The 1153433-nt window shown below is 43.2% G+C and overlaps 16 protein-coding genes, 2 long non-coding RNA genes and 5 pseudogenes across 57 annotated transcripts in view; 14 read left to right on the top strand and 9 right to left on the bottom strand.

Moving 5' to 3' along the window:
• The first annotated feature begins 6034 nt into the window (after positions 1-6034).
• MTFMT (mitochondrial methionyl-tRNA formyltransferase) lies at positions 6035-26150 on the top strand. Of its 4 annotated transcripts, XM_082383406.1 has the most exons (9): positions 6074-6590; positions 8461-8670; positions 10149-10271; positions 11953-12055; positions 13198-13273; positions 16796-16887; positions 23422-23500; positions 24349-24431; positions 25615-26150. In XM_082383406.1, the coding sequence occupies exons 1-9, from the start codon at positions 6370-6372 to the stop codon at positions 25798-25800; spliced, it is 1173 nt and encodes a 390-aa protein (XP_082239532.1). In that variant the 5' UTR covers positions 6074-6369; the 3' UTR covers positions 25801-26150. The 4 variants fall into 4 exon arrangements, with proteins under 4 accessions (XP_082239535.1, XP_082239533.1, XP_082239534.1 ...); XM_082383409.1 differs by lacking the exon at positions 24349-24431 and having other exon boundaries at positions 6035-6590; positions 25615-25751; XM_082383408.1 differs by lacking the exon at positions 8461-8670 and having other exon boundaries at positions 6056-6590.
• Positions 26151-33550: 7400 nt separating this feature from the next.
• SPG21 (SPG21 abhydrolase domain containing, maspardin) lies at positions 33551-59308 on the top strand. Of its 3 annotated transcripts, none has more exons than XM_082383484.1 (9): positions 33551-33698; positions 37615-37701; positions 40532-40693; positions 49964-50044; positions 51286-51431; positions 53399-53507; positions 54177-54284; positions 56961-57101; positions 58602-59308. In XM_082383484.1, the coding sequence occupies exons 2-9, from the start codon at positions 37639-37641 to the stop codon at positions 58716-58718; spliced, it is 927 nt and encodes a 308-aa protein (XP_082239610.1). In that variant the 5' UTR covers positions 33551-33698; positions 37615-37638; the 3' UTR covers positions 58719-59308. The 3 variants fall into 3 exon arrangements, with proteins under 3 accessions (XP_082239610.1, XP_082239608.1, XP_082239609.1); XM_082383482.1 differs by having other exon boundaries at positions 33554-33820; XM_082383483.1 differs by having other exon boundaries at positions 33560-33884.
• Positions 59309-99214: 39906 nt separating this feature from the next.
• On the bottom strand, positions 99215-138807 carry ANKDD1A (ankyrin repeat and death domain containing 1A; the record flags this gene model as incomplete). The annotated part of the gene is given in 19 exon segments (XM_082388225.1): positions 99215-102644; positions 103631-103705; positions 103708-103734; positions 105671-105770; positions 105777-105875; positions 107847-107942; positions 109013-109095; positions 109098-109110; positions 110507-110605; positions 113707-113805; positions 116530-116628; positions 117170-117268; positions 120992-121090; positions 121753-121857; positions 127025-127123; positions 132071-132169; positions 134465-134570; positions 138616-138641; positions 138643-138807. Coding segments are annotated over 19 exon segments (1650 nt in total), but the record flags the coding sequence as incomplete, so codon positions are not given.
• Positions 138808-162659: 23852 nt separating this feature from the next.
• LOC309624830 (ubiquitin-ribosomal protein eS31 fusion protein pseudogene) lies at positions 162660-163186 on the top strand (annotated as a pseudogene). The gene has a single exon. The product of its transcript is annotated as a ubiquitin-ribosomal protein eS31 fusion protein pseudogene (transcript).
• Positions 163187-187562: 24376 nt separating this feature from the next.
• On the bottom strand, positions 187563-210220 carry PLEKHO2 (pleckstrin homology domain containing O2). The gene is made up of 6 exons (XM_082383363.1): positions 210062-210220; positions 203933-204082; positions 198898-199014; positions 194511-194615; positions 192892-192990; positions 187563-190544 (listed from the first exon to the last, which is right to left on the bottom strand). The coding sequence occupies exons 1-6, from the start codon at positions 210071-210073 to the stop codon at positions 189528-189530; spliced, it is 1500 nt and encodes a 499-aa protein (XP_082239489.1). The 5' UTR covers positions 210074-210220; the 3' UTR covers positions 187563-189527.
• Positions 210221-218879: 8659 nt separating this feature from the next.
• LOC309624845 lies at positions 218880-226125 on the bottom strand. Its single transcript, XR_014242143.1, has 3 exons — positions 226050-226125; positions 220926-221321; positions 218880-220819 (listed from the first exon to the last, which is right to left on the bottom strand). It is a non-coding gene; the product is annotated as an uncharacterized lncRNA (long non-coding RNA).
• Positions 220708-230417, top strand: PIF1 (PIF1 5'-to-3' DNA helicase). 5 transcript variants are annotated; one of them, XM_082383312.1, is made up of 12 exons: positions 221321-222093; positions 222956-223088; positions 223170-223295; positions 223414-223567; positions 223659-223773; positions 223848-223954; positions 225173-225312; positions 225679-225785; positions 226487-226574; positions 226732-226877; positions 227499-227690; positions 227901-230417. In XM_082383312.1, the coding sequence occupies exons 1-12, from the start codon at positions 221536-221538 to the stop codon at positions 227958-227960; spliced, it is 1926 nt and encodes a 641-aa protein (XP_082239438.1). In that variant the 5' UTR covers positions 221321-221535; the 3' UTR covers positions 227961-230417. The 5 variants fall into 5 exon arrangements, with proteins under 5 accessions (XP_082239436.1, XP_082239438.1, XP_082239435.1 ...); XM_082383310.1 differs by adding an exon at positions 220708-220760 and having other exon boundaries at positions 221517-222093; positions 222956-223295; positions 227499-230417; XM_082383309.1 differs by having other exon boundaries at positions 227499-230417.
• An 8486-nt stretch (positions 230418-238903) lies between these two features.
• Positions 238904-243039, top strand: LOC309624841 (glyceraldehyde-3-phosphate dehydrogenase-like; annotated as a pseudogene). Its single transcript has 2 exons — positions 238904-238963; positions 239244-243039. The product of its transcript is annotated as a glyceraldehyde-3-phosphate dehydrogenase-like (transcript).
• A 21138-nt stretch (positions 243040-264177) lies between these two features.
• Positions 264178-363932, top strand: LOC309624796 (uncharacterized protein). Its single transcript, XM_082383402.1, is given in 14 exon segments — positions 264178-264588; positions 279964-280041; positions 280609-280647; positions 282147-282209; positions 282540-282690; positions 283185-283336; positions 298912-298985; positions 326122-326197; positions 326199-326279; positions 327542-327717; positions 328503-328588; positions 328832-330301; positions 347263-347316; positions 355851-363932. Coding segments are annotated over 12 exon segments (1194 nt in total). The 5' UTR covers positions 264178-264501; the 3' UTR covers positions 328963-330301; positions 347263-347316; positions 355851-363932.
• Positions 331555-559665, bottom strand: ZNF609 (zinc finger protein 609). 9 transcript variants are annotated; one of them, XM_082383230.1, is made up of 11 exons: positions 554328-554538; positions 545564-545644; positions 527612-527906; positions 393489-393714; positions 343640-343727; positions 340578-342918; positions 338962-339328; positions 337242-337417; positions 336777-336993; positions 336222-336300; positions 331555-335908 (listed from the first exon to the last, which is right to left on the bottom strand). In XM_082383230.1, exons 3-10 carry the CDS (start codon positions 527777-527779, stop codon positions 336227-336229), a joined length of 3657 nt encoding a protein of 1218 aa, XP_082239356.1. In that variant the 5' UTR covers positions 527780-527906; positions 545564-545644; positions 554328-554538; the 3' UTR covers positions 331555-335908; positions 336222-336226. The 9 variants fall into 9 exon arrangements, with proteins under 9 accessions (XP_082239356.1, XP_082239353.1, XP_082239350.1 ...); XM_082383227.1 differs by having other exon boundaries at positions 336222-336285; positions 527033-527906; positions 554328-554534; XM_082383224.1 differs by having other exon boundaries at positions 527033-527906; positions 554328-554533.
• Positions 559666-559798: 133 nt separating this feature from the next.
• Positions 559799-628335, bottom strand: TRIP4 (thyroid hormone receptor interactor 4). Of its 6 annotated transcripts, none has more exons than XM_082383331.1 (13): positions 628165-628333; positions 622967-623136; positions 621995-622132; positions 614661-614866; positions 612933-613011; positions 610152-610281; positions 608037-608252; positions 604122-604248; positions 596041-596228; positions 592714-592838; positions 591072-591163; positions 574809-574911; positions 559799-560103 (listed from the first exon to the last, which is right to left on the bottom strand). In XM_082383331.1, exons 1-13 carry the CDS (start codon positions 628263-628265, stop codon positions 560036-560038), a joined length of 1743 nt encoding a protein of 580 aa, XP_082239457.1. In that variant the 5' UTR covers positions 628266-628333; the 3' UTR covers positions 559799-560035. The 6 variants fall into 6 exon arrangements, 5 of the variants coding, with proteins under 5 accessions (XP_082239457.1, XP_082239456.1, XP_082239459.1 ...); XM_082383330.1 differs by having other exon boundaries at positions 614661-614873; positions 621999-622132; positions 628165-628332; XM_082383333.1 differs by lacking the exon at positions 628165-628333 and adding an exon at positions 623315-623427 and having other exon boundaries at positions 614661-614873; positions 621999-622132.
• LOC309624871 lies at positions 578238-591062 on the bottom strand. The gene is made up of 2 exons (XR_014242185.1): positions 582229-591062; positions 578238-581839 (listed from the first exon to the last, which is right to left on the bottom strand). It is a non-coding gene; the product is annotated as an uncharacterized lncRNA (long non-coding RNA).
• On the bottom strand, positions 600913-602914 carry LOC309624776 (eukaryotic translation initiation factor 4B pseudogene; annotated as a pseudogene). Its single transcript has one exon. The product of its transcript is annotated as a eukaryotic translation initiation factor 4B pseudogene (transcript).
• A 2968-nt stretch (positions 628336-631303) lies between the features above and the next one.
• On the top strand, positions 631304-641374 carry PCLAF (PCNA clamp associated factor). 2 transcript variants are annotated; one of them, XR_014242139.1, is made up of 5 exons: positions 631304-631467; positions 631766-631846; positions 632862-633024; positions 634469-634756; positions 638051-641374. XR_014242139.1 is itself a non-coding variant. In XM_082383537.1 (4 exons), exons 1-4 carry the CDS (start codon positions 631422-631424, stop codon positions 638094-638096), a joined length of 336 nt encoding a protein of 111 aa, XP_082239663.1. In that variant the 5' UTR covers positions 631308-631421; the 3' UTR covers positions 638097-641374. The 2 variants fall into 2 exon arrangements, 1 of the variants encoding a protein (XP_082239663.1); XM_082383537.1 differs by lacking the exon at positions 634469-634756 and having other exon boundaries at positions 631308-631467.
• A 2550-nt stretch (positions 641375-643924) lies between these two features.
• Positions 643925-840642, top strand: CSNK1G1 (casein kinase 1 gamma 1). Of its 7 annotated transcripts, none has more exons than XR_014242125.1 (14): positions 644011-644129; positions 730272-730671; positions 761293-761333; positions 766688-766757; positions 797993-798144; positions 799687-799921; positions 804400-804485; positions 806390-806474; positions 806744-806892; positions 807543-807647; positions 817488-817598; positions 827377-827483; positions 834607-839586; positions 839842-840642. XR_014242125.1 is itself a non-coding variant. In XM_082383380.1 (14 exons), the coding sequence occupies exons 3-14, from the start codon at positions 730491-730493 to the stop codon at positions 834659-834661; spliced, it is 1377 nt and encodes a 458-aa protein (XP_082239506.1). In that variant the 5' UTR covers positions 644045-644129; positions 704627-704675; positions 730272-730490; the 3' UTR covers positions 834662-840642. The 7 variants fall into 7 exon arrangements, 6 of the variants coding, with proteins under 6 accessions (XP_082239510.1, XP_082239505.1, XP_082239508.1 ...); XM_082383380.1 differs by adding an exon at positions 704627-704675 and having other exon boundaries at positions 644045-644129; positions 834607-840642; XM_082383379.1 differs by having other exon boundaries at positions 834607-840642.
• On the top strand, positions 687520-688068 carry LOC309625889 (large ribosomal subunit protein eL19 pseudogene; annotated as a pseudogene). Its single transcript has one exon. The product of its transcript is annotated as a large ribosomal subunit protein eL19 pseudogene (transcript).
• Positions 840643-843323: 2681 nt separating the features above from the next.
• On the top strand, positions 843324-849842 carry PPIB (peptidylprolyl isomerase B). Its single transcript, XM_082383526.1, has 5 exons — positions 843324-843519; positions 844253-844366; positions 845396-845489; positions 848571-848755; positions 849500-849842. Exons 1-5 carry the CDS (start codon positions 843385-843387, stop codon positions 849620-849622), a joined length of 651 nt encoding a protein of 216 aa, XP_082239652.1. The 5' UTR covers positions 843324-843384; the 3' UTR covers positions 849623-849842.
• SNX22 (sorting nexin 22) lies at positions 849657-854374 on the bottom strand. Of its 4 annotated transcripts, XM_082383520.1 has the most exons (8): positions 854285-854374; positions 853321-853528; positions 852876-852959; positions 852342-852446; positions 851776-851870; positions 851374-851406; positions 851074-851141; positions 849657-850605 (listed from the first exon to the last, which is right to left on the bottom strand). In XM_082383520.1, exons 1-8 carry the CDS (start codon positions 854288-854290, stop codon positions 850536-850538), a joined length of 669 nt encoding a protein of 222 aa, XP_082239646.1. In that variant the 5' UTR covers positions 854291-854374; the 3' UTR covers positions 849657-850535. The 4 variants fall into 4 exon arrangements, with proteins under 4 accessions (XP_082239646.1, XP_082239647.1, XP_082239648.1 ...); XM_082383521.1 differs by lacking the exon at positions 854285-854374 and having other exon boundaries at positions 853321-853469; XM_082383522.1 differs by lacking the exons at positions 851374-851406; positions 854285-854374 and having other exon boundaries at positions 853321-853469.
• SNX1 (sorting nexin 1) lies at positions 853949-901665 on the bottom strand. Its single transcript, XM_082383349.1, has 16 exons — positions 901408-901665; positions 886697-886808; positions 882911-883038; positions 882295-882361; positions 878460-878503; positions 876595-876736; positions 875549-875627; positions 875016-875091; positions 872244-872357; positions 871939-872032; positions 870679-870884; positions 868093-868236; positions 867427-867507; positions 866874-866945; positions 857515-866235; positions 853949-854379 (listed from the first exon to the last, which is right to left on the bottom strand). The coding sequence occupies exons 1-15, from the start codon at positions 901564-901566 to the stop codon at positions 866185-866187; spliced, it is 1569 nt and encodes a 522-aa protein (XP_082239475.1). The 5' UTR covers positions 901567-901665; the 3' UTR covers positions 853949-854379; positions 857515-866184.
• A 3289-nt stretch (positions 901666-904954) lies between these two features.
• On the top strand, positions 904955-917653 carry CIAO2A (cytosolic iron-sulfur assembly component 2A). Its single transcript, XM_082383530.1, has 5 exons — positions 904955-905223; positions 909336-909500; positions 914342-914391; positions 916458-916503; positions 917185-917653. The coding sequence occupies exons 1-5, from the start codon at positions 905100-905102 to the stop codon at positions 917280-917282; spliced, it is 483 nt and encodes a 160-aa protein (XP_082239656.1). The 5' UTR covers positions 904955-905099; the 3' UTR covers positions 917283-917653.
• Positions 917654-934758: 17105 nt separating this feature from the next.
• On the top strand, positions 934759-1063405 carry DAPK2 (death associated protein kinase 2). 3 transcript variants are annotated; one of them, XM_082383376.1, is made up of 12 exons: positions 934759-934864; positions 940646-940743; positions 1010446-1010667; positions 1018469-1018607; positions 1036971-1037100; positions 1043068-1043116; positions 1043836-1043862; positions 1046682-1046834; positions 1047861-1047906; positions 1060275-1060364; positions 1060475-1060558; positions 1063182-1063405. In XM_082383376.1, exons 2-12 carry the CDS (start codon positions 940667-940669, stop codon positions 1063260-1063262), a joined length of 1098 nt encoding a protein of 365 aa, XP_082239502.1. In that variant the 5' UTR covers positions 934759-934864; positions 940646-940666; the 3' UTR covers positions 1063263-1063405. The 3 variants fall into 3 exon arrangements, with proteins under 3 accessions (XP_082239502.1, XP_082239500.1, XP_082239501.1); XM_082383374.1 differs by lacking the exons at positions 1060275-1060364; positions 1060475-1060558; positions 1063182-1063405 and adding an exon at positions 1049296-1052860; XM_082383375.1 differs by lacking the exons at positions 934759-934864; positions 1060275-1060364; positions 1060475-1060558; positions 1063182-1063405 and adding exons at positions 934898-935152; positions 1049296-1052860.
• LOC309624819 (heterogeneous nuclear ribonucleoprotein A1 pseudogene) lies at positions 964244-968301 on the top strand (annotated as a pseudogene). The gene has a single exon. The product of its transcript is annotated as a heterogeneous nuclear ribonucleoprotein A1 pseudogene (transcript).
• Positions 1063406-1142063: 78658 nt separating the features above from the next.
• Positions 1142064-1153433, top strand: part of HERC1 (HECT and RLD domain containing E3 ubiquitin protein ligase family member 1) — a 227558-nt gene continuing 216188 nt past the window's right edge. Inside the window, exon 1 of the mRNA XM_082383545.1 lies at positions 1142064-1145466. The gene's annotated coding sequence lies outside the window, so the exon portion shown is untranslated. The remainder of the gene's footprint in view (positions 1145467-1153433) is intronic.

Here is a 1153433-nt window from a genome sequence, read left to right as displayed (position 1 = left end):
CAACAGTATGTAAAAAAATATATGTTTTAACAGTTTTATTGAAATATAATTGACACACCATACAATTCACTCATTTAGAATGTGTGCAATTCAATGGCTTTTAGTAAGTTCATAGAACTGTGTAACCATCAATGCAACCAATTTCAGAGTGTTTTTATCATCCCCAAAAGAAACCCTGTGCCCCTTGGAGGCACCCCTCAACTGTTCAAACACCCACCCCTGCCCTACTTTCTGTCTCTAGAGATCTGTCTTTTCTGGACATTCATATAAATGGAATCATATACTTATTTGGTCTTTTGTGATCTTTTGTGACTGGTTGTAAAAAGGATCCCATAGTCTTCAAGAACTTGTATGCTTTCTGTCTCTGTTCCTTTTAATTTCTTAATTTTTTTTCCGATAACCAAAAATCATTTATTAATTACTTTTAATTAATATGTCTAAGCTCTTAAAATTAATTAGTGACCTTGGGATTACTATTTAAACTGACATTAAATAATTAATCACTGTTAATATTAAATACACACCCTAACTTTTACTCAGGTATTGCAAGCAAAGCAATTCTGTGGTTCCACATGGTTTGCAATGTTGCCTGAATTTTACATATCTCACTAGTTTTTATAGTTACATTTAGTTGAGACCCCACGTTTATGTCTACATAGTTTTATATTCTTGGTGTAAAGAATGATTACCTATGTAATCTACAAGACAAGCATGAGGAATTTAGAAAATTCCAAATAATTAGGTTTATCAGACTATAAATCCAAGCCTTACGAGTTAAAATGGTATGTTGGCATTTTACCCACATTGTGATCAAATAAGAGCCTTTTAAAAAATTGAAGTATACCACACACACAGAATCCAAAAATCATAAATGTAGAGCTTGATGAATTTTCACAAACTGATCACACCCGCGTAATCAGCGCCCAGATCAAGAAATGGAGCCTGACCAGCTACGTAGAAGCCCCTCTTGTGCTCCTTGCAGTCACCACCACCAAACCCCCTCCAAGGGCAACAACTATCTTGATTCTAACACCATGAATTTGTTTTGTGTGTTTTCAACTTTATGTAGGTGGAAGCACTTTTGTGTCTGGCTTCTTTCACTTGACACGATGTTAGTGATATTTATCTATGTTGTTGCATGCAGGTATAGTTGCTATGTGGTCTTCCATTTGTGACTAGTCTTACATTATTTATCCATTCTATTGCTGACAGCTTTGGGGTTGTTTCCAGCTTGGGGATATTATGAAGAGTAGTTCTATGAACATTTGTGAGCTTGTCTTTTGGTGAACATGTGTACACTAGGAGTAGAATTGCCAGGTCACAGGGTAGGCTTATGTTCAGCCTTAGTAGATACTGTCAAATGATTTTCCAGAATGACTCCCCCACCAACACTGTATGAGAATTCCAGTTGTTCTGCATCAATGCCAACATTTGGTATTGCCTGTCTCTTGGTTTCAGCCATTCTGACAGTCATGTGTTTATATCTCACTGTGGTTTTAATTTGCATTTCCTTGATGACTAATATGCTTATTGGTGCTTTGAATATCCTCTTTCATAGAGTGTCCAACTCTTTTTTCCATTGGGTTATCTGCCTTTTTAAATTGATCTGTGGGAATTCTTTATATACTCTGGATACAAGCCCTTTTTCAGAGATACACAATAGCTTTCTCTTAAACCATATTTAACACAAACATATTTAACTTGTCCAGGTATTTACCATGATCAAGAGTATTAGAAATTGTAATTGTATATAATTCTCTTTTATTTGTTTATCAATTATTGATACAACTTTTATTTTTGTAATATTTATTTATTTATTTGGCCGCACCGGGTCTTAGTTGTGGCACGTGGGATCTTCGTTGCGGCATGTGGACTCTTAGTTGCGGCATGCAAACTCTTGGTTGCAGCATGCATGTGGGATCTAGTTACCTGAGCAGGGATTGAACTCAGGCCCCCTGCTTTGGGAGCGCAGAGTCTTAACCCCTGGACCACCAGGAAAGTCCCTTGATACAACTTTTAATATCTTGGTTAAAAAGTCTTATACAGATGGACTTGCCTGGTGGCGCAGTGGTTAAGTATCCACTTGCCAGTGCAGGGGACACGGGTTTGATCCTGGGTCCGGGAAGATCCCACATGCCACGGAGCAACTAAGCCTGTGCGCCACAACTACTGAGCCTGAGCTCTAGAGCCCTTGAGCCACAACTACTAAGCCTGTGTGCCACAACTACTTAAGCCCTCGCGCCTGGGCCCGTGCTCCACAACAAGAGAAGCCACTGCAATGAGAAGCCTGTGCACGGCAACTAGAGAAAGCCCGCACAGCAACGAAGACTCAATGCAGCCAAAAATAAATAAATAAAAAATAAACAAATTTATTTTTTTTTAAGTCTTACATAGAAAGATTTCTTAGGGCTAGTCTAATATCTATTTGGATATCTTTCATTCCCTATGTTGTCTTAGTAACCAGACACCTTTTTTAAAAAAAGTTTATTTATTTATTCATTTTTGGCTGGTTGGGTCTTTGTTGCTGCGCGCGGCCTTTCTCTAGTTGCTGCGAGTGGGGGCTACTCTTCGTTGTGGTGCGCGGGCTTCTCACTGCAGTGGCTTCTCTTGTTGCGGAGCACGGGCTCTAGGCGCGTGGACTTCAGTAGTTGTGGCGCATGGGCTTAGTTGCTCTGTGGCATGTGGGATCTTCCCGGACCAGGGTTCGAACCCATGTCCCTCGCACTGGCAGGTGGATTCTTAACCACTGAACCACTAGGGAAGTCCCAGACACCTTCTATTAACTAAAATATATTTTATTTTTTGAACACTTGTTTCTTTCTTCCTCCTTTTATTTTCCCAAGAGTTCTTGAAACCCTTGTTCTAAATTTATGTAGGTGATTACCAGTCTCTAGACCAGTCAAATTATGAGCTCCATTAAATGTGAGAGGCTTTACTATCTTGTCAGTTTCCTTTTGGATAGGCAAAGGTAGTTTATAAAAAGAAATTGTACTCTCCCTTTGTTAATATAGCACAGCTCTTTTGCTTGGGGGGAAGGGGCTGAGAAACAACCAAAGATTTTATGACTTGATCTCTTTAAGCCTATTTTGATATTTCCCTTGGTTTACTAGGTTGACTGTGGGCAGCAAAAAGAAACTTTCTTAGCCCTTTCTCTTATCCCTAGACTGCTTCTCATTCCTATAGTACCACATCTGGCTTCCCTTGCTGGGACTCTGGCATCCTTCAGCTGTCATGTAACCTCTCCAGTCTCTCTCCTCAAGGACACCCAGTCCTGTGGGCCCACACTGCCTCTTAAGCTCTTCCCTGGGACGGAAAGGTATCCCAGGCCCCTGGTGGGAGAGAGCCTGTTGCATAGAACTGCCTCTTTAACATTTGTGTATTATCTGTAAGAGCTGAGGCGGGTGTTAAGAGTTGGGAGTGGCCAGCATGTCCCGGTCCTTCCCTAGCGGGTGGCCTTGCTGCTTTACAGAGCAGCTGGACAAATTAGGAATTGATATCTACTGAGACCACAAAGGCCCCTAACAACACAGACAGCCAGACAGACAGATGGGAGTCAGAAGCTCTGAAGCGTGTAATTAATTGTCCACCACGCTCAGTGATGGGAAATTAGTGCGCAGCGCCCCCTTGTGGGCTTCTGATGCAACCACAGGCAGTAGATAGCCGTATATGGAACTTCGCACTAAGGGGCCGTATCCCAGAAGGCATCACTGGCCTGCGTCCCTCCGTTCAGTTCCTGCCGCTGACATTGGCGCGATGCCTGTGTATGGCAACTCTCCCCCTGGTCACATGTGGCATTACCTCCCAGGGCACATGCAGGAATTCTGTGGACTCAAGCATCAGCCACATACCAACCAGAATTTCCATCCCCCCCGCCCCCTTTTTTGGCCTCACCGCTCGGCATGCGGCACTTCCCGGACCAGGGATTGAACCCTTGCCCCCCGCAGTGGAAGCGCAAGTCTTAACCACTGGACCATGGGGGAAGTCCTTCTGACCACTTTCCTCTCATGCCCCTGCTCCATCTTTCCCAGGGCTCCGGCTGCTCCCCTTTTTGACTCTCAGCACCAAGGGGCTAATTACACACACACACACACACACACACACACACACACACACACTCTCTGTGGCAGGTCTCCCGACTCCTCAGAAATCATACACACATAGGTTTAGGGTGGGATGATGGGGAATAGGGAGAGGGAATGTTTCCTGCTTCCTCACACTCCAGGATCAGCTCTCTCACCCGCCCTAGTCATGGAAGCCAGTCCCACATTCTAGATTTCTACCAAACATCTCCACTTGCTTGTCTCATCACTTCAGTTTCAAAGCAGAGCTGAAAGACATCATGGTTACCACCAAGCAGTTCTTCCTCTCTGTCAACCTCTTGTCTTGTCACCCAGACTCAGAAACTGGAGTAATTTCATTGATTCAAATGCACACATACTCCATTCATCAGGGGAGAGAAATTTCTGGAAACTGGAGCACCAGCCAAATTAGCATTATCTGGGTTCTATTATAGCCCAGCCCTCTTGGATGTGCTTTCTGGGCGTCTTAACTTATCACCTAAAACTCCTTGCCATTAGGAGCTAACGTCCTCATTTTCTCTGTGTGCTGTATAGTAGCTCCAGACATGGATTTGTCTGGGCTTGGAAATGGACTCCCCCACCCCCAATACAACCCCAATTTACCACCAAGAGTTTCAGAAAGATTTCCATTTTAGCATCCTGGGAAAACTTAAGCCGTTACAATAATATCATGTTCAGTTTTTTAAAAAATAAGTTTGCTAAAAATCAAAAGACCATCCACTAGAAAATTAGATGTCGGTGGAAGGAGCCAACTCTGTGGAGGAAGGAAAACAGATTGGCGTTGGCCCTTCAGACTGAGCCGTCTCTATGTGCTCGGCAGAGGGCGCTATGAGTGGCTCAAGGCAGCTCTGTGGGGCGGGGCTACCTGTGGAGAATTTGGGCTGCCAAAAATAAATTGTAGCATAATGCAGGCTCTCTAACTCAAGGAGAGAAATTACATGAAGACAAATACGAAGAGTCACTCTTTAGACAGCAGCCAGAGTCTAAGGCGAAAACCTAAATGAGTATTTGGGTTGTATTTATAGATTATGTTGTATGGGAAAAGACCATTTTAAAAATATTAGAGTCATATTTCACTTACCCTAAGAGAGGATACTAGAAAAGAACTTGATTGTAAGAATAGAAGGTTGGGATCTCAGTTAGCTCCTCATCTCATATATGATCAGATGAACAGAATCACTGGAAATACACTCCCTCCCTTCCTCTTTGTCTCTCTCTTTTCTGTTCAACACACAGGTGAATTTGTCAATGTGTATGCATACATTAGACAACTTCCCTCAGTAATTCCAAATTGTGTGAGAAGCAGAGGTCCCCACAGAGCATTAAAAGGGCACATAGAGAAAGACATTAAGTCCATGCAGGCAAGAGCTCAAGTCTTCAGGAAGGATGTCTGACCTTGGCATTGAAGAATGGATAGCATTTAGAGAGGAAGAGAGGTGGGGAGGGCAGTAAGACTAGAAGAGAATCTGGTCTCCACTCAACAGCCAGGATGTGTGACCATCCTCAAGGAGAAGGCCACTGCATAGGCCTCAGGAATACAGAATCTAAGCACTAAAGGTCTTTAGAGGTCTTCTGAGGACAGCTTCCCCTGCCCATTTTCCTTAAGAGTCTCTTCTATGTTATCCCTCGGTGTGGGAGGGAACCCACGGGGTACGGGCAAGAGCGGGCCTTTGATTCACCAGAGTGACTACGAGCAAGAATTAAGCCTCCGTTTCCTCAGGGGCAAAATGGGGACATTGACTTCCCTAGTACATAGGATTGCTATGAAGGCCAAGTGGTTAGGATCACAGAATTTGGAGCTACATGGGGCTAAATGTGAGGATCCCACATAGGTAATTACCTTAATTTCACGGAGCCTCAGATCCTCTTCAGTAAAATGGTTGTAATAATATCTACCTGGTATAGTTGATATGAGGATTAACTAAACTAACGGATATATAAAATGCTTAGCCAAAGCACGGCTTCTAGTAAATATTAGTTATAATGGCTGAGAAAATGATACATAAATAAATAAATAAATGAGATTTCGTCGTCTGAAAACACATATGATTTGTTCCCAAAAGAGTTGTTTGGGGAGATTGGCTAAATCGTGCAAACAAATGCAACAAAAGTCACGGGGACGCTTGAACCGGCAAATTCCTTCATCTGCCGCGCTTGCAATCAGGCAAGCCCCGCCCCAGTCGCTGAAAGACCTCGCCCATCGGGTTTCCTCCCCGGCCCCGCCCCTCCTGCCAAGCTCCCTCTACCCCACCACAATGCGCCTGCGCAGGGTGGGCCGCCCGCGCAGGCCATGAGGGTTCTGGTACGGTGCTGCTGGGGGCCCCTGCCAGGCGGCGGCTGCGCGGGCAGGAGGCAGAGCCCTCAGTGGCGATCCCTGGTCGGCCTGAGCGGGTCTTCTGGCGGGGAGGACGGCCGGGGCGCTCGAGTCCGCGAGAAACCGCCTTGGCGGGTGCTCTTCTTCGGCACTGACCAGTTCGCCCGCGAAACGCTGCGGGCGCTGCACGCCGCCAGGTACCGGGGCCAGGGACTGGGAGGCCCGGGTGTCGAGGACGCGGCTGTGGAGCCACTGCGGTCGGCCTCGAGGGTTTGGACTCCTAGTCGGGGAAAGCAGCTGCGCCGGAGGGGTGTGGGCCCAGATCTCGGCGTCTCCGGGCGCCCGGAAGGTGCACCACCTCCGCTCGGTCAGCCCTTGGGCGCCTGCCTGGTCCCGTGCGGTCTACACGCCCGACTCTTTCCGCGCTCTGAGCGCCCCCGGGCGCCCTGCGGTGCCAAGGCCGCGCTGGTTGCTTTACCTGCATCACCTCCGTCCAGTCCCACCACCTCCCTGCCCGTTTAGCATGTAAACCGTAGCTCAGAGAGGTTAAGAGATTGCCCAAGGTTATCAACTGAGCAGGTTGGGACTAAAACGGGCTCTGACTTAAAGGACCTCCCCTTTCCACTTCCTCCTACTGCCTCTTACTCACCTGATTTGTATCATCTAATCCTTTGGGCTTCTTCCCAGGCACAGGCATCCCTCTGCACACGCTTGCCTCATGCCTTCGCTCCCCATCGCTTCTCTGTATACAACCGGATCCAGTTTTCTGAGACTGAAATGAAGACATAGTCCAAAACCGAATTGTTTTCCTATGAATAAATTTATAAATCAGAACTCTTAGGTATACATTTAGTATTTCTAAAATTTAACAAATTGTGTTTCCTGGAAAAAAATAATTGAGATCCAACCTGTCCTGAAAGTCCATGGTATGTGGTGGCTATACCCATATATCCTGCTCTGTCTCCTTTCCCCAGCCTCCATTTTTTATTTCCCCACTCCGTTTTTTCCTGATGCACCCTCACATTCATTTCTGTCATCTCCCTCCATCAAGTCTTCTCTACAAATACTTCCCAGCAGACCCTGATGCTGACTCATTCATGAATCCCCTTGTATTCCCCTCTTCACACACTCTCCTCTATAGCACACCCTGAAACACTTCCTTCACACATGTTCCCTTTGCACACCTCCGTAATACACTCTATACATGCTACTTTCCGTGTATGGCCTCCTGCATCTCTCACTGCATGCACCCTGACGCTTCTGCTGATGCTTCACTTGGCAGCTCCAGTACTTCTGTACTTTTTCTTTTGGGCCCTCCTGTCTATTCCTTTTCTTATAAGTCCTCAACATGTGATGCAGTACCTGCTAAATAAATAAATAAACAGCCCCAAGCACTGGAATACTTTGCAGCAGGTAAAAAAAAAATGAGGTAGTGCTACATATAGTGTCATGGAATGATGCCCATGGTGTGTGTGTATATTTATGTATGTATATATATATATTTTTTAAGTATTTATTGTTTGAATAACATGTGGTTATAGTAAAAAATTCAAAAGATTCAAAAGATATAAAATGAAAAGTCAGTTCCTTCCATCTCTTTCTCCCAGTCCCCAGTTCTTCTCTTCAAAGATAGCCACTGTTTTCAGTTTCCTATTCTAGAAATGTTTGATGCATATACAAGCAAATGTATATTTAACCCATTTTTTAAAAAGACTCACATAATAGCATACATAGTGTTAAGAGAAAAAAACAAAATGCAGGACAGTATATATAATATTACAGTTGTGTAAAATGTCTGTACTGTATATGTTTCTGCATGCACAGGAAATTTCTACAACCATAACAGTCCAAACAGTAGCCAGTAGCCACTTGTGGCTCTTTAAATTTAAAACAATTAAAATTGAATAAAAATAAAACTTTAGTCTCTCAGTTGCACTAGTTTTAATCATTTACCTTTAAATGCTTCGTGAATTTAATCATAAAAATGCCTTAGAAATGTGTGAAGTAGTTTAGCTTTCCGACATTGTCTTAACACTGTCACATTTTCTTCTAATCTTTCCAACTTAGGGAAAACAAAGGGGAAGAGTTAATTGAAAACTTGGAGGTGGTCACAGTGCCCTCCCCATCACCAAAAAGACTGCCGGTGAAGCAATATGCTGTCCAATCTCAGCTTCCAGTGTATGAGTGGCCAGATGTGGGATCTGGAGAATATGATGTTGGAGTGGTAGCTTCATTTGGCCGACTTTTGAGTGAGGCTCTTATTCTTAAATTTCCCTAGTAAGTTTTATTTGTAAGGGAATACAGTGTAGAGACCTCGGTCTTTATATATGGACCTGGTATCTAAAGTGCAATAACTTGAACTTAATTCTGCTTTCTTTAGTATTTTCTCTTAAAATAAAAGATTTTATTAGTGGCATGAATTGTTAAGATGTGCGATGCTCTTTATCACTATCTATGGGCTCTCACCCACCCTTATTTAAATTCCACGTGTATGCTGACAACTCCCAGATTTGTCCCTCCAGTTCAGATCTCTCCCTGAACTCCAGGCCCCTGATACCCACTGCCTCCTCCGCAGCTCTGCCTGGATGTCTGATAGGCACCTTACATGTAAGATGTCCAAAACAACATTCCTGAAATTTCACCCCAAAACCTGCTCCTTCCCAAAATCTTCATCTCAGTACATGGTAGCTCCAGCCTTTAAGTTGCTCGGACCCAAAGCCTTGGCATTATTCTTAATTCCTTATCTCACACCACGCATCCAATCCATCAGGAAATCCTATTGGCTCTGCCTTTGAAATCTCTCTAGAAGGACTGATTCTCATCACTTCCGCTGCCACCACTCTTGGCTGTCATACTGCAGTAACCTCCTAAAGGGTCTCCACTTCTGTCTTTGGCCCTCTCAGTCTTTTACCACCCAACACCAAAGTGATCCTTTTAAAACATAAGTCAGATCATGTCACTCTGCTCAAAATTCTCTGGTGGTTTTCCATCTTGCTCAGAATAAAAGTCAAGTCGTTATATTGGCCTAAGAGGGCAGAATTTTTTTTTTTTTTTCTGTGTGGTTCACTGTTGCTTATATCCCCAGCACTTAGTGCCAGAACATGGATTGTGCCCAGTAAATATTTGTTGGATGAATGAGACTGGGCTGAACAGTGGAATTTAGAATATATATATACACATACACACTCTCAAGTGCATACTTATGCTGATGGAGACATTAAACTAATGACAGATTAGTAAATTATTAAAATTGCTCGTTAATGGGTGAAAGGTGTATAGGGATAAACAGCAAAGGTGAATACATCATTAGATGGGGATTTAAGAAGCTTGTTTTAGGAACTCTATATACAAACGGGTAATTATGTAACTAAACTATACGTATAATTCACATCATCCATGAGATGCACGATTGGATTTGAGTGGTTCTTCTCATATAGTAAAAAAACACATTTTTTGTTTTTATTTAAAAACTCCCAGACATTGCGAGCTATGTCTTGAATTGCGAAGCTGGAACATCTTCGGAACAATGAATAGTTGTTCCTGCTCTTTTTTTAATTGAGTTTCATTGGTCTCTTATGGTAAGAAAGTTGAACTTAGCTCTGACTCCTGCTTAAGTTGGTATGAGACTAGATTTAACTGTTTTTCAAAATTTCTGGGCAAGTTTAATGATGAAAAGTAGCATGTTAATTTAAGTAGCAGTAAACTAAATGGTAAAAAGCCCACTTGCATACTAATTTCTGCCTTTTCTAACTCAGTGGCGTCTTGAATGTCCATCCCAGTTGCCTCCCGAGGTGGCGTGGTCCAGCCCCTATAATCCATACGGTTCTGCACGGAGACACAGTTGCTGGAGTAACGATTATGCAAATTAGACCTAAAAGGTAGAGCATATTTTCTTGAGACTTTTTGTGATTTTGAATGTTGATATCAGTCTGCCTGGGGGGAAGTGGAGGTGGATGAGTGGGTACTAATCACTAATTTCTCTAACTCCTGGGTGCTTTATCCTTCTGTTTCTTCCTGGTTTCTAACATAAACCACATGTGATTTGGCATTTACACAGGGTCTCTTTAAACTTGTTAATTGAAATAAATTATTAACAACTGGATTTCTATAAATGACATTGTGTAAATGAGAGATGGATTTTTGTATATTAGTTATGAATCTCTGTTCTGCTGGCTTTGGTTTCTATGGTCAAAAATTTTTTGGAACCTGAAGTAAGAATATGTTGTATACCAATGTGTTATATAATTGTCTTAAATGTTTAATTTTTTAAATTATACCTACAATCTAAGAAACAATTATTTTAAATTGTTTTAGGAGTATATTATGCCTCTGCCTATTATCACCTAACATCCCCATAGAAAAGAAAAATTCACAAGTTCACAAGACCAAGTCAACATCTGGGATTTGCTTTAACTTACTTCAAAAAAAAAAAGAGGGGAGGGGCAGATGAAACAAGAGTGGCGAAACTTTGGTAATTCTCACATCTGGGAGATATGTATATGGGGATTCCTTAGATTGTTCATTCTGTTTTGGGAATGTTTGTCACTTTTCATAATAAGCATTTTATTAAAGCTCACAGGTTAAAAATAGAGTTAACAGACCACAAAGTTAAGTATTTAAAACAAAATATATTTCTAATAAAAGCTGATGGCCAATATTTGCAGAGCTTGATATAAAATATTGAATATAACACTTGTGGGAATGCAAATACACTTGCACCTACTTATAATCACTATTGATTATAATTCAGGCAAAACTCTTGTCCTTTGAGAAAAGAAATACAGGAAGGAATGATTGTAAATTCCTAGTTGTACTTCCTTGGAAAATGTATTCTTTGCTCTGTACTTTCATTATATAATTAGAGATTTTTTTCGTACTATTTACTACTAATGATAGAATTATTTGTAGTTGCAATTAAATCCCTGATATGCAACTTTTTTCCTTTGTGAAAAAATAAACCTAAAATCTAAATATAGGCCAGATTTTGCTCTCCCTTCTTTCTTTTTTTTTAATTTTATGGATTTTAATTTTTAAAATTTTAATAGTTAAGTAAAATGACTGTATTAGAATTTAATTTTGTTAAGCTCAAGTATTGACTCCATAAATGACCAGAAAATGGTACTTAAGAATAAAGCAGATGAAAATGCAGAGAATGGTGAAAAGTTAACGCGCTTAAGCTATCGAGTTGATAGACTAAAGCGATATTAGTAACATACTAATGTTGCTCTCCCTTCTTTCAAACTGACATTTCTCCCTTTCCAGTGGCTAACAGTCACATTCATGGCCACGGTTAAACTATCCTTGTGGGGGAATTTCCTGGCCTTCCAGTGGTTAGGACTCTGCACTTCCACTGCAGCGGGCCCAGGTTCGATCCCTGGTCAGGGAACTAAGATCCCACAAGCCGCACTGTGTGGCCTAAAAAAACAAAACAAAACAAAACCCACCCGAACAAACAAAAAAAACTGTCCTTGTGGTATATACACATTCATGTAGACAAACATATTGATCTTAAGAAATAGTCAGTAATCATGTTATTATTTGCTTTTGATTTTTTGGTAGGTTTGATGTAGGCCCAATTCTCAAACAGGAAACGGTTCCTGTACCACCCAAGAGCACCACAAAGGATTTGGAAGCAGTGCTGTCGAGACTGGGTGCCAGCATGGTACAGTTTTCCAATATCCCCGTGCTTGTTTCCTAAGTGGTTATGAGGAAAAGAACAGTTTTATGATGTATGATTTTAAGCTTCTTTTTAAAAAGTGGTTTCTATCCCTGGCTTCCTAAAAATTAGCATGGCTTTTGTGATCTTATGTTAGTCTTTGAGAATTTACACAGAGTATGTACTTAATCAAGGCTTTTGAATGAAATATGTGATTTTATATGGTCTATTACATTTCATGGTGAGGCTTTTAGACTGTTCTTCCCATTTTCACTCTCCTTAGTCTCATAGACGTACCATTCACCCCTGTCGAACTGAACCAACAGCATTTCCTAAGTAAGTCTCTGTTTTCCTCCCACTTATGTGCCTGTGTTCCAGTCATTTGCATCTGTACACATTGGAATTCTGCTGACCCCCTAGCGGTAAATGAACTCTGAGACTTTTTTTTGAGTCTGCATACAATGGGGTGTGAATAAAGGCTTAATGACCCAATTAATGATTTTCATCTGAACTAAATTTTCTGTTCTGTTCTGGAGGAACCCCCCTCCACCCCACCCCCCGCCGTATGGCTGATGCTTCCCATTCTAGGCACTCACCTCGGAAATGCTGTTATTATAGTGTCTGTCGTTTATTGAGCACTGGCTTATGTGCCAAGACTGTTTTAGATACTTTCATAGACTTATTTTTTTTTTACCTTCACAAGAAACCTTTGAGGTAGCTATTGCTTTCAACTGTTTTATAGATTATGACATTGAAGGCCACAGACAAGTAAAATAACTTTTCCACAGTGACACAGCTAGCAGGTGGTAGAACTGGGATGTGAATCCAGAACTATGTGACTCCAGAGTACGAAGTCCCCACTGCCTTCCTTCAGAGTGAGAGTGAGAGTGTGGATGGCCGAGCACAGGCTGTTCTGACAGCCAGTCGAGGCTCAGCGTTCTCTGGAAGGAAATCAATGACCTGTACTCTACAGAGAGCAACATCTCCACTGAAACTCCACCAAGTAGATGGATCCTCACAGCTTAAGCCAATTTACTGCTTTACCCTGCCACACTGCTCTTAAAGCTGTAGTTTCATGGTACTGAATTGTAATGTATTTCTGCTTTCGTTCTTTTCATCTTGAATATATTACTCTCCTTTTTTTTAAGCTTATTTCAGTTTTGAAAAATTTGCCTGAAAGTTTGAACAATGGAAGGCAGCAGCCAGCCGAGGGGGTGACACATGGTAAGTGCAGACGGCAGAGGCTCTTACATCTTTCCTAAGGTTTTGTTTGTTGTGATGGCATCTGAACACTGTGGCTTCCTCACTTGCAAGTTTCCCTTAATTTTGACCAAAGATTGAATGTCCACTTGCATGTCCTTTTCCAGAGAATGATTGTTAAGGGGTCTCTCTCCCTCTTCACATTTAGCCTTATGAAAGATTAGAACAATTTTCTCTATTCTTTATATTGAAAAGTACCAAACACAAAGGTAAGTTGAAAGACAGTGAATACCTGTTTAACCCAGAGTCAACAGTTATTAATGTTTGGCCATATTTTCTTTATATATGTGTTTATGTGTTTATGTAGCATATATATTTTAATTTTTGCTATACCATTTGGAAGTATGCATCACGACCTTTCATCCCTAAATATTTCAACATGCATCTCCTAGGAAAAATGAACAGTTCCCTAATAGCATTGAATAGCCAGTCCATATTTAAATTTTCCTAACACTCTAAAAACATATTTTATAGCTGTATATTTTTTCAAACTAGGATCCAATTATAATTAGTCGTATGTCTCTTTAGTCTCATTATAGATTATAGTAATTCCTCCACTATTTTTCTCCCTCCATGTCATTAACTTTTTGAAGAGACCAGGCCAATTGTCTCTTTCCTTCCAGTGTTGTTTAATGTGTTTTTCTAGCCCTTAAAGTTCCTGTAAATCGGAAGTTCTAAAGGCTTCATGAGATTCGGGCTTAAAGTTTGTGGAAAGAGTATTTCATAGATGATATTGTGTTCCAGTGATATTTGTTTCAGTTTGTTTTTTAACCTTAAGGGTTGCTTTTTATTTTTATTTATGATGTAATTTTATTTCTTGACTATGTAAGACATTTACATGACTCAAAAGTTAAAACTGTTTAAAGGATCTACTCAGAGAAGCCCCCGCCTCCGTCCCCTACAGTCTTAGGGAGTCATATCAGTAAGCCATAATACCAGGTTGCATCAAGGCTAGTGAAGCTAAATTTGATCACTTGATGGAGGTGGTGACCACCAGATCTTGCCAGTGTGAAGATGTGTTTCTCCCTTTGCAAATGGCAGGTAATCCATGGGGTAATACTTTGGCACCATGCAAGAAACCGGTTCCCTACCAGCCTTTCATGTAACAATTTTAGCATGGATTGATGCTCCTTCCCTGAATGAATTATTTCAGTGAAAATCAAAATGGTGATTTTCCAGTTCCTTTTATATTTAATAGTTGGCATTGTTCTGTAAAGAAAAGCTTTTCCTCATTAATTGCGGGTGAATTTTAATTCATCCTAAAATGGCAGGATAAATGCTTAATTCCTTCTCTAATTATCAATTTTTAAAATAGGGAGTTGGTGCCATGATCACCTTCAATTTTGGTGGCAAGTGAGTTTTTTTAGTCATTTGACTTGTGGATTTTTATTTACCGTGTTTTATAGTTAATTACATTCATAATGCTTTGTGCTGCTCAAGTTGTCCCAAATTTGGCCAGTGGTAGCCTCTTAAAATTGGCTCCTGAATCCTTTTGACATCCCTCCATCCCCAGCTAGTTTTTGAGCACTTCCTTGTTTCTATCACAAGATGTCCCAGGCTCACCTTGTAAATTCTCTGTCCCATGTTGGAATCAGCCACCTCTCCCTTGTTTATTTTAGTTGGGGGGTAGTATTTAGAAACCATCTAATACAATGATGTGTTCCAAAATGAAATGTTAGTGGAGAAGGGTAGGCATTATATTTTTTAAAAATATTTGAGTTCAGGGACTTCCCTGGCTGTCCAGTGGTTAAGACTTCACATTCCAATGCAGGGGGTGCAGTTTCAATCCCTGGTTGGGGAGCTAAGATCCCACATGCCTCGGGGCCAAAAAAACAAAACATAAAACAGAAGCAGTATTGTAGCAAATTCAATAAAGTCTTTAAAAAAAAATATTTGAGCTCGTATTGTTTCTGATTCAAATTTTAAAGTACAGGGTTTTTCTGGTATTTTCTCTTACACAGAAAATCCTTTTTAAATCAATGCTGACCTGTTTTTTATTTGCTGTGCATAAAATAATTTCAAGATTACAACACCAGTATCACTACAGAAAGTATAACTACTAAGTAAGAGTTAAGATTTTTCTGCAGTTTTTTTTTTTTGTCTGCAGTTTTTTTTTTTTTCCCTTAAAATATATCCTACGAAGGGTATATAGTCAGAGTACTGTGTTCAAAACTTAACTGGAGATAATTATTTTTTCCATGTGGTTTTGTTATCTAGTTTGATATATAGTTAAGTTTCTTTGTTTCAGATTGTTTTTAATTTTCAGGGTTGCATTTTCCTCTTTACAACTAAATCTTATTTTTGAATATATAAAATACTTACATGATTCAAAGTTAAAACTATTTGAAAAGGTTATACAGAGAAGTCTTACTTCCATCCCATTTCTATCTCTTCCAATCCTGTTTCCCTCCCTCTAGAGTTAGTAGTTTCTGATTTAGCCTTTCAGTTGTTTCCTTTTATGAAAATAAACAAAAACACATACTTTAAAACTGATTTTTCCTTTTTTCTTCCACAAAAGGTGGCATAAAATATACACTCTTCTGCATCTTTCTTTTTTTCACTTTACAGTGTATACTGGTGATCATTTCCTATCAATAAGAAGAAATTTCCTGTTCTTTTTTATGGCAGTATAGTTCTCACTTGTATGGGTAAAACATAATTTAATCAATAGATCCCCTATTGGTGGACATTTGGATTGTTTCTAATCTTTTGCTATTTCAAATAATGCCACTATGAATAACTTTATGCATATATTACCTCCTAATCTAATAGATAAAAAATTGTGTCTTGGAGTAGTTTTAATTTACATTCCTCCTTGAGTGAGGCTGAGGAGCTTTTTATATGTTTAAGGACTATTTGCATTTCTTTTTTTCTGAGAAGGGTCTGTTATATCTTTTGCCCATTTTTCTATTCGGTTTTTGGTCTTTTTTGTCTCAGTTTTTAGGAGTACTTTGTGTAATAGATATAAATAAATCTATATAATAGATACAAAGTACTCCTAAATATTATATAGATATACATAACACATATATATAGTAATTATATATAAATATTTATATTTATTATATAGATACATCTCTCATGGAATATATATAAACAGATATAAAGTACTGTGATATAAATTGCAAATAACTTGTTTGTCATTCGTTTTTTGGCTTGATTTATGGCATTTCTTTTTGTCTTACAAAAGTTTAATTTTTTGTAGTCACATTTATCATTCTTTAATTGCTTCTGGATTTTGAGTCATAAAAGGACTTTCTATTCCTAGGTTATAAAGAAATTTACCCATGTTTTCTTCTAGTACTTTTATTTATTATGTATGTATGTATGTATATATTTTTACTTTATATTATGGAAAATTTAAAACATACAAAAGTTGAGACAATAATATAATGAATTCTCTTGTAGCTGTCATTCAGTATCAGTAATTACCAATTTATGGTCATTGATCTGATATTCATTCTTGCTATTGGCTTTATCTTATAGCCCCTAAGATTTCTGCTGCTACCAGCTGTATAAAATGGGAGGAACAAACTTCAGAGCAAATATTCAGACTTCATTGTGCCATTGGAAATATAGTAAGTTGGAAGTCAAATTGCAGTTTTACCTAATTGTGTGTGTGAGTGTGTGTGTGTGTGTGTGTGTGTGTGTAATTTACTTTTGAAATATTTTAATTTAGGAATAAATCCAAAGGATCCTGAAATTCATTTTTTTAAAAATAACTATTTTTTGGTTCTTTTGAACCTAGGGGCAGGACAGGAATAAAGACACAGATGTAGAGAATGGACTTGAGGACAAGGGAAGGGGGACGGGTAAGCTGGGACGAAGTGAGAGAGTAGCATTGACATATATACACTACCAAATGTAAAATAGATAGCTAGTGGGAAGCAGCTTCATGGCACAGAGAGATCAGCTCTGTGCTTTGCGACCACCTAGAGGGGTGGGATAAGGAGGGTGGGAGGGAGATGCAAGAGGGAGGGGATATGGGGCTATACATATGCATATAGCTGATTCACTTTGTTATGCAGCAGAAACTAACACAACACTGTAAAGCAATTATACTCCAATAAAGATGTTAAAAAAAAGAAACTTTTCTTATTGGGGTAAAATATATATAACATAAAATTTACCATTTAAACCATTTTTAAGTGTATAGTTTAGTGGCATTAAGTACATTTACATTGTTATGCAACCATCACCAGTATCCACTTCCAGAACTTTTTCATCATCTCAAACTGAAACTCTATACCCATTAAATAACAACTCCTCATTCCCCCCCCCCCGCCCCACAGTCCCTGGTAATCACTATTCTACTTCCTATCTCTATGAATCTGCCTTTTATAGGTACCTCATATAAGTGGAATCATACAATATTTATCCTTTTGTGTCTGGCTTATCTCACCTAGCATAATGTTTTCAAGTTTCATTCATGTTGTACCATGTATCAGAATGTCATTCCTTTTTTACTCTGAATAATATTCCATTGTATGTATATAGCACATTTTGTTTATCCATTTGTCTATCAATGGACATTTGGGTTGTTTCTACCTTTTAGCTAATATGAATAATGCTGCACGAACATGGGTGTACACATATCTGTTTGAGTCCCTGTTTCAGTTCTTTTGTATATATGACATTCATTTTTTAAATATTCTTTAAACTTCAAGATTTCATAGGGGCCTTAGAGTTCACAAAGTACTTCAAAATAGATATTTTGCCATCTCCCATAACCAAATTTTATTATCCTGTTTCATAGATGAGGAGAATGCCCAGTCACTGAATAATGAACCTAAATCTTCTAACTCCTAGTCCAGTGCTTTCACTAGTATGTCTTTCTGCCTTTGGCCCATTTTTTACAACTGAATTCTTAAATCCTTGATTGCTACATATGGCATACAAAATCTAGTTGTAATAACTCGTTAAAATATCTGAATTAAATTCTCAGTTCTTTGACAAATTTATTGGGGTTTTTTCCCTTCATTTTGATAGCATCTTATGTTGTTTGAACTCTGAGTCTACCAAGTGTGGGGTTTTTAATGGACCTCCTCTGTAGGTTAAAATGGAGAACTGCCATTGAATATCTGTAGCATGCCAGGTTCTTCGGTGAGGATTACAGCCTCATGTTGTGGGTATTATCCCATTTTAAGTTGATGAAATTGAGGCTTAAAGAAGATACTCAGTGAATGGCTGTTGAATGTTGCTCAAGGTCACATTGCTAGTTAGTGAGAGTCAGGTTTTGAACCAGATCTGCCTGACGTCAAACCCTGTACTTTCCCCACTGTAAGAGAATGGCATAGGGCAAGGAACATTGACGTTAGAGCCAGACAGAGCTGGGTTCCATCTTCTCTCTGCTACTTCCTAGCTTTGTAGACTTGAGAAGGTTATTTAATCTCTGAGCTTTAGTTAGTTCATTTGAAAATTAGAATGATATAATGTATATAAAGCATCTAGTACAGTATCTGAGTAGGTACTCATTAAATGATGTCTGCTCTTATTCATTCATTAAACAAAATATTTATTGACAGCCTATTATATGTCAGGCATTGTTCTAGGTATTAGAGGTGATGTGAGAAGATGGAAACAAATAAGCAAATAAATAAGAAAAATAGCAGATGGTGTGATAAGCTCTTTGATGAAAATTAAAATAAGATAATGTGATAGATTAACTGGTGGCTATTTTAGACTGGATATCTAAATGGGGAAGGCCACTTTGAACTGACATTTAAGCTGAGGTCTGAAAGACAATAAGGAGCAAGTCATGCCAAGATCAGGAAAAGAGCATTCCAGGCAGAGGGAGCAGCTAGTACAAAAGTCAAGTAAGCTAAACCAGATACAGATTTTACAAGAAAAGAAAACTACAAATCAATAGCCCTTATTAATATAGAGGCAAAAATCCTTAACAGAATTAGCAAAGTGAATCAAACAACATGTAGAAAAGTATTATACACTTTGACCAAGTGGGATGTAGCCCAGGAACATAAGGCTGGTTCAACATACAAAAATCAATCCACGTAATATACCATATTAATAGAATAAAGGACAAAAGCCACATAATTATCTCAGTAGATGCAGAAACAGCATTTGAAAAATCCAATACCTTTTCATGATAAAAATGTTCAACAAACTAAGAATAGACAGGAACTTCCTCAACCTGATGAATATCTACAAAAAAATCCAAATCTAACATCATATTTGATGGCCGAAGATTGAAAGTGTTCCCTCTAAGATCAGGAACAAGACAAAGATGTCCACTCTCACCACTTCTATTCAACATTGTACTGGAGGTTATAGCCAGGGTAATTAGGCAAGAAAAAAGGAACAATGTAAAACTATATTTGCAGGTGGTGTAATCTTATATATAGAAAATTATAAATAATTCTACCCCCCAAAACTAATAGGGCTAATAAACAGTAAAGAAGACCTAAGTAAATGGAAGGGCCTCTGTGTTTATGGATTAGAAGACTTAATATTGTTAAGGTGGCACTATTTCCCAAATTGATATACAGACTCAACACAATTCCTATAAAAATCCTAGTTGACTTCTTTGCAGAAATTGACAGGCTTATCCTAAAATTCATATGGAATCCCAGGAGGCCCAGAATAGAGAGAAAATCTTGAAAAAGAGGAACGAAGTTCCAATTTCAAAGTTCCTATGAAATCAGGACTCATAGTTCCTGATTTCAAAATTTACTACAATGCTACAGTAATCAAGGCAGTGTGATACTGACAAAGACATAAAGCTCAATGGAATAGAATTCAGAGTCCAGAAATAAACCCATACATTTATGGTCACTTGATTTTTGATAATGGTGCCAAAGCAATTTGATGGGGAAAGAATAATCTTTTTACCACATGGTGCTTGGACAACTGGATATCCACAATCAGAAGAAATAGATTTGGATCCCTACCTCATACCACATATAAAAATGAACTCTAAATGGATCAGAAACCTAAATGTAAGAGCTGAAACTATGGAAACTCTTGGAAGAAGACATAGGGGCGTATCTTCATGAACTTGAAGTAAGCAGTGGTTCTTAGATATAATGCCTGAAGCATAAGCAATGAACTAAAAATAGAGAAATTGGACTTCAAAATTTAAAACTGTTGAGCTTCAAAGAACACTATCAAGAAAATGAAAAGACAACCTACATAATAAAAGAAGATATTTGCAAATCATATATCTGATGAGGGTCTAGTATCCATAATATTATAAAGAACTTTTATAGCAAAAAGATAAATAACATGATTAGAAAATCAGCAAAGGATCTACATAGACGTTTATCCTAAGAAAATATATAAATGGCCACTACGCATATGAAAAGATAATTTCATTAGTCATTAGGGAAATGCAAATCAAAACTATACTGAGATACCACTCACACTCACTAGGATTACTGTGATTTTAAAAAACAGACAATAACAAGTGTTGACAGGGATATGGAGAAATTTGGAACCCTCATTCATTGTTGGTAGAAATGTAAAATGGGGCAGCTGCTTTAGAAAACAGTTTGACAGTTCCCCAAAAAGTTAAACACTACATAATAATTCTTATCTTCTGCAATTCACCTTTCCTCTCCACTGAGAAATTCTTGTGCTACAACAGAAGGAGTGCGTATCTTGGAGCCAGAAGGTGAAATTTGATTCCTAGAGCTGCCGTGTATTAACCAAGAGCAAGATCCTCATCTTCTCTGAGCTTCTGCTTTTCTATCTCTAAAATGGGGTTCATGACCTGGTCCACAACTGTCAAGATCAAAGGAGATAAACTGTGAATTTAAATCCACGCCAACATATGATTTTGACAGTAATGACGGTGGACATAGAAATGACTATTTTCTTACCATCCCTTTCCTTTCTTCAGTGTTCTGATGATAAGGTGAAGATGAGCTTTACCTCCTCAAGAACAAGAAGGGTATATTCTGATTCTATACCTATCATATTTATACCTCTTAGTAAATATAAACATTTTTCAAACAGTAATCATGTTTCAGAAGTATTTTGAGTTCTTTGGAAGAAAAAAGTTACACACATGAAAGTCATTTCATAACTTTTATTAGAAGCAGATGAAAGAAAAATAAGCAAATTATAGAAGAGGATATTTTACCAAAATATGACATATATAAGGTTGTGAATACTTTTCTTCAAATTTACTTAATTCTCTGATTTAATTGTTCACAACTTTGAAACAACCTATAACTGTTCTGAAAGTTAAATGTCCTTTTTAGAGGATGTCATCAAAAGAGCACTGAGCTGAGAATGAGAAAGCATAGATTCTGATCCTTGGCTCTGCCACTAACTAGCTGTGTCTAAACTTGGGAAAACAGCTGCATTTCTCTGGGCCTCATTTTCCTCGTCTATGAAATAGAGGACTGAACTGCAGTCTGAAAATCCGTTTATTTACTTCAGAAATTTGAGAGAACTTATTTCCTGGTGTGTGTTAATTTCTGTTAGCCTATTTAAATCAAAATGTAATAAAGGTAGCATTTCACACTGAGGGGAAGGGTGAGATGGATTATCCAATAAACAGTGTTGGGACAGCTGGTTAGCCGTTAAAAGGGGGAGCCCTCAAGTCTCACCTTTTCAAATCAAAATAAAATCTAGGGCTTCCCTGGTGGCGCAGTGGTTGAGAATCTGCCTGCCAATGCAGGGGACACGGGTTCGAGCCCTGGTCTGGGAAGATCCCACATGCCGCGGAGCAGCTAGGCCCGTGAGCCACAACTACTGAGCCTGCGCGTCTGGAGCCTGTGCTCCGCAACAAGAGAGGCCGCGATAGTGAGAGGCCCGCGCACCGCGATGAAGAGTGGCCCCCACTTGCCGCAACTAGAGAAAGCCCTCGCACAGAAACGAAGACCCAACACAGCCATAAATAAATAAATAAATAAATAAAAATTTAGGAAAAAAATAAAAAATAAAATAAATAAAATCTAGATGGATCAAGGATTTAAGTGTTTTCAAAAAATAAAACCACAAAGAACTGGGAAAAAGAACAGTTGAATAATTTTATAATATTTGATAAACGTGGATAGGCCTTTTTAAGCATGACATGAACCAATGAAGTCATGAGAGAAAAGAGTGATAAATATTACTCCATAAAATTAAAAAATTATGCATGGAAAAAAATTACCCAATATTTAAAGTCAACAAACTAGAAAAATATTCATAATATATCTGAGAACTAATGGGCTAATTTCCTAAAAATATAAAAGCCTTTCACAAATTAATAAGAAATAGATGAATAACTCAGGTTTTTTGTTTTTTTGTATTTTTAATGGGCAAAGGGCATAAATAGGCCTAAGAAATAAATAAAATGTGCAGGTAGATATGGACTGCTCCTCGGCCTCACTAATAATAAACAGCAATAGACTGCCATTTTTTTTCTCTTATCAAGGCAGTTTAACAATAAAATGTTGATACTCTTTAACCCAGGTGGTCCATTTAAAAAACAACTATTCTCCAGAAATATAAAAGTCCTCAAAGATATATCTACCAGACTATTTGTTATCACATTTAAAATTTTTCGTAATTTTGTAATGTGTTATGAAATATCCATCATAAAGACATTTGTTGCATAAATTATGGTACATTTTATAAAATGGAATACTGTGCAGCAGATTAAAGAGTGAAATAGATAAGTGTGTACTGATGAAAATTTGTCCACAGTTTATGGTTAAGTAAAAAAAGTTCCTTGTCAAACAGTATGTTCTAGATTTTTGTGATAATTATATTTGTAGGAAAAATACAAGGATATACACATTGAACTATTAACAGTGGTTACCTCTGGGGATGGGAGTACAGAATACTTCCACATTCTAATTTTTTTTAACATAGTTGTCGTAATGCTTGCATTTTTTAAAATGAGCATGATTTTTAACTAGAAATATTAATAAAGATATAAACATTGATTTTAAAATAGTGTTTAATTTTAAGATCTAATGAATCCTGGAGACTGATGTAGAGGGTCATGCTATGTTCTGTTCCGTAAGGTTTAGAGACTGAGTTCCCAATTCCTCTGTAATTGGGAGAGAAGTCAGACCAGATTAACACAAAATAGTAGTTGAAAAGGGTTTCAGGGTTGAGTGTATTTATTTATCATCCTTCTTTCATTTTATTTGCAGATTCCGTTGCAGACACTCTGGGTGAATAGTACCATTAAACTTCTGGATTTGGTAGAAGTTAATAGTTCAGTCCTCACTGGTACTTATTTTTGAATAGCTGACATGGAAAATGTTTTCAGTAAAAAATGTGTCTGTTTTACCATAGATCCCATTTACTAAAAATAAGGATTCTTTTAGCTCGTTTCAGTTCAATAATGGTAATACTTTACATTCATTTATAGTCTTATTGTTTACAGTATCCATTCACGTGTATTTTCTCTTCTGATCATCATAAGAACCTGAGAAGTAGGCAGATCAGTGTTAACTATCCCATTTTAAGCTCTGTGATTTCCTATATTAAGGTTTTCAGGGAATGCAGAGTGCCTAGGTTGACTTCATTCTGGTGAATATCATAATGAAAATCTCTGGGCACCTCAGTGAGAATCTTAGGCCAGGGTATAGCATTTCATGACCGTGGTCCATTCAGAGGCCCATCAGTGCCCTCCCATCCTGGTGGACTGAAGGAGTGTGAGCCACAAAGGCAGAGAGTTCTCCAGAAATCTGGGAATTGGGACTTGTTTAGTCATGGATGGAAGGGCCAGCTTAGATCCTAAGTCTCCTGTATGTCTCTCCACTGGTAGCTAGTTATTTCCCCGAAATGGTCAAAACTTCTAGATTCAACATTTTAGGTTGATCTCTGGGACACTGGGTAAAGGACTCATAGCTTCCTGTGTGTATGGAAAGCTTCCCTTTGGGTTCAAGATACACACAGAGCACCACAGCTCTATCATAAGTTTTAGATTACAAAGTCAGTGCATCAGCAGATGTGTACTCTCCGGTATTAGTACTGTCTTACAGGATGCTTTTTGATTTTTAAGAAGCATCGTGAAGTTGCATAATTATTTATTCTCTCTCTCATATCCCTCTTTTCTCCTCCCCTGTCTTTAGATCCAAAATTAACAGGACAGGCTGTTATTCCAGGATCAGTAATATACCACAAACAGTCGCAAATACTGCTGGTTTGTTGCAAGGTACATTTTCCTTTAGTTTCACATTATCACATTTGTTTTACTGAGTTTATAGTTGGTATCATTTGTCATTTTTAGCTGAGACTTCACTCAACTGCCTGTCCATCAGATTGAGCCAATGGACAGTTTAATTTTCTTAAGAAATAGTAGAATCTCTAGTATAATTTTTTTCAAGAGATGAAGTTTTACCAAGGTGTTATATTATTACTCAGACAATGAAAGAAGATTCAGTAACTTTAGTTCTTTCTCAAAAGAAACTTGTATATTCTCAGTAATCCAATTTAATTAGCAAGTCATCTTGTTAATTGGACTTTCACAAAAAAATAGTAATGTCAAAGTATCTCACTGAACTACAACAGTGCCTGTATCCTACTTGCTTCGACTGTTTAATGTGGTTAGAGAAGAGATTTCTTAACTATTTAAAATGACTTTGAAACCATTATCATTTTTAAGACAATGGCATTATCCTGAGAAGTGTTCCACGTTCCTTCCATTTCCTGAGTATTTTCCTTCATGTGGTATTTATGTGCGATGTTCCATGCTCAAGAAAGAGTATTTAAAATGTGTGATAGATTGATCTGACCTACACAGACTGTAGATACAGAATGCCTACAGCAACCTCTCTTCACCTCTCTTCAACTTATTCTGGAATAGCACTGGGTGCATATGTCTGGGTCTGTATACATCTATACTGCAAATGCACAGTTTGCTCTCATAGAAGAAGTGGGTTGTCTCAACATGTGAGTTTGAGTCCCACCAGTTATGTCACCTTGGACAAATCACTCACACTCTCTGGGCATCAGTTTTCTCTTGTAAAATCAGTTTTCTCGGGGGATAATATTGGATCTGCCTACTTTTTAGAGTGTTTGTATTTTGACAACCAGTAACAATAAGATACATGGACATACTCTGAAAACTGTCAAGCACCACACAAATACAACGTACCTTTTTATTCTGCCCTGTCTATGTTTAAATAGATTTAAATAGGTCTACACATTTGTTATCACTCCTCGGTAATAAACTTTTAGAGTCAAAGAATCATATATGTTACTTAGTGCTATTTGTAGCCTGGCATTTAGTAAAGATTTGTTGGTTTATTTTTTTTCATGATAAAAGTTTTATAAACTAAAATTTACCACCAGTTTTGCCAGCACCGCGTATTCACTATTTGTCTTTTTCCCTTTAGGATGGCTGGATTGGTGTTCGATCAGTGATGCTCAAGAAAACACTAACAGCTACTGATTTCTACAATGGATATTTACACCCCTGGTACCAGAAAAATTCACAGGCTCAGCCAAGCCAGTGCAGATTTCAGACTCTCAGACTTCCACTGAAGAAGAAGCAGAAAAAAAAAATTGTTGCTGTGCAATAGTGTACCAAGTAGTTAGGAAGACGATGGACAAGTACCTACTACATACTTGTAATTTGTTAAAAGCCTTATTTACAAGGAATTACCTTGACTTTCAAAGAAGATGACACTGTTGGAAGGAAAGATTATTGTCAAAAAGATGAATTACCTCACTTTTCACTTTTCATTTAACAGTAGTTAAAAACAGCTTTTTCTATTTCAATAACAAAAGAAACTTTAAATTAAATTTTTATTTATAATATCAGATTCATGGAGATTGTATCTTTCCCTAAGAGCAAGTACAACTAACTGTTATGTGTATATACTGAAGAGAGGTTCTTTTAAAAAGTGCATCTATTAAATTTTTAAAATCATGTGTCCCCATTGACTATGTTACCATTTCAGTAGTATTTAATCTACATTTTGGATTTTCAACAAGGAGTAAAGTCAGCTCTTTAAATTTAGCTACCATCTAGTTCTCACCAAGTCATAAACATTCATAATGTGTAATAATCTGTGTCACATTGATCTGTCCAATAAATTCAGATTTTACATCTAGATTTTCTTAAAGTAGGAATACAGTAACATTCTTCAACGTATTTGTGCAGTAAAGGTTATTGAGCATCTGGTCTGTGCAAACTCATCTTCTCCGTCTCCAGGAGAGTCAGGCACTTCTGGAGGAGGAAGGAGGTGCAGTGGCCAGCTGTTGAATTTTTTAATATCTTTACATAATCAGCTTTTCCTGCCTAGATTCTATCAGTTAAAATCTTTCTGCAATCATTAATTCATCCATTCAACAACATTTATTGATAGCGTGATCAGGTAATTGGTCATCTAAATTAGGACATGTTCATGAGTAAAAAGAAGCACTTATATCAATTATTTCTGGACAACAGGCATAAACAGGACTCTCCCAGGCAAACCAGGTTGTGTAAACATCCTATTTATTGAACACTTGCAGTGTAACCAGGCTTTATGCTGATTGCTGGAGATTCAGAGATTAAATAATATTTGGTGTGTTCAATCTACCGGGGAGGCAAGCATAAGCAAATATAATACTGTTATAAATGCCATAATGAAGGTATAGTGGAAGCAGTAAGTCACCCTCAAGGGAGTCATTGGAGGCTTCCCAGAGGAGGCAAAGCTGAATCTGAGGTTCCAAATGATGAGTTCATTATGCAGACTAAGGCCTGGAAGAACATTCTAGCATGTGCAGAGGAACAGAGGCATAAAAGAACACTATCCCGTAGGGGGTTGGTAACGTGGTTCTTAAACTGGGAGCATGATTGCCTTTTATTATCATTCTTTAAACCATAAATTTGCTATGCACTCTCTTCCGCGTATGAGCTAGTTATACACTTACGTAAGTGTATATATCGATGGCTTGGAGAACGCTAACGGTGGATCATGGAAGAGAAACAAATGGCATGTTAAAACAGGAAAAAAGAGCTGTGTTTTAAAGAAACTGGAAGAATTGATAGAAATGGAGTAGAACGATGGAGATGAGTCTGGAAGACCAGATCATGGAGGGCTTGAAGACCATGAGAATTTGGACCTTTGTCTTGTAGTGCAATAGACAATCAAGGAAGTGACACGACTACAGATTTGCATTTTGGTAAGTTAACTCTGGTGGTGGGGTGGAAGGTAGATTAGAGGTAAAACCGGGGGCAGGAAGATCTGTTGGGAGGTTAGAAACGTGAAGATACGAACTATGGCAGCAGGTAATGGGGGTGGGGGAAGTGGTTTAAAAGATTTTGGTGTGGAAGTAAGAACTTGAGTTATCAGTTGGTTATTATATTCTTATGGAGAGTTTTGGCTTCACCACTGATTAGCTCTTTGATTTCTAACAAGTTACTAAACATCACTGAACTTTAGTTTCCTCATATGTGAAATGGGGCTGAAGATAAAAAACAGCACTCCCAAAATAGTTTTGAGAATCAATGAGTGTGTGAAAGTGCCTTTTTGTTGTTGTTTTTCAGTTAGTGTGTATTGAGCACTTACTCCCCTCTCCAGGCACTAAGCTCATGTTATGGAATTCAGAGAGAACGAGAGTCAGTGTCCCCCTGGGAGCTTACTGGAGATTTCTGCAGGGAATCGCAGGAGGTACCCACTCAGACATTGCCACGGGGAGTGGGGAACCTTAGTGAGGGCACAGATTTCTGCTATAAGTTCTCATCTCTTACTACATGGTGGTAAATGGTCTCAGGTCTGCCTCCCTGCATTCTGGATGGAGCCTGTCTGATTGTTTAGCCTATTACCATTGCCCTCGCTGGGCAGAATCTTTTGTGCCAGACCACCCCTAGCCCTTGGCCAGACAGTGAGTCAAGGCCTACCGCAGTCCAGTGATGCCACCTGCATAAACCATTCAGCCTAATGCCAAATAGGGGGCTGTGGGTGAGGCTGTGTGAGCTGGAAAGGGAAGCTGGTCATCATGATTGACGTGGTTGGTACACTTAGGACAACGTGAAATACCGTTTATACATATGAAATCTTGAGGCACTAGTGCAAGGCCCATCTCGTAGAGGGCAGTTTCCCATCCAGGGAGCCTCAAGCCCATCATGGGACTGGAGGACAAACACCAGGTTTAGAATGCCATCTCTATGTTAACAGCCCATTTTTTGAAAAATTAAATGGTGCACATCCCAGATAGGCCTCAGGAAATGAGGTGACCCACTCTTTCAGGCCCCCTGTAGAGACCACAACCCAGTATGACTGAGCAGTTTCTCATCTGAACCAGAATCATCTGGAGTACTTGTTTAAAATGTAGATTCCTGCGCCCTACTCCAGCGCTTGAATCAGAATGTCTGGATATGGGAATCTGCATTTGATCACACTCAACAAATAATTTGTATGTTAGAGCAGTAACAGCTTTAACTAGCAAGAGGTACACATGGGGCCACATGTTGGGTCTTAGATCCGGGGTCCTCCCAGAAAGGGTGGAACACAGCCTTTTCTGCACTCTGGCTGAAAGGATGGATTTGCAAACACATTGCCTCCTTGTGCAAGATGCTTCTATTTTGATTCTTGTCATTGCTGAAAAAACATCAGACTCAAAACAGTTCAGTTACTCATGGCTAGTTGGGTGACCCAGGACAAATTTTAAAAATTTTAAATTCTGGGAATTTCCTGGTGGTCCAGTGGTTAGGACTCCGTGCTTCCACTGCAGGGGGCACGGGTTCAATCCCTGGTTGGGGAACTAAGGTCCCACATGCCTTGTGTGGTGCAACCAAAAAAAACTTTTTTTAATTCTGATTTCTCAGTTTAAAAACAAGGGTAGAATGTAAAAACATCCTATCTTGCAGAATAGAAATACATATAGAATATGCCCAGGGAAGCACGTGGCAAACAGTAGACAATAAATGGTAGCTACTTTTGTCACCACAGTCTAACACTGCTATAATGCCTTCTTTGGGCCTGCAACAATATTTTCTCCTCTGGATGGCAGCAGCAACTTGCTGAGATGCCTTTAGACTAACAGGAGGAAAAGAATTTTAGATCAGGAAAGGCTCAAGGATTTAGTACTCAAAATTTCAGTTTGGAGATGATGAAACAGGGGTCCAGCAACAGCTAGCTAGTGACAATATTAGAACCCGAAGACTACTGTAGATTTTGTTTAAAAAGGATTTTATTCTTGGTTCGATTTGAGGGACAAAAGAAATGTTCCTGAGCATAAAATTGAAAAAAGCCTACTGAAAGAATGTTTATTGCTTTTAAACTTTGTGTTAAAGGAAGTACAACCTATTTTCACCATTTTTCTTTATATTTATCAAACAATTGCAAGGTAAAGAGTTATGATCTTGAGAGGTAGAGTCTTAGATTCAACAAACATGGCATGAGCCCTGCCACTGACCTTAAGCCGAGGCTGATTACACACCCTCTCTGAATCTATTTCCTTATCTATGAAATGAAAATTGTACCTCCTTTGCAAGGACTCTCATGAGGAATAAAAATAGTATATGTAATGTACCTAGCACAGTGCCTGGAACACAGAAGGTTCTCAATACCATTATTATTAGCCAACATTTATTGATTGCTAGTCTCGTTGCTAAGGACTCGACCTGAACTATCTCATTTTATATTTACAGTAACCCTATGAGGCAGGTAATGTTATTGATCCTCATTTTTCCGGACTGTTAGATAGCTAATAAGTGGTAGAGCTAGAATTCACACTCCAGTAGTCTGACACCAGTCTGTGAGCCTAACCACTTTGGTACCCTACCTCTATTGCAAATGTTTTTATCCTTGATCAAGGAATTTAATGTATTAGGCTTTTGTGCTCAGAAATGTAGAAGTAGGAGCACATGTTAATTGAGTGCCCATCATATGCATGCACTAGGCTAGACAATTTCAAAAAGATTTTCCCATTTTAGTTACTATTTAATCACTGTCTTTATTACCTAAGAATTCATAAAGTTTTCTAGAACCCTACAGATAGAAGCTGCTTTATTTTGTAGTATAATAGTGCAGCTCTTGTTTCCCAGGATTTTTTAATTGCAGCTCTTTTTCCGGAAGGTTATTGCATTGTTATTTATGGAAGAAACATTAATGAGATGCTAGGTTGGCAGATGATACAAAAGATGTGGTACCTTTGCTTAGGAACTTTTATTTTACCAAGTTAATAATGGTCAGACATTAACTTATCGAAGAAGTCAAAATACCGTTTCCATAAGCAGGCATTTTTGTGTGCAGGATACTTTTTTTTTTTTAATATTTATTTTATTTGTTTATTTATTTGGTTGCACTGGGTCTTAGTTGTGGCAGACGGGCTCCTTAGTTGCGACTCACTGGCCAGGCTACTTTTTTTTTAAGTTTGATTGGAAGGGAGTGACGGTGGGGGAATTATCAGAGAAGAGCAGCTTTGAGGAAAGGCTGTTGTAAAGATTCTGTAATATAGCTCTCATAAATACATAGAATCTAAAATCTTAGAATTGGAAAGAACTTAGAGATTATTTAGTCTAACTTTGGACTCATTTTACAGAAAAGAAAACCACACCTAGAGAGAGGAAATGTCTTGCCCAAGGATAGAACTCAGGTTTCTTAACTCCTGAATGATAATAAATTATTAATTATAAATAACTGTATATAACTTGTTTGGTAGGACCTTTAGGTAGCAAACTATAGAATAGTCATGTCGGTATCTTTCTTGGGCAGTTTTAGAATCCCCACTCTGTGTCTGATCCCTATAATCCAGTATAGTATGTGTATGTCACAGACTGGGTCTGGCAATGAGGAAACAGCATTCATTTTCAATCTTGGTTCTTAGCATAATTTGATATATAACACTGCAGTCGATTGTACCCTGGAAAGCTTAAAAGGATGGTATTCCAAGAATTGGTATTAGTATGAAAAACTAAGTGTTCTGCTCCTCTTTTACTTTTCCACACATGGTTCCTGGGAGCAAAATAGGGGAAATTCACTCTGGTGGAGGGGGGACACTCTGAGTGGAGGGAAGAGCATACACAAATGCCTAGAGGTTTGAGACCTCATAGGGTGTAATGGGCCCTTTGAGAGAGTCAGACCTGCTGTAGCCCATACACTTTGGACTTTAGCTTGAAGGCAATGGGGAGCTATTGAAGGATTTAGAGCAGGTTTACAGCAGCATTTAAAGCATGAATATAGTTGCTTTTAAGTAATTTTTTGTCACACCATAACATATGGCTACATGCTTATATAAATTCAAATACTAAATCTAAAGCCAGCTTCTCCTTCAACACCCCTTTTATTCCCAGTTTCCCCTCAGAGGTAACCACTACTCTGTTTGGTATGTATATGTGCATAAGAGAGATATCTAGGATTATTTTGCACATGTGTTTTAAAACAAATATTATCCTGTCAAAAAGATAAATTTGAGGAAAAGAGCTTGGGTTTGGGCAATTTTGAGAACCAGCTGGCCACCTGTTTACTTTGCTCGGTGTTCACAGAGTATTTTGTGAGCATTCCAGTTTGTAAAGTGAGATTCTCACCCAGGGACTGGTGCTGTGGGAACCATCTAGCAGACCCCAACCATGACAGCTGCAAACCCTTCCAGCCATATCCACCAGGTCTGCCTGCACCGTGGCCTGCCCTGGGTTAAAAGTTTGCTTCCTGCAGTTGTGCAATTACAGGACAGCTGGAATTCACAGATACTAAATGTTTCTTGTTCAGATTAGGGAATGGACAATGTGCTTGCTATGTGTTATGGACCGACTGAAGATCCAAACATGACCATGGGTTCCTTTTCTAAGGGAAACAAAACATTCATTATTTTGGGTTTGATCTTTTAATAAAAGTATACATATAACAAAACGTATCTACATAGTGAAATAGTTTTCCATTATCAACAGTCAAGTTAAAAATTATTATTACCAAACTAACAGAAAAAGGACTTCTAATACATTTGGGCACATCCATAGTTCATGTCTCTTAAGGGCTGATACTCAAGTGAGGTCTGGGAGTATGGGATATAAGGAATACAGCTTTAGGAATACAAGCGGATAGATTTCTTTATTTGCTAATTAGTTCATTCAATACACATTTAGTACTTATTATGAACCAGGTCATAATAGCTAAGGCACTGGTTAAATCACTCTGTTCACTTTGCTCTAAATTAAAGCTCCCAGCCCACTGGGGGAGACAGATAAACAATGTAATGAGTACCCATAATGGATTTTACATAAATACAACCAGTGATTTGCCAGGTATTCCATTCATTAAACCTCTCCAAGTTTTTTAGAAAAAGTCCCAAAGTTAAAAATCTTCCACAAAAACATTCCCTATATAGCACCAATGTGGTGCTTATAATAGAAGACCATTTTCTGTTACTGACTCAAAATTCCGAAAAGGTGATTTGGGGGGAAAAAAGGCGGATATGTTACTGTGCTCTTGGGAAATTCGTTTGGGATTTGCCCAAGTTCTAGACTGGGAACCAAGGCTCCTGAGCAGGAGGGCAGAGGTGATGACTTAGGATGCAGTTTACTTGGATTCTCCCCTGACCTTAATCCCCAAAACAGTTGCCAGGGTAAAGGCAAAGGCCTTTAATAGGGTACAAGTTTTCCCTAACACAGATTAGGGAGAGGCATTTTCAGCAGGATCTTGTTGAAGGATCACTAAAAAACTTACAACAAGGAAATTTACATGTTATTCAGCCTTTTCATACCTCCAAATATTTTACTGAAAAAGAGAGTCATGACCTCTGCAACATCTTAAGAAAAATGATTATAAGTAGATTAATATTCTCTATTCCTTTAAGGGAAAGTGATGAAGGAGCTGGAGGCTCAGTGGGAGCTGTTCCCCGAAACCCCCAGGACCTCAGCACGAGTCTGGGAAGGGAGGTGGGGGCGTTACAGTGGAGGGTTAGGGAGGGCGTCTGTAGCTGTGCCAAAGGAAAAAAATCTTGCCAAGAAAAGAGAATATACAAAGCCCTGTTCATCAAAGCCTGTAACCCAAAGGGATCCCCTCAAAGCTTTACACGGCGGAGAGAAAAGGTCGGCATCTGCTTCCTCCAAGAGGGCGCGAACTGCAGGCGGAGGCAGATCTCAAGGGTCAGGCGCCCCTTTCTTCCAGCCCCACGACCTCTCCCTAGGTGTTCACGTCACATGGGTGACCTAGAGCTGACCCAGAGGCTCCTCGGACCTCCGCCCCGCGCCCGCCGCCACCGCCAGAGCGGATGCCGACTCCGCACCCGGCAGGATGTACATAGAGCGCCGGAGTCTCACCCTGTGGTCCAACCCGCCCCGTCGCCATGGTGACCGCCGTAGTCACGCAGCTCCACCCCTTCCTCGCGGCGTGGCCCCGCCCCTCCGAACCCGGAAACGCGAGGCTCGAGCCAGCTGCGCGAGCGCTTCAGGAGGAGGGAGGGCGGTGGCCGAGGCTCGCTTGGCTGCGCTCCCCGCCCCTCGGAGGCCGGCCCTCCAGCGCTCCCCCAAGGTCCACAGCGCTTGCGGGTACTGAGCGCTCAAGCCGCCGGCCCCGACCTGGGCCCAGCAGCTTCCCAGGCCAGCACCCGTAGTGGAGGGAAGAGCCGCCTTGGGGAGGAGGGAAAGGGACCTGGGGGCGGCCACGGCAGGTGAGGGGTGGGCGAGGCCCTGGGAAGCGGGGGATGTGGGTGTGTGACGCGTTTGTGGCTGCAGGTGAGTATGGTTTGCAGTGTGCGCGGCTGCCTCTGTCGGTGTGACTTTGTGTGGCCCTGAGTGGGTCGGTTCATGTGACCATGCACGTGATTGCATGTCCCTGTGTGTGTCTGAGGTCGAGTCTGAGTTCACGGGGGTGATTGGTGTGCCTGTGCCCCTGCCTTTGTGTAGCTGTCATCAGTGGGACTGGGAGAAGGTGGAGGTCTGTGTGTGGGTCGCCTGGGGTGGGCAGTGGGGCGCTTGACCTGGGCATACAACTGTAATACCATTTTGGGGCTACAGTGCTGCAGCCCAGGAACATGTTTTTCCTGTAAACTTTTAAGAACTCTGAGCAGACTAGTTATTTTGGAGATTGCACCTCAGCCTGAAAGTGATAAATGCCTTTGTCATTGCTGAGTACGGGCCAGGTGTGAGGCTTGTGAAGGAGGCATGAGGAAAGTAGGGCTAGGCTGTCTCACTTTCCCTAGGGAGTCATAAGTTCTGCATTTATGCTGCTGCTTTGTCTCCACCTACAGTGTTCCAGCTCCTGTTGGCATAAAGCTTCAAGAGACTGAGGGGTGATAGCATAGCTGTGTGCAAATTTCCAAAAGCTTTTATACTAAGACAGAGTACAAGATGAGGTGTCACCGTCGAAATGTCAAGTAGTCAGCTTTTCCTCCCATGAGGTTTAGAAGATAATGGAATAAGTTTCTGAAGAAAGAAGGGGTAAATCTTCCCCTGAGGAAACCTAAAAAAAGAATAGCTCTGTACTGGTGTGGTGAGGTATGGAGGCTTGCGTTAAAAAGCCAATGGCATTGCCCAGAGACTCTCAGGTTCTAATATTTCGTTATTGCTGGTGTTAATAATAATCACAGATTGTCCATATGAAGATCATGTGATTGAGATAAAGGATAAGAAAACATCTGACTAGTTAAACTGGTTAGATGACAAACATTTGTGAAGGCAATTTCACTGACTGTAAATTGGCAGGGTCTGTTGAAACCCTGAGGGATAAGTGGGCTGTAAACTAGCTGGTTCTGCTGAAACCTTGAGGGATAAGTGCACGTAATTCTTGGTGCACATTCACAACTAGCAGTTTAATTGTCGAGCGGTACAAGGGCCAGAGAGGCCCCGATGTCCAGAGCACTCCCTGAGGAGGGGTTTCCTTAGGCAGGATTAAGGCAAAATTCCTGCAGCCCTTTTCCCAGCAACATGAACAGGTGCTTTTGTTTTTGTGAAGAATTGTGAGAGATCAAATCAGCATTGAGTTCGTGGTCTACATTCTTTCTTATTTAATACTGACCAGTTGAGTTACAGTCTCAGTGAACCTTTTTTTTTTTTTTTTTCTGCCCTATGCAGAATGTTCCCCTTGTGACTTGGAAAAGTATTCCCCTGAAGTGGATGAAAGAGAGCTGGGAGAACAAACTTCCTTTTCATACCACTCACAGCTGCTTTCCCTTTGGAGCAGTTTTTTTTTTTTTTTTTTCACTTAAACGTCCGTTGGTCAGATGCAACATTTGGTATCTATCTTAGCTTTCATGTACTGCCAAACTAGCACAAGTGTTAAAATCACGTGCCTCTACAAAAATTTAGTCACAGTTGGGTGGAATCTCTCCATCCAGCAAGATTAGTTACAAAATATTATAATATTGGGTGGTAGTGGGTAATACTGAGGACTGTGGTGAGGAACATCTTTCTACTTACTGCTGAGGGAAGAAGTGGATGACAGTGAATGTGTGTGCCTGGGAATGATGTGTGTATGTGTATTTGTATGGTAGTTTGGTTTGTAGATTGCAACTGATTCAAACTATGAATACTTTATTTTATCCCAAGTTTGGTGAATCTAGAAGCATACTTTCTGGCTTTAATTAGCTAAAGTGTTTTATAAATCTGTTGAGTAGGGTTTTTTTTCTAAACAATGTTTTTGATATTTCCTCCTGTAGAATAGTGATTGTTTATAGTATTGCAATACTAGAAAATGTCTCCATTAGGCAATATGTAGATGATATAGGAATATTTCAAGTCTGTCCAGGTAGAAAATATTCTGGAATTAACTATATGGGCTAGTTGCTTTCAATTAAAAGCAGTGACCAGCTTAGAGAAAGGCTGTAGTTCAAATGGCTTCAATTTTTTAACATGTTAATATTTGTTAAGAGAAAATGAATATGCAAAGAATGATTTTCTTTATTTCAGTATGAATAAGAAGTACATCTGTGCACACTGATTTTCAGCATAAGACTGGCTGATAATTTTCTTGATATGTTAGAGTCACTTAAGATTTTAATAAACTTTTCTAAGTACCATCCTAGCCTTGAGAGAAGAGACCATTATTACAGTGTCAAGGTTGTAAACCTAGTTTAATACTGGATGTCTACATTTACCATCTCCTTGGGGTTCAGTTTGGTAACCCCCAAGGTTAGAGGTAGCAGTTGAGATTGCTCAGTGCCCTGTGTTCTTGAGGGAGAAGATTTGGAAGGCCAAGGAGGAAGATTTGTTGGTTTTAGAATCCCCAGCTCCTGACCAGTCCAGAGAAGCCCCTCTAAAATGGCAGTTCAGAGTCAGCCCAGGAGTTAAGTCCTAGGGTCTCAAACTCATCCTAGCCCTGCTAGGAAAACCCAGGCTTGTGCTGGGGTAGAGGACATGATGCAAACAAGCATTTGAATCCTTCCAAACTGATGGGTGGAAGTTCTTCATTGGGCAATAAGAATCTGCAGCAACTATAATTTTCAGGTTCCTGTTACAACACAACACAGATCCCTGAGCAAAGAGGGGTAGCCTTTAAGTTGAAGATGCCCAGCTAATGGAAAGCTCGTAGGTACCCGGGTTAAAAGGGACTCTAGGATTGCCTAGTTTGGCCTGCTTAGGATATAGTCATTTATTTAGTCAACAGATAATGCCTGCTGTGTACCAAGCACTGTTCTATGCTTTGGAGAGAGAGTGGTGAAATAGTCACAGATGAGAAAACAGCCCAAAACGGGTCAGTGACTTTTCCAACGTCACAGAGCTATAAAAGCTGGAAATCACTAATCTCACAACAGAAGACCACACATTTTTTCTAAGGGCACATGTTTTGTTTTGTTGCTAGTTATTGTGCCTTCAGGTCTATTCTGGCATCTTATCATGGATCTTTCAGAGTACATTATATCACTTTTAACCACATCCATATGAACAGCAAGTTTTCCTGTATTTTGCATTAAAAACTATGTGTGAGTTTCTGAAACTATGTTCCCCTAGAGTGAGATTTATAGCATTTTATGAATTTATGAGGAAGCAGGCTTACATTAACTCCTTTTTCTAGTGTGGACTGTTCTCTAGAATTTTATCAGACAGGAATATCTTTATTAACATAGATTCTTAAGATTTTGTCAAAAGATAGGTTATGCTACTGCATTTGGAATCATTTAACTAGGACAGACAGTCAGGTGTCAGAAAAGGCTGTCCTGCGTCTGGTCCTGGTTTTGCAATAGCCATGGGATCTTGGGTAAGTTATTAAAATTTTCTAGACCAGATTCTTCTTCTGGAGGAACTAAGAGGGTTGGAATAATTCTCTCTCGGGGCCCTTCCTGCTCCATGATTATAGGTTTTCACCAAATTGTTTCCTGTAGTTTAAGTATATGGCGACAAGGTGAAATAGCCCATTTCCTCAGTTTTATCCTTTAAAGCATTGTTGGTAGAGCTAGACCAGACTCTACACTTAGTGCTGATATAAACATGAATTCTTGACATGAAACATCACATGCTTTTATTTCAGGGTTAACCTCCATTTCAGCTAATCATGGGAGAGATTAAAGTCTCTCCTGATTATAACTGGTTTAGAAGTACAGTCCCCCTTAAAAAGGTATGTATGGTTTTACTACACCTCTTATTTGCAAAATCTTGTAATTGTTTTTATGTGTGATTTAGATGTTACGTCTTAGTAGTGTTTGAGAGTAAAGGTTATTGCCAAGTATTGTGACTGGCTTGCAGAGCCTAAAGGTCACCCCTTCCCTGTCAAGTACAATCAACTTTTGAGACTCATTCAAGAGTAAAAGTGAGAATAATTGTACTCATTATTTTATAATTGTTTTTACATATTCAAGCAAGCAGGAATATGTGTACTCCTCTGTATAGTTTAGTAGAAAGCTTACAGCAACTGCAACTGTACAGTAAGTGCAGTTAGATTCTATTAGAAAGCATTTTCCTGTTCCTCAGATTTAAGATTTACAGTGAGTCACATTATAGATCCTCTGTTTGCCATGATATATATACTCATTCTGCCATAGTCATCTTTTGGAAACTCTATATGCCTGGGATGTCTAAAAATGCTAAACACTTATATTGAAGCTTGTTGACTCTGAGTCCCAGTTTAATCCCAAATGTTTGGGGATCACACTAGACAAAAGTTGTGTCAGAATAAAATCTTTGCTGATCCCCTTGCAGAAATATTAGAGTACTATGATCTGAAGAACATCTGTGTCTCTGTTGTAATTAATTTGTCAGGATAGATAGCTGTGGAAGTATCATGCAAGTTTGAATTGGTAACAGAATTACTCTTCATATAGAAATTTAAGATACAGTCTCCAAGTATAGACAGAATACCTGCTATATACCTGGCACTGTTGTAGGAAGTCCCCAAATATCTTATTTAATTCTTTCAACAGTTTAACAAAGTGGATAGTGGTGTGCCCACTTAGCAGATGGGAAAACTGAGGTTCATGGAGGCTAACATGTTAAAGTCACACAGTCTAGTTGAGTTTGAATTAAAATCAAATTAATCTGGCTTCAAAGCCAGAACTGGGCTTCCCTGGTGGCACAGCAGTTAAGAATCCGCCTGCCAATGCAGGGGACACGGGTTCGATCCCTGGTCCAGGAAGATCCCACATGCCGCTGAGCAACTAAGTCTGTGTGCCACAACTACTGAGCCTGCATGCCACGACTACTGAGGCCCGTGCGCCTAGAGCCCATGCTCCGCAACAAGAGAAGCCACGGCAATGAGAAGCCCGCGCACCACAACAAAGAGTAGCCCCCGCTCGCCACAACTAGAGAAAGCCCACACTCAGCAACAAAGACCCAACGCAGCCAAAAATTAATTAACTTTTTTAAAAAAAGAAAAAATTCCTTAAAAAAAAAAAAAAGCCAGAACTAATTGGCAGCTTACCAAAGGGAACCCACCTTTCTTCTTGCTACCCCAGGAACTGCCCATGCTAGGAGAATTGCCCCCAGAGTCCCTCAACACAAACTTATCTAAATATTCTTGGAAGTAGTAGTTTCATTGATGTAATTTTCTCCTTTGGTCAGCTTGGTCCACAAGTCATGAAAAGTTTGCTTGAAATTTCGTAGTGCTAGATTTTCATTTCAGAGATCTGAATATCTTAAATGAATTTTATTACTATAAGGTTGGAATTTACTGTATGCACTGTCAGAGGTTACTGAGGGTTTTTTTTACTACAGTCATAGCAAAAAGAAACAGGAAAAGCAAAAATGTGAGTGGCAAATACAAAGGGCAAAAACATAATCATGAGGTATATTGTCACCCGGGGGAGTCCAGAAGGTGTTGGTTAGGGCCCTCTGGACTTTGCCCTGTTTGTCTGCTCCCAGTGATGCCAGTGACCCCGGTTAGTGTGTCGCCACCCACATTGACACCATGGGCCCCACAGCACTACCAGCTAGGAGCTCTCAGAAAATAGAACCTTGAACTTTTTAATGTAAAAAGGATAAGTGTTGATTTGCATTGGCAAAAGTTCAAGCAGTTAATGTACTTTTCCAAATACCAAAAAGTCAGCCAAAGAGAACAGAAATTAAACGATCATGCAGTGCATACTGTAGCTAACACTCTTGACACTGAACACTCAATACCTGCCAAACTCTGTGCTAAACACCTGATTTGTCTCAGCTCATGGAATGCTCACCTGTTTCCCTTGTTGGGTCAAGAACCACTAAATCAGGAAGGTTTCTGATGACCTTCCTCCTTCTTACCCCCTTTTCCCCAAAAAGCCAGTTTTTCCCTGAGGCCATTCCCCACACTGACTGAATGGTTTGAAACATTCTCTGGGGACAGAGATGCCTATACCTGCCTCGTCCCTCCTCTCTAGCAGAGGTCTCCCCCTCAGAGGCTTGGTCTAGATCAGGCTCCTGAAGCATCTCTTGAGAGGTCCCATCTCTACCCAGTTTCTCCCCGGAGCCTGGAGTCTTTTCTTCCCCTCACCTCCCCTGGTCACACACTGACCCTGCTGATCCCAGCCCGCCCTCTGGGCCAGCACCCGAGAATGACTCTGCAAATTGTCCTCCTCCTATGTGCACACACGCATGCGCACATACACACGTGCGCACACACACACACACAGGCAGAAGTATGAGGAAGAAATAAGATGCCATGTACAGAGTTTACTGTTTAATGGTAAACAAAATAAACTTCATATAATCACGGCTGGGGAGGAAAATTCAAAACTGATAGAAAAAACAGCTCTTGGGAGAAGTATAAAGCAGTTCCGTGGACTATGTAAGCACTGAAGAAGGAAAAGGAGACAAAGCCGTTTTTTATATGTGCTAGTCTGGTGTGATCCCCGCATTAGCTTGTAACAACCAAGGCAGTGGTATTAAAATTGTCAGTGAAATTATAGTGCTGAAATAACTATATAAAACCCAATCTATGAGGTTTTTCATTTTTTTTCTTATAATTTTCCCTCCAGATTATTGTGGATGATGACGACAGTAAGATCTGGTCGCTCTACGATGCCGGCCCCAGAAATATCAGGTGTCCTCTCATATTTCTCCCTCCCGTCAGCGGAACTGCTGATGTGTTTTTCCGGCAGATTTTGGCTTTGACTGGATGGGGTTACCGGGTTATAGCTGTAAGTATTATTGATTCAGGATTAAAATTCAAGTCCACATTTTCTGGTTTTCTCTGTGTGTGTGTGTGTGTGTGTGTGTGTGTGCGTGCGTGCGTGTGTGCATGTGTGCTTCTGTTTCTGATTAACTGTAGTAATAGGCATGTTTTTTATTGAGGTAAGATACTGTTTTCCTTTGTTAAAATGTGAAAGGGAGTTTTTTGAAGGAAGGTGGTGTGGTTCACCAACATACAGAGGCTCAGAGGGGACAAACCTCTATTGGAAGCCTTCTCTACCCTCAGCTTGAACGTGCATTTTCTGAATAAGTCTGACCAGCAGGAAGCATTGTCCTTGTTTATAGATAAGGAGACTGAGGTCCGGACCGTTTTAGTGATCACCGAGGGTCACACAGCCAGTAGGCCATGGAGGGAGAGCCCAGCTCAGTCTTCTGACCCCATTTACCCTCCCCTTTTATTACATCACTGCTTCGGGGGCAGCAGAGGGATCAGCTGACATCCAAGGGACTGAAAGCTTGCTTTAATGTGAGTCTTTGACAGGTGAGGTGAGGCTCATTAATTAGCTCATAGCCTTCGCATTTGGTTAAGTTTTTTGTTTCTAATCGTTATCACTGAGTTCGGTCCAAATCTAGTTTTGCATTGATCATTCTCTAAGCTTCCTCTCTGGGAGGTGGGCGTAGGTGGGAAGGCACTGTTTGTTTTTTTGTTTTTGTTTTGGCCACACGGTGTGGCAGCGGGATCTTAGTTCCACGACCAGGGATTGAACCCATGCCCCATGCAGTAGAAGCACAGAGTCCTAACCACTGGACTGCCAGGGAATTCCCAGGAAGGCACTGTTGCTCACAGTGGAGTGTTTGGTGTGCCTCGATCGGGTCAGGACAATGGACGTTGGTTTCCTAACTTCCCCTGGAAAGAGGGGCTCTGGCTTTGGAGCCAGCAGTTGTTTCTGGGACCTGGAATGTTAACATGTAAACAGTACTCCCCTTGGGAGTACTGCCGTTAGTATACATTTTATTTACTGCCTAGAAGAGAGAAAACGTGGACCAGATCTCTTCTCTTGGATGATAACTGAAAATTCCAATGGGGTTACCACTAACTGGGGTCATACAAGACAAATCCAATTCCTCTTCATCCAGACAGCCCTTCTCTTTCTTGAAAAAACTAGTTATTATCGACGGCCTACTGCCTTCCGCCTCCAGGTCTTTTCTTCTGCAGCTAAATTTCTCCAGATTCTTTAACCATTCCTCGTACGGTGTGTTTGAATCCCTGCAACATAATCCTCCCTTGTTCTGGGTGTTCAGTAATCCCTCTCAGTGGACAGCATTGCAGGAGAGCAGAGTGGTAACCGCCCTCCTCCCAGTCCGCTGCAGCCTAAGTCGTGACACTTTCTGTCCTTGTGGTCACTGTTGATCAGCCAGGGAGGGGGAACCTGAGCAGCTCCCGGGTGTCTGTCTCACTTTAGAGTGCTGTCCAAAGCGAACAGTGTGGTTATCACTCCAAACTGACAGGGCACATAGCCTTGCCTTCTGGCTGGATATTTCTTCTTGCTTCCTGATGCGGGCTTTCGCTATTTCTTAGCTAGATAATGAATCAAGAAAAAGGCCAGCAATGTCTTCAAAATTACTTTGTCCTTCTTAAGATTTGATCAGAATGCCCAACCCCAGGAGGTTCTGAAATCTACTAGGTATTTGTTAAATACCTAGCAGTTAAAATGCATGGATCCTCTTTTCATTTACATATTTATTGAGATAATTATAGATTCACATGCAGTAAGAAATAATAGAGAGATATCCCTTATATACTTTGCCCAGTTTCTCCCAATAGTAACATTTTATAAAACTGTAGTAGGATATCACAACCAAGATATTGATGTTAATGTAATCCACCAGCCTTGTTCAGATTTCCCAGTTTTACTCGTACTCAGTTGTGTGTGTGTGTATCAAGTCATATACAGTTTTATCACCTGTCTAGGGCACAGATTTTTTAAATTTAATTTTTATTTTATATTTATATTTATATTATTTTATATTATAGTCAATTTACAATGTTGTGTTAGTTTCAGGTGTACAGCAAAGTGATTCAGTTATACATATACATATATCCATTCTTTTTCAGATTGTTTTCCCATATAGGTTATTAGAGAATATTGAGTAGAGTTTCCTGAGCTATACAGTAGGTTCTTATTGATTATCTATTTTATATATAGTAACACTACTATATATATATATATACATATATATATATATAAATCCCAAACTTCTAATTCATCCCTCCCCCACCATTCCCCTTTGGTAATGATAAGTTTGTTTTCGAAGTCTGTGAGTCTGTTTCTGTTTTGTAAATAAGTTCATTTGTATCATTTTTTAAAATTCCACATATAAGTGTAATCCTATGATATTTGTCTTTCTCTGTCTGACTTACTTCACTTAGTATGATAATCCCTAGGTCCATCCATGATGCTGCAAATGGCGTTATTTCATTCGTTTTTATGGCTGAGTAGTATTCCATTGTATATATGTACCACATCTTCTTTATCCATTCCTCTCGATGGACATTTAGGTTGCTTCCATGTCTTGGCTGTTGTAAATAGTGTTGCACTGAACATTGGAGTGCATGTATCATTTCGAATTATGATTTTTTCTGGATATATGCCCAGGAGTGAGATTGCTGGATCAAGTGGTAGTTCTTAGTTTTTTAAGGACCCTCCATAGTGTTCTCCACAGTGGTTGTGCCAATTTACATTCCCACCAACAGTGTAGGAGGGTTCTCTTTTCTCCACACCCTCTTTAGCATTTATTGTTTGTAGACTTTTTGATGATGGCCATTCTGACTCATGTGAGGTGATACCTCATTGTAGTTTTGATTTGCATTTCTCTAATAATTAGCAGTGTTGAGCATCTTTTCATGTGCTTTTTGGCCATCTGTATGTCTTCTTTGGAGAAATGTCTATTCAGGTTTTCTGCCTATTTTTCAATCAGGTTGTTTGTTTTTTAATATTGAGCTGCATGAGCTGTTTGCATATTTTGGAGATTAATCCCTTGTCAGCTGCTTCGTTTGCAAATATTTTCTCCCATTCTGTGGGTTGTCTTTTCATTTTGTTTATGGTTTCCTTTGCTGTGCAAAAGCTTTTAAGTTTAATTAGGTCCCATTTGTTTATTTTTATTTTTATTTTCATTACTCTAGATGGTGGATCCAAAAAGATACTGCTGTGATTTATGTCAGAGTGTTCTGCCTATGTTTTCCTCTGAGAGTTTTACAGTATCCAGTCTTCATTTAGGTCTTTAATCTATTTTGAGTTTATTTTTGTGTATGGTGTTAGAGAATGTTCTAGTTTCATTCTTTTACATGTAGCTGTCCAGTTTTCCCAGCGCCATTTCTCCATTGTATATTCTTGTCTCCTTTGTCATAGATTAATTGACCATAGGCACGTGGGTTTATTTCTGGGCTTTCTATCCTGTTCCACTGATCTATATTTCTGTTTTTGTGCCAGTACCATACTGTTTTGATTACTGTAGCTTTGTAATATAGTCTGAAATCAGGGAGCCCGGTTCCTCCAGCTCCATTTTTCTTTCTCAGGATTGCTTTGGCTATTTGGGTCTTTTGTGTTTCCATACAAATTTTTAAATTTTTTTGTTCTAGTTCTGTGAAATATGCCATTGGTAATTTAATAGGGATTGCATTGAATCTGTAGATTGCCTTGAGTAGTATAGTCATTTTGACAATATTGATTCTTCTAATCCAAGAACATAGTCTATCTTTCAATTTGTTTGTGTCATCTTCGATTTCTTTCATCAGCGTCTTATAGTTTTCAGAGTATAGGTCTTTTGCCTCCTTAGGCAGGTTTATTCCTAGATATTTTATTCTTTTTGATGCATTGGTAAATGGGATTGTTTCTTTAATTTCTCTTTCTGATCTTTCATTGTTAATGTATAGAAATGCAACAGATTTCTGTGTATTAATTTGGTATCCTGCAACTTTACCGAATTCATTGATGAGCTCTAGTAGTTTTATGGTAGCATCTTTAGGATTTTCTGTGTATAGTATCACGTCATCTGCAAACAGTGACAGTTTTACTTCTTTTCCAATTCGGATTCCTTTTATTTCTTTTACTTCTCTAATTCCCATGGCTAGGAATTCCAAAACTATGTTGAATAAAAGTGGCAAGAGTGGACATCCTCGTCTTGTTCCTGATCCTAGAGAAAATGCTTTCAGCTTTTCACCGTTGAGTATGATGTTAGCTCTGGGTTTGTCATATATGGCCTTTATTATGTTGAGGTAGGTTCCCTCTATGCCTACTTTCTGGAGAGTTTTTATAATAAATGGGTGTTGAGTTTTGTCAAGAGCTTTTTCTGCATCTATTAGATGATCATATGGTTTTTATTCTTCAGTTTGTTAATGTGGTGTATCACACTGATTGATTTGTGGATATTGAAAAAGGCTTGCATCCCACTTGATCATGGTGTATTATCCTTTTAATGTATTGTTGGATTCAGTTTGCTATTATTTTTTTTGAGGATTTTTGCATCTATGTTCATCAGTGATATTGGTTTCTTTCTATTTTTGTGGTATCTTTGTCTGGTTTTGGTATCAGGGTGATGGTGTTCTCATAGAATGAGTTTGGGAGTGTTCCTTCCTCTGCAGTTTTTTGGAATAGTTTCAGAAGGATAGGTGTTAACTCTTGTCTAAATGCTTGATAGAATTCGCCTGTGAAGCCATCTGGTCCTGGACTTTTGTTTGTTGGAAGTTTTTTAATCACAGTTTCAATTTTAGTACTTGTGATAGGTCTGTTCATATTTTCTATTTCTTCCTGGTTCAGTCTTGGAAGATTGTACCTTTCTAAGAATTTGTCCACTTCTTCTAGATTGTCCATTTTATTGGCATAGAGTTGCTTGTAGTAGTCTCTTATTATCCTTAGTATTTCTGTGGTGTCCATTGTAACTTCTTCTTTTTCATTTCTAATTTTATTGATTTGAGCCCTCTCCCATTTTTCTTTTTTTTTTGTTTTTTTAAATTTATTTATTTTATTTTTATTTTTGGCTGTGTTGGGTCTTTGTTGCTGCACGCGGGCTTTCTCTAGTTGCGGCAAGCGGGGGCTACTCTTCGTTGCGGTGCATGGGCTTCCCATTGCAGTGGCTTCTCTTGTTGCGGAGCACAGGTTCTAGGTGTATGGGCTTCAGTAGTTGCGGCACACAGGCTCAGTAGTTGTGGCTCACAGGCTCTAGAGCACAGGCTCAGTAATTGTGGCGCACGGGCTTAGTTGCTCCTCGGCATGTGGGATCTTCCCGGATCAGGGCTCGAACCTGTGTCCCCTGCATTGGCAGGCAGATTCTTAACCACTGCACCACCAGGGAAGCCCTCCCTTTTTTTCTTGATGAGTCTGGCTAAAGGTTTATCAATTTTGTTTATCCTTTCAAAGAACCAGCTTTTAGTTTCATTGATCTTTCCTATTGTTTTCTTCATCTCTATTTCATTTATTTCTGCTCTGATTTTTATGATTTCTGTCCTTCTACTAACTTTGGGTTTTGTTTGTTTTTCATTCTCTAGTTGCTTTAGGTGTAAGGTTAGGTTGTTTATTTGAGATTTTTCTTGTTTCCTGAGATCAGATTGTATTGCTATGAACTTCCCTCATAAAACTGTTTTTGGTGCATCCCATCGGTTTTGGATCATCGTGTCTTCATTTTCTTTTGTCTCTAGGTATTTTTTGATTTCTTCTTTGATTTTTTTCAGCAATCCATTGATTGTTTAGTAACATATTGTTTAGCTTCCATGTGTTTCTGTTTTTCAGTTTTTTTTCTTGTAGTTGATTTCTAATCTCATAGCATTGTGGTTGGAGAAGATGCTTGATATGATTTTAGTTTTCTTAAATTTGCCAAGGCTTGCTTTGTGGCCCAGCATGTAATCTGTCCTGGAGAATGTGCCATGTGCACTTGAGAAGAATGTATATTCTGCTTTCAGATGGAATGTTCTATAAATATCAATTAAGTTCATTTGCTCTAATGTGTCATTTAAGCCTTGTATTTCCTTACTTGATTTTCTATCTGGATGTTCTGTCCATTGATGTAAGTGGGGTGTTAAAGTCCCCCACTATTATTGTGTTACTGTTGATTTCTCCTTTTATGGCTGTTAGCATTTGCCTATATATTGAGGTGCTCCTATCTTGGGTGCATATATATTTACAATTGTTATATCTTTTTCTTGGATTGATCCCTTGATCATTATGCAGTGTCCTTCTTTGTCTCTTGTAACAGTCTTTATTTTAAAGTCTATTTTGTCTGATCTGAGAATTGCTACTCCAGCTTTCTTTTGATTTCCATTTGCATGGAATACCTTTTTCCATCCCCTCACTTTCAGTCTGTATGTGTCCCTAGGTCTGAAGTGGGTCTCTTGTAGACAGCATATATACGGGTCTTGTTTTTGTATCCATTCAGCCAGTCTGTGTCTTTTGGTTGGAGCATTTAATCCATTTACATTTAAGGTAATTATCGATATGTATGCTCTTATTGCTGTTTTGTTAATTGTTTTGGATTTGTTTTTGTAGGTCTTTTTTCTTCCCTTCCTCTTTTGTTCTCTTGTGATTTGATGACTATGTTTAGTGTTTTGTTTGGATTGCTGCTTCTTTTTTGTGTGTGTATCTATTGGAGATTTTTGGTTTGCAGTTACCATGAGGTTTTGTTATAGCAGTCTATATATACAAGATTGTTTTAAGTGCTGGTCTTTTAATTTCAAATGCATTTCTAACATCCTGCATTTGTACTCTCTTCTCACGATTGCTGGTGTTATCTATCTATCTATCTGTTTATTTATTTATTTATTTTGGCTGTGCTGGGTCTTAGTTGCAGCATGCAGGATCTTTGTTGCAGCATACAGGATCTTTTAGTTGCAGCATGCGGACTTCTTAGTTGCAGCATGCGGACTCTTAGTTGCAGCATGCTCTTAGTTGCAGCATGCATGCGGGATCTAGTTCCCCAACTAGGGATCGAACCCGGGCCTCCTGCATTGGGAGCACAGAGTCTTACCCACTGGACCACCAGGGAAGTCCCATGATTGCTGGTTTTGATATCATATTTGTGTGTGGATGATTTCCTACCTTTACTGTATGTTTGCCTTTACTGGTGAGCTTTCCCGTTTGTAACTTTCTTGTTTCTAGCTGTGGCCTTTCTTTCCCACCTAGAGAAGTTCCTTTAGCATTTGTTGTAAAGCAGGTTCGGTGGTGCTGAATTCTTTTAGCTTTTGCTTGTCCATAAAGCTTTTGATTTCTCCGTCGAATCTGAGCGAGAGCCTTGCTGGGTAGAGTATTCTTGGTTGCATCACTTTAAATATATTGTGCCACTCCCTTCTGGTCTGCAGAGTTTCTGCTGTAAAATCAGCTGATAACCGTATGGGGAGTCCTTGTATATAAATTGTTGCTTTTAATATCTTCTCTTTGTCTTTAATTTTTATAAATTTGATTAATACGTTTCTTGGTGTGTTCCTCCTTGGGTTTATCCTATATGGAACTCTCTGGACTTGAGTGTTTCCTTTCCCATGTTAGGGAAGTTTTTGGCTATTATCTCTGCAAATATTTTTTCAGGCCCTTTCTCTCCCTCTTCTTCTGGGACCCCTATAATGTGAATGTTGGTGCGTTTAATGTTGTCCCAGTGGTCTCTCAGACTGTCCTCATTTCTTTTCATTCTTTTTTCTTTATTCTGTTCTGCAGCAGTGATTTCCACCAACCTATCTTACAACTCACTTATTCATTCTTTTGTCTCATTTATTCTGCTATCGATTCCTTCTATTCTATTTTTCATTTCAGTTGTATTGTTCATCTCTGTTTGTTCTTTAAAGCTTCTAGCTCTTTCTTAAACATTTCTTGTATCTTCTCGATCTGTGCCTCCATTCTTTTACCGAGATCTTAGATCATCTTTACTATCATTACACTGAATTCTTTTTCAGGTAGCTTTCCTATCTCCACTTCACTTAGTTGTTCTTCTGGGGTTTTGTCTTGTTCTTTCATCTGGAACATATTTCTCTGCATCTCATTTTGTCTAATTTTCTGTGTTTGTGATAGGCGTCTCGTTATGGCTTCTTTGTCTTTGGGTATAGAATATCTTTTTTGGTAGGCTCAAGTTTTTTTTGTCAGCAGTTAGTTGTGATTTTGGTGTTTTCATGAGAGGAGGTGAGCTCAAGTCCTTCTACTCCACCATCTTGTCTCCAGCTTTTTTTTTTTCCCTTTGTGCTTCCAGTCTCACTTGCTCATAGAGTCCTGCATGCAGAGGCCTTCCACCTGGCACTTCAAGCCAGAGTTTCTAGTGTGAAATGGCCGTGCTTGACACCTCAGCTCTGCTACAACCCATAAGGCACAGGCATTTTTAAATTAAAGGATTCATAAAAATGTCATCTCCTTCCTTTTAGGCTGTCATCTGACTCAAATTCTTAAATTTGCAGCTAGGGAGAGTCTGTTCTCCATCCTGCCTCAGAAAAGTGGAATCCTATCCACAAGTGGAATTTTAATAGTAAAAGTAACATATTACATCATATCTGAAATTATCCCATAATTTACATGGCAGTATCTATCCCAGTGATTTGTCAATGGCAAAATGAATCTAAGTGCTTAAAACAGCAAGCCTTTAAGATGGGTTTTACATGTATTAAAGAGAGCGGAACTCTTAGGTGACAAGCGTGAGTCTCCTAGAAAGGAATTAATGACTTGTGTTTCTTTTTCTTCATTATTGTCAACATTAATAGGCTACTTAGGGTCAAGCACCTGAAATTTTTGGTCACAAACAAAAGTACTACAAGAAATCAGATAGAATGACTAAGTCATTAAAAGTAGAGGAACAATTTTATTGAATATTCCCTTAAAGAAATGCTACCAAAAAGAGAGGAAACTCTCCTTAGAACAGATTTTATTTCTAGTTCTCCTGAGCCATAATTCAGAATGAAATTGGTTTAAAGGGAAAACAGAATTTCCTTATTTGAATGGGTTCTGCTGTGTTCATCCTTAACCCTCAGTTTCTTAGCTATTTGGAAAGGAAATTGATGTGAATTAAAATTGTTGTGTACATAATATCACTAAAGTGTGCTTTTTTATTTTTTAAATTGTTCTATTAGATAAAATGTGAATTTTGAAGTTTAGGATAAGATGAGAGCTTATTTTCCACATATTTTGAATAAGGAGCAGAGATTAAGCAAATGAGAAATGCTATTATGAAAGTCCTAAATTTTTCAGATATATATGAGTTGTGTTTTACCTCTACAGTTTTTAAAATAAATTTTAAATTTATTGTTATTATTCTAGTTGCAGTATCCAGTTTATTGGGACCATCTTGAATTCTGTGATGGATTCAGAAAACTTTTAGACCATTTACAGTTGGATAAAGTGAGTCCCTTGAAACTAATTACTCACATGTGATTTTAATGCAACATTTATTGATACATTGTTAAGTCTGGTGTTGTCTTTTATTTATTTATTTTTTTTAAAGAACAAACTCTTTTTCTTTTTTTTTTTAAAATTAATTAATTAATTTATTTATTTTCGGCTGTGTTGGGTCTTCGTTTCTGTGCAAGGGCCTTCTCTAGTTGCGGCAAGCGGGGGCCACTCTTCATCGCGGTGCGCGGGCCTCTCACTGTCACGGCCTCTCCCGTTGCGGAGCACAGGCTCCAGACGCGCAGGCTCAGTAGTTGTGGCTCACGGGCCCAGTTGCTCCGCGGCATGTGGGATCTTCCCGGACCGGGGCACGAACCCGTGTGCCCTGCATTGGCAGGTGGATTCCTAACCACTGCGCCACCAGGGAAGCCCTTGTCTTTTATTTTTTAATAACAGCTCTTTTGTGATAGAATTCACATACCATACAGTTTACCCTTTTAAAGTGTATAATTCACTGGTTTTTAATATATTCACAGTATGTACAACCATCACCACAGTCAATTTTTGAACATTTTTCCACCCCAGAAAGAAACCCCATACTTAGCAGTCACTCCCCACCCTTCCTCCCTGGCTGGAGCCCTGTTTCTATGAATTTGCCTATTGTGGATATTTTATGTAATGGAATGATGTAATTTGTGGTCTTTTGTGACTGGCTATTTTCACTTAGTGTAGCATTTTCAGGGTTCATCAATGTTGCAGATTATATCAATATTTCATTCCTTTTTATTGGCAAGTAATATCCCATTGTATGGATATAACACATTTTATTTATCCATTCATCATTTGGTTTGTTTCCATTGGTTAGTTATTGAGTAATGTTGCTATGAACATTCTTATACAAGTTTTTGTGTAGACAGATGTTTTCAGTTCTCTTGGGTACATGCCTAGGAGTGGAATTACCGAATCATAGTTTTCTTAAACAGAAACTACAAAGTAGTTTAATTTTCTAATGTAATCTATGAATAATATTTTTTAACTTGTGTAATTTATATACACAGTTGTATTTTTTCTTGACAGGGTGTAGACACTGCATTTAAATACAATATTTCCTAAATTTCTAACTGCTGTAAATATTTCAGTCTAATGACTGGTGATGACATTGTATTCTGTAGTTGGTGGTAATTAAAACAATTTTTTTTGATACTTCAAGATTGATCATTGTTTTTAGGATCCTTGTGTTTGTTTCCAATTAGGTTCATCTCTTTGGGGCTTCTTTGGGAGGCTTTTTGGCCCAGAAGTTTGCTGAATACACTCACAAATCTCCCAGAGTCCATTCTCTCATCCTCTGCAATTCCTTCAGTGACACTTCTATCTTTAACCAAACATGGACTGCAAACAGGTAAGAATGTAAACATTCAGCCAACATTTTTTTATTTTCAGTGGAATTTTGAAAATGTTGGCTTTTGGTTTTTCGATGCATTAGGGAGGGAGGGGCCATGTATACTTGTGTCTTTTGAAACCACCCTGGCTTTTAAAATTAGAAACAATCACCTTTGGAAAAGAAAAGAATTGAAAGACTTCTAAATTCAGTTGTTTCCATTACTCTAAATCATTGTCTAGCTTTGTTTACTATACGTTCACATGCCTTTACAGTTTAGTGCATATGTAACTGATACTGTGTTCTGCTTGCTCCACTTAGTATTTTGTGTACACAGTCCTGTTATAGTTTTTTAAGGCCTTTGGCTTCTCCCAATTTTTCATCATGTTCTACTGTAAATCTTTGTATAAATTACTTTTGTTCCTTCCCTTTCTGGGTTATTTTCTTGAGATATGTTCCCCAAAAGGGAGAGATTAGAGCATTTAGTCTGTCAGCAGATGTTCTGCACATCTTGACACTTTTACAACGTTAGTCTGCTTTTTAGAAAGATGGAAATGGTGGAATGCTTTGCGGGGCAACTAGTGGGGTACCTGTTTCCTCTGAGCCATCCCTTTATTGATTTTATCATTTTAATTAACTTGATAGATGTCTAATGGTACCTTAAAGCTGACTTCATGATATTTCTTTCATTGCTAGCAAGGCTAGGCTCTACCCCAAAAAGCAGCCTAGTAACTAAACCTACCTGTGTGATCAGATTGGTTTTCACATAATGTTCTAGGTAAACATTGTTTTCATGGTTTTCACATCTACTCAGCATTCACTCTGATTTTTAAAATATTTCTCCTGATATTTTCTCAGTTGTTTACTCAGCATTCATGCAGCAATTTCTTGTATACATCACACACAGATACTTCATGTCCAGATGATGCACTAAGTCATTGATTATTTTTGATGATTTTTCATGTTGTTTTAATTGTCAGAAGCCAAGACTTCCCCCACTTCGTTCGTGCTCTTGCATATCAGCTACTTTTTATCAAATGTCTGAGTGCTTACTCTGTGCCACACAGAGGCTGCAGGGGCAAACAGAGCCAAGAGGAGGCACCCTCTACAGGGCACACCAAGGCAGCATCACCTTTAGAAGATAAGGAGCTGTGGGGCAGAGAACTTAGAAAGATCACTGAAGGTGACTGAAAGATGGCTGTCTGGTCCTTGTGAGGGAAGCCCACTGAGAATATGCATCAGAAGGTGGTCTGCACGTGTTTTTTGTGTTTTTTTTTTGGCCGTGGCCTGTGGGATCTTAGTTCCCCAACCAGGGATCGAACCCACGTGCCCTGCATTGGAAGCATGGAGTCTTAACCATTGGACCACCAGGGAAGTCCCTGGTCTACACCTTTTATAAGTCATTTTCAGCATAGGGTAGAGAAATTCATGTTTACCCTGTATAATGGCTCTCAGTGTAATTAGTGGAGTAAATACTCATGACAGATCACATATAGAAATACATAAAGATTGAATTGCCTTGAATTAGCCCAGCTGAACCCAGTAGTAGCAATAGGAGGTATAATAACTCTGATTTTCCTATTTTGAAATCTATCTTTAATCAAGAGGTGATATAAACCTGAAGGTTGATATGGTAAGTGTTCAGTTTACCGCAAATAGGTTAGCCATTGGAAATAAGACCAAATAGAAAATAAAATCTTGGAATCATCAGAATGTCTACCTCTGTAAAGGCATTTTGAAATATTGCTTATAATTATTCCAAATCCCCAAAAGTTGGATCATATTAAACCATAACTCTTTCGGAGCTTGAGAAAATGTATACAAAAACTAGATGCTTCAAAACTAGCTCTTTAAAGGAAGGGACTAGGTCTTTTTTTAATCTCTAGGTCCCAAGTACCTAGCTAATACGAAGCTTCAGTGTTGAATATTTGCTATTTATGTGTAGTCTTGGAAATTTAAATTATCAGGTCTTTTTTTTTTTTAAACAGCTTTTGGCTGATGCCATCATTTATGCTCAAAAAAATAGTTCTTGGAAACTTTTCATCTGGCCCAGTGGACCCTATGATGGCTGATGCCATTGATTTCATGGTGGACAGGGTAAGGATCATGGCCTTGGGGTGGGGACACCTTGTACTCGGAATTTTCATGTCTGCTTGGTTCCTGAAGAAATACCTGTCTCACTGTGTACTAGAGGTATTTGTTAAGCGTTCTTCCATATTAACTTTACTACATCCAGACAGATATTCCTGCTGCTAAGTAATTCATCAGAATCACTTGGGGGAGCTTTTAAAAATACAGATTCTAAGGCCTCACACCAGACCATTGAACTAGAATCCCTGGCCGAGGGCGCTGGGAATCTGTGTTTTTACCTCACTCCTCTTCCACCTCCCCAGGTAAGTGTGATGGAGCAGGTCTGTGGACTTGCATTTAGGAACTACTGGGATAGACGTTTTTCTTCGGAGGCCTCTACTTAAATGTCTATCTGTCCTCTTTGAGCTGCTGGAATTGGCTTGGTGCCCACAGGCACCTGGTGGAAGAGTCGGCTCAGGTTGAGGGCTGTGGAAGGCCAGGTGCCCAGAATAGAAAAATGTCACCACTTGCAAGGCCCAGTTATGGTCTCAAATACACTGTTTCCTCAGTGGTGACCATACTGGCCCCACCACACATAATACCACCTTTCTGAGCACAGGTATTATCTGTGGATTTAATGTAAATGTGAAAAACAAAATTAATTTTTTAAAAATTCACCTTTGTTTCTTTCTGCAGCTGGAAAGTTTGGGGCAGAGTGAACTGGCTTCAAGACTTACCCTGAATTGTCAAAATTCTTATGTGGAACCTCATAAAATTCGGGACATCCCTGTGACCATCATGGACGTAAGTTTTAAGTAAAATAGATGCTTTGCCTTTTCTATATGTATATGTCAAGATCCACCTTATAATTATTTTATGATTTTTCAGTGTGCCTCTTCAAATACTGCCTTGGATTTTCTTTTTTTTACCCCCCAGCTTTCTTAAATCCAAAATAATCTTTTATTGCTTATCCTGTATTTTTTCTGGCAGGAATAACACCATTGAAATCAAAGTAAATTTAAACAAACATGGTAGTCCTTACCCATTTTGGTTTGCTTTGCTATTCTCATCAACAGATATTGCTCTTTAGCCTAAATTACAAATCTGGGCAGTAAAGTGAAGGTGCCTTATGAGTGCAGAGAATCAAGAATTCCATAAAGTCTAACACAAAAACTTGCTTCTTATATATTTTTTAATTGTAGTGAAATATACATAACAAAATTCACCATTTAAACCACTTTTAAGTGTAAAGAGCAGTGGCATTAAGTACATTTACAGTGTGGTCCAACTGCCACTGTTACCCATCTCCAGAACTTTCCATCATCCCAAACTGAAACTCTGTACCCATTAAACAATAATTCCCCATCCCCCTCAGTCCCTACTAGTAACCTTTATCTTACTTTTTGTCTCTATGAATTTGCCTATTCTAGGTACCTCATACAAGTGGAATCATATAATTATCCTTTTGTATCTGGCTTGTTTCACTTACTTAGCATAATGTTTTCAAGGTTCATCCATGTTACAGTGTCATTCCCTTTTACAGCTGAATTATACTCCGTTGTACGTATATACCATCTCTTGTTTATCTTCTCATCTCCTGACAGACATTTGAGTTGTTTCCACCTTTTGGCTGTTGCGAACATTGGTGTACAAATACCCATTTGAGTTCCTGCTTTCAATTCTTTTGGGTAGTGCATACCTAGAAGTAGAAATGCTGAATCATTTGGTAATTCTATATTTAACTTCTGGAGGAACTGCCTTATCGCCTTCCACAGGGGCTGTACCATTTTACATTCCCACTAGCAATGCATAAGGTTTCCAATTTCTCCATATCCTCTCCAACACTTGTTATTTTCTGGTTTTTTTGATAGTAGCCACCCTAATGGTTGTGAAGTGGTATCTCACTGTGGCTTTGACTTTTTATTTTAATCATATAACTGTTCTGTCTCATAATGGATTTATTCCTAAATGCAAGTAACATGGTATTTTTAAGAACTGATTTTTATCAGGAAATTATCCATTACAAACATGTACAATAACTTATCATTCTCCACTATAATTCCTATATTCCAACATTTACCATGACCCAGAGCAAGCTTTTCAACACTCTCAGTGAAATACATGGTCCTCGCAGTGCATTTGCTCTGCCTGCTCTTTCAAAGTTGTGTTCACCACTTAGGTACATGGTCACTTAAAACTGTCTGCAAGTTTTAGCAAGGTGGAGATACACCTATTTTTATTTTCATGGGTTTTTTTGTTTCTTTTAAATTACTTTGAATAATTTGTTGCATGTGCATAAACATAAATTTGTATGAGTACTGAAAGATTCTAGAGTCATATTCCAAGCTTCTAACAGTGGCTCCCCCAGAAAAGGGTGTGGACTTCTCATCTTCTTATACTATAAAAAAATTTTTTTGAATTCATATGCTACTTGTATAACTGTTTCTATTTTTTTAAAAAAACTTTCTTTTTTTTATAAATTTATTTATTTAGTTGTTTATGGCTGCATTGGGTCTTCATTGTTGTGCCCGGGCCTAGTTGTGGCAAGCAGGGGCTACTCTTTGTTGCAGTGCGTGGGCTTCTCATTGCAGTGGCTTCTCTTGTTGTGGAGCACAGGCTCTAGGCGCGTGGGCTTCAGTAGTTGTGGCTTGCGGGCTCTAGAGCACAGGCTCAGTAGTTGTGGCGCATGGGCTTAGTTGCTCTGCGGCATGTGGGATCTTCCCAGGCCAGGGCTTGAACCCATGTCCCCTGCATTGGCAGGCAGATTCTTAACCACTGTGCCACCAGGGAAGTCCCTATAACTGTTTTCAAATTAATAATAAGTTCTTTTAGGGTTTCGTGATCTTTTTGAAATTGGTATTTTCAATGATTGTTCATAGGACTTCCCTGGTGGCTCAGTGGTTAAGAATCCGCCTGCCAATGCAGGGGACATGGGTTCGAGCCCTAGTCCGGGAAGATCCCACATGACACGGAGCAGCTAAGCCCGTGCACCACAACTCCTGAGCCTGTGCTCTAGAGCCTGGAAGCTACAACTCCTGAAGCCCATGCGCCTAGAGCCCGTGCTCCACAAGAGAAGCCACCACAATGAGAAGCCCGCGCACCACAACAAAGAGTAGCTCCCGCTTGCCGCAACTAGAGAAGGCCCACACGCAGCAACGAAGACCCAACGCAGCCCCCCAAAAAAAAAAAAAGATTGCTATTAATACTCTGGTTATTTAGTTAACTATGTTTGAGGACAAAGGAAATTCATGGTAGAATTTTTTCCCCTAAACAATGCAAGAGACATTTGGCAGTAAAATCTGTTAATGTTTTACATTGGAGTTAGAGTCACCAGGGATGAGCAAGAGGGGGTGGGGTGGCCCAGGCTCTAGAAGGGTTCAGCCATGTCTCTTGAAAGGAATGCTTGGTTGTGGGGGGCACTTTGCTGAATGTGAAAAGAACACATTGAAATAACAGTTTGGGCCTCATGTTCTTTTAAAGGTGTTTGACCAGAGTGCACTTTCAACTGAAGCTAAAGAAGAAATGTACAAACTGTATCCTAATGCCCGGAGGGCTCACCTGAAAACAGGAGGCAATTTCCCATACCTGTGCAGAAGCGCAGAGGTGAATCTCTATGTACAGGTAGGTCCTAGGTTGGAACCCAGAGCACTTTGAACCCAGAGTCTATGGTTTGAAACATAAAGCTTTCTTTTTTTTTTTTTTTTTGGTGGTCGAGTAAGAGAACTACAGAATTCTCTGTAGGAATGAAGCATTGACTTGATAAAGGTGGTCTACATTAATAACTTACAGGAGAATTCAAGCATATTAGAGACGCCTGGGGACTCTCTGCCCACTATCCCTTTTCTAAGAACCACAGGCCTGAACTCACACAGGGAAGCAGCCGTTTGGTACGATGGGACCTTGGCTCCTGGATGCAATGAATTTCAGCCAGAGCAGGATACCAGACTTAAATCGAGTCGATCTGAATCCCATGAAGTGACTTCTTGGTCTAATTTTATGCATTAAAACACACCACACAAACAAGTAAACACCACTTCTTCTAATACTTGCCTAAATGGATATTAGAATAGTGGTGAGAAATGGTTGCTTTGCAATTTGGCAAGTAGTATCAAGAGCCTTAAAAAACCAGTCACGTTCTTTGATCCTGTTGTCCACGTGTGGCAACAGATCCTGAGGAGAGGATCATAAATACAAAAAAACTTGATTCCCAGAGATAGTCATTACAGTGTTAGAACAGCAGAGGATGGGTAGGACCTGATTCGTAGCAGCAGAGGGGAAGGGTAAACACCTACTAGTGAAGAAGCACGTGGCAATTTAAGATGTTAATAACAATTTGTAGTTACCTGGAAAGACTGGTTACATATTAAGTGAGGAACAAAGATCCCAAATTGTGGTTTTGGTTTGTTTTTTTTTTTTCTTTCTTTTGGCTGCGTTGGGTCTTCATTGCTGCACACGGGCTTTCTCTAGTTGCAGCAAGCAGGGGCTACTCTTCATTGTGATGCGTGGGCTTCTCATTGAGGTGGCTTCTCTTGTTGCAGAGCACAGGCTCTAGGCACGCAGGCTTCAGTATTTGTGGCACATGGGCTCAGTGGTTGTGGCTTGCAGGCTCTGGAGCACAGGCGCAGTAGTTGTGGCGCACAGGCTTAGTTGCTCCACAGCATGTGGGATCTTCCCGGACCAGGGCTCAAACCCATGTCCCCTGCATTGGCAGGCGGATTCTTAACCACTGCATTGCCAGGGAAGTCCCCAAATTGTGGTTTTTAAAAATTTTTTGACTTTTCTGTTTTCTAATTTTTCTAATTATTATGTATTACTCTAATTTTTTAGTGTATATATTTATTTTTATTGAGGTATAGTTGATTTACAATATTAGTTTCAGGTGTTCTATATAGTGATTCAACATTTTTATAGATTATACTCCATTTAAAGTTACTATAAAGTATTGGCTATATTCCCTGTGCTGTACAATATATTCTTATAGCTTATTTTATACATAGTAGTTTGTACCTTTTAACTCCCTGAGCTTATCTTGCCCATTCCCCCAGTACTCTGTAATTTTAGAACTAGGAACCATTAATACACGACAGTGATGTTTAAAATAATTATTCTGCATTTCTGCAGATACATTTGCTGCAATTCCACGGAACCAAATACGCGGCTATTGACCCATCGATGGTCAGTGCTGAGGAACTCGAGGTGCAGAAAGGCAACCTTGGCATCAGTCAGGAGGAGCAGTAGCTGTTAGTGTTGGCTGTTAGTGATGAGGGATCCAGTGTGTTCATACAATCAGTGACATCAGTGCCCACCAGTCGGCCTCTCTCTTCGGTTCGTCAGGTTCACCGGTTATCACTGTGTTTGGAACTAGGACTGATTGTCATCTTCGTGACAGGCGGCAGCTCTTCTAAGCCAGTGTTAACTATTCCCTCTTCAGTTTTTTTAGCTTTTGAACTTAAAGAAGTACTTTTGAAGATTCCCATTTTAAGAATTGTGAAAATTTTGCTACCAAAAAAAGTCTTCACCACTGTGTTGTTAAGTGAATGTTAGTTTCTGAATTTGGGGATTCTGTGGATTTTTTTCCTTTCTTTTCTTCCTTTCTTTCTTTCTGTTATTTGCTGTAAATGCTGCACATCCACATTGTGTATCAGAAGGACATTGATAAGTTATAACCAAGAAAGCATAAAAATAACCAGAGTGCCAAGGCTGTCACCTACTGTTTGCTCTCCTGCAAATGAACTACTTCTAATTTCCAGTTAAGCAAATTGTTTTCAGTTTTGGCTGTTGTCTGTCTTTCTACCCATTACAGTCTTTGGAATAAAAATTCAATTTGAGTGAGTGGCTTTTGTGATTATCATAGCTGCCAACTGGGCTACCTACACATAGGACTCTCTGAGAAGCAGAGTTGTGTTTGCCAAGCCTGTGTGTCTTTCTTTAGGTTAAGTTAGTTAATCTCTCTCTCTAAAGCGCAGTTTGCTCATTGTTTGTTAGATTACAGAAACAATCCTTTATTGAGCTGCTGCTATGTGCAAGGTACTTTTCATACCTGCTTTTTTTTCCACCTCAGTGGAAGATTTTAAACAAACACACATAAAGTAGAGAAAATAGTATAATGAACTACATCCCCATTACCCAGTTTCAAAAATTATCAACTCATGGACAGTGTTGTATCATCTCTTACCCCACCCTCACTTTTTCCACACATACTCCTATGACTGAATTATTTTAAGGCAATTTCTGATACCTTATTTCATCTGTACATTTCTATATGTACCTTCAAGAGATAAAGTAATGCCATTATCACACTAAAAAATTCACCAATAATTCCTTCATACTGTCTAACATCCAGTCAATGTTCTTATTTGTGATTATCTCATAAATGTCTTTTCACAGTTGACTTGTTCTAATCAGCTTCCAAAGTTCACGCTTGGAAAGACCAGAACCTACCAAAAAGCTCTTCTACAACTAAAGATAATATAAAGAAGGAACCACAACAAGACAGGCAGGAGGGGTGGAGTCACAATATAGCCAAGTCCCATACCCCCAGGTGGGGGACCAACATACAGGAGAATTGCAATTGCAGAGGTTCTCCCAAAAGAGGGTTCCAAGCCCCAAGTCAGGCTCCCCAGCACAAGGGTCCTGCACTGGCAAGATGAGCACCCAGAGCATTTGGCTTTGAAAGGCAAGAGGGGCTTACTTGCAGAAGTACCAGAGGACTGGCGGAAACGGAGACTTCACTCTCAAAGGGCTCACGGAAAATCTCACATGCTCCAGGACCCAGGGCAGGAGCAGTGATTATATAGGAGCCTGGGTCAGACCTACCTGCTGCTCTTAGAGAATCTCCTGGAGAGGCAGGAGGCAACTGCAGCTCACCCTAGGGACACAGACACTGGCAGCAGCCATTCTTGGGAGCTCATTCTACCACGTGGACACTGGTGCTGACAAGTCATTGTGGAATCCTCCCTCCAGCTTATTAGCCCCAGCACCCAGCCTGGCCCTGGCCCAACAGCCTATAGGCACCACTGCTGGGACACCTTAGGCCAAGCAACTAACTGGGTGGGGACACAGCTCCACCCACCATCAGATAGGCTGCCTTGAGACCCCCTGAGCCCCCAGCCACCTCTGGACATGGCCTTGCCCACCATAGGGCCCAGCTCCACCCACCCATGGGCAGGCACCAGTGCCTGGGCCACAGTCCCACATTCTAAGGAGTCTGCTCTAGCCTCCAGACCAGTCTCACCCACCAGGGAGCAGACACCAACAGCAAGAAAACCACAGCTCCACGGCCGATGGATCCGGACACGCCACCAGCAGGCCAGATCCTGCACTAGGACCAGCTGGGCCTGGCCCCACCCACTAGCAGGCCAACACAAACTTCAGGATGCTCTGGACTCTGCACTCAACCATGTCAGGAATGGGCCTCACCCACCAGCGACCTGACACCAGCTCAGGGACCCCTGGTCACTGTGACTAGATTCCAGGATCTGGCTCTGCCTACCAGTAGGCTGGCACTAGCCCCAGGACCTGGGTTCCCCCACCAGTGGGTGGGCAACAGCCCCAGAGTCTCCTGGACCTTGACTCTGCCCACCAGTGCTTAGCACTAGTCCCAGGCCTCCTGGGTTCCACAGTCAGCCACCACGTGACCTGGTCCCAGCAACCAGCAGTTAGCACCCCCCACACAAGGCAAGGCCTGGCAACCAACTGAACCAGGGGCCAATCAAGCCTACCAAACTACCCACACAGCCTGCCGCAACAGAGGGACCCATGCAGCCCTGATAGGGTGAACCCCTAGAGGACATACAGCTTGGGTAACAAGAGGGGGATGCATTGCTGGGATGCATAGGACATCTACAAAAGGCCGCTTCTCCACGGTGGGGAAATGGAACCAACCTGCCAGATACATAAAAATAAAAGCAACAACTTGGCAAAATGAGGCAACAGAGGAGTATTTTCCAAACGAAGGAACAAGATAAAACCCCAGAAGAAAAACTAAGCAAAGTGGAGATATGCAGTCTACTCAAGAAAGAGTTCAGGGTAGTGATCATAAAAATGATCAAAGAACTCGGGAGAAGAGTGGATAAACAGAAAAGTTGGAAGTTTTAAACAAAGTGTTGGAAAATGTAAAGAACCAAACAGAGATGAAGAATACAATAACTGAAATGAAAAATATACTAGAAGAAACCAACAGTAGACTAAATGGGACAGAGGAATGGATCAGCGAGCTGGAAGATGGAGAAGTGGAAATCACTGAAGCTGAACAGAAAAAACAATGAAAAGAAATGAGGACAATTTAAGAGACCTCTGGGACAACATCAAGTGCACTAATATAGAGGTCCAAGAAGGAGGAAACAGAGAAAAGGGAGCTGAGAACAAACTTGAAGACATAATAGCCGAAAACTGGCCTAAAATGGGAAAGGAAGCAAACATCCAATCCAGGAAGTACAGAGTCCCCACAGGATTAACCCAAAGAGAAACACACCAAGACACATTGTAATCAAAATGGCAGAAATTAGAGATGAAGAGAGAATATTAAAAGCAGCAAGGGAAAAACAACAAATGAAATACAAGTAAAGTCCCATAAAGCTATCAGCTGACTTTTCAGCAGAAACTCTGTAGGCCAGTAGGGAATGGCACAATATACTTAAACTGATGAAAGGGAAAAACCTACAACAACCAAGAATACCCAGCAAGGCTCTCATTCAGATTTGATGGAGAGATCAAAAGCCTTACAGACAAGCAAAAGCAGAAAGAGTTCAGCACCACCAAACAAGAAATGTGAAAGGAACTTCTCTAAGCAAAAAAGAAAAGGCCACAACAGGAAACCCAAAAATCATGAAAGGAAAAAAATCTCATTGGTAAAGGCAAACAGTAAAGGCAGGAAGTCACCCACGCACAAAGCTAGTAGGAAGGTTAAAACACAAAAGTAGTAAAATCTACATCCACAGTAAGCAGAAAAGAGATACACAAAACAATTAGATGTAAAACATAATATCAGGCCGGAGAGAAGATGGCGGAAGAGTAAGACGCGGAGATCACCTTCCTTCCCACAGATACAGTAGAAATACATCTACACGTGGAACTGCTCCTACAGAACACCCACTGAACGCTGGCAGAAAACGTCAGACCTCCCAAAAGGCAAGAAACTCCCCACGTACTTGGGTAGGGCAAAAGAAAAAATAAATAACAGAGACAAAAGAATAGGGATGGGACCTGCACCAGTGGGAGGGAGCCATGAAGGAGGAAAGGTTTCCACGCACTAGGAAGCCCCTTCGCGGGCGGAGACTGCGGGTAGCAGAGGGGGGAAGCTTCGGAGCCACGGAGGAGAGCGCAGCAACAGGGGTGCGGAGGGCAAAGCGGAGAGATTCCCGCACAGAGGCTCGGCACCGAGCAGCACTCACCAGCCCGAGAGGCTTGTCTGCTCACCCGCCGGGGCGGGGCTGGGAGCTGAGGCTCGGGCTTCGGTCGGATCGCAGGGAGAGGACTGGGGTTGGCGGCGTGAACACAGCCTGAAGGGGTTAGTGCACCACAGCTAGCCGGGAGGGGGTCCGGGAAAAAGTCTGCAGCTGCCGAAGAGGCAAGAGACTTTTTCTTGCCTCTGTTTCGCGGCACGCAAGGAGAAGGGATTCAGAGCGCCGCCTAAACGAACTCCAGAGAAGGGCGCGAGCCACGGCGATCAGCGCGGGCCCCAGAGATGGGCATGAGACGCTAAGGCTGCTGCTGCTGCCACCAAAAAGCCTGTGTGCGAGCACAGGTCACTCTCCACACCGCCCCTCCCGGGAGCCGCTGCAGCCCGCCACTGCCAGGGTCCCGTGATACGGGGACAACTTTCCCGGGAGAACGCACGGCGTGCCTCAGGCTGGTGCAACGCAGGCCTCTGCCGCTGCAGGCTCGCCCTGCCTCCTCTGTACCCCTCCCTCCCCCCGGCCTGAGTGAGCCAGAGCCCCCGAAGCAGCTGCTCCTTTAACCCCGTTCTGTCTGGGCAGGGAACAGACGCCCTCAGGCGACCTACACGCAGAGGCGGGTCCAAATCCAAAGCTGAACCCCGGGAGCTATGCAAACAGAGAAGAGAAGGGGAAATCTCTCCCAGCAGCCTCAGAAGCAGCGGATTAAAACTCCACAAACAACTTGATGTGCCTGCATCTGTTGAATACCTGAATAGACAACGAATCATCCCAAATTCAGGAGGTGGACTTTGGGAGCAGGATATATTAATTTTTCCCCTTTTCCTTTTTTTGTGAGTGTATATGTATATGCTTCTGGGTGAGATTTTGTCTGTATAGCTTTGCTTTATAATAGCTTTATTTTACTTCACTATATTATATCCTCTTTCTTTCTTTCTATTTTTTCTCCCTTTTACTCTGAGCCGTGTGGATGAAAGGCTCTTGGTGCTCCAGCCAGGCATCAGGGCTGTGCCTCTGAGGTGGGAGAGCCAACTTCAGGACACTGGTCCACAAGAGACCTCCCAGCTCCACGTAATACCAAACGGCAAAAATCTCTCAGAGATCTCCATCTCAACATCAAGACCCAGCTTCACTCAACGACCAGCAAGCTACAGTGCTGGACACCCTATGCCAAACAACTAGCAAGACATGAACACAGCCCCATCCATTAGCAGAGAGGCTGCCTAAAATCATAATAAGGCCACAGACACCCCAAAATACACCACCAGACGTGGACGTGCCCACCAGAAAGACAAGATCCAGCCTCATCCACCAGAACTCAGGCACTAGTTCCCTCCACCAGGAAGCCTACACAACCCACTGAACCAACCTTAGCCACTGGGGACAGATACCAAAAACAATGGGAACTACGAACCTGCAGCCTGTGAAAAGGAGACCCCAAACACAGTAAGATAAGCAAAATGAGATGACAGAAAAACACACAGCAGATGAAGGAGCAGGGTCAAAACACACCAGACCTAACAAATGAAGAGGAAATAGGTAGTCTACCTGAAAAAGAATTCAGAATAATGATAGTAAGGGTGATCCAAAATCTTGGAAATAGAATAGACAAAATGCAAGAAACATTTAACAAGGACGTAGAAGAACTAAAGAGGAACCAAGCAACGATGAAAAACACAATAAATGAAATTAAAAATACTCTAGATGGGATCAATAGCAGAATAACTGAGGCAGAAGAACGGATAAGTGGCCTGGAAGATAAAATGGTGGAAATAACTACTGCAGAGCAGGATAAAGAAAAAAGAATGAAAAGAACTGAGGACAGTCTCAGAGACCTCTGGGACAACATTAAACGCACCAACATTCGAATTATAGGGGTCCCAGAAGAAGAAGAGAAAAAGAAAGGGACTGAGAAAATATTTGAAGAGATTATAGTTGAAAACTTCCCTAATATGGGAAAGGAAATAGTTAATCAAGTCCTGGAAGCACAGAGAGTCCCATACAGGATAAATCCAAGGAGAAACACACCAAGATACATATTAATCAAACTGTCAAATATTAAATATAAAGAAAACATATTAAAAGCAGCAAGGGAAAAACAACAAATAACACACAAGGGAATCCCCATAAGGTTAACATCTGATCTTTCAGCAGAAACTCTGCAAGCCAGAAGGGAGTGGCAGGATATACTTAAAGTGATGAAGGAGAAAAACCTACAACCAAGATTACTCTACCCAGCAAGGATCTCATTCAGATTTGATGGAGAAATTAAAACCTTTACAGACAAGCAAAAGCTGAGAGAGTTCAGCACCACCAAACCAGCTTTACAACAAATGCTAAAAGAACTTCTCTAGGCAAGAAACACAAGAGAAGGAAAAGACCTACAATAACAAACCCAAAACATTTAAGAAAATGGGAATAGGAACATACATATCAATAATTACCTTGAATGTAAATGGATTAAATGCTCCCACCAAAAGACACAGACTGGCTGAATGGATACAAAAACAAGACCCATATATATGCTGTCTACAAGAGACCCACTTCAGACCTAGAGACACATACAGACTGAAAGTGAGGGATGGAAAAAGATATTCCATGCAAATGGAAATCAAAAGAAAGCTGGAGTAGCAATTCTCATATCAGATAAAATAGACTTTAAAATAAAGACTATTACAAGAGACAAAGAAGGACACTATATAATGATCAAGGGATTGATCCAAGAGGAAGGTATAACAATTGTAAATATTTATGCACCCAACATAGGAGCACCTCAATACATAAGGCAAATACTAACAGCCATAAAAGGGGAAATCGACAGCAACACAATCATAGTAGGGGACTTTAACACCCCACTTTCACCAATGGACAGATCATCCAAAATGAAAATAAATAAGGAAACACAAGCTTTAAATGATACATTAAACAAGATGGACTTAATTGATATTTATAGGATATTCCACCCAAAAACAACAGAATACACATTTTTCTCAAGTGCTCATGGAACATTCTCCAGGATAGATCATAGCTTGGGTCACAAATCAAGCCTTGGTAAATTTAAGAAAATTGAAATCGTATCAAGTATCTTTTCCGACCACAACGCTATGAGACTAGATATCAATTATAGGAAAAGATCTGTAAAAAATACAAACACATGGAGGCTACACAATACACTACTTAATAACGAAGTGATCACTGAAGAAATCAAAGGGGAAATCAAAAAATACCTAGAAACAAATGACAATGGAGACACGACGACCCAAAACCTATGGGACGCAGCAAAAGCAGTGCTAAGAGGGAAGTTTATAGCAATACAAGCCTACCTCAAGAAACAGGAAACATCTCGAATAAACAACCTAACCTGGCACCTAAAGCAATTAGAGAAAGAAGAACAAAAAAACCCCAAAGCTAGCAGAAGGAAAGAAATCATAAAGATCAGATCAGAAATAAATGAAAAAGAAATGAAGGAAACAATAGCAAAAAATCAATGAAACTAAAAGCTGGTTTTTTGAGAAGATAAACAAAATTGATAAACCATTAGCCAGACTCATCAAGAGAAAAAGGGAGAAGACTCAAATCAATAGAATTAGAAATGAAAAAGGAAAAGTAACCACTGACACTGCAGAAATACAAAAGACCATGAGAGATTACTACAAGCAACTCTATGCCAATAAAATGGACAACCTGGAAGAAATGGACAGATTCTTAGAAATGCACAACCTGCCGAGACTGAACCAGGAAGAAATAGAAAATATAAGCAGACCAATCACAAGCACTGAAATTGAAACTGTGATTAAAAATCTTCCAACAAACAAAAGTCCAGGACCAGATGGCTTCACAGGCGAATTCTATAAAACATTTAGAGAAGAGCTAACACCTATCCTTCTCAAACTCTTCCAAAATATTGCAGAGGGAGGAACACTCCCAAACTCATTCTACGAGGCCACCATCACCCTGATACCAAAACCAGACAAAGATGTCACAAAGAAAGAAAACTACAGGCCAATATCACTGATGAACATAGATGCAAAAATCCTCAACAAAATACTAGCAAACAGAATCCAACAGCACATTAAAAGGATCATACACCATGATCAAGTGGGGTTTATCCCAGGAATGCAAGGATTCTTCAATATATGCAAATCAATCAACGTGATACACCATATTAACAAATTGGAGAAAAACCATATGATCATCTCAATAGATGCAGAGAAAGCTTTTGACAAAATTCAACACCCATTTATGATAAAAACCCTGCAGAAAGTAGGCATAGAGGGAACTTTCCTCAACATAATAAAGGCCATATATGACAAACCCACAGCCAACATTGTCCTCAATGGTGAAACACTGAAACCATTTCCACTAAGATCAGGAACAAGACAAGGTTGCCCACTCTCACCACTATTATTCAACATAGTTTTGGAAGTGTTAGCCACAGCAATCAGAGAAGAAAAAGAAATAAAAGGAATCCAAATCAGAAAAGAAGAAGTAAACATGTCACTGTTTGCAGATGACATGATACTATACATTGAGAATCCTAAAGATGCTACCAGAAAACTACTAGAGCTAATCAATGAATTTGGTAAAGTAGCAGGATACAAAATTAATGCACAGAAATCTCTTGCATTTCTGTACACTAATGACGAAAAATCTGAAAGTGAAATTAAGAAAACACTCCCGTTTACCACTGCAACAAAAAGAATAAAATATCTAGGAATAAACCTGCCTAAGGAGACAAAAGACCTGTATGCAGAAAATTATATGACACTGATGAAAGAAATTAAAGATGATACAAACAGATGGAGAGATATACCATGTTCTCGGATTGGAAGAATCAACATTGTGAAAATGACTCTACTACCCAAAGCAATCTACAGATTCAATGCAATCCCTATCAAACTACCACTGGCATTTTTCACAGAACGAGAACAAAAAATTTCACAATATGTATGGAAACACAAAAGACCCCGAATAGCCAAAGCAATCTTGAGAACGAAAAATGGAGCTGGGGGAATCAGGCTCCCTGACTTCAGACTATATTACAAAGCTACAGTAATCAAGACAGTTTGGTAGTGGCACAAAAACAGAAATATAGATCAATGGAACAGGATAGAAAGCCCAGAGATAAACCCACGCACATATGGTCACCTTATCTTTGATAAAGGAGGCAAGCATATACAGTGGAGAAAAAGCCTCTTCAATAAGTGGTGCTGGGAAAATTGGACAGATACATGTAAAAGTATGAAATTAGAACATTCCCTGACACCATGCACAAAAATAAACTCAAAATGGATTAAAGACCTAAGTGTGAGGCCAGACACTATCAAACTCTTAGAGGAAAACATAGGCAGAACACTCTATGACATCAATCACAGCAAGATTCTTTTTGACCCAGCTCCTAGAGAAATGGAAATAAGAACACAAATAAACAAATGGGACCTAATGAAACTTAAAAGCTTTTGCACAGCAAAGGCAACCATAAACAAGACCAAAAGACAACCCTCAGAATGGGAGAAATATTTGCAAATGAAGCAACTGACAAAGGATTAATCTCCAAGATTTACAAGCAGCTCATGCAGCTCAATAACAAAAAAACGAACAACCCAATCCAAAAATGGGCAGAAGACCTAAATAGACATTTCTCCAAAGAAGATATACAGATTGCCAACAGACACATGAAAGAATGCTCAACATCATTAATCATTAGAGAAATGCAAATCAAAACTACAATGAGATATCATCTCACACCAGTCAGAATGGCCATCATCAAAAAATCTAGAAACAATAAATGCTGGAGAGGGTGTGGAGGAAAGGGAACACTCTTGCACTGTTGGTGGGAATGTAAATTGATACAGCCACTATGGAGAACAGTATGGAGGTTCCTTAAAAAACTACAAATAGAACTACCATACGACCCAGCAATCCCACTACTGGGCATATACCCTGAGAAAACCATAGTTCAAAAAGAGTCATGTACCAAAATGTTCATTGCAGCTCTATTTACAATAGCCAGGACATGGAAGCAACCTAAGTGTCCATCGACAGATGAATGGATAAAGAAGATGTGGCACATATATACAATGGAATATTACTCAGCCATAAAAAGAAATGAAATGGAGGTATTTGTAATGAGGTGGATGGAGTTAGAGTCTGTCATACAGAGTGAAGTAAGTCAGAAAGAGAAAAACAAATACAGTATGCTAACACATATATATGGAATCTAAGGGGAAAAAAAAAAGGCCATGAAGAACCTAGTGGCAAGACGGGAATAAAGACACAGACCTACTAGAGAATGGACTTGAGGATATGGGGAGGGGGAGGGGTGAGATGTGACAGGGTGAGAGAGTGTCATGGACATATATACACTACCAAATGTAAAATAGATAGCTAGTGGGAAGCAGCCGCATAGCACAGGGAGATCAGCTCGGTGCTTTGTGACCACCTAGAGGGGTGGGATGGGGAGGGTGGGAGGGAGGGAGATGCAAGAGGAAAGGGATATGGGAACATATGTATATGTATAACTGATTCACTTTGTTATAAAGCAGAAACTAACACACCATTGTAAAGCAATTATACTTCAATAAAGATGTTTAAAAAAAAACATAATATTCAAAACAGTAAACATGAGGGGAGGAGAGTACAAATGCAGGGTTGTTAAAAGGCATTGGAAATTAAGAGATCAGCAACTTAAAACAATCACATATATATATCAATTGCTATATAAAAACCTCATGGGGGACTTCCCTGGTGGTCCAGTGGCTAAGACTTCATGCTCCCAATGCAGGGAGCCCAAGTTCGATCCCTGGTCAGGGAATTAGATCCCACATGCATGCTGCAGTGAAGATCCCACATGCCACAACTAAGACGTGGCACAGCCAAAATAAATAAATAAATATTAAAAAAAAAAAACCTCATGGTAATCACACACAAGATCTGTAATAGACACACACACTCAAAAAGAAAAAGGAATCCAAACATAACACTAAAGATAGTCATCAAATCACAAGAGAACAAAAGAAGAAAGGAACAAAAAAGACGTATAAAAATAACCCAAAACAATTAACAAAATGGCAATAAGAACATACATATCTGTAATTACTTTAAATGTAAATGGACTAAATGCTCCAATCAAAAGACAGAGTAGGGGCTTCCCTGGTGGCACAGTGGTTAAGAATCCACCTGCCGATGCAGGGGACACGGGTTCGAGCCCTGGTCTGGGAAGATCCCACAGGCCGCGGAGCAACTAAGCCTGTGCACCAGAATTACTGAGCCTCTGCTCTAGAGCCCACGAGCCACAACTACTGAGCCCGTGTGCCACAACTATTGAAGCCCGTGCGCCTAGAGCCTGTGCTCTGCAACAAGAGAAGCCACCGCATTGAGAAGTCTACACACCACAACAAAGAGTAGCCCCCGCTCGCCACAACTAGAGAAAGCCCGCGTGCAGCAATGAAGACCCAACGCAGCCAAAAATAAATAAAATAAATAAATTTATTAAAAAAAAAAGACAGAGTAGCTGAATGAATAAAAAAACAAGACCCACATATATGCTGGCTACAGGAGACTCACTTGAGATGTAAAGACACACACAAACTGAAACTGAGGGGATGGAAAATGGTATTCCATGCAAATGGAAATCAAAAGAAAGCCAAGGTAGCAATGCTCATATCAGACAAAATAGACTTTAAAATAAAGACTGTTACAAGAGATAAAGAAGGACATTACATAATGAACAAGGGATCAATCCAAGAAAAAGTTATACCAATTGTAAACATATATGCACCCAACATAGGAACACCTAAATACATAAAGCAAATATTAACGGACATAAAGGCAGACATTGATAGTAACAATAATAATAGGGGACCTTACCACACTTACATCAATGGACAGAACATCCAGAGAATCAATAAGGAAACACTGGCCTTAAATGACACATTAGACCAAATGAACTTAATAGATATATATAGAACATCCCATAAAAAGCAGTAGAATACACATTCAAGTGCTCATGGAACATTCTCCAGGATAGATCACATGCTAGGCCAGAAAACAATCCTTGGTAAATTTAAGAAAATTGAAATCATATCAAGCATCTTTTCCAACCACAATGCTATGAAACTAGAAATCAACTACAAGAAAAAAAAACCTGCAAAAAACACAAACAGGTGGAGGCTAAACAATATGCTACTAAACAAGCACTGAATAAATCAAAGAGGAAATTAAAAATACCTAGAGACAAATGAAAATGAAAACAAAATGATCCAAAAATCTATGGGATGCAGCAAAAGCAGTTCTAAGAGGGAAGTTTATAGCAATACAAGCTTACCTCAGGAAACAAGAAAAATCTCAAACAACCTGACCTTACACATAAAGGAACTAGAAAAAGAACAACAAACAAAACCCCAAGTCCATAGAAGGAAAGAAATTGTAAAGATCAGAGCAGAAATAAATGAAATAGAGATTTTTAAAAAATCAGTGAAACTAAGAGCTAGTTCTTTGAAAGGATAAAATTGATAAACCTTTAGCCAGACTCATCAAGAAAAAAGAGGGAGGGCCCAAATCAATAAAATCGGAAATGAAAACGGAGAAGTTACAGCCAACACCACAGAAATACAAAGGATCATAAGAGACTACTACAAACAAGTATATGCTAATAAAATGAACAACCTAGAAGAAATGGACAAATTCCTAGAAATATACAACTTCCCAAGACTGGACCAGGAATAAAAAGAAAATATGAACAGATCAATTACCCATAATGAAACTGAATCAGAAACTTTAAAAAATCCCAACAACAACAAAAAAAAGTCCAGGACCATGTGGCTTCACAGGAGAATTCTACCAAACATTTCTACAAGAGTTAACACCTATCCTTATGAAACTATTCCAAAAAACTGCAGAGGAAGGAATACTCCCAAACTCATTCTATGAGGCCAGCATCACCGTGATACCAAAACCAGACAAAGATACCACAAAAAAAGAAAATTGCAGGCCAATATCACTGATGAATATAAATGCAAAAACCCTCAACAAAATATTAGCAAACCAAATCCAATGATACATTAAAAGAATCATATAACATAATCAAGTGGGATTTATCCCAGGGATGCAAGAATTTTTCAATATTCACAAATCAATCAATGTGATACACCACATTAACAAACTGAAGAATAAAAACCATATGATCATCTCAATAGATTCAGAAAAAGCTTTTGATAAAAACTCAATATCCATTTATGATAAAAAAAAAAACTCTCCAGAAAGTGGGCATAGAGGGAAACATAACTCAACATAATAAAGGCCATATATGACAAGCCCACTACTAACATCATGCTTGACAGTAAAAAGCTGAAAGCATTTCCTCTAAGATAAGGAACAAGACAAGCATGCCCACTCTTGCCACTTTTATTCAACATGGTTTTGGAAGTCCTAGCCACAACAATCAGACAAGAAAAGAAAAGTAATCCAAATTGAAAAGGAAGAAGTAAAACTGTCATTGTTTGGAGAAAACATGATTCTATACATAGAAAATCCTAAAGACACCACCAGAAAACTAAAAAGGCTCATCAATTAATAAACTAAAGTTACAGGATACAAAATTAATATACAGAAATCTGTTGCATTTCTAAACACTAAGAACGAACTATTAGAGAAATTAAGGAAACAATCCATTTACTGTCACATCAAAAAGAGTAAAATAGGAATAAACCTACCTAAGGAGGTAAAAGACCTGTACTCAGAAAACTAACTGTAAGACACTGATGAAAGAAGTTGAAGATGACACAGACAGATGGAAAGACAGACCACATTCATGGATTGGAAGAATTAATATTGTTAAAATGACCATACTACCCAGGTGATCTACAGATTCAATGCAAACCCCATCAAAATACCAAGGGCATTTTTCACAGAACTAAAACAAATACTTTTAAAATTTGTATGGAAACACAAAAGACCACAAAAAGCCAAAACAATCTTGAGAAAGAACAGAGCTGGAGGAATCATGCTCCATGGCTTCAAACTATACTACAAAGATACAGTAATAAAAACAATAAGGTACTGGCACAAAAACCAAACACATAGATCAATGGAACAGAATAGAAAGCCCAGAAATAAACCAACACACCTATGGTCAATTAATCTATGCCAAAGGAGATAAGAATATACAATGGAAAAAAGTCTCTTTAATAAATGGTCCTGGAACAAATGGGACCTAATGAAACTTAAAATCTTTTACACAGCAAAGGAAACTATAAACAAGATGAAAAGACAACCCTCAGAATGGGAGAAAATATTTGCAAACCAATCAATGGACAAAGGATTAATCTCCAAAATATATAAATAGCTTATGCAGCTCTATATTAAAAAAAAATAAACAACCCAATCAAAAAATGAGCAGAAGACCTAAATAGACATTTCTCCAAAGAAGACATACAGATGGCCAAGAGGTACATGAAAAGCTGCTCAACATCACTAATTATTAGAGAAATGCACATCAAAACTACAATGAGGTATCACCTCACACCAGTTAGAATGGGCATCATCAGAAAATCTACAAACGACACCGCGGAGCAACTAAGCCCATGCGCCACAACTAAGCCTGCACTCTCAACTAAGCCTGTGCTCTGAAGTCTGTGAGCCACAACTACTGAGCCTGTGTGCCACAACTACTGAAGCCCTCATGCCTAGAGCCCGTGCTCCACAACAAGAGAAGCCACCGCAATGAGAAGCCTGTGCGCCACAACGAAGAGCAGCCCACACTCACCGCAACTAGAGAAAGCCCACATGCAGCAACAAAGACCCAACGCAGCCAAAAATAAATAAATTAATAATTTAAAAAAAGAATATCTATGATTTACATGGATAACAGAGTCACAGGTTCTGCTAATACTATTGTGGTTTGCTGCCTACATTCATAATAGAAGGAAGTGCTAATTTTCAGTTTGACAAGTATACATTTTTTTCCCACTCAAGTTCATGGACCTGCTGCATTACACCATAGACTCGAGTTCAAGAACTAATGAAGCCTTCTCCTGTCAGCACCAGATCTGATGAACCACTCTGGGCCCCAGCCACACTCTGTTTAAAATGCTGGCTTAGCACCTTTCACACAGCCTGCCTTGTTAACATCTCTAAATCACTGAGGGACTCCAGTCTTCTTCCTTTATTTATCTTCACTATCTTGGACAGGTGTGGCCCCTCAGATGCACTTAGCAAATCCCATCAACAGTCTGTGATGCACACAGACAAGCAGAACTCTCAAAATCAGCCTGGAGCTAGTGAGTAGGTAGTGCAAAGACACTGACCGGGAACTTCTGCCTTCCCTTACCTGTTTTTCCCTTAGATCCAAGCCCCAGGGCAAATTCAGACAAACAGATACACCCGCTTGGGATGTCCACTCTAAGATGCACCCTGGACTGTGGTGCTTCAGGAGCTCAGGTGTCCTCCTTTCCTCTAACCACCTGTCCTGGACCTTTGCACAGCCTGCTCTGCCAGGCACCTGTCTCACACCGTGTATGCCCTGCCCTGCACTAGGATCACTCTCTCTGAAGCAAGTGTGGAAGACTGGGTCACCTGCTGACCTCCTATATGGAGGATAAAGGGCAAAGGAAAGCAGAGGCCAGATCTGTAACAAGTCCTCCACAACAATGCCTTTCAAACTCGACTCTTCAGGATCCTCCAGGACTGCGCTTTGCAAACTTTAGAGTTTTAAAAAATCACCACAAGAGATTGCTAAAACAGACTGCTGGATGCCACCTCCAAAGATTCTGATGCAACAGCTCTGCAGTGGAGCCCAGGAACCTGTATTTCTAACAAGTTTCCAGGTGATGCTGATACAGCTGCCCCAGGGACCACGCTTTAAGCAGCACATGCTAAGATACTCTTTGCTGATTTCCAAGGTTTCCAGGGGCTTCTAGTTGGTACAGAATTTCCTTGTGGTTCCTCCTCATGTCCCTGACCTCCAAGAGTTAGGGCTGCCTCATGATTCAGTCCAGAAAGTTCTTCTCTATCTCGACTCATCACTCACTTGGTGAACACATTCAACTTCATGACTTCAAAGTGCATCCATATGCTGACGACTCAATGCCAACTTGACGGCTCCACTTGGGTGTCTCAAACATGCCCCAAACCAAACTCCAGATTTGCCTCTAGAGGTCCCTCTACCCTTTCAAATGAGCAGGCAATATATTCTGGAGCAATCCTTGATTTCTCTCTTTTTCACACTCCACATCCAATCAGCAGCAAGAACCTTCAAATTATAGCCAGACTCAGACCAATTCTTCTTGCTGTCACCATCCAAACTACCATCTTCTCTGCCTGAAATACTCCAGTAGCCTCCTAACTGGTCTCTCTGATTCTATTCCACTCCCGCCTGCAAGTCTGTTTCCTACAAAGCAGCCTGAGTGGTCTCTCTCTTTTTTTTTTAATTAAAAAATACTTGATTGTTAAAAAGTGCTAGCCATCATAAAAATAAAAAAAGAAAGAAAAGAAAATCTACAAATGACAAATGCTGGAGAGGGTGTGGAGAAAAGGGAACCCTCTTGCACTGTTGGTGGGAATGTAAATTGATACAGCCACTATGGAGAACAGTATGGAGGTTCCTTAAAAAACTAAAAATAGAACTACCATACGACCCAGCAATCCCACTACTGGGCATATACCCTGAAAAAACCATAATTCAAAAAGACACATGCGAAGATTACAGAACCAAGATGGCGGAGTAGAAGGACGTGCTCTCACTCCCTCTTGCGAGAGCACCGGAATCACAACTGGCTGCTGGACAATCATCGAAAGGAAGACACTGGACTTCACCAAGGAGGATACCCCACGTCCAAGGACAGAGGAGAAGCCACAGTGAGACGGTAGGAGGGGCGCAATCAGAGTAAAATCAAATCCCATAACTGCTGGGTGGGTCACTCACAGACTGGTGAACACTTATACCACAGAAGTCCACCCACTGGAGTGAAGGTTCTGAGCCCCACGTCAGGCTTCCCAACCTGGGGGTCTGGCAATGGGAGGGGGAATTCCTAGAGAATCAGACTTTGAAGCCTAGTGGGAATTGATTATAGGACTTCGACAGGACTGGGGGAAACAGAGACCCCCACTCTTGGAGGGCGGACACAGAATAGTGTGCACATCGGGACCCCGGGGAAGGAGCAGTGACCCTGGGGGAGACTGAACCAGACCTACCTGCTAGTGTTGGAGGGTCTCCTGCAGAGGCGGGGGCTGGCTCTGTTTCACCGTGGGGACAAGGACACTGGCAGCGGAGGTTCTGGGAAGTACTCCTTGGCGTGAGCCCTCCCAGAGTCTGCCATTAGCCCCACCAAAGAGCCCAGGTAGGCTCCAGTGTTGGGTTGCCTCAGGCAAAACAACCAACAGGGAGGGAACCCAGCCCCACCCATCAACAGTCAAGTGGATTAAAGTTTTACGGAGCTCTGACCGCCACAGCAACAGTCAGCTCTACCCACCACCAGAGCCTCCCATCAAGCCTCTTAGATAGCCTCAACCACCAGAGGGCAGACAGCAGAAGCAAGAAGAACTACAATCCTGCAGCCTATGGAACAAAAACCACATTTACAGAAAGAAAGACAAGATGAAAAGGCAGAGGGCTATATACCAGATGAAGGAACAAGAAAAAACCCCAGAAAAACAACTAAATGAAGTGGAGATAGGCAACCTACCAGAAAAAGAATTCAGAATAATGATAGTGAAGATGATCCAGGACCTCGGAAAAAGAATGGAGGCAAAGATCGAGAAGATGCAAGAAATGTTTAACAAAGACCTAGAAGAATTAAGGAACAAACAAACACAAATGAACAATACAATAACTGAAATGAAAACTACACTAGAAGGAATCAATAGCAGAATAACTGAGGCAGAAGAACGGATAAGTGACCTGGAAGACAGAATGGTGAAATTCACTGCTGCGGAACAGAATAAAGAAAAAAGAATGAAAAGAAATGAAGACAGCCTAAGAGACCTCTGGGACAACATTAAACGCAACAACATTCGCATTATAGGGGTCCCAGAAGGAGAAGAGAGAGAGAAAGGACCCAAGAAAATATCTGAAGAGATTATAGTCGAAAACTTCCCTAACATGGGAAAGGAAATAGCCACCCAAGTCCAGGAAGCGCAGAGAGTCCCATACAGGATAAACCCAAGGAGAAACATGCCGAGACACATGGTATTCAAATTGGCAAAAATAAAGACAAAGAAAAATTATTGAAAGCAGCAAGGGAAAAACGACAAATAACATATAAGGGAACTCCCATAAGGTTAACAGCTGATTTCTCAGCAGAAATTCTACAAGCCAGAAGGGAGTGGCATGATATACTTAAAGTGATGAAAGGGAAGAACCTACAACCAAGATTACTCTACCCGGCAAGGATCTCATTCAGATTTGATGGAGAAATCAAAAGCTTTACAGACAAGCAAAAGCTAAGAGAATTCAGCACCACCAAACCAGCTCTACAACAAATGCTAAAGGAACTTATCTAAGTGGGAAACACAAGAGAAGAAAAGGATCTACAAAAACAAACCCAAAACAATTAAGAAAATGGTCACAGGAACATACATATCTATAATTACCTTAAACGTGAATGGATTAAATGCTCCAACCAAAAGACACAGGCTTGCTGAATGGATACAAAAACAAGACCCATATATATGCTGTCTACAAGAGACCCACTTTAGAACTAGGGACACATACAGACTGAAAGTGAGGGGATGGAAAAAGATATTCCATGCAAATGGAAATCAAAAGAAAGCTGGAGTAGCTATACTCATATCAGATAAAATAGACTTTAAAATAAAGAATGTTACAAGAGACAAGGAAGGACACTACATAATGATCAAGGGATCAATCCAAGAAGAAGATATAACAATTATAAATATATATGCACTGAACATAGGAGCACCTCAATACATAAGGCAACTGCTAACAGCTACAAAAGAGGAAATTGACAGTAACACAATAGTGGGGGACTTTAGCACCTCACTTACACCAATGGACAGATCATCCAAAATGAGAATAAATGAGGAAACAAAAGCTTTAAATGACACAATAGACCAGATAGATTTAATTGATATTTATAGGACATTCCATCCAAAAACAGCAGATTACACGGTCTTCTCAAGTGCGCACAGAACATTCTCCAGGATAGATCACATCTTGGGTCACAAATCAAGCCTCAGTAAATTTAAGAAAATTGAAATCATATCACGCATCTTTTCTGACCACAACGCTGTGAGATTAGAAATCAATTACAGGGAAAAAAACGTAAAAAACACAAACACATGGAGGCTAAACAATATGTTACTAAATAACCAAGAGATCACTGAAGAAATCAAAGAGGAAATCAAAAATACCTAGAGACAAATGACAATGAAAACACGACGACCCAAAACCTATGGGATGCAGCAAAAGCAGTTCTAAGAGGGAAGTTTATAGCTATACAAGCCTACCTCAAGAAACAAGGAAAATCTCAAGTAAACCATCTAACCTTACACCTAAAGGAAGTAGAGAAAGAAGAACAAACAAAACCCAAAGTTAGCAGAAGGAAAGAAATCATAAAGATCAGAGCAGAAATAAATGAAATAGAAGCAAAGAAAACAATAGCAAAGATCAATAAAACTAAAAGCTGGTTCTTTGAGAAGATAAACAAAATTGATAAGCCATTAGCCAGACTCATCAAGAAAAAGAGGGAGAGGACTCAAATCAGTAAAATCAGAAATGAAAAAGGAGACGTTACAACAGACAAAGCATCCTAAGAGACTACTACAAGCAACTCTATGCCAATAAAATGGACAACCTGGAAGAAATGGACAAATTCTTAGAAAGGTATAACCTTCCAAGACTGAACCAGGAAGAAATAGAAAATATGAACAGACCAATCACAAGTAATGAAATTGAAACTGTGATTAAAAATCTTCCAACAAACAAAAGTCCAGGACCAGATGGCTTCACAGGTGAATTCTATCAAACATTTAGAGAAGAGCTAACACCTATCCTTCTCAAACTCTTCCAAAAAATTGCAGAGGAAGGAACACTCCCAAACTCATTCTATGAGGCCACCATCACCCTGATACCAAAACCAGACAAAGATACTACAAAAAAAGAAAATTACAGACCAATATCACTGATGAATATAGATGCAAAAGTCCTCAACAAAATACTAGCAAACAGAATCCAACAACACATTAAAAGGATCATACACCACGATCAAGTGGGATTTATCCCAGGGATGGCAAGGATTCTTCAATATATGCAAATCAATCAATGTGATACACCATATTAACAAATTGAAGAATAAAAACCATATGATCATCTCAACAGATGCAGAAAAAGCTTTTGACAAAAGTCAACACCCATTTATGATAAAAACTCTCCAGAAAGTGGGCATAGAGGGAACCTACCTCAACATAATAAAGGCCATATATGACAAACCCACAGCAAACATCATTCTCAATGGTGAAAAACGGAAGGCATTTCCTCTAAGATCAGGAATGAGACAAGGATGTCCACTCTCACCACTATTATTCAACATATTTCTGGAAGTCCTAGCCACGGCAATCAGAGAAGAAAAAGAAATAAAAGGAATACAAATTGGAAAAGAAGAAGTAAAACTGTCACTGTTTGCAGATGACATGATACTATACATGGAGAATCCTAAAACTGCCACCAGAAAACTGCTAGAGCTAATCAATGAATTTGGTAAAGTTACAGGATACAAAATTAATGCACAGAAATCTCTTGCATTCCTATACACTAATGATGAAAAATCTGAAAGAGAAATTATGGAAACACTCCCATTTACCACTGCAACAAAAAGAATAAAATACCTAGGAATAAACCTACCTAGGGAGACAAAAGACCTGTATGCAGAAAACTATAAGACACTGATGAAAGAAATTAAAGATGATACCAACAGATGGAGAGATATACCATGTTCTTGGATTGGAAGAATCAACATTGTGAAAATGACTATACTACCCAAAGCAATCTACAGATTCAATGCAATCCTTATCAAATTACCAATGGCATTTTTTACGGAACTAGAACAAATCATCTTAAAATTTGTATGGAAACACAAAAGACCCCGAATAGCCAAAGCAGTCTTGAGGGAAAAAAACGGAGCTGGAGGAATCAGACTCCCTGACTTCATACTATACTACAAAGCTACAGTCATCAAGACAATATGGTACTGGCACAAAAACAGAAACATAGATCAATGGAACAAGATAGAAAGCCCAGAGATAAACCCACGCACCTATGGTCAACTAATCTATGACAAAGGAGGCAAAGATATACAATGGAGAAAAGACAGTCTCTTCAATAAGTGGTGCTGGGAAAACTGGACAGCTACATGTAATAGAATGAAATTAGAATACTCCCTAACACCATACACAAAAATAAACTCAAAATGGATTCGAGACCTAAATGTAAGACCAGACACTATAAAACTCTTAGAGGAAAACATAGGAAGAACACTCTTTGACATAAATCACTGCAAGATCTTTTCTGATCCACCTCCTAGAGTAATGGAAATAAAAACAAAAATAAACAAATGGGACCTAATGAAACTTCAAAGCTTTTGCACAGCAAAGGAAACCATAAACAAGACGAAAAGACAACCCTCAGAATGGGAGAAAATATTTGCAAACAAATCAACGGACAAAGGATTAATCTCCAAAATATATAAACAGCTCATTCAGCTCAATATTAAAGAAACACACACCCCAATCCAAAAATGGGCAGAAGACCTAAATAGATATTTCTCCAAAGAAGACATACAGATGACCAAGAAGCACATGAAAAACTGCTCAACATCACTAATTATTAGAGAAATGCAAATCAAAACTACAATGAGGTATCACCTCACACCAGTTAGAATGGGCATCATCAGAAAATCTACAAACAACAAATGCTGGAGAGGGTGTGGAGAAAAGGGAACCCTCTTGCACTGTTGGTGGGAATGTAAATTGATACAGCCACTATGGAGAACAATATGGAGGTTCCTTAAAAAACTACAAATAGAATTACCATATGACCCAGCAATCCCACTACTGGGCATATACCCAGAGAAAACCGTAATTCAAAAAGACACATGCACCCGAATGTTCATTGCAGCACTATTTATAATAGCCAGGTCATGGAAGCAACCTAAATGCCCATCAACCGACGAATGGATAAAGAAGTTGTGGTACATATATACAATGGAATATTACTCAGCCATAAAAAGGAACGAAATTGAGTCATTTGTTGAGACGTGGATGGACCTAGAGACTGTCATACAGAGTGAAGTAAGTCAGAAAGAGAAAAACAAATATCGTATATTAACGCATGTATGTGGAACCTAGAAAAATGGTACAGATGAGCCGGTTTGCAGGGCAGAAGTTGAGACACAGATGTAGAGAACAGACATATGGACACCAAGGGGGGAAAACTGAGGTGGGGTGGGGATGGTGGTGTGCTGAATTGGGCGATTGGGATTGACATGTATACACTGATGTGTATAAAATTGATGACTAATAAGAACCTGCAGTATAAAAAAACAAACAAAACAACTAATACTAAACTTTCATTGGGTTATTTGTATGGAAATATGTTAATATAAATGTTTCAGACATTACATGAAATTTCTAAAAATCTTATACGTTCTGGTATAATGTTATAAGTCATAATCCTAGTTATTACTTTAAAATGTATATCTCAGAAATAACTAATTTTCTTGTCAACTGCATTATTATGAACTTTCATCAAATCTTTAACTGTGGTCATTTTTAAGTCTTTTGTCATTTACAGACAGTTCTGGGTGTACTCTGATGCTTTTGCAAATATGTTCCTATAAAAGGGTTTCATCTTCAAGGAATTCATGGAAAAGACTCTGACAAGTACAGGTTTCTGGTAACTGACTGTACTGCTGAACTGAATGAATAAGCATTTTCAGAACTCTAATGAAAAACTGACGAACTCATAAAAGTGGTAACAAAACATCAAGATGAAAAAAAAAAAAATTAATTACATGGGACTGAGTGAACTGATGAGGATGATTATAATTTTTGTGACTTTCTGTTTGAATTAAAAAAAAAAATCCCACAAGGACTCAGAGGCAAAGAATATACAAATCAATTTTCACTGCAAAGTAAAGGAGCTGTTACAGTGGAGGATTACTGGACTGAATGTCAATATTATGACACAGTATGAGTGTGTTTCATGTTTGGTAATTGCAATCATTGTTGCTTTTGTTGTGGTCATCCATGTACAATGCTTGGTGTCAGTCTATTTATCTCTTGTAAAAATAAAATACAGTGTGTGTGTGTGAAAAAAAAAACAGCAGTGAAAATCAGCTAAACCCCATTATAAAAATAAATTACAAAAAAAAACAAAAACAAAAACAAAGAAACAAAAAAAACAAAAAGACACATGCACCCCAGTGTTCATTGCAGCACTATTAACAATAGCCAGGTCATGGAAGCAACCTAAATGCCCATCGACAGACGAATGGATAAAGAAGATGTGGTACATATATACAACGGAATATTAGCCATGAAAAGGAACAAAACTGGGTCATTTGTAGAGCCATGGATAGACCTAGAGATTGTTATACAGAGTGAAGTAAGTCAGAAAAAGAAAAATATCGTATATTAACGCATATATGTGGAATCTAGAAAAATGGTACAGATGAACCAGTTTGCAAGGCAGAAATAGAGACACAGTTGTAGAGAACAAATGTATGGACACCAAAGGGGGAAAGCGGGGGGCGGGGGTGGTGGTGGTAGGATGAATTGGGAGATTGGGATTGACATATATACACTAATATGTATAAAATAGATAACTAATAAGAACCTGCTGTATAAAAAAATAAAATAAAATTCCAAAAAAAAAAAAAAAAAAGGAACAGGGCAAAGTGAAAAAATAAAAATAAATGGTCCTGGGAAAACCAGGCAGCTTCATGTAAAAGAATGAAATTAGAACATTGTCTAACACCATATACAAAAATACACTCAAAACGGATTAAAGGCCTAAATGTAAGGCGGGAGGCTATAAAACTCCTAGAAGAAAACATAGGCAGATCACTCTTTGACATAAATCGTAGCAATATTTTTTTGGATCTGTCCCCTAAAGCAAAGGACAAAAAAGCAAAAACAAACAAATGGGACTTAAACTTAAAAGCTTTTGCACAGCAAAGGAAACCATCGACAAATTAAAAAGACAGCCTACTTAATGGGAGAAAATATTTGCAAACTGTGCAACTGATAAGGGCTTAATATCCAAAATATTTATACAGCTCAGACAGCCCAACATCAAAAAACAACCAGATTGAAAAGTGGGCAGAAGACCTGAATAGACATTTTTCCAAAGAGGACATGCAGATGGCCAACAGACCCAGGAAAAGATGCTCAAGATCATTAATTATCAGAGAAATGCAAATCAAAACCACAATGATGTATCACACTTCACTCCTGTTAGAATGGCTATCATCAAAAAGAACACAAATAACAAATGTTGGTGAGGATGTGGAGAAAAGGGAACCCTAACACACCGTTGGTGGGAATGTAAATTGGTGCAGCCACTGTAGGAAACAACATTGAAGTTTCTCAAAAAACTAAAAATAGAACTACCATATAATCCAGCAATTTCACTACTGGGTATCTACGTGAAAAAACAAGAACATTAATTTGAAAAGATACATACACACAATGTTCATAGAAGCATTATTTACAATTGCCAAGATATGGAAGCAACCTAAATGTCCATCAACAGACAAACGGATAAAGAAAATATACACACAATGGAACACCACTCAGCCATGAAAAAAAGAATGAATTTTGCCATTTGCAGCAACATGGATGGACCTGCAGGGTATTATGCTTAGTGAAATGAGTCAAAGAAAGAAAAATACTGTATGATATCACTTACATGTGGAATCTAAAAAATAAAACCACCTACTGAATATTACATAAAAGAAAGAGACTCACGGATATAGAGAACAAACTAGTGGTTACCAGTGGGAAGGGGCAGGATAGGGGTAGGGGATTAACAGGTACAAACTACTATATATAAAAATAAATAAGTTATAAGAATATACTGTACAGCACAAGCAATATAGCCACTATGTTATAATAAGTATAAATGGAGTATAACTTTTTAAAATTGTGAATCATTATATGTACACCTAAAAGTTACATAATATTGTACATCAACAATACTTCAATTAAAAAAAGTTACCTCAGCTCTGTGCTGCCAGTCCCTCCACCTCCCTCCTCAGAGACAGAAAGGGGGATCAAGATGGCGGAGTAGGAGGACACAGAGCTCACCTGCCCCCCACAAACACATCAAAAATACATCTACATGTGGAACAATTCTTGTGGAAAACCAACTGGAAACTGGCAGAAGAACTCCTATGTAACCAAACCTGCAAGAAAGATTTCCATGTAACTGGGTAAGACAGGTAAAAAAGCCATTGGATTGGGACCTGCACTCTTGGATTGGAACCCTCACCCTGGAGAGCAAGCAGGTTGAGCCACAATCTGGGTATCCCAGTCCTGGGGGTCTTGCATGGAGGACACAAGCCCACTTGCCTGCTGGGAAATCCACTGGGATAGACAGAAGGGCTGGAGAAGCCTAGACTCCACTCACAAGGAGTATGCCCATGCTGGCTCACTAACAATCAGGGCAGAGAGAGCCTTGCACTGGCTGCTGCCACCTCACCACACTTTCCAATCCAAAGGGGTCAACACCTCAGCTCTGCCCACTCCACACCACAGCTTAGTGCTGGATCTGGTAGACATGTCCTGAGAGAAGTCTGCCACAGAGGCAGCCCAGATCTCTGGTGGGCAGTGCAGCCACCTCAATTCCTGCAGCCACACATCACAACCCCCAGCCTCAGCCTGCCCCACAGCATAGCCTTGCACTAGATCTGAGACGAACACAACTGAGAAAGGGACACGACCTTGGGCTGCTTCTGAGCAGAACTGTGGATGCATACACAGGTAGCACATAGGTCCCCTGTGACTGCATGGGCCTCACTTCCTCCAGCAACTACCTCATTTGCAGCAGGGCACGTGCCCAAAGGCAACAGAGCCTGACTGAACCCAACCCTCAGGGCTTCTACTTCAACAACTGAGGAGCAGACCCCACCCCTGACAGCTGTGACAGCCGTGGAGCAGAGGGGAAGTCCTGCCTCACACCCTGCACAGGCTTTAGATACTCCAACACCAACCACACACCCATATCAAGGGGATGACGGCCAGCACTTCCTGAGGGAAGATGTGGCTGTCATCCATACCGAAACCAGCCCTCGCACCAAAAACGCTGGACACACACAGTCTACACATGGACACTCCCACAAAAAAATGCCTCTTCAAGACCACAGTAGATAACTGTTTCTCCTAAATTCATAGAGACAGAGAACGTTAAGTCAAATGAAAAGGCAGAGGAATTACTCCCAATTAAAAGAGCAAGAGATATCCTCTGAAAGAATAATGAAACAGAGCTCACCAGTCTACTAGACACCGAGTTCAAAAAGGTGGTAATAAAAATGCTAACTGAATTAAGAAAGATTATCAATAGAAACACAGATCACTGTAACAAGGAACTAGAAGCTATAAAGATGAACCAATCAAAAATAGACAATTCTGGCCTTCCCTGGTGGCGCAGTGGTTGCGAATCTGCCTGCCAACACAGGGGACACGGGTTCGAGCCCTGGTCCGGGAGGATCCCGCATGCCGCGGAGCAGCTAAGCCCGTGCGCCACAACTACTGAGACTGCGCTCTAGAGCCCGCGAGCCACAACTACTGAGCCCGCGTGCCACAACTACTGAAGCCCGCGCACCCTAGAGCCCGTGCTCCACAATAAGAGAAGCCACCACAATGAGAGGCCTGCGCACTGTAACGGGGAGTAGCCCCCGCTCGCCGCAACTAGAGAGAGCCAGTGCGCAGCAATGAAGACCCAACACAGCCAAAAATAAAATAAAATAAAATAAATTTAAAAAAAAAAATAGACAATTCAGGGACTTCCTTGGTGGTGCAGTGGTTAAGAATCCTCCTGCCAATGCAGGGGACACGGATTCAAGCCCTGGTCTGGGAAGATCCCACATGCCACAGAGCAACTAAGTCTGTGCACCACTACTACTGAGCCTACGCTCTAGAGCCCGCGTGCCACAACTACTGAAGCCCACGCACCTAGAGCGCATGCTCTGCAACAAGAGAAGCCACTGCAATGAGAAGCCTGTGCACCGCAAAGAAGAGTAGCCCCTTCTCACCACAACTAGAGAAAGCCCGCGTGCAGAAATGAAGACCCAACACAGCCAAAAAATAAATAAATAAAATTTTAAAAAACAGACAATTCAATTGCTGAGATGAAAACCAATGTTGAAGCAATCAATAGTCAACTAAATGGCACAGAAGAATGAATAAGTGATTTGGAAGACAGAATAATGGAAATCTCCCAATCAGAACAGCAGACAGAAAGACAAAAAAAAAAAAAAAAAAAAAGAAAGCGACATACAAGACCTATATAATATACAACATGCCAACCTACACGTAATAGGGGTTCCAGAAGGAGAAGAGAGAGAGAAGGGGATCAAAACTGCATTTGAAGAAATTATGGCTGGAAACTTCCCAAACCTAAAGAAGGAAACAGATATCCAGGTACAGGAAGCACAGAGGCTCCCAAATAAGATAAACCCAAACAGACCCAGACCAAAACATATTATAATTAAAATAGCAAAATTTAAAGAGCAGATTCTAAAGGCAGCAAGAGAAAAACAAAGAATCAGTTAAAAGGGACACCCCCCCCACACACACACACACACATAAGGCTATCAGTTGATTTCCCTGCACAAACTTTGCAGGCCAGAAGGGGGTGGCATGAATGTAGTCAAAGTACTGAAAGGGAAAAACTTGCAACCTAGGATACTCTACCCAGCAAGAGTATCATTTAGAATAGAAGGAGAGAGAAAGAATTTCTCAGACAAGCAAAAACTAAAAGAATTCAGCAATACTAAGCCTACCTTAAAAGAAATATTGAAGGGTCTTCTCTAATAGAGGAAAGGCAAAAATCTATAGGAAAGGGAAAATCATAATAGGAAAGGCAAATATGTAAAAAGATTGAAGATCACTTAAATAAGCCAGTACATAGATTAAAAAACAATTTAAAAAATTGTAAAAGTGACTTTAACTATCAATACAATAAACAGTAAAAGGATAAGCATGAAGATGTAAAATAGGACATCAAAATCACAAAATGTGGGTAAGGGGAGTATAAAAATGTAGATCTTTTAGAATGTGTTTGAACTTGAACAACTATCAGTTTAAAGCAAGTAGATTTAGTTATGGGTCAACATACTTGACCCCATGGTAACCACAAATCAAAAATATACAACAGATTCACAAAAACCAAAAATAAAGGAACTCAAACATACTACAAAAGAAAATCATCAAACCACAAAAGGAAAAACAAACAAAAAGAAATGAACAAAGAAGAGCTACAAAAACAACTGGAAAACAAGGATTAAAATTCCCTGCAAACAAAAGTCCAGAACTGGAAGGCTTCACTGGGGAATACTACCAAACACATAAAGAACTTATACCTATCCTTCTCAAACTATTCCAAAAAACTGAAAAGGAGGGAACACTCCCAAATTCATTCTATGAGGCCACCATCACCCTGATATCAAAACCAGACAAAGATACTACAAAAAAAGAAAATTACAGGCCAATGTCTTTGATGAATATAGATGCGAAAATACTCAACAAAATATTGGCAAACTGAATCCAACAATACATAAAAGGGATCATATACCATGATCAAGTTGGATTCACTCCAGGGTTGTGAGGATGGCTCAACATATGCAGATCAATCAATGTGATGCACCACATCAACAAAAGAAAACACAAAAACCATGACCATCTCAATAGATGCAGAAAAAGCATTTGACAAATTCAACATCCATTCATGATAAAAACTCTCATCAAAGTGGGTATAGAGAGAACATATCTCAACATAATAAAGGCCATTTACAACAAACCCACAGCCAACATAATACTCAATGGTGAAAAGCTGAAAGTCTTCCCACTAAATTCAGGAACAAGGCAAGGATACCCACTCTCACCACTGTTATTCAACATAGTATTGGAAGTTCTAGCCACAGCAATCAGACAAGAAAAAGAAATAAAATGTATCCAAATTGGAAGGGAAGAGGTAAAACTGTCACTATTTGCAGATGACAAGATGCTCTATATAGAGAACCCCAAAGTCTCCAAACAAAGACTACCAGAACTAATAAATGAATTCACCAAGGTAGCAGGATTGAAGATTAACATACAGAAATTTGTTGCATTTCTTTATATGAACAATGAAATATCAGAAAGTAAAAAAAAAAAAAAAAAAAAATCCCATTTATTATTTTTTTAATTTATTTTTATTTTTATTTTATCTGTGGCTATGTCAGCTTTTTCTTTTGTTTTGTTTTTGGCTGTGTTGGGTTTTCGTCTCTGTGCGAGGGCTTTCTCCAGTTGCAGCGAGCGGGGGCCACTCTTCATCGCGGTGCGTGGGCCTCTCACTATCGTGGCCTCTCTTGTTGCGTAGCACAGGCTCCAGACGCGCAGGCTCAGTAGTTGTGGCTCACGGGCCTAGTTGCTCCGCGGCATGTGGGATCCTCCCAGACCAGGGTTCGAACCCGTGTCCCCTGCATTGGCAGGCAGGCTCTCAACCACTGTGCCACCAGGGAAGCCCCCAAAAAATCCCATTTAAAATCATGTAAAAAAAATACCTGGGTATAAACTTAACCAAGGAGTTGAAAGACCTATATGCTGAAAACTATAAGATACTGATAAAGGAAACTGAAGATGATTCAAAGAAATGGAAAGATATTCCATGTTCGTGTATTGGAAGAATTAATATTGTTAAACTGGCCATACTACCCAAGGCAATCTACAGATTTAATGTGATCCCTATCAAATTACCCATGACATTTTTCACAGAACTAGAACAAATAATCCTAAAATTTATATGGAACCACAAAAGACCCAGAACTGCCAAAGCAATCCTGAGGAAAAAGAAAAAGCTGGATGTATAACCCTTCCAGGCTTCGGACTATACTATAAAGCTACAGTTAACAAAACAGCCTGGTATTGACACAAAAACAGACATATAGATCAATGGAACAGAATAGAGCACCTAGAAATAAACCCACACACCCACGGTCAATTAATTTATGCAAAGGAGGCAAGAATATACAATGGAGAAAAGACGGTCTCTTCAACAAGTGGTGTTGGTAAAGCTGGACGGCTACACGTGTATCAACTGAAATTACAACACTCCTTCACACCATACAAAAAATAAACTCAAAATGGTTTAAAGACCTAAATGTAAGACATGACAGCATAGAACTCCTAGAAGAGAACATGGGCGAAATACACTTTGACATAAATCGTAGCAATATTTTCTTACATCAGTCTCTCAAGGCAAAAGAAATAACAGCAAAAATAAACAAATGGGACCTAATCAAACTTAAAAGCTTTTGCAGAGCAACGGAAACCATCGAGAGGAACCAAGATGGCGGAGTAGAAGGACGTGCACTCACTCTCTCTTGCGAGAACACCAGAATCACAACTAGCTGCTGGACAATCATCGACAGGAAGACACTGAAACTCACCAAAAAAGATACCCCACATCCAAAGACAAAGGAGAAGCCACAATGAGACGGTAGGAGGGGCGCAATCACAGTAAAGTCAAATCCCGTAACTGCTGGGTGGGTGGCTCACAGACTGGAGAACACTTATACCACAGAAGTCCACCCACTGGAGTGAAGGTTCTGAGCCCCACGTCAGGCTTCCCAACCTGGGGGTCCGGCAATGGGAGGGGTAATTCCTAGAGAATCAGACCTTGAAGCCTAGTGGGAATTGACTGCAGGACTTCGACAGGACTGGGGGAAACAGAGACTCCACTCTTGGAGGGCACACACAAAGTAGTGTGTGCATCGGGACCCAGGGGAAGCAGCAGTGAGCCCAGGGGAGACTGAACCAGACCTACCTGCTAGTGTTGGAGGGTCTCCTGCAGAGGCAGGGGGTGGCTGTGTGGCTGTGGCTCACCGTGGGGACAAGGACACTGGCAGCAGAAGTTCTGGGAAGTACTTCTTGGTGTGAGCCCTCCCAGAGTCTGTCATTAGCCCCACCAAAGAGCCCAGGTAGGCTCCAGTGTTGGGTCGCCTCAGGCAAAGCAACCAAGAGGGAGGGAACCCAGCCCCACCCATCAACAGTCAAGCAGATTAAAGTTTTACTGAGCTCTGCCCATCAGAGCAACAGTCAGCTCTACCCACCACCAGTCCCTCCCATCAGGAAACTTACACAAGCCTCTTAGATAGCCTGATCCACCAGAGGGCAGACAGCATAAGCAAGAAGAACTACAATCCTGCAGCCTGTGGAACAAAAACCACATTCACAGAAAGATAGACAAGATGAAAAGGCAGAAGGCTATGTACCAGATGAAGGAACAAGATAAAACCCCAGAAAAACAACTCAATGAAGTGGAGATAGGCAACCTTCCAGAAAAAGAATTCAAAATAATGATAGTGAAGATGATCCAGGACCTCGGAAAAAGAATGGAGGCAAAGATCGAGAAGATGCAAGAAATGTTTAACAAAGACCTAGAAGAATTAAAAAACAAACAAACACAGATGAACAATACAATAACTGAAATGAAAACTCACTAGAAGGAATCAATAGCGGAATAACTGAGGCAGAAGAACGGATAAGTGACCTGGAAGACAGAATGGTGGAATTCACTGCTGCGGAACAGAATAAAGAAAAAAGAATGAAAAGAAATGAAGACAGCCTAAGAGACCTCTGGGACAACATTAAACGCAACAACATTCGCATTATAGGGCTCCCAGAAGCAGAAGAGAGAAAGGACCTGAGAAAATATTTGAAGAGATTATAGTCGAAAATTTCCCTAATATGGGAAAGGAAATAGCCACCCAAGTCCAGGAAGCACAGCAAGTCCAATACAGGATAAACCTAAGGAGAAACACGCCGAGACACATAGTAATCAAAGTGGCAAAAATTAAAGACAAAGAAAAATTATTGAAAGAAGCAAGGGAAAAATGACAAATAACATACAAGGGAACTCCCATAAGGTTAACAGCTGATTTCTCAGCAGAAACTCTACAAGCCAGAAGGGAGTGGCATGATATACTCAAAGTGATGAAAGGGAAGAACCTACAACCAAGATTACTCTACCCGGCAAGGATCACATTCAGATTTGATGGAGAAATCAAAAGCTTTACAGACAAGCAAAAGCTAAGAGAATTCAGCACCACCAAACCAGCTCTACAACAAATGCTAAAGGAACTTCTCTAAGTGGGAAACACAAGAGAAGAAAAGGACCTACAAAAACAAACCAAAGCAATTAAGAAAATGGTCATAGGAACATACCTATCAATAATTACCTTAAACGTGGGGCTTCCCTGGTGGCGCAGTGGTTGAGAATCTGCCTGCCAATGCAGGGGACACGGGTTCGAGCCCTGGTCTGGGAAGATCCCACATGCCGCGGAGCAACTGGGCCCGTGAGCCACAACTACTGAGCCTGAGCGTCCGGAGCCTCTGCTCCGCAACAAGAGAGGCCGCAATAGTGAGAGGCCCGCGCACCGCAATGAAGAGTGGCCCCCACTCGCCGCAACTGGAGAAAGCCCTCACACAGAAATGAAGACCCAACACAGCCAAAAATAAACATAATAAATAAATAATAAAAAAATAATAATTACCTTAAACGTGAATGGATTATATGCTCCAACAAAAAGACACAGGCTTGCTGAATGGATACAAAGACAAGACCCATATATATGCTGTCTACAAGAGACCCACTGCAGACCTAGGGACACATACAGACTGAAAGTGAGGGGATGGAAAAAGATATTCCATGCAAAAGGAAATCAAAAGAAAGCTGGAGTAGCTATACTCATATCAGATAAAATAGACTTTAAAATAAAGAATGTTACAAGAGACAAGGAAGGACACTACATAATGATCAAGGGATCAATCCAAGAAGAAGATATAACAATTATAAATATATATGCACCCAACATAGGAGCACCTCAATACATAAGGCAACTGCTAACAGCTATAAAAGAGGAAATCGACAGTAACACAGTAATAGTGGGGGACTTTAACACCTCACTTACACCAATGGACAGATCATCCAAAATGAAAATAAATAAGGAAACAGAAGCTTTAAATGACACAATAGACCAGATAGATTTAATTAATATTTATAGGACATTCCATCCAAAAATAGCAGATTACACTTTCTTCTCAAGTGCGCACAGAACATTCTCCAGGATAGATCACATCTTGGGTCACAAATCAAGCCTCAGTAAATTTAAGAAAATTGAAATCATATCATGCATTTTTTCTGACCACAACACTATGAGATTAGAAATCAACTACAGGGAAAAAAACGTAAAAAACACAAACACATGGAGGCTAAACAATACGTTACTAAATAACCAAGAGATCACTGAAGAAATCAAAGAGGAAATCAAAAAATACCTAGAGACAAATGATAATGAACACACGACGATCCAAAACCTATGGAATGCAGCAAAAGCAGTTCTAAGAGGGAAGTTTATAGCTATACAAGCCTACCTCAAGAAACAAGAAAAATCTCAAGTAAACAATCTAACCTTACACCTAAAGGAACTAGAGAAAGAAGAACAAACAAAACCCAAAGTTAGAATTAGGAAAGAAATCATAAAGATCAGAGCGGAAATAAATGAAATAGAAGCAAAGAAAACAATAGCAAAGATCAATAAAACTAAAAGCTGGTTCTTTGAGAAGATAAACAAAATTGATAAGCCATTAGCCAGACTCATTAAGAAAAAGAGGGAGAGGACTCAAATCAATAAAATTAGAAATGAAAATGGAGAAGTTACAACAGACACCGCAGAAATACAAAACATCCTAAGAGACTACTAGAAGCAACTCTATGCCAATAAAATGGACAACCTGGAAGAAATGGACAAATTCTTAGAAAGGTATAACCTTCCAAGACTGAACCAGGAAGAAACAGAAAATATGAACAGACCAATCACAAGTAATGAAATTGAAACTGTGATTAAAAATCTTCCAACAAACAAAAGTCCAGGACCAGATGGCTTCACAGGTGAATTCTATCAAACGTTTAGAGAAGAGCTAACACCTATCCTTCTCAAACTCTTCCAAAAAATTACAGAGGGAGGAACACTCCCAAACTCATTCTATGAGGCCACCATCACCCTGATACCAAAACCAGACAAAAACACTACAAAAAAAGAAAATTACAGACCAATATCACTGATGAATATAGATGCAAAAGTCCTCAAAAAATACTAGCAAACAGAATCCAACAACACATTAAAAGGATCATACACCATGATCAAGTGGGGTTTATCCCAGGAATGCAAGGATTCTTCAATATATGCAAATCAATCAACGTGATACACCATATTAACAAATTGAAGGAGAAAAACCATATGATCATCTCAATAGATGCAGAGAAACTTTCGACAAAATTCAACACCCATTTATGATAAAAGCCCTGCAGAAAGTAGGCATAGAGGGAACTTTCCTCAACGTAATAAAGGCCATATATGACAAACCCACAGCCAACATTGTCCTCAATGGTGAAACACGTAAACCATTTCCACTAAGATCAGGAACAAGACAAGGTTGCCCACTCTCACCACTATTATTCAACATAGTTTTGGAAGTGTTAGCCACAGCAATCAGAGAAGAAAAAGAAATAAAAGGAATCCAAATCGGAAAAGAAGAAGTAAAGCTGTCACTGTTTGCAGATGACATGATACTATACATAGAGAATCCTAAAGATGCTACCAGAAAACTACTAGAGCTAATCAATGAATTTGGTAAAGTAGCAGGATACAAAATTAATGCACAGAAATCTCTTGCTTTCCTATATACACTAATGATGAAAAATCTGAAAGTGAAATTAAGAAAACACTCCCATTTACCATTGCAACAAAAGAATAAAATATCTAGGAATAAACCTACCTAAGGAGACAAAAGCCCTGTATGCAGAAAATTATAAGACACTGATGAAAGAAATTAAAGATGATACAAATAGATGGAGAGATATACCATGTTCTTGGATTGGAAGAATCAACATTGTGAAAATGACTCTACTACCCAAAGCAATCTACAGATTCAATGCAATCCCTATCAAACTACCACTGGCATTTTTCACAGAACTAGAACAAAAAATTTCACAATTTGTATGGAAACACAAAAGACCCCGAATAGCCAAAGCAATCTTGAGAACGAAAAATGGAGCTGGAGGAATCAGGTTCCCTGACTTCAGACTTTATTACAAAGCTACAGTAATCAAGACAGTTTGGTACTGGCACAAAAACAGAAATATAGATCAATGGAACAGGATAGAAAGCCCAGAGATAAACCCATGCACATATGGTCACCTTATCTTTGATAAAGGAGGCAAGCATATACAGTGGAGAAAAGACAGCCTCTTCAATAAGTGGTGCTGGGAAAATTGGACAGATACATGTAAAAGTATGAACTTAGAACACTCCCTGACACCATACACAAAAATAAACTCAAAATGGATTAAAGATCTAAGTGTAAGGCCAGACACTATCAAACTCTTAGAGGAAAACATAGGCAGAACACTCTATGACATAAATCACAGCAAGATCCTTTTTGACCCACCTCCTAGAGACATGGAAATAAAAACACAAATAAACAAATGGGACCTAATGAAACTTAAAAGCTTTTGCACAGCAAAGGGAACCATAAACAAGACCAAAAGACAACCCTCAGAATGGGAGAAAATATTTGCAAATGAAGCAACTGACAAAGGATTAATCTCCAAGATTTACAAGCAGCTCATGCAGCTCAATAACAAAAAAACGAACAACTCAATCCAAAAATGGGCAGAAGACCTAAATAGACATTTCTCCAAAGAAGATATACAGATTGCCAACAGACACATGAAAGAATGCTCAACATCATTAATCATTAGAGAAATGCAAATCAAAACTACAATGAGATATCATCTCACACCGGTCAGAATGGCCATCATCAAAAAATCTACAAACAATAAATGCTGGAGAGGGTGTGGAGGAAAGGGAACACTCTTGCACTGTTGGTGGGAATGTAAATTGATACAGCCACTATGGAGAACAGTATGGAGGTTCCTTAAAAAACTACAAATAGAACTACCATACGACCCAGCAATCCCACTACTGGGCATATACCCTGAGAAAACCATAGTTCAAAAAGAGTCATGTACCAAAATGTTCATTGCAGCTCTATTTACAATAGCCAGGACATGGAAGCAACCTAAGTGTCCATCATGGGATGAATGGATAAAGAAGATATGGCACATATATACAATGGAATATTACTCAGCCATAAAAAGAAATGAAATGGAGGTATTTGTAATGAGGTAGACAGAGTTAGAGTCTGTCATACAGAGTGAAGTAAGTCAGAAAGAGAAAAACAAATACAGTATGCTAACACATATATATGGAATCTAAGGAAAGAAAAAAAAAAGGCCATGAAGAACGTAGTGGCAAGATGGGAATAAAGACACAGACCTACTAGAGAATGGACTTGAGGATATGGGGAGGGGGAGGGGTGAGATGTGACAGGGTAAGAGAGTGTCATGGACATATATCCACTACCAAATGTAAAACAGATAGCTAGTGGGAAGCAGCCGCATAGCACAGGGAGATCAGCTCGGTGCTTTGTGACCACCTAGATGGGTGGGATGGGGAGGGTGGGAGGGAGGGAGATGCAAGAAGGAAGAGATATGGGAACATAAGTATATGTATAACTGATTCACTTTGTTATAAAGCAGAAACTAACACACCATTGTAAAGCAATTATACTTCAATAAAGATGTTTAAACAAAAAAATCTTCCAACAAACAAAAGTCCAGGACCATATGGCTTCACAGGTGAATTCTATCAAACATTTAGAGAAGAGCTAACACCCATCCTTCTCAAACTCTTCCAAAAAATTGCAGAGGAAGGAGCACCCCCAAACTCATTCTATGAGGCCACCATCACCCTGATACCAAAACCAGACAAAGATACTACAAAAAAATGAAAATTACAGACCAATATCACTGATGAATATAGATGCAAAAATCCTCAACAAAATACTGGCAAACAGAATCCAACAACACATTAAAAGGATCATACACCACAATCAAGTGGGATTTATCCCAGGGATGCAAGGATTCTTCAATATATGCAAAGCAATCAATGTGATACACCATATTAACAAATTGAAGAATAAAAACCATATGATCATCTCAATAGATGCAGAAAAAGCTTTTGACAAAGTTCAACACCCATTTATGATAAAAACTCTCCAGAAAGTGGGCATAGAGGGAACTTTCCTCAACATAATAAAGGCCATATATGACAAACCCACAGCAAACATCATTCTCAATGGTGAAAAACTGGAAGCATTTCCTCTAAGATCAGGAACAAGGCAAGGATGTCCACTCTCACCTCTATTATTCAACATAGTTTTGGAAGTCCTAGCCACGGCAATCAGAGAAGAAAAAGAAATAAAAGGAATACAAATTGGAAAAGAAGAAGTAAAACTGTCACTGTTTCCAAATAACATGATACTATACATAGAGAATCCTAAAAATGCCACCAGAAAACTACTAGAGCTAATCAATGAATTTGGTAAAGTTGCAGGATACAAAATTAATGCACAGAAATCTCTTGCATTCCTATACACCAATGATGAAAAATCTGAAAGAGAAATTATGGAAAACACTCCCATTTACCATTGCAACAAAAAGAATAAAATATCTAGGAATAAACCTACCTAGGGAGACAAAAGACCTGTATGCAGAAAACTATAAGACACTGATGAAGGAAATTAAAGATGATACCAACAGGTGGAGAGATATACCATGTTCTTGGAATGGAAGAATCAATACTGTGAAAATGACTATACTACCCAAAGCAATCTATAGATTCAAGGCAATCCCTATCAAATTACCAATGGCATTTTGTACAGAACTAGAACAAATCATCTTAAAATTTGTATGGAAACACAAAAGACCCTGAATAGCCAAAGCAGCCTTGAGGGAAAAAAACGGAGCTGGAGGAATCAGACTCCCTGACTTCAGACTATACTACAAAGCTACAGTAATCAAGACAATATGGTTCTGGCACAAAAACAGAAACACAGATCAGCGGAACAGGATAGAATGCCCAGAGATAAACCCACACACCTATGGTAAACTAATCTATGACAAAGGAGGCAAAGATATACAATGGAGAAAAGACAGTCTCTTCAATAAGTGGTTCTGGGAAAACTGGACAGCTACATGTAAAAGAATGAAATTAGAACACTCCCTAACACCATACACAAAAATAAACTCAAAATGGATTAGAGACCTAAATGTAAGACCGGACACTATAAAACTCTTAGTGGAAAACATAGGAAGAACACACTTTGACATCAATCACAGCAAGATCTTTTTTGATCCACCTCCTAGAGTAATGGAAATAAAAACAAAAATAAACAAATGGCACCTAATGAAACTTCAAAGCTTTTGCACAGCAAAGGAAACCATAAACAAGACAAAAAGACAACCCTCAGAATGGGAGAAAATATTTGCAAACGAATCAACGGACAAAGGATTAATCTCCAAAATATATAAACAGCTCATTCAGCTCAATATTAAAGAAACAAACAACCCAAGCCAAAAATGGGCAGAAGACCTAAATAGACATTTCTCCAAAGAAGACATACAGATGGCCAAGAAGCACATGAAAAGATGCTCAATATCACTAATTATTAGAGAAATGCAAATCAAAACTACTGGTAGTTTTCAAAACTACTGGTATCACCTCACACCAGTTAGAACGGGCATCATCAGAAAATCTACAAACAACAAATGCTGGAGAGGGTGTGGAGAAAAGGGATCCCTCTTGCACTGTTGGTGGTAATGTAAATTGATACAGCCACTATGGAGAACAGTACGGAGGTTCCTTAGAAAACTAAAAATAGATTTACCATATGATCCAGCAATCCCACTACTGGGCATATACCCAGAGAAAACCATAATTCAAAAAGACACATGCACCCCAATGTTCATTGCAGCACTATTTACAATAGCCAGGTCATGGAAGCAACCTAAATGCCCATCAACAGACGAATGGATAAAGAAGAAGTGGTACATATATACAATGGAATATTACTCAGCCATAAAAAGGAACGAAATTGAGTCATTTGCTGAGACGTGGATGGACCTAGAGACTGTCATACAGAGTGAAGTAAGTCAGAAAGAGAAAAACAAATATCGTATATTAACGCATGTATGTGGAACCTAGAAAAATGGTACAGATGAGCCGGTTTGCAGGGCAGAAGTTGAGACACAGATGTAGAGAACAGACATATGGACACCAAGGGGGAAAAACCTGCGGTGGGGTGGGGATAGTGGTGTGCTGAATTGGGCGATTGGGATTGACATGTATACATTGATGTGTATAAAACTGATGACTAATAAGAACCTGCAGTATAAAAAAACAAAAAAAACTAATACTAAACTTTCATTGGGTTATTTGTATGGAAATATGTTAATATAAATGTTTCAGACATTACATGAAATTTCTAAAAATCTTATATGTTCTGGTATAATGTTATAAGTCATAATTCTAGTTATTACTTTAAAATGTGTATCTCAGAAATAACTAAATTTCCTTGTCAATTGCATTATTATGAACTTTCATCAAATCTTTAACCGTGGTCATTTTTAAGTCTTTTGTCCTTTACAGACAGTTCTGGGTGTACTCTGATGCTTTTGCAAAAATGTTCCTATAAAAGGGTTTCATCTTCAAGGAATTCATGGAAAAGACTCTGACAATTACAGGTTTCTGGTAACTGACTGTACTGCTGAACTGAATGAATAAGCATTTTCAGAACTCTAATGGAAAACTGATGAACTCATAAAAGTGCTAACAAAAGATCAAGATGAAAAAAATAATTAATTACATGGGACTGAGTGAACTGATGAGGATGATTATAAATTTTTGTGACTTTGTTTGAATAAAAAAAAAAATCCCACAGGGACTCAGAGGCAAAAAATATACATATCAATTTTCACTGCAAAGTAAAGGAGCTGTTACAGTGGAGGATTACTGGACTGAACGTCAATATTATGACATAGTATGAGTGTGTTTTGTGTTTGGTAATTGCAATCATTGTTGCTTTTGTTGTGGTCATCCATTTACAATGCTTGGTGTCAGTTTATTTATCTCTTGTAAAAATAAAATACAGTGTGTGTGTGTGTGTGTGTGAAAAAAAAAAAAAAGGAAACCATCGACAAAACAAAAAGACAACCTACGGAATGGGAGAAAATATTTGCAAATGATGCAACATACAAGGAGTTAATATCCAAAATATACAAACAGCTCATACAACTCAATGTCAAAAAACAAACAACCCAAACAGAAAATGGGCAGAAGATCTAAATAGACATTTTTCCAAAGAAGACATACAGATGACCAATAGGCACATGAAAAAATGCCCAACATCATTAATGATTAGAGAAATGCAAATCAAAACCACAATGAGATGTCACCTTACACCTGTTATAATAGCTATCATCAAAAAGTCCACAAATAGCAAATGTTGGAGAGGATGGGGAGAAAAGTGAACCCTAATACACTGTTGGGAATGTAAATTGTTCAGCCACTATGGAAAACAGTATGGAGGTTCCTTAAAAAACTAAAAATAGGGACTTCCCTGGTGGTCCAGTGGTTAAGACTCCATGCTCCCAAGGCAGGGGGCCTGGGTTTGATCCCTGGTCAGGGAATTAGATCCTGCATGCTATGGCTAAGATCCCCGGCACAGCCCAAATAAATAAGAAGAAACAAACAAATAAATAAATATTTTTAAAAAACTAAAAACAGAGCAGCTATATGATCCAGCAATCCACTCCTGAGGATGTATCCAGGAAAGATGAAACTTCTAATTCAAAAGGACACATGCACTATGAATCGTGCTGTTCATAGCAGCACTATTTACAATAGCCAGGACATGGAGATAACGCAAGTGTCCATCAACAGGTGAGCAGCTTAAGAAGATGTGGTATATATATACAATGGAATATTACTCAGCCATAAAAAATAATGAAATATTGCCATTTGCAGCAACATGGATAGACCTAGAGAATATTATATTTAGTGAAGTAAGTCAAACAGAGAAATACTATATAGTATCACTTATATGTGGAATCTAAAAAATAGTACAAATGAACTTATTTACAAAACAGAAACAGACTCACAGACATAGAAAACAAACCTATGGTTACCAAAGGAGTGAGGGAGGTGGGGAGGGACAAATTAGGAATATGGGATTAACAGATATAAAGTACTATACATAAAATAGATAAGCAACAAGGGTTTACTGTATAGCACAGGGAACTATATTTAGTATCTAGTAAATACTTATAATGGAATATAATCAGAAAAAAAACTGAATCACTATGATGTACACTTGAAGCTAACACAATATTGTAAATCAACTATAATTCAATAAAAAATTATTGATCTAAATATTTTTAAAAGTTAAAAAAATTTTTTTTAAGTTTAAAAAAATTGTTTACAGGTTGATTGAGTAGGCAACAAGAGATCATTCATGAGAACCCTATAAATCAATCTTGTAAATCCTGTTTTTAAAAAAAAAAAAAAAAAATCCACAATAGCTTGTTTGAAATTTTGCTATTGATCTCCCAAACAAAAGAAATAAGTATTGAACTTGAGATATTTCAACGTTTAAACTTTATTTATGGACTTGCTTTTTTGTCTCAAAAAACAAACAACAGGGCTTCCCTGGTGGCACAGTGGTTAAGAATCCGCCTGCCAATGCAGGGGACACGGGTTCGAGCTCTGGTCCGGGAAGATCCCACATGCCACAGAGCACCTAAGCCTGAGCGCCACAACTACTGAGCCTGTGCTCTAGAGCCCATGAGCCACAACTACTGAGCCTGCATGCCACAACTACTGAAGCCCTTGTGCCTAGAGCCTGTGCTCTGCAACAAGAGAAGCCAACACAATGAGAAGCCCACACACTGCAACGAAGAGTAGCCCCCGCTCGCCGCAACTAGAGAAAGCCCGTGTGCAGCAACAAAGACCCAATGCAGTCAAAACTAAATAAAAAATAAAACAAAAAACAAAATTCATCCAGGTAAGTGATCCAAGTCCCATGTGGTATGAAATACCTTTCTCATATGGAATAGATGGTAGAAGAAGGTTCTCCGTCTCAACACAGCATGTGCAGATGAAGGGTGCCACAATGGCAGGGAAGCTGTGTGCTGTGCTGGGGACTGAATCCCACTGCCAACTGTGAGGCCTCAGGCAAGACACACCTCTCAAATCATCAACCTGATGGGTTGGTTTCAAAGCCTCGTTTTCTTTCTTTTTGTAAGTTTTAGTTTCAGTTATTTTTAAAAATAGACTATTTTAAAAAAACTGTTAAAGAAAACTGAGCAGATAGTACACAGTTCCCATACATCCATCTCATGGCATAGTTTCACCTTTGTTCACTTGCATGCGTGTTAGTATTATATAATGTTTCCAGGTTTCTCTGTAGGATAAATTCCTAGGTGTGGGACTGCTAGATCAAAGGGTAAATGTATTTGTAATTTCAGTGGGTAATGCCAAATTGCCTTTCAGAGGATTGTACCACTGTGAACTCCCACCAGCCATGTGTGAGAGCTGGAGCCCCTTTCAGCTCCAGCAGTTTTTATTCTATCTTCTTCCCAGGACGCAGGCCCAAAGGCTAACTTTGTGGGGAGTTTTTCTAAGATATGGGCTCCGAAACTGGCCACAGCCAGCTGTGCCACATGCAGGAGAGCTCACATTAGACAGAAACAGCTTTCAGGCAGAACTTCCAGGCTCAAATGACAAAATTTGAATCAGGTGTGAAGGTGAGTTAATTAGTATCCTAGCAGTGTTAATTTCCTGGTTATGTAAGATGTTAACATTTGGGGAAGCTGAGTGAAGAGTATTTGGAAATTCTTTGAACTATTTCTGCAGCTTTTTCATTAAGTCTGAAATGATTTTAAAATTAAGAGTTTAAAACTTTAAAAGGTATTTTGAAAAAGAGGGAAAAAATGCGAGTGTGTGCCTCCTGGAACTGTCAAAATGTACAAATAAGCTGAGAATAGAAACAGTTGTGGAGTAAGCACAGCATTCATAAAAGTCAGGGATTGAATTAAGGGCGGTCCTTCTCGTAAGGGACGGATGGAGCCCTTCGCCCGGTTGGGGAGACAGGAATGCTGAATTTGGCCCCTGACCTCACCACCTGATGAGCTGCTTATAAACGCTGTGCCCAGAGTCCTCTCTGAAAAGGCATCCCTTGCACCACAGGGGGCTGCTGTGAGGCTCCAGTGAGATGCAGGAGATGAAAGTAAGCTGAGAGCTGCAAAGGACCTTACCTCTGGGAAGGGATTACCTGCAAAACCTGAGACAGGCCCCCGTGAAAAAGATCACAAACATTTGCCTGCTGGTCCTGCCTAACTATGGGTTTCAGTGGAAGCAGCTGGAAGTCTGTTTACAGTACTTGTTTTTTAAGCCCTTAAATGGTGGTCCTCCTCTGTTCAGTGGCCCCCACTCTGAGGTCCCATGCTCCTGAAGGTCCAGTCCCTCCAGTTACATGGCTGTGCACCTCCTTGGGGCGCTAGAGTCATCGTTTGCTTTCTTCCTGATGCTTTCTGCAAAAGACAAGAATCCTGTTGCCTCTTGTTGCCTGAGCGCTGCCTCACAAGGCTAGTTTGATGTTTTAATTGCCTGCAAGAGTTTATGTTAAAAGATGATGCAGAATAATATTTAAGAACATGCTGGAAAAAGAACCAAGTCATCCCTAATTCCTCCCCTCTGAAATGACTGTTTCGCACCTTGTGTGGCAGCTGGGGGAGACCCACCACACGGGGGACTTTCCCTTTGCCCCTTGATAACGTGCTATCGACGCTTTTCCTTGTTGCCAGGTGACTGATGTACCTTCGTTACTATGGATGGCTGCCTGGTACCCCATCCTGTGGTTGCCCTGTAATGCACCATGGCAATGGACGTTACAGAGTTTAAGCCTTTTTCATCATGAGCCGATTTTGTTTTTAATGAGGGATCATTACTAGAACCTGTTACTCCGCTTGCCTAACGGTTCTACATGGTGCCCTGAATCCCAAATCCCAAAAAGAGCTGTTGGGATGGACAGACTCAAATAGGTTGTGACGGCCTCAGAAATTTTATTTGACCAGATCTTACTGGTTCAACTCATCTTAAGCCAGTTTTGACCCATAGGTCTTAATGTTTGTGAAAAACAACTCTGCAGGCTGTTCCCACCTTATTCCAAACCGGAGGGGGGGGAAAAAAAAATCGATGTAGTATAGAGAGCTGGATAGGAAGAGATTGTAGCTTCAGTGGCCTTGGGGCTGTGAAGGTCATAGGGATCGTCTGGGCCACCCTCATGGCACAGATGGGGAGACTGGGGCCGGGAGGTACTGTGAGTTGCCCAAGGCTCCGTCTGGGTTCCAGGAGGAGGCAGGGCTAGGAACATCAATCTGGAAGGTTCAGAGCCAGCGCCACAGCGCTGTGGTCTGAGCAGCCTTGGAGGGCCCTGCTGCAGTCCAGCGGGGCTATGCAACTCTGACTCTGCGCCCGGCGCTGCCCTGAGCAGAAGCCGGGCAGGGGGAACACTTACCAGCCAGGTCCCTCCTGCCAATGGCGACGAGGCCTTTGAATAGCACTCTGCTGGGGTTCTCACTGGCTGTGACCAGTGCCCGTGCTCCCGGTAGCTCTTGGTGCCTGAGGATCATGAGGGGAGAAAGAGAGAGAGAAGACGCCAACCCCGCCTGCCTTACCAGAGCCAGGCCTGAGCACACCCCTTACCGCCGCCAGAACATCAGACCCTTCTCCAAGTTCAGCAGAATTCAGCCCAGAGATGGGGAGGGTGTGGGAGGGAAGGGGAGGAGCAGCCTTAGATGGGATGGGGGGGTGGAGTTTTATATCAGGGACACCTGGATCTCCCCAGTGCCAGGCTTTCCCCTGAGCATCCACCATGTATCCTATTGGTGTCACTGGGAAGAGAGAAAGAATTGGCATTCACTGTGGTACCACGATGCACACACGACTAAACAGTTCATCTCTCTGGCGGCTCACAGTAACCTGTGACTTGCATGCTAGTGGCCCTGTTCTTTCCCCTGAACCAGTGGTTCTCAGCCATAAATGCTCATTGGAAACACCTGGGAGGCTTTAGCAAACACTGACACCTGGGTCCCCCTCCCCGTTCAGAGATTCCTATGTACTTGGGTCTGGGTGTGGCCTAGGCAACAGATCAGTGTTAAGCCTTCCCAGGTGATTCCAATGTTTGGAAAATAAGTGCCCATGCTCTTCAGTGCCGAGGTGGGGTTAACTTGTTATTCAACTGTGACCAGGTCAGCTCTCCCAGCTGGGGACAGACGGTCTGGCACAGCCATGGGGGCACAGCCATCAGGTCCAAGTCAGTCAGCCACTGCGTCCCTGACGTTCTGGTGTCTGTGGGCCCCCAGCAGGCACTTCCTCCTGGTGCTGCTCGTGATGTAGCAGTTTCATTTGACCCGTTTATTCCCTACCCCTTGTCCCCAGCCCTGTAATTTACCAGTGCTCCTTTATCATCTATGAAATCTGCATCAGTAATAGAGTTCACTTGTGGACTCCCCACTCTATTCCACTACCTGATTTGCATATGTTTATGTCAGGTATCTCTCTGTGTTAAATATTTTAGCTTTCTAAGGTTGAGTCTGGTTGAGTTAGACCCTCTTCGCTTTTTTCCCCCAGAATATTCATTTATATATTCCCTGCTGCTTCTTTCAGATGAACTGTAGAATCCTTTAGTCAAGTTTCAAAAACCTCCTATTTTGATTTGATTAAAATTGGATCAAAGCTTTAATTTGGGGAAAATCAGTACCTACATGACACTTTTTTAGCTGGAAATACAGAATGTCATTCCACTTACCCAAGTCTTCTTTTATAGTTCAAATAATTTGTATTGTCTTACTCATATGTCATTCATATTTCTGCTTAGAAACACACACTATTGTAAATGGAGTATATTTTTTACATATATTTTTAATATATATTATATATATATTTTTTAAAATATATTTAAAATATACATTTTTTACATATATATACCTCTATATATTTTGCCCACTTATTGATGGTACAGAGGAATACTATGGTGTTCGTATATTTAATCATGTTTAGCCATTTCATTGAATTATTTTATTCTAAGAGTTTTTCCGTTGATTCTTCTGGACTTTGTGTGTGTGTGTGTGTGTGTGTGTGTGTGTATCGCATCTGAAATTAATAAATCTCTCTCTTCCTTTCCAGTGTTTACACTCAATTTCTATCTCTGTTTCATGTCTTAATACCAGGGCCAGAATTTCCAAATAGATGTTAAATACTAGTGGCGACAGCAGCTCCTCTCCTTTTTACAGGGAGCACCTTTAGTTTCACGTGTGAACGATGGGTTTCAGCTCAAGCACATTCGTGAGGAATGTGAAGTTCACAGGGCAATGTGGAGGGAGGGGCAGAGGGCCCGGTCTGTGTAAAGGCCTGGAGAGGGGAAGAGCACGTGATGTGTTGGCAGTGGCGTGTGGCTTGCTGAGGCTTTTCCCCCAGAAGCACAGAAAACTGAACACACCCCGCGTGCCCCCACCCCTCCACCCGTTTGCTCTGGGGCACCAAGGCAAGGTGGTACCTGTGCACTGTTGCTCGATGGCGTGGACGTGGGCCTCGGTGAACTCCCAGCAATACGCCAGCTTCTTCCACTCGTGGGGCCGCAGGTACCTGGAGGCCAGTCATCACAGCACGGAGCGGAGCTGCTGCGTTTCCTGCCGATGGTCCTGCTTAAAGGTCAAGCTCTTCCCAGAGGGGTCACAGAGGTCCCTGCATGAGAGCTGGTCCTGTGGGGCAGATCCCAGAAGTGCAGCAGCTGTCTGGGGGAAATCCCTGCCAGGCTCTCCCTTGTGAGCCTGGACACAGAACTGGTGTCATCACAGGCCTGGGGCATAGTGTCCATTACTCTGGTTTCTGACTCTGTGCCTTGCTTTGAGTGCTAGAACCTGAGTTGCTTACACTGTTTCTCCATCCAGAATTCCTTTTCTCACCTCCCTGTCTCTCAATCCCATTGCCACAGTCAAAAGACCACCTGGGTGCCACCTCTTCCAGGAAGCCTTCCCAATTTCTCTCTTTTCTTTGTGTTCTTATAGCACGAGTGTCAGTAGAATGACTCAGCAGCTGTGGCTAAAACCAGGCAAGCCAAGAATCAGGCACTAACTAAACTTGCCAAATGACAACAAGTAGAGAAGGTCTGGGTTACAGAATTCTTTCTATGCAAAGCAGGTGATAAAATGAGAGGTTACCAAAAATTATGTAATAGCTTCAGTTAAACCCACAAAAGTCTTAGTTAAAGCCACAAAAGCCCCTCAAAAGGATGTGGATGCAGATTTCTAGTTGTTAAAAAGCTCAGGTGAGTTCTGGCATCTGCAGCTCTGAATCTTACATTCTGGCTAACTGTGTCTGGCCAGTCACCTGGGAGGTGACGACCTGGGAGCTTGGCTCTCTCCTCGGGTGGTAAAAACTGTTTCTTTAGAGCAGTGTTCTCAGCTGCATCTTACATTGGGATCATCTGGGAGCTTTAAGAACCACAGAAGCTTGGCCCTTACCCCCTAGATTCCGATTGAATTGGTCTAGGGGTAGGAAGGAGGGATTTGTGATTCTAACTGCACCACTGCCTTAGTGTTGAAAACTTTTAAAGCCTGAGGTGGTTTAAAATTAAGCATAGAGATGAATCAGTTCATCAAACCACTGGTATTAATATTTAGGAGTAATCTGTTGTACGTAAAGGGGTTGTAATATTTACGAGAATCCAGCACGTCAGTGAAAGAGAAAATCTTATGATTCCTATGGAAATTTATCAATTGATTGATTTTTGGACAGTGATTTTTTTGAGAAGTGTAAGAGAAGTTTACTAAGTTTGTAGACAATATCAGAATGTTTATGATATTCGAGATTCACTTTATAGGTTTAATTTATTGGATTTAATGGGATAATTTAAGAATTTAGGAAGCATTTGAAATGCTTAAAAAGAAAACCTATTATATTAAATTTATTCGTTCAGTTTAAAACGTTTAAGGTTGTTTAATTAAGCTTAAACATGGGACCAAACTTTAATCAAAAGGCTTCCTTGAAAGTGACTGTTAAAATTTACTCGTTGTATAAATATAGTAATAAGATTGTAAAAATAAATTTAAAAGGTTGAGGAAAAGTAGGATTTAAATTTTGTAAACAATTTAGTATTAATTTCTAAAACTGAAATAAATGCAAAAATTTATTTTCTGTGTATAAAAGTAACCATTAAGGACAACAAAAAAAACTCTCCACCCACCCCCATTTGCTGACACTGGAGCTGTAAATGCAGGACCTTACATCTGCCACTCCTCTTTCCCAAATCCACAGCAGATATCACTAATCAATCCCAGCACCCTTTCCTTCTGGGCTCAGAACGTTGCCTGAATAGAACACCCCAAGCCACAATTCCAATCACCTGGAGCTGGCAGTGAGCTGGAACTAAGTTGCCATTTCTTTATTCATGCATGAATGCATTCATCCATCAACCAGGAGCTACAGCAGGGTCTACTAGTATCTCCACACTGGCACGGACCTCGGTCAGCCTTATTTCAGTATGGTTTGGGTGTTCACCCATCTCTGGATGCCCCCAAAGAACCCTAGTGTTAGGTAAGGCAGGGATTATCACTCGCTTGGAAACTGAGGGGCCCCTGAATTGGTCAGGGCTGGGGTTCAAAGCCAACTCCACCTGAAGCCATGGCCACTCCCTTTCCAACACGGAGAGACCAAGCGCAGGGTCTCAGTACCTTCTCGCATCGGTAGAAGCGATTGGATTTTATGATCATGTCCACCAGGCTGACATGGTTGATGTGGGCGGCCACTGGCAAGGCGGTTTTTCCTTGCTGCGGGTAAGAAGGGAGCAGGGAAGCCAGAGTTCCTATAAGAGGGTGTAGGGTGACCTCTAGCACTGATTACAGACCCTCCTGCCCAAAGAAAGCGGTTTCCAGCAGTCTACACTGGAGAGCAGAAGGGTTTTCTGGGAGTAACTCTGGGTGTGGAAAAGTCACAGGTAGAATAAGGCAATAATTCCAGCAACCACCTCTTGTGTTCCTCTAGAACAGGAGGACTTAAAGCTTATAAAACTCAGCCTGCATAACTCTTCAAGGTCATCTGTGAGATAGATGTTACCAGCCTCATGTCTCAGATGAAACCAGAACCCAGAGAAGGGGCTTGGGCTCCTGTGTCAAGTTTGCTGCCTCCCCTCAGGTTTCCAGCCCTTTGCTCCAGGCCTCCGGCACAGTGCTGGCCTCCACCACCTCCAGGGACCTGCGGGGAGATGGGAAGCTCCTCTTCAAGCTTGGCCAGCTGCCCCCGGGCCCCAGCTTCCCTCCCAGGAAGCAGGAAACCCTTCCCAGGTCCAGCCTCAGGGCCTGTTCCCTGCCCCCATCTCTTTCCCACACCATCCCAAGGACTGGGCCACGTGTGCAAGGGCCCTTCCCCTCATGAGCCTGTGACCTCTTCAGCCTCATACTAAGCCTTCAGCTCTTCTTGAACCTCTGGCCACCTGAGGAGGTGGCCACCCCAGAAGCACCGTGACCCGGGAAGCTTCCCCCAACCCTGTTTCATACGCACGGAGTTGTGGGGTGGTGACATGCTGTTCCTCTAGCTCTCTTCCCCTCTCCCCAGCAGATGACTCAAAGAGCTCAAAGTCCGATGGGGGCCATGAAACAGAAGACAAATGTATCACAGGCAAGGACCAGGAGAGGGGCGGGCCAAGTGCTGAGGGACCTCAGAGGAGGCAGGGGAAGGTGATGGAGGGGCAGGAAGGCTTCCTGGAGGAGGTTGCCTTTGAGCTGATATATAACAAATGGGAAGCCTTGAACACTGGGAGCAGGAGGCATTTGCATCAGGGTCTCTGGCAAAGAGGGAGTCATGAAAGCTTGCAAGGGAGGCTGGTTGTGAGCAGAGGTACCTTATCTCTCAGGTTTAAGTTAACCCCAGCAATGAGGAGAATATCCGCTATGTCCTGCCAGGCGTGCTCGGCGGCAAAGTGAGGGGTGTCTGCTGCCTCTGGAAAAGAAGCCAAGAGGACGGAGAGCAGAAAAGCATGTAGAGATGGCCTGTGGCTCAAAGCCAGGACAGGACCAAGGTGGGTACACTCCCAACTGGGCCTTAACAGAGTTTCTCTAAGAAGTTATGTGGGGCTTCCCCGGTGGCGCAGTGGTTAAGAATCCGCCTGCCAACGCAGGAGACACAGGTTCGAGATCCCACATGCTGCAGAGCAACTAAGCCTGTGCGCCACAACCACTGAGCCTGCGCTCTGGAGCCCATGAGCCACAACTACTGAGCCTGCGTGCCTAGAGCCCATGCTCCCAACAAGAGAAGCCACCGCAATGAGAAGCCTGCGTACCACAACGAAGAGTAGCCCCTGCTTGCCACAACCAGAGAAAAGCCCGCGTGCAGCAACGAAGACCCAACACAGTCAAAAATAAAAATAATAATAATAAAATAAACTTATAAAAAAAAAGTTATGTGGGAGGGTAAACTGGATTAAATCATAAACATAATACTCAGCAAACTTAGTAAATAACAAAAAAGTAGAAAGAACAAAGAAAAAATACCACTCCCTATCCCACCTAAGTCAACCTCTGTTAACAGTCTTAGTACATTTCTTCTAGTATTTTCTTTAATGCAGAATGTTTTTAGTTTTATGGTTTTACATATTTTAGATCATCCTGTATATACATTTTGCATCTGTATAACTTCCTGTGTATTATAAACTCTATAAACACCATTTTTTATAACTCCATAAGAGCCTATTTATGTCTATACCATAATTTAACCAACCACTTCTCTCTTATTAAGTATTTGGGGCCCTTTTTGAAATGAAAACTGATAGACTGCTACAACAAATATCTTGGTGCATGAGCTCTTAATATATTTCTTGAGGCTCAATTCTCAGACGTGCAAATACTGACCATTTTAAAGGTATATGTTATATTCTGTCGAATTGCTTTCCACCACTAGTGGTTGTGTGTGGCGGCCCTGAGGATTGTATGGTTGGGGGGTGGATTGTGGGGATGGGGATTTTAAAACGCTCCTGATTGATCACAACTTCAGGACTCAGAGGCCTCTTGTTATACAAGATTAACCCAGTCACCCCTGCCCTGGGAATTTTCCCTAAGGAAAAAAAAAAATCAATGAAAGGAAAAGGTTGCATGTAGCAAGATGTTTACCACAGTGTTCTATATATCATGACAAAAACTTGGAAATACTCAAATGTTCAAAATAGAGGAATGGTTGATAAAATAATGCTACCTTCAACAAATATTCAAACAACTTTTGACAAGCTGAAAGAGCAATTCCTCAATTCTGGGCCAGGCTAGTAGACCACAGTCAAGCCCTGCCAACCTGGAAGGGTGCCCAGAGGCTCCGTGGGGCCCAGATGGTTTCTGCAGCCACTTACATTGTCAACGGCGTCCAGGTCACTGCCGATGTCGATGAAGAGCTGCACCAGGACGGGGAAGTTGTGCCTCACGGTGATGTGCGCAGGAGAGGCGCCCTGCTGGGGGGGTGGAGAGGCACAGATCAGTTGATGGGTCCCTCCCAGGACTACCCAGCTGCAGGGTGGTGCTAGAAGATGGGAGTTGGGAGGAGTACAGTAAGTCCCCTACGTACGAACCTTCAAGTTGCGAACTTTCAAAGATGCGAATGTGCGTGTGCGTGTCCGATCACATAAATTAATTCACATGTCTGGCGTACATTGTCACATGCGTGCATCCTCTACTAGTCGTGCTTTTGTGTACTTTGCTGCACAGTACTGTTGCTGTGCAACACGAGGAGCTTACTAATGAAGACCTGATGGAATTGGAGGCTCAGAGAAAGGACAAAGAGACACAAGAGGAAGAAGAAGTAACTGAAGAAACGAAGCGATTCACGACGCAGGAAATGGCAAGGGGATTTTCTTCATTTGAGGAGGCGCTGTTAGTTTTTGAGGCACAGGACCCGAACACAGAACAGTACACGAAAGTTGCAGCAGCCGTTCAGAATGCAATCCAGTGCTACTGTGTCATCGATGACGAGAAAAAAAGAGCTACTACCCAGACATCACTGAATCATTTTTTCAAGAGGGTAGATAGAATTGAATCCAGCAAGGAACCAGAACCTGTGCCGTCAACGTCAGGCATGAGTGAAATTGCAGCTTGCCCTCCGTCTCCTATCGCTGACGATCCTTCAGCTGTAGCACCTCCCACCTCCTCTCCCTCCTCCAGTCAGTAACTCTTCTTGCCTGTTCACCCAATGCCAGCCCCTGTATGCCAGCTGTTGTACTGTACTACTGTACTTTTCAAGGTACTATACTGTAAGATGAAAAATGTTTTATTTTTTGTTTGTTTTTTATGTATTATTTGTGTGAAAAGTATTATAAACCTATTACAGTACAGTACTATATAGCCAATTGTGTTAGTTGGGTACCTAGGTTAACTTTGTTGGACTTATGAACAAATTGGACTTACGAATGTCCTCTCGGAATGGAACTGGTTCATGTGTAGGGGACTTACTGTATAGATAGTGCTTGAGTTTGGACCTTCTCACTTCTCGGATGACATGAGTGGCCTGAAGAATTTACAGCCCACAGCCTGAATCCCTTGGGCCACAATTGATCCTCATGGTGGGTGGGAGCCTGAAATCCCAAGTTTGAGACCTTGCCATGCCAGGAACTCACTACGTGACTTTGGGCAAGTCATCTCGCTTCTCTGCTGCTCTTCATCTGGCAAGTGATGCTTGCTGAGGTCCCTTCTGGCAACAACACCTTAAGATTCTCTGCTATTTATTTACTCCACACATGAACCTAGCAAGTATATAGGAATGGTATTCTTATTCGTACTTTCATCTTACAAATGAGAACACTTAATAAGTTCATAAAACTTACATGACTCACCCAAGGACACGTAACTTATAGAGACCTTGTGTTACTGGACTTCCTACCCCCGGCATCTAGGTAGGTGCTCAACAACTATTTATGTATGAAATGAATGAATGAGAGAGCCAGCCGGGACCAGAACAGAGGTCTCACCCAAACCCAACATTCACCCAAGGCCTGGAGGACTTAGAGGACTGGAGGACTCCGTCTGCAGTGGTTCCCTGTGAGCACTGACTACGTGACAAAGTGGAGATACTGCCACACATCCTTCTGTCTAGGTGTATGGTGACACACATCTAGTAGAATAGTACAAAGCCAGAAAAATCAATGGGATAGATCTATATTTACTGTGGAAAAACACCCTCACATGTTGAGTACCAAAAGGTGACAGAACAGAACACACACACATACAACAAAAATGCCCATGACTGCCATTACTAGTTTAGGCCAGAAAAAAACAGTTTATGGATATTGGAAAAGAAGATTCAAACTATATGATTACTTGTAGGCAACGTGATTGTATATCTACACAGGTCAAAATAGTTACTATACTCCCACCAAAAAAAAAAAACCTCTAGCAAAATCAATGAAAAGTCATATAGAAGATAAAAATACCAAAGTCAATAGCATTCCTGTATTGAATGCCCAAAAGAAATGACATATTTTAAAAAGATAGTCTATTTGCAATGACGGTCAAAATATACGAAGTACCTATGAAGAGTATAATTGGAAATGGCTATTACAAAGGCAAACAAAAACCACAGAACATCACTGAGGGATACAAAAGAAGACATAAAGAAATGGCAAGACATGTTCATAGTGAAAAAATAAAATATTACAAAGATGACCATTTTCTCTTATATTATTTACAGGCTTAATGTAATCCCAAACCCAAATAGCAATAAATGACAAAAAGTATTCTGAAACACATCTAGAAAAAAATTTAAAAACCTAGATAAAACTACCACAGAATTTCAGCAGTGTCCTCAGATCATTGCTAGATAACTGTGAAATCAAAATCAGGCCAAAAGAAGGTCTCCTGTGAGAGTGAATGGGCAGACACTGGAAACTGGCTCAAGTGCACAACTCAGATGAGCTAGGAAACTTATCAGAGCTCTAACGGTGGCTCTCCAGGAAGCAGCAGGCCACGGAGATAAAATAACCAAGGACGCTGGATATGGCCTCCATCGTCCTGGAAATAGGTCTGTGGGAATGTGGTAGGAAAGAGGAGTGGCAAGAGAGCAAGTATTGCTTTTCATTGTTTTACATTTTATTTATAGAAACCTAAAGAACCAAAAAGAACAAAAGGTATCTGGTGAAAAGCCTTCTTCCCACCCTCAACACCCATCTGCTCTGTTCTCCCCACCCCAATGGTAACATCTTACAAAGCCACAGTACAATATCCCAACCAGAACACTAACATTGATAATACCCACCATCTTACTCAGATCTCCCCAGTTTCACTTGTAGTCATTCGTATACATGTGTGTTCTATGTAATTTTATCACACGTGTAGGTTTGTGTATCCTTTACATAGTCAAGATGCAGCACAGTTCCATCACCATAAGGGTCCCTTGTGTAGTCCTTTTATAACCACACCCTCCTCCCTTCTCGGCCCCATGCCCCCATCCCTAGCCCCCAGCCACCACTAATCTGTTCTCCATTTCTATTTTGAGAAGTAAGGTCCTGGGAGACTCGGCAGTGTATCCCCCCCTCCCCACCTTCCATCCAGGACCCACACGTACATGATCAGCCATGTCAGTGCTGCCTCCTGCATGGACGAGGGCCCAGGCCATGTCCTCAGAGCCACCGAGGGCTGCGTAGTGGAAGCAGCTCTGCTTTTTCTAGAGGGAAACAGGCACCAATGCAGCATCCTAAGGACCCCTCACAGCAGGCTTACAAAGCACTTTGAGATTCATTATCCCATTCACAGCTCACAACCCCCCTGGGACTATTATACCCATTAAACCCTGAGGCAGGAGAAATCAATGACTTGCCCAGGCCTGGTGACTAGTAAAAGGAGTTCACTATGGTCTCAGGATTTTCCTCACCTCCAGTCACAGACTCTGGAACAAAGGCCAAAGCCTTTACAGTTCCTTAGCCAGTAAAGACATGTGGAGTATAGACGCCTAGAAGATGGTTTTCAAGGAGGGGGACCAATAAGATTTACCTGTACAGGGCAAATCCCACCCAGCATGTACTGTCCAGCTGGAGCTGGTCTAAGCACATCTGCAGAGGAGCCTGGCAGCGCCAGAGGGAGGGCTTCTTCCTGGATGAGACTTCATCTCAGGCAGGACCCACCAGGTAACCAACTGTCCCAGATTGCCTGGGACTGAAGGTTCCCTGGATGCGAGACTTTCTGTTTTAAAATCAGGACAGTATGGGGCAGACCAGGATGAGTTGGTCACCCTCCCAAAGTCGAGTCTGAGCAAGTTTACAGGGTGGGTGGGAATCCATCCACCTCCCAGTGGGAAATGCAATCACTTTGGGTTTGCCCCATCCTCAGAGACCCTGCTGCACGACACTGCCAGAGGTGGGAGTGTCAGAATAGACCATGGCCTCTGCCAGAAACCTCAAGTCAAGGCTGGAGCACGAGACCCAGTGAGGTGGGCAGCTCCAAGCCACCAACAACCACCAGCTGGATCTAACCCCCTGAGTCTCTAAGCTCCTGTGCTGTTACTGCTGGGGAGGTGGCCATGGCATGACCTGTCTGTGCCCCCTCCCAGTGCCTAGTGCTGGGCACAGAGAAAGGGCCTTTCTGACTAAGGAGCAACACCTTGCTGATGGAAGTGAAACAGGAGGGAAGGGGGCAGGACACAACCTTTAAAAGAATGACATAGCCATAGTACATGATGAAAACTAACGAGAACCAACTGGGTCCAAGATGGCAGAAGATTTGACCTCCAGTAGACCTTGAGCCTCATTATATGCTCACTGTAATACCTTAGCATGCTAAATGACACACCCACCAGCGCCATGACAGTTCTGAGGCTAACCGTAAAAGGCCAAAAAGTGGGCAGTGGCCCAATTTCTGGAAATCCCCGCCCCTTCCTCAAAATAGTTGGAATAATCCTCCCACTCATTAGCCTATGAAATTACCCAGTCCATAAAAACTAACCACGCCATATTTCGAAGCCTCTTGCCTCTTGCCTTCCGAGATACCCCACACTCTGTCTGTGGAGTGTGTTTCTCTCTAAATAAATCTGATTCCTACATATCACTTCGTCTCCAAATTCTTTTGCAATGAAGAAAGAACCTTAAATTCACCAGCAACAGAAGGACATGGCTGGTGCCCTGGGACAGCTACTTTCCCCCTCTTGGCTGTAATGTCCCCTGCTATGCCCCTGGGGTAGTAGTCTCCACATCTTCCAGGGGAGCAAATTAAATGTTTTGTGGTTTATAAACCATTATTCACATTTAAGGGAATTTACGATTTATATTATTATTATATTTACATTTGCCATTTTGCTATTTCTTTTCTTTTCTTTTTTTTTTTTTTCCGGCTGAGCTGCGTGTCTTGTGAATCTTAGTTCCCTGACCAGGGATTAAACCTGGGCCCTCGGCAGTGAAAGTGCAGAGTCCTAACCACTGAACCACCAGGGAATTCCCTTTGCTATTTTTTTCTGAATGTCTCTTGTTTTTTTTGTTCTGTTTCCCCTTGACTGCCTTCTTTTGTGTTAAATATTTTTAGCATATCATTTTCATTCCTCTGCTTTTAAACTATTTTTGCTATTATTTATATTATTCACTATTAATATTACTTTTGCTACATTATTGAAATTTAGAACAAAAAGAGAATTCCAGACCCTGCAGCCATTCAACCAGCCAAGAAAGATTATTTGTCATTGATCTAAAAATAAAAAGCAAAACAAAACAAAAACACCAACTTAACTTCCTACCTAAAGAAAGGCCACAACCCCCTTTTCAAGGACACAGAGAATTTCTAATGGCCAACTAACCGAGTGCAATGGTAAGGGAGAAAGAGGCCTGTCCTAGAGTCACACCCAGGCCCCAGCTCTAATTACGGTGTGGGCCTCATGTTGGGGACACCCCACCCCTACCCCCGCTGGGCAAGGCAAACGTTTCAGGCCATGAGCTCTGGAGTCAGGGGAATAGGGTTTTCAGATTCAGCTTTGCTTCTTACCAACTTGTGACCTGGGAAAGTCACTGAACCTCTCTCATCTGCAAAATGGGGGGAATTTTTCTGAGGTAATATTTATGAAAGGGCTTCGTGAACTGTCACGTGCCCAGCAATAAGACACTAATGGGTACTGAGCTCCTATTATGTCCCAGGCAATATGCTACGTATTTAGCCTTCATAGCAATATAAAATAGTAAGTATATATCACCCCCCAATCTATAGTTGAGAAACGAGGCTCAGAGAGATTAAGTAACTTGCCCAAAGTCACAGAGCTCAGCAGTAGAGAAGTCAAGTCCGGAACCTGAGCCTGCTCCCTCACAGCCTTGTTCACACGATGTTCAGGAATCATCGTGGCTGCTACAGCTGACACAGTCACGGCTCTGCAGGCAGCCGAGGGCACACGCCAGTCGTGAGGAGGCCCGGCTACCTGGGAGAGGGCGCTCGCGCTACTCCCGGCCCTGAGGAGGAGCTGCACACAGTCGGGGTGGATCCCTTCAGCAGCTGCGTGCAGGGCAGTCAGAACTTCCTGAAACACAGGGCAGCGGTGTGAGGACGGCAGGAGGCTGAGGCCAGAGCCTGAGACCGGAGGACACCCCTTCTGCCAGGGCTCCAGGGCTCTCTGAGCTCTCCCCTCCCTGCTACTGCAGACGTGACCTGGTGATCTGCGGTTCCCGGAGCCCCGCACCTGATTCTCACCTTGAGGGGCACGTGGTGCGTTCACTCCCTCCGCCACAGCTCCGCTCGTGCTCTCCTTGCCCTCCAAGCCGCCTCATCCCTGCTCTGTCTATTCCCTCCTACTCCATCCTGGCCACAGTGACCTCTCCCTTCTTTGAACACACACCGTGTGTATGACTCCTCCGTCATCCCTCAGGCCCAGTGCCCCTCTGAGCCTGGAGTTTTGTGCTGCTGCTCATCTTCTCCTCGTGGGCTGTTTGAGAACACGTCCTCGCTCCTGGCTTCAGAGCCCCTCCCAGGGGAGATCAGGCTGCACCACGGGCTCTGGGCTCCTGGAAGGCAGGGGGCAAGCCAGTGTCACACACCTCTGCATCCTCCAGGTGGTGACTCACCGCATTCCGCTCCTCCAGGTCCAGCCTGACGTCCAGGAGTCGCTGCAGCACAGCCAGGTGGCCCCAGCGGGCGGCCGGGTGAAGGGCTGCGTTCCCCTCCTGCGGGGAGAAGGGCTCCTGAGGGGTCAGTGGAATCACAGACCCTTGCAGGCCCTGGGGACCCGCTGGAGCTGAGATCCAGAGAGGGGAGACATGTCCAGGGTTATAGAGCAAGTTGGTGACGAGCTGCAGCCCTGCACGCTGGGCCAACGCCACTCTGCTCTGAGAACTGTGCCCAAAACTACCAAAAACCAGGGGCACTTTCAAGGGCCAAGTTCTGGTCTCTTTTCTTACACTTTAAGATGGACACATTAGGGCTTCCCTGGTGGCGCAGTGGTTGAGAGTCTGCCTGCCAATGCAGGGGACGCGGGTTCGAGCCCTGGTCTGGGAGGATCCCACATGCCGCAGAGCGACTGAGCCCGTGGGCCACAATTGCTGAGCCTGCACGTCTGGAGCCTGTGCTCCGCAACGGGAGGGGCCGCGATGGTGAGGGGCCTGCGCGCCGCGATGAGGGGTGGCCCCCACCTGCCACAGCTGGAGAGGGCCCTCGCACGGAAACGAAGACCCAACACAGCCATAAATAAATAAATAAAATTTAAAAAAAATTAAAAAAAAAAAAAAAAGATGGACACGTTACTTTAAAAAAAAAAAAAAAATCCCTATTTTTCCATGCTCTAGTCTAAAGCCAGTCCCAACTCGGTGACCTCGGATCCATCCCCTCCCTCTGCTCAGGCCACAGCCCCAGAGACTCGCCTTGTGCTCAGGCTGCGCCCAGCAGCCACATGGCCCAATCGCTCGCCTCCTGCGTCTTTGCTCAAGATGTTAGGTTCTCATTGAATAGTGCAGCCCGATGTGATCACAATATTGAAAACCACAACTCCCACCTCCTGTTCTCCTGATCCCCTTATCCTGCCCCGCTTTTCCTTTTCCCCCATAGCACTGACCACCTAACACCCTCTACAACCCACTTGTATACTATGCTTGTTGTTTATTGGCTGACTCTCTTGGCTGGAACATAAGCATCACAAGGGCAAGGGTTTTTGTCTATTTTGTTCTCTGAAGTTTCCCTAAGTGCCTAGAATAGGGCCTGGGCACATGATAGACACTCAGTAGATATTTGTTCAATGATAATACATAATGTGATGGAGAGCTTGACCTGTGTCTCCTGGAACTTGAGAACCACAGGACTGGGAGCAGCCTCGCCCTTGAGAAGTCTAAAGGTGACAGTGACAGAGCCAAGAGAGGTGGCTCCACTGGGCGGGCAAAGGGCCCAGTGTTCTTTGTGTTGGAAGTGGTCCCACAGAGGGCAGCTTATTTGGGATCGTCCTTAAAGGGATCTTGCTGCAGGAGGGTAAGGGGCCCCAGGGAAGAGGAGGCAGCTGGACGTGACCAGCCCGAGAAAAGGTATGTCCCTACAGAGGAACCACAGATGGGGGACCAGGACAAGGACCCCGGAGGGACCCACAAAAGCATCCAGAAGGGAAGACCCAGCTTCAGCCATGCATCATGCCCAGAAGGCCATGGGGACGATCGAGCTGAACCAGTCACGGGGGCCTCCTGGGTCAAGTGCTTTCCTCTGCCCTGGCCTGTCTCAGTACCTTCCCCAGGAAACATTCAGTTTAGGCACAGAGATCTATAAAGGGCCCAATGAGGATGTGAACACATACAGAAGCCAAAGCAGTACTTAAAGTAGTTAAAAACATACCCTGCCCCCATGATAGATAAACACACACATAAACAGCTATAACTATCTTACAGGGTCAAGGAGGAAACATCTACATTTCCTTTATGATCATCATTATATTATATTAATAAATAAAATTAAGTTTAAAAAATCCCCTCAACAGCTTTTTTCGGCTCCTCTCCCACCCGCTCCGTGGTCGGCTCGCCACAGCAAGCAAGGGTCAGGCTGTGGGCGGTGTAGCCACAGCCTGAAGTCTCTGTGTTCAAAGAGACCGGAAGGAAGTGTGTGAACGTTGGGGTCTGGCACGTGCCACCAGTTAGCAGAGCTGTGGAAACAGGGCAGGGCTTCCCCCTTCCTTCTGGATTATAAATATCTACTTCCTGCCCTTTGAAGCTGCAGATGGCATGGACCCCCTGCCAGGGCCCTCACACTCTGCCCAGGCAGGACAGGGGGCTGGGTGGAAGGAGGCCTTGGCCTTGGGCCTGGCCTCTCCCCTCCACCTGTGGGGACATCCAGCCTCTCCACCTCTGTAGGGCCCTGTCAGCCTCTCCTTGACATTTCCGGAGGAATTAATCACTCTCTCCGGGCTCTCAAAGCCTCCCTACCACAGCACCTGCAGCACCTGTGAGGTATGTTGTCATCTGCTCTGACAGGTCTGTCCGCCTACACAGGCTGGCGGGTCCTAGCACGAGTCAGACCTTCAGTGGCCCAAAGCCTTGAAAAGCTTACCGTGCCCTCTCCCCAAATGAAATTCAAAATGGAAACATTCCTCATTGGAAAATACAACACTTAACAGGGACATGTAATTTTTGAAGCTTCTTTCTAGAATTTCTGATTGCAAGATTCTGGGTAAGTTCACCAAAGCTGAATTTTCTTGCTTTCTAGTTTGGAGCTCCTGCTCTCCTGGGGCCCTGAGTACATCATTTTTTTTTTTTTTTTTTTGCCTCCTGGGTAGATGTGTCCTGGCAAGGGTCGTCCTTTACCCCTCTCTGTACTCTCAGTTCCTGGCTCAGGGCCTGGCACAGAGCACAACCTGCTCTGCCCATGTTTCTGAAATGAAGGAAATCAGCCTGATCTGAATCTCAGAACCTGACTTAGCCTTTTCATCCTGAAAGGATGAGTGTGGGCGGACAGATTTGGTGCAGACCCCCAGGGCTCAGGGCCGCAGGAGGCAGCCTGAGGAGAAGGAGGGGCACAGGGGTCGGCATCAGGATGCTGGTTCCAAACCCAGCTCGACCTTTGTCCTGCTGTGTGACCTTGGCTAAAGTATCCCCCTCTCTGGGCTTCAGCTTCCACATCTGTAAAATGAGAAGGTTAAACTGGCCCTTGATCTAAGATCCTGTGATCCATCGGTCTGTGAGCTCTGTCACTAGCTTTATAAACAGAACTCCTTGTATCCTAGCCAAGCATATTAATCAGAAAATCAACAGTGGAATTCTTCCCTTTGCTGGAAGCACTGTTTAGAATTTGCTACAACACATTTGCCTAATGACTCGCAATGGTCCATTGATACAAGTCATTTGTAGGGTAGTCCCCTTGGGTCCCAACCCCTCATCTATTCTCAGATAGGTGAATTCCTGCTTATGAGCTCTCCACCCTGAATGAACTGCTACCTCCTCAGCGGTCTCATCCTACTTTTGCCATAATCATAGTAGATTACTAAAACACAAAGAAAGCAAATAACCAGCAGGCATGTGGCTACCATCCCCCAACTCCTCCCCATTCCCCCCAGCAACAGACAGCCCCAGTGGAATCACAGCCCCGCTCAAACCCACCCCAGGCATCACTACCAACCAATCAGATTTGCCATCCTGGCTCCCCACATTGGCTCACAGCTCTTTCCTAGGATTGTGGTTGAATTCCTTCATTAAGAAACTGTGTCTTGGGCATCTTTGTGCTCTTCACCCATAGCACACGGCTGGCCCATACTGTGTGCTCGAAAAATGCCTGCTGCATGAGCATCAGACACACGCTGGTCTTTGGGCCACCAGCCCCTCTAGCACGCTGCAGTTGGCAGTAGACACAGGTGAGCTGCCCGTGACCACCCCGGTCAGGAGCCCAGAGCCCGGCCCTCCCCCTGGGACCCATGGTCACAGTACTTTGTCTTTGACACTGTGGTCACAGCCAGAGCCCACAAGGAAGTCCAGAGAACCCAGCTGCCCGTGCTCTACAGCCCGATGAAACGCTGTCCTTCCCAGCTGGCGGGGGAGGAGAAAAAAGTGAATCTTCCTCGCCCTGCCCAGCTGGCCTCAGTTTCCCCAACCACACTGGGCTTGCAGTGCTCCAGACACTCTCCCCCACCTTGCCCTATACACCCTGCCTGGAAAGCCCAGACCATCTTCCCAACAAGACCCCACTTGGTGGGTCCCTCCCCCACTGAAATCCTCCTGTGGCTCCTGAATAAAGGACCCATTCCTGAGGCTGGGGGTTGAGATCTCCATGAAGGCCCCTAACAACCTCTCAGGCCTTCATTCCCAAGATTCTAACCCATCTGAACTCACACACCAAAAGCCCTTTTCCTCTAAAGCTCTAGCAATTGTCTCTCCTCCATCTGGAATGCCCCTTGCTTTCTAATCTTACTGATGAAATCTAGTTCACTTACCAAATTCCACCTCCTCCAGGAAGCAGAAAGCAATGTCTCCCTTCTCTAACCTGTCTAGTCCATATCAGAGTCTCTCTGAGGGAACCGACCATGTGCTGCTGGCGTCCTGCTCATTTGTGCCCTAGTGCCCCTCCTAGACCAGCAGCTCCCTCAGGTGGGGTCCAGTCTGCACTACCCATGGCTCCAGGGATGCACAGGAGAGGCCCCAGGAATCCCAAGCCCGGTGGGAAGGACACACAGCCTTGAGGCCACACTCACCTTGTCAGCACGGTCCAGGGCCACGTCCTCCAGGCCCCCCGTTATGAACGCCAGCACTGGCACATGGCCTTCTTGGGCTGCGCAGTGCAGTAAGGTCAGGCCGTCCTGGAAACAAGCCCAGGGTGGTCCCTGCAGTCTGCGAAGGGAGGCCCTGCTCACGCACTGGCTGCCTCCCAAACAGTGAGTGTTTGGGATCAGAACAGCTTTCCAAAGGAAACCACACTGAAAATGGGGATAGGCCCCTGGGACATCCGCAGGACCCACTTAGCCTCACGGGGGCTGGTGGGAGTCAGGATGCCAGAGTTCAAATCCCAGCTCCAGCATTTATCAGCTCTGTGGTCTTCGGCAAGTTACCTATACCTCTCTGAGCCCCCATTTCCTCATAGGTCAAGTTAGGATAATACAGGCGTATTGTGCTTCACTTTATTGAAGGTCTCTTAGCCCCAGAAGCAATATTTAAGTGAGGGAGGTTTGCAAATCCTATGTTTATAGCCCAGAGCTTCTACCCTGGCCTTGCATTACAGCTAGATTATTTGGAGTACTTTTCCAAATAGATTGTAACCATCAATGGGTCATAAAAATCAACGGAACAGGGCTTCCCTGGTGGCGCAGTGGTTGAGAGTCTGCCTGCCAATGCAGGGGACACAGGTTCGAGCCCTGGTCTGGGAAGATCCCACATGCCGCGGAGCAACTGGGCCCGTGAGCCACAACTACTGAGCCTGCGCGCCTGGAGCCTGTGCCCCGCAACGAGAGAGGCCACGACAGTGAAAAGCCCACGCACCGCGATGAAGAGTGGTCCCCGCTTGCCACAACTAGAGAGTGCCCTCGCATAGAAACGAAGACCCAACACAGCCAAAAATAATAAAAATTAATTAATTAATTAATTTTAAAAAAAAATCAATGGAACAGTCTTCTACATGTTGACAGTGGTTTGGGTTACAGAGGAGTAGCACTTGTCAAATTTCAGTGTGTAGGGACTTCCCTGGTGGTGTAGTGGATAAGACTCCACACTCCCAATGCAGGGGGCCTAGATTCCATCCCTGGTCAGGGAACTAGATCCCACATGCATGCCGCAACTAAGAGTTCACATGCCACAACTAAGGAGCTGGCGAGCCGCAGCTAAAATGAGGAGCCCTGGAGCCGCAACTAAGGAGCCCGCAAGCCACAACTAAGACCTGGTGCAACCAAATAAAAAATAAATAAATATTTTTTAAAAAACTCAGCTTGGGGGCTTCCCTGGTGGCACAGTGGTTGAGAATCTGCCTGCCAATGCAGGGGACACGGGTTCGAGCCCTGGTCTGGGAGGATCCCACATGCCGCGGAGCGGCTAGGCCCGTGGGCCACAACTACTGAGCCTGTGCGTCTGGAGCCTGTGCTCCGCAACAAGAGAGGCCGCGATAGTGAGAGGCCCGCGCACCGCGATGAAGAGTGGCCCCCGCTCGCCGCAACTAGAGAAAGCCCTCACACAGAAATGAAGACCCAACACAGCCATAAATAAATAAATAAATAAATAAAATTAAAAAAAAAAAACAAAAACTCAGCTTGTATTTCATTGTATACAAAGAATTTGAACTCTAGTTAATAATATGCATGCTGACATATTTAGAGGGAAGTACATTGATGTCTGCAATTTATTTTGAAATGCATCCAAAATCTATAAAGAACTCTAAAAACTCATCAATAAGAAATTACCCCAATTAAAAAATAATCTGCACACCAAAGAAGATATATGGAATGGCAAATAAGCACATGAAAAAATATATGACGTCATTAGTCATTATTGAAATGTAAATTAAAACGACAAAGAGTTTCCAACAATAGAGTATGGAAAGGGAAAAATGCTAACATTCCAGTGGAGAAACCTGGCCGACACCATTTTAATCAAGAGATCAAGCTTGATATTGTGATTTATAATAAGAAATATATATTTGGTCTTTGTCCTGGCTCCTGGCACAGAGCTCCTAAAACCCTAGGAATCTCCTAAATGGTAACAGTGATAAAGGTGTCTTTTATGATGTTAACGAGGTGACCTGAAGCCCCTAAGTAACCAAAGGATGGGGGCTGGTTGCCGGGGGAACCAACAGTGATTAGAGGGTTGGAACTTCCATACCCACCTCCCCACCTCTGAGGAGAGGAGAGGGGATGGAGGTTCAGTCAATGAGGGCTGAGAATTTAATCTATCAAGTCTATGTAATGAAGCCTCCATTAAAAACCCAAAAGGACAGGGCTTGGAGAACTTCCAGGTTGGTAAATCAGATCACATCCATGTGCCGGGTCCCAAACTCCATGGGGACACAAGCACCTGCATTCAGGACCTTGCCCTGTGCATCTCTTCATCTGGCCATTGATGATTCATATCCTTAATATCCTTTGTAATAAACCAGAAATATAGTAAGTAAACCGGTTACCTGAGTTCTGAGAGCCGCTCTAGCAAATTAATCGAATCTGGGGAAGGGGTCGTGGGAACTTCTGATTTACAGGCAATTATATAGCCAGGCAACTACCTGGGCTTGTGATTGGCATCCAAAGTGTGGACAGTCTTGTAGGACTGAACCCTTAACCGGCAGAACCTGACACTATCTCCAAGTAGTGTCAGAAATGAGTTAAATTTGTGGACTCCCGGTCAGTGTCCACGGGGAATTGAGTTAACTGCTTGGTGATGTGGAAAAAAACACACATCGGAATTGGTGTCAGAACTGGATCAAGAGACCATCACCAGTGACGAATCACAATGGTATCACATGCCCCCTGATAGGAGGTAATGAGAAGGGCATTTGACCTCTGTGATCTTCTTCCCAAAGTTCCATAACCCCAATCTAATCATGAGAAAAACATCAGACAAAACCAAGTTGAAGGATATTCTACAAAATACTTGACCAGTACTCTTCAAAAGTGGCAAGGTCATGAAAAACAGGATGGACTGAGAAATTGTCCCAAGATCAAGCAACAGGACTGTGCTACTCTTCACATCAAGAGGAGGAATCCGATATTTTCCTCCCTCTGAAACGAGGCTGACCCTGTGATAGGCTTTGACCAGTAGAATGCGGTAGAAGTAATATCTCAAGAAACCGGGCTACTTCTACTCTTGCTCTTTTGATGTCCTGGGGCTGTCACAGAAGGAAGTCTCCATGAATATCAGCTACCACCTGGAGACGCTGGCCACACCATCCACAACGTTCCCTCTTCCTGCAGAGGCCCCAGACATGTGCTGACTGTGTCCTCATAAGTGAGCCCAGGCAAGGCCAGAGGAACTGACCAGCCAATGACATTATGAAAAAATCATAAATCAATGTTACTTTAAGCCACTACATTTTAGGGTGGTTTGTTACCAAAAACAGAAAACTAATATGGAGTGGACCTGCTTAACTAGAAGATCCACTACTCAGAGCCCTGCCCTCCACACACACTTAAGACCTCACCTCCCTCATTCTAGAACACTGAGGCTCATTCTGTGTTGATAGCAAATTTCATCGCAACAGCTACTGGATTCTCCAAGACCACTGAGACTCTCTCTAAGGCTAAGCCAGACAGGCAGGACTGGACAGGAGGGCCCTCAGCTTGAAACTGGGCTTGGATCCCACACTCTGGGCTTGGATCCTGTGGCCCATAACCTAGTGGGTATCCTTCACTGGGAGCTGTCAGACATTTCTACCACTGCCAACAAGATCCTAGCAATGGTATAGGGCAGACCTCCTGTGTGCCATGGCCCTTTTTGTTGTCTGGTGAACACGCATCTATTATCTTACAGTTCTGGAGGTCAAAAGTCTAAAATGGGCTGGGAGGGCTGCTTCTCTTCTGGAGTTTCTAGGAGAATCCATTTCCTGGCCTTTCCAGCTTCTAGAGGCTACCCGCATTCCTTGGCTTGTGGGTCACATCACTCCGACCTCTGCTTCCTTCAATCACATCTCCTTCTCTGATTCTCCTGCCTCCCTCCTTCTTTCCCCTAAAAGGACATGTGGGCACATGTGGATAATCCAGAATAGTCTCCCCATCTCAAGGTCCTTAACTTAATCACATCTGAAAAATTCCTTTTGCCATGATAGGTTCTAGAGTTCACAGGTTCTAGGGATAGGGATATGGACATCTTGGGGCAGACAGTATTCTGCCTACAAGAAAAGAAAAACAATGATATTGAAATAGAATTATCAAAATATTAAAACCCAAATTTTTTATCTAGTAGCATATGTGCTTTACTGATCCATTAAACAACAAGATCTACTGAAAGGTCTAATAACTACCGCCATGATTTCAAAGTAATCATGAGCATAAACAGTATTTTGAGATAACTGCAAAAACTGTAATGTGATATGAAAAGAGCTACATTTTGTCTTAGAGACAATGTCACAGGTAATATTAATTCTACCTGCATTCATCATGGAAAGAAATGCTAAAATTTCAAGCAGAGGGCAGTTTAAAAAAAAAAACTGTCCTTGTTTTCCCTTCAAAGCTCATGGATCCCCAAACTCTGTCTCTCTAAGGACCAAGGTTGAGAATTCCTGGCTGAAGGTATTTGGCCCAGAAATGTTTGCATTTTCATAAGGGCCACCAACCCCCTAAAAGTTGAGACACCAGTTCAGGGATTCTGGGCACTCTTGACTCCCTGGGGCTCTCCTCCCTCAAACCATAGCACACACCAGTGAGCAACGGGGCACTGCCAGGGTCGCTAACGTGCCAGGCACTGGGCCAGGTACTTTAGACACAGCACCGCATTTACTTATGCCTCAGCTCAGAGGTGGGTACTAGCACCCCTATTTCCAAATGGGAAAACTGAGGCTCAGGGTGGTAAAATAACTTGCCCAAGGTCCCAGAGCTTGGTAAATGGTGCTTTGCTCCTTCTACCTGGCCATACTGAGCACAAGGGAGCCGGGGCCCCGTGGGAGGGAGAAGGCCTTACCTTCTTCTCATTTAATCTTCTGAGGGTGCTACTTTAATTCCTCTTTGTGAACAAGATGCTGGCCAGAGGACTGGGGACTGTCCCAACATCACAGAGTGGTAAAGAGTAGGGGGATCAGAAGCCAGGGGCTTTCAATGCTGTGAAAGAGGCGTCCCCAGGCCCTTCTCCCAGCCCCAGTGGAAGTAGTGAGGGTCCCAGCTTCACAAGGCTGAGCTCAGCTGGGGGGTCAGGACGGTTCTCAGAGGGTCGAGGCAAGCTGGGGCAGGCAGAGGCACGTGAGGGGACAGAGGGGCAGTGATGGGGACGGGCAGCAGCGTGGGGGCAGCCCTGTGCAGCAGGAGCTAGAGGGGGCAAGGGGGCCGCCAGCTGAGGCCTTACCTTGTTCTTACAGTGGATCTTGGCCCCGGAGTTGACCAGGATCTGGAGGATCCGTAAGTGGCTGAACCAGGCAGACAGGAGAAGCACATTCATCCCAAACTCGGGGAGAGGACATGGGGGAGGAAGGGAGGGGACTGTGAAGAGGCGTGGCTGTGCCACCTGGGCCCAAGTGTGCTTTGCAAAATCGCGCAACCATAAGGGACCTTAAGTGCCACCCAGGCTGGGGAGCTCTGGGCTTTAGGAATTTAAAGTCCAGGAAATTGTCTTAACCAGAGGCTGATACACTATTGCAAACTTTTTTCCCCCCAGTTTTATTGACAAATAATTGACATACATCACAGTATAAGTTTAAGGCATACAGCATGATCGTTTGATTTACATATATTGTGAAATGATCACCACAGTAGGTTCAGCTAACAGCCATCTTCTCACATAGATACAATAAAAAGAAAGAAAAGAAAAAAGGGAAAAAGATTTTCTCCCTGTGATAATTCTGAGGATTTACTCTTCCAACAACTGCAAACCTTTGTGGGGATACCAAATAAAGCTTAAAAATAAAAGAGCTGCCATCTCCTCTCACCACCAGTTCATAAAGATGGACCGTTTTACCGCAAAAAATTTGGAAGGAGCTGATCTCAGAGTATACTCTTTCCAAATACAGCTTCATGAAACATACACTGCATTGTTCTAATTTTCTGATTTGCTGTGACTGGTGAAGACCTCATCCTGGACTGGCGTTTGAGAATCAACTGTTTGAATCTCCTGCAGCACATCCTGCAGGCAGATGGCTTAGGTCTGCACACATGAAGGGATGGCATCTCGCCGCTGCACAAGACAACCACTGCACCGTCAAACACTTCTCACTGTGAGAGAAAGTCCCTGAAACTGAAAGAGAAAGTGAAAGTCCCTCCTCATGCTGAACTGAAATCTGCATCCCTGTGCTTTCCACCCTACTGGCCCTTTGGAGCAACTGAAAATACATCTAGGTCTTCTTCTGATGGCAGCCCAGATCCTATCTGCAGGATGCTCTTCCTCAACATCTGCGAAGTGTTTCCAGGTCACCAGAGCCCCTGCACTGACCTCCACCTTCGTGGGGTTCTGCATCTGAGGGCAGCCTTCATCCCCACCTCTACTGAGTCTTTCCTTCTCTGTGAAGAGCCCCCCCAAGCCTCCAAACTCACCTCCCAGGATGCACTGACAGCCAGCCACCCTCTTAGAAGTGGTTTTTCTCTGTCCTTCCTTGAGTGTGGTGGGATGCGGCAGGGTCTGAGCAGAACAGAGGCCTGGGAGATCATCACCACCTTCTGCCTACAGGCTGCACTGGCCTCCCTCAGCCTTGGACAGCCCCAAAGTTTGTCTCTAAGTTGGGCGTTCAAAGACCAGAACATATTTTCCCACAGAAACAGGGTCATGTGTGGCTCTGGGTCCTCTGGTGAGGCCAATGGCCTGTCATTCATAGGATGAGCTCACAGGGTGACCTGGTACTGATGGGCCACAGAACCTCCCCACAAGCATAAGAAGCAGGCTTGCAGTGGGAAAATGCTCCCAAGTCCAGCTGGGAGCAGAAATGCAGAGCCCACCTCAGGAAGGTCTAAGGGATCAGTGTCCCCTGATGTGTCCTCATCCCCAGCACACTCTAAGCTGCCAGAAGAACAGGGTTGGCCTAGTCCTGAATCAGCCTCAATTTCACAGTCTGGACCTCTGGGGGAAAGGGTGCCTCACCCCAGCACCTGCACAGAGCACCCTAGTCACAACCGCTTCCCCACTTGGCTCCACAAAGAGCTTCTGGGGGGGTACCAGGAAAAGGGGTCTTAGTGGTTGGCACCAGAATCCCTCTTAGGGACAGAACTGGGTTTGGGTAAAAGCTGTGACAAGTGGTTGGCATGAAAGGTGAAACCCAGAAAGAACTGACTGGGCATCATGGCAGGAATTTGGAGGCAGGGCGGGGATGGTACAGACAAGGACAGCACTGAAAGTGGGGCAGGGAAAGAGGCCAAGCCCAAGACAAGGAAAGGACCAAGGGACTTTAAAGAACAGGAATGGCATAGAGAACAAACTTGTGGTTGCCAAGGGGGAGGGGGGAGGAGGGAGGGATGGGCTGGGAGTTTGGGGTTAGTAGATGCAAACTATTACATAAAGAATAGACGGGGCTTCCCTGGTGGCGCAGTGGTTGAGAATCTGCCTGCCAATGCAGGGGACACGGGTTCGAGCTCTGGTCTGGGAGGATCCCACATGCCGCGGAGCAACTAGGCCCGTGAGCCACAACTACTGAGCCTGCGCATCTGGAGCCTGTGCTCCGCAACAAGAGAGGCCGCGACAGTGAGAGGCCCGCACATCACGATGAAGAGTGGCCCCCGCTTGCCGCAACTAGAGAAAGCCCTCACACAGAAACGAAGACCCAACACAGCCAAAAATAAATAATAAATAAATTTTTAAAAAAAAGAATAGATGGACAAGGTCCTACTGTATAGCACAGGGAACTATATTTAATGTCCTGGGATAAACCATAATGGAAAACAGTATAAAAAAGAATGTATGTATATGTATAACTGAGTCACTTTGTTGTACAGCAGAAATTAACACAACATTGTAAATCAACTATACTTCAATTTAAAAAATAAATTTAAAAAAAAGAAAAAAATAAAGCATATGGTAAAGGAAAGAAAATAATAAAGAACAGGAAAGTCAAAGACAGGATTTTAGGATTTTTACATTGTTTTTGTGTGTAATGTAAATCCCCTCCATCTCTTATTTTGGAAAGCCTGCCCCACATCAAAGTGTGTGAATGGGGTCTCTATGGAAAGTGGGGAGAAGGACTGTGGTCCATGTTAGGGGTGATGCCAAGGTAGAGACAAAGGACTATGTGCAAAATTTCAAGAGGACGGCAAAAACTGAGCAGAAGCTGGAAGTAAGAGCCAAGAGTGACCACAAGAATTTAAGCCCTTCCTCCTGAAACCTTGGGAAGGTGCTGGACCCACCATAGCACCTCAAATGGGGACTAGAGTTGGTCTCAGCTAGAACCAAAGAGGCCAGGAGACCCAGCACTGGCTCAGAGCTCAGCCACTGGTAGAATATCAGTAACTGTGGGCTGGCTGGAGGACGAAGGACAGAGTCCAAGGGGAGAAGCCCACAGGAGCTTGGGAATGAAAAGGGTCAAGGCTCAAGGCTGGGGGAGGAGAGTCATGGGAGACAGAGCCTCTTGCCAGTGGGAACCCCAAGATACCTCACTGGCCTAGTTCCAGGAACTATCTAGGACAGAGCCCTGTGGCTTTTCACTAGAGACTTTCCCCCCAACAACAGGATTTCCCTTCTCCAGTGTCTCCTCCACCCTCCTGTTATTAAAGTAGGCATGCCTACCAGCCTTCTTATTTTTCAAAACGTATTTATTGCTGTTTGCAAAGGAAACAGAGAAGATTTGTAAGTACCCTCTCTTACTATTCTCCCTCATATCTTCTTTTCTCACTCAGTCCCTCAAGGAAGAAATAACAGAGCATGGTGGTGATAGTGAGGGTCTTTTTTTTTTAATTAATTAATTTATTTATTTATTTTTGGCTGCGTTGGGTCTTCCTTGCTGCACGCGGGCTTTCTCTGGTTGCGGTGAGCAGGGGCTACTCTTCGTTGCGGAGCGCGGGCTTCTCATTGCCGTGGCTTCTCTTGTTGTGGAGCACGGACTCCAGGCGCACGGGCTTCAGTAGTTGTGGCACATAGGCTCAGTAGTTGTGGCTCATGGGCTGTAGAGCGCAGGTTCAGTAGTTGTGGAGCATGGGCTTAGTTGCTCCGCGGCATGTGGGATCTTCCCGGCCCAGGGCTCGAACCCGTGTCCTCTGCATTGGCAGGTGGATTCTTAACCACTGCACCACCAGGCAAGTCCCAACAGTGAGGGTCTTTGTGGGCAAAAGGCTGATGCAAGAAGTTCCAGTGGTTTATTGGGACACTCAGACTAAGGAACCCATACACTCTCCTTCCAGGGTCATCTCTAAATGAAGCCTAAGCAGGAGCAGGGAGGAGATGGGGTGAGGGAGTGAGGAGGCAGGTGTTGCTGCCCCACTCCCAGCCCTGACTTGTAATCAAGCCCCCTTCGTGGTGGAGCCTCAGAGCAAAGAGGAGTCAGGACAAAGAAAAGTATTTCCATGGAAGCTAAGTTTCTGCAGAGAAGTTTATAATTTTTAAAAAATGTATCCCTGGGGCTTCCCTGGTGGCGCAGCGGTTGAGAATCTGCCTGCCAATGCAGGGGACACGGGTTCGAGCCCTGGTCTGGGAGGATACCACATGCCGCGGAGCAACTAGGCCCGTGAGCCACAACTACTGAGCCTGCGCGTCTGGAGCCTGTGCTCCGCAACAAGAGAGGCCGCGATAGTGAGAGGCCCGCGCACTGCAATGAAGAGTGGCCCCCGCTCGCCGCAACTGGAGAAAGCCCTCGCACAGAAACGAAGACCCAACACAGCCATAAATAAAAAATTAAAAAAAAAAAAAAAAATGTATCCCTGCCAAATGCCGTTGTCAGATTCAGCTCTTTACCCAAACCCGTAGGGATAAATTTGTAGACCTTGTTATTATTCTGTTCTCTCTCTTAGCAGTGTGCTCCGTGCCAATTTGCTAAGTAAGACTCTTAGTCTTTATCCAGGTTATATGGGTTAGTGTTTGCCAGGGCAGAGCCCTGTGGCATATCATGAGAGACCTCCCTCCCGATGACTTTACTAATGAGGCCTTTGTCAACCCACCCAATTACCTGTTCTACAGCCCATATCTCTCCCTGTTCACATGACATCACGAGGGACTGAAAAGGCTGAGAACTGAAAGGCCCTTGAAAATGAAGAGATCTTTATGACTGTGCAAAGGGAAAGTGGGATTGGTACAGTGACTTTGGCCCCTGACGACTTTGCCCCCTGCCCAGCCTGCACCTGTTCATCTGTGTATCAGTGACGACCTCGGCACTGACAGCTGGCTCATAGACCCAGAATGAGTTCTGATGCCCCTGCCCCACCCTAAGACAGACAGGAAGACGGACACGCACACACAGACATGCCTGCGTGAGGGGACCCGTACCGCATCCTCATCATCCACAGCAGCCTCGTGTTCCAGGAGCAGCCGCACAGCCTGCTCGTGCCCTGCGCCCGCGGCCCGGTGCTGGGCCACCCTGCCCACCTGCCAGGAGGGAGAGGAAACCTGTGAGGCACCAGCTGGCTGCCCGGCCCACCTCGCACAGCCTCCCTCCCTCCCGGCCAGGACAGCTGGTCTGCGGGGTGGAAGGACCTTTGCTGGCTCTGGCGACCAGTCGGCTGGGGCCAGAGCTCTGCTCTGACCCCCTCCTCTTCCACTCTGCAGCTGCTGAAATCAATGTAGTAAAACACCATGTCTAGATCCGTCTGTTCCCCACCTAAAACTCTTCCCAGCTTCCCACTGTTCTTGGATCAAACTCCTAAACCTTGGGCCCATGAGGCCCTGCGTGGCCCGGCACTGCTTCTCAGAAACGCCAGACAACATCCTGTCTCTAAGTCTGTTCCTGTTGCTCCCTCTTCCGGGCAGCCACCTGTGTCTGAGGATTATTTTCCAAGTCCCTGAGGAATCCTGAGTGCCTGGGTTCTGTCCCCTCCTTCCTTCAGAACAGGGCTGAAGGGTTCTGACCTACCCCCCCACCCCCAAACTCACTGTCAGACCGACCTGGCAGTTCACCCTGGTCTCTGGCCCTCAGCACATCTGAGCAGGCCTTGGGGAAGCCAGCCTCCAACCCAAGAACCCACTTCCCTCCACAGTTTTCAGCATGTGATGGGGCAACAAAAGAAAACACTAATTTTCTGTGTGGTCTCTCTGGGGACGAGCTGTCCCCTCCTTTCCCATGCTGTCCCCTCTGCCTGGAAACACTGCCCTTTTTCACTGGCTCCCACAAAAATGCCACTTCCTTGGGAAGACTTCTGGCCGAGAGGGCCCCTCTGACGCCCACATGCTCTCAAATTGTGACAGTGGGAATGAACTATTTGTGAGATACTCTATTTACTGTCTGTTTTCCCCCACCAGACTATCAGCTCCAAGAGGGCTGGGACCGTGTCTGCCATGGGTTCTGCTGTCCCCATCACCTAGCACAGTGCCAGCACAAAGTAAGCCCTTAATACTTATTGAACAAATGAATCATTCAACGAGTAAATGAATGAATGAATCTGGCATTAGCAACCTATCATCCATAAGATGCAAGTCCAACTTGCAAGTCCATGTTTCCTTGCCAGTGCTTGTCCAGGAGATGAGACCAAGGCTCCAGTCACCAATAATGTGCTGTGTGACCTAAGGTGACTTGCTGCCCTCCTCTGTGCCTGCCTCCATCTATAAATAGGACTAATCCTCCCTGCTCTCCTCCCCTCTCCAGGGGTGAGTGAGAACCACTAGGAAACAGGTAGATGAGTGCTCTGAAAACCAAAACACACCAGACACACCCTAGAATTCCTGCTACTATTGCTGAGCCCTAGGCAGGCTGTGAAGACCCAAGTTGTACCCCTGTCACATCAAACCAGACAGAGGATAACTGCTGCAGTCAGGAATCCTGCATCCAACCCTTTCAGCCTCCACTGACCTCTCACCCAGGCCCTGGCATCTCCTCTAAGATGCTCCTGACAGCTAGAAGCCCCAGCACATGGAGAGGCTACCCCACGTGGTACCCAGGCCAGTCCCCAGTGTCCCCAACCAGAAGAATGGCTTTTCCCTCTGCCCTCTTCTCCAGCAGGGCTGTGAACCAGCCCACCTGCACCCTTCCGTGAGGCCGCGTCAGCAGTGCCTGGCCTGCTTCCCCACCAGGCCAAGGGCAGGCCTGGGCCCACAACAGTTTTACACACCCAGTGGGCACAGCGGGCCCTCAGAGAACTGAACTAAATTGCTGCCTCAGGGACCTGGCGGTCCAGTGGTTAAGACTTCGCCTTCCAGAGCAGGGGCTGCAGGTTGGACCCCTGGTCGGGGAGCTAAGATCTCACATGCCTTGTGGCCAAAAAACCAAAGCATAAAACAGAAGCCATATTGTAACAAATTCAATAAAGACTTTAAAACAAAAAACACTGTAAAAAAAAAAAAAATTGGCAACTGACACATCAGCCTCCCTTGGTCCAGAACCCCTGGACTTCTGACCAGAGGCACCAGGCCACCTTTGTCTCTCCAGGTGCCTGTCCCTACCTGCCAGCCTCCAACTCCTGACCTTTGACCCCCTGTCCTCCTGACTCTAAATTTGTTTCTGGGAGGAGCCTTCTGGATGGGTCACAAGGATTAAGAGTTAAGAGCGCTGGAATCCTGACCCTGACTTTGGGCCTCAGAGATTTTGAGACAAAGTGGACAAGGAGGCCAGGGCCTGAGCCTCCCCCAAGTTAACACGTGCCGATGTACCTGCTCCAGGCTCCGTGAACTGTCCCTCCTGTGTGGAGGTGACACTATAGCATTATTCCCAGCCGGAGCCCCTTTACACATGTGATTTCTGGCCCTGATGTGTACTCTCCTCCCGATCAGCTCCTTCATCCTCCCAGCGTGGTTCCGGCGGGCAGCCTCGTGGAGCTGCCTCTCCAGAGGAAGCACCGTGGGGACAAAAAGGGGTGCAGGATGAGGGCGGAGGACCCCCGACACTGTGTAAGGAGGATCGGGGAACAGCCCCTCCCTGGCCTGAAGTCTCCTAGGCAGGGGGTCTTCCAGCTCAGAATGGTGGGTGGATCCCTCTCCTCTTTCTTAATGTTGGAGACTTCCCCAGACAGGCTGCTTCTCCTTCCAACGCAGCTCATGTCCACGTGACCAGGACTCGGCAGAACCCTAAAGCTGGGAGACCGTGGGCAAGACCATCCACAGGAGCCAGGTGTGTGCCCCTCCCCTCTCAGAGGTGCCCCGTCATCCAGTTTTCCTGACTGCTATTGCTGTTCTTGAGGAAGGGAATGCAATTCATTCCCATTGGAGTCGATAACCACCTTTTCCATGGCTCCATCAGTGAAGAAGGCAGCCAGGATTTACTGAGCCACGCACTGCGTCAGGCCCGGGCGAGGCCAGAGGCGCGTGTTCACCCGGCTTCTTTGTCCTGGTCCCTCCACCTCTTCTCTCCTCATCCCCAAATCCTAAGCAGCTTTCGCCTCCCGGCTGTGGGGCCTCACTGATTGCCTTCTCTGTGGTCTCTGCACTCCTCTCATCCTTGTCCCTGCGCCTTCACCTCAGTCTCAGACTAGAAGGAACCTCCAAGCCCCCCTTCCGGCCCCTTGCCATGGCCAGCGGTGGGCTCAGAGGGTTGGTGGCCAGGCCAGGGGGACTCAGGCCTGACGACGTGGTCCAGGGCTCATCTCACCAGACCCCCATGCTGCCGTCATCCTGACTGCTCTTGGCTTATAAGGATGTCCGGTCTCTTTGGCTGGACCTCAAGCTCCTTAGGGGCTCTGGCCACACCTGACACTTGCCAACCCACCCACATTTCACAGTGGGCCCAAGGCTGAGCACATGGAGGAATCCACAAAACTCTGCTTCCATGAGTGACACTGAAAATCCCCAAGCTGACAGATGCCTGTCCCCCCTTCAGAAAGGCTTAGATACACAAGCACAGGGACAAATATTGGGCTGGCCAAAAAGTTCGTTCAGGTTTTCTCGTAATATCTTACAGAAAAACCCGAACGAACTTTTTGGCCAATGCAATATTAGCTGGCCCTTTGCACAATCAGTACAGGACATGCAACTTGAGGTTTTATTGTTGCTGAACCTACATCCTGCACATTTGGTCCACTGCGAATGTCCAGACCCAGCCCCTCTGTGTATCCAGGGACAGGTCGCCAGTGTCCTGGCAGGGAAAGCTAGGATGCATTAAAGTGACAGAAAGCCAGCCATCAATTTGTTTTTTCCAGATAAATTCCACGTGGCTTTCCAGATACAGGAAAGGGTTTGGGGCTTTCTGAGGCCTCATAGATGCAACCTATGGACCTCAGAGCTGCTGCCCTCTGGCTGAGCCATTTCCTGGCTGTGTGACTTAGGTTACTTAATTTTTCTGTGCCTCAGTTTCCTCATCTGCAAAATGGGGACATGAGCTGCCCTGCAGGGTTATTGTAATGATTGGATATAAGTATGTGAAAAGCTCCTAGCATGGTATCTGGCAAATAGTACCATTGTCATCATCACTATTATTCCTCCAAAACAAAGGGTCAGAGAATAAATTCTGGCGGCCAAAGACCTGGGGGGGGTGGGGCTTCCTTTGTTCAGGGTTCTCTGAGCCAGTGAAGCCCCAACCAAGGAAACACCCTCCCTACCCGCCTCCCTGCACTGCTTTTCTCTACAGCACCCCTCACCACTGGCCTATGCTATATTTACATACTTATTAGCTTTAGTGTCTGCTTCCCCCATTATAATATAAGCCCATGAAGGGAGAGATTTTTGTCTGACTTGTGAACTACTATATCCCAAAATTCAGGCCCTGGCGTATATTTGCTGAATGAATAAGTGACACACAAATCATTAAATCTCTTCAGGGCTTTTGAACTATATAAGATGTTGCCCCAGTTGAGACTCATTTGTTCCCTGGAAAACCAAACCACAAGCTCAGGTAAATGGCAGGAAAGAGGTGTACGAGGGGGACAGGGGGAGCTTCATGTCAATACTTCAGGGGAGAGGGGAAAACATCTCCTTCCAAGTGTGGTCCCCATTGATGGCGCCACCCTTCCTCACCCCCGAAAGGGTCTGCCTTTCCTATAGGGGAGGAGAGGGTCCTTCTGGAAGAATCCCTCTCAGATCTCAAACATCTCTGGGAAGCAACTGTCCTGAGCGTTCCTTTCTTTAAACTCTTGGACGAAAACCACCATGATCCAGGTTCAGCAAAAGATCTGGCAGTTCAGGCGTAAGCTTAGGGAAGCTGGGGTTTAGTACCCACACTGCCACTTTCTAACAGCAGGAAACATCCCTCTTGGGAGCTTCAGTTCCGTTGTAGAATCAGGGGAGGGTGAAAAAGTGATCTGTAGAGATCCCTACCAGCTCTGACTCCGTTTCTCTTGGCGGAAGCCTGGAAGAGTGGCCTGGTTTGTGCTGGCAAACAGCCAAGAGCCTGAAGGAGAGCATGGAGGCCCTGGAGAGCGCCAGTGAAATCAACTTCAGTCTCATCTCTTCCATCCATCTCAATTCATGCATCCTCCTTCTGGCCACAACAGACACACACTGCACTCTGGCCTCTGAGCCTCTGCCTATGCTGGGTCCTCTGCGCAGAATTCCCTCCCGCACACCCCAATGATCCATTGCTGCACATTCTTTAAGGGCCTGCTCAAGTGATATCTGCCCCAAGCAGAACCTGTACTGCTTGAAAGACTTAGCACCTGATAGAACCCCCACTCCCATCTGCATCCCACTGAGGAAAATGGCACAGTCCTTCTCTCCCTTTACCAGGCAGTGCAGCCAAAGGTCCCCCATGCTGGCTGATGTCCACAGGGATGCCACTGACCGGCCCAGAGGCCCTAGCAGCCAGGCACACTCCTGGAGGGGGCTCTGAGGTGCCCTCATCCCCCCTGCAGCACACCGTACCTCCTCCACTCCCCATCCAGCCCCGACATTCTCAGGGAGCCGGGACCCTCAGCATTTCTACCACTTTAAGGCTGTGTGACCTTGGGCAACTTGTTTAACCACTTTGTGCCTCAGCTCTCTCTTCCGCAAAATGGAGATAACAGTAGGTCCTACCCAGAAGGCTGCCGTGGAGATCAAATAAAGTGCCAGCCCCGGCTCAGTCTGGCACACAAAGTTAAGTACCCAATAAAGGATCGTATTACCATCTTCTTTCGAGCTAATGTCTCCTCCACCCAAGCTCTCCGCTCCAGGGCGGGGAGCACCCCAAGTCCCAGGTGAGCAGCCAATGTCCCCTCGGCCAGGTGCGAGTTCCTCTCGGGGCCACGAAGAAGCCCAAGACGCAGGTGGCCACGCGGACCGCACAGAGTGCAGGCTCGGTCGCCCCCGCTGGGTTGCGGCGCATCCTCTCGGCCTCTACTCTACCCGCCCGTGTCTCGGCCCCCAGCCCGCGGACTCACGGCCCTGGGTCTCCCACGCCAGCTCCTCCTCCATGCCGCCGCTGCGGAGCTCCTCTGCGTTCTGCCTGGTCGCGAGCGGTGCATCCGCCCGACTGGGCCCAGGAGCTGAGGGAGGGGGAGCTGAGCTGGGGGTGAGGACGAGGCTCCGGGAGCGACGGAGTGCAGGCAGGCGGCAGCCACTCCTCCAGAGCCCTCGCCCCTCCTCGGCTCTTGGGTATGATGCGGGCGCAGCTGCTCCGACCTCCCGACCGCCCCCCATCCCGGGCCAGACTGCGGGTCTCTCTTGGGGCTCCCTCGACCAGCCCACGGCCCAGCGGTTCGGAGCCACTTGGGGCTCCGCAGGTCCCGCTGGGCTTGTCTCCTCTGCGAGCTGTCCCAGCCTCCCGGACCCGGATGCACGACCTCCCGCAGGCCCCTGGCTCGCGACTCGGGAGCCTGGTCTGGCGCCCCCAGGCGCTGAAAGTCAGACCCCAAGCACTTGGGTGGGCATTTAAGGAACAGTAACCTCCACAAGCCTGCAGGCATATGAAGAGATGGTCAGATTTGTTCATGATCAGAAAAATACAAATTAAAATGACAATGAGATACCACTTACACCGATTAGACTGGCAAAAATTAGAAAAACTGGAAAATGCCAGATGGTGGTGGGGAATGAGGGGTGTCATGGCCAGGTGCACTGCTGGTGGGGGTAGCCTGGGGCAGCCATTCCAGCAGAGAGTCTTGGCAGTAATGAGGGAAACTAAACACAGCGAACTCTGACCCTAAAAGCCAGCTCCTTCTCTTACAGGTTCATCAGGGAACATGTAAGAGGATTTTGTTGCTGGGTTGTTGTTTTGTGGTTACTGGGAGCTGGAAGCAACCTAAGTGTCCACATTGGGGGAGTAGATGGATAGGTAAAATGTGGTACTACTATGCAACTACAGATGCAAGGACCACGTGTATTTACAGCAACATGCATTGAAACACCAAGTGCTGAGTGGAAAGAGTAAAACAACCAAATGAGACCTAAAACACAATACCAATAAAAATGCTTGCACACAAAACAACACAGATTTGCAAAGGTACATACAGTACAAACAAAACAATACACATTAAACATATCAGAATGGGTTGTACTTCAGACCCTGGGGGATGTCCATGTCTTCTCTTCTTTGCCTTTTAGGCATTTACAGCCTCTTTAGATTTGGGGATAGTGGGGTCCCAGGCATCTCTATCCCAAGGCAAGAAGTCATTACTATTTCTTGTGGGATCAGAGGAGGACAAATATCTTTCAGTCATTAGTGTAGATCAGAAAGGCTTCCTGGAGGAGGAAGTACTTGGAATGGCCTTTGAAAAATAACATAATGATAATAGCTAACAGTTAATGAGCCCCACGGTAAGACTTTGTGTGGATTATCTCATTTTGTCCCCCAAACCACCCTATGAAATGGACATTATTACCACCAAATTATGGGGGAGGAACTGAAGCACAGAGAGGGTAAATAACTCTTCCTACCCGCCACAGTAAGTGGTGAAGCCAGGGTTCTAACCCAGCTGGTCTGATTTAAGAGCCACGGCATGAACATCTGGTAGGTGGATAGGACATTGATGGAGCCAAACCTGCAGACAGCTGGTGGTTGGTCACTCTCCAAGCCCTGGCCTCCCTGATGGATGCAGAGGTGCCAGGGAGCAGTTGGCTGGCACAGCTGCCCAGCTGCCATCCTTGATGTCCATGGCCCTGAACCAGCAGAATGAAGTGACTGCTGCTTTATCATCTTCCTCCTGCAGCCACTGCTGCCTGGAGATAGCCTGTGTCTCCACACTTTCCCTGGGGCACCTGGAGGTGAGACCCAAGTGACCATGAGTCAGCATTAGAGAAATCCTTGGGAAGTGGGTGACAGACAGAAGCCTGGCTGTCCCTACCAGACCAGCCGCCCTGGCCCAGGCTAGGCCACACCCATCCAGTGCTTCCAGGTAAACCCAGAAGTTTCTATGGGCTTCCTCTAGGAGGCCTCCCCAGCCTTCAATGATCCCACATTCTGGCCAGGGATTTTTAAATTCATTATCCCACTTAATCCTCACAGCAATTCTGCAAAACAGACATTATCACTCCTATTTAATGGATGAGGAAACTGAGGCTCAGAAAGGTCCAATAACTTTTCGAGGTCACAGCAACAAATAGTGATAGAGTCTGGATTCAAACTCACTGCACCACACTGCCATTTCGGTCTGGACCAAACTGGCCCATTAGCCAACCCCTTTTCATCCTTCAAGTTCAACTCCACAACACCAACCCCTAGCCTCCAGCCTCCCAGAAAGGCTCCCTTGTAGATGCTATAACTAGCTGGTGACCTAGGTCAGTCCCCTTCCCCTCTGTGGGCCTCGGTCTCCTCATCTGTAAAACCACTGGGTTGGAGGTAGGGCCTGTGAGCCAGCCAGCCCTGATGGTCCATGGTTGGACAAGGCACAGTGATCTTTCCTAAGATCACTCAAGTGGGTTGAGGGCCTCTAGCACTGGTGACAGTTTTCTCCACAAGATGGCCCTCCTGGTTTTTCTTTGTTCTTACCTCGTATCTTAAGAAATTAGAGAGTTTCTTTGTTTTACAAAATAGAACTGTGACTTGTGTTTCACAGTCTACCTAGTTGATTTCATGATCCTTTGTTATTTGGGTGACATTCTGTTAGAAAGACAGAATCCCAGGCCCCACCCCAGACTGACTGAATCAGAACCTGCATTTCCAAAAGATCTCTGGTGATTCCTGTGTACATCAAAATATGAGAAGCACTGCTCTAAGCTGTCAACGCTACTTCATTCCAACCCATAGTTTTCAGGCTTTTATGCCTATTTTTCCAAGCAGGTCTAATTAATCTCTTTGAGCTGTCATCATTTCTTGAGTAACAGCTGTGTACCAGCCACTGTATCAGTTCTTTATCAGCATTATTTCCTGTACTCTTCCCAAACTCCCTATGATGCCTTTTCTTCCAGAGAGAGGTCACAATTTGTCATTTTGGAACACACAAATAACACTGGGTCCACCTATTCCCACTCAGAGCTCAATGCCCTTTCATTTCATACTCAAAAGAATCACTAGCATGATTCCAAAGCCTTGAAAAATAATGCAGGGGACTTCCCTGTTGATCCAGTGGGTAAGACTCCGTGCTCCCAACGCAGGGGTCTCGGGTTCGATCCCTGGCCAGAGAACTAGATCCAGCATGCATGCTGTAACTAAGAGTCCACATGCCGCAACTAAAGATCCCACATGCCACAACGAAGATCCCATGTGCTGCAACTAAGACCTGGCACAGCCAAAATAAATAAATAAATAAATAAATATTTTTTAAAGAAAGAAAAAGAATGCAAGTGATATTGTCTTTGTCAACAGTTTATTTAACATAGGCTCACTGCAGAAATTATAATAATTTCACAAGCTATTAGCATACAGGATAATGTCTCTTAGAAAGCCAATAAAGAGGGAGCCGTTTTCAAGAACACAGTACATTGAGAGAGAAGTGCATTGTTGAGACCATCTGGATGGTCTACATGAACCCAGTTCAGGCCTCTATATAAATTCTTAAGAATCTCGTGAGCGGGTGCAGAGATCTACTGGTTCTGCAGGCACCAAGAGAAGCCTGAGGATGTCAGCTCCGAGCCCCAGCAAGAAATAACAGACTTCACCTTGGATTAGTTCACGCACTCCTGCTTCATTAAAGAGGATTTTGAAAAGAAAACCCCAATCAAGTCCCCTTTCCAACCCCACTTTGTTCCAGAATTGAACAGAAACAGTTTCCTCTTCCAGCTGTGTGGCTAAAAGGGTCTTGGTGCTCTGGCCAGGTGTCAGGCCTGTGCCTCTGAGGTGGGAGAGCCGACTTCAGGACATTGGTCCACCAGAGACCTCCCAGCTCCTCGTAATATTAAACAGCAAATGCTCTCCCAGAGATCTCCATCTCAACGCTAAGACCCAGCTCCACTCAACGACCAGCAAGCTACAGTGCTGGACACCCTATGCCAAACAACTAGCAAGACAAGAACACAACCCCATCCATTAGCAGAGAGGCTGCCTAAAATCATAATAAGGTCACAGACACCCCAAAACACACCACCGGACACGGTCCTGCCCACCAGAAAGACAAGATCCAGCCTCATCCTCCAGAACACAGGCACCAGTCCCCTCCACCAGGAAGCCTACAAAACCCACTGAACTAACCTTAGCCACTGGGGACAGACACCAAAAACAACGGGAACTACAAACTTGCAGCCTGCGAAAAGGAGACCCTAAACACAGTAAGTTAAGCAAAATGAGAAGACAGAGAAACAAACAGCAGATGAAGGAGTAAGGTAAAAACTCACCAGACCAAACAAATGAAGAGGAAATAGGCAGTCTACCTGAAAAAGAATTCAGAGTAATGATAGTAAAGATGATCCAAAATCTTGGAAATACAATGGAGAAAATACAAAAAACGTTTAACAAGGACCTAGAAGAATTAAAGAGCAAACAATGATGAACAACACAATAAATGAAATTAAAAATTCTAGAAGGAATCAATAGCAGAATAACTGAGGCAGAAGAACGGATAAGTGACCTGGAAGATAAAACAGTGGAAATAACTACCGCAGAGCAGAATACAGAAAAAAGAATGAAAAGAATTGAGGACCGTCTCAGAGACCTCTGGGACAACATTAAACACACCTACATTTGAACTATAGGGGTCCCAGAAGAGGAGGAGAGAAAGAAAGGGACTGAGAAAATATTTGAAGAGATTATAGTTGAAAATTTCCCTACTATGGGAAAGGAAATAGTCAATCAAGTCCAGGAAGCACAGAGAGTCCCAAACAGGATAAATCCAAGGAGAAATATGCCAAGACACATATTAATCAAACTATCAAAAATTAAATACAAAGAAAAAATATTAAAAGCAGCAAGGGAAAAACAACAAATAACACACAAGGGATCCCCATAAGGTTAACAGCTGATCTTTCAGCAGAAACTCTGCAAGCCAGAAGGGAGTGGCAGGACGTATTTAAAGTGATGAAAGGGAAAAACCTACAACCAAGATTACTCTACCCAGCAAGGGTCTCATTCAGATTCGATGGAGAAATTAAAACCTTTACAGACAAGCAAAAGCTAGGAGAATTCAGCACCACCAAACCAGCTTTAAAAACAAATGCTAAAGGAACTTCTCTAGGCAGGAAACACAAGAGAAGGAAAAGACCTACAATAACAAACCCAAAACAATTAAGAAAATGGTAATAGGAACATACATATCAATAACTACCTTAAATGTAAATGGATTAAATGCTCCAACCAAAAGACATAGACTGGCTGAATGGATACAAAAACAAGACCCGTATATATGCTGCCTACAAGAGACCCACTTCAGACCTAAGGACACACACAGACTGAAAATGAGGGGATGGAAAAAGATATTCCATGCAAATGGAAATCAAAAGAAAGCTGGAGCAGTAATTCTCATATCAGACAAAATAGACTTTAAAATAAAGACTATTACAAGAGACAAAGAAGGACACTACATAATGATCAAGGGATCAATCCAAGAAGATATAACAATTGTAAATATTTATGCACCCAACATAGGAGCACCTCAATACATAAGGCAAATGCTAACAGCCATAAAAGGGGAAATCGACAGTAACACAATCATAGTAGGGGACTTTAACACCCCACTTTCACCAATGGACAGATCATCCAAAATGAAAATAAATAAGGAAACACAAGCTTTAAATGATACATTAAACAAGATGGACTTAATTGATATTTAGAGGACATTCTACCCCAAAACAACAGAATACACTTTCTTCTCAAGTGCTCTTGGAACATTCTCCAGGATAGATCATATCTTGGGTCACAAATCAAGCCTCGGTAAACTTAAGAAAATTGAAATCGTATCAAGTATCTTTTCTGACCACAACGCTATGAGATTGGATATCAATTACAGGAAAAAAATCTGTAAAAAATACAAATACATGGAGGCTAAACAATACACTACTTAATAACCAAGAGATCACTGAAGAAATCAAAGAGGAAATCAAAAAATACCTAGAAACAAATGACAGTGAAAACACGACGACCCAAAACCTATGGGATGCAACAAAAGCAGTTCTAAGAGGGAAGTTTATAGCAATACAATCCTACCTCAAGAAACAAGAAACATCTCAAATAAAAAACTTAACCTTATACCTAAAGCAATTAGAGAAAGAAGAACAAAAAAACCCGAAAGTTAGCGGAAGGAAAGAAATCATAAAGATCAGATCAGAAATAAATGAAAAAGAAACAAAGGAAACAATAGCAAAGATCAATAAAACTAAAAGCTGGTTCTTTGAGAAGATAAAAAAAATTGATAAGCCATCAGCCAGACTCATCAAGAAAAAAAGGGAGAAGACTCAAGTCAATAGAATTAGAAATGAAAAAGGAGAAGTAACAACTGACACTGCAGAAATACAAAAGATCATGAGAGATTACTACAAGCAACTCGATGCCAATAAAATGGACAACCTGGAAGAAATGGACACATTCTTAGAAAAACACAACCTTCTGAGACTAACCAGGAAGAACTAGAAAATATGAACAGACCACTCACAAGCACTGAAATTGAGACTGTGATTAAAAATCTTCCAACAAACAAAAGCCCAGGACCAGATGGCTTTACAGGTGAATGCTATCAAACATTTAGAGAAGAGCTAACACCTATCCTTCTCAAACTCTTCCAAAATATAGCAGAGGGAGGAACACTCCCAAACTCATTCTACGAGGCCACCATCACCCTGATACCAAAACCAGACAAAGATGTCACAAAGAAAGAAAACTACAGGCCAATATCACTGATGAACATAGATGCAAAAATCCTCAACAAAATACTAGCAAACAGAATCCAACAGCACATTAAAAGTATCATACACCATGATCAAGTGGGGTTTATCCCAGGGATGCAAGGATTCTTCAATATACGCAAATCAATCAATGTGATACACCATATTAACAAACTGAAGGATAAAAACCATATGATCATCTCAATAGATGCAGAAAAAGCTTTTAACAAAATTCAACACCCATTTATGACAAAAACCCTCCAGAAAGTAGGCATACTTTCTGGAACTTGAGGGAACTTACCTCAACATAATAAACACCATATATGACAAACCCACAGCCAACATCGTTCTCAATGGTGAAAAACTGAAACCATTTCCACTAAGATCAGGAACAAGACAAGGTTGCCTACTCTCACCACTATTATTCAACATAGTTTTGAAAGTGTTAGCCACAGCAATCAGAGAAAAAAAAGAAATAAAAGGAATCCAAATCGGAAAAGTAAAGCTGTCACTGTTTCCAGATGACCTGATACTATACATAGAGAATCCTAAAGATGCTACCAGAAAACTACTAGAGCTAATCAATGAATTTGGTAAAGTAGCAGGATACAAAAGTAATGCACGGAAATCTCTTGCATTCCTATACACTAATGATGAAAGATCTGAAAGAGAAATTAAGGAAACACTCCCATTTACCATTGCAACAAAAAGAATAAAATACCTAGGAATAAACCTACCTAAGGAGACAAAAGACCTGTATGCAGAAAACTATAAGACACTGATGAAAGAAATTAAAGATGACACAAACACATGGAGAGATACACCATGTTCTTGGATTGGAAGAATCAATATTGTGAAAATGACTATACCACCCAAAGCAATCTACAAATTGCTAGTCCCTAATTTGATAGGGATTCGGTGCAATCCCTATCAAATTACCAATGGCATTTTCTACAGAACTAGAACAAAAAATCTTGAAATTTGTATGGAGACACAAAAGACCCCGAAAAGCCAAAGCAATCCCGAGAAAGAAAAACAGAGCTAGAGGAATCAGGCTCCCTGACTTCAGACTATACTACAAAGCTACAGTCATCAAGACAATATGGTACTGGCACAAAAACAGAAATATAGATCAATGGAACAGGATAGAAAGCCCAGAGATAAACCCACGCACATATGGTCACCTTATCTTTGATAAAGGAGGCAAGAGTATACAATGGAGAAAAGACAGCCTCTTCAATAAGTGGTGCGGGAAACTGGACAGCTACATGTAAAAGAATGAAATTAGAACACTCCCTAACACCATACACAAATATAAACTCAAAATGGATTAAAGACCTAAATGTAAGGCCAGACACTATAGAACTCTTAGAGGAAAACATAGGCAGAACACTCTATGACATAAATCACAGCAAGATCCTTTCTGACCCACCTCCTAGAGGCATGGAAATAAAAACAAAAATAAACAAATGGGACCTAATGAAACTTAAAACTTTTGCACAGCAAAGGAAACCATAAACAAGGCGAAAAGACAACCCTCAGAATGGGAGAAAATACTTGCAAATGAAGCAACTGACAAAGGATTAATCTCCAAAATTTACAAGCAGCTCATGCAGCTCAATATCAAAAAAACAAACAACCCAATCCAAAAACGGGCAGAAGACCTGAAAAGATATTTCTCCAAAGAAGATATACAACAGATAGCCAACACACACATGAAAGAATGCTCAACTTCACTAATCATTAGAGAAATGCAAATCAAAACTACAATGAGGTACCATCTCACACCTATCAGAATGGCCATCATCAAAAAATCTACAAACAACAAATGCTGGAGAGGGTGTGGAGAAAAGGGAACCCTCTTGCACTGTTGGTGGGAATGTAAATTGATAGAGTCACTATGGAGAACAGTATGGAGGTTCCTTAAAAAACTAAAAATAGAACTACCATACGACCCAGCGATCCCACTACTGGGCATATACCCTGAGAAAACCATAATTCAAAGAGAGTCATGTACCACAATGTTCATTGCAGCTCTATTTACAATAGCCAGGACATGGAAGCAACCTAAGTGTCCATCGACAGATGAATGGATAAAGAAGATGTGGCACATATATACAATGGAATATTACTCAGCCATAAAAAGGAACGAAATTGAGTCATTTGTTGAGACGTGGATGGATCTAGAGACTGTCATACAGAGTGAAGTAAGTCAGAAAGAGAAAAACAAATATCGCATATTAACGCATGTATGTGGAACCTAGAAAAATGGTACCGATGAGCCAGTTTGCAGGGCAGAGGTTGAGACACAGATGTAGAGAACGGACATATGGACACCAAGGGGGGAAAACTGCGGTGGGGTGGGTATGGTGTTGTGCTGAATTGGGCGATTGTGATTGACATGTATACACTGATGTGTATAAAATTGATGCCTAATAAGAACCTGCAGTATAAAAAAACAAACAAACAAAACAACTAATACTAAACTTTCATTGGGTTATTTGTATGGAAATATGTTAATATAAATGTTTCAGACATTACATGAAATTTCTAAAAATCTTATATGTTCTGGTATAATGTTATAAGTCATAATCCTAGTTATTACCTTAAAATGTATATCTCAGAAATAACTAATTTTCTTGTCAACTGCATTATTATGAACTTTCATCAAATTTTTAACTGTGGTCATTTTTAAGTCTTTTGTCATTTACAGACAGTTCTGTGTGTACTCTGATGCTTTTGCAAATATGTTCCTATAAAAGGGTTTCATCTTTAAGAAATTCATGGAAAAGACTCTGACAAGTACACGTTTCTGGTAACTGACTGTACTGCTGAACTGAATGAACAAGCATTTTCAGAACTCTAATGAAAAACTGATGAACTCATAAAAGTGCTAACAAAAGATCAAGATGAAAAAAAAAATTTAATTACATGGGACTGAGTGCACTGATGAGGATGAGTATAATTTTTGTGACTTTCTGTCTGAATTAAAAAAAAAAAAAAATCCAACAAGGACTCAGAGGCAAAGAATATACATACAAATCAATTTTCACTGCAAAGTAAAGGAGATGTTACAGTGGAGCATTACTGGACTGAATGTCAATATTATGACATAGTATGAGTGTGTTTCATGTTTGGTAATTGCAATCATTGTTGCTTTTGTTGTGGTCATCCATGTACAATGCTTGGTTTCAGTTTATTTATCTCTTGTAAAAATAAAATACAGTGTGTGTGTGTGAAAAAAAAAAAAAAAAAGAGAGTCATGTACCACAATGTTCACTGCAGCTCTATTTACAATAGCCAGGACATGGAAGCAACCTAAGTGTCCATCGACAGATGAATGGATAAAGAAGATGTGGCACATGTATACAATGGAATATTACTCAGCCATAAAAAGAAACGAAATTGAGTTATTTGTAGTGAGGTGGATGGACCTAGAGTCTGTCATACAGAGTGAAGTAAGTCCAAAAGAGAAAAACAAATACCATACACTAACACATATATATGGAATCTAAAAAAAAAAAAAATGGTTATGAAGAACCTAGGGGCAGGACAGGAATAAAGACGCAGATGTAGAGAATGGACTTGAGGACACAGGGAGGGTGAAGGGTAAGCTGGGATTAAGTGAGAGAGTGTCATGGAATTATATACACTACCAAATGTAAAATAGATAGCTAGTGGGAAGCAGCCGCATAGCACAGGGAGATCAGCTCGGTGCTTTGTGACCACCTAGAGGGGTGGATAGGGAGGGTGGGAGGGAGACGCAAGAGGGAGGAGATATGGGGATATATGTATATGTATAGCTGATTCACTTTGTTATAAAGCAGAAAGTAACACACCATTGCAAAGCAATTATACTCCAATAAAGATGTTTAAAAAAAAAAAAAGCCAATAAAGAAATAACATACTCCAAACAAACGACAGATTAATTACACTACTGTTCCAGGCAGGGGCAGATGTAGAGAACAAAGCCCAAATTCAATTGAGGTGTATCTTTTCTACCAGTTTTGGTTTCTCAGGAGAGACATCTTTGCCAACAGACAGCTGCATTCAGCTATAAACGCAAAAATAAAAGTCCCTTGTTGCTAGAGCATGCTGCTAGGCAACGATGGCACCTGTATTATCTGGCAGGCAGGTGTCCTTCTAGGCTGCATGGTTTGTCACCACTGCTGATAAAGGAGTAGTCTTTACCAGGGCAGGAGCTAATGCCCCAAGATCTTCGGAGAGCTAGATCAGCAAAAGATAGCTTTGCCCAGACCGAAACTCTCATACATCCCCCCCAAAACTCTCAGTATTTATAGTTTAAATGCCCCTTGCCATAGTGGCTTCTCCACACATTCTTACTGATAAGCCCCCATCGGGGCCTCTCAGCAGCTGAGCTACTAAGTGCTTATCAACAGCAACAGATGAGATGAAGACATCCTGACACAGCTTACTTCACTCATATCAAAACAACTTTACTTCTAAAAACAACTCTTTTTTTGTCTTTGACACAAACAAGTAGATTAAAACAGCTGCGCTTAAGTCATAAACAAGTGGGTTTGAAATCATATCAAACCAATACACAAGTGGCAAGGATTTCAGGGAAGTTCAGACACAGAAAAATGTCCTAAAAACTGTATTTCAACATCTCTTTCCCCAAAGGTCCACTCATCCCAGTAGGGCTCCCACTTCTTCCAAATCTCCTCCGCTGCTCTTCTCCTTAACCAGACTCTTTGTAACATCCAAATGTTCTCTGCGCAGCCTTGCTTTTCATATAGAACAGTTTTGTCTGCTCACCTCTTCCTGCCACTGGGACCTCCTCCGTTGCCCCAACAGCCCTTTGGGGTGCCCCCAAGCAGTCTCCTCCTTCAGAGGCTGTAAAGACTCCTAGCTTAATACTTTTGAATATGTCACGTGAATGTTTGTTTACTGGCTTGTTATCTACCTCCCCTACTTCCCTTTAAGCACTTTTGTTCACCATTAAATCACAGGGAGGGACAGTGGAGGGCAAGTCTCAATGGTACAGGACTCTCTAAGTTGATGGGAGCCCTGAACGTGAAGGTCTGAAGTTCCAGGTGCCCCAGGCAACATTTGGGAGGAGCCCAGAAACGCCTGGATTTTATTCCTAGCTCTGACCTTGCTGGGTCTGGGGGCTGCTCCAGGTGGTAGCCTGTGACCAGAAGACTTCTTACAAGCCCAAAGGACTGTTCAGAAGCGCCCCTGGGGGTGCAAGGTCTGGGCTGTGAGGACTCCTGCTGGGGCAAAAGGATCAAGACAAAGCAACTATTTCTTTTCTCCTAATGTTTTGTTTAGAAAAATTTAAACCTACACAAAAGTTGAAAGAATAGTACCACATATTAATGTTTTGCCATATTTATCTTATCTAAGAGATATGAATCTTGTAAATACTACGGAAATTTTTAAATATACTCAAAGATAGAGAGAATAATATAATGAACCCCACATACCTATCATCCAGTTTCAACAATTAACAATCAATGGCTAACTTTCTCCTCCTCCTGAATTATTTTGAAGCAGATTCATAAATACCATTTTATCCATAAATGTGAGTACCTCTATAAGTAAAGCCTCATTTTAAAACATAACCAAAATACCATTTTCACACCTAAAAATTAACAGTAATTCCTTAATATCATCAACTATTCAGTCGGTGTTCAACTTTCTCCAATTACTATAGTTTATTCAAATCAGAATTCCAACAAGCTCCATACACTGAAATTGGCTGATTTGTCTCTTAGTCTACAAGTTCCACTCCACTCCCTCTCCCTCCCTCTCCCGCCCTCTCTTTCTCTCTCCTTCCCACCCTGCCTCCCTCCCTCTCACAATTTATTTGTTGATTCACTGTACTGGGTCGTATATCCTGTAGAGATTCCCACAGTCTCTGTTTTGCTGATGACCTCCCTAGGATGTCATTTAACACGTTCCTCTGTCTCCTGTGTTTCCTACAAACTGGTAGATTGATCAAAGCTTTGTAAACGGAGTTTTGGAGAGGCTCCTTTCATAGAAGTGGTGTGTATTTCCATCAGAAAATACACAACGTCTTGTCCCTTTTTGTGTGATGTTAGCTGCCGTTGATGATTACCTAAATCCATTTTTTAAACCACTCTGATATTGTGATTCATAATAAGAAATACATATTTGGTCTTTGTCCCTGTTCCTGGAGCAGAGCTCTTAAAACCCTAGGAATCTCCCACGTGTGATGAGTTAGAAAGGGGTCTTTTGTTATGCTAGTGAGGTGATTTGGGAAGCCTCTAGGTGACCTAAGATTGGGGTCTGGTTGCCTGGGGAACCAACTGAGATTAGACAGTGGGAACTTTCAGTCCTCTTCCCTCCCCTACCTCTGAGGAGGGGAGAGGGGCTGGAGTTTGAGTCAGTCAACAGTGGTCAATTATTTCATCAATCATTCCTATGTAATGAAGCCTCCATAAAAGTCCAAAAGGAGGGCATTCAGAGAGCTTCCAGGTTGGTGAACACGTGGAGATTCCAGGAGAGCAACGACCCAGAGTGGACAGAGAAGCTCCACACCCTCTTCCCATACTTGCCCTGTGCATCTCTTCCCTCTGGCTGTTCCTGGGCTATATCCTTTTATAATACATTGGTAAACATAGGAATGATAACTGCTACTGGGTTGGTCTTATTTCTAGGACCTTTCAGTGGATAGAGCTAGGAAATGTTTGTTCATTTGTTTTTCTTCTGATAAAATGCCTCATGAGTTCATACTCATGACTATCAACTCAAATTCAAGAAAACAGGGTTTTACCTAACATCATCAAAATTACATCTGTGTTTTCCTTCTCCCATGTTGGAAATCCTGCATTCACTTTACCCTATAATCTACTCACAGCAGTCTCAGAATAACAATTTCAACATAATAACCAATAACATGATTCCTGAAAATTGTTTTTAAAGTTTGTCTGGTCGTTTGGATATATCCCACTAGGGGCATACAGTTGGCCCTCATATCTGCAAGACCTGCATCCAAGGATTCAATCAGCCCCAGATCGAAAATATTTGGAAAAAATTCCAGAAAGTTTCAAAAAAGAAAACTTGAATTTGCTGCATACTGGCAACTATCTACATAGCATTACATTGTATTAGGTATTACAAGTAATCTAGAGATGATTTAAAGTATGTGGGAGGATGTGGGTAGGCTGTATGCAAATACTATTGAAACCGTGCAACTCATATTGGGACTTGAACCCATGCACCTGGACTCGAACCCTGCCAAAACCCAGACTGGGACTTGTACCCACGGTCTTTTAATTGAGATCACACACCTGGTTTCAGGACTTAATGAAGCTCAGCTTCTTGATGTCTCCTCGAAGAAAGAATTCAGTGAGAGACAAAGGGATAGATAAGAAGTGGATTTATTTAGAGAGACACACTCCACAGACAGCGTGGGCTATCTCAGAAGGCAAGAGGCCCTGAAATATGGTGTGGTTAGCTTTTATGGACTGGGTAATTTCATAGGCTAATGAGTGGGGGGATTATTACAACTATTTTGAGGAAGGGGCAGGGATTTCCAGAAATTGGACCACTGCCCACTTTTTGGCCTTTTATGGTTAGCCTCAGAACCCTCACGGCACTGGTGGGTATGTTATTTAGATGCTAACGTATTACAAAGAGCATATAATGAGGCTCAAGTTCCAATGGAAGTTGAATCTTCTGCCATCTTGGACCTAATCGGTTCTAACAAGTTTTTGTCATGTCCTATGGCTATGTCATTCTTTTAAAGGTTGTGCCCTGCCCCCTTCCCTCCTGTTTCACTATGCCACTCTACAAGGAACTTGAGCATCTGCAGATTTTGGTATCAGGGGTCCTGGAACCAATCCTTCCAGGTTACCGAGGGATAACTGTATAGTCACACTACTGTTTTAAAGCCACTTGGGGGCTTCCCCGGTGGCGCAGTGGTTGAGAATCTGCCTGCCAATGCAGGGGACATGGGTTCGATCCCTGGTCCGGGAAGATCCCACATGCCGTGGAGCAACTAAGCTCTTGTGCCACAACTACTGAGCCTGTGCTCTAGAGCCCGTGAGCCACAACTACTGAGCCCACGTGCCGCAACTACTGAAGCCCACGCGCCTAGAGCCCGTGCTCCACAATGAGAGAAGCCACTGCAATGAGAAGCCCGCGCACCGCAACGAAGAGTAGCCCCTGCTCGCCGCAACTAGAGAAAGCCCGCGCACAGCAACTAAGACCCAACACAGCCAAAATAAATAAATAAATAAAATAAAAAAAAATAAAATAAAGCCACTTGGAATAGTTCCTCTCTATGTGATTATGCTACTAACTCAACAGGCATAGGTTTATTTGTTTCATTTTGCTTTTTAGATTTTTTTTCCTTCCAGTTTTATTGAGGTATAATTGTGCTCTAATTAACATACAGCACTGTGCAGGTTTAAGGTGTATGGCATAATGATGTGACTTACATACATTATGAAGTGATCACCATAATAAGTTTAGTGAACATCCATCATCTCAAGGAGATACAACATTAAAGAAATAGAAAAAAAATTTTTTTTCCATGTGATGAGAAGTCTTAGGATATATAACATACAGCAGTGACTCTTTAGATATTTTTTAACATTAATTTTGTTTTAGAATTATGTAAAATGTTTACAAGTTTCAAAGTCAAGTCTCTGAAGGTTGTCATAGTCAGTTGTCTAAGACCTGCAGCTTCCACCTTGTTCTCTCTCTCCTTCACTCCGTATCCAGCTTTTATTCCCAGCTGATGACACAGTTGACCAATAGCGGCCTCCTGCCACCACAGATGCTCAGCGGCAGACCCAGTGGCATCCTCTACACAGAGGAAATAGCTTCCCACAGACCTCCTGCAGCTTCGCCTGTGGTTGCATTTCACAGCTGGACCAACTTGGTTTCTCAGAGTGGCTAGTGCCTCCTCTGATGCTCTTACTCTCCTTCTGGTCTCTGTCTTCCCCAGCTCCTTCCACAATTGTGCAAAGCGAATTACCATCAAAAAGCCTCCATCCCGGACTTCCCTGGTGGTCCAGTGGTTAAGAATCTGCCTGCTAATACAGGGGAGATGGGTTCAAGCCCTGGTCCAGGAAGATCCCACATGCCATGCGGCAACTAAGCCCATACGCCACAACTACTGAGCCTGCGCTCTGGAGCTCGTGAGCCACAACTACTGAGCCCACTCACCGCAACTACTGAAGCATGCACGCCTAGAGCCTGTGCTCCACAACAAGAGAAGCCACCGCAATGAGAAGCCCACGCTCCGCAACGAAGAGTAGCCCCCGCTCACCGCAACTAGAGGAAGCCCGTGCGCAGCAACGAAGATCCAGCGCAGCCCAAATAAATTAATTAATTAATTAAAATTTTTAAAAAAGCCTCCATACCACAACCTCAAAGTGATTCTGTTCCCCAACTGAATCCTGACTGACACCTGACTGATACAACAACCTTTTTTGTTGTTGTTGCTTACCCTTATATTGTTTAACTCAGTCATATGTATATAATTTTTTCTCCCTTTCCTACAGCAGCATACTATACACACTTTTCTCACATTGCCTTTTTTTAGTAACAGCTTTATGGAGATATAAGCTACATATTGTACAATTCACTCATTTAAGTGTACAATGCAATGGTTTTCATGTGTAATCATCACCAGTAAATTTTAGAACATTTTCATCACCCAAAAAAAGAAACCCCATACCCGCATACCCTACAGTTTTCCTTCCCCTCCCCAGTATTCCCATGCCCCCATAGCCCCAGGGAACCACTAATCTACTTTCTGTCTCTACAGATTTGCCTGTTGTGGACACCTACCTTGCCTTATTTACCGAACAGCTCACCTCAGCCATCTCTCTGCAGTAGTACAAGCTCTTTTTTATTCCTTTTGCAGCCTCAGAGTCCTCCAGCATGTGGCTTATTCAACCAGTTCCTGCTGATGGATGTTTGCCCTGTTTCCAGTCTTTTGCTATTACAATAGCGTTATGGTGAGTAGCCTCTTGCGAGCATCATTTGGTATTTTTTTAACCAGTGCATCTAAAGGATCTATTCTTAGAAGTGGATTTCTGGGTCAAAGGGTCAATACACACTACACACGCGATTTTGCTAGCTATTGCCAGATGCCCTATGTAGGATCTATACTATTTTGCACTCCCATCAGCAATGTATGAAAGTGTTTCCTCACAGCCTTCCCAACAGAACTTGTCCAACTTGGATTTTTGCCAATCTGATAGGTAAGAAATGCTAACTCAGTGTAATTTTAATTTGCATTTCTATCATTATGAGCAAAGTCTTTTTCTATGTTTAAGAAACATTTTCTTTTTTTCAGAGAACAATCTGTTCTTACCTCTAGCTCATTTTTCTTTATGATTGTTGGTCTTTTTCTTTCCTTCAAATTTTTATTTATTTACTTCTGGCTGCGTTGGGTCTTCGTTGCTGCGCACAGGCTTGCTCCGCTGCATGTGGGATCTTCCCGGACCGGGGCTTGAACTCGTGTCCCCTGCATTGGCAGGCGGATTCTTAACCACTGCGCCACCAGGGAAGTCCCGGCCTTTTTCTTAACAGCATTTTAGAGCAACTTTTATTTCTTGTCTTATTAATAATGTTTGTTTATTACTAAAGGAAATTTAAAACGCAAACAAGGAAAAAAATACCCACAATTCATCTACCCAAAGATGTCACTGTCAGTCACTTGCTATATATATTAGGTTAGCCCCTTTCAAACAACAAGTGCACACGCACGCACACAAGCACACACAATGGTAAAATATTGGCTGATCTTGTGCCAGCCCTTGGGAGCCAGAGGCTGCACTGGTTTCCTCTTTGTTTAGAGCACTACCCCTGTGAGGGGAGAGAGGCCCAGAGTGTGTGCAGGAGGGAGAAGAAGGGAGTGGCAGAAGGTCCTGGCAAGTGGGGACAGGACTGGCCAGTGGGCAGCCCCTGGAGAGGAACCTATACTGAGTGGGCAGTTTGATTGTGGGTGGGAAGGAGCATGCCCCCTCTCCTAGAATTGCTGCCCCCAAAGCAGGAGGATGGGTGCAGGAGCAGGACACAGGGACAGAACTGAGCTCCAGTCTAGTTCTGAGCTGCCGGGCCATGTGACCCTGGACAAGTCTCTCCCTGGCTCTTCATAAGGAAATAGGCATGGATGGTCTTTTAGGTCCCTGCCCACTGAAGCATTATATCAAGAAGGCATGAATAATTCATTATAAAAAGCATTGATTAACGACACAAAGGGAGGCACAGCTGGATATTTTTCAGGCCTCTGAGCACCCCCCTAAACTCACAAACCTTGGACCACCACCCACACCCCCAGCACTTGTGTACCCATGTCTACCTGAGTCCAGTCCCAGCTCTGCCTCTCTAGATGTCTGACTCTGAGAAAATCACTAAATCTCAGTTTCTTCCCTCAATTTCTTCATCTGTGGATGATACCTTTTTATAGGGCCATTTCAAAATGCCTAGAGCAGTCCCTTGCACACAGTGAGTGTCCCATTATGGTGGTGATTACTATCTTGCTCTCCACCTGCCACGTGGATCATCCCATTGGGTCACCTTACAACCCAAGTGCTAGTAAATCTAAGCTCCATTTTACAGAGGAGACAGGTGAAGTTCAGAAAGGTTAATGACTCGCCCAGAGACACACTGCAAGCAACTGAAGAGTTCAGAGTGGGCTTCTCCAAAGGCGAACTCGGTGGTCCCCAAGGCGCCACAGCCAGTGCTGGTCCCAGGCGGGGCCGCGGGAGCGGCTGCAGATGAGGCCCGAGGACGTCTTTCGGGCCAGCTTCCGCTGGGCACCCCAACTCTAGGGGGCAGCTCTGTCGTCAGGAAGGAAAGCTATTTGGGGGAAAACCTCAGAAAACAGCACAAGCAAGTCCCCCTGTACACAGGAGACGGACGAGAGAGTTACCTCGCGCGTGGTTTCCAGAAGCGGCGCCTCCTCCCGGAACTCCGCCGGGAGTGGGCGGAGCCGGTTTGGCTCGACTGCAGTTCCTGTTTTGGACACACTGGGGGGCCAGAGCCGGCAAAGAGCCGCAGTCGGGAAATACCGTAATTCCCTCCAGTGTGCGCATACGTAATCTGTTCCCATCACCAGAGAGGCTGATGGACACAGGCTGTAGTCTGACCTGAGGTTGGCTATGTCCTCCGGTGAAGGAGGAGACTCTCCCTGCATGGTCCTCCACTCCGGGCTTCCTGCTGCTCTGCTTTATGAGGCTTTCCCCAGAATTTCCAGGGAAGGTCCTTGAACACCAGGCTAAGGACTTGGGTGAGGCCGGGGTGAGGGAGAAAGAGTTGCGGCAGAGATGTTAGTAATGTGGGGTTAACTGCCAGTTTAATTCCCACTACCCTTATTTCCCACTTCACAAGGACCTGTCAGAGCGCCTCAGGCCTTTCTTAATCTGAGGGAAAAGATAGAATGACTTTATTCACACAGAACTTTTGGGAATTACTGTGGGTTCCTGTCAGAGTGATGTGCATTTAGAAAAATGTAGAATGTGGCAAATGCTTAACCCAAAAGAACTTCTGAAGGCCTAATTTCTGAAGGAGGTGTTTGCCTGGAGAAGGGATGGGATAGGATGACCTGGCATTCCTGGGTTGGGAAATGAGGCAGCTTCATGTGGTCTGGGCCCCAGAGCAGTGGCAGGGGCCAGCCTGCTGTGAAAGTGGGACAGTGGGATCTGGGTCCCAGGCCTCTGGAAGGAGGACACCCAGCCCTGGGCAGAGTCCATAGGCAAGTGCCCACAGCCCAGGGCTCTGTCAGCCCAGCCAGCATGGCACAGGATGTGGGGCAGGAGGCTGGGGGTAGAGGTGATGGGGGAAGCACAGCAAAGAGAAAGGGAAAGGCATTTAAGAGCTGGGAGGATGGAGCTGGGCAAGACCTTCATTCTCCAGGACTCAGTTTCCTCATCTGAAAGGTGGAGATAATACTACTACTTAATGCAAAGGGCTACTGTGAGAATTTAATGAGTCAGTGTTCTAAAAGTGCTCTGTAACCAGTGCAAAGGCTAGGCAGGACACCTTCTCAGTGGGGGCTTCCCTGATTGCCCCAGACCCAAAATGCTACTCTTTCTTGAGGGTTCCCAGAGCCCATGGTCCAGCCTTTGGTGCCAGCCCTGGCCTTGATGGAAATAACTGTTTGCAGCTATCATCCCCCACTACACTTCTCTCTCCACTCCATTCCCTGCCAGACGGTGAACTTTTCAAGGCATGCATGGTGGCTGATTCATCCCTAAACTCATTCGAAAACAAGGCCTGATAATACTTGGCAAAACGATACTAAAGTTCACCTAAAAAAACAAACATGTGAAAACAGACAGTAAAGGTACGGAAACAAAAGCAGTGGAGGGAAACTGGGACCAGATAGCGAAACAATTTGCCAGGAGTTATCAGAACTTTTTAAAATGTACGTAGACTTTATGCTCAACACATCCGTTTGTAAGAATCTACACCACAAAAGTAATAGCAGTGAGAGGGCAGAGATAAATGTGCAAGGATGTCTGCTGCAGTATTGTCTGTAATGATAGCAAAGAACTGGAACCAACCCAAGAGTCCATCAATAGAGGATGGTGAAATAAATTGAGGTGCAGCCATTCAATGGAATGCTGAGCAGTTGTTGAAAAGAACTGAGTGAGTCTATGAGTACTGAGGTAGGAAGAATCTCCGAAAGATAGCAAGATGCAGAATAGAAAGTACAGGATGAATCCATTTCTTTTTTTAAAAATTTTATTTATTTATTTTTGGCTGTGTTGGGTCTTTGTTGCTGCGCGCAGTCTTTCTCTAGTTGTGGTGCGCGGGCTTCTCATTGCGGTGGCTTCTCTTGTTGCGGAGCACAGGCTCTAGGTGCGAGGGCTTCAGTAGTTGTGGCATGCAGGCTCAGTAGTTGTGGCTCAAGGGCTCTAGAGCACAGGTTCAGTAGTTGTGGCGCACGGGCTTAGTCGCTCCGCGGCTTGTGGGATCTTCCCAGACCAGGGATCAAACCTGTGTCCCCTGCATTGGCAGGCAGATTCTTAACCACTGCACCACCAGGGAAGTCCCAGGATGAGTCCATTTCTTGAAAAACATTCTCCCACCACTGCCTTCAAGCCTTTATTTGTTAACTCTCCCTTCCCTGTCCTAGGTTGGCAATCTGGCAGATCCTTTGCTATGCAATCCCTTTAGGATATTGACAGTCTTGTCCAACCCAAGTTAAATTCCAAGTTCTTTGCATCTTCAAAGTACATATAGCATAGATACATACCAGGCTTGTCATTTTAACTCGCTTATTTCTCACCACAGCCATCTGAAGTAGGTACTATGATTATCATTCCCATTTTACAGATGAGGACAATGTGGTGTAGAGAGATTAAACAATTTTCCCAAAGTCATACAGATCATAAATGGCAGAGCCAGGGTCTATGGCTCCAGAATCTATGCTCTTAACTATTCTGTTATGTCACCCGAGGCTCACAGGACCATGAATGAGGCTTTTTCTTGTCTCAGGATTTCAGCAGGCACAGTATATAACTAGATATATTAGAATTAATTTAGCCATTCCCCTAATGATGGGCAGATAGATTTTTCCAGTCCCGTGCTATCACAAACAATGCTGCGATGAATTTCTTCATTCGGGTGTTTTTGTGCACTTGTGGAAACATCTCAGTAGGTTAGATTCATAGAAGTGCAATTGCTGGCTCAAAGGATAAATTTAAATCTGGATGCTGTTCCAGATGCCTATGGCTGTATAACAAACTACCCCAAAACTCAGTGTTTAATGCCACCATTTTATTTTACTCATGATTTTGTAGGTCAGAAAGAGCTCAGTTGGATGGCTCATCTTTGATTCTCTTCCGTGCTGGTTTCATCACTTACATAACTGAGGCTCAGTGCTCCTTGACCTCTCTCTCCACGTGGTGTCATATCCTCCAGGGCTTTGCCACATGGTTTGACATTCATAAGAGCAGGTGATGTCAGGTAATCACAGTTTAAGTAAGAGGTAAGAAGTGGAACCCACTGGACAAGTTAAGGGGATACACTTGGATTTAGGGTTATTAGTCAGAGAACTCATAGACTAGCCCAAGTTCAAGGGAAGGGGACCTAGACCCCATCTCTCTGTGGGAGAAGTGTCAAAGAATTTGTGGATACCTTTACTTCACCACAGTAGCTATTTCCAAATTGCCCTCCAAAATGTTGGTCAATTTACATTTCCACCAAAAATGTCCAAGTCTGACTTTCCCCACACCCTCACTGACACTATCCATTGTAAAACATTTTAATTGGTGCCAATCTGGCAGTTGAAAATGGTATATTTAATTGCTGTTTCATTATGCATTTCTTTAATTATGAGTGAAGATGGGTATCTTTTCATGTAATAACTGTTCATTAAAATTTTTTCTTTCCTTGTGAATTGTCTGTTTACATACTTTGCCCATTTTTAAATTTGGTTGTTTTTTTTTTTATATTGGTTTCTGAAATGTGTATATTAAGGAGATTAGCTCTTTATCTGACATTGTGTTACAAATAGTTTTTATAGCCTTTTGACTTTGTTCTTTTATAATTTTCTCCATTCAGGTTTTCCAATGTTTTTACATGTTCAATTTATCAATCTTTTACTTTAAGACTTCTGAGTTTTATGTGGAGCGGTCCTTTCCTTTTTCAGAATTTTCCTGCTAGTTTCAAATGTTTATTTTTCCAGAAGAAGATTAATATCACTTTCCGAGGCTTCCTCTCCAAACCTGTTGGTGCTTGGATTGAAATAGCTTTCAGTTGACAGACCCCGTAAAGAAAACGCACAACTTTACAATTGGAGGGCAGGGCTGGAAGTCACCTTGTTTTGAATCTTCTCTTCCATAGGACATCGAGGTTTAATAAGGGGGTGGCAGTGCCATCTCGGGGAGCCCCAGCACTCTGGGTACCTATCGAGAAAGAGCCCAAGAGCCCAAAGGGCAGCCCTGGGGTCACACAGGCTCCCCACAGCCCTGTCCGTGGGAACCTGAGGCCTGGCCAGGGGAGGCCTATAACTCCTAGACCTCCACTGCAGGGTGAACTCAGACCTCCTTGAAAGAAACATTCCTTGCAGGCCCAGGAGAGGGGCCAGACGTGCCCTCAGAGAGCTGATTGACAAGGTAGGAGATTTCACAGAGTGGTGCCTTGTTCAGGAGATCAAACACAGTAATGCCTTTGCCAAGGACAATCCTCTGGTCTCAACATCACAACCTTGGGGAGAGGCAGGGATCTGCTCTGGGAACCAGAGATACGGGAGGCTGCTCTGAACACAGGCCTTCAGGCTTGCCTCCCAACCCAGCCAGGCTCCGCCGGCTTCTCTCTGATCCGGAGCCCCAGACAATAGCGTTCTCCACCCACTCCTTCCCCAGGCAGGGCCCAAGGGACCCAAAGGCCTTCCCCCAGGTGCCTAGGGAGACTGAGTGGGCATTCATTTATTCAGGGATTATTTATTGATGCCTACTATGTGCCAGTCAGTGTTCTTGGGATACAGTAGAGGATAAAAGAGATCAAAATTCCTGCCCTCCTGGAGCTTACAGACAATAAAAATAACCAGAGTGAAAATGTAAATATGTTAGGAGAAGTACCCTGGAAGAAAACAGGGCCAAGTAAGAGGACTTGGGAGTTGGGGGCAGAGGAGCAAAGGTTACTGGGGAACGTGCATTTGTCCTCCAGCCGGATTCAGCCTGTGCAGGGGAGGCAGGAAGGAGAGGAGAGGAGAGCCCTTCCCTGCGGGGTCACAGCTCTGGCCAGGAGGCCCTCGCCCCCAAGCTCTCCTTTCCCTCCCGCTCAGGCCAGGGAGTAACGAAGGTGCCCCACGCTGCACTGCACTCTCCCTTGGGATTTCCTTACATCCCATCCACACTTCTGCAGATAGACCTCGAATAATCCTAACTTAAGTGCTGTGTTCTGCTGAAACGCTGAGAAATACAGTGACATTTGAGCAGGCTGAGTATCAGGCCATGCTGATATCCAAGGGAAGAGTGTCCTAGGCAGAGGGAACTGCCCATGCAAAGGACTGGAGATAGGATGGTATGCTTGACTCTTTTGAAGCAAGGCCAGAGTGGCCGGAGCAGAGTGAGGGGAGCAGTAGGAAGTGGTATCGAAGCGGCATGTGTTGGGAAAGGGGGCCATTGCAGGGCTTCAGTCTGAGGAGTGATATGATCTTTAATGTTATCACTCTGGCTACTGCGTTGAGAACAGATTACGGAGGCCAAGGGTGGAAAGAGGGAGGCCAGTGAAGGGGGGTATTGCAGAGTCCCAGGGGAGAGACAATGGTGGCTCAGTTGGCAGTGGGGAAGGAATGAGCCACAGGGTTTGCTAACGACTGGAGGTGGGGTGGGACAGAAAGGAGGCAAGGGTGCTCCGAGGATTCTGGCCTGTGGGATTTAGCTGGGCTGCTAGATTTCTTGTGGCTTCTCTGCGTCCACCCAGCCTGGGCCTCTGAGTGCTGCAGATGTGCGTGCACGCTTGCGTGCGTGCCTCCAGTCCCTGGGGCTGTACACGGCAGACCCATCTCCTCTCTGGCAGGCCTAGAGGTCTGCCAGCCTTGGCCAGGAGGGGTCCTTGAGCAAGCCGCAGCCCCCGCTGCTCAGGGCCATCTCTCTGTATGTCCCTGGTTCAGGGTCAGCCGTGGATTCAACCCCTGGGGCGCTGGGAAGGGAGGCTAAGCCGGATCCCCAGAAGCAGCCCCAGTGGGTGAGCTGACTGAGTTGCCGCATCAGTGACCTGCTTTCTGGGGCACTCCCAGACCCACGCTCTTTTTTTTTTCTTCTTTAATGTAGAGAAGGTACTTTTTTTATTTTTTGAGGAAGATAATGTACACAGAATTACAAACAATCATATATCCAACACCTAGAGTTAATAATGGTTGGCTTTTCAGATCCGCCATCTGCGGTGGCACCGTCGCCAATATGCAGATTTTCGTGAAGACCCTGACGGGGAAGACCATCACTCTCGAGGTCGAACCCTCGGATACAATAGAAAACGTAAAGGCCAAGATCCAGGACAAGGAAGGAATGCCTCCTGACCAGCAAAGACTGATCTTTGCTGGCAAGCAACTGGAAGATGGACGTACTTTGTCTGACTACAACATTCAAAAGGAGTCCACTCTTCATCTTGTGTTGAGACTTCGTGGTGGTGCTAAGAAAAGGAAGAAGTCTTACACCACTCCCAAGAAGAACAAGCATAAGAGAAAGAAGGTTAAGCTGGCTGTCCTGAAATACTATAAGGTGGATGAGAATGGCAAAATCAGTCGCCTTCGTCGGGAGTGCCCTTCCGATGAATGTGGTGCTGGAGTTTTTATGGCCAGCCACTTTGACAGACATTATTGTGGCAAATGTTGTCTGACCTATTGTTTCAACAAACCGGAAGACAAGTGATTGTATATTGGTTAATAAAAGACATGAACTAAATGAAAAAAAAAAAAAAATAATGGTTGACATTTCTTCATATTTGCTTCTAGATTTTTTTAATCTAAAGAGATTATTATTATTATATACTATGGCTATTATAGATATGACTAACCTTTCCTTTTACCAACATCTACATTCCTATTCTTCTTCCAACTCCAGAGGCAACCAATACCATACATTTAGTATTTATCATTTTATTCCATTTTACACATAGAGGAATGCATTCACAAACAATCCAAGAGTATTATTTTTGGTGTATTTTTTAACTGCCACACGTTAAAAGATGATGTATAGATAGATCATTTTACTTCTTGCAGCATTATATTTTTGAGATGTATCCACAGTTTCTCTGCTTTATAATGTTCCATCCTGAGATCATGTCCTAACATATGAATGTTTTTATCCATTTCTCTACTTATACACACACAGGTTATTCCCTTGATTTTGCTGTTAAGGAGAAATGCTTCTTTGTGTGTGTCTCTTTGTATGCGTGTGTAAGAGTTCTATTAGGTATGCACTCAGATGTGCAAATGCTGCATTGAGCCATGTGGTACACATGTTCTTAAATTCACTGCTGAGTGCCAAATTATCCTCTAAGGGACCCACGCTCTTCAACCTGGGTTCTGGGGGTCAGCCAGAACTGAATGTGACCTGCTTCTTCTTCCATCACTCACCCCGCTGGCTTCCTCTCGGGCTCCAGCCCTCAGTGGGGGCATCCAAGGCGAGGGGAGAGTAAAGGTCCTGCTCAGGGGTGGCCCAACTCCCTTCCTCAGGGCCCTGAGCCTTTGCCCCTCCTGCTGGCCATGGTTTTTCCAAATCCTGGCTTGGAGGACCTCCTCCCACAGCATCCCGTGGGGTCACTTGGCTGGGCCAAGCCCTGCCCCAGCCCATGAAGTCAGGCTGAGCACCTTCTGGGACAGCCGGGCCTGGGCTCCACAGATAACAGCACCACCCTTCTGCACCTTCCCCAAGCTGGCTCCATGCTGAGCTCTCTGCAAGCCTATCCTCACAGGCCCTCTGGGGTCCATCTAGTACAGAGGGTTGGTTAGAAAAGTGGGTTCTGGGGCACAAGCTCTGCCACTCACCTGCACTTGACCTTGGGGAGTCACCTAACTTCTCCAAGCCCCCACTTCCTCAGCTGACCTCGTGGTGTCCCTTGCACATTGGAAGCCCTTGTAAGTACTTTCTGAATAAGTTACTACATATAATATGCCTAACACAGTGCCTGACCCATAGTATGTGCCCAAGAAAAGTCAGCTATTTAAGTTGTCCCCATCTCCAGATGAAGGAACTGAGGCTCAGAGAGGAATGGAACTTGTCCAAGGCCACAGGGCTGGGAAATGGTGGAGCCCAATTCCCCTGTGCCCGCCCCTGCACTTGTCACTTTCTTCCCTGCCTCTGTGAGGCCAGCACAGAGTAGGTGTCAGCTTACAAATGGAGAAGCCAGGAGCTTACACTCTGAGAACCCCCAAGGGGAGGGGAGGCTCCTGTCATAATGGGAGATACAAAGATTAATTAAACACAAGCCCAAAAGAGGCTGCCCATTCTGAAGCCAAGAGCCACAGCACTCTGGGAACAGTATCCCTCCCTACATAAAGGATCCAGAAACCTCTGTGGAGGGGTGACACCTGGGTCCCTGATACAGGACTGGCTCATTGAATCACAAAAGTCATAAGAAATGGTAAACATACAACCTGAATTTTTAAAGACAATCCAAGTTTCAAATATTCCGTCCCACTGTTGGAATAAAGCATCAAGAGCCCCAAAGAATCCAATATTGTGGCATCTAAATAACCTCTCACGGCTAGATGGGTCACAAAAATCCATGTGACTTCACATGTCCTGAGTTCGACTCGGGGAAACAAAGTCCCCATTATTCCAGGCACAGAGATGCCAGCTGCCCCCGCTTCGTGGATGTGTGCATGTCCACACAGACACTAACACCAGCCAAGGCTAAGGGTCACCCAGTCTTGGGGCATTAGGTGACTCCATGGCTTGAGGAGTGCCCCTTCCCCCTTTCAGCAAAGATCCTAAACCCATTGCTAGGTACTGTAATCTCTGGAGGGGCCTTTTGAATCCCCAGAGAAAACAGCCTCTGGCCTTGCACACTTCTTGTCAGCATGAAGGGCAAGGTCTGGTCTAGGTGACACCAAGGTTGCAGCTAGGGAGTCTCTGACCAGTCAGTTATGAAGGCTGTGCTCTTTCAGTGCCACTTTGCAATCTTAGCATCTTGCTGCAGATCTGCCTTTCACATTGACTCCTGCCAGGACTTTTGGTTTCAGTTTCTGAGAGCAGAAATGAGTCCAACCCTTTCCCTCTGCGGCCCGCCTTACTCTCCTTCCTCCTCTCTTGTCTCTGTCCTTCCTTCCCTCTCCCACCCTGGTGGGACATGGCCCCCTGCTCCCTGGCTCTGTGGGAAGGGTTAAGGGAAAGAAGAGAGGGGATAGAAAAGTGGGAAGAGTTGCCAGAGAACTCACTCCATTTTCAGGGCTGGGCAGCCACTCACAGTTGTACAAATTGTGCACTGCACAACTCTAGGGGATGCAGTCACCTCAAAGTCACCAAAATTTTCAGTTATTGGCACACTTTTCAGGCAGATGGCAGTAAAGTTCCTGAGAGGGGGCATCTGTCTGAAGTGAGCCGAGTGGGATGAAGGGGCTGAGTGCATTTGGGCTCTGATCTCCAAGAAGCCCCAAGCCATCCCCTGTCCCACAAGCCACCACCCCCCGCCAGGTCTGTGCTCTAACCCACTTGTCCCTCATTGCTCAACTTCTCAGCTGGGCTAGAGCCCTAGTGAGAGACTCTTGTTCAAAAGAGGCTGGCCAATCACCTCTAGGGCCATCTGTGGGACTCCAAGCAAGTCTCTTCCTTTCTGGGCCTCAGTTACCCCATCTGTAATATGCAGAATGGACAAAATGCTCTCTAAGGGGCTCTCCGGATTGAACATCTGAGTCTGTACTGCGGGTGCCTGGGAGGCAGATGAGTTACAGTTAGGTTGGTCTCAGGGTCCCCTTTTCACTGAAGGAAGAAGGCTGTCATTGCCCTGACTGAAAGCAGGGCTCAGAGAGGATCCTTTTGTTGAAGGATGATGGTGGAGGCCCCATGAGGTCACCCAGAGAAGCTGTGTGATCTGGGTCAAGTCCCCTAACCTCTCTAAACCTGTTTCCTCCCCCACGAAATGGGGGTGATACTCACCTTGCAGGTGGCTGTGAGGATTAAAGGGAATATTGTATGCAAAGGCGCTGGCACAGAGGAGGCACTCAGAGAACGGCAGAGGAAAGGAGCCCTGGGGAACACAGGGGAGCCAGGCTCCAAGCCTCTGACGGAGGGACAGCAGCCCTGCAAGGCACAGGCCCACCTCTGCCTGAGCTCAGGCTCTAGGGCAGGAAGTTTACCTGGCTTCCTCTGGGCCTGACAGCCTCCCGCCTTCCTCCCCGTGTGGGTTCCCCCAGTGTGAGCTCCCCTCCCCTCTCTTTGCATGACCGCACTTCCGAGAGGATGCCTTGTGCCTGCACAGCTCTGCAGGAAACCCAAAGAGCCTTTAGTCTGGCATGCGAGGCCCTCCCCTAATGTCCCCTCCGTCCCTGCCGCTCCCCAGCCACCTAGAGTTACCTGACACCCCCGAACAAGCCATGCACTGTCACACCTCCATGCCTTTGTCCATGCCCTATCCCTCTGTGTCACATGCCTTTCCTTCTCCCCTCTCCCTGCCCCCGCCCCCCACCCCCCCAGGAGAGCTAAATCCTGCTCATTGTTTAGGGCCAGGCTCAAATGTCACCCTCTCTGGGAAGCCTTTCCCTGTCCTTCCAGTAAAGAAAATAATCACCCTTCCTGTTGGCTCCCTCAACCCAGGACTCACAGTCAGGAGTGCTGTGGAGCTGAGTCAGTCACACCCTCACGGAGCCTCCGCGCCCTTATCTATAAAATGGAGGCAAGTCACCTCTACCTAAGGGGGAGGGTGTCGGAAGAATTCAGGAAAGGAGATGTAAAGCCCCTAAGCACAGTGCGGACACACAATCGGTGCCCAATAAACCCTATGTGAAACTTCAAGTCCAGCCGGCCTAGCCCGCGGAGGGCAGGAAGGATGTGTCAGGCACGTATCCATTGTTCTTCCAGCTCTTTTCAGTGGGTCCTCAGGTTTCCGCCCAGGGACACCGCCGGCCCACAGCTCATTGGAAGATCAACAATGATTGACAGGCTCTGAGCCCAATGACTGACCTAGTCCTTCCTGGAGCAGGTTGTCCTCTGCACTGCTCTCTTTGGCACCTCTCCCTGAGGAAGGCGAAGGGCAGGAGTCATTTTTGGGGATAGGGCTGGTTTTCATGGCAGACTTGGGTCAGCTGTGCAGCCCCACTGATGAATCAGGTCTCCTCCCCACCCTTCCCCTTCCGGAAGAGGCCCTGTCATAATCACAGTTGCGCTACATAAAAATAGCTTCAGTTCACAGATGCATGAGCACCAGGCCTTTCCACTGAGGGAAGAGGAAGGCCATTTCCCCACACACATTCCCCTGGCCCCTATTCAAAAAGCGGATCCTCTGGGGTGGGGTCTTAACACTTCTGTGTGAATGGCTTGAGCGGCAGCTTCCTCCCCAGCTTTGGTGCAGAAGGCTTTTTGTGGCTTCGCAATCAACCTCTCACATTTTCTCATTTGCTTCTCACACCAGAGATATGGGGCACAGCAACTAAAGTTGCTGTACCCATCTTGCAGGTGTGGAAACCCAGACCAAGGGAGGGAGGGATGGTGACTTGCCTCACACAGTGAGCCGATGGTGAAGCTGAGTTGTGGGTACCTGACTCCTGCTACAGTGCTCTTTCCGCTCTGGCATGTGCCTCCTCCTTCGACAATGCCGTGGTCACGGTCAGAGCAAAGTGAAAAAGGGTAGGAGAGAAAGGCTGGACAGAACACAGCTTTGAGGAGCAAGGCATTCATGCAACAAACACTTGTCAAGCTCCTGCTACATGCCAGGCACCATGCTAGGCACTAGGGACACAGTAGAGAGCAAAAACGAGGTCCAGTTCCTGCCCCCTCATGGAGCTTACAGTTTAACAGAGTGAAAACTAACATTTACCAAGCACGTTCTTTACACCAGATGCTTTGCTAAACACTTCTACATGGAATAAATCATTTAATTCTCACCAACATCCCCATAAGGTAGCATATCAGACATTTGTCATTCGTGTTGGCCACCCAGCATCTGAAACCCCTTCCTTTGTGTGGGGTGTTCTTCACGCATGAGGAAGAGCCCAGCTTCCATTCCTGAGGCTAAGTATGACAGATACTCCCTTTCCCAGCCTCCCTTGCAGCTAAGGCTGGGCATGTGACCAGGCTTGGCCAATCAGCACAACCACCCCAGACCTGGTATTGTGAAGCAGTAATTGTACAGATCCATCACAGCAATCAGGGCCGTAACAACAGGAGCCCCACCTGACTTCCCAGAGGCACCAGCAGCCATTTGTAAGGGCAGTTTCCCTCGTTCACTGCTGGTGGAGCCAGTGTCTGTACCCAGTGATGGGAGCTAGTGTTGTCCCTCCAGCTCTGCAGAGAAATTTTTGTTTTGTTTTGTTTGTTTGTTTTCTGCAGAGAAATTTTGAGTATTTCTCCTTAGCTAGTAGAGAAAGGAGAAAATCCTGCCCTGCCTGCAGGTGGGGTCCCTGCTGCTTCCCCCCGGGGAAGTAGAGGAGGTGGGCAGAACCTGGAAAGGGCAGGGAGTCTGGGCAGAGGTATGATTTTCTCTGAGAACTTCCAGCCTGAACCCAGTGGCCTGGGCTGGGGTGGAGGTGGGCACTCGGTGGTCTCAGGACCTCTGCCTGGTGGCTGCATAATCCTCCCTTCCCCTATCTATTCTCAGGCCGTCTCTCTTCTCCCACCCACCCTCCTCTCCATCCCACTGTCCCAGGCCTGGTTCTAGCCCCACAACCTCTGCTTGGACACTTTCCTCCTCAGCCTCTCCTCCTTGCAGCCACTCACTACCGTCCTTCATCCTGGAGTCAGAGTGAGCCTCTGGAACACAGGACTGATGGAGGCACACCCTTTTTTAAGCACCTACCAGGATATCCTGGGACCCAAATGCCTTTGCCTGGCACCCAAGGTTCTTCCAACCCCTCCGACCTGCACATCAATCCTCTAGCTCCAACCCAGAGCTCTGATCACACACCTCTCAGGCCAGTTGCCCCCCGTTCCATTGTTACTGTGCCCTGCCCTGTCCCTTGCACCTTCTTGCACTGACTTTGCTCATGCTGTTCCCTCTGCCAGGAATGCCCTTCCCTGTCCCCTCCGCTCATCTAATAATCTCATTCATTCTTTCTTTTTTTTTTTTTTTAATAAATTTATTTATTTATTTATTTTTTGCTGCGCTGGGTCTTTGTTGCATGCAGGCTTTCTCTAGTTGTGGCGAGCAGGGGCTACTCTTCGTTGCAGTGAGCGGGCTTCTCATTGCGGTGGCTTCTCTTTGTTGCCAAGCACGGGCTCTAGGCACGCGGGCTTCAGTAGCTGTGGCTTGTAGGCTCTAGAGCGCAGGCTCAGTAGTTGTGGCACGAGGGCTTAGCTACTCTGCGGCATGTGGGATCTTCCCAGACCAGGGCTCGAACACGTGTCCCCTGCATTGGCAGGCGTATTCTTAACCACTGCGCCACCAGGGAAGCCCCCTCTCATTCATTCTTGAAGCAGCTTCAAATGCCAACTCAGCTATGAAGCCTCCCTCAACCCCACCTAGACACCCAATGATACTGTTTCCTTTATTTTGTCCATGAGAAGTTCTGTGCATCAGCCTGTTTGGAATGAAGAAAGGTGTGCCTGTGGAACCAGGAACCTGGGCTCTTGGTCAAACAGACCGGGTTCAAATCTAAGCTTTGCCATTTCCATGCTGGGCTATTGTGGGCAAGTCGGTTAACCTCTCGGGGGCCCCCACTCTTTGGCCTTACTGACACACCCCAAGACACATTGGTGGTTTCCCTGTTAGTCTGCCCTGTGAATGAGCAGCCCCTCCATGCCCAGGACTGATGGGCATCAGCCCTGGGGCCCAGCCTGGGTCATGGGGGCCTTTGCTACCCATTAAAGTCCTGCCCGATCCCCTTGTTTCACTTCTACCCCTTCAAACCCACCCTCCACTACAGAAACAAAAGGCAGGTCACGGCGCACCAGGTGAGAGCCTCTGATTGGGCATCTCCTGGCACCAGGGAGAGAAGTGCACAGATGTGTCTCATCTATGTGCCTAAATGTCAAACAAGTACAAGCAGGTGGCTGTGTGTGTGTGCACGCAACCGTGTAAAACCTTGGGGTGGGTGTATGTGGGGGCATATGTGTTTATCTGTATGTGTGTGTAGCCGCTGTGGTTGTCAACTCAGAGCAAAAAAAGCCCACACTTCCTGTTAAGAATCAATTAGAGCATCTTTTACAGAAGCCCCAAATCTCCCTGAGAGTGTCATCAGAGCTCGGGGAGGGGAGGAGAGGTGGGAAGGGCAGGAAGGATGGGAGCAGAGGGCAGGACTCTGCTGCCAAGTCATTGCATGACCCCGAACAACACCTCTCTGGGCCTCAGTTTCCCTTTCTGTAAAAGCAGGATGGGGGATTTAGGCTAGGTGATCTCTGAACCCTCCCACCCCCTCATTTATGGAGACAGATTAGTATCCAGAGTACATTCTTCAGATGGAGACACCACACACAGTCCGAAATCCCACCAGGCATGCCCCTGACCTCATATTGATCTGACCTTTCCCAGACCATTGTTGAAAACCTAGGCTAGACTCGTCCCTGTGGCTGTATGGGGGAGGGGAGAGGGAGGATGTTTCCAGTGGGGAAGGGCTAGTGGCAGCCAGTCTCCCACCCTCATCAGCAACTTCCTCTCCACTCCCATCCCCACCCTGACCTGCTCCCTCCCGGTTCCCACATCCTCAACCAGAAGAGAAACAAATCAGTTCCTCTGTAGGAAAGGGCAGGAGTCCCTGCCCCTTCCACACACCCCATCTGCAGTGGGGGAGGGTAAGTGGAGGAGGGGCTGGGTTCACAGTCAAAGCTGGCCCCCCACATTTTACAGATGAGAAAACACACAGTGAGACAGTGGCGGTGCCAGGATTGCACCTAGCTTCCCACATGCCTTTCCACATCATCAGGCTGCCCCTCAGTGAAGGAGTGTACCTAACAAATTCTCATTTCCACTGAGGGTGGAACACAAGAACAGGAACTGACATTGTAGCGTGGGTACTTAGGATAGATGCCAGGAAGCACTTCCCCAGGGATTCTCCAGGACAGGTGCCAAAGGAACACTTACCTCCTCCCAGGCATGCCTTTAGAGTATAGGATTCCCTGGAATGCAGTAGCTCCTCATGGTTAGGAAGAGGGCTGGAGAGACCAGGCTTCCTGCCTAAGTTATCCTGCAGGGAAGGGGGCAAGATTCCAGGAGGAGGAGTAAAGCTACCATGGCTGGGCTCCATGCTCAGTACTCACACCTGTGCCCATTTTACAGATGAGGAAGCTGAAGCCCAGAGAGGTTAAGTGATTTTCCCAAGCTCGCACAACTAGGACCTATGTGGTATGACCCCCAAATCTTTGTCTTTCCACTAACAAGTTCCCACACACAGATCACAAGATGAATTTAAAAACACGATCCACAAGGTGAGTTTAGATGATATGTGGGTGAACTGTTTTTGTTTTTTTTAACAATATATTGATCCCAGGATTCCCTGGCAGTCCAGTGGTTAGAAGTGTGTGCTTTCACTGCCGAGGGCGTGGGTTCAATCCCTGGTCGGGAACTAAGGTCCTGCAAACCACGTGGCATGGCCAAATTAAAAAAAACAAAAACAAAATGAAACAAAACCAATGTATTGATCCAAATATAAATCAGGAAAAAATAAATCAGCCGTCATACTCGTGAATTCACAGACAGTATTGCTTGGGACTAGGCTACGTTTTGAAAGGAGTTGAGAAATATTAAATGGATAATAGTTTAGGTAGCAAAACTCTGGAAAGTGTTGCATGAATGGCTGAAGCTTTAGAAACAATCCTTGAAATCTCTCGGTTGGAGGCAGTGAATACGGGCCTCTATTGGCAAACAACAGGGTGACTCCTGAGTGTGTGCTCCACTCCCACCCCGTCCACCTGTCTGTCCTAGCCATGCAGCTCAGGCTCTGGTGTGTGGGAGGGGGGCAGTTCATCCTAGGTCATGCCGGCCCCGGGGGAGGTGAGACAGAGGAGAGCAGGCTGAGCTGCTGCGGAGGGAGGGGGGCGGGAGGAAGGGGAGCCTGCGGAGGCTCAGAAGAGTGAGATGCGGCCCCTGGGCGCTCGTGTCAACTCTGAGGAGAGCTCTCCACTCAGCCTGCCCTGTGTGGGTGCCCGCTTCCTCTCTCGGTTTTAGCTCCTCATTTTGGGTCCTGGTTCCTACTCACTTATGTCCCTACCAGTTTCAGCTTTGCTCATTTTCTTTATTTTTTTTAATAATTTTTCTTTTTTTTAATTAAATTAAATTTATTTATTCTTATTTTTGGCTGCGTTGGGTCTTTGTTGCAGCATGCGGGGTCTTTCTTTGCGGCGTGCTGGCTTCTCTCTAGTTGTGGTGTGCAGGTTCTCTCTCTCTCTCTCTCTCATATTGAGGTGCGCAGGCTCAGTAGTTGCAGCGCACGGGCTTAGTTGCCTCGCGGCCTTTGGGATCTTAGTTGCCTGAGCAGGGATCGAACCCGCATCCCCTGCATTGGAAGGCGGATTCTTTACCACTGGACCACAGGAGAGTCCCTTTGCTCATTTTCTGAGAAGCCATCCAGGCAGGAGGGAGACTCTGGGCCTCCCCAAGGAGGCAGCTCCACTCCTGGGCCCTTCCTCAAGGGTCTCCAGGCCTGGCCTAGAAGCCAGCTCCAAGCAGCTGAGCATCAGGCCTGGCCCCTCGCCAGCTGCCTGGACCCAGGGGACTGAGGGAGGACGCAGAGCCCGGCGAGGGCCTGGCTGGCTGACCCGGCAGTCTGGGGTCAGCTCCACAGGGGCCGGCCATCAAGGAGGTTGAGTGAGCTCACTCCAAGGCCTGACACAGAGGAACCTCTGGGCAGCATCTTCCCTGTGTCAGTAGGAAGCCCCATGGTGGCGGTGGGGGAGGGACTCCATCTTCTTTCGACCTCCTCACTGCACTAGCCCCCAGGTGGGCCCAGCCTGCCTTAATGACTCACAGCCTATTCACCCACCTAGGATTTGAATCCTGAATGATCAAGATCACATTCATCAAGAAACATTTTTCAGGTGTTTCCCCCAAAGCTCTGGGCCCAGTGCTCTTGACACAGGATTTTATGGAACCTTCACAACACTGGGGTTGATCCTATTATTTATCTCCACTTAATAGGTGATAAACTGAGTCTCAGAGAAGTGAAACCATCTTGCCCAAGGTCAGAGATAGGTCAGGGAAGAGCCAGGATTCGATTGATTCTGAACCTGTGCTGTTTCCCCCATCCCTGTGAAGGGAGAGCTCACCATTAGAGAAGAAGGTGGTTCCTTCCACCGAACTCCATCCCCAGTTTCAGTACCAAGCGCATTGAGAATAGCCATCCTTGAAGTTTTAGTCGCCTATACCTTAGTGTGAGCGAGTGGATGATCATCGTGACCGTGTACCATAAATGTTTTCTCACTTAGCATCTTATTTAGTCCATGCCCAGAAGAGCAGATATCATTATGCCTATTTTACAGCTGAGGAACACAAGACTCAGGGAAGTGTGGTGGCGGGTTTTGCAATGCCCTGGGGCTAGCACTGCAACCTGCCCCTCTGTTGGGTGGGCCACTCCATCCACCCCACAGCCCTTCTCTCTCAGGACCTTTCTCCCAGAGCACATTTTGTTAAGAGGAAGGGGAGCCAGCGTGAGGAACCAGGACCCCAGAGAGAGAGGGCAATGAGGGAGAGAAGTGGGCAGCAAGGAGAAAACAGAGACCATCTGCACGATTGCCGGTCATCCTGATTTTGGCTGTCCTTGGTGGGCTTCTAGGGCTGCTTGCGGGAATGTAAGGGCCGCCCTTCATGAAAGCAAGACAGCTGTTCTGTGTCTTCTCCCCGACAGCCCACCACCGCCATCCTCTTTTCTAGCCATAAGACCTCCATTCTTAACCATTCCTCTTAGGACATTGCCTAATTACAGTGAGTATGAGAAAAACATGCGGATGACTCAAGGTTGTTTTTCAGTTACATTAAACAATGTCAGTGGGGGCTTCCCTGGTGGCGCAGTGGTTGAGAATCTGCCTGCCAATGCAGGGGACATGGGTTCGAGCCCTGGCCTGGGAAGATCCCACATGCTGCGGAGCAACTAGGCCCGTGAGCCACAACTACTGAGCCTGCGCGTCTGGAGCCTGTGCTCCCAACAAGAGAGGCCGCAATAGTGAGAGGCCCGCGCACCGCGATGAAGAGTGGCCCCCACTTGCTGCAACTAGAGAAAGCCCTCGCACAGAAATGAAGACCCAACACAGCCAAAAATTAATTAATTAATTAATTAAATTTAAAAAAAAAAAAAAAATGTCAGTGCCTGTTTGGGGGAGAGATTTCTCTGCTAATAGGCTGTTAAAAGTGTTCACCTGGAGAGCTGTGGGTTGCTGCTCACCGTCCGGTGATGGCAGGGAGTTGAATTTCACTCAAGTAAGTAAAATAAACAGATCAGCATTCAACTTTCTGATATAACCAGAAAATAGTTTTTTAAAAATCAGGATCCTCTCAAAATACTGCAGGGCAGGCCTAGATCAGGGGCTTGTACCCTTGTGTGTCTATGCCATAGCTTCCTTTGTCATATGGTGAAGCCTATGGACCCCATCTCAGAATGATGTTCTTAAATGCATAAAATAAATAACATAGGCCTATGAAGGAAACAACTATATTAAAATGTAGTTATCAAACATTAAAAAATTTTTTTGATGTAGATGGTGCTTCCTAATTAATGCATGAAATATCAAGATCTAGCAATAGGTCTCATAACTACTGTAGTTTTAAAACAGTGATGAATGTAAACCATATCTTGAAATATCTGAAAAAGCTAATTTGAAAATATCTGTAATTCTGTCAGTGACACCATCATGGGTCCTGCTAATACTGCTGTGGTTTGCTGCCACATCTTTGAAGAGGAAAAAAAAAATTCAGGTAGAGATCAGTGAAAATAAAGATGTATTTTTTTTCTCTTCCCGATTTTCAGACTTCTGAATTCTATCCTTTGATCTCTAGGGATCCCACAGACCCCAGATTAAGAACTCCAGGTCTAGATCTATCTTTTATAGCACATATGTGTAATTGTATCAAATGCGGTTTTCAAAATCTGATTAAATTTACAAATAAATAAAGTGCCTGACAGGTAGGTCTCCATAAATGAGAATCTCTGTGCCCAGGGCCTGGAGCTCCTGCTAAGGTTACTCCATTCGTTCTTCTAGGGAAAACAGAGCCTCTGTTTGCTCACCCACAAAGTGGCTCCACAAAGTGGAGCTCCCAGAGCTACATCAAGACGTTGTGCCCCAGATGCCCGCAGACCGCTTGGCACTGAGCCAGGCCTTCCTCCACCAGAGGGGCCTTTGTGCCCCTCCTCACACTGATGCCACTTGGCAGGAGAAGAATTGCGTTGGGTCTGGGAAAATTCTGACTGGCCCTCGACCCTGGGAGGAGGGTGGCTTCACAACCAGCCCTGGGGAGCCCCAGCCTCCGAGGCACCCTGAGGCTCCCTCACCCAGAGCCTCGAGCTGCCTGCATCCCGGGAATTCCCCGGAAGCCCTTAGGCACCTGCTTCCCCTCTTGACTCATTTGTGGTCACATGAGGAACACAGTCACGAGCCAGTGTGACCAGGTCATTGCTGACAGGCTCACGAGACACTTGGCCGGGAATCAGGCAGCAGACAGTGGCGGCCGAGCTGGAAGGTCCTCAGAGCCCAGAGGGCAGACGGAGGCCTACAGCAGAGGCTGACTCCAGGCCATCAGGCTCTGACTCCCTAGAGTTCATGCCCCACTCCTCCTTTTCAGCCTCTCCCCGTGGCCGGGCCACCCTTCTCTGTGCCAGAAATGTCAATGCCCTGGGGATCATGCACTTCCCTCTAGCCAAGGTCTGACATCCAACTGCCCCTTCTCCGGAAACTTTCCCCCTCATCCCTTCCACTTTCCTATCAAAACCCACCCATTCGGGCTTCCCTGGTGGCGCAGTGGTTGAGAATCTGCCTGCTAATGCAGGGGAGACGGGTTCGAGCCCTGGTCTGGGGAGATCCCACATGCCGCGGAGCAACTAGGCCAGTGAGCTACAACTACTGAGCCTGCACGTCTGGAGCCTGTGCTCCGCAACAAGAGAGGCCACGATAGTGAGAGGCCCGCGCACCGCGATGAAGAGTAGCTCCTGCTCGCCGCAACTAGAGAAAGCCCTCGCACAGAAACGAAGACCCAACACAGCCAAAAATAAATAAATAAATAAATAAATTAAAAAAAAAAAAAAAAAAAAACACCCACCTGTTCTGTGTCCCGTCACCCTCTGCTCTAAGGCAACTAACTCCCAGTTACCTGAGGTACGAGGAATTTGGAGTTAAAGACCTTCATTCAAGTCCTGGCTCTGACTAGCTATGAAGTCCTCTGCCTCTCTGAACCTTGTTCAATGTCCTCATCTATTACATGATGTGTTTAAATTGCTGCCCTACCTTTCGTACCTGTTATGAGGACCAAGAACATTTTTAGATGTGAAATCACTTCATAAACTGTAAAGCATTTTCAGAGCTGTAATATGGGACTCATCATGGCTGACAAGCTGTCTGATGTGTTTCAATTATCAGGGTCCTTCTGGAGAAATGACGGTGGTGGTGTTTCAGGAGGGGTGAAGATCCATTTAACTAGAGGGCCCTGCCACATAGTCCCACCCCATCTCCTAAATCATACCCCAAGCAAGACATGCTCTTGTAGGCAGAGTCTGGTCTTGGATCTGAGTGGGACTTTGAGAACTCTGAAGAAATAAAACCCCCTTAAACCCAACCCAGGAAATTGACCAAGTAGGTGCTGCGGCGATACAGATTTGCTTCTGCTTTAGATGTGATTCACCCAGTTTGTCTCAATCACTGTCAAGCCAAGAGGGAGACGGAAGGATGGAGCATCTGTTTCTGAGGAGGGAAGCCGGCGAGGTGCTGCACCTCAGGAGCTGAGGAGTGCATTTGTTGGCTTGGGGGCCTGGAGGGTGATCTGCTGGGAATCATGCAGGGTTTAGCAGCAGAAGGCCTGAATTCCAGACCCTGCTCTGCCATGCCGAAACTATGTGTCCGTGGGCAGGTCACTGGCCATCTCTGAGCTTACACACCCTGTGAGTAAAAGGGCTGCGATAACCCCCAACTCAGCAGGGTCTTCCTAGGATTCATGTGTTCACTGTGCAAGACACAGAAACGCCTGCAGTTGGGTCACAGGGTGAAGTGCCACCCACCCCGCCTCCCAGAGTGCCAGCCCCCATGCTGCCACCCAGCACGGCACTTGTCCAGGCCTCATATGTGTTGATCTCCTCACTGGGCTGATTCCTGCAAGAGAGAACAGTGCTTCTCATCTTATACTCACAACGCCGGGCACCTGTAAGCAGGGCCCAAAGCCCAGGAAGACCCCTTACCTCCCTGTGAGACTATGATCACATGTCTACAATTGTATTGTTTTCAGATATTTCATTCAGCTTTCCCCTTTGGGGTTGCAGAAAACCCCAGCGCCAGCTGGCATTTCCCCAGAGAGTTTCATCAATGCCCTCTCTTCCTTCTTTGGGGCTAGACAGTCTTGTTCAAATCCCAGCTTTGACACTTACTAGCTATAACCTTGGGCAAGTCACTTAACCACTCTGCGCCTCAGTTTCCTCATTTGGGAATAATAATTCAAACTACTGCTGGGTAGATGTATATTCAGCTTGACAGGAAAATGTCAAAATTTTTTCTTTTCTTTCTTTTTTTTTTTTTTGGCCATGCCTTGCGGCATGCGGGATCTTAGTTCCCTGACCAGGGATCAAACCCGCCCCCCTTGCAGTGGAAGTGCGGAGTCTTAACCACTGGACGGCCAGGGAGGTCCCTCAAATTGTTTTCTAAAGTGGTTCTGCCAATGTATATTCCCAACAGCTGTGTTTAAGAGATCTCATTGTCCATATCCTCTTCTACCTTTGTATTGTCAAACTTTGGCCAGCCAAACGGATGTAAAATGGAATTCATTATGGTGTGTGTTTGCATTTCCCTGAATGCTAATGAGGTTGAGTACCTCTTCATGCTTACTAGTCACACATATTCACATCTTTTGTTCATTTTTCTGTTGTATTGTTTACCTTTTTGTTAACTGATTTGTAGGAGTTCTGTTTTTTTCTATATATTCTTAATACTAATCCTTTGTTGGTTGTATAAAATAATTATCTTCTCCCTGTCTGTAGCCTTGTCTTTCATTTTATTCAAGGTGTCTTTTGATGAGCAGAAGTTCTTAATTTTAATGAAGTAGCACATCAGAAAGATATTCACCAAATTTTTTTCTAAAGGTTTTGATGTTTAACTTTTAAGTTCTTGATCCATCTAGAGCTGATTTTTGATGTATGGTGTGAGGTGGGGTTTTTATCTTTTCCATGGGGATGATTAAATTTTCTAGCTGCATTTGTGGACCAGTCCTGCAACCAACTTTCTTTCCCTCCGCCGCCCCCGACCCCAGCTGGAGCCAATCTTAACAGATTTTGAGGGGACAGGAAGGGAGGGCCCAGATGAAGTCTGAGTGACACAGAATTCCCTCCTGACAAGGACTTCCGGAGGGGGGGGTCACATCCAAGGAGGCTAGAGACAAAAGAAGCCACATGGAAGCTTTGCCCAAGCAGCCCCTGCCTGCATCTGAGCTCAGCATTAACTATTTTATTAAAGATGTAACACACAGGGCTTCCCTGGTGGCGCAGTGGTTAAGAACCCGCCTGCCAATGCAGGGGACACAGGTTCGAGCCATGGCCCGGGAAGATCCCACATGCCGCGGAGCAACTAAGCCCGTGTGCCACAACTACTGAGCCTGAGCTCTAGAGCCCGTGTGCCACAACTACTGAGCCTGCATGCCACAACTACTGAAGCCCGTGTGCCTAGAGCCTGTGCTCCGCAACAAGAGAAGCCACCACAATGAGAAGCCCACACACCGCAATGAAGAGTAGCCCCCGCTCGCCGCAACTAGAGAAAGCCCACGCGCAGCAACAAAGACCCAACGCAGCCAAAAATAAATTAATTAATTAAAAAAAAAAAGATGTAACACACAGATATGGCAAATAATGATAATAATAATCCAAATAGTGCTCAAAAGTATCATATGAGGGCTCCCCTGGTGGCGCAGTGGTTAAGAATCCACCTGCCAATGCAGGAGACACGGGTTCGAGCCCTGGTCCGGGAGGATCCCACATGCCGTGGAGCAACTAAGCCCGTGTGCCACAACTGCTGAGCTTGTGCTCTGGAGCCCATGAGCCACAACTACTGAGCCCACGTGCCTAGAGCCCGTGCTCCGCAACAAGAGAGGCCACTGCAATAAGAAGCCCGCGCACTGCAACGAAGAGTGGCCCCCGCTCGCCACAACTAGAGAAAGCCCACGCACAGCAACGAAGACCCAATGCAGCCAAAAATAAATAAATAAAATAAATAAATTAAAAAAAAAAAAAAGTATCAAATGAAGTTAAATTTTCCCACCTCCAGAGCTCCTGCCCAGAGGTAATCACTTCAGTAGTGGCTTAGTAATGATTTTTAGCTCTCATGAATTCTCTCCTTGACTGCAAATAATGTGCTTGGTGCCTCTATTTCTTGATTTATCAACTCTAGAATAACTCTAGGTATTCTCTGCTGGAAAAGTTAGTTTCCTTACATCTACCCCATCTCTCTTCCCTTCTCACCCCATTCTCAATATTTGATTTTTTTTTTTTTTTGGAGGGGGCACCCAGATCTGAACCGGGGACCTCTTGATCCACAGTGATTTTTTTTTTTAATGAATGCTAAATGTTATGTCAACTCCTGCAGTTGCTGCCACAGCTGTATTTCAGGAAGCCCAGCCCATTGAGGCTCCCGCTCCCCCCCGCCCCCCCCCCCCTCCCGGCAGGAGGACGTCAGACAGGACACTTCCTATCACCCTGCTTCCTGATTCCAGGCATCAGCGCTGAGCTGGACAGAAGGAAAACAGCCTTTCGGTGTCTGGGGCTCTTCCCAACAGTGGTGCAAAGGAAAGGACTGGGCCTATTTCCTGAGTGGGGGTGGAGAGCCCCGGAGAGGGCGGGAGGAGAATGCTGCACGTGAACCCAGGCCGGTTAATGCCCTGCCGCAGGCTCCCTGTGTGACCCTGGGCAAGTCCCTTCCCTGTCTCTCCATCTGCAAAATGCAGGTTACTGAGATCCCTCCCACCATGGACTTTCTGTGATAAGATCACAGTGGTGGCTCTGAGGAGACCTTCTGGTAAAGGGTAGAAAAGGCTCTCCTGAGAGACAGTATACTAATACAATAAGGACAGCTGCTGTTTCCTGAGTGCCTCCCATGGGCCAGGCACTGTCCAGACAGTTCACTTGCCTGACCTTAAGTAATGCTTATAACTCTCAGGGGGGCATTATTCTCCTCATTTAACAGATGAAGAAACTGAGATCAGTGAGGTTAGGCAACTTGTCAGAGGTCACAGGGCGGGAAGGTCTGTGCCACCAATCCAATCCATCACCTAGCCCTGCTGAAGAACTTGGATATTTGAAAGTGCTGAAAATCTCCAGGGTCCCTCTGGGTCTCCAGAAACAGGTTGGGAGGCCAGAGTAATCCCTTCCTGAGCTTGCGGATAGCCTGCCTCCCAGACCCACTGCGGAGACTGACCCTGGCCCAGGTCCAACAGGTGATTCTGAGGTCAGTTTCTTTCAGGAGGCCTTTACATAGCCAGAGAAGGGTGGGGGGCTGTTTGGCCTGGGGAGACCTTTGCTCACCCACAGCAGGGACCCCAGGCAGTTCAGAGTGGCCTGGGGGCTATTTCTCTCTCTAGCCCTCCCCAGGGGCAGAGCTGTTCACACACTCCCCACCCAGGGACAGGCACACTCTTGGCCACATCATGTCCTGGGGACTCTGGGGACCCACAGGCCTAAACCCAGCATGACCTGGCACTGGCCGCAGTTGGGCAGGCCTGCTTCCCTTCAGACCCAAGGCCACAGGCCGGGAAGGAAATGAAGGTGGGAGGAGTCCAGAAACGCTGACTTTGTTGGAAAGCCGCCTGGGAAGGAGGAAGCACAGAAAGGCCCGGCCCAGGGCTGTGGGCAAAACCAGCAAAGCCGCCCTGGCGTCTCTGTAGATTCAGGGCCACAAGGGCCTCTCCTGGGCCACCCAGCCCTGGCTTGTGGCTAGGAGGCTGGGGGAAGAGACCTGATGATTTCGCACTGTAAATGAGGGAATGAGCCCAAGCCTGGCCCTGGCTGCCCAGACTATGGGGCTTTTTCCCTCACCAGCAGCCAGGGGCGGGGGGTGGCAGCTGGTGGGCAAAGAAACACCTATAGCTTAAACAAGCCCCTTCCCTGAGAGTCCAGCCTGGGAATCTGCACTTCTGAGCCCTACATCAAGAAACGAATAAAACCAAGATACACAAATGAAACAAACGAAGGCTCTTCGCTTTCGTAAGAGGGCAGAAGCCCCTCCAAGCTGAGGCAAATCTGACAAAACCCTTGAGCCTAGATCTGAGCTCCTGAACCCCCCTGACATGTGGCCTACGGGGGACAGGTGTCTTGCCGGCCCACAAGTGACTTGACCACTCACTCTGCACTCACTGTCCTGGTTGTGGCAATGGGACTATAAATTGTCTGCCGAGGTCAGGGTTTCTCAACCTCAGCACGAGTGACGTATTGGGCCAGATGTTGTGGATGGCTGTCCTGCGCCTTGCAGTATGTTCAGCAGCAGCCCTGGTCTTCCCCCCTGGAAACCCCTCCCAGTTGTGACAAACAAAAATATCTCCAGCCTCTGCCAAATGTCCCCTGGAGGACAACATGGTCCCCAGTTGAGAACCACTGCTCTAGATCCATTCTTCCCTTCTTTGGTAATAAGACTTTTGATTTTCAGCTGACACATAGCCATCAGGATCAAAGACCAAGGAGCAAGACCACCCTTGCAGTTGTGTGTGGCCATGTGACTAAGATCTGGCCAAGGAGAGGCAGGCAGAAGTGCAACTTCCAGGAAGTGTCTTTAAAGGGAAGGTGTGTGTCCTTATGACCTCTTCCCCATTCCCACTGGGTAGAATACAAGAATGGTAACCAGAGCTGGGTCACTCATGGGTCATGAAGTTGTTGTCAAGTGCTAAGATGGCAGAACACATGGTGAGAGAGAAAGAGGCTGGGTCCTGGGTGACCATGGAGCTGCTGTGGTAGAGATGGGCTCTACCGCCGGACTTCTCACATGGGAGGACTGAACTTGAGTCACTGCTATCTTGTCTATCTCCCCCAGAGCCGATTTTAGCCTCTGATGAACTCTCCTGACACCATGGCCTCTTGTCAGTCACAGTCAAATCTAATCCTGAGTAACACATAAGATATAACTCTGCTATCCTTGCGGCTTCAATCACCCACCGTCTACATGTCCGTGACCTTCAGATTTGCCCCAACCCAGTTCTGGTAGTTCACTGGACTACTCTGCACAGTTGCTGTCCTCTCCCCAACCTGCCCCTCCCCGGATACTCCCCATCTCAGGAAAGGGCACCTCCACACCCCCAGCACCCCCCCACCCCGTGAGGCATCTCTGATTCCCCTCCCCCCACTCCATCTCTCACATCCACAAGACCCAAAATCCCCTATTCTGCTTCCTAAAAAGGATCTATTCCTCCACTCCACCTCCCATGTCAGTGTCCCAGCTCAGGCTCTCACCACTCCACACCTGGTCCATTGCAACCACCTCCCGACTGGTCTCCCTGCCTCCAGTCCCCACCCTGCAGCCTGTCCCTGCCCTCTTTAAAACCCTCCCATGACTTCCTTTGGTCCAAATTTTCTGGGGAACATCATGACCCCCTGCCTTCTGCCACCTCATTTCCCATCCCCTCACCCTTCCCTCACCACCTCCTACTATAGGATACTACACAGAATTTGCCCAGTTCCAAGAATATGCTGTGATTCTCTGTTTTTGCACATGCTGTTCCCTCTCTCAAATACTCTCCCCAGCTCCTGTTCGGTAAACTCTTACTCCTCCTTCAAGGCCCAGGCAAAGGTTACCTCCTCCATGAGGCCTTGCCTGATTCCCCCAGCAAAAGCAGCCTGAGGATCTCTCCTCTAAGCTGCTGCAGAACTTGCCCCTCTAACTCAGGGTTGATCCCACTGTGTTCGCTGAGTCAGGATGTCTGTCTCATTTTATCGTACTTGGAATCCACAGCACCTAATGTAATGTTGGCAAGGCGTGGCTGTCCGACACACAGTACTGTTACCCATTTACTAAGCCCTTACTCTGTGCCAGCCTCTGAGCTAGATGCTTTATCGAAATTACCTCATTTTATCCTCAAGATCACGCTGCTGGGAGAGATGAGACTGAGATTCAGAGAGGTTGAGCAGCTGCTTCAGGTCACACAGCTTGTGCACAGACGCGTCAGAGACTGATTCTCCATCTGCTACACTTGATTCCCCCTTAGGATCTGGCCTCACCGCCACTGCCAACCCGAGGGCCTCCAAGGAAGCACCAATCACCAGAGCTAACCAGAACTGGGTGCGGAAAAAGCCCTTTGTCCTTTTCTTCAACTAACAAGTTGGGATTTGTTGAAAAGGAACTTTAAATAGGAAAACAAGAAAAAGCACCCCCAAAAAAAAAAAAAAAAAAAATATATATATATATATAATTTTTTTTTTTTTTTTTAACAAAACAGGTGGGCAAGTTCAGATCCTCCCTCTGAGCTGTTACTTCCTCCACTCTAAAACCAGCAGGAGGTACTCAATGGTCTCAGAGATCCTTATCAGTCCTGATATCCTGTGATTCCTCAATTAGTTTCTCAGGTGGACAGGGGCTGGTAGGTTTTTTTGGGCCACAGCTAAGGAAGGAGGAGGGTAGAGTCCTGTTGCAGGCTGCCTAGTCCCCACCCAGCTCTCCTTCCCTTTAGGACTTGACCTTAGAGGGCGAAGGGAGAAAGACACTTGCCCAAGGGCCTCCTCCTGCCTCCTCCCAACTCTCTCTCGCCTGGCCCTGCCTGACCAGCCTGAGGGATGGGCTGGGCTAGATAGGCCTACAGCTTGGAGTCCAGACTGCATGCTTCCTGCAGCACCTGCAAGGGTCCTGTCCCCACTCTTGGCCTGTTTACTCATCTTCCCTCCATGGGTCACCACCCACTCTGACCTCCCAGGTGCTGGCTCCTCCTCCCCACTCCTGCCAGTGGGACCCTCTGGAAAGCCCCACTCAGAGCCGACAGGAAGGGGAGAGGGGAGGCTCGTGGGCGAGTTCCTGTGGAGGCTCAGGCTCTCAGCTGTAGCCGTTGGAGCCTGTCGTTTCCCTTTCCCCGCCCACCCAGCCGGGAGGCCGAGAAGTTTCATCACTGCCAAGTTGTTGTCCTTATAAGGGAAGGGCCTCCCGAGCCTCTCCCTTGGGCCCTGGCTGGCTGCTGGAGAGCCAGGCCAGCCTCGGGGTGTCCTTCAGGGGCCAGGAAAGGTGGGGACGCCCCAAGCCCCAAGTCAGCCCGAATTCCCCTGGGCTGAGCGTCCATCTGAAGTCAGAGACTCTCCAGAGAAGAAACAGGAAGCAGTCGAGTGTCACCCCAGGCCAGGAACCCAGAGTGTCAAATCCCAGTTCCCAACACTAACCTGTGGTCTCCTAGGCGAGCTGTTTAAGCCTCAGTTTCCTAAGCTGTCAAAGGAGTGAACAGAAATACATCTTCCTCATGAGACCACTGGTGACGGTGAGAGACCAAAACAGGCCTGCCAAGTAGTAGGTGCTCTGTGAGGCCGGGTGGCTAGGGTTTACTAACCTCATCTTCTGTGAGGCAGACCATGGGCTAAGTGTTCCACAACAATCCTGTGAAGAAGGGAGAGTTAGCCCATTTGACAGACAGGAAAAACTGAGGCACATTTTACCTAAGGTCATTCATTCATGGCTGGGGTCTGAATCTAGATATGTCTGCCTCCAAATCTAAAGTCATGTTTTTCTACTTACACCCTGCTCCTTCCTCCAGGAACTTTGTTCCTGTAATACAATTATGACAACAGGGCAGAATTTCCACCATCACCTCTCCACCCTCCACGTCCCCGCACAGAGCCTCCTCGTAACGTCACAGAAACCTCCACTTGAGTGAGGTTGTGAGGTCTTTTCTGACAGTCCTGCCTCATGTCTGGGACACGAGAGTAGGGGTCAGGGAGGCTGGGAGGCAGGAACACAGGACTTGGAGGGCATAAAATATGGTGGCTCCAGAAAGACACAGGGAGCTTCCAGGGCCCAGGCTCAGGTGGGGGCAGAGGGAGGGGCAATCTGGATGTCCCCTTCCCCACCAGACCCTCCCGCTCTGTCCTGGGTCCCGCCTGAAGGCAGCCACCTGTGTTGTGCAAAACCTCACAGGACTTCAGGCCACTGAGATATGGGGCGGGGGGGGGGGGGGTGGGGGGGGTGGTGGGGAACGCGCATTCAAAAGAAAAAGGCTCCGTTTCTCTGCACAGGCCTCCAGCCCCCAGGGCCAGAAGGAAAGAAAGTTCTCACCACATCCTTCCTCAGTCTTGCGGCTGGCTGGCCACTGACACCTTCCCAGCAGCCGCTCCCTTCAAGGCGTCCCTCGGGAGGAGACCTTGTTCCTGGGCCAGGGTGGGAGCACGTCCTCGTCAATAAAGGGACTTCTCTCCCTTACCTTGGTTCCTCCTTACCGATAAGGTGAAATGATTCGCGTGGGGTCCCTCACCTTCTGCAGGCCACCCACTTGGTATGGTGGACACACGTCAGGCCAGTGGCAGGGGAATTCAGGAGGGATACGAAAGTCATAGAACAGTCAACAAGCCCGGGTCAGGTGCTTCCTGTTGTGTTGACCACCAGGCCTTTCCAGCAGCCCTCACAGATAAGGAAGGGAGCCGGCCTTTGGGGAGCACTGTGGTGCTTTCCCACGTGGGGAGCGGGTGGCACTGCAATCCCCCTTTTATGGGTGAGGAAACTGAGGCCCTGAGAGGCTGAGATTCACTAAAGTCCCTGGGTGGGACTTGACACCTTCCCAGCAGCTTGACTTGACTTGGTAGCTTGACTTGGAGCTCTGTCTACTGGCCCAAGGGCTTCCAAAGAGCACTCAGCAAAGCCCTGGGGTCCTGCTGAGATGTATTAGGGGTGCCACGGGCACAAGGCGGGGCCCAGGATCACCCCAACCAGGACCAGGCTCTGAGGTTAAAATGACAGCTGGAATCATTTTGAACCATCATAGGAAACACCTGTTCAGGCAAGCATCATCAATGGAGATTAGATCTAAGGGGAAATTTTGATGAGGTGCAGCATATTTGTGCATGGTCTTTAATAAAAAGTCTCCCAGATTGCTTGTTAGTTACATGAGAAAAATATGTAACCATACAACAGAAAAATCAGACACTTTGACTGGCTGATCAAAATAAACATCACCAGTAAAAGTCAGATGGAGGTTGTGTTTCCAGATGTGATTGCCTGAGAAGGACCTAGTATCGCCTATGCAGTTCTCTGGCTGAGACTCTATAACCTTGATCTAATTATGAAGTAACCGCAGACCAACCCCAAATGAACAATATTCTATTAAAAAGCTGGGGAGGACTGTATTCTTCAAAAATACCCAAATCATGAAAGATAAAGGCTGTGGAAACATTTCAGATTAAAGGAGACTTGAAGAGACATGTGTGTAATATTCAACCCTACACTGGAGGCAACATGTGATTAAAGGATATTATTGGGTCTAACAACAAAATCAGAATATGAACAGCAAGTATTCTGTCGGTGTTAAATTTACTGAAGTTGATACCTGCACTACGATTAATGAGAGAATATGCTTATTTTTAGGATATACACACTGAAGTATTTAGGGGAAAGGGGCCATGACAACTAACTCTCCAAAGACTCAGAAAAAAAGAATTGTGTGTATATTACAGAGAGAAGGCACTCGAAAGACAAGCCAACAGGTCAATCTGAGTAGAGTATATGCGTGTTCTCTGTCCTATACTTACTCTCGCAACTTTTCTCTGCGTTTGAAATTATTTCCAAATGAAGTTTTTAAAAACTGAAAAGCATTGTTCCCTATGACACTTAGCCTCTGGGCTGTAGAAACGTGTTGGGGGCAGGGGGTGAGACTGGAGCGCCTGGCCAAGTTTAGCGATGGTGGAGCACTGAGGGAGGGCGAGGCCCCCAGCCTGGCCTATGAGAAGTGGGCCCTCGAAGAGAGCTTGGAGGAAAGGTGATGCCCCGGTCAACCACCACCTACCCTCCGCTTCCATGAGGCCCTGGAGCTGGTCCCCACGCCAACAAACAGGCTTGTGGCAGCGAAGTTCCACGAAAAGGGATTTATTGCCAAACTTCAAGAAAGGCGCTTCATAAGCAGAAGGCATGGAATGCCACCCTCCTCAAGGAGGCAGGCCAGACAGCCCCTGTGAATTCCCGATCCTCTCCCCTCCCCTGGAAGCTGGCTTCCCCCTCGGGTCCAGGCTGCCAAGGCACAGGAACCCCACAGAGACCAATGGCATTAGGCCACTAAGGTGACCCCAGAGCTACTTGCTCAGCCTGGTCACTTACCAGAGGAGGAAACTGAGGCTCTAGTCCCAGGAAGGAGGCGACTTGGCTAATGCTCCAGCCGGCCCAGGCTGCTGGTGGAGCAAGGCTGTTCCCCAAAGGAAGACTGCAGGGGGCCACGTGACTGTGGGCCCCTGGCGACATTCTTGCTCTCATACTGGAGACAGATGGAGAGACAGGCAGACTGTGGCGTGGGAGCCTAGTCTGTTCAAGGAGTGTGGCTTAGGGAGGCCAAGGCGGGCTCACGAGCCATGACCTTGCTGCTTGCCTCCATCCCTGCCCAGTACAGGCCGCAGAGTGGACACGTGCCCCTCCCGATCCCTGGACACTGCCCTCAAGAACCAAGGAGAAGTAAAGAAGACAGTGACCTGTGCCGGTGGGCCTCAGAGGGCATGACTGGCGGCTGGGGGTGAGGCAGTGGGCAGGAAGGCCAGGCACGCAGCTGTGACCCTCCTTCTCTTTCAGTAAACAAAAGTGCACTTGCAGAAACCCCTGAGCAGGCCTGTCAGAAGCTGCGCCTACTCCCACAGGCCCCAGGGAGAGTGGCTGTGGCCCTCAGGGCCTCTGCACCTATAGACTGCCCTCAGTCCGGCCGCTGCAGCAGGATGGAGACTGGATGTGCTCCTGGAGCCAGAGACGATGGCGGGAAGGGGCTCGGGAGAGGCCCAGGGTGCAGGCACGGACCAGGAAAGGGAAGGAGCTAATGCTCCTTCCACAAGGAAGTTCAGGAGGAGCAGTCCCTCTAGCCTGAGCCAGAGGGGTGAGGGGAAAGGGGAGAGGGAAGTGGGTTCAGGTCCCAACACACTCCCATCGGCATTCGAAGAAATAACTGGGATATTGGACCTGTTTGGGTTGAGAAGCAACCACAGAGACCCAGCTATAAATCCCATCTGGGAGGCACAGAAGTTGGGGCAGCTTCTCTTCTGAAGGTTGATTTATAATGAATTACATACAGGATGTTCTGATGTCGACATCGGGTTCACCTGTACAGGAATGTGCAAGGCTGGACACAAGCGGGTCCAGGGGCAGGGACTAGACTAGAGACCCTTCGAGTTCCTCCTCCACCCTGGAGTCCTCCAATCACGGCTCACCAGAGGGGAAGGCCTGCAGAATAGGAAACAGGCCCAGGGAGGGGGCCCACAGCTAATGGCTTTCTCACACAGATGCCTCCCACCTGCCTTCAGAGGCCCTAGCTGGGTTCCAGGTCTCACTCAGCTGAAGGACAAACCTCTAGCCTAGACCCAAGGCCCCTGCAGCTACTAGGAATAGGGGGGTGGGGAGGGTTGCTTATGGCTTGAAGCTGCCTCTGCCTGGGAACATCTGGACATGGAGGCAGCAGGGGGGCTCAGCTGTGCTCTATTCAGAAGTCAGGAATGTAAACTATTGAGGGCGCAAAGCAGAGATGACGCCGCCCTCAAAAACCCGAGCGCTGTGCCAGGGCCCTGGGGCTGTTCGGAACGATCACGCCAGCACAGAGGTACCGCATGTGTGCTCCCAGCCCAAGCCCAGAGCCGGAGGCCCGGCCAGACAGCAGCCCTGGGTGGCACCTGGCACCTCTGGCCAAGGCAGGGCGAGAAGGATCCCAGGAGTCTCTGCAGGTCCTGGCCAAACCCTGACATGCCTGATGGCCCTTCTACAGCCTGGAAAGAAGCACATTTCTCGGCAGGGCTGGGCTCCGATGGACTGAGCCGGCCAGGAGGGACCATGCTCTGGCCCGGCAGGCCCTAGGGTGCGCTTCTCCTGTAGAGGGTCACCAGCTCCTTCCGCTTCTCCCGGAGCCCAGGTGCTGCCTGGCTCAGCTCGCCCAGATCTCTGACCTCCTGCAGGACCTGGGTGGCCTGCCTCAGCTGCTCCACAGCCCGGCTGAGCAACGCCTCGGCATTCCCGGCAGCCGGCTCGCTGCCCAGCACCTTGTTCAACAGTTTCTCCGTCTGTTCCGAGGCCACCTTCACCTCCAGCTGGGCCCGATACAGCTGTTCCCCAGGCTGCCGTGGACGTCGGGGGCCTTCCCCGAGCAGGTCCCCCAGGGAGGAGCAGCGGGGATGGAACTGAGGCTGCAGGTCCCAGCGGGGCAGGGCTGTGGACGTTGTTGCATCCTTTGGGGGAGTTCCTGGGGTGCCTGCGTCCTGGGATGGCTTGATGGGCTCAGGGCTGTCATCCATACCATTCACCGAGACCTGTGCTGGGCCTTGGGCAGAGGTCTCAGAGGCCCCAGGACTCTGGGCTGGCCCAGAAGCCTGCATGCCACTCATGGAGGCTCTCAGTTTCTCCGATAAGATCTTGGGTGGGGGTGTAGGGGGCTTCCCACCCTCCCTAGGCACGGCCTTGGAAGTCCCAGAATCGGGCACCTGGGGCGGTTCTGTACTCTCAGGGTCAGGGGGCTCCTCAGGGCTGGGGCTCTCCCAGCTCACCTTCAGTTTGTCAGGCAGGACCCTGTTGGGGGGCTGCTCAGAGCCCCTGTCCTCCCCCACTGGAGTCTCTGAGTCTTCTTGGCTTTCAGCGTGGGCCTCAGAGCTTGCTGGGACAGGGGTGGAAGCTCTCTCCCCTACAGGGGTCTCCACTCCGTCACCAAGACTGGTCGTCTCAGGCGCTGCGGAAGGCTTGGTAGGAGGCATGGGCGGCCGGGGTGTCTCCCGGGGCTGGGCTGCACTGACGTCATTGCTGGGGGCAAACACTGGCAGCCCGCTGTCAGGAACATCAAGGTCCAGGCGCGAAAGCCCATCGGATGCTGCACTGGCTACCTGGGTGGAGGGGCAGGATATGGGCATCAACTTGGATGACCAGCCACTGGGTCAGGTGTGCCCACCTACAAGGTGTTCAAGCCCTCCCATCCAGGCTGCCCAGGCCCCTGGCCCCCTACTCTCCAGGCGCTCTGCTCTGGTTTCCAAAGCCACCTGATTAGAAGCTAAAGTGACTCTCTGATGAATCCTCTCCTCTCTCTCACTTACACAGGGTTCCTGGTTTTGAAATCACAGGCCAGGAAGCCAGAGCTAGGGTGTCCTCTCAGCGCCCCAGCCTGGCTTCTTCCAGCCTGTGTGATAGGCCGCTCTTTTGAATGGCAATTGTGCTGGCCTGGGTGGCAGGGGACATAGTTCCAGCCCTGTTTTCGGGCCCCTACCTGGCTGTAGGCCTTGGGAGGGTCCCTTCTCTGCAACCACCCACACAGGGTCCCCACAGTCAGCAGGCGACAGGACCAGAACTCACAGATGGGTCTCCTGCATCATCCTGAGCTCACTCGCCCTGCAGACCTCTGTCAGGTCTGCCAGCCCTCCGGGCCAGAGCTCTCCAGCCTTCGCCTGCCCAGCTGCTCAGCAGCCGGTGCCCACTCTCCTCGTGCTGTCACATGTGGCCCCAGACACGGGCAGCCCCAGACCACAGCTGAGTGCCAGAGGAGAACAGCTGCACCCAGCAGGCAGCTGTCCCCACCTGGCCCCAGGGGCCCACAGGGACACCCAGCAGCCCCACGGTCATGGGGACAACTCCCAGGGAGCCTCAGAGAGCCTGGAGCGGGGCTGGGCAGGAGGCCCTTCCCAAGGTCCCTCAAGGTCCCTCACTCCCTTTTACACACACAGGGTGACCTGGCCTACACATGCTCTCAGTCACTGGACACGAGTCCCTCCCTGAATTCTTCTCAGAGGGTTCCCCTCTCCAAGGCTGGCCTGCCCCACACCTCCTAGGCCTCCTCCCTCAGACATGCCTTTCCTCTCTGGCTACTTCAGTCACTCCCTCTGCAAGCTTTTCTCCCTCAGCTGACAGACATGAACAGGCTATCTCATCTCACCAGCAAACCCTCCAATGACCTTGGCCCCTTTCTGTCTCCCTCTTTCCCCACCATGGTCTATCTCCTTCTCTCCAGCACCCCCAGCTCTGCACCCTATGACAGCCCTAAGCTGACTCCTTCTCTGAGAAAATGTGCTGTAAACGTCACCATCTGCCTTTTCCTCAGTCCTGCCTCGTGACTTGTGGCTGCCAACCCGGCTGATGACCCCCAGTCCTGTGCCCTTCTCTCTGGACGTGCCACTCTCTGGCTTCCTCTTCCTTTGCTCCCTACTGCCCCCCATTCCCCAAAGGCAGCATTTGCTGAGGTTCTTTCCTGGCCTCCAAGATCTCTCCCCCAACTATCTACACCCATCAGTAACACTGGTCTGACGATGGGCTCCTCCCTTCCCCCTCCCCCTTGCCCATAACTTCTCCCACATTCCCTGTGTCCAGGGCCTCCCTTCGCCGGGTCTCCAGGCTTGGGGGCACTCCTGACAACCCTCCCTCTTTGTCCAGTCCGCCTCACCGAGTTCTGAATTCAATCACAAGCCCAGGTGGCTGTTGCTTCCCAGTGTCTCTCCCACCAGCCCCTCCCTTTTCACCCCCTCCTGGAGCCTAGAGGCCCCACCCCTGCCTCTATTTCCTGGGCCCCTGCCTTTCCCTCCATCAACCTGACCCATCCTACGCAGGGCCTCCAACTGACCTCTGGAACGCACCCTCCCATCCATCCTGCCCCCGACTCCTGCTTTCAAGGCCTCCACAATTTCCTCCCCCCGACCCTGCCTTCCCAGACACATGTCCCAGTCAAAGGGACCAGGCACACCTCAAACTCCCCTGCCCTGGGCCTCAAGCTCGCACCATTCCCTCCACCCAGGACCTCCCTCACTCCAAGTCTGCCCACTGAAGCCGTTCCCATGCTTCAAGGGCCAGCTCAGGTGTCTGTGGGTCCTCTGTGGTCCCTCATGCTCAGCCTCCCTGAGCCGCCCTCTGTACCAAAATTAGACAGCGCTACTTGGAGCAGGCCGTGGACAGGTCTCTTCTCCAGCTGGAAGCTGAGCTCTGAGAGGCGGGGACTAGCCTCAGGCTCTCAGTTTCCCTCCAGCACCAGCTTGGGTTAAGGCCCATGGGCTCATCACGGGAAGCAGGCGCACCCACGCCCTGAGCACATACAGCACACGCGCCTCCACACCGACACCGCGCATGCCACTCAGGCAGCCCGATACCAAGAGTGCTCAGGAAAAAGGTGGCCCAAGCCCGCTGCCACCTAAGGAGCCGTGGTCCCAGGCTCATCTGACTCCCAACCTTCCCAAGCTGGCGCCAAGGCCTTACCTCCTTCAGGTGGACCCTTGTAGGGGGCCGGCGCCGCTGACCCCCACGTACGCGGTCCCGTGTCACATGCTCCAGGGCACAGCTCTTGTCCACCTTTACCTGGGAAGGACAGGGAACCACGTCAGGCCCCAGCAGGCCTTGAGGAGGGGAGGAAATGCCCGGGCGTTAACCTGAGACTCAGAGGCGGGGTCTGCACCTGCATCCTTGCTTGACAGGGTCAAGTGCCCCAGCTGTCCCTCTCTTTGAGGCATCTCCCTGCTTTTCTCCCTGCCTCTACACAGCCTGCGTCGTCTCTCTGCAGTCTGAGGCTCTCCCTCCTCTGCAGCTGCTCGCTTTGCCTCAGTCTTCCTGCCCAAATGTGGGCTATCAGCCCTCAGCCCTCACCCCTCAGTCCACTGCAATATGGAAGCAGCCCTGAGGCTGCTTTTGTGCTTAGCTGGGGGGAGCGGGGAGAAGACAGCCCATGATCCGCTAGTACCTGGCTTCCAGAAAAGACCTTCCCTGGCCCCAGTCACTCTCCCAGGACCCCTGGGGATAGCTCAAGAAAGAGCAGGGCCTCTACCCCCAGGGGACAGGGAGTCTGGGGGGCAGCATCTCCTCTCTAAGGATAAGGAATGAGGGTGAGGAGTAGCTGGGAAGCCACAGGAAGAGTCACATGGGAAATCCAGACTCTGAATCCCGGAGCAGCCTGTCCCTGCGGTGGGGGGGTGGGCTAAGACTCTTCTGCCCACAGGGGAGGCTCAGGCCCACCTGAGGGTCTTTGCAGTGGAGGAGCTGGTCCTGCTCCGCCAAGGCTGTGGGCCGAGACCCAGCCCATGCTCCTGTGGCCTCCAACACTCTCTCCCCGGAAATGGGGACACTTTCCCAAGCAAGTGAAGGGCTGAGCATGGCACAGTCACGTAAGACGTGATCCAGGAGCCATGGCTGCGAGGCAGGGAACCTGGGTGTTAAGAGGGAACTTGTGTGGGAAAATTCGCTCCCCTTGGGTCTCAGTCTTCTGCAATCCAAGGGGTCACTCTAGGTGGCCCCCAAGCCCATTTTTGCCCAAACAGCTATGAATCCATGATGTCAAAGATAAACCCTCCCTAGGAGATCTGGCCCCCTGGGACACCCTGCCTGCCCAAAGCCTGATCATGGCCCTGCTGCCGTCACCACTACAGCACAGGGGGCTGGGTGGCCACTGCAGGCAGATAAGGAGGCCCAGGGTTAGAGCCAGCCAAGCTTGGACCTCACCGCCCAACTGAAGAGTGAGCTGTCAGGCTCTCAGCTCACCCACAGACCTCTCTGCTGTTTCCTGCTGTTTCCGGCTGGGGCTGGGTTGGAAAGGATGCATGGCTGCACCCAGTTAAGTTCTACCCCACCACTTACCCACGTTTTAATTTAAAACATGTTACTTAACTTCCTTACACCTCAGTGTCCTCATCTGTAACATGGGAACACAACCACCTACTTTGAGGGGTGTTGTGAGGATTAAACGAGGTAACAACCACAGATGCCCCAGTGTTTGTAGCAGTGACATAATCAAGGGGTTGTCAGGGTGGGGTGGGGCAGGGTCCACTCTGAGATCACACACATGGTGGGAAAGGAGACCCAGAGCCGTCCACAGGACCTCATCGCACCTCGTCGAAAGCCTTGTTCTTGCCTCGGTTGATCCCTTCATTGAGGGCTTTGATCCAGGATTCCTTCTCCTCCCCGTTGGGTGCCTGGAACTTGATGTCGCTGACCTGCAAGGGGCATGCGTGGGGTGGATAGTAGATGTTTAAAAGGGTTCACATTTGGGGTCTTGAGGAAGCTTCCCACTCTGGACTGAAGTCTGCCCCCGCACAGCTGGTCAGGAGCAAACCACAATGACCCCCACATCACGTCTGACACTGGGGCTTCAGAGCAAGGGAGGGGCAGATCCAGCAGAGAAGGGGCCCTCTCCATGTATACAGCTGCCAGAGATTTGCATTCGAATCAGCCTTGCCCAGATCTGGTCTCACTCCATGTGACTCCCCCAGACCAGCTGCCTGACCTCTGAGTTTTCTCTGTAAAGTAGGAGTAGTCCCAGTCTACTTCCACCAGACTGAGTACAATGACAGAGGTGACAGGCATGAGGGGTGTCCACTGGTGAAGGCCCACTGGAACCAGGGCCACCCGCAGCTGCCCAGTGGGCCCCACAACCAGTCCTGGACAAGTGAAAAAGTCCCAGGGTCTCCTTTCTGGCCTTGAATCACAGACTGCAAGAGAGAAAGGGCATTAGGGGGTCAACTCCAGCCCCCTCATCAAATAGATGAGGAAAAAGAGGCTCATCAGATGGGATGGGACTTGGCCAAGGTGGCCTAAAGTAATACCATGACTTGACCTCACACCCAACCTCATCCCACGCCACCCCATGGGTTCCTTCCCACCTCAGGCAGGAGCTCCGAACTCCTACATTAGAATCAGAAGGCAGCTCAGAGAGGCCCCTTCCTGCCAGGCCCCACGGTCAGACAGGAAACAGTGGAAGGAGTGAGGCCACAGAAACCAAGGAGCCGCCCCTATGGTGGACACAGCAGTAGGGCCTCTGAGCTGCACAGACCAGCACTCACAGCTGGCTGACTCGGAGCCTCAGGGAGCTATGAAGATCAGTGATGTAGCAAAGTGTTAAACGTGGAAGTGGGCACAGAGGGGGTGCTCAGTAATAGGAATTATCACCATTTCTCTCCTTCTGGACAAAACAGTCCTAGTTTCCTCATCTGGAAAAAGGGATGACACCGCCTACCACAAAGCAATGCTGAGGGAATTAAACATGACTAAAGCCACAGCCCGGCACGTAGTAGGTACTCAGTAAATAGTTACTGAATGAATAGTTAATCAATGAATGAACTGGCCCAAGGTTCCCGTTTTGGGGCCGCTGCCCACTCTGACCTCAAGATGCCCTAGTTCTTTGTCGGGCGGGTCACCAGCTGCCCATCCCTGCCCGGGTGTTAAGATAGCGCCTTCCCTCCTGCTGCTCTCCCAGTTATGTAACATGCAGCCCGCCTGGCCCCCTCAGCATCCTTGTTATATAACTTCCTCCTGGCTGCCTCTGCCTTCTCCTCACACAGGGCCCTGGTCCCACCCACCTCCCCACGCCAGGCACAGCCAAATGCTCATTTGCATGACCAGGGTAAATTTGATCCTGGCAGCAGATCGGCAGCTAAGTCGAAAACCCCAGGGCACCTTGGCAACTGCCTCAGCCCAGCCATCAGGGCCAGTAGGGGCTCAGGAAGGGACAGCGCTGCATCTGGGCTCTGAAAGGGCCCACCCAACCCTGAATGGGGGCTGCGAGTAAGGTGGCCCAGGGCAGCCCATGAGCCCAGCTACACTTCTCCTGCTCACAGGCCCTGAGTTGGTGGGGTCCTTGCCTGGTGCAGGACTTAGCATCCCAGAGAGCTTGAGAGGCATACACTTGAACTCAGCAACAGATGCAGCAAGAGAAAGAGCAATGGCCTGAGAGTCAAGATCACAGGGTCTAGACGCACCAACCTGCAATGAGACCTGCACAGGTCTCTTTACTATTCAGGGCCTCAATGGGACAAAAACACAACCACTGGACTCAACCCAAACAGTGACCGTTTCCCACTGACAGCCCACCTAGGCAGGCTGGGGGGTGGGTGTTGGCCCAGGGGCTCCCCTAGGAGTGGGAATACGAGGTTAAATGGGACCCAGCCTCACCCTAAGGAACCCTGAAATCCTGCTGAATGAGCCAGGCATCCCACAAGGGTGGCCCGAATAGGGACAAATAGAGGACCAAGAAGTTGCTCCTCTTGCCCCACCCCTGTGTCCTGAAGGCTGCACACGTCCCTCCTCAAGCCCTTCCTAGCACAGGCCCCGCTAGGAGTTTAGAAGCTAACGGGACTGGACACAGAGAAGGCCCACACATGGCTGGAAAAGGGGAGAGGACAAAATGGCAGTGAGGAAAGAAGCAGGAGGGGGAGAGAGGAGGCAGGAAAGAGGAAAGGGCCAAGCTGGCTGAAACCAGCGGGGCAGCAAGGCCCAGCAGAGGCCACCCTGCTTCCTGGCAGCATCTGCCTGTGACCTCATGGCAGGGGTGTGGGGACAGGGAGGCAGGAGGGAGAGGGGCACGCAAGACACTGGAGTCTTTGTTTATTTGATTAGAGGGAAAAAAAAGGCGGCCTCAGGACCAGACAGCCAGGGTCATGTGACCTCCCGGCCAGCCTGCAGCCTCCCTGAGGAGGGGAACACCCAGGGCGATAGGAAAGGAGAGAGGATGCGGGGTGGGGGGGGGGGGGGGGGGGCGGGGCCGTCTACCATCTGGCCTTTGGAGAGCGCCCACTCTCTGTGTGAGCTCCTGGGTGCTGAGGGTCAGGGGCCCTTGAGCCAGAACCAGGGTGGGCTGCGCTCCCGCTGCCCAGCAGCCCCCACCAATCACCCCGCAGCCCCATCTCCCCGACCCTCGCCCTGCTCCCAGGGTCACCCAGAGCTGACCTGAACTCTTGGCACGATTCAGGGATGAAAGGTAGGGTGCTGGCCGAAGCAGCTGACAATGCAGCTGCACAAACAGGCCTCTCGGAAGGTGATGCCCCCCCCCCCCAGTGGGGCCCGACCCACCTGGCCCACCACCAGATGATTCTCAGAGCCGCGAAAGGAGGTGGCCCACAGAACCGTGCTGGCAGAGGACAGAGGAGCAAGGCCCCCTCCACCTCACATCCACATAAGCTCACTAAGGGACACACAAAGACCCAGGCAGCCCCTGGGCCAGGCGAACACTCAGCGGCACATAAAGAGGTGCACACACGCCCATCAGGCACACAGGCAGACCTTCACATAAAGCGCACTCTACACCTCTCCCAAATACACACACACACAAATACAGCGCCACTGAGAGAGGAAGTGGATCTCCAGGACAGGGTCGGGGCTCCAGGGCCTGAAAGACCAAAATGTGGCTCTCCCCTTCCTCACAGAGCCCTAAGCATCAGAGGTCAATGAAAACTGCCCCTACCCTGGCACACCGCCACCCCCAGGGTCAGAGCTCCACGGTGGCTCCCTTGCCCCCACCCACCGCCAAGTGGGACAGAGGGTTAGTGAGTAAAGCGTCATGGTCTCCTCCAGGGCCCAGAGCTCCGGGGACCACAGAGGACTGGGTTCCTGGCCCTTAAACCTATGAAAGAGACAGAATGGCTTCGGGCAAGCCCAGACGAGGCCCACTCTCCAACCCCCAGCCTCTGTGACTCAGCCCCGCTCTGCGAGGCTCCACGTGACATGCAGAGGTCGGGGCAAGGCACGGCCCAGCTGCAGATTGGCCTGAGCTGGCGAGAGGCGCTGTAAATGCCAGCCTCCAATCTGATCTCCCTCCTGACATCTGTGAAACTCCACCACATGTTAACACCCAGCCGGACTCCCTGCCAGAGGTGTGGGGTGCAAACAGTGAACCTCATCCACACACACAGCATGTCCCAGGGCAAGAACCTCTCAGGCAAGAGACTTCCTCCAGCTTCAGCCAAGAAAGAACAGTGCGAAGGGAGGAAAGCTGGGGGGCTGCAGGTCCGAGCACTGAGCCCAGGATGAAAGGTAGGAGAGGTGGCCCACCCAGGAAGGCCTGGGATGAGGAGAGGGTGTGGCCGCCTGATTACGTCAGGGTGTCAGAGGCCTGGTGGGGTGAAGGCCTCATCCCCAGCTTTCTTGCCTCAGTCCTGGGCCTCCTGGGTACAGGAGATGGCCAAGGGCCCCACCTCCCAAAGGCTACTTTCCAACTACAGCCTGGGAAGGAGGCCCCAGGGCCTAGAAGGGGACGGGGGAGCAGAGCTCTCAGCAGAGCTCTAAATGCGCCTATCAACCAGGGGCTGGGGCGACTTCAAGATAAAAGCAAGCCAGAGGTCCAACCTGTGGCAGCCCCTGGGCCTGAGCCTCAGCCACATTCAACAGAGAACCGGCAGACTTGCATCCAGGGGCCCAGCCTGTCTTAGAGAGCCTCCCAGGGGTGACCTTCCCCAGCAGACCCTGGCCTGGAGGGAGGTCAGTCAGCAGCAGGCCTAGCCCTACCTTGTTCCCTGGGGACCGCAGCAGGATAAAGCGGTGTTTCCGCTTGAGGAGGGCACGAAGGTCCTGGCACTTCTCATAGCTGCCCAGCTCCACTGTCTCCACACACTTCTGCTCATCCTGGGGAGGGAGACAGAGGGGACATGGTGAGAGCTAGATGCCCTAGACCCTCAAACACCCAGGCCCTGCCCCAGACCCTGATCGCACTCGGTGAGGGCACTGCTTGGTCAGAAGGGGCCCTCGGGCTGCCAATCAACCACCAAGATGCAGCATTCAGACCCTGGCAAGGAGACGGTGTTCAGTCCACGCTGGTTGGAGGGATGCCCTCAAGGCTCACCATCCATGTGAGAAATGGGGCTCACAGCCTGAAGGTGTGTAGCAGGGCTGACTCAAATGTGCCTAAGGTCAAAGGAGGAAACGCAGAAGCTAGAAAGGCTTAGGAAAGTGTGCCTGGGAGTCCGTGCAGGCCCAGAAGCCAGGCAGAGACCTGTGAAAGAGGTGGTCTGGAAGGAGGAGCAAGTTGTCACAAACGAGGGGAAAAAAGGCCTTCCAGGCAGAGCCACAGAGAGAAGCGTGAATAAGGCTGTTTGAGGTTACACAACCTGCCTTCACCACAGTGATCCAGAGTTGACTTCCCCACTTGGCATCTTCCTCTGCTGACCCTTGGCTTGGGGTGAGAGGCCACTCTCCATGGCCTGCACAATGGAGAAGGCAAGGGTTCCTTCAAGAGTACCCCCTGAGTCTGCCACCGTGAGGCCTCATCACTAGTAAGGCTGGTGGCCAGGACAGCGGCCAGCCTCTTCTCGGCCACCCCTGGACGCTGGCTGGGCTGCCTTTCTGCCTGCCAGCCCTGGCCCTTGAGTGTTTTCTCCTCGTGGGCTCTACCCACCAGGTGCCTCTCCAGCCAGCTGTCTGGGACACCCTCCTCCCTCAATGGTGGTCAGTTAGTTCCACTTCCAGGGGACACCCAGCTGGAACAGCTTCCTGGGTGTGGCACACTCTCCCCCTGGAGACTCGAGGGAAGTAGATGCAGGCCCTGGAGACTGGCAAGCAAGTTAAGCAAACTCTTGCTGTTGGACATCATGCAGAGCATCCAACCAGGGACCGCCTCAGTGCTCCACAGTTTGGGGCGGAATATCTGGGAGGCAGTGACTCGATTATTTGCAGAGGAAATGCCCCAATTTCCCTCCATGATAATTCGCATATACTAAGAAACCCTGACACTCAGCGAGCACTTTTGCATCCCCAAGTCTCCTGAGTCCCTCAAGCACCCTGAAATCCTAGAGCCCCAGTATTTGTCTCATTTTATAGAGGAAGAGAATGAGACCTGGAGGCGAAGAGATTTGCCCTTGGGCACAGAGCCAGATATAAGGAGCAGGGCCAAACGCAAACACCCATCCTCTGACTCCCAAGCCAGAGCCCTTTGTAGCATACCACACTCCTTCCAGCCAGAGCCAGAAGCTGGACAGTGCCCTAGCAGCAGGCTGCTCTGCACCAGTGGTCCTCCAGGTGTGGTACCTGGGCCAGCAGCCGCAGCATCACCTGAGGACTTGTTAGAAATGCAAATTCTCTTGAATAAAAAAAATATATATATATATCCCACAAGGACTCAGAGGAAAAAAATATACAAATCAATTTTCACTGCAAAGTAAAGGAGCTGTTACAGTGGAGGATTACTGGACTGAATGTCAATATTATGACATAGTATGAGTGTGTTTCGTGTTTGGTAATTGCAATCATTGTTGTTTTTGTTGTGGTCATCCATTTACAATGCTTGGCGTCAGTTTATTTATCCCTTGTAAAAATAAAATACAGTGTGTGTGTGTGTGTGTGTGAAAAAAAAAAAGTTAATGCAAAGTGTATCTGGGGACCAGCGCTGGTTTGCACATTATTTCCTACAGGTCTTCGTCAAGATGTAGTTTAAATTAATCACGTGTTCAGTGAATAATGGTACAGTTTTAGTAATCTTTTTTTTACCCCTATGTTACGTTTGTTCTGGTTAAGTTTATTGAAATATAATTTTCTGTCTGTTAAATCTAATAATAAAAAATTGGATAATTGGAAAAAAAAAAAGAAATGCAAATTCTCAAGCCCCATCCCTACTGAATCATAATCTTGGGGGAATGGGCCTGGCAATCTGAGTTTTAACAAGCCCTTATGCAAAAATTTGCAAACCTCTGCTCTATACCAGAGATTCTCAACCTTGGTGGCACCTGGTAGCTTTAAAAAACCCCAGTGCCCAGGTAACATCCCAGACCAATTACATCAGGATCCCTGGGGGATACAGCTCAGACATCAGTATTTTTCAAAGCAGATGATTGTACAGCTAAGGTGAGTAACCACTGACCTACTCTCTCTTCAGCCTTTCAGGGAAAGGGGAACAGGTGGCCAGGGTGGCCTGATCTTTCCCATCTAGATTCAAACAGGTGTCTTTTCCCATTTTTGCCTCCACGCATCTCTTTCCAATCCTTAGTCTCCAGTCCCTTCCAGGTTCCTGCACTCAACACAAGGGCTGGTAAAATCCACCTGCTCCAGGAAGCTGCCCTGCTCACCCGCAAGAGCCTAAGCCTCAGTGCTCTCTCCCTCCTCTAAGGGTCCCCATCAGAGGGCACTTCTGCAGGCATCTTACTAGGTGCTAGGGACACCCTGTCATGGGGAAGAATGGTCCTAACTCCCTGCTGAGCCATCTCTCTCTACCCTCTGCTGCATGTGTCTGCTCTCCTTTCTGTTCCCCCTACAGCACCCTACAAGGGGCAGCCCTCAAGAGGAAAAGTTTGCTGAACTGAATGCCTGACTCAGAGTGAGACTCCAGAAAGGACGTCCCCCCGACCCCATCCCAGAGAGAGAGGCTCACCTACCCCATGGGCACAGGCCTCCCCCGACTAGGCAGCTACTGGCCCAAACATACCCTCCTCTGTCTGGAAACAAAAGTCACTCCATCTCCACCACCCGGCTCCCCACGGCTGCCTGACCTGGGTCTCCTCTCAACCTGAAACGCTGAATCATCCGGCCCTTCTGCATCTCAGAAAAATCGGATAAACCAGCAGACACAGGGCGGGGGCAGCATTTTTGGAATGTCAGCCTCACTGACAGCAAAGAAACAGCCAAGAGTCATTTGCACTCGCCTAGTTCCTTACATCAGAAAGAGGAATTGAACTAGTAAGCATTTCTCAACTCCTTCTCCTGCGCCAAGCTCCCCCACCCCCGAGTGCTAAGTTCTTAAAACTGCCCTGAGGTTTTTAATAGTGATTTTTTTTTTTAAAGCATGATTTAGACTTTTTGTGTTTAGGGGATATGAAATCCTTCCTGCTTCCCAGACGTGGGCCAGATGTAGAGAGGTGACCCAGGACAAGTCTGGTAGCGCCTGACGACGGGCTGACAGCTGGGGGGCCTGTCACTCAACTCTTATGGCAGCTGGGACCGGAGGAAGCTGCGACAGCCCCCTTTATTTATAAAAATAGCCCCCTGCTGCCGCCACAGCACATCCTAATTCGGTGACAGCAGCAGTAGAGAACATCTGGGGGGCTGTCTGCACCATTCACCCCCTTGGCCTCCTCCGGCTGCTTCTCTGACACCCCAACTCCATGAGCCTGGGGACTCGGTCAGGAAAGGTGAGATGCTTCTCAAAGGCAGCTCCTTTGAACACCTAGATCTTTGTTGGTCTGTGACAACTATGAATTTGCCAAGACAGCCTGAGGCATGCTGACAGAGGCTGATGGGGAACAGGCAGGATCCCCCTTCCTCTGCCCCCAGGCCAGTTCTCCCCCGTGTACTCCGTGTGTCAGAGTCATACAGTGATAGCCCAGTTGCAGTGGACAGGCCCTCTGAGAGCCTCAACCCCAGCACATAAACAGCATCTCCAAGTAAAGGCCACCTTTTCGCCTCGGGTCTTCACCCAGACCTTTATTGACACTTATTTAACACACAACTTCCACATCCTGGGTTGTCCAAGTTCCAAACCTGCTGAAATGAAAAGGGGCACAAGCCTGAAGTGGGAAGACATGAGGACTGTGAGAGGCACAAGGACGGCAGAAGCGGCAACTGGCAGCTTGATGTCAGAGGAGAATGCAAAGCTGAAAAGTACAGTCTGGCAGTACGGAGCAGCCTGATTGATGATCATCAGTGACTCTTAGCCACCAAGGAAAGACTCCGTTTAGGCCAGCACCTTCTGTTGAAGGGCAGACAATATCCAACATATTTTAGAGGACTTCCACCAAGAATAAGTTTTAGAGTTTACTTGCTGGCATAGCTGGATGGAGAGATCCCTGACTTTGGTTCTAGACCTGACCTTCATTCACTGAGATGTTGAACAGGATTTGAGCACCCTGGGCCTCAGGGTGCTCCTCTGTAGAATGTGACATGATGACCACTCTTTTTTTTTTTTTTTTTTTTTTTAATATTTATTTATTTATTTGGCTGTGCCAGATCTCAGTTGAGGCATGCAGGATCTTCGTTGCCGTGTGCAGGATCTTTAGTTGCGGCATGTGGGCTCTTAGTTGCGGCATATGAGATCTAGTTCCCTGACCAGGGATTGAACCCAGGTCCCCTGCATTGGGAGCACGGAGTCTTAACCACTGGACCACCAGGGAGGTCCCCATGATGACCACTCTTAAGGGACTATCGTGAGCATCGTCCAAGAGGTATGTAAGACCTCCAAACAAGCATAAGCAACAAGTATTATTTCTACTATCATTACTGAGTGGAGCAAGCTTCAGTTTTCTGGAAACTTCCCAGATGTGGAACCTAGCCCCGGGACAGGGAGCTGCAGTGAAGGTGGACAGCTGAGGAGACACACACATCCCTGTGTACATATGCTTCAAAGAGCCCCTCATCCAGGAGTCCTACACTCGCACCTAGAGGTATTGTCCTTGTACCACACAGACCCAGAGAAGACCAGGCAATCGCCCAAGGTTGCACAGCAGGTCAAAAGCGAAGCAGGCTTTCCAGTCCGGGTTCTGGAATCCTCTTCTGGCCTGGGCTGCCCTCACTTTGCTCCCTGACCCGGCACCCCCAAACTCAGGACCAGGCAGTTCCTTACCTCGTTCTCGTAGACCAGCAGCTGGGCCTGGCAGAGGAGCAGGTAGCGGTCTTTCCAGAGGCCCAGGAAGCCCCCGCTGCTCTTCTTGATCCAGCCAGCCTTGTCCACTGTCTGCGCTCCCCGAGGCTTCTGGCCTCCCTCCTTCACGCCCTGTAACATAGCATCCGGACATGCCATGAGGGTTGCTGCCGTTGAGGCCACACAGGGATGTGTCCCTCTGCTGGATACCTACTGATATCACCCCATTTGAGCTTCCCCACAACCCCTGAGGCAGATATTCTCAATCCAATATCAGAAATAACAGTTAATAACAGCAGCCACAACAATAGCAGCTGCAGTCACCTTATACTGAACCACTGTATTATGTTTTACCCAAACTGTCTCATTTAACCCATGCGACTACCCTCCCAGGTGGTAGCATCATTAGCCACATGTCACAGCAGACTGAAGCTCCGAGAGGGGAGGTGACTCGCCAGAGTCACACCCCTGGAAGGACAAAACCAGAATTCAAACTGGGTCTCTCTGACCCCATGTTCTCCCCTCCACCATTCTGCCTCCCACGTATTCATTCAAACTCATCAACACACGCTGTGCTGAGCACCTACAATGTCACGGATGCTGGAGTAGGCAGGGAAGAGTAAAAATAATGCATCTTTGCCCTCATAGGGCTGGCAACGCGGGGAAGGAGGAGCTGAACAAATAAACACCAGACATAAATACATTAACAACCATGAAATGCTATGAAGGAATCTGTGAAGGGGAAGTGAAGAGGAGGGAGCGCGAGAGGACAGTGGGGGACCTGGCTCAGGTCAGGGTGGCTCAGGAAGGCCTCCCAGAGGAAAGGACGTTCACGCAGGCTCAGAAGGATGGGAGGAGGCAGGCAGGCAGGCAGAGTGGGAATCTTCCTCCCTACCCCTGCCCTTCTAGAGAGCCCACTCTGCAGCCCCTGCATCCTACCCCAAAGCAGGAGGTTCCACTGCCCTCACCCCTGCCCCAGGCCGGGACTTTAGGGTAGCCACCTTGTCTGGCGAGGGCTCCAAGGACGCTGCCTTCGACCACAAGCAGGTATAGGAGGTAAACTCAAACCCTTCTCTAGGACACGGCAGCCAGCCTGGAGTCTCCAGGCCAGTCACTGACATCTTGTGCCTCTTGATTACCTGCTTGAGTAGCTGGGCGCCAGGTATATGCCTACCAGATGGGGTCGAATTCACATTTAGTCCCCAGAACCCGGTACCATTCCTTTACACATAATGGGTGCTCAAGAAATATCTGTGAAATGAAAATAAAAATACACCCAAATTGCTAACCACTTTGCTTCAATGACTGGTACCCACAGTGGTGAGTGTGAAGGGGAGAGTGAAGGAGAGGGCGGCTAAGAGCATGTCAGAATCTACAGGATGCTAGAAGGAAATCAGCACTGACTAATTCTGACTGCTTTATAATTTACATAAAGCTTAAAAAAGGGGCTCCAGTTAAAGGGAGCATACCTCTCCCCAGGGATACCCTGTGGCCACAGCTGCCTTTGGAAGGACAAGTCCAGACAGAAGTGTGGTGGGCCGTCAGGGGCTGGACAGGGCATGGCCTCCCTGCGCTCCATCATGGCAGGGAATCCCCAGTGCGGTTCTTACTATGGCCCCTCCCCCTCTGAACTGCATACTCCAGTGGTCAGGAGTCTGAGCTTTGAAGCCCAAGTCACGCAGACCAGAGGCAGGTCACTTGGTCCCTCTAAGCCTCAGTTTCTTCATCTGTGAAATGATGATATTAACAGAAGTTGCAAGGATTATAACTCCTTGAGGGCAGGGGTTTTTGTTTTGATTACTGCTGTATCCCCAATGCCTAGACAGTGTCTGGCACATAATAGGTGCTCAATAAATATTTGTTGCTGAATAAAAAGATACGACATACAAAGCAATGCCTAAGATATCCTAAACTTAGTAAATGGCAGCTGTCATTATTGTTACTGTTGTCACTGCCATCCTCTCTGGCTCTCTGGAACCCCTTCCCTGGGCCTGGTTCAGAATTCAGGACAAGGCCTTTCTGGGCTTAGCTGCTGGGCCTTAATGCTCCCAGGAGCTCCAGGAACATGAGGTGCCCCTCAGGGTCTCTCCCTAACTTGTAGATGGCAAGAGAAATGGAGAAGTGGAATGGTCCCAAATGGTCTTCCTGGATGGAGAAATGAGGAAGTGAGAGGCTTGCTGACAGGCCAGTTATGAGCCACCCTGATCAGGGAAAGAGGGGACTTCGGGGCCCTTTGACAAGAAGGGGGAGGCTCTAGCATCCTACCATGCACCCAATGCCCCCCCCCATCACCAGAGACCCTGTGTTCAGCCCCATGGGCTGTGTGACCCGCTGGGGCCTCATCCACACAGAGACCCCTCCATGCTGGCCCCCACCAGGGCTGGAGGGGTAGAAGTGGGAAATGGGAAACCCCACCTCAACATCTGCCATGTCACACCCCTCCATTAGCAACTACAGCAGCTGGCCACCCCCTAGGCCTGCAGACTCTAGGCGTCTCTTAAACAAGACTGCGGAGCGTGCTGCCCAGATCTACCTCTGAGCTCCAAGCTCGCCTCCTGTTTGCAGAGGCCCACCCACGACCCCCTGGGATCTCACATTCCCCTCCACTTGTGACCTCCCCTACTCGCCTCACCCACAGCCTGAGACGTGAAAACTTCCTCCCAGCTGGAAGCTCCCGGGGGCCAGGCTGGAACCTGGTACCCAGACCACCATCCTCCCGGCATGTAGCGGAGAAGTGCCCGGTGAATACCATGACTGGATTAGCTAGGGAAGCCAGTCCAGAGCCTTTACGGATGGGAGTACCAGGATGGCACTGAGGAGAGAAGGCACTTGAGGATGAGGGGAGTGACAGCTGAGGGGCTGGAGGTGGCATGAACCAAAGCCCAGGGGAGGGTCTCCTTGCCAGAATCAGCCACAGCAACAGCCACCAGAAGACAGGCCTGGCTGGAGGTCAGAGTCCTGCCATCCTTCACCAGCCCCTCTCCCTGCCCCTCAGACACTCTCCCACCAGGGGGCCGGAGATGCCCCAGTAAGTTTTAATAAGCGGGCCCTCCCCTTGGCAGGGCTCACAGGGGAGGTTTTGTCCTGCTCAGCCCAGTTTCTCAGCCTCCTCTCCTCTTACTGACCAGCTGACCACTGTTCTTCCTGTTTCGCTCTCTCTTCTCCCACCCATCCTCACTCAGGCCCTCCCCCCCGCCCACCGCGAGCAGCTCCTGAGACACCCCTGGGCACCAGCCTGGCTCTGCTTTGCCTGAGATGGGAGGGCCTCTGGGTCATTCATTAAAAATAAAAAAAAAAGAGGAAAAAGATACCAGGTCAGTCAGCCCAACACTGTGCACAGAAAGGAGCATGTGGAAAGCCACAACACAGGCCATGACAGGGAGACAGAGACCAGCAGAAGAGAACTTGTTGGCACCTCACATCACAGGGAGCTTAGGATAATGACCTTTGCCCTTTGACTAAACCCCATGATGCCCTGACCAAACTCTGCTAAGAACCTACCATGTCAGAGCCCTGTGATGGGGCAATCAGAGAGAGGAAGCACAGGCTCTGACCTGGAGAACTTCCAGTCTGATGGGGGCAACACAGACCCTGCATAAGGGAAATCCCCAGTCTGGGGGTTGGGTAGGCATCCCCTGCTTGAGAGGATCCCAGCCCACTGGGAGGGCTCTAGCACTGACCCAGACGGATACCCCGGTCTTGGCTCTCTGGTAGGGTAAGGACTTGGGGTTAGTTTGGGAAGCCCTTGCAGAAGGAAGGGTTTTGGTAGGACCGTGAGGAGGGAAAGAGACACACATCTTGGCTCAGAGAAGAAGGAAAGGCACAGAGGGTATCAAAGACCCTATACTCTCAACCCCTTCACTACAGGATGAGAAAGTGCAGGCCAGAAGGGGTCGAAGATTAGCTTAAGGTCACAAAACCAGTGCTGGGACAGGACACTGCCCTGCCTCTCTCTAGATGTGTTAGGGCAAAGGAGCAGCCTGGTGCCACTGGAGGCCAAGCCAGGGAAAGGCATGACTGAGAGGAAGAGGGGCAGAACCCCAGGGCGGAGATAGGAAAGGCTGAGTCCAGCTGCAACAATACCTCACACTGATAACTGAAGCTTTCAAAGCTTTTGCACATAAACCATCGCATTTCTGGACTGCCCACCTCCCTCATTTTATAGATGGGGAAACTGAGGCCCTGAGAACACAAATGGTTAGATGCCCCATGCCCAGACCTACACTTCTGCACCAAATCTCAGCCTGATGGGGACTACCAACCCATTGCATGGAGGAGGTCACTGAGGCTGAGGGGGTTTGGCATCAGGGTTCCTGGGGCATGGGGAGGAAGTTCAAAGCCAGGGGGAGGACTAAAAGCAGCCATTTGGGAGTGAGGTGATGAGGCCAGCCCGGGGTCATGGGGCAGAGCAGATGACTAAGATCTAAGAGGTGTTTTAGAGAAAGGAGGATGGGCATTGAGGCCTGGAGAAACAAGAGGAAGTTAAGGGGAGAAGAAATGAGAGGAAAAGAGGGATGTCACAGGGGGGGCGGGGTAGGGAACAGGGAGCCCCCGGCTGTGTGGGGAGGTGGTGGGCAAGACCTTAGATAGCCCAGATGTGCGGGGAGCTTTTGGCATCTGGGAGTCAGTAAGTGGCAATGTTAGAGACTCAGGACCAGAGAGTGTACAGGGTTGGGCTGACCTCCAGACGAGCCATTGGCCCAGGAGGCCCCAGAACTTCCCTTAATTGGGGGCCAGAGCAGATCAGGAGATGGAGTAATCCTGTCCCAAACCCCATGGGAGAAGAAGAGGGGCCACAGCCAGACAGCCCAGCCCTCACAGCAGGGGTGGGGAAGCCCCACCCCTGTCAGCAAGAAACCACAGCCAATCATAGTGGCCTGACTTTGCCCCCTATTTCCACCCACTCTGAGAGAAGGGGCTACAATCAGGACCCGGGGAGGAGACCAGGCCCTATATTTTATAGAAGAGGAAATGCAGGCTTAGAGGGGAAGTGACTTATCTACCATCCCACAGAAATGCAGGGCCTGGCCTGGAGGGAACTCTGACAGATACCCCAGCTACCCCTGGGCAGTGGTCCCAGGAAGCAGGGAGAGGAGCACTGATGGGGACACAGGCAGCCTGGTCCCCAGCTGGCCAAGGTTGCCCCAAGAGTGAAGGTTTCATCTTTCCTCCCCACTTATCCAGGCAAAGACACATCTCCTCCCCTCGGTCTGGGAGGGGCAGAAGCTGAGACCCCCTTGGGGGACCAGAAGCAAAATCCTCTAGCCACAGCAGGCCCCTCCCTAGTTTATGCATTCCACAGTCACACATTAAGTGCTGGCAGTGTGCCTGGATGAGGGGGCTACTGAAAGAACTGAGTTTGCAAGTGAAGGGCAGGGGTCACAGAGTGCCTGACCCCACCCCAGACCAAGAGGGTCCTGAGGGGGAAGAGGGAGGCTCAAGGGGCATTGCTGGTCCAGCTGCCCAGCTCCTCCAGGGAGTCAGCCCTCCAGGGATGTGGGGAAGGCAGGGGCAGGGATCAGCCCCTACAAGGGCCTGACACCCAAGCAGGGGAGAAGGTAGACTCACAGGGGAAAGGGGACTCACAGGGACTTAAACAGGGGAGAAAACGCAACTTTTCCAGTCCTGCGGCCACCAGACAGGGTCACAGCCTCAAGATTCCTTGAGACAGGGACTCCAGAACCCACAGACCCACCACAACACACACACACACACACACACACACACACACACACACACACACACACACACAGTGTGCCCTAAGGATCCGACGTGGACGGCACAGGGAGTCAGTGGTAAACAGGGTTCGAGCCCAGCAACCTAGGACACTTTCAGCAAGTCATCAAACTGACCAGAGCCTCAGTCTCCCCATCAATCCAATGGGAACAATAACAACCACCATGCCCATAGTTGGTGAGAGAAGACAGAAATAATGAAGGAGGATGGGTCTGCGATCCCTACCCCCGCCCCTGCTCATCTCATTTGCCTAGGCTTTGCCCGGAGACCCGCGGGAGAGGGGCTGGCTGGAACAAGGGCCTGAGCCAGGGACCCCAACCGCCGCGAGGGTCTCGAAGACCCCAGCCCAGTTCCCCCGACTGGCCCGGCCCTCACCTCCTCTTCCATGACGAGTCCGCTGAGGTCCGGCCGCTCGACCGCTCGGCCGCTCACTCCCGGCGCCGCGCGGTCTCCGTTACCTCCATCCACCGCCGGCCGGGCGGCGGCTCTGTGCGTTCTGTCCCGCTGGCTGCCGGGGGCCCAAGAAACTTCGGGGGGGCGGGGCCGAGGGCGGGGAGAGGCTTCCGGGGGCCGGGGGCGGGGCCCGAGGAGGGGACTAGCGGGGCCCCGAGGCCCTGGTCTGGGGCGGGAAACTAGGGCCGGGGCCGGGCTGAGGGAGGAGCCTGGGCGGGGCCGGGCGGGGGCTTGGGGACTGGATGGAGGAGCTGGAGCTGGAGGAAGACGGGGGTGGGGTGGGGAACCGGGCGGAGAGAGGTTTCCCTGACTCGCGGAAGGAGAGGGACTGGAAAGGAATAAAGGGTCCGGGGACCGGCAGGGGGAGGGGAGGGGGCTTCCGGCCAGAGGCAGAGGCGAGGGAAGCGGGCGGGGTCCGAGGGCGGGGCCGGGGTGGGGCAAGACCGAGAGAGCGCCCGAGGAGGTGGCGGCTTCTGCATTTCAGGTCTCCTGACCGAGTGGGCTGGGGTTGCCTGGTCGGGCCAAGCCGGCCTGGGCGGCCCAGAAATGGGGGCATCGAGAGAGTCCTTCTTTCCTACCTGACGCTAGGGTAGTGGCGACTACCTGGTCCTCTTCTCCCTGGAACCTCCTGGCAGGGCGGCGCCTGGAGCTCGGATCCCGTCCGGAGGGTCGTTTAACGGGAAGACCTGGGGCTGAGAGTCTGGACTCCAGGGTCCCTTTGGGGGAGGAGGTCTGCCTCTGACTCTCGGGGGTCCCCAAATGCAGTGTTCTCCTGCCCTCGTTGGGCATTGTTCAGAGCTGTCCTCCTCTGGTTCCTATATCTGAGGGCCCCCGCCCCCACCCCCATCCAGCAGTGAATCTTGCAGCCTTGGCAACCTTGCCGAGGAGTGAAATGTAGGGACCAGATAATGGTGTTAGTTATACCTTGTACTCCCACTTTACACTTAGAGAATCAGAGGCCTAGGGAGACAGGGTGACTGGCTACATACCAACCTCCAGCATGGTCCTGTTCCCTCCACACACACACCTCTTCCCTCTTAGCTCTCTGGGTCAACCCTGCCCAGTGCCTCTGCAGGAAGAATTAAGTGCGTGTGGAATCAATGGTGACCTCCTTTGGCTCTGGCTGCCATAGCAGCAGCTGTACCAGTTGACCCAGCTCCCCTTTCACTGCCTTCTGCTGGCCCTCAGGCTTCCAAGTCACTTCCAGTCAGCATGGAAAAGGGCAGCCTGGAGCTCCAGGGCCAAGAGGAAAGAAGATGGAGTCAGACTTTTTCTTCATACCTGGGCCTGGGTTCCTTTATCTAAAGGGATGAAGAAAACCCAGCCTGGGAAACTGAGAAAATCAGTATACATGACAAGAACCTCTTGTGGCCACCACACGGTTTTATTCCCTCAACTTGCAGAGCTGTGCAGCCGTTGTACCCTGTGCCTGAGGACTCAGAAGATCCTGTATCTGGAAACTCATGTTCTGCCTGCTGGAGACCAGAGCCCCTGGGGAATTCGTGTTGTTGCACAGAAGCAACTCATGGTGGGGTGGGGGTGAGGTCAGTTTTGATATCCAGGCAGCTCTGTCCCTTGAGAGTGAGCCACTGATAACCACTTTGGTCTCAGTTTCCCCATTCAGCCCATACTGGCCCTCTGGTTGTTGCCTCCACACCACACGCATTTTTTTCATCACAAATATTTTATTTGCCTTGATTATGCGTCAGGCCCTACACTAATGGCTGGAAGATAATGGCAGGACCCAGGGTCCCTGTCCTTTTTCAGGAGAGAAAGGCATGTAAACAGAGAAAACTATGTGTTAAATGTGAGGATAAAGGCATAGAGGAAGGAAGGGCACTAAAACTGGGACAGAAGGAACAGGCATTCCAGGCAGAGGAGACAGTGTGAACAACATGGAGGCATGGAGGCATGAAAGAGTATTGTGTGTGTGTGTGTGTGTGTGTGTGTGTGTTTGTATAGGGAGGCCAGGCTGGAGAAGCAGACAGAGCTCGGTGTAGAGAGGACCTTGAAGCTGTGTTGAGGAGACTACATTTCAACCTCAGGCCAATGGGAAGTCACTGAAAGTCTGGGGCTGTGGAAGGGATGGAGTCTATTTTGCATATGTGCCATTTAATCAATAAAGTTTATTGAGTGCCTCTGAAGTGGGGTGTTTTCCAATACTTCATCCTGGCATTTATCTGTTCACTCAAAAGAATTTGGGGCACCTCTGTTATCTGCTCACTGTACTAAACTCCTCACAAAAGTAGGTACCCATCCATGAAATAAATAGAATTTTTATCCTCATTTTACAGATCAAGAATCCAAGGCTTGGACCTGTTTGAGGTCACTTGACTGGTAAGTGGTGGCCCAAGGATTCAAACCTCTCCTGACTCCAGTGCTCTCTCTAAATGATATGTTTTGGCAGCATTGTGTGACCAGGCCACAGAAAGGCCCAGGCCCTGCCTTGTAGAGCTGATGAACCAGTAGGAGGGTAGACACGTCCTGAGAAGGGTACACGGTGTGTGCTGAGAGCTGGTTCCCAGAGTGGCTGGAGTGACTAAGTTGTATTCTAGCAGGGTTCGATGGATGGGGGCAGAGGGGGTGCAGCGGGAATTTAGGAAGTGGGAACATCTCACAAAAGTAAGAACTTGTAGAAGACCCTGACTTGTTAGGGGACTGTAGGCAGATTTCTGTGGTCATATGCATGTGATGGTGGTGGGGAGTTCAGAAAGATGGCACCAAGGAGGCAGCAGGAGCTAGGGCACTAAGTGCTCTGAGTGCTGACCTGAGAGATTTGAAATTCCTCCTGCAAATGGCTGGGGGCCACTGAAGCAGTGAAGCAGGGCCTGACATGATTTTCATTCTGAAACCTCATTTTCATAACTGCTGTGTGAAGAATGGTGACAGGGCAAGAGAGACATGGAGACCCATTGGGTCAGAGATTGTTACAGAAATCCAGGTTGGAGGTGACAGAGCTTGAACCAGGCCAGTGGTTATAAGGATGGCAGGAACAGATTCAAGAGATAGTAGAGATAGAGCGGTTGGGGCTTGGAGAGAATGGTTTCATTATTCATTGATAAATATCCATTCAATAAGTATCTGTTGAGAGGCCACCATGTCTCAGGCACTGTTCTAAACACAGGGCACAAAGCCATAAACATGACAGGGGTGATCTCTGCCCTCTTGAAGCCGGAAGAGAGAGATGATAGGCAAATAAACAAATGACCACGATAACAACAGAATGTGATAAGTTCTCTAAGGAAAGTAAACAGGTAATAAAATAATAATTGGGGAGCCAATTTTAGATATGGTGTGAGTGGTGGGGGGGAGCTTTTCCAGAGTGGAAATTTCAGCTGAAACCTGAAAGATGAGAAAGAGACAGTCACCAAAAAGAGGCAGACAGTCACAGTGAAAGGCAGAAGATATTTCATGCAGAAGAAAGAGCAAATGCAAAGCCTCTGGCATAGGGTCTTCAAGGAACACCAAGGAGGCCAGTGTGACAGAAGTATAGTGAGTAAAGAAGAAAGTGGTAGATGTGAGATCACAGAGGAAAAAGGGGAGGGAGTTGGCCTCAGGCTATGGTAAGGACTGTGGATTTTATTCTAAAAGGAATAGCCTGGGGAGGCATTTAACTAGAGCAGTAGCAAAATCTGATTTATATATTTGAAAAGATCCCACCTGCTGCTGTTCAGAAAGGATTGTAGGAGAACCAGAGTGGAATCTAGGAATCCAGTGAGATTATGAGACTACTGCTGTAATCCAGGGGAGAGCTGACAGATTGCTAGTTCTAGGTTGTGGGGTGGAGGTGGAGGGAAGTGAATAGATTCAAAATGCATTTTGATAACCTATAATGGAAATGAATCTGAAAAAGGATATTTTATATATATATATATATATATATATATATATATGAATCACTTTGCTATACACCTGAAACACATTTTATATCAACTATATTTCAATTTTTTCTTTATCCATTTATCTGTTGGTGGCCATTTAGGTTGCTTCCATGTCTTGGCTATTGTAAATAGTGCTGCTATGAACATTGGGGTGCATGTATCTTTTTGCATCAGAGTTTTCTCCTGATACATGCCCAGGAGTGGGATTGCTGGATCATATGGTAAGTCTGTTTTTAGTTTTTTAGAGAACCTCCATACTGTTTTCCACAGTGGCTGCACCAAATTTACATTCCCACCAACAGTGCGCATTCTCCACACCCGCTCCAGCATTTGTTGTTTGTGGACTTTTTAATGGTGGCCTTTCTGACCAGTGTGAGGTGATACCTCATTGTAGTTTTGATTTGCATTTCTCTGATAATTAGCTATGTTGAGCATCTTTTCATGTGCCTATTGGCCATTTGTATATGTCTTCTTTGGAGAAATGTCTATTTAGGTCTTCTGCCAATTTTTTGATTGGGTTGTTTGGTTTTTTTGTTGTTGTTATTACTGAGTTGTATAAGCTTTTTGTATATTTTGGAAATTAAGCCCTTGTCAGTCGCATTCTTTGCAAATATTTTCTCCCAGTCCATAGGTTGTCTTTTCATGTCAACTATACTACAATTCTAAAAAACAAAACAAAACATTTTGGAGGCAGAAACAACAGGTTTTGATGGTGGATTGGATGTGGTAGGTGAAGAAGGAATCAAGGATATGGTGTGGGTTTTTAACTTGAGCCAAAAATGGAGGTGCCATTTACAGAGATGATGAAGACAGGAGAAAAACAGGTCTATATGGTATTGGAGAAGGAGATTAAAAGCTCTGTTTTGGAGAGAGTGAGTTTAACATGCCATTTGGGGGCTTCCCTCGTGGCGCAGTGCTTAAGAATCCGCCTGCTAATGCAGGGGGCACGGGTTCGAGCACTGGTTCAGGAAGATCCCACATGCTGCAGGGCAGCTAGACCCGTGCGCCACAACTACTGAGCCTGCGCTCTAGAGCCCGCGCACCTAGAGCCGGTGCTCCGCGACAAGAGAAGCCACCGCAAAGAGAAGCCCACGCACCGCAATGAAGAGTAGCCCCCGCTCACCGCAACTAAAAAGAAAGCCCACGCGCAGCAACGAAGACCCAACGCAGCCAAAAATAAGTAAATAAATAAATAAATTTTTTTAAAAACCATGCCATTTAGGCATCTGTATGGAGATATCATCAGGAGGACAAATGGCAATACAGTCTGGAGTTCAGGGGAGAAGGGCAGGGTGGGGTTATAATACTGAGAATCAGCATGTAGCTGATAATTAAGCCATGAGATTGGAAAAGATAGGAAAAAAAAATAAAGTCCTCCCACATTGAGAGGTCTGGTTGAGGGAAAGGGATTAGCAAAGGAGACAGACATGAAGCAGCCAATATGTAGGAAAAACGAGGGGAGTATGTTGTGGAAGTTAAGAAAGTATTTCAGCGAGGTATAATCAGCTGTACCAGAGGTTCAATAAAATGAGTGTCAGCTGCCCAAAGAAGAAGCAACACAAGGTGAAGTGCTCTGGAAGCTGGAAGACCGCGAAACACCCTTTCAGCTCCTCTGCAAGACTGTTGTAAGCTTAGGGCTGTAAAGGTGGGGAGGGCAAAAGCACAGGGAGAAAGGACCGCAGGGGGAGAGGAAGGAAGGGGCTGGCTCTTTCAAGTATCAAATGAGAAAACGCCGAAAGTGCAATTAGTAAACCACCTAGTCTTGTGCTGATGTCGTCGTTATTATTAGTGAGCCGGGGATTGGACTGAGACCGCCAGTGGGAGAAAGCAGATAAGACGTATAGAAAGAGTTCTGGAGGAGGAAATTTCATAGTGAAGAAAACCCGTTCCTTCTGACAGCTTGCGTTAAAACCAGGCTTGAGATTAGGCGAGGAGATCGGGGAGCAGTGTTGCGCTTCACTCGGAATTGACCCCTCGGCGGCAGCAGCGAGCAGAAGACCGGCGGATGCGAAGAGGGCCCAAAGCCCAGAGGGAGGAAGTCCAGCCCCAGATGTGAGGAAGTCCAGCCCCAGATGTGAGGAAGACCGGCCCCAGATTTGAGGAGTCCCTCTGCCTCCGCCTCCCTCCTCCATCGGCCAATCAGAATCCAGCTGACGGCCGGTGGCGCTGGGGCGGGGAAGAGGGCGGAGTCTGAGGACCGTTAATCCATCGCCAGGCGGTATCTAGTTTTCCTCCGACTCCTTTCGCTCCAAAGACTCACTGTTAACCTCATGGGCAGAAAACCACTTTGGAAAAAGCTCTTGCAGCTTCATATAAAACTAAATATAAACTCCATGACCAGCAATTTCTCACCTAGGTATTTATTCAAGAGAAAGCATAAATCCCAGGGGCTTCCCTGGTGGAGCAGTGGTTGAGAGTCTGCCCCCTAATGCAGGGGACACGGGTTCGAGCCCTGGTCTGGGAAGATCCCACATGCCGCGGAGCAGCTGGGCCCGTGAGCCACAACTACTGAGCCTGCGCGTCTGGAGCAAGAGAGGCCGCGATAGTGAGAGGCCCGCGCACCGCGATGAAGAGTGGCCCCCGCTTGCGGCAACTAGAGAAAGCCCTCGCACGGAAACGAAGACCCAACACAGCCAAAAATAAAAGGAACCAACTGGGACTTCCCTGGTGGCGCAGTGGTTAAGAATCCGCCTGCCAATGCAGGGGACACGAGTTTGCGCTCTGGTCCGGGAAGATCCCACATGCCACGGAGCAACTGAGCCCATGCGCCACAACTACTGAGCCCGCGTGCCACAACTACTGAACTCCACTTGCCTAGAGCCCGAGCTCTGCAACAAGAGAAGCCACCGCAATGAGAAGCCCGAGCACCGCAATGAAGAGTATCCCTCGCTCGCTGCAACTAGAGAAAGCCCACGGGCAGCAACGAAGACCCAACAATGAAGACCCAATGCAGCCAAAAATAAATAAATAAATAAATGTATTTAAGAAGGAAAAAAAAGGTAAGCATAGGGACTTACCTAGTGGTCCAGTGCTTAAGACTGCACTCCCAATGCAGGGGGCCAGGGTTTGACCCCTAGTCAGGGAACTACAACCCGCCTGCTGCAACTAAGACCCGGCGCAGCCAAATAAATAAATAATTTTTTAAAAAAAAAAGGTAAGCATAAACTCTAGTTAATTCTATGCATGTTGAAGTGTTTAGATGTGAAGTGAACTGTTGTCTGCAACTTTGAAATGAATAAGAAAAAATGGATTGACGCTCTGTGCTTTGTGACCACCTAGAGGGGTGGGATAGGGAGGGTGGGAGGGAGACACAAGAGGGAGGAGATATGGGGATATATGTATATGTATAGCTGATTCGCTTTGTAATAAAGCAGAAACTAACACACATTGTAAAGCAATTATACTCCAATAAAGATGTTAAAAAAAATGGATTGATGAATGGGGAGATGGATACATGGTTAGATGTGTTAAAAGAAATACAGCAAAATATTAATTGTAGAATCTTGGTGGTAGGTGTATGGTGTTCACTGTGAAAGTCTTTCTATCTTTCTGTATATGTTGGACTATTTTCAGAATAAAATGTTTGGGGTACCAGGGGCTGAGAGGAGAGAGGAATGGGGAGTTGTCTAATGGTTGTCTAACCGTTGTCTAATGGGTACAAAGTTTCTGTTTCAGAATAATGAAACTTTTCTAGAAATAGTGGTGATGGTTATACAACATTTGAATGTACTTAATGGCAATGAATTGTACACGTAAAAGTAGTCAACGTGGTAAATTTTACATTATGTATATTTTACAATTAAAAAAAACTTGAGGGAATTCCCTGGCGGTCCAGGGATTAGGACTCGGGGTTTTCACTGCGGGGGGCAGGTTTCAATCCCTGGTCGGGGAGCTAACATCCCGCAAGCCGAGTGGCGAGGCCAAAAAAAAAAAAAAATTGAAAACCAAAAGAAAAAAAATGTTGGGGAAAATTCATGTGGAAGCCTCCATGCTTTCTCTAGAATTGGTCTGGAATACTACACAGAGAGAAGGGAGAAGGTAGCCGACAGTGTGAGTGTACTAGGCCCACTTTGAGCAGAGGGTAGTGGGAAGAGAGAACACAGGCTTTGGAAATAGACAGACATGGGTTCATAATCCCAGCTTTCGCTTTCTAGCTTATGATTGTATTTGTTTCTTATTGCTATAGCTGCTGTAACAAATTATCACATATTTAGTGGCTTAAAACAACACAAATTTATTATCTTGCAGTTCTGGAGGCCTAAAATGTGTCTCACTAGACTAAAATCAAGAGCTGTGTTCCTTCTGGAGAATCTAGAGGGGGAAACCCACTTCCTCACCTATTCCAGCTTCTAGAAACCTCCTGTATTCTATGGCTTGTCTCATGTCCCTTTCTTCCATTTTCTAGGCCAGCAGTAACATCTTCAAATCAATCTTTCCCTCTCTCTCTGTCTCTCCCTCTTACATATACACATACACACACACACACCTCCGCTTCCTCCTCATCACATCTCGTTCTCTGACTCTCTAGCCTCCCTTATAAGAGTCCTAGTTGGGCCTACCCAGACAACCCAGAGTAATCTCCCCATCTCAAGATCCTTAATTTATCACATCTGCAAAGTCCTTTTTGCCATGTAAGGTAACATATTCACAAAAGGAATCTGGGGATTAGGATGCAGACATCTTTGCGGTTTGCGGTGGGTGGGGGCGGGGGGGGGGTCATTATTCTGCCTACCACAGTGACATTAAAAATTTTCCTGTGCCACTAGTACTCATATGTCAAGACAACACTTAAGAGGAAAAATATTTCTCATGATTTTTTCCTAACAGTTTTATTGAGATATAATTCACATACCATACAATTTAAAGCAAATAATTTAATGCTTTTTAGTATAGTCACAGAGTTGTGCAATCATCACATCTTCATCTTTCTCCATTTTTAAATATGAGGAAACAAAGGCTTGAGACATTAAGGAAACTTGCTTAGAGTAACATCTGACTGGCAGGCCTGGGGCAATGCAGTGGCTGTCAGGAACTGAGATTCCAGTCCAGGGCTGGACTCCCTTCACCGAGTTAGACCAGTCACCTGGGAGCAGTGTGGTGTAGCAGTTAAACTAGCAGGCTTAGACTTGGGTTCAAGGCTTTGTTTTGCTATCTACAAGCTATGCGACATCTGGTAAAACTTCTTGGAGCCTTGGTTTCCTCATTTGAAAAATGGGGGCGGGCTTCCCTGGTGGCGCAGTGGTTGAGAATCTGCCTACCAATACAGGGGACACGGGTTCGAGCCCTGGTCTGGGAAGATCCCACATGCCACGGAGCAACTAGGCCCGTGTGCCACAACTACTGAGCCTGCGCGTCTGGAGCCTGTGCTCCGCAACAAGAGAGGCCGTGATAGTGAGAGGCCCGCGCACCGCGATGAAGAGCGGCCCCCACTTGCCGCAACTAGATAAAGCCCTCGCACAGAAACGAAGACCCAACACAGCCAAAAATTAATTAATTAATTATTTAAAAAAAGAACCTAAAAACCATTAAAAAAAAAAAGGGGGGGCTTCCCTGGTGGCGCAGTGGTTGAGAGTCTGCCCGCTAATGCGGGGGACGCAGGTTCGAGCCCTGGTCTGGGAGGATCCCACATGCCGCGGAGCAACTGGGCCCGTGGGCCACAGCTGCTGAGCCTGCGCGTCTGGAGCCTGTTCCCCGCAACGGGAGGGGTCGCGGTGGTGGGGGGCCCGTGCACCGCGATGAGGAGTGGTTCCCGCTTACTGCGGCTGGAGAGAGCCCTCGCGCAGAAGCGAAGACCCAACACAGCCAAAAATAAATAAATAAATAAATAAATAAAAACTCTATTAAAAAAAAAAAAAGAACCATTAAAATTCCTTATTAAAAAAAAAAAAGAAAAATGGGGCAATTCAATAAATGACCAGGCTGACTCACGTGTAAGATGCCTTCTAGCTATGTCATTCCAAGATTTAATGAGGGAGGAAAAAGATAATTAAAAATGAATTCCCTAAGCATTCAGTTCAATGAGAGGGATGCGAATTCCCTTAAGACAGAGGCCCACACACTTCCCTTGCACTCTGAACACCTGGCCACAGGTCTCAAGAGTTCCTCACTCATGGGTCTCAGACGCATGGGAAAGACAAATGCGTAAAATGATGGTTACAGAGATAGATAAGTGTGGAAAGAGCTGGTGGGGGGCGGGGTGGGCAGCGAGAGCAGTAGGCCGTGGGGTGTGTGTGTGTGTGTGTGTGTGCGCGAGGGTTGGGGGGTCTGCCCAGAAATGGGCAAAGGTCCTGTGAGTGTAAACAGAGAGGGATCAGAGGCAGCTCTTCCGCAAGGCCAAGTTCAGCCTTAGTGCGAGGGCTAGAGAGGAGGGAGTGTGTGTTGGAGGCAAGGTTCTGAAAATAAACCTTCAGAGACGCGATTGGTGACACAACACCACGCGCGGCCCAGTTGCAGTCCCCGCCCCCTCCCACCACACCCACTAGTCCGCGACTTGGTATGCTCCGCCACCACAATAAGCCTCCTTCCTCCGGGGTGCTATTGGTACAGCCCAAGCCCCGAGAGTTGAAACCCAAAGAAAGACACTCCCGTTGGCACGCCCGCTGTCTCTGATTGGCTGGAAAATTTAAAGATCCGGCCGGTGATAGGGTGATTCTCTACACCCAGTATTTGAAAGTTTCTAGTGTCCTACTTTTGACTGCATGCCGACTTTGCTCAGCTTGGTCGTCCGAGTGCTGGCGCAAGTGAGTGTTCACCCGATCCTAAAGGTGGGAGGCAGAGCGCCTGCTTCTTCAAGGGGTCCCTACTGGGAGGGTGCGTACAAGTGGGTCAGACGGAGGGTGAACGGAAACCCGGACGCCAGGGTCCTCCGCGATTTCCCTAGCCAAATATTTTCTACCCCATCCCACCTTGGAGATGGGAAGCGCCGGGGCTTCAGAATCACACAAGCCCTGACTCCTACTAGCCGTTGTGGCCTCTCTCAGCCTGTTTTCCACTTCTGTACACGGGGAATAGTGAGACCTGCTTGGCTGCGTATAAGCCAGTGAACGTACCTGGAAGACAGAAGGCGCTGATTACCTGCTGAGTGCCCTGAGTACGGAGCTCAGTACCCTGCTTACCTCCACACGTGAGAGTCCCCTGCTTCCTGGGGAGAAGACTCAGGATTCTCGTGCCCGCCCTGCGTCTCTTGGAAGCAGGCTTCTTTTCTGCTCAGGGGATCCCTTCTTCTGTGGCCCTTGTCGGACAGCCGAGGTTCCCCAACCCTGGGTGCACTTGACGCTGCCCATCCGCCGCTCTGGAAATTACTGTGTAGGAGAGTAATTTCTAAGAGAATTTCCGGTTCGCCCCAGGACCCTTTTACCTTCTCCGTGAACTCTTTGTGTTACCAGTGACAGCCCCGGGACCCTTTGTGGCTATGACCCGGCTCCCCGTCCTGACCTCTATACCACCTATTATGTCCCCTGAGTCCCCGTGACCCCTGCGCTCCGGTCTTTTTGCAGACCTGCAGGGTTGGTGGCGATGCTGTCGGGCACCGAGGCAGCGGCAGCGGAATGCGCGGACGCGGAGCTGCGGTGCCGTGTTGCTGTGGAGGAGTTGAGCCCGGGCGGGCAGCCGCGAAGGCGCCAGGCCCTACGCACCGCGGAGCTGAGACTGGGTCGTAACGAGCGCCGCGAGTTGATGCTGAGGCTGCAGGCGCCCGGGCCCGCGGGGCGGCCGCGGTGCTTTCCCCTGCGCGCCGCGCGCCTCTTCACGCGCTTCGCCGCGTCCGGGCGCAGCACTCTTCGGCTTCCAGCCGACGGCGCTCTCCGGACCGGCGCCGTGCAGCTGCTGCTCTCCGACTGCCCCCCTGACCGCCTGCGCCGCTTCCTGCGCACTCTGCGCCTCAAGCTGGCCGCGGCCCCGGGTCCCGGGCCGGCCTCCGCCCGCACGCAGCTGCTTGGCCCGCGGCCCCGCGACTTCGTCACCATCAGCCCGGTGCAGCCCGAGGAGCTGCGGCGCGCGGCGGCCACTTGTGTCACGGACTCCACGCCGGTGAAGCAGCCCACGGAGCCCCGGTCGGGGGCCAAGCCCAGCACCGTGAGGACAGGAAAGGGGGGACGCCTTGGGGAGTGGGTGTGCCACGGAGACGGAAGAGACCGAGAAAGCCCAAGTTTGGGGGGAAGATGGTGGCGGTGTTCGAGATGGCTACTGGTTATCCCAGACGAGATGCTCATCAGACTTCTGAGAATGACAGGAATATGGGAATTGTGCATGTGTTTCTCATGGTGCAATCCCTGAGACTGAGTAACGAGACTAGGAAAAGGGGGCCAAGGTCACATTAAAAGAGAAAGCAGAGAAGGTGCTTCAGAAGAAGAGTGGGAACTTGGTCGCCCTGGAGGAGGAGAGGAGGTTTTGGAGAGAACGAAGCGGTCAGCTGTGTAGGGGCAGAGCCAACGGGTCCAATCAGATAGGGGGACAAAGCCTGGTGGGTCTGACAGTGTTCGGGAACTGGAACAGATGGATCACAGACCACAGAGGTTTGAGACAAGCTGGTGAGAAGACGGAGATGCGGCAAGAAGGGGCCCTGGCTAGGCAGGGTTTTGCTTGGGCGTTTTGAGGCAAGAGAGACACATCTGTGACAGGAAGGGTAGTGAGAAGGAAGGATGGGTAAGAGAACCAGGAGAGTTAGGGAACCCAGGGGAGAAAGCTGAAGGAGAATCTGGACCTGCACACTGGGGTCTTCAGGGCACCAGGAGTCAGTGGAGATCCAGCCTCGGTCCCTTCCTCAAGGAGAGACCTGGACCCCTGTGGTTACTAGCAAGATCTCCAAGTGAACCAAGGCTGCCCAAGGGCTCCAAGGAGAGAAGCCAGCAGAGACACAAAGGGCTACCAGGCCAAGAAGGGAGGGGGCAATGTCTAGGGAATGTGGGGAGGCCCTGAGACAGCCCTATCCCCCCAGGAAGTCCGAAGGTGGCCCCTGCCTGTGAAGAAGCTGAGCTTGCCCCCCACCAAACCACAGCTTTCCAGGGAACAGGCTGCTGTGCTGAGGGTTGTCCTGAAAGGCCAGAGCATTTTCTTCACTGGGAGTGCAGGTAGTGGGGGGCAGAGTGGGTGTGGGGAGAACAGTGGTGTGCTAGGATGGAGAAGTGGCCCTGACTTTGCCCTCTGCCCAGGGACGGGGAAATCTTATCTGCTGAAGCGTATCCTGGGCTCACTGCCTCCCACAGGCACTGTGGCCACTGCCAGCACTGGGGTGGCAGCCTGCCACATCGGGGGTACTACCCTCCATGCCTTTGCAGGTAAGTGAGAGCCTCTGGGGCTTAAGCTGGGAGCAAGCCAGGCAGGTGGGAAGAGAGGGGAGGTCAGGGTTGAGACAGGGCTGGGATCTCAGCCCAGGCTGAATAGTGTCACTCACAGGCATTGGCTCGGGCCACGCTCCCCTGGCCCAGTGTGTGGCCCTGGCCCAGCGGCCAGGTGTGCGGCAGGGCTGGCTGAACTGCCAGCGGCTAGTCATTGATGAGATCTCCATGGTGGAAGCGGACCTATTTGACAAGCTGGAGGCCGTGGCCAGGTCAGTATAGGCAGTGAGGACTGGGTTCTGGTGGTCTTCCATGTGGAACTCGCTCACCCCAGCGCCTAAAGCACCCCATGCTCCTCTCCAGAGCTGTCCGGCAGCAGAACAAGCCATTCGGAGGGATCCAGCTTATCATCTGTGGGGACTTCCTGCAGCTGCCGCCTGTAACCAAGGGATCCCAGCCCCCGCAGTTCTGCTTCCAGGTAGCACTCACCCTCTGGCCCTAACCCCCATGGAGGTCTGCTCTGCTCGCTGACGCCCCACTTGCCCCCACCAGGCCAAGAGCTGGAGGAGATGTGTCCCAGTGACCCTGGAGCTGACAGAGGTGTGGAGGCAGACGGACGAGACCTTCATCTCTCTGCTGCAAGCTGTGCGGCTGGGCAGGTGGGCCCTGGGGAATAGAGAAGGGGCCATGGGATGCGGATCCAAGCGTGGGTCAGAGAGGAGCACAGGAACCCAGAGAAGGAGGAGAAATACTTCATGGCCCCATTGGGGATGGTCACTCTGTGAGCACTGGGGCCCAGCCTCCCCCAGGGCTGGGTCCCTAACATCCAGCACAGGGCCTGGCACAGAGTACATCTCAGGGAATTATGGGCAGATGGAGACACAAGAGTTATTCAGAGTTGTTAACACTCCCATTTTACAGATGCAGAAACTGGGGTTCAAAGAGGTGAAGTGACTTGCTCAAAGTCATGGCTAGTAAGTGGCTGAGCTGGGATTTGAACTCAGGTCTGACTCTAAAACCCAAGTTCCTTGTACTCTTAGAGCCTGTGCAGCCACTTGGTGGGGGAGAGGAGGTTGCAGACGTGATCCCATCCCAGCTAGGACAAAAGGTTGAAATGCTACAGGTACTCTAACTTGGGAGTGGAAAGGAGGCCAGGAGGGCAGAAAATATGGACCGCAGCTGGGTCTTGAGACCCAGGTCAGATTGGGATGGGATGAAGGAAGCAGGTGGTGGTGGTGAGGGGCTTTCTATGCCTGGGGACAGGAGGCAGGTAGGAAGGTGCACAGCATACACCAGCAAGTGTGGGGGACCAGAGAAAGGCTGAGTGGCAGAGCAGTGAGAGGTGTTCCCAAGTTCTTCCTCCTCCTCTCACTTGAGTTGCTGCAGCACCCAGGCTTCCCCTGGAGGAAAGCTTGAAGTGGGGAAAATAGAAACACAGGCTAGATTTTTTTTTCCCCCTAAGGCAGGAGGCAAGGGGCTAGAAAATTGTAGCTTGGAGGCCAACCTGATTATAGGGTACCAGTATTACAGGGTATCAACAGCAGAGCCTCACCTCGGTCTCTAAATCTCTGGCCTATGCTCACTCATCATATCTAACTTCCTCAGGAGAGCGGCTAGCTCCAACCTGGGGACAGACACAGGGAAGGGCGCCTGCCCATGATCACAGCCAAGCACCACCCCCGTGCTCATTCTCCATGTCTGGGGTCCAAGTGAGGAAGGAACAAGTTGGCCAGCTTGGGGAACCAGCAAATCTTGCCCTGGTGCCCCATCCAGTCCCCAAGCCTGGTCCATGACCTGCTGCATGGGCCATGTCACCCACGTGCCCCGCCTTCCCTGGTGTTCAGGTAGGCTCTACCCTGATAGCCTGGCCTCCGCAGGTGCTCAGATGAGGTCACCCGCCAGCTCCGGGCTACGGCTGCCCACAGGGTGGGGCGAGATGGGATTGTGGCCACGAGGCTCTGCACCCACCAGGATGATGTGGCCCTTACCAACGAGAGGCAGCTGCAGAAACTACCAGGTGAGCAGGGAGCTGGGGCTGGGCCAGACCAGCTGGGAGAGGCCATCAGGCAGGCATGGCCCCCCAGGCAGCCTGGGCCCTTGGTGTCATTTAGATATCTCGGTCCCAGCCTCTGTGACCATAAAGTCCCTTACATTTGCAGGTGTAATTGTGACTTTGAGAGATGTGACCTTTCCTGGGTCAAAGTCATTCAGCCAGTAAACACTAAAAATGAGACTTGAACCCAGGCCTCTGATTTCAAAGCCCCAGCTAGGTTTGAGCTGTGCTCACTACCTCTCCCCATGCCCTAGTCTAATATGTGTTTTTTTGGAAATTGAGCCATGAGTCAGTGACTTGTAATCTGTTTGCCCAACTCTCTTTTCCCAGGTGAGGTACATAGCTTTGAGGCCATGGACAGTGACCCTGAGCAAGCCCGGACCCTGGATGCCCAGTGTCCCGTCAGCCAGCTCCTTCAGCTAAAGCTGGGGGCTCAGGTGAGTGGGAAGCAGGGCCCAGACCCTGGGAGCATCGGCCTCCCTGGTCCTTGCCCCTCTGCACAGGCTGCTCCACAGCCAGAGGGCCCAGCTGTGACCATAGCAAACTTCTTCCCTCCTGTTCCCAGCCACCTTCCTGTCTTCCGTTTTCCACTGCCCTCTTCTTCCTCCACCTGAAGCTCCAAGCAGTGTTGCTTTAGACAAATCCCTTTCCTTTGCTGAAGCTGGGTTTCTCCATCTCTAAATTCAGAGTAAAACACCTACCGCACTCAGTTGTCTTCTGTAGTGTACCCTCCACTGTGAGCCTCCTCCTTCCTTCCTCAATGGCGAGGGTGGGATCCTTTTCTCAGGTTCCAAAGGGCACCTAGGGGGAAATGCAGGCACAGTGGTTGGAAGAGGGCTATCCCTCAGGATTGAGGTCCATACGCATTCCCTGTAATAGACATGGTCATTGTGCCCTGTCACCTTATTGTTCTTTACCCCCTCCTTCTGAGGCAAACTGAGCAAATGTCATTGCCCTTTGACACAAGGGGAAACTGAGACCTAAGGAAATAAAGCAGTTTGTCGCAGGGGCCCCAGCAGACTCAGTGCCCCTCCGTGACAGACCCCAGCCTCAGAGATCCGCCGAAGCGACCCCTGGAGCTGAGGCCAGGCGTAAGGATGCCCTGCTGTCCATGCCTCCGGTTTTCCTTCTCTCGCAGGTGATGCTGGTGAAGAACTTGGCAGTGTCTCGGGGCCTGGTAAATGGTGCCCGAGGGGTGGTAGTTGGGTTCGAAGCCGAGGGGAGAGGTAAGTGATAGGGGAGCAGTCCTACTGCTCGGGTTTGCAGCAAGGTCCTGGGGGTTAGTGTGCAGAGGAAAAGGCTAGCATGGAAAGGTGAGGCCTGTCCTCACCTCGGAGCCCTGAAGCGGGACTGAAAGGTGGGACTTCTCCACGTCTCCCTCAGGGCTGCCCCAGGTGCGGTTCCTGTGTGGAGTCACCGAGGTCATCCGTGCTGACCGCTGGATGGTGCAGGCCACTGGGGGCCGGCTTCTCAGCCGGCAGCAGCTGCCCCTCCAGCTGGCCTGGGCCATATCCATCCACAAGAGCCAGGTGAGTGTGGGGATGGGGGCAGGATAGGCCTGGGGCATGTTGAAGGGTGGGGGGTCTTAGAGGCTTTGTGAGGGTTGAACTTGCCCTGGATGGAAAGTTCCAGACCAGCTGTAGAATAAACCTTTCTTTAGTGCATTTCCCATCCCACTTCCTCTCTCTTTCCTGGACACATACACTTCCCCTCTGTCATCTCGGGCCCTGCCATTTTCTGAGCCACCATTGGATATGTTAATTTTAACATATTACGACAACTGTAGGAGGTATAGTTGTAATAATCATTCCTGCTTTACAGAAGAGGAAAAGAAGGCTCAGAGAGGTTAAGTAACTTGTCCAAGGTCACACAGCTAGTGCCCTGCGGAGCCAAGATTCATTTCCATGACTGTCTGACCCAGACCTGAGCTCTTTCCTTTCACCCTTATCCCTCTACTCTTATCTTGGATCTGTATTTCCTGGACACCTCCCTACTCAGACACCCATCATCCTGTCTCTCTCTGACTCAGAATCTCTGGACTGGGCAAGGAGATCAGGGGCAATAGCTGGGCTGGTGGAGGTGGGGTCATGTTCTTGGGCACAGGTGAATTCAGGCTGAGCTGGCTCCAGCCCTGTCCCTCTATCCCCCAGGGCATGTCCCTGGATTGCGTGGAGATCTCTCTGGGCCGTGTGTTTGCCAGCGGCCAGGCCTATGTGGCCCTTTCCCGGGCCCGCAGCCTGCAGGGCCTGTGTGTGTTGGACTTTGACCCCATGGTGGTTCGCTGTGACCCCCGTGTGCTGAGCTTCTATGCTACCCTGCGGCAGGACAGGGGCCTCAGCCTGGTAAGAGGGAGTCACCCAATGGTGGGCCATGTGGCCATGGGCAGCCTGGGAGCTAGGACAGAGGGAAGGCCAAAGGACCATGGGGAGGGGGTGGCAGAGCCTCCTCTGGCTCCGTTGGCAGCAGGGGCAAGAGGAAGGAGATGCTGGCCCCCAGGCTATGACTCGGGGGTGGCACAAGCCTGTGACTGGGTTTCTCTGGCTCTGATATAGGAGTCCCCAGATGACGATGAGGCAGCCTCAGACCAGGAGAACGTGGACCCGAACCTTTGATCTGCAAAGAGAAGACAAAGGGTGGTCTCCCCCTCTTCCTGCTCCCTGGTGGGCCAGGCCCCAGGGGATACCTGGGGAAGGGTAGTGAATGTCCCTTTCTCCCTTCATCAGGGGCTCTCAGCCTCCTGGCAGGGCTCAGGAGAGAGTGCTTCCCATCCATTTGCCAGCTGTTCCTCAGTTTTTCCCCTTGCCCTGGATGAGCTGCTTCCAGGGTCAGGAGTTGGCAATGGGCCTGCAGTGGTAGCTGGTGTTATAGGACAGAGCTCTCTGCGAGGGGCTGGCCACAGGGCCACACGGTTGTGAATGCCGCTCCCTTTAGGCTGCAGAGAGGAGAGGTGGCAGGTCCTCCAGGAGCAGGAACAGGCTGTAGGGGTCCTGGCAGGGGACTCAGGTCCCAAGCAGAGAAGGGAACCTGGGGGGGATCTTCACAGCTAGACCCAGCCCAGCACAAGCCAGGACAAACACCCTCCTGAGCCTAACCTGAGAACATGCACTGCAAACTGTGTGTCTATATCTTATGCTGCTCTTTCGGTGAAGAAATCGTGTGTAGGAGTATTGAAATGGATGTTCTCAGACTGTATTTATTTTGGACAAATAAACCTGTAAACCGTGTGAGGACTGTGAGTTGAGTCTTATGCTCCCTTTAAGAACCCCTACCTGGGGCACTGGCTGACCCTTTCCAGGGTGCTACCCCTACCCCACCCCGCATACCTGGTCACGTAGAGGTGTCTGTTAACGCCTTGATGGCTGAGCTCAGAGCACCCTTATATGAGGTTTTGTTAGTATCACTGGCTATTTGGCAAAGCTGAGTTACCTGAGGTTGGTGACTCATAGCGAATCACCGTCACCCAACAGTCTGACAAGGACACACTAGAGAATTCACACGGTGGGAAATGGGCCTGTCACAATGTCCAAATGCTGGGGGCCTCGGTTGAAACTTTCTCACTTTGTGCCTTGCTGGGGCTCCAGCTTGGATGTTCTGATCATCATAGCTTCAGTTGATCAAAAAGCCTGTTGGAAATTGCTCAGGGGCCCTCATAGGCTGGCAAAGACTATTAAGGTTCACTGCTATGAGTGAAAAGGTATCAGTTCTGGCTGATAAATACAGGTTATAGTGGAAGCGTGCATTGACAGCTCTAGAGAGCAATGGTTACTTAAATGTAAAATTGCCAATGGTGGGAGACCTCAAGAAGGTGGAAACCATGCTGGTTGCTAGGGGACATGAAATCTCGGGTGCTTGAAGGTGTTTATCCTTGTCTCCCAAAAGCCAGCAGAGGCTCCAGCACACAAAGATTGGGTGCTCAGGGAGTGTCTGCTTAAATGGGGGCTCAGTGCCATGGTGTTTCAGAGGGGCTACAGGGCCTCAGACCTTCACGGTGGGCTTCGTGGAGGAGGCACAGCCTGTGGAGAATTTGACTGATGGTTATAGATCGGGGAGAGACCTGGCTTTCCATCCTGATTTTACCACTCACCAGCTGTGCAACTTTAGGCATGTTACACAACCTCTCTGAGAGGGTTTCCTTACCTATATAGTGCAGGTGGTAACTGACATCCACATAGGTTTGTTGGGAGAAAGGCCAGCCACATGGCAGGAGGTCAATCAGTAGCTGTTATTAACATTTATGGGACTTCCCTGGTGGCGCAGTGGTTTAGAATCCGCCTGCCAATGCAGGGGACACGGGTTCGAGCCCTGGTCCAGGAAGATCCCACATGCCGCGGAGCAACTAAGCCCGTGCGCCACAACTACTGAGCCCGCATGCTGCAACTACTGAAGCCCATGCGCCTAGAGCCCGTGCTCCACAAGAGAAGCCACCGCAATGAGAAGCCCACGCACTGCAACAAAGAGTAGCCCCTGCTTGCCACAACTAGAGAAAGCCCACATGCAGCAACGGAGACCCAATGCAGCCAAAATAAATGAAATTTATGATGACTAATGGTTATCATCACCGTGGTGTCCGTAGAGCACAGTCCTGCCTGTTCCTACACTGGCTCCTTTGGCAAACAAGATGTGGGGTCTTAGAGGGGTGCCAGCTGGGCCCCCTGGATGACCCCTGCCTGTCTTGCACTTGCCACCACCCTTCCTGACCCTGAGGAGTCAGTTATTTTTCTGTGGCATGAACCCTTTCCTCTGCCCCAAATACAAGACAGTCTTGGGCTTCCCTGGTGGCGCAGTGGTTGAGAATCTGCCTGCCAATGCAGGGGACACGGGTTCGAGCCCTGGTCTGGGAAGATCCCACATGCCGCGGAGCAACTAGGCTCGTGAGCCACAATTACTGAGCCTGCGCGTCTGGAGCCTGCACTCCGCAACAAGGCCGCGATAATGAGAGGCCTGCGCACCGCGATGAAGAATGGCCCCCACTTGCCACAACTAGAGAAAGCCCTCGCACAGAAACGAAGACCCAACACAGCCATAAATAAATAAATAAACCCAAAAGTTTAAAAAAAAAAAAAAAAAAAGACAGTCTTAGGAGAAGCCAAGCCCATCAGGGTGACCCCACAAACACAAGTGGGCAACCATGGGGGCTTTTAAATGTGATAAGGACAGACAGAACCAAGAAAACATCCTCAGTAATATCCTGTCACACTGGGATAAAGGAGACTTCCTGCCCGTCTTGTGTGTTCATTTATTCATTCATTCATTCCACAAATATTTATCCAGGTGCTGGCTAGACACTGGAGACCCCACAGTAGCAAGAGACCTGGCTTAGATGTCTTCGTGCACCAAAGCACTGAGCACAATTACTTTAGAAAGGAGACACTTCATAAAATGTTTGATATTTAAAGAATTCAGGGACAGTGCCATCCCCTGAGAGGTGGGGATTTTTACTCCCATTTTGCAGAGGAGGTAGCTGAGGCCTGGGGAGCTAGGCAGTGGCAGAGCTGGAACTGGAACCCTGTGCCCTCCACTTGGTGTTCACCGAGCTGTCCAAAGGGAGTGAGAGGTGGGGTTGAGACAGAGGGACTGGTGGAGGGCCCACCTTCACCCTACCCTCAGTCGGAGGCCACGGGAGGGTTTAGCGAGGCATGACATGCTCCTTTCTGAGATCCTGGCACAGTTTTCTCACCCCTACAGGGCCAATGCTGGTGCTCAGACCCCTGCATCCCAGAGCAGTGGGCCTCCTGCTCCTCAAGCACCACACACCAGGCACCACTAGGTGGCGCCAAGTGGTCATTTGGTCTCTGCCCAGAGACCTGTCGGGTCCTTTGTCTTCCAGTCTCTGTGCCTGGGTGGGCCACCTCAGGACCTGGGGCGGCCAGTAGGCATAGGGAAGCTTCTTTGTTGAGAAGCTAGTACCAGGTATCTGTTGAGTGTCTCATGGTCTGAGTTCATTAGCCCCCTTGTTTTTCCACAATAACCCCAAGAGGAGAGTGGGACATTATCCCCACCTTATGGGGAAAGGAAACTAATCCCTTGTAAGGTTAGGTGACTTGGCCAAGGTCACACTGCAAGCTGGGTCTGGAACCCAAGTCCCAGGGTCCTGGGATTTTTGCAAGGTCAGCAGAGGGCACTGAAGCCAGATACTGGCTCCACCACTTGCTGTGTCACCTTGGACATGCTGCCTAAAACCTCAACCCAAATTTCATCGTTAGCCATGGACTTAGGAAAGGTAAAGAGCTGGGGTGGGGACAGGCATGTGGTAAACCCTCATGGTTAGCTCCTATTGGCCTTTATTGCACTTACCTGAAGAGGCCACCCTGCAACCCTCCTCATCTCTCCCTCCCCCTGTCCCCCAGCCTCTAGGGTGGCCAGAGAATAACAAAGAGAATTAGCAGGAGCCCAGAGTAAAGACTCTCTTTCAGTCTTCCCTCCTGGAGGACCCAGGCTGTGCCCAGCCTCTAAAGGGAAGGGGAGAATGAGGTCTTGTCTCCTCTCCTTCCCAAAACAAACTTGAGTCCCAGCCCTGATGGGTGACTGTGTGTATCATAACTGCCCCTCTTCTCGCCTCTGTCCACCTTCTTATCTGAGTGTCTTTGATGACTCTACGAGGGGGATCTTTAGACCTAGTTTACAGAGGAGGCTCACAGAAGGTGGGCAGCTCAAGGTCACAGGGCTGTAAATGGCAGAGCCAGGATGGCACCCAGGTGTCTGAAGCCTCACCTTGGTGTTCAGGACCTTCGCAAAAAGGAGGAAGCAGGCGCTGCTTCCTTTCCCCTAGCTTTGTCCCTGAAACCCCACACTCAAGACTCCATTTCTTTAGGATTCCAAGAGCATCGCCTGCTGAGACATAAATAGCTGGGAGGGGATGAGATGGAAGGGGAGGGGCTTGGTAGGAGACCCTGAAAGGGGCAGCGAACCCCGGGTGCCAGACTAGCCCTGCGGGGAGGAGGCTGACAGTCAGCCCGCCTTCCACTCCTTGGACTCCCACCACCTCCAGCTCCCTCCTTCAGCCTCGCAGCCTCCCGGCAGATGCCCGCCCCAGGGGTGCCCCCTCACTACCCTCCCCCAGCTGGTGTTGGGTTCAGTAAGCAGAGCCCCAGCTCACCTGGGAAGGTGTCGAGTGAGGAGGGCGTCCAGTTACAAGCTGGGGCTGGGAGGGCAAGCAGGGGCAACCCAGGGGCAGGAGCCAAAGGCCTGGAACCTGGTGGTGGGGGTAGGTGTGTGGGGGGGCCTCAAGGCCTACCCCCCAACCCTGCAGGAGCCCCATCCGTGCTGCAGGAGGCCCCAGCTCCTGGGGGCTGAAGCAGAAAGACCATGGCATCCTCCTCAGATGCCACTTGGCAGCTAGCACACCCGTCAGTTCCCTAAGCTAGGCCTCAGTTTCCCCATCCTCAGAATGGGGGTAGGGTGGGAATAAGCCCTGTGTAACCGATCCACCACAGCCCAGGACTAATCTGGGTAAACTGTGAAGGGCTGTGCACACCCTTAGGGAGGGTGTTCTCCTCTCTGTTCAGCTCCAGTCCTTTCTCTCCAACACCCAGGGTGGCCTCCTCCCCCGCCCTGCACCCTGGGCCCTGGCACAGCACTCCATGCCTATTTAAGGCAAATCTCCTGATCTCCTTTTAAATAACATTCACTCCTTGTTGTGGAACAGACAAGCAGGGCCTGAGCTTAGAAAAAGGGGAGGGAGTTGCAAATATCCCATCAGAGAGTGGGGGGAACGGGAGACACGGTGGTGAAGCAGGTATGGGAGGGTCCTTGCACTCCCCACCCCAGCCTCCCATTTGGTCCCCTCACTGCACAGGCCCTGGATTGGCTCCAACCCCTTTAGAGGGACTGGGGCACTCCCAGAAGGCTTCCTGTAGCCCCAGGGACTGTGGTGGTGTGGGAGACTGAGGAATAATGCCACTCCCAAGGCCTGGGGGGTGGCGTGCTTGGGTGAAGAAGTGGCATTTGACCAGCAAGGGGAGTGGGAGGGTCTGGGGTAAGACTGACATCTGATCTCACAGCCTGCCCATTAAGGATGAAACAACTGCTATTTGCTTCTAGAATCAGAGGCTCAGAGAGGACTAGAGACCAGCCCAGGGCCACAAAACTAGTGAGTGGAAAGGTCTGAAATCTAGGCCTGGCCCTGCTCCAAATTTATGCTTTCTGCCCCTCCATGCCAGGTCTCCTTGTGTCTGGGGCTGTATGTGACACCAGACAGTGACTCATCAGGGACCAGGCATCATTCAAAGTCCCCCACATGGGACTTCCCTGGCGGCACAGTGGTTGGGAATCCACCTGCCAATGCAGGGGACACGGGTTCGAGCCCTGGTCTGGGAAGATCCCACATGCCGCGGAGCAACTAAGCCCGTGCGCCACAACTACTGAGTCTGCGCTCTAGAGCCCACATGCCACAACTACTGAAGCCCAGGTGCCTAGAGCCCGTGCTCCCAACAAGAGAAGCCACTGCAATGAGAAGCCTGTGCACCGCAACCAAGAGTAGCCCCCGCTCGCCGCAACTAGAGGAAGCCCGCGCGCAGCAACGAAGACCCAACGCAGCCAAAAATAAATACATAAAAAATAAAATTAAAAAAACAAAAACAAAAACCAAGTGCCCCCCCACACACTCTTCCTGCCTGCATAGCTCCCAGGCAGGGACCCTGACTCCGCTTCTGCCTCCCTCTCCTTTTCTCCAGGCCAACCACACCTCTCCTTCCCCTCCTCCCGGGTTCCTGGCCCAGGCATCCCCCTGCTTCTGGCCCGGCCCCCAGATTAGCTCACCTTAACTTGGTCACGTACTCAGAAACTTACAGCCAGAAAGTGGCATGTCCCACACTCCTCTGAAGGAGTGAAGCAGCGAGGCTGGGCTCCTTCCCACTGCAGGACCCCTGCAGGGCCCTTCCCAGCCACTCTGTTCTTCCCACCACGTGAGGCCTGGAGGCCCTCCCTCTCCTGCTTCCTTCTCTCCCTCTTTCCCCCAGGTGTCCTGGCCGCCTCCCCAGCCTCCCATCTCAGAGTGGCTAATCCCCCTGTGGTCCTCACATGACGGAGACGCCCTCTCTGGGGTTCAAAAGGAGAGGGTCAGGGATCCTTTACAGATCACGTTGCCTCCTCAGGCATGTGAGCCCCAAGAGGCCAGCCCCACCCGCATGTCGGTGTCATGCTGGACTAGGGGGTGGAGGACCAGAGTGAGGAAGAAGCCCTAGCCTTGTCTTCCTCTGGGCACATAGAGCAGATAGGGGCCAAAGCGGTCAGCTGGTCCAATGGCCTCATTTCACAGATGAGCAACTGTGGCCCAGGGAAGAGGAGGAGAGGCCCCGGGGGCTCACAGTGAGACAGAAGCTGATCTGGGTCTTACTGGGACCCCTGGTACGCTCAGGTGGGGCTTGATCCCAGGGGAAGGAGGGTCAATTATAGGAGGAAACTCGGCTCAGTGTTTAGTTGGGGTGGGATGTCCTTGAACTTTTCAGGGTCTTTCTAGCTTGGCTCTACCTTTTACCTCTTGTTTGCCCTTGGACAATCCACTTTCCCTCTTTGGGCCTCAGTTTTCTTGTGTAAAACAAGTGGGTTGGGTAGATGGTCTTTAAGATCCCTTACTGTTTACATCTTCTGCACCTCCCATCAGCCCAGTCCCATCCCCCAGGCCTTTCCAGCTCTCGCCCAGGCCCAGGTCTGCCTCATAGCCCCTCAAGAGTGCTCCAACAGGGAATTCCCTGGTGGTCCAGTGGTTGGGACTTGGCACTTCCACGGCAGGGGGTGCGGGTTCCATCCCTGGTCGGGGAACTAAGATCCCGCACGCTATGCGGCATGGCCAAAAAAAAAAAAAGATTGCTCCAACAGCCTCTACACTGTCTCTGGCCTCCACTCTCGTCCCCTGCAATAAGCTGCCCCAGACATTGCCCAGGTGACCTACTGATGCTTAGGAATCTCCCATGGCCCTCCATGGCCTCCCTAAGAATAATCCAACTCATCACCTGGCATTCAGCACATCCCACCCGCAGTCTTGGACCCTGGGCTCAGTTTCTTCATCTACCAAGCACTAACGGCCCCTCACTTAGGGACTGTGGTGTGGACACATAGTGGGGTGCAGGCCAGGAGCCCAGGAAAGGCGGGATGGCCTGAGTGGCACTCAGGGCTTCTCTGTGCTGAAAAGGCTGCCCATGCCACCCCCACTCCTTCATCCAAATTGGTGAGGTGCTCCAAGGCTGGTTCAAGCTCCATCCCCTCCTAGGGAGGCCAGGCCCCCTGGGTGGCCCCATCGGAGTGACCTTGCCCATGTGGAGCTCCCACGGGGCCAGATTCACTCGCCTGCCTGTATCTGCAGCTCCCGCCATCCTGTGGGGAATGTACAACTGGCCGCTCCCGGAGAACCAGCTGGCAGACACTCGCTGAGCGAACCCTTGGGTCTGTGGGCTCCTGCCCACCCCCCTCTCCTTCCCCCAGGGCGGTGTTTTTAACATGGGATTTTCTTTGACTCTCAGAGACTTCCTCACTGCCAACTCCACAAGCTCATAGCTGGGCCTCGGGGCAGACTCTCAGCTGGAGGTTTTAGACCCTGTCTTGCCCTGATCCAGTGACTGGCCAAATGGACTCTCAGAAACCTTCCCCAAAGGCCCAGGAAGGAGTAGCTGGCAGGAAATACCACTTACTAGAAGAGAACGCTAAGGGAAGAGAAGCCAGGACCTAGAAGCTTGGAGACCTCCCACCCTGGGGTCTGAACACTGCTTCAGCCACTTACTAGTTTCAGGGTCTTGGGAAAATTACCTAATGTCTCTGAGCCTCAGTTTCCTCATTGGGAATAATAACTATTTCATCCTATGATGAGAGAATTAGATGATGCACGCAAAGTGCTGAGCTCATGGCCTGCCACTTCGTAAATGCTCACAAAATGGTAGCTATAATCCTTACTGAGGACAGATGGATCAAGGCCCCCAGCTGAGGGGGTGCAGGCTGTTGGTTGTTCAGCCAGAGGTAGGCAGCTGGTTAGTAGCTAGAATACAAACACAGAGTCCCAAGCCTGGTGCTAAGCAGTCTACATACATCCTCTCATTTAAACAGTCCCTTCCTCTGTCAAAAGTAGGGGTTTGGAACAGAAATTTCCTAAGGCTCAGCGAGTACTTGTAGAAAGTCTGCAGTTTACAAAGTACTATTTACTTTATAGAGCCAACCTCTAATCTTGTGAGCATTCTAATAGTTGTCAACGGTCACACAAATAGATCTGGAACTAGAACCAGGGGATGGCTCCATCTTTCCCCAGAGGCTGGTGGCAGACACTCTGAGGGGCTTGGTGAGGCCCGAAATCCCCACCAAGGGCCAGGGTGGGACAGGGGCTTTGAAGACAACAGTGTCACGGAAGCTTGGCTCTGGCTCCTGCCCAGCATCTGGTTCTGTGCTGGGCGGAGGCCTGGGTCTGCAACTCATCAGCCCCACCTGTCAGCCCTCCCAGGCAGGCACGTGGGGCCTTTGGTTATCACTAAGGAGAGCGCGGCTGAGGGGGGCCTCAGTTCAGGGGCCTGGTCTCCCTTCCTTGCTGGGCACCTTCAGGCAGGGAGCTCTGTTCCCATCGGCCGAGCACCTCCAAGTTGACTGCGCTCTGTTATATGACAGGCACCCTGAAATATGCAAAGACCGCACTCATTCAATAAATATTTATTGAACACTGACAGTGTGCCTGGCCCTGAGCTGGCTGTGGTGAATTGGACAAAAATTCCTGCCTACATTCTAGTAAAAGAAGCTGTAAAGGAAAGCATAAGTGTGATGGAAATAAAAGAGAGCAATTAGCTTTACACAGGTTAGTCTGAGAAGGCCGCTGAGGGAGGGAAGTACAGCTAGAAAGAGCATTCTGGACAGAGAAGAGGGCCCATGCAAAGGCCCTGAGATAGGTAAATTTGGAGTGTTTGGAGATCAGCAAGCCTGGTGTGAGGTGGGCACACAGCAAGCTTGCCCTCAATAAATGCCAGCTGAACAAATCAACCAATGATCGTAAGGATTTCTGCATCCAGCTGAGATGGAGTAACAGGGACTGGATTTACATCCTCACCTAAGACAACTAAAATACCCCGCAAAATATATGAAACGGTGGTTCTCAAGACATTGGATGCCAGACAGGGAAAAATAGTGACTTCTGGGAGTAAGGAAACAAATGAGGTGAGCCCTATAAATGCCCCACCTCACTGCCTGAAGAAAGTTTCCAGACCAGAGCGCAGCGAGAGGAAGGCAGGTGAAGTCTGGCAGCCTCCCCACACTGAGAGGACACTGAAAAGCTGGGAGTACCGAACACAAAGCAGAGAACCAAAAGGGCAAGAGCTGCACACAGAGAACTCTAGAGCTCTACACAGGGTACCTCTGCAGTAATTCTGCTCAATGCATGCATGTGAGGAAACCACCAGAAAGCATGGTAAGCACCACCCAAAAGGATGAGAGAGAATAATCCTTGGAGCTCACAGAGAGCTGCGAATAGTGTTGGTTCCCACAAACCAGAGTAGAAACCGCACAATTAATGGGACACTGAGTAGAGCCAGCGTCAGAAGAGTTTTTGGCTCAGAAGTGGGAAAAAACTAAACACTGCTCTGGCCCCCACTAACAAAAGTAAGATCTGAAAGGACCAAACTGTTTTCAAGTAACTTTTGCACCCCAGGACAAAGCTCAAGGACATTTATAAGAATACACACACACACACACACACACACACACAAATCCAGCAATTGATAAAATAAAATTCTTAATGCCTGGCAACCAATAAAAATTAGCAGGTAAAAAAGAAACAGGAAAATATGACCCATAATGAAAAGAAAAACCAATCAATTGAAACCTACCTAGAAATTACCCAGATGATAGAGTTATTACAGACTTTTTTTTTTTTTTGGCTGCACAGCATGCAGGATCTTAGTTCCCCAACCAGGGATCGAACCCATTCTCCCTACAGTGGAAGCACAGAGTCTTAACCACTGGATCGCCAGGGAAGTCCCTATCACAGACATTAAAACAGTTATTCTAACTATATTCCATATGTGCAAGAAGGTAAAGAAAAGACTGACCATGTTAAGTAGAGATATAGAAGGTATTTTTTAAAAGATCCAAGTTGAAATTATGAAAACTATAATGTCTGAGATAAAAATACACTAGATGGATTAATAGAACACTAGACATGGCAGAAGATTAGTGAATTTTAATACATAGTAATGGAAACTATCCAAAATAAAACACCTAGAGAAAAAAGGCTAAAAAATAATAATAATAATAACATGGCATCAGTGAGCTGTGAGATGACTTCAAGTGACCTAATATTTCTATACGTGTAACCTGAGGGAAGAAGACAGGAAAAAATATTTGAAGGAAAAAATTAACTGAAACATTTCTAAATTTGATAACGATAAATCCATAGATCTAAGATAATTAACCCCAAGCACTATAAACATAAAGAAACTATACCAAGCTCTCTGGTCTTCCCCATCCAACAGAAAGCACAAGAGAGACCAAGATTGAATCCGGGCCCTCGGCAGTGAAAGCACAGAGTCCTAACCACTGGACCACCAGGGAATTCCCAAGACAGCTGCATCTTCTTGTGCAGTGCCAGCTATGTCACTGAGACATGATGGTGAAGGCTGGAGTAAACGAATACGGCTGTATTGGGTGCCTGGTCACCAGGACTACTTTTTTTTCTTTTTTTAAAATTAATTAATTAATTCATTAATTTTTGGCTGCTTTGGGTCTTTGTTCCTGTGCGTGGGCTTTCTCTAGTTGTGGTGAGCGGGGCCTTCTCTTGTTGCAGAGCATGGGCTCCAGGCGCTCAGCCTTCAGTCGTTGTGGCGCACGGGCTTAGCTGTTCCTTGGCATGTGGGCTCTTCCCAGACCAGGGCTTGAACCTGTGTCCCCTGCATTGGCAGGCGGATTCCCAACCACTGAGCCACCAGGGAAGTCCCACCAGGACTACTTTTAACTCTGGCAAAGTAGATAATGTCTCCATCAATGACCCCTTCATTGACCTCAACTACATGGTCTACATGTTCCAGTATGATTCCACCCATGGCAAATTCAATGGCAGAAAGATGAGAATGGGAAGCTTGTCATCAATGGAAGGCCCATCTCCAACTTTCAGGACTGAGATCCCACCAACATCAAGTAGGATGATGCTGGTGCCAAATATGTTGTGGAGTCCACTGGTGTCTTCATTATCTTGGAGAAGGCTGGGGCTCATTTTACGGGTGGAGCCAAAAGGGTCATCATTTCTACTCCTTCTGCTGATGCCCCCATGTATGTCATGGGCATGAACCATGAGGAATATGACAACTCACTCAAGATTGTCAGCAATGCCTACTGCATCACCAATTGCTTGCCCCCGCTCCCCCCAGCCAACATCATCCATGACAACTTTGGCATCATGGAGGGACTCATACCCACAGTCTATGCCATCACTGCCCCCCAGAAGACAGTGGATAGCTCCTCTGGGAAGCTGTGGTGTGATGGTCATGGGGCTACCCAGCACATTATCCCAGCTTCTACTGGTGCTGCCAAGGCTGTAGGCAAGGTCATCCCTGAGCTGAATGGGAAGCTCACTGGCATGGCCTCTCATGTCCCCACCCACAATGTGTTGGTTCTGGATCTGACCTCCATTTGGAGAAATGTGCCAAATATGATGACATCAAGAAGGTGGTAAAACAGGTATCAAAGGGTCCGTTAAGGGCATCCTGCTACATTAAGGACCAGATTGTCTCCTGAGTCTTTAACAGTGACACCCACTCTTCCACCTTTGATGCTAGGGCTGGCACTGCTCTCAATGACCACTTTATCAAGCTCATTTTCTGGTATGACAATGAATCTGACTATAGCAACAGGGTGATGAACCTTATGGTCCACATGGCCTCCAAGGAGTAAGAGTCCCTGGACCATCAGCCCTACTAAGAACACAAGAGGAGGAGAGAGGTCCTCAGCTGCTGGGGAGTCCTTGCCTCAACTCAATCTCCCAAGACTCTGAGAATCTCTCGTTCTTGACATTTTCCAAGAACAAGAAACTGTGACCCCCATCACAGCTGGGGCTCTCCCAAGCCCTACTTTGGAGGACCCCTACTTTGTCATGTACCATCAATAAAGTACTCTCTACTCAGCCAAGAAAAAAAGAAAAAGAAAAAGGAAAAAAACCCCTATACCTAAGTATATCAAAATTGTTTTTAAAAAATGATAAAGAGAATTCTCAACCTTTCTGTGGTTTGGGGTTGCTGTCTGCCTCATAAAGCAAAGTAGAGGGTTTGTCTTCTGGGAAGACAAAAATCATCTTTTCCTCTGAAAAAGGCTCTTACATAGTTGGCTTTAGCATCTTCCAGGAATAGGAGGGCAGGGATTGAGGCCTCATGAGTCTGGGATTTCAGTTGGGATAGAGAGAGAAGACAGTGGTTATAACCAGAAAGTCAGAGTGGGGTGTCATTACCTCCAGAACTCATCACTATTAACTCAGCCTGGGCTTCATAAGTCATAGAAGTGGATTCCTTAATAAAATAATAGTTTCCAAAAAAAAAAAAAAAAAAAAGAGCGATAAAGAGAAAGACTTAAAAGCAGCCTGAGGAAAAAAAAGACACATTACATACAAACAAACAAAAATAAGGATAGCAGATTTTTTTTTTTGTCAGAAACAAGGCAAGTGAACTTGTTATACCTGGGTTAATACTTCTGGGCAAGTTGAAACTCAGTTACGTAATATTATTGAGCAAACTTGACTTAAGAAGATGACTCTTTCAATGGCGTCTTTCTTTGACTTATTTGATTCTGATTGGTTTGGGTCTTGGAGACCATGGCTCCAAAGTACACTCCAAACACTGGGAATTCTCCTGCTTATAGTTATCATAAAAATCCCCCTGGTGCGTTATAGTCTTTCAAAAGCTTTTAAGTACGTGTTCACAGCTGTTAAATGTCAAGCAAATGATCTCCCTAAGACTGGGGTGTCAGAAAAGGAATAAGGAGAAAGACCACTTTAAGGATCAGGAAACTGGAACCATGACCTGTGAATGTAACAGGGATTACACAAAACATTATGATCTGTGGATACCACACCAAGCCTCCATAGATACATAGCTCAGAGTGGCACTAATACCTTAAATTTTGATCACATCTCTCAGTTAGGGTGAGAGTTTGATCAAAAGGGGGGAATTGTTAAAAAGAAGTAACAAGCCCAAAATGGAGTTATTTGCCCCCAGGACAGCAAACCGAGACTTAATTGTACTTTCAACCTCTCCCAGGAACGTGGCTTTTAAATAAATATCTTAAATTTCCTAATTAGCACTAACCAGTGAGACAATTTGCATAATGAGACCCCCCCACCCTTCCCTTCCCTGCCAAAGAAGATGACCTGGCCTGAAACAATTCTTTCTTTCCTTTTGCTAGTAACCTCCTTGCCCCACCATCCTTCTGCCTCTAAAAGCCTTCCCCTCTGGGCCTCCTTCTAGTTCCTAGATGGAATGCTACCTGAGTCATGAATCACCTAATAAAGACAATTAGACCTTCAAAAAGATACATAGTGGCTGAATGGATAAAAAGCCAAGATCTGTTGTCTACCAGAAACTCACTTTAGATTCAAGGACACAAATAGGCTGAAAGTGAAGTGATGGAAAAAGATATTTCATGCAAATGTTAACCAAAACAAAGAAGTGGCTATATTTAAACCACACAAAGCTGACTTTTAGCCAGAAACTGTCACTAGAGACAAAGAAGATCATTACATAATGATAAAAGGGTCATTCAATAGGAAGATATAGCAATTGTAAATATATATGCACCCAGCATCAAATCACCTAAGTATGTAAATCAAATATTGGCAGATCTGAAAGGAGAAATTGAGAGAAACACAATAATAGTAGGAGACTTTAATACAGGACTTGCAATAATAGATAAGACATTGAGACAGAAATCAATTTTAAAAATCTGTGGATCTGAACAACATTACAAAAAATGGATCTAAAAGATATATACAAAACTTTTTGCCCAATAGCAGAACAATTTACATTTTTCTCAAGCAATCACAGAACTTTCTCCAGGATAGATGACATGTATGTCACAGTAGAGTCTTAATGAATTGAAGAATATGGAAATCACACCAAGAATCTTTTCTGAACAAAATGAAATGAAACTAGAAATCAACTGAATCACGAAAACAGGAGAATCCACAAATATGTGGAAACTAAGTAACACAATCTTAACCACTGAGTCAAAAAGGAAATCAAGAGATTTGGTGACTACAAAATTTGAATTTGAGAATATATATAACTAACCTCTTCTCTCCAAGATTTTCAAGTGAAACTAGGCTCATCACAAGGCAAGTAATACCCACGATTTATGACTTATTAAGTCATAATAAGAGTAACTTATTATTAACGGTGACTAAAGGCAAATTATACTCCTACATAAAACTTAAGTATTTCTCATGTGAAACATTTACTAACCTCTTAGGAGTATTGATTTATAAAATGAGAAGGAAAGAAAAAAGAAACAATGCAAGCAAGAAGACAGTGGAGCCAAGTCTTTAAAATACAGAAAGGAAAAATAAATATCAACCTAAAATGTTTTATCCAGGAAAAATAACTTTCAGAAATGAAAGCTAAACCACATGGGATAAAATTAGAAATCAATGACAAAAAGAAATTTAGAAAATTCACAGATATGTAGAAATTAAGCAACAACTCTGAAATCACAGCAGAAATCACACACACAAAAAAAGAAAACAAAACATACAAAACAAGAAAATAAAGAAGAAATCACAAGGGAAGTTAGAAAATAACTTGAAATAAATGAAAATGAATATACAACATACCAAAACTTATGGGATGCAGCTATACCAGTGCTTAGACGGACATTTATAGCTGTAAATACCTATATTATAAAACAAGAAAGATCACAGATCAATAACCTAACCTTCCACCTTAAGACACTGGAAAAGGAAGAGCAAACTAAGTCTAAAACAAGCAGTGGTAAGGAAATAATAAAAATTAGAGTGTAAATTAGTGAAATAGAAAAACAGAGAAAATCAATAAACCAAAAGCTGTTTCGTTTTTTTTTTAAAGATCAACAAAATTGACAAACCTTTAGTTAGAACTATCAAGAAAAAAAAAAAGGGACTTCCCGGGTGGCGCAGTGGTTAAGAATCCACCCGCCAGTGTGGGAGACATGGGTTCAAGCCCTGGTCTGGGAAGATCCTACATGCCGCGGAGCAACTGAGCCCGCAAGCCACAACTACTGAAGCCCACGCCTCTGGAGCCCATGTTCCGCAGCAAGGGAAGCCACCGCAATGAGAAGCCTGCACACCACAACGAAGAGTAGCTCCCACTCGCCACAGCTAGAGAAAGCCCTGTGCGCAGCGACGAAGACCCAATGACCCAATGCAGCCATAAATAAATAAATAGATAAATATAAAAAGACAAAAAAAGACTCAATTACTAGAATCAGAAATGAAAGAAAAAAAAAAAAAAAAAAAAAAAAAAAAGAAATGAAAGAGGTAACATTCCTACGGACATTACAGAAATAAAAAAGATTAAAAAGAAATACTATGAACATTATATACCAATAAATTAAGATACCAATAAATGGACAAATTCCTAGAAAGATACAAACCATTGAAACTGACTTAAGAAGAAACAGACAATCTGTAAAGACCTATAACAAGTAAAGACATCTAAATATTAACTTAAAAAATTACCCACAGCCTCAGATGTCTTCACTGATGAATTCTACCAAATATTTAAAAAAGAATTAATAGCAGTGTTTTCATAAACTCTTCCAGAAAGCAGAAAAGGACGGAACACTTCTTAACTCATTCTATCAGGCAGAATTACCCTGATACCAAAACCAAAGAAATCACAAGAAAACTACAGACCCATATCTCTTAGGAATATGGATGCAAAAATCCTTAACAAAATACTAGCAAACTGAATCCAGCAACATATAAAAAGAATTACACCATGACCATGACCAAGTGGGATTTATCCCAGGAACGTTGCAAGGTTGGTTAAATATCCAAATATCAATTAATGTAATATACTTTATCAATAGAATTTTTAAGAAGCACATGATTATCTCAAAAGACGCAGAACAAAACAAAAAAAGCATTTGACACAGTCTAAAACCCATTTATAATTTAAAAACAAACAAATTAGGAATAGAAGGGAATTTCCTCAACCTGATCAAGGACATCTACAAAAAACCCACAGCTCACATCCTTAATATGATGTTAGTACTTCATAGTTGGTGCTTTCTCCCTAAGATCAGGATGTCTGTTCTCACTATTTCTACTCAAAATTGTACTAGAAGTTCTAGTCAGGGCAATTAGAAACAGAAATAAAAGGCATCAAGATTAGAAAGGAAGAAATAAAAGTACCTGTATTTGCAGATGACATCATTTTGTATATAGAAAGTCCTAAGATATCCACACACACACACACACACACACACACACACAAATACTATCAGAACTAATAAGCAAGTTCAGGAAGGTTTCAGGGTAAAGGATCAATATGCAAAAATCAATTGTATTTCTATATACTAATCAACAATCTGAAAATAAAATTAAGAAAACAATTCCATTTACAATAGTATCAAAAAGAATAAAATACTTAAGAATAAATTTAACAGAAGAAATGAGAAACATTAGAAAACAGTGTTAAAAAAGAAAAAGAAAACAGTGTTGAAAGAAATTAAAGAAGGTCTAAATAAATGGAAAAACATCCCCATGTTCATGAATCAGGAGACTTAATATATATATTTTTTAAATATTTATTTATTTATTTGGCTAGGCCGGGTTTTAGTTGTGGCACATGGGATCTTCATTGTCAAGTGCGGAATCTTTGTTGCAGCATGTGGGATCTAGTTTCCTGACTAGGGAACGAACCTGGGCCCCCTGCATTGGGAGTATGGAGTCTTAACCACTGGACCACCAGGGAAGTTCCAGGAGACTTAATATTGTTAGGATAGCAATACTCCCCATTTGATCTACATATTCAACACGACCCATATCAGAATCCCAGCTAACACCTTTGTAGAAATCGACAAGCTGATCCTATAATTCATATGGAATTGCAAGGGACCCAGAATAGCCAAAACAATCTTGAAAAAGAAGAACAAAGTTGGGGGATCCATACTTCCTCACTTCAAAACTTACTACAAAGCAGCCAACAGTAATGAAGACAGTGTGGTGCCAGCATAAGGACAGACAAATAGATCAATGGAATAGAATTGAAAGTCCATAAATAAACCCTGTGTGTCTATGGTCAATTGACTTTCAACAAGGGTGCAAAGACCATTCCATTGTTAGAGAATAGTCTTTTCAACAAATTGTGCTGAGACAGTTGGAATATTCACATGCAAAAAAATAAAGTTGAAACTCTTAGCTCATATCATATACAGAAAGTAACTCAAAATAGATCAAATGCCTAAATGTAAGAGCTAAAATTATAAAACTCTTAGAAGAAAACACAGTAGTAAACCTTGAATTAGACAATGGATTCTTAGATATGACACCAAATGCATAAGCAGCAAAAGAACAATTAGATAAAATAGACTTTATCAAATTAAAAAATTTTGCGCTTCAAAGAACACTCTCAAGAAAGGGGAAAGATAACTCACAGAATGGGAGAAAATGTTTGCAAATCATAAATCTGTTAAGGGACTTGTATATAGAATACATAAAGAATTCTTACGATGCAAGTATTCAAATAAATAGACAATAAAAAGACAAATAAATAACTAAAAACTTGGGCCAAAGATCTGAATAGACATTACTCGAAATAAGGTATATAAAAGGCCAATAAGCACATGAAAAGATGCTTGATATCATTCATAAAAACTTTTTGCCAATAAATTTGACAACTTAGATGAAATGGACAAATTACGTAACAAAAGATACAAAGTGTGAAAGCTAACTCAGAAAGTAAGAAATAATTTAAATAGCCCTGTATCTATTAAAGAAAGTGAATTCATTGTAAACAGGAAAATCTTTTCAACAAATGATGCTTGAACAATTGGATACTCATACACACACAAAAAAATTAAATTTGATCGATACCTCATATATATACACCAACATTAACTCAAAATAGATGACAGACCTAAAGGTAAAACTTAAAACTATGGACACTTGTTAGAATTTCTAAAATTATAAAGACTGAAGTCAAGTGTTTGGTGAGGATGTGAAGTAACTAGACTTTTCCTACTCTACTGGTGGGAATGTAAAACAGTGTAACCACTTTGGAAAACAGTTCAGCAGTTTTTTAAGAAGTTAAACATAACATAACTTTCATATGACCACCCTTCATACGACCGAGCCATTCCACTCCTAGGTATTTCTGTATAAGAAATAAAAGCACATAGCCATAGGGACTTCCCTGGCGGTCCAGTGGTTAAGACTCCGAGCTTCCACTGCAGGGGGAACACCTCCCACCCCACCCCACCCCACCCCCGCATGCCAAGCGGCCAAAAAAAAAAAAAAAATAGCACAGAGCCTTATAAAGACTTATACATGAATGTTCATAGTAGCTTCATTTGTAATAACCAAAACCTGCAAACAACCCAAATGTTCAGCAAGAGGTGAATGGTAAACAGATTGTTGCATGTCCATGAAATTGATTGCTACTCAGCAACAAAAATGGATCTATTAAGTTATACAACAACATGGATGAATCTCAAAATAATTATGCTGACTGAAAGAACACAAAAAAAGAGTATATATTGTATGACTCCATTTATATAATATTCTGGAAAATGCAAACTAATCTACAGCGACTGAAAGCAGTTCAGTGGTTCCCTGGGGTAAGGGTCAGGGAGGAGCTGGAGGGATTAAGAAGGGGCTGGAGGAAACCTCTGTGGGTGATGATATGTTCATTATCTTGAATGTGATGACGGTTTCACAGATATATACCTATGTCAAAGCTCATCAAATTGCACACTTTACATAGGTGCAGTTTATTATATGCCAATTACACCTCAATCTGTTCAAAACCTGATTAAAAGGATGTATATGTGATATGGTATCTCTGCTAACTTGCTATGGGACCCCAGACACACTGGTAAGCTTTTCTGAGACTTAAGCTTCTTTTTCTGTAAAAGGTTAGAAAGTACCAGAGGGCTTCCCTGGTGGCGCAGTGGTTAAGAATCCACCTGCTAATGCAGGGGACACGGGTTCGATCCCTGGTCCAGGAAGATCCCACATGCCATGGATCAACTAAGCCTGAGGGCCACAACTACTGAGCCCGCGTGCCACAACTACTGAAGCCCGCTTGCCTAGAGCCCGTGCTCCGCAACAAGAGAAACCACCGCAATGAGAAGCCTGCGCACCGCAATGAAGAGTAGCCCTGACTCACTGCAACTAGAGAAGCTTTCGTGCAGCAATGAAAACCCAACCCAGCCAAAAAATAAATAAACTAAATAAATAAATTTTTTAAAAAAAGAAAGTACCAGAACCTGTAAGTGCTAGTTTAAGCCAAAAAGGGACTTCATTGGAAGGAAGTTTCAGAAAGTGACGGAGCCCTGCAGGGTCCCAGGAAGCCTTCTCTGTTCATCCCTCATCTTTGCTTCCCTGATCACAGCTTTCCGTTTCCCCATCTACGTGGTCGGATAGGAAAGCTACCAGCTTCTGAGTTTTGCATGGTACAGGTTTAATTACTCAGAGAGATGCTGAATTGTCTCCCTGTCAATCCTAAGCCCATGTGTAAATCCTCAGGGAAAGACCTTACTGGTGCACTTGGGTTAAGGACTCCACCATGCACCAAGGTGTGTGGTCAGAGGGCAGGGCCACATAGTATGAACCTGGCTGGTCTTGCGTCCTACAGATGGAGGACAGGACAAGTGCTAGGAAAGTGCTTGGTGTACAGACAACAAGAGGGCTGTCGGGAGATACTACCAAGACACTGGCCAGAATTCAGGAGATCTGCCGTCTCCTGTGCTCATAATTGTGCCTCTAGATGGGGGCAGCACTTCCAATTGGGCAATCTGGGAAGGCTTTGTGGAAGAGGTGCCACTGGTATCAGGCCTGTGAGAGAAGTTATGCCCTGAATTCGTGTGGCCTTTGAAGCTTACTAAGTGCTTTCATATCCTCTTTTTAGAGTCTAGACCCATCCTCTCAACTTCTTCTCTAGGGTTAACATTATTATACACCCCTTTGCACATGGGGAAACTGCCTACTGGGGACGTTGAGTGACTTGCTCAAGTTCACACAGCTTGGCAGGGCAAGCTCCAGGGTTTTGACCCCAGAGCCCTGACTTGTTCCCTATCCAAGGATGATGACAACGAGGCAGGGGAGGGGCAGTCGGTCTGTGAGTGTTCAGCAGGGACTGAAGAAGGAGAGAAGCTCAGGTAGCATCTTCGAGTTCCTGTGCCTGCTGTCCTCCAGAAGATGCCCCACCCCCACCCTGGCTCCAGATACCCAGAGACCACCTTTGCTTGTGCTGCAGACTCTCAGATCAGAGTTTCCACTCCAGACCTCTCTCTTGACTCCTAGTCCTGCAGCTCTAACAGGACTCAAAATGGGAATTCATGAGAGTCCTGCAGAACGTTAAAGAAACCTCAGGACCCATCTCAACCACCTGACAAGAACAACACCAATAATAAAACTCACGTATATGGCTGCTACCATCTACACACACAGGCTTTAAGCTGAGTGTGTTACACATGATAGTGTGTTTCACCTTCACATATACTATGACCATCCTCATTTTACAACTTGGGGAAACTGAGGTTCAGACAGTTTATTCCTTGTCCCAGGTCCCATAGCTGATAAGTGGTGATCCAAGTCTATCTGGTGACAAATGAACTATCATCATCCTGCAAAACTGTTTCCTCTTCTCAGCCTGCCCCTTTCTACCAGCAGTACCACCAAACCCCCAGGTCTGGTGAGACTCTGCCATTTCCTCTACCTTCTGTGTCTCAGGACAACCAGCAACCCTGAGAGAGCTGGAGGCTCAGGCAGCAAGCTGGCAGGCGGTCCGCACTGACACCGTGGGAGGGAGAGGGGAGCTTGGCTGCTTCATCTGCTAACCACGGATTTAATGTTGCTACGAATTTTTAAATTTCAACTTTTTAAGAGTTAAATTTAATTGCCAGGTTGTAAGCCCTGGAGGTTAAGAGCAAGGAATCTGAGGTGAGAGACACTTGGTTCCAGCCCAGTCCTGGCTTCCCTACTTTCTTGCTCTGTGATCTTGGGACAACTTCTGAACCTATCTGAACCGTAGCTTCCCTATCTGGAAAAGACATAGTCATTCCACCCTCGTGGGTTAAAATGTTGTAAGGGGAGCCGGTTCTGGTAGAGATGGACAAGGCTCAGGCCACACCTGCTCCACCGCACTGACTCCATCCAGACCTCGAGCTGAAGCTAGTTTACTTCAAAACGTTAATAAACAAAGAAGCAAACTAATAAATACTTAACTTTGACAGATGATTAAATCTTTTTGACGCCTGCTTAAGTTTATTTATTTGTCTGAAATGTTCTTCCAGGAAGTCCATGTGTGATCCTGAGCGACCCCCAGACCCACAGCAACCTCACAGTGAGTAGAATGGAGCTAAACCACTCTCTTCCCCCCCCACCCCACTTCTTCCTGAGCCTTTCACATGCTAATGCACTTTGTGAACCTCCCAGAGACTGTTGGGGGTGGAAGGAGAGCATTGGAGCCTCCCAGACTTAACTTCTGAAAGCACTTATCAACATCTCTCTTCTGAGAAGGCGGCCACTGCCTGCCTTTAACCTTGGGCAGTCTTTTCCCTAATCTCTCCCTAGCTCCAGCCTTCCATTTCCAGTCTCCTGAGAGACAAATATCCTACCAAATCCAACTTTCTTTTTTTTTTTTTAAATAAATTTATTTATTTTTATTTTTATTTTTTTTTGGTTGCATTGGGTGTTTGTTGCTGTGTGCAGGCTTTCTCTAGTTGCGGCCATAGAGGGCTACTCTTCATTGCGGTGCACGGGCTTCATTGTGGTGGCTTCTCTTGTTGCGGAGCACGGGCTCTAGGCATGAGGGCTTCAGTAGTTGTGGCACGCAGGCTCAGTAGTTGTGGCTTGCGGGCTCTAGAGCACAGGCTCAGTAGTTGTGGTGCACGGGCTTAGTTGCTCCACGGCATGTGGGATCTTCCCGGACCAGGGCTCGAACCCACGTCCCCTGCATTGGCAGGCGGATTCTTTTTTTTTTTTAATTTATTTTATTTTATTTTTTATTTTATTTTTTATTTTGTTTTATTTTTGGCTGTGTTGGGTCTTCATTGCTGCGCGCGGGCTTTCTCTAGTTGCGGTGAGCGGGGGCTACTCTTTGTTGCGGTGCACAGGCTTCTCATTGCGGTGGCTTCTCTTATTGTGGAGCACGGGCTCTAGGGTGCGTGGGCTTCAGTAGTTGTGGCACGCGGGCTCAGTAGTTGTGGCTCGCGGGCTCTAGAGCGCAGGCTCAGTAGTTGTGGTGCACGGGCTTAGTTGCTCCGCAGCATGTGGGATCTTCCTGGACCAGGGCTCGAACCCGTGTCCCCTGCGTTGGCAGGCGGATTCGTAACCACTGTGCCACCAGGGAAGGCCGGCAGGCGGATTCTTAACCACTGCGCCACCAGGGAAGCTCCAAATCCAACTTTCTTCTGTGTCCTGCCACCAGTGCCCTCCGCCCACGTGCCCCCCTTCCAGTGTCACTGTCCCCCACCATTCCCCTCCCACAAAGCTTGGGGAGGCCCAGTGCTTGCCCCTTTCTCTACCCCTAAGGCCCTGCAGTTGTCACCTCCTGATGGCCCTTGGTCTAGCTCCCACCAGGCAGGGCCCGAACCACCTGTGGACCCAATTCTCCTTCTTGCTTTGCTCCTGAGAGACCTCCTCTCTATTCACCTGACACGCCAGCCAAACCAGGCCCTGCACACCCCGAGTTTTCCCACACCCATGTCCTTCCCTCTGCCGGGAATGCCCTTAACTACCCATCTTCAGGGTCTGGCTCCAGTGCAGGGCCTCCCAGGGACCTTCCCAGCTGACCTGGCTGAAGGCTGCAAGTGGCCTCTCATTCCTCTTGGCGTAGTTCTTTGTACTTGAGGCTATTTCATCACTGGTGGAGTCCAATGTACTCTTTTTTTTTTTTGAGGTTTAGTTGATGTATAATATTATATAAGTTTCAGGTGTACAACATAATGGCTCACAATTTTCCAATGTAGTCTTTGGTATGCAGTAGGTGCCCATAAATGTCTGTAGTTGGAAAGAATGAGTCTAATCCAACTCCTTCATTTTACAGTAGAGGCACAGAGTTGTGCTTGACCCACCATCGCCACCAGGAGACAGGACTAAGGGGGTCTCTTGCAGGGCTCCGCCCCAAGCTAGGCTTTTTCTGCCATTGAGTTGGGAAGGAACTCCTCCAGCAACCAAGTGGGCACATTTTGGGGTGGAAGCCAACCATCTAGAGCTCACACTACAGATTCTAGCAGAGAGGTTGGGTGGCCTCTTGTCAGCCAACCCATCAACTACTCTCCCAGACTGTAGTATCCATCCCAGAAGTCCCTGGTTCCCACTCTACCTCTCAGACCCACCTGCCGCCCCGGCGTTCCCCGACCTGGTCACTGAGGCAGAAGAGGCCTTAGGGATTATCCATCCAGGAGGCCCACAAAGGCCTCAGAAGGTCCTTAACGCCTCCCCCCGCCACCCCACAACTGTGTGCACAACTCTGTATCTGAGTATGTGTAGATTTCTGGAGCAAACATCCAGAGACACCACCTGAGACTTAAAGGGGGTCCAAGACCCAAATGAGATACAGAACAATGATCTGTTGAGCCTCTCATTATAAAGGTGTTAATACACTTAAGGCTCTTACAACTGTATCTGGCACTTTTTAAGTGCTCTCTAAGGCATGGGTTGGCCCAAAGCCTGCTTTTGTAAATAAAGCTTTATTGGAACACAGCTATGCCCATGTTTTTGCATTGTCTATGGTTGCTTCCCTACTACAGCTACCAGGGCAGAATTGAGTTGCTGCCACACAGATGTTAACTATATGACCTACAAAGCTCTCTAAGGGTTGGCTACCATTATGATGATGATTATACTTATGAAAAACAGCAGGTCCCAAGCCATACAATTAGTAATCTGGGGTCTGAATCTATGTCTCTGTTCAAGGATTCTGTAACACACCTTTCTGCCCCTCTTCTTCACTCACTTTAACACACAGTGCTCATTCATTCATTCATTCAGCAAGGTTCAGGGAGCCCCTGCTGTGTTCTTCAGGCTGAGCTACTGGGGGCACAGGAGCGGGAGAGAAGCTGACATTATGGCATCGCAGAATGACCTCACTCTGTCTCCAGGGCCCTAAGTGATTAGCCCTGGGTACCTTTGCCACTTCATTTGCTCCAGTCCATTGGCCTTCTTCTTGTCTGTCAAATACACAAATTTTCTTCCTACCTCAGGACCTTTGCATATGCTGGTTTACCTGGCTCTTTCCTGTCATTTAGGTCCCAGCTCAGATATCACTACCCAGTTAAGACTCCTGGACCCAAGTCACTGTTTATCCTTGCAGGGCACTTACCACCATGTGAAATACTTTTTTCTGGGCCTCAGTTGCCTCCTGTGTAAAACTATGTAAGGTAGAATGTGAGAGTTGGATGAGAAGCCCTTAACCTTTTGGTTTGAACACTCTGTGATTTGAAAGCACTTGCCAGGGGCCTGACATTGGTAGGTTTGTTGGGGAATAGGTTATATTTGACTGTGAGCCTCAATCCTAGCCCAGGCTTTGGGGATTGATGGGGAAGTCTCTACTGAGGGATGAGAGAGGGAAGAGGCGGGGCAGTAGGAGGAGGGGAGGCCCAGAATCAGGCAAGCAGGGATGGCTCTGAGAGTTGCAGGCCAGGGCCAGGGAGGAAGTGCCCCCAAAAGGGAGGCAGACAAAGAAGAAGGAGCAACTCCACCAGAGGCGTGGGGTTGGGGTTGTGGGGAGGGCTTCTTTCACTTTTTAACCTATAAGCTTCAGAGTTGTTTGAAATTCGTGTAACAAGTATGCATTATTTTTGCAACTGGAAAAATTAAAATGTACATGCCCTTTGACCCAGCAATTCCACTTGTAGGAATTTCTCCACAGATAAGAGGCATGTGTGAAATGACCCATGTACAAGGCGATTCACAGCAGCCTTGGTTTTTTTTTTCATTTTATTACTTTGTTTTTAATTTTTATCAGAGTATAGTTGCTTTACAATGTTGTGTTCGTTTCTACCGTACAGCAAAGTGAATCAGCTATACGTATACATACATCCCCTCTTTTTTGGATTTCCTTCCTGTTTAGGTCACCACAGAGCATTGAGTAGAGTTCCCTGAGCTATACAGTAGATTCTCCAATGGTTCATTTTAGTTTTTAGGTTTGCCTGATCAGAGGATGTCCCTCTGCTGGCTTGATTTTTCTTCCCAGCAGCACCAAACTTTCAATCTTCCACCCCTTCGAAGCAGGTATTTGTCCTGGTCTGTGCCTTTAGTACTTACAACAGACTTAAGTGGTGCATGATATGCACAAGGTTTAGATTCCCTCATCCTGCTAGCAACTCATAACCAGGACAAAACTAAGCTATTTACATCCTTCAGTTTGCCTTCTAGTCCAACAGTATCATATTTTGAGTTGGCACTTTCATTCTCCGTACCATCTGGGGCACCGTTTTTCAACTAAATATATCATGTTAATCCCTTGACCTAGGCCTCTCATGTGACGTTTTATTGGAAGTGAGGGGTGGGCAGGGAATGCTTAATAAACCAGAATGTCTGAGTTCTCATCATAGTGCAAAACGAAAGGCCTTTCTTGTCAGTTTAACCTGAGGTTGCTGGGGGATTAACAAAACATATTAGGTCCATCAGGCAGATTGGTAGTTTCCTCTCCAGCCTCACAGTCCCAAAGCCTCCATTCTGGCTCATTAATCCAGCAGGAATCCTATTCATCAGTCATTGCTCTCGCACGCATATCTAAAAAAGGCCGGACAAAAGCGCTCCTGGCCCTCTTTCCAGCACACTTTTTCAGGACACCTGACCCCTCAGGCCTGTTTCTAAGTGGGATAAGGCTACAGCAGACTTCCAATGAGCCTTTCACGAGACACACACAGGGAGCAGCCTTGTTTGAAACAGCAAAAGACTGGAAACAATCTAAATGTCCATCAAAAGGGGACAGGCTTGACAAATCAGGGTACATCCACAACGTGGAAGAGTATAGAGACATTAAAAAGAACATAGCAGGACTTCCCTGGTGGTCCAGTAGTTAAGAATCCACCTTCCAATGCAGGGGACTTGGGTTTGATCCCTGGTCAAGGAAATAAGATCCCACATGCCATGGGGCAACTAAGCCCCCACGCCTCAACTACTGAGCCCCCATGCTCTGGAGCCCGAGCGCCACAACTAGAGAGAAGCCGGAGCACTGCAACAAAGAGCCCACGCTGCAAGGAAAGATCCTGCATGCTGCAACGAAGATCACGCATGTTGCAACTAAGACCCAACGCAGCCAAATAAATAAATAAAGACTCAATCAAGAAAAAAAAAAAAAGAACACAGCAAGTCTGCTAAGTGCAGATGTTGAATAATCCCCAAGATCTCTGCCAAGTGAAGGAAACAAGGTACAGGACAATATATACAGGGTGCTACCATTTATATGAAAAACTATACACACAAATGTTTATAAATGCTCAGAATATCTTCTGGAACTAGTACCAGTTGCTAAGGGATGGGTTGGGGTTAATATTCAATATCCTTTTTATAAAATTGAGGTAAAATCCACATAACATGAATCATTTTAACCATTTAAAAGTATACCATTCAGGGGCTTCCCTGGTGGCGCAGTGGTTGAGAGTCTGCCTGCCAATGCAGGGGACACGGGTTCGAGCCCTGGTCTGGGAAGATCCCACATGCCTCGGAGCAACTAGGCCCGTGAGCCACAACTACTGAGCCTGTGCATCTGGAGCCTGTGCTCCGCAACAAGAGAGGCCGCAATAGTGAGAGGCACGCGCAGTGCGATGAAGAGTGGCCCCCGCTTGCCACAACTGGAGAAAGCCCTCGCACAGAAACGAAGACCCAACACAGCCAAAATAAATAAATTAAAAGAAAAAAAAAAGTGGTTGTTAATGATGTTAAATCAAAAACTGCTGGTGAGTCTCTTTAAAAAAAAAAAAAAAAAAAAGTATACCATTCAGGACTTCCCTGGTGGCGCAGTGGTTAAGAATCCACCTGCCAATAAGGGACACAGGTTCGAGCCCTGGTCCAGGAAGATCCCACATGCCACGGAGCAACTAAGCCTGTGTGCCACAACTACTGAGCCTGCACTCTAGAGCCCACGAGCCACAACTACTGAGCCCGCGTGCCACAACTACTGAAGCCCACATGCCTAGAGCCCAGGCTCTACAAGAGAAGCCACCACAACGAGCAGCCCGCACACAGAAACGACGAGTAGCCCCCAATCGCCGCAACTAGAGAAAGCCCGCGCACAGCAACGAAGACCCAATGCAGCCAAAAAATAATTAATTAATTAATTATTTTTAAAAAAGTATACCATTCAGTACATTAGCAGTGTTGCTCAGCCATCACCTGGATCTAGTTCCACAACATTTTCATCACCCCAAAAAGAAACCCCTGTACCCATTAGCAGTCACTTCCCATCTCCCCACCCCTAGACCCTGGCAACCACTAATCTGCTTTCTATCTCCAAGGATTTGCCAATTCTGGGTATTTCATAAAGATGGAATCAAATAATAGGTGAGCTTTTGCGTCTGGCTCTTTTCACTTAGCATGTTTTTGCGGTTTATCCATATCCATACTTTCTATGGAGTTTTAAAAAATATTTATTTATTTGTTTATTTATTTGGCTGTGCGAGGTCTTAGTTGTGGCATGTGGGATCTTCGCTGCGGCATGCAGGATCTTTAGTTGCGGCATGCGGACTCTTAGTTGTGGCATGTGGGATCTAGTTCCCTGACCAGGGATCGAACCCAGGCCCCCTGCACTGGGAACACGGAGTCTTAGCCACTGGACCACCAGGGAAGTCCCTCTATGGATTTTTATATTCCATTGTATGGATGTAGCACATTTTGTTTATCCATTCATCAGCTGATGGACATTTGGGTTGTCTCCACTTTTTGGCTCTTGTGAATAGTGCTGCTATGAACACTCATGTACGGGTTTTTGTTTGAATACTTGTTTTCAGTTCTTTTTGGGTACATATCCAGGAGTGGAATTGCTGAGTCATATGGTAGTTCCATGCTTAACTTTTTTAAGAATTGCAAACTGTTTCCAACATTCTTTTGCACCTGGGACTTCCATGGGTGGTCCAGTGGGTAAGACTGTGCTCCCAATGCAGGGGGTCTGGGTTCAATCCCTGGTCAGGGAACTAGATCCCGCATGCCGCAACTAAGATCCGGCACAACCAAAAAAAACAAGATTCTTTGCACCTTGTGAATTTTAAACTGTGAACACCATGTGCAAATATTAGCTCTTCCCAAGAAAAAGAAAAAGAAAAAAATGAAGGTGGACATTCATGGAAAAAAAATAAAGCATACAGTAAATGCAAGGGATTACGGTTCGATAAGAAATCAGCAAATACAGGGACTTCCCTGGGGGTGCAGTGGTTAAGAATCCGCCTGCCAATGCAGGGGACACGGGTTCGAGCCCTGGTCTGGGGAGATCCCACAAGCCACGGAGCAACTAAGCCCATGAGCCACAACTACTGAAGCCAGCGCGCCTAAAGCCTATGCTCCGCAACAGGAGAAGCCACCACAATGAGAAGCCCCCGCACCACAATGAAGAGTAGCCCCCGCTCGCTGCAACTAGAGAAAGCCTGGGCAGCAACAAAGACCCAAAGCAGCCAAAAAATAAATATAATTAATTAATTAATTAATTTTTAAAAAAATTAGTAAATATCTAACTAGATGATTCCTGGAAGAAAACTGCATTTTGGACTTGGACCTCAATTCAGATTCAACTCCTTTGTTTCATTCTAGTTCTAGGAGTTGAATATAGGGAGAGCTGGGTTCAAATCCCAGTCCTGTCTGTTACAGCAGTGCATTATTGTACAGGTTACTTAACCGCTCTGCACCTCAAATGTAAAATAAGGAAAAATCATCTCCTTAACCAGCTATGAAAGGTAAATGAGCTCAGGGACATGTCATGCTCAGCCCATGCCTGGCACACTGGCACATGGTTGGCAGCCTAGGTTAGCAGCTTTACACTAGCAGGTTGGGGGAGCCACCCTCTTCTCTGCTGGGATCACTGTTCTCTGCAGCCCTTTTCACATAAGCTGCTCTGGTTCCCCACATGCTCAAGGAACTCCTGGACGCCTGGACCTGCTGAGCAAAGTCCCCCTCCTATAATATTTTACCACCCCTAATGCCAATCAGTCCAGAAGAGGGGCCAGCAAGGCTGTGAGGGTACAGGAACCAGGATCAGATGCTGGGAAAGGGGCCTGCTGTCTGTAAGGACTGCCCTAGGACAGGAAGCACTGCTTGCTCTATGGAGCTATGGAACCCAGGGCCAAATGCAGGGAGGAGTTGGGTGGAGGCACAGGGAGACAGATTTGGGTTTAAATGGAAGAACAACTTAAACTTTTAACTGACAGGACACAATGCCAAGCACTGTGTTAAGCACTGCTGTGTGATTCCACACAAGCTCTCCCCATTTCACAGATGAGGAAACTGAAGCTCAGAGTCCTTAGTCACTTTACCCAAAGTCACAAAAATAAAGTGCAGCCAGGTTTGAATCCAGGCCTGTCTCAGTCTAGAATATGGCAGCTTAGCCTCTGTGCTAAGAGGTCAATGGCCAAGTATTGGACAAATGTTAATTATCACTAGTTATTATCTGATAACAATACTGCTGTAAGTAGAGCTATAGCTGTAGCAGTAGAATGAGCAGTTTGGGGGTGGGGGTGGTGTTGCTCCTCCCCAAATTCGGGCAGAGGCTGGATTAGCTTTTGGTGGAGATTCAAGTGTTTGATGCAGGGGGTTGGATTCTGGTACTGGGGTTCTAGCTGCTGGGGTACAAGGAGATTCCCAAGGTCTGCCTTCAGAGATATGGATGTAGTTGTTTTCAGATGGGCCCCAGGAATCTGTCTTTTTCAAAAGATAATTCTGGTCTGTAGCCAAGTGTGAGGTCCACTGGCTTGGATTGACCTCTAGGGCCCCTTCTAACACAGATTCTGTGATCTGCATGCCCTAACGCCCACCTTGGGGGAAGCACTCCTTTGGGTTAGGCGTCGCCCTTTCCCCCCAGCTGCCTCCTTAAATCCCTAAGGCCTTAGAGAGAGTGACTGCACCTGTACCCCTCCTCTTTTGAACAATAAGCTTTTTGGAAGGCAAATAAGACTGTTAAGATGGAGGCCACAGGAGCCTCACTGCCACCTTCAGTGGTGAGGGTAGAGCCAACTCATCTTCCCTCCTCACCCTGCTCCACCCCACTCCATTTAAAGCCCCAGTCCCCAAAAGACTGTCACTTGCCCCACTGGACCCCGGTCAAGTGCAACCATTCCTGCTTTCAGCCCCTTGGTCTTTCTCGGAAACTCTGCCCTGTGGGACCAACTTCCCGGCCATGCCAGGCAATTCTGCAGTTTGTCTGGCCTGGAAAGCCCTCTCCCAGGCTCTGGGAGACCAGCAACTCAGGCAGGGAAACAGGCCAGCGAGCCATTCTCAATGACCTTTGGCTCCCTGGGAAGGACTCAAAACCAGTAAAAGTTTAGCAAGTGCCATTTAATCGTTGCCAGAACTTAAAACTCTTTTTTTCTTCTTTTTTTAAACACATAGACTTTCTGGGGGATAAAAGATCATTTGAGGACTCCATACAAAAAGATCTTTGATTAGTTCTGTTTTTTCTTAGAAAGAAAATTTCCAAGCCACTTGCTTGTAAAATTCCATAGAAAGTATGAAATGAACTCAGTACCTTGGGTGTGACCTCAGATGAGTTGATTTCAGCTGCTGAACTTCAGTTTCCCCATCTGCAAAGGCCACTGGCCGAGTGGTTGGGTAGGAACTGGCAGTGGGGCAGAGTCTTTGGCTGCTGAGAGGGAGGTGTAAGTTGGGAGCCTAGAGTCCAGACCAGAAACCTCTGGCCTGCCCAAACACCCCTCCTGGGTTTCTGATCATTGTTTTTAAATCTTCTGCTTCCCTTTCAGGTTCCTGGTATCCTATTCTCTCTCCCATGTTGGGAGAGGGGAAATGCAGTCATTGACATGTTAGTATAAAAATACTTCTCTCAGAGCTCTTTCCATGGAAACCCAAGCTTTTCATTCATTCAATGTTATTTACTGAGCCCCCTCTACCAGGACGTGGGCCAGGCACAAGAAGACTCAAAGATGAAAAAAGACACCATCCCTGACCTGAGGGTCCTCCCCTAGTTTTCAGCCATGTGGGGACAGAAGAAATAACATCTTTGGGGAGGGGGCATCGAGGGGGAGACACTGCCTCTTGGGAAGATTGGAGTTGAAATGAAGTTCTTGGTTCTATTCCTTTGCTGATTTTATAATCACCCCTCCAGTTGCCCTAGAGCTTTGAGGCCATCTGAGAACTCTGAGTGCCAGGATCTCACTCAACACTTGCAAAAACCTAGGTAACTTGTGAGAGCCTGAAAGGCATCTCTAGTTTTACTATGAGAAAACAAAGCCTTAGAGAGATTAAACTACCTGCCCATGGTCATACAGGTTGCCAGGGTCACCTGGACTCAAACCCAGATATTCTGGCACAGCTATTTTAGAAACAGTTTGCCTTGGATTTGAACCTGCGAATTTGGTAACTATGTGGCCCAGAGTAAGGAAGGCAAGAGGAGAGGAGAGAGCTCAGGAACTCTGGACTGAAATGATCCAGTCTCTGATCTTGACCTGCAACCAATCTGACCTTGACCCTCAAACTGGAAGGAGGGCCACAGGCAATAATCACAACCATCAAGAGCTTGTCATGAACGCTTATATAACACACCCCTGAAGTTGTGTGCTAGTATTCCCATTTTAGAGATGAACTGATAATCTCACAACAGGGCTGTTCCATGCTTTCCCCACCATCCATGCCATTCACCAGTAGCTAGGCGTGTTTCCCTAGTTCTTCTGAGCCTGTTTTCTAATCTATAACTAGGGATAGCAAGAACAATGGATTACAGGAGAAGGCATATTACCTGCCTGGGGCAGGAAGGAGTAGGTACTTTATAAATGCCAGCATCTTACCCCCTTCCCTTCCTGAAACCTCTTGCACTCAAGTGCAGCTTAAACCTTATGGGCCAAGAAAATACAACTCAGATACACACCAGCCTTTGGGCCTCAAGGTCACCCTATCTACCTGCCTTTTTGTTGCCCAGACTTTCCTGATGGTGGGGGACCCGGGTTAGGATGGGGGGCCTGCCCTGAAGTAGCCAGGCACACCTTCAGGATGCTGGGTCCCAGGGCAGCATTTCTTAGGAGTGAAGCCATCTGACTCTTTTCCTTACCCCAAGAATGAAACATCAAAGGATAATGTATCAATATGTACAAGAAATCAAAGAGAAAGGGCCACAGGCACCAGATAACCCAGAGGCCCCAGGAATGGTTCACTGAACACCTGCAAACGCCCACCACTCATCAAGCTCTTTGCTGGAGGCTAGGGGGCTACAGAGATTGAGGGGTGAGGCTGTATTCACTAGCAGGGTTTGTGGACATATCTCAGTCAGAGATTTTCCTATCTGGTAGCTGAGACTTCAAGACAAGATATTTCCAGGCTCAAGAGAACATACAGAAGGTACTCTGAGAGCATTCTGGAAAGGGAGTGGGTGTCTGGGAAGGGGGCGGTTCCAGGCAAAGGGAACAGATATGTGAGAAGCTCAGAGGTGACATGGAGCCTGACTCTGGGGGTAGGGGGAGACACTGAAGAGGCTGCTAGAGGCTGGGTTACTAGGTCAGTCGGGCAGTCCAGTGGTTAGGATTCTACGCTTTCACTGCCGAGGGCACGGGTTCAATCCCTGGTTGGGGAACTAAGATCCCACAAGCCACATGGTGCAGCCAGGAAAAAGGAAAAAAAAAAAAAAAAAAAGTACAGGAAGGAATAAGACAGCTGCTGCCTTCAAAGTGCTTAGGGCTGGTCACATATAGGAAGCTTTCCGAGGCATTAAGCATCCTTATATAAGGTGTTTCTTATGAAGGCAAATAAGAAAAAATAATGCAAATGCCTAACAATAAGAGATAAGTTGAATTATGGCACATCTAATGGGGGTTAGGCAATCGTTAAAATTTATGACTCGAGAACTTAAGAAGAAATGTTCATGATATATTTAAGAAAAAAAAAAGGACTATTTAAACTGTTTGGCAATTTTGTTTTTTAAAATATGCACGGACAAAAAGACTAGGAGGAAATATTAATAATCTTGCTCTCTACATGGTAGATTATTTTCTAAACTATTTTATAATCTTCCAAATATTCAACAATAAGCATGAATTGCTATATCATCAGAATAGCAATAAATACCAGCTTCATGTACGGAAAAATACAGTGATGGGAGTCAACTGTGGACCCTGCATTATTTGTCACCACTTTTTTTTTAAAGCACTTTATTTATGTATTTATTTATCTGCACGAGGTCTCATTGTGACATGCGGGATCTTTTTTTTTTTAAGTTGCGGCATATGAACTCTTAGTTGCGGCATGTGGGATCTAGTTCCCTGACCAGGGATCAAACGCAGGCCACCTGCACTGGGAGTGTGGGTCTTAGCCACTGGACCACCAGGGAAGTCCCTATTTGTCACCTCTTTGGGACTCAGCTTCCTCATCTATAAAATGTAGACCTGAAGGACAAGATGAGAAGTCCTTCCTCTTTGAAAAATTCAAACTAACTTCTAGAGGATACCGGAGTTTTGAAAATGGGCCAGGCTACCTCTCTTGGAACAAGTAGGACTGAAGCAGAATCTTGAGGGAAGGGAGGATTTGGATTGATATGGGGGGGAGGGTCAGGAGGAGGAGGTAAAGGAGGAAGAACATTGCTCCGCCAAAGTTGGAGACACACCTAATGGGAATATCTATACTAGGGGAAGGGAGAAGGGGTGGGGAAAAGAGCCAGACAGGACAGAGGCCTGTGCAGGATGGTCAGGATATCTGGGGGTTCACAGGTTGGCTCTATCTGGAGGTGCCAGAGGCGAGAAGTACCTAGAAAGCTCTGGGTAAAGTGAAGCACCATCATTCATGGCAATGCCCAATTCCTATAGGAAGCAGTTTCCCTCATATTAGGGCCTGAACAGAGTGTTGGCAATGGAGGTAGTGGGAAGCCAGGGTGTTCCTGGCCTTGCCACAGCACACACTGGTTGCTCAACAATTATTTACTAGATGAATGTCACTGGAAAAGATATTGCTTACCTATAGACCTCAATTTACTCATCTGTGAAATGGCAGGTTAGGAAAGATTATAATTGGGGAGACTTAGTCACAGGAACAGTGTATACTTCCATACTCCATACTCCTGTAGGGTAGTGCCGGCTCCATTTAGAGGTAGGCACACTGGGGCTCTGAAGGGTTGAGTCACTTGTCCAAGGTATGGGATCCTAACTGGTTCATGACTGCAAACCTAGCTTATCTCACTCCACCAACGCTGTGCTTCGCTTCCAACCTTAAAATCCAGGTGCCACTACCAAGTTTGGCAGGGAAAGTCAGAACAGGAACCAGGAGCAAGGTGACAGATCACACCCGGAGACGCCTGGTTCTGGGCGGGGTCCCGCAGGACTCCCCTCACCTCTTGGCAGTGTCTTTCCCAGTCCCGACAGAGTCTCTGGCGAGGATGCCCCAGGGCTCGAGAGCGGGGACCGGGGCGCTGGGGAGGAGCCCAGTCCTCGAGCAGCTCCGCGGGGCTCAGAGCTGCCGCGCTTTAAGCACGACCCAACCTGGGCGCGGGCTTTTACGAGGTGGCGTCAGGGGCCGGTCCCAGTCGGCGCGGGTTTTCAAAAGTCTGAGGAAAACCCAACACGGGACCACGCCCTTGAGACCCGCGGAGGGGAGTCACCACAGCCCCGCCCAAACCTCGGGCTCTGAAGAGGAGGAGGGGAAAAGGGGCGTGTGTGTGTGTGTTTAAGCCGAGGGAGGAGAGGACCCCAGAAGCTGGGGGTGGAGGGCACGAACGAAACCTTCTCGGTCATTCGAGGTGCACCCCCCCCCACCCGCCTCAAGGGGCTAATAACCATTTGGATCCCCAAGACTCGTCTCCCCGCCCAGGGGAATTTGAGATCTAAGTCCCACCCTCTGGGCTGAAAGCCTGAGGCCAGAGAGGGGAAGTGATTTCCTCAAGGTCACGCAGCAAACGGCGCCCAGCCGAGGCCGAAGCCCAGGTGTCCGGCTCGCCTCGGCCATCAACCCCAGAACCGAGCCCCCAACAGCCCTACGCTGGGAGGGAGGAAGCAGAGGGTGGACGGGGACTGGATGGCTGGATTTGGGGGTGAAATTGCGCCGGACACCCTATAACCCCAGATCAAAGTACAAAGGGGAGACTCCTTCCTGAAGCCGACCACCCAGGAGTCCCGCTTCGGGCGCCCCCTCGCGTGGGGCCGCCGGGGTGGGGATGATGAGGGACGAGGGAGCGCGGGGTGCTCGGCACCCAGTCCCACCTCCGGCGGGCTGGAACGGCGCGGTGTGCGCGGCCCCTTTAAGAAAGTTCGCTGGGTGAGTTCATCAAAGTTTAAAAACTCTCCGTGAAGAAGGGAAAGAGAGAGGGAGAGAAAGGACGAGGGAGAGAAGGGAAAAGCCCCGCCGGAGACTGGCGCGCCGCGGCCCGGGCCGGGGCGAGCCCGCAGCGGGCGGCGGGGATTGGCTGCGCGTTCCCCCGGAGACCGCGGAGAGGGAGGGGGAGGGGGGCTGGCCGGGCCCCAGCTGAGGCCGGTTCCGGCCCCCGCCCCCCGCCGCCGCCCGGCGCCCGCCCCCTCCCCCGGCGCCCGCCCCCCGCCGCCGCCGCCGCCGCCGCCGCCGCCGCGGGCGCACTCGCCGGTCGCAGTGAAAAGGCGGAGGCGGCGGCCGCTCCGGCTCGGCTCCGGTTCCCAGTGCCTCCCCCGCCGCACCCCCTCCCCGCCTCCTGCACCCGCCAAACTTGATGTGACCCCAGCCCGACGCTGCGGCTGCCCCTCTCACCGCCCCGCGCGCTCCCCACTGCCACCCAGCCCCTCACCCCCGGGGCGCACCGCTCACCTCGCCCCTTCCCACCTCCTCGCCGGGGCCGGGCGCCGCGCTAGCCCTCCGCGTTCCCTTCCCCTAGCCACCCCCACCCCACCCCCCGCACCATGAGCAACCTGAAGCCGGACGGCGAGCACGGCACCAGCACGGGCACCGGCACGGGCTCGGGCTCCAGCGGCACCCTGGAGGAGGAGGTGGGTCTGCGCCCCCGGGACTTGTTGGGTGAAGTACACGCGGAGGTGGGCGGGGGACGGGGCGCGCGGGGCCCCGCGCGCGATCTGGCAATCGCTCCCGGCGCCTTTCCGCCGTTGCCCTTCGGCCGGGGAGGAGCAGCCCGTGTCCGGCGGGCGGGGGCGTGCGGCCTGGACTACCCCGCCGGGCGGGCATTGTCTCCCCGCCCTCCCAGGCTCGGGGCCGGCAGTGCGCCGGCGGCCGTCAGTGCGTCCCGAGGTGGGCGAGCTGCGCCGTGTCCGCCCCACGCCTGCTGCCCGCGCGTCCTTCGTTCTCCACTCTCCGCCCCGCTCGCTGCCCTCTTCCGTGGCGCTCCTCCCGCGTGGCCGGGACTCCCGCCTCGTTTGGGAGGAACTGAGCGGGATTAGCACGGCGGGCGGGCGGCACCCACACTCCCTTGCACTTTCCGCCCTGACCCCTCCCCGTGACCTTGGAGGCCTGGGCCGGCCGCGCGCTACCTTGGTTCGCTAGAGTTGTAGTCATGGGGGTAGACGGCTTTCTTCACGGCCCCAGAGCTTGGGCTTTGGCAAAGATGTCAGCTGACTGAGTTGGGAAGGAGATGCCTAAAGACACTCAGTTCCCAGTTCTCGTCTCTCGGGTTTTGCCCTGGCAGCCAAGCCAGGACCCCAAAGCTGGCCCTAGTGGGATTCCGCTAGGAATGTCCACCGGCCATGTGCTAAGAGGAGGGAGTCAGGGGCGGCTTCGTGCAATCACCAACAGCTGGGTGGTTAATTGGATGTGGCAAAATCTGGGAGGGTGTGTGTGGGGGCGGAGTGGGAAGGTGGATATAGCCTTAAGGCTATCAGTGAATGGAGACCAGAAACTCGGCCCGCAGAGACAAAAACTGGTGTGGAAAGGGGGCAGCCTTCGCAGCTCTGTCTCTGAAGGGGCCTCTGCTGTGTCACTCTAGGGCCAAGAGACCCTAGACCCTTCCTGCCGCGCCCTGGCATGCTCTTGCCCAGGAAACCAAGGGCCAGTTATCCACCCTGAGCTCCCTTCCCCTTGGTCTGGAGGAGAAACCGCAGAGCCCCTGATGGGGGCTGGCGTTGCTGCCTCCCTCCTATCCAGTGGCGGGTGCCCGCCTGCCGTGCTATAGGTTTGGTGCAGAATGGCGGCACTGGCCCACGGCTGGGCTGGGCTCCTCACTGTGGGAGGGATGGTGGGAGGGTCACACTGCCAGTTCCCACTCTTAGCAATTCAGAGGCCTGCTGCCAGCCCCAGTCCACCAATGGCATGACAGCTTGAGAATCTAGGTCTAGATCCCGCTTTCTGTGGGGAAGGAAAGGAGGAATCTACAACCCTTCACTCTGAAGAGTGGCGAAGGAAGGCCTGACATATGTCCACGAGTGTGGTGTGGGCTCTAGTGGGCTGGGGTTCTTTTGGCTCCTAAAGTCCTTGTCCTTCTTGGACCTTGATGCTGATAGGCCCTTGGCTTTGGGGACCCCATCCTGACTCTTCCTGATTGTTCAGAATCTCCCCTGAGAGTTGGGGGAGGCTGACAGGGTTGCTAGTGTGTGTGTGGTCTCTGCTGAAATTGAGGGAGGGAAGCCCTCTCCTGTGAAGCTGGGCAAGGACCCGGAACCACTTCTGCTAGAGGGTTGACCAGCAGGGACTTACCTCACTGAAGAGACCCTCAGACCCACCCCTTTGAAGTGGGAAGGGTGAACCACGTGGCCAGTCTAAAGTCTTGGAGGAATCGTTTGAGGTATTGGTCACTTTTTTCTAAGTAGCTTTTTAAGAGAGAGGGCAGAATCATCGAGAAGTGGAATCCCTGCTCTCCCTCCTTGTGGGCAGAGGTGGGCTACAGCCCTGTAGTGCTTCAGGGAATTCAGTGCAACTGGTGCTGGGGAGGGTGGGGAGCATGGGCTCCTGTTTAACAGAGGTCTAAGACTAAGGGCCCCAGTGATCTCTTGGAGCCCAGCGTCTGCTCTGGTCAGGTAAGCACTAGAATCGGCCCCTTCTCCTCATTAGCTTTCTGAACAGTGGGCCAAGAGCTCTTCAGCCAGGGTTTCACCTTGGATTGGTGGTTTGAGCAGGAACTAGATTTATTCTCTTTAGCTTAGATGCCCCCTAGGTAGGCAGTTCTGCAACCCCCAAGAGCCACCATTGGGGAAATCCGCATTAGCAGTGGTGGTTTACTCTCACGGTTGACCCAGGCTGCCTCTTGGAGATTGGCTAAAGCAAACCTAGGAAGCCAAGGAAGAAGTTAGAGGTCAGCTGTCCCTGAGATGTGGCTGAGTAGGAGGTAGTTAGACCTGTAGGGATGGAAAAAGCGTTCCAAGGAGAGGGAATAGCATGTATAAAAGTGGGGGGTGTATTGTGGAACCACATGGCTTGTTTGGGTGACTACCAGGAATTTGCTATGTTGCAGTAATATTGGAGGCCACGTTATGAACAGCCTGAGATCATGCAGGCTTGGGAGGAAATTGGCATTTTTCTGCTACTTGAGAAGAAGGTGTGTTAGAAACTTTGGAAACTTCTAACCCTTTAACCCTTTGAAAGCTAAGGAGGGCAGCGAGGAATTAAGGGGAAGAGCTACGTGTCCCTTTCAATCTAGAGGCCATACCCCCACCCCGAGGTGTGTCTTGGCTGGTGCCTGAGCTCCAGAAGGTGAGGCAGCACAGCACACGAGCCCTGTTCAGGGCAGGCTTGCCTCTGGTGTTGCCCAATCCCAGATTCAAGCATCTCCTGTCTTAGTGATTCTTGAGAGATGGCTGGAGAGTTACAGTGTTTCCGGGGAAGGGTGTATGTGGTTTGAAAGCATATTTTATTTAGAAAATGGAGACATATTTTAACACAAGGCAGTATTAAGTTACAGTAATGACTCGTTGGGAGCCCCCTGAGAGGAGGGTGGTGTTTGGAATCTTGGGGTGGGGAGTGGGGTTCAAGTTTCTAAGAGTTAAAGAAGTTTTATGCCAACCTAATAGTAAGCTATAGAAAGGCAGGGATTAACGGTAGCTAAGGGAGCTACAGCTTGACCTTAGTGTCTTGGCCCCTCACTGCCCTCCATCCCCATCTTTGCCTGTCCACTGCATCCATCAAAGCTGGGCCAAGATCGCTTCTTGCACGTCTGGTACCCCAGGGTCCATCATGTGTCCTCTAGGGGTCTCTGAGGATCCAGCTAGGTCCCTGGCCCCTGGCAGGATGGCCAAGGTTAGCACTCAAATGAGTGAAGGAATTTCAGGGTCCAGTGTGTGACTTGGGCACTGCCCCTTTTCTTTTCTCTGCCATCAAAAATATTTGACAGAATCTGGGACATCTTGGTGCTCTGTCTGCAGACTTTTTTTTGGTATAAGGGGAGGGAGGCATCTATGCTTCTGGGCTTTTACCTGGAAACAGGACCCAAGTAGGTAGATCCAGGCAGATTCTGGTAGATCAGACTCCCCTCCTCCCTGGGGGTTGTTGTGGATGTGTCTTCTCTGCTCAGATAACCTAATGGTAAGGCTGTACTATGCGTAGTAAACCCATACATAGTCTTTGTACCAGGCATTGTTTTGAGCACTTTACTGTTTTAACTCATTTAACTTCCACAACAGCACTGTGAAGTACTTATTACTATTTTATAAGTGAGGAAACTGAGACACAGAGAGGTTAACTAGCTTTCATGTAGCTAGTAATTGAGTAGGTTGGGATTTGGACCCAGAGTTTGCTCTTAACAACATACTATACCCGCTGTTCTGTTTTATATTGGGGGTTTGGATGAGACTTGGGCGTGGGGAGGGGAGAGGATCTGCAACTCAAGTTTTTTAGGGCTGAGCTTTAGGTGATGACAGGGTCCCAAGTAGAAGCTCAGGGACTGGCTCCAGGCTAGTTCTCTTTGGGTTGGTGGCATCCCAAGACTGGGTGGTGGGAGCTGTCAGCCCCTGCAGGAGGAGCATTTTATCACAGATAATGTTTAGAATTGTTATTGCGTGGTGATAAAAACCAGAACAAGTGAATTCCCTACAGACAGTACATCCCCCTTGTAGCCTGGGCTGGGGCTGACTGCCTTCACACCCCACCCCCACCCTTGATTCCCTGTTGCTTTGGGCATCTTAACTAAAAAAATGGTACTTACTCTAAAGTGACTGCCTGTCGTTTTGGGGGGCCATTCTCTTGGGTCTCCTTATCTCCTCCTTCCCTGTAAGTGGGCAGCCTGGCTGGTTTGCCCCAGTAAGAACCAACTTCTAAATATCATTCAATGTTTGGACATTCTGATTTCTCATCTCCGTCTCTGGGGTGGGGCTGGGGGAGGAGTCTGGCGAGTACTGTAACTAGAGGTAACACATGAACTGCGGGATGCTTTGCTCTGCTTTCATGCTCTCCACCCATTTATCCCACTGGTTCTCCAGACAGTCCTGAGAGGTAGAGGAGAGGAGTCCTCCCACCTGCCCTGAGGGCTAAGCTCCTGGTCCAGGGCCACCCACCTCTGGTTACCCAGAGCTGAGCTAGAGTGCTAGGTTCTGGCAGCACCTGGTGGCCTCCAGCCTCTGCTCAGCCACTGATTTTGGGTAGCAGCAACATTTGATGCCTTGTCAGTTCCTCTGCCGTCCCCTGACCATGGCTGCCTCAGAGGGGTCCTCACGCCCCAGGCAAAGCTGTGAGGCAGTGGGGCAGAGCCCATCTCCCATACTTCAGAAACCACGCTGCTGTGAGGTGGGAACTGCAGACAACCCACGAAGCTTCCTTTGCCGAACCCTGTCTACTGCCTGCCCAGGGACCAGCACGGCCTCCTTGCTTTCTGCTTTTTTCCCTATTCCGTCCTTGGATGGAAAGAATAAGATTACCTGTGAGGTGTACCAAGGCTAGACAGGTGGCAAGATCGTTGGGTCCTCCATTCCTGAAGAGTCCATTGGTGGATCCATCCATGCCAGGCACCTCCAGAATATAGCAGGAGCTGGGTGTAGTGGGAGGGTCTGCCTTGGCCCATCTGTCATGGCCTTCAGTCATTTACAGCCGACTGAGGAAAGGCTCTTGGTTGTCATAAGTCATTAAGGCCATCTGTATAGTTCTGAACAGGCCTAGGACCCTCAGGGAGAAAGGGCAGGGTCTGACCTGGACGAGCCCATGGTATGAGTGTCTGGAGTCCCTACCTCCTTTTTGTGGTTAGCCAACCCACCCCTTCCCAAGTGAGTTTTGGGCTTTAACTGGGAGAGATCAGGAGAAATTACTGGAATAGGACCTGAGACCAGTTTGGGGAACCTTTGTTGCGATCAAGGCTGTGAAGAGCTTCCACCCAGACTGGTCCCTGTTCTTATGTGTAATTGTAGCCATATGCGGGCACAACTTGGGATGGAGGGGTCCTTCTGTGGGGTCTTGGTGACAGGGGAGCTCCAAACCAGAATCTAGGTCCTAGAAGTAGTTTCCATCCCTGAACAGAGACCCTCTCCCAACAGGAGTGTCCCTTTGGGAAACATCTCTCGTCAGACTTCATCTACCTCAGTCAGGTGGTGCACAGGTGTGGCGTGCTTGGTGCTTTGTGTTCATGTGCACGGTGCCGTGTGTTCACACTGGATTAACATCACATGGTTTAAGGGTTGGAGGTATTGATTTTGGAGCTAGGGGAAGTGCGTGGGATTCCCCTAGGACAACGCCTTGAATCTATGGGGTAGCATATAGCAGTGGTGACAACTGCAACCTTTGCCAGCCACAAGGGTCAGGCAATAGATTGGCATTGGCTGACCACACAGCAGTAGGAGGGACAGGGGAGGCTGATGGCACAGGAGGGAAGGGAGCCTTGCCCAGAAGCTCCATGCTCGAGACCCTGTGGGCCTGTCTTTCTTTCTTTTTTTTTTTTTTTTTTAACATCTTTATTGGAGTATAATTGCTTCACAGTGGTGTGTTAGTTTCTGCTGTGTAACAAAGTGGATCAGCTATACATTTACATATATCCCCATATCCCCTCCCTCTTGCGTCTCCCTCCCACCCGCGTCTCCCTCCCACCCTCCCTATCCCAGCCCTCTGGGTGGTCACAAAGCACCGTGCTGATCTCCCTGTGCTATGCGGCTGCTTCCCACTAGCTGTCTGTTTTACATTTGGTAGTATATATATGTCCATGCCACTCTCTCACTTTGTCCCAGCTTGAGCCTGTCTTTCTGAGTTGCCTCTGAAAGCCTTGTCCCCTGGCTCTGTCTGGAACCAAGTGGAAAGCAGGCCACCCACCCCACCCCCACCCTGCCTCCAGCCAGCCTAGTCGCAAGGAGTCTGCATAGCACAGGTCACGCTGTTTGGTTGGGTTCCCTAATGAGGTGTAGCGCAGAGTTCGCAGCAGGTTTTGACCAGGTGTGTTCCCAAGATGTGAAGCCTTCCCTTCCTGGGGGTAGAAGTAGCTTGGAGTATAAGGTCCGAAGCCTTATTTAATCCAGCTTAGTTCCTCCCCCCCCCCCCACACACACACAGGTGGAGCTCTAGGGCACATTGCAGGCCCTAAAGGAAGAGCCCCAACTTCCCAGGCAACTTGGACTGTCAGACCCCCAGCTCTGCCAGTGGCTGGCCAGGCACCTAACTCCTGAGCTGGTTTCCTCAACTGTAAAATGGGCCTGTACCACTCTGCCTGTTACCTCGGAGGCCTGTCAGGCTCACACTCCGATGGTAGGTGTGAAAGAAGTGGAAACGACAAAGTGCTGCCCAGCGTGGGGCCTTAGAGCCAAGCCCAGATACATGTGATTTGGGGCTGGAATTAGCAGGGGCAGGCAAAACACCGTGGAACAGCCCCTAAACCTGGACTTCTCCCCACCAGGTCAGACCGTGTTGACGTTGGCGGTGTCCTAGGTGGGCACTGCTTGGAGGGAAGCTGGGCGCTGTCCTAGCCTGGGAGCTGAGCAGCCCAGAGCTCCTTGGAGGAAACAGGAGGTGCTGGCGTTCTGGGAGCATGTGTGTTTGTATCTGCTTGCTGTGCTGTCTGGCTGTATCTGCTTGCTCTTTTTCCCTGTGTCCTTGTTCAGCCCTTATAAGTCCTGGGTCTGCGGGCCATGTCACCACATTCCATCCACCTCTCGTCAAGTGGCCCCACTGAGAGGGACTTCTTTCCCCTGGGAGGCGTAAGAGTGACCTGCCAGTGCCAAGCCTAAGCACAGGACCCAGGCAGAACCCAACGCTCACCCCACCCCCTACATATGTATACAGAAGAAAAAGGCCAGGCCGCTGAGATCTCTGCAGAGGTACAATGACTTGCTCTGAGGTTTCTGTTTGGCAGCTCCTGTATTGCCCCAGCAGAGAGACCCCTCTCAAATCCCAAGGGCCTGGCTTCTGACATCCTGCTTTCTCACCCTCTCAACCTCTGCCCCTTCTTTACTGCTTTCTTTGCCGTCTTGTGGGCAAAACGAAAGCACTGGAGCTCTGAGCCCATGGAGGACAGTGCCCGAGCATTACTGAGACTCCATCACGTTCTCCCACTTCCCTGGTTTCTTGGAAGGTCAGAGTGTGAAGGGCCCTGAGGCGAGTCCACCCCTCCTCTTTACTGCTGAGGCAGTGGTGAAGGCCACGAAGCCACTTGCCTGGCTGGTGGCAGGGCTGGGACTTCAATCGGGCTCCTTGACAATTGCTTTGAGGCTCTTTTTCTTTTGTTTCTGTGTCTGGTCTGTTGTCTGAGCAGGAGGCTGAGCCTGAGTCCTGTGTCTTGGTTCTCAATGACCCTTTTCCCCTTGCAGAAGCCAGAGCCGAACTGGGCGTGATGATGGCTGGTACAAGTTTAAAAAGGACCTTCCGTATCATTACAGCAGGAAAGCTGCAAGCTTTATATAATGCAGGCTGCAGCTCATAAACTCCCATGATCTGGCTGGTGGGACGGTAGTGAGACACTGAGATGGGGTGGCTTGGGCTTCTGTTTGGACTCAGGGCTTCCAGGGGCTGTGAGGGGCCCTGCTCTACCCCAACCCGTTCCCCGCTGCACAAGGCTGCTCTGGGAGTTGGCAGTCTGTCAGTCTTCCCTTTGACTTCCCTATAACTAACTGTTTAGGACTAGCCATGGGATCATCCAGTGGAACCCCGTGCACCCCCGGTCAACCTTCTGCTAAGGACTGTTGCTGCCCTCTTAGCTCAGAAGCTGAAGGTCACTTGTTCTGGGCACCAAAGGCTGACTCCCACTGGGCTCTGAGTGGGTTGGTGGTGTGAGATCAAGGTCTGCAAAAGAGCATTGACTTTTGTGAGCTGGGCACCTGGGGACACTGGGGCTGCTTCTGATATGCTCGGTGACTTTGAGCAACTCACTGGACCTCGGCTAAAAATAAGGTTTCTTCCAGCTCAGATATTCTGCATTTCGGTTGCTGGAGAGGGCTGGGAGTTGGGGAAGGATGTGGGAGGGGCTTATGAGAGGCTTGTTTTTCCCTGTTTGGATTTCCCTCCTCCCCCACCCACTTTTGTAAGGGGTGTTTTCCATCCAGATGACACCAGCAGGGCTCCCCATGCTAAGCAGAGAAGAGGCAGGGTTCAAAGCAAGCGAGTTACTTGAACATTTTGATGAAGTGGTTGGTTGAAACAGTTCCCTTTCCAGACTGAATTCTAACTTCAGAGATGTTGGATTGCCACAAAGAATCAATTTTCAAATATCATTTTTATCTCTTTGGTATGATGTTTCTATTGCCCAGAGTCAAGTTTCTTAGCCTTGTGAGGCAGAGATTCACCTAGAAGGCAGGAGTTGTCTTCTAGTGGGGAGTGTTTCTGGTGGACCGCTGGGATTTATTTGGGGGTGGGGGAAGGGTGGGGGTGGCCCTGATGTTCTCCTACCTCAGCATCCTTTGTGCCCCAGACGGGAGGTCCCTGGAGTCCAAGTCCAGGGTGCTGTCTTGGAGGGTACAGGGCTGGGGTTTGGAAGGAGGCTGTGGTTGTCCTTTGGAGTTAAAGGGTAGGGGGTTTAATATCCATGGACATACGACTGTTTTTGACAGCAGTGTTTACCCCTTCGGTCTCTAATAAAAACTGGTATTTACGGCGCTCATCCTCTCAGCCACAATATCCTGCTGCCACCCTTACCTGAGAAGTTGAGTGTTCCATTCTCGGTATGAAGGTGGAGTATGGCCAGGCCCCAGCCTGGGCTGACTGAGCGTGGCGTCCCCCCACTAGGGAGGGAGGGCCTCGTGGTGTGGCCCCTCGGACCCCATACCCCAGTCCTGTCTCACACGGAGGCTTTCCTCTGGGGGGAACACCCCCTGCCCCGCCTCCCCCCACAGCTCCCTTCCCTTGACTTCTGCAGGGCCCCCGTGTGAGCTGGGCCCTGTGTGTGCCCAGGGGAGGACAGAGGCCTCTAAGCAGCCACTGTTGAGGGAGCTGGCCTTGGCCTGGGGGCACTGGAACGACAGGTGTGCCTGTGCGGGTGTCCAGGCTGAGAGAGATGTCCACCTGGGCTGATGGAAAGAGGTCGAGTCCTGCCTCGAAGCCTTTTAGGCAGAAGCCTGAATTTCTGCTATTAGGCTGATGCCTTGGGTATCACTGTCACCTTGCTCCTGGAGGCTTCTGTTTACTTTCATTTTTTCTGAAGATCTGTAAACAACTGTTGGTTGGTTTGTCTGAAGGAAGATCATTACTGACACACAAACAGGAATGAGTTTGTCAGAGCCCCTTCTTCCTACTTCTCTCTAAAAAGTTGTCTTCCCTCTGGGCTGGGGAGGGCTGCAGTGTTCACCTTTACTGAGGGAAAGGGCTGCACCACTTGGGGGCCCGGGTCCTCTGTCGTGCTGGGATTACAGAAGGTGCTGGAGAGGCTCCTTGAAGGGGGCATTCCCTCCCCAGGGGCCTCAAGAATAAGGCTGAGGATGGGGGCCACCACTTCCGGTGCCCTTCTCTGCCCCTCCCCGGAGCACTGGGAATGAGATGGGTGGCCTCCCGTGGAGGAGGGAGGAGCCCCAGGCACTCGAGATCCAGCAGTAGCTGGAGGGAAAGGGCCCACGATCACACAGCAAATACCTAGCCAACCCCAGGAAGTCTGCCCACCAGTGATAGCCTGTGGTGTGGACTTCCTAGAAGGGGCTGGACTCTCCCACCCTCTTGTTCCCAGCACCCCCCGGGAAGGATAGGCAGCAGGCCTTGCTTGAGGGACGAGCAGCCTCGGGAGTCCCCAAGCTTTGCCGTCCAGGGACACCGTTGTGCTGAAGGCCAGTTTGTTGCCCTAGGCAGGCCTGGCACTGGCTGGGACCTCCAGCGAGGCCAAGTCTGCTCCTGACCATCATGAAGGCTACACACCATGTCTGCGATGTCCTGTATGGGGACACCTCTCTGGCCAAGTTTCTTGTCCATGTTGAATTCGGTGCTTCCAGTGGGTTCCTCAACATGTGTCTTCTTTTACTGGCCTCTAAGGATTCCTCATCCTTTTTTTTTTTTTTTGGCTACGGAGCTTGTGGGATCTTTGTTCCCCGACCAGGGATTGAACCCAGGCCCATGGCAGTGAAAGCGTCAAGTCCTAACCACTGGACTGCCAGGGAATTCCAAAGGATTCCCTATCCTTTTTCCACCTCTCCCCAGTACCTTCTCCAGCCTGTTCCAAACTTGCCTTCCATCTGTGCCAGGGACATGGCTGTGGTCCAGCACAGTCTGCTGGTACTTGCCATGAAGATGACCATTTTAACAGGACCGTGGTTGCTTTCAGTGTTTCAGGGCAGGAGGGAGATATTCTCTTGGGTTGTGTGGATGCTTTTGGAAAAAGAGTGAGTGTATGGAAGAAGGGCCTACGTAAACACGTTTGGTTCCTTCTAGCAGCCTGGGATTGTGTGAGCCACCCCTTATGCTTCCTCCAAGTACCTTAAAATATTTTCATGTTGAATTTTTGTAGTAAACTTGTGGAATAGGCGGTGGGATCTTTGGTTGATCTTTCCGTCTTGGCATCAATGGTGGTTGGTCCCTGAATCCTTGTCTGCACCCAACCTCTCTGCTGAATGTTGCACCCTATTGCTGTGAGGCTGGCACCAGCAAGTGGCATGGGAAGAGTGGTTGCCAGTGCTGGCCTGGGACACAGGACTTGTTGGCCAGGCCTTGCAGAAGTAACTGCATGTCTCTGTCCCTGCCATCCCTAAGTATCCCGACTGTGCCATTAGATTGCCTTGTCACCTTCCTATTCTGAGCCTCAGTTCCCTCATCAGTATGTATGTATGTATTTATTTATTTATGGCTGTGTTGGGTCTTTGTTGCTGCGTGCGGGCTTTCTCTAGTTGCGGCGAGCAGGGGCTACTCTTCGTTGCGGTGTGTGGGCTTCTCATTGCGGTGGCTTCTCTTGCTGCAGAGCATGGGTTCTAGGCACGCAGGCTCCAGTAGTTGTGGCTCACGGGCTCAGTAGTTGTGGCTCGTGGGCTCTAGAGCGCAGGCTCAGTAGTTGTGGCGCACAGGCTTAGTTGCTCTGCGGCATGTGGGATCTTCCCGGACCAGGGCTCGAACCTGTGTCCCCTGCACTGGCAGGCGGATCCCTAACCACTGTGCCACCAGGGAAGCCCCCGTCATCTGTAAAATGAGGGTGTTTAACTAGCTGATCTCCACGGTGCCTTCCACCTCAGACATGGCCTCCCTGGGGAAGGGGAACACTAAAGAATCCAGCGACCGCGTAAGGTTGTCTCACCTGTGTTCCCAGCTCCAGGCTGATCTGGACCTGACCCAGCCTCACTAGACAACCTTATATAACTAAATGGCTTGTGGTACCTGATAGGTGAGGTTTTTGTGCAGGTCAGTGTTGAGATTACGGGACCCTGAAGTGAACAAGCATATGGTCGAGCCTCTCCTGTGTGCTGGGCATAAAGTGTGCTCTTCATCCTGGAGGTAGAGGGTACCCGTGTTGTACAGATAAAGAAGCTGACATTCAGAGAGATGAAGCAGCTTCACCAAGCCAAGCATAAAGCTGGGATGCAAACTCCGGTCTAACTAACCAAAGCCTTTCCCATTTATGGCATCACTCTGCCACCCTGGACCACATCCGTTTCTGGCTGTGAGTCCCTTCTTTGGAGGGACCGAGGTGTGTAGAGACGGCGGCGGTCTCAGATGTTGAGCCTGGCTCTAGGTACCTTGGAGGACAGGAACGTTTGAGACTTGCCTCCTAACTCTGGGTTTTAGAGTCCAGGTGAGCTCAGATGGTGGGACCAGTAAAAGACAAGGGGTCCTAGGGGCCCCGGAAGACTTCAGAGGAAGGAAAGAGGGGTGAGGAAATAGAGGGACCTGAGGGATGGATGCCTTTCAGTTCAGGAATGAGAAAGGGGTGGGCCGAGGGGCAGCGTGAGCAGCTGCCATGCCCTATGTGGGTGCTTGTCGGGGACCCGCAGTCTGTGGGCCGGGGCAGGACCTGATGGAGTTGGAAGTAGCATGGTGGGTAGGTGGGCTCTGGAAACTCTTGTTCTCTCGACATGTGGCCGGCCAGCCCGCTAAGCTCATACTTCCTGTCCCTCCAGCTTTGCCGTCATTCTAAACAGGCACCCAGAGAAGGGGCTGGCTACTGAATGGATGTGTGGCAGCACTTTACCCATCCATGGGGCTAACGAGGCTGCCCAGGTGCGGCTGCCTCTGTCCCCACAGCCAGAAGAATGGCACAGATGGCTGAAACTGTTCCTGGGTCTTACCCAGCTCTGCTCCTTGCTGAGCCAAGCTTGCGTGAGCCCCTTCTGGGCCTCAGTTTCCATGTCTGCACAGGGGGATAGGCAGAGGGCACGTCATCTGCCAGGGTGTCCAGGGTCAAGTAAGAACCAAGGAGAGCATTCAGGTCGGGCTTCCTGTGACTTAGCCTCCCAGCAAAGGGTATGTGAACTGGCAGACGGGGACCCACCGCCTAACCCATAACTGCCTTGATGTCAGCTTGTCTCCTAAGGAATGACCAGGCACAGGATGCAACCTGTATTGTAGCCTTTAGAATCTAAAAGATGGGAAGCCAGGGAAGAGAGTCATCTGGCCCAGAGAAGGCTGGGAACCAGAATCTGAGCTGGGAATGAGGGAAAGTTCCCCTGTACTCACTCCCCTCCCCTCCGCTAAGCAGGAAACTTTGTGCTGAGAACTTTCTATTTAAGGGGGCCTCTGGGGAGGTCTGGCCAGAAAGGAGCCATTTGAGGAAGGGTTTAAAATTAGCCGGGGTGAAATGGGTGGCCCCTGGGGAGAACTGAGGCAGAGGTTTCTGTGGGCGGCTCTGGCTTTGCATCTTTGACCCAAAGCACGTCCCCTCATCCCAGGGAGGAGGGAGTAGCACTGGTCCAGGCCGATCCAGCAGGGCCCTGGCTGGCTTGTACTCTTTCAGTCCATCGTCTGTGGTGGGCTGGGCGCCCAAGCCCTGGCACCAAAAAGCAAGCATCATCTCTACCAGCCTGGGTGAGTAGTTGGGAGGGAGACCTGGGTTTTGAGTCCCAGGTCTGCTGCCTTTAAAAAACAAGCTGCATGACCTGAGCGAGGCACTTCTATTTGAGGGTTTACATGTAAATGAAAGGCCTTCCGTCAAAGGGCAGAGAGGTGTAGAGGATGGCTGCCCTCTGGAGTCCAGGAACTCAATTCACCCCACTCTGGAGCCTGGGCTGTCCGGTTTCTCCCAGATACTTCTGGGACAGGGCAGTGCTTGAGATCTGCGTGTATAGGGACACAGCTGCCAAGGGCTGTGAGATGTACAGAACCTTTACCCCAGGCCCAGGAGCAGAAGTGTGTGTGGTGAGGAAAGGCATCACCAGAGGGGGTGGAGGTGTCCTAACTGGCAAGGAATTCTCCTGGGTTTGCTTCTTGGCGAAAACTCATGTGACAGAAGAAGCTGTCCTTACCTATTTTATCAGCCATGGGCTTGGAGTCATTCCTGTGTGGCTAGGGTGGCAACACTTGTTACAGGCAGCTATGGGGGCTGGTTTCCTTTGCCACTCCTGGCTCTGTTGTTGACATGTGTGTTCATTAGAGAGAGAGAGAGAGAGAGAGAGAGAGTGAGTGTGTGTGTGTGTGTGTGTGTGTGTGTGTGTGTGTGTGTATGTGTATGAGTTGGGTGTAACTTTGCCTGACTGCCCTGGGTTCCTGATTCAGGCCATTGTCTCCAAGAAGGCTGTTGCCTCAGTTCCTTCAGCAGGCCATCACTAGAGCATGGAAGAAGTTCTTTGGTGCCTCTGGAGGGGGATGTGGTCCACTAAATGTTTTCAAGAATAGCCACGTGTTGGGTGGGCTGAGGCATGTGAACTTGTTCTTAAGTCGGCAGTGACAAGTTGAGAAGACTTACGTTTGGCTTAGTGGTATGAGATGCGACTTGAAACAGGAGTCAAGGGAATTCCCTGGCAGTCCAGTGGTTAGGACTCTGTGCTGTCACTGCTGAGGGCAAGGGTTCCATCCCTGGTCGGGGAACTAAGATCCTCAAAGCCATGCAGCCAAAAAAAAAAAAAAAAAAAACAGAAGTCAAGTGTGTGGGGAAGCTCTGATCTTTTGGATTTTTCATTACTCAGAAAGCACAGTTTCAAGATGTATTTTTAATGGATCTACACTATGGAAAATCCTCCTTCTCCCATTATAATTATTGGCTGATCTGGCCTCGCTAGTTGAGCATTGGGTGCCAGCAGCATTTAACCAGCAGTGGTGAATTAGGGAAGTGTTCCCGCCAACCCTCTCCTGGACCTCACCCACTGTTCGGGAGGTCAGGTTTGGCAGGAGTCACAGGATGGACACCAGGTGTCTAGACCTGGCTTCAGTGCCAACTTGTAACTTTGTTGAGGGCAAGGCTCATAACTTACACCATCCTCTCCCTCACTTGAAGCTGGCAAGATCCTACACATTCTTCAAAACCCAGCACCATTGTTCCATTTGACTCCTTCCCCAAGTCCCTTATTCAGTAAACATTTAGTACCAGCACCATGCTAAGAGCTGGCCAGAGAAGCAAGAATATAATACATTGCCGGCCACTGAAGAACCTACATCTAGCATAGGAAGCAGGAGGAGATGGATGTGAAACTGCTGGGCCCTCTGATGAAATTGCTCCAAGGCACAGAGTTTACATCTTTGCCTTCCCGCTAGACCAGACGGAGCCTTTCTACCAGGAGTCCATGGGAATATTCTGAAATATATATACGTTTCTACTTGTGCATATTTTGGAGGTAAGACACCATAGCTTTCTTCAAGTCTCAGAGGGGTCCTTCGTCTATCTTGTTAAACAGGACTCTCTCCTTGAGGCTGTTCGGCAACAGACAGTCTGCACAGAAGTGCTCAGCTAGTGCTTGATGTGACACCTGCAGGATGAACCCAGAGAAAGGAAAGGGTCCAGAAAGGGTTTTGAAAAGTTAAATGCTGTGAAACTCTGGGTGCTCATTTGCCTCAGCCTCCAAAGAAGGCTCAGGAAATCCTGAATTCTTCCTTCAGCCCTGGAAGGATTCCAGGTCCTTCCTGAAGGAAGAGCCATCATCCTTGTTCTTCTGTCATCTTGGCCCTGACCACTGTGGTCTCTTCCCCAGGTCCGGACACTGTTCGTCAGTGGGCTCCCTGTGGATATTAAACCCAGAGAACTCTACCTGCTCTTTAGGCCGTTCAAGGTGAGTCTGGACGCAGCCACCCATGGGCAGAGCCTAGGATGGAGGAGAAGCATCAGGAATGAATCGCAGACCTGGATTGGGCAGCAGGAAAACTAGAAACTGTGATGGCAGACCTGGTTCTCTGTCCCGGTTCTGCTAACTCATATGTTGCTTTCTGTCAATTGCTTAGCCTTTCTGAGCCTCCGATTTCTCATCTGTAAAGTGGAGACAGTAGAATCTCAGTAGACTTTACCGTATAAGGAATCTTTGAGATTCAGCATAGCGTTTTCAATTTGCAGATAAGAAAACTTAAAAAGGTAAGGTCTGTGCTTCCAGATGACAGGCTAGGAGAGCAAAGGGGAATTTCCGCATGAAATGATGAATGCTATCACGAGATGGCCATCCCATGTGCTAGGCCGTGTGATATGGGACACAAGGACTGAGGGCGCTCAGCGGTGGTGGAGATCAGAGTGGGTCACCTTTGAGGGGAGAAGAGTGTGAGCTGGGGAAAGGCAGGGCTGGGGGGTGGCCAGGGTAGCACAACAGAGGCTTCCGACCTTCCCTGTTAATGACCACCTTTCTCTGCAGGGGTATGAAGGGTCCCTGATCAAGCTCACATCGAGACAGGTAATTTCTCTCCAAGGTTTTTCTTCCTCCCAGCCCAGACCGACTGCTGAAGTTCGAACTGAGCCTGTTCTCTTTTCCTCAATCTTGAGGCATCTGGCAGCTGAGACCTGCCCCCGTCACCCCTGTCCTGTCCTGGGCTGACGAAAGAGTAGCCTCCACAGGTCCCCTCTTCTTACCAGTCAGCTCCTGGTCCTCCCTCTCTGGCCCTTGAGAAGCCACAGTGGGACCCAGAGGCTGAGGACCGTAGAGGTGGTGGCTGGGCTCTGGTTCCTGATGCAGGGAGTCCCAGGCCCAGAGCCCTCAGGGGCCGTTTGGGGACTGGACTGAGCCTTGGCAAAATGAAGTTGGAGAAGTTTTAAACCTGTTGTTTCCCCCCCGCCCCCCTTTTTAAATAAATAAATTTATTTTATTTTATTTATTTATTGGCTGTGTTGGGTCTTCGTTGCTACGCGCGGGCTTTCTCTAGTTGTGGCGAGCAGGGGCTACTCTTCATTGCAGTGCACGGGCTTCTCATTGTGGTGGCTTCTCTTGTTGCAGAGCACAGGCTTTAGCTGCGCAGGGTTCAGTAGCTGTGGCATGTAGGCTCAGTACTTGTGGCCCACGGGCTTAGTTCCATGGCATGTGGGATCTTCCCGGACCAGGGCTCGAACCCGTGTCCCCTGCATTGGCAGGCGGATTCTTAACTACTGCGCCACCAGGGAAGTCCCATAAACCTGTTGCCCCGGGCTTCCCTGGTGGTGCAGTGGTTAAGAATCCGCCTGCCAATGCAGGGGACACGGGTTCGAGCCCTGGTCCGGGAAGATCCCACATGCCGCAGAACAACTTAAGCCCGTGGGCCACAACTACTGAGCCTGCGCTCTAGAGCCCGTGTGACACAACTACCGAACCCTGTGTGCCTAGAGCCCGTGCTCCACAACAAGAGAAGCCACCGCAATGAGAAGCCCGTGCACCGCAACGAAGAGTAGCCCCCGCTTGCTGCAACTAGAGAAAGCCCGTGTGCAGCAACGAAGACCCAATGCAGCCAAAAATAAATAAATAAAATAAATAAATTTATATATATATATTAAAAAAACCTGTTGCCCCTTGATTGAACCTGAAGCCTTTCCATGTCCTTGATACATTAATGTCCCCTTTCGTGCTGGGGAAAACACTAGAACTTACTTTTAATTACCTGCATACATTAAAAAAAAAAAAGACTTTTACTGAAAGGGTGATGTTTAATGCAGTGGGATAAAGCTGTATTGGCATCGTTTGCCAGAATGTGGTACCTGGATGGGAGAGTTTTGGTGCCCCAAACCAAAAATATATAACTCTTGTCCATATATAATTGTATAAATATATAATTCTTGTCCATATCCTCCCTATGTTCTAGCTGAACATAGGGAGGATATGGACAAGAATTATATATTTTTCTGTTCTTTGTTGTTTTGTTTTGTATGCTTGAAGGGGAGATGGAATGTTGGGAGAGATGCAAGGGTATTCTCTCTTTTTCCTACTAGCCTGTTGGTTTTGTGATCTTTGACAGCCGGGCAGGAGCAGAAGCGGCCAAGAATGCATTGAACGTGAGTAGACAGAGAACAGGCCTTTCTCTGACCCACAGACTTCTAGGCAATGGGTATTCCTGTTCCGTCTTCTGCAAACCTTCCCCAATCCGCACCCAAGGAAAGGGCCCACAGATGTACCTTACCCAGCATCCTGGGGCAGAGTCTCTGGCTGCACTGTCATGCCAAACGCCACTACTCACAAGGCCCGAGCAGTGTGTCCTCTGTCTTGGCCCCCGTGTGGGCGAGTCTTTCAGGCTGGATCATTTCTCGGGCCCTTCCGTCCCCACTGCAGTGGCCAGGCTGGGTCCTACAGTGTAACGCCTTTCCCTTCCTTTCCTTCTCACGTAGGGTATTCGCTTTGATCCTGAGAACCCTCAGACCCTGAGGCTAGAGTTTGCCAAAGCCAACACCAAGATGGCCAAGAACAAGCTAATGGCTACACCAAATCCCACCAACGCTCACCCCGCCCTCGGAGCACACTTCATCGCACGAGACCCCTGTGAGTGGCACTCAGAGTGGCCGTCTGCTGCCCTTTACCTGGCAGAGCTGGGAGGCCCTCGTGGATGGAGTTGCATGCAGAGGGCATCACTGAGGGCATCAGTCCTGCCTGCCCGCCCCTTTTCCAGGAGCTTCTTGCATCCACCATTACCCATCCCTGTGGGTCCCATGCTTCCTCCCTCCCCTGCAGCCTTTGCTGGACCTCAGACTGAGCTCCTGAGCTGTCGGTGTCGCCCAGCTTCCCTGAAGCCTTTTCTGATCCCTCTTGGTTGAGATGAGCAGAGACCCATCTGAGGGCTTCTTGAAGCAGACAGGATACTCACCAAGCCTGGCCAAGTTACCATGGCTTCTTTCCCAGTCTTGGGATCCTTCAGGGGAGCCTGAGAAGGGAGCTTATGCTCAGCGATAGTGCTGGGTCCCCTTCTCTGTTTGGAATGGGGTGGCGCAAAGGGGGATCTACGTTCTGACAAGGGGGGCTGTTGTCTCCCGTCGCAGATGACCTGATGGGGGCCGCTCTGATCCCCGCATCCCCAGAGGCCTGGGCCCCCTACCCTCTGTACACCACAGAGCTGACCCCAGCCATCTCACATGCTGCGTTTACCTACCCAGCTGCCACTGCTGCTGCCGCTGCCGCCCTACATGCTCAGGTAAGCCTGTCGGGGGGAGAAGTAGGAAAGGGGAGAACAAAGGCTCTGAGTTGGCCAGGCTTCATTCCTACCTGGCCACGGGCCACCCTGGTCCCCAGAGCTGCTGCAGAACTGCTGTCTTGGAACAACAGTACCTTTGGGGTTTGGGGTCCCACAGAGGGGAAGGAGAGGATAAGCTGTGAGGCTGCATCGAGGATACACTGCAAATGCAAAGTGTGAGAGACCCACTGTGGGTCCACTGCCCCCTGGACACGCGCGGGCAGGCTGTGCCAACTCTGCCTGTGGTGACAGACCTGAGTGTGGTCGCTGGAGCCAGGCCGCCTGCCTCTGCTTCCTTCTGTCTTTATGAACTTCAGAAAGCTCTGAAAGATTTCTGTGTCTGGGTTGTTCTTTTTCACTCATCTGGAAAGATAGGAATAGTAGTATCTGCCTCAGGTTGTTGTGAGAATTAAACGTTAAGCCACGTGAGGGGCTAGAGTTGTACCTGGAACATGCGGGGTGCCCAGTGAGTGTTTGCTCTTTTGTTCAAGGAACATGGGCACCCTGCATTGTGACCTGGGCTGGGGCTGGAAGGATGCAGCCAGCGCTTCTAGGGGAGAGGCAGAGCGGGCACGGCTGGGCCAGGAGGGCTCTGTGCTTGCCGAATGCCACGCCAGGTGCCCGAGAGGGGCACGAGCACCTCACAGATTACAGCCAGGCCTCTGTGCGGCGGTGGCGGGGCGCCGCCAGGCAGCGCGGGAGGGCTGGGGTGAGCGGCGAGCCCGCCTTGGCCTCTCGTCAGTGAGGTGACCGAGAGCCGAGGCTCGGGAAGCGTGACCTGGCTGTTGAGAGGGAGAGAACAGGCCTCCTGGCTGGGGCAGTAGAAGGGGATGAGGAGTTGAAGGGTGTGAGAAGCCAGGAGGGAGAGTTCCTAGAAGCTAGAAGCTGAGGCAGGAGGCGTGGGAGGCTCTGCCAATGGGAGGGTCAAGTGCGTGTCCATCCCTCTGAAGGGCTTCGTGACCTGGGTTCGCCCAGTTCCAAGGTGGAAGGTTCAGATTCCCTGACTGCCACCCTCGCAAGGCGTTCCCCCGGCCACGGCAACTTGGGTTGTACCGAGGGCAGGCGCGTGGTTCCGCTTGGCACTCACCCTGGCGGCACACCACAGAGGGCTGGAAGATTGATCGGCGTAGGGAGGTGGCGAGGCTCTTCCTCTCTAGGGCAACGTTTGGGGACTTGCCGCAGACCGGCTCTGCGGTGAGTGAAGGCAGTCCTCTGTGACCCGGCGGAGTGTGGAAGGCAGATGGCGCTCCCCGCCAAGAGGGGAGTTTAACTGCAGGGGCCCCGTGAGTCCTCTGGTCCCAGCTGTGCCACCAGTTAGCTACCTGATCTTCAGCAAGTGACTTCACCTCTGGGCCTCCGTGTTGTCCTCATCTGTAAAACGAGAGGGCAGGACCAGATCGGATGGAGAGGTTCTGCCCCATCTGCTCTGAGATGCTAGGCCATGACAATGTGAGGCAGAGGTTGGGAGCCAGGGACAGTCAGGATGTCAGATTATTCAGGAGCGATATCTCTGTCCTTTTTGGGGTGGCCCCCCAGCCGGCTGGGAGTGGTGTGCTGCTGTGGGTCCCTAAGCTTCGTACACGGGACTGTGTGCCCTCCTCTTGTCTTCCTTTCCAGCTTCCTCCCTCCGTCCCCCACCGCGCCCTGTGGCTGTCCAACTCTTGTCCAGCTACCTTGGTCCAGGTTCTGGCTCTCTCTTTCAACACCTGTGTGACCTTGGGCAAGTTTCTTGACCTCTCTGTGTCTCGATTTCTTTGTGGAATGATGATAGTCGTAGCTACTTTAGAGGGTGGTTGGTAGCCTATTAGCACAGAGGGAGCACAACATGCTTATTATTTAATATCATTATTGTCTAGTTCCCTCCAGGTCCTCTCTGAGGCTAGAGGCCTCACTGTGCCTGAGTTCCTGTCTTCTGGTCTCCCGGGGAAGGGGATGAAGTCCCCCTCAAAGGATAGTGGCTTTTTTCGGGAGGCAGCCTGATGACAAGCGATTGGATCAGGTGGTGACTACTTCTGTCCCGCTACTTGAGTTCTCGGGATAGTCGTTTCCTCGACAGTAAAACACACTGTTAGGACCAAATGTAGTGATAGGCATGAAAGCATTTTCTAAGTAGTATCAGTTTCTCTTTTCCTTGCAAGAGCCCCCTCCCTGCCCCCGATAGTACTGCCCCAGAGGCGGAGGCTGAAAATGCCTAAATGAAGGAGGTGGACACTGGTGATCCTAAGGAGGTTATTCTGAACCCAGAGGACCAGGTAGCACTGCGTTTTTCTGTGCCTGGGGGTAAGGAGGTGACTTGGAGAGAAGGCAGCAGCTGATAGACAAAAGGGGATAAAAACCGGTCCTTCCTTTCTGTACCCCACCATATACATCCTGACCTCATGCCCTTTGCCAGTAGCTCGGCCTGAGCGAGGCATCCTCATGTGGCTGCAGGGACGAGACCTGCAGGAAGAAAGGGGCTTGGAGGTGGTTCAGTCCTGCTCTATCTCGGCACAAGGCTGTCTTGCGGGACCTTCTGATCCTCTTGATAGAATCTTCTCCTTTCAGAGGGTATGGGTGGCAGGGGCACACTGGGGTCTGGTACATGAAGATAGTGGCCTAAAAGCAGGGATTCTGCATGTCCCCTTGCACCCCAGGGTCCTCCCAGTTTGGACTTCTTTTTCCATTTCGACCTGAGGGTATGGGGGTCTTTCACTGCAGCCCTTTGCCCCCCTTACACTGGCTCAGCCACTTACTGATGACCTTAAAGTTACACGGATTCCCCTGCCTCTATTTTCTTATCTGTTTAATGGAAATGATAATAGCATCAAATTTATAGGGCTTTTCTGAGGATTAAATGAACTTAGTATATGAAAACTACTTAGACCAGCATCTGGCACATGCCAAGTGCTTCATAAACATTAGCTGTTAGAGGTCTGCATTCATGGGAAGAAAAAGACAGGGTTTTTTCTCTGTTTTGCCTTTGCTTATCATCCTGCTCCCCAAAATATCACTACGTTTAGTCCTTAGACTTGGTAGGTAGTTGGACACAGGTGTATAAGTAAATCCATGGGTATGAACCTTTTACAAAAATTACACATTTAATCTTTTTAAAACTTAAATATTAGGACATGCTTCCATGTCAGTAAGTATAGGTCTACATTCTGGATGCCTGGCTAGCCTACCAATGTATAAGTGCGTGTGCCTCCCTGTAGATGGCAGTGAGGTTGTTTACACAATTTTCGTTTGCTCGTTAGGCTGTGCTGCCATGGACGCCCTTGTTCACACCTCTCTGGGCACCTGTCCTGCTTGCTTTCCTTATCATAAATTCATAGAACTATTGCAAGGTCAGAGTGTAGACTTGCCAGTCTGAGTTAATTGTATTGTTTTGACTTTGTGATGAGTGAGTCTCCCTTATTTGTTGGCTGTTTCTGTTTCTTCTTGTGTGGATTCATCCCTTTGCCCACTTTTTGGTGTATCTTCTCAGTTAGTCAGTCTGAGGGTCTGAGAGAGGACCGTGTGCCCCCTACTCCTTTGTTTGGGTGCTGCCCCTCTTGGATCTGTAGCCATTCTAGATGCCCATGGGCTGTCCCTGTGGAGTGGCCTCTTAGGACCCCCAAACCCCCTGTGAACAAGTGGAGGCCCTGACAGGGGACTGGCCACTTGCTCCCTGCTGTGCTGGCCGTGATCCCTGGGCCTGGGGTTCTTGTTCTGAGCTGGGGCAGGAAGAGACCGTGCTTCTTTAGAGAACCTGGACCACTGGCCTACCCCAGGCATCTGAGGAGAGTGGAAATGCAGCCCTCCAAGTACGTTCTGTCCAGTTGGGTTGCACGACCATCCCGAGCTCAGAAATTAGGGCTTTCCTCTGCTTCCTCCCCAGGAAGGCGGGGGCTCATCTCAGGCTGGAGGGAAAGCTGCTGCTCTGGAGCCCAAGCCGCAGCACCTCGTGGAGAGGGTGGGACTGGATGGAGCAGGCTTGTTGTGGGGGCCCCTAAGCAGCCGGTGGTGGAGGAGGGTGGGTCGGAGGCCTCCGGGGTCCCTCCCACTCTCGTCCGTCGCTCTCCCCTTGTCCAGCCCTGCAGGGCACCCAGCCTGTCAGGCGCTTCCTTGCCGTGGGGCCGCTCCAGCTGGAGGCTGGGTGAAGTGCGGTGGTCAGGGTCCACTAGGGCTTCCCTGAGCTTTACCAGTCGCAGCCTTGTCCCGTGGCAGCGGTGCTGGTTTCCTCATCGTCCCTCTCTTAGGGAATGAGCTCTGGTGTCCAGCTGGGCTTGCAGCTGAGAGGGCAGCCCACGGCTCGGCAAAGGGGAGGAGAGGCTTCCTCCCACTCAGCTGTCAGCCAGGAAGGGAGGGAACTGCTTCCAGATGTTTAGAAGACATGAGAGAAAATAAGGTGGCCTCTGAGGCTGGATGGCTCAAAGAGGCTCTTAACCCTTTCTGTGTGGTGTGGGGCTTAATCAAGGTGGTCCTGGCAGCCCGGGGTCAACTGTGTGCCGATGACAGCAGTGTCACATCCTTGGAGCCCAGGGGCCATCCCGACATTGGTCAGGTGGCCTAGGCCCTGGTCCTGCTATGCGCCAAGTGTCCCGGCATCTCAGAGTAACCAGCTGCCGACTTCCTGCTGAACACGGGGTGGTCAGGGTCCTGCGCTGTACAAAACAGCACCTAGAATTTGGAGGGGGCACAGGAGCAAGTTCTCAGGAAGCTTTCATCAGCCACCAGATAGCCTGGCGTTGCTCGATATCTTCACTACTTACAGAGGCAGGGATTCCTGGCAGCCAAGTGGGTAACTGGGTCTGATTGCTCGAGCTTCAAGAGGTTGTCTGTAATGCACACCTGCTACTTGGTTTCCTCATCGGCTCTCCTGTGCCATCCCTTTCTTTCCTAAGAGAACCCCGGCTCCCATCCCTGAGTTCTCTTCCCGCCCCCTCACTCGGGGCCCTGTGACGCCCTGCCGCCACCCCTCCCAGGTGGCCACGGGTCAGGCCGGGGCAGACGTGCTGTCTGTAACCGGGGCAGGCGGCCTCCCCGCAATCTTGGCTTGGCACCCAGCACGGCTCACCGTCCAGATGACTGGCCCATGGGGAATGGGGTGCATGTCATTTCCTGGCCTGTCTCTGGGAATCCTGCTTTGGGGCCATTGCTCTGTGGGGCCTTCTAGCAAGTACCAGGGTTGAGGTAGCTGCCAGGCCCCCCACTAGAGGGCTCAGCTGGTAGGTTACAAATCTCTAAAGTTAGGAGGCTTGTAATGAAGGGAACGGGGGTGGGGGTGGTGGAGAAGCTGAAACGGGGCAGCGGCGGGGGCGGGGAGCATCAGCTGGGTCTAGTCTGTGACTTCCTTGAATCCTGCAAGGACAGGACCAACTTCTGGGAGTCCTGCCCCTTGGAGATCACACTGACTTTGGTTTCTAATGTGTTTTTACATTCTGTCTTATCTGATCCTCGTGGATACCCTGTGACTTTTAATCATCTCTATCCTGTAGCTGTTGAGGACACTGAGACTCAAAGAAGTTGAGCCAAAGTGTGTTAGGGTGCATTCTCCTGATGTTAGGAATTCCGCACTCTCCCGGTTAAGGGGGAAGGGCAGACTGTTGGGCCAGTGCCCCCGGCTGCCAGCACTCCACCCGGTACAGTCGGGCTCAGTGGAGCGTGAACGCCTTCGTAACCCTTCTCTCATTTGAACCTCTGTCCTGCAGAGGAGGCAGGTCAGGTGGCGCTCTCCCATTTTCAGGATGAAGAAACTGACGCCCAGAGGTGAGTAACTGGCCCGATCTCCGCCGGTCAGTAACAGAACCAGGACTCCGACAGGGGCACTGAAGGCCGTGTTTCCCAGGCTCCCCCATCAAGCGAAGGGACTGCACAGCTAGCTCCTGATGTTGGCTTCTCTTGCAGGTGCGCTGGTACCCTTCCTCTGATACCACCCAGCAAGGATGGAAATATCGTCAGTTCTGTTAGTTCTTCAGTAAGTGCTGGCTCAGAGGCCTGGGACAGAAAGTGTCCTAGAGCCTGGCTCCCTGCAGGGCCGTGGTTCCTCTGCCTGAGTCCAGGAGCTCGCTGGTGCTACCCCAACCTGAGCTTGCGCCTGGGGCACTCTGGCTGGTTTTCCCCTCTCCTCCCACCCTGCCCCCCACCTCCCATCTTGCAGCCTCCTCGCAAGGGAAGGGCCTGGGTTCAGCTCCATTCCCATGCATCTGCTCATGGCCACCTCTTTCCCCTCCCTCCAGGTCTGGTCACCACAGCTCGAAGCCCCCCCGCCCGCCTCACTGGGGAGGGAGCCACCCTGAGCTTCCACTGCCCCCAGGTGGCCCGTGCAGAGCTGCTGCTTCCCTCCAAAGACTGTGAATTTTAAGCCTGACTCAGTGGACTCTGTTTCCTTTCTCTCCTTTTCCTCAGCCCTGTCCTGCCCCAAAGCGCCCCTCACCAAGGCCTCACGGCAGGATTCAGGGGCCTTCTCGCTGGGACACCCAGACCCAGCTCGGAGGTCTCACTGGGACTGAGCAAGGCCTGACCTCCAGTCCAAATTTGCTTCCGTAGCCCCACCTCAAAGAAATGAGGCGTTTAATTTTGCATGTGTTCCTGGCATGAATTAAGACACTTAAACTTGTATATATGTGAGTGTACAGTTTGTTCTCACATTGTGTCACCATAGCAACAAGTCCTGGCCACTAATGGTTCATCATTCCCGGTCCCTCTCCCCACACCCCCCTCCCCTGCACCCACCCTGCTTCAGTGAGGACCAAGCCCTGCAGCCAGCCCCGCCCGGCGGCTGGCGGCCTCCACCACCCCACACACTTCCAGGCTGAACAGGAAGGACCACCCAGCCAAGATAGAGCGTTTTCTTGGTCATTTCAAATTGGGGTCCTCTGCTTCCTCCCCCTCAGATGGGCCAACAGCCATTAAGAAAACCTTTTCTCTGCCCAGTTTCGCTTACCTCTCCACGGCGCACCCCACCCCTGCCATGGCTCCTCATGCTTTCCAAACTTCAAAACCAACCAAAAAGTGAAAGTATTTTTGTACCCTGTGTAACAAAATATTTATGCAACATAAAGGATTTTTCGTGTGTGTGTGCAATTAATTATTGAAGAGACCTTGTCTGCCCTGTCAGATAAGTTTAACATTTTAGTTTGAGGCATGAAGAAGAAAAGGGTTTCCGTTCTCCAGCCGTGAGCCTTAGCGTCAGCCGTTAGTTTAAGAAAAATGAAGGAAAAATTGTGCAATTTTTTGTTTCGTGTGCACATCAGTGCATTGCCTTTGGCCGCAGCGGTGGCTGTCTTGCCGTTTTCAGACTTGGGAGACAAGGAGGCTGTTGTAATTGCTGATCCTGTGAGAATGTGAAACTGGATAATATATGAAATGCAAAATAAAAAATCATCCAAAGTAACTGCTCTCCGACCTTTGCTTCCTTGGGTTGTAGGTTGGTTGCCGTCGGGAGGGCACAGCTAGAGGACAGGTGTTGGGAGTTAAAGGGGGAAGGAGGTGAAGTGGGCCCGGGCCTCAGAGCTCACGTGGCCTCTCCCTCCTGCCCTCTTTTGTGTGACTTGAGGCTGGAGAGGAAGTGACCTGCCAAGGGCCGTGCAGCGGGCCGACTGGGTTTAACTCATTCTTTGTTTTCTGTTCTGAGGATTGGGGCGGAGATTCCCTGCACCCAGAGTAAGCGCCTAAATGGGACCTTCATTTTCTCTGGATGGTGTCATCTGGCTGTCCTAACCTTGTGGCCTGTGGCCTTTTCAGGCCCTTGAGTAGAGAAGGACTGTGGTTTGGGAGGTTGGGTTCCTGCCTGTAGTATCCTCGGTGTGTGTCATGTGAGGCTGCGCTAGAGGGAAGGAGAGGACCCAGGAGTTTGGCCTGGAAAGGGTTAAGACCACCCACCCTGTAGGCTCCCAGCTGCAGCTCTGATTCCTGAGATGGGTTTTGCTGGGAGCCAGAGCAAATGAGTACGAAGGTCAGGGAAACGGTATGCTGCTAAAACCCTGGGCTGCCCTGGACCCAGTCAGGATGCCAGCAGCTGACCCTGACTCTTCCCTTTTGTGATTTGGGGCCTCAGTTTCCTCATCTGTGAAATGGTGGTTTGAAGTTCTTTCCAGCTCCTTCTGGAGGGTTGGAGCACTGACCTGATGGCTTTGCTATTTGTCTTTAACATCTATGCCCCCACCCCCAGCCCCCATGCCCTTCCAAGCCTGACTCAAAGCCACCCTAGAAAGGGAGGGCAGGAGAGGCCCTAGAGCCTCCCTCCTGCCGGCTTTCCTCCCAGCCTTGCTCTGAGCAAAGCTGAAGTGGCAGTGGCTAGCCCTGGTCACTTCCTCGCCTGCACCTTGGTGACCCTGGTGTCCCTCTCCACTCCCTGCCTCACTCCGCACCCCCCTTCCTAAATCCCAGGCCTGCACTGAGCAGCTTGTATCTAAGGTGTTCTGCTGATGACTGTGTTAGCTGTTAAAGGCTCATGGGTGACATTTGCAGCCCCAGCTGGTACCTGCATGTGAAGAGAGAACTGTGCTGTGAGGGAGGAGGAGCCTGGCCAGGCGCTGGCCCTGTAGGTAACTGGGTGGCAGGTGGGTGGGTTATCTGGGCTCCAGGGGGAGGCTCTGGGAGGAGGGGGGTTGATGCTTTTCCTGCCTTGTACCCCTCGCCTCACTGCAGTATTTGGACCAGCTAGGCACTTGCCAAGCAAGCAAGGCCTTCCCAGCCTGCCGCCCCTCCTAGCGCCGGTGGGGAAGCGGCTCTGAGACCCACCGCCCCACCCAGGGCCAAGCCGATGCCTGACCTACTTCAGCTGTGGCAGGAACCACTGGGTCTTCCTGAGGTGGTGAATTATTTAGCTGGGGCACCTGGGCCTTTCTGAAAGGGGCTAAGAAAGCTGCTCCATAATTCAAAGGCCCCTGCTCCTCCGGCTTCCCTGGGGGGCCTCCGTCACGCTTTACTGAGCAGGGCCCGCCTCCGAGAGCGGGAGCTGGGAAGGGGAGGGAGGCCCTGAAGCCATCCCAGAGGGGACTCTCCAGCTGGACGGCAGCCTTTTTCAGGGTGAGGCCTTTGCAGAGAGGCCTTAGTGGACAGCCGTGTTCGGACTGAGTGTGGAGGTGACAAGCTTGGAGTAGTTAAAGGGCTTCCTGGCAAGGACACAGTAAGCTGGGGTCAGAAGCGGCCAGGTCCTGACTCCCCATTCAGAAAGCACCTTATTCCTTTCCGGGTGTTTAATCCTGATCTGATTACGGGTGAAAGGCTTCTTTCCTTTCTGAAAAGATTTTAGGCCTTGGAATAACCAGGGTTCTTTTGCTCAGGGGTCCCTTCCTAGTAGCACTGAAATCTCCCCCAGGGCAGAGGAGGCCGTCTTCATAAGTGCCTCCCACCCCGCTTCACACATAGATGAGGCTGGTGGTAAGCGGATGCCTGTTGAGGCCCTGGGGAGCCCGGGCTGCACCCTGCACCTTGGCCTGCAGCCAGCTCTGTACTTCCTGGGACGGGGATGATGCTTGTCACCCGGACCGGGCCATTCTTGGGCACTGCTGCCCGGCCAGCATTTTTAGGAATGTGACTTAGCTTGGAGCCTTCACAGGTGAGCATTTCCCCAAGCCCTGACATTGAGCTTCCGTGGGACTCTGTGCCGGTAACGCTCAGGCTCCGAGGGGCCCAGAGGTCTCAGAAGGGATCAGGCTCTCGCCCCTCGTCCTTTGCACTCTGCCCTGCCTGTCATGTCCTGCATCGCCTCATTTGCTGAGGTCTGGAGTGAAGCCTTTCCGATCTCCAGGAGCTCTCTGACAGAGTACAGATGCCCCTGAGAAACAGGGCAAAGCCCCTCAGGGTAGGATTAGGGAAAGTGCCACAAGGGGGCCCTGGAAGGGAGAAGTACCAGTGGAGTGAGAAAGACTTTCCTGCAAAGTGTCAGGAGGAGGGAGCAAAACCCTCTCCACCCGGCTGCAGGCTGCCCTGCCTCTGTCCGTCCATCAGGGCCTGCACTGGGCGGGCGGCGGGTGCGTGGACCGGCCGTCTCCGGGAGAGCAGGCCCTGCTCCCTGATGTGCCCCCTCGGGAACAGAGGTGGGTGGGGTTGTAGGAGCTGAGGGCCCGCCCTTGTGAGGAGAGGGGTTGGGCACTGCCCCAGCAGTGTTCCTGGGCCGACAGGAAAGGGGCCTGAGCCCCTGTTTTCCCCGAACCTCCTTGCTCATCACCCAGCTCACCCACACCCTCTGGTCAGTGTGAACAACATCCATGGGCTCCCTCGCCCTCTGGCTTCTGGTTGGGCTGGGGGAGTGGGAGCGCCGGCAGGGGTCTGAAGGGAGGCTTCAGACCCCTGAAGGGAGGTCGGTGAGCGAGGTCAGGCACCCCAGGCCATCGTCTTCATGACCTTAGAGCAAACCATCAGAAGGGCTTCGGTGCATCGGGGTCAGAATGTCGGCACGGGGACTCTAATCCAGTCCCCTCTCCCGTTTTACAGATGAGGAAGGTGAAGCACAGAGAGGTGAAGCGCTTTGCTCTAAGGTCTTGAAGACAGTGGCCGAGGTGTGCTCCACATGTGTCTCCTGACTCCCAGTCCTTCGCCTTCCACCGTCCCACACGGCCGTTTCAGAACGACACACACCCCCTCCAGCGCAGGGGCAGAGAAGCAGCAGATGCAGAATGGCTGCAGGCTTGGCGGCCTCTTCCTGCAGTTCCAGAACCAGGACTAGAACTCGGGTCTCCTCCCTGCCTGACTCTGGCCCGATCTCTTACGGGGCACCTGGGTGCCGCTCCCTGATTAAGGGACAAAGGGAACCCCTCAGTGACTAATCTAGCTTCAGCCCAGCCCTGTGCAGTCTCTCTGGCCTTTTAACCTGGGGGTAGAGTCATTGGGCCTGCAGGACCCATCTGGGCATGCAGGAACCAAGACTGTGTATCTCCATTTCTGCCCATGGTAGAGAAAATGCAATTCAATTTAGTAGGCGGAGTCTAAGAGATAAAGAATGGCTACATAGTTCCATGAAAGCCCATCTTTCCCCCTCTCAAGGTGTATCTATTTCTTTGAAAATCTGTGCCCTTTTCTCATAGGGCTATTGTGAGGGTTAATGAAAACGCAGGAACGTGCCTCATACAGGGGGGATACTCAATAAATATTTGCTGTAGATATCTTAAGAAGAGCACAGTTTCCTCTTTCATCCTTAACAAGAATGAAATTGAGTTGATTCTAATTTATACTCTCCTTGGTTATTTTTCTAGTGGTGCATTAGTCCTCGAAAGGTGTTTAACCCTTCCCCTACTGGGAGAAGAGGTGGAGGAAGGAGAGAGCAGGGGCCCAGGAATTATGGAGACCGTCTACAAGCGCCCAGAGCTAGCTGTTGGCACTTAAGCACCTTTGGATCTAACTCTAGCTTTTTGATCAAACTACTCAGGATTTCAGAGTTCTTGACAATAGTAGCAGTAGCAGCAGTAGTAATAGTAAATACATTCATATACTGCTGTGTAGTTTACAAAACATGTTCTCATATGCAGTCTCTGATCCTCAAAAGCCCTATGAGATAAGCAAGAAAGGCACTATTACCTATTTTTTGCAGTTAAGGAAACCGAAGTTAAGAAGGTCCCATAGCAAGCACAAGGCTTTAAGACCCTGGTTTTCTGGTATTGCCATCCAGAGTTAATTCTCTGGACTCTGGGCCACAGGGTTCCATGAAGACCAGGGCTCTGGGAGGGGGGACTCTGGGAGGGCCTCACGGGGAACAGAAAAGCCCCACTTGGGCAAGTAGAAGGGCCAGCAGTTACCCAAACCTCTCTAGTAACCTGGCTAAGAAATAGACTAACAAACAAGCAAAAAACAAAGGCTACAACCATTAAAGTAGGTGGGAGGGAAAAAGTCACCTGGGCAAGGGTGAGCAGAGCTCAAAAATTTACAGTGGGCTTGTTTCCTAATTTGGCCGGAGCAGGATTATACAGGTAGTTGCCAATATCAACTACCTGTATCTGAGTTTGATTATCTCATTAGGGTCCATGAGCGACTGTATCTTCACAGTGCTGCCTGAATGGGTAGTTGTTAACTACTCACGATGAATTACCTGAGTTTGTTGTTTTCAATACTGTAACATCATGGGGATAGGGGACCGAAGTCCACAGGCTTAGCCATGAGTCCTCCCGTCTCTGATCCTCACAGTTGCCCTGGGACGTGGTCTGGGGAACGGCCATCTCCATTTCGAGGACAGGAAGTTCAAGTGTGGAGAGGTGTTAAAGTCACATTTGGCCGTGAGGAGCCAAGGCAAGGCACTGAGCTCTGGGTTCTTGTCACCCCTGGGGGAGCACCGCACCACCTACCCATTAATTCTCTCTTCAGCCATTCTTTCTTTCTTTTGGCAAACACTTGCTGAGCATCTGCTCTCTGGAGCCTGTGTTTGGTGCTGAGGTGGATAAGGTGTAGTCACTGTTCTCAGAGCCCAGCCTGGGGTCTGAGAGTCTGAGCTGTGGAGGTACTTAAATGGGTACTTAACTGGGCAGGGGAAGATTTAGGAGTCGGTGGTTGCAAATGGCTGTTGCCCTTTTTCTCCCGGATGCTGTCGTATTGCCTTCCCCTGCATGAGTCCAGACCCTACTGTGGGCCTGTGTTGTTGTGGTTCTGTGCTTGGCTTCTCAGAACAGCTGTGTGGGCGGCTTAAGAGGTGAGCATGGAGAGAGATGCCCCATTTCTCACCCCCAGGGCACTCCTCAGCTTCCAGAGCAGGACATTCAGATGCAGGCCCCTGGAGAAGACAGGCTCTCACAATAGAGGCTTCTCAGCTGTGCCTGCTTCTCCAGACCCAGGTTCTTATTCCTGGAACCAACAAGAGTGTGTCCTGGAAACTAGCTCAGAAGAGATTCAGGGAGAAGCACCATAAAAGGGGAACAAGGAGCAACAGCCCCCAGAGCAATTATCTCCACTAGGATTTTCCCCGAAGACCATACTCCCAAATATTTCTTTGCTTATACTTTCCACGGACATATATATATTTAAATCTCTCTTGTCTACAGCCGCCAGATGAATCGTGCCAAAACACACTTTCACGGTTTCAAAGAGCTTTCTTTCATGGTTCTCTAGAGCCTATGGGCTGATGGCCAGAGTCAGGCATTCAGGACCCACCCCAGTCTGGCTTCTGGCCCTTTCTTCCCTGTGCATTCAAGTCAGGACATGTGCTGAGCACTGCACAGGCTCTGAGATACTCACAGGGAGAGGTTTTTCCCTGGTGAAATTGAGCACTGCATGCATCCTCAAGCGGGGGGCCTCGTTGTAACCTCACCCCAGGTCTAGACATTCTCTATGACCCCAGCAAGTCCCTTTTTCTCTCTTTGGCCCCTTGCTGGTCCTGCCTCCCCTGCATCCTCCATTGCTCCTTTGTCCCATGTCCTCCTGTTTTTACATCTCAGGCGTCTCATCTTGGCCCAGTGGTACCCAAGGTGAGGCTTCTGCTCACTGAAGACAACCCTATACAGTTGGCCTCTGATGGGGCCTCTCTTTTCCCAGGTGCTATGTGGGTGGAGTGAGGCTCCGGCGCCCTCTTGTGGTCAAAAATGCTCACAAGCATCGCACAGATATTTCCCCCTTTTGGTCTTCCAGGGGGAACTGCCTGGCAGAGTTCTCTAGGGTCCATTTGCTCTGGGCTGTCTGGGAGCCTCTGTTCTGACCAGTGCTCTCAGAGGCAGAGTCAGCAGTCAGTCACAGACATGTATGGAGCACCTACTCCATTCGTACCTAGTTTATATTCTAGATAGCCAGTCCCTGCGCTGGCACTGGGGATAGCAAGTGAGTATGAGGTCCGAAGAAATTGGATTCACGCCCCCCACCACTTAGTTCACAGATGGAGAAACCTCAGCACTCAGAGGCAGAGAGATGTGCCCAAGTTCATTCAGTTATGCAGAACTGACATAAAACTCAGGTGTCCTGACTCACAGCTTCATAGACGATACAGTCAGTTACCTGCATCCCTTTCCATCTCACTGATTAAAATCCCAATATGTCCATAGTAATAAGCCAGGAATGGCACAGAGTTTAATAACCACAGTTGATATTTTCAGAGCTTATATATCTGAGACGCTTTTTACCCACTGGAATGGCAGGGCTAGACCTCCCTGGGAGCTCTGATTTGGATGGTTTCCTTTCAGTGCACTCTTCCCAGATGTTGCTCTATCAGCACTGCCAGGCATTGATCTCATCTGTGTGGACCTTGCTGGTCCTTGCCCAGATGGGGTGTTTCTGTAGGGCCTAGCTCATGCCGCCCTCACTCACCAGCATAGTCTAGGGCACCTGGTGGTACCTAACACAAGCCTGCTAACTGGCTCCTTCACTTTTGGGACACATAGCAGGCAAGTCTCTTCTCCTCTCTGGACATGTGTCCTCATGGGAATGCAGCCTCGACAAAGGTTCCCACCCTGTGAAAGCAGTCAGAGCTCTCTGAAGGTGCTGTGCGCTGCCGTACATAACAGGCGATGACTTTCTTGTCTCCGAAGGTCTTCAGGCATATGCTTGCTGGACGATGCTTAGTGGGGATGTTCCAGAGGCGAGTCAAGCACTAGGTGGCTGGTTGGCCCCTGTCCTGATATTTTTTGACCTTGTTCTCTATCGTGACGTGCCCACCTTAGGAGCTGTAAGCTCCCAGCAGGGGGTGATGGGACTGAGGGAGGCAGCCTGGATGACTGGGTGGCAGGAGAGCTCACGCCCCACTGAAAGGGGCCGGGGCTTCTCCTCAGCTCCAGTCAGCTTCTGGTCAGCAGGATGGGGACCCCATGTGGCTTGAGCACAGACTTTCTCAAGAGCCCTCAATGGCTCATCATCATATACAGCTTTTCAGATGTGCAGTGTCAAGATGCGGATCCTTGTTAAGTAAAGGAGAGTGGAAGGAGCTTTCCTGTCATCTTAATTGTAATCATAAGGGCAAGCCTTGGAATTCCAGTTTCACAGATGAGGAGATGGAAGCACACAGAGAAAGTGACCAATTCAGCCATTCAGCAGAACTCATATTTTCTGACCATCCTTGCTAGGTAGTATAAGGGATATAAAAACTTGAAGATATCGTCCCCGTCTTCAAAGAGACTACAGCTTGTTAGGAAAACATGATACGCATGTACAAAAGGTAATTAATTCTCAGAAGCTTCCAAATGGATAGTACAGGCGATAATAACAGCAAGAGCTCAGAGAGAGGTCCCTGCACCTAAAAGGTGGGAAGGCTTTGCAAAGGCAGCAGTGATCTTCACGCTTGGGCATGTGTACGCCTAGAGATACAAAAAGGCTTTTCTAAGGGTAGGTGGCGGGATTGTGTTGAAGGGAATCCATTTCCAGAAACACATCGTCAAGAAGTACTGTTCCACACCTGAGAATGCCTCTCCCAGTTTCCTTTTCCCGATGTCTTGCCTCCCACTTCACAGACGAAAGGTGTGATCATTGTGCTGTTCACCCACTTTCCCTGTTTTCCTCCTTCCAGGTCCTTTCCCACCTTTTAGAAGTTAGTTGTGGCCATGTGACCTGCTTCGGCCAGTGAAATAGGAGCAAAAGTGAGTCTCTTCTGGGTGGAAGCATTTAAGAGCCAGTGTGTGATTCTTCTTCTTACCTTCTCTCTGCCATGGTGACCGATGACATTTCAGATGGTGGAGTCTGGATCCCTGAGTGATGATGGCATAGATCAGAACCTCCAGCTGACCTGCGATGGACATGCATCGTGAGTTGGGGGTTGGGGTGGAGGAGAAGAGAGCCTTTATTGGTTTAAGGAACTGAGATTTTGATGTTGCTTAGCATAACTTCGCCTATACTACGTAAAGGACTTATCTCCTGCCCATCCTAAATCTTATTTTAGTATGTTGCCTCGGTGCGTAAAATTCTCTGAGGCTCCAAACAAAGCTCCAAAATTTAAAATAGTGATTTCAGGACTTCCCTGGTTGTCCAGTGGTTAAGACTCTGTGCTTGCATTGCAAGGGGCGTGGGTTTGATCCATGGTTGGGGAAGCTCCACATGCCACATAGTTCAGGCAAAATAAATAAATAAATAAATAAATAAATAAGTGATTTCAACATTGAGAACGTAAATGACTCAAAATGACTGGGTAATAAATCCTTTTGCAAATCAAAGATTTTGCAATATTTTGCTTTTAACAGTTGAAGGAGGTGAAACAAATTCAGTTGTCACCTGCTGGATGATTACGTGCTATTGAGTGGCTCTGCTGGAACTTCTCCCACTCCCACGTACTTATTTACGTGAACAAGATTTCTCAGCGTTTACATCTATAAAAGTGAAATGTGGAAATAAAATTGGTGCTGATCACTGTCTCATCCCAGCATGTGTACATCTATCTCAATATGAGTTGTATTTCCTATAAAATTCTACTTCTAATGTTTCATAATTCCCCATCAACATTTGCAATATATATTTGTTGTTTTGACAGTGAACTAATGATCACTGTAATGATAAGTCAATCCAGAAGAAAACTTTAAACTCTAGAGCCTTATGGTCACGAAAAATAAGAAAAGGATACAAATTTAATTTTTTAAGCTCTTAAAACATAATTTATTGAGGTAAAATTCACATAACTAAAAGTAACCATTTTAAAGTTAACAATTCAGTGGCATTTAGTATATTCACAATGCTGTGCAATCACTGCTTCTATCTAGTTCCAAAGCATTTCCATCACTCCAAAGAAAAACCTCGTACCCATTAAACAGTCACCCCCATTCCTTCTTCTGCTCAGCTCCTGGCAACCAATAATCTGTGCTCTGTCTCTCTGGATTTATCTCTTCTGAACATTTCCTATAGATGGAATCATACAATAATGTGACCTCTTGTGCTTGGATTCTTACACTTAACATAATGTTTTTGAGATTCATCCAGTCAGTATAATGTTTATAGCATGTATCAGTACTTCACTCTTTTTTATGGCTGAAAAATATACCGTTGGATGTATATACCACAGTTTATTCATTCATTACAGTTTTAATTTATATTATATATATATTTTTTTATGGTAGCGAAGTGTGGTTTGATGATCAATAAGAGATTTTCAAACATAAACTATATATTACATTAGGATAGCATTATGTGGGGGGGAATGGAAAGAAAATATGAATTCAAGGAGAAAAAGCAATGATGTAAATTTTCCTTTGTTAAAGAAGAGCTTGCTTATGTATTTTGCAAATGCTTGATGATGGGTATCAAACCACTGTGATTCCACTGGATACATTTAATACAAGTTTTATTTTTAAATGTTAATATTTCCAATATACCAGAAATCACATCCTTTGCAACTATTTAAACCCGGTTGGAAAAACCATTTTTTTTTTTTTGTTATTTAAAAATTTCAAGAGAATACATAGTTTTTAAAAAAAACAGCTTCATTGTGGGGTACATCATTTAAAATTTTGTTTAGAGTGTACGTGAGCTAAATTATTGAAAGACTACTGTCTTGAAGGATGGGCTGGATTTGGCTTCATAGAGCACGAGGAGGAGGAGGAGAAAGGCATTGTGGGTAGGAAGAAGAGAGAAAAGGTATGCAAGCAGAAAGAGAGTGTGTTCAGGGAACTGTGACTGGAGGAGAGTAATCTGAGATAAACTGGGAAGGTAAACTGAGGTCAGACTAACAGTTACTAGGTTAAGGCATTTCTATTTCTTGTTCATTTTAATTATGCAAGTTTTGTGTGATTATAATCTCCTTATACAAAAGTAAAACTTTATGGTCAGACTTGGGGCCATCTCTTCCATTTCTGGTCCCCTCCCTACCTCCCCAGAGGTGACCTTGGCTTTCAGTTTGGTGTTGGCTTTCTCAGCTGTGTTTCCATGGATTTGCACTCACATGCGGCAGGTCTCTTCATGAGACAACACCTAGACTGAGGAGTTTCAGCTTTGTCATGGGATCAGCAGCAACTGCTGTCTTGGGAGAATATGGCTTCAATTTTCTTTTTCAAAAGACCAGAAATGGAGGTTTTTTTGGTGAAATCTCTCAGTATTGGCTCAAAACCTTCTTAAGCGCTGTGCTTACCAAACAAGGCATGTGTCTGCAGGATGCACTTGGCTTGTGGGCTGCTAGTTTGTGATTTCTGCTTTAAGGCGTCTTGCCGGAAGGCAGAGCACTGGCCTGTCATATAATCTCTTAGCATGCCGCTTGGCGCTAAGATCTAAGTGGTCATGAAGGGTTCTGGGCTTCTTAGGGGGATGCTGTGGGAATGGTTGACTTCACTCTCCATGTCCAGTTCCCACCCCCTTCCCAACATCCAGCTAGTAACACAGCGCTGCCAGGAAGCTGGGAGCTTAGCAGAAGGTTCCAGAAGCATCCTTGTAAATCCAGGAAGTCAGCCAATCTAGACTCACTAGAAGCCAAGACTCCTCCAGGGAGTTGGACCTAAGGCCTCCAGTGTCCTTCTCTCAGGCGCTGGGGCAGGTTCTTACACCTCTCCCAAGACACAGCCCAGTGGGAATGTAGACTGTTGACTGTCTCTCAAAGGGCTTTGTCCTGTGACTAAAGCCAAGCAAGGCAGTCAGACAAAAATGAAAACACACACACACACACACACACACACACACACACACGCACACACACACTGTCCCCAGCACTTCCAAGACCTTTTCCCACGCAGCTCCAGGGCAGCCGGAAGGGCAGCTGGTCATGGGAATGGACCCACGGTCCCCTCCCCCAGTGGAAGCTCCATCCTGCTCCATTCACTCCCCGCCATGCAACCCCCGGCCCCCTCCACCCGCTTACTACTTCCTGGGAAGGAAATAGCTGAACAATGCGGCAGATCAGAGAATGGGCACCGGGCCCAGGGCCCAGGACTGGTCCTTGGCAGGCTGTGGACTCCCACCCATGGCTGCCCTTCTCCACCTCACACCCCGCCCCCTCAGTTGGTTTCCCTGAAGGCTGGCCTTCGTCAGACCCTTCTCCCCACCTTCTCCCCATCCCCATGGAACTTCAGGTGGCTGACATCTCCTTCTCTCCTTCCCCACTGTGTGGTAGCCACTGGTTGCCACCCTCCCACTTGGGTATAATTCCTAGTATGAGGGGCTGAAACCAAGCTCTGAGAGAGATTTTGGCCAGCGGGGGTGGGTGGGAAGAAAAGGTCATTTTTTTTCTAAAGTTTTTCTCCAGACGTGGAAGCAAGTCCTGCAAATGGAGACTGTACTGGAAGCGTGCGCCCTGAGGTCTCATTCTCCCCTCCAGACAGAGCCATCTCTGCTGGGCGGGAGAGGGTGGAAGTGTTCGCAGGCCTGTGGATCGCTAGTGATTTCCAGTTTCCAGGGGCTGGGAAGTTGGTGGGAACCACGACTTTTTTTTTTTCCTGTTGGTCTAAAATAATGTTCTGCCTGGGCCCGAAACCCCACGCCCCAGGCAGCCCTGCTCCTTGCTGGCTGGCTCCCGTCCTAGTGCTTTCAACTGCCTCGCCTTCCGCCAGGCATTTCCTGGCCTGGGAGCCAAGGGGAAGGGTTCCTCACAAATCTTTTGCTGCGTCTGAAAGCCAGTCTCCCCTCTCTTCCCTGGATCCTGACTCCAGGAGTGGGATGGAAGCAGCTACTGGGTAGGTGACAATAGGCTGATCTCCTGCCACACCCAGTGTGGTTCCAGAACATGGTGAGATGAGCCCTGAATCCCAGTGGCTTTCCCTTGACGGTTGGTTTCACCCTGTAAAGTGATTTCTGCTCCTGTGTAGCTCACCCAGCTACACGTGGTCGCTTGGAAACCTAAAAAGTCGAGAGCAGGAGAGAGCCCTCAAGAGCCCACTCCCAGCCTTGAATGTTAGGTGAGAAATGGAGCCACAAAGAGCACGGGTGCCCTGCCCAAGGTCAACAACCAGCTAAAGGCGGGGATAGGGGTCCTCAGGTTTTCTGACTCTTAGGCAAAGTCTCTCTGCAATCTTCTACGACTTTCTAAGGCAGTTTTGGCATAACCCTGGGAGGGGACGGAAGAGAAATGCCAGTCTCTTGGTATCCTGATCGTCTTGCTTGGGCTTTTCTGACCCTTCCTTTTGATTGCATTTTTCAGTGCCTCAGGCTCTATTTCCACCTTGAAAAAGTGGTATGTGAACTGTCTTTGTTCTTAGCAGAGAACCTGATGTGAATTCTTCTGCACTCCTGCACTCACAAGCTGGGCAACTCACTTTTGCATTGATTATGCTGTCTGCATTTGCTTCCTAATTGTTTCATACTTATAAACCGTGTCTCTCCAATCAGACTGTAAGCTTTTGTGCTTCACAAAAGATTCATGGAATTCTACCATGATAAAAGAAATTCATTGAGTACCTACTATGGCCCAGGCTCTTTGCTTCTCACCCTTATGGAGTTTTCAGTTGAAAGGACACAAGACACTTTGTACAAGAAAACAACTGACTAAATGATTATAGATGTGACAGTTGCTGTGAAGGAAATGCCCAGGGAACAGTGATGCTCCCAAGGGCTCTCTGGGGAGGTGGTGTTTCAGGTGCCGTCTCAAGGATGGGGAGCCAGCCTGGTGGAGATCTGGGGGGGGTGTGGTCCGGGCCAAGGGAGTAGTAGGAATAAATGGCCTGAGCCAAAAAGCAGTGTGCCATGTTTAAGACCTTGAAAAAGAGCCAGAGTCACTCCAGGAGGGAGAGGGCATGGGATGCAGTTGGAGGGTAGGAGGGCTCAGATCCTGAACGGTCTCCTGTGTAGGAGAGGTGAGGAATTTGGATTTTATTACAAGTGAGATAGGAAGCCATTGGAGGGTTTAAAGTACAGTAATGACACAATCTATATTTTTTATTTTTATTTTTTAATTTTTAAAAAAGATTTTTTATTATTTATTTATTTATTTTATTTATTTTTGGCTGCATCGGGTTTTAGTTGCAGCACGTGGGATCTTCGCTGAGGCATGGGGGATCTTTCATTGTGGCACGTGGGCTCTTCGTTGTGGTGAGCAGGCTTTTCTCTAGTTGTGGCATGCGGGTTTTCTCTTCTCTAGTTGTCGTGCGTGGGTTCCAGAGTGCGTGGTCCCTGTAGTTTGCAACACGTGGGCTCTAGTTGAGGTGCGTGAGCTCAGTAGTTATGGCACGCGGGCTTAGTTGCCCCGCAGCATGTGGGATCTTAGTTCCCTGAACAGGGATCAAACCCACGTCCCCTGCATTGTAAGACGGATTCTTTACCACTGGACTGCCAGGGAAGTCCCTATAATGTTTAAATACTTAAAATAGTAATTACTCTGGCTGTTTTGAGGGGAATGGATTGGAAGATGGCAAGAAAAGAGACAAAGAGACTTTTAGGGGGCTGCAGTAATCTGAGCAAAAGATGGTGGTGAATTGGCTCAGGGTTGGAGAGATGGAGGATACATATACTCCTTTTGGAGACAGAAATGACAGGACTTGTTTTTTAAATGTTTTATTTATTTTATTTTATTTATTTATTTTTGGCTGTGTTGGGTCTTTGTTGCTGCGCACGAGCTTTCTTCTAGTTGTGGCGAGCAGGGGCCGCTCTTCTTTGCAGTGTGCGGGCTTCTCATTGCAGTGGCTTCTCTTGTTGCAGAGCACGGACTCTAGGCATGCGGGCTTCAGTAGTTGTGGCATGTGGGCTCAGTAGTTGTGGCTCGCAGGCTCAGTAGTTGTGGCTCGCAGGCTCAGTAGTTGTGGCGCATGGGCTTAGTTGCTCCCACGGGCATGTGGGATCTTCCCGGACAAGGGCTCGAACCAGTGTCCCTTGCAGTGGCAGGTGGATTCTTAACCACTGTGCCACCAGGGAAGCCTGACAGGACTTGTTATGATGAGCTGGATGACAAGAGGGGGCCAGTGAGGAAAAGAGAGGAATTGTAACAACACCTTGGTACCTGCCTGAGCAATTGGATGGTAGTGGGGTCATTTAAGGAGATGGAAATGAGACTTAGCTGGTGGTCTGGTGGTTAAGACTCCACACTTCCACTGCAGGGGGCGTGGGTTCAATCCCTGGTCAGGGAAATATGATCCCACATGCCGTGCTGTGTGGCCAAAAAAAAAAAAAGTAGATGGAAAAGATGGGGAAGCCCTGGGAAGGACCAGGTTTGAGGTGGCAGGTGGAAATAAGGGTTTGGGCATGTAAGGTTAAAGCCATTGAATAGAGATGTCAGGCTAGTCTTGTCATGTCATGTCATATGACCTATGTCTGTAACTTAAAGGAGGATTCTAGGCTAGAGACATGGATTTGGGAGCCAGCAGACTAGGATGATATTGAAATCCATGCGAATGAATGAGATTACCTAGGGATATAGGGAAGAGGGTCCAGGAGTGGATCCTGGGGAAATTCAACCTTTAGAGGGCAGGTAGAGTTGGTGAAACTGAAAAGGACATTTAGACGAATTGGCCAGAGAGCCACTTGGGAGAGTGTCATGGAAGAGAGGAGAGTGTCCCAGGAGGGACGGAGAAGTCAACTCTTAAGCATTCTTGAAGTCCACAGGACAGAAAGCCAACTCTGGATTTGGCCTCTTGGAGATCAGAGGGGACCTACACATGAGCAGTCTTTGTAGAGTGGTGGGATGGATGTCAGATTGGTGTGGTTTGAGATTTATTGTTGTTGTTGCTATTATTATTATTTGTTTTGTTTTTTTATTTTTTCTCAATTTTTTATTTATTTATTTTTTGGCCGCACCATGCGGCGATCTTAGTTCCCCGACCAGTGATTGAACCCGGGCCCTGGCAGTGAAAGCTCGGAGTCCTAACCACTGGACCGCCAGGGAATTGCCCCCCTGTTTTGCTTTTTAAATTAAAAAAAATTTATTATGGAAAATGTCAAACATTCACGTTAAAAGCATGATTCCGCAGTTATCAACTCATAGCTATTGGTTTCATCCATATGCTCTCCCCTCATATTCTTTTGAAGCTAATCTCAGGCATATCATTTCATCCATAAATATATCAGTGTATTTCACTAAAAGACATGGATTCCTTTAAAAATAATACAATTGGGACTTCCCTGGTGGTCCAGTGGTTAAAACTCTGTGCTTCCACTGCAGGGGGCATGGGTTCGATTCCTCGTCGGGGAACTAAGATCCCTAATGCTGCACAGCACGGCCAAAAAATTTTTAAAGAAAAAAGAAAAAAGAAAAAAAAATGATTATCAGATCTAAAAATTATTTTTTAAATTGAGACATAATTGCCATAAAATATTGCATTAGTTTTAGGTGTACAACATAATGATTTGATATATGTATATACTGGGAAATGATTACCAGAATAAGTTAACATCTATCACCACACATAGTTAAAATTTTTTTTTCTTGTGATGAGAACTCTCTTAGCAACTTTCAAATATACAATACAGTATTGTTAACTGTAGTCACCGTTGCTGCTGACTGAAGAAAAAGTACAACCTAAAAGTTGTGAGTTATGTTTTATTTGGGGGCCTACTAAGGACTACAGCCTGGGAACCAGCCTCTGAGATGGCTCTGAGAAACTGTTCCAAAGGGGTAAGGGAGGAGCCAAGATATATAGGAGTTTTGCTGGTGGGGGGGTGGGGAACAAAAAAACAAAAACCCATGTAGGGACTTCCCTGGTGGCGCAGTGGTTAAGAATCCTCCTGCCAGTGCAGGGGACACGGGTTCAAGCCCTGGTCTGGGAAGATCCCACATGCTGCGGAGCAACTAAGCCCGTGAGCCACAACTACCGAAGCCCACATGCCTAGAGCCCGTGCTGTGCAGCAAGAGAAGCCACCACAACGAGAAGCCTGTGCACCGCAACTAAGAGTGAAGAGTAGCCCCTGCTCGTTGCAACTAGAGAAAGCCTGCGTGCAGCAACGAAGACCCAATGCAGCCAAAAATTAATTAATTAATTAATTAAAAAAAACAACCCCAAACCATGTTGTTCAATGTCAAAGGATTACTGCTAATCATCAAAAAAAAAAAAAAAAAAAGGTGTCTCAAGTTAATTATTTTAGTATTTTTCTGTATATGGGAAGATGCAAGAGTCTGGGCTCATTGAAATTATTCTTTAGATATGCATCTCAACTATCTAGGGCCAGTATCCTGTTTTTCTGATTCCTGAATTCCCCACAGGGTGCACTGTCAGGGGTGTGTGTGTGTATGTATGTATATTTTGTTTTATTTTCACTATTTTATATATTCTTTTTTTTAACATATATTTTAAATTTTTTTATTTATTATTTTTGGCTGCATTGGGTCTTCAGTTTTGAGCGTAGGCTTTGTTTAGTTGCAGCGAGCGGGGGCTACGCTTCATTGTGGTGCATGGGCTTCTCATTGCAGTGGCTTGTCTCGTTGCAGAGCACGGGCTCTAGGCGCATGGGCTCAGTAGTTGTGGCTCACGGACTCTAGAGCACAGGCTCAGTAGTTGTGGCGCATGGGCTTAGTTGCTCCGCAGCATGTGGGATCTTCCTGGACCAGGATCGAACCCGTGTCCCCTGCATTGACAGGAGGATTCTTAACCACTGTACCACCAGGGAAGTCCCTGTATGTATATTTTAAACAGTTGGTTTGTTTGAATCACCATCTAAAAAGGGCCACTGGTTACATTTGGTGGTAAGTCTCTTCAATCTTTTATTTTATTTTATTTTTAATTAATTTATTTCTTTTTGGCTGTGTTGGGTCTTCGTTTCTGTGCGAGGGCTTTCTCTAGTTGCAGCAAGTGGGGGCCACTCTTCATTGCAGTGCGCGGGCCTCTCACTATCGCGGCCTCTCTTGTTGCGGAGCACAGGCTCCAGACACGCAGGCTCAGTAGTTGTGGCTCACGGGCCCAGCTGCTCCGCGGCATGTGGGATCTTCCCAGACCAGGGCTCGAACCCGTGTCCCCTGCATTGGCAGGCAGATTCTCAACCACTGCGCCACCAGGGAAGCCCCCTTCAATCTATTTTAATCTACAGGTTTCTCTTTATTTTTTGGTGAAGAAATAGAGATTTCTGTCCTTTAGAAATTTCCAACATTTGGGATTTTGCTGATTGCATTGAACATTCTTGTGATGCCATCCTTTGTCTCCTTTTACAGAACTGTAAACTGTAGTTAGATATAAAGTCTTACTCTGATTCAGATTCAAGTTCTTTTTCAAAAATACTTCATAGGTCTGATGTATCCTTTCATCAGGAGGCACATAACCTTCATGTGTTTCTCTCCTTTGTCATATTAACAGCTATTGGTGATCATGATCTCATTAAGGGTTTGCAAAATGGTGATGTTCTGTTATTTCTTCTTCATTTATTACCTAATTGATTGTCTTGAGGCATGTTTGTAAAGAAAACCAGATTGAATGCTTGTTTCTTACTCTTGCCAGTTTTCAGAATCATCTCCCATCAATTATTTTGTTAACCTGAAATATAGTTCATATAAGAAAGGCAAGTTAAATGCTTGACTTGAATTCTCTCCCTTTAGTTACCAGTTTTCAGAAAATGAGTTGGTTCCTTTGAATTCTCTAAAGGTGGTCGATGATGGGTTTTCTTCCTTCAACTTCTCCTTTCTCTCTCTTTCTCTTTCCTTCTGAGCATCAATAAGCACTCATGAATTTTATCATTATAAATTAGTTTTTACTAGATCTTTTCTGGAGAGTTTTTAAAAAAATATTTATTTATTTGGTTGTGCTGGGTCTTATTTCTGGCAGGCAGCATCCTTAGTTGCGGCTCATGGGCTTCTTAGTTGTGGCATGTGAACTCTTAGTTGCGGCATGCGTGTGGGATTTAGTTCCCTGGCCAGGGATCGAACCTGGGCCCCCTGCATTGGGAGCACAGAGTCTTAACCACTGCGCCACCAGGGAATTCCCTCTGGAGAGATGTTTTTTTTGTTTTTGTCTTTTTTTTTTTTAAATTTTATTTATTTATTTATTTATTTATGGCTGTGTTGGGTCTTCACTTCTGTGCGAGGGCTTTCTCTAGTCGCGGCAAGCAGGGGCCACTCTTCATTGCGGTGCGCGGGCCTCTCACTATCGCGGCCTCTCTTGTTGCGGAGCACAGGCTCCAGACGTGCAGGCTCAGTAATTGTGGCTCACGGGCCTAGCTGCTCCGCGGCATGTGGGATCTTCCCAGACCAGGGCTCGAACCTGTGTTCCCTGCATTGGCAGGCAGATTCTCAACCACTGTGCCACCAGGGAAGCCCTGGAGAGATGTTTATACAGAGGGAAGTGGGACTGAATTTACACTTATGGAACGTCTTCTACACGCTGGGCTAGGTACTTCCACATACATTATTTTATTTGATCCCATGGTAGTCTTGGAGGGCAAGTGCCGTGGCCCTGTTTTTCACTGAGGAGGAAATGGGCCCTCAGTAGCCATGTGACTTGTTCAAAGTCATATTGCCAGGCAGTGGCCAAGCTCAGATTTGTCTGAGCCGCATGGCATACAGCTTTCTTTCTTTCTTTCTCTCTTTTTTAAAAATTTTATTGGAGTATAATTGATTTACAATGTGTTAATTTCTGCTGTACAGAACAGTGATTCTTTTCCATATTTTCCATTATGGTTTATCACAGGATATCAAATATAGTTCTCTGTGCTATACAGTAGGACCTTGTTGTTTATCCTGTACATAATAGTTTGCATCTGCTAATCCCAAACTCCTATACTTCCCTCCCCCCACCCCTCCTCCCCCTTGGCAACCACAAGTCTCTTCTCTGTATCTGTGAGTCTGTTTCTGTTTCGTAGATATGTTCATTTGTGTCGTATTTCGTAGATATGTTCATTTGTGTCGTATATAAGTGATATCAACCATATAGCTTTCTTGAATGAGATCCTACAGACACTAAGGTCCACTGATTACCCCTCTAGCCTCCTTCTTACCTCTTGTCCTATATTCTCCTTACTTACCTGTTTTTGTTCCCTTGAGTTTGTCACTCTCATACTTGCAAGAGCAGTTCCTAGGGACTAGAATACTCTGTCCTGTAACCTAGTTCATAGTTTTGTTGTTCTTGTTAAATACATTTTTGTTATATTTACATATATGATTTTACCTGAGTGCAAACTTATCACATTATATATATATATATATTTTTTTTTTAATTTGATCAGATAATTGTAGAGTCACATGCAGTTGTAAGAAATAATACACACTGGTACACTTTGTCCAGTTTGTCCCAATGGCAACATTTCGCAAAACTAACTATAGTGTAACCTCATAATCAGGATATCGACATTCATGCAATCCACCTATCTCATTCAGGTTATCCCAGTTTTTCTTGTACTCATTTGCATGTGCCTGTGTGTGTTTAGTTCTATACAATTTTAGCACCTGAGTAGGTTCATGTTTCCACCACCACTGTCAGATACTGAACAGTTCCATCACTACCAGGATCCCCCAGTGTTGCCCTTGTGTAATCACACCCACTCCCTCCCCGCCTTCCTCCACCCCATCCCAAACCCCTGGCAACCACTAATCTGTCTTCTATTTCTAAAATTTTTGTCATTTCAAAATGTTATATAAATGGAATAGTACAGTATGTGACCTTTTTAAAATCAGCCTAATTCCCAGGAGAGTCATCCTGGTTGTTGCATGTATCAATCAATAGTTCAGTCCTTTTTATTGCTGAATTATATTCCACAGTTTGGATGTACCAGTTTGTTTAGCTATTCACCTGCTGAAGGACATATGGGCTGATTCCAGTTTTTGGCTATTATGAATAAAGCTGCTAGGAACATACATGTACAAGTTTTTATGTGAACATAAGTTTTCATGTCTCCGGAATAAATGCCCAGGAGTGCAATTCTGATAGTTGCATGGCTAGTTTTCTAAGAAGCTGCCAAACTGTTTTCCAGAATGGCTGTGTTGTTATTTTTTAAGGATTGGAGAGCATGTTTTTGTGCTGAAGGGCGAGATTAGATTGCTTGAGCCAGGTCTTTGAAAATGGGAGGGCTTCCCTGGTGCCGCAGTGGTTAAGAATCCGCCTGCCAATGCAGGAGACATGGGTTCGAGCCCTGGTCCGGGAAGATCCCACATGCCGCAGAGCAACTAAGCCCCTTCGCCACAACTACTGAGCCTGTGCTCTAGAGCCTGCGAGCCACAACTACTGAAGCCTGCACGCCTAGAGTTTGTGCTCTGCAACGAGAAGCCACGGCAATGAGAAGGCCGTGCACCACAACGAAGAGTAGCCCCCGCTCGCTGCAACTAGAGGAAGCCCGTGCGCAGCAACGAAGACCCAACGCAGCCAAAAATAAAATAAATAAATGAATGAATAGATAAATTTATTTTTTAAAAAAGGGGGAGAGAGGGTGGGCCCCGTATCTCCTGTGGAGGGGTTGTCTGGTCTTTTGTAAGGGAGGGGACACTTCTCAGAGTACCAGAAGGGGACACAGGTGGGTGGAGAGGCAGATTGTTTTGCAGGTTGTATTAGGAATGAGAGGGAGTTCTTCTTTGCTTCTATTTCCTCAGTAACATGAGAGGTTAAGGGGACTTCCCTGGTGGTCCAGTGGTAAAGAATCTGCCTTCCAAAGCACGGGAGGTGGGTTCGATCCCTGGTTGGGGAACTAAGATCCCACATGCCTCCAGGCAACTAAGCTCGCACGCCACAACTACTGAGCTTGCGTGTTTCAACTAGAGAGCCACGTGCCGCAAACTATGGAGCCCACGTGCTCTGGAACCCACATGCCACAACTAGAGAAAAGCCCGTGTGCCGCTGCGAAGAGCCCATGTGCCTCAGGGAAATATCCTGCATGCCTCAATGAAGATCCACCATGCCGCAACCAAGACCCAACGCAGCCAAAAAAATAAAAATAAAAATATTAAAAAATAAAGAGGTTAAGGAGACGTGTGTGTGCGTATGTATGTATATATATATATACACATACATACACACGTATGGTGTTATTTATTTATTTATATTTTTGGCCATGCCGTGTGGCATGCGAGATCCTAGTTCCCCAACCACGGATCGAACCCGAGCCCCCTGCATTGGAAGCACGGAGTCTTAACCACTGGACCGTCAGGAAAGTCCCTATGTATGTATTTATACATATTCAATCACCATGTTGTACACCTAAAACTAATATAATGTTATATGTCCATTATAGCGCAACAAAACTGGGGAAAAAAACTTAAGAGGCTAGTCATCAGCTAAGATGAAAGGGGTAGAGGTTTTGTAGAGAGAGAGTAGGTATAAAATTCATCTTAGAGAATGGAAAAATTGGGGAAATATAGTAGGAAGTCCCAGGCAGTGTTGAGAGCCCATCTGAGGTTAGGATTTGTGAAGAGAAGATAATCTGCCTGGCAGTGTGATTTTGCTCCAGCAAAAGCACTGAGAAGGCAAATGGTGGATTGATCCAGAGTAGGGGTTTTGCCAGCAAGCACCAAAGGAGGAGACAGGGCAAGAGAGTGGTTATCATGATGATGGAAACAGCTAGAAAAGAAGGAATGTGGAAACTGGGGATCATGAATAGTGAGAAGTTAGTGAGGTCAAGGGATCAGAGCTCATGAATTGTTGAGGAAGGCTTAAGGAAAATGCGGTCAGAGGGTCTATATATTGCAAGTGGTGTGATTTTTGGTGAAAAAGTTGAGGGTGTGACTGCAGGAGTGGGCAGCTGCTGTGGAGTGTGGGAAATAGTGCTGGAGATGAGGAGGTCAGGATGTTGGAGGGGCCATCACATGGACGTTGAGCTCACCAAATATAACAAAATTGAGGGTGGAGAGAGAGGCAGCGAGCTAAGAGCTAAATGAGGGGCATCGACCGGGAGGTTGATTGATGACATCAACCAAAATGTTATGTCCAGATGGTGAAGCTTCCAAGGAACAGGGGTTTTGTAGGACGGAGGGGAAGCACTGTAGGAAGGAGGCGTTTAGAAATGGCATTGGGGTGGGAGAGGAATAGACTTACCCCACTTCCTGACCCTGAGGTACACAAGACTGAGAAGAAAATAGCATTAATCTAAGAGGGCTGCTAAAGAAGCAGTGTCTTCAGGGGAGAGCCAGGTTTCAGGTAAGGCAAGGAGGTGAAGGCAGCATCCTGAGAAAAGCTGATGTGGAAGAATTGCTGATCACAGGTTGCAGAGGGCACGGGGGAAAGGTATGGCTGGGGGCAGGAAGGTGGGAGCCAGTGTGAGGACAAGGATAGAGGTTATAATGGATGAGAGGGAGCTAGAACCTGTGGTGATGACTGTGGTAAATAGGGATGGGGAATGATGGGATACAGCGCTCTCTGGAACTTTCTGTGTGGATGGAAAACCTGCACTATGCAGTACTGTAAGCGCTAGCCATATGTGGCTGTGAAGCGCATGAAATGTGGCTAATGGGACTGAGGAACTGAATTTTTAACTTTATGTCTTTTTTTTTTTGGCTGCATCTGGGTCTTCGTTGCTGTGCGCGGGCTTTCTTTTGTTGTGGCGAGCAGGGGCTACTCTTTGTTGCGGTGCATGAGCTTCTCATTGCAGTGGCTTCTCTTGTTGCAGAACACGGGCTCTAGGCACGCGGGCTTCAGTAGTTGCAGTACACCGGCTCAGTTGTTGCGGCACGCGGGCTTCAGTAGTTGTGGCACGTGGGCTCAGTAGTTGTGGCTCGCCAGCTCTAGAGCGTGGGCTCAGTAGTTGTGGCACACAGGCTTAGTTGCTCCACGGCACGTGGGATCTTCCCGGACCAGGGATCGAACACGTGTCCCCTGCATTGGCAGGTGGCTTCTTAACCACTGTGCCACCAGCGAAGTCCCCTAACTTTATTTCATTTTAATTAAGTTTAAATAGCCACTAGTGGCTAGTGGCTGACATATCAGACAGTACGGATTAGAGGAAGGTGGCTCCCCGTTTTTGTGAATTTTTCACTTGCTGGTCAGGCAGCCATCAGATTGGTCACTCCTTCAAGCAGCAAGTTGTGCGAGACCCCTCCTCACTCCTCCACCATGTGAATACAGACAAAGCACAGGATCAGGCAACTCTGGGCCCAAATTCTAACGCTACCACTTACTAGCTTTGGATTAGAGCAAATAAATTAACTTGCCTGGTATATATGGGCCCTCAAAAATATTAGTTGGCAAAAGCTCCCTGAGGTTCAGTTCATTTCATCTGTAAAACAGGAGTGGAGAACTGTTGTAAAAATTCGCGCTTTAGCATGATGCTCAGTAAATGGTGGCTATTATTGACAGAGTGAGTTAATATCTGCTGGTTGGTCAAAAACTATCCTTTAGGCCAAGGGGTTACTTATCCAGGGATTGATTGTCTGGCAGAAATGAACCACCCTGGCTCCCTTTGGGGAGCAGGAGGATTGCCCAGGTCTCTGGGACTATGACATGGTGTAGATCAGGGGTGGTTTTAATTGTTCAATTCTGCTATGCACTAAGGTCAGAACATACCTGGCTTGAACTTGGAAAAGCAGGTAGGCATAGTCATGGAGACAAGGTAGAGATCTAAAGTGAGCCAGAGTATGGGACCAGTTGTGCTTAATATCTAATGATAACCTGGGCAGTTCTGGTATCGTTTACCACTTCAACTTCTGCTGAAAAAGCCTTAGTTTGGCAGCTCCAAACTTTCTTCCATCCCTGAATTCCCATCATCTAAAAACCATAAGCATGTTTGTAAAGTGGAGTTATAGTGTCCTGGATGGCTTTAATGTGGGACATTTGTGACTTGGGGCTATTATCAACTGGGGGTCATAGTGACCTTTGATCCGGAGTGATTGTGATCATTCTTTCTGTGAAGCCATCTCTAATTCCCTAGTTACTTTCTCTGTGGCCTCCCTCAGATTGAGCACTTACCTCATATTATGATGGCCTGTCTGTGTCCCTCCCTCTGATCAGATTGTGACATCCAAGGCAGGAACTTTGCCTAGTTGATCCTTGAGTATTCCTGGACTTTTGCACATGCCTGGAGCACGGAGTTAAGTAGCTGCTCAGTAATTATTAGTTGAATAAATGAATGAATGGGATTTGAGGTGACAGCTACCCATTGTGCTCTGAGATAACGTGACCCCTCTTCTGTGCAGTCTGGGTTGACCATGAACAGGGTCACAGCTCTGATGATTGTGTTGAAGTGCCTGTGATCTGAGGGGTCTATGCACCAGTGATTGTGACCTGTTGACACTGATCTGAGATAAGGACCAGCAGGGATAGTGACTGTTAACTAGTAACCTTGCATGATTGTGATCTGAAGCGCTTGTAAACAAGTCAGCGTTGATGCCTTCCACCACTGCTGTCAGGTGACTGTGATCCTCACTCACAGCCATTTGGCTTCAGATGACCCCAGCCAGTAGCAGGCCTTGACCGTTGCCCTGAGATATGTCTGTAAGGTGCAGAGATTGTTGATCTCAGCTGATAGCTGAAGTTATTGATCTGCAATATTAGCTAAGGTAACTGAGATCTGTTGGCCCGGGCTTAGTCTCGAATGGCGCTAATATAATATGTGTAGTACTTCTAGATTTCCGAATTTGTTTAATAAAATATCCTCCCAGGGCCTACAAATGACACAGCCCTAATCGGCCCCATGCAAACAAGGGCTAGAGACCAGGACTGTCAGGTCAAGGCTCAGTAAACGGTACCTGAAATTCAACGCATCGTTCGGGCCGCTAGGCTGCCGCCACGGCCACGACACCGCCAGGGCCACGACCACGACCACCCCCACATGCCGCTTTTCATCTGGACCGCCGCCCCGCCCCCTCCCCTCCCGCCCCTCGGCCCTCGCCCCTCCCGCCCCTGGTGCGCCTGCGCGGTGGCGGGGCGGTGCTTTGCCCTTTGTTGTGGGCCCCAGTTTCCCAGGACACCGCGCGGCGCTGGGGTGGGGCTATGCAGATAAGGCACTCGGGGGCGGGGCGGTTGCGGCGGCGTCGGCGGCGGCCGGGGAGGGTCAGTTGGAGGCAGGCGCTCGCTGAGGCAGGAGGAGGGCTCTGGGCCCGCTGCCTGACAGGGACTTAGCCCGCAGAGCTCGGCCCCGCGCGCGCGCGCGACCCCACACCCGCCCACTCATCCACCTACCCACTCCCTGCGCCGCCTCTTCCCACCCTGAGCAGAGCCGCCGAGGATGATAAACACCCAGGACAGGTAACGGCCCGGTTTAGGCTCCCCGCCCCCATCCTCCCCTCCTCTGCTCCAGAGGGCCTCCTCCCCACCCCCCAGCCGGTTCTCGACCCTCCTACGGGGCCCCATCCGGCCCCCACTGGGTCCCTTCCCTACTTCAGCCACCCCAGTCCGAGCCGCAGCCCCGCAACTGGGCCTCCCTCCGTCCTTTAGCGCCCATTCCTCCAGCCTGGCCCATCCCCCTCGTCCGAGCGTGCAGCCCGGTGAAGCCCCCAAAGACCCGGACCCAGTCTTCCAATCCAGTCCCCAGTTCCCTTCAGCCCCGCCGAACGGTGGCCCCTTCCCGAAACTGTGCTTTCTCTCTCATCCAGATTCCCCAAATTGTTTCCCGTCTTCCCCGAATCTTTCTTCCTGCTCGTTTAAGTCACTTAAAATTCTTCCCTTTGAATCCCTTCCCTAATTTAAACTGCACCTTCCAACCAGACGCTTCTTTTATCACTGCCCGCCCCCCACCCCCCAGGTCAGGCTCCGTCCTTCAGTTCTTAACTGGACCCATTACCCCCACCTGTCACCCTCGCCCCCCTCTCCCCGCCCCAGTCAGGCCTAATAGTCTTTACCGTGACGCTCAGTGCTCCCCTTGGTCCTTCACTCCAGCTTCATCTTTTCCCTCCCGTCCCCCCCTGGCACCCTTTTCCCAATTAGGCCCCATTTTCCCGGTCTGCCAACATCATCCTTTTTATTTCTCACTTTGGGCTTGATTCCTGTCCTCCATCCTGTTCCCTTAATGATGTTCCCCCCAACGCTCTTCTAAACATTCCTACCCCTTTAAACACTTTCTCTCATCTATACTCTTACTCCTCCCATCTTAACTGAACCCCATCTCTAGACTATTAGATCACAGAGTTCAGCCCACTCTGCTTCTGTTGAAGACCTGCCCTCTTTCCCTGCACCTCCAGTGCTTTCAAATTAGTCCCCATACTCGGCTCACCGGGCCTTTGCAAGTGTCCTTCCTCAAAACCTGACCCCAGCTTTCCCCCATTAATTGGAGAGAAAAGCTGCACATCTTTCTGAAACTGAGCACCAGTAGTTTTCTAAACTTGCTTCATATATATTTCCCCGCTGCGCAAACTAGGCAGAATTCATTATTCAATTTTCCTCTCTCTACCTCTCCTCTTTTTCTCTGAGGCAGTCCTTGTCATGCATCTTTCCCTCCAACATATCCCATATTTCTGCCCCAAACTCTTCTGTGAAACCGTTTCCTAATTTCCTGATTTCCCATAATTTTTAACCCCAGCTGCTGCTTATACATCAGAATGGCTTTTATTTACAATTTGGGTTCTAATTCTCCTCCTCGTTGTTTCCCAAGACTTGTTGCTGCTCTGTCCAAAATGAGTCTGAAGCTCATTAGTTCCCCACACCAGACCCTTTGTCTCCAGATTTGGCCTTATGGCCTCTGCCTCTCACTTGGGCCACATTGTTTCGCAAGCAGATCCATTCCCTGAAAATCCTCCTTAAATTGTGCCATGGCCTGTCCAAAACTGGGTTTTGGTTCCTCTTACAAACACAGCCCTCCTAATTGCTTTTCTTCACACACAGCTCTAAGTACCACTCAAGGTTTCTCTCAAACTTGGGCTCCCTTCTCACAAAAATGGTTTCTAACTTGCCATTTCCCATTCCTTTAACAGCACCATTCTTACAAATTCCAGCTGGGTTTCCAGCTTTTCTTGTATCTCAGTGTTTCTCAACCCTAGGTACACGTGTGAAAAATCAATCACCTGGGCCCCCCCTTCAAAGATCTGGTGTAATTAGCCTAGGGTAGGGCCTGGTTATTAGTATACATTTTCGAAGCTCTCTCTAATGGGCAACCAGGGTTGAGAAACACTGCCTCCCCTCCCTTCCCGCCAGAAGACCCTTCCCATCATATTCCTTTAGTGGGTGTCAGCCCTTTTTCTGCGGAAAAGGGTGTTGTCTTAGTCTTTCTCTCCCAGGAACGATCCAGAAATACCCAAAATACCTGCAACAGCCTCTTCAGTTCTCCTACCTCAAGTAACTCTGTTCTCAGCCATTAACCATTTTCTTCCCTTATTTCTTGGACTCTTATCTAGCTCCCACACTTCTGTTTCTTCCTTACATGCAGAAAGAAAATTCACTCCTCATTTCCTGGTTTGTTATAGTCCTGTTTGACCCGTTAACCCCTCCTCCCAAGCCCTCTTTACCTGCAGTCGTATTCTGCTGCTCTCTTTTCCTTTTCCAAGACTCTCCATGTCCATCCCCCTTTGCAGTCCCCTCTTATTTCATCTGCTCGAAACCAGTCCCTCTGGAGCTGAGGAGGTGGAGGTGGCTATATACTTGGATGGTACTGGATGCAAAAGGTGTTACTTGTGGTAAAGAAGGCTGTGTGTGCTGAGGATAGAGTGCAGGTATGAGGGGGCATGATGAAGTGCAGGGGTGGAGGGAAGCAGAGGAACCTACAGGAAATCCCAGGGCATTGTGAGAAGGATTTTTCTTTTCTAGTCTTATGTTTTTGTCTCTGCAGTGGGGTTTGGAACGTGGTGTGGTCTCAGCAGGCCTTCTCTGGAGTCCTCCAGACTGAACTGGTCTAGGTGCCAAGTCCTTTGCAGGCCGAGCCCTGAGAGTTGAGCACTTAGGACCAACACGTAAGGGTCTTTTCACCAACTGTGAGTGTGAGAGACCTGAATTCTAGTTCTGGCCTTGCCAGTGTGCTTACATGTAAAAAAGAGAGAGTTGGGTTTGCTTAACTATGAAGATTCCTTCCAGATTCCTAAGTGGCAAAACAGGCTTGCTTGTCTCCAGAGCCCTTGCTTTTTTTTTTTTTTTTTTTCTTTCGCTTAGTGTGTTGGTAATTTGAGGGGCTTGGCTGTATGAAAGGCAGGTGAAGGGAGGAGCCAGCTGACCTGCCAGGGCCTGGGCAGGAGCAAGGCCTGGGATCAGGCTCCTCCACTTTGGCCTGGGGGTGGGGTGGGGTGTGCAGGGTGTCTGGTTTCTTTGAGTTATGGCAATCTTGTTTCCATAGCATGTTTCCAAGCCTCCTCTGGCCTGCCCCTAACTTTCTAAAAGGAATCCTGGTAGGGCCCTAACTAAGGATTTGGATTAAGAGCCGGATGTTCTTCCCAGTCAGTGTTCTTGATGTTTTGTATCCACAGATGGGTGAGCTGGCTGGGAGTTTAGGGCCCATTGGGTGGGGGATGGGCTTTCCAGCTTCCCTGGCTCCAGTGAAATACTCAAGAGGTGGAAGCTTGGTTTCCTGGAAGAAATAGTTGCAGAGGAGCCTGCAGTATGTTTTGAAAACAAGGTTCTTCCTTTCCAGTTTTGTTCTGATTAGTACTTGCAAAATGTCAAAATTACTAATGGTGGGGGAGGGAAGAAGACACAGTACAAGAACTTTTATTATGGTTTTTGAACAACAGGTTTAAATCCAAGTAAATCAAGCTTCATGGCTTTTCTCTCCCTGGATTTGTAGGGTCAGGAAGATAGTCTCTGTCTAGGGCTTGCTTAGTACCTTGTGACAGTACAGTATGTGGAGAAGAGCTTGCTCTGGCTTGATACCCTTAATTACAATTAGTCTGTGTCTGATGGGCTTTGAGGAGAAGCATTTGGTTCCACAGGTGGTTTTCCTGGGTGGGGGGCAGCCAGGCTACAGTGGCACATCATAGCTACTCTGAGCATCTCCACTGAATGGTTCCCTGGGTAATGGAATTTCTGTCTCTCCCCCTAAGAATTTGGTTTTGGTTATTCCTTATTTACTGGCACTGTGGCTTGTGGTTGTGGAGTGGTAGGGAGAACAGATTTTCCTTTGATGTGCCTTCAAGGTCATCCCATAGAGACACTCCTAGCATAGTCAGGAATCCCCCCAAATTGGAGGTATGCTTCAGAAAGCTGTGTGGACTAATAATAGTAATTCCTCACTGCCAGGAAATCCAAATTTAGCCCCAGAGCAGCTCAGAAATATAAAAAAAGGGGACTGAGGAGTGGGGTAGAGGGATGTTATGTATGTATATTTCTAGAAAAAAAAAAAAGTAATTCATCCCTTTTTTGAATGGGATACACAACAATACACAGTGTTGATTCAAGTTGGTGCCATGATTCGGAAGGCTGTGAAGCCTAATTGAAATCTATAGACCAGAAACGGCCAAGTAGGTGAGCAAGAATTTTGTTACTTGAAGTGAACAAAACAGGTAGTTTCTGGTTAGCAGCAGCAGAGTAAAATGCTTTGTATAAGATAAGCCTTAAGAAAATTTTCCAGGTCTTTGATATTGTATAAACAGTAAAGTAATTCTGTCCTGGGAAGAGAGGCTGGAACTGGGTGATGAGCTTACTATACAAACTAGATTGAGGTACTCGTAATGAAAAATTAAGGTCCTATTTTATTTTATTTTATTTTTTAATTTATTTATTTATGGCTGTGTTGGGTCCTTGTCGCTGCATGCGGGCTCTCTCCAGTTGCAGCGAGCGAGGGCCACTCCTCACTGCGGTGCATGGGCCTCTCATTGTGGTGGCCTCTCCCGTTGCGGAGCGCGGACTCCAGGCACGTGGGCCTCAGCGGTTGTGGCTCGTGGGCTCTCGAGCACAGGCTCAGAAGCTGTGGCATACGGGCCCAGTCTCTCTGCAGCATGTGGGATCCTCCCAGACCAGGGATCGAACCCATGTCCCCTGCATTGGCAGGCAGACTCTCAACCACTGCGCCACCAGGGAAGTACCAAGGTCCTATATTAAAGCATGATCACCTAGGTATCTACCCATCTCTGATAGCATATGTGATTGTGCCTATCTTTGGCTGAAGATCTACCAATATCAGCTGTGTAACAAGATAAGCAAATCTCAGAGGCACAGATATTCTATCTAGCTGCCACCATAAGTGTGTTTCTTGTGGAAAATCAACCAAAACCCAGTTTCGCTTTCAGTCTGTGATTCAGAGTGGTGATGTCATTTTATAATTTTATAATCATAATTTTATAATCGTGCTTAGCAAGTAGACTCCCTTTGGCACACCGAACAGCCCTAGTGAAATGACTTATGCCTGGCATCTGACCAAGGCCCCCTTCTCATATGGAAAGGGAATTGGCAGCTGGAGATCAGCCTGTCTGCTCACACTAGACTGAAGGTGGCCATTCACCTCCCATCTTTCTTCCTATTTCTTTTTAGCTAATTGCAATGGCAGCCCTGGATTGGTCCCTCTTTGCTGTGTAGGGATTAGTCATCAGAGACCTTCCTAGTCTCAGAGTAAAAGCAGCCCGTGTGAGGGAAGTCAGGGCACCCTAGAGAGTGTTCTGTGAGGGAGGGCTGAGACAGGAATGGGTCAGAAGAGGTTGAAAGAGGGGAATGAATATAGAATGCTTGGGAATGTGGTTTTTATGTCTTTTCACTTGATACCACAAGGTAGGTAATACTAAGGCCGTCTGATCCTCCTCTAACAGGTAATGGAAACCAGAGAGAAAGGGTGTAGACTTGAATAATAAGCTCAGGCCACTGATTCAAGTGAAACATGATCAAAAGTATATCAAGGAGAATATGGATTCAAGTATTTGTTGAATGTAGCTGAATGGAAGTTAGCCACAGAATTACTTTAATATTAAATCTCTGCTCTGTGTAGCAGGCTGTACTCTGCTTTGAGCAAACTAAATATAAAAATCAAAACTGACATAAAGTCAACTGGAGGTGATTCTTTAACAGGAGATCTTTTATTTTCTCAAGAGATTTTAGGTTACCTCCTTTAAATAGTAAGCACCTAGAGATTTAAAAATGGGATTTGAATTATAAAAATATGATTTACCAGCAACGTTCCCCAGGAATACATCTGTGGCATACGCTGCCTGTCTGTAGCCAGCGTATGAAATTATAACCTGCTAAGGACATTTCAGACAGCAGTTTCACAGAACACTTTAAATTAGAGGCAGCAGGATGTGATAAGTTGGTAGCATTCATATGTATCCTGAGGAGTGTTTCCAAGGGCATGTCTGATAGCAACTGAGAAAATATAAGGCACTAACACATTGGCTCTAATCTCCCATCTATCTTCCGAATTGACTTGGATACCTGACACCCTCCTTTCCAGCATGGTATTTTTTTCTTCTTCTCCAAAAGCAAGACCAGCCCAGCTGGATGTTTGAGTTCAGTCTGATACATTTGATTCTCCTTAATCAGCCTGATCTTTTCAGCCTGTAGACTGAGCTTCTTAAATCATCCTTTGGTGGTAGAGATTAAACCATGCCTGCCCCCCAGTGGAGTGAACAGGATATGAGGGAGGAATGGAAGAAGCTGGGCATTGGAGCCAGTAGAAACATGACTGAACTGAATATGAAACCTAACCTGACTTGGATCTTGTGACAGGGAGACTTGTGTTTAAAAGCCACTTTCTCTTGTGCTTAAGTTCCTCCAGGATTCACTATTCCTTTTGAGGTTGGTGGCATATTTTGGCACAATACCATTTTGAACACTAAAGCTGATACGAGAAGGCCGTTGCTGGGCAATTTTATGCCCCTGAATTACTTTAACCACCACATATGTACCCATATCCCTTCCCTTTTCATGTCAGAAATGACAGCCAGGTTTTTTTGAAAGAGAGCAATTTGCCATTCGCACAGCAAGTAACTAAAAACAGATTTATTATGATGGATGATTAAAGTAACTATTGATTGTGATCTACTGTCTACTAAGCTTATCCCAAACACCAGCTGTTTCTCTTGGGGAACTGGAACTGGGTGCCAGGTTGGGGACCTGAAACACCCTTCCACCCCCAACTCACACACACACACACACACACACACACACACACACACACACACACACACTTGCTTTCTGTGCAGACTTTGTGGGGGAGGAAAGAGTTTCCAGGATCCTTGTGTGAGTGGGGAAGTAAATGATTTGTTACTGTGGGATGGACTGCTTGCATTTTTATTTGAAGGAGGAGCGAGATCATGACATCAGAAATATCACGATCTCATAGATTAGTGCTGGACGCAGGGCAGGCCCTAGGGATTATTTCTAGGAAGACAAAGGGGATTCTGGATCAAAAAAAAAAAAAAAACCCACCTTATTCTGATCTTTTCAGTGGGTTGGCCCCATTGCTTCTGCTATTTGCAAGTGAAAATTAGTTCAGAATCAAGATGGTGGTTGGAATGCAGGTCAGGAGTTGAATGTAGCTCTCCCATCTAGAGACCATTGAGGAGTAATTTCTTTGGAAGTGAGTTAGCACCAGAATTTTAGAACTGCTAGGGCCTTGGTGATCTGGTTGTTTTGTGAACCCATGCAATTCTCCTGGTATACAAGGCTACATCTCATCTATCTACCCCGGAGGTTTGCCCAGTCCTTGGGTAGCTCCACTGACCAATACAAGCAAGGCAGCTTTCTCCAGCAGCCCAGCCGTCCTGGTGCTCCTGCAGCAACCTCAACAGAGGCCTGAAGGTGGTCACTAGGGAATGGGAAGGGAACCGTCCCATGTGGGGTGTGTGTGGGTGCCTTTATTTGGGGAAACTCCCACTTTCGTTTTCTTTTTTTTCTGGCCTGGACAGTCTTATTATTCTGTCCCTTAGCACACTGGAAGGGGGGAATTTTTTTTTTTTAATTTTTAAATTTTTATTTTTGGCTGTGTTGGGTCTTCATTGCTGCACGCGGGCTTTCTCTAGTTGCAGTGAGCGGGAGCTACTCTTCGTTGCGGTGCACGGGCTTCTCATTGTGGTGGCTTCTCTTGTTGCGGAGCACGGGCTCTAGGTGCGCAGGCTTCAGTAGTTGTGGCTCGTGGGCTCTAGAGTGCAGCTCAGTAGTTGTGGCGCACAGGCTTAGATGCTCCGCGGCATGTGGGATCTTACCGGACCTGGGATCGAACCCGTGTCCCCTGCATTGGCAGGTGGATTCTTATCCACTGCGCCACCAGGAAAGCCCTTCTTCTTCTTCTTTTTTTTTTTTTTTAAATTTCTATTGGAGTATGGTTGCTTTACAATGTTGTGTTAGCCTCCAGTGCACAACAAAATGAATCAGCCATACACATATCCCCTCCCTTTTGGGCTTCCCTCCCATTTAGGTTACCAGAGTGCATTAGGTAGAGTTCCCTGTGTTATACAGTATGTTCCCATCAGTTGTCTATTTTATACATAGTATCAATAATGTGTATGTGTCAACCCCAGTCTCCCAGTTCCTCCCACCCCACCCCTTGGAAGGGGTTAACAGCTCATTGTCCCCAGCAGAAAATAAGTCCTGTTCTTAAGAACAGTCTGTAGCCCAGGCCTCTGTCACGCTCTTTTTGCTCGTAGCTGTTGGTGAGGCCGAGGAGGGGAGATGGGATGCCCTGAGGCTTTCCAGAGGCCCAAGGAGGGGCACATGGTTAATCCCCAGGTGCTGATGCTTCTCCGGGCCCACTGACATTGCCTGGGAATTCCATCTCCCAGTGAAATTTCCAAGTGTGATTTCAGGCCCCTGGTTGAAATCCTTGAGAGAACAGAGGAGCTGAGCTATAGCAGTGATGGGTTTGGACTTTCTGTCACAGGTGGAATGCTCATGTAGGTCTCTTAGTACGGAGGGTCTCAGTGGGCTGCGCCTCTGGTTACTGTACCATTGCCATGTTAGGTGTGAGTTTAGTTCTGTTGCTCTGAGCCTAAGCGAAGAATCCAAATCTGGCACACCATGCCATGTAAAGCAAAGGACAGTGTGCAGAATGGTGCCTCTCAACATTTTACAAAGGGTTTTCAGGGAAAAAAGGTCTTGATTTATAGCATTCGCTGTTTTCTGTGGTTTAAATATTCCCCCTGTGGCTGATTCAAGCTAACTAACATGCCATCACTAAACGCAACTATAGTTGGGAAGAGATGTGCACAATTGGGTGAGCTGGCTCCAGCACCCCACTGCAGCACCCTCCCATTTATGTGACCCACTGCGTTCCAGCTGCCCTGAGGCTGGTGTGCTGGGGCCAGGCCTTGCTGCTGAGTCATGGTGTTAAGTGCACAGTTTTCCTCTTTCCTTGCTTCACTTGCTCTTCGCCTGTGGAGTGAGCTGCATCTCAGCCTAAAGAGCCAGTAAATTGGATTCAAAGAAGGAGTGGAGTAGATTTGGAGCCCTGTTCGGTCCACCTGAAAATCCTGGTGGCCAGTAAGGGGACACACCTGAAGGTGACAGGGAGCTCCTTTAGGAGCCTTTCACCGTCTGTGATCCATCTGATAATTGGCTTCCTTACTCAGGTCCTGGCATGTATACCTCCTCCTAGCAACCACCATGCCCGCAATATATACGTGTTGAGTGTCCATTCTAACCGCATCAGTATTACCTGAACTCCCACGCCCAGGTCAGATTCCAGCAAGGAAGGGCAACCCTGTGTTTGGTGGCACACCAGGGACTAACTAACTCAGATACCATCATAATACTCTGTACTATAGTGCACCTCCTCTCCGGGAGCCAAATCCCTGGATTTGATTCAGTTCTTGACCCTAGAGGGATTTGGGTAAGTGATTTCTTGTTTAGTTCCATTGTTCAGATCAGGGAGGCCATCATTGGAAAAGTGGCCTTGGGAGTTCCTCAGGGACTCCGTATCTAGCCCATGTGACTTCCTGAGGCCCATATGCCTCTCCAGCCTGAAGGGATTGTGTAGGCTTTGTGATTCTGCCACATAGGTTGTTGAGACATTGTTAGGGTAAGGAAAGGGGCTGGTGGGGGTCTGGGCCTCTAGGCCTACTAGGCAAGCCAGCATCTGGTTCTTCCCAAGGTCTGCCGGTACCACAGAGATTTGTTTGATGTTTGACAGGGGCTCCTTTGGTCAGACATATCCCCTTGACCCTGAGCCCTTCTGGGACTCTCTGTGCCTCTGTAGGACGGTGGGTTCCTGCCCTTTAAGAGAGAAGTAGTTCTGAGAGCTGTAGCTGGAAGGACTGGGGCAGTTGTTGAGGGAGTACTTGTTTAGGGAGAGCCAGGGCAGGGGTGGGGCAGGATGCTGAGTTAAATCTTCAAGACTTTGTGTTTACTGTCTCACTTTATCTCTTGCAGTAGTATTTTGCCTTTGAGTAACTGTCCCCAGCTCCAGTGCTGCAGGCACATTGTTCCGGGGCCTCTGTGGTGCTCCTGATGCCCCTCACCCACTGTCGAAGATCCCCGGTGGGCGAGGGGGCGGCAGGGATCCTTCTCTCTCAGCTCTAATATATAAGGTAAGGACTGTGGGGTGGAAGGCTTGGAGCAGCGCCTTCTCAGACACTGCTGAGCATCTGCTTAAGGGCAGTGATCACTCTCCTTAGTCTTCTGAGTCTTAGGCCAGGCCAGCAGGGGGTCTGGGGAGGACTTTTTCAACTGAGGCTGCTATGAGGCTTTTGGGGAGTACCAGGAGGATATCAGCACCAAGCAAACGCCCTGCCATCTTCTCAGCTTAGGTCAGCACTTTAGTGCTGGTTCTGGGCCCTGAGTGGGAGGTGGAGGAAAAAGTGGGGAGGGGGAACAGTGAGTGGAAGAATGCAAGAGCTCTTGCCTCGTGCTGCTCCTCAGTTTTTTCTTGAGGAATACCAAGGGCCAGGAGTTTTCCCATTGTCCTCGACTCTCGGGCATTCTGACTTCTGTCCCTTACCAGTCTGGGGGGCATGGGGCAGGGCAGTGGCGGGGGTGGGTGGTAAGGAGAGGGCGCCTTGCATCTCAGTCATCCATCACCCTGGCAGCATAAGGCACAGCCCAGGAGCTGTAGAGAACCCTGGGAGTCTGTCCTGAGAGTGATCTAGGCTGGGGCAGCTAGCCCTTTGCTGCCTTTTAATCTCCTGTGAGGCCAGAAGTGGTTTAGCTTCTCTCTAAGACTGGCATTGAAGGGTGGCAGGGCAGCTGAGTCCTGGTCTCTTGAGACTGTGGCAGGGGAGACAACATGGACTCTGCAGCCACCTGGAAGCCAGCTTGGGTTGACCTGTGCTCCAGCTGAGCCCTCATGAACATCCTCATTTGCTTCTAATGTTTCTCTTTCAGAGAAGGAAGGGAAAGAACATGGTGTTGGGGGGATAAGCATGGGCTTTTAGTCAGGGAGACCTGATTTGAATCTCAACTCTGCCATTTACTCACTGTGGCGCCTTGGGTCAGTTGCTTAATTGTTCTGGGCCCCCAGTATCTTACGTTTAAAGTGGGGATACTGATGCCTACCTCAAGTGCTTGTTGTGGTGATTGAAAAATGGGAAAGTACTTTGTACAGGACTTGGCATCTGGTGGATTCTTGGTAAATATTCCCTTCCCATCATGCTGGCTTTTAGCCGACACCAGCTGGTCTCAGTGCCCGATGGCTCCATTTAGCCAGCACGCTGCTCTGCGTTTTCAGCGTGCCCTCTATCCCGTGCTACCCTGAGGTTGGCCCAAGAGGACTCCTTACACCACCTAGGTTAGGGAGCCTCTGATGTGGCCAGAAGCAGTAGTGACCTGGTCGTCTGACCTGATCTCCTCCCAGGACGAGAAGCTCACTGTGACACAGGACCTCCCTGTGAACGATGGAAAACCTCATATCGTCCACTTCCAGTATGAGGTCACCGAGGTGAAGGTCTCTTCCTGGGATGCAGTCCTGTCCAGCCAGAGCCTGTTTGTAGAAATCCCAGATGGATTATTAGCTGATGGGAGCAAAGAAGGGTAAGGAGCAAGTGCTGGGGAAGGGCAGGAAGCCTGCTCTATAGAAGGGCGTATGCTTACTAGAGACAACAGATGGCCAGCCTTCTCCCCTAGCTCTCGGCTGCCCAAGCAGATACCATTTTGTAACAGGTTAGTTTCAGCCAGTAAAACAGGCCTGTTATAATGAAAGCAGATCATTATCACACATTAGCCAAATTCCTGTCATTTAATCACCCCAGTGGACATCAAATTCCCCTTGAGCCATTGTATAATGGTGCAGTTCAAAGGCCAGGAGCTCAGCGATACAGTGGGATTTCATTGGATTGGGCAAGGCCCTCCAAGCACCCAGCTGTGGAAGAAACAGTCCTGAGAATGGAGTTCTCTTGAGTGGCTCCAGCCTCTTGAGGAAATCCTTTTAGGAAGTGTTAGGGTCCAAAGTCCCTCTCAGCAGCAGGTGGTCACCATTAAACTTGGCAACTTTGGAGGACCTCTGAGAAACTGGGTTCTCTTCCTAGGTCCCATACTTTCTTGTGAACTGCATTAGTTAAGTTGGTTAGTGTTAATTTCAGATGAAGAACCTTTATTCCAGGAAGAGAGAATTCAGTGACATTTTTCTTAGGGATTGTGGTTTATTTTTTTCTGAACTCGGGGCTCCGGAGGTCTTGAAATAGGAACCTTCTTCCTGAAGCTTCCCTATTTACAGTGCTGGCTGTAAGCCTCAGGAAAGCCTTGGGTGGGGTGTAGAGGGGTGAGGCCAAAGTCTAGAGGGGGCAGTGGGCCTGAGTTGTTTTCCTTGCTTCTTGCAGATTGTTAGCACTGCTAGAGTTTGCTGAAGAGAAGATGAAAGTGAACTACGTCTTCATCTGCTTCAGGAAGGGCCGGGAAGACAGAGGTGAGGGGGCAGAGCAGCTTGAGACCTACTGCCCAGGCTTGGGAGGGGAAAAGGGGGCTCTTAGTGAGGTGGGTCTCCTGAGTTTGACATACAAACCCTGGGAGATCATGGGATTGGGAGTGTCCAAATTTAGGAAAGGCCTAGTGCTTATTTATTCCATCTTTGTTTTGGGTTTTCCCTTGATTTGAGCCTACCCTTGTTGTTTCTTACCAGAATCCTTTTTTACACTCTTCTTTTCTGCAGCTCCACTCCTGAAGACCTTCAGCTTCTTGGGCTTTGAGATTGTGCGTCCAGGCCATCCCTGTGTCCCCTCTCGACCAGATGTGATGTTCATGGTTTACCCCCTGGACCAGAACTTGTCCGATGAGGACTAATGGTCATAGAGGATGCTTTGCCCAAGAGCCACAGTGGGGGAAGAGGGGAAGTTAGGCAGCCCTGGGACAGAGGAGGGGGCTTCGTGCTGTCTAGGGCAGGACGCTGAGGGGCTCAGGGTGAGGGTTGCCTATTGTGTTCTCGGCGTTGACTCATTGAAATTGTTTTCCATAAAGAACAGTATAAACATATTATTCACATGTAATCACCAATAGTAAATGAAGATGTTTATGAACTGGCATTAGAAGCTTTTTAAACTGCGCTGTGTGATGTGCTCTATCTAGCCTAGGGGAGGACATTGCCTAGAGGGGGAGGGACTGTCTGGGTCCGGGGGCAAGGCCTGGAGAGCTGGTGGACAGCACTCTCAGGCTGAGGTTCCCCTGCTGTTGGGCTTTCTTTTTTGGTTTTTAAGACTTGTGTATTTTCTTTCCTTGCTTCCTGTCACCCCAGGGACTCGGGACTATAGGCTTTTCAGCCCCTGGGCAGTGTCCTTCAATTGTTTTTTGACACTCCACCTGGGCTTCTCTCTGTGCATTTGTGTCTGGCCTGGAGAAAGCAGGTCTGACCCCTCCTTTACAGCTTCGTGTTATTCTGGCATTTGGTTAAGCTGGCTTAATCTGTTTCATGTTATCAGTGCATTTAAAATAGGGGCATTGAAGTTCACTCCCACCATCAGGGCTTTTTTTGGGGTGCCTGGGCCTTAAAAAACACTAGCCAAACTCCAATTCTCAGATTACGGCCAGGAGTTCTCGCTCTCGGCCGCAGGCCCAAGGTATGTCCTTCCTAGGGTCACAGACAGCAGAGGGGAAGAGGAAGAGCAGCTCAGGGCCTGGGGGTTGTGGGAGAATCTGCTCCGAGGGGCTGGATGCCTTTGCCTGGCTGAGTCTAGTGCTAGCTGCGCCCCTCTCTAACAGGTTCTGAGCAGTGCCTGAGACCCTGCTCCCCAGGGCTTGGCAGTGGCACTGCGGGCGTAGAAGTGGCCTGCCCTTTTCTGTTTTCACTGAACAGCTTGTTCTAAGGGGGGGAGGAAGGGGGAGAGGTCTAGACTGGGCGAGGGGGTGGGGGTGTCAGGGAGGCAAGTGTGTTGTGTTACTGTGTCAATAAACTGATTTAAAGTTGTGGTTGGTCTGTCCTTTATTCCTGTACCAGGGCCAGCTTCCTCTACTGCTGTCTTTTGAGTCTAGAGCCCAACCCAGCAGGGGTGTGATACATGCTTCTCAGGAAAAAAGAAGCAGTGCATCAGGACAGATGAACGGCTGAGGTCTCTGGGGCCACGTTACAACGCAAAACTCGGGGTTGCTAGGAGTCCAGGACAGAATGCTGGAGCCCCCCTAGAGACAGGTATGTACACAGAGCTTCATCCAGAATAGAGGCTACACATACCAGGATCCAAGCCCTTCTTAGTTTTTGTGTAGAAGGCTGGGTCCTGAAACTGGGTTTTGGCTTTCACATGGAGCTGCCTGACATTCCCATTCCTGGGGGTGTCTGAGGGAAGGGGAACACACCTTCCCTAGGAAGATAGTTTTCTCCTTTTGGAGCCCAGTGCCCTAAGGCATGGCTGCCCTTCCCCTGTACCACCAGCCTGATGGATAAGCTCTCAGTGGCATTGGAGGGGGCTAGAATCCTCTTCACCTATGTTCTCTTTTTTAATTTCTCGCCAGTATTTTTTTTCCTTTTGCTTTTTTGTTTTCCCAAATGAAGTGCTGGGCATGTTCTTCCACCTCCTACAGCTTTAGAACTGTTTACTTACTTTTGAGCTGTGGCTGTCTTTACATCCTCTGAGTCTTTGGCCCATTTTCACATTGTTCTGTGTGGAGCTTACTTGTATTTTCACCCTAGACAAGTCTTTAACCTTGGACTCTACCTAATACTCAGGAGTTCAGCACCTCTACCCCACATGGTATTAGTAGAAAGTCTGGGCCTAGGGACTTCCCTGGCGGTCCAGTGGTTAGGAATCCATTCTTCCACTGCAGGGGGCACAGGTTCGATCCCTGGTCGGGGATCTGATCCCACATGCCATGCATTGCAGCCAAAAAAAAAAAAAGTCTGGGCCTAGAGATGATTCAACTGAAATATGAAGGGTTTTGAAGATGTCTTCCACTGAGCACATAATCCTTAGAGGTATCATAAAGTCTGTGACTGAAAAGTGGTCATTACAGTGATATTTACAACAGAGATCCACATGAATGCTGACAATGGCCAAGTTAATGTAGGCAGTTTAGGATTTAGATGTTAAATTCAAACCCAAGGAATCTATAAGGCAAGGATAAGGAACCAAGAAAAACAGTTCTCATCTGCAAAGCTAGCGAGTGGACAGCAAACAAACATGCCTGAGACTTTGCTGCCATCTGCTGGTGGCTCCTCTTTAACACAGCCAGAGTTAGAAAGGCTGAATTGGAAACCCAGGCACTCAGCTAAGATTTCTCTTTCAAAAAGAAAAAACTTCTGCTAGGTTAAGACCACTGTCAGGAAAGAAATATGGTACCCAAAATCTGCAATTAAAAAAGCAACTTAGAAGGGGAAATATTTTGGGAGTGGGAGGGTGGAGTAGGATAGGGGAGATACGTGAAAGGCAAACTAAGTCTAAATTTAAGAACAGGGACATTAAAAACTTTATTCAATAAATACAACAAATAATTTAAAAATATACTTCAAGTCCAAAGCCAATTAAGAGAAGGAAGTAGAAAGGGGAAAAAAAGACGGGAGGAGGAAGTCAGAGGAAAAGGAGAAAGTTCAAGAGGTGGAACAATGGTTTGGTTGGGCTGTGTTTCCAAATGTACCACCCTTTGAAATTCTGATCAAATGCTCTTGACCCATAAGCCCTTAGCCCTTGTTCTGATGGGGTAGCCACAGGAATTCACCGGCAGGAATGATTCTCTGGGCTCTGGCTCAGAGCAACTTTGGAGGCTGGCATCTGGGGGAGTGTTAGAGGCTAGTTTCCCACTCATTCCTAAAAACCATCTGATCTAATGCCCAGGCAGGTTTAAGAAGTAGTGCAAACTCTTAGGCAGAGAGCTCCCAGCTGCATAGTTTCACAGGTGAGTGTCCAAAGCCAGGGCCTCTGGGAGACAGGTCCCAGAGTACCCAGGGGTCCAAAGCCACTTTGGTGAATGGGATCTATGGGAGAAGACAGGAGAGGCCAGGGCACAGGATAAAGCTCCTGCGTAAGCCCACGGCCAAGCTGGAAAATACTGCTGGGCAGGAAAGGGCTGCAGGGCAGGTAGTCTGGACACTGATTCAACAGCTTGCCATCAGCCAGGGAAGGTGGAGCTGAGGATACATGTGGAGCAGGACCAGGAAGATGAGGAAAGCTGAGGGAGAAAAGTGAGGAGAGAGGAGGCAGCTCAGCAGCAAACTCCAGGAGAAATAACCAGCAGCCCTCACAGATTTGTGATTGTCTCTTAAAAAGATTTATTTTCTCTTCTTGCCTGAATGTACAAAGGCAAAAAGAGTACAGTTTGTATATATATATATATTTATATATATATATAAAAAAACAAGGAACTTGGTAATGTACACTTTACAGAAGGGAAGAATCAGGAAGACTGAAATTAAATCCAACAGAGCAATGCCAGTGGGACAAAAGCTATGAACAGCAACACTGCCCCTCCAGCCCGGGCCTCCAGCTCGCCCCAACCTGCTCCCAGTGGGGGCTGAGCACCAAGGCAAGCGGGTGGGCTGGGGCAGGAGGGGCTGGGGACGGGGCCTGGGAAGGGCTTGATCCCAGGAGGGGCCCATGGCACAGGATCATCAGAAAGCTTCCTGGGATGCCCTAATAATAAAACAAATAACAAAGGCCCAGAATTACGGGGCCAACTAGCTGCCCAGTTGAATCTTGGGGGCATCAGAGTAGACACTGAGATGGTGGTAGGGTACATGGGATAATAAGTGGCGTGGGTGACCTCAAAGCCCGTATACAGTAACACTCTAGCCCTTCTGTAGTCTTACCCTCCCACTCCCGAGACCAAGCCCTTCCACCCCCACCTTGAAGCCTGGAGAGAAGAGGTTCAAGAAGCATCATTTCATTTCATGGGGTGCCCTCTTAACCCTTCTGAATGTGGTCCTTTGACCTTGAGATGTGTGGAGAGGGTGAGGTAAGAGAAGGAAATACACATGTATACATACATGTACAGGCAGGGAAAGGGGATGAAGGGAACTGGCACAGCTTAAATGAGGAAGAAGCAGATGTGAATCCTAAAGAGCAGCTCTCCAAGCCTTGGCTGTCCTACCTGGGGACAAGGCTTCTTCCCTCCAGCTTCTCTGTGGGGGCCTGGAGGAGCAATGTCTGTCAAAAGAACTGGGCAGGGGTAGCTCAGAGAGAGCCTTGGTCTGGTGGTCTCGGCCCTTAGCAGCAAACACTTCCAGCCTTTGCTGGGGTAAGGTGGGTGGGAATCCTTGAGTGTCTCATCCCTATGACCAGGTCATGGGTGCCACAGGTTCCCCCTCTGTGTTCTTTCTCCCCATGGAGAGAGGTTAGGGGTGGACAGCAAACCCTTCACTCAGTACTCGTTAAGGATCTCTATTTCATCCATCACTGCTGCTGTTCTGTGTTACTTCAGGGAGGGAAGACTGGACCTGGCAAGGATCGGGGACCAGGAGGATCAGGTAAAGGCAGTGCCATTCTGCCACTGTTCCTTTTACCTGCTCTTCTGGGCAGCTCAGCTCCTGCCTTTCAAGGGAGGCTTGGATATAAGGATTAAAGAGCCAAATGTTTTTTAAGGAAAAAAAAGAAAAAACTGTTCCCTTCTGCAGAACCCAAGGATGCCCTGCTAATACAGAAGCTCTTCTTCTCTGTTACAGAACAAAGTGGAAAGGGGCCATGCCTGCCCAACAGGAAAGAAAATGACTCCAAATGGTTTCTTCACAATATGTACAGAGCACGCTGTAAAAGCCAGCGCCAGATACAAAACACACAACAATATTTAAAAACAAACAGGAACAGAGGTGGGGCCTTGGCTCCACCCGACAGAGTCTGGGAGGGCAAAATCAGGCTGAAATTCAGGTGGGATGAAGGTGTCCACACCAACGACTTCCATGGGTAAAAGGGAAGTCACTGCTCAGAGCACTGCCCGCTGGGGCATCAGGAGGCAGAAGGACTGAATGGGGAAGGGAGGCTGCCTGGGGCCTGTTAAGAGGTCTAAATCAGTGGGGTTTTGGGGAGGGCTCAGAACCCAACTTGAACAAAAACAAGGACATGGAAACCTAGAGGAAAGGTCTGTAGGTCAGAGGGGCTCCTCTTGGGCAAGAGACCCTAAGCCTCTCTAGAACAGGGCTCTGGGGATCTTGGAAAGCAGCCTCCACTGGGCATTGTGCTTACCGTCTTCCACCTCCATGCCCCAAACTGTCAGAGCCAAGTCCCTGCTCTTAAATGGTCATTTTTGGCACTCTGGTCACAAACACCCGTCTCTAACCTAGGTTGGTGTCTGTCAGTCTTCATCTCTCTCTCAATCCACAAGGTCAACGAAAGACAGGAGAGGAGGAAGACAAAGGGATGATACCTCAAAAACTAAGAGCTAAAGCTCCCCACACCTTGGGGAAGAAGTGACTCCAATAAAGCTACCAAATCACAGTCACTTTCCCAGTGACACAGCATAAAACCTGGACTGGGACTGCATTTCTAAGGAGAGCAGAGAAATGTCTCTGCCTCAAAGCACAGCTCCACTGACTACACTCTGTGGCTCCGAGGAGTAATGGCTTGCATGTGTTATCCCAGGGTCTAAGGAACAGATAATCTCCCATGGTCAGTAGCCCCTAAAACAAAAAAGTGTGTTACAAAAAAACACGGCTTATGTTGGCACACATGGGGTTACAGGTTGAGCTACATAAAGTCATGTAGTTGTGTACAGAGAAATTGGGCCGTATAGACTTACGGCCCTAGATGAGGAGGATTCTCAGATGGCTGCTTGGACAGGACATCTCTTAGAAGGGCTGGGTGCTCCCAGGGCCTGCCTCCTGGCTTGTGCTCAGGTGACCTGGCAGACTCCAAAGCTCCCCATGCTGGGAGATACTGTTTTACCTGCCTGAGCCTTAAGAGCCAAGCAGTGGAAAAGAGGAGGAGAGATCAGTGTGGGGATCCCCCTGGGAGAGGCACCAAGGGGTCGGGAGGGAGGTGAGAAAAGGGCAAGGAGTGGGGGCTAAGCAGCAGCAGGGCTTAGTGGGCTTGCAGCTTCTAGTTCACAGACTCCAATTCGTGCTCCAGCTCCAGCTCTCGCCCGGAATCCGCGGGGAGCTCTGTGCTGGTGCTGGGACCCCTGGCCCTCTGCCTGACAGGCAGCCCAAGGCCATGGTGGGGCAAATGCCTTGGTCTCCCTTTCCAGGCTGGGCTCTGAGCGTTTACATGTGCCCATGTGAGAGGGGAGAAGTCTTCATGTTTGAAGACCTTGTTTTCACAACTGCAGGGAAAACAGCCCCCAATTTCTTTCCTGAGATTCTAATCCCTCCACGTGCTGCCAGTTCCCAGGGCCCAAACCACTGGGGAGATGCAGGGTCTGGTGATGGTGGTAATGATGGTGAGAGGGGTATGGCTGCTGTGCTGTCTTCAGACCATACCCAGTGCTCGGGGGTCCCTCCCTGGGGGGCTTGGTACTGCTCCGGCAGCTGACCAGGGGCTTGGGGAACAGACCAGTGACTTCTCTGGGCTGAGGCCATGTTCCCCTGGTTGCTCCCCGTGCCTTCACCTCCACAGAGGCCACAACAGTCACTACTGTGGCCAAGAGAATAAATATGTTTGCTAAGTACCGGCTCTCCAGCTCCTGAGGAAGAGGGAGGGTCAGGGAGTCCAGGGATCTGGTGGAGGCAAGATAACCAAGGGTCTGCCTTCAGTCATGGTGGGAACGGCAAACAGGATGATCAATACCATTTAACTGATGTCTAAATGGCACCTCCAGCACCTCCTTGGGTGAGCCAGTCCGGGCCCGTGAAGCTGACTTTATCCGGGCACTTGGTGTTCTGCAAGGGAAACATGGACAGATAACCAGGCATTCAGCCGGCTGGTAAAAAACAACCCCAGGGTGGTGCTCCAAGAAAATGAACTGCAGAGGAGGCCAGTCCTGGTTGCTAGGGGAGACGTGTTCCACAGCTCCTCTCCGCGGAGGCAGATGGCTTCATGGGAGACTTACACAAGAAGCTTGCCCAGGGTTCCACCATTTCCAGACCACAGCCCACAGAGCTATCCTTCACTGTGGCTCTGCAGGGATTCTGTGATCCAGGTATCACCTATCCCTGCTCTCTAGGTGTTGCCCCAAATTAAAAAGTTACTTACCATTCTCACCTCCGGGGGGGTGGGTAGAGTGAAGGAGTCGAGCCTTGCTGGCTGGCAACAATGGCTGTAGAAGAAAGCCCTGAGTGAGGAGGAGGATGTGTTAGTGTGGCAGTCCCAGACCCTCCCCTTAAGCACTCTCCCTTTTTGCCAGCTGAGTGGGTATTGGGAAGAGTTTCTCCTTAAATTCCTAGCTCCACTGAGTTTTGGGGTGCTGACAGAAGAAAATCTGATACTTGGATAGATATAGCGGCTCGGGATAGATAGTCAGGCTCTATTTTTCAGTTGCTTGTTACTCTTTGGCTGTGGGAACACCTGCTCCTTATTCTTCTGAATATCAAAGCCAATTTTCTGGAGGAGTCTGAGAATCCCCAAGCTCCAAGGGATGAAACAAATGTCATGATTTTATTGATTGTCTGCAGGACGCTAGGATTATGGACAGATGAGACGCACAAGGGAGAAAAAGGGGGGGCGGCGGTTCTTGCCAGGGGCCCCCTGCTGTGGGCAGTGCTACTGGGATGGAGTAAAAAGGATAGGAAGTGGGGAAGTGAGGCTTACCTGCTGCATAGGGTAAGTTGTACTGTGCTGGGAGCAATGAGTACCCCAAGTGGTGGTGGTGGTGGTGTGTAGACATCAGGCGCTGAGAAGGGGAGGTTCGGGGCCGGTCAACACTCCTTTCACCCCCGCCTGCTCCCCCGACGCTGCTACAGCTGCCACCACCCCCAACCACCCCACAGCCTCCCCGATCTCTCTCCTGAGAAGTTTTATCACTTATCTGGAAAGGAAAACAGACACAAAAGCTCTACTGTGAGACACATACATGAAAGCAAGATGCCCAGAGCCCACATTACGACTCCTTAAAGATGCAGGACACCTAAGAATCAAGGAGGTGCCTGGTAGAGCTAATGTCAAGTCAGCCAAACCACACTGTGGTTAGGACTTGAACTAGTCCGTCTTCTCCCAGACCCTGGATCTGGCCTTATTGGTCTCTGACAACAGTCAGTGTCACTGCACTTCCCTCACCGTGGGAGACTTGCTCTTGTAATGACTGGCATGCTGCTGCAAGAGGTCCAGGGCTTTGGACTCTGAGCTGGATTTACAACTGACACTGGGGCTGGCTCGTGCCTTGTCAGCATCTTCACCCCCTGAGACCTTGCTGCCATACGGGGAGAAAGAGTAGCTGGAAGGCAGGTAGGAACCTGGGGAAGAGAAATAAAGCAGTCAAAGAAATGGGAGAGGGAGAAGAAACTCTGCTTCAGTGAGCCTGGTGAGGCTCAGGCTGAGATATTTTCTACCACAGTGTCTTTGGGCTGAGACTCTTAGCGTGTACTTCCTTTACTGAGCTCTAGAGGCAAACAGCTAAGGGATATTAGAAACATGGCCCTCAGTTTCTGGCGAACCAACTTCCTTAGAGCCCCAATCTCAGATTCATCTTGGAGAAGTGATACAATCGTAGGATTTGAAAGATCATTGGATTTGGAGATGTCCTTGGGCTCAAATCCTTCCTCTACTTACCAGTTAGGTAACCCTGAACAAACTTAACAAACTAATTAGCTCCAATTAACCTTTTGAGCTTCAGTTTCTTGACCATCACAATGAAGATACCAATACTTCATAGGTTGACAGAGAAGATTAAATAAGATAATGTACATAAATCACCTAGTCCAGTGCCTAGCACAGAGCAGGTACTCATCAAATGGAACAACTGTTTTTATATAGAAGGATTGGGGTAACAGGAGAAAGGAATACTACAGGATGAGACAATTTCCTATCTCAGTTTGAAAAGCTTATGTGTCCTATTTAGTATTTGCCTTATAAAGTCAATATCAAGACTATTTCAGCTGCTCTCTTATAGGGAGGTGGGAGCTCTGAGAAGTGAAAGGAGGAGTCTTCCACCCCAGAAGCATCCCACATGGCTCTTCAGGCAACAGAGATCAGTGAGTAAAGTGAGCCTTTTCTTCTAACAAGTTAAAAAACACTTAAACTCCTACCTTGTGCCCCCCTCCCCAAGAACTCATGGGATGGCAGTATAAAGAGTTTATCTTTCCCAGACTGAATCTTTCTAGCTGGACTTACCCCCAATCTGACTTCAAACTGCTCTTCCCCTCACAGACTGCCTCCTGACCTTACAGCTAAACACGATCTTTCAAATGAATACCTGCACTCTCCTGGGTTGAATTTTATTTGTTCCATGTTTCTCTCCTGCTGCAATTAAGTTGTAAGCTCCTCGAGGGGATTGAGCTAGTCTTCCCTATTTCTTTTGTATTCCCCACAGTGCCTAGCACATTGCAAAATGTAGAGAGTATGTGTTTTTGTTTGTTTGTTTTTCTGGCCACGCCCCGAGGCATGTGGGATCTTAGTTCCCTGACCAAGGATTGAACCTGTACCCGCTGGGACCGCCAGGGAAGTCCCTAGAGTATGTGTTTAGAAAATCCCAGCTGAGGGAAGACGGCTCTGGTAGAGAGGGGGTTTCACCTTTAGTTATTCATAAAAATTGACTGTAGAGTCAACCCTCTAGCTGGTGCAAGGGGGGGAGGAGTGGTCCCACAGACTGTAAGTAGGGGTCATTCAAGGAGCTCAGGATTAGAGTGACCACTTCACAGAAGGCCACACTCAAATCAGAGCTGTCATCCACCTGAGCCTCAGTAAGCCTTACAGCTGAGCAAGAAAACTCTGGATTCGAAATCTGTGCCTCATTTACCTTCCCACTGAATGGAACAGCAGCTAGAATTCGGTGCCGTACCTGGGTAGTTCTGCATCATCACGGCAGGCATGCCCCGGTAGCTGGGGTGGTTGGGGTCATAGGACTGGCTGTAGGAGTAGCCGTGCATGTAGGGGATGTAGGACTGGTGCTGGGTGAGGGGAGAGGACACAGGCACGTGGACACTTGGTCGGGGCTCCTTGCTCCCGAGGCGGGATTCCTCAGACGTGGGCAGCTTGCAGTCACTACTTGTGCTTTCCTTCCCATCCTCCTTGGGAACAGAGTCCTTACTCCGACTCCTTTCCTCCTTCAGTTTGCGGTCCCGCTCCTCCTTCCACCGCTCATCCTCTGACTTGATGTCTGAGTACTTGGCAGGATAAACATATGTCCACATCCGGGGCTCTGCTTCCTACAACAATCACAGAATGAGCTCTGAGTGTTTTACAGATAAGAGAGAGAGATTTCAAGCCCAATGTCCCCGTAGAAACACCAGAGCAGATAATACTAGACACCTGGGGCACAGCAGGATCTTGGCCTCTACTGACCTTTGTTTAAAATCACCTCTGGTCCCTCCTGCTTAAATGCCTGTCTCCTCCCCCCATAAAAGGAAATAAGATGTGGTGAAAGAAAGGGAAAATCCACCAGTGGGTCTTCTCTAGGAGAGAACAAGCATTCTGGGGAAAGGACTCCTTGACTAGAAGAAGCCGTTCCCTTTCCAAGGATATTTAGGTGGTTTCCCTTCTTCAGAGCAAACTCAGGGGCAGAGAGCTATGGGTGCTGCCCCGCTCAGAGGAGGGTGGTCTAACTGTGGCACAAAGAGGGAAGGGGAGACTTTCTAAGTCTGAGGAACAGAGCAAAATGTAAGACCAAGTTCTTAGTTCTAACTCTGCCTAGAAAATCTTTTTGAGAGTAACTCGGTCTGAGTTGCATACTTCTGGCCTACTTTAAAGAGACCACCATTAACTCATTCCATAGGAACCACACTGCGGAAGAAACACTGGACTAGGAATCACTAGATACCTGGGTTCCAGTTCTGGCTCTGCCAGTTAAGTCTCAAGTAATTCCAGACAAATCAAGCTAACTTACCTGGGCCTCTCTTGTCAAATGGGAAAAACACCTTTTACTGGTGTAAAAAGTGATTTTAAAAACAAATGTTAGAGCTTCCCTGGTGGCGCAGTGGTTAAGAATCCGCCTGCCAACACAGAGGACACAGGTTCGAGCCCTGGTCCTGGAAGATCCCACATGCCATGGAGCAACTAAGCCCGTGCGCCACAACTACTGAGCCTGCGCTCTAGAGCCAGTGAGCCACAACTACTGAGCCCGCGTGCCACAACTACTGAAGCCCGCGCACCTAGAGCCCGTGCTCCGCAACAAGAGAAGCCACCGCAATGAGAAGCCCGCGCACTGCAACGAAGAGTAGCCCCCGCTCGATGCAACTAGAGAAAGCCCGTGTGCAGCAACGAAGACCCAACGCAGCCAAAGATAAATAAACAAAAAAAGTTAAAATGATTTACAAAAGTAAAGAATCCGTAAAATTATAGATTTCTTCTGCTAATCTGTATTCTGTTGATTCCCTACAAAAGGACAGCCCTGATTTGTGAGGAAGACAGAAAAACTATCAAACGGTATTTCTATTTCCTTCCAGAACAGTTAGTTACCTGTCGGTACCAGAGTATTGGATCCACCTCTGCCTGTCGGCCACACTCGGCACCTGTCTTCGCCTCAGAGGCCTCCTTGCCTAGGTGGCTGGCCTCACTCAGCTTTACTTTAAGTCCTTCCGGGGCCTGGCAGGGGAGCTTGGAAGAGTCATCCAACTTGGGAATAATGACTGATTTGGCAGGGTCAGCCCCTTGCTCCTTGGCCTTCCCGGGTCCTGACTTCACCAGGTCTGTCAGGCTGGGGGCCTTGGTGAGACTTGGTGGAACTGACGGCTTTTGTTTCCATTCTTCCTTGAGTGCTGCCTCCCGCTCCTTCAGGCCCATCTCTGCCTTCTTATCCAGTCCCCGCTGCTGCTGCTCCAAGCTCTGCCGTTTCTGCTGTTCTTCATACTGCTGCCGGTAAGCGGTGTTAGTGCTCAGGAGGTGGGTGTGGTAGCTCTGGTCGCTGTAGCCATAGGGGGGCACATAGGCATACTGGTTGTAGTACAGGGACTGCATGTACATGTTGGGACGTTGCTGGATGACGGAGGGCTGCTGACTGGAACTGCTCAGCTCTGGTTTCTTTTCCTCGCAGGCATCGTTCTTCACTTTTCCCTCTATGCTCTCAGGCTCCTCATCCTTTTTTGTCTTTAGGGCCTGGCTCTCCACTCCTGCCTGGCTGCTGGGGTTCAGAGCCCCTGGGCTGGATTGTGTGTAACTCGGAGAGTAGTAACTCTCAAAGCCTTGGTAATATGGTGAGTCTTTGCTCTGTGGCTGAGGGGGGAAAAGGGTTTTCTTGGCCCCGTCCTTAACCAGCTGTTCAGGGTCCTTTGATCTGACGCTTTCCACTTTGCCCTCCCCGTCCTCCCCAGCATCAGAGATGTCGGAGTACGCAGGGCTGTTGGTTTTGACTGAGCTGGCTTCAGCCCCATTCTGGGTCACTACGTGTAAGGGGGTCATGGGCTGGGTAGGGGTAGTGCTATCTAGGCGGCTACAGCCTCCGATTGAAGGGCTGGGAGCATTGTCCGTGAAGCTGTAGATCTTGTCAGCTTCCGCCTTGATGCTAGCCAGTCGGCTCTGGTGGGGGTCTGAGGAGCCATTTAGGAGCACCTCCATCTTCATCCCATCTCCTGATGATTCCCTGAACGGGCTTTTGCCTTCTTCTGCTCGACATACCTTCCCAGGGGTCAGAGGACTTTCAAGTTCCTTTGAAGATTCCTTCTTTTTTTTGTCTTTCTTTTTCTTGTCCTTGGCTGGAGTCAAGGCAGGGTTGACTGTGAAAGGTTCTCCCATCACAGTGGGCTTGGGCTGAATGGGCTTCAGTTGGGGGCTGTTGGGCATGGCCTGGACCACTGTGGTGGTCAAGCCTGAGGAGGAACCTGGGCTTGCTGCTGTGAAGGTGGCCGTCTGGAAGGTGTAAATTTGCTGTGGGGGGATGGCAGGGGCAATGGGCCGGGCTGACTTTAAACTTTTGGAAGGAATCTTTTCAGGTTTCAAACTAGAGGGCTTTTTACATTTTTCTTTTTCCATACACTTCCTTTCCAAAGAATCAAAGGCATCATTGCTTGTTTCATCCATTACTGAGGGTCCATCATCAGAGCCATCATTGGATAAGGCCCCGAGATCTGTGTCCCCTTCCCCACTCAACTTTTTCTTACAGAGGCCTTTTGTGCTGAATTTGCTTGAAGGAGAAGGGCTATGGGGCTCTATGAGCCGAACTTTGGGGGTAGCGGAGCGGGCAGGGGACAAGGAACCTTTTTGTGAGACAGATGCACCATTGCAGCTCCCGAGGTCTGCATGTAGGGTGGGCTCCTCTCCGTACTCACTGTCTCCATCTGCTTCTGGCTTGCTGTCGTCATCTGTATGGGCATGAGCTTGGTGGTACTTAAGTCCATTGATGTGCTTGTACTTTTTGTTGCAGTTTGGGTGGGGACAGTCAATCAGGACTGGGGAAGGACAATTTCTGTCTAGAACAGTGGGTTCCACTTTGGTCCCAGGGAGGGGGCCAGTGGCTGAGCCCATGGAATTAGTACGGACACGCTTGCTCCCTTTGGAGTCCTCTGAGCTAGAATTCAGCTCCATGTCTGAAAGGGGTTTGTTTTTCCGCTTATTAGCTGAGGAAGGGCTGGCCTTGACATCCTCAGAGGTGCTGCTGGCAGCTGGGCGATGTTCTGAAGAATTCTGGCTGCCCCGACGGCCTTTGCTGTTGGCTCCTGCTCGGGTTTTGCTGCTACTGCTGGTCCCTTTGCTGTCAGAGGCTGTGGCTGTCTCATTGACAGGTGTGTTACTGTTGGGACGCATGCGTTTGCCTCTACCCCGACCATTGCGCATTTCCAAGTCACTGGTGGGAGAGTCACAGAACCTTGGCAAATGACAAACACAACAGGATATTATTAAGAAAAGAAGCTGTCTTCAAACCAGTTTAGCTGCAGCCTCCAGAAGAACTGTCCATATGGTAACTATCATTTTCGGTGAATATGATTTGTTAAAGGAACTTCTGAAAGCATGGTAACTGCATTAACTGGTGAGCTCCGAGAATGTTATCTGCATACTAACTATAAATTATTCCCCAAGATTTGGGTTCCCCCAACCCTGACAAACTGGAAATTAATATTAGGAACAAGCGGTAAAGTGCTATTCACTGAAATATCAGTCTTACGGCCAACTGCAACTTGAAAAGGTCCTTGTGAAACCCAGACTGTCTAGTGTAGTTTATGAAACTGAAAATGTTCTCGAGTTTAAACTTCTGAGAGATAGCTACTATCAAAAACCATCATCAATGAATGCTTGTTCACCTGTAGTTAGATTCTGGCCTTGGTCTCAAGGTGACTGCAGGTAGAAGCCAGAATTCAGTCATTCCAGATAAAGGCTTAAATAGGATCTTCTCACCATTCCTACCCATTGATTTATTCTTCTTGAATGCCAGATGAATATAATGCCTTCCCTTGTTTCTATAACATAACTGTCCTTTAAAAGCTGGGTGTCTTTTAAAAGCTGTCCAACTCTAACAGGATAAAGGTATAAGGGGTCACTGATGAGGGTGGTTCAGATGAACATAAACTAAAAAGCTGTAGAGTGCTTACCTGGGGGGTGCCCAATCATGTCGTGTGCAGTCAAGAAGTGTACCTACGTAAGTCTTGTTCCTCCATGTTACATTCACCACCAACATCCCTGGAAGACAAGAAGACTCAGATATAGACAAGAGAAACGCTGTTGGCCACTGAGAAGAGTATTTTCCATCTGAGTAGCATTCTGGCTCCTGTAGGAGGGTTTAGGGGGTGCTCTAGGTCCCAGTGGGCCTAACAGCATTAGGCTGGAATAGTTCCACAGGAACTGCCTACAACACTACCAGGGCCCCTTAGGATGGGCAACGGTTGCAAAGATTCCATGGTCCAGTTAAGGCACATTTTCCTAACTTTTAAAAATTACGCAGTATTTCAAATACACTAAAAAAATACAAAGGATAACTTAACAAAAACTCATGTACCCACCACCCAGCTCAATGGATTTATAAAATTTTGTGCTATACTTGCAATAGGTTTATTTTTTAAAGAATAAAAACATCATAGTTGAAAACCATTGTTTACTATATTTTCAAACTTGCCATTGATAGGATCATGCTGGGTATATAACTTACCTTTCTCACTTAACATTACAAATTTGAGATTTATCAATGTTGACATGAAGAGCTTAACCCATTTATTTTAATGGTGCTCAAGTATGTCATTGCATAATTTGACCACAATTTATACATATTGTTGATGGAAATTTAGATGTTTCTTGCACATTTTCACTCTTAAATGACATCACAATGAACATTCCTGACATGTTCATTTTATTTAAAAATGGTTTTGAATAGATACCATAGTCACACTCCAAAATTTAAAAGGTAGTAAAAAAAAAAATGCAAACAAACCCCAATATAAAATGAAGTGTCCCTCCTGTCACTGTTCTTCAGCTTTTCAGGCCCCATACTCAGAAACATCCATGGATATCCATGTACTCCTCCAGAGGTATTTTATGTATTTATAAGCAAATATGTTTATATATTCTTCCTCAAATGGTAGCAATGCACACCAATGTTCTGCACATTTTCCACGTAACCATATATTTTGCATCATTCCATATGAGTAAACATAGAACTACTTCATTCTTTTCAATGGCTGCATATGAATGATTTCAAACCGTACCATCATTTATTTATCCAGTCCCCTGTTGATGGACATTTAGGTTGCTTCATTCTTCTGCTATTACAAATAACGCTGAATAAATAACCTAGTACAAATGTTTTATCTTACATATCACAGAATATGTCTGTAAGATAAATTCCTATAAGTAAAACTGCTAATCACAGAGCATTTGTATTTGGATTTTTCATAAATACTGCCAATTTGCCCTCAGAGAGGATGTACTTATTTATAAACCCACTAGTAGTTCATGAGAACACCTGTTGTCCTTTCCCTTTGGCAACATAGTGTTCTCAAACTTTCTGGTTTTGCCAATCTGATAGGAGAAAAATGGTGTTTTATGTAGTTTTAATGTCATGTTTCTTATTATGAGTTTGTACAGCATTTCATTACAAGATACCATTATGAGACATTGGTATTTACCTTCTAATGAACTGTCTGTTCATATCCTTTGCTCATTTTTCTACTGAATTATAGTCTTTTTCTTATTTGTGACTGTTTATATACCACAGTAAGCCTTCTGACTGTACTACAAATCAGATATTTCCCCCGGTTTGTCATTTGCCAACGGTGGTTAATGCTATGCAGAAATTACTTACTTTTAGGTTGTTACATTTATCAATCTTTTATGGCTTCAGAATTTTTGTCATATTTCAAAAGGCTTTCCCCATTCCATCACTTTATTAACAGTTTTTTTTCTTATGGTTTCTTCTGGTATTTTTATGGTTTGATTTTTTATATTTAAATCTTTGATCCACCTGAAATTTAACATGGTATAAAATGTCTGACATGGACTTTTTTTATTGGCTGCGCCGCACAGCTTGTGGGATCTTAATTCCCTGACTAGGGATTGAACTTGGCCCTAGGCAGTGAGAGCACAGAGTCCTAACCACTGGAACTCAGGGAATTCCCTGACATGGAGTTTTTAATTTTGTTTTTTTTTTTTGCCTTAATTCTAAATTATTTTTGGTTAGTTTTACATTGAATGAAGTCAAATATATTAAGCTTTTCCTTTATTGTTTGTGCTTTTTATGTCTTATCACTAGGTCATAAACATTCTACCATGAGATATTTTAAAGGTATCTTTAACAAGCTAAGAATGGTTTTTACATTTTTACTTGTAGAAAAAAAATGAAAAGGAGAATAATATTTTGTCATGTGAAATTATATGAAATTCAAATACTGCTCAGAAATAAAGTTTTATTGGAATACAGCCACATTTATTCATTTGCCCATTGCCTATGCCCGATTTCACGCCTCAAGGCAGAGTTGAGTATGTGTAATAGAGGCTATATGGCCCTCAAAGCCTAAAATATTTACTGTTTGGCCCTTTACAGAAAAGGTTCACCAATCCCTGTTTTAGATCTTTTTTCTTTTCTAATATAAGCATTTAAGGTGTAAATTTCCCTCATAGCCCACTTTAGTTGCAGTCCACAAGTTTTTTTTTTTTTAATGCTTTCCTTTTTTAAAAAAATTTTTATTATTTATTTATTTATTTATTTATTTATTTATTTTAAATTTATGGCTGTGTTGGGTCTTCGTTTCTGTGCGAGGGCTTGCTCTAGTTGTGGCAAGTGGGGGCCACTCTTCATCGCTGTGCGCGGGCCTCTCACTATCGCGGTCTCTCTTGTTGCGGAGTACAGCCTCCAGACACGCAGGCTCAGTAATTGTGGCTCACGGGCCCAGCTGCTCCGCGGCATGTGGGAGCTTCCCAGACCAGGGCTCAAACCCGTGTGCCCTGCATTAGCAGGCAGATTCTCAACCACTGCGCCACCAGGGAAGCCCAGTCCACAAGTTTTGATATGTTTTCATTATCATTCAGGTCAAAACATTTAGTTTCCCTGGCTTTTTTTTTTTGGATTCTGGGTTTATTTGCAAGAGTGTTGTCAAATTTTCAAATACCTGGGAATTTTCCAACTATCTTTTTGTTTCTGATTTCTAATATAATTCTATTGTGATTAGAAAACATACTATATATGATTTCAATTCTTTTAAATTTATTAAGAATTAATTTATGGTATAAAATATGGTCTATCTTGAAGAACATCCCATGTGCACCTGAAAAGAATATTTCAAAATGTATACTCTGCAGTTGTTGGGTAGCCTATAAATGATAGATCAAGTTGATTGATAATGTTTTTCAAATCCTCTATATCCTTATTAATTTTCTGTCTTCTTATCAATTATACTTGCCACTTGTTCTTGATTACTGGAACTCCTATATGGACCTTCTAGACTAATCCTCTTATCTTTCTAGCCTATTTCCCATTTCTTTGTCTTCTGGTTGTATATTATAAGGGATTTCCTTCATCTTCTAGGTTACATACTGAAATTTTCATTTTTGCCATTTTTAATCAAAAAAAAAAGTATCCTTGTTTCATGGGATACAATATTTCATCTCTCTGAAGATACTTCATTATATATTTTTTTCTCTCAATAGTCTTTTGCTCTCTCAGTAGTTTTTTCCCTCTAACTCCTTTTTTTCTGTTTGTTTTGTCCTACAATCTCTTGTTTTTCAGGTTTTCCTCAAAAAGTTTGGTGACCTTCGGATCTTGTTCATATTTAAATGAAAGGTAATAAAAATTGGACGGGAAGCACTATGTGTGGGCCTTTCCATTAAGCCATGAATACTGGTAGAGATTTTTCCTCCTTTCCAGGACTTGTCAGATTCCCCAGAGAGGAACTCTTTAATTTCTTACCTGCCTGCCAGTTTCTCTATGTTATATGGATTTTCACTTAGTCCTTGGTACAGCACCCTGCCTTCCTCTATGCCCAGTGTCCCTGCTCTGGTTGAAACTCTCCGAAGAATGAACATCAGTTTTCTGTAATGGCAGAGGAGCTGTGTAGGATGGGGATAATAATGCACAGCCTTTGCTTCTTCTCTAGACCTTCAGCCAGTCTTCTGTCTTCAGCTTCACCTCATATTCCCTGTGTTCAAAGGTACTCTGATATTTCCAATTTCTGAATATTTCTAGAAATCTGTAGTGCAAACTCCTTATTCTTGGCTCTCCTTCCTCCCAACCTCAGGTAAACAAAGAAACAAACAAACAAGCTTCTGTTTTTTCAGGTCTCTTAAATTAGCATTGTGCACCTGCTTTCTAGTGTCCCAAGTTTTACTGATTTATACCTGTCTGTCTTCTTTACCTTGTGAGTTTATATCTTAAAAACAAAATCCCTTTACTGACATTTGAATGGGTTTTAGGGGGAAGGTAGGAGGTAAACATGTACTTTCAATCTACCATATTTAACCAGAATACTGAATTTACTCTTTTTTTTTAAATAAATAAATTTATTTATTTTTGGCTGTGTTGGGTCTTCGTTGCTGCTCGAGGGCTTTCTCTAGTTGCGGTGAGCGGGGCTGCTCTTTGTTGCGGGCTTCTCATTGCGGTGGCTTCTCTTGTTGTGGAGCACGGGCTCTAGGCGTGCGGGCTTCAGTAGTTGTGGTGTGCGGGCTCAGTAGTTGTGGCTCGTGGGCTCTAGAGAGCAGGCTCAGTAGTTGTGGCGCATGGGTTTAGTTGCTCCGCGGCATGTGGGATATTCCCGGACCAGAGATGGAACCCGTGTCCCCTGCATTGCCAAGCGGATTCTTAACCACTGTGCCACCGGGGAAGTCTCCCTGAATTTACTTTTATTTATCTGTTTGGTATACAGTACTTGGAGTGTACAACCTACCTAGTTAAGTTTCTAATTAGAATTTCTCTAATTCAGGAAAGTCATTACCTATTATATATTAATTTATTGTCTTTCTGCCATTCTTTTCATTTTTTTTTTTCTAGGACTGATGTTGATCTCTCATATAGTTTTTCTTTGTGCTTGATTCTTCCAATTTATAATCTTTTCTTTGACTATATGTAGCCTAGAATTTATCCAATGTGTTGAGGTTTTTAAAAAATTTCAATGACTATAATATATAATTATATTTAAATGAACTTTTTCTCATTTCCAAAATTTTAAACTGGTTAATTTTTCATATCTACATGACATTATTTAATTACTGGCTGTTTGGTTCATAGTTTTATTTTTTATTTTTTTCATAGTTTTATTTTTAATAGAGTTTATTATTCTGTTTCTCTTTAAGAATTCTAAACATACTTATTACAGTCTTTGTACCATATGTTAATTTCATCAGGTGTGCATTCAATTCCTGATGGTTAAATTTTTAAAATTTAAAATTTTTGAGATAATTATAGATTCACATACAGTTGTAAGAAATAATAAAGAGATCTCACATGCCCTTTAATGGTAACATTTTACAACAAAACTATAGTATAATATCACAACCGAGATTCTGCCATTGATGTAATGAAGATACAAAATATTTCCATCAACACAAGGGTACCTCATGTTGTCCTTTTCTAGCTACACTCATTTCCCTCCCATCCCCACCCCTCCTCAATTCCTGGCAACTAGTAATGTGTTTCTCATTTCTATAATTTTGTCATTTCAAAAAAATTATATAAATGGAATCATACAGTATATAACCTTTTGGGACTGTTTTTTTTTTTTTTTCCTACCAGCATATAGTTCTCTGGAGATTTATCCAGGTTGTTGTATGTATCAATAGTTTAGTCCTTTTTATTGGTGGTTTGGTATGGAGATACCATAGTTTGTCTTACCACTCACCTGCTGAAGGACATCTGGGTTGTTTCCAGTTTTTGGCTATTATGAATAAGCTGCTATACACATTTGTGTACAGGTTTTTGTGTGAACTTAAGTTTTTTGGTTTTTTAAAAATAAGATTTGTTTATTTATTTATTGGTTTTGTTTTGGCTGTGCCGCACAGCATAGCATGTGGGATCTTAGTTCCCTGACCAGGGATCAAACCTCCACCCCCTGCAGTGGGAGCACGAAGTCTTCACCAGTGGACCACCAAGGAAGTCCCCTGAACTTAAGTTTTCATCTCTCCAAAATAAATACCCAAGAATGCAATTACTGGGTCATATTGTAGTTGCATTTAGTTTTGGTTTCTTTTTTAACTTTTAAAAAAATATTTATTTATTTATTTTATTTTTGGCTGCGCTGGGTCTTTGTTGCTGCACGCGGGCTTTCTCTAGTTGTAGCGAGTGGGGGCTACTCTTCGTTGCAGTGCGCGGGCTTCTCATTTTGTGGCTTCTCTTGTTGTGGAGCACGGGCTCTAGGTACGTGGGCTGAATAGTTGTGGCTCATGGGCTTAGTTGCTCCGCCGCGTATGGGATCTTCCCAGACCACGGATCGAACCCGTGTCCCATGCATTGGCAGGCGGATTCTTAACCACTGCACCACCAGGGAAGTCCTCTCTCTCTCTTTTTAATCTTAGCCATTCTAATAGTTGTATAGTAATATCTCATATTGTGATTTTTAATTTGCATTTCCCTAATGCTAATGATGTTAAACAGCTTTTTCATGTGCTTATCTGCCATCTGTATATCCTCTTTGGTGAAATATCTGTTCATATTTTAGCTCATTTTCTGACTGGATTGTTTCCTACTGTTGAGTTTTGAGAGTTCTTTATGTATTCTAGATACTAGTCCTCTGTTGGATATTTCTGTATATTATATATATATATATATATATATATATATATATATATATATATATATATATAAATAATGTAAAGGTTTTTTAGTTGTATTTAGTGGGAGAAATCAGGAAAGGTATGTCTACTCCATCTTCCTCAAAATGGAAGTCCTGGTTAATTTTTAGTGGTTATCTTTCTTAGCATTAGATTTCTATTATATATAATTTTGGTTTCCAGTCTCTTTTTTGAATGAGATGTTTTTGTTACTAATTTACCCCCTTCTCTGTTTAATAGCTTTGCAATTTCTTCCATCTAGCCCCCTAAGGACCTAGTCTGAAGAGGTCTTCTAATGGCCTGAGCCATTAGAAGATATTTAAGATATCACAGTTCTAATCATTGAACCAGCAGGCAGCTTCTTCACAACTCCTTAGGCTTCCCTCCTCCCCCACTCAATTAACTTTTTTTCTTTTTTAAGTAACAAATTCTTTATCAAGGGCAATTTTTTTAAAGCTCCAACAATGGGTAGGTTCTATTATAATCAAACCTAATACAGTAGATTGATTTCATTAGTTGCTCCAATTCTTTACCTTTCTCTGAATCTACACAATTTGCCATGCAACCAACTTGCCACTTGTCACTCTGGTGTGAAGCCCTATACCTATATACCCTTTAAAAAAAATCTGCTTTATAGTTATAATTTATATACAATAAAATCCATTGTTTTAAAATATATAATTTGATGAGTGTGATTAATATTTACAGTTGTATAATTACTACCACAATCAATTTATAGAACATTTCCATTAGTCAAAAAGTACTCAGCCCTTGTGCAATCAATCTCATTTCACCATCCCCAGCCCCAGACAATGACTAATCTGGTTTATATTCCTATAGCTTTGCCTTTTCCAGAATTTCATATACAATGAATCAGACAGCATGCAGTCTTCCACATCTGGCTTCTTTCACTTAACATAATGCTTTTGAGATTCACCATGTTGTTGCATGTGTCAGTAAGTAGTTCATTTCTTTTTGTTGCTAAGTTCAATTAACTTTTTAAAAGTCTCCTTCCATGAGACTGGTTGGGGAGTTGGCATCCTACTCCCCTGGCCTCAAGTTCTCTCTATTTATGAACTATCTCTATAGATATTTTCAGTACCAGGAACTCATCTCTCAGGCACCATTCTCTGGTCCCATACCTGGAGGCCAGCAGGCCCACAGTTTCAGCCTCATTCAGTGACTTGCATCTCTTCTGTTTTTGGTCCATGGATAAGATTATTTTGTTTGTGAGCCCAAACATGTTCTTTGATTTTCACTTTATATATTTTACTTCTTGCTATGTGTTCAGAACAAAAGGGATGTGTCGTAAGTTTGAATACAGTAATTCAATGTGCCCAAAGGCACATTTTCTATGTAATGTATCTAGAGAATAAGACTCTAGAATTCGGACTTCCCTGGTGGCACCGTGGTTAAGAATCTGCCTGCCAATGCAGGGGACACGGGTTCGAGCCCTGGTCTGGGAGGATCCCACATGCCGCGGAGCAACTAGGCCTCTGCGCCACAACTGCTGAGCCTGTGCTCTAGAGCCCGCGAGCCAAAACTACTGAAGCCTGCGCACCTACAGCCTGTGCTCCGCAACAAGAGAAGACACTGCAATGAGAAACCCATGCACCACAATGAAGAGTGGCCACTTCTCGCCACAACTGGAGAAAGCCCGTGTGCAGCAACGAAGACCCAACACAGCTAAAAATTAAAAAAAAAAAGAAAAAAAAAAAAGAACTGAGCAGAAAAGAAAAAAAAAAAACAACTTAAAAGACTCCAGAATAAGTCTTTTGTTTGTCTTTGGTCATAGACTAATAAAATACTATTTGATTAAGCACTCCCAGGGCCTATCTGTAATAACTCAACCATATTCTTCTTTGATGTAGAATGCTGTCTAAAGATAACTGAACTTGCAGTCAGAAAACCTTAGTCCAAATCCTTGCTCTGGGACTTCCCTGGTGGTCCAGTGGTTAAGACTCCATGCTCGCAATGCAGGGGGCCCGGGTTCGATCCCTGGTCAGGGAACTGGATCCCGCATGCCACAACTAAGAGCCTGCATGCCGCAACTAAGACCCAACGCAGCCAGAAATAAATAAATAAATACATAAATTAAAAAAAAAAAAAAGTTACTTTGTAAATAAGGAAATGGAAGCCCAGAAAGGTTAAGTAATTTACTCATTACTCATTATTGATGAGTGGTCAGATCTTCAAGGCATTACACATCTATCTCTTAATGGGTTCTGATTCTTTTTACACAACTTCCTTAATATGTCCCTTTATCTTCATCTTAGATAAAAGATACATAAAGGACTGTAGGGAGGCATCCAGGGGGGAAAAGGACAGGATTCCTATCCCTTTCTAGGGCCCTGGCATCTTAAGCGAAATGACAAACCTCCTAAGAAAGCAATTAGGCTAAATTCTCTCTGGCTGTTAGCAAAGTGAATCCATATGGATGTCTCCTCCCAGTGATGGGCTGCTCTGATTACTGTATAACCAATTTGAATAGGAACAGGGTACATTTATTTCTAGACAAGGTAAGACTTAGAAGTAGGCACCTCATTAACAAGGGCAGATGATCACAGCTATATATAGAGAGCAGGTATACAATCAGAAGAGGAATGTTATTCCTCCTCTTGAAACAGCTGGGTAGGAACACGTGTTTATAAATCTGTCTCCCTCCTCTGGTATAATCTGCAAACGTTAACAATAATGAATGAGCTGAAAAGATGACAGGTCAGAGTGCTGGAAATGGGAGAGGGGAAGAGGAAAAATTCCAATATGGAAAAACAAAATGGAGGCTTGTTTAAATGTCAGAGCAAACAGTTTTCTGAAGTATAACTCTCTTCCTACAAGGTTCTGAGTTGAGACAGCTGGGAGAATAAGAAGACAGGAAGGAAAAAGCAGAAAATAACACTTAACAGACCTAGTTTCTCTATTAAGGGCTAGCTTTAAGGCAGCAAGTAGGCTGAAGAGAAAGAGAAAAGTTAGTTTTCATTTTAGAAAGCTTTCTATTTTGAATAAGTGTTCACAAAATAAGGAAAGGGTTGGCATGTTTGAAGATAATAAAAATAATAATATGCTAAAAGTAGTAGTAAAAGTAGTGCTTTGTGTTTCTCTAGGAGGTTATTTTCATATTTACCAAGGGCCTCACAGACATAATCTCATTAAACATTACTAAGTTTTAGAGTGCTGAGTTAAGTATTCTCCCTTCTTAAAGGCGATCAACACCGGAACACGGTAAAGGGGAAATGACTTAGGTATGAGGCAGCAATCAGGTTCCCCCAGGTCACAGGAGGAGTGCAGTGTTAAGACAAAACCCAATCCCAAAGCAGCACTACTTTGTTTCGAGGACAATTCAAAACAGTTGTGCAGGGACTTCCCTGCTGGTCCAGTGGTAAGAATCTGCCTTCCAATGCAGGGGACATGGGTTTGACCCCTGGATGGGGAACTAAGATCCCACGTGCGGTGGGGCAGCTAAGCCCACGCACCACAACTACTGAGCCCACGTGATCTAGAGCCCTTGGGCCACAACTAAGAGAGCCCGCGTGCCGCAACTACTGAGCCCATGCACTTTGCTGCCACAATGAGAAGCCCACATGCTGCAATGAAGAACCTGCGTGCCCATATCTGTGGAACCTAGAAAATGGTACAGGTGAACCGGTTTGCAGAGCAGAAATTGAGACACAGAAGTAGAGAACAAATGTATGGACACCAAGGTTGGAAAGTGGCTAGGGGTGGGGGTGGTGGTGTGATGAATTGGGAGATTGGGATTGACATGTATACACTGATGTGTATAAAATGGATGACTAATAAGAAAATAAATAAATAAGTAAACATTAAAAAAAAACCTGCGTGCCGTGACTAAGACCCGACGCAGCCAAATAAATAAATTAAATAAATAAATAAATCAATAAATAAATATTGAAGGAAAAAAAAAAAAACAGTCGTGCAGTCAAGACTGATACAAGCACAATAGTGGAAAGAGTAAATTTTACCTCCAGAGCCCTCATTTTTACCATTTCCACTTAGTACATGCTTTCTCTCAGGGATCTAATAACCTAATGCTCCGTTGACCACTTTCCTTCTTGTATGCCATGTGCTTCCTTGCTTCCTAGCTTCCACTTTCCTTCTTGAAAACACTTCCTTCATTTGGCTTCCAGGACAAGGACACCACACTGGCCTGATTTTCTTCTTATTGTTCTGCTCACTCCTTCTCAGCACCTTTTGCTGTTACTTCTTCATATCTAACTAATGACTCAAACTTCTATCTCCAGCACCTACCTTTTCCAGATTCATATATCTAATTGCAAATTTGACATTTCCATTTGATGTCTCAAAAGAGATTTCAAACTTAACATGACCCAAACTGAGCTCCTGATATCCACCTGTTCCTTGACCACTCCCTTGCCCCCTGCTCCCAATAACAACTTGGCCTGAGTTTTCCCTATTTCAGGTAATGGCATTTCCATCCTTTCAGGTGTTCAGGTCAAAAACCTTGGGAGTTCTGCTTGACACCTCTCTTACTCTCACACCCCACATCCGACAGGCAGCAAATCTTGTTGGCTCAACCTTCAAAATATATCCAGATTTTGATCATATCTCACTATCTCCACTTCTCTGGCTCCAAGTACTCCTCTAATTATTGCTATACCCATCCTATCCCTCTCTGACCCATTCTCAACACAGGAGCCAGAGAGATCCTGTTAAAATCCAAGTCATAGCCTATCATTCCTCTACTCAAAACCTTCCAAAGGCTTCTTTCCATTTCACCCAGATTAAAGGGCAAAATTCTTATTGTGATCTTAAAGGATTCATGTGCTCTTGGCCCTCATTACCTCTCTGATCAACATCATCTTCTACTACTCTGCCCCTCACACTCTGTTCTGGCACGTGAGCTACTTGTTCCTTGAACACAAGAAGCATGTTCTCATCTTAGGGCCTTGAACTTGCCATTCCATCATCAGTAACATCCCTTCCCCCCATCCCCCATATTCTCAAAGCTACTTTCCCTTCATTTCTTTCAAATATTTTCTCAAAAGTCATCTCAGTGAGGCCATCCCTCATTCCCACTCCCCACTTATATACTTTCTAGTTCCCTTTCCTACCTTCCTCCCCATAATATTTATCAGTATGTAACATAGCAGAAATTTTATTTATTCATCTTGCTTATTGTCTGTTCAGTCCTATTAGAATGTAAGCTCTATGAAGAGCAAGATTTTTGTCAGTTTTTTTGGACTGCTGTATCTATAAGAACTAGAAACATTTTTGGCATATAGTAGATGCTCAATAAATATATGCTGAATGAATGAATGCTCCTTGTTTCTCTCCAGAAACTCTGTTCAAGTAAGGTATAAAAAACTGATAAACAGAAACCTCAATTAAATAGTGTTGGGGGACCACAAGAAGGAGCTCTCATGCCCTGTGATGATAGCAGAGCCCAAACAGTAGGAAGAAAGACTCCTCTTCTTTCCTGGCAAGGACTCAGCCAATGAAAAGCTATGGACTCTGTTTACTATAGTGTTCCCAATTTCCCTTTCCCCTTTATAAAAGTGTTCTTCCCTTGCTGTGCAGGAACTTGCATGTGGCTCACCATGGTTGCAGACGCTGAATTGCAATTCTCTGCTGATCTCAAATAAGCCCATCTTTGCTGGAGAAATACCTGGCCATCTATTTGATTTAGGTCAACATTTTGGTGGCCCATATGGGGACCAGAGGAGACCCCTGAAGACTCCAGGACTGGTGAGCAAACAGGTGAGGTACCCACAGTTGAGCCCACTGAGCTCACTGCTTTTCTGGCTGACCCTGGAATTTGGAGGGTCTTTCTCCTGGATCCAAGCTCATGCCCTCTTTGTGTATGAAGCTCTCCAGGCTTTACTCAGGATCCATTTTAAGGTTTTGTTTTTCTGGTTAAGGCCTTATTCTGTATGGCCTTGTTTGGCACTCATTTGGCACTTCAGTGTGATTTTGAAATCAGACTGTTTTAACTGAAGTTGGGTGAGAAGCTATTGGCCCATTCCTCTGGGAACAGGGGCTGCTTCACTGAAACTGTGCCAGTTCAGTCACTGGCCCATTCCTATGGACTAGGGGCTGTTCTCTGGAAAATGGCTGAAAAGCCTTTGGCCTGGTTCCTCCAGGTACAGGCTGTTTCCTTAGAAATGGCTGTGTTAGCTTGCAGGCTGTTTGAATTGAGCTGTTTGAACTGTAAGTTGTTTGAGCTGTTTGAAAATTGTTCTTTTACTCTAGAGGAAAACCTCTGAGAAATGGGATCCCAGTTATCTGTGGGCCCCCACACCCTGCGACTCTGGCCAATTTTATGTTTAAAAACTGTGGTCCTTCCTCATGCGCATTTCTAACTAAATGGACCAACCTGTCCAAAGGCAATTTAGAATATCAACGGCCATTTGGGGGAACTTTTAAAATCTCCAAACTTAATTTCCTTAAAACTGAACTGGACTACAATAGCTCAGAAATTTCCAGAGCTGAATGGTATGCCTATTTCAACTGGCATTTTAAGGCTTCCAAACATTATCAGAAACCTAAAACTGCTTCTCTGCAAAATAAGATTTTAAGATTAACTGAGGTAAATAAATGATTAAAGAAAGATAAAATGGCTCCTGAAATCTCAGGCTCTTCTTCTTGGCTTCTTTGTCTCAGGCTCCACGTCTGGCACCCCCTTTCTCTCCCTTGGCTTCCTATGGCCAGACTCTGCCTCCAGCACCATTTCAATCATTCCTTCTATACTGCCTCTGCCTCCTCTTTACCCTCAATTCCCTCATACAAATTCTCTCCCGGAACTTACCCCCTCTCTGAAACTCTCCCAGCTCCCTTTTCCTCTCAACTTGTTAGAACCTGTCCCTTAAAAATTAAGCCTTCTGGGCTTCCCTGGTGGCACAGTGGTTAAGAATCCACCGGCCAATGCAGGGGACACGGGTTCAAGCCCTGGTCTGGGAAGATCCCACATGTCACGGAGCAACTAAGCCAGTGTGCCACAACTACTGAGCCTGCGCTCTAGAGCCCACAAGCCACAACTACTGAGCCCATGAGCCACAACTACTGAGCCTGCGTGCTACAACTACTGAAGCCCATGCACCTAGAGCCCATGCTCTGCAACAAGAGAAGCCACTGCAATGAGAAGCCTGTGCACCGCAACCAAGAGTAGCCCCCACTTGCCACAACTATAGAAAGCCTGCGTGCAACAACGAAGACCCAATGCAGCCAAAAATAAATAAATAAAATAAATTTTAAAAAAATCATAAAAAAAAATTAAGCCTTCTGAGGATCCAGAGGTTAAACCCTTAATTTCTTATATTCCCTTATATTGAACTGTGAGCCATTGTCAAAGATTTTCCCAAAGTAACTGAAGATCCTCACAGATTTTCTGAGGGATTTATTTTTAAAAATTTTATTGATTGATTGATTGATTGATTGATTTTTACTTGGTTGCACCGGGTCTCAGTTGTGGCTTGTGGGCTCTTTTTTTTTTTTTTTTTAATATCTTTATTGGAGTATAATTGCTTTACAATGTTGTGTTAGTTTCTGTTGTACAACAAAGTGAATCAGCTATAAGTATACATATATCCCCACATCCCCTCCCTCTTGAGCCTCCCTCCCACCCTCCCTATCCCACCTGCATGGGCTCCTTAGTTGCTACATGCGAACTCTAAGTCGCGGCATGTGTGTGGGATCTAGTTTCCTGACCAGGGCTCGAACCCAGGCCCCCTGCATTGGGAGCACAGTCTTAACCACTGCATCACCAGGGAAGTCCCTGAGGAATTTAATATAGTCATTCAAATTTACCAATTTGGTTTCCCTGACTTATATCAGCTAGTTCATATACTTGTTGGTGAAGGCCAGGCCCAGCATTGGATGAAAACTGCTAATTGGGAAAATCCTGAAATGTCTCTAGAATTACAACTGGGAGACCAGCCCACTAACTTACTACATGATCAGGTTCGAGATATGGCTAAGCGACTTCATTGAGCAATTCTTAGGGCTTTTCCAAAGCCTGTTGATTGGAACAAACTTCAGGCTTGCATACAAAAATCTGATGAAACTGTTCATAACTATTATAATCGACTTCAGATTAAAAAAAAAAAATTCTGGTCTTCCTTCATGTGTTGGTTCCACCTGGTAGTTTTTAACTCTATTTTTATTAATGGGCTGAACTGGGATCTTTCCCATCTAGTAGAAAAGACCAGGATGGAATGGGAAACTATGTCCATCCCAGATTTAATTAATCTGACAAACCAGCTCTCTTGCACTCTAGATGAGTCACCTAAATGGGAGACCACCAAAATTCTTAATCTTCAAATCCAGCAAATGAAGGCTCCTAAACAAAACCAAAACCCTCCTAGTTTCTGCTATTACTGCAAAGAGCTAGGACATTGGAAAAGAGATTGCTACAAATTTAAGTACTTTAGGCATCTTCAGCTCTCTAACCAGCCTTTCCAACATCCTCCCAACTCTCAATTATGGGGCTCTAAGGAACTACCAGGGATTTTCCCAATTCTCCCTCTTAATCGACTTGGAGAAACATTTCTCCAGATTGGGAATGGGTCTCTTCCAGTCCTAAATGATGCTGGAGCCACACTCTCAGTGCTCAACCCAACTAATATAAAGCAGCCCCTGCCTGGGAATATTAAAGCATTTCAGGACTTCCCTGGCAGTCCAGTGGTTAAGACTCCATGCTTCCAATTCAGGGGGCTCAGGTTCGACCCCTGGTTGGGGAACTAAGATCCCACATGCCACGAGACGTGGCCAAAAAAACCCCCCAAAACCCCAGTTCAAATAGTGGGGATCTCTAATGAACCTCAAAAGGTTCCTATCTCTGACCAATTCCCTTTTGTTTAGGCCCTTTCAGATACATACACCCTTTCCTCCTTAGTTTCTCTGTCCCTACCCATTTATTAGGCCGAGACTTCTTAGAGAAGTATCATGCCAAAATTTCTTTCTCCCAAAAGGAAGAGTTAACTCTAGAATTTGACAGTAGTCATCAAAGTAACCAGCCAGGTGAATTAAATGATCCTTTGACATCTTTTTATTTGTTCTAGAGCTGATTCTGGAAACACTGATCATTTGTCCCTATTGAATCAGCTACCACCTTCCTTATGGGCAAAATCTCCAACTGATATTGGCAAAATTAATAGTGCATCTCCCATCAAGTTTCACATAGATTCCTCAAAACCTCTTCCCAGAATTAATCAATATCATATAAAGTAAAGCAGCCCTTCAAGGCACAAAGCCCATAATTGAAGATTACAAGGCTTGAGGCCTCTTTACCCCTTGTACTAGCCCCTGTAACACTTCTATTTTCCCAGTGAGAAAACCTAAGGGCCAAGGGTGGAGGCCCAGGACCTCTGAGCAAAAAAAACAACACTGTAGGAAGTTCCCTGGTGGTCCAGTGGTTAGGATTTGGCACTTTCACTGTTGTGGCCCGAGTTCAATTCCTGGCTGGGGAAATAAGATCCCGTAAGCTGCGCGGCACGGCCAAAAACAAACAAAAAAACAAACAAAAAAAACATTGTTATCCCTCAATACCTTGTTGTTCCTAACCCTCATACGTTACTAACATCTATTACTATCAGAAGTAAATTCTTTACTGTAACTGATTTATGAGTTCACTCTTTAGTATTCCAGTTGATGAAGCTAGCCAACACCTGTTTGCCTTCATTTGGGAAGAAAAACAATTCACCAGGACAGTAATGTCTCAAGGGCTTTATTGAGAGCCCTTCATTTCTCACCAACCCTGAAGGCTGATCTGGATGATATAAAGTTCAGGGGTTCTACTTTGTTGCAGTATGTAGATGATTTGCTTCTTTGCTCTCCTTTTCTCTTCACAGGAAGACAGCGACCACTTGCTAAAACTTTCAGGTTTAAAACTATTATATATAGGATGGATAAACAACAAGGTCCTACTGTATAGCACAGGGAACTATATTCAATATCCTGTGATAAACCACAATGGAAAAGAATATATATATATGCATAACTGAGTCACTTTGTTGTACAACAGAAATTAAAGACAACACCGTAAATCAACTATACTTCAATAAAATTAAAAAACAAACAAACAAACTTTTAGGCTTAAAGGGACACAAGGTCATCAAAGAAAAACTGCAGTTTGCCCAAACCTAGTTTCAATATTTAGAGCATCTGATCTCAAAATAAGGGCTACAATCAGATCCAGATAGACTTCATGGTGTCCTAAGTTTCCCCAAACCCAAAACTAGGTGCCAACTGAGAGGGATTCTTGAGCTACTGGTTATTGCTTAAATTGGATTCTAAATTTCTCTCTATGGCCAAACCTCTGTATGTCTTACTCAACATTAACAATCCTGACCCAATTTTATGGGAAGAACTGGACAACATGGCCTTTAAGTCCTTAAAGGGGAGTTTTATGAATCCACCTGCTCTTGGGCATCACAATTATCAAATTCCCCTTTTCCTTTTTTGTTTATGAAAAGGAAGGGAATGCCCTTGGGGTACCTACCCAAAAACAAGGGACCACCAACAACCCATAGGATATTATAGCCAGTAACTGGACTCTGTGGCATGGGAACACCTCCTGCCCTTGCCTTAGAGCCATTACAGCCACTGCCCTTTTGGTTAAAGCAACCAAGAAAATCACTATGGGATGCCCTTTAGCCATTTTTATACCTCATGCAGTAGAAGTTCTGAATTATCATCACACTCAACATTTCTCAGCAGCCAAATGAAAGCAGCCAAATCTCTGTCATGGCTCAAAGGGATATTTCCCCAAATGATGACTTAGGGAAACTGGCTAGAGAAGCCCAACAATTGGCCTCAGAAAAGGAAAAGCAAGGTTGGAAATTCAACCATTTTTGGTTTGATAAAAAGAGAAAGCTCTGGTTTGGACCAAATAACAACCCAGTCTTACAGAGGACTCTAAAATTCCCACTCCCCACCACTGTCCATGCATTAAACTACTGGTGTACTGACAAAATGATCGCATTTATAAACCAGTATGAGTGGGGAAACATTAAGAAAGCTACAAAAAGTGACTACCGCACTTGTCCCACTTGTCCAAAGTACAACCCAGGGAAGCCTGTTTGTACTGCTCCTGGACGTTTTAAACTGCTTAATTCGGGACTTCCCTGGTGGTCCAGTGGTAAAGAATCTGCCTTCCAACGCAGGGGACACGGGTTCGATCCCTGGTCGGGGAACTAAGATCCCACATGCTGCGGGGCAACAAAACCCGCGTGCCACAACTACTGGGCCTGCGTACCACAACTACAGAGCCCACGCGCTACAACTACAGAGCCCATGTGCTCTGGAGCCCGCGCCACAACTAGAGAAGAGAAAACCCGCATGCCACAACTAGATCCCGCGTGCTGCAACGAAGACCCGACGCAGCCAAATAAATAAATAAATAAAATTTTAAAAATGCTACTAAACTGATTAATTTGAGGTTTGGCAAATGGATGTCATACAACTCCCTCCATCTCATGGGTGTGAATATATTTTAGTCATGGTCTGTATGTTTTCACAATGAACTGAAGCCTTCTCTTGCAGACAGGCTACTGCCTCTTGTGGCTAAGGTCTTTTTGGAAAAGATTATCCCTACCTGGGGAACTCCTCTCAAACTTTACAGTGATCGAGGAACCCATTTTACTGGCCAGGTACTTCAATGAGCCTGTGCTGTTTATCCGGTTTTACAAGTTTCACTGTGCTTACCACCCTCAATCCTCTGGTTTCGTGGAACACACCAACCGCATTTTTAACACTGAATTGGCAAAACTGGTAGAGGCCCTCCAAATACCTTGGCCAAAAGCATTGCTGTTAGTCCTTCCAAATCTCAGATCCACCCCTTTTAGAACTCATAAACTCTCACCCTTTGAGATAGTCATAAGATGTCCAATGCACTTGGCTTCTGCTTCTTTTGACCCACAAGTGGTAAAAGGAGAGATACTCTAATACTGCAAAGGCCTAACTGCTTCTATTAAAAATAACCATGCTTTCAGCCACTATGGAGAACAGTATGGAGGTTCCTTGAAAAACTAAAAATAGAACTACCATATGACCCAGCAATCCCACTACTGGGCATATACCCTGAGAAAACCATAATTCAAGAAGAGTCATGTACCACAATGTTCACTGCAGCACTATTTACAATAGCCAGGACATGGAAGCAACCTAAGTGTCCATCGACAGATGAATGGATAAAGAAGATGTGGCACATATATACAATGGAATATTACTCAGCCATAAGAATAAACAAAACTGAGTTATTTGTAGTGAGGTGGATGGACCTAGAGTCTGTCATACAGAGTGAAGTAAGTCAGAAAGAGAAAAACAAATACCGTATGCTAACACATATATATGGAATCTAAAAAAAAAAATGGTTCTTATGAACCTAGGGGCAGGACAGGAATAAAGACACAGACGTAGAGAATGGACTTGAGGACAAGGGGAGGGGGAAGGGTAAGCTGGGACGAAGTGAGAGAGTAGCATGGACATATATACACTACCAAATGTAAAATAGATAGCTAGTGGGAAGCAGCTGCATGGCACAGGGAGATCAGCTCCGTGCTTTGTGACCACCTAGAGGGGTGGGATAAGGAGGGTGGGAGGGAGACGCAGAGGGAGGGGATATGGGGATATACGTATGCATATAGCTGATTCACTTTGTTATACAGCAGAAACTAACAACACTGTAAAGCAGTTATACTCCAGTAAACATGTTAAAAAAAAATAAAATAACCATGCTTTGGTAAAGCAGTCTTTTCACAGTGTACCCTTGGGAGACGAAGACCTTAAGCATCACACCTTGTAACCTGGAGATTTCACCTATTGGGAAAGAATTCTCTTATACCTCACTGGAAAGGCCCCTATCGGGTACTGCTAACCAACCCTTGTACCACCAAACTCCAAGAAACAGATTCTTGGTGAGTCATGTGATACAAGTAAAGAAAGCACCAAACCCTGACTGGACCTGCACATTATCTGGGTTGCCTGAAAGTGAAGATTTCCCAGAACAGAAGCGACAACATCTGATGAGACAGCTTTCCCAAGATATCTGGACCAGCCCTGTTGGAAGTTTGTTGCCAAACCTCTGATGATGATATAACACTTCAGATGATCTCAAATGTTTATGATCTTGATAACATACGGACTTCAGATAAAAAGTGCTTGAGAATTCTGCCTTCTACCCTCCCTTTTCACTCGAACGTGACCTCAATAGGTTTCCAATTTGTGCACTTTCCCTCTGCCTTGAGACATTACACCTAGGAAAGGTCCTTCCTGGCACTGAGGGACAAAAAGCTGCTGAAACTAGAAAAACTGACTTTTGGTTAGTGATGTTTTCAGAGAAAGATCTTGATTAAAAGGGGGAAATGTAAAAGATTAATAAACAGAAACCTCAATTAAATAGAGCTGGGAGACCAGAAGAAGGAGCTCTTATGCTCTGTGATAACAGCAGAGCCCAACAGGAAGAAGAATGACTCCTCTTCTTTCCTGGCAAGGACTCAATCGTGGTTTCTTTGTTTACTTTAGCACTCCCAGCTTCCCTTTCCCATCTATAAAAGTGTTTTCCTTCCCTTGCCATGTAGGGACTTGCATGTGGCTTACCATGGTTGCAGACCCCAAATTGCAATTCTCTGCCTATCCTGAATAAACCCATCTTTGCTGGAGAAATATTTGGCAGTTTTATTTGTTTTAAGTCAATAAAAGAAGAACTTCCAAGTAGTTCCATTCTTATACATAATGGGGCTTATACATAATGGGAGTCTTACTAGTGTTTGAATACAGTAATAGTTTATTTTGTGAGTTGAATAAGCATCTACTTTACCCAACTGAGTCAGTAACCAGCTGTATGATTCTGGGCAAGCTACTTTATCCTCCTTCGTTGGACTAGACCTCTAGAATTCTGTGATTCTATGAAAGGCCATGAAACTCAAGCACTTAAAAGTATAAATGACTAATAAAATGCTATTTCCCATGGAGTTTTAACAATGATCAAAGACTTAAGCTAAACAAAATACAAGGCATGAAATATAAGGCATGTCATTTCAGATATTGTTTACCTGGTAGAAAAAATTTTTATCTGAGTGGGAGTATAAATTGGTAAAAGCACTCTGGAAAACTATTTTGTTTCTACCAAACTCATGTATTTCTAAGCAGATCTTCTAAAGCAAAACATACACCTACCCTATGACCCAGCAGTTCTCAGAAACAAGAACTTATATCCAACAAAAGACATGTAAAAGAATGTTTATAGCAGCTTCACTCATAATAGTCCCAAACCAGAAACAACTCAAATGTCTGTAAAAAGTAGAATGGATAAATTGTGGTATATTCATAATGTAATACTATAATGCTCTGAAGAATGAACTACTGCTATACATTACAAAATGGATGAATCTTACAGACATAATGTTAAGTGAAAGAAGCCAAACAAGAGTACATACCATGTGATCACATTTCAAGGTAGGATAACTCATCTATAATGATACAAATCAGAACGGTGGTTACCTTTTGGGGTGGTATTGACTGCAGAGGGCATGAGAGAATCTTCTAGGGGTACTGGTAATGTTCTAATTCTGGATGTAGGTAGTAGTCACACAGCTATATACATATGTAAAAATTCATCAAACCATGTACTTAATATTTGTGCATTTTATTTATGTTATACTTCAATAAAACATTAAAGCAGGGACTTCCCTGGTGGCACAGTGGTTGAGAATCCACCTGCCAATGCAGGGGACACAGGTTCGACCCCTGGTCTGGGAAGATCCCAAGTGCCGCGGAGCAACTAAGCCCATGTGCCACAACTACTGAGCCTGCGCTCTAGAGCCCGCGAGCCACAACTACTGAGCCCACGTGCCACAACTGCTGAAGCCTGCGCACCTACAGCCCGTGCTCCACAACAAGAGAAGCCACCACAATGAGAAGCCCGAGCACCGCAACGAAGAGTAGCCCCTGCTCACCTCAACTTGAGAAAGCCCTCATGCAGCCAGCGAAGACCCAACAGAGCCAAAAATAAATAAATAAATGAATAAATTTAAAAAAATAATAAAACGTTAAAGCAATCTACAGCAGGCAGTAGGTTCTCTCTCAGTAGCATTCTACTCTATCAAAGAGTTAAAAAACTCTCTGGAATATAGTGACCAACTCAGTAAACTTCTACAGAGAAAGTCTATCTCCCCCGAGGTTAATCAACAATTTTTTAACACCAGAAACTAACACAACATTGAAAATCAACTATACTTCAGTTAAAAAACCCCAAAAACAAACAAACAAAAATGAAGAACTTTTTGGTATCAACATGTATCAGGGGATTGTGTCGGGCATAAAGTGTAAAATACATATAATAATTCTTTATTTACTGGCAACACTTCTAAATGTTTCTACTGCTACTATGCCTAGAGAGGGCACAGCAAATTCATATATTGCTGGTGGGTGTATAAAGCTGGCCCAACCTCTGGTGGCAATTGGGCATTATCTTTCAAAAAGCACATTCTCTTTGACCCAACAGATCCACTTGAAGGTATTTATCCACAAATATTCTCAGTGCACAAAATGAACAAGGTACTTACTGCAGCAGTGTTTATAATAGAAAAAGATGGGAAACTAACTAAATGTCCTTCAATGAAGAAGCAATTAAATACATTTCTGCCTATCCATACAATGGAATACTATGCAGCTGTTAAAAAACAACTATAAATAAACTGATATGGAACAAATTCTGAGATATACAGGCAAATGGAAAAAAAAAGCAAGGTACAGAACAGTAATTACAGTATGCTACCATGTGTGTAAAAATAACCATATAAGTGTCTATTTGTAAGTGCACAGAAGGTCTCTGAAAGGATAAATAAACTAGTATTAGAGGTCTTCCCTAGGGAGGGAAACTGGGTGGTTGGAATTCAGGGGAAGGAAACTTGTTTTTCATTGTATATTCATTTTACTGTTGAATTTTTACACCATATACATGTGTTACCTATTCAAAAAAAAAAAAAGGTAAAAATAGTAATTAATTTTGGTAGGACAAAATGCTAAATTTTTTTTCCTTTTAGGAAAGGAAAATATTATAATTGAAGAGGGCAAATAAGTGGCAGGATGAATACCATCTCTGAAACCCTGTCTCACTTCTTGTAAATGGGTAATTTCTCTTTATTTAGTTCAGAGTATCAAAGTGATTGTGGCAGTTTTAAAATATGTCCACAAATTCTTTGATATTCCTCCCTCTAAAAGGAGAGGCCTAATTCCCCTCACCTGACTGTGGGTTACAATTAGCGACTTGGTTCTAATAAACAGAATGTGGTGAAAGTAGCCTTCTCAGGCTAGGTGATAAAAGGCAACGTGGGTTCCTCCTAGTTTTTCCTCTTGGATTACTTCTCTTGGGGAAGTTAGCTGCTGTGTTATGAGGACACTGAAGTAGCCTACCCTATGGAGAGGTGCATGAGGCCAGAGACTGAGGCCTCCTGCTAACAGACACGTAAGTGAGCCAACTTGGAAGTGATCCTCAAATAAGCTTTCAGAAGATAGCAGCCCAGTTGACATTTTGACTGCCACTTCATGAGCAATCTTGAGACAGAATCAGCTACTTAAGCCACTCTTGAATTGCTGACCCACAGAAACTATAAGTTTTAGAATGCTATATTTTGGGAATAATTTGTTATACAACAACAGATAACCTAGAATAGCGTTTTATCCTAAGCAGACAAAGAATTCATTCAACTTATTCCTTCCTGGAGCAAATATTTACTGAACCTCTTATTTGCCAGGCATTATGGTAAGTATTAAAGTTATAAAAAACAACTAAGAAGATACCAAGGTCCATTTCTGGGCTGGAAGCAAATATTTATTAAGAGCCTACACTGGACTAGGTACTGGAGAACAAAGATAAACAAGGCCAGCTGCTTGCTCTCAACATAAGGGACTGAAAAATAGGTTAGGGGGAAGAGGTCACATGTGACTGAATACACCAGTAGCTTTGAGTTTTCAAATGGAAACATCAGTATTTACCTATATGCTGCTTTTAAATCTTGTTTCAATCCCCATTGCCAATCCTGGTTGATGTTGACAACTACTCCCTGAATAAAGGGCAGGTTAGCATGCAAGTCTCCCTTTCCCTCTTTCCCTCCCTCCCTCCCTCCTACCTTTCTCCCTCCCTCCCTCCTACCTTTCTCCCTCCCTCCCTTCAACAAATGTACACCTACTTTGGCTCAGAGTATCTGGGATATAGCAATGCACAAAGTTGACAGCTCTTGCTCTTATACAACTTATATTCAAGTAGTGGGAGACAGACAACAAGTAAATATATGTTAGACAGTGGTAAGTCCTATGGAGATAAATGAAGCAGGAGCAAATGAATAAAGAATGTGAGGGATGGGATGTTGCTATTTTATAAAGGGCAGTCAAGAGAAGCCTTATTGAGAAGGTGACATTTAAGCAAAGAAACCTGCGTGAGCCATGAGGAAATTAGAAGGAAGAACATTTGAGGCAGAGGAAAAACCTGGTACAAAGGCGCTGTAGTGGGAATGTGCTTGGCATGTTCTCAGGAAGCGCAAAGTGGAGTGAGACCATGGTGGAGTAAGTGAGAGGAAGAGTAGGAAGAGATGAGGTCAGAGACGAGGGCAGCCCACATCATGCAGACCAGGGGTTTACAAACTTTTAATGTAAGGAACCCATTGTAAATATTTTAGCCTTTGCAGGCCACACAATCTCTGTGGTAACTTCTCAACCCTTGTAGCACAAAGCGTCACAGACAATACACAAATGAATGGGTTATGGCTGTGCTCCAATGAAATTACAAAAACAGGCAGTGGACTGGATTTGGCACTTTGACTGTAATTTGCAGGCCCCTGATATCAACAATTTAGCACCTTATAGGGCAAATAATGGAGGCCAGAGGGGAACAGAATATATATGCCCAGGCTTTGGCCTCAGAATGGATCCTTCACTGAAACAAAGCTATAAATGAGAGCTAACTGAAACACTTCTATTGACATTAAGCACTCAAAGGTTGTTTGTTGAATAGATAAACTGAAAAAGCAGATTGTCTGCAACCCAAAATAACAATTATTTATCTGTTTCTATAAATAAATGTTTTGAAAATAAAATTAACTTTGGAACACAAGCCATTCATAAATTGAGGATTCAATATACAGAGGATATTTTTATCTTTTTCTTCATGACTCAGGGACATTATTCTAGATATGATTATCTGGTGGTGTGGTAAAGGAATGTCCTTTTAAAGGTTACCTTAAGGGTTAATGACTCTATTAACTGTGATCAGACTTCTCTGTTGAGTTTTTGTGTTTTGCTTTTCAGTCTCCTACCTGGTTGTCAGCAGTCCCTTTTTGTCATTAACATGTCTACCTTTTGCAGTAGTAGTCATTTCCATATTCCCAACCTCTGTATCACATCCAACTTGCTTCTTATAATCTACTTTAGATGAGGAAATCAGGGAGCCAGTACTAACGTAGGTTTATCATCAGGCCCTACAGTTCCTCTTAACTGACTTCACGGCCATATACATTCCACATGCATTAATTCCATGATTCTCTTAAGAGTCTGTTATATTTGGAATGCAAAGTCCATGGGGAAAAATTCTATAGATATTAGCCAAAGGAATCAGTTAGTCAGACAAAACCATTTTTGGTAACTCCCTACAACTAATTTGTCAGTGAGCTTTGAATGCAGTGTTGGGTGTATGTGATCAATGTCCAATAAACAAATTTTTAAAAATTGAAGACTTGTTTTTATTCCTCTTTTAAGTGTGTTATTTCTACCAACAGGTAATGAGGGTCTCAGTAAAGGTGCCAAGAATGCTTAGACATGGCAAAAAAATGAAACATACATCTTTAAGACTCTCTTAGACAGAGAAACTAAAAAACACTGCTTAAGGCAGTGGTTCTCAAAGTATGGTTCAGGGATGTCTGGCAGTCCCAAAGACAGTTTCAAGGGGTTTGCAAAGTCAAAACTATTTTCATAATAATATTAAGACAAATTTGGCTTTTTATTTTCATTCTCTCATGAGTGTACATAAGAGTTTTCCAGAGGAGGCATGACGTGATATTTCGACAAACTGGATATAGAAGTACACATGAGAATCCAGAGTGTCTCCTATTAAGCCAAACATTAAAAAGATTTGTAAAAATGTAAAATAATGCTACTCTTCTTACTAAATATTTTTGTTTTAGAAACTGTAGTTATTTTCATAAATATGGTAACATGTAAAAGGTTTATTATTGTTATTTTTAAATAGATTAATAAATATATATATATTTTAACATCTTTATTGGAGTATAATTGCTTTACAATGTTGTGTTAGTTTCTGCTGTATAACAAAGTGAATCAGCTATACGTATACATATATTCCCATATCCCCTCCCTCTTGCGTCTCCCTCCCACCCTCCCTATCCCACCCCTCTAGGTGGTCACAAAGCACCAAGCTGATCTCCCTGTGGTATGAGGTTGCTTCCCACTAGCTATCTATTTTACATTTGGTAGTATATATAAGTCCGTGCCACTCTCTCACCTCGTCTCAGCTTACCCTTCCCCCTCTCCATGTCCTCAAGTCCATTCTATTTTTAATATATTCTCAGTTTTAATTTCTGTTATGGCAAATATCAATAACTATAATATCAATAGATATAAACAAAAGCTCTTAGAGGTCCTTAATAATTTTTAAGGATGGAAAGGAGTCCTGAGTCTAAAAAGTTTTAAAACTGCTGACTTAAGGGATACAACCCAAGCATTATTTTATTTCTGCCTTTTTACAAAGATGTTAACTAAGCTGCTGCTATCTTCATGCTGGAAGACAGAAAGTTGGGGACCAGCCAGTTCTACCACTGCTGTCAGTTTTGCCTTGTGGGGATCCACTTGTCCAGCTGGAATTCTCCTAAGTTATGAGAATTTGGGACCCTGAAGAGAGGCAACTGATGATCTCTAAAGGAAGCAGGGAATTTGGGGCATAACGAAAAGGGATCATGGGCTGAAAAAGGAGGAAGCAGAGCTGGCTTTCTGTGGCATCTGGATATGAGCCAGTCACCACGGCCTGTACATTCTGCCTCTGAACTCTCTCTGAATAATATCTTCTTCCCCATCCCCAACCACAACCATCAGAATCCAGGTCCTTGTTAACTCACCTCTAGATTATTCTAACAGACTTTGAATTATGCTCCTAACTCCAATCTTTAATTCTTTCTGTCAATCCAGCCAGTAAACTACTGTCAGATTAATCTACCTCAAACAGTGCTTTCATGCAATGAGCCAGCAAATATATATTACTTATTATACTCCATCATTGTGCCAAGTGCTAGTAGAGATTCAAAACTTTCACTTAACTGAAAATCTTTTTCTATTTGGGGGGAGGGAAATGAATATATATCAAATAATTATTAAAAAAATATGCTACACATACTGTGGTATAGACATGCAGTGTGACAGATCAGAGAAAGAATAGGTAGGATTTTGGTAACTCTTAAGAGGATCTGGGATGAGTTTGGTACACATAAGGAAGAGTGAAACCATGTGATAATGAGCTGAGGCTACGTGTTGGAGAGCAGGAAGAAGATCTGAAGAAGATAGTCTAGGGCTTCCCTGGTGGCGCAGTGGTTGAGAATCTGCCTGCCAATGCAGGGGACACGGGTTCGAGCCCTGGTCTGGGAAGATCCCACATGCCGCGGAGCAACTAGGCCCGTGAGCCACAATTACTGAGCCTGCGCGTCTGTTGCCTGTGCTCCGCAACAAGATAGGCCGCGATAAGGAGAGGCCCGCGCACCGGGATGAAGAGTGGCCCCCACTTGCTGCAAGTAGAGAAAGTCCTCGCACAGAAATGAAGACCCAACACAGCCATAAATAAATAAATTAAAAAAAAAAAAGAAGATAGTCTAATACTTCATGCTAAAAAAAATACTTGTTAATTACTGATTGGTACACTAATGCATTAAAATAAATTACAGGGCTTCCCTGGTGGCACAGTGGTTAAGAATCCGCCTGCCAATGCAGGGGACATGGGTTGAAGCCCTGGTCCGGGAAGATCCCACATCCCGCGGAGCAACTAAGCCTGTGAGCCACAACTATTGAGCCTGCGCTCTAGAGCCTGAGAGCCACAACTACTGAGCCTGTGTGCTGCAACTACTGACGTCCGCGTGCCTAGAGCCCGTGCTCCGCAATAAGAGAAGCCACTGCAATGAGAAGCCCGTGCACCGCAATGAAGAGTAGCCCCCGCTCGCTGCAACTAGAGAAAGCCCGCGCGCAGCAACGAAGACCCAATGCGGCCCCCGCAAAAAATAAAAATAAATAAATTAATTAATTAAATAAATTATAGATAGAAAATAAGATAAAAACTTTTGATTGGTGTGCTGGGTTGCTTAATTTGCCCTCCCCTAATAGCTGCTGCTCACCACTGTTTTCTAAATATGGTAAGAATGAAGGTTATGGTTTTCAGTTTCTTTTTGTTATTACTTGATTCGTTTTACACAATTCTCATGCCCATCCCCCCACAGTCATTTTTATGTTTAATGTAAATAAACAATACAAACATTTTTGTTTGTAGTATATTATTGTTTTGATTTCATGTATTTTCATATACATATATAGTATTATGTCACAGATTTCATTCTGGGTTTTTTTTTTATCAACTTGGCACTATGGGAGGGTCTGGGCAAGATGGCGGAAGAGTAAGACGCGGAGATCACCTTCCTCCCCACAGATACATCAGAAATACATCTACGCGTGGAACTGCTCCTATAGAACACCCACTGAACGCTGGCAGAAGAAGTCAGACCTCCCAAAAGGCAAGAAACCCCCCACGTACCTGGGTAGGGCAAAAGAAAAAAGAAATAACAGAGACAACTTGGCACTATGTTGTTAAGAATCATCTATATTTTGCTATATTGTATCTAACCCATAAGGTTATTTGTAATATCCATACCTATCATTTAATAATCAATATTTAATGAGTTCTTATCAGTAGTTAGGAGCTATGGAAATATACAGAAATAAAAGCCATGGTCCCTATCCTATCTTACAATCCAGCTGGAACAGATAAACACACAAAAAGATAACAGGCAGCAGCTGATAAAGACAGAGTAAAGTTTGGTTGAATGGCCAAATGAACTATATCTTACTATATATTTAGTGAAAATATGACATATTTAGTGAAAATATGACATATTTAGTGAAAAAGGAGAGATAGGAAGGATGTGGTATTTGGATTTAAATGAACTGATATGGTGCAGTTGTAAAATGTTGTTAATCATTTCTACGCTTTCCTCTAGATGGTGCTAGAACAACCACATTGTCTTTTATAACTCAAGTTTCCTTTAACATTATAAAGAGTAAGAGGTAATTAATGACTCATTAACAACTTGATGGCTCCTCTACCAATTTTATTGCCTTTTTGCTTGCATGTTGGATAGTGGGAAATCCTGGACACTGCTAAGAAATTTAAATCACAGACAACTTAAACCCCAATGGTTTCTCATCCAATCTACAAAGAACTATTAATTCAAAGCAATGTACTATTTGTGTGTGTTTGGGGTGGAGAAGTGGGGTTGAATAATTTTCAGTCTCTGCTTCCAGGAAACTTATAATTTAGAATGAAGGGGCAGAACTCCTAATATAAAGCAGAAGACATTATCACCAGCAATGTTTACTACTACTAATCTAAAAGATCACAGAAATAACAAGGGTAGGTAATGAATATTCTAACTTGCCTAAGGAAATAATGGGTTCTTTAAAGATTAGTAATAAGTTTTTAAAAATTGGCTTAAAATAAAGTTATTGTTGGATATACATATCGTAGCTCCCCAAAACTGCTACATCAGGCATCTGATATATCCAGATGGAAGCCCTGTCTAGGAACAGCCATAGTGTGCATTCTGTACAGACTTTCAGTATCTCATGTAATATGGGGTATAATGATAGAGAGATGTGAACTGAGCTCTAAGATTTCATGTTATAAGGATTTTTTGTTTGTTTTTTAAAAAATTTTGAATAACCGAACTTCTAGTATACAGAGAGCTTGGGATGGTGGTGATGGCAGTGGTTAATCAGAGAGTAAGGTGAGAAAGCTAATACATAACATGTGAATAGAAGCGGAACAGTTTCTACTTCCTCCCTGTGAGGGCAGCATCTGTAGAAAACTACAGTGTTGGTGTCTGGAGAACACTTGTGACAAACTTCTAACCAGGCCCTCTCTATCACTTATCACTGCCAAAGCAGCTCACAAACCTTTAGGTCATCTTATGTCCTTGATGTGTCAATGATGCTTTCTCCTCATATAGTCCTCTTAAAAGCTCACGTTACATTCTTTCCCCTCCAATGTTAGTGATTAACTGGCTGGGCACCCCCTCCCCCAAACTGAAAAGAAGCTGAGCAATGGATCACTGCTCCTAACTAATCCTTCATAATAACAGGCACCTATTGTAGTTACCTGGTCTCCTAGTTAAAAATAACTAGGCTGAAGAAGAGCTGCTGTGGTCTGCGGAACTCTTAGTACATGCTATTTGGTGGGATAGTTATTTGCATATTATTTATTTGAAGATACTTCAGCTACAAGATTTCCTGAAAACGAGCTCCCATATACAAAGCAAATGTGAAAAAACAACTCCATAAATTTAAGAACCAAAGCTGTCTTTTTGGCATTATATGGCAAAAATGTGTCAAGGTATAAATTTCTTTTCATTCTGGCCCATTGAAAGTAAACAGGACTAGCGTTAGGCCAAGTTGTTTAAGATGTTCTTTGACTTAGTGAAGGTTTACATTTCTAAAGTAACCAATTCCATCAATCTTCCTTGTGATTTCTTCCACTACATTTATGGTAAGCCTTTGTATCTAGAAATTTGGATATTTACTTATGTATTATTTTAACTGAATGGCTTTACAAAAATTTAAAAAAAAACCCACATACCTAAGAATCCTGAATATATGTGTGTGTGTATTTATATACATATACATGTACACACATAAAAACTTATTTTTTCTACTTTGGAAATTATTTCTTTATTTTTATTTTTTAAATTCTTTTTTTTAATTAACATATAATTGACAAATAAAATTGTCAGATATTTAAAGTTTACAACGTGATGATTCAAGATATGTATAGTTTTATATAAATTTATGTTAGTGTAAGATGGGTCTGTAAATCAACTTTTTTCCCTCACATAGGGTTTCACCAATAGCTATTACTAAAAAATCCTTTCCATTTCCCTTAGTTTGATTATAAATTAGGGCCTGTTTCTGGACTGTCAAATTGGTTCTACTGAGCCACTATATATGCATGTAAAAAATGAAAAGTAACCCGTGTTCCCCCCCAAAACCCCAATGATGCTGTATTAGAAGAGGTAACATCTACATCTTTTCCTTTTCCCTACATAAATACTTAGCAGGTACTCGGTAACTACTGAACAGAATAAATAACCCCAATACTAGTTCAACCCATCAAGGCAGGGTTTGGATAAGCATCAGATCTCACCTCTGGTTGATGAGATGACAGCAGAATAGGAACTCCTCAACTACTTACTTAAAAACTTCACTTCCTGATTATCTACCCAGTGTGGTTCACCAAATTTCCAGCAGCATGGGCACGTGTGCGTGCACATGCAGGTTAGAGTTTGGGGAAGGAGTGTTGGTAAGCCTAAGTGACATCCTATATAGCAATAATGAATTTATGGTATTAATATGTAGTGTAAAGATTTAGATTTTTTTTGAACAACAAATACAACTAAAGGGGGTCTTATATTTCTGATGCTTCATTTCAAGTTAAAATTCTACTTTTTCAAAATCATCTAAGGGTTAAACATTGACTGTAAAAATCCGACACGTTTTATTACATTGGGCTCATATTTAAAAGCAAATATCTGAATTTGTCCAGCCAAAGCTGCAGTCAGTTCAAACTCTTGCCTTTTATGTCCTGCTGTCAGACAAAATTTGTTGTAGGTTTTGCAATAAGTATCCATCTTCCCCTTCCATGAGATGAACCATCAGTAGCATCCTAGACCTTAACCATCATGACACACTGAATATGCCCACTCAGTTAAGATTTAGACTCCAATATAATCTCACTAAAGTTGTGGAAGAGGCTTCCCAAATCCTAATGATACAAAAAGATGCTTAGTGGGCTTCCCTGGTGGCGCAGTGGTTGAGAATCTGCCTGCCAATGCAGGGGACACGGGTTCGAGCCCTGGTCTGGGAAGATCCCACATGCCACGGAGCAACTGGGCCCGTGAGCCACAATTACTGAGCCTGCGCGTCTGGAGCCTGTGCTCCGCAACAAGAGAGGCCGCGATGGTGAGAGGCCCGCGCACCGCGATGAAGAGTGGTCCCCACTTGCCGCAACTAGAGAAAGCCCTCACACAGAAACGAAGACTCAACACAGTCATAAATAAAAATAAATAAAAAAGAACGTGAATTTCTTTAAAAAAAAAAAAAAAAAGATGCTTAGTCCCACACACAATGGGTTAAATCCTTTGTTGCTTTCTCTGATATATTTTTCTTTTGATGGGGGGAGTGGGGTGTACATTATTTCGGTGAAGTCTTGATGGCTTTTAAGATAATAGTTTCCATTTACTGTATTTAAGAGTCTTCCATATATTATTGCATATTTAATCCTCTGAACAACCCCCAAAGTATTATCATTCCCATTGTACAGATGAAGAAATGGAAACTTAGAGCAATCTGTTCCAATGTTACATAGTTAAATAAGATGCAAAGCCAGGATCTGAATCCAAATCAGTCTGGCTCTAAACTAAAACCTATATTTTTAACTGTGCTGTCTCACAAGATGAGGATACACTTTCTTGATTCTCAGCAGCTCACATTTCCAGGCGTAAAACACTAAATAGTCCATGTACTGTACTTGAGAATAAAATTGTGGACTAGAATGAAAGACATCAACACCTGTAGGTTTATTTTTGGCTGAGAAGCAGGTTATTGATTTTATGTTTGACCTCTCTCTACCAGAGAAGAAATAGAAGCAGCAATAAAACTGCATGCTGGTGGCAAAGGGGAAAATATATGGAGCAGAAGAGGCAAGAAGCAAAAAGAAAATGTCAAAGTAAGCAAAAGGCACCAAGAGGATAGAAACAGAAAAAGAGTAGGGGACAGAAACTCAAAAGTCCAAAGCTTCAAGGCTATTGTGAAACACATACAGTCATCCCTCAGTATCTTCAGGGGACTGGTTCTAAAACACAACCCCCCCCCCCGCCACACCCGCCCAATACTAAAATCCGAGGATGCTCAAGTCCCTTTTATAAAATGGCATAGTATTTGCATATAACCTATGTACATCCTTCTACATACCTTAAATCACCCCTAGATTACTTATAATACCTAATACAATGTAAAAGCTATATAAATAGTTGTAAATAAAATGTTCACAGTTGCCAGTGAGTGGAAAATTCAAGTTTTGCTTTTTGGAATTTTCTGGAATTTTTTTTCCTGAATATTTTTGTTCCATGCTTGGTTGAATCTGTGGATTCAGAACCTGTGGATATGGAGGGCCATCTGTAATGTGTTTCCTTTGTGAGTATTTTATTGATGATATGAGAAACAAAGCTTGGTTCTTAAAGAGCTGCAAAATTTCATAAGTATCTTTTTATAAGCCATTAAAATAAAAAGAATGTAACTTAACCTAAATCAATCATGATATATCCTTAACATGGAATAATGTGTAGTTATTTAAAATGTTATAGGAGACCATTTAATGTCATGAGAATGTTCATGGTATTTTCCTCTATAAACAAAGAAGATTACAAATATACAGAGATGGGTACCAATTTGTTAAAAAAAGAAAAAGTGTATGTATAACATAACGAAATCACAATAGGAGTTTTATCTCTGGGTGATTTATGATTTTCTTCTTTGTGATTTAGGATTTCTCCTTTTTCTTCTGTTCCCAAATTTCCAACAATAAAAAGCTGTTACTTTTTTGGGGGAACCATCACTACTGTTTCCAAAACTTTTTCATCACCTGAACAGAAACTCTCTAACTATTCCCTCTGCCCCGTAGCGCCTAGTAACTCTATTCTCTCCTTTCAGTTTCTATAAATTTGCCTATTCTAGATAACTTGATATAAATGAAATCATACAATATTTGTTCTTTTGTGTCTGGCTTACTTCACTTAGCAAAATATTTTCAAGGTTTATCCACATTGTAGCATGTATCAAAATTTCATTCCTTTCTATTGCTATTCCATTGTAAGTATATACCACATTTTGTTTATGCATTCATCTGTTGATGGACACTGGGTTGTTTCCATCTTTTGGCTATTGTGAATAATGCTGCTATGAATATTCGTGTACAAGTTTTGTTTAAACACCTATTTTCAACTCTTTTGGGTACATACCTAGGAGCAGAATTCCTAGATCATTTGTTAATTCTATGTTTAACTTTTTGAGGAGCCACCAAACTGTTTTCCACAATGGCTGCAACATTTTACGTTCCCACCTGCAGTCCACAAAGGTTCCAATTTCTCCACACCCTCTCCAACACTTATTTTTCCATTTTTAAAATAAGGTCACCCTAGTGGGGTGTGAAGTGGTATCTCATTGTGATTTTTTTTTTTAACATCTTTATTGGCGTATAATTGCTTTACAATGTTGTGTTAGTTTCTGCTGTATAACAAAGTGAATCAGCTATACGTATACATATATTCCCATATCCCCTCCCTCTTGCGTCTCCCTCCCACCCTCCCTATCCCACCCCTCTAGGTGGTCACAAAGCACCGAGCTGATCTCCCTGTGCTATGCGGCTGTTTCCCACTAGCCATCTATTTTACATTTGGTAGTGTATATATGTCAGTGTTGCTCTCTCACTTCGTCCCATCTTACACTTCCTCCTGCCTGTGTCCTCAAGTCCATTCTCTACATCTGTGTCTTTATTCCTGTCCTGCCCCTATGTTCATCAGAACCACTTTTTTTTTTTAGATTCCATATATATGTGTTAGCATACGATATTTGTTTTTCTCTTTCTGACTTACTTAACTCTGTATGACAGACTCTAGGTCCATCCACCTCACTACAAATAACAATTTCATTTCTTTTTATGGCTGAGTAATTGTATATATGTGCCACGTCTTCTTCTCATTGTGGTTTTGATTTGCATTTCTCTTATGATTAATGATGCTGAGCATCTTTTCATGTGCTTATTGGTCATCTATATATCTTCTCTGGCAAAACATCTATTCAAGTCCTTTGCTCAGTTTTGAATTGGGTCGTTCTGTTTTTTTGTTGTTCAGAGGTAGGAGTTCTTTATATATTCTGGATATTAATTCATTATCAGATATATGATTTGCAAATATTTTTTCCCATTCTGTGAGTTGTCTTTTTCATTCTCTTGATAGTGTCTTTTGATGAACAAAATGTTGTAATTTTTTAAAAAATTTTTATTTATTTATTTTTAATTTATGGCTGTGTTGGGTCTTCGTTTCTGTGCGAGGGCTTTCTCTAGTTGTGGCAAGTGGGGACCACTCTTCATCGCGGTGCACGGGCCTCTCACTGTCGCAGCTTCTCTTGTTGCGGAGCACGGGCTCCAGACGCGCAGGCTCAGTAGTTGTGGCTCACGGACCCAATTGCTCCGCGGCATGTGGGATCTTCCCAGACCAGGGCTCGAACCCGTGTCCCCTGCATTGGCAGGCAGATTCTCAACCACTGCGCCACCAGAGAAGCCCAAATGTTGTAATTTTAATGGAATCCAATTTATCTATTTTTTCTTTTGTTGCCTGTGCTTTTGGTGTCATATCCAAGGAACCAAGCATTACTTTTTAAATCAGTTTTAAAAAAATGTAATTTTTAAAAAACATCAGGGGGAAAAAGTAGTTGCTAGTAGTGGGGTAGAAAATGTAGGAGGTGTAAAGCAATCACACTCTAATAAAGATGTTAAAAAAAAAAAGAAAATGTAGGAGGAGGTATAGTTTATTGCCTCTCATTCTGAATACAAAGCACATTATAACACAGCTTAAAACAAAGATTGTTTCAAGTGTCCAAATTCCTCCTCTTACTAGAATATGGCCTGGTAGAGGAGCTCTTGGTCCAAAGGTACATATAAAAGCTTCTCTACATCATAAATCAACTATACCTCAATAAATAAAAATAATTCAAATCAACATTAAAATATGTTCTGGGGAATACTATGAAAATCACCATAAGAGGGATTACTTATGATTTTGTAAAAAAGATTACTAAAAACAGTCAAGATTAAGATCATGAAGAATATAATTTATCTGTTTAACGAAAAGTTGTAGAAACAAGAATAAATCTATATGCTGTTTCTAAAAAAAAAAAAAGCTTCTTTACTTCAAACTTTCAACTTATCAACTTTCATAATGAAAACAAAGCTACCCACTGGATAAAGAGCTCATCAATTTGGCTCACCAACTACAGATGGCATGTCAGTGCACAGTGTCTACTTTGGACTTAAAAACTAGTACACTTGGCAACAGCCCTTTGGTATTAAATAGTTTTATACATTTTATGCAATTTACAATTGACCCCCAAGACTCACATCTTAAGAGAAGCTCTGGTAAAGAGATTTATTCCTGGGTGTGTAAACACCAGTTCTATCATCTGTTACTTTAAAAAGACCCCTGTTTCTATTTCTTTGTTATTCTCTCTCTGTCTTTTTTTAAATTAAATTATTTATTTATTTTTGGCTGTGTTGGGTTTTCGTTGCTGCACACGGGCTTTCTCTAGTTGCAGAGAGTGGGGGCTAGTCTTCGTTGCAGTGCGCGGACTTCTCGCTGCAGTGGCTTCTCTTGTTGCAGAGCACGGGCTCTAGGCGCGCGGGCTCAGTAGTTGTGGCACACGAGCTTAGCTGCTCCATGGCATGTGGGATCTTCCCGGACCAGGGCTCAGACCTGTGTCCCCTGCGTTGGCAGGCGGATTCTTAACCACTGCGCCACCAGGGAAGCCCTCTCTTCTTTTTTTTTTTTTTTTTTTTTAAATTTATTTTATTTATTTATTTATGGCTGTGTTGGGTCTTCGTTTCTGTGCGAGGGCTTTCTCTAGTTGTGGCAAGTGGGGCCACTCTTCATCGCGGTGCGCGGGCCTCTCACTATCGCGGCCTCTCTTGTTGCTGAGCACAGGCTCCAGACGCGCAGGCTCAGCAATTGCGGTTCACGGGCCCAGTTGCTCCGTGGCATGTGGGATCTTCCCAGACCAGGGCTCGAACCCATGTCCCCTGCATTGGCAGGTAGACTCTCAACCACTGCGCCACCAGGGAAGCCCACCTCTCTTCTTTTTTAAAAAGCTTGTAACCTTAGAAAAAGAGCTAAGCCTAATGTCCAGTGCTAATGGGAGTGGTTAAGAATAAACACTAATGGTTGTTGCTGACACTTTTTACACTGGTGCCTAATTGTTGTTCAACTTAGTCCTGTTCTATAGAAGTTGAATATACCTTCAGCCGTGCTCTTTTCTTTGCTTTCCTGGTAGAGTCCTCTTTACTGTTCCCAAGCCTCTTTACAGGCCAAAGGTCCTTTCAGCCACCACTAACTGATCAACAGACTGCTAGTGGGCTCTGTGTAGTTCCAAGTTCTTTCTAAAGGAGAAAGACTGACATGCTTGTTTACTGACGCTAGGAGTGAGGGCAAGAAGGAGGAGGATGCATCTGCAACGAATCTCAGCTCCCAGTCAATACTAGTTTCAGGTTTTCTAGTCCTCTCTAGAGATAGGGGTAGAGGAAGAGATCATAAGAAAATAAGTAAGTCACAGTTTCTGGAAACCTGTAAGCATAGCTGCAGCTTGGCCTGCAGCAATATAGTACAGGAAACTGGCTAGGACTGAGAGAGGAGGGAGTTATAAGAGGATGTCTGCGAGGAAAGCTGGTTTGGAACTGTGGGTACTACTACCTCTGTGGAAGCCCCAACTAGGGGAATGTAGGAATTGTTCACTTCCCATAGCTGATCTCTGGTATATTACTGTCTAATATTTAATCTTGCCAAGTGATTAGAGATTATGCAAATTTCTGAGCACTGTTTCTTCCAGGACATAAGTTCAAATCACAGATACAGGGAAAGGGTGAACATAATCAGAAATTCACAAGAGTGAGTAGCATTCAGAGATTTTGAAAAGACCAGGGAAAATTAGGACCATCTGTGGTTCATCTACCAACTAAGATTTTTTTTCCTAAATTGGATGTTATCTGAAAACTTTTTTATGGGTTTGCGATGTAGTAATATCAGGAACTTTGGTAAAGAGTGCCATATTTCAAGGAAAACTCTAGTCCCAAATCTGTCTACTTCAGTGAAAATTATTAGAGAGAATGTTTTGCTATGCTATAAATTCTTTTGTCTTATGTCTTAACAAACCTCATGCAGGCAGAACCTAAAATCAGCTTAACAGCAACATTTCCAGGTTTTTATCTCACTTACCCTGGCAATCCATTCATCTACAAGTCATGGATTTGACTGTAGGGAAGGATCAAATCATGCATGGATCTTTCAAAACCAGAAACCCAAAGGCAGAAATGTGATTATTATTCCTTTAGAGAGAATACTTCCAAAGAGAATCTTAGTAAAGGGCTCCTGGTAAAGAGCTTCCCAGGAGCCCTTTACTAACATTCTAAGTAGAAATCTGTGAGGTTATCCAATAAAACAATTTGGGATAAAGTCTTCTGCAGAAATGTTTGAAACCTATGGAGCAGTGGTTCCCAACTTGCTGCACACTGGATGCACCTGGAGATCTTTAAAAACTACTGACCCCTGGCTCCCACCTACAGCCACTCTGATTTCGTTTAGCTAGGTGAGACCTGAGCACCATGGCTTTTTAAATCCCCGCCCCACATTCTAATGTGCAGCAAAAACGTTCTGGGAATGACAGGAAACAAAAATCCTAAACCCTTATTTCTGGGATCTTTTGGGGCAGAATGAGCCAAAGAAAGCACAAAGGTAACACCCATCATCCTGGAACCATTTTCACATGACTATTGTATTCTCTCTCCACAGATATTCAGGTACAAGTAAAATAGAGGCCAGCTGAAACCATTATTAGGCAAGTACCAATTTGGGGAGAAGGTTAGGTAGATCTGATGCTGCTAAAACTCTAAGCAGGAAAAGAAAACTATATCCTAGTACAGGTTAGAGATGTAAGGCCAAAGTGGAACATCCACCAAATGTAAACCACTCCACCCCCAGACTGCAGGGACCAGGAGGCTGGGGAGGAAAGCTAAAGATCTGATATAGCTCCTCCTCCCACCTACAAGTTCTCACACCATGGAAACTGTGTAAGTGTAACAAAGGCTGGTTTACCACACCCTGAAATCTCACATCCTCCCTTTCCTCTTGGTAAGGAAACCACACAGCGTATAACCATAGTGAGAGGTGGCTCAGCAGAGGCCATCGTGCCTTCGACTGTCCAGCTACAGTCCTTGTCTGAAAACCACTGGGAGTAAGAAGGAAGGTATCATCTCAATGGGACAGCTCTAAGGAAATACTTGCCTGGGGTTGAGATGGAATCACACTTGTCCACAGTTTTACTGCTTTATGACCTAGCAGGAAGAATCAGGATAAGAATATAGCTAGGGGCTAGCCTACAAGAGGTACTTTCCCTTTCAGCCTTCTTCAGCTAGAAGCTGAGAGATGTAGGTAAATGCTGAAGCTTCTTTTTCTTTCCGGTAATCTCCACTTGGCATTTTCAGGGTTTGTTAACAGAGTAGAACTGAACCACACTGAGGCTCTCAGTGCCAAGGAGATGGGAAATAGTAATGTAGGAGAGGAACAGCTGGGATCAGAGGGTGGATCCTCTTCTGCCCAGACTGGCTTGGGAAGCAATGCCTCTCCTTATTTTGTGCAGTTCTAGATTTCCTTCCTTTCTCTAACTTGTGACAATAAGTATTCTAAAATTTTTGATGGCCTCTGTTATGGGTTGAATTGTGTCCCTCCCCAAAAAGATATATTGAAGTCCAAACTCCCAGTACTTCAGAATGTGATCTTATTTTGAAATAGGGTCCTGACAGAGACAATCAAGTTAAAATGAGGTCATTTAAGTGGGCTCTAATCCAATATGACTGGTGTCCTAATAAAAAGGATAAATTTGAACACAGTGACGGACTCACTCAGAGAGAAGAAAATGTGAAGGCACACAGGAAAAAGAAAGTCATGTGACTGGAGTGATGGCACCTACAAACCAAGGGACACCAAGGACTGCTGGCAAACACCAGATGCTAGAAGAGGCAAGAAAGAATTCTTCCCTCAAACCATCAGAGGGAACACAGCTCTGCCAACACCTTGATTTCTGACTTCTAGCCTCCATAGCCATGAGACAATAAATTTGTTGTTTTAAGCCATCCAATTTTTGGTACTTTGTTATGGCGGCCCACTAATACAGCCTCAAAAGCAGCCTGGTAATTATTACACAAGTCAGATTTTACTTCAGCCTCAGTGAATTACTGCCACTAGCCAAGGAGATTACAGTCTAGGTCAGTGGTTCACCAGTAGGGTGGGTGGAGAACAGTGGTGATGGCAGCAAATCATAAATCTTGGGAGCTATTTCACAATAAACCTGCCCAAGCTCCATCCTGAACCTGATGATTCAGAATATGAGTGTGGGATAGCTAACATGTATTTTAAACAAGCTCTGCAAGTGGTATCACTGACTTGCTCTGATTTTGTACCACCCCCCAACTGAGTAATCCTAAGCTTAAATAAAAGGATAAAACTTCAGGTCTTTCCCAAATTGATCTGTAGACTCAATATAATCAAAATCTCAGCAGGTTTTTCTTTTTTCCCCAAGTAAAAATTTACAAGCTGATCCTAAAATCTATATGGAAATGCAAAAGGCCAAGAATAGCCAAGGCAATCTTGAAGAAGTATGATAAAGTTGGAGGACTTACACTACGAGATATGAAGACGTATAGAGCTATAGTTATTAAGACAGTATAGCACTGACACAAGACTAGACGGATGGATGACTGGAACAGAAGAGAGAGCCCAGAAATAAACCCATTCATATGTCACTTGACTTATGACTTATGTGACACTGAACTGAAGTGCGGGAAAGGATGGTCTTTTCAATAAAGTGCTGGGTCAATTATGTATCCATATGAAAAAAATAGAATCTTGACTGTAAATTCACATCCTAAAAAAAATCAAATTCAGATACACTACAGATCTAAATATGAAATGAAAAACAATAAAGTTCTCAGAAAAAAAATATAGGAGAATATCTTCATTATTTTGGGAAAGGCAAAGTTTTCTTAAACAGGACACAAAAAAGCACTAACTATAAAAGAAAAAAATGATAAACCAGACTTTATAAAAACAAAGAACTTCCATTCACGAAAAAGTAGGGAACAGGAGAAGATATTTATGATATGTATATCTGACAAAGGACTCTTAACCACACTATACAGAGAACTCCTAACAAATCAGTAAGAAAACATACAACCCAATCCAAAAATAGGTAAAAGATTTGAACATGTAATCATAAAATGAGATTTCCAAATGTCCAATAAGTACATGAAAAGATGCTTAATTTCATGACTTATCATGGAAATGCAAACTAATACCACAGTGAGATACCACTACACACCAACCAGAATGGCTCAGATGAAAAAGACATAAGGTCAAGTGTCGGCAAGGATGCAGAGCAACCAGGATTCTAATTGGAAGTAGGCGTATAAATTGGTTCAGACACTTTGGGAAACTGACAACATCTGTTAAAGCTGATCATATGCCTACCTTATGATCTAGGAATTCCATTCCTAAGTATACACAGAATAGAAATATATTTATATTTCTATAATAGAAATACACAGAATAGAATATATTTCCCCAAAAGACAAGTACAAAAATTTTCACGGCAGGACTTCCCTGCTGGCGCAGTGGTTAAGAATCCACCTGCCAATGCAGGGGACACGGGTTCGAGCCCCGGTCCGGGAAGATCCCACGTGCCGCAGAGCAACTAAGCCCGTGTGCCACAACTACTGAGCCTGCACTCTAGAGCCTGTGAGCCACAACTACTGAAGCCTGCGAGCCTAGAGCCCGTGCTCCGCAACAAGAGAAGCCACTGCAATGAGAAGCCTGCGCACCGCGATGAAGAGTAGCCCCTGCTCCCTGCAACTAGAGAAAGCCCATGAGTAGCAATGAAGACCCAACGCAACCATAAATAAATAAATAAATAAATAAATAATAACAAAAATTTTTTTCACAGCGACATTTTCCACAACAGCCCCAAACTAAAAACAACCCAAATGTCCATCAACAACTGAAAGTAAGTAGTGTTATATTCACATTATATTCATGAAATACTGTAAAATAATGAGAATAAACAAAGTACAACTACATGCAACAACACGGATGAATTTCACTGGCATAATGTTGAACAGCTACAAGGGTATACAAACACGTAAGAAAGTACATACTCTATGTTCAAAATGTGTAACACTACTCTTGAAAATTCAAGGAACTGTATGCTTATGATTTGTGCACATACTTATATTTATATTATTGTTAAATAAGACCTATTAACGAAAAACAAAAAGAAAAACTTTGGGTTTGTGACTCCTGTAGATCAGTGCCAGGAGCAGCTGAAATGCAGACTAGTTCTATACTTTAGGCAGTCTGTGCAACCTCCAGGGTGGCAGACCAGTCTAATATCTAATGCAACAGCATCTGGGGGTGGCGGCGGGGGGGTTCCTACTTTCTTCACCCATTCTTTCTCCATATTGATACTCAATTCTGGGAGATTTTTAAAATACAACAATTCTAAGGAGCAGGGTAAAAACTAAAAAGCAGAGGGGAGCTTGCTTAATGGGAAGATGCACTGTATTTCAAGTGTATTGAATGATATGGGAAAATTTTCAAAAGATGGGACTAATCAGAGTCAAATAAGAAGAAAGCAGGTTGTTCACTAAATTAGTTCAGGGTTAAAAGTTTCATTTGATTATGAGTTCAATGAGGGTAGAAAATTATTTGATAGCAGTCTTTCAGGCTTTTTTTAGACATCCTAAAAAGAAAATAGAGTACAATTTGTGGGAGGGGAGCTACTCAATTTCTCCCCGCAGCCTTTTTGTCATAGACCTTGTTGCTATGGAGAAGGCCATGAAGGCAGCAACTAAGGGAAATAAAGGCTCTGGCAGGAGTAAGCACAGGGACAGCGGTTTAAACAAAAATTCCTTATGTAATTAGCAAGTAGCAGGGCCTATAAATGACCCACTTTCCATTTTTTCCTAACCCCTAACCCTCTAAAAGTACATGGGCCTGGTTTGCCACTATAATTTAACTCAAATACAGAGAAGCCTAAATGGGCCTAACAAAGCCTAAGGCTGGCAGACAAAACACATGGCCATTTAGCAGTGCTGCCTCATGCCAGGGGGAATCAGCTACCTATCCATCCTGTCCTGGGGAAATTATCTCCAGCTGCCTAAATTATAAAGTTGATGCCCTATGATTTCTTTGTTCTGTAAAGCCTAAGGGAGATGGGATAATGAAGCAGCAGAAGAGGTAGAGAACAGCCTCTCGTTTCACAGAATAGTCAGAGACACAGAGGGGGTGTGGAGAGAGAGAAAGAGAAAGAGAGAGAGAGAGAAAATCTCACTGGTATCAAGAGGCAGCAGCAGCGACCTGCAAGCAAAGCTCTGCCTGAACTGGTCTGAAACTCCGGCTGTGGGAGAAAAAGGTTAGTTGCCAAGTTTGTTAACAGCTTCTGCCCATCATTGTTATAGCAGCTTTATCCATCAGGGCAGGGCCAGGACCTGTTTTTTCTTTTTTTAATAAATTTATTTATTTATTTATTTATGGCTGCGTTGGGTCTTCCTTGCTGCGTGCTGGCTTTCTCTGGTTGCAGCGAGCGGGAGCTACTCTTCGTTGCGGTGCGCAGGCTTCTCATTGCGGTGGCTTCTCTTGTTGTGGAGCATGGGCTCTAGGTGCGTGAGCTTCAGTAGTTGTGGCACGTGGGCTCAGTAGTTGTGGCTCACGGGCTCTAGAGCACAGGCTCAGTAGTTGTGGCTCACGGGCCTAGTTGCTCCGCAGCATGTGGGATCTTTCCGGGCCAGGGCTCGAACCCGTGTCCCCTGCATTGGCAGGTGGATTCTTAACCACTGCGCCACCAGGGAAGCCCCAGGACCTGTTCTTAGCAGTGTAAGCACTGAAATGGGAGGGTACAACATCTTCCAGCAGATCTTGCCACAACCAGTGATTAACAAAGACAGTTCCCTCTTCTGTCCCACACAAATGATCCCAGAATCATAAATATCAGAGCTGGAAGGACCACAGAGATATGCAGTCCAACCTCCTCATTTTACAAATGAGCAAACTAAACATCAGACCAGTTAGATAACCTTATCAACAGAGCAAGAGAACTCGAAGGTCTCTAATGGAGCCTTTTCCCCTTGGAATCATGTGCCAAAGCTCAATCAGCCAGGGCTAGTGATTAGACCCAGTTTATACCAGAACTATATTTATTGCCTAGGTATCACTTCCGGGGTTCATACATAAGTATCAGGAACTAAATTATTTGTTAGAGGATGGCATTAGTAACAACATAGGTCTGTCTTTGAGCCCATCTGAGAGGGTTTTGTTACTGAAATACCAAAAGAATCTCATTTGAAACAACCCTTACCTATCTGGTAAGCCTGCAGCCTGGCCAACTTAACTGCCGGACAGTCCTTTGCTGGCAGGCAGGGAGGAGGTGGGTAAGAGTGCACAAAAGAATCTCTTTCCTTTGGAGATTAGTTTATTTTGCAATTTGCAAAATGAAACTCAAAAAAGGCTGTAACTGAAATTTTTCCTTAGGGCTTCCGGATTTAAATCTGTGACAGTGGACAGGTAACATAATCCACAGGGCTGTTCAAACATGTAACTGCCCTAAGGCACCCCCTGGGAGCAAACTGCTAGGTGGAAAGAATATGTTGGCTGTTGTTTTGTGTAGAGGAGGGGCTAGGAGAAAGTAAGTGTTGATTTCCCCAATGTTTCCTTTGTGTGGCTGCCGTTGCCATGTGGTGGTCTGTTGCTATGAGATTTGTGGTGCCAGACAATGGCTGCTGGCTCTTTATGCCTGTGCTATTGGTAGAGCTGTTTCTGCAGGAGTCAGGCTAGTAAGCAATTGGCTACGCAGTGGAGAAACCCTGGTCACTGTGCACCATCCCTCTCCAGGTAAGTGCTGCCTGAGGCAAGACTGAAGGTGAAGGAGTGTTAATTATAGCCAAGGAAAAAGAAAAATCAGTAGCTGAGAACCATCTTAACTTTCCAGTACAAATACCTAAAATTAGATATTTCATAGTTCACACACGTACTTTCCTACATCAGAATCACACAGAATAAACCAAGGGTAACTATCAAGGTTACCATTTCCATGAAAGATTAATGGATAGCCTCTTCCTGTTAGTGAGAAGGACAAAGACACCCACAGCTGGGATCTGTAATCAGATGAGGATGAAGAACCGCTGAGGCAGGTTCTCAGCGGAGCTACCACAGGCTAACTAACTTCCTGCTAAGCAAAACCACTGCCTATTACTCTGATAATGAGAAAACTTTGTCCCACAGACCAAAGTACAGGGCTCAACCACAGAGTTTGAAGCAGGGCCAACTGTTTTGCTAGGTAACAGGGGCCAGAGTACACAAAAGTCACCCTGGCTCTGTGTAGATGTCAGCTATTTACCCACTCTCATCCTTCTCCCATAGGTTACTCTTTCCATCTCAGAGCAAATATACACTTTTAGAGTATATGTAATTTAAATACCACCTAGCCCCTATGATATTCAACATGGTAAACCACTAGCTATATGTGAATATTTAAATTTAATAAAATTTAAAATTCAGTCCCTCAGTTCCACGTGCCACATTTCAGGTGCTCAATATCATGTGTCACTAGGCTATGGTTTTGGGGAGCATATTTCCACCACAAAAAGTTCTACTGGACAGGACAGACTAACCCAAGACCCCATAAATTAGAAATCTAAGGCCAGGAGAAGTTCAGAGACTTATCCAAGATCACATGGGTAGCTAAATGCACAATCTGTTCTGGAATTCAACTCTCCAGACTCTAGTTCAGAGATATTTGTTCTGTACTACTATGCCTTTAGGGCACTATTATTCCTTAAAACAATTCATCTCAAACAGCTGCAGACACTCCTAGTTGTTGGACTAAAACTGTATACCCTGATGTGGAGATGGGGACGCATAGCCTTTCCACGTTTTTTTGTGCACACATATGACAAAACCTTTACCAAGTGCAAAAACTGAAAACTTTCTCCTCCTCACCAAATCATTAAGCTAGAATTCAGCTGTGGAGGATAAGGCCAAGCTTATCACAGAGCTTTTCATACCCTCTGGAATACAACGGAGTTGCACTCACTTCAGCTTCAAAAATGTGGCCTTATAGCACTACAACTTCTGTCTTTCTGATATTTTGGTAAAGAAGACCGGAGAAAAAGAATTTTAGAGATGTTGTAAGAGGGATTTCTACATGGAGTGGGATGGTGAACCTAGATAAATGATTATCAAAGCTTTTTTTTTTAACAGCAGAATCCTCTTCAAATATAGTTTTACAAAGGAGCTTAACATATAAATCACCCAAAAGTAGAACCGCTCTGGGTTGCATCTGGTTGGGTAGCAGAGATGGGGGCTTCAGTAGCTGTGGCACATGGGCACAGTAGTTGTGGCTCACGGGCTCTAGAGTCAGGCTCAGTAGTTGTGGTGCACAGGCTTAGTTTCTCCACGGCATGTGAGATCTTCCCGGACCAGGGCTCGAACCCGTGTCCCCTGCACTGGCAGGTGGATTCTTAACCACTGCGCCACCAGGGAAGCTCTGAAACGATTCATTTTCAAGATGCCATAGTCAACTAGTATTGGATCCACGCTGACTCCAAGGTTTAAGCCATAGATTCTAATAACTTAAAAGCTGGATATGTCCTTATTGGTCATCTAGTTCAACTATACTTAAGAGATGAGGTAACTACAGTCGAAAAAAGTTAAGGAATTTGCCCAAGGTCACACAACAATAGTGGCAGAGATATAGAGGTCTCCTGATTTTCACTCTAGGGCTCTTTCCACTATACCACAAATTCTGTCTAGAAAGCTCATTTGCTGAAGTAAAATATATCACTAGTGATGGCCTTCGACTTAGTGCTGTAGTCTAGAAAGAACCTGTAGCATTTCCTGGAATTCTTATCTAATAAGTCAGCTTTGCCTTTCTTTAAAATGCCGTAGAAGCCAGTAAGCAATTTTGCCTCAACAAAAGTATATGTTTCCAGGACCATGGGTTAAGGTAAGATTTGTGAACCAGAAATAGACTTGGAACCTGTTATTCTGATTTGAAGTGAGGTGGGACAAAGTGAAATCGGGGGAATCAGACCTCTGTATAAATGCTAAGAATACGTCTTAAAAAAGCCAAGGAAGACACTCCAGGTTATACTTGGGTCTTCTTAATAGTCCTAAGGTTGAGCCTAGTTAAGGAGGATCTTTGTAGTGCTGGCTGAATCACGAACAGTCTAAAAAGGAGATGGGATCTGCAGGAATTTCAAAATGCCTCCAAGGCAAGGTTTACAGTGAGAGATAGGAAAGAAAGCAACAATGCAGGACGGGTAAGCAAAGAAATCAGGAAGAATTGAGGTCATGACCCCTACACCTGTTCTCAGCAAGGTGGCTCAGTTCTATAGGAACCGCAGGATCCTCCATTCCCCTCAGAGGCCAAGCATTCATAGCTTCTCTCTAAGCCGTAAGGGTTTTTCAGTTTGAAGACAGTAGTTTGCCAGGCAAAGAGACAGAAAGTATAAAAAGTTGGGGTAGCAGACAAAAAAACCTAGAAGGCTGGAAGGATTTTTTTAAAAAGTATCTGTATGTAGTTCTTATCGTTAACTTGAAAACTGACTCAGTACACTAGATCTTACAGATCTGCGGAGAATGATCTTTGCAGGAAATCTCTGTTTAAAGATGAAAAGGAATGTGAACCAGTTCTGATCCTAATTCAGAACTTTGCCCACAGACAGTTCAGGTGAAGGCCCTCTGGGACGGCCAGAAAGCAAAGTAGAGTATATCATTGCAGAACAGTTCTCTTTCCCTTGGGATGAAAGAAAAAGAAAAGAGAGGTAATAAGCCCTGAAATACAACATGATAGGTGGGAGAAAATATGGTATTAAATGTAGAGGACTAACATCTTACAGGTTTAAATAAGTTAGAGTGATCTTAAACTTGGTGAAAGTAATATTTATTCTGAGTTTCAGAGAAGGTATAGAATTCTGGAAAGTATTTGATTTTATAGTATCTATTAGATATATATTAACATAGATCCAGAAATGACAATGAGATGGTGTAAGCATCCATTCATTCAAATAAATATTTGTGAGGGCCTACTATAGATGCCAGCCATTAAGTACTGGGGATATAATGGTGAGCAAAACACAGTCTCTGAGCTCACAGAACTTTTGGAACAGTGGAAGAGATAGACATTAACAGAAAAATACAATTATATACAAAATTGCAAATTGTGATAAGTGCTGGGAAATAAAGTACAGGGTGCATTGAAAGTGTGTAACAGGGGAACTTGGTGATAGGCTGCCAGTGACAACCAGAAAGTCTTTCAGAGCAAACAATTAAAAAAAAAAAAAAATCTATGCTAACATCCCTCTGGAAGGGAGGGAGAACAGGAATCCTCAGATTAAAAGGTAACCATTGTTCTCAGGAGAGTGAAAGGGTTATTAGCCTCACTCTCAGAGTTTTTATCAGGTTCACATACATAAAAAGCATACTGCCCTTGGAGAAAGTCACTACCATAAAGATGGGAAGAATACAGTAAATTGGCAGAAAATTGATGTTTTCTATCTTCAGTATATTGAAGCAAGAGGCCCTGAAGTTTGCTTGGTGGCACAGAGCTGTGATCTGGATATGTTTGTCATTCCAACAGACTCTGGCTGTTTAGATATTTGGCCACAGGCAGATGAGATTTTTAAAATCAGAGATAGCCACTTGTGATTTCCAGACTGTATATTGTATACACACATACAGAGTCAACCTCTAGGTCAACCTGTCTCTTTACTGTCTCTGCATCAGTTTCTAACACAATAGGATTATTTTCTTTTTCTTTTTGCATTATGGTCTCAGGCACACAATAAAACCTTACCAGCAATGTTATTCTGAAAGCTGAAACTTTACTATATTGCTAACAACGAAAGAGCCAAGAACACAGAATTCTTAACCTGTATCACATCAGCACCTACTGCATGGAAAACCTTAAATAAATACTGGATCACAGCAAAATATTCAGAGAGGCAGACTGGTTTTTATTGAAATGACTAGAATGAAGTGCCTGAATTTCCACAGGCAGACTGATAAGATTGCTTATGATCATCAGAGATAATTAGCTGTGCTCCTCTGGGCCTCTAAACTCCTCAGAGTGGGGATGCTTTGAAAGCCTGGTTACTAATGCAGAGACATGATGGGACTCTGAGGACCAGCCTCTCTAACCACATATTCTTTCACAAGGACTTGGATTCTTTATAAAAAGAAGGTATACTGAAATCAGATCGCCGCAGATGGTACCAAGGGATCTGAAATACCTGGTTAAGTCCCTTTGCACCCCTAATTTTTCAGGTTTACAAACTTTCAAAGCAGAAGAGATTCTGTTCTCAGGGGCAAGTAGAACATACAAGAAGTCTGGATGGTAGCCTTGGGCAGCAGCACCCTACAGTGAGCCAACTGCTTAGTGGATACCTGAAAACAAGACCATGTAAACAGCTCCCTGTTGCCTGGGCCTATAAAATCTGTACAAAGTGACAGATGCGTAAAGCGGCGTGGGTGGCTGGGCAATGAGGCAACCAGTGGGAAGGAGATGGCTGCACCTCCAGGTGCTAAAAAAGGCAAGAGTTGCATATCCAGTGAGCCAACTAAGTCAACTTAGGGGTGACTGTTTTCCATTTTCTTGACTCCCACGGCTGCCCTTTTATTACTTTTTCTCTTCAAGCCTGACCCAAAAGTTCATTTATACTCATATTCTCCCATATAAAATGATAGGGAAATGGAGAGTACAGACACAGTTTGAATTACTGCATGGCCAGCACCTATCAAATGACTGCTTAAGTACCAGGGCCAACACCGTTGAAGGGGAGATAATTAATTTAAAAAACTGGCAATCTCTAGAAGCTAGGCAATTTTACAGACAAGTTTGCTATAATCCTCTGGGTAGGTATCCCCAGCAAACTATGGTCATTTGGACTCCTAATAAATACTCGGTATTATTTATAACAATAAGCCCCCTGTTGACAGAAGCAGGTTGAGAAGGGATGGGAAAGCCACACATAGCACTTACCATCTTCTGTTTCCTGCCACACGATGCCCTCAAGGTTGACGCTTGTCCCAGGTTCGCAGGGGCCCAGGCACTCGGGCTCTGTGGCCAGAGCCACATCACATGTGTTGACCCCAACTGATCGGGTACGAACCATGATCTGCTCACAGGGGGATGCGATGTCATTATTGGCCACTGGCACCAAAAGGTGCAGTGGCAGCACTGCTGGTGTGGAGACAGGGGACTCCATCTGTGGGGGAAGAGAAAGTAGTAGCTGAGTTACAAGGAAGATATTTATAGGAAATAACTTCTCTGTATTTAATCTAGTCCTACATCCTTTCCTGCCAGAGTGCAGAGGGCTTTAAATATAAGACTTTGGTCCTCACTTTCAAGTTCTAGCTCATGACACCATTACAAATCTAAGTGGTTTAGATGAGTGCACCCTGGACTAGGAGAAGCTCTATTTCTTATTAACAATCCTCCTCATAAACTGTGCTTGGCTAAAAGTGTATTAAAAAACTTGTCTCATTTAAAAATCTCTAGTGAAAGAGAATCAGGGCCAGACTTCAATAGCAAGGGAGCACACAGATTGATGAGAAAGAAAAGGCTCAGCTTCTGAGGCATGTTTTACTGCTACCACTTTGCTTCCCTCCAATCTATCATTCAACAAATAATACATTAATCAGGTATAAAATCCAAGAATACGGTAGGATTAAAGAAGGGGAGAAATATCCAGATCCTAGGAATGCCACTTCAGGAAGACTAGAGCTTTAATTCATCTTTGGGTAGAAGGAAATCTACTTAAAAGTTACAGGAGGGGGCTTCCCTGGTGGCGCAGCGGTTGAGAGTCTACCTGCCAATGCAGGGGACATGGGTTTGAGCCCTGGTCTGGGAGGATCCCACATGCCGCGGAGCAACTGGGCCCGTGAGCCACAATTTAAAAAAAAAAAAAAAAAAAAGTTACAGGAGGGCTGGGAGCAACCTGTCGGGGGTTTCTAACCCACAGAGATTATAACAGCAATTGGTTAATGAGAATGGCATTTCGGAGTGTGAATCTAACATCAAGTGTACGTGTAAGAAACAGGAGTTACTGTTACTATCCAGAAACCAATCTATAGCAGTCTATAGTCAAACACAAGAACCAGCAATCTATCTCAAAAACTAGACCCTCTCACAAGAATGCAATTACTTAGATTCCAAGAAGAAAGCAACACATCTAGAGTTAAAAGAAAAATTGTAATAAAAAGCAATAATCCCTTAATTCTTTAAACCCCAGCATTTATCAGGTTGACAAAGTACCAACTCTGAGTCAATATTGCCTACACCCTAACTAAACAGTGTCTGGAATATGCAAAGGCACTCAATACACACACTGACTGATCTTCCCTAAAGATTAAGTATGATACCAATCAGAAGACCTAGAAAATAAGAGTCAAGGATTGGGACCCTCTTTCCCTTGTGAAAGATAGGTTGAATGTACTCCTTCAACAGACCCACACTGAAAGCAAGGCACACATGCACCCATAATCCAAGCTGCTGGACAGCTCTGCAACAGAACTCTGGTTCTGAAATAGTTTACTGCATGACCACCACTCTATCTATAATCCATCTCCCTCCTTTTAAACACATACATGCACGCGCACGCGCACACACACACACACACACACACACACCCCTACACCTTCCTGGCCTCGAACACTACCCTGAAAGCTGAGATCTGGGTACTGCATCCATTCTCTACAGGTAGCTCTCTGACTTCTTGGCTTACAAGTCAAGTGATGGTATTTGCAGACCATCACCATCAGAGTCCACAGAATGCTAGAACACTGATTCTGATCAATTCTGGTCCCTGAAAAGCTGCCAAAACCTTATCCTTATCTGTTTGTTGTTACACACATCCACCCTGTACTTCCCTAACTCCACCCTTTTCATAAAATGGAAGTGGAAGCCTGTCTAATGAATCTTCTGCATCATGGTAAATGCCAAAAGGCATTTTTGGTCTTTTGTACTCTTGAAAATCAGGCATTTATAATCCAGTTTGGAAAACTTCTTGGGATGTGGTAGATGCCTGAAAAACCCTTTAAAATTTCTAAGCACAGGGCTTCCCTGGTGGCGCAGCGGTTGAGAGTCTACCTGCCAATGCAGGGGACATGGGTTTGAGCCCTGGTCTGGGAGGATCCCACATGCCGCGGAGCAACTAGGCCCGTGAGCCACAACTACTGAGCCTGTGCATCTGGAGCCTGTGCTCCGCAACAAGAGAGGCCGCGACAGTGAGAGGCCCGCGCACTGCGATGAAGAGTGGCCCCCACTCGCCGCCAACTAGAGAAAGCCCTCGCACAGAAACGAAGACCCAACACAGCCAAAAATAAATATTTAAAAAAAAAAAAATTTTTTTTTAAATTTCTAAGCACAGATTTGAAGGTGAAAACAACAGAAAAAATAAACTGGATTTCCTACTACTCCTGTGTAGAGCTGGACTCTGGCTCTAATCATTAAGTCCTCTCAGGAATGCTATAAGAAGGTGGTTCATTAACTCTTTGGAAAGAAAGTTTCCTGGAGATTTTACCCGTGAGAGTTACTAGAAAGGGGAAATCAGAGACGGAGTATACAAACCATCTTTACTCTTAGCCTCACCTCTGTTTCTTGGTTCTTTCTCTTGGGGAAGAACTAAGACAGAAGCAACTTCACAGTTAGTATGTGCATTTCCTTTGCTTAAGAGTTTGTTCCCTTTTCTATACCTTTCTTCTACTAGCAAGAGAAATTCCTGCAAAGTCCTCTTTCTTGGACAAAGAAATTGGCCTGAACCTTTTAGGTCACTCCTGTGAACTTTCTGATTGCCTCGCTTGAGCAAGTCCTATTGCCAACCTGTCCCATCGTTGAGGCAGCAATCCTAATCAGAGAAGGCGGTAAGTCCCCAGGGAGTCACCTACACACTCTGCCATCAACGACAGCTCTTTTCTGTAAGTGGTTTCATTTCCTGTTAGGTTATTCAGTGCTGCTGGGAGGCCAGGGAAAAGATAAGCTGCTAATATCTAGACAAGCTAAGCTCCCAATTCTATACTAACAGACCCAGAAAACAACATCTAAGATATAAGTACAAAACACCACTGTTGCATTCAAGCAGCTTGCCAAATTAAACCCCGCGGTAGAACATCTGAAGAGAAGAAACTTAGCTGAACTGATCACTAAGAATAACAGAACTAATACACATGAGGAGCTGATTAACCTGTGTATGCATCAAACCACCCTTACTGATCAGAGTTAAGTTACTAGAGTTCAGAATCTCTGTTTGTGTGAGGATGACTTTATTTAACTATCTGATTAGTTAAACGAGATTTCTGAGGGTGAGAAGTGAGGAAATCTACCTATGGATGTGGAACTACTGTTCAGTTTCCTTCTACTTTGCAAAAGAAATCTAAGGAGCAGCACAATAATGTTTAATTACAGCTCTAGCTCTGCTAATTACTGTTTGGTCACATCTATAATCTACATTAAGCCATAGTGCATAATAAGCAGCTCTGTGATATTCATCTAATAACCTAGGTGGCTTTGTGGGATTTCAAATTCTACTATTCATCGGAACAAACATAGCTTCATTTAACACTCTCCAGGAGAGGATAAAAATAAAAAAAGGACTCATTTTGCCATCTTTCCTGTAATGCCTAGGATATAAGAGCAGGGATTGTCAAGAGACTGATGCCAGCAGGGAAAATAAGCAATAGAAATATGAAAAGTTAAGGTCATTAAATACCTTAACAACTATGACAATGATAAAAGCTGGGCCAATTCTCAGATTCTGAAATGCTAAGAAGTGCCACCATGGCTCCTGGAGCTCACTGAAATGGGAAGGTAAACAACAAAACAAAACAAAACCTGAAAAGAGACAGAGAATTTAAAGATGGAGATCGCTGAGGTTTCCCAATATTTCATGTCCTTTATTTTTTAATGATACTTCTTTTCAATTCACCTTTAGATATTAGTCTAATAGCACCTACTAGGGGTCTGAGTGTTGATAGGCAGGTGACACAAAAATGAGGACTAGAGAGAATAAAGACAAGCCAGAGCCATTAATCTCCCCACAATAAGTAATTATACACTGACTTCAGCTGCCTCCCATACTTGAGAGGCACTAATGGAGGAAAAAAATTTCAAGGCTGCAACATAATTTTAAGGGTAGAAAATGTAGCAAAGAAATATTTGGGACAGACTCTCCTCTTCACAAATATGAGTCTGATATCTTTACCTTCACAGTCAAAAGGCAGAAAAGGAGCTGGTTTGACTGATAACTGCGGTAGCTCTAAGAAACTCCCTTTTATCCAAGAGTGAAAGATTACTGGGGATCATGGTTAGATGAATGTTCACATTTATCAGGAAAGACTGTGCAGAAAGTAGAATGTCATCAAATATACTAAATACTATATTAATAAGAAGTTCTCTTTCTTCAATAATTCCAAAGATCCTTCAAGATTTTATAGTGACTCGGCATCAGCAACACTAACAGTAATATACGATCTTGATTCATGGACAAAATATAAGTACTCACCCTGATGTATTATAGTAAACTTGATTTGCTCACAAAGTTTTTATTGTGGTTATTAAAAAAAAAAGGTAATTTAAAAAATCCCATTTATCAGTTTATTGTGTTATTTATATTTCTCTCAAATTAAAACACGGAATAAAACCCTCAATTGTTTGAACTGCCTTCTGTTGATTGCCAATTTGAGACAAAATAAGTTCACTGTATTCTTTTTTAATAACTTAGGATTATTTTTGCTTATTCTGAAAGATCCTTATTATGAGAGGCTGGAGGGTGGAAATCATGGAATGACTGAAGATGGAGGCAGGAATCCAAATTCTTCCTCTCCGTGAAGCTCTTGTCAGAAAGCAACAGAATATTCCGAGTAAATCCCCAAACAGCTTAACATTTAACTACTAGTGAAGGAGGAAATCAGCTCCTTTTCAAACACTAAGTACCTTTCCAAGTGCCTCTCCAAGAAAAAAGGAAGGAAGGGAGGAAAGAAGGGAGGGAGGGAGGGAGGAAGGAAAGAAGGAGAGGGGAGAGGAGGGGAGAGGGGGAAAACGAGGCTTGCTGGTTTCCTGAGCTTCCAGATTTCACTTGGGCTGCTTTGAAGAAGAATTTGGTTGTAACTCTGGTTACTTTCCCAGACATTTTGTAGTAGAAGACAAGGAGGTAAAAGAGAAAAAGAAAGACGTGGTAGCTGGCACCATAGCCAAACATCAAACAGTTCTTCAAAGCTACATATTCTATTATTCAAAGAAGACTTACTTTAGCATTCAGTTTTAACCAATCATCAGCTGGTCAAGATCAGCAGTGAAGGCTGTTCCAGTGTGTACTACAAAATGCAAGTGCAGTGAACGCATAATTTAAAGACTACAGATTAGCCATAGGGAGGTCTCCGAGATGATCCCTATAGAGTCTCAGGCTCACACCCTAAAGACTCTTCTGGTAAAGAGAAGGAGATGGCAGATCAAATGATCCTAATATTCAAGCCTGTCTAAAACTCCCAATGTGTGGGACTGAGTAAATTATGCTGGAAATTGAACAAAAGAAAAAATCTCATAAGCAAAATCAATGCACAACATAAATCACATGGCAGTGTCCAATACTGTGCAAAGGTTTTTGCTGAATGAAGCATCTCTTTTGCTCTTCCAAGTCTTCTCACTCTACAGTCTCCTGCCTGCTTGAAATGCACCACATTTGCCTTCAGCAAAACTATTAACTTTGTAGCTGATGAACAACCATAGGGACCTAAGTACTACCTACCTCTGAAACTGACTACATTTTTTTTCCACACAAGGTTGATGATACCTCCTTCCATTCCTACATTGTTCCAAAGGAAGCACTAGAATTAGCTCTCAAGAATAAAGAATTTGAGAAAAATTCATTCTTTGGCTGCAACTACTTCCTCTCCTGAACACGCTTCTTACCTCCTTTTACATACTCATTTCCTAAAAACGTCACGGCTGTAACGTGTCTTCTCTACTCCATCCTCTTTCCCCTTAAGGAAAGTAAACACAACTGCAAGTTAAAGCCTTTCTCTGAATCATTCAGAATCACAGATGTCAAAAGAAAAGTCTCAACATATCCTCCAACATGGATGGACGAACTGTACTTATGAACCTAATCATCATTCGTACTGATGGTCCTATGAGAAAACACGAGCATTTTAATTGAGACATCACAAACCACATCTTGCTCTGCAGCAGCTTGGGAAGGAGAAATGCGAATGATTCTCCCTGCTTTAAGCCAGCTGTTCTTCACCTTCCAGGTCTTGGGAACCCAGATTTAAAAATTGAGAACCTTACACAGCTTTTATTTATGTAGGCTATATCTATTGATATTCACTGTGTTAGAAATTAAAACTGAAAGATTTTAGTACGTACTAATTAACTAATTTAAAACAACTAACAATTTTGAAGTGACAATATTAGAGACACAGAGAACAGACTAGCAGTGGCCAGGGATAAGGGTTGGTGGGAGGAGGAAGGAAGGTGGGTGTAGTGAGGAAAGGGCAACACAGGGATCCCTGCAGTGATTGAACTGTACCTTGACTATGTGGTAGATACCCAGACTAGACATGTGATAACATTGATAACGAAGACCAACGCAGCCAAAAAATAAATGAATAAATTTATTCAAAAGAAAACTGGTCTCACACAGATATGTATGTCCTTTTCAGATAATTGTGGATATTCTCCTTTGATGTGACCCCAAAACGCAAAGAGTAATAGTTCTTTTTATTTTTTAATATTCATTTTATTTATTTGGCTGCGTGGGGTCTTAGTTGCGGCACGCGGGATCTTCGTTGTGGCATGTGGAATCTTTTAGTTGCGGGATGTGGGATCTAGTTCCCTGACCAGGGATCGAACCCAGGCTCCCTGCATTGGGAAGCACGGAGTCTTAGCCACTGGACCACCAGGGAAGTCCCAATGAGTGATAGTTCTTAAAAGTTATTGACAATGTGGAATCTGAAACTTTTTGTACTCTGTTAGATTACAATCCATTGGTCTAGCTTGCACTTGGAATGTTTCTTTAACTGCATGATTTTTTTTTTTTAACATCATGCATTAGTCATTTGGAAAATACTGGTTCACTGAGTTAGACAGCTCTTTCAAATATTGACATATTCCATTAATATTGAAAAGTGTTATTTGTTAATATTGTCTCTGAGCTTATCAGAAAGGTCTTTAAAATACTGGTAAGGTGTCAAACTCATAGTGGGGTAGATACAAATTTTCCAAAATTGTAATGTTAGCTTGAAAGCTCAAATTTTATCATTAACAACAAATAACTGTCAGTTGTTGTCCTTGGAATAATAGGCTTGTTACCAACCAGCGTTCTTGGCCTTCTCTAAGCAGTAGAAATTGATAAGATGCAAGATAAGGAATTCAGGCAAGGCTTCACTGGGGCTCCTGCTGCAGCAGGAGAGAGCAAAAACAAGTAGCAAGTTCCCTGGCTTGCTCACTGAGGCAGGGCGAGCTGGTTCTTTATATGGGGTAACGGTAGGGGTGGGTCCGGGGGTTGGGCCAGAGGGGTAGTTTAGGTGGTCTGTCCACCACTTTGGTGGTGTTGTGTGCAGGGGGCATGCACAATATCTTGCTTTTGCTCCTGGTACCCTGTTTTTTTGCTCTTGCCTCTTCAGAAGTGGCAGTTGAGTTTTTGGTCTTTTTGTATCTTGTTTTCCATAATTTGCCCCAACTGGGCATGCACAAAGCTATTTTTAGTCCCATATAGTTTCTTGGTATTTTGTTGCTGGAGGAGACAGGTGCAAGCACTGCAGCAAAGGGTCCCTGGTCCCAGCCTGTCTCAGACTTATTTCATTCATTTTCAAGAAAATGTCTGCTAAATACCCAAGTCTGAATAACTATAATTTGTTAGTTGTTCTCTCAAGTAAAAATGGCATTTCATGAAAAAACTGTCTAGTTCAGCTTGCAACTCAATTGCACAAGCGCTGTTCCTAGAGACAAACAGGATGCAGAAGAAGTGCTTTATGTGTACTTCCCATTTTGCTACATAGAATATAAAATGACATGTACTCAAAGGTCAGGATTTAATAAGCTAATAATTGTTACTGCTTTATTAAAGATATTTTAAAGTGAAACTAGCTATATAAAAATGTTTACCTTTTACTGTGAGGGCACAGCAGTTAAGAATGTTATGGCTACTAGTACAATTTGGTGCCATTGATTTGACTCCTGCCAAGATGTCAGCCATTTTACCTACCATTGCTTTTGCACCATCAGTGCAAATGTCAACAGAGTGAAAAAGGCAAGTGTCTTAGTATTATTATGAGAATAGTTTTGACCTGGCAGGACCTCTGAAAAGGTCTCAGAGATACTTCGGGGTCTGAGTGTTATATTTTGAGAATTAATCAAGTTTCATGTTCTGGGATTGGGTAAGTGATCAGCTTCTCCAGAAGCATATGCCATCTGATTCCTATACAAAACTGGGATTCTGGTAGCAAGGAAGTTGAGGGAGGCTGCCTGTTCAGTAGGCAAACAACAGTGTCTGCCACAACAGGGCAGTTTGGAAAGACAGTGAAGGAAAAAGAGACACAAAGGCAGGGAAAATTATTAGCAAGAGTGGAGTAGGAAAGACAGCTCCTAAGATCCAGACTAAGGATCTTTTAACTAAGGGATGTTCACAAGTTAGGTATTAATAAATTTCAGCAATTGAGTAATGAGTGAGTATTTTAAAAATTTGGGAGAATAAAGCGCTCAGTTAATTGTTTATAAAACGGACAAAAGAATGATGGTCATTAACTACTAATAAAATTGATCCTTACCCTTGTGGGCAGAGGGGGAATCACTCTCTCTAGTGCCTATTTGTTCTCAAATTGCTAAGCATAAGACTTCTCTGAAATTGTAATTTAGCAGTTCAGAAATTAAACATGGCTTATCTAAAAGAAATTTTAAAATGGGCCCCTTAATTAACCAGAAGCCATCACTTCCTACAGAAGTCTTCCTTGTCTTTGCTACTTAAGCTAAGGTATAGAGATAAAACTTCAAAGTGGTATGAAGGGTGTTGTACAGTCTGAGTTAACTCCTGATTATGGACACCTTAGCACTACTGAACCAAGTGGGAAATGGCCATCTGCTTAGATATGCTTCAATGCCCAAGTGTCTCCTAGGTGACTTTGTGTTCTATAATATAAGGTCACAGAATATCAACTGATTCTGTATAACTTCCACATAAGACCTACAGATTTGACAGGAAACAATGGGTGATTCCAATGAGAGGTCATTCTGTCTAAACAAAGCACCTTAAGCAGCAAAGCTATTTGGGTTCCTAGAGAGCATGTGCAAGACAAAATTATAAAATCGCATCATAGTGTGGAAAAACCTTCAAGATCATCTAACTAAACTAACCTAACCACTCAAGGGTGAAATCTTTTCTATAATAGGTAGTCATAAAACCCCTATTTGGGGACTTTCCTGGTGGCACAGTGGTTAAGACTCTGTGCTCCCAATGCATGGGGCCCGGGTTTGATCCCTGGTCAGGGAACTAGATCCCACATGCATGCTGCAACTAAGAGTTCACATGCCACAACTTAGGAGCCCGCCTGCCACAACTAAGACCTGGCGCAACCAAATAAACAAATAAATAAATAAATAAAAAATAAATAAAAAATAAAAATAGGGCTTCCCTGGTGGCACAGTGGTTAAGAATCTGCCTGCCAGTGCAGGAGACACGGGTTCGAGCCCTGGTCCAGGAGGATCCCACATGCCGCGGAGCAACTAAGCCCGTGCGCCAAAACTACTGAGCCTGCGCTCTAGAGCCTGCGAGCCACAACTACTGAGCCCACGTGCCACAACTACTGAAGCCCGTGCACCTGGAGGCCATGCTCTGCAACAAGAGAAGTCACGCTCTGCAACAAGAGAAGACACCGCAATGAGAAGCCTGTGCACCACAATGAAGCGTAGCCCCCGCTCGCCACAACTAGAGAAAAGCTTGCTCACAGCAACGAAGACCCAATGCAGCCAAAAATAAATATATAAATACATAAGTTTTTAAAAAATAATAAAATAAAAATAAAACCCCTATCTGAACTTTATCCACCCCGCCCTAACCCTGTGGTGAGAAAATAACCCTTACTTTACTGGGTGGCTTAAAAGATTAAATTCTTTAACGTATGTCAAGGGCCTAGCAATATGTCTACAGTATTCTGGCAATCTCAAATGGTAGCCATTATTAGTTACTCTAAGAGTCAAGTCACTCTTGAAAGCTCATACTGAATTTCATAGCCATTAAAACTCCCTAAATCTTTTCTGCTCAAACTTTGAAAACATTCTCTTCCACCTCTGACCCCCACCACCACCACCAGTTTCCTTTCCCAGAAGCAATCAACCCAATGCATATGTATTTGCTTGTTTATATGTACCTTCCCTTCATTCTTTTTACACAAATGACAGTGCACTACATACACTGTTCTGTACCTTATTTCTTCATGTAATAAAAATGGAGGTAACTGTTTTAAACTTTAAATGCTCATCATCCTAAAAGACAGACTGGATGAAATCTCAGCTCTGTAAAAACATCAGGGGTACCTATATTTCATACGGTCATTGTAGCAATTAACTGAATACGAAGTGCTTAGTGTATAGTGCCCAAGACACAGTAAAAGTTCAATAAATATTAGCCAATAACAATAATGATGATAATAATAGTAATAACAACAATATCTTACAATTTAATTCTATCTTTCAGTCTTTTATGACATTGTCAATCTCTATTCAGACATTCAGTACTTGAACTATCCATCTGCAGCGGTTCATTCTAGTATAGTTTTGACTTCATTATGTCTTCCCTTCTTCTGGTAGAGGAATTTCTCTTTCCTGTGGGAAATCCATTCCCCCGACTTCATTCCACTATAGGAGTGGGCCCAACTCTACTCAGACTACGTGGAATAGGTTCTCCACAGGCTACAGAGATTCTTTCTTCCCCTGGTCCCTTAAGCTGGAAGGACTAATTAAACCTGGAACTGCTAGTGGCCATTTTCCCTAACACTTGAGAAGGCTTGTCTAAGAATAAAGCCAATTCAGGGGAAGTAGAATAGAAATGAGCAAAGATAGAACCCCAAAGACATTATTTGAGCCCCTGCCGGAAACGAATAAACTCCATTGGTGAGAACCTACAAATTCCTCGTTTGCTTAAACTAGCTTGAGCCAGGTTTCCATCACAACTGAAAAAGTCCTGACCACTACATATCACCCACAAATTTATATGCATACTTTCTATTTAGTCACAAGTTATAATGAAAATGTTGAACAAGACTGGATCAATGGCAGAGTCTTGTGGTATACTAACCTAGCTAACATCTAGTGATCAATACTCTTTAAATATAGCTCTTCAGCCAACTATAAAGTCACCCAACTGAATCACCATCCAGTCCATATTTCACTGACATGTCATCAAGAATATCATAAAAGGCTTTTTCAAATATCTTGAAGAAATCAAGGCACTCCAATCTACCCACCCAAAAACTCTATTGGGAAAAGAGAGAAAGTTTAGAGTGTCATGTTTTAGAACTTAATTTGGTTTCTAATAAGCATTATTTTTCCGGATTCCTTTCTTCATTCAGAAACATTAAATACTTACTATAATCTAAGCACTGTATTATGGCAAGTGATGAATCTTAATATGGTCCCTGTCCCTAGGTCTGGGCAGGTAAACAAATGTGAACAAGTAATTAAAGAAGTATCATAAAGGATGTAAAAGAAGTACAAAGGTGGCAAAATCACTTGTGTACACCTGGGAGAGAGGCAGGTGACGTTTCAGCTGAGTCTTAGAAATAAGTTCAACAGGAAGATAAGGAAAATTAGGTTATTTTAGTCAGATATAATACCAAATACATGGCCTGAGAGGGAACCACAATAGTTTGGCATGGAGGGAATGGTCAAGTGGTGGGAGATTACATGTCATGCTAAAGAAGGTCACTGTGGAGTTTTAAGCAGGAAAGTGATATGATCCAATAAGATTTTTAAATGATAGAAGCAAACTTCAATTACTGCTTACTGTGTATGTGTGTCAAGCATTTTTCAAAGCATTTTATATGTATTCCTCAAAATGACCCTCTGAGGTAATTAACATTGTATCTCCTTTTAAAGATGAATATACTAAAGCTATATGGGCTAGGTAAGTTGGCCAAGGTCATATAGCTACCAAGTGATAAAACTGGGATTCAAACTCAGGCAATTTGGCTCTAGAACCCATGCAATTATAAAGAAGTGAGAACCCAAACTGAATGGTGTCACAAGAAGTCAAGGGAAAATGAAGTTTCAAGAAGAAAATGGGCTGCTGTTATGCAAGCTGAAATTGCAGGAAAGGGTAAGGCACAGAAGCTAAATTGCACTGGCTAAGGGAAAGCATCAAGAGGTGAAGGAAAGATAGTCAGAAGTTATTGTGTGTCTACCGTGCACTAGAGTTATCTTAGTAAATCTCCTATACCCCTATGAAGCAGATGATGCTTTGTTTGATAGAAAATAAACAAAGCCCCATGAAGGTTAATTCATCTGTCCATAATGACCAGTTACTAAGTGGCAGGGTCAGGATTTGAACCAAGGTATGCCTAACTCTAAAGCTTGTGCTCTTTTCCATTATACCATGCTACTCCAAAAAACCTTAGGCATGACCAGGAAGAAGAGTGCAAGTACTTCACAAACTATCTGTTTAACATTTTGTTCTAGGATTTCGCTAAAGTTCAATGTTGTTTGATGGTCTACAATTTTGAAAATTTGGACATTTGCCTGTCTGCAGTCTTATGGTTCTCTCCCATCTACCAGGATTCCCTAGACAAAAGGATCTCTGACTACATGTGCAAACTCTTTCAATATTTTCCAATGTGATTAATTTGGATTTAGACACTTGAACTCTGTCAAAAATAGAGGTGCTTTGTCAAAGAGGAAAGGAGGTGGTTGCTATTTAGAATTTGGTAAAGCAAACTCATCTTTTATAAAAAGAACAAAGGTTGTTCAAGAGTTTTTAATCTGTTTTTTAGATCTGAATTTGCACATTTGTTTTGGTAAATCCCTGATTTCATACAATGATTTTTTTGCTTCAAGTTGCATCATAATATGGTTCTGATTTTCCAGTACAAATATCCTTTGAAGTGGAACTGAAACACCTATCATAATGCAGTTAAGCCTTGCTAAACTATGTTTCACTTTTCAACAATTCCTTAGCTTAGCTCTTCTAATATAGACCAACAAAAGTGAAAATACCAAATAACAACACTATATGAAATTTAGAATTTTGTACAACATACTTAACATACAGGGCTCACAAAATCTTATAGAAATTGAGAGGGGCACTTCATCTTTCAAGGGCCAGTAAAGTTAAGCTTCCTAAATAGAGTAACTTAGAAAGGCATCAGAGCATTCAATATTGGAAAAAACTCTGGCCTTAAAAATCTTTCACCAAGGGGCTTCCCCGGTGGCACAGTGGTTAAGAATCCTCCTGCCAATGCAGGGGACACAGGTTCAAGCCCTGGTCCGGGAAGATCCCACATGCCGCGGAGCAGCTAAGCCTGTGTGCCACAACTACTGAGCCTGCGCTCTAGAGCCCGTGAGACACAACTACTGAGCCCCCGTGCCACAACTACTGAAGCCTGCACGCCTAGAGTCCGTGCTCCGCAACAAGAGAAGCCACCGCAATGAGAAGCCGACGCACCACAATGAAGACCCAACGCAGCCAAAAATAAATAAATAAAATAAATAAATTTATTAAAAAAAAAAAAAAATCTTTCACCAAGGTAGAGCATTAGGCAAACCCAACAATGTAAATAAGAGTTGCTATATTCTAGGTAACAGATTTTTACAGCCTTCATTACTAAACATGGTCCTTATTGTAATACTCACAAATCCATTCAACAGTGTAATAAAATGAAGAACTCTATAAGGCTCAGAAAAAACAGATATCCTGTATTTGTAGAGTCAACACAAAGTTTATATCCTAGCTTGCAAAACTTCATTTTATATTAGGAGACAACTGTTAAACAAATAATCGTAACAGAGGTGAACAGAGGGCTGCAAGTACCCTGCCCAGGGAGTGACTGCCAAGAGGCAACAGGGAAGACTTCATAGTGGAGTGGACCTAAAGGAGTTTCCCAAGAAAATAACAGAAAGCATACTCCATTTGCACAGCAAAGGAAACCATACACAAAAGGAAAAGACAATCTACAGACTGGGAGAAAATATTTGCAAATGATGTGATGACAAGGGCTTAACTTCCAAAATATATAAATAGCTCATACAATTCAATAACAAAAAAACCAAACAACCCAATCAAAAAATGGGCAGAAGACCTAAACAAACATTTCTCCAAAGAAGACGTACAGATGGCCAATAGGCACATGAAAAGTTGCTCAAAGTCGCTAATTATTAGAGAAACGCAAATCAAAACTACAAGGTACCACCCACACTGGTCAGAATGGCCATCATTAAAAAGTTTACAAATAACAAATGCTGGACAGGGTGTGGAGAAAAGGGAACCCTCCTACACTGTTGGTGGGAATGTAAATTCATGCAGCCACTATGGAGAACAGTATGGAGGTTCCTCAAAAAACTAAAAATAGAGTGGCCATATGATCCAGCAATCCCATTCCTGGGCATATATCCAGACAAAACTATAATTTGAAAGATACATGCACTCCTATGTTCATAGAAGCACTACTTACAATAGCCAAGACTTGGAAACAACCTAAATGTCCATCAACAGATGAATGGATGAAGAAGATGTGGTACATACATACAATGAAATATCACTTGCCCATAAAAAAAGAATGAAATAATGTCATTTGCAGTGTCATGGATGGACCTAGAGATTATCATACCAAGTGAAATAAGTCAGAAAGAGAAAGACAAATACCATATGATATCACTTATATGTGGAATCTAAAATATGACACAAATGAACTTATGTATGAAACAAACAGACTCACAGACATAGAGAACAGACTTGTGGTTGTCAAGGGGTGGGGGGTTGGGAGAGAGTTGAATTGGGGGGTTAGGACTAGCAGATGCTAACTATTATATATAGAATGGATAAACAGCAAGATCTTATTGTACAGCAACAGACAACTATATTCAATATCCTGTAATAAACCGTAATAGAAAAGAATATGAAAAAGAATATATACGTATATCTGAATCACTTTGTCGCATACCAGAAACCAACATAACACTGTAAATCAACTATACTTCAATTTTAAAAAAATGAAAAGAAAAAAGAAAGCATACTCCAAGCAGAAGGAACAGCCTGTTCAAAGGTGCACAGGCACGAACAAACACAATTAGTATATTCAAAGAACCGCAGGTCGTTTGGTTTGGTTGGAGGAGAGAGTAGTACAGGGAGAGTAAAATTTGGACTTAACTTTGCAGGTATTAAGAAACTTCTGAGGAATTAAAGCAAAGGAGTGATATCAGGTTTGTATATTTAAAAGTAAAATTAATGGAAGGGGGTAGACTGAAAGAGATTGAAAAGGAGGGCACCTAGCTAGATGCCTGTTGCAACAAACCCAGTAAGTAAGAAGTAGGAGAAGGCCTCAAGAGACATTCAGGACATACAAGCAGTTTGACTTCACGACGTATGAGACATGTAGGTAATCAGTAGAGGAGTCAGGTATGACTAGAATTTCTAATTCAGATGGTTGGGAGATGATGCATTCCACAAATATTTAATAAGCACCTAATATATGCCGGGCACTATTCTAAGTGCAGAGGATATGCAATGAACAAAACAGATCAAAATCCCAGTCTCTGGAGCTTAAGTTCAAGTGGATGGTATTCTATTACTGAAAGAAAAAGAAAAAAGAGGAGGAACAGGTTTCAGTTTTGATTTGGGGAGACTGGAGAAAGATGAGTGAGATTAGTTTTATATTGCTTTTACTTTGCTTAATTGCCAGCATTCCAGGAAAAGAAGACTGGAAGTGTGTTACAAGGAAGAGGTGGGTCATCAGTGCACAATCTGAAGGGGTCTTCTGAGTATTTTTTAAGGACTTCAGAATAATATATAAATACAAATGAAAACACAATATAATTTTTCACCTATATGACTGGTAAAGATGAAGCAGTTGAACGATATCCAATCTGGCAAGAATATGGACAAAAAACAGACACTGTTACGCAGTATTAGTTGGTGGGAATATGAATTGGTAGAAACTCTGGAGAGGGCGATTTGGCAATAGGTATTAAGATGTAAAATGTACATGCTTTTTTGTCCAAAAATTCCACTTTTAGAATTTATATTAAGAAGATAAAAGGACAAGTGCACAAAAATGTATCACGTACAGTTTGCTTCAGTGTTAGTTTTTAATAGTCAAACAAACAAAAACCCAGAAACAATCTGAATGTCTATTATAGCATAGATCTATAACTACCATCAAGTACAGATATCCACAGCATATTTTTGAGTGAAAAAAAGTTTACAGTACAGTATGTATTAAATTAGCCCATTAATGTTAAACTGATCTTTATGTAACTATATAGGATTTTTTTTTTTTTTGGCCGCACTGTGTAGCACGCGGGATGGAAGCTCAGAGTCTTAACCACTAGACCGCCAGGGAAGTCCCTACGTACAATTCTTACACACTATGCAGATCAGAAGTGAGAAACAGAAGTTGAGATTTAGAAGGATGTTCTTGCAATCATCTTTGGGTAGTGAGACTCTGGATGATATTTAGTTTCTCTTTTATATTTTTCAGTATTTGACTTTTTCATTTGAGAACTTGTTTAAAATTTAGTTTTTAAAAAAGCTACTTTTAATGGAAAGGGAGCAATATTTACATATGTAAAGGTTTACGTTTATTGTAAGAAAAGGGACCTAGGTTAATGAGGAAATAGGCAGGCAGGTGAAAAGAGTAAGAATACTGGGGCACATAAGTAGAAGTGGGGGGAGGCAGAAGGGTAATGACATTAAGTCAGTACTTCCATTGCATAGGTCACTGGGACAACGGGCCATAGGACTGGCCCCAAACAGCTGGGTGGTTCCTAAGAGCTGGGGATATGGGCAGTACTACACGAACATTTCTGTGATCTTCGTAAGGCAGATATTCATAAACCAGTCACTGCCCATATTCATTTGATTCTAATTGCCAAGAACTGAGTGGCATCTTTCACGCATGTGCAAATATGCAAACTCTTTGTTGAGAAATAAACAACAATCCCAAACCCCTCTCTGTGGCGGCCAGAAGCCTACCTGGAACAGGGCCAGAAAGAGCCATGTCTCCAGCACTTCTGAGAAAACTGTGGCTGCTGCTTATCAAATTAAAATGCAAAGCAGCTCATTCCAGTGTCACTGGGAAGTGTCAGAAAAGGATTATGGTGCCCACCCCAAGGATGCAGGTCAGCTAAACAATACCCATCTTCTTGTGCCGAGAAGGAGGGAGGAGGAGGAGAAAGATTAGGCCTGTTTCCAAATAGCAGTCTGGCCTGCTTGTTACTGTGGTAACCTCCCTTCCCTGAGCTGCTCTCATTTGTCTTTCTCTGTCTGACCTTTATGTTGTTCTGACAGTAACTGAGGAGGAAAAGGTGCCCGCCTGCCAGCGAAGCACTCAAGTTGAGGGCACTGAACAAGAAAAAGAGGCACTCAAAGTCTTCCTCATTCTAGAGTCTAAACGGTGACCTTAGAGCAATTAGAGTCCTGAAAGAGATTTCTCGCGGCCCTCATCATTCCATCCTTCCTCCCCTGCTCTCAGGGCCACCTCACTTCTCTGATACTCCCTTTCAGTGTGAGGAATCTGAGTCAGAGTCAAGTGGGTAGGTGAGAAGTCACAGAGAAGAGAAAAAACAAGGCACGAGAAGCTGAAGAACAGAGGCAATAAAATATTAACTCAAAAATGCCTGAGACAATTATCAGTACAGTGGTTAAGTACAGCTTTTAGTTTCCTCTATTCAGGATTCATGCCATATGCTCAGCCAGTGAAGGTATGAGGGCAATTAAGGTACTTGGGATGGGGTTAGGGAAGGGCCCAAATACTTAGTGCTTTTTATTGTTTTTCTTTAAGCCCTATTAATACCTTTAAAATTCAATCACTTAACAAATAATTATTGAGTACCCCCCCTCTTGTCCTAGACACTGGGTATGCAGTGGGAAATGAAAGAGACTGGTAAATAACTATAATAGAAACCTACTAAGGCACAAATAGGGCAAGTGGTAAGAGGTAAGAGGACAATGTGAGTTATCTCCGGTATAGTGGGGGATGGCCTCTCTGAAGAGGATGATTTAAGCTGATACCTAAAAGATGAGAAGACATGAAGAACCTAGGAATGAGCAATGCAGGCAGAGGGAACAGCATATGTAAATCCCTAAGGCAGCAAAGAGCTTGGTATATATTTGAGGTCCATATTTCACTTCGTATTACTATGCAAGCCCATGGAAAAATGTTTGAGTCTGCTTATTCTAGAAGCTTAAGGAGGCCCAGGAAATGGGCAACATGAGAACAGTCAGCCGAATATTATCCACTAAGTTCACAGATGAATGAGTCATTAAGTTATCAGTCATGAAATGCTATGGTGTACAGACAGAACTCTTATCTAATAGTTTGAAAAAGTAAGAGCTACAATACTGGGGTCAGTTCTCTGCCAATAGCAGTCACTGTCATTCCAAAAGACACACTGTGTAGGGCTAATTTAGTTTTATCTTAAATGGCATCCTCAAACCCATCAAAGACTTCACCGCAAACCTACTTAAACTGATTTATGTTGGAGTAATGAGCTTACAAAGGAGGCAGCAGGGCCAGGTTTTAGTCCCAGTTTTCCACCACTTAGCTGTATAACCTTAGACAAGTCATTTCACTTCTCCAAACTTTGACCTTATGAAATGAAGTAGTTGGACTTTATGATCTCTAAGGAGACTGTATTAGGACTTTTTCAGTTACAAGTGACAGAAGAGCACACCAGACTGGCTTAAATAAAAAGTCCAACTTAGGCTATCATATAACTTAAAAAGTCCAAATTAGGCATGGCCTGATATAGAGGCTCACATGATGTCATGGAGGCCAGGTTTCTATCCCTTCCTCCCTTGGTGGTGTCTTTTCGGTTCTGCTTCATTTTCAGACAGGCTCTCCTCCTGGGTGGCAAGGTAGCTGCAGCTGTTCAAGTTTTACAAGCTCTTAATTCCAGACTCAGTGGACAGACAGGTTCTTTTCTAGCCACCTAACAAAAATCCTGAAGTTCCTTCTGATTGGACCAGCTTCCGGAATGTAAGAGTTGATGTCCCTTACAATTTTTATAATCTTTATATTTTGTAAATATTTAAGCATATTCCAAGTTTTTACCTTTTCAAGTTTTAATTTTTAAAACCATAGTGTATATGTAGTTTTTGTCTGCCCAGCATCCATCTTTCATAGAAAACTGTCCCTTCCCCAGTCCTTGTGCTCTAGTAAGATAGGCAATCACAGTGTCTCTCCAGTCGCCTGTCTCTGGAGTGGGTTCGGCATCAATCTATTTATTTCTTCTAAAATAATCTGTTGATGGAATATTTATTTCATTTTTTTTAAAAGGTGGAGTCATGCTTCATCCTTAATATGCCTGTTTAAGATATAAAACCCTTCAAATCTCTCCTGCTCTTAAAAGCATTAAGTTTCTGCAACTGCCTCAAACAAAACACTTGAATGACAGTCGAGGCATTTCATCACAAAAGTATTAATATGGCCAGACGGCAAACATCAATCCTTCTTATCTACTCAATTATACTACAGAACTGAGTTATAGTTGGATTATCAGAACATTCTGTATTATTATTAAATATGGGAACTTTCTTGAAGACCAAATGGAATTTTCAGATTGCAAAAAACCATTTTATCAGAATTTCACTGTACCACAAACATTTTTGTGTTGATTAATTTAAAACATAATTTTAAATGTTTGAATAGAATCCTTTTGAACAAACAAACCATAATTTATTTGACCAATTTACTACAGGTGGATATTTAGGTTGTCCCAATTTTCACTTGTATAAACAAGGCTGAGTGGAGTATCTTAATGGCTACATATCTTGTACCCGTTTTACGATTTTCACAGGCTAACATCCTATATATGAGATTAGTGAATAAAAGGGTATGCATATTTTACAGTTTTTTGATACACACTATTCCATCAACTTTCAGGCTCTCTAGAGCTTAAAAAAAACAAAACAAACAAAAAGTCTATAGTACTGCTTACATTTCCAGGGTAATTTATTTACCCTTCTCAGGACCTTCCTTAGGTATTACCAAGACTATACAAAGTATTCTACTTTTAAACTTATTTGTTGTTATTCCCAAAGGATTATAACATTTTCTGATTGTTTTTAATGTCTTCCTGACTATAACCCTGTAAACTGACATTTATAGCCACTGCTCTTGCCTTCACTTAAGGAGGTCTACAATAATTCTTGATTCCTTTCCTGGGTTACAAATGACTACCCAAAACCCAGATACATTTAATATATAACACAAAACATACAACATACAATATGCATTATATATATATATGGCTCCATTTATCTCATGCCCCCTCCTATATACATGACGTTATATTTATTCATAGGTAATATTCAAACAGTTCAGGCCCAAGAGCTTGAATACTGGGCAGAGTCTGAATCCCTCTTAAGCCAGGACAATAAAAGGCTAGATTTCGTAGAGTACAGGTTGGGGGTTGAGATTTCTAATCGGCAAGTAGCTGGCAGACAGGAAAGACTTAAGTTCATAAACGAAATGGGGGCCATGCGTAGCACGTGTTTCTTCTTCCTCTCTCCAACTTCTTCTGGCAGCTCTTCAACTTTCTAGTAAACTAGGATAATGTTTTAGCTTTTACCATAACCAGTAGGATCAACCATACCATCTACTATTTTACCAGCATCTATCAGTCTCAGTTTTCAGTCACTTATCTGTGAATACAACTGAGAGCTTTTTAAAAGGACAGAGTTTTTCTTGACAAATCTCCATAATGAACAAACCTCTTAAGTTTCTGGGTCTGTTTCCAACATGTAAAATTTCTTAACCACTTTATTTATTGGGTTGGCCAAAAGGTTTGTTTGGTTTTTTCCGTAAGACGGCTCTAGTAGTGCTTAGCTGTCTTTAACTTCATTTGAAACAATATTGTTAGATTGTATTGTGACAGCTTTCATATTAGTGTGCATTTAAAAAAACCTTATCAAAATTGGTGAATTTTTGTGTAGCCATTTTAATATTGAAGATGGAAGAAAAAAAGCAACATTTTTGGCATATGATGCTTTATTATTTCAAGAAAGGTAAAAAATGTGACTGAAACACAAAAAAAAGATTTTTGCAGTGTATGGAGAAGGTGTTGTGACTGATGGAACATGTCAAAAGTGGTTTGCAGACTTCACTGGTGGCGCAGTGGTTAAGAATCCGCCTGCCAATGAATGGGAGATGGGTTCAAGCGCTTGTCCAGGAAGATCCCACATGCCGCAGAGCAACTAAGCCCATGCACCACAACTACTGAACCTGCTGCTCTCTAGAGCCCGCAAGCCACAACTACTGAAGCCTGCGTGCCTAGAGCTCGTGCTCCGCAACACGAGAAGCCACCACAATGAGAAGCCCGCGCACCGCAATGAAGAGTAGCCCCTGCTCACCGCAACTAGAGAAAGCCCACGCGCAGTGGCAAAGACCCAACGCAGCCTAAATAAACAAACAAACAAACAAACAAATAAATAAAAAGTGGTTTGCGAAGTTTCGTGCTGGAGATTTCTCCCTGAACGATGCTCCACAGGCGGGTAGACCAGTTGAACCTGATAGTGATCAAATCGAGACACTGAGAACGATCAACGTTATACCACACGTGAGATAGCCAACATACTCAAAAGATCCAAAGCAAGCGATGAAAATCATTTGCACTAGCTTGGTTATGTTAGTCGCTTTGATGTTTGGGTTCCACATAAATTAAGTGGAAAAAAACCTTCTTGACCGTTATTTCCAAATGCTATTCTCTAATTAAGCATAACGAAAACGTTCTGTTTTTAAAACAAATTGTGATGGGTGATGAAAAGTGGATACTGTACAATAATGTGGAACAGAAGAGATTGTGGGGCAAGCGAAATGAACCACTAGCAACCACACCAAAGGCCAGTCTTCATCCAAAGAAGGTGATGTTGTGTATATGGTGGGATTGGAAGGGAGTCCTCTATTATGATCTCCTTCCGGAAACCCAAACGATTAATTCTAACAAGTACTGCTCCCAATTAGACCAACTGAAAGCAGCACTCGATGAAAAGCGTCTGGAATTAGTCAACAGAAAACGCATAATCTTCCGTCAGGATAACGCAAGACCACGTTTCTTTGACGACCAGGCAAAAACTGTTAGAGCCTGGCCGAGAAGTTCTGATTCATCCGGCGTATTCACCAGACATTGCACCTTCGGATTTCCATTTATTTCGGTCTTTACAAAATTCTCTTAATGGAAAAAATTTCAAATCCCTGGAAGACTGTAAAAGGCACCTGGAATAGTTCTTTGCTCAAAAAGATAAAAAGTTTTGAGAAGATGGAATTATGAAGTTACCTGAAAAATGGCAGAATGTAGTGGAACAAAATGGTGAATACGTTGTTCAATAGAGTTCTTGGTGAAAATGAAAAATGTGTCTTTTATTTTTACTTAAAAACCGAAGGAACCTTTTGGCCAAACCAATATAATCTCTACCTTGCAGAATATCCTAAAAGAATATCCCTGAAAAATTACATAGATATGGCCTATTTTAGAAAGTAGTAGAGGAGGATTCTGGTTTAAGAATGAATGTGATGGACTTCCCTGGTGGTGCAGTGGTTGAGAATCTGCCTGCCAATGCAGGGGACATGGGTTTGAGCCCTGGTCTGGGAGGATCCCACATGCCGCGGAGCAACTAGGCCCGTGAGCCACAATTACTGAGCCTGCGCGTCTGGAGCCTGTGCTCCTCAACAAGAGAGGCCGCGATACTGAGAGGCCTGCGCACTGCGATGAAGAGTGGCCCCCGCTTGCTGCAACTAGAGAAAGCCCTGGCACAGAAACGAAGACCCAACACAGCCATAAATAAATAAATAAATAAATAAATAATTAAAAAAAAAAAAAGAAGAATGAATGTGATAAGGGTTTGAAAGACTTCTTCAAATAGGAGAAAAGGGTGAAGATAAGTAAAAAGAGATGATTAAGAGAAATGGGCTTTGAAGATAGTCAACCTGGGTTCAAACAGATCCTCCACTATTGGCTGTGCAACGTTAGGCAAGTCATCTAACCATTTTTAGCCAGTTTTCCCATTAATAAAATGGAAATCATAATAATACATGTGTCACAGAACTACAGTGAGAGTTAAATGAAATATCATATAAAAAGCATTCAGCCTTGTTGCCTGGCACATACTCTGATAAATGTTAAATGCTGCTGCTGCAGCTTGTTATTATTAAATGTGTCCTAGGGATCCTCCAAAGGGGCATCATCCACTGACTTTTACTACAGAATAACGGTTAGAAGGCTCACAAGTCAAATAGCAGCATTCTCTTTTCAGGCTAAAAGCCAGGTCAGGAGCTGGCTACTAAATCAGCAATTTAAAAAATCAAATGAGTTTTTCTTTTTTTTAGCTTTTCAAGCCCATTCTTATTTCAGGTTGGAAGATGTGTACATAAGGTGAGTACCCCTTCCATAATTCTTGTACTACTCTACACTGGGCTCCATCAGAAGAGTTAAAATGGAACTCACTAGTGTCCATCTGAGCAACCCAGGAACAAACCCAGGAGAGAAAGTCCCAGAATGACATCCTGATGTGTAGTTAAAGGATTTGTGTTATATGGGTAGCTGAAACATCATCCTTGTTGTACCACGAAGACTGAGAAAGAGGTTGCCATAATCTCCAGTAGTCTGTACATCTGTCTCCTTCTTGTAGAAGAAACTGTATAACCTACCAGCACAGTCTCCCCAGGTAGATAAAACTGGTCAGCAGGTGACAAATGGTAATAATCTTCTAATTCTCTAAGGAGTTAGAGAGAAAGCACTTAATCTTCACTTCAATGAGGCATTTGGCTAATCACTTGCTGGAGAAGGAAAAACAAATGAGTAGGCCATCTTCTAGTAAGGGAAAAATGCCTACAGCACAAATGCTTTAGCTGTCTTTACAAAGATCAGAGAGGCCCTCCCTCAATCTGCTCCTCATGTCCTTTATAACAAGCAGACCTTAATTTTGCAAAGGAAGCTTTCCTGGCTTCTAGTACTGTTTTCTAGCACCCTCAAGATTTCTACAACCTAAATGTCCAATGTCAGATGAATGGATAAAGAAAATGTGGTACATATATACAATGGAATATTACTCAGCCATAAAAAGGAACGAAATTGGGTCATTTGTAGAGATGTGGATGGACCTAGAGTCTGTCATACAGAGTGAAGTAAGCCAGAAAGAGAAAAACAAATACCGTATACTAACGTATATATGTGGAATCTAGAAAAATGGTACAGATGAACCTATTTGCAGGGCAGGAATAGAGATGCAGACATAGAGGACGGACATGTGGACACAGGAGGTGAAGGGAAGGGTGGGACGAATTGGGAGATTAGGATTGACATGTATACACTACCATGCGTAAAATAGATAGCTAGCGGGAACATGCTATAGAGCACAGGAAGCTCAGCTTCTCAGCTCAGTGCTCTGTGATGACCTAGATGGGTGGGATGTGGGATGGGTGGGAGGGAGGTCCAAGAGGGAAGGGATATAGGTATACATATAGCTGATTCACTTCATTGTACAGCAGAAACTAACACAACATTGTAAAGCAGTAATAGTACAATTAAAAAAAAAAGATTTCTAGGTAATAGCTGTGGTCATTTAAGCTTGCTTGGCCTCAGTTTCCTTATGAGATGAAAAAAAAAAAAGCTAGGATTTTATTCTCCTAAATTCTAATCTAGCTTAAATTCCAAACTGGTGTAACTGTCAGATGGAGCTATCCTTAATACCACTGCTATTAACTTCAGCTTTCTTACAAGGGTATTCATCAAAATGAAGACCTCTACATTCAGACACACATTTTCAGTACAAAAATAAAACGCTGCAACCAGGAACCTCTTCAAAATGATATAAACGAGATAAAGGCAGCACCTAAACCAGTGGCTTTGGACTAACATCAGGCTTAGGGTCCAAGCATGACAGGTGTTGGAAGAAACATAATTTTAGAGCTCCATAGAGATATGTGTATTTCAAATATAATAAACGATGAAAAAGTTGAGATGCATTTATCTCTTAGGCAATATTTTCTTTCAATCTATAAAATATTAAAATGGCCTACTTTGGTATGGTTTTCACATTTCTAGTATTCTAGAGTCTAGTTCTAAAGATATTCTTACTTTTTTTCCTTTATAGGTTTTGCTTGGGTTGCTAGAAGAGATTCTATGGATTTCTAGCCTCAAAGCTGGGCTGATCTGATCGAGGAAAAGATTAGAGTGAGCCAGCAGGCACACACACACAAAGAATTATCAAGAAATGAAATAAACCAAGGCACAACTGCCAGAAGGGAGGAAGGGACCAGTACAGAAGAGATATATTGCATTTATATTTCTAACAAATGCATGTGGCAGAAACACACGCTTTTTAACTTCATTGTTGTTTACCTCACACCCTTAATCAGCATCCAATTAATTCCACTGGTCTAAAGAGAAACTCCTAGTAAAATTTCACAATGGGCACCATCCTGTGCTTTAGTAAGATCACACCAACAGACCCAAAGCAGGTCTTCCTGTTCTCCCTCACACTAAGGTTTTGCCTAATAGTATACCAAAAAATTTCTAATCTCCTGGAGAAATAAGAAAAAAATAAAATAAAGTCACATTCCAAGAAGCTCTCATTTCATATACAGTATATTCCAAGCCATGTGGCAAAGTACCAAGTTATTTCATTACCAGCCTAGTAAGAGTAGAATGAGGAAGACAAGTAAGAATTCCATTCAGAGGGAAAGTCTATAGACACACACATTTAGAAGGATGTTATCTTAGTACATTGGCCTTGTTTTACAGCACTCAGAGGAAGCAAGACTTTTCCCCTATAAATCTAAGGGTATGCCCTGAGAATTTTAAAATTTCTACCGCTGTATCCTTCTTTGGGTTTGTTTCTTTCAAAGAATGAGATTAAGGGAAAGAAAAGACAGACTTTAGTACACAACATACTGATAGATGCTCACATTGTCCTTAATCACTTACTGGCCATATTTAAAACAGTATTAGGCACCCACCGTTCTGGCAAAAAAAAAAAAAAAAAATTTTTTTTTTTTTTTTTAAATTTATTTTTGGCTGTGCTGGGTCTTCGTTGCTGTGCGTGGGCTTCTCATTGAGGTGGCTTCTCTTGTTGCGGAGCACAGGCTCTAGGCACGTGGCTTGATGGCTCTAGAGCACAGGCTCAGTAGCTGGGGGACATGGACTTAGTTGCTCCGCAGCATGTGGGATCTTCCCGGACCAGGGCTCGAACCCGTGTCCCCTGCATTGGCAGGCAGATTCTTAACCACTGCGCCACCAGAGAAGCCCTGGCAAAAATCTTTAAAGTTGACAGTACCAAGTACTGATTAAGCAAAACTGGTGGAGGCATAAACTACTGGTACAACCACTTTCATAAACCGGCCTTACCTAGTGAAGTAGAACATGTGCACATCCAACTACCTAGCAACTCCACCCTTAGGTGTGTACACTAGAGAAACCTTGGCACTTGTGCCCCAGAGACATAACAATGTTCAAAGCAGCAATGTTGGTAATAGCAAAAATACTGGAAAGAGCCTAAATGCCCATCAACAGATGGATGATATATTTTCATGTACTCATACAGTGGCACACTAAAAGCAGTAAAAATTAACTACACTGCATATATCAACACAGACAAGGAAAAAGCAAGTCACAGAAAAAGGCGTGACACTGTGATTCTACTTAAATCAAGAAAAGAATCAGGGACTTCCCTGGTGGCGCAGCGGTTAAGAATCTGCCTGCCAATGCAGGGGACACGGGTTAGAGCCCTGGTCTGGGAAGATCTCACATGCTGCAGAGGAGCTAAGCCGGTGCGCCACAGCTACTGAGCCTGCGCTCTAGAGCCCGCGAGCCACAACTACTGAAGCCCATGCGCCTAGAGCCCATGCTCTGCAACAAGAGAAGCCACCGCAATGAGAAGCCTGCGCACCGCAACGAAGAGTTGCCCCCACTCGACGCAACTAGAGAAAGGCCCTGCGCAGCAACAAAGACCCAACTCAGCCAAAAATCAATCAATCAATCAATTAATTAAAAAGAATCCGGTAAAACTAAGAAAGATAGCTTAGTGATACAGACAAATGGAAAAACATAAAAGATAAGCAGGTGACTAACATAAAATGTTACATAGAGGGAAGTAAAGAGGAAGGAGAGGGTACACAATGAGGAAAGGGTCACACAGGAGGTTCTAAACCTAAAGCGTTGTCATGCTTTACTTCTTAAGATGGGTAACATGCACATGTGTTCTTTTTATTGTTATTCTTTGAAACTTACAGGATATATTTCACAGTTTAAAACCAACAAAAGGAAACAAATTATACTAAGCTATTCCTTATTATCTAGTGTCTACACATTGCTACAATGAAGAAATATGCCAAGCCTTCTGAAGGATGACCTTTTTAGGTAGTAAAGAGATTCGACTAACCACTTTAGTTTTCAGAAAAATTAAGCTAGAGAGTCCACTTCCATAGTATCTCAGAGGTATGTTTCCTTTGTAGCACAGTTATCACATGCAAAATCACTTTTTATAATGTCTCCCTTCCACAATAAACTGGAAATTCCATGAAGGAATCTATCCAGAGTCTAGCACTGTGCATGATCATGGGAAGTACTCAATAAAAATTTCTGAAAGAATGAATAAACGAATGATCTTGAGAATCTAGTTAGGCTGGGATAATTTACTAGTCTCTCCACAAATGTAGGAAAACACACCACAGTTTTTCAGAAACTTGATGTTTCATCCCTGTCATTCGGCTCTCTGAACCAGTTTCCCAGAATTTAGTAGTTATTTCAGCATTTACACAACAAAATTTACTAAGGTCCTACTATAAGTGGGCACTGTGCTAGGTGCTAAAAATATGGCACTGACAGGATGGAATAGTCTCATTTATCTACATAACAGCCACTCCATGGCATAAAGGAGATGGCAGGATAGGATTTTTCCCCTCTGACCTCTTAGGACACTGAAATGTATACAAAGGCAAGCCTGAGGTTTCAACAAATGGTGTGTGGCAAGATCCACTTTGGAAAACAATGGGCTGCTATTTCCTTCAGCTGCTCTGAACAATGAACTAATTCCTTTAGTCTCTGCCATCCTTGTTGAGTTAAATTATATCATTCTTTGTTCTGCAGAGTAGCCTCTCCTAAAGTATTGAATAAACAGCAAACCACCGGCCTTCTGGAACCTCTTCTAGAAAGCAACAGGCAGAGACATCACTCATAGGAAGAAAAGCTATAAAGGAAAGAAATTATTATCTTGAAGACAAACATCTCTATTCTGGAGATAAAAGAGAAGAGCCATAGGTTGCCACATTACAGCTGCCCCTCTGCCTGCGATTTATAGGAAAGGTTAAAATTAAAGACAACTAATGAAAAACCATCAAATGGTGGTTGTAATAAGCTTGAGAACTACTTTGTTTCACTAAACTCAAAACTTTGCTGCCTTTCATTCTGTTTCAATACAGTCATCATTCTACCCAGCATTCCTTTAAAGGCCACAGTAGAAAATGTTGCTGACACCTATTATCATCAGGTCCAGTTATTCCTGACTCCCTTCTCCTTCCTTCTTCTTCTTTAAGCCAACCTAAAAGTTAAGAAATGAAAGTTGGTGAGGAGTAGTGTAATTAAGTAGGACATGAAGGGGACAACCCTCAAAACGGACTGTGTTTCTATTTTCTTTTTAGGCAATTAACTTCTTCCTGAAAATTTAACAAAGTCATCGCTAATTTGACTTTGCAAGGCATATTTCCTTTTGTACATTATCTCAATTAAAAGTATGCATTTCCAAATATCTTATATTCAGTTTTCATCTCTGTGAGTCACTGTTTATAGAACAAGAATTTAGCACTCAGAATGCTGAATTCATTCATTCATGCCTGAATCTACTGAGAATGGTTGGCACAGGGGTCAATGAAGCCAAAGGCAAATGAGCATTAACTAAGGATACTGAACACCCAATTAGGTGCTAGGTAGCTACACTGGAAACTAGTCAAGAAAATTTAGAAATTGGGACTTCCCTGGCGGTCCAGTGGTTAAAATTCCGAGCTTCCACTGCAGGGGGCATGGGTTCGATCCCTGGTCGGGAAACTAAGATCCCACATGCCGCGCTGCGTAGCCAAAAAAAAAAGAAAAGAAAGAAATAAAATTTAGAAATAAAATTTATTTATTACTATATTCAAAGGGAATACATAGGGATATTTACCAAAAAACTGGGTAACTTGCTGTAGAACTGAAAAAATAAAGCAGAACTGTATATCAGATTCAGATTACCTAAAGACAACAGCAACAAATAAAACACCCAGGGCTACCAACAGCATAAGACCTTTGTGAATTAGAGAGAAGCTGCCTTCAAGATACTGACCAGGTTCAAGATACTGTGAGCCAAGCTCAGGCTGGATTTCAACCCTTTATTCAACCCCTCTCAGGAGGGGGGACCCTCCTGAAGGGCACACCCTGTACAACTGAGGGTGAATGCCCTATATATGTGTTTTTCTTCTTTCTCTTCCAAAACCTAATTAAAATGAAAACATGTCAACAGAAGAAGAGGCACAAATCTCTGAGGACTACGAGAGCAAGAGAGAAGAGAAGAGCAGGCATGAGATATCAAAAACATTTAAGAAACTAGAAAACAGACGGACAAATGTTAACCTAGCAGACCAAAGGAAGCTGAAACATAAGCCTGTGAGAGACCTCAGCCTGTAAAGTGGAAGTGAAGGAACTATACTAGCAAACATTCAAAACCCAGGAAAAGCTCAGTGGCCTCAGGTACTTCTGAAAAGAGGACAGGGCTAAAAGCAGAAAGATCAGTTCCAAATCTTTAAAAGATACATCAGAACTCTAGACCATCTTCATCAACAATGCAGCTTTCCCATCTCCCCACCCCCTACCCCTCACAATTCTAGTAGAAGTCTGAAGGTTTATTCTCTGGATATGTTGGACAGACAGGCTCCATACTCACCCACGCCAAGCACAACTGAGAACAGAGATAAAGTACAACACGGACAGCAACAGTGAAACACAAAACTCCTTTCCCTTCGCTGGGCTCTGTGAAAGCAGGCAAAAGATTGGTTGATTCTTCTGAGGGAAAAATGACTTGCCTAAGTCAAAAGACCAGATGCTGGCAACTGGGTGACCCTCACCTAAATAGTCAATCACCCCTAGAGTAAAGCCCACCAATTGACAAGCTCCACCAATGAAAACCCAGCTTCTAAAAAAGGACTGTACTGTTTTGCTTTTAAATACAAGTGGATAATCAAGAATGGCAAGACATTTGATTAAAAACACTCCAATATGAGTCTAAACTAAACAATGAATGAACTTGTAGCAAGTAGAGATAACGTAGGGAGCAGAAATAAACAAAATGAAAAAATTATCATATCATACATAAGACACTGCATCCATGGAACAAGAACAAGAGATTACGAAAAAGCATTCAGAGTATAAGAAGGATACTGCAGAAATTAAAAATATATATATATTTATAGAGTAGGAAGTTGGAGGATAAAGTTGAAGAAACCTCCTAGGAAAAAGACAAAGAGATGAAAAATTGTGAAAAAATAAAAAATTGAGAAGAGCAGTATAGTAGGGCTGAAATGCAACTAGTAGAGTTGTAGAAAGAATAAGGAAGGGAAAGAAAATTTATTTAAAAGAAAAAAAGAAAAGAAACCAAAAAATGTCCAGACATAAATTTCTAGATTGAAATGGCTATCTAGAACTTAGCTACTAGTAGTAGAGATTAAAAGAAACCCACACCAAAGCACATCAGGTAAAATTATTAGGTTAAACACATCAAACTACCACTTTTGTATGCCAAAAATTATTAACTAACAGCAGTTTCTCATCGTTCAACCTAATATCTCCAATCTTGAATTTAATATTTAGACAAACTTTTTGGGCTTGCAAGGTCTTAAATTATTTACCTCCCATACTCCTTTTCTCAGAAAGCTACTCTGAAGGATATGCTCCAGCATCATTAGGAAATAAGCTGAGAAAGAGGAAGATGTGGCATCCAGAAAGGTAAGGATCCAACACAGAAGGAAATTCCAAGGACAAAAGCTATTGAGCTGGCCTAGAAAGCCACCAGTTCACAGTTAGAGAAAGAGCACTGAAGGAGTAATGTCTCTAAGGGGAAAAAAAAAAAAAAATCAAATATGTTTATAACATATCAAGAAAAGATTTTCAGTTCTATTGAAGAGTTTGGAGATGACTTTCTTTTTAAAAATTTTTTGGCTGCACTGTGTGGCATGTGGGATCTTAGTTTCCTGACCAGGCATTGAACCCAGGCCCCCTGTATTGGAAGTATGGAGTCTTAACCACTGGACTGCCAGGGAAGTCCCTGGACATGAATTACTGATGGATACATAAAACTATCAGCTAACAAACAAAAAACAAATCCAAGGAAAACAAAAGGCTGTGCAAGAAAGGAAGCATAAGAGAGGTAGTAGTGTGCATGCAGTGAGGTGGGAGGGGTAAGAGAATTAAATTTCATCCTTCATCATAGTAAGTTAATAGATAATTTAATAAATTTGAAATATTAAAACAAATAGCAGAATAAGCATATTTTTTGAACTATGGAAGTTAATACCAGAAGAAACAACTAAAAGACTTGAAAGTGTTGCCTCTGGGGAGCAAGAATCTAGAGTGTGGAGAGATAGGGCATGGGACTGTTCTATTATAAGCCAAGTTGCACTTTTAGCTTTTAAAACTATATACAGGGCTTCCCTGGTGGGGTGGTGGTTAAGAATCCACCTGCCACCGCAGGAGACACAGGTTCAAGCCCTGGTCCCGGAAGATCCCACATGCCGCGGAGCAACTAAGCCTGTGTGCCACAACTACTGAGCCTGTGCTCTAGAGCCTGCGAGCCACAACTACTGAGCCAGCGTGCCACAACTACTGAAGCCCGCATGCCTAGAGCCCGTGCTCCGCAACGAGAGGAGCCACCTCAATGAGAAGCCCGCACACCACAACAAAGAGTAGCCCCCGCTCACCACAACTAGAGAAAGCCCATGCGTAGCAACGAAGACCCAATGCAGCCAAAAATAAATAAATAAAACAAATAAATTAAAAAAAGAAAAGATTAAAAAAAAACTATATACAGATACTACTTTAATAACTAGATAGCTCAAGGCAGTATGCCAAATTAAATATAATCTCATTAAATAACCTGCATATAAAGCCCTTAGTTACAATAAACTAATCCTTTTAGAAAGCCATCTAAATTAATCACTTCAAAATTACACATCAAGAGATTCCATATAAAACACCAATCAAATTAATTTGCATGACCTACAGAAATACACATAAGAGTATGGATGTTAAAAATTTGATTGATGGGGTTTTTCCTTAGATGAATTTGATATGCCTAGCTGATGAGTCCATGACAAAATGCACTCTGCTGAGCCGATTTCTGGAACTATACTATTTTATTCCCAATTCTGGGGTGTTGGGCTTTTTTTGTTTGTTTTTTGTTTTTGAGGTGGGGGTAGACAAAGACAAAAACTAAATACCACTAGAGAATACAAAATTAAATACCTTAGCTGAATCTTTTCTTGGGAAATAGTCCCACCTAAGAATCAACTATAAAGTTGATCACCATTCAAATTAGAAAGGATTTTACATTCTGAAAACAATGTGCTTATAGGTATGCAAGGTCTTTGATAAGACTCTCTTCCTAAAAATCAACCACTTCTTCTGGCATAGGGCAGTTTCATGAAGCTGTAGAGTTTCTTTCTGTCCAAGAATGAAAAAAATCTCCCTTCCCACAAGGTACCTTATAGATTCTTCCAAACCATATTAGAGCCAATATTTATTTTTTAACTTTTACTTAAAAAGTTAAGGTTACATTTGCATAATAAATCCTGTTTGTGGCAAAAAATATTTTAAAATACAGGAAGGTATAAAGAAAGTAAAAGCTTCATTTCCAAAGAAAATCATTATAAATATTTTAATACTTACCTTAAAAAAAAAAAAAGCTGGGCATACCCAGTATACTTATTTTTAAGCATTTTTTTCACTTTCACAGGAATATTTGCCTATGCCATTGAGAATATAGTTTTTTATGGCTGCATGTCATATATATATATATATATATATATATATATATATACACATGTTGAAATTTTTCTTAATTTGCTTCCTATAATCAGAATTTTGGGTTGCTTGAATTTGTGTTTTAAGCATACTTGTCCATAAGTTATTGCAAAATGTTTCCCATTACTTCTTATAAGCGTAAACTGGTTACAAGTGAAATTGTAGGATTTTCAACACATATTCTTAAACTATCTTTTAGTAAATTTACATCAATGAACTTTCCTAGTAACAGGACATGAGATGCTTCACATTCTGATTACAATGGGAGTCTAGTTAGTTAGTTAGTTTACCAACTTTGTTGAAGTATAACTGACAAACAATAAACCATACAAATTTAAAGTATATAATTTAATAAGCTTTGACGTGTATAGCACCAAGTAGACAGTTACTAGAAGATCTATAATAGATAAATAGATTTATAATAAGAACCGAAGTCAGGTAGTGTAAGTGCATTTCCATATGAATTTTAAAATCTGTTTGTCAATTTCTATTAAAAAGACTGCTGAGAATTAGGATTCACTGAACCTATCAATCAATCTGAGGACAACTGACACTGTAATACTGTTGAGTCTTTCAATCCATGAACATGGTAAATCTCTCCATTTATTTAAGTCTTGTTAAATTCCTTCCAGCTATGTTTTGTAGTTTTCAGTGTACAGGTTTTACACATCTTTTGTCAGGTTTATCCCTCACTATTTTATATTTTAATGCTATTATAAATTATGTTTTTAAAACTTCAATGTGATTGCCAGAATATAGAAATTCAATTGATTGTCATACAATGAACTTCTGTTCTGCACTATTGCTAAACTCACATATTACTATCATTCTAATAGCTTTTTTGTAGCTTCCTTAGCAGTTTCTTTTTTTATGATTCTAATAAATATTTCTTTATTAAAGTCATGTTATCTGTTTTTTTTTTTCCTTAGCATTTTCCACATAGATGATCATAACATCTATAAAAAAAAAAAGACAGTTTTATTTCTTCCTTTCCAATTTGGATGCATTTTATTTCTTTTCCTGGCCTTACTGAACTAGCTAGAACCTCCAGTGTAATGATGGATAGAAGTAGTGAGAGGACATCCTTACCTTGGTCTTTATCCTAAGGCAAGAGCATTCAGTTTTTTAACATTAACTATGATATTAGCTGTAGGTTGATGGTAGATACACTCTATCAGGAAGAGATTCGCTTCTATTCCTTCTTCTTGAACAGGGTGAGGCAAATGAGGCATGGGAAGTATCAATCGCAGGTACAAAATTTAAGGGGGCACCAAAAACCTCAGTAATAAAGATAAATGATATTTTAATGCCGTATTTTTAAAAAGTCAAATGTAATGCAAAAATCCACAATGAACAAAATACTGAAATTTAAATAAAGATTAGATTGATCTCATTGATTTTTCCTTTTGCTTCTGGCTTCAATATGGCTCTGCATAGCACTGTTACTGAAGCCATGAGAATAACAGAAAGGTGGGCATTGTAGACAGAAGGAACAACATGCATAAAGGCCATAAGGTAGGGATGTGCCTGGAGCATTTGAGGAATATTAAGGAAACGAGTGAGACAGGGAGAGAAGAGAGTAAAGGAGGTCAGAATGAAAATAGGGGCTAGATGATCTAAGTGACTATAGGAACTTTGAGTTTTTTAGAATGATATGGGAAGCCACTACATGGTTTTAAGTAGAGGAGTAAAATAATCTGACATGCTTAAAAAGGATCACTCTGCTATGTTGAGAAAAAATTATAAGGCACTAAAGACAGGGAGACTAATTAAAGGTTATTACAATAATCCAGAAGAGGTTAAACAGTGGTTTAAACCAGCTGGTAGCAGTGAAAGTGGTAAGAAGAGTTGGATTCTAAATATACTGAAGATAAAGCCAGTATAATTTGTTGGTGGATTGAGAAGAATGACTCCTTGGCCCAAGCACTTAGAGAAATAGAATTGCTATTTACTGAGATGACGAAGACTGAGGAAGGATTAGGTATTGGAGAAAAAATTCAAAAGTCTGGTTTTGGACATTTTAAATTTGAAATGCCTATCAGATATCTAAGTCAAAATGTCAGGTAGGGGCTTCCCTGGTGGCGCAGTGGATAAGAATCTGCCTGCCAGTGCAGGGGACACAGGTTCAATCCCTGGTCTGGGAAGATCCCACATGCCGCAGAGCAACTAAGCCCGTGTGACACAACTACTGAGGCTGTGCTCTAGAGCCCGTGAGCCACAACTACTGAGCCCGCGCGCCTACAGCCCGTGCTCTGCAGCAAGAGAAGCCACCGTAATGAGAAGCCCGTGCACCTCAACAAAGAGTAGCCCCCACTCTCCACAACTAAAGCCCATGCACAGCAACGAAGACCCAGCACAGCCAAAAAAAAAAAAAAAAAAGTCAGGTAGGCAGATGAATATGTGAGACTGATAGTAAATGTGAAGTTGTCAGAATATGAATGAGAGCAGAAGAGATAACAAAGAGTGGTGTGACAGAATAAGCAGTCTGAGGACTGAGCCCGGGGGCACTTCAATGTTTAGAGGTTGGAGGGATTAAAAATAAGCAGCAAAGGAGACAGGTGAAGAATACAGTAAGGTGAGAAAAAAATTCAGGAGAATGTGGTATTCTGGAAATCAAGTAAAGAAAGTATATGAAGGAGAAAGTAATCAAATCTGCTGAAAGATAAGGATTGAGAACTGAGAACTATCAGGAAAGTGAAAAGACAACCCATTAGGGAATGGGAGAAAATATTTGCAGATCACATATCTGATAAGGGACTTGTATCCAGAATACAAACACACAAACACACTCTTATGACTCAACAATAAAAGGACAAACAACCCAATTAAAAATGGGAAAAGGACCTGAATAGACATTTTTCAAAAAAAAAAAAATACATATATACATACACATACACGTATACTTACAAATGACCAATAAGCAAATGAAAAGACTCTCAGAACCACTAATCGTTAGGTAAGTGCAAATTAAAATCACAATGTGATCCCACTTCACACCCACCAAGATGGCTCAAATAAAACAGACAACAAGACAATAACAAGTGCTGATGAGGATGTGGAGAACTTGGAACCTTCTTACATTGCTGGTGGGACTGCACCCACTCTGGAAAAGTTTGGCAGTTCCTCCAAATGTTAAACAGAGTTATCATACGACTTAGCAATTCCACTCCTAGGTATAAAACCAAGTGAACTGAACACATATGTCTACACAAAATGTGCACATGAATGTTCACAGCAACATTATTCATAGTATCCAGAAAGGGGAATCAACTCAAATTTGTCCATCAACTGATGAATGGATAAACAAAATGTGGTATATATATATCCATACAATGGAATATATGGCTATAAAAAAGAACAAAGTACGGATACATGCTATATAACATGGATGATCCTTAAAAACATTATTCCAAGTGAAAGAAACCAGACACAAAGGGCCATATATTGTATGATTCCACTGATATGAATGTTCAGAATAGGCAAATTCATAGAGTCTGAAGCAGAGTAATGGTTTCCAAGGGCTACAGGAAGGCAGGAATGTATAGTGACTACTAATGGGCACAGGGTTTCTTTCTGGGGTGATGTAAATGATCTAAAATTAGATAATAGTGATAGCTGCATAACTATGAATATACTAAAATCCCCTAAATTTCATACTTTCAAAATGTGAATTTTATGGCATGTGAATTGTGTCTCAAGAAAACTCCTACTTAAAAAAATACTGAGAGTTGATCATTGGATTTACCAATGTACAGGTCACTGGTGACTTTGACAAGGGCAGTTTCTGTAGAATGGCAGAGGAAAAAGCCAAATTAAAGTTGGTTTAGGAGAGAAAGGAGAAGAATGGAGATGATTGTGAAGACTATAATTTGAGTCTATACTGTAACTGGAGTATAGACTGCTCTTTGAGAAGCTTTGCTAAAGGGAGCAGAGAAATAGGGCACTTTCTGGATGAGGACGTGGGATCAAGAGAGGTTGTTTTTAAAAGATTAGAAAAATTTAGTGCATGTGTGCTGCTGATGGGAATAATCTATATACAGGAAAAAAAAGTAATGCTGCAATAGAGAAAAAGGCAATATGTTGGAGTGAAGTCCTTGAGAGACAGGAGGAAGAGATCTTGTGTATGAGAGAAGCGATTAGCTCTAGATAGGTTCACAAGCAGCCCATGAGCAAACACGCAGATAAATGGGTATATGCGAGTAAAAAAATAAATGGGAAGATGTGTGTAGAATGGGTAGAAGCTCTTGCTTCTATTTTTTCAGTGAAACAGTAAGCAAGGTGAGACTGAAGATGAGAGAGGGATGCAGGAAGTTTGAAGAGAAAAGAAGGTAGGAAAGAGTGAATAGATAGGGAAATGTAGTAGGATTGCCGTGAAGTATTAAAGGCCTACGTAAGGGTAATAACCATGAACTTAATATGAGAACAGGCAAAATAGTTGCGTAGTTTTCTCTAGCCACATTTAGATGCAAAGGTGTAGGCATGGAGTAAGCCAAAAGATGGGTTTAACCATGGTTGGGGTTTTATCAATGAGCAAGTTAAGAGTGTATAGAAGGAAGTAATCATAATGTAAGGAGGTAAGGAGGGAAGTAAATATGTGAAAAAAGTGAGACGCACAGTACAAAAGGTGGTGAGGTCAAAGGATTGATGGATTCTAGAGGAAGGGAACTGCAAAAATAAACAAATTTTAAGAAGTTTTTAAAAACGAGGGGCTGGATGAAGAACAGGATGCTTGAAATTGGGATAATAGAGGAGATGCAGCTCTAAATGACTAGGTCTAGGACAGAAGCTTTGCACACTTTTCCTGCAAAGGGTCAGACAGTAAATATTTTAGGTTTTGAGAGCCACTGGTCTCTGCTGCAATACTCAATTCTGCTGCTATAGTGTGAAAGAAACTGTAGACAACACATAAATGAAGGAGCAAGGCTGTACTTAAATAAACTTTATTTACAAAAATGCATAGTTTGGCAGAGGCACTGCCAGGGGCACTGGTTTAGGATATGACCATAGGATTAGTAGCTGAGACAGGATGGAGAATAAAATCACTGGGAGAGATGTGGTCAAGGAACTAAGAAGCAAAGGCATTAGTAAGATCATTAGTATGAACATTGAGTTTAAGAAGAATTAAGCCAGGAGTAGTATTGGAGAGAGTGACTGTGAGCCAGGAACTAAAACCTTTAAAGAATGAGGGGACACATCAGCAAAAATGGGGGAGATCTCTGAAAATTCTCTCCTCCATAAAAGAAGTAGGAAAACTAAAAAAAATCGTCAGAATTAAGTTTTTCAGAATTCTGGAAATTAGCCAAAGGCTTGCAGCAATCAGGGAAGCCTTTACTCAAGAAATAAGCTGAATCTCAATAAGAGCAGTGAGCTCTGTGGCGTCTGAACTTACCCTATTCTCATCCCTGGCTCTGAAAATCAACTGCCTACAATCACAGTGAAAAGCAGCAGCCTGACAACTACTGGAAAGGGGAGAACAAGCTTTGTTCCTAAAGAATTGTCATTATTTGACGTTTCTAGTGGCTTCTTGGAAAACCCCACTTGCAAGGTTGTCTATATTTGACCAGATTTAGATCTTGCCCAGTGTGAAAAGCCTTTTCCCTGGGGACGGAAACATGGCCAAAAATATTCACAGGCAAGTGTTTAACTTTGCGGCTGCCTAAGACAGTAGGTAACAGTTGGGGCAAATAATAGGCTAACCAAAAAGCTTAAAAGGAAAGCTAGGGAAGCAGCTGTCCACAGAGGCTTTGAAAAGTTCTGATGTTTTCCTGGGAATCTAGAAGGCACCCACATGCCCAGGGCTGACCACATGCTCAGGAAAGGCCTGAGGAGGCTCTAAGCTCTCATCTCTGGTTGACCTTGAGGCTCTGCCAAGCAGAAAGTGAAGAGTTGTCAACTGCCTGGGTGAGCGTTCAATTCTACATCTACCAAAACTATTCTTTTTTAAAAAAATTTATTTATTTTATTTATTTATTTTTGGCTGCGTTGGGTCTTCGTTGCTGTGCACAGGCTTTCTCTAGTGGCAGGGAGCGGGGGCTACTCTTCGTTGCGGTGCATGGGCTTCTTATTGCGGTGGCTTCTCTTGTTGCAGAGGAAGGGCTCTAGGCGCCCAGGCTTGAGGAGCTGTGGCACACAGGCTCAGTAGTTGTGGCGCACGGGCTTAGTTGCTCCGCGGCATGTGGGATCTTCCCAGACCAGGGCTCGAACCTGTGTCCCCTGCACTGGCAGGTGGATTCTTAACCACTGTACCACCAGGGAAGCCCTACCAAAACTATTCTTAAAAAACTAGGAGAAATTAAGATATTCCGAGGTAAACAAAAATTGAGAATTCATTGTTAGCAGACCTGCACTATAAGAAATATTTTAAAAGGAATCCTTCAGGTTGAAATGAAAGAATACTAGGCAGTCACTTGAATTCACATGAAGAAATAAAGAACACCAGTAAAGGTAGCCCCAAGATTGTATTAGTTTCCTACTACTGCTGCAACATATTACCACAAATTTACAGCCGTAAAACAACACAAATTTATTATAGTTCTGGAAGTTGCAAGTCTGAAATAGGTCTCACTGGGCTAAAATCAAGATGTTGGTAGGGCTACATTTCCTTGTAGAGGCTCTAGGGGAAACTTCGTTCTCTTGCCTTTTCCAGCTTTTAGAGGCTGCCTGCATTCCTCAGCTCATGGCCCCTTCCTCCATCTTCAAAGCCAGCAGTATAACATCCTTAAATCTCTGACTCCTACTTTCCTGCCTCCCGCTTTCCCTTATAAAGACCCTTGTGATTACATTGGGCCCACCTGGATAATCCACGCTACTCTCTCCATCTCAAAATCCTTAATCACATCTAGAAAATCCCTTCTGCTATGAAAGGTAACATTCATAGGTTCCAGGGGTTATAGGGTTTTTTTAGGGGGTCATTATTCTGCCTATCACATACATAGTTTTTGCATACTACTGAAATTAAATTGGCATTAACCCAAACTAGATTATTATAAATTAAGATGTTAATTGTAATCCCTGGGGCAACCACTAAGAAAATAACTCTAAACATTATATTAAAAGAAACAATCAGGGAATTTAAATGGTATACTAGAATATCTCCACTTGACACAAAAGAAGACTTTGTGGAGGAACAGAGGAACAGAAAAGACATAAAACATATAGAAAATAGGGGCTTCCCTGGTGGCACAGTGGTAAAGAATCCGCCTGCTAATGCAGGGGACACAGGTTTGAGCCCTGGTCCAGGAAGATCCCACATGCCATGGAGCAACTAAGCCCGTGAGCCACAACTACTGAGCCTGCGCTCTAGAGCCTGTGAGCCACAACTACTGAGCCCACATGCCACAACTACTGAAGCCCACGCGCCTAGAGCCCGTGCTCCGCAACAAGCCACCGCAATGAGAAGCCCACGCACCGCAATGAAGAGTAGCCCCCGCACCGCAATGAAGAGTAGCCCCCGCTCGCCGCAACTAGAGAAAGCCTGCATGCAGCTATGAAGACCCAACGCAGCCAAAAATAAATAAATTTATATTAAAAACATATAGAAAATAAACAGCAAATGGCAGACATAAATCTCATCAGTAATTATGTTAAATGTAATCAAATTAAACATTCCAATTAAAGAATGAGGGGAAGTAACCCAGTGTCTATAAAATTACTAAAACAGACAAATGACAAGACTTACAAACCTAGGAGGTTTTAGAGAAAAAGGAGAGATAATGATCTGCAAGTGGCAAGAAAGAAAAAAGAGGACACCCACTTTTAAGTCCACTGATATATGGAACATGAGAGAGAGGACAGATACCGCTCCCGAGGACTGCACTGTAGCAGGATCCTGTGGAGATGTTTATGATCTTTTTTGATATAAAGAAATTTAAAGTTTTTGTTAAGTAAAAATTTATCAATCTTTTCCTTTATGTTTCTTCCCTTAGCATTCATGCTTAAAAAGTCCATCATATATCCTGAGAACAGATAAAAAATATTCATCTCTGTTTTCTCTTTTATATGCAAGATTCCTAAATTAGAGCCTCCGTTCAATTTAACCTTACCGTAGACTCTGCTGTATAAAACTCTCTTATTTTTCTTTCCTAGAATCAGAAGGAAAGGAGTGTAAAGGAGACAATGTATTCTAGAAAAATCACTAAATTAAAAGGCAGTAGTACTGACATTTAATCCAAGCTCCACTATAAAGCCACTGGGTGGCAGCTTGATCTCTATATCTGCCGCCCTCTTCCCCCACTGCCACAGTTTAACAACACATCATCTCTGGTCTATGGCTATAGGTTATTGTAATATCTCCCAATTGGCCAAATTGACAACAGTCTCTCCTTCTTCCAATCCATCCACCACAAAGGCTAAAATTACTGTCTTAAAAAAGCCTTAAAATGAAGGATTCATTTCTATACTTCATATAAATCGTTCCTATGAATCATTAGGAAAAACAAACAATTCAACAGAAAAATGAGTAAAGGATATGAACAAGCAATATACAGAAGAAGTACAAATGACCAATAGAGATATTTAAAAACCACACTAATAATTAGGAAGGCACAGATTAAAATGACAAAGCATCTCCCCCATCAAATTAGCATTAATTATAAAGAATCATAAACACCCAGTTTGGTTAAAGATATGGAGAAGCAGAAACTTTTGTATTAAAATCTTATTTATATTAGGAAGTTTCATACTTAATAATAAGGAAATCCAAACTCCATAATATTACTTAAGGCCTTTCACAATATGGCCTTGGCTTATCTCTCTTTTCTCTTCTCTATCCTCTACTCACCCTGGGTTTTACCTGCACATCACCCAAAAAAGGCATGAAACGTATCAGATTTTTCATCCCTCAACAATTAGGGGCATGTTCTTCCTACTGCCTGAAATGATCCTTTCATCTCCTCAATGCAAATGCCGTATTTCCTTTCAAGATAAAATTCAAACACCCTCTTCCATGGTGTTCCCAAATTTAGCTGACTTCCCCCTTGTGTTCTTATAGCACTTTAAAGCTCAAGGGCCCTTATCACGCTTCCACTTCAAGTTATCTGTTGATAATTTTTGTCTTCCTAACAGACTGAGGAGAGAGGCCCTTGAGATTCTAGTCTTATTTATTTTTGTTTTTACAGCACTGAGCACATAGTTGGTGCTCCATAAAAACTGAATTAGTAACATTTCACCTACCACCTAAAGCTAACAATAAGGTTTTTTTCATTTCTCAAAGTCTACAAAGACCAGTATTACCTTAAAATTACAATTCTCTTAACACACCACTGTCCAAAACACCAAAACCAACTACCTTATATTGGTAATCTAGGTTTTATTATTGATCATTTACAAGGCTAAAAAAGTGAAATGTTGCTTTTGTCAATATGGGGTCTCAGTAGATTAATTAGAAATTTAAACAGTCCTCTTAGAGAGAAGCAGTGGTGTGCAAAGTAGTTGACTCCACATTGATAGATTAAAATAGGCCAGGGTTTTATTTACACTATGAAAACTGGTAAACACTACAAAAAGCCCTGTCCCCTTTCTCCCAGCTGGTTAAACATTTACCAGCACATCACTGGACAAAAGTAGGACAGCACTGTGACTAGCTGATGAGTAAACAGTACTTTAAGTCTTCTCTCTTCTTCAAGAAGCTTCCTGGTCTAGTTACTAAACTATTTTCATGTATTTTCCCCTAATTTAGAACTCCTAAAGCACATCTATGTCAAAAAGTTTTACTTACACTCACCTAATTCATTCAATAAATATGGACCTATGACGCTGTCCATATTGATGATCAATTGTTTTATCCACTCATTTTTTACCTTTAACTAAACAGTAAAGCTTCTTGAAAGAGGAGGTTTCTCAAAAAGTACTTAACAGGTAATGACTGGGGTAGCAGATGCGGTTGGCTTCCAACATCTATTTCACCTGAGAACATCAAAGACAATTATTGAAATCCCATTCCCCTTGTCAGCAAGTAGTTTAAAAGAGGGCTTATGACCCAGTTATGGTCAGAGATGTGAGAATAAAAGTCTGCTGGGAGCTTCTGGGAAAGGCTTCCTTGCTCCTAAGAAATAGGAAATTTCCCTTCTTAACCTCATGTTGTGGTATTTGAATGAAATCCTTACAAAGCTGGAGTCATCACGTTATCCAAAGCAAACAAGCAAAAAACCCAAACCTGACCTACTTCTGAAATTCTGAGTGATAAGAAATTTCCTAATGCCATTTAAAAACAAGGTTTGTGGGACTTCCCTGGTGGCACAGTGGTTAAGAATCCGCCTGCCAATGCAGGGGACACGGGTTTGAGCCCTGGTCCGGGAAGATCCCACATGCTGCGGAGCAACTAAGCCCATGAGCCAGAACTACTGAGCCTGTGCTCTAGAGCCTGCGAGCCACAACTACTGAGCCCACGTGCCACAACTACTGAAGCCCACGCACCTAGAGCCCACGCTCCGCAACAAGAGAAGCCCCCACTCGCCGCAACTAGAGAAAGCCCGCGCACAGCAACGAAGACCCAACGCAGCCAAAATAAATTAAAAAAACAAAACAAAACACACATTTAAAGAATAAAAACAGGGTTAGAAAAAGCATATTAACTGATAAATCAGAAATGTGGACAAAGATATATGTACTGAACTAGGATTCTCACCATAGTAAAATTTATTGTTTAGAGTGTAACTAATTGTGTTTTAAATTGGTCTTTTTCCTTTAACATTTTCCTCCTAGGCACACAACTATTTTTTAAATTGAATGAAAGAGTCTTTAAATTCTATAGTGCTTTACAATTTTCAAAAGTTTCACACACATGATTTCGTATAATACCTTAATAACACCCTTCCCCCCACCTCTATCATGCCCCTCCCCCTTCCCTTTCTCCACTGGTAACCACTGCTTTGTTCTCTATATCCGTGAGTCTTTCTTTTTTGTTTTATTCACTAGTTTGTTTTATTTTTTAGATTTCACATATAAATGATATCATAATGTATTTGTCTTTCTCTGACTTATTTCACTTAGCATAATGCTCTCCTAGTCCTTCGATATTGCTGCAAATGGCAAAATTCATTCCTTTTCATAGCTGAGTACTATTCCACTGCATATATACACAACATCTTCTTTATCCATTCCTCTCTTGATGTACACTTATGTTGCTTTATCCATTCCTCTCTTGATGTATACTTAGGTTGCTTGGCAACTGTAAATAATGCTGCTATGAACATTGGGGTGCATGTATCTTTTCGAATTAATGTTTGTGTTTTTTTGGTTAGAGACCCAGTAGTGGAATTGCTGGATCATATGACAGTTCTATTTTTAGTTTTTTGAGAAACTTCCATACTGTTTCCCACAGTGGCTGCACCAATGTACATTCCCAGCAACAGTGTACTAGGGGTTTCCTTTTCTCCACATCCTCACCAACATTTGTTATTTGTGTGTTTTTTGATGATGGCCATTCTGACAGGTGTGAGGTGTTACCTCCTGGTTTTGATTTGCATTTCCTGATGATTAGCTATACACAACTGTTTTTTTTTTTAAAGATTTTTTGATGTGGACCATTTTTAAAGTCATTATTGAATTTGTTACAATATTGCTTCTGTTTTGTTTTGGGTTTGTTTGGCCCCGAGGCACATGGGATCTTAGTTCCCGGACCAGGGATTGAACCCTCACCCTCTGCATTGGAAGGCGAAGTCTTAACCATTGGACCGCCAGGGAAGTCCCCACAACTATTTTTCAAAGATTAAAGTTAAACATACACATTGTTTAAAGAATAAGAGTTTCACAAAGTTTGTTAAAAAAAAAAAAGTTGCCCTCACCCCCATTGCTGTCCCATTTCTACTCCCTAGAGGCAAACCACTTGCACATCTTTTAAGTAATTATTTTGGAACTAATCTCCATGTTTCTAAATGACGTGGTTGTGTTGCTACCTCTTGATTCTTCAGTTTTGGGAATTATCCATTGATTTATTTCCCACTTGGAAGACGAGCTCTTTTCTTCCTTCTGTACCCATAATACACACACATGCATCCTTCCTTTCTATCTCCCAAACTACCCTTTATAAGGATACTATAATTCTGATTCGTTCAATATGCCGTGTACATTGTAATGACTACATAAGCCTATTCACATTTGAGCCATTCAGTAAACCGTGATTCCTTTTCCTTTCCTGCACAATTTTCTGTTTTTCCTATTTATCTTTTTAATTCATTTGCTTAGATTTCTATGTATTTATGAACACTTTGCCCCAGAAAATCTTTGCCAATGGTCTAAATTTCCTCTCAAGACACTGACATCCATAAAGTATTCTATTTCATCTTCCTGAAGAAGTCTGTTTTGGAGACTTTGAACCTTCTCCAATCTGGACTGGCTGACCTCTCAGTGCTGGTAAACTGTTTATCTGAAATCTCCATTCACTAATCTGAGGAATCCCCTAGCTTGTCTTCTTTTTTGGATCTCCCGTTTCCTCAATCATGTCTCCCTCCTTCCTGGTTTATGACCTTATTTTGTGGAGAACATTTTCCAGTAGCTTCTTAGAATGGTGCATGGGAAGGAAGTACATTTTTTGAGACATTGCAAGTTTATTCTAGCTTTTCAGACAAGATTGATAGTTTGGCTAAATTAAAAAAAAAAATCTAGGCCCTGTTCTTGGATACAGTTTCGACAATGATGTGTACTGACTTTCTTTTTAATTTTCAGAACAAAAATTTGATAATTCTGAATTGACATAGGAACTCAGAAACACATGACTACAGAAGTCGGTATCAGAATTTATAATACACTTAAGCTAGCCTAGACTCAGTGTTAATGTTTAAAGAAAGCCTAATGAAATTGGCAGCAAGAAGACACTGAATAAATGGTAGTTGTTATCAATAACAAAAACCATATTTACATCTGCAGGTTCTGATATAAATGAAGTAGATAAATTCGACCCAAAAGAGAAGCCAAACCAGGGTTTTGGTTTCTCAAGATGCCTAATCCTGATTAGTCTCCAATTTTATTAATTTCTCAGATATATCAAGTAATTCTTTTCGTATTTATATATATATATATATTTTTTAACGTTTTTATTGGAGTGTAATTGCTTTACAATGGTGTGTTAGTTTCTGCTTTATAACAAAGTGAATCAGTTATACATACACATATATCCCCATATCTCTTCCCTCTTGCGTCTCCCTCCCTCCCACCCTCCCTATCCCACCCTTCTACTGGTCACAAAGCACCGAGCTGATCTCCCTGTGCTATGCGACTGCTTCCCACTAGCTATCTATTTTACACTGTATTTATATTTAATACAAACCAGCTTGGGTAAAAACAGCTTGCTTGGTTGAAATGCAGATTAAACTCCAAATACTGGCAAAGTTCAAGTGGCTATATCATTAAGTTCACCTTGCTAAAATTTCAAAACCTTCTTTTTGTAAACACACAGTCCTACACACAGCCAACCACCCAGGATCTCAGCAATCTACATAATTTAATAGTACACAAAACCGCTGCATAAGAAAAGGGAATTTAGTATCAAGAGAACAAAAATGTCAACCCCTCTGAGGAAACAAAAGAAATTCCTCAATGATTGCTATTCCCATCCTGTCTCCAAAAGATTCACATTGCCAGAAATTTCATAAGCGCAAAATGCTATACATATACTGAGGAGTCAAATCCCCTCCGTGATTGTTACAGGCAATTTCTGCTTCTCCCCTCTTCTTTCTTCCCGTCCCCAGACCCAACCTCTAGGTGTCAATGTTCAAAACACTGATGGTGAAAGAAACTCTCTCTTTTTCTCCCTTCATGAAAAACTGAAATGAATTTATATAAATTTTCATCTAATGAAAAATTAAAGTTGGAGACATTCTAGCCTTCCCTTGGTTTCGTGAAGTCTTCTCATTCATCAATACCTACAATCAAACCAGCATTCTCAAACACATTAGTCAAGGCTCAGTATTAGGAAAATCTCTCAGACTAAAGGAGAGATTTAAACTAAGGGCTGGGAGAAATTTGATTAACTTCATACAACTACATAGGGTATGTAAGATATTAATAAGCATTTGGAGGATCAATGTAGATTATGTACAGTGTAGTCTCACCCTCTGTTAAGAGCTATATTTATTTAAATTTAACAGCAACAACCCATTTTGTGAGCTGTGACTCTACAGTAGAAGTGGCGGTGGGTGGCAGTGGTTGTAGCAGTGAGGTTGGGGGGTGGCAATAGTGTAAATCATAATCAGAGAGTTCAAGAGCATGAATGTGGACATTCAACCACTAGAGTGAAATGGAAAAACTTGATGGCTCTAAACTTGGCCGTTAGAATTCATTAAAGTTTTACCTTAATCCTAAAAATAATGATAATAATAAAATAGATAAATTTAACAGCAACAACAAATTTATTTACTAATACTAGTAAAAATATAAAATAATGGGAATAATATGTTTGTTTAAAAAATAATGGCCTGGTACTTCCCTGGTGGCACAGTGGTTGAGAATCTGCCTGCCAATGCAGGGGACATGGATTCAAGCCCTGGTCCGGGAAGATCCCACATGCCGCGGAGCAACTAAGCCCGTGTGCCACAACTACTGAGCCTGTGCTCTAGAGCCCACAGGCCACAACTACTGAGCCCCGTGTGCCACAACTACTGAGCCTGCACTCTAGAGCCCGCAAGCCACAACTACTGAGCCGGTGCTCCACAACGAGAAGCCACCGAAATGAGAAGCCCACGCACGGCAACGAAGAGTAGCCCCCGCTTGCCGCAACTAGAGAAAGACTGTGCGCAGCATCGAAGACCCAACGCAACTAAAAATAAATAAGTAAATTTATAACAATAAATAATGGCCCCACTCCAGTAGCAAGGGGCGTGACTAGTGCCTAGATCTTATTTTCTAGTACCATTCTCTAATAAAAGGAATCAGGGCTTCTTGGAGAAATGGCTCATTCTAGGGCTGGAGTATGAAATATACAAGATGAGTCTACCACATCTTATAGCACCAGAAAGCAAGGAAGTGCACCAACAATAACAATGCACACAAGCGAGTATGCACGGGGACATACACACACATTAAGGATGTTACGCAAAGGAATGTGGAAACCAACTGAAAGGGCTCCCAATGGCCGAAGCTGGAACTATTTGAGAACCAAAATTAAGTGATATTGGAATTCAACCCAAAATATAAAACAAATATCCATGACTCCATTCTGATATAAATAAATAACTGGATAAACAAATAAATGGGGAAGAAGAATCAAAAGTTCCCATGCAGAAGATTTGAAATAATTTATGTAGATACTCTGCCCTCAAGGAGCGGGAGTGTAACTCCCCACTCCTTAGGCTGTAGACAATGTCTAGTGACTTTCCTCCAGAGAGTACAAATGGAAAGAGGAGAAGAAAAGAGAGTAACTTTACAGTGAAGAACCTGACAAGCCACAGCCAGGTGATCAAGGCCAACATCAACAGTCATAAATCATGTTAACAGTATGTGTGCTTGATAGGATGTGATGAAAATGGCCCTTTACCTCTGTGGTTATACTACCAATAACCCATAACCTTCGTTTTATCATGAGAAAAACCTAAGACGAATTCCTACAGTGGGACCTCCTACAAAATACCTGACCAGTACTCCTCAAAACTGCCAAAGTCATCAAAAACAAGGAAAAGTCTGAGAAACTGCTACCACCAAGAAGAGCCGAAAGAGACATGACAACTAAAAGTAACGTGGTATCCTAGATTAGACTCGAACAGAAAAAGGAAAAGTTGATCTAAATAAGATCCAGACTTAATAATAACAAATCAATACTGGTTCATTATTGTAAGGTGTAGATCATCTAATAATACAGGATGTTAACAACAGGGAAAACTGGGTGTGGGGGTATATGGGAATTGTCTAAACTAACTTTTCAACTTTTCTGCAACTCTATAACTGTTCCAAAACGGTAAAGGAATTTAATAAATTAGAGTACACAAGGAAACATACATTGCATACTTCCCTTACCTTAGGAAAAAATTTGGGACCTGTCATCCAGGTGCATAATATCAGATCAGATGTCTAATCATAAACACATATAAGACATTTAAGTTGCAAAGTAACTACATCTTTGCATAACAGAATCAAGCACCCTAACAGATATACAGCTAGCAACGAACATGGATGATCTGACAAGAGATCTGTGTAGGAGGGTTGCTGAAAGTAAAAAACTCAGATAATTTCAATTGACTAACATTTGAAGGTAAAAGCAGATAAAAATCTTTGGAATCTGTCACATCCTAAGATGGAACTACTAGAAAAATCAAATCAAATCAGCAAATACTGAGTCTTATTTATGTGTAAAGCATTATCCCTAGGCCAGTATTACTCTAAGTATGGTCCCCAGATTGAGAGCATCAGCATTTCCTGGGAACTTCTTAAAAATGCCAAATGGCCTCACCCAAGATTTACTCAATCAGAATCTCTGGTGGATTCAACCTAGAAATCTGTGTTTTAACATGCTCTCCAGGTGATTCTCATGCATGCTGAAGTGTGAGTAGGCAGTGTGATCCCTCGGTGAATGTGGCAAATGCATACAGTGGTCTGGGGTGCAGGTAAGCAGACGGAGAATTCATGTCTCACAGCAATCCACCTGCCACATGATTACCAAGCAGCACTGGTAAAGAGCAGTCAGCCCTCCTCTACCAGAAACTGAGTAGAAACACAATGGTTAGGTCCTCTGAGTGTCTCCTGGCAATTCTGAAGACAAGCAAAAAAGGAACAGAAGTCAGAAGTCAGAAGCAGGCTGAAAATGCTGGCCAGCAGGGAGACACACATAATTGCAGGTGTAGTGTATATTCCACCCAGTGACCCAAAACAGATTAAGTGTTGCAATCCAGCCCTCTTAACATCTCCAGGTTCTTGTTTTTCATAAAAACCTGGGGATTATAGGTTTTGACTCAGAATTCTGAACTTTGAGATTGCTGTTTCCATCTTGCTCTCGCCTATTTAAAAATGAAAAGCACTTTCTATATCACCAACAAAAGCAATTCAGCAGAATTCATTTCTATATATTGTGCTGCCAAATATAAGCTCCATTAATGAACAGCACAAGGGACTAGTGCTTGGTTTGGTAAAAGGATTAGAGTGTCAGGAGAAATCTAGCTCTGCAAGCTGCTGCGTTTAGAAAAATGCATTTAACTGCAGCCACAGGTCCCTCCCTCCTCTTGCTTCAACATCAGATGTTCACCCACCCCTAGCAACAAGATGAAGACCTTAGAGAGAGGGCCCTGACAGCAAACCACAGAGACTGCAGACACATCTCATTTTAATTGCATCAGCAACTGCTAAGCAATTAATGAAAGAAAGAGGGAAGAAGCATCGGGGCAAAGAGAAAAGAGACTTGAGCAACCATGTGGAAATACTTCATCCTCACCCCAATGAGAGTAGGTTATTTATGGCAGCTGCACAGAGCATCAAATCCTTGCATCTGATCTCTCAGGCCACGTCCCAGGCAGCAATAAAGCTACAGAGTCTAGATTTCCTCTTGCTTATAGTTTCATGTCTCCCATATTCCTCCCTGTAGCCACCAGGAGAGATGAGGGAGAGAGAAACCAACAGATCGAGTAGGCTATTCAGCTATTAAGTCCCTTGGGCAGATTCTATGCTTTGCACAATACTGGGATATGAGGATCAGTAAATACTAAATACTAACAGCAGTGATTCATCAGAAGCATGCACGTACTAGGCCTAGGGCATGATGGGGCAGGAACTCCATCAATAAACCCCTGCAGTTTCCTTTTTTTTTTTTTTTTTCCCAAGCTGTATCCTTATCCTATCACAGAAGAGAAACGAAATAAGATAAAAATTGCCAACAAAAACCTCTCAGAGAGAAAGTGAATTCTCAAATGTGGCCTTGGGTGCCAAAAAAACATCAGCACGAAAGAGAAACAAAAGCTCAAACAAACAGTCATTTAATGCCAAGATTCCAGCTGTCATCTCCTCAGTGAACTGGGAACCCTAAATTACATCAGTGAAGGTTGGTGTTTTTGGGGGAGTGAGGGTGGGAGCTGATAAAAAATTAGAGGTTCTTGACTAATTCATACAAGAAGTTCCTAAAGAGAATAATAACCAGATGCTCTCCTCTCTTTGCTCAGTCACTATTCAAACACAAGGACCAGATGTCCTGGGTTTTCTGCAACAGCCCTCATTGAAAAATTCTACCCTACTGTGTCTGGATTTGAGGTTGCAAGAAAAATGATCATTTTATATATAGCTTATCCCAATGCCCCTCACACAGATCCTGATAGAACATGATAAACCAACATATGCAGGCAAAACGCAATGCCAAATTGATAAGGATAAAGTAGGCAGGAGACAGATTCCTAAAGCCAAGGTCCAAAAGTATTGAAAGTTGGACTTCAACTAACTTGGCCTATGCCTTTCTGTACTACAGAATTACTTGCACTGCTTACTAAAAATACAGAAGATTATGATTCATTGAAAAGTAGTTCTGGACTTCCCTGGTGGCTTAAGAATCCGCCTGCCAATGCAGGGGACACGGGTTCGATCCCTGGCCTGGGAAGATCCCACATGCCGCGGAGCAACTAAGCCTGTGCGCCACAACTACTGAGCCTGCGCTCTAGAGCCCGCGAGCTACAACTACTGAGGCTGTGTGCCACAACTACTGAAGATCGCGCGCCTAGAGCTCGTGCTCCGCAACAAGAGAAGCCACTGCAATGAGAAGCCCGCACACCGCAAATAAGAGTAGCCCCCGCTTGCCGCAACAAGGGAAAGCCTGCACGCAGCAACAAAGACCCAACGCAGCCAAAAAAAAAAAAAAGTAGTTCTTAGCTGACTGCTATTAGGGAAAAAAAAAAAAAAAAAAAAATCAAACTCCTTACAAGTCCCTACCAGATCTGGTTTCTGCCTACCTGCTCATCTCATAACCACTCACCCGCTTCATTCTAAACTATGCTGTCATTCTATGAATATTTATTCAGTGCCTCCTACGTGCTGGCACTGCTGGAGGTACTATGGATGCATGTGGGACTCTCATGTAATGCTTGTTCAATTATGTCTTACACAAGGGCTCCTAGCTGAGGAGGCAGGAGGAAGTTGAAGTCCAGATCATGTTATGCTAGCTGAGCTGCTTGTCCTGGTGTGGGGCTGCAACCTCTTAGAAAGGAGGCTTTTTTCCTAATTTGCTGAAAGAAGCCCCGTGGCCTAAGAGAGGCCCTAGGTATAATGACAAACAAATCAGACAAAAACCCCTGCCTTCATGGACCTTACATCCCACTGTTGGGGGAGATGGACAAAACCAAAATAAATTATACAGTATGTGAGACAGTGAGAAGGGTTAGGGAGAAAATAAAACAGAGAGGAGGGGATAGAAAGTTTGTGTAGGTATGTAATTTTAGAGTATTCACTAAGAAGGTGAATATAGGCCTTTGCACTTGCCTTACTATCTGCATAGAAGGCCTCCTGGTGCACCCCTACCCTTATTTTTGAATGGCTAGCTTTTTATCTTTCAATTTCAGCCTAAATGTCACCTCTTCAAAGGGGCCTTCCCTGGCTGCTCTAAGTAAAACAGCTATCCAAACTTAACTACGTAGGCTAGAGTTTAAATTCTATTCTATTTCTTGGTTTAACTCCTGGTATTTAGCTTCCCCATCTGCAAAATGGATAAAAATAGTACCTGCCTTACAGGGATGCTAGGAAGACTAATTACAACCACCACCACCACAATAACATGACAATAAAAATGACAATGCCAATGACTACTTATATAGCTCTTACCACGTACCAGGCATTATTCTGTGTGTTCTACTTTTATTAACCCACTTGATCCATTCGATTAATACATTTAAAGTGCCTAGCATGGTATTCAGCACACAGGAAAGAAACGCTGGCTGTCCTTCTCATTACCACCATCATCAGTGGCAGCATTATGAGCTATTCTACTGAAGTATCTTAAGCACTCTGCCGGGCTTTCTGCTCCACTAAAGGATCTATGCTCCAAAGTTCCTTCTTTCCCTTTTAGGATTAACAGTCTAAAGAAGGAATTTATGTATCAACCTCAACACTCACTCTGTGCAAAATAATTTCTCATTCCTGGCAATGTCATGGACTTAAAAAAAGGAAAAGACATAAGCTCGTCCTTATGCATCATATGCTTTAAATTTTTTTTTTTTAATTTATTTTTGGCTGCTTTGAGTCGTCATTGCTGTGCGCGGGCTTTCTCTAGTTGCAGTGAGTGGGGGCTACTCTTCGTTGTGATGTGCAGGCTTCTCATTGTGGTGTCTTCTCTTGCTGCAGAGCATGGGCTCTAGGTGCGTGGGCTTCAGTAGTTGTGGCACGGGGGCTCTAGAGCGCAGGCTCAGTAGTTGTGGCGCAGGGGCTTAGTTACTCCACAGCATGTGGGATCTTCCTGGACCAGAGCTCGAACCTGTGTCCCCCGTACTGGAAGGTGGATTCTTAACCACTGCCCCACCATGGAAGCCCGCATCATATGCTTTAAAAGTCTCTAGAGGGCAAGTAGTAAGGTAGTGTGGAACTGGATGCCAAAATCCCTGGATTCATTGATTCACAGAATGCTAGAGGTTATCCAGATTAATCTTTCATTTTACACACGAATGAAATGAGGTTCAGAGAAAGGAAGTTATTTGCCAACTTGCCTTGTTACTTATAGGTAGTTCACTATGAACCTGGAACCAGAATCTAAATCTCTTACTCCCAGTCCAGCACCTTTTCCATTACTCCATAGAACCACTAGTTCAAAGTGGCCACCTGGAGAACAAGGGAACTGAATTTGTTCATCATATAGGTCTCTCCTCAATCTGTTCTAATACTGTGATTCTAATAGGAATGAAACCGAGAAAGAGATAAACACAAACTTTCAATTTGGGGAAATCTTAGGCTTTTAACACTAGATTAAAGTTTAGGAGGCAAAAGTATTGAATCCAGAGGAGTTAAGTATTTGAGTATATAGGTGTGATAGTTAAAAGCGGTAATGAAGACTTCCCTGGTGGCACAGTGGTTAAGAATCTGCCTGCCAATGCAGGGGACATGGGTTCGAGCCCTGGTCCAGGAAGATCCCACATGCCGTGGAGCAACTAAGCCCATGTGCCACAACTACTGAGCCTGCGCTCTAGAACCCATGAGCCACAACTACTGAGCCCACATGCTGCAACTACCAAAGCCCGCGTGCCTAGAGCCCGTGCCCCGCAACAAGAGAAGCCACCGCAATGAGAAGCCTGCGCACCGCAACAAAGAGTGGTCCCCGCTCGCCACAACTAAAGAAAGCCCACACGCAGCAACGAAGACCAGACGCAGCCAAAAATAAATAAATAACTTTATAAAAAAAATAAAATAAAAGCTGTAATGAAATAATCTCCCCATTTGGTGGGAAACACCCTTCAGTGCAAAATTCCCAGATTTAAACATAAATTCTAAGACTGTGTTAAAGTAAACTAGGTTCTGCCCATAGTGGAAAGAAGGATTAACTGGGATAGAATTCTAGATCTGCCATTATTTTTATGACTTCAAGCAAATTACTTTTCTTCTTTATAACTCAGTTCCTATACACAGAAAATGAGAGGGTTAGGCTAATTATTTTTAAGGTGCCTTTCAACATTAACAATATAGGATTTGAAGCCAAATACAGAACAGAACATTACATCCTTTTAGATTAGCAACATGATTTTCTGTCTAAACAAGCTCTAGTAAGGTCAGCTTGCTATCAGTCTGAAAAAAGGGAAAAGAGAGGGAAATGAACAGCTTGGATAGTTAATTACTAAGGCTTAATTATGATTTACAACAAATAAGTACGATAATGAACTTATGAGTGGATGTCTTTTTCAGGAACTACTTAGTCATGAAAATGATAGCTGGCACAGTGCTTGGCACAAAGCAAATTCTCAAAAATTCATTGAATGAATGAATATGTAAATAAATGAAGTAATTAGCCAATTAGATATGTTTATTTTTTCAGGCAGGTCAAGCTGATGATAGAGAACTTTTGATGGCACGGAAATGAACTTCTTAGACTTTGGCTCTATAAAGAATAAATATACCAGATACACCATATACAAAAGTGCTAATTAATATAGGTGGATGTACTAGTTTCCTGTGGCTGCTGTAACAAATTGCCACAAACTTAGTGGCTTAAAACAACATAACATTCTCATATTTATGAAGGCCAGAGTCCAAAATCAGTTTCAGTGGGCTGAAATCAAGTGTCAGCAGGGCCAAACTCCCTCTGGAAGCTCTATGGGGGGAATCTGTTCCTTGACCCTTCCAGCTTCTGGTGGCTGCCAGCATTCCTTGGCTTGTTGCTGCACTACTCCAATTCTCAAGGCCAGCATTTTCAAATCTCTCTCTGCTCCATCTTCACATCGCCTTCTCTTCTGTGTGTTCAAATCTCCCTCTGCCTCTCTCTTGTAAGGATACATGTGATTGCCTTCAGAGCCCACCTAGATAATCAAGGATAATCTTCCTGACTCAAGATCCTTAATCACATTCACAAAGGCACTTTCTCCATATAAAGTAAAGGGATTTTACAGGTTCCAGGGATTAGGATCCCTGGATTTTACAGGTTCCAGGGATTAGGATCTCTCTTGGGGGGAACATTTCTTCCAGCCTCCCACAGTAGAGTATGAAAAATGGTGACAGAGTGTCTAGGTACTTCCTAGAGTGGTAGAGTGGTAGCCAGAGTCTAAAGAGATAGATCTTAAAGTAGAGTTTGGGAGGGAATAAACAGGGTTTGGAAGAAAAGAAGGGGAAAGGAGATTGAGGAAGAAGGGTTAGTGTGAGAGGGAAAGAGAGGGAAAGAATGGTGTATACCAGAGGTAAAAATGGGTGAGCTGTGCATAAAGAAAGGCAAATATTTATTCATTTTTTTTAATTTTGGGGGGACTGAAGTAGAACGTTTCAGCAGGGGAGAGCGTCAAAATAAAATTAGGTATACAGGAGCTTTTTTTTTTTTGTAAAGAGCTGTGTTTACCAATTGTGTGTTGAGGTGCCCTGGGGCAGTATAACAAACTTAAAAAGGCACTGCTGAATATTTTAAAAATTTGAGGGACAGTAGTGCTCAATATCTATGGGACACCACACAAACTATACCAAACTTACCACACAAACTGCAAGGTAGTTCATAGTTTCATAGTTCAGTAGTTCATAGTTTCAACACTAGATCACTCTATGTTCATTTTGCTGATGTTGTATCTTTACAAAACTGGATTTTCAACTGTTGTGATAAAAAGCAAGTACATGAAAAATCAGTGTGGGATGGGAAACGAGGGTGATGGTGTCCATCCAATATGACTCCAAAAGTTTAGAAGGGTATGGGTCCCAACAGGCACACACAACCCATTAGTGAAGTAACTGTGGTTAATTAAGAATGAAATAAAATTATTTTTCTTTTATTGCTATTATTGGCTTTTAAATTATGACTACTGTGTTGTTAGACTGTAAATCCTTATTAAGTTTTAGACCTAACACTTAATATACAGGACCACTACATGTGTCTTTTGACCTAGGTGTGCTGTGAAAAAATTGAGACATTAAGAACACTGACAACCAAGAAAGTTTAGGAACATCTGACATAGGGCAGTACGAGTAAATATGAGCTTCTGAAGTATAGTGAAACACACAGTATGTAGGACAGTGACAGGCTCTGAGAACTGTGGAAATGAAGTGACAAATTACTTTACATCAGGATCAGGAAATTTAATTTGATACTGAAGGGGAACTAGATATTAGCACAAGGATCATTTCTTCTTAAAGTTTACCTTCTCCAATAAGCAGGCATCTTTTATTTGGACTGCCCTACTTAAAAACAAATACCTATTTTCCCTTGAATACAGTTACATTTTTTTTTAATAGGTATTTTTTATAGTGGGTAATGTGAAGACTTCAGATGAAATAGATTGAGAGACTGATTGGAAATTGAATGCAAACTAAGACCACTTGACTGTTACTGAAATGAATAGCCCAGTTTGCTATTTTTTATTTTTTAAAGAAATTCACGTTCTTTTATTTATTTATTTATTTATTTATTTATTTATTTATTTATTTATTTATTTATTTATTTATGACTGTGTTGAGTCTTCGTTTCTGTGCGAGGGCTTTCTCTAGTTGCGGCAAGTGGGGACCACTCTTCATCGCGGTGCGTGGGCCTCTCACCATCGCAGCCTCTCTTGCTGCGGAGCACAGGCTCCAGACGCGCAGGCTCAGTAATTGTGGCTCACGGGCCCAGCTGCTCCATGGCATGTGGGATCTTCCCAGACCAGGGCTCGAACCCGTGTCCGCTGCATTGGCAGGCAGATTCTCAACCACTGCGCCACCAGGGAAGCCCTACAGTTACATTTTTTAAAAATTGAATTGAGTACTTGTGAAAACACAAAGTTGCAGGACGATATAAAGAAAGCAGCCATCGTCAGAGAGTGTCACATAAGACTGGCTTTCCTCATGTTAAACTAAACTTAGTAACAAAGTTTGATGATTTTAAACAAATCTGGGCTAATTTTACTTGTCTCATAAAATGTAACATGAAAATAACAGGAGTTAATTCATTTTAATAACATTAGTATCTCAAAAGTTTTTAGGATTAACTACAAATGCTCCTTTTGGATCCCTCGCTAAAGACAGCCTAGAATCCATGCAATTAACACCAAAGATATCAAAAAATATTCAGAAGGCTTAAAGAAAGTGGAAGTCCAAAGACTTGGTTCCACTTTCAGACTCATCCACTAACACACATTAACAAACGTAGATGCTACTATTCTTTAAGAATCTTGACGTAGTGAAAGCAATCTTGAGAAAGAAGAACAGAGCTGGAGGAATCAGGCTCCCTGACTTCTGACTATACTACAAAGCTACAGTAATCAAAACAGTAGGGTACTGGCACAAAAACAGAAATATAGATCAGTGGAACAGGATAGAAAGTCCAGAGATAAACCTACACACCTATGGCCACCTAATCTATGACAAAGGAGGCAAGAATATATAATGGAGAAAAGACAGTCTCTTCAATAAGTGGCGCTGGGAAAATTGGACAGCTACATGAAAAAGAATGAAATTAGAACACTCCCTAACACCATACACAAAAATAAACTCAAAATGGATTAAAGACCTAAATGTAAGGCCAGATACTATAAAATTTTTAGAGGAAAATATAGGCAGAACACTCTTTGACATAAATCACAGCAAGATCTTTTTCGATCCACTGCCTAGAGTAATGAAAATAAAAACAAAAATAAACAAATGGGACCTACTTTTGCACGGCAAAGGAAACCATAAACAAAATGAAAAGACAACCCTCAGAATGGGAGAAAATATTTGCAAATGAAGCAATTGACAAGGGATTAATCTCCAAAATATACAGCTTATGTAGCTCAATATCAAAAAAACAAACAACCCAATCCAAAAATGGGCAGAAGACCTAAATAGACATTTCTCCAAAGAAGACATACAGATGGCCAATAAACACATGAAAAGCTGCTCAACATCACTAATTATTAGAGAAATGCAAATCAAAACTACAATGAGGTATCACCTCACACCTGTCAGAATGACCATCATCAAAAATCTACCAGGGGGCTTCCCTGGTGGCGCAGTGGTTGAGAATCTGCCTGCCAATGCAGGGGACACGGGTTCGAGCCTTGGTCTGGGAAGATCCCACATGCTGCGGAGCAACTGGGCCCATGCGCCACAGCTACTGAGCCTGTGCTCTAGAGCCCGAGAGCCACAACTACCGGGTCCGTGAGCCACAACTACTGAACCTGTGCGTCTGGAGCCTGTGCTCCGCAACAAGAGAGGCCACAATAGTGAGAGGCCCACGCACCGCAATGAAGAGTGGCCCCCACTCGCCGCAACTAGAGAAAGCTCTCGCACAGCAATGAAGACCCAACACAGCTAAAAATAAATTAAAAAAAAAAAATCTACCAGGACTTCCTGGTAGAAGTGGTGCAGTGGTTAAGAATCCGCCTGCCAATGCAGGGGACGTGGGTTCAATCCCTGGTCTGGGAAGATCCCACATACCACGGACAACTAAGCCTGTGCTCCACAACTACTGAAGCCTGCGTGCTCTAGGGCCCTCATGCCACAACTACTGAGCCCGTGTGCTGCAATGACTGAAGCCTGCGCACCTAGAGCCCGTGCTCTGCAACAAGAGAAGCCACCGCGATGAGAAGCCGGCGCACCGCAACAAAGTAGCCCCCACTTGCCACAACTAGAGAAAGCCCCCGCATAGCAACAAAGACCCAGTGCAGCCAAAAGAAAAAAAAATCTACAAACAATAAATGCTGGAGAGGGTGTGGAGGAAAGGTAACCCTCCTACACTGTTGGTGGGAGTGTAAATTGGTATAGTCACTAAGAACAGTACGGAGGTTCCTTAAAAAACTAAAAATAGAGCTACCACATGACCCAGCAATCCCACTCCTAGGCATATATCGGAGAAAACCATAATTTGAAAGGATGCATGCACTCTGATGTTCAGTGCAGCACTATGTACAATAGCCAGGACATGGAAGCCACCTAAACGTCCATCGACAGGAATGGATGAAGAAGATGTGGTACATACATACAATGGAATATTACTCAGCTATAAAAAGGAATGAAATAGTGCCATTTGCAGAGACGTGGATATACCTAGAGACCATCAGACAGAGTGAAATAAGTCAGAAAGAGAAAAACAAATATCGTATAATATCGCTTATATGTGGAATCTAGAAAAATGTTACAGATGAACTTATTTGCAAAGCAGAAATAGAGTTACAGATGTAGAAAACAAACTTATGGTTACCAAGGGGAAGGTGGGGTGGGACGAATTAGGAGATTGGGATTGACATATATACACTACTATGTATAAAGTATATAACCAGTGAGAACCTACTGTATAGCACAGGGAACTCAATGATCTGCGGTGACCTAAATGGGAAGGAAATCTAAAAAAGAGGGGATATATGTATACGTGTAACTGATTCACCTTGCTGTATAGCAGAAACTAACGTAACACTGTAAAGCAATTATACTCCAATAAAAAATAAATAAAGAGAGAATGGGAAAAGAAAAAGGAAGCAAGGAAGGAAGGGAGGAAGGGAAGAAGGGAAGAGGGAAAGAAAATAAAGAATTGGCAACTCAGTTCATATGTAATGTGAATAATCAACCTGGTAAGAGAATTTGAGAAAAAGATTTCTGAAAGAAGTAAATAAAAACTGACCCGTAACAGGAGAAAAAAAAAAAAATCTTGATGGAATAGAACAAGATTTCTGAGCAAGGCCCCTGGGAACTGTTTTCCTGGTATCCGTTGCTTTGAGACATAAATTCACCATGAGCCATCTGAAATGCATTTTACAGAAATCTGTAAATGATAAAGACAAGTTGAGAAAAGACTATAATGGGAGGTAGTGTAGTTAAAATTGTGGAATATAAGGTCAAACTACCTGGACTTTAATCCTGATTCCACAAATCTTCAACTAGGACAAGTTTCTTCAACTTCCTAAGATTCATGAATAAAATGAGACTAAGAAATAGTGCCTACCTCATAGAGATATTGCGAGATGGGTTCTAATCATTCAGTGCCTGGGATATAATACAAGACCATAAATTAAGGCTTAAAAAAATTACACCAAGAAGAAAGAGAAAAGTCAAGAACATTCTTTATGCATTTAACACACTTGCTTTTTAGATTGTAAAAGACAACAAAGAAAGTTAACTAGCCGACCAATGCTGCCTCCTTCTTGACTCTTAGTGATACACAAGGAAAGACTGACGTCAACACATTCTGTTTCCCTAGCATTACCCAAAGGTTAAACCACAAATTCCTGTTCAGAGGGAGAAGTATTAAGATTAGCACAATTACTCTTGATGCCTTTTCGCAAGGAGACTCACGGTGAGAGCAAGAAGGAACCCTAAAACCCCAGTCTGGGGAGGGGGCTACTGAAATGACAGAGCCAACACACTCTGTTACACATTCAGCACAAACTTCCCAGCTGCTTAGATTTTCTAAACTTTCAGCATAAGAAAAGATGCTCCTTGGGGGAACGGACACGTGAGGACTGATAGGAGATTATCCCCAGGAGCTTTTCACAAGTTATCTCAAATGTAAGGTAGGATTACTGTCACCACTTTACTTATTCATTTATTCTACAAATATTTATTACGCATCCTCTTTATCTCAGATATTTTCCTACAGTTACTGGGAATACAGGAAACAAAAAAGATGAGGTCACAGCTCTCATGGTGTCCTTACATTATAGAAGACGGAGAGAGTCTATAACAAACAAAACAAGAAAATTTCAAGAAGGGTAAGTGCCAAATGAAAATTAAACATGATTATACGATATGGACTATCTGGGAGGTTACTTTAGATCAGGTGATCAGGGGAAGCCTCACTAAGGAGATGACATTTCAATTGAAACCCAGGACTTCCCTGGTGGTGCAGTGGTTAAGAATCTGCCTGCCAATGCAGGGGACACGGGTTCGAGCCCTGGTCCGGGAAGATCCCACATGCCATGGAGCAGCTAAGCCCACGCACCACAACTACTGAGCCTGCACTCTAGAGTCCACGAGCCACAACTACTGAGCCCGCGTGCCACAACTACTGAAGCCCGTGTGCCTAGAGCCCGTGCTCTGCAACAAGAGAAGCCACCACAATGAGAAGCCCGCGCACCGCAACAAAGAGTAGCCCCCTCACTTGCTGCAACTAGAGAAAGCCCGCGCGCAGCAATGAAGACCCAACGCAGCCAAAAATAAATAAATAAATACATTTATTAAAAAAAAAGATTAAAAACAAACAAAAAAATAAATAAATTGAAACGTAAATGACTATTAAGGGCCAAACTGTGTTACAGGCTGTGAGGTGGGCGTGGGGGAGCTAGTAAAAAGGTCCTAGAGCAGGAATGAGCTTCGTGTGTTTGAGGAACCAAAAGAAGGCCAGTGTGGCTGGAGCATAGAGAGAGGTGGTAGAAGTGGTAGAGTTATCCTCTGAAAGAAAAGCTAGGTCATATTAAAGTCTCATTGATGTTCAGGACTTAGCTACTAAGTTACACAACTTGTTCCCCCGGTAAAGCTAGAGTTGAACTCCACAGAAATATGACCCTCAAGTCCAATATCTTTCCAGGACATCACAGTTAACATATCTTATTCTTAGCTCAGTGCTTTAAATACTGTAGATGTTTAGTAAATGCTTACTGAAAGAAAAAGAAAAAGCCTAAAGACCTTCACATACCACTCTTCATTTCTTTACTGGTCAGAAAAATGTCAACTGTCCATCCAAACACTTCTGAACAGTCTCACTGAAAATTAGTAGGATCTACATAGTTGTGATTCTCAATCTTGGCCATGCACTGGAAATTACCTGGGAAACTAACAAATACTGATGCCTGAGTCCCCTAGCCCCAGAAATTAGGACATATGTGGTCTGGGATGAAGGGGGATTCGAATTTTTAAAAGCTACCCAAGTTATTCTAATGTGCATCCCAAGTTGAGCACCACTGCCCTAGACATTCTCAAATTTAAAACCATATGAACATGCAAACAATTTCATCAATTGCTGCTGGGCATCAGGTCCACGGCAAAGTCATAAGGAAAAATACGGCCCTGGGGCGAGTAGGGTTATTTGAGCAAGGAGAAATATACTTAAGTAAGGGGTTAAATAAAATATCTTGCTACACATGGATAACAGATGATATTAAGGAATTATTGTGTAGTATAATAATGGTATTTTGGTCACATAAGCGAATGCCCTCATTTTTTGGAAATGCGTGTTGAAGTATTTAGGAGAGAAACATCATAATGCCTCAAACTTGTAAACTGTTCAGCAAAACAAATACATGAAATACATATACATAGACAAAGCGAATATGGCAAACCTTGAACAATTATTGAATCCAGGTGGTAGGTGATCATTTTACTCCTCTGAACTCTTCTGTATATTTAAAACTGTTCATAATAAAAGGTTGGGGGAGGGAAAATCTCCTGCCACAATATTATTATGTTTGAAAAGCTATCTTGGTAATTTTTTTTAGGTAGAATGCCAGTTTGCACTATCTCAATTGAAAGTATAAAATAGAAACCTGCTTTTAAAATATTTAGTCTGTTTATAAATATTTCCTCTCAATTCTACTGAGCCAGATCCTTTTTAGCCCATTATTTCCTTTTAACTGCATTAACAGGGGAAACTTACACACTCTTCAGAGTTTATGATGTTTACTCTTTCTGGGAATCAGATTTCCCAAAGTTTACCACTGAAGACCTCTGTGCTCTCAGCAGCTTCAGGCTGCCTGCCGTGAAATAGTCCTCACCTCTGAATGACGCTCAGTGATACCACCCATGACCTGGAAGAGGATGGTGGCCTCCAGCAGAACCGAATCACATACTACAAGGCTGTAATAGTCTCTTTCTACTAGCTCTCAAAAGCAGCTCAGAACTGGAAAACTGTAACTTGGGTCACCCAAGGTAAAACAGGAAAGTAGGCCACACTGTCTCTACCACTTCCCTCACTGACAGCTTAGGACCCTCCAATTCTAAACCTTTCCCCATCTCTTCTGTACCTGTTCCTTTACTCAGGTTTAATTTTAAACTGTGAGTCAACTAAATAAATTAATCCTAATTAAATATGTTTCGCTAACTGGCCTTTTAAGAAATGGCTAGAGTTTTTGGCTCTTAAGAGTCTCTGCAAATCATATCATGGCCACCTATCCTGATATCTATCACATATACACATAATCTCAAGTACCCACCTATGCAGTCTTGTTTGAAGTTCCTATAAAACCAACTCCACTATTCAGACAATTCAAACGTCAGCCATTGACTGGTCATGCTTACTTCTCTCTCCATGACTACCCCAGGAGACTCATTTAAAATACAACAATAGGGGTTTCCCTGGTGGCGCAGTGGTTAAGAATCCGCCTGCCAAGGCAGGGGACACGGGTTCAAGCCCTGGCCCGGGAAGATCCCACATGCCGTGGAGCAACTAAGCCCGTGCGCCACAACTACTGAGCCTGCGCTCTAGAGTCTGTGAGCCACAACTACTGAAGCCTGTGTGCGCCTAGAGCCCGTGCTCCACAACAAGAGAAGTCACTGCAATGAGAAGCCTCCGCACCGCAATGAAGAGGAGCCCCTGCTCCCCGCAACTAGAGAAAGCCCGTGCACAACAATGAAGACTCAATGCAGCCAAAAATAGATAAATAAATTTATTTTAAAAAATAAAATACGACAATAGAAAGGTACTTAAATGAATATATAGGTCAGTGTGAAGTGGATACTTAACTGCCCTCCTTACTTTAACCAAAACTTGTGGTGAATTTTAAGGCACACAAAAAAGAAACTTATCTTAATATTAAGGATGCTTATTCTAGTATCCTTCCTAACTTGGTTCTCTTAAGAGATGATCAGAATCACCACAGTGATAACTTCAAATGCCTTTCTGCCAAACCTTAATTTCCTGGTTTTTCTTCTTGCGTTCAGTGCTGCTAAAATTAAAGACGTTAAATTCGTTTACTAAAATGCTTATGTAACTTACTGGGCATTCTTAGTAGCCTAAGCAGACATTAATGGTAAACATGGCACAGTTTTATAAATTATCAACAAAGAACTTACTTTATCCTACTAAAGAAACAAGGACTTAAAAAAGCAAGGACTATTAGTGGATAAAAGGATATGTTTAGGTAACAATACGCATAGCAATGGATCAGTGACAATGCTGTCATTCACTGTAATCTAAGTGGGTTGAAGGGAAGTAGCTGAGTTTGACGTGCTCTTATATACAGCCAGTTTAATTAAACTTAGATCATACAGATTGAAGCCATACTGAAATGGGTACTCTTCTTTTCACTTGCTCTACAACAAAACATACCTCTGGTATGACAAAATACCACGGAGAATAAATTCTAACTACGGGATGGATATCAATATGCCTGAAAACAAATCAAAATGCATTTTATTTCAAGTTCTGTAAAAGTAAAAATAAACCTTCACTGTTTGCTCTCAACTTCTAAATGTTAACCTCTCCCTTATACCACACCCCCTAAGACCAGAGAAGCTACAATCCTCAGTATGCTTACATCTCCTCTCATGTGATTATCTTGCACTATACTGGATTTCATAACAAGCAACTTCCCTGACCACAACAGCTCTCTCTTCTCTGAGCCACCGGGGCGATTACTGTGGCTACCACTCATCTGGCTCATCTATTGTTTGGTATATACTTAGTTATCATCTTAATCCTTTTTATAAGTATAGGTCTCACCCTGCCCCGCCAATTACACTTCAGACTTCTTACTTGGCACAGTAACTACTCTCTCCCTCCTTACAGGCATGCACGCATGCACATACATGGAAGCACACACGAAGCTACCGCTAATATTAAGATTAAATTTTTGCCGGCTTCTGCTTCTGAACCATAAACTCAGGTTATTGTTTAATTATAACAATTATGATATTATTGCAAATATAAAGCCTACTTCCTATCTGTCTAGCACCATTAGTTAAATCTAAGAAATTTAATAGAATTCAATAGAGTTATCTCAACCAGGAACTCTAAGAATGTGTGTGGCTGTGATACAGAGGGATTATTAGTAACATATGAACCCAGGGTGGATGTTGTATTAGTGCCTCCCTCAAATAAAACGATATAGGCAGCCAAGCATTGTGGCAAGATGACCAGCTTTAAAGTTACACACAGACCTAGGTGATAAATCAACTTCTGCTCCTTTCTAGTTGTGTGACCTTGGGGAAGTAAATGTTTCTAAGCCAAAGTGCCTTCAAATGTAAAACGAGAATAGTAACCCCCTACTTGTCAAAGCTGTTGTGAGATTATCAAGATAAATTATTGCCTAGCACGGTCTACTTTGAAGGCACTCAAAATAAATGATAGCCATTATTACTAATTACAATGACTTTCAGTGAACAGACTTTTTACATTTATTTGGCAACCAACATTCATCAATATCCTTGGTATTATGCCAAACTGATAGGCTTGTACTTAAAAGAATGAAAAGTGGACCTTGGAGAATGAAAAGATTGAAGTGAAATTATTAGGTTTTATACCAGGATCTGGGATTTATTCTCAGGAGTTTGCAAGAAGTTTGGTGATCTGTAAAATTCAAAAGGATAATTCAGATGCCAGATGCTACATTATTAAACATAATATCAAAAATTTCACAGGCAGCAGTAGGTATATCCTTATCTCACTTAAATTTGAGCACGAACTCCAGTTCTTAAGGTCGCTTAACAAATGGCACGCATTAAGCCACTCTGAAAAATACTAATTGAATGACTTTCATCCTCATAATACCCCAACACAGCACTGTTTAGTTCCTAGTCCTCAGAGGAGAGGCAACATAATGTTAACAGTTGATCTGTTGCCTAGCATTGGTTTTTGGCCATAAGACCTTAGCTGGTACAAGTTTCTCTCTAGAGATCAGCTCTGAAAGACATGAAAACTATTCCAAGAAAATCCGTTTTGCATTATAAAAAGGAAGTTAGAATACACAAACCTTAAGTCTTAAGCAATCAAATCTCAATAAATAGCATTATTATTTTTTTTGAAATTAAGATCTATTCCGTTTTGGTTTGTTATGTTAAGACTGATATAGTATAGAGGCTGGGCAATGGGACTGCAGCAATCAGTGAAGAACAGACAAGGACCAATTCCCACAAAGATTACTCTAGAATAGAAAGACTGACAAACAAGAAAATAAAGTGGTAAGCGTTATTACAAAAATAAAAGAAGGTAATGTGTTAGATTAAGAATAACTGAGGAAGGAAGTGGTTCTGGAAGAACTGACGGCTGAATGGTGAGTAAATCAGCCATTAGGGAGGAGCAACTGGGTTGAGAGACCAGCAGGAGCAAAAACTCTGAGGCAAGACCAGACACAAATCTTGTGTGACTGGTATATGAATGGGCAACAGTGATTAAGATCACATAAATAGGCAGTCATAGTCAGATATGAGGGACTTTTTGGCTTTGGTAAAAGAATTTGGATTTTATCTTAATTTGATGAGTCAGAGGATTTCTAAGTAGAGAAATTAGGGACATTGAGACTGACTGAAATCTATAGATGCTGTTTTCCCATTAAAGTTCACAGGTTCATATAAAGCCTTTCAATGTTCATGAGAAATATATGGAGGAAGTTTAGCACTTAAATTAAAATACAAATTCTATGGATTTCAGCCATCTTTGACCTGTTTCTATTCCTTGCTTCCCTAATCCAGTCAGTTAAGTCTTGCCAATATCTACTTCAAAATCATCATTTATTTACTCCTTTTGCCAAGCATCACACTTTAATATCTTTTCCATCTCTGTTCTTTTCCCCCTTTTCCCAATCATGTGCTCATGTGCATGAATGCACAGAAAATGTAAGAGGTAATTTTATAGGGAGGTCCCTCAGTTTTCTTTGTTAGAATCTAAATGAGTATGAAAGAGTATTTCATTTCCAGGAAGAGGAAATAAGGGATTCACTGGGTAAGAGAGGAATATGAACAAGGAATGTATAAACTCTATCTAGATGAAACAGCACCTGCTGGGTTGTAGAAAGCCAAAAGATCCTTTGTTGATAAAGATGAAACAAAAAACTAGGGATACACCAGGAAGAGCAAATGAAATTGAAAGTATGTGGTTACTCTAGATCCAGGACAGATGTATAGCAACCCATCTGGTGTAAGATATGGCTACACAAGCTCCTATTTTCCTCTACTCTGTTTATCAAAACCTTATTCTCCTTAAAGACTTGGTAAAAAGACTGTGTCCTTAGAGAGGCTTTCTGTGACCCTACCAAGTCAGAATTAATTTTTTCTCCTTTACAGTCTCATATTTGAAGTTCTATTTAACTCATAATTATTCTGTCTTATGCTACACTACTATTCTTATGGATACTATTATCCATCTTGCTTATACCACAAAGGGGGTGAACAGGAGAGAAAGGTGGAATACTAAATGAGATATCTGTAAATTGTGAAGGATTAAACAAATTAATTTATTCAGTTAATATTTATTGAGCAGCTACTATGTGCCAGAAGTAAAATCTAAGCTGAGATCAGAAAAATGAATACGAGCCAGACAATAACAATAACAATAAATAATAATTATATAGTGATTTTTAAGTGCCAAGTACTGTATATATTCCATATATTTACCCAGTGATTCTCTCAACTACCTCATGAAGCAGGAGTTTATATCCTTGGAAGTGGTGGGGAATGTTAGCAGTTATTAATATAATTAATTCATTATATGTCCATCTTTCCTATCAGATTCTGAAATTCTCTAGGAGACCATGTCATTTTTTAATTCCCCCAAACAATGACCACTACAGCAGATGACAAATAAATGTCAGAACTGGGAATACTTCACACAAAAACTTTTCTAGTGCTCAGCCGCAGGGCCCCTTCTAAGAGGTCCTCACTTGGCTACCAGTGGTCAGTCTCCCTCTTATATCAGACCCCAGAGCCTCAGTGGTTGTTGTCACTCAGCCACTTTAATCTTTGAGGTTTCCTCCACCCCATCCCTGGCTGACTAACCAAGAAAGTCAGGTCAGCTTTTGGCTCTCCACTTTTTATCTCCAGGAATCGAATCTCCCCATCATCACTTTTTTATTCCATCTTTAAGCTGAGGTATCATTTCTTTCCAAACAGACACTGCAATTAAGGCAGAGTAACAAGCACCTCCACAGTCTAAAATGAAAAATTTATATCTTTGAGGCTCCACATTAAATAGTTCATGAGGTTAGGGCCCAGCCTGGGAATTATCCTCTCTGGGCATTTCTTCATATTCCAGCCAAGGCTAAAGGGGTGAATTTAACTGCAAATGCATGAATTCCTACAGATACTAAAAAGGTCACTTAGTATAATAGCTTAATTTCAAACTGGGGGATGGAAATAGGGTAAAATTGAAAAACCTTTACTTCTTGGGTCAAGGTCCAAATGAAAGACTTGCTGACTAAAAGAAAATGGTGTGGAAAGAAAGAAAGAGAAAGAGAGAAAAAGAGAGAGAGAGAGAGGGAAGGAGGGAGGGAGGAAGGGAGAGAGGGAGGGAGAGAGAGAGAGGAAGGAATGAAGGAAGGAAGGAAGAAGGAAGGAAGGAAGGAATATTTTAGACTTTCAAAGCTATACAAATGAATCTATAAAACTCTTTGAAATAAACCTCAATAGTTTAGTTTAAATACCAAAATTTCCCCACACTGTAATCAATTTTAATTTTCTATTTGAACTGTATGTGTGTGCTAGACAACAAATTTTTATTGAGCAGTTACTATGTGCCAGTCAAGGAGGATATGATGATGTGATGGTAGCAGAAAAAGAATGTGTGGCACTCAAACAGCTAGGCAATGATGATATAACATGGCGAGGGAAATACAGGAATCTAAGGGAACACAAAGGAGTATCTAACCCAGTTTTAGGGTCAGGAAAGACTTCCCAGAAGTAAAATCTAAGCTGAGATCAGAAAAATGAATACGAGCCAGACAACAATAACAGTAATAATTATATAGTGCTTTTTAAGTGCCAAGTACTGTATATATTCCATATATTTACCCATTGATTCTCTCAACTACCTCATGAAGTAGGAACTGTTTTTATTATCTACCTTGTATAGATGAAGAAACTGAGGCTTTGAGAGATTAAGTAATTTGCCAAGGTCACACTGCTAAGTAGGGGCAGAAACCAGGATTAGAACCAACGTACTCTAGAGGCTCTATCTCTACATCAAGATAGGAGGTGATGGGGAGGGTTGGAAAGAGATGTTAAGGAAAGGGAAAATGAAAGTGTGACAGACAGAGGAATGTATGCGTTAAAACTTGGAGAGGAGAAAAGATACAGCAAGAATTGAAGGAAGCTCAGTATGGTGGGCTGTTGGGAAAGGTTAAGAATGGAAATGTAAGAGAAACCAGATTAAGCTGGGGTTCCTTACACCTTGGATTAAGGCAGTCAGTATCAAACCCAAGAATCATTAGTGTGTATATTACAGCAATGAGCTTATTAAGTTATTTCTTGGTGTCTCTTCCTTTGGGACAATCTTCCTTATACAACCGTCAGAATTCAACTTCCTGAAACATCATTTTGATGATATCACTACACTGCTCAAAAAGTCTTTAGTAGCACTCCACTGACTATAGGATTCATTCCAAGTTATTGAGCCTTTGTAAAACAGCCTCCATCACTCTTCTAAACTTTGTTTTCTACCAATCTCAATCACAAATTTCAGCCCCAGATATAATTATTTTTTTGCCCTTGGAACAAACACTCTTTGCTGAATAAAAATTTGGAAGAAATATTTCAATTTCATACTTTGTATCATACTTCAACCTACAAACAATATATTTATCACACTTGCACAGTTTCACAATTTTGAACGGGTGCACAGAGGAGGGAAAAGAATTTGTGCAACAGTACCTTAATATTTCTCAATGCTCCTTAAAATCTTTACATGTATAAAAAAATCTTTTACCTCCAGCTAATGGAAAGTATGTAAAAAACTACATTTCAGGTTTGTTCAGTGGCAGATATTTTAGCATTCAGAGTAGCATCTGACATACAGAACACCATAATTTTAAGTGAATGAATTTGTGCTATCCTCAAGAGCCAGAATTTCATTCTTACCAGAAACGTCAGGAAAAAGAATGAAATTAAATACCAAATGAGCCTAGATTTTGGGGTATAATTATCCTGTTTCCTCTTTAAGGTTTTGGATCTTTAACGTTTAAAAGTCCTATTGCATGTCTCATTTATTGTAAGTTATATTAAATCCCTTTTCAAAGCAGGCAGAATATAAATAAAAATTTTAAAATCCTTGCAAGTGGTGAATAACTTTAAATCTTAGTCATGAAAAAATCTCAATAGACCTAGCTAATGTTACAACTGTTAAAACACAATGTATATTATAACAACTGAGTACTTGTCAATATGATGTCATGAGGTTTAATCTAGTCAGATTAAACACACTGGTACAATGCCAAAGACTAGTAGTGTTATTAGTGGCTAGGAGAGAAGGACAAAGATTTCTGTGTTAAATTTTTACTTAGGAAACTGATCACTTATTTAACTTGTCCATAAAACAATATCTGATCATCATGAGGGTTAAACAAGTTAACGTATACAAAGCATTTTGAATAATACCTGGCAATTAATAAGTGCTGAGCTTATTATTGACAGCAGATTAGTGGTTGTAACAAAGGGCTCATACAAATAATTAAAACAAACTGAGATCCACAAAGTCCCAAAAATTAAACAAACAAAAAAATCAAAACAGAATTTACAAAAAATATATAGAAATAGGTATCAAACATTTGAAAAGTTATTCAACCCTATTATTTTACTTCTAAGAATTTACCCAAGAAAATAGATGCAAATGAAAACGTATGCATGAAAATGTCCACTGTAAGAGTATTAATATCTAAGGATCTATCCACAAAATAAATGTAGATTAAACTGTTTAGTAAAAGAATCTGAAATTTTATTTATAAGTAAAAAGCTGAAAAAGCTCTAAAAGTTTAACATTAGGGAGTTAAGGAAATTGTTCCGTAATTTATGATATACCTTGACTCTGGAGTATTTAGCAACAACTAAAAATGTTTATAGAAAATTTTAAATGAAATAAAGAAGTTGAAAAAGCAGTAGGAGCTCAGTGGTACAAAGCAAAATGTATATAATAAGAGAAATGTAGGCACTGTTACAAGTGGTTATTGCTACATGTTGGGAAAACACAGAATCTTTGGGTTCCACTATGCAAAGAACTGGAAACACAATTAGAATCCCTACTAAATAATTCCTACCAAAGCTATTATTGCAAAGTTGTGTAAAAAAAAAAAAAAAAAAAAAAGAAAGATTGTACCAAAGTCATTAGGACCTACAACTGTATGGCTGGCAGTAAGTAGAAGTGACAGTTTTTACTTGTTTTGCAAATCACATGCAGCACACCTCAAATAAAAACATCTTTTTAAGAAGAACAAGCAGGTAGCAAGGATGAGATGACAGTGGAGAGAAAACAAATACTTCATCCTGAGTTCAGATTTCATCAAAAGTCAATAGTAAGTAAGGAGATCTTTTCTTGTTTTAGACATGTACTAAACATACTTGGGTTAGCCCCAGCAGTCTAGAGCCTCACCAAATAAAGAAAAAAATGACCAAGGTATAAAATGAAATTTTCACAATGACTTTTATCCCCACAAACATTGCTACCCTATGGATTTTATCATCACTCTGAACTGCCTCACCTCTAGGATATTAAATGACAAATGCCCTCTGATCTTAATTCTAATCCCTTCATCTCTAGGCCCCTGGTCCTACAGGTCTGTTACTGTGAGCCATTGGAGAACTCCAGTACTTCGATTTCTCGGTCATATTCCAGGTTTACCTTGATCCTCACCAACACTTCCCTTGCACTTGGCTTGACTTCAAGACCATTTAAATTAGGATCTTACTACGGTGGATTTCATAAACCACAACTAACTACGCAAAAAAAATTACGAGACTAATGTACGATTGATAACTTTGTATTTAGTCGAAAAAGGATACCAAAATAAAACCCCAAACACCATCATCTACCAACACAATTTCATAAAAGGGCATTTAAATACCAAAAGTAGGAAAGGCAATTTTAAAATAAAGGACAGTGCCTCCCCAGAAAGAAAAGAAAAAAGACAAAAAGAATTAAATTTTTTCAGCTGTAAAATATTTCTAATTTTCAAATTTTAAAAATTTCCTTTATAATATTTTTTTCTGTGTAATCATTTTCTTTACATAAGGATGTCTAGTGCCACCAGAACTGAAGCGTGAATGTCACTTCTGAATTTTCAGAACAGAACAGAAGGCAGTTAAGGGACATCAGTGTCTGCCCTTCAGCAGTACTTGGACTTTTCCCTGAAGGGCTGGGGATAGCAGACTAGGTCTGGAAAAGGCTGCAGGGCCACCTTCCGTCACTCAACATGAAGATGATAAAATATATATGGAAAGAGAATTTAAAGACGGCTAAAAAATATGCATGGATACTTTGTTTTAGAATACATCTTTTGGAAGTTCTTCTTAGAAGATATTTTCTGCACTTCAGTATTGATTCTTCCTTTCCCCTCTCCTTTAAGAAATCTGCCCCTATCCACACCAACCTCTTCCAGGGACACTTCTAATAAATGAATGGACTGTGTGGGAGTAGGAGGACAGGAGGTATTGAAGATCTAACTCAGAGGAGAACCACTAAAAGATCAGAGTTAAATGTTTGAAAACTTAAAACAAGAGATGGAGAGTGAGTTAGATCAACGGCTTGCAACCTCTCTGACTGTAACATATAGTGAAAATTACATTTTATTTAATCATCTCTCTCAGACTGTTATACATTTCTCTCCCAAATGGTCTCCTTGCTTCCACCCTTGACAACCCTCAGTCTATTCTCAGGACAGGCTAGAGGGATCCCATTAAGAACTAAGTGGTGAGACTTTCACTTCCAATGAAAAACAGAGATCAGATTTATCCTCCTGCCAAAAAACAAGGCAAAAAACCAATAAAAATATATGAAACACTTTTCAAGACCCTGGACATCAGGAAATGAAAATAGCAATTCCTGAGAGATTAGAAACAACTGAGGTAAGTGCTCCAAATGCCCCAGCTCTGCCTGAGAGAATTTCTAAGCAGCTGTATAGGAAGGAGGAACCCAATCATAACCCAGCAGTCATCCAGAGATGACAGAGCTGGAAGTTTGGAGAGGTCAAAGCAGCTCAAGTTTGCAGGGCAGAGTACAACAAAGGAAAGTGCTGCCCCAATTGTGGAGATCGTCAGAAGTTCCCTTCAGGTTGTCAGCTGAGTGCCAGTGAGCACATGTCTGTGAGGAAACTACCCAAGGCTAGGAAGAGAACCACCCAAAAGAATTAGAAGGGAAAAATACCTGTAGCTCACATAGGACAGGGAAGAGTGCCTGTTCCTACCACCAGGGAGGAAAACGTCATAATTCACAGAGCATCAGATAGGATCCACATTAGGGTTCAGCTTTAGTAGTGGAGAAAATCAGCCCTACTTTAGCACTGCTTTGGTCCTACCAAGGAAGTTTAAAAGGATAAACTATTTCTGAGAAATCTAACCACAACTCAGAATAAAGCTCAAGAATATTTAAAGTAATAAAAAAATGTCCAGCACAATGTCTGGCATCCAATTCCCAGGCATGCAAAGAAGCAGGAAAATATGACCTACAATGAGAAGAAAAATTAATCTATCAAAATCAACCCGGAAATGACACAGATGATAGAACAGACAGAACATTAAAACAATCATTTTAATATTCCATATATTCAAGAAGCTTGAGGAAAGATTAAAAATGTTACGTGGAGGGACTTCCCTGGTGGTCCAGTGGTAAAGAAACCACCTTGCAATGCAAGGGAGGCGGGTTCGATTCCTGGTCAGGGAACTAAGATCCCACATGCCGTGGGGCAACTAAGCCTGCGCGCCACAACTACTGAGCGCACGTGCCTCAACTAGAGCCTGCGTGTCGCAAACTACAGAGCCCACGTGCTCTGGAACCCATGCGCCACAGTTACAGAGCCCACGCGCCCTGGAGCCTGTGCACCACAACTAGAGAGAGAAAACCCTCACACCACAACTAGAGAGAAGCCTCCGCGCCGCAATGAAGAGCCCGCATGCCCCAACGAAAGATCCCGCATGCCTCAACGAAGATCCCACGTGCCGCAACTAAGACCTGAGGCAGCTAAAAATAAATAAAATAAAATAAATAAATAAAAAATAAATCTTTAAAAAAATGTTAAGTGGAGTTTTGTAAATACAACAGATCTATATAAAACTTCCAGAGATGAAACTATAATGTCTGAAATGAAACAGACACTGTTGGAGATTAATGGCAGATTAGACAATTCAAAAGATAGGTTGGTGAACTTGAAAACACAGCAACAGAAATGATCCAAAATAAAATACAGTGAAAAAAAGTCTGAAAAAAAGAGACAACTTCAAGTAGAATAATAAGCATGTAATTCAGGTCTGCAAAGAGGGGAAGAAAAACATTTGAATAATAGCTGAAAAATTTCCAAAGTTGATGAAAACCGTAAGTTCACAGCAACAAGAATCACAACAAACCCCACGCACAAGAAGCATGAAGAAAATTAAATCAAGGCACATCAAAATCAAACTCATTAAAATGAGTGATAGAAAAAATTTTAAAGCAACCAAGCCTAAAATTTTTTAATCACTAAATTTACTTAAATTTTATTTAAAACTTAAAAGCAGACTCACATACAGAGAAACAAATATAAGAGTGACCACAGATTTGACAGAAACAATGCAAGCCTTGAAAGACACAAACTACCAAAGCTCACTCAAGAAGAAAGATAATCTGAATAGTCCTCCCTCTGTTAAAGAAATAGAATTTTTAGTTAAAAGCATTACCACTCCTATTTTCCCAGTCCTCCACCCCCTGAAAACTTCTAGGCCCAGATGGCTTCTCTGGTAAATTCTACTAAACATTAAAGGAAGAAATAATAACAGTTCTGCACAAACTCTTCCACGAATTTCAAGGGGTGGGAATACTTGCTGACACATTCTATGAGGCCAGAATTACTCTAGTACCCAAACCAAAGACATTATATGAAAGCTTTAGATCAGTATCCTAATGATTATGGACGTAAAAATTCTTTAAAAATTAGCAAATCAAATCCAAGAATATATAAAAAGGTTACCACATCATGATTGAGTTTTATCCCAGGGATATATTGTTTGAACATCTGAGATTCAATCAATGTAATTCACCACTAACAGAGTAAATAGTAACAGACTAAAAATGTTTTTAAAGTATGTAAGCATCAGGACTTCCCTGGTGGCACAGTGGATAAGAGTCGCCTGCCAACGCAGGGGACACGGGTTCGATCCCTGGTCTGGGAAGATCCCACAGGCCATGGAACTAACCCCATGCACCACAAGTACTGAAGCCCGCAGGTCTAGAGCCCATGCTCCGCAACAAGAGAAGCCACCGCAAGGAGAAGCCCGTGCACCACAGCGAAGAGTAGCCCCTGCTCGCCACAACTAGAGAAAGCCCATGCATAGCAACAATGACCCAACGCAGCCAAAAATAAATAAAATTAAATCTTAAAAAAAAAAAAAAGTATGTGATCATCTCAGTAAATGCAGAAAGAGTACCTGGCAAAATCTAACAACTATTCCTGATAAAATGCTCAGCAAACCTGGAATTGAAGGGAACTTTCTCAATCTGACAAAGGGCATCTATGAGGAACCTACAGATAACATCTTTTTTTTTTTTTATTTTAATTTATTATGTTTTATTTTTGGCTGTGTTGGGTCTTCATTTCTGTGTGAGGGCTTTCACCAGTTGCGGTGAGTGGGGGCCACTCTTCATCGCGGTGCGTGGGCCTCTCACTATCGTGGCCTCTCTTGTTGCGGAGCAGAGGCTCCAGACGCTCAGGCTCAGTAATTGTGGCTCACGGGCCCAGTTGCTCCGCGGCATGTGGGATCTTCCCAGACCAGGGCTCGAACCCGTGTCCCCTGCATTGGCAGGCAGATTCTCAACCACTGCGCCACCAGGGAAGCCCGATAACATCGTTTTTAGTGGTAAAAGCAGAATGCCTTCCCCCTAAGGTCAGGAACAACGGAAGGATGCCTACTCTCACCACTTCTATTGAGTGTTATATTGGAGGTTATAGTTAGTGCAATAAAGGCAAGAAAAAGAAATAAAAGGTATTCAAAATAGAAAGGAATAAGTAAAACTCTCTTAATTTGAAGAAGACATGTTCGTCTAGCTAGATAATTCTACAGAACTACAAAAAAGCTACTAAGAACTGATATATGAGTTCAGCAAGGTCACAGAAAATAAGATCAATTTACAAAAATAAATTTTATTTCTATTATATATCAATGAACACTCAGAAATTGAATTTCAGAAATATAATTTACAATAGCATCAAAATATGAAATAAGAATAAAACTGACAAAAAATGTGCAAAATCTATACACTGAAAACAAAAAACTGCTAAGAGAAATTACAGAAGACCTAAAATAAATGAGAGATATACTGTGTTCATGGATCGGAAGACAGTATTGTTAAGATGTCAGTTGTCCCCTAATTAATCAATAGGTTCAATGTAATCCCAATTAAAACCACAGAAGACTTTTTTTTTTAAAAGAAATGAACAAACTGATTCTAAAATGTATAAGAAAAACAAAGGACCTGGAACAGCCAAAAAAACTAAAAAAGAAGAACAAATTTGGAGGATTTATACCACCTGACTTCAAGATTTATTATAAAGTAACAGCAATTAAGACAATGTAATGTTGGCATTAAGATATACAAATTGAATCAAACAGAATCAAGTAATAGAACCACACGTGTATGATAAATGGTTAATTGATTTTTGACAAAGGTGGAAATATAGTTCAGTGGAAAAAAAGAATAGTCTTTTTAACAAATGGTGCTAGAGCACTGGATTCTCAAAAACAAAAACAAATACTTAAAAAAAAATTTTTTTAACATCTTTATTGGAGTATAATTGTTTTACAATGGTGTGTTACTTTCTGCTTTATAACAAAGTGTATCAGCTATACATATACATATATCCCCATATCTCCTCCCTCTTGCGTCTCCCTCCCACCCTCCCTATCCCACCCCTCGAGGTGGTCACAAAGCACCGAGCTGATCTCCCTGTGCTATGTGGCTGCTTCCCACTAGCTATCTATTTTACATTTGGTAGTATATGTAAGTCCATGCACTCTCTCACTTCGTCCCAGCTTAAAAACAAATACTGTGATTCATACCTCGCACCATATACAAAAGTTAACTCACAATGGATGAAAGATCTAAATATAAAACCTGAACTATAAAACTTCTGGAAGAAAAAAATAGGAGAATATCTTTGCAATCTTGGTTTAGGCAAAGATTTTAGATATGACACCAAAAGCATGACCCATTAAAGAAAGTATTGATGAATTGAATTTCACCAAAATGAAGAACTTCTGTTCTCTTATCACTGATCAGAGAATGAACAGATAAACCAGACTGGGAGACAATATTTCCAAACCACATATCTAATAGAGATATATCCAGAATATATCAAGAACTCTCAAAACTCAGTAATAAGAAAACAACCTAATTTAAAAATAAGCAATAGGAGACTTCCCTGGTGGCACAGTGGTTAAGCATCTCCCTGCCAACGCAGGGGACATGGGTTCGAGCCCTGGCCCGGGAAGATCCCACATGCCGCGGAGCAGCTAAGCCCATGAGCCACAACTACCGAGCCTGTGCTCTAGATCCTGCGAGCCACAGCTACTGAGCCTATGTGCCACAACTACTGAAGCCCGCGCGCCTAGAGCCCGTGCTCCACAACAAGAGAAGCCACTGCAATGAGAAGCCTGCACACCACCACGAAGAGTAGCCCCCGCTCGCCGCAACTAAAGAAAGCCCGCACACAGCAACGAAGACCCAACACAGCCAAAAGTAAATAAATAACTAAATAAATAAAATTAAAAAAAAATAAGCAATAGATTTTTAAGAGACATTTCACTGGAGAAGCTATACAGACAGTAAATAAATTCATGAAAAGAGACCATCGCTAGTCAAAAGGGAAATACAAATCAAAACCACAAAGAAATACAATTACATGTCATTAGAATGTCTTTAAAAAAAAAAAAAGAGAAACCACTGTCTGAAAAATAAATAACCAAAAAACAAAACAAACAAACAAAAAAACCCCAGATCATACGATGTGTTAGCAAAGTTATGGAGCAACTGGAACTCTCATAAATTGCTGGTAGGAATGTAATATGGTATAACCACCTCGCAAACCAATTTGGTAGTTACTTAGAAAGTTAAACATACACTACCAAGTAACCCAGCCATTCCAATCCTAACAACTTAAGAGAAATAGAAGCATCTATCCATACAAAGGCTTGTACTTGTTCAGGGTCGCTTAACTGGTAATAGCCAAAAACTGGAAATATTTCAAATGTCCAGTAACAAGCTAGATAAACAAATCGCAGTATACATGTCATACAACGCTATATTATTCTGGAATAAAAAGGAATAAACTATATATACATGCAATCTCAAGTTATTAATGCTGAAAGAAGCTAGACAAAAAAAAAAGAATACATTCCGTTTACATAAAATACTAGAAATGCAAACTAATGTATAATGATAAAAGATCCATGGTTACCTGGAGACTGAGATGAAGAGCAGAAAGGGGTGGCAGGAAGAGATTACAAAAGGGCACAGGGAAGTTTTTCTGGGTGATGATAACGTTCATTATCTTGACTGTGGTGACTTTCACAGGTGTGTGTGTATACATATTTGTATGTCAAAGAACATCACTGTACACATTAAATATGTACAATATATTATGTCAATTGTACTGTAACAAAGCTATTAAAATATCTTTAAATTTTTTTTAATTCAATAAAAATGGCTTCCAATCTCAGATCAGAAACCTAAATACTTATAATGTACTCCACCCCAACCACTTACTTCCTTGACTTTACCTCCTACTACTTACCTCCTCAACTCTCTTAGCTCTAAGTCACAATGACTCCTTTGTTGTTCCCTGAATATGCAGGTACCTTCTCACCTCAGTACCTTTGCACTTGCTGTTTTTAAATCCCCCTAGGACATTTTCCCTCCAGATGTCCTCTTAAGCTTGCTTCCTTACCTCCTTTAGGTCATTTATCAAATGTCATCTTCTCTGCCCTTCTCCCTCACAAATCCCCCACCCTTCCTCCTTTGCTTTATTTTTCTCCACAGCACTCATCACCATCTAACACACCACAGATTTATTTTGCTTATTGTCTGTCTCTGTCCCCCAGATTATAAATGCCATAAAGGCAGAAATTTTTCCTCTAGAATCTTTACCAGTTACTTAAAATCACTACGTCATGTTTCAACATCTGGACAACCTCTAGGTCTGGTTATGTTTGCACTGCTTGTCTTGCCTTTTTATGTATCTCTTAATTTTTTATTGAACTAGATACTGTGCCTAAAAGAACAGTAGAGGAAAACAGTATTTTACTTTGAAATAAGCACACCTGTTTCTGCCAGGCCATTAGGGTGGTGGTTTGAATCAATCCAGTGATTAGGTGAGCTGGGTTTGGGTTTTATTGTTGCTTAATTAGCTTCAGTGCATCATAGGCTTCAAATTCTTCCAGTGGTGAACTGACAATTTATCTTGTGTTTTAGTACTAGGAGTAGAGTGCTAGAGAATTTTTCTCAGAATTTTTGCTCCATCCTCAGTTTTCAGCAGAACTTGTACACCTGTGCCATAGAGCAGTTGTCTCTCCATGTCCTTGCCCCTGTCCCAGTGGTAGACTGCTAGTACTTGTTACTTGGTATAAGGCTAGTAGTGGGAACAGGATTCTCTTCCTCCAGTTTCAGTCTTAGGCAGGCCCTGTGCACCTGAACCTTAGGGGTGGAGATTACCCCAGTGGCAGGCAACCTCTGTTTCCTAGCATATAGCTCAGGTAGGTATCCTGAAATCCTTCTAACCCCTATTCCTTGCACTGACCCCCTTACCTCCCCATGGGGCGACTGAACTCTGCCTTCTATTCTAAAAGGTTCTTGGGTAGGAAGGAGCACAGGGCAAGGAGTTGGGGTTATTTACTAATGTATCCCTGTGTGGCACAGAGTAGCTACTCACTAAGGGGGATGAATTAATTTTATGTTGCAATAAGTATGCATTCAAACACACATACAACTTAACCTTACTAACTGTACTGAATTTCTTCTTTAAAAAATGATGATTGCAACCAACATGATTTCACAACCCACTAATCAGTCAAATCTGCAATTCATGAGAAGGGTGGGGACTCAGGCAAAGTAAGTTCTATGTTAGTCATGTAGGGCCATGTGCAGAGTAGGCCAGTCAAGAAAGAGGAGAGAAAAGATGCAGAGATAAATGTACTCAAGAGGTATCTAGCTGTAATTTTGCCTTTGGTTGCCCTTATCATTGTCTCCTGAAGCCTTACAATAACTCCCCCACTGACTTTTGTTAGAGAGGACTTCTCTTGCAACCCAATTATTCCTAATAACCTTAACCCAATCCCTATCATTCAATTTTTTGCTTTTATTTTGTTTTCATTCTTTTATTTTTCTCCTGGGCTACAGTGCAATGCTAGTAAATCCACATAATTGTGGTATCTCGCCCAACAACAAATTCCTGATAACCATCCTTTGGTAGTCCTTTAATGCTACTCGGAAATCAATTCATTTCTTTCTACATGACACCTTATCCTGAATCTGTCAAACTTTCCCAACCAACCTGGAACTCCCCAAACTATCCTAGTAATCCCACCTTATCCTCAGCAAATGACTTTGCCACTAAAATGAGACTAAGATTTATATGACCTGGACTCCTTTAAATTTCTATTCTTTTCAGTTCAAAGTTCCTTTCTATTTTCTCTGCCCCCTCCTATGTTAAAGGAAGACCTAATCCTCCCCCTGATATGACTAAACTTTCTAGGCTTTATTCTTTTATGTTGTTTGTTTTGGATTATTTTTAATATAAAATATTTCAAACAGATAAGAATAAAGAACATAACTACCCTTGTACCCATCAATGAGTTTTGTTGAATCTTAATATTAGGTCATATTATTTCAGATATCCCCTTTTAAAAAAAAGTAAAACACAGAGGTACCCTTCCCTCATCCTGTTCCCCTCCATCTGTCCACACCCCAAGTAAAACCACTATCATGAATTCAGGGGTTATCACTGCCAAGCATAGATTTTAAGCACATATTATATATTTATGCATCTATAAACATTATATATTATTGTTATCCAAGATGTTTACCTTTTTTCTTAATACTGTCTTGAACTCTCCATTTTTTCCCCAATGAGTATGTTTTTTTAAAAAAATACTCTCTCCTTAAAAAACAGCAATCCTTTTCTTTTCCTCCCCCTTCTAACTACTAAAATTTCTAAGTGAGTAATTGATACTTGCTACTGCCACTTTTTTACCACCCACTTTTCCTAAATCTTTTATGCCAACTCTTTAAATTGCGGGGTAAGTACCCCCAGAGGTAAAAACAATGGGCCAGAAATTAAGCCATAGAATAAAGGTTGGATTTTTACTTTATACTATATATAAAAATTAACTCAAAATAATCAAAGACCTAACATAAGAGCTAAAACTATAAAGCTCTTTGATGAAAACATAGGGGATATTGGATTTGGCAATGATTTCTTGGCTAGGACACCAAAAGCACCAGCAACAAAAGATAAAATAAACTGAACTTCATCAAAATTTTAAAAACTTTCATGTATCAGGACTTCCCTGGTGGCTCAGTGGTTAAGAATCCGCCTGCCAGTGCAGGGGACACGTGTTCCATCCCTGGTCCGGGAAGATCCCACATGCCGCGGAGCAACTAAGCCCGTGTGCCACAACTACTGAGCCTGTGCTCTAGAGCCCGCAAGCCACAACTACTGAACCCGTGTGCCACAACTACTGAAGCCCGCACGCCTAGAGCCTGTGCTCCGCAACAAGGGAAGCCACCACAAAGAGAAGCATGTACACTGCGACAAAGAGTAGCCCCTGCTTGCTGCAACGAGAGAAAGTCCGTGCACAGTAATGAAGACCCAACAGCCAATAAATAAATTAATTAATTAATTAAATTTTAAAAAATAAAAAAACTTTCATGTATCAAGAGGTGAATGGGAGAAAATATTTGTAGACCACAGATCTAATAACGGATTAATATCTAAAATATATAAAGAACTCCTACAACTCAACAACAACAAAAATCCCAACCCAATTCAAAAATGGGCAAAAGATTTGAATAGATAACTTCTCCAAAGAAGATATATGAATGGACAATAAGCACATGAAAAGATGCTCAACATCACGAGTCATTAGGGAGGAAACACAAATCAAAACCACAATGAGATACCATTTTACGCATTAGGATAGCTATTACCAAACAAAACAAAACAAGAAACAATAACGAATGTTGGTGAGGATGTGGAGAAATTGGAACGCTTGTGCATTGTAAGTATGAATATAAAAAATGCTATAGCCAACATGGAAAACAATACAGCAATTCCTCAAAAAATTAAACACAGAATTATAATATGAGTCAGTAATTTCACTTCTGGGTATATACCCAAAAGAAGTTAAAGCAGGGACTCAAGCTAATATCTGCACAAATACGATCATAGCAGCACTATTCACAACAGCCGAAAGGTGAAAGCAACCCAAGTGTCCATCAAAAGATGAATGTATAAACAAAATGTGGTATATACATACAATGAAATATTATTCAGCCTTAAAAAGGAAGTAAATTCTGACACATGCTATAACATAGATGCACCTTGAGGACATTATGCTACATAAACTAAGTCAGTTACAAAAAAACAAATACTGTGTGATTTCACTTATATGAGGTAGTCAAATTCATAAGAGACAGAAAGTAGAATAGTAGTTGCCATGGGCAGCGGAAGAGAAGAATCTGGAGTTATTTACTGGATATAGTTTCAGTTTTGCAAGGTGAAAAGAGTTCTGGAGACTGGGTACACAACAAAGTGCACTTAACACAACTCATGTGTACATTAAAAAATGGCTAAATTTTATGTTAGGTATGTTTTACCACAATGTTTTTTTTTAATTAAAAAAAAATTTAAAAAGAGTATAGACTCTGGAACCAGATTACCTGGCTTTGAATCTTCCCTCTGCCACTTCCTAGCTACGTGACCTTGGGCAAATTACCTAACAGCTCTGTGCCTCATTTCCTCAGCTATAGAGGGGATGACATTAATAGTACTTACATCATTAACCTGTTTTGGTGATTAAATTAGTAAATACATGTGAACTTCTCACAACAGTCCTAGCACACAGTGAGTACTATTTTTAAATGTTTGTTATTGTTTTTAGATTCACCATTTTGAAAACATAATTTCATATGGAAGTCAGGTCTACAGGCAAAATTGAGCTTCCCCTATGCAAAATTGGATAAAACAATCTGTGTGCTTGTATTCAGGGTTCTCAGGTGAACTCTTGATATAAAGCAGACTACCATTTACACAAACTGAGGAAATATATCCATAATACCTTATTTTTTCAAAGGTTTCATTTATAATTTTGAATATTTCATTTCAAGTAGTTTGTTTCAGTAGATATGTGGAGAACAATGTTCTAGGAATTTCTCTTTAGGGACTCTCACCAGTACTACTAACTGGGCATGCTTACTAATGTCTATTGATTCATCAATCTATAATGAAAAGCAAGGTTTAATAGCCGTCTGGTATAGTTTTGTTTCTATGGCATCTGATGTTTTACAATGTCCACAAGTAGAATTACTCAAAAGTGGCACCTTTTCTATTTCCTTTTCTTCACTGATCTCAAACATAATATTGACCATTTCTAAGCAAGATGGTAAAATGAACAGTTCTGCAACTGTGTAAGGCTATGACCTTTGTTTCCTATTTTGTGTTTGTAGACACTGAAAAAATTCTTATCTTTCTCTGTGAAAATGGATGTTTTGTGGTGAGGGATTAGTGTAGTTTGCTTGGAACCGTTTCTTCTGAAAAATCCTCCTTGAAAATAAGACAATTCGGTTGGAGAAGAAAACCAGTGGGGAATACGTATCTAAACTTGAGATAATCCTCATCAAAGGATCATCATGGACTGAATAATTAATTATAAATTAACCTTTTTTCCTGCTACTTGGTTTTTGGGGTGAATCTGACTACTTTCCAGTTTTAATCAAGTAGTCTATAAGGGTCTTAAAAACAACATACTTCCCATATCCCCCCAATCCCCTTTCTCTACCTCATTTTTCTCCAAAGCCCTGTTTACTCTAAACAGACCAACAGACAGATTTTAATGCTTAATATTTTATTATGTATTTCTCCAACAAGAATGTAGTCAAAACAGGGTTTTTGTTTTTTTTTACTGTTTTGTTCTCTAGTGTATCCCAAGTACCAGAATAGTTCCTGGTACTAGGTGGGCACTCACTCACTAAATACTTGTCCAATGAATGAATTGGTAAACAGCTTTACACATGGCCAGAGGTAATGCCAATATCTTTCAACGTAACCTGGTTTTAGGAAGTGCTTCTTCTGGGCCAGAGCTAAATTTTATTGTTCTTTAGAATACAGGGCCTTCTTTCTAAATTTTCAAAAGCCCAAAGGGCAAAAGAGCCTTCTTTACCATCTGCCATGCCAATTCTATATATAATTATTACTGCAACTGTATTTATCCACTCATATTCATGGTTCACACTTCAACTGTGTCATCCTAACATGCATGCAAAGGCCTATAAAGATAAGGCTTTCAAATATCCAGAAAACTAAACAAGCCAAAAATCCAGATTATGTGGATCCTATCCTTGCTGACTAAAGTTGAATAAGGTAAGTGTAATATCAACACCATGGTTGTCTATGTAGAAAATCATAGGAAATCTAAAAACAAAACAAAAACAAAAGAAAAAAACTGCTAGAAGAATGAAGTGACTTTGATATAAGGTCATATACAAAAATCAACTGCATTTTTATATACTAGCAACAAGTAAATGAAAATGAAATTTTAAAAATACCATTTAGGGACTTCCCTGGCGGTCCAGTGGTTAAGACTGGGCTTGCAATGCAGGGGGCCCGGGTTCGATCCCTGGTCAGGGAACTAAGATCCCACATGCCGTAAGTAAGCCAGCATGCCACAACGAAGAGCCCGCACACCGCCACAAAGACCCAGAGCAGCCAAACAAACAAACAAACAAAAACTATATATATACACCAATTAGAACAGCAACAAAAATTAAAATCACAATGAAATACTACTTCATACCCACTAGAATGCTATAATGAAAAAGAGAGATATCAAGTTTTGGCAAAGAGTTGCAGCAACTAGTACTCTCATACATTGTTGGCCACAGTATAAAATAGTGCAACCACTCAGGAAAATCATTTGTCAGTTTCTTATAAAGTTAAATATACACTTATCAGGGGCTTCCCTGGTGGCACAGTGGTTAAGAATCCACCTGCCAATGCAGGGGCCATGGGTTCGAGCCCTGGTCTGGGAAGATCCCATATGCTGCAGAGCAACTAAGCCCGTGTGCCACAACTACTGAGCCTGCACTCTAGAGCTTGTGAGCCACAACTCCTGAGCCTGCACTCTAGAGCTTGTGAGCCACAACTACTGAGCCTGAACTCTAGAGCTTGTGAGCCACAACTACTGAAGCCCGCATGCCTAGAGCTTGTGCTCTGCAACAAGAGAAGCCACTGCAATGAGAAGCCCGAACACCACAACGAAGAGTAGCCCCCACTCACCGCAGCTAGAAAAGGCCCGCAAGCAGCAACAAAGACCCAACACAGCCAAAAATAAATAAATAAATTTATTTAAATAAATAAATATACACTTATCATATGACCCAGTTAACTCCACTCTTAGGTATTTATCCAAGAAAAATGAAACCCACAGAAAGCAATTCACAACTTTATATAATTATAAAAGCCCAACACTAGAAATAACTCAAATTTCTTCAATTAGTGAGAAAACAAATTGCGGTATATCCATACAATGAAATAGTATTCAACAATAAAAAGAAAGAAACTGCTAATACATGCCAACCACAAGGACAATTTTCAAAGACTATACTGAGAGAAAGAAGCAGAACTCACAAGAATAGGTACTGTATGGTTCCTTACAGGCAAAACTAGTCTATAGTGCTAGAAATCAGATTAGCAGTTGGTTGCAGCAGGGCTGGGGGGAGGAGGCTGATTACAAAGGGAAACAAAGGAACTTTCTGAAGAAATTAAAATGTTCTACACCTTGGTTTGGGTGGTGGTTAAAGAGATGCATCCATTTGTCAAAGATCATCAATCTGTATCCTTAAAATGTATGATTTTTATTGTATGAATATTATACTTCAACAAACTGATTTTTTTTTTTTTCCAAACTGATTTTTTAAAGTCCTGATTATCTGGATCCTCTTCTCACTATACCAACCCGTTCTCCTTCCCCCTTTTATCAAGCAGATCTGATTGCAAAAGAAAGGGCTGAAAGTACCTCCAGGAATGACACAAAGGCTTCAAGAAAGAAGTGGATTTCTAGTCTCACATAATCCTGAAAGCAGCCAGTCAATCTCTTTTACCTGCTAATCAGAGCGGCAGAAACCACAGGTACAGAGGTCTCTCATAATAGGGAAATTGCAGCTTTCTGCAAGTGTTCAACATTTAGGGGCCAGCCTGAAGCACCCAGCACAACACCTACAACTTGATGGGACAACAGCAGAGGAGAAAGCACTGACTGGCAATCTGGAGACTGAAAAACAACTGCCCTTAAAACAGCCATGTATGGGGCTTCCCTGGTGGCGCAGTGGTTGAGAGTCCGCCTGCCAATGCAGGGGACACGGGTTCGAGCCCTGGTCTGGGAAGATCCCACATGCCACGGAGCAACTGGGCCCGTGAGCCACAATTGCTGAGCCTGCGCGTCTGGAGCCTGTGCTCCGCAACAAGAGAGGCCGCGATGGTGAGAGGCCCGCGCAACGCGATGAAGAGTGGTCCCCACTTGCCACAACTAGAGAAAGCCCTCGCACAGAAACTAAGACCCAACACAGTCATAAATAAATAAATAAATAAATAAATAAAAGAACGTGAATTTAAAAAAAAAAACAAAACAGCCATGTACCTGCTCTGTATTCCTAGCTCATGGCTTTCGTGCTAGACTGGTAAGAAGGGGTTTGTTTGCTGACAGCTTACAGGATTTATGAGAAGGGATTAGTCCCGGCATTGCTATTGAGAAAACTCTGAGCAAAGTATGACTGTGACCCATGGCCTTGTAAAGGGGTTTCAGATGAGGCTGTAGAAGAAACCAGGCCTTCATTTTAACCAAAAAAGAATGCTGCCTGCTGTTTCAACACAAAGGAATGAAAGAGAGCCTGAAAAGAGAACTTTCAACCTCGGCATCATTTGTCTAGTTGACAAAATTTACCTTTAATCACATTCTGCATGAATCTGGATACCAAAAATCAGTAAACATAGAGAGCACATCAAATTATATTTCAACAGGCCCCAAAGTGCTTTCAAATTCTTTGATTTTGTTGGACTTTGGGTCTAATTAATATTACTCAAAATAAATGGGTTCAGAGCTCAAGTTGAAAACCTGTCTGCTCCATTGAAATTTTTTTCTTTTTAACATGAATGAGATTCAGTCAATGAGCATTTATGGAGCAGCTACTTGGAACCAGGTGCTGTGTTAAGTAATATGGAGCCTAAGATAAAGATAACACAACACTTGCCCTCAAAAAATATCTTACAGTCTAGGTGGAAAAGAGAGAATTCAATCTTATCATATGGTGTGATAAATGCTGTGACACAAATACATATGAGGTCTTGGAAAAAAAAAACCCAGAGTAAAAGTTCCACTGATTCGTGAAGCAGAATTAAAAGTTATCTGATCAAAAATGGCAGAGAAAAGTATTTTAGGCAGAGAAAAAAAAGTATATACAAAGGCACAATGATATGAAACAATAGGAAGTATGAAACCCCATGGCATGTCTAGAGAACTGCAAGTACTTTTATGGCCGAAATAAAGGAGGAGTGGTAGAAGAGGAAGCTAGGAAAAGCAGGCTGGGATGGGATTCTGAAGGCCTGTGTGCCTTAGAGGAAAAGAGAGGATTTTTTTTTTTTTTTTTTTTTAAGAGAGGATATTTTTAAGGGGAATCATTCACAGGACTTCTGACCTCTGGATAAATGAAAAGGAGAGAGTCTAGGACAATTCTCTTTTTCAGCTTCAGCAATTGAGTGGATGTGCATTAAGCATCACTAAGATATGGAATATTACTAGACAATCAAGTTTAAGTAGAAAGATAACTACTACTCATGTTTAAGATAACTACTACTCATGTTTAGATAACATGTATTCATGTTTTAATCAACAACAAAAAAAACCCAGAGTAAAAGTTCCACTGATTCGTGGATTAAAACATGAGTTGATTAAAACATGAGTACTGGACTATAGTGCACAGAACCTTGAAAGGTGACAATATTTAAATCCTATTTCAGTATTACAGGGCTGAAGTTCCATTTGATGATGTGAAAAAATAACAAAGAGAAATCTTAAGTCAGGAATAAAATTACAGAAAAAATGCATTACATCTCATAGTTGTACCTGAAAGGGGTTATCATTTCTTCTTCCATTTCTCACAATAACTACTTGTAAAACAATTCTAATAATATTCAGGCAAAATTGTATTTTAAATTTTGCCCAAGAGGCCTACAAATATTGTAAGGCAAGTTCAAAGTTTGAGGAAGAATGGTTTTAGACCATTTTTAAGCTTCCCTACTCTCATACAGCATAGAAAATATACATTGGGGACTAAGTTCTGGGTTCACCTTTCTCAGAAGAGAAACAAACTGAAGAGAAGAAACGTCTCAGTTCACTAAATAGCAGGACCCAAAAGGCAAGGGCAAAGAGAAGAGATTCCATCTGGATAACAATTCCTTTCCATGAAATCAGTTATCATCCCAGTGTAATTCATTTACAATGTTCCATTCTGCCAAGTATTCACCTTTTAAAGAAATGCAACTCTTTTCTGCTTTTCCATATATCCTATTTGGTAAAGAAGAGGAAGGGGACTAAATTAGATTTTGTTTTGCTGCTAGACTTGAGTTTTTTTAATCTACATTTAACAAACATATCTGCTTTCATAAAGATTAATGGCCTATTCTAGATTACTAAACACAAAACCATCAACAACTGACAAAAAGAAGAGGTAGTTAGCATTAGTGTTCTGTTGCTTTAAATTAGAATCTTTTTTTTAACCATTTTTAAAAATTGAAATATAGTTAATTTACAATGTGTTAGTTTCAGTTGTACAGCAAAGTGATTCAGCTATACACACACACACACACACACACACACACATATCTGTTCTTATTCAGATTCTTTTCCATTATAGGTTATTATATTATTATAAGATATTGAATATAGTTAGTTCCCTGTGATATATAGTAAGTCCTTGTTGTTTATCTATTTTGACATATAGTAGTGTATATCTGTTAATCCTAAACTCCTACTTTATTCCCCTCTGCCTTTCCCCTTTGGTAACCACAAGTTTGTTTTCTATGACTATGAGTCTATTTCTGTTTTGTAAATAAGTTCATTTGTATCATTTTTTTAGATTCCACATATAAGTAATATCATATTTGTCTTTGTCTGACTTACTTCACTCAATATGATAATCTCTAGGTCCATCCATGTTGCTGCAAATGGCATTATTTCGTTCTTTTTTATGGCTGAGTAATATTCCATTGTACATTTGTACTACATCTTCTTTATCCATTCATCTGTTGATAGACATTTAGGTTGCTTCCATGTCCTGGCTATTGTAAATAGTGCTGCTATGAACATTGGGGTGCATGTATCTTTGCAAATTAGAGTTTTGTCTGGATATATGCCCAGGAGTGGGACTGCAGAATCATATGGCAACCTATTTTTTTAAATTTTATTAATTAATTAATTATTTTATTTATGGCTGTGTTGGGTCTTCGTTTCTGTGCGAGGGCTTTCTCTAGCTGTGGCAAGTGGGGGCCACTCTTCATCGCGGTGCACGGGCCTCTCACCATCGCAGCCTCTCTTGTTGTGGAGCACAGGCTCCAGACGCGCAGGCTCAGTAGTTGTGGCTCATGGGCCTAGTTGCTCTGTGGCATGTGGGATCCTCCCAGACCAGGGCTCGAACCCGTGTCCCCTGCATTGGCAAGCAGATTCCCAACCACTGCGCCACCAGGGAAGCCCGCAACCTATTTTTAATTTTTTGAAGAACCTCCATACTGTTCTCCATAGCAGCTGCTCCAATTTACAATGTAAATTGTGAATAGCATCTCCTCTTTTGACCAGCCCTTCCTCTCTCCAGCCTTCAAATCCTCACAAAGCTCTGCCTATTCCTACCTCTCCAAGAACATACACTCTAGGGAAGAAGAGAAGATGAGGATGAGGGAAGATAAAAGAATCTTTTCTCTAATGAACTATAAGGCATAGGAGAAATGCAGAGAGCCAGCATCACAAACCAGCTGGTAATAAAAAAAACCTCTCTTTACAGATAAAATTTTTAAAAATTAAACTCTCTGGCCTCTTCCTATAGCCAAATTTACTAATAAACACTGATAATCTAATAAACCAATCTATGAACTAAAGCAAAAGCCTCAAATATTTTGATGAGGAGTCATCAAAATTTCCCAAAATTTAAAAATGCCAATACAGTAATATCTTATGTTCTATGCTGATAGTCATTTCTCTTAGCTTTGAGACCTAACAGTAGATCACAACATACTGCTTAAATACCTCAACACCAGAAATATTTCTGAGGGAAATATAACCCATCTGAAAAAAATTTTCACCTCCTAATGTAACAAAGGAAGATTAACCTAACCAGAACACTACTCTAGAGTAGTCACTCTCAATTAGGGTGATATCGTCCCTGAGGGGACAAAAAAAAATTGTTAAGATATTACAATGGTTTGTGTTCCACCAAGGCATCAGTACACAAAGAGATATACCGTATGCCTCTGGTATTAAAATTTCATGGAGAGGAAGGCAAGTAGGGAAAAAAATGTCTAAAAAGACTCCTTAGGAAACAATCATGAAGAAAAAGGTTGAGAAACAGGGGTCAGCAAACCTATTCTCCAAAGGGCTGAACAGTAAATATTCTAGGCTCTGCTGAAGGCTGTCACTATTCAGCTCTCCCACTGTAGCATGAAAATAGCCACAGATGATACATAAAAGGAGTTAAGTGTGGCTGTGTGTCAACAAAACATTATTTATGGACAAGAGATTTGAATTTCCTATCATTTTCACATCATAAAATATTCTTGATTTTTTTCAACCATTCAAAAATGTAAAAATCAACCCAAATGTCCATCAACTGATAAACAGATAAATGTGATACATCCATATGATGGAATATTATTTAGCAACAGAAGGAATAAAGTACTGAGACTATAACATGAATGACCCTTGAAAACATTATGCTAAGTGGAAGAAGCTAGTCCCAGAAGACCACATATTTAATGGTATAATTTCATTTATAGGAAGTGTCCAGAAGAGGTAAATTTACAGAGACAGACAATAGCATAGTGGTTACCTTGGGCTAGTGTGGTGGGGTCGGGGTGAGGGTGGGGAAGAAAGGGTCTGATTGCTAAAGGGTACTGTGTTTCTTTGTGGGGGTGATAACATATTCTAAAATTAGATACTGGTGAACGACTGAACTCTGTGAATTTATTAAAAACCAACGATTTGAATGTTTTACATGGATGAAGTTCATGATATGTGAACTATATCTCAGTAAAGCTGCTGTTTAAAAAAGGTTAAAACCATTCTTAGCTCAGACTGTACAAAAACAGGAGGTGGCTCTGATTTGGCCTGTAGTCTGTGGTTTGCCAACCCCTGCTGTAGATACAGCAATTCAGCAAATATGATCTTAGGGGAAGAGAATATAAACTAACATCTCAGAAATCAGACACTCCGATTAAAAGAGGAAAGATTTTTCATGGCCCTGTAGGAAAAGCAAATGCTACTCATAGCCAATATGCCCTAAGAACTGCTCTCCAGGTTACCATTCACACTCAATAAGCCAGACCAGATACTCAAGCTTTAGAGGGTATCAGAATCATTAAGGGGTAAGGGGCTTGTTAAGACAGATGGGTTGCCGGGCCTCACTGCTAGAGCTTCCAAGATGGTAGGTCTGGGATGAAAATGGAAACCTGAATTCCTCACCGGCTTCCATATGATGGTGACGCTGCTGATCTGGGGCCCACGCTCTGAGAACCACTGATCTAAACGAACAGACTATACCACTGAAATATTTACTGTAGTCATATTTGAGTCATATGCCAGATATAAACATTTAAGGAAAAGTGAAGATATATCTTCAAGACCCACTCCAGTGGGTCTTGATCTTTGGTTCCTAAAGCACTATAACAAACATTGCCTTTCAATATGCAATGTGGTTGTATATAGTCATAAAACCTCCTCTTCCTTCCTTAAAACTGAAGCTGACTCTTCAGAAACCATTAGAGCCCTAGGTATATTTCTTTGGACACAAGTATATGGACGAAGCTCTCAGTGTTTTCCAGACGCTTACTAATATTATTTTCAAAGAAAGTCTACGCAGCAAAAGGAGGTGAAACAGGGACTTCCCTGGTGGCTCAGTGGTTAAGAATCCGCCTGCCAGTGCAGGGGACACGGGTTTGATCCCTGGTCCAGGACGACCCCACATGCCACAGAGCAACTAAGCCCGTGTGCCACAACTACTGAGGCTGCGCTCTAGAGCCCTCAAGCCACAACTACTGAGCCAAGTTCCGCAACTACTGAAGCCTGGGCACCTTAAACCCCGTGCTCCGCAACAAGAGAAGCCACCACAAAGAGAAGCCCACACATCGCAACAAAGAGTAGTAGCCCCCGCTCGCCCCAACTAGAGAAAGCCCACATGCAGCAATGAAGACCCAACACAGCCAAAATAAATAAATCTATTAAAAAAAAAAAAAAGGAGGTGAAACAAAACCCATCTAAACCAAAGAATCATGACTTTCTACAGAAACAAGAACCTAGGGACAAGACCCTTGGAGCTAGGGAGTTCTGTTAACACCTTGCACCTTTTTACCTTCCTCCACCATTATAAATCAGTTACTAAAAAGCATAACAGAATAAGCCATGCTGAAAAATTCCAAATAATTTATGTAGCTACTCTGTCTTCAGGGAGGGAGAGCACTTGACTCTTGACTCAAGTGTGCACTGCACAGGGTGACTTCCCTCCAAAGACTACAGAAATGGGGCAGGGGGAGTAACCTTACAGTGGAAAAACCTGACAAACACTATCTGGAAAAACCTGACAAACACTATCTCAGCTAGGGGAAAAAGGTCAACATCAACAGTGATAAATCATGTAAACAGTATTACCTTTGAAGTAATGGGATGAAAATGTTACTTTACCTCTCTGTCCTTCCTCTCCAAACCCGTTAACTCCAGACTAATCTTGAGAAAAAAATCAGATAAATACCAGCTGAGGGGCATTCCACAAAAATCTGACCACTATGCCTCAAAACTGTCAGGGTCATAAAAAATTAGGAAAATCTGAGAAACTTTCACAGCCAGAGGAATTAGAGGAGACATGAAAACTATATGCAATGTGGTCTCCTGGATGGGATCCTGGAACAGAAAAAGGACATCTGGCAAAAACTAATGAAATCTGAATAAAGTATGAAAGTTAGTTGATAATAACATATTAATACTGGTTCAGTAACAGTAATAAATGTACCATACAAATTAGTAAGATGTTAATAGTAGGGGAATCGGGATGTGGGATATATAGGAACTCTGTACTATCATCTCAATTTTTCTGTAAATCTAAAAATGTTCTAAAAGATAAAAGTCTATTAAAAAAAAAAAAAGAATTGTTGAAATTGCTAGACCCCAAAACAAATCACATTTGACCAAGGTATCTTAAATCTTTCAAACAAACAAAACAAACAAACATACCAGGACAGTTACACAACGTTAATGTCCATGATAACTTTGAGTTAAAGAAAATCTTAATTCTTCTCGTAACTCCTACCAAAGAGCACTTAAAGAAAATAACTATTATATCTTTAAAAAAATTTATAGAGCCTAGTTAGAAGCCAGACACTGGAGATACAGAGATAGATAAGAGTCCTGGTCCTTATCAAATAGCCCATAGACAGGGAGGGGGGAGGTTGGGGAGGGGAGGGAATCATACAAAAACAAAAATTACAATAGAATAACACAAATCAGTGCTACAATAAAGGGTGCAAAATAATCATGGGAGCAAAGAAAAAGGATACTCATTTGCAATCTATTTGCTGGAGAAGAACAGGCCTCAATTAAGTTTTACTTTCACCTGCACGAAGTCAATTATAAAATATATTTACTTAATCTCCAAAGTATACAAACAGCTCATGCAGTTCTATGTCAAAAAAACAAACAACCCAATCAAAAAATGGGCAGAAGATCAAAATAGACATTTCTCTAAAAAAGACATACAGATGGCCAAAAAGCAAAATGCTCAACATTACTAATTATCAGAGAAATGCAAATCAAAACTACAGTGAGGTACCACCTCACACTGGTCAGAATGACCATCATCAAAAAGTCTACAAACAATAAATGCTGGAAAGGGTGTAGACAAAAGGGAGCCCTCTTGCATTGTTGGTGGGAATGTAAGTTGGTACAACCACTATGCAGAACAGTATGAAGGTTCCTTAAAAAACTAAAAATAGAACTACCATATGATCCAGCAATCCCACTCCTGGGATTTGAAAAGATACATGCACCCCAATGTTCATTGCAGCACTATTTATAATAGCCAATACATGGAAGCAACCTAAATGTCCACCGACAGAGGATTGGATAAATAAGATGTGGTATGTACATACAATGGAATATTCCTCAGCCATAAAAAAGAACAAAATAATGCCATTTGCAGCAACATGGATGGACCTAGAGATTATCATACTGAGTGAAGTAAGTCAGACAGAGAAAGACAAGTATCATATGATATCACTCATATGTAGAATCTAACTTTAAGAAATGATATAAATGAACTTATTTACAAAACAGAAACAGACTCACAGATTTCAAAAACAAACCTATGGTTATCAAAGGGGAAACATGGTGGGGAGGGATAAATTAGGAGCTTGGGACTAACATACACACACTACTATATATAAAATAGATTAACTAAGCAGGACCTACTGTATAGCACAGGGAACTCTACTCAATATTCTGTAATAACCTATACGGGAAAAGAATCTGAAAAAGAATAAATATATGTATATGCATAACTGAATCACTAAAGCTAACACAAAGTTGTAAATCAACTATAATCCAATAAAATTTAAATTTATTTATTTATTTATTTATTTTACCAAATGAAGAAAGAGAAAGCTCCAATATGCTCCCTGAGGCTTAGGATACCTGATGAACAAATGGATTACTGGTTATCAAGAGATTCTAGGGAGTATGAGCTCCAAAAGTAAATCACATTATCAAACAGCTTTTTTTAAAGTTTAAGAGAAAGAGAGAGAAACAGCGAAATCTCCCTGCCGTTAAAAAAAAATTATTAATAGCCTTCAGGGAACTTGAAAACAAGAAATTCTGTAAAAATAAATGTCTACGTATTCTTCCATGGGCAGACTTGTAGCACTCCCAGTGAAACATGGGAGTGAGAAGTACTCCCATGAGAAGTGGGAGTCATGAGAAGTACTAACACTGAAAGCACACACTTATCTAGCTTCGTTAATGTATAATCCTAAGATTCCCCCCTTTCCTATTCCTAACATCTCCTTTCCTGTTTTCACCCAGTTTGAAGCAGAGGTATCTAAATACTATCAAAAGTTCTCAGTGACAGTAATTAACAATACAGGTATAAGACTTGTACCTCTCTAAACATTTATTCTTTCTATCCAAATTCTACCCACTATTTGAGTCCCACTTTCTCTATAAACCTGTTTCGTAATACTCCTCCACTGATTTTTCCTTTCTTTATATCACTTATAATCTGTGTTAATATAAGCTACCATATTTCTATGTAATATAGATCTACCATCTCATGAGTTTTGTCTCTCAATAAGAGGTACACTTCTTTGATATATACTGTGGTTTCTACTCTCAAAATTCAACTACTTACTATATCTCTCATGGTTCATGGTTGCTTACAGAAACTAACTGTGGCTGATTAGAACAAAAGATGCAAGTGGGTGACTCGTAGAACTCCCAGGAAGTCTGAAGAATTAGGCTCAGAAGACAAGCAGGCACAGGAAGAGGCTACACAACCAGAACCACTTACAAATCATACCCCACTATCAGTCTGGAAAGGACACTGCTACCTCCACCACTGAACCAGTGATGCCACTGGAGATTGGATGGTGCTGTGACCACCACTATAAACAATTTTCCATTGTTCCTTGGCATCAGGGACTGATTGAAAATACCAGGGATGACATATTCAGCTGGTGAGGCTTGGGTCAGGTCTCAAAACCCTGTTGCTAACAGAGCTGGGAGACTAAGCATCTGGTATTTTCTGATTTTACAGTAGACATTGGACTTATAAGGTGAGGAAATCCCCCAAAGGCCAGAGGCTCAGATAATTGGTAGCATTAAAAAAAGACAAACGGTCATTATATGTATTGAATTATTCCATCTTCCAAAGTATTAAAGGCATATTTATGTAAAATACTACATTCTAAATAAAAGCATAGTATATCAGGAGAAAATAATTATATTTAATCAAAATAACACAAGTATTACAAAAAGAAGTAATAGCAATTATTTTTATATATGGATGGTGATATTGGACCTTTCTCAGTAACCTAAATCTAAATACTGTCAACCAGTCAAAGTAGCAGAATTTACACCCAAACAAAAGCACAGGGATAAACAATTCTGTACTAAAATGGAAAAGACAGATCTGGTAAAGGAAAAAAGTCTAGCAGCTCTCTCACAATTTCATCCATCATTTTAAAAAACTTGCATCTCAGATTCTGAAGATACAGAATGAAGCTTGGAGACTAATAACAGAAAACAGACATGAAAACAACTGAAAGTAATAAAATGTTGTGTATGCTAAATACTGTCATGAGGCGTTCGTGAGGAAGGATGCCAGGGTGGGGGTGTGGTGGAATGACACAAGGCTTTGTTGAAGAGGTGTTCTTAAGCATCTTGAATGATGAGGTGGATAGCACAGAAAAAAAAGCAGGGGGAGAAGAAGAAATAAAATTAAAATACCACTCTCACATAAGAATGCCCTAGTTCCACTTATCACTCCAAACACTGTTTTAAAACAGAGGTGAAAATAAAAGTTTATATAAATGCATATCAAAAACGAAAGAGAAGTTGTCAGTCAAGTTGGAACACTGGGATTTATTTTCCTAAAAGCAAATGCAAAATATGGATATGGTAGATTGTTAAAAAAAAAAAAAAAAAAACTAAAAAATTATTTCCCAGGCTTCCCTGGTGGCTCAGTGGTTGAGAATCTGCCTGCCAATGCAGGGGATGCGGGTTCAAGCCCTGGTCTGGGAAGATCCCACATGCTGTGGAGAAACTAAGCCCGTGCGCCACAACTACCGAGCCCGCACGCCTAGAGCTCATGGCTTCTCAACAAAGACAAGCCACCCCAACGAGAAGCCTGCATACCGCAATGAAGAGTAGCCCCTGCTAGCCACAACTAGAGAAAGCCTGCGCGCTGCAACGAAGACCCAACACAGCCAAAGATAACACAAATAAATAAATTTATAAAAAGATAAAAAAAGTGTATGGCTCCTCATGTATATAAAAATACACTGTTGGTGGGAATGTAAATTGGTGCAGACACTGTGGAAAACAATATGGAGGTTTCTCAAAAAACTATAACTAGAACTACCTTATCAACTGGCAATTCCACTCCTGGGTACACATCTGAAAAAAATGAACACACTAACTCGATACATACACCCCAATGTTCACAGCAGCATTATTTACAATAGCCAAGGTATGGAAGCAACCTAAGTGTCCATCAGCAGATGAATGGGTAAAGATGAGGTATATATACATATATATACATAATGGAATACAACTAAGAAGAATGAAATTTTGCTATTTACAACAACATATATGGACTTGGAGAGTATTACGCTAAGTGAAATAAGCCAGACAAAGACAAATACTGTATAATATCATTTACATGTGGAATCTAAAAACTAAACTAGGGAATATAACAAAAAAGAAATAGATTCAAGGACTTCCCTGATGGTCCAGTGGGTAAGGCTCTGAGCTCCCCATGCAGGGGGCCTGGGGTTCGATCCCTGGTCGGGGAACTAGATCCCACATGCATGCCACAACTAAGACCCAGAGCAGCCTAAATAAATAAATAAATATTATTTAAAAAAAGAGGGGACTTCCCTGGCGGTCCAGTGGTTAAGACTTCACCTTCCAATGCAGGGGGTGTGGGTTCGATCCCTGGTCGGGGAGCTAAGATCCCACGTGCCTCGCGGCCAAAAAACCAAAACGTAAGACAGAGGCAATACTGTAGCAAATTCAATAAAGACTTTAAAAATCGTCGACATCAAAAAAGTCTTTAAAAAAAAAAAAACAAACAAACTGATTCACAGATATAGAGAACTAGTGGTTATAGTGGGAAGGGGGAGGGGGGAGAAGGCAAGACACGGGCAGAGGATTAAGAGGTACAAACTACTATGTATAAAATAAATAAGCTACAATGATATATTGTACAACACAGGGAATACAGCCAATATTTTATAATAACTATAAATGGAGTATAACCTTTAAAAATTTTCAGTCTCTATATGGTACAACTGAAATTTATATAATATTGTACATCACATATACCTCAATTTAAAAAAAATCAAAAATAGGCAAAATTAATATATTCTATTAGAAGTCAGAATAGTGGTTAGCCTTAGGGGGCTCGTAAGTAGAAGGCAGCACAAGGGAAGTTTCCAGGGGCGAGCAATGTTCTGTTTCTCGATCTCCAGGCTAGTTACATGAGTGTGTTCAAACCGTGAAAATTCATTGAGCTGTAAGCTTATAACTAGTGCACTTTTTATACGTATAATAAAATGGTTTTTTTTTGGCTGTGTTGGGTCTTCATTGCTGCGCGCGGGTTTTATCTAGTTGCGGCAAGCGGGGGCTTCTTTTCGTTGTGGTGCGTGGGCTTCTCATTGCAGTGGTTTCTCTTGTTGCGGAGAGCGGGCTTTAGGCGCAAGCGCGGGCTTCAGTAGTTGCAGCACACGGGCTCAGTGCTGCACGCGGGCCCCAGAGTGTGTGGGCTCAGCAGTTGTGTGGGCTCTAGAGCACAGGCTCAGTAGTTGTGGCGCATGGGCTTAGTTGCTCCGCGGCATGTGGGGTATTCCTGGACCAAGGATCAAACCCGTGTCCCCTGCATTGGCAGGCGGATTCTTAACCACTGCGCCAGCAGGGAAGTCCCTAAAATGTTTTTTTAAAGCATATTTTATTCTATATAATTGATAATTATTACCTTTATTTACTTACATATATTATTGTACTCCCAAATGTTATTAAAAACTTCAAACATACACAAATATAGAAAGAACAGTATATATTGGTGAATTATGATTGGCATCTCTACTGATCTGTCCTTTAACTCAAAACTTCTTATCAAAATATACAGCTATTTTGTTGTTTATCCCTAATCCACCACTTCCTAGTGTAAATATAACCACCTATCAAACCTAAAGAATTCTGTGAGAAAAATCACAAAAACAGGAACAAGCATGGTTTAAGTACATGTGTATATGACATCTCCTGTAGCCCTCACTGGAATTAAAGAGTCTTTTGCTCTACTTGCTATTTTCTTGAAGCAGTTAACTGATACATGCAGGCTGGGAATTTGGTTTCAGGCATCTCATTTACACACAATCAAAAGTAGTTTCTCCTCTAAAAATGAATAATCTAAAATATAAAGAATCTAGCTAGAGTTCATTGGCAGATGATATGAAAGACTGAGGAAAGAAGATAGGGGTTGAGTATATAGGCATTCTCTCCTAAAGCAGGGATCTTGGGGGTCTGGTGGGGGAGGCTCTCCCTTAGGAAAATTCCAATGGTCAAATTCAAAGGAATCAATTGTATTTATATATTTCATTTCCATATATTCACTCAATATTCACATATATATATATATACACACACACACATATATTTTTTCACATATAGTCTGAGTTTTAGTATCATTCCAAAGGTTATCATTCCTTGAGTTTTTCTTCTTTATTCACTCAAACACTCATGCACTTTAGGGTAAAGAAATGTGAGACAACACTGAGAAGATGTGCTTAAACCACCAACATAGGTACAAACACCTACATAGCACCTCATGATGTAGTCTATGGCATCACATTTCTCTAGTGTTGTTATTCTAGGGAAAAAGGAAGCCAATAATGTCACACTTGTGAAATTTACATAGGTCCTAATAGTTCTCTCTTTTTGTGTTTTAGATTGGATGAGAACAAAAAAACACTCTCTCCATCTATTAAGCCAGAACTGACACAAGACTCTAGACTTGAGTAAATGAAGAGACTACGTCATGTTCTTAGGTGGTAAACAAATATTATATAATGATAATGCAGTACTTTATTACATTATTATAAAGACCATTTCTCCCTCAAACTAAATCTATAAAATCAATGTAATTCCAGTCAATAGCTGAATTAGATTTGGGGGAGAATAAAAAACATTTTGAAAGATAATCTGGAAAGAAGGAATACGAGCACAACTTTGCAGTCTAACTCTTACATGGCCCTATGTTACACAGCATTAAAAGAGCTTTACATATCTTAATGCTTTTAATCTTCACAATAACCCTCTAATGTATGTAATACTATAATCCTCATCTTACAGATGACACTGAGGTCTAGAGAATTTAAAGAACTCGCACTAAGTCATTTAGTTAGTAAAGGGGGAAATACCATTCAACTAGGCAAGTCTAACCTCCGAGTTAAGCTCTTAACTATCATGCTATGCCTCCTCCTAGACACTGCATTGTCTCATAGGCCTACAGCAGATCATTAAACTGTGATATGATGACGTAATAGATGACTGGACAAGAAAGCCCAGAAACAGACCAAATACATAGATTAGATTATGATAAAGATGGCATCGCAAATCAATGAAAAACTATGAATAATAATCAGTAAATGATGAGGACAACTAACTCTCCAATTGGGTTTTTTTTTTTTTTTAATTTTTAATTTTATTTATTTATTTATTTTTGGCTGTGTTGGGTCTCCGTTGCTGGGCGCAGTCTTTCTCTAGTTGTGGCAAGTGGGGGCTACTCTTTGTTGCGGTACATGGGCTTCTCATTGCGGTGGCTTCTCTTGTTGCAGAGCACGAGCTCTAGGCTCATGGGCTTCAGTAGTTGTGGCACGTGGGCTCAGTAGTTGTGGCTCGCGGGCTCTAGAGCGCAAGCTCAGTAGTTGTGGCGCACGGGCTTAGTTGCTCTGCGGCATGTAGGATCTTCCCGGGCCAGGGCTTGAACCCGTGTCCCCTGCATTGGCAGGCGGATTCTTAACCACTGCGCCACCGGGGAAGCCCAACCAATTGGGTTTTAGAAAACAGAATATTATATTCCTATAGAATACCAAAATAAATATCAGATGGTTTAACAAAGAGTAAAGAAAAAAATACAGGTTAATATTGTTATAAGCTTGGGTGAGGAAGTTGTTTTTAAATTAGATGTGAAATTCAGGAGGCATTTAAAAAAAAAACCCTCAGATTTCATTAACTATAAACTTCTATTAGATCAAAAACGCATAAGTAAACAAAAAAAATGGACAGATGTCAACTCTCCCCTTAGTGCAGTTCCTATCAAAATACTAGCAAGGTTTTGTGTAGATACAGATAAACTAAAGGACTTGGCCTTTCCATGTAAATAACTAAAACAATCTTGACAAAGAAAAATAAAATGGGAGGAATCACTCACCCTAATTTAAGGCTTATACAGTAATCAAGACAATGTGATACTACTGGCAGAGGGGTAAACACATAAATAAATGGAACAGTGCAGAGAACACAGAAATAGACATACACAAGTATGCTCAAATGATCTTTGCCAAAGGTGCAAAAGCAATCCAATGATGGAAGGAGAACTTTTCAAAAATGGTGCTGGGGCAGCTGGACATCCTAAGCACACACACAAAATATGAACTGCAACCTAAACCTCACACTTTCTATAAAAATTAACTCAAAATGGATCACAGTTTAAGTGTAAAACATAAAACTATTAAAATTTTAGAAGAAATATTGGAGAAAATATTCAGGATCTAGGGCTAGGTGAAGAGTTCTTAGGACTTGACACCAAAAACATAATCTATAAAGGAAAAAATTGATAATCAGACCTCATCAAAACTAAAAACTTTTGCTCTGTGAAAGCTCATGTAAAGAGAATAAAAAGATAAGCTACAGACTGGGCGAAAATATTTCATAAAAGACTGGATCTAGAATATATAAAGAACTCTAAAAACAACAGTAAACAAACAATTAGAAAATGGGCAAAAGACATTCAGAGACATTTCACAGAAGAGGATATACTGATGACAAACAACTACATGAAAGAACTTCAACAATGTTAGTCATTAGGGAAATGCAAATTAAAACTACAATGAAATATTACCACACGCTTATCAGAATGACTGAAGTAAAAATAGTGATAATGCTGAGAAGGATACAAAAAAAAAAAAAGATCTCATATACATTGCTAGTAAGAATGTGAAATGGCACAGACACTCTGGAAAAAATAATTCGGCAGTTTCTTAAAACACTAAACACACAATTACCATTTATCCCAGAGAAACGAAACCTTATGTTGGCACAAAAACCTGTATATGAATGTTCACAGCAATTTTTTTCGTTAAACCCCCAAACTGGAAACAGTCCAAATGTCCTTCAACAGGTGATTGGTTAAACCGTGGCACATACACATCCATACCACAGAAACTCAGCAATAAAAAACAGTAAACTACTATACACAATAACCTTGATGAATCTCCAGAGAATTATGCTGATTGTAGTGGTGGACTAGGTCAGAATCTTGATAGTGGTGGACAAACAAACCTACACATGTGATAAGACTGCATAGAAACAAGCAACAAGCAAAACCAAGGAAATCTGAATAAGATGGTGGATTGTATCAATGTCCTTATCTTGGTTGATTTTATACTATAGTTTTGCAAAATGTTACTATTGGGGGAAAATGGGTAAAGTGTACAAGGGAATCTTTGGATTATTTCTTTTAACTGCATGTGACTCTAAATAACTATCTCAGTTAAAATGTCAATTAAAAACAAATGACAGGGCTTCCCTGGTGGCGCAGTGGTTGAGAATCTGCCTGCCAATGCAGGGGACACGGGTTCGAGCCCTGGTCTGGGAGGATCCCACGTGACGCGGAGCAACTGGGCCCGTGAGCCACAACTGCTGAGCCTGCGCGTCTGGAGCCTGTGCTCCGCAGCCAGAGAGGCTGCGATAGTGAGAGGCCCGCGCACTGCCATGAAGAGTGGCCCCCACTTGCCACAACTAGAGAAAGCCCTCGCACAGAAACGAAGACCCAACACAGCCATAAATAAATAAATAAAAAATTTAAAAAAAAAAAAAATGAACTTTAAAAAAAAAAAACAAAACAAAACAAAAAACAAATGACAGAGAAGAAAATAGCTACAATAAATATAGTAGACAAAAACACATTAAAACTACACTGAAGGATTTTCTAAAAGACGAACCCACAAGGAAGGGAAGAAGAAACAACGTTAACATTTTGGAATCTAGAAAGCAAATGAAAGTATTGTAACAGGCAAAGTCAACATAAGAATGCTGAATACTAATCCTGCAATGGAGAAAACTTTCAACTGTAACAATCAACACCACAGATTCTTGCCCCCAAGAGCTCAGGAACTGCTGGTGCCAGATACCTCAAGCTGGGGGTGGGTGGGTGATAGCCTGGTGATTTAGTTTGAATAAGAGTGATTGAAAATTGTTTCAGAAGCAATTATATCCTCAATCCCTTTTCTCATTCAGATAACGTCCCCAAATCAGAAGACTAGAGATTTATTCTCTGGAACGGGTCAGAGGCTCTCTGGACTAGAGTGCTCCAGGCATAGGGGAGGACCTGAGGAACATCTAAAATAAGGGGATTAGGGACTTCCCTGGTGGTCCAGTGGTTGAGAATCCACCTTGCAATGCAGGGGACGCGGGTTCGATCCCTGGTCGGGGAACTAAGATCCCACATGCCGAGGGGCAACTAAGCCCACACACCACAACTAGAGAGTCCGCATGCTGCAACTACAGAGCCCACGCGCTCTGGAGCCTGCTCACCAAAACTGTAGCCCATGTGCTCTGGAGCCCATAGGCCACAACTAGAGAGGAGCCCACGCACCGCAACATAGATCCCGTGCGCTGCCATGAAAGATCCCACGTGCCTCAACTAAGCCCTATGCAGCCAAAAAAAAAAAAAGGAATCTGCCTTCCAATGCAGGGGATGCGGGTTCGATCCCTGATCGGGGAACTAACATCCCACATGCCACGGGGCAACTAAGCCTGCGCGCTCTAGAGCCCACGCACCACAACTAGAGAGCCCACATGCTGCAACTAAGACCCGACGCAGCCAAATAAATATTAAAAAAACAGTAATTAAAAAATAAAATAAGGGGATTAAATGTGGACTTAAGCATAATGAATGCTGAAGGCCAAGGCCCCAGTCCTCTTCTATTCACTTGGCCAAAGAGAGCTGGCAGTAAAATCTTACCTTCCATGAGGATTAGAAGAGGCTTTTCTAAGGAATCTGGTAAACCCATGAAGAAAGACCTAAAGATATTGAAATCTAGGGTTTGCCAACTTAACCATCTCACCGTGAAGACCATAATATGCTCTGCTGATGTGCTCAGCTTCCACTCAGTCATTCAGTGCCCCATCTTAAAGATGTTTAAAACCCGAGCAGACTACCAAGGACTATCAGGTATCTGAGGAAAGCCTCTTACATAAAGATAGAGATCAAAACCAGCATTTCATAAATGAGTCAACTGGGGCTTATATCAGCTAAAAATGAGATTAGTACTCACCACACTGCACAGCCCATCCATATGTTTAACAAATATTTAATGGGCTAGGTACTCTTAAAGTTGCTTGGGAAACACGGGTGAATGGGGCTTATATTCTAGCAGATAGAGTCAGACAATAAAGAATAAACATAATAATTAAGTACACATTTAGTAAATTAGAAGGAGATACGTGCTTTGAGAGAAAATAATGGGGCAGGGTAAAGAAGTAGGGGAGAAGCAGTGCAGAGGCAGCTGCAAATTTAAAACGGGGTGACATTTGAGTAAAAACTTGAAGGAGATGAGGGAGTTGGCAATGCTGCTGTCTATGAATTCTAGAAGCCGAAACTTTCAGTGTGAGAGCCCTAAGGCAAGAGGAGCGCACCTGAGATGCTCAACGAACAGCTGGAGAGGAGTTGAGAGAGGGGGAACATAGGAGATAAGGCCATAGAGGCATGGCAGGGAGAAGCGCAGATCATGTAAGGCCTTACAGGCCATCAGCTTTTTCTCTGAATGAAATGAAGGGCCGATGGAGGGTTCTGAGGAAAGACATGATAGTGACTGACAAGTTTTAAAAGAATAACTGCAGCTGATGTGTTAAGACTGCATGGAAGCAAGGGATACGAGTTAGAAAGCAAGACAGAATGGCGTCTCCCAGAATTTTAGAACTGGCAGGAGCCTTGGAAATATCTTTTTCCAAGTTTTTCATTTTAGAGATAAGGAAACTGAGGCCTAGGAAGTTAAATGAGTTTTCCAAAGTCATGTACTGTATTAAAGTCTGGAATAATACACTTTGCATTTGTGCAGCCTTTTCAGTGCTTTCAGGTTTATCATCTGATCTTGTGCTCAATAATCCTCTGGGCAGTTTATCGGGTAGGTGATAGCTGACATCCATTTACAAAACAGCTGGCCAAAATTAGGGGCTATGTCTAGAATATTCTCTCTCAATACTCAATATAAAGCTATTAGCTGTCTTTACAGGAAATGAGTCTGCAATCATGCTAATAACATCACAAAGTGATAACTAATTCAGACCTTCAAATAACAGAAATGACTTACTTTTACATGGTCTAATCCTATGGGCCTACAGCAGAGCCAAGGCTACCAAATGTTGCCCCTGCATGTTAGGTGGTATGATGTTCATTACAAATTAGGAAAGAGAGTCAGTAATTCTCAGGTAAATGGGAAACAGCTATTTTGTTTCCCATGATACTGTGTGCTCAGGTCTCTTCCTCTCCCCTTTCTTCCCCACCCAGTCTCATCCTGCAAGATCTTTCACAGAATAGAAAGCAGCTGATAAACAACTAATTCCCACAAGACAGTTCTTGATAAATAGCACAAGGTATTATCTCTCTCCAGGGGTATGTATACTTTAATAGGAAACTCAAAACCTTTAAATCCCAAAGGAAGTGCAGTCAAGTTGGCAGGGAATGTTATTTTATAAAACCTCCTAACATTTCGTCAAATCACAGTAAATAAATTCAAATTCAGCAACTGCTTATTGATGATCTACCATACTGTCATCATAAAGATAAGGCATGGTTCTTGCACAGTGGAAGAAAACAAAACAGAAAATACTACCTTTTATTTTTTTTTAAATAAATTTATTTATTTTATTTATTTATTGGCCGCGTTGGGTCTTCATTGTTGCGCGCGGGCTTTCTCTAGTTGCGGCGAGCAGGGGCTGCTCTTCGTCGCGGGCTTCTCATTGCGGTGGCGTCTCTTGTTGCAGAGCACAGGCTTCAGTAGTTGTGGCACGCGGGCTCAGTAGTTGTGGCTCGCGGCCTCTAGAGCGCAGGCTCAGGAGCTGTGGTGCATGGGCTTTGTTGCTCCGTGGTATGTGGGATCCTCCTGGACCAGGGATTGAACCCATGTCCCCTGCACTGGTAGGCAGACTCTTAACCACTGCGCCACCAGGGAAGTCCCTACCTTTTTTTAACTGAACGTCTGCTATACAGTAGGCACTAAGCTAGATGCTTTTAATAAGCAACTTGTATCGAGTATTATATTTAGCTCAATGTTTAGCAAATAACAAATGTTCAATATATTGTGGCCATGATTACTATAATCATTAATTACCTCTATAACTGCATTTAATCTTTTTGATTTTGATACCTATTTGAGATTTTTTTTTAATTGGAGTATAGTTGCTTTACAGTGTTGTATTAGTTTCTGCTGTACAGCAAAGTGAATCAGATATACATATACATATAACCCCTCCTTTTTGGATTTCCTTCCCATTTAGATCACCACAGAGCACTGAGTAGAGTTCCCTGTGCTATACAGTAGGTTCTCATTAGTTATCTATACTGCATTTAATCTTCACTTCTGCTCTATGAAGTAGTTATTAGTTTCACTTTAAGATAGGAAACAGGCTTAGAGAAGCTGAGTAATATGCTCAAGGTCATACAGCTATTAATAAACAGGATTCAAACTCAAGTCTGTATGATTTTACAACATATGTTATTAATACCTATACAATATTCAAATATTCCATAACATTAATAGAAAGATGTTTAATTTCACCTTGAAGTCTGAGGACTTGGCTAACAAGAACATGCCATAAAGAAGAAGTGACGTTTAAACTGGGTCCTGAATGACAATTAATTTACCAAGTGGGAATGAAAGAGGGTGAGACTAGAGTTGGTCCAGGTACAAAATGATAAGGGTCTGAACAAAAGAAGTGGCAACAAGTACAGAGAAGAGGGGACATAAAAAGAGATATACAGCAGATAGTCTCTCAAAGGGCCTTTGTGATGCACTAGATCTGAGCAGAGAGGAAAAGGTAAGGATGACTCAGAAGTTTCTAGTCTGGCTAAAAGGAAGGAAATATTCCCACTACTGAAACTGTGAAAGCATGAGATGGGCTTTAGGGACAATTTTGTTTTGGACATTGTGAGTTTGAAGTACATTTGGGACAACCAAGCCAGGAAATTTTAGGCAGCTGGAAACAATGGCCAAACTTTAGAAAGAGGTCAGGGCAGAGGACAAGGATTTGGGGGTCCTTGCTGTGACTACAGAAGTTTGAAAAAATGAAAGTATAAGAGACTGACATGTAAGTAGCACTAATGCTATCTACATATAAGGCCAGTCTTAACACCAAAACCATACTGAACTCTGAAAATAAGCAGGGCCTTAACACATGCCCACAAATCACCATATGCCCAACACCTCCATCTTCATACAAAAAAAAAAAAAAGACGTTCAATAAATATCTGATGAACAGAAAGCATGAATGAAGGAAGCACAGAGAATAAAACAGAATGTCCTAAGTTACACAATTTAAGTGGTAGAATGGACACTAGGATCAGGTACTCTCAAACTTTTATACTTTACATTACACAGGTTTCTCCAACACCACCCTCACACACACGCCCCTACCTCAAGGACTATTTGCTATGAAAAATAAAAATAAAGTTCCCTCGTGGCCTAGTGGTTAGGATTCCAGGCTTTCACTGCCATGACCCAGGTTCAATCCCTGGTCAGGGAACTGAGATCCCGCAAGCGCAGAGTGGCCAAAAATTTTTAAAAATTAAAAAATAAAAATACTCTTAAATCTCAAACAAGAGTGTAAATGTTCCCTTCAAAACTCCATTTTAATAAAGGGCACCTCTGAAAGAACCCACAGTTAACATCATACTTAATAGTAAAATACTAAATGTTTTCCCCTAAAATCAGGAACAAGCCAAGGATATCTGTTCTTGCCATTTCTATCCAACATTGTACTGAAGGTTATAGCCAGGGCAATTAGGCAAGGAAAAAGAAAAAAAGACAACTATATTAGAAAGGAAGTAGAAGTATCTCTATCTGCAGATGACATGATCTTATACAGAGAAAATCCTTAAGAATGCATGAAAAAACTATTAGAGCTAGTAAATGAGTTCAGCAAGGAAGCAAGATACAAGATCAATAAATACAAATCAACTGTATTTCTATACACAGCAATAAGTAACTCAAGTATGAAAGTGAGAAAGCAACTCCACTTACAATAGCACCTAGAAAAGATGCTCAACACCACTAATTATTAGAAAAACGCAATTCAAAACTACAATGAGATATCACCTCAGACCAATCAGCATGGTCATCATCAAAGAATCTACAAGGCTTCCCTGGTGGCGTAGTGGTTAAGAATCCGCCTGGCAATGCAGGGGACAAGGGTTCAAGCCCTCGTCCAGGAAGATCCCACATGCCGTGGAAAAACTAAGCCCGTGCGCCACAACTACTGAGCCTGTGCTCTAGAGCCCACGTGCCACAACTACTGAAGCCCGTGCGCCTAAAGCCCGTGTTCCACAACAAGAGAAGCCGCCACAATGAGAAGCCCTCGCACCACAACAAAGAGTAGCCCCCACTCGACGCAACTAAAGAAAGACCACACGCAGCGAAGACCCATCGCAGCCAAAAATAAATAAATAAATTTATATGTATATAAAAAAAAGAATCTACAAACAATAAATGCTGGAGAGGCTGTGGAGAAAAGGGAACCCTTCTACACTGTTGATGGGAATGTAAATTGGTACAGCCACTATGGAGAACAGTATGGAGGTTCCTTAAGAAACTAAAAATAGAGCTACCATATGATCCAGCAATCCCACTCCTGAGCATATATCTGAAGAAAAACATGGTTTGAAAGGATACATGCACCCCAGTGTTCATTGCAGCGCTGTTTCCAACAGCCAAGACATGGAAGCAACCTCAATGTCCATCGACAGATGAATGGATAAAGAAGATATGGTACATATATACAATGGAATACTACTCAGCCATTAAAAAGAATGAAATAATGCCATTTGCAGTAACATGGATGGACCTGGAGATTATCATACTAAGTGAAGTAAGTCTGACAGAGAAAGACAAATATCATGATATTGCTTATATGTCTAAAAAGAAAAAAGATACAAATGAACTTATTTACAAAACAGAAGCAGACTCGCAACTTAGAGAACGAACTTATGGTTACCAGTGGGGAAGGGTTGTGGGGAGGGACAGATTGGGAGTTTGGGATTGACATGCACATACTGGTATATTTAAAATAGATAACCAACAAGTACCTACTGTATAGCACAGGGAACTCTGCCCAATATTCTGTAATAACCTAAATGGGAAAAGAATTTGAAAAAGAAAAACAAAACAACAACAAAAAATAGCATCTAAAAGAATAAAACACTTAGGAATAAATTTAACGAAAGTCCAAGCCTTGTACTCTGAAAACCACAAAACATCACTAAAAGAAACTAAAGACTTAAATAAATGGAAAGAGATCCCATGTTCATGAATTGGAAATCTGTTAAGACTGCAGTACCTTCTAAATTATGTGACAGATTCAACTCACTATCAAAATCCTAGCTACCTTTTTTTTTTTTTAATATATATTTACTATTTTTTAAAAAATTTATTTATTTATTTATTTTATTTTATTTTTGGCTGTGTTGGGTCTTCGTTTCTGTGCGAGGGCTTTCTCTAGTTGTGGCGAGCGGGGGCCACTCTTCATCACAGTGCGCGGGCCTCTCACTGTCACAGCCTCTCTTGTTGCGCAGCACAGGCTCCAGACGCGCAGGCTCAGTAGTTGTGGCTCACGGGCCCAGTTGCTCCGCGGCATGTGGGATCTTCCCAGACCAGGGTTCGAACCCGTGTCCCCTGCATTGGCAGGCAGATTCTCAACCACTGCGCCACCAGGGAAGCCCCCTAGCTACCTTTTTTTTTGCAGAAATCACCAAGCTGATCCTAAAATTCCTATGGTAAGGCAAGGGACTCAGAATCCAAAAACTCTTGAGAAGAAGAACAAAGTTAGAAAACTCACAATTCTTGGTTTCAAAACTTACTACAAAGCTATAGTAATCAAGATGGTAATAGTGGCATAAGGATAGACATGTAGATTAGTGGAACAGAACAGAGAGCCCAGATAAAAACCCATACATTTATGGTTAATTAATTTTCTACAAGGGTGTCAAGACAATCCAATGGGGAAAGAACACCCTTTTCAATAAGTGGCGATGGGAAAACTGGATATCCACATGTAAAAGAATGAAGTTGGACCCTTACCTCACACCACGTACAAAAATTAACTCAAAATGGATCAAAGATCTAACTGTAAAAACTAAAACCAGGGACTTCCCTGGTGGCGCAGTAGTTAAGAATCCACCTACCAATGCAGGGGACACGTGTTTGAGCCCTGGTCCGGGAAGATCCCACAAGCCACGGAGCAACTAAGCCCGTGTGCCACAACTGCTGAGCCTGCGCTCTAGAGCCCACGAGCCACAGCTACTGAGCCTGCGTGCCATAACTACTGAAGCCCGCGCGCCTAGAGCCCATGCTCCGCAACAAGAGAAGCTGCTGCAATGAGAAGCCCACGGACCGCAACGCTAATGGGGTGATGAAAATATTCTGGAATTAAGTATTGGTGATGGTCGCAGGATACAAAACCACTGAGTTATACACGTTAAAAAAAGGAAATTTGACTATCTTAAATTTTTTAATTGTGTATGAAGTGAAAAAAATCCCCATCTATAACCTGCTTAGCTCACCTCTTGCACCCAAATTCTCCAACTATCTTTTAGGCATTAATGGATTCTAGAAATAGGTTAATTTCTACCTTTTGACAATAAATAAGGAAAGGCAGGAACATTAAAGCCATCTGATAAACATGGAAAAAACAATTCTACCCACAGCTTGGGCAACATCATTTCTCAACCTTCTATTCATATAAAATTTAAGTTAATAACATGGAAGATTTACAAAGATTTTCCTAGATTTCCTTAAATTCTTAAATCAATCTCACGGTCAAAACCTACTATTAGGTGTCAATCCTGATTTGATTTTTTTTTTTAACATCTTTATTGGAGTATAATTGCTTTACAGTGTTGTGTTAGCTTCTGCTGTATAACAGTGAATCAGCTATATGCATACATATATCCCCATATCCCCTTCCTCTTGCGTCTCCTTCCCACCCTCCTTATCCCACCCCTCTAGGTGGTCGCAAAGCACCGAGCTGATCTCCCTGTGCTATGCGGCTGCTTCCCACTAGCTATCTATTTTACATTTGGTAGTGTATATATGTCAATGTTGCTCTCTCACTTCATCCCAGCTTACCCTTCCCCCTCCCCTTGTCCTCAAGTCCATTCTCTACGTCTTTGTCTTTATTCCTGTCCTGCCCCTAGGTTCATCAGAAGCTTTTTTTTTTTTTTTAGATTCCATATATATGTGTTAGCGTACAGTATTTGTTTTTCTCTGACTTACTTCACTCTGTATGACAGACTCTAGGTCCATCCACCTCACTACAAATAACTCAATTTTGTTTCCTTTTATGACTGAGTAACATTCCATTGTATATATGTGCCACATCTTCTTTATCCATTCATCTGTCGATGGACACTTAGGTTGCTTCCATGTCCTGGCTATTGTAAATAGAGCTGCAATGAACATTGTGGTACATGACTCTTTTTGAATTATGGTTTTCTCAGGGTATACGCCCAGTAGTAGGATTGCTGGGTCATATGGTAGTTCTATTTTTAGTTTTTTAAGGAAACTCCATACTGTTCTCCATAGTGGCTGTATCAATTTACATGCCCACCAACAGTGCAAGAGGGTTCCCTTTTCTCCACACCCTCTCCAGCATTTATTGTTTGTAGATTTTTTGATGATGGCCATTCTGACTGGTGTGAGGTGATACCTCATTGTAGTTTTTAAACAAATTTTTTTTAACTCATTTATTATTTATTTATTATTTATTTTTGGCTGTGTTGGGTCTTCGCCTCTGTGCGAGGGCTCTCTCCAGCTGCGGCAAGCGGGGGCCACTCTTCATCGCGGTGCGCGGGCCTCTCACTATCGCGGCCTCTCCTGTTGTGGAGCACAGGCTCAGCAGTTGTGGCTCACGGGCCTAGCCGCTCCGCGGCATGTGGGATCCTCCCAGACCAGGGCTCGAACCCGTGTCCCCTGCATCGGCAGGCAGACCCCCAACCACTGCGCCACCAGGGAAGCCCATCATTGTAGTTTCGATTTACGTTTCTCTAATGATTAGTGATGTTGAGCATCTTTTCATGTGTTTGTTGGCAATCTGTATATCTTCTTTGGAGAAATGTCTATTTAGGTCTTCTGCCCATTTTTGGTTTGGGTTGTTTTTGTTTTTGATATTGAGCTGCATGAGCTGCTTGTATATTTTGGAGATTAATCCTTTGTCAGTTGCTTCATTTGCAAATATTTTCTCCCATTCTGAGGGTTGTCTTTTCGTCTTGTTTATGGTTTCCTTTGCTGTGCAAAAGCTTTTAAGTTTCATTAGGTCCCATTTGTTTATTTTTGTTTTTATTTCCATTTCTCTAGGAGGTGGGTCAAAAAGGATCTTGCTGTGATCTATGTCATAGAGTGTTCTTCCTATGTTTTCCTCTAAGAGTTTTATAGTGTCTGGCCTTACACTTAGGTCTTTAATCCATTTTGAGTTTATTTTTGTGTATGGTGTTAGGAAGTGTTCTAATTTCATTCTTTTACATGTGGCTGTCCAGTTTTCCCAGCATCACTTACTGAAGAGCCTGTCTTTTCTCCATTGTATATTCTTGCCTCCTTTATCAAAGATAAGGTGACCATAGGTGTGTGGGTTTATCTCTAAGCTTTCTATCCTGTTCCACTGATCTACATTTCTGTCTGATTTGATTTCTTCAAACCAAAATTTGAAAGACTGGAAAAGGATAGTTCCAAAGATTAGTCTCAGAGCTGCTAGCGTGATTATTTTGACTGGAAGCTCTCTCTCTCCTATTATATGGAGAGATTCCATGTTAAATGAAAAGAAAATCTACGATAATAACCTATCAGTATAGAATGCACACTTTCAGAGAATATAAATAAAAACAGGCCCAACTAGCATCTCTCCCCATTTCTGTCCTGTCAAAAGATCCTTAGGGTATATTAATGAAGGTCTCTTTTGGGAATGGCTATACCTGATACTGCAAATGTCAAAGAGTACTTTTAGATACCAGTGTCTTGTAGTTCCTGTCTCATTTTAACGTGTATAAGGAATAATAAATAAGACCAAAATAATTTCCCTACTAAGCCAAGATTTCCATCTTCTTTACCACAAACCTTTAAGAGTTAAACAAAAATCTATAATATCTATGTAAACATCTAATAAGCAGAAGCTCCAGACTGGTCAACATAAATCCAGATAGAAAATTATATAGAGAAAAAGGGTGGATTTGTTTCTGTGCTGTTGCCTTAACTAAAATGTTGCTCTAGGGGAAAAGGAAAAGTTCCTGTAGCTCAGTTTGTCTCAAGATTCCATGAAAAACAGCCCTTTTCTTTTATACAACAAGAAATCTCAAAAGACAAAATTGACAATGCTCATCAATGAAAGCAAATTATTATGTTAACTGACACCACAGACACCTCTTTCCAAAAAGGGTCTGAGAAAGCAGGTCAATATTTAGCCTTTAAAAATAACAAAACCATTTCCTCCTACACATTCATTCACCATCACTAATTTAAAACACGAACACCCAGACTTCTAAAGACAATCACAGATGAAGATAAAAACTTGGCTTAAGACAAGTTATAAAAACTTAAATATAGAAGATAGTTTCATACTCCAGGGTGAGATTTCATCAAATGTAATAAAATCTAGCCAAGCAGAGACTGACCAGGTCAGTTCTCAAATGGTAAAATAAAAGATGCTTAAACTTAAGGGAACAGGATTGAGCTTTATGAGGTATATAGGTCATGTACAAGCCAGCCCTGAACGAATAATCTCAGCCAGTTTCACATTAAAAAAATTCTTCCATTAAGAAAATGAATATGGTAGAATTAAATATGATTTTTCTCGTTCCTTTTACCTTTCTGCGTTTTCCAAATTCTTTAAAATAAAGCACTTATTACTTTTGTATTTAAAACTTTTTTTAAAAAAAGCATTAATAGTGGATTTCAATGCCTGAATGCTGGAACTTCAGGAGTAGAAAATAATCTCAAAGAAACCTAAAATCATGTGGACAGGTTGCTGTAATTCACAAGGTCAAGACTCTCTCTCTACTTGCCAAGTAGACAGTTTGCCCTGAGGGCATCAGAGATAACAATGCTTGTACTTTGCCCCAATCTTCTCACTGACAAAATAGGCTTTTGTCTAGAGTCACCAGATGCCTCAGCAAGTGCCTTAGCCAAGTGCCAGAGGCTCAGAGCCTAGATAACACAGCTGAGGTTTGGTACTCCTTACAGGGATTAAGAAACAATCCCCAGCCCACAACTCTATTGAGCAAGCTTTGGCAGCTGCCAGGGCCAGTAAAGAATAATGAGGGGACAGGGGTCGAGAGACATAGTTACGTTTCTTTCCCATACCAATGTTCTCCTTTTGTCCTCAGACGGCTCATGTTGCTGCCAACTTCAGGTCTTACGGACTCCTTGGTTTAGCCAACATCGCTGTCTTTTTCTTTCTTTTTTTTTTTTGGCTGCGTTGGGTCTTCGTTGCTGTGCACCGGCTTTCTCTAGTTGCTTCAAGCGGGGGCTACTCTTTGTTGCGGGGCTCGGGCTTCTCATTGCGGTGGCTTCTCTTGTTGCAGCGTACGGCCTCCGTAGTTGTGGCACACTGGCTCTAGAGCGCAGGCTCAGTAGTTGTGGTGCACAGGGTTAGCTGCTCTGCGGCATGTGGGATCTTCCCAGACCAGGGATCAAACCTGTGTCCCCTGCATTGGCAGGCGAATTCTTAACCACTGTGCCCCCAGGGAAGTCCCCATGGCCGTCTATCCTTTTTAAAAAACCATGCTGGCAATGATGGGATTTTAGTAAAACTTAAACACTTCCAAGTAAACCGAGGGTACCTTGCTCTGGGCACTTTCATAAAAGTTAGACCCTTGATTCTACCTAGTTAAATCCCTTCCGGCTTTCGTCTTGGCAGACCAATATTAATAGGCTGTGCTTGAAGAGTTGTAAAACACTCAATAGCCAACCATTTCCTGTACCTTGCAATGTTAAGTACTAAGGGGGGTTGGGGAGGGGAGGGAAAAAAACATCAACAACAAGAAATGGAAGGAGGAAAAAACCCTTCTTCTCAGGGCAATGCCTAGACTCCAGAGACCAGGTCCAAGCTCCGTCCCTGCTGTTTCCAGCCACACGACAGCCAAAGCCAAGAACAATGCTTCCACTTACAGAGCCTTCCACACACTTCCCTCCTCAGCCAACTGTGCAGCCAGGATGAGAAATTCTGTTGGCACATGCCAGTTCTCGTTTATGAGCCCCGTTACTACCTGAAAGGCTGCTTGGCCCAAGGCTTGCCCTCTCTTTGCAGGATCTTTCAAACTTCAAAACGGGGTCTTTTCTTGGACTCTTCCTAAGACACTGAGGTGGTTTACTAGACCTCCTGTTTCCAGCCTAGGTCCCATCCAATGACTTCTCTGAGGACAGTATTCTCAGGGAGCAGGCAACATCATCCAATATGGAAGGACAATTTACCCACCCATACACAGTGGAGAAAAACTGAAAGATTTTATACTAAAGATAAAAGCAAACACTTTCAGAAGTAACTTCAATGGGCCATCAAGAAAGAGGTCATAAGAGTTGAAATGACCCAAAATCGGGTGACCCTCTCCTTTGCTGTCACAATACAGAAGAGAGGGTGGGAAAGAAGATACCTGTTTTACTAATAATTCAACTCTGTTCTGCACCCACAGCTTATTTCTGAAATCTTGTAATAGAAATTTCCCTACATTGAAATTCCACACCCTATTGACTAGGAGTTGAAAAGAGACATTTGGAAGCCAAATTTTTAGACTATTTTTTGCCTTTCCATCCTACCATAGACCCCTTTCCCCCCATAATTCCATCCCACCTTTTAGGGATTAAGAGAGAGTAAAAACTTAGACATAGTTAGACATAGTTATTGGTTAGAGCCTGGTTCTCTATTGCCTTTGGTAAAAAAAAGATGAAAGATTTGTGTGTGTGTGTGTGTGTGTGTAAACATAACATTCACAACAGAAAACTGCTATATTATGCAACTCACTGCATTTTCATAAACATAAAATTACATAAACACAGCCGTGTAACACCCACATCAAGAAACGGTATTTTAGCAAATGGTTCTCAAATGGGATTTTGCCCTCTAGGGGACATTTGGCAATGTCTGGAGACATTTTTGTTTGTCTCAGCTTGGGGGTAATGCTATTGGCACCTAGTGGGTAAAGGCAAAGATACTGCTAAACATCCTACAATACACTGGACTGCCCTCAGCCCCAAATGCCAATGATGCTGTTGTTGAAACTTCTGGATTACCCTCCAGAAACCCTCCTTCTACCTTCTCTCCAGTAAGGGCTTTTACCACGGAAATGCAAAAATCCTTTGCTCTAACAGAAAAGCTGCTGTTACCATGATCACAGATGAGAAAACTCACCTGCCTGGGAAAAACAGGAGAGGCTGCAAGGAAGAAAAAATAAAACAGAACAAACGTTTGTTGCTGGTTTACAACTACTAGACTACCACATACTATGCACTTACAGTGTGCTTTTAATCCATAACAATTTAAGGAAAATGAGATTCAGAGAGGCAATTTGCAAGATTCCACATATATTCAGTGGCAGTGCTGGGGTTCAAACACAGGTCTAATTACAAAGTCTATGCTTTCATTTTAATTCCATTGTGGAAGTTCAGAATGATTTGGAAGAGGCTGTGAAAGGCAGAAAAAATATGGAAAGTGGTTAAAGTAAAAAGCAAAGATCACTCATTATTCACAAGTAGCATAGGAAAGGAACTTTTCCTTAAAGCATGACTCAATCCAGTAAACCAAATTTAACTACACAACTAATCAAGTTCTTCTTTTTTTTTTTTAAGAAACTTATTTATTTTATTTACTTTATTTTTGGCTGCGTTGGGTCTTCGTTGCTGTGCATGGGCTTTCTCTAGTTGAGGCGAGCGGGTGCTACTCTTTGTTGCGGTGCGCGGGTTTCTCATTGCGGTGGCTTCTCTTGTTGCGGAGCACAGGCTCTAGGCGCGTGGGCTTCAGTCTTTGTGGCATGCGGGCTCAGTGGTGTGGCGCGTGGGCTCTAGAGTGCGGGCTCAGCGGTGTGGCTCGCGGGCTGTAGAGCGCAGGCTCAGTAGTTGTGGCACACGGGCTTAGCTGCTCCGCGGCATGTGGCATCTTCCCAGACCAGGGCTCAAACCCATGTCCCATGCATTGGCAGGCGGATTCTTAACCACTGTGCCACCAGGGAAGCCCCTAAGCAAGTTCTACAATCCCTTTCAGAGAATTTAAAAATGTTTTTGTAGACATCTGTTCCCTGTTGTACGTTTGTACGCTCTCCATTACACAGGGAAGCAATGCCCAGTATTCCATCTAAGTTAGGTACATTCTTGGTGCTCCTCAGGGATCTATCCTGGGCCCCTTCCTTTTTGTCTCATTCAACGGTCACATTCTCCCTAGGTAAGCTCACCCACCTTTACGGCAACAATTACCATTTATTTGTTCACATTAGTAATTCCCATATCTTTAGATTTCCAGTTCTCTCTCATAACCTCCAGACCGTAAGGGACATTTCCACTTGGTTGTTCATTCATTTAACTCCCTTCTCCTAATTAACTACTACTCATTCTTCAGATATTTACTCAAACTTCTTCATGGATATTTTCTCTGACACTGACCCCGATATGCATGTGATTATTTGATTCCATTCTGTCTCTCCTACTAGATTTACTATTCAGTAGCCTCCAAGTTGAACTTCGGAAATGTTTCTGAAAGATGTAGAAGAATATAAGCAGGATAAATACAATGATAAGGAACCCTTTCCTAAAATAAGATCAATACGAGAACATTTAAGAAAAGACAATTTTTACTAAGTGAGCACCACATTAAAATCTAAGTTTCCGGGAGTTCCCTGGTGGTCTAGTGATTAGGATTCTGAGCTTTCACTTCCGTGGCCTGGGTTCAATCCCTCGTTGGGGAACTCCTGCAAGCCCCATGGCTTGGCCAAAAAGAAAATAATAATAAATAAATAAATAAAATCTAAGTTTCCTTTAAAAGTTTGTTTCTTGGGAGGTATTATTTAGGCCAAAGATATCATCTCTTGCTATCAAGTCCTAAACTACGCTGATCTCAAATTCCTACCCAAAACCATCCCTAAAGGGTGATAAACCAGCCATTTGCTATTTTTCTTGCCAGTAGCAAGTAAACAGGTGATAGCGAAAGTACTAATATTTATTTGTTGTTGTTAAAAATAACACTAAACCATCAAAGTTTATACTTAGGCACTCATTCCCCACCCCACCAGCACAAAGCCCAACTCCACTACTTCCTCACTGACACAATCATCCAAACATACCTCTCAGGCTGCTCCCAGTTCACTTCAACAAGCTTTCACCAGCATCAAAGCTCTATGCAGGCAAGGGAATGGGAAGGATTAAAGTGGGATTTGTCTGCCTCTTTGCTCCTGCTTTTGGTTATTAGATATGAAATGGAAGATGAAATGTGACTAGGGAATAAAAACAAATGAAAAATCTGAAAATATTAGTCAAATATGAAAATGTCATTGGAGTATTATTTTCCAAGTACCTTCCCAGACTTTTCTCTGCATTGAATGCCACTTCAGGTCACTAATCCAGAAGAAGCCAGACACAGCCCTAACTAACTTGGTTTCTAAACAACAGTCAGTTTTTCCTCTTTGTGTGATATCTAAGGACACCTACCTGCTTAGTTCTAAAAGGGCTGACTGGAGAGTTGGAAAGTGACATTATTTTGAGCCTTTAAGTCTGCTCTATCCCATCCCTTCCCCTGCTTTGAAAAGAAGCTCCATTTCACAAAGGCTAAGGGACAAAACCCCAAAGCTTCCTAAATCAGTAAGTTTAGAATTCCATTTCCGGGAGCTTTGCCCTAGCCAAACTGCTTCCCAGGGAGTGGCAAACTGTACTTTTCTTCTTCCTCAGTGATGCATTGGCCTATAACCAGAAACATTTCACTTAGCTCTTCAACATGAAAACTTCTGTCTCTCCAGTCCTACAGGCCAACTGCAATGTTCTGGCCAAGAGCTGCCACCAGCACACAGCCAGAAGCATAGCACTGGCGCCAAGCCTTCAAATAAGGTATCCTATTCACAGCAGGCAAAAACCTGTAGTCAGTAGTACAGTGGTTTTCTTCATACAACCAACGCTGTGTCCAGACTGTAATGAATACCCATGGTAGAACATATAAAAATGACAACTTTTTCCTGGTTAATTACTTTCGATTGAAGAGGAGAAGAAAAGCCCCTCTCTAAATCTCCAAAATGAAATATAATCCCATCTGGTTAGGACCGGACCAATAACAAATGTAAAAGTGAGTATCATAAATAACAAAAAATAATTAAAACAACTACAGGATATTAAAGAAGCATGATATAGATTCTAAGTGTAAGTCAGAAAAGGATAGAAAGTGAAGAGTAGCTGAAGGAGGTTACAAAAGGCACTGGGCCTAAGAAAGAGAGACTAGGCTCAAGGATATTTATGTTGGTAGGACGAGAACAGCTCTGTTCTTCGGTTTGCCTATAGGATGGTTTTTGTTTAACTCAAGGGTAAGATATGAGGTTAGCATATACAAATGGCTTTATTTCTTCAGTGATCAAGGGAACCTAAAGAGAAGGAATTTGTGGGTATTGTGAGGAACAAGAAAGTCAGAACTGGGACTTCCCTGGTGGCACAGTGGTTAAGAATCCACCTGCCAATGCAGGGGACACGGGTTTGAGCCCTGGTCCGGGAAGATCCCACATGCTGCGGAGCAACTAAGCCTATGTGCCACAACTACTGAGCCTGAGCTCTAGAGCCCGTGAGCCACAACTACTGAGCCCGCCAGCCACAACTACTGAAGCCCGCGTGCCTAGAGCCTGTGATTGGCAACAAGAGAAGCCACCGCAATGAGAAGTCTGCGCACCACAATGAAGAGTAGCCCCCGCTCGCTGTAACTAGAGAAAGCCTGCACACAGCAATGGAGACCCAATGCAGCCAAAAATAAATAAATTTATAACAAAAAAAAAAGAAAAGAAAAGAAAGTCAGAACTGAAAAGTAAATGCTACAGAAGAATAATCATTATATTGGGCTGGATTCAATCCATGGACCCGTAAATTTCCACTATAGAGAGACTCTGGACCCCAAGATTTCTTCTGTCATAAAATAAGTCTGTACACTAAATAGATAACATAACCAAATCAACTTTATGTGACTGGCAAAAAAAAAAAAAAAGAAAAAGAAAAAACAAAGAACAATGTGAATGGTTTGGGCCTAGCAGTTATTCCATCCATTGAGTATACACTCTGGAGGGAGCCAGAGATGAGAGACTTGAACTGGTTGTTCAGTTATCTGGTTTCCATTGCAGTGTGTCTCCTCATAGTGTAAGCATTTTGCCAGGGTTAGGGTAATTCTAGTATTTACAAATACATATTTTTCATCAATACAGTCCTCAAACACAAGTCAGCTTTTACATGAGACCGCAACTGAAGAAATAATGGTTTGTTTCAATGCTAAAGAAAAAATTGTTCATGTTGAATTTATGAAGCCAGTATGGCAATCTCCGACATATGTATAAGCAAAATGAAAAATGCCTTATGGCATATTTTATCTAAAACAGACACTCTACCAGATGTTTAGGAATCTGCATACTGATAGAATTAAGATCTAGTCTAATATGGTGTATATAAATGTGTAGTCACTTTGTATGATGACTTCTTCCCCAGATTTGCCAATTTTTTCTCCTCCTTTGCAATGGTATATGCATACTCAAAAACCTAAAAAGATCCATCTAAAGTACAGATTACTGTAAATTTTGAGAGCATAGATAACACAAGTATCAGTACTAAAAACCATGTTTTAAATTTTATTATACGGGGACTTCCCTTGTGGTCCAGTGGTTAAGACTCCGTGCTTCCACTGCAGGGGGCTCGGGTTCGATCCCTGGTCGGGGAACTAAGATCCCACATGCCGTGCGGTGCAGCCGAATTAAAAAAAAAAAAAAATTATATGAAAATTGTAGGTTATGTGATTATAATTTTGCCCCAAACATGACATTCCATAATGATTTTTACTATAAGTTTGCAGCATATTCAAGTATGTGTTCATCTCTGATAACAATTAGCATTCTAACTATAATGAGACTTAAAATCCCAGCAGGGAAATACTTTATACTCAAAAACATTTAATTTTCTTCCTGACTTCAAAGAAATAGTATGTGTTTACCAAAAAAAAGCAAAGAAAGACAGTGAACCTCTACTATTTTTGTGAAGTGATGCTGTCTCTTCTTAAAACAGCATGTTTAATTTGAATATGTCCAGAAGGAGACTCAGGAACAAGGTCTTTATTGAATAGCTGCATTATTTTATATTGGAGTGTCATGGATTTCTGGAAAATTGAGACCACCTATTGTCCAACATAAGCACAGAAATACATTCACAAATCAAAGAGAAAAGAAGCTGCTTTTGGATTAGCAATAAATTTAGATTATCTAAACCTGTCTTCTGCTCACCTCCAATTTAAATAGAAAAAAATCACAAGTTGCCTATATATGGCAAAACATATCTAGTCATAGGAATTTTGTTCAAATTTGCTTTAAAAATCTGAAACAATAATTTTAAAATGAATCAGTAACACTGATATGGATGCTCTACTTTAAAGGCTATAACTATCAAAAATTTATTAATTAGTTCTCCTAATTAAGGGGATAATGAGAAGTCAGATTCATTATGTCTATATTCCTAAATGACTGACCCAACACAATGAGCATGAAAAAGGAAAGCTGGAGGAAGATCTTGACCATGCTGTAAAACACCTGAGGATCACATGATATCTAAAGTGCAGTGCACAGCTCCATCTGCAAGTGGCAAAAAGCAAGAACAACTTTAAATGTTCCCTGGCTGAGTGAGTAACAGGGATTTCCAGAGGCTGTATAGTGAAATCAAAGTCCTTTCCGCAACGACAGTGGTTTTTAACCAAGAGGCACATTAAAAGCACCTGCTGAAGTTTTAAAAAAATATGTACATGCTTGGGGTCCCCAACCCTATAGATTTTACTTCAGTAGGGCACTTTTACTTTGTAGAAGCTCCAGAAGGGATTCTGACATACGCCTCCACTTGAGAAGCCTCAGCACCAAGAGACTCTTCATCCAGAATTTCTCTAACCTCATGCTACTTTGGTTGGTATATGATGAATATGTACACCTCCTTTCTACAATACTCTCTGTACCAGTCAGTGCAGAGTTAAGTATTTAACTTCTAAAGAAACATATCAAATAGGAAATGTCAACTCTGAGCTGAGTGGGCTGGAGGACCAGTTTACAAAAAACTTTTTACGGTAAAGAGAACCCATTACTAAACAAAAACAGAGGCCAAGAGAAGACATACAGATGGCCAACAGGTACACAAAAAGATGCTCAACATCACTAATCATCAGAGAAATGCCAATCAAAACCACAATGAGATAGCACCTCACACCTGTTAAAACGGCTATTAAAAAGACAAGAAATAACATGTGTTGGCAAGGTTGTGGAGAAAAGGGAGCCCTTGTGCACTGTTGGTGGGAATGTAAATTGGTGCAGCCACTACAGAAAACAGTTTGGAGGTTCCTCAAAAAGTTAAAAATAGAACTACCATATGATCTAGCAATTCCATTTCTGGGTATTTATCTGAAGAAAACAAAAATACTGATTTGAAAAGACACATTAAAAAAAAAAACCACATATGCATCCCCATGTTCACTGCAGCATTATTTACAATAGCCAAGACATGGAAAGAACCTCAATGTCCATCGATGGATAAATGGGTAGAGAAAACGTGGTGTGTGTGTGTGTGTGTATATATACACATATATACAATGCAATATTATTGGACCATAAAAAGAATGAAATCTTGCCATTTGTGACTGCATGAATGGGCATTATGCTAAGTGAAATAATTCAGACAGAAAAAGATAAATACCATATGATTCCACTTATCTGTGGAATCTAAAAACAAGTAAACAAAAACCTGAGGGCATGGACATAGAGAACAGATTGGTGGCTGCCTGAGGTAGGGGGTGGGGGGTGGGCGAAATGGGTGAAGGAGGTCAAAAGGTACATTTCCAGTTACAAAATGAATAAGTCATGGGGATATCACATAAAGCACGGTGACTATACTTAATAATACTGCATTGCATATTTGAAAGTAGCTAGGAAAGTAAATCTTGAAAATTCTCATCACAAGAAAATTTTTTTTGTAACAATGAAGATGTTAACTGGACTTACTGAAGTGATCATTTTGCAACATATACAAATATTATATCATTACGTTGTACACCCGAAACTAATATAATGTTATGTCAATTATACATCAAAAAAAAAAAGGCCAAGAAAGGATTTAATGGAAAGGTTTGGCTCATTTAAACCAAGCTAGTATTTGCCACTAAGGCTGGAACCCAGTGGTCTCAAATTTGAAAATACTCAATTAGTGTATTTTTCACAGGCACACAGTCGAGTTGTACTCTCCCAGTGGACAACATTTCAAGTTGAAAACTGACCACCTCCTAAAAATCTAAGAACTGCCTTTTTATTTCCTGCAGCTAGTGACAAATTCACAAAAAGAAGCATCTCAATCCTTATTCTTCTCTTGACCGTTTAGATTACCTGTAGTTCTAATCCTTTCAAAAGGCCAAAGTTTGCACTCTTCAAAGATTAACAGAGGGGAAAAAAAACTTTCCAAACTAAAACAATCATGTTATAGCCATTTCAATGCTTAGAAAAATAATTCAGAAGGCTGAAGTATATACCAAAGAAACTGACTTTAATGGGAAATAGCTAAGCAAGAGCCATGGTTCTTCAACGTGCGATCAGCTCTACCAAAAGGAGTCCAACAAACCCTTCCAAACTAACCAATCAAACGATAAAATCCCAAACCTTAATGGTTCCAAATGCTCTGAATCAGTCTCTTCCTGGAAATCAGTAGGATTCAGAATATTAGCTATTATAAACTCATTATTTTCCAAAACCTCTAGGAGCTTCCCTCTTCAAAGTCTCTAGGGATATCCTTTCTCCTTAATTTCACAATGACCTTGCACGTCATAGCTAACAACATTGTAATATCAGCAACAGCTAACATTTACTGAGTACTTACTACATGTTAGACATGGTGCTGAGTGCTTAACCTTCTTTATCTCATCTACTCCTCAAAATAACCCTATGAGACCAGTACTACTATTCACTTCCACATTACAGATGAGAAAAGTGAGGCTTAGAAAAGTTTTAAATATCTCTTTTGCTTTCAAAGTCCCAAACCCTTAGGATTGCTTCCAATTTTAGGTTCCTGTCAGTTTGTCCATAAAGAGAAAAGATATATTTGAACATCACTCAGGAAATTAAAAAAAAAAAAAAAATCATACCTACTGTCCAGAGTTACTTTTTACCCCTTCAAGTTTTTGGTGAATTTGATCTTCACTATTAAGAGGACAATGTGCTCTACAACTTTTGTGTGTATCATGATCAATGGGATAGCTAATGGTAAAACATAAATTGCTGGGCCTTAAGCCTAGAGTTTCTGACTTGGGGGCCTGGGATGGGAACTGATACTTGAATTTCTAACAAGTTCCCAGATGCTATGCTGATGTTGCTGGTATAGGGATCACAGCTTTATAAGAAGGTAAAAGGAAGTAATTCCCTCTCACCTTAGCTGTCACCTTTCTCAGGTAAAAACACTTCTCTACGGAGCACTTCCAACAAGAGAGACACTTAGGATTTAAAAACATCATGAAGAACCTAGGGGTAAGACGGGAATAAAGACACAGACCTACTAGAGAATGGACTTGAGGATACGGGGAGGGGGAAGGGTAATCTGGGACAAAGTGAGAGAGTGGTATGGACATATATACACTACCAAACGTAAGATAGATAGCTAGTGGGAAGCAGCCGCATAGCACAGGGAGATCAGCTCCGTGCTTTGTGTCCACCTAGAGGGGTGGGATAGGGAGGGTGGGAGGGAGGGAGATGGAAGAGGGAAGAGATATGGGAACATATGTATAACTGATTCACTTTGTTATAAAGCAGAAACTAACACACCATTGTAAAGCAATTATACTCCAATAAAGATGTTAAAAAAAAATCTCCAGGTTCTGAAAGCTAAAAGACTTCTTTTTTCCCCACTTCACAAGGGCTCCAATGTCACAAATGACATTAAAGCAGTGGAAATCCAGAAGAAGGAAAATTAAGGTCAGAATGATTGTAAACTCTGCTCAAGAACCTTACCAGGCACATATTACTTCTTCAGTCTGAAAAGTGTTTCCTTTGGGTCTCCTGAGGCAAGAGAAATGCCCAAAGGAAGAAATAAGTAGCTTGTTTCATAACACTAAAAACACAAGGACAGGCTCTGAAAACAAGGGAATTTTGCTCCATAAGTAAAAAAAAATCACAAAATGCTATGAATCCCTATCTTTCCTTTGTCACACTATTCTCCATCTCAAAAGAGCTATTCCTCTTACTGAAGACTGACCCAAACTCTATACTTTCTTAGGCAGCTTAAATATTGACTATGTCAATGTCATCTAGGATGAACAACTTCAGAGAATAGGATTTGTTAAAAATGTCTCCTCAGCCAGCCTGGGAAGCTTCATACTTGGGTGGGTGCTCTCAACCGTGACTAACCTGTACCTAGAGAAATATATTTTAAAATATTAATATGGCCTAGCACTTTCCTGATGGTAATCCTTCCAGGCCCATCCCAATGGCACAACTGGGAAATTAACTGAAGAGAAAAGCAATCTCCTCTCTGCTCTCTACTTTCAGATGCTCCTCCTCTACAGCTTTGCCATGCACAGACTCATTTCTATACATATACACTGAGATAGAACATTCGCACACCCACAAATAACTCTCGGCAGGAACCAAAAATCAAAGCCTAACCCCAACGTTTTTAAGTGAGCAAGTCCAATTTCCTTCTTTGTAGCCCTTGACACATGCTGGCTGGGAGCCGTCTGGATTTTTTTCTGCCTTGTTCCTGCACCAGAAGGCTCTGCACTGCAGGTCAGGGGATGATAAGGAAATGAACAGTGTAATTTCCAAGGCCTCTGAACACAGCCCTGTCAGCAGCTCTGGAGGCGGGTTACTCAAGCATGGCCTGAAGAGTGAAAACCACAGAGAGGAGGGCTCAGACAGCCAGCAGTGGCAGGATCTCAGCTGTGCATGTTACTGCCACCTCCAGCCTGAAAGCCCAAGCCCTGCTGCCTCCCTGGATGAGCTCTGTTGGTAAAAGCTCTTACACCCAAATGGCAAAAATACAAGTTCACGCTGGGGGAGGAAGATTAAGGACTAGGACTTAGATTTTCCATGCACTCTTGTGCAGAAACAAAAACATTTAGTGCTTCTCCAGCATACATGAGATTGCACCTGCTGGCAAACCCACAGTAATATCTATCCAGCATACTCAACCCCATACCAGGGATATGGCCAAAAAGGAAACTCAATTCATATGAAATCTGAAATTAAACAGGCCACTTCAATATCCTTTGAAGCCAATTTCTGGTTTCTACCTCATCAAACCCCACTATAAATATCAGGGCCTTTAGAACACATCACCAGTATGCAAGCTTCCCAATCCAGGTTTGGAACTTCTCCTGAGAACAGTGCTGCAAGTCTTAGCCAACATGCTTATCTATTCATACTGGGCGTCCGGTATAGGTGGAATGTTGTTATATTTCAGCCCGTTATTGCCTAGAGCAAACTGAGACATATTTCAACTCAAATCATGTTATTCTTCTTTTCTAATATTTACTAAATGCTCCATATGTGCCAAACACCATTCTAAGTGTTTTATATGAACTAACTAATTTAATTTCACAAAAATCCTATTAAGGAACTATTGTTTCCTCATTTTGCAGATGAGAAAACTGAGGTAGCTCAGTTAAGTAATTTGTTCAATATCACTCAGTTAATAAGTGTCAAAGCTGGGATACAAACCCCGGTAGTTTGGCTCCAGAGTTTATACTCTTAACCACTAAGTTATGCGTAAGAGCTCATGCACAGTTTAAGTTTACAAGACTGGTGTTTTAGGTTAGAAGTGGCTCCCAATGCCCAACTTAGGAAGTGTCCACCTTTAATGATGGTTAAAGAAAATTCACAAACATTAAAGTATATAGCAATTATCTGGAGAGTCTTCTGGAAGTACAGATTTCTGGGCCCCTACCCCTAAAACTTATTTAGCAGATCTGGGGTAAGGTCCAAGACTCTGCATTTCTGACATTCAGATGATATGATGCACATGGTTTTATGGACCACAATTTCAGGAACTCTGCTCTAGGTGGTAAAACTGTAAGCAAAGAGCAGCAACCATCGCTGTTCTGTTCACCAGTGTACACCCAGTACTAAGCACAACACCTGGAATGTAAAATGCACTCAATTAATATACAGAATGAATGAAAGATGATAATGGTATCTAACAGTACCATCTCTTTACAAAACAGTTAATATCCACAATACGTTTACGGTCTGCCTATTAGTGATATATCCAAGAAGCACAAGGGTAGGGTTTTTTTTTTCATACCTGCAATTGCCAAATAAAGAGGGAACTGGCAATGCCTCAATGATTACAATGAAAATTTGACTGAATGCAATACTCCAGAACACACACAAACACACACTCTCAATAATCAAACTCAAAGTAGCAGTTTAAAAAGTAATTTTCCCTCTGTATATATAACACAGGAGGTTCAGCGCCAGCTATAAATGGTTGTTCTTTGTAAACATCATCACCTTACCAAAGAAAGTGAAACTCAAAGATCCTTTGTTTACTTAGTGCCTACAATATTAAAATCAGTATAGAAAACAAATGAAAGCAGTCTTAAGAGCACCTAGGCATTTACATCCAATGTTTCTGAGGTAGTCTTTAAAGTGGGAAAACAGAATCCTTCATAACAATGAAGGATTTGTTAAGAATCCCAGAGTAACAATATGCCAGAAGAACTTGGTAAACAAAAACCTGGCTTTGCTACTGACTACCTGTGAGAGTCTAGGTAAGTCACATGACCTCCCTGGTCTCAGTTCCCTCTTCTATAAAGTGAGGAGATTGGACAAGATAATCTTTCTCAGGGCCCTCCTTGAATTACAACACCCGGATGGAAAACAGAGCTGCTGAAGAAAAAATAAATTAAGCTCAGACTTCGTTGTAGTTAGAGAATGCATCTCTGTCTCACATAAATATCAACTTCTTTTAATTTTTTCCAAGAAGGAAAATGCTTGAGGGCATTTGGCTTCAGGAAGCACGGCTAACTGCTAGGTCATCACTAGCTGAGAAAGAACAGCTTGTGAGGGAGGAAGGTGTTAAGAGAGAAAGCCCTGGATCAGAAGGAATAAAAGAGACCTGACCTTGGTTGAGCAATGAGGGATTGCAACACGAGAGAAATGAGATGGAAGGCATAAACTAGGGCAAGAAAACAAAATCAAGGGCAAAGGAAGATGCTCTTAGAACACAGGATATGATGCAAACATGATCGGAAGGGGAAAGAGCAAAGAGCACACTTTAGTTTTGTCTCCTAAACTAATGGGGGAAGTGGTAAATATGTGTATGCAGCATTCTGAGAGCAGCAGAAGCTGAGACACAAACATGGGGAAAGCACAGTGCAGTGTTTCTACCTTCCAAGATCAAAAGCAGCAGCTGAAGAGACAAGGAGAGCTTCTGGCTGCAAACTTTTAGATCCTTTAGCCACTAGAGCTTTACTTTATACGATCTGGGAAAAAAAGGAGTCTCACCTTAAACTCCTGGTTTAAGCCCCAACTCAGAGTCAACACAGATAGATCACTGCCTTCTGTGGTCTGTAAATTCTTTTTTCTTGCCTGTCACAGTGGTAACGTGAGCACTAAGCTGGGGACATTCAGACAGGCACCCTCCCTCATCCTACCTCCCCTTCCATCCCTAACTCAACAACCTATCAATCAAACCAAAGACAAGGAACAGACAGGAGCTGGAAGGCTCTGTCTTGTTTATTCCTCAACATTCCCTCCCCCATCTCTTCAGCTGGCAGGAAGTATGAGGCAGGAGTGTTCAATAACAATTCAGGGCAGCAGAAGTTGCTAAGGGCCATCTCTGGTCTCTCCTAGAACTCTGGGAAACAGCACAGTGAGCCCTGCCAGAGAGAGGTGTGGTGGAGCAAAAGTGGGATCCCATGAAGGGAAATCCACATTCTTGGCTGATTGAAATTCGCTCAGCCATAGACTGAGATACCTACCTTGATGAGAGAGGAGGTCCTGAGGTAGAGAATTAGAATATTCAAATCTCCCTCATTAGCTAGTTGTAGACATGTGACAATTCTGTCCTACACCACAAACTCCACTTGTCTTCTCTCTTGTTTCCAAGGGGTTAGAGGAGTGGGTATGGGTAAGGAGACTCCAGCTAAGACACTTTCCAAATTTTATGAGTTTTCCCTCTTCATGACAGCTTCCAGCTCAGAGTATGTAATTCCTAGATTATATCAAAACATCTGTTTTTTTGTTTTGGTTCTGTTGGTTGTCCCCACATGGAAGAAACATTCCAAACCAGTTAAGCCATAGGCAAGCCCATATCTCAGAGAGAAAAATCTTAAGGAAGTTTTCAAAGACTTAGCTTACGAGTTATAGTATTAATCATCAAACACCGACTCAAACACCTCTTATGCCCAACACCCTGGGATCCTTGTTTCTCAAAAGCTGCTCCACTCCGAGATTCCTAGCCTGTGTTCCCTTTTGCATCTTTCCCTCCTTCCATTCCAGAAACGCTGTCTCTCTGCACAGTGTTTTCATCTCCTAGCAACTTCCAAATATTTATTTACATAATTATTTATTTCAATGGCCAAATGCTTTAGAATGGCACCCCACAGAACCAGACTATTCAAGAGGGTTGAGGGAACAGGGAAAAGAACTGAGAAAGCAGGTTCTTGCTTAGAGTAACATCAAACTGCACAGCAAATTTCCTCTTCTAAGAGTACTTTTCAGCAATTTTATCTTTCCTCCAAAAATAGAAGCACAGTCTCTTTCCCTTTTCTCTCTCATTCCACTGCCCCATTCTCAGTCTTTTTGGGTGACAAGGCATATAACACAGCTATATTATTAAGAAGCACCAAGGTGTATTCTTAGCTGAATATACTGCACCTTTCAGCCCAATTATAATCTGAAGGGCAGCCACCCAACCAGTCCCTGAACCTGAAAGAAGAAAAAGGGTTCTATTGCTTCTCTGCTGGAGACTCTCAAGGACATTTAGACTTAAATCCAATATGAAGATAAGCATCATTAATCCTTTCACCCACAGACCACTACTGGGCTTAGTTAGAAGATTGCAACATGAGTCAAGAGTTCTAAACAGAAAGGAAACTGAAGGCCACCCTCAGAAGTGGCCAATTTTCAGCACAGGAAGAACAAAGGTTATGAACATGGATATACGGCAAGAGTTTACTGGAGCCAGATGTAGGGAACAGTCTAACGGGCCTGGAACAGAAGCAAGAACTCCTGGTACTCCTAGGCCTCTTTAAAACAGTATTATCCATCTGCACCCCAGAGAAAATGGTAAATCACAGCCAGCACAGGATGCACCATGCCGGTAACCAGCTGGAACTTGACTCTGCTGAGGTGGACTGTAGCATCTGCCACCTAAACATAGGCAGACTCTCTGGCAGCTGCCACTGGTAAAAGGGAATAAACCATTGTGTTATTAGTGGAAGAAAATTCACAGCCCTGTTACCAGGGAAGCCCAGATGTTGCTAAGAGTTACAGATGTGCCAGAGGCAAGGACCAAAACACCTACAGCAAAGAAAGTGCAACCTAGCACTGAGAGGACACCACCACCCAAACATACACATCCTGCCTCTATTAACACTTACATATGGAAAGAGGTACTCCCTGCTGCAGCTGATGCAATTACACAGAAATCAATTTATACTGCATCTGCTGGGATCAGCTGAAAGCACAGGGTGAGCAGAACACAGAGCGGAAAATCAAGAGCCAATGAACAGCTCATTACCAGGTCAGCCGCTTTGCAGGAAATTGTAAGCTGCAGAAGTTTAAGGCAGCCTGAGCTGACCCTAGATTCACACCCACTCTGGTCTAACCCTGCAAACTCCATTTACTGAGACATGAACTAAGATCATCTTCCCAAAGGAGGAGAACCCCTTGTGGGGCTGCAGGCACCTGTCCTTCCAAGTCAAGCAGAAGGCAAGGTATCATTACACCATTTGGCAGCTATTAAACCACCAGGAAACCTTGATTCCCAATAGCTGAGGGAGATACTCAGCCAAGAACTATACTTCAGTGGCCAAAGAACCTCTTTCAAGGCCAAACTTTCATAGCCACTACACTAATCCATAAGACCTGATTAAGTACCTCAGTACCTCCTGCTCCACTGTTTACCTGCCCCAAACTGTGACCTTTTGCTCTTTGGCAGTCACCAATAGAACACTTGGCAGATATCATGTAATGAAACTTACTTAACCCTTTTCTCTTCCAGAGACCCAGCAGCACCATTTATCCCATTAAAAACAGCACTCAATTGAAAGCCTATTCAGTTTATCAACTTGTTAAGTTTATCAATGGCTCTAAGGATGAAATGTCAATCAAGCTGGGAACCATATAAAGGTTGATGCCAGTCTCTAGTAACAAGTATCTGAGGTGGGACAAGGACAAGGCTGGAGGTTCTTGACTTACAGAAAATTCATTCTACCAAGCAGCTACCCCCAACAACAGATACTCTTCTCCAAAATGTCCAGGCCTGCTGTTAATCTATCTGTAGGGAATCCCCTAATTTGGAACAAAACCACGTTATCATTACCAGCTGCTCTGACCTTGTAATTAGTCATTACCCACAAACTAATGAGCCTCCCACAGAGTGCACATAGCATTTGGCGGTTAGTCCAGGGCAGTTCTGACTGGCAGCGGGCAGCCAGATCTGGCCACCTCTTACCTTTTCAGACTTGACTTTCTTTAGCGGGCGACACTCATTCTCCCCTTCCTCTGGCTCCGGTTTAGCTCCCAAAGGGTTGAGCGCTGCCCCAGGCTCAAGAGCTATACTCCCAAGTGGCTCCACAGCTCCTGGGTCCACCCCTGTGCTTCCATCATACTGACCACCACGTCCTCCCAAGGGAACTGGCTGGAGGACCCCAGGATCCTTTTCTGAACAAGTCCCCACTCCTTCGCTTCTCTCCTTCTTGCTCTTAGATGAGCTGTTCTCCTTCTCCTTTTTGGAGCCGGCTACACTGCGGGGCGCCTTAGCCGCCTTCTCTGAGCCCTTGGGAGCAAGAGCAGCAACCAGGTTTCCTGCACTGGCACCATCTCCTGAGCGTCCCTGCACCTCTTTCTTGCTAGCTGCCCCCTCACTTGGAGTGAACAGGGACGTCCCTGGAGGGGGTTTGCTAGTGTCTTTGCCACTCTTATTCCTTTTAGATTTTGATTTGCCTTCCTTCCCTTGAGGACCTGGCACTGGGGTCACAAACTTGATGTTGTCTGGTAGTGTAGCCACAGCATTGGGAGCTGGTATCCCCACCTCCTTTGAGCCTGACATTTCCAGTTTCTGCTGGTCCTTTTCCAGATCGGCGTCCAGGTCAATGATGAGATTCCCTACTCCAATGTCCCATTCATCCCCACTGTCGTATGTCTCAACCGGGTTTGCATCCACTCCTTTCCCTCCGGAGGCTCCACTGCTCAAGGACATCTTAGAGTCAACGTCCCACCTCAAGATTCAAGGCTCTTCCTTGCCCCCAGCTTTCCTATTTTCAGCTTCAGCTATGTTCTCAGACCTGCCACATTGGTCAGTATATGCCCAGTGGACAACATCATTGCTGGAAAAAGAAAATTTAAAGAGCTGTTAAAGGAAACAATACAGGCAAAGAGGCTGAAATAAACTCCCACAAAAAACAGACCCTTCCTAGGTGGCTATCACATCACAATAGACAAGACAAATAGACAGGTTCAGTTGTATTTCTAACCAAGTCACATTGGACCAAGGGAAAAGCTAATTCCCACTCCATCTCCCCAGGGGAGAGTACAATATTTGCAATTGCCCGGAAATTCAGCAGTAAGTCTTAACTAGGAATCCTCTAGAGTTAGTTTCCCATTCCCAAGAGACTTATTTCTACTACCACTGCCAGGTGGCAATCCTCCCTCAATTAATATAGGCCCTGGCACATCCTCTAGCACAACTTTACTCATACCTCTTTTCTCCTTGCTTCTTCTTGAACTATCAGAGATTCAGAACATAGTCTAGCAAAGGCTAAATCCCTCTACTAACAGGGCCTGTCCCTACTAAAAATAATATAGATTCCTTGTCATTCTACTGCTGGGCGGGGGGGTGTCTAATTGTGGGTAAGTAAAAGAGAAAAGCAAACAGAACTGGGGAAAAATACAATATCAGGATAGGGACAAAACCTGCAATTAGAGGAGGCAATCCTCAGAGAGGACTTAACCAATCAGCTTCAGTTCAGTTAAGCCAGCCTTATTAAACTCCAGGTTTCAAATTATGTCTAGATAGCAGAATTCAATGTAGTCTTTCTCACTGCCCACTAAAATACCCAGGAAGAGACAAACACACACACACACACACACACACACACAGAAAAAATGTTACCCTATCAATAACTGAACAGTACTAAAAAACCTCATGCTAGAATGTGGGAGAAGTCTCTACATTCTAATAGTATAAGACTGATGGCACTATATTGATAAATACCAGGGCCTCACCACATGGAACAGAGATAGCTAAAAAAGGGGGTGGCATGGGGTGGGTGGTAAAAAAGGCAATTTATACCTCTCCTTGGGGAGTGTACCATCTAGAAAACCTGGCAACCAACATACACCATCCAGCTATTACTTTATGATGAAGCCAAAGATTTCTGTTCTTGCTCACTCCCCTGTTTACCATCTTTCTATATGCATATAGAAAATAACTCTCATAAGATGACAGAGCAGAAAGGGTAAAACAGAGGTGGCACAATGAATCTTACAAAGTAAATATCTAACAGGTAAATGCCATAGATATCTCTAAACAGAGATAAGACACATTGTACTTTTCCACCTGCTCTCTCAAGGCAGTGTCAAAGAACCAGGGTGCAGTTCAAGAGAAGATGTCACCTAGGAAAGCAGAGCTATACCAAGTGAATGCTTGATAGCAACAGGGATGTAAGAGAGAAAGCAGTGCACATTAATCTGCCATTTAGCCATAGATGTGAGAAGAAAATACATCCTTTACGCAAGTAGAGAGCCTAGTGCCAACAACAACCAACCATTTCTGACATTGAGTCCACACAGATCTTACTTCATAAAACGATGAGCAAAAACTGTGTGTTGGGGAAAACATGACATAAGAACTATGGGGCATCCCTGGTGGCACAGTGGTTAAGAATCCACCTGCCAATGCAGGGGACATGGGTTCGAGCCCTGGTCCAGGAAGATCCCACATGCCGTGGAGCAACTAAGCCCATACGCCACAACTACTGAGCCTGTGCTCTAGAACCTGTGAGCCACAACTACTGAGCCAGCATGCCACAACTACTGAAAACTGCGCACCTAGAGCCCGTGCTTGGCAACAAGAGAAGCCACCGCAATGAGAAGCCCGCGCACTGCAATGAGGAGTAGCCCCCGCTCACCACAACTAGAGAAAGCCCGCACGCAGCAAAGAAGACCCAATGCAGCCATAAATTAAAAAAAAAAAAAAGAACTATGAAAAAATGCCACCCACAAGGTAAAGGCAACATAATCTCTGAATAAATTAAAGAAATGATACCTCTGATAATGATCTAGAATTCTGAAGAAATTTTTAGTAAAATGTTTGGAATTCTCTATACTATACACTAATTCATTCAAAAAAAACGTGTATTAATTGCCTACTAAGTACCAGGCACTAAACTAGGTGCTGGGAATACAGTAGCAAATGAGAGTGTATAAGGCAGTGGAACATGATACTGAAAATAATTCTATTATGAGGGGCAAAGGCATTTCTAGAAATGGGAATGCCAACTGAATCTGCACTACAAAGGATTATTAAAGCATAGTTCTTCCCAACATCATAATCTGTCACCTCTGCAATCTCTGCAATTGTGGTGAGGCTTAGAGCATAACCCACGTTCATCTAACACTTACCCACTTCCCTCTTGAGCTGCACTATCATCAGTATGTAATGTAACCATTAGAGCAATCCCATGTTTGTTTATTCAATAAAACTTTCAAAAGACCTTCCTCCAAAAAACAAATAAACAAAAACCCTTCCTCTAGAAAATAGGATGGTAATGGAAGAGAGACTCTGGAAAGGTATATAAAGGGAAGAATATAAAGTACATAAAAGTGTCTGTGCTCACTGAGAGCTTCTGACAGTTCTGCACTGGCTGACCTGTCATATGGAGCAGGATAAACAAAATATGACAGTAAAGAAGATATAGCATTAAGAAGATACTAGGCTGAAATGAAAAGATATGAACTTTGACAAAAGAACCTCATTTTTTTTAAAAAAAGGAAGATGCAAGGAAATGAAAAATGCAATTAAAATTCATACAGAAATCAAAAAAGCACAGAACTAAAACTGTGGAAAATGAATCTGTAAGTTACAAGAAAACTTGAGATACTGTTCCAGAAGGCAAAGGAAAAGGACAGCAAAAAGAAAACAATGAGGGAAATTGAAAGACAGAGGAAGTATTTAATAATACTCAAAGCAAAACTGAAGAGACTAGAACAAATGGGAGAAAAGCAACCCATCAAGGCATAATATATGAATAACACCCTGAGCTGAAAAAGATCTTGAAAAAGTTCACTACCTTTTCAGCAAAATCAATTTTAAAAAAAGCCAAACTTGCAGACATCCTAACAAAATTTTTGAAATACAAAGGACGAAACTTAGGCCAACCTCAGACTGCTCTGCAATATTAAATGTTAAAAGAGAATGAAAAATCTACAAAGAATTTTGAAGAGAAAAGGTTATTTTTCAAGAGTCTTTCACTGAGTCAAGTTGTTTGTCACATGTAAAAACAACAGATTTTCAGTTATGTAAGAACATATATATATCCACCTTGTTAAAAATTATCTGAAGCATTAAAATCAGTTCAGTGTAGCATAAAGTTGAATAATTCTTGTAAACAGAAATACCAAATGATTTTTGCAATCTTAAGAGTAAACTCAATGCAGATATTCCTGGAAAAGATATGAGGCAAAATCAATGCTTGTAATAATGCTGAACCTAGAACGTTCAGCCTTAACATCAGTAAGGAAAGACACTTCCTCAAATTCCTTTTGTCCCAATTCCATATGTCGTGGCAAATTGTTTTGTTTTTTCTAGTAAGCAAGAAATATTGCCGTTAACATGTTTTTTAAATTGTGCTTCTTCTTAAAAGGGAGCTGGAGATGAAAAGAACATCTGATGGTCTGTGCTCATTTTCAAGTTCCACATCTTAAGTGAGATATTCATTAAGTGGAGGGATATCCTAGAGTATAGTAAAACACCAAAAAGCCATTTCATAAGAGGAAAGGTCTTAGAAACTGGTATTCTTTAATCTGGAAAGGAGTTAGCTGAAGGGAGATAGGCTGGTTAGCTTCAAATATATGATGGTTGCAATGTGGAAGAGAGAAACTTACTCTGTGATGCTGAGGGTATAAAATGGACCAGTGAGTAGAAGTTACAGAAAGACAGATGTTTAACTCAGGAAAAAATGTAATACCCTGGAATTCCCAACAATGACCCACAATGCTTAATGAAGCCATATCTTTATCACTGAAAGTAGTGACCAGAAAAACCATAATCACCTGTCAAGCAAATTACAGAATTCTTCTATGTGTGATAGGGAGTAGTCTGGAAATGCCCAGGGCCCTTTTCAAATCTGAAATTCTATTAATGTACCTATCAAAAAGTGCGTTCCCTGGGTCTTCCCTGGTGGTGCAGTGGTTAAGAATCCGCCTGCCAACGTTCAAGCCCTGGTCCGGGAAGATCCCATATGCCGTGGAGCAACTAAGCCCATGCGCCACAACTACTGAGCCTGCCCTCTACAGCCCGTGAGCCGCAACTACTGAGGCTGCGCACCTAGAGCCCATGGTCCACAACAGGAGAAGCCACCTCAATGAGAAGCCTGCACACCGCAACGAAGAGCAGCCCCTGCTCGCCGCAACTGGAGAAGGCCCACATGCAGCAACGAAGACCCAATGCAGCCAAAAACAAAAATAAATAAATTTTTTTTTTTTTTTTAAAAGTGCTTTCCCTACTAGAAAACTACCCAGAATTTCTGAATGACCAGGATGCAAACAAAGAAAACATATCCTGAGGACTGATATTTAGTGGTCCTGATGTTCTATAGAGAGCCACTGTCCTCTAATTTCTGAGTGAGCTAAGTAAGTACCACTTTTCAACCAGGTGACTTCTCAGAAATTCAGTTTACCAAACCCAGCAGGTTTCATAGTAACTTTGTTGGTACCTTTCCAAAGATATAGTAAAAAATTGCCAAGGATTCTTTAATCAGCCTGGCTACAGCAGCCAAACCACTTTCCATCTGCTCCCTACCACATCCCTGGCTTTATACAGCTAATAATCAAACTCTCTGACAGGTCACGGCAGAGATGTTTAATCACAGGAGGTAGGGTAACTAACATGGTAGCTGGAAATGAAAAACACTGACCTCTTGCTTCCATGGCAGAGAAAGTGCAGAATCAGGAGAACCAATACCTTACAGAGACCACAAAGTACTTTCAACTTGCAGGAGCTTCTGGATATATTTTCTTCTCTCTTCTCCTTCTGTCTAATTGTACTTCGCTATTTAGGACGATTCACCAAACTCTGGAATTACTTGCCAGTGCCATTTGTGCTTTGTTCTGCACCTGATCACCAAGAACTCTTCTCTGCGTGGATATAGCTAAGGGACCAAGATAGGCCATGACAATCACTCCTCATACCCTGTATCTATAACAATGAAAGTTCAAATTCCAGTTTCCTCTCTGGAACCCAACTCCATCTCTCAGACTCCCAGCCCACAGACTGGTTTGTAATCACACATTTCAGGTCATTAATTGCTTTTTATTAGGGCATATGCCATATATTACACCACTTCCCTACCTCAGTAATGAGCAAGGCCTCTCTTCCAGGCTAAGAATGAGAAAAAGAGTCTTCACGCAAGGTCTCTGCCCCTGCCCAGAGGACATAAGCAACAACTGACCCTACTTATGTCCAAACACAATATGAAGAAGAATACTTCTCCTTCTGCCCAGATAGAGCTCTGTATCCATCCTAGAGGGCATCAAAGAGAAGGGATCTCTTTAACTGCCAATTACTTATAGCTAATCTGGTCTAAGTAGCAAACTGTCCAACGCTCTCCCAGTGTAAATTTATCTGTCCTCCCCTCTTGTTACAGTTTTTGGATCAATCTTCTTACAGGCTTTGGTCTGAGCAAGTGAAAGTTGTGTTTGAGTGAGTATACTCTGCTTGCGACCACACAGGTCACACACATTTGGGTGTGCGGGTGATCCGTCTGGCTAGCTAGTTCTCACCGAAAGCTATCTGGACAAAGAAAAATATGCTACACTCAATTCTAGGGAAGCAGCATGGTGTAGAACACAGATAACTGAGCTGAGAATCGAGAGATGTGATTTCTGGACTCAGATTTCCAATGACCCTAGCCAGGATGTTAGCCAAGTTGCTTCATTAAATATTAATTTTCTTATTATAAAATGGAGGGAGAATCCATCATGGTTCTAAGCATATTATGAGGATCCAAATCTGAAAAATATGACAACTCAAAAGTATAAAATGACCCAAATATTCTCATAATGTTCTAGGGTCTCAACTTAAAGAGGCCTGCTTCATGGTTATACACTGTATAGAGATCTAAAGTATTTTTAAAATAAAGGAAAAATAAATATTAAAAAAATTTTTACAAATTAAATTACAGGTAGTACTGATATCCATTTGAGTTCTACGAAAGAAAATGGCAATCCTTTCTTCTTTCAATTACTCAGTGGTTTTCACTTACTCTGGTTTTCCATTTAGGCTACTCCTACCTTCAGATGTGGCTCATAAAATCCTACACTATAGTGACTGACAAAAAGACTCCATCTTGCTTCAAAAATCCCTCAGGGCCAAGGTACCAATCTCAAAGCTCATGGTTTTAACATCTGGACTATCTCTTTTACCAACTGTTCCAGTCCAGTAGGTTGTTGACCCCCCTGACAGGCCTTCCAAACTAAATTGTGTGAGGTTCACAGGGTTTGATGCCCCAGGGAATTGTCAATAAAGCAGTGGGATAAAACAAAGTTGAGAGAAAACCAAACTATACCATCTTCCCTGAATTCCAGATGCTACCCTGAAATCACAGACTCAGCCAACCTCAGGTGAGGCTAGTACAACATGTGAACCATCCGTGGTGACTCTGAGCTTACCCGGCTGGAAGAACAGGCACCTCCCTCTCTAGCTGCCACATTAGAGCTCACTAATCAACTGAATTTCCAACTGGGGCTCTAACAAGAAACAATCAACTTTCCTTTGGGTCTCTTCCTTAATTTATTACATTAATTACTGTAACAAAGGAACTGTGTCATCTCCTCAAGTACCATAGCTCTCAGCTTATATCTCCAATGGGGATCAGATAAAGACAGACTAAGAGTGCCAATTTGAGAAGATGGATCCAATTCAACAGGGCTCATCTTACCATGTGTCACCTAAGGACAGAAGAGCAAAAGTGTAGCATCTCCCAGTCCCTCAGTGTTTATAACCTGCATCTCATGAATAGTTTTATGGTCCTCACAGGCTGCTATTCTCAGAGTAAGATTATGAGGCTTGACCTGTTTCATTTCACATAAGCAACTGACACTTCCACTAGACATAGCTATTCAACAGGGCTCAGGTTTAGAGCCTTGGTGTTTGTCAATACTGCTCTGTGCCAGCATACATCTCACAATAGGCTAAACAGCATACTAAACATGTAAATAATTCAGTCCCAACCCTATAGGGATTCATTGGCGGAACTGGTTCACAGAGAAAACCCTTACCAAGGCCTATGTATAAGTAAGCCAAGAAGCAGAAGGCAAAGATCATCTAAAGTAAACAATAAAGCTCTACCATCCCCCCTCCCCTAACAACTGAAGGGCTATGTAGCCCTTTATAATTTAGTTCTTTTCCCCAGAGGTAAACATTCTGTACTAAAGAGAAAGAGGTGATGTCAAATTCTCAAGAAAAAAGTGAATAGTGGAGTTAGCTTAGGAATCAGGAGATCTAAGAAATTGGGCCTCCACACAGAACTGTTGTGGCAGAGCTTTTCTCACCTCTAAAACAGGGAATAATATGGGTCGAGTTCATAGGAATGGGGGAAAGGAAAAAAACCTAAGCAGGGACTTCCCTGGGGGCACAGTGGATAAGACTCTGCGCTCCCAGTGCCAGGGGCCCAGGTTCGATCCCTTGTCAGGGAACTAGATCCCACATGCATGCCACAACTAAGGAGCCCATGTGCCACAACTAAGGAGCCCTGGAGCCGCAACTAAGGAGCCTGCCTGCCAAAACTAAGGAGCCCACGTGGTGCAACTAAGACCCGGTGCAACCAAATAAAATAAATACATAAATAAATATTTAAAAACAAAACAAAACAAAAAAAACCTAAGCACTTTTCAGGAAACATGAGGAATTACCTTCATTTTTATATTCTAGACCTCACCTCCCTTCCTAAGTCTCTTACTTAACTACTATCCTATAGCAACTCTAAAGAGCACACAAAGAAAACTTCTCTATCAAAAGATAGTATCTAGGGACTTCCCTGGCAGTCCAGTGGTTAAGGCTCCATGCTTCCACTGCTGAGGGCACAGGTTTGATCCCTGGTCGGGGAACTAAGATCCCACATGCTGCGTGGGGCGGCCAAAAGAAAAAAAGATAGTATCTACACTGTTAGACTAACCATAAAAAATGGTGGAATTCACACACACATCCCTTAGGATATCTAAGCCAGATTGACTTCTCCAGCCTCATCTCATGGCCACACTCTGTTCTTTGCAACCCATTCCCACCTTACTGACTTTTGGCATTTACCTCAGACATTCCCTGCTCACATCCTACCTCCCAGTGCGCGTGATGATTTGATTAACATTTGTTTCCTCCACTGGACTGCACGCATCCTGGGGGCAAGGGGCTGCATCTCTTTTGCTCACCATTGTATGCAAATAACAGTGTTTAGGTCACAGTGCTCCCTCAATAAATATTCTGGTCAATAAATGAGTGAATGAACACTGCTTTCCTCAATGGGCAGAATCGTAACACTGCCAAGGCTGCCATTTCTCATCTCCATTCTTACTTGAGCTTGATCTGTCACTAGTTATAAGCTGTCTCAATTACCTAACAGTCTTCAAACTTACTAGAACAGAGTGTGGATTCCTCTTTCTTCTAAGATACAGATAAAGGATACAGATTTATCAAAAGTCTAGGGGAAAAGTAAGAAAACAATCCAGTCCCCACATTCCTTAAAAAACACCTAACTGCTCTGGAGTATTCTCAGCCTTCAGTCTCATCCATGCATACCTGCTACCCAAAACAGGGCTAGCCCACAAATCAGGAGTTCTGGACATAACCAATCCCTTGGAAGCCTCGTACTTAAATGTATGATACATTCTATCAGACTTAAAACGTTCAGTTAGCACATTTTAAACATCTATGAATCAAAGGTGACAGAAGTCAGAAAAGTGGTCATGTCTGGGAGGTTGTTACTGAGTGGGAAGAAGCATGAGGGAACCTTGTGGGGTGCTGGAAGTGTTCTATTATCTTGAGCTGGATGGTAGTTATATGGCTATGTACACATGTAAAAACTGTGTTGTACACTTAAGATTGGTGTACTTAATGCACTTTATCATATGCACATTATACTTAAAAAAAAAAAGGTAAAATAGTAAACACCTATGAATAAAAGGACTGTATTACTGGATCACGGTCCTGGTCCTAAAATAGCATTTTATGTGATCACGGTAAAAGGGAATCATGCCATCAATCCCCACAGGATATTTAGGGGAATGGAAAGAAGGGAGGGAAGGAAGGAAGGAAGGAAGGAAGGAAGGAAGGAAGGGAGGGAGGGAGGAAGGAAGGAAACTACATTTAAGGATTACCATGTGTTTGACTATATTGTGAGGAAATTTATAGATCTGTTGGAGAGTCTGAAAGAATGAATAACAACAAACCAAAAACAGTGAGGTACTTAATGATATTAAATCCTGGAAAAAAACATAAGTTGTATAAGAAAACATAACAGGGGACTTCCCTGGTGGTCCAATGGTAAAGAATCCGCCTTCCAGTGCAGGGGACGTGGGTTTGATCCCTGGTCAGGGAACTAAGATCCCACATGCCGTGGGGCAACTAAGCCCGTGCGCCACAACTACTGAGCTCGCGCGGCTCAAATAGAGAGCCTGCATGCCGCAAATTACAGAGCCCACGCGCCACACTAGAGAAGAGAAAAAAACCGTACGCCACAACTAGAGAAGAGAAAACCCGCACGCCACAACTAGAGAGAAGCCCGCATGCCACAACTAGAGAGAAGCCCGCGCACCGCAACAAAAGATCCTGCATGCTGCAATGAAAGATCCCACGTGCCGCAACTAAGACCCGACGCAACCAAACTAAAATTTATAAAACCAAACAAACATAATAGTAGTATACTAAATGGTTCAATAATAAATATTTACTTAACACAATAAATATTGGATACTGATGAAACCAAACATTTGACTTGATAAGAAGGGGAGGGCAATAGGAGTGTATATTATTTATTACTTAGAAATATGGAAGTAAATACAAGAAAAAGACTGAAAATTTTAAAGTGGGTGCCTGGTGGGAGTGAGACTTGGTGTGATGGGAAAGGGTAAACAGTGGATTACTGATTTTCATTAAAAGCCATACCACTATTTGACTTTTAATATAAAGTTCATGGGAAGACAAAAACAAAAAAGTACATGTATTAATCTGATAAATAAAACATTTTAAAATAATTTTATATGGTTATTATAGTTCCATATAATTAATTAAAAAGAAATAGATGCAAAGTTCTAAGAGAGCATAAAGCAATTCCTATTCAGACAGAAGTTGTATATTTAATTTTATTTTTCATTTGTAACATTCAAATATTTTAGTTTCATTGTAATAGTTGTTTCCTGTCCATCAATGGACACTGATTTTTAAAGGGGTCATTACTCCATTACAATAAATACAGTAAACTGGAATGCTGAAAAAATAAATTAAAAAATAAAATAATTTTATAAAAAGTTAAGGATACACTCCCCCAAATATTCCTGGATCCCCTTGACAGGTTACTATAAAATACATTAATCCAAAAATTTATCAAAAATCTTATGAGAGATAGGAAGAGGGGTAGCAGAAGTGAGGCAGGTGTGGCTATAAAAGGGCAATGTGAGGTACCTTGGTGGTGATGGAACTGTTCTGTACCTTGACTGGTGGTAATAAAATCGCATAGGACTAAATACACACACTCATAAATGGGTACAAGTAAAACTGGGGAAATGTGAACAAGCTGGGTGGATTGTATCACTGTCAATATCTGGTTGTGACATTGTACTATACTTGCATGACATTACCACTGGGGGAAACTGGGTAAAGGGTACAAGGGATTCCTTTGTATTATGCTTACAACTGGATGAGACTCCTACAGTTATCTTAAAATAAGAAGTTTTAATTTTAAAAAAACACAAGAAAACCTTCTAGACCCTTTTTAAAATTTCTACTACCTCTGGTGTTAACAAGTTTTATTTATTTACCATTGATAAGAGCAACCCAATAATTAAGCTAAATTCATCTCTAATTTGAAAAGGTGTTCTCTATCCAATACAGAATCCTAAGAGCTGGTGAACAAGTCTATATGTTCTTCTCATCGCCTGATAGGGTTTGACAATACTCCCTCTGTCTTTAAAAGCTGAAGATTTTTTTTTTTTTTTCATTTTACATGTCTTCATTAAAGCCTTCATCTCATTTGGTCACCAGCTGTGGTATGTATTTCTTAGGGATGAAAAGAACGCAGAGTATCACAAACAAAGACAAACCTTGGTTTTGTATAGAGGGAAGTTTATTTTTATCTTTCTTTAGTCCTCTTCCTAATGACACCTAGCATTTCCCTGGCAGCACACTGAGCTAATTTTTTGAGGAATAGCTTACCAAGATTTCTAGTCTCCTTTGGGGGCTATAATTGTTAGCTAGAAGTTACTCATGCTAACAAAGTGGTTTGGACTTTCTGCCTCTTTTATTTATTTATTTATTTTTTGGCTGCATTGGGTCTTCATTGCTGTGCGCAGGCTTTCTCCAGTTGCGGCGAGCGGGGGTCACTCTTCATTGCGGTGCGTGGGCTTCTCATCGCGGTGGCTTCTCTTGTTGCGGAGCACCGGCTCTAGGTGCACGGACTCAGTAGTTGTGGCTCGTGGGCTCTAGAGCGCAGGCTCAGTAGTTGTGGTGCACGGGCTTAGTTGCTCTGCGGCATGTGGCATCTTCCCAGACCAGGGATCGAACCCGTGTCCCCTGCATTGGCAGGTGGATTCTTAACCCCTGCACCACCAGGGAAGTCCCCTGGACTTTCTGCCTCTTTTAAATGTACTACTATGCACACTGAAGCTCATCTTCTAGTTTTCATTCCCCACACACAGCCAAGATATTTCGGAAGTATAATCTTGAACAATTTGCGAACCTAAGTACTTGAAAGAGCTTAATGTCATGAGAAAACCTGAATATGTCACTTTTGTAAAACATTTATTAAAATGTCAAATAAAATGAGTGTCACTGCTTAAACCCTTCCACCTAGAAGAACTTATCAAGATGGTTTCTGGAGGTAAAGTCATGAGAAACCAGCACAGTACAATGGAAAAAAAAAAAAAACAAAACAAAACAAAGGAGGAGGTAGCAAAAGCTCAAGTCTACTCTTTACTCCCCCCCTAGATGTGTAAGAATCTTGGGCAAGTCACTGCACTTATTTGAGCCTCAGTTATTTCACCTATAAAAAGCTGAGATAATTAGTATACCATACACAGTTTAATACTCTCAGTAGGAACTGGAACAGCACCCTGACAAGAAACTCATTAATATTCTTACAACAAAATGAATAAATATTTACTTGAAATAGAACAACAACCAAAAAAGGTTATAAATAGCCTCATTAGCTGAAATCAGGTTTGTGCCTACCTTACAAAAAAACTTTCAGCTTTCAGAACTTTGGGGTTTTAGAACTGCAGAGAAGGGACTGTGGACCTACACAGAAGTGTTTACTGTCAGAAAGTCAGTTTGCTAATGCACAACAAAACATTTTCTCCCATTCCAAGACTAAAGTTTTTAAATAGCCTTTGGCCTGACTTTAACAAAAAGTCTTTTAAAACTAAACAATGTCGGGACTTCCCTGCTGGTCCAGTGGTTTAGACTCTGCACTCCCAATGCAGGGGGCCTGGGTTCGATCCCTGGTCAGGAAACTAGACCCCGCAGGCTGCAACTAAAAGATCCCGCGTGCCGCAACTAAATATCCCGCATGCTGCAACGAAGATCCCGCACATGGCAACGACGATCCCACATGCCGCAACTAAGACCCAGCACAGCCAAATAAATAAATATATATATAAAAAAAAACAACTAAACAATGTTCACTGGTAACAACTCTGTCCACACACAACTGTCAATGATTTGTCATATGTGACTTCTTATGTAAACTAACCCATCGCCCTGGCCCCAGTAAATGATACGAATGATACCAAGTCATCTCAATCTTTAATTTACATTTTTCAATTTTCTAATATAGATTTTATTCCCTCCACCTCCAAACCCTTCTATGGACAGAACCACATATCTACACCAGTCCCTTAGTGTAATGACCATGCCACTTAAAACATGAAGTGATATACTTTCACTAAGAGTTACAGTTTATCCTTGAATTCTTTCTCAGTTCTTGGGTAGATAGATTTAATCTCATCAAATTTACTGATATGATCAAGAAAAAAAGCCTAGGCAGCTAGGAAAAAAATGTATTGGAAAGACTAAATAAATATTACCATTTCTGGGATAACTCCAGGGACTTCTGTACATTTTTCCGTGCTTTCTATGCATTAAAAAAGATAAATTCGTGTCCTAATTTTTTTTTTAAGTTAAGCATTTATCATCATTTGACCAGAAGCTTTAAACCGCTTGGGAAGCGGGAAAAACAGAAGTGGAAATTCTCCAACGTCTTCGTCCCTGAATGGATCTTTCACATCATGATCAAGCAGTCTTACAACTTTCTAGTTGCCTTTCCATTTTTAACATGTCTTCTTAAAAAAGCAAAAACAAACATAAACTCTTGCCATCAGTTGAGCAAAGAGCTTAACTAATTCATCATTTTTTCTTTCACCTAATTTCTAGGCAGCACTTGTGACTAACCACCATCACTTTGTGGGCTTCTTTGGTCTTGATTGAAAATGTTTAAAAAAATTTTTTAAAGATGCTTTTCTCCTCTCCACAACCTCTGAGACTATGCCAAGTGACCATCTGTTTTGCACGGTCCTTTTGATCCCCTGCTTTCTAATAAAATGGATTTAAGTCTTTAAACTTCCGGTGGGTTGTTTTTTAAAATCTTTCCACTTTTCCTACTGTACATACTTGATCGCAGCTCAATTTCTTAAAAATGAATCCCCATATGATAGATTTTATTCCTGCTCTCCCTGAAGAATGTTGAGCTTAATCAAGATTATGATCACTATTAAATAGTGTTGACCTACAGAAACGTTTATCAATTCTTGTTTGTTCCTCAAAGCAAAATCCAGGTTATTTCTTTGCTTTATGGGATCTAAAACTGCCAACTGTGTGAAGTAGTTTATCTTACTCAAAACCACATCTTCACATTTGCTGTCAATAAAGTATTTAACCAATCTATGTATAAGTAAATAAACCCCACATTATTATTATCTGGCCTAATTCTGCAGCTTCTCCAATCTCCATTAACAGTTTCAACTCAGCCACATTATTTTGATTAGGACTGTGACATTCTTATTTAAGTAAGGATTTCGATCCTTATAAAAATTTAATCCCTTGCAACCTGTATCATTCCTATGAAGTGCAGAGCCTAGCAGCACCACATTTCAATGATTAGTTTCCTTCCATCAAGTATCTGAGATGTGATACTTGTATCATTATTTTGATACATTATTTTGTATCATACTTGTGATACATTGTATCATTATTTTGCCTACCAAGAAAGGAGAAGGGAAAAAAATTATATGAGTATGACAGAAATGGTACTCATCATGTTTATGTAACACTTTAAAACAAATCTAATGCTTCAGATCACAAATTCAGGTAAAATATATTATAGACTTGTTGTTGGAAGAAAATGTCACTGTTATATTACCTACCCCAATGTAATCTTGTTCAAACTGAATTTCTTTCTTATAGGAAGGCTCCATAAGAAAAAGAATACTACCAGACACTGTTCTGCATTTCCCTCTTTGTCAGAGAGTGTTATGGAATTCATCTGAAATCCACACTGCCAGGATTTCAAGCTCTGTTAGGACTGGAAGGGCCTACTAATACAAACCACAGAAACACTACTACTAAAAAAAGCAATTATCACTAGCAAACTAAGCAACATTAAAGCATTTTTACTAATAAAGCAAACAACTTGGTCAGTTAAACTGAAACCCTTTTAACCACCAGAGAAAAAAACAACACACACTTGAATTAACAGCCACTGGTTTTAAAGTTCACAATATCGGTAATATGTTATTGTACCACTTGAGTGTATGTGGTGAGAACGTATGACTTCAAGTCTGATATGCAGCAAATCCTGACAAAGAAAAGCAATGTGAAATCTGCCTAGAGGCTCACCTAACATTAGAACCACATCTGCCTAAAAGTTAACAGATTTTTCTTAGCATCGACCCCAAGTTCATTGAGAACCTTTATTCTAAAATTTTATATCAAAAATAGCACATTTTTTCAGAATGGCCAATAGGTCTCCTTGTGCACTGCAACTGCAAAAGCTGATGATATAAATAACTAAAAATAGAGTGTACAGGTATCCTGCACCTCTCAGCTACCTCAAATAGCATACAATATAACAAACGTGCTGAGAGCTTGATGTCCACAAGCTGCATTCTACATAACCCAAGGACAGAAATAAGACATCTCCTATACATTAGGTAGGAATTTTAGCTTCCAGCCAATTACCAAAATGGCAGTCTAGCCTAAGGGATTTCTGTTTCCTATCAGCTTAATGTAAAGAAAAAGGGAAGAGGCAACAGGAAAAATAATGAAGTAGTAGAAGGGTTAGTAAAGAGCAAGCAAGGAAACTATAAGAAAATTTACAAAACACAAGTCAAACAAGAGAGCATCTAGACATCATAAGACATCTTCATCCTCAGGCTAATGAATTAGGTACTGAGACTTCCAGAACATAGTTACTTATGCATTGAGAGGAAGTCGAAATACCACAAACCTTAAAATTTAATTTTTAGGCTGGGAGCAAAGTGTACAGTCCCTGAAAACTTATTTTTAAAGAGCTACCCCAAACAAAGTTGCTGAGGTCTCACTAGAAAGAGGGAAGGTCATGATAATGGGCTTTTCCCTCTGAGGAAGGAGAAAACTCAGAGGCCTAACTCACCCATTACTCTAGGCACCCAAGGGCCAATCAACAGAAGAGTAAATCCCACTCCTCAGGGAACTGGCTACAAGGCCTCCAGTTCTACCCTTGGTGTCTTCCAGACATGACTGCAGTTTTCACCATGATTAACTTCCAGGAATGCCAGTCAGGGAAGCAGCCAAGAAAAAGGAACATTTTTCCACCTCACTGTCAGCTAGACCCTTTGGAACAACTGCAGACAGTGCCTCTATCTCTCTTCTGGGCAGAAGAGTATTCAGCACCCTCAGGGAAGTGCCTAACAAACCAGTAACACACTAGCACCACAATTCTCAAAGATGTCTACTCTGACCATCTTATTTAAAGCTGCAACCTTCCTACCTCCCCCACCTATCCTTCCTCCATACTCCTAATCTCCCTTACTCTGTTCTATTTTTTCCCACATTACTTATCACCCTCTTTATACTATATAATTATTTATTATGCTTATTTATATTTCCTTTTGTTAAAAGACAAGATCCATGGGGTTGGGATTTTTTTGTCTATTTTGTTCACTGATAGATCCTAAGCAGCTAGGACAGGACCTCACATATAGCAGGAATCCAATAAATATTTATGGAACGAAAGAAGTAAATAAGAAAAACTAAAAAGACCTCTTGGAGGTCAACAATACCCAGAGGGCCCAACCATGCCTCTATTCCTCTAACAGAATCAGTCTGGTTCCCGTGACCGACCTACATTGCTTCTGTCTGCCATGTACTACTACCTCTCCCCCTCCCCTCAAGTCTTCCATCAGTTAGGATATATGGGACCACAGTGCTGCTGCAGGCACTAAAGGGCACAAATGCTTGTCCTTGAGTCTGAAGGATTTCTAAAGGCTTTCATAGTCTGTGCCTTGTTCCTAGGTTATTCAGTTTGGGATAAAATGTGTTAAATGGAAGTTACCTTAACATAAAAGAAGGTCTTAAAAAAAAAAATCACAAGAAGTTTCTGTTTTCAAAAATCAAATTCCAATTCAATTCAGCAAGCATTACCCATAAAGTTATATTCAAAGCACTGGGGTGGAAGCCATGGGAAACAGGAGACTCAGGTCTCTTAGGAGTTTAGAATGAGGTAGGGAAAAAAATATATTCACATATGATTAAAGACAAGGTGTGATACAGTGCTATAACAGAGATCCTAGCAAAGAGCTAAAGAGATACAGAGGAATACAAAATCGATTCTGGAGATATAGGTGGGTGGGAAGAAGAAAGTTAAGAAAGTCTTCAGGAGGGAGATGAAATTTTTTGGTAGGTTGAAGGAAGGGTCAGATTTAAAGCTGAATGCCTTGGAGCAGGGAAGGGCATTCCAACAAAAAAGAAAAGAAAAAAACTAAGGTGTTCAGACTGAAAAATGCAGGGTAAGCAGAAGGAATGGCTGGAAAAACAGTGAGAAAGAAATAAGACTGAAGGCCAGGGTTGGTCAGGTTATGGAAGATCTTGAGTACTGGCCTATATAGGCAGTAAGGAGTCATTAAAAGTTTTCAGCAAGAAGTGAAATAATCAGAACTGTGTTTTTAAAAGTCTACACTGGGATTCCTTGTTACATATTCTTCTAGAAACAAATTCTTTCCTTTCAGAGCACTTTAGCTCATAATCATACATTCATTAAATGATTGCTAGTTTCCTCAACTAGATGTGTAAGTCCTGAAAGGACAGAGATGATGTCTGGCCTGGCACATAAGTGCTCAATAAATACAGGCATACCGTGGGGATATTACAGGTTCGGTTCCAGACCACCACAATAAAGCAAATATCACAGTAAAGCAAGTCACACAAATTTTTTGGTTTCCCAGTGCATGTAAAAGTTATGTTTATTATATACTGTAGTCTATTAAGTGTGCAATAGCATTATGTCTTAAAAAATAATGTACATACCTTAATTTTAAAATGCTAACCATCATCTGAGCCTTCAGCAAGTCACAGTAGTAACATCAAAGATCACTGATCACAGATCACCTTAACAAATATAATAATAATGAAAAAGTTTAAAATACTGTAAGAATTAGAGAAATATTGTGACACAGAGACACGAAGTGAACAAATGTTGCTGGAAAAATGGTGCCAATAGACTTGCTCGACACAGGCTTGCCACAAACCTTTAATTTGTAAAATACGCAGTATCCGCGAAGCACAGTTAAGACAAGGGATGCCTGTATTAACTAACTAAATAAATAAAAACTCTAATAATATTGCAGTAGTATGTAGTATGTAATACAGAAAGAAGCATTAACCATGAGGTTACTACAATAATATACAGATGAAAGGCCTGAACTAGGTCAGGTGAAAAGGTAAAGCTAAATGATAAAGTATCTAGAATGATTCAAACTTGGTGAATGATTAGATGAGGTGGTAAGGAAGAAAAAGGAACCAAATATGAACCCAAAGTTTTGTGCCATGGCAACTGGAAGAACTGTAATGCTTAGGGGAGAAAAGGGGAAGCAAGTTTCAGAAATGATGGACTGGAGGTACATTCAAAAGCAAATACCAAGTAGAAAAAAAATTTCCCCCTTCCCACTATACCTTTCAGATTCACAGACCCCATGAGCCTCACAATTCCAATTTCTCTATAGTTCCATTTCTGATACCATTCTTGCTGAGTTTCACACCAAACCTCAGAATTTGCAACTGAAGTTTACAAGGGACATTCTTGAACATTCACTTCTGCTCACATGAATAAAAGTTCATCTTAACCACACCCGAAGTGCTTACCTAGGAATGTTACTAGGAACACTCTGATAACATACCAAAAGGCCTCTGGCTTTACTCTGTACATAGAATAGAGCAGACACTGCTGCCTTACTCTATAAATACTGAACTGCAGCCTAAGAAACTACAGGTACCAACATGCAATGTTGTATCAGCATGCAATGCAGTACCAGCAGGCAATGTGGCCTAACTGCCAGACCTGGATTTCAATCATGGTGTGGTTTGATTTCCAAGGGTTGCATGGCACCTACTCTGGTCACTTTTCAATTCAAAACCCTTCACTTGACACTTAAAAAAAAAAATCTATCTACAAAAGCCACTTATATTTCTAATACAAATCTTTAAAAAATCTCATTCAAGTGGAACACTTCTCAAAATAACCTTTAGATTACCTGAAAATTAGTAATGTGCTACAGATGGCTGGGAATAAAGCAAAACACTCCCAGGACTTTTTATGAGTCCAAAATAAACAATAGTTCCTCCCACTGAATTTTTCTATTACAGACGGATGGATCTTTTAAGTACAAATTTAAGAACAGTGAATGCTTCTTCCAATGTTCAAAGGTAGATTAAACATGTGATTTTGCCATGTTAAACACATTCCCCAAAAAGAAAGAAAGACTAAAAGACCATCATCTTCTTAACATTCAATAAATAGCCGCTATTGGAAGTTCCAAATCCAAAAACTAACTGGGAAATGCTGATAAAAATCCTAACTTGGGGAATTAACAACTAGGTTATACAATTTTATTCCTGTAAACCGCTTGAAAGCGAAGATTTTCTAACATCACAGTTAACGCTTGAACAACATGGGTTTGAACTGTAATTTAGGTCCACTTATATCTGGATTTTTTTCAATAAATATGTACTACAGTATACATAACCTGCAGTTGGTTGGAACCTTGGATACTGGAAGGCCAACTGTAAAGTTATATGAGGATTTTTTACTTCCCTGGGGGAGGGGGGGAGGTGCCCCAATCCCTGTGTTGTTCAAGGGTCAACTGTACTACCACTTTCAAAGTTCCTAAAGTCACCCATCAGCTTTAATTTGCTCAGTCCCTTTTAGGGGGTATTTCAGAGATCCCCCTTGTTGGTCAAACTGCCAGATTTTGCATTTTGAGCATTAAAAATAACACTTTTATTTTGTAAACAAAACAGTAGGCAACTCTTATTCAATCCCAAGAAGTTAATTCAAAGTAGGTTTTCCACTAACTGGACAAAAATGGAAAAATGCCCAACCCACCTCCAAAATCAGTCCCTTGGCTCAAGATTTCAGATATAAGAGATTTAAAGATCTTAGATTCCTGACTGAATACACAAAATTACTTCTTAATGATATCAGGCAAATCCTTTCAGGTTTGATTTCTTTCTCCCAAGTTGAGGTTCTTTTTCTACAGCTTTCTGATCCCCACTCCTATGGCTTGAGAAGGCTAGAAAAAGGTATATTTGACAAACCGGTGAACCTGCAGAATGAAGGTACAAGACTCTCCAAAAGAAGATAACTTCATAAAAAAAAAAAAAAAGCACAGCATAAACTTTATAAACATATCAAAGAGGAGTGAGAGTCAAGCCCCCGGGAACTAAGGCTGCACTTATTTGCCCTTCTGAATACCAATACAATAATAAAAAACTGCTCCCTTACGTCAACCATCAACCATTTTTGTCCCATTCTTTCATCATAATCTTGATAGTATAAAATTCAACACTATATGGAACCTTTAGAGATGATCATGTCTAATATGCTCACTTTACAGATAAGGAAAGTGAAAACATAGGAGTGACTAGCACAAGGCATGGCTAGTCAGAGGCAAAACAGTGCTCAGGACCTGGGTTTTATGACTCGCAATTCTGTGCTTTTTCCTCTATGCTTTGAAAAGCTATATTAGCAAATAAACATTTTATACTATTAAATCAGAAAATAACTAACTGTAACTAAGCCACACAAAAATAAAATTCATCCATCTAAAGAGAACAAAGGGTTAGAATAGGAAGTACCCCAATTCAAACAGAAAGGAGGAGCATTTGTTCATACAGTACAGGGCGTTCTTAAGGGCACAACCTCGCACATATTTTCTGAGCCATTTTATTAATTACCACCTGCTGGGATTTGTGTCCTGTGCTCCATCAAATGCAACTCCTTAAGAGAATGCCACAATGACTCTTGTGGCAAAGGTCTGAAAAGTGGTAACTTCTGGCATAGATAACTTGATGGTACAAAAGGAACCCACAAATGTGGTGCCAACAATCAAGAGGAGAGGACTGGGGGGCTTCCCTTGTGGCGCAGTGGTTAAGAGTCTGCCTGCCAATGCAGGGGACACTGGTTTGATCCTTGGTCCAGGAATACCCCACATGCCGCGGAGCAACTAAGCCCATGTGCCACAACTACTGAGCCTGCGCTCTAGAGCCCGGGAGCCACAATTACTGAGCCCACACGCTGCAACTAACGAAGCCCGCGTGCCTAGAGCCCGTGCTCCACAACAAGAGAAGCCACCGCAATGAGAAGCCCATGCACGGCAACAAAGAGTAGCCCCTGCTCGCCGAAGCCTGTGCACAGCAACAAAGACCCAACTCAGCCAAAAATAAATACATTAATTAATTTTAATTAATTTAAAAAAAAAAAGGAGAGGACTGAAGTTGAAGAGGGTGGAGATTTTGCTGGGAGCAAGTAATCCTGAAAATGGGATAAGAATAAAAATCCAAGGGAGCAAAGCTGGCCTGACACTAATGACCAGAGAGCATAATAAAAAGAAGGCAGTTTCAGAGCTTGCCTGGCATCAGACAGCTCTCACCTGCAAAAGAAAGAAGGAAAAAATTCTCACAGAGACAAGAAAAAGATCGCAGGTTTGCTCCTGAGTGATGGATTAGATATGACCTAATAGGTATTTGCCATCTCTTATTTCTGGGACTCTGATCCAAGAACAAACAGCAAGAGAACCATGAAAAATCAGCCCTGTTGGATCTGGAGTTCTGCCTTGACAAGATATAAAGCTCATTCATAGATCTGACTGTGCTCATGAGACTGCAGTTCAACTCCTGCTGCTAGAGCAAGGGGAGGGGGAAGGAAGATAGAAAGGGGTGAGTGGAAGGGAGGTGGAAGATCTGGGTTGTGACTATAATAGCTACAGTAATTAGAGTGTTTCCAGGCTGCTAGGGAAGTCTTCAGAGCAGAGAATGTGGATGGGAGATGGGGGAGGGAGAAAAACATGAGGAAGCAAACTACTGAGAATGCTAGGAAAATACATGGTGGTTTGTGAACAGTTTAAAACAAACAGCTGTGATGGCTTCATATGGGGAAATAAAGAAGTTTATATTTTTTCCCAGAAGTGAGTATTATACAAATGACTGCTAGGCTCCTACCTAAAGCTAGGTTGCAAACTAGGTTTAAACAGATTCTTGCAAATGTCCCTGTCTCTGTAGTGGTCCACTGGCCCTGGCCTCAGTCACACTGTTTGCCTCCCTTTTCCCTAAATCAATCAAAAAACTCTATCTATCTATCCAGCCAGCCAGCCAGCCATCTACCTAAATCTCTGTCTCAATCTCTCTGACAGATCAGAGCCTTCACTTCACTTGGAAAAGGGATTTCTGAACTCCAAAACAGTTAAAGTCACTTCTTTGCTGTCAATCAACTGTTAATTAATACCCTGTGAATTCAATTAGATTGTGTGTATGTGTGTGCCTGCATGTTTCAAGCACACAGCTTGTCAGCCCAATACAGAAAATCACTGGAGGACACTAAAGAAGTCACAAAATAAACACCAAGTTGCTTGTTTATAAATTTTAGGCTCTACGGCACTGCCTACTATAGTGGCATGAACATGTGAAAGAAAAATAAAATATTAACAGAAGATGATGATAACCTAGAAGGAAAATCTGGGAATTTGCAGAGACCCTCAAAATAGAAAATCCTCCTCCAAGTTATAGGAAATGCTATACTTGTTTTTAAGATAAACATTTAGTTGAGATACTTCCTTAGCATGATTTGGCCCTCTGATGATGACTTGATTCTAACAGTGATGTTAATCTCAAAGCCAGAAAAAAAGAGTTATAAAGGTGCTGGGAGAAACTAAAAATGGAATAAAACAAACAACAGAAGAGGTGCAAACTTCATGTGGAGAATTACATTCATAAAATAAAAACACATGTGAAAGTCTTGAGTAAGATATGTCAGGTAGACTTAACACAAAAAGTCAATTACATCCTTTGCACCTGGGTATCCTCCCAGCAGCTAAATCCTTTTCACCACCCTAAAAGCAAAGAATTTTCTCCTTCCCTATCCCCCTAATAAACAAGTGCTAGAAACACTGAGTTACCATTATTCCCTTCCCATTCATAGGGCATAAAGCCAGAACTCACAGAAATACAATAGGGCCGTCTAGGACCATGTCTAAGGCAAGCTACTCAGTAATCTAAAAGAAACACAGAGAGAAGGAAGAATCTCTTTTCTCTATTCCATTATCATCTCACTAACAAACCAGTATCAGGCATTAAGAAACGTGAAACAAAGAAGAATTTCACACATATGAACTGAACCTAAACCACGGAGGACCAAGTATTTTCTTGTTACTGTGGCATGTGATTCTTTAACCACCTGCTCAATAATCCCTCTGCAACTGCACAGCTGCTGCCAATTCCACATGCCCAGCTAGGCAGGTGCTTTGGTGAATTACCTGTTCCTTAGTGAAAACAGTCCTTCACTGACACTTAGTGGGCCCAGAACCTGCCAATCAGCATCGCCTCTCTTAATTTTGTCTGTCATAGCCAACTTTTATGAGATATCACAAAGGCATATTTAGTACACTACGTGATTTTGTATTTTGCAGGGTTTTTTTTTTTTTTTTAAGAAATCTGATTTTTAAAAATCAGTCAGAAGAGAGAATTCAGCTGCTTAAAAGAAAATTTGCCACACAACATAAGGCTGCCTCATCTCAGAGTGGCCCCATCTGTCTGGCAGTATTCCCATCCATGACCAGTTTCCACAAGGGAAATAACAATTGCTTAGTTACCTATGGAGCAGGAAAAAGTGGCACTAGAAGGTTCTGTAGTATCTGGCAGTGATGAGAGAGAAAACAGAATGTGAACTTCTAGAGACCACACATCATTCCTGTACTTGTTAAGTCTCCACGGCTGAGCCCAGGCAGTAGTGTTCTGAGTCAAATAAGTAAGGAGTGGCACTTCCACTTGACAGAGCAATCAGTAAACCCCTCAACAAATTATCCTGTTCCAGTCATTTAGTTGCTATATGCTAATTGCAACATAATTACTACCAGGAGCCAAAATTATGCTTCCATATCCTCACACAAAATAAGCAATAATCTGTCCAGCTATCTAGACCTCTCACAAGGAAACATTTTCTAACAAGAGGCTGGGGGAAAAAAATCCAAAGTGCTCTCTGAAATATGGTCACAGTCAGAAGACTTATAAGACTCCTTGTGGCAAGGGCCCAATTCTGAAACCACTAAATCTAATCAGGGCAAATTTAATCTGAGGCTTCTGCCTTCACTGTCACCTGACAGGATTAAGAAATGAATGCCAACAGCCCAAGAGCAAAAAGCTTTGGACTCAGTTTAGCTGAGACTTCACTCAGAGACCTAGGACATACAATTGGAAACAGTCTAAAGACAGACAACACCTCTAGTAAGACCTTAAGACAGTTCTGTCATCAAGAAACATAAAGGTCAGAACAACCTGTTCCCTCCTAACAAAGCCCAACATCTAAGTGGCAAGCCATCATTTTTAAGAAACTCATTGAAAGAGAAAAGGGAGGCAACGTGGTCAGACTTAGGGCCTCAGAAATACCTTTACCACAACCAAAGGCTAAAGTTCCTCTTCAACAACACTCTATAGGAAATGGCTGGCTATTGTGTACAGTGTACATTGTGTACAACTGTCCTCCCACAATGAGCTTGATTTCTAATCTCTTTTTAAAGAAAAGTTTTCTTTAATGTCCTAAAGGAAAACCTCATTTCTAGCCCCCAATAATTCTTTACCCAATTAATAGTACCTAAATACTATTTGGGCACTTCTATGAGGTAAATGCAAGGACAGGTTTCCTTCTAGCTTGTTCTCATCCTTCTCTCATTAGTAACTCCCAAGATCTCAAATGATTTTTTTTTTTTTTATGTTCATCTCTCTGGCAAACTTCTCCCTAACACAGAAACACATATGGATTTTCTACACAATGAACAAGTCACCTCCTTTCATCAGAATGAAAATAAAGATAAAAAGGAAAGTTGTTTCGTTTCCCCAGCCCTTGCCCAGATAGGCAAATTCTGTGGCTTTTTTGTTGTGCAATTATTCTGACCAGGAAGTCACCATTAAAAAGGTACTTGGTCCTTGACTTCCTATCTTAACCCTGCACAGGTTTTTAGTGGTATTCCTAAACGAATAAACAAAAATCTGTGTGTCCCATCTCTATAAAAAGGATCAAATATGCTGGCTCAAACAAGAGTAAAACCCTCCCCTTGGAGTCTTCTTCCTTAAAAGTCTGACACAAACCTCAGGGTTGAGTCTCCCAGCCACTCTTCCTCCTCAACTTAGTACAGGCTAGCCAAAGAGGCAGGCACAACATGGCTGGCATTCCCTATTCTTCTGAAAAATGTGTGCCAATGAGCTCTGCATTGTTCCTCACTCAAAAAGAAGAGCCTTTCTGTCTGGCCTCCTCCAATGGCAAGCCCCAGTCTGGAAAAGGAAGAAAACGGCACTGAGGAGCTTGGGAGATGGAGCATATCCAAAGCTCTCAGACAAGACTTGAACCTATGACCTTCACTGTGTACACAATAGGCGGGTGAGAGGGACCGGTTTATCTCTGCAGCAGCAGTTCTCAGCCCTGGGGTAGCAGTCCCGATAAAATGACACGACTATTGTGTGTGGCAGCAGAACAGTCATCTCCTCACAACAGCCTGAACCAGCACTCCCTCCCCCAACACAAAGCAGCAGGGGTGAAATTAACTCAAGGCTGCAGAGCAAAGCCTCATACAGAAAAGAGAGGCCTGTAGGGGACTGGGGACTCTCCTCAACCCCTAGGGCTCTGGACACATGGCTGGAAACAGACAGGCTTTCTTCCCCATCTTTCCCACTCTCATTTAGATTGGAAGCTGTTTCTTAGATAATTTAATCATCTGTGATTTGTTCAGAAATATTCCCCCTGAAGGGCTCTGATCTCTCCACCCTGTGTGAGCCTAATTCCTAGAACCTGAAATGACTGTTGGCTGCTGCCTGTTTCACAAACACACATTAATTGGTCAGATGTGTCTCCTCCTCCTCAACCCCAGAGGGAGGAAGGAGAATCTGAGCAAAGCACAGAGATGATCCAACCGTAATTACACATAAAGGGAAAAGAGGGCAGCATGGGTTTTCCAAACAGGACAGGGTCACAAACCCTCCCGGGGGTACTAGGATAGCAGTTAAGACCAGGCCCAGGAATCCCTCCATCTTGAAGAAAAGGACAGGAGTAAATGTGACCTGAAGACTGGAAGGAGTACACACCCACAACCTACTTACTGCACACTCCCGGCCACCTTGCTCCCCCCTCCTGGGCTGCGCACACGTCCTGCTCCCAGACCCTCGCCCTGAACCCCCCTAACTCCCTGACTAGCTCCAGTCGCCCTGGGCCCCCTCAAGATACCCAGACTCGCCTTTGAAACTCTCTGGCCTGTCCCCACAACCTGGCCAGACCCTAATCCCCTCTCGGGCACCCCTACCCTCAGCCGGAACCGGCCCTGGCCGCGCTTTGAACTTCACCCCGCGCCCCTCGACGCCCCCTCCCCCACCCGCGCAACGACCCCCCCCACCCGCGCCATACACACCTTCCCCTCGCTCCGCCCCGGCCCCGCAACCCCCACTTCCTCTGTCAGGCGCCGCTACCCCTGGCCCCCTCGGCGCCGCCGCCTCTTACCTCCCCCAACCCCGGCTCCACACAAAGCTCCGGACTCACCGCGCGGCCGGTCCCGGGAGCCGCCACCTCCGCCCGCCCGGGCCCCGGGCCGTCGAGCCGCCGCTGCTACGGGGCCCAGGCCGCCATCCGTTCCCGCGGCCCCTCCCCCCCACCCCACCCCGCCTCGTCTGCGGCTCTCCGCCCCCTCCTCGCGCCGCTCCGCCCCGCCCGCCGGTGCCGCTGTGTCCGGGGCCGCGGGTCCCTCCGCCGCCGCCACCACCGCCGCCGCCGCCGCCGCGATCCGGGACAACCAGGGCCGCCCGCAAGACCCGGACACTGGACTACCGGGCCCTCGGATCCGGATCCCGGGCTGGTGTGCAGTCTGGAGCGGTAGAGCGCAGGGGAAACCCGGAACCTGGATGGATGAACCAAATCCTGGGTCTCGGAACGCGCGGTCACACGGAGCCCGGATTAGAGACTCGGAGCCCGGATTAGAGACTCGGAGCTCTGGGAATGCTGGAAAACCCGGCGAGCCGGTTAAAACAGAGATAAACTCGAAGAAACCTGGATTGGAGAGCTCGAACCTAACGCTCTCTCCTCGTGGAAAGACCTCTCGCTGGACCAGACTTCCTCGCAGAGAGGTCTCTGGGGAAGTATCATACCTTAAATGCGGAAGACACCAATTCTATAGGTGTCCATCCATGGGGAGAGGAAAGGGTCACAAGGGGTCTGAACGTGAACATCCACAAAGAACAGAAGAGCAAGCACGGCTCATCGTGTTTCACCCATTTTATCCCTTGGTTCAGCAAAGTATCAATCCCCTAATTTTTTATCCTTTGTTCTCCAATTTCTTTTGTAGGATTACCACTAGTTTTCCTCTTAAAAGTACCCATTTCTAATCCTTCTAATATCTCTTTTCACCTCACCACCCCATATCACCAAATCTTGTTGCCTTTTATTATCTAAAAGTCCTATGGTTCTTTTCCAACCCACCATTCTAACTATTGTAACTTTTATCTTATCTGCCATTCATCTGATTGCCCAGCACACTATCTAGTAGGCATCCTGTCCTTGTTTAAGTGAACCCTCCCACTCACCTCTCACTCATGAAACTTATCATACTTTTCACCACCTCTTCCCTAAAACATCCACCCCCTTCCCTTGCAAAAAGAAATTTATCTTAATTCGCAAGTCTTAGTCTCAATTATGTCCTTGACCATCTTAGCTCTGCAGGGTTTTTTTTTGGCTGAGCAGCATGTGTGATCTTAGTTCCCTGACCAGGGATCAAACCTGTGCCCCCTGCAGTGGAAGTGCGGAGTCCTAACCACTGGACCGCCAGGGAATTCCCAGCTCTGCAGTTTTTATCTTTCCTTTCCCTTACCCTGAGGCATCCTTCAACAGTGCCACTCAAGAGAGTATGTGACTTGTGGATAGAGCCAGGTTATAAAATCCCTTTATATCTCCAAATACACATGCAAAAGGTGTGTGTGCGTGTGTGTGTGTGTGTGTGTGTGTGTGTCAGGGGATGATGGCTAAAGATGAACACTAAGCCTATCTGGCCTAGTAAAAATAATCTCCCCTTGATCCACCCATATTCAGCTTGTTCTAGGACCGTACAAGAACAAAACTGACCCCAGGTGACAGAAAACCTCTAATCTGTACTGGACGATGTTACAAGTGAGGATTCAGCTACTTGCAGGCAGACAACGAGAAGGGTTTAGAGACTTAGGTATGAATTAAAGGTTAACATTTGAGTAGTCATCTCCTACTGAAGAGCATGACTCTACCACTGAAAAAGACTGGACTGCAAAAATGGGGAACAAAGCAAACATTCCTACAGTGAACTCCTATTTTTAGACAGACATTTTTCAAGCCTAGAAGAACCATTAAAAATTTTCAAGCAATTGATGTCCTACACAGTAAAAGAATCTTAAGTTTTGACTTCTTATTCCTCTCAACCAGGGTTTGGCAAAATATGGCCCACAGGTCAAATCAGGTGCAGTGCCTGTTTTGGTATGTCCCATGAACTAAGAATAAGAATGGCTTTTACATTTTTGGATGGCTGAAAAATAATCAAAAGAAGACTATTTTGTGATGTGAAAATTATATTAATATATTAATTCAAATTTCAGTGTCCATAAAAAAAGTTTTACTGGCTCATAGCCGTGCTCATTCACCTACGTATTATCTATGGATTCATTTCACTTGCACTGCAACAGCAGAGTTAAATAGTTGTAACAGGGACCATATGGCCTGGAAAGCCTAAAATAGTTGCTGTCTGGCCCTTTACAGAAAAAGTGTGCTAACCCCTGCTCTGAACAAGCACTGTCTGATAGAACTTTTTGCAATGATGGAAATAATCTATACTTGAGCTGTCCAATTCAGAAGTCACTAGTTACATATGAACACCTGAAATATGGTACTGTGACTGAAGAACTGAATCTTAATTTCACTTAATTTAAATAATCACATGTGGCTAGTGGCTACTATATTAGACAGCACAGCTCTAGACGCTCCTCAAATCTTATGTATTGACATTTTTTGCCCCTTGTCCCAACATCTCACTCCCTTCCTGTGACACATCTACACATTCTCAGTTGCCCTCTCTGCCCCACCTTATCTACCTGACTGCAAGTCAGGGTACAATATTTACTAGGTTTTCTTTCTAGACTCTTCATTGTCACCACAGAAATCTGATCAGTCTACCAGGTTTCACTGCATGAATTAATCCACATTATGTGCACACACATAAATGGACACACATTTACACAAGTTTCTTTGTGTCAGAGGATGGCACTGTGGCTATGTTCTTTCTTCTCTGCATGAGAGAATTAGAAAGCCCTCCACATGCTAGATTCCTTGATGCTGCTGGAGCCTGTAATATGGATCACCTCCCTCCAAACACATTCACAGAAGCTGAGAACAGCAGATGTGCACTTGCTACTTGAATCTCAAGGAAAAAAATCCTTCATCACAGGACTTTCTTTCCTGCCCTCCGAGGACTAATAAACTGAAGTTAGCTGATTTCTCTAGTTTAATAGATGCTTGCTTTTTTACTGGCCTTGTCTAACTGGGCAAGAGAACAACCCCAATACTGTCTCTATCTTGGCTAGGAGCTCTAGCAAAAGCATTAAAAAAAAACAACAAAAAAACAAAAAAAACTTACCAAACAAAATGAAATCCACATAAATGGACTTCAGTAGAGACAGTAGTTAAAATGAAAAGAGATTAGGGTTATAACTCATAAAAACCCATAACTTTGTAATTATTTGTAAAAGCAATCTTTATAGTCAATTTTTTATACCTACTCCCTAGGGAAAAACGGGTTTCTGTAAACTGCCAGCTTAAAAAGAAAAAAAGGGACACCTAGTTTTCTTTCTCCAGATTAGCTGTAGCAAGCAAACACCACCCCCCCACCCCTACTCCATTCCAAACATCTGCAAGGCCAAAGCCTCCTAAAAATCCTGGCAGAGAAAGACTCCAGTTTTATATATATCCTACTTTGAGCTTATATAATTGAGACTGTGTCCTGCCTAGAAAAACAAAAACGCTGAATCCTTTAGCTACTATACAAATTGAGAGCCAGTGAACCCAACCATCCAAAAGAGGGTACAGATATTTAGGCTGTAGAAGTAAACCAGCTCAGAAATGTGGACCTTCCCTCAGGCCAAGCTGTCCCAGAGTTACAGGGTCAGTGCAAAGTGCTGTAAAGTACTGAAAGGCTACTCCTGGGCGAGTTTGTACTCAGGCTGCTAAGATTTTCCACTAGGCTTTAAATTATGCTATTCATCACTGAGCAACTGACGGCCATCTACCCCCAAGTCTCTCCCACACTTCCTCCCGGGTGTCTCCACAAATAAAAGAGAGACCTTATACCACCACCACGTGAACTGAAGAGAGTCTTTCACAGTCTAACCATGAAAAGGAGAAGTTTCCAAGTTACTCTGCCATTTACTCATGTGGCTCCAGCTGCATATTTTGGATGCTGAGGTGGGTTTCTCATAAACTTGTAAAGTTCTTGTAAACTTTATCACAGCACACAAAATGGTTGCATAACCTGAACTCTTGCGTCTCCTGATGTTTTTCTTTAGGCATGCACACACAATCTATCCAGGTGGAAAAATCAATCCATACTCCTCTGTGTTCAGGCTGTCATTCAAATAAAAAGGCAGAAAGATAAACATTTTCTTTTTTTTTTCTCCTTTGGCTCTTCACCTCCTACCTTTCAATTTTATTTTGGTATTAAGAAAACCAGACAATTCCAGCACAGAATTCAAATTGCTACTGCTTGGTAAACTATTAACTGCATAGTAAACCCAGTGTGGCTTCATTAATAGTAGTAGGGTCTGCAGAAGACCAGAGAGAGACTTTTTTCCCCCTAAAGAACAGCCATTGGCATCCTTTCCAACTTTCTCTACAGAAGTTGAACAGAAAAAAAAAAAAAAAAAAAAAGAATACAACATGCCTTCATTACTAGAACAAGAATTGGGTGGGTTTCGCCTGGGAATCCAGAGTGATCAGGCCCCTACAAAACCAATGCCCAGAGCTCTGCAACAAGCAGGGTTCACAGTTGAGTGAGCATCAATGCATAATGAGTGGAGGCATTTCAATGCAAATAAACGCTGAATATGAAGGATTAAAGAAAGGGGAAATTAATCTTTTTCATAACACAGGGCACTTTTTTCTCTCCCTTGCGCTCTCTTTTTTAAGTCATGCACACAACTGCTGGAGGGAATCCAACTTCCCCAGTGTGGTAGTGCTGCTTTATAAAAAGCAGAACATACACATTTAAGACCGTGAATTTCCTGAGGATGCCAGCAACTGAGATTCTGACAGCTCTTCTGAACAGCCTCAGAAAAAAAGTGCTTCACTAAGTGGGACCAGAATGACTAGTAAAAATCTCATTTCAAACCAACCTCCTATTTTTCCAAAGCTCATAGCTTCTTGGGGTATGGATGGCTTAAAGGGTTTGGTTTAAGCATTTTGGGATATTTGGATGCATTTACTGAAGGGATTTTATTTTTGTTTGTTTCTAATTGCTCCATCCAAGTGATACTTTTGCAATACCAACAAAATAAACAGGGCAGTTTCATGCTGCTTTAGCAGGTGGCTCTATCTCATCCCAGTCTGATCCTCTTATGTCCTAATGTCTCAAACCAAAGAACAAAGTGGCAGCACCTCTTCAGGTTATCCCCCCACCCCACCCCCCCACCAAAAATCTGCCAGGGAAGGTTACTCAGCTGAATACTATTTGCTTGAAGAGACGTTGGACTAGAGCAGCAAAGTTGTTTAAAAACCTCTCTGTCCCATCACACGTTTCTATTAAACACAATTCCAAAAACATCCTAATACTCTACCAGGTTATCACTTTGAAAAAAAAAAAAACTTTAAAATTCAAGTGGTGCCTTAAAATACTGTTAACCTAGGTTAAGAATTTTCCTAACTAAAACAAATCCAAGCCTCAGAGAGGAAAATAATTTCCAACTTGTTCCTTTTTCTTCTGTATCATTCTGAGAAAAATGTCAAAGATCTAGAATTTTTAAAATAAGTCTTTATAAATAATGTAACCAAAGATTTTTGACCCACTACATAAAGTAAGAATCCCACTCTTTAAGAAAAATATACAGATTTTGATGAGTTTAAATTCTGAGAGGTTCAAGCCTGATGCCAAGCCTTTAGATGTCTACTGCTTCAATTCCAAAGGACCAGTGGATAGCAATTTTAGTACACAAAACTCCACTATGCTGTATAGTTCCTTTTTTCCTGGGTCAGACAGCTTTATTCTGCTTCATTAACCCCTTCTTTGCTCCTTGATGGATCTTGGAATCCAGTTTCCCTGTAAGGGAGAAAAAGAAGCCTCATTATTTATTTTTTATATTTGCAATGCAAATCTTTCATGGCCTCCCAGGTCTTCTGGTTACTGTGTTTCTGTCACATTCAATTATCTTGCTTCAGGACTCAGACACTTTCAAACTTCAGAGTTTCATTCTGTAAGAATGAGGAAGCAATGGGAACACTGTACAGGGACACACAAATGTACGTACGTACGTACACAAACACAATGAGTATTCACCTAAAAATCTAAGAAGTTAATATTTCTAATTTTGTAGTTACTAGAAAAGAAACATTGCGTTTTCCAGAGTGCCTGATGCTAAGGCAAGTTTTTAAAGAATACACACATAATGATAAAGGAAGACATTTCACACAGTGGGAAACCCATTCCTCTGACCTGTTAACTGGCTGAGCATAATGCATGTACCTCCCTCACAGTGAGAAAAGCAGTTCAACTCACTCCTTTGCTGCCTCAGACTTAATAGGGGGAGTGACCTGAAACAGTGGAGTAGAATCCACATGAATGCTTTACTGACAAAGGGCCCCTATCACCAGTTAAGAAGGGCAAAGGTCATAGGCTGTATGACTGTCCTAAGTGTTAAAAGTTAGAAAACAAGCAACCTTCCTGTCCCAGGTGACCCTAATGAGAGGTACTTCACGGATGTGGTCTCCGACCTCTGACTCCTCAGATCTACCAGGATAAAGTTGGGTTCAGTGGTAGCTGCCTTAGGAAATATCCATCTCATGAAGAAAAATTTAACAGAGTTCCTGTCTGCCTGGCCTGAGAACAGAGCTTGCAGGTTGCTTTCTCTCACAAAAAGTCTTATTTAAGTCAGTAGAGATGCTGATGCTGGAAACAGAAATAGTTCAGTTCAGCCTTGGCACTAAATAAACAAACAAACAAAAACAAAAGCAGCTGGGTGTACTACACGCCTATATGCACAACCACGGCCCCTTGTATGTTGTCATTTTCATTTGTTGCAGTAGTCAGGTATAAGAGAGAAAGCACTGGACGAGAAGCCAGGAAACCCAGGTACCAGTCCTCCTTTGTCTGATACCAACTAGATGAGTGACTTGGGGCAAGTCATTAGATCTCTCTGGACTTCAATATCCTCATTTGTCCAACTAAGGTAAGAATACATGTCCGGACTACTGCACAAGGAGAGTGTGAAAAAAAATTATTTCAATCTAACAAGTTTCTCTGTTTTCTTTTTTTTTTTTTTTTTTTTAAATTTTATTTATTTATTTATTTATGGCTGTGTTGGATCTTCGTTTCTGTGCGAGGGCTTTCTCTAGTTGTGGCGAGCGGGGGCCACTCTTCATCGCGGTGCGCGGGCCTCTCACTATCGTGGCCTCTCTTGTTGCGGAGCACAGGCTCCAGATGCGCAGGCTCAGTAGTTGTGGCTCACGGGCTTAGTTGCTCCGCGGCATGTGGGATCTTCCCGGACCAGGGCTCGAACCTGTGTCCCCTGCATTGGCAGGCAGATTCTCAACCACTGCGCCACCAGGGAAGCCCCTCTCTGTTTTCTTAATTTTTTTCTTCTTCCTCATCTTTCCAGGGCTACATCTGCCTCTGGAATAACATTACTTCCTTCTCTGGGCTTCCTTAGAAACCATCACTAAGTGATACCCTAAATGATGTCCACAACAGTCACAATGATGTTGACTTTAATTTGGGCTTTAGAGCACAGAGTTTTCCCAGGGATTTAGGAGTTCTTTCATCCCCCAGGCTGTCTTGCTGGAAATCCAAACATGTGCCAGCAATCTGGCAAAGGGCCCTGTTACGAGGCAAGTTTGCCGTTGTATCCCTAGGACTACCAAATGGTAGGTGCTCAATAAATGAATTAAACAAAGAAAAGCAGACACCACAAATTTCAAAACCTTTACTTTATAGGGACTACTTAGTGACCAAAAATAGCAGATATCAGATAAACATAAAAGAGTACTCATTGTAAAGGTGGTGGTACCCAGAGGTACAAAGAAGTATTGCGTCTCATTAAGCTTTTTAGGACAAGCTAGGACAGAATTTAGAATTCCATCTAGGACTACAGGCTTCTAGTTCCCTGTACTGAATAAGTTAGAAGACCCAGGTCCCAGTTTTAGTCCTAAGACTACCTATCTGTATAACCTTGAGGAAGTCACCTAGTCACTCTTGTCCTCAACTTTTTCAATGCTATGAGGAAACTGGACTACACAGTACTGAAGGCCCTTTGCAGCTCTGTGATACTGTGCCCTAAAAATGAAATGTAAATTGGAATACTTTGTTTCTGAGGCAATGCGATAAAGTGAGAAGAGCAGGAAACCTAGAGGTAGAAAGACCTGAGCAAAATATAATTTCTGTAAACCTGTTCACTCAGCTATAAAATGAAAGGAAGAAAAAATTTCTAGTAACATACAAAGTTGTTGAGAGGATTATAGCTAAGGCTAAGTGTTTTTCTATATACTAAGCACTATACCAAGTATTTTACATACACTGAATCATTTAATCAAATAATTAATTGAAATAATATACATTAAAGGGACTTCTCTGGTGGCACAGTGGTTAAGAATCCACCTGCCAATGCAGGGGACATGGGTTCGAGCCCTGGTCCAGCAAGATCCCACATGCTGCGGAGCAACTAAGCCCGTGCGCCACAACTACTAAGCCCACATGCCACAACTACTGAGCCCGCGCACCTAGAGCCCGTGCTCCGCAACAAGAGAAGCCACCCCAATGAGAAGTCTGCACACAGCAACGAACAGTAGCCCCCGCTCGCCACAACTAGAGAAAGCCTGTGCGCAGCAACGAAGACCCAACGCAGCCAAAAATAAATAAATAAATAAATAAATTTATTAAAAAATATATACATTAAAATGCTTCATGAGTTCAAAGTTCTCTGAAAAATTAATGGTAGTCATGTTATTTATGCTAAGGCTTGGGAGTTGTGTTTCTTAGTTATGGTCTCAGTTTTACTTTTAATTTACCATATTTACCAGATAACTCTAGGCAAGACTTATAACTATATTTATTTCAGGCTCCCCAAAGCTTTACTGTATAAGAATATTCCAAATATAATTTTCATAAAACTCCAGTCTGACTGTGAAAGCCCTCACATGAGACCAGCTCAGGTAAGATCAACCCATTGGAGCAGAGCACTCAATAGTAGGCAAACTAATCTCTGGCTTCAGTGATGATGTCATAAAATGGAAAACTGATGTGAGGAAGGAGATACAGAGGACGAAGGATTTCCAGGGCACTCCCAGGGATTCAGAAAGTCTTTCATCCCCTAGACTAACCTAAGAAAACCATACATGTGCCAGCAATCTGTGAGCTCCTTACAACTAAAAACTTCTTTGCATCCCTAATATCTACCATAGTGACTGCCAATAGTAGCAATTGGGTTAGCTGGGCAATGAAGGCCAGGGACTGGGGCTCCTAGCATGAAGAAGCAGTTATCGTGGATGCCCTCTGAACTCTGAGTTCTAGTTTAGCATGGTTTTTTAAGACTTGGGATCTGGACAGTTAGCTACAGTAATATACAGTACACTCTCTTAAAAGCAGAGTGATCATGCTTAGTTTCTGTATTTCCCCAATATTTTTATATTTAGTACATACAGCATTTCAGTGTTAAACCACATCCTCAATCATGGTGCCTAAAAGAAAATCAAATGCATGTGCAGCAGATGGAGAAGAAGTTAAAAGGGAAAAAACTATTTGCCATCAATCGATATAACTCTCATAGGGATTTTCACATGTTTTGCATAAGATATAAGGCAGAATTTGCATGAGTTTATAAAGCATGTAGTTCATTTAAAGTAAAAAAATTACCTTCATCTCTTTGAGCATTCAACTTACATATTCTACTATACTTAACTTTTTTGCATTTCTTAATTTGAGCAGACACACAGCCAAGTGATTTCATATTGCACATTGTTTTCTGAATTATTTCAACTTCAAGAAGCGCAATTATCCTCAGGTCAAGCAAGCTCAAGTTTTACATGTCCAAAAACATAAATAAAAATATATGCCTTTAATTTAAAGCAAATATATACACGTGATACAACACATAAATGAGTTATATTATAGACATTTATTTGCAAGTCAGAAGTTTGGAACTTAGAATAAATTTCTCATAGAACTAATCTATGAAAAGTGGCTAGGGGCTTCCCTGGTGGCACAGTGGTTAAGAATCCGCCTGCCAATGCAGGGGACAGGGGTTCGAACCCTGGTCCGGGAAGATCCCACATGCCGCGGAGCAACTAAGCCCGTGCGCCACAACTACTGAGCCTGCACTCTAGAGCCTGCGAGCCACAACTACTGAGCCTGCGAGCCACAACTACTGGAGCTCGTGCTCTGCAACAAGAGAAGTCACCGCAATGAGAAGCCCGCGCACCGCAACAGAGTAGCCCCCGCTCACCGCAACTAGAGAAAGCCCGCACACAACAACAAAGACCCAATGCAGCCAAAAATAAATAAATTAAATAAATTAATTAAAAACAAAACTTAAAAAAAAACAAAAGGAAAGTGGTTTAGGTTCCTAAGCCATCCCACAAGAAACAAATATTTAAGGCATAGAGCTGTAACTGAAGTAGAGTATTAATATTATTAATACCATGGAACTTAACCACTTCATGTAACAATATTCTAGAAGAAAATGTGAAGCATTCCAAATTAAGAGCCAAGTATAGGAAGTCCCTTGTGGCGCAGTGGTTAAGAATCGCCTGCCAATGCAGGGGACACGGGTGTGATCCCTGGTCCGGGAAGATCCCACATGCTGCGGAGCAACTAAGCCCATGTGCACCACAACTACTGAGCCTGCGCTCTAGAGCCCACGAGCCACAACTACTGAGCCCACGTGCTGCAACTACTGAAGCCCGTGCGCCTAGAGCCTGTGCTCCGCAACAAGAGAAGCCACCGTAATGAGAAGCCTGCGCGCAGCAACGAAGACCCAACACAGCCCTAAATAAATAAATAAATAAATAAATTTATATATATATATATATATATATATATATATATATATATATATATATAAAAAGAGCCAAGTATGTATTTTCCCCTATGGCAGTGAGATTAAAGACTTTTCCAGCTGTAAACTACTGGAGGTGGTCCCTATGGCTTAAGGGAAGGAAGTTCTGGCAGCGTGTAAGGTTTTTAAAGACAGGATGAATGAAGGACAAAGGAATGAAGAGTTACAGGGAACAGAAACTTCACACCAGACTAAATCCTCAGGTAGGCTGGCTCCCTCTCAAGAGAAGTTTTTTTCTGAGACACAGGGATTGGTCAACCTATTCTTTCTCCACCCCCCCTAACCCCCAACTTTACCTATTGTTTCTGACCCATGTTTCACCTTGTCTGGTCTACCATGGAAGAAGGTGCAATCTCACAATTTCTCTCCAGCCCTGCTGTCCCTAAAACGAGCACACAGCCCATTTTGGCTTTTTAAAGCTTCTAACCAACAGAAGGAACGGGGAAAAGCTTTCTCTTAAGACCATCACCCACCCCGCCCCCTATTAAACCTTGTGGAGAAAAATGAAGGTCGTATGTGTGCTGAAGGTGGGTCTCTGGGAAGAGAAAGTACTGAAGTAAAACGTTTCAGAGAAATATATAAACTCTGTTTACACAAAACATTTTCTCACAGGAGTTTAAGCAGCAGATGAAAACCAAGATAGAAAGGAAGCTACGAAAAGGTAACTGGGACTAAAGATCAAGTAGCAGTGGGTCTGGGAGAGAAAACTGACCACGTTTTCCTCCTACCACCAGTGTTGCCATCAGTGCCTACAGTAAGGTAAGAATGGAGTAGAGTAGGAAGGGGTAAAATTTCTCAACCTAAAAAGGAGAGAAAAAGGGAGATTTAAATCCTAAATAGTGAAGAAGAAGGAAAAAGAATTTCCAGGGCCACTTGGCTAACAGGTGGGGTAAAGTATGAAGTAAATAATTTGTGTAAGTCAAGGGCAATTTATGTTCAGATTTTCTGACTTGCAGGAATCTCAGAAATATGTTTCACAAATCATGAGGGTTGCCTGAATTTTGCAGTGAATATACATGAATCTAAATTCATACTCCAAGCATTTCATTTTGTGATCAAAAGCAGTATTATCCATAGTGCAGTCAGCTAACCAACAGCATTAGTATCACTTGGGAGAAGGGCGCAGGAACCTGTGTTTTAACAGCTCTCTAGGTGATTTTTATTTACATTACAGTCTGAGAAGTACTTCTTTACAGAACAGATTTATAAAATAGTTGGTCCACGACGAACAAGGTGACATAGTCTTGTGCACAGCCGACAACAATGCATGTCCCAGAAGCATCCAGTTCACACAATGGGAAAGCAATGTCAGAGTCATGAAACAGTAACTGACATGAGCAAATGGGAGAGATGCTGATGTTGTTTTTTTTTTTTAACATCTTTACTGGAGTATAATTGTTTTACAATGGTGTGTTAGTTTCTGCTTTATAACAAGGTGAATCAGTTATACATATGCATATGTCCCCATATCTCTTCCCTCTTGCATCATCCTCCCTATCCCACCCCTCTAGGTGGTCACAAAGCGCCGAGCTGATCTCCCCATATGATGCAGCTGCTTCCCACTAGCTATCTATTTTACATTTGGTAGTGTATATATGTCCATGCCACTCTCTCACTTTGTCCCAGCTTACCGTTCCCCCTCCCTGTATCCTCAAGTCCATTTTCTAGTAGGTCTGTGTCTTTATTCCTGTCTTGCCCCTAGGTTCTTGATGACCATTTTCTTTTTTTTAGATTCCATATATATGTGTTAGCATATGGTATTTGTTTTTCTCTTTCTGACTTACTTCACTCTGTATGACAGACTCTAGGTCCATCCACCTCACTACAAATAACTCAATTTCGTTTTTTATGGCTGAGTAATATTCCATTGTATATACGTGCCACATCTTCTTTATCAATTCATCTGTTGATGTACACTTAGGTTGCTTCTATGTCCTGGCTATTGTAAATAGAGCTGCAATGAACATTTTGGTACATGACTCTTTCTGAATCATGGTTTTCTCAGGGTATATGCCCAGTAGTGGGATTGCTGGGTTGTATGGTAGTTCTATTTTTAGTTTTTTAAGGAACCTCCATACTGTTCTCCATAATGGCTGTATCAATGTACATTCCCACCAACAGTACAAGAGGGTTCCCTTTTCTCCACACCCTCTCCAGCATTTATTGTTTGTAGATTTTTTGATGATGGCCATTCTGACCGGTGTGAGGTGATACCTCATTGTAGTTTTGATTTGCATTTCTCTAATGATTAATGATGTTGAGCATTCTTTCATGTGTTTGCTGGTAATCTATATATCTTCTTTGGAGAAATGTCTATTTAGGTCTTCTGCCCATTTTTGGTTTGGGTTGTTTGTTTTTTTGATATTGAGCTGCATGAGCTGCTTGTAAATTTTGGAGATTAATCCTTTGTCAGTTGCTTCATTTGCAAATATTTTCTCCCATTCTGAGGCTTGTCTTTTTGTCTTGTTTATGGTTTCCTTTGTTGTGCAAAAGCTTTTAAGTTTCATTAGGTCCCATTTGTTTATTTTTATTTTTATTTCCATTTCTCTAGGAGGTGGGTCAAAAAGGATCTTGCTGTGATCTATGTCATAGAGTGTTCCACCTATGTTTTCCTCTAAGAGTTTGACACTGCCTGGCCTTACATTTAGGTCTTTAATCCATTTTGAGTTTATTTTTGTGTATGGTGTTAGGGAGTGTTCTAATTTCATTCTTTTACATGTAGCTGTCTAGTTTTCCCAGCACCACTTATTGAAGAGGCTGTCTTTTCTCCATTGTATATTCTTGCCTCCTTTATCAAAGACAAGGTGACCATATGTGCCTGGGTTTATCTCTGGGCTTTCTATCCTGTTCCATTGATCTATATTTCTGTTTTTGTGCCAGTACCATACTGTCTTGATTGCTGTAGCTTTGTAGTATAGTCTGAAGTCAGGGAGCGTGATTCCTCCAGCTCTGTTTTTCTTTCTCAAGATTGCTTTGGCTATTCGGGGTCTTTTGTGTTTCCATACAAATTGTGAAATTTTTTGTTCTAGTTCTGTGAAAAATGCCAGTGGTAGTTTGATAGGGATTGTATTGAATCTGTAGATTGCTTTGGGTAGTACAGTCATTTTCACAATGTTTACTCTTCCAATCCAAGAACATGGTATATCTCTCCATCTGTTTGTATCATCTTTAATTTCTTTCATCAGTGTCTTATAATTTTCTGCATACAGGTCTTTTGTCTACTTAGGTAGGTTTATTCCTAGATATTTTATTCTTGTTGTTGCAATGGTAAATGGGAGTGTTTTCTTAATTTCACTTTCAGATTTTTCATCATTAGTGTATAGGAATGCAAGAGATTTCCGTGCATTTTTTATCCTTCTACTTTACCAAATTCATTGATTAGCTCTAGTAGTGTTCTGGTAGCATCTTTAGGATTCTCTATGTATAATATCATGTCATCTGCAAACAGTGACAGCTTTACTTCTTCTTTTCCGATTTGGATTCCTTTTATTTCTTTTTCTTCTCTGATTGCTGTGGCTAAAACTTCCAAAACTATATTGAATAATAGTGGTGAGAGTGGGCAACCTTGTCTTGTTCCTGATCTTAGTGGAAAAATGGTTTCAGTTTTTCACCATTGAGGACGATGTTGGCTGTGGGTTTGTCATATATGGCCTTTATTATGTTGAGGAAAGTTCCCTCTATGCCTACTTTCTGGAGGGTTTTTATCATAAATGGGTGTTGAATTTTGTTGTAAGCTTTCTCTGCATCTATTGAGATGATCATATGATTTTTCTCCTTCAATTTGTTAATATGGTGTATCACGTTGATTGATTTGCGTATATTGAAGAATCCTTGCATTCCTGGGATAAACCCCACTTGAACATGGTGTATGATCTTTTTAACGTGCTGTTGGATTCTGTTTGCTAGTATTTTGTTGAGGATTTTTGCATTTATGTTCATCAGTGACATTGGCCTGTAGTTTTCTTTCTTTGTGACATCTTTGTCTGGTTTTGGTATCAGGGTGATGGTGGCCTCATAGAATGAGTTTGGGAGTGTTCCTCCCTCTGCTATATTTTGGAAGAGTTTGAGAAGGATAGGTGTTAGCTCTTCTCTAAATGTTTGATAGAATTCACCTGTGAAGCCATCTGGTCCTGGGTTTTTGTGTGTTGGAGGATTTTTAATCACAGTTTCAATTTCAGTGTTTGTGATTGGTCTGTTCATATTTTCTATTTCTTCCTCGTTCAGTCTCGGAAGGTTGTGCATTTCTAAGAATTTGTCCATTTCTTCCAGGTTGTCCATTTTATTGGCATATAGTTGCTTGTAGTAATCTCTCATGATCTTCTGTATTTCTGCAGTGTCAGTTGTTACTTCTCCTTTTTCATTTCTAATTCTATTGATTTGAGTCTTCTCCCTTTTTTTCTTGATGAGTCTGGCTAATGGCTTATCAATTTTGTTTATCTTCTCAAAGAACCAGTTTTCAGTTTTATTGATCTTTGCTATCGTTTCCTTCATTTCTTTTTCATTTATTTCTGGTCTGATCTTTATGATTTCCTTCCTTCTGTTAACTTTGGGGTTTTTTTGTTCTTCCTTCTCTAATTGCTTTAGGTGTAAGGTTAGGTTGTTTGAGATATTTCTTGTGTCTTGAGGTAGGCTTGTATTGCTATAAACTTCCCTCTTAGAACTGCTTTTGCTGCATCCCATAGGTTTTGGGTCATCGTGTTTTCACTGTCATTTGTTTCTAGGTATTTTTTGATTTCCTCTTGGATTTCTTCAGTGATCTCTTGGTTATTAAGTACTGCATTGTTTAGCCTCCATGTGTTTGTATTTTTTACAGCTTTTTCCCTGTAATTGATATCTAGTCTCATAGCGTTGTGGTCAGAAAAGATACCTGACACAATTTCAATTTTCTTAAATTTACTGAGGCTTGATTTGTGACCCAAGTTATGATCTATCCTGGAGAATGTTCCATGAGCACTTGAGAAGAATGTGTATTCTGTTGTTTTTGGATGGAATGTCCTATAAATATCAATTAAGTCCATCTTGTTTAATGTATCATTTAAAGCTTGTGTTTCCTTATTTATTTTCATTTTGGATGATCTGTCCATTGGTGAAAGTGGGGTGTTAAAGTCCCCTACTATGATTGTGTTGCTGTCGATTTCCCCTTTTATGGCTGTTGGTATTTGCCTTATGTATTGAGGTGCTCCTATGTTGGGTGCATAAATATTTACAATTGTTGTATCTTCTTTTTGGATTGATCCCTTGATCATTATGTAGTGTCCTTCTTTGTCTCTTGTAATAGTCTTTGTTATAAAGTCTATTTTGTCTGATATGAGAATTGCTACTCCAGCTTTCTTTTGATTTCCATGTGCATGGAATATGTTTTTCCATCCCCTCTCTTTCAGTCTCTATGTGTCCCTAGCTCTGAAGTGGGTCTCTTGTAGACAGCATATATACGGATCTTGTTTTTGTATCCATTCACCCAGTCTATGTCTTTTGGTTGGAGCATTTAATCCATTTACATTTAAGGTAATTATCGATATGTATGTTCCTATTACCATTTTCTTAATTGTTTTGGGTTTGTTATTGTAGGTCTTTTCCTTCTCTTCTGTTTCCTGCCTAGAGAAGTTCCTTTAGCATTTGTTGTAAAGCTGGTTTGGTGGTGCTGAATTCTCTTAGCTTTTACTTGTCTGTAAAGCTTTTAATTTCTCTGTCAAATCTGAATGAGATCCTTGCTGGGTAGAATAATCTTGCTTGTAGGTTTTTCTCCTTCATCACCTTAAATATGTCCTGCCACTCCCTTCTGGCTTGCAGAGTTTCTGCTGAAAGAGCAGCTGTTAACCTTATGGGGATTCCCTTGTATGTTATTTGTTGTTTTTCCCTTGCTGCTTTTAATATTTTTTCTTTGTATTTAATTTTTGATAGTTTGATTAATATGTGTCTTGGCGTGTTTCTCCTTGGATTTATCCTGTATGGGACTCTCTGTGCTTCCTGGACTTGATTAACCATTTCCTTTCCCATATTAGGGAAGTCTTCAACTATAATCTCTTCAAATATTTTCTTAGTCCCTTTCTTTTTCTCTTCTTCTTCTGGGACCCCTATACTTTGAATGTTGGTGCATTTAATGTTGTCCCAGAGGTCTCTGAGACTGTCCTCAGTTCTTTTCATTCTTTTTTCTTCATTCTGCTCTGTGGTAGTTATTTCCACTATTTTGTCTGCCAGGTCACTTATCCGTTCTTCTGCCTCAGTTATTCTGCTATTGATTCCTTCTAGAGAATTTAAAATTTCATTTATTGTGTTGCTCATCACTGTTTGTTTGCTCTTTAGTTCTTCTAGGTCCTTGTTAAACGTTTCTTGTATTTTCTCCATTCTATTTCCAAGATTTTGGATCATCTTTACTATGATTATTCTGAATTGTTTTTCAGGTAGACTGCCTATTTCCTCTTCATTTGTTAGGTCTGGTGGGTTTTTGCCTTGCTCCTTCATCTGCTGTGTGTTTCTCCGTCTTCTCATTTTGCTTAACTTACTGTGTTTGGGGTCTCCTTTTTGCAGGCTGCAGGTTCGTAGTTCCCGTTGTTTTTGGTGTCTGTCCCCAGTGGCTAAGGTTGGTTCAGTGGGTTGTGTAGGCTTCCTGGTGGAGGGGACTAGTGCCTGTGTTCTGGTGGATGAGGCTGGATCTTGTCTTTCTGGTGGGCAGGTCCACGTCTGGTGGTGTGTTTTGGGGTGTCTGTGGCCTTATTATGATTTTAGGCAGCCTCTCTGCTAATGGATGGGGTTGTGTTCCTGTCTTGCTAGTTGTTTGGCATAGGGTATCCAGCACTGTAGCTTGCTGGTCATTGAGTGGAGCTGGGTCTTGGCGTTGAGATGGAAATCTCTGGGAGATTTTCGCCGTTTGATATTATGTGGAGCTGGGAGGTCTCTTGTGGACCAGTATCCTGAACTTGGCTCTCCCACCTCAGAGGCACAGCCCTGATGCCCAGCTGGAGCACCAAGAGCCTGTCATCCACATGGCTCAGAATAAAAGGGAGAAAAAAAAGAAAGAAAGAAAGAAGAAGATAAAATAAAATAAAATAATGTAAAGTAAAACAGTTATTAAAATAAAAAATAATTATTAAAAAAATTTTTTTTTAAGTATTAAAAAAAAAAGAAAGAAAGAAAGAAGAGAGCAACCAAACCAAAAAACAAATCCACCAATGATAACAAGTGCTAAAAACTACAGTTAAAAAAAAAAACAAAAAAAATACAGCCAGACAGAACCTTAGGACAAATGGTAAAAGCAAAGCTATAGAGACAAACACACAGAAGCATACAAATACACACTCACAAGAAGAGAAAAAGGGAAAAAATATATATATATCATTGCTCCCAAAGTCCACCTCCTCAATTTGGGGTGATTTGTTGTCTATTCAGGTATTCCGCAGATGCAGGGTACATCAAGTTGATTGTGTTGATTTAATCCGCTGCTCCTGAGGCTGCTGGGAGAAATTTCTCTTTCTCTTCTTTGTTCGCGCAGCTCCTGGGGTTCAGCTTTGGATTTGGACCTGCCTCTGCATGTAGGTCGCCTGAGGGCATCTGTTCTTCGCTCAGACAGGACAGGGTTAAAGGAGCAGTTGATTCAGGGGCTCTGGCTCACTCAGGCTGGGGTGAGGGAGGGGTACGGAATGCGGGGCGAGCCTGCAGCGGCAGAGGCCGGCGTGACGTTGCACCAGCGTGAGGCGCGCCGTGTGTTCTTCCGGGGAAGTTGTCCCTGGATCATGGGACCCTGGCAGTGGCGGGCTGCACAGGCTCCCTGGAGGTGAGGTGTGGAGAGTGACCTGTGCTTGCACATAGGCTTCTTGGTGGCGGCAGCAGCAGCCTTAGCGTCCCATGCCCGTCTCTGGGGTCCGCACTGATAGCCGCGGCTCACGCCCGTCTCTGGAGCTCCTTTAAGCGGTGCTCTTAATCCCCTCTCCTCACGCACCAGGAAACAAAGAGGCAAGAAAAAGTCTCTTGCCTCTTCGGCAGCTCCAGACTTTTTTCCGGACCCCCTCCTGGCTAGCTGTGGCGCACTACCCCCCTTCAGGCTGTGTTCACGCCGCTAACCCCAGTCCTCTCCCTGGGATCCGACCTCCAAAGCCCGAACCTCAGCTCCCAGCCCCCGCCCACCCTGGCGGGTGAGCAGACAAGCCTCTCAGGCTGGTGAGTGCTGGTCCGCACCGATCCTCTGTGCAGGAATCTCTCCGCTTTGCCCTCTGCACCCCTATTGCTGCACTCTCCTCCATGGCGCCGAAGCTTCCCCCCTCCGCCACCCACAGTCTCTGCCCACGAAGGGGCTTCCTAGTGTGTGGAAACCTTTCCTCCTTCACAGCTCCCTCCCACTGGTGCAGGTCCCATCTCTATTCTTTTGTCTCTGTTTTTTCTTTTGCCCTACTCAGGTACGTGGGGAGTTTCTTGCCTTTTGGGAGGTCTGAGGTCTTCTGCCAGCATTCAGTAGGTGTTCTGTAGGAGTTGTTCCACATATAGATGTATTTCTGAAGTATTTGTGGGGAGGTGATCTCCACGTCTTACTCTTCCGCCATCTTGAAGCTCCTCCGCTGATGTTTTTAAAAGGAAGTTAGGGACTTCCCTGGTGGCGCAGTGGTTAAGAATCTTCCCACCAATGCAGGGGACACAGGTTCGATCCCTGGTCCAGGAAGATCTCACATGCCGCGGAGCAACTAAGCCCATGCGCCACAGCTACTGAACCTGCGCTCTAGAGCCCGCAAACCACAACTACTGAAACCTGCGCGCCTAGAGCCCATGCTCTACAACAGGAGAAGCCACCGCAATGAGAAGCCTATGCACTGCAACAAAAAGTAGCCACCGCTGACTGCAACTAGAGAAAGCCCACACACAGCAATGAAGACCCAACACAACCAAAAATAAATAAAATTAAAAAAAAAAAAAAAAGGTACGTTAGGCAAAGAGGACACCACTATATGTTTCTTGAGATTCCCTGGAAATAGAAGAGGCTGCTGTAGGACTAGACAGAGGAAGAGAAGTTGGGAGTTGAAGAAGAGTTGGAAGTTGAAAGAATAAAGTCACAAGCACTTCCTAAGAAGTGAATATGCAGAGGGTACTATAATCACAAACACATAAAAGCAAACATTACAGAAAAGAAAACCATCAGGAGGTTTCAAAAAGAGGATGAAAAGCAAGAGGGCTAGAGCAGAGCTCTAGGAAGCAGTAATCAAGGGAATAGTAGGAAGTGGTACGTCCAAAATAGACATTCAAAAATAGACACTTAAAAAGTTGTCTTATTCTCAGATTGAATACTGAGGAACAATGGAAAAAAGACAATGTTGTCACTGGCACTGGCTTAATACTTCCTTTAATAAGAACAGTACAGTGGGGCAAACGTACTCTTTTGGCTGACAAATAGGATTTTAAAGTTAATGGGGTCCTAAATGGAAGTTTAGAGTGATTCACTCATATACCAATAATTGTGGATCGAGGTATATTTTGGAAAGGCTATACTGTAGTTAACCTAACATTAAAGTTATTGATAAATAGAATTTTTTTATTGAAGTATAGTTGATTAACAACGTTGTGTTAGTTTCAGGTATATGATAAGTAGAATTTTACTAATCCTCCAAATATTTGAGATGACATAGAACAGGGTAAAAAGAGAAAAAAATTTTTAAGTTAAACAAGTGAGATTCAAGACAAAAAGAAAAAAATTAGACCATCAAAGCTTGTGACTTACAGATTTTTGGACTTCCTTTAATAGGAAACTTCACAATCATTTCCTGGGGATTTGTGCAGATGAAAACAAATGGAGAATCAGATTCTTGACTCATGTCTGGATACTGTGAAATACAAAAATAAAAAGTTCAGGCTAGTTGGAACAAATTTTGAATTTCAAGGAGATCAAAGGATGTCCCAGAATCCACCTCAACATTCTGATAATAGTACTCTCCATTACACAGTCAGGTAAAGAGGATTATGCTCAATAAGCAAGAACAAACCTTCAACTTTCCCCAGGCTTTAGCACAGTATTCTCATACAGTCTTTTGCCCACCATCTGTGACTTCCTATAATGGAAACAACTTCTTAAAAAAAGATGCCTGACATCTTCCCAGAGAATCAAAACTGACTAGTCTTTCAATATAAGTGACTGTGAGTTGGGAGATTCAGAGGTCTCCTTCAGGAACATCAGGCACCCCCAGGTTCAGCTCAAGTGAAACAGTGGAAGATTTAAGAAAAATAGAACATTTGTGGAAATTCTGCCAGAAACAATCAACAGAGCCCTTCTCTCACTAAAGGGAAGGAAGATGATTCATTCTGAAAGGTATGAACATGCCAAAGTTGTTTTGCTGGATGCATTCCAGACTCACTTAGGGTGAAAAGGTAATGGTAGAGCAATTCTGAAAATAATTTAGAAGCCTCCTTTGGATCTCATATCACAAAACAAATCTGTGTGAATACTTAGGACTTTTACTCTTTCTGCAAAGACAGACACAGAACGTGGAGTAAGACTATCTGGCCACACAATCACAACTTAAGGAACAACTGAGGTTGGCAGTAAGTGCTCTCTAGCAATGCCCAACTGACCTGGTATTTCATTATTTCCTATCTTGGGATGTCTTGTGTTTAGCATGTTGGATAAATACGACTCAAAAGCTGACTATGGCTGTGAGTCAGACTTCATCACCGGAGGAGCCTTTCTCCTAGTAATTAAAAAGTATGAAATTATTTTCCACTCTTATTCACCTGTTAAGATGTGTCCTCTAAGACATGAAAGGCTTTAAAGTTAAAATGGAGGCTTCAGTAAAATAAATAAGAAAATTCAAATGTCTCTGTAACTAGTGGAAGCATAAACAGGTAACTTCTTTACTGACTACTCTGTCCTAATGCTGTGAAGAAACAGAAGGGATTTACAGTGGCTTTTAGTCCTGCCCACATACCATGGGTTTCTGTGTGGGACAGGTGTGGCATGTACTTTGATAAAACATAGCTTAATATCAAGTATCAGCCACATTTATATTCACAGGCACTCACAATTATATTCACATGAACATTCAAAATGCTCATGGTAGAAAATAAAGACTAAAGATGGAAGGAGAAACTTTCTTCTTTCCTTATCCTTTGCATCTTCAGAATGCAAAGAAAAGCAGGGTCAGCTGTTACTGTTGAGGTGCTCTGGGACAAATAAAACCAGAGGCTCTCATCAATTTCTTTAATCCTAATTCTACAGAGGCCAGAGCAGCAACAGTCACCATTCACATCTCTTCGATTTTCCTGCTCTCTCTTCTCTGTGTCTTAGAGAGTGTCAAGGCAGAGGACAAACCTGCCAGGACTTCACAGCTCTGCTTTTCCAAAACGACAAGCCATTTCACTCCTCTTTCTTCCACATCAATACATGTTCTCTCTCTACTGGATCAATCCCATTAACAAACATCCTTTCTATAATGTCTGCCGTAAAAGAGAAACTCCCCAGACCCCACATTCTCCTCCAGCTGCTGCTCCATTTCTCAGATTCCTTTCAAAACAAGATTCATTAAAAGATTATCTATACACTCTGCCTCAAATTCGTCTCCTTCTGTTTGTTCTTGAATTCACTATAGAGAGGCTTTCACTCCCATCACTCCACCAAAACTGTTCTTGTAAAGGTTATCGTTCACTTCCATGCTGCCAAATCAATTCTCAGTTCTCATCTTAATTGATTTATATAGAACTTGACAGAATTCCTCTCCCTCCTTCTTGAGCACATTCCTCACTTTGCTTCCAGGATACAATTCTCCTTCCGATGTTGCTTCTTCACTGACTGCTCCTCATTTCCCCATCCCTTAAATGCTGTAGTACTTCAAGAGTCAAACCTCAGACCTCATCTCTCTCTACATTCACAACCTTGGCTATTTCCTTCAGTCTCAAAGTTAAAAAATAACGTCCTGAATTTGTAACTAGGAGAGGTGATGGATGTTAACTAAACTTATTGTGGTAATCATTTTGCAATATATAGATCATATATCAAATCTTCATGTTGTACAACCTTAAACTAATACAATGTTATATGCAATTATATCACAATAAAACAGGAAAAAAATAAGGTCCTGTAAATATAAATCAATACCACAATGAGACACCACTTTACTCTCACTAGGATGACTTATTATAAAACCAAACGAAAATAAAAAACAGGAAAAATAACAAGCATGGGTAAGGATGTGAAGAAACTGGAACCCTCATGCATTGCTGGTGTGAATGTAAAACGGTGCAGTTGCTGTGAAAAACAGTTCGGTGGTTCTTTTAAAAGTTAACCGTAAAAAAAAAAAAAAAAAAAAAAAGTTAACCGTAGAATGACCGTATGATCCAGCAATTCTACTTCTAGGTATATACTCAAAAGAACTGAAAGTAGGGATTCAGATATTTGTACACCAATGTTCACTGCAGCATTATTCACAATAGCCAATGGTTTCCACAATCCAAATGTCTAACGATAGATAAATGGATAAACAAAATATGGCATATACATACAATGGAATATTATTATGCCTTAAAAAGGAATGAAATTCTGATACATGCTACAACATGAATGAACCTAGAAAAATTATGCTAAGTGAAATAAACCATACACAAAAGGACAAATATTATACGAGTCTACTTATGTGAGATACTTAGAATAGACAAATTCGGGAATTCCCTGGTGGTCCAGTGGTTAGGACTTGGTGCTTTCACTGCCAGGGCTGGTGTTCAATCCCAGGTCGGAGAACTAAGATCCCACAAGCAAAAAAAGATAAATTCATACAGAAAGGAAGTATAATAGAGGTTACTAGGGGCTGGGGGAAGGAGGAAAGAGGAGTTAGTATTCACTGGGTACAAAGTTTCTGTTTGAGATGATGAAAACTTCTGGAGATGGACGGTTGCACAACACTGTGAATGTACTTAATACCCCTGAATTGTGCAGTTAAAAATAGTTTAAACGGTAAGTTTATGTTATGTATATTTACTACAATAAAAATAAAATAAAATAAAAAATCAAGGTCCTGGATTTCCTTTCCAAACCTGCCCCTCTCTTAGTCATACCCCTTTAAAATAAATAGCTATTCCATCTTTCTAGTTGTTCAGGTCAAAGATCCCACAACCAACCCGCTGGGAAATCCTGTTAACTCTACCTTCGAAAGATACCCAATAACTCACCACTTCTTAAGACCTCCATTGCTACTTCCCTGGTCCAGGCCATCACAATGTCTCCCTGGATTACCACAATAACTTCCTAATTGGTTTCTCTGTTTCTGCCCTTAACCTCCCTCTTGCCTATTCTCAACACAGCAGCCTGAGCTATTTTTAAAAAATATATCAGATCATGTCACTCCCCTGTTTAAAACTCTCCAATGGTTTTTCATCAGTCAGAATAAAAGACTAAGTCCTCACTATGACCTACAGGTCCCTAGACAATCTGGCCCCCATTTCCTCTCTGATGCCTTCTCCTACTACTCTCCCCACTTTCCACTCCAGCCACACAGGCTTCCTTGTTCCTGCCTCTGGATGTTTGTACTTGCTTACCTCTCTTCCTGGGATGCTTTCCCTGCTAGGTATCTACATGGTTTCCTCTCTCTTTCTTCAGGACTTTGTTTATATGTCAACTTCGTAGTGGGTCTTCTGGCACTCTTAACCCCCATCTCCTACCTTATTTTTTTTTCTACAGCACTTACCATCATCTGATACTATGTAATTCACTTACTTAAATTTTTAAATTTGGACTTTCCTTACTAGGATAAAAGCTCCACAAAGGCAGGGATCTTTTGTCTGTTTCGTTTACTCCTCAGCACCTAGAATCATGCCTGGCACATAGTAGGCAATCAATAAATATTTGTTGGATGAAAGAACAAAAAAATTTACCAACTTGTGCTTTTAAGTTATCTTAACCATGCTAAATATGCACATGCTGGGAACTGGACACTCTTAGGACTAAACTCTAGATAAAAGCAGGTGCTACTCTGTAACCTGTTATCCCTCAAGCTAAATTAGAACTTTTGTGTCTTGGCAAATGGCCAGTAAGGCCCTATGTTTAATGAAAACTACCCTGACATATATTAACAGAGTAAGAAAATGTCAAATAATGGGAAAAATGATGGATAAATGAAATTATAGAACAAGAGGTTCCTTGGACCCATTCATGCCTTACAATAAAAACTAAAATCAACTTTCCCAGCTGAATCTAAATGCAAGTTTCATGTGACTATTCCTTTTCCCAAGATCTATCACTAAACTTCAGGAGGCTTACAAGAAACAGCGCTGAAGTGCAAAGAAGCCTACAGGAATAAAGAAAAGTAAGGCCTATGTGTTGGGAGAAGGGATTATTTTTCACGGTAAAATGCATTAAAGCTAAGTCAGCTTGGCAGAGCCTCAGTACCTGCAAAAAAGTATAATCTCTGCAACTGGGTCTTAGACATGACAGACCACATTAAACACCAACAAGACTTACAAGAAAGGGATTTTTGGTTTGAAAGTCAAAAGACTAAAATGCAGCTGACTCAAAGAAAGAGTAAATTAAGAAAAAGGAGGTTCATATTTGTGAAGAACGTGAATAAACTCTCGATGTCATATCCAATTTAGAGAGGATGCTAGACTAAGGGTCACTGAGATGGCACAATAGATAGGATAGGGAATGTGGGTTATAAGACCAAGCAACTCAAAGCAACCATTTAAATTCAGTAATAGACTCCTCAGGACACTGCTGTTCTTGCCTTCAATAACATGACTCCTGGGCTTCCCTGGTGGCGCAGTGGTTGAGAATCCGCTTGCCAATGCAGGGGACACGGGTTCGAGCCCTGGTCTGGGAAGATCCCACATGCCGCGGAGCAACTGGGTCCGTGAGCCACAATTACTGAGCCTGCGCGTCTGGAGCCTGTGCTCCGCTACAAGAGAGGCCGCGACAGTGAGAGGCCCGCGCACCGTGATGAAGAGTGGCCCCCGCTTGCCACAATTAGAGAAAGCCCTCGCACAGAAACGAAGACCCAACACAGCCATAAATAAATAAATAAATAAATAAATAAAATAAAAATTAAAAAAAAAAAAATAACATGACTCCTATCACCTGGTTTCCAGCCTGACGATTGCGGGAGGTGGGCCTACTCTTCTTTCATGCCTCATAAGTTTCATAGCTGTCTAACACAACAGATAATTAACTACTAAACAGCCATTTTCTTCTCCAATCCAGAGGGAAATTGTTCACCAGTCATCTAGAAAACATTTCTCTTGCCATTTTCATAAGAGAAAAAAAAAGTTTAGTGGTTTTTGGCAACCACTACTGACTCAGAGCCAAGTGGGCATTTTCACCAACTCCACAAGCCTCCATTTAATCCTCGTACTGAAATGATCAGAAAGTCCTAAATGATGTCACTCTTCCCAACAAATCCCCAGATGACCTATATGTAAATCTTACACCTGTCTCCAGAGGACTAACAGCTAAAGCAAACATTTAAGAAGAAACTCATTGACAAAGAACATATATTTGCTGTCGGTTTTCTTGGTCTGAACTTTGAGGAACTAGATAGGACATGAAATCAGGCTCTGAAATCTAGTTAGCTGAAAACCAACTCCAAGAAGATTGAGGCGATAATACTCAGAAAGAGAGAAGGAAATGAGTATGATAAAAAGGCCACAAGCACAACAGATCCAAAGAAGCATATCCTGAAAGCAACTGCGTTCCCTGATAAATAGTTCTCATTAAAAAAAAACATAGTTCTCATTTTCCTTCAAAGCAATTCAAGGTGTTTACAGGATAACTAGTACCTTGGGCCCCACTATACTGGAGGATAAGAGTTTTCTCACATCAGAGTTAACATATTGATCATGATACTTTGATGAGATGACTACTGCATATTTGACTGGAGTTGGATAAAGATCATGCCAATTGGCCCTAAGTGGGATAGCTGAACTCATGTACCAGTACCCAGTGCAAATTATGTGCCTAGTAGCAAATACAGAGGGTTCCAGCTCAATGCTACAGAGACCATCCATATTTGCTCCAGGTAAGAGGAATAAGGGATAAGCAAGATGCAGCTTTTGGGTCTTCCAGACACTTGTGGAAGGTGATCTGGTTGAAGCCACACAGCATTGGTATCTTGGTCCCAGTGTGACTTTCTGTGCCCTTGGGAATCCTATCTATACTGAAACCTCCACACACAAAAGAACCCAAGAACTTATATTTTCTCTAAGATTAACCTCATAGATTTTCTGCCCTGATTCTTCAAGACCTAAATGGGAATCACCCATTCATGACAATTATTTTTGTGTTTTGTTGTTGTTGTTGTTGTTTTTTCATGACAATTTTTTTTGGTCTTAATTTGCATATAGCAGGCTTTCACTCCAACTTAAACTAGTAAGGACCAAAAGAAAATTTCTCTTAATTAAAGATGCTACATTGTAAGGTCCTTAACCATTCAAATCTACCCTAATATCTCAGAATGCTAAGACTCCTCTTGTGTTAAGCGCTCTGCCAATTTTAGATTTTTATCTCCCAATGGCTCGTCTGACTCAACTGAGAACAACTACTGAGGGAGAGCTCAGCGAATCCTTTGACACGAGTTAACATATCAAGGTAAGATCATTATCAAGTAATATAGTGTTATTAACAGCAACAATATCTCTTTATCAAATAACATGTGTTTTAGAACAAAACAGATTAAAATATTTTTAAAAGTCCAAATGGAAAATCATAGAAAAACTGATTTTTGTATGGTGATCACATACTACAGAACATCTCTCCTTTACTGCTACAATACAGGCTTCCTTTGCCACACAGCTCCTTTATTTTATTTATTTATTTATTTTTTTAAATTTATTTATTTATTCATTTATTTAATTTTTGGCTGCAATGGGTCTTCGCTGCTGCACGCGGGCTTTCTCTAGTTGCAGTGAGCGGGGGCTACTCTTTGTTGCGGGGTGCAGGCTTCTCATTGTGGTGGCTTCTCTTGTTGCAGAGCACAGGCTCTAGGCGCGTGGGCTTCAGTAGTTGTGGCACACGGGCTTCAGTAGTTGTGGCTCACGGGCTCTAGAGCACAGGCTCAGTAGTTGTGGCGCACGGGCTTAGTTGCTCCGCGGCATGTGGGATCTTCCCGGACCAGGGCACGAACCTGTGTCCCCTGCATTGGCAGGCGGATTCTTAACCACTGCGCCACCAGGGAAGCCCAGCTCCTTTATTTTAAAAAGTCATTTTCCTTAAAAGAAAATTCTCTTCTTATGTATACCCCATCTAGACTAATGGTACTACCATTTAGCCCCTCACCACAGCCAGAAACCAAAGTTTATCTTAGACTTCTTTCTCTCACCCTTCACATCCAATCAAATCACCAAGTCCTATAGACTTTATCTCCTAAACATTTCAAACATCTGTTCCTTTCTTTCCAACTCAACTGCCAGAGCATTGTTGCTGGCCTCCATCATGCCTCCACCTGGACAATCATGATAATTTCCTAACTCATCTACTTGTTTTCAGGCTTGCCTCATCCAGTCCATCTTTCCTGCTGCTGCCAGAACAATCTTTCTAAAATGTACATCTTATTATCTTATTACATCACTTACATGGTTGCTTTCAGAATACAAGTCAAATTCTTTAACATAGCATTTAAGGTTTTTCATATATCAACCAGTGCCTGCCCCTCAATTTATTGTCACCACCGTTAAGTGAACACCTACTAAGTGCCAAGCTATATGCTAGGACACTGGAGACAACAAGGTGAGCTGCCATAGATGGTGACCTAAAGGAACTACATGTGAACATATAATTACCAAAAAGAAAAAAAAAAGGTTAAAAATGTAAAAAGAAATATGAACACAGTAGCCCAGAGAAGGAAGTGATTAATCGTGTCAGGGAGGAAATGGGTTGAGGTCAGAGAAGACTCTACAGGAGACAGGGACACCTGAGCTCTTTCAAAGAATGAATAGAACTCTCATGGGGGACAAAAGCATGGAGACATAGGAAGGTATATGCAACCTGGATGACAAGTGTCTAGTCACTAGACTTCCCACCTTCAGTCTCTTCACTGCAATCCATCTTCCACATTGTTGCCAGATTCATTTTCTGGCTCTGATGACTTTCAAAACACCCCTCCCCAATCCCACAACGGACTAGAGAAAGAAGTCTTACCTCTGTAGCCTATCACTCAAAGCTATCTACCATCTGACCACAACATACCTTTCCATTCAACAAAGTGGTTTGCTATTACTCTCCATACAGGCCCATGACTTTCCACCTCACATTACTCCCTCTCCCTTAGAATATGCTTTCCTACCATGGAAGGAGGAAGACTTGAACAGCAACCCCAATTCTACCATTTACTGACTGACAGTACGCAAGTTATCTTAACTCTGAGTCTTAAGTTCTCTTATCTCTAAAAGAGGAGTAATGATACCTTGCTTGGTATCAAGTTGTTGTGAGGATTAGAAAATAACATATGTAATAGGTCTGGCACATAATAACTGATCAAAAAGTGATAGATTTTATCATTAATACGCTTCAAGGCTAATTCAAAAGCCACATTCCTAAGATGTTCAACATTGCTAATTATTAGAGAAATGCAAATCACAACTACAATGAACTACCACCTCACACCAGTCAGAATGGCCATCATTAAAAAGTATACAAATAACAAATGCTGGAGAGGGTATGGAGAAAAAGGAACCCTCCTACACTGTTGGTGGGAATTTAAGTTGATGCAGCCACTATTCAAAACAGTATGAGGTTCCTCAGAAAACTAAAAACAGAATTACCATATGATTCAGCAATCCCACTCCTGGGCACGTACCTGGACAAAATCATAATTCAAAAAGATACATGCACTCCTATGTTCATAGCAGCACTATTTACAATAGCCAAGACGTGGAAACAACCTAAATGTCCACTGACAGATGAGTGGATAAAGAAGATGTGGTACATACATACAATGGAATACTACTCAGCCATAAAAAAGAGCAAAATAATGCCATTTGCAGCAACATGGATGCAACTAGAGATTATCATACTAAGTGAAGTAAGTCAGAAAGAGAAAGACAAATACCGTATGATATCACTTTTATGTGGAATCTAAAATATGGCACAAGTGAACCTACCTACGAAACAGAAACAGACTCACAGACATAGAGAACAGACTTGTGGTTGCCAAGGGGGAGGATGGGTGGGGGACAGATGGACTGGGAGTTTGGGGTTAGTAGACACAAACTATTACATATATTGGGTTGGCCAAAAAGTTCGTTCGGGTCGTCCAGTGACATTGTACAAAAACCCGAACGAACTTTTTGGTCAAACCAATAGAATGAATAAACAACAAGGTCCTACTGTATAGCACAGGGAACTATATTCAATATCCTGGGATAAACCATAATGGAAAAGAATATAAAAAAGAATGGATATATGTGTATAACCGAGTCACTCTGCTATACAACCAAAATTAACACAACATTGTAAATGAACTATACTTCAATAAAAAAATAAATTTTAAAAAATATATAGGGACTTCCCTGGTGGCACAGTGGATAAGAAACTGCTTGCCAATGCAGAGGACACGGGTTCGAGCCCTGGTCCAAGAAGATCCCACATGCCGCGGAGCAACTAAGCCCGTGTGCCACAACTACTGAGCCTGCACTCTAGAGCCCGCAAGCCACAACTACTGAGCCGATGTGCCACCACTACTGAAGCCCACATGCCTAGAGCCCGTGCTCCACAACAAGAGAAGCCACTGCAATGAGAAGCCACCTCACCGCAGTTAGAGAAAGCCCATGGCGCAGCAAGGAAGACCCATCGCAGCCTAAAATAAATAAACAAATTTAAAAAAATATATATATATATAAACGGCTAGTAAATATTTGAAGAGAAGATAAATGTCACCAATGATCAGGAAAATTAAATGAAAGTAACAAAATATGTTTTCACCCACTTTATTAGCAGAAATTAAATTGATCATTATTAATTTTTTTTTTTTTTTTTTTTTGGCTGTGTTGGGTCTTTGTTGATGCACGCGGGCTAAGCAGCGAGTGGGGGCTACTCTTCGTTGCAGTGCCCGGGCTTCTCATTGGGTGGCTTCTCCTGTTGCAGAGCACAGGCTCTAGGCACGCGGGCTTCAGTAGTTGTGGCACTCAGGCTCAGCAGTTGTGGCTCGCGGGCTCTAGAGCGCAGGCTCAGTAGTTGTGGCACACGGGCTTAGTTGCTCCGCGGCACGGGATCTTCCCGGAGCAGGGCTCGAACCTGTGTCCCCTGCATTGGCGGGTGGATTCTTAACCACTGCGTCACCAGGGAAGCCCTAAATTGATTATTAATAACCAGTTTTGGTCAGGGTATTGGTATAGGAAAGACTCACACCATCGGTGGAATTTTAAATTAGATCCCTGTTTAAGAATGGTAACTTACCAGTTTGTATCAAAGTTTAAATGTATGTATCTTAGACCCTTAAGTTCTACTTCTCAGAATCTATCCTGAAGAAATACTGAGTCCTCGTAGGGAAAACAAAAAAAACCGCCACATTCTGAAGTCTTCCTCCCACCTGGAAGCAACCTTTCCCTCCTTTAAATTCCTCAGAGGCAGTCCTTACTTCTCTTAAGACAGTTATCTTTGCTTTTTATTTTGTATTTGGTTGTTTACAAATTTGGTTGTATACATATCTTATCTACCTAGTGGTCTTTCAAACATTCTGAGGACAGAACCCATGGCTGATTCACCTTTTTATTTCTCTTAGGTCTAAAACAATGTCTGATTTATGGTAGGCACTCAAGTATTTACTGATCTATAAATAATTAAGAAAATCTTAAGAATTATAAGTTCATTTTCAGATGTAAAGCTAAACATTAAAGAATTTACATAAATGCACAAGAGTGTTAATATCCCCTTCTTCTCTTCAGGATAAGAAACAGAAAGCATGGGACTTCCCTGGTGGCACAATGAGAGCCTTCTCAAGCCACCGCAATGAGAAGCCTGCGCACCGCAACGAAGAGTAGCCCCCGCTCGCCGCAACTAGAGAAAGCCCGCATGCAGCGACAAAGACCCAATGCAGCCATATAAATAGATAAATACATTTTTAAAAAAATTTTAAAAAAAGAAACAGAAAGCATAATGCTTCCCGGATTATTTAAAAATGAGCATGGCTGTCCTCAACTCATCAAGTGGGCACTTGACACCCAGGTTGCAAACAACTCTAAAGACAGTCTGTTCTGACCTAGAAACTCAAGTAAATATTCTAGTCTTCTTGAGAATTCTGAAAATACATCCCCTGTCTCCCTCACGTGAGCTATGATGTTAAAGAACTGCTTAGGGTTGGGCTAGCTGTTGCAGACACACAGTTCCCCCCTTTGTTGGGTCTCAGATGCAGCCCTCACAATCCCTTAGGAATCATACATTTTAGGTCTATGAATTGGCAGGTTTTCTTAGTAAAACAGAGAGGACATTTTCACATAATTTAAAAGAGAATTTGGGGACTCTGCATTTTTCAACGCCAATGCCTGGTTTGAATACTGACTATTATTTCCTTCATTCTCTAATTTCTCATCTCTCAGACAATCCTTTGGTGATAGAAACCGATGATTTCCACACATGAAGTGATATAAGCAATCTTCCTGAAGATCTGTATCGCATGGATACTCATATAAAAAGGAACAAGTAATACTCTCTTCCCCACTGGAAGACAGTAATTCTTTTGCTGATGTCAATTTGTAGGCACCCAGCAGTAGAACTGCCTCAGCGTAATTCCTTAAATACAGGATCTTGGCTATTACAAAAGCCATAAGATCAAATGGACTAAAAGGTCAGTAAGCTGGCAGGAGAAGAATGGATTCAGTACAAAAGAAGTAGAATAATCAATGACCTCAGAGATTTCAGACAAATCAGATTTTCTATTGAAGGCAGAGATATAAATAGCACAAACACAATACAGACACATAGAAACAAAAGCCACCAACTCAACTTTCTGTTTGACAACTTGTTAGGTCTAGAGAACTGTTCAAACCACAGCTGCTAATGGTTATGGATTTGGCAATCAAAATGTCTTTGTTAAAAAAAAGGTTTTAACTGCCTTACTATTGAGGTTACAAACCACAGCCTTGATGCATTGTTGCAGTCAACATCCTCCCTGCTATTTTTGAGAGCTTACATCTGCTGCTGGCAGATAAAACCCTGGCAAGGCATGGGCTTCTTCCAGGGGAGTACAGGAGAAGTTTTAACTAGATGGCTCTCATCTACCTTTCTTTCCTGAGTTGAGCCTACAGCCTTTGCTGTATCATTCCTACCTTGTTTAGGTAGATCCCCTGCCATTACTCAGGAGGACTGATGGTCTAGCAGGATTTTTTTCTGGCACAAATCGGCCATGCCAGCCATACTACTTTAGAAAATAAAAGGAAGATGAGTTCTTAGCTCAGGGGAAAGCACTTTAAGCACATATTTTTAAAGCCACTTACAGTGTGCTGCACTTGATTTTAAACAACCACTAATAAAACCTTTTCTATTATTTTTTTTTTTAAGAAACTAAATGATCACACTATGCCAAAAAATAGTGAGGGCTTAGTATATTTTAACTTATCAAAGAAAGGCCAAGAATGAAAGGTCAGGAAGTAAATTACTGAGTTTCTTTGGGGAAGGAAAAAGTTAGGAACAAGATGGAGAATTAAAACATGGTTCCAAGTCACACAGGAGATTAGTTTCAGTTGAAATAAAAATTACTAGATCCACACTGGTTTTCAAAGAAAATACGGGACTTCCCTGGTAGTCCAGAGGTTAGGACTCCGCACTACCACTTCAGGAGGCACGGGTTCGATCCCTGGTCAGGGAACTAAGATCCCGCAGGCCCCGCAGTGCAGCCAAAAAAGTAAAAAAAAAAAAAAAAAGGAAAATGCAATTCAGCTGGGTGACGAGGAATGAGTGTGAAGATGCAGAAAGAAGACATAAGTCAGGAAACTGTTTAACTGTTTCCTGGATCATTTTCCCTCAGTGAACTGACCTATGAGGACAAAAAAACCCAAACATACTTAGGCTAGCACTTGCTAACTATATATATACCACAAGATACCAGTATGCAAATATGTTGGTGGGGGCTGTTGTGGTCAGAAAGGTATGAGAACACTGCATATTACATCCACCAGATAAATCAGAGAATTGTATCAGAGTCAAAATGCGCACCAGCACATTCAGGGCTCTGAGAAATTCTGCAGTAAACAAATTTGTTTAATCCAAATAAATTTTCCAAATGTGTGTGTCAACAGAAACCCCTCACCCCCCTTTCTTTCCAGAGAACACCTATGCCATGGAATAGTTTGGGGAATGCTAGTCTAGGGGTATTACTCCTAAACTCTCAACTCATTCTTGAAAAAACGAGAACAACATTGGTAAAACAGACTAAGCAATCACAATTCTTACATCACAGAACCCTAGCTCAAACAGAGACAGGTAGATTACCAAAGGTGCTCGAGACATTTTCCAAAAGACAGCCAAATACCAAAGCTACGACCTTTAAACGTGGTAAGATCCTTACTCAATAAATAATCCCCAAATAGGGCTAATATCAATTCTGAATACATTCATGTGCTACTCTCAAACACAGAAAAGAAACAATGGGGAAAAGCCACAGAAAAGCTGACCATAGGGAAAATGGATATGGGACTCCTGTATGATGAAACCTCGTGGCTTTTGGCATTTTAGGCTATTCTAATGTCATACACATCAGGGAAATTCATAAAGAGTTGCCAAGACCTCCAGCTGGGAACATATGGGAGGATTCCTACACTTCTATGTGCTGCCCTCAGCATCCTCAGGATAAAAGACAGAATATAAACTCAGGTAGGAGTATCATGCTGACCTGAAAGAGAGGTACCCTTGAGAAACCAAAAAGATTTGTTTTGTTAATTATATTTCTAATTCCCATAAGCCTTGTGGTACTCTATAGATTAGGACTACAGCCCCCTACCCTTCTCAACACAAATTTGTGGCAGAAAGAAGATTGGTTAACTGCCTAGAAATTGAATTCATTTGACCTTGTATCAAGTGGTGGTCTGCTTGATAAACAAATGAGAAAGTAAGGGAAGGCCCCTGGCCAAAACACCACCCACACTGCCAGATGCTCCTCAGTTCTCTTTTAGAATGCAAATAGCCTCATAAGAAAATATAATACATCAAGTGATACTAAGCTCTTCATGAGTCTCTAAAACTGTAAAGCCTACACCAATGTAAGGAATTTTTACAATTATTACTTCTAGAATGAAAAAAAGGGAGGAGAGGAAAGAAGACATTGAAAAAAATCAGCAAAAGGTCCATAGATAGATAGAACAGGCACAAGGTTGTGGAAAACAAAGGGCCTCCATGTATCTACACTTTTGCCTAGGTCTAGATCAGGTACTAAGAGCAGAACAAAAGGGTTGGAGTCAAAATTCACACTTTGTTATACAGCAGAAACTAACACACCATTGTAAAGCAATTATACTCCAATAAAGATGTTAAAAAAAACACACACAAAATTCACACCAAAACGCGAGCACTGTACTCATATACATAAAGTAATCAGAAAAGGGCTGAGGAGGCAATCCACAAGAAAATGAAAGACAGAAAACTAGAGGGACTTCCCTTGTGGTCCAGTGGTTAAGATTGTGCTCCCAGTGCAGATCCCTAGTCGGGGAACTAAGATTACGCATGCCGCACGGCGCAGCATAAAAAAAAAAGAATAGTGACAGAAAACTAGAGGGATAATAATTACTGGCTAAAACCTGTGAGGAATGAACAGAGGGAGTGAGATGGATGGGAACAGTATTTTGTTTTGTTTTGTTTTTTTAAAGCAGACACTGGGACTTCCCTGGTGGCGCAGTGGTTAAGAATCCGCCTGCCAATGCAGGGGACACGGGTTCGAGCCCTGGTCCGGGAAGATCCCACATGCAGCGGAGCAACTAAGCCCGTGTGCCACAACCACTGAGCCTGTGCTCTAGAGCCCGCGAGCCACAACTACTGAGCCCGTGTGCCACAACTACTGAAGCCCGTGTGTCTAGAGCCCGTGCTAAGCAACAAGAGAAGCCAGTGCAATGAGAAGCCTGCGCACCGCAATGAAGAGTAGGCCCCGCTCACCGCAACTAGAGAAAGCCTGCGTGCAGCAACAAAGACCTAATGCAGCCAAAAATAAATAAATAAATAAATAAATAAATACACCTATTTTAAAAAAAAAGCAGACACTAATAGCAGTAATGAAAGGCACAGAAGAGTCTGCAAAGCAAAGAATTTACTGAGAAAATTAAGCTGAAGAATATGTTCTTAAGCACAGTGATGGAACCGCTATTGCGTAAAGTAACTGTTCAAAAAACAGGAAAACCATACTGTTAGGTAAGACTTTTTAGGCTTTAAGGATGGTCTTTCCCACTTTGGATTCCTGCTAGACTAAACATAAGGTTCTAAATTTCAAGAATTTTCCCATTAAGCTAAAGTCCTTCAGCTCCCTCTGCTGTTCAAAAATGTACTCTAGTTACATCAGTTCAATCTTCAGTAATCAAAATAAATAAAAATACATACATACAATATGTACATACAAACACACACACACACCCAAAGCTGGCACGGTCCAGGCAATCAGAGTTCAAACATACTTGTCTTTCATGAATTCTCTGGTCTGGACCAAACGTTCCAGAGTAAGTAATAACAAATTCTACCATTCCCACTACCTAATTGAAATAATTCAAGGAATAACGCAGGATTTCTTTGCCAAGAGCAAAAGTTTTATTAAGGGATGAGGACTCTACACTATTAGCTGGATTGTGGCAATAGCTTTTTAGGCAGAAATGTATATGTACCAGTCCTCCACACACTAGGAACCAAAGCATCACTAAATTTTTTCCATTTCTCCCATGGTCTTTTCTCTCCCCAATATTCCCTCCTTAGAAGATTCTCCTCACATGTCTAAATTCAGTTTCTAGCTCCTTACTATATACAGGATACTCTGAGTTGAAGGACCTACAGGTCAGCTACTGTGGCAAACAAAGCATCTGTCCCAGAGAAATACTTTTTACTCACCTGATTCTTAAATTGCTTCTGGGACAAGCAGTCAGTTAGGTCCACACAGCCCAGAAGACAACCTGATGGATAGTCATTGGGAAATTCCACATCTAAATCGAGAATAACAGAAGGATTACATAAATTTCTTCTTTGTGACCCTGGAACTCACAAATCTGTCTTCAATTCTGAACAAATCGCTTTCTCTATTATCTATTTACGGACATAAGGAAAACAATGAGGCTTTTTACTTGGCACAACTGTTTGTATTTTAGCAAAACATTTAGTGAGTAGCTGGCTTAGTCCACTATCCACATCCTAAACTATAGGAAAAGAAGCCTCATACCATTGAAGTTCAAGGACCCCACAACTTCACTCGAAACAAATCAATTCCACTATACCCAACTGGATCAGACTAGAGTTTGGTGGTGACGGGTTCTGGAAACAAGCTTGAGGTGTCAAGAGAAAAACATAAAAATGCAGTTAAGAAACATAAGAATGTCAAAACATGAATTTTAAAGAACCCAGGGACTTCCCTGGCGGTCCAGTGGTTAAGACTCTGCACTTCCACTGCAGAGGGCGTGGGTTCGATTCCTGGTCAGGGAACTAAGATCCTGAATGCTGCAGGTGCACACCCCCCCAAATAATAATAATAATAAAAATAAAAATAGAGGCTTCCCTGGTGGCACAGTGGTTGGGAGTCTGCCTGCCAGTGCAGGGGACACGGGTTCGAGCCCTGCTCTGGGAGGATCCCACATGCCGCGGAGCAACTGGGTCCGTGGGCCACAATTGCTGAGCCTGCGCGTCTGGAGCCTGTGCTCCGCAACAAGAGAGGCCACGATATTGAGAGGCCCGCGCACCGCAATGACGAGTGGCCCCCGCTTGCCGCAACTGGAGAAAGCCCTCGCACAGAAACGGGGACCCAACACAGCCAAAAATAAATAAATAAATAAATTTTTAAAAATAAAAATAAATAAATAAATAAATAAATAAATAAATAAATAAATAAATAAATAAAAGAACCCAGTCATACCAGTCAAAACAGAAACGCATTTTTAAGGAAACATACACTTTTGATTCCTAAAGCTTGGTTTCTTAACTTTTAAAGGTGGTTCTGTAATTATCCTCTCACTTTACCTTCAAAATTACTGTATGGGCTGAATAAGAGGAAGGAAGCCAAGACATCCAAGGGTCAGAAGTGTTTTTTAGGATCCAAACTGAGTGTTTGGGGTGACTGTCAAAACTCACTGCTTAAGTCAACCAACTTTGATCTGTCCAAATCTGATAGCAGATGTCTATTTGAGTCACTTCCAATAATAAAAAGTCTTATTTGTGGTTGTTCTTCCCAATCTAAAGATCCCAGAATTTATAGTAGTTATTTTACTCTCATAATAAAAAAAAATGTAGAAAATTAAGACTAGTTGGTTGATTTCTGGTGTTGGGAACGGATATTTTTATTTGTACTGTTTGGTGAATTAATGTTTTGAACAGCTGTCCATGATTTGCTACTAAACAAACAAACAAACAAACACAAAGTTTAAAGTCCCTTTCAGCCAAAAAAACCCACAAGAAAGCCACAGGAAGAAGGAGGTGAAAGAAGATGAACATCAATGACTTCTCTCCACAAAGTAAGACTGAAATTAGAAGAATATATGGCCGTTACCTTTCCCACGAAGGAGAAGATATGTAGTCTGGAGTTCTGAAACTTCTTGAGGAGAGGGTCTTTTGGCTGTGGCTGCTATCCAAAGTCGTCCTCTATGTGGGGTGTACCAGCTTCTGCCCTCCACCCTTAAACAAATACAAATTTAGTAGAAAGAACCTAAATTTTAGTGTCTTGGAAGATCTCATAACGTACAGCAAATTATCCAGTTGAACCAAGAGATCTATAGATGATACCTCACCAAGAAGGGTATTTTTTGTAAAAAACATTTTTCCTACAATACCTTTCACTTGAGTATAAACCCTGTTCTCTACTTTTCCCTATCATCAGAACAAAGGCAATTCACCTCTCTCAGTTCCTATTTTTTACTTGATCTCTGTAACTCAGAAATGAAGCTTTCACTAGCCTTGGGACTTCTAGAATCCAAATCTTCTATTTTCAAGGCATCCAAGCTGTCCCACAAAAATGAAAATCCTTGCCTTTGAGTCATGAAAGATTTTGTTCATTGTTCTCCAACCTGACAGAAAAATCCTCACCCACACATAACTCCCCAAGAATAGTACTTTCATAATTACCACTTAATAGAATTTAAGTAAATAAAAATGCTTATCATCTTTACTCTAAATTGCAACCACATTCATTTATATTTTCTAAGTATTTTATAAAGGGTTATGTTTTTTGCAGATAATTAAACAATCCGTTAGCTGGTTTGAAAGAATCTTTAAGTAGAATAACAAAATGCAATCAAGAGAATGTATTACTGCCTACTTTCCAAGGATTACAAAAAGATGTTTCTCCTTTAGTTCCCACAAAATGAAATAAAGTAGCTTGATGATATAACCCTATTATACTTGCCTTATAAGGGGAAACGGAATTTCTCATACCCTTAGTTTTCCAATATAGATGAACTGGAAGAGTACCAGGCACACAGTGGGTACTCAATAAATGAGGAATGAATCAATATATTTCTCCCTCTACACCAAATGATCCACAGGGTTACTGGGAGAACGTTCTCACAAATATGGCAGAACCACCCACTTTCTTTCTGTGGGATTAGAGATTGTGGGCTGGGTGCTGTTCAGCCTGTTCTTTTCAGTGAGAAAATCTGGATAACACAGATCCAAAACAGGACGAGAGAAAGGTAAACATTCTGAGTCCCTCTGCAGAAAGCAAGCTGTTTAGTTTTCTACTTAGGAAAAGGAAGACACCTCAACTGCAGAGAACTGAATGAGAGGAAGAGACATCTGAGGGCCCAGGTGCCCTGGAGCAGAAGCAGATTCACATGCACTTGTTGTAATGCCACTACGTACCTGGATTATGAAACACTTAGGAGCCACAGAAAGAAAGCCTGACCTTGAAGAGGGGAGAAAAATGGTAATACACCTTCACGAAGGAGGCAAATCTCAACTAACCATGGAAACCACCAAAGTAGAAATGATTGTTCCTAAATTCTGATAATAAATTTTCTTTCAGGAAATAGAGAAATGACTGAGGCTTACAAAGTAAGAGTGGAAAAAGCACTCTGAAAACCTGAACTCTAGTTCCATCTCTGCCATTAACTAGCTTTGTAATTCATAGCAAGCTCCTTTACCTTTGCCGGCTTAGGTGTTCAAGACTGTAATAATACTCGTCTGATCTACTTCAATACAGCTACTGCTTTGAAAACTGTAAAATTCTATTTAAATATAAATACATAAGGCATTATTATTGTTATGAGTTAGGACCCTCCCAGGGATATAAAATTCTAAGAGATAAAATAAGAAGGAAAAAAGAGGTATCTGCATCCCCACATTCGTTGCAGCATTATTTACAATAGCCAAAACATGGAGACCATGTAAATGTCCATCGATGAATGGATGGATAAAGAAAATGGATGAAGATTATTCAGCCATAAAAGACAATGAAATCTTGCCATTTGCAGCAATATGGATCAACCTTGAAGTATTATGCTAAGTGAAATGAGTCAGAGAAAGATAAATACTTTATGATCTTACAGGTGGAATCTGAAAAAAACAAACTCATAAATATGGAGAACAGACTGGATGAAGGTAGTCAAAAGGTACAAACTTCTAATTATAAGATAAATAAATCCTGGGGATGTAATGTACAGCACGGTGAGTACAGTTAACGATAACGTATTGTATAGTTGTAAGTTGCTAAGAGAACAGATCTTAAAAGTTCTCATCACAAGAAACAAAAAATTTGTAACTATGCAAGGTGATGGATGTTAACCAAATTTATTGTGGTGATCATTTTGCAATATATACATATATATGTAATCATTATGTTGTACACCCCGACGATGTTATATATCAATTATATCTCAATAAAACTGAGAAAACAAGGGAAAACGAACATGTAATAATAAGTGAAAGAAGAAAAACATAAACGTAAATAATATATATTATGACCTCATTATGTAACAATTTGCACAGGAAAAAGAATATAAATAAATACTCCAAAATGCTAATGGTAGCTGTTTCTAGGTGGTGGAATTATAGATGATCTTTCTTTTTCTAGCTGCTTTTCTGTATTTATCAATTTTCTGTTTACATTTATAAAAGGAAAGAACTATTTTTTACTAGTTGAATTGAGAAGAAACATATGAAACCATGGAATGGTAAGCTATTACCATCACTAACATGTATAACGACTTAACTTTATAATACCTCTACTTATCCCTCACTACTTCCCCCACTTTTTGTAGAAAAGGAATTTGTGGTAAAATAGCTTCTCAATATGGTTACTCAGATTAAAAGATAGATGTATAGACAGAAAAACAAAATCACAGTTAGGCTGGTATCTTTAAAAAACTAATAAATAGGCATAAAAACTTTGTATTTCCAATAGGATCAAACCATTAAGGTTGCTGAGTGATATATTATTGTACAAAGGCAAAGCCAAGAGAAGTTTTCTCAATAGACTTCCTTCCAAAGATGAAAAAACTTATGTTCTATTCTTTATTATGACTAGGACCCTTAGTCCTTCTAACCTCAGTTTTTTTAAGCTATTCAGTAAAGAACAAGTCCATAACATGAATACATTGCTTAAAGTTCTATGTGCTGAAGAGTATTATAAATCATCGCTAGATTGGGAAGATGAATTCCAGTCCATAATTCTATATCAAGTTTATATAAAATCTTCCAAGATTCATTTCTGTCCTTACCTCTTTTTTTTTTTTTTAATTTAATTTTTTATTTTTTGGCTGCACCGCATGGCATGTGGGATCTTAGTTCCCTGGTCAGGGATCGAACCCATGCCCCCTGCAACAGAAGTGTGGAGTCTTAACCACTGGACCGCCAGGGAAGTCCCCCTCATTTCTGCCCTTACCTTTTAATCCCTCTGACAAGCAGAGAAGCCCAAGGCTGATGCATAGAGAGGCACCAGCCACCATCAAAGCCTTCCTGAAATTCTTGGTCCTGGATTCGAAACTGATGCCGACATGAGCTGAACTCTAGTCCTGATCCTGCTGAATGGAAAGCCTTCTTCTGTGAGGCTGCACCCGTCTGATCTATCCACTATACAGGAAAGAAACCAAACATATAATTTTGTCTGACAAGGGAAAAATCTGGGGTAGGTATACAAAATGAGATGAATTCTAACATTAATGAATCGTACTGGAAACATTCTCTTAGAAAAACGTATCCCATCTTTGTCTGAAACAGGGTCAAAAAAGGTACAGAAGGTATAAATTCAGTAGGAGTTCCAGGTATGATAACATGGTCCCATCTTAAAGGATAGTTAGATAATGTTGAATTCTCCACACACAGCTTCCTAATTCCAGCAACAGTACAACCATCAGACCAAATAATTGGCCTGTAATTATTTCCACTTTAAAATGATTAATGATCCGTATTGGACAATTTCCCAATATAATTCTATCAGCCAAATGAAGGTTCAACATTTTGGTCCATACATTCTTCATGTGCTTAAGGGACAGGGTCACATGCTGTTACAATGATAAAGCCAAACAGATGCTTTCGGGGGGCAGCAGTTCTGACTATTGGATGCATGAAGTATTCTCTTATCCTGAAATGAACAACTTGTCCCCCAAAAGACAGGATGAAGCACTACTGAAACAAGGCTCCCATCATGTGAAGAGAACACAAAATTACAGGGTACAGATAATTACAGGAGACTAAAGAGTCTTGGCAGTAGTTCAGTCAGAGAATGACAAAGGGTAACATTTCTTCCAGAGCAAGAAGACTGAGTGCTCTGAAATTTATTTTTAAAAAAAAGGCTCTATTAGGATGATGAGGTTTAGAGTTAGTTGTGTTAACTTTTTGATGTTTTATTTAATAATTTATAGGGAAAACAAAAATACTAGAATGGTAGTCTAGAGACTCTAAGCAATCATTTAACCCCTAAAGGTTTCAGTTTTCTCAAATGTAAAATGATGGAGTTGGACTAAATGAATCTCTAAGAATCTTTCTGCAATAAAATTTTATGACTGTAATCATTGTGTCATAGCTTAAAAAAAACACACAAACATTTACTATTTAACTCAGTATATGTGAAAACCATATAAAGTCGGGAGACATATAAAATATAAAAAAGATATGGTTCTTGCTTTCAAGGAACTTACAATCCTACGAGAAGACAGACACATAAATAACTATCCAAAACATAAAGCAGATTTGAGTAAATACTACCCAAGGATTTAAGTCCTTAAGCGGGAACACAGAGGCAGAACTGATCCATTACAGGGGAAATAGGTGATTTCATAAAACTGTTGGTGTATGAACAATCCCGAGGCCCAAATTGTCTGTTCTATCTCTATTACAGTTCTTGTTTATACTACCTGTTTTTCTACTCCACAGCTACTTTCCTAACTTAATCTTACTGTCTTTCAATAACACTATTTTAGAGCCTGCTAACTAGTCTCATCTCCATTTTTAGCCTCTAAGTAACTCTCTACCGCCTTACTAACTGCAACACTAAATTGGGCCCTCATCATCTTCCCACTGTGCTACCGCAATAACCTGTTTTTTGGTAGCGTGGCATGTGCGATCTTAGTTCCCCGACCAGGGATCAAACCTGCGCCCACTGCACTGGAAGCGTGGATTCTTAACCACTGGACCACCAGGGAAGTTCCTACTGCAATAATCTTTCTAGCAATTTCCCTGCTTCTGTCTTAGTCTTCCCTCTAATCCATTCTCTACATAGGCATGGAAGTCATGCCAACTGTCTGCTAAGGTTCTTCAAGGACTCTTCCTTGCCTACTGTAGAATAAAACTAAACTCCTTAGCATGAGACGTAAGGACTTTCATGGTAAGGTGTCACTTGCTATACTGGGTTGAGTAGCATCCGTCCCAAATTTTTGTCCTCCCAGAACCTGTGAAATTGACCTTATTTGGAAACAGATATAATCAAGGTAAGATAAAGTCATACTGGATTAGGGTGGACCCCAATCCAGTGACTGATATCCATATAAAAGGAGAAAACACACAGAGACAAAGACATGCAGGGAAAAAGTCCATGTAAAGACAAAGGCAGAGTAAAGTGACGCAGCTATAAACCAAGGGATGCCTGGGGCCACCAGAACCTCAAAGAGGCAAGGAAGCGTTCTCCCATAGACATTTGGAGGGAGCATGGCCCTGCCAACACCTTGATTTCAGTGTTGAGAACTGTGAGAGAATAAATTTGTTGTCTTAAGCCAACCAGCTGTGGTATTTTGTTATGGCTGCCCTAGGAAACTAATACACTTACTAGCGCAGTTTAATTTCTAACAGTACTTAATTACTTGTGGTTCTCCCAACCTACAATGCTCTCAAGCTGCTGAGCCTTTCTACATGTTATACCACCTACCTAGAATTCCCTCCCCAAATTTGTCTGCTTGGAAATTCCTATTCATCCCTTAAGTCTCCTCTCAAAAACCATTTCTTCTGTGACTCCTCTGTGAGTTTATAATCTCTCTCCTAAACTCCTGCTGTATCCATGACATGTGTCTATCATAGCAATTATCTTAAGGAACTGAAATTCTTTGTATTCAAACACATCTTCCCACTAAATTTGAAGTCCTTAAAAACTTCAAGGGCTCTTACCTTTTAATTTCCCAGCACCTAGCAAAGAACCTGGCATGTATACAGTGTTGAATGAGTATCTCCAGTTAAACTCTTTAAAGCACTGCTCTGATTGCATCTCTCTGCTCAAGAACATTCTATGATTCACATTTATTTACAAAATAAAAATGTGAAAACTTCCTAGCTAAACACTTAACTCTTTAGTGATCTGACTCCACCTACCTAACTACTCCATTCCTCATGATAATCCCTTTTAAAAATATTTATTTATTTAATTAATTTATTTTGAACTTTAAAGATCAGATTTGTTTGGAGAAAACAAAAAAACCCACAACCTAAAGGATGGGATTTTACATCTCAAGACCTCTCCCAGGTATGAAGTCTATAGATTACAAATCATTTTCGTAGAAGATATTTTTGTACAAATTTTACATGTATTGAGGAGCGGGTCATAAATCCCTGTTTGTTTTAACAGGGTGGCAGGGTAGAGGAATGGGGGAAAAAACAGCTTTTTTGGACACATCTATTTGGAAGGAGCAGACATGAAGAGAGCAAACCCTACTTTTTCATCACCTATAGCAAATGGTTTTTAAAAAATACCCTCTCAACCTTGGGTATCTCTAAAAGCCACTTCCTAGCTACTAGGCACTCCAAGCCAATTATTTAAAGTTACTTCACTTGGTATGTCTTTTATGTCCACTGGGTAAATGATTATTATGCTCACTGCTGCAGCACTCATAAACCAACACCCCCTGCATGGCTGGACGGTCTAACCTAGGACTGATGCGAGAAGAGACCAAGATGTCTTTTCTCTGCAGGTACCAATATTGCCCGTAAGGACACCATCTGTTGAGCTGACAGTACCAAGGTGCACATAAAAGCAGGCAAGTAAAGATACTGTGTTGCAAGAGAAGCCAGGACCTTGTGAAATTGTTCTTCTCCATTATCATTTATTCTCTCAAGGGATGCTAAAAAAAAACAGAACCAAAAACACCACACATTGGTCTAGGCCACATTATAAATCCAAACATTGGTGTGGGATTTCACTTGGAGATAAGGAAACTTTTGTTTTTTAAAAAGCCCCCCATACCCCAATCAAGGTTGTAAGAAAGGTTCCCAATTTAACCAACCTCGCTCACCACCTAAGACTGGTAATACTAAAGTTTTCTGAGGTGTAAAAGGGGTCAAAGCAGCAGGAGCATGAATGGCTGGAGGGAAGGAGTGAGTGCCAAAACATGAAGGAGCCAAGATTTGCTTGAGAAAAAGCAATGATGATTCCTCATTGAACAGCTCCCAGGGGCTCTAGAGAATGCTTAAGAGGTCAAGTATGTGACTTAAGTAGAAGCTGCCTGTGGGAAGGTAACAGGAAAGAGTAGCATGAGGAACATAAGACGATGACAAGAGTCTAAATTTTTAAAGCTTCAAGATTTCAACAGAATATGGATATATTTGAACTTTCAGAAGGGATAGTATTTAAGAAAGGGTGAAACCAGGACACATAAAAGACCTGGGGATTCCCACAACCCCTAAGTGCTTCCTGCTCCAGGAGGTAAACGATTATGTGTTCACTGGAGGTCATACCATTTTCCCTATTACTGGTGCAAAATAATTCATCAAATCCCCAAGCTACTTTTCAAACCACGATTTCCCCATTCATTTAGGTCACCAAACAGTCCTATTCTTCAGTGGTCTGTAGACTCACTCCCACCTACCCCCCTGGGGGGTACAAATGAAGGAACTCCCCCATAGGCTGGCCCCAGTAACTCAGAATTAAATGAGAGGAGGGGCTGGCAGCCTTCTGGAGACTAAAACAACATCAGAGACTAAACCTACCTTGCCGAGGATGGAGAATTTATTCAGATAATGTTTGAGAATTCATGTACGCCACACTGGATAATAAGAATTAGAGGTAGAAACCTCACACTCTTCCTTATACCTGCCTGCTGCCCAACCAGATTCCAGACACTGCATCACTATCACTGCCATTTTGCTAAACGGAGGCCCCTAGCCACTAGTCACACAGGCAACTGCACGTGTCATAAAAACGCACCACAACTTTAAACGCACAGCATTAAAAGCTGTACGTCTCTCTGGCTACATTGGTGATTCTCCAGTTAGTTCAATACTTTAAAGGCTGCAGCAGCATGCAAAAGAATTTCATTTTGTTTCTTTTTAAAAAAAAAAAAAAAGTTAAGAAAGGTCTCCAGGAGACGATGAGTTTTATTTTGTCTTGTCTGGATGGAGGTTTGATTTGCTCTCGAATGCTCCAGGGTGGTGAGAGACTAGGAGAAAGCACAGAATGCAGAGGTCTATTTGGTGTAATCTTCTCCCTCATTTTCATCTTCACCATCAATGGCAAGAGCAGCATACCTGCTTGCAGAACTGAACTTATAGGCTGGATTTTCTTCAGCTTTCTTTGGCTCAAGCGCAGATCTGGAGTCTTGATCCTTTTTGCCATCTTTCCTATCTGACTCCTTCCAGTGGTCTTTGTTCCCTCCATCTCCTGGACCACGGCTGGAATTTCCACTTTGGCCTTTTGGGGCACTCACCCCATCTACTTTATTTTCATCTTTCCTTACTGGTCCTTCCTCAGATGGTTGAGCTGGAACTACTTTCCCTCCACCACTTGTAGGGGACTGCTGCTCTGTGTCTGAGCTCTGAGATCGAGTAGGAGGGTTAGAACTTTGCTTCACCCAAGCATTCTCCTTTGGTGGAGGGGCTGGCATTACCTTTAGAGGCTGTTCAGATTTGGGAGGCCTAGAAGTTGGAGACTGACAGTCTTCCTCTTTATTGGGTGTTTCATTTTCTAGAGACTTCTCAGTCTCCTTCATGCATTTCTGCCAGATGTGGCTGAGGTCCCCGTCTGTGATGACTCACTTCCTGTCCTCGACCGTTCCCGTTCCTGAGTTTCTTCACTTCGCCAGCTTGGGTGTCTCTCCCGAGGCTGTCGTTCTAGTTTTGGCTCATCCAGCTGATGCTGCGGTTTCTCCTGTTCCTTCTGTAGCCGCTCTTCCACTTCTCGTTTTCTAGCAGCTGTGTCAACAGGCTTTGCACCTCCAAAGATAGAGGCTGCTCGACTGGACTGGGATGTGCTAGCAGCGGAATCATTTTCCTTAGGAGTACTCCGAGGCTTTAGGTTCAGTTTGGGTCTTTGCGGGGGAGCTCTATCATCACGCCTATAATCATCCCGAGAGTAATCATCTCTGGAGCTCCATGACCAGTCATCTCATCTGTCATATCTGTCTTCACAGCAGTCCCCGCCGCCTCTGTAGTTGTCATCCCTAAGGTACCCACTACCAAATGCTCTTCTGCCACTGCCTATCCTGGAATCGTAGCCTCTATCATAGTCTCTGCTGCCTTGGTCATCACAGCGATCTCGGCCCCCGTATCGATCCATGTCCCGGCGTGGGCCATCACGATAACTGTCCCGATACCCATCACGATATCGGTCTGAATCATAACGATCTCGATACTTGTCTCCAAAGCTATCATCACCTCTTCTAGGTGGGTAGTCATCAAAGCTGTAGCAGGACGGGCCCTCCAGTCTGTATCTGTTCTGTCAGAATCCGGATTTCTATCTCAGCCAAAAGAACGATCATCCCTGTCTTTATCCTGTGCTTGATCAGCAACGTCCACTCGAATTCTCCTGTTACCTAGAGACTCTTCGTTGAGGCTCAGGGCACTGAGCAAGGAATCCAGGTCCTCAAACTCAGCATAACCAAAACCTTTCAACCTCTCAGGATTGCTGGGTTCACGTGGTAAACGCACTGCACTGATATTTAATCCTCTAAAGAATTTCTTAATGGAGTCTTCTGTCACATCGTAGGGCAGGTTCCCTAGAAAAGCAGTGTAGGGTGGTGATTTGGGAAGACGGCTCCGGTCGATATTGGGTTCTCGAGCAGCCCGTGGAGCAGTGGGCAGGATGGAACGGTCAATTGGAGGTGCCCTATACACGTCATCATCATTACTATGCCAAGTGGTTGAAACATCTCCTTCTAGGTCATCTGTTTCATAAGCCCAGCTGACTGGTTTGGGGACATAGGTGCTTCCTCCACCAGTCCCTCTATCCTCAGCCAGGAAGTCTGTTACAGAGACAGTCTTCCCCTTCTTATTCTTCTTTTTTGCTGAGGCCGCCATGTTTGGAGAGGGAGAGAGAATGCAAAGGTTATTTATTTATTTGGTTGCTCCGGGACTCAGTTGCAGCAGGCGGGCTCTTCAGTTGTAGCTCGAGGGCTCCTTAGTTGCAGCTCGCTGGCTCCTTAGTTGCGGCACGTTGTCTCCTTAGTTGTGGCATGCACACTCTTAGTTGCAGCATCCATGTGGGATCTAGTTCCCTGAGTAGGGATTGAACCTGGGCCCCCTGCATTGGGAGTGTGGAGTCTTAACCACTGCGCCTCCAGGGAAATCGCGATAATCCTTTTTATGAGTACTATCTTGGTAGTCTAAATTCACTATTCCCTGTGTAGTTGATCCTTGAACAACACGGGTTTGAACTGTGTGGGTCCACTTATAGGTGGATTTTTTTCAATAGTAAATACTACAGAACTACATGATCTGCAGTTGGTTGAATCTGTAGATGTGGAACCTACTGTGGATGTGGAACTGCTTTACAGAGGGCCAGCTATAATTAATACACAGATTTTCGACTATGCAGAGGGCCAGTGCTCCCAACCCTCCCTTGCACTGTTTAACTGCATATATGTATATACGTGTTTGTGTGTGTGTGTATCCCATGCCTTATTCCTATAGCTAATTCTGATTGGAATTTTTTTCCCCACCATCCCCAAACACCATTTTCTTGGATATCTACTTTTAAGGAATGCCAGCTTCCCTATAAAAAGCCTCTTTTATTCCTCTCAACTGTCTTTCCCTCCTTTGGGTTTCCACTGTACTTTATTTATATTTCTATTAATATTAGAGCTGCCTATGTAATCTTTTCCTCTACTAGTCTATGTGTTCTTTGAGGATAGAAGCAGTGTCTGGTTGATCACTTACTTCTGTGATTATACATATTAGATGCTCAATGTACTTGATGGAAAAATGAATGACAACAATGAGTAAGTGAATTAATGTATTAATTTAAAACACCACACTATGGGACTACCCACATTCTATAAAAGACAGAGAAAGAACACTAACAAGAGGACCATGGGATTATTGTTTAAAATCTCTATAGTACTTAACAAAACCTTCTCTTGGGAAATACTCAAATGATAACTTGTCACAAGTGCTGCAAAAAAACTGGAAAAATTGGGTCAGAGTATAAGCTGGGTAGGAGTACTGAGAGAGCAGACTGGTATCTACAGCCTATGAAACAGGCACATTTGAAAGGAGAAATATCTGGGCCCAAACTTTTCTCATCATCAGTTAGAGCAAAGGTCCACTAACCTGGGGAGGGGACTGGTACAGGTTGGGATTCACCAGAAGTCCTAAACGCTCTTCAGAAGATCTATCCAATTTTGTCGGTGGTTGGTTCAAGGTTCCATTGGCAATGGCATGTATTGCCTCATCTAGTCTGTGATAACAAACAAAAGGATGCAATAATTGGTAATGTCCTATGCTCAGAATATCTTTACTTAGCACACACATAAAACTCTTCAACAGTAATAAAACTTGACACTCAAAGAGGGGTCCATGGATGACCTTCCCTGCTCCCTCTACCAACTTCCCCTTCTCTTCACTCCAAGAACCCTAAGGAGTAGGAGTTGGTAAATGTTCCAGAACACTAAGAAAATAGGTATGGCACAAGACACTCATTCATCTCTTTAACAATATTATTAGAAATGCCAAGATTAGAAAAGGTGCCTAGAAACAGTCTGACCCACAGAAGAGTATTCTATGGCAGCCTATTTCTCAACACCTTCAATTATTCTTCTGCCCACTCAGCAGTCCCTCTCCATTCTTCCATGCTGATCTGAAGTCTATCCTTGCTTCATGGCCCAAAACTTCTAAGGAGGCCCTCTACCAGCCCAGTACAAAAGTACTTATTCCTTTCTCTGAAGTCCTGTAGCACTTACTATTTAAACAGTCATCAAATATACCCAATGTTATCCAGTGTCTATGGTGTTTGCTATGGATATTTGGCTCTCAACCTATAAAAGAATGTGATGATTTCATTTAAAGATTATGGAACTAACCCTACTGGTTAGTAAGAGATCATAGGTCTTGCAGGAACCGTATCTTATTCTGCTCTACAGCTCTTCATTACTTGCTGCTGTACTCCATGTCCCTGACAGATGCTTGACAAATGTTTGTGGATGATGATTCTAAAGCACGATATAATGAAAAACTTCTACTAGTAGGAAAGGCTGAACCTGACCTTGAATACAATTAAAGAGATATTTGTTAGGAACCTCTTATACACAAGGCAACTTAAAAGGGGAGGAGGACAGGGCTCCTGCCTTCAGGAAGCTTTAAATCTAAGTGGCAGGTTTAAGACACCTTTAAAGATGATAAACAAAACAAGGAAGGATGTAATTATTACTGTAAAATAGATACAATCCATTTGGTGGTTATTATCCCATCATCCCATGTGTTGTACCAAGTACGTTCAAAGGGGAGGTAGATATTTGAAAGGCAAAGATGGGAGGACGGATATCCAAAGCAAGGAAAAAGCAGAAACAAAGGCATGAACCAAAAAAAAAAAAAAAGTACAAGAACTGGAGGTAAGAGGCAAGTCTAAAATAGGATGGGGATAATGGAATCTAAAGGAAGGAAACAGATTTGAGACATAGTACACTGGTTAAGTATATCTAGAACTCTACAATCTATGAAAGAAATAATATAAATAGCGAATCAATACATTTTTAGAATGCTCAGACTAATTGGCACACAAGCAAAGCAAAAAAAAGTGAATAAAAATTATGATGAAATGCCATTTTTCATGTATCAGAATGGCAAATGTATTTTTTTAATTGTTGAGAAAGAGATGAAGAAACTAGCATCTTGGTACCTGGTGTCAAAAAGTCAAAAAATATGCACAATTTAAATTCTGAGATACTGTCCAATTTCACTTCTAAAAGGCTGTACCATTTTTTATTGAACATAAAAATGATTTATCTTACACATAAAAATGATTTTTCTTACACATAAAAATGATTTTTCTTACTATAAAAGCAATCCATGTTTATTACAGAAAAACTAGAAAATGCAAATTAATAGAAAGAAAATGAAAAATTCCTAAACCCATCACCCAGAAATAATTTTATTTTTTCTTTATATCTGTGTAGCATATATGTAATAGTTGAGAACAAATTAATTATTTTGAAGCTAGTGGTAGAATTTGTTTTAGGGATAGAATAACCTCTGATTAGGAAAATTCTGTGATGGATTTGCCACAAATGAAAGAGAAAGACCGAGGACTGGGCCGTGTAGAAAGCATTACTGTGTTCACCAATATCCAGTTTTGTGTGTGTATGTGTGTGTGTGTGTGTGTGAGTGTGTAAGAGAGAGAGAGACAGAGACAGAAAGACAGAGAGATATGTATGCCATTTCCAAAACATGGAGTGAGATCTCCACATACTTTCTTTTCAGTACTGTGCTAGAGCCAATATGTGTATCTTTTCTCAACTCTGTTCGGTGACTTCATGTTGGTAACTTGAAATTGGCCATGATGTAAATTTTTTCAATAAACTTTATTTTTTAGAGCAGCTTTAGGTTACAGCAAATCTGAATGGAAGGTTCAGAGACTTCCCATTTACCTCCTGCCCTCACATATGCATAGCCTCCCCCATCATCAGCTATCCCTCACTAGAGAGGTACATTTGCTATAATTAATCAATCTACATTGACACATCATTATCACCAAAATCCATAGTTTCCATTTGGGTTCACTCTTGGTGTTGAGACTTAACATTTTAATATTCCCTTCCTTAATAAGAGGGCATATCCATTTTCCTACACTCACAGATTATGCAATATTATAAATTATAAATTTCAGACAATTTAATGATACATTATGTTTCAAAATGTGCATTTCCCTGGTAAATAGTTGAGCATTTTCAAATGTTTACTGGCTATTTGTATTTCCTCACCTGTAAATTGTCTGTTCTTAGCCTTTGCCCATTTTTCTACTGGATGTGTCTTTTTAACTTGCAGCTCTTTATATACTACGGATATTGCTCTTTTGAACTGTTAAAACCGTTTAAAATGTTTTCTCGCGGTCCTGTACTTCTTTATGTTATTTAAAATATCTTTGTCTTTTTGACTTCTGGGTTTTGTATCTTGCTTAGAAGGAGCTTTATCATACCAAGACATTAACTATATTCTCCTAAATTTCTACTATTCTATTTCTTTCTGATCCTTTTATTTCTTTTGCATTTAACTCTTACTTTTCTTCTTTTTTTTTTTTTTTTGGCCGCACCACTTGGCTTGCAGGATCTTACTTCCCCAACCAGGGATCGAACCCAGGCCCCCAGCAGTGGAAGCTTGGAGTCCTAACCACTAGACTGCCAGGAAATTCCCTTGCATTTAACATTTTTGTTTAATTAATTAATTAATTAATTTATTTATTTATTTATGGCTGTGTTGCGTCTTCGTTGCTGTGTGCGGGCTTTCTCTAGTTGCGGCGAGCAGGGGCTACTCCTCGTTGTGGTGTGCGGGTTTCTCATTGTGGTGGCTTCTCCTGTTGTGGAGCACGGGCTGTAGGCACATGGGCTTCAATAGTTGTGGCATGCTGGCTCAGTAGTTGTGGCTTGCAGGCTCTAGAGCGCAGGTTCAGTAGTTGTGGCGCACGGGTTTCGTTGCTCCGCGGCATGTGGGATCTTCCAGAACCAGAGATTGAACTCGTGTCCCCTGCATTGGCAGGTGGATTCTTAACCATTGCACCACCAGGGAAGTCCCTGCATTTAACTCTTTAGTCAAACTTATTCTCACAGTATGCTTTGAGGTAGAGATCTAATGTAGATTTTTTTCAAAGCTGATGGCCCATCATTTATTTAATCCTTCCCTTACTGTTTAGAAAAGTTTTACACAACTATAGACACACACCCGTACACACACAATGCAGATGCACAGGTCTCTTTCTGGATTCTGTTACGTTTCATTCATCTATTCCTGTGCCCAAACTGTACCTCTCTGTTTTAAAAACAGTTTTTTATAAAACTACAGCAGTTATCTAGTAGGACAAGTGGCCCTCACTGTTCAATTCCAAAATTTTCTTAGCTACTGTTCCATGTTTCTACTCCAAATGAATATGTTGCTCTAAAAATTAACAAAAATAACAGACTCATTAAAGGGGGGGGCAAATCCTTTACAGTTAAACTGCCCCCTTCTTTCAGACCCTTTCTGGTGTTGCCCACTTACTTGCTGTGATACTCAGCTAGAGGATTTTCATCTTCCATGATCTTCCTGCCTGCAAAGTCAATGGTGATCTTCTTCGAGAGCCGAGAGGCATGTCGAAATTCTCTCAGCTCCTCCTCTCGTTTCTGTAGGGCTTCCCGTTCAATTCTGGACAACCACTGGTTAGAATCACTGGCAAAGTAATCTGACTCATCATCAATGACTTGGGTCCTTCGAATGCTAAGGAAAAAAAAAAGAACACATGGCAATTAGGTCACCTGTTGACAAACAGGGACTTGATTACTTGGAAGCTGTTTCAAGTAGCTCACTCTTCTGCTGTCCTGAAGGTTATTATCTCAAATATAGATGCTCAAGAACGTTCCAAAACTAGGTCAAACTCTGCCTGATTTCCAGCTTCTGCACATACCTTATTCCCACTGCAGACTCAGCTCAGCTCTTAGAACGAATCTCACCCTCGGGGAGGAAAAGACACAGCACCATAATCTATTGTCCTCCTATTTTCTTACTAGTCCAGCCCTCACCTTCTTATAACTGGGCTTATGTCTGATTTTGCCGCATCTGAGTTCATGTCTTGGCAGCTTACTCAATATCCTAGTCCTTCTACAACTGGGACCTAGACTATTCCTGCTAGGCCCAATTGCTGCTATTTCCCTTAGAAACTTGAGTTCCATCCTGGACTCTCAGTCCTATAAGCTTATTCTTAGGATAACTTTATTACTCTACTACTACTATATGTCAGTTTTCACCACCTCCCCCATCCCCACCCCAACCCTATCCCCAGTCCCTCATTTAACATATTTACAAGGGCCAAGTTCCAAGATATGACAATCAGGCCTATTTCTAAGATCATACCAACAAAGAAATTAAGAACTAGAAGGAATCTTGATGATCCAACTCTCTCCTTCTACAGATAATAAACCTGGGCCTCAAAGAAGTTAAGTGACTACTCCAAAATCATAAATCACTCTCAACTGCATAATTAATAATCAGTAATGATATATTCAGGCATAGGGAAATACTGAAATCAGATTCAGATTTCATTTTTTCAGGACTCAGCTGGAATTATAAAAGTTTTAAAGTAGACTGAGAGTGGTCCTATACACAAACCTACATAATGAAATTGGCGCCCTTAGAAACTCACCAGCATAAGGGCAACAACACCAACAGGGAGAGACCCTTTTCCAGTTTCTGTTTATCAAAAAACGTACTCTATTTCTAATGATAAGTTTCACTGAGTAAGGATAAAAGTGATATTTAAGGATGAAGAGCAAATATTAGTTACAAACCTTGTGATGGGCTTACTTAACGAAGAGCTTTCAAAGTATATCTCATGTATTCACAGCAAATGATTTGAAAGTAGTAGGTGTGTATAACCGAAGGATTATAATGCTAGGAATAGACATATTCAGTTACCACAGTAAGAGATTCAGGGTCTTTCTAAGGATTCTCACATGGCCACTTGAGAAGTGAGCATATTAAGTCCTATTTAAACATTCTTTACCACTAATTGGTCTTCAATACATATTTTGTCCAAGAGAAGAAAAAAATGAAAGAGAAAAAAATAAAAAATAGAACTAACAAGTCCATAAATCTGTTTCCTAAAGAGAGGTGAGTGGGCTCAATGACAAAAGTGTAGGAGTGTAAAACTCAATTTAGGGACATTATTGAATCAGAAAACAAATTTAGTGTCAAAGGAAAAAAGGAGGGTAAATCATGTCTTCCCATGAGGTGGTGTTAACACTCTCCCAGAGACAGTTTCTTATGGAGTATCCAGAGGCCCCCCAACAGTTGGCACATGGTAGGCACTCTAACATATGCTGACTGAATAAACGGATGGTTTCAAGTGAAACAAGTGGGGAACTGTGTCAACCCAAATCAACTTTCCATGGGGTACACCAGCATTTGCCAAGAATCAAAAAATATTGCAGGGTAGGATCCTCTCAGTGGGAGCCTATCTTATTAAGACATGATTCAAAAACAAGCTGTAGACCTCCTCCACAGAGCATCTGGCTCTTCTTTTGTTGTAAACACTTTCATAGTCCACCCTAAGAAGGTATCAAGTGCCAAAATAATGGACTACTCTATTTCTTAGCATTTTTTATTCTAACCACATCATACCTAGTTCTGTCAAACTCTAACAGTTTGTCTTTATGCTTGATAGCCTTCTCCAGACCAGATTTAAATCGCAATTCTTGATGAGGAAGAAGGTCCTTGGTAGAGATGTCCACTTTTCCAGAATTCTCTGTCCCTGAAATTCAATAAGGAAATCAAATGGTGTCAGTGAATCATACCAGTTAGTTGTATTGCTGTGCAGCAAAGAACAAAATATCAGTAGATCTGGCTGTGCCCCTAATGACTGACAGCATTCATTTCAATGGAAAACAAACAGGTACACAGGCCAGGCTTTACCTGTCAGGCATCAAGCAGCACTTGACACATAATACATTCTCAATAAATGTTAAGGATCCACTTCTTCCCTTATGGAAATGTGGATCACTAAGGGTAACAAACTGTTTAACAACACAATATAAAAATGCCTTATAAGAAAAACTTTATTGAGTAGGGCTAAATATCACCTTTAAACATACTTTTATATATCAAAGCTAAAAACTAAATAATAAAAGGAAAAAAGAGAAGAAATTGCAGAGAGGGACAGAAATGAATAACGAGAACTTATCAGATGCTAAGGCACTTCATACATACTATATTACTTAATTCTCACAATAACCCTGTAAGACAGCTTATATTATCTTTGTTTTACAGATAAAGAAACTGAAATTCAGAGACATTAGTAAATTTACTGAGTTCATTAAGTCAGAAATTAAAAGGTAGAAACAGAATTTAAAGTTAGGTCTGTCTGGACTTCCCTGGTGGTGCAGTGGTTAAGAATCCGCCTGCCAATGCAAGGGACACAGGTTCGAGCCATGGTCCGGGAAGATCCCACATGCTGCGGAGCAACTAAGTCCGTGTGCCACAACTACTGAGCCTGCGCTCTAGAGCCCGCGAGCCACAACTACTGAGCCCACGTGCCACAACTACTGAAGCCCGCATGCCTGGAGCCCATGCTCCACAATAAGAGAAGCCACCGCAATGAGAAGCCCGCACACTGCAACGAAGAGTAGCCCCCACTCGTCGCAACTAGAGAAAGCCCGTGTGCAGCAACAAAGACCCAATGCAGCCAAAAATAAATAAATAAATAAATAAATAAATTTAAAATAAAATAAAGTTAGGTCTATCTAACTCTAAAGCCCACATTCATTCCTCGGCCCATGTGTTATCTTCCTTTGTGACAACATACCATAAATCTATATATCCCAGAAAAAGTAGTCATAAATTATGATAGAACCAAGATATAAAATGTGTTAGGAAAACAACTAAGCTGTAATGAAGGCTAACCTTTCTCTTTACCTAAAACTCTAGGCCTATTTAAAGTCCTAAAAAAAAAAAGTCCTGTCAAATCTTTCTTTCAAACTTAAAAAAAAAGAGAGATTGATTCTTGTGTTCTGAATATAAGAAAAACACTGAGAACTACCTTTTCTCATAACAACGACCCTAGAAAAATCCAAATGGAAAAAAATATGGAGACATGTTCTACCTCATTAATAATAATAATAAAAAATTACGACTATAAAATTAAAATAACACGAAATGTCAAAACCCAATAGTGACAGGTTTTGGGGTAAAATACCAATATTGTTGTAGACTAGTACAATATTTTGGTAAAGTAATATGGCAAATACATCTTAAGTGTCAAAAATGATAATATTCTTTGACTCAGTAATCCCATTCCTAGGAATTTATCCCAAGGAAACAAATCAAAGATATAATATTAACAAAGTTGACCACTTGTGGTATTATTTATAATTCGGAAAGAGTCAAAATATCCAGTAATGAGGAAATAGATAATCAATTATAATAAATAAATTTAATGACTATTTTTAAGCACTACAAATATGAAGAATATATGGCAACATAAACAATAATTATAAAACCTTAGTTAAAAAAGGAAAAACATAAAATTCTATATACACTGATTACTACTTCATAATACCAACCAATCTATCTATATTTAAAAAACAACTATGAATTAAAGCAGGAACAAAATATTTGCACAAATGGAAAGTAATGAGTATATTGTTTTCCCTTTAAAAATGTCCTTAACTATTTTTGTCATGCCTTTTTCAACTATAAAAAACTTTGAAGAGTTGCAAAAAAAGTAGAGTTCCTGTATACCTTTCATTCATCTTCCCTTAATGTTAGTATCTTATCTCACATAACCATAGTACAATTATCAAAAGTAAGAAATTAACATTAGTACAATACCATTAACTAAATTACAGACTTTATTCGGATTTCAACTTTTTTTCCACTAATACTGTTTTTCTGTTTAGGGATCCAATTCAAGATCCTACAAGGCAATTAGTTGTAGTGTCTCCTCAGTCTCCTCCAAACCGTGACGATTCTTCAGTCTTTCCTTGTCTTTCACAATCTAGCACATCTCCAATTCTTAAACTTTCATCCAGGAATTTTAGCATCTATTGGTGGATCTTGCCTGTAGCAATTACTATCAATACTACTGTGGTGTTGACATGGTGATTTTCTGTTACCATAATTCCTTCACTTTATTAATTGGAATTCTATAAGAGCAGCCCCTTCCCTCCCATTTATTAATTTATTCAGTTACTTCATGACATTAATTTTATTCTTTGGGTTATAATCCAATAGTATTATTATTAGTGTTTTTGCTCAATGTTAGGTGGTTTTAATAAGAACTTAAAAAAAAATAAACGAGTAAATAAACTGCATCTTACATAACAGGATACAAGTAAGAGAAACAATCACAGATACAACAAAATGTATCCATCACTACAGTGACCCAATTAGAAGACTGCTGCCTACCTGACATGAGCTTCTTCAGCAGTTTCTGGCTCTTGTTTGAGTCACGCTGTAAAATATCCTGTTCTTCACGAGTACATACCTATAAAGTAATAAGAGTAAGACACATGATCCAATAGTTAAATGATAGTGTTTGCTTGATATACTTAAAAAGTAACCTCAAATTACGCATTAGATACGGCAATAAAATAGACTGTCAGTGTTTTTTAATCCAGACAAATATACCAAAAAAAAAGTATACCCAAATGAGTTTTGCCCTAGTCTCTTTCCATTTCTCCCTTCTTTTATGAACCATACAAAAAACTGATCGCACTACAAGTGTCCCTGAATGACAGTTAAAAAAAAAATCTAACCTACTTTCAAAAGATACAGATTTGCCACCACTGAGAATATTGAAAAAATATACAAGACTTTTTTTTTTATAGCCTTCCAGTTCTAATCGTGAAATCCAAGTCTTACAAGAGAATTGCTAAGCAAGTGTCTTATTTATTTATTTATTTTTGGCTGTGCCATGCAGCATGCGGGATCTTAGCTCCCCGACCAGGGATTGAACCCATGCCCCCTGCAATGGAAGCAGGGAGTCTTAACTACTGGACAGCCAGGGAAGTCCCGCAAGTGTCTTATTAAAAAGAGCCAGAAAAAGAAGCAGTGAAAACTAGTCTAGATTTTATATGTATTTTGCTTCTTTGCCTTCAAACATTACCTGCTTATAAAGTAATAAACACATTAAGCAAAGAAAAAGTTCTGTTTATTATAAAATCACTAGAAGTGTAAGAAGGGAGGTTACTTAAAAGCAGAAGGGGTTACTTAAAAACAATTTCATATTAAGTTTATGAAACTGCAAGACCTCAAGGCCAATCTGCTTTACATCACTCTTGTTTCTTGAACCGAAGGATCCAAGGGACCTAACAGGAAACACTGTACTTGTTAGCAGTTGCCTGAGTGGCACACAGCAGCTGTAGGGTGTTTCTCTAGAGAAAAGCCCCACATGGGAAGACATTTACTGCTGTTTTATGAACATTTTTGATGTTAGATACTACATTTTTCAGGTCATCCATTGTCTATCAGCTTATTATCTGAGTATATTAAAAAATTAAAGGCCCCACCAGAGAAGGGAAAACAAAGCAACACAAAATGTATACCTTCACCAATACCAAATGCCATTGCTTCTGCCAGTCAGTTCAACTGGCAGAATAAGCCTTCCAGACAACTCACTAGGGTGTTTGTAAAAGAGTCATTACAACTACACTTTTGAGGTCACTTACTCAGATAATGAGGAGCTATAAAAAGGAGGTGTTCTGGAAAAAGAAGCTATAGACTTGAGGATTACATCACAGTGGCTCTGTAACCCTAGGAATATGAGCCACATCTGAAGACTGACAAAAATTTTTGACATTTCAGGCCCTGAAGTTTTCCTGAACTGAACTTAATCTGACACAAGACTTGGATCCCTCAACAAGGTATGTTCTCAAAACGCTTCTCACAAATAGGCTTCAGTTCTAGGATATCAACTTGGGTTTTTGACTAAAGTTCCTGCTACAAGAATTTACTGGTGGCACAACAATGTAAATCAACTACACTTCAATAAAAAAAAATAAAATTAAAAAAAAAAAAAGAATTTACTGGACACCTTAGGGAAGAAATTTACTAAGAAAAAGAGAGATTACTAGGGGTGTGAATGTCCCTATGTATAAAACTGAAGAGTAGTAAAATAGGAAAGAGACAATTTACCAGAGTACCACAGAACAAGCAGGGGCCAGATCCCTCTTGCTCACAGACGATACGCCCACAGATCAGACAGTTATTGATCAGCTTGTGCTTCTGGCCCAGGCAATCACAAGTGTGGCGACCAGGGATCAGGACTGCAAGCTTGTCCTGTCCCTCTTTTGTATATAAACTGACAAACTTCGTCTTCTTCTTCAAGGAGCTGCTGTTCTCTTGTGCCTAATCGTACAAAGATATCAGAAATAACATCAAATAATTAATGACGATGAAAACAGTCAAGAGAGAAAAACCTCAGTTCTGTTCAATAATAACTTATACCCTACCCAGCAACCATGAAAGAAGGAGGAGAAATACAAATGAGTCATAATCAAGGGTCTAAGGAAAGATTATGCCCTAGAAAAACCAGCTAATATACTCTGCTTTTTCTGCTAGTAGCTGTCAGCCCTGTATTATAGCTGGTGGAAGGTAAATGTAGCAATAAAAGCTGTTTATGTGACATGTTTAGGTATAGCTAAATTGGAGATCATAGAAAACAAAAATGCCTCTAAAAGCAGATGATATTCACAGATCTGGAAATAAGAACAATCAGTAAAGTAAGAAACATCTATAAAATATTGACTCAATAAGAAAAAGACAGATAACACAGTGGAAAAATGGGCAAAGGACCTAAACAGGAACTTCATAAAAGAAGATCTCCAAACAGCCAACAGACACATGAAAAGGTGCTCAACTTCATCAGTCATCAAGATAATACAGAATAAAACCACAGTGTAATACCACTGCGTACCAACCAGAATAGCTAAATTGAAAAGACAGAAAATACAGAGTGTTGGCAAGGATATAGAACAATTAGAACTCACACACCGTTCGTAGGAGTGTAAACTGGTATCTACTAAAGCTGAGCATATGTATATCCTGTGACCCAGCAATTCACCTCTTGGACATATACTCAACAGAAATGAGTAAATATGTTCAACAAAAGACATATACAAGAACATTCACTGCAGCATTAGAATTGGAAAACTACCCAAATGTTCAACAGTAGATTGAATATTCACTTAACAGAATCCTATACAGCAATGAGATAAACCATGTGACACAAAAGAGTATATACTATTTAACTCCATTTATACAAAGTTCATAAGCAGGCAAAACTAATCTATGATGTTCAAAGTCAAAATGGTGTGTTCCCTTGGGAGGGTTATCATTGTGGGGCACATGGGAGTTTTTTAGAGGAATGGTAATGTTTTATTTCTGTCTATACAGGTATGGTCCGTTTGTGAAAATTCATTTATTCACTTCTGTATGTATGTTATAAAACTTTAAAAAGAGAACTATATCAGCCTCTGCCTTAGTCCATTCTGGCTGCTGTAACAAAACATCACAGACTAGGTAGCTTATAAACAACAGAAACTTATTTCTTATAGCTCTGGAGGCTGAAGGTCCAGGTTAAGGGTGCAAGCATGGTTGGGCAAGGGCCCTCTTCCAGGTCACAGAAATTACTTCTTTTAGGTCACTGTGTTGTACGTGGCAAAAGGGGCTAGGGACTGTGAGGTCTCTTTTATAAGAGCACTAACCCCATTCATGAGGACTCCACCCCCATGACATAAGAACCTCCCAAAGGCCCCACTTCCTAATTCACACTGGGCATTAGCATTTTAAGGTACGAATTCTGAGTGGTACACAAACATTCAGACCACAGCAGCTTTTGACACTTAAGGTGCATAGATGCCTCTCCTCTGGTGTAGTCCTACTTTCCCTTTAAATTGAGAGTTTCTCAATCATTTCCAGAGACTGAGGTTTCAAAGAAAAATCTCAGGAGTCCTAGTGGATAGGAGAATTATAACAATTCTTTGGTTACTATAAAGAGAGGTAACATGCCCTAATGTCCAAAGCTAAAACTTGAGATATACAGACAGTATCAAATAAGTCAATGGAGGTAAATGTTAAAATCTAAGACAAGTGCTAAGGATGTTATCTAATTCTAGCAGGTTGCCATTTTCCAAACTGGTCAATTATACCTTTGCTCTCAGGGATGTTTGTGAGGGGAAGACTAAAATCTCTAAGCAGAAACTTCTATTTCACTCCCTTTAAAGTATCCAGTTACATTAAAATAACACATTTGAGGGATTGAGGGCTGTGCTTTGATTAGGTCTTTTATCCACAACAGGCAGCAAGTATTTATTGAGAAGGAGGAAAGACAGAGTAATAGAGGAGAGAAGGGGAGAACAGGGCAAGCCAGAAAATTCATAACATATCACTCCTCTGCCTAAAACCATTCAGAGGGGTGGGGAGGAGGGGTTAAGTAATTAAAAAACAAAAAAACGAAAAACAAAAAACAAAACCACTCACTGGCTTCCTCCCATTGCGCTTAAAACTTAATCCAAGCTACTTATAATGATCTATAAAGCCTTACATATGGCCCTCAGGTGCTCTCTAGCCTCACCTACACATCATTCTTCCCCTGTCCACTATGCTCCAGCCACACAGGGCTTTTGATACTTCTGAGAACACTTTTCTCCATCGCCCCTTTGCACTTGTTATTCCCTCTTTCTGCATTGTTCCCAGCCCATCTCTTTACATACTGGTTCCTTTGCAGTGTTCAGGTCTTAGCTGTAATTTCACTCCCTCAGAAAGGCTGTCCCTGAATACCCTACCTACATTAGCTCCCACCCTTCCAATAACTGCCTATCACACTGCCCTTTTCATTTCTTTCATGTTAGTTTTCACAATATATAATTACTTCAAAAAAATTTCTTTGACTACCTTTTCTACCTCTCCTCTGAACCACTAAAATGTAAACTCTAGGAGGGCAAGAAACCTTAATGAGTCTTGTTTATTGCTATATCTCAAATGCCTAAATCAGTTCTTGACACACAACAGACATACAATAAAAACTTCTGAATAACCAAATGAATTGCCTGTGAAAACTGAAGACAGATTTAAGATTTACCTACATGTCCAAAAATGGAACTGGACATACAGTTTGACCATCATTTTTCATGGTTCCGGATCTTCAAATTCGCCTACTTGCTAATATTTATTTGTAACCCCCAAATCAATACTCCAGGTGCTTTCACAGGCATTCACGGACATGCATAGAATGGCAAAACATTTGAGTCACCAAATGCACACATTTCCAGCTAAGGTTGAGCAATGCAGTGATCTGCCTTCTTGCTTCAGCTCTCATACTGTAAACAAGTATCCTAAGTCTGTTTAGTGCCATTTCTTTGCATTTCTGTGCTTTTTGTTGGCAATCTCACCATTTAATATGGCCGCCATGCATAATAGGAAGTGCTATCTAATGTTCCTAAGCACAAGAGGCTGTACCTTATATGGAAAGTAGGTATATTACATGAAAGGATGCTCAACATCATTAATTATCAGAGAAACGCAAATTAAAACCACAATGAGATATCACCTCACACCTCTCAGAATGGCTATCATGAAAAGACCACAAATTACAAATGTTGGTGAAAATGTGGAAAAAAGGGAACCCTCATACACTGCTGGTGGGAATGTTAACTTGGTATAGTCACTGTGGAAAACAGTATGGAGGGGCTTCCCTGGTGGCACAGCGGTTAAGAATCCACCTGCCAATGCAGGGGGCATGGGTTCGAGCCCTGGTCCAGGAAGATCCCACATGTCGCGGAGCAACTAAGCCCGTGCACCACAACTACTGAGCCTGCGCTCTAGAGCCTGCGAGCCACAACTACTGAGCCTGCGAGCCACAACTACTAAAGCCCGTGTGCCTAGAGCCCATGCTCTCCAATGACAAGCCACTGCAATGAGACGCCTGTGCACCGCAACGAAGAGTAGCCCCAGCTCGCCACAACTAGAGAAGGCCTGCACACAGCAACAAAGACTCAACACAGCCAAAAATAAATAAAATAAAATAAATAAACTAAAAAAGAAAAGAAAACAGTATGGAGGTTTCTCAAAAAACTAAAAGTAGAACTACCATATGACCCAGCAATTCCACTCCTGGGTATATATCCAAAAAAAAATGAAAACACTAATTTGAAAAGATACATATACCCAATCTCATATCAACATTATTTACAACTGCCAAGATATGGAAGCAACCTAAGTGTCCATCAACAGATAAATGGATAAAGATGTGGTATATATACACAATGGAATACTATTCAGTCATAAAAAGAATGAAAAATTGCTATTTGCAACAACATGGATGGACTTGAAGGGTATTATGCTAAGTGAAATAAGTCAGACAGAGAAAAACAAATACTGTATGATATCACTTATATGTGAAATCTAAAAAACAAACTAGTGAATATAACAAAATAGAAACAGACTCACAGATATATAGAGAATAAAAGATAGGGGTAGGGGATTAAGAGGTACAAACTATTATGTATAAAATAAATAAGTTACAAGGATACATTGTACAACACAGGGAATATAGTCAATATTTTATAATAACTATATGTGGAATGTAAACTTTAAAAATTGTGAATCACCAGGAATTCCCTGGCAGTCCAATGGTCAGGACTCCATACTTCCACTGCAGGGGGCAAGAGTTCAATCCCTGGTGGGGGAATTAAGATCCTGCAAGCCCCCCAAAAATAAATAAAAATAAAAATTAAAAAAATAAAATAAAATAAAAATTGTGAATCACTATGTTGTATACCTATAACATATAATATTGTCCATCAACTATAATTCAATAAAAATTAATAAATAATAATAATAAAAAAGAAAGGTATATTAGATAAGCTTTCTTCAGGCACGAGTTACAGTGCTATTGGCTTTGACTTCAATGTTAATGATCAACAATATATATTAAGTAAAGTGTCTTTAAACAGAAACACACATAAAATGAGGTTATGTTTTGATTGGTTGATGGAAATGTGATCAGAGGCTCCCAGAAACCTAACCCTGTATTTCCCCTAGGAACAATGGTTCTGTATACACCACGGCTTTAAAAAGAAATGAGCGGGCTTCCCTAGTGGCTCAGTGGTTAAGAATCCGCCTGCCAATGCAGGGGACACGGGTTCAAGCCCTGGTCCGGGAAGATCCCACATGCTGCGGAGCAACTAAGCCCGTGTGCCACAACTGCTGAGCCTGCGCTCTAGAGTCCACAAGCCACAACTACTGAAGTCCATGCACCTAGAGCCTGTGCGTCACAGCAAGGGAAGCCACTGCAATGAGAAGTCCATGCACCGCAGTGAAGAGTAGCCCCTGCTCCCCGCAACTAGAGAAAGCCCACGCACAGCAACGAAGACCCAACGCAGCCAAAAATAAATTAATTAAATAAATAAATTTATAAAAAAAAAAAAGAAATGAGCTGCATGATATCCCACCAAATGAGGGAACAATAATTTATTTAATCTGTCTCTTACTGCTAAAAAATCAGGTCAGCTCATATTTTCAATATTATAAATAACATTATACAGAACATACATTTTTTGTGTGCATTTCTGATTACTTTGTTAGATATTTAAGTCATATTAATAAGTCAGACGTATATGAACATTTCCACAGTTCTTGATATATGCTGCCAAACTGCCCCCAGAAAGCTTAAACCAATTTACATTGCCACCAGTAGTGTATAGGAGGTTCCTGTTTTAATACAACTTCATCATCACTGTATCTGTTTTTAAAATCTTTGAGGGACTTCCCTGGCAGTCCAGTGGTTAAGACTCCAAGCTTCCACTGCAGGGGGCGCAGGTTCAATCCCTGGTCCAGGAACTAAAATCCCGCACGCTGCATGGCATGGCCAAAAAAATTTTTTTAAATAAAATCTTTGACAATTTGATATGCCATATCTCAGGGATTTAATGTGTATTTATTTGATTATTAGTAAAGTAACCAACCATCCTTGTTTGCCCAGGACTTAGGGGAAATCTCAGAATACAGGACTTTTCAGTGCTAAAACCAGGAGAGTCCAGGCAATTAGGGTGACAAACTGGACTCCTTAATTACTAGTAAAGATAAACATTTTTAATGTTTATTGGTCATTTGTGTTTTTTCTTTTGCTTCTGATAGTCTTTGCTCATTTTATTCCAATTACTAAAAGGCTTAAGACTATTTTTTTATTTTATTTTATTTTTTTTTTAATATTTATTTTTGGCTGTGTTGGGTCTTCGTTTCTGTGCGAGGGCTTTCTCCAGTTGCGGCAAGTGGGGGCCACTCTTCATCGCAGTGCGCGGGCCTCTCACTATCGCAGCCTCTCTTGTTGCGGAGCACAGGCTCCAGATGCGCAGGCTCAGTAGTTGTGGCTCACGGGCCCAGTCGCTCCGCGGCATGTGGGATCCTCCCAGACCAGGGCTCGAACCCGTGTCCCCTGCATCAGCAGGCAGATTCTCAACCACTGCGCCACCAGGGAAGCCCCAAGACTATTTTTTTTTAAGTTCACATTATTTTGGAAACCCTTTTCCATGTTTTTTTGCATGGTCATCACTCAGAATTTTTTGATCACTACTCTTCCATCTTAGCATAATTAACTACTCCCTTCTGCTGGGAAATTTAGCTTGTCAAATTGCCCTGAATATAAATATTTCTGCTTACCTCACAGGGCTATTTTTAGAGCCAAGAGAGAATATGAAAGAGCTCTAAATGCTAAATAATGATGATGATGATGGGTAGTGAATGGCCTAAAATAGGAACGCTCTTAAAACAGCTAGAATTGTGCATTCTTTTAGTACAAAGCCACAAAAAATGTTGAAATTGAAGTCCTGGTGTATTTCATTAAATATTTTCTATCACATCTATCTATCTATCTATAATCTCTAAGCGAAGAAGTCCCTTTTTTTTTTAAAATAAATTTATTTATTTAATTTATTTATTTTTGGCTGCAGTGGGTCTTTGTTGCTGCACATGGGCTTTCTCTAGTTGCAGGGAGTGGGGGCTACTCTTCATTGTGGTGCGAGGGCTTCTCATTGCGGTGTCTTCTCTTGTTGTGGAACACAGGCTTTAGGCACGTGGGCTTCAGCAGTTGTGTCACACGGGCTCAGTAGTCATGGCTCGCGGGCTCTAGAGTGCAGGCTCAGTAGTTCTGGCGCACGGGCTTAGTTGCTCTGCGGCATGTGGGATCTTCCCGGACCAGGGCTCGAACCCGTGTTGCCTGCATTGGCAGGTGGATTCTTAACCACTGTGCCACCAGGGAAGCCCGAAGATGTCCTTTTAATACTTATTTAATCAGGTTGTCAAAAAATATCTACCATATAGAAAGTAACATGTTATCATTATCACTCTCTAAAATTCATGCATTTGTTGAAAAGTTGCCATTCTAGACCAATTTATACCCTTTGCTCTATGAAATGTATCAGTTGTTTGCTCTTCTCCATATAGCCAGAAAAGCCTCATTTTCTAAGCACTCACCTTGGCCAAATCAAAAGGTGTTTTGACCTCTATGGTTGTATCAGGTTCAGTAAATGCAGGAACTTCCTGTCTGTTTCTCCCTTTCCGCCTACTCCTCTTTAGCTGGTCTCCTGACCTCTGCCCATCTAAAATTTCTTTAAAGAAGAAGACAAAAAAAAAATATATATATATATATCTATATATATATATATGTACATAGACAGATTGGAAATAGTAGGATTCATTGGTGAATTAATAGCTAATAAAGAGAAGGCAATGCTTAATATTTAGAGTCAAGATAAGAAGTCAGGCAGGTTTTCAAATTATATTTTCCTCTCAAATCAGAATTAAATTTAAACCATCATTTTCAAGATTGTAGTCAATAATAAAGACTACTGGCTAAAATTAAATTAAAGGGAATTCCCTGGCAGTCCAGTGGTTAGGACTCTGCGTTTTCACTGCCAAGGGCCTGGATTCAATTCCTGGTGCAGGAACCAAGATCCCGCAAGCCGTGCGGCACACCCAAAAAAAAAAAAAAAAAGTTTAATTAAAATCTGATATTTTAGACTGTATAATAATAATGACTTATTTAGTTTGGTGCTCATCTTTTGTACTGTTTAACTTAATAGTTACTTCTAAATGTTGTTCATACTAAAACTGGTCAACATTTACTTACATTCATGTATACACATAACTAAAGTTTTTCTTTAATCTATGTATAAATTTTTCAAGTTATTCTGAAGCCACATTTGTATCTATGAACAAGTATTTTTGTGATATTTTCTAAGTTGAAAAAGTCTGAACTAAAACAATACTCATTACAGATCAAGTAGAACTGAACTAAAAACATGTATACATATGATTCTGCTTAAGTTAGTCATGAGGAAATACGGGTGACAGAACATACCAGGTCCTATAAACCAGCTAATTTACCAATATTTCAAACTTTACTTTAATTTACTTAAGTTAATTACATTAACTTAACTTACCATCTTTTTTGAAGGACTGCTGCAGAGCATCAGAAATCAGCTCCTGATCATTCTTTTGCCATTTAGTTACAAGCTCCTCTATGAATTGACCTTTTCTGCCCTCATTTCCCTGAAGAAGGTCAGTAACATATTCTCGTAGCTCTTCGGCACTCTCAATTGACAAAACATACCTCAAGAAGCAAAGAAATACGTTGTTAAAACAAGGCTAGCTTATACTATGTTTTTCAATAATTGTAACAGAGATCAAGGTAGTAAAAAACATTCATTAATCCATTAGAGTGTTTATTTTGAGCCAAGTCCTAGGTTAGATGCTAGGGATATAAATTTGATTAGAACAAAGACTCTGACCTCAAGTAGTTCATAATATAACCTTCATGTAATCTTCTTGTATTTCTAGAATCAAATCAGTGTTTTGAAGATAGGTTTGTGGAGCTGTCCTCAACATAGGAATACTTTCTAACCTAAATGGGAAAAGAATGAAAAAGAATAGACACATGTACATGTATAACTGAATCACTTTGCTGTACACCTGAAACTAACACAACACTGTTAATCAACTACACTCCAATATAAAATAAAAATTTTTTAAAAATTTACAGTGTACTAAATAAGTGTTTGTTTTACTATTTTTTAAATTTCTCTATTCTGACAGCAGGAGAGTTTTTAATATTTTGACAAACATTTTTGAAGGTCATGGGATAATCAAAAATTTCCCCATTTTTTTATTAAGACCATTTTATTAAGATTTTTTTTATTGCAGATTGCATGGTCATTTTTACGGTTACATACTACTGTGCAAAGCAAGGACTACTTATGTCTTGACTGAGGGATGGTTACAAGGCTATGTATACTTGTCAAAACTCATCAAATTTTACATTTAAAACAAGTGACGAATAAAAATTACATCTCAAAAAAACTGTTAAAAATAACTGTTATTAAAAAAAAAAAGAATACTTTCCATAACCACACATCTGCAGTCATTATATTTTCCTAGGAACAATACAAATTATTTCATCTTTATACTGCAAAACCTAAAATTTCTTTTTTGCTAAAAATATGAATATATACTACAAGCTAACCAGTTACTGATTTAACATTCTTAAAAATTATAAATCAAGATCAGCATCACATCAGAATGAGCAGATCTATTTTAAGAAAATGGTACGAAGGGTTCCTAAAAGTGAAATGGGGTGGGAGTACAAGTCAGTACAACTTTTCTATAAATCAAGCAGCCAATGTATTTAAAGTACCTTAAAAAGAATCCAATAACTTCATTTACAGAACTCTGTAAGAAATAAGAGACACAGGAAAGTTTATGCAAAAAAATTAACTACATCATTATTTGAGTTAGTGAAAAACTGGAAACTATTTAAAACATTCATCAATGAAAAGGGCAAATGAATTCAAGTTTTTGGACTTTACAAAATATAATATGCGACCACAAAAAGTGAAATTTTTGAATAATTATTATTTTTAAAAAATCACTGACTTGTTTATTTTACTTTATTATTATTATTATTTTTGGCCATACCATGCAGCTGTGGGATCTTAGTTCCCCAATCAGGGATTGAACCTGTGCCCTTGGCAGTGAAAGCACGGAGTCCTAACCAATAGACTGCCAGGGAATTCAGTAATTCCGTAATTTCTCAGTGATTATTATTACTTGAGAAAACGCTCTCATATAAAGTGAAATAGTAGGACAGACTGTACAGCATATGATCCCAATTGCTATAAAAGGAATGTACATATCCATACACTTATGTGTAGAAAAAAGGCTAGAAGGTTATACACCAAAATGATTACCACTAAGAGAGATGATTAAAAAGAGTTTGGGTTTATTTTTATTTTCTTTTTTTCCCTACAGTGAATATATTTTGAAAATGTATTATAATATGCATAGGAAAAAACACTAAGAGAGAAATGATGGTTATCTCTGGGTTGTGGTATTATGGTAATCTTTGTTTCCTCCTTTAAGCTTTTCTGATTTTTTTAGTTTTCTACAGGGACTATGTCACGTCATTAGAGAAGTAAGAAGTGAAAAAATTAAGATATCAGACCATGAAAGCATTATATGATCTGAAGAAACTGTAAAGTAGATACACTGGTATGAAATGTAAGAAAAATTATTACAATAATGCTATATCCTTTAAATTAAAAAAAATCATGTAATTGTCCCATCCTTGGTAATACATGTACTGGGTTCTTTTCCTAATGTGGTGGTGGATTTGCAGAGTTACTATCTATAAGTGAATAAACCTGTGCCTTTGTGCCTCTTTAAGAGCATCTTCTAATCCATCATAAAATTTTTAAAAAAATACACAACTGTTTTCCAGGACTTTCAAGGTTTAATCAACTTGATCCCCAAACTTACCAGGCCCCATTAAAAGATTAATTGGCATCAAGAACTCACAGAGCTGCAAGGAACCTCAAGGATCATTTAACTCTGGAGTATTCAAACCACTAGGGAATTATTTAAAGTTTCAGAAACAATTGAATAAATGTCATTTAACTATTTAACAAAGTATAATAAAGAACAACATATATTCAAATGTGTTATGTACCAAATCTTAACAAAATAGATTCATCCAAAACATGAACTAATGCAGATTGTGGAACAAAGTTTATTTTGCTAACTCTGTGCATAGACCTTAAGGTCTCATAAATGTATCACTGATTAGGAAGGTAGTAGCTCTGTGCTGTCTTTTTTTTTTTTTTTTAATAAATTTATTTTATTTATTTATTTTTGGCTGTGTTGGGTCTTCGTTGCTGTGTGCGGGCTTTCTCTAGTTGCAGTGAGCAGGGGCTACTCCTCGTTGCGGTGCGCGGGCCTCTCATTGCAGTGGCTTCTCTTGTTGCACAGCACGGGCTCTAGATGCATGGGCTTCAGTAGTTGTGGCACATGGGCTCAGTAGTTGTGGCTCACGGGCTCCAGAGCGCAGAGCTCAGTAGTTGTGCCACATGGGCCTAGTTGCTCCGTGGCATGTGGGATCTTCCCGGACCAGGGCTCGAACCCATGTCCCCTACACCGGCAGGCAGATTCTCAACCACTGCACCACCAGGGAAGCCCTGTGCTGTCTTTTTAAAAAATTCAGGCTGCTCATGTCAAATTGTTCTAGCTAGCACACTAGTATAGTACACCTGGGTAATTCTCAATTAATATCAGGCAAGAAAAGGCACAGCAAATTTACACAGCCAACACTTTCATTGTGCCATCATAGCCTGTTGTGCAATAACTAGTGAAAACCTAGGAAGTGGTTCCAATAGCATTATATTATAGGTAGCTTTAGGGCTTATTTTAAGTTTTGAATAATTCTTGTCTAACTTATATTTATAAATATTTTTAAATGCAAGCAGGTGTACAGCCATACTTATTGCTTCAACTTTAAAACAGAAATTTCTGATCACTCCTCTTTTAAGGGTGTGGATAAGTTTAACTGTGGAAAACCTAAGGCTGCACAATGAGCTATTAAACCACAATCTATGAGACTTAGGAATTTTCCTAATACTGTGTAAGCAACAAAATACAACTGGATTCTGAGACTGAGAAGATTGCAACTATTCATACTCCATTGTTGATTCATCAAAAATAGACTCAATCTTTTTTTTTTTTTTAACTGATTGACTTTTTTCTGTTTGGTAAATTACAAAGCTTCATTATTTCATTTGACAGCATTCCACTGCTTTAAAAAATGCCTGAAAACTACTTAACCTGATCTTGCCTTCAAACAAGGGTAAAACCAAGCCATACAATTTGGCTGTGCTTTTTTTGTCTTTTTAAAAAATATTTTTTGTCAATTTTTTAACATTGATGTCCGGTTGATTTACAATATTGTGTTAGTTTCAGGTGTACAGCAACGTGATTCAGTTACATATTTTTTTTCAGATTCTTTTCCACTGTAGGTTATTACAAGATATTTAACGTAGTTCCCTGTGCTATACAGTAAATCCTTGTTGTTTAACTATTTTATATACAGTAGTGTGTATCTGTTAATTTCATATTCCTAATTTATCCCCCCCCTTTCCCCTTTGGTACCCATAAGTTTGTTTCTATGTCTGTGAGTCTGTTTCTGTTTTGTAAATAAAATCATTTGTGTTATTTTTTAGATTCCACATATAAGTGATATCATATATTTGCTTAACTGAGTTTTTTTTGATAGTCTATTCCAGTGTTCAAAATAATCCTCTAAAATTGGCTCTCTTAACTCTCTCCTTGTCAACAAGTCTATTTTCTCCCAAAATCAGAAATTCACCTTACTTCCTACAAAAGCCCTAGAACTGCAATTTAGGTTTCAGCGACAATGAGCAAGGAACCAAATCAAGAAACACTTCCAGGTTCTTTAAGTCCAATTTTTGCAGAAGTTTTTCCCTCCTCCTGAACTCTGCACTGCCACCTACCCATCTTTTAGTTCTCAAGTTAAATTCATCCCTTGCAGTTAACCTTACGAGTTTCTCAAATCTTAATGAGAGTCCTTTTTCCTATGCTCCTCGATACACTGCACTTCCCCCACCTCCTCACTCATCAACCGTCTTTGCTGTCCTGGCATGCAGTATCGCCAAAAAAAGAAAAGTTAAATCAGTTGAAAGCAGATATTAAATCATGTCACCATTTCCACTTCATTACAATCATAACGCGTTATTAAAGATAATCTCTGCTAATTTTTCACTTTACAGACGAGGAAACTAAGGTACAAAGATGGAAAATTAAGTTGCCTAAGGCTCCAAAACTGGTGAATGACCACAGAAAATAGAACCGGGACTGCCGAGTCAGGAGCTATTTTTTACACAGTACCACGCTACCCCCATTTAAATTTCAGGTCCTATTTGACACAACCCGGATCGGGCAAACTGAAATGTTCAGAGTAAGGAATTTCTGGAAAGACAATTTGGCTTGCCCCTTCTCTCCAAAATCTATAAGGAAACTGGTTCCTGGGACAGATTTACAGGTCTAATTATCAGGGATTTGGCGTTTTCCTGGGGAAAAAAGGCCCCACCAGCCGATTGTGGAGCATGACACCCTATTCCAGAACCTAAACTATAAAGCCAGAGGTCAAAATTCGGCTCTCGTAGATAGACCGCAGCCCTTTTATCACATTTCTTCACTCTCATTCATCAACTTTTTAGCCCTCTCCGTTTCCCCGTTTGCTCAGCCAGTGCACATCCCAGAGCTCCTTCCCGCCTCTGACCCGAACCGGTCTTACTGTATGATCTCCTCACTGACATCCAGGCCGAAAGTCTTCCGCAACTGCTGGGTGCACCAGCCCACCAGCTGCTCCCGGGACACCGCCCCAGTCACCGCCATTTTCCCCAGCCGGAACCAGCTGGGCTGCAAAAGCTCGGCGTCCCACTACGGACTAGTCCCCTGCGCAACACCGACCTCGCTCGCGCGGGTTCCGTCAGCCTGCACTGCCCCGCGCGGTAGCACCGCCCCCAGCACAGATCCCTCCCACCTGTGCCTCCTCCTGCTTCTGCCCGCTTCCTGATGTTGCCGCTTGTATCAGAGGTCCATCTGCGAGTGGTTCTTCCGCGTCGTTAAATGTAGGACTCGAGAACTGGGAAATCTGCTAAGACAATACAAATACCTATAAAAACTACAGTTTAGGAAAAAACAAAACAATACCCCGTAACCTGAGGGTCCGGTTTTTAAACTGTTCTGGTTTTATGTAAAATATTTAAAATAGCACTTGAAAGCTAGAGTAAACGCTGTAAGGATTTGCTCCGGTGGTAGTGGTTTTATTATACCCCTTGTAGTCTAATACCTGATTCACGCTCCTAAAACCTCTTTTTGCTTTTTTGAGCCAAGTCTTTTCCAGGAGGGCCAAGACAACTCTGCAAGCTCGAGGGAGGGAAAAAAAAAAAAAAACTTTAATAAAACACGTGCTGTGATTTGGCTTTGAAGACCTTCTATATAAATTCTCTGTGTTGATTTTTAAGAAATTAAAGGTATTTCAACTCAAGATGACCAGATTTAAGGGTCTTTTGCTACTTCCCTACTCCATTGGGACAACGGACTGGGGAAAATTTAGCCAGATTTTTCTGGAGAGCATAACATAATGTCTTCTGATATATTTCATGGATCAATTTGACTGGCTTTGTGTTACATGGATAGGCTCTTCATTCCCATTAGGCTATTTATACTAAATAATTACATCAACTGGATGTTGTTTCACCTTTTTATGTTAGTGTTTTCACCGACATAAATAATCAAAATCATATGTGTGTTGATTTACATTGAGTTTGGATTATCTTTGTTGTTAATTTGCAAAATATATGGCTTTCCAGCTTAAAAAGACTGAATTTTCATAAATAGTGGGTACAAGTTTTGCTTCTTCATAGATATCTGCTACATTTAATACTAATTATAACATATCCAAATCCTTTACCTGTTTTTATATCTGTTCTGTTCCCATAACTAAAATGATAACTTCTTGAAGACAGACTGACAAGCGTTTTGTACAATAAGACTTAGTATATCACACATTATGATGAAATTACTAGGTCCTCAAGAATAAAAGTGTTCTTTTTCATAAGGAATATGTTATTGATTGAAATCTCTAGTTTGTAATGTATGTAATGTAATGCCATTTACTGTATTACCATTTATTAAAATGAATTTATGCCTGAGCAAAGCAAGCACACCTATTTAATATGACTTAAAGATATTCTTTTGTATAAATTTAGGCAGAAATTTCATTTGTACATACTATAACTTTTCTTAATGCCTTAGGCCTTTAAAATTTTCAGGTTCACACCACAGAACTATTTTAACTGTAAAGGAGAAGCACTTCTGCAAAGCAAACATTTAAATTAAGAACTTTTACTAGGCATCACTGCTTTTTTTCCTGAGTTTTTACTCTAATTTGCATCCTTCCTTATCATAATTGGCATTAAAAAGACAGACATACAAACACAGCTATAGTAATATGCAGATTGCCCCTGTGTGCAAAGGTATATTTGCAATTCTTTCCAGCAATTTACTTGGCATGTGGACTAAGAGAAAAGACCAGCAGATTCTCAGCTCAGTTCTAATCTCTGCAAGGATCTGGGAATTAGGTAATTCAGGCCTTTGTAGAAGCCACTTAACTGAAAAGGAAAAAATGTGCATTGAAGAAACATTGTGTATTGAGAGGGGCATATGACAAAGAACAAGGAGGGATACCCTAGGGCTTGTTGATTTTTCTGATAGGACTTTGGCTGTAATCTTAGACACTAAGATTTAGACAAAGCTACAGGTAATTTGCAATACCTTTCCTCCTATTATAATGTTAATTTCATCTGCTGTCTAGATTCTGTAATTCAAAAACACAAAGTAGTTGTTGATTCTGTTAAAGTACTGAGAAGCCTTTATTCTGAAAGTTCAAGCATAATTTATTGGAGAGAATTAATGCCATGCTTACACTTTCAGGTTTGCCTTTCAAGTGCACATTTAACAAAGTACATCCTAAGGCAAATTCTTTTGATCAGGTTTTGTGCGTGGTATTCAGAGAGTGAAAATCATTGCCCAGGGCGTATTGTGAGTTCTAAAGATAAGCATAGGGAAGGAAAATAGTTATGAGCTCTTATTCTAAAATCATGTTCACTACGTGCCAGGGATGTGCCCTTGGCACATATGACATATTTTTAAGGAATTCTGAGACCATACAGGTCTCGGGAAAACGTTTTATTATTATAATAATGTTTCTTTTAATGTATGTATGTATACACAATTCACTGTTTTTTTCTTGTTTCACACCATTCTAAAAAGTTTTGTTTTTTTTTAAATCCCTGTAAATAGGGAATTCCCTGGTGGTCCAGCGGTAAGGACCCGGAGCTTTCACTGCTGCTGGGGCCAGCGTTCGATGCCTAGTCGGAGAACTAAGATCCCAAAAGCTGAACGGCCTGGCAAAAAAAAAAAAAAAAAAAAAAAAATCCCTGTAAATAAATTGTATTAGCTTTTTCCCATTCCATAGACTCGTTTTAGTTACGGATGCTGTAAAGAGTGTTCATACCTGAGATATTAAAAAGTCCTCTTCATTTCAGGTGTCACTTCCAGGAGTGACATTATGGATTTAAGCCTGTGGTTAACTTTTAAAGAAATGTTGGAATTCGCTGTCTTTCCTGGGTTTTCTTTTCTAAGCAGGCCCCTTTACCTAATTCTTGATCTTAGCACCCACACATGGGGCACCCCAGGAAAGCGCCCTGGCACCGCCCACCTCAGGCGGGTACGAATCACAAGCTTCTGCAAGTTGATGGACGAGTCAGCACTGCGCCCAACCCCGCCGCAGTCAGCACTGGACACAGGCGATTGGTTGCGCGTGAAAGGCGCGGAACCAATGGGAGCGGAGGCCTGGGAGAGTCAGTGGAGCGCGCGGGAAAGGGACCAATATAAACTGTGGCGGGAGATTCGTTTTCGGGGCCTTGTCCCGTGAAACATCTTCGGCTGGGGAGTCAGTTGGTTGTTCTCATCTCGTGTTTGAACATGGTGCGAACTAAAGCAGACGGTGTCCCTGGCACCTACAGAAAAGGTGAGGCAGGCGAGCATGGTAGTGGAGGACAGGTGGTTCCCTGGGCAGCTCCGCCGCGGGCGGGAGAAGCCGGACCTGCCCACAACCCTGTCCGCCAAACTGGTCCAGCCCGCCAGGAAGCAGCGGCCCGATCCCTTTAACCAGGAGGAAGAAGCGGCGGGGACAGGGGAGGGTTATCTGCTGTTCTGGATCGCGGGCCTCTCCTCTCCAATAGGCTGGGTCGGAGAGTGTGGTGAGAAAGTGGCTCTGAGACTCTTCGTGCCCCCTTCTGAATGCCCTTCTTTGCCTTTCTCCGCAGTGGTGGCTTCTCGAGCCCCCAGGAAGGTGCTTGGTTCCTCCACCTCTGCCACTAATTCCACGCCGCTTTCGTCAAGGAAAGGTAAAAAGCGCCCCTGCAAGATCCTGGAGAAACCTTCTCAAAAGGAGATCAGGCCTGGCACCACAGTTCTCCTGACCTGCGAGCCCCCTGCCCCACCGTGGAATTTCTTTTCCTGAGATCCTCATCCCCGAATTTCTTCCTTGCCTTTTGCTCTAATGAGCGGGCCTGTCTCTTGGCGGGCTGGGGTAGGGGTGCGGGGCGGAGTGGGTCGCATTGTAAAGAATTTCAAGTCTCGGGTTAGGGATGGACACAGTTTCTCTTCAAACCCGTTTTTCTTTTCTACTTTAGCGTTGTTATTTTTCTTAGTATTGACAACTGGGCTTTTTCTTGTAAGAGGCTATGTAAGCACCTCTTTACTAGATTAAGAATCGGGACTATAGTTGACAGTGCTAATCACGTTTTGGTTTTCATTTCTACATATTTATCTTTGTCCTTCCTTCCCTTTCTCCCTCTCTCCTTTCTTTCCTTTTTTTTAAATTTGGTGTCGGTGTGTGTGTTTTACAACTTTGCAGCTCCTGTTACTGCTTTTGGGACATTAAGAGGGAAAACCGGGCCAGGGAAATAGCTTCACATCGCTCCTTCTGTGCGAGGAGAAGTTGAGAAAATACCATGCCATCTGCTGTCTCATTCCTTTTAGGAGGAAGTTGAGCAGTTTGGAAGATTAATTCCACAAGCTCTAGTTAAGAACATACAGGAAAAAGTGTGTCAAACTTTAGTATGACAGTACATAAGACTAACTGAATAGCTCTGCTTGTGGACAAAATATGAAAAATATTTTCTAGTTGTAAACATCTTGTTAATGCTATTTTTCTAGGCTAAAGGATAAATGTAATAAAGTGTTATACATTATATTATAACTGAATACAGCTTTATCATGTCACATTTTAAAATTTAAAGATGGATGTAACACCATTTAATACCCTTTAGATTTGACGTTAAAGAATTAACTTTCCCTTTAAGGAATGGTGATTGTATTCTTAATTTTTATTTAGTTCTATCTGTTTATATTTTATAGCTGAAAATAAGTACGCAGGAGGGAATCCAGTTTGTGTGCGCCCAACTCCCAAGTGGCAAAAAGGAATCGGAGAATTCTTCAGGCTGTCCCCTAAAGATTCAGAAAAAGAGAATAGGATTCCTGAGGAGGCAGGAAGCAGTGGCTTGGGAAAAGCAAAGAGAAAGTAAGTTTCCATATTCTGGAATATAAAGAAATACTTATATTCTTGAAAATAAAAGACAACAGAATATTGAGTAACTTTAAAATTTCTGTTTGAGCAGATAAGAAAATACAAACCAGAGGTTTTTAAAACTGTGCTAACCTATTATTATAAGTCACTCCCAAATTTCAAACATCAATGAAAGGTATTATTTTTACTCATTTCAGTCACTCAAAGAGGATCAGTTCCCATTCAGATATAAGTGTTACATTATTAATCATGAACTTCTGGTCTTTATTCTTTAATTTTTTCTGTTTGTTTTCTGTAGTCTTTTTTCAAAAAGCAATTTCCATGTTGGTTTATCTAGCTTGAATTCCAGTAACCTCACCTTTCAAAAACTACTAGTTCAGCCTCCACAGGAAATATATACCCAATGTAGAAAGGTTGGAAAATATAGAAATCCCCATCACTTAGAAACAACCAAAACTAACACCGTGATGTATTTTCTTTACAACTTCTCTGTAAATACATAAGAAAACTTCAAAGCAAAACAAGGTGGGTATAAAACTGCAAACATGCAGAGTTCATTGTGTAAACTTTTTAAGAAGATAATTAAATCATGCTTTCAAGATTTTAATGTCAGGAAAATGCTCATGATAAGTGTTAAGCAAAAATTCTGGTACAAAAGTACAATCATTATTGTGTAAAAGACATGTATCTAAATATACCAAATCTCTGTACAAAATATACCAAATATCAATAGTGATATATCTGGGTAAAGACCTCTCATACTCAGTGCTACCAACTTTCAACAACAAATATTTTAAGAATCAGGAAAAAAAATAATACCATTGGGGGAAAAAAGCAATGGAAACCTGCTTTTTAAATAGATTTATAAGTAATAGTGTCCAGACTCTCTAAAGAATTTTGAAATTTTTGTTTCAAAAACAAATTATTTGACTGGAGGTGGGGAGTGGTGAGCGCGGGTGGTGCCACGTCACCGCCATTATGAAGCCTCCGGCTAGATTTAAGACCCTGCTAGATACCTCCCCTGCACCAGCCAGTAGCCTGTGATCCTCCTCCACGGCACCAAGCAGCGAGCCCTGCCCAGGGCGGAGTGATCACCATGGGCAAGGGGATGGTGGTCAGGCTCAGATTGGGGCTGCTGCTTCTGGTGCTGCTCCTACCCACGCAGATTTATTCATTCGTTCCTTTAACCAGCACGGAAGGTCCTCCGTTCGAAACCACAACGGTCAGCTGTGCTTTGCAGTCAACAGCTAGTCTCCTTGTGGTCTTGCTTGCCCTTCTACATCTCTACCGTTAAGAGACTTGGCCAAGAGACATCTACAGTTTACCAACCCATATTCTAAAGCCCAATCCGTACGCCATCTAGAAGTCCAGTGTGGCAAGGAAAATAAACAGGTCTTCATCAAGTCTACTAATTCCATCCCTTGTTTTATTAACACAGAGAATGTTGAGACTCCCAAATTGGACTAGTTTAAAGAGCATCTGAAGGATTTGACCAGATAATGAAAGCCAATATTAAATCTGCTGGAGTTTCATGTACAAGACTGGAAAGAGACAACATCGAGAATTAATGATGTGATTAAGTATAACTTAAGAAATATGGACACTTCAAACTGTACCTTGCAAATAAGAATAATTTCATCTTCATCTAGAGAAAAAGGATGAGCTATGGAATGGAGATTCAGTTTCCATTTTGTTCACGAAATCTAGAAGGCGGTAAAATGATTAGGTAATATAAAAAGCTTCAGTGATTCTATTTATGATGTACACTGGAAGGAACCACCAGGTATTACTGCAAATCCTCTGTGTATTGTTTCAGCAGTCCTGGTTTAATGCTGATATACTCTCCATCAGGTTTTACACTGTTTTCACTGTTCTCTTGGGAACTTAACTCTTTTCTCTGGGGCTTTGGATTTGACATTGCATTTGACTTTCTTCAGTAACTGACACGTTCCAGGGCAATGACGGATTGGAATCTACTACAAATCCAAGCATAAGTAATCCCAGCAAATGCACTTAAAAGTCAAATAACAGGTATTTCCTATCACACATTCCCATCCAGATTCATTTAGCTAAGTTGGATCATTTAACTTGATTCCAAAGATTAGAAGTGCATTGACTTCAACCAGTCTTAAAATATTGCTTTTTATTTCTGCATATATTGAATAATATTTACAACTTAAAAAATTGATCTGTTTGGAAGGCATATTTGACAAATCTTGAAATTAACAGGCAAATATATGAAGGCAGCAAAAATAATGTGTATTAAGTATTTGGGAAGTGAAGACTGGAAACTTGCCTGCATTAAATTCATAACTCTTTTGTGCCCTTTCCATAAACATATATATATAAATATAAAACTTGATGAATAAAAATAGCTACACGTGGAGCACTTTCTACATCAGTCATTATTTTTAGATGGTTCTAAGCCTAAGTGGACTTGATCCTGGAAAATAAAACTTTACAACTGCCTTGATGTACAGAAGCCTTTTTAGAAGTAGAAACTCTGTGAAATCTTTGGTTCACAGGTTCACACAACGATGCTTAGATGTTAAGTATCCAATATGGCCATAGTACTCTTAATAAGTTTTAAGCCAATATTTGCCATCTTTAGAAGTCTACACAGGAACAACTAGATCCAGCTGATCTCAGGTTATGTGAGATCTATGTGTGTGAATGAACACCTCTTGCTTCATATCTGAACACTGTACACCTGTTTTGGATTGTACATTGTGTTTGGAATTGATTTGCATTGAACACAACTAAATAAAAATAAATGGTTAATGGGCAGTTAAAACAAAGTATTTGACATAAAATGATGTTTATGCATATAAAATTTTAAGACTTAATATTGTTCATAGGTCATTTAGTAAATTGTTATTGAATGCCTACTGTCCATCTAATGAGATATTTAAAAGGAGTGTCAAATTCTGGAGCAGTAACTAAATTTTATACTTTGTTGCTACATCACTATTATCATTTCTGTTTCAATAAAATCAACAAGGAAGGGGATACATTTTTGGATAGAGTTTTTTAATAGACTTGTTTTCATGATCCTGTAAGTCTCCTTTAGTTCCTTCTCACTTACTGGCACCATTCTTCCTTGTTCTTTCTCATTCTAATTTGAACAAGCTAATAGTCAATATTAGCTCTAGAATATATGACAATCCTCTTGAATTATTTGTGACTTCCATTAATGAAAGAAAATATTTGGCAATATAGCCAAATATGGCTATACCATTGATCATGACAGCAATAAAACCTATATTACAGGCTTCCTATCATATGGAAAAGATTACACATATAGTCTCATAAAGCACTTTGATCCATAGTATAATAAAATCTGTGACATAAAACTAGGTAATAGAGGTTTATATTATTACTTTAGGCCTCTGTCTTAGATTTGTTTTTGTTTAAGAGAATTGTAGTTATCCCTTTATTTATAATAAATCAATAGATTGGTTTTTTTTTTCTCCCAGTGTTATTGAGACATAATTGACATACAGTACTATATGAGTTCAGGGTGTAATGATTTGACTTACGTACATCATGAAATGATTACCATGATAGGTTAGTGAACATCTATCTCATACTGATACGTTAAAGAAATAGAAAATATTTTTTCCTTTTGATAGGAGCTCTTTAAATAGATTTACTATTGATAGTAAATAGAAAACTATCAGTATATCAGAAGGACTTCTGTCTCCCTAATTCTTAATCTGGAATATGGCTACTCCTATGGCTTTATTCTCACAAAGGAAGATGCATGGGGGAGAATCAGAATCAAGAAAAACTATCTTCTTAAAATCTTGAACAGAACTATGATACCTAAAGTAAATTAAATCAGGTCCTTGAAAAAAAGGAATTTTGGGTTATGATAGTGTTCATTTGTTAACTTGATTTAATTTCCAGGAAAGTACAATGAAGACGTCTTGGTAATATAAGAGTAGGTGAGTCAATGGTAATCTTATTCCAAGTCAGAATATCCTTGTTTTAGCTTCCTTCTTTCACTCACTTGCCCTATGACCATTCAGGCTTACTGGATCTAATTTGAAAACTATTTTAAAATAGATCTCACAAATCTTTATCAGTTCTAAAAAATTCTGATTTATGATTAAGTTTTTAATTGACTTTTTCTCTATAAAAAGTATAATGAGGGACTTCCCTGGTGGTGCAGTGGTTAAGAATCCGCCTGCCAATGCAGGGGACATGGGTTCGAGCCCTGGTCTGGGAAGATCCCACATGCCACGGAGCATCTAAGCCCGTGTGCCACAACTACTGAGCCTGTGCTCTAGAGCCCTCGAGCCACAACTACTGAGCCCATGTGCCTCAACTACTGAAGCTGGCGCGCCTAGAGCCTGTGCTTTGCAACAAAGAGAGGCCACCGTAATGAGACACCCACGTGCCGCAAGGAAGACCCAACCCAGCCAAAAATAAATAAATAAATGTATTTTTTTTAAAAAGTATAATGAGTACAAAATGGCTTTGGGATAATATAAATTATTTTTCAAAAGCTGTGATTACCATATGCCAACTTAAGACAATTTGGGGTTTTTTCTAATTAGATAATAGATTCATATAGTTCCAAAGGGTATACAGTCAAATATGTCAACTTGCTGTTTTCTCTGCTCAAGTGGATTGGTTAAATTCTTTTGCTTTTCATAATCACAGAGTTCTTGCTGAAGGACTGTACTCTTCATCAATCCACTTAACATATCGAAAGAAGATGCTATAGAAATAGAGATTCCCTCTTTAATAAAAATGGCAACATATCCTAAAGGGGAAAGTAATTTGGCAAATTAACAGGCAAAATAGATTATTAAAAATTTTGTCGCTCTAGTATTTGGAATCTGTAGGAGTTTATCAATTAATGGAGTTTAATTTTCTCCCATTTCTAGTCTATTGACGAGACCCACTGCACTGTTAATGTTCCTGATTTACATAAGTTTTTAAAAACTACTTATGTTTTGTTTTTTAAACATTTGACTCAGGTGACTATCGAAGTTCTCTCTTCTTTCCACAGATCATGTCCTTTGCCACCTGATCATACAGATGATGAAAATGAATAGAAATTACTTATTCACTCTTGACTGATGTCTCCTGTTTACTCTGGTATTCTAGGATGTAAATTTGCATAAACGTACTTGTTCCAATTAGCTTTGTTGAATAAGCATTTAAGTTAAAAAATGAGGCTTACATTTAGTTATTCAAAAGCAAGTAGTTATGATATTGGAAAGTTTATAAGATTAATTATGGTTACTTAACTTAGTATTCAGTATAATGCAGTATTCGGTTTCTTTTACCTGTTAAGCTTTTGCTTGCTAGAATTATTGCATGGTGTTCTAATTATGAATCTGCTGTATTTGAGATTTGCTTAGATTTTTGTACTGTTGCCATTTTTATTGGCATTTGATTATTGGAGTGATGCCATATTTTTGTTCCTTTTATTTGCTTTAAAAAGCAGAGGTAGATTTTTGCACATTAAAAAAGTCAGTATTAATTAAACTGAACCCATACCCTTTTTAAGAAAGGGGGCCAAAGATGCAATGTTGAAAAAATTTGGATGGCTGTCTACCTTCTTCTTAGAAAAATTTAAGGGCAGTTTTGTCCTAAGGATTTAAAGGGTTGATGAAGCTTCTAAAAACAACAACAAAAAGATAAAATACTAGCATAGAATTGGGCAGGAAAATTCCATAGACTACATTAAAAGAGAGGAATTTTCCTAGAATATGCATTTGACTTAGTGTCATAAAATATTACCCTTTGGGCCTATACTTTTCAAGTTGGAAATGAATAAAATATGAAAGGCAAATCATGCCATAGACCCACAACTATGTCTAAAGTCCTTAGAGCTACTATTATATTTTTCAAGATAATCAAGGGTATAGTTGAAGAGGTGGGTATAATAGTGCTTAGTAACTGGTATTCTTGCTTCCTCATCAGGCTTTTTGCTCACTGACATCCTGTTATCAAAACTAACCATGTTTAACAGGAATGCTTTCCTGAAGTTTGTTTTTAATAAACGAATACTCATTGTCACAATACTATCCATATGTGTGCTTTCTAAGATTATATCCTACTAGGTATTTCTATTTTATTCCTTCCAAATGCAAATCACTGTACTGACCTGATTTTATCAACTTCCAAAATAAGTCCTTATGACTGTAGATTGTATTTTTTGCTTTGTCTTTTAGAGGTGGGTATTAAACGTAATGATACTGAATTGAGACCAGAGTTTTCATCCTAAGTGCTTCCTTGACAATTAGGCTTTTGATGGGTATGAAACCTGATTTGCTATTTTTCATTGATGGAGAGAGAAACTTTATGGTGGTGTGTCCAATGAAGTCTAATTTTGGTATGTAATTGTTTCCAAAAAATTTGACCTAAAGAACCTACAGTCTTTTCAAATACAATCCTTTCAAAATATATAATACTTGGTGATGTCTAACTTTATTAGGCAGAGGTCCCATGTAATCTGTTTCCTTGTCAAACGTTTTTTAAAATGTAGATTGTCAATTTAGCCTCTTCTAAACATAAGAGAAGTACAGACTCCCCATTTACATTGAAATTGAATCAAAAAATAAAGTTTATACATTAAAAATATAAAGTAAGTTTTAATTTTGTACCCTTCACAAAGTTAACCTGGTTTTCATTTTTGAATGGATTATTCAAATAATTAATGTTAGTGTTCAATTCTGGAGCAAACAATGATTAAAGCTACTTTTATGGAATTTTTGAATGCTAATGGAATTCGTGAGGATCATATGAATTTTGTGTTTACATAGTTTCACAAAGGAAGATAATACTATAGTGAAAATTATAAAGTATGCCCAGAGTTATTTATGAGATGACAAATACTTGTCATTTTTCTAAAAAGCAGAAAATAAAGCCTAAACTAACTGAACTTTTCCCATATGTATATATACACTGCTTATAAATCTCACCGTACTTAAAATTCTTCACGCTAACTCACTTTTGGAAAAATTGAAGATTCAGCTGGACCTTGGTCCAACCAACATTGTTAAAATGGTTCCTTTTACCTTTGAGGATAGCCTATGGAGGTGGGAAAGATTGTCACTGAATCAAAACTGGGAGGAGTGTTAGAAGCTACCTTGTTCAACCCAAGCCAGCTATAGCTTTTCATTAGATGGACTATTTTATTAGCTGGATGGCAATCGAAAGTGCTACAAGTTAAAAATTTGATTTTTTTCTTAACTCCCCTCCTCCTCTTCTTGGTTCTGTCCTTGAAATAACATAGAACAAGTTACTCCTTCCACATGACAACCTTCAATTATTTAAAGATAGCTGTTACATCTTTAGCCTTCTCTTCCTAAGGCTAAACATTATGTTGTTTATGTCACATGTATCCTAAGTGAGTTTCTCTAAGTCCCTTGTACAAGGGGCCATGCCTTGTGTGTTGTATATTGCTTAGACAGATAAAAAGTAAATCTGGCTATATTTCTTCTAACTGATCCCAAGTATTCATTGATTTTGGTATCTTTTATGTTTGTCTGTTTTGTCTTTTGTATTTGGAGATGCCAATGGAACTCTAAGAATATTTGAATTTTTAAGTAATAATTATTAACAGAGTATTGGGTTTCCCAAAAATAAACGTTATACAACCTAATTCTTTCTTAAATGATTACAAGAGACAATTGAAAAATGACAAAAAGCTTTCAAGAGATTGAGAAAAAAGGCTAGAGGTCCTATATTGATTTGAAGAATGAAGGTACTATATTGACCTTGAAGGCTATTTGAGATCTAGCATAGATTTGAGAGCACTGTCTTAATTATGGTTCATATTAAGAATATTCATTGGGGACTTCCCTGGTGGCCAGTGGTAAAGAATCCGCCTGCCAATGCAGGGGACTCGGGTTTGAGCCCTGGTCGGGGAGGATCCTACATGCCGCGGAGCAACTAATCCCGTGCGCCACAACTACTGAGCCTGTGCTCTAGAGCCCGCAAGCCGCAACTACGGAGCCCGAGTGCCACAAATAGTGAAGCCCACGCGCCGAGAGCCCTTGCTCCGCAACAAAGAGAAGCCACTGCAATGAGAAGCCCACACACCGCAATGAAGAGTAGTCCCCTCTTGCTGCAACTAGAGAAAGCCCGCACGCAGCAACAAAGACCCAATGCAGCCAAAAATAAAAATAAATTAAAAAAAACAAAAAACGAACAAACAAAAAAAGAATATGGATTCCTGGGGACTTCCCTAGCGGTCCAGTGGTTAAGACTTCACACTTCCAATGCAGGGGGCGCTGGTTTGATCCCTGGTCGGGGAACTAAGATCCCACATGTCGCGTGGTGTGGCCAAAATAAATAAATAAATAAAATTTAAAAGATAAAAGGTTGATTTGGGTAATAATTTTAAAAAAAAGTATATGGATTCCTGTGATACTGCTCACAAAATCCTAAAAGCATAGTTAAACCCACATAGCTAGTTTTAGGTGTGGATTGTGCTATATACATATTTATTTATTTATTTGAATTTTTAAACATTTATCAACATTTTAGGTTGATTTACTTACAATAAAATGTATATGTTTTCAGTGTACAATAAAATGTATGTACCTGTGCTATACATCTTTAGAGGTCTCCAAGTAATGAGTATGTTAAAAGTGATGGAATTATACACGTCGTGATCATTTAGGAATTAAGCCAGATATTCATACACCTATACAAAAGTGACTCAGTAATAATTTTTTAAAAACTGTAGGAAGAGAGGATCTAAATAAATGCTGTTGTATGCTATTATAAGTCATATTTCTTCAGACAACAGGAAAAATGAATGATGCATAGGAATTTGCATTTTTGTATTGGCTTAAACTACCACATTTGATCTTAACTATTTTTATCCAATAAAACATTTCTTTCTATAGAACAGATTTACCGTATTCATGTTTTTAATTTTTTAAAGACATCTACGTCCACCATAGTTATATTTATTTTTTATAAATTTATTTATTTATTTATTTTTTATAAATTTATTTATTTATTTATTTTTGGCGTTGGGTCTTTGTTGCTGCCCGTGGGCTTTCTTTAGTAGCCGCGAGCAGGGGTTACTCGTTGCGGTGCATGGGCTTCTCGTTGCAGTGGCTTCTCTTATTGTGGAGCACGGGCTCTAGGCACGTGGGCTTCAGTAGTTGTGGCACGTGGGCTCAGTAGTTGTGGCTCGCGGGCTCTAGAGCAGAGGCTCAGCAGTTGTGGTGCACGGGCTTAGTTGCTCTGTGGCATGTGGGATCTTCCCGGACCAGGGCTTGAACCTGTGTCCCCTGCCTTGGCAGGCGGATTCTTAACCACTGGCCTCCAGGGAAGCCCCAGCATAGTTTTAGATAAGTTGTTGCTCATTGGGCTCATTATTTTACTTTTCTAATTAAAAAATTTTAAATATTTAAACCTGTTGCCAATTGAAATACCAAGCTCTATTTTGTCATGGTAACAGATTTATCACTTGTCAAGTACAGCCAGGTTTTTTTTAAAGAACAATTACTGACTGGATGTGCTCAGATTCCATTTGAATTTTGTGTGTGTATACTCCCACATGTATGCATGTCCATGGCAAGGGTGGAAATGTTTTAGACTTCTTTAACAATCTACTAGTGACATTTGAACCTGAAGTGATTTCCTAAAGGTTTTGCTGAACTGACTCTCTTGGTGAATCAATTTAATGCTGTGTCACATGTACAGGAAACCAACAGACCTGCTGTTTCTTTGAAATTACCAAAAGTCATTTCCTCTGCCCCAGCTAGGTGGACAACAGTCCAATATCGGTGAGTAAGAGGTTATCATGACCAATAAAATTATCATGACCAAATTATTATGACCAATAGTCAGCAGTTGCAAAGACATTCACTGAAAAAAAAAAAAAAAAAAAAGACATTCACTGCCATGGACTAGAGAACAAATTCAGGAGCTACTATTAAGCTTTATTGCTTTTAAGCAGACCTATTCAAGATAGGAAAGTTAAGCCAAGATTTTTACTCATTTTTCTCTGAATGCCGTACTACATTTCTCTGAATATTTAACTGCCATAATAATATAGGTCATTTTTCTAGAAAGAGGATTAATTATGTTGCTGGCTTTTGCTCCAAGCAGTGGTTTTGCCAGTATTTTTCAAGCTCAGATCACCCCAACACAAGAAAAAATGAGGTCTCTTATTAACTTTCCCTGTCCACAGTATAGGATTGAAAGTTTATTCTGAGTGGAGGATTAAATGTCTTCCTCCTTCCCAAGCTTGATCACCGGCTTCCTTTGGCCTTTTCTCATTGTTTTTTCTTTTAAGGATTAATTTTTGCCAGATCATACACAAGCATGTGCAATCCTTACAAAAGAGATGGGTGAAGACAAACTTTCTCACCATTCGGTTTCAGGGGCTATCACAGGAGAACGAAGTGCATGAAAAAGGTTTCATAACATTGGAGGAGACTTTAAAAGCTCAGTAGAAACACAACTGAAAATCCACAAGAGGGAGATGCTTGCTAAACCGCCAGAAAGTAACTCTCACGAGGGACTGAGAGCCTTAACAGGAGCCAATAGGTCCGCCCGGGATTCAAGGCGGGAGGGAACAGGAGTAAATAGTGGCTGGGGTCTGGTAAGGGGAGTACAGGTGAAGGGAAAAGCAGGATTGGCTTCGTGACTTTGGCAGCGAAGCCCGTGCTCAGCCCAAGACCAGGAGCAGAAGGTAAGAGTGTGTTGCCAAAGAGGAGTACACGCTCCCAGCTACCTCCTGTTAGTCCCATAAGTAATGGGGGTAGTTGTCTTTGAAGGCACTTCCGCTTAGCAACCCCACGCGGTTGCTAAGGAGGGACGGTAGGGGGGATGACCCGGAAGTGGTGGTGTCTATTTCTCACTGCCTGCTTTCAGTTAGTCCTATCGGGAGCGCCAGGGTGCTCTGCGCCGGGCCGAGGGTGGGGCCAGCGCTAGAGGTTCCGGTTCGGCTTCTGAGGCACCTCGGCTCTTCGTCTTCCCCCTCCCCTCCCGCACCTCTCCTCCCTCCCTTTCCTGGGAACGGGAGAAGCCAAAGCTGCGGGTGGGTAGAGAAGCACTCGGCGCCTCCGGGAGGGGGCTGCGCCCGCCCCATCTGTACTCCGGAGCACTGCCAGGTACTCTCTCCGGCTTCGACGGGGTCCGGGAGGCTGGAGCTTGAGGATGTGTGTGTGTATCTGGGGGGTGGTGGGGGCCCCTTCTCCGGGTCGGGGAGGGGAGCGCGGAGATCCTGGGTGGGGCGCAGGCCGGCGTGTGTGCCCCTGGCGGGTTGCGGGGGTGGAAGGGAAGGGCTGGGGATGACGGCTGGCGGAGAGTTTCGGGTGGCCGTGTTGAGGTTGCGGAGGAGGCGCCCTCTCAGATGCAGAAGACTTTGGCCGGTGTGGACGGGGAGTTTGCCACCTGGAGGTTTAGCTCTGAAAGAGGGAGCATCCTCTGGGTCCAGGAGAGCATGGACCTCGGCGGGGTGGATGGGGCAATCCCATACTTCCATTGCCTGCTTCTTCTGCCCACCCCTCTGGGACAGAGCCCGGCTTCGGGGGTTGTGAGTCGGCTGGGCACCGCGGGGAGCCGCCCTTGGCAGAGCTAGGGCAGAAGAGTGGGTAAGGAGACCTCCCTCCTCCCAACTTCCGTGCGCTTCCCCCACTTCTTCCTTTACTGGTCTCTTGCCCCAGTGTCCTACAGGAGCGGTAGCCCCCTCCCCAAGTGGGTAGGCATCACAGCGTAAAAGAAAGAGGGTGGAACTGGGTTTGTGGCCCCAAATGATACTTCGAATGTTTGGAAAGTGCCAGATTGACATATTCAACCAAGTCTCCCAGCTCAATATTAAGTCTGGTCTAAATTATTTTAGAAAAGTGCAGTTCTGGAAACCAGCAAACTGTAAGCTGGTCTGGCATAGCCTTATTTGGTAGATATGCGTGTTTTTAAAAAACAGACTGGGGGAACCGTAAAGATACAGAGGTCTAGGCGAGACGTGTTGAGGCAAGCCTTTTCCAACATCTTTCTTACCTGCCAGTAAGCTTGACCTAGTTTAAATGAAGCACACAGATCCTCTTCATTTATATTTCAATCAGTGACTGAATTGTAGGTACTGTGTGGTTATCAGTGTCTCAGAATAGTTGCGTGAACCTTCGGATAGACAAGATTCCCTGCTTTTGAGCCTGTCTCATAATCTTTTAAGGAGATAATTGTGGTCAAGTGCAAGTATTGGTTTTGAGGTTAGGTAAATCTGGGATTGAACTCGGACTGCCACTGGCTAGTTGTTGACCTTGGGCAAGTCATGGAACCTACCAGAGATTCAGTTTCTTAAGTAACACGAGTTAAAATTCTAATCAGTATTGTAAGGGGGGGGAGGTAATGTATCTAAATAACAGTCCACTTTAAATGGAAGCACCTTCCAGTTGAAAGATGAATTATTAATAATCTTACACAGTCAAGGTAGCCCAGTTTTGTGGAGTGAGGTTTGAGATAGGAACAGAACTGGATAATATTCCAAAACATATATATACAACAGGACTTTCAGTAGTTTCTAGAAATTGATCATAAGTAGCATGAAATTCAGATATCAGTAGTTTCTTAAAACTCTTAAAAATAAAGCAGAATATGTGCATTAACTGAAATGACCAATAATGTTTCAAAGGTTTTTCTCAGATTTGTGATGTGTGTAGTATGGATTGGTAAGAAAAACATTTAAAAAGTAATGTATATAAATCTTAATTAACGTCACATGTCTGGAGAGAATTAAAATTGGGGCATAAAATAGAAGAAAGTAGTTGTAATTTTAAGAATAAAATCAACACAAGTAGCATGACTCATCTTAATTAGATTTAAACTATTAGCAAAACTTACAGAATTTTTATATGTATAATCTGTAAAATAAATGCAAATGGAATGAATTTCTGCCTTTAAATCATTTGTGATGATGATATAGAAATATATCTCAGAAACATGAAGTCTTTTTTTTTTTTTGGTTAGGTACCAGGCTAATCACTTTTTTTTAAAATAAATTTATTTATTTTATTTATTTATTTATTTTTGGCTGCATTGGCTCTTCGTTGCTGTGCGCAGGCTTTCTTTAGTTGCAGCGAGTGGGAGCTACTCTAAGTTGCGGTGCGTGGGCTTCTCATTGAGGTGGCTTCTCTTGTTGTGGAGCACGGGCTTTAGGCATGCGGGCTTCAGTAGTTGTGGCACGTGGGCTCACTAGTTGTGGTGCATGGGCTTAGCTGATCCACAGCATGTGGGATCTTCCCGGAACAGTGATTGAACCCTTGTCCCCCGCATTGGCAGGCAGATTCCTAACCACTGCGCCACGGGGGAAGCTCACATGAAGTCTTTATATTCATTTGTTTTGTAGATTTAAAACAATACAGTTATTTGTAACCTATTATATGTCAGATTTTCAGCTGATGTAGTTTGCTTTTTGATGTAACTTGAAGTTAGTAAATTTTTTTTTTCTTTTTTTTGCGGGGGGCCACACTGCGTGGCTTGCGGGATCTTAGTTCCCTGACCAGGGATCGAACCCGGGCCCCCTCAGTGAACGTGCCAAGTCTTAACTACTGGACAACCAGGGAATTCCCAGTAATTTTTAATTGTTAATTTTTTAATGTACTTTATACTCAAAAGATAAAAATCAAATAACTTGCTTTAGTAATCGTTTTTTTGTGTGAGAAAAGTGGTTATAAAGTTTGTAATTCAGTATCACTTTTTAGAGAAGTTTACAGGTTTTCCATAATTTCGAGAGAAATTTTCAAATATATTTCTTCTTCGTGTCTCTCTTAAACAGAGTTGAACTTTTTTTAAAAAAATAAAACTGTCCAGCTATGTTGCATGCTTCTTGAGGTAGAAATACTATTTTAAATTTTATCCACCACTGCAGCTACATAACAGGCACCAAATAAATATTGGTCAAATTGATAAATGGATGAATATATTTAAAATTATTAATAAGGTATCTAATTATGTTTTTTTGTTTTTTTTTTTAAATTTTATTTATTTATTAATTTATTTTTGGCTGTGTTGGGTCTTCGTTTCTGTGCGAGGGCTTTCTCTAGTTGTGGCAAGCGGGGGCCACTCCTCATCGCGGTGCGCGGGCCTCTCAATATTGCGGTCTCTGTTGTTGCGGAGCACAGGCTCCAGATGTGCAGGGTCAGTAGTTGTGGCTCACGGGCCTAGTTGCTCCGCGGCATGTGGGGTCTTCCCAGACCAGGGCTTGAACCCGTGCCCCCTGCATTGGCAGGCAGATTCTCAACCACTGCGCCACCAGGGAAGCCCTCTAATTATGTTTTTACTACATGGTTTGTAAGGTTATTCAACTTTCTAAGTGGCTTTTCTTTACACTGTAAAGTCTTTAGTGTATATGTAAGCATTTAACTGCGTTTTCCTGGATCATTATTTTTCAGTATCTTTCAAATCTTAAAGTTGAGACGATATTATCTTGCTTTGGTAAAGCCATGAGAAGTTCCCATTTTTTTCCTTATCTTCTCATAAGACTTTAATAAATAATTCATTTTGGTCTAAGAGTTAGGATACTGGCTGTAAAAAGGTATATTTAAAATGTGGGCAATAATAGAGACTGTTACAGATAATGCTTTTCTCAATGACCTTTTCCACTTAAACAAAGTTTGTGGCCATTCCACAGATCTTTGCAATTGTCAGTTATGGAATTTGCTGGTCAGGAAATCTAAAAATGACTAAACCTTCCTTTAATGTCTATGTCTTGGATGATCTCAGAAAACTTTAGGAGAGATTGGGAAGGTTTGTATACCATACTAGAATATACAATGAACAAAGTACAGTTAACTTTATTGGTGCTGCCAAATCAGGAGTGAGTTACTGTGGAAATGTTTAAAAAATGCCAGGCAGTGCTCTCCTCAAACCAAATGAGTATTCTTCCAGAGCTTGTTTCTATTTTAGAGCTTATTTCTTTTTGGACTATGATTTGCTCTCTAATAAAGATAAATAATCATTGTATCCAGAAAAAAAGGCTGATATCATAGACAGATTTTATTACCACCAATCTTGATAGAAACTGGTTCAATGGCTTCGAATAAGTGGAGGTAGATTTTCATGAAAGAACTTAAGAATTTGTGGAACGATAGTTTTTCTCTATTTAACATCTAACTTGTCTCTACTCATTTCTGCCTAATATAGAAACTTTGAGAAGCTGGGAAGAAAAAAAAAAAGAATGAATTTACTTCAGAATTAGCATTTTATGTTTTGTAGGTTACTTATTTGGAGAGCTAAATTGGATTTTGACATTATTGGGACTGTGTTCAAGATGGACTCGGGGAAAAAAAATTAGAGAGATGCCATCTGCTTCAGATTCCTGTTCCCTCACCCCTTCATGTTTTGTGGCTTTGAATTTGTCAGATTGGGTTTTTTTTTACATAAAAACCCTCAGTAGATTTAGGTTATATAATTTCAGCTATATCGGTGAACCTGTAACTAAAAGAAGTTGCATTTTATATTGAGTTACAAAGAAGGATCACAGACATTGGTTAAAAGTAATTGTTATTTCAAACTATCTGAACATGAGATAGCTTCATACATCTTCGTCGTCATTTGCTTAATAAACCATTCTTGCCATTAGTGCTTACCACAGTCCACTTATTGGTGGAAGTTGCTAAAAAATGGATTATAGAGATATAGAATAAATCCTTTTTTTCCTCTGATGTTACAACCAGAAGAGAAGTTTCTGTTGTCGTTTTTTTTTATTTACTGATGAATCCACTTAAACTTATTCTTTGAGTAGTGTTTTGCCTTACCTTATGCCAATTGCTATAGTTTTCATCTAAGTGATACCATACAGTTCATAGGGCACATACTTGTCACTTTTCAGTTTGAATCTTTAATAATCCTGAGGACAGGCTTTTGGATTTACTGAGCTGGAAAAGAATGTGTCTAGTTCAGGTTACAGTAGTCGGGCACTTAGCATGGACCAGAAAGACCCAGGCATCTCTGAAAAACTGTAAAGTAAAACTGGTATGGTATCGCAGAAATGATCTGAAGAGAGAGTCTTCTGGATAGAAGAGAGCCATGCTGTGTCTGCAGTAGGAATGTTCTGGTGAAGGGGGGAGACAGATAAACTGCCCTTGTAGTCTGTTCCTCATCCAGAAGCTCCAAGTAGGCAGTGCAGTTATGGCAGGGGCTGGGGTGTCAGGGATGGGAATTGTTCTTTAATAATTGCTCACCCATCATAATGGAGGCATAGACATACTGGGGAAAGGGGAATTCTCTTGGATTTTGTCTTGGCCAGAGAAGCTGAGTGAACAGGTAACCATTGCCCTTGCTGTCAAAGAGAACTTGGTGTAACACCTCTGGGTGCTGGGTAAGCCTATCAAAATGCTACAGTTTGATGTCTCCATCAAAATGCCACATAAATTTTCTAAGAAACAGCAACATTGGACCACATTGATTTCTGTAGTTTTCACATTCTAATTCTTTAACCTAGAAAAAGAGGTATTGAGGACTTTTGGGCTTCTGAATGAGAGTATCACACATTACATCCATCTTGATAGATTTATAAATACACTTTACTTTGTCTGTTGGCATCAATGAATGATGTGAAAATGTTTTAAGTTTTGTGTGTGTGTGTGTGTGTCTGTGTGTCTGTGTGTCTGTGTGTCTGTGTGTGTGTGTGCGCGCACGCTTGAGTGTCCATGATGATTACCAAATTTCAGTTCTTCAGGCTAAATTGCTAACCATAACTGTGGTGAAGCAGTTTCCCAGCTGGATTTCTTCTCTCTTTCCTAGAGATCACTCTCTGATGTATGTGCTAGTGAGCAGAGATATGACCAAGCCAATAAAAAGGCAAGGAGATTGAAGTTAATTTCTTTTCAGGAATTCCCTGGCAGTCCAGTGGTTAGGACTTGGCACTTTCTTGCTTTCACTGTGGGGGCCCGGGTTCGATCCCTGGTTGAGGAAGATCCCGCAAGCTGCACCGCGCGGCCAAAAAAAAAAAGAAAAAGTTAATTTCTTTTCATTTAAATTTATTTAAATGCTTATTCAAATTTGATTTTATTAGGTTTTTTTTTCCAACTTTGCTAGGATTTCTGTAGTTTAAAGTAGCAATAGGTACTCTTTGAGATTGTGGGTGCCCAATTTTTTTTAAAAAAATTAAGACTTTTTTTGAACAGTTTTAGATTTACAAAAAAATTGAGCAGGTAGAGAGTTCTATCTCTCTCCATATTCACTTAATTCCCAACCAGTTCCACCCCATTTTCCCCCATTTTTAAAAAACATTTATTTATTTTATTTATTTATTTTTGGCTGCATTGGGTCTTCATTGCTGTGTGTGGGCTTTCTCTAGTTGTGGCCAGTGGGGGCTACTCTTAGTTGCGGTGCGCAGGCTTCTCCCTGAAGTGGCTTCTCCTGTTGTGGAACACAGGCCCTAGAGCGTGTGGGCTTCAGTAGCTGTGGCATGTGGGCTCAGTAGTTGCGGCTCGCAGGCTCTAGAGCGCAGGCTCAGTAGTTGTGGCACATGGGTTAGTTGCTCCGCAGCATGTGGGATCTTGTGGACCAGGGCTGAAACCCGTGTCTCCTGCATTGGCAGGCGGATTCTTAACCACTGCGCCATCAGGGAAGTCCCTGTAGCTTTTTTTTAGACTGGTTTCTTTTACTTAGTAATATGCATTTAAAGTTCCTCCATGTCTTATTGTGGCTTGATAGCTCCTGTCCTTTTTTTTTTTTTTGAATTTTTGAATTTTATTTTATGTTTTATATAGCAAGTTCTTATTAGTTATCTACTTTATATGTATTAGTGTATATATGTCAATCCCAGTCTCCCAATTCATACCACCACCTCCCCCTCCCCCACCACTTTCCCCCGTTGGTGTCCATACGTTTGTTCTCTACATCTGTGTCTCTATTTCTGTCCTGCAAACCAGTTCATCTGTACCATTTTTCTAGGTTCCACATATGTGCGTTAGTATACGATATTTGTTTTTCTCTTTCTGACTTACTTCACTCTGTATGACGGTCTCTAGATCCATCCACATCTCTACAAATGACCATTCTAACTGGTGTGAGGTTATAGCTCATTGTAGTTTTGATTTGCATTTCTCTAATAATTAGTGATGTTGAGGAGCTTTTCATGTGCTTCCTGGCCATCTGTATGTCTTCCTTGGAGAAGTGTCTGTTTAGGTCTTCTGCCCATTTTTCGATTGCGTTGTTTGTTTTTTTTAATATTGAGCTGCATGAACTGTTTATATATTTTGGAGATTAAACCTGTGTCTGTTGATATGTTTGCAAATATTTTCTCCCATTCTGAGGGTTGTCTTTTCGTCTTTTTTGTAGTTTCCTTTGCTTTGCAAAAGCTTTTAAGTTTCATTAGGTCCCATTTGTTTATTTTTCTTTTTACTTCCATTACTCTAGGAGGTGGGTCAAAAAAGATCTTGCCTTGATTTATGTCAAAGAGTGTTCTTCGTATGTTTTCTTCTAAGAGTTTTATAGTGTCCAGTCTTGCATTTAGGTCTCTAATCCATTTTGAGTTTATTTTTGTGTATGGTGTTAGGGCGTGTTCTAGTTTCATTCTTTTACATGTAGCTGTCCACTTTTCCCAGCACCACTTACTGAAGAGACTGTCTTTTCTCCTTTGTATATCCTTGCCTCCTTTGTCATAGATTAGTTGACCATAGGTTTGTGGGTGTACCTCTGGGCCTTCTATCCTGTTCCATTGATCTGTATTTCTGTTTTTGTGCCAGTACCATATTGTCTTGATTACTGTAGCTTTGTAGTATAGTCTGAAGTCAGGAGGTCTGATTCCTCCAGCTCTGTTTTTTTCCCTCAAGACTGCTTTGGCTATTCGGGGTCTTTTGTTTCTCCATACAAGTTTTAAGATTTTTTGTTCTAGTTCTTCAGAAAAATGCCACTGGTAGTTTCATAGGGATTGCACTGAATCTGTAGATTGCTTTGGGTAGTATAGTCATTTTCACAATGTTGATTCTTCCACTCCAAGAACATGGTATATCTCTCCATCTGTTGTTATCATCTTTAATTTCTTTCATCAGTGTCTTATAGTTTTCTGCATACAGGTCTTTTGTCTCCCTAGGTAGGTTTATTCCTAGGTATTTTATTATTTTTGTTGCAGTGGTGAATAGGATTGTTTCCTTAATTTCTCTTTCTGATCTTTCGTCGTTAGTGTATAGGAATGCAAGAGATTTCTGTGCATTAATTCTGTATCCTGCAACTTTACCAAATTCATTGGTTAGCTCTAGTAATTTTCTGGTGGCATCTTTAGGATTCTCTATGTATAGTATCATGTCATCTGCAAACAGTGACAGTTTTACTTCTTCTTTTCCAATTTGTATTCCTTTTATTTCTTTTTCTTCTCTGATTGTCGTGGCTAGGACTTCCAAAACTGTGTTGAATAATAGTGGCGAGAGTGGACATCCTTGTCTCGTTCCTGGTCTTAGAGGAAATGCTTTCAGTTTTTCACCATTGAGAATGATGTTTGCTGTGGGCTTGTCATATATGACCTTTATTATGTTGAGGTAGGTTCCCTCTATGCCCACTATCTGGAGAGTTTTTATCATAAATGGGTGTTGAATTTTGTCAAAAGTTTTTTCTGCATCTACTGAGATGATCATATGGTTTTTCTCCTTCAATTTGTTAATATGGTGTATCACATTGATTGATTTGCGTATACTGAAGAATCCTTGCATCCCTGAGATAAATCCCACTTGATCATGGTGTATGATCCTTTTAATGTGTTGTTGGATTCTGTTTGCTAGTATTTTGTTGAGGATTTTTGTATCTATATTCATCAGTGATATTGGTCTGTAATTTTCTTTTTTTGTAGTATCTTTGTCTGGTTTTGGTACCAGGGTGATGGTGGCCTCATAGAATGAGTTTAGGAGTGTTCCTTCCTCTGCAAGTTTTTGGAAGAGTTTGAGAAGGATGGTTGTTAGCTCTTCTCTAAATGTTTGATAGAATTCACCTGTGAAGCCATTTGGTCCTGGACTTTTGTTTGTTGGAAGATTTTTAATCACAGTTTCAATTTCATTACTTGTGATTGGTCTGTTCATATTCTCTATTTCTTCCTGGTTCAGTCTTGGAAGGTTATACCTTTCTATGAATTTGTCCATTTCTTCCAGGTTGTCCATTTTATTGGCATAGAGTTGCTTGTAGTAGTCTCTTAGGATGCTTTGTATTTCTGTGGTGTCCGTTGTAACTTCTTTTTCATTTCTAATTTTATTGATTTGAGTCCTCTCCCTCTTTTTCTTGATCAATCTGGCTAAAGGTTTATCAATTTTGTTTATCTTCTCAAAGAACCAGCTTTTAGTTTTATTGATCTTTGCTATTGTTTTCTTTGTTTCTATTTCATTTATTTCTGCTCTGATCTTTATGATTTCTTTCCTTCTACTAATTTTGGGTTTTGTTTGTTCTTCTTTCTCTAGTTCCTTTAGGTGTAAGGTTAGATTGTTTATTTGAGATTTTTCTTGTTTCTTGAGGTAGGCTTGTATTGCTATAAACTTCCCTCTTAGAACTGCTTTTGCTGCATCCCATAGGTTTTGGATCATTGTGTTTTCATTGTAATTTGTCTCTAGGTATTTTTGATTTGCTCTTTGATTTATTCAGTGATCTCTTGGTTATTTAGTAACATATTGTTTAGCCTCCATGTGTTTGTGGTTTTTACGTTTTTTTCCCCTGTAATTGATTTCTAATCTCGTAGCGCTGTGGTCAGAAAAGATGCTTGATATGATTTCAGTTTTCTTAAATTTACTGAGGCCTGATTTGTGACCCAAGATGTGATCTATCCTGGAGAATGTTCCGTGTGCACTTGAGAAGAAAGTGTAATCTGTTTTTGGATGGAATGTCCTATAAATACCAGTTAAATCTATCTAGTCTATTGTGTCATTTAAAGCTTGTGTTTCCTTATTAATTTTCTGTTTGGATGATTTGTCCATTGGTGTAAGTGAGTGTTAAGGTCCCCCACTATTATTGTGTTACTGTTGATTTCCTCTTCTATAGCTGTTAGCAGTTGCCTTATGTATTGAGGTGCTCCTGTGTTGGGTACATATATATTTATAATTGTTATGTCTTCTTCTTGGATTGATCCCTTGATCATTATGTAGTGTCCTTCCTTGTCTCTTGTAACATGCTTTATTTTAAAGTCTATTTTATCTGATATGAGTATTGTTACTCCAGCTTTCTTTTGATTTCCTTTTGCATGGAATATTTTTTTCCATCCCCTCACTTTCAGTCTGTATGTGTCCCTAGGTCTGAAGTGGGTCTCTTGTAGACAGCATATATATGGGTCTTGTTTTTGTATCCATTCAGCAAGCCTGTGTCTTTTGGTTGGAGCATTTAATCCATTCACGTTTAAGGTAATTATCGATAGGTATGTTCCTAGTACCATTTTCTTAATTGTTATGGGTTTGTTTTTGCAGGTCCTTTTCTTCTCTTGTGTTTCCCACTTAGATAAGTTCCTTTAGCATTTGTTGTAGAGCTGGTTTGGTGGTGCTGAATTCTCTTAGCTTTTGCTTGTCTGTAAAGCTTTTGATTTCTCCATCGAATCTGAATGAGATCCTTGCTGGGTAGAGTAATCTTGGTTGTAGGTTCTTCCCTTTCATCACTTTAACTATATCGTGCCACTCCCTTCTGGCTTGTAGAGTTTCTGCTGAGAAATCAGCTGTTAACCTTATGGGAGTTCCCTTATGTTATTTGTTGGTTTTCCTTTGTTGCTTTCAGTAATTTTTCTTTGTCTTTAATATTTGTTAGTTTGATCACTATGTGTCTCAGTGTGTTTCTCCTTGGGTTTCTCCTGCATGGGACTCTCTGTGCTTCCTGGACTTGGGTGGCTATTTCCTTTCCCATGTTAGGGAAGTTTTAGACTATAATCTCTTCAGATATTTTCTCAGGTCCTTTCTCTCTCTCTTCTCCTTCTGGAACCCCTATAATGTGAATGTTGTTGTGTTTAATGTTGTCCCAGAGGTCTCTTAGGCTGTCTTCATTTCTTTTCATTCTTTTTTCTTTATTCTGTTCCGTGGCAGTGAATTGCACCGTTCTCTCTTCCAGGTCATTTATCCGTTCTTCTGCCTCAGTTATTCTGCTGTTGATTCCTTCTAGTGTATTTTTCATTTCAGTGATTGTATTGTTCATCTCTGTTTGTTCTTTAATTCTTCTAGGTGTATGTTAAACATTTCTTGCGTCTTCTCGATCTTTGCCTCCATTCTTTTTCCGAGGTCCTGGATCATCTTCACTATAGTTATCCTGAATTCTTTTTCTGGAAGGTTGCCTATCTCCACTTCATTTAGTTGTTTTTCTGGGGGTTTTATCTTGTTCCTTCATCTGGTACAAAGTCCTGTGCCTTTTCATCTTGTGTATCTTTCTGTGAATGGGATTTTCCTTCCACAGGCTGCAGAATTGTAGTTCTTTTTGCTTCTGCTGTCTACCCTCTGGTGGATGAGACTATCTAAGAGGCTTGTGCAAGCTTTCTCATGGGAAGGACTGGTGGGTAGAACTGGGTGTTGCTCTGGTGGGCAGAGCTCAGTAAAACTTTTATCTGCTTGTCTGCTGATGGGTGAGGCTGGGTTCCCTCCCTGTTGGTTGTTTGACCTGAGGTGACCCAACACTGGAGCCTACCTGGCTCTTTGGTGTGGTTAATGGTGGACTCTAGGAGGGCTCACACCAAGGAGTACTTTCCAGAACTTCTGCTGCCAGCGTCCTTGTCCCATGGTGAGCCACAGCTACCGCCTGCCTCTGCAGGAGAACCTCCAATACTAGCAGGTAGGTCTGGTTCAGTCTCCTATGGGGTCACTACTCCTTCCCCTGGGTCCCGATGCGCACACTTCTTTGTGTGTGCCCTCCAAGAGTGGAGTCTCTCTTTCCCCCAGTCCTGTCAAAGTCCTGCAATCAAATCCCACTAGCCTTCAAAGTCTGGTTCTCTAGGAATTCCTCCTCCCGTTGCTGGAACCCCAGGTTGAGAAGCCTGACGTGGGGCTCAAAACCTTCACTCCAGTGGACTTCTGTGGACTTCTGTGGTATAAGTGTTCTCCAGTTTGTGAGTCTCCCACCCAGTAGTTATGGGATTTGATTTTATTGTGATTGTGCCCCTCCTACCGTCTCATTATGGCTTCTCCTTTGTCTTTGGATGTGGGTATCTTTTTTGGTGAGTTCCAGTGTCTTCCTGTCGATGATTGTTCAGCAGTTAGTTGTGATTCCAGTGCTCTCTCAAGAGGTAGTGAGTGCATGTCCTTCTACTCCGCCGTCTTGAACCAGTCTCCTAGCTCCCGTCCGTTTATTGCTGAATAATTTTGTATTATATGGATGTAACACAGTTTGTTTATCCTCTCAGCTATGGAAGGACATCTTGGTTGCTTCCATTTTTTTGGGGGGGTGGGCATGTGCAGGGTTTTGTGTGTACATAAGCTTTCAGCTCCTTTGGGTAAATAACAAGTGTGATTGCTGGGTTGTATGATAAGACTATGTTTAATTTTGTATGAAACTGTGAAACTGTCTTTCAAAGTGGTTATACCAATATGCATTCCCATCACCAATGAATAAGTGTTCCTGTTGCTCTGAGTACTTGCTAGAGTTTGATATAGTCAGTTTTTTATACTTGAGCCTTTCTAATAGGTGTTTTAATTTGTAATTTCCTAATGCCATACAGTGTTGAACTGCCTTTTTATATGCTTGTTTGCCATCTATATATATTCTTTGGTGAGATGCCTGTTCAGGTCTTTTTGCCCATTGTTAAATAGTTTCTTATTGTTGGGTTTTAAGTGTTCATTGTATATTTTGGATAGGAATCCTTTATCAGTTATATTTTTGGCAAATACGTTTTTCCAATCTGTGGCTTGTCTTTTTATTCTCTTAGCAGTGTCTTTAATAGTATGAAAGTTTTTAGTTTTAATAAAGTCCAGCTTTACAAGTTTTTCTTTCATTGTGCATGCTTTTGGTGTTGTATCTATAAACTTATTGCCAAACCCAAGGGCACATAGATTTTCTCCTATGCCGTCTTTGAGAATTTTTATAGTTTTGCATTTTACACTGAGTTCTAAGATCCATTTGAGTTTCTTTTTTTTAAAATATTTATTTATTTATTTATCTGGCTGCATTGGGTCTTCGTTGCTGTGCGTGGGCTTTCTCTATTTGCAGAGAGCGGGGGCTACTCTTCGTTGCGGTGGCTTCTCGTTGAGGAGCACAGGCTCTAGGCGTGAGGGCTTCAGTAGTTGTGGCACGCGGGCTCAGTAATTGTGGCTCTCGCAGCTTTAGAGCGCAGACTCAGTAGTTGTGGTGCACGGGCCTAGTTGCTCCGCGGCATGTGGGATCTTCCCGGACCAGGGATCGAATACGTGTCCCCTGCATTGGCAGGTGGATTCTTAACCACTGTGCCACCAGGGAAGCCCCATTTGAGTTTTTGTAGAAGGTTTAAGGACTGTGTCTGTATGCATATTATTGCACAAGGATGTCCAGTTGTTTTGTTTGTTTTTTAAATTTTATTTATTTATTATTTATTTTTGGCTGTATTGGGTCTTTGTTGCTGTGCACGGGCTTTCTCTAGTTGTGGCGAGGGGGGCTACTCTTTGTCGCAGTGCATGGGCTTCTCATTGCGGTGGCTTCTCCTGTTGTGGAGCATGGGCCCTAGGCATGCGGATTCAGTAGTTGCAGCTCGCGGGCTCTTGAGCGCAGGCTCAGTAGTTGTGGTGCACAGACTTAGTTGCTCCATGGTATGTGGGATCTTCCCAGACCAGGGATCAAACCCGTGCCCCCTGCCAAAGGGGATTCTTAACCACTGCACCACCAGGGAAGTCCCTGCCCAATTGTTTTATTAAGATGTTTTCTATTCTAAAAATGTTAATGTGGTATTTTTTAAACGACTTTACTTTCTAGAGCAGTTTTAGGTTCACAGTAATACTGAGAGTAAGGTGCAGAGATTTCCCATATAGCCTCTGTTCCCACACATGCATAGCCTCCCCCATTATCAATATCCCCTACCCAAGCGGTACATTTGTTATAATTGATGAACCTACATGGACACATCATAATTTCCCAAAGTCTGTAGTTTAATTTAGGATTCATTCTTTGTACTGTACTTACTATGGGTTTGGAAAAATGTACAGTAACAATTATTCATCCTTTTAGTATGCAGAGTATTTTCAATGCCCTAAAATTCCTCTGTGCTCTGCCAGTTTATCCCTCCCTCACACCCCAACCCTTGAGTATTTTTTTCTTTTTTAGAAACTAAATGTATGAAATAATTCCTGGGGGTCGTTTTGAAAAGAGATTTTTCTGACATTCTGAGATGTAATTGGAAGCATTGTTCAGAGTCTCGAGTTTCCCTTTCAAATAGATTGATACTAGGTCATTAGGTGTTAATTGACAGGTGCTTTAATTCTTTGAGATATGTAATTGGGCATTAGGAAGTGTGAGTTAAATGTGGTACTGTTCACATGACAGTTGTAGGTGGTAAAGGGGCTTGATAGATCTAAATTCAGGATTTTTGAACTGTCACTAAAGTTAAGGTCCTTTGCCACTTACATTTTATAGTTGTGCAGGTTTCAGCTATACAGATTTCTTGGCTGCCATCTCCAGTATTTGCTTCTTCCTGTTACATTTGTTGAAGGCCATCCAGAAACTTGAGCTGGCAAAGTTTGAGTAGGAAGAGATATCATGGATACTGCTGTAGTTGCCTGATATTTCCAATTTGGAGTCAGAGTGGAAGTATCTATTTTAAAAGCAATAAAACGCTGTCCTGAGGCACTGTTTCTCACATAGCCTGAGTAGTAATTGTTAGCAGCCTCTTTCAGTTGGCTTTAAAATTGTCCTGTCTGGATTTCTAGGACAGCTTCTATTTTCTAAACATGTTAACTTAATTGGTATTGTGACATCCAAATATTCCAGTCATCTATAGTATGATGCAAAAAACGTTTAATAACTCCATGTTTGATGGATTTTGTTTGCTTTTTCACCTGGTTAAATAAAAACAGACACGAGGAACAATGTGTTTGTGTGAAAGCACTTAGGTTTTCCAAAGATAGCTGCTCTCCAAATCAATCAATACATAAGCTCACTTTGTCTTTAATGGGATCCATCTGGTTAGTGCTTATGTTTCTTGAGTTTCATAGATTATGGAATCATAAAGTAAAAGAAAACATGGAAATGGTCTAGTTAGACTGTCTCATCTTACAGCTGAGACTGCTTCAGTGCAGAGAGACTAAGAGACTTGATCTAGATTGTATAGCTAATGAGTCACACTGGAACCCAGGTCTCCTGACATATATAATACACTAATTCGTTCTCTTTAGTTAATGAAGAAATGATGATTGTATAAGACGTAAAATTTCCAGGAAATTTAAGTAGACAGTTAAACTTCTACAGTATTAGAATTCAGGTATTTAGTTGAAATCCTGGTTAATTTCTGAAGCGTTGAGTTAGTATATCTTTAAATACCAGATGTCACTGGATCTTTAGTTAAGAGCAAATTTGTTATTTTTCACATTCTAGATAGAAATCAGCCAATTCAGAAATAATGAAGATATTATAGCCTATATTTAGCAAGCACATATTTGGCTGTATTAAAATGAATCTTTTTTAAAAAAATTATTTATTTTTGGCTGTGTTGGGTCGTCATTGCTGCACATGGGCTTTCTCTAGTTGCGGGGGCTACTCTTCCTTGCAGTGCATGGGCTTCTCATTGTGGTGGCTTCTCTTGGCATGGAACACAGGCTGTAGGCGTGTGGGCTTCAGTAGTTGTGGCACACGGGCTCAGTAGTTGTGGCACACAGGCTTAGTTGCTCCGTGGCATGTGGGATCTTCCTGGACCGGGGATCAAACCTGTGTCCCCTGCATTGGCAGGTAGATTCTTAACCACTGTGCCCCCAGGGAAGTCCCTAAAATGAATATTAATGTATTTTTTCTTTGCACAGTGGAGATAATCTGTTAATTTTTTAAAATAAGTTTATATATATTTTATTTATTTGTTTTTGGTTATGTTGGGTCTTCGTAGCTGCGCGTGGGGGCTACTCTTTGTTGCGGTGCACGTGCTTCTCATTGCGGTGGCTTCTCTTGTTGTGGAGCACAGGCTCTAGGAGCATGGGCTTCAGTAGTTGTGGCACGTGGGCTCAGTAGTTGTGGTGCACGGGCTTAGTTGCTCCGCGGCGTGTGGGATCTTCCCGGACCAGGGCTTGAACGCATGTCCCCTGCATTGGCAGGTGGATTCTTAACCACTACGCCACCAGGGAAGTCCCTAAAATGAATCTTAATGTATTTTTTCTTTGCACAGTGGAGGTAATCTGTTAATATTTAATGTCATAAAGCAACAATGGAATTCTGCTTTATGTGGTGGTATATTTATAAAACTAGAGTGGAGTGTTATATAAAACTGAAAGTACAGATTAATTTAATATGCATCTGGTGAATTCAGGGCTTGAAGGATGCACATCTGTTGAGAAAACCAATCATACAACTATTCAGAGCTTCAGCATCTTTAAATATGTGTGCTTTGATTCTCTTTAACTGTTTTGAAACAGTCTTTAATGGATTTAGAAAAGGCTATTTGCTCTAAGGAAGCAACTCTGAAGCCATTATGATTCTGTTAATCATTTTATTATTCTCCACAGCATTTTGATACATTAGTATTTTTTTCTAATTTATTTATTGGGGAAGGAAGGAGTTAAATGACTCAGTAACAAAATGAGTTTGTTGCAGACTATAAAAGAAGGAGTATAGTTTCCTGAATTGGATAGAGTAGAAATACTTAAAGCTTTGAATTCCAATTTGAATCCACAGTCAGTGAGGAAATAAACACTGAGTTCCTACTGTGTATTATCACCATACTAGTACTGTAGTAATATAGAAATTAAAGATGTGATCATTGATCAAGTGTGAGAATTAATTTAAAATGAAAGAGAGTAACAGTTTGATATGTAACTAAGTGCAAACTTGATGATATAATCTGGTAACACTGTAGGAATTTAGTGAGCGTTCATAATTCTGATCAGAAGGAGATTGAAGGTAAAGTAGTGGATCTCATCTTTGGCTGCTTATTAGAATCACTTGGGGAAACTTGTCCCAGGATCAGTTGAATCAGAATCTCAGGTGTGGGGCATCCACAGTTTTATTTGTTTTGTTTTGTTTTGGGGGGTGGGTGGGAGGGGGTGGCGTGCCACAGTTTGTGGGATCTTAGTTCCCTGGCCAGAGACTGAACCTGTGCCCTTGTCCTGACCACTGAACTGCCAGGGAATTCCCCCATCCATAGTTTTTAAAAGCCTTCCCAAGATGATTGTAATGTGCAAGCTTAAAGGATGGTTATGATTTGGGCAAGCAAGAAAGTCTTTTGGGGCAGCAAAGTTAACGCAGGGAGGGAGAATTGGTTAAGAATTGGTTAAAACTAATGAAAGTCGTATGTACTGGTTAGGGAGTAGGGAGAAATAAGATTAAGGAGGCAGAGGGGGGTCATATTTTAAGCAGTACTTCTCACTTCTCAAAGTGTGGTTCCTCAACCAACAGCATCAGAATCACCTGGAAGTTTATTACAAAGCAAATTCTGAGGCTCTGCTCCAGACTTACTGAATTGGAAACTCCAGAGGTGGGTTCCAACAATATGTTTTTAACAAGCAATCCAGATGATTCTGATGTACACTAAAGTTTGAGAACAGCTGTTAACAGAGGATAATGAAAGGCAGAGAATGTTAGATTTGATGTCGTAATAAGTATGGACCCAATGAAGGTTTTTTAAGCTGGGGAGTAACAGGATGTATTTGTATGTACAAGGTAAATCTGTTTATGATGTGCAGAATCCTTTGGACTACTGAAAGAGGAGTGAAGGAAGCCAGTTGAGGAGGTGCAGACATAATCTAGTGGATATAATCTAGCAGCAGGGAGGGCCTGTTCTAGGGAAATATTAGTGAAAACACAGAACAGTAATAATAGTGATGGCAGTTTGTTTAGTGTTTATATAACGGGAGTTTGCTAAGTGCTTTGTATACATTATCTCATTCTCACAGCAAGCCACTGAGGTGTGGCTGTTATTCCCATTATACAGATCAGGAAGTGAGGCAAAGAAAGGAAGGTTACCTCCAACTTTCACACTGTTGATAAGTGGGAGACACAGATGTCAAGCTCAAGTACTTCTACCTCAAAAGTCTCTTGAAGAAACAGCTCATAGTAACTAGAGACCAAGAGATAAGGAAGACTCAAAAGTTTCAGCCCTAGGTGACAGAGAGCAAGGGGAAAGTGACTGTCAGAAGGGAAATAGTGCTTACAGTGGGTACCAGGGCAAGTCATTTAGCCCATTCGAAACTATATTGTAAAAGTGATCGTGAGAAGTAATCAATGGAAATTTTTGTATTGTGCTTTTTACATAAAAAGTTTAAAGTAACTTGGGATAGCTGAGTTTCTGAGTTTTGTTTGGCCTTTTTGCTCATGGTGAGTGAGTTTAAAACCTCACCCATCTTTTAAAAAATATCTTTTAGATTTTAGAGTAAATAAGTCTTTGAGTCAATTATGCCTGAGAAGCTTTCTGTAATACCACTCTTCCCTCTCTAGAGAGATATTGTGATTTAGAAAAAGGTCAGGAACATCTTAAGACAGTTTAAGAAATATTTAAGTGCTATTTTGTTTTAGTTGGGAAGCAGCAAATAGTAAAATAACATGTTTGGGTAATTGTTTTCATAAGATATTATCAGTTCTGTTCTAGCACCCTCTTATTCATTGAGATAAAATTGACATAATATAAAATCAGCCATTTTAAAGCGCACAATTTGGTGGCATTTGCTACATTCACAGTATTGTGCAACCATAACCTTTATCTAGTTTCAAAACATTTCATCATCCCCAAAGGAAAAATCCCAAACCTGTTAAGCAGTTACTCCCCGTTCCTCTCTCTCCACAGCTGCTGGTAAACACTAATCTGCTTTCTATCTCTATGGATTTACCTATTTTGGGTATTTCATACAAATGGAATCATATGTGTGACCTTTTGTGTCTGCTTCTTTCACTTAGCGTAACATTTTCTAGGTCCATCCATGTTGTAGCATGTATCAGCACTTCATTTCTTTTTATGGCTGAATGATATTCCATTGTATGGATATACCACATTTGTTTATTCCTTCATCAGTTGATGGACATTTTTGGTTGTTTCTATCTTTTGGTTATTGTGAATAGTGCTCCTATGAATGTTGAGATACAAGTTTTTGTATGAATACCTGTTTTCAGTTCTTTGGTATATGTATCTAGGAATGGAATTGCTGGGTCATATGGTAATCCTACTTTTTATTTTTTGAGGAACCACCACCTGTTTTACAGTGACTGCACCGTTTTACATTCTCATCAACAATGTCCAAGGGTTCTAATTTCTCTATATCCTCCGAAATTTGTTATTTATTTATTTACTTACTTCTTTAGGCCTCGCTGTGCAGCTTGCAGGATCTTAGTTCCCTGACTAGGGATTGAACCTGGGACCACGTTGAACTGCCAGGGAATTCCCTATTTATTTATTATTTTTTAATTTTCATTTTTTGTCTGTGCTGCAGCAATCGGGGATCTTAGTTCCCTCACAGGGATCAAACCCATGCCCCCTGCGGTGGAAGCACGGAGTTTTAACCACTGGACCGCCAGGGAAGTCCCCCCTATTTATTTTTTAATTATAGCCATCCTAGTGGGTATAAGTGATATCTCACTATGATTTTGATTTGCATTTCCCTAATGGCTAATGATGTTGAGTGTATTTTCTAGTGCCTATTGGACATTTGTGTATCTTTTTTGGTGAAATGTCTATGCAAGTCCTTTGCCAATTTTTTTTTTTTTGTAGAGAGTTTCCATTTTATTTGTTTATGATTGGTTAGATTTCACATTTTACGTAATTATTCATTACTTAAATTATTCATTAAATAATTATTCATTAAATGGAGCTCCTCCTCAATCTGTCATATTTCCTAAGTGATTAGTGCACAGATTCATATAATGGTTCCTTTTCTACCTTTCCTTGCTTTAAAGAAAAATTGTAGTAAAATATGTGTAACATGAATTTCCCCATTTTAACCATTTTTAAGTGTACAGTTCTATGACATTAAGTACATTCACATTGTTGTGCAACCATCACCACTATCTCCAAACTTTTTTATTTTCCCTAACTGAAACGATGTGGAACACGTTTGAAATATCCGTTCAGGTCCTTGCTTTCACTTCTTTTGGGTACATATCCAGAAGTGGAATTGCTGGATCAAATGGTAATTCTATGTTTAGTTCTTTTTCTTTTTCTTTCTAAAAATTTATTTGGCTGCATTGGGTCTTAGTTGTGGCACGCGGGATCTTCGTTGTGGCATGCAGGATCTTTCATTTTGGCGTGCAGGCTTCTCTAGTTGTAGCACACGGGCTTCTCTCTAGTTGTGGCACGTGGGCTCCAGAGCTCGTGGGCTCAGTAGTTGGGGCACGAGGGCTCTCTAGTTGTGGCGTGTGGGCTCTGGGGCACTGGGCTCAGTTAGCATGTGAGATCTTAGTTCCTTGACCAGGGATTGAACCCAAGTCCCCTGCATTGGAAGGTGGATTCTTAACCACTGGACCACCAGGGAAGTCCCTATGTTTAGTTCTTTTGAGGAATCTACCTACTGTTTTCTACAACTGCTGAGGTTGGTTTTCTTTTCTTTTGGCTGTGCCATGCCACTTGCAGGATCTTAGTTCCCTGACCAGGGATCGAACCCATGCCCTAGGCAGTGAAAGTGCAGAGTACTAACCACTGGACCACCAGGGAATTCCCTGAGTTGTTTTAAATACATCCCCATAAGCAGTGCATAAGCAGGATTCCGGTTTCTCCACATCCTCACCAACACTTATTTTCCATTTTTTGATTATAGCCATGCTGGTAGGCGTGATGAGGTGTCTTGTGGTTTTTGATTTGCATTTTCCCAATGACCAGTGATGTTGAGCATCTTTTCGTGTGCTTATTAGCCATTTGTATATCTTCTAAGAGTTTTATAGTTTTAGCTCTTACTTATATTTAGGTCTTATATTAGGAAGTGTGACAATTACATTCTCACCAGCAACTTTCAAGCGTTCTAATTTCTCTACATCTTCACCAAAATTTGTTATAGTGTGTCTGTGTGTAATTATAGCCATCCTAGTGGGTATAAGTGGTATCTTGTTTTGTTTTTCAAGGTTTTATTTTTCAAGGTTTTCCAAGATTGGATTTTGGCTATTTGTTGTCCCTTGCAATTGCATATTAATTTAAAAATATTAGTGGTTACTCTATGGTTTGCTTTTATACATTTATAACTAATCTAGGCCTACTTCCAAATAACACTGTACTGTTTCATGGTTTATGCAGGTACCTTGTAACAGGATATCCAATTCCTCCCTCCTTTCCCTTAAAACATTTCTGTGATTCATTCACTTATCCATAAAGTGTAATCACTTAATACATTGTTACTATTATTATTTTGAACCTATACTTATCTGTTAGATCAATTAAGAAAAAGAATTTTTGTTCTGCCTTCATTTATTCCTCTCTAGTGCTCTTTATATAGTTTTTGACCTATGTCATCTTTCTTCTCTCTGAAGAACTTCTTTAGACATTTCTTGCAAGGCAGATCTGCTGATGATAAATTCCCTCTGTTTTTGTTTGTCTGACAAATTCTTTACTTCTCCTCTACTGAAAGATAATTTTATTGGATCCAGAATTCTAGGTTTTGTTTTTTTTTAATACTTCAAATATTTCATCCTCTCCTTGCTTATAGAGTTTATGAAAAAGAAATAATGTTGCCAACAACAGCTTATACTCCTGGGCTTTTGCTTCCAGTAAATTGGGATTTTCCCTGTCCTCCTCTCTCCAGTTTTCAGGGCAGTGATTTACCCTGCGACCTGAATTCTCTGATGGAGCTAAGAAGAGTTTTTGTTTTTTGGTTTTCTTGTGAGGACAGGAACAGTGACTTCCGTGCTCTTTACATGTCAGAGCAGAAAATGGTAATCTTTTTATGAATTTTAGGAACAGGTTTTCCTTTTCTGCAAAAATGGCCATTGGAATTTTTTTTAACATCTTTATTGGATTATAATTGTTTTACAATGTTGTGTTAGTTTTACTGTACAAGGAAGTGAATCAGCTATATGTATACATATATCCCCTCCCTTTTGAGCTTCCCTCTCACCCTCCCCATGGCCATTGGAATTTTGACAGGAATTGTATTAAATCTGTAGGTTGCTTTGAGTTGTATTCCTATCTTAACAATATTAAGTCTCCTAACCCTTGGATATCTTTTTATTTGTTTTGGTCTTTAATTTCTTTCAGCAATTTTTTCCAGTTTTCAGTGTACAATTCTTATACCTCCTTAGATAAATTTATTCCTAAGTATGTTTTTTGATGCTATTATAAATGGAATTGTTTTCTTAATTTCATTTTCAGATTGTTCATTGTTTGTGTGTAAGATACAACTGATTTTTGTGCTGAATTTATTAGCTCTAATAATTTGTGTGTGTGTATTCTTTTGGTTTTCCATATGTAGGATTATATTATCTGTGAATAGAGATAATTTTATTCTTTCCTTTCCAATTTGGATGGCTTTTTTTTTTTTTTTTGCCTCACTGCTTTGGCTAGAGCTTCCAGTACAGTGTTGAATGGAAGTGTCAAACAAGAGCATCTTCGTCTTGTTCCTGTTCTCAGGGGGGAAAGCTTTCAGTCTTTCACCATTGAGTTTGTTAACTGTGGGTTCTCAATAAAAGTCATTTTATCACGATGAAGGATTTCTTTTCTTTTTTTTGGGTTGCTTTGGGTCTTAGTTGTGGTGCGCGGGATCTTCGTTGTGGCGCTCGGGCTTCTCTAGTTGTGACACTTCTCTCCAGCTATGGCACACGGGCTCCAGAGCACGCAGGCTCAGTAACTGCAATGTGCGGGCTTAGTTGGGCTTAGTTGCCCCGCAGCATGTGGGATCTTAGTTCCCTGACCAGGGATCGAACCCGTGTCCCCTACATTGGAGGCGGATTCTTAGCCACTGACCACCAGGGAAGTCCCAAGGATTTCTTTTCTATTCCTAGTTTGAATATTTTTTATCATGGTAGAGTGTTGGATTTTGTCAAATGCTTTTTTTGCATCAATAGAGATGTTCATATGGTTTTTCTCCTTCATTCTATTAATGTGGTGTATTATATTGATAGGTCTTCATTATTGACCCACCTGGGGTAAATCTTAGTTTCTCATAATGTGTAATCCTCTTAATATGCTGTTGGATTAGATTTGCTAGTATTTTGTTGAGGATTTTTGTATCTGTATTTGTAAGGGATATTGGTTTATAATTTTCTTGAATGTTTTTACCTGGTTTTGGTATTGAGGTAATGCTAGCATCACACAGTGAGTTAGGGAGGGTTCTATCCTATTCTGGATTTTGGGAGAGTTTGAGAAGGATTGATGATTATTCTTTAAATGTTTGGTAGAATTTACCAGTGAAGCCATGTGGTCCTGGGCTTTTCTTTTGGGGGAAGTGTTTTGTTTGTTTTTTTTTCTTACGTGCTGTGCCACGCAGCTTGTGGGATCTTAGTTCCCGGACCAGGGGCCAAACCCAGGCCCTCAGCAGTGAAAGCACAGAGTCTTAATCACTGGACCTCCAGGAAATTCCCTGGTGGAAGCTGATTGTTGATTCAGTCTCTTGCTGCAGATTTTCCTTTTCTTCTGGAGTCAGTTTTGGTACCTTGTCTGTTTATAGAACCATGTACGTTTCATCTAGGTTATCTTACTTTTTGGTGTATAGTTGTTTATAGTATTCACTTATAATCCTTTTTATTTTTAAGGTCCATAGAATTGTCCCCAGTTTCATCTCTGGATTTTTTAGTAATTTGAGTCTTTTCTTTCTTTCTTTTTTTTAGTTTAGCTAAAGGTTTTTCAATTGTGTTCATATTTTCAAAGAATCAGCTTCTGGTTTTGTTGATTCTATCTTTTTTTTTTTTTAATTCTCTTTTATCTCCAGTCTAATCTATTATTTCATTCTTTCTGTTTGCTTTGGATTTAGCTTGCTCTTCTTTTTCTACTTCTTTAAGGTGTAAACTTAGGATACCGATTTGGGGTCTTTCTTGTTGTTTAATATATGCATTTATACCTATAAATTTACCTCTTAGCACTGCTTTCTGTATATCACATAAGTTTCGGTATGTTGTGTTTTCATTTTAATTTGTCTCAAGGCATTTTCTAATTTCCATTGTGATTTTTTTCTTTGAACCATTGGTTGTTTAAGAGTATGTTGTTTAAGTATGGAGATTCCTTAAAAAACTAAAAATAGAGCTACCATATGCTGCTGCAATCCCACTCTTGGGCATATATCTGTAGAAAACCATAATTTGAAGAGATACTTGCACCCTAATGTTCATTGCAGCATTATTTACTGTAGCCAAAACATGGAAGCCACCTAAATGTCCATCAGCATATGAATGGATAAAGAAGATTTGGTGTATATATATAAAAAACATATATATTATGTGTATGTATATAATATATATATATACACTCATGCAATGGAATATTACTCAGCCATTTGCCAGAATGAATTAATTCCGTTTGCAGCAACATGGATGGACCTAGAGAGTATCATACTAATTGCATAAACCAGACAGAGAAAGACAAATATCCTATGATAATCACTTATATGTGGACTTAAAAAAAAAAAAGATACAAAAGAACTTATATACATAACAGAAATACCCACAGACATAGAAAACAAACTTATGGTTACCAAAGGGGAAAGGGGAGAGGGATAAATTAGGAGTTTGGGATTAACATATAAGCATTACTATATATAAAATAGATAACCAACAAGGACCTACTGTATAGCACAGAGAACTATACTCACTATTTTGTAATAACTTATGAGGGAAAAGAATCTGAAAAAGTATATATATATCTGTATGTATGTATACGTGCACATGCATACATACGTACATATATATATACATATATAACTGAATCACTTCACTATACATCCGAAACTAACACAACATTGTAAATCAAGTGTACTTCAATAAGAAAATTAAATTAAATTTTAAAAAAAGAAAGAGTATGTTGTTCAATTTTTACGTATTTGTGAATTTTCTAGTTTTTCTTCTGTTAATCTCTAGTTTCATTCTGTTATCATAAAAAATACTTTGTATGATTTCAGTCTTTTAAAATTTATGTGGACTTCCCTGGTGGTCCAGTGGTAAAGAATTCGCCTTACAATGCAGGGGACAAAGGGTTCGATCCCTGGTCAGGGAACTAAGATCCCACATGCCGCGGCACAACTAAGCCCATGCACCACAACTACTGAGCTCACGTGTCTCAACTAGAGAGCCCGCATGCCACAAACTACAGAGCCCATGCCCTCTGGAGCCTGCGCGCCACAACTAGAGAAGAGAAAGCCCACATGCCGCAACCAAGAGCCCACGCACCACAATGAAAGATCCCACGTACCTCAATGAAGATCCCGCACGCTGCAACTGAGACCCAATGCAGCCAAAAATAAATAAAAATAAATAAGCAAATAGTAAATAAATCTTTAAAAAAAATAAAATAAAATTTATGGAGACTTGTGGCCTAACATCTCTCCTGGAGAATGTTCCATGTACACCTGAGAAAAATATGTATTCCACTGTTTGTTCAGTGGGATGTTCTGTATATGTCTGTTAGGACTAGTTGGTTTATATTGCTTTGCAAATACTCTGTTTCCTTATTGATCTGTTGTCTGCTTGTTTTTTCCATTATTGAAAGTGAAGTTTTGAACTCTGTTATTGTAGAAATGTCAGTTTCTCTCTCCAGTTCTGTCAGGTTTTGCTTCATATTATTTTGTGACTTTGTTATTAGGTGTATTTATGTTTGTAATTGCTATGTCTTCTTGATGGATTGACCCTTTTGTCATTGCAACAATTTGTCTTTTGTAACACTTTTGTCTTAAACTCTTATTTTGTCTGATGTTAGTATAGCCACCTCATTCCTCTTTTGGGTACTATTTGCATGGACTGCCTTTTTTCATCCTTTTACTTTTAAGCTATTGTATCGTTTGATATAAATTAAGTGTGTAGATAGCATTTAGTTGGATTGGCTTTAATCTATTATACCAGTCTCTGCCATTTAATTGGAAAATTTAATTCATTTACATTTAAAGTAACTTATAAGTTGGGACTTGGTTCTGCTATTTACCTATTTGTTTTCTATTTGTCTTATATCTTTTTTGTTTCTCAGTTCCTTCATCACTGCCTTCTTTTGTGATTACAGTCATCCCTCAGTGTCTGCAGGTGATTGGTTCTAGGACCTGCCTTTGATTACCAAAATCAGTGGATGCTCAAGTCCTGCAGTCAGACCTACATATCCGCAGTTCTGCATCTGCAGAGTCAACCAGCCATGGATTGTATAGTACTGTGTGTATGTGGTGAAAAAAAATCCATGTGTAAGTGGACCTGTGCAGTTCAAACCTGTGTTTAAGGGTCAGCTGTGGTTGATTTTTTCTAGTGTACTGTTTTTTCTTTTCTTTCTTTTTCTGTATATTTTGAAGTTATTTTCTTCGTGTTACTCTGGGGATTACAATTAACATCTTAACAATCAAGTTTGAACTAATAGCAGCTTTAGTTTTAGTAGTACACAAAAACTTTCCTCCTATACAGCTCTGTTCCCCCTGCACCCTATTTTGTTATTGTTAGATATTGTATCTTTATACCTTGTGTTCCTATTAACACAGATGTTTAGTTTTAAACATATAGTTATTATGCTTTCTTATTTGAAATCACGTAAGCCAGAAAAAGGGGAGGTACAAATCATTAATGCAATAATACTGGCTTGTATATGTACTTATGTAGCTATCTTTACTCTTTTTTTATTTTTTTATTTATTTTTTATTTATTTATTTATTTATTTATTTATGGCTGTGTTGGGTCTTCGTTTCTGTGCAAGGGCTTTCTCTAGTTGCGGCAAGTGAGGGCGACTCTTCATTGCGGTGCGCGGGCCTCTCATTATTGCGACCTCTTCCGTTGCGGAGCACAGGCTCCAGACGCGCAGGCTCAGTAATTGTGGCTCACGGACCTAGTTGCTCCGCGTTATGTGGGATCCTCCCAGACCAGGGCTCGAAGCCGTGTCCCCTGCGTTGGCAGGCAGATTCTCAACCACTGCGCCACCAGGGAATCCCTTTACTCTTTTTTTTAAACAATTATTTTATTTTATTTATTTTTGGCTGCACTGGGTCTTTGTTGCCACACACAGGCTTTCTCTAGTTGCAGTGAGCGGGAGCTACTCTTTGTTGCAGTTCATGGGCTTCTCATTGTGGTGGCTTCTCTTGTTGCAGAGCACGGGCTCTAGGCGCGCGGGCTTCAGTACTTGTGGGTCACGGGCTCTAGAGTGCAGGCTGAGGAGTTGTGGTGCACAGGCTTATTTGCTCCGTGGCATGTGGCATCTTCCTGGACCAGGGATTGAACCCATGTCCCCTGCATTGGCAGGCGGATTCTTAACCACCGTGCCACCAGGGAAGTCCCCGCTATCTTTACTCTTGTTCTTTATTTCTCTGTGTGACTTTGAATTACTATCCAGTGTCCTCTCATTTCAATCTAAAGAACTCTTTTTCAGAGTCCTTATAGAGCAGGTCTACTTGTCACAAACACCCTCAGGTTTTGTTTATCTGGGAATGTCTTAGTTTTTCTTTCATTTTTGAAGAAAAATTTTGCTGGATGTAGAATTCTTGGTTGAGAAATTGGCCGTTAATCTTATGTAGGATCACTTGTAGGTGATAAGTCCCTTCTGTCTTGCTGCTTTCAGGGTTCTTTGTGTCTCATTAGATTGACTATAATGTGTCCTGGTGTTGATCTCTTTTAGTTCGTGCTGTTTGGAGTTAGTTGAGCTGCTTGGATATGAAGATTCATGTTCATAAAATTTGGGAAGTTTGTAGCCATTATTTCTTCAAATATAATTTCTATCTCTTTCTCTCCTCTCCCTCTGAGACTCCCATTATCCATTATGGTGGTTTGCTTGATGGTGTTTTGCAGACTCCTTAGGCTGTGTTCATTTTTCTTCACTCATTTCCTATTCCTCAGACTGAATAATTTAAATTCACTTATCTTCAGGTTTGTCGATTCCTTGTTTTTCGTGCTCAAATCTGCTGTTGAACCCATTTAGTTAACTTTTTATTTTTAATCTATTTTTTTTTAAAGAATTCCTTTATTTTTATTATTTATTTATTTTTAGCTGTGTTGGGTCTTCGTTTCTGTGCAAGGGCTTTCTCTAGTTGCGGCAAGTGGGGGCCACTCTTCATCGCGGTGCGCGGGCCTCTCACTATCACGGCCTCTGTTGTTGCGGAGCACAGGCTCCAGACGCGCAGAGCTCAGTAGTTGTGGCTCACGGGCCTAGTTGCTCCGCGGCATGTGGGATCTTCCCAGAGCAGGGCTCGAACCCGCATCCCCTGCATTGGCAAGCTGACGCTCAACCATTGCACCACCAGGGAAGCCCTAACAGTGACAGTTTTACTTCTTCTTTTCCAATTTGTATTCCTTTTATTTCTTTTTCTTCTCTGATTGCCGTGGCTAGGACTTCCAAAGCTATGTTGAATAATAGTGGCGAGAGTGGACATCCTTGTCTTGTTCCTGATCTTAGTGGAAATGCTTTCAGTTTTTCACCATTGAGTATGATGCTTGCTGTGTGTTTGTCATATATGGCCTTTATTATGTTGAGGTAGGTTCCCTCTGTGCTCATTTTCTGGAGAGTTTTTAATCATAAATGGGTGTTGAATTTTGTGAAAAGCTTTTTCTGCATTTATTGAGATGATCATATGGTTTTTAATCCTTAATTTGTTAATGTGGTGTATCACATTGATTGATTTAGGTATATTGAAGAATCCTTGCATCCCCTTGATAAATCCCACTTGATCATGGTGTATGATCCTTTTAATGTGCTGTTGGATTCTGTTTGCTAGTATTTTGTTTAGGATTTTTGCATCTATGTTCATCAGTGATATTGGTCTCTAATTTTCTTTTTTTGTGATATCTTTGTCTGGTTTTCGTATCAGGGTGATGGTTGGTTCATAGAATGAATTTGGGAGTGTTTCCCCCTCTGCAATTTTTTGGAAGAGTTTGAGAAGGATGGGTGTTAGCTCTTCTCTAAATGTTTGGTAGAATTCGCCTGTGAAGCCATCTTGTCCTGAACTTTTGTTGGAAGATTTTTAATTATGGTTCAATTTCATTACTTGTGATAGGTCTGTTTATATTTTCTATTTCTTACTCGTTCAGTCTTGGAAGGTTATACCTTTCCAAGAATTTGTCCATTTCTTCATGGTTGTCCATTTTATTGGCATATAGTTGTTTATAGTAGTCTCTTATAATCCTTTGTATTTCTTCGATGTCAGTTGTGATTTCTCCTTTTTCATTTCTAATTTTATTGATTTGCATCCTGTCCCTTTTTTTCTGTTGAGTCTGGCTAAGGGTTTATCAATTTTGTTTATCTTCTCAAAGAACCAGGTTTTAGTTTTATTGATCTTTGCTATTGTTTTCTTTGTTTCTATTTCATTTATTTCTACTGTGATCTTTATGATTTCTTTCCTTCTACTGACTTTGGGTTTTCTTTGTTCTTCTTTCTCTAGTTGTTTTAAGTGTATGGTTAGATTGTTTATGTGAGATTTTTCTTGTTTCTTGAGGTGAGATTGAATTGCTATAAACTTCCCTCTTAGAACTGCTTTTGCTGCATCGCATAGGTTTTGGGTTGTCGTGTTTTCATTGTCATTTTTTTCTATGTATTTTTTTATTTCTTCTTTGATTTCTTCAGTGATCTCTTGGTTATTTAGTAGCACACTGTTTAGCCTCCATGTATTTGTGTTTTTACAGTTTTTTTCCTGTAATTGATTTCCAATCTCATAGCCTTGTGGTCAGAAAAGATACTTGATACAATTTCAGTTTTCTTCAATTTTCAAGGCTTGATTTGTGACCCAAGATGTGATCTATCCTGGAGAATGTTCCACGTGCACTTGAGAAGAAAGTGTATTCTCCCACTTTGGGGTGAAGTGTTCTATAAATATTAATTAGATCTATCTGGTCTCTTGTGTCATTGAAAGCTTGTGTTTCTTTATTAATTTTCTGTTTGGATGATCTGTCCATTGGTGTAAGTGGGGTGTTAAAGTCCCCTACTATTATTCGATTTCTCCTTTCATGGTTGTTAGCATTTGCCTTATATATGGATGTGCTCCTATGTTGGGTGAATAAACATTTATAATTGTTATATCTTCTTGGATTGATCTTTTGATCATTATGTAGTGTCCCTCTTTATCTCTTGTAACATTCTTTATTTTAAAGTCTATTTTATCTGATATGAGTATTGCTACTCCAGCTTTCTTTTGATTTCCATCTGCATAGAATATCTTTTTCCATCCCTTCGCTTTCAGTCTTTATGTGCCCCTAAGTCTGAAGTGGGTCTCTTGTAGACAGCATATATATGTGTCTTGTTTTTGTATCCATTCAGCCAGTCTGTGTCTTTTGGTTGGGGCATTTAATCCATTTACATTCAAGGTTATTATTGATATGTATGTTCCTATTATGATTTTCTTAGTTGTTTTGGGTTTGTTTTTGTGGGTCTTTTCCTTCTCTTGTGTTTCCTGCTTAGAGAAGTTTCCCTAGCATTTGTTGTAAAGCTGGTTTGGTGGTGCTGAATTCTCTTAGCTTTTGCATGTTTGGAAAGCTTTTGACTTCTCCATCGAATCTGAATGAGATCCTTGCTGGGTAGAGTAATCTTGGTTGTAGGTTTTTCTCTTTCATCACTTTTAAGTATATTCTGCCACTCCCTTCTGGCCTGCAGAGTTTCCACTGAAAAAGCAGCTGATAACCTTATGGGGATTCTTTGTATGTTATTTTTTGGTTTTCCCTTGCTGTTTTGAATAATTTTTCTTTGAATTTAGTTTTTGTTAGTTTAATTAATATGTGTCTTGGTGTGTTTTTCCTAGGGTTTATCCTGTATGGGACTCTCTGTGCTTCCTGGACTTGCATGACTATTTCCTTTCCCATATTAGGGAAGTTTTCCACTATAATCTCTTCAAATATTTTCTCAGACCCTTCCTTTTTGTCTTCGTTTTCTGGGACCCTTATTATTCGAATGTTGGTGTGTTTTGTGTTATCCCAGAGGTCTCTGAGATTGTCTTGTTTTTCACTCTTTTTTCTTTATTCTGCTCCTCAGCAGTTATTTCCACCATTTTGTCTTCCAGCTTACTTACTCGTTCTTCTGCCTCAGTTATTCTGTTATTGATTGCTTCTAGTGTATTTTTCATTTCAGTTATTGTGTTGTTCATCTCTGTTTGTTTGTTCTTTAGTTCTTCTAGATCTTTGTTAAACATTTCTTGTATTTTCTCAATCTGTGCCTCCATTTTATTTCTGAGATTCTGGATCATCTTTGCTATCATTACTCTGAATTCTTTTTCAGGTAGATTGCTTATTTCCTCTTCATTTATTTGGTCTTGTAGGTTTTTACCTTGCTCCTTCATCTGTGACATATTATTTGGCTGTCTCTCTCTCTCTCTTTTTTTTTTTTATGAGTGGGATTGTGTTCCTGTCTTACTGGTTGTTTGGCCTGAGGCTTCCAGCCCTGGAATTTGTAGGCTGTTGGGTAGAGCTGGGTCTTGGTGCTGAGATGAGGACCTCCATGAGAACTCACTCCGATGAATATTCCCTGGGGTCTGAGATTCTCTGTCAGTCCAGTGGTTCAGACTCAGAGCTCCCACCACAGGAGCTTCGGCCTGACCCGCAGCTCATGAACCAAGATCCTGCAAGCCACGTGGGGTCGCAAAAAAAAAAAAAAAAAGAGAGAGTGAGAATGATAACAAAGTAAAAAATAAAATTAGACTGGGAAACTAACAGATATGTTAGAAAGAATATAAAAATATAGATGAATCAACAACCGGAAGGTACAACAGTACCACAATAGTAAAAAAGAGGAGTAGGGGAAAGAGGAAAAAAAACGGGGGGAGGCCTTGGCTGTGGAGGGCGGGGCCTAAGCAAGGGGGAGGTTTGGGCAGTGGTTGGGGCCTATGCTTAGGACCCACAGGGCTGGAAAAGGCCCTGAGGACTGTGGAGGGTGGGGCTTAGGCTCAACAGAACAGAAGGGGCCCAGGCGTGCCCCCCACCCCTGGTCTCAGATGGCAGGGGACCTCACCTGGGAGCCCAGCAGGCTTTTTGGGCTCTAGTGGGTGGGGCAAATGCCCTTCTCTCCTCTCTTGCTCCTCCCACCTGCCTCTCCTGCCTGCCTCTCCTGATCTCCCCGGCCTCAGGGGTGCTGATCCTGTCTGGCCTCCACTTCTCCTCCCCCTCAGTCCCCCCATGTCCTACCGGCTCACTTGGTGGTTCCTCCATTCTCCTTGGGTGTCAGGGTCCCCCACCAGTGACCAGCAGGTGCCCTAGTAGTGGAGAGATGCTAACTCAGTGTCTGATTCCTTTTTATAATTCCTGTTTCCTTATTGATATTCTCTACTTAATGAGATAACTGTTTTCTTGGTTTCCTTTTAGTTCTTTGTGGTTTCCTTTGCCTGGGCTTCCTCAGGGACAGTTTCTGTATTCTTTTTTTTTCCTGTGAATGGTTTATACTTTCTTGTTTCTTTGCATGCCACATAATCTTTTGTTGAAAACTGGACATTTTGAATATTATGTGTTGACTCTAGACATCAGATTCCTCCCCTTCTCTGGGTTTTTTGTTGCTGCTTGTTGTGGGTTGTTACAATTAGTTTCATTGTTGTTTGTTTAGTGTCTTTTCTAAATTATTTTTGTTAGGTATATATGCTTTGTCATGTGTGATTATTGAAGTCTGTGTTCCATTACCTTAGCAGTCAACTAGAGTTTTTCCCAGTTTCCTTGAACACCTGGAGACCAGAAAAGTATAAAATAAAGAAAAAGAAAATAATACTCTACTTTTGGCTGGGTGGTTCTGTGTTTGGGTACTCCAGTGCTTAGCCGGGCTGTTTACAACCCTGCCTTAGCTTTTACCTCCTGTTTGTGTGGAGCCTAAAGGTCAGCTAAAGGTAAAAGTTTAAGGTCTTCTAGGCCTTTTTCTGTGCATGTGTTCAGCTCTGGGCATATGTGTGGCCGTCTAGATTCCTCGTTATATATGAGAGTTTACAAAGCCCATTTCTCCCCACGTATCTCCTTTCTCAATGTCTTCCTTCCCAGGCTTTTAGTTCTATATATGCGTTATTATCCTGCCTGTTTTCCCCTATCCTAGGCTGCTTGCCCTGGGAGTGCTCCAAGTCAGGCAAAACAAAAGCACTTTCTTGTGCCAGTTTTTGAGGAAGTTGCCAGTCAGGTCATTGCATTCAGCCACAGTTCTTTGAGACTAAGGTTTGTATTGCCCCCTTGGCACTGTTGTCCTGCACCAGGAGTGCAGCTGCCATCCTTACTGCCCCTTCTGAACTGGGGAGTGGGGGATGGTTGGTAGGCAGTTAGAAACACCACAGTGCTCTCTTACTGCAGTGTAGCAGCTTCTTTCTTTGCCAAGCCTTCTTGGTTGTTGTAATTTTTATTAGATTCCAGAGTTCTGCAAAAGTTGATTCTGATCATTTTTTCCAGCCTGTGTGTGTGTGTGTGTGTGTATGTGTGTATGTGTATGTGCAGTGGGTGAAGCCCTGGAGTTCCCTGCTTTGCCCTTTTTGATGATGTCCTTCCCCTGCTGCCCTCCTTTTTCTTCCTACTGTATCTTTTCAAAGCATCAAAGTTAAGTTTTTACAGTATTTTTTTCAAGAAGTACAGCATATGTATAAAGATTCACATATGGTTTAAAGACTAAAAGTGAACACTGTGTACCCATCACTCCATTAAAGAAATAGAACACTACTGGTATCTTAGAAGTTTCTATGTGCCCTTTCCTTTTTCTGACCTAGAAGGAATCATTGTCCTGAAATTTGTGTTAATTAGACATGCAAATAAGTAGGAAAATGTCATCCATAGCTAAGAGAAAAATAAGTCTATAGAAATAGACCTAGAAATGCTGAAATGATAGAATTAGTACACCAAGACTTTAAAAACAATTATTTAAAAAAGTTTAAGGACTTAAAGGCAAGTGTGAAAATACTTAGGAGAGAAATGGGTATAAGATGTAAGATAGAAATAAATAAAAAACTTTTCAAGCTGAAAAATACCTGACTTGTTGCTTTTAATTTAGCACTTTCAGTTTTTAGGAGGCAGGCTGTTTGAGTAATCTGCCATATTTCCATTTGCAAAGTTCCATCCTCCCTGCCTTCCCACCCCCTGCAAGCTTTTTTTTAATATAGTAATTCCCAAATTTTGCTGTTAACCAGTTTCATCATTTTTCTTATCATTAACTTTACCCAGTGTTAAGTTTAAAAAATTGGGAACAATTTCATCTTAGTTTTAACTTACCAAATGAAGAATGTCAGTAATACTGCTTTTGCAGATAATAAAAGATAAAAATGCTGGGATCCAAAAAACAGGCACATAACCAAGATGATGAATGAAGGCAGTAAGGACTAATATTGTTAAAGAAAGTGCTAAGTATATAATGTAGAAATATTTGAGAATGATTAAATACAGATTATATTTCACAACGTATATCTACATTTTAATACCTTTGAACTGTACTTGTGTATTTAACATAGATATAATTTGATTTAGTATTTTAATTAATATGTGATAATAGTAAATAAATAACAATTTATACTTCTATTGTATATATAGTTAATCTATAGTTAATCATTTTTTCTTGAACTGCACATTTTTAATCATTTTGTAGGCAAGGCTGTGCTGTATCCTTCTTGTTAGGACAGTACTGGCAGCATAAACCTCTTTATGCACTCAGCTATGATTAAGCTTAAGGTATTAAAATGCCACCTCCCAGTTGCTAAACATACTTTAAGTCTTTCTAAGTTGCCACACTTACCAGTACTGATTTCAGGGCCATGGGGTTTATCTATGTGTGGACCAGGTTAGGACAATGAATTCTTTTTCTTGGTTAAAAAGTTTAAGGTTTAATTCTTTTTTTTTTCCCAAACATTGTATGACTTATTTTTGAATAAGTTTCAACTTGTGGTTGAAAAAGTTGAGGTAAGTGTTGGCTTGGGTCACTGGCTTATCTGTGATTAGAATTCAGAATTTTTAGCCCTTAGTTCAATTCTTCCATTTAGTTCCTCTACATGAGACATTCTTCCCTGTTCACGAGGGTTATGCCTTTGGTTTTGTTGTGGTACTGAAATATATTAAGGTTTTGAGTTGGTAATGCAGGATCAAGTATTTTTCATTTGAGGGAGCTAAACACTGAGTCCACTTAATCCTTAGTATAACAATTATATTGATTCTCCACATTGTTATACAATCCTAGGTCCATGATGACTAATTACAGAGTTGGGAGAATTTAATTTTGGCTTTGAGTAAAGTGACCAGAGAGTTCAGACCTCTATTTGACTTGAGAATAGTCTCTGGTTTGCCCAGTAAGGTGTCATGTATGCTGTGCACAAAAGTTTTGGGTTTTAAATAATCAAATTACCTCTACTGGGGAGCATGACACTATGGAACTTTAATTTTTCTAGGACTACAGTATGTATAACTTTAGCATACATATGATTGCTAGTTTTATAACATTCTAAATCCAGTGAAGTTCAGTCACAGTATTATAAGGCATAAAAGATAAAGTATGATTAATTTGACATAATGTCTACTTTTAAGCAGTGACTACTTGTTTTTATGATGGCAGTTTAATTAAACTCTTGGTTGTTTCCTTGCAAGTGTCATTTTTGGTTTAAACAGTGTTAGGAAGACTTTCTATTATCGTAAGCTATTTACAGAGGTAAAATATTCATTATAAAAAGTAATGTTTTGCAAATTTTAACAAAGTGTAAGTGCTTGTAATTTTATCTTGATTTAGAAATTTGGCAGTTTGGTAGGTAATCCTTTAAATTGTGTTTCTTTCTATATGCTAACATTTTTTCAGTTCTCTTGTTATTAACTACAGTATGAACTATTATTTTCCTGTTTAAAAACTTTTTTTTTTAAAGCAGTATCTCAGTATTTTGTCACAACATTTTGGACAAGGTGTTTGGTTTGATTTCTCTTTTCAAATAATTTATGTGATTATTTCATATGTGAAGAGTTTTTCAAAAATTTTGAACAGTGTAGCAAAGTTATAAAGAACAAAATAAAACCACATATAATACTTCCTAGAGAGTAATCATTATTAGCAGGTAAATTTTCTTTCCATTTTGTTCTGTGATTATATGAGACAGAGAGATACATGTATAATATATACATATTTTTTAAAAAGATTTATTTATTATTTACTTATTTATTTTTGGCTGTGTTGGGTCTTAGTTGCGGCACATGGGATCTTCATTGAGGCACGCAGGATCTTTCCTTGCGACGCGTGGGCTTCTCTCTAGTTGTGGCGTGCGGGTTTTCTCTTCTCTGGGTGTGGTGTGCGGGCTCCAGGGCGCATGGACTCTGTAGTTGGGGCTCGCGGGCTCAGTTGCCCTGCGGCATGTTGGATCTTGGTTCCCTGACCAGGGATTGAACCTGCCTCCCCTGCTTTGGAAGGCGGATTCTTTACCACTGGACCACCAGGGAAGTCCCTGTATTTTAAATAATACAGTTTAGTATTCTTTTTTCACTTAATGTTGAGAAAATTGTTCCATGTCATCAGATAGTTAATGGCTGTAAAACACACAAATTATTTAACTACACTTCTATTGTTGGTTTCTAGGTTATTTCAGATATTTGCTGCTATAAATTCTGAAATATTTTGTTTATTTCCTTAGGAAACTTCTTTCCTTAGGGTTTAATTAATGAACATTATTATTTATTCCCTAAGATTCAATAAATGAATATTTTACCAGGTAGTCTTTTGGAGAGGTGGTACAGTCCCCTCAGCAAGGCATGAGAGTTTATTCCTCTGGACTTGCCTAATGTGGGACATCACGATTTTCTTTCATCTTTACCAATTTCATAGATGAAAAATGTTATTTTTGTATAACATCTCTAATGTGTACTTCATATGTATAATACGTATGAAGTGCTGTGTAGCTTTTGGGTATCATATGTATTTGTTAACTAACTGTAAAGTAAAAAGTAGAAGTAAATAAAATTTATGTAAAAATAAGTTTGAGCCACATCAATACTGTTTTAATTTCTGAAATGTTAGAAGGCAATGAAAATTTCAAAGGACGTGCTTTTTCTAGTTTGCATTGTCATGTGTGTAAGGCTTTGTAGCGTCTGCTGATGAGTCCACTTTGAGTTTTGATGTGGCGTTAACTATTTTGAGGCTCAGAAAATTGTTGGGTTACAGCTACTAAGAATCTTTTTCACCCATGGCTGAAAATCATCTATGGAAAATATAGTTTGCTAAGAAATAGTTTGGGGCTTCCCTGATGGCTCAGTGGTTAAGAATCCGCCTGCCAATGCAGGGGACACAGGTTCAAGCCCTGGTCCGGGAAGATCCCACACGCTGCGGAGCAACTAAGCCCGTGTGCCACAACTACTGAGCTTGCGCTCTAGAGCCCACGAGCCACAACTGCTGAGCCCGCATGCCACAACTACTGAAGCCCGTGCGCCTAGAGCCCATGCTCCACAACAAGAGAAGCCACCGCAATGAGAAACCCATGTGCCACAACAAAGAGTAGCCCCTGCTCGCTGCAACTAGAGAAAGCCTGTGCGCAGCAACGAAGACCCAAAGCAGCCCAAAATAAATAAATAAAATAAAATAAAAAAAAAAAAGAGTGCATGATGCATGTAAAGCTTTAGAACTATTTATTGAGCACCTAATAAATGCTCAATAAATATTAATTATAAAAAAAAAAAAGAAATAGTTTGGTGGAATCAGAGTCATAGAGGCAGTGGCCAACCTAACAGAGCAAATTGCTTGAGAGACATTTATATTTGACATGTTAATTACAGATTCTTCCTATTTGTTTGTATTAGGAATGTACTCAAAGAACTCCTAATTAGACATTGTTTTTTGTTAACTTGATTTGTGTATTTGAAAGCAATAAATAGCATTTCTTTTTTTCTTTAATGTTTTAAAATTATTACAATTCATAAGTTAAGGAAGACATTATTTGGGCTGATCTTCAAACTAGTCTGCCCTTTCTGAAACGTGAGGCAATCTCTTATGAATTAAAGAGCATTTATGATTTTCATTATACAAATCACATGTCTTTAGCACTGCTCCTGGATCTGCTCCATTTGACCTAATTATGAAATGAAGTGGTCCTTTATCTAACCATAGTTTTATGCCCATAGAAACTCTTGTGGTTTTATTTCCCTAGAAACTGCTTTATGTACATAGCTGAGAACTTGAGTGTAGGCTAGAAAGTCTGTATTCTTAAAGTCTGAGTCCTAAAACTCATGTACTTTTCTTAAAAGTATACTTCTGAAGCTTCTAGGAACATAGTCACCTGACTTTACTAAGTCACCTAACTTTACTAACAGGTTTGGTTGTAGCTCATAGCAGATTAAAGGAGGTGCATTACACATAAGTGGAGGAAGGTGCTGCTAGAGCTGAACACACCAACAACCGTAAGAAAGAGAAGGAAATATAGTATTAAAACTTAGTACCCTGGAGCCATTTAGTATAGCAGCATTTGGCCTTACATACTTCATTAGGGCTGGGTGACATAATTTTTTTGTTTTAATTTTTTTAAAATTCCCTTTTTTTTTAAAGTTTTTAATTTTATTTATTTATTTATTTATTTATTTATTTATGGCTGTGTTGGGTCTTCGTTTCTGTGCGAGGGCTTTCTCTAGCTGTGGCAAGTGGGGGCCACTCTTCATCGCGGTGCACAGGCCTCTCATTATCGCGGCCTCTCTTGTTGCGGAGCACAGGCTCCAGACGCCTAGGCTCAGTAATTGTGGCTCACGGGCCTAGTTGCTCCGTGGCATGTGGGATCTTCCCAGACCAGGGCTCGAACCCGTGTCCCCTGCATTGGCAGGCAGATTCTCAACCACTGCGCCACCAGGGAAGCCCCCTGGGTGACATGATTTTTCATAGAAAAATACAGTGGTGTTCTCAGTCATCAAAAAGGTTAAATTCACATGTCTTGTGTTTGGCTGTCCTAGGAGTTCATGCTCTAAAATTATTATTTCTTCCTTTCTTCTCGTCTTTTCCAATATTTATATCTCATTTTTTTCCATATTGACCATTGATTAAGTTATTTTTATAGTGGCTTTTATTTAAGTATAAAGTATATATGTCTTTTTTAAAACTTTTTTTTCATAAATAAAATAAAAAGATTTTATTTTTTTTTAATTTATTTATTTGGCTGCATCGGGTCTTAGCTGCGGCACGCGGGATCTTCCTTGTGGCATGCAGGATCCTTCATTGTGGCGTGCGGGCTCTTTGTTTCAGCGTGTGGGCTCTTTGTTGTAGCGTGCAGGCTTCTCTCTAGCTGTGGCACAAGGGCTCCAGAGTGCACAGGTTCCGTAGTTGCGGCGCATGGGCTTAGTTGCCTCGCGGCATTTGGGATCTTAGTTTCACAAACAGGGATCGAATCCGTATCCCTTGCATTGGAAGGCAAACTCCTAACCACTGAACCACCAGGGAAGTCCCTAAAGTATGTATATCTCAATCTTAGTTTTAGGGTTTAAAAGGATAAACTTCAATTCTCTAGCAAATTCATCTATTCAAGACATAATTTCCTAATCATTAGACTAATGAGGGGTTATTATGCTTAAAGAGATTTATATCTGTGCACAGGTACAGTTTGGCATATATAACTGGATATACTTATTTTTAGAAGTATTTGGTTCGACAGAATTGTGGTTGGTAGAGGCATGAGTAGATTAGAAGGTGGAACAAGATAAAGGCTAATTATGAAAAAGAGTAGAAATGTTAGGTAAGTATGAGTGATAGTTGGGAAGGAGAAAATTACTTTCAAGATAAATAGGCTAATAATTTTATTCTTGGAATAGTCATTAAAAGGAAGTTTTTCATTTTATATTTTAATGTCACATTCTCCCTAGGCTTTTTTTTTTTTAACATCTTTATTGGAGTATAATTGCTTTACAATGTTGTGTTAGTTTTCCCTAGGCATTTTGTAAATATTCTAGATATTGTCCTTTAGTTTTTAAGAGTAGAGATTTTCTATAACTGATAAAAATGATTTTTGATTATTAACAGGTGGTATAAAAGGAAGAGTGGCAAGTGAAACCCAGTTATCTTTTGAGTAACAGCATTTTTCCTGTTCTAGAATTATAAAACATTGTTTTAGAGACAGACTTTTATGTAGCCAAGTGTACAAAATTATTCTAAAATAATTTCACTACACTGTCTTGATAATTGAATTTGGCCCAGGCTCATGGGAATCCTGTGGGTGTGTGTACGTTTGGCTTCTGAGCAAGTTACTAGAGGAGAGTTAAATACTTTACAAAGCAAAGCTAAAATACGGATTTTTGGGTGTTGTTTTGTTTGCTTCTTTGTAGTGGGCCTACCAATTGTTTCTTTTCTCATTATGCCTTTCTTGGCTTTAAAGAAGAAACACTCTTCTTACTCACTGCTTTTACTGTTTCCAAGTGAAATCCATATGTATATCTCTTATTTTGGTATAATGGTGTTTAATACAGAGTTAACAGCACTTTTTCTCCTTTGAGGCCGTGGGAGGCTATTTCCTCCTCTACTTCTCTCAAGCACTATCTTTGTGGTGTTTTCACTGGGTTTCAATTAAGGGGCTATTTACCAGAGACTACTACTGCTGCAAATAGACCCAGAAGACTTAATGGATTTTTGTGACTTCATAAGGAGTCACAGGAAGGAAAGGAGAAATTTCTGGGTCTGTCTACAATAGTAATAAATATAAACTCACAAACAAGCCAGAACAAATTCAAGTTTTTTTTTTTCAGGATTCTGTTTGTTTTGTGTGGGGGTGCAAGAAGAACAGGAGAAAGTCATTGGCCCTCTGTGTGGGTATGAGGAGAGGTCCCTCAACAGGTTATGGTTGTCTTTGTCTACTAATTTTCCTTACCTAGTTACCTCCTCCTCCTGCTTTGAAGCTGTTTTATGGGGAGAAAAAGGATAAGGGGAAAGAGCACTCTGTGGGTTGCCCCACATCTCTGATCAATGTTGTTTTTCTGTGTTGGTCATTCTTATTTTACCAATAAAGAAATTAAGGCATAGTCAGCGGTTACTATTTCCCTTAATTCTTTCTTCATTGCTTTATCATTGAAACCTTTTATGAGTCCATGTGTTTTCCCTACCCTTGGGTTTGTGAAATTATCCTAACTTCCTTCTTTACAGAGACGGTGCCTTGAGATAGTAGTCATTTAGTGGTTAGTGGTTTCAGCCTGATTCCCTTCATTGACAGTTTGCGATAATGGGACTGCATTGGTTTTGATCATAAAATACACTTCTGGCTGATTTCTGAAAGCCACGAAGAGTGGGATGTGTTTCTATACCTTTGAAATTAAAACTGCAGCATGGCAGACTTTAGGATGACTCTTAAATTTGGCTGCGCATTGAAATTTACCAACATTCTGAAACAACTACATGAGAGAATGGCTGACAAGAGATAAGTAGCATATTTGTATGAATAATTTTTCAACCAAGGATGATGGTATTCATTTTGTTGCATAAGTAATGTAATGAAAATAATTTAAAATAAAAAGAAAGTGAAAACGTCATCATCCTAACAGATCATTTATTTTCCATTCTTGCACTTGTGTTTGACTAAAAATATAATTTTGTTATTTAGTAATAATGTCATAAATACATATTTATAGTCTATGAAGCCATATTTTAAAAATTAGGGATATTGGGAACGTTTTAGGGGTCTTGGAGATGGGTGGCAAAGACTGGGAGGTAATACTTCCTTATAGTTGTTTGGTAAAGGACACCCCTTAGGAAGGAACTTTGAAAGGGTGAAAGAGAAGAATCAGGAAATGAAGTAATTTTAGAACCCTAGTGTAACAGTATCTTACATTTATTATCAGTTAATAATAGGTGTGTACATTTATTATACTTTATTTCCAGTGACGTAGGAAACTATCTTTAAAAGAAAAAATTTTCCTACTATTAAACGTGTACAAATGATGGATTTATTTATTTATTTTAAAATTTTATTTATTTGGCTTTGCCAGGTCTTAGTTGCAGCACGTGGGATCTTTTTAATTGCGTTATGTGGGATCTTTTAGTTGTGGCATGCGGGATCCAGTTCCCTGACCAGGGATGGAACCTGGGCCCCTGGCATTGGGAGCACCAAGTCTTAAGAGCTGGACAACCATGGAAGTCCCTGGATTTATTTTTTTAAAAAAGCTTAATAAAAACATGGTTGAGCTGACAAAAAAACTAAGATAAGAAACAAAAAGAGAGCCCAAATGCAGAGGTGTTTGCAAGCACTTAATTATTGTTGCCCTAGGGCATCTGCTAGTTCCTGATGACTTTTTTTTTAATATATATATATATATATTTAAAATTTAATTAATTAATTAATTAATTTTTGGCTGCTTTGGATCTTCGTTGCTGTGTGCTGGCTTTCTCTAGTTGCAGTGAGCGGCAGCTACTCTTCTCTGCAGTGCGCAGCCTTCTTATTGCGGTGGCTTCTCTTATGGCGGAGCACGGGCTCTAGGTGCGTGGGCTTCAGGAGTTGTGGCACACAGGCTCAGTAGTTGTGGCTTGCGGACTTTAGAGTGCAGGCTCAGTAGTTGCGGCGCGTGGGCTTAGTTGCTCCGTGGCATGTGGGATCTTCCCGGACCAGGGCTCAAACCCGTGTCCCCTGCATTGGCAGGCGGATTCTTAACCACTGCACCACCAGGGAAGCCCGCTTGATAACTTGTATAGTCAGTTTTTAAGAGGTACTCATGAAACTCAGGAGACAAGAATAGAAGCTATGCATTAGGGAGTCAGGCTAGAGATCTACCTTCCTAAAACCAGAACCCACAAAAGGCTATATCCCCAATGGGAAAAGGAGATAGAGAAAAAAAAAAATGACCCTAGCAAAGAGAGTCAGAAAACTTATCCTTCTTAGCGTTAGCTATGCATAGAGGGAGAACGAGGTTTTTCCTGAATATTTATAATTAGAAATATGTCCTCATAGAGGTTTAGGACCCCACTACCTGTGTGTTTTCAAAAAAAAAAAAAATCTTTAAGCTGAGATTCGTTTTGAATGATTACAGTTTACTTGGTATTATGCCCAGACAAAGACAGAAGTGAATTCAAATCCCTTTTAGAGGAACATCCTCTCGAAGTCCTCAAAGAACTGCCAAAGATATTAATCCAGAGAGCTTGAGCTCCTGTAAAAAACCACAAAGCATATGAGGAAATGGTCACCATGAGCAAAACAAAATACCAAAATCAGACTCACAAAGGTTTCAGGTATTATCTTACTGGATACTGAATATAAAAATAAATGTGCTGGGACTTCCCTGGTGGTCCAGTGGTAAAGAATCCATCTTCCAATTCAGGGGACATGGGTTCGATCCCTGATCAGGGAACTAAGATCCCACATGCCGCGGGGCAACTAAGCCCGTGTGCCACAACTACTGAGCCTGCATGCCTCAACTAGAGAGAGAAAACCTGCACGCCACAACTAGAGAGAAGCCCGTGGTGCCGCAACGAAAGATCTCGCATGCCGCAACGAAGACCCAACACAGCCCAAAATTAAGAAAAAATTAACTAATTAATTAAAAACAAATAAATAAATAAATGTGCTTTCCTTTTGCCACTGTGGCCGCAGCCATGAGTATGCTCAGGTTTCAGAAGAGGTTTGCCTCCAGTGTCCTCTGCTGTGGCAAAAAGAAGGTCTGGTTGGACCCCAATGAGACTAACAAAATTGGCAATGCCAACTCCCGTCAGCAGATCCGGAAGCTGATCAAACATGGGCTGATCATCCGGAAGCCTGTGACTGTCCCTTACAGGGCTTGATGCTGGAAAAGCACCTTGGCCCGCCAAAGGGCAGGCATATAGGCATCGGTAAGCGAAAGGGTACTGCCAATGCTTGAATGCCCAAGAAGGTAACCTGGATGAGGAGGATGAGAATTCTGCGCTGGCTGCTCAAAAGATACAGTGACTCTAAGAAGATTGACCACCACATGTATCACAGCCTGTACATGAAAGTGAAGGGTAACATGTTTAAAAACACGCAGGTTCTCATGGAACATATCCACAAGCTGAAGGCAGACAAAGTTTGCAAGAAACTTCTGGCGGACCAGGCTGAGGCCTGAGGTTTAAGATCAAGGAAGCACTGCAAGCACTGTGAAGAGTGGCTTCAGGCCAGGAAGGAGGAAATCATCAAGACTCTGTCCAGGGACTTCCCTGGCGGTCCAGGGCTTCAGACTCCGTGCTTGCAATGCAGGGGGCGCAGGTTCAATCCCTGGTGGGGGAACTAAGATCCCACATGCCAAGCAGTGTGGCCAAAAAAAAGACTCTGTCCAAGGAGGAAGAGACCAAGAAATAAAGTTCTCCCACTCTTCTGTGTACATAGTGGCCTTGGCAATTACATAGATCACTCATTCAATAAAAAACAAGCCTTTATCTGCCTACCCCCCCAGCCAAATGTGCTTAATATATCTGAAGAAACAAATGGGAGAAATGAAAGTATGACTCAGGAACAAGGGATTGTCCAAAATAATTAGAATCTAGAAACAAAAAATAAAATAATTAAAATCATAAATTGAAGGGCAGGTTTAACAGCATATTGACTTGAAAAGAGAATTAGTGAAGTGGGAGATAGATCTGAAGAAATAATTAGGAATGCTGTACAGGGAGAGAAAAGAGAAAATATCAGTAAGACACAGGAGAAGGACTGAAAAGGTCTGAAGTACACCTGTGGGAAGCTGAATAATGGCCCCCCTAAAGGCATAGAACATATTCAAGTTTCATAAATATTCTGTGAGAGCTTGAAAAGAATGTGCATTTTCTAGTTTATTGAGGGCAGTGGTAGTTAAGAGAGGAGAAGAGCCTCAGAAATTGAAAACTGTCAGTGGTTTAACATTAGCATACATAGCCTTGTGCAGTTTGACCTTTGACAGCTGTCAGCAGGCAGTACTGTCCCTTCATGTTTCCTTTGCTTTAACCTTAATAAACTAATTACAACTCCCTCATCAGACTAGATCAGTGGTTCTAAAACTTTAGCATATATCAGAATCATCTGGACGGTTTGTTAAAACACAGCTTGCTGGGCCCTCCCTCCAGAATTTCTAATTTAGTGCAACTGGGTGGGGCTTCAAATTTTCCATTTTTAACAAATTCCCAGGTGATGTTGATGATACTCACCTAAGGACCATGCTTTGAGAACCACTGTAGAGACTACTTACCTTGACTCCGATCCTTTGTACCTGCTGTTATTTTCCTGCAACTATCGATACTTTTCTTTTCCCATCTTATACTTTTTTTCAGCAGCCCCCCAGTTTAAATCTCTTTCTTCTTGGAAGTATTTTTAACCACAAAGTTGTCAGATGTCTCTTGTCTATGCTTCCTTATACTCACAAATACCTTTTGCACATCTGTAAGAATCCTAATCATGCTCTTTTAAAAGCATTAAGAGTTATGTTTTGTGTTTGTATCCCCAGAGTCTTTGTACCTGGTATATAAAAAGCAGTCAATAAATACTTGTTAATAAATAAATGGGCTCTTGCCATCCGTATTTTGATTGTGTTATGTAGGAAGAAACAATTATGGAAATTTATCTAAGACTATGTATAACACAGTGTTTAAAAAAATTATGCATTGTATATTCAGAAATATACAGTTAAATACACTTTGGGAAGGTAACCTGAGTTTGGAAAGGTTCGTTCCTTTTGTCTTCCTGCCATTTCATGTCATTTGCTGGAACATAAGGGTACAGGAATAAAGATGGTGAAATGAGAAATGGACTATTGCAATGGATTTAATAAGGACAAAATAAAGAATTAGGCCAGTGGTTTTTCCTTAATTCATTGTATCAGTCTGAAAGCAGAATTACTAGGATATATTGTATGTTATTAAGGGATTTGACTGTACAATTGTGGGAGCTGGTCAAACAGTCTGTAAAGCTTTGAGTCTGTAGCTAGAGCTTGAAGTTCACAGGCAGGTAGTTGGTAAGAGAAGATGAGAAGTTGGAAGCCATGAGCGCAAGCTAGAACTGACAAAGGCAGACTAGAATGCTTATCAGTTGCCACTGCCTTCAAGCTTGCTGATGTAGTTATCCTGCAGGAGAAGCTAGGCATTCTTACTTAAGGAGCTAACGTGTACTTGGCCCAAGAGAAAGAGAAGCTGAAGGTGGATCCAAAGGAAGGTGGAGTCATTGTAGACCTGGGCTGCTTCCATACACCAACAGAGTGAGCTAGCAGATAAGTGACAAGATGTGTGAAAGCAGTAAAAGCACCTAGCCCGGCATTCTGAGTGTAAAAACCAAAATGTCTGCTGCTTCACTTCCACTCTCCAGATCCTGGATGAAAATGTCTTTTGTGGCTCAACCACAAGGGAGGAGAAAAAGGGAAACGTTTCTGAGAAAACTTTTTATCCTAGCTAAGTTGACACATTACAGAAGCCATCACACACTTTAGAGATATGTATATACACTAAGTAAAATTTTCAGTACTTTTCTATCACAGTGATTTTCTAACTTCAGTGCAAAAGAATCATCTGGGGAGCTTATTAAAATGCAGACCTATGAGCCTTGCACCGAGATTCTAAATTAAGCGGGTCAGGAGTTGGGGGCCAAAAATATTTGTTTTTATAAAGAATAGCAAAGGCGTGGAATTTTTGAACCACACTTAGAAAAATGTTGATAACAAATATTAGAGTAATGATTCTCTAGCTGCGTATTTAAAAAATAGCAGGATATTTTATTAAAACCTTATTAAATCAGGATATCAAGAGGCATGGGTTCTGGTTTTGTGTAGTTTTATATTTTACTAGCGATTCTGCTGTGCAGCCACAACTGAGAACCAGTGTTTTGTAGCAATAAGGGGTTCAAAGAAAATACTCAAATAAAAAGGGTAGGGACCTAGTAAGTGGGTTTGAGATTGGTCTGCATTTGTTTTGCGTAGTGATGTTTAATGAATTAGTGAAGACTGTATTTGATCAAAGTATCCTTTCCACCATAGTCACACTTGATTCTAGATGTAAATTAGATTACACTAGCTGTAGCAGCAGCTCTTGGAGAATGGAGTCTGGGGGCTTACCATATTCTGTCGTCTAATCCTCTTTAGTGATATTGGTGTGAATTAACAAAAATAGATGAGTACAGCTAGAAGTTTGAGTTAAACTTTGTCCTATTCAATCCTGTTTTCTTTCAAAACTAGGAAAATATGTCAGAGTCTTCCTGACACAAACTTATCATGTGCTGTGGATATTTCAGCCTTCTAACCTTTATTCAACTTCAAGTTTTAGGTGCTGTAGGCTTAATCTTAATTAACAGGTCTGATTTTAATAGCAGTGCAAGTACAAAGTGGAAATTAAGATTCGTTAACCTGTTAATCAGTTTACAGATTCACACTACTAATTTAATTTCAGATACTGGTTTTCAGTAAACTATGTAATCGTATTCAGAATTGTTATAGAGATTTTCTTTGAAATACGCATAGATACTCTGTGACCGTTAAAAAGAAAAAAATGAAATATACTGACAGGAAACAAGTCCAAGATATATTAAGTTACCAAAAACAAAAAAACACCAAAGCTCTGAAACTTTTGGTTTGTATAGTAATTTTTTTTTAATATTTATTTATTTATTTGGTTGCATTGGGTCTTAGTTGCAGCAGGCGGGCTCCTTAGTTGTGGCTCGCTGGCTTCTTAGTTGCGGCAGGCGGGCTCCTTAGTTGTGGCTCGCTGGCTCCTTAGTTGTGGCATGCAAACTCTTAGTTGCAGCATGCATGTGGGATCTAGTTCCCGGACGAGTGATCGAACCCAGGCTCCCTGCATTGGGAGTGTGGAATCTTAACCGCTGCACCACCAGGAAAGTCCCTGCTTTGTGTAGTATTATCCCATTTCCTTCCTTCCTTCCTTCCTTCCTTCCTTCTTTCTTTCTCTTTCTTTCTCTCTTTCTCTCTTTCTTTTCTTTCTCTCTTTCTTTCTCTCTCTCTTTCTCTCTTTCTCTCTCTCTCTCTCTCTCTCTCTCTCTCCCCCTCTGTCTCTCTCCCCCCCCTTCCTTCCTCCCTTCCTTCCTTCCTTCTTTCTTCCCTCCCCTCCTCTTCCCTCCCCTCCCCTTCCTTGCTGTATGGCATGTAGAATCTTAATTCCCCGACCAGGGATGGAACCTGCACCCCTGCAATGGAAACACGGAGTCTTAACCACTGAACTGCCAGGGAAGTCCCTCCCATTTCTTTATTTCACTTCAAAAACTGTACATGTTAAACAATGTTATATGGTTAATTGATTTTTAACAAGGATGCTGAGACCATTTGATGGGGAAAGGACTATCTTTTCAACAAATGATGATGGGAAAACTTGATATACATACACAAAAGAATGAAGTTGAACCCTTACTTACACTATACACAAAAATTAACTAAAAATGGATCAAAGACCTAAAGTTGAGAGCTAAAACTATAAAACTCTTAGAAGAGTGCATTGGGGAAAAGCTTCATGATATTGGATTTGGCAACAATTTTATAGATATGACATCAATAAGCAACAAAAGAAAAAACAGATAAATTGGGCTTCATCAAAATTAAGAACTTTGTGCATCAATGGATACTGTCAAGAAAGTGAAAAGATGACCTACAAAATGGGAAAAAAAAGTTGCAAGTCATATATCTGATAAGGGGTTCATATGTAGAATATTTATATAACTCCTAAAACTCAACAACAACCAAAAATCCCAGTTCAAAAATGAGTAAAGAACTTGAATAGACATTTCTCCAAAGAAGATACACAAATAAGCACATGAAAAGATGCTTAAAATTGTTAGTCATTAGGGAAATGTAAATTAAAACCACAATGAGATACTTCATACCCATTAGTATGGCTGTTATCAAAAAAACAAAATAACAAGTGTTGGTGAGGATGTGAAGAAATTGGAAACCTTTTGCATTGTTGATGGGAATATAAAATAGTATAGCTGCTGTAGAAAACAGTTTGGTGGTTTCTCAAACGGTTCAAAATAGAACTACCATATGACCCAGTAATTCACTCCTAGGTGTATATCCAGAAGAATTGACATCAGTGTCTTGAACAGATATTTGTACATTAATGTTCATAGCAGCATTAGTCATAGTAGCCAAAAGGTGGAAGCAAACCAAGTAAGTGTTCATTGACAAATAAATGGATAAACAAAAGTGGTACATACATAAAATGGAATATTATTTAGTCTTAAAAAGGAAGGAAACTCTGACACATACTATAACATGGATGGACCTTGAAAACATTATGCTTCATGAAATAAGTCAGACACAGAAGGACAAATATTGTATGATTCCACTTATATGAGGTACCTTGAATGGGCAAATTCATAGAGACAGAAGGTGGAATGGAGGTTACCAGGGGTTGATGACAGGGGCCGGTGGGGGGAGTGGGAGGAGAGGGAATTATTGTTTAATGTATTCAGAGTTTATGTTGAGGGTGATAAAAAAGTTTTGGATATAGATAGTGATGATGGCAACACAACATTGTGAATATATTCAATGCCTATGAGTTGTATATTTACATATGGTTTAAATGGTATTATGTTTATTTTGATACAATAAAAAGCAAACAAAAATGTTAGTACATGATTGGAAAGAACTTATCAGAAATCTTTGGTGGTGAGGTTTCACTTTTTACTTTGTATAAAGCTTACTTTCTGTGAGTTCTGATTATAGAAACACATGCTTATTAGAAAAAATAATCAGAAAACAGCAAGTATATAACAAAGATGTGTGTGTGTGTGTGTGTGTGTGTGTGTGTGTGTGTGTATATGTATATGTATAGGAAAATTTTGTCTAGTGAATCCAAGTTGTACGGATTGTTGATCATCTCCCCAATTAAAATTTTTGGGTGGGGCGCTTCCCTGGTGGCGCAGTGGTTGAGAATCTGCCTGCTAATGCAGGGCATACGGGTTCGAGCCCTGGTCTGGGAAGATCCCACATGTCGCGGAGCAACTAGGCCCGTGAGCCACGACTACTGAGCCTGCGCGTCTGGAGCCTGTGCTCCGCAACAAGAGAGGCCGCGATAGTGAGAGGCCCGCGCATCGTGATGAAGAGTGGCCCCCGCTTGCCACAACTAGAGAAAGCCCTCGCGCAGAAATGAAGACACAACATAGCCAAAAATAAATAAATTAATTAATTAATTTAAAAAAGAAAAAATCTTTTTTGGGTGACTTGACTAGATGATTTTCCATAGGACAGGAGTCAGTTAAGTACCCTCACTAACAAGTTCATTGGTTATAGATATTTTCTAGTTTGTTATATCTGTATCAATTATTCTTAAGCTTCTGTTTTCATCTTGAAAAATTATTTTTAAAATGTATCAATTAAGGCATATATGCCATATCCAATACCTAATAGTCAGCTATTTAGTAGAGTTTTGTATAGGAATGTCTTTTTAAGTCAGAGATCGCAAGGCAACATGCTTTACACCTTTTTTTTGGCACATCCACAAAATGAAGAGGGTAGCTTTGGTCATTCAGTTTCCGCAGTATCTGTTCTACTTATTAGCCATTCTGGAATTCTTTCCTCAACTAAACCTGAAAAGAAATTTTGTTTTTAGTCTCATCTTTTATCTGATATCTTCTGTTCTGTTGAAAGTATTTATGGCTGTTTAGTTCAAGATACAGTATTAAATGAGGGAAATGTGATAATTTCCATTGCAGTTGAACAGATCTTTTTGTTCAAGTACAGACTGTCTTACTCTTTTTGTTGTAAGTACAGACTACAACACATATCCCAACTAGCTTCTGCATGCTCCTTGACACTGACCATAAGGAGAACTGGACCACTCTTTCATAGACCCTGGATAAATCCTATTCAAAGTATAATTTCCTATAAATGTAGAGTTTTTATAAAGGAAGAACTTCAGATTATTAGCTCTTGCCCCAAGAAGCATAGGAAAAGATGAGGCAGTATTTATATGAATAATAATAATAATTTCACCTATTTTAAACTGTGTGTGTAAGAAGTTTTAAGTTACTATTACAGGGACATGTAAACATTGTTCTTAATTCAATGTGGTAATTGAGTGAGGGACATAATTATTTTAATTAATTATTCATCAGTCAGAAAAAGTATTTTCATAAGACCCTTACATGTCTTCTGAAAGCATCATAGATCACAAATTGAAAATTTCTGTGAAACTTTGCTTCTCACTAGTTATTTTCCCTTGGGAAATTAATTATCTAATTAATTTTCCCTTTGATTTCCTGTGATAGAGGGATGACCTGTCTTGTGATGGGAGAAGGGGCTAAAAGGAGGGAATTAAACCAATGATTGATTTATTGTTTTAGCTGTTCGAATAGCTAGTTGTATAAATTCTGAAGCTCATAATTTCATATAATGTTTTTCCTTTAAAACTCTTATAACACAGATTAGTAAAAGTTCAATCGATTAGAACAGAGAAAGCCTAGAATGCCTGGATTTAGGCAGCAGGATTGACTTCTGTTTAATTGAAGATTATGAAGAACTTCTAAACTTTTCAAAAGTTGTTTTATTTTGAACATTTACTATGCTTAAAGTACTATGGGACATGATGAAGAAGAAATGGGTTTTTGCTCTTAAGAGGCTTACAGTATATTAGGGTAACTAGACTTGTATTATGGTCGTTCTTTTTTTTTTGATCATTTAAAAATACAAAACTGATATCCTTAATATTGTAGGGAATAGAATGGGCTCTTTCTATGTCAATAGAACCTGTGGCTATTATAAATGTTTTACTTTCTATAAGAAACATATTCAGGTAAGTATTGAGTGCAGGTTGCATTTATGCTGATTCCAGTAGACTTCCTGGCCTTAAATAAGAAAGAAAGGAAGAAAAAAAGGAAGTGTGTAGAGTGCTGTTGATGGATTTTGTGTAAGTTGTGATTTTTGTTGTTTTATAATTTCTTTGTAATTAGAATAGTGAAATGGAAGGAAAGGATCTAGTAAATTGAGGGTACTTATTAAGTAAATTTCAGTTAATTGGAAACAGTCAATTCAGTTAAACATTTATTCATTCTACTCTGTTTTGGCACAGTGCTTGACACTGCAGGTACGTAAGACAGCAGTTCCTGGTTCCATAGAGTTCCACAGTCTAGTTTAGTAGACAGGTAAAAAATAGCCACAATTAATTGGTGTAGCAACAAATGAATGTATGAACTAAGGATATTATTATTCATTTACGTGTCATAAACTTATTGAGCAACTACTCTGTGTTCAGTTCAATGTTGGCACTGTGAGTACAATGACAAACAAGAAAGATTTGCTCCTCCATTGAAGGAGCTTACAGGCAGGTTTTATTTTGTCCCTATCCTTAAGGTTTTGAAATGAAGTAAGTAAAACAAGACAGGAAACAGCAGGAGTAAGCTGACTCTCTACACTGGAAGAACTCAAATCAGAATGTAGTTTGTGTGACAATCTGATATTCCCTTGATCAACTGAAAAGGTTGAAATTCTCATTTCCCCCATCAATATTGGAGGGACTCTCTACTACTTAGCTTGTGATAGGGTGTTTTTTATACAGTGATAATTAGATGAAAAGTTACTTTAAAGCTTAAAAATTCAACCACAAAGTAAATATTTATGGAGGAAACATACTAGCTCTTTGGAAGGTAGATAGGGGTGAGGCAGTCAATGGAAAGAACTCAATCCGATAATTATTTGGGACTGTCATCAAGGCTGCCTATTGGTGTTCTGTGGCCTCTTATGCTTATTGTTCCTGTGTTACTAAACTGCACTTATCAAAGCCCTTATTTTAAAAAATAAATAAATAATTGCAAGAAAAATGACGATTCAGGACCTTTGTGACTTTATGCCAGTGAGAGGTGTTTGTGGCTCTTCATTACTGGCTTCATTGTGACAGTTTTAGTGTTTATGTTTCTTGAACAAAAGAAAAGCTAATTGGCTCAGTGAAAATTATTATGTTTTTGTTTTTTACCATAACTTGGCTTGAAAAAAGTTTTAGTGTGATAGAAAAAGAAAATCCTTTCACCAGATACTGAAAGATATTTTTTCTATTAGCCTCTGCTGGTTTATACTTCTCATACAGGGTGTGTTCTAAAATAGTAGTAGATAGAAGTATTTGAAACAAATGTTTGTTTTCTTTGTAGATTGTCTTAACAAAGCAATTCTTGTAAAATAAGTCAATAATCTAAATCTCTGTATTAACACTTCTGGAAGTATCATTAGGGAAACCACAGAGGGAAATAATATTGTGATCTCTAGGTTTACCTTAAGCTAGAGAAAACCAGGTAATTGTAGGAATCAGCTTTTTGGTAAACGTCATGCTGTCATCTGTTACAGTAGATAAAAGATTTCAGTAGCTCAGCCCTTGTTGATATCATTGCCTTAGTTTTAAGTTAAAAGTGTCTCTTTCCAGCTACTTGAATGAGATGCTCTTAGAAAATAGTACTCCTTGTGTTTTACTCCTGAGATGTACATGCTAGGATTTCTTTATTCCTTCTTCCTAAGTAACTTTAGCTCATGTTTAAGCTGAGTATGTAATCTCTGAAAATAAAGATGAATTTCCTGGTCCTATAATAGCTATTATATTAAGATTTATTTTTTTTTAATATAAATTTATTTTATTTATTTATTTTTGGCTGCGTTGGGTCTTCGTTGCTGCGTGCGGGCTTTCTCTCGTCACAGCGAGTGGGGGCTACTCTTCATTGCAGTGTGTGGGCTTCTCTTTGCATTGGCTTCTCTTGTTGTGGAGCACGGGCTCTAGGCATGCGGGCGTCAGTAGTTGTGGCACAGGGGCTCAGTAGTTGTGGCTTGTGGGCTCTAGAGCGCAGGCTCAGTAGTTGTGGCTCATGGGCTTAGTTGCCTCGTGGCATGTGGGACCTTCCTGGGCCAGGGCTCGATCCCATGTCCCCTGCACTGGCAGGCGGATTCTTAAGCACTGCGCCACCAGGGAAGTCTTATATTAAGATTTAAAAGTTTGGTAAATTAGTATAAGTTGTGTTTATCAGATGAACTGATTTTAATGCGTATAAGTCAACATGTTTATCAGCTGATAAGTTTTACATGTTTTCAAAATTAAGCATAAAAGTATAATCTTTTTTATGACATTGAAAGTACTTTCCTTTTGCAATCTGTATCTTAAAACACAGTAAAATTAACTGAAAACCAAGGTGCAGCTGTTTTCTTTCATGTGAATGAGGTGAGGTGTGATGTGATATGATGAGATATGATATGGTGTGGGTGAGAGCTTTGGAATCAGGCAAATCTGAGTTTAAGTTCTCTCTCTGCCATTTACTTTTTTTTTTTTTTAAATAGAATTATAGTTGATTTACAAAGTTGTGTTACTTTCAAGTGTACAGCAAAGTGATTCAGTTATATATATATGTATATTCTTTTTCAGATTCTTTCCCATTACAGGTTATTACAAGATACTGTTTTGTTTTGTTTTTATTTTTTGGCCATGCCACACGGCATGTGGGATCTTAGTTCCCCAACCAGGGACCAAAACCGCGCCCCCTGCGTTAGAAGTGTGGAGTCTTAACCACTGGACCACCAGGAAAGTCCCAGGTTATTACAAGATATTGAAAGTAGTTCCCTGTGCTATACAGTAGGTCCTTGTGGTCCTTGTTGTTTATCTATTTTATATACAGTAGTGTGTCTGTTTATCCCAAACTCCTAAATTATCCCTCCCCCCTCTTTCTCCTTTGGTAACCGTAGTTTGTTTTCTATGTCTGTGAGTCTATTTCTGTGTTGTAAATAAGTTCATTTGTATCTTTTTTTAGATTCCACGTGTGAGTGATATATGATATTTGTCTTCCTCCGTCTGGCTTACTTCACTTAGTATGATAATCTCTAGGTCTAGCCATGCTGGTGCAAGTGGTGTTATTTCATTCTTTTTCATGGCTGTGTAATATTCCATTTGTGTGTGTGTGTGTGTGTGTGTGTGTGTGTGTGTGTGTGTGTGTGTGTACATATATCATGTCTTCTTTATCCATTCATCTGTCGATGGACATTTAGGTTGCTTCCATGTCTTGACTGTTGTAAATAGTGCTGCTGTAACAGTGGGGTGTATGTATCTTTTCGAATTAGAGTTTTCGTCTTTTCCAGCTATATGCCCAGGAGTAAGATTGCTGGATCACATGGTAACTCTTAGTTTTTTAAGGAACCTCCATACTGTTCTCCATAGTGGTGGCACCAATTTACATTCCCACCAACAGTGTAGGCGGGTTCCCTTTTCTCCATACCCTCTCCAACATTTATTATTTGTAGGCTTTTTTTTTTTTTTTTGGCCACACCCCACAGCTTGTGGGATCCTAGTTCCCTGACCAGGGATTGAACTCGGGCCCTCCGCAGTGGTTGGAATTCCTATATTATTTGTAGACTTTTTGATGATGGCAATTCTGACTGGTGTGAGATGATACCTCAGTGTAGTTTTGATTTGCATTTCTCTAATAATTAGTGATATTGAACATCTTTTCATGTGCCTGTTGGCCATCTGTATATCTTCTTTGGAAAAATGTCTATTTAGGTCTTTCTGTGCCATTTCTTAGCTGTAGTAATGTTAGGCAAATTAGTTAACATCTCTAAACTTTATTTCTCCCATGCGTAAAGTGAGAATAATAACACCTATCCCATAGGATAGTTGTTAAATATGATAACCCAGGTGAAGTGTCTTGTATAGTACCTAGTATGCAGTAGGCAGTCAAAAGATGCTCTTATTACTGTAAAAAATTCAGAGCTATGAACTAAACCCTAAAGTTATGATAGTTAAAGGTAGCTGTAATTATGGAGCTTTAGAAACCTTTATTTAAAATAGTTGTGAGTCTAGTGCTCCCCAATGTTAATTAATTTTTCATACAAATGGTTAGATAATCTTCTGTGATTTTAGGACTGTAGAGTTTTTCTTGGTCTGAGGTAACCCACCTCAGTAATGTGAGAATAATGTAATGCTAATAGCTGTCAAGTTGTGTGAATTGTCTTTTAGGCTTGAACTCCCCACTTTGACCTCCTCCAGTTAGTGGAATTCCGTTATCTTTCCTTACTGAAAATAATGAAAGATGAAGCTTAAGGCTAAACATATACAATTATAGAATTCAAATAGCCTCTTGTGCTGTGCTGCTTCTGAGTTATATAACGTAACTAGAGCCATATCCCAGTGAAGGTAAAATATTATTGAAGACCACTTGAATTTATGTTGTTCCATTATCCTTAAAATAAATACTTGTATTTTATTACAACTTAGCTGTAGAGGATGATTACAGGAAAAAGTGTCCACTGTTCCAGATATCGCAAAAATTGGAAGGCCCAAAGGGGTTTTGTATTAAATTTTGTATTAATCAAGTTCTTATGGTTCAGATACTTTTATATGTTCAGAAGTTACCCTGCCTAAGACATTACAGAGCACTGGGCTGTATAAAAATAAAATTTACCTTACACATTAATTCAGCAGCATCCTCTTGACAAAACTCCCATGTATTTATACATGAAAATGTGGTCATATTTCCTAAAAGAATAAATTTGCAATAATCCTTGCGATAATCTGCATTTGTTGCAAGTTAGCGATGAATGTTAAGAACCACTGAAGAATTTGGATAGGGTTCATTTATAATCTCAGCCTACAACAGTATGCTGTCTTAGGGCAACCATACCCATCTCTTCATATAGGCTTTGGTAATCAGTATGGTGTTTATAAAAGCACAGTGGTCACGGGCTCTTGAGTGAGGCTGTCAGATATCCTAGCTCCACTGCTTTCTAGTTTTGTGATCTTAGACACCTTACTTGGTTTCCTCATCTGTGAAATGAGGATGATAGTAGAAAATATTACTATCTCATAGGTTGTGGAGGAATTTAATGAATTAATATGCATTTAAAGCACTTGAAGAGTGTCTGGCACATAAAGGGCCCAGTAAATTTTAGATGTTATAGTTGTCACTGTTCTGCAGTGTGACAGATGTGAACTTTTTCGAGTTTTTCATTATGTTCTATGAAGTGTATGCAGAGAATGATAAAATCTATGGGGAAAGAGTGGCTATGTATTAAAAGTACGAGATGGAATCTTCCTTTTGCATTACCATGTAGGCTATAAAATGAGAGAATAAGCAGATAAAGGCCCTTTGAAGGAAAAGAGAGGAGCAAATATAACTTTAAACATTCTAATCAGAAGGGTGAAGTTGCTTATTTGTTTAGCCAGTGATTAACAAACAATTCTTTGAGAGTGGACAAAAGTTGAATAAAAATAGGATAGTATTTGTATATAATGCCATTGCAGATTTTCAACAGCAGTCCTTCAAAGTTACAGATAAATACGGCGGAGCAGTGAAGATTCATTCATGACAAAAGCAAGAAGATAAAAGTGTAATGCATTTTATATTGCTGTGATTAGAGTGGAGCCCTATCTTAAACCTGAGAGTAACTGAGTTTAAAAACTTGATGTATCATGTGAGAGTATAGTACGTGACTGAGATGAAAAAGACTTAGATGTTGGCACCTTTGGGAGGAAAAAAAACAAACAAAACAGATTTCTTTGTGGCTACTTGATGCATAAAACTGAGAAAGAGAAATCCGAAATATGGGAACATTCATGTTATAAGCCTTTATGCTCCATCCACGAGAGGAGAAAAACATGTTACACAAAAATGTTTACTACTTAGGGTAATTAAGGTGAGAAAATGGAATAAAAATACAATGAAATGTTACATAAGATCTACTTAGAGCCCAGCAGGCACTCCTGTGAGACCTGTTACTGCCTTATATGGCTTATCAATAAGTTAGGGGAAATACAGGAAGAGAATTCAGGCTTTATGTATAGCATCATTACAACCCCAACTCCCCCTCCTTCTTCCCCATCGTATTGGCTGTTTTTCTTGCTCAAGGGAATTTTAATGATATGATTATTTTATAATGAAAAAACTTTACCAGTATTAGTGTTAAGTCTTTGACTAGGTGCTTTGAAATGAAATTTGCAGTGTCTGTGGCCTTAACCTAGCTCAGTACCAGAGATAGCTATATGTGTCATCAGACAAGGGACTTACGGTAATTTTATTTGATGTGTCGTAGACTTTTTCCTTTATAAACCCATCTGTTCGTCATATAAGTGTTTGCATTATCTAATGTGGAATAACTTTATTTTGAATGCTGCTCATTTCCTTAGAATAATACATTATATTCTTCTCATTTAGATCTGAAATTAAGAAATGGGAATTTTGCCTTGTATAAGAAATGGAAATGAATTAAATTTGTCTAATTAATGGTACTATAATATTCTGAATTTCTCTGTTGAAAGCACTGTCGTTATTTCAGCCTCTCACTTTTCATATTTAGTCTTGTTTTTGTTGCTAGAGTGAACAAGGTACTTTTTAGTTAAACATGATACTTTTTTCTTGTTTTGTGAGTTCTCCTTGTTTTAGGCAACATAGATTATTTAAGCTGAAGGCTTTAAAAGCTGTGTTTCATTTTAACAATTTTATACCAGAGGCTACAAACTGGTATCTCACACATTATGGGATATTTTATTGTAATTTCAGTGTTCAGCAACTCATGAAAAATCAGAGCTGGCAACATTGGACCTGTATTCTTATATGGCAAGACTCAGCAGGAGCTGAGAGGTAGCTGTGCTTTAGATGGGATGCCCACTATTCACTTAACCACCATATGCCTTTGCAGTAGTCATCACTCTTTACATTAGATATCCAGTCCAGCATTGCACTTTCTGCATCAATGTGTTTGTTTTGTGCCTGTTTCAGTGGAATTATCTTGAGACTCATAAAAAGCCCTGGTCTACTTAGGCCATGGCTTACAGTTTTGTTGTGTTTGGGTTTTTTTTAAGTCTTTAGACAAGCAGTATTTTCCTTTTATGATTTTTATTCATTCAAGGGAAAGGTGTTATATTTTATATATTCCTATAACATGAATACAAGGAGGTAAGCATGATAAATTAAGCTAACTTTGAAAAAAACTTACAATAGTTTAAAATCCAAACAAGTATTGCTTTCTTAAAGTAATCACCTCGAGAGGCCAATTCTAAAAGTGCTACTCAAAACATTTTTGTAAAAAAATGGTGGTATATTTGTTTTAAATATTCTCAGGGATATCAGTTTTTTATCCTTGGAGAGTAGATGTATTTCAGTAATACTTGAAAGGTATATATCAATATAATTTGACAAGAAAATTGAACGTGACAAATTTTATGAAGTAGCAAGAAGTTAGTAAACTCAAAGTCTAATGGGTGACTATCTGGCTAAAACCAGATTTTATCCACCTTCATAGTACATTTGAACATTTGTTCAAAGTAAATAGTTCTCCAGGAAATAAGATATTATAAATGTAGGTTTATACCCATTAACCCTCAACCTTAACCATCCCTTCCCCCCCGCCAAAAAAATAGAGTATAGTGAATTAGCAATAACAAAAAATAATACTAAAGCAAAAATAATGTAGAAAACTTCATCAGGGTGATGAAAACAGATAACAGACCTAATTTAATGCCATAGATTTAAAGGACTGTCTTCCAGAAACAATATACTTTGGATCAGATTGAAAGAAATTCAGCTGAAATTATCCTTTCCAAGAGGATAATACACTATTGTCAGAACCATATGACATTTGAAAACCCTTACTAATATATCACAGGAGGAAGAAAGTTAGGTACATGGTTCATTGTGTCTTAAGGCCACAACAGCAAAGTCATAAAGAAACTATATATAATTTATTCATATTATTTGTAAAAATATTTATATAAATACATTTTTTCCCTCCTCTCTGATAAAAGCTTTTAATATCACAATTGGCTTACTTCTACATGAAGAAGTCTCCACCAAATTGACATGAACAAGATTTAGAGGCGAGGGCCAAGGCAGGAGAAATAGTCTTATAAGATCTTTTCCTCAGCTGTATAGCAGTTGCTTAAGCCCTAGTTCCCTGTCCATCCCTGTCAGGTAGTGAAATAAATGAACCAATTAGAGAAACTGTTAAGTATTTATCAGGTAAACAAACTCAAGAAAAATCAATTGTAGCCACTAATTATAGGCTAAAGATAGATCCATTTTGATATCTCTCAGTTCAAAAATTATTTTTAAAACAGAGATATGCTTTAAATAGATGAATTGTATGGTATGTGAATTACATCTCAATGAAGCTGTTTTACTTTTTTTTTTTTTTTGGCCGCACCGCGAGGCTTGCAGGATGTTAGTTTCCCAACCAGGGATTGAACCCAGGCCACGGCAGTGAAAGCTCCAAGTCCTAACCACTGGACCGCCAGGGAATTCTCATCAGTGAAGCTGTTAAGAAAAAGAAAACCCAAATCCCATGGAGAAATTTTGCCACAAAAAGAGGGCATAGAATTTAAAAAAAAAAAAAAAAAAAAATCCCACAAGGACTCAGAGGCAAAGAATATACAAATCAATTTTCACTGCAAAGTAAAGGAGCTGTTACAGTGGAGGATTACTGGACTGAATGTCAATATTATGACATAGTATGAGTGTGTTTCATGTTTGGTAATTGCAATCATTGTTGCTTTTGTTGTGGTCATCCATGTACAATGCTTGGTGTCAGTCTATTTATCTCTTGTAAAAAAAAAAAAAAAAAAAAGAGGGCATAGATATAGTATTAAGTGATGAAGAACATCAGTGTGGGAAATAGAAGAAATTTTAAGTTACTCGAGGGAGGGAGAGTTAGGCTGGCTCCCTAGCAAAAAAATTTGTGGGCATACTTAAAAATCACCACACACTTCTGTGTTTTATTGTTTCAGGAGGACAGTTGTGAGGCCAGTGCACTTTTGACTCAATGGGGCTGAATGGGTGAGTAAGTGAGTGCAGCATCCTTTGGTAAGGGTGGCAGATGGGAGAGAGTGCAGGCTTTGGGCATGTGGCTGGCCTTGACTGTGTGACCTAGTCAGTGAATATGAACTCTGTGAGCTTCAGTTTCCTTGTCTATGGCAAGGAATATTTAAGTCCAGGTTAACTTCACTGAATAGGTCACATAGCACCCAGAGTCAGTCATTTTAAAAATGTAAATGTCTTTTATAAACCTAAATCCCTTTAAATATAAATGTCACTCCCCTCTTTTAAATGCTTAAATGGCTTCTCATTGCAGTATTGCGACCTATAAAATCTTGAATAATGGACTCCTGCTACCTCTTCACCTGTAATCCCCTACCTTGCTGGTCTTCTTTTACCAAGAACCTTTCGCTACAGCCCTTTTCTCTTTCTGGAGGCTCTGTTCCCAGCTCTTGACATGGTTGGCTCCTTCTCATCCTTGAGGACACTATTTAAATGTAGCTTCTAGTAAAGGCCTTAATCACCCTCTTTCTAAACTCTCCCTTTTGACTTCCCATTATCTTCAGCAGGTCTTTGTTTTCTTTGTAACATGGCCCAGATTTGTAGTTCTTTTATTCATGTGGTTGTTTGTGATGCCCCCTGTAGACTCTAAGCTCTGCGAGCACAAGAACTATATATATGTTGAGTTCACTGTTATATCCTCAGTGACTATCGTAGTTTTAGGCAACATAGGAGACACTCACTAAATGTTTGGTTGAATTAAGAACTCCACTTTGAATAAATATATGTGTTTGTACTTTTCCTTTTTGACAACTGGAAATGGTGCAGACTCCTTCAGTAATTGCCATAATTCCTTAAGATTCTTTTATTAGAAATAATATTTTAAAACATATCTGTGTATCTTTTTTTTTTTTTTTTTCCTTTGGCCACGCTGCTCGGCTTGCGGGATCTTAGTTCCCCGACCAGGGATCAAACCCATGTCCTGGCAGTGAAAGCACCAAGCCCTAACCACTGGTCCGCCAGGGAATTCCCTTTTTTTTTTTAAGACTTCATTTCTTAGAGCAGTTTTAGGTTCATGGCAAAATTAAGAGGAAGGTACAAAGATTTACCATATACCCCCTGCCTCCACACATGCATAGCCTCCCCCATTATCAATATCCTTCATCAGAGTGGTACCGTTGTTACAATTGAGGAACCTACAATGACACATCATAATTATCCAAAGCCTATAGTTTAAGCCTATAGTTTAAGCATCTGGTGTATTTCAAAATAGTTTATTTTTTCCTTCTCCTGCTGGAAGCACAAGGGGATTTTTTTCCGTGCTGTACGTTACATGGATTTGGACAAATGTGTAATGACATGTATCCACTGTTATAGTATCATACAGAGTAGTTTCACTGCCCTGAAAATCATCTGTGCTCCATGTATTCATCCCCTACCCTTCCCCCTGGTAACTACTGATCTTTTTTTTTACTGTCTCCATAGTTTTGCCTTTTCCAGAATGTCACATAGTTGGAATCATACAGTATGTAGCATTTTCAGATTAGCTTCTTTCACTGACTAATATGCATTTAAGTTTCTTCTGTGTCTTTTTGTAGCTTGATAGCTCATTTCTTTTTAATGTTGAATAATATTCCATTATCTTGAGGTGCCACAGCTTATTTATCCATTCAACTTCTGAAGGACATTAGAGCCCTTAGCCTATTAATAATAGTTGTTTTAAATTCCTAGCCTGATAATTCCATCATTCTTGCCATGTCTGGTTCTGGTACTTGCTCTGTCTCTTCAAATTGTGTTTTTTGCCTTTTAGCATGCCTTGTAATTTTTCCTGGATAGCCAGACATGATGTACCTGGTAAAAGAAACTGCTGTAAATAGGCCTTAGTAATAACGTGGTAAGGTGTAAGGGGAGGGGAAACATTCTGTAGTCGTTTGATTAAGTGTGAGTCTTTTAGTGAGCCTATTCCTCTGAACTGTGAGCTTCACAAGTGTGTCTCAGTTTTCTTCTCCCTGCTTAGGTGGGACAGGATGGCGAGAGTGGTTTGGAGTTTGGTATTTCCCTTCTATCATGTAGAAGGCTAGAGGGGGCTGGAGTTGAGTAGTTCCCTTCTCCCAGGTCAGTTAGGCTCTGACAAATACCCCAGCAGCTTAGGCTGTGATTAACTATTTTCTCCAGAGGGCAGGTCTCCTTAAAAACAGAGTCCTGGGCTTCCCTAGTGGCGCAGTGGTTAAGAATCTGCCTGCCAATGCAGGGGGCACGGGTTTGAGCCCTGGTCCAGGAAGATCCCACATGCCGTGGAGCAACTAAGCCCATGCGCCACAACTACTGAGCCTGTGCCCTAGAGCCCGCGAGCCACAACTACCAGCCCACGTGCCACAACTACTGAAGCCCTCGCACCTAGAGCCCATGCTCCACAACGAGAAGCCACCTCAGTAAGAAGCCTGCGCACCGCAACGAAGAGTAGTCCCCGCTCGCTGCAACTAGAGAAGGCCCCCATGCAGCAACGAAGACCCAACACAGCCAAAAAAATAAAAATATATAAATAAAATAAATAAATTAAAAAATAAATAAAATTAATAAAATTAAATTAAAAAAAAAAAGAGTCCTCTGGAATATTTCAGAATAGTTCATTTTCCCCTCCCCCGGCTGGAAGCTCAAGGGGAATTTTTTTTCTCTGATATTTGCTGTGGGAACCTGGTTGAGCTCTTGGAGGCAAATGTCACAAAATTGTCCCTCCTATGATAGTGTCCCCTGGAACTTTTAACTCTTAGAGATGTCCACACTGAGCCTCCAGAAATTTGTCAGTTACAGTTCAGGTTTTCCTACCCCGGCACTGGTTCCTGCCGAGTATTCTGAGTCTACTCCAGTAAGCTGTGATTCCCTGTTTTCACCTGTCTCTCTCCAATCTTGGCATCAGTGGTTTGCCCTATGTTCTCGCCTCCTGGATCCAAGAACTGTTGATTTTTCAGTTCCTTCAGTTTTTTTACCTGTTAGAGTGGTGACTTCTAAGCTCTTTACATGTGAAACTGGAAGTTGTAAGTCCCCTGTATATACTTTTCTTTTCCTTCCTCTCCTCTGCTTTCCTCTCCTTTTCTTTCTTTTATTTTTCTTTACTTTTCTCGTCTTTCCCTTTTCCTTTAAAACCAATTTAAATATTTTTTTCTCCAGTAAAAGATATGGTAAGTTTCAGGAATATCCCTTTTTTTGGTAGAAGGTGAATCAAATGGAGGGAGGTAAATTGGTGTCAAGGCTGAGAATAAAAATGCAGATTTCTGGCTTTGGTCTTCTACTTCACCAACTGTGTATCTATGTTAAATAGGCTGTTTTTGCATGGCTTAGAAAAATACATAGGATAATACTAGTGATAATGCCAGAGAAGCTCCCAGATGACAATACTTAGAATTGGATTTAAAACAATACCAGTGTCTTGGTCATAAGTTTTTATTTTCTGATGCCGTCATATACCATCTAAGATGGGTAAAAATTTGGGTCATAGTTTTCTAATGGCCTGTGCCTTTTCTACAATAACACATTGCATATAATTATAGGATATAGTTGTCATGGTACTTGGGATTATTATATTTTTCTTTCTCTTCAGAATGATGTCAGGAATTATGATCTCTTAGATCAACCTGTTCAATCTGTTCTTTGGTTGAAAACCAAGATTGAGAACTCATTTATTCATTTATGTATTCCTTTATTTATTAAATATTTGAGAACCTACTATGCCAAGCCCTATGAATAAAATGGTGATGACACAGTTCCTACCTTCACAGAGCTACTAGACAAGTGAAGAAGCAGTTACAGTCACTGTGGTTAGTGCTACTTGTGGATGTTAAAAGAGTATATAAGAGGAGCCCAAAACACAGAATCGAGTCAAAGGAAAAGTTTTCCAGAGAGAGAGGCATTTAAAGTAAAAGCTAAAGAGGAGCATGAGTTAAGTAAGGAGCAGAGATACAAGGCGGGTCCAGGCCAAGGGTCCTTTGGTGAAAATGAAGTGAGTTTGGTGTTCATTAGCACATAACATAAGGGAATGATTAACTGAAATGAAGCTGTAGAGGTAAGCAAGTGCCAGGTCAGGAAGGACTGTAAGCCTTCCCAAAGGGCATTGGGAGGCTATTGAAGACCTTTGAGTTGGAGGATGACATGATCAGACTTGCATTTTTGAAAGTTCCCTCTGGCTACGGTGCTACACATTGGTATGGAGAGGTAAGGGAGTTGAGAGGAGAAACCTGGAAGCAAGGTCAGTTAAGAGATTGTTTCATCCCTGTGGGAGAATGGTTTCTTTTCCAGAGTGACACTAATGAAGCCTAAGAGAAGCTTATAGATTTGAGTGTTCTTTAAGAGCTAAAATTGACAGTTTCTCTGTGTCTTGTTTAGGTCACTGGGTAGATGGTTAGTTGTAGTGTTCATTGAGGTAAGAACCCAAGAGAAGAAAGTAGGTTGAGGTTTTCTTGGGGACAGAGGGGTGGTGGGAGAAGTGGGAGCCAAGAGAAGATGAGTTCAATTGGGACTATTGAAATTGAGGTGTCTGAATTTTCTATGTTGAGGTAGAAAAATTGAGTATACATATCTCAACTGAAGGAGTATATAGATCTCAACTGCAGGAGAAAGGTGTTAGGGGGAAATACAAATTAAGACTCATCAGCACGTAAATGAACACGTGATAGGGATGCTTAGAACAATACAGCAGTGCCTGGGAACAGCGTCTTTTACATAATGGGCACTTACTAAATATTTGTCAAATGACTAGAAGCCATGGGAGTGGTTTTGAGTGAGAAGAGAGATAGGCTTGGGCCAGTATTGGGAGGAAATGAAGCAATTTAGGGGCAGGCTGAGGAAGAAGGAGCAGTGAGAGACAGGAAAATCTGGACAGAGTGACAGCATGAATCCAGAGGGGAAAGAATATTTTAAGAGCAAAAGGTTGCCAGTGTCAGGAGAACAAGAAGATAAGGACTGAGAAGTGTTTCTTGGATTTGGTCTCAAGGATGTGGTTACCTGAGGGAGGAGAAAGATGTCAGTGGTTTGGAGGGATGGGATTAAAAACCCTATTGCGGCAAGTTCAGGAATGAGGAAATAGAAACAGTGAGTGAGGGCAGCTCTTGCAGTTTGGTTGTGAAGGGCCTGTGGGGAGAGAGAGAATGGCTGCCAGACAGGAAATAGTGATCAAGGGATGGGTGTTAGATCTTGTGGGGTTTTTTTTTTTTTTAATAAATTTGTTTATTTATTTATTTTTGGCTGTGTTGGGTCTTCGTTGCTGCGCGCGGGCTTTCTCTAGTTGCAGCGAGTGGGGGCTACTCTTCGTTGCGGTGCGCGGGCTTCTCCTTGTGGTGGCTTCTCTTGTTGTGGAGCACGGGCTGTAGGCACGCAGGCTTCAGTAGTTGTGGCACGCGGGCTCAGTAGTTGTGGCGCACGGGCTTAGTAGTTGTGGCTCGCAGGCTCTAGAGCGTAGGCTCAGTAGTTGTGGTGCACAGGCTTAGTTGCTCCGCAGCATGTAGGATCTTCCCAGACCAGGGCTTGAACCCGTGTCCCCTGCATTGGCAGGCGGATTCTTAACCACTGCACCACCAGGGAAGGCCCAATAAATAAATACTTTTTTAAAAAGTTAAAATCCTTTTGCAGTCTCTAATGTGAATATAGTTTGTGTGTACTTAAAAAGAAATCCAACAGGATACATAAGAAACTGAACACCAGGTAATCTCAGAGGAACAGAATTAAAGGGCAAAGAATGGAATTTTAAATTTCTATTTTATACTTCTGCATTCTAAATAATTTAAAATAAGCAACTACTACTTTAATTATTAAAATTTCTATCTTGCCAGTTAATAGAAAGAAAAAACCTTATGATGAAAATTCCCTTGATTTTCTAACACCAAACCAACAAAACATGCCTGTAAAGCTACCTGTCTTTACTTCACCTTCTTCCTGTCTCATATAGGAGAGGTGGCCCTCCTGCCCAAGGCAAATCACTTATATAAATTTTACTGTATTATCTCTTTCTCCTATAACTTTATCCTCTTTCTCTCTGCTGACTTCCTACAATGAGCATTAAATATGTTCAAATCCTTACCATTAAAAACACAAGATCTGGACTTCCCTGGTGGCATAGCAGTTAAGAATCCGCCTGCCATTGCAGGGGACATGGGTTTTATCCCTGGTCCGGGAAGATCCCACATGCCACAGAGCAACTAAGCCCATGAGCCACAACTGCTGAGCCCACACACCGCAACTACTGAAGCCCATGCACTCTAGGACTTGCGTGCCGCAACTACTGAGCCCGCATGCTGCAGCCACTGAAGCCCACACGCCTAGAGCTTGTGCTCCGCAACAAGAGAATCCACCACAATGAGAAGCCCGCGCACTGCAGTGAAGACCCAATGCAGCCAAAATAAATAAATAAATAAATAAATTAATTAATTAATTAAATAGTAAAAAATAAAAATTTAAATAAAATTTAGTTGCAATTCCTTTGACTCTTAAATACCATTTCAACAATCCATAAATAAGTACAGAAATTCATGAAAACTGTACTAAAATATATAAGAGACTCATATCACATACACATAAACTTTATGCCCTTAGCTAAATAAATAAGTAAATAAAATAGTGAAGCCCATCCCCACCTAACATTACATTCAATAAAGAAATAGCTGAGGGTGCAACAAATTAGAGAAGTGAATCTTGTTTCCTCATACTACATTTATAAGGCTCTCAATGTATGTGGATCTTACAAAAAGGAATGTAATTTTATTGTTTGAAGATAACCATTTCTCATAGCCCTAGAATGCATTAAAACTTCATCTGGCACTCAACTAAAAAAATAGCAATCTGATCCAATGTTCAGGGGAAAATTGACCACACTGGATTTATTTGAAGGCAATATGTGTGTAAATTTAAATTTTTAAATAGTGTAATTATCCTCCACTAATGTGCCAACCCATTCTTCTTCCAGTAGTGGATGTGACTTCTATTTTCTGCATGACGTAGATCATATGCTACACATAAGGAAACAGATAGCAGAAGGACTGTTTAGCTTGGTTCAGGGTTCCACTGAATTAAGAAACCACATATTTATAGTGATATTAGTTGTGACATTTTTCTCTATCAGTGCTCAGCAGAGCCCAGGTTTGGGTACAGAGAAGCCCAATAGTTAGATTCACATAGGACAGGGACTTTGGCATGATAGTCATTAAAGTAACAGATGGCGGAATCTAAGCAGGCTGGAGAAGAAAGTGAAGACTAGAAGGGACTGCTAGAGAATTGAGGGTCCCCAGAGGTTGATGAAATCACAGAACAAGTATAATGGGAGTAAATGAGTGAGAGAGCTAGAGACAAATAAAGTGTCCCTGTGTTTACTTCAACTTCTTTACTTATTTTTACTTGAAGAATGGGCAGCTCTTCTAAAAATGTGAAACAAAGACATTCATTTCATTTTAATTTACTTCTTCAGTTGTAGGATCCAGTGATTGCCACAGATCTACAATAAAGAAACAACATTTAAAAGAAATAGTATAGATTAAGTAGACATAGTTTTCTGTGCCTTTTTGGGAAGTATAGTAGAAAGAACATTTTTTTCCTCAACCATTTGAGAGTACATTGCTGACAAGATTCCCTATAAGCCCCACTGTTTTGGTTTTATTTCTTATATTATTGGAGTATATCTAATCTTTCAACGCCATTTAAGTTTTATAAGTTGTACCAATAATGTCCTTTATAGCAAAAGGATCCACTTCATAATTTCAGAATTATGCTAAATATTTTAGGAAGAGGTACTTTCAGACTAAGTAAATATCCCATTCCTAATCAGACTTTCAATTTATTAGTTATATCTGTGTAAATTCCTGGTTTACTGGTTTATTCAGTGGACTATAATCTTTTACTTTCATTTATTTTGATGTTCACAGTTGGCCAGTAGGAATCCCTGTGAGTTAGTTCCTATGTCCTTTTGACATGTCCCCATCATTCACTGATCACTTTCTTACTTTGATGTTCTAGGCTCATCTTGTACTCTACTGCCTCAGCTCTGGAATCAGCTATTTCTGAGGAACTCTGGTTCCTTGAGAATGGTTTTTAAAACCAAGATCTGGGTGACAGATGTGCTCAATGCTATTGGGTGTTGTTCCTCCCAGGCCCTGTTAGTGGATAAAGCTCATAATTATTTTATTGCCGTATTTATTTGTCATGTATACATGCGTATATATAAGATCATGAGTTTACACTGATACTTCCAGTGCCAGTCCAACACCACCCAGTTCATTCTAGTTTTTTACCTTTGTTTGTTTGTTTATTTATTTGGCTGCATCGGGTCTTAGTTGCAGCACATGGGATCTTCGTTGAGGCATGCAGGATCTTTCGTTGCAACGCGCGGACTCTTCGTTGCGACACATGGGCTTCTCTCTAGTTGTGGAGTGCGGGTTTTCTCTTCTCTAGTTTGGCATACGGGCTCCAGAGCGAGTGGGCTCTGTAGTTTGCGGCTCGCCAGCTCTCTCGTTGAGGCACGTGAGCTCAGTAGTTGTGGCACGTGGGCTGAGTTGCCCTGTGGCATGTGGGAGCTTAGTTCCCTGACCAGGGATCAAACCCAAGTCTGCTGCGCTGGAAGGTGGATTCTTTACCACTGGACCACCAGGAAAGTCCCTCCCTTTCCACTTTTGTAATTCTTTTCTATTACAGTGAAAAACCTGACTATCATTGTTCTCAATATGTTTACTTATTTGATCAATATGCCTATATGTAAGTGACCTCCCCTTGCCACCTCCACTCACTCCTCATTTCACTTGGGTTCTGATACTCCGTGTCAGACTCCCTCTTCCACATGGATGCCATCTTCACCCTGCCTGTGCTCCAACGTACCATTCTGAGTTGTAATTTCCATGCTGGGCGAGGACCTAGGATCTCCATGCTGGGCTCATCACCCTTTTCAGGGTCTGACACTACTGGGTCCCTTGTTTCTTTCCCACTCCATGGTCCTATGCATTTAAAATTGAGTTACATGTAATGAAATACACAGATCTTGGATGAACACTTTGATGAGTTTTGATAAATGTATATGCCTGTGGACATTCAACAGCCAAGAAAGTCTCCTAGTGTCCCCTTTTAATTTCCACTTTCCTATAGTCAAACACTTCTGGTTCCTCGCATCATAGATTAACTTTGCCTGTTGTTGAACTTTATATTTTGAATAAACATATGTCTTAATGATTGTAGGTTTAAAGTGTGTCTTCCAAATTTAAATTTTTTTAAATTGTGGTGTAAAAACAACGTAATACAAAATTTACCCTCTTACCCATTTTTAAGTGTATAGTTCAATAGTGTTAACTATATTCACATTGTTGTGGAACACATCTCTCATTTTCATCTTACAGAAATGAAGCTCTATACCCACCAAACAACAACTCCCTATTCTCCCTTCCCCCCCAGTCCCTGGAACCACTATTTTACTTTCTGTTTCTGTGATTTTGACAACTCTATACATCTCAATATGAGTGGAATCATACCATATTTGTCCTCATGTGTTGCGTGTGTGTGTGTGTGTGTGTGTGTGTGTGTGTGTATTTAAAAGATTGATTTGGCTATTCCAAGTCATTTTCTTTTCCATAAATACTTTTTAATCAGCTTCTTAATTCCTATAAAAATTCCATAATGACTTTTATATGGATTGCATTAAATCTGTCAGTTTGGGGAAAGTTGACATCACAACAATCTTGAGTCTTCCAATCTATAAACACAGTTTATCTCTCCATTTAAAAAAAAATTTTATTTATTTATTACTTTATTTTTGGCTGCATCGGGTCTTCGTTGCTGTGCGCGGGTTTTCTCTAGTTGTGGCTGGTGGGGGCTACTCTTCGTTGCAGTGTGCGGTCTTCTCATTGTGGTGGCTTCTCTGGTTGCGGAGCACGGGCTCTAAGTGCATGGGCTCAGTAGTTGTGGCTCACGGGCTCCAGAGCGCAGGCTCAGTAGTTGTGCACAGGCCTAGTTGCTCGGCTGCATGTGGGATCTTCCCGGACCAGGGCTCAAACCCGTGTCCCCTGCATTGGCAGGTAGATTCTTAACTACTGCGCCACCAGGGAAGCCCCTTTCCATTTATTTAGATCTTTGATTTATTTCTGCAGTATATTGTACTTTTGAGCATAGAGATTTTACACATTTTATAAAACATATTCGTAAGTACTTTTAGTTTCTTGATGCTATTTTAGATGGAATTATTACTATTTTATAGACTGTTTTTAGATTTTTAGGAATAGTTTTAGGTTTACAGAAAAATTGAACAGAAAGTGCAGAGAATTTCTATATACTCCCTCACAACAACCCCCTCTCCCACTTTTCCTGTTAATAAGTATTTCTCCCTTGCATTAGTGTGATACACATACAACTTTTATACTTGATTAGTCAATATTGATATATTTTTATTAACTAAAATCCATAGTTTACATTAGGGTCTAATCCTTGTGTTGTGTATTAATATGGGTTTTGACAACGACATAATGACATGTATCTATCATTACAGTATCATACAGAGTATTTTTACTGCACTGAAAATCCTCTGTGCTTCACCTGTTCATCCCTCCATCCCATTAATCCTTGACAACTACTGATTTTTTTTAAAGTCTCCATAGTTTTTCCTTTTCCAGAATGTCATAGTTGGAATGTATGTAGCCTTTTCAGATGGGCTTCCTTCACTTAGCAATATGCATTTAAGTTTCCTCTATGTCCTTTTGTGGTTTGATACCTCATTTCTTTTTTTTTTTTTTTAATAAATTTATTTTATTTATTTATTTTTGGCTGTGTTGGGTCTTCGTTGCTATGCGCAGGCTTTCGCTAGTTGTGGTGAGCGGGAGCTACTCTTAGTTGCAGTGTGTGGGCTTCTCATTGCGGTGGCTTCTCTTGTTGTGGAGCACGGGCTCTAGGTGCATGGGCTTCGGTAGTTGTGGCACATGGGCTCAGTAGTTGTGGCTCGCGGGCTCTAGAGCGCAGGCTCAGTAGTTGTGGTGCACGGGCTTAGTTGCTCCGCAGCATGTGGGATCTTCCTGGACCAGGGCTCGAACCCGTGTCCCCTGGATTGGCAGGCGGATTCTTAACCACTGCGCCACCAGGAAGCCCCTCATTTCTTTCTATCACTGAATAATATTCCATTTCATGGTTATACCACAGTCTGTTTATCCATTCAGCTATTGAAGGACATCTTGATTGCTTCCAGTTTTTGGAGATTTCAAATAAAGCTGTTGTAAACATTCACGTGAAGGTTTTTGTATGGATTTAAGTTGTCAGCTCATTTGAATAAAGACCTAGGATTGCCGGATCATATAGTAAGAGTATGTTTAGTTTTGTAAGAAGCTGCCAAACTATCTTCCAAAGTGGCTATACCATTTTGCATTCCCACTGGCAGTGGAATCCTCACCAGCGTTTGGTGTTGTCAGTGTTTTGGGCTTCCATCATTCTAATAGGTGTGTAGTGATATCTCATTTTAATTTGCTATGAGATAATTCCGTAATGGTGTATGATGTTGAGCATTTTTTCATATGCTCATTTGTGATCTGTATATCTTTGGGGTAGTAACTGTTAATCATTTGCCCATTTTTTTTTTTTTAAACATCTTTATTGGAGTATAATTGCTTTACAGTGGTGTGTTAGTTTCTGCTTTATAACAAAGTGAATCAGTTATACATATACATATGTTCCCATATCTCTTCCCTCTTGCATCCCCCTCCCTCCCACCCTCCCTATCCCACCCCTCTAGGTGGTCACAAAGCACCGAGCTGATCTCCCTGTGCTATGCGGCTGCTTCCCACTAGCTATCTATTTTACATTTGATAGTGTATATATGTCCATGACACTCTCTCACCCTGTCACGTCTCACCCCTCCCCCTCCCCATAGCCTCAAGTCCATTCTCTAGTAGGTCTGTGTCTTTATTCCCGTCTTGCCACTAGGTTCTTCATGACCTTTTTTTTTTTTTTTCCCTTAGATTCCATATATATGTGTTAGCATACTGTATTTGTTTTTCTCTTTCTGACTTACTTCACTCTGTATGACAGACTCTAACTCCATCCACCTCATTACAAATACCTCCATTTCATTTCCTTTTATGGCTGAGTAATATTCCATTGTATATATGTGCCACATCTTCTTTATCCATTCATCCGATGATGGACACTTAGGTTGCTTCCATGTCCTGGCTATTGTGAATAGAGCTGCAATGAACATTTTGGTACATGACTCTTTTTGAATTATGGTTTTCTCAGGGTATATGCCCAGTAGTGGGATTGCTGGGTCATATGGTAGTTCTATTTTTAGTTTTTTAAGGAACCTCCATACTGTTCTCCATAGTGGCTGTATCAATTTACATTCCCACCAACAGTGCAAGAGGGTTCCCTTTTCTCCACACCCTCTCCAGCATTTATTGTTTCTAGATTTTTTGATGATGCACTTGCCCATTTTTGAATTGGGTTGTTTCTTATTGTTCAGTTTTAAGAGTTTTTTGTGTATTTTGGATAATAGTCCTTTTTCAGATATGCGTTTTGTGAATATTTCTCCCAGTCTGTAGCTTGTCTTTTCATTCTCTAAACAGTGACTTTGAAGAGCATAAGTTTTTAATTTTTATTAAGTCCAACTTACCAGTCTTCTTTTTCATGGATTGCACTTTTAGTGGTGTATCTAAGAAATCATTGCCAAACCCAAGGTAACTTAGATATTCTTCTGTAGTATCTTCTAGTAGTTTTATAGTTTTGTGTTTGGATCTGTGATTCATTTTGAGTTAATTTTTGTGACAGGTGTAAGATCTGTGTCTAGATTCACTTCTTTGCATGTAGTATCCATTTGTTGAATGCATGTAGCACTATTTGTTGAAAAGATAGTCCTGCACTGAATTGCCTTTGCTCCTTTGTCAAAGATCAGTTTGACTGTATTTGTGTGGATATGGTTTTGGGCTTTCTGTTCTGTTCCATTGATCTATTTGTCATTTTTTTTTTTTTGGCTGATACCACACTGATTATTGATTATTATAGCTTTATAATAAGTCTTGAAATTGAGTAGTGTCTGTTGTTTTACTTTGTTCTTCTCTTTAAATAGTATGTTGGCTATCCTGGGTCTTTTACCTTTCCATATAAACATTAGAATCAGTTTGTCGATGCTCACAAAATAACTGGCTGAGAGTATGTTTTTAAAATGGTAGTAAAATTTTTTTCTAAGTGGGGAGATGTGAAAAATTGTGAGGTACTGAAGGACTGAAAATTGTCAGATGGGCTTGGCCTTGGTTCCACTCCAAGATGGTAACATAGGAGGCTCCTGAACTTACCTCCTCCCATGAACACACCAAATCTTACAGCTGTGGACAGAAGAATTCCCTCTGAAAGGAATCCAGAAACTAGATGAGTAACTCCTGCACATTGGGTGAATGAGGAAAAAACCCACGTCAAAATGGATAGGAAAAACTGAGACATACTCTTTCCATAAAACCCATCCCCAGCACAGTGACACACAATCAGGAGAGAACTTACAGCCCCCAGCTTCTGAGGAGTGAAGGGTTTGGACCCAACATGTAGCACCCCAACATTTAAGTCTTCCACCGGAGGGATGGGTCCCCAAAACAGTTCTGAAAGCCAGTGGGACTTGTATCTGTGGGACCCTGAAGAGTATAGCAGACAGAGAAATTGTTCTTAACAGGTCCTTACCATGGTTATCCCCCCAGAATTAAATGGAGAGGCAGAAGACAGAAATGCTCATCTCCCAGTCTTTCCCTGAAAGAGGATTATTTGCATACTCTAAAAGCTGCTGCATAAGGGTCAAGCTTCTAATTTAGCACTCATCTAGGGACGGACCACAGTTCTCCATGGAGACCTGAGAGGCTGGCGGGTACCACTTCCACATTCTCCTTCTGGTCCACTCCATGTCACTGGTGTCTCTCTGGCATGAGCTGTACACTCATCTGGTGCCCTGGCTTTTGTGGCTGCCTCTTAGAGGATGCACCTCTTCATCTCTTGCATTCACGGGTCCCAGGGAACTGTAACAAAGAAACAGTTTTTACCTAACTATCCCCCCAGAGCTTAGTTCAGAGGGAGCAGACTAAAAAGCCCAGTCCCCAGTCTCTCCCTGAAAGATCTACTTGTGTACTTTAAAAGCTGCTACTGAGGGTCCAGCTTCTAGTCAGCCTGCATCTAGGTGCTGACTGAGATCCCCTCTTAGGGACACTGGCAGGTCTCGGCACACCCTCAACTAGTAGGAACCAGAGACCAAAGAAGGTGGCTTGGACAATCACAAAGATTTGAGAGACAACTAGGGGATAGGGCCTGGTTGAACAATAAGGTTCATCTCCTACAGGAGACTGCTCCATCGATATTGGGAAAGGTTTCTGTTTTACCTAATAATGCTGTGAAACCAACACAGAGAGTCAAGGAAACAGAGGAATATTTGCCAAACAAAAGAACAAGATAAAACTCCAGAAACAGACCTGAATGAAATACAGATAAGTGATTTACCTGATAAAGAGTTGGAAATAATGGTCATAAAGCTACATGCTCAGCAAGTTCAGGAGTCCTTTAGAATTGAAGGAGAGAGAGAGTTTTCCAGACAAGCAGAAACTTAAAGGAGTTCATCACCAATAGACTAGCCTTAGAAGAAATGTTAAAGCAACTGCTTCAAGCTGAAATTAAAAGATGCTAATTAGTAACAGGAAAACATATGGAAGTATAAATCTCATTGGTAACAGTAAATATGTATTTAAATCAGAATACTCTAATGTTGTAATGGTGAGTAAATCTCTTATAAATCTAGTAGGAAGGTTAAAAAAGAAAAGTAGGGGCTTCCCTGGTGGCGCAGGTGGTTAAGAATCTGCCTGCCAATGCAGGGGACATGGGTTCGAACCCTGGTCCGGGAAGATCCCACATGCCACGGAGCAACTAAGCCTGTGTGCCACAACTACTGAGCCTGCACTCCAGAGCCCGTGAGCCACAACTCCTGAAGCCCGGGCGCATAGAGCCCATGCTCTGCAACAAGAGAAGCCACCGCAATGAGAAGCCCGTGCACCGCAACGAAGAGTAGCCCCTGCTCACCACAACTAGAGAAAGCCCGCACGCAGCAACAGAGACCCAATGCAGCCAAAAATAAATTAAATAAGTTTTTTTAAAAAAGGAAAAGTAGTGAAAATAGCTGTACAGTAATTTGGTAATGGATACACAAGGGAAAGAGATGTAAATTGTGGTATCGAAAACATAAAAATTGAAAGGGGAGGTGAGTAAAAATATAGAGTTTTAGTATGCATTTTAACTTAAGTTGTTATCAGCTTAAAAGACTGCTATAAATATAAAATGCTTTATATAAGCCTCATTGCTACCACAAGGCTAAAACCTATAATAGAAACACAAAGAGGTAAAGAGAATGAGAAAGGAACAAAGAAATTACAAAATATCCAGAAAACAATTAACGAAAGGGTAGTAGTAAGTCCATACCTATCAGTAGTTACTTTAAATATAAATGGACTAAATTCTCCAGTCAAAAGACACAGAGTGGCTTAACGGATTAAAAAAACAAGGATCCAACTATGTGCTGCCTTCAAGAGACACTTCTTCTTTTAAGACACACACAGATTGAAAGTGAAGAGATGGAAAGAGATATTCAATGCAAATGGAAACCAAAGAAAACAGTGGTATCTATGCTTATATCAGACAAAACAGACTTTAAGACAAAGTCTGTAATAAGAAACAAGGCCATTATATAATGATAATGTTGTCAATCCAACAGGAGGTAACTTTTATAAATGTGCACCCAACATAAGAGCTCCTAAATATATAAAGTACAGGCATTCCTTGTTTTATTGTACTTCACTTCATTGTGCTTCACAAATACTGTTTTTTTGTTTTGTTTTGTTTTGTTTTTACAAATTGAAGGTTTGTGGCAACCCTGTGTCGAGCAGGTATACAGGTGCCATTTTTCCAAAAGCATTACTTTTAAATTAAGGTATATGCATTGTGTGTGGGTGTGTATTATTTTTTATTTTTAACCTAATGCTGTTGCACACTTAATAACCTACAGTGTAGTGTAAACATAACTTTTATAGGCACTGGGAAATCAAAAAATTTGTGTGACTTGCTTTATTGCAATATTTACTCAATTGTGTTGATCTGGAACTGAACCTACAGTATCTCCACGTCATGCCAATAAGTATTAACAGACCTGAAGGGAAAAATGGACAGCAACACAGTAATAGTAGGGGACTTCAGTACTCCCACTTTCAACAATGGATAGATCGTCCAGACAGAAAATCAGTAAGGAAACATTGGACTTAAAGTACACATTAGATCAGATAGACTTAATGGACATTAACACAACATTCCATCCAACAACAGCAGAATACACATTCTTATTAATTGTACATGGAACATTCTCCAGGATAGATCATATGTTCAGCCACAAAACAAACGTTAATAAATTTAAGAAGATTGAAATCATATTAAGCATCTTTTCTGACCACAATGGTATGAAACTAGAAATCAATTACAAGAAGACAACTGGAAAATTCAGAAATATCTTAAACAACATGCTACTGAACAATCAGTGGGTCAAAGAAGAAATCAAAAGAGAAATCAGCATAGTATTAGAAGTCCTAGCCAGAGCAATTAGGCAAGAAAAAGAAATAAAAGGCTTCCTTTTTTTTTTTTTTTTTGGCCACACTGAGTGGCTTGCAGGATCTCAGTTCCCTGACCAGGGATTGAACCCAGGCCACAGCAGCAAAAGCCCAGAATCCTAACCACTAGGCCACCAGGGAACTCCCAAAGGCTTCCAAATTGGAAACTGTTGGAACTAATAGACAAATTCATTAAAGTTCCAGGATGCAAAATCAATATGCAAAAATCTGTTGGGTTTCTATACACTAATAATGAACTATCTGAGGAATTTTTAAAATCCCATTTACAATTGCATCAAAAATAATAAAATACCTAGGAATAAATTTAATCAATGAAGTGAAAGATCTGTACACTGAAAACTATAAGACATTCATGAAAGAAATTGAGGGAGAGACAAATAAATGGAAAGATATTCTGTACTCATGAATTGGAAGAATTAATATTGTTAAATTGTTCATACTACCTAAAATAATTTACAGATTCAGTGCAATCCTTACCAAATTCCAAGAACATTTTTCACAGAAAGAGAAAAATCGATCCCAAAATTTGTATGGAACACAAAAGACCCCAAAGAGCCAAAGCAGTCTTGAGAAAAAACAATGAAACTGTAGGTATCACATTTTCTGACTTCAAATTATGATACAAAGTTATAGTGATCAAAACAGTATGGTGGTATTGGTATAAAAACAGACACATAGATCAAAGACACAGGATAGAGATCCCAGAAGTAAACCCATGCATATATGGTCAACTTCCAACAAGGGAGCTGAGAATATACAATGGAGAAAGGATAGTCTTTTCAGTAAATGGTAGTGGGAAAACTGGACCTCTGTCTTATATCATATACAGAAAACAATTCAAAATGGATTACAGAATTGAATGTAAGACCTGAAACCATAAAACTCCTAGAAGGAAACATAGGGCGTAAGCACCTTAACATTGGTCTTGGAATGATTTTGGTTTTTTTGTTTGTTTGTTTGTTTGTTTAACATCTTTATTGGAATACAATTGCTTTACAATGGTGTGTTAGTTTCTGCTTTATAACAAAGTGAATCAGTTATACATATACATATGTCCCCATATCTCTTCCCTCTTGCGTCTCCCTCCCTCCCACCCTCCCTATCCCACCCCTCTATGTGGTCACAAAGCACCTAACTGATTTCCCTGTGCTATGTGGCTGCTTCCCACTAGCTATCTATTTTACATTTGGTAGTGTATATATGTCCATGCCACTCTCTCACTTTGTCCCACCTTATGCTTCCCCCTCCCCGTATCCTCAAGTCCATTCTCTAGTAGGTCTGCATCTTTATTCCCATCTTGCCCCTAGGCTCTTCGTGACCATTTTTTTTTTTTTAGATTCCATATATATGTGTTAGCATACGGTATTTGTTTTTCTCTTTCTGACTTACTTCACTCTGAATGACAGTCTCTAGGTCCGTCCACCTCACTACAAATAACTCAGTTTCATTCCTTTTTATGGCTGAGTAATATTCCATTGTATATATGTGCCACATCTTCTTTATCCATTCATCTGTTAATGGACACTTAAGTTGCTTCCATGTCCTTGGCAGTGATTTTGGATTTGACACCTAAAGCAAATGCAACAAAAGCAAAAATAAACAAGTGGGATTATGTTAAACTAAAAAGCTGCTGCACAGCAAAGAGAACCATCAATAAAATGAAGAGTCAACCTACAGAATGGGAGAAAATATTTGCAAATCATATATCTGGTAAGGGATTAATGTCTAAAATATATTAAAAATCTCATACAACTCAGTAGGGAAAAAAATCAGTCTTTAAAATGGGCAGAGTAACTGAATAGACATTTTTTCAAAGGAGACATACAGTGGCCAACAGGTACATGAAAAGGTGCTCAATATCAGTAATCATCAGGGAAATGCAAGTCAAAACCACAATGTGATATCACCTCACACCTGTTATAATGACTGTCATCAGAAACACAAGAGATAAGTGTTGGCAAGGATGTGGAGAAAAGGGAACCCTTGTGTGCTGTTGGTGGGAATGTAAATTGGTATAGCCACTATGGAAAACAGTGTGGAGGTTCCACTGCTGGGTATATATCCAAAGGAAAGGAAATCATTTTCTTGAAGAGATATCTGCACCCCCATGTTCTTGGCAGCATAATTTACAATAGCCAAGACATGGAAACAACCTAAGTGTCAACAGATAAATGAATAACCACCCCCCCCAAGACAGACATACAGAATAATATTATTCAGCCATAAAAATGAAGGAAATCCTGCCATTTGCAATAATGTGGATGCACCTTGAGGATACTTATTATGCTTAGTGAAATAAGTCAAACAGATAAATACAAATACTGTATGATCTCACTTATCTGTGGAGTCTGTAAAAATCAAATTCATAGAAAAGGAGAACAGATTGGTGTAGCCAGAGGTGGGAGTTGGGGGATAGGGAAGGGGGGTGCAACATGGGTGAAGGTGATTAAAAGGTACAAGCTTCCAGTTATAAGATAAATAATTTCTGTGGGTGAGTACAGCATTGGATCTATAGTTAACAATACTGTGTTGTATATTTCAAAGTTGCTAAGAGAGTAGATCCTAAAAGTTCTGATTTAAAAGGAAAAAATTGAATCTCTCTGGTGATGGATGTTAACTTATTCTGGTAATCGTTTCGTAATAAATACCTGTATCCAATCATCACGTTCTATACCTTAAACATACAATATTACATGTCAGTAGTACAGCAATAAAATTGGAAAACATAATTATCAGATGGGAATAGATTGAGCAGTGAGGGTTGGAATAGTAAGAATGGGAGAAATTAAGAATTGGAATTTGTGGAAAAAGGAAAGATTAATAACACCAGAACCGAGACACGTCTTTGGGAAAGACCTCCAGTGTTCTTTTTACTTGCTGCAAGTAATAAATCCTTCCTTCTCCCGAAAACACACACACACACACACACACACACACACACACACACACACACACACACACAACCCCAAACCAGAATCTGTAAACATTTTTCTTCCCTTTAGTAATAGCACTCCCATAATATATTTTAGCTAAGATAAATAGATTCTGATCATTTGTTAGGTTAATTAAAGTGAGGTTCTTATTGTGTCCATTTTTAAAAAAAGTTAAAATGAGTATGAGCATTTTGTGTGTACTTAAATTGTATTATACTTTTACAAATTGTCCTGTAATTTTTGATAGTTCTTTTTAGCACACATGCAAGCACATTCAGATGTGCAGATATCATTTTTGCTGAATGTTTACTGAATACTTTCTTTGGGTGTGATACTACCCTTGAAATTTATCCTATGTTCAAATTAGGCTTTGATCTCATTCTTTGAGGAGCTTACAGTGGGAATTTCAGCTATTGTTGCAGACACTGTTTGTTGGCAACTCAACATAAGGGGAATTTTGCTGGGGGCTCTACAAAGAATTTTCTTCTTTACCAAAAAAGAGATGCATGATGAGAGGTCTTGCTCTTGCCCTTTCATTTCTGTTTTCCACTGGTATGGGAAGTGATACCTAAAGCTGAAACTTGTGACCAGGAGGCTACAAGCATTAGGACCAAGGCCAGCATGTAGTAATGAAGGGATAGTAGAAGAGAGAGTCTGGTCACTTTGGAGATTCTTTTTTAAACATACCCTTACCATATGATCCAGCAGTCCTACATCCATAAAGAATTTCATCATAAGTTATATCAGAAGAGAGAGATTTATAAGCTTGACAATCTCTTGTCATGACTATCAACAAAGGCTGAGTGTGTTTTGACTTTAAAATTTAAATATTTATGTTCCTCGTTTTGGACAATGCCAGTATATGAGAATCTGAAATAAAAAACTGTAAATCACTGATTTATTTTCACTTAGCAGACAGATTCACAACTGTAATTCTTTAATCTTTTTTGGCTACGTTGGGTCTTCGTTGCTGTGCGCAGGCTTTCTCTAGTTGCGGTGAGCGGAGGCTACTCTTCATTGCAGTGCACGGGCTTCTCATTGCAGTGGTTTCTCTTGTTGCGGAGCATGGGCTCTAGGTGCGCGGGCTTCAGTAGTTGTGGCTTGCTGGCTCTAGACCGCAGGGTCAATAGTTGTGGCGCACGGGCTTAGTTGCTCTGTGGCATGTGGGATCCTCCTGGACCAGGGCTTGAACCCACATCCCCTGCATTGGCAGGCAGATTCTTAACCTCCGTGCCACCAGGGAAGTCTTAAATATTTTTTTGATGATTTTATAATATGACTTAATTTTTTTTAGTCTTCACGCAACTTCTCAAAATACTTTTACGTAAAACAACAAATTCACTTTAGTAATTTCATTTATAATGGAAAACCACGCCTCTCTCTCCCACAAAGCAGCCATTGCTGCCTTACAGAGAGTGACTTTGGGCCAGAGGAACTCTTGGTTTTGACCTAATTTTTTTATGTGTTGGCTCAGGGTGGTAGATATTGGAAACATAAATTTCTCCCATTTTAGGGTGTTCCCTGGTGGTCTACTGGTTAGGATTTGGCACTCTCACTGCCGTGGCCCAGGTTCTAATCCCTGGTCAGGGAACTGAGAATCCTGCAAGCCACGTGGTGTGGCAAAAATGAAAAAAAAAATATATATATATAAAATAAATTTCTCCTGTTTCTATGTGACAGAATGCTATGAGATATCTTCTAGGACGGTCTAGGAAGGAAAACTTTTCATTGACCACTGCTAAAGATAGCCATATTCTTCAACTCTAACAGTAAACCAGGCAGATTTGGCATCAGTTCCCCATCTACAGTTTGATGAATTGGATTTCTTGATTTTACTATTAGCAGTAATTCTTTAATCTGCTTGAGAGCTCTTAAAATTTCCCAATTAGGAAAGCCATATGTATAAATCTGTTTTTATTCACTAAGTGGAGCCTGATTGATAGACTGATGGCTGCTGGGGAGGGTAAAACTGGTTCCTAAAACTTCTGATTGCAAAGAATATGTGGAGCGCCATACTTTATTTATTTATTTATTTATTTATTTATTTATTTATTTATTTATTCAAATCTGCAAAGTACAAGCATATTTCTTTCTTTCTTTTTATTTATGGCTGTGTTGGGTCTTCGCCTCTGTGCAAGGGCTTTCTCTATTTGCAGCAAGTGGGGGCCACTCTTCATCGCGGTGCACGGGCCTCTCATTATCGTGGCCTCTCTTGTTGCGGAGCACAGGCTCCAGACGCGCAGGCTCAGCAACTGTGGCTCACGGGCCTAGTTGCTCCGCGGCATGTGGGATCTTCCCAGACCAGGGCTCGAACCCATGTCCCCTGCATTGGCAGGCAGACTCAACCACTGCGCCACCAGGGAAGCCCTATTTATTTTTAATATTTATTTATTTTGACTGCCCCGGGTCTTAGTTGCAGCATGCGGGATCTTTTAGTTGCGGCATGCGGGCTCTTAGTTGTGGCTTGTGGGCTTCTTAGTTGTGGCATGTGGGATCTTCGTTGCAGCATGTGGGATCTTTAGTTGTGGCATGCAGACTTCTTAGTTGCGGCCTATGGACTCTTAGTTGCAGCACGCAGGATCTTCAGTTGTGGCATGCGGACTTCTTAGTTGCAGCATGGAGCTCTTAGTTGTGGCATGCATGCCGGATCTAGTTCTCCGACCAAGGATCGAACCTGGGCCCCCTGCATTAGGAGCATAGAGTCTTACCCACTGGACCACCAGGGAAGTCCCTGTCATATTTTTAAAATACCTTTTCTCTAATTCAGGCATGCCTAAAGTGGTAGAAACTACTAGAATTAGGCTTTTTAAGAAATTTGCTGGTATGACTCTAAAAATTCAAATACATATGCATTGTAACATTAACATGTTTAATGAGATCCAAGTGATTGCTGAATAGTTTATTCACCAGAAAAACAAACATCTACTTATTGCATTTATATAATTTCTCTCCTTTCTCCTTCTGCTGTTAAAAAAAAAAGAGGAGAAATAATATAAACATTTAGTTTATCTTTTACTGCTGTCCTTAGAAGCCATTTTTTAAAAATAAGGTTAAAGTATAACATAATGCTTACCTTGGGTATTCCATTTGACCTGATTCTTGAGCTAACTTTTTCATATGTTATTTGCTAGTAACTGTAAATAAACCATTTAATATCCTTGTGAAATGGAAATTCTAACTAGCCTATGTCTTAACACTAATGAATTTAAATGAAATAATACCAGCTTCTTGCTAGATGAATTCTAGGAGTTCTTAGGGTTAATTAGGGTTCTCCTTACTTTTACATATTATTTTGTATAAATATTAGGTTATGTTGCTAGGAATCTGTCTTCTATTATTCAAGATTATAATTATTACTCAGTATTTATTAAGTACCAGTTATATGCAAGAAACTAAAAGAGATGTGACAGGATCCCTAACTTCAAGGGCTTATAATCAAATTGAATATTAGAATACATATCAATATAATCTGATATATGGTAGGTAGCAAATGGTGGTATAGACAGTGGTGCTCCAAGCATTAATGATGAATTGGTTATAAAAGGTTTCACAAAGGATGTAAGATATGAGTCAGGCCTTAAATAAGACAGAAGACTTAAGAGACCATTCTAGGTATAAGAGCTAAGGGCGGATGTTCCTTTGCTTTATGTAGTAGCTTTAATACATGAATTTAAATAGGGAGTTGATATTGAAGGGACTCAAGTGACAAGCTAAAGAGTTTGTAATTGGGAAGTAGGAAATAGTTTTGAGCAGCGAGTGGTGATAAAGAAATAGGATTTTTAAAAATTTAATCATTCAATTTGATTTCTCTAATGAGAGGTGCCACATAAAGTAGTATTGAATATTTTTCATCTTTCATAGTTACAGGTTAAATCATGCTAATGTCTCATGAATAGATTCCAACATTGATAAGTGTGTTTGCCATGTTTGTGGGAAGTAAAATGATTGTTCTAATCTACAAGCAGATGTTTAAAAAAAAAAGAAACACCCTTTTCCCAGCTGAATACGGTTGTTGGCTTTCTGCAGTTTTCTAACCTGGCAAGTACTAATGTATGTTTTTTGAATACATACCTGCAAGTATACATGGATATGAGGGCTGTGAGTGATTACTGAACCTAATGTTACATGAGTCTAAGTGCAATGGAGAAAGCTAATGACAAACATTATAAAAATAACATCCATTTGTTAGGAAAGAAGTGAACACAATGAAAAATATGAAGAGCAATAGACAAGGTAGTACAGTTTTTCAAATCTTATAAATGAGACTATTATACTAGTGATAACTGATGAAACTTTAGGAGTTAGTTCAGTGCTCAAAATTGTCTGGATAGGCTAAGACACCCCTTTACCTGTTCTCAAAAAAATGTGTGATATAAAGGAAGAAAGTATAGCCTGACAGTTTATCATCTATAGACACACGACCACCTGTTAAGATGGACTATCTAAATAAAATATCTTAAATTTTATTTCTCTCTCTCTCTCTCTTTTTTTTTTGGAGTGGGGGGGGGGGCGCACTGCGTGTATTGCGGGATCTTTGTTCCCTGACCAGGGATTGAACCCGCACCCTTGGCAGTGAAAGCATGGAGTCCCAACCACTGGACCGCCAGGGAATTCCCTATTTCTCTTTCTTTACTCATATTGTTTGAGGGACTTTGTGTAGACAACAAAGATAATTGAAGGATATTAGATGAAATTATAATAAGAGAAAGAGTGAGCAGAAATATAAATTCATAATGTTGTTCTTGTAGGAAATCCAGTAATTACTGACGTATTCTTACCACCCTGATTTTTTACTTTAACAGAGTAAATTTTGAATTTACTCTGCATTTGAATTTACTCTACATTTTGAATGTAGATGTATTATTTCCTGAATTCAGGGAAATGTATTTTAATGATGATTAGCTTTACAGAAGCCTAAAGTCATTATGCAGTTTTAATAATGCAAAGAAAGCAGACAGAAAAGATGAAAGTAAACAGTTAACTACTATAATGAAGTAAACAGAGTATGTTCTTGGATTATGTGCCCATTTGTACATTCAGCTCACACGTATGTGCCTGTTCCTGTACTAGGGAATTAAAGGTGTCCGTAAGAAGCTTACAGTCTAGACATATTTGCTTTCTTGTATACACGCAATAATAACCAAGCAGTTCTAATTCTCTTCTTCCTTAAAATTTTAAGGGAAATCTTCAGTGAAAGTGAAACAAAAGTATGTGTTTAGTCTGTGATTGGTGGTAACAGAATATTTTTTTGTTAAGGATACTCACCTAGATTATCAAAAATAGCATCAAAATTATCTCATTGCAAACTTTGTCTTGGGCTTAGTCCTAAATTGAGAAACTGGAGAATTCTGGTAGGGATGAGTTTTGTTTAAGATTTTTTGTTCTTCAGATTTATTCTCACTTTGAGGTTGTGCAAAGGACCTGCTTCAGGCACTCTGTCATTGTGTACTCAGCCCACAATGAAAACTAGACCAAAAGTTGAGCTTTCCAAACCTTTAGTCTAGGACTACTTTGTACCACTAGGGTTTTGGAAAGGCCTTCATAGAAGTAGTCTGTGTCAATCCGTAACTTGCTTTGGATTTCGTGATTGCTGTCAGTGCTTGATAAATGGTGGGGATGGAGGAGGGGGACAGTGAGTAGTGAGTAGCTTATTTCTGATAGGTTCTGTCCAAATTAAGGGGAAGAGCTTTTAATTGCCCTCAGTTTATTTAACTTGGCTGAACCCCACCATATCTTTGTTAGCCAGTGATGAAAAAGCCAACAAATAGCTTTCTTTTGAGTCATATGTACAACACTAGAAGAAAGCATTTTATGTTAAAGGGTTCTGTGTTCCGTTAGCTGCCCTGGTCTGTAGCCTACTGAGCCTATGTTACCAGATGAATTACTAGTCCAGATGGCTAAACTGTTGGAGGATGTAAAACCAAAATCCATTTCAGGAAGCTGTCCACTTTGCTCAGTTTGGATAGAGTCCATTCTAATTAGTGGTAACTCTCTTAATTTTGTTTTAAAATATAATTTTTAACTGTATGCTTTCTTGATTTTTTACCTAGGTTACACAATATCCTCCTATGCTTGAGACCTACAGACTACGTGTCCTACCAGAACTAATCAATGGTTTTTCATCTCCTGGAGATAAATTAGAAACGTAAACATGGTGCCAAAAGAACTCCTTACCTTACTCTAACTCCAGTTTATTCGGACGTACTTTTGTATTGAAGAGAGGTATACAAATTAAGGAGACCTGTGCAGAGACTCTGTCGTGTAGGATCATGGACCATCCTAGTAGGGAAAAGGATGAAAGACAACGGACAATTAAACCCATGGCACAAAGGAGTGGACACTGTTCCCGACCATCTGGCTCCTCAACATCCTCTGGGGTTCTTATGGTGGGACCCAACTTCAGGGTTGGCAAGAAGATAGGGTGTGGGAACTTCGGAGAGCTCAGATTAGGTAAGAACTTGGTTATATTATTGGCTTAGACTAACAAGAACAACAGCAGCTATAATAAGCTTTGGTGGGTTTCAAGACCAGCAGTTTATAATTTTATGAGAAGTTCTTGTAATGAGGACCTATTGTTAAAAGAACTGAAGAATTTGTGAAGGAGACTATAGTCATTATCAGGTGTAATTGTTATCCAAGGTTCATCCCTCTTTGTGTGTGATAGGATTTTAGATTTTCCACCAGTTCTGAGATTTTGTGATGTAGGGAGATCTGCATACAGATATCAGTAAAACGAAGATTCTGATTTAGTTGGTTGGAGAGTAGAGCCCTGTATACTGTCTTTTTAACAAACTCCCAGTTGATTAAGATGCTGTTGGTCCTTGAACCACACTTTGAGAAGGGATTAAGGCCTTGTTTTAATTCAGAATCTACCCTTAGTAAGGGAAGAGTCAATACTTAGTAATACCCATACTTAGTCTGCAAGGAGATACATCAGTATTTAGAGAGGTTTTCCAGCTGATACCATGTTTGCATTCCTTCCTGGAAGTCCCAACATCAGGATTGAGCTAGAACTCCAGGGAGAAACTTTGCAATTTTTATTTCCCAACCAAGGAAAGGATTTTTTATTTCAAGTATTAGTTTATGAGTGAGATGATGAATAATGATAACATCAACCAGTTTGAAGATGTGAAATTGGGAAGAAGGTACATTGGGTATTTAGAAACTTTTTATGGCCCTCCCTAGGTGAATGGGGAAGAGAAAATGAAGGATCTTGTGAATATGTGAAGTTGGTCATCAACTTGCAGATTGTGACAAGGTCCTTTTTTAAGCTAAAGTGTTTTCTTATTTTTCATAGCTGTTGAGACTGTAGTATTATGAAGACCCATTGTAAGAGGCTTTGCCCTTTGAGGAAGTGGGAGCGTGGGAGCATAAGATGATTATTTTTGATTACCTCTGCTACTTCTGATGATTTTTCAAAAGGAGATCGAAAAAATCTTACCTCTCATTCCCCCCATAGAGAGATTCAGGGAAACATCACTGTACTAGCCAGAGATCACTGGGTGCAGAATTGAATCTAGGGATGCTGAGAATGAATTTATTTTTACCACTAGAAGGCTGGGAGCCTGGAATTTTAAGACCTGACTAGGATAATGAAAGGCTTTTATATTTAGTGATGTGTTCACGTTCTGGTTAGCAAAGCCAGCAGATGCTACTGAAAATAGGAGTAAGATGTGTAATTTCACACTGCTTGAGTTCCTACCAACTACTGAGTTGCTTTAGTAGCTAGTTTTGTGACTATACATTTATATAATGGATTGACTTTGCTCTAACATCACAGTAGTACTTGAATTAAATAGATTATGACATAAACATCCACAAAATTACTGAGAGGCAGTTTATAATGCATATAAATTCATGCTTTCTCAAAACATCATAAAATTGTTTAATTTCTATAAAGATGAAGAAAAACCCTGGTCAATGAAAACTGCAAATGTATTTTATTTAATTACTTAAGTCTAGATTTGTATTATATTATCATTACGTTTACACAGGAATGGAAAAATCTATTCAGGTAGAAGGATAGCTCATGTATATTTTCAGAGTGGTTAAGTGTTGTGTTTTATTTCCTGTAACGAATCTAGGGTGATTATGATGGGTCCCATTTTGACTTGCATTGTAGTCAGTAGAAAGAACTTTTCTCTCTTTTCAAGTGGTTTTATTCTTGTGTGCTAATGAGGTTTTCATTAGCCCTGGGACCGTTATTGTTAGGGCATTGTATCTAGGAGTACTTTTTATCAACAGAAACCAGAAAAGTAACTTTCAGAATCATTTGACGTCTCCTGACAATAGGGTGTGCTGTATACCCCATTCCATTGTCCTCTTGCTATGGTATTAGTAAGTAGAAGATTGTGCAGACAACAGAAAGTGAAAACTGGAAAATTCCAAACTCAAGGCAGGAGCAGATAGGCCTCCACCCAGGCTACCATTACAACGCTGTGCTTTCTTCTGTCCCTCAAATAGCCAAGTGCATTTGTGCCTCAGAGCTTTTGCACCTACAATTCCTTCTGCTTGAAGAATTCTTTCTTCAAAATTTTGCTTCGCTGGTTGCTTCTCATCCCTTGGGCCTCAACTTTCATGTTACTGTCTCAGAGAAACCTTCTGTGACTTCTTTCCCACCTCCATTTAAAATAGCACATTACTCCCCTAACCACATTCTGTCTCAATCAAACTGCTTTGTTTTATTCATCTCATTGATCACTGTCTGACATTATTTTATATATTTGTTTACCTGTTAATTGTCTCTCCTTACGCCAATATAAGCCCCTTGGAGGGCAGGGATTCTCTCTGTATTGTTTGCTGATGTTATTTGTGGGATGGATGGATAGATAGCCAGATGAGTAGGAAGGGGGGAGAAAAAAAACACATGGCCTCCTTTGGGTTCCTGGTATGTGGGGGTCGTGGTAGGTAGTGGCATTACTGCTTCGATAGACTTCTGAATTCCAGACAGAGAGCCAAAAAAAAAAAGGGATGATTAGTGTATTTTGGCTCTCTGTAAATCTGTTTCCACCTCATCATCCATTTAACAAACCCTTCTTGAATATTTACTGTCTTGCTAGACTTGGGAAGGATACAAAGAATAACAAGATGTCCTTAAGAATCTCACAGTGTCAGGTGGTGGGGAGATAAATCAGGAGTATGGGGTTGACAGATACACACCACTATGTATAAAATAGATAACCAACAAGGGCCTACTGTATAGCACAGGGAACTGTAGGCAGTATCTTGTAATAACCTATAAAGGAAAAGAATCTGAAAAATATATATGTGTATGTATAACTGAATCACTTTGCTGTATACCTGAAACAAACACAATATTATAAATCAACTACAATTTAAAAAAAAAGAATCTCACAGTCTAATGACAGAAAAAGAAAAACAAATTACAACATAAAGTGATAAGTATTGTAATAGACTGTATAAAAACTACACTGGCAGAGAAGGTTAATGAAGGTTTCACAGAGGAGCATGGTTTGATTGAGAGTAGTACAGGACTTCACCGGTGAGCACAAGGAAGAAGGACTCTCCAACAGCCGGATGCACAAACACTAGGTGTTGTAAAATGGTTTAGCATATTGTCAGAGCAGCAACTAGTTATACACGGCTGGGTTATGGGGTGTGAAGTGAAAGAAGAGTAATAGATGAGGCTATTAGATACGTTGGGAGCAGATTGTGAAGTGTTTGCTTGGTATTAAAGCATTTGGACTTTATCCTGTAGGCAGTGGAGTAGAATCATCAAGGGTTTTACAACAGAAGAGTGACATTATCTGGTTTGTATTCTAGAAAGATAATTCCCAGTATAAGATTAGATCAGATAGTAAAGAGGTTGACATCGTGTGGATTTTTGTTCTAATTGTACTTGTCACATTGTGTCATGTTCCTCCATCTCTCTACCTCAAGATATGCTTGATGGTAGTAATTTGCTTTATTAATATTCTCATATTTATTTGTATTCTTAATTCCTTTTTACTGTGTATGGCATATAATGAAGTGGCCAGGCCTGCCTTATCTCTGAAAATGGCAGTGAGATGCAGAGGAAGGGATGAATTAGGGAGAAATTTCAGAAGTAGACTATAGGCAGGATTTGGTTACCAGTTATTTTGCCAGCTTGGGAAGACCAAGTGAATGAGGAAACCTTTAATAGAGCTAGGGAACACGGGACTAGAGTAGGCGATGGGGAAGGCAAGTAAGTTAGACTTTGAGAATATATTGACTTTGAGGATTGTGTACCACATATGCAGAAATGTGACTCTGAGACTTAGAAAAATTAGACTTCAGATAGGGATTAAGAAATCATTACGATGTAGGTGTTAATGAGCATGCAACCATCGGTGATATGATGCTTGTGGATCTCGTGTGAGTGAGGAGAGAAAGAGGGTGCATTTAAGGGATGCTGGGAGAGGAAGAGCCTCAGGACTAGAGAAGTCGAAAAGTCAAGACAAGAGTTTCTAGAGGGGTGGGGTGTTAAGCACAGCCTGTGCCCTAAGGCTAAACAGGAGAAGCTGATTATTATAGCCTTTGGTCTTTGACTTCTGTTTATATATTTCTGAGATGATTCCTTTTTTCCTTCCTTTTCGTTCTTTGTTTTTTTTAATGAATACATGTATTTTGTAACCAGGGGAAAAATAGCAATAAACATATCCTTTAAAGGAATGTTTTTAAAAAGCAAACATGCTGTTGCCCAAAATTTTTAAAAAATTTTTCTTAAAAGTATCTCCAAAGATAATCACTAATTTTGTTTAATTAATTTAATTTTCCAGAATAAAAAATATGTATCAGGACATATTTTAGAAATGCAATCAAACTGTGCTGTAAACTTGCTTTTATCACTTAATACAGCATGAACTTCTATTGTTTCAGCTTAAATATAGATCATTTTTCATGTCTATATTTAGAAATTTATTAGCTAGTCTTAATACACATATAAATTATTTCTGTTTTTTAATTATAAATAATACTATCTGAACATCCTTGTAGATACTTGTAATAAATACATCCTTGTAGTCCAAACTTGGTTGATTATTTTCTTAGGATAAATTCTGGAAGTGTACTTTCTGTGTCAAAGATACATACATATTTGTGATTTTGTTACACATTGTCAATTTGCCCTCCAGAAAGATGGTTTTCCTTTACTTTCTGTGTGAGCCTGTGTGTGTGTGTGTGTGTGTGTGTGTGTGTGTTTGTGTCTCTCCTTCGAAAACCTTGAACATTATTGAGAATCTTTTCATCTATGCTAGTCTGATAGGGGAAAATGGTATCTTGTTAAATGTGTATGTGTTCATGGGTGATGTTAAACATCTTTACACATTTATTTATATTTCTTCTTTTAAGAGTTGCTTGTTTGTGGCCTTTGCATATTTTTCAATGGAAAGATTATTTCTGTGGAGTCTTACCTATGTATATTGCCTCAATAGAAAGGGGAATTTTGAAGATTTGAGAAAGGAAGATTGATGAAGGATGATCGTGGATAAAAGGTAGGAGGACACGATGGAGTGGAAACAGATCTGCAGGTTGTTTTTTATTAATTGTGAAGCATGGGGAATATTTTGAGGCCTTTTTTTTTTTTTTTTTTAATTAAAGTTTTGAGTCTCCTGTTGAATCAGGCCTGGAAAGAATCATGTAAACATTAAGATAAAAATGATTCTATTCCTCCAGAATTTAGAAAATATGTATCCCTAGTCTACAAGTAGCAGCTTTTTTTTCCTTCTTAGTTGCAAGAATAAGTAGATAGGTGATTTCATATCCTAATAGGTATGTACCTATGTTTATGGGAGACCCTTTAGACTAAACAGTCTTGCATATAAATTTTATTAGTAATTTTTATACTGTCTTTGTGAAATAGTATCTTGTTAGAGAATGTTTTTGCTTACAAATAAGAAAATGGAGGCACAAAGAATTGACCTTTTTGTTCTATTCCATCTTTGGTATCTGGTGAAATATGTAAAAGTACATTAGAACCGAAGGATGTTTCTGACAAAGGTAAATTGTCTAAGGGTATCAGCTTGTCCTGTGACACATTCCTCCCTTGCTTCTAAAATAAGACACTTATTTCTATGACTGAAGTAGAGTGTACATGACAACTTCTCTGCATATTGTTCTTTCCATATCTGAATTACTTAACTATCACTAATGAACTTAAATTGGAACTTGTAACTTCAGCTCTTACCAGCCAGTTCTGTTTTTGGCAGTTGTGATAATTAACAGTTTACAGTTGCATATTATATAAAGCAGTTGGTTTCATATTACATCCCACAAAGTCTTGGAGCCCTTGATTTCCTACTTCAAGAGAATGGGAAAGGAAAAGTGAGCAGGCAGGACTCTCTCTGTTACCTTTATATTGAGTTTTCAGTAAGATTTTGTTTAAAAGGTATGGGTCTATTGTGTTAAAATTTTTTGAAAAGCATTCATCTGAAAGAATATAGGCTTAAGATAAAATAAGATTTAAAAGTGTTTCTTCTCTAGTTGAAAGTGAAAGCATTGTAAAATCAAATGTTTACTTTTTTATTAATAGTTTCATAGGAAATCTTAGCATTTTGAAAAAATGAAACTCAATCTATATCAGCCAAAAATCAAGCCAGTCAGCAAAACAGAAAAACTGATACGCAGTTGGCCCTCCATGTCCACAGGTTCTTCATCTCTGGGTTCAAGCAGCCAGGGGTGGAAAATACTCTGGGGAAAAATAGTCCCTTAAAGTTCCAAAAAGCAAAACTTAAATTTGCCCTGTTACAGGTGACTCTTCACATAGGATTTACATTGTATTTACAATTATTTACCTAGCATTTACACTGTACTAGGTGTTATAAGTAATCTAGGGATCTAGATCTAGTATACAGAGGATGTTCCTAGGTTATATGCAAATAGTACGCCATTTTGTAAAGGGACCTTGAGCGTCCGCAGCCACAGACTTCGGTGTCCATGGGGGTCCTGGAACCAGTCCTCCACAGAGAGTAAGGGGCTACTGTATTGTGCTTTTATAACGTTGTTAAAGTTTCCCTGTAAGTTTGCAAATGTTGGGGGTTTGTGGATGGAACAAACTGAAAACAAGTTTTAGAAGTTGTGTCATTACTTTCTGCCTCAAGTGGTTAAAAGTAAGAGCCCTGAGTCAGATTTCCTCTCCAAGTTTCATTTTTTTTCCTCCGTAAGAGGAAGGTAATAATAATATCTATCTTACAGATTTGTTGTAGAGATAAAATTTAGATAATGTGTATAATCACCTAAGACTGATTGACAGATAGTGAGCACTTGGTTTGTATACATAATACAAAACATTGTTTAAATTTTTGTTTTATTTTTTCCCAACTTGTATGAAGGAAAATTTCAAAATTTTACAAAAAACTAAAAAGGATAGGATGGTGAGGATCCATAATAACACCTAGATTTACCAGTTGTTAATATTTTGTCCCATGTACTTTACCTCTTTGGAGATATGTATGTGTGTACATTTGTGTATGTGTTGTAGTAAGTTGTAAGACTGACAAAACATATTTTTCTCCCCCTAAGAAGGGGATACTTAGGTTCCTGCTTCATAGATATGTAATGAATTATATCATTTGTTTTCTGCAGTATGTTGTGGAGGGATTCAATTTAAATTATGATCCCAGAAATAATGTATTTTAACTTTCTTGGAAAACTACAAATGAATATAAAGTTATTGTTCCTAATAGTATTGTAGTTTAAATTTCTTTTGGAACTGCATCCTGTTGGTTCTAACTCAAGCACAGTTTGCTGAGGTTAAACAGCTTTAACAGATGTTGAGGAAGAATTCTTTTTGTCAGTAGCATAATCCACCAAAAAATGGTAGGAGCAAATAGTTTTAACCACATTCACTGACGCACAGACTGTGTCATGTTAATATGGTAACTTTAGAAGTTTCACAGATATGATACTTTCAGGATTATGCATTGACATCTTGGCTAGTTAATCAGGAGAACTTAACAGTAAAATTTTCAGGATTGCTAAACCAGTTTGGAATTGTTCAGCAGGAGTACAAAACTAGGACGATTAAGGATTTAATTATGAAGAGAGTTCAGAATCAATATTTATGTGATGATCATGCATCCTAAGGAGAAAACTGTCTGAACTTATGGCCATACTCTTCCAGAAAATGGCAAAGCTCTTACCAAAGAAAATGGAGCCCATCTTCCAAAATGTTGACATCTCTAGTCTGCTTTTTTCCCACCTATTTTACTTGTTCTGTTTTCTTCCTTTTGTCATTTCCTTGGGCTTTTGGAAAGGAATAGAGTGCAATGCCTACATTTTCTCTGCCATGGTAAACCAGATGTCTCTATGTATCATATATTTTTATTCAGCAAGGCATTTATTTGACAGACTTTTGTGATAGTCTAGTAACACGTTTAGAAATATGAGTTGGCTGAGAAGATAGTTGAGATTTGTAGTTGTTTTAACCACCTCACCAAAGAGGATCGGATCATTGCCATCACTGATGCTGAACAGTAGAGCTCTGTATTTTGGTTCCGTTCAGTTCAACCGTGAATTGGATGGAGATCTTTGAAGGACGGACATAGTAATGAAATCCTCACATAACACAGTGTTTGAGATGGGCCAGCTAATACAGTGACTGGTTAACAGAATCAAGATTCAACATTAAATCGAAAAAGCAGTGAGTTGAACAAAAGACCTGACCATGAGTCAGGAATCCTACTCTACAATTTCAAGTCTGACAACTAGATTGGCAACACTTATATGAAAAAGATGGCTGAGTTTACTATGAGACAGGAGTGGGATTTGCCCCCAAAAAGCTCATGGTAACTTAGACTGATTTAATAGATAAGATCTTTCTTAAGTTTTGGACCTCTAAGGAACTTTGGCATTGTCTAGTCCAAACTTCATCATTTTAAAAATGAAAGAAATTAGAAATTAAACAACTTAGTCAAGGTAAAATAAACTAGCTTGCCACAGAGTTGGAACTAGAGCCCAGGTCTGGGACATCCTAGACAGATATTTCTATTATATATCATGTAGTTTCCCTACTTATTGGTTAAGTGTGCAGTTGAAATACTACATGCTGGGGAAAAAAAAAGTTTAAAAGGACATAAGAAGTAATTTTTAATTCCAAAGGTGATAATCATTTACATTCAGTATAATTATACCTATTACCAAGAAAAGAAATATAAAGTATAAAATGATAGCCAATAATCTTTTCTCTAAGTATCACTATCTAGTTTCTATGTTGGACCAACTTTAATCTTCAGGGATTTTCTGGGAGGTAAGGAGGGAAAACGTTGGCTAATTGATTAATAATTAATATTTTATTATTTTTAATTTTGCAAAGTATAGATTTTAAATTTAGAGTAAAATCAAAGTGGAGGAGATTATAAACACTGTTGTTTATTCTACCCTTAGCTTTTTATTTGACTAAGGTACAGTGGGAAATGAGGGTAGAGATGTGAGCAGAGTCTGTTCTTGACTAGCTGTGGGCCACGATACAGATTTTGGACTTTGTCTTGTAGGCAGTTAAAAAAAAAAAAACACAAACAAAAAAAACTTGGAAGGAATTGCATGTCATGTTTTCCACCCCCGTACCCCGCCCCTCCGCAGAGATCATAAATTAATTAGAACTTCTGATCTCACTGCCCCTTCCCACAAAAGGTATCATTTTTCTGTATTTAATTTTTCTGTATTGTTAAAAAACACAGAGCAGTCTTTTTTTATCTAGTGGTGCTGATATTAAAGGATAGTAGGGGAGTTCTCCAGTTTGTCTGGATGATAGAAAGCTGAAACAGTAAATGCCTCGTGATTTAAGTAATTCCAAGTGTTTCTTTGATTAAAGGGCTCTTGTAGGTAGTTTAGGCTAATGTCTGTACTGTGAAACTAAAAGTTAACATTTTTTTTTTTGAGATTGTCATGTTCCTTTTTCTACTTTATGTTATAAACTACTTCAGAGATAGATTAATCTAAATAATAGATTGTTTGGATTTGAGCACCCAGCCTATAGAGAAGTTAATGGTAATTCCAATTCATGAAGCTTGTTTTGTTTTTGTTTGTTTAGGTTTTGTTTTTGTAGACAGAATTGTAACATTACAGAAAATTAGAGCAGCTCTTTGTTCAGTTGTGTGTAAATGCATATATGTCTATATATACATGCATATATATATATATGTACTTTGGTATAAATGAAGTTGGCTATGCTTTGAGAGTCTGCCTTTTTTATTTACTAAATTCCTATATGTGACTTTCATAATTATAAGTTTAATGGCTATTCTGTTTCTTCAAGTGGATTACCACAACCGTTACCATATAATTGGGCTTCGTTTTCTTCTAGCTTTTATTATTATTATAAGTAAATAACACAATAAACATGTTCATGAAGATAGGTTATTATTAGAACTATAACACATTATCCTCTCTAGCTTGCTAGATAAATTAGTTTTATATAGGGCAGAAAATTTACACATCAGTGATGAAAGTGTAATTATTTTTCTACAGTTTTATTATACTCTAAAATACTCACTTCAGAATAGACAAGGCTAAATGTAGCATTTTTTCACAAAAATTTATATAGAATATAAATTAACATTACTGTAAATTAGAATTATAAATTACATTTGTTGAAATTTTTATCCATGTTATAGTAAAACTGTACATGGTATCATTTTTCTTAATAAGCTCCAGCTCTCTGCATCAAAGCTGAGGACTAGCAAACCAAAACAACGATAAAAATAAAAAATTTCTTAGCAGTCAAAATAGATATCTTGGGATCTGTGTATCCAGAAGTTCCCGTGCTTCAGACCTTCAGTCTTTTTCTTAAAGCCTTTGTGTTCTTATTTTATATGCATTTCTAACAAGCTTATTAGTTTTCTTAATCTTCCATAGAGTACAAACACAGAAGGAAGAGGGAATTACATGTATCAAGAAGTGATCACTGATAGACTGATAGCAAGGAAGGTAACAAAGTCACAAAGCAGAGCAGTCTGGGCAGAATAGCCTTATATACTGGATTAACCTTTAAGGGTGTTTGCTCAAGTGGGGTAATATAATTATTACTCATCTTGAGTAGATTCATCAAGGAAAAAAAAATCAGATATTCATGGAAACGTTTTTATTGAGGTGTAATTGACATATAACATTATATTAGTTTCAGGTGTACACGTAATGATTCATTATTTGTATATATTGCAAAATGATCACCACAGTAAGTCTAGTTAACATCCATCACCACACATATTTACAAAATTTATTTTTCTTGTGATGAGAACTTGTAAGATTTCTTCTCTTAGTAACTTTCAGATATGCAGTACAGCATTATTAACTTTAGTCATCATGCTGTACATAGCATCCCCTGTGACTTATCTATTTCATAACTTCAAGTTTGTAAAAAAATGTAATGCTTCATGAATTTGCATGTCATCCTTGCACGGGGGTGGGGGGCATGCTAATCTCTATCAATTTTAGTAAATAGTATGCTGCCAGAGTGAACACCTGATATTCTCTTTATGAAACATGAAGCTTTAGAAACATTTCCCTTGTAAATGATTTTACTTTTTAACTTTAATTGAAAGAGTGTCACTTCACTTTTCTGAAAAATTTATTTATATAAAAGAGTTCCCTACTTGAGATTTAAGAGATACTAATACTTTTCTAATTAAAAGACAGTATGGGGAATTCCCTGGCTGTCCAGTGGTTAGGACTCCGCACTTCCACTGCCAGGGGCCCAGGTTCGATCCCTAATCAGGGAACTAAGATCCCGCAACTGCACGGCTTGGCCAAAAAAAAAAAAAAGAAAAAGAAAAGGCAGTATGCTTCTGAGAATGGATAATGAAAGAAGAGGTCTGAATCATTATTATACAAAAGTATCTATGTTTAATCCAAAAATGAAATTAAGAAAGCAGTTCCATTTACAATAGTATCAAAAGAGAATAAATTTAACAAAATGAATGTAAAATTTATACTCTGAAAACTACAAAACATTTTGGAAAGGAATTAAAGAAGACCTAGATAAATAACAAGGTCCTACTGTATAGCACAGGGAACTATATTCAATATCCTATGATAAACCATAATGGAAAAGAATATAAAAAAAAGAATATATATATATATATATAACTGAGTAACTTTGCTATACAGCAGAAATGAAACACAGCACTGTAAATTAAAAAAAAAAAAAAAGGAAGAAGAAGAAGACCTAAATACCTGGAAAAACATTCACATTCAGGGATCAGACTTAATATGGTTAAGATGTAGTACTCCCCAAATTGATTTACAGATTCAACACAACCCCTGTTAGAATCCCAGCTGGCTTTTTTGCAGAAATTGACAAGCTGATCCTAAAATTCATATGGAGTTGCGAGGGACCCAGAAGAACCAAAACAATATTGAAAAAGAAGAACAAAGTTGGATGACTCGCACTTTTTGATTTTAAAACTTACTACAAAGCAACAGTAATCAAGACACTGTGGTACTGGCATTAGAATAGACATATAGGTCAATGGAATAGAATTGAGAATCCAGATATGAATCTATGGTCCATTGCTTTTCTACTAGTGTGCCAAGACTATTCAGTGGGGAGAGGATAATTTTTTCAACAAATGGTGCTAGGACAACTGCATGTTCACATACAAAAGATTGAATTTCAGCCTTTACCTCATACTATACAAAAGTTAACCCAAAATGTATCGAAGAACTAAATGTAATAGCCCAAACTGTAAAACTCTTAGAAGAAAACATAAGGGTAAATCTTCAGATCCTCAGTTTGGCAGTGGACTCTTAGACATGATACCAAAAGCACAAATAGCAAAAGAAAAAACAGATAAATTGGATTTCATCAAAATGAAATTCTTTGTGCTGCAAAGGACATCCTGAAAAAAAGTAAGAAAACAATCCATATAATGGGAGAAAATATTTGCAAATCATATCTAATAAGGGACTAGTATTTCAAGTATATAAAGAACTCTTAGAACTTAACAATAAAAAGACAAATAACCCAATTTTACTTTTATTCTTTTTTTTTTTTGGCCACACCACGTGGTATGCGGGATCTTAGCTCCCCAACCAGGGATTGACCCTGTGCCCCCTGCAGTGGAAGCAAGGATTCTTAACCACTGGACCGCCAAGGAAGTCCCCAAATAACCCGATTTTAAAATGGGCAAAGGATTTGAATAGACATTTCTCCAGAGATGACATAGGAATGGCCATTAAGCACATGAAATGATGCTCAACATCAGTAGTCACTGGGGAAATGCAAATCAAAATCACAATGAGATCCCACATTATACCTACTAGGGTGGCTGGAATCGAACAGATAATAAGTGTTGACTGGTGAGGATGTGCAGAAATCAGAGACCTCACATGCTGCTGAAGGGTATGTAAAATGGTACAGCCACTTTGGAAAACAGTTTTGCAGTTCCTCAGAAAGTTAAACATAAGAGTTACCATTTCTTCCTGCAATTCCACTCTTAGGCACATACCCAAGAGAAATGAAAACATTATTCACACAAAAACCTATACGTGAATGTTCATAGCGGCATTGTTCATAGCTAAAAGGTGGAAATAAACCAAATGTCCACCACCTGATTAATAGATAAACAAAATGTGTTATTATTTGGCCATGAATGAACAAATGAATCCAGGAATAAAAATACATGCTATTGATGAACATTATGCTAAATGAGAGAAGCCAGTTAAAAAAGACCATATATTATGTGATTCCATTTGTATGAAACATCCATAATAGGTGAATCTATTGACTCACAGAAACTATTGAGACAGAAAGTAGATTCATGATTGCTTAAGGACTGGTGTTTGGAGGTGAGAGAGGGACAGGACGACTGGTGGGTGGGTAATAGCTAAAGAGTATGGGGTTTATTTTATTTTGGGGGGGGTTTGAGGTGATAGAAATATTCTAAAATTGATTGATGTGACAGTTGCATGATTCTGAGAACATACTAAAACCCAGTGAATTGTACACTTTAAGTGGGTAAATTGTATGCTATGTGAATTATATCTCAAAAGCCGTTACCAAAAAATGTACATAGGCTTAGTCAAAATTAATATGCAGACTTACAAATATGATTATGTAACTTCATGTTAGAATTAAGTAGTGTAATCACTTAGTATAGGTTGAAATGATTTTTCCCTCTTGCGAAACTATTTTTAGAATTAAACTAGGGAAAGTTTCAAATCTCATCACATTTTGAACATTTTTTTATTTTTCAATAAATTATTGATTAGAGATAAAACTGTTATTTCATTTGTGGTCAGTCTTAAGTTATACTTTGTAAATCATGATTTTGTATTATTATGCATATCTGTTTCACTGTTTCATAATCACTTTAATAACCAAGAGAGATTTTTTTTTTTCCTGCAAGGTTTTTAAGGTAATCTAAAGAAATGCAGTTTTCAGTACAGACAGTGCTGCTTTGATGTTTATTCTTATTACCCACATGGAAAGATTTTTTGACTTTAAATGAGAATCTGATGGTTGTAGGTTAAGAACTTTTCAGTTCCAGCCCCTAGAACAGCAAAAGTTTTACTAAAAAATACTACATTGCGTAAATTCTACAAATTAGAGTTTAGCAAGTCCATTGAATTAAGCTTTCAGTTACTTATACTTTATTTGGAATTAAGTTAGTTTCTTCTTCTTCTTCTTAAGTACAAACCCATTTATTGTAATATCTTGATGTGGTCTCTCCAAAGACCATGTTCTCCCATTACAAATTGGGAGTGACCCTGCTCAAAATGATAATAGTTATTATTACTGACAAGGTAAGTCTTGCGATTTCTTATTTTCCTAGAAATGGCATTTGTGGGTCTGAAAGGGATGCCCAAATTCATTTTTTTAACAACATAAAATTTACCATCTTGACCATTTTTAAGTGTACAGTTTAGTAGGGTTTAGTATATTCATATTGTTGTGAAACAGTTCTCCAGAAATTTTTTTCATCTTCCCCAACTGAAACTCTATACCCATTAAACAAAATTCCGTTTTCCCTCTCCCTACAGCCCCTGGTAACCACCATTCTACTTTCTGTTCTATGAATTTGACTACTTTAGATGCCTCATTAAAGTGGAATTATATAGTATTTGCCTTTTTCTGACTGGCTTATTTCTTTAACGTAATGTCTTCAGGGTTCACCAACATTGTAGCACATGACAGAATTTCTTTTTAAGGCTGAATAATATTCTATTGTATATATATACCACACTTTTTTTATCCATCCATTCTCCATTCATCCATTGATGAACATTTGGGTTGCTTCCACCTCTTGGCTATTGTGAGTGGAATTAAGTTGGTAGCTTCTTAATGTTTAGCTTAAGATATTAAAGTTTTGTTGTGGAGGAAGAAACAGCAGTTCCAAAATAAGATTAAAAAATGAGGAAAGGTAATCCTGAATAGGGTGACTACCTTTTTGCTTTGGTTTTCCTTGGTGGCCAGTGAGAGTAGTTTATGATATCAGCTCAACTTATACTTTCCAAAGACTTCTTCCTGAGGAGGACTGTCTTTTATGTCCCAATATGCTACTAGATGGAATGCAAAGTGGATTTGACAATTTTGTTGTCCTTACTCAAAAAGAAAAGACTTGAACACACTGAGACCTCTATTTTTTTTTTATTACTAACAACATGGTCCTCTGCCGTAGGAAGCCTTGTGCTTTCTTATTGTGGATCACTTCATTGGAGGCAGGTCACTTCTTCGTGCATTGTATGGATATACCACATTTTGTTTTATCTATTCATCAGATGATGGACATTTTAGTTATTTCTACATGTGAATACTCTATATGACCCAGGGTATGTGCCCAGGAAAATGCATATCTATGTGCACCAAAAAATGTGTTCGAGAATGTTCAAACAGAACATCTAAGTCATTACGCAGACTAATAAACATGAACTACCCCGCCCCAATTTTTTTAAAAAAAGGAAAAGAATGAGCTATTAATACATGCAACAAAATGGATGAGTCTCAAACATAATGTTGAGCAAAAGAAGCCAGACACAAAAGAGTGGTTACTGTATATTTCCATTAATAGATGTTCAAAATAGGCAGAACTAATTTCTTGCAATTAAACAGAACAGGTAACTTTGGGTAGTGGTAAATGAGGGTTATTGATTTGGAAGAGGCACAAGAAAGCCTATTGGAGAGCTGAAAATGTTCTCTCCCTGGATGGTTACATAGGTATATGTATGGATATGTAAAAATTCACTGAATTATACATTTTACATTTGTGCACTTTACTTCATGTTAATTATGCCTCAATTAAAAAGAATAAACGTAAAAAAAATTTTAGGGGGTATCATTTGTGCAAGAGGATTAAAATTTGGTTTTAGATGTTAGCAGTATGTGTTAGTGACCCTCGCACAGCTTTCCACTGTTCCTCAGGAGGAGCTACTTCACAATCACTGGCTCTAAACAAAGCTGAAAAATTATATGCCAGACTCCAGGAAATTGTCCAAATAATTAACAGTAAAGCAAGACTTTAAAAAAAACACAGTAAGTTAACATTGCTTTTAATGTAAGTACCTTCATTACAATGAGAAAGAAATGGACATGAGTGCATCACTGGGATTTGTGAAGTTTTCAGGTACTGTGAAGTTTTCAGGTACTGTGGCTTCTCCAATTTGTACATTAGTTGAATGCCTAATTTTAAACGTGCATACTTTTCTACTCCTGCAACTTCATTAATGTATTTCTTTCTTCTTAAAACTTGCATTATCACTTAGAATGGAGGTTGTATTTTTCTTGGCAGGAAAATATTAATGAAATATTGGACCATTTTTGCCTGATGATCAGGTTCAAGTCATTGACAATCCATAGTTTTAGTTCTTCTAGAATCAATTGTTTTACCTTTAACATAATTGTTCATAATTGTGCTTTTTTCACTTTCAACCCTTTTGCATTTTCAAAGGACCATTTGGACTTTTCTTCCTGAATGGCTGAAATGTCGACTAGGTACTATAACTTTTTCAGTATCCGCAGATGTCCATTTGGTCTTTTAATTTTTCACATTTATGTGGCAAGTCTTCAAATAGCAAGTAATCCATCTGCTCTAAAGAATACTTCAAATCTATTAAAGATCTGTAATGAAATATTTACTGATGAAATAATATAACATCTGGGATTTGCTTCAAAATCATTTCGTTATTGAAATTGGGTGAGGTTACATCGGGGAATCATTGCATAAGTGAGATTTTGAATAATAACATTTTAAAAAACTAAAGTACTTCGTTATTTTTCTGCTGTAGAGTATCATGCTTTCTGGAGTGATTCATTCCAGCTTTGTTTGTTTTTTTTTTCCTCACCACTATAATGTAGAAAGTTTTACACACTTGCTTAAAGCATTGCCTCTGTAAGTACTTCATAGGTCACCCTCTTGAAATGGAGTACAGGTCCTTCTTTGGCCTCATTTATCAATGACATCATCCACCCTCTTCTTCCTCACTCTGCTCAGTCTCACTCCAGACTTTCAGCTGAAAATGAGGATTTTTCTAACAGATTGATTAGAACAGACTATTATGTTTAACAGTTTAGGAAAGTCATAGGAGCTAGTTGTCACTGACCTGAGCTTTTCATCTCAAAATGAAATAATTGAAATTGCTTTTCAGAAGGTTTTTATTAATGGCTTTTATTTTTTTCACCATGACTCACACTAAAAAAATACATATTATATTGTGATCCAGTATATACAGAATTTAATATTTGTGTATGTCTGAAGCAAAAGTTTTATGAAATAATACACTTTACTAAGTGTGATATACTCTTTTAAATTTTATACTACTTTTCCTTAAAGAATGTGTTGGTCAGGACCCACTGAATTTACCTATTTCACACTCCTTAATCGATCATGTTCTGCAGTTTAGAAAACATTTTAACATTGTCTAAAACAGATATGTCTTACATATTAATAGTAAACATGCTCTATACCACTACCAGTGGTGTTAAGCAAGATTTAATAAGATTTTTTATAATAAACTACTTACTGGTATTGATAAGTAATTCCTTCAAAAAACTTAGCACAAGAAGGAATTATCATTGCTGTTAACTATTAACCATTTGGGAAATCTTTCTGCATAGTGTACTAATAAACTAGTAGAATTAAGTTAGTAAAAATGAAAAAAACCTCTGGCTTCTTTCTTTAAAGTTGTAGTGTTTATTATCTTCTTACCCTTGAGCATGCTGCCTACTTAAAGAGATGCTATCTGGGTGGTGAAGGCAGTAGGCCAGCCTCTTTGCCTTAAATAGACATGGTAAACAATCTGAGTTACATAAAAGTGGTTTCTTGGTTTTTGTTTGTTTTTCTTTGAATTTTATTTTCTTTATTTTTGTATACAGCAGGTTCTTATTAGTTATCCATTTTATACATATTAGTGTATACATGTCAATCCCAATCTCCCAATTCATCCCACCACCACCACCACCCCTGCCTCCGCTTTCCCCCCTTGGTGTCCATACGTTTGTTCTCTTCATCTGTGTCTCAATTTCTGCCCTGCAAACCGGTTCATCTGTACCATTTTTCTAGGTTCCACATATACACGTTAATATACGATATTTGTTTTTCTCTTTCTGACTTACTTCACTCTGTATGACAGTCTCTAGATTCATCCACGTCTCTACAAATGACCCAATTTCGTTCCTTTTTATGGCTGAGTAATATTCCATTGTATATACGTACCACATCTTCTTTATCCATTCGTCTGTCGATGGGCATTTAGGTTGCTTCCGTGACCTGGCTATTGTAAATAGTGCTGCAGTGAATTTGGGGTGCATGTGTCTTTTTGAATTATGGTTTTATCTGGGTATATGCCCAGTAGTGGGATTGCTGAGTCATATGGTAATTCTATTTTTAGTTTTTTTTTTTTTTTTAATTTATTTATTTATTTATTTATGGCTGTGTTGGGTCTTCGTTTCTGTGCGAGGGCTTTCTCCAGTTGTGGCAAGCGGGGGCCACTCTTCATCGCGGTGCGCAGGCCTCTCACTATCGCGGCCTCTCCTGTTGCGGAGCACAGGCTCCAGACGCGCAGGCTCAGCAGTTGTGGCTCACGGGCCCAGTTGCTCCGCGGCATGTGGGATCTTCCCAGACCAGGGCTCGAACCACTGTCCCCTGCATTGGCAGGCAGACTCTCAACCACCGCGCCACCAGGGAAGCCCTATTTTTAGTTTTTTAAGGAACCTCCATACTGTTCTCCATAGTGGCTGTATCAATTTACATTCCCACCAACAGTGCAAGAGGGTTCCCTTTTCTCCACACCCTCTCCAGCATTTATTGTTTGTAGATTTTCTGATGATGCCCATTCTAACTGGTGTGAGGTGATACCTCATTGTAGATTTGATTTGCATTTCTCTAATGATTAGTGACGTTGAGCAGCTTTTTCATGTGCTTTTTGGCGATCTGTATGTCTTCTTTGGAGAAATGTCTATTTAGGTCTTCTGCCCAATTTTGGATTGGGTTGTTTGTTTTTTAATATTGAGCTGCATGAGCTGTTTATATATTTTGGAGATTAATCCTTTGTCCGTTGATTCATTTCCATATATTTTCTCCCATTCTGAGGGTTGCCTTTTGTCTTGTTTATGGTTTCCTTTGCTGTGCAAAAGCTTTTAAGTTTCAGTAGGTCCCATTTGTTTATTTTTGTTTTTATTTCCATTACTCTAGAAGGTGGATCAAAAAAGATCTTGCTGTGATTTGTGTCAAAGAGTGTTCTTCCTGTGTTTTCCTCTAAGAGTTTTATAGTGTCTAGACTTATATTTAAGTCTCTAATCCATTTTGAGTTTATTTTTGTGTATAGTATTAGGGGGTGTTCTAATTTCATTTTTCACATGTAGCTGTCCAGTTTTCCCAGCACCACTTATTGAAGAGACTGTCTTTTCTCCATTGTATATCCTTGCCTCCTTTGTCATAGATTAGTTGACCATAGGTGTGTGGGTTTATCTCTGGGCTTTCTATCCTGTTCCATTGATCTGTATTTCTGTTTTTGTGCCAGTACCATATTGTCTTGATTACTGTAGCTTTGTAGTATAGTCTGAAGTCAGGGAGTCTGATTCCTCCAGCTCCGTTTTTTTCCCTCCAGACTGCTTTGGCTATTCGGGGTCTTTTGTTTCTCCATACAAATTTTAAGATTTTTTGTTCTAGTTCTGTAAAAAATGCCATTGGTAATTTGATAGGGATTGCATTGAATCTGTAGATTGCTTTGGATAGTATAGTCATTTTCACAATACTGATTCTTCCAATCCAAGAACATGGTATATCTCTCCATCTGTTGGTATCATCTTTAATTTCTTTCATCAGTGTCTTACAGTTTTCTACATACAGGTCTTTTGTCTCCCTAGGTGGGTTTATTCCTAGATATTTTATTCTTTTTGTTGCAATGGTAAATGGGAGTGTTTCCTTAATTTCTCTTTCAGATTTTTCATCATTAGTGTATAGGAATGCAAGAGATTTCTGTGCATTAATGTTATATCCAGCAACTTTACCAAATTCATTGATTAGTTCTAGTAGTTTTCTGGTGGCATCTTTAGGATTCTCTATGTATAGTATCATGTCATCTGCAAACAGTGACAGTTTTACTTTTTCTTTTCCAATTTGCATTCCTTTTTATTTCTATTTTCTTCTCTGATTGCCGTGGCTAGGACTTTCAAAACTATGTTGAATAATAGTGGTGAGAGTGGACATCCTTGTCTTGTTCCTGATCTTAGAGGAAATGCTTTCAGTTTTTTACCATTGAGAATGATGTTTGCTGTGGGTTTGTCGTATATGACCTTTATTATTTTGAGGTAGGTTCCCTCTATGCCCACTATCTGGAGCGTTTTTGTCATAAATGGGTGTTGAATTTTGTCAGAAGCTTTTTCTGCATATATTGAGATGATCATATGGTTTTTATTCTTCAGCTTGTTAATATGGTGTATCACATTGATTGATTTGCATATGTTGAAGAATCCTTGCATCCCTGGGATAAATCCCACTTGATCGTGGTGTATGATCCTTTTAATGTACTGTTGGATTCTGTTTGCTAGTATTTTGTTGAGGATTTTTGCATCTATATTCATCAGTGATATTGGTCTGTAATTTTCTTTTTTTGTAGTGTCTTTGTCTGGTTTTGGTATCAGGGTGATGGTGGCCTCATAGAATGAGTTTGGGAGTGTTCCTTCCTCTGCAATTCTTTGGAAGAGTTTGAGAAGGATGGGTGTTAGCTCTTCTCTAAATGTTTGATAGAAGTCACCTGTGAAGCCATCTGGTCCTGGACTTTTGTTTGTTGGAAGATTTTTAATCACAGTTTCAATTTCATTACTTGTGATTGGTCTGTTCATATTTTCCATTTCTTCCTGGTTCATTCTTGGAAGGTTATACCTTTCTAAGAACTTGTCCATTTCTTCCAGGTTGTCCATTTCATTGGCATAGAGTTGCTTGTAGTAGTCTCTTAGGATGCTTTGTATTTCTGCAGTGTCTGTTGTAACTTCTCCTTTTTCATTTCTAATTTTGTTGATTTGAGTCCTCTTCCTCTTTTTCTTGATGAGTCTGGCTAACGGTTTATCAATTTTGTCTATCTTCTCAAAGAACCAGCTTTTAGTTTTATTGATCTTTGCTATTGTTTTCTTTGTTTCTATTTCATTTATTTCTGCTCTGATCTTTATGATTTCTTTCCTTCTACTAACTTTGGGTTTTGTTTGTTCTTCTTTCTCTAGTTCCTTTAGGTGTAAGGTTAGATTGTTTATTTGAGATTTTTCTTGTTTCTTGAGGTAGGCTTGTGTTGCTATAAACTTCCCTCTTAGAGCTGATTTTGCAGCATCCTATAGGTTTTGGATCGTCGTGTTTTCATTGTCATGTGTCTCTAGGTATTTTTTGATTTCCTCTTTGATTTCTTCAGTGATCTCTTGGTTATTTAGTAACATATTGTTTAGCCTCCATGTGTTTGTGTTTTTTACGTTTTTTTCCCTGTAATTGATTTTTAATCTCATAGCGTTGTGGTCAGAAAAGATGCTTGATATGATTTCAATTTTCTTAAATTGACTGAGGCTTGATTTGTGACCCAAGACGTGATCTATCCTGGAGAATGTTCTGTGCGCACTTGAGAAGAAAGTGTAATCTGCTGTTTTTGGATGGAATGTCCTATAAATATCTATTAAATCTATCTGGTCTATTGTGTCATTTAAAGCTTGTGTTTCCTTATTAATATTCTGTTTGGATGATCTGTCCATTGGTGTAAGTGAGGTGTTAAAAGTCCCCCACTATTATTGTGTTACTGTCGATTTCCTCTTTTATAGCTGTTAGCAGTTGCCTTATGTTTAGAGGTGCTCCTATGTTGGGTGCATATATATTTATAATTATTATATCTTCTTGTTGGACTGATCCCTTGATCATTATATAGTGTCCTTCCTTGTCTTTTGTAACATTCTTTATTTTAAAGTCTATTTTATCTGATATGAGTATTGCTACTCCAACTTTCTTCTGATTTCCATTTGCATGGAATATCTTTTTCTATCCCCTCACTTTCTGTCTGTATGTGTCCCTAGGTCTGAAGTGGGTCTCTTGTAGACAGCATATATGTGGGTCTTGTTTTTGTATCCATTCAGCGAGCCTGTGTCTTTTGGTTGGAGCATTTAATCCATTCACGTTTAAGGTAATTATCTATATGTATGTTCCTAGTACCATTTTCTTAATTGTTATGGGTTTGTTTTTTCAGGTCCTTTTCTTCTCTTGTGTTTCCCACTTAGAGAAGTTCCTTTAGCATTTGTTGTAGAGCTGGTTTGGTGGTGCTGAATTCTCTTAGCTTTTGCTTGTCTGTAAAGGTTTTGATTTCTCCATCGAATCTGAATGATATCCTTGCCGGGTAGAGTAATCTTGGTTGTAGGTTCTTCCCTTTCATCACTTTAAATATGTCATGCCACTCCCTTCTGGCTTGTAGAGTTTCTGCTGAGAAAACAGCTGTTAACCTTATGGGAGTTCTCTTGTATGTTATTTGTCGTTTTTCCCTTGTTGCTTTCAATAATTGTTCTTTGTTTTTAATTTTTGCCAATTTGATTACTGTGTTTCTCGGTGTGTTTTTCCTTGGGTTTATCCTGTATGAGGCTCTCTGCGCTTCCTGGACTTGGATGGCTATTTCCTTTCCCATGTTAGGGAAGTTTTCGACTATAATCTCTTCAAATATTTTCTCTGGTCCTTTCTCTCTCTATTCTCCTTCAGGGACCCCTATAATGTGAATGTTGTTGTGTTTAATGTTGTCCCAGAGGTCTCTTAGGCTGTCTTCGTTTCTTTTCATTCCTTTTTCTGTAGCAGTGAATTCCACCATTCTGTCTTCAGGTCACTTATCTGTTCTTCTGCCTCAGTTATTCTGCTATTGATTCCTTCTAGTGTATTTTTCATTTCAGTGATTGTATTGTTCATCTCTGTTTGTTTGTTCTTTAATTCTTGTAGATCTTTGTTAAACATTTCTTGCATCTTCTCGATCTTTGCCTTCATTCTTTTTCCGAGGTCCTGGATCATCTTCACTATCATTATTCTGAATTCTGTTTCTGGAAGGTCGCCTATCTCCATTTCATTTAGTTGTTTTTCTGGGGTTTTATCTTGTTCCTTCATCTGGTACGTAGCCTTCTGCCTTTTCATCTTGTCTCTCTTTCAGTGAATGTGGTTTTTTTTCCACAGGCTGCAAGATTGTAGTTCTTCTTGCTTCTGCTGGCTGCCCTCTGGTGGATGAGGCTGTCTATGAGGCTTGTGCAAGTTTCCTGATGGGAGGGACTGGTGGTGGGTAGAGCTGACTGTTGCTCTGGTGGGCAGAGCTCAGTAAAACTTTAATCCACTTGTCTGCTAATGGATGGGGCTGGGTTCCCTTCCTGTTGGTTGTTTGGCCTGAGGTGACCCAACACTGGAGCCTACCCAGGCTCTTTGGTGGGGCTAATGGTGGACTCTGGGAGGGCTCATGCCAAGGAGTACTTCCCAGAACTTCTGCTGCCAGTGTCCTTGTCCTCATGGTGAGCCACAGCCACCCCCCACCTCTGCAGGAGACCCTCCAACACTAGCTGGTAGGTCTAGTTCAGTCTCCTATGGGGTCACTGCCTCTTCCCCTGGGTCCCGATGAGCACACTACTTTGTGTGTGCCCTCCAAGAGTGGAGTCTTTGTTTCCCCCAGTCCTGTCGAATTCCTGTAATCAAATCCCACTAGCCTTCAAAGTCTGATTCTCTAGGAATTCCTCCTCCCGTTGCCAGACACCCAGGTTCGGAAGCCTGACGTGGGGCTCAGAACCTTCATTCCAGTGGGTGGACTTGTGCGGTATGAGTGTTCTCCAGTTTGTGAGTCACCCACCCAGCAGTTATGGGATTTGATTTTATTGTGATTGTGCCCCTCCTACCCTCTCATTGTGGCTTCTCCTTTGTCTTTGGATGTGGGGTATCTTTTTTGGTGAGTTCCAGTGTCTTCCTTTCAATGATTGTTCAGCAGTTAGTTATGATTCCAGTGCTCTCTCAAGAGGGAGTGAGAGCATGTCCTTCTGCTCCGCCATCTTGAACCATAGATCGGTTTCTTGTTTTAACTACTAATTGCCTCACATTCATTTGGCTGGATTTTTTTTTTTGTAAGAAGTTCTAGGTAGTAATTTATAAATGTACTACTTTCACTTTATGGCAAGAAATCTGACAGCTGGAGATCTAACTAAACTGGGAACCTGAGGCTTGTATGTTCCTTTATCAGCATGACTCTGAGAACTGACACCTGCTGGTTCTTTGAAATAGTGCTTTGTCTGATGAAGCTTACCATAAATGTGGTCTCTGTAGGCGACTTACTGAAACAGGAAGTCTTCATGCAGTGGATTTTATGGGTAGCTTCACATCTAAGACTGCTGCTTCAAAAGGGCTGAGTTTGGATGTAAAGCTCCCAAATCTACTATGTAATGCAGTTTCTTTTACATTAACAATAAAAGAACCCATAGCCAGGAAGTGACCTTGGGAAGCATTGTGGATTTTGTACATCAACTAAAAGCTTTGAGTGTTTGGAATTATGCCACCTCATTAATGGTATTTTTCTGTTCGGTAAACTTCCTTTCTCACAGTTATTGATATATCATTCATATATATATATAATTTTTTGTAAGCTGAAGCAGTCATTCATTTTAAATGGGCAGGATTGTAACCCTCTATCTTTGTAATTAAATTCTTCCAGAGCAAAATTTTTGTGTATCACTGAGAATAGTGGCTTAGTGTTTGTCTAGCCTTCCACTTGGCTGTGTTTTGTATTGACTTCTTAGTCTTTTTTTTTTTTTTTTTGGCCACACCGCATGGCTTGTGGGATCTTAGTTCCCTGACCAGGGATTGAACCCAGGCCATAACAGTGAAAGCGTGGAGTCCTAACCACTGGACCGCCAGGGAATTCCCGTGACCTCTTCAGTCTTAATGATGTCCCCTGGCAAAGGAATTCATTTGAATGATGCATAGCTCAGGAGAATTATCTAGTCACCTCCAGGGCCTCTTAGGAATAAAGATAATTGCTTTTTAAGAGGGTGACATGTGTTCAGCTTGTTTTGAAATAAGCAGAGAAAGTAAGCAAACAAAAGCAAGCTAGCATTCTATAATGTATCATGTTTGGTGTTACATAAGCTGTCATGTTTGGTGTTACATAAGCTGTGTCATTATGCTTCTGTGTTTATATTCTTTTATACAGGTACAAAAATTGAAGCTGAGAGGCATTTCATAATTTCTCTGCTGCTTTTAGGTTTAGTGAGAACTTGGAGGAAGGCATCATGGTAGAGTGAAATGATTGTTGCCTACTCTCCTGGTTTTCTTTCTGTTTTCCTCTAATTAAGAGCATCAACTTTAACCCTTCTATTTTCCTTTTCCCTCATGTTTGTATGTAATCCAAAGGTTGTTAGCTTTTTCTTCTAAATGCCTTGATTATAAATCCTGTTTTTTAAAGTTATCTTCCAGGAATTATTGCATCATACCTGCAGTGATAATAGAAGTCATAAAAATTAGATTTATCTAGGACATTGCAGTTTACAAAGTACTTTCACATATTCTAACTCATGTAATCCTCATAACCACACTGTGTGATGGATGTTATTCTTTAAATATTCTACTATAAAAACTTCCTATTCATTTTCTTCGTAGGTATTCTTGTCTCTTTTATTTTATACATTGGGACCAGATTAATATTTTTAAAATACAACTTGCACCACTATACGTTTCCTCTTAGCACAAATATCTTTGGTGATTTCACAAGCTGAATAATGAAGTCAAAACTCCTGTATTCGCATTTAGGATTATCCATAATCTGATTCTAAACTAAATTTCTTTTTTAATTGCCCTAAAACTTTCTCAGAAGAACCTTCTCTGTATATCAAGTCAATTTGGTTCACTTCAGCAAGCATCTGTTACCTACTATATATCAGATACTATGTTGGTTGTTAGGGATAAAAAGATGAGTGGAACATTCTTGTCCTTAGGAAATTCACTGCCTAGTGGAGATAAAAAGATGCATGAATAACTAATTATAATATATGTATAAGTTGATGAAACTGAGTGCTGCCTCAGTTTTATTTTATTTTTTTAAATTAATTAGTTCATTATTTTTGACTGTATTGGGTCTTCGTTGCTGTGCGTGAGCTTTCTCTAGTTGCAGTGAGCGGGGGCGACTCTTTGTTGTGGTGCGCGGGCTTCTCAGTAGTTGTGGCTTGTGGGCTCTAGAGCGCAGGCTCAGTAGTTGTGGCGCATGGGCTTAGTTGTTCCATGGCATGTGGGATCTTCCTGGCCCAGGGCTCGAACCTGTGTCCCCTGCATTGGCAGGTGGATTCTTAGCCACCGCACCACCAGGGAAGTCCACTGCCTCAGTTTTATAGTGTATATTTAGAAAAGGGAATTTTTTTAAAGGCATAAGAACCACCAGGAACCAAAAAGAGAGAGAGAAGATAAAAACAGGTGAGAAATTTTAACAAAATTCTGGAAGCTGGAAAGCAGTTAAGTGGAACTAATTTAGCAGTCCAGAGAAAGCTGAATGATTTAACAGGTAGGCCAGTTTGTAACATAGAATACACCAGATATCAATAAGTTCAAGAATTGGAGACAGTAGGAATTTCAAAAAGTTGGGATGCAGAAGGCGCTAAAAACAGGAAGATTAGTTGCAAGTATATACATATATATATATGGAGCAGTTGCATCGCTAAATCCCCTCCTTCCCTGGCATCGCCTGGCAGCTACTCTTTCCCACCTTCACAGGAGATGTAAAGGTCACACTGTTGAAAGTAAACTGAGCTGTGAAAACTGGGCCGCCCAGCTGAACACAGGAAAATGAGGAAAAGGTTCCCCTCTGATTGGTGAGGCCTCCTAGACTCTGGAATAAGCAGATGCATAAGTGCCTGGGATTTCTTTGAACTCTTGTTTGGTTGTTTGTTTGTTTGTTTTTCTTCCAAAAGAAAACTATGCAGGATTTCTTTCTTTCTTTCTTTCTTTCTTTTTTTTTTGGCTGCGTTGGGTCCTCGTTGCTGCGTGTGGGCCTTCGCTGTGGTGCATGGGCCTCTCATTGCAGTGGCCTCTCCCGTTGCGGAGCACAGGCTCTAGGCACGCAGGCTTCAGCAGTTGTGGCACGTGGGCTCAGTAGTTGTGGCTCACGGGCCCAATTGCTCCGTGGCACGTGGAATCCTCCCAGACCACGGCTCAAACCCGTGCCCCCTGCATTGGCAGGCGCATTCTTAACCACTGCGCCACCAGGGAAGTCCCTGCACGATTTCTATAATATAGCAAGTTTGTTTTACTATAAAAAAAAAAAAAAAAGATTCCCCCAAATCTTCAAAAAAAGTGAGGATTTAGAAAAAGTATTTACTTCAGTGTAAGAAGCTGGCTTTCAAGGTTATTCATACTCTGTTCGTATGGATTTTTCTGGTTTCATTTCTCACCATTTTCCCCCATATACTTTGTGCTCCTTTCATATTGGTCCACTCATACTTTATCACATTCTCTGCATTTTCTATCATTTCTCCACCTCAATGTTCAAATTAGTATTTTTATAAGAAATGCTCTTTATCCTCTCCTGTTCGTCCTCAAAGGCTCACCTCAAGTGCCATTTGTGCCCAGATGCTTTACCCTCCCTCATCTAAGTCATCTACTGACTTGTTCATATTTCTTTTTTTAACACTTATCACTTTACGTGATTTATTTATCAGACTTTGAGGCACCATGTGCAGGGTCTTGTGTGAGGATCTAGAATACAGTCTCTGAAGGGTGAGAACTGAGTGTTGCTCATCTTAGGTGTCTGATGTTTGCATATGAGGGGTATTAAATACCCAAATACTTTCCCTTACCTCTGGTGTCTTATTTTTCTGGTTAATCTTTTATACCTCTTTACAAAGGAGGTATAGTTATTCTAAATCAGAGATCTGATCATGTCACTACCCTACTCAGAAACCATTCATTTTAAGCTTTAAGATGGCATTGAGGACTTTCCTAGTGTGGACTCACCCTTAACTTTTCTAGTTTCTTTTGCTGCCCTAACCACTCCTTGCCCATCCCTACCCCTTCCTGATCTTCATGGTGCAACTTATGGTCCATCTACCCCAAGACCATCACCCATTCTCTGCCTAAACCGTCTGTTTTCTCATTTTTATTGTTTTGCTCATACAGTTTCTTCTCCCTGAGATGTCTTTTTCTCCCTTCTTCAACTGTTAAAATTCTGCTCATTTTTTCACACCCTGTGGGGAGGTGGTGGGAGAAAGAAAGAAAAGTGCATCCTTTCTGAGACTCCTGTCATTGCCTTCTCTCTTTTCTTGCTCACAGATCAGAATCCAGATTGATTACTAGGCTTACACTGATACCACCATCTCAATTCACTTTAAAAGTTGTAATCTATTTGAATTAAAGATCTGTTACTTTAAGCGTATACTTCAAAAATTAATTTAATTCTTTAACAGGGAAGTCATATTGTACTCTAAATGAGTAAGGGGTGAATTTCGGTGCCCCTACTTCCCTACCCCACAGTAATTCTTACTGCTAAAACTAGTGGGGGTGTCCAATTCGGAAAGACATCCCCCTCCCCAAACACATTTACAGTTTTAAACTTGACCATTTTCCTCTAAGCAGTAATAAGTTTTTAGGGTCAGCCCTTTGCTAAAATAGGTTTTAGGTCACAATAACAGTGCCAGGAAGGGCTTTCCTGAAAAATCTTTATGCAGCATCCTATGGCGTGGAAGAAGTCTGTGGCCAAGTTGGAGTTTTAATCTGCCTGGGAGCTGGCTGTTGCTACCTCATCTCGTCCTCTCCCGGTTGTTGGTATCCTTTTCACAATTTCATCAAATATATTTTTTAAAATGATTTTGGTGGGAACGTTAATCAGAAACACAAATTAACTTTTAGAACTTAATGCAATTAATATATAGAGGAAAAAAATGGCTATTTTCTACTTTTGCTCCTTTTAAAAAAGAAGTTATTCATCTTATAACGTCTTAGGTGTTTGTCTGGCAACCTGTGAATCCTCTCTATTAATGTTTGCAGACAAAAGTTATTCCTAAATTAGTGTACTCTTCTCCACATAAAAGTACTGGGAAAACCGATAACAGTATTAAAAGTATAACGGTGTAATTTTAACTGTATTAACAGTATAATGGCCATCTATTGTCTAGAGCTTGTTAAAAATAACCAATATTACAAGCAGCCTTGTGTTCCCAAAATGCAGGGTTTGTTTTTTTTTCATTATCAAAACAACCTATTTTATATGAAAATTAGAAACAGTCATCTTGATACCTTAATGTACATCTTTCTGTATCCTTTTCCATGTATATATATTCAGCTATGTACATATGTATATGTACGTTTATGTGTATATATAACCTTTACCTCCATGTATTATTTAAAAAGTAGTCATACTATACGTACTTATAACTTTTAATCAGTCAAGGTTTTGAGTGTCTGAGATGTGCAGAACATGGTCTTAAGCACCATGGGGCATTGATAGATCCATTAAATAAAATCGCTACTCTCAAGATATTTATAGTCCAGCTGACTAAGATAGGACAAATATATAAGAAGCAATGTGAAGTCCAGTGCAGTGGCTGAGCTATATGGTCTATACTAAGCACTCACAAGGAATTAAAATTAGCCTTCAAGGACCAATGGAGTTGAAGAGGTAAAGGTAGCTAAGTACCCAGCATGTAGTGTGGGCTCACTAACTGATGGTTGTTGCTCTTATACTCACCCCAAGTTCTGACTCTAAGTGTCTAGTGCAGAAGAATATTGATTCCATTTCTATAAGTAGAGAAGTTGAGAGGAAAAAGGGTTACAACTGCAAGAAGAACTTTGAGTTAAGTGTTGTCCGGGTGGAGAGCTGTTTCTGCACATAGGTGAAGATGTAGAGCTTGAGTTCTGGTGAAGAGTCAAAACAGCTTTGAGAATCATTTACTTAGAGACAGTAGATGAGTTTTCCAAAAGGAGTAGGCCAATAATTGGTTTTATTTCACACTGTCCTTTATGCCAACTAAAGTTGATACTAAATACCATGACAAAAAATAAAAAAGCCTTACTTGTCAGTGAGTTAGAAAAATGAGGGTTTGTGTTTTTTGTGCCAAGAGTTAAAATCTCTCTATCTTTGTAATTCTGGCATTTCTTCTTCTTGGGTTGCCTCATAGCTCAATAGTTGGGAAATATTAAATAACAAAATGTGTGTGTGACAAAGAGATTTGTTTTCTTTCTTTTTTTTTTTTAATATTTATTTATTTATTTGGCTGCGCCAGGTCTTAGTTGTGGCATGTGGGATCTTTGTTGCCACGTGTGGGCTCTTAGTTGTGGCATGCGGACTTCTTAGTTGAGGTATGCATGCAGGATCAAGTTCCCTGACCAGGGATGGAACCCTGGCCCCCTGCACTGGGAGCGTGGAGTCTTAACTACTGGACCACCAGGGAAGTCCCCAAGATTTGTTTTCTTTAAAATAAAAGATTCTCATGTCTAACTTAAATTTTCAAATTCTCAAGCTGTTTTTGTTCTTGTCTTGCTGGGTCTCATTATCTCTGTTTGGCTTTTCACTTACAAATCATGTTTCATATATGTGAACAGCGTTGGGAATGTGACCTTTCTCATGACCCTGTAAGCTAAGATTTTGCTTTGCATTTCCCAGAATAAATGTCACTAAAACATATACATTCTGCTTTTCCCCTAGGTAAAAATCTCTACACCAATGAATATGTAGCTATCAAACTGGTGAGTAGAATCTATATTTGTGGTAATTATGTTTTAGTGCTCTCACCCTTCACATAGCTTTTTACAGGAAATGATTGTAAGCATTCACAAAAATACTAATGTTATTTTTCCTTGCATATGGTCCCACATAGTCATTTCCTTCAAACATATATAGTGTTACAGTGATGAATCACTGTATACTGTAAAACACTATATAGTTAGAAGATGCTAACTATAGTGTTAGCAATAATAAATCAAAAAAAGTTAATAAAACATAACTGGAAGGAAAAAAAAAACCCCTAGTAACTGCTGTAAACTTTGTACCTTTCACAGTGCTATTTTTTTTATCATTTTCTTATTCTTGAATATGACTGATACATTTAAAAAATGTAAGGTATTTATTAATATACTTTCGAATGTGATCATCTAATCATTGCCTTAAAAAGCTGTCAAACGTGAAAAACATTATGTGGTCAGATTTGAAGCAAAGAGTTCAATTCGTTTTGTCAGTGCTAATCTTATGAATAACTAACCTAGTCACTGAAAATAACATCCTGTTAAAAAAGAATAATTCTATTATTTTTAAGGATGAATAGTTTTAGAAGAAACAGTTCTTTATCTTATATTTAAGATTGATGAAAAACCATTTCTAGCCATATGAAATGCTCTATATAACTAGTTTCTATGAAACTGTATAAATATTGTCCTCCTAATAAATCCTAGTACATTTCCCAGGATCCGAAGGTAGTTTTGGGCTTTATTAGTTGGAAGGCAGAGGCGTTAATAGTTGAAGGAAGTATCTTGTGGTAATTGCTGTTCTTTTCTAATGAATTGCCCCTACCACATCCACACCTGCTCTGTGGCTGGTCCTTTCCTCTCATTAAGCTTGTCTCTGGAGGAGTTAGAGTTGTCCTGTGAAGAACTGACAGGCATCAGATTAGTTTCTCTACAAAGAGGTGGACAGGGAGCAGGTCTTAGAGCAGGTAGCTCCTTGGGAACCAAGTGTTTTGTTTGCTGACTTGGAACTTTTGTTGGAGAAATGGGAGCAGGAAGAGAGACAATGCATGTAACAATGCAGACCAAATATTTTTCTCAGCTTGAATATCAAAGCATTAACTGTATATTTTTATTTATGGGAATTTGATTATTCTGTTAAAGTGTTATCTAGTTCATCTCTTTTTTACTTTTTCTGTTTTATTGTTTTGGTAAGTTGGAATAATTTTGATTCTTTGGGACTAGTAATAGGGAGAAGCAGCCCCTAAAACACTTTAAAATGTTGCCTCAATACTGTATATTTGTAATTGTCCCCTTATTTATCAAGACTTCTTCTGAGGCTTTCTGTTACGGGCAACTCATTCTATCTAGATTTCTCTTTCCAGGTTCATACTAGTCCACCTGTTTAGATAAGGTTGCATAACATTATTGACATGACTGACCATTGCATTTCACTTACATTTTATTAAAGTTTTATTCTTTGTATGGCCAAGAGTTAAAGGTAGATGGACTTCATGTCATCTAGTATGGTGTGCCTCAGTACCTCATTTCCCTTTCAAATAAACCTTAAATAAAGGCTTTTTAGAGGATAACAATCTTGTCTATGGGCCTCCTCTCTTGCTGTGGGGCTGTATTCTCTGTGGGAGATATGATGGCAGTGATTGAGCTCTTTTCACTGTAACAGCAAAATTTGCCTTCAGCATTACAGTCCTACAAGGACTACTGCTGTCAGTTTAGGATTTCAGGCAGGCATGTGTGTTCCAGAATACCCATGATTCTGGCAAATAGCCAGCCCTCTATGGAAATGTAATCAGCATCTGGCACAGAAATACAAGGAAGCCCTTGCTGGTAGTGTTTCAGTTCTACTTTGTTTAGATCTTCATTGTGGACTCTTGTTTCTTGGATTTCTAGGAACATTTTTTTAAAAATCAGATACAGTGTAAACAAACTAGTGTGATGAACCCCTCCTTTACCCCTATCATCCAGGTTTCTGGGGGTCTTTTTAACAGAGGTTTTCTAACAGTTGTTTAAAAAGTTTTCTCTCCATGCTGCTAATCCTACTGCCTTTTACAATCTTATAGATTGTTTGCAGTGTCCTTTATTCATAGTGCTTTCAGAAGAGCACTTGAAGCTCCAGTTGGTTGAGCAGTCTACGACTACGTGCTGAAGGGGTTGGCTGAAGGATGTAAGTCCTTCCGTCTGTGATAAAAAGCCCCTCATGTCTGAATATATGTGATGTGTACACCCACCTTCAGCCCTATAACTCTAAAGAGATATTGCTTTTTTTAATCTGTTAACTTATTTACCCAAGATCAGATTGAATATTTCCTATTAATGTTTCCAGTATGAAGTTTGAAGGTATTAGGTTTGAAGAAGGACCTGTGTTTTTTAAAATTCATTGACCCTTGTGGTTTGTCAGAATTCAAGACTGTTTCTACAGAAAGAACACTCCTCTTTCTAGTGTTTAGATCAAGCTCTGGTTCCATATCAATTTGTCATCACTGTCTCTTTTGGTTTCTTGTGAATTATTAATGATTTTGCTAAAAGACAGATTCTGAAATTGGCTGCTTTGATGGTGGTATATTAGAAGATCTAAAACCCGAATAGAGCCTGTGTAGCTGAAGAGATAAATGAATAAGGAAGTGACTCTACAGTATAGTCTTAAATACATTTTTTTGGACTACAAGAATCTTGAGTAACTTGAAGGCCACCTCTGATGCTTGCTGATTTTGCAATCAGAGAAGGGTATGAGTTCTTTCATAGAGCTCCTTAGGGCTTTGAAGTATTCCAGCCTACCTGAATTGATTTAGGTAAAACCTTCCTAGAAGCAAAGGTGTAGACTAGATAACGTCAAGGAAAGTTCTGAATTCTGTGATTTATGGATTCTATATTTTAAGAAAAATGCAGAAAACTTCAAGTGGGCTCAGGAAGAGCCTTCAGGGGTGATCAAATAACTAAAAAATAGGACCAGTGAGGAAAGGTTAAAAAAATTGAAATTACTTTGCCTGAATAAAGGAAGTTTAAGAAATGACTGAATAGCTTTGTTATTTGAAGATAGCTGTTATAGTATTCACAGGTTATTCGGGAGCTGTTTTGTCTTTGTTATTGAGGATATAAGAGAAATAGGCTAAAGTTTCAGTAAGTGGAGATTGCAGTTACATATAAAGACCTTCTAAACCATGAAACTTGTTAAACACCAGCATGAATTAATAAGGGAAGCTGTGAGACTGTCCTTCCTTTGAGCCTATATTAAAAATAAGACAAGTAACCATTCAATGGGGAGAGGACAGTTTTTTTCAACAAATGGTGTTGGGAAAACTGGAGATCCACATGCAGTGAAGTGAGACCCTTTACATCATACACAAAAATTAACTCAAAATGGGTCAAAGGCCTAAACATAAGAGCCAAAACTATAAATCTCTTAGAAGAAAACTTACGGGAAAAGCTTCATAACGTTAGATTTGGCAGTGATCTCTTGGATATAACACAAAAAAGCACAAGTAAGAAAAGAGAGATAGGTTGGACTTTATCAAAAACTTCTGTGCATCAGAGGACTCTGAACAGAGTGAAAAGATAACCCATGGAATGGGAGAAAATATTTGAAAATCATATATCTGATAAGGAATTGATTCTCGAATTTACCATTTTAACCATTTTTATTTAGTTGTACAGTTCGGTGGCATTAAGTACATTCACATGGGTGTGCACCCATCACTATCATCCATCTCTATAACTTTTTTTCACCTTCCTCAACTAAAATTCTGTACTCATTAAACACCAACAGCATTCCCCTCTCCCCCCAGCTCCTGGCAACCACCATTCAGCTTTCTGTCTATGAATTTGACTATTCTAGGTACCTAATATAAGTAGAAGCATGCAGTGTTTGTCCTTTTGGGTCTGGCTTATTTCACTTAACATACCATCGCCAAGGTTCATACATTTTGTAGCATGTGTCAGAATGTCCTTCCTTTTTATGGCTAAATAATATGCCATCACACATATGGAACAAAATGTAACCACATTTTATTTATCCATCCATTTGTTGATAGATACTTGGGTCGCCTCCACCTTTTGACTATTGCGAATTATATTGCAACAAACATGGGTCTACAAATACCATTTTGAGTCTGAGTTTTCAGTTCTTTTAGGTGTATATCCAGAAGTGGAATTGCTGGATCATGTGGTACTTCTATATTTAATTTTTTGAGAAATTGCTGTACTGTTTTCCACAGTAGCTGCACCATTTTACATTCCCACCAGCAGTGCACAAGGGTTCCAATTTCTCCACATCCTTACCAACACTTGCTATTTTCTGTGTTTTTGATATTAGCCATCCTAATGGATACACAGATGTATCTTTCAGGGTAATGTTTGATTTTCTTGTTAACTAGTTGCCTGATATACTGTCAATTCAGAATGATTAGCCAGCCAATTCTTGAAGTTTGGTATAGAGCAAAGTGTGGTAGTATGGCTGCTTTATCTTTGGGCTCTTTAGAAAACTCTATTTTTAAAAACTTGAACACTGTATTAACTAAAGTTACAAGTTACATATCTTAGTTGCATTTACAGTCTTTAATTCTCTAAAGTGTAAAAATAAATACACGTAACACTGTTCCTACAGCTTTATTCATAATATTGAAAACTGAAAACAGTTCAAATGTCCAAAAGTTAAGGTTTGTGTGTATGTACACACACACACACACACACACACACACACACACACACAATAATATATAGTTTTACTTACTGCTATGGAATGATGTCATCATCACATGTTGAATTTAAAGACATAGAACACCAAATATAGTATGCTCTCATTTATTTAAAATACGTTTTTGAGTCTATATTATATATAAATACATGTATAAATCAATATTTGGAAGAACATTCACCAAAATGTTAATAGTGCTTTTCTTTTAAATGATAGGATCTCAGGTTATTTTTACTTTCTTTCTAATTTTTGTGTGTATGAAATTTTTTTCCTGAGCATATATCATTTTTCTATAAATAATAAAACCATTTACTACCCAAAATTCATAATAAAACAAGAAGGAAATACTTGCTGGTATTTAATTAAAAGATTTGGCACCTGGTTTCCTAGGAGAATATATTTCAGAAGAATACTTCATGGTGAGAGAGCTATCCTTGAGTGATGTCTCATACAGAGTATTTTTATTTAAATATCCATGGCAGGGATTGTATATAATTCAGCTTCATCTTCCCCTAGATGTGCTTTCAAAGAGAAATTGTGGTAAGAAAATGCTATTATATATGAATATCATCTCTAAAATATTAAGTGGTCTTAGCCCTGGTTTACTCTGAAAACCTAGGAATGAAAAAACTGTCTAAATCTGATCACAATTTCTCTTCTTGGGTTTCAGGAACCAATAAAATCACGTGCTCCACAGCTTCATTTAGAGTACAGGTTTTATAAACAGCTCGGCAGTGCAGGTAAGTCAATGTTTCCTCCATTTATTCAGCATATAGCTTAGCTGGAAGCCCTAACACATGTAAATTTTCTTGTCTACCCTTTTTGCCAGACCATGTATCTCCCCTACTTGCTGGATAGGTAAATACACATAGTCAACTAAAAAGCTACTTACTCTCTGGCATCTAGAAGGGCAGTTGAGTTGATTAGGGGTCTGTGCTACCATGCCTGCCCACAAACCAACCTGTGAACGCTTTCATCCACCTGAAATACACATGGTATGGTTTTTGCTTTTTGGTAGTTTATTCATTCTCTTTTCATTCCTTTGTGTATACAGAAAGAAAGGAGGAGGTGTTGGTAATTTTCAAGCTGTTTTTACCACATTGAGACTATATATCCATTTTAAAGACATACTACTAAAATATATCTTCTGAAATACGTTAACACTGTCACTTTATCTATTGTTCTCATTAATTTGGAAGACCTATCTATATGATTGTAATAACCTATGACCTCTGAGGATTTTTAAAAAATTAAGTTTATAATTTTTAAAAACATTCCTGTTTTTTGCCAAAAAGGTCAAATTTCTGAAATATCTTACTGGCTTACAGAAAAATATATTGACTGAACAAATGTTACCAACCCTAAGGAGGTTGAACCCATAGGATTCCTTTTGCAGAAGATGAAATCCTTCAGTGCTAGTTTAATTATTTGACATTAATAGACATTCCTCTGCTTTATGCTTCTTCAATGTGACAGTTTTTTGTGAATGACTGAAACATAGTTTCTATTTCAAGTACCATTAGTGAAGGAATTTGAGTTTCACTTCCTAAAATATATACAATTATATAAGAGCCACTGGGTGTTATTCAAGTCATCTTATACCCTGACCATGGCAATAATCAGCCATAGTCAAAACCTAGGGAGGCCAGGATGAGCATTTGTCTTTCATTGAACCTAACATGAGTTCTTGCAGACAGCTCAAATGCGTTCATCTCAGCTGTTATATGCTGCCCCTCCACTGCTCACCTGCAAGTCTTCTTTTAAGCTACGTGTCTTCAATTCCTTCAGTTTTTTGCATTATGTGATTAACAGGTACTTCACTGTCATTGTTCCACTAGGAAGCATGAATGTACACACACACACACTCCTGGTTTTGTGATGTTCCTCTTAAATGAGCCTCATAAAACAGCGCCAATAACTCTGGATTTGGAGACAGTGGGATTATTATCTTCCTTGATCTAGACACAATAGTTCTATTAATTTAGGTGAGCTATTTTAACAGCCATTTTACATAGTTGACTTTTATGCATTTATGGAGTTCTACTCAGTTGAAACCTTTATGTCTTTTTTACATAAGCTGCCATCAACCAAGGCTTTCTGAATTTTTCTGGTTATATAATTGATTTTGATCACCTGAACCTCCTAAGTGTCATCTTATTTTATCCCATTATTACTAAGTATTGGGATGCTTTTCAATCCTAATTCTGTTACTGATGATTACATATTGACTGTTTTTTAATTATAACTGCATATCCCCCCTGCCCCTTCCCTAAGACTACTATAAGCTCCTTAAGAACAGGCTTGTGCCTTCTTCACCCTGGTGTCTCAAATGTATCTCAGGACCCTACATAGTTCTTTCACATAATAGGAAGCTGGGAAGAATTCTGGTGACAGAAGGAACTTAGGAAGATTTGATAAGCATGCGTTTTAGATTTTTGCCAAGTTATTAAGAAAAATATTCCCTGGGGATGGCTAAAAAAGGGAAATTATTTATTTATTTATTTACGATAGGTAAGAAGTGGATTTGTTTAGAGAGATACACATTCCGTAGACAGAATGTGGTCCGTCTCAAAAGGCGAGAATGGCCCTGGGAGAAACACACTCCACAGAGTGTGGGCCGTCTCAGAAGGCGAGAGGCCAGGAAATTTATTCTGAAAGTAGATCAGTTGACAAAGTAGACAAGATTTCACCATGTCTCCCTATAAATGTGAGCATGAACACTAGAGCTTGTTCCTAAGTTACAGGCACAAGCATTTCTCTTCCTATTTTTCTAGAGTGAAGTTCCCAGCTGCAAATGTTACTCATCAGTAGTTAATGTATGAGCAGCTAGAGCACACATGCCCTTCTCTTCAGAACCAAGGTGATGTTGTGGCACTGTAAATAAACAACCTTTCACGCTGAAAGCACACAAACCAAAATTATCCAATCATTGGTTTTACTCACGGGTGCTTTGTCTGTCATTATTCAGCACAGGCTGAAGATTTGCAAGCTATTTGGGTATCATGATGAGGAATACTTAAAAAGAAAAAAAAGCCCATTGTGACTTAGGTTTGTTCAAGGAATTAATCAGTACTTACGAAATAAATGGATGAAATTTGGGGGGAGAAATGAGTGATTATGAATTTAAAGGACACTGGTATAGTTATTGTGACCAGAGCTTGAGACTTTAAATTCCTAAAATAAGAACTTCTGTGTTGGCTTGAGAATATGACCATTTTTTCCTTAAGTACAAAAGTCTTATTCATTACCTTGCTTTTTGACCCCTACGTTGCCCTGACTGTATGATCTGGAAATTCATACCAGTTCTCTACTCATGTGTAGATAGAACAAAAATGGTAGTACTGGCTGATTGTGAACATGGTTTAAGGTGGAGCTCTTCCTGATTGTCCCTTCTTTTCCTTGTTTGATCTCTAACTTCTTCCCTTCTATACCGTCGTGTTCTACAGTGAACAGTCACAGTTCAAGCTTTCTTTGCTGATTGTAACTTTGCCATCAAGAATTTCAAGACCTGATTATTTACTATGAAGGTTATCTCTAAGATAATCAGGGAAGAAAGAGGAGGGCCTTGAGAGTCTTGAAACTGAGGACTTTGGTCTTCCTAAAAGCTACCATTTTTTTCCTTTTTCATTTATTGTAGAAACCAAATTATGAAATATTAAAGGATATTTTGAAAGGAGGTGGTGGTCCATGTTCTTATCACCCTAACTCAGCCACATTTTATTTGAATATTTCTCTTTTTCATATGCAGACATATTTCATAGTTAATCTCAGTTCACATGCAATTGCATGTCTTCATTCACTGAACATTGTAACATTTGTCTTGACGCTGCATTAGATACATGTTTCTAATCATTGTATAATATCCTATCAGCTTTGTAGACCATAATTTAGGCATGCATTTTGTGCTGTCAGACTTTTAGCTTGTTTTTATTTGAAGAAAGCATTTCTCCTATTGATTTCTGATACCTGAGTGTATAACTCAAAACTTTTCTTTCATATGTTCTGCCATTTACTCCCCATATGATACGATGGTGATTTTCAAATGTTTAAAGATCTATTAAATGATAGATTAAGTTTATTCCAAAGGATTCCAGAGCAAAAATTATAGAAAGAAATTTCAGTAAGATAAGTTTGACTTTGTATAACAATTAAAACAGTGTGAAAGTAATCTAAATGTCATCAATATGGATCTGGGTAAATAAATGGTGATATATTTATACCATGGAATTAACTATTAAAAAGAAAGTAGAGCCCTGTGTACTAACATGGAAAGATGCCCCAGTATATTTTTTAAGTAAAAGGTTTTGCAAAACAGTATAGCATGATTATATTTCTGTAATACAAGAAAAACGTATATAATACAGATATGTCCGCATGAGCACAGAAAATATCTGAATGGATATATTAAAAAGTTAATGATTATCTTTGAAGAGAATGATTAGAAATGGGAAGCAGTCTTTAGGTTTGCACTTTAATCCTTTCATGTTGGTTGTATTTTTTGCCCTGATCATGTATTATTATTGTATTGTTGTTGTTATTATAATAGCTAATTTTTTAAAAGACTGCAGCAGTGGATTTATGGTTTCTCTCTTACCTCTTCCATCACCAAGCAACCTGTTTCTGTCCCCATTTATCTGGAGCCATGTGTTAACAGTTTCAGGCATAAGGTCAACAAATGATGATAAAGTGGTGCAATATTGTGTTTCCTTTCTTTCCAAACACCTTCTTGTAGGAAGAAAAAAACCAAATTGTGAACTGGAATAAGCTGTCTTATGCAATAGGATTTCCTGTCTCTTAGCAGGAGGGCAGTTTTCAGGCAGAAGTTAAACAGTTATGCATTCTGGATGTCATAAGGGAGATTTGTGCACTGGGTAGAAAGTTAGAATACGTGACTTTTTAAGACCTATTTGAACACTGAGATTGTATTAAAAACTTTAAGGACCATGTTACCATGCAAAAAACATCCTGGTGCAGATATTTATCCTTGGGGCCTTACTCAGTCTCAGAAGACATAAACTTATTTTTCTAAGTTAACTACGTCATAAATATAAGCCTGGCAAAGTGGACACCCAGTAGTCAGTGACTCCAAATGGGAACATTATCTACTATTTTCACATACTTGGATGTGTGCGGGTGGGGTAGATTTTTATTTGCAAATTATGGTTCAGTTATTGAGCCTGATATTGCTGGAGAATTTCCAAATTTATTACAAAGAAAAACAGTATTTTTAAAATGTGAACTCTGCAACTATATGTAATGACTATGAAAAATTATTATATTATTCTTTTCCTCACTGTTGGAACATCAAAGTTTTAGGTTTTCTCCGGTGACTAAACCAAATACATTATTCAGTTTTGTCTTATTTTTGCTTCATTTTCTCTTATATCGTTGTTTTGATTTTTCACAGTACAAAGGGCTTTGGCACTGAGCGCAATTATACTTTTCTTTTCAGATGTAACTTTGTATAGGTTGTTCTGAGTACACAAGATTAGAAATAAGGGACTTAAAGATTGACTCTGGCTTCCCTGGGGCTGGCTTGCCCTCCTGGTAGCTTCAGTATTTGTTTGGTACAATGGGCCAGCTTCACAAGAAAGAACAGTATTTAATCATGGTAATTAAAGACTGTAAGCCTTGCATTCAGCAGATGAAAGCACCCAGTGAGTTATAACCATCTTTCTTATTTTCTTATCATTTTCTTCAGTGATCAGTGTTGGGTTAATTGTATTATAGTCACCATGGGTAAGTCTCAAACTTATTTTCCTGTTATGGGAATGTTTTTAGGTTTCCCTATGCTCTGAGTGTCCTTTTACTTAGGAGAGTATATACATTGTCAGTTTTTAAATTTCCCAGCCAACAAATCTTTTATCCAGCACACCTCCCACTTTTGCTTATGTCCTAACACACAGGAACAGGACATGTGGATGACAGGTTTGGGGCAGAGATAGGCAAAACCAGTGGCCTCAACAGAGAGGAGGCCTAAACATAAGAGAGGGACAGTAGGAGCATGAAGGTTCATAGCTAGATAGGGACTGGTCACGTAATAGGGGTCAGTATATGTTTGGTAATTAAGTAAAAGATGAATAAACCAGAACCAAGCACGCAGCTGAAGTGGCAGGAGAGAGAGGGAGGAAGGGAGAGGGAATGAGTCAGCAAGAGCAGGAGCAAATCAAAGAAGATGGGGGGAGGGGTGAGTAGGCAAATGGCAAGAAAATAGGATTCTAGAGGCAGAAGTGAGAGTGCAAGTGATAAAGTCTGGTGGAGGCCTCTGACTTAGCCAGAAGGAGCAATAAAGTTGCCTTCTGTTACTGTTCTCCGAGTTAGCTGTTTCTTAGGAACAGTGGTTTTGAACAATAGCTTTGACATTTTTAGTAAAAGTAGTAGGGTAGGTTATGGTAAATTCCCATCACTTCACTTGGCATTTGGAAAGGCCTAATTTATAATATAAACAGATAGTACAATGACCTCTTTGCTTCTGGAGCCTTCTTAATTGTATTGAGAGATCCTAAAGGTAGTAGAGGAACTCATCGTGCTCTGGTTAAACATTTAATTCCACTTCCACCCAGCAACCTGCCTGGGAAAAATTCTCAGGGGCTCTGGGAATAAATATCATATCATAGACAATCTAAGCCTGAGCTGCCATGTCCTGGCTTTTCAGCAGCTATTCTAATCTGCTAATGACTATTCTGCTTTGGCTTTCTTGTAAAGGAGATGGTAATCCTCAAATTAAAGACAGCAAAAGGGCATTCCCTGGCGGTCCAGTGGTTAGGACTCCACACTTCCACTACAGGAGGTACGGGTTATATCCCTGGTCAGGGAACTCCCGCAAGCCTCATGGCAAGGCCAATAAATAAATAAATAAAATCTTAAAAATTAAAAAGACAATAAGATACTTAATGAAATTTCACAGTGTAACAAAGCCCAGGCAAAATCTCATTGGAAAGAGAAAGCAAGTGAACTTAAGCGCCCACTAGGTACTTTATATGGTTATTTCATTTTTCCCATTTTGAGCACAGCGAAGTTTAGTAACTTACTTTACCCAGGGTCACACAATAGGAAAACCTGAGCTAGGAATGTGTTTGTCCCATGTTTTCGTACAGATTTCTGTCTTATGTGTATACCGAGCAGAGGCCAGATGCCTGGCACCTTCTACCCATTATCCCTTGCCTAATTGTAATAGAATAGTGGAAGATAGTTGTAAAAGTGTTAATTGCTGCAAAGCCCCAGAACTTTCCCCCAGTGTAACAGTAGGATTTCCTGTTTCATATGGTGCCCCCAAATTTCATGCCTTTGTTACCTCCAAAATCTTTTATGGCCTTGGGTGATCTAGGTTTTGAAACATTTCTTTCCAAAGTAAATTAATCATTTTGGTTGAATACTTGTGCCATGTGTGCAACTGAGGAGCTCAGAGCTACCCCACCCAAGCCATTTTCACCCACTGAAACCTTTATGCTATGAATTAAGAAAGTATTCATATTCCGTAATAACCTATATGGGAAAAGAATCTGAAAAAGAAAGAATATATGTATATGTATAACTGAATCACTCTGCTGTACACCTGAAACTAACACAACATTGTAAATCAACTATACACCAATAAAATTTTTAAAAGAAGTATTCATACTCTGCAATTTTGAAGTTTCTGGGAAGGAATGGTTTTATATGTCATGAAAAAAGAGAGGAGATACAGGTTGGTACCAGAAAAAGAGCTTTGAATCTAGGCAACTGTTAAATTAACAGGAACATGGTTCTACTTCAACAGAGAAATAAAGCATAAATCTGAAGAAAATCATGAGAAAGTGTGATATTGGCAAAACTGTCCTATAGTGTTGTGGACTTCCTTAGGAGTACATTATAAATAGGCTGGGCAAACACAGGAAGCAGTACAGAGGAAAATAAAAAATAAGAACATGTGAAGAGATGCTGGAAAGATGGGGATTTTACTGAAAATAGAAGTGAATCATACAACAAGAGTAGTTACAAACAACATGGGTCAGCTTAGATGTTCAATAGTTAGGAGTGCTTTAAGGAATTGAGAAGAAACGTTTTCGTCTCCAGTTGGGCAGAAAGTTTTCGTAACAAGAGAAGAAAGGATGAAATAGTGAACTTGGTAAAAGAAAGTGAAATCTGGATTCTTTCTTGCCATATATAAGTTTTTCAGAAGTCTCTCTGCCAGAGATATTACAGAGAGAGGAGACATATACCACTAAATTCAGGGAAAACCAATCTTAATTAGTTTAAATGGGCAGTCTTGAAATTACATTTTGAGAGCTAGAGATTTAGACACTTGCCATCTCTAATTATAGGCAGTGTGCATAAGTGGAGACAGCCAAGAATGGGAGCAAGGAGAAAAGTTTAGCCCAAATTTTCCCACTGTTTTTCTGTGACTTACTGTTAACCTTGTGCCCCTGCTATGCCTCAGTTTCCTTATTCATGTAACGGGAAACTTCCTCTTTTTTATTGAGTTTGCAGACCTTCTAGGGATGAATGAGGTAATGTCTGTAAAGGCCTTGAATCCTTAAGGAAAAAGTGCTATATAAACACAAGGCAGTATTGTTTTACATTGAAACCAAAGATCTAACTTTCCTGTAGAAATGGAAATATCCTATTTACATTTCTTATAGCTTTGAAAAATATCAGAATGAAGAGATAACAGTTTCATTTTTGAAGAATTTTTGATGGATTCTCAAACAATAGTGACTTAATATTTCCCAGTCCTTTCTCTGACTTAATAGAGCAGAATTCTGCTGTGGTGAACCCATCACATCTGTGATCTTGAGGGAGATGTTTGTTTCTTTCAGAGGAGCTGAATGTGGTCGTGTTGAAATACAGTTATGAGCCTGCTTGGTGAGAATGACCACTTTTGCTTCTACAACTCCACAGCCTTTCGTGCCAGTTTAGAGGCGACACTTGGCCACAGCCGTCTTGTACTACCTGGAAAAGAACCCCAGAAAAAAAAAATCCAATTGTCATACCTATTTTTGTTTTGTAAAATGGAACTGAAACCACTATGCAAGGACCAGGCCAAAGGATTCATTAGTATTTGGTCCTTATCATAACTGGATTCATCTCTGAATTCTCAAAGGAAGTGGTCTTACTAGTGATGAACTACTGAAACATCACAAGTAAGGTTTATTACAGTGGTCTGTGGGAATGTTAGTGAATGTCATTGCCCCCCAAAATGAAAGATACAGATGGTTGGGCTGCCTCCTGCCTCCAGTGTAGTAGGTGAGATTTCTTAGGAAGCCAGACAGTGTAAAGGAACAGATAGTAAATATTTTAGGCTTGGTGGGCCACTTGTCTCTGTTGTAACTATTCAACTTGTGTTATCTATATTCAACTCTTGTTGTCCTTGTAGCACAAACATAGCCATAAACAGTTTGTAAACAAATGAGCTATATTCCAATAAAGGTTTATTCATGGACACTGAAATTTGAATTTCATGTAATTTTCACTTAGGAAGTATTCTTCTTCAAATTTTTTTCAAATATTTAAAAATGTAGAAACAATTCTTAGTTCTCTAATCATGCAAAAGTAGGTGGGCCAGATTTGACCTAAAGACTATATAGTTTGCTGGTCTCTGCTCTAACATGGCAGCGACCAAAACTCCTTATTCTTTTTTTTTTTTTAATTTAATTAATTAATTTATTTATTCTTGGCTGCGCTGGATCTTCGTTGCTGTGGGCGGGCTTTTGCAAGCGGGGGCTACTCTTCGCTGCGGCGCGCGGGCCCCTCACTGCCGTGGCCTCTCCTGTTGCGGAGCACGGGCTCCAGGCGCGTCGGCCTCTGTAGTAGTGGCGCATGGGCCTAGCTGCTCCGCGGCACGTGGGATCCTCCCGGACCAGGGCTCGAACCCGTGTCCCCTGCATTGGCAGGCAGACTCCCAACCACTGCGCCACCAGGGAAGCCCTCCTTATTCTTTTTTATCACTTAGCTCAGTTTGCATAACATAAGAATTACCTCGAGACTTCCCTGGTGGTCCAGGGGTTAAGACTCCGTGCTTCCAATGCAAGGGACACGGTTCAGTCCCTGGTGGGGGAACTATCCTGCATGCTGAGTGGTGCAGCCAAAAAAAAAAAAAGAATTACCACAAGGAATACTTCCTTATTCCTTATATATATTCCACCCTTTTCTAAAAAATAAATTTATTTATTTATTTATGGCTGCATTGGGTCTTCGTTGCTGAGCACGGGCTTTCTCTAGTTGCGGCGAACGGGGGCTACTCTCGTTGTGGTGCAGGGCTTCTCTTGTTGTGGAGCACAGGCTCTAAGCGCATGGGCTCAGTAGTTGTGGCTCGTGGGCTCTAGAGCGCAGGCTCAGTAGTTGTGGCGCACGGGCTTAGTTGCTCTGCAGCATGTGGGATCTTCCCGAACCAGGACTTGAACCCATGCCCCTGCATTGGCAAGCAGATTCTTAACCACTGAGCCACCAGGAAAGTCCACATTCTACCCTTGAGGCGCTGTAATGAGAGAACTTACAGAGAGAGAGCCATATCCCTCATTCTGTGGACTTTTCACAGTGTAATATGCTGCTGGATTGTGAGCACTTTTTTTTCCATTTATTTTATTGAAGTATAGTTGGTTTACAATGTGTGTTAATTTCTGCTGTACAGCAAAGTGATTCAGTTATACATTCTTTTTCATATTCTTTTCTATTATGGTTTATTACAGGATATTGAATATAATTCCTTGTGCTATACAGTAGGACCTTGTTGTTTATTCTATATATTATAGTTTACATCTGCTAATCCCAAACTCCCAATCCATCCCTCCCTTACCCTCCTCCCCCTAGGCAACCACAAGTATGTTCTCTATGTCTGTGAGTCTGTTTCTGTTCATAGATAAATTAATTTGTGTCATATTTTAACTTCCACATATAATTGATATCATATGGTGTTTGTCTTTCTCTTTCTGACTTACTTCGCATAGTATGATCATCTCTAGGTCCATTCATGTTGCCACAAATGGCATTATTTCATTCTTTTTTATGGCAGAGTAGTATTCCATTGTATATATGCACCACATCTTCTTTATTCATTCATCTGTTGATGGACATTTAGGTTGTTTCCATGTCTTGGCTATTGTAAATAGTGCTGCAGTGAACATTAGGGTGCATATATCTTTTCGAATTATAGATTTCTACAGATATATGCCCAGGAGTGGGATTGCTGGATCATATGGCAACTCTATTTTTAGATTTTTTGAGGAACCTCCATACTGTCTTCCATAGTGGCTGCACCAATTTACATTCCCACCAACAATGTAGGAGGGTTCCCTGGGTTGTGAGCTTTTTAAGGGTGAGAAGCATCTTTTATTCATTATAGTATTATTTGCATATCACTTAATCCAAAGAAGAGACTCAACAAATGTCAAATTGATGAAATCTCAGTATATAAACTCTTCCAGCAGGATTTCACTGGCAGTGAGATCACCAAGTTAAGTGGCAGCTTCTTTCTTTTATGTGTACACTCTCCTCTTCAAGATCTCAGCGTCTTCTTTATTTGCTTATGCTAGCAATTCTTGATTAACTGTATTAAGGAAGCAGAATAGAGATACTAATGAATAATTCAAGATATTAGAACGAAGTCCTCCAAATTTTTTCTACAGGGATTTGGTGTACAGTCAGAGACATGTATATTCACTATTACCTACAAACTTAGAGCATCCAAGAACTGCCTGGCAAAAGGTCTGGAATTTAAGCCCTTTGAAGGTAGGAATTATGTGTGGTTCTCATGAATATAATGGCTGTAGTAGTGCACATCTTCATACATAAATGGCCCATCAGCAGGTAGAAAATTATTTGGACACAATCACATTGAAACAGTTGTCATAATTTGTCAACTTTTTGCTTGGCTCTACTCTCAACAGTTATAGTTCAGAAAAGATAGGACTCTAGATCTCTTACTATGCTACCTAAAAAAGAGAGTAACTTTTTAAAAAAATATATTTATTTGGCTGTGCTGGGTCTTAGTTGCAGCATGTGGAATCTTCATTGCAGCATGCGTGTGGGATCTAGTTCCCTGACCAGGATCGAACCCAGGCCCCCTGCATTGGGAGCACGGAGTCTTAACCACTGGACCACCAGGGAAGTCCCAAAAGAGAGTAACTTTAAAGAAGGAATTTACAACTGTGTGCAGCTTGCCCAAAGGAAAATTTTTTTTCACTTAAAAAATTATTTTGTTAAGTTATAGAGAAAATTAATATCATTGAAGGTTTAGAAAAATATATAATAGAAAGATTTAATCTCTCTACTCAAAACTACTATTCTCATGTGTACTTCCTTAGTCTTTTTTTTTTTTTTTTTTAATTTATTTTTGGCTGTGTTGGGTCTTCATTGCTGTGCGTGAGCTTTCTCTAGTTGTGGCGAGCGGGGGCTACTCTTTGTTGCAGTGCACGGGCTTCTCATTGCGGTGGCTTCACTTGCTGCAGAGCATGGGCTCTAGGTATGTGGGCTTCAGTAGTCATGGCACGTGGGCTTAGTAGTTGTGGCTCGCGGGCTCAAGAGCGCTGGCTCAGTAGTTGTGGCACACGGGCTTAGTTGCTCCGCGGCATATGGGGTCTTCCAGGACCAGGGCTCGAACCCATGTCCCCTGAATTGGCAGGAGGATTCTTAACCACTGCACCACCAGGGAAGTCCCCCTTAGTCTTTTTATGTATATATTTTCATTAAAAAATTTTCTGATTTAAATATAAGATGGGGGTCTGTTTATCAAATGGGAAGGTGTAAGTTTCACACAGTGCTGAGGTTCTTTTAGCTTTATTATCCAATATGGATTTGAGAGATGAGATGCTAAAGGGATAGAATGAGTTAAATGTCAAGTTGAATATTATGATTGGAAAACAGTTGAAATATTGAAGATATTGAAAACATTTCTAGGCATATAATAAAAAATGTTAGAGAATAAGTTGCTGGGGCCCATCTATGTTTGTCATGTCTCCTATATTGAGGCACCATCAACTACAGGAGCTTCGTAGCCTAATTTGAGTATAGAGGCTTTGTTCAAAATCCTAAGATAATTCTCAGAACACCGTATTTCAGTTCAGTTAGCTGCTGGGATAACCTAATAATCAGTCAATATCTAGACCACCACCAGCTGTCACAGATCATATCTCACACCTATATACTAGTTTATAGGTATCTTATTTAAAATTCTAGGATTTCGGGACTTCCCTGGGGCTCAGTGGTTAAGAATCCACCTGCCAACGCAGGGGACACAGGTTCAATCCCTGGTCCAGGAAGATCCCACATGCCGTGGAGCAACTAAGCCCGTGCTCCACATCTACTGAGCCTGCACTCTAGAGCCCACAAGCCACAACTACTGAGCCTGCGAGCCACAACTGCTAAATACCGCGAGCCTAGAGCCCGTGCTCCGCAACAAGAGAAGCCACCGCAATGAGAAGGCCCCGCACCGCAATGAAGAGTAGCCCCCGCTCACTGCAACTAGAGAAAGCCCGCATGCAGCAACGAAGATCCAACGCAGCCAATAAATAAATAAATAAATAAAATGCTAGGATTTCAAGGGTGACAGTTTTTCTAAGGAAACCAACTGTTAAACACAGTGTAGTCACATTTGAGGTCAGGAGCTAAAGTTAGCACACAGGTGAAAATCACACATAATCAGAGTCAGCCTTGAAAAATCTCTCAAATTGCCCATGGCGTATAGAGTGTAGTCTAACTGGATTTGTGTATATGATCATACTCAGTAAATATGCATGGTATGGATGTTTAGTATATACAGTGCTGCAGAATTTATGTAATAAGGTATGCATCTTCAAAATATGGTAGTTTTTTTTATTTCTTAAACTTTTTTTTGGCCAAGCATATATCATTAAATTTAAGTAAGTGGATTTGATGCTTACGCCATTCCATGTCTCACTCTTCCTTCTTTTTGCTAATTTTTATGAAAGACTTGACCTAGTACTATGTTAGCTGTTTGCCTCTCTGTTTTCTATCTGTAAGCTCCCTAAGGAGAGAGTCTGTGTCTTACTTATCTTTTTTTTTTCTTCTCTCCCTAAAGCATCTAGTGTAGTGTCTTGCACATAGTGTTTAGGAAGTGATGGTTAAAGAAGAGGAAGAGGGACAGTTATGTGTGTGTATTGGTAAACACCATTTGATTACAAATAACAGAATCTATTCCAATTAGCTATGATTCTAAAGGAGAATTTACTGAAAAATCATAGGGACATATCATGGAACCAAGGAAGGAAATATACAGGTCTCACTAGGGATTGGAACAAAGCACTTAGAAAGCCTCTAGGAACCAAAACAACTGCCCTTTGTCCCTGGCTTTCTGTCTAACTCTTCTGGACTCTGACACTGTATTTGACCCTCCTTCTGCTTAGGGTCATAAAATTTTATGCCTTGGCTTCTGTTAGCCCTCTTCATTTGCTATGTGTTACCAGCCTTCTCTGCTTCTCCTTAACATTTGGTGGAAGAAAGCCTTTTATGCAGCCCTTCTCCATTTAAGCACCAGCAGAGATTGACTGGAGTCCTGTATCTCAGTTGCAAGCTCCAGGACTTCCCTGGTGGTCCAGTGGTTAAGACTCCACGCTTCCAATGCAGAGGGCACAGATTTGATCCATGGTCGGGGAACTAAGATCCCGCATGCCGCACGTCGTGGCCAAAAAAAATGCAAGTTCCTAGGAAAGAGACCGGCTGACTTAGCTTGGAACAGCCTTCCAGTTCTGGTCCCAATGCCGTGATGAGGGTGCGCAGGATCACATGGACTCCACCACTCAGCATAGAGCACGTTCTCTAAGAATGTGGCTTAAGAACTGGGAGAAGACAGTTGACAGTGTGACAAGAAAATGGTGGACTCACAGACCTTACTTTTCTTTCTCTTCATGTAACCGTTGCTAGAAAGCAAAACATTTTGCCTTAAGACAGTTCAGCATCTTGAGATTCTCAAAGTGGGGAGTAGAGCCTGAAAACAACCACCGTGTGATGTCCTGGCAAAGGGCAGTGAGTACTCCCAGAAAAAGAACTCCCTCTTTCATTGCTGATTGTGCCTGTGTTTATTGTACTTATCATACGCTTGTTGGAAAAGAATAATCTTAAGAGAAAAATCTGCTTAACCTGTGTTAAGAGAGACAGAGCTTCTCATACTTAGAAGGATCTGGAATGATGAATTTAAAGCCATTTCTGCCAAACTTTCACCCTTTGAAGGACCTGCTCCTTTCAGCATGAGTGGCATATTTGAAATAAATAAACATCAGGGCAACAGCAGAAGCCTCATATTAAAAACAAACAAAAAAGTTAAAGTCCTGTCCACTGGGTAAAGGATGAGGAGTATATTTGGATATACTTTGCAGAAGGAGCAGCACCAGGGTCACTGTTGTTCCTCTCAGAGAGAAGAACCTAAATATGAAAGTGTGCTTGAGTTGGTGAGTCAGTAGCAAGAGCCCGTGACAGGTATATGAAAACCATCTCCGTCTTGAAACAGACTCACAGACATAGAGAATAGACTTGTGGCTGCCAAGGGGGAGGGGGTGTGGGGGAGGGATGGATTGGGAGTTTGGGATTAGAAGATGCAAACTAGTTTGTATAGGATGGATAAACACAAGGTCGTACTGTATAGCACAGGGAACTGTATTCAATATCCTATAAACCATAACAGAAAAGAATATAAAAAGAATATATGTATATGTATAACTGAATCACTTTGCTGTACAGCCAAAATTAACACAACATTGTAAATCAACTATACTTCAATCTTAAAAAAATCTCTGGGGGACTTCTCTGGTGGCGCAGTGGTTAAGAATCTGCCTGCCAATGCAGGGGACACGGGTTCGAGCCCTGCTCCGGGAAGATCCCACATGCCGCGGAGCAACTAAGCCCGTGCGCCACAACTACTGAAGCCCACACGCCTAGAGCCCGTGCTCCGCAACAAGAGAAGCCACCGCAATGAAAAGCCCACGCACTGCAACGAAGAGTAGCCCCCGCTCGCCACAACTAGAGAAAGCTCGCGCACAGCAGCGAAGACCCAACGCAGCCAAATAAATTAAAAAAAACAAAAAACAAAAAAAACTCTGTCTTACAGTATATGGAGCAAACTTCAGACAAGGGAAGGTGTGTTGTGCTTTTCATCTTTTCCTCTTAAAGAGTGTGTGTGCATGTGTGTACATTTCCAAATCTACCTACCTTGTCCAGAAAACATTTTAAAAGGACATTTAAATGCTTCTATTGATGTTACAGCGTAAATCCAATCTGTAGCAAAAACTTTGTGAAGCCAAAATAGAAAGGATTGTTTCATTTACTGGGCTTGGAAAGGCATAATTGTCATACCCCGTACTAGTTTGCTGGTCTTTGATGGAGCTAATTTAGTCGTGATAGCACTATGAATTCCTTTCCGTTCTTCCAAGGACAAAACGTCATGACTTTTAACCTTTATTAGCTAGCTACAGTAGTTAGCCATAAATAGGAACAGATATTTCTGAAGCCCAACACTCAGTACACTTCTGGACTAGGATAAATTCTATGGTTGTGTGTCCTTTGTGTTATTTTCCATAGTTTCGAGCATTGGGACATTTCTCATGTTACGGCTAACAATGTACTCTACAGTATCGTGAAATATAAGCATAAAAGTTCATATGTAATGCTGTGAGAGACTTGCTTATCTGTTAGAGCCAAACCCTTGTGGCCCTTCTCTGCTCCTTAAAACTCTCAAATAGCTCTAAGTCACATGAGGCATAGAGAGTAATTACCTTTAATTATGTACATAAAATTTATTCCTCTCTCTTGCCAAAAAAAAAAAAAAAAAAAAAGCACCACTTCTATTTTAGATACTTGGCTGGTGAAGATTTGTTGGGCCAGTAATTCCTTTAATTGCAAATAGGGAGTTGTGAGTTTATTATAGAAATTGTGTGGCCTGCATGCACCTCACAGTTATGCAAAGTACTGACACCTTTTCAGTGCATTGTTTTGCAAAGTACAGAACTGCTAGAGATATTTGCTCAGTGTGAAGGCAGAATTTGTTATTTGGATTTTGACTTCTTTTAAGGATCTTCATGAAAAATAGAAGGCAGAGTTCCAAAAATAGACCCAAGTAACTTATATGTATGTGGCCTGGGCTGGAGTGTGGTGATTAGTTCCAGAAAACTATTATAGTGCTTATGCAGGCAAAGGTTTAGAAAAGGTCAAGCACCAAAGCCTGTCAGAAGAAGCTTGCTTATAAGTTTGCACAGACCCTAAAGTTTCTGATGTCATTTTCTCCCTTTAATTCTTGATCATACTTTACTTTTCTGTCTTTACTCACATCTCTCTTACTATGTACCTGCATGTTTCTCTTCCTTCTATGTCCTCAAAGCCATTCTTCAGACATTAAGAATAGCTTAGTGGCTGCCCTTAGAGAATGCCTTTTGAAGGAGGGCAGAGGCAGAAGTCTCAGTGACCATCATAGGACTGACCGCAGCCCTCAGTCACTCCCCCTCCTTAACTCATAGTTTGTCAAGGTTAATCATTAAGAGAGAAGGTAGCATTTAGCATCCCCAAAGCTATGGAGTTCTATGGAATGAAAGACATGAGTCGTTGAAGTGAATTATTCCTATGCGTTATGAGAAGGTGAAAGCCTGTATCTACTGTCTTGTATTAAAACTCAGTGAATTCCTTTCCAGTGTCTCTCAGTGTCATTGTGAGAGAGAATATTTTCCTTAAGTTCCAGTAACAGACTACATGAAGATAGATAACGCCTCACATCCGTTATCAAAATGATAATCCAGTTGCTAGCTAAGCCCTTTTGTATTTGTAGAATATAATGTATCTATATGCATACTTAAGACAAAAACCAACAAAAAGATCAAGTTTTAACATTTGTGACCAATATTTTCATCTTTCAACGACTTCTAAGTAAGTGCTTTATATTCCACCCACTTAAAAGAAGAGTTTGTCAGCTCTGTACACCTCTGCACTCTTTTGTGCTTTCAACAGTCTGACACACTTTTAACTTTTCTCTCCATTTTCCTCTTTCTTTATGCTTCATATTGCTTTAATTCATCTTTTCTTACCAACCTGTAGAGTCTCTTACTAATAATTACTTTAGTCATAGCGCAAGGAGATGAAGTTTTCACTAGCAAGAACTCAGCATCAGCTGTGTCCATAGCACTACGGTGAGTAATTTGAGGGCCACAGAGTTATAAATAACATGGTCACTGCGCATTGGAAGGAAAATGTAATGTTTATTGAGCTTTCATAATGTTTTTTGTAAGACATTGTTGTACTACTCTCAAGGAGCTCACTAAGGTATGTAAGTAACTATAACGCACACAGAATGTGTGGAATGTTATTTTTTTAAGTTACCTATAAAATTATATGGAAGTTCTGAAGGGAAAAATGGTTTCTAATAATGGGAAACAGGGAAGGCTTTTTAAAGAGGGTGGTAGCTATGGGGCTGAACTTTCAAAAGGAGGTATAATTTACTTGAACATGTTCAAATAGAAGGGTAAAGAAAGCTTTACAAGAATAAAATAAGCTAAGGCCCAGAGGCAGGTATGTGTCTGTTCATACATTTATTAAAGAGGTGTTCACTGAGCATCCCACTTGGGTTAAGTACTGGTCTAAGCTAAAGCCCTGGGGATACAGTGGTGAATAAGAGTAGGCATTGCCCCTAACTTACATTCTATATTTATTTACTTTTTATTTTCGACTGTGTTGGGTCTTCGTTGCTGCGCGCAGGCTTTCTCTAGTCGCGGCGAGCGGGGCCTACTCTTTGTTGCAGTGCGTGGGCTTCTCATTGCGGTGGCTTCTCTTGTTGCGGAGCACGGGCTATAGGTGCACGGGCTTCAGTAGTTGTGGCACGCGGTCTCAGTAGTTGTGGTTCACGGGCTCTAGAGCTCAGGCTCAGTAGTTGTGGCACACGGGCTCAGTTGCTCTGCAGCACGTGGGATCTTCCTGGACCAGGGCTCAAACCTGTGTCCCCTGCATTGGCAGGCAGATTCTTAACCACTGTGCCACCAGGGAAGCCCCCACTAACTTACATTCTAAAAGGGAGACAACCTGTGATTGGCTCCAGGTAAGCAGAATCAGCAGTTCTAGAGAGTTTCAGAGGAAGGAGAGGGTTGTGGGCTGGAGAAAGCTTCTTGGTCAGGATCATACAGATTGCTAAGTACAGAACCTCTTGTCTGCTCCATTATTGTATGTAAGTCAGCCTCACTTATATCTTTCACAACTCCTTACAGAGCTGAACCACTAGCCGCATATGACTACTGAGCACGTGAAATGTGGCTAATCCGAATGTGCTCTAAGTATAAAATACACACTGGGAGCTTCCCTGGTGGCGCAGTGGTTACGAGTCCACCTGCCAACGCAGGGGCACGGGTTCGAGCCCTGGTCCAGGACGATCCCACATGCTGCGGAGCAACTAAGCCCGTGCTCCACAACTACTGAGCCTGTGCTCTAGAGCCCGCGAGCCGCAACTACTGAAGCCTGCGTGCATAGAGCCTGTGAAGCCACCACAATGAGAAGCCCGCGCACTGCAACAAAGAGTAGCCCTCGCTCACCGCACCTAGAGAAAGACCGCGTGCAGCAACAAAGACCCAATGCAGCCAAATATAAATAAAATAAAAATAAATTTAAAATACACACTGAATTTCAAAGATTTAGTATCCCAAAAAGGGATGTAAAATATCTCAATAATTTCTTTTAAATTCTTATTGAAGTATAGTTGCTTTACAATGTTGTGTTAATTCCTGCTGTACAGCAAAGTGAATCAGTTATACATATACACATATCCACTCTTTTTTAGATATCCTTCCCATTTAGGTCACCACAGAGCATTGAGTAGAGTTCCCTGTGCTATACAGTAGTTTTTCATTAGTTATCTATTACATATATAGTAGTGTATATATGTCAATCCCAATCTTCCAATTCATCCCCCCTTTCCTCTTTGGTAACCATAAGTTTGTTTTCTACATCTGTGACTCTGTTTCTGCTTTGCAATCTCAATAATTTTTAAATTGATTACATGTTGAGGTGATGATATTTTAGATATGAGTTAAATAAAATCTGTTATTAAACTTAATTTTACCTGTTTCTTTTTACTTTTAAAATGTGACTTCTAGAAAATTTTAGATTAAATCCATGGTTCTCATTCATGGCTTGCATTATATTTCTATTAGCGCTGTTATAAGGCAATGCTAGGGTCCTAGTGTATACTTAGTTCTGTTATTAAAGATGTACTAAGGCAATATGGGTGTATAATACTCAGATAAAATCCTTATTTTTCCTTTTCTTCATTCTTTTGATCTTCTTTTTATTTACTCAGATATCTCTGCCTTTTCAACTTTGTTAATGGCCTTTGCCATAATTTTTAGAGACATCTGCTTAACTAGTAGGTGGTTCAGAATTTAAAGAAACTCCAGGTGAGAGTAAAATAGTCTTAGTTTTTCTAATTTTCGAGAGCTCTTACCCTGCTTTTGCCACTGTGCTTTGAGCTACCTATATGCTTGCTGGTCCCTCAGCCTGCAAGATTATTCCCTCTCCCCACACTCCAACCTAATCGGCTCTTAACCATCCTTCAAGACTCAGCCTATAACCCCCGCTCTCTGCGAAGCCGTCCCCAGTCCCTTCAGTCAAGGTTATATGCTTCTCTTTATTGTTCCCTTGGCACTCTATTCTCACTTGTGATGTTTGATGAATGGACAAACTGACTACCAGACATTTTAAACTTAAATGAGTTTGAAACTGGAAGCAGGGACATTGCAGCACTTATTCCTTAGATTAAGTGAAAATCAGCAAGATAAGTAAGTTCACTTTGCCTCCTTGGAAGTCTTCATGCCTCCTCAGTGACCAAAATTATAAGGTCATCTCAAATGTTCCACCAGGTCACATCTGTTCTGACTGGAGAGGTGTTTGGGTGAAGGCTAAAATGAGGAAAGAATGGCAGGCTGTAGCATCTGTTCCATTGACCGGTTCTGTGGCAAGCCAGTTAACCTCTACTTTCCCATTCAGAAAATGAGCGTGACACTTGGTACTTTACTCTTCCATGGCTATTTTGATGCTCAAGGAAGGGTATTAAGTATTAAGAGAGTTCAGTAATAGGGGACACTCTGCTTCTGTGCTATGATTAGACTGTATGCTTTAGTGGGTTTGTTTTTTCAATCAGGAGACTTCTGGGAAAAATTTGTTAAATGGGTCCAAAGTTAATGAAAACATATGCTTATCTGCTTTTTATACTTTCTGTATTAATCTAAACATATGCCAGGTTGCCCTCTGAATTCCTAATGATATGTTTAATTTATTAGGTTTAATTTAAAGATTGGTACTTGTATTAGAAAAATACTACTAATGCACTCCTGATAGAGTCTTACCTGTGCTTTTTGTAAGGAAAAAATTACTCTTTCTTTATTACTTGAGTTCATAACCTATCAACATCATGAATATCTTGTGATTGTCCCTTAGGTTCATACACAGACTACGTTTTACTGAATCTTTATTAAATTGGTTAATCTCCTATGAAAGTAATGTGACCCAGTAGTCCTCGCTGCCACTCGAGATGTCCGTGGACTTCAGGGTGCAGATAGGTGTATGTGGTATAGTAAAAGAGCCTAGGGGACTTCCCTGGCGGTCCAGTGGTTAAGACTCTGTGCTTCCAACGGAGGGGGCGCAGGGTTCAATCCCTAGTGGGGGAACTAAGATCCCACATGCTGCACAGCACGGGCAAAAAAAAAAGAGCCTGAAACTTGGAGGCGGAAGTGGGGTTTTAGGTCTTGGCTATACCACTCAGTGTATGACCTGAGCAAATCACTTCAAATGAATTATCCATAAAATGAGAATAGTAATTCCTGTATGTACTTGTTAGGATTAAATGGGAAGGCCTATATAAAAATACTTCATAAACTGTAAAGCAGTTTATGGCCAATAGACTTTTGTGATGCAAGTATGCTTTGAGTGGAAATTTCTTATTGTAGTGTTGAACAAATAATGGGGGAGGAAGGATTCTCCTGACTTTGAAATATCAATGATAATTTTGACAAAAACCTAGGAGACTCCTCCAAACATGCTGCTGCTGGCTACGTGTAAGAGAGGAGATAACCTAGTGCTGGGGCTTTGGGAAGAATGAGTCAAGGCAGCTTCTGAAAACGTTTTTAAATACTCTATGGGCCTGGATACTTAAGTAATAGGACGGTAGTACTAAACGTGAAAAGAGGCCCAGCACTGGAAACAGACCAGGGACCAAAGAGGATTTAGAACTGGCAACGTGGGAACATATACTAAAATGTTAAATGTGCATGACCCTTGACTCAGCATTTCCTCTTCAAGGAATCTACCCTCAAGATAGATTTGTATTCATGCCCCAAAATGTAGGCACAAGGATATTTCTGCAGTATTGTATGCATATCTGTCTAGACACGTTCCATTTTCAAATGATAGCGTTCAAGCTCACTTAATGGAGGGAGTGGTGGGGCGGGAGAGAATTTCTTGGCTCACAGGACTGAGAAGTCCAGGATTCTCACCTCAGGCCAGCCAGATCCAGGACCAGCATTGTCCTTGGTCCTCAGGTTTGTGGTATACTTGTCTGTCTGCTTCTCTCAGCTCTGCTTTCTCTGTGTTGGTTTCATTCTCAGATAAGTAGTCTACCTGTTCTCATGTGGTTGTCTCTGGTAGCTTCAGGCTAAGCTCCTTCCAGTTTAGTGATCGAGGGGGTCGAAAATTGCTCCTCCTTCTCTATAGTTTCAAAAAGGCCCAGAGTTGACTCTCATTGTACTGACATAGTTCAAGCTCCTATCCTTGACCCAGTTCCCCAGGGCAGGAGGATAGAATCCTCTAATTAATCTGGCTTGAGTCATATCCTTGGGGTGGCAGTGGGAAATGGCTTGACCCCACTTTAACCACATGTAGTAACAGTGAAGGAATGGTGCTTTCCTGCTGGAAGAGTAAGATGTTACCAGAAGAAGGAAGAAAAGGATGCATGTCAGGTGAAAGCAATAGCTGTTCACTATAATGTCTATTTCTAATAACAAATATACGGATACAACCTAAATGTCCGTCAGTACAGGAAAACTTAAATGTGATACATCATAGGGGGAGATATGATGTAACTTTTAAAGTGAATGATGTGCATACATGTGTTGACAAGGAAAAATGTCCATTATATCATATTAAATTACAAATGAAGTTGCAGGAAAGTATTTTTAATTATGTGTATGTGTATCATCTATTATGGATATGAATACTTTTCATTCATATGTTTCTGTACTGTTTTTGGTTTGCTATTGTATTTAGTTAAAATTAGTATATATCACATTTATAATTTAAAAAACTAATGTCCCAGGTGGCCCCCATTCCAGATAAAGAACTGGAATTGACAAATCAAGAACTATAGAGATGGACTTCCCTGGTGGCACAGTGGTTAAGAATCCGCCTGCCAATGCAGGGGACATGGGTTCGAGCCCTGGTCCAGGAAGATCCCACATGCCGCGGAGCAACGAAGCCCGTGCGCCACAACTACTGAGCCTGTGCTTTACAACCCGTGAGCCATAACTGTTGAGCCCGTGCACCACAACTACTGAAGCCTGCGGCACCTAGAGCCCATGCTCCACAACAAGAGAAGCTACTGCCATGAGAATCCTGCACACACAACGAAGAGTAGCCCCTGCTCGCTGCAACTAGAGAAAACCCGTGCACAGCAATGAAGACCCAACGCAGCCAAAAATAAAATAAAATAAATAAATAATAAATTAATTAATTAAAAAAATGAAATCTATGGAGAGATGGACAGATGATGCAAAAACTGTAAAATAGTATTCAGGTAACTGATATAAAAATATCGGGACTTCCCTGGTGGCGCAGTGGTTAAGAATCCACCTGCCAATTCAGAGGACACAGGTTCGAGCTCTGGTCCGGGAAGATCCCACATGCCGCGGAGCAGTTAAGCCCGAATGCCACAACTACTGAGCCTGCTCTCTAGAGCCCGTGAGCCACAACTACCAGCCCATGTGCCACAACTACTGAAGCTGTTGGACCTAGAGCCCGTGCTCTGCAACAAGAGAAGCCACCGCTATAAGAAGCCCGCGCACCACAATGAAGAGTAGCCCCTGCTCGCCGCAGCTAGAGAAAGCCCGTGGGCAGCAACGAAGACCCATCGCAGCCAAAAATAAATATTGGGAACCAAGGAGGTGGGTAGGACAGATTAACCAGATTAATCTGCCTGTGTAGTAGGGTGGTGGATTTATATCCTGGAAGGATAATGTTAACCAAAAAGGCATGTGGTTTGGAAGAAGTGGGGTAGGGAGCACAGAGAATAACTTTGGCAACCACATGAATGAAAGGGAAGAAGAACGAAGGCGGAGAATGTTGGCAGCTTAGTATAGCGAAGTGAGCAGTGAATCTGGAGTTGAGTGGTCTGGTTGTGTTACTTGGGCACCCTGTCAGCTAGGAAAGGTCACAGTGTCTCTCAGGGTCTCTATCTCATATGTAAAATGGAGTCATTAGTATTTTCCCTTTTTTGTTCATAAGATGACTGTGAGATTGAAGTGAGATGGAAAAGGGCTATGTATGTAAAGAAAAGACCATATAATTCCAAGTTAGGACCAAAATAAAGAATGTGTCTAAAAATGGAGTGGGAGAAGAAAAGGATAAGAAGATGTCATCAGACTTCCTTTGCCCATTAGACAACTTAGATGGCTAATTTCATTGGTCATTTAATCTATTTGGATGGGCAGGTGCTTTATTGAGAGATAGGAAGACGTTTACATTTGTTTGTGTGTATGTTTTTCAGTGCTGTTCACTAAAATGAATAATTCTACATAGTTCACCTGCATGTGGGAACAGCAAAGACATAACTGCACATACCATATACAACCATTATGGAAGAAAATACACAGAAGAAAGTCCATGTAGAAATACTACAACTCTGAATTACTTGGAATCTTCATATTGGTGGCTTGCCCAACAGAACTTCTTAAATATCATTCCCATGAAATCCAAATAAGAACTACTCAGAAATATCAATTATGTTAGCATTCCCACACATTTAAAATCTGATTAATTCGTTTTGCTCTGTGTATTTTAGCATTTTGAGGTTTAAATATTGTGTGTTCCAAATAGAAAACTCAAGTCAGTTTCACTGAATTGTATTTATTTATTTACTTAGTACTTATTCTGCCCTTATCTACCATGTGCTTGGACTGGTGCTAGGCAGCGATATGCAAACATAATTAACACATAGTAGTCACTGCCTTCAAACAACCTTCTCTTAGTTCATAGGGAAGGCAGATACATGGACAAAGAAAGTGTAATGGGAGTGAGGCAGGATTGTCAGGAAGAGGTTCACTGTACTTTGAATAATCTCATTTTTTTTTCTTCTTATTCCTTCTAAATGCCAGCTAAAACTTTCTTTTTAGTTGTTATTGTTCAGGTGTGTGTTAAGAAGAATTGATCATCTCTCAGCTTTTGAAGCTCAGTAGATAGTCTGTCTATATAACTTTTTTTTTTTTTTCTTGGCTGTGTTGGGTCTTCGTTGCTGTGTGCAGGCTTTCTCTAGTTGTGGTGAGCGGGGGCTACTCTTTGTTCCGGTGTGCAGGCTTCTCATTGTCGTGGCTTCTCTTGTTGTGGAGCACGGGCTCTAGGCACGCAGGCTTCAGTAGTTGTGGCACGTGGACTCAGTAGTTGTGGCTCGCGGGCTCTAGAGCTCAGGCTCAGTAGTTGTGGCGCATGGGCTTAGTTGCTCCGCGGCATGTGGGATCTTCCCGGGCCAGGGCTCGAACCCGTATCCCCTGCATTGGCAGGCGGATTCTTAACCACTGCACCACCAGGGAAACCCTGTCTATATAACTTAATCACAGGGACAAAGTGGTAAAATTTCAGAGATTGGGAGGTTTTTTTTTAATCCCATAAATTTACCAGTTCTGAGCTGAGTTAGTCTTTTGGGGAAGAGAAAGGATCCCCTACCCTTCAATCCCACCCCCAATACACAACACACTTTTAAAACATTTTTTATCTTTGATGCTATCTGTTGCAGAAGAAATCTGTCCTATCTTGGACTTTCTTTCCTGACTCCTTTGGATAAACAAAACTTTGAACCTGCTTTGAGGCTTAAGGCCTTTGTAATTATGTGTGTATGTAATAGAGAAACTGTAAAAGCTCAATTTCTCTGGCTCAGAAATGTGAGATTATTCCTCTGCTCTGCCTTTCCTCACCTTCTCTTCTCCCACCATACAAATTTGAGCTCATGTTAGGAGCATATGTCTGATGATATTCCAGTTCCCAAGAGGCCAGTGATCAAGACAGTTGTAAAACATTTTTCATTATAGGTAAGGCAAAGTAGTCCTGATTCTTTAATTTTGGGTCTAGCTCTTTCTGTTATTAAATCAGCAGTTTAAGTAGATTCATATGTTGAACTGGTTCATATTGTAAAAAGGCATTTTTTTCAGAGTCAAAGAAATGAGAGGGATTCTGTTCTTTTTTTAAAAGAGAAACAAACACATGTATTGTCTCATATTTTTGTAATAATGCATTGTTTTTATATTTTCTGAGTTTTAAAGCCTATGCTTTCATTTCCCCCTTTCACTTCTTCCTATGGAATATTATTATGTTAGTCTGCCTATTCTTTCTACTTTCTTGTTAAGTGGACTTATTTAATATTATTATTATTACCCCTGGTGATAATTCCCTGTGTGTCAGTAATTCCCTGACCTCTCATAAACACTAAGGAACATTCAGTAGCTGTGCTAAAAGCCGCTACCATTGATGGGACCAAGGACAGCTTAACTTTGGAGAAAAACTATCCTCTTTTCTTTAAAAATTAAAAAACAAACTGTATAAATAAAAGTAGGGAATTGCCGAGGCCATTATGTCCTTAAAGGTTTTTTCCAGCCCTGACTTTAGAAGACAGTCATCATCAGCATATACTTATTTTTTCATAGAAATATTTATATGATGTTATTTTTTTACATCTGGGTATTAATGTAGGTATGGGACTTATTTGAATTTGCTTCACATCTAGGTAATTTAGTTTTTCAAAAAGAATGAAAGGCTAATTATTAGGCAATAATGTGATCAAATTACCAAAAGCTTCAAGGTGGTTCTATTTCAGTTCTCAGCCTGATGTGTATTTAAAAATATCTCTACTTAGAGTAGCTACTGTTCATAATACATTATGGAATCTTTTTAGGTAACAGCTTAGATGATAAAGAAGCTGTTACCCTTGATTTGGTGTGTTTAACCCAAGTTAAATTTATGACAGACTGAAAATTAGCTGTAGTGTTATACATCTCACTTCCTGTTCTGTGCAACTTGATATATGTGTGGGCCATATGTCCAGCAGGAGTTATAAGAGTATGTTATTGATGGATGGAAAAGCTGTTTCATAGTTCCCTGTGAAAATATACACTGTAACTTGTACAGTGTGTATATAACCTTGCAGTTTTGGTTTATGAGAGATTTAACCTGTGGCTAAAGGTAATATAATGAAATCTGTTGGAAATCCTTCAGAAGAGGAGAATTTGAAATCTACTTCTTTAATTTTCAAGCTTTTATGCAGTTGACCAATTTAGGAGGGAGACCTTAACTAAGTGCTTTTATTTTCAGAGCAGAGGAGAGATTATAACAGTACCTTAGTTTCTGAAATAACCATGGATCAAAGAGTTCAGTGCATATCTACATTGCCTACTTCCCCCACGTCATTCCCTTTACCTCAAAATTATTTGCAGGAAGTACCTTGTTTTCCACATGTTTATTGTATTTAAGGCTTTGCCCTCATCCCCAGTCTTATTAAAGGAATTCCACCATAATGTGGATTAATTTAAAATTTCTTAAACAATGGATTAGCGATGGCTCTGCAAAAGTAGTGTGAAACATAATATACAGGATTTCTCATTTAAATACAGCCCAGGTGATAAATCATTACTGTACAGTAATCTCTGACCAAAGAGGCAAACTTTCCTAGTGGGCCTGTGTCTGTGTCGTTCACCACCAGCACTGGCCAGTTTTGGGGCAGTCATGTGTGAAACCAGACACAGATTGGAACTTGTGTGGGCATCTCTATCTGTACAGACAGTTCTAATAAATTAAGGCCACATCTCCCAAAGAGACTTCTATACTCAGCAGCACATTTTCTGTAATACCTAAGAAACTCTAAACAGACAGGTCTTTCAAATAGCCTTAAAATGATTCCTTTCAATAGGTGTTGAGTCCAGTTGTTCTGATGTGAGAGAACTTCTGAAAGCGATTAGTCTGTCAGTGTTTTCTGAGTCTTCATAATATATTAGCCATAAAGCAAAGCAATGCCCTTTATTTCTACCCTCTAGGTTGCACTTCTGAATCACCTGTGGAGCTATGCTTACATCCACTACTAGAAATTCTGGTTTAAAAAAAAAAAAAAAAAAAGAAATTCTGGTTTGGTAGGTTTGAAGTGAAGTCACTGTATCTGTTTTCTAAAGTTTTAGAGATATTTCTAGTAGACACACTTTCAATTGAGTACCACTACCAGTTACCACTACAGGCTACATTTGAATTTGTACCACGCATATTCTATATAACATGGAGACAGGTTTCATTCATACTGGTGCTATGGCTTTACGAAGAGGAACCTAGAAGGTAGCTAGAAGGAGATCCTAGCTATAATCAGAATTTTGGATTTAAAAGAGAACCAGTCTAGGGACTTCCCTGGCAATCCAGTGGTTAAGACTCCACGCTTCCACTGTAGGGGTTGAGGGTTCGATCCCTGGTCAGGGAACTAAGGTCCCACATGCCGCGCGGCATGGCCAAAAAATAAAACATAAAAAAATAAAAGAGAACCAGTCTAAACCCCTCCTCTTTACAGATGAAAAAGAGCAAAGAGGTGAAAGAATTTTCAGAGTTGGTAGCAGAACCAAATCCATGACTCTGACTTGAGCTGTTTCTACACTAGCATCTTGGACTTAGTCCATCTTTGAGAAAAGCTTCAAGGCCACTCAGTAATCTAGAAGTTGTCTTGAGCATCCCAAAGCCCAACAGGGTATTGTGAGGTTCAGAGTATTTAATAAAAGGAGCAATACTGCAGCCAGTATGAACTCCTCACATCTTTGAAGTTACTAGGCAGGAGTTACGAGTGACATTACTCACAGTTAGAAATTATAGACATCACCCAGAAAGCTTTTGTGACTTCCTTGTAAACATGGAAATTTCTGACAAGAGATGCCTAGATTTGGTACTGAAGATTGTCAAGAACAAGATGATCATCTGTCTTATTTTTAAGCTGATCCTTAAGTATTGGCAGCAGGGCTAGAAAATTATGCCAATATTATATTTCTACACAGGTCTGACTTTTAGCTTGTACTTCAGAAGGAGGATATTGTGCCTAGATTTGCAATTTAACCAAGTAAAGGAATAGTATGTTTATTAATTAGGATTAGATTTGGTTGTTAAAAAAAATCCAAATAACAGTAGTTCAGTCAGGTAGAGATTGATTTTTCTTTTTTTTTTTAAAGCTACATGAGATATATATGTTTTTCATATTTATTTATTATTTATTTTGGCTGCACTGGGTCTTAGTTGCGGCACATGGGATCTTTAGTTGTGGCATGCAGACTCTTAGTTGTGGCATGCATGCGGGATCTAGTTCCCCGACCAGGGATCGAACCCGGGCCCCCTGCATTGGGAGCCCAGAGTCTTACCCACTGGACCACCAGGGAAGTCCCAGATAGATTTTTCTTTTGGATTAAAATAGTCCAGAGGGAAGGGCAGCCCAACATTAGTGTGGTTGCTTCATAGCTGTCAGGGATGGGTTCTTCTAATTTTGATCCATCCATCTTGGTACTATCTTAAATCTTCAAAGTATCTAATGGTTCTAGATGGCTTCTGGAGCTTCGGTCATCTCAAAGGGGCATACCTCCAACTTGAGCCGGCTCCCTTATTTTTTTTTTTTTTTTTTGAGTCAGCTCCCTTGAAAGAACTTTCCTAGAACCACCCTATCCAACAATTTCTGCTTCCATCTCACTGGTCGTTCCTATTATCGAGGGAGACTGGAAAGTTATAACTGGGCGAGTTGCTATTCACAATAATTAGAAATTTTGTTGTTAAGAAAGAAGGAGGGAATGGATATTGAGCAGGTAACCAACAGATCTGCCACACCTGTTTTGAAGAGTATAATTTTTATATTAGGAAAATCAAATTTTAGTCACATCGAAAACTATTATATAGGATATAAAATTTTAAAGATCTCCAAACTACAATCTACCATGTGTCTGATTAATAAAAGCAATAAATCTCTATGGTACTGTTCTGCTTTGGATTTCTCAGTAGAACTCATTGGGAACAGCTGTTAGGTTTTATATATTTTAAATGAACTGAAGAAGGAGTTCTTCAAAACAACAGGAGAAAAAAGATAAATTAAACTCGGTTTCCTTTTGGAGATAGGGAGAATCAAAACAACCACAAGGACGATTCAGTGGATATTTATGGAGCTAGCAGGAGCAGAGTATACTATATGAAATGGTATGAGACAGGAATGAGCCTATTAAACACTAAGAAAGAAATTGTTTAGTATTTAGATGGAATATGATAGACTATTGCAGCACATGAAATAAACACATATCATAGCAATGAATCATACCGATTCCAGATATACAAGACCTGTGATAGAGAGAAGGATGGGCACATTGGGTTAAAGTTCTAAGTATTAGACATTGTCTTAATCCAGTTGGGCTGTTGTAACAAAATACTACAGACTGAGTGGCTTATAAACACAGAAATTTATTTCTCACAGTTCCAGAGGCTGGAAGTCCAAGATCTTGATACCAGCATGGTCAGGTTCTGGTGAAGGCCCTCGTCTGGGTTGCAGACTGCTGACTTCCTACTGTGTCCTCACATGGCTGAAGGGGCTAGGGAGCTCTGTGGGGTCTCTCTTTTAAGGGCGTTAATCCCATTCATGAAGGCCCTGCCCTCATGATCTCACCTCCCAAAGGCACACACCTCTTAAAACCATCACACTGGGCATTAGGTTTTCAACATGCGAATTTTGGAGGGACACAAACATTCAGATTACAGTAGATATAATTACCTCTGCCTGTACCCTATCTGTACAAATAAAATGCGAAGATGGAGAGAATTTTGTTGTCTAAAAAACTTACAGGCAGGAGCAAGCAAGTAATCTGCAGCGTGTACAACTGTAGACCGTGGTGCACATAAGTGTATTAAGATGGAAGTGTTCTCACTCTGTAAGACCAGATTTTTAAAAGTTCTGTAGTCTCATTCATACCCACAGTTCACATGGTGCCATTTAGCACGTATTTATTGAGTGCCTCATATTTACAATACACTTTAAGGAGGAAATTCATTCACAAGTTGCCACGTAGGTGAGAAAGTCTAGATTTTGGCTTCTTATAACTATGAATTTCAAATCTGGGGAAAACCCAGCCTTGTATTTTTATTCCTTTTCCTTTCATAATTACTTATCAGTAACCAAACCCAGTCTGTTGACTTGGCTCCAACTGTTAGGAAACAGGAAACTACAGAGACTCCCTATGAGAAAAGGACCAGGCTGTATCCTCTGTGACCTCAGCCCTTCAGTCTGAGCTCTCCTCAGAGCAACAGTTGGAAACAGTTCCATCTCCTTGTGGCTTTGGTAGTAAGCATAGGGAGTGCAAATGAAACCAGCTAATGCAACAAGGTGTGTTAGCCTGGCCTTTGAGCTCATGAGCCATCTTTTGAACCTTTTATGCTAGTGCGCTTTTGGGCATCCTTGGGGGAGAATAGTTTACGCTCCGATCCAGCAGTGGATCAGGGACCATTCTCTGTCTTACATAGCAGTGGAAATGCCTTTGGCACTCTGGTATTAAATAACTGCTTATTTGAACATATTGTGCAATGGCTTAGCCTTTCCCACACATTACTAGTTCCCTTTGAAGCTGTTGTGCTCAGTTTGAGTTCTCCAGTAGGGACTATGAAAGAAAACAAAAATCTCACAAATTATATTTCCTTTTTATCTACTTAGTGCTGTTGCAGCTATCTCATATTTTGGTTTTTGTGTCCCTCACTCTGCACCCTATTTTCCCTCTGCTTTCAGGTGAAGGTCTCCCACAGGTGTATTACTTTGGACCATGTGGGAAATACAATGCCATGGTGCTGGAGCTTCTTGGCCCTAGCTTGGAGGACTTGTTTGACCTCTGTGACCGAACTTTTACTTTGAAGACTGTGTTAATGATAGCCATTCAGTTGGTAAGTTGGCATTGCCATTCTGCAGAAGGATAGGCGGGGCGGGTCTCCCAGCCACATCCTTGTGTCCCTGTTGGTGATTTACCAGCTGTAGTGACACCTAGTGAATGCACACTTACCGGCTTGGTGGCATTCTAGGAAGCTGGCTGGGGCAAAAAGGGTTAATCCAGAAAAGTTGCACTGCATTTGCCGTTTGCTCTATTTTAAGAATTTGCACCTTGGAGCAATACTCTGACCTTGACTGAAGTGGAAATTTATTTAGAGAGAAAGAGGATGATTAGGAAAAATTGTACAAATGCAAGTAACTTCTTTGTTGTTTTATTTATAGGTTTTAAACACATGACTGTAAAATTTTGTCATGTCCTCCCTCTCTCCTTACCATTGCATCCAAGAAAAGATTGGAGATGTAACCCACTGCCCTAAAATCAGATTCCAAAGTTGTGTGACCAAGAACCTGCCTTAGTTCTCTTGCCTCTACTTCTCACAGAGACTGAGACAGCTGAAGAGGCAGCTTTCTCAGCTCCTACCAAATTACACACCAGTACCAGTTTAAGGAACAGTTAAGACAGTTCCTTTGAGAACTTTGTCATCCCCTAAGCAGAAGGATGTCTTTATTGGTCTGAAATGGTGATGGTCTCACCCACTTTAAAGACTTGGAAATGTTAGAAAATTGATCTTGACTTTTGAGTCAAAAATTCAAATGCTCAAGCTTCCCTTTCTATACTAAGTAGAAAAGCTTTGAAGATAGAAATGAACTTAATGAAATTTGAATAATTTTATGATTATTATTTTGGGCTATGTTTACTTTCTCATAAAACCTATACTCCTACCTCTGCTGTTAGTTAGCTCTGTGATATCAGTCCAGTATTAACTTCTCTGGGCCTCACTTCCCTTATTTATGCAACAAAAGAGACAGAGTATAGGAAGGTGTGGGCAGGAGGTGAATGTGGCAGTGGCACCTGTCTTCAAAGGCCACCAACATATTCTGATTTCCTGCCTGGGAGTAATTCTTGCCTCTCAAATGCTTACTTTCTGAAGTAACATAAAAACACTAACTCTATTCATCATTTGAAAATTGTTGCATAATGAAGTAAAACTGTGTATTATCATTTTAGATGAACTGTACTATCCTTCTCTCTTTTTTTTTTTTTTAAATTTTTATTTATTTGGCTGCGCAGGGTCTTAGTTGTGGCAGGCGGGCTCCTTAGTTGTGGCATGCGAACTCTTAGTTGAGGCATGCATGTGGGATCTAGTTCCCTGACCAGGGATTGAACCCAGGCCCCCTGCATTGGGAGCATGGAGTCTTAACCGCTGCACCACCAAGGAAGTCCCTATCCTTCTCTCTTTTATCTTGATATTTGTCATATATGTATTTGTATCAGAAAATATATTCTGGTTTGCAAGAGTAAAGTGACTCTGGGTGGTGAAGAAATGAGTTTTCTTTTAATTTCAAAGCTTTGGGCTGATAAAAGAAAACATTTTGATGTATTTTTACAGTAAACTTCTTTAGAGTAGTATTTCTATCATTGTTTTTCTCTCTTTTAGCTTTCCCGAATGGAATACGTGCACTCAAAGAATCTCATTTACCGAGATGTCAAGCCAGAGAACTTCCTGATTGGCCGACAAGGCAATAAGAAAGAGCATGTTATACACATTATAGACTTTGGACTGGCCAAGGAATACATTGACCCGGAAACCAAAAAGCATATACCTTATAGGGAGCACAAAAGTTTAACTGGAACTGCAAGATACATGTCCATCAACACGCATCTTGGCAAAGGTGTGTTTATTTTCAGCTCCATGAAAGGGGCAGGTTGTTAAAACACCTTTTTGTTCCCAAAACACTTTTGTACCCATTGTGCATTACAACTTGTGATTCTTATTGCTTCACAGGGTAAGTGATTTTTGTACTTGAGAAATTAAGATGGTAAGTTAGTGAGTGACTTTCCTAAGTATCCTGTTGACAACTTAAGGATTTTTCATTCTTTGTTTCCAAATGCTTAGTTTCTCAGAGTGTGGTACTTGAATTATTGAATTAAGGTGATAACATTTTAGTAAGTTTAGTGATGAGTTTGATATTTACATACAAATGGCCCCATATATGACCTGAAAAGGACATCAGGCTGATATCTGCTTTGAGGAAGAGTGCTTCACTAAAACATGGACTAGCCTTCTGTTCTCTGTGCATAGTTTCGTGACTCATTTTTCAGGGAAAAGCCTGTGTCTTATTCAGTGAAAATATATTTGCTTTTCCATGAGTCTTGAATTTTACTCAGGATAGACAATTTGCATAAATATTGCTAAAAGCTGTAGTCTCACTTGTTAGAGGGACTAGTCCAGGGGAGAGTATTTGCGAGGGAAGCCTAAGGAACAGTGAGAAGGCCCAGTAGGTAGGGCCCTGGGCCCTTGCCAGCTTCTCCAGGAAAGCTTCCCTTTTTATCTGTTTTATATATTGGGCTTTCATGGAAGATTCTATTTGAAGAAAAGGTTCTAAGGTGATTGAAAAGATATGTTCGAAAATCACCACCCTAGAGAGTAGACATATAAACAGAATATTAGACTCCTAGACGTAGCTAATTATGTAAGGTATTTAAATATTAACAAACAGTTTACACAATAAGTATTTTACACAGTAGTACATTAAAGCTAATGTAAATAGCTATAAAGTTGCCTCATCGAGTAAACTGCTCAGATATTCAGATGAGGATTCTAGTATTAGTGAAGAGTAAAAATGACATTACAAAGTGGTATGATACAACCCGAGTTGAAATGAATGCTGTCAGGATTTTTTCGGTAACCACATGGATATTGTCACTTAACTAAACATAATAGTTTAAAATTAGGCTGGAAGGTTCTCTGGCACTTATTACTGGTGTCACGTTGGACAAGTTACTTAATCTCCCTGAAACTTACCTGTAAAAATAGAGTAATATTTCACAAGGATGTTTTGCAGGTTGAATGGGTAATAATATATGTAACATGGGTCTCTTGCATAGTGCTCAGAATTCTCTTCTTCCTTCCTTTTTACGAGGAGATAGAGTGTGTGGTACATAGTAAAGTCATGATTGTTTGGTTTAACTGACAGAGTCTAGAAGTTGTTCTAATGCCTGCCTCCTGGGCTCAGCATTTGTGTTCTGATTTTATTATTCTTGTCAGGAAAGGCAAGAGCAGACAAAAGATGCATATCCGTGTTGTTTGTATAAGGTACAGTGTAATAGTTAAGAAAAAGGGATGTAAATTCTGGCTTTTTCCCTTAAACCTATGTGGTCCAGTAACCTTCCTTCATCAGCATCAGTTATCTCATCTACCCTGAAAGACGTATGGTAATAGTACCTTATACCATAGGGTTCTGTGAGATAATGCATATAAACTGTTTAGCATAGTGCTTGATGATAGTAAAGACTCTATAATGGTAGTTATCATTTATTCAACAAAATATGTTTTAAGCATCTACTGTCATCAGACTGGGTTCCTTTATCTCTTGATGTAGCCATTTCTGCTGGAACTTTTGAGTGTATCTCCATGCGTGGACTTCCTGAGTTCCAGAGTTTTCTTCATGTCAGATCCAACCTGTCACCGTATTTGTCTATAATGTCACTATTACAGAGAATACATATAGGTGGTTGTCATATGCCCTTTAAACTCTGGCCATGGTCTCAAACCCAGAGAGGTTTCTGTAGGAACCCTAATCCTATTGGTTTTCAAATGTGTTGCATCCTTTATGTTGTAATGAAGAAAAAGGGAAGTGTATCTTCAAATGACCTGGAAAGAATTGCCTATTAATTTTGTGAGGGCAGAAAACAAGGGAAGCAGCCCCCTAAACCTGATATTTACTACATTAGATTAGCCACCTTCCCACTGATTAAGTCTGCCCATTTTGTATTCCTTAATGTTTGAAGTTAGGGTGAGGACACTGGGTCACCTGGCCCCTTTCCTTCAACAAAATATATTTGACCTAAAATCAGGGATGTGATGCAAGTAAACCAAGCACATCTTTCTGATTGGTTGAAAAGCAAGCCTTTATGGTATGGAAGAATTTTGTGTCCTCCTGGTCTCACTGGTATTGAAACCTTTCTTCTTTGAAAATGAAATATCCTGCATGAAAAAAACAAGGGAAATACTGAATTGAAATCCTAAATTGAATGAATGTGGAGTGTTCAAAGAAATGTGGAAATAAAGCATGGCTCTGATTTTCACTCTCATGTTTTTTTGAAAGGCCTTTAATATTTAAATTATTGTAGATTATTTTTGAATTTTAGAAATGGAAAATGACTTTTCAGAGTATCTAAATCAACCACTTTTTTTTCAGATGAGGAAATCGAAGCCCAAAAGGTGACTTGGCCATGCCTAATTTGGCGTGGATTAATAAATTAATAGAAAGGACAGACCAAGACCTAGATAACCTGACTCAGGAACCATTATTTTTCCTGTTATCCCATATTCCACAGCTTTTTTTCGTGGTTTTAAGTATTTGAAAAGTTACTTTATTACTTATTCCAGTGAGTTTAAATGTGTTTATTATATTTTTTGGTTTTTGATTTTTTAAAAAATCTCATTTTATAACGGCTTTGCTGTGAAGAGAAGCTGGGCTTATTTCTGTAGGGCTGATCAGCCATTGAAAATGTGGAGAGTTTCGCCCTCTAGTGCTCAACTGTCTAAAGTACAACCATTTGTCCCCTGAATTATTTATTACCAAGGGGCCTCCTTACAGGAAGTGGATATAAAAATGGAGAGGCGATGAGTAGGTGTGATATAGTGTGAGAACCTGCAGGGTGTGGTTTCTCTATCTGCCCTGCTTTGTGGGAGGCCTCAACTCACCCTGCTTGTTCTTTCTTTTTTGGTGTATCTTTAGGTTCTGTTAACAAAATCTGTTTTTGTCTGTTAACAAAATCTGTTTCTTTAAATTCTGTTAACAAAATCTCTTTTTGTTTTCAGTTACATATGAAATTTATTGCAAACTTCAGGCAAGCCTTGTAGTCAAAAGCTTCTGATGGCCTTGCTGTTTTGCTTCATTCTTTTTAAGATTATTTCAATTGCTGTGTATCAGCTCAACTTTATGTTATTTATGTCTCTTGTCAGGGTGCCGCCCCTTCCCGTTAGTGACCTCATTTCCAAAAACCTCCTTCAAAGTACAATTTAGAAAGTTGCCTTTTCTTTCTTCATCTGCCCTGTAGAGTACTATGCACTCTTTTTCATGCAAATTTCCTGTAATTGGAGGCAGCAGTTAAACGTGTTGTGCTTTTATATTTTGGATTACCTGAGTACCTTTCCCTGCCTCCCTGACTCTGTTAGGTTTTACTTTCTGCACAAAGGCAAAACCAAGTTTAAGATAGCCCCTTATTCTTGCATCTGTCATTTCTTTTGATAAAGCCCAGAACTCGATTCTGAAAAATAAACACATGAATTGTCTGAGATAAATTGTAATTGGCAATTAAAAATGGAAGAATGTACTACTTCTATTGTCTGACAGCCAAAGAATGTATAAGATGTTTTCTGAGATGTAGTTACAATTTTTTATTAACGATTCTGCAGTTCTTTACCATCCTTATCTTCCCAATTTAAAGAAAAGAGAGAAAAATCCAGCAACTTGTTTTACATGATAAGCTCTCTGAATGCAGGGATACTGTTTTATGTGCCCACAAAGGGCACCTTAGTAATAAACTTTAAATTTTTCTTAAGGTGGCTATGGGACACGGTACAAATGGAATGGAGCTGAGGATTGTGCCCTGATGTTTGCTTACATTAAACTAAATTTTAAGCGTTAATTTTTATGATGAATAAAAAGCACTAGGCGTGTATGCTAGGCATTCTGCAGCTTGTGTCTTTGCGGGCCGAGCCAGAATGGACTCTCTTAACAGCCTCAGCTACTCAATCTGCTGCTCACTTTTCGTGATGGTACCCAAAGAGTAATTGTAGCCCATGTACTAGAAATAACATTTTGTTTAAATTATCTTACTTTCAGGAAGGTGACGGCATAGAGTGAGGGGTGGTTACTCACCAGTTAGTGATTTGGACTTGATTTTAGTTTAGGATTTGCTCTTTTCACTTGATATTTACTCGCCAGTAGCAGATCTAGGCAAAGGAAGTACACGTTGTTTTTGGTTTTGATCTAAAGTACTATCCCTGATTTAGATATACAAAGAATTAGTAAGCAGAGCCTTTCCAGAGCAGACGGGTTTCTGAAGGGATTACTTGGTTTTGAACCCCTTTCTGATTTAATAACTGCAAACATAACGTGTCATCTGTCTTCCTTTTTAGAGCAAAGCCGGCGGGATGATTTGGAAGCCCTAGGCCATATGTTCATGTATTTCCTTCGAGGCAGCCTGCCCTGGCAAGGACTCAAGGTATCCTTGGAAGTGCTCAGTGGAGGGCTTTGTTTAAATACTCAGTTGATAATGAAGGGGTTGCTGACTTGATGTCTGTAGGAAGCACAAAAGGGAAGATTGGCTACAGGGATGACAGGCAGGAACGACATTAGTCTATAATGTAAATGCTCACCTGGGCTTTGGAAGCTCTGTTTTGCCCACGTTTGTCTTCTTCCCCTTCTGATCCTTCTTCCTTATTTTCGAGTTTTCCATAATCTCTTCCCTCATTCCCTCCCAGCCTTGGCAGTGCTGCTTTTCTCTCTGTGTCAGTATTCCTCCTTCACTAACATTATGTAGCAGGCATATTGTTCCCAGTGTGTTGGGGAATTTCTGGAACAAATTGATGATAGCAGCTGCTACACATTTTACCAGCAAGGCCAGCAGGACTAGGTGTGCCCCTAAGGGGAACTGGGAAATACTTGTTCTTCCTGTGTAGGCTAAGGACCCACCTGAACTAAAACGAAAATCCAGGTTTAACATTGCTGTTCAAGTGTTTAATTGAATAAATGCCTATGCATAAAATAGCTGTTCCTTGTGAAATGTGTAGTTTAAATAGCCTTCCTTAGGTAAGTGTCAATACAGTGCATTTGTGTCGAAGTTAACTATTAGTTATAGTTACAACCATTGTAATGATTACTCTGTGCCTCTGGCGGTTAGACTAGGAAATGGTGAGCTTCTAACCCATTCTAAGTCCCATTAGATAGTTAAATGCAAGACATTTTTGAGTTGTGATTTATTTCAACATGTTAGTATGGAAGGAAACTTAATCGGTAGCTTTGGGTACTACTACACCCCCTCCCTCCCGAAGGGCAGAATGATTCGTTTTGCTGTGCTTTCTTGGACATTGTCCTGAAAAGTGAGGCTTTTATCCCTTCCCTTTGGGAAGATTTTATTTCTTTCCCGTTAAATTCCTCTCCTAACATCTCCTCCATGGTCTTCTCCTAGTCACATATACCTTCTCATTGATACTGACAGCTGTCAAATAGAGTTTCACATCCTGTGTGCTCATCATACAGCCAAATAATGCATTTGTATATTACTAATTGCTTGAAACTTTCTCATGATTCATGAATCCTTTTAGTGGTAGTTGTAGATTTAAACCTCCTCCAGTATACGTCAAAACATAATTGCTTAAAGCCAGGTGCTGCAGGCTAGACAGAGCCTCATGAGAATCCCTTGAGACCACATTATTGGTCCAAGGTCCAGGAGCCCTCTGTCTACAGTCTTGAGCAAACCAGACTTGGCTACTTTGAGCCACTGACATATAGCAAACCTGTCTGTTAGCCATGCCTGTATCATAGTTAACATTTTTCCCTCTGGAAGCACATTGTGGAAAGGCAGTTGTTTTTTGTTTTTGTTTTTGTTTTAATTTAATTTTATATATTTATTTTTTATACAGCAGGTTCTTAGAAAGGCAGTTTTTTTACATCTTGTTCTTTTTCTATTCAGCTTCACAATATATATATTGTGGAGCCATCTGTCTGTTTGCCCCCATTTGGATTAGCAGTGTTTTTAATCTTATCTAGAGCTGATCTAAGAATGAGAAGGTTGAATAACTTTTGAACCCTAGTGGCCATGGGTCATTACTAAGCTGTTATAATTTTGAATTTATTTTCTTATCTTAGCCTCTCATCTCATTACATTTGGTGGTGTTTATCTGAGACTACTAAATGTATTTGCAAGTAAAACTTCTCAGAACAGATGTTTTGTACATATCTAAATATATCATCTCTACTACATTTCTTGTTTGTTAGTATTAGAAAAAAATTGAGACTAACAAATCCTGCCAGTTTGAGTGAAACAGTCATTATGTCCTGAAACATATTGGACCTCCCATACTTAACACCTCTTTCCAACTAACTTTCTCTCTTTCTTCTCTACAGGCTGATACATTAAAAGAAAGATATCAAAAAATTGGTGACACCAAAAGGAATACTCCCATTGAAGTTCTCTGTGAAAACTTTCCAGGTAGGATGCTGAAAGGACACTCCAGCCCGTGTGACTGAAGCTTTGAAGGAGGTGGAGACCATATCTTAGTATTTCTAGATACTCTCCAGAAAATTTACGTTTCCTTTTGTTGTTATTTAAATCAAGATAGGTTTTATCACTTTGATTTGGTCCATAAAGAAAACATCAGTGTCAAATAGTCTGTACAGATATTCCTTGCCTGGCCCAAAGCTTCTCCCCATGAGAAGCATTCAGCTAATGAGCATGGCCTTTAACCTCTTTCCTAACAGAGGAGATGGCAACCTACCTGCGATATGTCAGGCGATTAGACTTCTTTGAAAAACCTGACTATGAGTATTTACGGACGCTCTTCACAGACCTCTTTGAAAGGAAAGGCTACGCCTTTGACTACGCCTATGATTGGGTCGGGAGGCCTATTGTAAGTATCTTCTTTTTAACCTCCTCACCTCAGACCAGCACTGTCTCACCCCTTGCCAGACTTTCTGCTTAAATCTATGGGGAAAAAAAACCACAACATTCCTTTGACTGTAGACGTTCCATTTGCCAGTCTTTTCAGGGTGATGCCAGGGGTCACTCTCACTAGAGTAATAAAGGAGTTACTCTTACTAACTGTGTTTTTAAGATTATGACCACTGTGTCCTAAGATATCAGAATTTAAGTCAGTTTTTAAGAAGTTTTCTTTGAATGATCCAGGAGCTGGTGCTACATAAGCTGTTAAGGGACTTGATTTCCGTCGGGTGGAGCCCAGCACCAGAGGAAACTTCTGAATTTGCTCTTCTGGCCTTGGGTTCACAGGGCCTTAGAGCATACTAACAGTCATCACTGTAGGATGTTATTTTTCTTTTCGAAGGCAAGCTACTCTCCAATGAACTATTGAGGACCAAACTGTCTCCCTTTTGCAAATAAGCAAACTGAAAAGGCAAGAAGACTTGAAACTGGCCTTAGTGTAATAATAACAGTAATAATAATTACTACTGCTCTGTTAGAATTAGAATGATGCTGTCCTTTGCGGAGACATTAAGTTGAACCTGTTTTCCCCATTTGACTTTTTGTTACATATTTTTCCAGCCTACTCCAGTAGGGTCAGTTCATGTAGATTCTGGTGCATCTGCAATAACTCGAGAAAGCCACACACACAGGGATCGGCCATCACAACAGCCTCTACGAAACCAGGTATGTGTTGAACCTTCATTGTTTCAGAAATCCCCCTTCTTCATGGCTAATATTAAAATCCAAATTCTTCAGCTTCTCCACTTAAGCGTATATACTGAAATTAAAGACAAAGGGCTTAGCGTTACTGTTGTGGTGTGGCATTCCAGCATCCCTCAGGGTTGTGTAATGGCACTGAGATGTGGCCAGGTGTCTTACATGAAGCATCCACTCTAGAGAAGCTGGGCCTGTCAAAATCTGTTGGCCGAAAGGGACAGTCTGCCACAGGCCCAAAGACACACTGGATGGACAGGGTAGCCCACTTTGGGTCTCATCTGCAGTCCAGAGTAGAGCTCTCACCCATGCTGGTTTTTCCTTGCTGATTAAGAAGGGTGGGTAATTTGGACTTCCAGCTGACATAGGCATGAACTGGCATCTCCACCCCACCTCTGTCCCTATAGCCAGGTTAACTTTATAGCTGGCGAGGATCTGGACCTGTAGTGAAGATTCAGCTTTGCTTTAGGCCATTCCAGAGAAGGCCGTGTCATCCATCCTTCAATGTTCATGGTTTGGGAAACTAGTGGTTTGGATGAGAGGCTTCTCTTAGCCTAAAGATAGAGGAGGCAAACACCACCCCCGCCCCTGCCAAAAAAAAAAAAAAAGCAACAAATTTGACAACGTTTAAAGAAAGGGGTAACTGATTGGGAAGTAAATATGACAGTTTTAATCCTTATTACCCTATATATTGCTGAGAGGAAAATGAGTACCTCAATAGATAAAGAAGCAAAGAATAATAAACAGATAACACACACACACACATAATCATATCAAATTAGCTTGTTCCCTCTCATCCCTGACCTCACTGTTTTATATTCACAGACATTTTTACAATAAAAGGCAAAAAACACTTATCTCACAGATGTACATGTGAAAGTACATAGGTTAAAAATAGAATATAGAATCCAGGTGCCCCCTCTAAAACAAAAACAAACAAAAAAGTAGTATATTTAGGTATATACACACACATACGTACAGTAAAGTGTGTACACAAATATAGATAGACTCACCAGTGAGTACATACTTTTGGCATGTATGTGTGGCATGTTGGGTAAGAAAAAAATGTGTGAAGGAAGGAAATCTGTGTATTAGAGAGCAGACAAAAGAGAGAGTAGGTAGGCAAAAAGATGGGGTTTAGCAAACTGTGACCCCTAATTGGGTCCAGAGTTACATACTTTAATCAGAGTACTTGGCTAATGATTCTATTTTGACTGACTTGTGATTTGACAGCAGAGTACTGTTGACTTATGCTGTCGTTCTCCCCTACCCACCTTTTAAAAAGTGTAGAGTGCACAGTTCAAATGACATTCTCATGCATTGCTCTTGACTTTGCAAATTGTTACAAATTCTCTAGAAAGTAATTTGATAAAGTTACAATCCTCTCTGATAGAATAATTTTACTTCTTGGAATCATAATAAAATAATCACAATAAAACAATCCAAGATACAGATTTACTTATGTGCATTAAACTGTCACAGTGCCATTTCTAGCAAAGTTTTAGAAATGATCCACCTATCCAATTATAAGGGAATGGTTATGGATCCGCTCAAATCTTTTATCAAATAAACTAGGTTATAATAAAATGAATTGTAACGCATTTATTCAGTGGAATATTATCTAGCCACTTAAAATAATATTTAGGAAAACTTGTAGCAACCTGAAAATGTTTATGGTTGTATAGTAAAGAAATCACAATACAAAATTAGAAATACCTCATGATTTTCCTGAAGGGGAAGGGAAAATGAGAAAGTCAATGGGAGGAGATAATGCCAAAATATTAACAGAAGTAGTGTTGGAAGTTGTAGTATTGTGGGTAATATTTTTCCAAACTATTCTATAATGGAGTTATGTTACCTTATAATGAAATATACATTTAAATAGTAAAGGTATGAAAGAAATAAAAAAATAATTTAAGTAGTCAGTGAAATCATAACATACCTGCCCATCATAAATATTGACTATTTATTCAAATAATTCAATATTTATTTGAATAAATATTCAAATATTTTTAGAATATTTGAAAACTAAAATATGTGTTTCCTTTAGTTTCCCTTGTCTTTTCTGCTTCAGTGAATTCATAATCAATGTTGCTGTTTTGAATGAATTTTAAAGGTATGGGGAAAGTGATGGTTGAAAACCTAGATTTCCAGGGTGGAAAATGAGGTCATACCTAGTATCTGAGTAAAAGTACAGTGAATTTCAGTGTACTTTCAAGTGAAAAGTCATTAAACCCGGGTATGTAATTAGGAAATCTCATCTACAAGGCAGTAAGCTTCTCTTTGAAGAGTTGAGTCTTGAAAGCGTGTTTGATTTTTTTTTTTTTTTCTTTTAGGGTTTTTAGTATCCTATGGCTGCTAAGGGATTGAAATTCCCCACATCAGTGCATATTTTATACCTCCTTTCCAGCAGGATTCTGAATTCTAACTGGGTAGAATTCTTTCTGCACTGTGCACTGTGGGTAAATGGATTTCTAGTGTCTTTTCAGCCTTTACACTGTGTCTTAGTCTGTGGTCTCATTGCTTTGGTTCCATCTTCAGGGTTTTTTCCTTATGCTTTTTTTTTTTTTTATTTTTAAGATTAATTCTTTACAAGTTTTGAAATCAGCCAAAGAAGAAACTAAAATCTCTCCTTGAGAGAGATTGTAAGGTATTAAGTTTAGGGACAGCTAACCTTTCTTCAGCAATTTTGACTCGGTAAATCTAGCTAAGGACTTGCTATGTGAAAGTATGTCCTGGAGATACCAAGATAAGTAGGGAGTCCTTGTCCTCAAAGAACTGACAAGCAGATAAGCCGGGTAGCCAGATAACTTAATAACACAAGGCAGAACAGATAAGCAAATCACAGTCTTTAGGGATTGGAAGGAGACTTTTCATCTAATCTGAGCATGACAAAGAATTTCATGAAAGAAGCTGCATTTGAAATGCTCTTGGAAGAATTGGGTGGAAATGAAAGAGACAGTCCAAGCAAAAAGGAAATATGAGCAACAACAAATTATCTAGTTCCATTTTGCTAAAATATATTTTGTGAATAAAGGAGACAAGGCTAGGGAAATAGGTTGGAGCCGTTCAATAAAGCTCCTGAAATGCTGGGCTACTGGAGAGTTAGTACTTAATTTCAGTAGGGAATAGGTACTAAAGGTATTTGAACAGAGGGGTGATAAGATCAAAACTTTGCTTTAGAAATCTTTCAGCATAGAAGGTGGTAATAGCCTGGCAGCCAGCATGGAGACCAATAAGACAGTGAGTTCCCTTGAGAGGTAAAGGGGGTGCATATGGACTGTAGTGGTGAGAATGAAATAAAATTGAAAAATGATACAGGGATATAATCTATCAGAATTGGGAGCTCACATGTACGGCAGGGTTGAGGGAGAAGGATGGGTCAAAGCTGTTGCTGTGCGCTTCAGCTGAAGACGGCTGGCAAGCAGAGGATGGCTCTCAAAAGAAAACCTGAGAGATCTTTGGAGATGACATTGACGATAATGCTTGAAGCGCCTACTTATTCTGAGTAAATCTGCCCATCAATTGTGTGATAGAGGAGTGAGCCTGGGATTAACAGTCTTTGTTTAGTTATATACTTAGAGTAGGAGAAGGATGAGGAGCTCAGAACTTGGTTTTAGCTGATCCCAAGCCTTAGGCTGCAGGACACTTAAGCTTTTGGGGGCCTCAGCTTCCACAAATGTAAGCCTTGTAAGGGCAGAGATTTTTGTTGTTTTGTTCACTGCTGTATCCCTAACCCCTGAAAGAATGTCTGGAATAGTAGGCACTCAGTAAATAATAGTTTGAATGATGAATGAATGAATCTGTCAAATGAGGAGTTTAGATGAAATCAGATATTTGTTTAAAATATAGATTTTTATTTAACCTTCCAAGAAAAGTAAATTTTAAACTTTTCTTCCTACTTGTTTTTTCTGTTTCCACAAAGAGCCATCCTGCCTTGTTTGGCAGCCAGAGTAGGGCTAGATTGTCTGCTCAAGGGGAAGGGTTTGAAAAAACACAGCAGGCTCTTGCTGCAAAGCAAGTTCAGGAGATTGTATTAGTTCTCCTCCATCACGGTGGGATTTTTCAGGGAAAATTTGCTTTGCTGGTCGACTGACCAGCATACTGAATTGAATACTGCATTGAATTGAGTATCATTTGGTTCCTAGATACAGTACTAGAGCCCAAACATGGTGGCCAGAGAACTGCATTTAAACTCACCTATATTGAATCTATCTGGTATATTAATACCAGGTGCTTAAGAACAATTTCTTTGAACATTAATTTACCCAGCTAGAGAACTGTAATTCGGTCATGAGTTTGGGTAGAATAAATGTTCCTAAAAGCTAGATCCACTCAAAAGGATCCCAACGGGTTAGTCTTTTCTGTCATTTTACCCTTGGTATTTGTCCTTTCCCAGTTCCAAAGATGGTCAATCTTGCCATGACTCAGGTTCCTCTTAAAGAATTCTGCATTACCATTCATCAGGAAGACGATGAAAACTTTACTGGTTCTTCCTATTTCTACCCAGCAAAGCTTCCCTTGCATTTGCTGATCAAATTCGATCAGGAAGTAAGTCCTGCCACTATCCAGATAGCTCATATTAAAGTGCAGTACTGTCGAAGGTCTTATGCAGTGTGTTTGGTCGATATGCAACAAAATATATATAAATATAGCATATATAAATATAGCAAAATATATAAAAATTTATATACATATATAAATATAGCATATATAAATATAGCAAAATATATAAGAATTTATATATATATATAAATATAGCATATTGCATTGATTAGCATGTGCATGCAGCAGCACACTTCCTTTCAGAACCTCTAGCTTGTGACAGTCCTTACTCAGGTAGATGCTACACAAATATATACTACTGTGGTTCAGCAGTTTTGTTAGTTTCTCTTTTCTCCCATAGACCCCTTTTATTTGGTAGATTTTCTGTGGGCATTTGAAGAAGGGGTACTTGGCCTAAAAGGTTAGGGAGGACAGATCTGTTTTGAGGTTGGAAAGCATCATATTGGTCATCGAGAATTATTAAATTCTACCAGACATGGTATCCTACCCCTGATAATATTGAATCCTCAAATATTACTTATTCATTTTTATAGGACCAGCATATGTTTAAGGGAAAGAATGTCATATTGAGTTCTGAAGAAGATATGCCCCAGTAAAAGAGTAGTTCAGATTTATTCTGTTTGTGTCTAGACTCCAAGGGATTAGATTTAAGTCCAGTAGCCTTAAAAAAAAAAAAAAAAAAGAAAAGCTGATCAATTCTCCATTCCCTTCCTTTTACAGAGTACTTCTTTGTTTTCAGCGAGGTTCAGAGTTCGCTAGTTTAAGGAGCAGATGAGTTTGCTCAGCGATCACTTGCCTACTTCTGACCCGTGTGTGATTTCCTGACTTGCTGCCTGCTGTCTAGCAGGAGCTCAGGTGTGGAGATTGCACACTCACCCTGCCCCGCTCCAGCACAGAGCTCAGTGCAGAATGAGCTGTCCCTCCTCATTTCTGGGACCTTAATTCCAAGGGGGATATTGCAACAAGCAAGTGCAAAACTGAAGTACAATCCTTTTCTTAGCTGCTCCCACTCTGTGACCTAGTCTTTGCTGCTCACCTCTGCTCCTAATTCTCTATTCCATATTAAAAGTTTTCTTCTGTCTGTATGCATTGTTCAGTATTTTGTATATCAGCATATACCCTGTGTTCTGAGGCACCTCCTTGTAGGAGGATGATTCCAGAGTAATCTTACCTAGATAAATCATCATTCCATAGAGGAGGTGTCTTATGCCATTTTGAGGAAGAATAGGGCAAGATTTGAGTAGAGAATTTCAAACCTCTAGGATGGTTCCTGTGATTTTTTTTCAGAGCTTCACAGAATTGATGCTGCTGTCTCTGTGGGCCTATATAGTATTGGGCTTGGAAATAATCCTTCCAGGTTCTTATCAGTGATTTTCAAATATCGCTGATATTTGATCAAGTCTGTAGAAAACAGGAACTCACTCTTGGTACACCTGACAGACTGCATGTAACAATCCCTGTCTGGCAGAGGAAAATTGGTTCTATTTCATGAGCTTAATGGAGAAGTTTTTGATTTTGTTAAAGTATACACTTTAATAACTTTACCAACTTTTTTTCATTTCATACCTGAGGTCTAACACATAATATAGTATACTTAATATACTATATTAAAATTTTGTTTAATCTTGGAAGTGTGGTAAGACAGAATGTAATCGAGTGTATTTATTACTAACCTTTTGGTATTATTCAGTCTCTATTCTTGTTAATTACAGTTGAAGACTGTAATTATATAATGAGGCCTAGAAGACTGACATGAGAGGCCAAAATGTTCTGTATAGACGGCAACTTTTAAAATATTCTAAGAGCCATGAAGTAAAATGGATAAAATCCATTTTATAGATGCAATCAAAATTAATTTTTCAAAATAACTTTACATAAAGAGTAGGATTTGGTGACTTGTTTGTTGCAACAGGAGGAAGATATTTGCCTGCCTTCTGCTTCAGAAAAGTAGCTTGATCTCCAATAAAAATTTGAGATAATTTTCAAGCCATAGATGGAAGTGGTTATCTGAGGTGTTTTCAGACTGTATTTTCTTGCCCTCCTGTTAGTGTCGTTCTCCCCACTGTCTGTCTGTGAATCGCTGCCAAATGATTGCTGGGAGAGACTTGCTTCCTCTGCCCTAGGCACATGTGGTGGTTTTGACTTTTTACACTAGGCTTCTATGTTTTCCCTTAACTATTTTTTGTAGCTTTGCCTTTGATTTATGTTCTGCTAGGTTGCTGCTTTTTTTATTTCCACATTCACCTACTAGATAGTAAACTAAGCATTTCCACGCAGGTGATGCAATCACAACTGAAGATTTTAAAGCATTATCCCAAGGAGTTCCCACTACTTGAGATTCCTGCTCCTGCCTTTGGGGATTTACACACTCCATTTGGACCTTTGCCTTTCAAGTAATGCAGAGAGATTGGTTTTGTTGAATGACTCTTCTACCCATGGACGCTCCTGATTGCTTTTTAGATAGACAACGTTGCATGAATGATTTTTAAGAATGAAGGGTTTACATGCCGATCTCCTCTGCTGGTTTGCTTGGTATAACTGGCTCCTGTGCTGATTATGCCTAATCATAACCTCTGTGTATACAGCATTGCCTAGAGTACCTTTCAGGAACAGGTAGACTAGCAGAATTCTGTAGTTGTGAACATTCCTTGGTTTCATTTAGTTTCTAGGCACTCAGTTGCTTTCTAAAACTGGTAGATGAACACTTCTACTACATCAACCTCTAGATACCAGTCCAGGCCCTTAAATTCCAGAAAAGAATAGCCATAGAGTTTAGTATTATGGTGAAAGTAGTTCCCAAAGTAATAAACCAACAACCCCAGGTTCAGGTCTGTCCCTTGGTTTTGTTGCTTTCAGTGGATACAGAAGGCGTTGGAGAGCAGTAGAATGGTGCCATGTGTTCTTCACTTGTCACAGTGGAAGCATTTATGAAGCAATCTGGAATGCTAGCATTGTTTTTCTCTCCTCAAAAGTTAAATAGAACATTGCTTTGAGGATGGAGATGGAGTGTAACTTCTGGGCCTTTGAAAAAATGTCTTGCTATTTTCATTTAGACAAAAATGTTAATTATTCCAACAAATTTCCTATTTAGCTAGAATGAATATAAACAAGTACACAGCCCAGGGAATCAGACAGTAGCATCAAGTCAGACTTCTGAGATGTATTTCAGTAAAACTAGAAATAATAGCTGATCCAGCTGTCCAGGGTTTTGTTAAGCTTGAAAGCATATGAGTGTTTTACATACGTATCATCGGCCCTAAAAACAAATGCAAAACAGAGTGTTCATGAGAGAAGTAATTGCACTGAACATGTATCATGGAACTCAAAACAGCACCAAATGACTTATAAATGTCTGGATATTTTTTAAGCATTTAAATTTTTTGAGAACAGACAATTCTATATAGTAGTTTAGGAGCTTAAACAGTCTACTTAAATACTACAAAAAACTCATAAAGTCCTAGAGAGAACTGAAGAGGCTATCACTAATAGATATTAGTTATAGATATTACTTATAATATTAGAAGAACAGATATATTCTCAAATCTCCAGTAGTGAGAATAAATGAGATTAAGTGCTCTGAGATATGGATATTGGTTTATAAAATAGTTATGATTATGTTATAAACCACAGTCTTATTTTGGAAAAATGAAATTTTTTGAACTTCTGAACTGAACTTCTGAACTTCTCGGCAGAATTAATTGGGGTGGGGAGATATTTTGAGTAGCTTTGATTCTCTCAAATGTGACTAGCAGTATAAAACTAAACTCCTCTTTTGTAAGAGTATATATAGCAAGCAAGTTAATATAGTTGCCTTCTTACAGAATATGCTCATTCCCTGAGGAATATCAGAAAACATGGCCAGGATCTTTTATAGTGCTGTTTCCCATGTCACCTCATATTCCATTACTTAAAGAAGATGAGTAAGTTGTAGCTGGTGTACGACGCTTTTTTTAAATGGGAAAAGCCTTTTTGATGATTTATAGATGAGCTTTAAACAACTCTTGTCAATGAGTTACAGAAGGGGGTGAGTGAAATGGAGTCTCAAATCACTACTACTTCGGTCTTCCTTTTCCTTTTTATAGAATACAACATTTATAGCTGTGAACATTTCTAATATTTATAGCATCCTTACTGGTTTTCGTGCAGAGCAGCAATATCACGTCCCAACCCCTGCTGCTGTTTATATCAGCAGCAGTTAAAACCTGACTTACTAATCCCTCATTGCTGCCTCTCCAACACCTCATTTTTCATTTTTGTAGAACCTTAGGACTGTTACAGCTGAGCATCATGATGCTAACACCTGCTCAGCCATCTGGCACAGGGGAAGCGGCACCTAAACAGATTCTTCAGAACAAATATCACATAGGAGCAAGATCAGAATAGTGTGAGATCTAAAAAAACAGGTAAAGAAGGAGTGAAGAGAGCCTGAATGACAGCAAAGGTGAACGCAGAACCCAACGAGGTTTTGAATTGAAAGCTCTCCTTTTGCTGGGAAAAGATCTGCCTTTTGCTTTCTAGAAGAAAATAGTTAGTAGTAGTCTTATCTAAACTTTTTCTAATTCCAGGCTAGAGGCTGTTAGCTAGAGGAATCTGAGAAACATTGTAGCCTTATTTTCCCCCATCTTTTCATATTCTTGACCTGTGAACCTGCTTTTGAAGAGATACTTTGTTCATCCTTTTAGATAAGAAAGCATATTCCAGCTACTGCTCATTTTATCTTAGTTGAAAGTCTTCTGAAAGTTTATGTTGAGGGTAGTGGGCTCCCTATTCAAGGAAAAGGCTTATTACCTTGATTCCTAATGCTGTGAATTTTCTATATTGACTACTGTCTATTTAGATAGATAATTAGTGAAATGATTTGTAAGTATGATTATTCCTTTGTCCAACAATCCTAACTTTCTGAATTTGGTCTGCTTAGTGGCTACTGAAATTTTACTAATATGGAAGCTAAAAGGTGATTCCAGCTTTTGATAGTTTTTATTTTTTTTAACCTCCTCTTTTGGTGATTATTGTTTTTCTGTGTCTAGGCGAGGATGGTATGCTAGAGACAGTTATGTGTTGGCTCATTAGGCTGAAATGAATGTAGCCAAGCTATCTTTTTCTCAGTGCTTTGCAGCAGTTGTTCAAAATCAAAAACAAAAACAAAACCCTTAGGGACACTAATGTACTTGATTTTGATATTGCTTGCTGTTGCTTCACCTTTCCTTCCGTATCTTGCTCTCATGCTTCCTAATGCCTGAGCAGACTGCAACGTCAGAGCGCCGAGGAGAGTGGGAAGTCCAGCCCAGCCGGCAGACCAATACCTCGTACCTGACGTCTCACTTGGCTGCAGACCGCCATGGGGGATCAGTGCAGGTACTTATGGCCTTTATTGCCTTTTCCTGGCCCTCCCAGCTTGGCTGGTAGAATGTTGGCTTGTTTCTAAAACCCAAGTTCCTTTAGAATGGAAACTTACAGCAAGGCTGAGCTGCTTTTATAGTGAACTGAATATCTCTGTGCTGATTTTCTACCTAGGTGGACTTGTAAGACTCACTTGTTCAGATGATTCTGGGTTGTTGTCATTGACTAAGAAATATCTATATGACTTCTGATACTGATTCCTGGTTAAACTAATCCTACAACCTTGATCCACTCATGATAGACCATAAAATAATTTCAAGGTAGAAGTCTCTTAGTGTCAAGTCTGGGAACTGCAAAGAAATATTTAAAATAAGTATTTTGGGGATAGAGGACTGCATATGTAGCTCATTCCATGATGATATATGCCCTAGTACATAAGGTGAGATTGTTCATTGGTCCAACTCAACCGTTTATGAGTGGGAACCCAAGAAGTTGGGCTACTTCTTTTTTTCTCCCTGGAATAAGTGTGGTCTTAGAGAATTATTTCTGATTTCATTTGGACCATTTCGAATCTCTGTTCTCTCTTGTACTTAAGAACACCTTGCATCTCTTAACTTTTCATATATGTCACTATTTTAATAATCTTAACCTGAATATTTTTCTCATACTGGTAAGTGACACCACCAGTTGGGGCACACAGGTGAACCCAGAGCTACCAAATGTAAATTCTTATAAAGGAATAGGCAAGCCTTTTTCACACAGAAATGCATCTTGATAAGCTGATTGTTTAGGATATGCCTTTACATGGAGTGACTCACTGAAGATTGTGTTATTCACAGGAAGTTAGGAGACAGCTTTGTCCTCTAAACCAAAAATGATCTCATAGGAACACCTCATAGGTAAAAATGATGGATTGAACACACCCACTCCTGAAACAACACTAAAAAAATGATAAGGAGATTTTTTTTTTAAGGTATAAATCCATATAAGAATGGAGAAAACAGAAGAGGAGGCCACAGCAATCGGCTGTTAGAAGCTGGATAGCAGATGGGCAATTATTAAATGACTTAGGAGTCCCGAGAAAACCAGATTCTGAACCAACACAGGGGAAAGCTTGAGAGCCTATTTATACTGGGGAATCCCCAAAAGCCTCAGAAATTGGCCTTCTATAAGGGGGAGGTGGGTGTGGAGGGGCATGTGCTAAAATAAAGATTGGTTTAAAGTCTGTTTGAGAAACCGGAGATCCCTAGATGTTCTCCTCCTTTCCAGCAAAGACCAAAGAGTTATTCTTTGGAGAGGGCAAAAAAGAGGGTCTCTGGATTAGGAGATACAAGGCACATTTGGGGACAGAATACCATACTGGAAAAGGGGAGATTAAATGAATGTGTGCATACTGACTGCCTGCTTTCCCCATTTAGTACTTCAGAATGCTGATAGTCAAGTATGTACCTTGCAGGCAGGAGATTGAGTCGGCTCTGGGGAATCTAACCAGCCCCAAAGAAAACATCTGAGCCTACTGACAACAGGGTTTCCCTAATGAAATGGCCCAGCCAGATCATTCTGCAGTGAGATCCGTACTTAAAAGTCCCACCCCTGTACTCACAGTGCCAGTTAACTTTACATTCTTCCACTTTTAAATATGAGCAAACACTCAGGGATTATCAGACTTCTGAGCAAAGCCTTTAATAAGATAGAGACCAAAACAAGCAATAACAGCAACAAAAAAATACCTTGTTATTAAAAACCTCAGAGATAGAAGATATTGCAACTGTGAAGCAAGGACAGCATGCTACCTTTGAAAGGAGCATTCTAAGAGCAAACACACAAAACAAAAAAATAGCTCTCCAAAATTAAAAACATAGTAAACAAAAATTTAAAACTCAATAGTTTGAGTGTTTTATTTTTCTTTTCATAAGAAATATTCATGTTCTCAAGTTCTACATATATTAACATGTGTGCTCTGATGAGTACAGGCTAAACAAACTGATAATAAATTCAGTAGTTTTCTTATGTTATCTGAGCAAAAAATAATGATACTGGTTATATTCTTCCTGTTGATGTTTGAAACAGTTGCTGCTTATAGAGCAATTTAAGACCAGGAATAATTACTAGTGCATCAGTTGAATGCTACATACATTCCTCAGATTAGAAATCCACAGCTAAAATTATCAAGTCGTAAACAATGTATTTCATCACAACTTTATTAATAATTTACACATGGCATGGAAGAAATGTTATTTCAAATTCATTTCTAAATAAAAATTTTGACAACTAAAAAAATAATAATAAAACTCAGTAGTTTGGAAGATAAAGTTGTAAGGAAGTCTCCCAGAAAGTAGAGCAAAGAGAGAGAAAAATAGTAGAAAACAGGGACTTCCCTGGTGGTCCAGTGGTAAAGAATCCATCTTACAATGCAGGGGACGTGGGTTCGATCCCTGTTCAGGAAACTAAGATCCCACGTGCCAGGGCAACTAAGCCCGTATGCCACAACTACTGAGCTCGCGCAACTCAACTAGAGAACCTGTGTGCCGCAATCTACGGAGCCCACGTGCTCTGGAATCTGCGGGCCACAACTAGAGAGCCCACACACCCTGGAGCCTGCGCACCACAACTAGAGAAAGAAAAACCCGCACGCCACAACTAGAGAGAAGCCCGCATGCCGCAACAGAAGATCCCGCATGCCTCAATGAAGATCCCACATGCCACAACTAAGACCCAATGCGGTCAAAAATAAAAAATAAATAAGTAAGTAAGTAAATAATTTTTTTTAATTAAAAAAAAAATAGTAGAAAACAACGTAAGATTTAAGGAGAGTCTGGAAGGTCCAATTTCTAAATAATGGGAGTTCCAGAGAGAGAACAGAGAAAGTGGAGGGGAGGAACTCGTTAACGAAATAATTTCCCAGAACTCATAAAGACTTGTTTCCAGATCAACAGGGCCCCCTAAGTGCCCAGCTTAATGGATAGTGGAACCACACCAAAGTATATCATTGTGAAATTCCAAAACACTGAAGACAAAGAGAAGATCCTTCAAGCTTCCAGAAAGAGAAAACAGTCACATGCAAATAAAGGATCAGAACTTAGTATAGCTTCAGATTTCTGAATGGCAATGCTGGAAGCTAGAAGGCAATGAACAATACCTTCAAAACTTCTGAGGGAAAATTATTTCCAACCTAGAATTCTGTACTCATTCAAACTGTCAATCTGGTTGGAATATAGAATAAAGACATTTTCAGAAGTCTGTGGTCTCAGGAATTTTACATCTCATGTACCCTTATGAAGCTGTAGGAGGATGTGAGCTATGAAAATGAGTGAATAAACCAAGAAAAGAGTAAATATTGGATCCAGGAAACAAGAGATCCAGCGTAGGAAAGAAGCAATATTGATATAATGGTAAAGATAGAAGGTCCCAGGATGACAGTTGTACTCCAGTAGAAGAGGACAGCCTGTCCCAAACAGAGCTGGTCAGGAGGCCTTGAGAGCAATTTTACCAAAATGATGAAATGACTAGGATACTGATACGTCAGAATATCTTGAAAGTAGATAAATGACAGAGTTTGGTTAGAATTAGTGATTAGCAAAAAATTTACAAAAAGCTAAGTAAAAATAAATTTTAAAAGATCATGGGCTTCCCTGGTGGCGCAGTGGTTGAGAATCTGCCTGCTAATGCAGGGGACACGGGTTCGAGCCCTGGTCTGGGAGGATCCCACATGCCGCGGAGCGACTGGGCCTGTGAGCCACAACTGCTGAGCCTGCGTGTCTGGAGCCTGTGCTCCGCAGCAAGAGAGGCCACAATGGTGAGAGGCCCGTGCACCGCGATGAAGAGTGGCCCCCGCTTGCTGCAACTAGAGAAAGCCCTAGCACAAAAACAAAGACCCAACATAGCAATCAATCAATCAATCAATCAATCAATAAATAAATATTTTTTAAAAAAAGATCATTAACTCCATGGAAAACAAGAAATTACACAAGGAAGGAAGGATAACCATGGTATACTCCATGACATAGCCGTAAATAGCTTTTAATAGTCATAATATAAATGCTAAGGATTGATCTAATCTGAATTACAGTATAAACTTTAATGGCAGAATAGAAAGATGGAAAAGGTGAATATACTGCCTAAAAGTGACAAATCAAGATGCATGTTATTCAGAGATACGGAAGCAAAAAACAAAGGAATCAGCTATAAAGGAAGGGGAAATGGTGGAGTGTAGGAAAGAAATTATTGTTTTTCCTAAGAATCCTTGTAGAAATATTTGATTCTTTACACAGTGTGCTTATATAACTGATAAAAATAAAACCTAACAATTAAAAATATATATATAAACATATATATGCACACATATCAGTTTCTAATTATCTCATTTGCAAAAATTTGTTTGTTTAATAATAGCCAATCCATCTACTACTGTTGAAATGTGAGTTATCACTATTATGGAGGGTAATTTGGCAATCCCTGTTAGAATCTTAAGTATCTATACTTTTTGATCCAGTGAATCCAGTTTCAGATAAATACCCCTCAAAAATGCACAGATCCTAAAGATACATGTTCTAGAACAATGCTGTTAAAAGAAATGAGTCTCATCTGTAATTTAAAATTGTCTAGTAATCACATTAAAAAATAAAAAGAAACAAGTGGAACTAACCTTAATAATATATTTAACCCAGTATATCTAAAATAGTTCAACATATAGTCACTATTAAAAATATTTGTGATATTTAACCTTTTTTTTTTACTAAGTCTTTGAAATCTAGTGTGTATTTTACACTTACAGAACATCTCAGTTCAGCATTAACTAAACAGATATAACACTTCCATACCATGGAGAGAGATAGATCTCTGGATGTCACGGAAAATGGCCAAGATATATTGTGGAAAAAGCAAGTGGTCCAGCAGTGTGTAAAATTTGGCCCTGTTTTTATTTTCACATATGTATGAAAAAATATATATGTCAGAGAGAATACACACACACATAAACACACATATACATTAGTGTATGCAAAGGAAAAAAAAGAATATAGAGTAGGGGTGGGAAAACACAACCAGTGGACCAAATCCCACCCTCTGCCTGTTTTTGTAAATAAAGTTTTATTAGAACACAACCACACTCATTTGTTTACATACTGTCTGTGTCTGCTTTCATGCTGCAGTGGCAGAGTTGTGTAGTTTGGACACAGACTCCATACCCCACAAAGCCTAAAATATTTACTACTTGTCCTTTTATGTAAATAAATACTTTGCATACCCTTATTCTCAAGGAACATTTACCAGATTTCCCACTAGACACTTCCACGTGATGATGTCACTGGAAACTTGCACTTTTTATGCTGTCTTTTTTAATATTCTAATTTATTTTTTACAACAAACATGCTTGCTTTGTAATTAGAAAATAAAACAAAGATAAATAATAACTTCAAAAGGGAAATGCCTGAGTCAGGCATGTCTGGACAGTTTACTAGATTTGTGTTCCTAGAACATGGGAGTGCTTATTTGGACAATGTTTCCTGCTGTCCACTGTGACTAGTTGTCTTTAGATTAGAATTGGAGTCAACTAGAGTTTCTGGCAGCACTTTTGAAAAATACAACCTCCTTCAATTCCCTGGTAGAACTAAGTTCTGCCAGCTTCCTTGACACTTGGATAGGGGACAGGTAGTTGTGCCATTTCCCTAATATTATGTTAAGCTCTGCTGCTCCTCACTATATCTGTCTCTTTGATTTTAGCCCCAATTTTTGTAAACTCGTAAAGGCTGTGCTTTTTGCAAACCAAATCAGCAGTATCTTTCTAGCACAACAGATGCCCATATATTTTTGAGTTGTCTCACTTGCTAAAGTTAATGTGGTTGAACCGTGGTTGGCCTAACTGGATGACCTGAAGACACCATGGCCATGGTAGGGTGGGCAGAATGCCAGGATGAGAAGAGTTTGCTCTGATAAGGCGCATGAACACTCCCATTTCAACCTGTTTAATGGGCAGGTCCCCTACGGTTCTCATCCTTGCAGTATTTCCACAGATCTTCCACATGTGGAAGGCCTAAATTAAAAAAGACAGAATATTTTTCTCTATCAAAAAGATGACTCTAAAATTGTTTGAATTAAAACATGTAGGAAATATAAGGGCATAAGACTTAAGAATGACATTTAACGTTTAGCTAATATTTACTTTGCTCAAATCTTTATAACTTATAATTATTTACAACTCTTATTAAGGTTAGTGTTATTACAGTTTTATAGATAGGGAAGCTGAAGTAGAGAATTACCAAATGCATTAGTTGTGAGAAGTAGCATTGAAATGTTGATTAGCAGCTAAAGTACTGCTTCCTTTGGTACACAGCTCTGATTTTTCTTCATGGTAACATTTTGAAAAATGGGGCTAATAACTCAAATCTCTGAGACTCTTAAAAGGGATGTTACCAATATTAAGGGCTAAAGTTCAAAATAGTACTTCACCTTAGTCTCTTTCATGAATAATCCTGTGTTAATTACTTTGGTCTTGTGTGATATAGCCAGAGGAATGTGAAATTAGTATTAATAGTGATTGCAGCAAAATAAATTGTCAGTATTCCAGATATACAAATAACGCTTACTCTTTAATTAAGTTATTCTAAAATAATCAATGGAAAAGTATAAAAATGATAGTTTCAAATACTAATAATTTGTTACATTTGTTAGGTTCTTTACAGTTTTTCAAATTGCTTTCCTAAACATCATTCTATTTAACTACCGTAGTAATTATAAGGTAAATAGGACCAAGGTGGTTATCGGCCTAATCTTACAGAATTAGAAACCAGGGCTCAAAGAGAATGTTGATGGTAGAGCTAGGCCTGGAATCCAGCTCTTGGGTCACCTACACTAGGTGTTTGTTCCACTGCACATCTAGGCAACTGTTCAGTGGTTTGACGAACTGTACCTTCAACCTGAAATAATTAAGTGGATGCTCTAGAGACCCAGATTAGTTGCCATTGATTCCCAAGTATATTCTAGGTGCAGTTAAGTTTAAGGTTAGACAACTGGTGGTAAGGTTACCATTTGTGCCTGATTTGTTTGAGACCAGATACTCATGGATACAGACAAGATGTCTAGTCTGTAAAATGGGGATAACCTCTTCTTCCTTAGATTGCTCAAGGACATTGCTTGTGGGTCAAACGGCAACATAGTAAGGAGAAATTAGAGAGTATGAGACATGCGAAACACTGTAAGCACGTGCTGTGACCCAGAGTCACCAAGTAATTCACAGTGGTGATGCCTACTGTCGCTTTGTTCACGTCAGTAGAGGCCAAGACATTTTATTTAACATCTTGTCTAGTTCCTGAATTGTTTACTAAAAAACTTACTGTGATTTCTCCTGTAACCCTTGTGCTCACAGAATGAATTTACCAGCATTATCACTAGTGTGCAGCCAGAATGTGCCCACAAGAAGCATATATAGGCTGAGGAAATTAACAGGACAACATTAGCATGACAGGCTGTGGTTTCTTCAGTCTGTAAACATTCTCTCCTCAACTTTTCATTTTTGCTTGTTTTCTCCCAACTTTTCATTTTGAAATTTTAAAATCTACAGCAAAGGGCTGGGGTGGGGGGGTGCAGTGAGCCTGTGTGTATCCTTAACCTAGATTAACAAATGATTGATTTTTGCCATATTTGCCTTAACTCGAGAGGGGGGTGTTTTCTAAACTATTTGTAAGTACATTTTATCCCAAAATACTTCAGCCTGCATCTCCTAAGAATGAAGCCATTCTCTCATGTAACCAACAACACCATTGTCATATCTAAGAAAATTAATAATTCCATAATAGCTAATGTACAATCATACCACATTTCCCCCAATTGTCTCCAAAATTAATTTTATAGTGTTCAGGATCTAATCAGGGTTCTTGCATTGTATTCGGTTGCTATGCCTCTTGTCTTTTTCAACCTCTTAGTCTCTTAATCTCTTTTAATCTATAACAGTCACCTCTGTGTTTAAAAAAAAAAAAAAAAGATTTTTGAGGCATTTCTTTTTTGAAGAATCCAGGCTTGTTGTCATATAGAATGTCCTGCATTTTGGATTTGTCTGTTTTTTTCCATCATACTTAGATTCAGATAAAACTTTTTTGTTTGGCAAGAATACTATATAGATAATGTTATGTAGTATTCATTATATCCTGTCAGGAGATAAATAAGGTTAGGTTGTTCCATTGATCAGAGATGCTATATTTGATCACTAGCAGAAACTTGGGTCTCCTATGGGTTAAGTCCAAGTTTAATATTGTATGTTTCCTTGACTAACTGTACAGCATTGTTTTAATTTTTTTAAAGCTTGTATAATTAATAAGAGTAATAAATAGTTCTGGTTTAGAAATAATGGTGGGCATAGACTTCTGGTAAGTAGTATTCACCTTGTCTACCCTTTCCTCAGAGACTCCTTATACTAAACATTTCCTTCCACCTTCCTCTTTATAAGTGTGCAGGAAAGTTTTGCAAATTAACTGCTAATGAGGACCCCAGATCTAGAGGGAGATAAGAGTAAACATTTATGGAGGGAGAATAACAGTACTCTGAACGTTTATTGAGCCATTACCATGGACCATGGCACTGGGCTAAGCACTTTCTGTGGATGGTCTGCACAGTAACCCAGTTAGGTAAGCAGCATTGTTTGCCCATTTTACAGATTAGGAAGCTCAGGCACAGAAAGAGTGAGATCTTGCCCAAGGACCCACAGCAAGTAAGTGGTGGAGCTAGGGCTCAGAGCCAGGGCTGAGTAAATCCAGAGCCCATTTCTCATCTACTGCGCTGTGCTGCCTCCATTACTGTGCACCAGCTGTTGTACCACACACTGTCTCATGCATTTTCTTGTATAATTCTCACATCAGTCTGTAAGCAGCAGTCTCATATAGATGAAAAGTTACTTACCCGAGGGCGTGTGGTATCTGAACCATTTATCCTATTTTGTGGTTCTCTCCCATGTTTCAGCCAAGGTCTTTAACAGCAGAGTGGTTTGTCCAGCGGGGTCCCTTTTCCCACTTCCCAGCACCCACATAAACAGGAATCATGTGCTGGAAATGAAACCAGGTGACAGAAGCAGCTGCACAAGCAAGAGAAGCCTGATCGGTTCCACCTAACCAGATGACAGGAGTGAGAGCCTTCAGTTACAATTCGGGGACCGTCAGTGAGAAATGGGATGACACTGAACCTGGAATAAAGGTTGTTGAAATAAGACTGGTCTTCCAAGGGAAAGTGTTTCCTTACTGTCTGCCGTCTCACCAGAGAGGATGTGGCAGTCTTAGTTGAGTAACTTCAAACCGATGGTCCAAAGCCATGAAGAAATTTCTGAAGGAAAGTGTGATTGCTTATAGTTTTTGATGCTCACTATTGATTTCCTTGTTAGAATTTTTTTTAACATCATCACTGAGTCTGTATATAATTATAGCATAATAAACTGAGAGGAATAGAATTAAAGACAGTAATATGACCAAAAAGTTTATACGATATTTGTGAGGATTAAATTGATACACACACACACACACACACACACACCACAATGTAGCAGAGTTCCTAACACAGAGTAGGCATTCAGTATGGAAGTTATCATCATTATGTAATTAACTCATTGAGTTTTGTGCTCTCACATGATATGGGTCTGGGAACATTCCCTAAGTGAGGACATTTAGCCCCCCAACCCAGGAAAACAAACATCCCAAACACTGCCTGGCTGCTACCGAAGCTGGAGACCAGGTCTCCGCTAGGGACCCTCTGCCGCACTGGCACGAGGCTCCGATTGCCGTGGTGTCCGTCACACTCTGTCCTTCTGTTTCAGGTGGTTAGCTCAACCAACGGAGAGCTGAATGTCGATGACCCCACGGGAGCCCACTCCAACGCACCGATCACAGCTCACGCCGAGGTGGAGGTAGTGGAGGAAGCGAAGTACGTTCATCTTTCAAGGGGGCTCTTGAGTTATAGGTTGAAAAACCTTTTCTCTGTCTCTTCCTGTCGTGTGCTGCTCATTTCAGACTGGATACCTCATGCTTGTGCCCACAGCTTTCTTCCTTTGACCATTTTATTTTTTGCATGGTACCTTAAGGCTGCTGCTGCCCTTCTTTAGCTGTGATTTCTGAGAGGACAGTCACATTTTTAGTCCACGTGGATGAAAAGACATAGTGAACTAAAAGAATCATGGTATGAGAGCTACAGCAGATAGCAGTCCTGAGCCTCTTGGGGCCCTGGAGCCTCTTGCTCCCTAAGGGACACAGAGAAGAATCTGCTTGTCTAAACCATGGGCCATGCTGAACAGCATTTGATTTCTGGTTCTTGGCTAACCACTTTGCATCTATAGTCCTAGACAAGGGTCTCAGAGCCCTTTTGTTCTCACTTAAATGATTCTGAATTCAGAGAGACTCAAGATAAGTCAGTCAAGAAAAATAGTCTCTGCACCTGTTGAATGAAAGAGTCTTGGGATGGAGAGGAAATCACACTCATCCCAAGAGGGTGAGGAGGTTACCCCACTCCCTTTTCTGCTTCTCTTGCATGTTAGTGTCTTGCCCTGCCCATACCACCAGCCCCTTGGTGCTCTCTGCATGGTCTGTGTTTAAACTCTTAGAAAATGGGGTAGAAGGTGAAATAACTGCTGATTCTGCTGCAAAAGCAGCATTTCTATCACTTCTTTCCCTTTTTGCCCCATCCCAAATTCAGGTCCAGATTTAAACTCCAAGGCAACATGAGGTAGGGAGAGAGAAGTCCTTCACAAATCAGTAACCGCTGCCACCCCTGATATGGATGCCTTTTCTTATAAACCCTTTGCGAACATCCAGGCTATCCCAGTATCTTGTTTTCAGAAGCAGGCAACATATTTATAGTGATATTGTGCCTTAAGTGATCTCTTGAACCCCCAACTAGCCTAAGTCCAAACCAGAACATGCTTATGCCTCAGTAAAAGGTAGTAAGAGGCTAGTCAAGATCTGCGTTCTTCCGGATACACCTTTTCATGGTTGTCCCCCTGCCCACTCCTCTGCTCTGCTGCCCATCTATTTGATGAGCTCACTTTTCTTTCAAGAGGTCCTTTCCTTTAAAAGCCAGGACTTGAGGATTCCTACCCAGTAGATAAAAAGCAACCAAGGGTGACTTGGACTGTCTCTTGTTGAGTCCCTACTGACTGCAGGCAGCTTCAGATGCTCCTCTCCTGGTTAGTGTAAGGCCCGAATACATAAGGAGGACAAGGGAGTGGGGGTCAGTGCCAGGAGGAGACCATTTTTAGTAAAAGGAAACATGCTGCCTATTCTCAGGGGCTTTGGAAGTTTTAATGGTGCTCACAGTTTTTCAGTTTCCATGACAAAACTTCATTCTCCCAAATAAACAGTGTGGTACTCCTACCCTCTGAGTTCTCAACCTTGGCTGCCCTTTGGAGTCTCCTGGGGCATGTTAGAAAATACAAATGCCTGAATCCTGGCTCCAGAGATTCTGGTTTAACTTATCACGGATGTGGCCTGAGCATCAGGAGTTTGTAAAGTTCCAGTGATTCAAATATGTCGCTGAGGTTGGGAACCACTGTACTGGGTCTGATGGCAACGTTTGTGGTCTGATCCAAACATTGTCTGGGCTTGAAAGATGGCTGCGCCCGTTCCCATCCCCACCTCACTCCCAGTTCACCGTTGCAGCTATTACTTTGAAGGCCAGAAGTTGAGCTCTGGATTTCATACTATACTTTGAATACCAGGATTGAATGGGCTTTATTAGTCTTACAGTATGCCCTATACAGAATTATCTTTGAACCCATTTATCTCATTTCATTTTGGTAAATGTGTACACTAATTGTGTATGTGAGTGTGGTGTTGTGTTCTGTGTATAAGGTAGGGGACCATTCACACACACAGGTTTCAATCTGGTGTGTTCTGTTCTGGTATAATCTAAATTCTAGATGTAAAGAGAATTTAAAGTCTCCCCATTTAGCAAAGACCACTGTGCCAGGTTTGAGCCTTCTGAAAGATGTGGAAACCAGAGGGGAGCAATCGTATTTGACCAAATGTCATCCAGAAGCTCATGGCTTAGAACGTTTTGTGTGGCATTTCCCCCAGTGATTTCATGAGCTACCAATCCATGTTGTCCGGGGAACTGTCAGGGCACAGCCATGTGTTTTTCCTCTTGGCCGTCTATGTATTGGTTGGGGGCGGAGGAGCCATGTGTCCATCTGCTTGATCACTTTCACGGGAAGAAGTCACAGCTAGAGAAGCACAGGGCATCATCCCACGCAACTCCTCATTGCACACAGCTGTGATGCCGTTTGTCCATGCAGCCTGCTTGTGGAAAAAAGGGGGCTGTTGCCTACATTAAGATTCAGCTAGAGTACTGGGGAAACAGTGTGGAAACCTTCACTTCCCAGCTTTTGATTTTGGGTTCCTCAGCCAGCTTGTTTTGTGTAAAGGAGGAGAGAAATAACAGGGTCTCGTTTTTTGTTCTGTAAACAAAATAAACATCTAACTTACCCTTTTCTCTAGATATAGGACACATGTCCTTGTTTAAGGGTGATTGGAAGGGTAGTGAGGCAAGGCAAAGCTTTTTGGCTGATTTTTGTTATGGTAAGAACGCAGGAATTTTTGGTTATCCACTGACCTTAGCTACAACTTAGCAAGCATGGACCTCATTTTCTCTGAGAATTAACAAGAATGGGATTTAGGCCTTTTTCTGGCAGTTACACCTTAATCCGAGCAGTGACCCTCCTCGATTGTCACCTCCTAATAAGATAAAGTGTCTCTTAAGCTTGTTTTCCCCTCTAGAGGAAGAGCTAACTGCTGGCTGCTTTGGTCAGGCATGTTGGTCTTATAGAAAGGCTAGGGACTTCTCTTTCCCTCAGAATATTTGGGAGGTTAGCTTAACAAATTGCACGGTAAGACTTCATGTGGGAACCAAAATGGTTTGGCCTTGGTGCCCGATTGAATTCTTACAGGCAGGATCATATGCTCTTTGTCCTGCTGCCTTCCTGGAAGTTGCCCAGGAAAGCCCACTCTTGGGGCTCCCACCAACTCTTTCTGTTTTGCCTTAGCCCTCACTGAGATCCAGCTCCCACCTCGATGCTTCTATCAGGCACCTGCCCCCTCCACTTTAGTGTGGGGACCAAGTGGCCTGGGCCTACTCACCCTGCCTTGACAGAGGAAGAAACTAAACACAGACACATACTGCATGTTTGCATGGCTCACAGGGAGTCGCTTCCATCTCACCTCTGTGGACTAATATCTCTCTTTCTCTCTCTTCCTTTCTGTGTTTTTCTCTTTACACACTCTGTAGCTGCCTGAAAATGCTCAACCTGTGGTGAGTCCCTCTCTCCGGTCCACATGCTAGGGGAGCGGACCAGGCTAGGTTGGGATCGGCAAAGCCAAACAAAATGCCTTAGGAACACTCAATGGCTCCCGTATGCCACCTTGTGCCATACCCACCCAGACTGGGGAACTAGATCCACAAGGTGGGGATGGGCAGGCCTGTACCCAGCAATTAATCTGTTCCTTTTTTCCTTCCAAACCCACCACATTGCAGCCTCCTCCTGTCAGAACAATATCCCACAGTATCCAAAATTGTCTCTTCATTTTTAGCTGAGTGAATTTTTTCTCAAATTAATACGGCTAGATATTATCAGGCAGAGAGGGACAGAGGTAAGAAGACCAGATTACTGTACCAGTTGTATAATCAGAATCTAATTATTCCTCACAACTCCAAGGACAGTTGTCGCCAGATAATCTCACATTCTGTGGCTCGGTCTCTAACCTTAAAATTAGCAGCTTTGGAAAAATCTGTGACTTTTCTTTTTGGTTCAGCTGGTTCTTCCATATGTAGAATATGAGTATCTCCAAATAAGCTGCTTCTTGGGGGAGAGATGGACATTTTGTTGTTGTTGTTGTTTTGAATTTTTTGTTTGTTTTTCACTTATTGTCTTTTTTTTTTTCTTTTCTTTTCTTTTCCCTTCTTATAAGAGCATATAGTGGGCCAAGGGCCGACTTGGCTTGTGAGACACTGGAGTCTCTCTCCCACTCCTGGAGAAGGTCCCTTGAATGCACTTTTGGGGCAGCATGCGGGTCTTGAAGGGGAAGCCCTGGCGGCTCCACGTTGGGCGGGGCGTGTTCTCACTGTAAGGCAGTGCCCTCCCCGTCTCGCTTCCTGGGCATTGCCTGTGAGCTCCAGGTGCTCGTGAGCTGATTGGTCTGCTGTGGTCTGGAGCCAGAATCTCCTACACTACACGTGTGGGATAATATTGCGTGTGGTGATAACAGTCTGCTGGCCTCTGTGACTACCTTGTTTCTATTGGTCTTCAGTAACTGAGTTGGGCACCGGTTTCTGTACCCTAACTGTCTAAGCCAAGTTGCCTACAAGGTTTCCCAAGGGACAGAGATGTATTGAAGATAACAATTGGGTTTTATGGAGGTAGAATTTATAGTATTACAGTATCAAGGAGGACATTTGGCCTATTTATTTAGCAAACATGTGTCTGTGTAATCTGACATCATTGTGGTCTGTTTTTTCCTGTGGGATGTCAGTCACATGATCCTGACTGCAAATACAGGGCCTACTTTGTGCTCATCCACTCTGTGCTTGGAACTCTAGGGGGTCTCAAGGCCTTCCCCAAAGAGCTTAGATACAATCTACCTGGAGAGATAAGACATGCATGCTTGAAAGGACACTTTTATGGTATTGTCCCTTGAGAGGTCAGTGTTGACAGGGATGGTTCAGGAAGACTTGATGGATACTGTGGGGCTTAAACAAGGCATTAGAGCAAGGGAAGAATGTACAAGTACAGCAGAGAAGCATAGTAAAGGAATAGCTGAAGGGAGAGCCAATCAAAGAATCAGCTGGAAGGAAACCTGAGACACAAGAAGAGTTCATCACTTGCCTTCAGTCTCTTCTGAGAGTAAGACATCTGTATGGAGTCAGTCAGTGGGCTTGGTCTGGGGTCTGACCAAGTTTAACAGGTCCTATTGCTGGTAGTCACCACAGAAACCAAAGAGTTGATTGTGGAGCCCGTTTCCTCGTGGGTAGAATTATTAAAAGCTTCTGCTACTCCTGAAGTTTTAACTACAGTAACTAGCAAAAATTAAGGCTCTAAGCCACAGCTCACACTCTCCTCCAGTCAGGTGAATTCAGCTTTGCACATCAGGTTATGATATGCTTATAAGTAGATATTAATTCTTATGACTTGCCTTGGAGGAGGTAAAAGAGAAATTGTATCATTTGAAATGGACCAAAACAGTATTTCAAACTTTTTAATGATTGTTCTTAACTTAAAAACACAAAATCATCATCTTAGCATCCTCCAAAAGGCATAAGAATAAAAAGTGACTTAAATGTTAGTGATCCCTCTGAAAATCATGGTTAACAGGGAACAGGTAGCTAGCTCTATTGAAGTACTGGTACTCCCATGAGATTTAGTTCACCTTATTTAATAATTTCTGGACATTCAGCTTGAAAAAATGTCTGTTTTCTAAAGCATATGTACAAAAAAATGACCTTTTTTTAAAATCCTTCCCCAGGGATTCCCTTAAGGACTGAAAACAATCAAAAGTGCTGGTCATTTTTATTTAAAAGAATTTATTCAGCCTCTAAATACAAAGGACACTTTGTTTAGTGACTATATTGACACCCATTAATAGTACATCACATATGTCATTATACTCTTAGAAAATCTTTTTTAAGACTCTCTTAAGGAGCTCCTATTTCCAATATCTCCATGTTTAATTCATTCAGTTATGGTTAAAGCCCATCATTTTGTCTGTGTAAACATCTATTTCTGCATTCTAAGAAGACACTTTCTCCAAATTTTTGATAACTAGTCCATCGGGTGTGGGAATACAAAGGGGTCTGACTAAAAAAGGGGAAATCTTAGCTACAGTGGAGGACTTAGGGGTATGCAGAAGTAAGCAACAGCTCTTTATTTCTGTATGAATATTTTTGACATTAAACCCAGAAGGATTAGGCAAAAGACCCAAAGATAGTTTCTGAGAAAAGCTTTCCTTTCAAGGATCCAGCAAGTCTGAGTGACACTTCCAGTTTACTCCCCTCCATCACATGGCACCTTTGACCCATCCGCCACTTTCTGCCCCTCACGTTCTCATTTCCCATGTGTCAGCTTCCTGGAAAGGACGTATCTTTTGCACCAGCCATGCCACAGCCCTCATCACCCCCTTCTGGAATAGTCGCTGCCTGAGCAAGAGGGGCTTCCTGTTCCAAAGACAGCAGTACGGAGCGGGTACCCAAGCTAAAGGCTGTGGCAGAGCTGTGGCCGTTGAAGGCATCAGGCCCCAGCCCCACCCTAAGCAGGATCAGTCCTTGAACCCAGTCTGGCACAGCAGCAGCCTCGGGAAGCTAAGTTGAGGAGGACCCTGCAACCCGATGCTTCCTGGTGATCAACTGTGGCATTGATCCTCTCCAAATGAAGAGTAGGCTGTGCTGATTTCAGTTAAAAGATCTGGGCTCACACAGTTATTAGGGTCAGGGCTTCTCCTGCCTACGCCAGGTAGCTGGCTGGGGGCCGGGATGAGATTAGAGAGAATCCTTAATCCTTCATTGGTAGCATCGTGAGAGCCTCCTAGAGTTCCAAACATCATACTTCTCTTGGCGTTTGTTTGCCTTAGTTTAGCCTCCATACCCACTGACCTCCGAAGTTGCATTAAATAATTTTGTCCTCTGTATCAAGGGGCAAACAGTGCAGGCTCTTCTCATGCAGCCCTGAGGACCCCCAGCCTTGGTTCGGTATAAAGGAGGATGAGACTTTCAGGTTGGGGTGTTAGACTGGGAAATAAGCCTTCTTCATCCTTCTTCCAAAAATGCCTGCTTCCGCCCTGCTGCCTAGCCTGCAGCACTTTGATGATTAGGCTTGGAATAAAGCAGCTCTCTCCTTTGGCTTTCCTGGCAGACACTGCCCACTGCCTCCAGTATGTGCGCTGTAGATGGCGGGCGACCCTGTGGGCGGGTGCTGGGGGAAGTTCCACCCCTGCAATAAGCAGAGGCTGGCAGAAATCTGTTGGCAGCTGCGGGCCTCCCGCACTGACTTGTGGTCTTCCTTGTGCTCCAGGTGCTGCTGCTTCTTTAAGAGGAAAAGGAAGAAGACTGCTCAGCGCCACAAGTGACCCGTGCCTCCCAGGAGTCCTCAGGCCCTGGGGACTCGGACTCGATTGCACCCGCAGCTCCTGCCATTTCTCATTGGAAGAGACTCCTCTGTGGGGGAGGGTGGAGATCCAAACCAAAAAGAAGAAAAACAGATGCCCCCAGAAGGAGCCAGTGCGGGCAGCCAGGGCCCAGTGGGTCAGTGGCCGCCCCTACCTGCCTGAGGCTCTGAGCAGGTCCCAGAGCCACTGGTCCTCCACTGCTTACCCTTGGGGCTGCCTGGTTGACTCTCCTTCCTATTGTTTACAGTGAAGGTGTCATTCACAAAAACTCAAGGACTACTATTCTCTCCCCTCCCCTTAGTTTACTTGCTCCTGGTTCTTGCCCCACCCTCAACCCTCTCCAGCATAAAAGCTAATGAGCTGAAGGCTTTGTCTGCTGAAGGAGCTTGAGAGGCTGGGGGTGCGGCCAAGAAGGTAGGAGGGAGATGCAGGCCAAGGCTGGAGAAGAACCTTCTCCGCCCACCAGGTGTGTCTGGCAGTGTGGCTCCCTCTTCCTCTGTGCCTGTGCAGCCTCCATCCCGAGCTGGCCACGGGGTGCAGGTTACTCCCTCCTTCCCTCTTGTGAAGTTACACTGTAGGACACAAGCTGTGAGAAATCTGCAGTCTACTGTCCCTGTGTGTTGGCGTTCTTAGCTTTCTTGACAAGCGAACTCTGTTCTCCAGACAGCAGTAGAACATTGCAAATTGTTCTGAGCAAAGGACAAAAAAAACTGACTTTATTGCACTTTTATTTTATTTTTTTTTAAACAAAAAACATGGCAGATGCATATTGTGTCTGGTTATATTGGGAGTTTTACTTTTTTTTCTGTTTTGAGGGGGATGGGGCCAGCCAAGCCATTCAGAGAGAACATGGGTCCAGAGGACATTCTCAATGGAAAGAGTTGGGTCTGCAGCACCCAGAAGAGAAGAAGCCAAACTCTGTGTCATTCTGAGTGAACTCTCAGGTTGGCAAGGAAACATACTTGAATTTTCATTCGTCTTCTCAGCTGCTGAAGAATGTCCTTGCCAGAGCCTCTTGACCTCATCAGCCTGCAGTTTGGACAACCTAGCTCTCCAGCACATGGGATGAGCCAGCCAAGCCAGACTGTGACGGGAGACAGTTCATCCCAGAGAAGGAGATGCTTAACAAAAAAAATCTGAAATATCTGTTTCCTCCACTGCCAGGGACTTCCAACTAGATAGCCATGTGACTTCCTTAGTGACTTGGGGGACAAAATTAGTGATGAAACAGCCACCACCGTATTGCCACTAGTGGACAAGAAGGAGGAAAGTGGTCCTGCCTTCCAACTGCCAGAGGAACCTCAGGATTTGGCTCATCATAGGGCCAGGAAATAACATTGGTGTGTACTGTTTGCCCCAATAGCTGAGTTACAGCATTTGGGCTGGCCTGCCTTATCAGAAACCAAGTACCTGCAAATCTTCTTCCAGCAGGTCCATAGCCGCAGGCTTAGGCCTCAGTGTATGGGGCTATAGTGAACAGGAGGGTAAGATTGGTTAGTGCTGGAAAATTCCTGGGGAAAGGAGACTGAAATGAAAGGTGTGAAATTACCTTCTCACTTGGACTTAGACTCCTTCTAGATGAGATGGCCACGCATCTAGAGCCTGTTCTCCCTGGTACACTCTCCACGTCCAGACATGCTGCCATGAAGGGTCTTGGTTCCTCATTCACTGGTTGAAAAGTCACCAATGTATGGAGTTAATAGAACTTCTCATGCTTGATTTTCATTTGAGATGAGCGACTTATCCAAACAGTGACTTCTCATTCCAGATGTGATCGAGGAGAAAGGATTAATCACGTCAGAGAACGAGGTCTTGTATCTGGGGGTAGAGAGAGCTAACCATGGAGGACAGTGGCTGGTGACTTAGTCTTGGGGTTTTGGGAACACAGAAATCATTGCCTCTGGCTTGAGATGTAAAGCTGTCTTTTGGACTGGGGGATGCAGACATACTTTCTGGTAGTTGGTATTTTCTGACGAGTCCCTTGATGTGTCTTACATGGAGCAGAGATAGCAGCGGTAGCGTCGATCGGAGTTACTGGGCTTCACCTGTGTTCCACTGGTCCTTGGCTAGGAAATATCACTTCACTGGCTTCAAACTTGCCTAGCTTATATAAAGATTGTAATCTTTCATTTCTTTAAAAGAAAATTTCCTATAAACAGAACAGAATGGCTGGGAGATGCAGGGTCACACCGCTTCCCCACAAGAATTTTGAATATTGGGATTTGCTTCCTTGACATTAGCTGGTGGTTAAGGTACTGTCACTGAAACTTACATAGTTTCTCAGTTGGCATTTGGGTAACTCTTCTCAATTTGGGTAACTCTAATTTCCCGTATAGAATCTTTAACCTCCACATCCCTGTGTAGAAAAAGCCTTGCTTCTCATGGGAGGGCAAGAGGAAATGGTGGCAAAGTCCGGAGCATCCCTGGCACCCCTTACTCCACTAAGTGCCTCCCCACTTCCACAAAAAAGCCAAGGCAGTTACCAGCTTGGCTGCAGGGCGAGCCCTCTTGCAGCTGGGTTTGTGACTTTTTCAGGGTCTTTGTTTTAAAGGCTCGCTATTGCGGGATTGAACCTGAGCAGTTGTGGGGTTCTTCCTAATGCACTATTCTCACTCTCTGCCCCCCTCAGATCTCTTAGTAGATACTTGATTTTTCATAACAAAGGTGAAGAGCCCAAGTCCTTCTGGCATGCACAGTAATGGTGATCCTCCCAGGGCCATTGGTACTCCAGGGTGGTTCCAGACCCCCGAGAGAGTCTACTGTGATCTTCCTTTAAAAAAGAAAAAAAAAAATTTTTTTTTTTTCTTTTTAAGAAGGATACCTAAGGAGTAATTTGGCCATCAGTTTCATCCCCATCAGCACATCCCATCAGGCCTCCCTCCTCAGCCCCGTTGGCTGTCGTGGAGTAGCTATATTCCTCAGCCAGGGCCTCGGGTTTGGGCACTCCCTCCACCTACCGCCCACCCAATTCCACTTACTCTGTAGTCTTTGAGCTTCCTTCACTCCATAACCATGATACCTAGGGATCTTTTTCTTCAGGAATGATGCAGTTGCTGAGTTAGCATTAAGCACTAACAACATTAGGGGTTCTCCCAAGCCCTGCAGTCCTTCAGGCATTGCATCCTGAGCAGATTGAGGCAAGCAGGGCAGGAATCCACCAAGACGTAAAGGGTCCTTCCCTTGTGACCAGAGCATGGCTGTGTCTGTGCAATAAGGGTTGATTACTTGCTGTGCATCCCTTCGCGTTTCCCAGTGATTTCACTCCAGACTGCTCTGCAAGGATGTGCAGAGTGTGCCAGCAGCAGCATGCTTTCACGTCTGCCTTAATTAACATACTCCTGCCATTTTGGGTCTGTCTAGGAGGAAACGGTCTAGGAAGGTACAAAGTCAGGTGATGAGGTTGGCCTCCAATTAAAGCCCCATTTTATTTTGGGATACAGGGCGACGGAAGACAGCAGCATCCTGAGTTTTCCAGTAGAAGTGTTGATTGCCTATTCATTCTCAGTGAACTCCAAGTTCATAGAAACAGCCCCTGCCATTAGCCAGAAGAGGTGTCCATCGCCTCTAAAGTACCTTCCAACCTGGTTCACTGGAAATGTACATTGGGGGTACATATTCAGTGTTGGTTCTCAGTGTTAGTAACCACTTCTGTTGTCAGAAATGAGTGAGGGTAAGGTTATGTCAGAGTGGTTACTAAAGATCATAGCCTTAACTTTTTTTTATGCAAAAGAGACAACCTGCTCCCCCTCGCAGTGAGCAGCATGGCCTGCATTTTTCAAAAATAAGTACTTCCATGGCAGCCTAGGAAGGATCTCCTCTAAGGAACTTGATCTTTCTTCTGATGCATCTCTCCCAAGTCTGCATGCCTCGTGTGTCGCAGTCACCTCTTCCATTTTCATATTTAAACTAGTTTTCATTCCCAGTGAATTGCCCTGACAACATTGTCTCCAGTGTCAGAGCCATGTTAGGGCTAGAATTTCTCAGATCGGGAGCTTGCATTGTCATACAGCCAACATTGCCTTTGTCAGGCCACTGCCACCAATCCACCATTGCCCCAAGGTGGGCAGATGAATTCCAGAAACGCTTAGGGAGCCAGGATAACTTGGCACCCCATCTGGATTGGCCTGAGCAGCAGGTACTTGTCTCGGGGGTTCTTGCTTTTGCCAACTTCAGGGCTCCAGGAAGGTCCCATCTAGAGGTTGATGGGCAGTGACTTCCAGTCTTCCCCATGATGGGTGGGTAGGAATCAAAATGGGATGCCTGTGGTTTTTTTCTTGGGTGTTTGTTTGTGTTTGTTTTTGATGGGGGAGGGGAGTGATTTTGTTTCTGAATAAGAAAAAGAGGAAACCATGGCTCTTTTGAGGGTTTGCAGAGTTTTAAGCAGTGTTTTAGCCACAAATAAGGAATCTTGGAAGTCTTTGATCAATTAAGCAGTCTTAAAAATGTTTTTCCTAATTCCTTTTGCAGGTGGACTGAGTGCAAAAGAATAGGCTTCTCCATTGTATTCAAAATAGTAAGTAGGTTCCCTGGATATAGACAGTAGTAGTTGACATATTTCCTCAAAAAGCGACCAGGAAGTCCACTCCAGAGTTTGTTTGTAGCTCAGCTTGTATTACAAAGGAAAAAGTGAACGTGTACTCCATATATTTCTAGTTTGATTACCAAACTCAGTGTTATAAAGAAACCTCAGTTCTGTGGACAGAATTTATTTTGTTACTCTTCTTTTTTTACTTCTCACAATCGTCTTTCCAGTGCCATCGCCACCTTCAAAGCAGAGGGTTATCCATGGTAAGAAATGGGGATGCGGTGCAGTCGTCCCAGTAACACACACAAGAGGACAGCTATCCTGACTGCCCCTTCCCCGCAAGTCCCCTCTTTCAGAGCAGGTGAGACACTTTCAGTGTTCCTCTTCATGAGCTCCAGACCAAATCCCAGGCCAGCCCTTAACCGAAAGCTTTTTTAAGAGGCTTATCAATCTGTTAGGAATGTCTCAGGAAGATGAGCCATTTCTTTGGCGGGGGGTTACGGGGGACTGTATCTACAGATGGGTGTGTGTGGTTGCATTTGTATGCGTGCGTGTGTGTGTCTGTGTGTGCACGTGCGTGCCAGCACTCATCTGTATGCATTTCACTTCCATAAAGACTCACAGCCCACCTGAAGAAAAAAAACCTCGCAGCCCAGGTTGCTGGGACCATGTGTTCCTGAATATTCTCGGAAGTAAACAAGAAACAAGTGAGTTTCTTAAATTGGTGTGGCAGCAAGCTGGCTCTGGGAATGAGCCCCATTTATCAAGCAGAAGAGTAAACAGCAGAAAAAAAGATGAAACCAAAAATATTATAAGCCCCCCCAATGGAAAATAATGTTCATTCATCAATTCCCATTGGATGTATTACATGCTCTAATTTATTATATTATTATTTTGTCTGTTTCTTTAATCTTTGCCCATTGTACTTTTTAAAAGATGTTGGGATGTTGACTGCAATTTTTTAAGACTAGATAATGTATAAATCAGCTGTGGAAATCAGTTTTAATTGATGCGTGGATGTGTCTGATTATTGTTAAATGCCTTTTTTTAAAACCTTTTATTTTAGATACGTAATTTTGTTCCATAAACCCTGGCACTGGTCTGCAAAGCTCAGCTGTGAAAATGAAACTTGTAGTATTTTTAAACATGAATGTCAATTTCAAGTGTATTTGAAACGGTTCCTCCAGGAGAGAGATTTGTAAACCATTAAGTAGAAACTCCTCTGCAGAGGAAGCAGCCTTCTTTGGAGTAAATGGAAATGGGTCTTGATATTATCTCAGAGTAGCCCATTTCCTAGGGCACCATGGAAAACACAAATGTGATCTTTAAGTATACCTCTTCTCCAATCTGGGGAGGAAAGGACTCAGTTTGCACCCTTTTTGTATGTAAAATAAAATGTCTTACCTTTCTTGGCTAATTTTGCTTGTTTGGTTGGTTGGTTTGTCTGCTTTTAAACTCTCCTGGTTCATTTGTAATGAAGAATCTGGCTAGGACTCTTAGTTACAAGGATCCAGGAATGAAAATAATGCCTGATACTTTGGCATTCTTGCATCATTCTTTTGGGTTGAACATTGCCCTCTCCTGTGGGTCACTTTAAAAATAAATATTTCTGGGGCTTCCCTGGTGGCGCAGTGGTTAAGAATCTGCCTGCCAATGCAGGGGACAGGGGTTCGAGCCCTGGTCCGGGAAGATCCCACATGCTGCGGAGCAACTGAGCCTGTGCGCCACAACTACTGAGCCTGCGCTCTAGAGCCTGCAAGCCACAACTACTGAAGCTGGCATGCCACAACAACTGAAGCCTGCGCATCTAGAGCCCGTGCTCCGCAACAAGAAAAGCCACCACAACGAGAAGCCCCCGCAATGCAACAAAGAGTAGCCCCTGCTCGCCGCAATTAGAGAAAGCTCGCGTGCAGCAACGAAGACCCAACACAGCCAAAAATAAAATAAATAAAATAAAAAACAATAAATAAATATTTCTGGCAGAATTTGGACATTCATCACTCACATACTAATTCCTGTATCCCTGTGGTTCTTAGGTGCTAGAACACCAGGAAGTTAGGATCTGCTCTGGAACAGCTATGAAATGGCAGCTTTGTAATTCTGCTCTACTAATGAAGAACATCTATACAGACAGAAGGTATAACTATGATGTGCATATATGGCACAAAACAACTGCCAGTCTGACCCTGATTGGTTCCAATTTTTTTTCTGTTACTACTCAATTGCTACTTAACGATTTCTTTCACTAGTAAAAAACACGTTTAAGATCAGCATGAGAGGGACTTCCCTCGTGGTTCAGTGGCTAAGACTCTGCGCTCCCAATGCAGGGGGCCTGGGTTCGATCCCTGGTCAGGGAACTAGATCCCACATACTGCAACTAAGAGTTCGCATGCCACAACTGAAGATCCTGCATGCTGCAACTAAGACCCGGCACAGCCAAATATTTTTTAAAAAAATCATCATGAGAGAAAAACTTCATATTGAGAGCACTGTATCCGTCAAGCTTATTTTTTTTCAAAGGTGGGGGGGGGGAGGTGGGAAGAAGGTTGCTTTTATGATGTTTTAGCATTAGTTCCTCATGTGGAGAAGGCTACTTTGAAAACATAGCTTGGTAAACAATTTTCTCAGTGTGGGCAGTGTGAGACCAGCGAGTGGGGAAAGAGGCTTAATAGACCCAAAAAATGAAGGAGGGGAGGAAGAGGGGGTTGAAAGATCGTCTTTCTCAGTGCAACAGTTTTACCTAGAAGAACCTCCACCTCATTGAGAGGTGGTCTGGATTGAGGTGTGAGAATTAGAAACAGCAAATGTTATTTGTATTTATTTGAGAGAACTGTGGAAGCTCTGCAGTCCGCCTGCAGTGACCTCAGTGTAAGGAAGGACAAGGTAATGTCAGTGGCCATGTATAACCTCAAACTCAGGTCGGCACCTTATATAGAGACCAAATTGCCAAGTTCGACTATAGAAATGGAGCCACGTCTACCTACAATCTGGGCTGTGAAGATCGGGAATTTCTGTAGAGTTAATCTTTGAAAATTAAAGACATTTAATAATGTCATGGTTCCGAGCTTTAGAAAGATGTCAGTGGTAATTTTGGGGGTGTGTGTGTGCAAGACTCCCAGTACTGAAGTATATATGTTGCAGACTGTTGGGAACAAGCGTCTTTGGAGCCCTGAAATACTGCTGGGGGCGCATCTGACGACTACTCCTGACCTTCCTGGAGGTTTCTAGAAAAGAGGGACTCAACCTCAGACCCTTGCAGATATTATTTCCCACCTCAGTGCTAACGTGACGGCATTTGTTGAGCACTTAGCCCTGCAGCAGTTGGGGGAGCTGTATACAAAGTAAGAGCAACACAGTCCGTTTCACACCAAAATAAATAAAAATTTTAAAATGTAGTTGCTTGGGAAAACAGGTAAAGAAAGGAAGTTAAGAACCAGAGTATACAATAGTGTGCGTTGACTCATACAGCAGTAAGCACAGTAAGATTAGAGCAGGGAGAGAAAAAAAGGTAGGACAGCGACAGGGATTAAGTCAAAAGGAACTGGGTTTTGAAGCACGTTTTGCAAGAAAAACAGAAGGAGCTGTATAAGGTTATACTCTGGGTAGGCATAAACTGCCCTGAGTTTTTGGAGGCTGTCACATTTAAACCCAATTCGGTGTGACTAACCCTTGACTGGCCCAATACGGACAACGACAAGTGTCTTCTGCCCCATCCACGGACTTCCTAACCTACAGCCCCGGTCACCACCTGCCAAACGACTTCCGCAAAGGCACGGCGGGCCACGGGGTCTCTCCGCTTGGGCTGGTAGCCTCTCCAGAAGCCCAATCCGGGGCTCTTGGAGGGGGCGCCGCCTTCCGCTGATCCCCTTCCTGTTTGGGCGTCGGCGAGCTGTGAAGCCAATGAGGCCGCAGTAACGTGGCAGCCACCCACGAGCCCGCGTCTTCGCCCGCCCAGTCGGCGAGCCGGGCTCCGCCCCCCAGGGGGAGCTACCATCTGGCGCCCAACCAGAGGGGGAAATGGGGCCTGCCTCCCGCTAGGAGGCCTCCAGGAGCCCCGGTTCCCCCCGGCTGCACTCGGTGGAGGCGCCGGGCCCACGTCGCCGCGCCCCCACCCTCTTCCAGCGTCCGCAGCCCGGGCCGCGCTAGCTTCGCCCGGTGGATGCTGCGCCTCTCGGAGCGGAACATGAAGGTGCTCTTCGTCGCCGCCCTCATCGTGGGCTCCGTCCTCTTCCTGCTGCTGCCTGGACCTTCTGCTGCAGATGAGAAGAAGAAGGGGCCCAAAGTCACTGCTAAGGTTCAGCCTCCCGTCTCCAGACCTGCCTGGCGAGGCCTGCCCTCCGCCGCCTGGGTTCCGGCCTTGGCGCTTCTGGTCACACATGTCCGAGGCATTTCGGGTCCCGGAGCTCGGGCCTGGGCGTCCTCGGCTTTGGCTCTGCCCCTCCCTAGTTTCCCTGTCGTGACCTCTTGGCGCCTGGGCCGTCCTCCCCCATTCAGACCGGAGAATGACCCTGATCCTCCCCGAGAGCCCAGCCCAGACCCAGGCGTTGGCGCCCAGGATGCCCAGCTGGGGCCGGCATTGCAGACTCAGAGCCGTCTATTTGCAGATACCCCACAGTGCTGAGGAAATGGTGAAAAATCACGTCTGCCAAATTGCCAGTCTTTTCTCTACGTAGGCCAGGTTTTAGCCATTTCACATACAGAGCACAGCAATGTAATAGTTTACACCTGAGTGGTGTGCTTAGGCTCCCGTCTTTATGGTGTTTTGATGTTAAGTTTTAGAATCTGGGCCCATTATTTATTTAGAGCAAAGGTTGTTCTCCTGTAGTCTAAGGAGAGTGTAAACAAACATATGGAGCTTTCATTAGATTCTCATGGGGTTTTTGTCGCCACCAAAATCAGATTCAGAAACACTGCTCTTAAAATATGGGTCTGTTTTCTTTCCCATCCTCCGGGTAGCTTCTTGGGCCCTCAGTTCCCTTGGAAGGACCCTTTTAAGAGGCTCAGTTTGAAATTGTCTTTTTCCTCAGGTGTACTTTGACTTGCGAATTGGAGATGAAGATATAGGCCGGGTGGTCATCGGTCTGTTTGGAAAAACTGTTCCAAAAACTGTGGATAATTTTGTGGCCTTGGCTACAGGAGAGGTAAGTGGCTAGAGCGGAGGTAGCCAAGCTCACAGGCAGCGGAGTTGGCAAGTAGGGCTGGCGGCAAACTGAACTGCAGAGCGTGGCCCACCCATAGCAGTGGCCGTCACGGAGTACCAGCTGTGCCCTCTGGCACTGGGAACCCAGTGTTATCATATTATCGTATCTTCTGAGTTATTTATTTATTTATTATTTATTTATTTATTTATTTTTGGCTGTGTTGGGTCTTCGTTTCTGTGCGAGGGCTTTCTCCAGTTGTGGCAAGTGGAGGCCACTCTTCATTGCGGTGCACGGGCCTCTCACTGTCGCGGCCTCTCTTGTTGCGGAGCACAGGCTCCAGACGCGCAGGCTCAGTAGTTGTGGCTTACGGGCCTAGGTGCTCCGCGGCATATGGGATCTTCCCAGAGCAGGGCTCGAACCCGTGTCCCCTGCATTAGCAGGCAGATGATTCTCAACCACTGCGCCACCAGGGAAGCCCTTCTGAGTTTTTTTAAACTAAATCCAGAATTAGAATTTTTTTTTCTTTTTTTGAGAAAATTTTTCATCTTTGAGACATTGCAGTAACCAGAGAAAACATCCAGGGAAACTAGTTTGTGGTCTCTGCACCAGAGTGAGGGGCCCAGAGCTTTCCAGGTTTTAAGGAAATGAATGCCCCATTTAAGAAAGTTTGCATTCCAACTTCCCATTGGGTCAGCAGGTAACTTTTTTTTTTTTTTTTTTTTCGGTCAGTTTTCTTCTCTTCCTATGATTAGATTAGGAAAAACCGAGAGGGGAAAGGTGGAGGCATTGTGTATGAAGTAGAATTGTATAAAGGCAGAGGAAATGTGCGGTCTTATAGCCTTTCCTGGATCTGTGTGCTCCAGGCCTGGCCTTTGATAACTGGTCACCCGGTGGCACGTTGAAGGATGAATCTGCCAGCAGAGGTTTCTCTTCTGTGAGCAGTTGTTGTGGGCTGGGTTCCTGCAGGGCCTATTTAATGTCTGCCTGGTGCCTCATGCCACCTCCTCACCTTCTCATCCCTTTTTCTAGAAAGGATTTGGCTACAAAGACAGCAAATTCCATCGTGTGATCAAGGACTTCATGATCCAGGGTGGAGACTTCACTCGGGGAGATGGCACTGGAGGTAACCTCAAATCCTCTGGGCAGAGGGGTCTGTCAGTGCAGCCCCCAAGGTGGGAGGGCCAGGGAACCCAGTACAAAGGAGAGGGAGGAATGGGTTTCAGGTGGACATAAGAGAATCTTGCGCAGCTGGCAGACCAGCTGACCCAGGCCTACAGCCTCGGTGACTTGCCTCGCAGTACACCCTGCGGGGAGGGGAGCAAAGTGAAACACCTGTAGGTGATTCTAGGTCAGGCATGCAAAGCTTGTGTGGGCGGCCTTGGAAGCCCCAGCAAGGGTGGGAGAAATTGCTTTACTTGGCGGTCTCCCCCCAGAGACCACTTGGCAAGAGCTGCCAGTCCCACCTGCGCTACTTTTACAGTAGAACAGACAGACAGCCTGGACTAACCAACAGGTCTCACCACACTTGGGTGCACAGCCTGCTGTTCCTTTAGACCGCAGCTGCAGCTCACCCCACCGATCAGTATTTACTGGGCCAGGCTCTGTGGTGGGTGCTGAGGATGCAAAAACCAGTGGGACAGCAACTCCCTTTCACTTCCAATACCTGAAGAGTCACAAATGGGCTGTTACACAGCTTTTAGGGCTCGGGCTCTGTCCTCAAGTGGTTTGTCGTCGAGGTGGGAAAAAAGAGAAAACACTATGAAGGGGACATAATACAAGATGTAAGTCATAGCTAGCTGGACGACAAAGACAAAGCAGACGTGATACAAAAGCACTGTAATCATGGAGTCACACAGTTGGGTGTCTGCCACCTTCTTACTTTGTGACCTCAGGCAAGTGAGTCCTCTGAACCTCAGTTTCCTCTTCTGTAGAGTAAGTGGTAAGTGTTGTGGGTGCTGGGAGGGTGAGGTGAGATGTTGAGTGCGTAGTGCCCAGCGAGTGGTAAGTAAAGTCAGCCGTCGTCAAAGTGCTGACAAGTAAAGGACTCACTTTGCGCCAAGGTGATCAGGAAATGGTCTCGTAAACGTGAGGACAGATTTGAGCGGTGACAGATCTGGCTGGGGAGAATTTGAATGGGCAGGGAAGAGGCAGGGTTAAGGCGTGAGCTCAGGTCTGGTCTGCGGCAGGAGCTTGGCCAAAGGTGGGGTCAGGAGGTTGGAAGTGAAGCTCCCACCGGGAGCCCAGAGTGGCGGGCCGCGGCCAGGCTAGGGACCCAGGGCTTTGTCCTCCACGGAGTGAGGATCCGCTGAAGACTTGAATGGAAGCAAGGCCTGTGATCGCAAAGGAGTTTGAGGGATAATAATGTGGCAGATTCAGGACATGGACACAGGAGAAGCAGACTGGCAGGGGCGTTGGTGCAGCTGCCCCTGCGTCGGGCGATGTGGGCCTGAACCCAGGGAGGATACCTAGTGGGTAAGAGCAGAGATTCGAGAGCCAGACCACCTTGGTTTGAATTCCAGCTCTGCTACTTCCCAGCTGGGGTACCTTTAACCTCTGTACCTCAGTTTCTTCATCTTTGAAATGGGGCTCTTAGCTCCTGCCTCATAGGGTGGGTTTTTTATGTTTCACATGCTTGCACCAGCCCTCTGGCACACTGTTCCCACTCTGAGCATTAGCCGTGATTGCAGCGGGGATAGCAGGAATGGGAAAAAGGATGAATCCGTGATGGGGGTGAGGACAACATTGACAACGTGCGGAGGAAACAAATGTCAAAAGAATAACCGAAGTCTGGAGAGAAAGCTGACAAAGTATGTTGAGTTTAAAACCTTCACTATCCATTTAAGTTTGGGACTCCTTGTATCTTGGGAAAGCAATTGGAGCTAAGGATATAGATTTGGGGATTTTCTGGATAGCAGCAGTAGTTGAAACCCTGCAGTTCACTGAGATGTACAAAGAGGATTGTCACATGGGAATTCTCTTTTTAAAAAAAAAAAAAAAAACTAAAAGAGTTGACAGTTTTATTTTCACATTTCACATTACAAATAAAAATTGCTTTTTTTGGTCCCACTACTCCCCTCCAAAACTATTCTGTCTTTGATAGGAAGGGGGAACAAGTCTTCCTTGTCATGCTGTTAGAAAACACCCCAAGTCACAGCACCATGATCTCCTGGTGAAGTAGAACAAGTAATATAAAACTGATGTAAAGAGGCTCCCCAATCTCCTTATCTGTCTGGTTGAGTCCTTCCTGGCCCGGTCATTTTCAGACTTCCCACTTACTGTACAATCAGAAATACCTCCTTAGCATCAGTCTAGGACAGCTTCCCAACCTGGTTCCACTCTGCAGGAACCACAGGATGAAAATACGTGAATCGAGGAGGAAAAAAGGTTTCGTACGCAAATAAGTTTGAAAGGTGATGGGTAGAACAAAATGAAAATTACTTCTTTGTTGCTGGGTTTCTTGGGGCCTCTAGTGCACAGTGTAAATCTCTAGGAGAGGACAGGGACAAAGAAGGGTGCAGTATTTCTCCTGGAACCAGCCTTGGGAACTTAGGTTAGGATCTCTGGAATGGGGTAGAGATCCTCTCTCGGCTCCACTATCTTGTACGCTGGCCCCAGACCCTCCACAGACAGACACCGTACACACACTCGGAGCCACCTTTTATTTGGGTTCATGCGTTGATAAGAGGCTCTTGACTTTCCAGAACTCAAATGGCGGCCCCTGTCTTTTGCTTCTCCCTGCCCCTCCCCACTCATCTCTCTTCCGGCTTTGGAGTGTCCTCAGTATCTTTTGTGCCCTTAGGAAGAAGAGCTGGTCAGCCACGGCAGCCCTCCTTTTCTGGAGGGTTCTTACCTCCCCTGCACCCTGCACAGCACCTCCCTCCACTAACGTCCCCATGGCAGGCCTCTCAGGCCACAGCCAAGGTAGTTTTTAATATGTGCCTTATTTGGAAGTCATAAAATTATATTCTCAACGTAATCATCGTGTGAGCTATGCACTAAATCACCCCGGCCTCATGCCCCACTTGGGCTGTCAGCATGGTTTGGCTCCCGGGCCCGAGGGTAGGAAGGGGACAGCTCGTACGTCCTTGTACTCCACTGGAGCCTGGCCTGGCACGGGGGACAGGTTCAGCCTCTGGAATCCTCGCCCCAAAGATCCGCTTCGTTGGGGCTCCCCCAGCTCCCCCGACCTACTCCTTCTTCCCAGGGAAGAGCATCTACGGCGAACGCTTCCCTGATGAGAACTTCAAGCTGAAACACTATGGCCCCGGCTGGGTAAGCATGGCCAACGCAGGCAAAGACACCAACGGCTCCCAGTTCTTCATCACGACGGTCAAGACAGCCTGGTTAGATGGCAAGCATGTCGTGTTCGGCAAAGTTCTAGAGGGCATGGTAAGTTTGCGGGGCAGGGACTAACCCTGGGCAACCCTGACCAGGGATCTGACACAGACCCCAGGGCAGGGGATCCATATATTTTATCCCTTTCCCAGAAGGGAATGTACAGATTCTGACCAGTGTTTATTTCTACAAACCTGGGGGGAATTGAGACTAAACAGCCTCTCTCTCTATGCCCCCGAGTTCTTTTTTGGTTTTTTTTTTGGTCACGCTGTCTAGCGTGCGGGATCTTAGTTCCCTGACCAGGGATCGAACCCATGCCTCCTGTCGCGGAAGCCCAGAGTCTTAACCACTGGGCCGCCAGGGAAGTCCTGCCTCCAAGTTCTAAATCCCTCCAGGCCCAAGGCAGAGGCCGGCCAGGAGGTCTCGGTGAGGCTGCACAATTGAGGACCCTCCATCCCGTCACTCAGGCAGGCATGTCCTGGCACCACCGTCGGTTGTACAGGACCCAGCCGAACACGCTGTCCCGGAGAAGCCACTTGGCACCCTCTCCCCAGCCTCCCCCGCAGCCCTCACCCCTAGCCCAGCCTGGGTCATACTTCAGAGGATCGAAACTACTGCATCCTCCTGTTGTCAAAGCTGGGTTCCTTGCCCTGGGCTGGCGCCCGGCCACAATGCCCTTAGGATTTTGGTGCCTCATGGTTTGTACAGGTCACGTGCGGGTTTCACCCCTTGCGGCCGCACGCTGGGGCCCGTCTCCCTCGACCAGCAGACCGCCTGACACTCTACCTTCCTCCCCAGGATGTAGTGCGTAAGGTGGAGAGCACCAAGACAGACGGTCGGGACAGGCCTCTGAAGGACGTGACGATCGCAGACTGTGGCAAGATCGAAGTGGAGAAGCCCTTCGCCATCGCCAAGGAGTAGGGCCCCAGGGACCTCTTCTCTTTGAGCGACTGTCTGTGTGGCCCTGTTGCCCTCCCGGGGGTGAAGACAGCCCGCCACAGGGCTCCATGCTGCACTGGCCCTAGTGCTGGCGTCTGATGGAGTGGACCCCTCCCCTCACATTCCGCGGGCCCGCGGGCCCAGTTTTGTAACAAACTCCTACCAACACTGACCGATTAAAAAAAAGGTGTTTTTTTTATAATCTGCGTATGGGCTGGGTTCTGCGGCCTGCGGCACCCCCCAACCCCAAGTCCAGTGCCAGCCTGTCTGGGGCTCCTGTGGCAGTGGTGCCTGCCCCCTCCTTGGGTTCCGGCCTGAACCCTTTCCCTCCAGAAATGAGGGAGAGATGAACACAAACCAGACATTTCCAACTGGCCACACAAGTCTGGGAGGGCAGGGGGAAACAGATCTGAACATTCACAAAAAAATGTGCTACACACAAAATGTCAAGCAGGAGTTTTTGCCCCTTGCTTCTGAACTTGGCTAGCCACTGTGCCTCAGCCTTTGCATGTCCCTGCCCCGCCCCACCTTTCTCCTGATGTAGGTAAAGGAATACACCTGCACCTTTTCATAGCCCACCTCCAAAGTGGTGGGCTATGAACATTCTAAAGGAATTCTCCCTCTCCCTTTATTCCCTATCCTCTGTTGTCCCTACCTTGGCCCCTGGGCTCTAGGAGTGCAGGATTCTACCACCTCAGATACCAGTGCAGCTGAGTTCTGAGCCTGGAGGGGTGGAGGGTGGTGAGTCCTGGGTCAAGGCCAAGGCTGACCCAGCCCATGTCCCTTTCATAGGACTGAGGTACATGACTGTCCTGGCAGGTGGCCTAAAGCCCTCTGGACTGGTCAGGGCATTGGTGGCACTGGAGTAGGGTGACAGGCAGCCTCTGGCTGGGCTTTAGCTGTGCTGGCGCTGAAGCCATAGAGGCCCTGGAGCACACCATTCACCACCACGTTGGGCAGAGGCTCTAGGACGGAAGGAAAACAGGAGTAAGGGGTGGGGGCTTCAAGGCAAGAGGAGGTGGGGTGGGCCTGGCTGCAGGCCTGCAGCTCCCTGAGCTCCTGCTCATAGGCTCAGCACCCCCTGTTCCCTGAGAACCGGGGTCCCTGCCAAGGCAGCAGGTAGCAGCTGGCCACCTCAAATGGGGCCTTGGCATTCCCAGCTCCCATTCTGTTCACATCTTGGTAAAGCTAGGCTGGTAAGGAATGGAGACGAGGGGAGCCAAGCTCATTTCACCATGTCTACTCCCTGGAGGAAAATACAAAGCAGGCTACATGGGCACAGGAACAGCAGGGAGGTGTGGCCCCAAAGGAGGGCAGTAGGAGGGCGATGCTGCCTAGGAGTCCTGGGAGCTGAGAAATATCAAGTTCACCCTCACTCCCACCCTGGTACCTGGGCCCTAAATGTGGATTATGGGTCAGAGGCACCTCCTCACCTGGGGATGGGATGCAAATATAAGGATCCATGCAGAAGCTGATAACAGGCCGGTGGTACAGCTGTGAGCTAGGAAGAAAAGGGGTCATGAACAGTGGAGGGGGAAACAGAGAAAAGTCTCAGATTGGGTGGAGACTAAGGACTGAGATCACCAAGGACCCACAGAGGAAAAGTGGGAAGTGGGCTCAGGAGGCAACAACGTGAAAACCTGGACCACGGGGACAGGCCAGAGACTTCAGGCCCTGGCATATGGCCACGAGGGGGCAGCAGGGACCCAGTGCAGACAGGGACTTTGACTTGCCTGCTGTTGCCTGGCAGGAACTCCCCCAGGGTGCTGAAAAGAAGAGAGAGGCTGTGAGCTGCCTGGGGGATGCCCGGGGTGGGGAGCGTGTGGCAGGGGTGGAGATGCGGAAGCCCAGAATTTCACCTCCCAGGGGGACTGCTGCTTCTATTTGTAACAAACTCAGCTCCGGAGGCAGCTGAGGTAGCCAAGGCTCTTCAGAAAACAGCCCCCCCACCGGGGTCAAGAAAGCCTACCGGGGAGGTTGTGTCTCAAAGAGGAAGAACCAGGCTAGGGCCTGGCAGATACAAGAAGGAAAGGGGCTTGGCCTCTAAAACCTTTCCTCACCTGCTGGCTGCAGAGAGCCCCTGTCCCCACAACACTGGGGCCCCTCTCATGCCAAGCGCCTCTAGGGATGCTCACCCCCAGCTGCTGGCCTTGGGGACTATGGGCAAGTGGCGAAGACTCAGGAATTCCAGTAGTTCCTTGGGCACATCCTGGTTCAAGTATAGGATTCCCTGGAGAAGAGAAGAGAGGCAACCTGTAATCAGATTCAGCTGTGTAATACGCAGAGCCTGGTGCAAAATGAAAACGTGTGGGCCCTTCCAAAATGATATTCAAGACAGCCAAAGCAGAGCATTAAACCAAGCTAGGGCCCTTCTGAGCACTGGCCCTGGGTGACTACACAGATTGGCCCATGAAGCCAGCCTGGCCTCCGTGTGGGAGAGGGGGGGAAGGGTCTCCACCCTTATCATGAGGGCAGCACAGGATCTCACCCTGGAGGAAAAGAGAGCTAGCCTTCATTTAACAGGGCAGGGACTACCTGCCTCCTGGTTACCTCACTCAATCCTACCAATTCAGAGAGGGATGAAGTACTAGAACACGGCCAAAATGTAGGTCTCCCTCACCCCATGCCCCCGCACCTCTCTGCCAGTGTCACACCTCTGGTCCAGCAGGCTGAGAGGCAACAGAGTGAGACCCACGCACACCTGGATATAGGCCTCCAAGCTCTGCCGCCGCTGCTCCAGTCCTCTGGTCCTCCAGTTGGGCAGGCGTTTCGAGGGGAAGTCGGGCACTTTGGACAGTTTCTTGATCTGCCAGGAGGTTACCGCGGTGCGATCACAGCATCCCCACTGAGCCCTCAAGCTCACTTCATCCTAGCCAAGAGCCCTCCCCAGTCCTCCCTGCCACCCACACCCCCAAACTTCAGGCTGTACCCTGAGACACGCCCGCGTGGTGAGTAGTGGTTGGGACAAGGGCGAGAGGAGCCCCCAACACCCCCGTCCGCCCCCAAGACGCCCGACGCCAGACCGGCCGCGCAGGCGCACGGGCAGCACGTGGGGACCTGCCCATTCGCGCCCATTCCGCAGCCCGCAGGGAGGTCTGTGCCCACGACCTGAGCTCTCTAGGGCCCGGTAATGGGGGTGGCAGAGGCTGGGGCCCGCCAGCTCGTCTGCCTGCCTCTCAGGGCTTGGGAAGGAGCCGGGCCGGGGTCTGTCTGTCGGTGGTGGGCGCAGCCTCACCCGTTTGTGCAGCGCGTGGAACTCGCTGTAGCGCCTCTGCACGGTGTGTCTGCGCCCGTGGCACAGCACCTCCACTCGGAACACCTGGCGGGCGCGGGAGGGCAGCCGGGTGCGCGTGAGGCCCGGCGGGTGGGTGCAGCAGGACCGGCTCCCGGCGACGCGCCCACCCTCCGCCCTCAGAGGCACAAAGCGGCCTGGGAGCGCCAGGGAGCGCTGCTCTCCAGGGACCCTCCCAAGTCCCCACACACTTGGGGACTCTGCTCCGTGCAGTCAGTCCCTCAGGAGCCGGGACCGCCGTCGGAGGGGCTGGCAAGTCAGAGCGGCCCAGAGACCCTCGGCAGGGTGTCCCCAGACGGCCTGGGCCGCCGCGCTCGGACCCCGAGCATTCGACGCAGGGAAATCCGGCGGGTCCCCGCGCCCCTTCCCATCCACTGCCCCCACTCACCATGTGGCCTTTCTCGGGGCTCTGCCGGGTCCCCTCGGCCTCGGGCCCCACCGACGGGATGCGAACTTCCAGCATCCACGCGCCGCTGGCAGCCGAACTCTCCGCGCTCTGACCAGAGACCGCGGCGGCGCCGGCCCCGCCTCCTCGTGCCTGCGAGCCTCGCCCCCACGTTGGCCCCGCCCCGGGCGTTCCCCAGCGCCGCCGGGTCCTGCAAGGGGCTGATTAGGCTGTAACCAGATGGCGCAAGGCGGGCGCCGCCCACTAAGGCTAGTGGGGCCGCAGTGCGTGGAGACCCTTCGGCAGAGAGCCATCTGTTTGTCAACGTGTCCACATTCACCGAGTCCCCAGTGATTGACAGGAATGCGGGAGAGCCAAATTTCACCTGCTCTTATTTGAGCGCCTGCTAAGGACTGTAAGCCCCTGTGGGCGCTGGGCAAGGAGGGAGGCTGGGCCCAGATCAACCAGGGGCGTTCCTTGAGTTCCTCACACCCTTGCCCAGGACCAGGCTGCACCCCCATCTCCTTCCCTCCACCTTCAACGTGGACCCTGGGAGCGCGGCCTGGGGTCAAGCTTGGACGCACTCTGGCTTTGATGTCCCCCTTCCCCCAGCATTCGTAGGCCCCATTCATTCATCTTTAAAAAATATATTTATTTATTTATTTGGCTGCATCTGGTCTTATTTGCGGCAGGCAGGCTCTTTGTTGCAGCGCGTGGGCTTCTCTCTAGTTGTGGCGCGTGGGCTCCAGAGCGCACGGGCTCATTAGTTGCTGCACACGGGCTCTCTAGTTGTGGAGTGCGGGCTTAGTTGCCCCGCGGCCCGTGGGATCTTAGTTCCCAGACCAGGGATCAAACCCACCTCCCCTGCACTGGAAGACGGATTCTTAACCATTGGACCACCAGGGAAGTCCCCATTCATTCATTTTTAAAATCCATTCCTCCATTTCAGTCATCTTTCAGCCCAAACCTTCATCAGGCGGAGGAGAGGCAGTGTAGGGACAGAGGCTCTGCTTCAGCGGTCAGACAGCTTGTGTTTCCCCAACTGTGTAGATCTGTGCTCATCTGCAAAATTGAGATAATATGCCTCCTTCAGGAGAGTGTACGAAAACTGAGTGAGATAATCCCTGCTAAGCCCTCAGCAGAGTAGGTATTAGAACAATGGCAGTTTGTGGGCTCATCCTGGAGACACAGGTGGGTGATGTTGGTATGCAGGGCAATGGATGGGGAAGAGAGACTGTGGGAGGTGGCACTAGGCTGCCCTTGCCCACTCTTCTGGCAGAGTCTTTCTGGGTCTGTGGCGGGACTTAATCCAGAACTCTTTCACCTCCTGTGCGAGGAGAGGATTCTGCTCCCACCTCTCAGCGCTCTTCCCCCACCCGTATAAGGGAGCTTTCCCATTCAGCACAAGCCTCCACTCCACTGACTCCTCCCCAGATAGTAGTCTTGGGGGGCAGTGGAGGAAGGCGAGGCCCCTGCCTCCCAGAGCTCACCCCAGCAGAAAGCTTGATGGTGGGAAGGAGCAAGCAGAGAACCTGTCGTAGGAGCTGGGGTTGGGGGACCACTGACTCCCTCCCTCCCTTGCTAGTGCAGAGGTGTTTCGGAGCTGGAGCAGAAACTCCCCATTCCCAGCTCTGCCCCCAGAGAGAGGCTGAGAGGATGACCCCATAAGGGGGCAAGCAGGTCTCACCACTACTATGTTCCACACTTTCCCCCCGCCAAATTCCATCTCACAGGGGCCTCAGAATCAGGAAGCTGAAACCTCCTGGAAGGGAAACAATCCACCATGAGGAGAAGTGCTGGTGTTTCATTACCTCCCTTGTTCTCTAGGGCCCCATCAGTCAGGGGCCCTGCTCTCCTTGTCTGCTGTTCAGGGAGTCCTCTTCTAGGACCCTCAAACCTCTAAACTTCTTGGTCGCCCATCCTAATGAAGGTCTGCCCTCTGTCTCTATTCCTACCACCCAGAACACTGCCACATCTTCTAATGGATCTCTCTTGTTTTTCCTTGCCTCTCTCCCTCATACAAGGTCTACTCTCTACCTAGTAGCACAGACCGTCAAGGCATCTGCTTAAAACCGTCCAAAGGCTTCACATTGTGCTTAAAACAAAACCCGCCCTCCCCACCACAGTCTACACAGCTCTAAATGACCCAGCCCATCTCTCATTTTCTCTCCTCCCCTCTCATGCATGGGGCTCCAGCCACAGCGACATTCTTCCAGTTCTTCAAACCTAACGAACTCTTTTTGCCTCAGGACATTTATACTCACTGTTTCATCTCCCTGAAACACTTTTTTTTTTTTAGAAGGTTTGGTTTTTTTTTTTAATTTTTAAATTTTATTTATTTATTTTTGGCTGCATTGGGTCTTCATTGCTGCGTGCGGGCTTTCTCTAGTTGCGGCGAGCGGGGGCTACTTTCCGTTGCCGTGCGCAGGCTTCTCATTGCGGTGGCTTCTCTTGTTGTGGAGCACGGGCTCCAGGCACGTGGGCTTCAGTAGTTGTGGTGCGCGGGCTCAGTAGTTGTGGCTCGTGAGCCCCAGAGCACAGGCTCAGTAGTTGTGGCGCACGGGCTTAGTTGCTCTGAGGCATGTGGGATCTTCCCGGACCAGGGATCAAACCCGTGTCCCCTACATTGGCAGGTAGATTCTTAACCACTGCACCACCAGGGAATCCCTCCCTGCAACACTTTTTCCTGACTCTTCACCTGGTGGGCTTTGCCTAAAACTTCTAATTCTTAGCCTAAAACTCACCTTCTCAAAGACACTTTCCTTCCTGACCATCCTATCATAGCACCTTGTCTCTGCACTCATTCCAATATTACTGTTACTGTTTGTTTATTGTTTCTCCCTGGTGTCCCCAACTCAGCCCCCAGACTCAGTACTAGTGAGCCAGGGACATGGTCTCTTGTCAGGGGTTTGCCACCATGGTGCCAAGCATGTAGTAGATGCTCAAAAGAAGCATTGTTGATTGAGAGACTGTATGAATTAATGGGGGAGGGGGATGTTGGGAAAACGCTAGGGAGAGGAGGGAAGGCCTGGGAAAGAGGCAGGAAGGGAGCAGGGTTGCTGAAGGATTACAGGAAGGCCTGCAGAGGAATAACAACAGAATTCCTCTTCCTACCTTCAGAGTTAGACTCTTATCTCTCTCTCTCTCTCTCTCTGCAGACCATCATCCACCTCATTCACTTATTTGATTTTCAGCTGTTCCTGAGAAGTCTCAAATCAGTGGATTTTCATCCCCATTTATAGAGGGAGATTGGATGCACCTGACTCGTAAAACATTTGGTAGTAAACCTGCAGCTCCTTATTCCACAGCATTTCATTCAGACCTGAGTGAAGATCCAAATGAAGAAAAACAAGATCCTTGACCTGGAGACATTTATGTCTTTGGGGAGATAAAACAACTTATGGAGACTATTTTCCTGTAAAGAGGAACACGTGACATGATGTACACTCCAAAGCAGTTATTACAGTCAAAGGAAAAGTTTGTTTTCTGTATACTTTAAACGTTGGCCCTGTCAGTATGTGAACACTGATCTAAGTTCCAGTCTCAGATTATACGGCCCTAACCGGGGTTTTCCGAATGCATTCGCCTGGCGTGGAGTCTGACCCAGCGCGGTTTCCGCAAGGTCGCTGGTGATGCTCATGCTCCTGGCTGGGGGCCACATCGTGAACACCTGTCTCTTGACGCCCACACCAGCCCCGCCAGGGAGGGGGGCCATTCTCGCCCCACTGTACAGACGTGGAGCCTGGAGATGAGGATCAAGGACAGAGCAGAGGGCAGGAAGGGCTGGGGGCAGAGGTGTCCCCCCCCGACACACCCCCTCTCCCCGGCCGCCTGGTCGCCGGCGCGCAGGTGGGTTGGACCGCGTCTCCGCCCTGGCTCGGCCCTCGCCTTCCACTGACCTCACACAAAGCGCCTTTCACGGGCTCGGCTTCTACTGGGCAGCCGACGCTGCTCCGGAGGTTTGGTTAACCCCGTTAAGAAAACAAACAGTTCCTGGGCCGCGGGCGGGCAGGGGGGGCGCCGCTGGGCACAGAGGCTGGATGCTTTCCCCTCCCCGCGGGCGGGCAGAGGCGGACTGACCTGGAACCCCAGCAACCCGGGGCAAGGCTGGGCCTGGACTGCTGGGGTGGGGGGTGGAGGAGGCGGTTCTGGTCGCCAGGGCAACCTTTGACAACGCCCCGTGCCTCGCGTCCTTACCTGTACCACGGGGAGTTGTGTGTAGACTAAGTGACATCATGCTTCCAAAGTGTTTGGCATGGGGCCTGGCACACAAGAAATAAACATTAGCTATTCTTATTCGACTGAATTATACCAATTCGCTGTTTTTGCAGGCCAAAACTGTGGGGTTTTGCCAATTACATATGGTCCATCCAATATACTGTTAATGATTCATCTCTGAAACAACAAAAGCAAATTCTTCTATTCCTTTTTCAGTATCCTGAGGTTGCAAGGTTAGCTTAAAAACAAACAAACAAACAAACAAACATTAGTTACTCCAAGTACTAACTCTGTGATCAGGCTTTTCCTGATTTTCTCAATATTGTGCAACCAAAAACAGGTAAGAGAATGAATTAGAAGCAGAGGTTGGTGTAAATCAGCAACCGTCCTGTTCATCCTAACAGCCTCAGAGCACTTACTAACTGCTTAATAAGTACATCTTATAAATTTGAAATAATAATAATCAAATAAAAAATTTTATGTTGTGAATATTGGACTTTGGTGCAGATGTCTCAAAAATTAGTTCTGCTGCTACAACATTTTAAATTACTGAGCTAGTCGAAATTCATCATTTTATAGATGAGGAAACTGAGGTGTGAGAAAGGGAGAAGTGGGCTGTGGAAAGGGTTGTGTTAGGAAGGCACCTCTGACAAGCACGTCCTGCCTGAGCCCTGAGAGCAAAGTCTGACCCCGTTAGACTGGTGCCTGGCTTCTCAAGGCACAGGTAGGCTCCAGCCAGCAGTGTCAATCCTAGGAGCCCCCTGCCTCTTGCCCAGAAGACAGAGGCAGCTCAGCTGCTTCAGACAACATGATGCAGGGACAGAGCAGGGGGAGCTGCGGAGACCACTCCAGCCACCCGGTTTCGAGGCAGCAGCTTCCTGGGGAGATTTTTCTGGCGCTACGACAACTCCTAACATCCCTTAGGGTGGTATGTCAGGGCACCAACCGATTGCCCCTCTGGTGCGCCCGCACCGGGGTTCAAGGAATAAAGACATGCTCAGGTACCCTCAAGTCACAGGAGTTTATCATGAAGGAAGCTGTGGGACTAAGAACTAAGGACGACAGGGAAGCTGGGGGGCCCACAGCCCAGGCCTCCAGGTCTGGAATGGAGATGCACCTCCACCCGCTCTAGCCCTGGATACTGTCTGGGGTTTCGCAGCAAGTCGAGTTTTTACTCTCTGCCATTAATGGTCCCCAGCTACTCACCCAAGCTGTTCTCTGTCTCCAGATTCTGCTCCTGCCACACACTGAGCACATCTGGGGAGAGTATCTCACAGGGTGAGAGAAGCTCAAATGCCTACAAGGTCAGGTGGGCAGCTTCTCCTTGACAGGCCTGCTGCACGGATTTGCTCAGGTCTTTGAGAAAACAACTTAGTGGGTTAGTGTCTAGGTCCTCCTTGTCCATCCCCGACTGGATCGTATGGGATATGGGGGTGCAGACAAGCCGAGTCAAGCAGACTGAGTTCAAGTCTTAGCTCTGTGGTGCGACCTTGGGCAAGCTGCTTAGTCTCTAAGCTTCAGTCTTTTAATGTAGATAATGACGCCCACCTGGCAGAGCCGTGGTGCTGGATGAGCTTCAAAGCCCTGAGCCCACTGGCACAGGGTAGGTAGGTGTTGAACGCATGGCAGCTCTTGGTTATTAGGTCCCGGGGTGGGATGGGACTATCGGGGCGGTCTGGACGCCGCCCTGCATGTGTTCCTGGCTGTCACGTGCCTCATTATCTTTTTCTGGTGAGGCTGCTCATGTTCCCGAGGGCAGACCTGCTCCTGGGCCCCTGTGGTCAGCATCTCCGTCACTCATAACTGAAGAGGAAGCTGAGAGCTCTGAAGCTAGGAGGGGGCAGTCATTTGGAAACAATCGTCACATCCCCTTAGGGAAAGGTCCTGTCTCAGTTTGGACAGGGTTTTTCTTTGGGGTTTTTTCTGGACCCAGAGGCTGAGCAGCTGGCTTCCTCTGAGCGGCCTCGGTGGTGGGGCTGTGGGGATTTCTGCCCCCGAGGTCTGGTCATCAGAGCCAGAGGGGCATTTCCACAACAGACAAAGGCAAAGGGGGGAGGCCTTTCTGGGGCAAGCAGTGGGGCAAGTGGCTATCACCTCCCCGCTTGCAGGCCCCACCTAGGGCACTGAGCACCGATCCTGCCAACCAGAGCAAAGCCTACTGAACCCCAAATCAGGCCTGATTTCTGGATCTTGTGAAAAACCCCAAGATCTGGGCCCATAGGCTCGTAAAACAGTAATCTCCACAGCTGAAGGGCAGTCGCTTCCCCCTTAGGCTGCCTTTGGAAGTGGAGGAGGGCACCTAGATGAGTAGGAACACAGTCCATCATCTTAAGGAGTTCAGAGCCAAGGAGGCTAATGAGATAACATTACAAACACAAGCGAGAAAGACCAGAGGTTTAAGAGGATGACGAAGTGCCATGCCAAGAGCTATAAAGGAGGCAGGGCTCCCACTCCAGTGTGGGTCGGAGGCGGGTGAAGAGTAGATCAAAGAAAGCTTCCCAGAGATGTACATATAAAGTAGGCCTCAAAGGATGCAGTGGATTGTTTTCCCATAATGAAAATAGCTTTATTTAATGTTTATGATTATAAAAGTAATACACAGAAATTCCAAGCAATATCAAATAGTATAAAAATTTTAAATAATGCAAAATTCCATCCCTAGAGGCAACCATAGTTAACAATTCGATCAACATCCTTCCCATATATATATAATTATAATTTTATATAAATGCAGACCATATCATACATGTAATTCTATAACCTACTTTCATTCAAAAATGAGTTTTTCTTGTCAATAAATATAGCTATATATCATCTTCAATGACTGTATAATATCTAACTATGTACCATAATTCATTTAATCCCTTCCTGCTGTACATTTAGATTGATTTCAAATTTTACAACTATAAACAATGCTATGATGGGCCTCTTTGCATAGTCTTCTTCATGGACTTGGTTTCTAGAGGTGTCTATGGGAATCCCCAGTGAATGTTCTGACACATTAACCAATGCCCTCATCTCTATTTATTCACACTCTTATCCACAATACTGAAGGCTGGCTGTTTCAGACAGGTGTAATTCTGAGACTGAAGGGAGGGATGGGGGCTGAGATAGGGTGCTTCAGTAACACAGCCCAATATTAATAAAGGCTTCTTAGGCCACACAGAAGTGAGGAAGGAAGGAGCATATGTGGAATCCGTTTCCATGAGGTATGCGCACTGTTGTGAAGGACTAGGAGATAAACAGGAAAAGGCGAGCTGGGGTCCTCTCACAGAAGGCTGTGAAGGCCAGGTGGCAGAGCCTACAACTGGAGATCACTCAACAGTTATCTATTGATATTTGGCACCTATTTTAAGCCCAGATCTTTTCAGGGCATGGGGTGATAAAGATGTTCCACTTTGGAGAGTTTATTGTCTAATTTTTTTTACGCCTTAAATTGCTTTCTGTGCTTCAGTCACCTGCCTCCTCTCAACCTATCCCTTGTAGCAGTTGAGCTCCTATTGATACTCTAAGGCCCAAATCAAATATTACAGAATTTTTATTGTTTGGCAGAGAGAGCCAACACTAAACCACACAAGTGGTATCACAAGACATTGGCAGATGTCACACCAACCCCGGGGCCAGAAGACAGGGATAAGCTGTTCTAGTGCATTTCTAACTCTGAGCTCAGGCCTGCCTCTTCCCCAATGTGGAGCTGAGAATCTTAGCCAGTGACTCTGAAGACAGGGTGTCCGGTTCAGTCATGTGGCAACTGCAGCAAAGGTGTGTCCTTCCTTGCTGCAGGAGGGATCACCATTCTCTTCCCCTTCCCCTCCTCCCAACCCCTAGGCTGCTGGAACTGGTGGGGAAAATCCCACCACCTTAGGGCCTGCCGTCCCTCAGAATCCATGGTCTTCAATCCCATGTGGGCCCTAAGCACGCTCAGCAAAGGACACTCCTTCCATCACCATGTTCCCTCCTCAACCAGTGCCTGGCCCCATCTTTAGATTTCCATTATCTTCTCATGCTTTTAAGAATTTGAGCTGCACAGGCATTCTTTATTTTCTTTAGCGTTCTCAGCTACAGGTGCATTCACAATGAAAAGCATCTGGAAAGAGCTTAATGTTACAAATATCTACGTGTGACGCTTCCGATCATTTCTACTTCTTGCATTTGTTCTGTCACTGACTACTCATCCTCGTTGGGGTCCCTCCAGCTCTAAGCCCTCACCTTCAGGACTCCAGAGCCCAGAGATTCATGGGGGAAATAACCCAAGGGGAAGCAGGAGAAGTAAGACTCATCTCCACACCTCTTCTCTAAACCACTTGACTCAAAATAGGTAAACTAGATATTCCTATCTGAGAACATTTTAATTCTTCCCCAGCCACACCCAGCAGCGAGGCCCCCTGCTCTGTGCATTTTTGCATTTACTCCCAGACAGGGCTGACGGCTAGTCCCTTTATCTCCTCTGAATTTTATTAACATGCTAGGTCTGACCCACCTTTCAATAAAACAAAGCCAGCTTTCACTCTGGATCTCCTGCACCTCTCAGCTCAGTCCTCCCTTTCCATTTAGAGGAGCCTCTGACACGGTCAGCACTTGCTGTCCCCACTGCTTTCCTGCCCATCTGCTCCAAACCCATTTGGCCTCCTGTATTACCTATGTCATGAAAGGCTTCACCGTCTACCCTGAAATCCAAGCCAGAAGCTGGCGGGTCATGCCAACTACCACACTCTTCCTCGGGCCTCTCATCAGATCAGTGACCAGACCACAGTGGTTCTTCGCCACCTCCTCCACCTCTCTCTGAGCTCCAGCACCATTACTACGGCCCTCCTCAGCACTCTGGCAGCCTCTCCTTGCCTCCAGTCTCGTACCTTCTGATATGTCTACATCACAAACGTGACCATGTTATTTCCTGCTTAAGTCCCTCCAGGAGCTCCCCACATTTGCAGGATAATGTTCAAAGTGCCCCACAGGTCACAGGTACTGTGTGATCCGGCTCTTGCTCGTCACTCTCCGTGGGCCATCCACTAACTTAACTCTGCCCACATCGAACCACTTGCATTTCCCTACATGTGCCCACCTCCCACTACACGACACAGGGAGGCAGAATGGTCCCAGCAGAAGAAGCAAACACCTCTTCACCTTTAAGACAGCTCAAGCATCCCCTTCTCCAGTTTCTTTCTCCTGAGTCCCCAGGTAGAATGACTCCATCTTTGTGGCACTATCCCCCCCACCGCAATACAGCCCAGTACACTTAACCTGCTATTGGCCTTCTTAATTTCCATGTCTGCAAGCTCTGCACAGAAATGCACAGGCCCCAAAGACAGCTGGCCCTATCAGCCTCGGGATAGGAGGCCGAGGAGGAAGTTCTGAAACCACAAGGGAGCCCATCCCAAGGAAATAATAAAAACAGACTTAAATCAAGATGATCACTGGATGGAACATAACAAAGCAAGGAGAAAGTTTTAAAATTTAGTTTGGAGAAAGAGTTACAAATATGGAAAGGGAGAAGATAAGAATAAACTTTATGGGGCTAGACTGAAAAAATCAGTGTGGATTCATGATTTTTAATATCTAATTCTTTATATCATCTATCTCCATCTCTCTCAATATTACCATATATTTTTATCTATAGCTATTTCCTTGCTCTGTCTGCCAAGAGCCTAGAAGCAATGACATTCCAGTAGCAATGGGCATACTCAGCACCCAGATCTTGGTTTCTAAATATCATTCTCCATTAAAAGGAATCAAGATTCCCTGGAGAAATGGCTGATTCCAGGGTTGGGGCAGGGAAGATACAAGATAAGCCTGAAACATCCTGTTAAGCCAGAAAGTAAGAGTGTTAAAAAAAAAAAAAAAAAAATGAAGGGGATATGTTAAAAAGAAACAGGAGCCTGCTAGAAATCTGGGACAGTTTGAGAATCAAAACAAATTAAAGCAATGGCTTGCAACTTTGAGTAAACAGGAATCCATTGATCCGTACTTATAAACAAGTACATTAATAAATAGGGAGGAAAAATGCTGTTCTTTAGAAGTAGAATGCCAAACAATAAATGTAGAAGAAACTATGGAGTTAGAAAATCACACTGGATGAGGAACAAAATATTTACAGGATATCAAAGTATCTCCCCACAAATAACTTGTTAATTACAAAGGGGAAAAGAGTAAATTTAAAAAAGGAAACCTGGCTGACATCAGTTTAACCAAGCGATCAGAGTTAATGTCAGCATTAATGGGACCAACTAACATCACATGCCAACTTAAGATGCACTGAGGACATGTCACTTCTGTGATGTTCTTGCCCAACATACAAAAACCTAATCTAGTCATGTGGAACCATGAGACCAATCCAAGTTGAGGAACATTCTACAAAATACCTGACTGTATTCTTCAAAAATGCCAAGGTAATAAAAGGCAAGGAAAGGCTCAAGAAGTCTGGATTAAAAGAGACACATGTAATCATGTGTCACAACTAAATGTAACACATGATCCTGCACCAGGAATCACTATGAAGGAAGGACATTACTGGGACAGCTGACACAATTTAAATAGAGAGCATGTGTTAGATAACAGTATTTTATCAGTGTTATACTTCCCGTTTTTGATAAGTGGTTATGGTTACAAATTATGAGAGGACGTCCTTATTCTTAAGGAAAGGCATACTGAAGTTCTGGGGTAAAGGGGTACAATGCCTGCAACTTACTCTCAAATGATTCAGAAAATACAACATGTAAATGCAGATAAGGCAAATCATAAGTCATAAAGCAAATGGGGTAAGAATGTAAACACTTGGTAAATGTGAGTAAAGGATATATGGGAGTTCTTTGTGATATTCCTGTAACTTTTCTGTAAGTTTAAAACCATATTAAAATTTTAAAGGTTACCGAACCAACCAGGAATCCAACAGCAAGGGATGAGTCAGAATTATGGTACAGTCACTCTATGGAAGCCTTAAAATTACACAGCCTTACAAATAAAGTCTGTGAAGATAGATAACAAAATAGAAAAAATGCTTATAACTTATACAGTGTTGAATGATAAAACCAGGATACAAAATATTTTATGTGTATATTATTACAACTAAGCAGAGCAAGCACATAAGTAAGACTGGAAGGATGAAAATCAAAGGTGGTAATAAGGATATCAGGGGAAGCTGATTCACTCTGTTATACAGCAGAAACACACACACCATCGTAAAGCAGTTATACTCCAATAAAGATGTTAAAAAAAAAAAAGGATATTAGCAGGGAGGGAGAGACTGAGTGACTTTTTCTAAAAAAAAAAAAAAAAAAATCCACATATTGAAAACGTACTTGCCGGCACTGGCACTCCCCGTCAGGCTGGAGGACTGGAGATGAGCGCTGCTTGCTGTTTACTGCCGGCTCCTGCCTCATGCTGCCCTCCCCTAAGGTTGACATTGCCCCCACAAGAACTGACAAAGCCGGGCATCTCTGCAGCTGGTAGGGTGGGAGTGGGGAGGTTCCTGCGCGCAGGCAGCCTGCCAGCCTGTCCCACAGAGCAGCTTCACAGTCTGCTCTGACCAGCGAGCTTAGCGGCTGCGGACAGCTGAGGGGAAGCCCGGCAGGGGTGCATCCAAGACCGGGCCTCCCTGGCCAGGCCAGCACAGAGACCCCTTTGAACGCCCTCGGCTTGTGCTGACCACACTCGGGCCTCTTGCCGGCATGCTCCCTCCTGGGCACAGACAGTGAAGCTTCTTGGAACTCAGAAGGTGTAGGAATTCTGGGATGACTTTGTCTAGAGGCAGAGTGCCTGGTTCTGTTGTCAGTGGGATAAAGTGCTAAGTCCTTATCAGTTCTTCACATTTTTAACATGGACCAGTCTACTGAGGACATGCTTTGATGGGCGGCAAAAAGATGTTCAGAACGCAAGGCTTTGCGATCAGAAAGCAAGACTCTCAGAGAACCCTGGGCAGCTGAGGGAAACAGGGCAGGAATAAAAGTGAAAGCTGGCCTCCTCTCTGCAGGAGAATTGCTTTTGTCCCTCTTATTATAAGAGATGTGTTTAAAACTCCTTCCCTAAAGAAGTAGGAGTAAGACTTAAATAGATTGAGACCCTCAGAACAGGTAGCTGAGGTAGACAGAGAAAAGGAAATTCCAGTTCCATAGGGAAGCAGGAGCAGAAGCTTGTGAACTCCTGCGGAGAGGAAGTAACTATACCTGGCTATACCTGGGCACTTCTTGGTTAGGAGTATTCCAGACCTGCTTCCCAACTGCTCCCCGGCCTAAAGCAAAAAGCACCACCATTCTGAGTCATGTGACCCGATTTTAAAGTATTTTATTACATAATCTTCTCATGGTACCATCAGGAGTAACAGAAAATGTTATTCCCAGTTCCTAACCACATCCTGAAAAATATACATTTGTATTTATATATTTATATCAATACTCCACCCCTATCCCATAATTCCACCACCTAGTATAGGTTTTTTGCTTAAAGCAAGAAACTATTCTCTCAGGTAAGAAAATATATATGGAAGCTAAATGAAGGACCGGTTAGAGTGACTGGGGACAGCTTGGCCATGGGGGCAGGGAGGAAGGGGTGAAGTCCAGGCTAGGCAGGATGCATCACTGGGGTCCAGCAGAGGTGGAGGAGGACAGTGTATAAAAAGGCAGCGTCAGGCAGGTGGGCTCTGGTGTCCTTGGTCCATTAGGAGATGGCCTTTGCCTCAGGAAGGAAGGCTTCCCAGTACTTTGCCAGCTGCAAAGAAGTGGGGTCAGTAAGCAAGTGCCCCCATTTAGTGGCAGAGCCTGAGCCTGGAAGGGGAACAAGCACAGTGCCAGGGCACTCTCCCAAGTGCCTCAGCCACCCACAGGGAGGCCTGGGCTAAGGCCAAACTGAGGAAATGGCTTCGCTGACAGCAGACCTTGGGACAGATTGGCCAGCCAGCCACACTGCCCTTACCTCTCTAGACTGAGGGAAGCATCAAGTGCAAGGGCAATATCTGAAGACAGTCCTGGTTCTACCCTGGAGGAAGTACCCCCTGGGGGCCACAGCTTGGCTCAGCTCAGTCAGCTCCTCACAGGGGGCCACTGTTTCACATATTGATCGGGGCCTCAGCCTCAAGAGGGTTAGGGGGTATCACGGGGTTACAGGGAGAGGAGAGTTGGGGTTTGTTCTTAAAAACTAACTCATCGTAGGATTAGGGCAATCCTGCCTAGCAAGAGACCCTACTGGATGCGCCACGTTAGAGAACCAGGACCTACTTTCAAGTATTGATTAAGCAGGGCCCAGCCCCTCTGAAGCAGGGCCAGATCATCCTGTCACCAAAGCCACAAGTAGGCAGCTGGCCTTCGGAGCAAGCAGGAGAGGATGAAAGCCATGCATAAGTTACATACCTGCTGCTGTGAATACAGGAGTGTCTCAAGGTACTTGATCACGTGGTTTTTGAAGTCCTTGGATTTCTCTTTCTAAAGGAGACAGGATTCTACACTGACCATCCAGACAGTTGCTCCTTCCCCTCTTGATAGGGTGCTGATGTTTTTTGCTGACCAAGGCTGAGCACAGCCTCAGAAAGTAGAGGCAGCAGCTGGGTTGGCTATAATTTCCAGCCAAATAGCCTCTTGCAAGGTTTTCTTGAATGGTGGCAGGGTGGGGAAGGGGAGTAGAGGGTTTATGACAGCTGCAAGCTTTGTTTTGTGTCTAACTGCTCTGGTCCAGCAACAAGTGTAGGACAGCCACTTTGCCTCAGGAACAAACACACGAACATGAACACACACACACACACACACACACACACACACACACACAGAAGGCCACGCCTGTTCACAATAGCTGCCAAGTCACTGGCACCGCCATCTGTCTCCCTACCTAATAGAGACTTGGATAAAACCAACAATGTTAATAAACCAGGCACTGCACACTTGTGAGAAGTAGGATCTTCTATCTCACCTCAAACCGTATCACTTCTTTTCGGACCACAGTTGAAATCCTTTCAAAGTCCCTTTCGTACTGAGTCACCCGAGACTCCCACTGGGAAGAAAAGGAAAGAAAGGATCACTTAATACATTATGGTATTAAGTCTTTACCTTTGAATAGAAATTCTGTATCTGAGACCTCAATTGGCATTTGTCTGTCCCTCTGGGTAAGATTAGATATGGAGATTCAGCACGTAAGCCAGAGTCCAGTAGAAGGCCATCTTTTGGGCTGGCTGGGAAAGAGATGCCGTGTGCCTCAGGCCAAGCCTGGTTCCTAAGAAAGCTCTGGTACCCCAGAGGCTCTGGTTTAGGTACTCGCCAGCAAAGCTGGGAGCCCCAGAGAACTGAATTTAGTTCTCACCGGGGGGGCACATCTGAATCATCTTGGAGCTTTTCAAAGACCCAGCCAGGACTGCTCCTGCAGAGAGTCTAATTTGGCAAGTTTGAGTGGAACAGGAAAGGAGAAGGAGGGCCAGGTCTCAGGGTAAGCCTGGATCATTCTCAGAGGCTTCCCCAGCAGCTGTCCTTTAGACTCAATCAGTTCTCTTGCCTGCTGTGGGGTTCTAAGCATCTGGGATGGGACCCAGGCTCATGCAGGAGCCAGCAGAACACCCCTGCTGGGCTGCCTCGGGGGCCTCACCTCTACGATCTCATCCTTGGCCTGTTGCAGCTTGTCAGGCTTGTTGGCCCACAGCAGCCGAGCCTCAGCCTCCCGCTTCTTCTGCAGTGTGGCTTGAGCATCCTGCCAGCGCTGCCACATCTTCATGCGCTGGTCAAAGGCGGCCTGTGAAGGTGGAGGTTGGGGAAGAGCACAACCAGCCCTTCAGGAGCTCTGCTGGCTCTGCCTCGGGGGGCTCTCCCAGCAGCTGCGCTAGGGAAGGACCCAGCAAGGGCAGGTTCTGCAGCCACGTGTTAGTGCCCAGCTGGAAGTTTAACATCCAAAAGCACAAGCTTGGGTAAGACTCCTCTGCAAGGATCCAGTGGGCCAGCGCCATGCTGCTTCATGCTACTCCCAAGGCTGGATGGCTGGGAGCACAGTAGGTGGCCTGATGCCGGTGCCCAGTCCTATGGCTTTTGAACTGCCTCTCTCAGATCAGTCAGTTCATGAGTCTACACACTTTCCCTGAGTGTCTGCCATGTGCCAGGAGCTAAGAGTACAATGGGGAATGAAACACAGGGGCCTGCTTTCATGGAGCTTGTAATCTAACAGGAAAGGCTGACACTGTATTACTAATTGCCAATAAGTAATTATAAGTATGCAGAGTACAGAGAAAACAAGCACAGTACTGTAATAAAACTGGGGACCTAGCTTAGCCTGGGAGATACATTAGGGAAGGCCAACCTAAGGAAGCAACCTTTAAACGATACCCAAACAATATACAGGGTTAGCTTAACAGATCTCCCCACCCCTGCCCAGCTTAACAGATCTTTACATAAACACTTAAACCTACCACAGGGACACGCTGCTTTCATCTCATCCATACATTCAACTGTTCTAGGCTATCAAGGCCCCCAAGAAGCTCTCCAAAGTCCACTTGCTGGTTTTCCATGTTTCTAGTTCCTTGACCACAATCAGCATTTCCAAAGGACAGCTGTTTGGCCTAACAAAACTATCCTGCACCACCACTGGCTCTGTAGGCTTCAAGAGGCCTGGACGAAAGACCTGTGTCTGGGGCAGCCTCGCAGCCCTGCTCCTTTGCTCCCCTTCCCTACGAGTTCCCTGGATGTTTTCTAGGCCTCCTTAGTGCAGGCCTTTGCCAAGACTTGAGCCTTAGGGACTGAAATGACACCAAAGTTACCTTCCCCTGCATTGTCACTGCTGCTCACCTCAATTTCTAAACAGCTGAATGTCAAAGGATTAGGTAAAGGGTGACCTCAAATCCAACCTAACCCCCTGGGCTAACTGTGGTACAGCTGCAGGTTCAGCAGAAAAGAAACATCTGTTCATCTCTCCAATCCCACGGCTAGCTCATGATTACGAGGAGGGCAGGTGAGGGGTCTCTGAAAAAAGACCAGCTTGCAGTTCTGTGCTCTAAGGCGAGCTGCCCCAGCTAGGCCTCCCTCACCCCTGTCCATACAGGCTCACCTGGCTTGAAGGTCATATCCAAGTGCTGAGCTCTCCAGAGACCCCAAACAATACTGCTCTCTGAAAGCTTCCCCAGAGAGAACCCTTCCCTGGGACGGCTCTCCAGTCTAAGTAGTCTGACCAGTTCCAAGAATTCCCAAGCAGGTTATTTTTTCAGCCTCTTATCACTCTGGAGTTAGCAGCAAACCAAAGAGCAAGGGGAGAGGACAATGAGCAATCTCACAGGCTATACTAAGCACCTCTACCGCGGAGGAAATGAGAGCCCTGGGTGCAGCCTGGCTCTTGACAATACAGGAGCTCTCTGGCGAGGGCGAGGTTGGGGACGGGGAGTGCGGGTGGCTCTGTTCCAACTCAGAGGCTCATACATTCTGGTCCCAACCTGGATCGGGCAGACTCAGGCCCTTTTAGGGCAGGCGCCAGGCTCCCTCTTGGCTCTTTCCTCTGTCTCAGGGAGGCCATGTGAGAGCTAATATCACTGCCCGGTGAAGCTTCCTTGGCCACTCTGAAAGGTCAGGGGAAACCAGAGTGCCCTGGTCACCAGAAGAGAAGGTGAGGTGCTCGACCTGAGGGGCAGGCTGCAGTGTTGCTACCGGTGTGGTCAGCAAAGCTCACAGAGGGCTCTGGTGACAAGCTCTCTCGGCCCCCTGGCCACACTCCTCCAGGCAGCGCCAAGCCAGTTCTGTGTAGTTACCTGACTGCCCACATTGGAGGGACAAGTGGAAGCCAGCAAGAGCTCTTACCAGGGCAAAGCCACCGCTTACTGTTAAGGAGGCAAAGACCAAAGGACTGAGGAAGTCACTGCTCCAGGGGGCCAAGACCACAGGTCTGTAATAAGCCTTGCTTGAAGAAAGGAGCATAGAGGATACTGTCCAGCTTCAACAATAAGGAGGGCCCTACTTGGAAATTCAAGAGTGGTCTTTTCTCCAAATTCATTTAAGAAACTGGCTGTGGGCCTCAATGTGACTCAGTGATAACTAAGAGTTTAATGGACTTTTTGGTTCACAAGACACCTTCTCTTTTGAGAGTAGAAAAAATTATTTCGAGCTATAATGGATGAAACCATCTTGGGAACGGGAAGAGCAAAGGAAAAGACAAATTAAATCAAGTGGAGGAGAAAGAGGAAAGGAATGAGAAGCTTACGCGGACTATGGCCAGGAGGCGAATATAGTCACTCAGGAGCTCAGCAAGGAGGAAGAAGTCATTGTTGGCCTGTTCCTGGTGGAGCTGCTCGATCTTTTCTTCCACCTCAGCCAGCTGGGAGAGTGCCCGTGACAATGCTGTGTTGTCTTCAGAGCTCCCGAGCATGGCGAGACTCTTCGCAAACTGCGATGTGTTCAGCGCTAGCTCTGGAAGGAGGAAGACAGCAGAGGCCTCTGATCTCCCAAGGAAAAGGGACAAGTCGGCCGGCACTGCAATGGATGCCTTAGCAATGCTGGCCCCCGCATGTCTGGCAACTGTGGGCTCTGCAACCTAGTCACTTACACCACAGCCAACTGTATTCAGAAAGTGAGAGCAATGCAGCTCGGTCATGTGAGCAGGGAGAGGTAACTGCTGTCCTTAGTTCCCCTAGGTTAGGCTTACTTGGAAGAAGCAGCTCCAATATTCCTGGAGAACCAGGGGCCAGTTAATAAAAACAGGCCAATGGCATGATTCTGATTTTTACGTTAGCGCTTGTGGTAAGCAGCCTTCTGCAAGAGTGAGTGTATGCACACTGCATAGTTTTGCATGCCCCAGAGCAGGACAACTTTCTGTTGTATTTTAAGCTTTGGTTCACTCTCCCCGCCCCCCTCCCCATCTCTTTAAAAATGTAAAAACCATTCCCAGCCCAGAGCAATAGGCCCATGGCCAGATACGGCCCATGGGCTGGGTCATATTCTGCCAACCCTTACATTGCCCTCATTCTAATGGTTTTCTGCCTGTTTAGAGTTCTGATTATCAGCATGTTTAAGGCAGAAAAGGAAAGCATTCAAACTTGGCAAATTTCACTAGCTCTTAAGTAAATCTCACCAAAGAAAGGTGAAGAAGGGTTAAGAGACATATGGTTTCCCGCATTTACATATTGCTCGTTGGACCATGTAGCTAAGGCATGTAACATCATTTTGGATATAAGCCACCAACTCAAATGCCACCAACAGAAGCCTACATCCCAGGTCAAGCTGTAACTGGGATGGCTTCCCTGTACCTCTCCCAGGTAAAGAGTACAATGTCCTCAGTGGTGGAGTCATGTTTCTTGCCAGGAGATGCAGGGCATATCTTTTCGATAAGAACATCAAAGACCAGGTGGGCTGAGAATTTCAACTTGAATGGCTGAGAGGCTTGGGAACAGCATACCCTCCCATCTCCAGCTCACTGGAGACATCAGTTTCCCCCAGTTCCAAGTGCATTTCGGAGGTTTGTTACCTTTCCTGTGGTTGACTAGAGTTTCTACAACGGCATGCAGTTTCCGTAAGCGCTGTTCCTCACACTCTACCTCCTGGAGCTTCTCCTCAAACCACTGAAACACACAGGCCCAGAGCTTTAAAGGAGGCTACTCATACAGGTGTAGAGCAGTCTTTCCTTAGCAGTTTTTTGTTCGTTTGTTTTTTAAAGGGACTGAATTATCATAAAAAGAAAGTCTCTAATCTCAGAAATTTCAGGACTCCTCAAGGCTTCTGACCCATAAGCCTGAGGGGGTAGGGAAAGCTGAGAGGCACAGGGCTACTCACAATGTCTGATTCATTCATCTTGATGGTCATTTTGCTCACTGCATCTGTGGCTTTGTTGAACATCTTGAGGAGACCAGCACCACTGAATGTCTGGGTACCCACGGCGCGTGGCAGCTACAAGACCAAGAAGGCAGGGTGGCAAGTTATCTGCTGCCCCTATTTTAGGTTCAGAAGAATTAGTATCCATCAGATGGCATGCCCAAAACTTGCCAAACAAATTATTTGAACTGTAGCTTGTTATTTTCAAAGGCAGTTAGACAAATCCATAACTAGCATGTAGAGAGAAAAAAAAATCAAAGGACCACATTAAATAGAATCAGCAAAATTTTCAGCTTCTGATATTGTGTGTGGAAAGAAAGCAGAGTGTGTTACGTGGCCAGGTGACCTCACGTCGAGACTGTCTGCCCACCTAGGCATGAACTGCTTAAATACCAAACACGCTTTTGTTAAAAGTCAGAAGTTCTTTTGGATGCATACTCTGCACACAGCTAGACTTAAAATCTTGAGACACTTTGAAGTCGTGCTGCAATTCCATTTGGATTTTCCTCAGTGAACAAAAGGTCCAAGGACAAGAACATAATTTATTCAGATTGAGGCTACTTTTAGGGACAATCTAGTTAAGTCAAGCATGTCGAATACTTAGAAACAATTTGACTAGTTCAGTCTTCCCACTCCTTTCCGAAGGCATGAAAGGGATGCTGAAGAATCCATAGTGTATATAGTATACCACGCTGAACAATTAGATTTTAGTGCCCAGGACTCTTGAGGCACTGGTTCTCAACTCAGGGCCATTTTGCCCCCTAAGGGACATTTGGCCATGTCTGGGGATAATTTTGCTTATTAAAACTGGGGGCAGGGGGGACTTCCCTGGCAGCGCAGTGGTTAAGAATCCACCTGCCAATGCAGGGGACACGGGTTCGAGCCCTGGTCCGGGAAGATCCCAGATGCCGCGGAGCAACTGGGCCCGTGAGCCACAACTACTGAGCCTGTGCTCTAGAGCCCGCGCACCACAAGTACTGAGCCCGCATGCCTAGAGCCCGTGCTCTGCAACGAGAGAAGCCACCGCAATGAGAAGTCCAGGCACCACAATGAAGAGTAGCCCCCGCTCGCTGCAACTGGAAAAAGTCAGCATGCAACAACGAAGACCCAACGCAGCCAAAAATAAATAAATAAAATAAATAAATTTATAAAAAAATAATAATAAAATAAAAAAATAAAACTGGGGACAGGGAGGTGGAGGAGGGTACGGGCATCTAGTGGGTGAGGCCAGGGATGCTGCTAACCCTACAACGCGCAGGACAGCCTCCACAACAAAGGGTGATCCAGCCCAGACGTCAGCAGGGCCACTGGAGAGAAACCCTGCTCTAGGGGTGCCAAGCAAGGGTGAGGGCGTGAAAAGGAAAAGTGGATTTAGGAATCCCAGAGGAGAGAAAAGACTCAGCGCATTAGACAGAGAATTTTTAATTAAAAAAGTTCATTTTTGGGGAGGGGAACCCATATACTTAGTACCATTTTCTTAATTAGAGTAATACATATGATATGCAAATTAAAGAATAATGTAAAAATAAAAACAAAATGAAAAAAATAAATACAACAGTCCTACCCTGTCACTTATTTCCTTCTAGTTTTCTTTCCTATGAGATATAACATTTTTTTTTAACATCTTTATTGGAGTATAATTGCTTTACAATGGTGTGTTAGTTTCTGCTTTATAACAAAGTGAATCAGTCATACATATACATATATTCCCATATCTCTTTCCTCTTGCATCTCCCTCCCTATCCCACCCCTCTAGGTGGTCACAAAGCACGGAGCTGATCTCCCTGTGCTGTGCAGTTGCTTCCCACTAGCTATCTATTTTACGTTTATAACATTGTTTTATTCCAGTGTTTCTTTTGATCCTTAATGACTAACATATTTCTTCAGCTGTATTTATATGCTGTTTCATGTTTCACTTTTTATAATTCTTTTTTTAAATTGAAGTACAGTTGATTTACAGTATTGTGTTAGTTTCAGGTGTACAGCAAAGTGATTCAGTTATATTTTTTTTCCAGATTCTTTTCCATGATAGGTTATTACAAGATACTGAATATAGTTCCCTGTGTTATACAGTAAATCCTGTTGTTTATCTATTTTATATATAGTAGTGTATATCTGTTAATCTCATACACCTAATTTATTCCTCTCCCTCATAATTCTTTAAATGTATGCTTCCAATGAATTTCTGTATATTCTGTTTATGATGAGAATTAAGTATTTGTTGTATTGATATAGTACATTTAATTCTCCAATTATTAGCAACTGAGCTGTCTCTAGTTTTTCACAATCATGAATAGCCTAAGCATAGCCTGTTAAAAAGACTGTCCACTTGAATCAACACTTTTGCTATATGCTGGCAGTTCTGTGCTCTGTGGTAACTGGTTTTGAACTAAAACCCCTCAGCTCCTGGCACAAAATAAGCATCCAATTTGAGCCAAGTAGTAACCTATGAAAGACAGTCCAAGGACCTGCCCAACAGATCACTGTGTTGATCTAATAAGACAAAGACAAAACTAGATTGCAGTTTGACCTCTACAACCAGTTACTTTTGACTGCAGGCAGAGCTTCTTTTATTTCAGAGGCTGAAGAATACTTGTCACTTTTGGGCGCTTACAAACTAGGATGTAGTCTGAGATTAGGTTATATATGGGTGCTCAAATATTTGTTGAATGAACTAGTTTCTTTTCACAGGGGCACATATGAATTGTGAAATTCAGTTTGTACAATACTAACCTCTTCTTTTTCCAAGAACTCCCTGACATCAGGGTCCTGTAACATGGTAGGATGATTCACAATCCTCTGAAGGTACCTACGGGGTAAGGAGTTATCTGGTTAGCTGACCTGGCCTCACAAGGTTTGGGGTATCATACAGTGCTGGCAGGGGTACAATGTCTCTCATTACTTTAAAATGTCCTCGGATAAGGCACTTAAGTACAAGCACATTCAAGTTCATATTCTTCACATTTCCAAAAAGGGAAGAAAAATAACTGCTCAGAAAGAGACCTCAGAGCCATTCATGTTTGACTGTTGAAGAAGGAGAATTTGATTGCTCACTCAAGGTCAGGAAAGAAAAGAAGATGTTCTGTTCCTGAGGTGGGAAGGAAAGAGACTTAGAAAAGGTTAGAGATAATATGGAGGTGGGAATCTTTAATTCACTCAAGTTTCACCACTACTAACTCCAGCAAATATCTCATCGTAATTAAGTCTCAGTTTCAGCTTCTCATTTGTTCTCATGGTATTCAAGAAAATAGTTTTATGGTACTTACCTTTCTAGAGCAGCCCTCCGTTTTTCAAGAAATTCTGCAGAAGAAGAATCTTCCTTCCCAACTTTTACTTTTGTCATTCCTGGAACAGAATTTAAAAAGCAAAAAAACCCCCATATATCATCATGAAAAGCATAAGGCTGTAAAAAAAAGCCCACAGGAGGAAGACAATGAGGACAGCTCTACAAAATACAACCAAAGTCCACGTCTATGTCACGAGCAGGCATGAACAAAAGGTTCTTTACATGACAGTCAATTTTTAAACTAGTCTTAAAGTGTTGAAGGTTCTACACTCTGGGATTTCCAGAGCATGTTTTCTAAAAGGGGGCCATGGGACTCTGAGTAAAGATTAACAGACATCAATTGATGGTAATGGGAAGATTCCTTGCCCCATCCCCTCATTCAGTTAGTACATTTCAATCTGGAAGGAACAGCAGTCATTGAAGACTCCAGGATACCAACACAAACACACACACACACACAACTGTAGAAGCTAAAACCAGAGCCTCCTATTGCACTCAAAGACAGAGACCATGTCAAAACATGCTATTTCTCTAGACCACGTGTAATTTATAGGAAAATGCTGGAAGTACTTTTTATTTTAATTAATTAATTTTTGGCTGCATTGGGTCTTCATTGCTGCGCGCAGGCTTTCTCTAGTTGTGGTGAGCGGGGGCTACTCTTCGTTGCACTGCATGGGCTTCTCATTGTGGTGGTTTCTCTTGTTGCAGAGCACAGGCTCTAGGGCGTGTGGGCTTTAGTATTGTGGCTCGCGGGCTCTAGAGCGCAGGCTCAGTAGTTGTGGCACACAGGCTTAGCTGCTCCACGGCATGTGGGATCTTCCCAGACCAGGGATCGAACCAGTGTCCCCTGCATTGGCAGGCGGATTTTTAACCACTGTGCCACCAGGGAAGTCCCAGAAATACTTCTTTTCTAACTGCAAGAGTCTACACTGTTATTAAAAGTAGTCTCATATACTAAGTAGAAAGTATATTGCAGAAAGAATGCAAAGGAAAGAATCTAAGTAGAATTAAAGACAACAGGCTTACCTATTAGGCTCTTCTCTGGGGGAGGAGGGACGATAAAGCCATTCTGGGAGTGTTTCTCTGAAAGCTTCTCATAAAGACCCAGAAAGTCACTAAATCTTCTTTTCACTGCAAACTGTTTACTTCTGAACATTGGTAAGCTCGTCTTGGGGACAGAAAAAATACAAGGCGATCTCATTTTAAATAGGGTATGAATGAGTATCTTGAAAGTCATCCAGCTGACATCAAGGGACTCTTCTTCCCAGATCCCTATCCTTTAGCCACTTGGTAAATAACTTTCTCTGAGATTCTTACTCTTGTTTGTTTGTTTGTTTTTTGAGCTATAATCCCCTCTGGCTGTCTGGGAATCTATGGAGCCCTTCTCAGAATAATGATTTTAAGTGCATAAAATAACATACATGGGATTACAAAGGCAACTAATTAAGTTCAAATGCGGTTTTATTTGCAGGTTAAGGGCTCTTGCTCTAAGGAAAGAGATGTTGCAATCTAGTTTAAAGCTAGAATTCTATGGTCATCTATTAACCCAGTCATCCTGCACTGACTTATTAAGGGTATTACCTGCTGGAATTAAAGCAGCCAAACGGAAGAAAAGACAGAGTAACCAATGCCCCTAAGGGGGAGGATCAGACAAAATGTCTACACTGTAGACACTTTAACCTCTAAAGTGTCACAGGATCTAGAACACAGGGGCAGGTCAACAAGTAGTAGAGAGATAATATAAAGAAAACTTCTAGTAAAAAAGACTAGGCCTACATCATATTGAGAGATCATTTAATACTCACCAGACAGGCAAAATTTAAGGAGGTGGGGCCTTGCCAACTGCTGGCAGAGAAGTGTGTCAATGGGAACTTTTACATATTGCTGATGGAAGTATAAACTGATACAAGGACTTTAAAAAGCAGTTTGTATTCCTTTTCTTCAACATTTGCATTACCTATGACCCAGGGGAACTATTCCTGAGTATATACCCAAAAGAAACTCTTCTTATGTGTACACCAGGAGACATGTGCAAGTATGTTCACAGCTCATAATTACAAAAACTGGAAACATGCCAAATATTCACAACAGGAACATGAATGTATTATGCTATAATCACAAAATGGACTAATTAACTACAGCTACACACAACATGGATGGGTCTGAGAAACAATGGTAGTAAAGAAAGCACTATTTTCAGCATGATACCATTTTAATGAAACTCAAAAAAAAAAAGCAAAACAGTACATTGTTTAGAGATACATATGGGAAGACTTTTTAATAAAGGAAATGAGAGACAACTCAGGAGAGTGGTCGCCTCTAAGGTGTGAGGCAGGGGATAGGAGAGGGAGAAACACGCAGGTAGATTCAATGGTACTCATCTTAAGACTGGTGGTAGGTTCGGGGCTTCATTTTTTATGCTTCATAACCTGCATACAACAACGTGTAAGTTTTGTATGCATTAATATTATATAAAAAAGGAAGACCAGACCCGAGGGGCAAAAGGTTAGGGAAAGCATTAAAAGAAGTTCCACATAGGAAACCTCAGAAGAACTGATGATTTTAAAACAGGTGATACAGTTTGGGGTGATCCGCCAAACTAGCTCTAAGCCACATAGCTCTTAAGAGGGATGGTACTATATCAGATACACCACATGTCTTAATAAAACTTACAAAGTTTCACACTGAAGTGTTAGCTCTCTGGAAGAAAAGTGGAAAGGCTCAGATGAGATTACCAAGGGGATGCAGACTTGTTCCATCTTGAGTAAACTTGAAGGAAGATGTTGACAAAGAAACTAAAGAAATACCCAGAAATAATCTGAATGATGACCTTTTGGGTATGAGCACCCAAGTCTATTACGGTGGTCATCAGCAGGGTCACTTGGACTCACCTGTGTTGTAACTTTGTAGGCCACATAGGCATTCATACCATCCCCTGTGGGGAGAACAAGAAAGCAGGAGAGGATTATTCTGTAAACCAAAGCAGAACTAATCTTGCTAACATTTAACCAGGAATCATAAGCCAGCCACAGGAGCTGTGTACAAGAAGGGATATCTGTTTCATCTCTAAGCTTTATATACTATCCTATAATCCAGTTCCTACTTTGTCTCAGGGCCTCTGTGGCGCATATCATGCCCCCATGGATGCTGGCTGGGCCCCAGTTTAAGTCAGACAAGAGAGTCAGCCTCCTGTTCCAAAGCCAGGCTCTATTTATACCCTCCACAAAGCAGCACTGGATACTGACAATCCATCGCTTGTTACCATGCCAATATTTGGGCTAGTTACACACATCTGTCTAAATCCAAACAATTCTCTTGCTGTATAAAGCAGGAGGAGGAGAAGGAAGCAAATGATGTAAAAGGAAACAAGAAGTTCTACCCTAAGCTAGCTCTGGGCTCCATTTGCTCTTTCAGAAGTACTGCGCCGGTCCCTCCACTGGTGCTGGGGGACACTGACCCCTCTCATCTAGTATGTTCACCCAGAGCAAAGGGCCTGGCAGGAAGACACTTCGACTGCCTGATGTCACACAAATCTCTCTTTCCTGGAGGAATTATTTTTCTGAAAAAGGCTTTGACTGTTAAATAATTTGGGATTCAAGCAATTGTTTTTCTCTGTGGTAGTGTCCTGACCTCAACCACTTAGGGACATAAAGGCACCATTGACTCCCTGAGCAGTGAAAAGACACACATTGGACTCGAGACAGACATAACTCCAGTGCTGGGCTCTGGCACGTTAGGCTGGTTTCATTCCCTTCCTCCCCACCCCCTGATTCTTCCCCACACCAACCAGGAAAACGTAGGTCAACAATTACTAGCTGCCAAAGCCTCTGAACTGGTCCTGGGGTAAGGGCCCAGGGTAGGAACGTGCAGTTCTAGACCCGCAGGGTCACATATTACAACTTGGGTTCACTGAGATGGCTGGGAATAATTGCTTTTATAAATTACACAGAGAAGTTGGAGACTGTACAGGAAGAGAGGGCTTGCTTTCTCCATCTATCCAAGTCCTACCAAAAGAGCAATGTGACACAGACCTACTAGAGAATGGACATGAGGATATGGGGAGGCGGAAGGGTAAGCTGTGACAAAGTGAGAGAGTGGCATGGACACATATACACTACCAAATGTAAAATAGATAGCTAGTGGGAAGCAGCCGCATAGCACAGGGAGATCAGCTCGGTGCTTTGTGACCACCTAGAGGGGTGGGCTAGGGAGGGTGGGAGGGAGGGAGACGCAAGAGGGAAGAGATATGGGAACATATGTATATATATAAAACTGATTCACTTTGTTATAAAGCAGAAACTAACACACCATTGTAAAGCAATTATACTGCAATAAAGATGTTAAAAAACAAACAAAAAAACCCAGAAACTATAAGTTAAGTTTTAGAAATTACTTTATATTGATTACCACTGTTACTTCTCTTCTAAACCACTTAAACTATATTGCCTAATACTACTAAGGATGCTTACCACTGATAAAAGGAAAAAAATCTAAATTTACTTTATAAACTTTCAAATTTTCATTCACAGTTGCATAGTCATGGTCAAATGTTCAAAAGGTCAATTCCATAATTTAGTGCCTGCAATTAGGAATGACTAAGTGCAAACATACATAAAAACACAGTAGCGAAGTAGGATCTTCAGACACTGCCTGCTTATCAGCTGTTTTTATTGAGGCAATGTGTAAGAAAAGAGACATACTTTCATGTCCAGAGCTTATTAAGATATGGAAATGTCCCAGAAATGCAGCAGTTTTAAATTTGTTAATTTCCTAAATAATTTCAGGAAGTTGAAAATGACATATGCAAATTACCAAGGCTCTAAAAAGCAATATCCTGGTAGTGAGATTCTAATTTATTTAGATGTGTGTGGGAATGAGAAGCTCATGTTGAGTAAACAGCCCACACAAACAGAAGGTGCTGTTATAAAGATCAATATGAATCTTGAAGCATGAAAATGCTTTAAGTAGCTGGTTTCTTGGCATCGACATGACTAAGAATCTACTATGGTGCAAGGGGATGAAGGTTTATCACCAAAAGTGATTTGTGTTTAAATAAATCTGATCCATGGGATGTTTAAATTACTGTTACGCGTTGAACTGTGTCCCCCTAAAAAAGATATGTTGAAAATCCTAACCCATGGTACCTCAGAATGTGACCTGATTTGAAAACAGGGTCTTTATAGAAGAAATCAAGTGAAAATGGGGTCAGTAGGGTGGGCCTTAATTCAATATGACTGGTGTCTACATAAAAAAGGGACCTTTGGACAGAGACAGACACACATAAAGGGAAGATGATGTGAAGACACCAGGGAGAATGCCATGCGACAATGAAGGCAGAGATTGGAGTGATTCATCTATAAGTCAAGGAATGCCTGAGGCTCCAAATGCTAGAGGAGAGGCACGGAACAGTCCTGCTCTAGTGCCTTCAGAGGAAGCATGGCCTCACCAACACCATGACTTAAGACTTCTGGCCTTCAGAACTCTGAGAGAATAAATTTCTGTTGTTTTAAGCCACCCGTTTGTGGTACCTTGTTACAGAAGTCCTAGGAAACTAACACATTCCCTCCCTCTCCTGGTACAAACATCATGACTTTTAAATGTTAAAACAATTAGTTTTATTTACTTATAATTTATTTTATTCTACCAAGGATTTAAAGGAGCTAATAACTAGCCTAAAATCAATGTGCATATAGAATATTCATAAATATTAGAGAGGCAAGAGAGAATCCTAAACATGTAATCCAAAGTTCTGGTCCAGGTTCTACCACAGGCCATACATTATGACCTGACAGGAAAGCTACATTTCATTTATTGGTTCTCAATTTCCTCTACTGGTGGATGAGGGAATTGTATAAGATGCTCATAAACATCCTACCAGTGCACCAGTCTAGGAAAAGTAAAACTCTACAGTTTAACGATAAACCATTTTGGCATAAAGTCTAATTAGATTTTAAAAATCCTTGTTCCTAGTTTAGAATAGACAAAGGATTGGAAATCACATTTTTCCTCTTAACCATACAAATATCACCCCTACTTAATAGGAGGAAAAAGCTCTGTGCAGCCTCTTCTCTTAGGGACTATACCTGGAACAAGGAAAGTCGAGGCCTGTTGCTCTCCGCTCACTAAAAGGTCTCACAAGCTTGGGACACAGGAAGGCTATCCTAAAAATCCACATTCTGGTCAAAGTTAAGTATTGTGCTTTTTGAAAATCTAATTTCAATTTGATCAAAATTCAACCTGGGTTCTTTAATCTTTACCTATGAAAGAGAGATGCAGATTTCCCCACTTTATTAGAATATCAAGAGTACATAGTAAAAAGATATGTAATAAGAAATCCAAATTTCTTGAGGGAAAAATAAATCCAGCATCCCAAGATTTTAAAACATGTGTTTTTAGGGTGCTTAAATGGAATTTATGATCTCAAGAGGGAATAAAATGGTGTCAACAACTCTGTGGGAGAAGCCAATTTTGGGTTTTTAAAAAGGGATTCGAATAATATTTGATTTTCTGATTTTTCTTTCTTAAGCCAGAAAAGGCCTAAATAAGTACTGGTAACTACTGTTTCTGGCCTTGGAAGCATAGCAAGGGGCATAGTTTCATAGGAAAGATAATGATGAAGTACTTCACACTAGCTAGTTCAGCTCTGGAGGTAACCATTAAGAAATTAGCTAACTGTGCTTTCCACAGCCATATCCTAACATCACAGGGAGTCCCAAGTACACTTACCTATCTTCTCAGGATCAGTTATACCAACTGTCAAGTCAAATTGGTCTTCCTGTTCTTCTTCCTCTAGCTTTTAAAGAGAAGACAAATCGTGAGATACCCCAAAAAAGGCTATATTAATTTTACTCTGCATTAACATTACATCAATATAATAACATATATTAGATATAGATATATCCTTCTACACATCAATGTTCAGCTCTGTCCATTCCCAACAATCCTGATGAAGCAACTTCCACTACTTTAAGTTGGAGCTTGCGCAAAGGTCTTTGTTACATCTATTCTCTTAAAACATTATTTTGATCATAACGAATAATTACTAGGTTTTGGAAGACTTGCCTCTGTCAGGCTAAGGAGGGAATGAGGAGACACTATACTCTTGAATATGGGAGCTTCGGACACTAAATATCATTAATGACCATTGAAAGCCTCTGTGCCATCTTCTGGGTAACAGATACTCTGCCCAGGAAAGAGTCCTTTATTGGATTTTGGCTGTCCATTAACCATGAGTCTTCTTCAAGAGTCATAAATGTTATCTCAAGGTTCAAACTCAACTGAACTTCAGACTCGCAGCACAGTCCTAAACATCCAAAAGAAGACCAACAGCACAAATTCTCACCTCCTCATAGCTTGGCTGGGCCTTAGAAGAATTTGTGGCCTCCTGCGGAGGAAGAGAAATGAGTGTTTTGGCTGGCACCTTCTTCTGATTATTTTGTGTGCTGTCCAGGGATAGCTCCACTGTGGCATCTAAAAATAGTTGATATTTTATAATGAAAGAAGAGTCAGAAAAACTGTAAGCTAGAAAAAATGGACCTAAGATACAAATGCAGTAACACTGGGGAAAAAGTACTGTTTGCCACATCTGAGGATGACACTGTTGTTTTACCAGTTTAAGAATGTTCACAATTACAGTTTTAGATCATCTTGCAAAGATTAAGTTATGTTTAATATACGCTGTCCAAGGGGGATAAAAAGATATTGCAATATCTGAAAATCTTTCTAATCAAAAGTTAAAAAAAAAAGTGCTGAAGAGCTGTCTTTGTCTAGGAAAATCTCAGTTGAACAGAACAACTCATTCCCTAAGTGTTCTAGGGAGGGGACTTTTAAAAGAGCATTATGTACCATTTTTAGGCATGAAAATTTCTTAGGCAAATAATAAGAATGCACTCTCAACTTGGAGCAATGGAGCTAGAAGTTCAAAACATAATTAACTGAGATTTTTTTTTCTTTTTAATAAAGAAAAATATAAATATCCATTAGGGTTTGGCCTGATCAGTAAGTATTCAATTCTAACCTTAGGGAATTCAAAGAGAACTGTTTCTTTTTCTTTTCTAGACTTTCATTTGGAGCTAAAATGAAACCAGAGAGAGGGGTCTATAAGGCATAACCAGGTCCTAGATCAATGTTATTATCATTAAAAGTTAATCATGTCTATAAACAAGGTTGCCAGACTGTCAGAATCCTATCAGGATTCTTTTCCTCATCAGGAAAAGAGAGGTGGTAATATAATCCAGCCCTACTGTAGGAGTACAAACCACACAAAAAGTATGCATGATGAACATGCTAGGGTGATAGGATTCTTTGAAGCAAGCCACCAGCTAAAGTATGTTTAAGATATTCGTATCATGCAGGCACCACATAAATAATTAAGTTATCCAATCCAATAAATGTGATTGAAAATGAAACAGGAATTTAGCTAACTGTTTAGCTAAACAGGAATTTAGCTAAACATTTAAAACCTTTGGCTTATTAGAGTGCTACTAAAAGCCTTTTGAAGAGCTGTGCAGTTTTTATTGAGAGTCCTGTGACAAATGTGACAAAACTTACATCAAAAATGCTTTTTTCTTTGTACTCTTGATAAGAGTAATGGAAGAGCCACTGGACTCCATCACAGAGATTCTGACCATCACTAAACTAATCATGTAGAAAGTATCAGAACATTTAAATGTCCACAGTCAATAACTGAAATATCTGAGAAACTACTCGAGTTCTAAACTAAATGTACCACTGTAGGCATTCCTTTCTATAGATATCTTATGTTCCTTTCTTAGTAATGAGGCAGGCATTGGCTGCTTATGAAAACAGTTGGGGAACGAAGTAAATCAGAACCTTCATCAGCAATAAATATGTCCCTAATAAAGATCTTCTACATGTTCATACGTAAAACCCAACCATGGGCGTAACTCAGTCACACCAAGATTTCAGGTCTTCTTAAAGGGCAAATCATATAAATGTTAAGTTCCCAAAGATAGAAAAACCTTCTTTGCAGTCTGCCATATAACTAGATGATTCATTATTTGCATTTCTCCTCCAGAAATTTTACCCAAAATGTAAACATTAGCAGAATGAACAGTGGGCACTTAAGTTTCAGAGAGGAAAGGAATTGGAAAATATTTGAAATCTTTATATTCCTTCTTCTAACCTCTTCTTCCCTTGTCATGTCTTAATTTTGCACTGAGTTCAAATGTGAGAGTCCTCCCAAGATATTCCCTTCCCAAGTCCACCCTCTCATCTCTTCCCTTCCTTATCATTCTCTCCTTTGAGGGTCTCATTCACATGGCAGTTTCAATTACCACCTCTAGGAAGCTGATCCCCACATTTAAAATTTAAAATATCTAAAACCCAAACTCACTCTCCCCACCCTCCAACTCAAAGCTAGTTTCTTCTGTAGTATGTAGTTCTCAAAATGGTACCACTTTCTTCCTAATCCTTGGGCTTGAAACTTTTGACTGTCTTCTATCCTTATTTTTGGACACCTGTTATATCCAATCACCAACACCAGATTTTGTTGATTTCAGTTTTTGAAAAGTTTTCACCTTTCTTTTCCTATTTCCATTACCTGATTTTTGGTCTTTACCATTTCATTCTTGAACTAATTGTGATTGCCTTCTGACATCTCCAGTCTTTGTCCACTGCAATCCGTTTTATATAATAATTCTACCAGGTCAGTCTTTCCTCACTTTGCCCATATCACTTTCCTTACTCAGAAATACCAACGGCTCTTAATTGGCACTAGGATGAAAATTCAAATTCTAATTATTACTGATATCTAAAATCCTCCTAAACAACATTTCCAGACTTATCTTCCATGGCACCTCTAAGAAGCCCCTGTTTTGGCCCACTGAGTTTACTGACTGTCCCTCAAACACACCATATACTTCCTGCCTAACCATTTGCACCCTTTCTCTTTTTCCTACATAAATCCTGCTTCTTCCAAGAAGTCTTACAAGATCACTCTAGAGCAGAGCTTATCCATGAGGGCACTACTGACATTTTGGGCTGGATAATTCTTTTTGGTGAGGCGCTGTCTGTGTACTGTGGGGTGTTAGCAGCATCCATGGCCTCTACTCAGCAGATACCGGCAGCACTGCCAGGTGTGACACACAGACATGTCTCCAACCATTGCCAAATGTCTTTGAATGTCTTTGGGGGTGGTGCGGGGGAAGGACCACCTTTTGTTGAGTACAGAGCAGTCCCTCTCAACAAAAAATTATTGGGCCCAAAATGTTAATAGTGCCAAGACTGAGAAACTCTGTTCTATACTAGTGTTTTTCAAACAGCAGGTTGTTGTTCACTGGGGAATTGTGACAGTGATTCAGTGTGTTACAAACAGCATTTTAAAAAAAGAGAAACAATAGAAAATTTCAGATTGTATGCAGGGTAGTAAGGGCAAGTCATTTAATAAAACTTTTAGTTTTATACAAGTACATAAATATTTTAGATTATGACACAAAATGTATTTCTTACTATGAGTCTTGGTCATAAAAGTCTAAAACCACTGCTTTAGTCTCACCTCAGACCCCTCTGAGCTCCTGTGACCTAATATTTCTATCAGTCCTCTGGCCACATTTATATTATTGTTTAACAATTTGTCTAACTCACATTCTTTTTTTTTTTTTTTTTAATTATTATTTATTTATTTATTATTTTTATTTTTGGCTGTGTTGGGTCTTCGTTTCTGTGCGTGGGCTTTCTCAAGTTGTGGCAAGTGGGGGCCACTCTTCATCGCGGTGTGCGGGCCTCTCACTGTCATGGCCTCTCTTGCTGCGGAGCACAAGCTCCAGACGCGCAGGCTCAGTAGTTGTGGCTCACGGGCCTAGTTGCTCCGCGGCATGTGGGATCTTCCCAAACCAGGGCTCGAACCTGTGTCCCCTGCATTGGCAGGCAGATTCTCAACCACTGCGCCACCAGGGAAGCCCTAACTCACATTCTTAAATAACTGTATATTTATGTTTTACTCCTTAAACCTGTAAGAATCGTGATGGCAGGTACTGCCTTTTATTATGTTTTGGAATCCTCCACAATAGTATCTTACGTAGAGTTGTGTTTCTCATATACATATAGCTTTTTACTTTAACTCAGCAACTTAGAAGATTCCTAGCTTAAGTTTTGAGTCCGTACTTGCCTGCAAAGAGATCCTGTGGCTCTTGGTCTTGTTCCTCATGGATCCCATTTTCTTTGGAGCCACTGTTGATGGGAAGAAGGGAAGCAATTCTCTTTGGAGACTGTGGCTTACTCTGAAAACAAAGAAATACTCTGAATACTCTGAATAAAATTGTACCATTAAAAACAAACCTAGAGGACTTCCCTGGCGGCCCAGTGGTTAAGACCCTGCGCTTCCACTGCAGGGGACACGGGTTCGATCCCTGGTTAGGGAACTAAGATCCTCCATGCTGCTCCACACGGCCAAAAAAAATCACCAAAAAACAAACCAACCTAGAAAGTGACTTTGATGCACCCCTCAGTTGCTCCCCCAGGTGTTTAGGGGAAGACAGGATCACTAGTCAGCCAGTTTAATAAGCAGCAAATCATTATTAGTGATGTAAGTGTGGCCTGAGTGATCATGGAGCTAAAATAAACTCACCCATTTTAGGGTTAATTTCTAACACTATAACCCTGCTGAAATGCCCTACCCCAAAGCACATGATGCCAACATGGGTATGTGTATACAAAGATAATTTTCAAAAGAACCTGTCCAAATGCATTTCTCCTCAGTTAATGACCTTTATTCTTTCAAATGCTGACAGGGCACATTCTTGTGTCCAGGACACCACACTGGAGACCATAATTCAAGCTCTGATCCTGACTTATTTTGTGGCCTTGGCTGAACCATTCACTGAAGCCCAGTTGTGTGGATATTACCGACCCTCCTGATGGGCAAAGGAAGGTATGACACTTTAATGTTGTTTGTAAATATAACTTATCTTTTCATCCTTAACTTATAGAGACACAATTTTCAACCAGACTCGTGTCAGGCTAGCAGAAGAAAAAACAGCCATGCTTAGCCTATGGGCACATGGTGAAAATACACTCAGTCCATGGCCTTTATCAAAAGCTCAGTGATCCTCCGCAAGCAAGGGTGGGGTGAGGCCCCAGACCGGTACCAGAGTGAACAAAGCTGAATTGTGTAGAAAACGAACAGAAAGCTGAGAATCTGGCTTCAAAAGCCATGGTGTCATATTAAAGGGTTTTGAAGTCAGACCCCAAGGCCAAATCAGTTAAAAGACCTGACTTAAGGAATCTTTTATGAAACATTTCCTTAACAAATCTGAGGGTGTTTGCTCCTTGGAAACAGGCCCTTTCTGACCCAACAGAACAAAGTGAAATGACAGATTTATTGGGTACTTTGAATCTGTCATGCAAACAGCTCCATCCAAGTACTGGTGCCACCCTCAGGGAAAGAAACTGTTACCAATATGTAGATTTATACTAGCAAACAACGAAATTTTCTATGCTAATAAAATTTAATGAGCTGCCCAAAAAAAAAAAAAAATTTAATGAGCTTTTAGTTGTATATGCTTAAATGTTACCAATTCTGTTAGAGACAGTGATCCTGTCTTCTAGTTGCTTCCACAATCTTAAAAAACAACCAAAAAAAAAAAAAAAAATCACTGCCGAGACACAGACGACAAATAATAGGGCAAAACCAAACCCTACACTTCCCTTTTGCCTCTTAAATTGCCAACTACTTTCTTACATACACACGTCCATCCTATACATGCTCTTGTGCTCTTGTACAGTATAGGGGATCTCATAAAAAGCCATCTGATGTCTTTTAATTCAGTTCCCACTAATATCAGTCGCCTCTAGATGGAGATCTAAGAGAGATTAAAACTCAGATACATTAAGAATATATGTATATAAATGTAATCTACTAGTAGCTCACCAGAGAGACTAAAGCAACAGGAAAAGAACAGGTTAGAATTTACCCATTTTTAACAACACCGGGAAGAACCCATTCTTGTGATACGAAGATGAATAAAGCCACTTTTCCATTTCTGTTTTATCACCTAAACTTGGAAGTTTAAAGATTAAGAAAATTTTCTGGAGCAATGCTAGAATAGCAGTCTGTCTGGGAGAAAATATTTGCAAACGATGAGACCGACAAGGGCTTAATTTCCAAAATATACAAACAGTTCATACAACTCAATAACAAAAAACCAAACAACCCAATCAAAGAATGGGCAGAAGACCTAAATAAACATTTCTCCAAAGAAGACATACAGATGATCAACAGGCACACGAAAAGACGCTCAACATCGCTAATTATTAGAGAAATGCAAGTCAAAACTACAATGAGGTATTGCCTCACACAGGTCAGAAGGGCCGTCATTAAAAAGCCTACAAATAACAAATGCTGTAGAGGCTGTGGAGAAAAGGGAACCCTCTTACACTGTTGGTGGGAATGTAAATTGGTGCAGCCACTATGGAAAACAGTATTGAGGTTCATTAAAAAACTGAAAGTAGAGTTGCCATATGATCCAGCAATCCCACTCCTGGGCATATACCCAGAGAAAACTCTAATTCGAAAAGATACACACACCCCAATGTTCACAGCAGCACTATTTACAATAGCCAAGACATGGAAGCAACCTAAATGTCCACTGATAGATGAATGGATAAAGCAGATGCGGTATATATATACAATGAATACTAAGCCATATTGCATGGACCTAGAGATTATCATACTAAGTGAAGCTAGACATAAAAAGACAAATATAATATCACTTATATGTGGAATCTAAAATATGATACAAATGAACTTATTTACAAAACAGAAACAGATTCACAGACACAGAAAACAAACTTAAGGTTACCAAAGGGGAAAGGGGATGGGGAAGGGATAAATTAGGAGTTTGGGATTAGCAGATACAAACTACTATATATAAAATAGATAAACAACAAGGTCCTACTATATAGCACAGGGAACTATATTCAATATCTTGTAATAAACCATAATGGAAAAGAACATGAAAAAGAATATATACACATATATAACCAAACACACACACACACACACACATATAACTGAATCAAGTTGCTATACATGAGAAATGAACACAACATTGTAAATCAACTATACTTCAATCAAAAAAAAAAAAGAATAGCAGTCTGTCTTTCCCTATACTAATCAGAAAAGACAGACCCAGATGGATGGGATACTGTGGTGACAACTAGAGCACAACTACTTGTCATTCTTCCTCTACCAGATCCCCTTCAAGCCCAAACCATACGTTGCTTGACTAGAACTGTGATGAAAACAAAAGCTTGTGCACCCTTAGTAAGCTAGGTAACAACTACCTTTGAGAATAGAAAACTGCTCCTCAAATATACTCTGGGACTCCATTCCAAAAACCACTCAAGGCTGAGTTCTAGGAAAGCTGAACATAGTTAGACTGATTACTGTATTTACTATTCTCATTTTTCCTCAGTAGTTCTTTTATAAAATTAATCTATGTACATAAAACTTTGTATTCTGTTTTTGCCCCCTTTGCCATCTGAGCAGGTTTTTCATGTCATTAAGGTTGTACAAAAATCCCACTTTTAGTGACTTAACTCTCTATCATATGGGTATACGACAACATAGTCATTTCCCTAATGATGGGCATTTAGACAGTTTCCAGGTTTTTATTTTTATCATCACAAAAAATATGGTGATGTCTATCCCTATATATAAGTCTACATCTGATTATTTCCTTGGGATAGATTCTTAAGCAGAATTATTCAACGAAATTTTCAAAGGCTCTACTAAGCTCCCTTCCAGAAAGATCACAATTTGCATCCACCCCCAGGCCCCCACCCCACACTCCCATAGCAACATTAAGCATTCTCTCTCTCTCTAAAAAATCTTTGTAGGTTAACTAGTTATAAGTTGTCTTGTTCCCACATGTTTACTGGCCATCTGAATCCCTGTGATGTGTTTTGATGTCCTTTGCCCATTTTTCTATGCTAAGTTAGCATTACTTAGATGTACACTTCTCTTACATAAGTATTTTAACTCTCTCTCTGGCATATTGTATAGTACCCACGCCCCCAATTTTATCTTTTTTCTCTTTGTTTTATTTTTGATCTTAGCAAATTTATTTTCAATTGACTGATTTGGATTGGCACTGGCCTATTTCTTTAGGCTGAAGAATACCCAGCACACAGTTGTCCTTTGAGGCATATTCTCAAGTTTTACTTAAAATCAAATGCAAGAGAAGCTGAGCAGAACTATTTTTAAGGATAAGAAGAAATGAAACCCTGTTCATGGTATCCAACATTTATACAGGACTGTTAATAGAAAACAAGTCTTTCATGAGACTAGAGTTTATAATAATAGGTTACTTCTCATCAAAATAGCCACCTGGCATTAAAACATGACATATTTCATATGCCATGCCCAAGGTTAAAAGACTAATTTTCATCAGTATTAAAGAATGATTTATATTAAAAAGCTAATTTTGAAGCAACAGTTTAAATTTTAGGAAGGACTCATTTTTGGGGGCAGAGGCACACTGATTACAGAGTGACAAAATCAATACTAAAAATAAGGCTTGCTTTATAATCCATATTTTAAAAATCTCTTAATAGTAAGTCACAAAACTCTGAAGGGGGCTAAATTTCTAGGCAATAGATAAAACTATTTTCTGTGATGAAATTTTTTAAATTTATTTTTTATTGAAGTATAGTTAATGTACAATATTGTATAAGTTACAGGTGTACAGAACAGTGATTAACAATTTTTAAAGGTTATACTCCATTTATAGTTATTATAAAATATTGGCTATATTCCCTGTGTTATACAATATATCCTTGTAATTTATTTTATACATAGTACTTTGTACCTCTTAATTCCCTATCCCTATATTACCCCTCTCCCTTCCCTCTCCCTACTGGTAACCACTAGTTTGTTCTCTATATCTGTGAGTCTGCTTCTTTTTTTGTTATATTCACTAGTTTGCTGTATTTTTCAGATTCCACATATAAGTGATATCATACAGTATTTGTCTTTCATCTTTCTCTGTCTGACATATTTCACTTAGTATAATACCCTCCAAGTCCATTCCTATTGTTGCAAATGACAAAATTTCATTTTTTTATGACTGAGTAGTATTCCATTGTATGTGTGTGTGTGTGTGTGTGTGTGTGTGTATTTTTTTTTTTTTCACCACATCTTAATCCCTTCATCTGCTGATGGACACTTAGGTTGTTTGCATATCTTGGCAATGGTAAATAATGCTGCTACGAACATTGGGGTGCATTATCTTTTCAAATTAGTGTTTTATGGATATACACCCAGGTAGAATTGCTGGGTCATATGGTAGTTCCATTTTTAGTTTCTTAAGAAACTTCCATAGTGTTTTACAATTCATATATATTTTGTGTTGCAATTCATGGTCGTTATTATCATTACTTAAGCTCAAATCATTCCATCTTTGGCCAGTGGGAACCTCTTCAAGTTGGCTCTGAGTATTTTTGACGTGACCCTGTAGTCTTTGACAGCTTCCTTGTTACCTGTAATGACAAGATTGTCCAGGCTCTTTTTGTACGTTTCCTACCTCACACCTGAAATCAGCCTGTTCTACGAGAACAAGAAGCCCTGGTTTCTTGAAGTAGTATTTCAAGACCACGATCTGAGCACTAGGGGTATTCAGAGGTACCTGGGTTCATCAGTGTTTCTAGAGCTTTTCAGTAGATAGATATAGACACACACATTTGTTTTCTAAATGTTTCATGTGTTCATACTGACATTTTCCATTCAAATATCCAGACTACAAATCTCAAGTCTCCTTTCTTTCATATAAGAATTCTGATTCTCAAGAACACAGCGGATGATAGGATTAGACTGTCTCATAAGTATTCACTTGATTTATCCCACATTACAGTCTCAGGATAACAATGCTGATACTATCTCCAACTACTATGATTACTGAAAAGAGGTAAACATTTTTTTGCAAATGTTATCCCCATTCCCTTTCCTTTTTAAAAAATATAGTTGTTTTATATCTGTAGTGTCAGAGCGTACGACCATGACATATGATGCTCTCTCCTTCTTATTCCTCCTTAAGTCTGAATTCTATAGGCAACTGCATCTTCAGTGCTCACCACCGGTCCATATGTCGATGTGTCTTCAATCATTTTGGCTGTCTAAGGAAGGGCTCAGAGGAACAGTATTCTCTGGGTTCTTGTGCTTCTGTTTATAATTACAAGAGCGCTCAGACAGCCTAATCCTAATTCTCAGAGAGTCACTAGAAAGATATGCCAGCAAGACAGCAATTGTGTTAAGAGCAAACAGGTATTCCTTGCCAATTACTGGCTTCAAACCATGAGGCTCAGGCTACTAATGAAATTTTCTTAGCTCAGGGAAGGACAGATGTGGGCTTCCTGTCCCCCAGAGCTGACACAGCCATTCAGTACTGAAAAGTACTGCTGTGATTCTGGGTATCTTCCGTTTAGGTTAACCAGTTGTGATTCTTCCTCATGTTGCTCAATTGCTCTTTGCTCCAGGCAGAATCTTTGCATTATGTTCAAGGGACCTCAGAAGGGTAGTACAATTGAAATTCTCAACTGCATTTAGAGGATGAATCCAAATAAAAAGCTCAAGTAACAGTGCTTCTGGAAAACTGGGTACATACTCATTTTCCAATGGGAAATTAGGATAATTTAGTTAAGGCAAGATGGAGCTACGGAATTGTATGACAAGGAAAGGACAATTAGGAATAAGTCAACCCCAGAAGTTATACCCAGATGATAAAACGGCAGTCACGAAGTCTTTAAAAATTACCCTGGTAGGGCTTCCCTGGTGGCGCAGTGGTTAAGAATCTGCCTGCCAATGCAGGGGACACGAGTTTGAGCCCTGGTCTGGGAAGATCCCACATGCCGTGGAGCAACTAAGCCCGCGTGCCACAACTACTGAAGCCTGCGCGCCTAGAGCCCGTGCTCCACAACAAGAGAAGCCACCGCAATGAGAAGCCCACGCACCGCAACGGAGTAGCCCCTGCTTGCCGCAACTAGAGAAAGCCCGCGCACAGCAACAAAGACCCAACGCAGCCAAAAAAAAAAAAAGAAAAAAAAATTCACACTGGAAGACCCTGGCATGAAATACTGCTCCTTTTGCCACCTTTACTTCTGGGGAGAAATGAGCTAAGTGGGGCAGTGTATTAGTTTTCTATCATGGCTGTGACAAATTATCACAAATTTAACAGATTAAACAATGGAAATTTATTAACTTATAGTTCTGTAGAAGTCAATACAGGTCTCACTGAGCTAAAATCGAGGTATCATCAGGGCTGCACTCCTTTCTGGAGGTTCTAGGGGAGAATCTGTTTCCTTGCTCTTTCTAACTTCTAGAAGCTGCCTACATTCCTTGGCTCATGGCCCACTTCCTCCATCTTCAAAGCCAACAATGTTACATCTCTCTGTGCCTTTCTTCTGAAGGTAGTGACTCTCTGTCTCTTCCATTTTTAAAGGATCCTTGCGGTTACACTGGGCCTACTCAGATCATCCAGGATAATTTCCCTACTTTAAGGTCAGCTGATTAGCAGCAACCTTAATCCCAACTTCAAGTTTACCCTTCGCTTTGTAACCTGAGACCTTCACAGGTTCCGGGAATAGGAGTGGATATGCTGGAGGGGGAAGTCATTCTGCCTACCGCAGGCAGTGACTCCTCTCCCACACCATGTTTCAAAAATGGCACAGATGCACTAAAAGTTTCTGTGCTTAGGAGAATGGACATTAAGTGTCCACTGGATTTGGTACATCTTACTCTACAAACTGGGTGAATATCTAACTAACCCAAATGATTTCACAATATTACCCCCTCTCATAACTTAAGGAGTTAAAGTAGGGATTCTTATGTGGGGTCCATGAACCACAGAATTGAGAATTGGGCTTATGAATTTAAATGGGAATAAAATTACAATTTACTTTTCACTAACCTCTAACTGAAATTCAGCATTTTCTTCAATTATAAAGACAGGCAACAAACCATGAGTAGCAGCAGTACCTGAGACATAGCTAATAAAAATTAGATATTTTTATTTGATATTACAGTTATTACAGACCTTAAAATATCATTTATGCTCATCTCAATTTAAAAATCACGGTAGTTATTAGACCTATCCCTAGATATTATTTAAAGCATTTTTTTAAAAAGCATATAACATAAAATTGTTTTAATGTTTTGATAATTACATTTCAGTAATTGGTTTCCTTTGTAATATTATGTATTTTATACATTTAAGAACATTATTCTGAGAATGGGTCCACAGACTTCCCTGGACTGCTAATGGGTCCATGACACAAAAAAGGTAGAGAACCTCTGAGCTAGTTCCTCTAGGACTAATGAAAATGGAAAAGGGGGAGCTAGAAGGGTGGGGAAAATGAGCCTGAAACTGACCACTGAGCTAGTAAAGGAAAACCATGAGCAAGTGCAGTAGAGACCTCAAAGTGAAAGGTCATCCATGATCTACCAAAATTTAGCTACAGACATTCTACTGAATCCTCTGGTGTAACTTCCATACCAAATTTTTGGGGTCTCAAACTAATATAACTTGTAAGGGCCTGGAACTGAAGAAGGATCAGAGTACTAATGGTGCATTAGCTTCTAAATTGAAAAAGCAAAACAAACCCAGTTCAAATCTGCTCTGAAAGCAAAATGAAGCCCCAGCTGTCCATCTGACTAAGCAAAAGAATAAGCCAGACGAAGTTGAGCAACAGGCTTTTCCTGGAGATGAGATACTTATGGCTACTTGCTCTAGTAACTATCAACTACTCATGATTTATTTATGACAGCAGTTATTGAAGAGTGCTGAGAAGATCTGAGGACCAAGGGAGAGAAATTAGAGTGTTCTTTTTCCTCTGCCTTCTCCCAGCCAAACGAATCGCAAGTGGCCAAGTCATTAGAGTTACCCTGACATCTGAGTAAGTAAAGGGGCAGCAACTCCCTACAGAACCTAGAGGTCGGATCACAACCTTAGTTGCTTCTCTCATAAGCCCCAAACTCTAATTTTATTTATTTATTATTTTGGCTGCGTTGGGTCTTCGTTGCTGCGTGCGGGTTTTCTCTAGTTGCGGTGAGCGGGGGCTACTCTTCATTGCAGTGCATGGGCTCTAGGCAAGCGGGTTTCAGTAGTTGTGGCGTGTGGGCTCAATAGTTGTGGCTTGAGGGCTCTAAAGCACAGGCTCAGTAGTTGTGGCGCACGGGCTTAGTTGCTCCGCGGCATGTGGGATCTTCCCAGACCAGGGCTCGAACCCGTGTCCCCTGCATTGGCAGGCAGATTCTTAACCACTGTGCCACAGGGAAGCCCCCCCAACTCTTATTTTAAATACATTTTAAGTTGGGTTCTTATTAGTCATCTTTTTTTTTTTTTTAAATCAACTTTTCACTTTTTTTTTTTAAACGTGATGATCCATTTATTTATTTATTTATTTATTTATTTATTTATTTATTTATTTATTTATTTATTTATGGCTGTGTTGGGTCTTCGTTTCTGTGCGAGGGCTTTCTCCAGTTACGGCAAGTGGGGGCCACTCTTCATCGCGGCGCGCGGGCCTCTCACTATCGCGGCCTCTCTTGTTGTGAGCACAAGCTCCAGACGCGCAGGCTCAGTAACTGCGGCTCACGGGCCTAGTTGCTCCGTGGCATGTGGGATCTTCCCAGACCAGGGCTCGAACCCGTGTCCCCTGCATCGGCAGGCAGACTCTCAACCACTGCGCCACCAGGGAAGCCCCTTATTAGTCATCTTTAAAAGTCTTCTCTCATGCTCCTTTCTCCAAAAGTGTTTTGTAACTACTTTTGTTAGCTCCTCCTTCATAACCTTGAAAGCTAGGTTAACTGCTAGTAAAAGTCTATGATGAAGAAACCAATGAGTCTATGTACTTCAGGAAAATCTAAACTTATTAGAAGTTTACAATTTGAGCTGAGCATTAAAATGAATCTTTGGACAAAACACCAGTTAATGACTTTTCCAAGAACATCTGTATCAGACCTGTGTGAAAAATGTGTAATTTCAACTTCTGATCTTTTGATCAGATCTGACCACCTGATGTGATGTTAGCTCCAAAAACAAGTGTTTGAGACAATATGCCTATAGAAAATACTACAAACTAGACAGACAGTTACCCATGACTATTTACTAATATTAGTTGTAAATGACTATACCATTAACTAAAGAAACTAAGTATTAAATCTGTTTAAAAATACTGTTGTATAGATTAACTTTAAGAAGTCTGATTAGGGGACTTCCCTGGTGGTGCAGTGGTTAAGAATCTGCCTGCCAATTCAGGGGACACGGGTTCAAGCCCTGGTCCAGGAAGATCCCACATGCCGCGGAGCAGCTAAGCCCGTGAGCCACAACTACTGAGCCCGTGCGCTTACAGCCCGTGCTCCACTACAAGAGAAGCCACCGCAATGACAAGCCTGCACACTGCAACAAAGAGTAGCCCCCGCTCGCCGCAACTAGAGAAAGCCCATGCGCAGCAACGAAGAGCCAACACAGCCATAAATAAATAAATAAATAAATTTATTTAAAAAAAAAAAGAAGTCTGATTAGGAACAGAGAAAGGACAGTATCAAGAAACTTACTGAGGACATGTTATACCTTTGGGAATAGCAACCACACATTTTGCAGAACAGAGAATTAAAATCTTAGCCAGTTAAACTATCAATTTCCTTAGAGCTTTTAATGAAATTACCAACTAATATCCAGATCTAAAAAAGTTATCCTATAAGCACTCAAAAGGAAATAAACTGGTCTTAAAAAAGAGCTGAGATAACATTGTAAAATGGTGCAACTGCTATGGAAAACAGTATGGAGGTTCCTCAAAAACTTAAAAATAGAACTACCTTATGATCCAGCAATCCCACTTCCGAGTACATATCCAAAAGAGTTGAAAGCAGGGTCTCAAAGAGATATTTGCATACCCACAGCAGCACTACTCATAGAGCCAAAAGGTAGAAGTAACCCAAATGTCCACTGAAGGATGTATGGATAAACGAAATGTGGTATATACATCTGATGGAATATTATTCAGCCTTAAAAAGGCAGGAAATTATGATACATGCTACAACATGGCTGAATCTTGAGGATACTGTGCTAAGTGAAATAAACCAGTCACAAAAAAGACAAATACTGTATGAGTCCACTTTATGAGGTTATCTAAAGCAGTCAAATTCACAGAAAGAGAAAGTAGAACGGTGGTTACCAGGGGCCCAGGGGAGGGGGATAAGAGGAGTTGTTATTTAATGCAGGAGATCTGTTTCACACAAATGTGAGTATACTTAGCACTACTGAACTGTACAATTTAAAATGGTTATGATGATAAATTTTGTTGTGTGTTTTATACCACAATTAAAAAAAAGCTGATTTGTTTCCCCCTCAGGATACATGTTATATTGATCATAGATGTAGGACTGGATTCTAAAAATACCATGTCCTTTTCTGTCTAAATGTTAATATATAACTTATGTTTATATAATTCCCTATAGTCCATAAAACATTGTCAATCAGAAGCCAATTGCTATCCTTGACTTTTGACTACCAATAAAGGCTAGTGATATTGTTCTTTAACACCAGTGGAAATATGTAAATAAGTCTTGATTAGCCAAAGACAATTTTTTCAACATATGACTTTTCATTTTCAAGTCCCCTGCTATTTTGTCTTTATCCTATTCTTTTTTTCTGGCCATTTCTCTAATTACGAGGGTTTCAATTTAAGAATAAGAGTGATGAGAAAAAAAAAATCTAATTGGTATATCATCAAATGAAGAAGTTACCAAGTTTGGCCAAAACCTGAACCAAGATATCATTAATCTATGTTTCCCTCCTTTTTCTCAGCATGAGAAAGGCCACCACAGTTCTCCTTTTATTCAGAGGGCAAATCTAATGGTGGTCCTGGCATACTGCTAAAAAGAGATGGGCATATAAGAGCTTCTGGGAAGGCAGATAAAGAACTTGCTTCAATTTTATCTTTCCGGTTCAGAAGTATGCAAATAAGACCAGTGAGCTCAAATGAGATGTAAAAACATGTATGCTATTTAGTCTTCTTAACATAACAATTTTAAGAATTAGAAGAACCAAAAAGGGGCTCCAATTTAGTCTCTCTTTTTACTAAGGGAAAAATTAATCCTATCCTAGAACTAAGAAAGTTTTAACTAAATAGATACATATCTGGATTCAGGTCCAATCAAAGATTCAGATAATATATTTAAAATTTTAGACCTTTTTATTCATAGGTCCACAAAGTAAGAGGCATAAAGAAGATAAGGTCTTGAGTATTCTTAAGAACCAGACCTTCCACAAGCTGGTTTTCAGGCTTAAGGCAATGATTTCAGATTTGTTTTAATAATTCTTTTAACTCCAGTCTATCCCATTCAAATAATTGGTTTGTAGATCCTAAAATGCATATCAGGGGCTGCTCCTTCCATTAGAAATCAAATTATATTTTTATTACCATATTAACAAAGCCTCTTGGGCTCTAAAAGAGAGCAGATGGGATGATTAACAGCAGCAGCTGTTACATCAATGTCCAGGAAATTACATGCATACCAAAAATGAGTTTTAAACTTTATATGCCTCAGCTTCTCAATTCTTTAATGCTCCTCTCTTTGCCTCCAACATGCAACAAAACCCAGTATGAAGATAAACTTAAATCAGTAGGATGCTACTGAAGTCATTAAGTGCCTACTTTGATGGCTTTTAATCAAATCAATCTTATTACCAGTTTGATTTTGATAAATTATATTAACCATTTTTAGGATTAATTAATTAAACTTTTCTAATTCATTATTAGATTGTGTGGGTTTTTTGATTCTTTGAGTAATTCTAGTTTACAAAATGCTCAACTGTTCTAAGTGTTTTACAGGTATTCTAATTTAATCCTCACAATAATGGTGGAGGTAAATACTACTACTATTCACATTTTACAGGTGAGGAAACTGTACAGAGTAAATAAGTACCCTGCCCAAGGTTAAGCCAGCAAGTAACAGAGCCTGGATTTAAACCAGGCTTCAAAGCCCACTTTCTTAATTACTTTATTCTTCAATCTTGTTCCTTAACATACAGAAGCACTGCAATCCATCTTCTCACACTGGCTCACAACTAAAGCATTTATTGTAATATAATTTATATTAATGACTATTTAACAAAAAATTCACAGCCTAACTAGTGAGGAATCTTGGGGTCTTGGCTTTCTGAAGATTAACATCAGGACAGGCTGCTAAAAAATGGCTTACAGGTGGCATTTTAGTTCCCTCAGCAACTCAATTTTCCTGGATCAAAATCTAAATAAAAATAATTTGGCTTTCTGTGGTAGAACAAGTTCATTCTGACCCCCTCCTCCTCCCTTTAGATGGAAATTAGGCAAAGTATTTTCACTATTTTAGGAGACAAGTATGGATGCCTCTGGGAAGTAATCTGGTGAGACCAATCAAATCACAGCCTCCTGAACTTACTTAGAGAACTTTAGAAAATAACAATTATCCTTCCAGGGTCCTTTTTGAAAAATAAATCATCATTTACCTATGTGACCAATTGCTTTCAGAGCCAGAGTCTCTGTTTTCAGATGTTCAGTCTGACTATCTACCATCTCAGCAGTTATCAACAGTCGCTGTTCTGCATGGCTTATGAGGGAATTACTAAAGGAATAGACAAAATATTTGTTTTAAATGGGATACAGAACTAAATTAGCAGCAAGAGTTATTTCTCAGAATAACAGAGACTTCATTTGACAGTCTGAGCTGTTATATTAGCATCAGCAAATACTTTTTGAGCTGGGATTATGGACTTAATTCCTAAATACAGTACACGGAAAAATCTAATGATTATCACAGAAGACGTTGCCAAGAAACTTAACCTTTTTCTGACTTAAATGAGAGAAGCCTCAAACTTTTTCAGACACATGCTTGCATAAAGAATTTAAAGCTGTTTTATTTAGTCACTCATATACTGAGTAGCTACTATGAAGCTAAGCATTAACCAAGATAGAAAAATACATAAATTCACTGCTAGCACTGAAGAAGTTTTCAACCTGGAACTAACTGTACCAAATGGTATGAGTCAGTATTCTTATAAAACAGCCCAAAACATCTCCATTGGTTCCAGAACTGATTATTGATTTCCACATTCCACATATAAAGATGAGTTTTTTTCAATACCTAACTCTTATAAGAAACCCGGATATTACTATGGGAAACACCATTTCCTCCTCTCATTTACAGATTTGCTCCCACTGAGGTACTTAGGCACAAAAAAAAGGGACAAAGCTTTCAATCTACGTAGTGGTTTATCTGGCAGGACCTTTTTTGCAACCGACATCTGGCAGGATTTTCCTAGAGATCAAAGGAGTCAATTTAACTCTCCTAGACTAAGATCCAGAAAGGGCCTTTAGTAATCACCGGTAAGGATGGAGCTAACGAAAGGATTTGTGGGCAGGTCACTATCCTGAGCAACTCCAGATAACGTTATTCATCCTTGGAACAGTAAGGCGAGGTAAAGGAAAGTCTGCATCCCACCCCCTTATCTTGATCTATTAAATCAGCCCGGCAGGAAACCACCAGCAAACCAGCCCCGTGGGGCCGTGGGGCCGCAAGGCAGGGCCAAATGCCCGCCTCGGCGGCTCTTCGCTGTCAGGGATCTCAGCTGAGAAGCCACCACATCCCTCACTCCTCACCGTCCGCCCAGGGGCGGAGAAGCCGGGCCCTACGTCTCGGTGCTCATCTAGAACCCAAGCCACGACTACTGTCACCAACGTAAGGTCTCGCCGGGCCCACTCTGCCCAGCCTCCCCAACCCTCGCTTAGCCTCGCTTTCCTTTGGGGGCGCCCGCCCGCCTGCCCCGAAGGGTGCGAACTCACGGCCTCCGCGGCGCCGGTGAAAATATCCTCGCCCTCGGTGTCGCTGTCCCCGGCCTCTGGTTCTGACCCCCCGACCGCTCCCTCGGACTCCGGCTCCAGGACGGGGAAGGGCGGAGGAAGTCTTCCCGAAGCGCTACAGCCACCACCCCCCGACGCCATCTTCCTCCACCCACGGCGGAAGCCGCAACAACAACTTTATAAAGAGGTAGTGCCGCGAGCAAAGCGCTCCAGCGGCTCGGAGATGGATGGCCGCTACCAGTCCCGCGGGGCGTGCGGGGCGGGGCCTACACGCTGGGGGCGGGACGGGACGACCCGGGGCTCCTGCGCAGCCAATCCAAACCCTGGGTCTCGGGGCTGAGCTCTTACGGGGCAGAGGGACAGAAAAGGAGGCGCTAGGGGACGTGCATGTTGTTAACGGCTCTTTGTGCTCTAGATAGCTTTATCTACCGGGCTTCTTAAGGAGATGAAGAAGCGAGTCTGAAAACCTCTTCGTGCCACCAACCCATGCCAAGCACAGTGCTACATAGAGATTCAATAAATATTTTCAAAAAATTATTTATATATATATTTTAAATTTTATTTATTTATTTATTTATGGCTGTGTTGGGTCTTCGTTTCTGTGCGAGGGCTTTCTCTAGTTGCGGCGAGCGGGGGCCACTCTTCATCGCGGTGCGCGGGCCTCTCACTGTCGCGGCCTCTCTTGTTGAGCACAGGCTCCAGACGCGCAGGCTCAGCAATTGTGGCTCACGGGCCTAGTCGCTCCGCGGCATGTGGGATCTTCCCAGACCAGGGCTCGAACCCGTGTCCCCTGCATTGGCAGGCAGATTCTCAACCACTGCGCCACCAGGGAGCCCTATTTATATTTTTAATTGTTGGTTTCATTGGGTCTTCGTCGCTGTGCGCAGGCTTTCTCTAGTTGCCGCGAGCGAGGGGCTACCCTTTGCTGTGGTGCGTGGGCTTCTCAATGAGGTGGCTTCTCTTGAGGAGCACGGGCTCCAGGTGCATGGGCTTCAGTAGTTGTGGCGCGCGGTCTCAGTAGTTGTGGCTCGTGGGCTCTAGAGCGCAGGCTCAGTAGTTGTGGTGCACAGGCTTAGTTCCTCCGCAGCATGTGGGATCTGAATGGGCCAGGGCTCAAACCCAAGTCCCCTGCATTGGCAGGCGGATTCTTAACCACTGCGCCACCAGGGAAGTCCTCAATAAATATTTTTGATTGAGGTCTCTGAACAGATACAGTAAAGTTTTGCTATTCATTCTTTCGACAACATTTAGTTAATTCATTCAAGAAATATATATTGAGCATCTACTGCGTGCCTGGCACCCTGCTATGCGTTTGAGATATAGAAATAAAGACGCTTCTGGCCCACTAAGCGCTTGAGGGAGATGGGCATGTAAGTGAACAGTGCTATAATGTGCTGTAGGAGCATAGCAAAAGAGATCATCAATTCTGTTTGGAGAATTTGGGAGGCCTCAAAGAGGAGGTGAGACTTCAGTGTCCTAAATTTGATCACAAGGAAGTTAGAATTATCCTCTCAATTGCTGTGGAGTAAGTGGAGCGGAACAGATGGCAGGGGAATTATTAAACTCTGAACGAAATTTTCCTGGGACCTAAATTATTCACTGGTTGTCTGGTGGGCCTAAAATCTAAATCACCTAGACAAGAGTTTAAAGATAAATGGGAGGAATAGTACTCAGCCATAAAAAGAAACAAAATTGAGTTATTTGTAGTGAGGTGGATGGACCTAGAGTCTGTCATACAGAGTGATGTAAGTCAGAAAGAGAAAAACAAATACCGTATGCTAACACATATATATGGAATCTAAAAAAAAAAAAAAAAAAAAAAGGTACTGATGAACCTAGTTGCAGGGCAGGAATAAAGAGGTAGACATAGAGAATGGACTTGATGACATGGGGTGGGAGGGCGAAGCTGGGGCGAAGTGAGAGTAGCATTGACATATACACTACCGAATGTTAAACAGTTGGTTGCTGGGAAGCAGCAGCATAGCACCGGGAGATCGGCTTGGTGCTTTGCGATGACCTAGAGGGGTGGGATAAGAAGGATGGGAGGGAGGCTCAAGAGGGAGGGGATATGGGGACATGTGTATGCATATGGCTGATTCGCTTTGTTGTGCAACAGAAACTAACATGGTATTGTGAAGCGATTATACTCCAATAAAGATCTATTTAAAAAAAAGATAAATGGGATATATTATCATGGGATAATTCAGCAAGATAATCCTTACTTTCCTCTCAATAGACATGGTATGAGAGCTTCCCTGGTGGCACAGTGATTACAAATCCGCCTGCCAATGCAGGGGACACGGGTTCGAGCCCTGGTCCGGGAAGATCCCACATGCTGCAGAGTAACTAAGCCTGTGCACCACAACTACTGAGCCTGTGCTCTAGAGGCCGCGAGCCGCAACTACTCAGCCCGCATGCTACAACTACTGAAGCCCGCGTGCCTAGAGCCCGTGCTCCGCAGGAAGAGAAGCCACCACGATGAGAAGCCTGTGCACCGCGACGAAGAGTAGCCTCCGCTCACCGCAACTAGAGAAAGCCTGCGCAGCAACGAAGACCCAATGCAGCCAAACACAAATAAAATTAATAAATTTATTAAAAAATAAAATAGAGATGGTACGAAACTTGTCATCAACTTTGACAAAAGGTTTCGTTTGTTTGTAACTGCAAATTCCTCAACATCAGGGGTTGGCTCCCTCACAGGTCTGTGAGCTGCTTGAGGGTAAGGGCCGTGTCCTATCTTCGTATCCTTGGCGTCTATAGACCAAGTCTGGCAAGTTAAGTATCGAATAAAGGTTTGAGATTTGACTGTAGGGATGGATGGATAAAATTAAAATTAACATCATCAACCTTGTTACTGGCATCCATCACAGCCACCAAACCTTAGGGCTTAAGACATTCGTTTTAGGATGGCGATCTCCAATGTCACTATTGGACACACTGGACATACGGAAAGCTCTCTCGTTCTAAGTTATCTTGAAGGCGATTGGCAGAAATACTCAGCCCGTAGTGGGGAGCTGTGCTAGCCTGAGTCTCTATGAGATGAGAAAACAAAAAGGAACCCCTCCTCCCGCCACGCCTAACCATCCTTACTAGGCTCCAAAGACATCCCGTTTAACCGCAACGGAAACTCACTTCCGGCCTGACTAGGACCTAAGAAAACTTTGGCTGGAAGCGGCCCCCTCGGAGACATAATAGTAGGGAGTCACCGTGCAGACGCTCCTCCAGCACTAGAAATCAAGATCTCCTTTCCCCTACCTCTTCAGGGTTTCATCTTTAGCTTATCCAGACGCTGAGTGAGGCAATTAACGGCGGTTAACAGACCGTTACCTGCCCCCGCCCACCATTGGAGACTACATGTCCCATATTGCAGCTCGCCGTCTTCCAAAGAAAACGCGCATACGTCCCAGCACGCAACGCTCCTCATGGGCCTCTAGGAATTTTTTTTCTCTTGTTCCGCCGAAACCGAGCAAAGCATGCTGGGGCTTGTAGTTCTCGCGGCTCCCTTAGCTAGGTCCTTCGCGATACTCCGTCCGGTCCCGCCTATTCTCTGCTGCCCTGGACCTTTAGGCTTGTCTTGGCCCGTTTGAAGACCAGGAAGTTGATAAGTCGCGAGGCTCGCTGCTGAGAGACGGTGGCTCGGGTGGGACAGTCGCCAGGGATGGCGGAGTGTAAGGATGGAGCGGGTGTCCGGACTGCTCTCCTGGACGCTGAGCAGAGTCCTGTGGCTGTCGGGCCTCTTTGAGCGGGGAGCTGCCCGGCAGCCCCGGATCATGGAAGAGAAAGCGCTAGAAGTTTATGGTAATTAACTTTACCCAGGGCAACATTTGGTGATTTACGTGGAGGCGGGGGTAACGAGGGCCTCACCTGAGGGGTAGGAGTGGAGACTCGGGTTTTTGCCAGATCTCGTCCGGGAGCGTAGGAAGCTTTTTCTCCGGAGTCCTAAGTCACGCGGGCTTGTGGGTCTTTCTAGGACCCAGGCTCTTGCTAAACCCGGGGCAAGCCGAGCCTGGAGGTCTCAAACGCTTCATTTCCCTTGTCTGCCCCCACGTTCTAGTGGCCATCTCAAGATTTATGGGCAGAGCAAGCGTCTAGGGTGCTTGGTTAGGAAACAAAGCTGGCCTGATAGCCCTACTTGAGCCTCCTTCCTTCCTAGCCCCTGGACACACACTCCTTCCGCCGCCGAGGGTACTGCTGGGTGACTGCCGAGTTGGGGACTGGCCCAAGGTCACAGCCACCCTCTTCTGCTGCAGAGGCCATAGGCAGAGGTCCCCGAGAGCCCGGCCTTGAACTTATAGTTCTTTAACACACCCAAAGCCTGGAGTGCAAAAAAGAATACACACACATTGAGTTATATATATGTATAATGTATATTATATATATGCACACGCACACATATTCTCTATTCAACCCCTGGAACCATCTTCATTGTACAGATGAGGAAATGAAGGTTTAGAGTGGTTAAACAACTACCTGGAGGCCACTCTGCCAGTAAAGAAACAGCAAAAACCAAAACTGTTGTCTTCTGATTCCAAACTTAGTGCGCTTTTCATCACTTCATAATTGCTTTATGATTTGCCTTTTTTGGACTTATTAGTATTGTTTTTGAAAACTAAAACGACTGGATCTAACGAGCGTTCAAAGATTCCTGCTGACGGAGGGTAAAAGTATAACCACAAGAATACAGATAATGCAGGTAAGGATTATAGACCCGTAGAAAGAAGCCAGGGATGTTAAAGACCTTCAGAGTTAATCTGGTTTACCTCTTGCTAGGGGCAGGACTTAAACCCAGTCAGGTGACAAGTGTGAGTAGAATGATCTCCACAAAGCAGTAGGCAGAGGTCCCCAAGAGCCCGGCCTTGAACTTATAGTTCTTTAACACACCCAAGCCTGGAGTGCAAAAAAAAAATACACACACAGTGAGTTATATATGTATAATATATATTATACATATATGCACACACACTTATATTCTCTATTCAACCCCTGGAACCATCTTCATTGTACAGGTAGGGTTTGTGGTTAAAGGTGGAGGGAGGTGTGGTCAAAAATTGTTTTACATACCAGGTTGGAATTGGATCCTGAAGATTTAAATATAAAGGAAGAATTTAATATCAGTGCAGAGCCAGTAGAAGAATTTTAGTCAAGGGAGCAATGTGAGGAGAGCAACATTGCTTTCTTTCTAAAGAAATAAATGCAAATCACTAGAAAAGTAGAGAAGTTGAATAAGGCGTGAGATTTAATTTCAGAGTTATTTAACATATAAACAATATAATGCAGCTTGTATATATGAGCCTTACAGGGAAAAGGCCTAGGATGAAGGGGAAAAAATTCCTTTTCAAAAAAACCTGTTTCCCTGAGCCCCGTGTTTCACAGCTTTGTGAAGCCTCTTTTTCCTGCCTCCCTTTTCTAATCAAGTGATAAGCTCAGGAGTTGCTGGGGAGAAGATAGAGTTTAATTGATTTGTTTTTCCCAGCTGGATTTCTGATTACAGGGGTGCTGTGAGTAATAGAACAAAACCTCAGGCTTGAGAACATCAAGCCCATCCCATGTGAACTCCCTCTGCTTTTTTCTACCTCACTATTTCTCTTATCATTCTCCTTTTCCATCTTTTTCTACAACCTCAGGGTAAGAAGGAAATCTTTTCCTCTCCACTGCCAACCCAGCCTCCCACATCTTTGGTCTTATTCCTTTCTGCTTATTTTACCAGCCTCCTCCCCTCCCCTCCTTGAAATTTCAGTGTCTCTTCCTCTATTTTTTTTTTCCTTCCTCTATTTGATCCTTCCCCTTGGGCTACAAAACATACTCAAGTTTCCCTTATCCTTGGCATTGTTCTAGATTTTTCTAAACGCACTGTCCTCCTTTTGCTCTTCCCTCCTTCCCTGTCAAAGCCCTAGGATTACATTTGCAGTTCCTTCTCACTTCCCCTTTTGCAAGCTGGCCTCTGCCTTTACCTCTCTGCTGAAAGTGCTTTCTTACAGGTGACCTTCTGAGACCTGCTTTAGCTTTCGTTAACCTGCATTTTTCTGCAGCTTTTTTTTTTTAGTTTATTTTTGGCTGTGTTGGGTCTTCGTTGCTGCATGCCGGCATTCTCTAGTTGTGGCGAGTGGGGGCAACTCTTCGTTGTGGTGCGCGGGCTTCTCATTGCGGTGGCTTCTCTTGTTGCGGAGCATAGGCTCTAGGTGAACGGGCTTCAGTAGTTGTGGCACATGGGCTGAGTAGTTGCGGCTCGTGGGCTCTAGAGCGCAGGCTCAGGAGTTGTGGTGCACGGGCTTAGTTGCTCCACAGCATGTGGGATCTTCCCAGACTAGGGATCGAACCTGTGTCCCCTGCATCGGCAGGTGGATTCTTAACCACTGTGCCACTAGGGAAGGCCCTTTTCTGCAGCATTTGATTTTGTTAACCATCCCCTCTTCCCTTTTATGCTGCGTTTTGCTTTTCTTCCTCCTACTGATCCCCAAATTAGGTGCTTCCTACAGATCTATACTTGGTTCTCTTTCCCTTTACATTTGTGATTCTCCAACTGGACTGCACATAAGAATAGCCTGAAGAATAAAGCAGAAACTAACACACCATTGTAAAGCAATTATACTCCAATAAAGATGTTAAAAAAAAAAAAAGAATAGCCTGAAGAATTTTTCTAAGTCTCAATGCCCAGGTCTTACTGTGAATCAATTAAATCAGAATCCCTGGTAGGGCTCAGACACCAGCTTTTGTTTTTGTTTTGAAACATTCCTAGTGATTCCACTGTTCAGCCAAGGTTGAAAACTACGGTTCTACTCATTGTTCTTTGTGAATCCCATGAGTTCAACAGCCACTCTAGCCTTGGTTCTCTTAAACCTTATGCCACAGTTCAGTGTTTGCTGAAATGTTCCGTTGGTTTGCCCCTTAAGCACCTCAGAATGATTATATATAAGATTTAACCTGTTTATCTCAGCTCCCACCCAAATTTCTTCCGTTGTTCTCTCTTCTTTTTTTTTTTTCATTCTATCTTTGTTCTCACAGGCTCTTAGATTTACAATCTTAGTCATCTTCCTTTTCTTCCTTTCCTTGTCTTCTACATCCAAATAGTTGTCAGATTCTGTTGATTCTGCCTCTGAAATTACTTCTTCGTCTTTCCCCTCCTCTCTATTGCTATGGTCATGTCCCTGTTTTAGGCCCAGATTTTTCAGCTGGTATCCCTGGCTCTGCTCTTTAGTTCTGAGTCTACCAGCTGCCAGTGTAATGCTGTCCATGTCACTCCCTTGTTCAGAACCTCTTGAGGACGTCCTATTGCCTGTAGCTGACTCTAAAAGACCCTTAATGGGCTGGCCTAAACTCTTAATAACTTCTTCCCTTATGCTGAGTTCCATGCAAACTAAACTTGTTCTTTACTTTCCTTCACCTTAAATGGCAAATATTGAAATGTTACCCATTTTTTTGTTTTTGTTTTTTGTTTGTTGTGGGTTTTTTTTGGCCGCGCAGTACGGCTTGCTGGATCTTAGTTCCCTGATCAAGGATCAAACCTGGGCCCCTGCAGTGGAAGCGTGGAGTCCTAACCACTGGACCGCCAGGAAATTCCCCAAAATGTTACCTATTTTTAAAGGCTTGATTCAGATTCCATTTCCATAAATCCCGATACTGCATTCTCCCAAACTAAGTTATTTTTTCCCTTGAACTTCTATGACACTTTCCCCATTCATGTATTCTATCTGCAAGGTTGGATCCAAGAAACTGGACATGAGGTAGTAATAATCCAAGAAAATGGTTTTCTCAAAAGGACACTAGTGGAAATTTCTGTCAGAAACCTGGGGAGTGGCTATAGTATTTGCTCAAACAAAAAGAAGTCAGTGTTTGGATTAGGACTGGCAAAATTGTTTGTATTTAGAATATTCATGTTTTAACATAAAACCTTTTCTCTGATGTTTCTTTAGATTTGATTCGAACTATCCGGGACCCAGAGAAACCCAATACTTTAGAAGAACTGGAAGTGGTAACGGAAAGTTGTGTGGAGGTTCAGGAGATAAATGAAGAAGACTATTTGGTTATTATCAGGTTCACGCCAACAGTACCTCATTGCTCTTTGGCGACTCTTATTGGTAAGGTTTTAGATAAAGATATTTATATATTAATTCTGAATTATTCTAGCTGATACTGACCCACAGTGACAATTAGCATCATGTATCATACTTTATGGTTTACAGAATATTTTCTGTAGTTCTCACAATTAGCGTATGAGAGAGTCAATATTATCTTCATTTTACAGATGAGGAACCTGAGGCTCAGAGAGTATAAGGGACTTGCTCAGCATCATGTAGGCAGGAAATGATGAAACTGAGGCTCAATTCCAGGTCTCCTGACTTTAAGTGTGTTTTTCCTTTAGCTATACCATGCTGCTTCTCTACAATTAATGGAGCCTGAGTGTGGGCCAGCTCCTCTCCTCAGTTCTGGAGATCGGAATGGGTGTTGTCAGACTAGCACTGCTGCCCTCACCATCTTCTCCTTTTAGCTGCTCTCTTGGCTTCTATGTAGCATGGGCAGAAGTCCTGGTGGAAGGGTATTTTTTCGGTAGTTTTCTTTTTGAGAGGTTGCATTCCCAATATTTCAGATTAGTTAGCAGTGAGATATACAGTAGATATCTTTGAATATATACTTTGTTAAAAAGAAGGCAAAGAAAGTTTATTTCAAACCAAATCTTGATCAGTAGGGAACCAATTAAATAATCAGTGATGGTGTATATTAACAATGGAATACTATGCAGCTATAAAAAAGAATGAAGAAGCTCTCCATATACTAATATGGAAAGATCTCTATGACATACTGTTAGGAAATAAAAGCAAGTATAATATTGCTACATTTGTGTAAAGAAAAGCAAAAATATACATTTATATTTGATTGCATATCTATAAAGAAAACATAAGAAGTGAATAGCTAAGATGGGGGTGGGCATTAGTGATGGTGGGAACCGGTCAGGTGGGGGATAGGGTGGCAGGGAGACCTTATACCTTTTTATATTTTTAAGCTTTTGAACGTTGAGAATATATTACCTATTTAAAAATAGACAAATTTATAAAAAGGATTGGAAAGGTAAATATTTTATTATTGTTTCTACTATCGTTGTGAGTTGTCTTTCTCTTCTCGCTTGTTGGACCTAGGATCCCTCAAGTAGTGGTTTCCAGCATATGGGGCACATCTTGAGGGACTAGACCGTCTGTGAATCCATAGATACTATTGTGGTTATAAAATTCCAATACTAGAAAAAGCATTCTTGAATGCATATTTATTTTTCATCATTGGACCGTTTCTGAATCAACAGATATCAAAAACAGGTTTCAAAAAGTAATATTTATATTGTGTTTCTTAAATTATAAAAGTAACATGTTTGTTCGCAATAATTTTGAAATTCCACAAAAGTATAAAGAAGAAAATAAAAAAAAGTTGTCATTAGAATATGTGCTCTAGGCTAAAATTCCAGCTCTGTCAGCTCTGTCACTTTGTGGTCTTGGTCAAGTTACTTAACCTTTCTGAGCCTATTTCCTTATCTGTAAAATAGTGATAATAATGGTAACTACTGAGTTGTAAGGGTTAAGTAATAGAAAGCATGAAGTAGATGAGAAATGTTTTTTAGTTCTCCTTAAATATTATTCTTTAATTATATGGTCATGTAATTATATGGTCATCATTTTTGTAACCATTTAGCCTACTTCTAGCCTCCTACAATTATAAATAATACTATGATGAACAACTTTATACATAAATATTTTTATTAATCTCTAGTTATTGCTTCAGGATAAATTTCTGTAAGTGGAATTATTGGGTCATATGGTAGAAATATTTTTAAGTCTCTGGGTAAATATTAGCAAGTCACTGGGAATTCCCTGGTGGTCCAGTGATTAGGACTCTGCACTTTCACTGCCAAGGGCACGGGTTCAATCCCTGGTCAGGGAACTAAGATCCCGCAAGCCGTGTGGTATAGCCAAAAAAAAAAAAAAAAAGTAGCCCCCCCCCCCCCCAAAAAAAATGTTCATACTCTTTGACCCAGGAATTAAGGAAATAATACCCTAGGAGAAAATAGTAGCATGTACAAAACATATATAGTAAATTTATGATAATAAATCCTGGAAGAAAGTATAGTATCGATTAATACTGAAATGATATAAAAATAATGGCATTTCTTATTTCTATTGAAAATGATGAATATAATCAAGGAATCAAAGTATCTGTGTGAGAGTGGATGAAAAAGCTTGAATGATAAATTGAATTTGCATTATGATTGCACTTATTTTAAAAAACTGTGTTTACGTGGACAAAGATTGAGAGAGCACATGAAATAAAAATAACTGTAAAGGTGTCAAGATTAGATTATGGTTGATATTTCAGATCTGTACACCTCTTGACAGAGGTTTTGTCACTTTTTTGGCCCTTTTGATATGGGTTTCATTTAAGACCATTGGCTTTTTTTTAAATTAATTAATTAATTTATTACTTATTTTTGGTTGCATTGGGTCTTTTTGTTGCTGTGCGCGGGCTTTCTCTAGTTGTGGTGAGCGGGGGCTACTCTTTGTTGCGGTGCATGGGCTTCTCATTGTGATGGCTTCTCTTGTTGTGGAGCACGGGCTCTAGGTGCGTGGGCTTCAGTAGTTGTGGCACGTGGGATCAGTAGTTGTCGCTTGTGGGTTCTAGAGCGCAGGCTCAGTAGTTGTGGTGCACGGGCTTAGTTGCTCCGTGGCGTGTGGAATCTTCCCGGACCAGGGCTCGAACCCGTGTCCCCTGCATTGGCAGGTGAGTTCTTAACCACTGCGCCACCAGGGAAGCCCAAGACCATTGGCTTTTGAGAAGGTTGTATGGTAGTGTATCATAGTAATCGTGTTCAAGCAACATGACTGGAAAACTCGATGAAGGGAGTCCTCTTTCTGGCTGATGCATTAGGAGGCATTTCCTATGAGCAGGTAGTACTAAGCAGAGAAAGGCACCTGAGTCAGAGTTCCACCCTGACTGCTTAGGTTGTCACCTACTCACTTACCCTGGTATATAATTCCAAAGACAAGGAAGACTCAAAGCAGGTGAGTGGGTAGGGCAGAAAAACCACTTGATAATCTTTTCTGTTGACTTAAACAAGAATGGCTGAAGGCAGGATATGAAGGGCATAGGATTTCGAGTCTAGATTTAGCTTCTAGCTCTGCCACATGTTAGCTATGTGATGTGGAACAAATCACTTATCTTGGTTCCTGGCTGTAAACTGAAAATGATAAAATAGTAATAGCTAACATTTACTGGATACTTATTATGCGTCAACTACTGTTTTAAGCATAACTATGTTTACTCCTCATGCGTAACAACCTTATATATAGTGGTACTCTTATAATACTTGTATAACAGATAAGGAAACTGAAGTTCAGAGAGGTTAAGTTACTTGCCTGGGGTCACACAGCTAGTGTGTAGTGGAGCCACTTTTGAACCCAAATTATCTATCTCAGTTATGCTATACTGCCTATCTTGAGGATACTGATATTCAAGAAAGTGCTTGTGAATTGTAAAACAATTATTATTATTTTTTTTAATAACAAAAACAATTATTGTTTTTATTTATGGGTAAAATACCTACCAACAGTGACTAGAACACATGAGGATGCTCAAGAAACAAATTAAGGAGACAATGTGGGAGGAGAGGAAGCACAACGCTCCAGATACGCTTTAAGGCAGTTAGATACTCTAAAGGGAGACCCTTCTTCTTCTTTTTTTTTTTTTTAAGGGAGACCCTTCTTAAGGAAATTATATATTTTCTTTAGAATTCCCTAATATTTATTATGGAATTACTGTGTTGTAGACTCTAAGGTAGGCCCAATCTCATTGTAGCTCATTTAATTCTTTTTCCTTCTCTGCAATTTTTCAGATGATTCTGTTAGAAAACCTAGTGGTACTTTAGAAAACCACAAGCAAATTAATTTCATACCTCCCCGAAAGATAGGTAGTCTAACAATTATGTTTTGCTGTGTTATGTTTGGGGTTTTGTTATTGTTGTTTATTTTTAATCAAACCAAAATACTAAAAAGATGTTCCTTATAACATAACAAGCCCTTATGTATTGATATTAGTTGGGAGAGGAAATAAATTGCTCTAAATAAAAACCTGCAAAGCCAGGAAACTAGAGATTCATTCTGACCCTATTTTTCAAAAACTCGTTACTGAAACACTTTCTCTTCGTAATAAGAGCAGTTTGGTTTATCTTCTCTGTCTAGAGGTGTAGACTTAGTTAAAATTGTATGCCTTATTTTATGGTGGGGGAGAAGTGAAACATTGGCACTGAGGCTCTGTTCCAAGCTGACTTTTAATCTCTCTTGGAAGTCTCAACTGGAAAAAAAAATTATTGAACTGTGACTTGGTATTGGGGTGATAAACTGAACTTCAGAGGAGCTTGTTTTAGGGAAACAACTCTATTTGTACCCTACAGGCACAGAGGATTCCAAATTTGAGAGATTGCTTGTGGTCCTTTTTAAGTGGCTCTTACTTGGTTTTAAGTTTTTGTGTGGCCTGACCTGTTGCAGGCATTCAATAAAGTTTATTGAGTGAATTGGCCTTTGATGGAAGGTAAATTGATACAGCAGAAAGGACCCGCATTTTGCAGTGGTTTCGGGTTCCAGTCCCAACTCTGTCATTTTACTAGCTCTTTGATCTTGGGTAAGTTACATTGTGACCTTGGTTTCATAATTTGTAGAATGGGATTGACAATACCTAGCTCACTGGATTATCATGAGGAATTCGTAAGATGTATCAATATTAAAGTTGCTAGCTAAAGGTACCAGGCTCAAAGGAGGCCTACAATGGATTGAGCCTAAGCTCTTTTCAGCTGCTGTTTTGTATAGAGACACCTAGACACAGCTGTATGCTTTTTCAAGAACCAATAAGAAGACATAATTGGGGCTTTTTTTTTCCTCCGCAGGGCTGTGCTTAAGAGTTAAACTTCAGCGGTGTTTACCGTTTAAACATAAGGTAAGGAATGTGTTTTTTGTTGTTGTTTTATAATAGCTTTGTTGAGATTTGATTCACATATCATACAACCACCTATTTAAAGTATAGAATTTAATAGTTTTTGGTATATTCACAAAATTGTGCAGCCATCGCTACTATCAATTTTGGAACATTTGCATCATCCCAGTAAAAAACCCATACCATGTTTAAAAAAATCAAACAAACAAACAAAACAAACAAAACAAACAAACAAACAAAAAAACAAAACCCATACCAATTAGCAGTCATTCCCCATTTCTCCTAAACCCTCTCCCATCCCTAGGCAACCACTAATGTACTTTTGTCTCTATAGATTTGCCTATTCTGGGTGTTTCATTTAAATGGAATCATATAATTTGTGGTCTTTTAAGACTGGCTTCTTTCACTTAGAATAATATTTTCAGAATTCATTCATATCATAACATGTATCAGTATTTCATTCTTTGCCTTGCCTTGTACTGTTCTTTTGTGTAGATATCACATTGTATTTATTTGTTTTATAATTTGGTAGACATTTGGGTTGTTTCCATTTTTTGTCTTTGATGAATAATGCTGCTATAAACCTTTGTGTGCAAGTGTTTGTGTGGGCATGTGTTTTCATTTCTTTTCCACCGAGGGCATATGTTTTCCATTTCTTTTCTTCCTGGATTCTATGGTAACTCGATGTTTAACCTTTTGAGGAACTTCCAGACTGCTTTCCATAGCCACTTCACCCTTTTACATTCCCACCAGCAGCATATGGGGGTTCTGATTTCTCCACATCCTTGCCAACACTTATTATGATAATCTCTTGTTTTCATTATAGCCATCACTAGAATGTGTGAAGTGATATCTAACTGTGGTTTTGATTTGCATTTCCCTGATGGGTGACAATATTCATCCAAAAATTTAAAACCAATTAAGAACCCCTTAAAAAGGGCCACAAGAAACCTCTCAAATTTAGAATCTTCTGTGGACCAAACCAACTGTTTGGTTACCCTGAGGTATAGTTCGCATAGGAATAGCAGGGTAAATGCTTGACTCTTCCCCTTTATTTACCATTTTTCAGAATAATGAGTCGTGCATAATTTTAAGCCAAAGTAAATGAGTATAGAGTGATTTTATACCACTTCCTTTGTTGTTTAGAATAAGAGTTAGTGTTATGCCACTGGGGGAATGTATATGGTATTTTGTCTTTTAAAGAAGACTGGACTAAATGGTCTCTAGGGTCTCTTATAGCCATAATAGGTGATGATTTTTCCCCCTCATGAAAACATTTATCTCAGTAGTAAATAAGTATATGCGAATTAGATCACATGCTCCAATGTTCCCTGAAAAATAGACATATCTTTATCATATAGCATGATTTATTTACCACAAGATTTGCAATAATTTTGTGGGTTTGCCTCAAAAGCTCTGGTTCTTGGAGGTTAGCTAGTTTAAGGGAGTGAGTGCAGCAGGACCAGGAGAGATAGCTTAACCAGTATTGTACTTGAGAATAAATTTATCAAGATAATAGTAGATGAGAAAAGGAGGATACTGAAAACTATATTTTGTGATCCCATTTTTGTAAAGTACACAATAAAAAGAAACTTCCAGCCTTGGGGTGTGTGTGTGTGTGTGTGTGTGTGTGTGAAATCTGTTAAATTATGTGGGTATAGAGAAAAATATGGAAGAAAGTACACTAGATTATTAATGTGGCTTTCTTGTAGGGTGGGGCAGGGAGAAAGTTTAGATACTGATTTGGGAGGAAGAGGTAGAGTGCAGGGGGTAGATATTGTTGAGTAAAACATGTATGAGATCTCACTTGTATAAAATTGTAGGTTTGTATTCATAAAAAAATAATGAATGGGAATACCCACTGCGGGCCTTCCCCATATGACCAAAATAAAAAATCCTACTAACTTCAGCCTTCATTTTAGAGAAGAATGTGAAGATTTGTCCCAAGTCTTTGATGTTGGAAACAGGATTTGGGCTTTCATCCCTAGACTCTTGAGTCCATTGTACATTCCACCTCACTTATCTTAGAATGCTCTAAATGTTTTGCTTTTAATGTATTTTTTTCCTAGTTGGAAATCTACATTTCTGAAGGAACCCACTCAACAGAGGAAGATAGTAAGTGAATTTTGAACCATTATTAGAAAACAGCTTCATGTAGTACTTTATCTTGGGTATTATGTTATTCTGCCAGCCAAGTATCTATTGGGTCATTTTCAAAAAAGAACAAAATCAGCTCTTAGCTTTTCCTTGAGAAGAAAATAATTTTTTAGTGGGACTCTGGGTGAACTAGAGTTAAGCCCTGTGGATATTGACTGGTTTAGGCCAATGGCCACACATCTGTGAAGAATATCCAGCTCTAGGAACTTTGAATTATAAGCTCTAAAGAGAGCTTGATTCTTTTCTTTGGTGGCAGGATAGAGAGCTGTGTACTTGAAATTGAAATCAAAGGTCCAGCAAGTAAAGCTTTAGGGAATCTTGGGGTAGGTGTTGTCTTCCTGGGTTAATGTATTAAAATGGGAGTAGAGAAGCTTTTTTGTATAAAGGATCTCTAGCCTACAGAGAGAAATAAAGTGGCAGCCACTTAAAAATAATGGAGGTGGGATTTAGGAAAAGCAAAAGTGGGATTACAGGGGATTTTTTTCTCTTTAAGTCTCCCTTTCGAAACTTATGAATAATTAGCCAAAACCTGCGTTAAGTTCTCAAGGAGTTAAATTCTATTTTAACAAGCTAATAAAAATACTGTCTGTTGCTGTGTATTGACGTAGTCCTGCTAACTTTTGCCTGTGTGTCTTGCAGTCAACAAGCAGATAAATGACAAAGAGCGAGTGGCAGCTGCGATGGAGAACCCCAACTTACGGGAAATCGTGGAACAGTGTGTCCTTGAACCTGACTAATAGCTGTTTTAAGAGCCACTGAACTGGAATCATTTGATATATTTGTTTAAACTCTTTGTAAAATGTAAAAGACTCATGTTTAATACGTAGGTGATTTGTACCTCAGTGCATTTTTTTAAAGGATGATTTCCAAGCAAGATTTAATTATAAGGTAGTACCTAGTTTGTTCAGTGTTTAACATTCTCAGGATTTGTAACACTTAAATGATCAGACAGAAAAATATTTTCTAGTAATTATGTGTCAGATGAGTTGCTATTTTTCTGATGCCCATTCTGATACAACTGCTTTTCACATCAAATACTTACTGTGCCCAAATATATTCAGTTTAAATCATTACTCTGTAAATAAATAAAACAGAGGTGATTCTTGTACACACCTTAGAATGTTTTTATTTAATTGTAAATTTTAGTGTAAATGTTAACACTAAAAGATATGTCCAAAGCTTTATTTTCTGATTATCATGTAGAATCAGAGATAGGAGAACCAAAAAGAACCCTTAATATCAGGCCTGGGCCCTGACTTCCTTCAAGAAGAGTCCTGGACCCATTTATAGATAAGGAACAAATGTGAAGAGGGCCAGGTGACATATATAGTTTTGAAGATCAAGAAGTCCCCAAAGAAATTTTGATTAAACCATCTAAATTAATGGGTTCTTCTTTACTTGTACTTTGTTCAGTTTGTTTTAGGGGACAGTGGTCATTTGAAGTGTAACAGGGTATGTTAGGAAGCTTCCGAGGTGCCCCCCCCCCCCCAATGATCCTTGATTCCTGATATTCGTGCCCTTGTAGTTTCCTTCCATATCGAACCAGAACTAGTTGCCATGACTAAAAAAGAATCAGAGGTGACAGTGTGTGATTTCTGAGGCTAGATCGTAAGAGTTGTTACTGCTTTCACCTTGTGATCACTTGAGTTGCTCGTTCTGCAGGAATCCAGCTGCCATGTCCTAAGAACACTCAGACAGCCCTGTGGACAATTCCACATGGAGAGGAATTGAGGCCTTCCACCAACAACGAGAACCAACTTGCATACCATGTGAGGGAACCACGTTGGAAGCCATTCTGCAGCCTCAGTCAGGCTGACATCTTGACTGGAACCTCACTAGACCCTGAGCCAGAAGCCACTCCCTAATTCCTGATGCAGAGAAGCTGTGAGTGATAATAAATGTTTATTGTTTACACCACTAAGTTTTGATGTAATTTGCCATGTAGCAGTAAGTAACTAATACACAAGTTGTTAGAATAGCACTCTTCTGCCTCAAATTTAATTGAGGATTCTAGGGGGAAAACATGAGAACTTGTTCCATGGCTCTTGAACCCCTTTATCCACTTCAAGAATATGAGTTTTGAGAGAACAGAGAGGATTTGGTAAGAAGATTGATGAAGAGATTTCTTTGGTTAAAACTTGCTATGCTGAGTTCCAACCCCCATCTTGGTGAAAGGGTGAGGAAATGACACCTCCTACCACTATCTGCTGAGGGGAATTTCAAGGGGACAACTCAGAGAGTTTGGAAATGTGTCCTCTGCAGTTGGGAGACCCAGAAAAGTGGTGCCTGACTCAGGCCTGAGAAAGCAAGCAGAAGTGGGCTGAAGGCTGGGGCCTGACTCCTGTCCAGGAAGTCTAGAGGGTGAGAGAAAGGCAAGGCTAACTACCTTGATGACAGAGCCCTGGGATGCACAAATGTTTCTCGTGGACCATGCTGTGGGGTCATATTTGACATTGTTCAACAAACCATCAGCAGGGCCAAGGAGACCTCAGAGAAAGGGTCTGGAGGTGTACTGCCTGGTACCCAGGGACTGAGCAGAGAAGACAGCAAGTGAGCAGCCAGGATGGAGATGCTTCTCCCAGGGTCAAGGGGCACAGCGGGAACGCCTGGTAAGCGTACGAAAGTGCCAACCTAAGAGAAAGAGCCAGCTCTAATCGTCAGGCAGAGAGAGCACAAAGCCAAGCAGCTAAGTAAGAACTGTCCCATCTCTGGTGCTCCTCCCTCCCTCAGCTCCCACAGTGGCGAAGTTGAAGAGGGGGAAAGAAGAGAGAGCAGAGGACCCCATCCCATGGCTCCGCTGGAGGTTTCAAGCCTGAAGCAAGCTCAAGTTAGGAAAGAGTTGATGCCAAGTTTGTAGTTCTAACTATTAGATGTGACTAGATAATTCAGTGCAATGAGATTGTATGGTTAAAAGTGACAAGATGACTTAATCTGACAGAAATCATGTGTCTGCCCAAGTCTTCACCCATGGGCAGAGGAAGATCATGCCTTCTCAACAAAGTTTCGAAGGATTAGTGGGGGACAAAAATAAAATCAATTCTTACACAACATACTGGTTATAGAAGTCCTATTAAAACCATCTTGGGGGCTTCCCTGGTGGCGCAGTGGTTAAGAATCCTCCTGCCAATGCAGGGAACATGGGTTCAAGCCCTGGTCCAGGAAGATCCCACATGCCGCGGAGCAGCTGAGCCCGGGTGCCACAACTACTGAGCCTGCCCTCTAGAGCCCGCGTGCCACAACTACTGAAGCCCACGCACCCAGAGCCCGTGCTCCACAACAAGAGAAGCCACCACAATGAGAAGCCTGCGCACCACAACGAAGAGAAGCCCCCGCTTGCTGCAACTAGAGAAAGCCCACGCGCAGCAACGAAGACCCAACACAGCCAAAAATAAATAAATTTAAAAAAACCCAAAACCATCTTGGCTTCTGCTGAGGCTCTGCACTGTGGGAATATCCCAGCAGAGCTTCATCATCCCTGTGATCTTCCTCTCTTGGAAAAACCACTAACATTGTGGCATCGGAGCACCAGCTTTGTGGCAGTGTCACTGTCGATTCTTAATCTTTTGCTGTGAAAGTTCTCATTGGCTCCTCTCTTTCTTCCCAGATCTTTAAAAATTGGTTATCTAGCATACATAAATAGATCCAGAAGTAATAAAGTATTGCCGATTTTTAGTCATCATTGTAATCACTTCTTTCTAAATTACAAATCCACTGGAAAGGTCCTTAGGACCAGCCCTAAGTTTCCTGCTTCATGGAAGTCTGGCATCCAGGGCAAGAGCTAATAGTACCTGGTGAACACTCTGTCCCATATTCTCCCACCCAGTGCACACGTGCACACGCAAATGCTTTTTGACCAGCTGTCTGCCTCTAAAAGATATGACAAGCATCATCTGAGTGGGCTCTGAGGCTCACAGACCAGGGTCAAATACACATTGATCCCCAAGTACTGACCGTTTCTCATCCCTGGAGCCTTATCTAGGGCTTAAAGAGTAGGGCTGTCTTTATATCTTCTAATGAGACCCTGATACATGAAACGCTCATTGCCAGTTTCAGGTGGCTGGAGTTGACTGAAGTCAGAGGTCCCTAGTGTATGCTCTTACCAACTCAAGCACTTACTCACTGGCGCTCTCACCAACAGATATTTAGTGAGCACTTTTTTGTTTGTTTTGTTTTGTTTATTTATTTATTTATGGCTGCGTTGGGTCTTTGTTGCTGCACACGGGCTTCCTCTAGTTGCGGCGAGCAGGGGCTATTCTTCATTGTGGTGCACGGGCTTCTCATTGTGGTGGCTTCTCTTGTTGCAGGGCACGGACTCTAGGCACACGGGCTTCAGTAGTTGCGGCACATGGGCTCAATAGTTGTGGCTCATGGGCTCTAGAGAGCAGGCTCAGGAGTTGAAGCGCACGGGCTTAGTTGCTCCGTGGCATGTGAGATCTTCCCAGACCAGGGATTGAACCCGTGTCGCCTGCATTGGCAGGCGGATTCTTAACCACTGCACCAGGGAAGTCCTAGTGAGCACTTTTTAAGTATCTGGCACTTAGGTGCTAAGGGTACAAAGATGGATCAACCACTCTCTGTCCTCCTTCAGTTCATGCTTACCAACCTCTGCCTTCAGCCCCCTCTTCCCTGCAGGCAGTGAGTGATGCAGGCTGTCCCATCTAGTGTCTGAGCTTGTCCTAGCCAGGCAGACGTGGAGGCTGGTCAACCAGAACCAAAGACAAAATCGTCCCTTAAGGGACTGTCTGGTGAGGAAAGCAGTGATGGTACAACCAGAAATGGGTCACTGCTGCAGGCACCCCTATCCTGCTGGCCCTGCTGCTCTTCGAAGTTAGCTGTAACTGCTGTACTCTCTGCTACTGTCAGAATGATATCTCTTCTATCCCTGCCATTTTGTGTGACTCACTCCAGCTGCAAAGTCCTAGATGGGGTCTCTAATGGACTGATCCCAAGTCCCATGTCCATGTCCTGGCTGCCAGGGAGGCAGGAGAAAGGAGTATCTGGCCTGTATGAGGAGTCCGTCTATCTCCCAGCAAGACTTACATGGTAGGAATTGCTCAAATACATCAAGAGGGTTAATGTAGTCTGATGACTAATGTCCACTACATTAATATTATATTTAAATGAATTTGTACTTTATCAACCACAACAGCATCTACATACAAGTGAAAACTAGAGATCCATAAATTCACAAAATGTGTTTGCTGGCAGGGTCAGCAAATTTTTTCAGAGAAGGACCAGATAGTAAAATTTCAAGCGTTGCATCTCTGTTGCAACTATTCAACCCTGCTTTTGTAGCACAAAAAGCAGCCATGACAATATGTAAATGAGTATAGCTGTGTTCCAATAAAACTTTATTTATGGACACAGAGTTGAATTTCTTATAATTTTTATGTCATGAAATATTCTTCTTTTGATTTTTTTCAATCACTTAAAAATATAAAAACCATCCTTAGCTTGTGGGTTGTACAAAAGCAAGCATTGGGCTGAATTTGGCCTGTGGGTCATTTGCCAGCTCCTGATCTGTAGGGATGATTCTTAACCTTTTTGGAAGGTCTCAGACCTCTTTAAAAATTTTATAAAAGACATGGAAAGGACCCTTTCGCTAGAGGAAAAAGGCACTCACGTGAAACTTTGCAAGTGATTCCAGCACTTTCATGGATTTGCTAAGGAGTAAATAATCCTGGTCTCTAAATCATGCTAGCTGAACCCTTGGGCTCCCATTCCTTTAAGAACTCCTCAGAGCCCAGGGGTTCACAGCCTTGGTTGGGAGTCACTATGTACTTAAGCAATCAGAAGCTTTCTCAGCTCCACTGTGGAGCAACTGCTGTGTGACACAAACCGCAGATGTCTCCAGCAGGATACAGTTAACTGTAATTAGGGGAGGACTATCTATTAGGAAGGGGAAGGATTGGTGTAATAGTGGCCTTGCATTCATAGCCCAGTTGGTGTCTCTCATGTGTTGATACAACGACAGAAAACAAGCCAGTGAACCGTGAGGGATGAACCTCATCACTGACACAGCACTACTAGAAACACTATTTTTTAAGCTGCAGGTGGGTGCTGAATATCTGTTATTTTTCACATCTTTTTTAATATATAAAATATTTTATAATTAAAATGTTAAAAAACCCACTGGATCTCGCCTGGGCCAGTGGTTGTCTTTGACTCAGGTTAGGCTGCCTATAGGGCAGAGGTGAACTCAGTCCCTGTGTGAACTTGTTTGGGAGAGATGAGCTAGGGGAAGGGGGAGGATAGCAGTTGCTGTGTGGGCTATAAAGTTCTCTCTAAGGGCTATTAGTATCACACAGAGCTTTGACCCTCACAATGGAGGTGGTTCGGAGCACAGGCCCTGCTGCCAACATGCCACCTTGTTCTAATCGTGAACTTAGCCACTGTGTGACCTTGGCCCAGTTACCTAACCTCTCTGTACCTTAGTTACCTCATCTGTAAAATGAGGATGATATTTCATAGGACTGGTGTGAGGATTAAGAGGGAATGCTTGTAAGTGCTGAGCACAATGCCTGGAACACAGTAAATGCTTTATTAGTGTTTGTTGAATAAAAATAGAGGAGAGAGAGAATTCCCTGGTGGTCCAGTGGTTAGGACTCGACACTTTCACTACCGTGGCCCGGGTTCAATTCCTGGTTGGGGAGCTAAGATCCCGCAGGCCACAAAAAAAGAAGAGAAAGCCCCTTGGTGCTAAGTTACTTGATGGAGGCGACAATTTTCCTCCCTGGCTGGGTACAGTTACTTGGGAAGCACTAGATGGCAGCAAAGCATGGGCTTCCAGGTTTCCAGTTGGTCGTTGAAGAGCGAGAATTCTTGAAGAGCCCTGATGTCAGCTGTCCTGGGTGTTCTCTGCCCCCGCCAGGGATCTGCCTAGGGGCGCCCTCAGGGCACACTCACCACCGCTCTGACTGAGCTGCATCACACTGGGGGCATTGCAGTCTGCGCCTTTGTTCTGACAGGGGTGATGATCACAGAAGCCTTTCTCGGATGTGGAATTACTATGCCAAAGGTTATGGTAATTTTGACACTTTTGACACATATTGGTTGCTGAATTGCCTTCTGAAGAAATGGTACCAATTAATATCTCACCAAGAACGGGGGTTTGTGTCCCTGTCCTGCACTAATTAATATTGGGTATTATTATTATTTTTTGACCTATTATTTCAGCTTTATTGAGGTATAATTGACATAAAATTACAAGACGTTTAAAACGTACATCGTGGTGATTTGATGTATGTGTACATTGTGAAAGGATCCCACCCATCTCGTTAATTAACACAGCCATCACCTCACGTATTTATCCTTTTTGGGGGGAGGTAAGAACGTTTAAGTTCTACTCTTTCAGCAAATTTCAATTATACAATACAGTGTTATCACTACAGTCGCCATGTTTTTCGTTAGATCCTCAGACCTTATTCATCTTATAACTGAAACTTTGTACCCTGTTACCAACCTCTCCTTATTTCCCCCACCCCCTGCCCTGGCAACCACTTTTCTGCTCTGTTTCTAGCCTTCGACTTTTTTTTTTTTTTTTTTTTTTTCCAGATTTCACGTATAAGTGATTCTATGCAGTATTTGTCTTCTTCTGCCTGGCTTATTTTAGATTAATTACATTTAAAAAGTATTCCAACCCATGTCCTCAAAAGCTGTATAATCTTCCTTTACAAATCAGAGTTTTTATTTATTAAATTGTATAAAAACCATATATGGTTTGCGGTTTTTTTTCATTAGTCATCCATTTTATACACATCAGTGAATACATGTCAATCCCAATCTCCCAATTCATCACACCACCATCCCCACCCCCCCGCCACTTTCCCCCCTTGGTGTCCATACGTTTGTTCTCTACATCTGTGTCTCAATTTCTGCCTAGTTGCTCCGCAGCATGTGGGATCTTCCCGGACCAGGGCTCGAACCCATGTCTCCTGCATTGGCAGGTGGATTCTTAACCACTGCACACCAGGGAAGTCTGAAAAAATATATATATATATTAAGGTGGGAGATAAATAAAATAAAAATGTATTTTCCCCTTTGGGGAAGTTTCCTTTGATTTTATCCAAACTCCTGGGGGCTAGTTCTGTAGCACACTGTTCATATTCTTGGTTGTCATGAATGTGTTTTCTAATATTTTGTATCTTCTTTAGATGCTCCCTTTATCTCCCACTGTGTTTTCTTGTTGAATTATTTCAGGCTCACCTTGGTCATAATGAGGGGATTCAGCTTTACCAAGGGCCTCGGTCTTTGGCATTTCCTATGAGGAATGCCCACCGGCCTAGGGGTCAGGAGGCCTGAACTTTAATCCTGGCCCCGCCCCGAACAAGTGTAAACTTGGGTAAAAGTCACTTCCCCTCTTTTGGCCTCCTTCTTCCTTCTATTAAATGAGGTGTTAGATAATCTCTAAGGTACCTTCTGGTTTTAAATTTCCACCCACCACAGTGGATGCTGGCTTTCTGGAGCTTCCAAGGATTCATTTACATCATTAACGACCACAGGAGTGATTAATATTGAGCTTGGTCCACAGTCGCTAATCCGTTGATTCATGCAGAATTAAAAATGATTATGACCCTTTAGGAAAGCTTATTAGTTGTTCTCTTTTTTTAAAGGAATGTTAATGGTTCTTAGGTCTTTGTCATTGTTGTTCTGATTAAGCTAATTGAACTAAACTGCGTCACATCAGCTGAGTTTCCTTGTTGCTGGATTCCTGAAGCTGTCACATTGTGTTCCTTGGCTACATTAAGGTGAGGTCTGTTCAGATGAGTCAGAATATAAAATGAATACGTGTGCCAAGCTCAAGGTTGCCTCAAAGGGTGAATCTTACCAAGTTGCAGAGCTTTGCTGGACCTTCATTTCTCCAAGTGGAATACATGGCTACTATCAGGGATCATGGGGGCCAATTCCGTGTTAATCTAATCCTACTATCCGATTTTATAGGTAAGAAAATGGAGGCCAGGAGATGTTGAGTGACCTGTCCACACTCACATAGCATGGGAGAATCAGAATCAAGACTATGTGGTTAGGATATATGAAAAGTGGCCTGGTTTCCAATTAAGGTTGACCGATAGTCAGCGTTTGATTCAGCCAAGTCATTTCTCCGCACTGATTTAAATGAATTGAAAGATAGAATAGAATGTGAAACTTCCTAGGTTCCTTAAATATTTTGTAGACTAAAATAGGGGCTGGGTAGATTGACAAAGAACTGGTAAAAAAAAAAAAATAGGACATAAAAATCAAGATATGATTCTATTCATTTTGTCATTTTCATCCTTTTCTGAAGGATATTTACATCTTCATATGTCTCCACATTAGTGATGTTTACTCTTAGCAAAATTTTTTCTTTTGTAAAATGTAATTATTTTATTTTATATTGGAGTATAGTTGATTTACAATGTTGTGTTAGTTTCAGGTGTACGGCAAAGTGGTTCAGTTATACATACACATATATCCATTCTTTTTCAGATTCTTTTCCCATATAGGTTATTGCAGAATATTGAGTGGAGTTCCCTGTACTATACAGTTGGTCCTTGTTGATTACATATTTTATACATAGTAGTGTGTATATGTTAATCCTAAACTCCTAATTTATCCCTCCCCCTAACATTTCCCCTTTGGTAACCATAAGTTTGTTTTCGAAGTCTGTTTCTGTTTTGTAAATAAGTTCATTTGTATCTTTTTTTTAAGAGTCCACATATAAGTGATATCATGTAATATTTGTCTTTCTCTGTCTGACTTACTTCACTTAGTATGATAATCTCTAAGTCCATCAATGTTGCTGCAAATGGTATTATTTCATTCTCTTTTATTGCTGAGTAATATTCCATTGTATATATATAGCACATCTTCTTTTTTATTTATTTATTTATTTATTTATTTTAAAAATTAATTAATTAATTTATTTTTGGCTGTGTCAGGTCTTCGTTTCTGTGCGAGGGCTTTCTCTAGTTGTGGCAAGCGGGGGCCATTCTTCATCGCGGTGCACGGGCCTCTCACTATCGTGGCCTCTCTTGTTGCGGAGCACAAGCTCCAGACGCACAGGCTCAGTAGTTGTGGCTCACGGGTCTAGTTGCTCTGCGGCATGTGGGATCTTCCCAGACCAGGGCTCGAACCCGCATCCCCTGCATTAGCAGGCAGATTCTCAACCACTGTGCCACCAGGGAAGCCCCCTGTACCACATCTTCTTTATCCATTCCTCTGTCGATGGACATTTAGGTTGCTTCCATGTCTTGGCTATTGTAAATAGTGCTGCAATGAACATTGGGGTGCATGCAACTTTTCGAATTATGGTTTTCTCTGGGTATATGCCCAGGAGTGGGATTGCTGGATCATACGGTAGTTCTATTTTAGTTTTCTGAGGCTATTCCATTTGGTTTTCCATAGTGGCTGCACCAACTTACTTTCCCACCAACAGTGTAAGAGGGTTCCCTTTTCTCCACACCCTCTCCAGCATTTGTTATTTGTAGACTTTTTAACAATGGCCATTCTGACCGGTGTGAGGTTGGTACCTCATTGTAGTTTTGATTTGCATTTTCCTAATAATTAGCGATGTTGAGCATCTTGTCATGTGCTTTTTAGCCATCTGTATGTCTTCTTTGGAGAAATGTCTATTTAGATCTTCTGCCCCTTTTTTAAAAAAAATTTATTTATTTATTTATTTACTTATTTACTTATTTATTTATTATTTATTTATTTAGGTTGCACCAGGTCTTAGTTACGGCATGCATTTGGGATCTAGTTCCCTGACCAGGGGTCGAACCCAGGCCCCCTGCATTGGAAGCGTGGAGTCTTACCCACTGGACCACCAGGGAAGTTCCCTGCCCATTTTTTGATTGGGTTGTTTGTTTTTTTGATATACAGCTGGATGAGTTGTTTGTACATTTTGGAGATTAATCTCTTGTTGGTCGCTTCATTTGCAAATATTTTCTCCCATTCTGTGGGTTGTCTTTCAATATTTTTTTCTTTTAGCAAGATTTAAGAAAAGAATACAATGCCCTTTAATAAGTGCTATTGCTGAGTAGAAATGAGGCTGAGGAAGACTGACTGAGTTCTAAGAACCTCAGCACTCATTAGTAGGTCTAAAGGCTTAATGAACATTAATGGGTACTAAACACAATATTTATTAATTCTTCTCTGGAATGAAGAGACCTCCACGGATACAAGCATGCTATTCTCAGAGCAGCCTCTGTTGTACATATTTTGTCGATTAACCTAGTTTTCTTTGATCATAGAAGCAATATAGAAACAGCAAAACCAAAAAAAAGTTCAAAAAATATAAAATGAAAACTAGAAGTCTCCCTTTCCACCCACTCCAGAGTTACTCCCCAATGACAACTACTCTGAACAATTTTTAGTTTTAGTTTTTCTGCTAATTACCATAATAAATATTATGTTTTACTTTCCCCAACTTTTGATTTTGAAAAATTTCAAACTTACAGAGAAGTTGCAAGAAGAATTCACCTAGATTTATCAACTGTTCAGCTTTCCCCCACTCTACACATATACGTACTCTTTTTGCTGAACCATTTGAAGAACAGTTACAAACATAATGCTATTTCTCCCCAAAACACCTCAACATGCATGACCCAAGAGGAAGGACATTCTCCTGCATAACCACAATATAATCCTCCCACTCAGAAAACGTAGCGCTGATATGATTATGTAATAAAACAAACATATTCAGATTTCCACAATTGTTCAATCATGTCCCTTTTAACGTTTTTAAAATCCAGGATCCAATCACTCATCACACATTGCCCTGAGTTGCTATGTCTCTTCAGCCCCCTTTAATGTAGAACAGTCCTGTTTTTTTTTCATGGCGCTGATATTTTTAAAGAGTCCAGGTGAGTTGTTTTGCAGAATGTCTCTCAGTCTGGATTTGTCTGATTGTTTCCTCATGATTAGTTTCAGCCTCTACATTTTTGGCAGGAGTACCACATAGATGATGTTATATCTTTCTTGTTCCATTTTTACTGATGTTAAATGTGGACTTTTTATTAAGGTGCTATCTGCCAGATTCCTCTGTTGTCAAAGTACCCTTTCCTCTTTGTCATTAATGAGTAAGTCTGTGAGGAGATACTTAGAGACCCTGTGAGCATCCTGTTCTCCAACAATGTTTCAATCAGTGCTTTTGTTTTCCTTTTTGTTTTTTGGGAGGGTTTTGTTTGTTTGGTTTTTTTTTTTTTTTGGCCATGCCATGTGGCTTTTGGGATTTTAGTTCCCTGACCAGGGGTAAAACCTGTGCCCCCTGCAGTGGAAGCACAGAGTCTTAACCACCAGGCCACCAGGGAAGTCCCACTCAATGGTTTTAATATCCAATGACGTGCCGCGGGGTAGGAAGGCCAGCTACACGGAGGTCAGGGATCCGCCAGATGTGTGGAAGGAGACACCGGCGGACTGACCAGGTCTGGCCCTGAAGTTCCTCTTCAGAGGAAGGTGGGGAAGAAATGCTTTCCTCCCATTCGTCACTCATGGATCTACCACAGGCCTCTGATGGGTCCGACCACATTACCAGCAAAGAGAAGGATGACAGGAGAAGGATGTGGAGAAGGAGGGCAGGGCTTGTTAACAAACACAGGGAAGTGAAATCCTAGCTTCAGCTCAGCAGATGTGACTGTGCCGTCTAGGAAGAGTTCTCTCCTTAGAGATGCCTCTCTACCCTGCCCCCCAGGCATTCAGGCACCTCTGGGCACCCTTGGGGCTCTGTCTGGCTTGCCCCAGAACATGGGATTCTGGCATTTATTCCCAGGATATCTCCTCTACTTGGCTTTGAGGCCCCTGGAGGGCAGGGCCTGTGCCTCATTTCTCTCAGGGCCTGGCCCAGGATGTGCACCAGGAAATGTTTGAAAAATGAATGAGGCTGGAATTGAGCTGAGCCTTGGATAAATGGAGGGGAAAGGAAGAAAGTATTTCAGAGACAGAAGCAGGAACAACGTGGCTGGAGAGATAGGACACAGGTGACAGACTGTCTTGAGAGAGGGAACCATCTGTTTTGTTTTGGCCACACTGCGCAGCATGTGGGATCTTAGTTCCCTGACCAGGGATAGAACCTGCGCCCCCTGCAGTGGAAGCGCGGAGTCTTAACCACTGGACCACCAGGGAAGTCCTGGCAACCATCTGTTTTGGGAGGGAAGCTGCCATTTGTGCCAGTGCTTTCTCAAGTATTTTGTCTGGTCCTGAGAGAAAGGTGTAATTATTCCCATTTTACAGATGAGGTAACTGAGGCTCAGAGGGAGAAGTGACTTGCCCAGAAAGTGGCTGAACAGGAATATAAATAGGCCTGTCTCATTCCTGAGCTTAGAGAAGGAGATAGTGGAATTCATAGCCCTAAAAGTGGGCATTGTTTGGGGTCCCTGGCCAAGCACCCAGTGCCCGTGTCACCAACCTCTGCCTAAACAGAAGGAGACAGCATGTGCCTGGATCATGATCCCACCACGTGACCCCTGCTCTGGCTCAGGTGGGAGTTGAGGCAGTAAATGGTAGGTGGTTTCATACCTTCAGCCCTTTGTACACACAGCTGCTCCCACCTAATGTGCCGTCCTTCCCTCGCCCCACCTCCTACTCTCCTGGTCCTCTTCTTTCACGTTTGAGTCAAGGCTCTCCTTCCCTTAGGCGCCTCATGATGCCTGCTGGAGTAGACCTGACACTTGACCAGGCATTAAGCCTATTCTCCCTCTACCAGCACCTAGCCCCAGGGGGTGCCCTTGAATGTTTGCAGAATCAATGGGTGCGCGCTTGTGCCCAGGAAATCCCCATTGTCCAGGGCTTCCAGGGAAAGGCAAGGCCTCCCATGCCGCAGCCCATTTCAATCTCTCCTCCCCTCCCCTGCCTTATCCTTATGGTGGGGTCAAGGCCTTGCTGAGTCCAGCCAGGCTAGAGGTGGAAGCAGCCACCTCTGTTTGCAAGAGCCAGCGGGCCTCCTGAGGGAGGAAGCAGGAAGGGCGGCCAAGTCTGCCCCACACCCTGACCCTGCCTGGCTGGGCGTGGGAGAGCAGAGGGCACAGGGCAGGGTGCATAGGGCTGGGAAGGACTGAGGAACCAGGCCACTGGCCACCATTGGGAGGAGGAGGCTTTCTGCCTGCCTTCTACCCAGGGGGCTAGCCAGCTGGGGAGGAACCGGCTGTGTCCTCTCCTAGCCTGTCCTGATAGCATAAGAAAGCTGTCAGCACTGGACCCACTGTCAAGCAGCCGGCAGTCCAGTCTTCATTCGACTTGTTCTGGACCTGCTCAGGGCCAGGCTGGGGATGGGTGGTGTGTAAAGATGAGTAAGATCCATTTCCTTCTCTAGGGGAGCTCACACCAGACATTTAAGGAACAATAAACATAGCAATACTCATTGAGCACTTATGGGCCAGACACTGATCCAAGTGCACACATATCCGTAACTAATGGAATGGTCACAACAACCCATGGGGATAATGAGGCACAGAGAGGTCAAGATGGTTCCCTGGGGGACTTCCCCGGCAGTCCAGTGGTTAAGACTACACACTTCCACTGCAGGGGGTGCCAGTTCAATCCCTGGTCAGGGAACTAAGATCCCACATGCCGCGTGGCGCTGCCAAAAAAACCCAAAAACCGAAAAACAAAACAACGAAAACCCGAGAAGGTTGCCCGGGATCACACAGTAGGTTGCTCGTTGGGATCTACTGTAGGCATCCGGCATCGGAGTCCCTGCATTTAGTCCTCGCACCGTGCATCCGCTATGCCAACCCCAGTGGCGGTTGCCCCAGCCCACACAGGCAGCATCTCAGTCCTGGCTCTGTCTCCTCATCAGCAGGTTGGTAGGCTCTGTAAACTTGCCAGGCACCAAAGTGTGCCTTAGGATATCATCACTTTCATTGCCCTTTAGTGCCCCCCATGGTTACATCTTCCCCGTGGGCTTGTCTTCTCATCCTGTGGAAGCTTCAGGCTCCTGTGACTCACCCGTCTCACAGGCCGGGGGAGTGTCTTGCACAAAGCAGGTGCTCAGATGTATCTGTGGTTTGGTGGGTTGATGGAGGAGGCTTTCGTTTCCCCAGGTCTCTGGGACATGAACAAAGTGGTTCTCAGCCTATACATTGGAACCACCTGGGGAGTTTTAACCACTGCTGAAGCCCAGCTCCCACTCCCAGAGGCTCTGATGTAATTGGTGTGGGGTGCAGTCTGAGCATTAGGATTTTAAAACACTCCCAGTGTGATTCTGATGTGCATTCAGGGCTGAGAACTCCTGGAATGTAATATGTGGCAGTTATTAACTTTAATTATACATCTCTCCATCCGACATATGATTAAGTGCCAGGGACTTGGGTGCCCTTGGGGGACAATAGAAAACAAGACAGTTATGGTCCCTTACCTTGTGACATTTACATTCTAGTAATTCAATTTAACAGGCTTTACTGGGTTGGGGATGTCAGGCATTGTATGGGCACAAAGATGAACAAAGCGTTGTCCTTGCCCTTGAGGAAAAGAGAACTGGACACTAATTACAACTAAAATAGAGGAAGGGGAATGCCAATTAGGTACAAACCAAGAGTGGTAGGGTTCAGGGGAGAAAGGCATCCAGAGGGCAGATCGGGGAAATTTCCATGGAAGATATGTCACCTGAGAGGGCCCTTGAGGGATGGTTTGGATTTTGTAGGATGGGATGAGGGGGTGGTGATGGAATGGCTTAAACAAAAGTATGGAGGCAGGAACAGCCAATAATCCAAGCTGGCAAGAGAGCTGGATGTGCACAAACAAGAGGGAAGAGGATGTGCGTACACAGTGGGGAAATGCAGGTCGGAGTCTTAAATGCCAGGTGAGGCATTTGGAACCACGCAGGAACTGAGGCTGAGATAATTCTTAGCTCTTAATACCTGGACCTCCTCCTGACTTCATTCTGGAGTAGGTGTCCTTGCTGCCACCACCCTCAGGGTTTTCCCTTCCCTGCCCACTGCCACCTTGGTCCCATGTTCAGTGCTCAGTAGCCTGTTACTGCTCTCAGGTGAGGTTCTGATGAACTCACTCCACCCCAAGCATAAAATGCATTTCCAGATGGTACCTCCCTAGGCATTGCATTTGGCAAGTAGAGTGGAAAGAGCACCAAACTGCAAATGGGGAGGGGGCCTGGCTCTAATCCTAGCTCTGCCCCTCACCAGATGTGTGACCTTGAGCAAGTCACTTCTCTTCTTTGAGCCTCAGTTTCCTTATCTGAAAAATAACCAGGCTGGATGGGATGACTGACAGTACAACTTCCAGCTGAGACATTCTCTGACTAGTTTGCCATGTGTCAAATTCAAGAACGTCCTTTTTGCCTTGGGCAAATTAGGTACTAAGCATGAGACTCAGAGGGGGAAGGGATGGAGAGGCTACATGTAGGTGCTCCGCAGTCTCGCCTGAGCCCAGCCTTGGATTCATCATAGCACAGGCACCGGCCGTGTGAAGGAAGAAGGCTTCAGATGATTCCAGCCCCCCAGCCATTCAAGTCACTCCCACCCACTGAAGTCTCCCCATTTGAAGCCCCAGACATCGTGGAGCAGAGATAAGCCATACGTGCCGTGCACTCTCTGTGTTTCTGACCCTCAAGGCATGAGCCTAACAAAATTGTTTCATGCCACAAGGCTGGGGTGGTTTGTTACACAGCAATAGATAACTAGAAATGGGGGAGGAGGTTTGAGGATGGTCTGAGGATGAAGGGCCTCCTTATGCTGGTGAAACCTCACCAGTGGTTGTCCTCCTGTGGCCACTGACTTGGAGAGCCACCTCTGGTCTTGGATATTACTCTACTCAAGGTAGCCTGGTGCTCTTGGGAGAGGTGGCTCAAAGCCTGCACTGCCCTGGAATGTTGTCAAGTTTATGAACAAGGAAGCACCGGGATCTTTCTAGAGGCTGTCACAGACTCTGAAGCACCAGTCAGCTGGGGAGTGGGAGAGGGCTGGTTGACCTGTACATCTCAGTACCCCAGTGTCGGGAAAGGCTAAAGAGGGGACGGGGGGTTGCTCACACAGGTAGAGGTCCTCCAGGTGCATCTTACACATTCTGTCTCATTTTGGTCCCACAATAGCTCCATTAGATGCTGTAAGGAGTGTTTACCTACTTTACTGATGAAGAATAAGGTCAGATGCCATGCTCAAGACTATACCCACACCGGGAACGGCAGAGCAGAGCTTTGAACCAAATGTAGGACTCTGAACCTATCACCCTTTCCTCTCGGACTGTCTTGAGGAGTGCCCTGGATGAATTAGGGATGGAGGCTCTGGGAAGGGGCCTTCATTTATTCTCCCTAAACAGCCTCTTGTCTTGAAATAAGACCACTGAACTTGACTTACATTCTGTTTCCATGTCCTTCCACCACGCCCTCCACTCTCATTCCTTTTTCCTCCCGGGATTTTTGGCAGAAGGAAGAGAGGAGCGCTCCACTCCTAAGTCTTTCATTAGGGAAGCCTTGATGGTGATGTGAGTCTTCACCAACGTGCCAGGCAGGGCTGGGGGCACGCAAGCCAGGCTGCTCCCAAGTGCGGGTGGGGATATGGGGATGGGGTGGGGTGGTGAGGAGGGGAGTGTCCCTACCCCTCACAACAACCCATGGGGATAATGAGGCACAGAGAGATCAGGATGGTTCCCTGGGGGACTTCCCCGGAAGTCCAGTGGTTAAGACTCTGCACTTCCACTGCAGGGGGTGCGGGTTCAATCCCTGGTCAGGGAACTAAGATCCCACATGCCGCGTGGCGCTGCCAAAAAAACCAAAAACCGAAAAACAAAACTGTGAACCGTGGATGGTGAAGTTTCCAGAAGAATCTGTCCGTTGTCGGAGCACTCTGACTGGGAGGGAGGAAGGGGCATATTCCCTGGTGGGACTTCCTCTTTCACGGTGGAAGCGGGGGACAAGGAGATACCACTTTCTGAGTGATCATGCCAGGCTATATCAAGCGTATCAGCTCATTTAAATCAGTTTCCAGATTAGGCTTGGAGAGGTTAGCTGACTTGTCCAAGGCCCCACATCATGTAAGCGGCAGAGCCCGTGAAGACGCCAGGTCTTGCCACTGGCTCTCGCCCCCTCTCCTGGGAACCTCAAGGCCCAGGAGGTGCCCGCTCCGACCTGGCAGTCTCGGCCCTCACCCGGGGGCTGTCCTGAGGGGACTCCCGGTAGGGGGCGCTCCGAGCGCCGTCTCGGGCCTCCGGGTGCGCCTCCAGCCGGCGCCTGGGACGGGACCGGCCGCCCCGCCCTCTCGGCTCCTCCGCGGCTCTGCGGGCAGGCGGGCGCCCACCGCGCAGGGAGCCGAGCCGAGCAGACAGCAGCGCGGCCGGCCGCGCTCCCCGTGCCTACCGCGCTTCCACGCCCGGCGCCGCGCAGCCTCCCGCCGTGAGTAGCGCCCGTCTGCGGGCTCGACGGGCGGGACAGGGCGCGCGGCTCGGGGATGGGGCTAGCGGGGGCAAATTGCTCCGGGGCAAGTCAGCGGCCCGGTCCCTGACGCCGCCCCCGGGTATGGCCGGCCTTCGCCTTGGGTGCTCTGGCCGGCCCTGGACCTCAGGGACTGCCCGCTGGGCCCCTAGGGCTCGCTCCGAAGTCTGGCACTTTGACCCGAGGAACCGGCTGGGAGCGGCGGGCAGACCTGGCGCCTAGGGAATATGGGAGACAGACTTCCCTCAGGTTAGGACCCGTTGACGCGGGGGAGGGCCCCAGATTTACGGGAGGAGAGGGCCCAGACCTTTTCAGCATCATCTGCTTCGCATACCTCCTTCTCGCCCTCGTGCGAAGAGGTGATGCGAGGAGAGGAGGCTGCTGCGTACCGCGTCGGCTTTCTCTGTGGCAGAATGAAGCTGTGGTCCCAGTCGCGAGCCTGGGCTGGGGCAGAGTTAGGGTGGGCAGCGGGGCAGCCAGTTGCTCTGCGGCAGGCTGGGGTTTCGACCCCAGCATAGGAGGATGTTGTCAACGGTTTACCCGACTATGGTTCAGGCATTGTGGATGTTTCATGGCATGTGTGGGTCTGCCTGAGCCTCACTGTAACTCTGCAAGGTGGAAATTAGTCTTCTCACTTTGGGAGGGAGAGGAGGCCCAGAGCCGTAAGCGCTGAGGCCAGGCAGGTGGTAGGTTAGGAGTGTACACTGGAAGAGAGGATGCATAGCTGCTGCCTCACTGGCAGGTGGGAAGGTTGCTGGGGGCGGGTGGCCCCCGACACCTTGTACTCAAGAATCCGGTGGGGGGCAGCTGGGGGCCGCTGCTGTGGTTTCTGACATTGTATTTCTCAGCTGCCTCTGGGTAAGGTATTCCTGGGAGAGCCCTGGTGACTGAGGGGTACTGGTACGTTGGCCTCTTCACGATTTCCTCCGGAGTCCTGTTCTTCCCCAAACCACCCATCTCCCAAGATGTGTTTTTAGCACCTGAAGTGGCCCCGTTCGGCAGCTTTGGGAGAGGCTTGGGCAGGGGGTGCAGGGGTGTGTGGATTTGAGTGGGTGTGTGCTGGCCTGGGACGAGTTTCCCACTGGCAGGAAGAAGACCTGAACTGACCCTGACCCTCTCCCTAGGGCCTCCCTAGTTGTTTGTTAGATGTGGGGGGTGACCAAGCAGGCTGCCCAGGGGAGCTGGTCCTTTACCAGGAAGACAGTTTTCTCATGTCAGCTTAGGCAGGTGGCTGATCTTCTCTGAGCCCAGCTTCCTCATCAGAGATCAGGGTGGGTCAAAGCCTCCAATGCATGGAGGGACACTGTAATGCTGGATGCCCCTCCCTTCTGTTGGCAGCCTCCTCCTGAATGTGATGGGGGTGGGGTGTAAGGGGGCAATCATGGTCCCATTTCACAGACTTGCACTGGGTGAGGATCTCTGAGAGTTCAGCAGGGTGAGCTGGGGCCCATGGGGGAGGGGCTTAGTAGGGTTGAAAGTTCCTTATGGGATGATCCTCCAGCCCTGGAGACCTCCTCCCAGGTTGTCCCTCAGGAGGCCACCGACTTCGTAACCCTCGTGCCACCATTGGAGGGTTGAGGGTACTGTCAACAGAAGCTGGGGGAAGAGCAGCTGGAGTGGGCTAGCTGTGTGACTTTTAGCAAGTCCTTTCCCCCATCTGGACCTCAGTTTCCTCCTCTTGTAAAACAAGTGGGTTTGACCAGACAGCAGTGGTTTTCAAACTCCTCCCACCCATGAATTCTTACACAGAACCCCAACATATAGCATAGATAAAGTGGAACTTCTCTGGCTCCCCTTCCTCATGCTGGCGGCTCCTGAGCAGAGTCTAAAAATCCCCTAGATGTTCTTAGAGATCTCTTTTTGTGAGGTTTTAGGAAATCTGTGTTAACCTTTCAGAAGTGTTGCCTAGTATTAGGGTTGGGGGCAGGAATGTGAATTCTAGAGATTCCATTAAGAGAAACGTACGCATTAAGATGGGCCTCAACCATGGAATGTCTGGAGCCGATGGCCTGTGCCCCTGGCCAAAAGTTGTAGCTGTGCCCTCCGCCATGTGGTTTCATCTTTACAGGGCCAGAAAGGTGCCTGTATCTCTGGGTCCTTCTCTGGGTCCTAGTTGGTGACTGTAATTCCACCTCAGAATGTCTTCCCTTTAGTTTCATGTTTCTAAACTGGTAAAATGCAAATTCATCTTGGGGAGAGATGTTATGAAGGGGCTTTGAGTTGTTATCAGCTGCTTTTACCTGATGAGCTTTCTGAGCGGCAGCCTTGAGAAAGACAGCTGGGGCACTAAATTTAAATCAGCCAACATTCATGGAGTGCCTGCTGTGTACCAGCTACCACAAGGGGACAGAGGTGAGAATGTCACAGCTCCTGCCCTCGTGAGGCTCCAAGACAATAGGCAGGAGGGAAGGAACTCACATTTGTTGGAACCATCCAAGGACTATTAAAAACACTTTACATATGTTATCTCATTTGTCCAGTAGATATTAGACTCATGGTTTAATTTTGTAAAATTTTGATTGCATACAAAATAAGTGTACATACCATCAAGAAACAGCATTGCCAGCACCCAGAAACCTCCTTGTGTCCCCTTCCAGGTACAACCCCTGACCCAGGCGTAACCACTATTATGACTTCTAGCACCACAGATTTGTTTTACCTAAAGGGAATCACAGTCTATAGTCTTTTGTGTCTGGTTTTTTTCATTCAACATTATGTTTGTGAGTTTCATCCACATTGTTGCAGGGAGCAGTAGTTCACTTTTTCTCATTGTTGTATAATAATTTCATTGTATGGGTATAACTCAATGTATTTATCCATTCTTCTGTTGATGGCCATTTGGTTGTTTCCAATTTTTAGTTATTACTGATAGTGCTGCTGTGAACGTTCTAATGTGGACCATTTTGGAAAACATCTGCATGCGTTTCTCTTAGGTATGTCCATAGAAACTGCCCAATAGTTTTCCAAAGTAGTCCCAGTGAATACTCTCCCTAGCAGTTTTGAGAGTTCTCCAAATATTCACTAACACTAGGCATTGTCTAGACTCATTTTCTATGTAAGTAATTTGAAGCTCAGAAAAGTTGTCTTGTGCTGTTTGCTAGTAAGTAGCAGAGCTGGGATATGAACCCAGGCCTGTGTGCCTGTGGAACCTGTACTCTCTCCCTCTGGGTTACACATTGACATAGATTATGAAATAAGGCAGAACGTGATAAGCTCTAACCCTAAAAATGTGTGAAGAGCCCTCTTTGGGAATTTAAAGAGGTAGAGAGTTTTATTCTGTTTTGGCAAGAAAAAGGGTCATGGAGGCTCATAGAGATGGTAGCATTTGAGCCTGGCTTTGTGGGAAGGGAACAGTTTTGCTAGGAGGGCTCTCCAGGTGCCCCCCCTAACCCCCTGAAGAGGGCCCAACTTGAGCTGGGGCGTGGCAGGGGTGAAAGTTTTGGGGGAATGGGAAAGGTCTACTTTCGCCTGTAATATAGGATTTATGGGGGAGGGGGCTATGCTGAAATGGTGAGTTGGGGCCAAACTGGTGGGCCTAGTTTGAGCTTAGGGGGCTCCCCTGGCCCCCAAGTTCTGGTCACTCAGGATGTGGAGCACAAGGCGGGGGCTCATTGTTTTCTGGGGAGGTGGGGCTTCTTCAAATCCAGCTCAGCTCCTGATAGCGAATGCAGCGGGCCTCTTGCCGAATGGAGGATCATAGCTGTTCCTGGGACCATTCTCAGGGTATCTGCCAACAGAATTTTTTTGGAGTTTTCTGCTTCCATCTAGCTGTGGGAAATTAGTAGCTACTCTCACCTCCACCCCCAGGATCTGACCCAAATGGTTTATTTGGAAGTATTTTTTCAGCAAAAAGAAGATGATAGATAGCAGTCCTGCCCCCCTCAGTGCTAGTCTCGGGAGGTTTGCCAGGAATGGGGGGGTGGGGGCGAAGGGGGCCAAACTTCTGATTCTGATCAAGGCAAACTTGCCAGGAGGATCCCAGTACCTTTTCCTCAGAAGGGAACAGACTTGGTGTCTCAATGGCTGTGGGAAGCAGAAACACAAACAATGGCCTGGAATGAGTCAAATAACAATAATAATCATCGTTCTTGGTTCTTGCCCAGCAGTTTATGTCCTTATCACAATGGGTCCTCACATGGATGTGTGAAGTATGTGATATAGACGTGATCACCCCAGTTTACAGAGGAGGGGGATTGAATCCCAGAGAGGGTGCCAATGTGCTATGGGTCACATGGCTAATATACACCCAGATTAGCCTAGAACCGGGGACCCTGGAGCCTGCTTTTCTCAGGATTCCATGCTTGCCAGGCCCTGGCTGAGCATGGAGTGAAGACCAAGCAGGGAGGAGGATGTGTGATGCACAGGCAGGAGGTTGGCAGGCGGCCCTGAGAGTAAGGCCTGTGAGCCAGCCAGGCCAGCTCTGCCTGGAGGTCTTCAGGGATGTGTGTGACTCGATGGAAGGGAGGGAGGCAGGTGGCATGTTGGTACCAGAGCTCTGGTTTGTAGGGGGCAGAGGTGGAGGAAAGAGGGTGAAATGTATACATCACCTGAGAGTTAGAACAGCTTCAGCCACTTGGCACTGATGAGACGTGCCCTTATGTAATGGTGCCTCCACCCAGCCTGGTGAAAACAGTCTTTTGGGGCTCATGGGGCCCGGCCGTGGTTGGTATCTGATTGCCAGACAGAAGAAAAGCTGCCAGCACTAGCCAAAATGAGCTCTGAGAGGCTTTTGCTAATGACTCTTGAAAGATGCATCCACAGGTAGCTGGTTTTATCTTTGTGATGTGCAGGCTGTGTCCTGGGCCCTGCCCTCGGGGTGCTGTCCAGGGTGGCATGTGGCTGTCCCAGGAATGGATGAGCTCCTTAGGGCAGGAGAATCCCAAGGGAGGATGCAGACAGTCTCTTCTGGTGGAGTGGTGAGTGCTCTGCGTGGTTCAGAATAGTCCTGTGGTTCTCACTAAGGTGCCCTGGGTAGGCAGAGTTAGCTCCATTTTACAGATGAGGAAACAGCCTCCTTCCTCTGACAAGAGATGAGGCCATAGAGCTAGTTGTGGGCAAAATTGCAACTAGAACCTCAGGCTCCTAACTCCTGGTGCCTACTGTAATTTGTCACACCACTCCCAGCCATCTTTCCCTTAGGGTGATGAGTGAGAGAGTTTGAAATCAGTTCAGACTCCAAATTGGGTGGCACAGCGCCTGTAGGAGCTGAGGTCATGCACATCCCTTACCTCTCTACTGCATTTTGTAGTTTATAAAATTAATATCCTGATTTGCAGTGGTGTTTACAGTACTAATCCCTTTTACAGATGAGGAAGTTAAGACTCTGCAGTTTAAATGACGTAGGCAACTGTGGGACTTGAACCTGGAACTTCTGACTCAAAAACGAGTTCTGTTTTTCCTGCATCACAGCTCCCTCTTTTCTCAGTAGACCTGAATTTCATGAGAACAAATTGCCGAAGTTGCCCATGGCCCTGTTTCTCTGAACTTGTTCAGAGCAGATCTGAAGAAGTGAGGAGGGCTATTTTTCTCTCCTTAACAAACGTGATTAATATAAATCAAATAAGAATCGTACATCATTGGTCACAGGTGAGGAAAGGCTTGATCAAGGCTGTTCTTGAGGAACGAGGGCTGTGGGTTATCCTTAAGTTATTAGCTCCCACGCAGCCAATTACTTTTGGGCCTAGATTCAGGCTGCTACCAATTGACACGTCTGTCCTAAGCTCAGGTTTTTTCATGTTTCAGGGCTGTACGCTCCAGGCCTCAATGAGGAGCCCAAACATGGAGACATTCAAGCAGCAGAAGGTGGAGGACTTCTATGACATCGGGGAGGAGCTGGGGAGGTAAGTGGCTGTGAGAGGTGTGCTGGTCAGTAGATCTTGTAGGTCATGGGCTTGTCACAGCACTCGTGGGAAGCTTTAAAAACAGTCCTGAGGTTTATTCATCTTCACGGGTGCCTCTGCAAGTAATCATCTCTCTGGAAATGAAGACTTGCCAGCAGAAGGGACTAGAATTGCTGAGTTCCGTGTTTTCAGTATAACCTGGCTGACAGTTAACGGCGAATCTCAATGATTCTTGTCATATCTGTTCCTTTGCTCCCAAAATCCTCCCCAGGCTCTGGACTGAGATATGACCTGTTGGTTTTCTTCTCCGAATCCCACTTGGGATTCTCCACGGCTCCCAGGTTTTTTTTTTTTAATGTTTATTTATTTATTTAACTGTGCCAGGTCTTAGTTGCGGCACGTGGGCTCTTAGTTGCAGCATGTGGGATCTAGTTCCCTGACCAGGGATGGAACCCGGGCCCCCTGCATTGGGAGCATGGAGTCTTAACTACTGGACCACCAGGGAAGTCCCTCCACAGCTCTCAGGATTTTGTTCTGTAAGCTCAGAGCCTGAGTGGGAGGTGAAATCATCCTCCTGAAAATGGCTTTAGATTGAGTGACAAGCCACACGAGCCTAGTTGTGAAGGTTCCTCCGATCTGAGTTATTGGGTGCATTTTCAGGTTTGCTAAACCCACAACACAGACAGGAGTAAACTCAGATCTGAAAATAGTTACTGTCTGGAGAGAAATGAAGATTTTCTGAAGCTCTCTTCTTGCTTCTCATTTGTAACAACTGCTAGTATCTAGGTGGTATTTTAATGCTTACAGAACACCAGTCTTGGAGTTTGAGTCTCACAGCAATTCATGAAATGGGAATTATTTTTACTCTTATTTTTCTTGAGGAAACTGTGGTCCAGAGAGTTTAAGCAAGTTGCCCCAAGTTGCTCAGCCAGCAAGTGACATGGCCAACGTCTGGCCAGTCCAGTCTGTACCTGCACACCTGTCATGCTCTCTCCGGTGCACACGGTTCTTGCACACTCACACATACTTGCAGTACACCCAGCCCAACCCCTCCACACACCCAGCAGAATAAAAATCTGGGGGTTCAGGGCCTTCACTGTATCCATGATGCACAATGGGAGCCTTTCCCTTTAAAGAGCTCCTGTGTCAGGACTGATTCTCTTACTTTCTTTTCTTCTCTTTTGTTTATTTTTTGCAAATATATGTATATATTTATTTCCTTTTATTTTAAGCACACTGAATTTATAGGTTAGTGTTTTAATACAGTTTTAAATATTACATCTTAATGTATCATACAGGTTTGCTCATGTCATTAAATATTTTAAGTGCAATTTTATATTCCCTTGTATATGCATGCCTCAATTATTCAGCCATTTCCCCTACTGTTAAAAATATGCAGTTTCCATTTATTTTTTAAAATTTTCATTGCTAAAGCTATAGTGAACATCCCTTAACAGAAATTTCTGATCCTGTTTTTGATTGTTTCCTTAAGATAGATAACTAGAAGTTGGGTCACTGGGTACTTTTATTTTTAAAGAAAAACTAGAAAGAACTTCAAAGCCAGAGGAGCCTTACTCAGAGAAGAATGGCAAGTGCAGTTATGGGAATTCCCTGGTGGTCCAGTGGTTAGGACTCGGTGCTTTCACTGCCGGGCCGGGTTCAATCCCTGGTCAGGGAACTAAGAACTAAGATCCTGCAAGCCACGTGGTGAGGCCAGAAAAAAGAAAGTGCAGTTTCTTCAAGTTTGGGGAGTGCTTGTCCTGCTTGACTGGATGGGTCAAGAAGCAAGTGTCTGCAGAGTCCCAGAGTGTCCCAGAGGGGGAGATTCCTCAGCCTTCTGTCTGGGCCATTGCCACTGGCAGTCCGGGGCCTGGGAAGGGCTGGGAAGAGGCTGGAGGGTGGTCAGCTGGACTCTGCCTCTGAGTGAGAAGCGAGGTTCTCTTCGCCTCCGGTGCTTCTCCTGAACTTGGTGATGCCGGGGGCAAAGTGGCACCCTTAGCCACAGACCTTGGCAGGCCCTGCCAGTGACTTTTAATTCGATGGGCCCATGTTGGCCATGTCCTGTGTGTAAGGGTCTGTGCTAAGTGCTCTGGGTACAGAGGTGAGCATGACACGGGGAGTCTTTGCCCTCCTGGAGCTCCAGCTTGGCTGTAGGGGCAGCTGTGCGCATAACGAGGGCAGCGTTGGATGGGACTCTGTCGGGTGGGCTGAGAGCTGAGAAGTCAGGAATGGGGGGGGTTGGGCTCTGAAGAAGGAAGTAGTCGTTTCCCGTGGAATTCATCTGTTATTCCTTCTTAGTCCTGTCTCTCCCCCATTCCATATCTCAGAGCTATTAGAACCGGCAGAGACCTCATGCTCTGGGGTCCTCCATCTACAACAGGGTGTGAAGGCCCCAGGTGCCTCACAGCCTGGGGAGCCTTGGAGGAACCTCCCGCCCGCCCCCCGGCACCTGCAACTTTTCTAAGGTTCTAAGGTGCTGGCTGGACATAGGGCGAGTAAGAGGCAGCAAAGGCCTGAGGCCTTGGGAATGGCTTGTCATCCTAGGATTTGTGGTCTAGAGCAGGGGTCCCCAACCCCTGGTACTGGTCCACAGCCTGTTAGGAACCGGGCCGCACAGCAGGAGGTGAGCAGCAGGCAAGAGAGCGAAGCTTCATCTGCTGCCCCCCCATCGCTCTCATTACTGCCTGAGCCATCCCCCCTCCCCGTCCGTGGAAAAATCGTCTTCCACGAAAACGGTCCCTGGTGCCAAAAAGTTGGGGACCGCTGGTCTAGAGGTCCGGTGAGCTGGAAGGCCTTTAGAGGTCTTTCTTCCAAGACCCTCGTCGGACAGTTGAGGAAACTGAGGCTCAGAGAGGGGAAGGGTCTTGCCAGGGGCCATAAACAGGCTGGAACTAGAGCTGCCTTCAGATGACTGCTGGGCTTCAGAAGGGGCAGTGATATCTGTCTCTCCTCCTCTCTTCTTCACGTAACACACATTGCGGGTGTACCTCGTGCCAGGCGTTGTCCGAGGCAGCGACGAACAAAATCGACGTTCCTGTCCTCTTGCAGCTTGTGTTCCATTGGTGGAGAAAGACACGGAACAAGTGATTGAGGGATCACAAAAGGACAAGTCACTATAGAGTGTGTGATGGGCTGTGAAAGGAGGGAGCGGGATGCTCTTAGAGAGAATAGGGGATGTAGTTTGCCCTGGGTGGCTGGGGGAGCTGCTCCGAGGAAGTGGCTGAGGGTAAATGCGCAGGCAGGGGAAGCAGCATGGATGCGGGCCCCGAGGTGGGGAGACCCTGGGACCTGAGCTGCTGGCAGGAGGCCAGTGTGGCCGTGGAACGTGAGCTGGGGGCAAGCAGTGCTAGATGAGGTGGGATATATAGCTAGAGGCCAGACCCAGCCTGCGAGATCTCTGCCAACACAGACTGGTGGAGAGATTTGGCTTTTGGGGACACAGTTTGAGGTCTGGGTCCCTTTCCTAGCTGTGCAACCTTAGGACAACTTACTTGACCTCTCTGAGCCTGAGTTTTTTTTTTTTACCTGTAAGATAGGAATAATAACAGTAGCTACCTCGTGGTTGTGGGGATTAAATGGGATGCTGAGTCTGCGGTGTCCCTCACAGAGCTGGGCGCAGGGCAAGTGTTCAGTGAACAAGAGCTTCTGGCCTTTGAAGTAAGTTTGGGTGTCAAGGCCCCGTCTCCCACTTCTAGAGCCTCCCAGGAGGACAGTGTGGGTCTCTGCAGGAGGAACAGCAGGAGGGGTTGTTCTTATGTCTGGGAGGAGCTTTACGTAAACCCGCTTCCTCGGCTCTCTGTGAGCACCCTCACCTAGACTCAGGGCTGTCTCATTGACTTTAGCTCCTCATTAAGTCCTTACTATGCAAAAATGAAAATGAGTGAGAGTCACTTTTCATTTTTTTACCTGTAATGACAGATGGAGCTCACGCAAACATCATGCTGAACGAAGGAAGCCAGATTCAAAAGAGCCCATACGGTATAATTCCATTTGTGTCAAATTCAAGACAGGCAAAATGAATCCCTGGTGCTAGCAACCAGAATAGTGGTTATTCTTGAGGGACTAGTGACTGAAAGGGGGCATGAGAGGGATTTCTGGGGGACAGGTATTGTTCTGTTTCTTGATCTGGGTGCCTGTTTCACTGATGTGTTCATTTCCTGAAAATACATTAAGCCATACTTGTATATGTACATTTTCTTGCAGGTATATTGTATCTGAACTAAAACTATACATTAACAAACAAGGAATCTTTAAGTCTACTCCCTGCCCTGGTCTGGTCCCTGAAGGGCATGTTTCTGATGCCTTTGGAGGCCTTGTATGTCCTTATCCTACAAATAAGAGAACATCTGTGAGAAAAGCTGCAGAATCCAGCTTTGCATGTGGACATCATGCCCTGGCCTGAGAGTCTTGGGCACGGCTGGGGCCCACCTGGGGCCCACCTGGCCCTGCGCATCTCACCTGATTTTCTGGCTCACATTTCGGCACCAGCCTGCTGGGGATGCTGGAGGTTATCGGCTGTTTCTGGGAACAGTTGGAGAAATGCTGGCCTGCCGCTTCCGGCCCCTCCCAGCCTGGGTAGCCACTGTAGGGCAGAGCAAGGCTCATAAAGAGAAACCCATCTAACCCCTCATTTTATAGATGAGGCTAAGACCAGAGAGGGGAAGTGGCTTGTCCAAGGTCACACGGTGAACAGGTGCTAGACCAGGGTGGACACTGGTGGTCTGACTCCTACTCTAGGGCTCCGGCCACCACACCATAAGGACCCACAAAGCACAAACTTATTTTTCTCTTTAATTTGACTGCTTTTGGGGAGTGGGGGAGAATATATGGTAGGGTAGTCTTTTTTCTTTGACCTTGATGGTAGGGTAGCAGGGTCAGAGTCAGAAAGGTGAGCATTTGGGAAGGATAGATGTTCCCTGGGGAAGGGTGTTGGTGGATAGGCCCAATGATGACTACTGTATGTCTAAGGGTACAAGGTAATTTAATGTAAGCAGCGTATAATAATTTATTTATTTATTTATTTTTGGCTGCGTTGGGTCCCCGTTTCCGTGCGAGGGCCTTCTCCAGTTGCGGCAAGCGGGGGCCACTCCTCATCGCGGTGCGCGGGCCCCTCACTACCGTGGCCCCCCTTGTTGCGGAGCACAGGCTCCAGACGCGCAGGCTCAGTAGTTGTGGCTCACGGGCCCAGTTGCTCCGCGGCATGTGGGATCCTCCCAGACCAGGGCTCGAACCCGTGTAAGCAGCGTATAATGATCAGTGGTTTCTTCTTTCCTATACTTACATTACTTCACTTAGATTTTTAAATTATTAGATGAACATAAAATCATAAAATGTTACGGTTGAACTGGATCTCAACAAGAATTTAGTCCAGATCTCCATTTTATAGACAAGAAAAGTGAGGCCCAGAGAGGGGAGGTGATTTGTCCAAAGTCACAGAGGCAGCAATACAGGAGCTGAAACTTAAAGAAGCTTTTCAACTACACTGTGCTGGTTTAAACAAACAGAGGAAAACCTCTCTATATGTAAATTCAACTTTTATCCACAGCCCTCACCTCTCTCAGGGAGCCTATCTCACCATTCATTACCCCACACATCCCATCATAACCTCCCCAGCTCCCCTGGTGAAGACAGCGGCCAGAAGCCCTGCTACATACAGGAGGCTCTCCTGTGCAAGACACACTGCTAGGCACTTAACCTGCAGAATCCCCTTTTATAGGGACAGGAGCCTTGGGCCGTGGAAGGAGCCACTGCTCTCAAGCCTCACCCTTCCTAAACAGGCTGAGGAATTCCTTGGGACAGCTGCCTGCCAGACCTGAGTCTCCCAATGGGGTCCTCTGTGGTTAAGATCACCCACCACACATGCAGCTTAGCCAGAGCAACTTCTTTTGGGAGAGAAACAAAAACCTCCAGGAAATGTGTAGAGCTCAGGTGTACCCAGGCTGGGTTCTATAGCCCAGTCTAGCCACAAAGCTCTATAGAAAACAATAATAATAGGTGTTTGGATTTACCTGTCTCTGTCCTTGGGAAAAAGCATTTCCAAGATGAACTCCGAGGCGAAAGGGGTTTTATTATTTCTTTTTAAATTAAAAAAATTTTTTTTATTGTGGAAGTAATGCATGGCATATATCATAAACTTAATGAAAAGTTAGAGTAGAACTCCCTCTGTCCTCCCTCTAAGTCTCACATCCACAGGTAGACTTTGATGATAATTGTCTTCTGTTGCCTTTCAGAACTTAGTCTAAGTAAAGCAAGTGTGAATGTAGACCCAGATGGGATCATACGACCAGAACAATCTACAACTTGATTTTCTCACTTAATGAAATACACTGAATATCTTTTTACAGTATATAGATCTATGAGACTTACTTTGGATGAAAGTTTTTTGTTTTTTTTTTTAAATAAAACATTTAAGAAGACAGTTTAAGCCAACAAAAGATTAGCAGCTTTAACCCAGCAACTGTTTTTATTTCTGAGCCTTACCTTCTAATCTGTACATGGCTGTTTCTCACGCCTACACATCCTCTCCTCTTTTGTGTCTGGTTGAGGCCTGCATGTGCTCAGAGTTAACATTCCCCCAAGTGCTAAGCTCCTGGGGGCAGGTTGCATAGACCAAGGGGAGCAGGAGCAATGCCCAGGCCCTGGGATGACCGGTGATGAGATTAGGCCTATCTCACGTTGGTTTGTGCTGGGCTGTCAACTCTTTGAAGGCAGGTCCGCAACTGCTCTCCTATTTTGAGCATCACGGCAGCACTGGGACAGAGGCCAGAGGTCTCCAAATCTTCTGTGACTTCTCTTTGCTCTCTCTCTTCTCTCACTCTTGGAAAAATTAAACTTTTCCCTCAAGGTCAGGATCAAATGCCGTCTCTCCTGGCAAAGCCTGCCATGATCCACTCCCTCTACACCTACCCCCTCTACCACACCCCCTCTATGGACTGTATTACCTCTTATTCTGGACCCACACCTCTGTTAAGTGCTAATGTCATCATACCTCATGTTACACAGAAGGTTAACCTGGTCATCTTCCCTGCTGCACCCAGGGTCCTCCATGCTGGGATCCTGCATACTTTATCTTTTATCCATTCATTTTCTGCCCCTATCCGCCTCCCCCCCACACCCTCCACCCTGCCACAACCCCTATAGCGTCCAGCCCAGGCCTTTTACGCTTGATAAGCGCTCAACTCCCACAGACACCACAGTTAACTGCAGAGCTGTTTGGAACCTGCCTTGGTTCCAAAAGCTCAGCCAAGCCCCCAGCTCCCATAGGCCTTGGAATGCACGAAGGTCCAGGATTCCCCAAACACAAAGTGAGAAACAAAACACACTCCATTTCCTGGACACATATTATTTTTTTCTTCTTACTCTTTTTTTTTTTTCTTTTTGGCTGCTCCACGCAGCATGCAGGATCTTAGTTCCCCAACCAGGGATCGAACCCAGGCTCCCTGCAGTGGAAATGCGGAGTCTTAACCACTGGACCGCCAGGGAAGTCCCCATTACTCTTTTTTTTTTTTTTTTTTATTGAAGTATAGTTGATTTATAATGTTGTGTTAGTTTCAGGTATACAGGAAAGTGATTTTAGTTATATATATATATGTATATACTTTTTCAGATTCTTTTCCATTATAGGTTATTATAAGATATTGAATATAGTTCCCTGTGCTATACAGTAGGTCCTTGTTGTTTATTTTATATATAATAGTGGACACACATTATTGTATTTAATCCTGGTAGCACCTTGTGAAGCAGCTGCTATTCCCATTTTACACATGAAGAAATTCAGTCTCCAAAATGTTAGGTAACTGGCTCAAGAAATACAGACCACCTACCTTATCAAGGAGAAGGCAAGTGGGAAATTCCACTTCATGCAACACAGCAAATCTCAGAGAAAGTCAGAAATAAAAGCCAGAAACTTCTCTAGCCAGAGCCCTGTTTGCCTCCCTGGGCTGGGATTCTTGTGCTTGTCTGATCACACACATGCCTTATATTTCCTGCTGCTGGGAAAGTGAAAGTGACCGACCTAAGTTAAGAATCTTCCGCCCTCATGTCAGTATCTGTGCCGAGGACTTCCCATCTTCCAGAACAATATGAGCTGGATCACATTCCCACTTCACAGTTGTGAAAACTGAGGCTCAGAGAAGTTCTACAGTGGCGGCTGGTCACTCATGCCAAAAAAGCTTTCTTACCACTAACACCGAGCTTGTCTGTGCTGGGCCCAGGAAGCCCTCAGCTTGATGTTAGTGGCAAGGAAGTCTTTTGGGCCACAGCTGCGCCCCAGACAAGCCAGTGGTTTCCAAAATGTGAGTGAGCACGTGTGGATGTGTAAGTGCACGTCTGTACTCATTGTCACATTCCAGAGACTCTTCCCAGGCACCCACTGTGTGCTGGGCACTGTGATGGATAGAGGAGACTTAGGGCTCAGGCCTTACCCTAGAAGAGATTAGGGCTCAGTTGTGGCACAGGGGTACTCTCCTCGAAAGCTAATGAAATGAGATGTTGGAACAGGCCACAAGCTAATAGGGGGACCCCCAAACATGTGCCAGTCGTTCAGTGGAGGAAGCTGTGTGGGGCGGCTCCTTGCGGTCTAATCCTGGAGATGGCACATTCCCACCTCAAGGTCAGGGCTCTGCCAAAGACTGAGAAGCAGCAGGCCCGGGCTCGGGCAAGAGGGAGCATGGAGAGGGTTGAAGGGAGGGGGCTGCCAGCAGGACAGGCGACTGCAGGGGCCCTGGATGACAGAGGCCCTGGAGGAAGGAGGGAGGCGCCTTTATCACCCATTGTCAGGCAAACAAAGCACAAAGCCACTCAAACAAAGTGGCTTCATTGCACGTGCTTCAGTCAGAAGCTGGCACATGGTGCAAACCGCTTGCCCCGAGGTAGCGGTCTCATTGAGCTCAGTTTGCATTATGAAAATTGTAAGAGCGAGAGGGAGGTCCTATGTGAGGATAACTGAAACCATTATATACCTGTATCTACGGGACACACTTTCCTTTCTACTTATATATCGCCAGCGTGTACATTTTGCATTGTGTTGTTTTTTGACTCAACATTGTTTTATGTATACCTTTCCATGTATCCAGAGTCCGTATAACCTAAAAATATTTTTGTTTCAAAATAATTTCAAATTTAATAGAAACATTTTCAGAATAACAGAATTCCTGTATATCCTTTATCCACATACCAGGTTTTAACATTTTGTCACCTCATCTCTTGCTCTCTCCCTCCTTCCCCGCTGTCTCCTTCTCCTCCTGCCTTTCTTCCCTCTTTTTCCTTCCTTCAGTTTCTCCTTTCCTTCCCTTCTTTCTTTTAGTCTGTCTATCTACCTATCTACCTACCTACTTACCTATTATTGTTTCCGAGTCATTTGGGAGTTGGTTGCGGACATTATGCCTCTTTATCCTCAATGCTTCATTATGCATCTCCTAGGGACACGGGCGTTCTCTTTCATAACCACAGTACAACTTTCAAATTCAGGACCTTTCACTCTGATACAATATTTTTTTTTAAACATCTTTATTGAAGTATAATTGCTTTACAATGGTGTGTCAGTTTCTGCTCTATGACGAAGTGAATCAGTTATACATATACATATGTTCCCATATCTCTTCCCTCTTGCATCTCCCTCCCTCCCACCCTCCCTATCCCACCCCTCTAGGTGGTCACAAAGCACCGAGCTGATCTCCCTGTGCTATGCGGCTGCTTCCCACTAGCTGTCTATTTTACGTTTGGTAGTGTATATATGTCCATGACACTCTCTCACCCTGTCACATCTCACCCCTCCCCCTCCCCATATCCTCAAGTCCATTCTCTAGTAGGTCTGTGTCTTTATTCCCATCTTGCCACTAGGTTCTTCATGACCTTTTTTTTTTTTTTCCTTAGATTCCACATATATGTGTTAGCATACTGTATTTGTTTTTCTCTTTCTGACTTACTTCACTCTGTATGACAGACTCTAACTCCATCCACCTCATTACAAATACCTCCATTTCATTTCTTTTTATGGCTGAGTAATATTCCATTGTATATATGTGCCACATCTTCTTTATCCATTCATCCGATGATGGACACTTAGGTTGCTTCCATGTCCTGGCTATTGTAAATAGAGCTGCAATGAACATTGTGGTACATGACTCTTTTTGAATTATGGTTTTCTCAGGGTATATGCCCAGTAGTGGGATTGCTGGGTCGTATGGTAGTTCTATTTTTAGTTTTTTAAGGAACCTCCGTACTGTTCTCCATAGTGGCTGTATCAATTTACATTCCCACCAACAGTGCAAGAGTGTTGCCTTTTCTCCACACCCTCTCCAGCATTTATTGTTTCTAGATTTTTTGATGATGGCCATTCTGACCCGTGTGAGATGATACCTCATTGTAATTTTGATTTGCATTTCTCTAATGATTAATGATGTTGAGCATTCTTTCATGTGTCTGTTGGCAATCTGTGATACAATATTTTTATCTAAGCTATCATTCTTGTTCCAATTTTGTCAATTTTCCCATTAGTGTTCTTTAAAAAAAATTTTTTTTAAATTTTATACAATTTTAAAAGGTTAAACTCCATTTACAGTTATTACAAAATATTGGATATGTTCCCCGTGTTGTATAATACATCGTTGTAGCCTATCTTACACCCAACTGTTTGTACCTCCCACTCCCCAGCTAGTGTTTTTTATTTATATATTTATTTAAAATATTTTATTTATTTATTTAGTTGTGCCGGGTCTTAGTTGCAGCAGGCGGGCTCCTTAGTTGCAGCACGCGAACTCTTAGTTGCAGCATGCATGTGGGATCTACTTCCCTGACCAGGGATTGAACCTGGGCCCCCTGCATTGGGAGCTTGGAGTCTTAACCACTGCGCCACCAGGGAAGTCCGCCAACTAGCAGTTTTTCTCCCTGCTAAACAGGATCCAGTGAAGATCATATATTGCATCTCCTTGTCATGTATCTTTAGTCTCCTTTAATCTGAAACAGTTCCTCAGCCTTCCTTTGACTTTCATGACAAGATATTTTTGAAGAATACTGGCCTTTTAAAACAAATAGATACACTCCGTATGTTTTCATTAACTTCATAATAATCTGCTATATAAACATCCCCAATTTACTAAACTTTCCCTATTGTTTCTCACTACTAAAAATAAGTGTTTCTGTGAACGTATTTGTTAATTTCCTCTCTCTGCATTATTTCTGCCAGTGTATTCCCAGAGGTGGAATACAAGGTCAGAGGTTATGGCTGATTTGTGTAATGGTTGAAACTGGAAATACTGAACCAGTTTACCAGGTCACCAGCATGTGCTTATTTCCTTATGGCTTTGCCAATACCCTTTCGTTATTTTTGTGTATTTTTGTGTAGTTTAAGAGTTTTGTAAAGATACCTTAATGTTTTCACTGTGGAGAAATTTAAAGTGGTTGAAGTCTTCTGTGCTTCTCCCTTAATTCCAAATCTTGTTCTCTGTGCTACTTTACCTTTTTTCATGGTGTTTCTATTTCATTTTCATAGATATTTTGAAGTTCTGATAGCAACACAGGCAGGTAAGGCAAGTATAATCATTCCCATTTTATAAGTGATGAAAATGAGGCCCCGTCAGGACTAGAGGCAGAGGTCTTCCTGTAGACTGATGGTGTTGCCTTCCTCCCCCGAGAGGTAGAGGGGATTCAAGGTCTTTGGGGGGCCCCAGAATTCCAGCAAAGGATTCCACTTCTTTGTCTCTACTTTTAGAAGCTGGCTGGAGTGTTTTTTTTTTTTTTTTTTGGCCACGCCACATGTGGCTTGTGGGATTTTAGTTCCCAGACCAGGGATTGAACCTGGGCCCTCAGCAGTGAAAGCCCAGAGTCCTAACCACTGGACCACCAGGGAATTCCTTGGAATGGTTCTGTAAGTTTTCTGTGAGGTGCTATTGGGAGAGGGGGTGCTTGAGGAGAAGTGTGTTTTGAGGGCGAAGGAGAGAGCTTGGTTTCCCTGTATTCTCCCTTGCTGGGAAGACCAAGGTGAGGGTTAAGAGCCGCGGCCAGTGGTAGGAGTTAGGACCTTAGGTGCCCATCACCTCAGCTGCAGTAAAGCACCAGGGCTCTGGCAGTGCAGGTGGGAGGTCATGTGAGGCCCTCCAGAGCCTCCCACAGAGGAGTTGCTGCAGCCTTCAGAGTCTCTCTCCTGGAGATTGCTCTAGCCCCCAGAGCAGCCTTCAACAGGCTTTAAAGCCCAAGAACTTTAACCTGCAAGGGCTCCGACATTGTCTAGTGCAAAGGTTGGGAAACTATAGCCCTACAGTCAAATCCAGCCTGCCACCTACTTTCAATGGCCCTGGAGCTAAGAATTTTTTTTTTTTTACAAAGTGTGTGTGTGTGTGTTTTTTTTAACTTTATTGGAGTATAATTGCTTTACAATGTTGTGTTAGTTTCTACTGTATAACAAAGTGAATCAGCTATACGTATACATATATCCCCATATCCCCTCCCTCTTGAGCCTCCCTCCCATCCTCCTTTTCCCACCCCTCTAGGTGGTCACAAACACCGAAGGAATGGGTTTTATAGATGACCAGTTGCAATAGATTAGATGGTTGGAACACTAACTTTGGACCCCAATTAAGCAAACTGTTACCTGTCCCTGCAATTCCATTCTTCTTATGGCAGACCTGTATTACAAAAAACAAACAAAGCAGAATAAGACAAATGCAATTCTTATTATATTTTGAGCTTCATCAGTTAAAATTTTGTGGAAATTTAGTTTTCTCCTTTGTTATGTAAGTACCTACTCTGCGCTTCCGGTGCAGGAGGTTCGGGTTCGATCCTGGGTCGGGGAACTGGGATTCCACATGGTGCAGGGCCAAAAATAATAATAATAATAATAATAATAAATAATAATATCCTGGATTTTACTTCTTGGCTCTCAATGCCTAAAATATTTACCATCCGACTCTTTGTGGAAAAAGTGTGTCTACTCCAGTATGGTTTACTAGTTAAGCAGCAAAACTTTAAAAAAGTGACTTATTCTGGGGTGGGGGACAGGGTAGAAACAGATCAAAGTGAGGTGCAGTTATGGAAAAGGAGGAAGAAGAGGTGAGCAGCGGTCCAGCTGCGCTCCTTCCCTGCCCTCCGTCTCACAGCCTGTGAGGAACCTCCGAGAAGCCCAGTTTCAGAACCACTGTCCATGTCAGTCTGTCCTGTCCTGCAGGGAGTGCTGGGGTGGAAGACGGGAAGGGAGGTCTGGGTATTAGGGATTGTGCATCCTCTCTAAACCTGGCCCTGCATTGGTCACGGGCTGCTACCTAGTTTAGTCCTCTTGCAGCCCTACGGGGTGGCCGGTGTTTCTCCCACTTTGCAGATAAGGAAGCTGAAGCTTGGAGAACTTAACTAACTTGCCGAGGGAAGTGTCAGAGCCGGGATTTAAACCCATGACTTCTGACCCCTGGTCCAGTGCTCTTTGTGGGGGGTGGGGGGCACCAAGCTGCCCAAGATTTTTCTTTCTGCCTGTGACCCTGGGCTCCCCTCCAGAGAACAGGGGAGGAGGTGGATACTACTGTTTAGTGGTTTATTGGGGAATCTGCTGAGAGCCCGGTTGTCCTTGTCTAATCCATTTCCACGGCTGACACTGCTCCCCTGCCCACGCCCACCCCCTGGCTGCCTGCATCTAAGCCTGAGACCTCAGAACCCTCATCTTGAATCCTGAGCTGCTGGTCTTTGGTGGCCTGGCCACAGGGCCTGGAGGGTGATGAATTATCTTTCCCTCCTGGGGGTGAGGTTTATTTGGCACCCTGGGCCCAGGGCCCACCAGCTGAAGAGGAGAACTTGGCTGCTCAGGGGCTGCAGTACGGTCCTGGGAGGCAAACGCTCCTACTGGTGTTTTGGAGGAGACAGGGCAGAGGGGGAAAGGCAGCCGAGGGCCCCAGCAGGAGGACGGGCTCGGGGCAGCAGGCTGATGAGCCCTAGCCTGGTGGTGACTGCTCTGGGTGCTGCAGCCACCGGGCCCAGGTGTGATCCTGGCTCTGCTACTGTGAGCCGCTGGACCTGGGGCAGCTTCACGCTCACAGGCTCTGTTTCTTTGTGCTAAGATGGTCCCATTTCTCACAGGGTTGTTTTCCAGCCTTCTGGGGTCCCCTCCTTTAATGTCCGAATAAGAATAATGAGCATTCCATTCCAGGGCAACAGGAAGTCCTGTTCCTGACTGAGCATTTCTGGGTCTCCCCAGGGAGTGCTCACATCCTCCTTGATGTCTTAGGTCCTTGGACTCAAGGACCTCTTTCTCCTTCGAGACAAGGCAGCACTCCCTCTTGTGACCCTGTCTCAGGCACGGACTCAGGCCCGTTTCTGAGTGCCTCCCTTGCCACTGAGGCTGCTTGCAGGATAAACTGAGTTTCGGGTAGTGAGAGGAATTTCTGCACAGAGAAGGAAACAACTTAAAGTGGGGTAATAGATACCTCCACTCCTCTGACTCCTGCCATCTGCCATGATGCTGGGGCCTTCCAGGACCCCTCCCCAGGCCCGAGATCTGCTACCATCCTTACACTTACCTCCCCAAAGAGACGCCCTATTCTTTCACATATAGGAAGTTTAGGTCCTTGTTACAGCCTCTCCCTGAAAGGACCCTGGGCCTCTCTTTTCCAGAACCAAAGGTCCTTTAAAGTTTTTCCCATGCAAAAAGCCGTCTCTGACCATTCCCCCACCCCACCTCCACCCCATTTCGGAGTCTTTTGCCTTCCTTATTACCAGTAACAGTTCTGAGCAGCTTTCAAAGTGATTCTTTTCCCATTCCTAGCACAGATGTAAGGGGCGTAGCATGGCATGTGGGAAGTACCCAGCAAACGGTTGCAGATATGGACAAGGTGATGCTAAAAGCCCAGCGGTCAGTTGTTTTGAAGAGCTCATAAGGAGGAGCGGGTTGGGCTGCTTCTCCTCTGTTACCTCATTTGATCATGAGCCTCCACATTGGGGTAGGTGGGCAGGTAGGAAGTCACCGTCCCCATTTTACAGATACGGAAACAGAGGCACAATGACCCAGCCCTACTCTTGAGAGCAGGGCGGCCAGATGGAGTGGAGATAAGGCTGTGTGTCCACAGGGGTTTGTAAACACAGGTCCAAGTAGCAATCTTGAAAAGATTTCTTAGAGAAAGAGATTGTATAAGACACCTTTGGACCCAGCTAAGTCAGCAGTGTTTCCAGAGTTTGGAATTGTGAAATTCTTTCTGACGTTTCAGCTGAGCCCTGATGTAAGAGCCTTCCTGGGGTCCACACATGCCTCTGAGATTTCAGCTTTCTGCTGGCCAGGAAGCGCTGCCAGGCCCTGGCTAAGCCTGTTTGGCTCCGCCAACCGCCACCCCAATCCCCCTGGTTCCCAGTGTTGTTACCATCCAGGAAGTTCTGCGGCTGGACCATCTCTGGGGCAGCTGATCCACCCCTCTCCAATACACAGTCAAGAATTTGTCTCTCAGGCTCAGGTATTAAACCTAGGTACGAATCCCAGTTTTACTACTCACTGCCTGTGTTACCTTGGGTAAGTTACTTCACCTCTCTGAGCCTTGGTTTTCTCATCTGTGAAATTGAGAACATACCACCTACCTTATCAGGCCAAGATTTGAACCTCCATCTCTCCTGACTCTAGAGGATTGAGTGAGATTATGACCGAAACATGTAGCACAGTGATTGTCATCTTGGGTAGTACATATGAATCACAGAGGAGGTTTAAAACAAACACACATGTATACATGCCAGGGATTCAGATTTACAAGGTCTGGGGTGGGGCTCTGGCATCCATATTTTTTAAAGTGTCCCAATTTGTGTAGACTATACACCTGGATCCAAGATCACTTCTTCAAAATGGTACTTGAGACACAAAGTAAGCTCCCAGAGCTGTTGGTTTACTCCTTCCTTCCCTGATTGAGCAAATCTCTTTATTATCCTCTATCGCAGTGGGCCATGTTAATTTTACCTCTTTGTCTTCGCTCACAAAGACCCCTGCCGGGATTCCCACCTAACCCTCCACTTGTGCATGGTGTCTGTCATACCCAGTATTCCTTTCTTGCTAAAACTACCCTCTTTCCTCTTCCGCCCTGAGCCCCTCACAGCCCCCTGCCCCATAGAGTGGAGCTGGGCTGGCTCTTGTGCAGGGGTGGCCCCTGATTGGAACAGGGATGGTCACTTGACCCAAGAGTGACCCATTCATTGGCTATTTGGTATCCTATGAGATGGCTGGGCTGAAAAAGCTCTGCCCACTAGGACCAGTGATATATTAGCTAAAAGCCAATTAGATGGCCTCTCTCTGAGACTTGATTCACAGTGAGGAGGGAATGGGGCTGCCACAGAAGATGCAGTGATTCCACGAGCTAATTCCTTTGCGGCTTTCTCTTCCTGTGTGTATCCTTCCAGTGATCGCCTTTTCCCCAAAGAGCCTAGGTAGCATGCCTTCCCTGTGTTATCTGTGTCTCACCCATGCCTGGAGCCCTGCTCCAGTTCTACCCATGCCCAAGTTCTGCTTCCTTACAGAGGCCTGTCCTGACTACTGCAGGCATGTTGACTGCAGGCAGGGTTGGGTGCACCTGTTCTACATTCCTACAGCATGTTGTGGATTCCCTAGTCATCATTATTTGCCTTTGAGTCTGTTCCCGCCGTCTCTGGCATCGCCCCTTAACAAAAAGCTACCCTAAAGCAGCTTGCAGTCCAGTGAGCTTTCCGATCATAGGATCTGGAGGTCATTCTCTTTTATCTCCCAGTGCCTTACCCAGTGATAGGCACATAGTAGGTACACAATAAATGCTCGAATGAGTTCTGGTTTCAGTTGGCTCCCAGGGTCTCTATTCTGGCTTTGCACTGTGACCTTAATCAAGTTTCTCTTCCTCTCTGGTTCTCAGTCCCATTTCCCCCCTCAGCTCTAAAATGTCATGATTCTATGAAATACCCATCAAACATCTATTGGGTAGGAGATGCTTTGATGGGCATAGGGAGGGGTGGAGAGGGGAGTGAGTGCAGAGATATAGTTTATACCTTCTAGGAGCTTATAGAGAGGTTGCAGGGGCACATAAACAAACAAATAACCAAAACAGCCCATTGAGAGTATCAGGCTCGGCAGCAATTCAAGAGCTATCAGAACATAGTGGAGCCAAAAGAACATTCCAGACAATCTATGTGATACTGGTTCAGAACGTGGCTACCTCCATGGACTGGCACAGTCAGAGAAGGTTTTGGGAGGTGAGAGCTAAGTGAGGCACTGAAGAATGGGTGGGATTTGAATAGGCTGAGCAGTGAGTGTGGGCATTCTAGGAAAAGGTGGACTTGAGCCTCCCAAATAGACAGGAAAATGCAAGGTGTGTTTGTGAGGGTGGGTCCCCTGGAAACTGGATGACGTGTTCTGATAGGGAAGCAGTGCGTGAGCCTGGAGTAGCAAGGAGGGGATGGACAAAAGTCTAAGCTGCCATTAAAGTTTTACTAGTGTTGGTATTGATCACAGTGAGGGGAGGTGGGAAGGATGAGGGGAAGTTAGGACTATGGTTGATTTAATTGTCTTTTACTTATACTCTCTGTATTTTCTAAAAAAAACTTTAAACATGTATTTCTTATGTCATATAGAACAAATTGCTTTTTAAGTATTTCATGCTCAGGAGTTTGGACTTCATACTGGTTTTAAGCTGGAAGAAAGGTTAATGGGATTGAATGGGGAAAAGGGTCATGGGAGACTTCCCTGGTGGCGCAGTGGTTAAGAATCCACCTGCCAATGCAGGGGACATGGGTTCGATCCCTGGTCTGGGAAGATCCCACATGCCGCGGAGCAACTAAGCCTGTGTGCCACAACTACTGAGCCTGCGCTCTAGAGCCCACAAGCCACAACTACCGAGCCCACGTGCCACAACTACTGAAGCCCGCATGCCTAGAGCCCGTGCTCCGCAACAAGAGAAGCCACCGCAATGAGAAGCCCGTGCACCACAACGAAGAGTAGCCCCTGCTCGCCGCAACTAGAGAAAGCCCACACGCAGCAATGAAGACCCAGTGCAGCCAAAAAATAATTAATTAAAAAAAAAAAGGAAAGGGTCATGGGAGGTGGCCCAGTGAGGAGTGAATCGCTGTAAAGAATGTGAGCGGATGAGGACCTGGAAGCTTCTCAAGGGAGGGATGGAGGCTTCACTGACTTGTATCCTTCACACAGAAAGAAAGGTCTCAGTAAACCCTTGTAGAAAGATTAGCAAGTCAGGATGGCAGCCCCTAAGAGGGAAGGTAAAGTGGTGAGGATTCACACTCTTTCCTGCAGTGAGTCTCCCATCTCTTTTGCCAGAAAAATTCTGGCAGATACCCCGGGGGGTTTGGAAAGAGTCATTTGTCATGGTCATTGTCCTCACTGGGCCACTTCCCATGACCCTTTTCTTTTTTTTTAGATTAAATTTATTAATTTATTATTAATTAATTAATTTATTTATTTTTGGCTGCGTTGGTTGCTTTCTCTAGTTGCAGCGAGCAGGGGCTACTCTTCGGTGCGCAGGCTTCTCAAACTTAAAACTATTCAAATGTTAGTAACTGCAGGTGCTCATTTAACAATAACAGTGTTGTACATTTCTCTTCTCTCTGCGAAATTGCCCAAAAGCCTATAGCATTGCCAAGATTAGCTGACCCTTGCTGATGTTAACCAGCATTTGGATGGTGTACTCTAGGCCCATAGGAATATGTCTCTAATGTGTTTACCTTGCCTTTTTGTTGCCACCTTAGTTTCCTCTTTGCAGGGTAGGTGCTTCAAGGCTAGTGTCTAAGCCACATCATCCCTATAGTTTGTCTGATACAGAGTCAGGAATAAGTGGCTGGCAGATTAAACTGAAGGATGTGGCTAATTTAGCCCATTACTTTGCCCACTCTACCTGTCCAAAGTTACCTCTCTATACTTCCTAACCTTTCTCACTCCAGCTGCACTGTCCAAGCCTTTTTAAAAAAATTTTTTATTGGAGTATAGTTGATTTACAATGTTGTGTTAGTTTCAGGTGTACAGAAAAGTGAATCAGTTATACATATACATATATCCACTCATTTTTAGATTCTTTTCCCATATAGGTCATTGCAGAGTATTGAGTAGAGTTCCCTGTGCTATACAACAGGTCCTTATTAGTTATCTCTTTTATGTTTAGTAGTGTGTTTATGTTAATCCCAACCTCCACCTTTCCCCTTTGGTAACCATAAGTTTGTTTTCTAAGTCTGTGAGTCTGTTTCTGTTTTGTAAATAAGTTCATTTGTGTCATTTTTTAGATTCCACATCCAAGCCTTTTCATGACATGTTCTTTTCCTCCTTCTGAGCACCTTCTCTCTCATCTTCCTTCCTTTCTTCTACTAGTTGTACTCAGCCCTCAAGTCCAGTGAAAATCCCTCCTATCCTTCTGAAGCCTTCCCGTGGGTATTTCCCCCAGCTTCAGCCATCTATCCAGCTTCCAGCATCCATAGCCCTTACAATCTCTGCCTCATACATAATTGTTCTGAAGCAGAAGGTTTCCTGGAGGTTCATTCTGTATTCTGAGTCAAACTGTGAGCCCCTTGTAGGCAGAGGCCAAGGTTTACCATTCTTAGTGTTCCCACCACCTCTAGCATAGAGCTGGATCCATAGTAGGTGCTCAACAAACACAGGGGCTGGTGTAACCATAAATTGTACTCAGCCAGCACTGAGCCCCCGAGGGCTTGAGTTTGTGTTTCTAAGACCAGGAGAAGGTAGAAATGCAGTGGCATTATTTTCATCACAGCCCTGTTCACACGACCTTCTTTGTTTTCTTGCCTGGAGGGGGTGGAGCAGGGGAACAGGCCAAGTGTGCAGAGCTGTTTGACATCCCAGCAGCTGTACAGAATGCTCACTTGTTCTCCCCTTCCATGTGCCAGAATTGCCGCACATCACAGCTTCTTCCTGCACTGGTGTTAGCCTAGTGGCCTCTGTCCTGCTCCTGCTTTTCCAGGAATTGGCTGAGCCTGGTTCTGCGAACCCCAAAGGGGTATCTAGTCCCAGATAGAGAAGATGCCAGAGCTTCCCCTTGTGGGCAACGACCAATCTCAACTGAGGAGATGCCGTGGAAGTTCCAGGTCATGATTTTGGCTTTCTTGGGGCTGTCTGAGGATAAGAGAAATGCAAAGATTCATCTGTGGCATCTGAGCCATCAGCCATGGACTTAAAGAACTTGATTCAAGTCCCACTTTAGCTGTCAATATGCTTTGTGACTTTGGGCAAGACACTTTCCCTTTCTGGGTCATGGAGCATTTTGGTGGTGCAAGTGGAACCTGATTGCAGGTCTCCTCGCTCCTGGTGCTTCCTCTTTCTACTACTCCACAGAAACACTACAGGTATTTGATATCACACCAAGTCACCTACCCTTTCGCTTTTGACTTGTTCCTGTTAGTACCTGAGGTACTCTTAAGAGTAGGGACTTTCTTCAGAGGCCTGCTGTCAGAGATCTACCCCCAAAACGTGATTCTCCTACATTTCACTCCTTTAAGCCTCAGACTTCCTTGGGGCTACGTGATGGGTCTGTCTGTTTCTCTTCTTTTAAATTAAAGTATAGTTGATTTATAATGTTGTGTTAGTTTCTGGTGTACAGGAAACTGATTCAGTTATACATATATATATAACATATTCTTTTTCTTATTCTTTTGCATTATGGTTTATTACAGGATATTGAATATAGTTCCCTATGCTATACAGTAGGACCTGACCTTGTTATTTAGTGTCTGTCTCTTTTGACAGCTGCAGAGAGATCCTTCCAGAAAAGGTGGGCCAAGTGACACTGCTTTGTTGAAGCAAGTAAGGCCGTCCCATGACTGGGCTCCATAAAGCTTTGTCATACGAACAGATGAACGAGTGAATGAATGAATGAATTCTAGCAAGAGGCAAGAGAATCGATGAGGCCATGGGATCACCTGAATCATCACTGTAAGAGACCAGGGCAGTCTTGGGAAGACCCCTCCGTGAAACTGACCATCTTAGAGCAGCACTTGCCCAGTTTCCAGTCCTGATGAAATGGGTTCTGTCCCCCACTGCCACCCCAGCTCTTTCTCCATGTCGATGCATTCAGCAAGACCGTGCAGCGAGAGCTGGAGTGGGAGTAAAGGCGTCCTGGCTTTGGTTCTGCAGCTGCATGTGCTTAGGCAAATCCTTTCCCTCCGCAGGGGATCTCGGTTTCCCATCTCTAATGTTTAAGTGGCTTCCAGCACTAGCCTCTTGTGACTTTATGATCATGTGAAGCATCCTCGCTGGGTCAGAGGCCACCTACTCCCCAGGGCAGGAGTCACCAAGGGCCATGGCACAGTAAAGCCTCCGGTGCCACTGAGACTGCTGTTGCTGAGATTAGACAGGGATGCTTGGCATCGAGGCTGTGCCCAAGGCCTGTTTTAGCAACACGGCTAGTAAATATTGACTCTGTGGCACGAAAATGGAAAGCAGAGATGACTGTGTTAACTCACTCAAGGGGCAGAAGTTCACCAAGCCCTGATAAGACAAGACGTAGTTACGCAATCTGTGGGCGTATCATTGACAAATACGTTGTTTAGGGTTGGGGAGAGCTGAAAATAGGACAGGGGAACCTTCACGGCTGATCCACAGCTGCTGTCCCGTTGGCATAGGCTGGCCTGCTGGTTCATCGTTCATTTTTAAATGAATGGATACTTACATTCTTGAAGGATAGAGAAAAAAGACTGTAAGGAAATACACCAAAACATTCACTGTGACATTCTCTAGAGATGGTGAAATTGCCCGTAATTAAAACCTATTTTTCACACTGTCTGCAACAATCACATTACTTATAATCAGAAAAAGGTAATGTATTAGAAATAAAATACCCTTCTTTGAAGAGTCTGAAGGAACTTTCAGAATCTTCTAAGTACCTCAGATCTTTGTGTTTTGCCTACTGGATGTTGTAGAGTAACGTAGCTCTCAAAAAACGAGAAAAGTCCATATGAGAGAAGGTACTCTTCAGAATAAACCCTGATCTAAGCGTGTTTATGTATTGATTTGTACCCATGAAAGCAGAATGTGGTGGGAAAAAATTCCAATCACTTGAGATAGCAGGATTTTTTTTTTTCTATGTAAACAAACACTGCTTTGAGTGCTTTCTGTTTGCCAGCCCTGTATTGTACAGTGACCAGGCCCGGCTTGGCCCAGAGCTGGGCAGGTCTGAGCACAGGGCACTCTGGTAAGTGGTTCCAGTGGTTCTGGTAAGGTAGCAGGAGCCAGGTATGGAGGAGGGACTAGGCCTTAGAATTTGGAGGGCAGGGGTGGGAGTGCCATTATATTAATAATAATAATTATCACTGATTAAGCACCAACCATATGCCAGGAACCTTCCACATATTACTAATCCTTACAAAACTTTGTGTGATAGGCATTGGCTACCTTTTAGGGATGAGGAAAGCAAGGCTAGGAGAGTCACCTCCCAAAACTTCAGAGCCCATCAGCGGCAGGCTCTGGATTCAAACCCACATCTGCCTGACGGCAAAGCATTTGCTCGTCCCACCCTGCCAGGCTGCCTCTCGAGCAATTTAGGGTTTTACAGGAGAGCACAGACACCTGCAAAGGGAGCCTGAGCTAACAAGATGCATGCAGTCTCCATCCAGGACTGAGGGTCTTTGGAGGAAGACGCAGCCCCAAGCGTAAATCATCGGCGAGTAGCTACAGGTAGCATCCTTGTGTGCCAGCCCTGACCCCAGGACTGGGTCCATCTGCCCTCCTCGGCCCTGGGGCCACCCAGTGGGGCCATTGGGGCCACAAGAACCATGGGACAGGTGAGCCTTCTTTGAGGTTCCTTCTGGCCAGTCCAAAGGGCCCTTCATCCTCATCATCCCTTGTGTGATGGGGGAGGTCATTTGTTGGGGGGCAGTTGGAGTTTGGGGCTGCACAGTCAGGGCCTGTGGAGGAGGAGAAATTGGTCTGTAGGCCTACTTTGTACCTGGTTAATTAAAACAACCAGTAAAAGAGTCTCATGGTGGTTTAACCTTTTAGCTGGCTTGCTAGAGCTAATTTCTGAGTCTGACCAATCGCCTCTTTGGGCCCAAAGATCCTGTCCTCACAGCCCTTGGGACTGGCCAAGAGCCTCACTTCCTCGCCCAGCTCCTCTGGAAATCTCGCTACTGTAATCTACCTGGAGAATGCTTCGTCTGCCCCCTTCACCAGGGAAGACTTGCCTTCTGAGAATGAATGCCTCAGAGTTGGAGTTCATGGGTTAAAGTTGGTTTCCACTTATTTTGTTTTCTTAGGAGAAAGGATGTGAGTTTTGGGGGAGGGGCTGAATTGCGGTATGTGGTGTTTTTAAAAAACTATGTTTTTGGCCCAAGCAGCTGAGTTGATTGAAGAAGCCCAGCAGCACCCGTTATGGAAATGGCTTATCTTGTGGTTCTCCAGAGTTGTGGCTAGAACATATTTGGTTTCCTGGCAAAACCATATAGGATTTTGAAATTTGATGGAGAAGGCTTCAAAGTTACCAAAATTGAAAAGAGCAGTGGCATCTGTATTCTCCTTCTGGCCCAGGAGTCTGGGTTTCTCTGAGGCTCACACCAATGTGAGTATCTGTTTTTTGACATAATAATGATAATTGTAATAATCACCTACATTTGTATAGAACTTTACAGTTTATGAAGAACATTCACATACATTATCTCATTCAATTCTTGTGGCTACATTTCTAGATAGGCAGGGACAATTAACTCTATTTTACAGAAGAGAAAATGAGGGCTCAGAGACGTTAAGTGACCTGGTCACACAGCTAGGAAGAGGCAGCATCAGAAGTTGAACCAAGGTTTTCTGACTCCAGACCAGGAAAGGCAGGGAGGTTTGCATCCAGTTTATGATGTGGACCTGCCATTGTGCTGGAATGCAGGCTCCCTGGGCACAGGGAGATGCAAGCAACCCAAGACTGTCCCGGGCGCAGCAGAGCCAGACTCTGTAGAAGATGAGACAACCTTCAAGGTGCAATTTGGGGCTTTGTGTAGGCTTTGCCCCTGTGGCCTTCTATGGCTGCTGTTTCTATTTGGTCTGTACAGTTGCCCTGTGAGGCAGCAGGGTGCGTAGCTGCTGTTAGCCCCATTTTACAGATGAGAAAACTGACATTTCAAGAGGTTGGGTGACTCACTCAACACCATTTATTCCTTATTCACAAAACAAATATGTATTGCATCCCTATGGGAGGTACATAGGGGACTGAGGTCACAGCTAGTGACTGGTGAAGGAAGGATATGAAGGCGAGTAAGAAGGGGGAACACAGCAGGTACTCAGCAACTCTCTGCTGAGTGAGGGCCCTGGAGGACAGCCCCCAGGTTGTAGATCTCTTTGTATCCACCACAGCAATGAGAACAAGGCAGGCTCAGGCCAATGTTCCAGAAAAACTCTGTTAGTCGTGTAAATAATGGTGATGACAATTGCTATCATTTATTGTGCTCCTGTTGTGTAGCAGATCATAGGCATTTTACCTGCACTATTTCTAATTGTCCTAGTTACCCCACTTTACAGATGGGAAAACTGAGACTCAGAGAGGTCAATGACTTTATCCCAAGTCACCCTGGGATTAAAAGTCAGGTCTGTTTGACTCCAAAGCCAGCACACTTTCCCCTGAACTACTCTGCCTCTCTATGAAAATGAGCTGTGAGAAACTTGCTGGAGAAGGATGGTGCCTGTTACTTTTGGGAAACTCATGGATAAAGAGGGTGAGGTGTGGAGGGGCCTTGGGTGGGCAGACAGGACCACAGCTCTGGGTAGAGAATCTTTAAGAGGGTGTGAGCCCCGCTGGTGGCAGCTGTGCCTGATGGGAGAGCAGGACGGGGCAAGGTGGGGTAGGCATCCTCTTCATGGCTCCTCCATCCAGCTGGCTTGAAGTCCTCAGAAGCCAGAGGTTGTTTTGTCCCCCTCGGATACACTGCTGGGAAGGTCCCACTGCCACAGGTCTTACGACCCTGTTACACAAAGATGAGTGACATCTTTTCCCAGAACTCCTGAAACCGCCAGCCTGCTTCCCCATCCCTCTTCCCTACTGTATTAATTTCCCAGGGCTGCCATAATAAATTACCTCAAACCAGGTGATTTAAAACAACAGACATATATTCTCTCACAGATGTGGAGACCAAAAGTCTGAAATCAAGGTGTTGATAGAGTTGGTTCCTTCTGGAGGCTGTGAGGGAGGATGGGTTCCTTGCCTCTCACCTAGATTCTGGTGGTTCCTGCTTGTCCTTGGCATTCCTTGGCTTGTAGATGCATCACTCCAGTCTCTCCCTCTGTCTTCACATCCCCTTCTCCCCCGTGTGCCTCTGTGTGTCCTCCTCTTCTGTCTAATCTCCCTCTGCCTCATTCTTTTTTTTTAATTAATTAAATTAATTAATTTATTTATTTTTGGCTGTTTTGGGTCTTCGTTGCTACACGCAGGCTTCTCATTGCAGTGGCTTCTCTTGTTGCAGAGCAAGGGCTCTAGGTGCATGGGCTTCGGTAGTTGTGGTTCACGGGCTCTAGAGCGCAGGCTCAGTAGTTGTGGCGCATGGGCTTAGTTGCTTCGCGGCATGTGGGATCTTCCCAGACCAGGGCTTGAACCCATGTCCCCTGCATTGGCAGGTGGATTCTTAACCATTGCACCACCAGGGAAGCCCCCTTTGCCTCATTCTTATAAGGAAAACTGTTATTGGATTTAGGGCCCTCTCAGGTAATCCAGGGTGATCTCATCTCAAGATCCTAAGTACATGACATCCCCAAAGACCCCTTTTCCACAGAAGGTCACATTCACAGGTTCTGGGGATTAGGACATGGACATATCTTTTTTGAGGGGCCACTCTTTGACCTGTGACACCTGCCACCCCTTTTTCCTCCTGGAGCTGCCTGAGACCTCTGGGGTCAGTGCCATCACTGAAGGCTGGGCCCTGTGCCAATGCAGCTGCCATTCCTCCTCAAGCAGCCCCCTGAGCCTTATGGTCAAGTGGGTCTTGGTCCCCCGTGGACCAGCAGTGGGAGGACCCCGTATTAAGAGCTCATAGAGCCTTTCTGCCCATGGACGCCGCTGAGTAAGCATCATTGACGTCTCCCCCACCTCCACTGCCGTCATGTCTAAGTCAGAGTCACCCAAAGAGCCCGAACAGCTGCGGAAGCTCTTCTTCGGAGGTTTGAGCTTTGAAACAACCGATGAGAGTCTGAGGAGCTATTCTGAGCAGTGGGGAGCGCTCACAGATTGTGTGGTAACGAGGGATCCAAACACCAAGCGCTCCAGAGGCTTCGGGTTTGTCACGTATGCCACTGTGGAGGAGGTGGATGTGGCCATGAATGCAGGGCCACACAAGGCGGATGGGAGAGTTGTAGAACCAAAGAGGGCCGTCTCAAGAGAAGATTCTCAAAGACCTGGTGCCCACTTAACTGTGAAAAAGATTTTTGTTGGTGGCATTAAAGGAGACACTGAAGAACATCACCTAAGAGATTATTTTGAACAGTACGGGAAAATTGAAGTGATTGAAATCATGACTGACCGAGGCAGTGGCAAAAAGAGAGGCTTTGCTTTCGTAACCTTTGATGACCATGACTCTGTAGACAAGATTGTCATTCTGAAATACCACACTGTGAATGGCCACAACTGTGAAGTAAGGAAAGCCCTATCTCAGCAAGAGATGGCTAGTGCTTCATCCAGCCAAAGAGGTCGAAGTGGTTCTGGAAACTTTGGTGGTGGTCACGGAGGTGGTTTTGGTGGGAGTGACAGCTTTGGTCGTGGAGGAGACTTCAGTGGTCGAGGTGGCTTTGGTGGCAGCCATGGTGGTGGTGGCTATGGTGGCAGTGGGGATGGCTATAATGGATTTGGTAATGATGGAAGCAATTTTGGAAGTGGTGGAAGCTACACTTGAAGTGGTGGCAGTTACAACAATCAATCTTCAAATTTTGGACCCATGAAAGGAGGAAACTTTGGAGGCAGAAGTTCTGGCCCCTATGGTGGTGGAGGCCCATACTTTGCCAAACCCCGAAACCAAGGTGGCAATGGTGGTTCCAGCAGCAGCAGTAGCTATGGCAGTGGCAGAAGGGTTTGATTACTGCCAGGGAGTAGTGTGCTACTACAGGCTTATCAACTCTTAAAAAACAAAATTCCAGTTCAAGCTCATGGCTAAAAGGAGCATCCTTATGAGGACCTTTATCTGAGCTACCGTGCACTTCATTTTCACTGCCATGCAGTAGTCATTAGCTGCTGTGCAGCTTGAATTAATCATTCAATTTTGTGAATGGACTTTTTAAAGATAAAATGCATTTAACTTGGAAAAAAAAAAAAAGAGCTCATAGAGCCCTGGGGTTAGCTGCTTTTGAACTTCGGAGCGGTAATTCCCACCTGGGACGTGCTGTCCTTGTCCTGCATGACATAGGCAGGCGAGAGGGTGTCCTTGGCAGGGCAGGGCCCCATGGGTCAGCCAGGCTGTGGTCTCCTGCCAGACCGCAGCTGGCACAGGTCCCTGACCATGTGGTGCCCCCTCCTGCCACCTCACCACCCTGCAGGGACCTGCTCTGCTCTTCTGCCCACATCGCCTCATACTTTCCTGCCCACCTCCTCTTAGGACGCTTCCTTTCTCCATGCCCTTGCTTGTCTGGTAATTTCTCTCTCCTCCCTCAAAGGTGGCACATCTTGTTTTTATTTATTTATTTATTTATTTATTTTTTTCACACACACACACTGTATTTTATTTTTACAAGAGATAAATCGACTGACACCAAGCATTGTACATGGGTGACCACAACAAAAGCAACAATGACTGCAATTACGAAACATGAAACACACTCATACTATGTCATAATATTGACATTCAGTCCAGTAATCCTCCACTGTAACAGCTCCTTTACTTTGCAGTGAAAATTGATTTGTATATTCTTTGCCTCTGAGTCCTTGTGGGATTTTTTTTTTTTTTTAAATTCAGACAGAAAGTCACAAAAATTATACTCATCCTCATCAGTTCACTCAGTCCCATGTAATTAATTTTTTTTTTTCATCTTGATCTTTTGTTAGCACTTTTATGAGTTCATCAGTTTTTCATTAGAGTTCTGAAAATGCTTATTCATTCAGTTCAGCAGTACAGTCCGTTACCAGAAACCTGTACTTGTCAGAGTCTTTTCCATAAATTTCTTGAAGATGAAACCCTTTTATAGGAACATATTTGCAAAATCATCAGAGTACACCCAGAACTGTCTGTAAATGACAAAAGACTTAAAAATGACCACGGTTAAAGATTTGATGAAAGTTCATAATAATGCAGTTGACAAGAAAATTAGTTATTTCTGAGATATACATTTTAAAGTAATAACTAGGATTATTACTTATAACATTATACCAGAACATATAAGATTTTTAGAAATTTCATGTAATGTCTGAAACATTTATATTAACATATTTCCATACATATTTCCATACAAGTACAAATATAAGATTTTTAGAAATTTCATGTAATGTCTGAAACATTTATATTAACATATTTCCATACATATTTCCATACAAATACAAATATAAGATTTTTAGAAATTTCATGTAATGTCTGAAATATTTATATTAACATATTTACATACATATTTCCATACAAATACAAATATAAGATTTTTAGAAATTTCATGTAATGTCTGAAACATTTATATGAACATATTTCCATACAAATAACCCAATGAAAGTTTAGTATTAGTTGTTTTGTTTGTTTTTTTATACTGCAGGTTCTTATTAGGCATCAGTTTTATACACATCAGTGTATACATGTCAATCCCAATCGCCCAATTCAGCACACCACCATCCCCACCCCACCGCAGTTTTCCCCCCTTGGTGTCCATATGTCCATTCTCTACATCTGTGTCTCAACTTCTGCCCTGCAAACTGGCTCATCTGTACCATTTTTCTAGGTTCCGCATACATGCATTAATATACGATATTTGTTTTTCTCTTTCTGACTTACTTCACTCTGTATGACAGTCTCTAGATCCATCCACGTCTCAACAAATGACTCAATTTCGTTCCTTTTTAGGGCTGAGTAATATTCCATTGTATATATGTACCACAACTTCTTTATCCATTCGTCTGTTGATGGGCATTTAGGTTGCTTCCATGACCTGGCTATTGTAAATAGTGCTGCAATGAACATTCGGGTGCATGTGTCTTTTTGAATTACGGTTTTCTCTGGGTATATGCCCAGTAGTGGGATTGCTGGGTCATATGGTAATTCTATTTTTAGTTTTTTAAGGAACCTCCATATTGTTCTCCATAGTGGCTGTATCAATTTACATTCCCACCAACAGTGCAAGAGGGTTCCCTTTTCACCACACCCTCTCCAGCATTTGTTGTTTGTAGATTTTCTGATGATGCCCATTCTAACAGGAGTGAGGTGATACCTCATTGTAGTTTTGATTTGCATTTCTCTAATAATTAGTGATGTTGAGCATCTTTTCATGTGCTTCGTGGCCGTCTGTATGTCTTCTTTGGAGAAATGTCTATTTAGGTCTTCTGCCCATTTTTGGATTGGGGTGTTTGTTTCTTTGATATTGAGCTGAATGAGCTGTTTATATATTTTGGAGATTAATCCTTTGTCCGTTGATTCATTTGCAAATATTTTCTCCCATTCTGAGGGTTGTCTTTTCGTCTTGTTTATGGTTTCCTTTGCTGTGCAAAAGCTTTTAAGTTTCAGTAGGTCCCACTTGTTTATTTTTGTTTTTATTTCCATTACTCTAGGAGGTGGATCAAAAAAGATCTTGCTGTGATTTATGTCAAAGAGTGTTCTTCCTATGTTTTCCTCTAAGAGTTTTATAGTGTCCAGTCTTATATTTAGGTCTCTAATCCATTTTGAGTTTATTTTTGTGTATGGTGTTAGGGAGTATTCTAATTTCATTCTTTTACATGTAGCTGTCCAGTTTTCCCAGCACCACTTATTGAAGAGACTGTCTTTTCTCCATTGTATATCTTTGCCTCCTTTGTCATAGATTAGTTGACCATAGGTGCATGGGTTAATCTCTGGGCTTTCTATCTTGTTCCATTGATCTATGTTTCTGTTTTTGTGCCAGTACCATATTGTCTTGATTACTGTAGCTTTGTAGTATAGTCTGAAGTCAGGGAGTCTGATTCCTCCAGCTCCATTTTTTTGCCTCAAGACTGCTTTGCCTATTCGGGGTCTTTTGTGTCTCCATACAAATTTTAAGATGATTTGTTCTAGCTCCGTAAAAAATGCCATTGGTAATTTGATAGGGATTGCATTGAATCTGTAGATTGCTTTGGGTAGTATACTCATTTTCACAATGTTGATTCTTCCAATCCAAGAACATGGTATATCTCTCCATCTGTTGGAATCATCTTTAATTTCTTTCATCAGTGTCTTATAGTTTTCTGCATACAGGTCTTTTGTCTCCCTAGGTAGGTTTATTCCTAGGTATTTTATTCTTTTTGTTGCAATGGTAAATGGGAGTGTTTCCATAATTTCTCTTTCAGATTTTTCATCATTAGTGTATAGGAATGCAAGAGATTTCTGTGCATTAATTTTGTATCCTGCAACTTTACCATATTCATTAATTAGCTCTAGCAGTTTTCTGGTGGCAGTTTTAGGATTCTCTATGTATAGTATCATGTCATCCGCAAACAGTGACAGTTTTACTTCTTCTTTTCCAATTTGTATTCCTTTTATTTCTTTTTCTTCTCTGATTGCCGTGGCTAGGACTTCCAAAACTATTTTGAATAATAGTGGTGAGAGTGGACATCCTTGTCTCGTTCCTGATCTTAGAGGAAATGCTTTCAGTTTTTCACCATTGAGAATGATGTTTGCTGTGGGTTTGTCATATATGGCCTTTATTATGTTGAGGTAGGTTCCCTCTATGCCCACTTTCTGGAGAGTTTTTATCAGAAATGGGTGTTGAATTTTGTCAAAAGCTTTTTCTGCATCTATTGAGATGATCATATGGTTTTTATTCTTCAATTTGTTAATATGGTGTATCACATTGATTGATTTGCGTATATTGAAGAATCCTTGCATCCCTGGGATAAATCCCACTTGATCATGGTGTATGATCCTTTTAATGTGCTGTTGGATTCTGTTTGCTAGTATTTTGTTGAGGATTTTTGCATCTATATTCATCAGTGATATTGGTCTGTAATTTTCTTTTTTTGTAGTGTCTTTGTCTGGTTTTGGTATCAGGGTGATGGTGGCCTCATAGAATGAGTTTGGGAGTGTTCCTTCCTCTGCAATTTTTTGGAAGAGTTTGAGAAGGATGGGTGTTAGCTCTTCTCTAAATGTTTGATAGAATTCACCTGTGAAGCCATCTGGTCCTGGACTTTTGTTTGTTGGAAGATTTTTAATCACAGTTTCAATTTCATTACTTGTGATTGGTCTGTTCATATTTTCTGTTTCTTCCTGGTTCAGTCTTGGAAGGTTATACCTTTCTAAGAATTTGTCCATTTCTTCCAGGTTGTCCATTTTATTGGCATAAAGTTGCTTGTAGTAGTCTCTTAGGATGCTTTGTATTTCTGTGGTGTCTGTTGTAACTTCTCCTTTTTCATTTCTGATTTTATTGATTTGAGTCCTCTCCCTCTTTTTCTTGATGAGTCTGGCTAATGGCTTATCAATTTTGTTTATCTTCTCAAAGAACCAACTTTTAGTTTTATTGATCTCTGCTATTGTTTTCTTTGTTTCTATTTCATTTATTTCTGCTCTGATCTTTATGATTTCTTTCCTTCTGCTAACTTTGGGTTTTGTTTGTTCTTCTTTCTCTAGTTTCTTTAGGTGTAAGGTTAGATTGTTTACTTGAGATTTTTCTTGTTTCTTTAGGTAGGCTTGTATAGCTATAAACTTCCCTCTTAGAACCGCTTTTGCTGCATCCCATAGGTTTTGGGTTGTCGTGTTTTCATTGTCATTTGTCTCTAGGTATTTTTTGATTTCCTCTTTGATTTCTTCAGTGATCTCTTGGTTATTTAGTAACGTATTGTTTAGCCTCCATGTGTTTGTCCTTTTTACGTTTTTTTCCCTGTAATTCATTTCTAATCTCATAGCGTTGTGGTCAGAAAAGATGCTTGATATGATTTCAATTTTCTTAAATTTACTGAGGCTTGATTTGTGACCCAAGATGTGATCTATCCTGGAGAATGTTCCGTGTGCACTTGAGAAGAACGTGTAATCTGCTGTTTTTGGATGGAATGTCCTATATATATCAATTAAATCTATCTGGTCTATTGTGTCATTTAAAGCTTCTGTTTCCTTATTTATTTTCATTTTGGATGATCTGTCCATTGGTGTAAGTGAGGTGTTAAAGTCCCCCACTATTATTGTGTTACTGTCGATTTCCTCTTTTATAGCTGTTAGCAGTTGCCTTATGTATTGAGGTGCTCCTATGTTGGGTGCATATATATTTATAATTGTTATATCTTCTTCTTGGATTGATCCCTGGATCATTATGTAGTGTCCTTCCTTGTCTCTTGTAACATTCTTTATTTTAAAGTCTATTTTATCTGATATGAGTATAGCTACTCCAGCTTTCTTTTGATTTCCATTTGCATGGAATATCTTTTTCCATCCCCTCACTTTCAGTCTGTATGTGTCCCTAGGTCTAAAGTGGGTCTCTTGTAGACAGCATATATATGGGTCTTGTTTTTGTATCCATTCAGCCAGTCTATGTCTTTTGGTTGGGGCATTTAATCCATTCACGTTTAAGGTAATTATCGATATGTATGTTCCTATGACCATTTTCTTAATTGTTTTGGGTTTGTTTTTGTAGGTCCTTTTCTTCTCTTGTGTTTCCCACTTAGAGAAGTTCCTTTAGCATTTGTTGTAGAGCTGGTTTGGTGGTGCTGAATTCTCTTAGCTTTTGCTTGTCTGTAAAGCTTTTGATTTCTCCATCAAATCTAAATGAGATCCTTGCCGGGTAGAGTAATCTTGGTTGTAGGTTCTTCCCTTTCATCACTTTAAGTATATCATGCCACTCCCTTCTGGCTTGCAGAGTTTCTGCTGAGAAATCAGCTGTTAACCTTATGGGAGTTCCCTTGTATGTTATTTGTCGTTTTTCCCTTGCTGCTTTCAATAATTTTTCTTTGTCTTTAATTTTTGCCACTTTGATTACTATGTGTCTCGGCGTGTTTCTCCTTGGGTTTATTCTGTATGGGACTCTCTGTGCTTCCTGGACTTGGGTGGCTATTTCCTTTCCCATGTTAGGGAAGTTTTCGACTATAATCTCTTCAAATATTTTCTCTGGTTCTTTCTCTCTCTCTTCTCCTTCTGGGACCCCTATAATGCGAATGTTGTTGCATTTAATGTTGTCCCAGAGGTCTCTTAGGCTGTCTTCATTTCTTTTCATTCTTTTTTCTTTAGTCTGTTCCGCAGCAGTGAATTCCATCATTCTGTCTTCCAGGTCACTTATCCGTTCTTCTGCCTCAGTTATTCTGCTATTGATTCCTTCTAGTGTAGTTTTCATTTCAGTTATTGTATTGGTCATCTCTGTTTGTTTGTTCTTTAATTCTTCTAGGTCTTTGTTAATCATTTCTTGCATCTTCTCAATCTTTGCCTCCATTCTTATTCCAAGGTCCTGGATCATCTTCACTATCATTATTCTGAATTCTTTTTCTGGAAGGTTGCCTATCTCCACTTCATTTAGTTGTTTTTCTGGGGTTTTTTTCTTGTTCCTTCATCTGGTACATAGCCCTCTGCCTTTTCATCTTCTCTATCTTTCTGTAACTGTCCTTGTTTTTATTTAATGGTTTGACTTTTCTGAGGGATCAGATCTGTTTTTTCAGTTAGACGTCAGCTCCCCCGTGGTACCTTGCCTGTGGTCTTTGGTAAATATTCAGTACCTATTGGTAAATACCATTGGCTGCTCACCTGGCGTAGGAAAGTGTTTTGGGCTCCTGGCCTTGCCCAGGACCTGAAATCTCCTTCAGAGACCTGAGAGCTATTGGGACAATCACACAGTGTTCAACCTGAAAGGGACCTTCGAGAGTATTTAATAATCCAACACGGGTTTTCCAGAAGAAGAAATGAAAACCCAGGAGGGGGTGATTTGTTCCTAAATTATCTGGTGGCTTTGAACAAGTCACTCACTTCCTGTGTTTTCATTTCTTCCTCTGGAAACCAGAGTGTTGGACTGTTAAGTACTCTCAAAGCTCCCTTTTAGGTTGAACATTGGATGATTGTCCCAACAGCCCTCAGGTCTCTGAAGGATGGTGTGTGATACGGCAGGAAGTTTTTCCCCATGCCTGAGGGAGGGTCGGAGATACTCACTCCTCCACCTCTGCCCGCAGCACTGCTGTCTCCTCAGGTAGTACTAGAACACCAGGCTGCAGGATGGATCACACTTTTCTCTGTAAGCAGTCTTGAAGATAACCCCACTTCCCAAGGGTCAGGTGCTCTGGGATGCGGGAAGGCCATCTTGGAGCCCTTGGTTAGAGGAAAATGAAGTAAATGAACACTTGACCGGAGTCACTGCACCTCCAGGGAGGACTCAGGCAGCCAAGCCTCCGGCTCAGAACCCTGGCTGGAAGGTCTTTCTTTCTGACAAAGCTGCCAGTCACACCCAAAGAAGGTTGGGATTTGTTAAGTGCCAATGACTAATTAGTCCTGAGGCGGGAGATCTCTACCCGCTCACGATGGTATCATGATTTATTCATGTGAGGTTGGAACACTTACAGGGACTGGACCTTTGTTTCCTGTGGCTTCCATGTCATGTGCAGCCAACTGTATTTTTCCAGAATGGATAATTTCTCAAATCTAACTTGCTTTCCCAGTTGCCGCCAGGAAACTTATAACTCTGGTCACTCAACAGCGCCCCCCTTCCTGGGTCTGCAGTTGTTTTGGAAGGAATGCATCCTTATCTGGGCCTCAGTTCCTTTCCTAGCTATGCAGGCGCTGGGCTAGCTGCTATCTCAAGGCCTTCCAGCCCTTAGGTTCTTTACTTTTTCTTGCCCCTTTTCCCAGCGGACACTTCTGTTTTCTTAAGGGATGTGCGTCCATAGAGCTGCTGCAAGGAAATCAGAGACATCTCAGCTGCTGGGAAGCCCTATGCCTGGTTTCACGTTTCTTCCCAATTACTAAGTCTTAAAGGCACCTAGTGTCCTTTAAGCTGCCAGTTTCTGCCTTTCAAGATCACGCAGACTCACTTAATGGCTAAAATCTCAGTAAGGAAGAACAAGGAAGAACAAGGTCTCAGCCCTGAGGCAGAGTTAAGGCAGGCTCACTCCACTCTGTATTCCCTCAGAATGAAGGGTAGGACCTGTCTCACTCCACAGGACGTTTGCAGTGTCACTGTGACTGCTTCCTGCACTCTGGCCGTGGAAGTGATTTGGCTCCTCAGTGATTTGGTTGCCACCTTGTGGATCGTCTGGGGGTAGGGGTGGCAGGGGCCTCAGGCCTTATAGGGTCTAAAAATGGTTTTGCTTCCGTGCTTTCTTTTTGTCTGTTTGCCATTATGATGACACCGGAGATATAATTTATATCCTGTTTTCCCCAATTACACTGCACTGTAAACACTGCCCTCTCATTTCCTTGGGGAATATATTTATCGGCCAGGTGACATGATCAGGTTAACTTTAATAGTTGAAAAAGAAAACTAGTGGATAAAAAAAAAAATCAAATAGTGCACTGAAAAGTTTCCTCCCCCATCCTCCTGAATCTTTCTAGCCCCAGGCCTCAGAAGGGACCATTATTAAGTTTCCATATATCCTTCCAGAAACTGTCTGTGCATACACAGCCATACATATGCACGTTCTGTATTTTTTTAAATGTAGATTGGATCAGACTGTACATGTAGATGGGATCAGGATGTTGTTCTGCAATTTGATTTTTTAATCTTGTGCATTTTCCCAGATCCGTGTGTGTGTGTGTGTATGTGTGTGTGTGAGATGTTCCTTTTAACAGCTGCATAGACCAACTATGGATGGACCATAATGAGTTTAACCGGTGACATTGAGGTTGTTACTACAATGCGCATCCTTGTATATACATCTGCATACCTCATTTACTCACCTTCTATCTGCCAAGTATGGTTCTAGACACTGAGGATTCTGCAGTAAAAAAGACAAACTCCAGTGCCACACTCATACCAGTATAATTGTTAGATAAATTCTGGAAAGTGGAATTCACATTTAATGAATGCACGTAAGCCATGTAGAATATTTTGTCGAATGTTTGATGAGTGTTTGAATTTTTGGCTGCCTGAAACTTTCTCCCTTACACTTGCCCCCGACCACGGTATCAGTACCCTCTCCTCAGCCTCCCAGTGGTTAAAGGACCATTTACTGAGGCTTCAGGAAGGTCACTACAGCAGTGCTGGGTGATGACAGTAACATGTGTTTGCTGACACTTTTCTTTCTTAACTGACGTATAGTTGATTTATAGTACTATATTAGTTTCAGGTGTATAACATAGTGATTCAATATTTTTTAGATTATACTCAATTTAAAGTTATTATAAATATTGGCTATATTCCCTGTGCTGTACAATATATTCTTGTAGCTTATTTCTTTTATACATAGTAGTTTGTACCTCTTAATCCCCTATTCCTATTTTATCCCTTCTCCCTTCCCTCTCCTCAGTGGTGACCACTAGTTTGTTCTCTATGTCTGTGAGTCTCTTTCTGTTTCGTTATATTCACTTGTTTGTTTTATTTTTTAGATTCCATATATAAGTGATAGCATACAATATTTGTCTTTCTCTGTCTGACTTATTTCACTAAGCATTAATACCCTCCAAGTCCATCCATGTTTTTGCAAATGGCAAAATTTCATTTTTTTTTGTATTTTATTTTATTTTATTGAAGTATAGTTGACTTACAATGTTGTGTTAGTTTCTGGTGTGCAGCAAAATGATTCAGTTATATATATGTGTGTGTGTATATATATATTCTTTTTCAAATTCTTTTCCATTATAGTTTATTACAGGATACTGAATATAGTTCCTTGTGCTATGCAGTAGAACCTTCTTGTTTATCTATTTTATATATAGTAGTTTGTATATCTGTTAATTCCAAACTCCTAATTTATCCCTCCCCACCTTCCCCTTTGGTAACCATAAATTTGTTTTCTATGTCTGTAAGTTTCTTTCTGTTTTGTAAATAAGTTCCTTTGTATCATTTTTTTAGATTCCACATATAAGTGATATCATATGATATTTGTATTTCTCTGTCTGACTTCAATTAATATGATAATCTCTAGGTCTATCCATGTTGCTGCAAATGGTATTATTTCATTCTTTTTTATGGCTGAGTAATATTCCATTGTATATATATACCACATCTTCTTTATCTGTTCATCTGTCAACGGACACATAGGTTGCTTCTATGTATTGGCTATTATAAATAACGCTGCTATGAACTTTGGGGTGCATGTAACTTTTCGAATTAGTGTTTCTGTTTTCATTGTATATATACCTAGGAGTAGAATTGCTGGATCTGTAGTTCTGTTTTTAGTTTTTTGAAGACCCTCCATACTGTTCTCCATAGTGGCCGCACCAGTTTACATTCCCACCAACAGTATATGAGCGTTCCCTTTTCTCCACATCCTCACCAACATTTGTTATTTATAGACTTTTTGATGCTAGTCATTCTGACAGGTGTGAGGTGATATCTCACTGTGGCTTTGATTTGCATTTCTTTGGTGATTAGCAGTGTTGAGCATCTTTTCATTTACCTGTTGGCCAACTGAAAAATGTCTATTCAGGCCTTTTGCCCATTTTTAATAGGTGTATATATATATATATATATATATATATATATGTATAGAGAGAGAGAGAGAGAGAGAGTTGTATGAGCTTTTTATGTATTTTGGATGTTAACTCCTTATCAGTCAAATCATTTGCAAGTATTTTCTCCCATTCCGTAGGCTGTCTTTTTGTTTTGTTGATGGTTACCTTTGCTGTGAAAAAGGCTGGCACTTTTAAGTTCCTTGAGGTACAGCTTTGCCATGTGTCCTCACAATTGCGTGAGGAAGTCAGAGTGGCTGGTTTGCACTTTACAGAAGGAACTGGGGCACAGAGAGGTAAGACTGAGCTAAGGTTGATGAAGGGAGTCCTAGCTCCCCACAAAGCTGGCTGGTAGCAAGGCTGGGATGAGGACTCAGGAAGAGGGACTCTGCTTCCTGGGACTACTTCAAGGAGTGCTCAGAGTTCCTGCCATTTAAATGAAAGCATTTTACAAACAACCCAATCAAAAAATGGGCAGAAGACCTAAATAGACATTTCTCTAAGGAAGACATACAAATGACCAAGAGGCACATGAAAAGATGCTCAACATCACTAATTATTAGAGAAATGCAAATCAAGACTACAATGAGGTATCACCTGACACCAGTCAGACTATCCATCATCAAAAAATCTAAAAACAACAAATGCTGGAGATGGTGTGGAGAAAAGGGAACCCTCTTGCACTGTTGGTGGGAATGTAAATTGATACAGCCACTATGGAGAACAGTATGGAGATGCTTTAAAAAACTAAAGATAGAATTACCATGTGACCCAGCAATCCCACTCCTGGGCATATACCCAGAGAAAACCATAATTCAAAGAGACACATGCACCCCAATGTTCATTGCAGCACTGTTTACAATAGCCAGGACATGGAAGCAACCTAAATGTCCATTGACAGACGAATGGATAAAGAAGATGTGGTACATATATACAATGGAATATTACTCAGCCATAAAAAGGAACGAAATTGGGTCATTTCTAGAGATGTGGATGGACCTAGAGATTGTCATACAACGTGAAGTAAGTCAGAAAGAGAAAAACAAATATCGTATATTAATGCATATATGTGGAATCTAGAAAAATGGTACAGGTGAACCTGTTTGCAAGGCAGAAATAGAGACACAGATGTAGAGAACAAACGTATGGACACCAAGGGGGTAAAGCCGGGGGGTGGTGGGATGAATTGGGAGATGGGGATTGACATATATGCACTAATATGTATAAAATAGATAAATAATAAGAACCTGCTGTATTAAAAAAATTAAATTTTAAAAAAATGCAAGCGTTTTAAAGCTGGAAGATGAAGTTAGTGTTTTTCTTTTCACTTCGTTCTAAAGGGCTTGCATTTCATGAATTCACTTAGAGCTGCTCTGTGCAATGCAGTAGCCAGCGGCCACGTGGGACTACTTAAGTTTAAATGTAAAGTAATTAAAATTAAATAAAGTTACAATAGGTTGCTCAGTCATGGTAGCCACCTTTCAAGTGCTCAGGATTCACATGTGGCTAGTGGCTACTGCATTGGACAGTGCTCACTGGATACTTCCATCATCCACAGCCCTGACTTCAAGTGTCCATAAGGCTGTAATGTTATTTTTCTCCTAAACACTTGAATGTTTGTAGGTGGAATTTTTGAGATCATCTTCACTCTCTAACTTTACAGGTAGGGAAAAGGGGGTGCACAGATGGGAGGTGACTAGCTGCTCATGGTCACACAGCTGAGGGTGCAAAGCTATAATTAGAACCAGACCTCCTCCTATGTTTCTTCCACTTCAACCTGCCTCATTTATCCTGAGGACACTTTCTTTTCTTTTTTTTTTTAACTGGGGTATAGTTGTTTTACAATGTTGTGTTAGTTTCTACGGTACAGCGAAATGGAGTTCCCTGTGCTATACAGCAGGTTTTCACTAGTTATCTATTTTATACATATTAGAGACCTCCTGTAGGAGATTAGAATGATTAAAGTACAAACTGAAAATAAAGATGATTGAGAAGGCAGGCAGGCGGAGCCTTTGCCTGAAGGTGGCCTCTGTGGTTAGGAGTGATGAGAAACCACTGGTTTAAGACTGAGAGCCAAGTGGGGAACATTGTCATACTGAAAGGGTCAAGAATGCCTGTACCCCATGACTCATAGATTTTATCCTCCACTCAACCTCTGGCTCCTGAAAACTGTAGTTAGGAAGATGAGCAGAGAGTACTAAGCAGTTGATAACTGTTGTTAGTACTAGTAGTAATACTAATAACACAACAGTTGTCAACTGCTTAGTACTCTGCCAATTTTCCTAACTACACTTTTTAATTTTGGTGGTGGTAGTAGTAGTAGTAGTAGTAGTAGTAGTAGTAGTAGTAGTAGTAGTAATAAACAGGAAGACACGAGTTAAAAATTATGTCCATAGGCAGTCCTTAAAGGTGGAGGGAACTTTCTGGTATACCAAGATAATACTCTTGTGTGTTTATGCTAGTGATTCTCAAATGTTAGTGGATATTGGAGTTCCCCTAGAGGGCTTGTTAAACCATAGATGTTGGACCCCATCCCCAGCGTTTTGATTCAGGAAATCTGGGGTAGGGCCTGAGAATTTGCATTTCTAACAAGTTCCCGGATGATGCTTATGCTGCTGGTTTGGGGGGCATACTTTGAAAAGCACTGGTCTATACCTTTAGGTGCTAAAGAGAACTCAGCTTAATTTTCAGTGGCACAGATTTACATTTCTAACCCCCTTTTACAGACCCTCCTACCTATGCCCCAACTGTGCCCCACCTAGAACCAGCCTCTGTACCACTCGGAAAACAGTTTTGTCATTACTAACCACGTCTGTGTTTCAGATTTTCAGACCTAACCACCAGTAAGTCTTGAGCTTCTACAATGTGCCGGTTTTACAGTGGGTGTGGTGGGTCACACTGATGAAGTGTAAGATATTGCCCTGCCCTTAAGAAGATTAATCTAGTTTGTGGGTGAGAAAAGCACGAACACTGGAAAGAAAAGGGTACAAAGAGATAACTGTCTTTTTGTATACTCAACTTTGTAAGCTGACACATTCAGAGGCGAGGATCCCTGGGGGTTGGCATGGTCAGGGAAGCTTCCAGGAGGAGTTAGAACTTGAACTTAAGCAGAGGTAGGATTTGAGTAGGCAGAAGGTATCTCAGAATAGGCAAACGGGCAAACAGGAGAAGCCCCGAGGTGGGAATGTGTGTGTTGGGTTGTCCTTGCTGGGAAGCCAGAGTACAAGGGCCCTGGGACCAGGCCAAGGCGCCCAGCCTTGACGGGAAGGGAAGACAGGTCTTGAGCAGAAGAGAATGTGATGATATAAGTGTTTCAGGAAGATGGACTCGGGGATGTGTGGGGTCGACTGGGAATGTAGGTGGAGGACTGTGGGCACGAATGCTGACGAGGAGGTTGTGCTAAGTGTATTCATCTGTAAAAGCCTAGCTCTAGAGGGGGGTGGGTATGAAGAGAGTCTAGTCAATTTCATTCACAAAATATGTACTGCAGCCCTACAGGGGGTCCAGCATTGTATTAGGTACCTGGGGGTACAAGGATGGGTGATTACAGGCTCTGCTGGAGGATCTCACAGTTTAGTGAGGAAGAGGAATATACAAAGAGAGAATTTCAGTAAAATGTGCTGAATGCTATGATGGAGGTGTGCACCAGAGGTGGAAACAGAGGAAAGCCTCATGTCCAGGACACAAAGAACATTTCTTTTTTTTTTTTTTGAATTTTATTTTACTTATTTTTATACAGCAGGTTCCTTTTTTAAAATTTTTCGTAATGTTTCATTTTATTTTATTCTATTTATTTATTTTTGGCTGCGTTGAGTTTTTGTTGCTGCGCACGGGCTTTCTTCTAGTTGCGGTGAGCAGGGGCTGCTCTTTGTTGCGGTGCGTGGACTTCTCACTGCGGTGGCTTCTCTTGTTGCGGAGCATGGGCTCTAGGTGTGCAGGCTTCAGTAGTTGTGGCACTTGGGCTCAGTAGTTGTGGCTCGCAGGCTTAGTTGCTCCGCGGCATGTGGGATCTTCCTGGACCAGGGCTCGAACCCATGTCCCCTGCATTGGCAGGTGGATTCTTAACCACTGTGCCACCAGGGATGCCCCAGCAGGTTCTCATTAGTTATCTATTTTATACATATTAGTGTATATATGTCAATTCCAATCTCCCAATTCATCCCACCACCACCACCACCACCACCTCTCACTGCTTTCCCCCCTTGGTGTCCATACGTTTGAAGAACATTTCTAAGGAAAGATCAGGAGTGACAATAAATTCTGGCCGACTTTCCTGTGCTCCTTTTGACAAAGAGGAGGTCTTACGTTTGCAGACTAAGAAGAGGTTCCTGCCCTTTCCTCGCCGTTGCCTGTCATGTTCTTGGTGACCCTGTAGCCCAGTGACGTGTGGTAGAAACTGCTGACCAACCCCCCTCCCAGTTCACCCCTGATTGGATAATTACAGTTGTTGATGAAAAAGTAATCAGTGGATCTAAGAAAGAAATGGAAAATTTTACTTGAGCCAGATTGAGGATTATAACCTGGGAAGAGCATCTCAGAAAGCTCTAAGAACTCTTGCACCCATTAGAAATCAAAATACAGTTACATAAGTTTTTTGAGACAGAGAGCTGTACATCAATGACGTATTATTGACAGTTCACACAATCCAGATCTAAGTGTCAGTGTGGCCCCTTATAAGATCAAGAAGGAACGTTATCTTTTAAGGAGTTGTCTTGTTGCTGGGAGAATGTTGCTCTTTATGGTTGAGCAGGTATTCCTGTTGATGGGGGAGGTTTGGTCAATGCATAATGCGGATACACACTGCACACTAGAGGGGAGAGAGGGGCCAAAGGGCAGAGAAAATTTTTTATGCTTAAAGTTTTCTTGTCTTGCCATAAAATATGAATTTTATTTCACACAGTGTTCTGCTGCGCTGGTTGGGGGTGTCCATTCGAGTGTTTATTTTCTCTGTCTCTCTCTTCTACTGTTAAACAACACAGGAAGTTTTGAAAGGGAGGTTTTCACTTAACTATTCATCATCCTAGCACATTTTTGCCTCTGTGTTCTCTACTATTTTTTGGCCACACAAGTGTGTTTAAACAAAATGAAAACTGTAATCAAACTGTACGTATACCATCTGCGTATGTTCCCGTATCATTATTTTATAAACATGTCCCACCTGATTCTCCTGTTTATCATCTTAATGTTTGTGTCATCTTCCATTGCAACCGGAACAGCTAATTACCACCCAGTTCCTTAGTGGAAGATTTTTAGCTTGTTTCCAGCTTTTCCTTGTCTATGGAGCTGTGCTCTCTCTTTTGAAGTCTCTCCATTGGCTACATTCCCAAAGAACCCTGCACTTGGACTCAGAATAATCTGATTTTAAGTTCCAGATCTGTGGCTAGTTAGCTGTGTGGCTTCAACTCCCTGAGGCTCAACTTTCTGCTCTGTGATAATACTGACTGTGCAGGGTGTTGAGATATGACTCAGGGCCCATAAAGGACCTACACATTTAGGCACAGTTGATATGACCCAGTAGAAGCACGTGAGTGAGTATATTTATGGTTCTCTTTTTACCTCTCTACATAGAGATATAATTCACTGACCATGCAATTCATCCATTTATAGTGTACAATTCAATGGCTTTTACTCTATTCCCAGAGTTGTTCATCATCACCACCGTCAATTTAAGAACATTTCATTACCGCCAAGAAGAAACCCCATGCCCACTAACAGTCATTCCCCGTTTCCCCCAACACCCCCCAACCCTAGGTAACCACTAGTTTGCGAATTTTGTCTCTATGGGTTTGCCTATTCTGGTCATTTTACATGAATGGAATTATATTTATGTGGTGTTTTACAACTGGCTTCTTTCATTTAGCATAATGTTTTCAAGGCTCTGTGTTGTAACATGTATCTACTTCATTCCTTTGAGTCGCCAAATAATATTCCATTGTATGGATATAGCACCTTTTATTTATCCATGTATCAGTTGATGGACATTTAGGTTGTGTGGTTCTTTAAACATTTTAAAAATTAATTAATTAATTAATTTATTTATTTTTGGCTGCGTTGGGTCTTCGTTGCTGTGCGCAGGCTTTCTCTAGTTGCGGCGAGCAGGGGATACTCTTCGTTGCGGTGCGCGGGCTTCTCACTGCGGTGGCTTCTCTTGTTGCGGAGCATGGGCTCTAGGTGCGCAGGCTTCAATAGTTGTGGTGCGCAGTCTCAGTAGTTGTGGTGCACCGGCTCTAGAGCGCAGGCTCAGTAGTTGTGGCACACGGGCTTAGTTGCTCCATGGCATGTGGGATCTTCCCAGACCAGGGCTCGAACCTGTGTCCCCTGCATTGGCAGGTGGATTCTTAGCCACTGCGCCATCAGGGAAATCCCTTACGTTGTGTGGTTCTTGATATGCAGTGCTAACTGACATCTATCAAACACTGTTGCATGCCCCAAGTTGTTTGATGTGCCAAAATATAGGACTCTTGGTCCCTTTTTCATCGTAACAGTCAAACCACAGAAATTAGGTAACTGCTGGGAGAACTGTCAGAGAGCTGCCCCCCTGAGTTATGAAGAAACCCCGTGCTGAGTAAGCCCACACCCTTTAGGAAGGTACCTTTGCCTTCCTTCCTGATGCTAACTTACTCCAGGGCTGGGAGATCAGAGGAGGCAGCCCCTTCAGGAGGCAGAGAAGGCTTCCTGGAGGAGGGGGCCTTCAAGGATGGAAAGCCTGGCTGGAGTAGGAGGAGATGGACATCTTTGGCAGGGGACAGGTTGCCGTGATAGGAGAGTGGAGGGAAGATTTAGGGGCACTGGAAACTGAGGGGGCCAGATTACAGGCTGAGAGGATCTTATACAGAAAGGGTTGTGTGGGGACGAGCATGGTGAAGTGAGGTTGGGCCCACTACTGTCTTGTAACTTTCCCCCCTCGCTGTAGCTGGTGGAGGTTTTTCTGAGTGAGGTTCAAGCCTCCCTGCATATTCAGTGGCTTTCTGGAGCTGGGCTACCTGTGGGCGGGAGGGAAGAATAGTCGCCACTTCCTTCTTGGCTCCCTGCGAGATTGATGTAATCTGGACTTGGCTCTCTTCTCTCCCAGCTGCCATGTAGGCGCCAAGGCTGAGCTGTCTGAAACATGAGGTGGGGTGGAGGGGAGGGGAGAGAGAACAGGGATGCCTGTCAGGAAACCTGTCTGGCCCTGGCTCTGTCACTGCCCGGGAGAGTAGAGGACTCAGGCAGGTCCATCCCCTTGGCTGGACCTCGCCTTCCCCATCTGTAAAGTGAGGGTGATGGTGAGAAGTTCCCTTTATTTCCACAGTTCCACGAGCTTTGCCGAGTTTTATTGTGTGCTGGGGATCTCAGACAACTTTCCGTGGTTGGCTCTGTCATGCTCTGGGGAGCTTGTGGCTTCTCTTGAGGGTCCTGATACAGGTGCTGGAACTGTGCATCTTTAGTTGGGCAGGGGGGAGACAGGGGCTGACAGATATTGTAAAGTCCAGGATATAATAGGAGGAGAGATTATTTTGGTGTCTCCTGCTGTCTGACCAGTCAGCCTGGAGGGCTGTGTCCTCTGATGGCAAGGGCTGATTCTCTGACTCTGGCCTATTTTTTGGTAAACAGGCAAAAGCTACGTGTGTCAGATTCAAGTGGGGACAGACCTTGGTGGCAGGTGCCACTGTGGCAGCAGAGGGGCCAGGGCTGGCCTGGGGAAGCTGGGGGACCGGTGTGCTGGAGTGGGACCACTCGGTGCAGGTTGGTCCTGAAGCCCTCGTGGGCATGATGGGGTGCCAGGAGACGGCACGAGCAGAGCAGTGCTGGGCAGGCTGGTTCTGCCCGTGCGGCTGAGATTTACGTGTGTTGGGTCTTGTTCTACTCCTGCACCCAGTGCTTGTGTTCATTTCCCTCTTTTGTGGATTAGATGGTTTCTTATTTTTTTCCCCTCCCTCCCCCACCTTGGCCACCTGTCTCCCAGTGTTTTCTGTTGGCCTCGAGCATGAGATACTCTGGGCACGTTGGTTCACGCACGTTCCCGTCTTGGGAGGGCACACAGCTGTCCTCCCACCTTCTGGGTTGTTCCAGGCTTCCCTTTCTCCATCTTCTCCAGCACCTGCACGTCTTCCCTGAGCTGCACTTGTATTCCTGGGCCGGCAGCTAGGATTTAGGTCAAGGGAGGATAATGTTTCTGTTCTTGTTTCCAATATCTGTGGTGACTGTATTTACAAACCCCATGATCAAAACATATGGCCTCATACACTATAGCCTGAGAACAGAACAAAATGTTTGCAATTGCTGCTAAAATCTAGGCAGGATGATTTGCTATGAGCTGGCTGGATACCTGCCTTGTTCAGAGCCTCCTGGCTTCTCTAGCACCACAGGTAGGAAGATCCCTCAGGGGTGGGTATTGGACTTAGAAGATGTGTCTGTCCCATGAAAGGCAAGATCTTGCACCCTTAAGTGCAGGCTTTGGGCCAGAGCAGGACAGCAGGTAGACCAGCCGAGCTCTCTGGGCTCAGTTTCCCAGCCTGGAGGGCGGGGCTCTGCTAGTCTCTCTCCTTACTCACCTAAGTGCTAGAGGATTAGGTAAGAGGGTTTTGAAGAGCTCATCTAAAAGGAGCTATGGGAGGAGATGGAATTAATGTTTCAAATGAGGAAGGAAAGAGAAGTCGTCACTGATTTGGGCCCTGAAGCCAGGAATGTGAGGCCGAATAACAACCTGTGGCTGCTTGGAGGGTGGGAGGGAGGGGGCGACTCTCAGAGTCAGGGATCCTTGGGTCATGTCCCTGGCTGACTCAGGAGGCGGTTGTGCACGTGCTCAGTGCACTTGCGTGTGGGTCCCAGGGCCTGTGAGAAAGCCCACTGCCAAACCAGGCAGCAGATTCTAGTGAGGCCTAGCAGAGACCCCCACCCCCCCCACCCCATGCACATGCAGCAGTAACAGCTTGGAAAGTCTGTTTCCCACTAAGGAGATCAAAATCCTCAACACTCTACTGGTCTAAACAAAGTTGTCCCATCCAGGCAAAGGTATCAGCATGAGGCAAGTCATGTTTGATGATGATAATTTAAAAAAAAAAAGAACCCCCTATTGAATTAATGAATCTAGGCATTGATCATTAGAAGCTGCTAATATCACCAAGAGAGAGGCAGCCAGAGTGCGTGTACCTCCTGATGGAAGCACCACCTGAGGAGTTTTGCCAGAAACTCAAACTTGAATCTGATTAAGCCTCTCCATCCAACTATATATTTACAGGATATACAGGGCACAACAGAACATGTTAAACAACACTATGGGGGACGCAATCAGCAAACTCCCCTCTGGGAAGCTCTAGGTCAAAAGATCTCTCTATTATTTTCAATAAATGAATTGTGAGAAAAAGAGAGAGAGGGAGAGAAGGAGAGGAACCTATAGATTAAAACAGACTTAAGAAACATTATCAATCAATTGCAATGTATGGGCCTTATTTGGATTTTGATTTGGTGAAACAAACTGTAAACAACCTTTATGACACAATAGGGGAAATATTAGCACCAACTAGATGATGATATTAAAGAATTATTTTTATTTTTTTAAAGCACAATAAATACTATGGCTATAGTTTTTAAAAAAGAGTCCTTGTCTTTTATTTTTTTAAATTTAATATAATTTATTTTTTTTTTAATTTATTTTTGGCTGCATTGGGTGTTCGTTGCTGCATGTAGGCTTTCTCTAGTTGCGGAGAGCGGGGGCTACTCTTCGTTGTGGTGCGTGGGCTTCTCATTGCGGTGGCTTCTCTTGTTGCGGAGCATGGACTCTGGGCGCACGGGCTTCAGTAGTTGTGCCTTGTGGGCTCCAGAGCACAGGCTCGCTCAGCAGTTGTGGCGTGTGGGCTTAGTTGCTCCGCGGCATGTGGGATCTTCCTGGACCTTGGCAGGCGGATTCTTAACCACTGCGCCACCAGGGAAACCCTTTAATTTTTTTTTTTTAATTTATTTTTGACTGTGTTGGATCTTCGTTGCTGCACACGGGCTTTCTCTAGTTGTGGCCAGCAGGGGCTACTCTTCGTTGCGGTGCACGGGCTTCTCATTGCGGTGGCTTCTCTTGTTCCGGAGCACGGGCTCTAGGCTCATGGGCTTCAGTAGTTGTGGCATGTGGGTGCAGTAGTTGTGGGTCGTGGGCTCTAGAGCGCAGGCTCGGTAGTTGTGGCTCATGGGCTTAGTTGCTCCGTGGCATGTGGGGTCTTCCCAGAGCAGGGATCGAACCCATGTCCCCTGCATTGGCAGGTGGATTTTTAACCACTGCGCCAGCCGGGAAGTCCCAGGAATGACACTTTAGAGATATGACGTGGGAATGGGCAAAGGTCCCCTCAACTCTTACTAAATAGCTGCCTCCTATGTATATGTGTGCGACCGATGGAGCTCATACCCAGTCCCTGTGTTTGTGTGGCTTTTTGCAGTTTACAAAGCGTGTTCACTTTCATCATCAACTTTGGGCCTCACAGTAGCCTCACATAGGCAGGGATTACCCTCATTTAACAGAGAGGAAGCTGAGGCTGGGAGAGTTTATGACTTATCCAAACATGACAGCTATTTTGAGGGAGTTGGTACTGATCCCAGGTCATCTGACTCCTGAGATCACACATCCTAGCAGTAGATGAGTGACTCCAGGGGCCCAGGATGGGGGCCCTGCCTGTGCAGGCCTATCTTAAAAGTCAACAACCACCTGTGACTGAGGGAGGAAGGAGCATCCAGGGGTCAGCTGATGACCTTGCTTTGGATGGAACAAATAGTAAGTAGAAACTCAGGTTGATTTCTCTCTCATGGCCAAGTTCCCAGCAAACTCTGGTGATGTTCAACGATGGGTCAAACTTGACCCTGCTTGACTTTATAAGTAAACAAGATCCTGACTTTCTATCTCATCATCTCTCCCCAGGCCCCTGAATCAGTCTCCCACCAGTTTCACTCCACTCTTGATGAGGCGGTCAAGGTTAAGAGTAAAGCTCTGGAGCTAGTCCCCTTGGGTTCAAATTCCAGCTTTGCCCCTTTCTGGCTGTGTGATTGGAAAATTGCTTCTCCTCTCTGTGTTCCAGTAGCTTCATCTGTAAACAGGGGGCAGTAATAATACCTCCCTTATAGGGTTGGTAAGAGTACTGAGCACATTAATGCATCTTAGAATTGTGCCTAGAATATAGAAAGAAATTATTATTTTTTAAAATAGTGAAAATTCTTAAAAAACTAAGAATAGAGTTACCATATGATCCTGCAATCCCACTCCTGGGTATATATCTGGAGAAAACTCTAATTTGAAAAGATACATGCACCCAAGTGTTCATAGCAGCACTATTTACAACAGCCAAGACATGGAAGCAACCTAAATGTCCATCGACAGATGAATGGATAAAGAAGATGTGGTAGATATATATACAGTGGAATATTACTCAGCCATCAAAAAGAATGAAATAATGCCATTTGCAGCAACATGGATGGACCTAGAGATTATCATGCTAAGTGAAGTAAGCCAGACAGAGAAAGACAAATACCATATGATATCACTTCTATGTGGAATCTAAAAAATGATACAAATGAACTTATTTACAAAACAGAAATAGACTCACAGACATAGAAAACAAACTTATGGTTACCAAAGAGGATAGCGGAAAGGGGGGGTTATAAATTAATAGTTTGGGATTAATATATATACACACTACTATATATAAAATAGGTAGGAAATTCCCTGGTGGTCCAGTGGTAAAGAATCCGCCTTACAATGCAGGGAATGTGGGTTCGATCCCTGGTCAGGGAACTAAGACCCCACATGCCGCAGGGCAACTAAGCCCGTGCACCACAACTACTGAGCTCACGCGCCTCAACTAGAGCCCACGTGCTGCAAACCTACAGAGCCCACGCACCCTGCAGCCTGCGTGCCACAACTAGGGAAGAGAAAACCCGCACGCTACAACTAGTGAGAAGCCTGCACACCACAACGAAGAGCCCACGCGCCGCAACGAAATATCCCGCATGCCTCAACGAAGATCCTACGTGCCGCAACTAAGACCCGACGCAGCCAAAAATAAATAAAGTAAATAAATAAATAATATAATAAATTTTTAAAAACCCCAAAACACATACTTTATAAAGAAATAAAAAATGAATAGGTAAACAACAAGGACCTACTGTATAGCACAGGGAACTATACTCAATATCTTATAAAAGCCTATAATGGAAAAGAATCTGAAAAAGAGTATATATGTATATATATGTATAACTGAATCACTTTGCTGTACACTTGAAACTAACACAGCATCGTAAATTAATTATACTTTGATTAAAAAAATAGTGAAAACTCTTTGTAAGTAGACCAAGATATGACTACAAAATAATGAGTGATTTGTTGCTGTTCTTTTTAAATAACTTGGAGAATCTTCCAAGGATCCTGTCAATTCTGGAAAGAGCTCTGAAACTCCTTCCTTGGAATTGCCTTCTTTGCCAGACTGTGAACCATGTGAGACAATCAGACAGATTGTGGTCTCACTCTATGAAACTTCGGTTAACTCTAATCCTCTGTTGAATGGAATTGTGTATGTGTGTATGCGTGACCTTTTCAGTAGGCAGATTAAAACAAAACAAGATGACATCAGGAGTCTAGTTTGTATTTTAGATGTAGAACCCCAATTTCTCATACCCACAGCTCAGTTTCCAGGCCTCTCCAGTGAGAGAGAAGATGTGTTCTGATAAATCTGCCAGTTGGTCATCTGTCAGTTCATTCATTCAAAAACATTTGTTGACAGTTATGTACAAATTACTGTGGTAGATGCTCTGGAAGACACAGTGATAAATAAGAGAACTTTAAGACCTTTAAAGATCTGTTAATCTTCAAAAACATATTTGATCAAAGCACATATACAGGATATTGTTCACTTTTAGGGGAGGTAAAGCTGATTCATGTTTCCGACAAGAAGGCCCAAATTAAAAAGGTATTTCTGATGAACTCTGTTATTAAACATTTAAAAAATCAGATTATCCTTTTCTGCAAACACTGTGGTTAATCCATGTCAAGCTGCAACATGTCCCCAAGATGTGGACCCTAAGTGCCACATTGGAGGCTGTTTGTGCCACTCTCTCCGAGGCCCCTGAGCTTGGCTTCTCCTCTGTAACAGGAGGTCAGTAATACCTGTCCCCAAGGGCCTCCTGGGGATTTGGTGAGCATGAAATAAGAGAACTCACATAAAACCACTTTGTAAGTCATAATGCTACTTCAAGCGTAACTTATTATTCACGGAAGGAGTCGTTCAACATATTTTTATTCATTTGTGTCTGCTCGTTATATTGCCTTTTCCAAGGTATGAAAACAGTCCCATAGGTCCAGACTTCCAGCAAGAAGGACCAGGACCAAAGAGGATTTGGAGGGAATTTTGGGGTACCCAGGATTCCATTAAGTAGTGGTTTGCTGTAGTATTTTCTTAAACAGCACTTCTCAAACTAATATGTACATGAATCACCAGGGAGTCATGTTCACAGGTAGATTCTGAATCAGTAGTGCTGGGGTGGGATCTGAGCTTCTGCTTTTCTGCCAAACTCCCAGGTGAAATCAGTGCTGCTGGTCCAAGGCCCACACTTGGAGGGGCAATGTTCTCGGGGGTACAAGGTCCAGAGATGAAGAGAGGAGAGGAGGTGCAGCCCTGGGCCCCAGGAGGGAGAGTTCCAGGAAGGTTGTGTTGGGAGCTGTGGTTGCAACTCAGTGCCCCCACTTCCTTCCCATCCCCACCTGGAAGAGGCTATTATTTTCCTGGGCTGTGCATTTGCTCTGAATTTTGGAGGGAGGAAACGTGCATTGTGAGTGCTTGCAGGGAGGAAGAGGAAGGAAGGAGATTGCCCCATCATGTATAGTAACTGTCCTTTCTCGGTGGCAAGCTGCATTTCCCCGTGATCTAGAGACAGCAGAATGAGCCAGTTCCCACCTCCAGCGTCTGATGGGACAGCAGAATCCAGTGCAGACCAGAACTTTTTTTTTTTGCCAGTAGTGGAGGTGGTTGAAGAGTGTTGACTTAAGTGTTCCGAAGAAGGGAAGGACTGAGGAGTAAGCAGTCAGAGGGTGCTCCCACCCCCTTTTTTGCCAGCTTACCGATGCTGGGTGCCCTCCTGCTGCCCTCTAGCACCCCAAAGACCTCCCCTGCAGGGCCCGTCTTGTTCTGCATCTAAGTACCTCAGTTCTCCTCACCCCAACATTATCTCTTCTTCTACTACATCAAAATTTTCTTTTTCCCCCCAGCATAGTTTTTTTGTTGGTTTGTTTTTTGTTTTGGCTATGCTGGGTCTTCGTTGCGGTGTGCGGGCTTTAGTTGCAACGTGTGGGCTGTCTAGTTGTGGCGTGCGGGCTTAGTTGCCCCGTGGCATGTAGGATCTTAGTTCCCCAATCAGGGATCGAACCCACCTCCCCGGCATTGGAACGCGGATTCTTAACCACTGGACCACCAGGGAAATCCCCCCACCACCCAGGCATAGTTGAATTCTGCCACTTGGTAGGAAAGCAGTCTAATCCGACTAATTCCTATTAAGGTATACATGACTGCTAATCCAACTATCCATAAGTTTTTTGAGTTTTTGTGAGCTGTGACACACATGGATTTCTCCCCACTTCTCCCTCTCCAGGCGGACAGAGCCTAAGCCCTAGGGAGACCTGAGGCTTTGTAGAGGTCTCTTTTGCTGTAGGTGGTGATACCTCATGAATCTGGGTGTGGGAAGAGCTATGGGGACAAAATCTAGGTGTACCTGGTATAGGTGTGTCCGTTCAGGGGGAAAGCTTCCCTCTACCTCCACAGCAGGCTGCCAGTAAAAGCAGGAGGCTGTGACGTAAGGGGAAGTTTGTAGTGGTGTGGTTTTCACATCGAGTCCTGTGGTGCAGACTTAGGGGCTGTCACGCATGTCTGTGTGTGTATATAGTAATCAAGCAGTGCTTTGCGTTGTTCCCCTTTGATCTGTTTTGTACTTTAAACTTCTGTGTAAGATTTATTTGAAAAACAGTGATCTTAAACATGAGAAGGCTTAAAAGCGATTGCCTCGGGTGAGCAGAGCTGGGGCACGAGAGGAATGGGGCAGGGGGCTCTTGATTCCACTCTACGGCCTTCTGTGCAACTTCATTTTTATTTATCCATGTTTGTGTGTAGTCCTTTGTTGAAGATTTTTAAGAATAAATAATGAGGGCTTCCCTGGTGGCGTGGTGGTTAAGAATCCGCCTGCCAATTCAGGGGACACGGGTTCGAGCCCTGGTCCGGGAAGATCCCACATGCCACGGAGCAACTAAGCCCGTGGGCCACAACTACTGAAGCCTGCGCTCTACAGCCCGTGTGCCACAACTACTGAGCCTGAGTGCCACAACCACTGAAGCCCGTGCGCCTAGAGCCTGTGCTCCCCAACAAAGAGAAGCCACCGCGATGAGAAGCCCACGCACCACAACGAAGAGTAGCCCCCGCTTGCCGCAACTAGAGAAAGCCCACACACAGCAACGAGGACCCAACGCAGCCAAAAATAAAATTAATTAATTAATTAATATAAATAAATAAATAAATAATGAAAAGAAAAAGAGTTTTACTGCTAGAAAAAATTTGGAACTCCTTGCCGTAGTAGAAAGACACAGAATAGGTGTTGAGAGACCTGGGGTCTCTGGCTGCTGTGCTGTAAGCTGCTCTGTGACCCTGGGCAAGCTCTGCGTGTTTCCTCAACTGTGAAAAGGGTCCTTCCTCTCCCCTGCGGTTTGACCCCACTGTTCTGTAAGAAGCAGCTGGTGGCAGCTGTGGGGCAGCACCGTCCTTCCCAGTCCCCACTGTGCCCTAGAAAAGCTTGGGTCTGACACCCAGCCTGTGGGTCGTCCTAACTCCCAGCCCCAGCTTGGGCAGGTAATTTCTGGGCTCTAGGGGAAGGGAAACTGTGACCAAGTTACTCTGTGTCTTACTCGCCTCTGGGATCCAAGGGAAAATTCCTTACAGAACAGAGAGTGACTGGGCAGGTTTCCAGCAGAGTGGACGGGCAGCGCTCCCGAGCTGAGTTTAGTTTGTGTCAAAGTGCCTACTGTGTACTCTGTGACAGCTTGGGTGTCCTACAGGTAAAGAGAGGTTCCACAAAGCAGCTCTGCCTTCAAAGAGCATGGGAGAGAAGATATACCGAATGTTTAGTTTAGAAAAGAGGTTTCTGGGGGTGCCTTCTGCAAATACTTGCTGGTTCTTATGTGAATGAGGAACTGCATCTTGTTCGTCTTTGTGTTCCCAGTGCCTACACTACACGAAAGACTCCTGTATTCAGCTCATACTTACTGAGCGCTTCTAGGTGCCAAAAGCACAGCAGTGGGCAAGACAGAGCCATCCCTGCCTCTCAGGTGTTTACAGCCCTGGGGCGCTGAGGGTGGAGAGGGTGGAGCGTGGGATTCAGGCGAGTAGACAGAATTCCCCCGGGCAGTAAGGGCTGTGCCGGACGCCAAGTCATGCACACGGAGGACGCCTGTTACGGTCAAGGCAACCTCAGCTGCTCGCGGCTGGGCTTCCTCACACTTCCGCTGGGTCCGCTCCAGCAGTGGCCCACCCAGAAGAGACCCAGGGACCCAGGCAGAGAGCTCAGCGTATGTGGGGACCCTTCTCTGTGTGTAAATGAGCCTTGCCATCCAGAGCCAGCCTCTGGCAGGAGACCCTGCAGTGTCCCTGCCCTGGAGGGCACGGTGGGGTGACGGGAGGGCCGAGGGACACAGTCCGTCCCCTGGCTGTCCTGGGCCCTGATGTGTTGAGACACTCTGCTCTGGAGGGAAGGCTGGGACCTGCCAGCTCTCGAGACGAGGCAGGAGTGTGCCTCTCTGGCCAGTCTGGGCCCCGGGTGGCCCCTGTTTTGTTGAGGGAGGAGGTGATTTCTGGGATACTGAAGGGCAAGAAGGGGCAGCCTGCAAGCCAGGGTGAAAACATCTGCTCTGAACCGTGATACTCACCGTCTGATTTATTCCTCCTCCACCTTTCAGAAACCATTCAATGAGCACCAAGGATATCCTGGGCTTTGTGCTGTGTTCTCACATTTCTCTAATTAAAATTTCTCAACAGTCCTGCAAGTTAAGTGTATTATTTTCATTTTACAGGTGAGGAAACTGAAGCCCGGGGAGCTAAAACTAAAATCATGTTTATCAGTGCAGTTAATGTGCATCACAACCTATGAGGTGGTTGTCATCCCCATGTGCTGATGAAGGAACAGAGGCACAGAAAAGTTAAGAAACTCACCCAAGTGTCCAGAGCCTGCTAGTAACAGAACTGGGTTGGTGTTATCCTGGCGTCTCTCCCAGATCCGAGCCCCCTGCACCTTCAGAGCTCTGCTGGTTAACCTCTGCCCCTCTGTGACTCCAGCATGGGCCATGTGGGCGAGGTCAAGGCCACCCTGAGGCAGCTGGTGAGGGAGGCCTGGCAGGTGGGCTTCTAGAGGGAAGAGGCCATGTTAGAGGCCGGGCTCTATTCTAGACTTGCAGTTTGGGTAGACAGAGGAAAAACAGATCATGTTGGATGTGACACATAACCTTCCCGGTGTCCTGACAGTTAGGCTTGAAAGAAACATGTCAGATCCTGTAATGACTTAGGGCAGAGTTAGAGGAACCTGGAAGGAGTGGCAGCCCCGAGGGCGCCTGGTAGCTGCTAATTGGGGCTGGTGATGGCAGCGGAGATGGCACGGCTGCAACTCAGAGCCGCCTGCCCAACAGAGGCTCTGGCTTCTGCTGGGGAGACAGGGCTGGGTGGGGGGAGATTTTGAACAGAAAGCTGCTTCTAAGAGGACTTGGACCTGTTCCCTCTACCTTGCCCCACCCTCTAGGGTTGTGGGCATAGGGAGGATGGATGTGGATCTAAAGTCAGATCCTTTTTTTAAAATTTTTATTTATTTATTTATTTTTATTTTTGGCTGTGTTGGGTCTTCGTTTCTGTGCGAGGGCTTTCTCCAGTCGCGGCAAGCGGGGGCCACTCTTCATCGCGGTGCGCGGGCCTCTCACTATCGCGGCCTCTCTTGTTGCGGAGCACAGGCTCCAGACGCGCAGGCTCAGTAGTTGTGGCACACGGGCCCAGTTGCTCCGTGGCACGTGGGATCTTCCCAGACCAGGGCTCGAACCCGTGTCCTCTGCATTGGCAGGCAGATTCTCAACCACTGCGCCACCAGGGAAGCCCTAAAGTCAGATCCCTTTGAGGGTGGAGATGAGGGAATGGGCCGCCTGTGAGAATGGGGCCCGTGGGGGATGGGAGTGGCACCATTTTATTCCTATGGGAAATGCCTTCTGCTCTGCAGTCGATCAACTTGTCCATTGGGATGGACTGTAAATGGCTATGTGGGTGGTCCCGCCTTGGCCCTTTAACCGTTTGGGGCCTCCACTAGCCATCTGTGAAATGGACCAGGTTCTGCCTTTGCAGGCGTGCTCGGCAGCTCCCTATCTTTCTCCATGCCACAGTGACGGCAACACAGAACAACTTACAGTTATTTCCTCCTGCCCGTGTATGGTAAGAACCTGAGGCAACGTACAGCGTGAGGCACACAGAATTTGAAAATAAAGGTGGAACATCAAAAGACGCTTGACTTCCAAAAGATTGTGATTTATCAATTCTGTGGTAAGGCCTGAGTGCCTGCATTTTTTTTTTTTTTAAAGCCATGTGCTTTTTTTTTTTTAATTAATTAATTAATTAATTAATTTATGGCTGTGTTGGGTCTTAGTTTCTGTGCGAGGGCTTTCTCCAGTTGCGGCAAGCGGGGGCCACTCTTCATCGCGGTGCGCAGGCCTCTCACTATCGCGTGAGTGCCTGCATTTTTACCAATCTCCCCAGCTGATTCTGTTACACCCTCAAATTTGAGAACCACTGGTGCGAAGGAAGGAGGAAGGAAATACACCCGAGATCTGGGCCACTATCGCTATTGTCACTGACCACCAAGACGACGAAAGGGAAATAAGATAGATTACGTCATTTTCATTATCTGAAATGAACAAGGGTATCAGTTTTTCAGGGTAGACAGACATCTTCATGGTACTAATTTCTGAAAGAAAGCCATTTCCTGCTGCAGCCTGTTACAAAGGACACTAAACAACATCATGGATAATTTGGGGGCAGGGGAGATACGCTGCATCCCTAAAGGGGGTTTGTTGTGCCAGTCACCCCGGCAGCTGTGGCCCACCTTGGGGACACCAGGCCCACTCTGTAGCAGGACCTGCTCACCCTCTGATGCCATCCTTTTCTGCAATCAACCAGTAGGAGGGACATCGCCAGGAGGAAGAGTGGGCTAACTCTGAGGAAAGAGCCAGGTGTGGGGGATGAGAGGTTGCCTGTGTGGTGAGTTTGAAGGTATCGCTTGGATTGAGTGCCTAGGTGACCAACAAGGTTACAAGGCATAAGGCACTTCCCTTCAGTGTGCCCCGAAGTCACAGCTTAGTGACAGGCAGAAGGAGAGAGAGGTAAGAAAAAAACTGGTTAACACCATCGGATGCTACAGAAGACCTAAAGCTCCTTTGTGGACGATACAATTAGGGCAAATATTTGCAACATACACGGCAAAGGGTTCATGTCACAAATATGTAAAGAGCTTTTACAAGCAATAAGAAAAAGGCAAACATCCCAGTGGAAAAATAAGCGAGGCATATATAAGGCAGTTCAGCTTACCAACAAACACAGGAAAAGATGTTCATTCTTACTTGTAATCGACTACAAGTTAAAAAATTTAATTCAAGTGAAAACAATGAGATATCATCTTTCAAGTAGGAAAATGGTAAAGCTGAAAAACACAGTGAGCCAGTATTTGGTGAAATGTGTGTGGGGTGAGGAGCAGGGGATTTTGATATTTAGGGCTGCTGGGAGTATTACTGGGACATTCTTTCCAGAAGATAATTTGTCAAGTTATCAAAAACCTTAAAAATGTACATAACGTTTGACTAAGGGTTCTACTCTCTGGAATTTACCTTCAGAAAAAATAATCAGGGATGTACACAAAGACTTATATATAAGGGTATCTGAAACAGTCTTATTAATTATATTAACAATTAGAAGTAATATAAATGTCCAAAATTAAGAGTTTGCTCTAAAAACCATGCTTTATTTGTATGGTGGCATATTATTTAAAATCAGGTAGTAAAATAATTTTTAATGACGTGAGTAAATGTTCATGATCTATTATTAAGTAGAAAAAAATTTTAAAGCAGTTTCCAAAATAGTACATATGGTATCATCCCAGTTCCATTAAAAAAATGAACAGTCTTTTTTAAAAAGGACTGTAATATGTGCTGAAAAAAAGTCCAAGAGAGCAGCCACCAAAATGATAACAATGGTTATCTCAGGAAGCTTCCTCTTTGTGCTTTTTAAAAATAATGAACATGCTCCTTTTGTAATAAACAAATATCAAGAACGTGTTCTTTTCCCAGAGAGTCTGCCAGTGATGTGCTCCAGCTGCATGGAGAGCTGGCTGTGAGTGACAGGTCTGCACCTCACTTCCTGCTGCCTCAGTTTATTTTATTTTATTTTATTTTATTTTATTTTTTTGGCTGCATCAGGTCTCTTAGTTGCGGCACATCGGATCTTTCGTTGCGGTGCAGGCTCTTCGTTGTGGCGCATGGGCTTCTCTCTAGTTGTGGCACTCGGGCACCAGGGCGCATGGGCTCTGTAGTTTGCGTCACGTGGGCTTTCTCACTGAGGCGCACGAGCTCAGTAGTTGTGGCGTGTGGGCTTAGTTGCCCCGCGGCATGTGGGATCTTAGTTCCTGACCAGGGATCGAAACCGCATCCCCTGCATTGGAAGGCAGATTCTTTACCACTGGACCACCAGGGAAGTCCCCCTGCTGCCTCAGTTTAGCTCTTCCTTTCTACACTGACGGAATACCTGCTTTGTTCTCAGTGTTCAGTGGGCCCTGTGAGATGAGTAGGACAGTTCTTTCTCCCCAGGCTCTTATGGGCTGGTTGCTGGTTAAGGTGAATGCCTCGGTCATTTGTCATGGAGGTATCTCTGCCATTTGGTGTGTTCAGCATTTTGCTGGATGTGAAGATGGTACAGAGGCATCTTTCTGAGAGTGCCTGAGATCTGTTCTTCTTGCCCAAAGCCCTGATCCCACTCTCTCTTTGGAAATTTAGTTGGTTAAAATGGGACTGACAAATCTCAGTAGCTTGAACCTGTGGCTGGACCCTGTGCAGCAGGAAACCCAGAAATCATCCTGTGTGTCTCAGACTGATAGATGCATGTGACACACTGACCTGCATCAGGGAATCCTAAGAGGGTGAGCTGGGATGGGGGTGGGGACCTGAGAGAGACATCTTGGTCCAACTCACCATTTTTCTGATGAGTAAACTGAGGCCATGAGAGAGAAGGGTACTTGGAAATTGGTGATAGAGCCGGGAGTCCAAACCCTGTGCTCTGCCCACAACGTGGTTTTCCCCATCCCCAGCCCTGAGTTTGGGAGAGGTGATCTGAGGCATTGTCAAGTAATGGTGAGGAAGCAAACCTGGGATCAAAAACTCACAGAAATCCCGAGGAACAGAGAGCATCCACCCTAGATGGCTAAGAGTTGTGTATATCAGTGAAGATGTTGCAGCAAGAATCCCTTGAACATTAAGATCCAGGTGGACAGAAGAGAATTGACAAGAAATAATTGGTTGCGATTTTTGCACATCCGCATTCACATATGCAGATACATGTAGTCAGTCCTCTTCAGGGCCACCTTTTTGGCATGAATTTTAGGAAAGACCTTTTTTTTTTTAAATAAATTTATTTATTTTGTTTATTTATTTTTGGCTGTGTTGGATCTTCGTTGCTGCGTGCGGGCTTTCTCTAGTTGCGATAAGCAGGGGCTACTCTTTGTTGTGGCGCACAGGCTTCTCACTGGGATAGCTCCTCTTGTTGCGGAGCATGGGCTCTAGGCGCGCGGGCTTCAGTAGTTGTGGCGCGCGGGCTTCAGTAGTTGTGGCACACGGACTTCAGTAGTTGTGGTACGCAGGCTCAGTAGTTGTGGCTTGTGGGCTGTAGAGCACACAGGCTCAGTTGTTGGGGCGCACAGGCTCAGTTGCTCTGCGGCATGTGGGATCTTCCCGGACCAGGGCTTGAACCCGTGTCCCCTGCATTGGCAGGCAGATTCTTAACCACTGCGCCACCAGGGAAGCCCAGGAAAAACCTTTTTATCTCCAGTTAGTTCCTTCACTTGCCCAACATGTGCCTAAACGTGCCACTGTTAAAGCCCCTCTTGGTCAAGGATGCTGCTAAAATGTGAATGTGTTACTTTGCACTGAGGGCAGGTTAACCCTTTGCATCCCATATCACTCAGTGTGAATTATGGGTAAATTATGGAAAGGATCCCAGGGGATGTGGACCATGGGGAGGTCCAGAGTTCACAGGAGAGAGGCTGGGTACAGAACTCTTGGCACTAGAGTGGTCTGGCAAGTTGGGAGGGAGGTTTTATAGAAGATAAACTGTTCACTTCACCATTTTATGAGGGAGGACTCTGTCCCCACACAGTAATAACAGAACCTCGACCAGCCTGGATTTTTCTGTCTTCCTGTTGTAGTCCCTTTCTTGCTCTGTAGCATGAGCTCATGCAAAAGGTCACATCTGTTATGGTCCAGCCTCCTGGGCTCCACCCAGGCTGTGAAGGCCAACTGGCTGGCATTTCTGGGATCAAGCAAGTTGACCTGTTCTGCTGAAGTTCTTTCATTAATCAAAGGTACATCTGATTGTCAGGAACTTGGGTGGTGAGAAGGGAGCCCTACAGGCGAACATCATTGGCTGCCGGCCACTTGTCTTCCTTTCCCTCCACCCGCACAAAGAGGAGAGGAAAGGGCAAGTTCAGCTTCTTGATGTACTTCCTCAAGAAAGTGGCCACTTAACGGGGAGGAAGTGAGGTAGAGAGGTGGTGAGTTGGGGCCTGCCCAGAATAAAGCATCTGTGTATCACTCCCTGCTTCTCCAGCTGTGGCTAGCTGACTCCCCTTTGCCTGTCTGCATCCAGCTTTTTCTGCCTGTTGGGCTATACCCCGCGGGCCTGCAGGCCCTGTACTTGCCCAGCCTCCAGACCGGAGAAAGAGCCCGGAGTCAGCAACAGAGACATCAGTGGTTTAATGGTTGGGGGGATCTTACGTGTCTGAAGCAAGGTCCTGGAGCGACACTTCACCATGTGCAGCAGATGGCGGGCAGGACAGGGCAGCAAGTCTTCACTCCTGGGTGGAGAGTGAGGTTACAGTTATAGAGGGAATTGACGTCAGGTTGGCTCATCGGTTACCAGGGAAACCAAGAGAGGCGCATGCCCCTCATTGCCCCTTTCATAAGCTATCTTGGTCAAGATGTTCTGATCTAAAGATTAGAACAGTCACCAGCTGGGGCTGGGGGCAAGTATGTAGGCATTGATTGATTAGGCTCTATGATTAAGAGGGAAGGTCAGTTATGTGAGTAGGTGCAGTGAGGCAGGGACTGGTCGAGCAGGGGATGTCCAGAGAGCAAGAGAACAGCCATCTTGAATGGCCTGATAGTACACTGTTGCCCCTGGTTCAAATCCCACCTGCTCCTTAAGGCTTCCCCGACTCCCCTTGGCTGATACTTTCTCCCTCTGTTGAACTGCTGCAGCACTTACTGTTTCCCACGCAGTTGACTCTGAGACAGCTATTTCTACACATCCATGCCATATTTCTTTTTCCATGAGTGTTTGATCTCCCCAGTTGACTGTGAGCCCTTCAAGTTGTGGGGTGCGTCTTGTTTGTAGCACTTAGGACACTGATCCATACGTGAGGGATGGAGGAGTACATTAGTGAATGGATGGATTGGTGAATGGACAGTTAGGTGGATGGGTGGGTGGGTAGTTAGGGGATGAGATGACAGGTGGGTGGATGGTGAGTGGTGGGTAGTACCCTCCAAGGCTAACACTTCAAACCATAGTAACCTACCTCATGTCAGTGTCTAGAATCTAGACTCTAAACAAAGGGAAATACCAGAGAACACTGAGCTGTATTTTCAGTGAAAACCTTTTCTGAATAGCCAAGTCCAGCTTAAACTGAGCCTAATTTATTTCAGGCCTTGGACTTGTGGGCTCATGTTCATTTGACAACAGCATCAAAGTGTGCTTAGACTTAAAAATAGATTCCAAAAGGTAATCATAGCCTGACTTGGCTCTGCTCAACGAGTCCTCCCTTTTTGTGCTTTAGGAATTTTTTCTGTCCCCCCTCCCCCCAAAAAAGTGTCAGAGGAAGGAAGTTAGTCTGAGGGACAGGGAATTGAATGAGCTAAGATGTGAAAGCAGCTGCCACTGGCCAGCACAGGCAGACACCTGTGACTGCTTGGACAGGGGCCATTTGTAGGTCAGGGTTCAGCTCCCTGGAAACTTCTGGTTCCTGATGCTTATCCTACATGTATTCCTTACTGGTGACCCTGAGTTTGGCTTGGTCAGAGTAACTTCTTAAAAGACTAGATAATAATTTTGAGAATTATTTCATCAGTGTTTTCTATTTCTCTATTTTTTTCTTTTTTCTTACAGTTTGAAATTGCTTTGGGATCATCAATGAGCAGGCTTCCATGCTGTAGAGTGTACTTCTCAAATTGTGTTCCCTGGAGCCCTTGGGGTTCCATGAAGCCCCTTTAGGCATCATGTGGGCTCTGAGTAGGTGACCTCTGAGTGCCTCTCTCCAAAAAGAAGTACTCCTTTTTTTTTTTTAAATAAATTTATTTATTTTTTATATCTGTTTTTGGCTGCGTTGGGTCTTTGTTGCCGTGCGCTGGCTTTACTCTAGTTGCGGTGAGCGGGGTCTACTCTTCATTGTGGTGCGTGGGCTTCTCATTGAGGTGGCTTCTCTTGTTGCGGAGCACAGGCTCTAGTCACATGGGCTTCAGTAGTTGTGGCACACGGGCTCAGTAGTTGTGGCTCATGGGCTCTAGAGTGCAGGCTCAGTAGTTGTGGCACATGGCCTTAGTTGCTCTGCGGCATGTGGGATCTTCCCGGACCAGGGCTCAAACCCATGTCCCCTGCATTGGCAGGTGGATTCTTAACCACTGCACTGCCAGGGAAGTCCCAGAAGTACTGCTTTTTATCTGTTTTGCATATTGGGCTTCTGTGCAAGATTTATTGGAGAGAGGGTTCCATACCTCAAATAAGTTTTAAAATCATCATCAGGAGACTAGAAAGGTATGGGCAACATAGTCAGAGAGGAGAAATGGGTTCATTAGACAGTGGGTTTGGCTTACTAGCTGGGAGAAAAGGCCACGTGAATGGCTCTGGGCGCTCTTGTGTTTGCAGGTCTTGTGCTGATGTTTCTGTCTGCTCCAATCTCCACGTGCCGCCTGCTGGCTTGGGTGCTGATCCCGCGTGCCTCTCACTCCTCGCTTGCCCACCTAGCTCCTGACGTACTGCCCACCTGGCTTTTGGTAAATTTTTGCTCCTTACCCTCATCTCTCTGGCCTGGAATCTTGACTTGCTACTTCCCACTTCTGGCACCCTTGTATTTCTTCACCCTTTTTTGGCTTCCTGGATGTCTGGTCCCTTGTTTGCCCTGACCTTGGGTGACTGCATCCCGAAGTGTTTTCTGTCTCCCTGGATCCTGGCACCACCTGGGGACCCTGCCTTTCAGCGGCCCCAGTTCTCTCCAGCACTATCTATTTTTAAGCTGGGATCTGTGGATGGGGTTCACAGGGGCTGAATCAGGTTCAAGGCTGGGACTGGAAAACGGAGACCAGGATCCAGATATGGCGATCCAGTGGATGGAAAGAAAGAATAATTCACATTCACAGAGAATTATAGTTTACTTAGTGCTTTTACGTACTTGTCTCATTTCTTTCTCATTGTAACCTGGTAAGATTGGGATATTCTTACGTCTGTGTTACACACAAGGAAACTGAGGCTCAGAGTCACAGTTACAGAGCTGGAGATAGAACCTGGGTCTTTTGACTCTAAATCCTGCACTTGGGTATAGGAGACCAGAAGCAAGTTGGTTACTAAGGCAATGGGAGAAAGATCTTGTTCATGGGAATCAGGAGTGGCTGGCTAGATATGGGATGTGTTGGAAGGGGGAGGGGGTTAAGAGGCAGGGTCAGTCAAGCCTGACCAGGCAGAGGAGTGGGGAGGGGGCCAGCGACACCATCCTCAGACAGGCTATTGCCCTGGGATTGGGGTGTGGGTCCTCTGGGATCAGGCTGATGTGGTTCCTGCGGACTGTAGATTTGAGCTCCTCTTGCCCACACATTTGACACATGTTGGCCGAATGTCCCATTCCCCCGCCTGCTGGGCTGCACCTGGGGTGGCCATGACTGGAAGCTTCTAAGCATCGTCCCCGCCCAGTGGTCCTGCAAACTTGCAGGCTAATTCCAGAGGAATCGTGGCTCATTGTTCTGGAGTGTGGGAAGAGGAACTGCAGTGATTGCTTGGGGGAAGCGGGAGGAGGACCCTGGTCCCCACATCCCTCTGACTTGGAGCACTTCCCTTTTGTTACCTTTTACCTCCCGTGGCATCTCCTCCCTGGGGGGATCTGCGTTCAGTACAGCTCTGCCTCATCTCAGCCTTGACCAACTGGGGACTTTGGGGCAAGTTACTAAGTTCATGGACACTTCAGAGTTGACTGAGGATGAGAATGAGTTAGACCCACTCTATCCGTAACCCTTACAAAACACCTTTGGCAGTCAGCCCCTGGGAGTTGCCAGAACAAGTCTAGTTGGCCATAGCCAACCTGGTGGGAGTGGGTGGGCAGTGGGAGTGGTCTTGCCTCAATGCCGGCCATGAGGGGTGCATTGTCTTTGGAGAATTCAAAACCAATGATAAAATTGAATAAAAATTAAGTCTACTTTTTATTATCATCATGCACTGGCAATTCTCAATACTGTCAGTGATAAAATGCTCCTCCGTTCTGGGGTGGGCCCCCTCCTCACTGTTTGGTACATCACTGCTGGCTAGTTACCTTGAGAGTCTCACTGAAGCTAGAGTCAGTTGACCTGACTCTATGTTCAAACCCTGCTATCAGGGCCTGCTACCTGGCCCAACTACCAAGTCACTTAACCTCCCTAAGCCTCCATTTTCTGATCTGTAAAATGGAGCTAAGAATGGTACCTGCAAATATTAAAAGAGAGAATAAAAATACAGTTAGCTTGCAGAGAGAAAAGCTGGATGTAAATGCTGGGATGTCCACATTGCTATACCAAATCTATCTCAGGGTGTGAGATTTGGGTCACGCCCAGATTATTCTTCTTTGGTGGTGAAGAATTCAATGGTAATTGAGCCAGGCTCTTCCATGAAGCTTAGGAGCTGGTGTTGGAGACAGCAACACTATTTTTGAGTTCTGAGAAGCCAGTCTAGGTTTACTGCTCATCTGATTCCTGGGCAGACAACAGGAGACCCTCATGGGGTGCCACCCTGGGCCCTGCCGAGTTCTGTCTGTGACTGTGACGCTGATCTTCACGCAGCCTGCTTTGTTCTCCCGGGGCACTGAGTGAGTGAGGGGCTGGGCCCTCTGCCTGGGAAGAGGGGCGTGTTCCTGAAATACTTGCAGGAGAGCAGCTGGCAGGATCAGGGAAGGTAGTTTCTGTGTCTTGCAGATTCACTGTCCTTCTTGGAAACTCTCCTACGTGACTTTTGCAAGCCAGCCTCGGGCTCAGCATTGCACCCACCCCCGCCTCCTGCTTTTCTACTGTGCTGGATAGTTAAGTCCTTTGTCAGGTGTTATCTCATGATTTCCCCAACAGCCCTGTGAGGTGGACATCCACATTTGACAAAGGAGGACCCTGAGGCCCAGGGAGTTGAACAGGCTGCCCAGGGTTATGACCAGTTAGTGGACGGGCCCTGACCAGAACCCAAGTCTCCAGACATCAGCCCAGAGATGGAATTTGGAGAGTGAAGGGAAAGCTTCATTTCTGTTCGGAGTTGTCATGGGCTCTTAGGAGCTTTCTGACAGGAAGCTTTCTGAGGTGAGACCTCCAGTGGCAGCTGGAGGGAAACAACTGAGAAGGCAGCTCCTTGTCCAAGCCCACGAAGCTTTGGTGGCAGGTCACGGGGACCAGGAATTGGACCTCCGGACTACCCTCCCTTTGCTGCATTCAGGTTAGGAACTGACTCTTGCTAGGGAGGCGGGAATAGGAATATGCGTGCTCTGCCTATGTACATCAGTGTTTCGGCATTCCCATAATTTTTGAATTAGTGTTGGCAATCACTTCCCTTATGGTCGGATGGCTCCTCTCTGCTCCCTCCCGGGATATACCATGGGTGGCTCTGTCCTAACCTAGAGGGGCTCTCGCTGTCCACCCCTTGCCCCGTAGCCTAGCTGAGCGACTTCTGCATCCCAGGGCCTGAATTTCTGGCTTCAGAGCCTTCCTGATGGGCAGACAAGGGCTCATCACCATCACCGCTTCCACCTGCCCTTGGGTCTTCTGGGGGGCGTGACGAAGCCACCTCAGGTCTGGCTTTGGTGCATCTGCTGTGGGTACAGTGACCAGGGGGTGCCCAACTGCAAACTTCTATTCCTGTTATTTCCCAGAGCCCGGGGTGGTCTTCTGCCTTGATTTGCAAATCAAGCAAAAACTGTCCTGGTGGAAGAGATGATACTCCCCCAGCTTACTTTTCTCCCCTCCCATCCTTTTCTCCCCTCCCATCCTCCTTCTAATGGTCAGATCAAAGAACTAAGGGAGAGGGTAATATATCAGTACTGAAGAGGGCAAGGAATAATATGAGTAACAGTGGTGTACTTTTTTCATCTAGAAAATGGAGATAATCAGAAGACTGTTGTAAGTTGGTGTTTCTCAGCTTGGACTGCACATCACGGTCACCCGGAAAGCTTTTAAATATCTTGATTCCCAGGCTGCAACCCAGACCCTGGAGATCAGAATCTCTGGAGGTAGGACCCAGGCAGCAGTAATTTTAAAATTCCCCGGGACTTCCCTGGTGGCCCAGTGGTTAAGACTCTGCGCTTCCACTTCCGGGGGCGCGGGTTCGATCTCTGGTTGGGGAACTGAGATCCCACATGCCGTGCAGTGTGGCCAAAAAAAAAAAAATTCCCCTGGTGATTCCAGCGTGCAGCCAGGGTTGAGAACCACTGCTCTAAGGATGAAAAGAGTTGGTTAATTGCTTAGAACAAAGATATCCCCATATCTGGTTGTGCACTGGAATCGTCAGGGGGTGGGGTGGGGATGTGTTAAAATCGCACTGATGCCCTGGCCACACATTGCAGACCATGTAGATCAGTGACTTCTGCCTTCATATGAGCAACTAACTAATAAGACGTAATAGTCACTGTTTACTGGAGCTGCCTGTGGGTCGGCATGACATATTTCCAGTCTTCACAATTCCCTGGTAGGGAATCACAGTTCCCATTTTACAGATGAGGAAACTGCTGCTCAGAGCAGATAGCCAGGCAGCGTAAGTTTCCTGAGGCCAGGCCTGTCTGACCCGGAAGGCTGCTCTCCCTGCCCAAGGCCTCCCTGCCCCAGGGCTGGCCTCGTGGAGCATATTCTGCACACTTCCCAGTACCAGCTCAAGGAGAGGGGAAAACCAGCAAGTGGCCTTGGCTCTCCTTGAGGCTCCCCAGGGCAGGTTGAGTAGAGGACTGCTGTCCCGTGAAGAGAGGGAAGATGAGTGACGTTACTTGGTGTTTGGCTCTGTGTTAGTCATGCACTCTCAGAATACTTCCTTTTGGCTGGAGGAAGACGCCTGCTCGTGTTAGGCCTGACCCCCCAGTCACCTCTCATCGCCGCAGCTGCTCTCACAGAGAGAACACTCAACCAGGAAGAGCAAACACTCATTTGCTTTTTGAGAGTTTGAGGAATTTTTCAGGCATGTGATACAGAAAAATGCCTCCATTTCCCTCACAGGAAAAAGAAAAGCTTTGTCAAGGTAACCTGAAATATTTAGCTCTGCCTTATAAAATCCCTGTGCCTCCACCTCTGTGCTCTGTAAACTTAAACAAATTGCTTAAAATCCTTAAGCTTTGGTTTTCCCATCCCTCAGGGCTGCCAATGCCAGGCCCCTTGAGGTGTCAGAGAGAGAAGAAAGGAGTGTGGCCATCCTGAACCAGAGACTTACAGCTGCCTGGGACTGGAGGCTTTGTCCAGTGTTTGGTGGCACCCACTAAGCAACCTGATGTCGCGAGGCCCAAAGCAGCTCCCAGTGACCAGAGATCTCACTGAATGTGTTCCCTCTGACTTTGGGAGGCTTGGCTTCACTCCACCTGTGTCAACCCCTAGTGTGTAGACAGCCCAGAGGCAATATTTGGGGCATAAATAGCTGAGTTAACTCTAATAGTTTTGAGTTAGCAGACAGTGTGATAGACATTTGGCTCCACAAAGGCTTCCCAGCCCAGCCCAGCAGCCAGGGCCCTCTCCCTCCCCAGAGCTCCATCTGTGTCTGATGTCTGTGCCTTTGGTCCCTGCCCCTTACTGTGCAGCTCAGAGCCTGGCACAGAGTAGATGCTCAGGTAGCACTGGGTGATTGGGGGATGAGGGGATGGAGAGATACATGAACATGTGTTTGGCAACATCTCTAAGGTGGTTGCCATAGAATGCTATTTAAGTGTTGGCATATCTATTCCTTACTTGCTCTACTTGACTTTTTTTTTTTTTAATCACTTGGGTTTATTTTGAAGGCTGTCTCACTAAGGATTATTCTAGTAATGGAGTGGTTCAGAGGTGATGCTGTTTTCTGAGGTTGAGGCACATATCCAGAGCACTTGTGTGTAACTTTTACCCCAGAGCCACTAACAGAGTACCTCCAAAGTGTGGAGTCTCATGGCCCCTTGTTTAGCCATTAAGCTGAACCTTAAAGTTTTCTGAGTTCTGTCTCAAGCAGTGGGTATTGTGGTTGGCAAGAAAACATGGGGCACTGATGGAAGGGGAGTGGGAAGGCCCACAGGAAGGTGGCCACCGGGCAGTCACCAGGGACTTCGAGTGGCCCCCACCGATTGCCTGGACTGAGATGGTGAAACAGGAGGCCGCTGCCCTTCCCTGTGTGTGTGTGTGTGTGGGGCGGGGGGGGGGGGGGCTGCCCCTGGAGCACTCAGGGAGGCTGGCCTAGGGCCACCTGCCACTCTGGCAAGGACAGCATTTCATGATTGCTATCTAGGTCCCTGGAGTGAAGGATTTTCAGGCCCAGCCCTGAAGGGCACTAAGCATCATCTTGACTCCTTTAACTATCTTAGTGGCTTTGTGAACAGTGGGCTGGGCACTCGGCCCTGGGGCCTGGCTTTGCCATTAACCGTGTGATGACCTCAGGTGAGTCACTTGATGTCTCCTGTGCCTCAGTTTCCTAACGTTTTACGATTCTGTGGTCCTATCAGTCTTCTCACCGTGACGAACACCCACTGTGCTTACTAACAACGTTAGGCTGCCTCCGCCCCACCCTCACCTCCACCAGGATCCCCCCGAACCCGGCTGGCATAGCCTCTGGCCTCGTCTTTAAGTGCATCGTCCTCATATTAGCTCTGTCCCCTGATTGTCTGACTACCTGGCTCATGTCAGGTAATTGAGATTTTTATTTGTTGGGAGGGGTTGGAAACAAAGGTACAAACATGAGACTATAGAGGTGCTTTGTCCCCTCACAATTCCAAATAGATGAATTTGTACTTGCTTCCAGATAAGGGAGGCCCAAACAGATGATTGTTACTGTTAGTATTTTGACCATGCTGACCATTTTTGCTTTTTATTTTATTTATTATTTATTTATTTATGCCACACCTCACAGCATGTGGGATCTTAGTTCCCCGGCCAAACCTGTGCCCCCTGCAGTGGGAGCGTGGAGTCTTAACCACTGGACTGCCAGGGAAGTCCTGCTTTTCCTTAAAAATCTTTTCATTAAGTAGTATAAACCTCTGGACATTGTGATTTCATCCGGTAGATACAAGACAGGGGTTCTAGCTGAGGCTTTGGAACGATGAGGCTGTGTCATCCAGATCAAACCAATAGCCTTTCAGGGCCTCAGTGTTCCCATCTGTACACTGGGAGTGACGATACCAACATTCCTTCCTAGTAAAAGGTAGAGGGTTCATATGAGCAGAAGGGAAGCCCAGTACTTACTCTGTCTCAGTCACTGGTTGATGGCCAGGTGGGGATGCTGGCTGGTGGCATGATTTGTCCTGCCCTGGAAGAATGACTCTGAGTTACTGTGGCCTAGGGGTGACAACCAGGTCACTTCCCCAGTAACCACAGTGATGCCCTCCTTGTGTGGGTCTGTGTCCCCACAGCGGCCAGTTCGCCATCGTGAAGAAGTGCCGAGAGAAGAGCACGGGGCTGGAGTACGCAGCCAAGTTCATCAAGAAGCGGCAGAGACAAGCCAGCCGGCGGGGTGTGTGCCGGGAGGAGATCGAGCGGGAGGTGAGCATCCTGCGGCAGGTGCTGCATCCCAACGTCATCACGCTGCACGACGTCTTCGAGAACCGCACCGACGTGGTGCTCATCCTCGAGCTGTGAGTGGGTGCCTGGGACTGGGGGGGCGGGGCAGCAGGGCGGGGGTGGGGGGTGGGGCGGAGCTCCAGCCGCAGGCCCCAGAGGGAGCAACAACCTGACAGAAGCCCGACCTGGAGGAGATGAAGTCAGTGGGAAGTGGTTTCCCTCATTTACCTCATCCACCTCCTGAACCCGGGCTTGATGTGCAGCAGGGACTGAGGGCGAGGGTCTAGGTCTGACTTTCACTGGACCCTGGGGATCAGAGGGAAGAAGTGGGGAGCGCTGGGGTCCCTTCCTGGCTGGTGAGCACGTGAGAGGATGAGGGGGGCAGAGGGTGGAAGGGGGAGCAGGGGGCTGTCAGGGAGAGTCTGTTCGACGAGGAAGGGAAGAACAAACATCCTCCAGGCTCCGCAAAGCCCTTCTCAGCCCTTTCCTGGGACAACCCCCCTGCCTTTGTGCTGTGTTTGATGCCTTTATTATTATCATAGTACCTATTACTTAGAGAGCTCTGCTGTAAGCCAAGCGTTGGCTAGGTCCTTCGTGTTTTCTTGTTCAGTCTTCACAGAAGCTGTGTTGAGGGTAGTGTCCCACTTCCGCCAAGAGGACTTTGTATTCACTTTGCTGAGAATGCCTGTTACCTCATTTAATCCTCTTAACAATCCTATCCCATGGAGACTCTTATTACCTCCATGTTACAGACAAGAACACTGAGAGGCCGGGTCATTTACAAGATCCTACAACCAGGAAGTGGCGGGGCCAGGACTGGGTCCACGCTGCTTGTGCAGATAGCTATGAGCTTGAGGTGGGATGGCCTTGGGCTGGCCCTGCAGGGGAATCCTTCACAGTCTGGTGGAATTTGGATGGGTGACACCACGACTCCAGGAGTTGGTTGGCCAACTCGTGTCCCTCCTGGAGATGCCCCCCATGGATTGGGGAGGTGGAGGTGGGCCTCCGGCGGTTAGTAGAGTTTGAGTTGGGCTGTGGCACAAGTTGAAATGGCTGTGTCTAGTCAAGCAGCAAGACCGGGTGTCAAGAATGTTCTGAGCCTCAGAGGCGTGAGGCATCTGCCAGTTAGCAGAGGAGTGGCAGCATTTGTCTCAGCAATCCCTGACTTTGTGACTTGGGGCAAGTCACCTCACCCCTCTGAGCTTCAGCTCTCATCTACAAAGCAGGCAGCCATCCTTAACCTGCCTGTGGGTTGGGTGGACCACCTGACATTTGAGACCATTCTAATTTGAGAACTATGCTCTGGTGTTGTCAGCCTATAGATTTATGTAGCAGATGGGCATTTGCATACTTTTGCATTGGATTCTTAAATTATCCATCTCAATGTTTAAGTGCATAGAATTACCCATGCTCTCCTCTCCTCTAACTCCCTGTGTCCTCTGTGTTTCTCCCAGGGACCTCTTAGCCAGTTGGACCAGTCAGTGTATACACCTGCCTCACTCAGACAAGCCTGGTGGGTTCCCACAGATGTAGCCAGCCATGTGGATGGCCCGAGGTGTGGCAAGCCCCAAGGCTAAGGGTTAGCACTGGTTTCCAGCAGAGAGTGACAAGCCCACCTTTGCTGGGAAAGCCAGGCCAGTTCTTTAAAAGTCTGTTGTCAAAACTTTACAGCAACTGAAAAGAAATTACATTCATATGCCTACCACCCAAACACAGCTATTTGTTTCCCTGTGGTTCCTCTCAGTCTTTATCGATTTGCATACAATCATTGTACTTGTACAATTTCCTGCTCTACTTTTCCCCCAGTTAACATAATGCCATGAATAGCTCTTTCCCTTTTAACTGACTATATCATGTTTCATTAAATTACATACCCGTGTCTCCCTGTTGTTGGACATTTGGTGTTTTAATTTCCAGCTTTTAACCATTGCATATTTTACTGCCATAAAACAACTTTCTTCCTGTGTTTTTCCCCTTTTCTTTTGGATTAATTTTTTTAGACAGATCCTCAGGAATGGGGCAATCGGGCTGACATTTTTAGGGCTCTTGGTATCCTCACTTTCATAGGACAGGTTAACCAGTACCACGTGCAACATGGGAGTGTTTCTTTCTGCCTGCAGCCTTGCCAGCCCTGGGTCATTTGTTTTAAAGCAGTGTTCATTATTGTCTTTTACAGTTATGATACTTTTCTGTCATTTTAATTGGCATTTCTGTCATTGCTGGGGAAGTTGTCTGTTACTCCCTGTTTGTAGAACCCCAGGAGTTGGGGTCTGGGATGCTCTTGAGATGTCCCTGTTTCTCCCCTCAGGCTTCATGGCTAACCAAGAGTTACATGCCCTCTTCTTGTGAGCTGTCACCGCCCATGACATCAGTTGTCACACTGGTGCTCCTGTGAGCTGCTGTGTTTGTGAAGTTCTGTCTGTTCGTAGTTTCTCTGTCTCCTCCTTTACTTTCAAGCTGCCTCATTGTCTCAAGGTGCCTGGCTATGGAGCTAGGGATTGCTAAGACAGTGCCTCAATCTTGTGTGACCAGGGTCTGAGAGGAGGACCTTCCAGGAGAGAAGGGCTTTTCATGGGCTTTTATGTTTGGACTTGGTGACCTCTGTTGGGCTGCTTAGGAGCCTTTGGCCTCCTGGTCCTCACTGTGCCCTACTAGGCTAGTGGGTTTGCCTGGTACTTAAACACGGGTGTCAGAGCCCACCTGCTCAGTTGATATTTGCAGTGTTTGTGGATGGATCTACCTCTCAGCACTGTTGTCTAGGGCAGGGCTTCCTCCTGCTTCAGCTGAAGTAGCCAGTGCTCAGAGGACATTCCCAACCCTGATTTAAGTCCCCTTCAGCTGTGACTACCCTGTCCATGATCGCCTATGCAGCAGCTGCCTCTCGTCAGGACTGGTGATGGCAGGGTTGGGAAGGATATAGTTGTCCATGTAAGTTGACTTCTGTAGGGGGTAACGAATATTTTCAAACTCTCAATGGATTAACTCATGCCACATGTGGAGCTGGCTCTGAAAAATGTAGGTCTGCCCTGGGAGGGTTGGGCAGCCCTCCCATCCCAGGCCCCTGACCTCTCTGGGGCCTCCCTGACTCCAAGCTGTGGAAAGCAATACAGCGGCGGGAGCATACCAGAGCAGGGCCTGACAGAGCGCTCCAAGGTGGCGGCAATGCTTCCCAGGCCTTGAATTGAGTCCAGCTTTCTGGGCCCCAACAGCTCTGGCAGCATCCTTCCCAAATCACTGCCTACACAGGTCATTTGAGCACTCAACTCCCAAAAATGGTTGGTTGCTTTTGAAAGAGTTCTGAAAAGCGTTTCTAGCAGCCAGATCAAACTGCAAGGAGGAAGGAGGCAAGGGTCAGATTAGCAGGAAGGCGACTGGTCCTGGGGACGCTGGAGGAGGGCAGAGGCTGGCTGTTAGGTTTTGCTTTTCCTCTTTAAGTCAAATTGTTTAGGGGTGTGAGGGGAGAGAAACTTGGGTGGAGTGGGGATGACTTCATGGCAGAGATCTTGGGGCTGAGAAGCCCTTGGGAGAAACTAGGTTTGGGGGTAGAAACAAAACCCAGGCTCCTTGATGGCCTTGAGAACAGGTGCCTGAGGATTGATGTGAGGGTCCCTGGCCTGGGTGTCCAGGGCTGGGACAGATACCCGGCAGGCTCATCAGCCTCCCACCTTTCCAAGTCTTTGGGGACGATTCTAAGGGTCACCATGGCTGTTCCCCTCTTCGTCCAAAGGAGATCATGTCTCACTCCGTCTCCTGCCCAGATCACACCTTCAAACAGAACAGCTGATTACTGTCTCCCAAAGTCCTCACCCTGCCTGGGCCTTTACATCAGTAATTTTGGGTGACAGAACACATCCACATTATCATGAAGTTCTTTTACATTTACTCAGCGTTCTGTTTAAGGTAGGAAGGGCAGGATATGCCCGAGGTCACAGCCTTGCACGACCCAGCAAGGCTGGAAGTATAAAAACAAGGACTAGACTAGGTCCTTGTGTTCCTGAGCGACACTGTGGATTTGAACATTTGCAGAAGGCTCCCGACAGGTCTCTTGCAAATGCCAAGACTTCACTTCTGTATGATACAGAATATTCTGTGCCATGTTGATATTTTAAATGTCTTACTTCTTTCCTTTGTTTTTTTTTATTCGCCCACCTTCTCTTGAATGTCTTGCACAAGGTGCTGTGGAAGCAAAGGTAATCTAGCTGGGGAGAGAGCCAGCCAGACAGTGACAGCCCAGTGTGTGAGGGCACGGATGCAGCTGGACAGGGATGGCAGATGACAGCCTAGGGCTTGGGGTGGCTTTGGGTTTTCTTTTTTGCATCAGCAACTCGAGCTTTATAGTATGGGTAGAGTGTGGTGAGAGGAACACGTGGTGCACCGGGATTGAGAAGATCTGGATCTAAATCCTGGTTCTGCCACTTACTAGCTGTGTCACCTTGGGCAAGTCACTGCTCTCTTGGGGCCCCAGTTTCCTTGTCTGGGAAACCAGGACAGAAGTTCCATCTACCCCTCAGGACGGATGTGAGTCTCAAGTGAGAGAATGCTTGGGGAAGCACATCACACAGGTGGCGAACTCTAAATAAACTCAAAACCAAGCCCTCTTCCAACACTACCACCCCCAACAGTGATATGGTGCATGGTATTGGACTGGGGTCTGGGACTTGGTCATGGTCTTGACCATGCACTCTCTTGCTAGGAGACCTTGCATGGCCACTTCCCCTCCTCTGGGCTTGGTTTCCTCATCTGTTAGGGAAGAACTTCCAAGTGATGATGGTTTCTGTGCAGGGGTCACTGAGGGAGAGCGAGGAGTTTGCTTCCCTAGAAGTTTACTGTTAGCCTCTTATTATGGAGGATTTCAAACATATACAGAAGTAGAGAGAAGGATGTAAGAACCCTCATAGGCACATCCCCCAGCTTCACATTATCACCATTTTGCCAGTCTTGTTTTACATCAAATCCTACTTCCCCCACTCCATCTGTTTGTTTGCTGCAGTACTTTAAAGCAAACCTCAGACATCGTGTCATTTTACATACAAACACTTTAGTATGCATCTCTCATTGACTGCAGTTTTTAAAATGCAGCCACCATGGACTTATCACACCTGACAGAATTATCCAGCCAGCCAGGCCCCAGACCACCGAGGCTGTCTACACTCCAGTCCATAGTGATATTCCTGATGGACCCAAAGATACCTTCTTACGGTTGTTTTATTTGAATTAGCATCCAAATGAGGGAAGTCCACATGCTGTGTCTGGTTCTTTTGTCTCCCATGTATCTTATTCTATGGCAGTTCTCCTTCCCTCCCTTTTAAAATTATTTATTTATTTATTTATTTATTTATTTTTGGCTGAGTTGTGTCTTTGTTGCTGCGCACAGGCTTTCTCTAGTTGTGGCGAGCGGAGGCTACTCTTCGTTGCAGTGCACAGGCTTCTTATTGCGGTGGCTTCTCTTGTTGCGGAGCACGGGCTCTAGGCTTGCGGGTTTCAGTAGTTGTGGCTCGCGGGCTCTAGAGTGCAGGCTCAGTAGTTGTGGCGCATGGGCTTAGTTGCTCCATGGCATGTAGGATCTTCCCGGATCAGGGATCGAACCCATGTCCCCTGCATTGGCAGGCGGATTCTTAACCACTGTGCCACCAGGGAAGCCCTCCCTCCCTTTTTTGATGCCATTGATTTGTTGAGAGGACTAGGTCATTTGTCCTGTTGATTGTCTCATAGTCTGGTTTCTGTTGATTGTCTCACAGTCTGGTTATCCCTTCCTCATGGTGTTGGTTAACTTGTTCCTCTATGTCCTGTATTTCCTGAAACCTATAGTTAGACCTAAACAAGATACCCTTCCTATTGGTGATGTTCAGTAGAAATATAGTGCAAACCACATATGTAATGGAAATGCCAGATTTTCCAGCAGCCGTATTGAATAAGAAGTAAAAAGAACTAGGTAAATTAGTTTTAATAATATTTTTTATTTAACTCAATATATACAAAATATTATCATTTGAACATGTGATCACTGTAAAACTCATTAATGAGATAGTTTACATTCTTTTTCTCATCCTATGTCTTCAAAACCCAGTGTGTATCTTACACTTACAGCACATTTCAGTTCATTTGCAATGCAATGGTTAGAGTGCAATCCTGCCAAAAAAATAAAGTTGTATTTAAAGGAGAATATTTTACACCACTTCAGTTTTTGAATTAAAATGAATTAAAATTTAAAAGTCAGTTCCTCAGTTGCACTAGCTGTATTTCAAATCCTCACTAGCCATATGTGACTAGTGGCTGCTATATTGGACAGCATATAGAGAGAATATTTCCATCACTGCAGAGTTCTGTCAATAGCACTGAACAAGAGGCTTAAGCAGATTTAGGTTCAGTTTTTTAAGTTGCAATACTTTGTAGGTGTTGCTGTGTACTTCCTATTGTATGACATTGTGTTCAGTTGTTCTGTTTTTCATGATGCTAAGATTGATGAGTGGGTCCATGTATGCTTCTGGACACTTTTAAAGAAAGGAAAAAAGATTTTGAGGCTCTTTATTTAGGATGGATTAGGTGGCAGGGAGTGAATGAGTCCCAAAACTGGGACAGAAGCCATTCTGGCCATATGAAAATCATCTGAGGACACTCTGTGATATAGTGGTTGAGAGTCATTCTGCCTGGGTTTGAATCCTGATTCTACCACTTACAGGCTGTTTGACCTTGGGCAAGTGACTTAACCTCTCTGAGCCTCTGTCTCTTCAACTGTGAAATAGGAAACTAATAGTATTGTACTTTAGCTCATAGGGTATTGTGATGATTAAATGAGATAATGTACAAAAAGTATACATTATGCACAGAGTAAGTATTCAGTGAATATTAATTACCATTACTATGTTGCTGTTATTACAAAAATACAGGTTCTGAGGCCTTGCTGCTAGAGAATCTAATTTGGTAGGGTCTGTGGTAGGACCCAGAAATCTGCATTTTAAACAAGTTTTCCAGGTGGTCCTGAGTTCCTGGACTCTCTGGCCCAGATCCCTTCCTGAGATCTTTTCCTGGGGTGACCCTTGGCTCTGTTGCAGCTCCAGAGAAGCACGTGTCGGCTGGATACTCCAGCATCTGTCAGAGGCCAAACAAGCCCAGTAGGACTGCCAGATTTAGCAAACAAAAATCTCCCATTTTATCTGGCAACCATAAATCCCCAATTCAGATAAAACTGGAAACTAGTCTTTTTGCTCCATGGGTCTCTCTATTCCTGCCACATCAACCATAGGGTGCAGGAGGGTAGAATGTGAGGACAAAAGCAGTATTTTAGAGTTTTTAGAGATGAATATAATTAATGGGTCTTGATGTTTAAGTTAGGGACATGTCTTTGAAGAGGTCATCTTTTATAAGATGAAAGAAAGGGGCTTTGGGAGCCATCTTGATCAGTCTGCTCATTTTGCAGGTGAGGAAACTGAGGCCTGCCTGGAGGGGGCAGGGGAGTGAGCTGTCCAAAGCCAGTAGCAGGGCCGGACTGGAACCTAAGTCTCCAGCTTCTGGCCCAGCATATGTTCCTCTTTGTCATCCCACAGCACTTGTTTCTGTCCTCTGTCACTTGAGTCATGTGTTGGGGAGGGGTAGCACCTAGGGTAACAAGGGACCTGGGCCTAGAGTGTGAGCAGAGACCCTTCTGGTGACACCCTAAGGGTGGTTCCTGCCCTTGTGATCCAAAGGGAGGAACACAGCAAGTAGAAATAGAAGGAAAGTCAGTCCCTGTGCTGGCTGGATAGAGCCCCAGAGATGAGTGAGGGGATTCTGCTAAGCACGGTGCCTGGGGACAGGGTCAGGGGTTGCACGCATGGGCTTGGGCTCAGGACACACAGGGCTGACTGGGCCTGGGCCCTCCTTACTGGTGTCTTGCAGAGTGTCCGGAGGAGAACTCTTCGACTTCCTGGCCCAGAAGGAGTCCCTGAGTGAGGAGGAGGCCACCAGCTTCATTAAGCAGATCCTGGAAGGGGTGAACTACCTTCATGCCAAGAAAATTGCTCACTTTGATCTCAAGGTCAGTGGGGTGGGGGGGAAAGGGAAAAGAATCAGGTTAGGAAGAATGGGCCCAGTCTCTCCCAATGTCATTGCCAGGAGGGGTCAGCGCCCACTAGGCCTTCCTCCCTCATCTTACAGTTGAAAACTCTGAGCTCCTGGGAAGGAAATGATGCCACGGGAGTGTCCCCCTCCTGAGTTTCATTTCTCAGGTAAGGTTTTCTTCACATAGGGGCTGATGGCAAGAAGCTTCTGAATCAGACCACTGACACCTTATCTCTTTCAGGGAATACATAGGGTGTAGTTTTTAAATAAGTAAGCCAATGACAGGAAACTTGAAACCAAACCCATTTCATAAGACTGAACTTTTCAGTAACCAAGAGCTAACTCCTGAGCGGGCAGAGCTAGACGCATTCAGATGAATACTGCTGAGGTTGCCTGGCTCTCTGGACCCAGCACAGCATCCAGCATCCTTTGACCAGAGGTTATAAATCTTAGAGCCCAGTGACCACTGGCTGCACTCCCCCACCCGCCCCTTACTGTGGCCATAAAACTGATTCCAGGGGCCATTGATCGTTTGTGGTAACTGGTATTCAGGGTCGAGAAAGTTCACTGTGACCACACAGGACTGCACACAGGAAGAGTGTGGTCAGAGTAGAAGGATCAGTTCCCATAGTAGCTGAGCTCAGCTGCGTAGGCTGATGAGCCTTTACAGTCACCTGAAGCATCAAGATCCCCCAACCTGTAATCAGAGGGACCCGTTTATTGAGGAGACCCACTGATTTTTTTTTTTTTCTTTCTTTTTTTGGCTGCATTGGGTCTTTGTTGCTGCTTGCGGGCTTTCTCTAGTCGCAGTGAGCGGGGGCTACTCTTCGTTGTGGTGCGCGGGCTTCTCATTGCGGTGGCTTTTCTTGTTGCGGAGCACAGGCTCTAGGTGCGCAGGCTTCAGTAGTTGTGGCTCGCGGGCTCTAGAGCGCAGGCTCAGTAGTTGTGGCGCACGGGCTTAGTTGCTCCGCGGCATGTGGGATCTTCCCAGAACAGGGATCGAACCCGTGTCCCCTGTATTGACAGGCGCATTCCTAACCACTGCACCACCAGGGAAGTCCGACCCACTGATTTTTCTATCCAGAAATTCCTGTTGTGTTTCAAGCATTGTGCTGGGTGCCTGCGTGTTGCTACAGGTACAAAATCAACTGAGGCCTTGTTTGAGCTTAGTTCCTCTTTTCCAGGAACTTGTGCAGGAATCATAAAAGAGAGATCAACAACTCTTAAGTGCTGTGATAGAGGGAAGTACTGGGGGGCTGGGAGTCTAAATGAGAAGCCATCTAAGCCAGACTGGGGTATCCGAGAGGGGGCTTCCTGGAAGAGGTGGTATTTGGATTGAGTTTTGAAGGACTGCCAGGAGTTATCAGAGGGGAAGAGCCTTCTAAGGAAGTGAGGCCAGCAGGTACATGGTCCTGAAATAGCACAGTGCGTTCAGGATAGTACAGGCAAAGGGTGAATGTGCTGAATGGAGAAGCCAGGAGGAGAGCAGGAGGCAGACACGGGCCATGGGAGCTAAGCCAAGGCAGTTGAACTTTACACTGAGAGATATGGGCCAGATGAGCAGGGAGGTGAGGCGAGCAGATGTGTCTTTCAGAAAGAGCTCTCCGGCTGGGAGCACGGATAGCATGGGGACGGTAATCTGGGTGGGATGTGGCAAGTGCCAAACTAATTTGAGGAGGGGGTGGAGTCAAGACCTTCTATAGAGGTTGCTCTGAGGATTGATCAGGTGCCTAATTAGATGGGGGAGATGAGGGGGAGGGCAGAGTCCAGGACGACACCCAAGCTCTGGCTGGCAGGGCTGGCCCAGAGAGGGTATGGTGTCTTGTGGTCTCAGAGGCTGCATCAGGGTGTGGGCTCACGTCCCGTACAGGGATCCCACCCCAGCTCTTACTGTGCCCCGTGGGGCGACCTGCTGTGAGTCTCCCCTCCTTAGGCCAGATTGTCACAGTATTTTGAATTCCTCCAATAGGAGACATCTTGCAGAGTCTCACTCAGGTGTCACAGGGTGAAAGTCAGGGTCACTGAGGAGTGTGTGGCCTGGGCAGGGCTTTGGACCTCAGGGTATTAATACACCAAGCAGGAAACGGGCTACCTGGATCGCACGTGTGCCTCCTTCCTGATAATGCTATGGGTAGTTGACTTATTTTCTATGCCTTTGCTGGCTCCAGGAGGCTGGCCTCAGAATGGCCTCCTTTGTCTTTTCTCTCATGGGGCTGGTAGAGGCAGGCGTGTGGAGTCCACAGGCCCCGATGACTAGAGCACGTTCATGCTGTACGGTTGGCTTCTCTGGCAGCTTGCTGAGGTGGGGGAGTTATAGCCCGGTCAGGGTTTCACCCTCACTCTACCGTGTACCAGGAAACAACTGAACCTCCGTTTTTCAGCTTTAACACAAATGATAATGCTTACCTGTTAGAGTTGTAAAAATGAGAGAGAAGCAGCATTAAGTTCTGGATACCAGATAAGTCCTCTGTAATAGTAGCTGGTATTGTTATTTTCCTTCCCAGAACAGAGGAAAAGAAAACACACCTCCTGTTACAGTGTTTTGGGCCCTGATAGACTAGGAAAACGAAGCCTGCTAGTGCAATTCTAAATTGCCCAGCAGAGAGCTGAGATTGGTTGCTAGGTGGGGCTGCTGGTGGGCGATCTTGTCTGGCTCCTGGGCTCAATCTGGACATTTTGCACAACCTGGAGACAGTCTGGGTTTCGCCTGGATGCATGTAGGTTGAGGATACTGCTGACCCCTGCCCTGCCTTGTATCCTTAGAGGGGCATGGGCCAAGAAGCCTGCTGACTCCCCTACCCGTGGGTCCCTTGGCCCAGGCCCAGCTGGGCAACTTCAAAAGTGATGAGTAGCTGGAACTCAGTTGGATTACCTCATGATTGACTAGACGCTTCCTGGAGCCAGAATGTGGGTATGTGTTCCCCTTGGCTGGAACTTCCTGCCAGCTGGAGGGATCATGCAGAAGGTCCAGCTGGTAGCTTAGAGGGGACTTCTTGGTTCCATGTTGTTTCCCACCATATAAAATTCATTTTATATGAATACATTACTCTTCCTGCCAGCTGGAGGGATCATGCAGAAGGTCCAGCTGGTAGCTTAGAGGGGACTTCTTGGTTCCATGTTGTTTCCCACCATATAAAATTCATTTTATATGAATACATTTCTCTTCCTGATTTTCCTTCTCCACGAGGGACCTCTGCTTCCCCCTCCTCTTGTATTCTGTTACTCCTTGCCAAGTGAGTCAGGCTCGCTTGGCTGCCCCATGAGCACAGCCACCATTGTTATCTCCATGCCCCTGCTCATGACCTGTTCTCCATGCTCACCTTCCAGCTGGAAGGAGCAGGTGTTGGAGGAGGATCAGTTCTCTGGCCTGCCTTTGGAATAGGAATGACCTCTTCTCCTGTGTCAGCCATTGTGCTGGAATGGTAAGGCTCTATCCCTGCTTATGACACACTCCCAACCTTGTGGCAGAGAGCAGATGAATGGAAAAATTAATGTACAATAAGCAGCCTTGGTTAAAACAGATCACAGCATGCTGTTGCCCAGAAATCTGTGACAGATCCTTGTCACCCATAGGACAAAAGAACCCCTTCTCAGCATGACATTCAGGTCTTTCTTAAACTGCCTGAGCCCTGATTCTGGCCTCATCTACCTTTCCCCACTCCAAAACACTAGCCCCAGGCACCAGGATGAGAGATACATGTCCTGGCCCCTCTTCTCTGTTCATGCTGTTCAAATCCAGGAAGCTGCTAGTCTTCCTTTTCTCTGCCTGTGGACTTCCTGCTCATCCTCCAGGCCCAGCAGAAATGCTATTTCCTCGGGTAAGCAAGCCTCTCCCATGCCTGCCAAAGCATAACTGAGAACCAACCTGCTTCCCTGCTTATCTTGCCCCTTGTATAGACTTCCACTGACAGCATTTATCACCGGGCATCACTTTCTGCTCTTGTCTCTAGCGCAGTGCCTGACACATGAGTTACTCATTGTTGAATGAATGAGTGAATGAAGGAATGAATGGCTTAGTAAGACAAATGCATGCATGGATATCATCTGGAAAATGCAAAAGAGGTGGCAGGCAGATTTCAATTCAGTGATGTGGCATTTACTGAGGGACTATTGTACACCAGGGGGTAGAGTGACAAGCATCAATAAGGTATGGTACCTGCCTTCCAAGGGTCCACCATCTATGGGGAGATGGCCGCAGTGAGACTGGTGCCGAGGCCATCTAAAATAAAATCTACCCGTGACTCTCATTAAGAAACACTCACTTCCAAGGGGTAACCTCTCTGCCTCAGCAGAATGAATACCATCCTAGTGTGTGGTGTAAATTCACCACAGACAGGCCCGCTGGTGTGGGTAGGTAGAGGGGGTGCAGGTAGATGATGTTGCCCTGTGTTTACATAAATGGACGTGACACTGCGACTGACTGCCCCTCATCCTGGGTATCATTCAGTGTGCCATCTGGAGGATGGATACCAGGAAATGGGGCTCAGCACCACCCAGGGACCTCACCCTAGTACGTAATCCCACACAAAGGCCTTGTAGAGGGTGTTTTTTTGTGGTTTTCTGTTTGTTTTGGATTTGGGATTTTCCCCTCTGAGTATGGGTGTGTCTCCCCTACCTTCCCCAAATCCAACCTGAGAATTCAGAAATGGAAGGTGACCCTCAGGTCTGACTGGTATTTTAAGCAAAAAGAACACACCATGAGAATTGAATGAAATTGTATGCAAGCCAGGAACCCGGAACTCTGAAGGGACTTTTTGATTTATGTAAACAGTGTTAAGAAGAGTGAATTCCTGAGCAAGATACTCCAAAACTCCAAATTCCTCTGTGTCCTGATCATCCTTTGAGTTGTTTGTATGTTCGTGATGCAATGGGGTCTGCTCATCAAGCTTTCATAAGAATGATACTAATAATACTTTAAATGTACATTGTACTTTCTAGAATACAGCATGCTTATACATCTCTTCTCTCATTTGATCCTCACAGCCACCCACTGAGGTACAAGGTATTGTCACTTTTTTACACATAAAGCAATTGAGATTCAGAGAGGTTAAATTACTTGTCCAAGACCACACAGGTACTAAATGATAGGGCTGGTACTTGAACTTAGCCAGTGAGGAGACACTAAGCACAGCTGAGTATCACCAGTTTTTATTTCACCAGATTCTAACAGTATGGATTTCTTACTTGCTTGCATCATGCCTTTTAGGCATAGTTAATCCGAAGGTTTATACTGTGCCATAAATTTATCCTTTGCACAGTTAATTTCTCATCTGGTTACCTTAGTTTTTCTTTCTAATAGGTTATTCCTCATACTTAAAAAATTAATTTGTATTCTATTAATTGCTATAAAATGTGCATGCATTTGAAAGTAGATCTTATAAGAATGAGATGATTTCCATACTAAAACCTTGGAGCATGTAATAGAGGTGAGACTTGGTAGTTTTGACTGTCAAGATAGGTTCGGGTGAGATTGTAAAAGTTTAGGGCAGAAGTTTGTATAGGCAGTGAGAGCCATAGAAGACTTTTACCCCTCAACATTTTTTATTATGAAAACATTTCAAAATGTCTGAAAAAATTAGAAGAACAATACAATGAACACCATTATGCCCTCCTCCTGCATTCAACATTTGGCCACATTTTCTTTACCTCTTTCTGTCTTTAAAAAAGAAAAAAAAAATTTACATTTATATAAAAAGCATTTTATATATATATACACACACACACACATACATGTGCATATGTGTGATTTTTAAAATTAAAAATAGTATCTAATAAAAATTTAAAAATAAGTATTAAAGTGTATGTATTTATTAAAATTATGGTATAATTGGAAAGAAAATTGTAGCTATCGTGACACTTCACTCTAAACACTTCAATAAGCATCTCTCAAGATTAAGTTCAGTCTCCTACCAACCCACAGTACCATTATCACACTTAAGAAAATTAACAGTAATTTGTGGAAGACCTTTAACTGGTAGAGAAACATTATTCTATTTCTTATTTAGAAAGAAAATTCTTCTGGCAGTGGAGAGAGAGTGGATGGGAGAGAGTAGGCCAGTTGGAGGTAATGATAAGACTGTGGGAAAGAGATGAACCGAAGGTACCCCTTAAACTTTTCTTAAAAAATGAAGTCAATGGTCTTTTATGCTATTATAAAAAGTAACAAAATACAGAAACATACAAAGAAGTTATGTATAGACTCTCTACTGCAAAATAATCATTATTAACATTTGTTATATTTTCTCCAGCTTTTTATAAACAGGGTGTGTGTGTATGTGTGTGCGTGCGTGCGTGTGTGTGTGTTAAGGTGTTATAACTATACTACTTCTACAGTTTTCTTTCCTGCTTTTTTCACTCTACATTCTAACCCAAGCAGGCCACATGGGCTCTGTAGTGATTTACTTTGCTGTTGAGGCTTTTATACAAGTCTTTCTGATTTCCTTACCCTCTTGGCATGTTCTGAGGGTGGACCCTGTTTCCTGTTCCTCATACCCAAAGCTTAGCTTGTGCCCCAGCCTCAGTATGTGCCCCGTGGGCTCTTCATCTCAGCCCCGTGCATCAGCGTGGGGGCCCAGAGCCCTAGGGATGCATCCTGGCTGCTTCATCAACTACTGCAGGGCCACCCTAGGGTGACCCGAGGAGAAGTGAAATGAGGACACAGAGCTCCTAAATGGTTGAGGGAAGGAACAAAATGTGGCAAAAATTAAACTATGGAGAGCCATAATTGAAAGAGTTGAAATATAACAGTAAATGTGTAAATGGGGAGCATTAAACCAACAAGCTGCTTTTTATGAGATACAGCAGGAGGCCACATGGGAAGTGGAAAGAGGAGAAGATTGTGGGTCAAGCCTGCATTGAAGTCTCACCTCTGCTAGGTAAGGTTGGGGAGGTCATGGCTCTGACCTTTCCTGGCCTTGAAAGTGGAGATAATATTGCCCCTCACTTCCTCACCCAGGAATGGAGTGAGGGGCCAGGGAGAGATCAGTGTTTCTGAAAGGTCCCTGTAAACTCTAAGACTCCTTACAAGTGCTGGCTGAATTTTAACTAGCCTCCCTATGAGGCCATATTTCTCCCTATTCCTCTCTTTCCTCCAAAGTGATTCAGAAAGGGAGGTGGGCAAGGAAGCACCCAAAGGGGTAATGAATAAGGTGGTGCTTTCCTACCAGCAGGCTGGGCAGATTCCCAACGTGGCAGGACGCTGTGTGAGGTTGATATGGCTTGGAGTAAATATCATGATCCCTATTTTACAGATGAGGAAACACAGACAAAAAAGCAGTTCCCTCCTCCTCTTTTGTCCTTATTACCTTTGCCATCACCATTAGGTGCTCAGAGTCTCTTTGCTACTTCCAGCTGCCCACGGTCCTCCACTCTGGACCCCTGCCCAGGCCTGGACTCCACTGAAGTATCATGTGTTCAAATAGTACCTTTTAGGTTCCATTCACTTCTCTACCATTAGCCCTCCCCATGCAGCTGATCTCAGTAGAAGTGAAAGAACCTGATTCTGGAAGTGGTAAAGGGTGGTGGAAAGGTATCTTGGCATGAAAAAACCTGGGTGAAAACCTAGCTGCACCACTTCTTAGTCACGTGGCCTTGAATAAGTTACTTAACTTCTCTGATCCTCAGTTTCCTCATCTGGGAAGCACAGACAGAACTTAGTCTACTCAGATTCTGTGCAGTGGTGTTCTGGTAGTAGCTGGATCTCCAATAAACAAATATATGTACACACACACTAAATTATTATAAAGTCTACTGATATTAAGGCTTATAACATAATTTACAAGTAATAAAATATATAATACTTTTATTTTGTAAATTTCACAAAAATAAATTGATTCTCGTAGAACACTTTCCTTGTTTTTTGCTGACCTCTTGTATCAATAGCCAACCTATGGATGCAATAGACAAATGAGTGTAGTTGCAACAGGATTGTTCATTGATATTTTTGTTTATGTTAACAAGTAAGGTGAAAATGAAGCAATGAAGACGTGTGTTGGAACTTTACTTGTTTGCCAATGACATGAGTGACTTCTTTGCTGAACTGGATAATGGTTTCTGAATATTGAAAGATATTTCTTCAATTTTCTCTGCTAGCACAAAATAATGGCTGTAGACACGACACCCTTATAAGTTTAATCTCTGTTAAGTGATTTTCTGTAGAACTTCCTAAGTCTAGGATCAAGAAATCAAGTCCTGATTTGTAGTGTCTGCTGATTTCTGTGGTGTAAATACACCCACTGTGGCCAATTTCAAGGCACCAACTTGATGACACTGACTAGAGCTAGGAAGAGGGGTGCAGTAACATACCATGATGAAGTATGTCCCCCATGCAGAGATAAAAGGCATTAAGTAACCTCAAGAACATAGAAGATAATAAAATATAATAGAAATAAAGAAATAAAATGTAATAGAAATAAAAATTTATACTTCCTAATAAAAATTAGGAAGTAATAAGTTTTTTAAAAATTATTTATTTATTTGGTTGCGTGGGGTCTTAGTTGCGGCAGGCAGGCTCCTTAGTTGTGGCATACATGTGGGATCTAGTTCCCTGACCAGGGATCGAACCCCAGGCCCCCTGCATTGGGAGCGTGTAGTCTTATCCACTGTGCCACCAAGGAAGTCCTGGAAGTAGTAAGTTTTAAGTATTTTAAATATAATTTAATTGAATATAAGTTTCTATAATTTAATTTTTAATATTAAAATAATATTCTTACATAGCTCAGTTTAACAACTGGCTTACAACATTCCTGCAAGTTTAACAGCAGGCTCTCATGAGCCGGTAGACATCAACGTTAGCCCACCCCCGGCTCTCTGAGACTCTGTTGGTGAAAGCATTTCAGGACAGTGCTACCTGCAGGCCGGCTGTGGTGGTGGCAGCAGTGGTGTAACAATAATAATGGCAGCCAACATTTATTGAGGGCTGTAGTAAATGTGCAGGCTCTTCTCTGAGTGCTCTGCATGTGTTTACTCCTTTTATCCACATGACGACCCTATGAGGGAGGTTCCATGGTCATGGCCATTTTATAGAAAGAGGAGGTTGCTCAAAGGCTCCTAGGTTTTCTTGTGCCTCCTCAGACCCTTTGCCATGTTAACATTCCCGTTTTGTAGATGAGGGGCCAAGGATCAGAGAGGTGAATGACTTGCCGAGGTCACACAGCTAGCCTGGGGCAGAAGTAGGGTTCAGCCCAAGTCTGGGGACTTCCCTGGTGGCGCAGTGGTTAAGAATCCACCTGCCAATGCAGGGAACACAGGTTCGAGCCCTGGTCCAGGAAGATCCCACATGCTGCGGAGCAACTAATCCCGTGTGCCACAACTACTGAGCCCACGTGCCACAACTACTGAGCCCACACGCCACAACTACTGAATCCCGCGCGCCTAGAGCCCGTGCTCCACAACAAGAGAAGCCACCGCGATGAGAAGCCTGAGCACCACAACGAAGAGTAGCCCCCGCTCACTGCAACTAGAGAAAGCCTGCGCGCAGCAAGGAAGACCCAACTCAGCCAAAAGTAAATAAATAAACAAATAAATAAATAAGTTAATTTATTTATTAAAAAAACTCAAGTCTGTCCAATGAGAGGGCCCTCTTTAGTGCTGGTTCCCCAAACACTGGGCACTGTATGATTTTGACTTTCTTGCAGAGCTTGCTTTAGAAAACCAATTCTGGAGCCTCACTCCTGGTGGGTTGATTTAATTGCTTTGGTATTTTTAACACAGTCCCCAGGGGATTCCAATGGGTAACTAGCTCAGATGGGCCCCAAAGCACAGCTTGGGGCTCAGAATGCCTGGATTCAGGCCCAGGTTCCTCACTGGTTAAATGGAGGCTCCGGCCATCCACAGCTTGGCAGCTGTGAAGAATAAGGTGATGTGTGGGGAGAGCGCAAGGCAAATGCTGGTTGTCGTGTGGCACAGACCAGAGAGCCAGCATTGCTGATTGGACCAAGGCTGAAATCCAGTGGTCCTAGAATGGCCTTGTAAGTGAATTTTTACTTCCCTCCCTCTACCCAATAAGAGCACAGAGACAGTAGGTAGTGGTTTTCTCTGACTTTACCAGGCAGGGCTTCTAGAACCATGCAGCAGCCTCCCATAGAGGAGCAGGCCGCGAGTGAATGTCCAGAAGCTGTGGTTTAACAAATTCAGTGCAACTGGGTTGGGGCCCTTCCCTAAGATGTGTGTTTTCTAGGAAAAACATGGAGCTGGAGGGACTTCCCTGGTGGTCCAGTGGTTAAGAATCCACCTTCCAATGCAGGTTACAAGGGTTCGATCCCTGGTCAGGGAACTAAGATCCCACATGCTGCGGGGCAACTAAGCCTGTGCGCCTCAACTAGAGAGCCTGCATGCCGCAAACTACAGAGCCCACGTGCTGTGGAGCTGGTGCGCCACAACTACAGAGTGCTGAAACTAGAGAGAAACCCACGCCGCAACGAAGAGCCCAAGCATTCTGGAGCTTGTGCACCGCAACGAAGATCCCATGTGCCACAACTAAGACCTGATGCAGCCAAAAAAAAAAGAGGAACGCATCAGTTAAAAAAAAAAAAAAAAAGAAAAAAAACCATGGAACTGGATCAGCAAGCTGGTGAGTTACCAGAGCCGAGATGGAAATGCCAACTTTGCCAGCCGGCAGGGGTGATCTAAGTGGGCACCCTTACATCAGCTAGAGGAAGCGAGGCAACATGGGAGAGGGGAGAGCACACAGGCATCTTGGGCAAGCATTTAAGGCATCTTGGGCAAGCGTTTAACCTCTCTGAGCCTTGACTTCTTCATCTGTAAAATGGGGTGATGACAGTACCTGCCTCAGTGAGAATCAAATAAGAGGTGTGTAAACGCTTCGTAAACTGAGTGCTGTAGGTTTTGCTATGCATGAAACTTCAGATTGGGTGCCTTTGGGATCACAGGAAGAGCAGGCCCTGCCCTCAGCAAGTGTGCAGTCTAGTGGGGGAGGCAAGACTAACACATAAAGGTCTTGGCAGTGCTTGGTGCTGCAGGTCAAGATTGCTGCACGAGTGTGGAGCTGGGAGAAGGAAGGAGGGCTGGGCTGGGTATTCAGATGATGCTTCCTGGAGAAGATAGCATTTTGACTGGGCCTGGAAAGATGGGTAAGAGTTCAATACGCAGATGATAAGACCTCTGGAAAGGAGCGGCAAGATCAGGAAAATAAGCACGGTGATGATGACAACGGCTACAGGCCACTTTATATGCCTTGTTTGATCCTCTTAGTAACGCTCTTGAGGTAGGTTTTATTGTTACTCCTAATTTACAAGTGAGAAGCCTGTGGCTGAGAGAGGTTAAGTAACTTGCCTGGTGTCAGACTGCTGGTAAATGGCAAAACTGGGATTCGAACCCAGGTTCTAAGGCTCTTAGTCATTATCTATGTTGACTCCCTAAAAGCAGGTTGTGCAAGAGACGCACATATGACTGCACCGATTCTTTCATTCCTTTACCTGGTAAACCGTTCCTGAGCACCTACTACATTGCAGCCCCTCTTGGGTGCGAGGGATGGAAAAGAGAGGCAAAGCCCCTGTCCTCCTCTGTGGGGCCTCAGCTTAGTGGGGAGAGGACATGTAAGGGAGTAGTTGTAGTGCAGTTGATTCTCTGCCAGAGGTATGTCCGTGTACCTTGCAGGCCCTTGGGTAGAAACAACTAGCTGTGTGTATTGGCAGGGAGGGGGCGTCACAGAAGATGTTCCAGTGGGGAAGTGTTGGAGCTGGGTGGTGAGAGGGGAGGAAGCTTGTCAGGAAGGCATTCCAGCAGAGTGAACTGCAGGTTGGGGTGGGGGTGATGAAGGTCCGCTGGCATGTAGCAGAGGGTGTGCTGTCCAGAGGTGGGAGGGCCTTGAATGTCGATGAAGGTGGATGTTGGGCCCGGGCCACACTGGAGCCTGGTGGGGAAGGGCTGCCTGTGGTCTCATCTACAGTGTGCTGGGGGGTGGCGGAGGGGAATTTGCTGCAGCACCATGGAAACCTGCCCACAGAGGCCTGGCAGCATGCGGCCCTGCTTTCTCAGGTTGCCCAGCACTTGCTGAATAACCTGGGACTGTGCTTGACATTTCCAGGGAAGGTTCTTAGACAGCTTCCTTGTCCCCATAGCACAGACCTGGCTGGGCCCCAGCTCTGCTGAGCTGAGCAGCCTCACCTGGTGATGGGCAGGCCATGCAGGCACCTGGAGAGGGCACTGGGCTGAGGGTCAGCAGACTTGGGCTCTGCTCTTTGCTTGGTATCCTTGGCAGTTTCTTGACTTCTCTGGGCAGCTCTGCAGCATGAAGGGACTAAACGGTCTCTGAGGTCCCTTGCAGCCCCAACATTGTGAGTCTGGGGGTGAAACAGGATGGGGGGAGGGAAGCAGAAGATGAGTGGGGGAGGAGGCAGGTCTGCGAAGGGCGTGTTCTTCAGATTCAGCAGGGATTCAGTAAAGTTCCCAGGAATGACTGTTGTCACTGCTGCATCCCTGAAAGGAGAGAGCAAACATAGCCACCCTGCTCTGAAATCTCCCTGGGCACCGCTCCTTACATGGACCATCTCCCTGAATTCTCAGAACACTGTATGCCTTGGTAGGTGTTCCCATTTTGCAGATGGGGAAACCAAGCCTCCAAGAGGTCCAGTGACTTTGCTCAGGTTTCACTGTGAGAGGTAGAGGTAGAATTTGAACCCAGGCCTGACTCTAAGCTCTGATCTTTGGCACCTTACTTCATAGATCCCCTGAGGCTGCCTTCTTCCTGCAGGGACTCTTAGACATGCTGTACCAGGCCAGTAGGGATCACCCGACAAGGGTCCCCCCTGGAGGATCAGCTTTCAGATGGCACCATAGTAGGTGCCTCAGGCCAGATCCACTGGGCTGCTAAAGGGCACGTTGGCCCACAGCTGTCTGCCTGATGGGCTGAGCTGGTGGCTTTATTTTAACAGGTGGGGAAAATTTCACCTCCTGGTGGCTACGCCCTGGGCCCTGGGCTCAGCAGTGGCAGCATCTATGGAAACGTGATCCCCTCCTCCAGCCATGCTTTGGAGGTGACGTCAGGTGTGTGGGTGAAGTATTTGGTTGAAGTAAATAAAGCTGGAGGAGAATGACAGGAGTGAGGGAGTGTGGATGGGCTCGCACTATCCCAAGGGCAGTCTGGCTTGGCAGTCTGCTTTTCCTTCCTGCCCTGGAACCAGGAGACCTGAGGCTTTGCGGGTCCTGCCTTGGGGCCCAGAGGAGAGGGAATTGGCCCAGCCAGCTTGGAGGATGTGCCACCTGGCAGCTACAGGGCCTAGAGCTTGAAGAGGCTTTGGCTATCATCCAGGGTCTATTTTGGAGTTGGGAGACAGAGGCCCAGAGAGAGGAAGTAGCCTGCTTAAGCTCACACAGCCTTGGGTGGTGGAGTTGAAATTGGAATTTCCCAATACCCAGGCCTGGGCTCTTTTCCACCACCCTACCCTGTTTGGGGAGCGGGAAAGCAAAGAAGCTTAGACCAAACCCTTGGGGGAACTGCCTCTTTGCTGCCCTCAGACCACCCTTCAGACCCTCCCTGAGTCCCTTTTCCCTCCTGATGGCAGCCCTATACCAGCGCTGTGGGGAGGCGTGCTCTCGGGCGCCCCTAGTGGTCGAGGGCCTCCATGGTGCAGAAACGGAAGAGCCACTAGCCCCCAATTCCTTCAGTTCACATCAGCAAATTGTTATGAAACATGCAGGATGCAAGACACCATAGGGGATGCCAGGAACCTTAAAACTGATTGAAATTTTCCCAAGGAGGCTACCACCCCGGAAAACTGCATCACGATACGAGAGACAGCCTGCAACTAGGGCCACTCACTCGTAAGCATGTTCGGTGCTGAGGGGGTTAGAGCACAAGGTCAGGGGCTGCTTCATTGAAAAGCAAGGGAATAAAAGGAGGCAGAGATAGGGGATAGGCTCTGAAAGTGTGAGAAAGAGTAGGAAGGGCATTCTAGGCAAGAGGAAGAGCCAGAGTAAAGGATGGAATAGAGATGTCGTCCTGGGCCTGGTAATGCTCATCCTGAGGGGATATAGGACAGGTGCAGGCAAGTGATGGGCAGTGAGACTGGAAAGTGCAGAGGCTCAGATGCCTCAACTATCAGGCAGGGCATTTGGACTTTCTCTGGTTGTCAGGAGGACCACTGAAGATATTTAACCAAATAGGGTGCTGTGGTGGAGAGAGCAGGAGCTGGACTTCCCGGGAAGCTCATCCTGACTCTGCCATTATGAGCTGTTGGACCTTGGGTACATGCTTTATCATTCTAGGCCTCTGTTTCCTCATCTGTGGAATGGGGTTGATAATAGTACCTACCACTCAGGGTGGCTGCAAGGATGACGTAGAGCACTAGCGCAATGCCTGCCTTGGTAGATGTACAGTAAATGTCAGTCCCTGCCTTGCTTCCTTGCCTCATCAGATTATTACTGGAGGTTGGGATAGCAAGAAGGAAGCCTTGCTGAAAGTCGGAGAAGCTGCAGATATGGGGTCCAGATCCCCTGGCCAGCCTAGAATCTCCTTGGTAGCCTGGGCAGGGAGTAGGAAGCATTGGTGGCGGGGAGCCTGTGACCTCTGTGTACTCCCAGTCAGGGCTGGTCTGAGCTGAAGGTGCATCTGGTCCAAATGATCCAACTTGCGAGTAGTGAGTGAGGTGGGGACAAGGACCCAAGTCTCCGCCACCTAGCAGAGCATTCCTGCTGTACTGGGGCCACCTCCCAGCCTGAAACCCCTAGACCCCCATCACTTTATGCAGACCTATCTTGGGACTCTCTTTGACAGGACCTCTGTTTCCTCACTGAAATGAGGAGGTTCAGCCCAGGAGGTCCTGACACTTCTTTCTGGGTCTCTGGACACAGCACAAGGGCCAGGCCAAGGGCGGGGCTTGGGCTGCTCACCAGGGTGAAAGCATCACAGGAAGAAAGGCATCCTGGGATGGGAAACAGGTGTCGGGGCAAGAAAATAGCTGTGCCTGAGCCAGGGTGCGAATTTGCCCCAGGCTGCTAGGCCCAAGCTGCATTCCCACTTCTTCCTGGGATAGAGTCCCAGGACCCTCGAGAAGCAGGGAAGGGGGACCATTTAGTCTAGTGGTTAGGAGCACAGGCTTTGGAGTCGGACAAGTAGAGGTTAAACTCCCTGGTCCATGAGTCAGTATTTTCTCAGTTTTGGTTTCTTTTCCTAAGAAAGAGGAATGATAAACACCCACCGTATAAGGTAGTGAGAGGGTCAGTGAGGTATAAAGTATGTCATGTGCCTGGTTAGCACTGGACCTGCACATTGTAGGGATTTACTAAATGGCGCCTGTCTTCACTCGGGGAACATTTACTGAGCACCTGGTGGATGTCAGGCTCTATGCTAACCTTTGGGTAGTTGATAGGAGTTAAACCCTCAGGAAGCTCTTAGCCCGGTGGGGCAGACAGGTCAGTAAACTGACAAGCTCGAGGCAGTGGGAAAAGCACTGAAATAGGGGAAGTGCAAGGTTTGATGGGAACTGGGGAAGTGGCGGGTGTGGGGAGCAGGGGTGGCTTTCTGGAGGAGGTACTATTTTTGCTGAAATGTGAATAGGAATTAGCCAGGTTGGGGGTAGGGACAGTGCAGGGAGAGTGGCCCACGCAGGGGAGCAGTCACCTGCTGTGTGATAGGTTCTTGGGGCGGGGCAGGGGACAGATGAGACTCAGGTGAGAAAACGTGGCCTTGCACGGAGGTTCTCACAAGCCAGTGGAGAGGCTGTTTCCCCTGGACTGTGGGCCACCGAGGTGAGAGGATGCGAGGCAAGGACGCTTCTCACTTCTTAGGGAGAATCTCCTGGGATTCTCTCAGGGATTCTCCAGGAATGCCTGGGAGAATCCTGCCTCCAATTGTTCCTCCTTCCTTCCTGTGGGGTCCCTGCCCCCCGTCCCTACTGCCCCCCAGTCTTGGGGCCCACCAGGGCTAGTGTGTCTGCCTCTGTCCACTGCGGCTCCCAGCCCTGTTCAGCAGGTTTTGGGTGGTGGTCAGGAGGACCCGGGCCGGGCCCCTCAGCCCCAGGGAGAAGCCTCAGGGCCGTTCCCAGGAAGAGAGAAGTTCCCAAAAGGTGGCTGAGGAACGTGGTGGAATGGAGGGAGGAGAAGCCCCCTGCTCAGGAGATGGTGGGCAGCGGGGAGGGTGCAGCTCACCACATGTGGTGCCAGCATGCTTGGGGTCCCTGGGCAGCCACCAGAGGGCTGGGTCAGGGCACTGGAGGGGGCCCCCAGCCTGCATCCTGTGTCCTGACCTCCCCCTGCCCTCACTCTCCTTTCTGCAGAGTGTAAGGAGTTGCCCTGCCTTGGGAAAGGACTTTGACACATTTTCAAAATAAGCTGAGAGAAATCTCCAGAGGGGGAAAAGAATAAACACACTTTTAAAATGCAAAAGGAAACATATTATATTGTTTTTTTAAAAAAGGAAAAAAAAAGGAGGGATTCCTCATCCAACTCACTTGAGTGAAAGTTTCCAGCCACTGTGAAGTGAGGTCACAGAGACCAGGGAGCCGGGAAGTTCGGGATGGGGACACCTGGGGTGTCTTCAACGCAGATTCAGAATTCAGTTCAGCCAACTTTTAGGGCCACCCTCCACCTGCCCGCCTCTGAGCTCTGCGCTGCGGGGGCGGAGATGCAAAGACCTGAATCCTCCCTCCAGCTGAGGGTCCAGTAGGGCATCGAGGACAGACATCGAGGACTGTCGGACAAGAGAGAGTGTGACAACTGTCATAGCAGAAAGGTTCCAATGAGCATGAAGGGGCCCCGGGGGAGGGAGGGTTCACGTCTGTGGGTGGGGGGAGAAGACTCAGTGCTGCTGAGGAAAGGTTTCAAGGAAGAGGTGGACTGAGTTAGCCTTTGAAGCCTGGCTAGGATTTCAGTGGGCAGAGATTGAGCAGAGGCTTTCCAGGTAGGGCAGATGATGAGAGCAAAAGTGCAAGGTGGGAAATTCTCCAGTACTTTGAGACACAGGGACATTCAGTTTTCTTAAACACTTATTTATTTACTTATCTATTGATTTAAAACCGCTTTATTGAGATTTATATGTCACCTAGCATGTAATTCACCCATTTAAAGTCTACAATTTACAAAGTTGTACAACTAACACTGCAATCAATTTTAAAACATTTTCATCACCCCCAAAAGAAACCCCGTACCTATTAGCAGTCACTCCCCAATCCCCTAGTCCTAGGCAACTCCTTATCTACTCTGTTTCTGTGGATTTGCCTATTCTGGATATCTTATATAAATGCAATCGTATAATCTGCAGTTTTTGGTGACTGATCTTTCACTTAGCACCATGTTTTCAAGGTTCATCCACGGTGTAGCATGTATCAGTACGTCATTCCTTTTTATTTTTTCCTCCGCCTTCATTCCTTTTTATGGCTGAATAGTATTCCACTGTATGGATGTACCACATTTTGTTTACCTACTCATCAGTTGATGGATATTTGCGTTGCTTCCACTTTGGGACTATTATGAATATGCTACTGTGAACATTTGTGTACCGGTTTTTGTGTAGATGTGTGTTTTCAAGGCATTCCATTTTGAATGGGATCTAGGATGGTCCTGGTGAGGGGCAAGAGGAAAGAAGATGAATCAGAGGGACTGCTCACCCACTGAGTGCCCTGAGTGGTTGGGTGGGAGTGAGAAGGCTGGGCTCAGGATCCTGTTCTAGCGTCACTGGGAGCCTGGGCTGAGTGAGGCCAGGGCAGGGCTGTCCCCCCACCTACACACCCCCCCATTATTGTGTTAGATCTGGCAGCTGTTTTACTGGGCTGGGAATAGTCTGGGCAGCTGGTATTTTCCCTGGAAATTAGGTGTTTTTTTCCTGTGTCCCACCGAGGGCCAATGTTAGTTAAACGTAGAGAAGTGTGAGCCACACCGTTAGTCTAGAGGAGGGGGGTGTTGTCCACAGGAAGCTGACCGGCCGGGGGAAAGAGGTGGTCAGGAAGATGGAGGTCAGTAAGCCATGTGTAAAGTGAGGCTACGTTGCAGTGCCCCTCCCCACCCACATACACCCAGAGAGGCAGTGGTTTTGTTTACAGGAAACGCTGCAAGTATCTCCCTGGCCCCATTTGACAGATGGGGAAACAGAGGCACTGCATTAAAGGGATCTGCCGTTCAGAGACAGAAACAGGATTAAAGCCAGAGTCTGGTTCTGCTGTCAGCAGCAGGTTTGGTAAAACCCAGGCCTTGCCCTTGGCGTTGTGGCTGTTTTTGAGTTCACAGGAGAAGACTGAGGACACAAAAACAAGAAAGTGCTTATGCGGTTTTGGTGTCCCAAAAAAGAACACCAAACCCCACCCCAAAACCAAAGCAAAAACATAAAATAGGGCTTTAATTACCATCTTTTCTTTTATCCCTTTTCTTCTCTTTTTTTGTTCTCCAGCCAGAAAACATTATGTTGTTGGACAAGAATATTCCCATTCCACACATCAAGCTGATTGACTTTGGCCTGGCTCATGAAATAGAAGATGGAGTTGAATTTAAGAACATTTTTGGGACGCCAGAATTTGTTGGTGAGTTTTAGACCTGTTTCTCTCCCAACTGAGAATCTGGGATCAAGAGGTAGAGAAATCCCAGTAGCAAACCCTGCGTCTGGGACTGTGGCCTGTGGGCTGAGAGATGATGCCTTGGAGACCCCCTAGAAATCTAATGGGTGGGGAAGGAAATGTCTCATTGGCCTCTGGATGAGGGTCCAGGTGCTGGCTTTGAGCGCCCAGTGGGGCAGTGAGAGGCCAGGTGGGGCTAGAGGCCTTTGCAGAGTTAAATCCTCCCAGAGCTGGCTCCACTGCCTGCTCTTAGAAGAGATTATGAACATTTAAAATTACCTCGCCCTCTTGCATTCCCACAAACTCAACCTTTTCTGGAGTAGCTTTTGATTTCCTGAAAAACAGAAGGGAAATCATCTGCCAGATGCCAGATTCACCTGCTTGCCTCTCCTGTGTGCCTGGCCTTCATTCACGCACAGGAGGCCCAGCTCCAGCAGAGCCCTGGCGGCTCTGTCTTCCCTCTGTGGCTCTCAGCCTTGGCCCAGGCCTGGTGGGACTTGCACCACAGGTTGGGGGGAGGGGGGATGGTCATAAAGAAACAGCTTTGCAGAGGGGAAAGGAATGAGAGTTCAGAACCAACACCTCTCTGCTTTGGGAGTTGGAGTGGTCTTAGAGATGGAGGGAGGGAATGGTCTCCTCAAAGCCTGGGAGCTCAAACTTCTGACCACAGTCTAATCAAAAAGGAAGACGGGATGCGTCAGAACATCCACCCTGATAGATTTTCAGGCCACACATACCAGCTCTGCAGCCACTGTGGAATGAAACTGCAGAGGCCCCACAGACCCCCTGACAGGGAAACCTTGCTGTGTGCCAGGCACCATGCCTGGTGCTCTACAGACATTGTCTAAATTAATCCTTATAGGATCTAATGAAGCAGGCTGAAAATGTCTTCTCCATCAAGTGCCTTGTTTAAGGCAAAACAACCGGTAGGTGGTAGAGCAGAGATTCAAAAACAGATACATCCAACATCAAAGCCTGTGCTCTTTCCATTAGACCACGTTGTATCTATACGAAGACCTTGCCCTCAAGGAGCGTACAATTTAGTTTTGGAAACAAGACATCAAACCATCAAATAAGAGTGCTGAAAGGATGTTTTCAGATCACCTGATCTAGTTTAAATGTGGACTCGGAGAGCTAGGGGATTTGACTTAAGGTCAACCAATGGTTATTCTCCACTTACTAAATGACAGATATTAGGTACTGGGGACACAGTGACGGTAAGAAGCCACACTCAGACTGGCACACCCAGGGTCACACAGTGAGTTGGTGGCAGGGCCAACTTGAACCTGGGGTGCAGGTGTCTAGTCTCAAACTTCATCCAAGATAGCAGTTGCTGCCCGCCATTCACATATGTGGTAAAAATGCATGTTTATTTAAGTTCATAGCAAGTGTTGAATGATAATAAATGGTTCAAGTAGAAATTCAGGGCAGTCCTGGAAAAGGTGACACGAGACAGGATGTGGTTAAGTGTAAAGGGAGTGATATAGACAGCTCTGAAAGACTGTTCAGACAAGATATCCACTCTCACAAGGTCAGTAGGATCAGTCCTGGCCTTGAGTCAGTGAGGGACAAAGTGCTGGCGCTGTGGATGTGGGAGGATCTAAGGGGGGTTGGGAAGGAGCCAGGGTAGAGGAGGTGCATGTCCTGGGTTCAGAGGTACCACAGCAGGGGTGAAGGGCCAGAATGAGTGCATTTATCAGGGACCATTCACTGCCCACTCTAGATGGATCAGAGGGTTTACACGGGCTGGCAGTGTCAGTGGGATATTGATGGGCGGAGCCAGACTGTGGAGGGTTTTTCCCAGTGGTATACTGGTAAATGTCTAACAACCAGGTCTCAACACAAAACAGAATACAACTCTAATTAGGTTGAATAGCATCTGCCAATTTCAACCTACCAACATGTTGTCACTGAATTCAGAGTTGGGCAAAGATGCACACAGTTGACTCTTGTGAGCCAGTGTGACACAGCTCCAGCCCAGAACTGGTCTTATTTGCGCCTTACAGATATATAGGGTGGTTTCTCTAAGCCCCTGACCAAATTATGATGACTTCCTTTTCCCAAGATCCCTGAACACAGGTTATAGCCACTCTTCCCTATTCCCACCATTCTTTGAAATTTTAACCTGAGACCAGGGTTAAGAAGTGTCAGCTTCTGGGAGTGTGGTGGACCAGGTCTTCCAAAAGGTCCTCTCACTATAAAACTGGATGCTTGAGAAAAATATTATTTTTCATGCAATTCTGGACTCATAGGAAGTAAGATAAATCTTTAAGTGTAGTAACTCCTTCAGCATCACCTGTCCTACCTTGAAAATCGAGTGAAATGAACATAGAGCTGGAGCTGTGAGCAATAAGAATATTCAATAGGAGGACCTCTCCTAAAGGCAAGTATACATATCAGCATTTATCAGAGACTAGCAAGATTTAGATGTTCAAGGATGTAGGATATTAAAATTATCAGATGTTGACTATAAAATAAATGGAATGTATATAGAAATAACAGGTAGACTCATAAGAATGAGCAGGCAACAAGAGACTCAAAAATGACCAGGCAAATTTTTAAAAGAACCAGATAGAACTTTAAGAAATTCAGTATATACTTATTGAGATTTAAAACTCAGTGGACGGGGCAAACAGCAGGTTATACACAGCTGAGGAGAGAATTAAAGAATTGGAAGACTGAGCTGGAAAAAATCAGCTAGAATACCACAGAGTGACAAAGATATAGAAATATTAAAGAGAGGATAAGTGAAATAAGTTTAAAATAAGAAGGCTAACATAGGTCTATTTGGATTCCTGGGTGAGGGAATAAAGACAATACAGGAGCAATAACTGAATAGAACGGCTGAGGATTTTCAGAACTAATGTAAAAACATGCATCCCCAGATACAGAAAGGACAATGTATATCAATCAGAAAAAAACTCTATACCTAGACACATTATAGTTAAAGTACAGGGCACCAGATACAAAGAGACGATCTTAAAAATCAGCCAGAGAGAAAAGACAGGTTACCTACAAAAAACAAAAATCAATAACTGGACTGACAGCATACTTCTCAAAACAACAATGGAAACCAATGTCCAATAGAATATAATCTCCAAAGAGCTGAGGAAAAATAAAAACCCCATAACTGTGGAGAAACTATATTTCAAGAATGAAGGTAAGAGATTCAGAAAAAAAGCAAAAACAAAAAAGAACAACAACAAAAAAGACAAAACAATAAAAACAGTTAACCTCCAGTAGACCTTCATTAGTGGAACTGCTAAAAGATGTATTTCTGAATTAAGGAAAATGACTCTGAAGGGAGTTCTCAATGCAAGCAGTAATAGGAGCAAAGAAATCAGTAAAACATTAGGCAAATATAATTATTTTCTTTCCTAAATAATGATAATGATGATGGTAATGATGAAGCTTTAATTGTAGGATTGAAAAAAAGAACTAGAAACTGAAGAAAATAATGTTAGCTAGGACAGAGTACTTGAAATTAGTGTTCTAAGTTTCTTGTATTGTTAGAGGAGGGTCAAAATATTGATTTATGTTAGAATTTATTTGATATTCATAGTAAAGTCTCAGGGGTAGCCATTACAAAAATAGAAGTTGGGGAAAAAAACAAGAAAACTAACAAAAAGCGATTTAAAAAAAAAAGACAAGAAAAGATGAAAAACACAGATGAAAATGGACAAACAAAAGCACCTGAAGGACAGAAATGAGTGTGTATGTATATCGAGCAGATGAGCACTAGAAAGTGAGTTGTGGGCTTCCCTGGTGACGCAGTGGTTGAGAATCTGCCTGCCAATGCAGGGGACATGGGTTCGAGCCCTGGTCTGGGAAGATCCCACATGCTGCGGAGCAACTGGGCCCGTGAGCCACAATTACTGAGCCTGCGCATCTGGAGCTTGTGCTCTGCAACAAGAGAGGCTGCGATAGTGAGAGGCCCGCGCACCGCGATGAAGAGTGGCCCCCACTTGCTGCAACTAGAGAAAGCCCTCGCACAGAAACGAAGACCCAACACAGCCATAAATAAATAAATAAATAAATAAAATTAAAAAAAAAAAAGAAAAATCTCCAGCACAAAACTTCACAAACCATTTAAAAAAAAAAAAGAAAAAAGAAAGTGAGTTGTGCTCCTCAAACTCTCTATGGTGAACCACTTGAAAAAAAAGTCTATCCTGGACTGCTTGTTCAGTAAGATACAATAAAAATAAATTCCTAGAAAAGTGATCACAGTTTGAGTGTCCCAGCAATGTCAAATTGCTATGCAAGTCTCTAAATGCTTACTGTCAATTTCTGTACATATCTTGTCAGGACCAGTGACAGTCTGCAGACTGTTTGCCTGCAGACTGCACTTTGAATATCACTGTCCTAGAGAAAGTCTTTCATGTGGGTCTCAGGAGACAGGTACAAAAAATTTCATAACAATGTTTTTCCAATAAAAGATAATAATATAATAAAAGAATAAAAGAAGTGGAAACCATCCAAATGATCACCAAGAGAATGACTAGAAGATGATCTATAGTCACACAATGGACTATTATATAGCAGTGAAGATGAAAAACCATGGATGAACATTCAGTGAATGCTAGAAGCATCATGTTGAGTGGGGAAAAAAAGTCAAGTGACAGTAGATCACATGCAGTATGGCATCATTTTTAGGAAGCTGAAAAGGAAGCCAGGAGAGTGGTTCCCTGCATCTGGGAGGGTGGGATGGGGGGCACATCCTATAGATGCAGAGGTTTTGATATTATTCTAGATGAACAAACTTAGCCTTTCCCACTCCCCACCTTTTTCTTTCTTTTTTTTTTTTTTAATTATTATTTATTTATTTTCGGCTGTGTTGGGTCTTCGTTTCTGTGCGAGGGCTTTCTCCAGTTGCGGCAAGTGGGGGCCACTCTTCATCGCGGTGCGCAGGCCTCTCACTATCGCGGCCTCTCCCGTTGCGGAGCACAGGCTCCAGACGCGCAGGCTCAGCAGTTGTGGCTCACGGGCCCAGTTGCTCTGCGGCATGTGGGAACCTCCCAGACCAGGGCTCGAACCCGTGTCCCCCGCATTAGCAGGCAGACTCTCAACCACTGCGCCACCAGGGAAGCCCCTCCCCACCTTTTTCCATTCGTGGTTAAAAAGTCTCAATCCCTCTCCCTTCTCTAGTTATCATCCTCTCTTTCTTCTCTAGTTCATCACCAAGCTTTTTTAAAGAGACGTCTGCACCCTTATCTCCACTGCCCACACTCAGCACTCTCTGGGCACTGCAGTGAGTGTGAAATTCAACACTTGCTTTCCGGGGCTTATGGGCTTGATCACCAGGCACCATTTGGTCCTCTTCTGTCCCGGGTAGAGTCTTCTTTCCTAGACTCTGCACCTTCTCCTGGTCATGGCAGCATTCGCACGGCTCCTGTTTCCGCCTGTGTGATGGCTCTGGTCCACCCCACCCCCACCTGCAATTCCCAGCCTGTTCCTGGACATCTTCCTCTGGATGCCCCTCGGGCACCTCAGGCTCCTCACCTCAGTGGCCACCAGAATGTCCTCCTGCTCCTCAGGTGGGAGTTGCCCTCTTTCAGACAGACTCAGAGGAGTGTGGATTCCCTCTCTGCCTCCTTTTCTCCTCCATCACCTTCCAGCGCTGACCTGACTGGTTTCCAGCAGAGAGTTCTAAAGCAGGCTTTGTTCTAGGCCCCGTTGTCCCCTCCCGCATCTTCCTCTCCCCACCCTCCTCTTCCTTTTCCAGGAGTCCCTTTGTCCCGTCTTCCTCACTATCAGGATAAAAGGCAACTCCCTTCCTCAAAATCCTTAGACCCAGATTAACCCCATCTGCCTCTCTGATTTTCCTTAGTGAGGATTCAGGATGGAGACATTTGGCACCCAATTCCCTAAAATGCCTTACGATCATCTCTTCTCATTTTCATACCCCTGCTGATTCTTCAACATGGTTTCTTTCAGCTCCAGAAATTGTGAACTATGAGCCCCTGGGCCTGGAGGCTGACATGTGGTAAGTTGTACAGGCCGCCCAGGTGGCCCAGACCACGGCTCTGGCTGACATCCCCCTTGACCGTGAAAACCTCTTCCTTCACACTGACCTTTCAGAGCCTCTGGCTGCTCTGGGTGTGCTGGACCTGCGGCCAGTTAGCACACGGCCGAGGCAGAGAACAAGGGGAGAGGTGAGGCTGGAGGTGCAGGCTCACCCGAGGCCTGCTGCAGCCACGATAAAGATGGTAGTGACAGTAGCTCATTCCATCAGTCAAGCAAGTGATCACCGGGAGCCTCTTATGTTCTAGGTGCTGTGCTGGGCCGGGGGGAATAACTGCAGTGATGGATTCTCTGCACAGATGGGGCTCATTTCATGTGAACCATGCTTTACAGTTGGCTAAGCAGCTTGATCACGTGGTTTCCTAAAATCCTCCCAGTGGTCCTGTGAGGTAGTTATCATTATCCTCATTTTAAGAGGAGAAAGAGACTCAGAGGTGATCATCGCAGCCTGCATGTGCAGGGGTCTGATCTTGAACCTGGGTCCTTGGGCTCAACGTCCAGAGCTTGATGACTCCAAACAAGTCCCAGGCTGCTGCTGAAGAGCGGAGTGGGGAGGGGCGTGGGACTTGAGATGGCATCCAGGGGCTGCCGTGCAAGGGCCCTCAGAACCGTGTGGGGAGTCCCTCGCTGGTCTGGGCCGACAGCCACGCAGCCCTGACCTGACTGTTCTTTGTTTTACAGGAGCATCGGCGTCATCACCTACATCCTGTGAGTATTACTGATCCCGGGGCTCTGACCCGGCTCAGATCCAGGGGGAGCGGGAGGGATGAGAGGGGGCAGGCAGACAGACAGACTGACATTTCCTGAGTGCCCACCGTGACCAGATGTGTTAGAGCCACACAGCAAACCTGAGGCTAAGTGCTCTCAGCTCCATTTCATACAGTTGACCCTGGGCTTGGGGTTGGGCAGGACCCCAGGAGAGCAGCCTGCAGCCCTCCATCCTGTGTCTGCATCCCTCCTGTGGTCGGGGATCCACCGCTCAGCCTCTCCCAGACCCAGGTTTCCTGTGAAAATGTCAGTTTTCACTCCGAAGCCTTGGGGACAGCCCTCAAGCTGCCACGCCCTTCCTGACCCTGCCTCTTCTTTCTCTGCCTTTTCCCCTGCCTCTCTCGAGATCCCTTTTGCTCTCACATTCTCTCTCTTCCCTTTTCCCCAGAGTCTCTCTTTCCTGTCTCCGAAGTATTAAGTGCTTAAGCAGAGATTTCCTGCATCCGGTAGTGGACCTGTCACTTTCCATCTCTGTGGCCTGGGGCAGAGACTTAATCTCTGGGCCTGTTTTTCTCATCAGAAAAGTAGGAATCACAAACTTCCTGCCACGGGTGTGTTGTGAGGGTTAAATAAGCCGACGTGCAAACTTCCCGGCACTGCTCAGACACAGACACGGCTGATCAGTTGGTGTTCATTTCATCAGTACTTCCCAACTGTTTCCTCTCACAGCACTCCTGGAAAATGGTATTTTTATGGCACTCTGGGTAAGAGGCAGCCCACAGCCAGAGGGGATGAAGGATGGGGCACCAGCACTCAACTCTCTCAACATCCCTGTAAAGCATCCCTCTGACTCCCCTTGGACTGGGAGCTCTGTGCGATGTGGTAGACAACCCCCCCCGCCCCGCCCATCCTGTCCCCCAAGCTGCAGCAGAGGGTCTCAACCCTGGCTGCACATCAGACCTTTCAATATCTACTGTGGCCCAGACCCCCCTCCAGATCTATGAAATCAGAATCGCTAGGAGTGGGATCTGGGCATCAGTATTTTTTAAAAGCCCTGGAGGAATCTGAAGGAGGAATTTGCAGAGAGAGAGAATTTGCTGCATTGCTGTATGGTTCCAGATTAGAGCCAGAATATTCAGATGTTGACTCTTGACACCTTGATATCTTCAGAACTCTGGTTTCCATATTAAAAGAGTATGGAATTCCAGTGTCTCCAGGGCACACAATCTTCTTGTAGCTCATTGAATTCCGTACAGGTTATTGACTGCCTGCTCCATGGCGGGCACTGTGCCAGGCACTCAGGATACTACCTGAAGGAGAATCTGTCCCGCTTGCCTGGAGCTCCCTGTGTGTGTGGGAGACACCAGACGGCGAACTCTTACCCAGTGGGACCAAGGTTATCCTTTAGGTATGAACATGGCTTTGTGAGACACAGATGGGAGAGCCACTGGTTTGCTGGGCCTGCAGAAGGTTGAATGGGAGAGGGGGAGGGGGAGACAGAGAAGTGAGAGAGATTGATTTGAACTGGGCTAGAAGGAATGAGGTGAATTCTCCTGGTGGAAAGGGAAGGAAGGGCTGTCCCAGCCGAGGAAGGGAGCAGTGAGCTTGGTAAGTGTGGTGAAATATATGGAGCGTGTGGACCAACTTCTGATGCCTTGCTCAGCAGTTTAGATGTGATTCTATAGAAAACAGGGAGTCATAGAGGGTTCTTTGTGTGCTAACAATGACGATAATAATGGCCATCAATTCCAGAGTTCTTAGTATGGGCCAGGATTGCACGGAACAGTCTATATATATTTATTCTTCAACATTTTATATATATTTATTCACAACAGTCATGTGAGGTGGAGACTTTTATTTTCTTCAGTCTACAGATGAGGAAACTGCAGCTCAGAGAGGTTGAGTAACTCTCCTAGGTTCATACATGAGTGACAGAGCTGGGATTCAAATCCAGGATTGAAATATCAGATTTTTTTCCAGGGTACCTTGCTTTCACTATCCCAAGAAAGTGTCAGTGGAGGTAGGGATGACCTTTAAGAGGTATTTAGGAAATGGAACCAATAGAAATGGTGAGGGAATAGGAGGAAGAGTCAAAGATGACTGCTGTGTTTCTAGCTTGGGTACGTTCATGAAGTGACATCATTAATCAAGGTAGGGAGCGCGTGGAGGGTTAGGGTAGGGCACAGGGACCTCTGGGACAATGGCACATCTGGAATATGCGTCAGGAGACAGTAGATTCAGGAGTCACTATTTGAACAACACATTCCCCACAAACCCTGCAGGGGAACATCACTCACCCTTCCGGTCCCCAACGGCCCATCTATTGCCACACCTCTCAGGCTTTGCTCAAGCTGCTCCCTTAGCCTAGAAGACCCTCCAACTCCTTCTGTGACTGCTGACAAACTCTTCATTCTTCAGGGCACAACTGATGCAAATGTCAGCTCTCCCATGAAGCCTGCTCTGGACCTCCCCTCTGTCCTGTGCTCCCCCAGCCCTTTGTCTGGCCTTCTATTTTATTCTGTGCTCTGCTGGGGATTATGAAGAGCCAGGGCTCTCTGTTTGTCTCCCCTCCTCTTTCGAGTCCCTTGAAGACACGGTTTCTCTGTATCACAGGTACTTCCCTCTGTCACAGGGGCTCCATAAAGTGTATTGAATTGGACTCATTTGAAAAGTTGCTCACTGGCCCCCCCAGAGGGGGCAGCAGCGTTGCGGGGAGCCTCCCATGCCCACGCAGCAGTACGAGTCAGGGTTCCCTGAGTCCGTCACCCCCGCTTTCATCTACTTTCCCACAGTCACGTGTTTCCTCTCTGTGTGCCCAGCCTCAGTGGAGCATCCCCTTTTCTGGGAGACACGAAGCAGGACACACTGGCAAATATCACAGCAGTGAGTTACAACTTTGATGAGGAGTTCTTCAGCCAGACCAGCGAGCTGGCCAAGGACTTCATTCGGAAGCTTCTGGTTAAAGAGACCCGGTAAGAGGACAGAGAAGGGCACTGGCTTCTCAGGTACTGACCCTCTCCTGCCACCTCTCCCAAAGACGTGTCCGTCTGTCCCTGCTTTGCCATGGGCTATCATCGACCATTGTGGTCTAATCTGGGCAGGTGCTGAGGAGTGTGGACTGGTCAAGACTTGGCATTCATCTTGTTTCCTCAAGTCCTTCTGGTTTCTTTTCCTGCTGAAATGCAAATAACTCTGTGTGTGTGTGTGTGTGTGTGTGTGTGTGTGTGTGTATAAGTCAGCCTGGGTTTCTCTAGGGCTCATTATCTTTTGCAGTCTGTCCCAAAGCCACCTGGAACTAGGATTCAAAAAGGAAAGTGGCAGGGTTTTCAAGTCAGTTCAGGATGGGAGTGGGCGGAAGTGGGCCCAGAGGGGTCAGAACAGTGGGAAAATAGGAGACCTGCTAATGCCACACCTTCTGCAGGGCCCAGGGTGAGCCCCGTGGCTGTGCGATCAAAGAAGGAGATGGGCAAGGACTTGTAGGGTGCTGGGTGCCCAGAGCACGGCCTAGATGAGGCAGGGGTAAGGTCCACAGACTTTAGAAGACCATATCCTCTTGGTCCCACAGATTTTAGAGAGAGGCAGAGCGGGGTCCTCCAAAGTGCAGGGGCCCGATTTCCCTATTGAAGATCAGTGCTAGGTGGGATCACCGTACGTGGGTACAGAGCAGGGAAGGGCAGAGTGGATCTGGGAGGCAAACAGAAAAACAGAGACCAAAGGTTTTGCAGTGGAGAGCATTTGTGACTCTTCCATTGTGTGGTGTTGGCCCCTTCAACTCTGGGACCAAAGATGAGGGTTTATGTGATGTCATTTTATTGAGGTGTCTTCCTGGACCACTTACTCTGGAATGCAGAGAATGCAGCCACCTCTGCATCCCTTATTATTCTAGTTTGATGGCAGTGGTTGAAGAATGCCAAAAAGGAGGTCTAAGAAGAGTGAGAATGGAGACTGTTGCCCTCAGCTTCTCATGAATCGTCACTGTTTTCTGATCCTCGTTGCAGGAAACGGCTCACGATCCAAGAGGCTCTCAGACACCCCTGGATCACGGTAAGGGCACAGTGATGAGTTCCAGTGAGCAGGTCCCTGCTCTGTCGCCAGGGCTGCCTGGGGCGGCCAGATGCAGGGGACCTATGGAAAGGCCTTTGCTTGAAACACTGACCCTCAAGCACGGACAAAAGCTAGTTGGGGGGCTTCCAAGGGTCTGGGCTTGTTCAAATAGGTCTACAAGTTTAAGTTTCTATTTCACGTGTTCAGGTGACTTATGAAATGAAACCTTCACAAATGTCAGTTGAACTCCTTGTTCTTTGGGCCCATCTTACAAAGGGTTCTTTGTCAGAGGACATGTCACTGTCATTCTCAAGGCAGAAATCAGGACTCCTCAGTTGTAGAGAGAGATCAATGACAGTTAAAAAACCTCAACTTTGTAACCAGGGGTCCTTGTTTCTGACTTTTGAAGTTCTGAGTAAAGGGTGACACTCAAACAGGTCACTGGCTTCCTCAGGCCCCTGGAGACTTCAGGGAGTGGGGCTCTGAGGGGGAGGCCTGCTGGGAGAGAGAGGTAGCCACTCCTCAGGGCAGTTCCATTCTCTCTGGGGAGGGTGGGGACACAAAGGTGACTCCCTGCCTAACCCGCCTTGTAACTGGGCTTCCAGCTGCTGGGTTTTCAGAGGGCCTTGCAGTCTAGGCACAGTAAAGTGCCAGTGAAAAGCACTTTGGCAGGATAGGAATCAGGAGAGTGGGATTCTGGCCCTAGTTCTGCTGACTGATGAGATGTGTGCTCCCAGGGATGTCACCAGACTTCCCATTCACTGAAATTGTTAAATGGGAGAGCTGGCGAGGATGATCTGAGGGTGCAGATGAGAAGGGGCAGAGGCCCACGGGAGATGGAGGGCAGGGAGGGCTGGAGCGCTCTAGAGAAGGCCAGGTTCATCTGCTTGTTGAAGGATGGGGAAGGCCAGGGGCCCTCCAGGTTTGGGCCCAGACCACAGAGCTAGGGAGTCTGGTGGGCTGCCTCCTAGCTCAGCTTGCCGAGTGTTGCCAAGGCCCAGGGAGCCCACTGGCATGAGGGAGAGAAGCCCCCAGCTTCCCCCCATCAGCCATGGCCTTGTATGCTTCCGCCCTTGAGTGGATGCCTGCAGAATCCTGGCTCTAGCCTGCTTGTCTGTGCGAGCACCCTTAAATGCTATGCGTGTGGAGACCCTCTCTAATGGCCGTGGACCACCCTGCCCTGAAATGAGTGTGCAGGCAGCGCCCGTCCTCCTCGACCTGACCTTTCTTACGGTCTGTGTGGGTGATCGTTCCGCCCTGGTCCGCCCGTAGCCTGGCGCATGCAGTGAATGCAAAGAGGCTGCTTGTGTGCCGTCTGCCTGCACCTTGGACCTGCCCTTGGAGCAGACGTCCAAGTAACTCTGGCCCTTCTGTCTAAACACCCCCTAGTCCAAAGGAGTGATCAGAACCCCTGAACAGCGCAAGGCAGAGCCCGCCCAGCTGAAGACTGAGCGCCTGAGAGAGTACACCCTCAAATGCCACTCAAGCATGCCCCCCGACAACACCTATGTCAACTTCGAGCGTTTTGCCTGTGTGGTTGAGGACGTGGCTCGGATGGACCAGGGATGCCGGGCCCTGGCGGGGGCCCGTGACACCATCCAGGATGATGTGGAGACCTTGGTCTCCATCTACAATGAGAAGGAGGCTTGGTACCGGGAGGAGAGTGAGAGAGCCCAGCACGACCTGTCCCAGCTCAGGTACGAGTTCCGCAAAGTACAGTCCTCGAAGAAGCTCCTGCGAGAGGACATCCGGGCCACGGGGTCCCGCCTCAGGAGCACAGCCAGGAAACTGGACCATCTGCAAGCACAGTTTGAAGCCCTGGGGCAGGAGCTCTTGGCAGACTTACAGTGGCTCCAGGAACTGGTGGGCGGCTTCCAGCTGGAGAGTGGGAGCGTGGACAGCCCCAGCTCCGTGTGTTGCCAGGACTCCAGTGAGTGCCTAGGGGAGCTGCTCAACAGATCACGCAGTAAGGATGTCTAGGCCAGCTTGAAGCTCTGAGCACCAGAATCGAGTCAGTAATGCATCCTGGATGGTTTGCTGAAGCCCGTTCCCAACTGCCCTGCCGGGGCATCGACTAGAATTCTCCTGCAGGGGTGTGTGTCTGTAGCATAGCCTTCCACCCCCTTCCCACAATCCAGAATCACGGAGGGGCTAGCTAGTTATCCGTTCTGTACCTCCTCTCACCAGCCTGGTTTTCTGGGAGGGTGGCTGGCAGGGCAGCTAAGCTGTTAAAACGATTGAGGATGAACACCCCTCAGTGTACCCTCCTACAGAGGGAGGACGGCTGGCCCTGGAGAGATACTTGATAACTGATTTGTGATAATGGACTTGTTCACATCTTGCTTCCCGCCTTATAGATTGCAGGTCTTGGGTAACATTCTAGTTAACTAGGGATAATAGTCAATTGGCTTGGTGCTTTCCTGCTGCTGAAGGAGGGATTCTGAATGCACAGAGAAAAGATTACTTTTCATTTATATTGACTTTTCACTTACCAAGCATTTATGGCTTTGATCCTTAAAGGAACCTGTGAGACAGGAAGATAGGTGGTATTATGATTGTTGTTACTGTCATTTCCATGTAACTGAAGAGGAAATTGACCTCGAGAGGGAAAATGACTTAGGTTCATTCATAGCTAGTTGGTACAGATGAAACAGAAACCCAGGATGCCCGACTCTAAGATGAAGTATATGGGAAGAAATAGGCTTTACTGTAAAAATCCACGTTAATATTAAAGTTCAGATCCCAGCGGTAAAGTAAGCATTTTCATGTATTTTGCCAAGTCAGGTGGAAGCCTTATACCTTCAGGCAATTGTCCTAAGAAGTGTGTCCTAGAAGGCGCGCAGTTTATCGTTCCCATCCAGCTGTTTCCCTGTCTGAAGATCACCTGCAGAATAGGAGGGAAGGGGCAGCATCTCGCCCTTCTCCACTTCCCGCCTCTGGCTAAGGGCTCCAATCTCGTGTTGGGAATGAAGGCCAGAAAGGACTCAACAAGCAGGTTCCTTTTCTCATGTCCCTAAGGTCTGAAGAGGGTGGACATTAAGATTGGGGAGCCCAAGGCTCAGTGCTCCCTTCCTGACCTCAAGCCATGCGCACCCCTCCCTGAGGACTGGATCATCTTGTCTCCCTTTTCCCGGAGGAGGGGCCAGCCAACTAGTCACAGAGAAAGAGTGTGGAGTGTGGGCCCAGTGCTGTGCTAGAAGCTTGGGGGTGAGGGAACAGATCATATCATTTCAAAGTGCCTTCACAGACTCACAAAACCCCCCTGTCAGATAGGTGGGGTAGGTGTTATTCCCAATTTGGAGCTGAGGAAACAGAGAGGATGTGATTTGCCCAAGGTCACAATAGTGGCCAAAGTGGAGACCTTCTGATGATGTCTGTTGCTCCTTCTGCTTCCCCTAACTGCCCTAGTCTCCAAGAGTTTACTCTCTGCTGTGGGGCAGGTTACACCTAGACGCTTCCATCTATGCGCTCACAAAGAATTTTTAAGCACCTATCTACTGCCAGGTATTCAGCCTGGCCCCAGGGATACAATGTTGAGTGAAAACAGGCATGTTTCCTGCCTTCACGAAGTTTGCAGTCCAGTAACGGATTCGAACATTCATCAAGAACATTCTACAAAGGTAGAACTGCAGCTGGGACCTATGCAATGAAAGAGAAGGATGCAGCACTGCAGGAGCCTGCAGTGGGGGATGATCTAGGCAGGGAAGGCATCCCTGAGGTGGTGATGCTGGAGCTGAGATCAGCTAAGCAAACCAGGGAGAAGGTAGTGCTCCCACAGAGCTGTCATGCCAGGGCTCTGTGCTGGGAGGGGGCCTGGGAGCTGAAATTGCTCAGACAGAAAGAAAGCTGGAGGGGAGAGAATAGAGTATGGTGTGGATGTGGCTGGAGCTAAGACAGGACCAGCAGGGCTTTGCCGTATTAAAGAGCTCTGCCTTCATCCCAAGAGTCATGGGGAGCCATGATGGGTGCCAGGCAATCAACGGCCCGATGTGCTGGCGGGGGCAGGGACGCCCAGTGAGCAGCACAGATGGGGAGTGGTTTAGGATGAGGCATGAGACTGTGATCCCATTTCTTTAAAATCCTACCTCTAATTCTATTTGCATGCTGGATCACTTCAAATATCATATATAATATTTGTAACAGAAACTTTTTTCATCAACTCTAAGAAAGCATATTTTCATCAAATGTAAATGCATCATTATTTTATGACCCCAAAATAAAGAAAAAAAAAGCCCAAGACGGGAAGTCCAATAGGAGACTCCACATACAAAGCTGGGACACCCTCACGGAAAGGGTAGATGGGAAATAAAGCCACCAGGCAGGAAGGGGAGGCAAGGGAACGTGTGTGTCTCAACCTTGACACTGGGTAGAGGGATGGAAAAATCCTCCACTGAGAATAGGAGTCCCAGGTCCGTGGTACTCGTGCAGGTTTGCTTTCTGCATTTGCACGATCAGTGGGATCCAAAAGAACCTCAAAACAAGTGAATAAACAAAACAACAACAACAACAAAGAAAAAGAACCTCGAGCAGAGAATCTAACGTCAAACGGTTTGAGGCTGGGTGGCCCCAATGGCTGGCAGAATCAGTGTGGTCATCTTCCGGAACACCTGCCTTCACTTCAGACCGACAGTAAGGATACAATGCCATTGTTTGGGAGTTAAGTCCTGATTTCAGAGATCCAAAAATGTGCATCTTGGAATCCATGGAAGATGGCAAAGCCCTGTTCCCTAAACCCTGTCTGGAAGAACTGATACAAAAGACCCATCTACGAGCTCTCCAAGAACTTTCCTGCCCTGTTATAGGACATGATGTACCCATTTGGCATAAGGCACTGCAAAGATTAAAGGTCCCTTTGGACAAGTCAACAGGTTTCCTAAGGAAAGGAAGCCCCTGATTGAGCAACTCAGGGCAAACTTTCTTGTGAAGGTCGAAATAAAATGCAATAAAGTAGTAAGATGTGGATGATGATTTGAATTAGGGAGACTGGGAAAAGGGAGAGAGAAGTGGTTATTTTAGAATCCTGGCATCAGCTTCACACTGTCCATACTGGGGGGTCCTCAGACGTGAGCTACCTGACACCCTCTTTTTATAGGATTTTACAGGACAGGATTTGTCTAGAGTCCCCCAGCTAGTCAGCCCCAGAGCTGGGGTCAGAACCCTAAGTGGTTTTCCTCACAGTAGTGGAATCATCTTCTCTGTGTTCACGTCCAGTCGTGGGTAACGACTTGTCATTTAGATGTTTTATGAACAGACTCTTTTATGTACTAAGAGTTTCCAAAGACAAAGTGAAGTGAAGTGAAAAATGCCCCCCAAGTCTTTCAGGGAAATCAGAGGAGATTGTGACCTTCCTCTGTCACCTGGCTGGTCCAACTCCCATCACCCTTTGGCAGCAGAACCTGATGCCAAGGGGAGCCCAAGGAAGCCTGTGGAATGCCCAGCCAGAGGACCTGCTGGATTCCTCCCCACACGCCCACAGCTGGCATTTTAACAGAGACATCAAGGACAGGGCAGGGCAGGGCCGATGGTGACGGGATGGGGTGTTTCGTTGGTACCTAGACGGACGAAGACCTGGGGGGCGCCGCTCTGTGGGCCGGCCCATCTACCGTCACAGAGGATCCTTTCATTCACCAGGCTGTGAATGAAAGGTCAGCCTCTGTGCTCTGGGCAAATGCCATCCTGGGGAGGGCAGGGTGAGCGTGTGACATCTTCCTGAATAGCGATTCCCAAGGAGGCTGGAGAGTCGGCGCCTGGAGAAGGCAGCAGTCTGTCCCTGCTCTGAGGCAGAGGCATGCTGCACACGATTACCCTTTTGCGTGGGGAAGGGTGGAGATGGCGTGATAACGTGGTAACCGGTGATTCTGCAGATGCAGGATGCTGGCAGTGAAGGGATGGAGCAGAGTAATAATGGTAGGAGAAGCCGGAGTCTCCTCTGTGAACCCCTTCCCCGTACCACCCACCCACCTCTCCAGGTGATCTTGAAGGTGGCGACTTCCCACCTCACTCCATCAGGCGGTGCTGTGGGCCCTGGTGGGAGGGGGCTGGGTGCTCAGGTCCCACCTCCACTGGCAGCCTCTGTACATGTCTGTGGAACTGAATGGCCTTTTCTGCTTTGTCTGTGAAACTCTTGGCCGGTGGAGAAGATTCTTTGCCTGGAGAGGAGACCCAGCAGTGGGCATATTTGAGGAGCAGAAGAGGCCAGTTCATTGAACAAACACTGACTGTGCTCTGGCTCTGGAGGGAGGTGACAGATAAGGACAAGACAACCCCTGAATAAAAGACTCAGTGTCTGGGACAGATGGGGCCCCAACCAACTGGGAGGTGAGGAAGGCCATGGTGAGTGAGAAAACAGGGGTACCTAATATTCCAGAAAACAGGAGGGAGACGAACTCTGACTGAGGAAGGGTAAGAGGGGTGGCAGAGGGCAGAAACATTCTCGGGGGGGAGGTCTTGCCCCCAACACTCCCCTCCAAGCTGTAGCCTTGTGGGGAAGGTACCAGGCAGAATTTGGAGGGCTGGGGATGAGCCCAGCTTGGTGTCAGGAACCTGGAGCTGTCAAATGGAGATTAAAGGTGAAGAGATTACAGAGATTTAAAAGAGGGAGACTTTCTGTTTTTAACTTTTTATTATGGGGGATTTTCAAAACTTGCACAAAATATTGAGAATGGCAGAGTGAATTCCACATACCTATTACCCAGCTTTGAAGTAATTTAAAGCAAACTTCAGACTGACTTACCTCATAAATTCTTCAGCAGGAATCTCTGATAGGGAGTTTCTTTTTACTATGACCACTGTGCCATTATCACACCTGACAAAATCAAGAATAATTACTTATTATCATCTGGATACACATTCTGGAGTCACATGCCCCTGCTTTTCTTAAGGGTGTCCTGTTATACTCGGTTTGTTCAAATCAGGATCCAAACACAGACCACACGTGGCAGTGGGATGTTATGTCTCTCAAGTCTCTTCAGTACAGGAGGGAGAGCTTTTGAAGCTTTTCCTGGGGATGAAAACTTGCTCAGAAAACTGAAGGTCCCGGAGAGAAGATTAAAAGTGAAGAGTGTATGCATGCTGAGACCTAACTCAGAAAAGTAAGGCCGGGTCAGGCAAGGAAAGGGACATTCTTACCTCTTTCCATTGGCTTGTTCAATGTAGGGACAACCTGCAGGAACACAGCCTCTCTGCAGCTCTCCCCACCCATGCATAAGGAGGTGGAGACTCAGGCCCCTATAAGCCTCACGTGCTCCTTTCCTGGTTAAACAGGGAGGTAAGGCCAGCAGGGCCCAGGCTCCAGCCAGCAAAACAGCCAGCAAAAGGAAGAAGTGGAGATGCCACCTACAGAGAGATGCCACTAAGGGAGATGAAGGAGCGAGGCTCAGAGAGACACTCCTGGGCAGGAGAGGAAAGTGGGTGCTCAGGTGTCCATGGCATTCAGTGGAGGATGGGGCTGGAGTAGTGACTCAGATGGAGGTTCGAAAAGTTGCAAACTGTTGGCAGTTTGTAGAGGAGGCCTGGTATTCATTTATTTATGATTTTATTTTATTTTTTTAATAGATCTTTATTGGAGTATAATTGCTTCACAATACTGTGTTAGTTTCTGTTGCCCAACAAAGTGAATCAGCCATATGCATACACATGTCGGCATACCCCCTCCCTCTTGCGTCTCCCTCCCATCCTCCCTATCCCACCCCTCTGGGTCACCGCATAGCACCGAGCCCATCTCCCTGTGCTGTGCTGCTGCTTCCCACCAGCCAACTATTTTACATTCGGTAGTGTATATATGTCGATGCTACTCTCACTTCACCCCAGCTTCGCCCTCCCACCCCATGTCCTCAAGTCCATTTTCTATGTCTACCTCTTTATTCCTGCCCTGCAACTAGGTTCATCAGTACCATTTTTTTTTAGATTCCATATATATGCGTTAGCATACGGTATTTGTTTTTCTCTTTCTGACTTACTTCACTCTGTATGACAGACTCTAGGTCCATCCACCTCACTACAAATAACTCAATTTCGTTTCTTTTTATGGAGGCCTGGTATTTAGACAAAGTCTTTGGAGTGCCTCTTCTGGAAAGCCAGGGTCTGTCTTTATGCCTGGGAGGATGGCTGCTGCTTCATCTCCCTGCTCTGTGGATGTCGGTGCTGCCTAGCTCTCCCCGATGGACTTTTTCAGAGACACTTGCATCTGCGTGAACAAAACCTGACTTTAGCCACAGCGGTCTGTCTTCTTTTCTCCTTTCCCAACATTTTTCTGAGACACCAAACGTGCTCCTAGGAGCCTGGTCAAAATCGCCCACAGTCTCTGGTATTGCTGAAGGACCACAAGGCTGGAAGGTGGGCATTGTTTGTTTGCAGAAAGGGGAGGGTCAGGAGAAGGCAGAACAAACTCTGTTGCCCCTCACACCCTGAATTTAATCCAAAGTGTTGGTGCCACATTCCTTCTGGGAACTGATTTCACTGCAGAATTTATGTCTCTCTGCCTTCATGCCTAGATGACAGTGTCAGTGCTTGGTGAGCCTCTTAGCAACCAACAAGGCCCATTGATTGGGAAAGGCCAGCCTGACAGGTTTATGGCCTCTTCCTCAGAGTTCATGCTGTTTTGTGTAGCATATAGACAGGGCCCTAGAAGTAACTGCATCACCTCCCATGAACGGCTTCTGGGAATGGTCCGATGTGATATTTTAGTTGGGCATCTCTGCTCAGTGGCTGGCACTGCTGGACCAGTTGGAAGATGGGATTCTCACAGGATTCCCCTAGCCTGCCTGTCAACCTTCCATACATGGGGTTTAGCCATCTCTCTCCTCACAAGGGTGCCAATCAGTAAGTAGACAAAAAGAGGTCCCTTCACTCCCAGAGTCTACTAATTCCAGCTCATCAAACTCTCCAAGTGAAGTGCAAGAGTGTCCCTTGCAAGGGTTCGACTCGAAGGTGAATTGCAGACATTTGTGAAGTTAGAGGTAGAAATGTTCTGTGGGCTGGGAAGGCAGGATGCCAGTCACCTTGGGAAGGAGAAACTAGTTGCTGAGAGGTATGGGGAAGTGGAATTAACAACAAATGAATAAATATGGAATAAAATGTCAGGTAGTGACAGGTGCTATGAAGAACTGGGGCAGAGGCACAGTGAGTTGCATGGGGCAGCTGGGTGCTATTTTATATAGGGTGGTCAAGGAAGGACTCCTGAGGAGGTGACATTTGAGCGAAGACCTGAACAAAATGACAAAGTAAATACAGTAAGACCCGGAGACCTTGGGTTCCTGGACCAGCAAGCAGACCCATGCAATGAAAGCCACAGGGACAGGAAGGAGATGGGGAGAAAGTCAGGTTACAGAAGGACCCAGGTGATACAGGCCTTGGGGTTCTTGGTGAGCTTGTTGGGTTCTATTGAGAGTGCCCAGAAGCTGCTGGAACGTTTTATTTTTTTATTTTATTTTATTTTCTAAATTACATTATATTTTATCAAATCCTGCTTTTCAATTTATTTATTTATTTATGGCTGTGTTGGGTCTTCGTTTCTGCGCAAGGGCTTTCTCTAGCTGCGGCAAGCGGGGGCCACTCTTCATCGCATTGCGCGGGCCTCTCACTGTCGCGGCCTCTCTTGTTGCGGAGCACAGGCTCCAGACGCGCAGGCTCAGTAGTTGTGGCGCACGGGCCCAGTTGCTCCGCGGCATGTGGGATCCTCCCAGACCAGGGCTCGAACCCTTGTCCCCTGCATTAGCAGGCAGATTCTCAACCACTGCGCCACCAGGGAAGCCCTGCTGGAAGGTTTTGATGCCAGGAAAAGGCCGGCTCAGCACAGATCAGTTGCCCTCTGCCCTCTTTTGCATCTCTCTTCCAGGTGGGACCTAAACCCAGGGCTGGGCTTGCGGAGGAGATGAGAGGTGGTTAAGGAAAGAGCTGGGAGAGCAGGGCATGGCCTGATGGTCCCCTCAGAGCCCCCATCCTTTTCTCTTCTCTCTCCTCTCTGCCTTCCTCCTTTTCCTCCTCTCTCCCCTCCTGCACTCTTTGGCCCAAACCACCGTGTCCCATTTTGGGGGAGTGAATAGTAGCCCCTGGCTCTCTCGTCTCCCCTCTGTGTCAAGGTTGCGTGCACTCTCCTCCCTGCTCCCTGACCTCCCCAGGACTCTGCCTCTCACCTTGCTGATTCCCAGGCAGAGCTGTGGGGAGTCATGGGGTCATGACACCCTTCTGTGGTCTCACGGCTGGGCTGATCCAGGTGCCTGGGCCTCTCACCGGTGGGAATGGGTAGGTCCTGGGACTTCGTTCTGGTTTGATTCTGCAGCAGCTCAGGGGAACAGTGTATCCGTACAGCTCTTCAGCGCCCACTGTCTCGTGCTCTGGATCAGGAGTGGGTAGTGAGGAAACATTGACAAAAACATGAAGGAAATTCTTCCTGCTGTTGTTCACTGGTGGGCTCACTCCACTGCAGAGCTGCCCGAGAGAGGTGCTAAGTGTAATAAAGGAGCACACATGTTTTGGTCATGCTGGGAGGGAGAGACAGTGTTTCTTGGAAGTTATCCTGGAAGAGGTCATGTTTGAATTGGGCTTTGAAACACACAGAGGCCGTCCTGGAGGAGGGAGATTGGGTAAACAGGGAAAGGGCCTCCTGCCAGAAGATGGCAGGTCCAGAGCAGTGTGGGCCGGCCATATGCACTGGCTTCCACTGGCACCTGGCGCCATGATGAAAAATAAACAGGCATGGATGGAGGTGTGCTTGCAGTGTGGTTAGGAGACAGGGCCAGCATCAGGAATCAATGAGTGACCTCACTCAGCGGTCACTGAGGTGCCAGAGGAGGCACTGCTGTGAGGAGGCTGTCAGAGCAGAGAGAAAAATAGAGCTGGGTGGGGATCGCCCCGGGCAGTTCATTCCCTTGAGGTCACGGAGTCCTTTAAGAATCGTTGGAAGCTATTGACTCTTCTCAGAGGAAATGTATGTCTGTACCTATACACTAAGTTTTTTTTTTTATTGAGCTATAATTCACATACTATAAAATTCACCATTTGAAAATGTACAATTCAGTGCTTTTCAGTATATTCACAAGGTTATACAACCATCATTACTATCTAATTCCAGGACATTTTCATCACCCCAGAAAGAAACTTCACACCCTTTCATAGATAGTCATTCCCCATTCTCCCCTCTTTCCAGCCCTGGCAACTACTAATCTTTCTGTCTCTGTGGATTTGCCTATTCTGGACATTTTATGTAATTAGAATCATACAATATGTGGCCTCTTGTGTCTGGCATCTTTCACTTATTATACTGTTTTCAAGGTTTATCCATGTTGTACTATGTATTAGTACTTCATTCTTTCCATGAATGGATTTTCCATTCAGTTCTTCCATTGAATGGATATACCACACTTTGTTTGTCCATTCATCAGTTGATGCGCATTTAGGTCCTGTCCACTTTTTGTCTATTATGAATAATGCTGCTATGAACATTCATGTACAAGTTTATGCACTAAAATTTGCAGACCATTTCAGGAGGTTCACAGAACCCCTGAAACCCATCTCTTGATTTCTCAATCTAGGAAAACCTTGTTTTATGAAGAGGCAGGAATTCATGAGGGAATGGACTCCTCACATTGGAGTCCATTAAATACGTCCAGTTTGTTTTGTATATCAATTACATCGCAATAAAGCTATTATAAAAATAAAATAATTTATAAAAAGATGGAATGGAGAAGACAGGAAGGCTATCAATAATATATTACTATTTATTGAGCAGCTCTAAGCTAAGCACTTTACATCCCACATTTACTTAATCCTAAACAACCCTGTGACACAATGTTATTTATTATCCCCATATTACAGATGAGAAAACTGAGGCTCAGAGAAGCCATGCCAGGTTTCTTGGAGAAGTTAGGGTTTAAGCTAAGCCTTGACTGCCAAGCAGTGAAAGGCAACTACACATCCCATCTCCTCTCGACCCCCATCAAAGCCCCTATTTCCTTACATTTATTTTTGAATGGAGTACTAATGCCCCGTCTGAGGCATCCGTTTTGCTAGGCCCAGAACTGGCCCAGTGCACAGTGGGCATCCTGGGCTGCTGTACGATAACCCTTCCCCAGAGTGACCCATGGTTGAAGGACCTGCCTGCCTCCTGCTCTTCCCCTTCGGAGAGGTAGGGGCTGAGCGTCCAGCCCAGCCAGCGCGCACATCTGCCTGCGGTAATAATAGCGCAGGGGTGCCGGGGGCACCTCCGGAACAGCTGAGACTTCTGGAGCCGTTGCCCTCAGCGTGAGGTTCCTCTGCATGCCCTGCCCAGCAGGGAGGTCCCGGGGTCAGGCTAAGGATGGCGTGTGGTCAGGGGTCCTGCTGCCGTCCGAAGCCCAGCGTCAGCCGCCATGCTCTGCTTTGTCTCCCAGCCTGTGGACAACCAGCAAGCCCTGGTGCGCAGGGAGTCCCTGGTCAACCTGGAGAACTTCAAGAAGCAGTATGTCCGCAGGCGGTGGAAGGTGGGTCAGGGCTTAGGGGTGGGGGCGGGGGGCCCAGGTGGGCTCCTGCTTCCCTCCAGGGTCTCGGTGCACATTCTCACCTGGCGGTTCCTCTCCTCTCCCTCCCTCAGCTCTCCTTCAGCATCGTCTCCTTCTGTAACCACCTCACCCGCTCCCTGATGAAGAAGGTGCAGATGAGGCAGAACGAGGACCTGGTGGGTAAATGCAGTGCCCTGATTGGGTGGAATTCTGGGTGTGGCCTGGAGCTGGGGGGAGGGGGGCGGGGAGAGGAGGTGGGGCTTAACTGTTTCTGGCAGGCTCTGCACTGTGATCTGTGTTAGGGGGGACCACTGGGGTAGTGCTGGGAGGGGGCGCTCCAAGGGGGCAGCATGAGCCTCTGGAGGACCTCGAATCCTTTCCTGGTGGGCTTTCAAAGGGACTGCTGTTGCCACTCCACAGCCCCAGGCTTCCCCTGAGGACCTGTAGCCTGCCAGGGACCGTGGGAACACTGGACAATGAGACTACCGGGGGCAATCCAAAATCAATTCCTGACAACCCAATGATCTGCTTTAGAATGAAAGCTTTACATTCATTTGCCGATTTTTCCGTTTCTGTTTTGCTTTAGATTGCCAATAATAATAAAAACAATAATATTTAGATGATATCTTATATTTGATTAGCTTGTTGCAGTTTTACGTACATCTAAAATGAGAGACTTACAATGTAATATAGTAGTCAAGAGCATGGCCTCTGGAGGCAGACTGCTAGGATTCAAATCTTCCACTTACTGTGTGACCTTGAGGAAATTACTTAACCTCTCTGTGCCAAAATGTCATCATTTGTAAAATGGGGTTAACAATAGTTCCTACCTCACAAGGTAGTCATGAGGATTAAATGATGACATATTCTTAGAGCCTGGCATTTTAAGTGCTCAATATTTATTAGCAGCTATTATTGTTGTTTAAAATCCTCTTGTAGACTGTAAAATGCAGCGCTGGTGCTACGAAATGCAGTGTTAGTATTGCAGCTGGTCGAGGTTCCCTGACAGACCCTCCGCACTGCTCACTGAGTGTGGTGAGGGCCCCAGGAGTGTCTAGGATGGCACAGGTCAGGACGGAAGGTGACTGCCTGCTCAGGAAGAGGCTGGAAGGTGGCAGCCTGAGGTGAATGGGCTGTCAGCCCTGGGCAGCCTCGGGGCGCACAGCACTTAGGCTGCATCGCAGGACCTGGCACAGCCCCTGTGCTCCCTCCACCAGCCTGAGCTCTTCTTGATTCTCACTCTTGTCCGGAACTTGAGGATTTATGGCTCCAGAGACCCAAAACAACTGTGTGGCTTTGGCCAAGCCATGTCCCTTCTCTGGCTGCCTTCCTCATCTGCCGTGAAAGGGGACTGGACTTGCTCCCTCTGAAAATCCCTGTTAATCACAAGCAGACTGTTCTCCAGCTTTGTTTTGTATTGTATGGCTCTGACTCATGCTAAAAAGTTTCTATTCAGCAGAGCTTGAGTTATTTTTATTGTTATAGCTGGGCTTGGTCCAGGATGTATTTGGCTAAAGTTGATCTTGACCTTGCATTTCCAGCTGGGTCAGGCCAGAGGAAGGAGAGAGGGCCCTGGATAGGCACATGGCTGACAGCGGGCGTGCCTTTCAGGCCGAGTTGCCCTGATACAGTGCTGGCCATTGGGAAAGAGGAACAGAGAGTAATTAAAAAGCGTATAAAACTCTTTCCTAATTTTTGTCCTTGTGCAAACATTTAAAATAGTCCTCTTTTTACTCAAACAGTCAGCACCTGATATCAGCTCAATGGCTCACCCTACATGTGGAAAAGGAATGAGTCCCAGGGGACTTCCCTGGTGGTCCCGTGGTTAGGACTGTGCGCTTCCACTGCAGGGGGCCCGGGTTCGATCCCTGGTCAGGGAATTAAGATCCCTCCATGCTCCATGGCGTGGCCAAAGAATTAAAAAAAAAAAAAAAAGGAATGGGTTCCAGACATCTATTATTCAGTTTTCCAAAAGGCATTTTCCCTAAAAAAAAAAAAAGAAAAGAAAAGAAAAGGAAAGAAGATACGTCCTTTTGTTTAGGAAGCATTAAAATTGAACATCTGACAATAGATTTTTTTTTTATGACTTGCATTAAGTCTTTCTGAATTAGGACTTTGTTTAATAGTTTTAATAATTTAATTAGATGCATGTGGCGTGAATGAAAAAGGCACGGTGACCACCAGGGTAGCTGCTCCACTCTGGCTTAACCATGTAGGAGCTGATGGACTGCACTTTACTCTTTTTCTCTTTCATAAAAATGCAGCACGGAAGCCATTTCCCTGGAAAGACTACATGGCAGGGCTGGCTAAAGGTGCAGCTTAAGCCAGTCAAAGAAGAGGGGGTGAGGTGGCCGTCAGAGTTTGGGGAGATCCCTGTGGCTATCCCTCCCCCATTCCCTCTAGGCTGAGTTCAGGAGACCCACCAGCCCACAGACCAGCTATCCAAGTTGTCTTGACTATGTGGCGGCCACAAAGGATACCAGATACAATTTTCATTATTATTATAATTTGGCCTCTTCTGGTACCCGATTTCCCCTAGATGCTCTTCTCTGCCTGTATTCCTTCCTCCTGGGAAGGCGGCCTCAAGGCAGTTGGTCTGACCCCATTTCAGGTCCCTCCCCACCCCCATCCCACCCACCCCTGGTCTCCGGACAGAGCAACAGGCTTCCCCTCAATGTCCGTCTCCCTGGTTTACAGGCCCGTGACCCAGGTGTATCAGCTCAGGTTGCCCAGCACGACCCCATTCCTGGCACCTTCTGACCCTCTTGCCCTGGGTCTCTCTTTTTTTCTCTCTTCCAGAGGAATTGTGAGAGTGACACGGAGGAGGACATCGCCAAAAGGAAAGCCCTCCACCCCCGGAGGAGGAGCAGTACCTCCTAACCGGCCAGGCTCAAGGTGGCCACCAGGGAGGCCTGGGCCCCGCAGGGCTCCTTTCTGTGCAGACTCTTGGACCCCGCTTGTCGCCAGCACCCAGGCATTCTGCATCCCTGAGCACTTTGCAAGAGAGATGGGCATGCAGGATTCAGAAGCATTTGCGGCGGAGCCAGGAGACCCTGGGAGCTGTGGCTGTCACCTCCTGGGCATGCAGGGGACGCCAGCATTCCCAAAGCTCTTAATCCTCCACGAAATGGGCTTTCACCTGCTGCCAACCTCAGAACCTGGGATGCGGATGTGGACCTAAGAAAATGATGCAGATGACCATCATCATCATGGGTGAAGATCAGATTCAGGCAGCTTTCCTCACAGGACGAGGGAGTTCAGAACCAGCCTGGTCAAAACTTACACCAGGAAGACAGAGGCCTCGCCCGTGGGAACAAGATAAGGAGTGAAGTGAATCTTGGGGTGTGAGGGACCAATCCTGTGACCTCCCAGAACCCACATGGAGTCCACGTGTCATGCTGGCCAACATATCAAACCTTCCAAAGCAGCCCATTTTCAGCCCACTGTGTTGTAACTTTTTTCACTTTTATTAAACTTCTGGTTTACCTGATGCTCGGCTTCTTTTAGGACTCTCCCGATCTGATTTTCTTTAGCTCAGGTGCCTGTGACTGTCGGGTAGCACCTGGGGTGCTGAGTGGATTGCACCTCCGAGGGTCATACTGAACCACCCCCCTCTGGACTGCAGGGTGCCTACATCCTTCCCTAAAGGAGTGCAGCCCAAGAAAATCAGCCCAGATACCAGCATATAATGCCTGTGCTCCCTCCGCTACGACAACAGTCACCCCTGCTGGTGTGGACTGAGTTGTGTCTCCCAACCTCTGGTACCACTGAGTACTTGGAGACAGGTCTTTAAAGAGGTAATTAAGGTAAAATGAGGTCACTGAGGTGGACCCTAATCCAGTATGACTGGTGTCCTTATAAGAAGAGAGATGGGACACACAGGACCATATGAAGAGACAGTGAGAAAGCGACCATCTACAAGCTAAAGAGAGAGGCCTCAGAAGAAGCCAACCCTGCCAAGACTCAATCTCAGACTTCTGGCCTCCAGAACTATGAGAAAATAAATCTCTGTTGTTTAAGCCACCCAGACTGTGCTGCTTTGTTGAGGCATCTCTAGAGAACTAATACACCTGCCAACGATGGCCAAGATATGGGCAGGGGGCTTTATGAAAATGTGGTTGGAGAAGGTCAAAGAGGGACCCACAGGGAGAAAGGAGAGGAAAAAAAAGATGGATTACCTGGACCCTTGAGTGAAGATGGCAAGAGAACTTTGACAACATAGAAATCTGGGCCCTGCTTTCCAGGCCAAAAGAATGGTGGTGCTGATCAGAAACCCAAGAGAAGACCCTTGGAAGCCAGAAGTAAAAAGGGTCAGGGTGAGGCACCAAGGCTGAGAAAGTACATGGGAAGAGGTGGGAAGAAAGGGAGAGCAGTTTTGGAAGGTGAGTGAGGGAAAGTGTGCCAGGAAGGAAAGAGGGGAAGAAAGTAAGGGTGGAAAGGAAAGGGTACGGGGAGAAGGGGAGGCATTCTTTCCCTTTGTCAGCAGCAAGTTTTAAGCACATTGTGTGAGAGAGTGGGCCCAGCGGCCCTCATCCAGTGAATGATCCAGGGCAAAATGGCCCCACAGAAACAGAAAGGCAGTCCAGTTTCAGAAAAGCTTCCAGCCAGAAATGGAGCGGCCTGCAAGCTTGTTGAAGAAAGCTCTGCCGTTGCCTTGTAGTTCTTGGACGTCCCAGTTCTCAGGAGGATCCAGCTCCGTGCCACCCTCCAGCCTCTGGAGGATAGCCGAGGCTGAGAACTGCTAACTGCGTTCAGGGCCCCTGGGTCATGGCTGTGGCTGGTCACATAGATCAGCAGGGAATGTTCTAGAACAAGGGCTCCTGGGCGCTCCGAGGAAGTAAAATGTGGTAGCAAGTAAGCGGCTGCCCTCCTGCTAGGAAAGAGGGCAGTGAATGGCTTTGACAAACCCAGCCTTGCGTTTCCAATCATGACCAAAGGGTAAGCCTTTTGGAACTTGTCTGGCCCAACCACTGCATTGTACTGAAGAGGAAATTGAAGCCGAGAGAGAGGAAGTGACTAGTTCTGCTTCACACAGCAAATTTGCGAAAATGTCTGATGAAAGCCCAGACTTCCTGACTCCTAGTGCTCATTTCTTCAGCTTGATAACTGTGGGAGACCTTTCAGGAAATGGATGGACACTGCTTTGCGTCATTTTAAACATGCTCTCATCTGTCCTGTACTGTTGCCTGCCTTGTCCTTCATTTCTGGAAATGTAAGAAATGGTCACACTTGCTTCTTTCCATCTTTGCAAAGGGCACTGCCCCTGAGTGGGGATAGCTCGGCAGCCAACCTCCATGGGCTGCAAGTCGGTCAGTGAACCGATATTTATTGGGCTCCCACTATATGCCTAGGACTGTTCTAGATGCCAGGGTTAGAACAATGAACAGGACAGACATGATACTTCCCCTACAGGGGTCTACGTTCTGTAAAGTCCTGGGAATCCAGGACTCCATCCTACTTATAGGCTGCTCCTCCCCCCTCCTTCTCATCCAGATTATATAAAGCCCTGTTGACTGGGTCCCCCTTCAGCCCATCTCTCTGGGGTTTGAAGGCACCCACTGGGGTTCCCAAATCCCTCAGGGAGCACAGGGCCAGGCAGTGGGCAGAGAGGAGCCTTTGAAGATGTTCATCCTTTGAGGATGACTTTGACACCTAGCAGCCCGAAGCCAAGCATCTGTGCCAATCCCATACAGGGCCCCAGTCCCTGTGGCCTCTCGGCTGGCAGATGGCTGGTGCCCTCCAGGTGTGAGGAGGGGTGGAACAGCTGGCCCAGGGGAACTAGGTGTTCTGGGTTAGTTCTGAAGAAGGCTGTGTTGACCAGCTGACACTTCAAGAGACCACAGTGTGCCCTGAGGCGAATGGAACATTTCCAGTGACTGAAAGCTGTGCTCAGTTAAAAGGCAGTCTTCAAAGAGTCTGAGGGTGCCCTGCCCCCGAGTGTTTGCCTGTATGTTTGCAGGATGCTGCATTAATATTTCACAAAGGCACATATAAATATTTCAGTGCTTGCATTTTAATGTCAATCTCACTGGTTTTCCTGACTCCAGATCTTAGATTTCATTTGCCTTTTCCACTAGCCTATTTATTTGCCGAAAACCTTATTTTGGAAGCAGACGAAGGCCATACCATAAGAGGTGAACCACAAAATCTATATGAAAGGAAAGTAGGTACGTGTGAAAAGAGCTTAACTGAGGACTGGGATATCAAGGAATTTCATCTGGCACAGGCTTATCGAACTTTATATCTGGTTCACATCTTGATGTCATCCTGACATTGTTCTGTTCACCGTTGCTGCACCCCAAAGAATAATTGTTCCTCGGTGGGCTGCTGAGAGAATCCCATTCTAAGCAGACCTTAATAGGCTTAGGGATTGGAGCCATTGAAGAGCTGTAAACAATGGTTAATTCACATTTCAAAAAGCAGAAACACAGTTGCTGACCTCTCATTAATAGTTTCTATTTTTCCCTTTCTCCCACTAGTTCCTTTTCTCTCCCCCGCTATCCATTAGCAAGTCATAATATACAGCTGAAGTACATATTTTAGTAATGTCTTTACTTATTGAATAAAATTTGTGTTCCCAGTTCTTAATCAAAAAAATAGTTGGTTATATTATCTAGAGAGGAATAATTCTGTAAGTATTTCCCCCCCTGTGGATCAGTGATCCTCCCCCCTTGAGCTAGAAAAAAATGAAAGAAAAAAAAATAAGCTCGCAATACTTTTTTTAAAAACCTGTTCTGCAATAGGACCATTTATATACGCTTTATTTAATCCTCTTTGTAACCTTGTAGGGGAAAGGAGAGCCCCATTTCTATAGATGAAGAAGCTGTGACTCAATGGAGTTAAATTTGCATGCAGGGACTTCCCTGGTGGCGCAGTGGTTAAGAATCCACCTGCCAATGCAGAGGACAGGGGTTTGAGCCCTGGTCCGGGAAGATCCCACATTCCACGGAGCAACTAAGCCCGTGCACCACAACTACTGAGCCTGCACTCTAGAGCCCGCGAGCCGCAAATACTGAGCCCGCGTGCCACAACTACTGAAGCCTGCGTGCCTGGAGCCCGTGCTCCCCAACAAGAGAAGCCACCGCAATGAGAAGCCCGTGCACTGCAACGAAGAGTAGCCCCCTCTCGCCGCAACTAGAGAAAGCCCACGCACAGCAACAAAGACCCAACGCAGCCAAAAATAAAATTAATTAATTAATTAATTAAAAAATTTTGCATGCAGTCACACAGCTGGAGTATTTAGAATCTGGATTCCAGCCCAGTTTTGCCCACCCCGAAATCCACATTCTTCTCTACTTTTCCTGGAGAAACAATGTTGCGTGAACAAAGCATCCCAGAGAACTAGAGAGAGCATGATACTGTTTTTATAAAGCTCAAAAACTATACTATGCTTTGTTTGGAAATGCATGTCAATGTGATAAAACAGTGTTTTAAAAGCAAGGCAATAATTATGCTCAAAATTCAGGGTGACATTTACCTCTGGTGGCTGAGATGGGGAAGAGGACAAGCGTGAGCACCAGGCTGTTGGCAGCGTTCTGGACAACACTAAGTTCATGATGGGCTCACGGGAGTTCATTTTATTATTATGCTTTCTCACTTACATATGAGTTATCTATGGTTGTCATCTATCAAATATTAAAATAATACAGGGAGAAAGTGAGGTGAAAAAAATCAACCCTAATGGTCATGAGATGCCACAGTGGACAGGACTTGGAGGCTGTGGTGACGATCCCTGAGTGTGCCTTTCCCCTCATGAGTTGAGGCTGGCTTTGCTCCGTGTTTTTTTACCTTAATCAGAGGTCATCATGCCACTCAGTCAGAATGCCTCTGCTGGATTATTATTCCCATTTTAAAGAGAAGGGGTAGAAAATCCCCCCTGCTTTGCAGCTCACCTCCCCAGTCACCACCTCCCCTTGGAATTTGCCTAAGGATGCTGGTCTGAGGACATCTTCCGAGCCCAACTACGCTGAGTTTGCCAACTCCCTCTCTGGTGCCTTCCTGTCTCTCTGAGCTTAATCCTAGAGGCTGGACAGTTTGAAAAGCCATTTGGGGACTTCCTTGGTGGTCCAGTGGTTAAGGTTCCGGCTTCACCGCAGGTGGCATGGGTTCAATTCCCGGTCGGGGAAGTTCCACATGCCGCATGGTGCGGCCAAAAAAAAAATCTGGGCCATTCCCCTGCTCATTTTGAATGGAGAGGAGGCGGTCCTGTGTCTTCCCTCAATTCCCTTTTCTAGTTCTTAGCAGTCCTTGGTATATTTCACCACTTCACCAAAAGGCCTGGGCTAATTCCTGGCACTTTTCAGCTGTTGAATCTTGGCCTTGTCATTCATCCTTTCTGGGCCTCGATTTTCTCATCTGTGCAATGGTGATAATAACATCAATGTTACCTGTCATGAGTGCCTCGTTGAGACCCATTTTGTAAGGGAGGTTTGTCAACTTTGAAGAACTTGGCAAACATAAGGGATCTGTTATTTACATACCTTAGTTGTACTCTGAGACCACAGGCATAAAGAGCAACTCTGAGAAACGTAAAAGGAGAACAACCATGGCGACAGTGGCACTCAACGCTGGTGCCCTGAACTCTGGGTAGAGGGCCCCTGGGGCCCGGGCACACCTCCTACTCACCATTTCTGCCCCAACACACCTCTGTGATGCCTGATTCTGCACAGAGCCTCAGCAATGGTTTACTAAACAGAAGAGAAAGCAGGAAGGGCCTTCTTCCCACATAGGTGCCAGAGGCTCTCACTTGGCCGTCTTCTTCCCACCCCTCCAGAGGGTGCTTGCGGGGGAGGCCGGAACAGAGCCCTGCTGGGGGCAGGGTGCTGAGAGGGAGGCTTACTGCTGCTTTGCCTTTTCGTTCAGAACTTGTGTAGCTCACCTCAAGAGGCATAACAACTCTCTAAACAAGTAGATGCAGGGACCTCCCTGGTGGTCCAATGGCTAAGACTCCACGCTCCCAACGCAGGGGGCCCGGGTTCGATCCCCGGTCGGGGAACTAGAGCCCACATGCTGCAACTAAAAAGATCTTGCATGCCGCAACTAAAGCCCGGTGCAGCCAAATAAATAGATAAATATTAAAAAAAAAAAAAAAAAAAGGAAGTAAATGCAGGACTCAGACTATTTGGCCCCTACCTTGTTTCCTTGTTTTGTTGTTTTTGATGCTGTTTTAGTTTGCTAGGATGGCCATAACAAAATACCACAGACTGGGTGGCTTAAACAACAGAAATTAATTTTCTCACAGCTCTAGAGGCTGGAAGTCCAAGATCAAGGTGCCAGTAGGGTTGGTTTCCTCTGGGACCTCCCTCCTCGGCTTGCAGACAGACGCCCTCTTGCTGCCTCTTCACGTGGTTGTTCCTCTGGTCACAAGCATCCCTGGTGTCTCTTTGTGTGTCTGCATTTCCTCTTCTTATAAGGACACCAGTCATACTGGATTAGGGCCCGCCCTCCTGGCCTCCTGTTAACTTAATCACCTCTTTAAAGGCCATATCTCCTAATAGTCCCATTCTGAGGTACTGAGGGTTAGGACTTAAAACATATGAGTTTGCAGGGGAGGTACAAGATGCAGTTCAGCCCATAACAAATATTTCCTTTAAGAATTATGAGTTTTTCATGTCTGCCTCCTCTTGTGGGCCATAAGCTCTGTGAGAGCGGGACTGGGTCTGTTTGCTGTTTTGTGTACAGTGTCTGTGGGTGTTCAGTAAGTATTTATGGACTGAATTAATGAATGGCGTATTTTTCCTTGTGGATCCAAAACGGCAAGGAAAGCTGCAGACCTCACGCTGGCAAGAGGCCAAAACAGAGCCTTCAGAATCAGGCGGCCACCCTCTCCCAGCATTCCTGTCCTGCAGGACGCACTCAGTTTAATACACGCTGGTGCCGAATAGGCCTACCGTGGGTCAGACTTTCTTCTGGCCTTAAAGGATGAATGAGTACGCTTCTGGTAAGAGAAGGGGAAAGAAAATATGGGTTAGTGTTCTGTTTGCTCGTCCTTATGCCTTCCCATGGCTGAACTTTGGAAAGTCGCCAAATGAAAGAGTAAAACGTCTCCTCTGGGTGTTGAAGTAGTAGTGTGATGAATTAAGGACTTTACCGTTTTTCCCCACCTCTAGCCATTGTGACCCTGATTCCAGGTCAGAGACCCAGAGGGCCTTGCCAGAGAGCCAGCGGCCACCTGTTGGGCTTGGAAGAGGTGTTCAAGGTCAGGCATAGATGACAGGTCAGGCTCTGGCTGAGTCCTTTGGAGGAGTGTGTGTGTGTGTGTTTCAAGGTACCTGCATGTGTGCATCTGTCTCTGTGGGTATATTTGGATGTGTGTGTGTGTGCATCCCTGGGTGTATCTGAGTTTTCTCTTTGTTTCTGTGTATGTGCATCTGACTGTGTGTCTGGGGGTTCTGGGTGTGTGCATCTGTCTCTGTGTGGGTGTATCTGGGTATCTGGGTGTTGTCCAAAAGGACTCATGGGGAAAGTGCCTCTACCCCAGGCTCTGTAGCATCTGTTCTAACGCTGTCAGACCTCTGAGGCCAGTCAGGGGACAGAGTCTAGGAGAGCCACATCTGCTGAGTCATAAGGATGTGGGCTCTGTGTGTTCACAGTTGGACATATCTCCTTTCACACACCCGGAGGGGAAGTTTCAGACGGGCTGGCTGAGCCTGCATTCTTTCAGAAGGTTATGACCTCTGCCAGCCCCAGGAAGGAGCAGCAATGAGAATGCTCAGGAGACCTGGAGGTTGGCAGGAGGCGAGCTGAGACCTCGGTGTTCCCCAGCTGGGGACCCTGGGTCATGGCTTTCTCAGGCCGTTCCAATAACCAAGCTGCTGGCTTTGAAACTGATTGATGGACGCTTCCTGGTGGAGGAGGGAGCCAGGGCAGATGGTCTCGAGTGATACGAAGTGCAGACCTCACCAAACTCTTAGTGCTGACCCTAAGAGGCCCTACCAGGCCATGAGTCTGAACTCTGGAAAATCCTTCTCTTCCCTCCCCAATTCAACCAACCAACAAGTAAAAAAAACCACCTCAATAGTGTGCCTAGCCACAATGCAGTCAAGTGAGTCTCTCAAGTTTGTCTGATACAAACAGTAAAAATTTCCCCAGGGTTAGCGGGGGCAGGAAGCCTCAGTCATGGGCTCCTTGATTGGAATGGATTTCATAGGTTCTTTTCCAAGAGCAGATAAAGAAGGGCAAGAGGGCATTTGTGGTGTGTACCTGGCAGGGCATGGGAAGGAAACGCCCCTTCTGAGAACTTACACGTGCCTGGCGTGGAAATGGGCACTGTTCCCAAGGAGCCCAAGCTGGGGGCGAACCCACAGATACTCAGCTTACCCAGAGATGAACTGCTTCCTGTAGCCCATGAGGCTGGGGGCACAGGCGTGGATGAGGTGAGGGAAGGGGGTAGGGGTGCATCCAGGAGGGGTTGGTCCTTCTGAGAAGGCAGCATTCAAAGGAGGGAGGGGGCTGGCCCGGAGCAGGGGCCTCACCACTGGTCACTTCTTGCATTCAGGCAGTGAAGGCCACTGACAAAAATTCATGCCGCTCTACCATCACTCGCCTTTGGCAAGGTCCAGCCAGCCCGTGGGGCTCTGTGGGTCTGGACAGCAGGGCAGTGGGCTTGGTGGGGATCAGGTTCTCCTGGGGAGAGAGGGGCCTGAGAAGGAGGTTGGGTGGTTGGTGCCTGCCTAACCAGGGGCTTCAGCGACTTTGTAGATGCCCACCCAACCCCACTGGAGATGCCCAGACGTGACAGGGAGTTCATGATCTCCTGGCAGGACCCTCAAGAGTTGGTGTCAAACTGTTCACGTTGTTGCCAGTTTTTCTCAGGTTGAGTTCAAATCTGCCTCCCTGAAGAACCAGCTGTTGTCCTGGTTCTGTCTTCTGGGGTCACATCCATTTAACAAATATGTAGACAAAGATGAAAAAGACAGTCTGTGTCCTCAAGGAATCCACAGACTAGTGACAAGGACAGCTGTTACACAGGGCAGGATGAAGTAGGGGCTAGGCTGCGAGCTGAGGGAGGGGTTCTTCATCCCGACTGATGAGGGCCCCAGGAGGCATCCAGAGGAGGTGCCATTTGAAACAGGCTTAAAGGATAAGGGGATTGGTGTATGTGGAGGAGCTGTGGAGTCCAGGCCAGGAAAAGCTTGAGCGAAGACACAGAGGCAGGAGAGAGCAGAGCAGTTCCTGAGGATGCGGAGTTGCCTGGCAGGGTGGGGACCTGGTGTGGAGGGGGGCCGTGTGGGAGATGGGGGCTGAATCACAGAGGGGCTTGAACCCAGGCCTGGGCCTTTATTCGGTGGGCCACAGGGAGGCTCAGGGTTTCGTGAGACCTTATCAGAGCTGTGGTTTACATCACACAAAGTGTGTTCCCCGCCCACCAGTGTCAGCGTCCCCTAGGACCTGTTAGAAATGCAGCTTCTCAAGCCCCACCCCAGACCTGCTGAATCAGAAACTCTGGGGGAGGGGCCTAACTAACTGCTCGAACAAGGCCTCCAGGTGATTCCGATGCACTGCTTTAGAAAAACAACCCTGACAGCCTAGGGAGAGACAGGTGAGGTGGGCGGAGTCTGGAGGAGGGAGAGCAATTTGGGGCTATTAGTATCACCTGGGGGAGGCAGGAAGCCGCCCGCCCCGGGGAGGGGGCAGGAAGAGTTAGACAGATTTGGGTTCCAGTGCCAGCCCCTCACCTTCTAGCTTCGTGAACCTGGGCAAGGGACTTCCCTTTCCTGGGCCTCAGTTTCTGCATCTTCAGAGAGGAGTCACGGCTGGAGAAGGTAGGAGATGGTCGACGACCATTTCAGCTTGCCCAGGACTGAGGGGTTTCACGGGACTCAGGATTTTCAGTGCTAAAACTGGAGCGACCAGGACAAACGGGAATGGTTGGTCACTCAAGCCCCCGAATGGTACCCAGAAAGAAGCACTGCTCAGGATGTCTACAGAGTGAACGCTGAGAGTAGGGCTGCTGAGGGGCCCAAAGCCCATTCTTGAGCACTTTTGGTGACAGCTAAAGTTGCCAGTCCCTCTTGCTGCTGTTTCTGGTGCCCGTTTGGCAGGAGCCCGTCCCCCAGGCCTCTGCTCCTCTCTGGCTCTGAAGACCAGCAGAAAGGGAGACGGGGCCCAGGCCAGGCAAGGGCACGAGGCCGGCACCCCCATGGCCGTGTTGCTGGCCTGGTGCCGGGGTCACATGAAATACAATACGGCTGAGGCCTCCCAGCCCCTGCTGATGCTGCTGGAGGCTGAAAATACCCAGTGTCCTGGCCTGGGCGCCTGGCTGACTCTTCTGGGTCAGGAGTCAGGGGAGCGACTGTGGTGTCTGTTACTCCACTAGTCTGGCCTCAGCTGGGTTCTCACCGCTTCGGCCAGGGGCCTCTGGGTAGGGGTGGGGACTTGCAAGCCCTGTGGCCTTCTAACTTTCCTACAGTTGGGTTTTTTTTTTAATTGAAGAATAGTTGATTTACAATGTTGTGTTCATTTCTCTTGTACAGCAAAGTGATTCAGTTATACATATATACGTTCTTTTTTAATATTCTTTTCCATTATGGCTTATCATAGGATATTGAATATAGTTCCCTGTGCTATACAGTAGGACCTGTTGTTTATCCATTCTCTGTATAATAGTTTGCATCTGCTAATCCCAAACTCTCGCAATCCTTCCCTCCCCCTTTCCCCCTTCCCCTTGGCAACCACAAGTCTGTTCTCTATGTCTGCGAGTCTGTTTCTGTTTTATAGATAAGCTCATTTGTGTCATATTTTAGATTCCACATATAAGTGATATCATATGGTATTTGTCTTTCTCTTTCTGACTTACTGCACTTAGTTTAATAATATCTAAGGCCATCCATGTTGCTGCAAATGGCATTATTTCATTCTTTTTTATGGCTGAGTACTATTCCATTGTATATATGTACCACATTCGTTATCCATTCCTCTGTCGATGCACATTGAAGTTGCTTCTACGTCTTGGCTATTGTAAGTAGTGCTGCAATGAATATTGGGGTGCATGCATCTTTTCGAATTATGGTTTTCTCCGGATATATGCCCAGGAGTGGGATTGCTGGATCATATGGTAGTTCTTATTTTTTTTTTTAAGTTTTTAAAAAAATATTTTAATTTTATTGGAGTATAGTTGATGTACAATGTTGTGTTAGTTTCAGGTGTACAGCAAAGTGACTCAGTTATACATATACATATATTCATTCTTTTTTTAGATTCTTTTCTCATATAGGTTATCACAGAATATTGGGTAGAGTTCCCTGTGCTATACAGTAGGTTCCTGTTGGTCATCTATCTTATATATAGTAGTGTGTGTGTATTCATCCCAAGCTCCTGATTTATCCCTCCCCCCAGTGTTTCCCCTTTGGTACCCATAAGTTTGTTTTTGATAGCTATAAGTCTGCTTCTGTTTTGTAAATAAGTTCTTTTGTATCTTTGTTATACATTTATTTATTTATTTATGGCTGCATTGGGTCTTCGTTGCTGCATGTGGGCTTTCTCTAGTTGCGGCGAGCAGGGGCTACTCTTCGTTGCGGTGCGTGGGCTTCTCATTGCGGTAGTTCTATTTTTAGTTTTCTGAGGATACTCCATACTGTTTCCCATAGTGGCTTCACCAATTTACATTCCCACCAACAGTGCAAGAGAGTTCCCTTTTCTCCACACCCTCTCCAGCATTTGTTATTTGTAGACTTTTTAATGATGGCTATTCTGAACGGTGTGAGGCAGTACCTCATTGTAGTTTTGATTTGCATTTCCCTAATAATTAGTGATGTTGAGCATCTTTTCATGTGTCTCTTGGCCATCTGTATGCCTTTCTTTGAAGAAATGTCTATTTGGGTCTTCTGCCCATTTTTTAATTGGGTTGTTTGTTTTTTTGTTGTTGAGTTGTATGAGCTGTTTGCATTTTTTGAAAATTAAGCCCTTGTCAGTGGCATCATTTGCAAATATTTTCTCCCAGCCCATAGGTTGTCTTTTCGTTTCATTTATGGTTTCCTTTGCTATGCAAAAGCTTGTAAATTTGATTAGGTTCCATTTGTTTATTTTTGCTTTTATTTCTATTGCCTTGGGAGATTGACCTAAGAAAAACTTTGTATGATTTATGTCAGAGAATGTTTTACCTATGTTCTCTTCTAGGAGTTTTATGGTGTCACATCTTATTTTTAAGTCTTTAAGCCATTTTGAGTTTATTTTTGTGTATGGTATGAGGGTGTGTTCCAACTTCACTGATTTACATGCAGCTGTCCAGCTTTCCCAACATCACTTGCTGAAGAGACTTTTTCCCATTGTATATTCTTGCCTCCTTTGTCGAGGGTTAATTGATGGTAGGTGTGTGGGTTTATTTCTGGGCTTTCTATTCTGTTCCATTGATCCATATGTTCGTTTTTGTGCGAATACAATGCTGTTTTGATTACTATAGCTTTGTTGTATTGTCTGAAGTCTAGGAGGGTTATGCCTCCTGCTTTGTTCTTTTTCCTCAGGATTGCTTTGGCAATTCTGGGTCTTTTATGGCTCCATATAAATTTTAGCATTATTTCCTCTATTTCTCTGAAAAATGTGATGGGTAATTTGATAAGGGATTGCATTAAATCCCTACAGTTGAGTTTTTAAAAACAGGGACCTGAGGTGGAAACACCAGATAAAAAGGTTACCCATGGAAGCTTGCTCAGAAAAGTGGGGCAGCTTCTTTCTAAAGATCCCAAGGAATCTCTCCAAATGTCTTGCTGGTCCATGTGCTTATCCATGGACCAATAATGGGGACTGGGAAGGATTAGGGGATTTGTTTAGGCCTGAGAGCCAGGGCCTCAAAGCTTGGGGCAAAGACAGCTTCCTTCAAAACTGGTTGGGGGAACTGAGGCCAAGAGAAGGAAAACAGATGTTGGGAGGGACCAAATGTCTCCCTCATTCTTTTCCCCTTTGCTGCTGGGTGGTGCTCTTCACCTGGTTCTGCTGCCGGGATGCCCTCTGTGAATTCAGGGTTGCCTCATGAGCAAGCTCTCTGGGGTTTGAATGGGGCTTCCACTCCCAACATGCACCCACACCTGCCCAGGAGCCAGGCCTGCTGCAGCCTCCAAAATCTGCAGGTCCTACTCATATCTACCCCTCTTGCTTGGAAAGAACTTCAAGCCCAGGCAGGAGGTACTAGTCTCAGGTGTGGAGATACTGGATTTGAAGTCAGGCAAGGTCTCTGGGTTTGAATCCCTGTTCTGGCAACTTCTTGGCCAAGTGACTTCCAGCAAGAAATTGAGCCTCAGTTTTGCCTCTTGTAAAACGGGGATAACGTCATGTTCCATGCAGTGCTGTTGTGAGGATGAAATTGAATGAACTATGCATTTAAGCTAATAGGATAGAGCCCAGGACATCACGCTCAGAAAGTGTTGTTGACATCATACAATAAAAGAATAAGAACAAATACATAAATGAGGAAACTGGAGCAAAAGGGAGAGAAAGAGAGAGACTCTTTGTAGTATATCTGTCCAAGGTGCCTGCTCTGGTGACTGCAAAGCACGTGGCTGGCAGGTGCCTTAATGTGAATGAGGGACCACACCTCTTATTACTAAGAGGCCATGCCTCCTGGGCCTCTCTCCATGCTGTGAGCTAGGGGTGGCCCCCGGGGCCTGCACCCTCCGCAAGCCAGGGTTAGTTAGAAAACCTCTCTGCCCCGCCACGGGGCACATTCTGCTTTCCATGCATCTGGCCCCACCAACGGGAACTTAACGCCCTCATATAACCATCACCAAGCACAGAGAAATCTTCTGCCGCAGCCAGCCCTCTTCCTACCTGTCCGTGCCAGGGGCAGTTTGGGTGGGAGAAGTAATGACAGTGGTGGTCCTGATTGTCATATGCCTGCTATGTGCCAGGTGATTTGCATATATTATCTTCGGTTTTCACAACAATCCTGAAAAAGGGCTATTGTCTCCATTTTACAGATGAGGAAAACCGAGGCTCAGAGAGGCGAATGACTTTTCTAAGCCCACATAGCTAGCCGTAAACTAAAGGGAGAGTTTAGGTTCAAATCAAGTTCTATCTGGCTCCAGAGTCCGAGGGCTTTCCACCACACAGTGGGGAAGAAGATGGCTCAAGCTCCAGGTCATTAACTCCCGTGGGATGGGGCCACCCCCCTCCCCTTGCTGGTCCTCAGTTTCCTCACCTGTGAATCAGGTGATTCCTAAGGTCAGGATTCTGTTCTCCTGGCATCTGACTCCTTGGAGGCCCTCTGCTGCCATGTACAGAGCACAGCCTGGGCAGAACTGTGACACAGGTGACCTCAGTATTTCCCCGTTTCCCTTGTGAGGCTCTTCCTCTGGCCAGGCTAGTGTTTTTCCACTGCCAGACAGCTCTGAACCCAGGAGTCACCCCTCCAGACTTCTTTGCCCTGTTCTCTGGACATTGCTGCCCACAGCCTCAAACAGGACATTTTCAGTCTAGTGTCTCCTCTCCGCTGGGTTCTGCCATCTTTGAGAAGATGAGCAGGGAAGCTAAGATGCGTATCTGAATTACAGGGTGAGGGGTTAATGGGCTCTTCAGTTGCCTTTTATCAGGAGCTTCTGGAAAGTGTCATAACCCAAAAGAGCAAGTGGCCAACTTACTAACTTCATCAGTGCCTGCCTGAGTCCCCTCAACCCCCTGCACATTCACTGTGGCTTTTGCTGTGTTTAGCTCTCCTCCTAGCCTATGCACTCCCTGAGGGCAGGGGCTGGGCCCTGCTCCCTGGCTAGAGGAAGTGCTTGATGGAGCACCCAGGCCAACATACCCCCGGGGGTGACTGGACCTGGATCTGACCCTGCCTGTGGAAACAGTAGCCACTTCCTGAGCTCCCTCCCCTCCTCAGCCCCACCTGGAATTTATTCCTTAGTAGCTAAAGAAGAAGCAAGAAGGTCAAAGGAGGGAGGGAGAATGTTTAGAAATACTAGAAGCACACAGATTTCTCAGTCATTCCAGTGCTTCGCCCTCCCAGCCCTGTGGCCACAGAAAGTTCCCAGGAGCCAGGCTACTCTCTTTTGGACAGGGGAGTAAAGTTATCAAGAAGTAACTGAAGGAGAACTTCCCTGGTGGCACAGTGGTTAAGAATCCGCCTGCCAATGCAGGGGACGCGGGTTCGAGCCCTGGTCCGGGAAGATCTGGTCCGGGAAGATCCCACATGCCGCGGAGCAACTAAGCCCGTGCACCACAATTACTGAGCCTGCGCTCTAGAGCCCACGAGCTACAACTACTGAGCCCACGTGCCACAACTACTGAAGCCTGTGTGCCTAGAGCCCATGGTCCACAACAAGAGAAGCCACCGCAATGAGAAGACCATGCACCGCAACAAAGGGTTACCCCGCTCTCTGCAACTAGAGAAAGTCCGTGTGCAACAACGAAGACCCAACACAGCCAAAAATAAATAATTAATTAATTAATTAATTTTAAAAAAAGTAACTGAGGGGAAGAGAATTAACATTTATCAAGTTCCTGCTATGCACAGGCATTGTTCTAGATTTATGTGCAGACTTTATCTGACTTCTGCCTGTACCCATTTGGTAGATGAGAACACTGAGGACCTGAGAGGTTAAGCCATATGAGATAACAAGGCTAGTGGAACTCCCTGGCGGTCCAGTGGTGATGACTCTGTGCTTCCACCGCAGGGGGCGTGGGTTCCATCCCTGTTCAGGAAACTGAGATCCTGCATACCACACTTCATGACTAAAAGAAAAAAAAGAGAGAGAGAGATAACAAGGCTAGTAGATGGTGGAGCCAGCGTTTGAACCCAGGTCTAACTTTAAAGTCCATGTGCTCTGTGCTCCTGCAGGCTGCCTCTGGGTGGCTCCCTGGGAACCGGAGGCTGTGGAGCTCTGGAAGCTGTGCCTCGTTCCAGTCAGGACCCAGACAGGCAGCCCTGGAGGCAGACTGTGTGCCCACTGGGGCCACCCCCACCCAGCCTGTGGGCACAGGGCCCTGTTACCCTGCATCCTCCTCTGCTATCTGCTGGGCATCCCCACAGATTTTTCCGAGGGCTGCTCGGAATCGTGTCTGACTAAGACCACCAGGTGGCGCAGTGTAGGCCATGGGACCTTGACTCCTGGATCTAAAGCTCGGTCGGTTCTTGGGGATCTCCTGTAACAGACCAGGGTTCCCCTAAGAGGTTCCTAGGGAACTCTAAACATACACGCCTAATCCCTGAGAGTATGGTTTGATATTCTGGATTGGGTTTCTGGAATCTGCCATTACTTTAAAATTGTGTTTTTTTGATTTTCTGAATTGGTAAATTTGAATTCTCATGGTTCAAAAATTTTTTTAAAGTATAAAAAGATGTACAGAGAAAAATCCTCTACTCCCCAGCAAGTATTCACTATTATTAGTTACTTGTGAATCCATCTAGAGAGTATACATTTGTATATAATATTATGTATGTAATCATCTATATATAAGATTATATGTGAGAGCACACACAGATCGTAAGAAATAAGGATATACATTCTTTCCTCTTTTTACACAATGGTTGCATATCTTTTTACTTTAAATGATTTTTATTATGTCATATTCAATTTCAGAATTATATGTGTAATTATAAATTTTGTAAGAAAAAAAGATATATTGTGGTCTTCTTTAAATAAGACTAGTTGCCATTTAAAGCAATAAAGTGACTGATCTGAGCCATATTTTATTTGATCACCTACAGATAATGTATACAGGTGCCATATATACATCAACAAAAGAAGCAGAATGAATAGATTTTAATTACAGTAACAAACTAAACCATATATTCTTTCGCTGTCTAGCAAAACATAGTAATCACATAGTAACAATATTAACAAGCAATAGCTGTTGAGTTGATCGGAATATGAGTATTTCAACCATGAGCCTTATTGTAAAAATTCACTTGATTTTTGATCGCCAATCTCCAATTGTCTTTTCATGACTGTTTCGTAGTCTGGGTCAGCGGGTTTGTGAGCGTTACTTATTTTGTCTTTCCTTAGTGTTAATGAAGGATGCATGGCATCCTGAGTTCTTGTTTGCACAAGTCTGTTGAAAAACTTTGGGTCGTTATTGCCAGTCTCACTCAACTTTCAAGTGATTTTGCTCATTTGACTTAACGGAAGCTAAAATAACATGATGCTTCTGACGGCTGTGTTGGATTCCTTCCAGATGTTGCTCAGCCTCTTGGCTTTGGGGAGCCTCATAATCTCCGTTTTGGGAGTTGGGTCCTTAACCTCCCGCCGTATGATGGTGCCAAACCACTGGCTGTACATTTTCAAGTACCCTTGGGGTGGGGTGGCACGTGCCCAGTTGCCCAGCCACAGCAACCTGTGAGATACGCTTCCGTCACATGGAGGTTTGGTTGCCTCTTGGGGTGAGAGTGTTGCTTATTACATATGCTGTCCTGCACCTTGCTTTTCTCACGTAACAGTATAGAGATGTTTTCCCATATCGGCTCATAAAAAGCTTTTGTATTCTTTGTTACAGGTGTATAGTAGTCTACTGTATGAATGAAACATATTTTTGTCAGTTCCCTAATGATGGATATTTAGGTTGCTCCTTTGCTGTTGCAAACAAGGCTATAATGAATAATCTTGTGCATATGTCATTTCATACATGTGTAACATCTGAGGATAAAATTCTAGGAGTAGAATCGTGAGATCAAATGGTATGCACATTTAAAATTTTCACAAATACTGCAAAATTGCCCTCGATAAGGATTGTACTAAGTTATACTTCTCCCAGGAAAGTATAAGTGTACTTGTTCCTCATCAGCTTCCCTAATGCAATGTGTTATCAAGCTTTAGGATTTTTGCTAATCTGATAATGTAAAAATTGGCATCTCAGCATTTCTTTTATCCTGAGAGAATTTGTGGGATTTTTTTCCTATTTTAAGATCTATTCATATTTCCTTTTCTGTGATTTGTCTGGGGAATCTGTCATTTATGAAATGTTTCTCGCTTATAACCTTAGGCAAGCCCCAAATCACAAAACCTTAGAGGAGAAGATGGACGTATTTAACTACATTCAAATTACAAACTTCTATATAATAAGATCATAAAAAAGTTAAAAGATATAAGAGGTAAAAAATATTTGCAACATGTATTCCCAATATAACTTGCAGAGGAAATTTCAAAGGAGAGGAAGAGGCCAGAGTTCTAACTGGCCACCACTCCTCACCATCTTTATAGCTTTCAAAGGAAGTGCTCATACCACGACTCCTCAAAAAAAACAAAAAACAAAAAAACAAACCCACCGAAGTGGGTATTATCATTTCAGAGATGAAGACTCTAGGCTCAGAGAGGTTAAGTGACCCGCCCAAGGTCACTCAGCTGGTGAGGAGATGAGGTATTGTTTCTCTACCACTCACAGCTGCCTGGACCACAAGGACACCTGAGCTCTGCTTTGGCTTGGCCACTATACCTAGGCGACCCCGAGCAGGTCTCTCTTCTCTCCACCTTAGTCTTCCTGTCTATAAAATGGCTGGATTTTTAAGGTCCTTGCTAGCTCTAGACTTGTGTGTGTGGTGGGGATGATGGAGGAGGGTAGGAGTAAGTGTGGGGATGCACTGTGGAAGTGGGGGAGGAGAGAGAGAAAGAGAGGGAGGAAGCAGGAGTGGGGAAGGGAGGAAAAGGGAGAGAGAGAGGAAGAGAAGGAAAACAGAAATGGCTTAACGATCTTTCTAAGTGAAAATCTAAAACAAACATGATAACAAATTCAGATGATGTCTATAAATACAACATAACATTCCAGAGTTTTAAGCAGGCTTAGAAGGTCTCTGCTGTTGGCATCAGTCCCGGGTTCTGTGTGTGTATGTGTGTTGGGGGAGGGCTCTATCTCCTGGGGCCTCGTGTGGACCGGGGAAGGGTCAGAGCAAGGCCTGCAGAGACCTGCCCCAGATTCGGATTCATTTCTGGATGACAAGAGCTGACCCTAGAACAGGACCTGACACTGCATCTGCCCGGAGGCCTTATCCCCTCAACCCTGTCCTCAAACCCCCCTCAAAGCGGAATGCACAGGCTGGCCCCAGAGTCATGGAAAACAGCTGGGGGCAGCTTTCCCAGGCCCCCTGCCCAGGGCCTGGCCCTCAGAGGAGGTGCTGACGGAGGGTCAGCAAGGCCTGGCCTGAAGGGGAGGAAGTCCTCCAAAGGAAGGCAGTGGAGCAGGGGTCAAAAAGAGAGAGCAAAGCGGGAATGCATCCTTTGGGAAACCACAGTGGCTGGGGTAGGTGGGATAGGGGCTGCCATACCATTGAATAAAGACTTGTTTTTCTCAGCATGGGGTTGGGGCCCAGAAGAAATCACCAACAGTCTTGGACCTTCTGCCTTCTCTGTCCACTTAATCTTAGGAGTGGCACTGAGAGTCATAAAGGAATTAAGGTTCCCCCCCTGCCTCTGGGAGCCCACAGGACAGACTGTGTCACACATCAAACAGAGGCTTAGAAACGTGTTCTGGGAGCTGGAGATGGGGGAGGCTCCTGAAAAGTGAGGGTAACGTGGTGTAAGAGTGCATTTCTGTAAAGCAGACAAACCTCATCTGTGGTGTCAGGACAGAGGAAAGGGAGGAGGTGGTGGTGACCGGAAGGAACATGAGGGGACTTTGGGGGCTTGATCTGGGGCTGGTTACACAGATGTGTTCTGGTTTTGAAAATGAAATCAAACCATATACTTATGATTTGGGTACCTTTATGCATGTAAATTTCAATAAAAGGATTTTTTTTTTTTTAAAATAAGGGCAGCTTAGATGTTTGCTCAGAGAAGCTCACATTTGACAGGGGAAGAAGTGAAACCACTGAATACCTACCAGTCTGAGCACTTTGCATATGTCAGCTCCAATGCTTTGTGCAACCCCTGTGAAGTAGCTACTGGTAGCTCCACTTAACAGATGAGACTGCTGAGATGCAGAGAAAACTTGAAAACTTAAAAACTTGTCTGAGGTTTCAGCCACGAAACGACCGAGTCAGGAATCAAACCTAGGCCTTCACACTTTCTGCTGGGCCAAGCTTCCTCCCCGTCTGGTAGGTCTCCAATAAGCCACAGGGAGAGAGAGGGAAGGGCACTTCAGGCAGAGGAGCAGTCTGAGCAAAGGCTCCTTGAGCAAAGGGGAAAAGCTCCCGTGACTGAAAGGTGGTGTTAGCCCTGATGCAAAGCTAGGACTGACTGAGGACTCCCTCCCTCCCGGAAAGTTTTAAAGCCAGGCCAAGAATTGGAGGTCAATCCTGCAGTCAACATTGAGCCATTAAAGGTCATGGAGCAGGAGGTGACTAGCATCTTGGACATTGAAGACCTTATTCCTGGCAAATCCTGTGCGGATTTGAACTGTCCCCCTGCCCATTCGCTGTCATGGCCCACAGAGGACAACAAAAGCGAATCTCTATAGCAATCCCCCCGAAGTCCCAGAGGAGAAACAATGCGGGTTTGAGGCTTAGCACTGTCCTGGGAACCAGATTGGGGGCAGGAGAAAAGCAACACGAAAGGTGGCCCTGACCTCAAGGTGTTGATAGCGCAGCCGGAGAAAGAAGACACGTTCACATGCATAAAAGAGATTCTCACAACACGGGTGAACTTGGAAACAAGATGCTAAGTGACAAAGCCAGACACGAAAGACCACATACTATATGATTCCATTTACATGAAATGTCCAGAATATATAAATCTATAGAGACAGAAAAGTGATTGCTTAGGGTCTGTGGGGAGTGGGGGGATGGGGGAGTGATAGCTAAAGTGTGCAGTGTTTCTCTCTGTGGTGGCAAAAATGTTGTAAAATTGACTGTGGTGATGGTTACATATATCACTAAATATACTAAAACCCATTGAATTGCGCACGTTAAATGAATGAGTTGTGGGGTATGTAAATTGCATTTCATAAAGCTGTTATAGAAAGGGAGATTTCTGTGGAGAGTAAGGGTCATCAGGAGCAGCTGGTACAAGGCCTATCGGGGGGATGGGGGAGAGGTAGAGAAAGTCTAGCAGGGGCAGGGAAGGCTGAAGAAAGGAAGGGGACTTGAATTGGGTCTAGAGGATGGCAGGATGTCCAATGCCTTCCCAAGAGGAAGCAGAAGCCTCCTTCTTTCCCCTACTCCCCCCAAGCAATGGGTACACTGCCAGAAGAGCCATAAATTCAGATCTTAGAGAAGAGTCCAGGAGCCCATGTCAGAGGATGACTCTGGCAAGGGAGGGAATCTGGATGTGATTGGCAGCTCTCTAGCTGGTGGCTCATAGGCACGTCCTCATGAGCCCAAGTGGTTGACAACAGACTCTCATCCAATGTTCACATGTAACACTTCTGCAAGTATTGGGAGTTTGCCACCATCCTCTGCCTGTCAGACACGAGATACAGGAAGACAGAGGCCATAGCCACAAGGAACTTCAATGTCGTGAGGCCTGAAATTTACCGCAAAGCACTTCTTTTTGGAGAGGTCAAGGCTGCTGATAGAATCATAGAATCTTAGGTGTCGAGTACAATCTCTACTTTTTTATATATATATAAATTTATTTATTTTATTTATTTATTTTTGGCTGCATTGGGTCTTCGTTGCTGTGCGCTGGCTTTACTCTAGTTGTGGTGAGCGGGGGCTACTCTTCGTTGTGGTGCGCGGGCTTCTCATCGCGGTGGCTTCTTGTTGTGGAGCACGGGCTCTAGGCACGTGGGCTTCTGTAGTTGTGGCTTGCGGGCTCTAGAGCGCAGGCTCCGTAGTTGTGGCACATGGGCTTAGTTGCTCCACGGCATGTGGGATCTTCCCGGACCAGGGCTCGAACCCGTGTCCCCTGCACTGGCAGGGGGATTCTTAACCACTGTGCCACCAGGGAAGTCCCTAGCCTCTATTATTATTATTTTTTTTAATATTTATTTATTTATTTATTTATGGCTGTGTTGGGTCTTCGTTTCTGTGCGAGGGCTTTCTCCAGTTGCGGCGAGCGGGGGCCACTCTTCATCGCGGTGCGCGGGCCTCTCACTATCGCGGCCTCTCTTGTTGTGGAGCACAGGCTCCAGACGCGCAGGCTCAGTAGTTGTGGCTCACGGGCCCAGTTGCTCCGCGGCATGTGGGATCTTCCCAGACCAGGGCTCGAACCCGTGTCCCCTGCATTGGCAGGCAGATTCTCAACCACTGCGCCACCAGGGAAGCCCCAATTCTTATATGAGAATTAAATTCAAGTTCTACCAGCTGACTGTGAGCCAGTCATGTGACCTGTCTGACCCTCAGTAAAATGTGATAAGGAAATCTACTCTACCTTCATCAAATTATCTCATGTAAGTACATATGCTTTGTAAATTGGAAAGTGCTATGCACACATTGGTTATAAAACTAATGACTACACAGCCTTATTCACAATAGCCAAAGTGTGGAACAGCCCAAATGTCTATCAACGAATGAATGGATAAACAAAATGTGATATATACATACAATGGAATATGATTCAGCCTAAAAATGGAATGGAATTCTGATGCATGAATGAACCTTGAAGATGTTATGCTAAGTGAAATAAGCCAGACACCAAAAGACAAATGTATGAGTCCACCTATTTGAGGTTCCTAGAATAGTCAATTCATAGAGACAAAGTGAAATAGTGGTTACCAGGGGGAATGGGAGTACTGTTTAACGGGTACAGAGTTTCAGACAGGGGACCTTGGCACTGCTTGACCATTCCACCGCCCTCCCCCGACCACTGGGGGCAAAACAGCAGCCTAGTAGCCCTTCGCTTCCATTTTCCATTTCAATTAGGAAAAGTCGTGGAGATGGATAGTGGTGATGGTTGCACAACAATATGAATGTACTTAATGCCACTGAACTGTACACCCAAAAATGGTTAAAATGGTAAATTTTATGTATATTTTACCACAATTTAAAAAAGATAATGAGCTAAGACCTCAAAGAGATTAGGATGATATATCCTAGTTTGTGGCCTGGGTAGGATCAGAGGAATAATAGCAAATGTTTATTTATCCCTACTGTGTGCTACGCATTTTGCATTATGTTATTTCATTTAATCCCAACAAACCTACAAAGTAGGCTTCATTATTATTTCCACTTTACAAATGATCAAACTGAGGCTCAATGAGTTTAGATGTCTGTACCCTTTAGGCCTTGCTTCGGGCAGCAAGTAAGAGAAGATTTAATTCAAAAGATCTGAAACAATAAGAGGGCTTGTTATCTGTCTTAAGAAGTTAAGTTAAAATGGGGCATGGAATTCCCTGGTGGTCCAGGGGTTAGGACTCGGGGCTTTCACTGCCGAGGGCCCGGGTTCAGTCTCTGGTCAGGGAACTAAGATCCCGCAAGCTGTGTGGCACAGTTCATGGTGGGTTAATTCTGCATCTCTCAATGAGGACTCAGTTTCTTCCTTTTTATAAATTAAATTAATTTTTTTATTATTAAATATGCTTAATACTCACATAAGAAAGGGAAATAGAACAGAGTTATATACTCACCACCCGATTCAATCACATCTTAATATTATCATATTTGCTCCAGATGCTTTCCTTCTCCATTAAAAAAAAAAATTACAGGGAATTCCCTGGCAGTCCAGTGATTCAGATTCCACGCTTTCACTGCCAAGGGCCCAGGTTCAATCCTGGTCGGGGAATTAAGATCCCACAAGCCATGCGGCACGGCCAAAAAATGAATGAATGAATGAATGAATGAATAATTACAGATACAGTAAGGCCTCCTGTGGACCCTACCACAACCCCCTCCTCACCCTCCCACCTTCCCCCTAGGAACCACTGTCATGAATATAGTGTATATCAACCCATACATAGTTGTATGCTTTTGCCAACATATTTATATATCCATAAAGGTTATATAATATTGTTTTGCAGATTTCTAAACTTTTCGGTCACTATCATAGTGTACATTCCCTTTTGCAATTTTTTTTTTTAATTCAATCTTATATTTGGGGTTAGTTCATTTGGATACATGTGGCTTTAGTTCATTGATATTAATTGCTATATAGTGTTCCATTACCTGAACTTAACCACAATTTGGCCCTTCTCCTGTTGATGGATGTTTTTTATTATTACAAACACTGCCACACTGTACGTTCTGGGCCACGTCTCCCTGTGCCCATGTATGAATATGTCTCTAGTGTGTATTCTCAGACGTGGACTTTGTAGCCCCAAGGATATGAACATCTTCAACTTCCTAGACATTGCTACATTGCTCTCCCAACCAGTTCTGTCACTTTAAGCTCGTAGCAAGCAGTCCTGAACACGTCATTAACATCCTAGTGTGAATTAGTGCATCCAATCACTTTCCTTTGGTCGGTCAGCTGGGAGCTGAGCAATTTTATTTGCCTCTAAAATACTTTTCTCCTGTAGCATTTTGTGGGACCAAAGTTCTGAGCAATGCACTGGGGACCTTGGCACTGCTTCTTATCACATCAAGAGCAAAACAGCAGCACAGTAGCCCTTCATTCCCAGTTTCCATTTTTTTTTTTTTTAAAGTGTTGAGCTTTTTTTTAAAAAATTAATTAATTAATTAATTAATTTTTTTATTTTTGGCTGTGTTGGGTCTTCGTTTCTGTGCGAGGGCTTTCTCTAGTTGCGGCAAGCGGGGGCCACTCTTCATCGCGGTGCCACTCTTCATCGCGGTGCGCGGGCCTCTCACTATTGCGGCCTCTCTCGTTGCGGAGCACAGGCTCCAGACGCGCAGGCTCAGTAGTTGTGGCTCACAGGCCCATTTGCTCCGCGGCATGTGGGATCTTCCCAGACCAGGGCTCGAACCCGTGTCCCCTGCATCGGCAGGCAGACTCTCAACCACTGCACCACCAGGGAAGCCCCCAGTTTCCATTTTAATTCAACAAATATTTACTGCTGTTTATTGCACCTGCTGTGAGCAAGCACTGGGAAAACTCAATGCCAAACAAGACTCACTTCTGATTCTCTAGCGAGCAAGAGGGATCCAAGTATGTAAACCATTATCCAAACCACATGCAATCGACCACGGGTTACACACAAGGCTCTGTGGGTGCTTCACAGCAGAAGTGAGTACTTTCTTGTAAATGAAGATTTTTGTTTTGATCCTAAAAGTAAAGAGTCTTTTGAAAATAGAGAAAACTGGCCATCTTAACACCCAGAGGCAATAGATACATTTGGTGTCAATGCTGGGGTGACTGGTCGTAAAGGAGGTGGCACACGGCTGTGAGGAGGAGAAAGGCTGGGCCCCGTCGCCTAAATCTGGGATAACAGATTCCATTCCATCCCTGGAGTGGAAACTACAGTGCGTGGCGTGCGGAGACACCTGTGGTTAAGCCCTGGTCCAGCAAGTCGAGTCAGTCCTGCCACCTCTGCGGGCCTCAGTTTCTCCATCTTTAGGATGAGAACCTCAAGGGTTTATTTTTATTTTTATTTTTTATTTTTTTAAATTAATGAATGAATTTATTTATTTATTTTTGGCTGTGTTGGTTCTTCGTTTCTGTGCGAGGGCCCTCTCTAGTTGCGGCGAGCGGGGGCCACTCTTCATCGCGGTGCGCGGGCCTCTCACTATCGTGGCCTCTCTTGTTGCGGAGCACAGGCTCCAGACGCGCAGGCTCAGTAATTGTGGCTCACGGGCCCAGTTGCTCCGCGGCATGTGGGATCTTCCCAGACCAGGGCTCGAACCCGTGTCCCCTGCATTGGCAGGCAGATTCTCAACCACTGCGCCACCAGGGAAGCCCAAGGGTTTATTTTTGATTTCCCATTTGGAGGGTCTGGCCTACAGCTGGCACACTGCATTTGTTTGTTCAAAGTCAGGTTATTCTGTGATGTTTTCTTTAATAACAAATGGAGGGAAACAAAACCCAACCCCCATCTCTCTCTGACAACAACCCCTATTCTCCCCACCCTCAGGCTCTGGGGCCGCTCTGAGTGGTGGGGAGTTCCGCCCTGAAATTTTCTCCCACAATCCTGGTCCTGATGACTCTGAAACCGGAGGTGCATCTGCCTCTGGGGACCCACAGAACATGCTGGGAAGTGGGAAGTGCTGAGCAAGGCTGGCACACAATAGGGTTCAGTAGAGGGTAGGAGTTATTGTGATCGCCCTACCAACCCTCCTGGTCCTGGTGGGAAATTCCTGAATGCCAGGCTGCCTTCTGGAGGCCTGGCGGCTCTGGTCACTACTGTCCTTTTCTCATTCCCAGGGACCCCAGAAGGGTATGTAGTAGCCCCAGAGGAGAGTAACTTATCCAAGGGCAGCAAAGCTGGAGCAGAATCCCCAGATCTCTAGATCCCTGGCTGTCCCTTCAGCCCACCCTGCCCTGCCTTCTCCTCTCCTTGGCCAGAGTACAGGCCTCACACCTCAGGATTCACTCCATGGTCAAGACCGTTGTCTTGACCCCTCAGGGCTGAGTGCTGTGAGGAAGTCTGTGCAGGGTGATTTCAGGGGTACCTCTGTACTCTAGCCAGCCCCTGGCCTGCTTATGGACACCCACCATCCAGACTTAGAAATTCTTCTCTTTGATACTTCCCTGTATGGAAAAACTTTGTTTTCTCAGTCACAGGGGCTAAGATGGGAATGAATTCAGGAAGGCCCTTTCCCAAGAGCAAGCTTCTGGTGGGGGGAAAGGAAGAAGGGCCTGTACTGGGAAGTGCCTAGAGCAGGTGGGCAGGGGGCTTGGAGGGAACAAAAGGCACAGGAAGGGCTTCCCAGGCCCCTTCTGCCTCACAGAGTGTGCTCTTCAGACTTTGAGAGAGAAAGATAGCTTACACTCCAATGTTTCTCCTTTGTCAACTGAAAAATTGAACAGCGTGCCACAGGATGCTTCAGCATGGACTTTGTGATGAGACAGACTTGTGTCTGACCCTGGTTCTGTCACCAACTCAATATGTGACTCTGGGCAAGTGACTTCCTCTAAGCCTCAGTTTCCCCCTCTGTTAGAATGGGCCTGATAACACCCACCTCCAAAGGCTGTCATCAGAGTAAAATGAAAGAATGTATCGGAGCCCAGTGCCTGCACATAGTAGGCCTGCACTAAAAGCAGGCTTCCGTTCTTCCTTTCCTCTTCCCTGTTCCCCAGTCTGTTTGGATGGTAAACCAGATGGTTCTCTGGCTGAAAGCAACAGAAGCTGACTGGGGATAACTTAAAGGGGAAAATACATTGGGAGTTTATTGGGTAATTAACTAAAATAAAAGAAAATGATGAAATCAGGGACTTCCCTGGTGGCGTACTGGTTAAGAATCCGCCTGCCCACACGGGGAACACGGGTTTGAGCCCTGGTCTGGGAAGATCCCACATGCCGCGGAGCAACTAAGCCCTTGCGCCACAACTACTGAGTCTGCGCTCTAGAGCCTGCAAGCCACAACTACTGAAGCCCACATGCCTAGAGCCCGTGCTCCACAACAAGAGAAGCCACCACAATGAGAAGCCCGTACACCGCAACGAAGAGTAGCCCCCGCTTGCCGCAACTAGAGAAAGCCTGCGCGCAGCAACGAAGACCCAAGGCAGCCAAAAAATTAATTAATTAATTAATTAGTCCAAAAAAAAAAGAAAAAAGAAAATGATGAAATCAGCCTCAAGAAGGATAGGAACCAGAGAGCCCGGGGATGAGTCTGAAGCTCAGTGGTTTGGGGTGCTGTCATTGAAATGGTCATCGGCTTCCCATTAGTTGGTCACTCTGCACAAGATTCCCAGGAGAGAGCATGTGATTGGCCAAGCTTGGGTCAGACGCCCATCCTTGGCCGTGAGGCACTGAGATAGACAGTTTCTCCTGGATGCGTGGAATGGGGAAGAAACAGTTCCCCAAAGGAAAGCAGAGAGAAGAGAGGCTGGCTGGGAAAATAGCAGGTATAACACTCTATAGATGGAATTTCTGACACAGATGAAGACCAACTGTAGAATGTTCTTTGAATTTAAAGCGGAGGCAGGACTTCAACATTGGAAAGGCCAAGAGAAAGTCAGAGCTTACATTTGCTATAGTTGTGTATCCCAAGGCATGGGTGGAGTAGGGAGAGAGCAAAGCAACTAGAGGGGTGCTGAATGTGGAGTCAGGAAGTTTAGGTTCAAATCCCAGCTCTGTTACTTACTAAATGAGGATTGGGCAGGTCAGTTTACCTCTTTGGACCTCACTTTTTTCATCTGTAAAATGGGACTGGTCCTCACCGGGATGAGGCTTAAGTGAAAATGTGTGTAAAGTGTGCTTTTGAAAATGTGTCCAGCACAATAGGTGTAGTGGTAAAGGTTTATTATATGTTTAAAAAAAAACAAAAACAAAAACTCTGACTATGAAACCTGGAACCTGACCTGCATTTGCAGCCTCTTGCATTACATCCTTATTGCTGACTTTACTTGCTGGTGAGAATGCAGTCATCTGGGAAGTAGGGATACTCACCTTCAGTCTGGGCTATTTGGGAAAATATTTTATTAGGGGTTCAAGAAGAATCAGTAGCAGATCACAGTGTTCTTTTGGAACTATTAGAAGCCCGGCTGCCCTTGTGAGACAGTGCGGGGAGCAGGAAGAATCAGTCTAACTAAAAAAGTCTCCCTTCCCTCTGTCTCAAAGCCCTGGGCTTACAGCAGGGGTTCCTCACGTTTTTTGTGGCATGGCCCCTTTGGGAGTCTAGTGAAGATTATGGTCCCTTCTCAGAATGATGTTTTTAAATAGGTAAAACAGAGGATCATAAAGGAAATCAATTATACCAAGATTTGGTTATAAAAATATTTTTAATGAGTGTGTAATATAATCAATGTGTTTCCTTATTCACATTTTCAGTAACAAAGTCTAGCATAATAACTGCCAGAATTTTGAAATGATGATGAGTATAAATCATATTTTGAGATACTTTCAAGGAATTGTGATGTGCTAAGAAAATATCTATGATCTGTGTTAATGACCAAGTCACAGATACTGCTAATATTGCTGAGGTTTATTGCCTGAGCTCATAATCAAAGGAAATGCTAGATTTCACACAGAGGTTAGTGATAATAAAGATGTAATTTTTAAAAACCTCATTCAAATTCAAACCCTAATTTCCACCCACACATCCAGTTAAAGAACTCCTGGGCTTAGAGAGACTTGAGATGAGTCAGAAACTAGCCCCTCACCTGCCAGCAGGTTCTGGTCACGGGGCTGGTTCTTATTCAGGGTGTACAGTGGGGCGGGTGCCTGCTCTTCCCGAAGGCTTGTCTTCTCCAGCTCTCCAAGCTCTTGCTTTGTCCCCAAGAGCCTGGGCTCTGAAGACCGTCTGGGATGAGGAGGGCCTTGACCAGTCTTGGGCTGACCCCAGTTTCCAGCCCAGGACTCTGACCACTGTTGAGTAACATGTGCTAATTCATCCTGAAGGGTATGAGTATGAGAGGCTGGGAAGAGGACTTTTTCTTAAAATTGTTCTTTTAATTTTTTTGGCTGCATTGGGACTTCATTGCTGCGCACGGGCTTTCTCTAGCTGCGGCAAGCGGGGGCTGCTCTTCGTTGCGGTGCACGGGCTTCTCATTGCAGTGGCTTCTCTTGTTGCGGAGCATGGCCTCTAGGCCACGCGGACTTAAGTAGTTGCAGCACGCGGGCTCAGTAGTTGTGGCTCGCAGGCTCTAGAGCGCAGGCTCCGTAGTTGTGGCATGGGCTTAGTTGCTCCGCGGCATGTGGGATCTTCCGGGACCAGGGCTAGAACCCCTGTCCCCTGCACTGGCAGGCGGATTCTTAACCACTGTGCCACCAGGGAAATCCCTAATTATTTTTTATTTGGAGGATTTTTCTCATTTTAAAAGCCAGAATACTAAATTTTAAAAATTTTGGAAAACAGGAAAACAAACAAAATCCCCCCAAGTCCTCATAATAACTCTACTCAGATCTAGGAATATTTTAGAATTTTCAAAAAATACAAAAATGAGCTCATACTGTCATAATGTTTTATTATCTTTTTTAAATTATCTTTTTCTTAATTCAATAATATACATGTTTTTCCACGTCAACAAATACTCTTTGCTCACATAACTTTTAATGCCTGTAAAACACTTCATTGTTTGGAAGTAACATAATGTTATTTATCATACTCTATTCAACATTTAGTGTTAAATTAAAATTAAAACGTCCAAGATTTTACAATGATAAGTGGCACCATTGTGAAAATTCTTAGACATCTTGGATTTCTTTTTCAATTGCTTCCCAGGATAAATTCTTGAATAGAATTTCTGAGTCCAAGTGTAGAAAGAATTTTGCAATAAACTGCCCAACTGCTCTTCTAAAGTTTATTCCAATTTATATTCCCATCCAGGAGTGTTTACATGTCATTTCTGCACATCCACACCCACCCTGGGCATTTAAAAACTTTTTCATCTTAGCCAATATGAGAATTTTAAAAAGAGTATCTCGCCTTAGTTTTAATTGTTTTGATTGTTAGTGAGATTGAGTGTATATGCATATGTTTATTGGTAATTTGTAACTTCTTGTGTGAATTGCCTATTCAAACTTTGTCTCTTATCTACTTGGATATTTACCTTCTAATTGGTTTGAAAAAACTTTCTCATTAAAAAGGATATTACTTCCTCATCTGTTACATGTACTGCAAATACCTTTCCCTAATATCTCATTTGCCTTTTAGTTTGGTTATGGTGCATTTTTTCCCCAGTATGAATAGCTTGAGGTTTGTGTAGTCAGCTGTGTTGATCTGTAACGTGGATGGGTAGCCCTGCCCACTTTCCCTTGGTGCCTGACAAGTTTGCATTTGTATAATATGAACCTCTCGTATTTTTTCCCAGTACCGATTGAGATCTCTCTGCCTCCCCTGAGTAGTGGGTATTCCCAGAGCTACTGGGCAGGGCCCAGAGTATAGTCTGACTGTCCATCCCTGGCGCATAGCCAGGTGCAGAACTCTTTCCCAACCCCACCTCAGGTTCACCAACCTCAAGTTCAAACCCCACTGGGTGACGATAATTCTGCTGACGATGTCAATGTTCAAGTCAGCCCCAGGTGTTCAGAGCATGTCCACCCACAGGTCACTCTGCAGCAAGTGTGGTCAAGGCCAGTCCCAGATAACCCACTTGGAGCCCAGCTCCAGGCCCTGCCTTTAGTATTCTCCAGGACACTCAGAACTTTGCCTGAGGCTCTCAGTGCACTGGCTTTGCCCTGGAGCAGCTATGTTATGGGCGGCCTTCCCCTGCCTGAGGCCCTATGAGCAAGGCAAGCAGGCAGGTAAACACAATGACCGAGCATCTACTGCACGCCAGGCATCTCCACTCAGGTGTCTCTACCCGTGGTCTCAACAACCTTGGACTTATTAACCCTCCCCCACACCCAGTTTTGGGATGAGGAAACTGAGACTCTGAGAGATGGGTTATTATCCCCAATTTATTCAGCTTAGCAAGTTGAAGAACCTGGATTTAAACCTACATTCTGTTTGAGTCTCCCAGATTGGTACCAACTCACCCTAAGACCTTAAGGCTTAAGCTCTCTCCTTAGCTTCTCGGAAAATGAATAGGGGGGACTCATTTATACCAGAGTGTAAAGGACTAATACAGGTTAGCAATATCCTCTTTCCCAGTGGGCTCCAAGATCTGGGTCTAAGTCTGATCACTCTTTGTCTCACACATAGCTGGTCATGGCCTGGGATGGCCTGGGCCAGAGAAGGTTGGGTTTAGTTGAACTCTTTCTTTGGGAAATTCCCCCAAAAGCTGAGGCATTTCCCTCTAGGTATCACTGGAAAGTTCCCGAGAGCCTCCTTCCCTACCCTCTCTGCCTAACTGGCCCCAGGCCAGGCAAGAGTGCAAGATAAAGATATGGCAGCTCTGGGGCTAGGTCTGCCCCTCCCATCCCCAGCTTGTCTGTGGTCCCTGCACAGCTTCCTGATCCTTCAGGGTAAGGGGAGGGCGGACGGTGGGGGTGGGCGCTGGGGGGACTCCTCGGCAACCTCACTGTGAGGAGCATGACTTAAAGGTGCCTGACTCCCCAGGGTCAGGCCTGGTGTTAATTGAGGGATACAGGAATGGAAAGAAGGGGGTCTTGCCAAAGCACCATGGAGATCCCAGGGGCCACTGCAATGGAAATTGTCCCTCTGGACGTCTCCAGGCTCAAGGGGACATGGGGGGGATTCCAGCTTGGATTCTGACAGACTGGATTTGAATCTTGGCTCTGCACTTTTACCACTGAGTGCTTCGGGGGAAGTGACTTAATCACTCTGAGCCTTGATTTCCTCATGGTAAAATGGGAACACCACTTTATTTATTTGTTTTTAAAATAAATTTATTTATTTATTTATTTTTGGCTGCATTGGGTCTTCGTTGTTGCGCACGGGCTTTCTCTAGTTGCAGTGAGCGGGCTTCTCATTGCGGTGGCTTCTCTTGTTGCGGAGCACGGGCTCTAGGCATGCGGGCTTCAGTAGTTGTGGTGCATGGGCTCAGTAGTTGTGGCTCGAGGGCTCTAGAGCGCAGGCTCAGTAGTTGTGGCACACGGGCCTAGTTGCTCCGCGGCATGTGTGATCTTCCCGGACCAGCTCGAACCCGTGTCCCCTGCATTGGCAGGTGGATTCTTAATCACTGCGCTACCAGGGAAGTCCCTGGAACACCACTGTAATAATGGGCTGTTGTGAGCACTGAAAGAGGCAATACATTGAAAAAGTCTAGCAACTGAGGTGGCAACTTCAATAGCTGGCAGTGTCTGATCAGAGCGCTGTGTTGACAGCATCAGTTAGAAAGAGTGCTGGGACCAACCAGCCGCGTCTGCACAAGGTGAGATGAGAGGGACGGGCATGGCTGGGGGTGAGGTTGGTTCATGGTCGGTGTTAAATAAATAACTAGGAACTCTCTTTCCCCCTTTCTGGGAGGTCACCTTCCCCACGTGTCGCTCCCTTACCTGTAAGTGCCTGGATGTCCCCCGTCTTTCTCTGCCCCCAGCCACAAACCCATGGAGCCGCGATAAGTCTGAGGTTCACATCCCAAAGGAGGCTGGATTCCTAACTGCAGAAACCTCCCTCCTGTTTGTGCCTCAGAAGGCACATCACTAAGAGCCTCCGGTGGCTGACAGAGAACTGGCTTCAGATTGGGGAATGTGTCTAAATGTATAGATTTGGAAAAAACAAAACAAAACACCAAACTCTCTAATGACTGCAAGTCTACATGCTGAAATATTAACAGTGGCATTGTATGCATATTATGCCTAAATAAAAGTTGTCTCCATACATTATATACATACTATATATATGTAGAACTTCATTTCCTTTTTATACACTAATATATTTTCCATTGAACATGTATTATATTTATAATGAGAAACGAAATCCTGTTGAACAATACATTTTCCCTTGAATAATTGTATCAATGTTGCTTTTTCTTTGAAGTACTGAAATCTATATTGGCAGGTGGATCAAAGCACAGATTGAACAGCTCAAATGTCTCGCAAACTCTCCTTACTCATTTTGGTCCTTACACATTTGGGCGCCTTTGAGAACCTCCAAAGAATCCAACTCAGTATCTCTCCCCTCAACTCAATACCCATTTTCTGAACTCCATGCATCTCAGCTCTGTGCCAAGAGCGGGGGATTATGCTGAAGACGGGTGATCTCTATCCTCAAGAGGTTGGGCAAATGAAGGAAGGAAATAAATGCTGGCATTTAGAGATGAAAGAACTAAATACAGGAGGGAGAGGTAGAAGGAAGCTTCCCAGCTGGGCAGTGGGTCACCCCAGCTGTAACCTGGGCCCCCCAGTGTCCTCTCAAGCTTTGCTGAGGCTTGGGGTCCTCAGGTGCGCTGTGGAGCGCTCTGAAAAGGGCCCCTCTTCCCTGCTGATTCTGAGGGCAGAGCCGGGTCCCTGGGGCGGGTGCTGTGAGGAGCAGCCACTAGGCCAGGCTTCTGTTGGCATATTGCCCACAGCTTTCCTGGGGCCAAGTGGGAGTGCTGCCCCCGGGAGCCCTCCCCTGCCTGTAGAGAGCTGCTACTGGCCCAGAGGAAGAGTGAAGCCACTGTCTTCAGGTCTCAGAGAGAGACAGGCTTGGTGACCTGACTCCCGAGGGTGGGACAGTGTGCCTGGCAGTTCCCCTGTGGACTCAAGCTGCTGCTGTCCTCACTGCCAGGGCCGAGGGCACCAGCTGCTCCCGGCTACCGCCGAGAAGATCAGAGAAGCAAGGCCAAGGCGCGGAGTGGGTTCAGAGACCTGGGCCCTAGTCCTGACTCTGCCACCGATTCTCTGGGCAAGCCTGGTACTACTTGTTACCTAGTACATGCCAGACACGGTGTGAGATATTGTACACATTTTTTAAAAAAAAATATTTTCTTTCTTTTACTGGTGAGGAAACTGAGGCCCGGAGAGGCTCCATAAATTGCACAGAGTCACACAGCTGGAATTTCGATCCAGTTCTCTTTGGCTCCAAAGCTGGTGCTCTTTTCCCTGCCCTGCCTCTGTCTCTGGACCCTCCATCTCTTCCTCATCCTATAAAGAGGCTGGACTTGATGAAAGGAAGGGGCAGGAAGGAAGCCCTTCGCTAAACAAACCTATCTGTGCCCCTCACCTACCTGGGGCTTACTGTCATTGCCATCAGAGCCACTGGGCCCAAGGGTTCCCCACCATGGTTGGGCTTGCACCAAGGCTTCTGATCCCTGGGGGTTGGGTCCAGAGTAGTGCCATCTGGTGACCTCAGACACCCCCTCCCACCCCCCCTGCAGTGGCCCCAGTCCACCCAGTGAGGGCTGGGTTTTTTTGGTTTTTTTTTTTAACATCTTTATTGGAGTATAATTGCTTTACAATGGTGTGTTAGTTTCTGCTTTATAACAAAGTGAATCGGTTATACATATACATATGTCCCCATATCTCTTCCCTCTTGCGTCTCCCTCCCTCCCATCCTCCCTATCCCACCCCTCTAGGTGGTCACAAACCACCGAGCTGATCTCCCTGTGCTATGCGGCTGCTTCCCACTAGCTATCTATTTTACGTTTGGTAGTGTATATATGTCCACGCCACTCTCTCACTTTGTCACAGCTTACCCTTCCCGTGAGGGCTGTTTTTATTCTTTTATCTTTTCGTTTCCTTTCCTTCTTTCTTTCTCTTTGGCCAGCTGGGGCCAGAAAATCAACTGAAGAAGGAAAATACAAATAGTCAGGAGAAGCGGTGACTGGGGCCTACTTTCTGCAAACTTTCAGGGACTCTGTAGGGTCTACCTTTCTCTATCTGAAGCTCCAAAAATCCAGGCTCCTTCTCTCCCTGCCACCCTTTGCAGAGTGAAGACCCACGTGCCCTATCACCTCTGCTTGGCTGGAGGACACTGCCCCTTAGGATTCTGAGCACTAACTCCCATCTGCGGTTCCACAGCCCTTTCCCATTCGTTACTTCACCCACAGCCCTGCTTCGTTGGGGGCAGGAGAAAGGGGTCAGTAGGCATATAGTTCCAGGGCCATTTGACAGATGAGAAAACTGAGGCCATACAAGTAGTAGGAGGTAGGCCCTTCCATCTCTAAGTCCTGGCTCTTCGCTTAGTTGAGTGACTGTGGCTTCTGACCTGGTCATTCTGCATTCCTTTCTCCACCCTCTATGGAGTTTTCTTGCTGCAGCTGCCCAGAGTCTGGAATGCAGCCTGTCTCCCTGAGTTTCCTAGGTTTGTGCCAGCAGCTTCCAGGCTGGCTCTTCTACAGGAATTGAGCTACCCTTTGCTCCATTCCTGCTGACAGGAACATCCGAGAGCTTTGTCTCTCCCCCAGAAGAAATTGGAAACCTGATGGCCTGCTGAGGGCTCCATCAGAAAATACTTCCCGACCACCTGCCCTGGTATCCCTTCACCCCAAAGCGGAAATGACAACCCCCCAGGATTAGTGCAACGGGAGGTTGGCAGCAGGGCTCTGTGGCAGCCCTGGGGATCATGTGAATCAGGGGAACCGAACACTTATGTTCCCCTTCCAGGTAAGATAAAGGTTTCCTTTTGTTCTTATTGGGAAAGGAGCTGACCCTGCCAGGTGCCCAAAATGCTAATGAGGCCCCAAGAGAGAACCTGCCTGGTGGAAAGAGCACTGAACTTGGAGTCACACAGGGCTCTGCTGATTCCCAGAGGTGTGACTTTGGGCAAATCAGGTTGCCTCTCTGAGCTTGCCATAGAGGGTTGTTTGGAAGGAGTGATGGGGCACACTGCAGCACTTATGGCCTTATAAAGATGCTCATGACGTATCGGTATGAAAAAGCAGGTTACGAAAAGATGTGTACAATAGGCCCCCATTACTGTGAAATACAGAAAAATAGCTAAGAGCCATATACCGCAGTGCTATTAGTGTTTGTTCTGAGTGATGGGATCATGGATGTCTTATGTTTTTCCCTTATGTATATTTTCTAAGTCTTTTTCTAGAGTGGGCATGTGTTATATATTTATCAGCTATTGCCACAATAATGCTGCATAACAGACCAACCCCCAAACTCAGTGGCTTATATCACAAGGATTCATTCTCATGCTCACGGGTCTGCGGGTCAACTGCAAGTTGATTGATGGAGGTTGGGCTTGCCAGGGCTGCTCTGTCTCAGACTGCAGGTCACCTGGGCCTGCTTCTCACTGCAGGTTGGGCTCAGGGCTGCTCCACCTGTCCTTACTTTGGGACTCTGGCTCAAGGGACAGCAGTTATCCAGGACTTGCGTCTCCTTCCGGATCACCAGAGCCTAAGACACAAGCCAAACCATAAAAACATATAAAGCCTCTGCTTACATAATTTCAACAACATATTGGCTAAAGGAAGTCATGTGGCCAAGCCCAACATCAGTGGAGCAGGAAAGTATATGCCACCACAGTAGAAATGGGAGGGGAGTGAACATATGCTGAATAATAACCCAGATGTATTACTTACTACTTATATAATAAAACAAGAAAGATGTGCTTTGTGAAGTGTATTCATATTATCCACTAGAGAAAATCCTAAAGGGCTCTTCAAGAATAAGACAAGGGAGCCATTTTATAATCTTATGGTTAGAGGATAGAACAAATGTTAGAGGAAAAGGCTGACTTTCTCTACCTTTATCCTCTCTGTTCTTTTAAGATAAGCGGCCACTACCATTTCTGGCTCCTACAGTGCCCCACAGGAAGGTGGCAAGTACCAACACAGATTCATGGGCAATTATAGCCAAAGGCCAGATCTTCCTTCGAGAGTTCCCACCCAGATCTGTCTGAATTCACTTCCTATTGACTTCCTTTCTTTTGGCTTCTCTCAGTTCATTTAGCCATTCATTCAGAATATATTTATTAAGCACCTACTATGTGTTGGCATTCTTCTAGCCATGGGGTTATGTTGGTGAACAAGGCAACATTGTTTCCTTTCGATAAACAAGGAAATCTCTCTAGGGTTTACTTTCTAGTGGGGAGGTGGAATGGGTACCAGGCGTGGAGGGAGAGGCTAGTGACATTGATAATGCCAAGTAGTGTGAATGCTAAGAAGTAAATAAAATAGGATAGTGCACCAGAGATGGATAGGGCAGGGGATGGCTGTTTTGGATGGTGAGGTCAGGGAAGGCTTCCTTGAGGAGGTGTTGTTGGGAATTATTGGAAGGTGCCTCTTGGGACCTGACCTTTTTATCTGGGCTCTTCAGTCCTTGACTCTAAGTCTCACCTGGCTTGGCTTCTTCCTCGCTTTGGCCTACCTTGAGGAGTTCTCTTGTCGTAGCTGAATTTCAAAACTCAGCCCAGCTTCCCACTGCCTGGCTGGTACCCCAGTCAGCTTAACTAGTCCTTAACAAAGAGGAGACCCACAAAATCCTATTAGAGCAAGCCAACCACTATTAAACTCCTATTGTATACCAAACTAGTAGTGCATTTATTGGCATCTTCTGTAAACCAAACCAATAGGCATTTATGGAGCACCTGTTGTATGCCAAATCAACAGTCATTTACTGAGTGCTTATTGCATAGCCAAGCCAACAAGTATTTATTTACTGTGTGCCTGGAACTGAGGAGAACACAAAAGTTCTAGCTATTTCTAAGAACTTGCAATTGAGTTGTAGAGGCAAACGTTACACGAATGTAGCTATAACAGGCAGGGCTTAATAGAATAAGTACTATGTTGCACAGAACATGCTGTAAGTACTTTGAGATTCTAGAGGTGAGCCTAGAGATCAGCATGGAATGGGGTAGTCACCGAAGGCTTCATGGAGGAGGTGGGCTTTAAAGAACAGATAGGACTGAGATAGCAAAGAAAGACAGGGACTGGGGAAGCATGGCTGGTCCTAGGGAGTACGTGCTTGGGAACCCTGGGATATGATTCTGGGCATTCGTTATGTGGGCCTGGTGCCCTCTCCTTTCTGGTTTGTCGGCATTCTCATAACAGCCAACTCCCCCATGACCTCTGTTTCTTCTGGGCCACAGCTGGATTCCTTGGCATCTATAATAATTTGCCTGGGTGATCAAAGGCTGATGTCATCTGGCTAATGTCAGAATGGGAAGCGCTGCAAAAAAGTGTTTGTGATATTTTCAGTAGATAAGAGCATAAGCCCATAAAGTTTGGGCTCAGGATGTCCAAGTACAGTGTATTTCTAGTCCAGATGTCCTCCCACCTCCTAACACAGACATCTTTAAAAATGATCATGTTTCTCTCCTCGACCTGGAGCCTTGAGACAGCAGCCAGGGCTATCTAGAATTGATTAGATTTGAGGGATGGGCTCAACGGTCTTTTACCAGATTTCTGGAAGCAGGAAGAATGACCTACTATCTTTTTATTACTCTGATGGCTAATAATATAGTCTACTTTCCAGAAACCAGTCAGGAGAAAATCTGAAGTTATAAAACGACTCCATTAAGGATAATCATTTTTTTCACACTAAAAATATCTTCCTGGCACCCACTCCAAATCGACTGGGACTGGGTAAAAAGGGAGAATAAGCCACAGGTTCAGGATCCCTGTGGATAAGGAGCCCCTCCACCCCTTGAATATAAGACTTAACTCAATTTATAGAAAGAGTCTGTTTATACAGCTTCTCAGGAGACTTGCTCTTTTTCGTATGTAGTGGTGATTACTCCACCTGTAGAATTACTTTATATTTCATTTACTTGCAGGTTACAATGACTGTGGAAAGCTCAAGAGCCTTTGAACATTGTCATTGTAGAGGGAAATGTTTAGACCTTGGGCAAAATAAAAACTGAAACTGAGAGGCAGGTGTAAAACAGGCTGCAAGATTCATTCTGAGGAGGAAATAAACCCACACAGGCTTTCTTCCCCACTGGAGTCCCTGGGAAAACTGAGAAGCAGCAGGCAGGCTCTCCGAGTTCCCTGCAATCGCAGAGGCATCCACTGTGGAAGGAAGTGAGCTGCAGAGGGAGCAGGCCTAAGGAGCCCTGTCACGTACGTGTTTCAAGAACACCAGGCAGCCGGCTCCAGGTTCATCCCGGACACTTGTAAGTGTGTCATAGCAGGTGGCAGAGGAACGAGTATGAGTTGACCTAAATCCATCCAGCCACTCACCAGCTCACCAGCTGTGGGGCTGTGTGGCTACTGTCAGCCCAGCTCCTTTGAGGCTTTTTTATATGTGTAGAGGTTTATTAAGCAAATGCCTGTGTGCAAAATGGGGAGCAGCTAGGGAGGCTGGGGGAGCCATCAGACCTCAAGGCGGATCTGACCCCTGAGGGAAGGAAGGCAGGCCTGGTGGGAGAGTTGAGACTGCGGTGCAGGTCTAAAGAAGGTCAGCAAGGCTGATGGGGGTCCTCGAGTCAAAGCCCCCCTTCAGAGGAGTCCCCTGATTTCCAGGTCTGCCTTGGTATCCCCGCAGAGAGTGGCTTGTGGGAAGCATGGCCTCAGGGCAAACGCCTTGAGCAGTTGCCTTACTTCTCGGAGCCTCGGATTCCTCAACTGCAAAAAGAAAGTTGCAGAGAGATTTAAATAAAACAGCATATTTAAAGTGTTTGGGGGACTTCCCTGGTGGTGCAGTGGTTAAGAATCCACCTGCAGGGACTTCCCTGGTGGCACAGTGGATAAGACTCTGCGCTCCCAATGCTGGGAGCCCGGGTTCGATCCCTGCTCAGGGAACTAGATCCCACATGCATGCCACAACTAAGAGTTTGCGTGCCACAACTGAGGAGCCCATGTGCTGCAACTAAGGAGCCCACATGCTGCAACTATGGAGCCTGCCTGCCACAACTAAGACCCCATGTAACCAAATAAATAAATAAATATTTTTTTAAAATATTAAATTAAATTAAAAAAAAAAAAAGAATCCACCTGCCAATGCAGGGGACACGGGTTCGGTCCCTGGTCGGGAAGATCCCACGTGCCATGGAGCAACTAAGCCCATGAGCCACAACTACTGAGCCTGTGCTCTAGAGCCTGCAAGCCACAACTACTGAGCACGCATGTCACAACTACTGAAGCCTGTGCGCCTAGAGCCCATGCTCCGCAACAAGAGAAGCCACCGCGATGAGAAGCCTGCACACTGCAACGAAGAGTAGCCCCCGCTCGCCGCAACTAGAGAAAGCCCGCGCAGCAATGGAGACCCAACACAACGCCCCCCAAAATTAAAAAACTTAATAAAAAAATAAAATAAATAAAGTGTTTGGGATGGAATCAGGTGCCCAGTAAATGTTCACTGGACATCAACTCCCTCCATTCCCTTGTCTAACCCCCCCCCCCCAGAGGCAATTTCAGCACAGCAACAAGACCTCTCTCCCTGCATGAGCCGTGCTTCCCCCACCTCCCCCCAGCCGTACACACAAGAAGACAGGTGTGTGTGCCCCAAGGCCGGGGCCTGAGGGCTTGTGTTTGAGCAGCCAGGCCCTCGAGCTTTTATTATAGCTGACATGGGGCTACAGCCCTGATTAGGCCCTGGGGTGGGGAGGAGGGAGAGCCCGACGTACAGATGGCACTCTTACTTAGGGGAAGTCACATCGGAGTCGGAGCCATGAGCCACACCGCCTCAGGAACGTCCTCAGGGAAGACTCTCAGGCAAGCTCTGCTACCAAGAAGGCTGCGCCGAGGTCCACACCATCTGCTGCCCCAGGACTACTGGGTATCTTCCCTCAGAGGGAGACTTTGGGGATGGCTGTAAGGCAGTCCCTGGCCCCCGCCTTGCTCGCAGCTGCGACGTCACCCCTATGATCCTGCCGTGTTAGTCTCTGTTTCTGTCTCTGTCTGCCTCCCCAACACCCCGCCGTAAAAAAAGCTAGGCCTTAGTGCCTGCTCGTCCCTCTATCTACGGGGTCCTTCCCCTTGCCTCACCCTCCTAGAGAAAGCCTTCTCCCAGTTCAGCTCAGCTGTCTCCTCTCCTGAGCAGCCTGTCCTGACCCACTCCTCTCGCTACCGACTCCAGCCCTCTTGGCATGTCTCTGTGCCTCGGTTTCTGTATCTGGAAAATGGGGGTGATGATGATGGCAACACTATAGCGAATTACAGCGTGGCAGTAAAAATTAAATGAGGTAATGATAAATACACCTTATAAAGGCCCGTATAAGTGAGCCTCATTGCTAACGGTAGGTGCGTGTCCAACAGACACTGGTCTGTGAACCTATAATACGGGAGAGTGGGGGTGGGGTGAGAGCCCACAGTGCGGCAACGTGGAGGGAGCGCTGGACTCAGAGGCGAAAGGCCTGCTTCTGTCTTTGCTCCTGGGCTACATGTCCCTGAGCCAACCCTTGTCCCCTCTGAGCCTCCATTTCCTCCTTTGTACGTGGGTGTGGCCTCCAAGGGTGCCCTCCTGGCTCCCCTAGCTTGGCTCAGAATCTCCTGTGCTCTTCAGGTGTAGCCTGAGCTCTGAGATGCTGTCCGGCTCCCAGGCTGGACAGCTCCCATGGTATTTTGGGAGGCAACAGAGGCTCCCAACTCTCAGCATCTGGACAGCACCTCAGGCTGGGAAGATGAAGGCCCTGGCGGACCTCAGGCCCTGGCCCAAGGGGTGCGGTGTGGGAGAACGGGAGCCCCCTTCCAGGAGGGGAGGGTAGGCACCCGCAGAAGGGAGGAGCTCCAAGGCCTTAGAGGACAGGCAGGAGGGGTCTGCACAGACTCTAGCCCCTTGGTGCAGGAACTAAGAGACTGAAGATCTGGGGGATTTGCCTACAATCTTTAAGGTCCAAGATCACCAAAATCAGAGTGTCATGTCTTGATTGGCCCTAATCCAGATATAAGATATAAGAATCTCATTTGATGCTATGGAAAAGAACATTTTTTCCACTCTGATTGTTCAGAATCTAATTAGCAATCAAGGGCTCTGTACCACACACAGCAACTCTGGCATATCCTAAATGATGGGAATTTTTTTTAAAGTCCTTTGGTGTGTCTTTGATGCTAGATCCAATAATTGGCTGTTAGGTTTTAAAGGCTTGCCATTTCCATTGTGAGTCATAATTGCTCACTGACATACCTCATTTATTGCTTAATGTCATTTATAAACCCAAAAGATAAAAGGCATTGCATGCAATTTTTTAAAACTGCACTCCTTTAAACAGATTCTATAGTGTATACTTTCCCCCAGGTCTTTCAGCCATTTGTTTTTCAAATGTTCATCTAGTGTCTCCTGCATGCTGGCTGGTGCTCTCTCTTTCACGCCCATGGATTTACTTAATCCTCACGATCACCTCATGAGGCAGGGATTGCTATTCTTTTTCCACAAATGAGGAAAATGCAACTCAGAGAGGTTAAGTGATTTGCCCAAGGCCACAGAGTAAGTGACTGAACGAAGATTTCAACTTAGACTTTGAACTTCTAATTATATCTTATTGGCCTCCTCTTACTCCATAGCTCCTTCCCTGCCAAGAGTCCCCATTCCCTGCCCCCCACTATTTTGAAGTAGAGAACAATGAGGAGAGTTATGGTTTGGTAGAGGAGACACAGAAGGATATTGTCCAGTGTCAACATTATTTTCCATGCATCTATTCATTCTTTCAACACAGATCAGTGAGAACTAGCTAAAAAGGGACACTTGATCTTAGCCCAGAATCCTAAAGTTCTTGGTCGCCTATTACATGCCAGGACATGTTCAATAGCAGGGGTTCAATAGCACCCCATTCCTACCCTGAATAAGAAGGGGGAATAAAAATGGGCACAAATAACCAGGATTCAGACAGGGGTGGCTGGTCCTGTAGAAGAGGGCCTAAGGGAATGAGAAGGAGAAAATTCTACCAGTTAGAAATCAAGTCTGAACTTGAGGCAGGAAAAGAGAAAAAAAAGTCATTAATTTAAAAAACCCTCTGTTTCCACTAATCTCATGAACTTTAGATTAAGATGTTTTATATAATGACAAGATAGGGTATAAAACTACATCCTTGGGAAGGAGGTGGGTGGGTGGGGGCCTTTGTTTCCTTATCTGGAAAAGGGAAATGTTTCCCATCTCTCAGGATATTATAAGTAGAGGACATGAGCTAGTATGTGCAAAGCCCTCAGGGCAGTTCCTGGCATATGGCAGCTGCTTGAAAATTGTTATTTCAATTCCATGAGTTATGTTGGAGCAGTTGGTCCAGAATAGAGGGGGCCCAAAATTTGGATCAGAAGAGGGCCCCCTGGGACTTGAGGGTTAATATAGCATAGACATGAATCTTTGCAAAGACACACTCTTTTTTCTAATGTGCTGATGAGACGCCCACCTCCCATCATAAAGTTGGTGTAAATGGAAGTGAGGTGAGCTCTAATTTGAGAACGGTAATAGACCGTTCATGTGCCAATGGCAAATGCTAATGATGATTGCAAAAAGAGAGTGTCAGCCTGCATAAATGAAGGGTCTTCTACATGTTCTGGAGGAAAACAAACATTTATATGAGACTCCTGGTTGGGTGTTTTAGGCTGAGGAAGGCCAATACCATATGGGAGACAGTATGGTGGAGAGAAGCCTAGACTTAGGGCAAGAGGACCCAGGTTCAAATCCCAGTTCTACCCTCCAACAAGCTTTGAGACCTGGGCAAGTCACGAAGTGTCCTGTCTTGTTTATGGGGACAGTTGTCTTAGTACCTGCTCTTTTCATAGAATTGTTATCAGAACAAAGAGGTAGGCTCTTCAGAAAATTAAATAGAGAATTACCATATGATCCAGCGATTCCACTTCTAGGTATATACCCAAAAGAACTGAAAGCAGGGACTTGAACAGACACTTGTACACCCATGTTCATAGCATCATTATTCACAATAGCCCAAAGGTGGAAACAACCCAAATGTCTATCGACAGATGAATGGTTAAGCAAATTTTGTACATACATACAATGGAATATTATTCAGCCTAAAAAATGAATGGAATTCTGGTACATGCTATAACATTGATGAGCCTTGAAAACAGTATGCTAAGTGAAATAAGCCAGGCACAAAAGGACAAATATTGTATGATTCCACTTATATGAGGTCAAATTCATAAAGAAAAAAAGTAGAATAGTGGTTACCAGGGGCTGGGGGGAGGGGAATTGGGAATTATTGTTTAATGGGTACAGAGTTTCAGTGTAGGATGAAGGAAAAGTTTTGGAGAAGGATGGCGGTGATGGTTGTACAACAACATGAATGTCCTTAATGCCACTGAACTGTACACTCAGAAGTGGCTAAGATGATAAATTTTATGTTATATATATTTTACCACAATTTAAAAAAAGGACTTTTTAATTTTTTTTTAAAGAAAGAGGCAGTATAATGTCGAGGAAAGTGCTATGCAGTCTGTAGAGCAGTATGAACCAATGAGCTGTGGTGAGGTGGTTAAGTTGCAGTATTTTCACTTGTGTTAGAGCAAGCATCAAAATTGGGTCCTCCACCTAGGACTTCTCCATCTGTTTTCTAAACTGTAAACTCTCAGGAAGAGGAAGATACAAAGAAGAAATGGCATCCACTAAAAGAGTTGAAAGTGGTACCTCTGGGAAGTGAAAAACAGGAAAGGTGGGGACTGCTGTATTTCCTGACACGCTTTGTAGAACAATGGAACTCTTTAAATGATGCGCATATACATGTTTCACAAAAACAAACATAACTTTGGCCTTATCAGAGGTCAAATTAGAGAAAAGAAAAACTATCAAGTGTTTCAAATTCATTATTTTCATGTTGCTCATTTACTGTCTGTGCTGAGCCATTGACTCTCACTCCATAATAAAATGAACCAGGCCAAGGAAGGAGGCGGGTGTTATTGTCAGGAGGAGGGAGCTGCAGAACACTGAGCCCCCTGTGATCTTCCTCTCTGCTGGCCAGGCCCCCAGCGAGGGAGGGCCCTGCCCCAGAATTATTGGTGGGTCCCCAGTAAACGAATCAATTGGCCTTCCTGTTTATTAATCAGTCTCTCAAGGGTCTGGAGCCAGGGCCTGGATTCTCCAGAGCTTGGTTCCCACAAGTGAGCTTTGCAGATGGAGTTTGACAACCACTAAAACTAGGACCAGACCCAGGATCCAAGGGTCCCAAAAAGGTGTTCTTTGAAGCTCTTCCTAAAGCAGCCCGGAGGTATCGGCCCCTTTAATTACAATGCTTAGCGTGAAAATTAAATGATAAACTGTGTGCATAGAGGTTCATACATACCAGCAAGTAAAATTTCACTTTAGCACCAAGTTGGCACAATTTCTAAACCATATTTCACAGGCAATAACTCAATATGCCATTAATTTTTTAAACAGCCTTATTGAGATGTAATTCACATACCACACAATACAGCCATTTAAAGTGTACAGGGACTTCCCTGGTGGCGCAGTGGTTAAGAATCCGCCTGCCAATGCAGGGGACATGGATTTGAGCGCTGGTCCAGATCCCACATGCCACAGAGCTGCTAAGCCTGTGCGCCACAACTACTGAGCTTGCATGCCACAACTACTGAAGCCTGCACGCCTAGAGCCCATGCTCTGCAACAAGAGAAGCCACCACAATGAGAAGCCCGTGCACTGCAACAAAGAGTAGCCCCTGCTTGCCGCAACTAGAGAAAGCCCGCGTGCAGCAACAAAGACCCAACACAGCCAAAAATAAATATATTAATTAATTAATTAAAATAAATAAATAAGCTCCCGCCCTAGCGACAACCCTTGGCAGAGGACCATTTTCCCACCAGTCGGAACTACGACTGCCCCAGCTACAAAGTCTCATCATCTACCTTTGAAATTGCCATACAGGTCTGTTTACTAGCCAAAGGAAGACAGCAAGGAAAGGATCTCTGAGTGGCAAGTAGGTATGTGACTGCATCCTTGTCAGCATCCCAAGAGTGCACTGCAGTCTAAGCCAGCTCCCTGGGCACTTGCTGTGTGGCTGACAGGGTCTTGGTGCTCCGGCCAGGTGTCGGGCCTGAGCCTCTGAGGTGGGAGAGCCGAGTACAGGACACTGGACCACCAGAGACCTCCTGGCCCCACGTAATATCAATCAGCGAGAGCTCTCCCAAAGATCTCCGTCTCAGTGCTAAGACCCAGCTCACTCAACGACCAGCAAGCTCCAGTGCTGGACACCTCATGCCAAACAACTAGCAAGACAGGAACACAACCCCACCCATTAGCAGAGAGGCTGCCTAAAATCATACTAAGTTCACAGACACCCCAAAACACACCACCAGACGTAGTTATGCCCACCAGAAAGACAAGAACCAGCCTCATCCACCAGAACACAGGCACCAGTCCCCTCCACCAGGAAGCCTAGACAATCCACTGAACCAACCTTACCCACTGGGGGCAGACACCGAAAACAATGGGAACTACGAACATGCAGCCTGTGAAAAGGAGACCTCAAACACAGTAAGTTAAGCAAAATGAGAAGACAGAGAAATATGCAGCAGATGAAGGAGCAAGGTAAAAACCCACCAGACCAAAGAAATGAAGAGGAAATAGGCAGTCTACCTGAAAAAGAATTCAGAGTAATGATAGTAAAGATGATCCCAAATCTTGGAAATAGAATGGAGAAAATACAAGAAACGTTTAACAAGAACCTAGAAGAACTAAAAAGCAAGCAAACAATGATGAACAACACAATAAATAGAATTAAAAATTCTCTGGAAGGAATCAATAGCAGAATAACTGAGGCAGAAGAAGGGATAAGTGAACTGGAAGATAAAATAGTGGAAATAACTACCACAGAGCAGAATAAAGAAAAAAGAATGGAAAGAATTGAGGACAGTCTCAGAGACCTCTGGGACAACATTAAACGCACCAACATTCGAATTCTAGGGGTCCCAGAAGAAGAAAAGAAAAAGAAAGGGTCTGAGAAAAAATTTGAAGAGATTATAGTTGAAAACTTCCCTAGAAAGGAAATAGTCATTCAAGTCCAGGAAGCTCAGAGAGTCCCATACAGGATAAATCCAAGGAGAAACATGCCGAGACACATATTAATCAAACTATCAAAAATTAAATACAAAGAAAAAATATTAAAAGCAGCAAGTGAAAAGCAACAAATAACATACAAGGGAATCCCCATAAGGTTAACAGCTGAACTTTCAGCAGAAACTCTGCAAGCCAGAAGGGAGTGGCAGGACATATTTAAAGTGAGGAAAGGGGAAAACCTACAACCAAGATTACTCTACCCAGCAAGGATCTCTTTCAGATTTGACAGACAAATTAAAACCGTTATAGACAAGCAAAAGCTAAGAGAATTCAGCACCACCAAACCAGCTTTACAACAAATGCTAAAAGAACTTCTCCAGGAAGGAAACACAAGAGAAGGAAAAGACCTACAATAACAAACCCAAAACAATTAAGAAAATGATAACAGGAACATACATATCAATAATTACCTTAAATGTAAATGGATTAAATGCTCCCACCAAAAGACATAGACTGGCTGAATGGATACAAAAACAAGACCCGTATATATGCTGTCTACAAGAGACCCACTTCAGACCTAGGGACACATACAGACTGAAAGTGAGGGGATGGAAAAAGATATTCCATGCAAATGGAAATCAGAAGAAAGCTGGAGTAAGAATTCTCATATCAGACAAAATAGATTTTAAAATAAAGGCTATTGAAAGAGATAAAGAAGGACACTACATAATGATCAAGGGATCAATCCAAGAAGAAGATATAACAATTGTAAATATTTATGCACCCAACATAGGAGCACCTCAATACATAAGGCATATGCTAACAGCCATAAAAGGAGAAATCAACAGTAGCACAATAATAGTAGGGGACTTTAACACCCCATTTTCACCAATGGACAGATCAAAATGAAAATAAATAAGGAAACACAGCTTTAAATGGTACATTAAACAAGATGGACTTAATTGATATTTATAGGACATTCCAGCCAAAAAAAATAGAATACACTTTCTTCTCAAGTGCTCATGGAACATTCTCCAGGATACATCATATCTTGGGTCACAAACCAAGCCTTGGTAAATTTAAGAAAATTGAAACCATATCAAGTATCTTTTCCAACCACAATATGAGACTAGATATCAATTACAGGAAAAAAACTGTAAAAAATACAAACACATGGAGGCTAAACAATATGCTACTAAATAACCAAGAGATCACTGAAGAAATCAAAGAGGAAATCAAAGAATATCTAGAAACAAATGACAATGAAAACACGACGACCCAAAACCTATGGGATGCAGCAAAAGCAGTTCTAAGAGGTAAGTTTATAGCAATACAATCCTCCCTCAAAAAACAAGAAAAATCTCAAATAAACAACCTAACCTTACACCTAAAGTAATTAGAGTAAGAAGAACAAAAAAACCCCAAAGTTAGCGGAAGGAAAGAAATCATAAAGATCAGATCAGAAATAAATGAAAAAGAAATGAAGGAAAGGATAGCATAGATCAATAAAACTAAAAGCTGGTTCTTTGAGAAGATAAACAAAATTGATAAACCTTTAGCCAAACTCATCAAGAAAAAAAGGGAGAAGACTCAAATCAACAGAATTAGAAATGAAAAAGGAGACGTAACAACTGACACTGCAGAAATACAAAGGATCATGAGAGATTACTACAAGCAACTCTATGCCAATAAAATGGACAACCTGGAAGAAATGGACAATTTCTTAGAAAAGCACAACCTTCTGAGGCTGAACCAGGAAGAAATAGAAAATATAAACAGACCAATCACAAGCACTGAAATTGAAACTGTGATTAAAAATCTTCCAACAAACAAAAGCCCAGGACCAGATGGCTTCACAGGCGAAATCTATCAGACATTTAGAGAAGAGCTAACACCTACCCTCCTCAAACTCTTCCAGAATATAGCAGAGGGAGGAACACTCCCAAACTCTGCTGTGAGGCCACTATCACCTTGATACCAAAACCAGACAAAGATGTTACAGAAAGAGAAAACTACAGTCCAATATCACTGATGAACATAGATGCAAAAATCCTCAACAGAATGCTAGCAAACAGAATCCAATAGCACATTAAAAGGATCATACACCATGATCAAGTGGGGTTTATCCTAAGAATGCAAGAATTCTTCAATATATGCAAATCAATCAATGTGTTACACCATATTAACAAATTGAAGGATAAAAACCATATGATCATCTCAATAGATGCAGAAAAAGCTTTTGACAAAATTTAACACCCATTTATAATAAAAACTCTCCAGAAAGTAGGCATAGAGGGAACTTACCTCAACATAATAAAGGCCATATATGACAAACCCATAGCCAACATTGTTCTCAATGGTGAAAAACTGAAACCATTTCCACTAAGATCAGGAACAAGACAAGGTTGCCCACTCTCATCACTATTATTCAACATAGTTTTAGAAGTTTTAGCCACAGCAATCAGAGACAAAAAAGGAATAAAAGGAATCCAAATCGGAAAAGAAGAAGTAAAACTGTCACTGTTTGCAGATGACATGATACTATACATAGAGAATCCTAAAGATGCCACCAGAAAACTCCTAGAGCTAATCAATGAATTTGGTAAAGTAGCAGGATACAAAATTAATGCACAGAAATCTCTTGCATTCCTATACACTAATGATGAAAAATCTGAAAGAGAAATTAAGGAAACACTCCCATTTACCACTGCAACAAAAAGAATAAAATACCTAGGAATAAACCTACCTAAGGAGACAAAAATCTGTATACAGAAAACTATAAGATACTGATGAAAGAAATTAAAGATGATACAAACAGATGGAGAGATATACCATGTTCTTGGATTGGAAGAATCAACATTGTGAAAATGACTATACTACCCAAAGCAATCTACAGATTCAATGCAATCCCTATCAAACTACCAATGGCATTTTTCACAGAACTAGAATAGAAAATTTCACAATTTGTATGGAAACACAAAAGACCCTAAATAGCCAAAGCAATCTTGAGAAAGAAAAACGGAGCTGGAGGAATCAGGCTCTGTGACTTCAGACTATACTACAAAGCTACAGTAATCAAGACAGTATGGTACTGGCACAAAAACAGAAATATAGATCAATGGAACAGGATAGAAAACCCAGAGATAAATACAGGCATATATGGTCACCTTATCTTTGATAAAGGAGGCAAGCATATACAGTGGAGAAAAGACAACCTCTTCAATAAGTGGTGCTGGGAAAACTGGACATGCAAAAGAATGAAATTAGAACACTCCCTAACACCATATACAAACATAAAGTCAAAATGGATTAAAGACCTAAATGTAAGGCCAGACACTATAAAACTCTTAGAGGAAAACATAGGCAGAACACTCTATGACATAAATCACAGCAAGATCCTTTTTGACCCACCTCCTACAGAAATGGAAATAAAAACAAAATAAACAAATGGGACCTAATGAAACTTAAAAGCTTTTGCCCAGCAAAGGAAACCACAAACAAGACGAAAAGACAACCCTCAGAATGGGAGAAAATATTTGCCAACAAAGCAACTGACAAAGGATTAATCTCCCAAATGTACAAGCAGCTCATGCAGCTCAATATCAAAAAAACAAACAACCCAATGCAAAAATGGGCAGAAGACCTAAGTAGACATTTCTCCAACGAAGCTATACCGATTGCCAACAAACACATGAAAGGATGCTCAACATCACTAATCATTAGAGAAATGCAAATCAAAACTACAATGAGGTATCACCTCACACCGGTCAGAATGGCCATCATCAAAAAATCTACAAACAACAAATGCTGGAGAGGGTGTGGAGAAAAGGGAACCCTCTTGGACTGTTGGTGGGAATGTAAATTGATACAGCCACTATGGAGAACAGTATGGAGTTTCCTTAAAAAACTAAAAATAAAACTTCCATAAGACCCAGCAATCCCACTACTGGGCACATACTGTGAGAAAACCATAATTCAAAAAGAGTCATGTACCACAATGTTCATTGCAGCACTCTTTACAATAACTGGGACATGGACGCAACCTAAGTGTCCATCGACAGATGAATGGATAAAGAAGATGTGGCACATATATACAATGGAATATTACTCAGCCATAAAAACAAACGAAACTGAGTTATTTGTAGTGAGGTGGATGGACCTAGAGTCTGTCATACAGAGTGAAGTAAGTCAGAAAAAGAAAAACAAATACCATATGCTAACACATATATATGGAATCTAAAAAAACCGAAAAAGTTTATGAAGAACCTAGGGGCAGGACAGTAATAAAGATGCAGACGTAAAGAATGGACTTGAGGACATGGGGAGGGGTAAGGGTAAGCTGAGACGAAGTGAGAGAGTGGCATTGACATATATACACTACCAAATGTAAAATAGATAGCTAGTGGGAAGCAGCCGCATAGCACAGGGAGATCAGCTTGTGCTTTGTGACCACCTAGAGGGGTGGGATAGGGAGGGTAGGAGGGAGACGCAAGAGGGAGGGGATATGAGGATATATGTATACGTATAGCTGATTTACTTTGTTATACAGTAGCAACTAACACAACAATGTAAAACAATTATACTCCAATAAAGATGTTAAATAAATAAATAAATAAATAAAGTACGATTTCATGGTTTTTGATATATTCCATTATTAATCTTTAAAGATTGTGGTAAAATGTATATAACACACAATTTAACCGTTTTTATTTATTTATCTTTATTTTTTATTTTTTGCTGCATCAGATCTTAGTTGCAGCATGCAGTATCTTCGTTGAGGCATGCAGGATCTTTCATTGCGGTGTGGGCTCTTGGTTGTGGCATGCACTTCTCTCTAGTTGTGGCATGCGGGTTTTCTCTTCTCCAGTTGTGGCACGCAGGCTCCGGGTGCATGGGCTCAGTAGTTGTGGCATGCGGGCTTAGTTGCCCCACGGCATGTGGGATCTTAGTTCCCTGACCAGGGATCGAACCCGCCTCCCCTGCATTGGAAGGCGGATTCTTTACCACTGGACCACCAGGGTAGTCCCGACTTTAACCATTTTTAAATGTACAGTTCAGTGCATTAATTACATTCACAGTGTTGTTTCATTTAATCCCTGCAAGGACACCATTTTATAGGTGAGAAAACTGAGGCTGAGCAAGGTTAACATGTTTACCCAGTTGCTCAGTGAGGAAGTGGCCAGGTAGAGCTTCAAACCTAAAGCTGCCAACTCTAAAAGCTGAGGGTTTCCCAGCTTGTCGTGTCACCTTCTACTGAGGCAGAGACGTTCCTCAAAGGTAAACAGCCCAGAGCAGCTGGAAGGTGGGCTTGTCTGTATCTAAACAAGACAGGGGAAACTACAGAAACGACCGCTTGTGGCTCCTCGCTTGTCCTCCCTACCCGACTTTGGAACATGGTTGGTTGCTTGTGCTCTCCTTGGTGCCCTGTCATTGCTTTCTTTTGAGGACAAATAGGCCACTGTCCTAGCCAAACTTTGTGAAAGGACCCACAGCTCTCTCTCTGCTTCCTCAGAGAGGCAGCCCTGTCACTCCTCTGATACTACCCCTTCCCCCATCGGTGTCACTAGGTGGTCTCTGTGACCAGATCCAGTGGCTCCCTCTCTTGCGTCTGTGCTGGCTTTCACTGTGACTCCCATGGCATCCCACTCTCGTGGTTCTCCCAAGTCTGACCACTCCTCTACCTCCCTCACTCTGCCCTTCCCTTAAACGCTGGCTTTCCTCAGAGGTCAGGCCCAAGCCCTCTTCCACTGCTCCCGCTTGCCCTGGACAGCCTCATGTGCGACCACGTCCTGGGAGTAGGACACAGAGGGATCCAGGCTGCAAGAAACTTCTTCTGGAATGCTTTGAACTCAGGCTGCAGGAACCCTTGAGAAATGCTCAGAACCCAGGCTCTGAGGACATCCTAGTGAAGTAACTGAACTGAGGCTGTGGGACTTTTGGAAAAATGCACTAAATTCAGGCTGCAAAGGCTCCTCAGGGACTCACAAATTCAGGCTGGGGACTTCTTAGGAGATGTACTGACTCTGACTGTGAGGATGTCCAGGGGAGGCTACTAGACTCAGGTCTAAGAGAACGTTCTTGAACTCAAGTTATGGGGCCTTCTTGGAGGAGTTCTTGCTTCTTGTGGAGTTCACTGAACTCACGCTGCAAGCCTGGAATTCTGCCTGCAGATTCCAAGTCCATGTGGCTTCCCTCTGCCACACAAACCCACAGTTATAGGATCTTCAGACAGGCATGGGCACAGACTGCAGTTGCCCACAAGGTCATGGTCATTCTCTCTCTCTCATTCTTTCTCTCTCTCTCTCTCTCTGTCTCTGTCTCTCTCTCTCTCTCTCTCTCTCTCTCTCTCTCACACACACACACACACACACACACACACACACACACACACCGCCTTCTCAGCCCCCTCTCCTGGCTCTTCCACACTTTCCTGACCTCTAAATGAGGGATTGCATAGGGCTCAGTCCTCAGATCTCTCCTCCTCTTGTTTGCATTGACTTGCTAGGTGATCCCATCCAGTGTGATGACATTAAATACCACCTGTTCTCTGACAACTCTCAACTTCACATCTTCAACTCAGAACTTTCCCATCAATTCCAGACTCACTCATATCCAATCGCCTACTTGACACATCCACCTGGTTGGCTGACAGGCATCTCATGTCCAAAACCAGACTTCTGATCTTCCCTCCTAAACTCCTTCCTCCCACTTTCTTCTCTATCTTAACAAGTGACAACTGCATTCTCTGTTTCCCATGTCAAAAAATAGTCATCTGTGATCCCTTCTTTTACATTGTATATCAGCAAGTCCTGTTGACTCTACCTGTAAGATATATACAGAATCTAACTTTATATGACCATGTCCACCACTTCCACCCTGGGCCAGGCCATCATCAACTCTCCCTTGGTTATTGTTCTAGGCTCTTGGTTAACTAGTCACCTTGCTTCAGTTCTTGCCCACCCCTAGTCTAGTCACAATGCTGCAGCCAGAGTGGTTTTTCAAAAACTGTAAGTCAGATCAGGGCACTCATTTGTTCAAAACCCACCAGCATAAAAGCAAAGTTCTTACCTTGACTTCCAATGCTCCAGGTGATTCTTTCTCTCCACTCCTTTCTCTCTTTCTTCACTTCCTGTCGCCCTCTCCCATGTTCACTCCACTCCAACCATCCTTGTCTCCTTGCTGTTATTTGAACATGTTATGGCCACTCCATCTTGGGATCTACTTGTGTATTTGCTCTTTCCTTTACCTGTGATACTCCTCCTACCTGTCAGATATCCACCAGCCTCAGCCCCTCAGTGCAGCCAGATCTCTGCTCAAATGTTACCCCACCACAGTAAGGGACCCTCCTATTCCCCTATATAAAAGGGCAATGTCCTCCTAGGCACCCCCACTACTTTACCCAGGTTTGTATTTTCTCTGTAGCTCTTCTCACCATCTGACATACTATAGATTTATTTGCTTATTTGTTCACTGTTTCTCCACCACTAGAATGCAGATTCCACACGGGCAAAGACTTTGTCTTGTTCACTGCAACATCCCCAGGTCCTACAACAGTTCCTGGAAAATAATGGGTGCTTAATGGCTATTTGGTGAAGGAATGAATGAATGTTGGGAACTGAGGAAAAATTTGTTGAATTGAGTGGCACTGGATCCCACTCTTGCCCACTGTGGGCCTCATGGACCTATATCTTCCTTTTCAGAGATTTTAGGAAGCAAAAAGGAATTTTCTAACTCAGTTTTCAAGGCTTTTAGATGGGAATATCAATACTTAGTCTGAGGGAGAGAGTTTAGGACTTCTAGAACAGTATAGGATGCTTGAAACATGACAGCTGAAAGGGTAACAGGACTTTAATTGGTTATGTCTGGTCTGGAAACAAATACTTTTGAGTAGTTAAAACAGAGAGTTATTAACAAGGAGAACTGGCTACAAAAGTAAAGTAGGAACCAAGAAACCACTGGGGAATATGATGCAACTCAGAAATTAGCAACAGCAGGAAGCCATTTCTACCCCTAGGTCAGAAGGTCAGTGGGAGGAGCTTGCCAGGGCACAGGCAACAGGGACACAGAAGCTGGAACCATAGAGAGAAAGCAGAGATGCAGTCAGAGGTGTTTGTGTGCGTGTTGGGGAGAAGTAGCCTGATTTTTTCCATCTCCCTCCATTGCCTCCCATTGGCTGAATATGCCAGAAGCCAGCTGATCCAGGAGCCTGGGAAAAGCAGCCTCCAGGGGTCACCTCCTATAATACAGACCAGAGCAGGGAAAAAAGAAGGAATGGTATGGAGGGCAAACAGCACAGGGCCAGGACAGGCACTGAAGCCCTCAGTGGCTTCCACAGTTAGAAGATGAGGAGAGACCTAGGGGAGCGGCAGAGGCAGCAGCGGAGCCTACGAATCTGAGCAGGAAGAAAAAAATCAGACCCAAATTGTACTTTCAGTTTGGGCTAAAGCTGGAGGAGGAGCCTCCCACCCCCTATAGGATTGTTGTCACTTGTTTCCAGTCTCTCAATTCTGGCAGCTACTTTAAAGAGAGGAGCCTAGGGCTCATGGCTGGGCTTCCAAAGCTGCTTCTGCTCTCCTCTTTCAAGGTGGAACCAGCTCTGCTGTTTGACACCAGTACAGGGCACTGCCTTTAGAGCCCTTTATTATGTGGCAGGTACCAGACTGGTATTATCCGTGGGCACATGGGACTCTGACGGCACCCAGAGTAGCCACTGATATTGTAAAGACGCCACAGGTGCAACTGGTGCCTTTGATTTAGCAGAAGCACCCTTCAAAGTCTTCATTGCACTTGAAGTCCTCACCTCTAGAAGAGGAAGAGGGCTTGTTCAGCCTCAGTAGAGCCAGGGCCAATGGGGACATTTCTGAGGAGGAAGGCTTAAGTTAAGGAAGAAGTTTTAATAACTAGAGCTGCCAGCAGTGGAACTGGCTGTCTTGTAAAGGTGTGAGGTTTCTGTTCCAGGGAGGTATTCTAGCAAGGGTCCGTCGTAAGCGTTGCGGAGCGGAAGCCTGCAATGGCAAAATGGGCTGAATGCCTTCTTTATTGCCTCTAACCCTGCCCAACTCTGTATTATTCTGAGGGTGACCGACTAGCTTCTTTATTCTGACCTCTGTTCTGGACACATCCTTTTGCAGACCAGGCCCACAGCCAAGTTCCCTGACCCTGGCAAGGGAGCATCTGAGGGGAGGTTAGGCATGTGCCACCCACTCAATGGGCTATTCTCTTCTTGCCTGGGTTTGAGTTGAGGAAATTGGCTCTTGGTGGGTGTGGTGGACAGAATAATGGTGCCCTAAAGACGTTCATGTCCTAATCTCTAAACCTATGAATTTGTTACCTTACATGGCAAGAGGCACCTTATAGATATAATTAAGTTAAGGATCCTGAAATGGGAAAATAATCCTGGATTATCCAGGTGAGCACAAAGTAATCAAGGGTCAGAGGAAAAGGAGATGTGACAGCAAAAGCAGAGATTAGAGTGATGTGCTTTGAATATGGAGGAGGGTGCCATGAGCCAAAGAATGCAGCTTCTAGGGGCCTCTAGAAGCTGGAAAGGCAAGGAAATGGATTCTCCCCAAAGCCTCCAGAAAGAATGCAGCCCTGCTGACACCCTTAATTTTAGCTCCATAAGACCCGTTTCACGCTCCTGACGTCTAGAACTTTAAGATAATAAATTGCTGTTTTAAGCCACCAAATTGTGGTAATTAGTTATCAAAGTAAGAAACTAATACTGAGGACTTAGGACCAAGTCCAAAGACAACTAGCACAGTCTGGTAGTCAGGAGAAAAACCATATCCCATAAGGAGGGAGTGAACGAGGCAGTTAAGAGCGTGGACCTTGCAGACAAACAGACCTGGATTCAAAGTCCAGCTCTGCTACATTTCACAATATCTCAGAGGCTCATTTCCTTATCCATAAAATGGGAGTATTAATACCCACCTTGCCCAAGGTGATTGTGAAGATGAAATAAAATAATGTGGGAGCTCAGCAGAATGCCTGGAACATAGCAAGGGCTCAATAAATAGTAGCAGTAGTTATTCTTATTCCATCCACCATCACTTCTATTACTACTACTACCACTGCCGTTACGGCTACTGCTGCCACTGCTACTAATACTGCCAACAACAACAAGAGCACTCTCTATGGCTGAAGAGCAGAGCAGGTGCTGCAGAAGAATTAATAGAGACAGCAGCTGCCAGGAGGGAGGATGGGATTAGAAAGGGTCAGAGAGTGGAAGTTTCAGAATCTGAAGCCTGGCCTGAAGGCTCTGGAGGCGGAAGAGGTTAACATCTGCCTCTGCCCATCCCAGAATTGTGCTGGATTATCTGTGCCTGGGCTCAGAGACCTGGACTCAGAATCATCAGCCAAGGCCTTCCCTCTGAGCTTCTGTCTGGCACAGTGCCCCCAGCCCAGACCTTGAGCTAGGGAAATGCTGGAGGAATGCCAAGACATGACAGAGTCCGGAATTTCAGGCACTGGTCCTCTGCTCTGGGAGACAAACCAGGAGGACCCTGAACCCACGTACACATCCATTTCTTCTTGTTATTTTCCAGTTGAGAAAAGTCAGACAGCAAATGAATGTGTGAGCAAGGTACAAATGCCTCCTCATTATCTCTGTGATTGTCTCCCAAGGCCCTGCTATTGTTCAGGGGCTCTCCCTGCTTCTTCTCTTTGATTACAGAAAGGCACCAGGTGGCTTTTCCCTAAGACACTGGGTTTTGATGAGTAACACACTAAGACAATGTATTGTGGATATTTTTAGGACGTCACACCACCTAATAGGGTGGTTGAGAATCTTCCTCTGGAGTCTGATAAAATCTGGCTTCACACCCTGGCTTTGTCACTTTATAGCTGTGTGGCCTGGGACAAGTTCCTTAACTTCTCTGAGCCTCAATTGAGGTTGTAGGGAATTCCCTGGCGGTCCAGTGGTTAGGAGTCCGAGCTTTCACTGCCGAGGGAGCATGTTCAATCCCTGGTCAGGGAAGTAAGATCCTGCAAGCTGTGCGGCTTGGCCAAATAAAATAGAATGGCTGTAATAGCAGATACCTTTTAGGGTTCTTGTAAGGAGAAATGAGATGATCCATATACGTACTCAGCACGCTGCCTGGACTTCAGCAGTTACTGAGGAGATACTGATTACTGTTGTTAGTATCATTGCCATGTTAATATCATTTTCAGAAAAAGCTTTAACTTGGGACCAGAAGCAGCCACAAGCCCAGGTACCAATTTGGCTTTCCCTCTCTGCATTTTCGCAGCCGCCTGAGACTGCATGCTTGGCAGGGTCTGGGAGGTCAGGCCCCTTTGTCCTGCAGGGTTCAGGAGGGTAGGCAGCCTGAGACTATCCCAGGTGGGTTCAGCCAGGCACAGCTATAAGAGACAAGGAAGAGATGTTGACGTGTTCCAGATGTGCTCCACAGCTGTTGTGTTGGGGATTGGTGCTGTCTCTCCTATCAAAACTTTTAAAAAAATTTGTTACTGAGAAGCTGGTTTCTAACTTCATGTGTCTTCAGACAAAAGGGGTAAATTAGTTGACAGGCTGATTTGGTTATAACTGATGAAAACATACCTGAGAAATCATGACACTTCAGGTTTATCTCAAACGTGGTGACTTGGAGCAGATTTCCCCAGAGGGCAAACAGGATATAGAGATTAAGTCAGATGACATTTGTCAGCGGCTTGAAATTCAAGCCCCTGGAGCTTGATAGCAATTGATAGGATGCAGTGGAACAAGCATTCGCCTTCACTGCTGGTGGCGGTGAAATCACTGTAACCTTTGGGAATGTAATTTTGTTGTCAAACCCAGGTTCATGTGCCCGATGCACAGTGAGGCCAAACAATCCAAAATGTTGGAGTTTGGAATGGAGAAAGGTTTGTTGCAGGGCACCAAGCAAGGAGAACAGGCAGCTCATGCTCAAAAGACCCAAACTCCTCGATGGTTTTGGGGGAAGAGTTTTTTTGTTTGTTTTGATTTTTTTTGATGTGGACCATTTTTAAAGCTTTTATTGAATTTGCTACAATACTGCTTCTGTTTTATGTTTTGGTTTATTGGCTGCGAGGCATGTGGGATCTTAGCTCCCTGATCAGAGGTTGGACACGCATCCCCTGCATTGGAAGGTGAAGTCTCAACCACTGGACCACCAGGGAAGTCCCCTGGGGTAAGAGTTTTTAAATGCAAAATTTGGGGTGAGGACTGCAGAGTGTGACTTTTTTCTGATTGGTTGGGGATGAGGTGACACAGTGATATCTTGGGAATCTCAACCTTCTGGTTCCAACCAGTCTGGGGTCTGTGTGCTTCTGATCAGGTTGTAGTCATCATCCTCCACCTGGGTGGAGGTCTTAGTTTCTGTAGAAGAACTAAGGGATATGTATCAGATTGTTATCTACATCCTTTCAAGAGGAACTAGGAGGGCTGTGACTCTACTGTCCTATTAGCTGCTTGAACCTGCTCTTTGGAATTTGGGGAAGGCCTAGGAGATTAAAGCCTTTTCTTTTTCTTTTTTTTCCTACAAACAAAAAACAGGGGACACGGAGGGGCTTTTGTACCCAGGAGGGCTGTGCAGGGTCCTACTCAGTTTCAGTCCCCCCTTTTCTCTGATACTCCTCAATCTTGAGAGGAACAGGTTCAGCACAAGAAAGGAAATAAAGTTTTGGATAGACATATTAATCGTAAACTCAGGAGAGGAACTCAGTTTTACAGGGACTTGGTTTCAATTTGGCTGTTGGTGTCAAAGTGTGTATTTCCTTAAGCTTGGTAATTCCGTCTCTGAGAGTCTATCCAAAAGAAGTAATTCACAAATTTAGAAAGAGCTGTATGCATATGTTTGTTCATCACCTCATTGTGTATAAGAGTGAAAAGATGGAAACATTCTAAATGTCAAACTAAGGGTCTAACAATAGGGGGTTGGTTAAGTAAACAGCAGCACGTCCATTTGGTAGAATGTTATGCAGCCATTGTTAATGGGTATCACAAAGACCACACAACAGCCCAGGAAAAGGCTTGTGGTATATATCAAGTGAAAAAGGCAAACACAACATGGTATAATTATAACTATGTGAAAGACCAGATAGAATAATAGATTGGAAAGAGTTACAGAAAAATATTATTAGGGATTGTGTCAGGATAATGGAGGAATTGTGGGTAACTTTTTTGGAACATGGTCCAAGTTTTTAATTTTGTAGTTATATAAATTTGTGGTGGGCAGAATAATGACCCCTTCAAAGATCTCCACGTCCTAACCCCTGGGACCTGGGCATATGTTATCTTACATGGCAAAAGTGAATTTGCAAATGTGAATGTAAAATGAAGGATTTTGAAATGGGGAGGGTATCCTGAATTATCCAGATGGGCCCACTGTAACCACAGAGGTCCTTAAAAAAAGGGAGGCAGGAATATCAGGGTCAGAGAAATATTAGAACATGCTACACTGCTGGCTTTGAAGAGGGAGGAAGGCGCCATGAGCTAAGAAATTCATGTGACCTCTGGAAACTGGAAAAGGCAAAGGAACAGATTGTTTCCCAGAGCCTCCAGAAGGAGCACAGCCCTGCCAACACCTTGATTTTAGCCCAGAGAGACCCATTTCAGACTTCTGACCTCCAGGATTATGAAATAATAAGTGTGGGGTTTTTTAAAAATTTTTATTGAGGTATAGTTTATTTACAATGTTATATAAGTTTTAGGGGTACAATACAGTGATTCACAATTTTTAAAGATCATACTCCATTTATAGTTATAATAAAATATTGGCTATATTCCCTGTGCTGTATAATACATCCTTGTAGCTTATTTATTTTATATATAGTAGTTTGTAACTCTTAATCCCCTACCTCAATCTTGCCCCTCCCCTCTTTCCTCTCCCCACTGATAACCACTAGTTTGTTTTCTATGTCTGTGAGTCTGTTTCTTTTTTGTTCTATTCACTAGTCTTTTATTTTTTAGATTCCACATATAAGTGATAACATACAGGATTTGTCTTTCTCTGTCAATAAGTGTGTTGTTTCAAGGTGGCAGACTAGGAGGGTGTGGAATTCGTGTCTCTGCAGAACTAGGGCACCTACCATTCACTGGTGGGGGACCACGGACACCTAAAGGGATGGGAGGAAGCCCCAGTGACCAATACTGCTCCTTTTTCTCTTTTCTTATTATTTTTTTTTTTTGTCATGCCATGCGGCTTGTGGGATCCGGCAGGTTCCCAGGCCGGAGGTTGGGCCCGAGCTCCTGTGGTGGGAGTGCCAAGTCCAAACCGCTGGACTAACAGAGAACCTCAGACTCCAGGGAATATTAAGTGGAGTGAGGCCTCCCGGCAGTCCTCATCTCAGCACCAAGACCTGGCTCTACCTAACTGCCTGCAAACTCCAGTGCTGGACGCCTCAGGCCAAACAACCAGTAAGACAGGAATACAGCCCCATCCATCAAAAAAAAAAAAAAAAAAAAAAAGAAACGACAAAAAAAGGTGTTACAGATGAAGGAGCAAGGTAAAAACTTACAAGACCAAATAAATAAAGACGAAATAGGCAACGTACCTGAAAAAGAATTCAGAGTAATGATAGTAAAGATGATCCAAAATCTTGGAAACAGAATGGAGAAAATATAAGAAACGTTTAACAAGGATCTAGAAGAATGAAAGACCAAACAAACAGTGATGAACACACAAAAACTGAAATTAAAAATACTCTAAAAGGAATCAATAGCAGAATAACTGAGGCAGAAGAACGGATAAGTGAGCTGGAAAATAAAATGGTGGAAATTACTGCCAGGGAGCAGAATAAAGAAAAAAGAATGAAAAGAATTGAGGACAGTCTCAGAAACCTCTGGGACAACATTAAATGCAGCAACATTCAAATTATAGGGGTCCCAGATGAAGAAGAGAAAAAGAAAGTGTCTGGGAAAATATTTGAAGAGATTATAGTCGAAAATTTCCCTAACTTGGGAAAGGAAATAGTCAATCAAGTCCAGGAAGCACAGAGAGTCCCATACAGGGTAAACCCAAAGAGAAACACACTGAGACGCATATTAATCAAACTATCAAAAATTAAATAAAAAGAAAAAGTATTAAAAGCAGCAAGGGAAAAGCAACAAATAACATACAAGGGAATCCCCATAAGGTTAACAGCTGATCTTTCAGCAGAAACTCTGCAAGCCAGAAGGAAGGGGCAGGACATATTTAAAGTGAGGAAAGAGAAAAACCTACAACCAAGATTACTCTACCCAGCAAGGATCTCATTCAGATTTGAAGGAGAAATCAAAAGGTTTACAGACAAGCAAAAGCTAAGAGAATTCAGCACCACCAAACCAGCTTTACAACAAATGCTAAAGGAACTTCTCTAAGCAGGAAACACAAGAGAAGAAAAAGACCCACAAAAACAAACCCAAATCAATTAAGAAAATGGCAATAAGAACATACATATCGATAATCACTTTGAATGTAAAAGGATTAAATGCTCCAACCAAAACACACAGACTGGCTGAATGGATACAAAAACAAGACCCTTATATACACTGTCTACAAGAAACCCACTTCAGGCCTAGGGACACATACAGACTGAAAGGGAGGGGATGGAAAAAGATATTCCATGCAAATGGAAATCACAAGAAAGCTGGAGTAGCAATACTCATATCAGATAAAATAGACTTTAAAATAAAGACTATTACAAGAGATAAGGAAGGACACTAATAATGATCAAGGGATCAATCCAAGAAGAAAACTTAACAATTATAAATGTTTATGCACCCAACATAGGAGCACCTCAATACATGAGGCAAATGCTAACAGCCATAAAAGGAGAAATCGACAGTAACACAATAATAGTGGGGGACTTTAACACCCCACTTACACCAATAGACAGATCATCCAGACAGAAAATAAATAAGGAAACACAAGCTTTAAGTGACACGATAGACCAAATAGACTTAACTGATATTTTTAGGACATTCCACCCAAAAGTGGAAGAATACACTTTCTTCTTAAGTGCACACAGAACATTCTCCAGAATAGATCACATCTTGGGTCACAAATCAAGCCTCGGTAAGTTTAAGAAAATTGAAATTGTATCAAGCATCTTTTCCAACCACAATGCTATGAGACTAGATATCAATTACAGGAAAAAAACTAAAAAATACAAACACATGGAGGCTAAACAGTGCACTGCTAAATAACCAAGAGATCACTAAAGAAATCAAAGAAGAAATTAAAAATTTACTAGAAACAAATGACAACGAAAACACAATGATCCAAAACCTATGGGATGCAGCAAAGGCAGTTCTAAGAAGGAAGTTCATAGCAATTCAAGCTCACCTCAAGAAACAAGAAAAATCTCAAATAAGCAATCCAAACTTACACCTAAAGCAACTAGAAAAAGAAGAACAAAAGAAAACCCAAAGTTAGTAGAAGGAAAGAAATCATAAAGATGAAGGCAGAGATAAATGAAATAGAAATGAAGAAAACAATAGCAAAGATCAATAAAACTAAACGTTGGTTCTTTGAGAAGATAAAAAAAATTGATAATCCTTTAGCCAGACTCATCAAGAAAAAAAGGGAGAGGACTCAAATCAATAAAATTAGAAATGAAAAACAAGAAGTTACAATGGACACCACAGAAATACAAAAGATCGTAGGAGACTACTACAAGCAACTGTATGCCAATAAATGGACAACCTAGAAGAAATGGACAAATTCTTGGAAAAGTACAAGATTGAACCAGGAGGAATTAGAAAATATAAACAGACCAATCACAGGTAATGAAATTGGAACTGTAATTAAAAATCTTCCAACAAACAAAAGTCCAGGACCAGATGGCTTCACAGGCAAATTCTATCAAACATTTAGAGAAGAATTAACACCTATCCTTCTCAAATCTTCCAAAAAATTGCAGAGGGAGGAATACTCTCAAACTTGTTCTACAAGGCCACCATCACCCTGATACCAAAACCAGACAAAGATACTACAAAAAAAGAAAATTACAGACCAATATCACTGATGAATATAGATGCAAAAATCCTCAATAAAACTCTAGCAAACAGAATCCAACAACACATTAAAAGGATCATACACCATGATCAAGTGGGATTTATCCCAGGGATGCAATGATTCTTCAATATACGCAAATCAATCAATGTGATACACCATATTAACAAATTGAAGAAGAAAAACCATATGATCATCTCAATAGATGCAGAATAAGCTTTTGACAAAATTCAACACCCATTTATGATAAAAAGTCTCCAGAAAGTGGGCCTAGAGAGAACCAACCTCAACATAATAAAAGCCATATATGACAAACCCACAGGAAACATCATTCTCAATGCTGAAAAACTGAAAGCATTTTCTCTAAAATCAGGAACAAGACAAAGATGTCCACTCTCACCACTATTATTCAACATAGTATTGGCAGTCCTAGCCATAGCAAGCAGAGAAGAAAAAGAAATAAAAGGAATACGAACTGGAAAAGAAGAAGTAACACTGTCACTGTTTGCCGATGACATGATACTATACAGAGAAAATCCTAAAGATGCCACCAGAAAACTATTAGAACTAATCAATGAATTTGGTAAGTTTGCAGGATACAAAATTAACGCACAGAAATCTCTTGCTTTCCTATACACTAACAGTGAAAGATCAGAAAGAGAAATTAAGTAAACAATCCCATTTACCATCGCAACAAAAAGAATAAAATACCTAGGAACAAACCTACCTAAGGAGGCAAAAGACCTCTACTCAGAAAACTATAAAACACTAATGAAAGAAATCAAAGATAACGTAAACAGATGGAGAGATATACCATGCTCCTGGATTGGAAGAATCAATATTGTAAAAATGACTGTACTACCCAAAGCAATCTGCAGATTCAGTGCAATCCCTATCAATTTACCAATGGAATTTTTCACAGACTAGAGCAAGAAATTTTACAATTTGTATGGAAACACAAAAGACACCAAATAGCCAAAGTAATCTTGAGAAAGAAAAATGGAGCTGGAGGAATCAGGCTCCATGACTTCAGACTATACTGCAAAGCTACAGTAAACAAGACAGTATGGTACTGGCACAAAAACAGAAATATAGATCAATGGAACAGGATAGAAAGCCCAGAGATGAACCCACGCACATATGTTCACCTTATCTTTGATAAAGGAGGCAAGAATATACAATGGAGAAAAGACAGCCTCTTCAATAAGTGGTGCTGTGAAACACGCATAGATACATGTAAAAGAATGAAATTAGAACATACCCTAACACCATACACAAAAATAAAGTCAAGATGGATTAAAGACCTAAATGTAAGGCCAGACACTATAAAACTCTTAGAGGAAAACATAGGCAGAACACTCTATGACATAAATCACAGCAAGATCCTTTTTGACCCACCTCCTACAGAAATGGAAATAAAAACAAAATAAACAAATGGGACCTAATGAAACTTAAAAGCTTTTGCCCAGCAAAGGAAACCACAAACAAGACGAAAAGACAACCCTCAGAATGGGAGAAAATATTTGCCAACAAAGCAACTGACAAAGGATTAATCTCCCAAATGTACAAGCAGCTCATGCAGCTCAATATCAAAAAAACAAACAACCCAATCCAAAAATGGGCAGAAGACCTAAATAGACATTTTTCCAACGAAGATATACAGATTGCCAACAAACACATGAAAGGATGCTCAACATCACTAATCATTAGAGAAATGCAAATCAAAACTACAATGAGGTATCACCTGACATGACTCAGAATGACCATCATGAAAAAGTCTACAAACAATAAATGCTGGAGAGGGTGTGGAGAAAAGGGAACCCTCTTGCACTGTTGGTGGGAATGTAAATTGATACAGCCACTATGGAGAACAGTATGGAGTTTCCTTAAAAAACTAAAAATAGAACTTCCACATGACCCAGCAATCCCACTACTGGGCATATACTGTGAGAAAACCATAATTCAAAAAGAGTCATGTACCACAATGTTCATTGCAGCTCTATTTACAATATCCAGGACATGGAAGCAACCTAAGTGTCCATTGACAGATGAATAGATAAAGAAGATGTGGCACATTTATACAATAGAATATTACTTAGCCATAAAAACAAACGAAATTGAGTTATTTGTAGTGAGGTGGATGGACCTAGAGTCTGTCGTACAGAGTGAAGTAAGTCAGAAAGAGAAAAACAAATCCCATATGCTAACACATATATATGGAATCTCAAAAAAAAAAAAAAAAAAGGTTATGAAGAACCTAGGGGCAGGACAGGAATAAAGATACAGATGTAGAGAATGGACTTGAGGACACGAGGAGGGGGAACGGTAAGCTGGGACGAAGTGAGAGAGTGGCATGGACATATATACACTACCAAATGTAAGACAGATAGCTGGTGGGAAGCAGCCACATAGCACAGGGAGATCAGCTCGGTGCTTTGTGACCACCTAGAGGGGTGGGCTAGGGAGGGTGGGAGGGAGATGCAAGAGGGAGGAGATATGGGGATATGTGTATACGTATAGCTGATCCACTTTGTTATAAAGCAGAAAGTAACACACCATTGTAAAGCATTTATACTCCAATAAAGCTGTTAAAAAAAATCTAGAAAAAATAAATGCTGGAGATGGTGTGGAGAAAAGGGAACCCTCCTGCACTTTTGGTGGGAACGTAAATTGATACAGCCTCTATGGAGAACAGTACCGAGGTTCCTTAAAAATCTAAAAATGAACTACCATATGACCCAGCAATCCCACTACTGGGCATATACCCTGAGAAAACCATAATTCAAAAAGATACATGTTCCACAGTGTTCATTGCAGCACTATTTACAATAGCCAGGACATGGAAGCAACCTAAGTGTCCATCGACAGATGAATGGATAAAGAAGATGTGGCACATATATACAATAGGATATTACTCAGCCATTAAAAGGAACAAAATTGAGTTATTTGTAGTGAGGTGGATGGACCTGAAGTCTGTCATACAGAGTGAAATAAGTCAGAAAGAGAAAAACAAATACCATATGCTAACTCATATATATGGAATTACATAAACAATAATAAAAAATAAATATAAATATAAAAAAGTGGTACTGATGAATCTAGTGGCAGGACAGGAGTAAAGACTCAGATGTGGAGAATGGACTTGAGGGCACGGGGCGGGAAGGGGAAGCTGGGCTGAAGTGAGAGAGTAACGTTGACATATATACACCACCAAATGTAAAATAGATAGCTAGTGGGAAGCTACTGCATAGCACAAGGAGACCAGCTCGATGCTTTGTGATGTCCTAGAGGGATGGGATAGGGCGGGTGGGAGGGAGGCGCAAGAGGGAGGGCATACAGGGATATATGTATACATATAGCTGATTCACTTTGTTGTACAACAGAAACTAACACAACTTTGTAAAGCATTTATACTCCAGTAAAGATGTGGAAAAAAAAAGTGTGTTGTTTCAAGCCACTAAATTTGTGGTAATTTGTTATAGCAGCAATAGGAAATGAATATAATATGATAAAACTGAAATGAATACTATATAATAAAAATTAATTTTCTAAAGTGTCAGCTATTACAAGAGTGTTACCAAATACAGTGGAATAATTATATATTTTCTTTACACTTATGCCCATGACATTTTCCCTTTGAATAAGGAAGAGGTTTGATTTTTAGCATTGGCTTTGGAGGAGGCAGATCTGAGTTTGCATCTCAGCCCCTCAGCTGCGTGACCTTGGGCAAGTTTGTAAAAAGACTTCTCTGATCTCCTAATCTACATATATGTGGACCATGAAATATGATCATTTTCAGCTGCAGTGGGCCCCAAGAAGGTAGACTGCTTTTTTTTTCCTTAAATAATTTTTTTGAAATTTTAAAAATAATGTAACATTACAAACAGTATAGAAAGTGTAGAGGAAAACTCCCATAATTCCTTCACCCTAACACAATAATTCTTTTGTGCATTTCCTTCCAGTCTTTTTTTCATATACCCATTTTGTTAGTCAAGATTCTTGGTTGGAAGTAACCAAAACCCAACTCAAAGTAGCTTAGGTTAAAAAAAAAAAGGAAATTTGTTGGTTCAGTAACTGGGAAGGGTACTGGCTATTGGAATAGCTAGATTCATGTGTTCAAGTGATGTTGTTAGGGTCCTGTGTATCTCCATGCCCTTGCTCTGCTTTCTTCTGTGTGGCTTCAATATCCAGGGAGCTCTCTTTATGTTGTGGGAAGAATGGCCAACAGCATGGTGACGCTTCTGTGGTCCTTAACAGCTCTTGATCGGAGAGGAAGACAAAGTATCCATGTACCAAATGTCATGCTGAGACTCTGATTGGCCTTCCATGGGCCACATGCATTTCCCCTGGACAAACCATGGTGGGTAGGGGAAAGGGGTATCATGATTGTCTGGACTGGTGTCACTTGCCCACTCCTACAGGAAGGGATTGGAAGAAACAGTGTGATTGCTATACAGCCAGAGGGAGGGGCAGTTCCTTTAACAAACATGAGGTGTTGGGCATGCAAAATCAGGAACCATCCTCTATCCATACCTTATATCATGAGTAATTTGTACATCATTTCATAGTCTTCATAATGATCATTTAAATAGATTTAGGATTTCAGCATACTATGGTTTGCCTAACCCTTGTCAAATACTGTTGGCTACTTAGATTGCTATTAAAATTCCTCATTATAAATAATGCTGAAATGAACATTTTTTTGTGCAAATAGTGTTCTCTATAGGTTAGATTATTTCTATAAGACAGATTCCCAGAAGAGGGGTTGCTGGGTTAAAGGTGAGAACAACTCATTTTGGCAAATTGTTTTCCAGGAGGGCTGCACAAATGTACAGGGAGCAGTGCAGCTGCTGAGCCTGAGAGGTAGAATTGTGCTCAGTCTCAGGCCTTGCAAACTGAGGTGGGTTAAAAGGACTCCACAAACCACTGTGCATTGAGGTCATGGCCAAAGCAACAAACAGGAAATATACTTACCCTGCCTCAAACTGAGATGAAATGCAAACTCACTTCTAGTTAGGGAGATGTGTATTAGAACAGTGAGATACCGTCTTTCATCCATTTGATTGGTAAAACTTGAAAACACTGATCACATGCAGTGCTTGTTAGATTGGGGAACGAGGCACCCTCATAATCAGCTGATAGAAATGGGAATTATTACGACATTTTGGGAAAATAATCTAGCAATATGGATTAAAATTGATCTGAGAACACCTTCATTGCATCACATAATTACCATTTCTTTTGTGGCGGGAACGTTTTTAAAAATTGAAATATAGTTGATTTACAGTGTGTTAGTTTCTAGTGTGCAGCAAAGTGATTCAGTTATATATGTATATTATGTATACATGTATATATATACATATATATTCTTTTTCTTTTTTTTTTTTGGCTGTTCTGGGTCTTTGTTGCTGTGCTTGGGCTTTTCTCTAGTTGCAGCGAGTGGGGGCTACTCTTCGTTGCGGTGTGTGGGCTTCTCATTGCGGTGGCTTCTCTTGTTGTGGAGCACGGGCTCTAGGTGCATGGGCTTCAGTAGTTGTGGCACTTGGGCTCAGTAGTTGTGGCTCACGGGCTTAGTTGTTCCGCGGCATGTGGGATCTTCCCAGACCAGGGCTCGAACCCATGTCCCCTGCATTGGCAGGTGGATTCTTAACTACTGCGCCACCAAAGCCCCAATATTCTTTTTCATTGTGGTTTATCACAGGATATTGAATATAGTTCCCTGTGCTATACAGTAGAACCTTGTTGTTTATCTATTTTATAAAAAGTAGTTTGTATCTGTTAATCCCAAACTCCTAATTTATCACTCCCCTACACAATTTCCCCTTTGATAACTGTAAGTTTGTTTTCTGTCTGTAAGTCTGTTTCTGTTTCATAAATAAGTTCATTTGTGTCATGTTTTAGATTCCATATAGAAGTGATATCATATGGTATTTGTCTTTCTCTTTCTGACTTACTTCACTTAGTATGATAATCTCTTGGTCCATCCATGTTGCTGCAAATGGCATTATTTCATTCTTTTTTATGGCTGAGTACTATTCCATTGTATATATGTACCACATCTTCTTTATCCATTCATCTGTCAATGGACATTTAGGTTGTTTTGGTATCTTGGCTATTGTGAATAGTGCAGCTATGAATATAGGGGTGCATGTATCTTTTTGAATTATAGTTTTGTTTGGATATATGCCCAGGAGTGGGATTGCTGGATCATATGGTAACTCTAGTTTTACTTTTCTAAGGAACCTTCATACTGTTCTCCATAGTGGCTCCACCAATTTACATTCCCACCAACAGTGTAGGAAGGTTCCTTTTTCTCCACATTCTCTCCTGCATTTGTTATTTGCAGGCTTTTTAATGATGGCCATTCTGACCAATGTGAGGTGGTACTTTCTTGTAGTTTTGATTTACATTTCTCTAATAATTAGCGATGTTGAGCATGTTTTCATGTGCCTGTTGGCCATCTGTATGTCTTCTTTGGAGAAATGTCTATTTAGGTCTTCTGCCCATTTTTTGATTTTTGTTGTTGTTGTTATCAAGTATATGAGCTGTTTGTATATTTTGGAAATTAAGCCCTTGTTGGTCGCATCATTTGCAAATATCTTCTCCTAATCTTTTAGTTTTGTTTATGGTTTCCTTTGCTGTACAAAAGCTTAAGTTTGATTAGGTCCCATTTGTTTATGTTTTTAAAATTTCTATTGCCTTGGGAGACTGACATAAGAAAACACTGGTACAATTTATGTCAGAGAATATTTTGCCTATGTTCTCTTCTAGGAGTTTTATGGTATCATGTCTTATATTTAAGTCTTTAAGCCATTTTGAGTTTATTTTTGTTTATGGTGTGAGGGTGTGTTCTAACTTCATTGATTTACATGTGGCCGTACAGCTTTCCCAACACCACTTGCTGAAGAGACTGCCTTTTCTCCATTTTACATTCTTGCCTCCTTTGTTGAAGATTAATTGACAGTAGGTGTGTGGGTTTATTTCTGGGCTCTCTATTCTGTTCCATTGATCCATTAAAATACCATGCTGTTTTAATTACTGTAGCTTTGCAGTATTTCCTGAAGCCTGGAAGCGTTATGCCTCTGCTTTGTTCTTTTTCCTCAGGATTGCTTTGGCAATTCTGCATCCCCAGAATTTATTCATCTTCTAACTGGAAGTTTGTACCCTTTGACAGACATCACCCCTTTCCCCTCACCCTCCCACCCCCATCCCCTGGTAGACAACATTCTATGCTCTGTTTCTGCAAGTTAGGCTTTTTTAGATTCTTTCCAATCTAAAATCTAATGTGAAAAAAAAGCACATCCTAATAGTTGAGAATTATGTTTTATTTGGGGCTTTACTGAGGACTATAGCCCAGGAAACAGCCTCTCAGATAGCTCTGAGGAACTGTTCTAAAGAGGTAAGGGAGAAGCCAGGATATATAGGAGTTTTCACTGGAAAAAACAAAAAAGTCAAAAAAACCCAAAAAATAAAACATGTAGTTGAACATTAAAAGATTAGTGCTAGTAACAAAAACTGACATCTCAAGTTAAAGATTTTAGTGCTTTTCTTTGTATGGGAAGATGAAAGAGTCTGGACTTATTGAAATTATTCCTTTGATATGCACCTTAACTATCTAGAGCCAGTATCCTATTTTTCTCCATCCTGAATTCCCCTCAGAGTGCACCAACAGGGGCGAATGCAGCGGCTGATGGCTTTATCGTTGCAACATCCTTTGGTTACTGAAACAGCAGGTGACATTCTTTGTCCACAGTTCCACATAGGAGATCACACAGTATTTGTCTTTCTTTGTCTGATTAATTTCACTTAGTATAACGTCCTCAAGGTCCATCCATGTGTTGCAAATGGCAGGATTTCCTTCTTTCTTATGGCTGAATAATATTGTAGTATATGAGTGTATCAAATCAATACATTGTACACCTTAAACTTACACAATGTTATATGTCAATTATATCTCAATAAAGCTGTTTAAAAAATTGATGTGAGAATCCCATTTTTGTGAATCTGTCCTACAAAAAGAAGGTATCAGGTCTGTTTCCTGTTGGCATCAGTTTCTCTTTCTTTACAGGTTATAGCTCCCTGCATGGGCTAGATCTATCATTTTCTTTGGCCTTATCTCCAGGAGGTGCCACACCCATCTTTGACTTAAACAGCTAAGCATTTGATATGGACTATGTGGCAGAGGCAGCTAACTATCTCTAGTAGCTATTTTTCCCTTCTTCCTTTTAGTAATAGATCCCACAGAGCCTATGACCACTCAGTTAGAGACCACATAACCCAGCCTCCCTTACAGCTAGGTGTGGTCATGTGAATAAGTTTTGGCCAATAGGAGATAAGTGGAAGGAATGTCTGCAAGCTCCAGAGGTGAAGCCAGCGGATTTGTTCATCTAGAAATTTTGGCCTTTGAGAGATACAAATGAATATCTGCTGGCCTCTTGAACTGAGAAGAGATAGAATTGGGAGCCACAGGATGCTGCTTTCTGCCATGGGGACAAGAAACAAGAAGAGGTGGTTTGCAAAGAAAGGAGAACGGAGCAAATGCAAAACAAGAGGCAGGGTGGGGATACTGTGAGGTCTGACAGGTGCTCAGAGCAGCTGTCCCAGTCGTGGCTCTCATTCCTCATGAGCGGGGCCATGCTACTCCTGCCCTTGGGTCCTTTTAATAGAGTCCCCATTTTCTCAGCAAATTTGAATGATTTTTCCATTATTTGCAAGAAAAGGGGATTCATAAAGATATGGAATAACCAGATAACCCTTTCTTTTGTATATAGTAGCAAAGAAGTTATGGCAGGAAAATTTATTGAGTTGTTGTATTTTGCTTTGGCTGTTGTGGAAGAATTAGAAAGAATAACAGCCATTTGTTTGTTTATTCTTGGGACTCTCCCTCCCTCTTCTAAGCAGGTAGACAGGCTTTGGGTTTCCTGCCTCAGAGGAAGTTTGAGCTATGGGGCTGCAAGAAGTTACCTAAGACAGCCTGCTGTCCTAGGTTTGAAGACATCTATTTTTTGTTTTGTTTTGTTTTAAATATTTATTTATTTGGTTGTGCTGGGTCTTAGTTGCAGCAGGTGGGCTCCTCAGTTGTGGCTTGCAGGCTCCTTAGTTGTGGCATGTGAACTCTTAGTTGCAGCATGCATGTGGGATCTAGTTCCCTGATCAGGGATTGAACCCGGGCCCCCTGCATTGGGAGCACAGAGTCTTATCCACTGCGCCACTAGGGAAGTCCCTGTCCTAGGTTTGGTTTCCAAAAGTTTGAGTTCCTTGGAGGGGATTCTAGAAGAAGGGAGAGAGGCTAAGTATTCTAGTGTGGGATAGCTGGAAGCAGAGAGAGTGAAGGGAGAGTCCTTGATATCTCAAGGAGAAGGATGAAAGTCTGTATATTCTGTGAGTTTTGGCAACCTGTACCCTAATCTGGTCCCAGGGAGATTCCAGGACCTCAGAGGGGACTGCAAGCCTGCTTCATACAAAGAGATGGAATTTGGCTTTCCAGGCCTGACTGTCACTTCCCGACAATAAAACTTTATTTATAAAAACATGGGAAGTTTGACAGATTTGGCCTATAGGCCATAGTTTGGTAATTCTTGGATTAGAACATCATCATTTAGCAACCCTCAGTGAATTAGTAGATATGGACATTAGGAATCAGTAGATGTTAAGATCTTAAAAAGGCATTGTGTGCTTCCTGTGGTCTTGCCAAAGGGACCAAACTTGAGTCTAATCCAGTCTCTGGATGCAGCTACATATTTGCAGGAAATTTAAGGGACAGAGAAACATGTCGAACTGCACCAAGAATATGCAATCAGTAAAATCTAGACTGGGCAGTTGTACAAGTCAAAAGCATTCTTCAACAGATTGGGTAAAGTAAAGGGATAGAGGGAGAGATATGGGTTGAAAGAGACTGGGAATGTATTAACTTGGAGAATGGGCAAGACTAAAGTCCAGGTTAGGGATGTACATTTGGGTGATTATTATAAAAATCAGGATCTGGGGAGGGTTGTGATTGGGAAGGGGACCATGGATGGGGCTTCTGGAGTAGATGGCAAGACTCTATCTCTTGATCTGATGGTGGTGACATGAATGTTCACCTTAGTTTGTGCTTTGCATTTTTGGGTTTCATTTGTTTGTTTTTGTTTTTTAATTTGGTGTTTTATTTTGTAGTTTTTGTTTGTTTTGTTTTAAACAGTTCTAAGAACAACATATAAGTCTGGAGCTGCTAGGTGCCATGATTCTTTCTATGTGCAGAGAGCTACTTTGGGAATGAAGCCATCCCAGAAGAATGCAGGGTCTAGAGACAGAATGTGAGACATAATGTCCAAGATGATCTTGTTTGACTACCTGAATCTAGCCATTTCTGAAGACTGGTATATCCATGAAATTTTCAGTTATATGAACCAATAAAGTACCTTTTTATTTCTACTGCTTTGGTTTGTAACCAGGAGTCCATCCACATATCTGTAGATCCCAAAAGTATCTTGACTACTCTTTGTTGAATATTTCTCGAGAAACTGATGGTTTTGTTGGATTTTTGGTGATTGCTTCGACTGTCTGCAGTAACTCACATTCACTGCCACACACAGGCAAACCTGTTCTTCATTCTCTCCGTGCTCTCAAAAGCTTTATTCCATATTTCATAACGGTGGGGTCCATTGTCATGCACTAAGACACGGTCCATTGTGACCTTGTTTGAGGGTTGGCAGAGCTCATCGAGGGAGGGTTTGGGAAGGAACGTTCTGCCAAGGGAGGATAAAGATCCTGTCACCTGGAACAGCTGGCACATTCGATGGGTTGGTCTGAAGTAAGGGGCAGTCATGTGTTTCAGGGATCTTTCATTTATTCATTCATTATGTATTTATTGATTTCCAGGCACTGCACATGACAGCCCCAGGCTCAGCTTTCAGGGAACTCACAGCTGGGGTGTGGGGTGGGATGAAGAGCTATGTGGTACAACCTGGGGAGCTCTCAGAGGCCTACTTGTCTCTGGTCTGACCCATCCCCCTCTTCATGGTTCTGAAATTTCTGTCATTTGATGTATTTCTTGATATTGGTGCGATACTCCCAGGAAGTCCAATTTAGAATGCAAATGTGTTAACTAGAGGGATGAGCTCACTTGAGGACACAATATCGATATGGTAAAGAGTAGGAGAAGACAACACAATACATTTTGAGAAGAGAGTCTTTGGGAAGAGCTTGCAGCCTGCAGTCTGGAGCCCAGGTGTTGTCAAAGGTAAGCGAGAGGGATGGCCATGGGAGAAAGGGTAGAGGAAAGAGAAGTTGAGAAGTGCCTATTATTTCACCAGTTTTCTCAGGTTTTGTTAGTACCCATGCCTTGAGTATCTCTCCCTGGTAAGGAAGTGGGACTTACTATTTTGTATTCTTGACTTTGAAGTCAGACAGAACAGTGTCTGAATTCGAGCCTTGCTACTTACTAGCTGGTGACCTGTACCAGGTCACTTCGAAACTCTCAGCCTCAGTTTTCTTATCTGTATAATGCAGAGAAAATATTCACCTTACTGGATGGCAGTGGAAGTAAAAGATATTAATGTATCTAAAGAGCTCAGCAGAGGGCCCAAGCACATTGGTTTTTCTCAGTGAATGTTATTTCCTTCCCTTGGTTGAATAATCCCAGTCGTTTGATAGCATTCAGGTCATTCAGATGAAACTTTGGGGGGTAGTTTTATCCTTTTAAAAAGAAAGAAAGGGAAACTTAGCCCAATCTCATTCAGTTGGCATTCCGCAACCACATTTCTCAATATCCTACTTTCTAGTATTTTGTAGTATTTCTCTTCCTGGCCTATTTTAGTCCCTATTAAGTCAAGCCTAACTAACCCCCTCTATGTCAGAGACAAGGGGTCATAGAGTTCTTCCCTTCCATTTGTTTTTGTTTTCTCAAAGTATCAGCTTTTGGTGCCCAAGGCAATCAGGAAATGAGGGGAGTTTCCTTTTCTGGGAAACAGATAATTAAAAATAACGATGTATTGAGTGCTGGCTGTGCGCCAGGCAAATGGGCTCTGCATCTTACGTGGTTTCTTTAATCTTTACAATAATTCTGTGAGTGGGGATTACTATCGCAGATTTATAGAGCCCTGTAGGGTTGATTTGAAGATTAAATGAAATAGTGTTCGAAATGTGCTTAGAACATCTAGATTCAATAGATGTTAGCTGTCATTATACTATTATTTTTCAGTGAAGAAATTCAGGCTCAGTTGGGTTAAGATAGCCACCTAAAGTCACCCAGCTAGAAGGCTGAAGAAGGATTCTAGGTCTTGCTGTGCAATGTCAATGTGAGAGACCCGCTATGTTTTACATCTTGATTGAAATGACAAAACACTAATCACTTTGAACAATGACAAAAGTTTCAACCCTGTTCTAACCTGATAATCCAGTGAATGTTCACCATAATTTTGGGCCAAAACATTTCCTCCCCTTCCTGATCACCTGATCTGCCCCTTGTACAGATGCCAACTTCAGTCCTTCCAACTCCCAGAGCACAGCCTTACAAGACTCAACTGCTTTTCCAGACCCATCTCCCACTTCTTCTCAAACCATCAGCAGATACAGTGGTGCACATTTATGGTGTGCCCTTGGGCCCCTGGGATTGTTCTAGGGATGAGCACTGATCCCAGCCTGGCCAATTAGCACTTTTTTTCCCCTTAATTTCAAGCTTGAATTAAAAGTGGTAGCCCCTTTCTAATGGTGGAAATAGTAAGATGTAAAACTTGGGGGTGCTGTATTTCCTAATATATAAAGAAAGCCAGTCTTGAAAGAAACCGAAGCCAATGCAACAAGGGAAGCAAAGACGAAGCAAGAGAATTCTGGTGGTGCTGAAGTTCCTGGTTCTACAAGTTCCTGAAGCCTCTGTTTACTGCCCTCGCCACTTTACGTTGACTGTTCAACAATTTTTTGGGTTCCTTAAGCTAATTCTTCTCCTTTACTTTGCCAGGCAAGTTCAGGTGGGAAGTTTCTGTCACTTGAAACCAGGAGTTCTGGATAACATAAATGCCACATGGCCACAACTAAACTGGACTGCCTGCTCATTCTGAGCACACTTTTGCTTATGTTGTTCTTTGTGCCTAGAATGTTCCCCATTCCCACATGTCCAAAAGTAACCACTCAGTCTTCAAGGCCCCGTTTCTCATGAACTTTCCCTGGTCCAACATGTTGCAATTCAAGTATCCCTCTTCTAAGCTCCCCAGTCCTTTAAAAAGGGGAAAAAAGTTCTTTTCGATACAGAGAAGATTAGCATGGCCCCTGTGGAAGGATGACACGCACATTTGTGAAGCGTTCCATATTTTTCGAATCTGTCTCAAGAGAATTATAATGTGTCTATGTTCTTTAGGCGCAGAGCCAATTAAATAAATTCTAACATTCCTTTAAAAAAAAAAAGTTCTTTTATGGTACTTAGAACTTCCTAACTTGTGTTACAATTATTTGTATATACACCTCCTCTACTAGTTTCCTTCCAGAACAAAGATTTGCCTTGTTCATCTTGTTCCCACTGTGCTACCACAGTATCTGGCATGGATAGCCCTATATACATGTTAGTTCCCTTCTTCTTCCCTCCTCCTCACTGGAGGCACACTTTTTCCCCTGCAGTTTCATTTTCTTTCCTCAGCATCAATGTTCCCATTCCTTGCTGCTGAGTGAGAAAATGTTCATCTGTGTGTGCCTCAGGCAGTTGTGTTTTGATGAAACAACACTCACAAACTGTTGTAAAAATAAGCTAATTTACCTAAAAATGGTAATTGCATTGCAGCCTTAAGGAACTACGAGGGAAGTGAATACTGGTGAGATAGTGGGTTGTCCTGGTATGTGTGATATTTCATTTAGAATATGGATTTCAAGTGCGAACTCTATAAGGTTTGCCTTCAGCAAGAACGGACTGCATTTCCGAAGGAACTATCTGTCAATCTTGTGGTCCTATTTTTAGTATCCCTGCTTCATTTCAAACCTCTTTGGCAGATCAATTATTTGTTAGGGAGAAAAGAGGTACCAAGTGTGTTCTCATATGTAGATACCCTTAAAAATTCTAGGCAACTTTTGTGGCCTGGAGGTTGGTGTTTTGAGAATACATTATTACCAGAATATGTAACTTTTTCTATTTAGCTGTCAGCTCCCCTCTCAAATTCTACCACCTGGGTGAAGTTCTCTCTGTCTAGAAGTCTTTTCTCTTTTCTGAGTTCTGAGAACATTTATTTTCTGCACCATCTTTTAGCTCATAGCATACTGCATTTTATTGCCGGCTGGTTTTGTTTGTTTTGTGCAAGTCTTTGTCTTCCAGAATAATTTTAATTGGTCCTTGGGTTTGGTCAGTTTCAAATTTTACCCTTACTCAGAGAAAACTGCAATAGTTACACTCTGTTTAAAGGATGATGTATTCCAGAGGACCTACTAAAATACCTATCATACATCTATAAATATCAAGTTACAATAAACATCTTGCCCTTCCTTTGTATCCTCCTTCTCTGGTGGAGCAGTAGGGTAAACACGTTTCGGAAGTTGGGTGCCTAACTTTACAATTTTGCTCATTCAACCAACAAAAGAATACAGGGCAATGGAATCCACATTGTTGGTTATTTAGCTATCTTTTCATGGACATTTATCCCCACCTTCAGTTTTCAGGACCCGAGAGGGCACGGACCTACTTTGTACAGCCTACAGTTCCAGCATGTTGTCTTACACAGAGTAGGCACCAATGAATGTGAGAAATAATTGAATAATATATACACTCTCTTGGAGTTTCTTTGTGGGGAACATGATTAAGAATAAAGTGCTAATATCTATCTCAAAGTCTTTTTGTAAAAAAGTGGAGTATAAAGAAACACATAAAAATAAGGTATTGTTTTCACATTTTGGAAAAGCTTCTTGGCCTCTGATAGGCAGTATTACCTGTATCGGAAGGACTGGTTGAAGGGAACTCCTGGAGACCAAGTATGTGAGGGGGAATGCATTCTCTCTTTCTACGGTGTTTAAACAGAAGCTGTAAGAACAAAACGTTTCTAATTAAGATACCACTGATCTTTCCCTCCATTAATTCCATCATTCTTCAAAGCTAATGGGTATATACAATGACTTCACATCAAAGACTCTTTTCTAAGGGTTTAGGAGAGGTGCGTTTTATTAGAACAAAGCAGAACTCACAACCCACAACAGAGCAATTTGTTGAAGTTATTTTGGAGTTGATTTATGGATCACTCTTTAGGAAAGGGACTGGATCCTCATTATGTGTGCTATCCTTCTAAACCTCCTTCTCCAAGAAGTGTTTCAGCTGTCCTTCCTCTCACTCAATCCTTCCCCCATACACTTATCACTTGCAGTCTCCTCACACGGCATTATACTTACCTATTTTCTTCCCTTCCTCCTCCCATTACACCATAAGCTCCTTGAAGACAGGTATTAAAGCTTGCTCAACTTAGTATATTCAGTGTCTTGCACAAGTGCCTGGTTTATGATAGGCATTCAACAAAGATCTGTTAAATGAATGGATGAATGAAAATAATGTGTCACATTTATAGAGAGTTTTAGGCTTGCAAGTACTTTCCTATGTTGACTCCCATGATACTCCGAGACAGGCAAGATACCCATAATTAGCCCTATTTATGGGTGTTAGAAAGGCTGTGTAACCTGAGGGCAAATAAGCTGCAATTTCAGGAGACACCAGGACTCCTGACTGTGGATTCCTGCTCTGGAGCCCTTTTCTGAATATTGAAAGCTGTTTGTTTCCTGAGCCAAGTGCCAAAGGCAAAACAAACTTACCCCCTGAGTCCTTTTAACTTTCTCCCTGTTCTGCCTCCAACACTTCACTCCTCTGTTGGTTCCTTTCACCTGTGACTTAGCCCCACTTTTTATTTAGGATCCACATATTCCCTATATGCAGATGAAAGATGAAAAAAATGTATTTTTCTGTTGATTTTCCACTTCCTCTGCCTGGGACCTCCTGGCTGAGCTGTAGGATTGTGGGATATGTGGTATCAGATGTGGATGATGTGTATGTGTGTACGAAGATGTAGCTGACTGGTGTGGCCAGAGAGTGTAGCTCAGAGGACTATCAGGGCCAGAGCCTTCAATGATGAGGCCTTGGCCTTGAGTTCCCCTTATTCCCCCCCACGCCGCCCTCCCCCATCTCCAACATTTTTCCCCAGGGGAAATCTGAATAAAATGAACTGGTAGAGTTTGGAGAAAGATGTTGATAATGAACTCCAGCAGATGGTGATTTAAGTATTAAAGAGCAGTCAGGGAAGGGGTGAAGTGGTGAAGGTGAGGATGCGAAATATTCAGGGCTTACTTGCTGACATTATTTGTATTTGATAATTGTATGCAAATTGGACTCAACAGTATTCATTCCTCCTTTCCACACCGCCCTGAGGGTGGAAGCTAAGGAGAGGGCAAAGGAGGGAATGTGTCAATTGGACTCTAAAATAAGCAAGAGTCCTAGTAAAGTTTTAGAAATCCAAGAAAAATGGAATGTCATGGGATGCTTTGAGTGACACAGATGCCTACATCATCAACAAGTTAAAATGAGGACGGCAAGGGAGCTTGTTAACCTTGTCTCAGCTTCACACACAATAACCAGATGATAAAGCACTGGCAACAATGACACCACTTCACATATACCCACCCCCTCACATCTAGTTTACCAGAAATAGACACACATTTCACATGTAGAAACTTAAACGTTACACATATAATAAGGCCTAGTATTTAATGAGTAATTAATATGTGTCAGGAGCTCTACATATATTTTACTCCTCACAGGAGCCCTGTGATAATAAGAACTAACATTATGAGTTGACAGATAAGGACCTGAGGTTCGGAGAGGTCAAGCAACTGGTCCAAAGTCACACACCTGGTAAGTGGGATTCCAGAATTCTCACCTATGTGACAGTGAAACAAATTATTTGACAGTGAGTCAAAAAACTCTTAGGCTAAACTGCCTCGCATATATCCAATTTATCTCCGCATATATCCATGGGGCAAGCACTCCCTCTTCTGCCTATATCACAATTTTTTACATTAGTGACACGTACATGGTCTGTATGCTGCATATTCCTCGTATGTCCCCAATTAGATTGTGAACTTCTGGAGGGAAGCGATCGGCTCCATTACCTCAGTCAGTTACACGTAACTGCTGCTCGTTAGAAAATTTTCAACGAAGGATATCAGGATGGTGGCTATAAATGCGGAGTCTTGGAGTAAGAACAGGTACAGAAGGAAGACGGGGACAGGTGTATTCATTCGACAATTTAATGAGCACCTGGGCCGGTGTTAGGTGCTGGAGACACAGTGATGACTAGGCCAGTCAGGGTCCCTCCACTCATGAGACTTCACTGTAGAGGTCGAGGTCAAGGTCAAGATCAAAGTCATAATTTACCTCTGCGTTCCTCAGCAGAAAAAACAGAGGAGTCGCAGGCCCCAGCATCTGCAGGGTTTTGGCAGTCCTGCTGCACAAATTCATGAATAATAAGCTAGAAGTAACTCAAGTGAACCGCTTTCATGTGATTGAACTTGACCGGCTAGAAGTCTTGGGCTGGCTGGTGTGGGAGATAAAGAGCGCAGAGCGCGTGGCGAGAGTCCGAGATAAAGGGGTGTGGCCGCCTAGCCTCGGCAGCCAGTTTTTCCACGCGTCGCTCCATCAGGCAGCAACAGGACGCGGGGCAGTAGGGTCTTCCACGCCCACCACGAGGAAAAGGGGGCGCGCTGGCTGGCCCCCGTACTCCTCACCGCCGTTTATGAAACGCCCCCCAATTGTGCCTCATGCGGAGTCCGATCCTCGCGGACGCACCGAGCTGCCTGGACTCTGCGAGGGCTGAAAGGTGAGGGCTGCGCGGTAACTGGGTGTTCCTAGAATCTAGGCTTCCCACCCCCATCCATTATTAAATCCTAGTCTCTTTTCTCGTTCTCCTGCAGCCTGCCCCGAGCACTCCTCCCCCAGAGGCTCTCGCCTCCCGCGCTAGGCCTTGGGGGCGGGGCGAGGGCTCCAGGCTGCGCGAGAGTTCCGCCCAAGTCCTGCGAGACTCGCCTGCCGCCGCTGCTGCCGCCGCTGCCTCCTACGTCTTTCCCTTTGACAAGTCGCCGCTGCTGCAGCAAAAATAAAGGACGCGGCCACCGCAGCCGCTGCCGAGCCGGGCTCGGGTCGCCGGAGCCGCGCCCCACCCCCACCAGCTCTGGAGCCGCGTATGGTAACGCCTTCTCTTCTGTCCTCCTGGCCGCCTGTGCGTGCGCCCCGCTGGCCCGGCAAGGCCGGCCGGAGCCATTCGGGGGCCGCCGCCGAAGGGGGCCGCCGGGGTCCCGGGTGGGTGGCAGGCAGAGGCCTGAGGAAGCCCTCCCGGCGCGGTGCGGCTCCCCGGCCCCTGAGGCCTCTCGCTGCCCGGGCGGCTACAGAGCCGCGTTAGAAGCCGAGCCGCTGGCCCGAGAGGGCGAAGGAACCCGCCCCTCTGGCGGCTTGCTGTACCAGTCCACGGGCCTCGGGGGTCGCGTCTCTGAGTTCCCCACTCCTTTATCCGCTAACGAGAGTCCCGCCCCCGGCCGGGGCTCGGACCCGGGGGTGGGGTGGCGGCCCGACCCTATTTCGGGATCCGAGGAGAGCTGCGACCCGGGTGCCCCCCGTCACCCTCCACCTTTTGAGGGGTGGAGGTTGGGACGACGTGTCTTTCCCTTTTGCTCTGCTTTTTGGGTGGGGGCAGCTCATGATCTGGTAAACCTTTCTTCAAATCTTATGGCTCTGTAAAATAACTATAAAGCTTTTGCTGCTGGGAGGGGAGACGAGATGCATTGCGAAGCCTCTGGGGTGAGATGAGGATGATGATGACGGGAGCTGTCTCAGGGAACATAGTGAAACCTTTCCTGTGATGGGTGGCAGGTTCATGGGAGACACAGGAGGACCGGAGCTGGTACCATCTCTCCCAGGAGGTTATGTAAAAGACATGCTGTGTATCCTAGAGAGCTGTGAAACACAGGGACAGAATTTTGCTTTAATTTAACAATGATTTCTATAATGCAGTAGAAAATATGGATACTCAGAATAATAGGAATACCAAATCTGAACACACTGACCCATCCTCGTAATTCCATTTCCAGAGGTAGCATTTCATGGTTAACATTTTGGTGTATTTCCTAACAGACACTTAATTTTTTCAAATAGTTTTTGGCTCATCCTTGACTGGGACTTCCCCATTCTATACATGTTGGAAAGATGATTTGTTTTATTTGAGTCACTTCTTTGACCTGCTTGATTAAAACTGGCTACTTGTTCATTAGCACTGACTGTACTGTCATCACTATCTCTTTCATTGGGCCCTCTTCCAAAATGATTATTAGCTAAATGCTTTTAAAAAAAGAAAACATTAAAAATTATTATTTACTTGGCTCTAGAACATATGTGTTTTTACAGTTCTGCCTGTGGTGGGTGCTGTAAAGGAGTAGTATTTGTGGAAAGCAAATAAACTTTGATTATTATGGTGGGAAGAAACCTGTTTACTTCAAGGCTTTATAAAATTGGCTCCCACTGGTTATTTTTAGACCCGAATCATTATGTGGCATTGTTTGTTTCATAGTGCTTTTGTGATTGGGATGGGATGGACATGTGCCTTTGATTATGTAGATTTCTATAGTGTGTGTTTATACAAGCAAAATTGAGTGTCCTTGGTACCTGTGTGCATATATGTGCATATATATGTACACACACGTGTATTAAGCACCTGTGCGCATTCGTAAATCTTGGAAGTGAGTTAAAATGTATTGTTATATTATTTGAAGAAAGAAAGCATTAGGTAGGGCAAAGAATAATCTTGCAATATTTCCCCCAAATCACATGACAGTTTTATATGGCAGAATGAGACATCTAGGGAGGTTGAAAATCTGGAGGCTTTTAAAAATAGGATAGATTGTCATCTGTCTGGGATTGTCATTGGAATGGCCTATTAAGGCCTCTTGTAATTCTAAACTTTTATGAATTTTGCTTTCCCTAAGGTTCTTATCACTTTGCTTCTTAAATTTCTAGTCATGCTGTTTGCTCGTGACACTTACCCATTCATTTGCTGGTCATGTATTCCACTCCCAGTGCAGGCATCGTGGTGGTTCGTGGAGGAGAAAGCAAATGTAAACATGTCACTTAATCTGTTTATTAATATAAACACCTGAAAATCCTATTTGATAAAAGGAATTTCAGAAGACTTGTTGATTAGGCTGGGTTGGTTAGTAGAGGATGCAAATAATAAATACAGTACAATTTTAATGTCCCAAGCATTTTTTCCCAAAAAAGACTAAATTACTCAATATTTGAAATTAAAAAAAAAGACTGCATACGTTGAACAGCTGATTTTTTAAAATTCAGATTTTCAGAACTTAAAATAACAATGATGATGACTTTGTAGTTTAGGGTGTGGAGAGAAGTTTGTATTAGGATAAAAGCAAATTGACTTGAGAAAAAACCTTGAATTTTGTGGTTGGACGACTATGTGATAATAAGTAACAAACACTATAATCTATTGACTGTTTTTTATGTAAATAAAACTTTGGCGTAACAGACAAATGAAATATGTTATTTTGGGCACATACTACGGATTATCACGATATTGAAAACATAAAAAAAAATTGGTCGTTTTAAACGAAGTTTGCAAAGCCAATAAAGTTGCAACAGCAGCAAATTTTTTTTGACTAAAAAAGGCAGAAGGTATAAAAAACATAAAGTAGGTAATTTACTTTTTAGATGCCCGATCTGGTTTTTATGATTTCAGTTTGTTCTGCTGTCACTTACTAGACCCTCTAAATTAATGGGAATATTAAATTCCAGATGGGATCCCTGAGCAAGGGAATGAGACATTCGCATAAGATGATCGATTGATGGATTTTATTTATTTTTAACTTTATTTTGAAATAATGTTAGACTTACAGAAACGTTGCAGAGATAGTACAGAGAGTTCCTATATACCCTTCACATAGCATCCTCTACTGTTGAAGACTTACATAACAATGATCAAACACAGGAAATTCGCATTGGTGAAATATTATCAACTAAACTACAGACTTTATATGAATGTCACCAGTTTTTCCCCAATGTATTTTTTTTTTTTTCTCCCAGGATCTAATCCAGGATCCCACATTGCATTTAGTTGTTATATCTTCCTAGTCTTGTCTACAATCTGTGACAGTTCCTCTGTTTTTCCTTGTCTTTCATGACCTTGACACTTTTGATGAGTACTAGTTAGTTATTTTGTATAATATTTCTCATTTTGGGTTTGTCTGATGTTTTTCTCATGATTAGATTGAGGTTCTGTATGTTTGCAAGAAAACTACAAAAGGGGTGTGTCCGCAGTGCATCATACTAGAGGTACATGGTGTTGACATGTCTTATTGTTAGTGATATTTTAACTTCGATTGCTTTATTAAGGTGAACTCTGCTGTATTCTCCACTATAAAGTTACTATTTTTCTTTTTGTAATTGATACATATCTTAAGGGAGATACTTTGAGACTATGCAGATACACTGTTTCTCCTCAAACTTTCTCCCACTGATTTTAGCAACCATTGGTGGATCTTGTCTGCAGCAGTTATTACTGTGGTATTTGCCTACTGGTGATTTTGTTATTTCCCTCGTTCCTTTTACATTTATTATTGGAATTCTTCTGTAAGAAAGAGGTGTCCCTTCCTCATTTATTTGTTAAATTATTTATTTTTATAAGTATGACTTCATGGATATTTATTTTATTCTACAGATTCTACTTCAGTAGTATCATTATCTTATTGCTCAGATTCTTCCAGTTTTGGCCATTAGGAGCTCTTTCGGGTTGTCCTCCACCCTTTTTTGAGCAGTTCCTTATATTCTGGCACCACAGGCTATTTTCCATGCTGATCTTGTATTTTTCCTTGTACCTGTCCTGAAATCAACTACTTCTCTAAGGAGATCTAGTTCCTTTTATTGGAGAACAGAATTTAAATCAAGATCTGAATGCTAGGTATGCTCACTGGGGTGTCACTGCTCCTAGGCCCTCAGAGGACAGAGCTAGGAAATATATGTATATATACTAACCTGCTCACACATGCAAGCAGACACACACACACACACGCACACACACTTATTTCTGTATTTGTCTTTCTCTATATTTTAAAAACCATATTTGAGTTCATATTAATATCTTGTATTCCAGTCCAACACCACAAGGTTCATTCCAACCTTTTTTTAAAATTTATTTATTTAATTAATTTCTATTGGCGTATAGTTGCTTTACAATGTTGTGTGTTGTGTAGTTTCTGCTGTACCAACCGTTTCTTATTTGTGACTTTTTTTTCTGACAGTGAGAAACCTGCCTCTCCTTATCTATAATACTGTATACTAATTTATTTGTTCAATTTTAGAATGCACATCAAGTAGTGACCTGTTGCTAACCCTTATGAGAAACATATTTACCAATGAGTGCAGTATTTGTATACATGTTTTTTTTCTTGTCTTTAGCCTTACAGTATCTAGTCAACATACTGTTTTTCAAAGTTACTTAGGTTAATTCTTTTGTTCCTCACTTCCTTTAGTGTGGTTATATTATTCATCTGTAATGCAGTTAGGTCTCATTCTTTGTATCCTATTTTGGGTTCCTCCAATTCTGGTTGACTTTATTTATTTTGGTATATGAAACATTACTGCTACTAAACATTACATTAAAAAAATATACTCAGATAATTGTCACTCCTTATTCCTACTACCCTATTCCCATTCCCTCCCCTCCCCCTTTTCCCCACCTGTTTTCCATGCCCTTAGGTAACCAGCTTCTTTAGTTTCTGGTTTATCCTTCCATTATCTCTTTTACACGCATGAACAGATTGTGTTTTTTTTGTATTCCTTTTTTTCTTGCATACAGTTTTTTAAATTGAGGTACAATTCACAAAACACAAAGCTCACCCTTTGGAAGTGTACAAATCATTGTTTTTTAGTCTATTCATAAGGTTGTGCAACCATCACCACTACCTAATTTTAGAACATTTTCATTATCTGGAAATGAAACCCTGTATTCATTAGTAGTACTAAGTATACTTAGTACTAAGTATAGGAAGTATTCACTTCCTATTCCCCCTTCTCCAGCCACTAGTAACCATACTTTCTGTTTGTATGAATTTGTCTATTCTGGACGTTTCGTGTAAATGGAATCATATGATATGTGAACTATTGTGCCTGGCTTCTTTCACTTAACGTAATCTTTTCTAGGTTCATCTATGTTATAGCATGTGTCAGTACTTCATTCTTATTATGGCTGAATAATATTCCATTGTATGAATATACCACACTTTGTTCATCCATGTATCAGTTGATGGACATTTGGTTTTTCTTTTCTTTTCTTTTCTTTTTTTTTTTTTTTGGCTATTATGAACATTCAGGTACAAGTTTTTATGTGGACGTATGTTTTCAATTCCCTTGGGTATATACCTAAGAGTGGAATTACTGGGTCATATGATAACTTTTTTTTTTTTAATAAATTTATTTATTTATTTTTGGCTGTGTTGGGTCTTTGTTTCTGTGCAAGGGCTTTCTCTAGTTGCGGCGCGCGGGGGCCACTCTTCATCGCGGTGCGCGGGCCTCTCATTGTCGTGGCCTCTCCCGTTGTGGAGCACAGGCTCCAGATGCGCAGGCTCAGTAGTTGTGGCTCATGGGCGTAGTTGCTCCGCGGCATGAGGGATCTTCCCAGACCAGGGCTCGAAGCCGTGTCCCCTGCATTGGCAGGCAGATTCTTAACCACTGCACCACCAGGGAAGCCCTCATATGATAACTTTTTGAGGAACTGCCAAACTGGTTTTCCCATTCCCTTCTTTCTTATATGAAGAGTGGCATGTTATAGATACTTTTTTGCACCTTTTTTTCAACTTAATAGTGTGTCCTGGAAATCACCCCAACAGTTCATTCTTTTGAAGAGATAGTCTTTTGATATTCTCCGTTTTTTTTTTTTTAATTTTTAAATTTTTGATTTATTTATTTTTTGGCAGCGCCATGTGGCTTATGGGATTTTAGTTCCCCGGCCAGGGATCTAATCCGGGGTCCCAGCAGTTAGAGTGCTGAGTCCTAACCACTGGATCACCAGGGAATTCCCAGATATTCTCCATTCTTTTTTACAGCTGTATAGTACTCTACTGTGTAGATGTATCCTAAGTTATTCAGTCATTCTTCTGTATGTGAGCACTTAGGTTGTTTCCTGTATTTTGCAGTTATAAACAATTTTGCAGTAAGTGACCTGTGAATATATATTTTTGTAGTGTAAGAGATGTATCTTCAGGGTAGATTCCTGTAAGTGAGATTGCTGGGTCAAAAGTTCTGTGCATATGTAGTTTTGTTAGGTATTGCCTAATTTTCCTCCAGAAGTGTTGTACTTATTTGCGTTCCCACCAGTAATATATGAGAGCACCTGTTTTCACCACAACCTTACCAACAGAATGTGTTGTTGTGCTTTTTAATATTTTTTTTTTTTTTGCCAGAGATGACTGATTTTAAAAAATGCCCTGCAGTCATTTCAGTGACCGGAACCCATCGTGGAAGGGCACTTAATGCCTGCCGTTGGCAGGTTCTTTTTTTTTTTTTTTTTTGGCTGCGTTGGGTCTTCATTGCTTCGTGCGGGCTTTCTCTAGTTGCGGCGAGCGGGGGCTACTCTTCGTTGTGGAGCACGGGCTCTAGGCGTGCGGGCTTCAGTAGTTGTGGCTCTAGAGCGCAGGCTTAGTAGTTGTGGCTCATGGGCTTAGTTGCTTCGCGGCATGTGGGATCTTCCTGGACCAGGGCTCGAACCTGTGTCCTCTGCATTGGCAGGCGGATTCTTAACCACTGCGCCACCAGGGAAGCCCTGTTGGCAGGTTCTTATAGCTTGAAAATGAAATATATTGTCCACTAATACTGTACTGATAACATGTAGGTTATTTTGTGCAGGGGAAATTGACTAGAAGGCAATTTCCGATCTACCCAGGATTGCTCATTTGAAACTTTTTGCATTTAATGGAGTTGCTGCATTGATTCATAATACCCATGCTCTGAAATACTTGTGGAGTTTAACAAAGGATAACTGAAATTGTAAGGAGAATATTTTTTCCTGTAGAGTATGTATGAGATAGTAATTATTGGTTCACATTGTATGCTAGTTATTTTGAACAGGACATACAGTACATATTGGCACTATGGTATGGTAGTTATTTGAACAGTAATGGCTTTATCTGGAATCTGTTTTATTTCCATAAGAAAGAAGGCCAATCTTAAGGAAGAAGAAATCGAGAGTTTAAAGTTCTGGATTAGGATAATCCTATCAGATTTTAGTGGTGCCAAGAAACTAAGACAACATGAAAAACATCTGCATCTTACAAGGTAACAAGTTCTGCTCAGGGGGACTGGAAATTTAGTTTCTTTCACCAAAAAGGACATTGTTCCAGGTGTTTGGAACACATTAATGAAAAAACAAGTATTCTTGCACCAGAGGAGCTTACATTCTAGTGGTTTTCTGATGAATTGATGTTCTCAGGAAGACAAATGATGAGTGCTGATTGTGAGTAGAATCAGTAGAGGTTTGGTGTATTCTTACAATCACCTTTGGTGGTATAAAAACCTCAAATAACACTTTATTTTACTGGTTACAAAGCAAAGCCATGAAAAGGTTTCCACAGGATGGTAACTTATGTTGTTCACCAGTCTTTTTTTCTCTCATTTTAAGTGATTCCTACCACTAGTAGTAGTAGTAGTAGTAGTAGTAGTAGTAGTAGTAGTAGTAGTAGTAGTAGTAGTAGTAGTAGAAGAATAATAGTTCCAATAGAATAATAGTATAGTATAGTTTTTTTTTCATCTGGGGTTCCATGAGAGAACTAAACCCTAATGTTCTAGGACATTTGAGCATTAATTGTATGTGAAGAATTAACTTCTCTCCATTGCACCTAGAATGGCACTAGTTATCTACTGTCCTTGGGAGAGTTGAGAAAAGATTCACTCCAATATTCATTTCAAGTTCTATGGTTCAGATGATGAACCCAGTTGAGAAAGGTCATAGTCATTATAGTTAATTAGATATTTTGTTTGTTTGTTTTTCTAACTTATTACCACTTATTAGTAGAGTGATGTTGGATAAGTTTTTATCTCTTAGCCTATTTTCTGATCTATAAAATGGGAATGATGATAGTTGCTACCTTGTAGGGCTCA

Source organism: Balaenoptera borealis (genome assembly GCF_965194805.1).
Source record: "Balaenoptera borealis genome assembly, chromosome: 3".
NCBI lineage: Eukaryota > Metazoa > Chordata > Mammalia > Artiodactyla > Balaenopteridae > Balaenoptera > Balaenoptera borealis.
The sequence above is the reverse complement of the archived record's forward strand: the minus strand, read 5'-3'. Positions and strand labels throughout refer to the sequence as shown.

Bases quoted from the DNA above. Each gene is read 5' to 3' on its own strand.
- PLEKHO2 (XM_082383363.1), bottom strand. The intron at 194,616-198,897 runs GTAGGGCTAGGC...TGCCCCTTGCAG, and splicing joins TGCGGTCCCCAGGGAACAAG to GTCAGCGACATCAAGTTCCA. The intron at 190,545-192,891 runs GTAAGGCCTTGG...CCCTCCACCCAG, and splicing joins CAAGGGTCCACCTGAAGGAG to GTAGCCAGTGCAGCATCCGA.
- SNX22 (XM_082383520.1), bottom strand. The intron at 851,142-851,373 runs GCAAGTCAAAGT...TTTTCTTCCTAG, and splicing joins TTCCTGCCAGGCAACAGCAG to CTCACAGCTGTACCACCGGC. The intron at 850,606-851,073 runs GTGAGGAGGTGC...CTTCCGTCCTAG, and splicing joins TATTTGCATCCCATCCCCAG to AGCCTCTGCCCAACGTGGTG.
- TRIP4 (XM_082383330.1), bottom strand. From the start codon at position 628,265: ATGGCGGTGACTGGGGCGGTGTCCCGGGAGCAGCTGGTGGGCTGGTGC. The intron at 613,012-614,660 runs GTAAATTGTCTC...ATTACTTTATAG, and splicing joins GCTTGTTCTGTGGTACTCTG to GTATGTACTCGTGAAGAACA. The intron at 610,282-612,932 runs GTAGGCAGCAGT...ATTGAATTTCAG, and splicing joins GCTGAAGAAGCTCATGTCAG to GGACAGAGAATTCTGGAAAA.
- PCLAF (XM_082383537.1), top strand. From the start codon at position 631,422: ATGGTGCGAACTAAAGCAGACGGTGTCCCTGGCACCTACAGAAAAG. The intron at 631,468-631,765 runs GTGAGGCAGGCG...CTTTCTCCGCAG, and splicing joins CCCTGGCACCTACAGAAAAG to TGGTGGCTTCTCGAGCCCCC. The intron at 631,847-632,861 runs GTAAAAAGCGCC...TATATTTTATAG, and splicing joins GCCGCTTTCGTCAAGGAAAG to CTGAAAATAAGTACGCAGGA.
- PPIB (XM_082383526.1), top strand. From the start codon at position 843,385: ATGCTGCGCCTCTCGGAGCGGAACATGAAGGTGCTCTTCGTCGCCGCC. The intron at 843,520-844,252 runs GTTCAGCCTCCC...CTTTTTCCTCAG, and splicing joins GGCCCAAAGTCACTGCTAAG to GTGTACTTTGACTTGCGAAT. The intron at 845,490-848,570 runs GTAACCTCAAAT...CCTTCTTCCCAG, and splicing joins TCGGGGAGATGGCACTGGAG to GGAAGAGCATCTACGGCGAA.
- ZNF609 (XM_082383226.1), bottom strand. From the start codon at position 527,779: ATGTCCTTGAGCAGTGGAGCCTCCGGAGGGAAAGGAGTGGATGCAAAC. The intron at 342,919-343,639 runs GTAAGCACTCTA...TCATTTGCCAAG, and splicing joins CATGATTGGGCACCCCCCAG to GTTCTGTGACTCTCCCACCA. The intron at 339,329-340,577 runs GTAACTAACTGT...TGATTGTTGTAG, and splicing joins CAATACTCTGGTACCGACAG to GAAGCAGAGCCCCGGATGTG.
- SPG21 (XM_082383484.1), top strand. From the start codon at position 37,639: ATGGGAGAGATTAAAGTCTCTCCTGATTATAACTGGTTTAGAAGTACA. The intron at 50,045-51,285 runs GTGAGTCCCTTG...GTTTCCAATTAG, and splicing joins ACCATTTACAGTTGGATAAA to GTTCATCTCTTTGGGGCTTC. The intron at 53,508-54,176 runs GTAAGGATCATG...TTCTTTCTGCAG, and splicing joins TTGATTTCATGGTGGACAGG to CTGGAAAGTTTGGGGCAGAG.
- DAPK2 (XM_082383374.1), top strand. From the start codon at position 940,667: ATGAGGAGCCCAAACATGGAGACATTCAAGCAGCAGAAGGTGGAGGAC. The intron at 1,010,668-1,018,468 runs GTGAGTGGGTGC...GGTGTCTTGCAG, and splicing joins GTGGTGCTCATCCTCGAGCT to AGTGTCCGGAGGAGAACTCT. The intron at 1,018,608-1,036,970 runs GTCAGTGGGGTG...TTTGTTCTCCAG, and splicing joins TTGCTCACTTTGATCTCAAG to CCAGAAAACATTATGTTGTT.
- PIF1 (XM_082383310.1), top strand. From the start codon at position 221,536: ATGCTGTCGGGCACCGAGGCAGCGGCAGCGGAATGCGCGGACGCGGAG. The intron at 223,568-223,658 runs GTCAGTATAGGC...GCTCCTCTCCAG, and splicing joins AAGCTGGAGGCCGTGGCCAG to AGCTGTCCGGCAGCAGAACA. The intron at 226,878-227,498 runs GTGAGTGTGGGG...TCTATCCCCCAG, and splicing joins TATCCATCCACAAGAGCCAG to GGCATGTCCCTGGATTGCGT.
- MTFMT (XM_082383406.1), top strand. From the start codon at position 6,370: ATGAGGGTTCTGGTACGGTGCTGCTGGGGGCCCCTGCCAGGCGGCGGC. The intron at 10,272-11,952 runs GTAGAGCATATT...ATTTTTTGGTAG, and splicing joins ATGCAAATTAGACCTAAAAG to GTTTGATGTAGGCCCAATTC. The intron at 13,274-16,795 runs GTAAGTGCAGAC...TTTATCTTATAG, and splicing joins AGCCGAGGGGGTGACACATG to CCCCTAAGATTTCTGCTGCT.
- SNX1 (XM_082383349.1), bottom strand. From the start codon at position 901,566: ATGGCGTCGGGGGGTGGTGGCTGTAGCGCTTCGGGAAGACTTCCTCCG. The intron at 886,809-901,407 runs GTGAGTTCGCAC...CTTTGTTTTCAG, and splicing joins TCACCGGCGCCGCGGAGGCC to AGTAAGCCACAGTCTCCAAA. The intron at 868,237-870,678 runs GTAAGCTTCTCA...CCACCTTCACAG, and splicing joins GCCTCCTGGCCATAGTCCGC to GCCGCCTTTGACCAGCGCAT.
- CIAO2A (XM_082383530.1), top strand. From the start codon at position 905,100: ATGGAGCGGGTGTCCGGACTGCTCTCCTGGACGCTGAGCAGAGTCCTG. The intron at 905,224-909,335 runs GTAATTAACTTT...ATGTTTCTTTAG, and splicing joins GAAAGCGCTAGAAGTTTATG to ATTTGATTCGAACTATCCGG. The intron at 916,504-917,184 runs GTAAGTGAATTT...TGTGTCTTGCAG, and splicing joins CCACTCAACAGAGGAAGATA to TCAACAAGCAGATAAATGAC.
- CSNK1G1 (XM_082383379.1), top strand. From the start codon at position 730,491: ATGGACCATCCTAGTAGGGAAAAGGATGAAAGACAACGGACAATTAAA. The intron at 761,334-766,687 runs GTGAGTAGAATC...CTTGGGTTTCAG, and splicing joins AATATGTAGCTATCAAACTG to GAACCAATAAAATCACGTGC. The intron at 807,648-817,487 runs GTATGTGTTGAA...ATGCCTGAGCAG, and splicing joins AACAGCCTCTACGAAACCAG to ACTGCAACGTCAGAGCGCCG.